This window comes from Lissotriton vulgaris, chromosome 8 (genome assembly GCF_964263255.1).
Source record: "Lissotriton vulgaris chromosome 8, aLisVul1.2, whole genome shotgun sequence".
Lineage (NCBI taxonomy): Eukaryota > Metazoa > Chordata > Amphibia > Caudata > Salamandridae > Lissotriton > Lissotriton vulgaris.
This window is the reverse complement of record NC_141696.1, coordinates 735,120,137-736,273,569: the sequence shown is the minus strand read 5'-3', so window position 1 is coordinate 736,273,569 and position 1,153,433 is coordinate 735,120,137. Positions and strand designations below refer to the sequence as shown.

At 45.2% G+C, this 1,153,433-nt stretch overlaps 1 protein-coding gene across 30 annotated transcripts; it reads left to right on the top strand.

Moving 5' to 3' along the window:
- Positions 1-247,056: 247,056 nt before the first annotated feature.
- On the top strand, positions 247,057-905,993 carry MBNL2 (muscleblind like splicing regulator 2). Of its 30 annotated transcripts, XM_086934615.1 has the most exons (12): positions 247,087-247,219; positions 368,839-368,971; positions 548,767-549,566; positions 711,282-711,446; positions 742,450-742,650; positions 743,511-743,765; positions 804,189-804,242; positions 804,906-805,059; positions 819,490-819,525; positions 820,711-820,805; positions 821,724-821,794; positions 904,060-905,993. In XM_086934615.1, exons 3-11 carry the CDS (start codon positions 549,393-549,395, stop codon positions 821,748-821,750), a joined length of 1,161 nt encoding a protein of 386 aa, XP_086790741.1. In that variant the 5' UTR covers positions 247,087-247,219; positions 368,839-368,971; positions 548,767-549,392; the 3' UTR covers positions 821,751-821,794; positions 904,060-905,993. The 30 variants fall into 30 exon arrangements, with proteins under 30 accessions (XP_086790761.1, XP_086790764.1, XP_086790762.1 ...); XM_086934619.1 differs by lacking the exon at positions 821,724-821,794 and having other exon boundaries at positions 247,068-247,219; XM_086934628.1 differs by lacking the exon at positions 804,189-804,242 and having other exon boundaries at positions 247,080-247,219.
- Positions 905,994-1,153,433: the final 247,440 nt, after the last annotated feature.

The following is a 1,153,433-nucleotide window of genomic DNA, read 5'->3' as shown; positions in this document are numbered from 1 at the left end:
AGATTAGATGGGAACCTGACTGCTTTAAGTACCTGGGAGTGTACGTCTACCATGAACCATCTGACCTCCTGGATGGGAACATTGCCCGCAGTACTCGAGCGCTGCGGGCAGTATGGACTTCTGGGCTACACTACCGCTCTCGGTGGCAGGGCGGATCGCTTTGCTCAAAATGGTGGCGCTTCCACGGTTGCTGTATTATTTTCGGGCGCTACCGATCTGGGTCCCACCGGCCACGTTTAGACTATTACGGTCAATGATAGTCGGATTCCTCTGGGGCTCTGGCCGCCGGAGGGTGGCCCTCAGGACCCTGATGAGGCCGAAAGCCGAGGGTGGGCTTGCGGTGCCGGACTTTGAAAAGTACTACTTAGCGGCGCAGCTCCAGACCCTCACCCAGGAGATCGCCAGGGAATTCCGGGGCCCAGAGGACAGGAGAGGTACGGGGATGGCCAGGCATGTTCTCTCCTTCATAGCGCTGCGACAACGTTTGGCCTTACAGGACTTGTCGCTGGAGGAGAAGACCATTCGCCTGTGTTGGAACCGAGCCCACGCCCGGGGCCAAATGCGCATACCGTATGCGCCCGAAATACCTTTGGGGATGTTGACGGCCTTGCCCCATGGCGGTGATTGGTCACGGTTGGCAATCTGGGAGGACGCGGGCTTACAATTGGTAGGTGACCTATACGAGGACGGGGCGCTCCTGCCCTTTCAGGGGCTCATTGATCGCTTTGAGGTTCCTCGCGACGACTTTCTATTGCACTCGGCCCTGGTCCGAGCGATCCAGGCGCACTGGAAATGCGGGCAAGAGGAACCCCCTATATCTCCGGTGTGCCAATACGTCATGATGTCTGCGGGTACGGTGAAGGCGGTCACTTGCCTCTACGGTAGACTGATCAATGAGGGGCTGGCCCCCCTCACTACTCTGAGAACCCGTTGGGAGGAGGACATAGGTAGGGAGATCCCGGAGACGACCTGGTCCCAACTCGTGCGGCGAGCCTGGAAGGGCACACGCCACGCCCGCTTCCAATTGGTCCACTACTACGTACTCCATAGGGCATATCTGACCCCGGCGAAAATCCGACAGTATTTTGCTACGGGCTCGGCGGACTGCCCCAGATGCCCGGCGCCGGAGGCAGACCTTCTCCACATGTTGTGGTCCTGCCCGGGATTGTCCTCCTACTGGGTGGAAGTGGGGAAGACCCTGGAGGAGGTGACAGGGAGATCCTTATCGGTTGATGCGGCAGTGGGACTCCTACACTGGTTTCCACATACCCCCAAAAACAAAATTACCAGTAAATTCATCGATTTGGGGCTTCTCCTTGCTAAACGAGAGGTGACCAGGAACTGGAAGGCACGGGCTGGTCCGACGGGGGGCCGGTGGCACAGCGAACTCTTGAAGTGGGCAGCGGGGGAAAGCACGCTGAGATACCAGCTAGCTAGGAGACAGCATAACGAGAAGGCACAGGAGGCAGTGCTAGAATGGGAGACATTAGTGCAGGCCCTCAGGGATTACTGCGCCCCCAGCGACTCCGAAAGTGAGGAAGCAGCTCGCCCCGAGTCCCGATAGGCAATTGCACTTTACTGCTCTGTTACTTTCCTCATGGGTCCTCTCACAGATCCTAATGCGGTTGTTGCCGTGCACTGATGGCGGGGTTGGGTAGGGATTAATTTGGTTCATAGTGTTTTGAGGGAGGGTTTTTCTTTTGGGTTTTGTAGGCTTGTTTAGAAAAGCAGATGACGGACAGTGGATCATCCGGACCAGCTTCGCCTTCCTGCTGGGCCCCCATTGGATTTCGCCGCCCGACCATTGGGTTGTGGGCTGAATGGCTGTGTAAGGGTACATACTGCTGGGGGACGGAGGGTTGCATTTCACTGATTTTGTTTGATCTATAATGCTGGTCGGATATGTAACGATTTACCAATTCCTGCAATAAAAATATATTTAAAAAAAAAAAAAAAAATCATGCTACAATGCCCCTTGATCCAGAGGTTCTGGAATTACATTTTTCACTATGTGGAAGCCAAATGTTTCATTACAATAGGTTTGAATCCTCAGCTGTTAGTGTTTGGCTGTGACCCAGACCTTCTTCTTTCAGACAAGATGATCAAAATACTATACATTGCCATGGCTGTCGCCAGTTCTCTTTTGCTTCAGAGATGGCGAACGGATCTTATTCCATCTAAAAATTAATGGGCCCAGAAAATGAAGCAGGTTAAAAAAAACGAACAAGTCCATACACAGTGAATTGGCAGACTTAAGAAGTTTGAGAGGGTCTGGGCAGCCTACTTTGATGAAGATCTCAACATCTAGTTTATATCTCAGGAGGTCTTCTCAGAATGTTCGACTCCCATGTATTGTATTCAGCATTTTAATTTATTATATGACATTTCATATGTTCTTGTAACATACTTATATTAATGAACACAGGATGAATTGTTATTGTGGCCATACTAGCTGACGTATCTGTATATGCTTAAGGTTTCTAAGGTCTAATCAATTGTTTAGTTTGTATAAAATATTTGGCAGTGGATGCTGTTCCAAGATATTATGTGTTTAATTTTTCAAATACTGACTTAAATGTTTATATTGTCTATCTTTTATTGTTTCAGTTTGTTTATTTATTTCGAAGGTTAAAAACCATCATGAAAATACATCACAGTAAAATACATGATCACAAACTTTCTCAACGACATATCATTATTTAAAAGAAAGGTGAGGGGCATCACATTTAAAAAAGAAGGGTTTTTGACAGTAATAGGACCAAAATGCAGATGACATACAAAGACTCCGAATCACATGATAGATAGCTCCATTGCCTAGCAATTTCAACAGCCCATAGTGTTTCTTAGTTTAAAAGCAACTTTGAGAAAGCTTATAATGGCACATAGGGTTCGCATTTCAGTGGCTCTTTGCAGAAACAATAAGGCAGATTTGGCATGGGTAATTTTTGAGTCTTTTAAAATCCCTACTAAAAATCTTTGACGGGGTGTTTTAAAAAAAGGACACAATAATACAAAATGAAGGGTGTCCTGCGGAGACCTATTGTCGCAGCCGCAGGCACCCTTCTGCTCAATTGTTGGAGTAAACCCTGATGGATGAGCTAAATTGTGGTGCAACAAATTGAGCCTAAAACGAGTCATTAAAAACCTCTCATGCTGACTATACAATAAAAAGAGGTAAGGTTCCATGCCAACTTGATTCGAGACTAGCGAGTGAGCAACTACCGAGGATTTAATAGAGTCAAGCTCCCTCCTCCTGCCACTAAATTTGTCCAGCAATAGCCCATGTACCGAGTGACTGGTGTATATGTCCACCAAGGATGGGTCCAAAAATAATCTTTGTTCATCTATTTCCCCAAGGGTATCTTTGATATATTTCAGCCAGAGGATTTGAAGGCATTTTTCTTTCGTCAAGCAATCCAGGATAATCTGTCTGGATAGTTCCGCGTTGGGATTTAGCCAGATTTTGATCCAGGCCAGTATGGGTCTCAATCTAATCGAGTCCGCTATATATGTTATTCCCAGCTCGTTGTGTATTACTGCAGCGGAGGTGCTCAACGGAAGTTTTAACAGTTTTTTTAGAAATTTCTCTTCCTCGCTTTGAATTAGTTGAGCATCTCTGAAACCCCAGACTTCAGATCCGTAAATAGTCTTTGAGATGCTGACTGATCTATACAGAGTCAGCACCTGCTCTGGGGACCACCTCCCCATTCGACAAGCAAAGTTTAGTATGGCTCCATTAGCTGAGACGAGTCTCCTCGCCCTCTCCTCTACCAGCGGGGTGAACTTTAGCTTCTCGTCGAATAAAAGACCCAAATATGGGAATGTTTTAACACTGTCCAGGACATGATCCCCCAGTTTGAATACGAATTTCTTCTGAGGTTTCTTCCCCACTGTCATGATGAAGGATTTTGTCATGTTTACAGAAAGGTCCAATTTTCTCATGAAATCTGCGAAACCCTTGATTAGCAGCTGCAGGCCAACCGCCGTCCGGGCTAGGAGGACGGCATCATCGGCGTACAAAAGTACTGGCAGGTGACGTGAGCCCACCTTTGGGCAATCAGTTCCCAATGCTAAAAGGTCGCTCTCCAGGCCATTTATGTAGAGGGAAAACAAAAAAGGTGCCAGGATACACCCCTGCCTGACCCCGCCCGAGCACAGGAAGGGATCGGTACTCCCCCCCCCGCACTGTAGCGGACCTTGGCAGTGGTGTTCCAGTGGAGTTCCCTCAAGATGTTGATAAGATCCGGATCAATTCCCAGGTTGGACATGATCGACCATAGTTTGGCTCTGTTAACATTGTCAAACGCCGCTGCTAAGTCCATGAACCCCATGTACATGGTGCCTTCAGACGCCTTAGTGTACTTAGCAGTGAGCAGGTACAGGTTGAGGCACTGGTCGGTGGTTGATCTCCCCGTTCTGAACCCATACTGGGTGTCCACCAAGATGTTATGTGTGTCAGTCCAATCCAGTAGGCGGTTGAGAAGTGCCCTCCCCAGTACCTTGGCAGAGACGTCGATGAGCGAGATTGGTCTATAACACTGTGGGCTGTCCCTACAGCCTTTCTTGTAGATCTTTTATTGATTTTAGGATTTAATGTTTTCTGGCTAATCGGTGCTATTTAACAATTCTGTAGTATTTGACATATTTAATGAATTTTATGGATGAATGCATGGGAAAAAAAACTTTTTGTTATATGGATTTCAATAAAAGAAAGAAGAAAAAAACACTAATTAGCGTTTACCATAAATGGTGCAAAAAAACGTCAAACTAGTCTCAAATCAACTAACCAAATTAAACTTGAAAACAGTTAACACATAAAAACTCTTTCATAATTAATAAATAGTATTAAAAGGCCACATAAATGCTTCCTAACACAGAATTACAGCAGGACAGCGTCACTCTGCCAGATGACAAAGTTGCTCAAGAAGACTGCAACACTTCAACAAATTAAAGGCTACATACAAGCAAAGTAAGCTATTAAAAAATGAAAGCTAACAAAATGAATAACTAAAAGCATTGTAAGATAATAAATAATGAAAACGATGTTACATGATTATTTCTCCATATTATGAGGTGCATCCTCTGCAAGAAGAAAGAAAACGCAAACGGGCAATTAAATATAGACAGAGACACTGAATTAATCAAAATATAAAAAAGACCACCTCAAAAGTAAATATTGCAACCAAAGCTCAAAAATAACATTAAAGTAAAAATATCACCTTATCAAAGCCACACCTACATTTTAGGTTAAATAAAAAACCAACACAACGAGGAAGTGATCCCTCTCCACAAACTGTAACAAAAGAAAATTCGGCCAAAAAAACACCAAACAGACCTGCAAAATTCTACAATTAAAAGAGTAAACACAAGATGTAGAGCTCAATTGAAAATGTGCACCTGCAGTAAAAAATTTCATTATAGTATTTCTTCGCCTATTATTTTTTCAAACATTAATGCATATTTTCTATACTCTAAAACTCAAAGATAAAATGCTGAAATTTGCAAAATACATCAAAACCTAAAGAGGGAAGCTGTTATATTACAGAGGACATGCTCATAGTAAACAAAGCCCCACCAGTGAAAAAGGGAAATAGCACATTTGGAATGCACCAAATATTATTCAAACGCATGTTATAGCAGAGCTGCTACTAAAAATCAAGCAGCCAAAAGCATTAGGGAACATAGCCTTGCCCCTATTACTCCTGAAACAGAAATAGTTTACAGGACCCAAAAGAGGCCCTTCAAGATCACAAATGCCAAAAGGAACAATAACTAAAAATATTATATCAAGCATTCCTGAATGAACAATAGGTCAACTCCTTGGCATACCAACCCTAAAATATGGATTGCTAGAGCATATAGAACAACCTCAGAAACACCAGTAGTGCCTAACAAATATGCAGCTATAGACATCCTGCAACACTAATCACACATAAAAAGACACCTTTTAATATGAGAACCAAAATAATGATAAAAAAATAACCATTTATGCTACCAGTAATAATTTACTACCCTTTCTCAATGTATCACATGGATGATGGAAAGCACCTTTAAGTCATACAATTTGAGTAAAGTATGATGCGGTTCAGGGGCTTAGTACCAATCGGAGGTCCTTCTGCTGTGACCTCAGTTGTTGTCAATTCAATTCTTCATCTGAGAGTAGTGATAGGTGTCATCTTGAAATTATGCTGCCTCACCGCTGTACTCACGGCCAGCTCTGATCCTTACTCCTTCAAGACAAATTCAAACCTGTAAGGTCAAATTTCACCCTGACTAATTGGTCTGCATTCTAAGGGGCCGGTGCGAGGGGTAACTGAGGCTCACCACTATTCAGAGGTCTCATGGCACAGTCAGGGGCTAACGCCACTTCAAATGTTCATTTTGTAGCATTGTGTAGCAGTGACAGGAACCATCTTGGATGCATGCCACCTTAGTCGGAGGAGTCTCGTCCCGATCTGGACTTTTGGCTGGCTGGTTTGCTGCTCCTAGCAGTTGTATTCCCTCGTCATGGCCAGTTCCTGCTTCCTTATCTGCTTTTCTGCATCTGTGTGATGCACCTTGAGTGGCACTAACCTTTTGAATCTCCAGAATGCCAGAAGGAGAGGGCGGGCAAGGCATCTCACTTAGTAGGCACCATGCCCTGTCCCTGATGAGCACTATTTGAAGCAGGCCTCAACCCTTTCTTGAGACTGCATGAAAGAGATGTTATTAAAACCAGGAACATGAAAAAATGTGAATCCCTGGTCGCTAATTCTCAGAAATAAGGCATCAACCCTTTTCTATGCATATTTCTTTCATCCATGTGCATTGATATATGAAATCTAGCTTTTTGTAAACACTGAAATTATCAGCCTAGATCCAAGCCACTACCATCTGCATCATGGGGCTCAAAGCCCATTCTGGACCAATGGATAATGCTTAAACCTTAACAACTGCATATGCTTATCCTTCGCACTTTACAAATTACAGGTGGTGAATATTAAACGAGTGTTCATTATGTAGATCAGTTCGTCATCATTAACTGCGTAGCCCCACTAAGCTTTTTTTTTTTACCAGGGCTGCTCTTTAAACAATCACCACCCCTCAAACAATTTCAAACAAGTGATGGAATTGTCTTCTATTTCTGAGGTACAACAATATGTCAAGAGCATAAACATGAACGATCCATCAACTTGACTTGAAAAAGTAGGCATCGCTTGAAGTATTTCTGAAAGAGCTTATTGGATGCTGTGAGCTCCTGTCTCGGGTGGCTCCGGATGTCGGGGACTGCCGGCGCTGCGGTGATTGAACTGCCTTGTTTCTTGCACACTTTCTGGGACTGGAATCAAGGAATCTCACAAGATATACAAGTGGAGCCTATCTGCAATGTATACATAGAGATAACTGATGCATTGGCGATTTATAACTGCTGTCGGGACAGTGAGCTGGACCTTCTGGGTGGACCTTACAATTTGTGCTTTTTTCTCTCTCCTGGTTGATCTGTTATTTGTGGTGGCCGGAGGAGGGAAGGGGAACTTGGCCTCTTCTCCAGCCGGGTGTAGGGGAGTGGGGACCAGGAACACCCAGACTTAACTTGAGAGAATTTTTTGGGAGGCCATTACGCCAATCTGGTGCATGTTGTAGAGTACAATTTTCAAGGGGAATATTGTGTTTTCTGCTATCGGAGAACTCTGAGCTGAGTCAGGACCCAAATCAAGTTGGAGATGCCTGCTGGAGGGGCCCTCCCTCTGTTTGTATGGCACCAAAACATAAGGGGGGCTCGGGTGCCACCTCAAGGACCCATAACACTATCGAAGAGAGCATACGCTACAAATGACAATGGTGCAGAAAGAGAAATTTTGCCACCTTCCAATCTAGATATTTAAAACCAGATCCTGGAGGGGAATAAAACTACCACTAAAAAAATAGATGGTGTGGCAGTTACAGTGATTTTACTTTGGCAGGATATGGACAAATCATGTGAGCGAGTTAAAGAGCTGGGATCAAGGACTGATACTATGGAGGAACCTTTGGCTGCATATACAAGTCAATTGAGAGACCAGGAATGGCACATACAACAACAGGAAATGAAGGTTGCGAATTTGGAAGATCGATCTAGACGCAACAATGTGCGCATTCTTGGATTACTGGAGGGAGAGGAGATGACACCAGGGGAACTGTTCTTGAAGAGTTGGCTTCCCAAGGTAATTCTGGGTCTTAATGTGGAAGGAGAGATATATGTGGACAAAAAACCAGAACCCCTGGCGGTAGACCAAAACCTGGTGCACCCCCACGTATATTGATTGCACAATGCTGAGGTATAGGGATAAAGTAAGTATATGAGCTGCAGCCCGTGCACAGGGGGACATTGAGTACAGTGGCAATATAATTTCTTTTATCCAGACTATGGCATAGCTAACCCCCCCAAAAAAGTAAATCCTTTATAGAAGTTAAACGGCAGCTCAGAGATAAAGGGTGGGATTATGCTTTGCTGCCTCCGGCGTGCCGAAGAGTTGAATGGCAGGGGAAAAGATATTTTTTTGAACAACCAGAGGAGGCTATGCAGTCCCTGGAGAATGTTTGCTATTTAACAGCTGATGAATGTTCTATTGGTTTTGCATTTTGATACTGATGGATAAAGGGAAGAAGGTTAACATTACCCTAGATTATTGAGGGGGAGAAGTGACGAACAACTGAGAACAGGATGGGTGCTGGCCAGAGCTGATATAGGTAAGCTAAATATATTGCTTTTAGTATGCCTGCCACTAATGGCGCATTCATAATCCCATTAAGTATCAAAGAATATGTGGCCCTGCTGTCGCAATGGAGATTCCCAACGCATGCATTACATGACCAGGCATACAGGGAGACGATTTGAGAAGTGGTGAGGGAGTTTGTCGACATTAACACAGGTTTGGTTACTTCAGCTGGAGTTCCATAGGAAGCTTTCAAATTCACTGTTAGGTTTGGGGGTCTCTAGTTGGCAGAGGTAGGTACCTTTGACCAAATAGGGACCCTTGCGTCTGGTCAGGGTAAGGGGGTAACACTCTTAAAATAACCCCTGCTCACCCCCTTGGTAGCTTGGCACAAGCAGGCAGGCTTATCTCATATGTAAAGAGGGTCCCCGTAAGGAATAGTGTTATGTGCACCATACACCCTGAACAAAAGTAAGTGTTATTTTACAGACAATAATCAAAACTTCTGAGGAAAGTATTGAAGTTTATTCGCCAATACCCATCGTAAAACACTTATCAGTACATACATAAAACATTGTTAGAGGCCCCAAAGGGGGGGAAAGGGGAGAGGTGAATTGTGGGGGGGAGGGGAAGAAAAGTGCTCAAGGCAAGATGAGGTCAAAAGAATTAAAGATAAATCACAATGAACGCAATCAAAATTGATGAATACATGAATCAAAACCAATTTGATACCATTGCCTAAGAAACTTATGGCTTTCAATCTAAATGAGATACAAAAGAGACCTTCAACGGTCACACAGTCTATTAGAAATATTGAAAGGACAAGTGCCGGAGGTCTATGTTGGAAGGAGAAGCCGTCGACGTTTCGACCCCTGGCCGTAGGCTAAGTTAGGTCCTTAAACGGGGTCTTCATCAGGACAAGGAAGGGTAGGGTTGAAGGGGCAGTCTTATTTCATTTGTCTGCCAATCAGCCGATTGGTGAATTTTACTATACTAAGCCCACACGGGGCATTTCGAAGAGCAGGCAGTGTTCTTGAGTTAAAAATAGAATGAAGTCAGCCTTGGTGTCACCGTAGGTCTGTACCTAGGGGGCTTGCTTCTTAGTCAAGTATGGAAAGCGCAAGTTGTAGCACTAAGGTAATCTGTCGCTCGCACGACATCAAAAGTTCATCCTGGGTCCGAATAGATCAATCTGCACAATTGGAACACGCGATGGTGCTCGTCTGTTTGAGATCGTCTCTAGTCGCTAAAATTACTGCCGTGATAGGCTTCCAATGTTTTTCAAATTACTTCGCGGGAAAATCAATCCTGGCCCGGCGATTATTGCCGCAGTCTACGCGCATCAAGGTGAACCTGCGAGTCCGCTACGCGAAGTTAGAGGCGGAGTCAACAGGTAGAAAGGCTCGGTAAACATAGAGAAGTTACTCAGGTGAGTAACTTCTCTATGTTTACCGAGCCTTTCTACCTGTTGACTCCGCCTCTAACTTCGCGTAGCGGACTCGCAGGTTCACCTTGATGCGCGTAGACTGCGGCAATAATCGCCGGGCCAGGATTGATTTTCCCGCGAAGTAATTTGAAAAACATTGGAAGCCTATCACGGCAGTAATTTTAGCGACTAGAGACGATCTCAAACAGACGAGCACCATCGCGTGTTCCAATTGTGCAGATTGATCTATTCGGACCCAGGATGAACTTTTGATGTCGTGCGAGCGACAGATTACCTTAGTGCTACAACTTGCGCTTTCCATACTTGACTAAGAAGCAAGCCCCCTAGGTACAGACCTACGGTGACACCAAGGCTGACTTCATTCTATTTTTAACTCAAGAACACTGCCTGCTCTTCGAAATGCCCCGTGTGGGCTTAGTATAGTAAAATTCACCAATCGGCTGATTGGCAGACAAATGAAATAAGACTGCCCCTTCAACCCTACCCTTCCTTGTCCTGATGAAGACCCCGTTTAAGGACCTAACTTAGCCTACGGCCAGGGGTCGAAACGTCGACGGCTTCTCCTTCCAACATAGACCTCCGGCACTTGTCCTTTCAATATTTCTAATAGACTGTGTGACCGTTGAAGGTCTCTTTTGTATCTCATTTAGATTGAAAGCCATAAGTTTCTTAGGCAATGGTATCAAATTGGTTTTGATTCATGTATTCATCAATTTTGATTGCGTTCATTGTGATTTATCTTTAATTCTTTTGACCTCATCTTGCCTTGAGCACTTTTCTTCCCCTCCCCCCCACAATTCACCTCTCCCCTTTCCCCCCCTTTGGGGCCTCTAACAATGTTTTATGTATGTACTGATAAGTGTTTTACGATGGGTATTGGCGAATAAACTTCAATACTTTCCTCAGAAGTTTTGATTATTGTCTGTAAAATAACACTTACTTTTGTTCAGGGTGTATGGTGCACATAACACTATTCCTTACGGGGACCCTCTTTACACATACCATATAACGCCCAGGTCCCCGTGACTGCTTGGGTTCAACCCCCCTTACATGTAATAGGCTTATCTCATAGGCAGTGTGTAAAGCATTTGCCAACACATACAGTACCACAGTGACAACACTAGAGATGAACACCACACAGGCTGTATTATAAAAATAAGTATTTTTATATAGACTTAACACAAGACCAAACGACAAAAATCCACAATACTGTACTCAACAATAGACTCTAAAATAGTAAAAAATAGCTCTGTTCTCTCAAGTTGTAAATACAACCCTTTACTCTCAATGTACCTTGGAGGCGTAACAAGCAAAAGGGTCACAGGGGAGGTGATGCGTCGGTTCCTTACACTCAGGGGAGTGGATGTGTCGGTTCCTTACTGCTGCACAGTGGAGTTGATGCTCGCTTCCTTACTGTGTGGGGAGGTGATGCGTTGGTCTCTTACTGCTCTCTGGTACAATGCGACAGGATGGTGCCTCGATGCAATTCTCTTCTCTGGTGCGATGCGACAAAATGGCGTCTTGGTTACGATGCAACAACGTAGATGCGATGTGTGCACGCTCCACGGCCGTGCGGTGACTCGATGATCTTTTGAGCCATGACAGGCCCTGCAACATGCTTCTCTGGTGATGCAACGACAACCTCTGCGGTGGCACGCTTCTCTGGTGATGTGACGCGCTTCGGTGATGTGATGGCAGCAGCCGCAGCGGTGGCACGCTTCCTTGGCGATGCGATGGCAACTCGTGGGCCAGAGTCATCAAACACACCACAGGAGGTAGAGCCAGCATTGTGGGTGGCAGGCACAGCCCTATTTAGGCCCAGGTGCAACTCCTCCTACCACTCAACATGCAGTTAGGTCGATTTAGCCCTGTACTGACTCACCCTGTCTCCTGGAGCCCCCAGCCCCTGTCACTCAAAAATCAGTCAAGGAATACACAACCTAGCAGAGGCAGGCTCAGATAGTTAGGCCAGAAAATACCTACTTTCTAAAAGTGGTATTTTCAAACACAGAATGTTAAAACCAACTTCACTAAAAGATGTATTTTTTTCATTCAGAATTCAGGCATACTACATTCGTTTTTCTACCATGGTCCCTGAGTCAGTTAAGATTATAAGAAGGTATATTCATACTGCCCATTGTGGTCTATGGGGAACAGGTAGCCTTACAATAGTGAAAGACGAAAATGGCTGTAATTCACTATCAGGACATGCCACCCACATCAGGGAATATCCTACCTTTTACCTAAAAGGCACCCTGCCCTTGGGCCTACCTTGCGGGTGACTAATATGTAGAAAAGGGAAGGTTTGGGGACTGGAAAGGTGGTACACTTGCCAAGTCAACATGGCTGTATCAGACTGCCCACAGGCTCTGAAATGGCAGGCCTGAGACACACTTTACAAGCTGCTCCGGTGAATGGCACAATCAATGCTGCTAGCCCATCAGCAGCATTTGATTTACAAGCCCTGGGCACACGCATTGCACTGTACTAGAGACTGACAAGAAAACCAAACAAGCCAATCATGGAGTCACTAATCCATACATCAATTTAACATAGAGAGCAGATGCACTTTAGCACTGATCAGCAGTGGTAAAGTGCCCAGAGTCATAAAACAGCCAGCAACAGGTCAGAAATAATACAGGAGGAAGGCAAAAAGTTCAGAGATGACCCTGCAAAAAAGGCCAAGTCCAACATTCACTATTATTGGCAAATGTATAACTAGCATCTATGGGGTGTGACGATCATTGATACATATACAGAGACCAATCTGGAGTGTCAAATTGGGAATATTGACGAATAGGCCCCACATACAGACGCGATCTGGGAAGACCGAAGTGGATTGCAAGAGGAACTTGAGAAGGCATGGGAAGCTTTGAGCCACTACGATTCTAAAACTTAAACAACATTCAATATGAACAGGATGACACACCGGGAGGGTTATTGGCATGGTTGGTTATTAGAGAGCTGGGACGGAATTCAGTGGTCACTATAAATGATGGGCAGGAGTCACCTTCACAGCACATGAAGAAATATTATGGAAATTTGCCCAATTTTAATTCTGCTTTATATACACAACAAGGTGAGCACTATGAAGTGAGTATGACAGCGATTTTGCATGAAGCCCGGTTACCAGTGGCAGATAATGAGATGAGTGAGGTATTAAATGCCTCTATGGATGAAACGGACATACAATAGGCTATCAAAAAAATGAGTACGGGAAAAACACCAGGGAATGATGGCTTGGTAGCTGAGATTTATAAGGAATATGTTGATCTACTGTGCAAACTGTTATTAAACTTGTAACTGGAAGCATTTAATCCTGCTACATTGAAAGAGGCGTGTATAGTGATTTTACCTAAATCATGACGTGATACACCTTTGACACACGCCATTGACTTGAGACCGCTTAATACAACACTGATGGAAGAGCACTTAAAACAAGAAATGTCTTCAAATAAAACCTCGTTAACGACAGGCGGAGGAGCCCGGGAGGATCTTTCTCCCAGCCTCGGATAGCAATGGGCAAATTTTTCCACACACGGCTTCATTATGTTTGTTCCTTGCTGGCGGTTGTTCACTTAACGGTCGATAGATAATGTGTGGTCTGGGGCTGCCCAAACAGAGCTCTGCAGCACTAGGCGGTGATTCAGCCGGAAATGGCGCCCGCCTCACCATGCCACGCGGGGACTGAGGTATGTGGCGGAAAGGCTCTACCACGGAAGGGCAGGGCATGATTTGTTTCAAAAGCAATGCAGGTTGGAGGAGTGTCCACTCACATGCCGTGATGCACAGGATTTTGAAACCTGATCCCAGGTCTGATCAGAACCCAATGGAGTGAGAGTGATAGAGGCTCATCTTTTTTAAGTTTGCAAGAGCGCCATGAGTAATTTGGATTTTATAGGTTTGTGTCCTCCTGTACATAGGTTGACTCTTGTATGGCATGGAATAGTCAAGAGTGGGACTGATCAGGGCGTTGACCACAGGAGTATGGGAGGTGAACAGAGACAGTGTCCTTGATGGAGCACATATGAAAGAGAGGAGAGGAGTTGGCCTAACAGCTAGGGCGGTCGACCTCGAACCCGGGGAACTGGGTTCAAGTCTCTGATACCCGATTCGGGTCAAATTTGCGCTATATAAAACTCTGTAAAAATAAAAAATTAAAAAATATCACTGGATATCTATGTGTAATGTATACGCAAAAATATTATGGAAGATTTTGACTCACCGCTTGACTGGAGTTACTAGAGATCTGGTGCATCCTGATCAAGCGGAAATCGTAGGAGTTCGAACCACCACCACTAATACATGGAAGGCCTATCTTGTAATGGAGCAAAAAGAGAAGACCCTTGCACAGTGCAAGCATGGGCGCACAAAAAGCCTTTGATAATGTTAACTGGCATCTTATGATGTGTGTATTAATACTGTATAATTTAAGAGACACTTATTTCATATGGATACAGCTACTCTATACGGATAGTAGAGCAAGGGTGATATTGGGAAATAGGCTCTCAGATAGTTGGTCTGTGCAACAAGGGACCAGACAGGGTTGCCCATTGTCACCGCTGATTTTTGTGTTGATCATTGAGCCTTTGGCAAGATTGAAACGATATCGGCATGAAGGAGAGGGAGTATTGATAGGCACTAAAAAGGAAATTATTTCTTTCTTTACTGATGAAATTCTGTTGACTTTGCGAGATTCTGAACAAACTTAGCAGATGGTGCATAATACTATTGCAGCAGTGAGAGAGAGATAGTAAACAATGTTTATTTAGACCATAGTCTTTAAAACCAATCACAAACCTTGGATCCTCATAGTAATAACGTAGTTAAAACACATTTCATTTTAACCCATTTACAAGAACATAAATCCATAAAATTCTGGCAGCAGTGGGGGTTTATTCAGGGTTTATGCTAAACACAGACAAAACTGTTATTTACCCGATACAGGCACCTAACCTGCGGGACAAATATTTTTCTAGTATGCTTCTACAGAAAACTCCCATTAAATATCTGGGAGTGTATTTGAGCTCCAACGTCACTGAATCTATGATGCCAATGTGGGGGCCTTGCTAATAGGTATGGAGCGTAGCATCCGGCGATGGTTGAAGTTTCCTCTGTCACTTATGGGGCAAAAAGCGATTAGCAAGATGATACCTTGTGTATTACATATTTTACAATACACGCCAATGTGGATTTCAGAAGCCTATTTTAGATGATTAGATTACTTGCTTCGCCTATTATATTGGGGTACAAGAAGAGTAAGTATTAGGCAAAAGGTGATGCAGTTACCTTGGGATAATGGAGGGCCACAGTTCCCACATTTTGGGTGCTATTATCAAGCCTCCCACTTACAACACGTAGCCAGGGGGTTTATGGACCAGTGCACTGATCCAGTAACTGATATTTCGGCACAGCTGATTAAACCACGTGAACTCTTGACTCTGATGTTGGTCCATAGAAGGAGGAGGAAGCTGTTTCCATTACAGATTTGCACATTATTAGATATACAGGAACAAGCTACTAAAGATAAATGTGACAACTATAGATATTTCCAACAGCTAATACCATGGCTGACAAATATCATTCCCATGCTACTGGTGTTTTTGCGGCGTGGGAGAAAGAGTAGATTTCCACGCACACAATGGGATTTTTCCTAGGATGGCGGTTTGATGAGCTACATCACCTTCTATGTTAAATGGGACCTAACCCGAGGGGGTTTCTTGGCCTATGCTGGACTGGCGGCAGCAAATCGTTAAGGCCTGGGAAGGATTTCCACAGAAACCTGATACGCATGTCCTCAATCAGGCCCTACCAGATAGGGGTGAGGGGGCAAACCAGGATATACTCACTACTCCTACCAAAGAATACACCCTGCATCAGTACATTACATTCACAATGGGAGGCAGATATCGGCGAGATGTTATGAGACAGGAAGTGGAAGGATATCATAGGAAACTGTAGTAAGGTCTCCCGCAGTGCAAGGTATAAATTGATACACTATAAATGCATGCATAGTGACTATGTCACACAAGTGGGCCCCACTAAATCAGATAGCTGTCATAAGTGTAGACTTGTTATTGGAACATATATACATATGCGGTGGGAATGTCCAGGGATACAGGCTTTTTGGGAGGAGATCATCACAATTCAGAACTATTTAACAGGGTTACTTTTGCAATGCTCTATCCAGGTATGTCTGCGAGGCTTAATATCTCATACTAGAGTGACTAAACATGCTGAAACTGAAAGAATTGCTGAATTAGGATTGTTGTTTGCAAAAAATGTATAGCAAAATGTTCGATTACGCCTAGATTGCCTACGAGTAATCACTGGCTATGCTAGTATATATGCTGGCTGCGGGCTGAATGTGAAGTAAGATGCAAATTGGTTTGCACTGGGCAAGGTCAAGATGGTAGGATGATATGGGAACTGGTGGAGATACAAATTCAACTAATTATAGCTTATTCAAAAATGACACCTAATGTTAACACAACTGAAACATAAGAATGTACTACCACTCACTTACTTGTGATTATGCTCATGTATATGTTATTGCTCTGTATTTGCACCTGATGTGTTGTTCTTGGATATTATTAGCAATTTGCAAATCGCTTATATGATTTGCTCCCATGTGGATGAGGAGAAAGGGAGGGGATAGGCGGGACTGTTTGAAATCCATCACTGTGTTGATGTAAAATACAATAATAATATATTTTAGAAAAAACACCTGAAAGCCTTTGTCTGGTAGCAAAACATTCAGTAAATAATATATAGAATTCTAGATGGATAACAGTGAATTACAGGGTTGTTTTTCACCAAGCGGTTCTGAGTAACATCAAATGGACAACAAGAGAGACGCTTGAGTTGCCCATCATGTCACTCAGAACCTCAAGGTGAGGAACATCCCTAAAATTCACTATTTACCCATCTATAATTTTATGTTATTTAAGGACCCAAAATCATCTGTTCCTACTTTCAACTATTTTGCAGGGGCAGAGGGATAATGAAGGAGTTATTCAAAACATGGCCTTGTTTTGTGTCCCAACATGTAAATAAAATAAAGAAAATCCCTGGCCCCCTGCCACCCACCCCTCAAAGCTCTCTGTGCCCTCTCCTTCAGAAACTGTGCTTCCTGGTTTCCAGCACAGTTTTGTCCGGCTGGAGTTCCTTTATGACGTAGCAACAGTGGGTAACAGCTTTTGTTTACAACTGTTGCTGCATCATAGAAGTGAGTTACTGGATTGGAATCCAGTTACTCATGCTAGTGGTTCTCTACTAGAGTCGTACATAACAAATAAATAAAAATACAAATATTACTCTTCATGACATTCCATATCATCTAAGAAGACTGTGAGTGTACCATCCTATAATTTGCTTTGGAGAAGTGATGGATACTTCCCCTAGGATAAGGGCCCTTACCAGTTTTCCCCAATAGAAAACTGCTTATTCAATTGTGTTGCATGTATACTGAAAGTAAATCAACATGTATGTGTCACTACAATGACATTCAGCAGCAAATACTGCACAATTCTTGTGCAAAAAGCCATTGGCAAAGAGAACTAAGTGGCTAAGATTAATGATGTTTGTCACTTAAATATAGTACATTTGAGAAATTTGGTAAACAAATATACATTTCAGCAATAAGCCGGGTATTTCATGCTATCATGAATAATGTACAAAAGTGCCTTGAAGACACAGGAGCGTAACGTAGACCCCTGCAGCCCCTGTGTCACAGAGGGGTCCCTGACCTTTCAGGGACCCCCCCCCAAACATTCAGCCCAAGGCCAATGAATATCTGTGACATATAGGAGACTCAGGAGCCCCCATTATATTTTGCAGGGGGGGGCATAATTTTACATTACGCCACAGTAAAGATATAGCATATACAAAAATACTTAGAGAAAGAGGGTGTCATGTGTACTTAGCTGCCTGGAGGAAAACTCAGCTTATCGGGTGAAACCTAAACTCTACCTCAGCTCAAGTAAGGAATGTGTGAAAAGCAGTGTAACTTGGAAAATACCACAATTAGTACCAACCAGCAAAGATAACAGAAACCTTGATTTAAAAAAAAAACCTTGATGGTTTGACTAGCAAGCTAAAGTTCAATAAGCAGACTATAGAGTTTGTCACAACAGGCTCCAGAGCATGATAAATGCAATCCTCAGCACACGCATGATTATAGAAGACATTTCATTATTAATAATCGGACACGAAAATGTATATTTTTTTTCTCGTCTTTGTTTTTAATTTCCTGCACCCAGCCAACACGTGTTTCGTTGATAGGGGAATACCCCGCAGCTTCTTCAGGGCTATAAGAACATGATAAGACCAATTTCAAATTCCAATCATATACAGTTTATTATGCATTGCATTTAACACATGGTGAAGAAACATCTCACCACTGTGAAGTATAGTTTCAGTTGATGTGAACATAAAAGGGAGACATCACAATCACTTTTGTGCTGTGGAAACCCAAGCATGAAATATTCTTTACATGTCAATGTTATAGCATTATATTAGCAGCCTGAAATTATGCGGTGACAACTACGTCTCCCCATCTCAGTAACTCCATTTGGTGGTGTTGTGTAGCATTTTAGAATATGAACGAAATTACTGATTCATGCCCTTATATAGGTACAATTCGCCTTGCCCTTATATAGGCATAGAAATCATGCCCATGTTTAGACATAACCCATCCATTCCAAATACAGGCATGGCTACTTCCACTAGTTCCAAAAAGCCACAACGATTTCTTGGAAAACTCGGCTTCAGCAGTCAGGGACATCCCCTTTCTTGAATATTGATTCGTCCTAGAAATCCTGGAGTTTTCAAAGAACGACCATTCCCTTGGGGTTCTCTGGTAACGTTATTATGTCCAACTTTATGTCAAACTAGGCACCTTCAAGGTATAAATATGCCTTCACTTGCCCTAGCAAACACACGGTGGTTCAGGAGCAGCTCTATTATCTACTTGCCCGATGCAGCTCGCTACAGCAAATGCCAAAGGAAGCTGACCCTCCAGCTGACGCAGTGACAGAGAGGCTGCGTTTCTCTCGCTGAGAATCCAGCTCCAGTGTATCCAAGCTCCCCTTGCGGGGTGTTGGGAAATCGAGTTCTGAGAGACAGAGAGATACCAGACTTCCTTCATTCTAAAACCAAGGTACAGAGCTGATTAGACCCTAAAAGTAATCGTGGTTAGATTCTTGGCAAAAAAAACTAAACCTATGCTACACCATACTTACTTCTTCCCTCGTACTAGACTTAGGTTAGGTACATTGGGGTAGGCGTATTTTAGAAGCACCAGTTGAGTACTTTTTAGTCTTTGTTATTTATGTAAGTATTTTATGGCTTAGAACCCATACAATGCTTTTACAGTATTATTTTATAATACTCTTTTTACTGTACGCATTATACTTTGCAACCAGTATTACGATTGTAGCAGTTCATTTCTTTTGCATGAAAAAGAAGACTGTTCAATAAATCCTTTTATTGAAAACGCCGGTCTCTCTATTTTCTCTGCAACTCTGATGAAACAAAGCATGCACGATTGACTAGGTAAAATATCTATCTATTGTTTCCGCGACTCTGAAGATACGTTTTATCTTGGGGAAACAACGTTGCCATGTTTATGCAGTTGTCAGAAACTAATCCCTTCTTGTTTATTCAAGAACGTTTCTAGTGACCTCTGAGCTAGCTGGCACTCACAATTAAGTCTAATATGTTCGATAGAGACCTAGTAGACCTAAGTCCTACGTCAAAACTATAGGATATGTTATTCCAATGCGCAGAGCCTATTGGGAATATAGGAACTACACTAAATGACGCCTAACGTTTTGTAAGGCACTAATTCAATGCTAGATACTAGAGTAACTCAGTCGTGCTTTTCACAGAGACCCCTTTTTCCCGTAAAATACTCAAATAGACTTCTGGAGTGGGTAAAAGGATAAAATATCTGCCATAACTGAGTAGGACGAAAATCCTATGTATTAGTTTTTGGTTTGTTCAACGTAGAAGGATACAGTGTTCCAAAATATTGTGCACCTTATCTTTGTTTCCTTAAAACTTGCTCTGAAAACTTTCTTTAAACAATGTTGCTTAACGGCGACAACAACGCAACCAGTGGAGCTGCAGCAACTGCAAACCAACCGGGTTTAGACGTTACAGGTTTCCAAGAAACCGACCCGGATGCTATAATCATCCCGGAAAACTTAAGGAAAAGCATCACTGTAAAGCTTATAACAAATGGGCTATCATCAAGAGGTGGTAGGGTAATTTTTGTCATAGAGGCACATGAATATCGCAGACAGAGGTATTCTATTCATGGACTGTCTTCCCTGAAGCAAATCCAGTAACACATGTGTTCCACTTCTACAAAATGGAGGAACCTCCAGGGGAATACACTCCTTTCAAGGATGTTGAAATTCCATTAACATACCAAGAGCACCAGCTCTGGTTTCAAGGTTCCCTACAACATCAAAATCACCAGGCTCGGTCCACTATGTAGACCAGGAGCAACATGGCTGGTACTACCAGCTATACACCACATCCTGATATTAAGGAAATGTCAGGTGCAGAACTATTACTTCAACTAAAACAACTAATCAAAATCCATAGACAATTGGTTCAATATGTAATGCAGACTTTAACAGTCCAACCTCCTATAAGGATTCCACAACAAACCCCTCACCAGAGAAACACAAATAAAACTACTCCACAGACTATACAATCAGTCATTGGTAAATTGCCCGCAAAAAGGGAACAAATTCCATTCTGGATAGCTCAAACAATTACTCAAATAGAGGCAGTATTTCCAGATAGTACACCTCATGAGAAACACAGGATTATAACAATCTGTTTACCGATGGGGATCGCACCGCACCTGGAGGACTGTGACACTTGGGGTACAGTCTTTGCTGCAATCTACACAAAAACACATGGTGTTCCATCCATGGCAGTAATACCAGACATCCTGAAACAGATTCAAAATGAATATGGGGCAGAGCCTGCTTTAAATCTGGGTATGAAATTACTGAAAGATTTGGAACAGGTCTCAGCTATAATATTAGCTAATATTAAAGGTGAGGCAGCATCCTTTGTGATCCGACAAAAATTAAGAGAATTTGATGTAACTGAGCAACCATATGAACTAGCCAGAATAATCGAAAAATCCTATGAAGAACTAGGTAGAGATAGTTTGGGTGGGAAACTAGTTAAACCCCAGCTAACAGAGAGCCTGAAAAGGTCCTCATTAAAAACACTCTCACTACTCCTAAAAAGAAGTGGAAGAATACTAAAGAAACTTCTAAAGAGAAGCGTTCTCAATCCCGAGGTAGGTCTCCTCAAAAGGAGCCCTCTGAAAAGAGGTATACCCTCAGGAATAGGGAACATTTGAGAAAACCTGATAGATATCAAGATACTGATACACGTTCCTCTCGTACCTTTCAGATTTCCTCACAGAAATCGGAAAGAAGAGGACGGTCAGAACAGAAAGAAGAACGTGTGAAGTCCAAAGACGATCAACACGTTCCAAAAAATAAGAAAACCCAATTCACCAAAAAGAAGGTAGCAGGTCTAAAAGTCAGACATGCCGAGGATCTTGAGGACACAACTCATGAACGGGGAGTGGGCCCAGACAATGCTGGACAGCGCAGCAGAAGTCACCATAGCTCGCAAGATCTTAATGGATCATCTGGAGACAGTGGACTTAAATGAGTACATTCAAGTTGAAACAGCTGATACCAGGGTTAGTGTACCCCATAGGTTATATGAAGTAACACTCCGAATGGAGGAGGACATAACTAGGAAAATAAGAGCACTCTTTTGGGAGAAGCTCTCTAAGGGTTATGACATTCTTCTAGCTGAAAAAGACTGGCCACCAAAATGTGTCAGGGAGTGCCCACTTGGCAAAGATATCATTATGCCAGCCTTCTCACTCATATTCCAATTCACTTAAAATACACCTATGCCAGAAAATGGGCTGTAGCCCAAGCTCCAACATTCTATAAAAATCATGTAGGATGAGATGAGAATTTTCCTCACCATAAAATCCAGTTAAAAAATCAACCAACGGCTCAGAGGCAGCAACCAGTTAAGCAAGAAGCTTAGACATGGAACTCCCTCCCCGCACACCTTCGACTGACCCAAGACCATCTCACCTTCAGGAAACACCTCAAGACATCGCTATTTGAGCAATAGTAGGCACCTCCCCCTCCATGCAGCGCCTTGAGACCCTCACAGGTTAGTAGCGTGCTTTACAAATGTACTGATTGATTGATTGAAGCTAAAAAACAGGTCAGGGAGATCTTAGATCAACTTGAATACCAAGGGGTGATTGAAACATGCACCTCATATCGTCTAGTTTTGGACTACAGACATTTAAACTCTTGTTGCAACTTGTTTAGTACGTCTTTGCCCAAAGACGTACTGAAACAGAATGAACCCGCATCGCGGTAAGTTGGACCCATGATCATTAAACTTCAGCGTTTCAACACAGAACATACAAAGACAGGCATTGTTATTCCCTGATGAAGGGCTTGAAGTGCAGCCCGAAATGCATTGGATTCTATGTATAATAATGATGCCTTATTGATGTAAACGTGGGATTATACAAAGGAATTGGAAATGTTCAAATGAATTTTTTCTTTTGAAAAAAAGTTTACAAATAAATCAAGTTAAATCACAAACAAAATTGTGTGGAATCCTCTGACTACTTAAGAGGAGAAAAAGTGTTCCCATAGGGATGGTCCCAGTGACTCACTGGGATCACATTCTTGATAGTTACTAAAAGGCGTTTTTAGGGGTAATAACGCCACCTGCGGTGAACCTAATCAAAGACAAACCCATAAACCCAAATAGCTATGCATCCACCCAAAGTACTTTGTTCACAGAACTGATTACGACATTTATGGCCCTGCAGAGCTGTTGAAGATTCCACATCAATTTAAGGTTTCCTTGAGTGACTTTGTTTTACCCAGCACATTTTCTGATGATTGGGACTTTGAGACTGTTACTAATATGATGTCAGATTTAGAGATGTCTGCAAAAATTTACAGAACATATGCCTTCACTTGCCTTAGCAAACACACAGTGGTTCAGGAGCAGCTCGGCTATCTACTTGCCCTTTGCAGCTCTCTACAGCAAGTGCCGAAGGAAGCCGACCTTCCAGCTGACGCACTGACAGAGAGGCTGCCTTTCTCTCGCTGAGAATCCAGCTCCAGTGTTTTCAAGCTCCGCTTGCGGGGTGTTGGGAAATCGAGTTCTGAGAGAAAGAGAGATACCAGACCTCCTTCATTCTAAAACCAAGGTATGGAGCTGATTAGACCCTAATAGAAATCTTGGTTAGATTCTTGGCAAAAACAAACTAAACCTCTGCTACACCATACTTACTTCTTCCCTCGTACTAGAATTAGGTTAGGTACATTGGGGTAGGCATATTTTAGAAGCACCAGTTGAGTACTTTTTAATTTATGTATGTATTTTATGGCTTAGAAACCATACCATGCTTTTACAGTATTATTTTATAATACTCTTCTTACTGCACACATTATACTTTGCAACCTGTATTATGATTGTAGCAGTTAATTTCTTTTGCATGAGAAAGAAGACTGTTCAATAAATCCTTTCATTGAAAACGCCTGTCTCTCTATTTTCTCTGCAACTCTGATGAAACAAAGCAAGCACAATTGACTAAGTAAAATATCTATCTATTGTTTCCACGACTCTGAAGATACGTTTTATCTTAGGGAAACAAACTTGTCATGTTTATGCGGTTGTCAGAAACTAATTCCTTCTTGTTTATTCGAGAAAGTTTCTAGTGATCTCTGAGCTAGCTGGCACTCACAATTAAGTCTAACATATTCGATAGAGACCTAGTAGACCTAAGTCCTACGTCAAAACGACAGGATATGTTATTCCAATGCGCAGAGCCTATTGGGAATATAGGAACTACACTACAATGGTGCCCAACATCTCAAACCCTCCAAAACTACCTGTAATATTTGTGTGAAATCTGGAGATCAACACGGAAATTGTCCACACGTCTCTCTAAATAATAAGATAGCCTACTTGTTAGGCTCACAATTTCTGTCTTCATCTCCCACCTCTAATGGAGAGTGCATCAAAACCATCCCTGGTGATTTGATCTGTAGATCACATTAGCTCATTAAATATATAATACCTCTCTCAAGCTTTCCCAATGTTGTCCAGCTTGATTTACCTCTCCTCATGTTCTACTTTGTCCCGGCTTTTCATAATATTGTCCTCTCCCATGTTTTGATTGTATTTCAATGTGGTGTTACCCTGTCAATCAAATGTCATATATTACTCAATACTAGAGTCCATATTGCACCATTTTAGTGTGTATCCAAATTGTGTGGATATTTATACCATCTTACTCATACTAAGTGTGGTGTTCCAAATAACTTCGATCCAGTCGAGTTTCAAGAAATCCGCACTTTTAAAACTTGTCAAAACATCTTCATATGAGTTTCCCTCTATATTTAATATGCAACCCTGAGCCCCATAGCGGCTCCAGAACTGGCTTGTTACATGTACCTGGCAGAGAATGCGTTTGTGTACATATCTCCCATGAAAGTGTTGTTCCGGTACAACTTCACCAGTTCTTCTATTGACAACTAGACTGCCCAACTCCTAATCTGAGCAGGAGGACCTATCCAATGGCGGTTTTTATGGAACTCTTCTCAGTCTAGCCTAAATGTGTGTAACGGGCACCAAGTAAAAACTCCTTTTCTGTAGAAACATATTTGAACCATTATCCCACGTGTTGTATGGATAATCCTTTTGCCACATGTCTTGCATTAAATAGCTCCCCGCATGATCAGACTCGGAATGCCTGCATGAATCCAAACAAGTCACGCATTTGTAGTACCATATTTCAGAAGTCATCAATACTAGTGTGCTTTCATTAGATACATCAGCTAAATTACAGTATTTCATTGGTAACAAATCCCCACCAGTGAGATCCACAATTCTTCTACATTTTCTTTATGTCATACTAGCAGTCCGCCCCAGCGTTGCCTGGGGCAGAAGGGGGCTAAGGGCAGCATTTCAGTCTTGCGTGCACTCCCGCCCCGGCCCCCGCCCGCCACGACATTGTCTGTGTCCCGGACAATGTTGTGGCAGGCGGGGGCCGGGGCGGGAGTGCATGCAAGCCTGAAATGCTGCCCCCAGACCCTGAGCCTTACTGCAGTTGTTCCGGCCCAACCTCCTGCACCGGTTCCCTCCCGTCCCGTGTCCCAGAGCCTTACCTGAGCCGCCGCTCCTCCCCGAGCTCCTCACTTCACCGCCGCTCCCCCTCGCAAGCCTGAAATGCTGCCCCAGACCCTGAGCCTTACCACAGTTGTTCCGGGCCAACCTCCCTTACCGGCTCATTCCCGTCCCGTGTCCCAGAGCCTTACCTGAGCCGCTGCTCCTCCCTGAGCTCCTCACTTCACCGCCGCTCCTCCTCGTCATCACGTACGTTGCGGCCAGCGCTACGTCGTGGCCGTCGCTACTTTCAGGGCACTACTTTTTCTTTTAAGTTATATTTTTAAATTTACGTTTTTCTTTTTCTATAGCCTATGTCCATCTGCACACCCTGAGGATTACAACAATGTATTGGGTGTGTGGATTGGCGCTGTGGTTCCGAGTTTACCTTGCCAAAAGGTTTGTGTTCTCTCTTAATAATAGTTGTATAGATTTCTAAATACCAACATGTAGTTATTTTTTTATTTTTTACAGAAAGCAACAATCCCTCGGTACCCAGGTTTATCACACTGGATTCTCAAGAGATACAGTGTTAGGTTAGGGTGATGAGTAAAACACCCCTCAGATACATGTGCAATCGATTTATTTAATGAAGTAGCCCAACTTTCACCTACTGTGGTAGACGATTTTTTTGCCAGCTTAGAAGATTTTATGTTTTCTCCTAACAACGAGACTGACTTTTGAAGTAAGCACTCAGGTTCTACGGGACTCTGTATTCAACCTTCATTTTCCAAAACAAAAACTTCCAACTTCAGAACTATGATTAGACCTTTCCCAAAATTAGACTTTTTCTTTTTTTTGGCACAAAGTAATCTACTTAAAGTAGACCTATTCTTAGAGAACAGAATTCTTTGACACACTTCCAAATGACAATATTTGATCTTGTCCACAACCTAAAACAGTTTACATATTCTCTCATGGAATGGTCTAAATTTTTTCTTCTGTATTTAAGAGTCATTTCATAAATGTTATTTCATGATTCATTCTAATAGCATTTCCGATGTCATATTATATGCTTTGCATGAAAACATTGCTTTTAAAAAGGTATACAGCACTAATGCTAATTTTCATGTACAACCATTTCAAATGAATTTTATGTATTTTTGGAGGGATCTTTACACATCATGCTTTATATATGTTTACATATGCTTAGAATTTAGTAATGTCGAACATAATAAAGTGGAGTGGGTGTTGTGTAGCATTTTAGAATATGAACGAAATTACTGATTCATGCCCTTATATAGGTACAATTCACCTTGCCCTTATACAGGCATAGAAATCATGCCCATGTTTAGACATAACCCATCCAGTCCAAATACAGGCATGGCTACTTCCACTAGTTCGAAAAAGCCACAACGATTTCTTGGAAAACTCGGCTTCAGCAGTCAGGGACATCCCCTTTCTTGAATATTGATTTGTCCTAGAAATCATGGAGTTTTCAAAGAACGACCATTCCCTTGGGGTTCTTTGGTGACGTTATTATGTCCAACTTTAGGTCAAACTAGGCACCTTTAAGGTATAAATATGCCTTCACTTGCCATAGCAAACACACAGTGGTTCAGGAGCAGCTCGGCTATCTACTTGCCCTTCGCAGCTCTCTACAGCAAGTGCCGAAGGAAGCCGACCCTCCAGCTGACGCACTAACAGAGAGGCTGCCTTTCTCTCGCTGAGAATCCAGCTCCAGTGTTTCCAAGCTCCCCTTGCGGGGTGTTGGGAAATCGAGTTCTGAGAGAAAGAGAGATACCAGACCTCCTTCATTCTAAAACCAAGGTATGGAGCTGATTAGACCCTAATAGAAATCTTGGTTAGATTCTTGGCAAAAACAAACTAAACCTCTGCTACACCATACTTACTTCTTCCTTTGTACTAGACTTAGGTTAGGTACATTGGGGTAGGCATATTTTAGAAGCACCAGTTGAGTACTTTTTAGTCTTTTTTATTTATGTATGTATTTTATGGCTTAGAACCCATACAATGCTTTTACAGTATTATTTTATAATACTCTTCTTACTGCACACATTATACTTTGCAACCTGTATTATGATTGTAGCAGTTAATTTCTTTTGCATGAGAAAAAAGACTGTTCAATAAATCCTTTTATTGAAAACGCCCGTCTCTCTATTTTCTCTGCAACTCTGATGAAACAAAGCATGCACAATTGACTAAGTAAAATATCTATCTATTGTTTCCACGACTCTGAAGATACGTTTTATCTTAGGGAAACAAACTTGTCATGTTTATGCGGTTGTCAGAAACTAATTCCTTCTTGTTTATTCGAGAAAGTTTCTAGTGATCTCTGAGCTAGCTGGCACTCACAATTAAGTCTAACATATTCGATAGAGACCTAGTAGACCTAAGTCCTACGTCAAAACGATAGGATATGTTATTCCAATGCGCAGAGCCTATTGGGAATATAGGAACTACACTACAGTGGTGCCCAACATCTCAAACCCTCCAAAACTACCTGTAATATTTGTGTGAAATCTGGAGATCAACACGGAAATTGTCCCCGCATCTCTCTAAATAATAAGATAGCCTACTTGTCAGGCTCACAATTTCTGTCTTCATCTCCCACCTGTAATGGAGAGTGCATCAAAACCATCCCTGGTTATTTGATCTGTAGATCACATTGGCTCATTAAATATATAATACCTCTCTCAAGCTTTCCCAATGTTGTCCAGCTTGATTTACCTCTCCGCATGTTCTACTTTGTCCCGGCTTTTCAAAATATTGTCCTCTCCCATGTTTTGATTGAATTTCAATGTGGTGTTACCCTGTCAATCAAATGTCATATATTACTCAATACTAGAGTCCATATTGCACCATTTTAGCGCGTATCCAAATGGTGTGGAAATTTATACCATCTTACTCATACTAAGTGTGGTGTTCCAAATAACTTCAATCCAGTCGAGTATCAAGCAATCCGCCCTCTTAAAACTTTTCAAAACATCTTCATATGAGTTTCCCTCTATATTTAATATGCAACCCTGAGCCCCATAGCGGCTCCAGAAACGGCTTGTTACATGTACCTGGCAGAGAATGCGTTTGTGTACATATCTCCCATGAAAGTGTTGTTCCGGTACAACTTCACCAATTCTTCTATTGACAACTAGACTGCCCAACTCCTAATCTGAGCATGAGGGCCTAACCAACAGCGGTTTCTATGGAACTCTTCTAAGTCTAGCCTAAATGTGTGTGTAACGGGCACCAAGTAAAAACTCCTTTTCTGTAGAAACATATTTGAACCATTATCCCCCGTGTTGTATGGATAATCCTTTTGCCACATGTCTTGCATTAAATAGCTCCCCGCATGATCAGAATCGGAATGCCTACATGAATCCCAACAAGTCAAGCATTTGTAGTACCATATTTCAGAAGTCAGCAATACTAGTGTGCTTTCATTAGATACATCAGCTAAATTACAGTATTTCATTGGTAACAAATCCCCAGAAGTGAGATCCACAATTCTTCTACATTTTCTTTATGTCATATTTCTAAATACCAACATGTAGTTATTTTTTTATTTTTTACAGAAAGCAACAATCCCTCGGTACCCAGGTTTATCACACTGGGTTCTCAAGAGATACAGTGTTAGTTTAGGGTGATGAGTAAAACACCCCTCAGATACATTTGTGATCAGATTCATTTACAGTTTTAAGAAGAAGTGTTAAGACCACGTTCCTCTGCCTTCAGACCATTATCCATAATTCCTCTATATGCCACAATTTTAGTTCTCTGTTACCACCCCTAAGGTTTTGTGTTAGGATGTCATTCCGTAGAAAGCAAATTGTTTATGCTGTCCCTGTGCCTCACAATCCATGGCATATTGCCATAGGATATCTAATGTCCTGTTGTTTCAGGGCTCTTATGTGTTCCCCAATTCTCCCCTTCAGGGCCCTGATCATGCTCCTCATATACATACACTTGCACTTGCATTCAATAATATAGATGTCATATAATTAGAATTACAGTTTATGTTATGTCTGATCATATAGGTCTTGCCATCATGTCCGCTGAATTCCTTCTTTTTTTATCCATTGCCCATCTCCACACCCCACAGGATCCGCATTTGTGGAATCCCAATGAGTATTGTGTGAGCCAGTATCCTGTGTAATCTTGGCACTGAGGGATTGTTTATTTCTTTAAAAAATAAAAAAATTACTGCAAGTCGGTTTTTTGAAGTATGACATAGCAAATGTAGAAGAACTGTGGATCTCACTGGTGGGGACGTGACACTCTGAAAGAGAAACCGAAAATAAAAAATCAAGAACAAGAAGTAAGACTAGTGACAAACTATAATGGTGTGTCCAAAGTACTAATGAAGAGTATGAACAGACACTGGGGTATCCTAAGGGCAGACAAATCTTTAGAGACTTGTACCAGAAGGAAACCAGGCCTTACATTCAGGAGAGGTAGGACCTTGAAATCTATTTTGGGTCCTTGAGTCCCTCAAGACACAAACACAGGACACTAACTCACTCTGATGACAACACTTTCGCGCGAGATATGTACACGAGCGTACTCGCTGACAGGTATGTGTAACAAGCTGGTTTTGAAGCTGTTATGGGGCTCAGGGGTGCACATTAAATATAGCGGGGAAACTCATACGAGGATGTTTTGACATGTTAACTTGCACGAGATTACACTGGAAGTTTTAAAAGTGCAGATTGCTTGATACTCGACTGGATCGAAGTTATTTGGAACACCACCCGTAGTATGGGTAAGATGGTATAAATTTCCACACCATTTGGATACGCACTATAATCATGCAATATGGACTCTAGTATTGAGTAATATATGAAATTTGATTGACAGGCTAACACCACATTGAAATATGTTAAAAACACGGGAAAGGACAATAATATTTGAACAGCTGAGACTGAAATAGAACTGATGTAGAGGTAAAAAAAAAGCTGGACAATATTGTGAAAGATTGAGAGAGGGATTATATATTTGATGAGCAAATGTGATCTACAGATCATATCACCGGGGACGGTTTTGATGCGCTCTCCATTACAGCTGGGAGACGAAGACAGAAATAGCAAGCCTGGCAGGTAGGCTCTCTTATTATTTAGAGAGTTGTGGGGACAATTTCCGTGTTGATTTCCAGATTTCACACAAATTTTACAGCTGGATTTGGAGGGTTGAGATGTTGGGCACCACCAAATGGAGTCACTGAGATGTGGTGACTAAGTTGACACTACATAATTAGGGGCTGCTAATATAATGCTATAACATTTACATATAAATAATATTTCATGCATGAGTTTCCACAGTACAAAATTGATTGTGATATCTCCTTTTTATGTTCACATCAACTGAAAGGATACTTCATAGTGGTGAGATATTTCTGCACCATGTGTTAAATGCAATCCATAATACACAGTATATAGTTGGAATTTGAAATTGGTCTTATCATGTTCTTATAGCCCTGAAGAAGTTGCGGGGTAGTCCCCTATTGATGAAACATGTGTTGTCTGGGCGCAGAAACTTAAAGACAAAGACCAGAAAAAACATAAAAATGTTTGTGTGCGATTATTATTATTGAAATGTCTTTTATAATCATGAGTGCGCTGAAGGGTCAGGATTTGGAGGGTTTAGGGTGATTCCCCTCCCCTAGAGTAACGCAGGTAATTGTGTCTGTGAAATATTAAGACTTAATTTTGTGAGTGCAAGAAATTTCCTAGTACAAAATCACCCCAGTAGAATGAAAAAGTAAGGGTCCAAAACATACTGGGCTTCATCAGTTAGACTGGCCCAGCATCCAGATGTGCTGTGCTGAGGTGCACAAGAGAGAAACTCAGTCCCAAGCCACATCTACTAAGATTGGGCTGTTACTGCCATTGCTTTAATTGTAAAAGAAAGTACGCCAGGATTTGAAGCTCTACTCAGAAGCCAGAGCAAAAAAATGTTGAAACATCAAAAGCCACTGCTGGTAGTCTTAAATCCACCCTTTGCCTCTTTAATTCACTACCAGGCGGTCCGTGTTCCTTTATATCACCCTTGCAGGTTCCTGCTTTCTCCCTTTCTGACGTGTTTGCAGTCTTAATCTTACTCCATCTCTCCGATCTGTGTGTTTTTTCCCTCTCTTGAGCTCAGTAAATATCTGATGTAAAAAAATAAGTGCATAACCCCCCAAAAATAAGTGGCAGTGGCCCTCACTGGCAACCATCAGCTCAAATTAAGCACTGTTGATGACATACCCTGCACTGGCGCTCAAACAAGCCTGCCTTGCAAAATGTAAATACTTGGTGCAGTAGTGAAAGAGCTCTGTCTAGTATGTGATTTGTACTGGAAGCATATCCTTACAGCACAGATCTCTATGCATAGACAAATTCTGAAGTTCACAGTGCATTGGAAATGTTCTTTGCACTACAGCACACATGCAATGCATTTGATCATTTGAGAAATTAACACATTTCCCCTTGTTCTCATTTGTTTCAAGTAAGCAGTAGATTTTTACTCAAAACTCGGTCTTTCTATTTTAGTAGATTGGGCTCTGCAAAAAAACCTATGCGTATTTACACTGTAATGCCCCTTTGACACATAGCAGCACAAATCCTTATTCATGCAGAGAAAAGGTCACCCTTCCTTTGCAAAACACATTTTGCTTTGGATAGTAAATAGCAAGGGCAGCATAGCACCATTTGACCTCACTTTCCACCAGCGCAAAAGCTTTAGTAAATCTGAACCAGAGTTTTCATAAAGTCACACAGGTAACAGTGATAGAGCGCGCAGATCACCCGACTATAAATTTTACAAATACTCACCTGGGCCCATAATCCAAAAACACATTTTATTCAGTCAGGTAACCCACACTCTACTACCAGTCTATTTTATTCCACTATTTTCTATACCATTGACTTACCAATCCTTGTCAACAGTTTTGCAATTATCAGTGGTTTGGAAAGAATACCATGTGCACTCTTAAAACTAGATTAATCATATAACTATAGGGAAGGTAAAGATTGGAACATACTATATATTCAGATAATCAAGCTTAGCTTCTTAAAGGGAAAAGGGAAAGAGAAGAAAAAACTTTGCAATCATATGAAACCATTATAACAATCGACTAAAGGTGGATAAGAAAAGTGGAACACGCTAATAGACCGTAAATATAAATTTCTCATTTACTTAAGGAAAAGGTAAGGAAAGGAACATATGCAATCATAGCTTTGCAAATCAGGGAAGGTAAAGATAAGGACGCAAATTATATTGACAATTACCCACACAGATATATATTTACCTAGAATTTGATGTGAAGACCAACCCTAGCCACTGGGCAGTTGGAAAGGACAGGAGAAAACCCCAATGATTTCAGTGCCAATAGGCGAGCAGGTGTAGACTGAAAAATCAGGACAGGAAACCCCAGAATTTGGATCATGACCGGGCCACCAAAGGTTAAGACCAGCACCCGCAGTTCAGTTGCAACGCCTGCGCTACTCCCTCTCTGCAAGGAATCAGTCAAAAAACCCTGATTGGGTTACTGCCTTCACCTGCAAAGTGCTTTGCCAGCACTTCAACTTCCCAGAACCCGGATTGGGTTCTAGAACCTCCCGACAGAGGGCTCCGCAACCCTCTGCTCTTAGTCACCTATTGAGTGCGTTGGGTCAGTGACAGGTCAGCTATTCAGACAAGTCGGACGAAATAACTAACTAAGCCTAGCCTAATTATACTGTTTTCCAGGTCTGTGTACCACCCCCCAATGTTACAAGTGTAAGGTTCTCCAATTTTGATTGGACAAAAGAATCGTCACACCACACTAAATTCTGCTACTTCAGCGTTGAATATTAATTTACTGTTCCCGCCCGTCAAGTTCAGGTTCTCATGATGCTTTATTCCACCAAACAATGGATGTTCTATTGACCAATACATTGTATACAATTTTGAGTTCATCAGGGCACTTTCTCAGGAGCATCTTCTAGTCAGTCAGCTCCTCGGCAATAGTCCAAAGGTCACTGTTCCAAAATCTTGCGATTCTTGCGCAGTCGCAGTTTCAACAAAGATGGAGTATAGCGTTACGAGACAGGCCAGTTTTGAAAGTGTAACATGAAATGGAAAAGAAACAGTTTTAGAACACAGAATAAATGAATACACTGTATACCATGAATTTCTACACTATACCCATTACTTTATAATAAACTATAGCATTAGGATTAGGCTGAACAAACAGCTTAGCAAAAGCAGCAGTGCAAGCCTCTCGCATGTGAGAACACAGAACAGCCATATTAGCTCTAGTGCGCAGATGCGACAGTTTCCCTCCAAATCTGCGAGTAAATCATGTCATGTGGGTATGACAGACGGATGCGCAGTAGAAATTCCTGCGTAGCAGTAGCCATTTTAAATGCAAGCATATTAGGGTTAGTAAAACACATAAGCAAGCTTCACTCGGATACACAATAATGATGAAAAAGGGGTAAATTAGTAAGACAAACATGTTGATTACCTAATTAGCATTATTCGAGGTTCATGATTATAAGCAAGTCGCTTTTTGTGCGAATCCTTGCTCCATCAACAGCATTAAGGTATATTTTGAAAATGTATATTCCATTGTTGATGAGTACATCAAAAGATAATGAATAATCAAATTTGGCTGTTACTATAGAGCTACCAAGTGTGCGCCCCTTGTATATCGAAACAACAATATCGATGGGACACAATCCCGAGCACAGATTATCAAAAATTAAATATGGACAGGTAAGTAAGTGTAGATTTTCTATACCTAATTCCATATGCAGTACATATGTCCTTATGCTACATCAATTTGAAATTAGGAATAGTGAATCTTTACCTCCCCTATATGCACTTACCATTCAATATTTTGCCCCTCTATATTCTGTCCTTGATATGCTTGTTCCACTGTATTGTTGGTGTCGACATTCAGTAGTTCAGAGACTACCGAGTACTATCAAAATGGAAGAGTTATTCTGATTGGGGTTAAAAAACTTTCAGAAAACTTAGGGGTCCATTAGGATGGCGGGCGGATTGCCCCAGCCAGGCTGGCGGTAGCCACCTTCCCTGTATTCCCCCCGCCATATTAGAATGGCGGGGGACACCACGGCGGAGCAAAACACCGCCCGCCACTTTTCCGCCCGGTAGCCTTGTGGCCGGGGCGGAAAAGGAATATTATGGTGGCGGCCATATTATTATGGGCATTTAACAATGCCTTTCCCTGGCGCGCGGACTTCACTCTGGGGGCCCCCCGCAGGCCCCCAGAGTAAAGCACAGTAGGGGGGTGCACACGGGGGGTACCTATGGTACCCCCCTGCATTTGCATAATGAAAGCGGCAGGCACCGCGCGGTGCCTGCCGCTTTCATTATGCAAATGCTGCAATGCATTTTTAGCATTGTGGCAGGCGGTGCAGAGAGCCCCGCCCGCCACAATGCTAAAAGTATAGGATGTGCCCGCCACTGTGGCGGGCACATCCTAATGCCACCCCCGGGGCCCCCGTCCTTAAGGCGGACGGTCCCGTTTACCGCCCGCCCGCCATCCTTATGAGGCCCTTAGTTTTCACCTAGCAAGTTTTTACAAGTGAGTTAAAATTTTATCCTATGGTTACTAAAAAATACCTTTATAAAAGAGTATCACCTTAGAATACCCTGTATTCCCCCCGCCATATTAGAATGGCGGGGGACACCACGGCGGAGCAAAACACCGCCCGCCACTTTTCCGCCCCGGTAGCCTTGTGGCCGGGGCGGAAAAGGAATATTATGGTGGCGGCCATATTATTATGGGCATTTAACAATGCCTTTCCCTGGCGCGCGGACTTCACTCTGGGGGCCCCCTGCGGGCCCCCAGAGTAAAGCACAGTAGGGGGGTGCACACGGGGGGTACCTATGGTACCCCCCTGCATTTGCATAATGAAAGCGGCAGGCACCGCGCGGTGCCTGCCGCTTTCATTATGCAAATGCTGCAATGCATTTTTAGCATTGTGGCAGGCGGTGCAGAGAGCCCCGCCCGCCACAATGCTAAAAGTATAGGATGTGCCCGCCACTGTGGCGGGCACATCCTAATGCCACCCCCGGGACCCCCGCCCTTAAGGCGGACGGTCCCGTTTACCGCCCGCCCGCCATCCTTATGAGGCCCTTAGTTTTCACCTAGCAAGTTTTTACAAGTGAGTTAAAATGTTATCCTATGGTTACTAAAAAATACCTTTATAAAAGAGTATCACCTTAGAATACATTCAATTTCTCTCGGTAGCAAAATGGACTGTTGTATGCAGCTTTCACTCTCATGATTTCAGAAGGGTCAAACTACTGAAAAAACATTCAAACGATTTAGAACACGCTTCCATACAAAACTCTGCACTTTTATTCAAGCTGGCAGAAAATGTATTGGGAGTTATCAGCCAAAATGCTGCAGATTAAATCTGCCAAGAGGAATACGAGAGACTTTCAGCGAGGCAGCCAATTCCCCCAGACAGAGCAAACTTGATTACAGTGGATGATTTGATGGGCGAAGCTTGTTACAGTTCCGAGAAAGGGAGAACTTCAGACAGTATGCACTTCACCAAAATCTATCCGTGGTTTAAATCTTACAGAACACATAAGAAAACACGTTCGTCTATGTTCCAGGTCTATTAAATAGTATTCTTGAAGAATATGAGGGCTCTAATTTTAATTTTATTGTCCTATTACAAGGTTACAAAGCAGTGCATCCAATTTATTTCTACAACAGGCACATATGCAAATTTCAATATTAGTAAATTAATTCGTCATTAACCAAAAAAATACAGAAGAAGGAAATTGAGAAAAAACATTCTAATGGTCCGTGGGTCATACTCATCCATTGGTAATGATTAAAGGCCCGATTTAGATTTTAGCGGTACTACTGACTTCACTCTACAGCGGTGTCAGGAGTTCTCCGCCTCCGGCATTTGTTAAGGCGGAGGAGGAGTGATGCGGGCATGAAGAGGGTTTCTGAATGCTGAAGAGTGCTTTGGTTATAGTGATCACATGCGGCTATTTCACATCCTGTTCACTTACCTTGTTGCTTCCGGGTCGGCGCGTCACCGTCACGCTGTGGTCGTCATTCCTCATCGGGCTGAAATTCAGCGGCTCTCTCTCTAGCTACTGGCTGCATCCTCCTCGTCGGTGCTTCGGTACCCATCTCTGGCTTCTCCTGTAAAGGAAAAAGATAGAGAAAGAATCCTTTAAAGTATCCAGAGCGGCTGTAATGCAGTAAACGTGCTCTGCCCGGGCAAAGTATATTCTTATGAGTTACTTATCTGATTGCTGTCCTCACAGTTTTGAAGATCCCGTTTTCTGTCTGTCTATTTGGAGGAAACTGTAATATAGAAACAATGCATTTGTGTCTCCTGAAGTTAAGGGGACGTATCAAATAGCCTGCATGTTTTTTTGCAATTTTTTTATTTAAATTAAAGAGAATCCTTCTTGTTGTTTATGCTTATTTATTATTCTCTTATGGATGCATAACATTTTGTGCTATACTTAACACACTGCTACATCCTAATTTTAAGTGGTTGTTATACTGTTCTATTCATTTCTTTTTCTCTGTTTGCTCTCCCATGCTGTGATTACAAGGTATGTCTCTATTATCTCTTATAGATTGCACACTGTTCCTGTATATACTGTGATTGAGCTAAGTGGAAGAGAAGATTTAAGCTGGCAGCAAGGCAGTTACAAAACAAATGCTTTTAGAGAGAATTGTAGTTACTACTATAAATTACCACATACACTAACAAACATTTTCTGCTCTTTACATACAAGGAATATATATGACTGCATTTACATACAGGGAATATATATGACTGCATTGAACCATACCTTTTTCCCTGGGCACGTCGTGGGACAGGTTTAGTTTCTCTTCCCTTGTTTCCCCTCTTCCTCCATTACACCAGTTTTGCTTTCACGCTGTTGGGCATACTTGGTGGGTAAGGGAAGTTGGGACCTTTTCTTCTGAACTTGCATATCATCCCTGCGTAAGCTACAGGTGAGATTTAACAAGCGGAGAATCCAAGTACTCTCTCATCTGACAGAAACCTGCCGCCCTCCCTATTAAGAAGTATGCAGACTGACTCTCAGCCCAAGTCAACAGAGTGTTTACCATCACGTACGGGGCTCACCGCTCCAGATGCTGCAGACTCCTCTACTAGCGAATAGTCCTAGGATTTCACAGTTGTCCTGGCAGTGTTCTAGACGTGGCTTGTCGACTGAGTAATTCCGTCATGGGACGACTTCAACATTGGACTAGTTCTGTGGCGGTAGGATGGATGTTAGCATCACACATGTGATGTGATTTGCTTGATTGTTTACACATGCATACTACACTATTAAACACACTCCATTTCAAACTATGATCCTTTGCCATCCATCACAGAAGAACTTTGTACCAAAGCAATTTACCCCTGAGTGCAGTTTTTTTTCAGTTTTTAGCTCTCTGATTCTTGTTCATTTACCTCTTTTTCTTTGTCGTATTGTGAGTTATGTAATGTATTTAAGTTCATAATCACAGAATGGCAGGGAGGAAAAATCCCTGTTTTACTTAGTTTAAATTGTCAGTCATGCTACACGAAATCATTAGAAAAGAGCCACAATTGTTTGGAGCCCAAGTACAAATTACAACTATAGCACAGAAATGACAAATGTGAGCCACAGTACTTGACAGAGTGAATCCTGCAGCAAACAAACCAAGCACACAGGAGGAAATTAGGAAGATGTGGAAAGACCTGTGGGAGTGAGTCTGTTCCCTGTCCTCCAACAGTCACTTTGAGGCCCAGATGACTGGTGGAGGTTCTCCCAGGCCCCCCTTCAGACTCTTTCTCTGGAAGGAGAAGCTCTTGAAGATCCTACATACTGAAGAATTGATAGGAATCCCTGGTGGAGTGGAGACTGGTAAGTTAGACTTTTCAAGGTGTCACTAAACCTAAATGTCCTGTTTGCTTTGAAGTAAACTGTGGCTGATGTGTTTTGCAAATTTTCTTTAACACGCAAATCTAATTTATTGGTAATATCTTGTTTGGCTTGTTTGTTTGAATGTATTGTGTTGTAAGTAAGATAGCAGGTTTCAATCTCTATTACATTTTACACGATGTTATGGTGCTTGTAAGTGTTTGTACACCAAATAACAAATTACATATATGTGTTTCATTCTTGCTCCGCTCCCCCTCCCCACCCTGACAGAAGAAAATGTTACGATATTAGGGGCGGACATTATGGAGCAGGAAGCAAGGAGGGCCATTAAAGACCTAGCCAGGGGCAAAGCCCCAGGAACAGTCGGGCTCCCTTCCAAATTCTATGCTGCCTATATGGAGGAGCTACTCCCCAAGATTGGTAAAGCTGTATGAGTTGGCGAGAGAGCAGGAAGTACTCCCAAGACTGCACGGCCTACAGGCCATTTTCTATACTTAATTTGGACTTAAAAAATTAAGCAAGATCCTAATGATGAGACTCCTCCCATGTATGACTACAATGACAATCGCTGAAACAGCAGTCCAAAATCATTATTCTAGTACTGATAACATGTCATCTCATGAGGTAGAAATCCCTAGACGTTTGTCTACACTAAACAATGGGGTATATAAGACTGTCTCCAATTTCATGGAACTTGGCAGGGATTTACTCAAAACTCCTAGATCCAGGCTGGCATGCTTTTATAGGGGTCAATGACATATGCATCTTCCAGGAGACATGGGCTATGGACAGAGTATACATAAATGTTTAAACAACTTAGAGTGTTGAAGCTATTGCGCCTAAGAAATTTGCCAGAGATAGCGGGGGTCAGGTAAATCTTGTAGGAAACACCTTAGCGAGTAAATATCAACAGCTAGCAATTAACTCACCTGACATATTGGGGATCCAGCTCACCTTTCCCACCGGCTTAAATCTGACTGTGTTTAATGTTTATGCCAGGTCGGAATCCCAATTCCACGAGTCTCTGGTTCTATCCTTGCGAGATGATTTAGTCGGGTATACCAAAGTACTTCTAAAGTTATAGCAGCTGGGGATTTTATTGCTTCCTTTGAGCCCACCCGCCTAATAAATACTTTACTAGAAGAGGATGAGGCTTGGGGTATCCTAAATTTGGCATTGACTACTGGTAACCACCGTTCAACATATGTATCTTTCCAGATCGTATCACTGGTTATGAAAAGGAGCCTGAGGGCATGCAATGGGAGGGCCGCATCTGATACAAAGAGGCAAATTACCTTTAAACGGGGCACCAGCTTTACTGTTATTGATTACATCTTAGTAGATGTCAGTATTTGGTCACTAGTTAAGGACATGATGATTGCCCAGAAGTTTGATAGTGATCATAATCCCTTGCTCTTAAATATGGAGGGTACTGCTATGGATTGTAAATCACCTAGCTGTACCCTAACGGTACAAGAGCCTCTTGTAGCTAATAATTGCAGAGAAGTCACCTGGCCCAAAGTTCTCGCTAATAGGGACCTCTACTCTAGGATTTATGAGCTATTTGTGCATTTCTTGTCTGGTCTGGATTGTGTACACTGCCCAGGGACAACATCATTACTATCAACCCACAGGAAATGTTATGAGGCCTTGCAAGTGGTCTTCTCTAAACATGTGACTAGCAGGAAGTCTATTGGTAGAGCAAATAACAAAAGGTTCAACTCTGAGTGGAAATCAGCAAAGGAGGCCTTAAGGTTAGCATTTATTGAGTGCAGTTAACCTGGGATACCCTAGGCACGTCGTAGATCTAACGCTGCGCTTGCCCATGCTAAGTGCGATTTTGCTGGCAAGATTTATTACTAGCAGCTAGGTGCAACAACAGTCGTCTATTTTGGCACATCATCGCACAAGGAAGCCTGGAAAAGCACTACAGTCCTCAGCTATCATATTCAGCCTGAGGTATGGGTTGGTCACTTCTCTACATTATATGCCAGGGACGAGAATGTTAGCTGCGCAGTGACCACAAGTGCTAACCTTAATGTTTCCTACACCGCAACTCTTATGAATATGATTAGCACTGCTTTGGTTTTCAGTCTGGATGACACTATATCAGCAATTAATAAACTTGAAGCAGGAAAAGGTCTTGGCCCCGACCGGATACCAGGTGATTTATACAAATCTGAACCTATGATATGGGCTCCATACTTCAATTGTTTGTCAGATTGTGTATCGGCAGGTGGAGATATCTCAGCTACTTAGAAGGGAGCTGAGATAATCACAATATACAAGAAGGGGGATGCTTCTATCCCTTCCAAATATAGACCAATCTGCCTGATTGATACTCCGCAAAAGATCTTTATGAGGCAATTCCTAGACAAACTTCAAGCCTGGATAGAAGATGATGTGATCTTGTATCCCTACCAAGCGGGCTTACAATCCAAGATAAGCACATGTGACCAGGCCTTCAGATTTACTTTACTCGCATGGAAATGCGTGCTGTTAAAGAAATAAAAACTATATGTAGCATTCGTTGACCTAAGGTCCGCGTTTAAGCATGTGCCCCGTGAAATGTTATGGAGAATTTTCTAGATATAGGTGCCCCAACTAATTTGGTAATCCTTATAGCAAGATTGCATGAAGATAATTATGCTCAAGTTTGATGGGGAAAAAACGGCAAACTAATAGACAGGATACCAATACAGCGTGGGTTGCGCCAGGGGTCCGTACTCGCCCCAAATTATTTTCCCTGTTATTAATGAAGTGGCCGGCAGGCTCATAGACTGCAGGAACAGCTCTCCCACTATGAATGGCAAGAAAGTCCTCATCCTGCTCTTTGCAGATGACTCCCTACTTATTTCTACAAATCTAGTAGATACATTTTTGGAATTCTGCAAGGATAGGGGTCTGAAACTCAATGTTACCAAAAGAAAATGTATTTTATGGGGAAAGGCAAAGGGAAAAACACGAGTGGTTTGGATTGCATCCGAACCACTCGAGAGGGTGAAAAGTTTTGACTATCTGGGGATAAGACTAAATGATTCACTTGGCTGGGAGCATCAATTATACAAAAGTTACCTTACCCTAGGACATTGGTCAAAGTCGATATTAAGGTTCCAAAGGCAGTCCCGAACTCGGTTACTAACCCTAGCACTAGAGGTTTATCAGGCAAAAGCCCAAAGTGGTGCTTTGTATGGAGCTGAGATGTGGGGTTACATTAATACCCATAAATTGAGGCTAGGCGAAAACATTTTTGTCAGATAACTTGTTTAAGGTATCTGTTATTACCCGTTGACTCCATTATTTTTTGAATAGGAGAATTGTAGATATGGCTTCGCTTAAACCTCTAATGTATTGGCTGCGTGTGTGAGCAACACCCCAGCTAACTGATTATTGCAACTCAGTACGGAAGATCTCGAAGATTAGTGGCACCAAAAAACTGATGTGGTTCAAACACATCGCAAACTGGTGTAGATCACTGGAAATGCTGAATTTGTGGGACCACTCAGAGGAGGCAAGCAAAGAGGACACACCCAGAGTATAAGCAAAATATTGGGAGTTTGTGACAGATCACTACGTAGTAAGAATGACCAATGGTAATTTAACAACACAGTTTTTAAGCGTCAAGCCCTGCCCAAGGTTCGAACCCTAAATTGGATCTGATTTCCCCTCCACGTGCTAAAAGTTTATATGTTAGGTTTCAGCTGGGTAGTTTACTTTTAAAGATTCCTAATAACAGGCTGGTGTTTCAACATCGGAAGTATGCACTGCATGAGGTAGAGAACACATCTTGTTCTTTTGCAGCAAATATCAACAGATCAACAGGAGGTAGATAGGACCAATCTGCTCCAACCTTGGAGTCAGACAATATTGGGTTGCTTACAGAATCTTGAAGAAAGATACAGCTGACCCAATAGTTTTTGCAGTCAGCCGTTTTTTATTTTATTTTTGGATTAGGCGCCAGAAGTTTGTAACTTAGGCCGCACTGGATTGTCGTAGCAATAAAAGCAAATGCGATTGTGGAAGTTATGGTCATAGAAATTGATGAACTGTGTCCCGTATATTAGATTGTACTTTTTATATTCTAACATGGTGCAAATTTTAACTGAAAGTTTGACTGTTTTTATCATTTGTCTATATGTCTATTTATGATGTTAAACTCATGAATTTTACTCTTCTGTAATATACTTTTAAGATTGAGACATTTATGGATTTTTTTTTGTATATTTTGATGGTTTAAAAAAACCAACCAAATAAAGTTTATTGATGAGGATGATGACTACACTAGTCCACCCGGATCAGGCAGGGTTTATGGCAGGTAGAAATACTGCCCTCAACATCAGACGATTACTATCTATACTGGAGGCGAGCGACCGGGGAAAAGGAGATAGAGCGGTCTTTGCCATTGGTATAGAGAAGCCCTTTAAAAGCCTCGAATTAAGATATCTACATGGAGTTTTGGAGAGAATGCGATTGGGGCAAGGCTTCCTACAATAGGTATAGTTGCTATATACAGAGCCCCTGAGGAAAGTATGAATGGACCGTATGATTTCTGAGCAATACCGAATGGAGAGGGGGGCACTTCAGGAATGCTCCTCTCCCCCTACTGTTTGCATTGGCTATGGAGCCATTGGCTTGCCTTGCTGGGGTAGAATGGAGATACCAAGGCCTGCAGATAGGAGGGCATGCCCATCACCTGTCACTATATGCAGACGACCTGCTCATTTCCTTGAGCGATCTGGGAGGGGAATTGCGAGGAGCCTGGGAAATAATGACCGAAATTTGCTGTGCTATCAGGGCTCAAAGTAAATTGGCAAAAGTCCTGACTTTTCCCACTAGTGGGGGGCGGGGAGTCACTGGAGGGACTGGGAGAACTTTTGTGGGAACACCACTGTCTATGATATCTGGATGTTAAGATATATCATTCCCAATCAGACTTCCAGGAGAGGAACATAGGCGGGACATTGCATTCTTTAAAAGATGGTATGGCATTCTAGGGGGCACGCCTTCTAGCTCTTGCCGGCAGACTGGCACTACTAAAAAAGACAGCCCTTCTGCGCCTATTATACTTGTTTGCCACATTTCCCATATGGATACAGAGAGCGTGATTCGGAACCGGAGGTTCATGGGGAGATCTCAACCCGCAAGCAAACGTACAGATGGTAACCCTGTCCAAAGAAATAAGTCCAGAAACAGCAAAAAACACAGATCGGATTGATGACAATAATCCCAACATAAACTAAGCTGTCTCAGGATCGGAACCATCCCTACGAATAGTAACACCAGTGGCTACAATGGGGGAAACCATACAGAATAACCCGGAAATCCAAGTGGATGCTCCTCCACCAGCAGATTGCATTATAAATCTCTCCAACCATCAGATGTCTCCTGCAGAAAGAAGTGTCCTCAACAAAGGTCTCTCATTTGTGCCTAGCCATCGACCAGATGCCTTCACGACTAAATTGGAACTGCAGAAATTCTTCCGCAAAGTGAGGCTGCAATATTACTTTGGAAGGAATGAATAGACCCCGAAAATGGCTGCCACGCCATTCAAACCACCATCTACTTTCACTCCGGGTTCATATTGTATGAGCCAACGGATCTTGGCATTTGATCAGATTGTAATGCAAGAAGTAATGAAGAGCATTGAAGAGAGGCATTACATACGATATAACCTCACCAAGGAAGAGGCACTTGCACTCAAAGAACTCAGCAATAACACCTCCATCATCGTCAAAGCAGCGGACAAGGGTGGTGCTGTTGTCCTACAGAACACGGAAGACTACGTGGCTGAAATCAAAAGCCAGCTGTCTATCACGGAAAGCTACCAGCCGATACCCAGGGTCCCTACTACCAGCATAAAAGCGCTGATTGAAACACTGGCAGAGGATGGGGTCAACAAAGGCTTCCTGAGCCAACCGGAAAGAGACTTCTTGATCAAGAAGGAGCCCCGGATCCCAACAATTTATACCTTACCAAAGGTACACAAGAGGTTGAATAACCCACCTGGAAGACCAATAATATCTGGCTGTGGTTCAGTGTTAGAACCAGTAAATCAATTTATTGATCACTTTCTACAACCACTTATACCTGAAACTAAATCCTATGTGCGGGACTCAATGCACATCATTCAACTTCTGGAAGGGCAACCATATGACGAAGCCACGCAGTTCATGGTTACACTTGATGTTTGTTCGCTGTATACATCGATACCGCAAGACCATGCAATCAAAGGCATCCATGACATATTGGAGAAACGTCCTGCTCCCCACTGGATACATACATCCTTCCTGATTGACCTCCTTGAAATTGCCATGAAGCGTAACTACTTCGTGTTCCAGCAACAATTCTATCTACAATGCAAAGGGGTAGCGATGGGAGCGACTTATGCCCCGAGCCTGGCAAACTTATACATGGATCAATACGAGGAACGTCACTTATATACAGAAGAAAATCCATTCATTGATTCCATTGCGATATGGAAACGTTACATCGATGATGTGATAATGATTTGGACTGGATCAGAAACTTACCTACAAGATTTTTACCTCTGGCTCAATGCGAGAAGTACAGACATACAATTCACTATGAACTATGACAAAAAAAGCATTGCATTTCTGGATCTTGTCTTCAAATCAGAAGAAGGTGTAATAATCTGTGATCTTTACAGGAAACCCCTGGAGAAAAACACTTTGCTGAAATATGACTCCCATCACCCACGCAATCTACGAGACAATTTGCCGTTTGGTCTGTACCTGCGGATTAGACGCAATTGCACTAAGAAAACAGACTTCTTCAATGAATGCGAGACCCTCACTGAACGCCTACGTGAACGTCGCTATCCGGTGGGACTCCTAAAACGGGCGAAGAAAAGAGCTTGGTACTGCCCGAGAGAAGAACTTTTGACCCCAAAAAACAAAAGTCCAGATTCTGTTGGCTTGGTTTGTGTCACGACTTTCCATTCAAAGAGCAATGTGGTAAAAAAGACAATAAAGAAATATTGGAACTTGGTGGCATCTGAACTAAACACTGAAACTACTCCACTTTTTGCATTCAAAAGAGGGAGAAATATAAAGGACAATGTAGTCAAAGCCTTCTTGGAACCACCGAGACCATTGACTCTCAGAGACCATTTAGGCTTACCACCCATAAAAGGACACGTCAGATGTGGAACCTGTAAGGCGTGTCCAATGTGTATGGATGGACCGTCGTTTGTCTACAATAACAAAACCTATAATTTGCCCATCCTGACAAACTGCAACACCTCTAACGTCGTGTATATCATCCTCTGTCCCTGCAACAAACCCTATGTAGGACAAACGACACAAAAAGTAAAAACACGCATATTGCAACATATGAGCAGGATTCATTGCAAAGTACAGGGCGCACCAATGGTAGATCACTTCCTCACCAGTAATCATGACCCCTCAAGCCTGCGCTGGCGCATCTTAGAAAAAATCATTGTGAATCCAAGGGGTGGTTCTCTGACCACCACACTGAGCAGAAAAGAATGTAAATGGATCCACATTTTGAATTCTGTAAGCCAGGGACTGAATGAACATGAGGAAATCTCGAAACAGATGGTGCTACTTTAACCTGTATATGTCTAAATTAGCCCCGTTTTGCTGTCACATACATGTTTCCATGCGATAACACACAAATGTTGATATTTTTACTCTAAATATGTAATCAATATGTAAAACCATGAACCGTGTGTTGTTTTGTATGTATTAGCTTAACTAATCAGCTTTCCCGCAATTTACCCTGACATAAAGACTACGCCCCCTCCACACCATGCGTAGGCCTTTTTTGTTGCATAGCAACCAGACGCACACTGCGTCCTCGAGGAGATAGACTTCACGTCGTCTCAGGCTACGCCTCCACTCTGATTGGCTACGCCGACTCTAGTCTAACTTCCGGTTTTGGGTTGCCTGGATACGAGTATACTTAATGTTCCAGTTCTAGCTTCTCAGTACGAGCCTTTCCCACGGACAGCTCGGTTGGCGTTCAGATCCAGATCGCCTTTGGCTACATCGCGGAGTTTGATCGCTGATGTTACTATATCAAGGGTAAGCCCACGTTACTGGATACCGAGCCACATCCCATGTTACAGGACTCCGTCTGCGATCCATTTGTTCGGAATCGCGGCGTTTTTTTAAGAATCACTTAGGCACGTCCATAGGTTAACACTTGTCACCTAGGCACTATAATGACCTGTTTGTATGGATCGGACAACACATGATCCTAAACAAGCCTTTTAAAATTCTTTTAGGTTGACCAACGGGCTACCCTCTGGAAGAAATCACCTCCTGACCGATCCCTTTGTAAGTAACCTTGAGCGACTCTCGTCATTTTTTGACGTTTTGTACAAGCATCTCTCTGATACCTATTCCTTTCCTTCCAGCCCCCCCCCCCTGTCTTGATAAAGACCCGCCGCGACTACCAACTGGGGCGCAACCTGGGTCGAAACGTCGACGCTCTCACTTTTGGCCAAGTTAACTCCAGGAATATGGACACTAACCACTTATCTTCCTTGGAACATTTACTTATATAAGACTGGCCGCATAAACGATAGAAATCACATCGTTTTAAACCTCCCCCGGTCCTCTTTTTAGGTCTCGGCGTCAACGCGCGGAAGCGCGTCTCCGCCGAGATCTTTTGTCAGCGACCATCATTCCCAGGAGACAGTCCCGGCCACGCGCATCCTTCCAGGCGATTTGTAACTGGAACGCGCGCTGTGGCCAGGTGCTGTCTCCTGGGAAGCGCAAGCACCACACACGCATGCGCATACACACACACACAAGCGCCCATGCACGCACGCACATACATACATACAGAGACACCACCCCTGACTCATACACACACGCGCGCACACACACAAGTGCACCGAGGCCCCCCCTCCCCTTCCCCCGCCGTCACCGTCGCACACATACATACACACACGCACACACGAGCATACACACACACAAGTGCACCAATCGCGCTCCAGCTACTTTACCTCAGCACGCGGCGCCCAACCTCCTGCTGGCGCGGCCCCGGGGCTTTACACCGCTCACAGGAGCCCCGGGCCGCGAGACGCTACGACTCCGCCTGCCTCCTCTTCCGGTGTGAACGTGGCCCCGCCCCCGTCACAGGCGACCGTGCCTGACTTCCGGGGCGGCCGCGAAATGAGTAGGCTTGTTTTTCGAAGCCGCCTTCCCGTTCCTCTTTTCAGCCGTCGTCTTCCCATTGCATTCTTCATTCCCTCTTTACTCAGTTCTTTCCCTCGTCTCCTCACCTGTGCCTCCCACCGCTACAGTGTGCCCCGGCCTGTAAAGCACAAGACTACAGACAGTGCAACGATAGAGCTGGAGCCCAGGTAGGGTCGGCAGTGCCAATGGGCCAACTTGTTTAACTTTCCAGCAGATCGGCAACAGGAAAAATATTCCATCGTTCAGTAACCACCATATAAAAAGCACACCATTCGCCATAACATATAAAGTGCTCTCAGACGCCCAAAACATTACAAGATCCCTTTTTTTTACCTTTGAAACAAGGTAGGACACAAACAGCAAATGCTACACTCTGTAGAAAAGAGGGCTGGGACGATCTAGAAAATTCCAGATAAACGTCTATATTTCTACAGTATCTATCCTCTTTATGCTATCTCTATCCTGTAACAAAAACCCCACCTCCTTCTGTACGCTGCCAGCCGCCCCTCTCCCCCATTCCCTGATCTCTATTCACTTTTGCATACCTATATACCCCACCCCCCTGTGAACTACTTACACCCATCCCCTTTCTGCCTACTTTTAAAAATACAACTGTCGAGAGCTAATTACATTACAATGCAAACTCCATACCATTCTAAGTTGAAATCTTTGAACAACTGCCCTTAATTAACTTATTAGAAAATTGGCAACAAATACGAAAAACAATGTCCGTTAACGCACAAGTACAACGCACCCGTTCCCACCAGACCATCTGAAGCTCTTTCGCACCACAAATCGTTTACAAGATGCTTTTATTACCTGGCAAACAGGATAGGAAACACACAGCAAACGCTACAGTCCTTCAGGGAAGCACGGCATCAACCATCTGGTAATTTCCTAATTAACCGCCAACAGTTGCTACGCAACGTAATACAACGCAGCACTCTCATTTGCTGCTGTACATGTCATTCAGAATATGAACATAAAAGGGGTGAAAACGTAAACTTCAACATTAAATAAATTCTCTATCCTTACAGGGCATTATAATTTTAAATTAGCAGTCGCATAATATGTTTCACATTCTGTTCACATACTTTTTACAGAAAATGTTAACGACATTGCTATTTAACTAATGCATGTTACATTGCCAGTATTTACAAGGCAGCTTGCCTAATTTATTTTTTAATACAGCTGTCTATTAATTGTAATGCACCAAATTGTAATAGTAATTGTTTTTTCTACCTTATTTTATTTTGTGACACACCTATTGACATTGTACAATGTACATTAAAGCCTTTTGATTGTGTTTTACTGAAATGCAAGTTTAATAACTGAAACACTTTGCTCTGATCCGTGGGTGTTAGCTGTGTGGGAATGCTTGCTTCAACCACAATGCTGCCTGTTTCAAGCACATAGGTGAGGTGGCTGCTTCTTTACCTCTTCAAATGCTCCCCTTTATTACCAGTATTTATGAACCGCTACACGCACGCCGGAGTCGATGCAGCAGCACTCCTGCTCTCCTGGCCACATACGCTCGCTAAAGCCCTGCAAGGAAGGGACTGAGGGCTTCATGGCTGCTAGCAGCACCCACTGCTATCTACCAGCAAATGTCGTGTGTGGAGTCACAAGTGACAACTTTCACATCCTATCTTCAAGACTTTTGGCCCTTAAAGGCTCGCTCAAGCCCTTCTATAGATAAAATCGAACCGCCTTTAGCCTCACGGCTACATGTTGTAATAGCGAACACTATAAAATAAATTAAATTTTTTTAGGAGCATAGTCAAGGACAATTGTGGCACTATTTGTCGGCTGTTTGACATTACCTCGTGTATGGAACCAGGCACGCTCTTACTTTTGTGAAAGAAAGTATCAGTGAGCAGACAGAGGGCCATAAACAAAAGGAAACAAAAAAATAAACAAGCATTGACAAAACGGGAACAGTTTTTCGTGCAAGCGAAAACTTTTGCTATTATTGGGGTCTTACAGTGTTGCACAGAAGCGCTGGCTGCTTCCAATGTATCTTAAAGTACAGAAAATATTACCAGTAGTAGGCCACCAGTGTGCAGAGTAGTGAGTGCAGAGTAGTGAGTGCAGATTAGTGACTGCAGAGTAGTGAGTGCAGATTAGTGAGTGCAGAGTAGTGAGTGCAGAGTAGTGAGTGCAGAGTAGTGGGTGCAGAGTAGTGGGTGCAGAGTATGAGTGCAGAGTAGTGAGTGCAGAGTGAGTGTGCAGAGTAGTGAGTGCAGAGTAGTGAGTGCAGAGTAGTGAGTGCAGAGTAGTGAGTGCAGAGTAGTGGGTGCAGAGTAGTGAGTGCAGAGTAGTGAGTGCAGAGTAGTGAGTGCAGATTAGTGAGTGCAGAGTAGTGAGTGCAGAGTAGTGAGTGCAGAGTAGTGGGTGCAGAGTAGTGGGTGCAGAGTAGTGAGTGCAGAGTAGTGAGTGCAGAGTAGTGAGTGCAGAGTAGTGAGTGCAGAGTAGTGAGTGCAGAGTAGTGAGTGCAGAGTGAGTGTGCAGAGTAGTGAGTGCAGAGTAGTGAGTGCAGAGTAGTGAGTGCAGAGTAGTGAGTGCAGAGTAGTGAGTGCAGAGTAGTGAGTGCAGAGTAGTGAGTGCAGAGTGAGTGTGCAGAGTGAGTGTGCAGAGTGAGTGTGCAGAGTGAGTGGGCAGAGTGAGTGTGCAGAGTGAGTGTGCAGAGTGAGTGTGCAGAGCATTGTGTGCTGTTGAGTGCAGAGTGCTGTGTATTGGCAATGTTAATGACAATGCCGATTATTTGTGATTTAAAGAAAAAAAAATGTCATGAGCAATGCCAATAGCTCTACCTTTAATGATGCCGAGACCATTGCATTGCAAATGCTTGTTCTTTGTGGTTTTATTGTAAATAAATGTTTTTGTAAATAAGTGTCACTAATAAATGTTGCACTTGTCACTTGAATCACCACAGTCACTACTCACGTAATTGCCAAGTAATTGTCAGTAATGTAGTGGAATGAAGTAATTCCAATTATATTGTTTCTTTTTTCTGTTTTTAAAAATATAAAAACTTTGACTATCAGAGAGTTTTGCTTGTTTGTGTGCTTTGGAGCTGCCCACAGCCCACCCCAAAGAGATTGTCTATACCCAACAGAACCACTTGTTTGTGAATTACGTATACCCAGGTTCTGAGGGACACAGGGTCACCCCATTTTGTTAAAACATTCTTTTGCAAGTGCAGACTTGCGAGGGTTCTTTTTCAATTAACTTTCCTTTTAAATTATTTTACACCAGAACATTTGTATTTAATGCACGTAAATCAAAATTGAGACATGTCAGATAAAGAAACCTTATCTTACACAGAGGAATACATTGCGAAGTTGATAGAAGACCAAAATTCCTCCAGTTTCCTCCTTGGTTCAGACAAAACAACTTCGGATGTAACACTTAACGAAAAATTGATCAAATTAGAGCGTTTGGAAAAGAAACTAATCCGCTCCCGACTTCATGGACACGTGCTTACTAAATATCTGGCATCCAACATAATCCCTAAGGGACTGCAAGTAAGAAACGAGCCCGGAATCTTCATTGATGTACCTAAATTCCGAGAAGGCTTCAGTTTTGTGGCCAATAACTGCTCTAGGCACTGGATGGTGCTAGGGGTGGAAACGGCCATAGATTACGTCAAGAAACTAACACAGGAAATTGCTGACCTAAAAAAGGAAATCTTGGAAGACGGTGCACTTGCCAATGCCAAAGAGGCATTAGAGAAAGCGGAAAAAACACTAGCAGAGTTTAATACAGTGACATTGAATAGGAAACTAAACAAACTCAGTAAGGACATCCGCACATACGATAAAAAAAGTCATGTATCCATACTTGGCAGACGAATATTACCAACAAGACGACCAAGGTTTTTATACCAACAGAGGCAGACAAGGTCCCAGAAGATTCGGAACATTCTCAGATTCGTCTGCAGGTAGTGGATCAGACTCAGAACAAGAAGGAGCATCAACTAGCAGGCAAGCACTGGAAGCCCCTCAGCAACATTTTTTAGAACAAGGCTACCGTCAATCCAACCGAGGCGGCACTGCCCAGCGAGGTTGGACACCAAGAAGAACATGGAACAAGTCGAAAGGAGCTCCGAGAGGGAACACGAGAGTGAGATTTTACCAACCGGAGGTTCATGGGGAGATCTCAACCCGCAAGCAAACGTACAGATGGTAACCCTGTCCAAAGAAATAAGTCCAGAAACAGCGAAAAACACAGATCGGATTGATGACAATAATCCCAACATAAACGAAGCTGTCTCAGGATCGGAACCATCCCTACGAATAGTAACAGCAGTGGCTACAATGGGGGAAACCATACAGAATAACCCGGAAATCCAAGTGGATGCTCCTCCACCAGCAGATTGCATTATAAATCTCTCCAACCATCAGATGTCTCCTGCAGAAAGAAGTGTCCTCAACAAAGGTCTCTCATTTGTGCCTAGCCATCGACCAGATGCCTTCACGACTAAATTGGAACTGCAGAAATTCTTCCGCAAAGTGAGGCTGCAATATTACTTTGGAAGGAATGAATACACCCCGAAAATGGCTGCCACGCCATTCAAACCACCATCTACTTTCACTCCGGGTTCATATTGTATGAGCCAACGGATCTTAGCATTTGAACAGATTGTAATGCAAGAAGTAATGAAGAGCATTGAAGAGAGGCATTACATACGATATAACCTCACCAAGGAAGAGGCACTTGCACTCAAAGAACTCAGCAATAACACCTCCATCATCGTCAAAGCAGCGGACAAGGGTGGTACTGTTGTCCTACAGAACACGGAAGACTATGTGGCTGAAATCAAAAGCCAGCTGTCTATCACGGAAAGCTACCAGCCGATACCCAGGGACCCTACTACCAGCATAAAAGCGCTGATTGAAACACTGGCAGAGGATGGGGTCAACAAAGGCTTCCTGAGCCAACCGGAAAGAGACTTCTTGATCAAGAAGGAGCCCCGGATCCCAACAATTTATACCTTACCAAAGGTACACCAGAGGTTGAATAACCCACCTGGAAGACCAATAATATCTGGCTGTGGTTCAGTGTTAGAACCAGTAAATCAATGTATTGATCACTTTCTACAACCACTTATACCTGAAACTAAATCCTATGTGCGGGACTCAATGCACATCATTCAACTTCTGGAAGGGCAACCATATGACGAAGCCACGCAGTTCATGGTTACACTTGATGTTTCTTCGCTGTATACATCGATACCGCAAGACCATGCAATCAAAGGCATCCATGACATATTGGAGAAACGTCCTGCTCCCCACTGGATACCTACATCCTTCCTGATTGACCTCCTTGAAATTGCCATGAAGCGTAACTACTTCGTGTTCCAGCAACAATTCTATCTACAATGCAAAGGGGTAGCGATGGGAGCGACTTATGCCCCGAGCCTGGCAAACTTATACATGGATCAATACGAGGAACGTCACTTATATACAGAAGAAAATCCATTCATTGATTCCATTGCGATATGGAAACGTTACATCGATGATGTGATAATGATTTGGACTGGATCAGAAACTTACCTACAAGATTTTTACCTCTGGCTCAATGCGAGAAGTACAGACATACAATTCACTATGAACTATGACAAAAAAAACATTGCATTTCTGGATCTTGTCTTCAAATCAGAAGAAGGTGTAATAATCTGTGATCTTTATAGGAAACCCCTGGAGAAAAACACTTTGCTGAAATATGACTCCCATCACCCACGCAATCTACGAGACAATTTGCCGTTTGGTCAGTACCTGCGGATTAGACGCAATTACACTAAGAAAACAGACTTCTTCAATGAATGCGAGACCCTCACTGAACGCCTACGTGAACGTAGCTATCCGGTGGGACTCCTAAAACGGGCGAAGAAAAGAGCTTGGTACTGCCCTAGAGAAGAACTTTTGACCCCAAAAAACAAAAGTCCAGATTCTGTTGGCTTGGTTTGTGTCACGACTTTCCATTCAAAGAGCAATGTGGTAAAAAAGACAATAAAGAAATATTGGAACTTGGTGGCATCTGAACTAGACACTGAAACTACTCCACTTTTTGCATTCAAAAGAGGGAGAAATATAAAGGACAATGTAGTCAAAGCCTTCTTGGAACCACCGAGACCATTGACTCTCAGAGACCATTTAGGCTTACCACCCATAAAAGGACACGTCAGATGTGGAACCTGTAAGGCGTGTCCAATGTGTATGGATGGACCGTCGTTTGTCTACAATAACAAAACCTATAATTTGCCCATCCTGACAAACTGCAACACCTCTAACGTCGTGTATATCATCCTCTGTCCCTGCAACAAACCCTATGTAGGACAAACGACACAAAAAGTAAAAACACGCATATTGCAACATATGAGCAGGATTTGTTGCAAAGTACAGGGCGCACCAATGGTAGATCACTTCCTCACCAGTAATCATGACCCCACAAGCCTGCGCTGGCGCATCTTAGAAAAAATCATTGTGAATCCAAGGGGTGGTTCTCTGACCACCACACTGAGCAGAAAAGAATGTAAATGGATCCACATTTTGAATTCTGTAAGCCAGGGACTGAATGAACATGAGGAAATCTCGAAACAGATGGCGCTACTTTAACCTGTATATGTCTAAATTAGCCCCGTTTTGCTGTCACATACATGTTTCCATGCGATAACACACAAATGTTGATATTTTTACTCTAAATATGTAATCAATATGTAAAACCATGAACCGTGTGTTGTTTTGTATGTATTAGCTTAACTAATCAGCTTTCCCGCAATTTACCCTGACATAAAGACTACGCCCCCTCCACACCATGCGTAGGCCTTTTTTGTTGCATAGCAACCAGACGCACACTGCGTCCTCGAGGAGATAGACTTCACGTCGTCTCAGGCTACACCTCCACTCTGATTGGCTACGCCGACTCTAGTCTAACTTCCGGTTTTGGGTTGCCTGGATACGAGTATACTTAATGTTCCAGTTCTAGCTTCTCAGTACGAACCTTTCACACGGACAGCTCGGTTGGCATTCAGATCCAGATCGCCTTTAGCTACATCGCGGAGTTTGATCGCTGATGTTACTATATCAAGGGTAAGCCCACGTTACTGGATACCGAGCCACATCCCATGTTACAGGACTCCGTCTGCGATCCATTTGTTCAGAATCGCTGTGTTTTTTTAAGAATCACTTAGGCACATCCATAGGTTAACGCTTGTCACCTAGGCACTATAATGACCTGTTTGTTTGGATCGGACAACACATGATCCTAAACAGGCCTTTTAAAATTCTTTTAGGTTGACCAACGGGCTACCCTCTGGAAGAAATCACCTCCTGACCGATCCCTTTGTAAGTAACCTTGAGCGACTCTCGTCATTTTTTGACGTTTTGTACAAGCATCTCTCTGATACCTATTCCTTTCCTTCCAGCCCCCCCCCCCCTGTCTTGATAAAGACCCGCCGCGACTACCAACTGGGGCGCAACCTGGGTCGAAACGTCGACGCTCTCACTTTTGGCCAAGTTAACTCCAGGAATATGGACACTAACCACTTATCTTCCTTGGAACATTTACTTATATAAGACTGGCCGCATAAACGATAGAAATCACATCGTTTTAAACCTCCCCCGGTCCTCTTTTTCTTTGTGGTTTTATTGTAAATAAATGTTTTTGTAAATAAGTGTCACTAATAAATGTTGCACTTGTCACTTGAATCACCACAGTCACTACTCACGTAATTGCCAAGTAATTGTCAGTAATGTAGTGGAATGAAGTAATTCCAATTATATTGTTTCTTTTTTCTGTTTTTCAAAATATAAAAACTTTGACTATCAGAGAGTTTTGCTTGTTTGTGTGCTTTGGAGCTGCCCACAGCCCACCCCAAAGAGATTGTCTATACCCAACAGAACCACTTGTTTGTGAATTCTAGCTCTTGCCGGCAGACTGGCACTACTAAAAAAGACAGCCCTTCTGCGCCTATTATACTTGTTTGCCACATTTCCCATATGGATACAAAGAGCGTGATTCACTGAGTTAGACACATACCTGGTGTTGTTCATCTGGGGGGCAGGCCGTCGGAGAGTGGCCATGGCGACATTAAGACGACCAATAGAGGAGGGGGAATGGCGGTCCATGAATTTGAATTGCGGGACAACTGCAATGGTTTACACAATGACTAGTGAGGAGGCAGACATAGGGGAGAGTGGTGGTGCCTTTCCTCCCTGTGCGAGAATTGCTCCTACGGATGCTCCTGCGGGTTGGGGGGCACCATGGCAGTGTATTAATGAATTGCAAGTGATTCGGTGCTGCTGGGGGAGATGCCTGCAGAAGACACAAACTAGGGTGCCCTACTCCCCGGACCTCCCAATGGCAGTGCTGCAGGCGCTGCCACATATGGGCCAATGGGGAGGTCTGGTGGACTGGGAGCAGGCAGGAGCCACTAAACTGGGGGATCTTTATGAAGAAGGCACGCTCTGGCCATGTGAGGCATTTTGGGCAGATTGGGACACTCCCCAGGGCCAGTTCCTGTAGCACTGAGTGGTAACAACAGCGATCAGGAGACACTTGGGGATGGGTACCCGAGAACCCAAAAGTCACACTACAATCGGTTATATAGGAACGGTGGGGAAAAGATCAAGGCAGTAACATGCCTCTATAGGGCGATTGGCATGGATTCTCTCCAACCTCTGACAGTACTGAGGTACAGGTGGGAGACATACTTGGCATTCCAATGGAAGATAAAGATTGGGTAAACACATTAGACTGAACTTATACGATTTCGGAAATGCTCGATTCAAACTGATTAATTTCGATGTTCTTCATCAGGCCTACCTCACCGCGGAACGTATTAACAGATACTTCCACAGTGAGGATACGAACTGCCCAAGATGTGGAGAAATTGGGGCAGACATGATGCACATGTTCTGGAGCTGCCCAATCATGCAAACATACTGGCCGGATGTCACGGCTGTGGGGGCTAAAATAATTGAACAAGTGGTTCCCTCTGGGCCGAGCGCTGCCTCCTAAGTCTATTTCCCCATACATCTATATCGAGGGTCACTGATAGATTTCAAGACCTTGCTTTCATACTGGCCAAGCGTGAAATCACAAGACGATAGAAAACACCAGGGGCGCCCCAAGGAGCTGGGGGCAAAAAAGAGCTAGAAACCTGGCATGATGTGAAAGTAGGGTACTCAGGAATGCTTGTAGGGGGATAGGGACAATGGAACAAGCAAGAGCATGGGAGGCACTGGTGGATGGAATGAGAAACTTGGAGCCAGACTCAGGCGGGTCTTCACCCTTGACACGATCTCATCAGGGGAGTCCAATACGCCAAGATCCTGAAGGGATTACAGAGTGAACACACTGAAATTAACAGATACGATCAGGCTGACGTCACGATAATATGGTCCAGGGTACAATGGGGGGAGTAAGAAATGTGACCTGATTAGAACTGTAGCAACTCAACTTGCTGATCATTGAATTGAACCTGCAGTAAGGGGACTGGAGGGGCGAGTTAGTAGAGGGATGTTCATGGAAGAAATAAGTAGTATTTGGGTAACATAATGGTTATCATTCACAAAAAGGAAAAGTATACCAAAGTAACTGAGTATAAGTAATGCTTATGAGAAAAATGTGTTTTAGATGAAAAAGCAGTAAAATCTGTTAAAAAAATATATGTGTTTCGAATAGTAAATGTATGTTTTCTTTGTACTACAGATTTTCTCTAGGTATGTTCAAGTTACAATTTTTCAAATGTGGTGTGACTGTATCATTGAAATAATTACAACAACCATGATGCCTTGTTTCTGTTTTGTGAAAATCATATTACAATCAAATTTTGCTCATTCTCCCTTTTCAAACTTTTTTTCAAATATGATAAAGTGTCATTTATAGCTCAATCTCAATTTAATGCACTCTTTTGTAAATTGTATGTCTTGAAGTTTTGTATGTTGTCCTTTTCTTGTAATGTAACAGAATTGATGTCATTAGTTGCAGAAATCAGGTTGTTGAGTGGAAAATATTAAGGTATTTAAATTTGTGTGCTGAATATAAGTGGTATATGTGAAAATTTACTCTGTACTGTTATTATGATGAATAATGCTAAACATATTTCTAATTTGTGTAAATGTCTGTTTTTATTCTGCTAGGCATTGGATTGCTTAATTTCATATTTCTCCTCTCTGCTGTGTTGAGTTGAACGGTTGGTACATTACATGTATAGTTACAAATTATTTATTTACATTTAACGACATTGTATTACCTGTTTATGTCAAGCTGTTCTGTATGAAATTTAAACTGTTTGTTTAACTCATTACAATACCACTGAAAGGTATACTCATGATATTGATTTCCTTTTGGATTGCTACTTTTTTTCTTAAAACTCATTGGATGTGTAATTCACAATTTTACAATGTATCCATTTTCTCGCACTCATGATCGGTCCTACAGCAAAAGCATGTGGCCAACCATCTGGCACTGAGGAAATCTCCACTCCAGCCAAGGATAAAGCCTCCAGGGATGACTCCACTCCTGATAGTCCAGATGAAGAGAAGCGGCCTGGTCCATCTGGGCTGCCTAGGCAGAGGGCTCCAGTGAATCTCACTTGGCCACCACCTGCAACTCCCACCCCAGCTGTTACAACACCTGAGCTTACGGATACCTCTGCTTCCTGTGTCCTAAACAACACCATGCCGATCTTGTGCACCCCAGTCCTGGTTGCTGTTGAGACTTCACCACCTCCAGTTCAGCCAGGAACATGTGGAATGGAGCACACTGGGTCAAAGACACAGGGTATTGGTGGTAGGGGTCATGGGAGGGAAATTGTAGGCAAGCATAGTGAGGCAGCTGGGTTGACTGTCACCCAGGCCACCCTTAACCAAGTCTTGCAATCCCCCCATCAAATCCAAGACATGATAGGCCAGGTCCTCACTGAGCTCAGGGACATGAGGCAGTGGTAGAGGGAGCAGAATGTACAGATAGAGGATCTGTACTCCAATTTGGGCTCCCTGCCTGGGGTGCTGCAGGAAATTTACACCCATATGTGCAGGTCTTTCCCAGTATCATCTACCCTTTTCTGTAGCCCAACTACAACTACCTCAGCCACAGAAAGGGAAGCTCTGCTACAAGGGACAATATCTGCAGCCACCTCAGTCCCTCCAACTGTGGATCCACCAGCCCCCGGCAGGAGCACACGTTCACCCGGACCACCAAGAGAGGATGGCAAGACCACCACTATCACCAAGAGGCGCCAAACCTAATTTCCTTCAGTATGTGACCACCATTCAGTCTTTCTTCTTACCTCTCTGATGCCTTTACACCTTTCTGATGTCAGTTGTATTTAGTACATTGGACTTCAAAGAGTTTTGCCTCTTAAATAATGGTTTCATTCGCCATGACTGACTTTTTTTTTCTTTTTGGTTTACATCATGTTTTAGTTTTTTTGGTTTTGTTTAATAAAAACAAAACTAACAAACTCAAAGAGTGCTGCTGTATTTCTTTTCTGTACATATTCTTTTTTTTCCTTCCATCATACATTTTTTTTTTCAAAACCATTTTTATTAGGAGTTCAATCAGGTTTAAGCACAGCCCTCCACAATCAGGAGGAGGCTGTCAACAGTAAATATGAAAAGACACATCATTGTCATAGCATCGAACCCAATGCATAAAGCGAATTTTATCAAACTACTCCCACCCACCTACCCCTAAACTCCCACCAACCCCGTCTACTACCCCCCCTTATCCCACCCTAACCCTGTGCACGTGATCATAAGTCAACCATAAGAGAAGGTGTACAAAGGTGGAGCCGGCCCACGGCCTAGGGTGCAGGGCCAACATCCTGTGGCAGTGCATCGTCCATGTCCATAGGAGGGTCGAGAGTCAGACCCCTATAGTCTGCCCACCGTTTCCATATTTTGAAATGTTTGCGGGGGCATCCCCGAGCCTCAAAAACCGGCTGTTCCAAACCCATGATGAAGTCCAGGCCCGCTCTCCAGGCACTGAGGGGGGGGGCTCGCTCGCTCTTCCAGGCCTGTGCCAAGTCCCTCTTCGCTACCACCAGCCCCAGCAACAACAAATGGCGCTTGTAGATGTTACCCCCAACATTTTCTAAGACATGAAGAAGGCCCAACCGGGGGGTACGGGGCAGATCCCACACCAGCACCTCGGACAGGCATTCCCAGACCCCAGCCCAGAACCGAGTCAACCGCACACAAGACCACACAGTGTGAAAGAGGGTGCCTCTCGCCGAACCACATCTCAGGCATTCCGGGGTTGCAATTAGGCCCGCCCGCCACAAATGGTCCCTTGTGAAATACGCACGATGTAGATATTTGAACTGAATAAAGCGGAGGCGGACTGCAATAGCAGCCCCACGGGGGATTCAAGGGCCTCGCGCCAGTCGTCTTCGTCCAAGGGACCGATATCGGCCTCCCACAGGGCCTTCAGTGTCGAGAGCGGGGGGGAGCAGTGCGTGACCAAGGAGCGGTAAATCTGGGAGACTTTTTTGTCACCCAAATCTCCCATAAACAGTTTCGCCTCTATGGGACTGAAGTCCGGGAGCTGTTCCAGCCCCACCAGGCTAGAAGTAAGTGCGTGGCGAAATTGAAGGTAACGAAAGAACTGAGACCTGGGCATGTTGAATTCAGCACTAAGATCCTGAAAGGATTTAAGAGTGGTGCCGGAGAGGACATGCCCTAGGGATGAGACCCCTATTGCGTCCCAGCCATCGAAGCCTTGCAGCGACGCCAGCGCCGGCAGCAGGCCATTACGCCACAACGGAGTCTCCGCCGTCAGTTTACCCCACCAGCCCATGCGGTGCAGGGCCCTGAGCCAGAAAGCGAAAACCACCGGGGTGACTCGCGGGAGCAGCCGCCTCCTCCTAGCCGAATACAACAACGTATGAAGGGAGGCGTCGCCCATTAGAGAGTGCTCCAGGGCATAGGCCGGGTCACAGCGGTCCCCATACCACCACTCGTTGAGCACTAGGAGATGGGAGGCCTGATAGTAGGACAACATATCTGCGGTAGCCAAGCCGCCGCAGTAAGTAGAGAGGAAGCACATACGGAGCGCCACCCTGGAGGCACCTCCAGCCCACAGGAACCTGCCCAACACGGAGTCAACACTGCGAAACCACTGCGGATCAATCGGGTAGGGATGATTCTGCAGTTGGTAAAGGAGACGGGGCAAGGCCACCATCTTGAAGATGGCCGATCGACCGTAAATGTTAAGAGGTATACGCGTCCACGTCTTGATGTCCAGTTGGACCCGGTCCCAAACCGGTTGAATGTTCCGGCTCCACGCCTCCGTGGGCGAGGCAGAGAGGAAAACTCCCAGGTATTTCACTCCCTCCACTGCGATCCGAAGGGGCGCAGCCCATGGCAATTCCACCGCGCCACCTCCCAGCACCCATAGGGTCGACTTGTGCGGGTTAAGGAAGAGCCCCGACGCTTGACCAAAGCCATGCATCAATTCCAGCACCCGCGGGCCCGTATGCTGCAGGTCGGTCATGAAGAACAGCACATCGTCCGCATACAAAGCAATGCGGTCCGCATGATCCGCGCTCCAGACAAAGCCACGATAAAGCGCATCATTGCGGACCCTGGCGGCCAGCGGCTCCATGGCCAGCGCAAAGAGGTAGGGGGAGAGCGGACACCCCTGTTGCGTGCCCCGAGTCACTGGGAATGGAGCCGAGGCCGCCCCGGAGACCCGCACCGAGGCCGTAACCTCAGTGTAAAGCAGGCGGACGTAGGAGATGAAGACCGGGCCGAGGTTCAGCAGCGGTAGAAGGGTGAAGAGGAAAGTCCAGCTGACTGAATCAAAGGCGCTATCGATGTCAGCCAGTAATAACGCCGCCTGATCCTCCGAAGCTCCGATCGCATCAATCGCCGCCTGTGCCCGTCGTACATTGTGCCGCGTCGCCCGGCGTGGCATAAAGCCAGCCTGATCAGGGTGAACAAGGGCAGAGATATGGGGAAGCAAGCAATTCGCGAGCGCTTTGGCCAGAAGCTTGGCCTCGAAGTTAATAAGGGAGATTGGGCGATATGAGTCATGGCGGTCCGGCAGCCTTCCCGGCTTCTGGAACACGACGATTTCGGCATGACGCCAGTCCGGTGGGAAGCGGCCCTGCTCTCGCGCCAGCTCCAGGGCACGCAAGTAGTGCGGCCCAAGCTGTATATGGAATTTCTTATAGAATTCACTGGGAAAGCCGCTCGGTCCCGGCGCCTTGCCCACATTCAGCTGACCCAGCGCTTCCCCGAGCTCCTCAGCCGTCAGGGGGAGATCCAGGGCGTCACGCACCTCATCAGACACAGCAGCTGGGGGAACCACTGTGAGATAATCTGCAATAGCAGCGGGGGAGAGAGTCTCTCGGGAGGCATATTGACGCCCATAATAGTGCGCGAAGCTCGTGGCAAGAGTTGCCGGGTCTGTAATTGCCACACCCGCGGCATCGACGAGACCCGGGAGCGTAAGGGGCTGCAATGTTTGTTGACAGAGCCGATGGAGCATTGTGCATGACTTGTCGCCCCACTGGTAAACCCGGCTATGGGTGGCCAGCCACGCCTGGCGAGCCTCATTCAATAAGACCGAGGAGTATGTTTGCTGCGCCTGCAGAAGCCGTCGCAGGGCGACTTCATCCGCCGCATCTCTGTGGCGAGCCTCCAGTTCTTCCACCCGCCCCGCCGCGGCAGCAATGCCCTCCAGCCGAGTCCGACGAGCAGATGCACACCATCCAAGATCAACACCCCGCATAGTGGGTTTCATGGCCTCCCAGACAGTCACCGCGTCCACACCCACGGCATGATTGTCCTGCCAGTATTGGGCGATTGCTCCCCGAAGATGCTGGGAATAGTCAGGTCGCTGCAGATGCCACGTGGACACCCGCCATCTGAAGGGCTGGCGCGTTCTGTGTAGGTCTATCTGGATTCCATCATACATTTTAAAGAGAAAACAATCAAATGATTATTAATTTATGAATGAATTGCAAGTAGGTAATGTTTCTCACAAATTTCTGCCATGACAAAAATATACAAAAAACAAAAAATCAACCACTAGTATTTTCTTATATTTGAAATAGGTTGATCCGTCAAATGTTTCCTTAACATAACAAACCATACATCACACAAATACTCAGTGCCATTTTTACATTTCCAGTTCCACACCTCGCCATCATGGAAGAAGGGAATATAATCAGATTCGATAGACAAAAAAAATTGAATTATGGCATCAGCTGGAGCAAGATATTTTGACTCACAATAGGAATTGCACAACAATAACACTAATTGTCAGAAATCCTGGCAGTACTCAATTTGGTTGCCACAGGATCATTCCAATACACTGTTGCAGTATCTGGGGGAACGTACTTTAAATGGTGTGCTACAAAACGTTAGTTCTACTATAATGAGATATATCAACAGCTTCATACACTCAACACAAAATGAGCATTTTGCCAATGGGAATGGAGATTTGTATGGTTTGGGTCACCTACCACATGTGGTTAGAGCATGTCAAGCAACACATATTGGCTTGGTGCCAACATTCAACAGAAAACAAGTCTAATACAATTTTACAAACTTCCATTCAATCACTGTGCAAGTTGTCTCAGTACAAGATATGTACACCTAAAGTTTATGTATGTCTTCCACAGTAGCAAGCCATGTTCCCTTTCTACTTTGCAACACAGCATATAATTGAAAATTTCACAACTTTGAGATGTCCAAATGAAGAGGATATAGTGAAGCGTCCTAAAGCAGAGAGAAACAAAAAGATTTCTTAAATTACAACACAAAACAAGACAACTTACAAATGAATTTAATTGAGGACACATTTTCTAAGATGAAGAATGCAAATGTATATAGTAGTCAATGTGTCAAGACTTTGATCAACAAACATATTTGCCCTGAATGTCACTTAGCTTGGCCTATCAAACAAATATCCAGCACATAGTTTTATCCTCATTACATAAAAGGATGATATAACACTTCATAAAATAAAATGCAATGATATACTTACACTCAAGTGAAGAAGTTGTTAATTACATCTTGACATAGGTCAATTCCTTCTTCTTCACCACTATCATCTTCATTTGATATCTCAACATCCTCTTCCAGTGGCTCTGCATAGTCCTCTTCATCTGCAATGTATGGGGTGTTCCATCACAGGGCAATGTTGTGTAACATGCAGGATGCCATGGTGATTTTACACACCTTATCGGATGAGTGGAGGAGGGCTTTACCATTCTTGTCCAGACATTGAAATTTGGCCTTTAGGAGCCCAAAAGCCCACTCCACTGTCCTCCGAGCTCTTTCATGGGCCTCATTGAAGCAGACTTTTGGGTTTTGTTTAATAAACACAAAACTAACAAAGTCAAAGACTGCTGCTGTATTCCTTTTCTGTACATATTCTTTTTTCCTTCCATCATACATTTTAAATAGTAAACAATCAAATGATTATTAATTTTTGAGTGAATTGCAAGTAGGTAATGTTTCTCATAAATTTCTACCATGACAAAATACAAAAACCAAAAAATCAACCACTAGTATTTTATTATATTTGAAATAGGTTGATCTGTCAAATGTTTTCTAAACATAACAAACCATACATCACACAAATACTCAGTGCCATTTTTAGGTCTCGACCTAAAGCATTGCTTTTAGCAATGCTTGTTGTTGAGATTTCTAGTAAGCAGTCCGAAAAGTCTGCGTGCACAAACCAGCTACGTCACACACGCCATTTGTCTGCCTCGCATCAGACTTCAAAGGAATGCGCTCCCGCTCCCCTGCACCCCCGCCACAGAAATGCCGAGAGCTTGTTTTCTCTCTGTGGGCAACACTCTGTGAAGACTGTTTTTATATGTCACTTTTCCCCACCAGATTTGTATGCTAGCCCTTACCCATTTCTTACTCGTGGATCTAGCCTTCCATCTTCCTCTTGATCACGTTTTGCACCCTGTGGTACGGGTTTCATTCCTGCTCCTTTAACCTTTGTTTTTCCTTTTTTTTAATTTTTTTTTATTGAGATCAGACAATACAGTTGTGGTACACAAAACTAATACAAATATACATACATCAAATAGGGTATATAGCTGGGGCTATCAGTACATTAATAAAATAAAATAGAAATGATATTCAAGGAGAAACAGCGGCACGACAATAACAGCCGTTTATAAATATAAAGAGCCCACAGTGACTATTTTAACCATTTCTTCACAGCGGCCCAAATCTCACAGGCCTGCTTCCGCTTCCTCCTACCCTTTCGAGAAAAACTCAGAAAACTACACATTATAAATAGCAAGCAGTCTAGCTCTCCAGTTATTAAATACAGGCAGGTCAGAAGATAACCATTGTGAAGTAATGCAAAAACGGATCGCTGACATAGCTATGAACAAAAAAGCAGTGTCATACCATGAGTTACTGGGCCGTGAAGCTCCTTCAGTACCCATTATAACCATCTCTGATGATAGAGTGCAGGGGATATTGAGCGTGTTATTGATAAATCGCACCACGTCAAGCATAAAATCATGGAGGACCGGGCAGAGAAAAAATATATGCATAGAGTCAGCTGCATAGAGCCGACACCTAGCACAGTGATCCCCCTTCCTACGTCCCCATTTTGCTATTTTTGCAGGCGTGTAATATAAATCAAAAGCGGCCATGTAGCTTTGGGTCCGTAAACTGCCTGAAACCAGAACTTCGCTAGCTAGCTCCAAAGTAGGCCTCAAATCAATCCCGGTATTACCTAGTCTGACCCCTCACTTCAAATTCTGCACCTCTAGGTCATCCTGAAGGTTAGCCAATAAGTGTTGGTACAGCATCCCTACTCTAGCTTTTCTTTGTATTAATTGAAATATATCAAACTTGTCTAGCATTAGGGGGGTTTCACTGAGACGCTTGTGGAGAAAGCTTCTCATCTGCAAGTATTTAAAAAAATCATGGGTATCCAGCTTGAACTTATCCTTTAGACGCAAAAAAGAAAGTATTTCCCCAGAGCACACTAAATTCCCAATAATCTGTATACCTAATGCCTGCCATCTAAAAATTATATAATCTTGAAAAATGGGAGGAAGGAGACGTGCAGCTTTAAATGGAGTGTAGATATTGACATTAGGAATTCCCAATTTACGCCGTATTTTCGGCCAGATATGAAACATGGCAATGATAACCTTAAACCTTGTCTTCTTGAAATAGCTGGGCTCCAAAATTTGAGTGAGTATACCCTTGGCGGCCGTGCCAAGACCAATCTCAAAGATAGTAGGTCTATTACATGGATAAACCTCAGCACTTGAGCCTAAAAATGGGACTCCCAAGGATTGAACACAGACAGGCCAGTAATATATTAACAAGTTAGGTACAGCCCATCCGCCCCGACCACGAGGAAGACACAGCCATTTAGCGGCTCTACGAGCACGGCGATACCCCCAGAGAAACCTGTAGCAGATCCTGCCGGTCTTCAACAAACGTTTCTGAGAGATTTCTAAAGGAATTGTCCTGAAGAGATATAAAAACTTTGAAGGACCAACATTTTAAGAACACTGCAGAGGCCATATAAAGAAAGATGTAGGTGATCCAGCTGTTCCAGTTTAGTGTTTACAGCGTCTACCACCGGGAGACTATTCAGATCTGAAATGGTTTCAACTACAGCCGAGATCTTAACTCCTAGATAGTTTGCTACTGCAACCACAGGGGCTTCCAAGGAGGGCATATTAGATGTTTGGACGACCTGAGTTTTTGCCACGTTTAATTTGTATCCTGAGACTAGGCCAAACTGTTTAGAAGATGCCTTGAGGGCCACAAATGCAGAAGAGACATCTGAGGTTAGTACGACGATGTCAACCACGTAGGCCAAAGCACGATAATCTGTACCTTCGAACCTTATAGGGGATATCTCTAAATGGCCTTCAATCTTGCAGGGGAATGGATCAATATATTAGGCAAAGAGCAGGGGTGAAAAAGGACACCCCTGCCTTGTACCCCTGCTGATGCTGAAATATCCTAACTCCTGGCTGGAGATGCGCAATACAACTTTAGGGGCGATGTATAAAGTCTGTATTGACTGCAAAAATTCACTCCCAAAGCCCTTCCACCAATGCACGACCCACAGAAACCCCCAGGAGACCCTGTCGAATGCCTTCTCGGCGTCCAACAGGATCAAACCAAGGGGGGAAGCCGTGACCTGGGCCCAGTCCAGTAAGGCAATAACACCCCGGACATGATCTGCGGTGTCCCTGCCTGGGATGAACCCATGTTGACGGAGGGAAACCTATGGGGTTATAACCAGCACCAATCTAGATACTAAACATTTTGAGTACATTTTGCTATCACTATTTATGAGAGAGATGGGTCGAAAAAAGATGAAGGATTCAACACAGGCTTTCCATTTTTTTTTAAACAGAACTATTATAGTCTGGCACCATGAATCAGGAACAATGCCACACTGTGCTAATCTAAAGATCATAAGCAAATCCTGTTGAATCTCTTTAATAAAAACCTTATAGAACTCCAGAGGCAGAGTGTCCAGACCAGAGGCTTTCCCAGTAGCTAGAGATTTTATTGCTACCTCAACCTCCCCAAATGAAATAGGGGCCGATAACAGTTCATTTTGTTCAGAGGAGATCTTTGAAGTATCCAAACCAGAGAGAAAGTCCTCAATCTCAGACTCCACCCGGATGCTGCCAATATCCTCTGTATAGAGCTCCTCATCAAATTTTTGAAAAACGTCAGCCACTCCCTCCTGAGTGTCCTGTATCACTCCATTTGAATCCTGAATTCTATTGATACGATTCTGAAGACCTTTCTGTTGCAAACTTGGCGAGTACCCTCCCAGAGTTCTCTCCGAACTCAAACATCATTGTGCGATACTAGAGGTATTTGGTAGCAAGATCCTGCCCAAAGGACTCCAAGAGTTTAACTTTCAGTATAACAACCTCCTGCTGACTTTCTTCTATAGGGAGACCATTCTTAATTTTAGATATCAACTCTAACTCCCCGAGCCTAAGCCCATCAATGCGCCTCTTAGCCAACTCTTGTCCCTCCCTCCACCGGAAAGAAGAAAAACTGTTGTTCTCACCGCGGATTGCGACCTTTAATGCATCCCAGACCACAGACTCAGATACCGTCCCCCTGTTAACATCAAGAAATTCAGCTAACCATTTTCTCATATGGGCTTGATAGGCCTCATCCATCAGAAGATTTCTTTCAAATATCCAGACCCGGGGGTTCTACGCAGCGAGACCAAGGACATTCCACAAGCAACGGATTGTGATCAGATAGAAATAGAGGCTGTTTCAGCCAGATGGTCAGACAGAAAAAAATAATCTAATCTGACCATTTTGTTATGGGGGGCAGAATAATATGTGTACCCATCATACATACTGTAGAGTCTATACCAAAGGTCAGTTACCACATGTTCTTGAACGAAGGCCTGTAAAGCCTTAAACACTCTAGGTTTCCTTCCAGAATACTTATCGTGACCTGTTACATTAAAATTGGCGGACAAATTAATATTTAAATCGCCACAAACAAATAAAGGGGAAGGCCAAGTGGCTAATTCCACATTTAAGTATTTAAACAATTCTGGGTCATCCAGATTTGGACCATAGATGGTACACAGAGTTAGGGGTCTGTTATCAACTAAAAGTTCAACAATAATCCATCTACCCATTCTGTCCTCGCGGACCCTAGTACAGACCCCAATCCCAAGCTTCAATAAGAGAGCAACCCCCCTAATCATGGATGTCTGCTTAGAGCATGCAATTAAGTCTAATCCCGGCTAGATCATAAATCTTCTCCCTTGCAAATTTTCTCACATCTCCTCCTTCTAGGCCTTCCGGTATCCCTAAAATTCTGAGGTTATTCCTCCTCGCTCTATTTTCTAAGTCAGTTAACTTCCATACTATGTCATCCTTTTGTGCACTAATAGTATCTGTTGCAGCCTTCTGTGTTGCCAAAGCGTCCTCCAAATTAGAAATCCGTTCCTCAGCCTCCCCAATTCTGGCTGCAATGTCCGAACAAGTTTTAGCGACTCTACGGATTGAGTTCTGAACACGACGACAAGCCCCCTGCGTAGGGCATTCTCCTGACGAGATTCCTCACAGTGCGCCATCATGGTTTGATAAATGACTGCAAGAGTGATCTCACCTGGTGGCAGCTCAACCTGATCAGTTACTGGGAAAGGACTTTTTCCTGAAGTAGGTCCCACTAGACCGGATTGCACCAAAAGAGAGCTGTCCTCAGAAGATAATCCAGATAGACCAGGAACCTCCCGCAGATCACCCCGAATGTTAACACCATTAATTTTGCGCACTGTGCCAAGTCCGCAGGTTGTAACCCCATCATTGAGCATTTTATGTAGCTGCCAATTCCCTTCATCACTGCCATCGTCAGTGCACTCACCATCCTCCTCATCAACTGAAGAGCCCGTATGTTCAGATAGTGAAAAACATTTTTCACCCCCTTCAGATTCTTTGAGGGATTCAGGGCCACCGGTACGACCAATAATACCATCAATAGCATCTATAGTCTTATGCAGGAAAATGAGATCGATAGGGGGTGAGGAAACCAAATTTAACCCATCATCTGCTCATTGCACTACAACTCCCACAATCCCATTCAGAGGCAGACTGGAGCTAGGTTAGAGAGTTTTATCATAGGGTCTTCCACCTGAGGAAACACCCCGGAGCATGCGGCAGTATCCCCCAGGGCCCCGACCGAAGGGAGTGCAGGACATACATCCGTATCTGCAGATAGTAATGAAGCCGGTAAAGCTGAGTTATCCTCCATTCTATTAAGTGCTTGCAAGGGGCTCTGAGAGTGCTGCCTGCCCCCCTCATTGCAAGCTAATACATTTGATTTAATCAAGGTGTTTTTAAACAATGCCGGTGAAGTCAGGTTTTTCTTACTTTCAATCCCTGCGGCACGGGACACACCTCCGGGGGCTTCTACAGCTCCTCCTCGCGCTGTGTGTACCATTGGAGGTTTCTTAACAGCATCTCCTGTGTTGTTCACCCGTGCTGCGGCTGCCGCCGACCGGGTTTTGCCACCACAGTTTTCCCCACTACCTTCGGAGGCATCGTACCACTGGAAGACCCGCAATGGAGTTGCTGGAGCGAAAGACCGATGCGAGGTGGATATGCCGGTAAGTAAAATGCCGGCACGAGCCAGACCCTGAACGCGTTATTGGGAGTAGCGTTTGGGGGGGCGCGATGAGACCCTTAGTATTGGGGAGGGGCTTTAGACTGTAGCAGTGGAGGGATTCAACAGGATTCAGCAGGGAACACCAACTCTGAGGGGAGAACTTGCCCTGGCGAGGCACACCAGCTCACTCGGCCGAGCTCTCGGCCGCCATCTTGCCACTAGCCTTTGTTTTTCCACGTGGTTTCATGCCCCCAGGGTTTTTTTTATAAAATATCTTTGAGTCACTATATTTTTCATTCTCATTTATCTTTTTCTTCATACCCTTACCTTGCATCACATTGTACATACACAGTATTGTTTTTTATAACCTTTGAGTTCCTATGAATAATGTTACCATTGCCACATATCTGATCACAGTTAAAGATGGCGGCCGTTTTCCGCTTCACCTTAGTCCGTCTTCGCTATTTGATTTCTCTTCACAAGCACGGAGGCTCACACTCTGTGGGTACGCTTTGCTGACCTCCCGTAGATGCGATGCAGTTAGACCTTGCTAAGTTTCACTCGGCGTTGTTTTCTGTGATAGAGCTATATTAATGTGGTAACTCACAGTCCTAATTTTGAACTTTGGCTGCTTATTATTTTTTAATGGTCACGCAGGCTCGTTTTTATAATTAGTGCACGAGGCTTGGCGACCGATTTCTCATATCCGGCCATCAGCGTTTCTTTCATTTTCATATATTTCCTTCAAACCTGCTAATGAGTAATAAAAAAGATAATTCATACATATAGTCTTCAAGTGCTATTTACATTAGCCTGAAAATGGTTCACAAGTTGTCACATGTACAGGCAGTTAGTGCAATTTTGGAATTTTTGCAGATCTTGAAGGTTAATATAAAGAGGATGAACTTATGCTGGAATGAAACACCCTCCCAGTCCCATACACCTTTTCGGTTAACTATTCACCTTGAGCAAAAATGACACTTATAAATTACTATCTCTCGGTGTTGCTCCCCCTACCCCTCCCACAAAGCAAGACAAGAACATCAAAGCCATTTGCCAGCAGCCACTTCAAGCGCTCCGCAGGTCATAAACAGGACCATCTGCGCGTGAATCGGAATGCTAGCATGGTTGCCCAGCCCCCCTCCCAGCGCTGCCTTTCCTCTGCTCAGCTTCAACTGGTGCCAAATGGAGAAACTATTGCATCCGTTCCCACCACCATAGACTTCTTGTTTTTCTTCTCCCATTTTTTTTTTGTTTCTGTTCTTTGCTGCCCGGCCGCGCGGCCAATTTTTGTTTGTTAAGCACTCCACAAGAGTGCATGTGTTCCCGCTGTCTCCCCCAGGCACTGCTCTTACACTCTCTGCTGCCCCCAATTTTCTCTCTTCATGTGCTTGGATTCTGTATTAAAAAAATATATATAAAACGAAACCGAAGAGCATTTTATAGACGATGCTTTCGAAGTAACGATTCCCTATTCGATTAATAGCTGGCACTGTGTATTCGTTAAATATTTCTTGCGCTGTTGTGAACTATAAACGTGCTTTGCTGATTTCGGAACATATTACTGGCACACACAGCCACATGAACAGACCCTTCTGTCACCCAGTACCTGAAATCCTGAGGGTCGTTTTCCAGGCCACCTTGTATCTGCAATATGATGCGGATACCCCATGGTCTTCGCTACCACATGGGGTATCCGCCAAATAGTAACACATCACTAGCTAGAGTAACCCCATCGCCCTCAGATGTCTGCAGCACAGTCATAACAGCAGATGGTGTGTTCGCACCTTAGTATGACGTCATCAGCGGGGATATTCTATATCAGTGTGACACACCACCAGCTGAGATATCCGCATCAGAGTATGACATCATCAGTTATGATAATGAGATCATGAGCAGGCGTATCCGCAGCACACTATCCCATCACTGCTGGGGTATTCATAGCAGAGTATGACATCACAAGCAGCTGCCCTCACTCAGCGTCATGGAATTGGACCTTCAATAATGTTGACTAGTGGTTCAATGCTCAGTTTATTTTTTTCTCGACCCAGGTTTGCAAGAAAGGTGTTTCTAACTGTAGCCAGGGGGTCTGTCATTTAAGTGGCCTTTTTTAATTTTTTACAAACTGTCTATTGTTAATAAAAGATATTGCGCATACTAGAGTAGAAATGTTATCCAGATCTGTTTAATGTACAAAATGGAGGGTGCATAGAAAAAAGAGCAGTTGCTACCCAAAATGTGCACTCATGTCAAATAGAACCTCTGGTACAAAGTACACCATCATGAAGTTACCTATTGGAGTTTGTGGTCGGGAGGAGGAACATGCCTTTATGCATTGGGGTGTAGAGGAATGACTTGGCAAACTGGATGACTAGCTTATTGCAAGAGACTGAGTGGTTCAAGGTTTACATCACTCTACTGCCCTCACTCTACCACTCTACCGCCCTCACTCTACCACTCTCAATCTACCGCCCTCACTCTACCAATCTACCGCCCTCACTCTACCACTCTACCGCCCTCACTCTACCACTCTACCACCCTCACTCTACCGCCCTCACTCTACCACTCTACCGCCCTCACTCTACCACTCTACCGCCCTTACTCTCCCACTCTACCGCCCTCACTTTACCGCTTTACCACCCTCACTCTACTGCCCTCACTCCACCACTCTACCGCCCTCACTCTACCACTCTACTGCCCTCACGCCCTCACTCTACCGCCCTAACTCTACCACTTTACCGCCCTCACGCCCTCACTCTACCACTCTACCGCCCTCACGCCCTCACTCTACCGCCCTCACTCTACAACTCTACCGCCCTCACGCCCTCACTCTACCACCCTCACTCTACCACGCAAATGCCTTCACTCTACCGCCTTCACTCTACCGCCCTCATGCCCGTACTCTACCGCCCTCACTCTACTGCCCTCACTCTACCACTCTACCGACCTCACTCTATCACTCTATCGCCCTCACTCACTCTATCGCCCTCACTAACTCTATCGCCCTCACTCACTCTATCTTCCTCACTCACTCTATCCATCTATCTATCTATCGCCCTCCCTCACTCTATCTATCTATCGCCCTCCCTCACTCTATCTATCTATTGCCCTCCCTCTATCAATCTATCGCCCTCCCTCTATCTATCTATCGCCCTCACTCCCTCTATCTATCACCCTCCCTCTATTTCACCCACCTCCTTCTCTAACTCCCTGTTCTCTTCTCTTCTCCCGAGCTGATCTGCTGCTCTCTTCCACCCTGCCTCCTTCTCTAACTCCGTTCTCTTCTCTTCTCCTGTGCTGATCTGCTACTCTCTTCCATCTGCACCCTTCTTTATCTCCTGTTCTGTTCTCCTGTGCTGATCTGCTGCTCTCTTCCACCCGCCACCTTCTCTAACTCCCTTTTCTCTTCTCCGGTGCTGATCTGCTGTTCTCTTTCACCCCGTCTCCTTCTTTAACTCCCTGTTCTCTTCTCCAGTACTGATCTGCTGTTCTTTTCCACTGCTTCCTTCTGTGACTCCCAGTTCTCTTCTCCTGTGCCGATCTGCTGTTCTCTTCCACCTTACCTCCTTCTCTAACTCCCTGTTCTCTTCTCCTGTGCTAATCTGCTGCTCTCTTCCACCCCACCTCCTTCTCTAACTCCCTTTTCTCTTCTCTTCTCTTCTCCCATGCTGATCTTCTGCTCTCTTCCACTCTGCCTCCTTCTCTAACTCCCTGTTCTCTTCTCTTCTCCTGTGCTGATCTGCTGTTCTCTTCCACCCGCCTCCTTCTTTAACTCCCTGTTATCTTCTCCTGTGCTGATCTGCTGCTCTCTTCCACCCGCCTCTTTCTCTAACTCCCTGTTCTCTTCCCCCGTGCTGATCTGCTGCTCTCTTCCACATTGTCACAAATGAGGCAGGATGACTAACCTTGATAGTTAGATGCAGCAGGAGCGATGACGTTGCCTACTTCCTTCCTCCCTAGGAACAGTTCCCCCGACGAGCCATAAGTATAAAACTCCTCTAGGGAAACCCCTCCCAGGGAAGGGGAAAAAATGGAGAAAATAAAGAAAACAGGCTGGCAGCCAGAAACCATCTACAGCTGGCGAAGACAGGTTAGAAGTTCTTTCTTCGTTTGCTAAAGTAGGTAGTTAGTCTAAACTGCCGCAATCATCCAAGAAAAACAGTGATAAGATAAAAGAAAAAGAAAAAATAGAATCCATAGGGTTTTCAGCTCAGGAGAGAAAGCAGAATCCTTAGTTTTAAATACACATCTCCAAAGCTAATGTGCTTTCTCTGCTGAAGTCTCGTAAATCTAATAGCCTGTCAATGATCTCTGGGTCAAGTGCTTATGCAGAAAGTACTTAATTATGCCAATTCGCAGGAACGAACGTCCTGACTCGACAACAGTCCCACGCTGTCAAGAAAAATAAATGGTGCTCAAGAAACACAGTCCACAGAACTCCAAAACGTAATGAAAAGTAGAAGCAGCCACTTCTACAAAGGTACGGATGAAAAGCTCTGAAAAGTTAACGTTCGATAACTATTTCTATTGTTAGAACGCCTTGCAGAGCTCACGTACCCAACAGTTCCACAAGCACCGACTCGGCTTTTCCACCACGGCTTCAGCTTTCCAGCGCGGCTCCTCCAAAGCCTTCAGCGCGGCTCCTCCAAAGCCTTCAGCACGGCTCCTCCAAAGCCTTCAGCGCGGCTCCTCCAAAGCCTTCAGCGCGGCTCCAGGTCAAAGGGCAGTAACACGCCGTGCAGCGGAACAAGCTGCAGCACGGCTTCGCTCGGTCTCCGCTCCTCCGAGCAACAATTAATCCGCAAGGAAAAGGCAAGGGGCCTCGTAAGGCTTCAGCAATCCTCGGATATCAGATAGGCAGGCAGCAAAAGTGACAAGCACCCGAAGGAGGGGGAAAAGGACAGATATAGAAAACAGAGTGAATCACACACAACACAAACAACAGACTAAGCCACAGGCACTCTGGGAGATGCAGTTCTCTCAGTAAGGCCTGAAACGTGACACATTTACATCCTTCTCTAACCGCACACACACATACATACAACCACGCACACAACCACAGATACAACCACACACACACACAACCACACACAACCACACACACACAACCACACACAACCACACACACATATGACCACACACAACCACACACACAGAACCACACACACAACCAAACACACACACACAACCACACACACAACCACACACGCACACAACCACATACACACAACCACACACGCACACAACCGCACACAACCACACACATACACAACCACACACATCTATCTATTGCCCTCACTCTATCTATCTATCGCCCTCACTCTATCTATCTGTCGCCCTCACACTATCTATCTGTCGCCCTCACACTATCTATATATCTGTCGCCCTCACTCTATCTATCTGTCGCCCTCACTCTATCTATCGCCCTCACTCTATCTATCTATCTATCCATCCATCCATCTATCTATCTATCTATCTATCTATCTATCTATCTATCTATCTATCTATCTATCTATCTATCTATCTATCTATCTATCTATCTATCTATCTATCTATATATTTCCCTCACTCTATCTATCTATCGCCCTCTCTATCTATTTATCAATCTATCTATCTATCTGTCTATCTATCTATCTGCCTCACTCTATCTATCTATCTATCTATCGCCCTCACTCTATCTATCTATCGCCCTCTATCTATCTATCTATCGCCCTCACTCTATCTATCGCCCTCACTATCTATCGCCCTCTATCTATTTATCTATAAAAGAATCCAGGTTACGTACTCTGTGCTGTTTGGGGAGGCCTCCCCAAACAGCACAGACGAATGTCCGGAGACACCGACGGTTAGAGTGGTGCTCCTTCATGCCTGAGCTGTAGCCAGGTGGGGTGAAGCGCCATCCCCACAACTAATGGTCTGTGGTGGAGTACGTAACCTGGATTCTGCAGGTGACATGATTTTATTTCACATTATATAGCAGTAGCACTCATCTGGTCCTGAAGAAGGCATTGGCATAATTGCCGTTAATGCTGAAACATGTTGACCGTCATTGCTATCAGATATATTGTTAAATCTGTTTTTGCACTTTATTTTTAGATTTGGAAGAACTGAGAGATAACATTAAAGTCAAGCATCTACTCAGTCCTATCCAATTTTAATTTTTTTCACTCACATTTTTGCACTGCTTTTTTAGTGGCCTCCTAGATTTTTACACTTCCTGCACCTCCCATTTATTTATACATCACGTAAAGGTCATTACACAGCCTTGAGAACACCTGTAGGTTGTGGACTTCGCCGCCTGAGTAAGGAGCACCCATAGGATGTTAAAAAGGGCGGTACAGAACGGCTACTGATGGGAGAATTTGACCCATGCCCCTGAGTCTTAGCTCACATATATTTAGTCACACTTAATTGCACTTTGTTTTTTTTACTTCCACTAGTAACAACTAGTCCGCCGTGTTGAGGTCTGTCTTTACAGTTGAGATGCACTTTTGTCTGACCCCTAGATATCATTTTTGTTATGAGATGTATCCCATCCTCCTCACCAGTTTTAGCATCCTCCTCACTCTGGGTATACGCCAATGACTATGCCACACATGGAGATTAGTATAACCATCTTTATTCTTCTGTTTGTAACCACAATTCAACATTCTAAACTTTCATTCACTTCACTACACTCTAATGCTTATGTCACAGTTCTACAGAGTCTATCAGGAGCCACAAGGGTTCAGTCATTACAAACTCACACAAGACTACAAATGGGGAAAATTAATTCCCCAAAATGGTTTTCAAAATGTTCCTCTTACTACCATACATGCTATTAGACCCAATGCAGGCATAAGACTCACAATTTTTAACCCAAAAATGTCTTTATTTTGGCTATCCCCTTTGAAGACAACAAGGGTTCCCTGAATGAAAGTAAACAATCAACCCCTAGGTCAGGGAATAAATCAATGGAGAAAACTACCTAGGCAGTAATTCTGAATTTGAGCATACAATACAAAAGGACCAACACTGAGAAAGAACAGCTTCCAATTAAAAACATAAGTTTATTACAGTCAAATACACAATTGCTAAAAAATACATTTCATAAAAAATAAAATTTCCTTAAATCAGAACATAAAAATTCTTGAACATAGAAGAGTGAGTTGTTTTGTCGACGCGTTTCGGCGGCCAGCGCCTTTCTCAAGACAATATTACAACTATCTGAAATTGAAATGATATATAATATTAATTAAATCATTCTCAATAATTACATTAATATATTATTCTTTGCATTTTATATAAAAAATATAACGGAAGCACTGTTCAAAATTTCTCAGGTCCTTAATATTTCCTAAACACAGTTGATAACTTAGAAAAATTGTTAAACATAAAAACATATATTATGACCTCTTTTATAGCCTGCTCCTGTTTTGTATAGTTAATAACCATAGTCTATTGATGTGATGACTTGTGGATTAATAGTCTCTTTGTTTCGTTCTTCAGGGTTTAGTTATCATTATTATATAATAAATCATGTCTGACAATAGGAAGAGTATTCATCACTAACATCAACAAACGATCCTATATAATTTGTAGAACAAAATGCATAGTCTGACAGATGCAATTAAATATCTAATAAAGAAATAGGAACAAGTCTAATAACGTTATGATATTGTATGATGCTAAATCCAGTCAGCATTGTGTAGCAGTAAATGAAAAGCGATGCTAACAGTTAACATTCATTCTCAATAGTGGTCCTAAATGGTAGAGTAACAATATAGTTCAGGGAAAGCAGATACAGAATTGAAAGGAGATAAGCAAAGAAAAAATAGAATCTCATAGTCTTTATTCTAATTAGAAAACTATGTATTGTCTGCTAATTATTATTGGAGTCTAAATCAGTACTTTCATTTGGAAATTAGTATTCTTACTGGAGTCTCTAACACGTGGAATGGTTTTCCTATTTATGATTATCTGTATAAATATCTAGATAATCTCTTATAGCTATGATGGGATTGTCGCTCACAGATGTTATTCAATACATGCATCTATTTTACACTTACCACAGGTAAGGAAGAACTTCAAAACTGAGAGATGATTTAGATATTGGGTAGGTCTCATCTACTATTCTGAACCGGAACACGTGTGTTTCCACACTAATTCTGTAATGTAGATTACTACAAATAGAAAACACAGTTGATGTTGCAAGTATATATAAATAAAACCAATGCAATATTTGCTGTAAATTGGTAATTCAATTAAGCAGGGCAACTGACCTATTTGTCGACTTGTCAGTTCTTGGGATCTGCTTCTAATAGATATTTCAGTCTGTTTTTCTTAGATCAAAAATCTGCCTAAATAATGAGAGATACATTTCTTAGGATCTGCTTTGATGAAGGTTAATTCTTACAGTTATGAGGACTATGCTAAGTATACTTAATTGCTCTTCTTACCCAATTGGGAGCTTTAAAATGTCTCGCCTCCACACTATGAATATATATTAATTAGGTGTCGAAGCCGTAGTTGCCAGTGATATTTGGTAACTGAAACAATTAAATAACGGAAATATCAGTACTGAGAATTTCTTAGCTTGGCTACAAACGATGGGTGTTATTTAGGTTGCCCTATTATATGCTTACCGGGCTTATGGACAATTGCTTATGTCACAGTTCTACAGAGTCTATCAGGAGCCACAAGGGTTCAGTCATTACAAACTCACACAAGACTACAAATGGGGAAATTTAATTCCCCAAAATGGTTTTCAAAATGTTCCTCTTACTACCATACATGCTATTAGACCCAATGCAGGCATAAGACTCACAATTTTTAACCCAAAAATGTCTTTATTTTGGCTATCTCCTACCAGAAACGACCTCTGCTCCAATAGAAGTAAGGCGCCAGTCACAGGCACACTCGGGTAGACAGCATTCGCCCACTATTTTTACACGGTGGACGCCATCTCCCCTACCAAGAAGCCAAACCCCAGTTAAATGTGCTGAACTTGGCCCAATGTAATTTCCACCACTGGGACACGTCTCCTTTCTCTTCCAAACAGAAATGTGTAGGGAGGGGGCTTTTACATTTAGATTCCGGCTTAGCAACTGCCAGGCCCAAACAAAGGCAAAAGCTAAGGGAACTTCAGCCCTCATTTTGTCAGAGTTTGATACTGCCTTGGACCCATTGGAGCCTCACACCTACATGCGAAAGCAAGGGAGGGAAACAACAGTACACATCTTGTTATAACTTCATTACTTAAGAAGCACTTAAGAGAAACTAGGATTTGCAGACAAGCTTTTCTCCGTGTTCAATCCCTGTATATAAGATATATGCATGCACTGTCAGATTATCAGATGTGTCAATTGTGGTATTTTCCACATAAAGAAGCAAACAGAGATTGAGGTGATGTGAAGGTGGGTTTATTAACCTCATCCACAGACCGACGTCCAGCAACTGCCAGATGACAACATAAGTTCTCAAACAGTATCAAGGTAAGAAGTTCCACAATCTTAAAGGGGAAAGGTTGATATTCTTGGAGAGAACAAAGAGACAAGCATATTACACATCTTCCTTCCTAACAAAACAGAGATAAATAAATAAACATTGTCCTACAAATAAAATAGAAGCTTAACATTTTCTAAGAGACTTCTTTTAGGATAAAAACAGTTCATACAGCTAAACATAGTCTTTCAAATAAATGGGAGCTCTACGTATCCTTTGACTCCTCTTGTGACATAACAACTCAGAACCATTATAAGAACTGTTGTTAACACGAAGAAACTTGCTAGAAGATGGATTGCTGTGGAGAGAAGCATCATGAACAAATAAACTAGGGTCAACCACAACAACACGACTCTTATTCCACATTCTCCCATCTTCTGTCTTAACAGCATTTCTAAAAACCTTAATAACAGCTCTTACGTCAGTGTATTTTGACCATGGTTAACATAGTCACCAACTTTAACATCCTGAAAAGCAACACTTTTACGGTTATCAAAATATTCTTTACTAGCACATTGTTTGTTCAGCTCCTTACTTCTCCACTCACCAATCCCATTATCCACCAAACCCTTATTGTTTTTCATCCATCTTGGACACCACAACGTATTTGGAACTCTCCCTTTGAATAACTCAAAAGGAGATCTCCCAGTTGACGAATGAGGAGCAACTCGATAAGCATAAATCCTGTCTTGAAGAGTTGCCTTCCAATTCAAACCAGAAGACCGAGCCAACTGAATAGACTCCTTAAGAGTTCTGTTGACTCTTTCAATGGCACCATTGGTTTCAGATGGTATAAGGAACATCTTTTATGCATAATCCCACATTTTGTTTAAAAATCAGAAAACAGAGAAGAACAAAATTGAGGACCATTATCGGACAAAAGACTATTTGGAAAACTTTCCTTATTGAACACACCTTCCAAAAACCTAATCACAGAATTAGAGGAAATCTCACTCACTGCAGAAACTTCTATCCACCTTGAATAAAGGTCCATGAGAACAATCAGATAGGGGGTATCTGAAACTCCAGATAATGGACCTAAAATATCAATGGAAACCTCATCCCAAGGGTGATTCCGTAGCACTCTTTTAACCATGGGCATTTGTCTCGTCTTAAGGATCTTGTCACTAGCACAGCACTCCACACAATCCCTGACTAATCTTTCTATTTCAAGATCCATACCAGGCCACCAGAATTGCAAACGAAGTATCTCCTTAGTTTTTACAATACCCAAGTGACCAGAATGAGCATGTGACAATTATTTTTTCCTGATTCCTAGAGGAGGAACAAGTTTGGTTCCACAAGTTAATAAACGCTCCGTAACAGAAAGTTCATCCGAAACCAATAACCAAGGTTTTTCCAACCGAGAATTACTCTTCAACAAAGACATAACACGACAAATCTCTTCATCCTTCTCCAACTCCTTCATCCACTCAGATTCTTCAATTGCCCCATCAGTAACCTCACATACATTAATGTTTTCATCAAGACCAACAGCATCATCCTCTTGAACATTGTCCTTATCAACCAATCTAGACAAACAATCTGCAGATTTATTAGCTAGACCAGGAATATACTCAACCTCAAAATCAAACTCCTGTAAAGAAACAACCCATCTTCTAATTCTTTAAGATATAGCATCCAAGCCTTTTTTTAAGAACACCTCTCTCAACGGCTTATGATCAGATAGAATGCAAATCTTTGAACCCCAAATCAAATTTTTAAACTTTTTTAATGCCCAAAAAATTGCAAGCGCTTCTTTCTCTATCACAGAGTAATTTAGTTCTGAGCCTTTAAGACACCTAGATGAGCAACAGATAAGAGAATCTCTACCATCTTTTCTTTGTACCAACACTGCACCAAGACCTTTGTCACTTGCATCTGTAAATAAAACAGTGGGAAGACCAGGAACAAAAGCATGAAGCGAAGGAGCTTTGCTTAACTCTTTCTTGATACAAACAAATTCACTCATGCACTCAGGTGACCATTCAAAAACAACATTCTTAGCTGTCAACTTTCTTAAATTATGAGTCTTGTCAGCAATTAATATATTTACCATAAAACTCTACCATGCCAAGAAAAGAGAGTAATTCCTCCTTATTAACTGGTTCCTTTACCTTTTCGATAGTTTCAACTAGATCCTTTTTTGGAAAAATACCTCTACCAGTAATGCGATGTCCTAAGTATTTTACTTCCTCTACTCTAAACTTACACTTAGCTTTTTTAAGAGACATTCCTGCTTCATCCAAACGTTTTAACACAGAACGCACACGTTTATCATGCTCTTGGACATCTTTTCCATAAATTAAAAGATCGTCTTGATAACACTTCACACCCATCAACGCCTTCAAAATTCTTGCCATAATCCTTTGAAAAACTGAGGCTGCTGAAACTAAACCAAAGGGCATCCTCTTAAATTTAAAAGTGCCCATAGGTGTAATAAAGGCAGTCAAATCTTGAGAGGACTGATCTAGTTCCACCTTGTGGTAAGCGGAAGCTAAATCAAGAGTGGTGAAATACTTCGCCCCTTCAAGTGTACCAACCATCTCATCAATGTTGGGAAGAGGAAATCTATCCACAACAACTTCTCTATTTAAAGATCTTAAATCTATGCATAAACGAATTTCTCCTGTCGGTTTCTTAACAATTACTACAGGAGCAAGCCATTCAGTTGCTTCAACAGGCACTATTATCTCATTCTTTACAAGTTTCTCTAATTCTTCTTGAACTTTAGTTTGTTCCATTAACGGAATCCTCCTTACCTTTGCTGTTACAGGAACAGCATCAATTTTCAACTTAATGTGATGTTTGTACCCTCGTAAACATCCCAAACCTTCTCTAAACACATTTGGGAATTGTACTGCTAAGGCATTGGCCAAATTATCACTACTCTTTACTGAATCAGAGTCAATAACTTCTTGAATTTGAACTTGTGGAGAAGCATTAGGATCAAGTTTTACTCCAAGTTGACGTTGATAAAGCCACCCTAACAGTGCATCACCCTTTTTCGCTACATAGACTTTACCAACAATGATGTGACTACCCAACTCTATCTCAGCCATAAAGTAGCCTAACATTCTGATCGGTTTGTCACTATAACCTAAAGGGGAAATATCACATTTCATTAATTTCACCTTTTTGCAAAAATTCTCATTAAACAACCTCTCATCAATTATTGTTATTTTTGAACATGAATCAAATTTGAAATTTATCATTGTACTTTCAACAGAAACAAAATGAGAAGGATGATCAGAGCTGTTAGAAGAAATTTAAAAACAAACAGATCTTACTACTGGTTGAGACCATTTCTTCTTAGAATTATCACTCTTATACATTTTTGTTCTACAAAATTTTGCATAATGTCCTCTTTTACCACATTGGTTGCAAACAACTTTTAGGGCAGGACATATAGGTGAGTTAGCTAGATGACTGACTTGTCCACACCTAAAACTCGAAAACGTATTACTCATATTAAGATTTGAAGTGCTAGGAAAAGTATTTTGTTTCTCCTGTATACCTATACTTTCTTGTTTCTTAATCTGACAAATAGTTTCCTCTACTTTTGTTTCTTCTTTTGTATCTGAAAAAGATGGCTTCTCTTTCTCCTTCTTCAATTCACCAACACACTTTGTCATATGTTCAACCTGTTTTGCAATAACCAAAACTTCTTCGAGTGGAGGTTCATCTTTAAGCCAAAGTTCTTTCCTTATGTCATCATGCGCACACCTCAGGACAAACTGATCTCGAATCCTTTCATCTAAGGTCTGTCAAAAATTGCAAGAAGATGCTAGTTTCCTTAAAGAAGACAAATATTCTTCTACTGTTTCGTCTTTCTTTTGTTCTCTTAAACCAAAGTGATATCTCTCCATTATAGTGCTGAGTCTAGGCAAATAATGTTGATCCAGCTGGAGAATGGCAATCTCATATTCATTTAAATTTCTTTGTTCTGCTGCAGATAAATCAGGTAAATGCTCTAGTACATCTTGCCCTTCTCCACCAAGACAATGTAAAAGTAGGGAGTGTTTCCTTTCAGCACTTAAATTTGTTCCGCAAACCCTAGCATAGTTTGCAAAAAAATGTTTCCATTATTTTCCATTTCACATTTGGTTCACCTGGGCTAGTTAGGAAAAATGCAGGTTGAGTAACATTCTGCATTCCTCTTTTTTTTATGTATGTATATCACAAAAATTAATTTTTCTCCCTTTTTTTACTGCATATCTTGAATTATAATTGTAACCTTTAATATTATAGTTTATAGTTTGTTTAAAAATTGTAACTTCTGTGACACTGAGCACTTTCACTTAGATTTTATTCATATGTTTATTTTTCCTTTTATTTCCCTTCTCGAGAATGTTCTGAAACCTTTCTTTCCCTTAATGTAAAAAAAATATTTTCTTACTATTGTGAGGTAATGTCAAATCAAGACGGACTTCTTCCCTTCGTTTTTGGAACGTTTAAAACTTGTAAGCGTCACAATCACTTTTCATTAAAGAGACTAGAACGCTGTGTGTGCATGTGCAAGAACAATGCTTGAAGCGCAGCGTTTAGTTGGACCGCAACGTCAGGCCTTCAATTACCGTGGAACACAATGTAGGACGCAGGGGAAGGCTTACATCAGCAGGACGCAGGGAAGGCTTACGTCAGCATCCAAGCTTCGCGTCGGCACTAACACGCGCTCAGCTTACGCGCAAAGTTCTTTTCTTATCCTTTTACAGTAAAATCCATATATTTATTTTTTAAAGATCCAGTCCTCCCTCCGCTCTCCTCAACTTAACTCAAATGTTATTTTAGGTGACTTTCATGTCCCAACTGCCGCTGCAAAGACAACGCTTCGTTTCTTTTTGATAAAACAGCCGCTGGAGGAAAGCAAGGATTGATCCTATGTCGTCGTGTTGAGGTTATCAGCCAATCGTCGCCAAATAAATGTGGTATTTTCCACATAAAGAAGTAAACAGAGATTGAGGTGATGTGAAGGTGGATTTATTAACCTCATCCACAGACCGACGTCCAGCAACTGCCAGATGACAACATTAAGTTCTCAAACAGAATCAAGGTAAGAAGTTCCACAATCTTAAAGGGGAAAGGTTGAAATTCTTGGAGAGAACAAAGAGACAAGCATATTACATCAATCTGTACGAGTATGTCCACAAATAACAATTTAAATACCACTTTTTTTGCTTCTTTTATGTAGGTTGCCAGAGCGCTTTACATCACAGGCACATGTTGTACATTGCCAATAATTCATACAGGTGTGTAAATCAGTGTACATGACATACACATATGGTAGGCAAGGTCGCATGCAAGGTCTAGGAGTGACACATTGTCTTTCATAACTCACTGTGCTGTATTAAATGGATTGCACTTTATAAACTGCAAGTAACATAAGGATCTCTTTGTTAAAGCAGTAACCTACATACCTATCTACATAAAATAAAAATCTACCATCTGCATGTTACACAGGATACACTTTTACCCTCTATGCTATTTTGAATCAAAACTGTGACGAGACAAAACACAGTTCTCTCTAGCAAATACATTAACCGACTCGGCTATTATTATTCCATTTGAATTACTGGGCACACAAAGTATCTACAGCAGGTGCAGTTGCCTGATAAGATAAATGCATCCTTAGCAACTAATTAAGACAGAACAGATTTACTGTCACATTTCTCATTGTTGTCAATGTCTTTGTGGCAGAGATTTTAAAAAATAAATATAAATGCTGCAAAGCAGATTTACTAAGATTTGTAAAAAGAAAGTATTACAAGGCAGCACGTAGCATTGTCTTGTGTTACCTTGCATTAGGTAGGCATTCCATGGGTGCATGGCTGTTTCCATACATCCACGCTTGTATCTTGAGACAAACCCACATTTACAAAGACCTATAGACATGGGTGTGCACCAAAATGGTGCATGTACCTGAGACTGAGAAATATATTTATTTTTCTCATTATTTCCGCTTTGCATGTGTGCTACATTGTGAAGCAAAAATGTAAAGGGGAAACAGGATTGTTTAGTGTAGAAAGGTATGCTTACTGCATAAATTCTATCCTGATCACAATGCAGGCACTCTTGCACCTTGATGCAAGGGTGTCTACATTGGTACTAGGCAGCCATATGTGCTCCAGCGCTCGTAGAACTGAACTGTACCATATCTTTGAAAATATGGTGCTGCTCTGCTCTTTTCCTTTCAATCAAAGCAGCACAGCAACTCCATTTGCTGAACTATGTTGTGTTGCATTAAATCTTTGTATATCTGAGCCTCGATGTCTGGTTGTTTTTCATGAATTTGTCCCTTATGACTCTTTCGTTGCCACATCTTGACATAATATGTATGGGTTCCCAGAGTGAAGTGTGTCCAATTCCAGCACAAATTATAGTTTATTAAATGAAACGCAAGAAAAAGATGGGCCTGGGATCACACAATTTGTTGAACCAAGGAAGCAGAGATGCCCGGATTGATCCCAGGTAGGCTTTCTGCTTTCAGATTGTGCATTTCAACCAGTAGATGGATAACTCTTTATTTTTCCTGTTTTACATCAAATATTAATGCTTTTTTAAAATTCTTGGCGAATGAGGGTGGAACGTAGGTGGAAGACAGAACTCACATGCAGGTCAATTGTTATTTCCACTTTATAAATGTCCTAGAATCAAGCCTTTTAACGTAGGGAAGACAGCAGGGATCGATGGCATCACGGCAGAATTCTACAGGGTAGTTGCGCCAGAATTGAGGGACTGCCTAACCTGTTTGTTTACTCATATCTTTAAAGGAAACAATCCTCCACCCTTGTGGTCTCAGGCAAGGATTGTGGTTTTCACTAAACAAAATTAATTGGCAACGGAACTTGGGTCCTATAGACCGATCGCCCTCATTAACGGGGACTCCAAAATATATTTGAAAATCCTTGCTTCCTGATTGTCCCCTATTATCAGCAATGCAGTGACTGGAAGGCAACATGGGTTTATTACCGGGAGAAGCACTATAGACCATATCAGACGAATAATCTCTCTGTTCGATGCAGCCCAGGTAGAGGGAGACCCTATGGCTCTGATTCTGCTGGACTCTGAGAAAGCCTTTGATATGGTCTCCTGGCACTATCTGTGGACTGTGTTGTAGAGGGTAAACATAGGACCCGAATTCTAGCTAGCCATCAAGGCTTTATATTTTAAACTAGAAGCCAGAGAGTTTGTGACTGGGGAACTCTCTGAATCATTTGGGATTTTGAGAGGGGCTAAGCAGGGGTGTCCATGCTCCCCGCTCCTGTTTGCCCTATACATAGCCCCATTTATACGCAGGCTCGAGCAAAATACTAGCATCCCCCTATGGTTTTTAGTGGCTGGGATACTAAAACTCCTGCTTATGCAGACGATATAGCCTTAGTCACGTCCAAACCATCTATGGCACTTGTGGAGCTGTAGAAGGAGGCGGGAGGGTTCAGGTGTATCTCGGGCTATTCGTTAAATAGAGAACAAACAGGGATTTTGGTTAATAATCAGATCTCCCAGGTGGACGCTTGTGTAGCCTCAATCGCTGCAAATTTAGGAATTACCATTTCCCCCGATCTGGATGTCATTATTAAGGACAATTTTGAGCCCTTTATCGAAAAGTCCATAAGAGATTTGTACAGATTAAATAACCTACATCTATCCTTGGCTGGCCAGTGCAACGTCAATTAAAATGATTGTTTTTCCCAAAATCATTTACTTTTTTCGTACTATCCCTTTAGAGATAGGAAATCTCTGGTTCAAGAAATTGGAGGAGTTGATCTCCTAATTTGTCTGGGCATATGCAAAACCGAGAAGAGCCGGTGAGGGTTACCAAATTTTAAATTATATCACTGGGTCTCCATATTGCAGAATTTATGGGCCTTGCTGCAAGATATACCAACCCACAAGCAGGAGTTGAGTATTTCCCTTCTCCTTATGAGTTACTGATAGGTAAAGGGGTTTGGGCAAATTTATGGAGGCAAATTGAGCGTAATTACTTTAAGAGAGTCCCTTTAAGACCTTACTGAATGCTTTCAAAGTTTGGTCAACGGTTCGCAAGCGCACAAGCTTAGGTAGACTTAATTTTTACACCGCATTAAGTGTTATTAGGTACGTACCTGTCAGAAATTTTTGCGGATCGGTATATCCTATGTTGTGTTAAATTTGGCTTAAACAAGGTCGGTCTCTTTTTTCTCCCATGGTGTAAACTAGTGTCAAGAGATTAGGAATGAATTTGATATTAGTCAGGAAGATTTTTTTAAGTATCTTCAGGTCAGTGATTTTTAAATCGCAAGGGAGGTGGCCCGGTCGGATCTGGTTGATTTATTGAAAGAGAGGTGTAAACCTCCCATTGGAGCTACTTATTCACTCCTTAATAAATGTATGAAAGATGCTGTAGATAAAACATTTTTTGATGTGGCAAGAGCAGCTGGCCATCTCTGAATTTAGTTTTCGGGAATCCTTCTCTCTGGCTGAAACAACTTTATTATCCTCGAAGCTGCAAGTGCAGTATTATAAAACATGCTTTAATCTTTACTACTCTAGTAGGATTATTAAATGGGGAGACGGTGAAGGTTCTCTATGCCCCGATGCTAACATAGGAGGGCTGATATTGGACATGTGTTTGCTACCTGTCAAGCGTTAACATATATTAAAACCCTGATTGCAGAGTTTTTCAATGGTAAATTAACGTAAAATTAAATATATGGTTATCCCTGACTCCTGCTGTGATACTTCTAGGAGTGTCAGATGAAGAGAGGTTGTCAAGGGGTAGGGCATTCGTATTTATCGCTATGACCATTTTATGATTATGTATAGCTTGGGCATGGCTCGATAATAACCCACCAGTTTTTCAACAATGGTTAGCCAGGGTGCTGGCAACATGTACTCTGGAGAAAGCAATCTATTCAAGGAAAGAGGTCTGAGGTAAAAAGAAGGATATTCGGAGGTGGGCACCACTAACTGATTGGATAGAATCAAGGAGCTGAGAAAGTTACCCATGATGCACCTTAGTCAAGTGATTGGTACTTATTTATGCATCTCGGATTTGGTGTTTCGCTTTCCCCTTGTTCGTAATCAATTAGGAAGTGATGTTTTGTACTGCGGTTATGTAATATGTTTCTGTTTAAATGTGTAGCAGGGGGTGGGTTGGGCTCGGATTTTATATTTGGGGTAAAATAACGGGCTTTCTGTATTATGAATTATTGAAATGAAATTGATGATAAAATATATATTTTTTGAAAATCCTAGATTCTTATTGTATATGGAACAACATTTTAGTTGATTAAACCACATAAAAGAGGTGTTTGCCTACCACTCATACTTAAGCCCCAGTTCACCTTACACGTATTGTTGTATGTTTGTAAAAATGCATAGACAGTTGTATGTTACACATCTCAACTTGAAATAATTGTTTCATGTTTGGTCAGCATCACACATTGATGCCCACTTATTTGTCAATTTGTAGAAATCATACCACAGCCAAAAAATATTTCCAAACATTTGAAATTATGTACATTTTTCTACAGTTCCATTCAGTAAATAGGGAAGTGAAATTTTTCTTGAACGATACAAGTTGCCTGTTTACAGCTCTGGAAATTTGAGAGCACTCGATATGGCCATGTTAAAGTTTTCCAAGTTGTTATCATGCTTCGTTTTAGCTTGTCTTTCAGGGTTATGCTATGCATTAGATGATAGATCACATCTGCTTACGTAGGGCTGCCTGTTTCAGAATGTGGGTTCAGTGAATGGGTGATCCTACATGCCAGTGTTACTGTAAACAAGTAGACTATTTGTTAGACTTGGCAGCCTAGACATGGTTTCCCCTTACCTTTTGCCTCTGCCTCCTGTATTTTTGATGCCGTGCTGCATTTCGTGTTTGCTGGCTGAGATGCTTTGGGCACTTTGCCACTGCTGATCGGTGTCAAAGTGCAAGTGCTCCCTGTGTAAATTGCTGCCATAATTGGTTCTCCTTGATTGGCATATTTGATTTACTGGTAAGTCACTAGTAAAGTGCACTGAAGTGTGCCAGGGCCTGTACATCAAAGGCTATTAGTGGGCCTGCAGCACTGATTGTGCCACCCACACAGGTAGCCCTGAAAAGGTTTCTCAGACCTGCCACTGTAGTGTCTGGGATCCATTGTTAATTGTCATATCAACTTAGCAAGTGCACCCACTTGCCAGGCCCTAACCTTCCCTTTCTTACATGTTACGTACCCCTATGGTAGGCCCAAGGTACCTCCCTGGGCAGGGTGCAGCGTATGTTAAACGTGGGACATGTAGTGGTGTGTGGGACATGTCCTGTCCTGAAAGTGAAATACTGCCAATTTCGTTTTTCACTATTGAAAGGCTACCTTGCCCCATAGGAAAGAATGAGAAATGCTTTGCATAATCTTACAAGTATAACTTCCCATTGGGACAAGATAGAGAATAACACATCTTTTAGTAAAGAAGGTTTTTAAATTGTGTGTTTTAAAATGACATTTTTAGAAAGTAGGCACTTTCTTGTTTTAGGCTGGGGGTGTGCATTCACTGTAGACAGTCGCCCCAGGGGGGTTAGAGGTGTGCCTGGCCCTTCCTGGAAGACTCAGAGCTCAGCTGAATAGACCTTGGCTGAATTTAGAGTAGTGGTAGGAGATTTCCTTGCACCTGAAGAGGGCCTGTCTCCCTTGCACAATGCTGTCTCCACCACCTGTGGTCATACTACACCAGTGAGAACATAACTTGTTTGGATTGGGCTCAGAGACCCCTGCACAAAGAGAACAAAGGGGGGTCACAGCAGCACTTACCAGGGGTGCAGCATTGCCGTGAGGGACCGCTTCCAGCCTGCCAGAAGCCGCGGCGCTCTCTGCCACCGAGCGCCGCCGAAGTGCAGAGACTACCAGGGGCACAGCAGAGACAACAACCCCCAGCATACCTAGCGGCCGGAAGCCGCGCACCACGATTTGGCGCCAGGCGGCGCATAAACACCAGCACCACCCCCCGCGACGCGGGAGCGCGCGGGAGCCGCCCGGGAGAGGCCCGGGACAAGGGCGGGACAGTCTACGGCAGTCCACGGCAGGACCAGGCAGGGCTGGGCCACCCACTGTACATTTCCTGCAAAAATGGGTAAGCGCAAAAATGGAGCTACTACAGATGATGGGGGGAAGAAGGCAAAAGTTGCCAAACAATCTGATTCCATCATGTCCTATCTTACCTCCGTGGTTGGGGCTTTAACTAAAGAAATTGCCACAGCACAGCAAGAACTGGGCTTATTAGCTAAGTCTCCCTCCACAACTGCACTAACCCCAGTGCAAGTTATCCCCCTAGAGCCTGATGTCATTATTATGAAACCCACTACTGCTACTGTTTCTACCTTACCCCAAGCCTGCGCATCTCAAACTTTGCTACCCATAGTGCCTTTGGACTCACCTGGTAATTCAAAACCATCATCGAAAAAGAGAAAGAAGGGTGAGGGATACCCACAAGACAGAAATGGGATGGAGGAGACTTTGAAGGACCATCTTGAGGCTCTCTTCGAGGAACGAATTGAACCCCTTTTAGTGGGTATTGCGAAGGACATAGTTGACACTATGAACACATGCCTCGAAGGATTGCTAAAAAAATGTGTCCTGATAGACGATTTAGTGAGAAAATTTGATAGTATGTCTAAGGGTAATAAAATGGGCTCAGAATGCCAAAGTGAACAGCAGACACCATTGCCATTATCAGTGCCTACTAATGAGCCCATGGCATTAGACAGTGTAGGGCCACAAGAACCCCAGCCACTTGTATCTACCACCCCACAGGAGGTCCCCCCATTACCACGGGAGCCTATCTATTTAGAAAGTAAGATTGATCTAAATTTGCCCCCTAGAGGTAGTACCTTTTGTAGCCGTATTTATAGGGGTGCCCCCGTTAAGGAAAGTCGAGGTGGAATCCACTGCCACACTCATAGGAAAAGCAAAAAAATGGTGCGATGAATCTAGTAGCGGTGATTCTAATACATCTTCCAGTATTATTGTGGCGAGAAGGGTGGGGTGGGTGGGAAAGCGACCCAAAAATGTGAAAGGCGATTGTGTGGTGATAAATTTCAATAATGCTCATTGCCCGACTAGTTTGTTTTGGGATGGATCGGATATACGGGAGAATGATAGTCTTAGGGCGGTTCCCTTAGGATTCTTCTATCCCCCCCAGACCCGTTTTAACTCATATATGAATGCACCCACCAACATAGAGCCAGCGGGAAAGGGGTGGCAAATAGTAACCAGGAAAGCGAGACTAAACACACCTACACATTATAACACAGGCCCAACTATGGACCTGGTAAACCGCTTCAATCCCTTAACTGACCTGAATACTAATGACTGACTATCAGCCCCTTTAGCGACACCAATAAAAGTAAACTCTGAGATGGTGGCTCCAGCCCCATGTACATTCCTGACCTGGAATGTTGCAGGAATGAGAGCTAAAAAAACAGACCCAACATGGGTAAAATATATCTCTAAACATAAGGTGATAGCTCTTCAAGAAACTTGGGACACCTCACCAACCTTCTTTTTAGATGGTTTCTTAAGCTTCATAACACCAGCAAGCTCTAGTAATGCTGGGAGAGCGAAAGGGGGGCTTATTATACTCTTTTCTCTAGACTTAATAGGGACTTTTAATCAGCTGAACTCAGGTTCCCCAAATATCTTGGTAATAGAATGGACAGTTTCACCAGGTTGCATTATACTTGTAATTAATTTCTATAATGCCTGGGGGGGACAAACTGAAACTGACCATGTGGATTATTTGGAGAATTTTATAAATAACTACAGTCAAAATACACATATTCCTTTTGAAATTTTTTTAATGGGCGACTTCAATAGCCATAAATGTAAATTACTGTGCCACTCAGGTGATGCAGAGGCCCCAAATGGAGCTGACATCCCTCATTTTGAACACACCAAAACAGGGGAGGCACTTGATTTATTGCTTGCTAGTTTTAATATGTATGAACCATATAAATCTGTAACAAATGAGATGGTACCGACTTTCAAAGGCTCAATTAATGGGTCGATAAATGACTATATATTCATTTCCCTAGGCCTTACCCTAAAGGTGAGAGACTATAAAGTAACTGTCTCACCCCGTAGCGATCATAACCCTCTGTCAATTGAGATACACTGGAGTGACTTATGGCGCAAACAAGTGGGCCAATCCCGGGTTTGCACCATGGCGGTGCCCAGTGATCAGGGCAGACGGCTCAAATGGGGCAGGGTTGTGGAGGAAAAGTTTATGGACACTTTACTCCCCAAAATTGAGGGACCACTAGAAATTTGTTTGGATCAAACTACTTCGAATCACCAAATTATTACAGCTTTTAACTTCATCTGTGCACAAACCTCCAGGGATCTCACAAAACCTTTACCACAGTACCCTACAAAGCCTCATAAATGGTTTGATAACAAATGTTCAAGGTCTCATAGAGATCTGAAACTGGCCCTTAAGGCTAAGGACAGAGATAAAGAACTAATTTCAAACTTGAGGCGGGCCTACAAGGCAAACGTAAAGGCAAGGAAAAACGAGATTGAAAATAATGCTTGGAATGATCTTCTTAATGTAGACGTCCTTAAAAACAGCAAACAATTTTGGGACATCATTAATCATTCTTTCTTTTCCGGGGATAACAATCTGGTTACAGATTGTGTAATTCCTGACGAGAAATGGGTACAGCATTTTAGCAATATATATGGAGGCAACCAATCTGAAACCACAGGTATTACTGAGGTGGACCACCCGTTAGCCACAGTAGAGTTTACGGAAGAGGAGGTTTATAAAGCCATAATGGAATCCACAAAAAACAAGGCACCTGGCCCTGATGGAGTGCCGGCGGACTTTTTTAAATATTGCCCGACACTCTGGAGCAAAGTACTGGCCAGAGTGTTCAGAGTAACAAATGAAGGAACTCTCCCTGAAACATGGGCAACATCTATTATTGTACCCATTTTCAAGAAGGGAAACCGGGAGGACCCAGGGTGCTACCGCCCGATTTCTCTTATTGACTCTACCTTTAAAATCTTAGGTAGAGTTTTATTGGTTAAACTAAGGGAAAATTTAGAACAGCATGGGGGGCTCTCAAATATTCAATATGGGTTTCGTGAAAACAGAGGGACGCTGGAACAATGTTCCAATCTTCACCTCCTGGTTTCCAGGTATACGGTGGCCGGGGAGGGGTCAGTATATTTGGCTTTTATGGACCTCTCCTCGGCCTTCGACCTGGTGAACAGGAGTAAGCTATGGACTCTCCTTCTTGAGATAGGTATAGAAGAATGCCTGGTGGCTTTTATTGCTAAGTTACATCAGGACCTTAACACCAAAATAAGAGCCACTAGGGATGGAAGGTGTACGGACAGCTTTAAATCTGAGAAGGGGGTGCGCCAGGGTTGTATCCTGGCCCCCCTTCTCTTTACCATCTATATAAATGGGCTGGGGAAATACCTAGAAGCAGGAATGGCTGACGTACCGCGTGTAGGAGGAGAACAGATACCAGCCCTCCTATACGCGGACGACGCCGTTCTAATTGCACGAATCGGTATCGGCCTACAGGCCCTTCTGGACCGTTTTGGCTCCTTCATGGAGAACTTAGATTTGAAAATTAATGTCTCTAAGTCCCATACTATGATCATAGGACGTAAAGTAAACAAGTTGCATAAAAAATCCTTTATCTGTAAGGGTGAGATTCTCTCTAGGGTACCAGTTTTTCCATATCTGGGGGTCCTTTTTGACCAAAGAGGGTCCTGGGGTTCCCAGATTAAAGCAAAGAGTCTTAGCCTAGCACGCTCATCCTCAGCTCTATTGGCCTTCACAAAAAGACTAGGAGCTAAACCAATGGAGGCAGTGATTAAAATATATAACAGCAAGTGCGTCCCAATCGCTATGTACGGGTCCGCTATATCGGGATATGCAGACTTGGTAAAAATACAGAGGGTGGAAAATGGTATCATCAGGAATATTCTATCTGTTCCAAACTCCACACCCACCTTCTCGATCCATGAAGAAATGGGCCTGCCCCACATCGTTGATAAATTAAAACTAGCCCCGCTTCTTTTTTGGACTAAAACATGGCTGAACCCCGAGCTAACGCTAAATCATGCCATTCTTAAAGATGTTATCTCAAGGGAAAATGCCATGAGAATCCCCTGGCTGAAATATATTAAATCTACTTTTTCTATGCTGGGGAGACCGGAACTCTTTAATGACCCAATTAACATCAGAAGGGAGGATATTGGATGGGTCAAGCAGGCATTCCTGGAGAGGGCATGCATGGCAAGAGAGGAGTCGGAACTGAGGAAACCTATGGTAAGGGCGCACATAGTTTTAACGACCACTCCCTCCTTGGAACCGTATTTAAAAATAGTGACTAATCCACTCCATAGACTCCTACTTACAAAATTCAGGATGAACTTAATTCATTATTCAATAGGAAATTTCCCTGTGTGGTCAAAACCCGAAGATGGACCACCCTGTGGCTGTGATCAATTCTCAGTACAAGACACCCTCCATTTCATATTTTTCTGTGGATTCTACAGTAGGGAGCGGGTAAAATATCTACTTCCTGTCTTAAAGGCCGTTGGTTTTACTCAAATAAGGCCAGCTTTAATTTTCCTTCAAATGATGGCTGATACCCACACTATGTTCAGTGTTGCATGTTATTTAACAGCTGCATTCAGATCAAGGAAGAAAAGATTACCTAAGAAAGCCTTATTTTAATTCAAACTTGGTTTAAAACGGAGAATTTTTAACAATTGTAATAATTTTTTAACTTTTGTAACTTTTTGGTGAAATGAAATTAACATGTTGAAATTTAGTAATCAGATCAATTGATGTTTTAAATTGTATTTGTATATTGTCCTTTTATGATTTTAACAAAAATCGAATAAAGAGTATTTTGACTGACTGACTGAGAACAAAGACATATTGGGGTATAAGTATGTGACCTAAAACCCCAGAGATTTAGATTACTTCTGGACTCAAGAGGAACCTTTGCCAAGGAGAACAGCTGAAGAGCTGTGAGGAGGAGTACTGCCCCTTTGCTGTGTGCTGTGTGTGGTCGGCCTGCAGTTGCTATTTCTGCCAACGAAAAGACAAAGACTGGAACTTCCCTTTAAACCTGCTTGAAGAAGATCTCCATGGGCTTGTGTGTGCTTGCCTCCTGTTCTGAAGTCTCAGGGACACAAAAAATTCACCTTGAGCTTGCCTGAACTCTGCTGCTGAGAGGTTTAAAAAAAAAATGTATTAAACATTTTATCGCAGTCAGTAACAGCCGCACGGCACATCATTATAATGCAGTCCTTCTAAATAACATACATCTAGCCCACTTACATGAGCATGGTACACAGCCATTTAGCCAACAACCCTGGTCGGGCAGGCGGCGTATATCAATCATGGCACAGTAAAAGATAGTCCTTTCGGACAATGACAACCAGCACCCCTGGGTGAGTATGAAAAAATATATACCCCCAGTGTGTATCCCTTGAACACTCTCCATGCGCACCTGTTCATTGATAATCTCGATCTCTTGCGTTCTGCCCTTGCTAGCTCCCCAGCGGTGCACTGACTGCGCAACCAACTTTCACACTAACCCTCTCTTATTTCGAAGTAGTATGTTCCGTCCCCCCAGGCCTCAACCAATACCAGCCGGCTCATTCACGCTCTGAGCTTCTCGATCACATTCCTCCTCTAGTGTCTTTTCAGCCACCCTTGCAGTAGTCTGCACATAGGTAATATATAAACCCCAAAAATTCTTTGATCTGCTCCTGGGAGGCAGCAACTCACTATAATGTTCTGCTTGCGTGGAACAGTACATCATATCTTGTGTCCACTGTCGCATCGTCGGGACCGGCCCTCTCATCCAACATATAGCTACACACCTTTTGGCTATAAGCAGCCCCATATCCACTAGTCTGCGCATTGCTCTAGGCAGGTCCTTTGAGTATCCCAACAAGGCTAGCAACGGATCTGGTGTAAGTTCGGCCTCTACCACCTTGCCTAACTCCACAAATACACTTTCCCAAAAGGAATGGACTCCCGGGCACAACCATGCCAAATGAAGGAAGTCCGCAACCGGCGGACTGCACATTTTGCATCTCGCCTCTTCACGCAGGCCATATCTACACAATCGATCAGGAGTATAACATATTCTATTAAGATATTTAAGGTGGACCAGAGTATGTCTACCGTGCAGTGACACTTTTTTTGTTGCTGTACAGCAAGAAGCCCACCTGTCATCGTCCAATTGAACATCTAGGTCACGTTGCCATGCAAGTCTGGCAGCTGTATACTTATGCGTCCTATGTGACATTGCTATTTTGTAAATAGCCGTCACCGTTTTCCTGGGTGGTGTGCTCTTGATAGCATGCGACAATTCCAGAATCTCTGACGGTTCTTCCAAAACTTCGCCTAGCTGTGCCCTTAGAGCACTCCTCACCCTATGGAATTGGAAACTGGTTAGAAGCGAGACACTACCCAACGTACTTGTCGCCTGCTCCAGAGTGCAAACCGTCCCGTCATGAAATAGATCCCCTGCTACCTTCATGTTCAATTCTTGCAATGCTGTTAGAACTCCACGCTCCGTACATGGCCTCAGCTATCTCATCCACTCTAGTGGCATAGTCGGAGAATACAAAAATGCGCCCGCTTGATTCTGTAACAGCCAGTTCCACGCATGTCTAGTAGTATTTGAGGAATCCACTATACCCATCCTGCGGTCAACAGGCTCCATTATTATTGCAGGTAAAGGAAGGGGTTCAGCAAAGAGCCGCTCCATCCGAAGGAAAGGGACGTCCGTCCCACCATGTATCCAAGCATGCAACTGTGCAGCTTGCGCCGCCCTATAGTAGAGTTCTAGATCCGGAGCGCCTAGACCCCCCAAGTGGTATGGCAGTGTAAGCACTCCCCACTGGACCCTAGCTTGCTTTCCTGCCCATGCCAATTTTATCATCAATTGCCTTAGCCTGAGAAAAAAGGTACGCGGAAGCACCAAGGGGATATTTGTGAAGAGGAACAAGAATCTAGGTAGGACTATCATTTTTATAATAGCGATACGCCCCATCAAGGACAATGGTAGTCGACACCATAGCTCAACCTCATCTTCCAGTCGTGAAATAGCCACGCCATAGTTTTCTCTGAAAACTATATCAGAATCTGTGTGCAGCCGAATACCCAGGTATCTTATGGAGTCAGTCCTCCACTGCAACGGGTATTCCATTTCAAACACACATGTAAATGGTGTAAGTGGGAACACTAGGGATTTATCCTAGTTAAGCCGGAGTCCAGACAGCGCACCAAATCTGACTACCTCCCTGATAACTGGGGCCAAATTAGTCTTCGGATCCCTTACATACAAAAGCGTGTTGTCCGCATAGGTGGACACTATTATTTTATACGTCAGGAAGCCAATGCCTTTGTTCCCATGGTACTTCCTCAAGGCACAAGCCAAAGGCTCCGCCACTAGAGCATACAGCAACGGGGACAATGGGCACCCTTGCCTGGTGCCCCTAGTAGTATTAAAAGAAGCTGTGACCAAGTCACCAATCCGCACTCGGGCCATGGGCTTAAAATAGAGAGTACCCAACAACTGCAAAAACACCGCCCCAAGCCCCATTCTCGACAATACTTGCTTTAAAAACGGCCATTCCACAGAGTCAAATGCTTTTTCCATATCGAGGAAAACAGCCACCGCTTTGTTTTCCGGGCGAACATGTTGCATCGTGCCAAATACTGTACAAATATTATAAGTAAGATTCCTAGCCGGAATGAAGCCAGCTTGCTCCGGAGCCACCAGAATCTAGGACATCAGAGCAAGCCTGGTGGCCAATATTTTCGCAAATATTTTAACGTCTACATTGAGCAAAGACAGGGGGTGGAACGACCTGCACTCATCAAGAGACTTTTAAGCATGGCCTCCCTCATGGAAGCGGGTGACGTGCCCGTAGTACACATATCATCGAACAGGGCTGCGAGGTGTGGCAACAATTGTTCCAAAAACATCTTATACAACGCAACAATCAAACCATCTGTTCCTGGAGCGCTAACTGCTCTCATGTCGCCTCAATTATCTCATCTCTCTCGATCGGGTGCATGAGAAGTTCCCTATGCGAGTCTGGGAGGAAGGGGAGCCGTTTATACTCCAAATATTCCGCTATCTGGTCATCCGACCCTGCCGACCTGGAACTGTAGAGTTCCGCATAATACTGCCGAAAGCATTCTGCTACCTCCGACTCCTCAGTCAATAACTCCCCACTGTCCGCCTTAATCTCAGTGATTTGAACCTTACCACGTCTCGCTTTCATTTACTGTGCCAGTACAGATCCCGGCCTCTCTCCCCCTCCATACACACTCGCCATGGCATTCCCCATGTGTTTCACTTCACTATCTGCAGCCGCATGGTAATCCTCCAGTGTCAACTTAATTTCTTCATCTATGGATGCATTCCCCTCAGCAATTTGCCTCTGTTCCAGGCGTTTTAACTTCCCTTCCAGATCCCCTAAAGTTCTACGAATAGTCCTAAGCACTCCTGAATGTTTGGCCATCACCACCCCTCCGATGTACGCCTTAAACGCCTCCCAGACAATTTGGAAGCTATCAACCGAACCAGCGTTTGCATCAAAGAAAGTATCTATGGCCTCCGCCAGTTCCTCTCTGAACACCGGGTCCAGTAGGGAATAAGGTGGAAATCTCCACGTGAAAGGCGGTATTTGCCTACCCGGGCGCTCCAATACCAACAATAGGGGAGAGTGGTCCGACAGTGTGTGCGGCAGCGTCAAGCAGTTTCGTACCTTATTAATCAAAGCTGTGGATGCCATCCAGTAATCTATTCGGGTGTGTATGTTGTGGTATGCCGAATAGTGCGTGTATCCCCCTTTCCCTCCATTCCTCACTCGCCACACATCGCACACATCCAGACGTATCATAACCTCCTCAAGCTTCCTTGCTCCCGCCGCCGGGCTCCGAACTGGACCCCCCGATCTATCCAATTCCGGGTCTCTCACAAAATTAAAGTCCCCTCCCCATAGTATCTTAACATCCCCGCCTTGCGCAATGATTCTGGCTATATCTCCAGAGAACTCTGGGCAGTCAAATTTGGGACCATATATGTTCACTACCAACAGGTCAAGCCCCTGACCTGTACATTTTGACATAACATATCTACCATCCGGGTCCTCTCTGAGCAGTGTAAGGCTCAGTGATGACATCGGGTTAATCCAATTGAGTACCCTTCTGGCATGCCTAGTAAATCCTGCTGAGTTAACATTACCATCCAACCCCCTGTGCCTCAACATGGGACTCATTTTCGGTAGATGCGTCTCCTGTAAGAGAGCCAAATCGATATTCTGCCTATGTAGATAACTCAACACCTTTCAGAGCTTACGGTGATCATTCAGACCTCTAACATTCCATGTCAACGTCCGTATCTCCCTCCCTCTCTCCCGTTCCTCCTGCTGGTCACGTGTCATTTTCCAAGCAAACAAGACTTATTGTGAAGTGAGCAAGTGTGTGTAGTGACGTGCTGTGTAGCTTACATTCAAAGAACACCCAACAGCTGTAACAACCCCCCCTCCCCACCTACCCCACCCCTTCGCTACCCCCGTCCCACAGCAGACCTCCCCCAACATGGCTGCATGTAAGTCATATCCCTGTTCCCACCCTCCAACACACCCCCTGTCCCAAAACCCTTCCAGAGTAGAAACAGCAACGGTGCAAGGCACATGTGAGCGGAAGTAGCCCAACATTCCCTACTACAGTAAGTACGACCAGTCAGAGTGACTGGCCCTGCCCCGGTGTGCCAGCTTAGACTATAATATTTACAACAAGGGGTGGTGAGGGACAGAGTCTCTGAATTAAGCAGAAAGCTCTCACCCAGTCAAGAGATCAGGGCTAGATCCAACACCGTTTTTTAGCTCACTGCACCATCCCAGTTTCAGAACCTGGCTGTATGCAAATTAGTCTGTTCCTGTCCCAGTGCATGATGGGAACAGGGCAAACCAAACTACAAAAGCCAATTCTTACACTGGGAAGGAAACAAGCTCCCGGGGACCGGTTTCTGGCATTACAGCCGTCTTCGGCCCGGTTTGCTTGAATCCTGATGGTGCAATGAGCAAGAGTCTCACATCTGAGAATACCCTTCCACGCTTAGGGTGGACAAAAATATTTACAACAAGGGGTGGTGAGGGACAGAGTCTCTGAATTAAGCAGAAAGCTCTCACCCAGTCAAGAGATCAGGGCTAGATCCAACACCGTTTTTTAGCTCACTGCACCATCCCAGTTTCAGAACCTGGCTGTATGCAAATTAGTCTGTTCCTGTCCCAGTGCATGATGGGAACAGGGCAAACCAAACTACAAAAGCCAATTCTTTTACTGGGAAGGAAACAAGCTCCCGGGGACCGGTTTCTGGCATTACAGCCGTCTTCGGCCCGGTTTGCTTGAATCCTGATGGTGCAATGAGCAAGGGTCTCACATCTGAGAATACCCTTCCACGCTTAGGGTGGACAAAAATATTTACAACAAGGGGTGGTGAGGGACAGAGTCTCTGAATTAAGCAGAAAGCTCTCACCCAGTCAAGAGATCAGGGCTAGATCCAACACCGTTTTTTAGCTCACTGCACCATCCCAGTTTCAGAACCTGGCTGTATGCAAATTAGTCTGTTCCTGTCCCAGAGCATGATGGGAACAGGGCAAACCAAACTACAAAAGCCAATTCTTACACTGGGAAGGAAACAAGCTCCCGGGGACCGGTTTCTGGCATTACAGCCGTCTTCGGCCCGGTTTGCTTGAATCCTGATGGTGCAATGAGCAAGGGTCTCACATCTGAGAATACCCTTCCACGCTTAGGGTGGACAAAAATATTTACAACAAGGGGTGGTGAGGGACAGAGTCTCTGAATTAAGCAGAAAGCTCTCACCCAGTCAAGAGATCAGGGCTAGATCCAACACCGTTTTTTAGCTCACTGCACCATCCCAGTTTCAGAACCTGGCTGTATGCAAATTAGTCTGTTCCTGTCCCAGTGCATGATGGGAACAGGGCAAACCAAACTACAAAAGCCAATTCTTACACTGGGAAGGAAACAAGCTCCCGGGGACCGGTTTCTGGCATTACAGCTGTCTTCGGCCCGGTTTGCTTGAATCCTGATGGTGCAATGAGCAAGGGTCTCACATCTGAGAATACCCTTCCACGCTTAGGGTGGACAAAAATATTTACAACAAGGGGTGGTGAGGGACAGAGTCTCTGAATTAAGCAGAAAGCTCTCACCCAGTCAAGAGATCAGGGCTAGATCCAACACCGTTTTTTAGCTCACTGCACCATCCCAGTTTCAGAACCTGGCTGTATGCAAATTAGTCTGTTCTTGTCCCAGTGCATGATGGGAACAGGGCAAACCAAACTACAAAAGCCAATTCTTACACTGGGAAGGAAACAAGCTCCCGGGGACCGGTTTCTGGCATTACAGCCGTCTTCGGCCCGGTTTGCTTGAATCCTGATGGTGCAATGAGCAAGGGTCTCACATCTGAGAAAACCCTTCCACGCTTAGGGTGGACAAAAATATTTACAACAAGGGGTGGTGAGGGACAGAGTCTCTGAATTAAGCAGAAAGCTCTCACCCAGTCAAGAGATCAGGGCTAGATCCAACACCGTTTTTTAGCTCACTGCACCATCCCAGTTTCAGAACCTGGCTGTATGCAAATTAGTCTGTTCCTGTCCCAGAGCATGATGGGAACAGGGCAAACCAAACTACAAAAGCCAATTCTTACACTGGGAAGGAAACAAGCTCCCGGGGACCGGTTTCTGGCATTACAGCCGTCTTCGGCCCGGTTTGCTTGAATCCTGATGGTGCAATGAGCAAGGGTCTCACATCTGAGAATACCCTTCCACGCTTAGGGTGGACAAAAATATTTACAACAAGGGGTGGTGAGGGACAGAGTCTCTGAATTAAGCAGAAAGCTCTCACCCAGTCAAGAGATCAGGGCTAGATCCAACACCGTTTTTTAGCTCACTGCACCATCCCAGTTTCAGAACCTGGCTGTATGCAAATTAGTCTGTTCCTGTCCCAGTGCATGATGGGAACAGGGCAAACCAAACTACAAAAGCCAATTCTTACACTGGGAAGGAAACAAGCTCCCGGGGACCGGTTTCTGGCATTACAGCCGTCTTCGGCCCGGTTTGCTTGAATCCTGATGGTGCAATGAGCAAGGGTCTCACATCTGACACTCTGTTCATCACCACCCCCTTTTCTAAATCGTTTTTGGCCACTATAGGTGTGGCAGGGTATACTCAGACATGAGTCCCTTTCTCACTGCTCCATCAGGATTCAAGCAAGCCGGGCCGAAGAAGGCTGAAATGCCAGAAACCGGTCCCCGGTAGCTTGTCTCCTTTCTGGTGAAGAATTGGCTTGGTAGTTTAGTCTGCCTGTTCCCATGATGCACTGGGCCAGGGACAGACTGATTTGCATATAGCCAGGTTCTGAGCTGGGATGGGGCAGTGAGATAAATAACGGTGATGGATCAAGCCCTGATCTTTGGACTGGGTAAGAGTGGTCTGTTTAACTCAGACACTCTGTTCATCACCACCCCCTTTTCTAAATCGTTTTTGGCCACTATAGGTGTGGCAGGGTATACTCAGACATGAGTCCCTTTCTCACTGCTCCATCAGGATTCAAGCAAGCAGGGCCGAAGAAGGCTGAAATGCCAGAAACCGGTCCCCGGTAGCTTGTCTCCTTTCTGGTGAAGAATTGGCTTGGTAGTTTAGTCTGCCCTGTTCCCATGATGCACTGGGCCAGGGACAGACTGATTTGCATATAGCCAGGTTCTGAGCTGGGATGGGGCAGTGAGATAAATAACGGTGATGGATCAAGCCCTGATCTTTGGACTGGGTAAGAGTGGTCTGTTTAACTCAGACACTCTGTTCATCACCACCCCCTTTTCTAAATCGTTTTTGGCCACTATAGGTGTGGCAGGGTATACTCAGACATGAGTCCCTTTCTCACTGCTCCATCAGGATTCAAGCAAGCCGGGCCGAAGAAGGCTGAAATGCCAGAAACCGGTCCCCGGTAGCTTGTCTCCTTTCTGGTTAAGAATTGGCTTGGTAGTTTAGTCTGCCCTGTTCCCATGATGCACTGGGCCAGGGACAGACTGATTTTCATATAGCCAGGTTCTGAGCTGGGATGGGGCAGTGAGATAAATAACGGTGATGGATCAAGCCCTGATCTTTGGACTGGGTAAGAGTGGTCTGTTTAACTCAGACACTCTGTTCATCACCACCCCCTTTTCTAAATAGCTTAGACTATAAATCGCCTAATCTCTACAGATCAACATACACGCCCCCACAGAATATTGTTAAATAACACCCCGGCTTGCTGTCTCCGTGGTCACCCCACAACCCCCCAGACCCTCTACTATTGAGTGCATAACATGAACGTGCGGTAGTCCCAACCAATACTCAGCGACCCCTGCGAATTCTCGAAGCCTCCTCCAGACCCCAAGTTTCTGTTTAGTAATTGCTCATCTCAAACAGTCTGCACGATGAGTACTACTTTCATCTCTCCTACCTGGCAACACAGTGTCCCCTTCATCGCATTCTATTATAGTCACACATTACCCAACAGCGTCTGTTACACCGATCAGTCCTGTTTCTCCAGGCCATCCTCCTCAGACACGTCCTGCTGTTCTCGTCGCGGAATGGTCTTCCATTCTTTCGCCCAGTTCTTGATAGCTTGCTGCGAGACTTTAGGGTCTGTAAAGATGTGAGATCTCCCCTGCCGATTTACTCTCAGCTTCGCCGGACACAACATGGTGTAGTCCACCTCCATCTCTCGATGTTGCCTCTTCAGCGGCCCAAAATGCTTGTGGGCCTCCTGCACCGAGCGGTAAAATCAGGGTATAAAGAGATGTCCGACCCCTCATACCACAAAGTCTTCTTGTCTCGGGCAACGCGGAGTGCTGTATCCCGATCGCGATAGTTAAGCAGTTTAGCTATGATCGGGCGCGGGGCAGCTCCCGGCGCCGGCCTAGGCCCCAGCGACCATTGCGCTCTCTCCACTACAAACATAGCTGAAAAAATGTTATCTCCTAGGAGCTGGACAAGCAGTTTTTCAATGAACTGTTCCATATTGCCTGTGGCTGTCAATTCGGGAAGGCCCACTATTCACAGGTTACAGCGCCAGGAACGTGCCTCTAAGTCCTCCGTCTTCTCCTGCAGGATACGCATGACTTTCCCCAGTTGCTTATGATCAGCATCCAGTGTAGTATGCGCCTCTTCTATCTCCGTCAGGTGCCTGTCGGACATATCCAGCCGCTCGGCGTGCTTATCTAGGTGCTCCGCCATTCTGTCCATCCTATAGGTTAAGGCATCCATTTTAGTTCCCAAACATGCGATGCCGCTCTGCAGCGTTTGTTCCATGGACTTGAGTATGGACCTTATGTTGTCATCTGCATTCTCTTGCGCTGGCGGTAGCGCCCCAGCACCTCGCCAGGTCCAGGGTCTTGCGATTTGCATCTTTGTTGCTCAAACACCAGCTTTGATTGCGTTTTGTCTCCTTTGCCCATTGCGACCGTGGGTGCCTGCCGCCTACAACCAGGGCGCGGTCTATCTCGGTCTCCTGTATGCCAGTGAGCAGATGCCACTCCAGAGCCGGCCTCACCGATCCCCAGTAAGACCCCTCGCGTCCTGCAGCCACCGATCGCCTACTGCGTGTCTCACTGCCCCCACAACGTCCTGCAGCTGACTGGTAACAACTCGCTCCTCTTGGCTTTCTCCTGCCCAGTCCGATCAAATAGCCCGTGCCGGTGAGCCTGGTATGCCCTGCATCTCCACTCACCAGTCCACTATGGGGGAATCAAGTCTCTCGTATGGATCTGCACTCTTCTCCAGCCTGGTCAGCCTGGCACTTGTAGGAGGCGGGAATGGCCGCGTAGAAACCCTGCTCGCTCCACTCCCTCACTTGTCTGTCACCAGGGGGTACAAGGCCATAGACGTCTAGCTGCCCCGAGTGTCCTCGTGCACCATGCAGCCTCCAGCCAATACTCCAATGGGGGGGGGGGCCACGCTCTGTTCCTCGTCGCGGAGGGCTCAACTCTCTCCTCCCCCTGTGCTCGCTCCATCGGGAGCCCACGAACGGCATCTCCACCACCGCAGCACTCTCCCGTTGTCTTGCGCCCCTCTCTGCTGCAATTTTCAGGACTCCCGCTGGGAGCGTTCCGTATTGGCCTCTCCCCCCTCGGGCCTAGGGCAACAGTGCGCCGCATGTTGCAGGACGCAGCCTGGCCTTAAAGGGCACCACACAACGGGGATCAGCGGCCCAGCGCCGGAGAACACCTCGCCTCACGCGCTCACGCCACCAGGCGCTTTAGAAGCGGGACGAGCATCCCTGTCGGCACCGGACCCCTTCAGATGCTGTGGGGGCACATCGGTGTCTCTCTCCACCGCCTTAGCTGCAGGATAGTTGAAGAATCGTTGGATGGCTGCACGGAGCTCCGGGCTCAGGCGGCCATTGCGCTCCCGAGCTAGCTTTGCCCCCCCCTGCTGCTGATAGTTCTAACCTGCCAGGAGGTGCCTGTTCCAGTTCTGGGCCTCTGTAGATTATGCTTGCTGGTCGAAGCTGTAAGAAACCTGAAGAACTAAGAAATTTGACACATCGCTCTTCTTGCGGCTGTTTTTCCGAACGCAGCACTGCTGTGCCATAAGAATCTCCCTGCATCACCACGCCGCTGCCGAAACAGCTGCAAGAACGATGCATCGAGGGATTGCGGCTGAAGAAACCAATGCAACGCCGCCCGGCACCGCCTCATCAATCACCAATGGATCCCGGATTTCCATGCATCGAACATGTGCGGCAAGATTACCCAACGCATCACCCAAGGACTGGTACCGTCTTGGAGTTAACCCATCCCTCCCCCCTACAGGCTGGATTCAACTTATCACTTCTACTGCGTGCAGCTGAACTATTGCATCGCCTCTCCATGGTCTCAGGAACTGACTCATCTTCTCTTTATTTCTCGACGCTTCCCATCTCTGCGGCTGTTTGGCCATGTGAATTTTGACGCATCTACAGTACTTAGTGAGAAATCACGCATCCTTAGTTTTCTATGGACCAAGTTGTTTGAAATCTTTTTAGGTTTGTATCATTTTACTGTTTTTTTAAAGGTACAACAACTGCCGCCTACATCCATTGGCCGGTGGAGAAAGACGTGAGGGAAGGAGGGGAGGGAGGGGAGGGACACAAGGGAAGAGGATTGTAAACAACAGAAAATAAACATCATTGCCAAGTCTGTTTCAATGAAGTCGATTAAGATTGTCAAATCCTCCTCTATGATGTTGTAATGTACCAGCCGCTGTAGTGGACGTAAGGCACAATAAACGTAGATATATTAGGCAAGTAAGTTTGTGGAAGGTGGAGGAAAGGTGTACTATGCATGAACCCCAGGTCTTTTCAAATTTGGGAAGGGTGTGGATGATCACTGCGATAATTTCTCCATGCCTATCAGGTCCCATAATTTGTGTAACCAATTTAAGTGTGATGGGATTGTGTCCGATCCCCACTTGGATAGCCGGACCTGCTTTACTGTACATAGTGCCACGGTAATGACCCTTTCCTTGGTGGAGACTAGTGGATCTGTTTGGGTGTTGGGCAACCCCAGGAGGATGTAGCTAGTGAAATGGGGTATTTCTGTGTCAACCATCAGATCTACATCTGCCAGCACTTCCTTCCAGTACCAATGAAGTTTAGGACAGTGCCATAGCAAGTGAGCGTGCCGGAATGATTGAACTGCCGCCAACATATGTCATCCCTCCCTTTTTGCCATTGTGATAGGCGGGCAGGTGTGTAGTACCAATAATGAATTGTCTTAAGTATTGTCTCCCTCCCTGAAGCACTGATGGCTGATGTGCGGGCACGCCGAATGATGGCCAACAATTCCTTGTCTGTAAACAGGAAGTCACACTTTCGCCACCCATCTTTTCCTGACTTGGGTGCTCAAGGGATTCACCATTGTATTTAGGAGTGAAAGGCCTACTTGCATGGGGGCGTATAGAGGGATGTGTTATCCAGTGTCTCACCGCTATATAGCGCCAATGTTCTGACTCCGAAAGTCCAAAGTCTTGCTGTACTCTCCCCGTAAAACCAACAGCCCTTGCTCATCAAACAGGTCCCCGATGCGCTTGCAATTGGCATCTTGCCCCTACAAGAACGACTGCTCCTGAGCTGCCTGCGGGAAGTTTGCATTACCCATGATTGAAGTGTGGGGGCAAATCAGGGTGTAAAGGTGCTTAAACACACTGACTTCATCCCAGATGTCCATGTTGGCTTTAACCACTGGGGAGATATACACTCCCGTGGGCGATTCCTGCACGGGAGCCATGGGACCTTCCATATATGAATTCCAGCCACTGCCTGATTTAAGAAACACCAGTGCTTCTCTGTAAACAGAGGCTACCATTCCACAAGAAAACGTAGCTTGGCAGCTTGATATTAGCGCAATAGGTGCGGTATGCCCAGCCCTCCCTCTGCTACAGGAAGACACGTACGGTTCTTGATCATTCTAGCCCGCTTACCCCCCATATAAAGGATTCTATTCTCACCTGTAACTTGCAAATCATAGAGACGGGCGCCTGTATAGGCATTACCTGCATGAGATAGAGAATTTTGGGGAGTAGTGACATCTTCACAACTTATTATTTGTCCCAGCAAGGAGATGGGGCCACCATGCCAGGACTGAATGAGTGCTCTCGCCATGGATGAGAGATCGGAATAGTTATGTGAGATTGGGGTTGCAATGGTAGGGAATATACGTATGCCTAAGTAGGAGATTCCATGCTTGGCCCATGCTAAGGGGAACTTTGCCGCAAGGAGCTTCTGCTCATCCTGCAGGGTGGGGATGTTTAGCACTTGGGATTTTGAGTTATTCACCCTAAAACCAGAGACTCCACCAAAAGCTGCAAGTTCCTCTAGCATAGGTGGCAGCAATTAGTTGGGTTTGGTGATTGTGAGTAGTACATCATCTTCATAGAGATTTATGTTGTGCGACTGACCGCCCATCCAGACTCCCTCTATTAAGGGATGCCTCCTAATATGCTCTGCCAGTGGCTCCATGCAGAGCTTGAACAGGAACGGAGAAAGTGGACAACCCTGTCAAGTTACCCATGAACCTGGAATGTTATTGGCTCTGACCCGTGCCTGTGGTTTTGCATATCTGTCCCATACCCATTTCTGGAAACGTGGACCCATCCCAAATGCGTTCAAGACCAAGCGGAGAAATAGCTAGTAGACACAATCGAACACCTTCTCTGCGTCTATTGAGAGGAACAGAGTCGGAACCTTAGACCGCTGAGTCTTGTCCAACAGGTGGAACCGGCGCTTGGTATTGTCCCTGCATGTACGTCTCGGTTTAAAACCGCATTGATCCTGGTCCACCAACCCGTCTATGTGTTAACCTAGTCTACGGTCCAAGATCCCTGAGAAAAGCTTTGCCGCCATATTGAGCAGGGATATTGGCCTGTAGGATGAGCAGAGCTTAGGATCCTTCCACGGTTTCCGGAGGACTGTTATTGTAGTATTGCGCATAGATTCCTTTAGCGTTCTCGAGTGCTAATGGAGTTATACAAACGTGTTTGTACTAGGGAGAACAGTTCCACATACCGCAGGCTGCTGTGTACCCATCCGGGCCTCAGGCTTTATCCAGCTTAAGTCTCCCTATCGCTTCCTTGATCTCTTGGACTGTTATGTCAGCATCAATTTGTGCCACTATTTAGTCCGGAAGCTGTGTGATATATGGGAGGAGCAGTCAGTGGCGAGGGACTTTTTGGCCCCATATAGTTGTGCATAAAAGTGACTGAGCTCCTCTACTATGTCCTCGTCTCTCGTTTTGATTCTCTGATCCAGGCCTACTACTCTGCATATGCATCTTGAATGTGTTTGTGCCCTCAGCCTATGCGCCAGTAGCTTCCCAGCCTTATTGCCCCCTGCGTAGTACTTCTGTCACGTTAGGAGCAGTGCGTGTTCCGCCAAATCCATATCAAGGGCTTTGAGCTGTTTCCAGATGATACAAAAGGGGTTGGTGATGGACGGAGCATCCGAATCAATCAAACACTCACACCCAGTCAAAAGATCTGGGTTTAATCCATCACCGTTCTTTAGCCCACTCCACCACCCCAGTTCAGACATGGCTATATGCAAATCAGCCTGACCCTGCGCCTCATGGGAACAGTCCAGCCCGAACTGCCAAGCCATGTCTTCCCTAGACTGGAAACAAGTTTCCGAGGACCGGTTTCCGGCATTCCAGCCGTCTTCAGCCCGGCTTGCTTGAATCCAGTGGGAAAGTGAGCAAGGGACTCACGTCTGAGCACACCCCGCCACACTTATGGCGGCCAAAAGCGGTACAAAAGGAGGTGGTGATGGACGGAGCATCCAAATCGATCAAACACTCACACCCAGTGTCATCAGTCCCTTGCAGTAGTTTGGGGTGCCACTGAGGAGTGTTGGAGCCTCCACCCCAGCCTGTGCTTTATTATCTTGTTGATGGTGATCCCAGGGGTGACCATACGGGCATCGTTTCCGGGGATCTGGCTGGGAGGCCCGCCGAGTAGCCTTGTGCAGACTGCAACTGGGTTAGAAGGATTGTGTCTTGGCTTTAGAAGTGCCTACTTTAATCAGATTCCCGCATTGGAGACTGGTTCTGCTTGGTGAGGTGTTGCAGTATCGCTAATCTCTCTCTGAGGCTTTTGGTGGCAGAGGGTTTGTTCAGTCTTGGATTTTCGTCGTCAGCGGCGATCCAGGGCAGAGTCCCTGGATCTCTGTTGCTGGGGAGGATCCCCTTGTTCCAGTTCCATCTTCAGAATTGTTGCAGCCTCTGGGGGTGTACGCACTACATGAGTCTCTCCTTCGCAGGCAAAGACCAATCTATAGGGGTTTCCCCATTTGTAGCGCACTCCCATGTCCCTTAAACATTCCTTGACTGGCTTCATGGTGCATCATTACTGCAATGCAATCATTGACAGGTCCTGGTAATGGCGGATCTTGTTCCCTTTGAAGAGTATGTACGGTTGATCTCTTATAGCCGCCATTATGTGCTGTTTGAGGCGGTAGATGTGGAGGCAGGTAAAACTGGCCTGTGGGGAGCAGGCGTCTGCGATGAACGGCCAGCTCTGTACGTTCAGTCCAATGGGAGATCCTTTCCTTCTAAGTCTGGGACAATGTGGCGGAACAGGCGTAAGACATACTCTTCCAGGCGGCCCGCATCTGCCTGCAATGGAACCCCTTGATACGAATTTTGATCTGCGGGATCTGTTTTCCAAATCTCCCAGGTGGTAGTTGAGGTCTGCATTGCTGTCTCTGAGTTCCAAGATCTCCCTACGACACTCCTCCAGTTCTTCCTCTCTTACATCCCCCGACATTCTCCACCGTATTCATACAGTGCTCCAATGTGCTCACGTCTTGGTGCAGCTCTTTGACCTCTTCAGTCCGCAGTGTCGCTAGGTCTTCCCGCAACATGCTGAAGAGGGATTCCATGAAGCTCTGTGGTTTGGGTTCCTCCTCACTCATAGTCTGCTTTCCCACAATGCCTGAGGTGGCAGGTTTAAAAGAAGCCAGTTCTGCTGTGTGCCCTGTTCGTTTAGAGGAGCTCTTGGTGAGGAGGTCTTTGATGGTGGCTTCCTTTCTTGCCCTGGCGGACAACCTGGGGACATCTTTGGTTATGCCCTAAGGGTTGCCCTTGTGTCACAATGACTTCTCCGCTCCCAGTGGTCGGGTAGGTGTTGTCACTGCCTGCCGCCCAGCCTGCATCCTCCGTCAATCCTACCGGTCTCACGGTTTGACCACTCACCCGGGTCTGCTGGCAGCCGCAGGGATGACCTTGTTACTAGCCTGAGTGTAAACTCAGACATTTCACTCATGCACTCGTTCTTATTATATCGATGACATCTATGGTCCCAGTAGCAGCTTTGGTGTAGTCCTCAAGTCCAACGCCCATTCACTCCGGTTCTTAGTCCCTCCCTCCTAGTCCAGTTAGTATGGCAGCTGATTCACAAGCCCATAGATGCCCACGGTTGGAGTGATCTTCTACACAGAGCCCGCTCTTATTGCTGCCTGCTCCCTTTAGCCTTTGTCCGAGCACCGCCTCTTTCCTGACCTGGTGGGTGAGTCGGATGGGGGTGGGAGGTGGGGATATGCACGAGGCCTGATCGGTGTCTACTCCAGGTGCTGTTGCACTCGTGACCTCTGTGCGACGTGGGCATTGCCCACTGCTACTCAGCTCTCCTGCTGACCTTAAACTGGAGTCTTCCCCCTCGAGGTACAGCCTCTTTGCCCTGCTGGGCTTGATTAATTCTGCCTGGCTGCAATCCTAGGGTCAGGCAGGCATGGCACTTCCTGCAGCTTTTTCTACTGTGATAGCCAGTTTCCAAGGGGTTTCAATCACACCCTGCCCTGCTACTCAACTCTCGGTGGGCCAGCCCATGGCGCCCAGTGTGGTCTGAGGGGCTTCTCTTTGTGCTGCAGTCTGGTAGAATGAGATGGGGAGAGGCCGGATACGGCAAGGCTGGGTGGGTGAATGTCCTCCGCCAGACTGATTCCCTCACCCTGGCCCCCTCCTGCAGCGGGTGCACTCACCGGCACTGTCGCTCACAGGTTGTGCCCCACTTCTCCGTGTGTTGACTGCCCATTTTGCCGCAATCCGTGCAGGTCAATGAGCCCGCGTCCCCTCTCCAGTCCCACTGGCCGCATGTCAGACTGTGTCTTATGCCTCAGATGCACAGGAGCAGAATTATGTAATTTCCCAATGCCCCACTACAGCTTCCTAGCAGCACGTTCAACAACACATGACCTGCCAAGGAATCCACAGGGGGGTGGGGATGGGGAGAGAGAAGAGATAGTCACACTTCAAATTATGGTTCCTTTTGTGTGTTTTCTTATCACCTGCTATCTTCTAGTTCTAGTTCTCTCTCTTTTTACAGACTCTTACCTAGAAGGTGTTCAAATGGCTCTTAATGTATCTTCACTACGATAGCAGGTAAGTACTTCTTGCTATCTCTTATTAGGATTCTGACTTGTGTAAATAAAAATAAAACAAAAAAAATGTCTACGCTAGATTGCTCCTAGCGGAACCCAGCGCTAGTATTTTATTAAATGAAAGAAAAATACTAAACAACCTCTCTCGACTTCCTGAGTGATTAGAGAGGTAGAAAAGTCTGAGCTGACTGCGTCATAGAAACTCTAGCGTGAGGCAACTAACCCCTTGCCACTAAGGTATCTCAAAACTGCTGTAAAGCAAAACTCTCCAACAATGTATCTTTGACTCAAGCCCTGAGTGAAAAAACAAAGTGTTTCCTGAAATGTACTCTGTACAAACTAGCAACTAAGGGCCAGATGTAGGTGGCCCAATACCGGTCGGTAAAGGCCGAAATTACCTAATTTCGTCCGTTACCGACCGTTATTGGGCATTTGGGATGTAGGGGACCAAAAAGCAGCCGAATCAGTAAATTTACCGAATCGGTAAAGTTTCCGAATCGGTAACTTTTTCCGATTCGGTAAATATACCAAATCGGTAATTAAGAAATGGAAAAAATGAAATTCGAGATGTAGGTACCCTTTTAAATACCGAATTTACATGAAAATCGGTATTTAAGAGTCGGTATTTACCATGGATTGAAATCAGGTGGTAACCAGGTGCAGGCTATAAAAAAGGCCCCAAAATGCACCACTTTCACCAGAATGGCGGCATTCTATGTCATTGCAAGGCGGCTACGGCTCCAGGCAGAAGGAGAGAGGGTCTGGAGGAGGGAGGAGCAGGTGTACAGGCAGAGGATCACTCTATTCCAGCTTGCTGAGCCTGAGATCCTACAGAGGTACAGGCTGGCCCCACAAACTATCCTGGGACTTATCAGGGATCTCCACCCCCTGTTGGACCATCCAACCCCAAGGGCGCACGCCATCCCACCTCATGTGCAGGTGCTGTGCAGCCTACACCTGCTTGCATCTGGGAGTTACCAGAGTGTGGTTGCTGCGGTAAGTGGGGTGTCCCAGAGCTGTCTGTCCCGGTTCTTTAAAAAATTCCTTGACGCCATGTTGCAGAGAATGCATCACTCCATCTGCTTCCCTGCAATGCATGCAGAATTGCTCAGGACAAAGACAGACTTTCATCAGATGGCGCATTTCCCAAACGTCATTGGCTGCTTTGATGGTACCCACATACCAATATGCCCACCTGCTGCCACTGAGTACATTTATCGGAATAGGAAGTCCACCCACACCATAAATGTACAGGTGATCTGTGATTCCAAGTACATGATCACTGACATAGTAGCCAAATTCTCAGGGAGCACCCACGACTCCTACATCTTCCAAAACAGTGGGATCTGCGCACTCCTGACAGCGGGGGAATTTGGAGAAGGATACTTGCTAGGTAACACACTGTGTGAAACTCCCTTGATACGTATTGCAGGTGGATGTGTGTGTGTGTGCATGTGAGTAATGTTTTTTCTTCTTACATTTAGGGGACAGTGCATATGCCCTCCGGTCCTTCATCCTCACTCCCTACCTCAACCCTACAACACTAGGTCAGAGGAGATTCAAGAGGGCACACAAAACAACCCGAAACATTGTGGAGCGCACCTTTGGTATGTGGAAGAGCAGGTTTCGCTGCCTCCATAAGAGTGGAGGGGCCCGCCAGTACACTCCAATCACCTGCTGCAAGATGATTGCAGCCTGTGCAATGCTGCACAACCTTGCGGTCAAGAAGGGCACAGAAGTGGATATCTCTGATTATGAGGATCATGATGACGAGGAAGCAGGGCCTGAACCACACACATCTGGAGTTGCAACACCAACTGATGGCAGACACAGACGGGAAGAGGTCCCACGCAACTTCTTTTAAGTAAGTAAAGAGACACAGACAGGTGGAGTATGCACCCAATGTAGTTTAATAGTGTAATGACGTAGGTTTCAAAAGCACAAATGTGCAACAAAAAGTATTTAACTTGAATGATGTCAGTCCTGGTTCACTTCACTATGAACTGTAATAGTCATTTATGTCCACGCTTCCCAGTGCCACTTGTATGTTGCTCACCGTGCTCACTGTCTTGCTGGCCTGTGGCCTCAGCGTGGCGCCTGCTCCTCCTCGTCTCTGGGACAAGGGAGCTTGCAATGCTGCTCCCGCTTGTACTCTCCTCACTTACAGGCACATACAGATCAGCTGTTTGTGCAGTCTGGGTATTTAAGAGCGCCTCAAGAGCACTGGTCATTCTGCCCATGCCCCTATTGACCTCATTGGTGTTTTGGGTCATAGCCTCCTGCATGTTACTGCATCTCCTGCATAGCAGGGATGTGGCAGTGGCCAGGCGGTTGATCGCTTTATTTTTGCTATGAGCACGCTGCCTTTCCTTGCGCCTTGCCGCAGATTCAGTGTCTAGTTTGGTGCATAGGTGCTGCACCGATTGGCTAATTTCGCGCATCCCTGCTGCCATCTCTTTGTTCACTTGTACAAGCTCATTGATGCCCTTCCCTATTTCTCCTATGTTATTGTTCTGGAACCTCATTTGGCGTTGGCATGCCTGGATGGCTCTTCACTGCATCCTCCGTATTCTCACCATGCTCCCCTCAAGACCACGGAACACACTTGGACCCTCCACTGGTGCATCTGCTGGCCTTTCATGGACTCTGCGGCGTCTTGCACCACTATGGCCCACCCCTGCACTTGAGTGCGTTGTACCAGAGCTGACATCTACAGGCAAGTTGTGTGTTTCCTCCCCCTCCATGTCAGCTGCTGATGACTCCATTTCTAGAAGTGTGGCCACAACATGCCTCCTGCTTGGTTGTGATGCAGGTGTTGTATCATGCTGTGATGCTGGCATTTCAGGGGATGACAGCAACAGTGGGGATTGAGATCTGCGAGGGGACGTATGCAACTCTGGAGCCATTTCAGATTCTTGTGCAGGAGGATGGGTACTTGGTGCACCTGTGTCCTGTGGTACGTTATGGCTAGTTGGACCTGGCTCCTGACTCTCCTCCCTCTCTGGTGGTGTTCCTTCAGTCTCCTGCGAACGCCTGCGAGACGTTTCACCTGTGGACATATGAGCATACATTAGCTAAGCGCTACTATCTCACAGTGACTACAATTAAATATTTCTCACATTAGCTTTATTCTCTATGCAATCATTTAGCTGACTTTGTGGTTGGTGTGCTGTATGACATGTTCCTAGATTTCCTGACTACATATACCATGATGCATTGCCCCTGTATAGTGCTAGCAGTACTGGACTGGGGTTCACTTGCCCACAAAGGGTACAGGTAAGGATGATGGTATGGGGGGAATGGTGTGCATTTGTCTTACCTTTTTGACTTGTAGCTCTGGCTGAGCTGTCTACTTCTCCCAGTCCTCAGACGCTGTCTGGTTCAATGGTTGAGGCCACCATCTCCTCCAGGTCAGTAAGGGGGGTGCTGGGTTCTTGCCTCCGCCAGTTTTTGATGCCTGTTTGTGGTGTTCAGCCAATTTCTTTTTGGTTTGGCTCCTGAGGTTGTAGAAGCGTTTTTTCAGGTCCTCTGTGTCTCTGGTTGCCACCCCAACAGCATTAACTTTGTCCAGTATATCCAGCCAGAGTTTCCTTTTGGCAAATTCTGCCACAGTGAGGGACTGCCTGCCAAAGAGTTTTTGGTGCACCCTCACCACCTCCTCAACAAAGACCTGCAGCTCCATGCTGCTGAATTTGAGTTTCCTCCTCCTCTTAGGCTGCTCTTTTTCTTTGCTGCTTGCCATTTTGCAGTTTTAAAAGTGCACAAAACCCTTTCTGCTGCTCAGGGACTCAGCTCAGCTCCAACTGCCTTTCCAGTACCTTCCAATTTTTTGCAGCTGCCTGTGTAACCACTTCCTGGTAGGGAGGGGGAGGGTGGTAGCACCTGATTGGCTGCCTACTTCAGTTTCAGTTTTGTTTGCTTTCCGATTCGGTATTTACCGATTCTGTATTTCCCGAATCGGTATTCCCTATTCATTCCTATGGGTCAAAAGGCCCTCTTCCACTTAATTCGAATATATCAGAATATCATCAATGTAAACAATTGCACTTTGATCAATATATTCTTTCAACACATCGTTGATTACGTATTGAAATGCAGCTGGGGCGTTACAAAGCCCATAGGGCAGTGGTTCCCAAACTGTGCGCCGCGGCACCCTGGTGCGCCAACAGAATTCGCCGTGGGCGCCGCGCACTTCTTGAGAATGTAGGAAAGGTAGCAGGTTCTATCAGTGAGTGCACCTCAGTTCTAAAACATAGTAGTTGCATGTCGGAAATGTGCCTTTGCGGTCCCCAGTAAAGGCATGTGCCGAGTGGGAATGTCTTCCGGAGGAGTTTTGAAAGTCGCACTTGTCAGCGCCTTGAATGGGTCTGGACCAGCGTGTGACGTGTTGCAGGGCCAGGCACAAACAATCAGGACAGGAATGTCGAGCGTTATTTTGGCCTGTTTTCTGCAGTGATTGTAGCAATGGCTTCTACCAGAAACATCGGAGAATCATTATAAATGTGAAATAGTTTCATCAAAAGTTCTTGTGCATTTCCAGAACAGCAGATGGCTTCCTGTCCCCTTCACTCCCACAACGGGTCCTTCATGTGTATCTTAAAACATGCAGTGAATGAAGGTGACTCAAGTGTATAAATAAATAATGTCTGATGCGAATGAGAGATAGGCCTTGGAAGAGGGGCGCAGCTGCTTATTTTAATTAAACCTTCCTCTGAATACATATCACAATACTATCCTAATCATGTATTGCGATAATTTGCAAATCTCTGAGTGAGCGCCGTGCAGTTCACTCAGGTTTATGGCATGTAGGGCCCGATGTAGGTAAAATTGTTTTGCCGATTTTTAATTACCGAATTTTACCGATTCGGTAATTGAAAATCGGTAAATCAATGTGGTGGACATGTAGGTATTTCCAGATGTGGAAATACCGATTCTGTAACATTCGGTATTTACCGATTCTGTAAATACAGAATCGGTATTTCCCATTGATTCCTATGGGCTTCAAAGCCCATAGGAATCAATGGGAAATACCGATTCTGTATTTACAGAATCGGTAAATACCGAATTTTGCAAGGGTGCATGGGGTGTCACTTTGACACCCTCTGGCACCCCACAAATAGGCATGTGTGCCATGTGGCACACAGACATGCCCTAAGGGCATGTCTGTCTGTCACATGGCTAGGTGTGCATGCACACATGTGCATGCACACCTGAAATCGGTATTTTACCACACAATGGGATTGTGTGGTAAAATACCGATTTTGTAGGGCCTTTGGGACTCAGAAGAGTCCCACCTACATCTGAGAATTACCGAATCGGTAAAAATACCGATTCGGTATTTTACAGAATCGGTACCTTTACCGATTCGGTAAAGTTACAGATTCTGTAAAATTGTGCCCCTACATGCCAAATCATGTATACCGGTCGGTAACGGCTGAAAATACCGATTTTCGGCCGTTACCGACCGACCTACATCTGACCCGTAGTTCTTCCCTTGAAACCGAGCACCGGACCTACTAATTCCAATCCCTGAAAAAAAAACACAAATATTAATTCACTCCCTGCTCTGATAACAGCAGGAGGATAACGCCCATTTTCTATCGCCTTGTTTTAATTATCAGCTCAACAATAATATAAACTAAAATGATGGTGGTGCTTTGCAAATGGGGAGGTACATCACGTATGTGCACTGTATATTCTTTTTTTATTTGCTCATGACAACCATTATAATTCTCATAATTTGAGATGTCTGGGTAACACTTCCAAGCCCTTGCAGATACTTCTCTGTTGCACTTGGAAACTAAGAGCGCTCCGAGAAGCCTTCAGCTGACATGACTGAGAAATGAGAAATGTTTTTCTAACAAACTATTGGGATCATATCATGTTCAGCTCTGAGTGTTCGTGGAGGTATGGAGGGTGTTTGAAATTACTGGAGAACTATGTTGCGTGAGTAGAAATCTTTTCTGCCAATACAAACAAAATACTACATTGTCAGTTGGCTTATCTTAAAAAATTAAGACTCCAACCTGCTTACGCTCTCCCATTCTTTCAAATATTCACTACTCTGTAAAAGTTTTGGAATGTCATGGCACAGGTGTGTGCATAAACCCGACTCATCTATAATAAAATTGGCTTACATGTGTGACTCATGAATCAGCATGAGTCCCTTCGAAGGTGAGCGCACATCGCTGATGGTTTGATTAGTCACCCTGGGAATGTTCGTGAACAAGGCCTGCTCCTGTGTCAGCCAAAGGGCTCAACAGGCAGCAGCACTGCATGATGGTGCTTACTTCAATTATTAGTCACAGATCATAAACACAGCTCTAGAATACATTTAAAAGTGATCTCAATTTATATATGGTGTTTGAAGTATATACAGATCATAACAGCTATACACAATGAATTTTTGGACCAGCTGGGACATCAAAAAACTGGTGGTGCTAGTAGAAAACCGGTCAGGTGGCAACTCTAACTGGCTCATTTATTTATTTACTGTTTGGGTTTTTGTGTACCTGCCACTTTAGCACAGCCCATCTGTGATGCGGAATGTCCCTGTGTTTTTTGAACATTCATTGGATTTCTTGGTAAGTCACCAGCCAAAAGAGAAGAAAAAAAATGGGAGTACTCCAGAGGTTGGGCTTAAATCCTCCTCACCCGGAAAAAGTTTGGGAACCACTGCCATAGGGCATTACTTGATAATCATATAGATCATGTTTTGTTCTGAAAGCGGTCTTCCATTCATCTCCCTGCTGTATTCGGACTAGGTGGTATGCCCCTCTCAAATCTAACTTGGTGTAGATTTGCACACTCTTCACTTGATCCAATAGCACTGAGATTAAGGGCAAAGGGAAGCGGTTCTTGATTGTTATGCGATTTATTGCCCTATAATCAATGCAAGACCTCAATTCGCCAACCTTCTTGGGAATGAAGAAAAGAGGTGAAGATACAGGAGATTGGGAGGGTCTGATGAATCCATTACTGAGGTACTTCTGCAAATACTCTTTTAAATGGCGATCTTCTTTTTCAGTTAATACGAATATTCTGCTGCAAGGAAGGTTGGAGCCAGGTTCTAACTCAATCTTACAGTCGAATTCTCTGTGTGGTGGGAGCTTTTCTGCCTCGACCTCACAAAAAACATCTTGGACCTCAACGAATTCTGGAGGCAATTCAGTAGTTTCGATCACACAAATTGTTGCTCCTCCTTCACACAGATGAAACGCTGGAGTTTCCATATTCCTCTGTCTGTTATGCTTATAGCACTTTTCTTTGCGAAATTCCCAATACAAAGTGATTGATCGAGCGCTTCAGTCAATAGTTGGGTTATGCTCCGTAAGCCACGGTAGCCCCAGAATTAGTTGAAATTGAGGAGCGTCTATTAAGTTAAATTGCAGGGTTTCACAATGTCCTTCCTCAGTTTTCAATTCAACTAACTCAGTGTGGCTAACTATTGGATCCGAAGAGAGGTTAGTACCATCCACAGCCCGTGGTGCTTCACTTTCTTACTTTTTTATTGCCTTTAATCCAATCTTTTCTGTAAACTTTAGGTCGCAAAAATTGCCTGTGGCACCTGAATCTACCATCATGGTAATTTGTTTTAAGATGATCTCATGAAACTTCAAGTACATCATCATGATGAGATGGGGTAAAGAGGACTGTAAAGTATTTGCTAGGTAATGATATCTTGGAGTTATTTCCAATTCTGCAGTTATCAGTCCAACCCCTTTTACTGATAGTGCTGAGCGTTTTCCGGCGGTGTCTGTTTTGGCTTCTTTGTACAATTTTGTACAAAATGACCACTAACTCCACAATACAAGCACTGTTTATTTGCACGCCTACTTTCCTTCTCTTCCTTTGAAAGTGGGCCATGTATTGCTCCAATCTGCATTGGTTCAGAACCATGCAGAGAATCGCTCACCTTAGAACTCTCCATTCTTGCTCAATCGAACCTTGATGTGCTCGAACCAAAATCTCTCTTTTTCTCTCCTCTCCGTTCACTTTGTCGAAAATCGATCTCCAGTACCAAGTCAATAAGCGCCGAAATTTCTGTGGGTCTATTTGGCACTTGGGCTAGAGCATCCTTCAACTCATCCTTTAACCCACGGTAAAACAACACTGCTCGTTTATTCTCCTGCCATTCAGTCTCCACGACTAATTTGCTAAACGGGGCCAAATATGCAATCAAATCCCAATTGCCCTGTTTGATTTCTAACAGTTCATTGTCTGTGGCCTGCGAAGCTGTACGCCGATCTAAAATCCTGAGGAACTTCTTTTTAAATTCAATAAGATCATACAAAATTGGGTCATTTCTGGTTACTAGGGGCATAGACCAGGATGCAGCGTCTCCACTAAGATATGAAAGTATGAAGGCCACTCGCGACTGTGCATCAGGAAATACTGCAGGACAGCACATAAAATGTAAAGTGCATTGGGTCAAAAATATTTGCACCTTCTGTGGGTCACCATTAAACCAATCACTGGGGACAAGGAAGGAATCACTTGGGTCATAACCTTAGGTGTAGAGGCTGTGGGATCCCTGGAATATTCTCCTAGTAAAGAGGGATTCTTAAAACTAGTTCCGGATACAAAACTATTTATCTTAAAGGTAAATCTGTAGTCTCTCTCAGTTATCAGGTGATAACTACTATCAACTCTTTTTGAATTCCTTCCAAACTTTCTCCTAACTTCTTTAAATCTATACCCTCTGCAATTCTGCTCAGGTGCAATTACAGCGTGGGCACTTAACTCTGTCAGAAGGTGTCTTATGCCTCAGATGTACAGGAGCAGAATGACGTAATTTCCCAATGCCCCACTAAAGCTTCCTAGCAGCACGTTCAACAACAACACATGTCCTGCCAAGGAATACACAGGGGGAAAGGGGATGGGGACAGAGAAGAGACAGCCACACTTTGAATTCTGGTTCCTTTCGTGGGTCTTCTTCTCGCCTGCTATCTAGATTGCTCCTAGTGGAACCCAGCGCTAGTATTTTATTAAATGAAAGAAAATATACTAAACAACCTCTCTCTACTTCCTGAGTGACTAGAGAGGTAGAAAAGTCTGAGCTGACTGTGTCATAGAAACTCCAGCGTGACGCAACTAACCCCTTACTACTAAGGGGCCGATTCGAATCTCGGTCGGTCAGCTCTCCGAAACGTGTCAGTAGCCTTACCTGACGGCTGAATCGTACCAGTAGCGGGACCGTCCGGGCGATGAAGTACGATGCGGAAAAGTGCATTTTCTGTCCCAGCCTGACCCGGAAACACACAATTTGCGTCGCACAGCTCCATAAACACAGCTACTTCCGGCCAATCAAGTACGATGCGTAGTTCCTACGTTCCGGACGCGTCGTCACGTACAGCACGTCACAGCTACCGGAAAGAGCTGCATATCAGCCATGAATCGTGCCAGGGACACAATCCACTGATTTGAAACGGAGCAACTAGCAACGGTTCGAGACGGAGCAACATGAATCCAGTCGTATAGGTCATAGCAGTCCTGTACATATATGCCCGGATCAGGAACAGATGCAGATGCGCAGACGGTAAGTCGGACACCCACCATACAAACAAACGACACGTACCCGCCAAATGTCACACACACCCAGGGGGTCCAGACCATGTCTACCAGCAGCAGGCCTCCTTAGGGAACCCATGGCCACCACCACTGCCACCCCACCCATATGTGTCATGTTGCCTATCACTAATGCCACCCAACCCATATGTGTCATGTTGCCCATCACTAATGCCACCCCACCCATATGTGTCATGTTGCCTATCACTAATGCCACCCCACCCATAGGGGCATGTTGCCCACCCATACTGCCACCCAATCCATAAGGGGCATGTTGCCTATCACTAATGCCACCCCACCCATAGGGGCATGTTGTCCACCCATACTGCCACCCCCCATATGTGTCATGTTGCCTATCACTAATGCCACACCACCCATATGTGTCATATTATCTATCACTAATGCCACCCCACCCATATGTGTCATGTTGCCTATCACTAATGCCACCCACCCATTTAGGTGTATGAAACATTTGTCTACCCGACCCACAAGTTGCACCCACAGAGAAAAACTATGTTGTTGGACTTGGCCCTAAGGGCGGGTTCCCCCCTAATCTTTTTACTTTTATTTGTGACCCTGTGTTAGTGATTTTTGGGTCTCTGCGCACTTTTCCCTGGGTCCCAGAGTGAAAGTGCGTGCATGTTGTATGGCTGGCCTGCCCTCCCATAGGAATGCATGGGGAATGTGTGTGTCCCTGGTAGTTCCTGATGTGTGAGGAGTGCAGGCTCGAATTTGATATGTGCGAACTCGTGAGAGTGAATGCTTCGCAATCATATATGTGGCATGAGTGTGTCTTGTGAACAAATGCCACTTCTAGGACTTGGCGTATTAATGTAAAATATGCCTGGAGCGTGATTGGCTGGAGCTGGCTGGCATGCCAGGCTCCAGGAAGTCTGGATGGGTCTGCCCGGTGGTGAGTGTGAGATTAGCATGAGTGATGTGTGGGAGGAGTGTACCTGTGTCCTGGATGGGCTGGGTTTTCCCCACACAATGCTGGCTCCACCCCCCTGTGGTGTGTCTAACGACCCTAGCCTCCCCAGTGAAAGAAAGGGGTGGTTGGGCCATCAAGGGAACTCCCAAACCAGCTGCGACTGGTTTCTCCCCCACCCTGCACCTCCAAACAAAGGATTTAGCTGTATAAAAATGGGGCTGTGTCCCCATGAAGGTGTTCTCTCCCAGGATCCTGAGGGGGCTGCTGCTGCTGTCGCTGGGCCAGAGGACCGCCACTTGGGGTGTCTCCCTGCCTGGAGACCCAGTGTGCTGGCTCTGGTCCCAGCCTTGCCCCCCTGCCTGCCTCCAAGGACTTGCTCTGGACTTGTGCTGTCCCTAGCGCTGAGGGAGCGCTTTATTTGTGATTATAGCGCTTGGGAGCGCTGTGATTGCCCCCTGGCACCTGGAAGCGTGTTATTTATCCCCGAGCGCCTTGGAGCGCTCTGGGTGCCTTTAGCGCTTGAGAGCGCTATATTTTCCTTTCGCGGCTGCCCACGCCGCGTTTGTGCCGGTTTTAAAGCCCCCGGGCAGGTGCCCACCCTGCCAGGGACCGTGCGCTCGGTTTGGATTAAACACGAGTGCCCACCTCGCTTTGATTGGTGAATTCCCCCGGATTGTCCCAGCAAGCTACTCTGTTCGTCCCCGCCGGGCCCTGCGCTGCCTGCGACGACCCGGAAGGACTGCGGTGGAGGAGCGGAAGTCCCGCCCTGCAGCCGGGCAGCGAGAAGAGCCGTGACGAAAGGTGCAGGCGGGGCTCCGTTGTGACCGAGGAGCCCGTGCCGCCCAAGAGAGGAGAAGCCGGCCGTGTTGCCTGCCGCCCGCAGCACCAATGAAGTCCCGGTGAGTGCGGGGGCGGGTTCTTTGTGTTCACCGAGCGGCCCCGTGGGGAGAGGGCCACTCCAACGTGCGCAGCAGTCCTTTGTGAAGAGCCGGTTGAGGCTCTTCTGGACATTTTGCATTTGCCCGTGTTCTGAGTCCCCTGTGAGGGACTCCACCGAAACCCACATACGTGTTTAGGAGCCCCGAGGCTCCTGGGGGCAATCTGCATATTTCGAGCCTGAGAGGCTCGAGGCCAGTTCTTTGTTCGTGAGCCTGCAAGGCTCTTGGGAGCATTTGCCCTTGCCCCGAGTCCCCCGAGAGGGACTCCAACGCGCCCACATGTGTTTGAGCCCAGAGAGGCTCTTCAAGTGTTCGAGGGTCCCCCGTGAGGGGCCCCACTGCCCAGTGAGGCGGCAGTCGTGTTTGAGAGCCTGTGAGAGGCTCTGAGGGTGCCATTTTCTTGTTTTGCGAGCCCTGAGAGGCTCGAGTGCCCAGTTCATGGTTCCAGAGCCCAGAGAGGCTCCGCAGTGCCACAGTGGTGGTTCTTGAGCCCACGAGGCTCCAACGTTGCCCTAACTTTATCTGCACCAGTTGCCCAGCACTTTGTGGGCAACTGCCACGTTTAGGCCCCCTGACTTTGGGACACAGGGCGTCCTAGCCCTAGAGAGGCCAGTTGGCCTAGGGACAGTCACAGGTGGTGACTTATGTGAGTTGGCGCAGTTGTTCATTTTCTGCACCTCTGAATGTATTGTTGATGCATCATGTGCTTTCCTTCCTTACACCTCTGAATTAATGTTATGCATTGCATCATGTGCTATGTTCTTACACCCCTACAGGTATTGTGATACTTAGGTGGTTGTTTTTCTCCTAGTGCAGGTGGTGCTAGTGAGGTCCTGGTTACCAGTAGTTACTGGTGGTGTGCTATTGTGTACTACAGTGATTTTACATTCTATTGTTTTTATTCTAAAAGTGTTACTTCTGAAAGTGCATACCCTTGACAGTGGTCCAGGTGGCCCTGTCCTGTACATTATCCCCTGTAAATTCCGCCCGTGCCTCTGGCACAATGTAAAGTGTGTGTTTTATCTAATGTATGTTTATTGTAATACAAAGGCTATTTTTTATATAACCTTGTGTGGAGTTTCCTTTATGGTGGGCCTTGGGTGTTGTTGCTGGGGTGCGTGCGCAAATACTTAACTCATATCGCCTCCAAGTTTAGCCTTGCTGCTCGCGCCACGTTACCTAGAGGGTGAGCAGGGGTTATCTTGGCGTGTAACTCTCTTGCCCTGACTTAGGAGTGGTGGTCTCTGACTGACATTGGCGCAAGCCCTGGCCAGCCAGGGATCCCATTTCTAACATATGTCAAATCAATCTCAATGGATATGATCACACACGTGAAATGCACATTCTTAAACTGGAAGAATTTTTGTGAAATGGAGAGCTGGGTTTGTCTTGTTGATGGACGAGAAAAATAGTTGTAGCAACAAACCAATATTGTTTAAATTATTTGAATATCTGAGTTTCAGAGCAATTGACAACATCATAAGGTAGGGTGGGGTAAAATATTTAAATGTTTCGGGGAACACGGGTGGGAGTTTATGGTTGAGACGTCGCCGAGTACCGGTAAAGCAAGAAAAGGTGCATGATATGTAATGGAGTCAGGAGCTATAATATGGTGACTGATGATGCATAACAGGTGGCGATAGGTTAAATTGCAAAAGAGGGGTGGCGTCACACAAATTTTAAAAGGGGCGAGGTTTTGGGCATCGCCGCATAACGTAGGAAGGGAGGAGAAATACTGATCCATTATTGCCCAGAGAGAATATAGAGAGGGTAGCATCACCACGGAAATAGTGTATCGTGTTGGTAGACCAACAAACGCCCTGCTTCTCGGGTAATCAAACAAATACGATAGAGGAGTAAAGTAGCAACGATTTTGGCAACAAAGATATTTTACCTTCTATATATCTTTGTTTATTTACAGCAAATATAAGTACAACCCAACTAAGCAGTCCTTCCGGCACTAAGAAATTACAAGGGAACACACCTTAAGACCATAGAAACAGAGGGGTGTACAACTGCGACGATTTAAAAAACAGAAACCCCAGAGTGAGGATAGATACACCAGCACGAAGGCATTGGATCAGGTGAGACATTATAACACACCAAAAGATTTGGATTTACGAAGTAATCTCAATGCTCTATAGTGAATGGAACTTCTTTGTTGTCTAGAGTTGTCTGATAGGTGAATCCTCGGCACGAAGGAACAGACTATTTTTTTTAAAACTCTGTCCTTTTTAAAGAAAGCTTTGACGATTAAAGAGAAAAATTGGCTACCCGACATTACCTTTAAGGTAAGGGAACAACAATAATGAACATGTGAAGAGGTTTTGGCATTAAGCACCAGAACAAATGTATAAAGTGGAAGAGTGAGTGAGTTGAATGAAGTAGATTGATGGAAGCAGAACAAGTGTGGGTCTAAAATTGACGCTATACATAGAATGAGAGACGACGGTGCCATATATGAGGAAACAACTAGTAGTTAGAACATCAGGATTGGGGGTAAGGAATACAAAATACCTATAGGAGGGAGAGCCCCCTTGTAACATGAGTAACACATGTCATTAATTTTAAAATGGTTGTGTTTAAATGAGATATTAGAATACACAGGTAGTTAAATATAACAGTGTGATAAGAGACAACAAAACAAGATATGTAATAAGACTAGGCTTTGAACAAAATGAATGCTATATATTATGGTCTTTAAATCTGTCATGCCCAGTCTTGTGTCCAAAGAGGCCTGTAATAACAGTATGAAAACTCACAATAAGATACTGTGTATGATACATTTAGGCCACTAAATGTAATTGGAATGTAATATAGTACTGTTCTTAAAATGTGCTATGATTAGTTTTAATAGTATTTGTATTTTCTAGGTGTTGGCCTGAAAAATTATTTGTATGTCAACTAGAGAGATATTTGAACTTGTCTTGAAAAAGATGGAATAATTTTAATGAACCATCGAAACGCGTCTACGCTTTATGAATTTACACAATCTAATAACTTAAGACTGGGGGAATATCAAGTATAATGAAATCTATCCCTCAGTGAGAGGAACACTGTTTTTCAGTAGGTGTGTTAGCTGCTAAAGACTGAGTATACTAGTCTGTTTGTGGAACTCTCTAGAGTTGGTATTTTTAAACTTGTTGATTTATTTGTATCGTATTATTGCTTTTTAATTTTGAACAATAGATTTGATGTGTTAGGTATATGTGACCGTATATGAAAAACTTTTTTACTATGTGTAACAAATAAAATTTGTTCAATTTTTATACTTTATGGGAATCCTTTAGATATATATGGCACGTTCGACTGGTATGTATGACTAGCAAATTGGCCGAGTGGAGTGAAAGTGGAAGTATATCAATGTACAGCACCTAGTGTTCCTAAGAAGTTTACCCTCTGGGATTGTTCGCATTTCACTGTCTAAGTGCCCTAGTCCCACGGGTTTTGCAAGGGGCCCCTCCTACCTTCTAACGCGTCACGCAATTTAAAACAGAGAGAGGTTACGATGCAGTGCGCGACACTGTTTTACGAAGGGAATCGTTTTGGAAAAGAGAGAGATGTGGCGTCTTGAAAGGTATGAAGCAATGTAGTTGAGATTTGGGTAATAAGAAGGAGGCACAATGATCAAGACATGTTTGTGATTTAACGAGGGGTCCCCACTAAGAATTCTAACCCATGGTACGATGGTAAACTCAACGAAGACAGACGGGCCATGAAATGGCAGAGCGCACCTGGAGATCAGCCCCTTCGGCACTGCACCTTAAAACTCTGAAGAAAAAGAGAAACGCCTACTTTAGGAAAATCAAGCGCTCAAAATCAGAATTCTTCAGCCTCCAGCTCGACCAAGCAAAAAATCGGCCAAGAAAACTATTTGAACTAATCAAAGCACAATCCAAGGAACAACCCCAACAATCACATAGCACAATGAGCGATTTACCATCCTGTGAAGACTTCTCTGCTTTCTTTAATCTAAAGACTAATAAGATAAGGAGCGATCTCCTCAATGACGTAAGCCTTTACTCCAGCCTCCACAGCATAACACCCACTGAACCAAAAAACAATGCTGCATGGTCGTCCTTTGACACCTACTCAGAAGAAACAATTGACAAACTGCTCGACACCTTGAAACCCTCTAATCACCTCACAGACCCCCTTCCTGCTAACGCTGTAAAATACTTCATCCCATTGCTCCTCCCACTCTGGACCAAAATTATTTACAGTTCACTTCAACAAGGACTCATCCCGACTCCCTCAAAAAGGGGCAAGTCACGCCTATACTCAAGAAACCAACAGCCGACCCTACTGACCTAAACAATTACCGTCCTATTACCAATATTCCCACCCTTGCCAAACTGTTGGAAAAATGCATACAACTCCAATTGACAAAACACATTGATCAGTTTGACCTCCTCAACCCTCATCAATCAGGCTTCTGAGCAGGGCACAGTACTGAAACTGCCATGACACACATATTAGACGACGCCCTCCAAATCCTAGATCAAAATGACACCTGCCTCCTCATCCTACTTGATCTCTCCTCAGAATTTGACACCGTCAAACACGAGAACTTACTTGAGCTGTTAAAAACCAGAATGGGTCTATCTGGGACTGTTCTCAAGAGGTTCACTTCCTTCCTGCATAACCGGTCTCAGAAATTCAAAAGCAACAACTTGATGTCCCCACCGGTGCCTGTAACATTAGGCGTCCCACAAGGATTTTCCCTATCCCAACATTGTTCAACCTAGTCATGGAACCTCTCACCACCTTGTTACAAGCATCTAATGTTCACTTTCACATGTACGCCGATGACACCCAACTATATCTCAAATTACAATCCCCAGAAGACATCAAACTGCTAAACTCAACACTCAGAAACACCCAATCATGGCTTGCCGATAACCACCTCAAGCTCAATGCTCTGAAAACTGAGTTCCTTCTGATCTCACCTCCCGCGAAAATCTCCACCACTCAAACCTGGCATAAGCACCTAACTGCACTCAATGTCCAACCTACCATCGTGGACTCAGCGAAATCTTTAGGCATAACACTGGACGCCAATCTCAACATGCAGCAGCATATCAGCAAGGCAACTAAGGGAGCTAACTTTCAAATCAATACCTTGAGGAAACTTAAACCCTTCCTCCCAGCCAAGGACTTCCAAACTGCAGTACAAGCCCTAGTCATTCCTCGCATAGACTACGGAAGCGTCGCCTTCTGCGGGCTCCCCCTATCTACAACTGCACCCCTAAGAGCCTCTCTGAACGCTGCAGCGAGACTCATCACTGGATCAAAAAAACACTTGCATATTTCCCCTGACTTAAAATCCCTGAACTGGCTGCCTTTTGAAGCCAGAATACATCTGAAAATTGCCTGCATGACACACAGGGCTGTACACCACAACTCACCCGGCTACCTCACTCAGAAGCTGACAATATCTGGTGGCTCAAGAATCACTAGATGCACAAAAAATCTTCTGAAAACTCGAATATTCCGGAAGGAAAAAACATATAAACGCTCCTTTTCAGGAATGGCACCCAGTATCTGGAATACACTCCCTCCAGAAACCAGACTTATCTCCTCCACTGCATTTTTTAAGAAAGAAGTAAAAGCTATCCTCATGGCTAAATTCACCTGAATTTTTACTTTGGATCTATTTGAGACTCTGCACCTATTTGTACTATTTGTTTATCTGATTGTCTATTTGTTCTATTGGTTTATCTGATTGACTATGCTCCTTCATGTACCTACCCTATTTTGCTACTTTTCTGTAAAGCGCTCTGATATCTGCAAAGATCTTGTTCGCGCTATATAAAACTTTCAACAAACAAAAAGGTGTCCTTCTAACAGAGGTGTGGGATAGCGTTTTAGTGGGAATGTGTTGATAACAAGTAATAATAAGATTTGTTTGTTGAAGAATATTTGTTGTCAATCAAAAGGTTTGAAATTACAATTTAATTGCAATATTCTTTTATCGTAGTGAACCGCTGAGGAAGGACTTTTTAACAGTCCGAAATGCATTGGGTACAACAAGATTTGCTACTAAGGATGTATATATGATTTTTGGCATGTCCAGAAAAAGGCTCGGATGAGCATATCTGGGGCATGAGAAGCAATGAAATTCATAAGCATATCACGTGTGATTGAAATGAAAAAATAAATGAAGCATAATAAACATGTTGGAGTACTTTGATTAATTTTGGCTAAAAACTGGAAGAACTTGGAGAGAAAAAATGATGGGACAATCCGAACCTGGAGCTGTGCACCTAGTTTAGGAGTGACGCTTCACTTCTGCTGTTTTGGACCCCACATATTGGGGCATGTTGCCTATCACTAATGCCACCCCTGTAGGGGCATGTTGCCTATCACTAATGCCACCCCACCCATAGGAAAAAAAAAAGAGATTAATAGGAAAAAAAAGACCCCACCCATATGTGTCATGTTGCCTATCACTAATGCCACCCCACCCATATGTCTCATGTTCACTATCACTAATGCCACCCCACCTATATGCGTCATGTTGCACAACCACAAAGCTCACTCTACTACACAGCAGAACTGGCGCTATTAAGAACGTGATGGATCAGGCGACTGTTTATGGCGGGATCAGCCAAGGCTGTTAAGTACTGCAGCGCATGAACCAACAAACTTCTCCCCAGGACAACGCAGCGCGGGCACCGCTCCTCTCTTGCACTGGGCGCTTTGATAACCTTTACTGTGGTGACATCTGCGTGATCAGGCCCGGCCTGGGAGCCACTCCTTTCATTTCTCTCAGCCTTGTCTCCCGCTTTGAACTGCTACGTTGTGAGTCTAGCACTCCCAGGGTCATGGGTGAGGGGGGGAGACCTTTCTCCCACCCGGTGGCGAAGTCAGCACAACGAGAAGCCTGGATTTGGTATCTGAGGGCTCTAAGAGCGACACATGAGCCCCACGCAATGTCTGACGATAGGATAGCAGCTAGCACATACACACAATAAGGTGGGGGTGGCTCTCCCCCACCTCTGCACCCTTGCTCAGCCTGAGCTACTGTCAGGTCCCGGTGTCCTCAGGATCGTGCGATGCTATAAAGGGGTCCACCTCTCGACAGCTCCTGGGTCTGAATGAAAACAGACTCACAGAAGTGGTCAAGCGAGGGATATCAGGAAGGGTAGGAAGGGAGCAGCAGGGAGAGGAAGCTGAAATGAGAACAAGGCACTATGAGCAAAGGTCACACCTCAACCGATAATATGTACAAGCAAATAACACAGTGTATAACTCAGATTTACATTTCACTGAAGGCTCATTTACCTGGAATGGGGAAAAGGTTGGCTTTGCCTGTCAATCGGTAAAGTAGGATAGGTAGTTCTGATCTATAACACAAGAACCTTAACGTTATCAGGTGACTCAGAATCACATTGTTTCTTAAACATATGCAAGTTATACACGTACCAAAGGTAAATACTGTCACGGCTTCAACAGAGGGCAAATGATAATTAGCCTGCCAGGCGAAGCACATAAAACCCCTGTTGTAAATGCAAAGAAAATAGAATAACAAGAATTAATCTTCAAATATCCACAAGAATGTCTCTGGATTAAAAGTCACCCGAGAATCCTTTCTGTATTTTGCACATTAGCCCACAGAACAGTGCCTGCTGAATGCTTCTTCAGCCTTTACTGAAATGGAACCATAGTCCAAGATGTGAGCAACTCTTACTGTCAGAATTACTCTGAAAACGAAAGAAATGAAAAATATCCCAAAACAGCATTCAACGTGACAAGGCTCACTCTGACTGTGGGATAACAGCGATAGGCTCACCAATGTGCATGTAGAAATTATGCGCTGTTATAAGTCTCAAAGACCCTCCAGGAAGTAATACGCACCCACAGTGGGAGTGCACGACAGCTGCCGGTAAACCGAAACAGTCACTTATACGCACCCACCAGGGGGAGTGCACGGCAGCTGCCAGAAAACAGGAACAGTCACGGAAATACAGCCTCCGAGGAGACTTGCAAACGGAGCCTCAGCCGAGGGCTCCTTGAGCTGACAACAAGCTCCGTGGCCAGGATCGGGATAGCAAAACCCCAACAATCTCGGGGAAAAACAAGATAGAAGAACACACCAAAGGATACGCTGGATACCACGGGGGGGAAGTGATCCTACCGTGTCTTCTTCTTACGAACACCAGAATCAACGGCAAAGCCTCTCCTCCTTCTCGCCGTCTTGAGGTTTCCGCGTGTGACGTCATCGACTAGAGGCGTCGCGCGCGAACCTGGAATCATGGGTAATGTAGTTTATGGTGATAGAAATGGCTCAAGGCAGTGTTCGAGACTGCCCTACACCGTGGGACACGACAGCTACACAACACCCCACCTCAGGGTTTACCTCCTGCTGGGTCCATATACCAATGCAAAAACACCCTGCAAAACGGGCAGACATCTTCAAATGGCACATTAATCATTAGCAACCCTTCAAATTCTGAAACAGACACCTGGAAACTTTGGGAACAAGCTCGTTAACAAGAAAAACTCCACATTCCCCACAACTCTAAATTAGCACTAATCAGAATTATTAGCAAATATTTTACTTGTCCCCAGACATTATGTGGATTTTTCTTGTCCGCGGACATCGAATGGTCGAGAGCGTCTGACGCTGTGGCCGCCGTTCCTACCGGTCATAGCAACACAAGACTTCTGGCGTAATTCTCACCCGGCGTTTTAACCTCAAGATGGCACCTGTGAAAAAACGGACCTGCTTTTTGAATGCCTCGCACCAGATCCATGGGAACTTTTACCGCACTACCTACCCCCTACCCCTCCCCGCTCTAATCCTCTCCTCTTTCCTGCTACTGACCTTTGCCCTAGTCCCCACCCTGTTTACCTGTGAATTTCCCGCGCCATTTGAGAGCAGGCTATTTTGTCTGATGCCCGATGGAGCTACCTGGTTTATCTATAGGGGAGACAGGTCGGGGATTCCCTCCTTGGACGTCACCTACCCAGTCGGTCTTTAGCCAGACTTCCTTTCATCTCTCTTGTCATCTCTTCCCGCTTCCTCCCTCTATTTTTATCTCTCCTTCTCTCCTCTCTCAATGTACTGAGAGTGAACTATTTTGTCTGATGCCCGATGGAGCTACCTGGTTTAGCTATAGGGGAGATGGGCCGTGGATTCCCTCCTTGGTCGTCACCTACCCAGTCGGCCTTTAGACAGATTTCATTTAATCTCTCCTTGTTGTCTCTTCCCCTATCCTCCCTTTCTCACCTTCCCTGTTCCCTCCCCTCCATGCTCCATTTATTTCGCCCTCCATGGTATTTAAATGTTTCCCATTGTGACCTAGCTATTTGGCCAAAGCCAGGTGGAGATACCTGATAGCAATAGAGGAGATGGGTTTTGGGACTTCCCCCCGACCGTCTCCTACCCAGCCGGTCTTTGGGCAGACTTTCCTTCGTCTTTCTGCCGTATCTCCCTCCCATCCTGTTTTTCTGCGAACCTCTACCCGCTATACTTGAGACCGAACTACTTTGTCTGATGCCTGATGGAGCTACCTGGTTTAGCTATAGGGGAGATGGACCGTGGATACCCTCCTTGGTCGTCACCTACCCAGTCGGTCTTTAGACAGACTGCATCTCGTCTCTACGGTTGTCTTTTCCCTTATCCTCAATTTCTCACCTCCCCTACCCCCACTTCTTTTCTCTCTCCTTTCTCTCCTCTCCTAATGTATTGCTGATTGTTTGATGTAATGTGTAATTGTTGATCTTTTTCTGTTATACTGTTAAACCACATTGGTGCACTTCTTTTCGTCCCTCCTGTTGTCTCCTCCCGCATCCTCCCTCTATGTATGTCTCTCCTTCCCCCCTCTCTCAATGTATTGAGACTGAACTTTTTTGTCTGATGCCCGATGGAGCTACCTGGTTTAGCTATAGGGGAGATGGGCCGTGGATTCCCACCTTGGTCATTACCTACCCTTTAGATAGACTTCTTTTCGTCTCTCCGTATTGTCTCTTCCCTTATCCTCCCTTTCTCACCTACCCTGCCCCCTCCACTACCTTTCTCTCTCTTTTCTCTCCTCTCCTAATTGTAATGCCTATTTATTTTTTGGGGATTTATTGTGTAATTGTTGAACTTTTTCTGTTACATTGTTGATTTTTTGTTATATTGTTGATTCCTATGTAAAGCGCTCTGATACCTCCAGGTCTAGCCAACGCTATATAAAACTCTTTAAATTAAATTAAATTAAATTAAATAGCACTAATGCCACCCCACCATAGGGGCATGTTGCCTATCACTAATGCCAACCCACCCATACGTGTCAGGTTGCCTATCACTAATGCCACCCCACCCATAGGGGAATGTTGCCCACCCATACTGCCACCCCACCCATATGTGCCATGTTGTGTATCACTACTGCCTAACCCACTCATAGGGGTCTGTGTGTCTGACAATATTAGGAAAATTTGGGAGTCCCTGACTGTCAAGACAGCAGATTGGAAATAACTGTTTTAATCCTTATGGAAGTGGTCTAGTTTGAAGGGGATGATTCTCTATACCATCATACAGGAAGCAAATATAACCACTAGGTAAAGTAAGTCGCTAAACTACAACTTAATGAACTTAAAAACGCACTTGAATATAACGGGCAGACAATTTTTTGTAAAGTTAAAAATGATCATAGAAATTTATTTACCTCCCAACTGGGTTACAATCTAAAACATTATCACAAATTAAATAAAAAACCACTTTACGTGGTTATACAATGAAATATAACAAGTCAAAGTTAAAAAACAGTCGACACAGCGTTTCGGTGCTTTTTCTTTTTTGACACCTTCTTCAGGACCTTAAAACATTTGACTCCATTATTTCTGTGTGTTAAAATTGATGCGTTTCAAAATAATTCCGCACGTGTTTGCGAGATGCTCAGGTATTTCAAATTCCTTGAGCTATACTCTTGATATCAGCACCTATATCTTATATGTACACGGAGGAGCCACCGTCAGTAAAGGGGGAACTTCTTATAGTCTTTGAACCTTTTATGCTTTTGGCCGAGTTTTTCATGAACGTCCTCAGGTTTATATGGTACTCGAACTTAATCCAAGCCTTTTTCTTCATGCACAAACCAAAAATCTTATATTTGGATTGCGGCCTCCCTACTCCTCCGTGTTATCGTCTTCCTGTCCCCAAGACGTTCATGAAAAACTCGGCCAAAAGCATAAAAGGTTCAAAGACTATAAGAAGTTCCCCCTTTACTGACGGTGGCTCCTCCGTGTACATATAAGATATAGGTGCTGATATCAAGAGATTAGCTCAAGGAATTTGAAATACCTGAGCATCTCGCAAACACGTGCGGAATTATTTTGAAACGCATCAATTTTAACACACAGAAATAATGGAGTCAAATGTTTTAAGGTCCTGAAGAAGGTGTCAAAAAAGAAAAAGCCGAAACGCTGCGTCGACTGTTTTTTAACTTTGACTTGTTATATTTCATTGTATAACCACGTAAAGTGTTTTTTTATTTAATTTGTGATAATGTTTTAGATTGTAACCCAGTTGGGAGGTAAATAAATTTCTATGATCATTTTTAACTTTACAAAAAATTGTCTGCCCGTTATATTCAAGTGCGTTTTTAAGTTCATTAAGTTGTAGTTTAGCGACTTACTTTACCTAGTGGTTATATTTGCTTCCTGTATGATGGTATAGAGAATCATCCCCTTCAAACCAGACCACTTCCATAAGGATTAAAACAGTTATTTCCAATCTGCTGTCTTGACAGTCAGGGACTCCCAAATGTTCCTACTGTTACAATCCCCCTCCCTGCTAAAAATATCAGGGGAACCTCCTATTTGTTTTGAACAGTGTCTGACAATATTGACACCCCCACCCATAGAATGGATGATGCGCCACGCATCCATCAAACATCAACCACAGGTATGTCAGCCAAATACATTTCCCCACAACATCATGCCAACAGTGTGTAGTGTCTGACAAATACCCCCAACAGTGAATTTGATTTACGACCCACAATGTAACTACCATCACATGTGTGGCCAACACCAGAGTGTGGGCTACACAAACCAAGCTTCGCAATAGCACTGTGGCAATGTGTTCAAAACCCCCATCAGTGTGTACATCCAATGTAAAATGTGTGGACACAAACTGCAGTTAAAGTTGAGCATTGTGGCAAAGGGTCTAAATCCCCCATCATTACAGTGACCTCAAGGTAAGTGTCATCATGGAAATAGCAGCACATGCCAAACAGTATGTATGATTCCTGGTCATGTCAGCACAACACTTGTTCAGTCAATCATCATTTACCACCCAATGTAGGCACTGGTCACATCCGCCTGGGTACGGTAGTGCCCCTTAAGTCACCTGCACATTCACAATACATATGTCTAGCAAGTTGCACAGAGGACACAGTTGACTTTACACCAATAATGTTCACACCTGCATGTACTGTGGAGATGGGCCAACAGTCAGGGAAAGTGACAAATTGTACAATGTGAAGCACATCATATGTGCATGGGTGCAAGCCACAGATGTGGCCATGCAACTGAAATGTTAACATCCCTGTGCTAAATTAGTTAATCATGACACACCCAGTCAGCTGCAAAAGATGACATGGACACCAACCTGAACAGGATACATATCTCATGGACCATATGGAGTACATCACATCAACACCACAGTATCAGACATTTTTAAATCCTGCATCATCACAGCAAGGTCAGGGTAAATAGCATCAACATAATGTACAGCTAAATCAAATGCACAAGGATAACAAACAATGAATTATTCAGCAAATTCAAAGCTGAAAGGGAAAATCCAAAACAAAATTAAGTCCAATGTCCTCTCAAAATACAAAGTCCAAATAGGGTGTTAGTGACACCTGTCACCCGTTGCTTGCCTGCACTGCTAAGGACTGGGGAAATCCACTCTGAGGGGCATACATGGGGTAGGCCAAGCACCACAGGGACAAGATCAGAGCTCATCAGAAGGAGGCTGTGAAGGGGTGGTGGGTGCAGGAGAGTCAGTGGCAACTGCAGTGGAGGTGTCTGATATGCTTTGTGCCGTCACAACTATGGGGCACAAGTCTGATGGGGTGGGTGCCGGAACAACTGTAGTGGGCAGGGCAGGTGTAGTGGACATGGTCCCCACTTCAGTGCCCATGTCAGACTGGGTGGCCGAGGACGCCACTGCAGTGCCTAACCCCATGGGAGTGGAAAGGGGTGCAGGTGAGGTTGGCAGCACAGCTGGGGGGTGGCCACGGTCCCCACACTAGTTGTACTTACAGACATATTTGTGGTGGTGTCAGTGGAAGAGCAAGTGGGAGTTGGGGAGGGCCTGAGCATTTTGGGGATGATGTATCTGTGGGTGGGGGAACCTGGGACAGGGAGTGGCGGGGGAACCTGTGGTGTGCTGACCTGGGGATGGAGGAAGGAGACTGTGCAGTAGAGCTGTGGGGTAGGGGTGGGGTCTTGCTCTTCTGGGTACGGGTTGACTTGCGGGTGGGGGCCTCAGTCTGCCTGCGCCTGGGGGAGGGTGTACGGGTGTGCGGAGCACTCTTTTTCTTGTCAAATCTGTTTATTGGCATTTATATATTTTGATATTACATTAGGTGCATCATTGTAATTATTATAGCTTTTCAACTTTGCCTGGTTGACTATGCGCTGGCAATGTGGCAGATCAATGAGGCGCTATAACAGTATACAGAAATAGCATTCAGGTGAATCTTGGACGCCCAGGCATGCCCTCAGTATAAAAGAGTCAATGCGTCCCATCTCTGTGTGGAGAGACAAGTCTTACATGTGCAGCACAACTGCAAATAAAAAGCATTTGCAACAAAAGAGGAACATCAAACTGCGGCCCTGTCACCGAGATACATTACAATTCGTACCCATTCCCATCCCTCAAGCCTGCCCCCCCTCTGTCCTACCCTCTCCCCCTCAGCGTGCATGCTTCTATTTCTACTGCTTCCTTTCCGCAGTTTCATTGTTGTGCACCAGTCAGCGTGTCAGGTGTGTCGTCCACTATGCACCCCTCCCGTCCACCCGCTGTACCTGCCTGGTCCCTCACCACCCCCTATCCCGTGGTGCTCTCTGCCACCTGCAGAGAGTTAAGCATGCGCTCCCATTGCTCCGCCATAGGTTCCCTGCGGAGTCCCACTGTTTTCTCCCTCCGGATGGCAGTCCATTCTGCCTGGGCCCACGAACAGTGGGACAGAATCCATGCCTGTACACTGGTTGAGTCACTCGCCTTCCATCTCCTAGTGAGGAGTTGTGTTGCTGTTACCATCCCCAAATCCAGAAAGCGGGTCGATGCCTTATCCTTGGGCGACCGCTTGAAATGGTGTAAGAGATACTCAGGCCAGTTACAAGGGACGGTGCGGCCGGTGCATTGCGTAAGCAGTACACTAATGTCCCTCCAGTAGGTGCCAAGTCCGGGGCAGTGCTACAGAAGATGAAGGAAGTCCGCGTTCAGCTCACCACACCTAGGGCAAGATGCGTCCGTCCTGTGAAAATATGTATTTATTAAGTCGGGGTAAGATAGGCCCTGTGAACTACATATACTTGGATTTGGCGAAAGCGCATATTTCTGGGGATGCGTACCGGGCTTTTAAGAATCTTCTCCCACTCTTTGTCCGACAGCGCTCGCCCCAAATCTTGCTCCCACGTTCCGCAGAGTGGGGTCAGGTCTAGTTCCGTGTGTATCCGTAGTGATGCAGCAAACCACTTAATTAGATGCCTGCCCCTGCCCATGACATGCAGATATTGCACCGTCAAGTGCTGCGTTGGCTCCTCTGCAACATCACCCCATCTAGCCACCAAGCGGGCCATGAGGGAGCGGTGCATTAGGAACCCCCCAGGGGGGAGCCCGGTGTCCGTGACTAGTGTCTCGTAGGGTATCAATGCTCCATCTTGATATAAGTCGCCTAACGTCTAGACATCCGCTTCCTGCCACCGTTCCAGCATGGAGTGCGTGAGGACCCCTTCGCCCCCTGGCGATCCTTGCAGCAGCACCACAGGTGCATATGGGAACACCTTTCTCATAAGGTGCAGTGCCCTGCGGAAGCATTTATATGCCACTGCCAGCAACAGTGGGGTGGGGCGTGCCGGTGCCGCTAACAGATGGAACAGCACAGTAATCCGCTCCAGAGTGTAGGGTGGCTCGTTCATGGCAGTGTCTTCTCTTCCCCTGTCCGCTAACCAGCGGGCAATCCATTGGAGCTGCGCTGACAGGTAATAGTGCTCCAAACAGGGAGCGGCCAATCCACTTTTGTACGTGGGCAAGAATAGTTTCCCGAGAGCCAGACGGTGTCGGGACGTGCCCCAAATAAAGTCATGCAGGATCTTGTTAAGTTTGGAGAAGAAGGACGTGGGTATGAACAAGGGCAGATTCGCGAAATAGTAGAAAAGGCGAGGGAGCATCACCATTTTGGCAAGGGCCACTCTGCCTGTCGGTGTCAGGGGGAGGGTGGACCAGAAGCCATTCTGGGTTCTAAGCGCCGTCACCGCTCGTCCCAGATTCCCGTCTAGCAGGTCTGCCGGCTGGCGGTAGGTCTGGATCTCCAGATACTTAAACGTGTCCACCCGCCACTGGACTCGTGTGCCATGTAGGCTATACTCTGGATCAGCCACCTCGCTGCTAAATGCGTAGAGGCACGACTTGTCTGTGTTTACTCGGAGCCCCAATAGAACTGCAAAGCGGCTTAACAAATGGGCCAGCAGCTCCGGTATATGGCCCACGTCTCGGACAAAGACCAATAGGTCATCGGCGTACAAAGACACCTGATGAACGCCGTTGCCCAGTGGGATACCATCTGCCAGGAGTTGTTTCATGGCCGCAGCTAAGGGCTCCATGGCCAGCGCAAAGAGCAGCGGTGACAGAAGACACCCCTGACGGGTGCCCCTGCCCACCGCCACTGCTTTCGAGATATACGGCCCCAGCCGGATGCGGATCACAGGGTTCTTATACAAGAGTCCCACCATCTGCAGGAAGTTCGCTTCCAGTTCGTACACCTCCAACACTGACGACAAATAACCCTACTCAAGGCAATCAAAGACCTTTTCTAGGTCCAGCACCAGGCACCCCGCTCTGGGCCAGGCCGTCGTCGCTTCCGCCGCTACCCTGAAATACCTCCTGAGGTTCAGGGACGTGGACCTCGCTGGTATGAAACCGTTTTTATCCGGATAGACTAAATGTGGAATCGTCGGCGCCAGACGCTCTGCAAGGATTTTGGCGAGTATCTTGTAGTCAGTGTTAAGCATCGCCAGTGGGCGATAGGAGCCCAAGGACATGGAGTCTCTGTCGGGCTTAGGTAGGGACGCTAAAAACGCTTCCCGCAGTGATGGTGGGAGTTGGCCCGTGTCGATTGATGCCCTGTACACCTGAAGGAGCTGAGGCGCTAGGATGTCCCTATTCGCTTTATAATATTCGGCCGGTAGGCCGTCGGGCCCCGGTGTTTTCCCGGTCGCCAGCTTGGATTGCATCTCCCACTTCCTCCAGCGCGAGCGGGCACCAAGCTCTGCTTTCTGACTCTCTGTGGCGGTAGGCAGCGCAGCCGACTCCAGGAATTCAGCCAACGGATGTGCATGGCTAGTGCCTCGAGCTCTGTAAAGATCCCGATAGTGCTCGGTCAGCACTCGGTGGATCTCGCGTTGCGTGTATACCACTGTCCCGTCCCCTGTGCAAATGGCACCAATCGGGGTATTGGGCTCTGCTTTCGGCACCATCCAGGCCAACAAGCGGCCAGTTCTATCTGCCTTGGCATGCGTCTTGGCGGTGTGCGCTGTATAGTTGTGACATCGCAGCCGTTAGATTAGTACCGCATGCTCTCCGCGAAGTTCCCCAAGTTGTTGCGCATGCCTGCCTGCCTGCCCCTTCCCCTTCCCTTTCATATCTTAGGAGCTCAGACTCTATGCGGGCCAGGGATGCGGACACTTGTTCGCGGATGTTCCATGTGGCACCTATGCAGTGCCCACGGATAGTCACCTTGTGGGCATCCCATTCCACCATGGGATCACTTGCTGAGTCCTCGTTCTCTTCAAAATAGGATAAAATGGCCGTGCCCAGCGAATATCTAAACTCGGCTTCTTCTAACGCGGCCGGCTGTAGCCGCCATGTGGGCACCGGAGGTCGGTCCGCCTCCTAGCTAATTTGGAACCATAGGGGGTTGTGATCTGAGTGCGTTCTACCTAGGTTTTCCGACTTAGTCAGCAGCGGGAGCAAGGACCGGGAGCCTACTATTCAATCCAGACGGACATGAAGATCGTGTACCGCCGAGTAGTGTGAGTATATTTTGTCCGTAGGGTGCTGCCCGCGCCAAAGATCATGTATGTCACAGTGCAATAACCAGTCCCTTAGAGCCTGCGCTGTCGATGTCGCTGAAACTGCGAGGAGGGGTGGGAAGGAGCGGTCTAAGTGTGTGTCTAATACCATGTTGAAGTCTCCACCTAGCATCCAGGGGAGGCCTGCGTACCGCTGAAGGATGAGGTTTAAGGATGCCAGGAAGGCAGGTTGATCCGTATTACGGGCATAAATGGAACCCAACAGTATATCCTGTGCGTTGAGCCTCCCCTTGCAAAGTAGTACCTCCCCTCTGGGTCTACCTGTGTGTCAGCGCATGTAAATGGGTCGCCTGCCCTTACCCATATCAAGGTGCCGCGCGCTTGCGCTGAATAAGTCGTGCCATGAATCTGCCCTCTCCAGCGTCTGCGGAGTCGCTCCAGTTCCACTCGGGACATATGGGTCTCCTGGAGAAGCGCAATCCCCACCTTGTGCCGCTGCATATAGGCGAAGACAGAGTACCGGCGCGACGGGGTGTGCATGCCGTGGATGTTCCAGGTCATAATGTTGGTGCACGCCATGTTTTGTACTGTAGTGCAGCCACCCGGGGGGCCAGGGGGGTTGTTATGCTGGGCCAAGGGACTGGCTCTCGAGTGGAAATCTCTAAGTGCCGCTTCTGAAACATGTAAATCAAAACTAACATTGTAACATTATGGGTGAGTTCCCAAAGGGGCATGCGTCCAAACTGGGTAATGTGACTACCTTTTAATGTGACGTGTCCGCAACTCAAGCGCATGCGGTGAAGCGCACCGCCAGTAGTGTCATTGGGGTGCTTCCTCACCTAAGGCCCTTAGAGTTTCTGAGGTGTGGTTGGTAAAACTAATCAGTGAAGCGCACCGGGCTCGCATGGGCCACCCATGGGGATCACCCTGCGCGTCAGACGCTAAACCTCTCTTAAATTAAGGCACAGCTGTATATCTGTGACGCGCTAGTGACTTATAATTCTAAGCCTGCGCGAGGCACCAGAGCCATCAGCTAAATATAACAGCATATAAAGGATACTGTGGACATTTTGCTGAACACAGGCAGTACAGCAGTCTATCTCAAGTCCGGCATCAGTTACATTATGAAGTCAGCTGTCTGAGGTGTCACCACCAGCAGCGTAGTGTCATCCGACATCACGGTGGACGGTGAGGATGATCCACTTGCGTCTATTTCGCTCTGTTGGCTGTGGTCCGGGCCTCCGTTCACATTCACCGCTCCCAATGTCGCAACGGCCTCAAGTGCCTCCTGCCGCTCCTGCCGCATCTTCTCTTGGCTGAGCGCAGCCTGTCCCAGGCCTGCGCCTCTCCGGGCCCCTCTCTTCCTCCTCCGTCTCCTGGAGCTCTGTTCTTGCCATCCTCCCTCTTCTGGGCCCGCCGGTCTCGTCCCCGACCACTGCCCTGTCTCCTCCAGCCAGTCCCAAACTTCCGATGGAGCCTCGAAGAAGCGAGTGCCCTCTTTGGTGACCACTCACAAACGGGAGGGGAACAACAATGAATAGGGCAGTTCCATGTCCCGCAGCTGTTTCTTCACTGCCATGTATGAGCCACGGCTCTTCTGCACTGTTGCTGTGTAGTCCGGAAAGAACATCACGTGGCTGTTGCCCACCTTGAGGTCACTCATCTTCCGAGTTTCTCAGAGCACCGTGTCCAGGTCCCGATAGTTGAGGAGATTGAGGAGGAACGGGCGAGGCCGAGCCCCTGGCCTCTGGGCTTGCGCCGGCACCCTGTGCGCCCTTTCCACCACGAAGTGCGGGGACAATGTTCCAGCTGGCAGGAGCGTCTGCAGCCAGGCCTCCGTGTATTGTTCGGGGTCCTTTCCTTCTTCTCCCTACGGCAGGCCTACCACTCGGACATTGTTGCGCCGAGGGCATCTTCCGCATCCTCAGTGCGGTCCTCTAGTGCTTGGACAATGTCGATCAGATCTTGTAGAGCTGAGGCAGGGCTGTGCACCACAGGTTGCAGTTCCTGGACCGTTTGGCGTTGCACAGCTACTGACTCCGACAGTTTACGGTGTTCCGCATGCAGCAGCGTGAAGTCAGATGTGACTTTATCTATCCGTACTTCCAGAGAGGACTTAGTTTGCTCTAGGGTAGTCCCAATGCGTTCCACCGCTGCTAGAATAGTGTCCATTTTGGCCGCTAGAGTGGCTGTGGGCTCCATGACCATTCGTCTCTGTTCCTGCGGGGGTCGGGCCGCTCGTTTCCTGCTGTTTCGCCTGGGTTTTGTCCCTAAGCCTGCCCATTGCAAGCTGCTGCGCTGTGGGCATCAACACATCTGGCTGTGTGTCCAGTAGTGGCGGCAAGGGGGGGTTCGCTTCCCACCGCTCAAGTAGCCAATGTTGTGCGTCGACTAGGGGAAAAATCAGCTGGATTAGGCCTCAACCACCAGAAGCCGCCACCAAAATGTTCAAGGACAGTCCGTCTCCCAGACCGGCTCCGAGTCTCCTGTGTGTGCCCCCTCTCGCTGGGGCATGTGTGTACAGACAGCGACCCCCCCAGATGCACTGCAGCTCCAGCAGTGTAGGGCGGTTGCCTCCTCCCCAGCTCCCTGCCTCGGACGTGGCCCCAATGTCTGGTGGTATCAGTGGGGGAGTGTCAGATGCAGCCCAGGGGCAGAGGCCTCACGGTGCAGGGATGGGCCAAATGGTGCCCGGTACAAGATGGCGCCCAAGTATCTGGCATGTGGTCTGTCTCACCCTCTTTGCCCTACAATCCACAGCCTCCGCTGCCCTCCTGCGCCTCACAATTCCGACTCCAATGACAGGAGCCTCCGCAGTCGCAGAGCGGCGTTCTAAATGGCAGGCAAGCAGTGTCCCCTGTCTCAGTTACCCAGCGGGCGATGGCACACAGCACCAGCAGCGTCGGGCGGCAGCCTCCCGCTCCAACCAACAGGCTCTCACCAGTGTCAAATCGTGTCCTTGCCCCTGCAGCACGTTATGGGCCCGCTGCAGTGCTCCGCAGGCCCCCAGACTTCACTGCCGGCCAGACGCGTGCGTTGCGGGCCACGTTTTAAGTCCCCTCCGCACTGCTGATTTAATTGTCGCTGGCGGGCGGCCGGATAACCCACCTCCGACGCCCTCTCTTCCAGCCGAGTGCTCCTGAAGACGCGCCAGGTGGGGGGCCCACCTCACCTTACCGCGGTGCTGGTCTGAGGCGGTTCACCTCCGCCTTCTCCAAGTGCCCGAGGGCCTGCCGCTTCAGCTGCAGTCGCTCCGGACCCTTTACTCGGGGCCCCCTCTCGGCCTCCCCAGACGTCACCCGTCAACTCCTCTTTCGCTCTGGGGCCACCGCCGCTTGCCACAACACGCCGCAGGAGCCTGAGGCTTAGGTCAGGGCTCGGTTCTCTCCGTCCCCTCTTCCGCTCTGGCGCCGGGAGACGTCCAGTGTGCAAGGCCCCGGGCGAGATTTGCGCCTTTCGACTTCCCCTGCTCCGCCGCAGTCTGATGGCCGCTCTTTCACCACCACCGCCTCGATTCTCGCCGAGTCTCACACCGCCGGATTCCCCAGCCGGTCCCACGTCTGTTCCGCCCCGTGTATGGAAACTGGAAACACTCTCTCAGGATAATATTAGGAGAATTCAGGGCCCCAGGGACGGAGCTCTAGAAAGTCGCGTCCACCATGTTGCCTGGCTGGCCACGCCCCCGTGAGGAGCACTCTTCTCTGTGTGTGGGGACTTCCTATTCCCCCTGTAGTCTGGATCTGCTGGATCTGAGGAGAAGAGGCCTAGGTCACACGGGAAGAGCTTCTTAGGAGATGGGGTTGCAGGTGAGGCATGGGAAGGGGTCTTGGAGGGAGAGGGATTGGAGGACTGCGGAGTAGTTGTGGATGCCAGAGTGTGTGTTTGCGACCCACCCCCTGTGTGTGTGTGGTATCAGTCCAATGACTTTCCTTGTGTGCACGTTTTGATTTTGGTTTGTGTGATTGTGTGCTATCTGTGTCTGTGTGTTTGGGTGACTGCGCTGGTGTGTGTGTGTTCGGGACAGGCAGGGTGCTAGTAATTGTTGATGGGGCAGAGGCTGAAGGGGTGAGGGAGTCTTGGAGGAGGGATACTGCTGTCATCAGGGAGGAGGCCATGGACTTATTGGTCCTCTGCAGGGCAGACATGCCCGATGAGATGCCCTCCATGAACGACACCAGTTGTGTCAACAGACTGGTGTGTGCATGGAGGACACTCAGCATGGATGTCTGCCCTACATGGATCTGTTTAAGCAAGTCCAGAGACTCCACACTCACGGCAGCAGGGGACGCAGGGTGTGGGGTGCCTGGCATGAAGGAGACATGCTCCCGAACACAGGAGCTGCCACGGACCTCAGGGATGGGAGCCGATGGGAGGGTGGTGGTGGTGGCAGTGGCGGGAACAGCCTCACTATCTGTGGTTTGCTGGGTGCTGATACCCGCCCCCACAAGGGAATCATCCTCCGAACTGCTGTGGTCCTCAGCTGAGGTAGATGGTGCTGAGGACTCCTCAGTGTGGCTCCCCTCACTCCCTCTCTGCCACTGGGTCCCTCCGACTCCTCAGTCGCAGGCCCAGGCAGGCTCTGCGGCTCCTCCAGTTCCGTGGCGCTGTCTCCTGTGCCCGTGGATGTATCTGCATATAAGGAGGAAAACAAGGCCCACATTAGCCGCCTGCACTGACTGCACACAACACTGTAAATACAGCACTTACAGGGCATGCACTGGCATCCTCAGCTGATAATTGTTGAAAATGCCCACACTGGGGTACTTAGGGCAATAGCCAGTCTGAACCATGGCACCAATATCCCTCCTGGACCTGTACCCATGTGTCTGTTGCATGCTGGCTAATAATACTAAAAAGTGCACACATGCACCACCTACACAGTTATTGTACATGCATATGACCATGTAGAAGTTCATTACTATACACATACATCACATCACATCACATGCCAATCACTCAGTACAGGTGTCAGGATGAATGGATGCCCAGAGTCACATTTCACAATCTTGTGATGCCTAGCAGCACCACACACAATGATGTCCTCGAGTCCTTAATGTCATTGACACAATGGGGTGCATGGAGTACCTTTGACTCCAATGCAGGATCTCTCTTATCAAATCAATGCCCTGGCACAGACATTCATGGTAAGTCAGTCTTCACTGTCACATGTCATGGGGCAATGCATCCGGACAACATCAGTCTGCACTGTGTCACAATCATAGGTCATGCCCATACCTAACTCTGAAGCTGACAAGTGCACTTGTCCGTCGCCTGCCAAACACTGTTCTTGGACTATGATGAACCCACATCACTAAAATCAGACATATGGGTGACTGCAAACACAACTACCTGAACATGAGCACCTCACAGTCTGCTGCTAATGGCACACAGCTTCGTGAAAGTCACTGTTGCATACAGAATTGTGCACAGTCAACTGACCACACCCCTATATGTTGCACAGGTATCATCCCCATTGTCACAACTCAGATGTCCTGCTGACACTAAAATTCTCGACACACCAGAATCTGGAGCATGTGGGGGGTCAGGGTCCGGTGTCCGCCCCTATGGCAATGAGGCGACAGCTTCAGCTGAACCCTTGCGATCCTCCGGGTCCAGCCACGTAGGTCCTACCACCTCTTCTGGCAGTTGCGGATCCGGCGCTTGTAGACCCCCACAGATCTTACTGACCAGGCAGTGGTCAGCCAGATCTCTTGCTTCTGGTAGGCATCAACCTGTGAAGATGACAAAGTGAAGAGGACATTAGCACACATGCCACATAATTGTGCTGCATACAGATGAAAATACATGTAGTCATCACAAAGCTAAGTGAGGTACACAGGTAGTGCACACATAGAAATGTGCATTTGTGCTGCAGGCCTGACATGGCAACGTTGCCTAGGAATTAAAGGCTAGCACTGCTGCACTACTGCAGCAGGACACCTGTTCGTCACATGTACCCACATAAATTGGTTGCTTAAAGTACTCAGTGCATATGCCTCCCACTGCTGTGCACACTTTGATTACTGCTAGTCAGACAACTTGCAGGAAATGGTAGGCAGTGGACTGCACACTCACCTGCTCCCCTGGTTTCCCATACATATTGCTGTACTGTAGGAGGACCCCGTCCAGCAGGGCCTGGTTCTCCTCCTCTATGAATGCTGGGGCCCTCTCCAGAGTACGTGCCATTGCAGGATACAGAAGAAGTATAGACAGCAGCAGTGGAATCAGATATGTGGTCATGTAGCATGTAGTGTAGGCAAGTAAGTTCCATGAGGGCCTGCCAGCCTTAAATCAGTGCTGCAGAGTCAGATTCTGTGACATTGCGCCTTACTGATAGGCCCGACACGTTTGCATTCTATGAATCTGTCCAGTCCATGGAAATGTAAGACTCCTACACGTCTTCCACATCGTTCAAAACTTTCCCCTTCAGGACACCCTAGGATTGCAACATTGTTGTAGGCATCCAACTGAATTTCCAGCGCATGACTCGAACGATTTTTGACTTTGCCAACGTCTCCATGACAGCCCATTACCAATGAGTGCGCACGGCTCGGTACACTAACTATACGACGCGTATTTTTTTAAACCACACGCATCCGTCTCAATACGATTTAATGGGCTATGCGTGCGCACGTCTCTGTCCATGCATGTACAGCGCGTCTGCAAACAAGTCACCCGCGTCGGTTCACATTGGTGTGACTTGCATACGGATTCCACACAGATTTCATTGCCATGGCCCCACCTTTAACACCACAGCATGTCCCCATAGCTACCAAGGTTGAAAATTGCTATGTGTGACATTTTCAGAAATTCAGTATAATTATGATTGACATGTGCTCGACTATGAGCGACACTTTCTCACAATCAAAAACAAGCAAGTAAGACTATGCAACATGTCAATAAATAAATATTACACCCATTTGAGCTACAAGAAACTCCAAGATGATCTATGAACTGCTGCAAAACACCAGAAATAGAAGAGCACTAACCTAGCCCCCGTGTAACCTGATTGTATTGCTAAACAAATGTGTTAATATGATATGAAACAACTGTTTGAGAGGCACTACTTTAGAAAATGTTAGTGCACATTAGCAGACATGCACAGTTAAACTACAAAAGATAAAACTGACTCAACACAGTCAGCTGATTCGCAGATACTGACAGGCACCGGGTATTCATTGGGAAGCTTCAGGCTGAGGCACACACAGTCACATAGGTCACTCACAGCCGGCAGCCAGAGCGCTCCGATGTAGGTCATTATACTCTAACACTACATTAATGCCCTGAAGCGCATAGACTGACTCCCACAACAATAGGCCGCGCCACCTGGAAATTAGACTCGGCTCTGCAAAGCAGCTCAGTGGTGTGCTGTGGGCTCCAGGCCACCTGCCGCGGTCCGTGGGTTTGGGTCTGGTCACGGCGGAGGTGAGGATCAGCATTGATTTGATAAATATACCGCAGACTACTAACACTTTATCATGATGTTGAACTGCTACCTGAGCCCCGCAGCGCATGCAGCGCTTATTTAAGTATGTGCTAGGAGTGGTGATATTGCGATAGCCACTGGCAAATGCCTATCCTGACGTCAGTCGCATGAGAACGTAATGCTGTGCGGTCATGTTGGGAATCATATTGTTTCATTGTAGCACTGCCGATCTGTTCAGCCAGCCCACCCAAGCCGCCATGGCGCAGCTGCCACTGCAGATTTCAGTTTCTGTCACAGCAAGGTGAGAAGGCGCCAGTTCCAGAGCTGTCACGAGAGTGCCTGTGGCCAGTCAGTGGGAAATGTGTGTCAATGCATTTCAGTGCGGTGATGCGGGAACACCACACTGAAATGCGTTTGCGTCACGCCTGGCCTGTGTCTCACACTAAATCCCATGGCATGTAAGGCTGCATCACCTGTGTGTGTATGGGGGGGCAGCATTTCTATTCTTCTGTGGCACTTAGGTGCAGCCACTCCCAGACTGGGCATGGGTTCATGGGAACAGAATACTTTGTGTGTTGTGCACCTCACAAATGTCATGTCCAAGTGTTCGCTTATGGGAATGAGTCTTGGACTTATTACTAGTTTGGAGATGTGTATGACCTGTCACATATACCATGAGTACAGGTTTGCATGTTATCTGCGTCACAGCGAGACCCTTGGACACAATCATGATGTACACCCACAGTCTGTGTGCATGTTGTATCTCTGATGTTTGTCGTTCCATGTGCCCAATGGAAGCCAGTGTCTACCATGTGCTTTGTGCATCAACATTTATGCTGTGTGTGTGTGGCTCAGGGACGTCCATGTATGGCTTGTAGGTACCACACGGGCCACTACCTGTGGGACTCATGATTGGTTGTGGGATGTCCATGATACGCCATGTCATTCCAGTGCACATGTGGCAATACAGGGACCATGGCTATCTCCCTGACATGGATTTGTGATGCCTGTGAAACATCAGTCCTCACTGTCACTGTGTTGGGTGTTTTGAACGTGACAGCACATAGTTACTGTGCCACAGCCCAATGATTTGCCATTGCACTCCATGGAATTCATGTACACATGTCTCATTGATATGTGAGATGATGGGCATGAAGGTGACATATATGTCCATGAACAACAGCACACACCTCAGTTCATTGTGTATTGCTATGATGTATCGTGCTCTATTTCAATTTGAGTGCCACATGGGTAGATGAATGTATAATCTTACTTTACCAATCTCTGTACTGCAGGGCACCAGCTGTCCATAGAACGTTCCCTGACCTTGAGACCATGGTGGAACACGACAGCATCCGACGGTACCGCTTCACCAGGAGACTGGTTGATGAGTTGGCTGAGGAGTTCGTGCCACATCTGCTACCTGGCCAGACATACCCGACAGCACTGACACCAAAGGTGAAGGTGATGGCAGCCCTGCACTTCTTTGCCACCAGAACCTTTCAACACACTGTGGCAAGTGCTGGTGGTATGTCACAAACTATGTTCAGCCGTGTGCTTCGTGATGTCTTGGAAGGGATGTTGCATTTCCTTGACTTATACATCAGGTTTGCTAGTTCTGTTGAACTCACTGACATAAAGAATGCTGTTTATAGAATGGGGAGGATGCCAAACGTCATTGGATCAATTGATGGTACACATGTGGCACTGATACCACCACAGGCACATGAGCAGGCCTACCGCAACAGGAAAAATTTCCACTCCATCAATGATCTGGTGGTATGTCTGGCGCACATGGGAATCACACATGTGTGTGTATGTTTTCCCGGTTCTGGGCACAATGCCTACGTCATGAGGAGGAGTCGCATTGCGTTGATGATGTCACAGATGCCAAACCAGCATTCCTGGCTTGTTGGTGTGTACTGTTTTCCATTGTGTATTTTTGGCAAAGTTGTATCCCACCCTCTTACAAGACTCGACTAAAGTGCTATTCTTTTTATGTAGATGACTCTCGATACCCCAACATGCTGTGGTTGCTGACACCCCTCAGGAACCCTGTGACAGCAGCTGAGATGCGCTACAAAGAGACACATGGTCGAACCAGGAGAGTGATTGAGTGGACCTTTCGTCTCCTGAAAAGCCGCTTCCGATGCCTGGACAAGACCGAAGGTGCCCTCCCATATGAGCCTGCAAAGGTGTGCAAGATCATCATAGTATGATGCATGCTACACAACATGGCAGTCCGGAAGGAGGTGCCTCTCATACAGGATGACAATGACCAACATCCACCGCCTGTGGGGGATCTTGTCCTGGGCCAAGAGGCCAGTGATGATGATGATGAGGGTGATGTCCGCACACAGCTCATCAACAACTTCTACAGCTGATTGTGAGTTCTCAGGGTTGTTATGTCAATGTCTTGAGTTTGCCTGAGATGTGTGGGTGCTGCTCAGTTGCTGTTTGAGTTTGTCCGTGTGGTACTTGACTAGATGCGTGCAGTGATGTGTCCTGTCTGATGGTCTGTAGTTCATAATGTTGTCGACATTTTGTTACTGAGTAGGTTTCTTGTGACATGTTTTGTGCATGTTCATTGCATTTCCATCCTGTTCTGGTGTGTTACTGACTGTGTCTTATGTCAGTCCTTCCAAAGGTACTTTGGCTGGTGCTTGGTCAACTCTGACCCCCAACAACCAGAATCCAATGCCAGGGTGGAACTTCTAGTATCCCATCACGTGATGTGACACACACCCCTGAGGCTCAAAACAACAAGACTTGGTGGCCGTGTGCCCAATGTCAGGAGGACTTACCTTGTACTGTTGTATAATAAACTTATTGCTGATGTGTGATGGACCTGTGCTTCACTTGTTATGTGTGTTGTCTATCTTCACACATCTGACTGACTACTTTGGTTACCTCACCTGTGAGCTTGTTAGCACTGACCGTGGATAGGTGTGGTGTCTGTGCATTCCACTGTATTTCTGATAGACATCTTTGTAGACAATGTGTCACATGTCCATGGTGAGTATGTGTAGTAGGGCCCTATTGATGTGTCTCACTCATATGTGTCACATCAACATGAATCAAATAACGGTAATGACATTGGTGTAGTAGTTGGCATGCACTGCGTTGTTCGGCATATCACCAGCTCCATGACACATACCAGGTTGCAATCACAACATAGGCAAGTATAGTGTAATAGTGAGTTTATTTACATACATGTGTGTAGATAGTGCTCAGGATTGTGGGTGCTGTACATGAGGTTATGAATCCAAAGTTCACAGATGAGTTAGGAGTCTTGGTAGATGAAATATCCAGAGTGAAGTCCACATTCTTCTCCTACATTAGAAAAACATGGACCCTCCATGTCATGTTGGGGAGTTGTGTCATGTGCAACAAGGTGAAAGCTTTGCACAAAAAGGCTAATATCCAAAACAGGTACTGGGTTCCTGGGGGATGTGCATAGATATCTGTGGCTCACGTGTCCTTCTTTGGACGACCCCTCTTCTTCTTCTGGGGGGGATCCTCAAGTGCAGGAGTCGGCGGTGCATCAGACTCTCCACCAGATTCATCCTCCCTCCCTGTGGCATTTGCAGATGTTGCAGCAACAGATGTTGTGGGCACACAGGGAAGTGTGGACATATTTGTGCTGATCTGGGGGAGACAAGTCAAGATGTAGCTATTCTCTGTAGTACATTTGTCCCACTTGGCCTTCATGCGTGCATGGTGGCCAGCCTGCTCCTGTTGCATGTCCTTGAAGAGCCCCACTAACTGGCCGAATCCTCCGGTGCTATCCTGGTACACATCTATGACGCATAGCAGTTGTGAGTCATCATGCAGGCCAGGCCCCTCTGCAGGCCGGGACTTCTGCCTAACACCCCTCCCACCCCCTCTAGCCACACGGGCAGGACCTGCGGTGGCACTCACAGGTGACCCTGGGACACCTTGGGTGTTGCTACTGGTGTTATTGTCCGTTGCTTCCTGGGTGGCCGGTGTCCCTGTATTGTTTGGATTTAGTGTCCTAGGTTTGACCGTGTTGGCAGGGGTGCTTGGTCTGTTGCCAGTTGTCGTTGGCATGGGTGCAGTGGATGCAGATGTCAGTGCTGCTGGGGCTGCATGATGACTCACACCGGGGGTGCCAGGTTGTTGGTCATCATCCGAAGAGGACAGAGCCAGATCCACACCAGAGAGCTCATCCTCCACCAAAGTCTGGGCTAGGGACTCCTCTTTACTTGCTGCTGTGTCCCCATGTGCACCTGTGTTTGGAAGAGTAAGGCATTGTCAGTTATGTTACTACAGGTATTGATGGTTCACATCTGTATTTAACAACAGGGAGGGAGGAAGAAGTACAGATCGATTCGGCTTGCAATGGGTACTAATGACAATGAAGGGGGGAAATGGATCACTCGTCCTGTGCAACCAGGGTATTTACGTATTTTCATTCATAACTAAATGCCATGATATACGTACACAGGAATGGGGCGGTACATTTTGGTTCACCGCCTCAGGTACTGTAGCTGCATTTTCATTGGGTCACCATTTGTGCAAATATGCTGTGCCTCCACCAGGAGGTAGACTGGCTGCTTCCACAAGCGTGTCTAGAGACGAAAAAGGCTCTAGGATCACATGGGTCTGCATCATGTTGTTCAACAGTGAACAACCCTGGTGCGGTGGATCAGTAGCTGGATCCACACATGGAACAGCTTTGTTTGTAACTCTGTACATCACAATGACACGCACTCTTAATTATCATCTCTGGACACTCTTGGGAAAGATGCCAGTTTACATCCAGGTGGGGGCACAGCATATTTGCTAAAATGGTGACCCAATGAAACTACTACTACAGTACACTGACGCGGGAAACCAAGATGTTCCGCATTACGCGTGTGTACGTATGTGAGGTTTTCAATGGAGGCAACACAATACGTTATGACCCGGGTTGCACAGGACAAGTGAACCCTTCCCCCCTCCTCCATTTTTGGATCAATGGTTCATCTACATGACATTTGCAACAGGACGTCAAGATGCATGCCTGTACACTGCATTGTCTTCAGTCGTCACAGACAGAGATTGATATTGTTGTTGCACATTGTCCATCCATCATGATGCCTGTCAATGTGCATGTTGGAGTGTGTACATGGCCAGTTCATGTATGTATTTAGATGTACATGGTCATTGGTACTCAATGGCCATCAGGTGGCTGACACAGGAGTGTCATCCCTGTTCACATTTGGCTCTGCTTCCCTGTGATGGAGTGTGTCAGCAATGGCAAGATGGTTCATAGTGTTGGCCTGTTGTCTGTTGGTGCACAGTTCCCAGCAGAGCCTTGTACTCCCCACTACAGAGCCGAGTCCCAAAGTTCTTGCCAATCCATTTCCACTCCCTGTGAAGTGAGCATGGTGCAGTATGAGCTTGCTGGGCCATGTAGGTGGCTGAGGATTGTGAGTCTGATTCCCTGTGAGGGGGTGTGCCTGTGCTCACAAGATGGCTGACAGTACAGTCCTGGTGTTTGTTGTTGGCCAATTCCTTGCAGGGCCTTGTGCTACCCACAACGGAGCCCAGTCCCAGAGTTCCTGCAAGTACATTGCCCACCCTTGTGAGGTGAGCATGGTTCAGGGAGGTGTTGATGGTCCAATTGGGAGGGGGAGCATTTTCTGTGGCAACAACCCCATCATGCTTTTGGATACACTCACTATACCAGCATACCCACTATTCCTTCCTGTCAGTCAGCTTCACTGTGAGGTAGTGGTTGTGGTGGCAGAAATGTCTGACACTGTTTATTTAGATTGGTTCCACTGGCTTGCTGTATTTGTTGTTAGGTTTGTACATGTCATGACACAGTTAGGTATCACAATGAGGTGGGCGGTATTGGGTTTGTCTGACTAGCATGCACTCCTTAGGCTGATTCGCTTTTGTTTACTATGCCTTTGCTATTAGTGCATGGTTTTATTGCCCACTTAACAGTGATGTGTTGTGTATTGTAACACAATTTTGAGTATATTGGTTATGTACTCACCAGGCTCTGGTATGTCTGCTAGGCCATGGACACTCTCTGGTGGTAGTATGTCCCGCACCTTCTCCTCCCAGGACCTGAAGTAGACTGGTTTGGCAGGAGGGCCACTGCCGGTGCAATGGGCAAAATCGTAGTCCTGGCAGAGGAGGTTCTTTACCCTCCTGTGCACATCATACAACCTGTTCTGGATGTCGGTCTTTGTGCGCAACATTGGTGCCTGTGTGTTCACATTGTCCACAACCCTCTCCCACATCTTGGTGTTCTGTGACATAGGGGTCCTTTGTAACAATGCACCAAACAAATGTGGCTCCACTCTGAGGATTTCATCTACCAATATTTCTAACTCACTGTCTGTGAACTGTGGATTCTACTTAGGGGGCATGGTGATGGGTGGTGGTGGTGAATGATGTGTGTGTGTTTGTGTGTGTGCAAGTGAGGGTGGGTGGGTGTGTAATTTGCTAGGTGTATGTGAGAGTGCTTTTGGAGGGGTCTTGATGGTGTTAAGGTTGTTTGATGGGTGAGTTGTATGTGTGTCTGTGTTTGCTGCCTGAAGTAGTTCTGTGCTGGCTGGTCTGTTGTATGTGCAAAGGATCATGGTAGTGAATTTTTGACTTTTTATAGGTGGAATTGTGGGTGTGTCTTTGTTGCTTCTTTTTTTTTACTATTTATTGACTTGGTCAATGCTTGATTGTTCCTTTTTTAGTGTTTTTTCCTTGTGGCTTTGTAAGCATGTAGGAGACGTTCTTCAGACCGAGTCAGACGCTCATGTTGGCTCGTGCGGGCTGCTCCGTGTCTTTCATGCTGGTTTTGTTCAGTGTTGCATGCGAGTCGCTCGCAGGGATCTCTCTCGCTTCAGGTACCTGATTTCTGTGCGTGTCAGTCATGTGGCTTGTGCTCCGTGCAGGTTGGTCTGATTTCAGACACATTGCATCGTAGTGGCTATGTCGGACATCGTGGGTACGTCTCGGTCGGGTTCATTCCGGGTTTGTGTCGGTCAGTGCGGCTCGTGTCCATTTTCTGTCCAGGTAACTTATTTCTGTACGGCTGTGTCGTACGCCTTGTTTTCTGGGCGGGTCGGTTGTAGTTCACAGGCTTATCATCGTACTGTGCGGGTCGTACGGTGCCTATGGGTGTCGGTCAGACTTCGTTTGGGGTCCGTGTCGGTAGGTCCGATTTCCAACCGGAATAGACCCCTAAGTAATCTGAAAACTGCTGCAAAGGAAAGCTCTGCAACAATGTATCTTTGACACAAGCCCTGAGTGAAAAAACAAAGTGTTTCCTTAAATGTACTCCTTACGAACTAGCAACTAAATTACTCTTCGCCAAATGAATATAACGCTCTAATTTAGCATAAACAGGAAAGCGCGAGCCGCGCCTGAATAAACAAACTAATTTCTCCCAAAACTGCTAGCTTACTGCTTGCGCTCCTTGTTAGAAATGGGGGTCTCTAGTTGGCAGTGGCTGGCCACAGTCAAAGTATGGACACTTCTTCCTAAGTCAGAGTAAGGGGGCTACACCCTTTGATAACCCCTGCTCCACCCTGTGGTAACGTAGCACGAGCAGCTAGGCTTATCTCAGAGGCAGTGTGTAAAGCATTTATGATCATACACAGTAACACAGTGAAGGACACTACAAAGGACACCACACAAGTAGTTATAAAAAATAAGTATCTTTATATATAGACTTAACACAAGACCAATAACGGTAAAAAGCCACAACGGAAAAAAGGGGGGGGTACTCTTAAAAAGCTGGATAAAGATCTCAAGGTGTTCAAATAGGGGTTCAGTTCAAAGCAGGGGTCTCTGCAACCCTTCTACTTACAAAGTACCTGGATTTCGTAGAAAAACAAGAAAAATGTCACAAACGAGCTGTAGCAGTGATTTTCCCCACGCTAGGCCGGCGATGCATTGAATCCTTGACGCTAGGGAGGATGATGCGCCGGGCTGCGGGTGCATGCAGGACAAAGCGACAGACTTCTTCACTCTAGGCCAGAGATGCTTTGAATCCTTGCCGCAGGTAGGATGATGCACTGATCCTGTTGCGTGTGCGACCTTGTTGAAATGCCTGCGATGTCGTGATGCGATGATCTCGATGCGATGATCCGGGGTTAGCGAGCCTTCGACAAGCCGGCAAACGTGCGATGCAATGATCTCGAGGGTTAGCGAGCACTTTGTGGCCCGCAAGCGTGCAATGTGATGATCGTTGGTTTGCGAGTGCTCTGCGGTAGCAGCGCGACGATTTTTCTTATGCTCTTCAGCTGCGGCAGCTCGCAAACGGGTGTTAGCGACGATTTCGGCACTCTCTTCTCTGTAGTAGAACTAGAGGCACTGGAACTCACAGGAGCCTAACCTGCAGATAGATGTCCTCGCTGGGAGGAATCAGGAATCTGGTGGGGCAGTCAGATGTGCCTGTGACTCCAGCAGGAGGCTAGCTCTCTTCTAGCCCTGGGTGATTGCTTGGTAAAAATAAAAGTCTCTCAAAAGTCCTTTTCCCTCTTCTTCCAAGTCCTAGGGGAATTACTGCAGGCCAATCCAAGAAACAGCACACAAGCACAAGGACAGTCCTCTCCTGCAGATTCCTTCAGTAACACGGACAGAGATTCCGCTTGACATCCAGGAGCAATACCAAAATCAGGGGTTTGGGCACAGATATTTATACCCCAAAAGTCTTTGTTCTCAACAGTCTCTAGTCACTGAACCCAGCCAGAACCAGTTCTGCTCAGGCCCGGGGCACTTTGTTTACCAGGCTGCATCCTTCCTTTCAGAAAGAGGGGGTCTGCCATCAGACGCACAGTAGGAGGTGGCGCCCGCATTCACCTTGCAGGGCACAGCCCTATTAAGGTCAAGGAGCTACCCATCCCCAGTACTCAATGCAGACCTCTCTATTCAACCCAGGTCAGACTCAGCCTGCCTTGCCCCTCTAAACCCAGACAGCCAATACACATAACAGCAGAGCACACTGGAGGCCTAGGCAAGAAAATACCTATGTTCTAAAAGTGGTATTTTCAAACACAGAATGTTAAAACCAACTTCACTAAAAGATGTATTTTATTATTCTGAGTTCAGGCATACTAAACTCGAAGTTCTACTGTGTTCCCTGAGTCAGATAGGACTAGAAGATGTAATAGCCAGTCTGCCTATTGTAGCCTATGGAGAACAGGTAGCCTTGCCTGCAGTGAAAAACAAAATGGAGGGTGATTCACTACCAGGACATGCTATACATACCTAGCCGTGTCCAACCTTACACACATAATGCACCTACCATAGGGGTGACTGACATGAGGCTAATTGAAGGTTCAGGGGCTGGGAAGTGTGGACACTTCACAACCAAGATGGCAGTTCTAGACTTCAAATACATACAGACTAGTGACAGTCGTCACTAGACCCTTCCCGCACTACCTCAGGCAGAACTCCATCTGCTTATATAAACTGAAAAATATTCCTTTTTGGTTGCTCTTGCAATTTAAATTTTATAACTTTTGTTTCAAAATGTCATTACTTCAAACATTTACTGTATACATTTTTTTATTTTTTTTATTTTTTTGTAAAAGTTGTTTTTATTGACAGTTTGATAAGAACCATAAAAGAAAAAGCGACAATCCCGCTCAACTTCCCTCACAGGGGGTACGGTATCAAGCACATAGATGGCAGTGAACACGGCGAATACGTGCATTTGGACGAAGAGCACCCTCAAGCTATACAACAATTTTGGGATTGTTGTCCAGGCTATAAACAGGAAAGCAAGGCATCCGGGGGACTACAGGCTGGAGCGAGCGTACCTCCCAAGATGTCGATAAGCCAGCAAGGACGTCTATATTTCGCCTCCTCCACCGCCCCGCTAAACTACGCTGCGGGAGTCGCCAAAACTCAACCCACAACACCCCTACCCACCCCGCTCCCACCCCTTACCCCAGTGATGGTAACTTACACGCACACATACAGTCAGTCAGGCAGGGCCAATCAGGTCTGGAATAGATGAAGGGCCCGTAATGAGGGCGTATAAACCGCAGAGGGCAAGCCGCTAGAGAGGAAGTGGACCAAAGGACCCCATCGGAAGGAAAAGTTCTTAAAATCACCCCGAAAGATATCCGCCATCCGTTCCATACTCAACAGCTTCCATAACCTCGCATGCCATAGAGAGAGCGCTGGGGCCTCCTTTTTCTTCGCTGCTGCTGACAATGTCAGCTTGGCCGCACCCGTACATAGCCAAAGAATCTTTTTGTCAGCCTGCGTCTGATGTTCACGGTCCGGGTCTCGAAGGCCTAGAAGAACACGGTCCAATGAGTCCTTGATTGGGTAGCCCAGAATCTCCCTGATGTGGGACAGAATTTCAGCCCAGTAGGGACGGATGATCGGGCAGTCCCATCAGATATGGCGGGAATCACCCAGCAGCCTGCAGCCTCTCCAGCGTCTATCAGAAGAATCCGGGAAAATTCTCCGTAATTTGGCCGGGAACAGGTACCAGTCCATCATGGTCTTAAGATGGGCCTCCCTAAGGTCTAAGGAATGGTTGTGTTTCGCTATATCATGCCACAGATGGGACCATTCCTCGTCCGATATGGTGCGTCCAAGGATTTCCTCCCAGCGGCCCATGTAACGTGGTCTAGGAGAGATAGAAGTTGAGAGAAGGAGGCCATACAGAAAGGAGATGGTTCCTCGCATGGTGGAAGTTTTAGCGAGGAAAGTCTCAAAAGGAGTGGGTGGCCTGGTGGCTGCCTCTCTAACCGCCGGCGAAAGCGCCCAGTGGAGTAGCTGGGTATGGTGGAATTGCTCCACTTGCGAGACCGAGTAGTCCTGCATACAATTGGCAAATGTGAGTGGGGTAAATCCATGGAACAAATGTGTACGGGCGAGGCAGCCCCCAGATCTCCAGGTGTCAAAGGGACCCTCTCGCTCAGCAGGGGGAAAAGCCGGGTTAAAGTGAATCGGCGTGAATGGGGACGGGAACGACGTCCAGCGTTCATCGTGGGAGACCGAGTCCCAAACGCTCAGGGTGGTGCTCGTGGGAGTACTGATGTACGCATTTTTGGGTCTATCCCCTTTGGGCTTCCACATCAAGTCCCAAATCGTCCTCCCCGCCACCGACTGATCCATATGCAACCAGTGCTTCTCGGAGAGGGGCTGGGACCACTCTACTAGGATCTGCAGCTGCGCCACCTTATAATATAGGTGCAAATCCGGGAGGCCCCCCCCCCTTTCTGTGGGCGCCGGAGGGTGACGAAGGAGAATCGAGCCCGACCTCCCTGCCAGATGAAGCGGAGCATCATGGACTTAAGACGACGGAAGAAATCGCCCTCAAGGGCGATGGGCAAGGCCTGGAAAAGATACAACAATTTAGGTAATGGGGACATTTTGATCGTGTGAACCCGTTCCAGCCAAGAGATAAACATAGGCTTCCAATGGGCCAGATCACTCTGAATCCTCGTCAGGAGTGGGGGAAAGTTGGCGGCAAACAATTTCCAAATAGTGGGGGTCAAGTGGACCCCTAAATACACTATGGAGGTGAGGGACCACGGCAGGGATGACAGCGGGCGTAGACGGTCCACCTCAGCCGAGGGGACCATGAGGTTAAGGATATAAGATTTATTGTAGTTAACCTTAAAGCCCGCCACTTTTTCGAAGCGCAATAGGGCGTCCTGGACATAGGGAAGGGAGTTAGCAGGATCCGCTAGGGACAGCAGAACATCGTCCGCAAAGAGAGAGATCTTATGTTGTTCCCCCGTGAAGGGCAGGCCCCAAATGTCTGGGTTCCCCTGCAATGCTAACGCGAGCAGTTCAATGCTCAGGGCGAAGAGCAGGGGCGAAAGAGGACAGCCCTGCCGAGTGCCGCGGGAATGTGGGAAGAAAGCAGAGCAGTGTCCGTTCACCGTGACTCTATAGTGGGGGCTACTGTAGTTCGCTTCTAACATCGTGAGGAACCTAGCCGAAAAGCCAAACACCGACAGGGTCCGGAACATGAAGTTCCAGTCTACTTGATCAAAGGCCTTCTCTGCATCGAGGCCCACCAGGACCGCCGGGATCTTAAAGTGGTTGGCTTTCTCAATGAGGTGGATCACCCTCCTGGTATTGTTGTGTGTTTGACGGCTCTTAATGAAGCTGGACTGGTCCAGGTGTATGAGGGCCGGTATAAGTCCTGGAGTCTGTGCGCTAGAATGGTGGAGTACAGTTTGGCGTCCAGATTAAGCAGCGCGATGGGTCTATATGAGGATATTTACAACAAGAGGTGGTGAGGGACAGAGTCTCTGAATTAAGCAGAAAGCTCTCACCCAGTCAAGAGATCAGGGCTAGATCCAACACCGTTTTTTAGCTCACTGCACCATCCCAGTTTCAGAACCTGGCTGTATGCAAATTAGTCTGTTCCTGTCCCAGTGCATGATGGGAACAGGGCAAACCAAACTACAAAAGCCAATTCTTACACTGGGAAGGAAACAAGCTCCCGGGGACCGGTTTCTGGCATTACAGCCGTCTTCGGCCCGGTTTGCTTGGATCCTGATGGTGCAATGAGCAAGGGTCTCACATCTGAGAATACCCTTCCACGCTTAGGGTGGACAAAAATATTTACAACAAGGGGTGGTGAGGGACAGAGTCTCTGAATTAAGCAGAAAGCTCTCACCCAGTCAAGAGATCAGGGCTAGATCCAACACCGTTTTTTAGCTCACTGCACCATCCCAGTTTCAGAACCTGGCTGTATGCAAATTAGTCTGTTCCTGTCCCAGTGCATGATGGGAACAGGGCAAACCAAACTACAAAAGCCAATTCTTACACTGGGAAGGAAACAAGCTCCCGGGGACCGGTTTCTGGCATTACAGCCGTCTTCGGCCCGGTTTGCTTGGATCCTGATGGTGCAATGAGCAAGGGTCTCACATCTGAGAATACCCTTCCACGCTTAGGGTGGACAAAAATATTTACAACAAGGGGTGGTGAGGGACAGAGTCTCTGAATTAAGCAGAAAGCTCTCACCCAGTCAAGATATCAGGGCTAGATCCAACACCGTTTTTTAGCTCACTGCACCATCCCAGTTTCAGAACCTGGCTGTATGCAAATTAGTCTGTTCCTGTCCCAGTGCATGATGGGAACAGGGCAAACCAAACTACAAAAGCCAATTCTTACACTGGGAAGGAAACAAGCTCCTGGGGACCGGTTTTCTGGCATTACAGCCGTCTTCGGCCCGGTTTGCTTGGATCCTGATGGTGCAATGAGCAAGGGTCTCACATCTGAGAATACCCTTCCACGCTTAGGGATAAATAACGGTGATGGATCAAGCCCTGATCTTTGGACTGGGTAAGAGTGGTCTGTTTAACTCAGACACTCTGTTCATCACCACCCCCTTTTCTAAATCGTTTTTGGCCACTATAGGTGTGGCAGGGTATACTCAGACATGAGTCCCTTTCTCACTGCTCCATCAGGATTCAAGCAAGCCGGGCCGAAGAAGGCTGAAATGCCAGAAACCGGTCCCTGGTAGCTTGTCTCCTTTCTGGTGAAGAATTGGCTTGGTAGTTTAGTCTGCCCTGTTCCCATGATGCACTGGGCCAGGGACAGACTGATTTGCATATAGCCAGGTTCTGAGCTGGGATGGGGCAGTGAGATAAATAACGGTGATGGATCAAGCCCTGATCTTTGGACTGGGTAAGAGTGGTCTGTTTAACTCAGACACTCTGTTCATCACCACCCCCTTTTCTAAATCGTTTTTGGCCACTATAGGTGTGGCAGGGTATACTCAGACATGAGTCCCTTTCTCACTGCTCCATCAGGATTCAAGCAAGCCGGGCCGAAGAAGGCTGAAATGCCAGAAACCGGTCCCCGGTAGCTTGTCTCCTTTCTGGTGAAGAATTGGCTTGGTAGTTTAGTCTGCCCTGTTCCCATGATGCACTGGGCCAGGGACAGACTGATTTGCATATAGCCAGGTTCTGAGCTGGGATGGGGCAGTGAGATAAATAACGGTGATGGATCAAGCCCTGATCTTTGGACTGGGTAAGAGTGGTCTGTTTAACTCAGACACTCTGTTCATCACCACCCCCTTTTCTAAATCGTTTTTGGCCACTATAGGTGTGGCAGGGTATACTCAGACATGAGTCCCTTTCTCACTGCTCCATCAGGATTCAAGCAAGCCGGGCCGAAGAAGGCTGAAATGCCAGAAACCGGTCCCCGGTAGCTTGTCTCCTTTCTGGTGAAGAATTGGCTTGGTAGTTTAGTCTGCCCTGTTCCCATGATGCACTGGGCCAGGGACAGACTGATTTGCATATAGCCAGGTTCTGAGCTGGGATGGGGCAGTGAGATAAATAACGGTGATGGATCAAGCCCTGATCTTTGGACTGGGTAAGAGTGGTCTGTTTAACTCAGACACTCTGTTCATCACCACCCCCTTTTCTAAATCGGGTCTATATGAGGAGCATACGGTAGGGTCCTTCCCAAATTTAGGGATAACCGATTTGACGGCTTCCGCCATGGAGCCTGAAGTCAATCCCGTCTCCCCCCTGGTATTGAACAACTGCACCAAAAATCCACAAATGTCCGAGGCGAAGGTTTGGTAGAACAGCGTGGTGAATCCATCCGGCCCTGGCGCTTTATGAGGCTTCAGCGCTTTAATAGCCGCCCGTACCTCTTCCTCTGTAAAGGGGGCCACGAGAAGGTCGTTCCACTCCACGGAGACCTAGGGTAGCGGGTGCGCCCGCAGGCACTCCTCCTGATCTTCGGAGGACAGGGCCTCCGCCGAGTAGAGAGCGGCATAGAAGTCCCCAAAAAGGTCCGCCTTAGCCCCGTCTTGGTGTGTCACAGTGCCCGACGGGTCCAGAATACCACCTATGTAATCCTTCTCCCTCTTGTCCCTGAGTTGGCGGGCCAGATGTTTTCCGACCTTGTTCCCCTTGGAGTAGGAAAGGCGCCTCAGATTCAATAAAGTAAACTCCGCTCGATTATTGTAGTGGGCTCTAAGTTTGCTCCTGACAGCCGTCAGGGGCCGCAGCGTTATACTAGAGGGGTTCTGTTTATGTGCCTGTTCAAGAGTGGAGAGTTTGCGTTCTAAATCATCCCTTTCTGCTCATCGTAACTTGTTAAGAGCGGAGTTGAGGGCGATGCATTTGCCACGTATGGTGGCCTTGAAGGCGTCCCATAAGGTGAAGATAGAGGTGTCTCCCTCGCGATTGAGGTCAAAAAATTTACGAATAGCCTTTTGCAGTTCCTTACAGGATGCGTCGTCCCGGGTTAATGATGGTGGGAAATATCATCTGCGGTGGACAGTCGGTCCCGGGGACCATGTCAGACAGAGCGCCAGCAGACTGTGGTCCGACACCGACAGGGGAAATATGCTGCCCTCCCGAAGATCACCACGCAGGGATTGACTTAAAAAGATATGGTCCAACCTAGAATAAGAGTGATGACATGGGAAAAGAAGGTGTAATCCCTGGCCTGAGGATGAAGGGCACGCCACCCATCCAGAAGGCCTAAGTCCATAAACATGTCCTGAGTATCCGCGGCAAAGAGGCCGGCGACGGATCTCTGGCGGTGGGAGCTGTCCAAATCTCTGTCCCAGATCAAGTTGAAGTCCCCTAGGACAACGAGTTCCCCCTCCACAAAGTCCCCCACCTCCCGCAGTAGGTCCCGCAAGAACCCGTTTTGATCAATATTGGGGGCGTAGAGGACCAAGAATGTGCAAGATCTGCCAAGGAGCACCCCCTTGACCATGAGCCAGCGTCTGTCCCTGTCACTCCGGACCCCCAGGGGCTGAAAGTGGAGAGTGGAGCGAAACAATAGGGCCACCCCTCTATGCTTCGAGGCAGCGAAGGATCGGTAAATAAGGGGAAATTGTTTATGCTTGAGACGAGTTTCATCTTTACGAGCGAGATGCGTCTCCTGGAGGCCCACCACGTCTAAGTGATGGTCAACTATGTACTTCCAGACTTTTTGACGTTTCTGTGGAGAGTTCAAGCCTTTCACGTTCCATGTGCCTATGACTAGAGGCATTACATATCAGGAAGCCCCCTTCGCTCTCTCAGATGGCCCACAGCAACCCGCTCAGGGCCCGTCAACTCATGGCAGGCACACAGCAAGTCCACACATACTGAACCATGACCGTCACCCCTCAACACCCTCCAAGTGACAGCACAGGGCAGCCAGCGCGGAAAGTCCCCCCCCACGCCCCCCATCCCCCATCACCCCGCAGCCAGCCTCGAGCAAACGCGGACGCCACTTGACACCCCTCATCCCCCCACTACCAGGCCACCAAGACACCCCCACCAGCAGGGCAAACCCCACACCGCTGAGGCCAACCGGCATATCTGAAAATCCACCCTGGAGGGCAGGCCACACACATACCATAGAAAGCAGTGAAACGTGATTCAATATACATCTGTAATTGCCAATCGCATATGACTGGTCAGCAGTCTTCTTTTAAAACTCATGACAGTGAGTTTAAACTTTTGAACTTCAATTGTACATATGTGTTTGTCTTTGCACCTCTTTTTTCTTTTTCTCTTTCTCTCTATTGATTTCAAAATCAGTTTAATTGTTTCTTCAACACAGCTCATGATGAACAGCACTTAACAAATGAATTCAAGAAAGTAAATACAGTTGCTTTATTAACGTGCTGAATGTCGGCTACATGTAAGCTTATAGAATGTTTATTATTCTTTGCAGTGCCCTTGACGAAGGGATAATTCCCGAAATGCTTTGGGATTGGATGAAATTACAAGGTTCTGTTTGAACCAACGATTTATGTTTAGACAGTAATTTATATGTCTAGATCAGGAGAATGACATATTGATTGTTCATTTAAAAATGTATACAGGGGCGTCTCCAAGATGGCGACGGAGTAGGACGTTGCTCCAGGTCCCTCCGGCGCCACGATTCTCAAAGCATTGCCTGGCACCCTCTCAGGGCTCTTACTCACCGGTGGGACGACTGGGGGGAGCTCTGCGCTGCTGCGTGGATTCGATTGGTGCCTTTCCGGTGTCTCCCGGTGCCCGGAGCGAGGGGATAGCATCTGCGGCCTGCTTGCTGGTCATCCGGTGTGGCTGCCTGAAGCGTGGAGTGCGGTGGAAGAGCCGCTATACTGCCCTTGCCGCCTGCAATCTCCAGCCCATGGCCCGGCAGTGAGGTCGCTGCCCCCGTGCATCGAGGACTGGAGTGCTGAGCGGGTGCCGTGACCTCCGGGACTGCGGTGCCCTGCTCACGGCACGAGCCTGCGGCTGGGAGCGAGCGGACCGGCGGAAGGAGCCACCTGAGACCGGGGATGTGAGGCCTGGTCGGCGTGGAGGTTGCCGAGTCCGGTGTTGCTGGGCCCCCCGCCGGGATCGGCCGCTCGTACTTTGCAGCAGCGGGTGAGTGGGGCGTGTGCCTGAGCCCTCCTGGAGCGCTGCCGCCTCGATTTGCCCCTTGAGAGCTGTGACCCGCCTGGGACGGGCCTCCGGGTGTGGCGTAGCCCATGTGCTGCCTTGGGTGTGGCGTGGCCTGGACAGGAGTGCCTGCGAGGAGGATTGGAGCTTTGAAGGGGCACCTGCCACATAAGACTGTGACCAGTTCTTGCTGGGGCGAACTTTAGCCCGGGGATTCCTGGCCTGCTGAGTCCAGTAGTGGCTTCAGCTAACAGGAACAATCAGCTGTTCCTGTTAGCTGAAGCCACTACTGCTGACCGTGAGAAGCATCCTCGTCATTCGAGCAACAAGACTTTTGCTGTGCCGCGACCCCAAAAACCTTAAAACGTGAGAACAACAGACTTGAATCTACAGACAAGCACATACTGTGTTTTACACAACAGAAGAACTGCACTTGTCTGAAAGTAATGTCGCCCAGAATGGTCGATTTTAACCGTCTGTGACATCGTTTTACTGGCTTAACAAGACAGCCCACTATAATTTGGCTACAAAGGGTCTTCGATCTAATGCTTTTTAAACTTCTGTCCTGAAGATGGTCTTGTGAATTCAAAAGAAAGACCGAAACGTCGACAACACTGTCTTAATTCTGCTATAGTTTTATTCAACATCATTGACTTTCATATTATTTTTGTCTGGAGTCAAAGTTATCATTTATTAGCAGTTTAGACTTTTTTTAGATATACCTTGTTATTGAACAACACTGCTTAAGTATATCTCACTCGCATTTCTATGTACCCTTGACCATGCACAAGAGATAAACTCTCTATTTGAAAATAAAATAAAATACAAAGAAATACTTTTGATTCTAACAACCTGGTTTTTGTATCATTACTGTTTCTATATAATGTTAGTGTGGTAACATTATTGATTTTTAGTGATAATTGATTTCTCCAGTTACAATCTAAGAGCAGTGTGAGCATACAATTTAATTGCGTTCCGCACTGACTGGTCCCCAACCTCAACAAAAAAATCCCTTGCTGGCCCAATTTATTACTTATCCTTCTGCCCAAGCCCGCAAGGGTAAAGTGGGTTGCTCACCTTCAGATACATCAACACTCCAGAAGCGGCGTGACTACCGACCAGTGACGGCCTTCCTTCGTGATCAAAATGTGGCCTACTCTTTGGGCCATCGATTCCGGCTTATTTTCAGGTGGCAAAATAGGCTGGTCCAAATCATGTCCTTACAAGCTGCCAAGGACCTCCTTGGCTTGGATGACACCACTTCCTCCCCGATGGATGGGAGCTCCCCGTCGCAGTGGTGGCGGCGCTCCCCGTCCTGGCAAAGAGTGGGGCGCTTGGTAGTGCCAGGGGAGCCGGACCCCTCGGTGGGCCACAAGGAGCGCGGAGCAGCGGTCGCCGCGGCGGCATCGGTGACGGTTCCACCTTCGCAACACAGTTACACAGCTCATCGGCAGCCTGATCCCGAGAGGGGCAACTGTTCAGGTACAGTGGGGTAATATGTACTCTGTGGGAGGACACCACGGTCCGGAGAACTGGAGGACCATTGACTGTGGACTTGACCCACGTGCTTTGAAGGTACCTATAGTGGCACGCCTCTTAGGTCTTTCGGTTCCTTCTCTCCTTTTGATTTGTGTGTTTTTGTTCTTTGGGGTGGGGGGGTAGAGGGGGTGCCCGTTGGGGGGCTGGGAGGGAGTGGTGGTAACCAAGGTATGTACTAAACTGCTGAAGATTAAAGAATGGAGCAGTTTAAACTCTCAACAGTAAATATAAACCTGTTGATAAAACATCTCATTGAAGAAGGCTGTACAACTAATATATGAACCAAAATGTTTTTTTTACCTGTAACAATAGGTTGGTGCACTAATGACGCTAGAGCACTAAAGCGAACAATTACGCAATGTTCAAAAACGGACTTGATCACACCTGTGGGTGAACATTAGAAACTTACCCAGAGGTATACTAGCTTTATATGATGACTAATTTAACAACCTTCATACCTTACATCCGGAATTCCAATGCAACGCCGCAATTACTGTGCCGATACGCTGGTATCAAAAAAGCTTCACCAAAAAAGACGGTTGTTCAGTCCTCGTTCTAATAAAGTAAAGACATGTTCTCAGAACGTCTCAGAAGGTCTAATGATGACTGTCACTAGTCTGTATGTATTTCTAGTCTAACCAGAGGGTGGCTCCCTCTATACCACCCAGCACACCCTCAACAAAATTGAGAAGACAATAGTTTAATATAGAATTGATGAGTAAATAGGAGTGCACTACATAACCCAGTTTTCATCTTTCATAATTTAGCTACCGGTGTAGTAGCACCCAGTGATAACACGATGTTGTTTGATTCAATATCAAATATTATGGACAACAAAGCAGATACCAAAACTTACACTTCGGCTCAAGCCTCAAACATCTACTCTCTAATCACAGACATCCGCACATTTGTTGTGTTTCTATCTAGGACCCTAATTCGATATTCCAGATTCATGCCCTTCGGTGTTTATAAACAATAATATCCTAATAAAGGCATAAGAATCATATCCATATTAAGTAATAGCCCATGCAGTCCAAAGCACAGCACAGCTACTCCCATCGACTCCTAGAAAGCACAATGCGTTCTTTAAACAAACCAAGCCTCCCGCAGCCCGGGAAATCCCCCCTGCTTTTGTTTTGATTTGAACAAGAACTCCTGGAGTCCAGAAAGAACTGTTAGTTCTTAGTGACGTCTTTTGTCCAACCTTACGTCAAACTCGGCACCTTTCAGGTATAAATATACCAACAGTTGCCTTAAGCAAACACACGGTGGTTTGGAGCAGAGCGGCTATCTACTTGCCCGAGAGCCCAGCTGATGCAAGAGCCCACGGAAGCCTCCCCTCCCGTTTGACGCACAGAGAGAGACGCTGTCTTTTTCTCCAGCCAAGAAAATCCAGCTCCGGTGTTTCCAGCCTACCCTTGCGGGTTGCTGGGAGATCGAGTCCTGAAGAAAGAGATACCAGACCTCCGACATTCTATTACCAAGGTACGGAGCTGACTAAACCCTTAAGAGAATTCTTGATGCAGATTCTTGGCAAAACAATCTTAACCAACTTAACTTAAACTGATACTTACTTACTCCTTCCCAAGTATTAGGCTTAGGTCAGGTACACTGGGGTAGGTGTAGTTAGAAGCACCAGTTGAGTACGTTAGTCAATGTTTTTATGTATGTATATATTTTATCCATTTTAAAGTACCATATGGCTAAGATCATGTGCCACCACGCTGCAGGGGCCTAGTCTGGTATTTAATAATCAACTTATTAGACCCGCAGACCTTAACAACTGTAAGAGCACTAATGTGATCTATTTAATCATTTGCCCTTGTCAAAAAGGCTATGTGGGACAGACAGGTCAGGCCCGTAATGTTAGACTGACAGAACATCGGTCTGCTATCAGGACACACAAGCTAACAGCTCCCATGGTCTCTCATTTTCTAGAGCAGAACTATGAACCTGATAACATGTCCTGGTATATCCTGGAAAGGATACGCCCCAAGATAGGTTTAGATCAAGACAAGATCAGGAAATTACGAGAGGTTTACTGGATTTTTATGTTGGGGACAGCAGTAACAGGATTAAATGCAGAAATACCATGGGAACAGGCCATAATATAAATCTTAATTATGGCAACTGATTAGACATTGATTAGATGAGACACAATTGGACAAATGTCTGATATATGGTTGTATTATGATATTGTGACTGATTTGTGCCTACAGATGAAACTTCCAATACATATTGATTATTTTTAGTTCTTCACTATATGATCTTTTGATCAGGGCGTCTCACATTATCACTCCTTTATAGTATATATATATAGGGCATCATTAGGATCCCTTCACATACCTTTTCCTTTTGCTTATCACACATTTATTTTATTCTGTTGTTTTTTTGTTTCTTTTGACCAGCCAGGGGTCAAACTGACCTTCCCTAGTGATTGCCACACATGATCTAACTAGTTTTGCCTCTTCATCCCATTATTGACAGACCCAATAGAGGGGCCCCTTTTTAGGATATTACGGGGTGAAGCTTACAATGTATTTCTCATTATCAACAGGGAGACATTGCTAATGTCGACATCTGTCGCAGAGGCTAGCAATTTGTCTGGTCTTTTCTGAAGTAAGTTATTTATATTGACCAATACCATCAGCAACATACATGCAGTGACATCTGGTTTACATTTCAAGAGTATAAGCATTGGGCTTCTCTGTTTAAATCTTTACTTTTGTGTAAAAACGCTCATTCTAACCGAATCATATATGATATTGCCTAATTCTAACGTATGCGATTATTTCATATTTCGTCTACCCCATCATTTTTAATAGATGGCCATTACAATTAGGAATTTCTGCCGACAGAAAGCATCTCGCAGGCAGTAATTTTATCAACCACATTTAGTCTATTTTTCTGTCCGTAACACTATTGCTTCAGAAGAGCTCGATGATACTATATGGTAGTTTTTGTCAGTCATGGTCCTTTCAAATATCGAGTAAGTGTACATCGACAGTCACAACTAAGCAAGATCTTTGGCTCTTCTAGTCATTTTGTGTACTGTTCGAGCCAGTTTTAACCTTCTTTAAGATGGCGCCCAAGTTTCTCGTATGTTGTAGCATACTGACGAACCATTTCTATTAGAGAGGTTATCACGTACCAACGCGAGATTTATTACATTTCGCGCCAAGTTCCGATTGTTTAAAATGGCCCAACATAGTAACTATGGCGTTTGGGAGAATTACATACAGACGCCCGCTCCACGCATCTGCATCTCTGCCCTAAAAGTAAGTACAGAAACTCTCAGGAGCGCCAACAATCTCTATGTGGCTCCGTTTGTTTCCCGTTATCAGGGCCAGATTAGCTGCATTTCATCTGACCTTCTTTACATAGCTTATTATTTTCCTGTCGCGTATTAGACCAGATTAGCTGCATCTCACTCGACCTTCCTTTAATGGTTTGCGCATTAAACTTCAACACCCGCATGGTCACAAATTTTATTCTTTACCCACAATGCCACCGGCGGTTCTATCTATCAAGGTTCACCATTTAAGTATACCGATGCAGTTTTCATACCAGCTAGGTCAGTCCCCGTTTCGAATTCTTCTAACTCTATTCGGGAGACACGTGTACTTAATTATCAAACAATGGGCTCAAGGGCTCAGGTTTCCCATTTCATTTTTTAGACAATTATTTTGTATTTGTACCAGTCGTTACGTTCATGTAGGGAACACCATTAGGAAAGCACTATTTATTTTGTTATACAAGGTGTCACTTTCATATTATGATTGGGCCTCAGCGTGCATCTTAGCATCTCATCTAGCGCGTTAGCTTCTCGATCTATTAGGCAGATTATTATGCTCATATATAAACTATCTTCTGCAGATGGAGCACTTTTGGGAGTATTGACGTTTCCAAGTCACCTTTAACCATACCCAAAACTTCGAGTTCGGTTGGAACACCATGTTTTATTAAGGTACGCAGAATATTGCCATTTAAGTGGATATAAATTAGCAACTATTAACATGCAATAGAATCTCACTCCCTGTCTGCATCTTTGCATTCTATTTTTATTTTTTAGCAAATTCGAGTGGGCGTCGCCACTTTTTTCTATCCCCAATTCTTATGTTTGTCATCTACTGGAATATAACAGGCCCTTTACCAGGTAATTGATCAGTGTTATGACAGATTATATTTGACACACATCTATGTGGGGTCCAAGACTAACAGTACCTTTGCATGTCATGTTTTTCCCAATTTGTTATAGGGAACCTATAGTTACATGCACCACAGCCCACACAATTGCAGTCTTCAACCCTGCCAAAAGAATTGAAGGTAATTTTAGAGTTTATTTCTCTATGGCCTCGTCCATCAGGTCACTTTCTGAGTAATCACTCAATTTAGTGGCTTGAAAACATTATGTTTGAAGGATAACCATATGTGTTAGTGCACGGTACTTCACCTAGGTCAACAGCACCTCGACAAGTAGTTTGTCAATTTTTTTTCTCTTACTAAAATCATTCACAATAGTAACCTTTGGACCACTAGAAGGTTTTTCCATCTACCTTTCACCTCTAGTGCTCTGGTAGTTAATTTGGTTTTTTAAGTCAAATATGAATTGGTCACCAGTTTCATTTATAGGCGTATAAATTGTTGTTCCTTGTGCGCCTTACTATTTGCTAGCCATGTTTATTAACAGGATATATATATGTATATAATGTACAGATTACTATAAATTGTGTGGTGTACTGTTGTAGAAATTATTATTATTATCTTTGTGGTTAGACTTTGATGAATTGTACATAGGTAAAAAATGTATTATAATGTGTTAATTTTAAATGTACATATATGAATTTTCTCTGGCTTGGTCAGGCTACTGTCACTGGGTGACACAGGAGATCGATTCGGATCAAACATATCATCATAAAAATTGTAATTTAAATCATGTGAAGAATGAAAGCTTTTTAGTATGCTAATGATATCTATCTTTTGTTTCTTAGTCAACATATTTGTGCATGAATACAGACTTCCTGAAGAAGGCTCACGCCGAAACGCGTTGAAATGGGAATGCACTTCTGTATTTTATAAATTAATTGAACTATTTGTTATTATTCTCACAATTTGTGTTACATATAATGGATTTTTGTATGTACTAAGCTATAAAAATAAGAAAAAAATAATTAATTTCAATACAAAAGTTGATACAAAAAACAATAAAATATTAGAATGTATCAATATATATTTTTAGTGTCAGTTTAGTCATTAGCGTTTAGTTTTCCTTCTCTTTAGTTCAACAGGCACAAAACCCGGTGCAACTTTGTCCTCTTTCCTCACATGTTGTTTTCTTGCCAGAGTTCATCCTATTAGGCAGGGGCCCCTTTCTTTCTAAAACCAGAAACCATATCAATGCTTTTACAGTACTATTTCATAATACTACTTTTACAGTACGCACTTTACTTTATGATAAGTATTGCAATTGTGGCAATTCATTTCTCTTGCATGAGAAAGAAGACTGCTCAATAAATAACACCTTTTATTGAAAACGCCCGTCTCTCTATTTCTCTGCACTCTGGTGAAACTAAGTATGCACGGTTGACTGAGTGAAATAGCTGCATATTGTTTTCACACGACTCTAGAGATACACTTTTATTCTGAGGGAGCAAAGTTGTCATGTTTATGCGTTTGTCAGAAACTGAATCCCTTCTTGTCTGAATCAGGTATGTTCATCCCTCCCTATTCATTCAAGAAAGTTTCTAGTGACCTCTGAGCTAGCTGGCGCAAACCTAAATTAAGTCTAACATAGTCAGTAGAGACCTAGATGACCTCAGTCCTACGTCTACACTGCTGTTTATGTTATTCCAATGCGCAGAGCCTATTGGGAAAATAGGAACTACACTACATGGCGCCCAACGTTTGGTAAGGCGACAATCTAACGCAAGACACTAGAGTAACTCAGTCGTGCTTTTTCACACAGAACCCCTTTTCCCGTAAAAACTCCAAAAGACGTCTGGAGTGGGTGAAAGGTTAATATCCGCCGGAACTTAGTAGGATGAGAATCCTATGTATTAGTTTTTGGTTTAGTCAACGTTGAAGGATACAGTGTTCCAAAATATTTTGCACCTAATCTTTGTTTTCTTGAAACTCGATCTGCAACAAAAAACTTTCAGTCAATAAAAATGTCCGAAAGCGACGACGAAAGAGCTAGAATGGCAGCTCAACTAATAGAGGAAGACACAACTCTCCAAGAAAATGACCCGAGTGCTATACTCATTCCGATCAACGTAAGGAGAACTATAACTCTTAAACTTATAGAAAATGGACTGACATCACAAGGTGCTACAGTCATATTCGTGGTAGAGGCACATGAATATCGTCAGACAGAGGTATTCTATTCATGGATACATTTTCCAGCAGCACACGCTGTGACAAAAGACTTCCACTATTACAAAATAGAGGAACCTCCGGATGAATACACTCCTTTCGAGGAGGTTGAAATCCCACTAAATTACCAAGAGCACCTGCTCTGGTTTAATGGCGCCCTAAAACATCAAAATCACATCACCAGGCATGGTCCACTAGGTAGACCAGGAGCCACGGGGCCGGTTCTAGCCAGCTACGCAACACACCCAGACATTGAAACAATGTCAAGCGAAGAACTCCTAGTTAAACTAAAAGAATTAACAAAGGCATATGGAGAATTAGTTCAATTGGCAAGGGATGATATAAAGTACCTCCAGAAATTGAAGGAAACAGATATAGCAGACCAACCATTTGAACTTGCCAGAATCATAGAAAAATCCTATGAAGAGCTAGGAAGAGATAGTTTGGGTGGGAAACCGGTAAAACCCCAACTAACTGAAAATCCTGCAAAAACATTTATTAAAAATAATTTAAATACTCCAAAAAGGAGTTGGGATGGTAAGAAACAGTCCAATCCCAGGGAAAAATGATTCCAGTCCAGAGGAAGGTCTCCTCAACGGAGAGAAAAATCTCCAGACCGAGGAAACAAGTCTCCCCAAAGGGAGCCCTCCGAGAAAAGATACAACCTTAGAAATAGGGATAATTTGAAAAAACCTGATAGATATCAAGATGTTGATACACGTCCCTCTCGATCTTTTCAGACTTCCTCACAGAAATCGGAAAGAAGAGGATGGTCAGAACACAGAGAAGAGCACGTCAAGTCCAAAGACAAGGAACCTGCTCATCAAAGAAAAAAATTACAATATCCCAGAAAGAAGGTAGCACGTATTAAGATTAAGCATGCCGAGAATTCTGAGGACACAACTGAAAAACGGAGAGTGGGCACAGACAATGCTAGACAGCGCAGCAGAAGTGACAATAGCTCGCAAGATCCTGATGAATCTTCTGGAGACAGTGGACACGAATGAAGACATTCAGGTGGAAACTGCAGACACAAGAATTAGTGTGCCCCATAAACTATATGAAATAACATTACGTATAGAGGGAGATAAAACTAGGAAAACAAAAGGTCTCTTTTGGGAAAAACTTTCTAAAGGCTATGACATCCTGTTAGCTGAAAAAGACTGGCCACCAGAGTTTGTCAGAGAGTGCCCTCATGGCGAAGAAATGATTATGCCTGCCTTCTCAAATCATTTTCCGATTCATAAAAAATACACATTGGCAAGAAAATGGGCAGTGGCCCAAGCTCCTGCTTTATATAAAAATCATGTAGGATGGGATGAGGATTCACCCCACCACAAAATCCAGTTAAAAAATCAGCCCACTGCACAAAGGCAGTACCCAGTTAAACAAGAAGCAAAAAAGCAAGTCAGAGAGATCTTAGATCTACTTGAACATCAAGGGGTAATTGAAACATGCACCTCACAAATGAACAATCCTTTGTTTCCTGTCTCCAAGCCAGACGATTCATATCGTCTAGTTTTGGATTACAGACACCTTAACTCCTGTTGTAAAACAATTGCAGTTCAAAACTCACATAGTGCAGCACTAATAAATAACATTGTGCGCAAAAAATATAAAACAACATTAGATGTCTCTAATGGATTCTTCTGTCAAAACATTGCAGCTGAAAGCAGGTATTTGACCGCTTTCTCAATGATGGGATCGCAAAAACAATTTTGCCGACTCCCACAGGGATTCAAGAATAGCCCAGGATTATTCTCAGCAAGAGTAACAGAGTTACTACAAATATATGACGATAAGGCATTATCCTATGTCGATGACATCTATCTCACAGATGATGACCTGGAGACTCACTTAAAAAGAGTGAACACCATAATACTTGGGTTTGCATCAGAGGGTTACAAATTCAACTTTAAAAAGTCACGAATTGCCCATATAACAGTCTTATTTTTAGGATATGAATTATCAAGTGAAGGCAAAAGCCTGGCAGACAATTTCTTAGAGAAATGTGCTGTCCTCCAAGCACCAAAAACGCTGAAGAATTTACAATCAATACTAGGTTTCCTGAATTTCGGAAGAACATACATTCTAAATTATGCAGAGAGGGTTAAACCTCTCTATGAATTGATAAGACCAGATTTCAAACAAATCAATTGGACTCAGAAACACACAGAAATTTTGAGATCATTGCAAACAGACATGTTAACTAAAACAAAATTACAATCTCGCAAAAACATACGCAATCTTGTAATCCGACTCATCCCAGGAAGATGCGGATTCACATGCCTGACCTCTAATGAGGGAGAAACGGTACCTATAGCTTACAAATCACATTTGTACACTCAAACTGAAATGAAATCAGCTCTACAAAATAAATTCTGACAGCGGTTCAAACTGCTGTAGCAAAAGAAAAAGCCCTAGCCTAAGGCAAAAGAATATCTGTTTATACAGCAGAATCAGCCCTTGAGGCACTAACAAGTCCACGTAATCTGAATACAGTGGCCCTAGATCCAAACTGGATAGAATGGGAAAATTATTTTGCTACAGAAGACGTGAAATACTATTTTGACCCGAAACTGAAAAAACTAGATGATCTAGAATATGAACGAGAATATCCTCTGCCAATCGAAATTCTGCCTCTGGAACAATATACCAGCGTAATCTATATGGACAGATTCGCACAACACTACGATGTAGATAAAAAATCCTACAATGCAGCGTGCGCGATTGTTAAAGGTCGCTGGCGCTCTGGTAAATTCAAACCAATGATTACCAAAACTGAATCACTCAGAAACTGTTCAGCTCAGCGAGCTGAAATAAGATCTTTAAAGATGGCGCTTGAAAATGCCGATCGTGCAATCTCCACACTAATAGTGTGTGATTCGTATTTCTGCGTCAAGTCTTACAACAGTGACATGCAGACATGGAGTAAAAACGGTTACAAAGATGACACAGGTGCCACAATAAAGCATAAAACGCTTTGGGAACAAGTAGTTCTTTTAAAGAAAGAACTACAAAACACTCACGTGATACACGCACGGAGTCATCGACGTGATGACGTTCACGTTGCAGGGAATTCATTGGCTAACACAGCCACAGCGGAAGCGGTTCAGCCGGCTTCCATAGCCACTGAAAAGCATTCAGAAAAACAAATAGATGGGGAAACCATGCTGGCAGTAAAAGCCTCACTAAAAGGCGATTATGCAGCATTACCTCTCAACTATCCACTCAGTAATAAATACATAATTGATGCAAACTCCGTTCCGTTTGCTCGAATCCCTGGAGTGGGGGATAGAGTAATTCCAAACACTAACCGGAGAATCTTCTTGATACAAGAATCACACATGGGATTGGGTCTGAGGCACCAAGAGATCCTGAAATCTCTGATGGAATTACAATCAAATTACTGGTGGCCGGGAATGAGCGTAGATATCTACTATTTTGCAAAAAATTGTGAGGACTGCAACAGAGATCGCAGTTGTGAACCGAACCAACCAACAGCCAAGAAACCATTATTAGAGAGCATCAGGCTATCTATAGCGCAGAAATCCAGCCAGAGAAATGCTTCCCCATAATTATTAAGACTGAATTCACTTAAAACTGTAGACCCCAGCACTCGGCTGACGCCAGAACTGTTATAAAAGATTTGCGAGTCTTTATCGGCACATACGCAATTGGCATGCTACATTCTGATCAGGGTCCTGCGTTTAGCTCTCGAGCTTATAAAGAGGCCATGAACAGCATGGGCATTGCATTGCGGTACTCTTCTCCCTTCCATTCTGAGGGAAATGCGGTAGTGGAAAGAAAAAACCGGGACATAAAGCAATTTATAACGGCGAGGGTATTAGGTTTGGGTTTTGGGTGGGTCAAACATTTAACAAGTGTCCAACGTAGTCTTAATAATCTGCCAAGAAATTCTCTAAAAGGTTCCACTCCATACGAACTATTGTTCGGCACTAGAATGCACATTCAGGATCTTGATTGTCACACTTCAGTGGTAGAAGAAAAATCCTTTGATATCAAAGACCGTTTGGCTATTTTACAGGATTTAAATGAAACAAGAAAAAACCTGAGTAACATAAAGTTGAAACAACAGCCGACAGCCACTAAAGAAAAACCACCTGTCCCAGCAAGACCTGTCTGGATTCCAAAGATTGGGGATCTGGTCAGAGAGAAGATCGCATTGAAGAAGGAATTTGGGCCTTCTTACAGAAAAGCAGTACCTGTCTTAGCAGTCAGAGGAACAAGACCAGTTGTACTACCGCCTCTTGCTGGTAAAAAGGAGAACAGAGTTGTATCCATCGACCTGGTAAAACCACAATCATGTGGCCAATAATAAGTAGTAGGCCCAGTGGACTCCCAAGAAATAGCAGAATACTGAAATTTGCTACAATCCAAGAGGCTCAAAATTTGATAAATCTGCAGTGAATAACAAAGGACTATGCAATAATGCCATGGAACCTATGCCTCTTGAAACCCAAATTGCAACAGTTCATCAAGAAACACCAGTCTGGGGAGGAGCTACGACACCAACCAAGATGGCCGCATAGTCTCCCGGCTCCGCTGACCTCCGTCCTTCCCTCTATTATCCTGTTGCCTATCCTGGTTACCTGCACCGGATCCGTGTGTGTGATCCGACCTGCTCTCCAGTGGTGCAATCCTAGAGTTTCTCTGCCGTTGTGGAGCGGAGTTACATCGATGATCGTTTGAGGCCTAACACAGCAGGGACGCCGGGGTCTCGAGTGCGGGCTCTGCCGGGTCCGAATTGAATAACAACGGACTGCTGAATGAGGTCGGGGCCGCTCTCTGGAACACTCAGACTTTTTGATTGGTCTGCTATCACCAGCAGCCTGGTGCCCTACAGTAGGTGAGGTGACAAGTGACACACGGTGCTGTGTCGCGGGGGTCCCTGACCGGGGGGTTCGGCATTTGCATCGTCGACCCCCCTGGGTCGGTGCCTCGCTGCGTATTACTGCTTGCTAACCGTCAGTCCCTCATGGCTTACTCCTGCTCCGCCTAATTTTGCCCCGGAGAAAGCGCCTCTCCGTGGGGACCATCATGTTGGAGGAAGAAAGGCATCTAGCGGAGCAGGCTCGAACTGGCCCGTCATTACGAACGGTGCTGGAGGCACTCATTGCACTTAAAGGGACCATTGAAGTCCAGACTTGCAATTTTTGTCCGCGACGGAAGGACTCGCAGGCCTGAGAGCGGATTCTGACTCAACACCCGTGCCCCGGCAGCTAGCCTGCATTTCGATAGATGTTTCGGAGACTTGTTTTGACCCGGCGCTGGAAGCAGAGTTTGCCCTTATTGTACTGGATCTATCTGACTGTACTGTGCCTGATCACCCAATGGAGCTGTTGGAACCCCCGACTGTGTACCCCTTGGAACATTTACATGTTGTCCCCATTCCGGAACTTTCTACTTTTCATCTTTTGCTGTTTCGGACCTTGTCGACTCCCCTCCCCTGTCGTTCTTACAAGATGGCGGATGTAGTAAAGCTTGGCTTCGGAGACAGGGAGGGGCAACATTGGCACCAACCATCTACATTGAGATCTGCCGTTCTTTTCTCCTCTGTTTACTCCTGTTCTGTAGACTTTTGCAGTAATTTGTGGAAGGGACTTTCTTTAATTGACGACTTTAGTGAATTTGATCGACGGACCCAGGGTCGAGATTGTTATCTGGGTCTCTCATTGTGGCACTGGGTTTAACGGGATTGCTTTCTTGACCTAACGGAGTCCAGGCGGGGCTGGCTATGACGGGTGGAAGGAGACCGGGAGTCCGTAGAAATATGCCCTCCTCCGATTTCCCTCACCGAGTGGGGCTCTTTACTTTTTCTTTCTTTCTCTTCTTCTATATTTCGGGTTCTGATTACTGGGCGACAAGCACGCTGCGAGGGGTGTGGCCGTAGTCATCAGCAGGGGTGCAGGGTGGGGGGTGTGGGGATGGGTGTTTGTTTTTATTTTTGTTCTATGGCCTCTTTTCTTCCTTCTCTTCCCTTGTCTTCTTCTCTGTTTCCTTTTCCGGGTTAGTGTAGGGGGTTCGGCTTTCTTACATCCTTGTTTCTATATCTTTACCTTGACTTTTCTGAGGTTTTGGTGCTCTGGGGCGGACAAACATGCTGGAGTTGACGAATAATAACGTGCTAGTTTATCCTTATGTCTTAGGTCTTAACTCCGTTGACTTATTTTATGGCGAGTTTATTTTGGACACGTTGTTTCTTTGCTCGCCCCCCCTTTTGTGATCCGAGACACTGTGCGACACCTGACTCTTCCTACTTATTATTTTAAAATGAAAACCTCCTATCCTGTGTTCAAACTGAGCTACCTTTGCAACCGATCCATTTTGTGAATTGAGATCCTATGCTCTCCATGGAGGCGGGTTTGAAGTTTGCGGGTAATAACGTACTAAAATGCTTAGCGGCCAGCCCTGAGGGTTGTAGGCCCTTGTCTGTATTTGATTGCAAATGTTAAATAAAGGTTTTCAAAAAAAAAAAAAAGAAACACCAGTCTACAATGATGTAGCCTCTGACTATGCTAATGAAGCAAAGAAAAATGCAAAAGCAAATGAAAATCCGGAAATAATTCCAACAATTGACAGAACTGCATCTGGCTACTTCATCAACTTCGACGACTTCTATGAAGATCCAAGCGAGCATGAAGAAACGCCTCCAACAAAAACTTTCAAAGACAAAGTAATTGAACTTTTTCACCAACTAAAAGAAACATATCTGATTTCACCATGGATTGAATTTTGGATTGTGTTAGGTGTACTTACTCTCCTGCTTTGGCTCATCATGATTCTATGTTTGGGAAAATTCATAGATGGAAAATATAGTACAATGGACACAGCAAGTCAGAACATCAACTTGGTCCTGAAGCCTCACACATCCTCCCACATCGAGAAAAGAGAACTGTCATCAGTAAACATCTCAGCCAATCCAATACCTGGTGGGGTAGCATGGGACAGAACTGATTATGACATTTTCGGCCCGGTTGAGCTCTTTAAATATCCACACCAGTTCAAGGTTTCATTAAGTGACTTTGTGACACCAAGTACTTTCTCTGATGATTGGGACTTTGAAAACATTAATAATATGATGTCAGATTTAGTCATGTCAGCCAAATTTACAGACCATGATTACTTACAGGGTTCATCAAATTATGAAGAGTTATACTGTTATAATCATTTTGGCGATCACTATTTGCATAAAACTGCTCAGCCTAGAAATGTTTTATCGTATAACCAATGGGAACACTGTCCAACTCCGCCAAAAGGCAGCTCGAGAACATTTTATGAGAAATTCCAGTACTTCTCAGGGTTTAACAACAGTGATCCAGAAACTTTTTATTATAAAATGTTAACTAGGACAGGAATGAAAACAATGTTGAAAAATACAAAATTGATTTATTCTGAAAATTTGTATGATAAAATGTCTACATTTGGTTTCGAATTTTGGAAAAACACAATTGAAACAAAAACGATCTGGAATTCCAAAGATTGGCAAGTACAAGGCCTAGAAGCATTATTTAGGGCCTGCATGATCCCAGAACAAATGATATTCTTGAATGACACAATTCAACAAACTACTTGTCTTGGCCTAGCTAAGATAAAATACTTAAATAAACCGTCTATTCCGAAACCCATAACTGATAGTGATAGCACTACAGATGTGGAGATAGACGTATCCCATATTTTACACCAAAACAGAACACATCCTGATTGGAAAAAGTGGTTGATCTGGCCAACAGACACAAATAACTGTCAAGATAGATTCCTGAACAGAACACAGGGGTTCACATTGACAAGGCCAGACCCAAGATACTCCCAGAGACAACATCCAGGGATAGTTACAACATGCAGTGTCGGGAAACTATGCCTTGAGTGGCTAGAAAAATCCACACTGGCTGAAATTAAGCAACACTTGACTTTACTTAAAGACAGTGCTGACTTGCGTGATTTCATAATGGGACCACGCAACCAGCATCAAAAACGTTTCATAGCGGCCGTAATATACGCTGCATACAACGAAGCTTGGAAAGTTATGTAAATTGAAACAGCAGAAAAAATACGAGAAATTGATCGTATAAATTTAGAAAAATCACTTTCTGTAGTGGACAATGGGTTAACGACTCTGTCCTCCAGAATATATTCACTGGACAGCATTGTATCATCTGCTTTTGATATAATAGAGCAAGACTTACTAATGTTACAACATGGTCAGTCTCAATTACGTTCTATTGTACAGCTTGGTTGGACGTTGCAAAATCTGCGTTCAGGCTACGTACCATGGCGTTTAATCAACACAACGTCATTATTCAGTATCTTTAACCTTACTGATAAACAAATCAGTTTGGCACAAAAAGGAGCAGACTATACGATTCTGAGCATTGAAAAACTTGAGAGATTACCACTGACAATGTCAGAGAGACCTGTCATTGAATGGATAATACACGGAACGATTACAATTCCTATAACAACTTTCCAGTTTAAATACTCCCAAGAGTATATACCTGTGGGCCAGTATGAAAGGTTGGGTAAAGAATACATCAAATCAACCTGGAGTTTACCTTATACACACAGATGTTATAGTGAAGGGAAAAAGGAAGTATTCCTTAGTGGTAACAATTGTAAAAATCACTAAGCGGTGTCAAGGTATTAATTTGCATGGAGCCTGCGAAGGGTCTTCGAATAACCTTTCATGTCACCTGCATGGCACACCTGCAAAACAGATAGAGCCATTTTTTAGACCACTTTCTAACGGCAGTTACGTTTTAATAAGTGACCACAGCTGTTGTGGCATGCTGCCAGGAAAAGCCTATCTGACAACTGTAACTTCCAGGTACGTTTGCTGTATGCAAGTATTGTATCCACACAGCAATCCAGATATGGGGGCTGCGTTATGGCCTTCGTTGAATATCTCTTCTATTCGAATTGATACTTTAAGCAGAATGAAGTCTATTCTTTTACAGACAAATGTGCCTTTAACGTCATCCAAAGAAACGTATGATCTGCAAGTGGCAAGGACATCGGCAGAGATACATTCCCTTTTATCGACAAATTGCCCTGTGCATTTCGTAGAAATATTAAGCCAAATCTTAAACATGTCTGATACCAGTGGCATCGCACATGTATTTAAGACAGTTTTTTCGGGACTGTTACCACCCTTTGAAACAGTTCTGGGCATCTTCCCGAATTTTGTCCATTCTGTCTTTGGCGGCCTACCATTAATCTTGGGACTCGTGGCAGGAATTTTATTTTTGTTCCTTCTGCTCCGATATGGCAAGCCAATCCACAGACAAGACTCCAGCAACGATGGAAGAAACGATCCTAGCAATACGATACCGAGACCTATCACTATGGTCCTCGGATTGGCCCGGCTAAGAGATCTGAGTACAACCTGGTTTCTTTCATTCAGACCAATCTGGCAGGATTGCATCTTACCTGTGCTTCGATGTCCGCTATGCGGAGAAGAATGCGTGTTGGACGTCTGTCTTACACTACCATCAGCAGTACCTATGGATATCGATACTTTGCTAGGTCCTGTAACGACTCATGCATCGTGTTGTCCCCAGCGGCTACCCATTCTGATGACGGCATTCGTTGAGACTTCACCACTATGAGTAGGTGGCGGTGAGGTACGAGAGGAAAGCAGCACCAAACAGGTACAACCTTCTGTGAGCATTGCTGATCCAAACATCGATAATAGCAATCACGCTCCAAACTGCACAGGTGCAGCATTTTCAAACTTGGTTGAACTTTCACCTGATGTTGTAGACCAATTTCTTGCGAGTCTGTCTGAAATGATGTTCTTCCCTGAGCATCGAGAATGAACATTTTTAACAAGCACACAGCGTTCCCTGAACTCTGAATTCGGCCTTCAGTTTTGATAAACAAAGCTATCGAAAATATTTGGAACTATTTTTTACCGTGAAAGCGAAATTATTTTTGTCCATTTTCCAAAATGTTTACCTTTTTTTTGGCACATGGTACTCTGCTTAAAGTAGAACTATTCTTAGAGAACAGAGCTTCTATTTATGGGATACTAGAGACAATATTTTACCTCAGCCTCTAGCACATATACAGCATTTTGTATAAATATGTGATGGAATGGTCTTGATCTTCTTTTCTGTATTCAGAGCCATTTCATGTGTAGTTTTCGCAATTCATTCAGCTGATATATATATATATGCATTTATCTGAATGATGACACTGCTTGAAAAGCGTACAGTACCAACACTCTTTTTGTGTATTTACCATATACCATTTCAAATGCAAAATATGTATTTTGGGGTGGGTTGGAAAACACACATGCATCGTTATATGTTTACTATTGCTTAGTTTTTTTGTAATGATGAACATTAATCCATGGAGTGGGTGTTGTGTTTCTATCTAGGACCCTAATTCGATATTCCAGATTCATGCCCTTAGGTGGTTATAATCAATAATATCCTAATAAAGGCATAAGAATCATATCCATATTCAGTAATAGCCCATGCAGTCCAAAGCACAGCACGGCTACTCCCATTGAGTCCTAGAAAGCACAACGCGTTCTTTAAACAACCCAAGACTCCAGCAGCCCGGGAAATCCCCCCTGCTTTTGTTTTGATTTGAACAAGAACTCCTGGAGTCCAGAAAGAACTGTTAGTTCTTAGTGACGTCTTATGTCCAACCTTACGTCAAACTCGGCACTCGCCAACCAACAGTTGCCTTAAGCAAACACACGGTGGTTTGGAGCAGAGCGGCTATCTACTTGCCCGAGAGCCCAGCTGATGCTGAAGCCGCCCCTCCCGCTTGACGCACTGAGAGAGATGCTGTCATTTTCTCCAGCCGAGAAAATCCAGCTCCGGTGTTTCCAGCCTACCCTTGCGGGTTGCTGGGAGATCGAGTCCTGAAGAAAGAGACACCAGACCTCCCACATTCTATTACCAAGGTACGGAGCTGACTAAACACTTAAGAGAATTCTTGATGCAGATTCTTGGCAAAACAATCTTAACCAACTTAGCTTAAACTGCTACTTACTTACTCCTTCCCAAGAATTAGGTTTAGGTCAGGTACACTGGGGTAGGCGTAGTTAGGAGCACCAGTTGAGTACGTTAGTCAATGTTTTTATGTATGTATATATTTTATCCATTTTAAAGTACCATATGGCTAAGAAACCATATCAATGCTTTTACAGTATTATTTCATAATGCTACTTTTACTGTACGCACTTTACTTTATGATAAGTATTGCAATTGTGGCAATTCATTTCTCTTGCATGAGAAAGAAGACTGCTCAATAAATAACACCTTTTATTGAAAACGCCCGTCTCTCTATTTCTCTGCACTCTGGTGAAACTAAGTATGCACGGTTGACTGAGTGAAATAGCTGCCTATTGTTTTCACACGATTCTAGAGATACACTCTTATTCTGAGGGAGCAAAGTTGTCATGTTTATGCGGTTGTCAGAAACTGAATTCCTTCTTGTCTGAATCAGGGAAGTTCATCCCTCCCTATTCATTCAAGAAAGTTTCTAGTGACCTCTGAGCTAGCTGGCACAAACCTAAATAAAGTCTAACATAGTCTGTAGAGACCTAGATGACCTCAGTCCTACGTCTACACTGCTGTTTATGTTATTCCAATGCGCAGGGCCTATTGGGAAAATAGGAACTACACTACACATTCAGCACAAGACGTGGTTCAGTCACTCAATCATTGCGACAACTTGAAATAATTTCCAGGCGAGTTCTAAACCAAAACTTCATGCATCAACTTTAATATAGTACCATAAAGTTCAACGCATTCCGCGAGGACTACGACTATCAATTAAACCCATGCTGTATAAATTTCAATATAACAAACATTTTATGGACAAATGGTATTCCATACTTAATAAATGCTCATTAGACTTGATACTTTTATTGGCTGAGGAACTCCACAAAAATGCACTCGATTCACCTATGAGAACCATAGTCAGTGGCTGTGGGTCCCTGTTTGAACCTTTAGGTAAATATAACAATGAGTTTTTACAAATTTTTGTACAAGGATGGGTATCGTATGTGAGAGATATGGCTCATTTTCTACAATCATTACAATCTGTGGATTTAGAAGAACAAAATGTAGTGTTATGCACCATTGACGTGACTTCATTATATACCTCAATTCCATTAGCAGAAGTTTTAGATGCCTGTGAATGGGCATTGTTACAAATACCTCAAATGGCTGCCAACAAAGTGTTTATACTGGAACTATTGCAATTCTGTCTACGTCACTCATATTTCAAATGGAAAAATGATCATTATTTACAAATCAGTGGTACATCCATGGGGTTTTCAGGGGCCCCGTCTTTTGCTAATACATTCATGGTTAAGTTTGAAAACGATTTCATTCTCACAGAAACAGCTTGGAAAACAAACACAGTTTTTTTATAAACGCTTAATTGATGACATTTTTCTGTTATGGAAAGGTCCACATTCTTTGTTGATTGACAAAATACAAGAACTCAACACAAGTAATCCACGTATCCAATTCACCTTCACCACAAATAGCCAGCAAATACCATATTTGGATGTCCTTGTTTTTCTAGAAGACAACAAGTTAGAAACTGCTGTGTATCACAAACCAACAGACAGGAATAACACTTTAGCTTACAGCAGCTTCCATCCAAAAGCGCTTTTGTGTAATCTACCATATTCGAAAAAAAATTTTTTTTTTAATCTTTTAAAAAATATATTATCCCACTCCCCTCCACCCCCCTCCCACGAAAGACCCCCCCCCCCACCTGGTCTTGCAGATTCCCATCCCACCCTCCCCCCCCCAATCCAAACCCCTCAACACAATAACTATGGCTTCAACAGTGCATTGCGCGCGGGGACCAAGGTCGCCTAGCAGCCTGTTACCCTCAATATTCACAAGTCTCTTTGTCAGGCCCCTGACCTCCCTCCGCCATGCACAGACTTAAGTCTGATCAGAGATACATCACGTTTCTATATTCTTGTCCGATAGGATCTTCCCTTTCCCCCCTCCGCTGTCTCTGGACGCCCCCTCATACCCTCTCAGGTCGTTGTGGGGCCTCGTGTTCTGCTTCAATTTATACACAGATGCTAGACAAATGTATGCTCTATCTCCACCTCCCTCTGCCCCTTCCCATACTCATCTGCCAATCAACTGCTGTCCTTTGGGAGGTCCGAGCAGTCAACCACCTTCTTTCAGCTGGGCATACTATACTAGTGGCCGGTGTTCTTACAGCTTCAGTCCAGTCTATTATACAGTTCAGGGTGTCTGGTCAGTCCTGGTCGTCCAGGCGACTGTTGTCTTCGCCCTCTTCCGGTGCTCCCTCATTGCCATTTCTCTGCTCCCTTGCCCATCGTTTCATCGCTTGCTGCAGTTCTTTTGGGTCTGTAAATATGTGCGAGTGCCCCTGCCTATTGACTCACAGTTTGGCAGGATACAGCATCGCATAATCGAGGCCCAACTCTCTGAGGCGCTTTTTGTGGGATGAAGTGTTTACGTGCCTCTTGTACTATTGCAGTAAAGACTGGGTATAGTGATATTGTTGACCCTTCATATTGGAGTGTTGTTTTGGCTCTAGCCAGCCTTAGGGTAGTGTCCCTGTCTCTGTAGTTTAGTAGTTTAGCGATAATGGGGCGGGGGGGAGCTCCCGGGCGCAGACGCGGGCCCAGGGTTCGGTGTGCCCGCTCCACCACAAACATCGCCGAGAACACTCCCTCCCCTAGGAGGGTGATGAGAAGGTTCTCCACAAATGTCTCCATTGTGCCAGTTTGCATGTTCTCCGGCAGGCCCGTTATACGGAGGTTACAGCGTTGCGATCGTGCTTCTAAATCCTGCATCAGCCTCTCCACCTTCTTGTGCGCCACATCTAACTCCGTCTGTGCCTCCTCCACTTCCGTCATCCTCCTCTCAGCCATGTCGTGTGTCTCCGCATGTTTGTCCAGGCGTTCAGCTATGCAGTCCATCCTGTACGTCCTGGCGTCCATCTTTGCGCCTAGCGCAGAGATACTGGTCTTAAGGCTTTGTTCCATGGAGAGCAGCATGTTCTTGATGTCTGAACCAGTCGCCTGGTCCTCTTCCGGCCACGTGATTTCCCTGTGCTCCGTAGGTGGGCTTTGCGGCTGCAATCTCGTCTGCGCGAAGGGAAGTTTACTTTGCGTTTTGTCCCCTTTGCTCATCACGAGGGTTTGCCCGCAACCCAGCGGCAGATGCACCCGTATTTTGTCTTACCAAGGGACGTTCGTCCAGTGTTTGGGCGACCCGCCTCAGTCTAGGCCACCACTCTGATCCCGAGCGGAAGCCTGCAATTATCACCGCCAGCCCGGCTTATGGCTAGCAGTGGCCACTCCCATGATCTAGGGCCTCCTCGCCTCTCCACCAATGCGGACAAGCAAACACAGTCGCCGCCAAAGACTCCAGGCCCTATCGCTGTGGCCACCTCGGAGGGGGGACGCCCTGAGTGTCTTTGTGGTTCTGTCTCTGTGGTCCTCTAGGCGTGTCGTATCTCCTCTTGAGGCTTCAGGCCTCCGACTGCTCCGCCACCAGCTCTGTTACTGAGATGGGCCTAACTTTCGCAAACAGCACGCGGGACCTCCAGGGCTCGGGCGGTGATAGTTTTCTCCCCTTCCAAGTCGCGGAGCCCTCTCCTCACCTTCCGACTTGTCCGGGTAAATCTCAATGTAGGCTGCAGTTGTCCGCTCGGTCCTCCGAGGCGGCCTCTCACTCTCTAGTCGCACGTCTACTCACGTTGCCCGGGTCAGTTTGCAACTGGGGACCGCGGCTTCTCGCCCTACCAGCGCGCCGAACTTCACCACTCCGTGTTTAGGCCACGGGCCGTTCTACCTCCTCAATTTTGGGGTCACTGGCGCCTCAGCTGTTTCTGCCGTCCGGCAAAGGAGAGGGGTACATGTATCCGTGCTCTGTTTCAGGATATTGTAGGATATTTAGCTGTGCGCGGCGGAGCTCTGACCTCAAGCGACCATCTTGGTTGCTGGCAAGCTCCGCCCCCCCTACCATATTCACAATTACTGCGAATTAAATGGATCTCCTCAAGTGAACAGTTACTTAATTCAGAAATAACACGACAAAGGCAAAGATTTGAAGCTCGTGGGTATCCTGGAGAGGTTGTACAAACAGCTGAAAACAGAATTTCAACCTTATCAAGACAAGAATACATACAAAATAAACCTAAATCACAGAAAGACAGACAAGTGTTTGTAACCAAATTCTCAGTACAATCCCGACAAATAAAAGAAATAATCAACACACGTTGGGAACTACTGCAACAGGAACAAGATTTTCATGGGATATTTAAAAAAAAACACTTTTTGCATACACAAGAAATACCAATCTCCACGAACTAGCAACTCAGAGAAAGAAAGAACGAGTGAAATCTCAGTTGAATCCAGGTGTGAAAAAGTGTTACAATTGTACACATTGTAACAATGTCATAGAAGGGCCATTTTTAGTACATCCTCACAAAGTGGTAAAAAGACAACGGACTGATTGCAATTCATCACATGTCATTTATTGTATTAAATGCCCCTGCGGTAAACTGTACATAGGGAAAACAGAACGTAAAGTCAAAGTAAGGATAACAGAACACAAAAGTCGAATCCGAAACAATACTTTGACATCAAGCTTAGTCACTCATTGGACAGAAATTAAACATACTATCCCTCAACTAAGGTTCCATGTACTAGAACAAATACAAATTTTGCCAGATCGAAACAATGAAAAATGGCTGTCCCAACGAGAGATATGGTGGATAAACTTCCTAGAAACCATGATACCAAAAGGTCTCAATGACAAAGTAGATATGATATGTTTTCTTTAACTCACTATCTTAAACTAAACGGAATGGTTCCTGTTTCAAGCTATTTACCTCATGCCAACTAGAGTATTTCAATTTAAATAATTCATAACATATTAACAGAAAATACTAGTCACTAATCTAAAACTATAGTTTATCAAGTTCATATGGGGTCAGATCAGGAGGCAAAATGATTGTTGGCTAAATGTTTTGTGCATAAACCAAATTGTGATGTATGTTCTTTTTTTAAGAAAATGGCTTTTTGGATTACAGTCACAACAACGTAATCTTTATACTTTGTCTTTATTTCTCTGTTTACTCTTTTTTTGTATTTTGATTATGTTCCCTTCGTTTTCTATCTTTCAGTAGATTTAATCAAGAGTTTTTCTCATGTTTTAGTGTCCGCATAGGTTGAATTTCATTCTTACATAGATTATTATCACGGTTCCACGATCTAAGTTCCCCGTTTATGGCGTCTGATTCTTCATGAGTTCCATTGTATAAAAAAATGTTTTCCTCTATCACATTAAGATGGCCCCTGCTGGTCGCCAGTGCTACCCTGAGGCAAGATGGCGGCCGTTCAGTAGCGGTCGAAGCAGCTGAGCAGTGAGGACGCTTGGACATGAGCTCCAGGACATGAGAGTTGGCCGGGATGCTGCCTGTGTAATCCTGCGAAGCATAAAAAAAAAGCACATCTAAATACTGCGGGTTTCTTTTGAATGAAAGTAAAAACATCATCGACAAATGTAAGCGGCAGTAAACGCTTAACAGCGGATATAAAGAAATGTTAGTAAATCAGCTGTTACGGAAGCTAGCGGGAGTTTGGACCTACCTTCAGCCCAGGTGGAGACGACGAGCCGCATTCAGAGGGCGGGTCAGTTTCCGACGTGCTAACCGCGGTCAGTGGAGCCCCAGCGGCATCTCACGTGTTAATGAAGTAAAGAACCAGAGTAACCCTCCGAAGCCCAGCCGTCCCGTGTGGCGGAAATCATCTCATAATATGGCCTCGAAAGTGAACGCCGCGAGCAACGCTGCACAGGGTCGGAGGAAGGTGCGAGAGGAGACGCCTATCGAGGATGTACCAGAACCTGAGATAACGCGCACACCACCAGCAGAAGAGCGTGTTAGGAGAAAGCAGCAGCAACAGGCCGGCACCCAGACCCGACCCCCGGCAAATCCAATCGCCGAAATGTTCGCAAAATCCGGTAAGGAGAACGGGGTCGGGGGTGACAACGGCGAACACTAATACTCCTGGGAAGGGGAGTGATACAAATGTATCGATTGCTGGAATTACAAAAGGTGATGACCCCATTACAGGGGATACTGGAACAACTTTGAACACAGACGAAATAGATAAATTAATTGAGAATGCAAAAACTCCCGTAAAAGAACCTTTATCTATGAATGATCTACAGGAGGCGGAAACAGAGTCAATGACCTCAGATAAGCAGGGGGCAAACGTAGTAGATGAAGATGAAGCACAAGTCAAGTGTAATCGCGCAGAAACCCAGCGTGACAAGAGTAATGAAGTCTTGCCTACTAGTGGTATAGGGACTGCAGACGATGCCGGAGAAGGCAAAGAAAGTAAAGAAAATGCTTCTAGTGAGGCGTTTTTTTCGGCATCGGACGGACAAGAGTGGTCCGAGGAGAAAGATGAGGCATGCTCCTCATATTTGGACTCAGAAAGCGATCTTGAGATAGATCAACCGGCTACAGCTATGAAAGCACCCGGAGTATTGAACAATGACTTGCAGACCGCACGTCGGGAGTTACACTGGGAACTGCCCTCTGATCACCCTCATAATGATAATTTGGATAACAAACATACACAAATATCATTACTAGAATCAATACATCAAGAAATCATAGCCCACCGGGAAGAAACCCGCAGAGATAATCAAAAAGCTCATTCGGCGATGAAAAAGATGCAAGGTGTTGTATGGAAATTGTCAAAAGCATGCTCTAACACTAATGACAGGGTAGCAAACTTGGAAGATCGAATAGTAGCGGCAGAATCCGAAGTGGCAGTGGCTATTTCTAACACCAAACTACAAAATGCGCAATTGGTGGATATTCAATGGAAACTTGAAGAGATGGAAAATCGAAAACGCAGGAACAACCTGCGAGTTCTGGGAATTCCGGAAGGGGCCGAAGGTTCCGCTATAAGAGCTTATGTGATTAAGATATTCGGACAGGCATTCCCAGAATTAAATGACTGGAACTGGCCTAATGAAATTCAAAGAGTCCATCGTACACCACAAAGACAAAGGAGAGATGCTAAGAAAGGAGAATTTCCAAGAGCTATCCTGATTTACTTTTGGAACTTTGTACTAAGACAAGCCATATTTGACAAAGCAAGACCTAATGCCAAACGAACTGTGGAAGGAATCTCGTTCTTTGTGAGACCAGACTTTTGCCACACTACAGTGGAGAAACGCTGGCGGCTGAGAGGCATGATTAAACAATTTCAGGATTTAAATATGCAGGCATACTTAGTTAATCCAGCTCAACTAAAAATCATTCATAACGGGAAGACTTTGTTTTTCTCTTCGGAGATTAAAGCAAAAGAATTCCTAGAGTTAACTGGGGCTACTAAATAGAAATGTTTTGATGTCTAGCATCACTTTGCCCTCACAGCTCACACTGCATTCCAAACTACACTCAGCTAGGACTGAGTGCCTCGCATAACAGGGAGCGGGGGGTCACTTGAAGGGAGGGGGGTGGGGGGGAGCACGGGGTAGGTGGAGGTGGGGATTGGGGGGGCGAGGGAAAAAGGGAGAAAATGGAAAATGGTGCAGGATAAGACAAAATGTTTGGTTGCTATTAAGTGGAAAAGTTTGGAGCATAACTCATGATATTATAGATCAAATGTATAAAGGAAAGCAAAAATGTTGGTTGTGGTTATTTAAAATAAGGATGGATCTACTTGTTGGAACTCTAATCCAAGTAAATGGCAAACGTTAAGATTTGCACTATAAATGTGGGGGGTATGAATGATTGGAAAAAGACTCATCTTCCTTGGGCTAAGCGTAACTTGCTCTTTCTCAATGGCTTTGAACTAGTTGCTTGCTCAACCCAGACCTCCACAATTCGGGGAGTAGCAATTATGATTCGAACTTCACTGGGGAAGGCAAAAAAAGTATTGGCGGATGCTAACGGTAGATGGGTAATAGCTGAACTGGAACTGGGTGTCACACTCTGTGTAATTTATGGATCAAATCAGGATGACCCTGAGATATTTGACTTTTTAGAGACAGAGTTAGTTGGATGGCCCACCCCGTTAATAGTTACTGGCGATTTTAATATCTCGGCAGATTGGGGTACCGCAAAAACATATACAGGACGGAAACCTAAGGTTTATCGATCAGTTGATGCTCTTATAAATTCCCATGGTTTACAGGATATATGGCTAGCTAAACATCCACAGCATCCGGGGTACACATATTTTTTTAATCCAGCCCAGAAACACACAAAACTGGATTATGCCCTTATCTCCTCCTCAAAGATGTCAAAAGTAAACATCATGAAACTCCCGAAGGTAATCTCGGATCATAACCCCCTAATAATAACATATGAGGTGAGCTGTTTGAAAAGAAAAAGAAATCCCTGGTCTTTTGAAAAAAAACTATTAATGGATAAAAGATTTACTGATCATCTCAAAAAATGGGTAACAGAGTTCTTTGACATAAATAGATATAGCGCCCCACGGAATACAGTGTGGGATACATTTAAGGCTGCGCTAAGGGGGGAAACAATAAGATACTCTGCAAGACTTAGGAAAATTGATCGAGAGCAAGTTGATAACTTAATGGTGAAATTAGGGAGAGCAGAGGAGCAACATATGAAAGATATTGCGAAGGGGAAAGATTGTGTAGAGAGCTTAAAAGTTTTAACGGTTGTGAAAGCTGACCTACAGAAAGAAATAACACAGAAGGCAATTAGGGAGTTCCAATCATCAAGAGTTAAAAGATATGAGACTGGGGAACAGGCAGGTAGGGCCTTAGCCCTCCGGCTAAGGCAAGCGAAGGCAAAATCCACTATCACTCACATTGAAGAAGCAGGCATAGAATATACGGAAGAAAAGGATATACGCAGAGTATTTGAAAACTTTTATCAAAGGTTGTATGAATATGAAAAACCTGGAAGTAATGAAGGAGAAAAAATTTGTGATAGAGACCCTAAACTAGACAGAATATGTAAAGAAGATTTAGCTAGGGATATCACAACGAATGAGGTCCTTGCTGCACTTCAAGGACTAGCCTCAGGGAAGGCCTCTGGACCAGATGGTATACCTTTGGAAGTCTTTAAAGCAATAGAGGATGAGGTTTCTCCTCTATTACTGTATTTGTTTAATGGGATTTTTTTACTCAGGTCTGGTTCCACAGTCTTGGAGAGAAACAACTAATCTAATTTTTCATAAAAAAGGGAAACCGGCGAGTAATCCGGGTTCCTATCGACCTATAACATTAATAAATTCAGATATCAAATTATACTCCAAAATATTAGCTAATCGGTTGAGTGGGATCATTGGTGATTTTGTGTCCCCGTGGCAGCACGGTTTTGACCCGGGTCGTGGAACGACAGACCATGTAGTTAGAGCCATTAGTTTATTTGATGCTTGTGCTGCGGCGGGGGGGGGGGGGGGAGATGGCAATGATCCTGCTCGACGCAGAGAAAGCTTTTGACCGTGTCACGTGGAGCTTTCTTTGGGATATATTGGAAGGCAGAGGTTTTGGCCCTAAAATTATTGAAGCCCTTCGGGCAATGTATGGGGAACCAAGAGCTAGAGTGATGGTCAATGGTGAGAAATCAGGGATAATAAACATCAAGAGAGGGACGCGTCAAGTTGCCCTTGCTCCCCGATTCTCTTTGCCCTGTATATTAACCCCCTTATTCAGGAGATTTTAGCTAATCTGGGAATTCAACCAGTTGTATATAATGGGTATTCTAATAAAATCTTGGCGTATGCCGATGACCTAGCCGTGATCACCACCAATCCACAGCAGGCACTACCTATCCTGGTCCAGTTGGCAAAAGTCTTCGGCTCAAAATCAGGATACCTGCTAAATGATACAAAAACCCAGATTATCTGTTCTAAAAATATAATTAGGACTGACTATAGATTTGTTGAATCAGCAACTTATCTTGGAGTTAAGATCAACGCCTCAGTTGATAAAATTGTTGAAGAGAATTATATCCCCTTAACAAATGCTATTGATAAAGAATTAAGGAGAATTGATGTATTTCACCTTTCCCTGATAGGGAGGGTTAATGCTCTCAAAATGATAATGTTTCCTCGTGTGTTGTACCTATTCAGAGCAATCCCACTACTAATTGATGAAAAAATTCTGAAAAGTCTGGAGTCCACATTTATAACATTTATATGACAGTATGGCAGGATAAGGGGATCCACCAATTTTATGTCTCTTCCGCACGAAAGGGGGGGTATGGCTTTACCCAATTTACGACTATATCACTGGTCATGCCTTTTGCTTCAAATGCATATTTTAGTCCAGTCAAAAGTAGAGACAAGAATTGGACCCTTACTAGAAGATAATCCAACCCCAATCTTTAGAATGCTTATGGGTGATAGAGCTCCAGGGTTGTTTTGGGGGGAATTAGAACGGAGATTCTACAAAAACACTCGATTAAAGATTTTGTTAAGCTTGTGGCAGACTTGGAATACAGTTTTAAAAAATGTTCATGTTTCAAGAATTAATCCCCACATATTACTTCGTAACTCTAGTATCTTTTTTCAGTTGAAAGGCGATAGGAATCTTATGATATGGGACAGAATGGGAATTACCACTCTGGCAGATATTATGGAAGAAGGCAAGATCTTGGGATTTGAGGTACTCCAGAGTAGATATGGCATTCCTAGAAGTCATTGGCTTCTATATGGCCAATTAGCCCGAACTATACAATCTTTAAGACCTAGAGCTTTTTCCTCTCAGGAATCCCCAATGATTAAGCTTTTAGAAGGGGACAGAAACAAGATCAAGACTGTTTACAGATGCTTATTGGAAGTTGTCCCTGATGATTTGGAAAAGATGGAAACCAACTGGTCCTCTAAATTAAATGACCCAGAGGTAGATCTAGACCTAGACTTGGTTATGAATAAACAAGTATTAAGAGCATCTAATTTACGTGCACAGCACTATAAAACAATCTTTAATTTGTATCATACGCCATCGAAATTATATGCCTGGGGTTTGATTGAAAATGATAAATGCCCCCGTTGCAATGAGAGTCAAGCAGATTTAATGCATATGTTTTTTTCTTGTAAATGTCTTGAGTTCATTAAAAAACGAGATGGGGAGATTCTGGGAAGGCCTGACCGGTCTTAACATTTTGTTAACCCCGACATTGATGATTACTAGTATTGATGCAAACCTGAAATTGGGGAAAGATAAAGCAGCCTTGTTGTTTATTTTTGTTGCAGTTTTTCGTATATTGATCTCAGCTGGGTGGAAAGATGCAAACCCCCCGTCTTTTCAGATGTAGCTTACTAGATTGTTGGGGATACATAATATTGAAGTATGCTTATATGAATCTAAAGGTATTAGTAAACGTGCTATGGGAAAATGGATATGGACCCCGGTAACAAATTGGAGGACAAATAGGATTTAGCTAATTTAATATTGAGTTAATGCTTTTGTTCATTTATAAATTGTCTAAAAGCTACTGAATGAAATATCTGAAGACATGTATTTATATGTATACCATGTAGTTTTTTTTTTCTTTTGTCTGTCCTGTTACACAAATTCCAATAAAAAAAAAAAAAAAATGATGGCCCATGTTGTCGTGATGCATCCCAGTCCATCGTCGATGTTTCCAACATTTATTATTCTTGATTAGGATGGGGTTTTTACCCCACTCAAACCACACCAAGATGGCCAATGTTTTCTTGGTGTATTTAAGTCCATTGTTGATGTTTTTAGAACTAATTATTGCTGATTAGAAGAGAGTATTATCCCTCCAGGCTTACATTTATGACTACCGTGTCCAGCTTGGTGGCAGCATAAATCTTAGTTTGAGCTTGTATCCGGAAGAATCTCGATTTATGACCCCTTTTGTGTTTTTACCACACTAAGATGTCTGATATTATCTTTACGTAATGTAGTCCATCGTCGATGGTCATGACCATCTCTTTGCGAACAATAAGAAAGGTACATTTCTCGAGTCCGTTATTCATGGCTACCACGCGTTGAGTTTCTTGGAAGCTTGCAGCAAAGTTCTAAACGGACGGATAGGAAGAGGCTCTACTCGGGATTATTTTGCTCGAAGGTATGTGAAAGCCACAAATCCAGAAACCTTAGCAGTTATCTTTGCAGGAACGCATTTCTTAGAGAGTCATTTTTTTTTCAGAATAAGAGGTGAATATCCGATTTTTTAGGGAAGTCCTTGATGTTACTGTTTCAACATAGTGAAGGATACACCTCCCACTCAACTTAAATCTCGAGGTATGTTGGTTTGCTTTAAGTATATATTACCACGGAATTTAAATTTCAGTTAGCGTAGCATGACAGACCTTCTGAGACGTTCTGAGAATATGTCTTTACTTTATTAGAACGAGGACTGAACAACCGTCTTTTTTGGTGAAGCTTTTTTGATACCAGAGTATCGGCACAGTAATTGCGGCGTTGCATTGGAATTCCGGATGTAAGGTATGAAGGTTGTTAAATTAGTCATCATATAGAGCTAGTATACCTCTGGGCCGCACAACATGCTAAGTTTCTAATGTTCACCCACAGGTGTGATCAAGTCCATTTTTGAACATTGCGTAATTGTTCGTTATAGTGCTCTAGCGTCATTAGTGCACCAACGTATTGTTACAGGTAAAAAAAAAGGTTTTGGTTCATATATTAGTTGGACAACCGTCTTCAATGAGATGTTTTATCAACAGGTTTATATTTACTGGTGAGAGTTTAAACTGCTACATTCTTTAATCTTCAGCAATTTAGTTGTTAGCACACAGTGAAACGTGATTCAATATACATCTGTAATTGCCAATCGCATATGACTGGTCAGCAGTCTTCTTTTAAAACTCATGACAGTGAGTTTAAACTTTTGAACTTCAACTGTACAAATGCTTTTGTCTTTGCACCTCTTTTTTCTTTTTCTCTTTCTCTCTATTGATTTCAAAATCAGTTTAATTGTTTTTTCAACACAGCTCATGATGAACAGCACTTAACAAATGAATTCAAGAAAGTAAATACAGTTGTTTTATTAACATGCTGAATGTCGGCTACATGTAAGCTTATAGAATGTTTATTATTCTTTGCAGTGCCCCTGACGAAGGGCTAATTCCCGAAATGCATTGGGATTGGATGAAATTACAAGGTTCTGTTTGAACCAACGATTTATGTTTAGACAGTAATTTATATGTCTAGATCAGGAGAATGACATATTGATTGTTCATTTAAAAATGTATACAGTAAATGTTTGAATTAATGAAATTTTGAAACAAAAGTTATCAAATTAAAATTGCAAGAGCAACCAAAAAGGAGTATTTTTCAGTTTATATAGGCAGATGGAGTTCTGCCTGAGGTAGTGCGGGAAGGGTCTAGTGACGACTGTCACTAGTCTGTATGTATTTCTAGTCTAACCAGAGGGTGGCTCCCTCTAACCCACCCAGCACACCCTTAACAAAATTGAGAAGAAAATAGTTTAATATAGAATTCATGAGTAAATAGGAGTGCGCTACACAACCCAGTTTTCATCTTTCTTAATTTAGCTACCGGTGTAGTAGCACCCAGTGATAACACAATGTCGTTTGATTCAATATCAAATATTACGGACAACAAAGCAGATACCAAAACTCACACTTCGGCTCAAGCCTCAGCCTACTCTTTAATCACAGACATCCGCACATTCAGTACAAGATGTGGTTCAGTCACTCAATCATTGCGACAACTTGAATTCATTTCCAGGCGACTTCTAAACCAAAAACCTCATGCATCAACTTTAATACAGTACCATAAAGTTCAACGCATTCCGCGAGGATTACGACTATCAATGAAACCCATGCTGTATAAATTTCAATATAACAAACATTTTATGGACAAATGGTATTCCATACTTAATAAATGCTCATTAGACTTGATACTTTTATGGGTTGAGGAACTGGCCAAAACAATCAAGATACTAGAAGAAGAAATTGATGCTTTGAAGGATAAAATCTCTAAACAAATGCAACAAGATGAATTACCAGTTGCTTTAAAATATTTAAATGACAAATTGGACAAGTATAGGAAAGACATCCAAGAAATGAAGCTGCGCAAATTCAAAACTGGCTACAAACTTAATGAAGTTTACACTTGGGCAGAAGTGTATGCCAGAAGAAAACCTCCACCTAAGTTTGTATCATCTTCACAAGAAAGTGTGGTTTCCGACAAGGACTTGTCAGCAACACGTCAACCAGTGACCTTACCAGCTTCCATGATATCTGCAGAGGGAGAACAAGCATCAACAAGTACAACATCTAAACCACAAAGTTTTTGAGAAAAGTGACCATCTACAGGAAAACCTCCAGAAACATCAGACAACGCAAGACCCATCGTGGACAAGGACACAATCAGACAAAATTTAAACAGCAAAAACAGAGTTTAGCAATAAATATTTTGTTAAAAAAACTAGACAAACAACAACTACAAACCTTGGAAAAAGGCACAGGATTCGTACCAACCTATCAAAGCAACAAATTGGAAACAGAAGTTTCTTTGTTTAAATTTATGCGTACATTAAGATTAAGACATTTTTTCAACAATGTAGTGCCCACGTTGCCCGAATTTTCTCAACACAAAGAAAAATCTGAATATAAGGAATTCAAAGCACCAAGTACATACATGCCACCAATATCTCACAAAATGTTGGACACTTTTGAAGTTCTAGTCAAACAGGACTTACAAAAAATCAATTGGCATCAACAACACAGAACCAATTTAAATAAGCATGAACTTAACATTCTCAAAAAACTGGTGAAAGATCCTACTATCACAATAAAGAAAGCTGACAAGGTAGGTGCTCTTGTAATTGGTACACAGTCAAAATATCGAGTTGACAATATCGAATAGACAAAATATAGAGTCAGAAAAATCGAAGGTATGTAATATCGACAACAAAAATATTGACGTTCAAAATATCGATTTATGTGTGTGGAAATATTATCAAGGACATTAATATCGAAATAGGAAATATCGAAGTTAAAAATATCGATTATAAAAAATATCGACATTTTAAATAGTGTATTTTTTAATGAATGTAAAGTATTGATATTGTAAAATGTTAGGTATATACAATTTTAGTATTAATTATTAGTGAAATAAATTGTGTAAAATGTTTAGGAGCAGGATGTAGGGTTTATAGGGGATAAGGGTGGGTAGTGTTTTAAAATGTATATAATAAAAAATATTAATATTAATAATAAATATAAATTAAAAAAAATTACAATATAGATAATAAGTTGTAAATATTATTTATATAATAATGTATAATAAAATTGTATTGTAATGTTTAGTAGCGGGTTATAGTGTTTATAGGGGTTAAGGGTGGGTAGTGTATTAAAAATAATATTGAAAAAAAATTGAAAATTTCGAATTTGATTTAAAATTGAAATAAAATTTCAAATTAGAATAAAAATTTCTAAATTTAGTGAAATAGTATTAAAATAATTTTAAATGATGTTTCATGTGTGCTAGTGTGTTATTGGGTATATAGTGGATAAGTGTTGATTAATAATGAATAAAAAAATTGTATTGTAATGTTTAGTAGCGGGTTATAGTGTTTATAGGGGTTAAGGGTGGGTAGTGTTTTAAAAATATTTTGGAAATATTTTAATAAAATTTCGATTTTGATTTAAATTTGAAAATTGAAAAAAATTCGAATTTGAATAAAATATTTCAAAAATTTGCGAAATTGCGAATTTCAATTTTGATTCAAAATTGAAATAAAAATTCTAATTTGAATAAAATTTTCAAAATTTTGCAAAATTGTATTTAAAAAATGAAAATGATGTTTAATGTTTGCTAGTGTGTTATTGGGTATATAGTGGATAAGTGTGGATTAATATTGAATAATAAAATTGTATTGTAATGTTTAGTAGCGGGTTATAGTGTTTATAGGGGTTAAGGGTGGGTAGTGTTTTAAAAATATAATTGAAAAATAAAAAAAATCAAATTTAATTTTAAATTGAAATAAAATGTCCATTTAATAAAAATTTCAAAATTCAGCAAAATAGTATTATAAAAATTTTAATGATGTTTAATGTTTGGTAGTGTGTTATTGGGTATATGATTAATGTTTGGTAGTGTGTTATTGGGTATATAGTGGATAAGTGTGGATGTTGTGTTCATTAGTATGATTGTAGATTAAAAATATTTTAAGTAAATTAAATAGGTTCAATGTCCAGCACTTACCCTAATTAAATGGTGATTGGAGTTGGAATATTAAATTAAATAGCTTCAGTGTCCAACACCTACCCTTATTAAATGTAGATTGGAGTATGAATAGTCAATTAGATAGGTTCAGTGTCCAGCACCTACCCTAATTAAATGTATATTGGAGTTGGAATAGTAAATTAAATAGGTTCAGTGTCCAGCACTTACCCTAATTAAATGTAGATTTGAGTTGGAATAGTAAATTAAATAGGTTCAGTGTCCAGCACCTACCCTAATTAAATGTAGATTGGAGTTGGAATAGTAAATTAAATCGGTTCAGTGTCCAGCACTTACCCTAATTAAATCGTGATTGGAGTTGGAATATTAAATTAAATTGCTTTAGTGTCCAACACCTACCCTAATTAAATGGTGATTGGAGTTTGAATAGTAAATTAGATAGGTTCAGTGTCCAGCACCTACCCTAATTAAATGGTGATTGGAGTTGGAATAGTAAATTACATAGTTTCAGTGTCCAGCTCTTACCCTAATTATATTTTGATTGGAGTTGGAATAGTAAATTAGATAGGTTCAGTGTCCAGCACCTACCCAAATTAAATGTTGATTGGAGTTGGAATAGTAAATTAAATAGGTTCTGTGTCCAGCACCTACCCTAATTAAATGTAGATTGGAGTTGGAATAGTAAATTACATAGGTTCAGTGTCCAGCACTTACCCTAATTAAATGGTGATTGGAGTTGGAATAGTAAATTAAATAGGTTCTGTGTCCAGCACCTACCCTAATTAAATGTAGATTGGAGTTGGAATAGTAAATTACATAGGGTTAGTGTCCAGCACTTACCCTAATTAAATGGTGATTGGAGTTGGAATAGTAAATTAAATAAGTTCAGTGTCCAGCACCTACCCTAATTAAATGTAGATTGGAGTTGGAATAGTAAATTAAATAGGTTCAGTGTCCAGCACTTACCCTAATTAAATGGTGATTGGAGTTGGAATAGTAAATTAAATAACTTCTGTGTCCAACACCTACCCTAATTAAATGGTGATTGGAGTTGGAATAGTAAATTAGATAGGTTCAGTGTCCAGCACCTACCCTAATTAAATGGTGATTGGAGTTGGAATATTAAATTAAATTGCTTTAGTGTCCAACACCTACCCTAATTAAATGGTGATTGGAGTTTGAATAGTAAATTAGATAGGTTCAGTGTCCAGCACCTACCCTAATTAAATGGTGATTGGAGTTGGAATAGTAAATTACATAGTTTCAGTGTCCAGCTCTTACCCTAATTATATGTTGATTGGAGTTGGAATAGTAAATTAGATAGGTTCAGTGTCCAGCACCTACCCAAATTAAATGTTGATTTGAGTTGGAATAGTAAATTAAATAGGTTCTGTGTCCAGCACCTACCCTAATTAAATGTAGATTGGAGTTGGAATAGTAAATTACATAGGTTCAGTGTCCAGCACTTACCCTAATTAAATGGTGATTGGAGTTGGAATAGTAAATTAAATAGGTTCAGTGTCCAGCACCTACCCTAATTAAATGTAGATTGGAGTTGGAATAGTAAATTACATAGGGTTAGTGTCCAGCACTTACCCTAATTAAATGGTGATTGGAGTTGGAATAGTAAATTAAATAAGTTCAGTGTCCAGCACCTACCCTAATTAAATGTAGATTGGAGTTGGAATAGTAAATTAAATAGGTTCACTGTCCAGCACTTACCCTAATTAAATGGTGATTGGAGTTGGAATAGTAAATTAAATAACTTCTGTGTCCAACACCTACCCTAATTAAATGATGATTGGAGTTGGAATAGTAAATTAGATAGGTTCAGTGTCCAGCACCTACCCTAATTAAATGGTGATTGGAGTTGGAATAGTAAATTATATAATTTCTGTGTCCAACACCTACCCTAATTAAATGTTGATTGGAGTAGGAATAGTAAATTAGATAGGTTCAGTGTCCAGCACCTACCCTAATTAAATGATGATTGGAGTTGGAATAGTAAATTAAATAGCTCCAGCGTCCAGCACTTACCCTAATTATATGTTGATTGGAGTTGGAATAGTAAATTGTATAGGTTCAGTGCCCAGCAATTACCCTAAGTATATGTTGATTGGAGTTGGAATAGTAAATTAGATAGGTTCAGTGTCCAGCACTTACCCTAATTAAATGGTGATTGGAGTTGTAATAGTAAATTAAATAGGTTCAGTGTCCAGCACCTACCCTAATTAAATGTAGAATGGAGTTGGAATAGCAAATTAAAAAGGTTCAGTGTCCAGCACTTACCCTAATTAAATGGTGATTGGAGTTGGAATAGTAAATTAAATAGGTTCTGTGTCCAGAACCTACCCTAATTAAATGTAGATTGGAGTTGGAATAGTAAATTAAATAGGTTCAGTGTCCAGCACTTACCCTAATTAAATGGTGATTGGAGTTGGAATAGTAAATTAAATAGGTTCAGTGTCCAGCACCTACTCTAAATAAATGTAGATTGGATTTGGAATAGTAAATTAAATAGGTTCAGTGTCCAGCACCGACCCAAATTTAATGTTGATTGGAGTTGGAATAGTAAATTAGATAGGTTCAGTGTCCAGCACTTACCCTAATTAAATGGTGATTGGAGTTGGAATAGTAAATTAAATAGGTTCAGTGTCCAGCACCTACCCTAATTAAATGTAGATTGGAGTTGGAATAGTAAATTACATAGGGTTAGTGTCCAGCACTTACCCTAATTAAATGGTGATTGGAGTTGGAATAGTAAATTAAATAAGTTCAGTGTCCAGCACCTACCCTAATTAAATGTAGATTGGAGTTGGAATAGTAAATTAAATAGGTTCACTGTCCAGCACTTACCCTAATTAAATGGTGATTGGAGTTGGAATAGTAAATTAAATAACTTCTGTGTCCAACACCTACCCTAATTAAATGGTGATTGGAGTTGGAATAGTAAATTAGATAGGTTCAGTGTCCAGCACCTACCCTAAAATGGTGATTGGAGTTGGAATAGTAAATTATATAATTTCTGTGTCCAACACCTACCCTAATTAAATGTTGATTGGAGTAGGAATAGTAAATTAGATAGGTTCAGTGTCCAGCACCTACCCTAATTAAATGATGATTGGAGTTGGAATAGTAAATTAAATAGCTCCAGTGTCCAGCACTTACCCTAATTATATGTTGATTGGAGTTGGAATAGTAAATTGTATAGGTTCAGTGCCCAGCAATTACCCTAATTATATGTTGATTGGAGTTGGAATAGTAAATTAGATAGGTTCAGTGTCCAGCACTTACCCTAATTAAATGGTGATTGGAGTTGTAATAGTAAATTAAATAGGTTCAGTGTCCAGCACCTACCCTAATTAAATGTAGATTGGAGTTGGAATAGTAAATTAAAAAGGTTCAGTGTCCAGCACTTACCCTAATTAAATGGTGATTGGAGTTGGAATAGTAAATTAAATAGGTTCTGTGTCCAGAACCTACCCTAATTAAATGTAGATTGGAGTTGGAATAGTAAATTAAATAGGTTCAGTGTCCAGCACTTACCCTAATTAAATGGTGATTGGAGTTGGAATAGTAAATTAAATAGGTTCAGTGTCCAGCACCTACTCTAAATAAATGTAGATTGGATTTGGAATAGTAAATTAAATAGGTTCAGTGTCCAGCACCGACCCAAATTTAATGTTGATTGGAGTTGGAATAGTAAATTAGATAGGTTCAGTGTCCAGCAATTACCCTAATTATTTGTTGATTGGAGTTGGAATAGTAAATTAGATAGATAAATTGAGCTTGTATCCGGAAGAATCTCGATTTATGACCCCTTTTGTGTTTTTACCACACTAAGATGTCTGATATTATCTTTACGTAATGTAGTCCATCGTCGATGGTCATGACCATCTCTTTGCGAACAATAAGAAAGGTACATTTCTCGAGTCCGTTATTCATGGCTACCACGCGTTGAGTTTCTTGGAAGCTTGCAGCAAAGTTCTAAACGGACGGATAGGAAGAGGCTCTACTCGGGATTATTTTGCTCGAAGGTATGTGAAAGCCACAAATCCAGAAACCTTAGCAGTTATCTTTGCAGGAACGCATTTCTTAGAGAGTCATTTTTTTTTCAGAATAAGAGGTGAATATCCGATTTTTTAGGGAAGTCCTTGATGTTACTGTTTCAACATAGTGAAGGATACACCTCCCACTCAACTTAAATCTCGAGGTATGTTGGTTTGCTTTAAGTATATATTACCACGGAATTTAAATTTCAGTTAGCGTAGCATGACAGACCTTCTGAGACGTTCTGAGAATATGTCTTTACTTTATTAGAACGAGGACTGAACAACCGTCTTTTTTGGTGAAGCTTTTTTGATACCAGAGTATCGGCACAGTAATTGCGGCGTTGCATTGGAATTCCGGATGTAAGGTATGAAGGTTGTTAAATTAGTCATCATATAGAGCTAGTATACCTCTGGGCCGCACAACATGCTAAGTTTCTAATGTTCACCCACAGGTGTGATCAAGTCCATTTTTGAACATTGCGTAATTGTTCGTTATAGTGCTCTAGCGTCATTAGTGCACCAACGTATTGTTACAGGTAAAAAAAAAGGTTTTGGTTCATATATTAGTTGGACAACCGTCTTCAATGAGATGTTTTATCAACAGGTTTATATTTACTGGTGAGAGTTTAAACTGCTACATTCTTTAATCTTCAGCAATTTAGTTGTTAGCACACAGTGAAACGTGATTCAATATACATCTGTAATTGCCAATCGCATATGACTGGTCAGCAGTCTTCTTTTAAAACTCATGACAGTGAGTTTAAACTTTTGAACTTCAACTGTACAAATGCTTTTGTCTTTGCACCTCTTTTTTCTTTTTCTCTTTCTCTCTATTGATTTCAAAATCAGTTTAATTGTTTTTTCAACACAGCTCATGATGAACAGCACTTAACAAATGAATTCAAGAAAGTAAATACAGTTGTTTTATTAACATGCTGAATGTCGGCTACATGTAAGCTTATAGAATGTTTATTATTCTTTGCAGTGCCCCTGACGAAGGGCTAATTCCCGAAATGCATTGGGATTGGATGAAATTACAAGGTTCTGTTTGAACCAACGATTTATGTTTAGACAGTAATTTATATGTCTAGATCAGGAGAATGACATATTGATTGTTCATTTAAAAATGTATACAGTAAATGTTTGAATTAATGAAATTTTGAAACAAAAGTTATCAAATTAAAATTGCAAGAGCAACCAAAAAGGAGTATTTTTCAGTTTATATAGGCAGATGGAGTTCTGCCTGAGGTAGTGCGGGAAGGGTCTAGTGACGACTGTCACTAGTCTGTATGTATTTCTAGTCTAACCAGAGGGTGGCTCCCTCTAACCCACCCAGCACACCCTTAACAAAATTGAGAAGAAAATAGTTTAATATAGAATTCATGAGTAAATAGGAGTGCGCTACACAACCCAGTTTTCATCTTTCTTAATTTAGCTACCGGTGTAGTAGCACCCAGTGATAACACAATGTCGTTTGATTCAATATCAAATATTACGGACAACAAAGCAGATACCAAAACTCACACTTCGGCTCAAGCCTCAGCCTACTCTTTAATCACAGACATCCGCACATTCAGTACAAGATGTGGTTCAGTCACTCAATCATTGCGACAACTTGAATTCATTTCCAGGCGACTTCTAAACCAAAAACCTCATGCATCAACTTTAATACAGTACCATAAAGTTCAACGCATTCCGCGAGGATTACGACTATCAATGAAACCCATGCTGTATAAATTTCAATATAACAAACATTTTATGGACAAATGGTATTCCATACTTAATAAATGCTCATTAGACTTGATACTTTTATGGGTTGAGGAACTGGCCAAAACAATCAAGATACTAGAAGAAGAAATTGATGCTTTGAAGGATAAAATCTCTAAACAAATGCAACAAGATGAATTACCAGTTGCTTTAAAATATTTAAATGACAAATTGGACAAGTATAGGAAAGACATCCAAGAAATGAAGCTGCGCAAATTCAAAACTGGCTACAAACTTAATGAAGTTTACACTTGGGCAGAAGTGTATGCCAGAAGAAAACCTCCACCTAAGTTTGTATCATCTTCACAAGAAAGTGTGGTTTCCGACAAGGACTTGTCAGCAACACGTCAACCAGTGACCTTACCAGCTTCCATGATATCTGCAGAGGGAGAACAAGCATCAACAAGTACAACATCTAAACCACAAAGTTTTTGAGAAAAGTGACCATCTACAGGAAAACCTCCAGAAACATCAGACAACGCAAGACCCATCGTGGACAAGGACACAATCAGACAAAATTTAAACAGCAAAAACAGAGTTTAGCAATAAATATTTTGTTAAAAAAACTAGACAAACAACAACTACAAACCTTGGAAAAAGGCACAGGATTCGTACCAACCTATCAAAGCAACAAATTGGAAACAGAAGTTTCTTTGTTTAAATTTATGCGTACATTAAGATTAAGACATTTTTTCAACAATGTAGTGCCCACGTTGCCCGAATTTTCTCAACACAAAGAAAAATCTGAATATAAGGAATTCAAAGCACCAAGTACATACATGCCACCAATATCTCACAAAATGTTGGACACTTTTGAAGTTCTAGTCAAACAGGACTTACAAAAAATCAATTGGCATCAACAACACAGAACCAATTTAAATAAGCATGAACTTAACATTCTCAAAAAACTGGTGAAAGATCCTACTATCACAATAAAGAAAGCTGACAAGGTAGGTGCTCTTGTAATTGGTACACAGTCAAAATATCGAGTTGACAATATCGAATAGACAAAATATAGAGTCAGAAAAATCGAAGGTATGTAATATCGACAACAAAAATATTGACGTTCAAAATATCGATTTATGTGTGTGGAAATATTATCAAGGACATTAATATCGAAATAGGAAATATCGAAGTTAAAAATATCGATTATAAAAAATATCGACATTTTAAATAGTGTATTTTTTAATGAATGTAAAGTATTGATATTGTAAAATGTTAGGTATATACAATTTTAGTATTAATTATTAGTGAAATAAATTGTGTAAAATGTTTAGGAGCAGGATGTAGGGTTTATAGGGGATAAGGGTGGGTAGTGTTTTAAAATGTATATAATAAAAAATATTAATATTAATAATAAATATAAATTAAAAAAAATTACAATATAGATAATAAGTTGTAAATATTATTTATATAATAATGTATAATAAAATTGTATTGTAATGTTTAGTAGCGGGTTATAGTGTTTATAGGGGTTAAGGGTGGGTAGTGTATTAAAAATAATATTGAAAAAAAATTGAAAATTTCGAATTTGATTTAAAATTGAAATAAAATTTCAAATTAGAATAAAAATTTCTAAATTTAGTGAAATAGTATTAAAATAATTTTAAATGATGTTTCATGTGTGCTAGTGTGTTATTGGGTATATAGTGGATAAGTGTTGATTAATAATGAATAAAAAAATTGTATTGTAATGTTTAGTAGCGGGTTATAGTGTTTATAGGGGTTAAGGGTGGGTAGTGTTTTAAAAATATTTTGGAAATATTTTAATAAAATTTCGATTTTGATTTAAATTTGAAAATTGAAAAAAATTCGAATTTGAATAAAATATTTCAAAAATTTGCGAAATTGCGAATTTCAATTTTGATTCAAAATTGAAATAAAAATTCTAATTTGAATAAAATTTTCAAAATTTTGCAAAATTGTATTTAAAAAATGAAAATGATGTTTAATGTTTGCTAGTGTGTTATTGGGTATATAGTGGATAAGTGTGGATTAATATTGAATAATAAAATTGTATTGTAATGTTTAGTAGCGGGTTATAGTGTTTATAGGGGTTAAGGGTGGGTAGTGTTTTAAAAATATAATTGAAAAATAAAAAAATCAAATTTAATTTTAAATTGAAATAAAATGTCCATTTATAATAAAAATTTCAAAATTCAGCAAAATAGTATTATAAAAATTTTAATGATGTTTAATGTTTGGTAGTGTGTTATTGGGTATATGATTAATGTTGGTAGTGTGTTATTGGGTATATAGTGGATAAGTGTGGATGTTGTGTTCATTAGTATGATTGTAGATTAAAAATATTTTAAGTAAATTAAATAGGTTCAATGTCCAGCACTTACCCTAATTAAATGGTGATTGGAGTTGGAATATTAAATTAAATAGCTTCAGTGTCCAACACCTACCCTTATTAAATGTAGATTGGAGTATGAATAGTCAATTAGATAGGTTCAGTGTCCAGCACCTACCCTAATTAAATGTATATTGGAGTTGGAATAGTAAATTAAATAGGTTCAGTGTCCAGCACTTACCCTAATTAAATGTAGATTTGAGTTGGAATAGTAAATTAAATAGGTTCAGTGTCCAGCACCTACCCTAATTAAATGTAGATTGGAGTTGGAATAGTAAATTAAATCGGTTCAGTGTCCAGCACTTACCCTAATTAAATCGTGATTGGAGTTGGAATATTAAATTAAATTGCTTTAGTGTCCAACACCTACCCTAATTAAATGGTGATTGGAGTTTGAATAGTAAATTAGATAGGTTCAGTGTCCAGCACCTACCCTAATTAAATGGTGATTGGAGTTGGAATAGTAAATTACATAGTTTCAGTGTCCAGCTCTTACCCTAATTATATTTTGATTGGAGTTGGAATAGTAAATTAGATAGGTTCAGTGTCCAGCACCTACCCAAATTAAATGTTGATTGGAGTTGGAATAGTAAATTAAATAGGTTCTGTGTCCAGCACCTACCCTAATTAAATGTAGATTGGAGTTGGAATAGTAAATTACATAGGTTCAGTGTCCAGCACTTACCCTAATTAAATGGTGATTGGAGTTGGAATAGTAAATTAAATAGGTTCTGTGTCCAGCACCTACCCTAATTAAATGTAGATTGGAGTTGGAATAGTAAATTACATAGGGTTAGTGTCCAGCACTTACCCTAATTAAATGGTGATTGGAGTTGGAATAGTAAATTAAATAAGTTCAGTGTCCAGCACCTACCCTAATTAAATGTAGATTGGAGTTGGAATAGTAAATTAAATAGGTTCAGTGTCCAGCACTTACCCTAATTAAATGGTGATTGGAGTTGGAATAGTAAATTAAATAACTTCTGTGTCCAACACCTACCCTAATTAAATGGTGATTGGAGTTGGAATAGTAAATTAGATAGGTTCAGTGTCCAGCACCTACCCTAATTAAATGGTGATTGGAGTTGGAATATTAAATTAAATTGCTTTAGTGTCCAACACCTACCCTAATTAAATGGTGATTGGAGTTTGAATAGTAAATTAGATAGGTTCAGTGTCCAGCACCTACCCTAATTAAATGGTGATTGGAGTTGGAATAGTAAATTACATAGTTTCAGTGTCCAGCTCTTACCCTAATTATATGTTGATTGGAGTTGGAATAGTAAATTAGATAGGTTCAGTGTCCAGCACCTACCCAAATTAAATGTTGATTTGAGTTGGAATAGTAAATTAAATAGGTTCTGTGTCCAGCACCTACCCTAATTAAATGTAGATTGGAGTTGGAATAGTAAATTACATAGGTTCAGTGTCCAGCACTTACCCTAATTAAATGGTGATTGGAGTTGGAATAGTAAATTAAATAGGTTCAGTGTCCAGCACCTACCCTAATTAAATGTAGATTGGAGTTGGAATAGTAAATTACATAGGGTTAGTGTCCAGCACTTACCCTAATTAAATGGTGATTGGAGTTGGAATAGTAAATTAAATAAGTTCAGTGTCCAGCACCTACCCTAATTAAATGTAGATTGGAGTTGGAATAGTAAATTAAATAGGTTCACTGTCCAGCACTTACCCTAATTAAATGGTGATTGGAGTTGGAATAGTAAATTAAATAACTTCTGTGTCCAACACCTACCCTAATTAAATGATGATTGGAGTTGGAATAGTAAATTAGATAGGTTCAGTGTCCAGCACCTACCCTAATTAAATGGTGATTGGAGTTGGAATAGTAAATTATATAATTTCTGTGTCCAACACCTACCCTAATTAAATGTTGATTGGAGTAGGAATAGTAAATTAGATAGGTTCAGTGTCCAGCACCTACCCTAATTAAATGATGATTGGAGTTGGAATAGTAAATTAAATAGCTCCAGCGTCCAGCACTTACCCTAATTATATGTTGATTGGAGTTGGAATAGTAAATTGTATAGGTTCAGTGCCCAGCAATTACCCTAAGTATATGTTGATTGGAGTTGGAATAGTAAATTAGATAGGTTCAGTGTCCAGCACTTACCCTAATTAAATGGTGATTGGAGTTGTAATAGTAAATTAAATAGGTTCAGTGTCCAGCACCTACCCTAATTAAATGTAGAATGGAGTTGGAATAGCAAATTAAAAAGGTTCAGTGTCCAGCACTTACCCTAATTAAATGGTGATTGGAGTTGGAATAGTAAATTAAATAGGTTCTGTGTCCAGAACCTACCCTAATTAAATGTAGATTGGAGTTGGAATAGTAAATTAAATAGGTTCAGTGTCCAGCACTTACCCTAATTAAATGGTGATTGGAGTTGGAATAGTAAATTAAATAGGTTCAGTGTCCAGCACCTACTCTAAATAAATGTAGATTGGATTTGGAATAGTAAATTAAATAGGTTCAGTGTCCAGCACCGACCCAAATTTAATGTTGATTGGAGTTGGAATAGTAAATTAGATAGGTTCAGTGTCCAGCACTTACCCTAATTAAATGGTGATTGGAGTTGGAATAGTAAATTAAATAGGTTCAGTGTCCAGCACCTACCCTAATTAAATGTAGATTGGAGTTGGAATAGTAAATTACATAGGGTTAGTGTCCAGCACTTACCCTAATTAAATGGTGATTGGAGTTGGAATAGTAAATTAAATAAGTTCAGTGTCCAGCACCTACCCTAATTAAATGTAGATTGGAGTTGGAATAGTAAATTAAATAGGTTCACTGTCCAGCACTTACCCTAATTAAATGGTGATTGGAGTTGGAATAGTAAATTAAATAACTTCTGTGTCCAACACCTACCCTAATTAAATGGTGATTGGAGTTGGAATAGTAAATTAGATAGGTTCAGTGTCCAGCACCTACCCTAAAATGGTGATTGGAGTTGGAATAGTAAATTATATAATTTCTGTGTCCAACACCTACCCTAATTAAATGTTGATTGGAGTAGGAATAGTAAATTAGATAGGTTCAGTGTCCAGCACCTACCCTAATTAAATGATGATTGGAGTTGGAATAGTAAATTAAATAGCTCCAGTGTCCAGCACTTACCCTAATTATATGTTGATTGGAGTTGGAATAGTAAATTGTATAGGTTCAGTGCCCAGCAATTACCCTAATTATATGTTGATTGGAGTTGGAATAGTAAATTAGATAGGTTCAGTGTCCAGCACTTACCCTAATTAAATGGTGATTGGAGTTGTAATAGTAAATTAAATAGGTTCAGTGTCCAGCACCTACCCTAATTAAATGTAGATTGGAGTTGGAATAGTAAATTAAAAAGGTTCAGTGTCCAGCACTTACCCTAATTAAATGGTGATTGGAGTTGGAATAGTAAATTAAATAGGTTCTGTGTCCAGAACCTACCCTAATTAAATGTAGATTGGAGTTGGAATAGTAAATTAAATAGGTTCAGTGTCCAGCACTTACCCTAATTAAATGGTGATTGGAGTTGGAATAGTAAATTAAATAGGTTCAGTGTCCAGCACCTACTCTAAATAAATGTAGATTGGATTTGGAATAGTAAATTAAATAGGTTCAGTGTCCAGCACCGACCCAAATTTAATGTTGATTGGAGTTGGAATAGTAAATTAGATAGGTTCAGTGTCCAGCAATTACCCTAATTATTTGTTGATTGGAGTTGGAATAGTAAATTAGATAGATAAATTGAGCTTGTATCCGGAAGAATCTCGATTTATGACCCCTTTTGTGTTTTTACCACACTAAGATGTCTGATATTATCTTTACGTAATGTAGTCCATCGTCGATGGTCATGACCATCTCTTTGCGAACAATAAGAAAGGTACATTTCTCGAGTCCGTTATTCATGGCTACCACGCGTTGAGTTTCTTGGAAGCTTGCAGCAAAGTTCTAAACGGACGGATAGGAAGAGGCTCTACTCGGGATTATTTTGCTCGAAGGTATGTGAAAGCCACAAATCCAGAAACCTTAGCAGTTATCTTTGCAGGAACGCATTTCTTAGAGAGTCATTTTTTTTTCAGAATAAGAGGTGAATATCCGATTTTTTAGGGAAGTCCTTGATGTTACTGTTTCAACATAGTGAAGGATACACCTCCCACTCAACTTAAATCTCGAGGTATGTTGGTTTGCTTTAAGTATATATTACCACGGAATTTAAATTTCAGTTAGCGTAGCATGACAGACCTTCTGAGACGTTCTGAGAATATGTCTTTACTTTATTAGAACGAGGACTGAACAACCGTCTTTTTTGGTGAAGCTTTTTTGATACCAGAGTATCGGCACAGTAATTGCGGCGTTGCATTGGAATTCCGGATGTAAGGTATGAAGGTTGTTAAATTAGTCATCATATAGAGCTAGTATACCTCTGGGCCGCACAACATGCTAAGTTTCTAATGTTCACCCACAGGTGTGATCAAGTCCATTTTTGAACATTGCGTAATTGTTCGTTATAGTGCTCTAGCGTCATTAGTGCACCAACGTATTGTTACAGGTAAAAAAAAAGGTTTTGGTTCATATATTAGTTGGACAACCGTCTTCAATGAGATGTTTTATCAACAGGTTTATATTTACTGGTGAGAGTTTAAACTGCTACATTCTTTAATCTTCAGCAATTTAGTTGTTAGCACACAGTGAAACGTGATTCAATATACATCTGTAATTGCCAATCGCATATGACTGGTCAGCAGTCTTCTTTTAAAACTCATGACAGTGAGTTTAAACTTTTGAACTTCAACTGTACAAATGCTTTTGTCTTTGCACCTCTTTTTTCTTTTTCTCTTTCTCTCTATTGATTTCAAAATCAGTTTAATTGTTTTTTCAACACAGCTCATGATGAACAGCACTTAACAAATGAATTCAAGAAAGTAAATACAGTTGTTTTATTAACATGCTGAATGTCGGCTACATGTAAGCTTATAGAATGTTTATTATTCTTTGCAGTGCCCCTGACGAAGGGCTAATTCCCGAAATGCATTGGGATTGGATGAAATTACAAGGTTCTGTTTGAACCAACGATTTATGTTTAGACAGTAATTTATATGTCTAGATCAGGAGAATGACATATTGATTGTTCATTTAAAAATGTATACAGTAAATGTTTGAATTAATGAAATTTTGAAACAAAAGTTATCAAATTAAAATTGCAAGAGCAACCAAAAAGGAGTATTTTTCAGTTTATATAGGCAGATGGAGTTCTGCCTGAGGTAGTGCGGGAAGGGTCTAGTGACGACTGTCACTAGTCTGTATGTATTTCTAGTCTAACCAGAGGGTGGCTCCCTCTAACCCACCCAGCACACCCTTAACAAAATTGAGAAGAAAATAGTTTAATATAGAATTCATGAGTAAATAGGAGTGCGCTACACAACCCAGTTTTCATCTTTCTTAATTTAGCTACCGGTGTAGTAGCACCCAGTGATAACACAATGTCGTTTGATTCAATATCAAATATTACGGACAACAAAGCAGATACCAAAACTCACACTTCGGCTCAAGCCTCAGCCTACTCTTTAATCACAGACATCCGCACATTCAGTACAAGATGTGGTTCAGTCACTCAATCATTGCGACAACTTGAATTCATTTCCAGGCGACTTCTAAACCAAAAACCTCATGCATCAACTTTAATACAGTACCATAAAGTTCAACGCATTCCGCGAGGATTACGACTATCAATGAAACCCATGCTGTATAAATTTCAATATAACAAACATTTTATGGACAAATGGTATTCCATACTTAATAAATGCTCATTAGACTTGATACTTTTATGGGTTGAGGAACTGGCCAAAACAATCAAGATACTAGAAGAAGAAATTGATGCTTTGAAGGATAAAATCTCTAAACAAATGCAACAAGATGAATTACCAGTTGCTTTAAAATATTTAAATGACAAATTGGACAAGTATAGGAAAGACATCCAAGAAATGAAGCTGCGCAAATTCAAAACTGGCTACAAACTTAATGAAGTTTACACTTGGGCAGAAGTGTATGCCAGAAGAAAACCTCCACCTAAGTTTGTATCATCTTCACAAGAAAGTGTGGTTTCCGACAAGGACTTGTCAGCAACACGTCAACCAGTGACCTTACCAGCTTCCATGATATCTGCAGAGGGAGAACAAGCATCAACAAGTACAACATCTAAACCACAAAGTTTTTGAGAAAAGTGACCATCTACAGGAAAACCTCCAGAAACATCAGACAACGCAAGACCCATCGTGGACAAGGACACAATCAGACAAAATTTAAACAGCAAAAACAGAGTTTAGCAATAAATATTTTGTTAAAAAAACTAGACAAACAACAACTACAAACCTTGGAAAAAGGCACAGGATTCGTACCAACCTATCAAAGCAACAAATTGGAAACAGAAGTTTCTTTGTTTAAATTTATGCGTACATTAAGATTAAGACATTTTTTCAACAATGTAGTGCCCACGTTGCCCGAATTTTCTCAACACAAAGAAAAATCTGAATATAAGGAATTCAAAGCACCAAGTACATACATGCCACCAATATCTCACAAAATGTTGGATACTTTTGAAGTTCTAGTCAAACAGGACTTACAAAAAATCAATTGGCATCAACAACACAGAACCAATTTAAATAAGCATGAACTTAACATTCTCAAAAAACTGGTGAAAGATCCTACTATCACAATAAAGAAAGCTGACAAGGTAGGTGCTCTTGTAATTGGTACACAGTCAAAATATCGAGTTGACAATATCGAATAGACAAAATATAGAGTCAGAAAAATCGAAGGTATGTAATATCGACAACAAAAATATTGACGTTCAAAATATCGATTTGTGTGTGTGGAAATATTATCAAGGACATTAATATCGAAATAGGAAATATCGAAGTTAAAAATATCGATTATAAAAAATATCGACATTTTAAATAGTGTATTTTTTAATGAATGTAAAGTATTGATATTGTAAAATGTTAGGTATATACAATTTTAGTATTAATTATTAGTGAAATAAATTGTGTAAAATGTTTAGGAGCAGGATGTAGGGTTTATAGGGGATAAGGGTGGGTAGTGTTTTAAAATGTATATAATAAAAAATATTAATATTAATAATAAATATAAATTAAAAAAAATTACAATATAGATAATAAGTTGTAAATATTATTTATATAATAATGTATAATAAAATTGTATTGTAATGTTTAGTAGCGGGTTATAGTGTTTATAGGGGTTAAGGGTGGGTAGTGTATTAAAAATAATATTGAAAAAAAATTGAAAATTTCGAATTTGATTTAAAATTGAAATAAAATTTCAAATTAGAATAAAAATTTCTAAATTTAGTGAAATAGTATTAAAATAATTTTAAATGATGTTTCATGTGTGCTAGTGTGTTATTGGGTATATAGTGGATAAGTGTTGATTAATAATGAATAAAAAAATTGTATTGTAATGTTTAGTAGCGGGTTATAGTGTTTATAGGGGTTAAGGGTGGGTAGTGTTTTAAAAATATTTTGGAAATATTTTAATAAAATTTCGATTTTGATTTAAATTTGAAAATTGAAAAAAATTCGAATTTGAATAAAATATTTCAAAAATTTGCGAAATTGCGAATTTCAATTTTGATTCAAAATTGAAATAAAAATTCTAATTTGAATAAAATTTTCAAAATTTTGCAAAATTGTATTTAAAAAATGAAAATGATGTTTAATGTTTGCTAGTGTGTTATTGGGTATATAGTGGATAAGTGTGGATTAATATTGAATAATAAAATTGTATTGTAATGTTTAGTAGCGGGTTATAGTGTTTATAGGGGTTAAGGGTGGGTAGTGTTTTAAAAATATAATTGAAAAATAAAAAAAATCAAATTTAATTTTAAATTGAAATAAAATGTCCATTTATAATAAAAATTTCAAAATTCAGCAAAATAGTATTATAAAAATTTTAATGATGTTTAATGTTTGGTAGTGTGTTATTGGGTATATGATTAATGTTTGGTAGTGTGTTATTGGGTATATAGTGGATAAGTGTGGATGTTGTGTTCATTAGTATGATTGTAGATTAAAAATATTTTAAGTAAATTAAATAGGTTCAATGTCCAGCACTTACCCTAATTAAATGGTGATTGGAGTTGGAATATTAAATTAAATAGCTTCAGTGTCCAACACCTACCCTTATTAAATGTAGATTGGAGTATGAATAGTCAATTAGATAGGTTCAGTGTCCAGCACCTACCCTAATTAAATGTATATTGGAGTTGGAATAGTAAATTAAATAGGTTCAGTGTCCAGCACTTACCCTAATTAAATGTAGATTTGAGTTGGAATAGTAAATTAAATAGGTTCAGTGTCCAGCACCTACCCTAATTAAATGTAGATTGGAGTTGGAATAGTAAATTAAATCGGTTCAGTGTCCAGCACTTACCCTAATTAAATCGTGATTGGAGTTGGAATATTAAATTAAATTGCTTTAGTGTCCAACACCTACCCTAATTAAATGGTGATTGGAGTTTGAATAGTAAATTAGATAGGTTCAGTGTCCAGCACCTACCCTAATTAAATGGTGATTGGAGTTGGAATAGTAAATTACATAGTTTCAGTGTCCAGCTCTTACCCTAATTATATGTTGATTGGAGTTGGAATAGTAAATTAGATAGGTTCAGTGTCCAGCACCTACCCAAATTAAATGTTGATTGGAGTTGGAATAGTAAATTAAATAGGTTCTGTGTCCAGCACCTACCCTAATTAAATGTAGATTGGAGTTGGAATAGTAAATTACATAGGTTCAGTGTCCAGCACTTACCCTAATTAAATGGTGATTGGAGTTGGAATAGTAAATTAAATAGGTTCTGTGTCCAGCACCTACCCTAATTAAATGTAGATTGGAGTTGGAATAGTAAATTACATAGGGTTAGTGTCCAGCACTTACCCTAATTAAATGGTGATTGGAGTTGGAATAGTAAATTAAATAAGTTCAGTGTCCAGCACCTACCCTAATTAAATGTAGATTGGAGTTGGAATAGTAAATTAAATAGGTTCAGTGTCCAGCACTTACCCTAATTAAATGGTGATTGGAGTTGGAATAGTAAATTAAATAACTTCTGTGTCCAACACCTACCCTAATTAAATGGTGATTGGAGTTGGAATAGTAAATTAGATAGGTTCAGTGTCCAGCACCTACCCTAATTAAATGGTGATTGGAGTTGGAATATTAAATTAAATTGCTTTAGTGTCCAACACCTACCCTAATTAAATGGTGATTGGAGTTTGAATAGTAAATTAGATAGGTTCAGTGTCCAGCACCTACCCTAATTAAATGGTGATTGGAGTTGGAATAGTAAATTACATAGTTTCAGTGTCCAGCTCTTACCCTAATTATATGTTGATTGGAGTTGGAATAGTAAATTAGATAGGTTCAGTGTCCAGCACCTACCCAAATTAAATGTTGATTTGAGTTGGAATAGTAAATTAAATAGGTTCTGTGTCCAGCACCTACCCTAATTAAATGTAGATTGGAGTTGGAATAGTAAATTACATAGGTTCAGTGTCCAGCACTTACCCTAATTAAATGGTGATTGGAGTTGGAATAGTAAATTAAATAGGTTCAGTGTCCAGCACCTACCCTAATTAAATGTAGATTGGAGTTGGAATAGTAAATTACATAGGGTTAGTGTCCAGCACTTACCCTAATTAAATGGTGATTGGAGTTGGAATAGTAAATTAAATAAGTTCAGTGTCCAGCACCTACCCTAATTAAATGTAGATTGGAGTTGGAATAGTAAATTAAATAGGTTCACTGTCCAGCACTTACCCTAATTAAATGGTGATTGGAGTTGGAATAGTAAATTAAATAACTTCTGTGTCCAACACCTACCCTAATTAAATGATGATTGGAGTTGGAATAGTAAATTAGATAGGTTCAGTGTCCAGCACCTACCCTAATTAAATGGTGATTGGAGTTGGAATAGTAAATTATATAATTTCTGTGTCCAACACCTACCCTAATTAAATGTTGATTGGAGTAGGAATAGTAAATTAGATAGGTTCAGTGTCCAGCACCTACCCTAATTAAATGATGATTGGAGTTGGAATAGTAAATTAAATAGCTCCAGTGTCCAGCACTTACCCTAATTATATGTTGATTGGAGTTGGAATAGTAAATTGTATAGGTTCAGTGCCCAGCAATTACCCTAATTATATGTTGATTGGAGTTGGAATAGTAAATTAGATAGGTTCAGTGTCCAGCACTTACCCTAATTAAATGGTGATTGGAGTTGTAATAGTAAATTAAATAGGTTCAGTGTCCAGCACCTACCCTAATTAAATGTAGAATGGAGTTGGAATAGTAAATTAAAAAGGTTCAGTGTCCAGCACTTACCCTAATTAAATGGTGATTGGAGTTGGAATAGTAAATTAAATAGGTTCTGTGTCCAGAACCTACCCTAATTAAATGTAGATTGGAGTTGGAATAGTAAATTAAATAGGTTCAGTGTCCAGCACTTACCCTAATTAAATGGTGATTGGAGTTGGAATAGTAAATTAAATAGGTTCAGTGTCCAGCACCTACTCTAAATAAATGTAGATTGGATTTGGAATAGTAAATTAAATAGGTTCAGTGTCCAGCACCGACCCAAATTTAATGTTGATTGGAGTTGGAATAGTAAATTAGATAGGTTCAGTGTCCAGCACTTACCCTAATTAAATGGTGATTGGAGTTGGAATAGTAAATTAAATAGGTTCAGTGTCCAGCACCTACCCTAATTAAATGTAGATTGGAGTTGGAATAGTAAATTACATAGGGTTAGTGTCCAGCACTTACCCTAATTAAATGGTGATTGGAGTTGGAATAGTAAATTAAATAAGTTCAGTGTCCAGCACCTACCCTAATTAAATGTAGATTGGAGTTGGAATAGTAAATTAAATAGGTTCACTGTCCAGCACTTACCCTAATTAAATGGTGATTGGAGTTGGAATAGTAAATTAAATAACTTCTGTGTCCAACACCTACCCTAATTAAATGGTGATTGGAGTTGGAATAGTAAATTAGATAGGTTCAGTGTCCAGCACCTACCCTAAAATGGTGATTGGAGTTGGAATAGTAAATTATATAATTTCTGTGTCCAACACCTACCCTAATTAAATGTTGATTGGAGTAGGAATAGTAAATTAGATAGGTTCAGTGTCCAGCACCTACCCTAATTAAATGATGATTGGAGTTGGAATAGTAAATTAAATAGCTCCAGTGTCCAGCACTTACCCTAATTATATGTTGATTGGAGTTGGAATAGTAAATTGTATAGGTTCAGTGCCCAGCAATTACCCTAATTATATGTTGATTGGAGTTGGAATAGTAAATTAGATAGGTTCAGTGTCCAGCACTTACCCTAATTAAATGGTGATTGGAGTTGTAATAGTAAATTAAATAGGTTCAGTGTCCAGCACCTACCCTAATTAAATGTAGATTGGAGTTGGAATAGTAAATTAAAAAGGTTCAGTGTCCAGCACTTACCCTAATTAAATGGTGATTGGAGTTGGAATAGTAAATTAAATAGGTTCTGTGTCCAGAACCTACCCTAATTAAATGTAGATTGGAGTTGGAATAGTAAATTAAATAGGTTCAGTGTCCAGCACTTACCCTAATTAAATGGTGATTGGAGTTGGAATAGTAAATTAAATAGGTTCAGTGTCCAGCACCTACTCTAAATAAATGTAGATTGGATTTGGAATAGTAAATTAAATAGGTTCAGTGTCCAGCACCGACCCAAATTTAATGTTGATTGGAGTTGGAATAGTAAATTAGATAGGTTCAGTGTCCAGCAATTACCCTAATTATTTGTTGATTGGAGTTGGAATAGTAAATTAGATAGGTTCAGTGTCCAGCACTTACCCTAATTAAATGGTGATTGGAGTTGGAATAGTAAATTAGATAGGTTCAGTGTCCAGCACCTACCCAAATTTAATGTTGATTGGAGTTGGAGTAGTAAATTTAATAGGTTTAGTGTCCAGCACCTACCTAAATTAAATGTAGATTCGAGTTGGAATAGTAAATTAAATAGGTTCAGTGTCCAGCACTTACCCTAATTAAATGGTGATTGGAGTTGGAATAGTAAATTAAATAGGTTCAGTGTCCAGCACCTAGCCTAATTAAATGTAGATTGGAGTTGGAATAGTAAATTAAGTAGGTTCAGTGTCCAGCACTTACCCTAATTAAATGGTGATTGGAGTTGGAATAGTAAATTAAATAGGTTCAGTGTCCAGCACCTACCCTAATTAAATGTAGATTGGAGTTGGAATAGTAAATTAAATAGGTTCAGTGTCCAGCACTTACCCTAATTAAATGGTGATTGGAGTTGGAATAGTAAATTAAATAGGTTCAGTGTCCAGCACCTACTCTAATTAAATGTAGATTGGATTTGGAATAGTAAATTAAATAGGTTCAGTGTCCAGCACCTACCCTAATTAAATTTTGATTGGAGTTGGAATAGTAAATTAAATAGGTTCAGTGTTCAGCATGTACTGTAATTACATGTGGTATATTTAAATAGATTGTACATTATATTAAAAAAACCCTTTGTAATAATAATATAAACGAATTTGCAATAGCTAGAAGATAAAAATCACAGTTGTTTTTCAAACATATGTTTATTTTTTTTACATCTCAAAATAGGGACAATATATATGTATTATAAAGCAATGTATAGTGTAATGAATACAAAATATAAGGACAATGTAGTTTGAAAAATCATAATTTTGAGTAGTTGTTTAGGAAAGTACATTTTATGTACAGAGAAAAAAATGTAGTTCAAGATTATGCAATGAATGCTACTATACCTACATATAAAAAATTTAGACATCTTTTTAATAAATTATACATTTTTAATTAAATAAATGTTTCTAATATTTACATATAATCCAGTGCAGTAGAAATGATGATATAAAAAAATGAACATTTTTAAAATATATTTGGATATTAATAATATTGAACATCATACCATTAACATCATTTTGTGGATATTTATAAAGTATACAATATTTTTATTTGAAATTATTATTATTAATAAATAAGTTTTAATAATAATAATTTTAACATGTTAGTCATATTGTTAAAAAAGTAATACAGCAAAAACAGATAGTATAATAGACATTTTTCACAAATTATTTTCAATAAATATTACATTAAATATTAAAATGTATTAATATTTAATGTAATAAATATTAAAAGTATGAAAAAAATACATTAGTAGTTTAAAAAAATACATATATATTTAAACATGTTGCAAAGTATTTTTAACAATTATACATAATTTTTAGCAGTAAAAAAAATTGTTTTGGGCATTTATAGCACTATTTTTAACAGTATAGTATAATTTGGGTCTTTTATTTTGTAACTGCTCATTGTCTTTTTGGGTCATTTTGGGAGAGTGAAGGTCGCGGTTGGAAGCAGGTTCACGTCTGAGCAGGTAATAGTCTATTTTGATATATTTTAACTATTTTAAGTAACTTTTGAAGGTAGTCTTTTGTTATTTATGGGTTGTGGATTACTGTATGAGTATTTAGATAGTATGGAGTTGACTCGATACGTATTTAGGTTATCGAGACTTTTTGTTCTTTGAAGTAGTTGGAGTTAGTGAGTTAGTGCTAGGATTTGGCTTTTTTATAAAAATGCAAGTATGTAATGTTTATATTATATGATATTTTGCTAAGTGTTATGTGGGTGTGATTGTTTAATGTTTTTTTCTAGGTATTTGGAAACAGCTATTTCCGTTTCCGAGCAGTGATTATTTTTTTATCAAAGGAAGTGTGTTTCAGTTGTTTGAACTGAGATGTATAGCATACTTCCTTTATTTTACGGGTTTCCTGGACCGTTTTTACATTTGTAGATTATTTTCGGGTATTTTATTGGATTTTGAACAATTGATTTATTTGGATGATGGATACATTTTGCACAGTTGTATTTTTACATTTTCAAGGGATTTTTTACTTCATTTTTTGAGAATTTATCACTACATGGATTGAAATGGATTATTGGTTATGATGTTGTTGTGCAAGGTAAGTGAATAATTTGTAATATTTATTTGGGGTGGGAAAAGCGTTTTTATGAAATGTATTTAATATACTGCCATAATTATTTTGTCTATTTATAATTAAGAAAAAAAATATATTAGACAAAATAATTAAATAATTGTTATATTATAATATGTGAGTTGCATATTTAAGGATATTTGCGGATGATGACATTTTTATTTAGTTAGTATTGTTAGTTTAATGTTTTGGCTATCATTTTTAAGTATTCTAGTCCTCTTGTTGTAGGGTAAAGTTGTACTTGCTATTGTAAATATTGATACATTTGAGCAGTTTGTCTTGAGAGTTTGGGTTTTAGTTGTAAGACAGATTGCTCCATTCGTAATTCTTGAAAACTTTGCTTTTTTTGGATTGCTGTGAGGAGTTTGTGTAATGTGGGAGTTGTACGTCCAGTAGAAGATAGGAAGGCATTATGCCAACCTTCAACAGCGTTGTTTGTTTTGGCTTCTTGGTTCAGGGTTGGTAGATATACATTCCACCAGGGAATTAAGAATTTAGGTTGGCGTCTGTGGCCTGACCTGTGTAGTCTCTCTACCCAGTTGTCCTCAAAGTAATCCAAAAGTGGGGCAAGTTTTTGTTCGTTTTGTGTGTAGAAAGGACTTTCAATTAATAGATTATAATGTTCAACCACATCAGTTATTGGTACATATGCCAGAGCTATTAGGTGTTTAATAAGGTATGCAAAGGTAATATTGGTTGCATACTCAACACTAAGTGCAGATTTTTGTAAATGTCTCCATAGACATTGGTTAAAATGAAAATAACATCCTTGAATGGATGTGTGTGGGTAAGTTTTAAGAATGGAATGAATCATAGCTTGTTCGAAGTCTATTATTATTTTTAGTGGAAAGTAGTCTGATGTTTATTCTTTTATTTTGTGCAATATTTCAGTAAAAGTTGCTGTTTGTTTGTTTGGTAACAAACAGTAGATGAATGGGATACAGGTATTATGATATTGCCCATGTATTGTATACAATTGGTAGAATGGTTTTGGGCATTTGGAAAAAGTGCCATCCATCATTCATGTTTGACTTTCTTTTAATTTTTTGATGTTGTTATTTGTGGCAAACATGATTATTCTTTTCTCTTTGCTATGATTATCATAAAAGATAAATGGTTGGTCATTATGTGTGATGGCAAGGTCAGGTGGAATAATGACTTCCTCAAAAGTTGTAGCTATTGGTATAGTGGGTCTACTAGATTTTGGTCCTAGCTATGGTTCTTTTGATTGCAGCAATTGATGGTAACTGACCTCTTGCTTCTCTGGGTACTCTAGGTAGTAATTCTTTCAGAATTACGCTGCTTGGTAGGTCAGATGTGCTACTTAATTCTTTTATATTTTCGAGAGTGGATCTAACCTCGATTTCAGAGATGTTTGGTGGATGGTTATGTTCAGTAGTATTAATAACACGTGTTTCTCTTGTTGTAGCACGCCCATAGCATTTATTAGAGTAATACTTAGTACATTTCCAGTTAACTTTAAGGTCTTTTTGTTTCTCTTTAGTATAAGTATAACCCATATAGCATAATAAAAATGTTCCTTTCTGAGATGTAATAAATCTTGCATCTTCTGTCATTCTTGTGTTCTTTTATCTACAAAAGTTATTTTAAAAATATTAGAAAAATATGTAATGTTATAATCATTTTTTAAAAAGCATGTACCATTTGTAGCTTCTTACTTACCAACAGTAAAGTAGTATCTTTAGAAACTAGGTGTATTTTCTGTCAGATGGTGTTCTAGTGTTTGTAGGTCTGTAGAAAAAAAGTAAAGTCTGTTATAGGATTTGTTTAATTGTGTATTTTGGTTAGACATTTGCTAGTGTGTAACCTTTCATAATGAGTAAGTTACTTTTTAGGGATTATAAAAGAGAACATTTTAAGAAAATACTAACAGACGTACTTACAAAGTGAAGTATTAACATTGTACATTCTATTGAGCGTACAATGAGTATATATGTTTGCATTTTGTACTTACCAAGTGTTTATGATTAGTAGCTGAATGTCTGTTCTTGGATTTGAATTTTCTGCTTTTTGTAGTTCTGTTGTCTGTTTAGAGAAAAATTTTATAGTAAATTAACAAAGGTTATTTATGTGGAAAAAGTAAGTGACATTTTTTACCAAAGCAGTGTTACTTATTTGGTGAAAATAACCTGCGATAACAAATTTCTTATGAGTTAAAACAGAAGAAACATATTAGAAAACATTTATTCTTTAAACTATTTGTCTAATGGTTTTAAGATAAAAGAAGATTTAGGTAGATACCTTTTTTATAGTTAATGTGTCGATTTTCTTGAAGACAATGTTCAACTTTATTTTTTAAATGTCTGTTGTAGGAAAAAGTAGATAGAGAGCCAACATTTTAGTGTTACAAAGTAGTATATACGTAATAGGTTACAAAACATTAAAAATATGTACCAGAGCTATATGAATACTTACTTGTAGTATTTAGTAGTATTTTCATGCACAGAAGAATATAGAGGGTGCTCCAAAAACTGGCAGTATGTTGTCACGCTGAATCTTGCCTGCAGGTTTTAGGGATAATTGTGAATGGTTTATATAGGGTATGTTTAATTAGTGTTTAAATCTGATTGGTCGCATATGTTCAGAAGAGTAACCATTGGTTAGTTTGAATTTTTTTAAGTAAAATAATTCACTTATATGTGACTTAATGGCTTATATAGAGGAATAGTGAAATAGTATGTATTTATTAAAAAACGCTTTTAACTACATATTGATGTTAAAATAGTTTAATAATAGGTAAAAAATTGTATGTCTAAAAAGAGTGTTTATATAAATATAGTAAGAACAAAATAAAAAAATATGTAAGTAAATGGATATATCAGTTAATAAACGTATGCGAAATTATTGTAATTTATTTATATGTGTGTATTAGTAAGAGTGTTGATGTGTATGGGTTATATAAGAAAAATAGACGTATTTAAAGCTATCGATATTTTTCGAGAGACGAAATTAGTGCAGTCGATATTATAGTTATCGATATTTTTGTAGAGTACTATATGTAATACTGAGTGTCGATATTATGGTAGTCGATAATTGTGGTATCGATATTTGTGTAGTCAATATTTTTGTGCATCGATATTGTGTGGTCGATATTTTAGTAAATTTAATGTAATGTATAGGGATTCGATATTATTGATATCGATGTTTGAGACTCGATGTTAGTGTAGGTCGATATTTGTGAAATCGAAATTCTGTCAGTGATTCCTTGTAATTATGGACACTCATTTCTATGAAACCAAAGTAGAAGCGCATATTAATGATGACAGTACATGTCTGGAACTACCTAACAATCCAGTTCAAGGGATTGCCAACGCATTAGAAGCAATTTTGAATAAAGCTTTGGAAATGGGTTGGATCAATGAAAATACAAAAATGTTTCTGACTACCAAATACCCAAGGTGCCCGGACCTTTACATGCTTCCGAAAATCCACAAAAACGCATTTGATCCACCTATGAGACCCATAGTCAGTGGCTGTGGGTCCCTGTTTGAACCTTTAGGTAAATATATCGATGAGTTCCTACAAATTTTCTGAACAAGGATGGGTATCGTATGTGATTGATACGGCTCATTTTCTACAATCATTACAATCTGTGGATTTAGAAGAACAAAATGTACTGTTATGCACCATTGACGTGACTTCATTATATCTCCAATTCCATTAGCAGAAGGTTTAGATGCCTGTGAATGGGCATTGGTACAAATGCCTCAAATGGCTGCCAACAAAGTGTTTAAAGTGGAACTATTGTAATTCTGTCTACATCACTCATATTTCAAAATGAAAAATTATCATTTTTTTACAAATCAGGGGTACATCCATGGGGTTTTCAGGGGCCCCGTCTTTTGCTAATGCATTCATGGCTAAGTTTGAAAACGATTTCATTCTCACCGAAACAGCTTGGAAAACAAACACAGTTTTTTATAAACGCTTCATTGATGACATATTTCTGTTATGGAAAGGTCCACATTCTTTGTTGATTGACAAAATACAAGAACTCAACACAAGAAATCCACATATCCAATTCACCTTCACCACAAATAGCCAGCAAATACCATATTTGGATGTCCTTGTTTTTCTAGAAGACAACAAGTTAGAAACGGCTGTGTATCACAAACCAACAGACAGGAATAACACTTTAGCATACAGCAGCTTCCATCCAAAAGCGCTTTTGCGTAATCTAACATATTCACAATTACTGCAAATTAAACGGATCTCCTCAAGTGAACAGTCACTTAATTCAGAAATAACACGACAAAGGCAAAGATTTGAAGCTTGTGGGTACCCTGGAGAGGTTGTACAAACAGCTGAAAACAGAATTTCAACCTTATCAAGATAAGAATTAATACAAAATAAACCTAAATCACAGAAAGACAGACAAGTGTTTGTAACCAAATTCTCAGTACAATCCAGACAAATAAAAGAAATAATCAACACACGTTGGGAACTACTGCAACAGGAAGAAGATTTTCATGGGATATTTTTAAATAAACCACTTTTTGCATACACAAGAAATAACAATCTCCACGAACTAGCAACTCGGAGAAAGAAAGAACGAGAGAAATCTCAGTTGAATCCAGGTATGAAAAAGTGTTACAATTGTACACATTGTAACAATGTCATAGAAGGGCCATTTTTAGTACATCCTCAAAGTGGTAAAAAAATCAAACTCAGACAACGGACTGATTGCAATTCATCACATGTCCTTTATTGTATTAAATGCCCTGTGGTAAACTGTACATGGGGAAAACAGAACGTAAAGTCAAAGTCAGGATAATAGAACACAAAAGTCGAATCCGAAACAATACTTTGACATCAAGCCTAGTCACTCATTGGACAGAAATTAAACATACTATCCCTCAACTAAGGTTCCATGTACTAGAAAAAATACAATTTTGCCAGATCGAAACAATGAAAAATGGCTGTCCCAACGAGAGATATGGTGGATAAACTTCCTAGAAACCATGATACCAAAAGGTCTCAATGACAAAGTAGATACGATATGTTTTCTTTAACTCACTATTTTTAACTGAATGGATAGTTCCTGTTTCAAGCTATTTACCTCATGCCAACTAGAGTATTTAAATAATTCATAACATATTAACATAAAATACTAGTCACTAATCTAAAACTATAGTTTATCAAGTTCATGTGGGGTCAGTTCAGGATGCAAAATGATTGTTTGCTAAATGTTTTGTGCATAAACCAAATTGTGATGTATGTTCTTTTTTTAAGAAAATGGCTTTTTGGATTACAGTCACAACAACTTAATCTTTATACTTTGTCTTTATTTCTCTGTTTACTTTTTTTGTATTTTGATTATGTTCCCATTCGTTTTCTATCTTTCAGTAGATTTAATCAAGAGCTTTTCTCATATTTTAGTGTCCGTATAGGTTGAATTTCATTCTTACATAGATTATTATCGCGGTTCCACGTTCCCTGTTTATGGCGTCTGATTCTTAATGAGTTCCATTGTATAACATTTTTTTTCCTCTATCACATTAAGATGGCCCATGCTGTTGTGATGCATCCCAGTCCATCGTCGATGTTTCCAACATTTAATATTCTTGATTAGGATGGGGTTTTTACCTCACTCCAACCACACCAAGATGGCCGATGTTTTCTTGATGTATTTAAGTCCAGCGTCGATGTTTTTAGAACTAAATATTGCTGATTAGTCAAGAGTATTATTCCTCCCGGCTTATATTTATGACTACCGTGTCCAGCTTGGTGGCAGCATAAATCTTAGTTTGAGCTTGTACCTGGGAAGAATATCGATCTATGACCCCTTTTGTCTTTTTACCACACTAAGATGTCTGACATTATCTTTACGTAATGTAGTCCATCGTCGATGGTCCTGACCATCTCTTTGCGAACAATAAGAAAGGTACATTTCTCTAGTCCGTTATTCATGGCTACCACGCGTTGAGTTTCTTGGAAGCTTGCAGCAAAGTTCTAAATGGACGGATAGGAAGAGGCTCTATTTGCGATTATTTTGCTTGAATGTGTGTGAAAGCCACAAATCCAGAAACCTTAGCAGTTTTCTTTGCGGGAACGCATTTCTTAGAGAGTCATTTTTCTTGTCAGAATAAGAGATGAATATCCGATTTTTTAGGGAAGTCCTTGATGTTACCGTTTTAACATAGTGAAGGATACACTTCCCACTCAACTTAAATCTCGAGGTATGTTGGTTTGCTTTAAGTATAAATTGCCACGGAATTGAAATTTCAGTTAGCGTAGCATGACAGACCTTCTGAAACCTTCTGAGAATATGTCTTTACTTTATTAGAACGAGGACTGAACAACCGTCTTTTTTGGTGAAGCTTTTTTGATACCAGCGTATCGGCACAGTAATTGCGGCGTTGCATTGGAATTCCGGATGTAAGGTATGAAGGTTGTTAAATTAGTCATCATATCGAGCTAGTATACCTCTGGGCCGCACAACATGCTAAGTTTCTAATGTTCACCCACAGGTGCGATCAAGTCAGTTTTTGAACATTGCATAATTGTTCGTTATAGTGCTCTAGCGTCAGTAGTGCACCAACATATTGTTACAGGTAAAAAAAAATGTTTGGTTCATATATTAGTTGTACAACCTTCTTCAATGAGATGTTTTATCAACAGGTTTATATTTACTGGTGAGAGTTTAAACTGCTACATTCTTTAATCTTCAGCAATTTAGTTGTTAGCATACAGTGAAACGTGATTCAATATACATCTGTAATTGCCAATCGCATATGACTGGTCAGCAGTCTTCTTTTAAAACTCATGACAGTGAGTTTAAACTTTTGAACTTCAGTTGTACATATGTGTTTGTCTTTGCACCTCTTTTTTCTTTTTCTCTTTCTCTCTATTGATTTCAAATTCAGTTTAATTGTTTCTTCAACACAGCTCATGATGAACAGCACTTAACAAATGAATTCAAGAAAGTAAATACAGTTGTTTTATTAAGTTGCTGAATGTCGGCTACATTTAAGCTTATAGAATGTTTATTATTCTTTGCAGTGCCCCTGACGAAGGGATAATTCCCGAAATGCATTGGGATTGGATGAAATTACAAGGTTCTGTTTGAACCAACGATTTATGTTTAGACAGTAATTTATATGTCTAGATCAGGAGAATGACATATTGATTGTTCATTTAAAAATGTATACAGTAAATGTTTGAAGTAATTAAATTTTGAAACAAAAGTTATCAAATTAAAATTGCAAGAGCAACCAAAAAGGAGTATTTTTCAGTTTATATAGGCAGATGGAGTTCTGCCTGAGGTAGTGCGGGAAGGGTCTAGTGACGACTGTCACTAGTCTGTATGTATTTCTAGTCTAACCAGAGGGTGGCTCCCTCTATCCCACCCAGCACACCCTTAACAAAATTGAGAAGAAAATAGTTTAATATAGAATTGATGATCAATCAATGCGACAACTTGAATTTATTTCCAGGCGAGTTCTAAACCAAAAACTTAACGCATCAACTTTAATACAGTACCATAAAGTTCAACGCATTCCGTGAGGATTACGACAATCAATTAAACCCATGCTGTATAAATTTCAATATAACAAACATTTTATGGACAAATGGTATTCCATACTTAATAAATGCTCATTAGACTTGATACTTTTATTGGTTGAGGAACTGGCCAAAACAATCAAGCAACTAGAAGAAGAAATTGATGTTTTGAAGGATAAAATCTCTAAACAAATGCAACAAGATGAATTATCAGTTGCTTTAAAAGATTTAAATGACAAATTGGACAAGTATGGGAAAGACATCCAAGAAATGAAGCTGCGCAAATTCAAAAGAGATGCCATTGACTACAAACTTAATGAAGTTTACACTTGGGCAGAAGTGTATGCCAGAAGAAACCTCCACCTAAGTTTGTATCATCTTCACAAGAAAGTGTGGTTTCCGACAAGGACTTGTCAGCAACAGGTCAACCAGTGACCTTACTAGCTTCCATGATATCTGCAGAGGGAGAACATGCATCAACAAGTACAACATCTAAACCATAGAGTTTTTTAGAAAAGCGACCATCTACAGGAAAACCTCCAGAAACATCAGACAACGCAAGACCCGTCGTGGACAAGGACACAATCAGTCAAAATTTATGCAGCAAAAACAGAGTTTAGCAATGAATATTTCATCAAAAAAACTAGACAAACAACAACTACAAACCTTAGAAAAAGGCACAGGATTCGTACCAACCTATCAATGCAACAAATTGGAAACAGAAGTTTCTTTGTTTAAATTTATGCGTACATTAAGATTAAGACATTTTTTCAACAATGTAGTGCCCGCGTTTCCCGAATTTTCTCAACACAAAGAAAAATCTGAATATAAGGAATTCAAAGCACCAAGTACATACATGCCACCAATATCTCACAAAAGTTTGGATACTTTTGAAGTTCTAGTCAAACAGGACTTACAAAAAATCAATTGGCATCAACACCACAGAACCAATTTAAATAAGCATGAACTTAACATTCTCAAAAAACTGGCGGAAGATCCTACTATCACAATAAAGAAAGCTGACAAGGGAGGTGCTCTTGTAATTATGGACACTCATTTCTATGAAATCAAAGTAGAAGCGCATATTAATGATGACAGTACATATCTGAAACTACCTAACAATCCAGTTCAAGAGATTGCCAACGCATTAGAAGCAATTTTGAATAAAGCTTTGGAAATGGGTTGGATCAATGAAAATACAAAAATGTTTCTGACTACCAAATACCCAAGGTGCCCGGAACTTTACATGCTTCCGAAAATCCACAAAAACGCACTCTATCCACCTATGAGACCCATAGTCAGTGGCTGTGGGTCCCTGTTTGAACCTTTATGTAAATATATCGATGAGTTCCTACAAATGTTTGTACAAGGATGGGTATTTTATGTGAGAGATACCGCTCATTTTCTACAATCATTACAATCTGTGGATTTAGAAGAACAAAATGTAGTGTTATGCACCATTGACGTGACTTCATTATATACCTCAATTCCATTAGCAGAAGTTTTAGATGCCTGTGAATGGGCATTGTTACAAATGCCTCAAATGGCTGCCAACAAATTGTTTATACTGAAACTATTGCAATTCTGTCTATGTCACTCATATTTCAAATGGAAAAATTATCATTTTTTACAAATCAGTGGTACATCCATGGGCTTTTCAGGGGCCCCGTCTTTTGCTAATACATACATGGCTAAGTTTGAAAACGATTTCATTCTCACCGAAACAGCTTGGAAAACAAACACAGTTTTTTATAAACGCTTCATTGATGACATATTTCTGTTATGGAAAGGTCCACATTCTTTGTTGATTGACAAAATACAAGAACTCAACACAAGAAATCCATGTATCCAATTCACCTTCACCACAAATAGCCAGCAAATACCATATTTGGATGTCCTTGTTTTTTCTAGAAGACAACAAGTTAGAAACTGCTGTGTATCACAAACCAACAGACAGGAATAACACTTTAGCATACAGCAGCTTCTATCCAAAAGCGCTTTTGCGTAATCTACCATATTCACAAAATTTTTTTTTTTAAATATATTCTCCCACTCCCCTCCACCCACCTCCCACAGCAGACCCCCCCCAACCTGGTCTTGCAGATTCCCATCCCACCCGCCCCACCCCAAATCCAAACCCCTCAACACAATCACTAGGGCTTCAACAGTGCATTGCGCGCGGGGACCAAGGTCCCCTAGCAGCCTGTTACCCTCAATATTCACAAGTCTCTTTGTCAGGCCCTGACCTCCTTCCGCCATGCACAGACTTAAGTCTGATCAGAGCTACATCACGTTTCTATATTCTTGTCCGATAGCATCTTCCCTTTCCCCCTTCGCTGTCTCTGGACGCCCCTCATACCCTCTCAGGTCGTTGTGGGGCCTCGTGTTCTGCTTCAATTTATACACAGATGCTAGACAAATGTATGCTCTATCTCCACCTCCCTCTGCCCCTTCCATACTCATCTGCCAATCAACTGCTGTCCTTAGGGAGGTCTGAGCAGACGACCATCTTCTTTCAGCTGGGCATACTATACTAGTGGCCGGTGTTCTTACAGCTTCAGTCCAGTCTATTATAAAGTTCAGGGTGTCCGGTCAGTCTTGGTCGTCCAGGCGACTGTTGTCTTCGCCCTCTTCCAGTGCTCCCTCGTTGCCATTTCTCTGCTCCCTTGCCCATTGTTTCATCGCTTGCTGCAGTTCTTTTGGGTCCGTAAATATGTGCGAGTGCCCCTGTCTATTGACTCGCAGTTTGGCAGGGTACAGCATCGCATAATCGAGGCCCAACTCTCTGAGGCGCTTTTTGTGTGGGATGAAGTGTTTACGCGCCTCTTGTACTTTTGCAGTAAAGTCTGGGTATAGTGATATTGTCGACCCTTCATATTGGAGTGTTGTTTTGGCTCTAGCCAGCCTTAGGGCAGTGTCCCTGTCTCTGTGGTTTAGTAGTGTAGCGATAATGGGGCAGGGGGGTGCTCCCGGGCGTGGACGCGGGCCCAGGGTTCGGTGTGCCCGCTCCACCACAAACATCGCCGAGAACACTCCCTCCCCTAGGAGGGTGATGAGAAGCTTCTCCACAAATGTCTCCATTGTGCCAGTTTGCGTGTTCTCCGGCAGGCCCGTTATATGAAGGTTACAGCGTCGCGATCGTGCTTCTAAATCCTCCGTCTTGTCTTGTAAGTTCTGCATCAGCCTCTCCACCTTCTTGTGCGCCACATCAAACTCCGTCTGCGCCTCCTCCACTTCCGTCATCCTCCTCTCAGCCATGTCGTGTTTCTCCGCATGTTTGTCCAGGCGTTCAGCCATGCGGTCCATCCTGTACGTCATGGCGTTTATCTTGGCGCCTAGCGCAGAGATACTGGTCTGAAGGCTTTGTTCCATGCAGAGCAGCATGTTCTTGATGTCTGAACCAGTCGCCTGGTCCTCTTCCGGCCGCGTGATTGCCCTGTGCTCCGTAGGTGGGCTTTGCAGCTGCAATCTCGTCTGCGCGAAGGGAAGTTTACTTTGCGTTTTGTCCCCTTTGCCCTTCACGAGGGTTTGCCCGCCACCCGGCGGCAGATGCACACGTATTTTGTCCTACCAAGGGACGTTCGTCCAGTGTTCGGGCGACCTGCCTCAATCTAGGCCACTACTCTGCTCCCGAGCGGAAGCCTGCAATTATCACCGCAGGGGTGGGGAATTTAATAAAATATCTACTTGTCCATGGGACAGGTAGCTTCATAAATCTACTTGTCCTGTTACTAAATCCACTTGTCCCTTTAGTGCCATGTAGTGCACCGTCAAATAATGGCAACACTAATTATAGAAGAGCTCGGATAATAGCCTCTCTGCTTATGTCAGGCTCATATTATAGAAGGTTTCGAATACTAGTGATTTCTTTATTTTGCCTCTTTTTTGCAGATCTACCCATTCAGCCTTTCATTCACCCACTGATATCTAGCATTTCACCTTTACATTGGCATCCATTCATTCTTTCATCAGACTTTCACCATTCTGTTTGTCCATCCTTCTATTTTCAAACCTACCCTTCCATCCCCAATGATATACATCCATCTCAGCCATCGATCCATCCTTTCGCTCACCCATCTTTCCGTTCATCCTTCATTATACCTTTCACTCATCCATCCTTCCACTCATCCGTCAGTTTACCCTTTCACTCATCCATCTTTTAGCTTACTAATCAATCCACCCTGCAACCCATCTATCTTTTCACCCTTTCCTTCAACACATCCATCATCCATCCCCGACCCTCATCCATCCTTTCACTCATTCATCCATCTAGCAAGCCACACTCACTCATCTATGCACCCTTTCATCCTCACATCCATTCATCCATCCTTTCACTCACTAACAATTACACGTTAATTATGGGCCTTTGACTGCTGAGCTACAGACAGATGAGGCCCATCAAGAGGTCCACCCCGCAGTAGCTTCTAAAGAGAGGGGTTCACAATGCCCCTGGCCAAATCTATCCTTCCAGCTCTAAATCTATCATTCAAACTCATCCATCCTTCTTTCCTTCCACTCATCCATCCATCCTTTCGCTCATCCATCCACTTTCACCCCCTCCATCCACCCTTTCACTCATGCCCATCCTTTCACTCATCCCTCCATCCTTTTGTTCTTCCATCTTTCACTCCTTCCATCCTCCTTTTCACTCATATCCACCCAGTGGCCCTTTCACTCATCCCTCCATCCTTTTGCTCTTCCATCTTTCACCCCAACCATCCTCCTTTTTACTCATATCCATTCACCCTTTCATTCATCCCTCCTCCATTCATCATTTCACTCAACTAGCCACCCTTCCACCCATCAATCTATCGATCCTTCCACCCAGCCATCCACCACTCCACCATCCATTCACTTTCTCATCCATCCTTTTATACAACCTTTCATTCGTTCACTCATCAATCCACTTTAACCCCATTCATTCATTCACCCTTGCACTCATCCATCCATTCTTTCACTCATCCATCCTTATATCCATCCTTTCACTCATTAATCCATGTATATAACCTTTCACGTCAATTATGAACCTTTGTCTGGACCTGCAGAAAAAAAAGGCCCATCAAGAACTCTACAGCTGCTGTAGTTGCTATAGCGGCGTGTTCAGATGCCCCTGGTGCCCGCATGAAGTGAAACAAGAGGCCCAGTGCAAGGACAGACATGAGGGCATTTCACATGGGTAACTAATGAGCTTTATTGTAAGCCCTGGGTGATGTAGGATATGAGAGGCCATGGGGGGGCGGGTCAGGGCAGTCAGAGGGGGCAGCAGAGGGGGGTGGGTTGGGATTAGCAGATTCACTGTAAGCTGCAGGCCACGGAGTCGAGGGTGAGGAGGGATCTTGGACCCTATTGAGGCCCAAGGGTGAAGCACAGAAGAAAAGGCAAAAGGTCACAAGGTTCAAGTCAGAGAAGGAACCAAGCGGCCGATAACATTACATTCCAGTGATCGGAGTGTTCTGGAGCTGCAAAAGCTCCATGTTCGTTTTGTGCTCGAAGAAAATGAAAGGACCAGGTGAGGGTCATGAGTCTAGGGGAGAAAGCAAAAAGACTCCAGTGCTGTGGATGTTTTATACGGAGCTGCAACTCTGAGCTCAGCTCCATCATGTTGTTCTTATGCTCTTGTATAATTAAAGTGCAGGTCTGGGCTTTTGCATTGACCCTTTCACTGCCAATAATCTTTGCAGAGCTACGTATTAACTGACTGTGACCAACAGGGTTGAACAGCTGTTTATCAGATTACCGCAATACTGTCTACTTGTCCTTTGGACAAAATAGAAATTAAAACCTCTTGCCCTTGTAAGAAATCTAGATGTCTCGGGCATCGGGAGATAGTAATGCCCCACCCCTGATCACCGCCAGCCCGGCTTATGGCTAGCAGTGGCCACTCCCGTGATCTAGGGCCTCCTCGCCTCTCCACCAATGCGGACAAGCAAACACAGTCGCCGCAGAAGACTCCAGGCCCTATCGCTGTGGCCACCTCGGAGGGGGGGACGCCCTGAGTGTCTTTGTGGTTCTGTCTCTGTGGTCCTCTAGGCGTGTCGTATCTCCTCTTGAGGCTTCAGTCCTCCGACTGCTCCGCCACCAGCTCCGTTACTGAGATGGGCCTAACTTTCGCAAACGGCACGCGGGACCTCCAGGGCTCGGGCGGTGATAGTTTTCTCCCCTTCCAAGTCGCGGAGCCCTCTCCTCACCTTCCGACTTCTCCGGGTAGGTCTCAATGTAGGCTGCAGTTGTCTGCTCGGTCCTCCGAGGCGGCCGCTCACTCTCTGGCCGCATGTCTACTCACGTCGCCCGGGTCAGTTTGCAACTGGGGACTGCAGCTTCTCGGCCTACCAGCGCGCCGAACTTCACCACTCCCCGTTCAGGCCAGGGGCCTTTCTGCCTCCTCAATTTTGGGGTCACTGGCACCTCGGCTGTTTCTGCCGTCCAGCAAAGGAGAGGGGTACATGTATCCGTGCTCTGTTTCAGGATATTGCAGGATATTTAGCTGTGCGCGGCGGAGCTCCGACCTCAAGCGACCATCGTGGTTGCTGGCAATCTCCGCCCCCCTACCGTATTCACAATTACTGTGAATTAAACTGATCTCCTCAAGTGAACAGTCACTTAATTAAGAAATAAAATGACAAAGGCAAAGATTTGAAGCTCGTGGGTACCCTGGAGAGGTTGTACAAACAGCTGAAAACAGAATTTCAACCTTATCAAGACAAGAATAATACAAAATAAACCTAAATCAATAAACATAGACAAGTGTTTGTAACCAAATTCTCAGTACAATCCCGACAAATAAAAGAAATATTCAACACACGTTGGGAACTACTGCAACAGGAAGAAGAATTTCATGGGATATTTTTAAATAAACCACTTTTTGCATACACAAGAAATAACAATCTCCACGAACTAGCAACTCGGAGAAAGAAAGAACGAGTGAAATCTCGGTTGAATCCAGGTATGAAAAAGTGTTACAATGTACACATTGTAACAATGCCATGGAAGGGCCATTTTTAGTACATCCTCAAAGTGGTAAAAAAATCAAACTCAGACAACGGACTGATTGCAATTCATCACATGTCATTTATTGTATTAAATGCCCCTGTGGTAAACTGTACATAGGGAAAACAGAACGTAAAGTCAACGTAAGGATAACAGAACACAAAAGTCGAATCCGAAACAATACTTTGACATCAAGCCTAGTCACTTATTGGACAGAAATGAAACATACTATCTCTCAACTAAGGTTCCATGTACTGGAACAAATACAAATTTTGCCAGATCGAAACAATGAAAAATGGCTGTCCCAACGAGAGATATGGTGGAAAAACTTCCTAGAAACCATGATCCCAAAAGGTCTCAATGACAAAGTAGATATGATATGTTTTCTTTAACTCACTATCTTAAACTGAACTGAATAGTTCCTGTTTCAAGCTATTTACCTCATGCCAACTAGAGTATTTCAATTTAAATAATTCATAACATATTAACAGAAAATACTAGTCACTAATCTAAAACTATAGTTTATCAAGTTCATATGGGGTCAGTTCAGGATGCAAAATGATTGTTGGCTAAATGTTTTGTGCATAAACCATATTGTGATGTATGTTCTTTTTTTAAGAAAATGGCTTTTTGGATTACAGTCACAACAACTTAATATTTATACTTTGTCTTTATTTCTCTGTTTACTCCTTTTTGGATTTTGATTATGTTCCCTTTGTTTTCTATCTTTCAGTAGATTTAATCAAGAGCTTTTCTCATTTTTTAGTGTCAGCATAGGTTGAATTTCATTCTTACATAGATTATTATCGCGGTTCCACGATCTAAGTTCCCTGTTTATGGCGTCTGATTCTTAATGAGTTCCATTGTATAAAAAAATGTTTTCCTCTATCACATTAAGATGGCCCATGCTGTCGTGATGCATCCCAGTCCATCGTCGATGTTTCCATCATTTATTATTCTTGATTAGGATGGGGTTTTTACCCCACTCCAACCACACCAAGATGGCCGATGTTTTCTTGATGTATTTAAGTCCATCGTCGATGTTTTTAGAACTAATTATTGCTGATTAGAAAAGAGTATTATCCCTCCAGGCTTACATTTATGACTACCGTGTCTAGCTTGGTGGCAGCATAAATCTTAGTTTGAGCTTGTACCCAGGAAGAATATCGATTTATGACCCCTTTTGTGTTTTTACCACACTAAGATGTCTGACATTATCTTTACGTAATGTAGTCCATCGTCGATGGTCATGACCATCTCTTTGCGAACAATAAGAAAGGTACATTTCTCGAGTCCATTATTCATGGCTACCACACGTTGAGTTTCTTGGAAGCTTGCAGCACAGTTCTAAACGGACGGATAGGATGAGGCTCTACTCGCGATTATTTTGCTTGAAGGTATGTGAAAGCCACAAATCCAGAAACCTTAGAAGTTATCTTTGCGGGAACGCATTTCTTAGAGAGTCATTTTTCTTTTCAAAATAAGAGATGAATATCCAAATTTTTAGGGAAGTCCTTGATGTTCCGGATGTAAGGTATGAAGGTTGTTAAATTAGTCAACATATAGAGCTAGTATATCTCTGGGCCGCACAACATGCTAAGTTTCTAATGTTCACCCACAGGTGTGATCAAGTCAGTTTTTGAACATTGCCTAATTGTTCGCTATAGTGCTCTAGCGTCATTAGTGCACCAACGTATTGTTACAGGTAAAAAAAATGTTTTGGTTCATATATTAGTTGTACAACCTTCTTCAATGAGTAAATAGGAGTGCGCTACACAACCCAGTTTTCACAGTTCTGGACTTCACGCAGACACTGCAGTGGCAGGTCTGAAGAACATTTTACAGGCTGCTTCTGTGGGTGGCGCAAACCAGCGCAGCATGCCCACCAGCAGCATTTGGGTTACCAGCACTGGGCACACACAGGCAACACTACTAGGGACTAATAGGTAAACCAAATAAGCCAATCAGGGATATACCAATTCACAGTCATATTTACACAGGGAGCATTTGCTCTGTGGCACTGAATGGCAGTGGCACAGCACCCAGAGCATCCAATACCTGCAAAGACAGAGGAGACAACAGCAAAAAATGGAAGGGAGACCCACGCCAATGGTGCCAGGTCTAACACTCCTCTAGCGCAACTACGAGTTTCTGGAAACAGCTTCCCAAACTGGAGACTAGTCGACGGAAAGTCCCTGACTAACTTTTGCGCTGCTCCAAACCGACGATCCTTCTTCGGCTAAGTCTTCAATTGAAGTGTGCACTTCAGCAGGCGCTTCACCTGGAAATTCCTGATTGCCCTTCAGCTCTGGTACACTAGACCGCTGACTAAATAGTCGCTCCCCGGCGGCCAACTTCGACCTCCTTTGTTTTAGCATTCTAGATAGATAATGACCACGCACTCTACTTAGTTTACTCTTCCCAAACATTGAGCAGATGGAAAGGGCTTGAATATGAGGATTCTGAATGGAACTGACAGCGCAGTTCGGGACTTACAGTGGGATGCCCCCGATTTCTCCTGCTCGGTGCAGTTTCGATGGGGCAGCTAGCCCCCGAGGACCGCTATTCTCATTTTGGAGCGGCGAAGATCTGTGGATCGGTGACTACTCTGTCGCCATCTTGGACACGCCCCCTGAAACCATTTTTAAAGTCATATTCTTATTACATGTATGTTGGATTTTTGTCGTTTTAGTCTAGTTGAGTTTAGATAAAGATACTTTATTTTTCCTAAACTGGTGTGGTGTACATTTGTGGTGTTATCACTGTATTACTGAGTGTTTTGAGTACAAATACTTTACATATTGTCTTTGGGATAAGTCTGTCTGCTCGTCCCAAGCTACCCAGGGGGTGAGCAAGATTTATCTAAAGTGTGTATTCCCTTACCCTGACTAGAAGCAAGGGTCCCTATTTGAATAAAGGTACCAACTAGAGATCCCCATTTCTAACACTACTTAAGTGTACTATGTTGGCAGTGTAACATCAGCAGGATGAGCAAAGTTCTTATTAGCGATTATAGTCTAAAGTAGATTCTGATTACTGGTCATAGTTTGTGGTGGCTCTTGCTGTTTCTATGCAATACTAGAAATATTTCTTTGAGAAGGCCAATATTTTCTTGAAAAAGGTAGTTCGGATGGGAATTGCAAGTGGCCCTTTCTTATGAATTAACGTTATCAAGATTTCCTTCCTATCCTTGGATACTGTGTGGATTACAATTATTTTGATGCAGGGATGATACCTATTACTGTGAAATTGAAGGTCCATTTTTTATGTCAGGATTTTGCTGGTACTGATTTGTGGGTGAGCTACTCAGTTGGTTGTGCTGTAGAATGTGAGGGTGGTTAAAATATTGTTATGCCAACAATAAGAACAAAAAAAGGCCTGTTGCTAAATGGGGAGGAACAACCTTTTGGAGGCAGTGTGTAATTTGTAAAAACATAAATGAAGAGCCCCAAACTTTTTCTTAGGGTCCATTGCTGAATGCCAGGGTTAGCATTACCTTTTCTGTTCACTACCCCATGCTTGCTTTACCTTTATCCAGTTCTTGTGTCCCATTTTCTACATTCATCGTTTTCCAATCTCTCTTTCTCCTTCTCTCTCCCCTTTCTTTCTCTCTTTATCTGGGTCAAGGTCATGTTGGTGAAAAATAAGCCTAAACTTAGTGCAGGTGCACACACATTAGGTGGTGGGTAGGGCTGGTTAAGCATACTTCACATAGGATAGCCGACTCACTTCTAGAGATCTCAGGCAATCACATCTACTCGGATTGCTGTACATGGAATAGTGTGCCTGGTGGAGTGGGTTGGCAGCCAAGTTAGTTTCTTCAAAAGGCAACATTGTTGTATGTGTAGCTTACAAAAGTGTGAAGCTTCTGTCTAAATCATGAGTGTTGATCTATATAGTTCTTGTCCCTTGGCTTCATAACCTGCACCACAATCTCTGCAAGCATGCTGGATGGTTTCCAGACATGGCAAGGATGGAGCTTACTTTTTGTCCCATGCCTTGGCCGCTGATCTGTCTGACTTGTTTCAGCTCAATGGCCAGTTAAAGGCCCAAGGTGGTGGCTGTAGTTAGCAGTCTAGTCATTGGTGACACCATGGGAGCAGCTTCTGCCGCTTCCTCCCAGGCTGTACAAGTGAATCGGCATGCTCGGCTGATGCATGTAGACCATTGCGTACCTAATAGAAGTAAGTTCACCTGCCCAACGTGAGTGGGTACCACCTTATTATTGTTGTCAAGCACTAAACAAGAGTTCTTTTTTTTTTTACCGAATTTTGAACAAGTTCGGACCAGGCTTCTTAACAATCACATGTTGTTTGAAACTATTAACAGACTTTGAAAATAATTGCAGTATTATGAATGTTGTTTCACGCTTACACCAGCACGTATAGCATGCACATGATGAAAAATACTTAGCTAAAATATTGATCGTTAAGGTATATAAAGAATGGTTTAGGAACAATAAGCATATATCTACGCCAACACAAGCCTGAATGACATTTGATTTGGGAATGTCACTTATCATACAGCACGTGGTCTTCCCTCCTGCAGCCCACATTACACCTATATGGCCAGGTTTGCAGCATGACTCCTGCAAGCACATTACATGAGGGCGCTATAATTGAGGCAATTTTTTACATAAAGTGGTACAATGTCCACTGTGCATGAGTAGAGGGGACACGTTTTTGTCTCCAGTGGCCCTCATTACAAATAAGACCTATATGGCCAGGTTTGTCACATGACTCCTGAGTAAGCACACTGCATGAGTGCATGACATTGAGACAATTTTGGGCATTATTTAATATATTCAACTAAAAGCAATGGAGAGTTCTGTGATCCTGGTGTGAGGCCATGCACCTTCATGTTCTGTATTGCCGTGGCTGCTAAAAACCTGCACTGTTGTTTGATTTCACACTTTGGCGCTCTTGGTAAACATCATTGGAAAACGAAAAGATCTGGGTCACATTTTTGATGTAGACGTATTACACAAAAATTTCGGGAGCACATAGAACAGCGCAGTACTCCTTCATGTGTTCCTTCCTTCACACTGGTGTGAGGCTATGCCCTATTGTTGGGACAGTTTAATAGTGGTGTGTATATATTTCAGATATCTGCAGTCCAGATTGGATTCAATGGACTTGAAAGGCATTCAGTTGAAGTGCATTTAAAGCAGGAGAATCCTTCTCCCACAGAGAATAAGGTCACTCTGTTGATGGACTTCCTAGTGGTTGTGCAGTGGACATACATTGATATTGTTGATTCACACATGCCCTACTTTGATAAATGTTGGTGAGTCTGTTGAACACACACATTACACTCAATATAGACATGTGTGTTTCTGATGCAGGCTGATGATTGGTCTGGTTTCTGTCTCCCGATATATACAACTATTGAGCCAGACAACTTTGTCCTGAGGAGACCGTTTCACTCACAAGGGGTCAAACCGTCGACATATATCTCCTTTGGTTCCTTGATTATTTGTAATCTGCATTATCGTATGTTGTGTGCACATGTATGTTTGAACAACTTGGCTTAGTAACCAAGAAGCATTTATGGTATCTTTTGCATAAATTTTAAATGTTTATGCACACACTTAAGCACTGCGTCGTCTGCACTTTTTATAAGTCACACTGTCATTTGCATTTGTATTGGAGGAGAATACATAACAGCAACAGAAACTTTTTCAGTCTCAATGTATCTTCTTTTATGCAACCCAAATGAGAATTCACATTAATCTCCTTAAATGATACATTCAGTGTGGGTTTCCCCTGGTTTCTACTAGAGGATTCCAGCTCGACACAAAGAAGCCCATGGATTGACTCTGTTCATATAACAGACCACAGAAAGTAAGCATAAACAAGAATAGATGTGCAGAAGTCAACATCTCCAAATAAGGAAAAGGTATGCTTCTGATGTGGTTTTTCATTTCGCCATGAAAGTAAATGTCCACCATGGGATAGACATGCAAGGGTTCTGGGAAAGAAAACCAATTTTAAACGGTCTGCAAAGTGAACCAGAACCCAATGAGTCACATTGAGAAGAGAAAATTGGCCCCAGTAGGTTCCAGAACCATTCTCGCCACACCCACAAGGCCAAAAGGCACATCAGTTATGACAAGTAGAAACAAAACAAAGTTGATTGTCGTAAAATTCATCATGCAAATTTTCTTCAACGTCACTATCCAGCGCCAGTGAAGAATACTGATATCCGTTGATTCTAGCTACCAAAGAGTGACATGTACATGTAGGATTAGTTCCTTGCAAAAAAGGTCAAAAGTCACATGAGAAGCGCCAAACGGAGTGAAAAGTTTCATTTGGATACTGTCCTAAAATTACATTAACGCTGAACGGTTACCCCATACCTTCATTATAGACAGTGGTGAATCTAAATAATATCATGTCAGTCGAGAAAATTAACAACATATCTCCTGTGCCATGCCTTACCTCGTCAAACACAAAGGTGTAAACATTAGCTGCGTCCAAATCGTTACAGAGTCAGTGGTCATTTACACCAACTATGAGACATAAAATGACTTCAGTGCAAGTGCCGATTCACTTTCTACAGGAAGCTACTTAGTTTCGCCACTGCTGCTGACATTTGCTGATATCTCATAGCTACAAAATCCATGCTCAGTATGAAAATGTGAGTCAGTTCCTGTCATTGTTTCGTGACCTAGGAAGGCTCATGACAATGAAAGCACAACTTCATAATATTGAGGATATTCGCCCTGTTGCCCAACGGCGCCATAGCGTGGCTTTCCACTTACAAGAAGCTGTTGAGAAAGAACTAGAAACATTGATGAAACATGACATCAATAAACGCTCCACCTTTCCTATGCTGTTGGTTTCGCCCATAGTTATGTGCCATAAAAGGACCGTGGAGGTGCAGTGCACATTTGCACTCACATGCACCAGACCAACAAAGCAATCGAGAGAGAAAGACATCAAAAGTCACAATGTACCTATTGAAGTGATAAATGACACTTCATCGGGTTGGCGGCAATGCAGGGAATGCCTCACTGGGACTCTTCTCCTACAGCGCAGCTTGTGCTGTCTCTGCCTCTCTCAACCAGGATATATCCTCCAACTAAAGAAACAGGTCAATAACCTACTCTTTTTTCACTTTATTCACTACCCCGCACTGGTCCTGAAGAAAGCCCACTGACCTACATAGGCGAATAGGGCTGAAACATGTCGACCGCATTTTAATTTCACTATAATAGTGCGCTTGAATTCCTAATCATTCTACAGCTGCACACTAAAAACCCATTCATTGAGCCTACTCGAACCCAGACTAATTAAAGTTTCAGTCTAGCTGTTCGTGTATTTTAAAGAACCCTTCCTGAGCACTTATCACTCACTATTCACGATCACTACTGTTTTTAACCAAGGGTAAATACCTCCTGGCGGAGGTTGCAAAAAATACTGACCCAAGAATTATGCACACACGTGTTAATGAAAGCGGGGAGACAACATATACCACTACGAGAACCTACATTACACGTGCATGAGGGTGTTTTATTTGGGAGACACCCCACACCAACCTGCATACCCTGGTTATGCAGGACAAGTGATCCTTCCCCTCTTGATTTACTAATTAATCCTAAGGAGACTGAATGGATCAGTACTCTTCCTCCCCTCATTGATTGATTTTGGAGCCAAACTATCCCCTCGTCTTGACTTGAACAAAGGATACCATCAATTCGAGCTGGAAGAGAACTGAAGGTATAGTACTACTTTTTCAACTTATGTTGGTTTGTTCAGATACAAAAGATTGAGTTTTGGAATATCTTTGACTCCTCGGATATTTCAGAATGTAATCTGCTGAGTAATTCAAACTGTCACGCATGCTTGCAATTATGGTGAGAACATACTGGTGTTTGGGACAACACAAGAGGAGCATATGACAAGGCGCTTACACAAGTTTGTCAATTACTTACTGATGCAGGTCTCACTTTGATTGTGCCAAACTGTGAGTTTTACAAAACCAAACTCAAATTCTTAGCCCAAGAATCGGCGAATTAGCGCTTTGATCCACGGTGGGGTTCCTAGCGGAGCTCCGATGAGTCTCTTTAGGCAGTTGACGCGATGGTCACAAATTCCAGGTTGTGTTCGATGGCAGGTCTGCCATTGAGCACAACCTGGAATTTTTGACCATCGCGTCAACTGCCTAAAGAGACTCATCGGAGCTCCGCTAGGAACTGCCATTAAGCACAACCTAGAATTTGTGACCATCGCGTCAACTGCCTAAAGAGACTCATCGGAGCTCCGCTAGGAACCCCACCGTGGGTCGAAGCGCTAATTCGCCGATTCTTAGGCTAATCCTTACCATGGACAAGCACACCCCCCAACTGAACCTGCTTTCATCCCTCTAGGCAGGCGTTATTATTATTCATACAACCAGGCAATTATCTTTGACCCTGATGATGATCCCGCTAGTATAGGGGCATGGGATCAAAACGTCGACTTTTCACATACAGTGTCGCAATTGTACCATGTGTTAATATATTGCTGTCACTGACGTCTTGAGCTTGCAGTACTATGTATTAAGATGCAAGCCACGTTCTGCACCAAAAAGTTATTGCCTGAAATTCTAATTTGTTTTCTACCTTTCCCTTCAATTTTTTCTTTCCCTCATACTGGGTACAGGACTGTGCCCTCTTTTTTTTGTGTGTGTTTTAATTTCAAACATTTCTTCTACATTTATCAAATAAATATTCCATGTCCGGCTGGACATTGGAATTGAACTTATATCCCTTATTGTGGTCTATAATTGAATCTGTTTAAATACCTTTTTTCTAAGCTTAGGACCACTGTTCCTTATAAAAAAAAATTTAAAAAGTCAATTAATCATTGGAATTGTTTCATGAAATTATGCGTGGAGCAGTAATCCACGATTGTATCATGTTTGCATATGGTTTGCTTTATAATTCCATGTATGAACAAAAATTTCTAATGCTGTGAGTTCAATACAGACATTAGCATATAACAATTTGTGTTGCAATTTTGTTTCAAGCTTGTTGTTTAAATTGTGTACACTGTATAAAATTGTTTGGGCAATAGTTGCCAAAGGAACAGTGCTACCCACATACAGGGATCATTTCCTGTTCTAACAGACTTCTCTTGATGCCACATGCAGTGACAGGCGCTGTGAAGTCATTTATATACTGTGTACTTAGTCTCCCCACTTTTACTTTTCAGGACTTGTACCCTGACGAGACGTCAATGCGTTGAAATACATTCTCCCAATTCTTTTTTTTTTAATCTCCCACTTTGTTCTTTTAAAATGTTGACATGTATGTACAGGTTCAAAATGTTGGCATTTATGCAAGATGACGTGTGTCCCATTTGATTCGGGCCATGGTGATTAGTGAATTGAACTATGACGTGTAGTGTATTGTCATAGGACGCGATTTTATGTTACACACTGTTTTGACTGACTTCTGTGAATTTGCAGTAAAGGAAATCAAAGCATAATCCTCGCTACCTTGTTAATAGAATTTAAAATTCTTCACTCCATATCTAGAATTAGTATTAATCTGGAGGTTTACCTTTAGAATATTCACATTTTAGCCTGTCTTCCTCCTTTTATTTTCTTGAATGTCCTAGGCCTTCTTTCTATGGGTGGTCGGGCCTCTTTTCTTGCAGCGTGCCCAGCCCAGCCTTCCTCCTGCAGCCTGCCACCTCCCTCTCCTTCTGCGCCTGGGTCACTGACACAGCGGCAGCTGCGCCTCCCTTCCCCCTCCTCCCGCTGCAGCAGGCATTGGCTAGGTGGCTCTCCTGCCTCGCTTCCCCGCTGAAAGGTAAGGCTTTCGCTAATAGTTTTATTGCACCCCTCTTTTCGTCCGTGCTCCCCGCTGTTGAGAGGCGGGGCGCTGTGGACTTGGCAGCAGCCAGCCTAGTGGCCTCTGAGCTGGCACAGCCCACGTTGCACGCCCGCAGATGGAAAATCAGACTGCTAAATATATTTAAAAAAAAATCAGCCGCAATCACTCTGTGCTGGTCGACGGCGGACTGTATCGCTGTGCATGTTTATGTTTGTTGCATCAGCTGCAACATTCGTTTGACATGAGGCGTGTGGTTCCCCCTCCTTTGCGGAGCTACAGCAGTCTGCAGACGGGGGGGGGGGGGGGGGGGGGGGCTCTGTCGGCTCAGTTTTTTTTCTGACCCCAGGTGTCTGCTAAAGCAAAGTAGGCGAAGATTCACCCTGTATATTTTTATATTTTTGCAAACACTTAGGACCTCGTCTAGGTTGTACTTGCACCTCATCGGAGAGATTATTTACTCCAGAAAACTTGGAAGCTGCAAGCTTCGCTTCCAGCGCACGCCATATTTTCGCTCAGGTCTGTCAGACAGTGTGTGAGTCATGCTTTTCCTTTTTTTAACTGCACATAATTTAGCTGCGGTCTCGCCGTCTTCTGCTGTGCACTTTGCACATAAAACTGAGCGGGCCATTCGGTTTGCTCCTCCCCCCTCGACCAAAAAAACCCCATGTTGCTTAAAAAGACGCATTTACATGTGCACTTTCAGCCCAGTCACATTGCAGAGGCGTGATTGCAATGCCATATTTCCTCCCCCTCCTTCCGGCTGTCCATTTTTGTTTCTGCTTCGCGACTGTAAACCGTTGTGCTTTTCTTGGCAGGGTGGGGGCTCTGGCACAATTGAGCCCCTGGTTTCATACGGCGATCACCTCTTTAATCCTTGCGTGAAGCCATTTTCCGTCGCTTGGTGTTGGATAGGTGTAGACATTCAACATGTGGCTTGTCTTTTGGAGGGAAGGTTTCAAATAGCAGGATGCCTTTCCAAACTCTAAAGATATATTCAGCAACAAATAAGTGGCTTAAAAGAATGTTGACGTCCCGGTGCTTATAAATGCTGCAGGGCCATCGAAACTGATAAAGATGAGAAAGGACAAAGTTGTAATTACCAGGGTACTTACTCATTTTCCACTTTTCATCTTGGTCATACCACTCCGGACAGATTCACCAATAAAAGAGGTTTCCACATAGACTGATGGTCACAGGTTCGAATCCCAGGAACGCGGACAAAGAATACATGTCCTATCAATTGACGGACAACCCATAGACTATTCAGTTTGTAGAGACCACTGTAAACAGTCATTATTATTTAAACTGTTTGGCTCCAGTAGTATCAGAGTGATGTGCCATTATTATACTACCTTTTTTGTGACTATATTGGTCTATTGGATTACTCTTTATTTTTTATTTTTAAGGTCTTGCCTAGGCAGCGTTTGCACTGTCTCTTCGAGACATACTGTATTCAGGATATGGGATTAAAGCTTTGCCCACTTTCCACCCATCTTTTTAATTGGTTCTGTCCTTTGCAAATGGTGGCTTTTCATTGGTCAGTAGGTTTAGTAGTCCCTCCTTAGTACCGCCTTGTCTCTTCCTGTAACCTCCCATGAGGACATCCTCTGTTACATGTGTTGTTACTCCCTAGGTTTTAATTACAGCCTCCAGGCAGGACACACACTTGGTACTAAGCTAGGCTTTAGTGATTACTTCACTCGCTAGAACATCTCGCATTTATATGAGACGTCTGTAAATTTCCCTTCAACTGCACACCGAGTACAACCTAATCCGAAATAAATATAATAATTATTTTGTTACATTTCAAAGCTACTAATTGTATACATGGACATAGCTATTTGAATGTACTCGTAGTACTGACTTGCATGCAATGCATTATGGTAGGGTGAATTTACCATATCTTCTGCAGGGTGCAGTACCATATATGACCAAAAGAGGTCCCCCTTTGGCCACATGGTGCTGCACCTTTTAACATGGCCAGGTAAAAAACATTACCATTTATATTGCCAGTACCGCCAACTTCGTAGACCTGCAGTGCTGGTGCCTTCCTAATTAGGGAACTCTAGGAACAGCTTGCGGTACTGCACCTAGACATGCAGTGCTAGTGCCTTGCTCACTAGGGAGCTCTAGGAGCAGCTTGCGGTACTGCTCCTAGACATGCAGTACTGGTGCCTTGCTCTGTAGGGACCTCTGAAAGCAGCTTGCGGTACTGCACCGAGACATGCAGTGCTGGTTCCTTGCTCACTGCAAGCATTTGTAATGCACTAGGTCTCGCATTACTTAAAGTGATCTATTGGCGTTGCATTATTATTTGCAACGCCAATACCTCAAATTATCAGTAATGTGAGACCAGTTGCATTGTAAATGCTTGTTATAGGTTGTTGAATACATGCCAACAAATTTGGGCTTGAGTCCCATTTTTGTAACTCTAAAATAGCTTAATTTTTGCCTTCACTGTCTTAAAACTTCCTTCTCTTAAATGAAGCTAGTGAAGAATTGTGATTTCCCCCTGTATGTTTTCTTTTTTAAATCTTGTTGCCTGTTATCAATTGTTTTCCTACTGTAACTCACTCCATTGGAGTGAGTCTCAATATTCACACACCACCTCGTTCCATGGCATTGCCTTCAAAGAAGCCTCACAATGTGAACTGACCCTTTTCTAATGAACTTTTAACTTTTGTGCAAAAGCGAAATCCTGCACAATGCATGACATTCTTGTTTATGGAAATCATGAGTATTCGTCCTTAAATGAAAAGGCAATGTAACGGCACATTATTTTGCAAGGCCAATAGTTAAAATTAATTTGGTACACCACTGCAGTTTGTTTTTTATCCCCCCCTCCCCAAATAAAATCTCACGGTACATCCTATCGTTGTAAATGATTGGCAACAAAGCTTTTGGGATCTAGAACTTAATCAGAGAAATGATGTAAAGGCATGTGCTTTAGCTGTTCTTCTTGTACGACACCCCTATCTGAACGTGTGCTTTTTTCAGCTACATATTTTTGAGTAACTGTTACGTTCATGTTAACCACAAGTGGCATTGTATTTAATAAACCCCCCCCCCAAATCTGTATCATAGCTGCAAATAGGTCCAAGTTGCAGTGGCGGTTCAGTAATGAAAATGCTTTTCCAAACTGGTTTTCTTTCTACATTGATCCAGGAAAATTCTATGGGCCTAGATCAATGTTTTTGAGGGCCAATCTGTGCGTAAACAAGATGAGCGTCTCTTGATACATAGCAGTACAGGTGGGTGTCTTCGGGGGCATAATAATAATAATAATAATAATAATATTATTATTAATATTATGTACTGCCTTTCAACAAAAAGCTAGTTGTAGTGCATAATTATGTTTGACGGTTGGCTTACTATCTGTAGTTTAGACATGGTTGCATTTGATGAGTCTAGTCGGCATTCGTACTGTCCACCACTCTTAACTCGCCTGTGGCTTAAGGTCATCTTTGGCATAGTAGGTTCCAGATGGCGATTTACGAAAACCTTGCAAAAACGTAGCCACCCTTTGTTTGTGTTGACCAGTGAAAGATGTATGTTTGCAATGCTGTTAGCTCTATCTAGTCTTGATTTTCCTTCATGGCCCAAAAATTAAAACTTCTTCTCAAATCAGCTTAAAATAAAACAAAAAACATTTTTTATTTGTATTTCCAGTCTGCCACATTTATGCCTAATGCTAACGATTCTGGCTAAATGTAATTTTTTTTTACCACTTAGTCTGACAGGTTATGTTATCAAGTTTTATTAAAGATATGCACACTGTGCCACCGACTTCTTTGTGCTAAAAATTCTGGAGATGCCTAACAGGAATAAGCATATTTCTTGTACTAAGTAACAAGAAATAATTTGGTAGATTAACAATCTATTTTTTTTCTTCCCACTTAAAAAGGTAAATATTATAAGATTTTTCTTATTAAAACATTGTAAAGTAAAGGTAGCAACTTCCCAAAATTCAAGTTTGAATAATACTGGCTAGTGTTTCTGAAACGTTACCAATCAAAAGACGTTGTTGCAAGCCAAAGTGCTCGTCTTATGTCTGAATGTTGTACAACTACTCTGAGTACTGCTGAAGTGCTAAATATGCCAGCAAGGTTTAGCCAATAAGCAACTAAGGGTTGGCTCTAATCAGTATGGCTGAGCCGTCATAGTAAATAACAAAAGAGGATTGCCAGTACTGATAACACAAAAGTAATATGAATTCAGACACAGTACTTGAGAAAACATTCAAGACTGGAGGCTAGTCAATAGCTTTTATTCTTATTTATGATTTTATCATCCAGGAGAGCTTTTTTTCATATTCAAAAAACAAACATATAAGGCATATTAGACAAGAAGTAAAAAAAGGGGAATCATTCATCGTATCAAACATATCACAACCATACGACATGCAACCATTCATGGGGAGAAGGGGATACACTAGATAAGAGAGCTACAAGAATTACCAAAGAATGCGTTATTTACAATATGATACCAAACAAAAAACGAGAAAAGCCAACGTCTGCATAACACTTAAACAATATTTTCATTTGGTTTTTAGTCAGATATAACGTACATTCCTATAGTCAAGTGTCAAAAATATTTTAAAAGTCATTAAGAAAAGGATAATGTACACAGGTTAGTGATAAGCAACAATAATCATGACATTAACGCTTATCACTATGGCAGACAGTAATATGGCTGGGGCCTACGCGTTTCGAATCCCATAAGCTTGTTGGGATTCTCTTCAGGGCCTTTGGTGTTCTCACCAGGCAAACAAATGCAAAAGGTGGGCCTCAGCTTTCTAGTGTGGGGTGTACCAGAATCTTCTCTATTAAGATGGTATAGTCTCCGTGTAAGGATCAGTTGACACAATTTTAACGGAGGTAGACCTGATTCTTGGAGTAGGAGCAGCCACTCTAGTTCGTTGATTCTATATGTCAATGGACTCGTTCTACCGTCGCTTTAAAGAGCTTTGTGCACACTTTTAACTGTGTGTAATTCTTGCACAAAGGCTGCAGAGCATGGACAGGAACTGTTTAAATGGGGACTCGTAAATTACACGTGAATTCATCCGATAATAGGCTCTGCAAAAGGCAGGCTTTTCTTCTGCGCTAAAGGGAGCAAGCTCACATTCACCGGAAATGTTTCTAGAAAGCAAGCTTGAACGCGTTAGGCTTGCCATCATATATTAAATTAATATTCATGGATTCGCATTCAAGCGTCCATGCTCTGCAGCCTTTGTGCAAGAATTACACACAGTTAAAAGTGTGCACAAAGCTCTTTAAAGCGACGGTAGAACGAGTCCATTGACATATAGAATCAACGAACTAGAGTGGCTGCTCCTACTCCAAGAATCAGGTCTACCTCCGTTAAAATTGTGTCAACTGATCCTTACACGGAGACTATACCATCTTAATAGAGAAGATTCTGTTACACCCCACACTAGAAAGCTGAGGCCCACCTTTTGCATTTTTTTGCCTGGTGAGAACACCAAAGGCCCTGAAGAGAATCCCAACAAGCTTATGGGATTCGAAACGCGTAGGCCCCAGCCATATTACTGTCTGCCATAGTGATAAGCGTTAATGTCATGATTATTGTTGCTTATCACTAACCTGTGTACATTATCCTTTTCTTAATGACTTTTAAAATATTTTTGACACTTGACTATAGGAATGTACGTTATATCTGACTAAAAACCAAATGAAAATATTGTTTAAGTGTTATGCAGACGTTGGCTTTTCTCGTTTTTTGTTTGGTATCATATTGTAAATAACGCATTCTTTGGTAATTCTTGTAGCTCTCTTATCTAGTGTATCCCCTTCTCCCCATGAATGGTTGCATGTCGTATGGTTGTGATATGTTTGATACGATGAATGATTCCCCTTTTTTTACTTCTTGTCTAATATGCCTTATATGTTTGTTTTTGAATATGAAAAAAAGCTCTCCTTGATGATAAAATCATAAATAAGAATAAAAGCTATTGACTAGCCTCCAGTCTTGAATGTTTTCTCAAGTACTGTGTCTGAATTCATATTACTTTTGTGTTATCAGTACTAGCAAGGTTTAGCAGTAAATTAAGAACTTGCTGGTGAGTGGAGTGTCTAATTGAACCTGGTTCGAGGATTGAAAGGGTTAGCTTGGCCGTTCATTCTTCAATTTTTGCTAAATGATGTCTATTACTGCCATTTATTTACAGTGGTTTAGAAAGGCGAAGTTGAAGCAAGTGCAGTAAAATGCTAGCGAGTGCTGTTTAATATTGCCATTATTACTCCTTTCCGTCGCTTTGTCATCAGAGCCCTAAAGACCACATCTGTTTTGGCTTCTCTTTATACTGAATTGTGAAATGTTTAATTGAAGATAAAAATAACTTGTGTTATGCACACAGGGTTGTGGTTCTCCTGTAATGCGAAGACAACACTTTTACAGACAATGAGCCAAATCCCAAATTCACACCCCTTAGCAGCATACTTCTGCAAAGTTATGTGACATTTAAATTTCCTAACCTGTTAAGCATTTTTTTATGACTTACTGGGAATGCTGAAGTTTACACTGCTCTTAAGCCATTTTACTCCTGTTTTTGTAATATCTTGCTATATCAAATATGTATATGGTGTCTTTCCATTCTATAAACTGCTGTTGTTGTAGACCTATGTTCCATCATGCATGTGTGCTGACACAGTACACCTTTTTAACCAAAGTCCACATTGGTTTAGTTTCTGAGCTGGAAGTCCTTGCTAGTCTTATCCTACATCATGACAAATTTGTTAAAGTATGTAAGACTTCATGCATCTAGGAACAACCTGACGTTTGACAAACTCTCAATGGGTGTTTTAATCAATTTTACCTGGTGCCTTGTGTTAGCCACGGCAGAGCGGGTGTGTTTGTGTAATATGCCATGCAATGGAAATACATGTGGGATAACACAATATATAGATCAACTGTACTAATAATGGATATGCATATGTTTCTTACTTCAGTGCAAAGATCAACTTTTACGTTTATTATCACGAGAAACTGTCAAAAGAATACCATGGTTTATTGCCTCGCAGATTACTAGTTACAATTACTTTACACAAGGAAACAACTCTCCTAATGGGCAAGAGGCTTCTTTTATGTGATTTTCATTGTACTACCCAAATTTCATGGCATTGCATCATAGCTTTGGTTAAATACAACTTTTTGAAAGAAATGCACACAACAAAAGCAATGGCATATACCATATGTTCAGAGTATAATATGCCATTATCATTTTTTGGTGAGGGGCATTGTAAACAAAAAAATTGTAAATTGATACTTGTATAGCGCACTACTCACCCGCAAGGGTCTCAAGGCGCTTGTACGAATACCGCTGTGGAACCCATCCTGGCTTTCACTGTGAGGCGTCCACTCCTGCGCACCCCCAAGGTGGAGGCCAGGCTTCCTTAGCCTTGTGGGGATTAAGCAAGCTATTGCCCAGAGTTGCAGAGTGGGACTCAATGATTGGAATAGGCATAGAGGCGAGAATTATCAGGTCTGTGGAATTTTGAGCCCAAGACCCGCCGAGGCGGGGAATTGAACCCTGGTCCCGGGCCAGACCTCTGCATCAGGGTCTGCCGCTCTAACCATTGAGCAACACTTCTCCACAAGTGACCCACTTTGATGTATTATGGATCCTTCCCGCACTCTAGTGGAAATAAATACCACATTACACTGGCACGTCTCTATTTCTATCGTTCTCTTTTTCTCTTAAAAAACTGAACATAGTTGCTTGCATTGGTTTGTGAAGGGCTTATTGAGCATAAAATTGACTTTTAAGTCGGACTTCTCAACTGTGTTTATGGATTGGCTGCACAATAATTCTGACCCTTCTTCTAAATGTGCTAGTTTGTTGCTACTTAAAAATGGCTCTCGCTGACAAGCAAAGTATGTTTCTCCATTTCCTTGATATATCTGTTGCTTCCCAAAATATTTTACACCCTTTTTTCTCTTCTGTCATTTTAGAGAGGGAGTGTGTGTGTGTGTGTGTGTGTGTGTGTGTGTGTGTGTGTGTGTGTTTTTTAAATGTTTTCCTAATACAGAAATTAATATTGTGGGTGACTACATTCCCAGGGTCTTAGTGTATTTTTATGTGAAGAAAACTGGGCATAGATACACAAACTAACTTGTCCTGGAAAACACTGATATGGAGGGGGAGGGGCACAATTAGCTCTCTCCTGTACTCCCACAATCTAATATTTGTGGACTTTTGCCGCAGGACTGACAGCGCCACACTCTGAACACTGGTGTTTGCCCACAGCAATGTTTGTCTCTCTCTTTCCCTTATTGCATCTTCCCCCCCTTCTACTGCATTTTTTTTATCTTCATTTTTCCCCCCTGCTCTCTCCATTTTGTTGTTGGCTTCTTTAGTTTGTTTCTTTGCTTATGACCACAGCTGTTGCCAACATTTTGCCACCTGCTACTCCTGTGGCACATTTGCTATTGGTGCAGCGTAGGTGGCAGAATATTTGGTGCAAGGGCTGATCGCCAACAAGGTGGCATATCATAATCTAGTATATATCAACTTAATAACTTCTCCTTGCGCATTAGTTTGCTTGAGTTTCTTAGAACCAAGGTGAATGTGCAAGTTAAAATTGTGCCTTCTGTTGGCTTGTGTTTCTAGCAGTTGTATCCAGGGTGCACTGGCCTATAGACATGTTAGGTATTTTCTGACATGGAGGGATGCTACCTGTAGGGTAATTTCCACCCCCCCCCCCCAATGATTTGATATTCCTGAAAGGCTTATATGGTAAACCCAGTCTGTTGTTTGGTACTCGCCCACCGTCCTTTCAAAGGCCCTCCTGGAAACAGACTCCACCCTCTGCAATCTTTTTTTGTAGGTCATTCATTCTCTTGAATTACTACATAATTCCTCATCTGTTTCTTCCATGCATGTTAAGATTTTTTTTATTTACATTAAAAGGTACATCCAATTGATCATATAGATTTTAGAGAACCTCTTCTAGAGGCTGATAGCTACGATTTGACCTTGGCACAGTCAAAAGTGTCTGTGTGTTCAGTATGAGCTTTAAGAGGTGGAGATCTGAGGCTGCTTTGCTTTCGTCTTATAGAGACCTTCAATGCTCAATTCGTGATCTGCTTACACATGATATATTTATGATATGGATTTCTTTTTTTATACTCTGTGTTCTATATATTTCTTTTGTGAAGGACCCGGAGTATGAGCCACAGAACATTTTTGCGTCGTTTCTTTCTTCTATGCATGAAACATTGCAAATCTTGACACTTCTTAAATCTTTGCATTTTCTTTCATCATTCAGCCCTTGTTTTCATATGCATCATTTTAAGGCGACTACAAAGAATTTTATTTTCAGAATTTAAATGAAGGTTGAATTATTTTCTCAATGTGCAAAGGACAGTGTCTGCGAAATTTGGTTTGCCCTTCTAAACGCTACATTTTACATTGATGCCAGTGGCAGAGTTGAACTCTTGTATACTTTTGATAGTCCTGATGGGAAGAAGGCTAGTAGTCCACACTAAAAGAATGATGTATAAACTATCCCGATCTTCAGGTAGTATTTCATGAGGATTCTCATTTGAACTACTCGTTTAACAGTTAACATTCTGTATATAAAAAGGTTGCCGATTAATTCTGCGGCTTCCTCCCGCCGCCGTACTCCTGCCTCCAGTTTTGTAGGCACACTGTCTTCAGCACCCCTGAAAACTGTCGGGCCTAGGCAACTACCTGCAATAGCAGCTACACATTGGACTGTGAATTGTGGGATGCGGTCTTTAAAGATAAGTTGTTGATTTTAGATTGCATAGCTCACAGGCAAATTGTAAAATTAGTTTCACACATTTCTTTAACTTTAATCACAAATAGATAAGGAAATCATTGCAGCTTAAAATTTTGCTTTTTTACCCCTCTGCCGTGAGGTCTGCCGTGAGGATATTCTTCCGCCAAGCCTTGTTTCATGTTGTGCGCTTTGCGAAAACATATATTCACACTTCTGCTCCGTAGCCACCAGATCACCCACAAGCTTGAGGCACAATTTCGATGTAAGAGGCAGTGCTGCTTTGAAATGCCTGTGCCCCATGATGAAATACAGGCGAGGCGTTTTCCGAATTCTCTTCTGGGAATATTGTTTTTGCTCGCTGCAGAGCTGAGAGTTCACCGTGAACCAGATGCAGTCATGGCAATAGTTGTATCCGCTCTGAGGATCGCATCGGGGTGACAGGGCTGTGGTGAAACGTCTGAGACCTATGCTTCATGCCCAGGCAGTACTTTTAGCACAGCTGAATTGTTTGCTAGGATATGGCAGCGCGTTTGCCGCTCATGGCCAACATGCTATCGTTTAGGTGAAGTTATGTCCCTTTAATAGCAAAGCCCACAGGTCCATGATGGAAGGGTGGGACATGTATTATGTATGCGTAATGTTAGGAATCAGTTATAATTACAGTATGTATCTTTACATCAAAGTCCATTTTGTTGTGAACTTACCTTAATTCAGATTCAAATTATGCAAGATGAGTTGTGAGAACATGCAAGCGCTGGTCCGGCATAGAGAACGGGATAGTCAGAGTAGACTTGGAACATATTAAGTATTGATATATAGACGTAGGTTGCCTTTGCCATTGTTTGGCACCCTGATAACAGAAGTTTACCGCCTGCCCACAGCCCTCTGAAATGTGGGGTTTCTATTAGTTATTAGCCATCCCTTTGCTACAGCAGTACCTCGTTCTGACCCCAGGAAAGCCCCTTCCCGTCCTGTTGTTTTATGCTTGACCCTTCGAGAGTATCAGAAGAGTGGCTTGGGACTTGTTACTGATAGTTCAGTCATTCCTCCAAGACTGCAGGGTTAATGCTTTCTCAAGAATCAAGTTTGTTCTAGGATCCAAACTGGCACGTGTTCTCTCACAACTGAACAAAGATTTACCCAATTCTTAACACTTATGTCCCCAGGCTATTCATATGATTAAAAATACCAAAGCACGTCTCCCTTATTAAATTAGCCCCGCCCCCACCTCTGCACTATGACCCCTCCTTTGCTGACAAACCCTTTAGCTTGATCATACCACAACTGTGCACTAACAGTCTTCTTTCTCCAATAATATAAGCTAAAGGACAAAACTTTGTAGTATTATTTTCACTTGTATTTTTTTATCTGTTCATAATGTTACGCTCCCTTCAGGTTTCCCTTCTCAGTGGGTATTCCTTACTTTCAAGAGAGCAATTTGATTTAACATTTTTTGTTTAAGCCATAAACCTTTTAGTGATGCCTTGCAAGGGAATTGTGCAAACAGTGCTCCCCTTCCTCACTCATTGGTAGTAAATGACGCTTTCTACAGTAACTTGACATTTGTGATCTCCATTACATCACTAAGCTTATGGACAACTTTAGTTGTAGCTCAGTTGCACCTACAGATTAAACGCAGTAACTTTCTGGTTTCCCTCCTGGCAAACTTTTCAGCCTAGTGAAGGATTTGAACCGGTGTCTGTATTTGCTAACTAGAGGATATACCGTGGCAACCTTGATCTTGTTGATGGATCTCTGGCATTCCATGCAGTTTGCCTTGGTTATCACCTCCAGCGCAGAGTAGACGGCAGGCTGTTGATCTATGAAGCCTTTTCTTTCTGACAATTTGTGGAGCCACAGACCCTCCGTAAAGCTAGCTCCCAGGTTTGTATTCTGCCTTGCAGGGTCTTATGCTATAATCATTCTATCCTATGGTATTTAATTTTCCAATATGAATTGTGCCCTGGCACGTCAGCCTTTTACAGTTTTCTTCAGATGTGCGTGTCTAGAAACGCAAGCCTTGCTGTGGTTAACAGAAGGCTTGAGTCCTTGGCGTTCCTATTGAATTCTTTAAATGGTCACAGCTTCTTACATTATCAAGTTGGTTCACAGAAATAGCAAAAGTTTGTGCTCGAACTTAGAAAATTTGCATAAAAGCTTTCTCGGTTCCTTTAGAAAAATGACACTGACAAAACTAGCTGCAGAAAAGTAGACTGTACATATCACAGACGTACATTCTTTGTTGTATGTAATGTGATGTAAATACGTTGTCTACCTGCAGCCGGGAACTCTGCTTTTTGTTTTGATTGAAACCTTTGATCAAATGTTGTTGTCTGGTTGCAAAACTTTGCCTACCCATGCCCCTTATCTCCTTTAACAGACTGACATCCAGTATCAAGCTCCAAGTAAGATCAGTGCAAATGGTTTTGCTGCTGAACTCCTGTAGAGCAAAGTTCTCCAGTGCTGTCCACCTAATCTGCTGTATACTTGTTAATAAGATAGCAAAATGGCAGAGGCTCTGATCTTCATTATTAGCCTTTTAGTTGATTTGTGCTCCTGACATCACTGAAAAATTGGTTCATTATTCTATATTTACTTAACATTAAGTATGGGTTTTGACGTACTTGTGCTACTGGTAGGTGAATGGTTCATTTCTCCACCTTTAAAAAAAAAAAAAAAAAAAAAATGAATGCACTCTCTCACTTCAAAATTTGTAGGTTTTATTTTTTTTCCAAGTAGTGGAATCTGAAAACGCCTGTATCCATGTACACTCCATTAAAAAATCCTATCCCTTTTATGTCTAAATTAGACACCTGGTTGGCCCTCTCGCCTGCTATGTGTTTTGCAAAGAATATCATAGAAAGTGGCAGATGGTATGGTTCACCAGGTGTCAGTAGAGGCTCTTAGCATCGGAAAATATATAGATATGACATTTAACGATTGGGCCCAGGAGACTTGTATTTTCTTTATTTCTATTTTCCCTATTTGATTATTTTGCGTAATCCTAGAGTAAATATCAACTTATTTTCCAGTGCCTCTGTTTTTTTACCTGTCAAAAGTGAGAGCTCTGATCAGCTACAGATCACTATTCAGTACTGTGTAAAACATTGAACAGTTAGGGGGTCATTCTGATGGCGGTCAGACCCCATCCAATTGCTCATCCGATGCTGTCCGACCTCCATCTGCTGCTGCGGTCCGAACGACTCATTACAATGCGTGCTGTCTGAGTCAGCAGGCGGAGGGACACTTCTACACTTTCCGCCGGGCTGAAGGAGCCTGTTGGACCATTGGTAATCCCTACAATAGGGGTGGTGCCTTCTCAGGCACCGCCATAGGGATTACAATGTCCCTTTCTGCCTGCTTTTTCATTGCGGTTCGCCTGCCATGAAAAGGAAGGCGGAAAGTGACTTTGGAGGTCCCCAGCGAGACCCTCTTCCCCCTTGGCCCTCCGCTGTGGGGACTGGGGGACACCTTTGATGCTCTCCTAAACATCCCTGCACCATGTGGCAGGCACCACATGGTTCTCCCACACAGTGCAGTGATGTTTTTAAAGTGTATATTTTCTATTGCGGCTTGTGCTGCAGCCTACAGCACAAGCCGCAATAGAAAATATACACTTAGCGACCGCCGACCAAGGCGTTGCATTGTAATTGGGGTAGGGGTACCTCCTACTCCTTGTTGGGTGGTCCCTCTTACACTACGGTGCTGGTTGGGCAATAGTCTGACCGGCATCGTAATGATGCTCTTACTTTTACATTGGGGCATGGAGCTCCACATGCATAAGCCAATCACCCACACTGCCTTTCCTTGCAGTTGCTAGTGAACAAGGTTATCAGACTTGCAGCTGCTTTTTGTTTGTTTTTAGGCTGGGTGCTTTCTGTTGTCTCTTCACTAAATAACATCTTGTGGTTATAAGAATAAGAAGGGGAGCATTTTTACAGTGTAGGTGATGTTGCAGTTGTTTTTACACGTGCATCTTCTGTATCGGAACTGCTGATTATCTTTTGCATCCTTACATGGGTGGAATGCAAGGTTGAAGACAGATGGCACCTTATCTTAACTTCACTGGTCTGCTGCAATTACTCTGCCCGTATTCCGTTATACCTTCTCTGCTGCCTTTCCTAACCGCTGATGCTATGTTATGCTCTCCTCCCCTTTCTTGCCAGCACCATCCCTCACCAATTTTTTGTCTCTTATGCTATTTAACTTCCTGATTTACTCTTATCACTCTAATTTTTTTCTTCTCTTGTTTTTTCATCTCCCTGCCATGTGTCCCTGACTTTGAACTAAGTTCCCATTCTGAAACCATCTTGCTGCGTCCCTAGTCAGTGTCTCACCTACTTTCTTGCAGTCCATGTTCGGCAAGTGCAAGAGAGTGACCCCTCTGAACGTAGGCCCTGTGTCAGAGTATGCATTACAGCTGGATGTCTACTGAGTAGTCATGAAGTACTGTGCTTATTGCGTATTACATTGAATTACCCTTTCTCCGTGATTTAAACCATTTTAAAAATAATTCTTTATATTGAATAAGGAAAAACATTACAAGGTACAGCACTGTAAGATGTTCTTCTGACATATTTCAATTATTATTAGGTACACACAGTCAGTTTTACTGGTTGATTACAATGATTATGGCAATGTTAGATCATCATATGGTACCCACAGCCTGTGAGGAACAGATATTACCTCTATTCGCATTCCAATCATTCCATTCCAACACTTTTTAGGGCAGCCCCTAGCTATATACACTGTCTTCTCTTGGAACATACACCAATCCATGTTCCTCTTCCAATCCACCTCTGTTGGTGCCCCCACATCTGGGCAATATTACACAACAACTTAATATTGTAATGTGTGAAAAATAAATAAAAATGTCTTTCTCGGCAAAAAGGTCCAAAAAAATGATTCACGGGTGGAGTTTTGTTAAAGAATATATCTGGGCATGATTTTTAGCTGGAATCTTAATTGTAGCACATGAACAGAGCAGTAGCACTGTGGCTGCTGTACTTGGGAGACTGGATAAGGAAGTATGCCACAAATCAGTTGATGTTAGAATAGATGCATCATTTGAAAATCACTAGTGTGTTGCTCTATGGTTCTGAAATCCTGGTTAAGAAATATATTAAACGTCTGGAAATAATACAAATGAATGTTTGCAAGTTGTGTTTGGGTCTGCCAAGTGTATCCGTTAACTAAGCAATACAAATTGAGCTGGGGCTTATAAGCATTTAATTTAAATACTTGCAGAGATTATTGAATTATTGGGAGAGAATTTTAGAAGCCCAAAGAATACTGTTAGGCATTTATTGAAATCTTAACTACAGTCTAGGAATTCAAAGCCATGGATGACAAATGTAAAGACATTCATAAGCAACGTTGACCCAAAGGTGTCCTTGGAACAGGGAATATGGCAACACATAGGAAGTAAGAAAATAATTAAAAGCCTAATTAAAAATTCAGCTACCCTATACGATTACTGGGATTGCGATTGACATCCCCACTGTGCTCATTTGGCTGAAGCTGCTGAGTCAGGAAGCAATACCTACTGGATAGAAAGGCAAAGGGGACTAAATGCTGCATGATGAAGCTAAATTTGGGCCGGATGCATCAATTTATAGATTGGAAGTCTCTGAAAAGTGATTTAATGTATACTTATGAACATTTTAGAAATTACCCCTTTTGCACAAATGGACCATGGTCATTGAACACTTTAGTTTTTTGTCCAGTGTTTTTAAAAGAAAAGAGGATGTTTGTCTTCCCTGTTTATGGAGCCCTCGGTTATTGGACCCTAGTTTCATTGTTCAGCACTATTACGAAATGTGAAAATATCACTCTGTGTTACAGATTTGGCCAATTCTTTGAGTAAATGATCGCAAGGTCGAACGCCATAGTTAGAGAGCAGAGGCCGAATCGACCCTAGTACGTAGTTTTATATAAGTTACGGGTTGGCTGCTTAATGCACTTTACTTTGGAGATATTACAGCATGTAAATAGAATATTATGCTCTTTATACTTGGGATACCTTATTTTTTGTGACATCATAAGTTGCTTCCTCAACAGCTGCTGGTTAATAAACGACAGCCACACGAGCTAGGGTTTGTAGCCAACATAATTTAAGGTGGTGACAAGGGCATTTAATGAATTTCGCCGCTCACAGCTAATATATTTTTTATTATTGTTTTTATTGAAAAGGAACAAAAGAAACAATGGCATCAGGTGAACAACAATTGTCATCATTGTAAGGTTCGATTTGTCATTCGTACAGAATCATATAGCACGATATGCATACAATTTGGGATCACCAGGATTCCTGTGCTTCTGCTTCCCTTTACCGCATCGGTGGTGTACATAATTCGCCGCGATAACTATTCCAAGCCCCCTAGATCTTCCCCCACTTCTCCGGACAACCGTGGCCACATACACCAATCTAGATCCTCGGCCCATTTAGTAATCCGGGGTGGCAGGCTGGCTCCCCACAACTGAGCAACATTCCGCTTCGCCACCACATATGCCAACGCCACCCACTGTTTCAGATACCCGTTCAAATCCGTGGGTTCCCATACATTTAGTATACATCTCCGGGCTTCCGTATCTCCTCACAGTGCCAAAGGATATGCATGAAAACGCCAAGTTCTCCACAACCTCTTCTACATTCACTGCACGCCCCATGTGTACAAGTCTAGGCCCTGTGATATAGGACCTATGTAAGATCTTAAGCTGCACCAATCTGAGCCTCCTCTGAACTGCAACCTCTTTAGGGGTGGAGACTGCCTCCACCCAGTCCTCATCGTCTAATTTCAATCCATCCGCCCCCCCAAGATGTTTTGATACGTCCCAACGGGTCATCCATATTATTTACAAGCTTCCTATATATTAAGGAGATAGTCTTTTCTGGGATGTGACCATCTAGCACGAGGTCCTCGAGAGGAGAAGCCTCCGGAAGCACCGTGTCTCCAGGTATGTGGGCAAGAAGGGCGTGTCTAATCTATCTGTTCTGAAAGTGTTCATTATCATTCACGCTGTATTGTTGTTTTAGAGATTCAAATGTCTGCACACATCTGGCTGCTTCCAATGAGGTCCCACTTATCAAGCCCTTTAGACTTCCACAAGCTCCCAAGCAGAACAGGGGGGTGGCCAGCGTCAATCTCCCCCCCCCCCCCCTGCCCCCACCCCCCATCCCAAACTTCTGGTAGCAGCGTGCCAAACATGTACAGCGTGTGCTGTCTGGCCAGCCAGCGTGAACCTCCCGGGTCTGGCATACAAGGCTCTGATATCTCCACCCGGTACCTGCCCACGATCCATAGCATAGCCTGGGTCCCCGGGGGCCCATAAACCATGTGATTCACCGCCGCAAGGTGTGAGGCACAGTAATGCTTCCTCAAATCTGGGAGACCAATGCCCCCATCATACCACTGGAGGGTTAGCTTGACAAAAGCTATACGGGTCTGCCGTCCCAGAGGAGCTGCCGCTGAAGTGTCTCAATCTCCTTAAAATAGGATATCGGCACCGGATCCATTGTGTTCTGGAGTACGTATAGGAACTGAGGCAAGGCCATCATCTTGAATAACACCGCCCTCCCAAGCAATGATGGCGGGAGAGCTTTCCAGCGTTCCACGTTCTTTTTAAACCGATTCAAGAGGGGCCCTAGATTATTAGCATATCTCATCTTCGGGTCCAAGGTTATATATATGCCTAGATATTTAAATCCCACCAGTTCAATCTTTATAGGGCATGACTGTGGAACGCTCCAGATAAAACGAACGATACCGACTTTGACCAGTTTATAGCAAACCCGGAGTATCTGCCAAATATGGCCAGGACATCCAAAAAATTCATCAAGGACGCCCTAGGGTTAGTGAGATATAGCAGGATCTCATCAGCGTAGAGAGAAATGTTATCCTCCCACTCTGGCCTCCACCGCAAGCCACGTATCGACCGGTCCCACCAGACCCACGCCACCAGAGGCTCCAGCGCCAGAGCGAAGAGAAGTGGGGACAGCGGGCATCCCTGTCTCGTGCCTCTCCAGAGGGAAAAATTAGCTGATTTACAATTATTTACGACCACTCTGGCCAAGGGAGTGGCATACAGCAGTCAAACCCACCCTATAAACTCCGGGCCGAAGCCCAACTTAGCCAACGCCGCAAATAAATAGGCCCATTCGACCCTATCAAATGCAATAGTGGCATCCAAGGACACCAAAACTGCTGGCTCCAGTATCTTTTGGGAACCACCCAGGATCCCTTGTAGCCTCCCAGGTTCAGGGCCGTGTTGCGACGCGGAATGAAGCCGGATTGATCGCGGTGTATCAAGGTTGTAATGACCTTGACCAATCTGGTGGCGAGCAATTTTCGCCAAAATCTTAGGCTCCGCATTAAGAAGCGAGATGGGCCTATACGAGGAAGGAGATGTCCTAGTCTTGCCTGTCTTGTGAATGACCATAATATATGCCACCCGCTGGTCGTATGGAAGTTGTCCTGACTCCTTACTTTCTAGGTACATGGCCCGAATATGCGGAGCAATTTTCTGGGCATTCAATTGATATAATTCTATTGGTATCCCATTTGGACCCGTTGCCTTCCCAGATTTATTGCCTCGAATCGCCTGCGCAACTTCATCATCCGTGAAAGATTATTTTCCAGCCTCCCTCTATTTTTCTGTACTCGTTGTTGCTTCCTTTAGGACTCTGCATACTTTACCACTGCTAACCAGTGCTTTCAGTGCTTGTGCTATCTCCCCTAAACATAGTAACATTGGCTCATACCCAATTGGCATATTTAATGCACCTGTACATCCCCAGTAAAGTGCACTACATGTGCCTAGGGCTTATAAATTAAATGCTACTAGTGGGCCTGCAGCACTGCTTGTGCCACCCACATAATTATTCCCTTACCCATGTCTCAGGCCGCCAATGCAAGGCATGTGTGTGCAGTTTACTGCCACTTCGACTTGGCTTTTAAAACTACTTGGCAAGCCTTAAACTCTCCTTTTATTACATACGTTATCCCTACGGAAGGCTATTGGTAACCCAAAAGGCAGGGTGCTATGTAAGTAACAAGCATTTGCAATGCAATAGGTCTCGCATTATTTAAGTTTGAGCTATTAGCATTGTAAATGGCAATTGTTTTTTGCTTTGTGCTATAGTTTTTTTTTTACATAAAAAGCTTCATATAAAATATGTTTTATTAAAGTTATTTATGCAGTATCTAAATTTTGTTTGCATAAAACAGTATAATAATATCTTAGTAAAAAAGTCAAATATTTTAATGGAAATTCACCAAATGTTCATTTATGTGTTGGTTTTGAAAATAGCTAAATTAATAGCTTTGTCATTTACAATGCCAATAGTTATAACTTTCGCAAATGTGACACCTATAGCATTTGTAATGCAACATTTGTATTTACGTGACTTAGATGTATTGATATTACAAATAACAATGGCTTTTAATGTTTTTTAATACTTAATAAAAGTGATTGTAATTTATAATGGCAATAGCTTAAACTTTTGTAAATAACTTTTGTGAAGATTATGTTCAGTGTATTTTATTGTAACAAAATCCAAGAACAGAAGTGAAATATTAACATCTTTTTGTGACATTTGTAATAAAGCTTGAAACATTGAGAGAACATATTTGTGCTGTGGTGGTGCTGAGTGATGCTGTGGTGGTGCTGAATGGGGCTGTGGTGATGCTGAGTGATGCAGTGGTGATGCTGAGTGATGCAGTGGTGATGCTGAGTGATGCAGTGGTGATGCTGAGTGATGCAGTGGTGGTGCTGAGTGGTGCTATGGTGGTGCTGTGGTGGTGCTGAGTGATGTTGTGGTGGTGCTGAGTGGTGCTGTGGTGGTTCTGAGTGATGCTGTGGTGGTTCTGACTGATAATGTGGTGGTGCTGAGTGACTGTACTCACTGTCACTCTGCACTCACTGTCACTCTGCACTCACTGTCACTCTGCACGCACTCTGCACTCACTGTCACTCTGCACTCACTGTCACTCTGCACTCACTGTCACTCTGCACTCACTGTCACTCTGCACTCACTGTCACTGCACTCACTCTGCACTCACTGTCACTCTGCACTCACTGTCACTCTGCACTCACTGTCACTCTGCACTCACTGTCACTCTGCACTCACTGTCACTCTGCACTCACTCTGCACTCACTGTCACTCTGCACTCACTGTCACTCTGCACTCACTGTCACTCTGCACTCACTGTCACTCTGCACTCACTGTCACTCTGCACTCACTGTCACTCTGCACTCACTGTCACTCTGCACTCACTGTCACTCTGCACTCACTGTCACTCTGCACTCACTGTCACTCTGCACTCACTGTCACTCTGCACTCACTCTGCACTCACTGTTTCTGCACGCACTCTGCACTCACTGTCACTCCGCACTCACTGTCACTCTGCACTCACTGTCACTCTGCACTCACTGTCACTCTGCACGCACTCTGCACTCACTGTCACTCTGCACTCACTGTCACTCTGCACTCACTGTCACTCTGCACTCACTGTCACTCTGCACTCACTGTCACTCTGCACTCACTGTCACTCTGCACTCACTGTCACTCTGCACTCACTGTCACTCTGCACTCACTGTCACTCTGCACTCACTGTCACTGCACTCACTCTGCACTCACTGTCACTCTGCACTCACTGTCACTCTGCACTCACTGTCACTCTGCACTCACTGTCACTCTGCACTCACTGTCACTCTGCACGCACTCTGCACTCACTGTCACTCTGCACTCACTGTCACTCTGCACTCACTGTCACTCTGCACTCACTGTCACTCTGCACTCACTGTCACTGCACTCACTCTGCACTCACTGTCACTCTGCACTCACTGTCACTCTGCACTCACTGTCACTCTGCACTCACTGTCACTCTGCACTCACTGTCACTGCACTCACTCTGCACTCACTGTCACTCTGCACTCACTGTCACTCTGCACTCACTGTCACTCTGCACTCACTGTCACTCTGCACTCACTGTCACTCTGCACTCACTGTCACTCTGCACTCACTGTCACTCTGCACTCACTGTCACTCTGCACTCACTGTCACTCTGCACTCACTGTCACTCTGCACTCACTGTCACTCTGCACTCACTGTCACTCTGCACTCACTGTCACTCTGCACTCACTGTCACTCTGCACTCACTGTCACTCTGCACTCACTGTCACTCTGCACTCACTGTCACTCTGCACTCACTGTCACTCTGCACTCACTCTGCACTCACTGTTTCTGCACGCACTCTGCACTCACTGTCACTCCGCACTCACTGTCACTCTGCACTCACTGTCACTCTGCACTCACTGTCACTCTGCACGCACTCTGCACTCACTGTCACTCTGCACTCACTGTCACTCTGCACTCACTGTCACTCTGCACTCACTGTCACTCTGCACTCACTGTCACTCTGCACTCACTGTCACTCTGCACTCACTGTCACTCTGCACTCACTCTGCACTCACTGTTTCTGCACGCACTCTGCACTCACTGTCACTCTGCACTCACTGTCACTCTGCACTCACTGTCACTCTGCACTCACTGTCACTCTGCACTCACTGTCACTCTGCACTCACTGTCACTCTGCACTCACTCTGCACTCACTGTTTCTGCACGCACTCTGCACTCACTGTCACTCTGCACTCACTGTCACTCTGCACTCACTGTCACTCTGCACTCACTGTCACTCTGCACTCACTGTCACTCTGCACTCACTCTGCACTCACTGTTTCTGCACGCACTCCGCACTCACTGTCACTCCGCACTCACTGTCACTCTGCACTCACTGTCACTCTGCACTCACTGTCACTCTGCACGCACTCTGCACTCACTGTCACTCTGCACTCACTGTCACTCTGCACTCACTGTCACTCTGCACTCACTGTCACTCTGCACTCACTGTCACTCTGCACTCACTGTCACTCTGCACTCACTCTGCACTCACTGTTTCTGCACGCACTCTGCACAACATCTAATTATTTTAGTTCCTAAAATTATCTTGCAGAGTAACCTAAATTGAGGACTGTCAGGAAACGCAAAAAGAGTCTGCAGAAAGAAAACCGTATCCATTACACCAAACATTACCAAAGGTTTGCAACTTTTTCGCTGAGGGGGAATACTAAGGAAATACCAATTTTAGGCCTGAATGTGCTGTTTGTCACGTAGTAATATGTTCCCAATATGTGCTGCTCAACCATGACAGCCAAAACTACTTCTACCATGTCATTTCCGAGGGGAGCCAAATGTGCATCTGTACGCTGTTTGGATCTGGGGGGAACATCATGCCCGCATTCCGAGTCTTTAACGAGCTCCGTGGAGCCCACCTTTTTACACTAAAAATAATGCAGGTGATACAGGTGCAAAACGGAGGTTGGGCAGAAGATCGGCATGTCATTTAATTAATAATTGATGATAATCAAATGCCATGCCGATCTTCTGCCCAACCTCCGTTTAACACCTGTATCACCTGCGTTAGTTTTAGTGTAAGAAGGTGGGTCCACGGAGCTCGTTAAAGAAATCAGACATAAAAAGACAAGGCAAAGCCTTCTCTCTGGCTGCTTTAACAAGCTCCGTGGAGCCCGCTTTTTTACAGTCTGGCTTCTTGGCTTGTGTATCACTGCCGTACTCCTGTTCTACTGAACAGGAATCCCTCCCATGCCAGTTCCTTACCTTACTTGCGAAGAGGATCCCACGGTGGGCAGCAATAACGTGCCTCAAACGGTCAGAGGCGAGCTGCATATGCCAGTAATGGCGACTACTACGCCTGTGAAAGCACGACTCGTACGTACGTGCGCTCTTGGGCCAAATAATTTTCCCGGATTATGCAGGCAGCAAGTTTTTTGCGCTGCAGCTGCAATAAGGTCAATTTTCCCAACGTGAGCGCGGCGCCCCTGGCTGCTCATGACGGCGCACCGGGGCGCCGCGGCGCACAGTTTGGGAACCACTGTTCTAAGCATTTTTTATGCAGCGTCGTTTTGCGCCGGCCTGCGACCAGGAAGTCAGGCTGAGTGATGCAGTGGTGATGCTGAGTGATGCAGTGGTGGTGCTGAGTGGTGCTATGGTGGTGCTGTGGTGGTGCTGAGTGATGTTGTGGTGGTGCTGAGTGGTGCTGTGGTGGTTCTGAGTGATGCTGTGGTGGTTCTGACTGATAATGTGGTGGTGCTGAGTGACTGTACTCACTGTCACTCTGCACTCACTGTCACTCTGCACTCACTGTCACTCTGCACTCACTGTCACTGCACTCACTCTGCACTCACTGTCACTCTGCACTCACTGTCACTCTGCACTCACTGTCACTCTGCACTCACTGTCACTCTGCACTCACTGTCACTCTGCACTCACTCTGCACTCACTGTCACTCTGCACTCACTGTCACTCTGCACTCACTGTCACTCTGCACTCACTGTCACTCTGCACTCACTGTCACTCTGCACTCACTGTCACTCTGCACTCACTCTGCACTCACTGTTTCTGCACGCACTCTGCACTCACTGTCACTCCGCACTCACTGTCACTCTGCACTCACTGTCACTCTGCACTCACTGTCACTCTGCACGCACTGCACTCACTGTCACTCTGCACTCACTGTCACTCTGCACTCACTGTCACTCTGCACTCACTGTCACTCTGCACTCACTGTCACTCTGCACTCACTGTCACTCTGCACTCACTGTCACTCTGCACTCACTGTCACTCTGCACTCACTGTCACTCTGCACTCACTGTCACTCTGCACTCACTCTGCACTCACTGTTTCTGCACGCACTCTGCACTCACTGTCACTCTGCACTCACTGTCACTCTGCACTCACTGTCACTCTGCACTCACTGTCACTCTGCACTCACTGTCACTCTGCACTCACTGTCACTCTGCACTCACTCTGCACTCACTGTTTCTGCACGCACTCTGCACTCACTGTCACTCTGCACTCACTGTCACTCTGCACTCACTGTCACTCTGCACTCACTGTCACTCTGCACTCACTGTCACTCTGCACTCACTCTGCACTCACTGTTTCTGCACGCACTCCGCACTCACTGTCACTCTGCACTCACTGTCACTCTGCACTCACTGTCACTCTGCACGCACTCTGCACTCACTGTCACTCTGCACTCACTGTCACTCTGCACTCACTGTCACTCTGCACTCACTGTCACTCTGCACTCACTGTCACTCTGCACTCACTGTCACTCTGCACTCACTCTGCACTCACTGTTTCTGCACGCACTCTGCACAACATCTAATTATTTTAGTTCCTAAAATTATCTTGCAGAGTAACCTAAATTGAGGACTGTCAGGAAACGCAAAAAGAGTCTGCAGAAAGAAAACCGTATCCATTACACCAAACATTACCAAAGGTTTGCAACTTTTTCGCTGAGGGGGAATACTAAGGAAATACCAATTTTAGGCCTGAATGTGCTGTTTGTCACGTAGTAATATGTTCCCAATATGTGCTGCTCAACCATGACAGCCAAAACTACTTCTACCATGTCATTTCCGAGGGGAGCCAAATGTGCATCTGTACGCTGTTTGGATCTGGGGGGAACATCATGCCCGCATTCCGAGTCTTTAACGAGCTCCGTGGAGCCCACCTTTTTACACTAAAAATAATGCAGGTGATACAGGTGCAAAACGGAGGTTGGGCAGAAGATCGGCATGTCATTTAATTAATAATTGATGATAATCAAATGCCATGCCGATCTTCTGCCCAACCTCCGTTTAACACCTGTATCACCTGCGTTAGTTTTAGTGTAAGAAGGTGGGTCCACGGAGCTCGTTAAAGAAATCAGACATAAAAAGACAAGGCAAAGCCTTCTCTCTGGCTGCTTTAACAAGCTCCGTGGAGCCCGCTTTTTTACAGTCTGGCTTCTTGGCTTGTGTATCACTGCCGTACTCCTGTTCTACTGAACAGGAATCCCTCCCATGCCAGTTCCTTACCTTACTTGCGAAGAGGATCCCACGGTGGGCAGCAATAACGTGCCTCAAACGGTCAGAGGCGAGCTGCATATGCCAGTAATGGCGACTACTACGCCTGTGAAAGCACGACTCGTACGTACGTGCGCTCTTGGGCCAAATAATTTTCCCGGATTATGCAGGCAGCAAGTTTTTTGCGCTGCAGCTGCAATAAGGTCAATTTTCCCAACGTGAGCGCGGCGCCCCTGGCTGCTCATGACGGCGCACCGGGGCGCCGCGGCGCACAGTTTGGGAACCACTGTTCTAAGCATTTTTTATGCAGCGTCGTTTTGCGCCGGCCTGCGACCAGGAAGTCAGGCAGGCCGGGCGGGACAACCGGAAGTAGGAGGGCGGGAGCCTACCCCGCCTCCCACGGAAGAGCCGCGATTGTTTGGCGCACCGGAGCAGGCAGGAGCCTAACCTGCACCCCGGTGCCGAAGAAGGGAAGAAGAGTCTTGCTGCCGGTGGGAGCCGCTGCACTGAGGATGCCGGTGAGTGGGGCGTCGCCTTGTTGGGGGGGGGGGGGCATCTGTGCGCGCGCGCGCGGCGGCGGACTGTGTATGTGTGTGAGCGTGCATGTGTGTGTGTATGTGTATGTGTCCTGGAGTCTGTGTGTATGCGTGTGTGTGACGGGGGGGTTGCCTGTCTGGGTGCCTGCGTGTCTGTGTAAGTGTAAATGCGTGTGCGTGTGTGTGGAGCCGAGAGGAGAGGGGCTGGTGTGTGTGGAGGGGTCTCTGTGTATGCGTGTAGGTGACGGGGGTGTGCCTGTGTATGCGTGTGTATGTGCGCATGCGTGTATGCGTGTGGCTGTGATGTGCGCATGTTGACGCGCGTGCACGCAGCTCAATCCAGCCAGGATAAGCTCGTCACAGTTTCTTGTCCCTCATTCCCCCGTGTCAGACAGCTTTAAGTCTCCAGCCTGGACGCATCCTTCGGATGCGATGTCCAGGCGAGACCTAAAAAGTAGGGCATGTACTTTTATGTTTTACCTGTCCTATAGTGACAAACAGCTACATTTAGTTTTTTTACTGCTGTGAGGCCCATCTGATAGGTTAGCGTTGGAGGGTTCCTAAAATGCCTTTAAACGGTAATTTCTGATCAGAAAGCAGTAACCTTTTCATTTTACATATCTTTGCAATGGTTATGATGAATCCTTTTATTTAGTAAGGTCGAATTTAACATTACTATTTTAGAAATGCAATTTTTCGAAAGTGTTCACACTACCCAGGGATGGGCCCTAATAGCTTCAGTAAGGCTAGGCCACCATAAATATATTCCAACACAATTTGCCAATACTGAGAAATTCTTTACCACACCTATTTTCAGTGATCACTAATTATCATTTTTTAATTTTTAAGATTTGTGAGAAAAAAAGTCACACACAGAGACATAATGAGGACAAACATAAATACACCATTTGTTTTACACCAAACTCTTCTTATGGTACCCACCCAACAGTCATACACACAAACTATACACAACAACATATAGCTTTGACACTTCTGCCTTTTCATGCCCAACAAGGAACAATGTAATGTATTCTTTCACCATTTGTAAAATGTCCTCTATTGTGGGCTACACAGCCTTGTAAAGCCAAGGATCCTAGTGGACAGTTAATCTATTCCATCATTTTTATTTTGAGTATCCTGCCCAACACGTACTATTTTCATGCTTGCATGGTTGTGTAATGATCGTCGACGTGTTCGAACCAGTTTTTTTTGTTGTTGTTTTGGGTTCTCCTGAGGACTCAGAACTGATATGTACTCTAAAAAAAAAAACAAAAGCCGAAAAAAATCACTTGAACCATTCCATAACAACTGCGCGACTTTCGAATCTTTTTACGATTGTATTCATCATATTACCTCTAATCCATTGGTTGTTTGCCTGAAAATGCGACCTTCACTTGCTGATTTGTTCCAATCTAAGAACACATGATCATGTCATCTTCTGTACACAGCACCCAAGCTCCACTCCTTATCCCAATCTTATCAAACACAGGCTTACCTCTAATCAATCGTTATGCATCCAGTTTCTCTATTTTGCACTGTCACTCTAAAAATGAACACAACGCATAGTTGTGCCTGAACCCTTCATTTGTACTGTAAACCACACTTTGTAGTTCTTAACCAACTATAATCCTAAGTTCCTCACTGCCATGTACCCGTATACGCAAACAACACTGCCCATTGTCACGCTGTTCCGAAAAGATACACACTCACCGGTAGTGCAAGTGTTTGTACTCTCTGCATTTCCAACCTCCATTCCTTTGATCTTCTCCTCACCCATTTGGATTCAGGCGCGATCTACTTCCGTGAGTCTCGCACGTTTTTTATGTTCATCTCGTTCTGTGTCTGGAACACTCTTGAAGCTGAGCATTCTGGGACATGTAGTTTATTTGAAAACCATGATCTTTCAAGGGTCCAACTTTACTGGAAATATATTGTCCTTCCGACATTTCGTTTAGCCCCTGGGATGTCGTTTAATTTTTTTAGGTCTCGCGACCTATCAATGCGCACAGCACATCAAAGGGCTTCTCCCAGCGTGCGCTGTGCGGCTTCTCCTCCCCTAATTATTCATGGCCGGCCGCAGGCCGGCCGTACTTTCAGTTTCCCGGCCGCTCTGCATTATCAGGTACATGTTGTTTCACTTTGTCTCCGTGCGTGCGTCTCCCTCGTGGTTTTCCCCCACCACTCCTCACAGTCCCCGATTCGTCTTTCCTTTGCCATTTACTGTCTCCTCTCCCCTCCCATTCGCCGCCATTCCATGTGTCTCCTTTTCACTTCACTGTCTGACACAGCCATCCTCGCGCCGTCCCGTGCCTTCACTTTCTGCCTCTTACTCTCCTTACTTTATTATGTCTCACCCCACCCCATCCCTCGCTCTTTCATTCACCATCTGTCCCCCCCTACTCTGCCCTCCTCCTTTCACTCAGTCATTCTATTCTTACCCCTCCTTCATTCACCACTACCTCACCCTTCTGTTATTTTCTTTCCTACTCTCGCCTCTATCAGTTCTCTTCTTTTCCAGACTTTTCCCTCTTTGCTATCTCACCCCTCGCTACTCTCCTGTCCTCTCCTCCATTCTCTTCAACCGTTCTTCCTCCAATGTCCCCTCTCAGTGCTAGTAGGTGCTATTGCATCTGTGTTGTTTGTGCCTTGCCTGGCCGCTCCTTCCCCGTCTTATGGAAAGACCCGCCTTTAAAGAATGTGAGCATGTGACTCTGAGGAGTTCTGTGTTCGCCTGCGACTCCCTGTCACTTGAATTGACGCTTAGCTGCACCTAAGTGGGGTGTGTGCGCGTGCCGCTGGTTGGAGGAGCCGAGGCTGAATCCTGCTGATAACTGGTGCTTCCGAGTTGAAGCGAGCATTCTGCAGTCATGTTCCGGAGGATACTGCAGTTGGGGAGTGAGCTCACCTTTCTGAGCCCCCTTCACCTCCAAACTCTCCACCAGCAAGGGGCACCCATCTGTAACTGATAAGAGAGTCCATGATATATGCAACACGTTCAGACTGATGGCTTTTTAGCAGCAATAGGTTGCATTATGGGACTTGTAGTGTTGATTTCAATATTATTATACTTGGTTTAAAATCGCAAGGGGCTAAATGATGATTGCTAATAACGAATATCCCTTGCTTATACAGAAGTTGTACGCTTCCTTTGACTAGATGGGCATGGTGAAAGTTATAGCTATTGGCATTGTAAATGACAAAGCGATTAATTTAGCTATTTTCAAAACCAACACATAAATAAAAAAAATTGTCATTTACAAGACCAGTAGCTCAAACTTTCCTACTGCGAGAACTATTGGCAACGCCAGTGCTTGTTTTAGAAAGGCTTTCTTCTGATTGAGCAACGCATCAATGTCTCCTCCCTGGGGAACGGATTTAATGGACATTAAAAGAGTCCAACTCAGATCTGTCTCCTACTGTCCTTTTTCAGTCCAATGTTGGACTACTGGTACAGTCCTCACCTCTTTCCTTATTCTTGATTTTATGTTGTGTTATTCGTTGACAAATTTCCTGATTAGTTTTTCCGATATATGCCAGCTTACATGGACATTTGACCACATAGACCACGTTTTCCATTTTAAGATTTGTAAATGTCTTGTGTGACCATTTTTTATCTTTGTATTTAAATACAGACCCTTCCGTTGTCTGGCTGCAACATGTATGCGTTCCACATTTGAAATGTCCTTCAACCCTTGCGTGGGAGCCCTTGCCAAATTCTGGGCCTCAGTAGTGGGTTCTGCAGTTGAGTTTCTACCAAATCCGGCGTGAAGCAACATGAAACCTCTCAGCACAGCTTACAGCTCTCTGAACTGGTGCCGGACGATATAAAGCCTCGCAGACTTTACCTCAGGATCCTAGGTGCTGTGTTCAGTGGGCCCAAGTGGGTCCCTCCAACCGGCCTGCGCTCCATCACGGTCAGCCTGAACTTAAGATTTGCACCTGTCCCTTGTGACCTGTAGTAAGCTTTTTAGCGTTACCTGCTTCTGTGCTATTTATTTCTTCAACATTCAATATCTCGTCTTCTACTTGATGGGTTTGGATTGCTTTTGTCTTGTTTACTCAGATAAATATTCTCTAATTTTCTAAAATGTTGTGGAGTCCTTTGGTGTATTTACTATGTCGTTGTATGGTGTTCATCAAGAAAAACTAAGACTCTACAAATGCCATAGTGTTTGTTTTTTATATTACATTTTATTGTAATAATCAAAGGAGTCATGAAGAAAGCAGCATGTACAGGCACATTTGTGGACCCTTGAGGGCCCTTGTCACAGCAAACTGTATTGGCATACACTGTGACGGACATCAGTATGTACTTAACAAAAAAGCATAAATGTCCCCTTGTTCACTCATAGATGTGCCGTCTTTTTAGATGCATTGCACAAAGCCATTTGCATTGCCTTCCGGGTGTATACTTTGGATCTATGAGTCATCAACACATGATCAGCTCAGTTAGTCTGCAAAACCCATCATGTTGCTCTGTAATGTCAGTGTTATGCTTACAAGCAGCATTCTAAATTTGTATTTTTAGGATGAACTGTTTTCCTTCAGATTTAACAAGTGTAATGCCTACAGTCTTCCATTCGGCAAGGAAATGCAAGAATAGAGACAAATACACATAAAAGGGATGATACATAATATTGTTTCAGATCCCCCACCCAGCTCCCTGTTAGTCACCCCTCCCTCTCACCCCCCCACCCCCCCCATCTCCATGATCACGGAGTTCCATTTCGTACATGTATACATAGCCTACTGTAACCCACCTTACAGGCCTTTGGCTGAGGTTGCTGTGGCGTCCTCACATTTGTAATAGTTAAGCCATTTCTGGTGGCACAATGTTTAGAACTTTGAGGTATCATAGGCAGGTTAGCTCTCTGACGTTAGTTGACCAGTGCTACAGGGAGTGGGGCCATCCACAGTGAAACAACCCAGTGCATTGTTCCACCTATGCTGTTTATCTTTTCCACTGCTAATCGTTCCTAAATCCTATTTCGCTACTCTTTCTCAGTGGGGCAAATGTCCCTTCACCAGTGGCACACTGTAGGCTGGTTCACTGCCACTAGTAATCTGGCCATCTGCCTGGCATTTAGGGATGTGCATGATCCGACTTTTACGTATGGAAATTACTGCAACACAGCACCAGGTTCCCAAAGTACATAAATATTAAACATTGAGTCATAAAAATTACCTCCCAGTGTTTACCTAACCGCGTGCCAGCATTTTGGAGAGGCTGCATACTGCATACAATATTTAAAGCGGGTGCTAGTTCGGACCCGCAAACTTCAGAATACTTGCTTTAATCGATGTAGAAGCAAAATTATATGCATCAAACCTTCTTATGGCTTTGGAAGAATGGGTCACTTCTAGCAAGATCATCCCAGTCACACAGATAGGCATTAGACCTGGTACAAACACAATGTGTAACCTTCTCGCATTGAATCTTTTGGTTGAAAAAGCCAAGCGAAAATCCACCAAACTGTACACCTGCTTTATTAACCTAAAAGCAGCATTTGACATGGTACCCAGACAACTGCTGTGGCAAACAAATGGCGAATTGGGGCGTCCCGCCACTATTACTATGGGCCATCGTCAATTTGTACACATCCACATGGGCCCAGATAAAACTGGGTAACAGCGAATGTTCTACAGCAAGGATTCCAACGTACATCGGCCCAAAGCAGGGATGCGTGCTGGCTCCCAGTCTCTTTGACATCTTCGCAGCAGACCTGGACAAGAGGCTCTCCGAAGTTCAAAGTGACCCCCCGAAAACTGCTCAATGTAAAATAAGAAGCCTGCAATACACAGACATCATTCTATGCAGCCAGATGCCAGCCGGTCTACAGCAGACCACGGCTTGTCCTTGAACCTGAACAAAACTAAGGTTATGTGTTTCTCAGCAAAGACCGCGCCAAACAGCAAAAAATACCAGTGGTATGCAGCAGGAAACAGAATAGAACAGTGTGACTACTACAAATATCTGGGAGTAGTGGTCGACGAAAGGTTCTCTCTTAACATCTAAACTTCAGACAAGCTCAAGCAAACAAACTCAGTTTTGCATTAAACATGTTAAAACTGAAACTACAGTGTCCTTCAAACTTGTACCTACTAAAAGTCATTACTGCCTAGTTTCTCCCGACCCTTACTTACGGCTCTGAATTATTCAAAGGTCAAGACGCCAACTTCCCGAATCTCCAACAATACGCTTTATTCAAGCGAATTTGCCGGATTCCGCAATTCACGTCACAAGCTCAAGTTCGCTTAGAATCCGGGTTATCTAATCAACATCCCGTCAGACAAGCTGCAATAATAAAAATGTGCTGGAAATTAAAAGCAGCACAAGAGGATTCCTTGTTTGGGTATTTATTTATTTTATAAAGTTTTTGGAAACTCCACATTAAAAACTATACACGTGCTATACATGCTAAATACCACCTTATTGTTGGACAGAAATGAAAAACCAACTCAAAGGAACAAAAGTCTGGCATACCATACTCGAACAGGCACGAACACCGCTAGACATGAGCGACGCCTGGGATACTGATCATAGTTTCACTGCATTAAAAAAAATAGTCAATAATGCTGCAAAACAAAAGGCTTGGATAATGGACAAAGCTGGCTGGATGGTCCTATCTACATATAGGACTCGATCGCCCCAGCCATATCTTGTCCAGCATATAACTCCATCAATCTAGCATCAGCTACTCTTGGTCAGATTGGGAGCATTTACATCAAAAGACCAGGCTCCATTATGGGCACTATCATGGCCAACCATGCTTTGCAGACTTTGTGGACAGGCGGAAGAATCCCTTATATTCCTAGTGTGTATTTGTCCAGCTGCGAACCATTTGAGAAGGCATTATTTAGTCTACGCATGCCATTCCTTCCAAGTTAGATCTTTTCGACCAGCCATAATGCTCCTACTAAATAGCTATTCACTACAGATCTCATGTAGGGCAGCCAGATTTCTGCATAAAGTTATCCAACTATTACCAAAATCAAACACATAGTGTTCACAGGTATATCGTAGTAGCAGCATAATGACAAGTACATATACCATTTGCAAACGGCTTTTAACCACACTTGCTATTTGCACAAAACGTTGAACCCTGTAATAGATGACTGACAGCCGGAGGTCTTGTAATATTAACTTTACTTTTGCACTTCGCACATGAAGTCAGTCAAGTATTTGATAACTTATGCACACTTAGCACCTCAAACACACACCCATTCCTAAACACCTGATTTTAGTAAAGTCATTCATGATCCGCGTGCATTCGCAGTTTTTGCACAATTATTATTATTATTATTATTTTTTTTTAAAAAACCTTTATTGAGAAACATGAAAATACAGTAGCAATCTTACAGCAATGTCGGGTCAGTTAGCAACCGCTCCAGAAACAGTTCAAGATGAATAAATACACAGCCCTTGAGCCGACAACCCTAGGGCCCGGCGGCAATCAAACAATCATGTTGTGTCGTACATTACATCACAGGAGGAATCAGATTTTTGTTTTTAAGAAAAACCCACCAAACAAAAAAAAGAAAATAACTGCAGAGGCTAAACTGAAGACAGAAACATGAGTGTTCCTTCTGGGGAGGGAGTACCACATCCACAGCTGTTTCATAATCTATAGGAAGAGCATACGGGAGGGGGGGGGAGGTAGGGAGGGGGGAGAGAGATAGCCTGCGATAAATAGACAAATCAAAACCAGAAGGAACATCACGCTAGGGGGAGTGCAGCACTTCCGGTGGAGGCTCAAATGGAGGGGTACAAATTTCGCCACGGTATTGGTTCCACTGATTCCACACCCTTCCCCATTTCTTGGGCCTGCCCCGAGCGATGTAAACTGTTTTTTCACGAAACATACACCAGTCCATGTTTCTAGACCAGGCCGACAGGCTGGGAGCCCTAGACGACCCCCACAGCTGCGCAATATCGCGCTTAGCAATCATGTTTCCCAAGGAGGCCCACTGCGTCTGTGCCGCATTATAATCATTAGGCTCCCACACATTCAATAAACACCTTCGGGCCTCGGGCAAAAGCGAAACACCCGTCACCTCAGTCATAACACCATGCACACGATTCCAAAAGGACGCTACCGCAGGACATTCCCATAAAATATGAAGGAATGTACCCACCATGCCGCACCCACGCTTACACAAGTCATCCGAGACATATCCCATAGGCAACAAGCGAGGACCCGTCATATACACTCGGTGTAGGATTTTTAACTGCACCAATCTCAGACGGGCCGAGATTGCTACCTCCTTCGGGGAGGATATCGCCGCCTGCCAGTCTTCATCATCAAGTTTCAGTCCATCGCCGGTCCAAGCCGCACGGAGCTGTAGAAGAAGGTCCGCTCGATCATTTATCAGCTTTTTGTATATGAGGGAGATTGTACTGTCCGGGACGTGGCCATCGAGTACTCTATCCTCCAGGGGCGAGGAAAGGGCGTGTCGGACCTGTAGGTACCGATAGTATTCTCGGTGACTGAGTTTGAATTCTATTTGCAACTCTTCAAAAGACTATCTTATCTTTCCGCCAAAGGTCCCCCACCTTACTAATTCCAATAAGATCCCATTTATCAAAACCCTTGGTAGTCCACAGATTGCCCAACCTTTCAGCCGCGTAAAGTGGAGTCGCTCGAGTAAGAATATCTGACCAGCCCATAGCGGCATTAGCGTTGTACCAAACTCGTACCGCAACTCTGGTAGGCCCGGTCAAAGCCACATCCGACCGTTTGGAATAAAGCGCCCTATTATAGTCTCCGCCCGGCAGCAGCCATTTGTCCATAGCAAAAGCCGGGTTAGGAGCCGGACCATACATCGCATGATTAACCGAGCTCAGTTGTGAGGCCCAGTAATATCGTCGTATATCCGGCAACGCAATACCGCCTTCATACCACGGCAGCGTAAGCTTGGCCAAGGCAATCCGGGGACATCCGGCCCACAGCAGTTTCCTTTGTTGGCACTCGATCTCATGGAAATAGCTGGAAGGCACTAGATCCAATGTATTCTGAAGCGCATACAGAAATCTGGGAAGGATTATCATTTTGAATAGGGCCGCCCTGCCCACCAGGGACAGCGGCAGCCTGCACCAGGCTTTCACGTCTGCTTTCAAGCGAATAAGCGGGGGAGTAGATTGCGCTGATATCTGACTGCCTAATCACGCGAAACGTAAATACCTAGATATTTAAACCCAAAGGAAGAAATTTGTATTGGACAGTTGCGTGGTACAAGTGGAGTATCATCCGTGATCAAATACACACAAGACTTGCCCCAATTGATAACCAGCCCAGAGTTCCTCCCGAAGGAATTAAGGACATCGAACAGTACCCCCAGTGACCTCCGAGGGGAGGTGAGGTAAAGGAGAATATCGTCCGCATAGAGTGAGATGCGATCTTCAAAACTGGTGGCCCACCTGATACCCTTGAGGGACGGCTCCCATCGCAACCAAGCGGCCAAGGGCTCCAGAGCCAAGGCAAAAAGCAACGGAGAAAGGGGGCATCCTTGCCGCGTACCCCTCCCCAGAACAAAGGGAACCGAAACTCGTCCATTAACGACAACCTGGGCCAGAGGCTCCTCATAAAGTAAGCGGACCCACCCGATGAACACCGGTCCGAAGCCGAACTTCGCCAGAGCCGCCCATAGATATGGCCACTCCACTGTATCAAACGCCATAGTGGCATCTAAAGAAACCAAAATGGCCGGTTCACGCAGCGTTTCTGCCCTCGCCAGCACGCCATGAAGCCGCCGTAAATTCAGCGCGGTATTACGAGCAGGAATAAAGCCAGACTGATCCGGATGTACCAAATCTCCAATCACTTTAATCAGACAGTTAGCTAATATTTTCGGCAAAACTTTAGGTTCCGCATTCAGGAGAGAAATGGGCCTATAGGAGGTACAGAATTCACGGGGTTTTCCCTCCTTTGGGATTACCACGATAGAAGCTAAGCGCTGGTCCCGGGGAAGCAAACCCTTCTCCCTGGACTCCAAGAACATCGAGCGGAGATATGGCGCCATTTTGTCTGGACACAACTTGTACAGCTCGATGGGAATGCCGTTTGGGCCCGTGGCTTTTCCAGAGCGGATGGAGCGAATAGCGAGTGCTACTTCATCAGTGGAAAGGTCCGCCTCCATAAGCTCTCTATCAGAGTCGGACAGGCAAGGCAAAGCGATATCCCTAAGCAGAAGATTGGAGTCCTCCTCCGGCCGATCCCTGACCGGTGCGTACACTTTATGAAAGTGGGAAGCAAACTCCTCCACTATCTCCAACGTATCAGTCACACGTACACCATCCACTCGCTCAACCACAGGAACAACATGATTCAGTCTCTCCCTCTTGTCCAACCAAGCAATCAACTTCCCGGCTTTATCGCCCACGTCATACAAACGACCCTGTTGTTCGCGACTCATAGCTTTCGCAGCATTCGTGACCAAGGCTTTATAATCAGACTGCTTCAACTGTAAAACATGCACTTTTTCACGCGTTACCCCACACTCAAGATCCTCCTCTAAAGCTGCTATATCGGACTCCAGTTGTTCAACCTCCTCATTGTGACGTTTCTTAGAGCTGGCAACCAGTGACAAAGTCTGACCCCGTATCACAGTTTTAAAGGCCTCCCATAGGGACACAGATGAGGACACCGAACCCACTTTCTCAGCGAAGTAGTGGTCTATGGCTTTAAGTACCCCAGCTCTCGTCTCTGAAGCACGGAAAAACCAAGGATTAATTGGGGCGACCCGGCCTCCTGCATCTAAGTGGAGATCTATATGGATCCATAGCGGGGAGTGGTCCGAGATGCCTCTAGGCAAATGTCGGGCCTCTCGCACCGTCGTGGCCTGAGCAGCGGGCACTAGAATATAGTCAAGCCTGGCTAAGCTCCCATGGGCCCCGGAGTGGAAAGTATATTGAGCCTGACCTGTGTGAAGCAACCGCCAACAATCCACCATGCCAAACGTTTCCAAGAAACCACATAGGTAGGACTGCGACGGTGTAAGAGTCCTGGGAGGATGGCGATCTTCCAGACCATCAACCACCGAATTGAAGTCCCCTCCAACCACCTGGAGTCCCTCCGGAAGCCTCAGTACCAAGTTCCCCAAATCGACAAAAGTAGTGGCCTGTAAACCCGGGGGACATATATCGAGAGGATGGCAACCATTCTCCCCACCCACCTACCAACAATCGCTGCATACCTTCCCCTGTCGTCTAAAAGCGTTTCATCAATCTTCAAAGGAAGGGAACTACGGATCATAACACCAGCCCCTCTAGAGCCCGAAGTGAATCCCGAGTGAGCCACCAGCCGGTAACCCCTCCGGTTCATTGCATGGAACAAATTCCCCACCAGATGTGTTTCTTGCAGTAAGACAATGTCGGGAGAGTGGCGCTTCACATATTGGAGTACAATTCCCCGTTTAATTTTGTCCCCCAAGCCGTTGACATTCCAACTCAAGACTCTCAACCCCCTACCCCCCATCCCGAAAATGAGTAATTGGGCCCCTCAAACCCCACGAAGGAAACACGAAATAAGCCATGCAACAATACGTAGCCTTATGAACAGTACAAACAAGAAAAAAGAAGCCCCTCCCCCAAGATACCAAAACAACCCCCCCCCCCCACCCTGCACCCCTGCAATGAAACCAAAAAACCACCCCATTCAGCAGTGTGCCTGTCGCCCTACCCCAGAAAACTAAACCTCCAGTAGAAAAGGAAACACCCCCGGAGGAGGAAAAGTCCCGAATTCCCCGCCGCCCCAGGGCACGTCTGTACAAGAGTCATCGACCCAAGAAAGGATAACAATCAACCGCAGTACGATACAATGGTAGCACACACCGGTGCCCTTACTCCTCCTGGTCCCGTTGGCCGCCCTCAGCACCTCTAGATTGTTCCGCGTTGTCCCGTGGCATAGGGAGTATGTCCAACCAGTCACTGACCACCTCTGGCATATCAAAGAAGAGCACCCGCTCATTATGTTCGATATGCAATCAGGCGGGGAAAAGCACAGCATACTTCATGCCCAGGTCTCTAAGTCTCCGCTTCACCCCAGAAAATCCCAATCTCTGCTTCTGCACCGAAGGGGTGAAATCCGGATAAAAATTAATGGACGCATTCTCGAACTTAATGGGGCCGCTAGTCCTCGAAGCCTGCAAGATGGCGTCCCTGTCCCTGAAGTTAAAGATCCGCGCAATGATGGGTCGCGGGGCAGTCCCCTGCTTGCGTCTTCCGCCCGGAATTCTGTGAGCACGCTCCACCGCAAATAGATTACTCAGGCCCTTAGGGGCGAGGTGGTTGACGATCAAATCCTCAACAAGTAAGTCTGTCGATTGATCGGCTAAGGACTCTGGAACACCGACTATGCGAACATTATTGCGCCTGGTGCGACTTTCAAAGTCTTCAAGTCGGCGAGCAAACTGGTCACTCGAGGTCCGAAGAGTCCGGATCTCAGTCTGGAGTTCAGAGACATCTGTGGTGAGACTGGCTGTCTTGACATCCAACGATTTGACTCTTTCATTGGTCTTGGCCAAGTCCGCCCTGATCAGGCCCACATCCACCGCCACTGTGTCGATCTTGGCTGCCAAGGTTTCATACTGTTGTCCCATCGACGATTGTATGCTAGAGATGGCGCCATCACGTCTCGAAGAGTTGGGTTCTCCGACTCAGGGGGTCCTCCACCAAGGTCCTCCGAGGTTTTACCAGTCCCGCTGGGCGAGCCTTTATTGCGCGCAAATCTGTCCATAATGGAGGTCTGAGTCCCACCACCGCGAGTCGCATTCTTGAGGGACCGCTTTTCACTCTCAGACTTGGCCGCCATGGTGGGTTGCGCGCCCCTCAGGGGCTTTTGGGACCTGGTATAAATGGCTCCCCTCAAGGAAGAACCACGAGAGACTGAAATGTAGGGCGTCGGCGACGATCTGTCAAGCGATGGCGCTCACAGGCCAGCTTGGTCACTAAACAGCCACCTCCAATCTTCGTGGCCAAAGAAAACTAAACAAAAAGTAGACCTCCAGTAGCCGTCCCCTACCACAGGCAGTTGTTGTTCAATTACTTTTGGGGTGCTCCAGATGCCCAAGTCCCGGGATGAGCCACGGTGTAGGCCTCCAGGCTTCAGGAAGGAGTAATTCGGGCATCCGGCATCCGATTCAAATTCTGAAAAAGGCCTTTCAGATCAGGAGAGTCGTAGCTATTGGAACCCGTCATCAGAAACAGGATTTACGCCAGGATAGACGGTGGAGGCGGCGAGGGTTTCGGGAGCTCACAGCTCACGCGACCATCTTTGATGCGCGCTAAGCTCCTCCTCTTTGCACACTATTATTACAAAGAAAGTTGATGACCGCCAACAATGAGCGACAGCACATGATTTTAGATATATGACAAAAGATGGACAAAAAGAGATCATTTTCAAATAGATTATTATTGATTTACTTTGAAGAATGCAGAATTTTGAAAAAAAGGACATTTCCCACTTTTATTAACCATTCATTGTTTCTGACAAATTGATGATTTTTAACACAAATTGAACGGTTTTAATTAACTATATGCCATAAAATTGCTTTACCTTTACCCAGTTTTGGACATTGCTGGAGGAGTGAGTCCATTTCACCACAGCGTCTTCAGCAGTGGGAGGACTTCGAGTTGTCCCACTTGTGCATTTTATTGGACTTGAGGTATCACTACATATGTAGCTTATAAATGGTATTTTTCCATTCACGCATCCTATGGCTGTTCTAGACTTATCGTTGGCCTTTTCCCACTGGCAGACAGTTTCTTGCTAGTTCAGCCTCCTATCTTCTCTGCCCCTTACTTTAGGGGACTTGTGCGGAACAGTTATAATTTTATTAGAATGTGGAAATTAAGTTTGTCATGGTAGCCATTACTCTACATTTATCGGATGCCTAGAGTTACTACTGTCTTTGTTGTCAAGTTGACGGTTCTACATAAATCAGAATCTTTCAGTCTTTAGTGAGCCAAATTCCTTTTTCAGGTTTATGAAAAATGTGATGGCTCACCCTCTCAACGACTGGGTGAGCCATCAGGCACTTGCCGTTTCGCTCTTGAGTTTAAAGTTACCCCTATCTATAGCACAATGTGACATCTGGATTTTTCGGTCAGGACACTTAGGCTAACATTATGCAAATCTCCTATGTTGCTCACCCTCTGTGCATTTGTCGTATGCTCTCCCCTTCTTTCTCATACATTCTTTCTGCTCCTCTGCCTTGAATTCATTCTCACTTTGTGCAAAAACGACCTGCCCCTCTTTGTCTTCCCGCCTATTATATGCTGCTCTCAACCCTAACTATCCACCATGCAACACCATTCCACAACTAACGATTCAACCCACATAATTCCATTTCACACCACATACTTAACTGGTAATGACTGTTCATCCCAAGGACAGCCTGCCCCAGGGCACTTCTCGTTTTAGCTATGATGGCTAATTTACTGACTTTAACTTATTGAATATATTTCATATTTTTCTAAATTGGCCAACATGCTGTAGTCTTTTTTGGAGAAAAAAAACAAATGGAATTTCCCATATATAATTTGCTTTGATTGCCTTCTCCGTGCCCCTGAGAAGTTTGCAAAATTCCTCCTAGCGTTCCCCTTGTTTGATTTCCACTGGGCGGATCTCTATGTACCCTTTTTGTTTTCGCTGATAAATCATAGTATTCTCTTTCTTCCAGAACTGATTGCTTGAGAACTTTTATCACTTATTTCAGTTTCCTGATGCCCACAATTCTTAAATTCAATTTTCTATCCCTATTATAAGCTTCTTAAAGTTTAGTTACAATTGGGCTTTTTATGACGTCTGATTCAACTACAGACTTTAAATGTTGTCATTGCTACATATATTTTTGAATTAGACTGCTGTTTACTTCCTCTAGCACCTTAAAATCTGCTTCCACCGATGAAGATTTTCTGGTTCAAATCTTGTATTAAATGTTGACCATGAAAACATTCAGTAGCAAACTTTGTTGCATAGCATCTCCGTGACACCAAAATATGCAACGAAAGAATCATTAAATCCATCCCAGTATATTCTGTTCCTACCGCTCCATGTTGTTTGTCACGGTCTGAACCTGCCCAGCATCATATCAGCCAGCAATATGAGAGACCATGATGAATTCAGGGAATCGAAATTTCAGGGAAACTCTGATAGCAAAAAATTATATCCCATTGAGCACTCTCAGCAGATTGTAAAATAGGAATCTCAATGCCCAGTAAAAGGGCGAGTATGTGGACCAAGTCAACAGCATTCCATGAGCTTCCCCAGTGGCAGTCCTCCTTGAGGGATCTCTACCCACAAGCTTCACTGTTGATGTGGGCAACTTGCTGACTTAATTGGATTTATTTTTTTAACAGAGTTTTATATAGTGGGAACTTGACCCGAATCTGGTATCTGAGCTCTTTACATAGCCCCAGTTGCATTACGTTTTTGTGAGGCACGGGGAGATTAAGTGATTTGCCCAGAATCACAGGATGTTCAGAGTCCTTGCCGAGACTCGAACCCAGTTCCCGACATTCGAGGTCGACCGCCCTAGCCATTAGGCCAACTCCTTTCTCCGATTGTAAGAAAAAGTACTGCCTGTAGATGAGTAAATACGAATGTCTTTACTTTTTTCTGTGATTCAAACCTTTACAGAAAACAGGACAGTATCATCCAACCTCTGAGCAATAGCTCCTTCATCTGCTGAGGCTCTAGTGCCCCATCAGGATCACATGCTAACATCTGCATAAAAATGGAGTCTCTAGCCGGCTGCAAACCTCTTCCTTCCCATCTTCAGGCCTTGTCGCGCTCTCTCACTGTCAAGAATTTCTTAATTTGCCCATGATATTTCCCAAACCTTGCATCTTACCCTCCAGGTTCCTTAGTAACAGCACTGCTTTCACTTTGCTCATTTCTGTGTGCTCCTCATCCTCTCGTATTTTGGAGGTAAAATATCTGTGTACCTCTGTCTGTTGAGTACCAGAGTCAGAAGGGTATGAACTTCAAAAGGCAGATAGTTGGAGAGTTTTTTTCAGCCTCCAGTAGCCTATTTTTAGTTTCCACTTTCCATTTGCTTGATCAATGGAAATCTTCAATCACTTTTTTTACACTCTTGGGTTCTTTAGTGCCTTTCTCCACCACTAGCAATACAATGCCCATTTGGGATCACTGCTTGTCTGTATTCGATCTTCCCCAATGCTGACTTGTGCAATGGAATATTACCTGCAATGCTGAAAGAGGAATCTTAAATGTGAAAAAAAATAAGTGGGTAACTGCCAAACCCTGCTCCTCCGTTTCACTTTTCTATTGTCTCAATTTACTATGTGATGAGGCACCTGGTAAAAAGTTAGGGTTGGCCTCTTTGTAGTTTTAACGGCACCAGTCATCAACATGTAAGCCGCTCCTAACTTCAGAACTGTGCAGTCTGGCTTTTCTTTAAAAAGCTTAGGGTCAGTTGCTGAGTTACAGACATTCAATCAATCAATCAGTAGATTTGTAGAGCGCACTACTTACCCGCGAGGGTCTCAAGGCGCTGGGGGGGGGGGGGGGGGGGGGGGGGAGAGGGCCTAGCAGCTGCTAGTGGTCGAACAGCCAGGTCTTGAGTTGTCTCCAGAAGGTCTGCGAGTCTTCAGTTTGTTGTAGGGAGAGTGTTCCAGGTCTTGGCAGCACGGTGGGAGAAGGACCTGCTCCCGGAAGTGGTTCTGTGGATGCGTGTGACTGCAGCCAGAGACAGGTCGGCGGAGCGGAGTTTCCTGTTGGGTACGTAAAATGAGAGTCGGCTGTTGAGGTAGGCTGGGCCGGTGTTGTGGAGTGCCTTGTGTGCGTGGGTCAGGAGTTTGAAGGAGACTCTTCTGTCGACAGGGAGCCAGTGCAGGCTTATCAGGTGGGGGGTGATGTGGTCTCGGCGCGGGACGTCGATTAGGCGTGCAGAGGTGTTCTGGATTCTTTGAAGTCTGTTGATGAGCTTGGACGGGGCTCCGGTGTAGAGGGCTTTTCCGCAGTCGAGTCTGCTGCTGACGAGGGCGTGGGTGACTGTTTTCCGTGTGTGTCGGGATCCATCTGTAGATCTTGCGGAGGGTGTAGAAGCGGGTGGAGGAGACTGCTTTGACTTGGTTGGTCATGCTGAGTTTTGAGTCGAGGATGAATCCTAGGTTGCGTGCGTGGTCGGTTGGTGCCGGGGGGAGCCCAGTGATGCAGGCCACCAGGAGTTGTCCCAGGCTGAGGGGTTGGGCCCGAGGATGAGGATCTCCGTCTTGCCCGTGTTCATTTTGAGCCGGCTTTCTTCCATCCAGTCTGCAACGGTCTTCATACCAGGTGGAGGTTGGATTTGGCGGTGAGGGGGTCCTTGGTGAGGGAGAGGATCAGCTGGGTGTCGTCGGCGTAGGAGATTATGTTGAGGTCGTGTTGTCTGGTGATGCGTGCGAGAGGTGCCATGTAAATGTTGAATAGCGCCGGGCTGAGGGCGGATCCTTGCGGGACGCTGCAGACGGTCTTTGTGATCCCGAAGTGGAATGGGGGAGGCGGACTCTTTGGGTTCTATCAGAGAGTTAGGAGGTGGTCTAGTCCAGGGCCTTGTCTCTGATTCCGGCATTGTAGAGGTGTGCGCGCAGTGTGTGGTGGCAGACGGTGACAAGGCGGCGGAGAGGTCCAGGAGGATGAGGGCTGCTGTCTCACCGTTGTCCTGATGTCGTCTGTGGCGGCGATGAGGGCGGTCTCGGTGCTGTGGTTCTTGCGGAAGCCTGACTGGGAGGGGTCGAGGATGCTGTTGTTTTCCAGGTAGCGGGTGAGTTGGGTGTTGACTATCTTCTCGATGACCTTAGATGGGAACGGAAGCGTTCCTACTTTCCATTGGCCCATCTTCCACCCTTTATCTGTGCCAGACTGCCAGTATTCACAGAGGTCTTACCTCCAGCATCTGGTTCTGCGGGAGAACGTGCCGTCTGTCTCTCTGCTCTCTGGCTACTGCTCTAGTGTCACAACCTTAATCAACCACAGCATAGAAGTAGGTGCTGCTCTTTGTGGTTACCCCCTATGTTGGATCACTGGTTGGGCCCATCCTTCTCTGTGATTGGAGGAAATTGAATCCAGATGCTAGACAACTCAAATCAAGCACTATGGCCTTCACCTGCTAGCGGACACAAGTCTCAAATTTGACTTGTGTCCTTACTGAAAGGGGGCAGTTGGACAGTAAGGGAGTGACGAAGATCCTCCGATTTCCAGCCATCTTCTAGAACCTCCCCAAATTCCACTTCCTGAATCAGATATAAATTCCATGCCCTAGCTTATAGTTTTCAGGAAATGCTTTATCGTTTGAGTTATCTACTTTTCCAGCGCTTCCAACTTGTCTGTTGCTTTAGTGTTTCGCTGTTGGTAATGCCCATTTCAGCTTCTAATACTGCTAACAAGTTTAAGGATTTCAGTGTCTTAGTTCGGTCTTGCCTTTAGTTTGTTCTTTTGCATTTTTTCCCATCATTTAACAGTTCACTAATGTTGCTTGTTGTTGTTTTTTCTTTACAAATTTGTGATCTGTATGCTACAAGATGTGCTTCGCGGCAAGCACATTAACCCTTAATTGCCCGTATGAGTTAAAACAGTGAATAGGCAAAATAAAGAACTTTCCCAGAATTGCATTAACCACCAAAGTTATCTTACCATTATTATATTCTCCTCAGCATTGTTGAGCACACAATGATCTCTGCAGAAGGTGTCTTAACCCTCTAAGTTATTTTAAAATGCAACCTCTTTGGGACCAATTGATGTGACATTTGTCATTGTTGCCAGTTTCTTGGAGCAGATGTTTTTAAAAATAAATGTATAAGTTGACTGAGACTCTGCTTTTCATGCTATGCCCCTAGTGACACCGCCCCCTTTCCTCTGCCACACATTGACCTCCAATTTATAGGTTCCTGGAGTAAATCTTTCTCAGTTCGGGAACTGGGACTTATTTTTCATCATAAGTCTTGGACTCGGATTAGAAAAAGAGAGAGAGGAAGCTAAATATAGAAAAACTGAAAAGCATAATTGAAAAGAGCCGCAAGAATGAGATCAAGAAGACTGGAAGTGTAGGGTGACAAAAGAAAGAGGTTTAGGGTGGCATCCAGACTAGATTGTCTTGCCATTTGGCAACCATGGCGATCGGCAGTCTCATATGAAAAACCTTGAGCCCATGCATTTATTTACTTAAGGTTTAAATCTATTTTTGCCTCTAAAGCTGCGTAATGAAATATTTTTTCTGTTTCAACCGTCTATATTCACATAGTTTTATGTTGCTCTGTGTATATTTGCCACGTATTGTTTTTAGGTTGAGCCTGGGCAGCTCATGTGCTGCCCTGCGAGGCATACTGTATTAAAGTATGGACTTGAAGCTCCGCCCATCATTCAATTGGCTCCTCTTACTATCCTTTCTAAATCTTTGCTTTTGATTCATGAATAGGCTTGGTAGTCCCTCCTTAGTACCGCCCTGTCTGCATTTGTAACCCCCATGTGGACTGGACTTTTTACATGTGTTGTTACATGGTCTGTTTAATCTACAGTCTGTGAGCACTATTTTCTTTAATGATTATCTCCTATTCCACCCACAACGTGCTTTCCTACAACCAGCAAATACAAAGCAAAGCATTTCTTCCTTAGTATTTAGTTACATTATTAGTAGCCGCAACGCCGGCTGCCTGCCTTTTTTAATTTTTTGATTTGCTTCATTAGCATTTGCGTCATGCGGCGCTTTAGCTTCAGAGGTTTAAAGCTAAAGCATGGCATACCGCAATTGCTACACAAGTAGATAAATAGGAAAAAAAGGGGGGGGTGCCACATTTCTTTTCCATTTATTTACTTTTGTAGCAGTCTCTGCAAGCTGCTCTTTAGCTTTAAGCATCAATGCCGGGCGTGCGCAATTTTTCTACAAAAGTAAATAAATAGATCACCTGCCTTTTGAATTAAAAAAAAAAAAAGAATTATTTACTTTGTAGCAATTGTTTTCAGACAAGGCGCCGGACACGCTTCATGTTTTAACAAGGCAACCGCGCTGGCCTTATGCATTCAACACAGCACCTGACATGCTTTTAACATGGCGGCCGGCTACGCTGCTGTTACTATGTGTTGTTTTTCAACACCATACCCAACGTGCTTCATGTTTTAACACGGCGGCCGACAGCCAATTGTAAGCAGCTGTGAGCTCCACTCTCATCATAAGTTTGTTATTCGACTGATAAGGGGTCTATCGAAAACAGCTCAAAGTTGGCTGTAGGTGAGACAGGGCTATGTTCAATCATGGTCTGTGAAGGAAGCTTGCACAGAAATATCAAACCAGCTAAAATTGTTTTCTTAACCCCTTCCATGCTCATGACGGAACTGTTCCGTCATGAGCGTCGATTGAGCTGTGCTCATGACGGAACCGTTCCGTCATGAGCCGATAGGCTCATTAGAACCTTCAGCACAGCGCGAAAATTCGCGCTGCGCTGAAGGGGTTAAACTGCATTCTATTCCTTACACCAGAGGAAAGCTATGAGTACCCATGCTAGTTACTGAGATTTAAGGCGTTGTGTTCATAAAAAAACTCAGTTTTACAAACTAATTTTCCTGCGTGCAACTAGAAACCAAGTTCCTTGCCTTTCCATTTAACGTGGGCTTGTTTATTAACTCTTTAGTGAGTTTGCGCGCTTGCTTGTTTGCCTGTGTGCATGCTTGTGTTTGTAACATTTGAATTGCAATAGGTCATGTATTTACGAGAGTTCCAGCTATTGGCATTGTAAATGACAATGCCTTTTATTTATGTGTTGGGTTTTAAAACCTAAATAAAAGGCATTGTCATTTACAATGCCAGTAGCTTAAACTCTCGCAAATGCGAGACCTATTGCATTGCAAATGCATGTTTTTCTTCAGTCTGGTGCCTAAGACCTGCTTTAGAGATTTAATGCTCCTTTCAAGACTTCCAGACTACTCTAAGTCTGTTTATTCAAGACAACAGTTTTAGCCGGCTTCCCTGCACTATCACGTGAGATCTATTGAGAAACACGCAGTATGGCATGGCGGGGGTTTTAAGAAAAAAGTCATGAAACTGCTGCTTATCTCTAATCTTCCCCCAGACACGATTATTGCATTAACTGCTTGCAACAGCGGCGGTGGTTTCTGCACCAACCCGCGAAAAGCTTGCCGCTCCCCTATTGCCTGTGGAGTAATCCGCACTGTTTTGTGTCGGAAGTCGGCACTCGTTTACCAGTATTTAAGACGAGACATGCAACAGCTTCTCCTCCGAGCGCTCTCTGGAAAGGTTATTTCAGGGTGCGTCTGTCAGACTTACCGAAGGCGTGGCGTCTTCGGCGACGTGCATTGTTTTCCGCCTCGTGCCACTTTGAAGGACATTTCTTTTATCCCCACTCACTGAAGGGCCTTGTGTGAATGAGAATGAAGGCCCGGCCTGTGCCCCGCAGTCAGACTAATGGAATCTTTACGCTCCTGTTTACATTACTGATGCATTTTCGGCATTCCTGGTCTCCATCCAAATACCAGCCCTTGTCTAGATGTGAACTCTAAAGCGTTCCTGGACAATACACACCCATTTGTGCTTTGGTAGGAGAATATAAACACGACTCTTTAGTAAAAGCTTGGTTTTATGTTTTTGTAAAAGCAGGGACTTGGTTTTACCTTAGTGTCAGGAGAACGCGCCCTTCTGAACCTGACCATATTTAATAGGAGAGCATTTGCATATAGTGGGATTTGTATGGGGCTAATAGTTAAAGGACAGCAGGGCTTTTGCTAAGATGATTTAATAAAGCTCATTAATTTATTGCCGCTTGCATGTGTGACCTAATTCCATTAGGTAACCTAAAAGGGTTGTCATAAAACAAGCACCCAAATATTACCACTAAAATGACCTCTTTGTAAGGACTTTGTTCTGTGCCTCTGACGCCTTTAGCAACCTTTGTAAAATGAGACAACGTCTGATATGAACGTTTTGTTTTCTTTTTTTAAGGGGGTCGCCTGCAGCGTGGTTTGTATTTGTGGTAGCTGAATGCCACCGAAGTAGATTTCTACCAGAACGGTGCCCAAAGCATATAATTTGCACATTTTGTCTTTTCACTTGACCAAATTTACAGTTCTGTGCTTACTGCAGTATTGCATGCTTTCTATTTTATATTTGATGCATGCATATATTGATCGGATTGAGGTTTTTAGGCGCATATAACCCACCATTCCAAGCTAATTAGTCCGGTTTTTTTTCCTCTCCCACATTGATACTAAAGCCCTTCTGAATTGATGCTAAGTTTGCTGGGCTCATTACTTTTGTTTGTAAGCTGGCACCTAATAATTTTTCAGTGTGTACTTTTTTCTTGTAAGAACCCGCCCCTGAGAAACGTGAGCTCTTTACAATTAAATTGAATATCCTGGAGCTACAGTTAAATAACATTTTTACAAAGTGAGTGCTTTACATGTAAATGATATAGCTCTGGGATACAATTACAGAACGTTTAATACATTGTTTTGACAAGTATAATTAATTTGAGCTCCCCCCGCCGAGCACGAGGGCAGCAGGTGATACTCTGGTCCACAGGTGTTATGAGTGAAGATGTTTATTTTGTGACCGATGGGGATGAAAATGAGTTTCGTTTCTCAGCTACCTTATCCAGGCTTCAATTTATTGAAAGGCTGATGTAGCCATTGAATGATGACGCTTCGTGTTTATTTTCATTTTTTGGAATGCACACTAGTGCCACCAAATGAGTGAATGATGAACATTTCATAAAGTGCACTTTCATTCTTCCCAGGATGTTCTGACTGTTGCAGTAAGGGGCTAGCAAACAGATTTTCTTAAGGGGGTGCAAGGAAAGGAACAAGCAGCAGCTTGACAACTTGAACTACTTCATGTGTATGCGTTTGATGCAGGCAATGGGTCTTCAAGTGCTCCGGGTCCGTTCCGAAGGTTCTCAGTGATCAGAGAGACACAAGTAGCAGCGTCCTAATGCACGAGCTTTGAGAGTGTAAAGGCCTTCACTAACCTGTTCAACTCTCAAGAAGAGCAGCAAATAATAGTGTCTGGAAGGGGGCAGAATTGATGGTATAGGAGAAGTAGTGTAGGTAGATACTCCAGAGTGCCTCTGTGCAACCACATATGAAATATCTGTTTTTTCTTCAGACAAGCCTGAGACATCAGACATGCTCTCTTTGAGCCTAGGTAATAGTGTTTTCTGGATGATCCCGGTCGACAGAATTGTACTATAGATGCTTTTTTAGTAAAAGAGGATCAAAGGAAGGCTAATAAGAAAGAACACTACATTCTAGGTCAGGTTGTTTACTTGCAGGACGATTAACAACTTTGAATCTAATTTAGTCCCAAGATTCTTTGCTTTGCTTGTGGGTGTCGAGTAGGGCACACATGGCATAATACAAATAATTCAATGGGTGTAACTAAGGTTTCCAGAAACTAGCATGATCTCAGTTTTAGTGTATTAAAGCAGATCCATTAACAACTCTTCTGGCACGTGCAGTAGGCAATCCGTTGACATGGACATTCTTCTGGTCTCTCAATGTATGTGGGTTTATGATCCGTACACACTTGATATTTGAAAATATATCTGTTGAGACTATCACAGATGTGTCCTGATGGAGTGGAAAGAACTTGCAGAAGGAAAAAATAATTGTGATGTGCCCAAAAACATTTTGATTTTGGCTTGAAGAGTCTCCTTTTACATGCTGGATTCGGTGTCAGAACAAGGATTTAAATCTGTAAGTGTTGTCAAACTCTGTTATCACACAAGGTTATCAGTCCAGTAAGCAGAATGTGTGAATTCCTTGCCCTCTTTCTTAGCCATGAAACGTTTTTTTTTCTTTGTTCTTTAATAGTAAGGAAAGTTGTTCCCAGATAACCAGGTACTTTTGAAAAGAATAATACTTTTGGGATGTTTGCCTAGAACAGCCAGTAGTATATCAGGATCTCTGGATCAGCGGTCTATTTCCGAAGGACCTGGATTACAATGGTATCTTTTAGTTTCTGGGTAGAATCCCTTGTACTGGAGCAGAATTAGCCATTGTTGTGGTGACATCACCTATGTAGGTACAGAATTCATATCCAGCTACTTCTTTTAACACCGGACCCTAATACCTCAACAAAAGTCTCCTTCCACGCACAGAAGAAAAAACCTCCGGTCCGCCGACCTCGCTGAAACACCGCAGAGCCAGAACGGGTGGAAAAGCGTACTCTTACATCGCGGCTGAGACCTGGAACAAACTCCCGCTCAACATCAGATGCCCCACCCCCCCCACCCACTCCGCACACCTTCAGGAAATCCTCAAGACCTGGCTGATTTGGAGCTGCACAACCCCCACCGCTCCCCCAGCGCCTTGAGACCCTCACGGGTGAGTAGCGTGCTTCACAAACCCCTGAGTGATTGAATCTTTGATTGTATATGTGCATTTGACCCTGAAGTGCACGCCACTGCCTTTTGCCTATATTAATGCTATACAAATACATGATGGATGACCACTGTTTTAACCGTTTTTCTGGGGTTGGAGTGTTTGGAAGGAGGTTTTAATTTCATTATATTTATTTGTGCAACCGCTTGATCTAGTGCACCTGTAGTATGTGGCTAGAAAAGCCTATAGATCCTGAGAGAGACATATGTGGTAACATGGAAAGGAATTGGAGTCCGGTTTCTGTTAATCTCATTTGTGTTATTTGGATAAATTGTCAGTTTTGGTGAATCTAGGATGAAAGGAGACCTTTGTTGCTTTGTACATAGTTGATTAGTAGCCACAATCACAGATGATAATCTGTTGAATGGAAAAGTGGAACTCCATTCTTCTAATGGCTGTTGAGGGCCTTGTCTCATTCTCCCAAGAATCTAAGCTATTTCAATTAAATATTTGTCGTGACCTGCTTTGACAGGAATATATTTCTTTTTGTTCAGTAAGTCATTTTAGGCAGTACCGAAGTTGTGGTTTGGTGTAGCTGACCCATTATGACTGATGCATTGGTAGAGGAAGGTAAAGCCATTATGTGGAAAGTGTGGAGGATATCTCCCATCTGTTCCTCATTCAGTACAGTGGGCAACTGAAAACTTTGAGGGCCTTCTTGTGCGAGTTACTGGTCAGACGCAGCAGCTGAAACGCTGTGATCATGTTTGGAGAAAATATTTTGTTATGTACGCGCCTGTCCTTGTAGGGAAAATGAAGCCTGAAATAAATGAAAACATCCTTTTGTATGATCCAGGATCAAAGACAACATCATTAAAATAGAAAGTCTCATCCTTGGTTTCACCTGGAAGAACACAGAAAACAATTACCTTCTCCAGCATACACTAGTATTTGTAAGAGTATTATTTATTGCTGTTTTACGTTTGAAAAGTTTTATCTTTGTTGAAGCACTTCATATGGATACAAAGAACCATTGCTCCCCGCTAAGTAATTTTTTAGTTTGCCATGCTCTCATCTGCTATTGAAACATTTTGCACAATATTCTAGGGGATAGTGAAGATAACATTCTAAGCGGCAGGCCTGTGCTAATAAAATTAGCTGTAATAAATTGAGTATTTCCTGAAACTAAATTGGCATAGGTCAGTCCTATTTATTATTCCCAGCATTTCTGAAAGTACACTGGTTTAGGAATGTGTTTAATCGCACTGGTTATCTGTATCTTCCAATCATTGAGAAGTTAGAAAATTACCTAATATGATAGTTTAGCAGATATTCATCTTGCAAACCTTCTGGTTAGCCGAAGTTCCTTTTTACTAGTGCAAAATGTAGCATAGAAAAAGTGTGTATGGACTATTCTCAGAAAATACAAAAATAGGAGGATACCTCTACTGTGCTTAACCTATCTCCCCATACCAGCCTAAGGAGATTTTCCTATGGTATTAAAGGGTCTCTCACCCACTGGGATTTCAGCATAGCACCTTTTTTGTATGGATAGTTCAAGGGCACCAAAGAAAAAGCAAGAAAAGAGACACCCAGGTCAATTGGGAAGACAAGATGCAAATTTGGAAAACAAACCTCCACCTGCACCGAGTACCAGCACAATCTAGTGGTGAGCTTAAGCAATAAGGAATTGAGCAGGGTTATGATGAGCGATTTGAATAAGGAGCTCTGCTTTGTACTAACCCCTGCGCTGGTTAAATTTAAGCTCCACTGAAAACTGGCAACATTTTTCAGGGGCTCGAAACTGAAAGCCTTTGTAGGACAAGGAGGAACATACCTTGATAGAGGTGACTCAGTTCTTTGTAAGAAATCAAACTTCTGCTAGTAGAAAGTCTCACCTTTGAACAGGCAGTTGCAAGTGCATTGGAAATTATTGATCCATTGAAAATCAAAACCTTCCACAGTGTCAAAAGAAGAGCACGCAGCACTAGCTGAATGGAGATCCGACCTGGAGAATACACACTTCCTCTTTGTTCATCACTGTGAAAAAATTGTTTGAGAAAAAGGATTTTCATATTGCATTTGCAATAAATATATTTTTTTGCCCTGATGAAGCGACATGTCGTGACACACGTGTTGGCCTATAAAGGAACCCTGAAATCAATAAACTTTCCATTTGATTCAATAATTCCTGACTATGAAGCTTCATATTTGACTACTATATTGACCTCAAATACAGTCTGTGTTTAATAGGGGACAGGTAGGGTCTTGCCTGCTCTGTCTTCCTCTGCAAGCAGTAGCCTCCTTGTGCAGGTAGCTGGTTTTGATTTCAGCAGTTACTTCATAGTCGGCTGGTTGGCGATCTATGCAAGGCTGTGCATGTCTGCTGTCCCAATATAGAGTAGATCAAAGTCTCAACGTTTGTGTTCCACCACCTTCAGCTACTTGTGCAAGTCCTGGAGCATGCCAGATTGTTTTAATATGCTCAGGCCCGGGAAATGGCCCTTCCCACCATATCCGTATTCTTTGATGAATTTGATAATGGGACTCCATATAGCGGCGTTATAGAGGGGATCTCTGAAAGATATTGAGGCAGCCTCCAAGTGAAAGCACGGTCAGGCGCACCCTATGAGAATAATGTTAAAGCCACCAGTGCACGATCATACAGTGTGTAGATGCTAAAGTTCTTGTTCTGCATGCATTAGTCTCTAGGTATTGGCTAACAATCTGTGGGACCATGTGCCGCAGTAGGTGGTTACCCGGGTGCCTGGTGCTCAAGATATTGATCTAGTCAGGAGAGACCGCAGACAGGCAGCAGCGTGTGGGGTTGCCTAACGGACTGGGATTTGTCTGTGTGAGGGTCGAGGACCACGTTGAAATCTCCCCCGATCACTGTGAATGGCCCAGGGCAACAATTGTGTCCCATACCATGGCAAAAAAATTGAGGGAAGTCCACATTGGAGCCATACACACATGCAATGGTGACCTCCATGCTTAGCGGTGTTCCGTGGACAAGTACATAGCATCTGTCTGAGTCGCAAATCGATTTGAGCATCTTCCACAGAAGGCCTCTTCAAAATAGGACTGCTAACTCTTGCGTGTATGTAGAGTAAGTGGACTATCCATCCTGCCAGTAAACAGCTCTGTGCTGTCGATGATGTGAAGTTCCTGTAGCACTACTATGTTTGCAGCATGTCTTTGGATGTATGCATATGTTGCCTCACTTTTCTGAGATTGTTCATTCCACTTACATACATTCCAGTATATGAAAGTGATCTCTCTCAGGGCAGTTTAAGTAATGTGCACCAAGCCTAAATCTCATGTGGATTATCAGTTCTAGGGAGTTGCTACAAGGGAAACAGCGTGCAGGAGTGGTTTTAATTATGTGCATTGTGCAGTATTGCGTAGGACCTATTTGAGAACAATTCTCTAGCATATCCTTTACCCTCCCTCCCACTTCAACATCCCCAACTTAAAGAACATTCCCACCCCCTACTACTACAAAAGCACAGTAGCACCAAATGGGAACCATCCCTCGGGCGACATAATAAGGTGAGTAATCCCTCCATCCCATACAAGGGGAAGGCGGCCGGGCGTGGAAACATTTAAGGGCTATAGTGAGTCATTATCAATCGATGATGCTGAGGTAGTTAGTTGAGTCATTGACCGCCTGGGAATTCGAAGCCATCGGTTCATGGATATGCTTGTGGCGAAACTTGGTTTCCAATTTTCGTTCTTTGAAGAAGTGGGTTTTGCCGTTGTGAAGGACTCTAAGCTAAGCTGGTTAGAAAAGAGCTTAGGGTAGATCCAGCTTCATTAATAATTGCTTGGCATGGACTAATTCCCTGCGGTGGTGTGTACCGCTAGGGAGAAATCTGAGTAGATGGAGAGCTTGTTCCCTTGATATTGGTTCGCCCCTTTTTCCCCCGCACAAGATTTGGGATAATATCCTGGTCCCTGTAGGCCAGCAGTCTGGCAGTGATGGGACGGAGCCCCGGCGGGAGGCATGGTCCCAATGATTTGTGTGCGTGATCAACAGAGAATAGAGGGGTTCGGTGGTCCCCAAAAAGGGCTCTGTAAAGCGTTTCCATATAGTCTTCGGCAGTGGTCATAGCAGTAGATTCAGGGAGGCCCAGCACACTGTTCTTCCTTGAGCGCACTTCCAGGACCTCATATTTGGTTTCAATAAGGGCCAAGATCATCTCCATCTGCAGAAGTTGTTCATTGATTGCGGTGGTGCTATCCTCAGTCAAACACTTATTGCTGCAGCCCGGATAGTCAATCGCCTTGTTTGCCTAGGCTATTGTTCATGTGGTCTAGTTGTTTGGTAAGCTTATCTATATTTCAATCTATAGTTTTACGAACCTCTGGCAATAGGTCTATGAGAGGTGTGTACTCGATTGGTGTTGTGTTCTTCGTAGGGGGCCTACTCTTCCCAGTTTGGCTTGGTGCTAAACTCTTTTCCCGATGATTGGGCTGGGTGTAAGGTGATCATGGCCCTACCTCTCCCCAGAGTCTCTGGGTGGAATGAGGAGGCCCAGGTTTAAGTGGGGAATAGAGCTTCAAGACGCTCGCAAGAGCACTGCAGGAGCTAGCCCACAGCAGCAGGTTGGATCAGTAGCGTTAAGGGGACCCCAAGGAACGCCACAAAGTTACAGCGCTAAGGATGGATCAATTGATTAGAAGGCAGGGGCCACAGGCCCCCCACTTGCATGCCGTGGGTGTGTCATGCTTATGCGTGCTTAGGTCTCAGCTCCAACATTTCGGTAGGCGTCCAAGCCAGCCAACCGAATGAAGAGCCAGCAAGCAGTGGGAGACACGTGCACTGCAATCCCCACTGCAGAATCACGTGGCAGTTTTACCGCCACAGGCAAGGAGTGTTTCTCTGCTGACTTGTGCTGCCCGGGTGCAGTGTCTCATCAGCTGCAATAGGCCCTATCCCTCACTCGGCAGAGGACTGGCTCTCCACCGCCATAGGACTTATGCATTCAGGTTGCCGTAGCTCTGTATGTGTGCACTGGCTAACAATTCCTGCAGTGTGGGGCCCGGTTGGGAGCCCGGTGCTGGAGAATTGCATTGATTAATGTGTTGGACAAGCAGAGCTTTATTTGGTGGTGATCTAGTTTCAGACATGCTATCTTTTGCCCCCATGGCATTGTTCACTTTGGTTACAATATTAAAATGTAGGTAAAATAAAAATAAAATACCCAATTGAAAAACAATTGAAAATCACAAGTTATGGTTAAGACTGAGGTTTGTTCCGCAAGAGACCAGTGTCTAATTAGCATAAACATTGTTTTATTCCTGGTATTTAATCCACGGTCTCTGGATTATGAAATGTTCACTAGGTGTCCATGTATTGAGTTCCCAGATCTCTTATTTGATTGTCCATTTAGCTTTTCTTTGGAACCCTTCTTGCCTAACTTACAGAAACGTTTAATATTTGAAATAAAACATGTTTGTTTTCTAGTTTCTCTGCCAACCATGCATCTAGGCTGGTTGGTTGTTTTATTTACCTTTGTACACATTCCCGTTAATTGATGTACTGCCTTTCTGATTAATTAAACTTTTATCAGTCTTGGTTATTTCCCAGTTTGTTTTCTTGCCAAAACATATTAGTTTGTTTATAGTCCTGGTCTGCTGCTCATATTTTATCGTGCTTTCAACCTCTTCGTCAAACGTGTTTTTCTTTAGGACAAATTGCTTATATTTAAATGCAAAAAACCCTTGTTGATAAATCATTTTAATTAACTTCCATGCTCTAGGGTCATTGTGTGCATAGTTTCAAAATTCTTGCTGAATATTACATTTTATAACTAAAACTGTATGCTCTCCCTTGAGTCTCACAAAGATCCAAATAGGTGTTTGTGAAAGATTTTGTAACAGGACAATGGGATTAAAATTATATCATTGACTTTCAGGAAAGATGGCCTGATGATGCAATTGGCTTCTGAGGATATTGGTCCTGAAATTTGCCTTTTTGAAGATCTCTTAGGAATGGACGGCTGTGCAGAGGGTAGATAACATACATTTTGACCAGATGGGACATCACTCTAAATTTATGAAAATAATTTTAGTTACTGCAGCTCAAGATCCTTAAGTATACATTTTAAGTGATTATTTCATTTAGAACATTGATCCATCCATTTTTACTACTGAAGAAAGGGTTATAATTGATGGTCATTCCTGAAATATTTACGCCTTTTAAGATTTGTGCTTAACTGCATGCCCTCTGAGGTGGCTCAATGGGGAGTTCAGCCAAGAAGATTTATAAGGAAATCTTGTTAAGAATTCTATTCAAGCTAATGAAGGGTGACTATCGGCAACTGATTGAGGTTGCAACTTATAATGTATTGATCAGACAAAAGGGTGGCAGCCGCAATACAGTTAGCTAGAATCTAAGGTGCCACAGAACCCAACGGATTGCCAAAAAAAATATACTTTAAAAGACTACAACTTCTGGGTCCTGAGTCTGACACTTCGGTTTTCAGCAAGTGCAGAACTTTATACTATCCATGGTTCTTAGAGGGGCTCTGTCCTACATCCTTAATTCAGAAAGGGTAATGCAAATAACCTATAGTATTAGCAACTCAAAGCACTTCTAGACTGCACAGAGAATATATAAATAAAACGTCTGTTGGAAGAACCTGAATATTGGGATGAAGAAGCAACTACCCCCCCCCCCCTTTCATCAAGCAGAGTTTATGAAGGGCTGCAAACCCCTTGATAATATTATGGATCTTAGCATTGCTAGTCTGAAGTTTGCTTAGAGTCTGGGAAGGAGACTGTATTGCTGCTTCCAGCTCTAGAACACTGCCTTCAACAGGGTCAATAAAAGCAATCTTTAGAAAAAAGAATTACTGGCTTGAGTATCCAGTATTCGTTACACAGAGCCATTCAGCTCTTTTGATGAAACACTCGGGAATGTGTAAAAGGAGGTTGCACGAGAACAACTAAAATATATATATATATATATATATATAATTTTTTTTTTTTTTTTTGATGGATCGAAGCAGGGCTGCACGATTGCCACCTACTCTTTTTTTTATCCTATTTAAGCTTTATTCAGCTAATATGGGTGCAATTCTAGAAGGATTGAGAAATGTTTCTGAAAAGATAGAGGGACAGTACATAGCACTTCTGTAATATGCAAGCTGATATGATTCTGCTGTCCTAGATCTTAAGCAAATATTTCAAACCGTACATGAATATAATCATTCAAAAATATAATAAGAAATGTTATAAAAGCTGATTCAGTTAAAAATGGGTATTGTGAAAATTGAAGTGGACACATATACGAGTGTGTGGCATGAGAAACACACCTGTCCACAAGTAATTTGAAAACTCTAAAGTTGAAATCAGTTTTTCAGCAATGCTTGGTAAGAAAACACATGTTCAGTCCTTGTACTCCATCTATTCGTATTCTCAGAGGTAAATATTTGCACTCATTGACATATGGTACCATCACCTTCCTGCACCAACTCAGTCCTGGACATGTGCCTACAATTTGTTTTCAATCTACAGAAAGCATGCCCAGTGGTACAGCGTGGATTGCAATTAGGTTTCATTAATATGGGCTTTGTGCGGAACTCGCTTAATATTGGCTATTATTTCCATCTAGGTAGGGCTGCTCAAGGCACTCTTTAATTCCTGATTTAGTTTGGAGCATCAGGGCTACAAAAATATCCTCTCACCCCATGTTAGGGACATTTCCTGGCAATGATCAATCAACTGAAGACAGATATAGTATTTATTAGAGAACCAAAACCAATCTGCTGATATCCTCGAATATCTTTGACAGTACCATGAAAGTGAAGATTTGGAAAATCTTATTTAGATGATATGCTTAAATTAAGCATCCTTTCGAGGGCCAATTATTTACAAGGTTCCTATGTGGCCTGTTTCTCAGAGCCTATTAAACTATTAGAATTAAATTCTAAAGATTTTGGTTGCTTTTGTTACGAACAGCAGAGTTGAGACATGGCTGGCAGAATGTATCTTAGTTTCAATGTTTCGTCGGCTAATAGTGTGGAACAAGACAAGAGCCTTCCTCAAACTTTTGTTCTGCTTTCTTTGATCCTCTAATTGCCATGTGGGACGACTTAAAACAGTTGATAAAACATCATAATGGCACTACCACTTCTGTTCCTACCAGTGGCTTTTGACACAGTTAAATAATCAAGCTGAACTCTCCAGCGTCAAAGAAATCTGTGTTGATGGAGTAATTCCTTTTTGGATGTCTCTTACCTTCATGACATGGCTAGCATCATATATGCCCCCTTCATGACCGGGCTTGCACCGTATATGCCCCCTTGTACTTCAGTACCTTGCAACATAAAAACTGGAGTTCCCCCAAGAACCTGTCCGCTCGCCTCCTCCTTTAATATGTACATAGTAGCATTACTTGTGATAATCAACAGTTAAGATGTTGATCTGCTACATTTTTGCAGATTTTGCCCTAATAATGCTCGAACTGGAAAAGTAAGTACTTGACAAAGTCACAACTCAACAGTGGTCTTAAAGTCAAACCCAAATGGATGATATGCAACCACCTTACACTCAATGCTTTGAAAAACGAGAATATTTGTGGAGATAACAAAAGTTGTTATCTGTTAACTTTCTATGAAGAGGTATGAAATCTAGAAGTCCTCTCCATGAGCGCCCAGAGTTATCTTTCTACGTCATTAGGATATGCATTTTTTTCACAGCTTAGATTTCTACAAAAACGTTCAAGTGACCATATTACTTATTGTCTTGAAACTCTATTATACTATGGGTATGTATTATGGGAATCACACTTTCAACCACTACTGCGCCAGAGGATACAGAATTCTGTGACAAAACCGCATATACATTTTCGTACAGACATTTCTCCTGTCTTGAAGACCCTCGTTGATTACCGGTTGAATGAAGATAGTCTCTTATACTACTAAGTATCACTCACAAGGCAGTAAATGGTAAAGGCCCTAAGAAAATCAGCAAGTACTCCCTACCTGGGAACTGAAGTTCCAAGCTAGCACTGTGACTAATAGCTTTGTCTTAAAATAAGAAAGCAATGGACTTTTTCTTTCCGTATACAGTCTGCCAGGTTATGGAACTCCATCCCTTGAAAATAACGGGCCACGAGAACGATCTCAAATTCATTGCAATGTGTATGAGCTATTTTTTAACAAATGATTAACAAATGTTCACCATAGACACCCTGATGCGGTACTTGCTCAAAAGTGGATGCACAACAAGAATTATGCCAGCTGTGGCCACAAACCGAAGTCATGGCCTACTTGACAAAGACCTAATGGAAGACATCAATCAATCTTGCAGGAAGATTAAAAAAAAAAATCTATCATATGTTTAATATAAAAATACTATTGCATTTCCCAAATACAGTTTTTTTCCTTTTGCTTCTTACTGGCATTGGATTGTATACAATTTCCAGAAGCTTCCCCTCACTATATAGCCAAAACTCCCAAACGAAGTAGAAATCTCCTCGATTTGTTGCTGCCATAGATTGGCTCTTTAACTTACTTAATTTTAATTTCCTGTTTATCGACTATTATTCCAAATTGCATGGCTAGCTTTCTGCTTGCAGTTTCTGCAACCTCTACTCTCCTCAACTCTTCTAAACTTTTCTTTAAGCTAAAATTCTGAAAAATGCAGTATTAAAGTCTACCAATCGTCTTATGTTCTCGATCAACCCGCGTGCTATATTGCATGAACTCGCACATCCTAGCGACAATGTCTAACTCCCTTTAATTCCACCACAAAGAAACGTATCTAAATAAATGACGGCTTCTTTTATACACTACAAAACTAAAACCATTATCCACCAATTTAACCTCCAATATTGGGTTGCCGGGTGGCGTGCTTCTCGCCACGAGGTGCTTCTGCGCCTTGTCCGGGTAGAAAGCACTATATAAATGCAAATCCAGTACTGTACAATGTTAAGTATACAGTCTGAGCTTCCAAGGGCGTGACAGAAATATGTATTCTTTTGAGTTCTTCTTTGTAATTCAGCATTTGACTTATTAAGAGGGATACTTTCTTACAGCGAGAACATTTTGATTTATTTTTGGCTCCTCTACCCTAAAAGTGAAGGACTTATGTGCAAGTGAGCTAGAGCAGAAAATCCTCGCCTGCTTTCCTCTCAAATTTCAACTGTTTTGACAAACCAAATGTTGGGACTTATGACGTTTATCTGGGTTCTTTATTATCCTAGCCAGTCCCTCCATAAGCGTGAAGAGTGTCTGGCCTGTAACAGTTGTGCAACTTCATAGAGCATGATTGAACAATGTGTGCTTCTGCTGGAGCTGGCACTTTGAATTCTTTGGCAGCAGTGATTTGTTACACCCATGCCTAAGTTCATGATGCTACTTAATGGCGTTCATGATGCTACTTCAAGTACCAACTTGCCCACTAGTAGCTGGTTCTGCTGCTGCAATTCAGTGTTCTCTGTGTGGGTGTCGATTTCTTTAACCCTACCTTTCGTCTAAACTGTGGCTGAATTTGTACTGTGATTTTAACTTTACAGTGCAAGGACTTGCCACAAAGTCATGTGTCTGTAATGTCCTTTTCTGATTTCATGTCTTAGACTCTGTATCATATTTTGTTCCCCAAAATCACCCGGGTTCCAATAAACTGCTCTTTCCTTGTTTGGAGCTAGTGGCACCCACCCCTTATCCATGAGGTGAGCCTTGCAACAAGAACTAGGGGAACGGGGGGGGCACTGATTTCAAAACCCACTATGTGCAAGATTTAGCTTTCTTTGGTTAGTGAGGAAGGTTACTTATGGCCACTCTAATACGATGTTCCATAGCACCTGAACCCTTCCAGTTATTTAAGAAACTTATTGACAACACTCCCACACATGGAAAGCATTTTTTGTTGTTGTGACAGTTCAGTGGTCTTTTTACTTCTGCGCTTCTGTGACCCACTTACTTTTTTTTTAATTCTTGCCGGATGCGGCCCTGCCTGTTAACCCCAAAAGGCAAATGCGGTTTTGGATCTTTCCGGGTGCCTTTCTCTGTAAAGTTTGTTGTTGTTTATTCGAGTTGGGAATGTGGATGTTCAGAAATGGACCAAATGCTCATATACACCGGAGCAGCTGCTAAATCTAGCCTTTGTGGTTTCCCTTTATCTAGGGTGGGTAGGAAATGTGCTGATTTTTTAGGTCGAGCCTAGTGGCAGCACGCTTGCGCTGCTTGCTCTGCTAGGCATGCTGTATTAGCAAATGCACTAGCATCCCCGCCCACTCTCCGCCCATATTTGTCATTGGCTTTGTGTCTTTGTCTTTCATAAAGGCTTTCTTCTGATTTATTATGAGGCTTGTTAGTGCCTCCTTCGTACCCCCTTGTCTCAGTTTGTTACTGCCCATAAGGACTGGACCTTTTACTTGGCTTGTTACACGGTCGGCTTCATCTAAGTGGGTGAGCACTATTTTGATTATGGACACTGATGGGGACAATGGCATCGTTTTTTTAAAACATTTTTTTTATATATGCATGTTGAGTGCGGCGCCCGCTTTAGGGATGCCATGCTCCAGCGCTCAGTTTAAATGTTTTTTTTAATAAAGCTTTGATGTTGAGCACGGTGTCGCTTCAGGGACACCGCACTCGATTTATTTATTTATTTTTACTTTAATACTGAGCAAGTTGGCAGATATGATACTCCCTGTGGCCCACCTGTAAATGTTGGAGTCGGCTCAATGGTATTTAACTGGGGCTCACTCAATATCACTAAATTATATTTTAAAATCAGAGAGTTCAGAGTCCCCCCTACCCTTTGGAATATTTAAAATGGACCCTGTCCATACATTCATCTTCGGGGAAAACAACATACTTGATTATAATTTGTGGAGCATTGGGTAACATTGAAATTTCCTAACCATAAAATAAGTACGTACTTGGTCAGGGGAAGAAAAGTGATCCAAGAAATCCTCTAAATCATTCATTCTTTTACATGCTTCTTGATTAAAGAGGTTATAAAAGTTTATCAACCGGATATCATGTGTCCCTGTTAGTAAAATCAAGTTACCAGGAACTGAGGTGAAGACCATTTAACCACAACTTTATTCTTTCAAAATGTTAGCAGAAACTAAGTTGCAAGGCCCCCTCGTGCATTACCTGCTGTGGATGCAAGTGCAGGTTGTAAAAACGGGGAGAAGCCTTACATATTGAAGGGAATGGTCATCTAGGTTTCTTGGGCACACAAATGTCAAATGACATAACTGGTTTTTGCCAATCTGGGTTTTATTGCTTTTGACTTGCACCAACAATGTTTCATGTGGGCACGATCAACCCTTCTCGATACATTTTTGATTTTCCTAAAACTTCGTATACTAGCCCTAAATTCCCCATATCATGGTCAGGTAATGCTACGACCTCCGTCACTTGTGTATCTGGCATTCGAGTGGGTCTAGACAAGCCCTGTGGAAAAAAGGGCTCTCCAGAGATTGTACAAGGCGTGGAAAGCTTGGTGGCTAGAAGATCAGGAGTGTTTGTGCTAAAACTGCAGCTGTTAATAGGCATTCGATGCACCTTTGCTGACCACAGCACCAGAAGTGTGAACACACCCCCTTTACTAGGTCAGTCAATATCTTCCAAGTCAACAAAAGGTAGGAAATCTATTTCCAGTCTTGACTTGGAATACTGGAATAAGTCCATTACCACCACGTATATATTTATTTATTCATTTATTTATTTATTTATTTTTGACATTTCTAGTGCGCGACAAATACCCGCAGGCGTCTCGGCGCTGGAAAAATACACTTACTTGTGAAACAAGGGGTTGAAGAGGAATGGTGGGGAATTATTGGTCAAACAGCCACGTCTTTAAAAGTTTGTGGAACTGAAAAAGGGCGGGACTCAACCTGATGTTTTGGGGAAGAGTATTCCACAATTTGGGTGCTGCCACTAAGAAGCGGCGATCGCCCCAAGACACTGTTTTGGAGCGTGGAATGACTAGTTGGTTGAGGGTGGCCGAACGAAGCAATCTACTGGGTTTGTACGGTTGAAGTTGATCTTTAAGAAAATGGGGTCCTTGATTGTTAAGTGCCTTATATACTATACATAAGGATTTGAAATGTATTCTGTTCCGAATCGTCAGCCAATGGTATTCCTTTATGATTTTTGATATGGGTTCATATTTGGTCTTACCAGAAAGCAGACGTGCTGCAGCATTCTGTATTGATTGTAATTTCCCTATGACTCTGGACTGGGCATTGAGAAATAAACCGTTACAATAGTCTAGGGTTGACAAAACTAAGGAGCTGACCAATGTTTTGATGGCTGTCTCCGGAAGAAAAGGACGGATTTTTCTAATCATTTTCAATTTATAATGGGCTGTGGTAACTGTTTTATTTGCATGGTCCATGAAATTGAGTCCTTCATCGAAGATGACTCCTTGATTCCTAACTTTGGCTGTCGGGCTCGGGGGAGCGCCAAAGGATTCTGGCCACCAACCTAATGGCCAGGCTGGGAGAAGGGGTCCAAAAATAACTACCTCAGTTTTTTCTGAGTTCAGTTTTGAACAATTAGTGGCCATCCATTCTCGTATGTCAAGCATTCCATTTTTAAATTTCTTTGCTACTTGATCTCCATCTCCTTTAATGGCCAGTACCAACTGAGTATCGTCGGCGTAGGAGGTTAGGCTCATCCCATGTGCTTTGATGACATAAGCAAGGTCCGACCCATATATGTTGAATAGTGTCGGACTTGGGGATGAGCCTTGAGGAACTCCACATGGCGACGAGAGTTGGGCAGATTGGAAAGGTCCTAGAGTGACTGCTTGCGTTCTTCTAGCCAGAAAAGACGCCAGCAGGTCTCTAGCGGAGTGACAGATGCCAAGCTTTCCGACACGGTCGACCAAGGTGGTGTGGTCGACCGTGTCGAAGGCTGCAGATAGGTCCAGCAGTACCAAGATTGCTGTCCCACCTTGGTCCCTAATTGCCCTAACATCATCCGCGGCCTTGATCAAGGCTGTTTCGGTCCCGTGATACTTCCGAAAGCCGAATTGAGTATCATCCAGGAGGTGGTGTTTTTCAATAAATTCCGATAATTGCATATTCATAGCCTTTTCAACCACTTTAGCTACGAAAGGAAGGCTCGCAATGGGCCTATAGTTTTTCAGTTCATTTTTGTCAAGGGAAGGTTTTTTTTAATAAGGGTTTTAATAAGGTGTTTTTTAACGAGTCCGGATATATGCCTGACATCAAGATGGAGTTGCAAACTTGTGTGATTACTGGGATAATGGACTCCATGACAGGTGGGAGAATTGAGAAAGGACAGGGGTCCAGTGCCGATCCTGTTTTAATTGTTGACACGATTGTCCCTGTGAGGTCACTTGTAAGTTTTTGAAAACTAGGGAAGATATTTGCCGGAGGTGCCATGGGGGAGACGGCTGTCACCAGTGGTGATTTGGTAGAAAAGGCTTGATAAATATTGTCAACCTTTGTAAAGAAGTATGTAGCCAAGGCATCACACAGTGCTTGTGACGGAGGAGGAGTAAGGTCTGGGGCATTGCCTGACAATGTTTTGGTAATGTGGTATAATTGTTTGCTAGAATTTTTGGCATTATAAATTTGATCTGAATAAAAAGATTTTTTCGCTTTTATATATATATATATATATAGGGGAAGAGTCGTTATTCCATGGTGTTGGTTGGATGTGGTGGTTGTAAAAGAAGCTTAAAGGCAGGATTTTTATTTTGCTTGGTTTTCCAGGGCCTGTCCTGGCTATTGACAAAAATTCACTCACTGCCTGTGGGTTTCTAAAAACGTATATGACTGTGTCCCCGATAAAAGATTTTCTTTTGGTCCAATGCCACCCACTCGTCCGGCGAAGATAATTTCATTTAAAGGATCCCATTGCATGTTAATATTGTTTTTTAACCAATGAGCCACCTTATTTCTCAGAGATGATGTAGATTCCACTGTTCCGGTTTGTAGATGGAGTGCATTGCCAAGGATCACTGCGTAGGGATTGTCTGCTGGCAGAAGATTTATCACCGGAAGAGATGCTGGACTAGCTGTGCTTTTGCTGGGTATCGTTTCTGGTGGGGGGCAAGACAGGCCGATGACCGCCACTCGAAGTCTGAAGTGATACAGCTGGCCCTGCAGCTGACCTTCGTGACTTTGTGCTAGTGCCACTATTTGCTGCCACAGTTGTTCGGTTAGTAGAGTTAGAGTGCGAGGGCACAGTTTGTGTTCGGGCCAGGGCTTCCCCAGTCCTTAAAGATTGCATTTTCGCAAGAACTTGTGATTGTGTATTTCTATTATTTATCATGTTTTTTTATGTTCTCCTTGATGACTGCAAGTCGTTAAAGTATGGGGCCCAATTGTTAGGTTAAATAATTTGTCCAAGCGTCGACATATACTAGATCCGAAGTCTGATGTATTGGCCAATGCACTTGATATTCCTGGGCCCTACTCTGGATGCTCAGTTTAGATTTGCGGGTCCTTTTCCTTCTCTTTTAGTAGGCAGCGGGCTGAATGAGCAAAAATGTTCACTCTTGGCCTGGAGTCTGGCCTCTTGCCCCCTCATCTCCCCTAGCCACGTTCTTGGGTGTTGCGGCAGAGAGCCGTTGTTGCAAAGCCACCCAGCAAAAGCTAGACACCCGGTGGATCTTTTCTCCTGTCCCCTACAGCTGATTTTCACAAAGCACTTGTTGGAAGTGTATAAACATGTGACTGTTTCGGGAGGAGGGGGAGCTGGGAAAGTTGTGTGTGTGGGTGCAGACACCCCGTCATCAAGATACAAAGTCTGATGCGAGGTGTGCCCAGGGCTTTAAGTGGGACGAGTCCTGCCGGTGCTCAGCACTGGCAGTTCGGAAAAGGAGTTGCTGGGACGGGTCTCTATCGGGCTCTCTATTTTTGCCCTCTGAGTGAAACAAAATCTTAACTCTGCAGCAGTACCACCCTTTACTGCTTTTGAGGTAACTTCAAAGAGACTGGTTATAGTTCTTTGACAGTCTCATCATTTCAAAACGGAAGCATTTTCAGTGTTCTGTACAATTAAATCCATAGTTGCTGCTTATTTATCTCACATATCGAACAACGATTGGAAAAACCAATAGCCCTGACATGTTGTAGGTGAAATATTACTTGTAGTATCCACTTTACTCATCCCAAAACCCCTCCTACTGCTATGAACTCCAAAAAAGAAAAAAACAACTTTCCAGATCCTTCTCTTTTCTATCCCCCCCCCTATTTCATTTCAATCCAAATAACAGACTAACTTGTCCACCACTAAAATGTATTTCATATTTCCCTGTACTAATTTATTTATTTATAGAGTTTTATATAGCGCAAATTTGACCCTCGAAGTTTTCCCCAATAGTCCTGTTTGTGTTCCGGAGTAACGTGGTATCTGCAAAAAAGTGCTTAAGCACCTCATCCAAGCGCTATATAAATGCTAACCTTTTCCCTCTTCTATCCCTCCACTATCCTTCTCAATTCAAATATCAGACTAACCTATCCACTGCTCAAATTAATGTCATATTTCACTATACCAATTCACCAATAATCCTATGTGGGTTCCGGAGTAGCGGGCTACTCACCGAAAAAAAACGCTTCAGCATCTCAATAGGGGTTGTAAATGCTAAATAAATGCAATTACAATACAATACATCTGTATGCAATGACATAAGCAGCAAAATACCAGTTGGGCGGCAAACTATGACGAGGACAGATTTTTACCTTGTGTATTTTCAAGCCATGCCCTTAATTACATCAGCCATGCTCCTGTGAGAGACCTCCTCGTTTTTTAAATTCTATTTAAAGCCCTGGATGTGCCTAATGGGGTTATGGGGGCAGACTTGGGGGGGGGGGGGGGGGGGGGGGGGGGGAAGAACAGAGCCCTTTTCATCAGAACGGCATACCTGCCAACTCACATGGTGCCACCGTCTGACACACACAATATCTGCTCCCATCACACGTCTTCCGTTGAGGAACCAATATAACATGGTGTCGGGGAAAACAAGGTAAAAACCACTGTAAAAATTGGTTTTCCAGCTCCTTTTCTGAGGCTTTGAACTGCAGAGGTCAATAAGGCGTGTCAAAACACCCAGGACGTTGGCACCTGCCGCAGCAACTGTTTTTTGTTGTTTTTTGGGGGGGGGGGGGGGGGGGGTTCAAAACTCCAAAGTGCCTCGTAGGTAGTTATCAGCACAAGGCCCGCCCCTCCTCACACAGTATGATTGTTCTTCAAGTTAGCAGGTATGGAAAGTTAACTAAAGGGAGATCTGCACAAGTGTGGGCGCAGTGACCCTTCGTACTTGTGAATTTCCAGGAACGTCGAAAATGTAGTGAGTGTACTTTTTTTTTTATTATTGGCATTGACCTAAGAAACCAGTTGTTTTTTTAGTCTGTCTCAGATTTCTTCTGCAGATTGTATCCCTTTTTAGGTCTCGGACCATAGGCTGCGCTTGCGCAGTCTCGCTCCGAGATTTAATGTCTCCTAGAGTGGGGCTTGAACCCGCCCCTCTTCTCCATTGGCTGGCTTCCTAAACGGAGGCCAGCCATTGGAGGAGAGGGGCGTCTTTTTCAGATTCGGGGCGTGTTTTTTCGCTTCTTTCTTGTTTACTTTCCCTCGTCTTCCCATTGGCTGGAATTTTACCTTCCAGCCAATGGGAAGAGGAGAGAAAGAAAACCACGCCCCCGAATCTGAAATTGACGCTAGTTTCTCCGAGGCATTCTTTCTTCGCCTTGGAGAAAGATGGTGGTGTTGGATCCTGTGTCCCAGAACGAAAGCATGTTTCTGGTGTGTTCCTGTGCTGCATGTAACTATCAGCAGGTAACTTATGCTATTTGTCCTCGTGTTGTTGACCCCAGTCTCTTCCCCCCCCTCCCCCCCCCCACCCCCACCGTACCTCAACTCTTTCTGGAGCTGCTCGGCTCCACTCGCCTCCCCCTTCCCTCTGCCAGCAGCCCTCCTCCGTCCCGCTTTCTGGCACACGCGTAATCGGGGCATAGTAACACCCTTCTTCCAAACCAGCCGGAGACGCTCCGTCTCATGCGACTGTGCTCCTGGGCTTCCGCGGCGCGACCTACAGGACCGCGAGGATGAGTACTGCGCAGAGCTGTTAGAGCCCCAGGGAAAAATAAACTAACACTGTTTATGTTGATCAATGAACATTGGTGTAGCTCTTGGGTGCGTGGTCTGGCTGCGCTGCAAGATGGCCGCTTGAAGAGCGAGCTCTGCTGGCTGGGAAATTAATCCTCTATAATTCTGCAACATGGAGGGGCATCAGTGCTCCTAAAAATACCCCTGAGACTCACCAATATCGTGAGGTGTTCTGTGGATGCGCCACGACAATTGTAGATGGAGGCGACACCGTCTACGATATCCAAACCCGTTGAGGCCTATAAGAGGTGTGCGGCGTCCCTGGACTGTGGGGTGCGTGCCGCACTGGAGTGCATGCAGGCATCTTGATTTCCTGGGCACAGCCGGCGTGGATGACCCCTGTTGTGGTACCTGCCGGAGACACTCAGTCTCATGCGACAGCGCTCCTGGGCTTCCGCGACGCGACCTACAGGACCGTGAAGATGAGTGCTGCGCGGAGCTGTTGGAGCCCTATGGAAAAATAAATAAACACTTCAGGCGGTCATGGATGTGAGCACACAGCTGAGCTGAGCAAGAAGCAGCTGGCGCGGGGATCCCTGACAGTGCATAGCTGCGGCTGGGATCCAGACTGCGAGGTCCCGTCTTCCATCTTCCATTGCGGCCCCGGCGGGCTTACCGGACCAGTTGTATGTATCACAGCTCGCCCTGAATACAGAAATACATCGCAGCTGAACGCCGCCCTATCCGCTGAGAAGCGTATCACTTCGTTTTGGGAGCTAACCGAGGGACAGGCACACACGATTCTGGAATCCACGCGTGGCTCCAGATGCAGCCGCCTCGTGTCCTTTTGATACACCATATGGTGGGCGGCTGCCATCTTGAAACCGGGTGGACCGGGCCCTCTGGCAAACGGGGCTGTGTCATTGGTTCTGGTTGATGCAGCGAAGCAGGACCAAAAAAAGGTTCAACACAACTGCAGCTCTGCTGGATTAGAGGAATATGCCTCGCAAGAAGTCGAGAAACTGCCGAGTCCTCTGGTGAGTGCTTGCTGTCCTCCCCCATCGTTGCTTGTGCTTGCTTTTTTTCCATTCTTCTGCCCTGTTAGCTACTCTGGCGTTCTCCAGTTACTGGTGAATATTTAGCACTGCCACCCCACCTATTTGAACTTGCTGTCCTCATTCACCTAGCTTGAATGGGCCATTACCCTCCTTACACACTTAAACCCCTCTCGGGTCCTTCCACTTTCCCTAGCCAACTTGAACTCTCTCTCTCCATCGTGGTCTGGCAACCACCCTCCTCACCTGAACCCACTCCTGCACATGGTGGCTGGTGTGGATAGTCTCTTTTCCTTTTTTTTCGAGTCACAACCTGCTGTGAGACTGGTGGCCTTCCTTCCAGCCAATGGAAATGGAGTGCTTTCATTGCCCAATGGCATTGCGTAGTGCTGTGATTAGCTAAAGACATGCCTGAAACAGGTGGCAAAGGGGTAAGACCAGTTTAGATAACTGCAGATCTTTTTGTTTTGAAAACATCACGCAATGGCATTTTTAAATGTGCACAGCCAAATCTACCAGCACTTGCAGTAAAATATTTCGAAACGTTTTAGTAACACAATGGATTTGCTGTGCTCCTTGAGTGAGTGCACTTATTAAATGTGGTGTAATTCAGTAACTCTGTGAATTGTGTACCGTGCACTGATGATGTTGCATTACATTTTCAAATTATTTCTGGAAGTGCTTCGAATTTAAATCTACCACTTGTGCTAATGCGATAGCGCTGATACAGGTAATGGATTGGTAGGATTTCTTGGCACCGCCAACGGATACCTGTTGATTTACATGTTAATTTTTCTGACTGCAGTAATTATGTGCCTTGGGCGTAATACTATCCTATTGTACTGATAAAGATCCTGCTCGCAAATAACAACTGGGTTCGAAACGTTGGCGTAATTGGATGGCGGGATATTTAACGTACAATCTGTGGCTCTGTCTGTGTGTGTGTGGCTCTGTGTGTGTGTGGCTCTGTCTGTGTGTGTGGCTCTGTGCGTGTGTGGCTCTGTGCGTGTGTGGCGCTCTGTGCGTGTGTGGCTCTGTGCGTGTGTGTGGCTCTGTGCGTGTGTGTGGCTCTGTCTGTGCGTGTGGCTCTGTGCGTGTGTGTGGCTCTGTGCGTGCGTGTGTGTGGCTCTGTGCATGTGTGTGGCTCTGTGCATGTGTGTGCATGTGTGTGGCTCTGTCTGTGCATGTGTGTGGCTCTGTCTGTGCATGTGTGTGGCTCTGTCTGTGCATGTGTGTGGCTCTGTCTGTGCATGTGTGTGGCTCTGTCTGTGCATGTGTGTGGCTCTGTCTGTGCATGTGTGTGGCTCTGTCTGTGCATGTGTGTGGCTCTGTCTGTGCATGTGTGTGGCTCTGTCTGTGGATGTGTGTGGCTCTGTCTGTGCATGTGTGTGGCTCTGTCTGTGCATGTGTGTGGCTCTGTCTGTGCATGTGTGTGGCTCTGTCTGTGTGTGTGTGTGTGGCGCTGTGTGGCTGTTTGGCTCTGTGTCCGCTAATACTCTCTACTACTCTATAATGCTCACCTATTGCCATTGTAAATGACAATACCATTTAATTATGTTTTAAAACAACAAAATGAAAAAAATGCGATTTGCAATGCCAATAGCTCTAACTTTAATAAAGCAGAGGCCATTGCATTGTAAATGCTTGTTCTGGCTTTTTTTTAGAAAAACATTTCTACAGATATGCAGTTTTTTCCACCCACAGGTTTTGACTGCCTTTGGCTTTTACTCTGGTAGGATCAACGGTTTGTTGAATGCCTTAAAAGTGCACCCTTTCTGTCAAAATAATGAGCAGCAGCATTATCTACCTGTGCAAATATAATCTGTTAGTCCTTGAGGATGGTTGGAACGCTCATGTGACTGACACGAGTTAAGATTTACCTCTTTTGACTTGCTGCAATTCTCATGTTAATAAAAGAAATACCGGATAGAAGCCTGAAATCTGAATATACCCCACTACTCTCCTAATTACAGTCGTGGAGCGAGTCAGCCGTGGGTCGTTTCTGCCGCATACTCATTGCTTCTGCCAAGCGTCATAAAGTCTGTTTTCGTTAGGTTGGCAGAGTTTGGTATCGTGTTGTATTGCCAGTTCGTTGTGCTGTTTTAGTTTCCTTCAAGCCCAGGCTCCATCACAGTCCTGGTCTGTTTTCTGTTTCAGGAGGGTTATTCGTAGTGTGGGTGCCCTAATCTTTTTTGCATTTAATTTGGTCTAGTGGCTGGTAGAGCTGCCTGTTAACAAAGGAATTAATCCTTCAATTAACACATTCATCCTTCAGTCATTCTGTCGCTACTCGTTCTTTGTGGCTCGCTAAAGTTTTGCAGTGGGGGTTTGAAGCGAGGTTTGTCACCTCCATCGCCGAATGCAGAGCTGTGCATAACACAAAGTTTTTGGGAGGGAGGGGTGAGCAGACCACCAGACAAGATTTTGTGTGTGAAAAAGGCCGCTTTATTGAAACAGGTGCACATTAACAAATTTAAACCTCGGCCAACGCCTTACAAAACTAGACCTCACTAAATAATAACTTCCTTAAATTCCACACCCCACCCCCACCCCTAAAACGTCAGTGACCCCGCCCCCACCCGAACATTACATCATTACAAAATCCAACAATGCAAAACCCCAGCATAAACATTTCAACTTATCAACCCTCCAAACCATAAAACAAACTCCACCGTTTGCTCTCAAACCTCTCTTGGTCCCCCAACCTATGTATCCATCCCCACAAGTCATCATGCCCAATTCCCCCTGCCGAATGCCCAACCAAGTAAAAACCAACCACAAACTTGCCAAGCCTGACAAAACACAACTAAATCCCGCACAGCACCTATTCCAAGCGACAATTATAACAGAAAAAAGGACCCCATGTCCACCTGTTTCACCAAAAACGCCTAAGGGAAAATAAAAAGAGTAAAACAGAAGAGTTTAAAATAAAAAGGAAGACCAAAATTATAAACTAAAATACATGCGTCCGAACGCATGATAAAATTGGGGAGGGAGGGCGGGAAAAAATTCTGAACACTACCTCCCGGCCATCAGGTCACAAACCTAAAATGGTGGCCGGGGGGAGGAGCCGCAAGCATTTGTGCTTGGGCTCCATTTGGTAGGGAAAACAAGCCCAATTCCAGAAAAATCTGAGGAAGCTGCTAATACACCCCCCTCCCACCTGACCCTTCCCAACTGCCAGGGGGGGGGGACCTCCCTACGATCGGCTGCCCCCCCCCCCCGCCCCGCCCCCAATCTCCCCTTGGGAGGGAGGGGTGAGGGGGGTGAGCAGACCACCAGACAAGATTTTGTGTGTAAAAAAGGCTGCTTTATTGAAACGGGTGCACATTAACAAATTTAAACCTCGGCCAACGCCTTACAAAACTAGACCTCACTAAGAAATAACTTCCTTAAATTCCACACCCCACCCCAACCCCTAAAACGTCATTGACCCCGCCCCCACCCGAACATTACAAAATCCAACAATGCAAAACCCCTGCATAAACATTTCAACTTATCAACCCTCCAAACCATAAAACAAACTCCACTGTTTGCTCTCAAACCCCTCTTGGTCCCCCAACCTATGTATCCATCTCCACACGTCATCATGCCCAATTCCCCCTGCCGAATGCCCAACCAAGTAAAAACCAACCACAAACTTGCCAAGCCTGACAAAACACAACTAAACCCCGCCACCCAGAAAGCGGGGGGGGACTACACCCCCCCTTTCTGCCCCCCCAAAAACAGAGAAAATACACCAAGAACAAAACAGGGAGGAATTAGCCAGAAAACTCCTGAATCTTCAAACAGTGAGACAAAACCTCTCGCAACTCCAAAAGATAAAGGTCCATACCCAGCCGAGAAAGGTGAAGACCATCATCACGAAAGAACTCAACTGCATCATAACGAATGTCACTATGAGTCAAGCGACCAAAACCCAAATCTCTTTAAAACCTGGAAACCTCTAAATTGATCTTTCTCTGCGCCTTATCAATTGCCTTGGGCTTGTTAGCCCCTCCCCAAGATCTCCTCGGGACCAATTCCGTCCAGAAAACATGACAACCCGCCCATTGCTGCTTCAAGAGAGAAAGATCTCTCTTCATTGCTCGTAAAAGAACCACTCCTTTCACCCTGCACAAATCATTTTCCCCCGTATTGATAACTAAAACATCAGGACAGTGGCCCCCACCCAACCAGGAAGTAAGAGCAGGAATCAAATCTTTCCAACACATAACCCCTCTGCCCTTCCATATAACCTTGAAAAAAACGCTCATTAAAACCAAGCATTGAACCAAAATAGCTATTCCGTGCCTGAATCTGTGCCCACTTCACGAATGAATGACCCACATTCCAAATAGTCATAGACGTTGACCGAGGACCAGCCACCGAACCTGAAATGAGAAAAGCAGCATCAGATTTTAAGACAACGAGGATGACTCAAGCGCCTCGCCCGTTTCATTTCTTACATAGCGCTGAAAACACCTGGATGACCAAAGCCCTAAGCGCATGATATCTTGCCCAGACCAACCCCGATTATGTGCCTTGGTCGCTGCTCCAATTCTGAAAGAATGAGTGCCATACTTCTTGACATCCAAACCAATACTCCTCAAAGCTTTGCGTAATATCATGCGCAATTGATATTCTGTCACTCTAGCGCCATCTGCATGCTGAAAAATTCTAGCTTCAAGAGCCCCCCCAGAAACAGCACACCATCTCCTAGCCCATTGTAAAGGGCATGTCCCTGGAGGGGAGGATGCTTCTAACCAGACCACCTTACCTTTGCCTCTTTGATCAGTTTTTGAACGATGCAGCCATAAATGAACACCTTTCTCAGACAAATGAACATCCCCCCACCCAATACCCTTATTAACTCTAGAACCCAAAAACTCTGAAACCCTAAATGCACCAAAAAACATCACACCATGAGGGTGGAGAACAGGCAAACCTCAATCATCTCTACAAATAAAAGGGAGTGACTCCACCACCCGGGCCAGATTCTGCCAGGACAAAGGGTTCCTAACTGACTGACGCATTCCTTGCTCTCGAGCCAACCCTTCCAACAATCTCTTCCCCACTTCACCAGCCGAAGGAGAGTAACCCCAAAGGAGTTTACCCATAAAGGAAATGCCCGCTAACTTCCCAGCAATGGTGACCCTGGATAACCCTCTGTCCATCAAATACAGAATAAATTGAACTACATCCTCCAAACGCCTCCAACCCGGAGCACGTCTGCGAGCCCCTGATGCCAAGAACTCCCTCCAAGCCAGCTCATATGCGGATCGAGTAGATGAAGACAACGAACCTACCACCAACTGTACGACCCTGTGTTGCCGACCTCCCATAAGTGCTCCGGCATGGGTGTCTGGGTCCTGTCCGCCTCCAAGGCAAGCCCATGGAATCTCTCCCACTGCGAACGAGACAAAGCATCTCAAATGTCATTGTCCACACCAGGAATGTGTAAGGCACTGAAGCTGAAGTCATACTTAAGGCATCCCAACACAAAGACTCGCAGCAGTTTCAGAATCGGAGTATCCCTAGCAAACTGCTTGATGATAATGTCTACCACAGCCCGATTGTCCATTCTAAGCAGAACCTGTCTACCACAGCCCAATTGTCCATTCTAAACCGAACCTTTCTGTGAGCCAACTCCTGCTCCTACAACGTCAAAGCCACCACCACCGGAAACCATTTCAAGAAGGCGATACTTATGGCCTCCATCTTTCCACCGGTCAGGCCACTTCTCCGTGCACCACCTGCCTTGCCAATACAAGCCAAAACCATCACTGCCTGCCACATCTGAGAATATCTGAACCTCCCACAACCAGTCTTTCTCCCGAGCCAAAGGAATTTCATTGAAAGAATGCAAAAAGGTGGACCACATCCGTAAATCCTCCTTCACCCCAGCAGACAATCTCACACGGTAATGAGGCAAATGATGACCCGACAGAACCCTGCCCAGTCGCCTGCAAAAGGTTCTACCTGCTCTCACAACCCTGCAGGCAAAATTCAAATGACCCAACAGGACTTGCACCTCCTTCACTGTAACCTTTGGTTTTGACAACATGGACTGTAAAAGGTCCAGCATCTTCACTTTCTTATCCTGTGGCAAACGCGCCTGCATTGCTCTTGAGTCAAGCTCAATGCCCAAAAAAGACATGGTCGCGCAAGAACCCATGGTCTTTTCCGGCGCCAGTGGTACTCCCAAATATTCCATAAGTTCTTGAAATTTGTCCAATGCTGCCTGACACTTAGAGGGTCCCTGGGGCCCCACAAAAAAGAAATCGTCTAGATAGTGTCACTAGCTCATGACCAGATTGGTGTATGAAAAACCACTGCAAAAAAAGTGCTAAAGGTTTCAAAAAGAGCACAGGACATTGAACAACCCATTGGCAGTGCCTTGTCCACGTACCATTATCCATGAAAATGGATGCCCAGAAGACTCCAATCTTCAGGATGGACTGGAAGCAGTCTAAATGCAGATTTTATATCTCATTTCGCCATTTCCGCTGAAGGACTTGCTGTCACCACTAAAGACATTGCCACATCAACCGATGAATAGGACACTGAAGCTGACTCTTCATCAATGAAATCATTAACCGATGCCGCTTCTGGCCACGATAAATGTTGGATTAACCGATACTGCCCTGGCTCTTTTTTGGGAACGACTCCTATGGGTGAAATGATCAAGTCCTCCAAAGGCCAATCATCAAAAGGACCTGCCATCCTACCTTCTTGCACTTCTTTATCTAGTTTGTCCTGCACCACTGATTTGAGCTCATCAGCCGATTTTCAAATTCTTGGACCATCGCCGCAAACGAGGCCCTGAATAACCCAATCTGAAGCCTTCTCGAAAACCTGTCAGCAAAAGTTGTTGAGCTCTCACATCCCCATACCATTTCACTGTCTGCCAAATGATCCAGCTTAACCGGAGTACGAGCCTTTGGGCCCAACCCCCGGAGCATTCTTCCCCCCTCTGTTTGCCTGGGATTGCTGAGAGGGACCGGACGTGCTAGCACTCTGTTGGGACCACTGTTGCCGCCTGCTAGTCGAGGCCCCCAGCACTTGACCGATGGGTGTCTCCTAGTACTCCCTTGAACACAGACCTTTGTTAAAGTCCCAACATGCTCCCCCTCCTTACTGTGTAACCACTGAACTTCCCACCCCTCCCCTGGTGGGCTTTCCTTGAAAGGGCCGATGAACTAAAGGTAAGCCACTATCAGTAAAAATAGTCTTACCACCGACCGAAACACCCATGGTGTGTTGCCAAAGGTCTGTGTCCAATTCGCCCCACTTGGCGTCAGGGTCCCAAGCCATGCGCGCCCTAAACTCCTCGTCCTATTGTGCCCATGCAAAGCCACTAACATTGATCTGCGCTTTTCTGATAACATCCATGTATTTAAATAGAGCAACGCAGCGCTCAAGAAACTTTTCGCAATAAACGCTAGCGTATACCAAAAATGCTGACGTCCAATTCTCAATAGTCAGCGGTACTTTAGGGCGCTTAGCCAGCTCATACTCCTCCTCCTATGAGCCCTCCTTAGCGCGCACTTCCCTATGCAGCAGCTTCAAAAGCTCTACATACTCTCCTTTCCAAATTCTCTCCTTAGTAGACACCATCAAATGTGCCCCCAAAGGCTTAGTCACACCCATATAGGGTAGTTTTTTATTTTTTAATTCCTTACTATGCAAAGGATCTGTCCCCCGTAAAGACTCGGTGTTTGTGGCACACTCGGCCTTTGCGGCCGCACCCTTACCATCACCTGTGCCTACTCCTTGATTCTTAACGTAACGACCCTTGTACAATTTTCCTTCCGTCTCTCCCTCCAAAGACCCACCCCCGATCCCCACAGACACCATTTGTGGTTTGGCCCGTGGTTCACCAAGCTCACCTGGGTTTAACACAGGGGCTTGCCCTGTCCCCGACCTCCATGCCAGTCGTTCCGCATTGTCCACCATCCGAGGAACCATTCCTGCGGGGCCGCGCTCTCGAGCTGGTCCGGACACCACCACTTTCTTTAAGTGCACCGCCACCGGTGCCTGTAAAACACTACGAGAAGCATGAAAATGCCCCCCCCAGATACAGTATCACGCAGCTCCCCTTCCTCGAGGCTTTCTTCATCATAGTCCAAAATCAAAGGCTCCTCCATCTGGGGAGGGCTTGACACCAACAAACTCCTATGAGCCTTCCCAGGCTCCTCCACAACAGAAAGGGCCTTACCAACCCTTTTTTGAACACTTAAAGGGGGAGCCGACTGTACCCGCCGGTACTCCCCCAACCTTTGACTGTTCCTGTGAAGATTTCAGCAGTCCAATCCATCCTCCTTGTATGAAGATATGTAGGGGCCAGCGAGGTCGCGCCGGACCTGCATCTGCTGAACACGCCGGGACCCCCGTACGGTACGGAATGTGCCGCGCTAGGCTCCACCCTCCCTTCTCCTCAGTGAGCATGGGCCGCCCTTCGCCCTAACAAGTCTGCAATCCCACGCCGATCCCTAACCTGTAAAGAAAACTTCTGGACTGATGTGCCGAGCCCCTGACTACCAATTACACCGAAACCAGCCGACCCCCTAGAACAAATTCCTTGCAAGCTCCCCTTATCCTGCAACACCACATAAGCTGATGAAAAACCTACCCTGCGAGGAGGAGGGGAAGGCTCCACTACCTCCTCCCCACGACTCCAATCTAGCATAGCCTGTATCACAGCTGACGCAGAACCTAAAGCACGGCCAGCTGACCCCACCTGTTCCTGAACCCCTACATCACGAGGCTCCCTCACCTGACTCAACAACTTAGGATTGTGAATCTTAACAACCCCCCCAAAACCTCTTGACAACCAAAACTCGCACCACTCCTGTCCCTACCAGCTTCAATGACACCCTTAGACCAAGAAGGAAAGACATCAAGGCCCTCCCAAGACCTATCTCCCACTCCATACCTCTTACCCACACCTTCCTTTGAAGAAAAGGCACCTACCTGTAACAAATTCCTAGAAACCTCTTTGCTGGACCCCAGTGAAAGAACAGGTGAGAGTAACATGCCAGCATCCTGCCCCCTTGCCCCAAAAGACAAATCCTCCCAACCCCCCATCTGTGCCCACTCACCCGCCCCTACCGACCCACTCTGGACAGATAACACCTCACCCCTAATGGATGCCGGGGGGGAAAACAAGAGGGGGCTAAAATGTCCCAGAGCGACTTGATTAAACACCTCCTCCGTGGGCTGAACCTGCATCCCTTGGTGCCTCACAGCACCTTCCAGCTCTCTCAAAGACGAACGGGCCGGTGTCCATCTCGTCCCCCTCCCTAACACACTCAAATGCGGCATCAGCTCACCCGTAGAAACGGCAGAAAAGCCCCGACCCTCACTGCCAACCGGTAAAAGATTAAATAAAGGGCGAGACGGGGAGCAAACCACACGCGGCACCTCCTCCCCACCCCCCCGCATAACCAATGAGGAGTCTGCCGCGGAGGCCGAAGGAGAACACTTCTGCCCGTCGCGCTGTGCGCCCTTCTTCCCCCGTTGCCCAGGAGCCGATCCCGCCCGCACAGAAACCGCCGGAGCTTTCAGACCGCTCCCGAGGCCCACCACAGACAAAGCCACTAATTGAGCACGTCTTACCGTCCCAGAAGACCGTTCAGCATCGGCGCTCGCCGCTTCATCCGGCCTCCGTGTTTTAACACTCTGGACCACCTTCCAGACGCGGGAACGGCCGCGTTCACTCAAAGCCCCCGAGCGGGGACGCTTGGGGGTGACACAGGCCGCCGCCACCACAGCCGCGGCTGAGGCCTGACGGTGAGGCCGCGTCGGGCCCTCCACATTGCCAATGATTAAATCAAGCCTCCCTGCCTCACTAAGAAGCTGAATGGCTTCTAAAACTCTATAGTCTTCAGCCGCCATTATCCAAAAGAATTAGACGTCTAAAAAGACTAAATTAAGCAACTCTAAGATTACCAAAAAACTGTGAACACTACCTCCAAAAAATTCTGAACACTACCTCCCGGCCACCAGGTCACCAAACCTAAAATGGTGGCCGGGGGGAGGAGCCGGAAGCATTTATGCTTGGGCTCCATTTGGTAGGGAAAACAAGCCCAATTCCAGAAAAATCTGAGGAAGCTGCTAATAACCCCCCCCACCTGACCCTCCCAAACTGCCCGGGGTGGGGGCGGGGGGGGGGATACCTCCCTACGGCCGGCTGCCCCTCCAAGCCCCCTTTCTTACAGGGATCGGAGGGAACACAGCAGTCAGTCGTCACAATAAGCATTCAGTTCCATCTGCCAATTTGCATATTTTCAGAGCGAGACATTCTTAACACTTGGAAAGAAAGTTGCATGAAATGTTTGTTCTGTGCCACGTGGCTGTCTGGTGATCTGTTGTCGGCATATTTTGTTCATAATTGTAAATTCTCCAACTCCACATTCAAGCGTTTGAGAAAACCAAGACTCACTCACTTAGTCTGATACCTGCTGTCAGAAAAAGCAATTGGTCTCGAGAGAATAATGCGAACCTTTTAAAGTATGAGTATCTTGTTGAGAAACCATAAGGAACTCCAATTCAAAACCTAAAACGGCAATTTGCCCATTAAGTTTCCTTGTGCAAAAGGCCAAGTTTCAAACTTGAGAAGTGGTTCCCAGCCCTGGGTGGAAATTTCTCCTTCTAACTCAAATGTTCTCCCTATGTTTCAAGTATGTTTATGTTAAACGCGTCTGAAGCATTCAGTTAATTGTGACACTCCTTTCTTAGTACTCAAAATTGCACATTTCATAGACTTGAGCAGCCCAGCTGTATACAAGGTGGTCCCCGGCTTTTTCAGTGCTTGTCTGGTCTTTATAAAAATACTGTTTGGAAATATTACTAAATACCACAGGCATGCTCTCAAGATGAAACTGTTCTGCAAAAGACCCCCACCAATCAACAGGCAACCACCACTATTTAAAGTGAACAGTATTCTATAATAGTGGAGAGCCAGCAACTTATAAAACGTAGTTTTACTCTATGCCACAGCCACATAAAATATTGAAATACCGTAAATAAAGTCTGAACACAATGAGGCACATTGAGACAAATATGTGTAAATGTATGCAAGGTAGAAGGTGCCTATGATTGTGTATATTTACAAAAATTTGTATTAATAAGATTTCCAGAGGAGTTACAAGTTGTTTGTGCCAAAGTGTATGGATTCTTAGGAAGGCAGAAACAACACAGGATTATGTCTGCCAGAAATGTGCAGCTGCACAATAATTCTGTTTTTTTTTCTCCATGTGAAAAACATTTCCCGTAGGCTAAGCCCTGAGAGTTTGCGTGTTTTTTGGAATGGGACTTGGAATATGTTTGTGGAAACCAATAAACTTTATAATTTGTGGGTGTTCACGAGCAGGTTGCTGGGACACCCTGTCCCCATATCCCTCTCCTGGTAAGATTTACTCCTTTTGGAATATTCAACAAAATGAACGTAATCACTGATTTTCAATACAGGTATTAGTAAATGTTCACATGCACATCAGATTTTTGTTCATGCAAGATTTACTTATGTACGCAACTTTGAGAATCTGGTATAGTGTTGCTGCATGAACCTTTGCAAAAAAAATACTAATTAGTTTTTAAGCAAAGGGCAATCAATGGTAAGAAATGTATTTTGTTCAGATTGCTACAACTCATAGGCTAATGTTCTAATGTGTGCAAGGAGTATTCACATAAGGACTCAAATTGGCCAGTCAGTACCATGATCGAACAGACCAGGGAGTTTTGTAGGCCATAGTAGACTACTTCATTTGGATGCAGCATTCAGCTTACATTCAGGACAGATAGCTGACCAGGGAAAATGTTTATTAATTTAATAGCGGTCTAGTTTCCAATCCAGATAAACATTTTCTCTATCGGTATTTGCATCATTGCTATTAAAAGTGGAATTCTATGTAGAGATGCTGTATACAATAAGTAGAGATAAAGGTTTAGGCCAATGCAAAGACCCCAACTTGACTGCAATAGGCACAGTTCCTTAAGTGCAAAAGGTGCTGTTAACTCTTGTTGACCGCATCCATATGATATAACTGCATGTACATGCACTTGTAAGAATGCCTGCCCTTTATTTTTCAGCAGCTTGTACACTGGTAGAATCCAAATCCATAAAGTAAAAGAGTTAAAGATCAAACTGGCCCTACCTCAGTCAGGAGAGTTATATATCAATGGGGAAACCTGATAGACCACTGGACCCGGGTAAAAAGTGGTACAAAAAATGATGGTCACAGTGGGAATTATTTATAATGTATCAACTACCACATGTATGGTTAATAAAAATAGAGATATGACAACACCAAAAAACTCATGCCATAAATGACTGAATTAATCAATCAGAAAAGGGTTGTCAATGGATCAAAGATTCACATGAAAAACTGAATATCACATTCTGCATTTTTGATAAAACCGGTGCATATAACGTGAAGTGACCAGTGCAAAAATTGGGATCGGTGCAAGGGGAAGGTGGTGCAAGTATATACATCAACATTCAATTTTGGAGACCTATCCTGCCAGATTTCTGGCAAATACGATTAATGTGAAACCATAATCAGTAGATGCTGTTATAAATTCACTGTCATCCAAGTTTGATGTAGAAGGAAAGAACTAGTAGACGTGTCGACCCCTATGGGGACCAGCAAACTGAGTGTCTTGGAGATGGGGTCTTCTTCATGACCAAGAGATGTAGGAGGGCCACCAGCGTCCGCAGGAATACTTTGTGCTGGGAAATGAGGATGTGGGCCTGCAGGGCTCAATTAGAAGGTGTATAGGATACCATAGAAATTGAAGTTGTCTATGGTGGACTGATAAATCAGTAATGGAGGCACAAGGTTCAGCGTGACCTATGGCTCAGGGAAGCGTCGAGGCATCTGTGTCTCGATGCTTCCCTGAGCTATAGGTTATGCTTGAACCTTGTGCCTCCATTACTGATTTATCAGTCCACCATAGACCACTTCAATTCCTATGGTATCCTATACACCACCTAATTGAGCCCTGCAGGCCCACATCCTCATTTCCCAGCACAAAGTATTCCTGCTGACGCTGGTGGCCCTCCTCCATCTCTTGGTCATGAAGAAGACCCTGGGGGGGACCTGGCATATTTCCTGACCTGGGAGGTCACCTGGGGGATTGCTGTGTGTTGCAGCCCGAGCGCTGCTCCCTACTTGCCACCGGACCTTGCTGCCTGCTGTTTCCCGATCACTGCGGCGAGGCGGTAGATCGGGAACTACAATTCCCTGCACCCCTTGCGCCCAGGAAGGCACGCATCCTGTTTCCTGACCCGCCCCCGGAGGTGCGCTTAAGGCCAGCGCGAGCCCCGGGGGAGCGGGGGACCTGGCATATTTCCTGACCTGGGAGGTCACGTGGGGGATTGCTGTGTGTTGCAGCCCGAGCTCTGCTCCCTACTTGCCACCGGACCTTGCTGCCTGCTGTTTCCCGATCACCGCGGCGAGGCGGTAGATCGGGAACTACAATTCCCTGCACCCCTTGCGCCCAGGAAGGCGCGCATCCTGTTTCCTGACCCGCCCCCGGAGGTGCGCTTAAGGCCAGCGCGAGCCCCCGCGTCGCGGAACCGCGCGCGGGCTAAGCCCGGGCAAAGGGCGGGCCCTCTGTGGCCCTCAGAGGCACAAGGATGACGGGACGGGCCACCACGCTTGGCTTCATCACATGAGAAGGTACAGTCAGGTTCTATCCTTTCCATCCCTACCGCTTTGAACTGTCTACTCTTGTCACCAGGATTCTGTCACCCAACTACAATGTCCATCTGGGAAGTGCTGAATGCCTTGTGTGGCACAAACTACATCCCGGATGCACCAACCCCCCCCCCCCCCCATAGTGGCCAGAGTCAATGACCAAGCAATTTGCACTCCCCAGGCATCCCCCGATACAACCCTCCTTCCATCTAATAACTGCAGCCCCCCTGTACCTGGCCCCAATCCAGCTTCATTACCACTGGATAAGACTGAAACTCGATCCCCCCTACCATCGACCCTTCTGGCCCAAATCGAGCGTCTGCTATACACTGCTCTATCTCCACTGGTAGTAAAAATTAATGATTTGGGGGACAGACTGTGCAGGATCGAAAAAACTGTAGTACGGTCATACCCAATAACTGGAAACACTGTTACTCCCACCTGCTCTACCCCCACTAACACCCAGGAAAGGTCTACAAACAATGCTCCCAGGATACTGAAAACTTGCGACCCCCCCTGTTATACCACCCATTCAAAGTGGTCGCAATGATACCCTTAATCCCGACCATGCCCCACATAGAGCTCGTGTGTTCGCACCAGAAAGAAGGCATCGCATTGATTTACCCCCCCAAGCAGCCCCATATGTCACCGTTCTCTCTGGGGTCCCCGCACTAAGACCGGGAAAACGTGAGCTGCATCAGGACCTACTGAACAAAGCCATCTTTTGGCTCAAAAACAATAGACCATTACCTTCTGCGCTAGACGGTGGGATACTGAGCGTCAGAAGGGTGGGGTGGCTTGGTCATCTGCCCAAAAATGTTCCGGGGGACTTGATTTTGGTTAAGTTTAAACACAGGAACATTGCCCCCTACTTGCGATCTACCCAGCCCAAACTTGAAGATTGCTCCATCTGTATTTGGGACCTGCATGACTTTTACCCAGGTTCCCGAGCACCGAATCACCATAACAGCGGGTGAAAAAGGGGGACTCTGTGTATCTTGGGTTACTATTTTTGAACCGTTGTTATGCTAAACTATTTTAGTTGGGTTTAAATCTATTTTCTTTTAATTAGGCAATGTTATGTTGAGTTATTTTTGCATGTACGCTTTTTTTTGTGTTGCTTTTATGGTCAAAAGCCGAATAAAGCTTATTTGATGACGAGAAGAAGACCTCATCTCCAAGACACTCAGTTTGCTGGTCCCCATAGGGGTCAAAACGTCGACTTTTTCTTTACTTCTACATTAAACTGGGATGACAGTGAATTTATAACTGCATCTACTGATTATGGTTTCACATTAATCTTATTCGCCAGAAATCTGTCAGGATAGGTCTCCAAAATTGAATGTTGATGTGTATATATGCACTACCTTCCCCTTGCACACCACTTGCACCGATGCTAATTTTCGCACTTGTCATTTCAAGTTATATGCACCTGTTTTATCAAAAATGCAGAATGTGATATTCAGTTTTTCATGTGAATCGTTGATCCATTGACAACCCGTGTCTAATTGATTAAATTCGAGTCATTTATGGCATGCGTTTGTTTGGTGTTGTCATATCTCTGTTTTTATTAACCATACATGTGGTAGTTGATACATTGTAAATAATTCCCACTGTGACCATCCTTTTTTGTACTCCCTCAGTCAGGGCCAGTTTGATCAGTGTTTTGTTTTGGTGTGGTGGTGATAAGCTTTAACCAACTCTGCTACATCTACGAAGCAATCTTGTTAAAGGTGGGGACCTTGATGATAGTTTTGAGCCTAGAGTATGTCGGAGACGGACTTGTTTATTATGTGTGCCACTTGTACGTTGATATTCTTCTGAGTAGGGCCGCGTGGCAGGTGTCCTCTGAACATCTCCTTCAAAATCTTCCAAAAGAGAAAAAGTGGAGCAGCAGTGGTTTAAAAATGTGCCCATCCCATCTACAGCATCCATTACCTTTTCGTGAAAGGCAGAAGTCACTTTTTCAAACGTTTAGGGATTTCGATCCTTGAGGCTAAATAAAGGCACATTGGTTTCATCAGCCTCTCGGAGTGGTTCCAGTTGGCATGTGCGGATTTGGAGTTCAACCGGAGGGCACCCCTTCCTTTTTTTGGGGACTAAAGGATGCACGAGTCATCTGTCCTGACCAATTTGTTTTCGAATCCTGCTAATCCCCGTTTTCGCTCGTGCGCAGTGCAGGGCATGCACCGATCTTTTTGCAGCTGCTCGTTTGCTGCTATTTTTAATCCACTTCGTCTCCATTGCCTGTGTTCGCCTCTAGCGTGAATGAACCGAGGGTGAAGGCCTTGGCGCTGAAGGGTACGGCTGACTGTGGAGCATGGAAGGCGGGTGGAAAATCCGCAAAGAAACCACTTTGTTTTTACAAATAGACAAAAAGGGCAGTTTCCCTTATAAAGATGCAGTCTAGAATAAATTACATGGCAGTCATGCGAAAAGTAAGATTTCAGCCAAACAATATCTTGTGAAATGGAGCGTTTGAGACTCAATGCCAAAGACCTAGACGTTCTTCGCCAACGTCTCGGAGCCTCGGCTCCCTTTCATGGCGCATGTGTGGCTGCTCTGTTGAATCGCCACTTATGACCTGTGTGGTCATCTGTACGCAGATTGACGTAAAAAATACTGTTTGTTCACTTGTGAAATCTAGACACTGCTTGCGTCTTTGAACTCTTAACAGTGATAGCAAAGGACCCAGTGTGCCCTCCTGGATGAAATGGGATATTTCGTAGTTTCCTTTTGATGGCACTAGTGCACAAATCCGGGTGGCACTGTACAGAGATGAGAACCCTGCTGCACCGTTCACATTAAGAGACCCTTTTAGCGCTCCTTTTGCTTAATACAGTACTCGGTCCTTTCCTGGAACACTTCCTAATGGTAATGGACGCATGACATCTGCACTGGTTCATACTTTCATTAATGGTACCTGTGCTTCTGTTGATGGTCGTTTATGGTTATTTTTAGTACATGCCTGTGTCTACATGGAGGTGATGTCTGCTGCTGGAAAGATTTCACTTCAAACTTGGAGCAGAGGAGTAGGGAGGGGATGCCCCAGAGTGATGTGAAGATGTGCTGAAGGACTAGCAGGAGATTGATATGTGATACTGGGTGATTGGAAGGGGGAACTGGGACCCCCAAAATATCTTTAAAGTAGGAGGAAGGGTTCACTGTCCACTCTGTTCAGAATTGAGCATTATTAACCATGGCATGGAAACCTTGGTGTAGGTTGCAGCATTTGCTCGTTAAGCTGCTTGCCCTATCGATGGCTGTTGCAATGTGAAATGTAAGCAGATTCTGATAACTAAAGCTGCTGCAACCCTTTCTTCACTCGCTGTTGAAAGAGCTGGCAGGCTTCTTGTGCAAAGCAGAAGTGTTCTGATCCGGGCTCATTTGCATGGCTGTGGTCCCCATTAGCTCTTTGTATGAGGTGTGTCTTTAACTCCAGCTTCAAGATTAAAGCCTGCTTTTTGAGTCTACTTTCATAGGATGAATGGTTACTCCCAATCCTGCAAAGTGTAAGCTAGTGTGCTTTCAAAAGCTCTGCTTTTTTTGCTTTTAATTTCCCTATTAGGCTTCGCCCTTTTACATTGGTATTTGCTAATTAGGGGGTCTTTAGTGAGATCGAGCAGGGAGCGCTAAGTGTAGGCTCAATTTTCTTATCCTTGCCAGATTTTTCTTGTATGACCATTTGATACATTTGCATACAGTGATTTTTAAATCCGGTAGTCAGCCTTGAAAATCTGCTATTTTTTGACCTTACTTGTATATATGTTGGACTCCCCTGAAATACGGTCCAGTCGTTGAGCATTATCCTCATGCAGCCATTTTGCAACAATGCATTTTACCCACTATGTTGAATGGAATATCGCAAACCGTAACTTTTGCTGTGACCTAGGATTACGATAGAATGCAAGTCTTGTTACTGCTTATATGTTCGAAACCAAATGTTAACTTTTTTTAGTTAATTAAGTATTGAAATATTGTAACATATTCGGAGTTGGCGGACACTACGGTACCGTCCTTGTGCTGTTGCCAGAGTACAGATTCTGCGTGTGCAGAACACAATTTTCTCTTTTGTGGCTCCGAATACAGTACTTGTCCCAAGGGAGTTTTTGCCCTTATAGAACACATGCCATCCCTAGAGTACAAATAAAAAACACAGGACATTAAAACGGAACTCTGCCAGTGTGTGCTTGTGCTGCAGGAGTTGTTTGAAGAAAGCTTTGCTTGAGAACTTGTTTTTCCAGCAAAGGAGTATGACATTTCTGCTTGAATTGACCAAACCTGTTGGTCCAGAGTAAAAGGAGTGGAGTTGGGCATAACTTAATATATTGTTTTTAATTCTGTTTATTGATGCCTTTGATTTTGCAGAAGAGCAAGGTGTACAAGTGATGAGAAAGTATAACAATTGATTGGCAGTACAGGACTCTACAAACATTGATTTAGAAAAAGGGGGTGGTGATGAACAGAGTGTCTGAGTTAAACAGACCACTCTTACCCAGTCCAAAGATCAGGGCTTGATCCATCACCGTTATTTATCTCACTGCCCCATCCCAGCTCAGAACCTGGCTATATGCAAATCAGTCTGTCCCTGGCCCAGTGCCTCATGGGAACAGGGCAGACTAAACTACCAAGCCAATTCTTCACCAGAAAGGAGACAAGCTACCGGGGACCGGTTTCTGGCATTTCAGCCTTCTTCGGCCCGGCTTGCTTGAATCCTGATGGAGCAGTGAGAAAGGGACTCATGTCTGAGTATACCCTGCCACACCTATAGTGGCCAAAAACGATTTAGAAAAAGGGGGTGGTGATGAACAGAGTGTCTGAGTTAAACAGACCACTCTTACCCAGTCCAAAGATCAGGGCTTGATCCATCACCGTTATTTATCTCACTGCCCCATCCCAGCTCAGAACCTGGCTATATGCAAATCAGTCTGTCCCTGGCCCAGCGCCTCATGGGAACAGGGCAGACTAAACTACCAAGCCAATTCTTCACCAGAAAGGAGACAAGCTACCGGGGACCGGTTTCTGGCATTTCAGCCTTATTCGGCCCGGCTTGCTTGAATCCTGATGGAGCAGTGAGAAAGGGACTCATGTCTGAGTATACCCTGCCACACCTATAGTGGCCAAAAACGATTTAGAAAAAGGGGGTGGTGATGAACAGAGTGTCTGAGTTAAACAGACCACTCTTACCCAGTCCAAAGATCAGGGCTTGATCCATCACCGTTATTTATCTCACTGCCCCATCCCAGCTCAGAACCTGGCTATATGCAAATCTTTCTGTCCCTGGCCCAGTGCCTCATGGGAACAGGGCAGACTAAACTACCAAGCCAATTCTTCACCAGAAAGGAGACAAGCTACCGGGGACCGGTTTCTGGCATTTCAGCCTTCTTCGGCCCGGCTTGCTTGAATCCTGATGGAGCAGTGAGAAAGGGACTCATGTCTGAGTATACCCTGCCACACCTATAGTGGCCAAAAACGATTTAGAAAAAGGGGGTGGTGATGAACAGAGTGTCTGAGTTAAACAGACCACTCTTACCCAGTCCAAAGATCAGGGCTTGAGTCCCTTGCTCATTGCACCATCAGGATTCAAGCAAGCCGGGCCGAAGGCGGCTGAAATGCCAGAAACTGGTCCCCGGTAGCTTGTTTCCTTCCCAGAGTAAGAATTGGCTTTTGTAGTTTGGTTTGCCCTGTTCCCATCATGCACTGGGACAGGAACAGACTAATTTGCATACAGCCAGGTTCTGAAACTGGGATGGTGCAGTGAGCTAAAAAACGGTGTTGGATCTATCCCTGATCTCTTGACTGGGTGAGAGTATTCTGTTTAATTCAGAGACTCTGTCCCTCACCACCCCTTGTTGTAAATATTTTTGTCCACCCTAAGCGTGGAAGGGTATACTCAGATGTGAGTCCCTTGCTCATTGCACCATCAGGATTCAAGCAAGCCGGGCCGAAGACGGCTGAAATGCCAGAAACCGGTCCCCGGTAGCTTGTTTCCTTCCCAGTGTAAGAATTGGCTTTTGTAGTTTGGTTTGCCCTGTTCCCATCATGCACTGGGACAGGAACAGACTAATTTGCATACAGCCAGGTTCTGAAACTGGGATGGTGCAGTGAGCTAAAAAACGGTGTTGGATCTAGCCCTGATCTCTTGACTGGGTGAGAGTATTCTGTTTAATTCAGAGACTCTGTCCCTCACCACCCCTTGTTGTAAATATTTTTGTCCACCCTAAGCGTGGAAGGGTATACTCAGATGTGAGTCCCTTGCTCATTGCACCATCAGGATTCAAGCAAGCCGGGCCGAAGACGGCTGAAATGCCAGAAACCGGTCCCCGGTAGCTTGTTTCCTTCCCAGTGTAAGAATTGGCTTTTGTAGTTTGGTTTGCCCTGTTCCCATCATGCACTGGGACAGGAACAGACTAATTTGCATACAGCCAGGTTCTGAAACTGGGATGGTGCAGTGAGCTAAAAAACGGTGTTGGATCTAGCCCTGATCTCTTGACTGGGTGAGAGTATTCTGTTTAATTCAGAGACTCTGTCCCTCACCACCCCTTGTTGTAAATATTTTTGTCCACCCTAAGCGTGGAAGGGTATACTCAGATGTGAGTCCCTTGCTCATTGCACCATCAGGATTCAAGCAAGCCGGGCCGAAGACGGCTGAAATGCCAGAAACCGGTCCCCGGTAGCTTGTTTCCTTCCCAGTGTAAGAATTGGCTTTTGTAGTTTGGTTTGCCCTGTTCCCATCATGCACTGGGACAGGAACAGACTAATTTTCATACAGCCAGGTTCTGAAACTGGAATGGTGCAGTGAGCTAAAAAACGGTGTTGGATCTAGCCCTGATCTCTTGACTGGGTGAGAGTATTCTGTTTAATTCAGAGACTCTGTCCCTCACCACCCCTTGTTGTAAATATTTTTGTCCACCCCAAGCGTGGAAGGGTATACTCAGATGTGAGTCCCTTGCTCATTGCACCATCAGGATTCTAGCAAGCCGGGCCGAAGACGGCTGAAATGCCAGAAACCGGTCCCCGGTAGCTTGTTTCCTTCCCAGTGTAAGAATTGGCTTTTGTAGTTTGGTTTGCCCTGTTCCCATCATGCACTGGGACAGGAACAGACTAATTTGCATACAGCCAGGTTCTGAAACTGGGATGGTGCAGTGAGCTAAAAAACGGTGTTGGATCTAGCCCTTATCTCTTGACTGGGTGAGAGTATTCTGTTTAATTCAGAGACTCTGTCCCTCACCACCCCTTGTTGTAAATATTTTTGTCCACCCTAAGCGTGGAAGGGTATACTCAGATGTGAGTCCCTTGCTCATTGCACCATCAGGATTCAAGCAAGCCGGGCCGAAGACGGCTGAAATGCCAGAAACCGGTCCCCGGTAGCTTGTTTCCTTCCCAGTGTAAGAATTGGCTTTTGTAGTTTGGTTTGCCCTGTTCCCATCATGCACTGGGACAGGAACAGACTAATTTGCATACAGCCAGGTTCTGAAACTGGGATGGTGCAGTGAGCTAAAAAACGGTGTTGGATCTAGCCCTGATCTCTTGACTGGGTGAGAGTATTCTGTTTAATTCAGAGACTCTGTCCCTCACCACCCCTTGTTGTAAATATCTACAAACATTGAGGCACAGAAAACAGAGTTGTTTATCATGGGTACACATAAGGGTGAGGGGAAGGACCAAACATCAGTTCAGAGAAGGTGAATGGGACACAGTGCCTTGCTCAACAGATGGATGCGGCACAGGCACAGCAGTTCTTAGAGGGGGGTGGGGGGGGCACATGTGCATCCGGGAATAAAGTAATTCAAAGGTATACTATAACAATTCAACAAAAACAACCCCCCCCCCGCTCCCCCTCCCGGAGTAGTCACCTACATGATTTTGAGATAGGGGAAGACTCCGCGTGCTTAAGTGTTGGGTGTGAATTTTTATATTTTACAAGTGATACTTGCGGGGCTTTTTCCGGTAGAAGTAAAATGAGTTGTAACGGGTTTAAAGAAGGTGGAGATCCAAGCTATGTGATGGTGTTTATTAGGATATGCAAATCAGTTTCCTAATGCATTCTTCATATAGCACTGGATGCCAGTATTGGCACTTGGCACGGCTGTAAATAACTAGTGTTACTAATGAAAAAAAGAAAGTAACTGTGTTAAATTATTTGGATAATAGTTGTCTATCGGTTTCACATCTGTGACCTGCAGGTTGCTCACATTTCTGTAGGATATGCTTTAAGCCTTCGAGTTACATTTCGGGAACAATCAAGCCTATGGAATTAATCGAGTTAATTTGTTTCATATAGTCCTTCATGCAACACTTCTGTCATTTTTTAAATGCTGCACTTAATGGATGTTGCGATTACCCACTTTATAGTACTCCTTTAACTGGCCTTCTAGGAGATAAAAAAGGCTATTTTGGAATCTATGGGATTGAAATTAGTGACTTCCTTCCCACCACTTTGTTCGAGCATCTAACGTTCAACTCTGTACGCTGTCCCTTAGCCTCAAGAATAGAAGAGATTGTCGAGAGGAGTGGTTTTGAGCAATGTAATCACATTTTACAAGCAATTATTCCAAAGGCTAATGAACTATTTATTGCTCAGGTAAAATTAGGAGGAACACGTATTGTTTGCCTTTCTCTTTTGAAAGAATAATGGCAGTTTTTTTTTTAACAAATCGTATGGGTGATTGCAAGACTTTCAACAAAATTTCAAACGAAAGAAAGGTGAACTTTCAGCTATACTAAATAACAGCTTTTCTTTTGTTTTTTTGCGAGATTGACAACTATTTTTCACGGCATGGTGGTTAGAAATTGTGTGATTTCTGTTTTTTAGGAAAGTTGCCATATCAAATTGGTTGATGAATTCCATATCCTACATTTGCTTAGCTGAAAACCCTCAAGTAGCTTTTTCAGATTTTTTTTTTCTGGTTCGCAGCTACCCAATACTGAGATTCCTGGAACTTGGCTAGTAAACAGTGGCTACTGAAGAAACCTGGCCTGAGAAAAGCAGAGTTTGGTGGGTGGACATTATGAATTAATAATTGTCACAACACACATTTGACTGGCAAATCGTACATCCGCCTTTCTTTCTAATTGTACCTTAACCCCTTCCATGCTGATGACAGAACGGTTCCGTCATCAGCATCGGTTGAGCTGTGCTGATGACTGAACCGTTCAGTCATGACTCTGCCCGCGCTAGGCGGAGTCGGCACAGGCGGAAAATACGCCCCGCACGGAAGGGGTTAAAATGGATTACCACTGTCAACACACATTCTGTGGTCACTTACCAAATAAATTGCAGAATCTGACGTGCTAAATGATGAACCTCATTTTTGTAAACTCCAACAGCTGACTCTAAGTTTCAGTGCCACCTAGTAGGAATAAAAAAAAAAAAACTGAAGTGTTGACGATACAACTTCAATCTTGATGTATTACTATAAACCAGCATTGACAATGCCATTTGGTCTTTCTTTTTTTAAAGGTATGCAACCCAGATTGGCATTGCCAGTGCTTGTTCCTTTTATTGTGTGTATTTGGGTTCCAATAGACTGACAAAGCCCGCTATTATGGTTATACAATAGAAAACAAAAGTAATGCTGGAAGGATAGACTCGGTGACTGAAAGCTTGCTGCTAACTAATATGGTGTTGTGACGGTCAACGTTAGTTTGAAACTCTGTAATGAGGATTAAGACTGGTCATTCTGAGGCGGTAAAATGGAGAACCACTACTTGGATAACCGTAATAGTTGCCATTTACAGCACTTAAAAATGACAGGGGTGTGGCATGTGTTAAAAAAAGTGTAGTTTCTGTCCATAGGTAACTGCCTGTTTATAACAAGACTCTATTTTAGACCTGGAGAGACAGTGCCAGGAATAATGTACTTTTCACAAGTTAAGGTTTATCAAAACGAGAGACTGGTTTTATGGTAGGGTTGACTATTAGTAGCATGTGGGTAACCCGTACATTTTGGTCAGAGGGTTTTCTTGACGGTAAGCATGTGAGCAACTGAAACAATTGCCCTATACATAGCTTACGCAGCCGAAGGTATCATAGTTATTTCTTCAGGAAGATCTTTTCCAAACCGGAATGAAGTCTTGTCTTTTAGACAACATCTATTTATTTTATGCAGTTCACTTAAACGTTTGCTCATGGTTTGTTGGCATGTTTTGAACCCAGGTTTCTAAAACCGGTGTGCAGCATTGATTTAGTTTTAGCACATGGGAATAGTGCAAATGTGGAAGTGTTTAAATAAAATAGTAGCACGTTTTGAACCCAGGTTTCTAAAACCGGTGTATGGCATGGTTTTAGTTTTACGAATGAATTGTTTGGTTCCGCACTCGAGTGTAAATATAGTAATGCGTCTTTTCTTTGTGTTGATATATTTCGTTGGTGCATAAGGTGGTAATCTTGCTGGGCTATCAAGATTAGAAAGTAAATGCTCAAAGATATGAATCCTGTGACACAAGATACCTTCCATCCATGCACTCCTTTATAACTTTTTTCATTAAATGTTCAAAGAATCTTTTTTCATTGTTCTGTAATTTATTTGTTAGTAGCGAAGATTTTCATTTGTACATATTTTTCATGAATATTTTATGTCGTATTCCAAAGTGTTTGTTTTGCCCAATGCATTTCAAGCATAAAGCCCTTCTTCAGGGGACTTCAGTTATATCTAGAAACAGTATAATATGTCATAATTGGTATCATGATTTAAGAAAGCAAAACATATTACATCATACATTTATAGCTTACATATAACATTACAAACATTGTGTGGTAAATTGTTTGTAGATTGCAAAGTTTTGTTAGGTGGTTACCCTTTATATCCCCATGTGGATTCGTGGTGCGAAGAACGAGGTTCGCAAGAGTAGAAATCACGAAACTATATACTATCCTTGTTTGGTTTTTATACAGCGTTTTTGATGTGCTGTAAAAATAAATACGTGTAAATATCATGTAAATCGTCATTCGAAAAGTCTGAAATGGACGGTAATTAACGGGTAAATAGACTAGTTCTTACCGAGTAAGTATATCGGTGAATCTCTCCTCGCTACCCTTGGCGTGCAACGCTCTGTATTGCGATGCTCTATCGTCCTTGACTCTATAGTCAAAATACGCGATCACGTGGTGCGGGTGCGTACTCACGTGGTGCGGGTGCATACTCACGTGGTGCGGAAACGTCATAGACATAGAAGACGTCTAATGGGTATGAAGCAAGTGTGTATACTGGCGTAACAATATGGACGGTGAAACTTCATATATCGGGATAGCTGTGGTGGAGTGTTACGGATAACCTCAGTCTATGGTGAAAAGATGTTGTAAATCACAATACACAATTAATATCGACACACAAAATATAAAATAAAGTGTGCAGTGTAAACAAAAATGTATATAATTATACATATCAAAATTGAATCGTAAATTTTCACACATCTAAACGTGTGTGTGTTAGTGTCTAAATAGTTCAGTAGAGACGGACGTTATGTCTGTATGCATGGCGATTTCGAAGAAGACTCAAAAGTATATGATGATCATAGATAACAATGTAAATCCATCTTCTCATTGAGCCCTTTCGGTTGTAGGGTACATAGGTAATTTATCCAAAAAACTTCTCTGCGTAATAGATGGCTATTGTTGTCTCTGCCAGGGAGTATTGCCTCTTTTTCCAGGATACAGAATTTCAATTGGCTTACATTATGTCTTGCTTCATTAAAGTGTACAGCTATTGTAGATTTTTCATTCTTCGAACGGATGTTGCTTTTATGCTCCATATTTCTAGTTTTAATCTTCCTCTGGGTTTTACCCACATATGAGAGGCCGCACGGACATCTTAACATGTAAATAACATTGCTTGTATCACATGTTCCTGTGACTCTCAGTTTTACCATTGTGCCTTTGGTGGTATGGTTTATTACGTTGTTTTTGATGATTGCTGAACAGTTTCCGCAGTTGTGACATGGTAAAGTGCCTTTGTGTACACTGTGTTCTTGGTTTTTTGTTTCTTTAACCAATTCTTTTAAATTCTTTGTTCTATCAAATGCAAAAATAGGTTGATTTTCGAATATGCCTTTAAAATCTGCCTCCAGAGCTAACATTGGCCAATGTGTTTTAATTGACTTTTTGATTTTCATACTGCTTGTTGAAAATTTAGATACGAAAACAGTTCTTTGGTCTTCCCTCTTTTCTTTTGTTTTTAACAGGTGTTCTCTTTGTAGTTTGTCCGCTCTTTCTGATGCAGAATCCAAGATAGATTCGGGATATCCTCTTTTAAATCTACATATAGCTGTACACTTTAATGAAGCAAGACATAATGTAAGCCAATTGAAATTCTGTATCCTGGAAAAAGTGGCAATACTCCCTGGCAGAGACAACAATAGCCATCTATTACGCAGAGAAGTTTTTTGGATAAATTACCTATGTACCCTACAACCGAAAGGGCTCAATGAGAGGATTGGTTTACATTGTTATCTATGATCATCATATACTTTTGAGTCTTCTTCGAAATCGCCATGCATACAGACATTACGTCCGTCTCTACTGAACTATTTAGACACTAACACACACACGTTTAGATGTGTGAAAATTTACGATTCAATTTTGATATGTATAATTATATACATTTTTGTTTACACTGCACACTTTATTTTATATTTTGTGTGTCGATATTAATTGTGTATTGTGATTTACAACATCTTTTCACCATAGACTGAGGTTATCCGTAACACTCCACAACAGCTATCCCCGATATATGAAGTTTCACCTTCCATATTGTTACGCCAGTATACACACTTGCTTCATACCCATTAGACGTCTTCTACGTCTATGACGTTTCCGCACCACGTGAGTACGCACCCGCACCACGTGATCACGTATTTTGACTATAGAGTCAAGGACGATAGAGCATCGCAATACAGAGCGTTGCACGCCAGGGTAGCGAGGAGAGATTCACCGATATACTTACTCGGTAAGAACTAGTCTATTTACCCATTAATTACCATCCGTTTCAGACTTTCCGAATGCCGATTTACATGATATTTACACGTATTTATTTTTACAGCACATCAATAACGCTGTATAAAAACCAAACAAGGTTAGTATATAGTTTTGTGATTTCTACTCTTGCGAACCTCGTTCTTCGCACCACAAATCCACATGGTGATATAAAGGGGAACCACCTAACAAAACTTTGCAATCCACAAACAATTTACCACACAATGTTTGTAATGTTATATGTAAGCTATAAATGTATGATGTAATATGTTTTGCTTTCTTAAATCATGATACCAATTATGACATATTATACTGTTTCTAGATATAACTGAAGTCCCCTGAAGAAGGGCTATATGCTTGAAATGCATTGGGCAAAACAAACACTTTGGAATATGACATAAAATATTCATGAAAAATATGTACAAATGAAAATCTTCGCTACTAACAAATAAATTACAGAACAATGAAAAAAGATTCTTTGAACATTTAATGAAAAGTTATAAAGGAGTGCATGGATGGAATGTATCTTGTGTCACAGGATTCATATCTTTGAGCATGGTTTTAGTTTTAGCACATGGGAATAGTGCAAATGTGGAAGTGTTTAAACAAAATAGTAGCAAGTTGCCTGTAGTAGGCTTTCCAAATAATTTGTGGATACTGGCATTTACTGTGAGGCAACTGCATTCTACTGGTAAATATGCACAGGCCTCTAGTGTCGGAGGGAGACACCAGTCTTCCTCCGACACCAGTTGTTCATCAAGAGAGGATGAGAAGGATCCAGCAAAATGTGGTAGATGTTTTAGCAGCACGTTAAACTCTTGGGTCATGGAGCTTCGTTAGTCAATGCAATGTTGCCTGGTGTATTCTGTGAACTGTATGTCCCCGGAATATAGTACAGTTTGTGAATGTCATGAGAAGGTGATTGGGCACTTCTTGATTTAAGAGTTAGGTGGCTCATTATGCTTCACACCCAAATCATACTCCGTTCACTCTGCATAAACCTGCTTCACCCAACGAACAGTTGTATGTTTGGACTACCCCTCATTCTTTGCCACAGACTCTGTGTGTACACCACAGACCTATACTCTCCCTTACTCTGACCATGTGCCCCCTCTAGCATGTTGCCGGAACACCCATTCAATTATCTCACCGCTCCATGCACCGAAGGATCTGTCCGCGTTGAGTAATTCAACGACTGTCCTCGCCTATGGATTCTGTCACAGATATCTTCAAAACACATGCCCGCAAGAGGAATTACGCTGATGGTGGTGGCAGGTGGGTCCTCTACTGCACCTAGATGCAGAAAATGTCTCAATTTATTGGTGACATATAAAATCCTGGCCTAATACAGCTGATGTGGTTGTATTTCCAACCACTCTTTGTGATTGCCTACCTTGATCCTAGCTCAGCCTATAACTATTCTAGCTGGCTTGATTTGCTACACGTACTGTATTTACAGCGGATGACAAAAAAGTAACAAAAATAAATGGTTAGTATTGGTCCATTAGCTGTGTGCATATGTCACACTAAAGCAGCCTAGTATAAGATAGTGCAGTAACGAAAAGCTGAAGTTCAACATTGCACAATCACTGTTTACTCAATGTAGTGCATTACACGTCTTCACATACTGTTTCACCACCTGTATTATTTACCAACCCTCTATTTATTAGCTATTCTGTATCCACCAATCAAAACCTTTTCCTTAAGTTTTTTGGAAAAAAATTCCTAATCCTGCATGCATTGCCTCACTGAGTGAACTGCAAACCTACTCTGAAGATGGGGAGAAGAGAAATTTGTGAGATAATAGATAAGAGTGCTGCTCAGAACCTAGAGGTCGGAGAAGTCCCCTTGTTGGTGCCTATTCACCAATAAGTTTATTTTGTCTCTTGTTTCCGTGAGTCAGTAGATTATCATTTTGTTGTAATAGCCCTTTTTACTGATTTTGATTTTGTTTTTGTTTGTGTGTTGTAATAAGGGATGCTTATTTGTGATGTGGTGGTTTCATCTGCCCCTTTCTTTTGAGGGAAGAGGGTTTGTTTCAGATTGATTCTCTGGATTTTGTAGTGGAGCAATTAGACAGTTTGTGCTCCTGCTGATTTCTATCTGAGGAAAGAAGCAGTGTTGGACTTTCCTAGCCTATATTGCCTATTCAACATCCATTGAGGAATGCCATAGCATTTTATACTCAAACTTCAAAAGCTCCAGAATGCAGCAGCCAAGGTTTTGGACCATTTGAGGCAGTACTGTCATGCGTCACCATTTCCATGCGTCACCATTGCCAATGCTTAGTCTGGTACATGGTTGGTGGGTGAATGATTGTGTGCTATTTCAATCAGTTTGTATGGTCTATCAGGCTTATAATAAAGCAGGACCTGCATCAGTGCAAATACCTTCTGTCCTTTCATCTTTTCTAGAGTTCTGCACTCGGCTTATCATCCGCAGATGCAAGCCAATAGATTTAAAGAATAGACTGTATAGCTGGGCCTTTTAGGTACCACTGGTCCGGTTGTGGAAACACTCCCTAGCAATATTTGAAAGTGCATCTACTAGATCGTGTATGCAAGTGCCATTAAAGCCCGCATATTATCAGATTCAGCAGGTTAACTGCATCAGTGGTGTCTTGTAGTCTACCTGTTGAGTCCTTAGCTTGCATTTTGATGGCAATAAGTGTGCTAAATTGATTCACATTAACAATAGACACGTGACTACTTGCTGTGCCATGCATCCATATATTTTGGCTTCTCTGTGTATTCATGCCTCTTCTCCCTGCTGGGTGGAGGGGTTACAGATAACAAGCACAGTCTCCTCCCCCATCATCTAATTGGATCACCATTGATGAGCGGAAGGCCATGTTTGTAACTTTGCAAAGCGTGCCTTGTTGGTATTCTGTCATCTTGTAATTTGGTGCTACTACTGTTGTATGTTGAATTAAGTGGGCGGTATAAAAAGGCGTAGTGAATGTCCTGCAGCATTCCATTAAGGAACTCGGAAGGAGGCCGACGAGGACGAACATTCACCGAACGCCAGGGGTATTCTTACCTATGCACATTGAAAATTGCAAGGTGGTACGATCAGAAAAAAGGACGTACTGGACAAAATAGTAAAGGAGGATTGAACTCTCCCCAGGAGCATTATTATTCAAGATGATGCCCCTATATTTTTGAAAAACCATGTGTGAGATAAACATGAGGATGTCCCGTTGAACCTCTGGAAGGACCAACAGTCTACTACCGGTCCACTTCAAAGGATAACTAAAAGAACCAGAGATATATGCTTTTTTAAATTTGAAGTTTTTTATATATAAAAAAATTAACCTGTCCTGAGGAAGGTGTTCACAAAATAAGATCAAGACACCGAAACGCGTCGACAAAAGGACTGCTTTTTAATTGCATTTGATTTTTGTGATATGTACACTATGTATTTTGTGTGAATTTGTTAATTTTTAAATATACTGTGAATTTTGTACCATATGTATGAAAAAATTATGACACTTTGGCATTAAATGCCGGTTTAAAAAAAAATAAAATCGAGACAAATATTTTACAATTTGTGTGTTGAGGTGTGTATACTTCAGGTTCTACTCCAAACTGCATAATAAGGTCTTGAGTCTAGAAATAGCGATTTACACAGAAAGGAAAACTTTTTTTGTTACATTGTATGTTGAACCACACCACAGGCTGGTTGAATTGCTTGTTAATACACAAAGTATATTCTTGCGTTTTTAGTGCCTGCAACTGTATATTGTACCAGGATACCAGTGAGTAAGAGGAATGTAGATACTTGGAGGTGTCGAAATTCTGCAGGCCTTTTATGGGTATAAACACTGTGCAGTAATGCATTACAGCGCAGGGCACATCGTTTTTGCTGCATGCGCTACTTATCTGTCAATGATGCAGTACCATGGACAAAATGTGTCTGTGCTGCAGTTGAAGCTCTGGTAGAAGCGCATTATTAGCAACTGCCCTATCAATTAATGTGTGTAATCTGATTTTTTGTTTAGGTTATTCCTGGCTAAAACAATTCATCTTTATCTTTTTATGATCTAGTGTATTAGTTTTGATTCTGTACTGTATAAAAAATAAAGTACCAGCGTGATTCTCTTCACATCACGCACTTATTTCGCAGTAGACTGAAACTAGCAGAGAATAAACTCCCTTTTGAATCAGCCATCCGGAATGAAAGCTGACGGTTCGCTTGGAGCCCGCCCGGGACCATCTCTACTCTCTTGCTTGTTTTGGTGAAAAGCGTTCTGCGTGCAGAGATTCACACTTAAAATTGCTGTGATTTTGAGTTGCTTAGAAGCAGCACTCTGTAAATGATCACTCCACGACTGAAATGTATTTGTAGTGCTGTATATAACTTGCCCGGTCTCTTGCTATCCCACCATTGTTAGCTTTGTTGTGTATTTACTATTTTAATATTCTAAGTGGGACGAAAAACAAACAAGCCTTTGTGAAAAGGAAATGCCTGCCTCGAGAATTCATGGGTCAATTTAAATATTCATAGTCGCCACTTGTAAACAATTGAGCTTTGGTTTCTACTTTTCGATGAAAAGGACTTTTGTTCGTGCCATGTGTATTTACGCCCATACTTTTTTCCCTCCTTCCTTCGACAATAGCTTTCTCTAATTGTGGGATTGGTCTGTGTCAAAACGAGCATTAATGTGCATGTAGAGTACTGACACACCAGTCTCGCATTGTTGGGCGCTGCCCATGGAAGAAAGGATATTGCACAAAGTTGAGTTCTTCCTAAACCTATACAACATGTAAATGTTCATTTTTGTGTCCGTGTTTGAGGCATATTAACACCATAGCACCCTACCTTTCTCTGCTATTGATTGTAAAGCAGTGAAGTTCGGGTTTCTGTCCTCAGTAAAAAAACAAGCATTTGCAATGCAATAGGTCTCGCCTTTGCGAGAGTTTAAGCTATTGGCACTGTAATTAACAATGCCTTTTATTTCTCGGTTTTGCTAATTAACACATAAATAAAAGGCATTGTCATTTACAAAGCCAATAGCTCAAACTGTTTTAAATGCAAGACCTATTCAAAGAAGCAGCAGCTATTGTCCCTGACTGCTTGGAATGTGAAAGCATGCATGGTGCACTGAATGTTGCAGGAAAGTATGTAGTGCCTGCAGTAGGAGAAACTCACTAGAGAAAATAGTGCTTACAGGCTAAAACAAGTCATACCGTGCAACAACTGAAGTAAAAGGGCCAGTCCTAATGGGAGGTTACAAATAAAGGCAAGGCGATACTAAGGAGGGACTAACAAGTCTATTAATGAATCAGAAGCCAGCATTTACGAAGGACAAGGACACAAGCCAATGACCAATATGAGCGGGGAGTGGGCAAGGCTTCTATGCCATACTGCACTACAGCATGCTGAAGATCAGCGCATGTGCTGCACAGGCTCCACCTAAAAATGTGTAGGCCAAATATCATTTGTAGAATTCCTATTGACTGGGCTGGATTGAGAGCCTTTAACAATGGAAACTGCTGTATAATTCTCGAACACTGGATAGCAACATTAAAAGGGAAAGGGAGGTTACATTTACACACAGGATGTAGAGCAGTGGCAGCAGTTGTTGAACTTGAGAGGTTATTGAAGCTGGAAAATTCTGGATGGTCAGAAACTTGCAAAGAGCATTTTTGTTAGCTGGTAAAGCCCCCCTGGTGTCAGATGCTCTTTTGCTATTCTTTATGAGCCCTACTGATATATTAGGTGGTTCTGACCCTAGTTGTGGCTAGTAGTAAAATGGAGCTCTTTTGGTCTCTTGAAAATAGTTTTTTTCTTGCCCATAAAAGGGTTTCCAGAATTATTATGTATCCAGCTAGTTTGGCTCTCACGTTTTTTTGTTTTCTCTTGCTAAACTTCAGTCTCATACTATTTTCTATTTCAATATTTCACCAAGAAATTTTTGTTCCATGAATCATTGCCCCTTTGTACTATTTATTCAACATATATAGGGGTTATTGCCCCCAAGCTGGATATTTATTTGTTCACATCCTTGATCGTGGGAGTGAATAAAATTCCACAGTCAGGGTGTGTTAGGATAATGTTCTGCACGGCTATTAGAATGTTACCAGCTCCTTTTATGTTTTAGATGCCCGCGCCAGAGCTACAGACCTGTGACGTTGCGATGTGTTTTTGGCCTTCAACATGGCTTTTAGGAGATTGACACCATAACGTCCAAGGAACTGATTTTTGAGCAAGTGGTAGTGCCAAATTCCTCATGACTCCAACTCCAGTGTCCAAACTAATTTAGGAGTGCACTTGGGCCCATCCAGTAAGCCTTTATAATGAACTTCGTTAGCTGGAGCCCCAAGAAGTAGGTACCGTCTTGCATGTGTCAGCAGAACACCGGTTCTTGTCATGGGTGTTTTTAGTAATAGCCTGTTCTGAGCTCTGCAGAAGTGCGGGGGTGGGAATAGACGGAGGTCCAACAAAGATTTTGTTTGGCTTTTGAGAGCATAAAAATGTCCAGCTTCTACATACCACTTTTTCCTTGGAGTTTCGTTTTGCTTCCGTAGAACTCTGTGTTTATACAAATCTGGGAAAGGAGACATCCTAAACCCTGTGGTGGATCTGTCCTTTACCAACCCTTTTATAGTGAGGTGATAGACTCCATTAATTGAAGACCATTATGCTCCTTACCAGCACCCTCATCTGTTCATTTCGTCTTACCAAGCAGGCATTCGGGAGGTGTTAGTTATCAAAGGCTAAAAATAATTTATGCATGATCTTTTCTTGGCCACCCCGGATTCCCAGTGATGTAGTCAGTTCCCTTCTCTTTTTACCTAGCCGGTGGATTGGCACAGGAACTTAGTCATCCTTTTCAGAGATTGGTTTCTAAGCCGAAGGTATTGTTTTCAAACAATTGTGACTCTGCTTCCAACCCTTTTACGGTCGATATGGTTAATTAATTTGACTTAATTGAAGCTTGCATCCCCTCTACCAAAGCAAAAGGTGATTAACAGATGACGTGGAAACAGTGTTTGAAAAGACAAAAGTAAACTTCACTGCATCTGAACATCATCTGCTCCATCGGTTGGCTAGTGGTCATCTTGCATTTTTCAACCCATCCCTCTATTTTTGACTGTTAAGTTAGAAATCCGTCCTCCCTTTCTGATCTGCTGGGTCTGGATGGTTGGTTAAAGCATTATTTAACCAACCATTGATTCGCAAGCTGGCCTCCGTATTGTGGTGGTTAAAATGTTGTGAATGAATAAGGCTGTTTGTACATCTTTCTTACAATCACCTCATTGGTATGAACGACTTTTGATTGCTATTATGTTATAGATTTTCGCTTTAGCTGCTCTTGCTATGTACCACCTCCTTCAGAACAACGCCAGCAAGTGTTTGTTTCTTACATGGTTTCTTTTCACAATCCTCACACTATTGTGCGTTCACAGTACCAACAATGTATATTTTGTTCTTTGTGACATCTGGAGACTACAGACTGGCTTTTAGTGGTGAGTGTCTGATTTCTTCACATTTATATGGGGTAAGGCAGCTGGATGTGCCGGGCTCTCTGCGTAACCTTCAGGTCATCGGATTGAATCCTGAGGGCAGAGTCAACCTTCCTTTATTCTGTGTTAGTAATTACTAACCCTTAAAATTGTCTGTTTGTGCTTTCTAAGACTGGCTAGACAGCATAGCTGTCGCTTGACCTTATGTGTTCAACCTAAAAAAGAGCTTTGAGGATTATTACATAGAAGGACATTGACTCTGCACACATGTTGGTGGACAGGAAGGAGCACACAATTTATTAAGCAGAAGTTGTGTGCTTGCACAGGAAAAAAGTGCTTCCCCGCCACACAGCTGTGACTATTACATTTTTTGAATCTTTCTACCTGAGCCAGCAGCAGTATGGCTTGAACGATTGGGCCGCTCACCTAGCATTGTAATGCTGTTAAAGTGTCTCAAATATGTAGATCATTTACAGTGTTTTTTTCTGGCACCTACACAGGTGGGAGGAGAGATGGCATGAGGAATTTTTGCTGTTTTCCAGTCCCAGAACACTCCCCTTCCATCATTAACTTTTGACTTTATATTGCCTTTGTGTGTTTGAAGGCCGTATGGCATGCCTAGAGCTACACTAATCTGCATGGATATTTAGGTATGGCTTAACAGGGCAGCTGTCTTCTGACTTTGTGATGAATATAAACAGAGATTTCGGAGTACTACTGAGGGAGGGTCATAGGCTCCACCCACATCACATGTTGGTTCCCCCGAGAGCAGGATTTGATTGGGCCAAATTTGTGTTCTTCCACTAAAGACTGCTTGTATTGCTCTTGATACAGCAGGATTGAGTTGGCTGTGGTGGCAAGCAAAAGATTATTTCTTTAGGCCTTATTTATTATGATATGTTAAAATAAAGGCTCTAAACCTGACTTGTATGTTAGTCAATAGGATTTAAGGGTTGATTATTACTTCATATAAAATCCTGCAGAGTGGCATTTTAATATATGAATCTCACAGATTTTCATAGCAGGCAAGGTATTACGTTCAGGTTACCACCCCAATGGTAACCTTGGACATTGAGGATTTGCTCTGTAAAAATCTTTGTTAGGCTCTCTTAACCACATGCGTGCGTGCGGAATTCCGCTCGCACGCTCAGATTTAGTAAATCCCATTATTCATGACGAGCTGGGCTCGGCATCAGCGTGCGAGGAGGCTACGCCATGACGAGCCCAGCTCGTCATCAGCCCCGAAGGGGTTAAGGAAGAGAGTATTTTGCTTAACCAAGTGTACATTTCTATAACTTTTTATTCCAAGTCTGTTTTATTTTAAGACCTAACACCCATAGCAGGGCCATACAAACACAGCGTTAAGCCTACAACCCCAGATCGGGGTCGGCCGCAAGAGAGAACGACATTCAAGTCATAGGTTTTGTGCAGTCAAAGTTACACAGCGCCTTGCCTACAACCCCCACGGGGCCGGCCGCGTGGCATGACATGAGTTATGGTATCGGTGTGGCACATAAGTAACTCAAATCACAGAACCATTGGGAATGGACTAACAGGCAACTAGCCCAACACTGAAGGGCGGCCCAACGGGGCTCAGCGAACATGTAGAGAGTTCGAAGACAAGGAGGAGGAGGAGAGAAGAAAGTGAAAGAGAAATAGGAGAGAGAGAGGAGAAAGAGAAAGGCCAGCGAGGACGGGGCGTGGATGTGTCATGGAGGGGGGCCAGCAGGGAGGAGAAGTCCCATACAGCTCCAGCGCCATATAAAATGCCTAGGGGAGGAGCCTGTTGGGGTCTGGAGGGACGACAGCGTCTTAAGAGGCGCAAGGTTCTGAGCTTGGTAGGCATGTGGCGCGCATGTTCAATTGAGCAGAGGTAGCGCACTAGGGGCCGCCAGACCGCCCCAAAACGTGTGTCGCGCGTATGCAGTCGCGCTGTGAAGTTCCATCGCTAGAACATGCCAAAGCCGCACAAACCAGGCTGCTATGGGTGGAGCTTCGGGTCTTTTACCACTGGCCCTGGTATGGGTGAGAGGGCACAGTCCGTGGGTGTTGCAGGATGTGGTAGATCTGAGAGATCAGCCTCCTTAATCCCCCAAGGGAGCGTGCCAACTTCTCGAAAGGGGTGAAAGCTCGTGTGGCTGCCTGGCACATTGCCACTTCAGAGACCCAATGTTGCATCTGTGCATATTGCATTCTTGCAGCCGACGGCACGCGGAACTCTTCCTGACAGTGGGCAAAGGTTTTGAGTGTGGCTCCATCATAGAGATCGCAGATCACCCTGCAGTCTCCTTACGTCCATTTATCAAATGCTCGAGAATGATGGGCTGGTGGGAAGTGCGGGTTCCCCACTATGGGGGTATGTGGAGACTGAAACGTGGTGAGCCCCTTGGACACGGCTACGCTGTCTCAAATGTCTAAGACCGTCCTCGTAGGTACTGCTATATAGGCGCTTTTGGAGCGGGCCTTCCGGTGTAGCCACGCTAGGTCCCAGATAGTGTGCCCCGTTACTGCTCGGTCCATGTGCAACCACCCTTTCTCGCTCTCTCGCGCTGTCCACTCCACCACAAAGCGGAGGTGGGAGGCCCAGTAATAATGCACTAGATCAGGGCAGGCTAGACCCCCCTATCCCGTGGGGCCATGAGGATCTTCTGTGAGAAGCGGGGCCGTTCTCCCCCCCCCCCCCCCCATATGAAGGACGTGAGGTCACGTTGTAAACTCTGTATGCAGTGAAGCGGGATCGGGGTGGGAAGACATTGAAACACATACAGGATTTTGGGGAGGATCGACATCTTAACAGTGTGAAGTCTACCCAACCATGACAACATCAGGGGCCTCCACCTCCGCAGGTCCTCTAGGACCACTTTTCGGCATTCCCGCCAATTCACGGGTGACCGTGCGTCCAGAGAGGGGGTCAGAAGAAGGCCCAGATATCTGATATGGTGGTCGGCCCACTGGTAGGGCGCCGCATCTCTCAAAGAGGGTATATCCTCCTTCTGTATGGTAAGATTAAGGGTCCAGGACTTGTCATGGTTGATCTTGAGGCCAGAGGCCCTCTCATAAAGACAGAGCACCCTATGCAGGGCTGGAAGAGACTCCTGCGGACGCGTAAGAGTAAGTATCGGGTCGTCCGCAAACAGCGCCACCTTATTGTTTCGCCCGCTATGTACGACTCCATGGATGTCTGGCTCTCGGCGGATCATCTCCGCAAGGGGCTCTACTGCGAGAGCAAACAGCAGTGGTGAGAGGGGACACCCCTGTCTGGTGCCCCTGTGGATAAGCAGCGATGGTGTTAGTTGTCCATTGACCCGGATCCTGGCCTGTGGCCCTACATACGGGGCCATGATCCTTGTAATCATCCTCTGGCCCAGACCAAATTTGTGGAGTACCGCCCTGAGGAAGGTCCAGTTCACCGGTCAAATGCCTTCTCTGCTTCCAGCGATAGGAGGCAGGCCTGGATTTTCCAGTGATGCACCTTCCCCACGAGGTGTGCAAGCTTGCGCATGTTATCCGCTCCCTAACGGTCACGGATGAACCCGGCCTGGCCAGGGTCTACTAACCCCGGCATATAAGGATCCAGGCGCTTGGCGAGGAGTTTGGTGTATATTTTCAGGTCCGAGTTCAATAGAGCTATAGGGCGATAAGATGCACATAGCGCGGGATCCTTCCCAGGTTTCGGTACCAACGCAATCTCCGCCATACCCATGTCAGGGGACGGTCCCTCATTATCTGTAAAAGAGTTTAACAGTCTCAGAAGGTAAGGCCTAAGCTGGGACGGAACGTGCAATAGAAAGACAAGGGTAGGCTGTCTGGTCCCGGCGTTTTTCCCAAGGGGAGATCTCCAATTGCAGCCGCGACTTCCTCTTCGATTATAGAGTCCTCCAGTTCTGTCGCACACACCGGAGACAACGGCGTCCCTTCGTAGTTGTCAAGGACAGCCGCAATTGCGTCTGCCGAGACAGTCTCCTTTCGGTACAGGGCGGTGTAGTAGCCCTTAAAGGCTTCTTGTTTACCCCTCTCCGCGACAGCCCTGGACCCGTCCGAAAGCTGGACATTTGCTATGTGGGCCTTAGCCGCACATGCTCTCAATCTCCCCGCCAGGAGGCGTCCCACCTTGTCTCCTCCTTCAAAATATCTCTGCTTCAGTGCCAGCAGAGAGTGTTTAGCCTTGTTGGTGCTTAGAAGCCTAAGCTGTCCCCTGATGTTAGCCAGCCACCTTCTGGACACTAGTGTCGGACGTTCCCGATCCTGTATCTCAGCACTTTTAATTTCCTTCGCCAGGTCAGCTTCCAACTTGCAGGCGTCGCGCCTCTGCGCTTTCATTAGGGAGGTGATATGGCCCCGGATCGTGGCCTTGAAGGCATCCCATACCACAGGGAAGGGCGTCTCCGGGATGTCATTGCAAATAAAGTAAGCATCTATGGCCTCCCTAATGCTTTCAACATCCGCGGCGTCTCGAAGGATGCTCGGCGGCATATACCAACGTGTCTCCCGGGCGGGGCATGCGATCGGGTCCTGTAAGAGCAGCTCGACATGAGCTTGATCGGACAGCGATATATCCGATATGGAAGCCCCCAATGTATCCCGTACCAGATCAAGTGAGGTAAACAAGAAATCTATGCGGGAATACGACCGATGGGCATGGGAGTAAAATGAATAGTCCCTCAGCCCCGGGCAGTGGTAGCGCCACACATCGATAAGCCCTAATTCCTCAATCTGCGTGCTTAACGCAGAGGACATAGCTCCAGCGCCGTTGAAGGAGGCATCGCTACGGTCCATGTCCGGGTCCCAGACTAGATTGACGTCCCGTCCCAGTATCAAGGACGGGTCACCACACGGAACCTGTTCCCGCAGAAGCGTCTGGAGGTACCTGTCCTGCATCTGATTGGGCGTGTATATGTTACAGAGGGCAAACTGACGCCTCCCCATGTGCACCGTGACTTTAAGAAAACGCCCATCTCCACCCCGAAAGGGTTTTGTGTCCCCTCTCCTGAAGCCAGCCCTACACAATATGGCCACCCCCGCTGTTTTTTATGTCAGCAGCAACCCAGAACTGAAGAGGATACTTGGGGTGTTCCATGCGCTTCGTGTCTGCCTGCAGCAATTGGGTTTCCTGAAGGAATATGATATCTGGGCGTTGCTGGAGAAGGTAGCGCCATACCTGTCTACGCTTGTTGGGGGATTTTAAGCCTTTAACATTAAGTGTTAGGACTTTTAAAGGACTGGGGATGTTCACAGCCATATCACGCAGCAATCAGGGTTCACCCACGCCTCCCACTCCCACCACTGTGAGAGAAAGTATACAGGGGCAGCACCCCCCTCCTCCCGGGCCCTGGAGACTGCAGCCACTCTGTCCCCACCCAGTCGCACACAAAAAACCCCAACCCAGGGCACACAGAGGGAAAGAGAGGAAGCAGGAAAGAGTAGAAAGAAGAGACACAAAAGAGGAAGACCAGAATCAAACAACGGCCAACTGGGCCAAGTCAATCTGCTCCCGTCACCGGGCATCCTACACCCAAGGGTTCGGACCAGCCCTGGGATGTCACTCCCTCAGGAATCAGTGGGGGCGTGGGAGTGAACAACCACCAGTTCGTCAGTGAGGGGAGCCCCAGCGACCCCACCCTACAGGAGAGGAGCCAGGAAGTGGATCCGGTCAGAACGAGGATCTGCAATCCAGTAAAGACCACTACATGCCAAAGAGGGTATACGTCTCAGGCCCACCAAGCCAGCACTCAGTCCGTCATGGGGTCGAGGGGCGTGAGCATGGATCCTCCTTGTCCCCCTCGAGGGACCTAATGTGGGCGTTAATGTTTTGTTTGGTTTGGGAGGCGGACTGCTCATCTACTCGTGGCGAGCGACGGGGGCGGGGCACTGTAGACCAAGCTGCTTTGGCAGGCACTTGCTCCTGTCGTTGGAGGTGGGGGGGCTGCTCGGTGGAGTAGTCGGGATGCGCAGTAATTGGGCCGCCTCGATATATGTTCGCACCACCCGCTTCTTGGATTCCCATTGGAAAATGAGGGCAAACTGGTGTCCCCACTGGTACGAGATGCCCAGGTCGCGCAGCTTCTCCGTCACGGGCTTGAAGGCTCGCCGTCGCATAAGGGTGTTAGGAGCCAGCTTTTCAGTAAAAAAGTGCACTCTAGTGAGAATGTCCGGGGGGAGACCCGGCCTCCCCGCGGGCCCGGAGACCCTATGGGCTTGATCCAAAGTCGGCGGCGAGGCATCCTCATCCCCCCATACTTCATGCAATAGCTTCGCCGTGTAAGTCATTATGTCACTTCCTCTGCACCAAGAGGTACCCCCCGGACGTGGAGGGTGTTTCGGCGGCTCCGATTTTCCATATGTTCCTGCTTTACTTGAAGCTCAATATTCTGCTCCTCCAGTGTTGCAAGACTTTGCCACAACTGTTCTTGGTCTTCTGTGCGAGCATCCACGATTTTCTCCAGCCCGTCCACTCGATCTCCCAAATCCGTCACCTCTCTCCGAAGCTCCCGCACACATGAGTGCACCACCATGCGCAAGGCGCCAATTTCTGACTTGAGATCAGCCAGAAAGGATGTCATGAACGCCCGGGTCACAGGTGCAGATCGTCCCTCGGACTGCGCCGCCGCCACATTGGGAGCCGACGCTCCCGCCCTGTCCCACATGGCAATTACGGTGTTGTCTCTGGAGGCCGCCGCAGGGTCCGTCTTGCCCCCTTTAAACGCGTCATCGCCAGGGTGTCGAGGATCTACTGGCCACCAGGCCGCGCAGGCTATGTACCCCTGCTCCGGTATGAACTCCTCAAAGCGGGCAGGAAAGCTTACTTCTCTGTGTCGCTCTCTCACAGCCCCCAACCACGTTGCCTCCAGTGCAGGCTCCAACAACCCCGCAGTACAGTAGTGGTAGGTCAAGCAGCATATGAGGGGACGCAGGTCTCCACAGCCCCCAGGGAAGCCTCACAGCACCTCCGTGCCCACTCGCTCTCCAAGCACAGTCCCCTTGCCCCTGCACCAGCAGCGCCACCAGGCGCAGAGGCCTCAGGAGAAATGCCAAGCCTCCGTCTACAGTAGCACACAAGGGCCAACGCCTCACAGCCCCCCAGAGAGGCAGGTTTAGGACGCCGGAGAAACGCTTCTGGGAATGTGTCGCGCTCGCACTGATCCCAGGTCCCAGCTGAGCTGTCCCCGAGATGGGCCACCACAAACCCCGCAAAAGGAGGATAGCAATGACCCCACCAGGCCATACTCCGGCTGGGCTTCACCAGGCCACTGATCCACTAGGCCGCACCAGCCTCGCCCTCCACCACCTCACCGCAGCCACTAACCATGCACAGTGCAGCTAAGGAGTCCGCCGCAGACACCTCTTAAGGCCACAGGCCTCTCGCCCCCTCCGCTTAAAGGGCCACCAAGCCCAGATTCCCAGGAAGGGCACAGGAGGCCCAGCCCCAGCACTATATAGAACGCTTCCGTGCCGTCCAACTGCTAGGGAGGCGCTCCCGCCAGCGACCCTGCCGGCTCAGTCTACAGGGGCGTCTGACCACCCTTTGCCAATTCCTGGCGGTCAATGCTCATTCCCAGAGTCCAGGACCACAGCGCACCAAGGAGGGGACCCCCAGCTGTCACTACAGGGAGCCTCCCTCACCAGCGCCAAGAGTCACTTCAGTCGTAGGTTGAGGGGGGCAGCCCACAACCCGCTGCCACTCACAGCCGTAGTCCCCGGCCTCAGAGATGCAGTCTAACACGCCTCGCGGGTGCGGCCCCCTACCCAGCTGCGCCGTACCTGGTCTCAAAGTCTCTGTCAATGCCACCGGGGTACCTGCCGCTGTTTAAGGCCATTCAGCTCCACATCGCAGGGCCCACCAGGTCAACCGGGGTCCCCACAGCCAGCACAACGCCATGGGTCCCCACTGTTGCCACTACTACGGTGCCACAAAAAATCAATTGTGGAGAGAGAAGGAAGACGTGATCCATTCAGTTTCCTTTTATAATCAATATCTCAAAATCAAATGGGGAAGGATCACTTGTCCTGCATAACCTGGGTATGCAGGTTGCGTACCGATTTTGTCCCAAATTAAAAACCCTCATACACGTGTTAGATCTTACGGTGGAGCGGTATATCTTGATTCTCTGCTACTTAATCACATGTTTGCATAATCACAAGGTTAGTAGTTATGCATCCTCCAGCCTGAGTTGTTACCCCTGGTTAAAACAGTAGTGATCAGTGATGTGTGGGGATGTACTTTTAAAAGTACTGATACAGCCAGATGAATATCTTTAATGGGTCTGGATTCGAGTTTAGTATTAAAAATGTACGTTGGTGTGTAAAGGAGAGTGATTAGGGCTCTCTCACACTATGTTTAGTGGTTAAAAAGGTCGACATGTTTCAGCCCTAGTTCGCCTGGGTAGGTCAAGTGAAGGGTGTATAGAGACCAAGGGCATCTCAGTGAGTGAACTCCTATAAACAGTATTGGCTGTTTATTTGGAATAGTGGGGAGACTGGATATATTAATCCTTCTCCTGATTAGATCTCTAAGTACCTGAAAAAATAAAGTGACCGACATACACAGGGAGGGGCAGTGTGGAATTATTTAGGACTTATGTACAGAATTTCTGTTTGTGTTTTTAACTAATATACAGCAACTAGAAAATGGCAATATTTCTATAGAACACACACAACCCCGGTCAAGAATCATTCCCTCATTCCATGATTCTATATTGGGATATTTAGAAATGCATCGTAAACTTTTGGCAAAATTTCTCTACTCATTCTGTCGGTAATATTTGAACATTCACAATTTTCTGTTTGTTATATATATCTCATTCAAACGCGGTGTAATGCGTCAGTGATCACACCATATCCCCAAGATAATGCAAAGTGGTCACAACCTCTTATGAGATGGAAATGGGGGCATGTGTGGTACCTTTCATTGCTCATTCATGCATTGTGAGCTTGTATTGGGTAAAAAGTATACGGTGGTACACAATTGCGGTGTTACGTGTCAACTCACAGCCATTCAGTACATGTGACCTTTGATTGCTCTTTCAAGCATAGCAAGCTTACATTGGGTAAATAGTATAGGGAGGCACACAATTGCGGAGTTATGTGTCTACTCGCAGCCATTCAGTACATGTGACCAGTGATTAAATCCTCATGCACCGTCTCAATTCAATCATGCGCGGTGCCCCCATCATCTGATTAATTTAGGCAGGGCGGCGGGTCTTATATCAATGACCGCACTTAGTTCGTAATAGACGCCCAAGATATTTAAACGACGATACTTGGCATGTACCTCTGTTGATTTAAGTTTGTGCCTCAATGGGTCCCTCAATGGATCGAGGAAGCCTACTGGGATAATTAAGGAGATTTAAAAATAGATGCGATAATACATTACGGTTTTTCAGCATTCTCAGACTCATCCTCCTGCTACCTGTGGTCCTCCTTAGTGCACGACTTGTGCTAGCTTTCCGTGTCCCATTAAATCGTACTTTTATGAAGAAAGACTATGGGTGCACTGTCTTTTTTTCTTATCTGCTCAAAACTATCACTAGTTTTGAAATAAATTGTGACTCAGATTACACTTAAATAATCAGATTAATTGAATCAATCTCACATTGTAAGTGATCCTTCTCCAATTGCCTAAAATCTTCACTCATTTGTGCTCCCATCCCGCATCTTTCTTACTCCAGCTTCAGTGTTGCCGTGCGGTCAGCTGCGCATGGTATCAGCAACGTGTATAGCTGTGTGATGTGAGCCTTTCTCAACTGATGTCTTGCAGCTCTTGATTCAATATATGTGCGTTGTGTTTCTGATGGAAACACAGCCAAGATGTTTGGATAGCTGCTCCTGGCCCAACGTATACCAAGAAGCAGCTGTTGGCCACATCTGTCACAACAGTCTGCATACCCAACCAGCCTGCCCTCCTTGTATAGCTGTCCTGTACTCTGTGGAATATCGCCCATGCCTCTACGCTGTAGGAAGATGGTTATTTTAGAGCTAACCCCTGTGATCCAGGAAATAAACTTATTCACACCCTCCCCCTCCCCACACGCTTGTGCCCATATATCCGGTATTGTTCTAACTTGCAGTGGTAAAGTTATCTTTTTCTTCTGGGTGACCAAGGGCAAGCCGGAAAATTTCTTGGACTTATTAAGCGACCCAGAATCCGAACTACCAGTTAAATGCTCCCTTCAAACCCCAGTACTACATGCTGTGGTGGGCTGCCCAATTATAGACTCTGACATTTGGTGCCTGTATTCCTCCCTCGTCCCATGGGACCCTCAACACTAATCCAGGCACTTTCAAGCCCCCAATATAACAGTCTAAGTATTTCATCCAGCCTGCGAAAGCATGCATCTGGTATGCAAATCGGCATGTGTTGTAGCACATACAAAACCCCGACCAACACAATCATTTTGCTGATCGCTATATACCCTATCAGGGACATTGAGAGTCTTGACTATCTGCACATGCTATGCTGCAAGCCTACCTATCGGTGTGCCTACATTGGAATCCTAGATTTTGGTCATATTAGAACTCCAGTATATACTTGGGCATTCAACTCAGGTTAGCTGGATCTTTATGTTGGGTATGTCCACGCTGATTACCTGATCTGCTGTTACTGGGTAAATTATTAATTTGTCAATATTCCCCCACCTCACCTATCGTATTATTCACTGCGCGCCAAGTGACATCTGTGTTCCTTAAGGTCAATAAGATATAGTTTTCCTACAATGAGATGATCTCGTGTCTGCCTCCCACTAGGATACGGTCATCCCCATGTCTAGCGCGAGCAACCTGGACTAGCGGCTCTATTACAAGCTGAAAAAGCAGCAGGGATATTGGGCACCCGGTGCGCGTTTCTCTCTTCACCGCCAAGCTATTTGACACTCTGTGGCCAACCTTCATTCATGCTCTGGTACCAATGTGAAGGAGCTCAAACTATTTCAGATATTCCACCCCTAGATCACAGCGCTGTAACACGCTTCTCATGAACGTCCAATCTACCGTGTCGAATGCCTTATAGGGAGCATGAGGTTCATCCCCCTTCGAGGCCTGGTCTAACATGAGGAACACCATCTAAATGTTAGTTGAATTTGTGCTCCCACCTACAAACCCCACCTTATCGGCATGCATAATTTACCCTGTTGCTTTTAGGAACTGTCTGGCCAATATTTTCCCCAATATTTCTGCATCTACATTATTCCTTTGACAATGGTTTATACGATTCACATTCTTTGGGAACCCTTCCCGGTTTGGGAAGGGCCACCATAAAAGCATCTCTCAGCGAAGCCAGGAGAACCCTGTTCTCGAAGGCCTCCCTGTACCAAGCCTGAGTGCGGTTCGCGAGTTCTGCTGTGTGAAACTCTGTGGAGTGACCACAAAACTCCTCCACGCGAAGCGGAGTTCCCCAAGTGGGGGAGTGCACTTGGTCACGCCCGTTTGCATTGATTTTCCAGTGCAGAACAAGCACTCAACACTGAAAATCACACAAACGGCACCATGTGCAGCACAAGAGGGTGCTGCTTCTTTACTGCTGCTCTAGTAGATTTTCTACTCCAACTACAACTTTCTCAACGTGAAGGGAACGCATCTCAACCTGAGCAGTCGTGATCACCCGCGACCGCCTGCATTGAGAAGTCCGACTGCCCGCATTGAGAAATCTCACCAGGAGTTGATTTTCCTTGCTCTTGCTTGCCAACTTGACATTAGGGAGCAGGGCGAGGGAAAAAACTGCGCTCCACTAAGTAGAGCTGAGTTTTGTGTAATGCAGAAACTCTGTGAGTGGAGTTCACCGTCTTAGCTTACCCTATACATCTTAGCTGAGGAGCGCTCATTTGGTCCACTTACAGATGACAAAATTCAACTGCCAATCAATCATTACCAGGTGCCTTACCAATATTAGTTGACACCAACAAAGCCCAGATCTGTCAGCACTGGCTATATATTGGGAAACCAACATACACTATGTTCGACTTCGATTGGTTTGTGTGACATAGGTGACATTCATTCAACTTAAAAATAAAAGAGAACCGATCCCGCTTGTTGCTTCTGTAGCTCCGAATCTGAAAGTGTTGCACATGTGATTTGCTGTTGTCCTATTTTTGTTGCTGTAAATTATCATAAAAAATTATAATTGTTGCTATCAATACATAGACTTGGCCTTCGATCTTACAAACACGTAATTGAGCTGTATGTTAACTGTAATGATTGCCATATGCTAAGTAGTTTTGTAAAGTGCAGAAACAATATCATCTAAATTGAATCAGAAGACTGATTAGAAAAGGGTACATGCTAAATTGAAATAATTATTATTTTAAAAAGTAGACTATATACCCATAGTAGTTGTTTTACCATAATTAATGATATATTTTTAATAATGATTTGACATTGGCTCATGTTGATCAGGAATTCATTTTAATTGTATTATGTTAGATTTATTGTAGTTAAATTTGATATTTGATTCGGTTTTAATTAACCATCGAAGATTATTTAGTTCAATTTAAATAAAAAAGAATCACTCAGTTGTCCCCCATTATTATCGATAACTGCTTCAATCAGAGGAAGATCTAAAGGAGTATGCACAAATTGAAAATCGCATTGTTCAGGGACTGAGTGGTGGGCAGGACTCTGCTCAACAAGCATATGGCGAATGCAAATTATTTGTAAATTTTATGTATTTAGTGTGTGTGTGTATGTATATATATATATATCTGACACACCTTGGTTGAACGGCCCGACTCGCTTGGAGAGGCGCTTCACTGTCAGGGTTTTGTGACGTTGGAGAGAACCCAGTTAAGAAGCGCCATCCGGCTGTGGAAAAGTGGGAGACTACTAAAGGAGAATGGAAGTGGCCTCTTCAGGGCCCACCTCGACTGAAGAAGACAAACACGCACAAGCAGCCAGAGTCGGCGATCAAAACTTTCTCTGCACCTGTCTTGCTGAGGATTGTTTTAGCGGAGGACTGAAAGACCCGATAAGAACCTGGATGGTAGCGGAGTTAATCTTGGACGAAGCGGCTGCCGGGAGACACACGCCACACATGGAATCTTTCCTATAAAGGCTCATTTGGAAACTGGCTGCCGGTAAATCCGAAGGAATAACTTTGCCATGATCTGCATTGAAAGACTTAGCCGGCTAAAGAGGAACAGTGAGGGTGCATTCTGGGACCAGTGGTCCGATGAACATATTGGGAACAAACATTAACTTTAACACAGTGCCAGCACACAGGTATGATGAGAATACCTATTCTCACGGAACTTGTCCGGAATTAATTGAACAGTACTGACTGACACTGTGTGTGAAAATGAATTAAGAACACCTCACTGCCACTTTAAATTCCACCTGTTGGGCACTAGTCCCTCTTCAATGTCTAAAGTTACGTTGTGTTTAAAAAGTTAACGAGCCCATCCTGCATTTGATTTAGCTGCATATGATTAAGCCTTAGTAGAGGCGAAACGCGTAATGCTAAGCTGTCACCATTAAAGAAATTTCAACAGCAAGATTGGAGTGGCCGTTCGTGTAGTTACTTACTGTAGCTGACGGTTGGTGATATATATATATATATATGTCCCGGACAATGTTGTGGCGGGTGGGGGCCGGGGCGGGAGTGCACGCAAGCCTGAAATGCTGCCGCCTGAGCCTTACATCAGCCGCATTTGTTCAGGGCCAACCTCCCGCACCGGCCCCCTCCCGCCCCGACATTTCCTGTGTCCCAGGGCCGCCGCTCCTCACTTCATCGCCGCTCCTCCTCGTCATGACGCACCTGAGCTGCCGCTCCTCCCCGCGCTCCTCACTTCACCGCCGCTCCTTCTCGTCATCACGTACGTCGCGGCCAGCGCAGCGTCGCGGCCGGCGCTACTTTCAGGGCACTACTTTTTTTTTGTTATATTTTAAATTTTACTTTTTTTTAAATTTTCTATAGCCTATGTACATCTGCACACCCTGAGGATTACAACAATGTATTGGGTGTGTGGATTGGCGCTGTGGTTCCCGAGTTTACCTTGCCAAAAGGTTTGTGTTCTCTCTTTATAATAGTATAGTAATAGTAATAGTAATAGTATAGTAGTATAGTAGTATAGAATAGGTGTGTGTGTGTGTGTGTGTATATGTATATATTTACACAATGTATTGATGTCTCAATATAAAATAGCTGCACTTAAATGGACGTAATCCATCTATTGGAAACACTCTAGAAATTTCTGACGTAGATGCTAGAGTGAATATGCTACATCTCAAATAGGTGCTTATGTGACATAGCTTAAGTTTTTTTATCTTTTCACTTTTCTTTAAAGTTAATGAGTTAAAAGTAATGTCTAATCACGTTCTAGTTATGTTGTGGACCATGTTCATAGAAAGTGAAATTTTTAACAAGTGTACACCTTACATCCTAGTTACCTGGTGGTCAATTACTTAAAGAGAGAACACTGGTGGTATGGGTATTTGCATTATGTGCTGACAAAGTTTTGATTGGCTGGTGAGTGTGTGCTGAAAGACTTTGAGTAATACGAAGCAATCTGTTGGAAGGAGTGCTCACTTGTTGGGAGGAAAGAGAGGGTAGTTGCAGTTGAGCTACTCTTGGGTTACTAAAGATGAGATCTTTGTCTCGGAGTTAAACTCATTAATAACAACCTAACCTGGAGTTCCACCATTTCCCTGAGGAAGAATTTCCAGGCACCAGCTAAACAGACGGGTACACTCCTCTATGCCTTCTGAAGTGGTTGAGTGGCAATCTCTCTACTATAAAGCAGCAGGTGGACATGAGGAAAGGGTATTTCAATGTGGTGATGAGTGTGGAATGGTAAAATGGGTATCATTGATGAAGAAAGGAGTCTGCCATTGGATTCCTGACATGTGAGTGAAGGGGACCTTCCCTCCTAACAAGCGGGTACATTGTTCTACATGTTAATCCTGAAACGTTATGCTGATCCTAAGTCTTGATTCAGGATGGGAAGTGTTTTGTGGAATTGTATTGGCCCGCGCTACGATGGTACGTGAAAGGCCAGTCCTGTTCAGTTAAAGAAGAAGGCAAACGTGTTCTTTAGTGTTACTATCAATTGTTGGATGTTTAATTCAATTTGGGTGTTACGTTCTTCTGTCAAAGTACTGGTAAAGTAGCTTTAAATTCATATGCTAAGGGCTAAACACGAGGTGCAGGCCATAAAGACTGTTCAAATTAGATCAAAGATTTACATCTTTCAATATCCTAACTTGATTTTTTTTTTTTTTAAGCATTTTGTTTAGGAATAAATCACATTCTTGAAATCAGGTCTTCCTCACCACATATCACAGTTACTTAAATGAAATGCAATGATGGATTTTACTTTTGATTAACTTGAACAAGAGTTGCTAGAAGTTTTCCCATATTGGGACGGGTGTCATCTGGTTTAAGTCACAGATAGCACAGCAGCTAGTAGCTTTTGTTTGTTTGATCTGGCTCGCAGTAGCATGTGAAATACAAACACGCACACATTAAAACGTATGCTCTTTTTCATACACAATATTAAGAAGTAGAGATGGCTTCCTTCGGAGCAAAGTTCGAACCAATAATGTTGCTTCCTTAACAAAGAATTTAAAGGTTTATTGCCAAGATTATTCATTTAGAAATATCACAATTAGCTATAAAAATGGACTTTAGGAATGTGCCATGTCCTATGAATGCTTAAAATCACTAATTAGAATAGACATGACTGCAGTGCGCACTTTAAAACATTTTACCTGCCTGATAATTGCTGCAATGACATTTCCTTAGAATCCTGATGTTGAATTGTAAATGAAGAATTCTTTAAAAGTTCCTCCTGTTCACCTGGTGCTGGGACCAGAATCTAATTTTGGTACTTCCCAGATGTGTGGGTGAATCCAACTTGTCCAAACTCTTTGGCAATTGGTGGTCCACAAAATTGAAATTAATTGTATGTTCATAAACTACTGCCCATATCTTTACCTTGAGGCCTTCCCTAGTTGCTATCATTACCCTGGCTGGCCTATAACCACTTTGTGAATCCTATTTTCGTATTACTTCATAACGTACTGTCTGCTTATGTGTTCTCTTCACACCTTTTTAAAATATATCTTTTTATTGATAACCGCGTAATACCAATAATAACATCACACATTTCGTGCCATAAATCTACAACAATCCTGGTTTGGGACATATAGCTTTCACTCGGTGATGGGTACATCAATTGGTCGGACTGACCATATGTTCTAAAACCTCTGACCCATGAAGGGAAGGTGGTGGGGGAAAGGAGGGCGGAACACATATGTTCCCTCTGTATTCATTCCATTTACCCTATATTTGTTTACATTTTCATGGGTGCCCTCTGGATACATACACTGTTTTTTCCCCTAAACATGCACCAATCCATGTCCTTCCATTCAGCTACTGTTGGTGTCCCTTGTGCCATCCACATCCTTGCGATGTTTCGCTTAGCGACTATCTGACCCACCGTTACCCAAGTTTACTCTTTACTGCCTTGTGTCTCCACACTTGATGGTTGCCTTTCTCAAGAAGTTGGATTATGATTATGGGTTTGCATCCTGTTCCTTCATTGAGCATCCGAAAACTCCCAAAATGCACATAAGCTCCTTTTCAGGTGAACCCTCGCGTTTAATTTCTCTTAAACACCACTTTATATATCCTATTTCCCAGAATTGGCCACTGGCTGCATATCTCTACCATATGAGGAATCAGTATATTAACTTGGTGTAGAATATGAGTCTGATACTCGACATTGGGTTACTATTCAAGATGTATATTTATTTTCTGATGACTCTGCCTCAGAACAATACATATTAAGAAGAACACTTACAAGCACTTTTAAATAATAAGCAAGGAAAGCAAACTGATTGTCTTTAATGTGAACAACCTTAGGCGGCTTCATAGTTTGTCTAAAAATGTTGATGGATTAGTGTTATTAATGAAGAAATGGGTTGTATCAATTGTGCACAAATCATAAAGTATATTTTCAATCGGCCTGTTGGACTGAATATTCCATTTTCCTTTGGAGTCTTTAAGGATCTAGCTTAATCAGAAGATTCGTGGGTTTAGTTTGAAATAGAATTAATGACTATATGGTGTCCTCACAAATAGCCGTCTAATGATGGGTGAATATACTTGATTAGGCAACTCAATGATGTTTGTTTATTTTTGTTTTTTGGAGTGAAAAATGCTGATTGCAGGTTGCCAGTCATTTAACCAGTGGCAGATTGCACCTTGCTGGATTGGTGCTTCAGTAGAGTACACTTGAGTAATCTGCCTGAACCTATTTAGCAGGTAACCACATCTAATGGAGTATTGTGGGGACATAAAAACGTTTTCACAAAGTCTTTCTACACACTCTTTTCTAATGTTATGTGTAAAGCTACAAAGGTAAAATCTCAAATGTTTTGGCACCAAGCATGTCCACAATGTAACAGTGCACTGCAAGATACAGTCTAACATGTGCCTAGGTGTACAGCTTCCTCAGTAAGATAATGCAGTAACAGCTGCTGATGTTGCATATACTGATAGTTCTTTGTACAAATGCTGTCAGTGGTGGTAGTAACCAGGCAGCCTAGAGAGTCTAGCACTCTGTGATGCCTTTCTTGTGCATGTAGCTCCTGCCTTCCTACGGAAACTGTCATCAAGGTCTGAGTGCAAGGAGATGAGCATCAGAAGTGTTCTATCATCCCGTTTCTGCTTAGTGGTGCCTGAAACATGTTGAGGCTCAGCTCTCTACATAGCTGACAGTCTAGAGCCCGTTAATACATTTCTGGGCAGTAGAACATGCTTATGGAAATTGAATGAGGAACCCTCTGTAGGCTTGCACTGTCATCTTTGAACTTTTACTGACCATGGTTGTGCAGAGCTGATGGCCCATCACTTCATACTTTTGCACAACTCCTCAGTCCTACGATATTGTACACTATACTGATTTAGGCTTTTTTAATCTGTGCGATTAACCAAAGGTGAACATACCTCAATCCTCTCCACTAGTCTAATATTTGGCATTTTATTTGACTGCATCAGTCTGTGATATGTCTGCAGCTTGGTAGAAGAACACACGATTCCTCTCTTTTTTGTTTTGTTTATGAAAGTCCACCTCTCATAAAATGTTATATTATGTGCCTGTGTATAGATTTTTAATGTTATTGGTCATAGAAACAGTTTTGAATTTACAGTAAACATATGTAAGCACTTTTAACTTTTGCTGCTGTTTAAGGGTTTTAAATCTTGGGCTTAACATGATCATTTTTGGATCACAGATTTAGATCAATATTGAGAATCACTGGTCTATAGCACTAGTACTCGGCAATGGCATACAAAATGCAAGCAATTGCTCTGACATTAAGATCATTTGTAAAGCTTCAGCATTTATTGTTGAGCACTGGCTCAAAAGAGCAACCATAGCCAAAGGCAGAACATCATTATTAAATTGTGACCACTTAGCTGGATTTGTAGGAACACCTGCATGAATATATTGCTCTTCTGACATTAACCAGGTGCCTTGCTGGTACATTAGAGGAGCTCACGTGCTCAGCATCTCAATCGGTGCACACGAGTTTTCTGATTACAGTGATGTGATGGTGGAAGGAGTTGGTGCAGATTTTGTTTCCTAAGCAAATCTGAGCAAATGAGTCTTACTTGAAGGATTTAAGTTAAACCAATCCCGCCCGAGTGGTGACCAGTACATATGTAATGCATTAACAGTGACTAGTGTTCAATCGATATTAGCGTAATCTGCTCCTCTAAAACGTTCTCTGTATTCTGACCCCGATTCCTTAAGATACTGCAATGGAGGTTGGTTCTCAAAAATTTATTTTTTATTTTTCAGAGATGGCGATCAATCAGTGAATAATACACCAGGATGGCTCAATGAGGTGAATGCTCATTGGTGACCGCGTGGTGATCTGCAGGCCATGACGATACATTCCGGCAAAGCTGAGTGAGCCTTCGGTCCTTCTGAGGTTGGTGCACTGAATACTATTAAATATGATAATAGTTACAACTAATTTTTACTTTGCTAAGAAATGGCAGAGAAGCGTTGTATAAAGACCAGTTAATAGCATGAGATACTGAACATTGTAAAGGCAGGAAATGTCTATACTAGGTTGTAACACCATTGGAATCATAATACGCCAATGCACAACATTTCCTTTCATTCTTAGAAAATGCCTTAGAAAATGCACATGCTGTTTTTCAGAGGGCACACAACACACGTTTTTATTTAGTTAAGCTTCAAAATATGATTATTCATGTGTGTAATGAATCTTTTTTTCTTCCTTTTTTTTTTAATTACGTGTATTTGCCGAACTTTTAACTCCTTATTAGGATAAGAGACAATATGGTTGCACCGATGTAGGGAGAGTTATGATGGTCTAATCTATTAAACAAGTTTCTTCATGGCAATGCTGGGCCCAGTAAGAGTGTACTTGCATGTGCTAATAAGCACAAGGACACCAGGAGTTTTATTACATACAGTTCCCGGGAGACATAACTGGCTTGTTTCCCCGTATTCTGTGCCCATTTCAAAAAATGGGTTTACCCAATACTGGTCGTGGACCCGGGTGCATCTAGGTACAAAAAACAGTGGTCCTAAACCTAATTTGGCTAGGTCTAAATCAAATATTCCTTATAGGCATGTCAATACATTTGTGAGATTAAGTAGCTGATTATTAAAATCACAGTAATCAATACAATTATTCATTTTCTGTGCAGCGTGACACTGTTTTATTACAGAAAGGTTGCAGACGCATGGGAGGCGCTTTCTGTAATACTGACAGCGCTGGCACACATATAGCAATGGGTGCAGGTGCAGCCCCACGCAAAGTAGGGAATCACTTTGCCTATGTACGTGTGCCGTACTAGGGAATGGAGGTGCAGAAGCAAAGAGACTGCCAGGAGGATCATTGACTGCGCAACAAAAAGATGGTGCCCAGTTTGTTGTCTGAATTCCCTTAGGTCCACCGTCTAGTGGAGGTTCATCACCCCCCCGCCCCCTTCCCACAGAAGGGTGCAGTTACTGACCTCAACCGCCTGCGGGGGATCTCTGTTCCCCCTTTGGAGTTTGGACGTGTGACCACCCTGCACAGTGCAATAATTAGCGGCTGCTTCAAATAGGCACTCTGTATTTAACTAGTACGCTATCCCCTGGGCACGTGTGAGTTCACAACTACCATGAAGGTAACACATTGATGGTTATAGGGTACTCTGTCCCTGTCTGAGCCAAGAGCACCTTGTTAAAGGTGCACCATAAGCCAGACTGTACGGGCGCCCTTCTCATAATACGCCCCCAGATGAATGTGAAATTTCCTTTTTTTTGAAATTTTTAAAAAAAAAGTTTTTTCCCCCTTTTATCCCGTGGTGGTGGGAAAAGGTAGACCATCAAAGCATACATCAACAAGGTACATACATAGAAAAAGAAATTATATAAGCATAACAAATATAGTGAAAAAATAATCACAATTAATTAACTAATTTACAACCCATTTTTCAAATGGTGCCCAGTTCTTAGATGCGATTAGGCATCTTCTCTTTCCTCTGAAAGGCTGAACTGAAGTCTCAAGTTTATACAAGGCCAACATCCTGGCTTTCCAGTGACAAAAAGTAGGAGGTTCAGGATTTATCCAGAGTGACGTAACACAAAGTCTAACCATGGCCATAGCGATAAAAAGAAAGGCTTGCGAATGTCTTGTTTTTTCCAAGGCCGTAGAGTATTCATAGCCAGTAATAACCATTTCAGCAGATATTTTAACAGAAATTTGAGTAATCTGCATGAGAAAAGTTTCAATTTGGTTAATAAAGAGAGATAACTCTGGACAGCTGTAAAACATATGAACAGAATCTGCAGAAGGAAATTTACATCTTGCACAAAACGACCCTTTACCCCCACAGACCACCCCCCATCTAACAAGTTTTGCAGGTGTATAATAAAGATTGAACATAGCCATATAGCTTTGAGATCGAAGGGTGCATGATACCAGAACCGACCTAGCTAATACAAGTGGATATTTTAAATCAATAATAGGTACTCCAAATTTTGTCGCCCACTTATTGTTCTGATCATCTAGGTCATCAGGAAGTTGAGATAGAAAAGATTGATATAATTAGCGGCTGCTTCAAATAGGCACTCTGTATTTAACTAGTACGCTATCCCCTGGGCACGTGTGAGTTCACAACTACCATGAAGGTAACACATTGATGGTTATAGGGTACTCTGTCCCTGCCTGAGCCAAGAGCACCTTGTTAAAGGTGCACCATAAGCCAGACTGTACGGGCGCCCTTCTCATAATATGCCCCCAGATGAATGTGAAATTTCCTAGCTTGCATGATGAAGAATTTCATTTTTATTAAGGTCTTGGAAATGAGGATTATACATCGCTTTTGTTAGTTTTTATAGCTCAGCTTCTCTAACAAAGCTTCAAACCCACCACAAACTCCATTTCCCAGGACAACAAAGGAAGTGACGTAACCGAGAAAACAAATCTGAGTCCTCAACAACTAGGACATAATCTGAACTTCATTCACTTTCCTCGTGTGACACTGAATTCTGTCATTAAAACTCCCAGTCTTAACTCCGTTTTCTGGTCCGAAGCTATTAAGGGCAAATAAAACCACATATCGGATAATGTTTTCTCAAAGATACATTGTAGTGGGGCAAAGGAATAGCTAAATACCTGCACCAGTGTAGCAGCAATATTTGAAATGCATACACTAAAATGCCAAAACTCCTCCATCACCATATAGTAACTAAGTTGCATATGTTGTTGAGTGGGATAATCCTTTGCCTCAGAACCCTTACTAGCTCTGCAATTTTCCATCATGCTCCCCAGGAAGTTTTACATTGTGTGTGAGGGCTGGAGGCAAGGATTATGCAGGTTTATAGTTTGACGACCACCCGCAAAGCCACACCATGCACTGGCTTAAAATATATACTGTTTCAAACTGGAATGGTGACCAGTCTGATGTGTTTGTCTTCTAAGCGGTTTCCCTACCGAATTGACTTTTATGCCATAGACCTGTTGCAGAGTGGGCTTTTTAACTAAAGCATCAATGCCAACCGCCTCCATCACCCAGTGCATGATAGAAGGGTGAGGAAATCACCTCAAACGGCTTCCTGGTGGCGATCAATAGTTGTCCCACTGAAGTGTGACACATGAAATTAGTCATACGTCCATATGTCTTAATGCTTTGTACAACACACAAATTAGGGCACCCCTGCAAGTCTGGTTAGGAGATTGTACAAGTATAGTCTTCTCGAAATCACAAGTGACCCCATCTAGGGTAAACACTCCACCCACATTATCCAGCGCCCTTACATTCAACAGAGGCAAAGCAACATGTCCTGCTTGGCCAATAATGTCTAAACAATTGTTTCTTGGCTTGGAGATTGAGTCAAAATGTGACTACTTTGGGAGTATCTTGCTTTTGACAAGTTAGAAAGTCACAAACATCTCCAAAATGTACACAACATGGGGTACATAGTCCTCTAGGGCACATAGTCCTCTAGGGCACTTCCCCCGGAGCCTGCCGATCTAAATGCATTCATGGAACTGTAAGCCTAAATCGAACTGACAATGACAACATTATTGTGTGATTACTTAAAATCGTTAGAAAGCATAAACAGTCTCAAACTTTCAGTACATGCGCATTTAGCTAAACCATTTAAAATAAGATTGAATCATAATAAAACAGTGCTTATTTAGTATTTTACTGACTATTAAAGGGATTTTTCCGGCTTGGAAGTGCACAGGAGGCGGCATGTGTGTATGATGGCGCTTCGTAGGGAATAAGGGGATCTGAGAAGAGAGGCATTTAAAAGTGGGGGAACGTTCTAGAGATACACGCTGGATGTGAGGGGTGTATAGAGTGCTCTAGCATTCTAAGTAAGGGAGTGACTTGATGCGGGAGAGACGGGCACGACGTTGCCTTGTGATGGGGCATGACATTAAAGTGGAAAGTGCAAGTCCAGATAAAGTGCAAGAATGCTAGGATAGGCACAACACTACCCTGTGAATAGGGACATAAAGTCAAAGTGCAGGTTTGGGGGTGCAGGGATGTTGGATTTTTGGCGCCAACATGGTTGTACTGGGACATCAATTTAAAGTACAAGAGAATAATTCCGGGAAGAGTGCACAGCAGCTGGAATTGAGGCGTCCGGCTCGTTGCACGATATTATCGGCCTGGTGTAAGGGTATATAGACTACTCTAGTGTATTTCAGGTGGCGCTGACCAATTCAAGAAGTGGTGACTCAGTGCTTGACCGCACGGTGGCATAACGTCAAAATACAAGCTGCAGTACCAAACAATGTGTGGCGCTTAGAGTGCTAATACTATATCATGATTTGGTGTATAGATCAGCCTCTGAGAGATGCCATATGTTTATCCAGGACAACAGATTATTGTAATATTGAATATGATTAAATGTGCCACGCAATGAGACACTGCTCATGCAGGGAAATAAATAGTTTGACTGCTATGGCAGTTGGATGATTTTGTTTGTTAGATGATTGCGAATTGGAAACATTTATTGCCCAAATGTGGCCATTTCAGTCAGTGTTCATGAGGAATATAGAAGTGAAACGGCCTCCTTGGCTGAGCGAGTCCCATGTTGTATAAATATAGGCCTCAATAAGGTTTGCCAGGCATGTAAGAGCAGGGCAGCACAGCACTAGATGTGCTAAAGATTCTCTTCCATAATTGCACAGCCTGTAGGTGGTTATTGTCTCAAATGCTTTCCAAAATGGATTAATTTCCCTGATTGGGACTAATCTTGCTGACAGAAAAAGTCTTGGGGCGTATTTGCCCAAAGCTTGGTGGAGATGGAGTTTGGCTGGAGCGCTCAGTTGTGGTGCGTTTCAAATCTCGTGGGGATGTAGCTAGGAGCTATTCCATATCCAGTTCGCGTGACCACTGGTGCAGTTGTTTCCTTTTTGCGGTTTTGATACACTAGTAGTTAATCGTGTTACTATCCCACTTTTCTACTTCCAGTTGCACGCACTCCATGGCTAGTGCTAGATTGATTGACCAGGGGTTATTAACACTTGCAAAATTGAAGTGGGCATTTCCAATGAAAACACTTAAGATCTAGACTGTCCCGGTCCCCTTAAGAGCCAAATCCATTCCATACGCCATGTGCAGAGATGATAGACGGAGATTTAAAAAATAATCTTTTGACTATATTGTTGAACCTGATTTATAGTAAGAATTATGCAGCCTGGAAATCTAATCCTGGGACCTCACAGCATCTCCTGTAACACTCCACGCCATCAGCTGCAGCACCCTTGCTGTGCCAGATCAGCTGATGGTGTTGAACCAGAAGCTCTGTCATAAGGCTCAGACATTGTGCGGCAAGGATTGGAGAATCCCAAGAAAGTTCCCATCCAGTCCTCAAAGTAGATTTTAGATTTCAGTGTTGATGTCAGACGTCTCACATTCACCAACTGTCTTGGCACCTGATCTGTCACTCTCGTAATTATGGCAAAATACATGATTATGTTCCTACTCTCATTTTTAGGTCGAGTCTATGGGAGGCTTCTTGTGAGCACTCCAAACTTAAGCACACAAATGGCCAAAGATCGGTGCAGGTCCCGCCTTTTGTCTAAATGTTCACTCCCATGGGTTTTGGGTCTCTGGAGCGAGCAGTGGCGCGCAGGCTGCCAGCTGCATTCCTGGATCATGTTACCAATTAACACAGCGCGGGCGCCTTCACTTTCGCGGCCGCGCTTTTTTTTTTTCATGGTGTCCACTGGTTTATTTTTCCTGAGATTTAGTACTCATTGCTTTCTTCTTGTCAAGCAAGCCAGTAAAGACACTTGTAGCGTGAGCACTTTAAAACTGATGTGGCCGATTCAAGCGGCGTCTCTCTATATAACACGTTTAAAGTAAAGGTCGGTGCCTGCGGCATATTTTTAAAAGCAAAAAGAGGGCTCATGGCTCTGTGCCAATTGAGGTGGACAACAGATTACCAGGTTCTCTTAAAACTATAAGCTTTCAGTCGGGCTCTGTTGGAGCATTGATCACGGATTTCGACATTTAATTTTGGGCTGCTGGGGTGTTTATTTAGCTTCACAAACATGGTGGGACCGCTTGAGGCTTAAAACCAATGCGACAGTCGTCATGCTAGCTGTGTGCACATAAAAGCATACAGATTCTAGCTTCCCTAAACATAGCAATGCACATGTTCTTGTCTGCTGTTTGTCTTTAGAACTTGCCTAGCTACTCCCCTCCCCCAACCGTTCTCAACCAGAGCAAAGGAGAGAAGCGGATTTCACAGGAGGAGAACTGCGGGACCGAATTTCGATGGGAGAGAGCACCAAGTATCAAGATCTTGTTTGTCATACTAAATAAGATTATAGGACACCATACAACACATTGTACCAGCGCATGCAGTCTTTCGTGAAGTCTTCTGAAGCATTCCTACATTATTTTAATGAAACTGATCCAATATCTTTTTATTTTTTTTAAGCGGCCAGCTGAATAATATGCCATTAAGCGGAGCAGCTCTACGATTACAATTACTTTGTGCACCAAGGCACACCACCCTATAACACCTATTAAGAAAGCTGTTTATGGGCATTTTAAAGAAAATGGCTTGTGAAGAGCAGAGATCTGTGACGAGCACCCCGCCCTTGGCGCCCAAACCCCCCCCCCCCCCCCCCTCCCCCCTCTCCCCAGCAGCCTCCTCCGTCCCAGAGATCAACCTGCATTTAGGTGTAAATGGGGCTAGCTCGACACAGGGGTGTAGCGTTGGCCCCTGCCGGGGGCTTAATTTGAGCTGGGGTCTACCGGTGCACACATGGCATTGAGCATTAGAAAACTTTATCAGTCACAGACGTGTGATTCTTAACTAAAGTAAGAGGATGCTTGCACCAGTATGAGCTAGTTCCGCTTAAACAGCAGCAGTGTAAGGCAGGTTCGAGTCTCTGCGTCTGCTCAACATCCTGTGATTCTGGGCAAATCACTCAATCCCTCCTGTGTCTACCAAAAATGAATGTGTTCTTGGGTAATTTAACTGGTGCTTATATAAAGTGCTCCAATACATTCGGGTCGAGCTCGCTCTATATAAAACTGCTAAAAGGGTCCAAAAACACAGCCGTCGTCCAAAGGTACGTGGAGAGGTAATGCTGGGGTGTTGTCTGGTTCCATTAAAGCAGCTGAGTGTTTTCACCAGAGCCCCAGGGACAAATTAACCAAACTTTTAAAAGTGAGGTCATGTGAGTCAGAGAACTTTAAAAAAGAAACAAACTTTCAGTATCTTAAGTTAATAATATTAGTAGCATCTGAAGTGATCAGCCCTGTCATGACTGTCATTCTTCTCAAGGCGCACTCCTCATTTTGGAACCTGTATGCATGTTTGGGTCGATCATTTCACTACTAAAATTGTTAAGTAGCGCTTCATACCACGTATCGCCATTTGTTTGCATGGTAAATAACAAGCGTTACAATTATCCCATCAAATTACACCTAAGTTGCCGACCTCGGAGAGATGAACGGCTGGATGAGCCGCCGATTTTCCCCACCAGATGGAGGTCATTGAGCGATAAGTCCTCGGGCCATTATCTCCACGGCAATTTCACGTTTCTCGTTTCTGACTCCAGGTATCCTTGCCGTCGTGCTCTCCCCCGAGCCACAAATTCCACATGCCACCCGCTGCCTCTTCCACCTCTCCCCACTGCAGCAGGAGATTGTTTTTGAGCGAGGCAGTGATCCCCTTTCTTTTTCAGGTCTCTGGCAAGCCCCACAAGAACTTCGTGCAAACAGTGCCACAGATAGGTGTATAAAGCAAGGAACGTCCCTCTACAGTGTTGGACTGCTGCCCATGGACCACTGATGTACCAGTACTTACCTGCTACATCATATACATCACACCTGTGCAAGACTACAAATAAAGAGGCTATACATGTAGAAGCACATTTAAAAAAAATACCTGTTTTAAGCTAGCATGTTCCCCATATATGGCGCATTTCTACTGTGTTTTGTAAATTAAATCTCTTTACAAACCTTCTTGCATAAATCACGCCGAGGACGCAGCCATTTTACTTTCCAAACAACATTGCGCCATTTCCATTTAAAAATGTCATTAGAAGGCTAAAATGTTTATATGTGTAGTACTCAAGGCTCTTGGGGCTTGCTATGCCCAGGGGCGTAACGCAGGCCCCTGCTGGGAGCTTAATTGCAGCCGGGGTCTACCAATGGGCACATTGGCACTTAATTATTAGCGCTTGCACTTTGGGGTTGTTCTCATGCATATTCCTTAGGGAATATACTGTTTCTGTTTTTTAACACCGAAAACTGCAAGTTATCGGTTATACTTACTTTTTATGTTACGTATTTCAGCCAGGATATTGGGGCCACGGCAACATTTGTGCCCTTGTGCTACCCAGACAGGAAGCACAGCAGCCCCACCATTCTTCTCCTTACCACTATTCTTCCAGTTCCTTGTTCACTGTCCACTTTTTCTGTTAATTTCCGTGTATAAACTCTGATTTTCAAGGACAAAGTGTTCCTCGTTTTGCCAATAGCCCTGGCTAAACACCTCTAAGGTGCCATAGGCGAGAACTATTGGCTATGCCAATGCTTGTTGTAGAATGTATCCACTGCCACAGTGCTGAGATTCAGGCTCCATCTGAAGTACTTTGGAAGTTAATGATCCAGTCAGGTTGCGAACAGGTGTATCGGATGCATACTACATCTGTCCATGAGTGACTGAAAAACTCTTTGGTTGATCCACCATGTGCAGGCATCCTTTGATGTACATGCTAATCTCTCATGCATTCTGCTGGACCAGCAGATACTCTTGCTACCAATTTAGTTCTGCAGGCAGGAGTCCTTGGTCAACTCTATGACGCTGGATTGTGTTACTCTGAAATGATTTTTGTATCTGATCACTGAAAAGTTTCCCATCTCCATCTTTAGCAGTACTCAGAATTTTACCTTATCTTTGTTCATGCTTTGGACAGCAATGGATCCTGCCAGTTGTTCCACACAGTTAATGAGAAGATTTAATTCCTTTCCAGGCCATTTTACCCCAGCAGAGCAGTTTCCACAATGGCCCCATCTCCAGAGGCTAACAACTGATTAGGTGACCAGATCTGGGATTGATCTGAAGACTTCATTGCCATTCCAGGTCTCCATTTGGTCCAACCACCATAGGATCTTCAAAACACCTAAACAATGTACCTGCTATTCTGTGTCCCTGAAGAGCTCCATAGTACAGCAGCATTAGAAATTGGGTCGCTAGTTGGCCGAGGTATGCACTCTAGCAAGTGACCACAATCCTAGTCTGGCCAAGTCAGATACACACCCTAAACTAACCTGTGCTCCCCCTCTGGTAACTTTGCACATAGCAGCCAGGCTTCACTTATGAGGCAGTATGTAAACTATTTGTGCAACACTTAAAACAGTAAAAGCACCACAGAAAAACAATTCATACCAGGTTAGTAAGATGGAGCTTAATTTAATTAACAACGTAGAGCAAAATGACATCAATCCAAGAAGTAAAACAAAAGTTATGAATTTTTAAAGATTATGCTTTCAAGTACTATATTTATAGATAAAGTGCCAACATGGGACATCTGGATGCGCATGACCGAGGTAATTCAAAAATTTCAGGCTGACCGCGATGGAGTGTTGCTTTCATTCAGGGACCAACATAATTCCACAATAAAAGTACAGTTGAATGCGTTGTAGTTGACGAAGACCCAATGTGAGGAGTTAAGGAAGCGATGCGTCCATGTCGATGCAGCTGGATGTAGATGATGCGTCTGTTCCAATCTGCACAGTGAGGGTTACATTGTTGGTGAACCCTTTACGATGAAGGCGGTGTTGCCTGTGATGCAATGGCTTTGTCCTCTGCTGCAGTGGTGATGCGTTGGCTTCAAGGGGAGATGCATCAGTTCTGACTGGTGCAACAAAGGTGATGCGTGGTTTGGTGAGCCCCAGGAAAGCCACTTCCAGGGGCCCAGGACTGGATTGGCAATGCTTAGCAGGGCAGGAATCCCAGTTGGCAGAGTCCAGAGGCTGTAGCGGGTTGCTGGAAGTCTTTGATGTCCCTGAGATTTCAGGACAGGAGGCAAGCCAGAAAGCCCTTGGGGTCACTTTGGTTCTGGGGATGTAGAGATGCAAGTCCAATCATTCTCACTCCTAGGCAAGCAGGGCAGACACAGCAAAGTAGGAGTTCAGCAAAGTCCAGCAGAGTTACAGTCCTTTCAGCACCACAGGAGGAGTCCTACCTGGCAGAATTTCCTCAGGTCCAGAAATGTACTCAGTTGGTGGTGTCTGGGGTCCAGAACTTATACCCAATTCTGCCTTTGAAGTGGGGGAGACTTCAAAGGGAGGCCTTGGAAGTGCACATGGTCCATGCCCTTCCTGCCTGGGCTTCAGACTCACTACAGAGGGTATGCAACTCTTTGTATGGGGACAGGCCTATTCAGGTGTTTGTCAGCTGCTCCTACCCATCCTGCCCAGGATGGCCCACCAGGATGGTGATGGCCCATCAGGATGTGAATGGCCCATCAGGCACACCTAAGCTCTCTTCGTGTGTGGCTACTGACTAGAGGGAATGCACAAAGCCCAGCTGTCACCCCCCCCCCCCCCCAGTCTTGTATTCAGAGGCCAGTAGAGGCACAGAATGATGTAAGTAAGAAAATACCAACTTTCAAAAAGTGGCATTTTACACCTTGTGATTTAAAATTGTGAGTCCAGAGACAACAAAATTGAAATATCTATATTGTCCCAATTAGAAATTACACTTGGAAAAGTTTGAGGTAATACCAATGTTAGCCCATGGGACAGATGGGCCTTGCAGTAGTGAGAACATAATTTGAGTTTTTCATTACCTGGACATCTAAACATTAAAACTACATGCCCAACTTTTTAAATAGACTGCACCCTGCCCAAAGGGCTGTCTTGGGCCAACCTTAGTGGTGACTTAGATGTATTAAAATGGAAGGGGGTTGAAGGAGGGTTAACTTGCCAGGTCGAAATGGAAGTCTAAAACTGCACACACAGGCTCGGCAATGGCAGGCCTGAGACATTTTTAAAGAGCCACTTAATTAGTTGGCACAATCAGTGCTGCAGGCTCACTATGTTTTAGGAATAGAGCACATGCACCTTATCACCTTATCACTGGTTAGCATTGGTAAAGTGCCCAGAATACAAAAGCTATCATGAATGAAGTGGGCAAAACAGGAGATCAGAAGGAAAAAAAGTCAGGGTAAACCACAGCAAGGATGCCAGATCTAACCAGCAGCCTGGGAAAAATAGCCTGAATGACAAAAGCAATCTCAAAGGCCTGCTCTGACTGAGTCCACAATGAAACACAAGAATGTCCCAGTTTGCTGAGGGCAAAGTTCTGGTTTGTCCCCATGTATGAGCAACCCCACGCTCAAAAGCAACAGCACCACCATCTCCAAATGGAGAAATAGTGATTTGGGGACTGTTCCGTCAAGCAAATGTCCTCTAGGTAGATAATCATTCAGTCACCCTTACCTCTGAGGAATTCCATCACTAATCTGGGAATATTAGTATAGCACCAAGGAGATGATGATAGGCTGAAAGGTTGGGCTATGAACTAGAAAACATACTCCTCCAGATGAACTGCTTGAATCTCCTCTAAAGTGGAAATATGGGGACCATCTTATAGGTGCCTTTGAGGTACAGACACACCATCTATTCACTAAGTCGAAAAATATATATGAGGAGATAAATGCCTTCGATTCTGAAGTAGCGGTAAACCAACCAATAATTGAATTCCTAGACATTGACTACTGGACCGTCACCCTTGCCACTCTACTCCACCAGGAACAGATTGCTCAAAAACACAAACTGATGTAGGGACGAACGCACCGTTACCGATATAAGCTGCATGGCTGCCACCTCCTATTCTGAGAGGTTGCTCCCTGAATCTAAAAAGAAGAGGACTACCATAAAACTTATGTGGAATCTTGCCACCATATGGAGAACCCAGGTGTCCCTCAACTCTCACCACTTGTTTACCAACTCTGCTAACCTCACCCCAATTTGTACATGACAATATGGGGGTACTCCTTACTCGAGTGTTCTTCTGTGGCTTTGACTGCCACTTTAAAAGCTCCTTGATATCTTAGCCACATCCTATTCCTCTTAATGGCACGATACTCCGAAGAACCTTCTATCCTACCATAGTTCATTGTGCTTGGCATTGAGTTTCTTTTAATACCGTTGGGTTGGAAAGCACCAGGATAAGAACTTCTGGCCTCATCAGACCATGCTAGAGTCTTTGGGCTGAATATCCTGATGATGGAAGTCTTTGCTTTATCCAGCAGGACAAAGGCTGATATCAATTTACTCATTTAATGCAACAAAGGATTCCCTGAAAGGCCCCACTTGGCCACTGACCCCACTTCTAATGTGCAGAGATTTCCAAGTTGTGGTTCCACCTTGTGAGGAGAGCTCTTTCTCTCTCCATTGAGACCTCACAGACTGCATTACTTATGAAAATGTTGCTACACTCAGCCCAACTTCATAAAATATCGAAAGGAGTGAGGCTAGTTGATGCTTTAAACGCCTCTGTCATATCTCAGTTAATGGCCCTGGCAGGTCTAACAGTCTGTACTGGTGTGACTGTGAGGGCTTAATGATATGCTTCTGAGCATCTTTTACAAATTGTGGCTAATGAAGAAGCCATGTGCCCAGCAATCTCAGATGTAAAACCTGCCTTGCCCTCCATGAGGTTCAGTAGGTGATCAGCATTGACGCAACCTCTGATCTCCTTATCCAATGGGTTCCTTTGCATACTGTCCCATACTGAACCACTTTTTCTTTTGTGGTCTATTTTGGGGTTAATGGTATAAAAATTGTTCTTCGGACTCCTCGTACATAAGGGCAGAGCCTCACCCTTGGAATTTCCCGCTAAAGATATGCGAGTTAAGGAGAATGATATCTGGGTTGACTAGTTTTATGTATTAAATAATTAAATACTCGCAGGACTGTTTATGGCACAGGAACAAGCTAGCTCGAGTGGGCGTGTTGCTTCATTTCTTCCTAGGCAGCCACTCTTTGGAACCTTATTCCCTTATTTGATGGAGATTTCCAAGCTCCTTCCATTCCACAAGAGGCTGAAAACGTTTCTGTATGACAAGTAATCCATAATTTTCCTCGATATAAAGCTTCCCTACTAACCACTGCATTTTGTAGTTCATCCCTAGCACCGGGAAATACCTTAGTCGAGGAGCTGTGCGTTATATGAATGAAATAAAATAAATATATATATATATATAACTTTACTTTATCACGTGTAAGAAATTGGATTTTTATTTGGGACGGGTGACTACACAACTGAAGGAATATTCACATTCCTTGTCAGGCTTTACCCTCAAAGTCTCTAAACTAACCAGAGTTCAGCCCATCACTTTACTAACCTGAGCGCAACCCCCTGGTGGCTATTTCACAGAGCATGCAGCTGAATTTAGGGCTAGGAGTAAAATGTGTATGCAATCCAAAACAGTAATAAAGTCAAATTGCAAAAAAATAAAAATCCCAAACCAAATGCTAAAAATAGAGTACATTTTAATCCGCAAAATTACAAAAATTCAATAAGGAGAACCTGAGATACAAATTATTAAGTAGGAATAGTTCAAAAAGAATCAAGTGCCAATAATAGTCACTGGTCGCAGTAGAGTGGGTCCTAGGCCCAATTTGAGGCTGGCCAGATTGGAGCACGGTTTGAATTCACCAACCAGGTCCATCTTAGTCAGAGATGTTACCTTGTGGCTTTGACTTTTAAGTCTGAACCCACCACTTCTAAAGCCCCCATGGGTCTCATGGGAGGCACCCTTAGATTAAGAGTGTTGGGCAGAGCAGAGGCCAACTAATGCCACTGGTCAGCTGGTGCATAAAAGGCCTCTTGTAGCTTGTCGTATCTCCGTAGCTTGAACAGGAAGTCAGTCTTACGATGGTTGGAGCCCACATATTTGTCCTGGGTACAAGAGGAGAGCAGGTCCAGTCCTCTTCTGTTTTTTCTTAAGTCCTACAATGTTCCAGAAATGGATGCCTAGAGGTGCCACATTTATTCTTGGCACTAAGTAGTGGGTGGGAATGACACCTGGGCATGCCCTAACCAATGGAGTAAAAGTTCCAGAGGCCAACCCTATACACCTATGGCAAAGCAAAGTGGCAAAGTCTTTGACCCCACTAAACCTGGGCTCTTAAGGCTTGGGGTGTACCATGGTAATCCCTGTGTCCAACACTATAATCCAGTGTGAAGCTGCCACTGTATCCCCTTTAAATACATTGGCAGATATCTGGTAGGTCAAAAATAGGAGTTCCCATCAACAACATAGTAGCTACACAATAATTTTCTTGGCATCCTGTTTCCTTCCTTTCAAGTGCACCTCAAGTATTATATGAAAACCCAGCAGACTTGTCAAGCAGGATTTGGCATTGTAATTTCAAAAAGGATGCTCACAACTTTCACCCTTCTGCTGAGCCCAAATGAGCCATTCCTGCCAATTCAGGTTGATCTGTCAATCATAGTGACGTTTTGTGTACCTCCTAGAAGGAATTTCACACCTTTTTTCTATATCTGTTGTTGCTAATCACTAGCTAAAAGAAGTTGGCGAGCAAATGCAAATCAGCCTCCAGAAACATTACGCAGAAAGTATCTTTCTAAAAGTAAATTTTCATTGATATTTATTAAAATCAGACTTCACCATTAAATTGGATTTTAAGGGCAATTAAATATATGTTCAAATATATGTCTAGCTAGTCCCATTCCCAGGATACAGCATTGGGATTTTCATTTGTGCTCTTGTTTTCTACAGCTAGGCTTGCAACAATGAAAAATAGATTTTGGGTGCTAGTCGCTGTGAAGCAGAGGTCTTCAATCTGTGAGGCACAACCCTCAGGGGGGCTGTGGAGTCCTGGAAAGGCGGTCGCGCATTCCCCGGCCTCACTTGTGCCTGGAATCTGAAGCGTTTACTTTCGTTTTGGAAAAAGACAACAGTACCGGGACGGCTAATTTTGGTCCTTGCTTCAGCTGAACTTTTATCAAATGAGTCTCCTGTGCTGTGAAAAGCTTTTGTGCCAGGGTTACTGCTTGCCTGAATTAAATGCAATGTGTGCTATTAGTTCGTCTACAAGTGTAAAGGGTGCTTGGGAGCTGGTTCTGGCTTTAATTGATCCAATCACTTCAAGCTTAGTGATGACAAAGATTTGTTTTTAGTGGTAGTGCAAAGAGTTAACAAATGGTCTGTGAAGTGCGTTCTTTTAATCATAATTTTATCTACACAGCCCATTCAGCAGCTCACATAGAAAAAAGGAAAACCTCTCTTGGGATTGTTTTTGTGAAGCAAAGTGTCCCTTCCTGCACAAAAACAATCCAGCCTATGTTGGTGCTAGGCAGCAATTTGTGTGCCAACGCAAGGGGAAAGGACAGGAATGCACCGTAATTCATAAATACAGAGCATTCCTGCCCTTTCTTATTGCCTTAGGGTAGCCCATCAAGAAGACTTGAAGAGCTGCCCTACAACAAATCCATTTTAAATTAAACTCTCCATGTGTTATCTGCCAATTTGAGCAACAAGAACACTTTAAATTGCCACAGGAGACTAGAAAATGTGCATTCGAAGGGGTATCTATCAAGTCCATTGTTGACTTCCTGTCTTTGTATTAATGTCCTCACGGACCAGATAAAATAAAAACATTGTTTTAGATTAGATTAGTCCGCTTTCTCTTCCAAAAAGCGGCTACTCAATTATTAATATTCTCCTTGAGATCAAGATTTCCTCTTTCCAGATAAATAACTTACCTCGGAATCCCACTATCTTAAGGGGTATTGTACAGATTGAGCGGAATAGTGGCAATATCGTTAGTAAAGAGCAATCATCAACCTCTTCTATCTCTTTACTTAGTTGGAATGTTGCTGTTATCGAAACCAAGTTAACAGATAACAGATTTGGGGGATGTTCACCGATAATTTCTAATTCTGTGTTTTTCAGTAAATACAAGCCCCCACTCCAGTCTATAGACCGGGCTGTATTATTTTTCAAATAGAGGTGCCATATTGTAAAGCATCTGAGCATCAGGAGGCCTAACACTGTGGGTAGTGTCCTCACTTAATTGCTGAACAAAACATATGCTCATTAGACATTGTATGCCTATCAATTACATTTTCGGGTGGGAAAAAGTTGATGCTTATTAATATGTATAACATACGAAATCCAAAGAGCCTGAAATTATCAATATTACATCTACTAGCTAACCACCCAGATTCCTACTGTGAGTGTTATTACGTAATTGTTGCAGGAGATTTCAATGCAACTCTTGAACCTCTAGGATCTTGCAATATTTTCGTGAGGACGAATTTTGGGATATTCCCCAGCCTAACATCTAATTTTCTTAAGAATTGATCAGCTTCGGCCATTCAGTTGAAAGGGTGGTGTGGTCCATGTTTAAAAGATAAAAAAAAAAAGGCGTAATCATGTCCATGCTCTCACGCCTCCTCACACAAGCGCATGTACTCAATGGCTGCATTGTGATAACGTATGCGTATACATTCGTCATGATGCGATGGCCAATTTGATTGTTTTTTATTTGTTGTTCATATTTACAGTTCCAAGAAGGTAGCCCGCCTATTCATACCTTTCGTAAATGCAGTCTAAAGTACTTGATCCCTATACAAGAGAAATACATTTGTGTAAGTGGACGAGAGTTGTATGCGAAGAGGAGGCATGTAGTCCTGGACTTTGTTCACTCTGTGTTCAAAACAAATGAGCAAATGCTACCTCTTTAGCTGATTGCTTGTAGTCACTTTACCACAAATAGTCACAGGCTTTTTTAGTAACACCCCTTTCTTATGCAAATAAGCTAGCTACCAGTTTTGCTTTGGTCACTAAGAATAGTATCTTCCATAAATGTTTTAGGTGAAGGATCATTGAAATAAATTAGAACATGCTAATAAAATGAATAGCTCATTAAGTTTTAGACCTAATCCACCTGTTTGTTTTAGTCCATTATTAGGCCAGGAGGTTGGTAGAGCTAAACAGCACTTATGTAAGCTATCTCTAGAGTCCCAAGCACTGTTACGCCTTTAACATAAATTGCATAGCGAACAGTGTTACAGGAAGCAATAAGCATGCTTTTCTTCTCTAGGGGCCCAATTCACAGAACTATAGACAAAATCCTAAACTTACTATCATTTTGGTATTCACAGAAGGCACTTACTCATTTTGGTATTCACAGAAGTTCGGACTCCTAACTTTAGGACTCCTAAATGCCTTCTGTGAATACCCAAAGTTTTAGGATTAGGATTTTTCTCAGTTTAGTAGTAGAAAAGTTAGGACTCCTAACTTTAAGACTCCTAAACTGAGAAAAATCCTAATTTTAAGACTTTCGGTATTCACAGAAGGTCATTTAGGAGTCCTAAAGTTAGGAGTCCGAACTTCTGTGAATACCAAAATGAGTAAGTGCCTTCTGTGAATACCAAAATGGTAGTAAGTTTAGGATTTTGTCTCAAGTTAGTTCTGTGAATCGGGCCCCAGGATAGGATCTTTCATGGGTGGACATGTTTTGAATTGGAATAATTGTTGCTTAGAATGAGTGGGAAGATCACCATAATGAAATACCCTGTCAAATAATTTGCTACACTCTTATCCCCCTTAGGTTGCATATATAAGTATTGCTTGAAAAAGGTAAGCAATTTGTTATCATTGCCACTTTATTAATATCCCAAAGAGATAGGCTTGAGTGTAAGACTGTAGCTAATGCCACTCCTCTCGCGGATGGTGTTACTAATCTGCCTTTATCTTGTCTGTTTGTCTTGTATTGGTCCAAAAAACTGTACTTGAAAATATACACCTGAGTATACATTTTAGACAAATCTTGATTAGCTTTTCCCTTCCGTATGCACAAAGAATCTACCCATGTTGTTGTATTCTAATGTACTTTTTACCTTCAAAATGTAAGTGGGGCTTTCTTCTTGAGTTGGTTGGTTCTGAAAGAATGCCGAAAGACCAACATATTATTGGGTAAACTCTTCTGCAATCTTTGGCATGAATGGTTGTTTTGATTTTAACATCAACCTGTTTGTAAAAATAATCCACGTATGGCTTCCTAATGTATGTTTTCATTATCTTCTTGGCCTCGGCTTGATGCATTGCAGATATAAGTACTTTTTTCAGTAAACTCCTGCATCAGCTCAAAAGGTGGCCTTGAGTTTCGTCAGAACTGAAGTTTGCAGTGATGTGCTGGCTTAATGATCAGAGGGAGTTCTCCAGCCACACTTTTCATAGCATGTTTTTAGACTGTTTCAGAGAATAGATTTCTTGTTTGCTTGCCTCCTAAACCTACATAAGGGCTAAAACTTGGTGCAGACTTTCATCAGTACACAAAAAGAAGAGTATTTCTTTTGGTAAGATTTACAGCCGTACCCTACCTGAACTTTGAACAGGATCACTTTGCAACTCTTTTGGATGTCTAGTTACGCAAATTCCATATACTGATTAACCAGACAACTATTTTTAGACTGTGACCTCTCGCATCCAGTGACCCTTGATAGTCGATTCCTAAAGATGTGCCACTCCCCCCCCCATCCAGAGGGCAGCACCTCTGTGTAGATTGATGCCTGTGGTGGTGGCTTCTCGAATGGCTATCTGACAACAGTCAAGAGTTGTAAAAGGACAATTTTAAGGCTGGAAAACAGCGGTACTTGATCCTGTTGATTCTCACACACTTGCATCTCCTTGTAATTTCAGTTGTTGGTCTTCGATAGGGCTGTATCCTTAAACTGCAGTAATGAATTTGTGTGATGCATGAAGACATTGCATGCAGTGACTGTCCATGTAGAAATTCTTTGTTATGTTTTCCTTGCATCCCTTCGCTAATGTCTGATCTGATGGATGGACTATCTTTCATAGAAACTCATACTAGGAAGATCAATTTTTAAAAAAAAAATGTCTTTGTTTATTTTTCCAGATCATGAGCAGCACCATATTTACATGACATCCTAAGAGTAAGACCATATAGAATTCTCTTACCCACCCATTTAATTATTTAACAGTTTTCTATAGTGCTAATGTGCGAAAATATGCATTGGTTCACTTTACGCTAAACAAGTACATGTGACAAGGTGTAAAAAATAAAACTCGTGTTTCTAACAGTATATGCAAAACGTCATGACAATACTTAGTTATATTTACCCGTATAGCTGGTGGACTCGCTTGCATACCAAGCTGCAACAGAGAAACAAAATATTGAGGAAATAAAATACACAGTCGGTGCAGGTATTTCAAGTTAGCTGTGGAGGTCAGTATACTGAAAAGACGTCTTGAAAGGGGCAGAGGAATTGGAAAAATGGGTTGGGGAACAGGAAAATAGGGCACAGTTTGCAGCAAAGAGTATCAAGGAACATGTTAGTGCCCAGGTCGGAAATGGTAAAATATTCAGTTGGTCGCAGATTTTGGCAGTCGGCTGTTGGCCTTCAATTTCAGATATTTTCTGCAAAGTCTCCATACTTCTCTTAGGATGTGCCCCATTGATTGTATTGTTAATAATGTTTCATAGCCTAAAAGGTAGGTCGTTGCGGGTTTGGTTAGTCTGGACTCTGGCTCCTTTACAGTGGACCAGATTATTCTCTTCTGAATACGATAGTGGGCTTTGCAAAAAAGTAGGAAGTGGATTAGCTATTCTTAGCAGTATTTGCAGCATGGAGACTGGCGAATGAGATTGCAATTTTGTTATTAAGCGACCAGTGTATTGCACTGAACCATAAAGAATATTCTCTGTTAGCATGGAATTTGAGATGAGGTACTTGGTTGATTCTTGATTGGCATGAAAATTATTGGCCATGGTACACATTACTTAGATTCAATGATGACCCTTTCTGCGTTTTGCTCCTTGAGTCGGCGTCTTAGCAGATGTTTTACCCTTTGCCTGCAAATGTTAGGGCTGGAATCAAAATTTCAAGTTTGTGATGGTTTATGTAATTGTACAATGAGTGCATTTTTGGATAGAAGTGCCTCTCTCCATGATTTGTCGACAATATAGCTGTTGCTACTGACCTTTCTGAAGATGGAGAAGAGCTGAGGTGCCTTATTAGTTATGGCTTTGATTGACTTGTAGCAAAGATCTACTTAAAGTGTGTGTGTGACTGTTATTTGATGAAGCCCCATAATTTGTTTCTATAACAGTCTCTCCAAATAGGCCATTTGTTGTGCTCTGTGGCAAAGGATTTCTTAAAAAAATATTTTTTTGCTTGCACCACTGCCAATAGATTGGGATAGAAAATTGTCATGTTTGTTTTGCAAACTGAATGATGCTCTTAGCTGCCTTTTTTGCCTTTGCTAATCAATCTTCAAGGTGGCTTTTCCAGGTTCGGGTTCGGCCACTGTTAGTCATAGATATTTGCAGCTTGTGTTGCAGATCATTCGTTTTTCAAGCATGGAAGGATTGTATGCTACCCTTCTGAACAGGTGCATCACAATATGATCTCTGATTTAATTAGATTGAGCTTGAGATTGTTCGTGATGAAATATCTTTCCATTTTGTTGAGTGTGCCTGCAAGGCTTTTTGAGACCTGGCCAAGAGAATTGAATCCTCATTTTAAAGAAGGCCATTTTGAGAGGCAATTAGTAGCTCGGCATACGTGTAGTAAGTGCATAAGTTAAATAGTAGCGGATTGCCAGGATGTAGCCCTGTTTTTCTTCTCTGTTAGAGGCGATTAATATGCTTCTTGTGCCATTCATTCCTACTCTTTCTTGAGTATTAGGAGTTGGAATGCAAGCTCCTTGTGGTTCTCAAATGTAATAGGGACCTACATAAGCTGTTTGTTAACATGATCAAAGTCTTGGGCAACAATCCAGGAAGGCAGCACGAAGGGTAGTCTGCTGTTTGATGGCAAATTAATAAACATTGTGTAGTAGGTTAATGAACTGACGTATGGTAGACAGGACTCCACTAAGTCCGCGTCCTGGATTCAGTTTAGTGTTTGCTGATCCAGTACGTTTTCTTCCTTTCATGTATTTAAGGCTGATTGGTCTATAGAAACTTGTTAGTGAAGCAGTTTTTTTCATTCTTAAAAATATATTTTTGTAGGCTTTGCTGAGTGTTTAATGTTTTTGATATCCCTATTTTAATTGCAGTCTTTAGGTTGGGTTTCACACTTTTGCTTTCCTCGATGAACCATTTCTTGGGCTGTGTCCTTTGCTTGGAATTTGGTTTAGTCAGTGAGACCTCCCAAATTATTCATGTATCTGTCTTGATCACATGCTAATTATTTTCTATGAAGTGGTTGATGTTAAAGGAATCATTGCAGTCTTCGCTTATATGGTCCAGGGATTGGTGTGTGTGTGTTTAAGGATTTCCATGAGGAAGGAGCCTCAGTCTTCTGGGTGGATGGAATAAAACTGAAGTTTGGTTTTCCCTTGGCGCTGTTCGTCCGCTGTCAAGACTTGGGTCTACCACTTACGTTCCATCAAGGCAGAAATTTAGTGCTGGGGTTGTCTGTTCCAGTTTATGGCTGTTCTCAAGGGGAGGCCAGTGGGTGGGGGTGCATGTATGTGTAATCTTTTTTTTGATTCAGCTATGGAGGAATTAAAAGACCAGACTGGCAGATCTGGGTGTATTTGATGTAACTATGTTTAATGGGGGGAATTGGACTACTTATAAAATAAAAAGCTTTCTAAAATTGCTCCTTTCTTTTCACATTGAGTATAAGCATAAGTGAGGATTTGAGCGCCTAAGTTCTTCTGCCTCCATGGTACCCTTCATGCTAACTCATCCCAGCTGATTCAACCCCGGCCCCGCTAACCCCACGATTGGTCTTCAGGGTTTTGCAGATGATGATAAAATAAAGTCCATTTTCCTATGGATGGGTCCAAGCTGATTCCAAACTGAAGTGGCATGGAGTACAAAATAACGATGGATTGAGATGCAGCCCAAGGTATTACCAGTGGCTGAGATTAATTCAAACATTACATCCATCACTTTTAGTATATTTATGTGTGTTGTCCTAAGTGGGACTGGCATGCTGAGATGTGGACCCAGTGTCCTCTCTGCCACTTGAACCAAGCTATACGTGGATGATGAACACCAATATGAGTGAAACCAGTCCTGGGTAACATATGTTTCAGTTCAGGCTGGACTGCTCCCAGTGAAGCAGGGTCAAGACTGATTTGCATATGGCTGGATCCAAACTGAGGTGGCATTGTGTTCAAAATTCCGATGGATTTGGATATGACCCAAGTAATTACTAGTGGCTTATTCAAGCATTCCGTCCATCACTTTTTGTATACTTTTTTTGTCCTCTTCAGGCATTTCTATTCCCAGTATATCATTTCTCTCTTCCATAAAAGATCATTTGACACATTTTTAAAGGTTTTCTTTGTATCTAATGAAAGTAAGGAGAGCTATCTGCTTAACACAGTACACAGACTGCATTTCTTTAATACATCCTGATTAATCAGGACCAGTAGGGTCGGTTAACATTTTCGTCTGGGGCTAGATTTGAAGTGAACCTGTTTGCATCAATATTTATCAAACTTAAATAGGTCTTACTCCTATGGGTCCCTGCCTGGTTTATGGATAAATATGAAGCAGGAATTTTATGAAGCATGTCTGAGTCCCTGAATGACAGAGTATACTTTGTGAGTGTACAAAATAATTTGAAAGAAAATCTTTTATTAACATTAGTTAGAAAGCAGTCTGCATCTGATGCAGTCCTCCTTCATCCTATGATGTCTTGGTCTAAATGTTCCACTTTTCTAGTTTTGGGAATTTGTGTGTTTGGTAGATATTCCATCTTTCTCTCTCTCGGGTCAAGTTGTAGGGAGCATAATGTTGGATATATGGTCTAGAACATTTGTACTTTTGAATGTTCACTTAGATAATTCATTAAAGCATTTAAATAAGCATCAGTTTGTATTATTAATCTAAATATAGAGGCATATCCGCTTTGCTAGTTTTCTTAGAATAGGTCAGTTAACCAAGTCATATCTAGTGGCTCAAGTACAATGTTACAATCTGGAGGGTGTAAGATGTAGCACCTTAAGTCACCAGAACAATAATTTTTATCTCTTTGGTATGTTTCAAGTAACTCTACTGTCCACCCAACTCTTTTCTGTTGACTAATCTCCTTGTAAAGTAGTTGTTAAATTGTCATTTATTCCAAAAAAATGGAATGAAGTCATCCATTCTCCTGCTAAACTACAGCATAATGCAAATGGTCTTTGTGTTTTAGGGAAAACCCACCTCCACTCAGTGCTTGGTCCTTAAAGACAACTTCTCTGGTGCAAGATATTTTTTCATGGGATTGTTTTTGTGCAAGCAATATAGCACAATGGATGCCATGGTTTAAGCAGATAAGTTGAATATCTACTGAAATGTTCCATGTGTGATTGATCTTTTCAAAAGATGTCTGTTGGTTTTTGGAGTAATCAGATCTGGTGCTCTACTTGTGATAAATGTGCTTGTTTTAGGTTCTTTGACAGGTGAGTTCAGTCTTATTAGTTTACCCGTGATAGATGTATATCTATATTTGTTACTGTGAATGTGTATGATATTCTCTCTTTAATCCCTTAACTGCTGGACACCTCTCCCGATCATGCTGGCTCTTTTTTTGGGGCTGCTTGGAGTAGTTTGATCTTAGGGCTCCATAGCTTTTTTCCACATCCTGTTGATTGTAAGGGTACTCAGGGTTAGTGGATACCCCTGGAGGGTACCAAGAAAAAAGGTTTTTGAGAAAAATAGAAAACAATTCTCTGGATGAAAGTCTTTTTCCCCTAAATATGGCATCAATAAACCAATTTGCTGTGCTAAAGCCACGATCTTACTAACTTTCAGAAACATGCAGCGCTGAATAAAAACATAATTTTCAAAGAGGTAGACAATTTTTCCAATTTTTTGTGCTCTCAACCTACTTTCAGGTTGTGGTGGAAACAAGTGTGAAACCAATGGATGATCCAAGTATGCCATATATTTACGAAAAGTAACCAAAATTCTGAATTCAGCAAGCTGTCATACGTATAGATCCCTCAAAGTTTTCCCACTGAAATTGTCTGTTGAACTAAAGAAATATTGAAAACGAGTAGGGAAAAACGGCCAATTGGGACAACGTTTCCATCTGTAACTTTTTTGTCATGATGCCTGATTTACAAAAGCAATATACCATGATGTTGCTAGACTCTTCTGTTTACGGGTTATTAGGGTTTGTAGGTTCTCTAAGAACCTACGGTACCCTGAGCCAACAACTGAGATGCACTGTACAATGGTTTTTCATTGTGTAGAGAGTATAGACCAAAATCTATATTACGAAATATGCAGAGTGAAAAATGGGTATCAAGGAATCCCAAATATTTCTGAAATGGGCTCAAGATAGGGAGTTTAGGAGCAGTGGTTAGTTGTGTATCTCTTAATCTGTTCAAGTTCAAGAATTTATATAGCGCACTACTCACCCAGAGGGTCTCAAGGTGCTTGGGGATGGGGTTCATTATTTATCGGATAGCCAGGTTTTAAGTTCTTTTCTGAAGGAGATGTGGTTCTGTGTAAGGCGGAGGTGGGTGGGGAGTGAGTTCCAGGTCTTGGCCGCCAAGTAGGAGAAGGATCTACCTCCCATGGTGGATCTTTGGATGCGCGGAATTGCGGTGAGGCCTTGATTGGAGGATCTTAATTGGCGGGTGGGTGTGTAGAAGGATAGTCGAGTGTTGAGGCATTCGGGCCCTAGCTTGTAGAGGGCCTTGTGTGCGTGGGTGAGGAGACGGAATGTTATTCTCTTGTTGACGGGGAGCCAGTGGAGGTCTTTCAGGTGGCCGGTAATGTGATTTTTTTTTTTCAAAACCATTTTTATTAGGAGTTCAATCAGGTGCAAGCACAGCCCTCCACAGTCAGGAGGAGACTGTCAACAGTAAATATGAAAAGACACATCGTTGTCATAGCATCGAACCCCATGTATGAAGCGAAATTTCAAAAAACACTCCCACCCACCTTCCCCAAAACTCCCACCAACCCCGTCCACTGCCCACCCCTTATCCCACCCTAACCCCGTGCACGTGATCATGAGTCAACCATAAGAGAAGATGTACAAGGGTGGAGCCGGCCAAGGCCTAGGGTGTAGGGTCCACATTCTGTGGTAATGCATCGTCTATGTCCATAGGAGGGTCGAGAGGTAGGCCCCTATAGTCTGCCCACCGTTTCCATATTTTGAAATGTTTGCGGGGACATCCCCGAGCCTCAAACTGGCTGTTCCAAGCCCATGATGAAGCCCAGGCCCGCCCTCCAAGCACCTAGGGGGGGGGCTCGCTCGCTCTTCCAGGCCTGTGCCAGGTCCCTCTTCGCCACCACCAGCCCCAGCAGCAACAGATGGCGCTTGTAGATGTTGCCCCCAACATTTTCTAGGATGTGAAGAAGGCCCAACCTAGGGGTACGGGGCAGATCCCACCCCAGCACCTCAGACAGGCAATCCCAGACCCCGGCCCAGAACCGAGTCAACCGCACACAAGACCACACAGTGTGAAAGAGGGTGCCTCTCTCCGAACCACACCTCAGGCATTCCGGGGTTGCAATCAGGCCCGCCCGCCACAAACGGTCCCTTGTGAAATAAGCTCGATGTAGATACTTGAACTGAATAAAGCGGAGGCGGACTGCAATGGCAGCCCCCCGGGGGGATTCAAGGGCCTCGCGCCAGTCGTCTTCGTCCAAGGGGCCAACATCGGCCTCCCATAGGGCCTTCAGTGTCGAGAGCGAGGGGGAGCAGTGTGTGACCAAGGAGCGGTAAATCTGGGAGACTTTTTTGTCGCCCAAATCTCCCATAAACAGCTTCGCTTCTATGGGACTGAAGTCCGGTAGCTGCTCCAGCCCCACCAGGCTAGGAGTAAGAGCATGGCGAAATTGGAGGTAACGAAAGAACTGGGACCTGGGCATGTTGAACTCAGCACTAAGTTCCTTTTTTTTTTTTTTTTTTTTTTAAATATATTTTTATTTACACCATTGCACAATTCGCACACTTCAATGCATATTCACCAACTGTACATTAAATCCTTTTGATATATTGCATCATACACCAATAGTACAAATTCATCGAAGCATCATATAAACATCAATTTAAATTGATACAACCAATGTAACATATCCTAACCTAACCTCACAATCCCAACCCCTCCTTCCATCTTATAATGGGATCCCATATCTTTAACCCCAGTCTCCTCCCTTTCCTACCTTTCCGGGCATAGATATTTTTTTCCAAATTATAGGTTAAGAGATTAGCCAACCAGACTTGCATTGCTGGGGGGTTTTTGTCCAACCAAGCCCTGGCTATACAAAGCCTGAAAACTGCCATTGCAACAAAAATAAATTCTTTTTGTATAACATTAGTATCTGTGACTATCCCAAGCAGTATTTCTGGGGCTTTTAAAGTGATCTGGATATTCAAAGTGGCGTCCAAAAACCTCTCTATATCTCTTATCACTGTTTGTATCTGCGGGCATACTGCAAATAAATGTATTAAATCCGCATCAAGTGAACTACATCTTGGGCATGTGATACCTGTGCTACCCCCCCATTTTGCTATTTTTGCAGGGGTGAAGTATAGTGAATAAAGGGTTTTATACTGCTGCGATTGCAGTGGTGCAGAGCACAGAAGAGACTGTCCTAAGTCCAGTGACTCTTTAAACCACCAGGTCTCCCCTTCCAACTTATCTGCCCACTTTTCGCTGTGCTTGTCTATGTCGTCTAGTTTCCCTGCCAACAAACTTGCGTAGAAACAGCGTATAGAGCAATCTCCCCCCAATCTTATTTTCTCCAATATTTCTACCTTCTCAAACCCTACACTTCCACCCTGTTTGTTCCCCAGAAAACTTCTTAGCTGAAAATATTTGAAAAGATCCCTCCTATCTAGTCCAAATTTAGTCATTAAATCTGTGAACTGGAACACCCCCTCCGTATTCCTCACATCCCCCAGCTGTACTACTCCCTTCTCCAACCAGCCCGCCATTATACTGTCACCAAAAATCTGGATTGGAAGGGACATATTTCTATACAACCTTGTATACCGGTTATATCGACCCATACCAATTGGGATTGGTAACCCATACCCAGCATGGTTTTATTCCTGGAAAAGGCACCACACAACACATCAGGGAGGTAATTACAACATTCGACGCGGCAAATGTCTTGGGGGACTCTATCGCGGCATTATTTTTGGATGCCGAAAAAGCATTCGATAGAGTCTCCTGGGAATACCTATGGCAAACATTAAAATGGAATGGTTTAGGGAACAATTTTATAACAGCAATGCAGGCTCTCTATAAAAACCCGTCAGGAAGGATAAGAGTAAATAGAGGTAAATCGGCAGCAGTTAGGATCGAGAGAGGGACCAGGCAGGGCTGTCCATCTTCCCCATTGCTTTTCGCTCTCTATCTGGACCCATTAATAAGGAAACTTGAAACCAATGGAAGGATTCCGCCAGTAAGGCTGAATGGATGTGAGATAAAGACACTCGCCTACGCTGACGATATTGCTATTTTAACATCTAATCCCAGCATGGCTATAGTGGAAATTGAAGCCGCAGCACAAAGTTTTGGGCAAATATCTGGGTATAGCCTAAACAGTTCCAAAACCCAAATAGTATGCAACCAACATATGGTGTTCAATGATCACAGAGTCGTGGGCTCAGCTGTTTACTTGGGGGTTGCAATCACAGCTGACCTAGACGCGCTGGTACAGAATAATCTAGCACCACTGATGTCAAAGGTTAAGTGCGACCTGGACCGTATGAATAATCTGCATTTGTCACTAGTAGGTTGCACCAATGTCATTAAAATGATAATACTGCCAAAAGTTTTGTACTTCTATAGGACAATACCGTTGTTGATTGAAACAAAATGGTTTAATGACTTGGAAAAAATTCTGAATAGATTTATTTGGGCCCATGGTAAGACCCGTAGGGCATATCGCTTTATGTCATTGCCTAGAGAGAAGGGTGGCTGGGGGGTGCCTGACTTTAGATTATACTATTGGGCATCGGCACTCCAATATATGCGGGGCCTGATAGGTGGTGGTATAGACGCTGGTACAACGAATGATTCATCTAGAATATATTCCATCGTTTTAGGACCAGAGGTAGAGAATTCCTTCCTCAAATGTATTGACTTTGCATACTTTAAAAGAACTAGATTCAAGACGGTCCAGGCTGCAATTAAGATTTGGAATGCGGTGATGAAGAGAATTGGTATGGGTCGATATAACCGGTATACAAGGTTGTATAGAAATATGTCCCTTCCAATCCAGATTTTTGGTGTCAGCACTAAGTTCCTGAAAGGATTTAAGAGTGGTGTCGGAGAGGACATGTCCCAGGGACGAGATTCCTATTGCGTCCCAGCCGTCGAAGCCCTGCAGCGACGCCAGCGCCGGCAGCAGGCCATTACGCCACAACGGAGTCTCCGCCGTCAGTTTACCCCACCAGCCCATGCGGTGCAGGGCCCTCCGCCAGACAGCAAAACCCACCTGGGTGACTCGTGGGAGCAGTCGTCTCCTCCTGGCCGAATACAACAATGTGTGAAGGGAGGCGTCGCCCATAAGAAAGTGCTCCAGGGCATTGGCCGGGTCACAGCGGTCCCCATACCACCACTCGTTGAGCACCAGGAGATGGGAGGCCTGGTAGTAGGACAGCATATCCGCGGTAGCCAAGCCGCCGCAGTAGGTAGAGAGGAAGCACGTACGGAGCGCCACTCTGGAGGCACCTCCAGCCCACAAGAACCTGCCCAGTACCGAATCAACACTGCGAAACCACTGCGGATCAATCGGGTAGGGATGATTCTGCAGCTGGTAAAGGAGACTGGGTAAGGCCACCATCTTAAAGATGGCCGACCGACCGTAAATGTTAAGAGGCATACGTGTCCACGTCTTGATGTCCAGCCGAACCCGGTCCCAGACCGGTTGAATGTTCCGGCTCCACGCCTCCGCGGGCGAGGCAGAGAGGAAAACTCCCAGATATTTCACTCCCTCTACTGCAATCCGAAGGGACGCAGCCCATGGGAGGTCCACCGCACCACCACCCAGCACCCATAGGGTCGACTTATGTGGGTTAAGGAAGAGCCCCGACGCTTGACCAAAGCCCTGCATCAATTCCAGGACCCGCGGGCCCGTATTCTGCAGGTCGGTCATGAAGAACAGCACATCGTCTGCATACAAGGCGATGCGGTCCGCATGATCCACGCCCCAGACAAAGCCACGATAATACAGCGCATCACTGCGAACCCTGGCTGCCAGCGGCTCCATGGCCAGCGCAAAGAGGTAGGGGGAAAGCGGACACCCCTGACGTGTGCCCCGGGTCACTGGGAATCGAGCCGAGGCCGCCCCCGAGATCCGCACCGAGGCAGTAACCTCAGTGTAGAGCAGGCGAACGTAGGAGGTGAAGACCGGGCCGAGGTTCAGCAGCGGTAGAAGGGTGAAGAGGAAAGTCCAGCTGACTGAATCAAAGGCGCTATCAATGTCGGCCAGCAACAACGCCGCCTGATCCTCCGAAGCTCCGATAGCATCAATCGCCGCCTGCGCCCGCCGTATATTGTGCCGTGTTGCCCGGCGTGGCATAAAGCCAGCCTGATCAGGATGAACAAGAGCAGCGATGTGGGGAAGCAAGCGATTTGCGAGCGCTTTGGCCAGAAGCTTGGCCTCGAAGTTGATAAGGGAAATAGGCCGATAAGAGTCATGGCGGTCCAGTGGCCTTCCCGGCTTCTGGAAGACGACGATTTCGGCATGACGCCAGTCTGGCGGGAGGCGGCCCCGCTCCCGCGCCAGCTCCAATGCACGCAGGTAGTGCGGCCCGAGCAGTAGATGGAATTTCTTATAAAATTCACTGGGAAAGCCGCTCGGTCCTGGCGCCTTGCCCACATTCAGCTGACCCAGTGCATCCCCGAGCTCCTCACCCGTCAGGGGGAGATCTAGAGTGTCACGCACCTCATCAGACACAGCAGCTGGGGGGACCAACGTGAGATAATCTGCAATAGCGGCGGGGGAGAGAGTTTCCCGGGAGGCATATTGACGCCCATAATAGTGCGCAAAGCTCGTGGCAAGAGTGGCCGGGTCTGTAATTGCCACACCCGCGGCATCAACGAGGCCCGGGAGCGTAAGGGGCTGCAAAGTTTGTTGACAGAGCCGATGGAGCATTGTGCATGACTTGTCGCCCCACTGGTAGACCCGGCTACGGGTGGCCAGCCACACCTGACGAGCTTTGTTCAATAAGACCGAGGAGTGTGTTTGCTGCGCCTGCAGGAGCCGCCGCAGGGTGATTTCATCCGCCTCATCTCTGTGGCGAGCCTCTAGTTCTTCCACCCGCCCCGCCGCAGCGGCTATGTCCTCCAGCCGAGCCCGACGAGCCGACGCGCACCATGCCAGATCAATACCTCGCACAGTGGGCTTCATGGCCTCCCAGACAGTCACCGCGTCCACACCACGGCAAGATTGTCCTGCCAGTATTGGGCGATAGCGCCACGAAGATGCTGGGAATAGTCAGGTCGCTGCAGATGCCACGTGGACATCCGCCATCTGAAGGGCTGGCGTGGTCTATGTAGGTCTATCTGGACCGCTACCGGGGAATGGTCGGAGAGCCCGCGAGGCCGAATCGCTGCCCCCCCGCACCCTGGCAAGGAAAGCCCTCGGGACGAAGACATAGTCTAGGCGCGAAAGGGAGCCATGAACCGCCGAAACGTATGTGTACTCGCGGCGCTCCGCATGTAGATGCCTCCACACATCCGCCCAACCCAGTACATCCATCATAGCCCCCAACCGCTTAGGAGAGGGGACAGGTGCCGCCCCAAGCCTCCGCTGTCGGTCCACAGCCACATCTACAAAATCGTTCCAGTCGCCACCAATCACCGCTAAGGAGTCAGGGAGTTCAGCCCATAAGGCAAATAACCGCTCAGCCAAGGCCCATTGCAGGGGGGGGGGGAGCATATACACATCCAAACACCACAGGCTCCGCACCAACCTTCCCTTGAATAAACACAAAGCGCCCCTGGGGGTCGAGCCACTGACGCTCGTGAGTGTATGCCAGCCGCCTATGGATAAGAATGGCCACCCCCCTGGAACCCCTGGCAAACCCGGCATGGAACACCTGGTGGAAGCCAAAGCGCTGGAGACTGAGGGCCTTCGTACCCAGCATGTGTGTTTCCTGGAGCATGAGTACATCTGCAAGATCACTTTTGGCCCAGCGAAGTACCGCCCCCCGTTTAATCTTATCCAAGAGACCTCGGACATTCCAGCTAAGAACATGCATAGAGGCGCCAGAAGGCGCCAAACGAGGGACATCAACCATCATCACGACTCATCCAACCCCACAATCCCCTGCCCCCGGCCCAGGCCCCAACCCCCACAGTAGCATAGGTCAGAAAGATCACGTGCACCCCCACTAACAGTACCCCAATACCCATCTCCCCCACAATGCCAACCCCCCCAACACGCCACCAAACAACCCCAAACCCCCCACCCCCACCCCAATACCTCAAGAAACAATGAAGTATCTGTCGCGGCATACGGTAATTCAGGCACAAAACAGAGCGCCAAAAGTTAGGCATGCCAATGGATCCCACACAACCCCCAAGCACCAACCAAGCACACACCCAAAAACCTCCCCCAACCCCAACAGGAGGAAGCAGCCCACAAAACATGCCCCATCCTTCCCCCCATCAATAAGCACCATCGATAATATCGCAAGATATAGTGCATTTGTCCACAGGAGTCCCAGTGAGGCCCGTAAGGGTCAAGTAATACTGCACCAGATAAGGTCCGGACCGTCGTGCAGCAGGTCGCCGCCGTAGCAGGTGGCCACAATAGAGACGTGAGAGTAAAGGGTTAGTGGACAGAAGTCACGACCCCCCGCCAGAGTGATCCGTCTCCGGCTGCGTGTCCCCCAAAAGGGGGTCTCGAGACAGGGACCTCCGCCTCGAGCGGGACTTTCGGTGCCGCTTCCCTTTGGCCGGTTGATCGCCCCGCTCCTGAGATGAACTGCGAGAGGAGCCGGAGTGCAGCCCCGGCTGGACGTGTGGACGAAGCCGGACCGCCTCGTCCGGTAATGTGATTTTGGCGAGGGATGGCCAGAATGAGTCTTGCTGATGCGTTTTGGATACGTTGGAGTTTTTTCAGTAATTTGGCTGTAATTCCGGCGTAGAGGGTGTTTCCGTAGTCCAGTTGACTCGTGACTAATGCGTGGGTGACAGTTTTTCTTGTCTCGGAGGGGATCCAACGGAAGATTTTTTTGAGCATACGAAGTACGTTGAAGCAGGAGGATGAGACGGCGTTGACTTGTCTGGTCATCGAGAGTGAGGAATCTAGGATGAAGCCCAAATTGCGTGCGTGATCTGTGGGTGTGGGTGCTGTGCCCAGAGCAAAAGGCCACCATGAGTCGTTCCAGGCAGAGGGGGTTGATCCTAGGATGAGCACCTCCGTTTTGTCTGAGTTAAGTTTTAGGCGGCTGTTTTTCATCCAAACGGCTACTTCTTTCATGCCTTCGTGAAGATTGGTTTTGGTGGTGTTGGGATCTTTGGTGAGTGAAAGGATCAGCTGGGTGTCGTCCGCGTAGGAGATGTTAAGGTTGTGTTGACACGCGATGGATGCGAGTGGACTCATGTAAACGTTGAAGAGGGTGGGACTGATTGATGATCCTTGTGGTACACCGCAAATGACTTCGGTAGCCTCTGATTTGAATGGGGGAAATCGTACTCTCTGGGTTCTTCCGGCTAGGAACGAGACGATCCAGTCCAACGCTTTTCCTTGTATTCCGATGTTGTTGAGGCGTTGTATGAGGGTGCTATGACAGACTGTGTCGAAGGCGGCGGAGAGGTCGAGTAGAATGAGGGCCACTGTTTCTCGGTTGTCCAGTAGTGTTCCGATGTAATCTGTTGCTGCGATAAGGGCGGTTTCGGTGCTGTGTTTGGCTCGAAAGCCGCTCTGTGAGGGATCGAGGGAGTTGTTGGCTTCGAGGAAGGCGGCGAGTTGGCTATTGACGGCTTTCTCAATGACTTTTGCCGGGAAAGGGAGGAGGGATATTGGGCTGTAGTTTTTCAGTTCGGAGGGGTCTGCTGTGGGTTTCTTCAGGAGGGCGCTGACTTTGGCATGTTTCCAGCTTTCTGGGAAGGTAGCAGAGTTGAAGGAACAGTTGATAACATCACGGAGGTGGGGTGCGATGATGGAGTCTGCTTTGTTGAAGATGTGGTGGGGACATGGGTCGGTTGGCGAGCCAGAGTGGATGGAATTCATAAGGCGGATGGTGTCTTCGGTGGTGATTGGGTTCCAGGCGTTGAGATTGTTAGAGGGCGGTATGGGTTCTGAGGGGGGTGGGGAGGATTGTTCGTTGGTATTGTTTTCAAAGCTGTTATGTATGTCGGCAATTTTGTTGTAGAAGAAGGAGGATAACGAATCGCAGAGGTCTTGGGAGGGAGTGATGTCGTTTGAGGCTGAGGTGGGGTTGGTAAATTCTTTGACAATATTGAATAGTTCTTTGCTGTTATGGGCATTGTTGTCGAGTCGAATCTTGAAAGCGGATTTCTTGGTGGATCGAATCAGCTGGTGGTGTTTGCGGGTGGCTGCCTTGAAGGTGGCCATGTTGTCGGTGGTTGGGTTTTTTCTCGAGAGTACGGCAAAGTTTCTTGGATTTTTTAAGGTCATCGTTGAACCAGGGGGCCTTTTTGCTGTCTTGTTTGGTGTGATGGTTTTTCAGGGGTGCTAATTCGTCAGCGCTGTGAGTGATCCATTGTTTGAATTTGATGGCAGCTTGGTTAGGGTCCGATGAGAGGGCGGGTGGGTTTTGGTTGAGCAATGTGAGGAGTTGGTCGGTGGTGATTTTGTTCCATTTTCTTCGGGGAATAGGTTGTGGGGGGTTGCGGGTCGAGGTGGTTTTGTAGCTGAAGTGGACACAACTGTGGTCCGTCCAATGGAGAGCTTTGGTGTGATCGAAGGAGATGTGTTTTCTGGAAGTGAAGATTGGGTCTAGCGTATGTCCGGCTATGTGGGTGGGGGTGTCAACAAGTTGTTTGAGTCCGAGGTTGGCTAGGTTATCCAGTAGGGTGGTGGTGTTGCTGTCGTTATTCTTTACCAGGTGGAAATTGAGGTCTCCTAGTAGGATGTAGTTCTCGGAGGTGAGGGCATGTGGACTGATGAAGTCAGTGATGTCCTCGCTGAATTGTTTACGTGTTCCTGGAGGCCTGTAGATGAGGGTGCCTCGGAGTGTGGATCTGGGGTCAGTGTGGACCTGGAAGTGGAGGTGTTCGGCGGTGGAAAGGTTAACGTCGGAGCTGGTCGTGATTTTGACGGTGTTTTTATGGACGATGGCGATGCCTCCTCCTATTTGGACGGGGCGGTCTTTACGGATGATCTTGTAATTGTCCGGGATGGCTATGCTGATGTCGGGTGTTGATGATGCATTCATCCATGTTTCAGTGAGGAAGCCGACGTCTGGTGATATAACGTCAAGTAGATCCCAGAGTTCGGTGGCGTGTCTGTGGACCGAGCAGGTGTTCAGCAGGATGCACTTCAGGTGGTTAGGGTCGGACCTGTGTTTGGGGTTAGTGGTTGTGGTAAGGGTCTTAACGCTGGTGAATTTGCAGGAGTGGCATGCGAAGGGCCCATGGGTACGTCCTGGGGCAGCTTCGTAGCATTGGGGAGTACGTCCGGGGTTGAGGGCTAGGAGGGTGGCTGCATCATACTTGATGCGGCCAGAGTGCGGTTTGCGGGTGCCAGGGGGTCTGGCACTGGGCGCGGTCCAGGCGGGGACGGGCGTAGACGGGCTTACCTTTGGCGCGCCTTCGGCGCGCATGGGGCGCGATCGCTGCACGTGAACGCTGCGCGCAAATGTATCCGTCATATATGGATAGTGAAAGGGGAGGGGCGAGGGAGGAGCAGCTGGGAGGCGGGTGCGTGGTGGAGAGGGCGGGCTCCGGAGCACAACAACAACAGCAATGGCAGCAGAAGCTAAACCGGAAACCGGTTGGGGAATTTAATTAAATTAAATAGCGCTGTAGGCAGGGAGGCGCTAGCGAAATGGAGCACAACTTAATTTATTAAATATGGCAATGCGAGCGCTAGTCAGGGCAAATGCTAGAGGTAGGGTAATGCAAGCAGGCACAGTGAGCTGTGATTAATTCAGGGCAGCAGAGCAGCGCTATGAAACCCAATCAGCAGAGCAGTTAGCAGAGCAGCACAGCGTTGGTCAGAGCAGCGCTACGATACCCAGTCAGCAGAGCAGTTAGCAGGACAGCACAGCGTTGGTCAGGCAGCACTATGGCACAGCGTAGATCAGGTAGATCACAAGATACCAGGGGCCTTGGGGAGCGACCGCTTCTGACGAAGTCAGGACGAATCTGACGAACCTGTACCAGTATTTTATTTAGAGGATGTCTTTCAAAAAATAGTTTTTTATTTTTTATAGTCAGGCTTACATTTGAAAGGCACAAATGCAGCATAGAAATCCAATTAGTAATAAATGTTGTACTATTCTATATTCCCACAAGTCTTCGGACACCTCACTTGTGTGGGTAGGCCTAGTGCCACGACAGGAAACGGGCCAAAACATGACCTACATGCATCAAATTTATCAACTGAAAACTGATCCTTTTTTCCCCCAATATGGGTAGCTAAAAATATTGGACCCTAGCTCAGCTTGCACCTAGGGAAACTTGGCAAACCTGTGCATTTTTTCAACTCGACACCTAGGGATATGAAGGGTGGGGTAACTTGTGTGGCTCTCACCAGATTTTATTTTTAACCAGAATCTCTTCCAAACCTCCAACTTTGACTAAACAACACATTTACCTCACATTTCTCTGATAAAAAGTTCCGTAATCTGTGGTGAGGCACATCTTCCATCCACCTGGCATTCCCCCAAATGGCCAAATTAAAATGGTACCTCACTTGTGTGGGTAGGCCAGACCTAGTCCCTGTGACAAGGAATGGCCCAAAACGCAACATGAACGCATCACAGTTTTCCACTGAAAACTGACCCTTTTTCCCAATGAGTTTTTTTAGACTGGCTCAGACGGAACCTAGGGAAACCTAGCAAACCTGCACATTTTGTAAAACTAGACCAGCGGGGAGTCCAGTGGTGCTTGACTTGCTCTCACTAGGTAATTGTACCTGAGAAGCCTTTCCAAATGTCAAATCTGGTAAGAAAAACACATTTTGCTCACATTTCTATGACTGAAAGTTCTGGAATTTTCGGGGAGTCACCAATTTCCTACCACAGGGAGTTCCCAAATTCCTCCCGCTAAGAATGGTACAATACTTGGGTGGGTGGGCCAAGAGACTACAACACAAAAGGCCCTAAAGTGCTACGTTGTGAGATAAAGATAGGGGTAGCTTTTGTATTTGCAAACTTATGAACCACAGACCCATTTGAAAACTAGACAAGCAGGGGAGTCCAGGGTAATGTGCCTTGCATTGATCCTGCATGGTTATCTTACCCACGGTGCTCTGCAAACTCAAACTTTGCCTAAAACAACAAATTTTCCTTCCATTTCTGTGATGTAAACTTGCAGAATCATTACCCCATTTGTGCCAATAAAAGCACTGCTTCTCTTGTGTGGCTAGGCCTAGTGCCCACAACATTAATGGGTCCAACCGAAGTCAATGGGAGTCCCCTGGCGAGGGCTCTTATTGGCCTTTGTTTGAGCCATTCCTGTAGCGTGCACTAGGCCTAGTCACACAAGTGGGGCAACCTTTTTATCGCCACAAGTGAGGTCATGAGGAGTAGCAGTAATTTTGTCTATTCCTGTGGGTACCGGAGGTTTCCATCGCAAAAATGGATGGAAAATGCGTGCTTTCAGAGTTTGAGGTTTTCAGAGCATTGTGGGTAAGAAAACCTTGTGGATCCATGGAAGGCACACCACCCTGCACTTCCCTGGTTGTCTAGTTTTCAAATAGGTCTGTGGTTTGTAGGTTTGCATGGGTGGCACAGCCCCAAATACAGCAGCTACCCCTATTGCTGATCTCTCAACGTAGCGATTTAGGACCTTTTGTGTCGCTTCTTGGCCCACCCACACAAATGGGGTACAGTTCTTAATGGGAGAACAGTGGGAACCGAGGGTGGTAGGAAACTTTTGCCTCTCCGCAGATTTGAAGTCTTTACATTACAGAAATATGAGGAAAATGTTTCCTACCAAAGTTTGACATTTTCAAGGGCTTCTAGGTAAAATTACCTGGTCAGGGCCCAGCAAGTGAGTCACCCCTGGACTCCCCTGGTTGTCTAGATATGCAGGTTTGCCTAGGTGCCGGCAGAACTAGGGCCTAAAATCCACAGCTACCGACATTGCAAAAAAAGATTCATTTTCACTGCATAAATGTGATGTGTGTCTATGTTGTGTTTTTAGCATTTTCCAATCAAGGGTGCTGGGACCACTCACAAAATTTGAGTTTGCTTTTTATGTGGAGACGTAGAAATGCTGGTTGGTTGTCACTTTGGATGGCCCTTACTCAATCGGGACATGGGAGGGGTGCAACCATGCCAGAGATGGAGTAATCTTCCCCATGGTTACACCAGTGTTCCGTCCGCAGTTATATTGGCTGCCAGACCATTATCTTCATGGCAAGGATACTTTGTAGCTATTGTGACTATGTCCTTACTGCCACAGATATAAATCTGGTATGTTGTTTTAAAGTTAATCCACCACTTACACTGGTTGGTTTTAGAAAATCCAGAAATGCTATCTTCAAAGCATAACTACTTATCAAAGTATCTGAATATTGAATCCATGACTAGTAAAGGTGAGCCATAAAGCCATGTTAAGGCACCAACCGCTTTATGGTCCAGTCACATGCCATTCATGCTCCAAACAAGACTTCCCTACCGCCGGACACTGGCCCAATCCAACAGATCAGCGCACTCACATCAACATGCTGCTGCCCTTCAAGTGTCCATCACACTCAAATGCCACAGGATGGAATCCCAATTCAAGAAAACCTATTAACCAGTCATCAGCCACATTGCACACACACACACCACAAACTAACCTCTGTAAACCCGTATGTCCAGACGTGTTGATATTTAGTGCATCCACAACTTTCCCAAATGAATAAACAGTTGGACTACATTTGTAGCACCTGTCAAGTGAATGCCTCCATTTGTAAATTACTGAATGAATGCCTAGTCAACCTTTACTAATGGCTCACATTAACGCCACATGAGGCTTAGGTAGACCTGTTTTACACCCGTCTATAGCACACTTACTGTGGTAAATCCAACTCCTTTCAGTTTGAGGGTACAAGTTGGGAGCATCCGAAAATGCCTTCAGAGGCCTATATTACTCGAATTGAGTGAGCTTATCTACCTTTGAAAATAAGGCAAATATGCTGGGGAATACGGTATATGTTCCCACAAGAACACGTACTAAACTACAAAGAACGGAGGTTTTTGAAACACAGGGTAGTCATTGAGAATGTAGCATATATCTGATACAGAGACTTCTAGCCGCAGATGCCTTACCTTAGGCTTAACCCCAGGCGTCAGACTGGATCTAGACATTTTTTCGTGAACCACCAGTAGGTGGAATTGTTTGGCACCGCATGGCATTGTTGGCTTTTTCCACGCTGGAAGTGACATTTGTTGTGCTTATATAGGTACCACCTAGGTGCGCTGACATCTGTTCTTTTCTTTCCACGCCAGTCAGCGCACATCTGGGAAAAGCTACCCCTTAGTCACGTTTTAATAAAGCTTGTTTCAAAGTTTTGTCGAAGGCTTACCACCTGGTGTGGCAGAAATATCATCAAAAAAGGCTGGCTCCAAACAGGACGGCGCCTGTCAGTGACTGATTTGCACTTTATATGCCTCTGGTGCTCAAACGAGACAATGACCTGAAGGCCTGGACCAAATGTTGCTCCATGCACTCGAAGGACTTGAGGGAGCGGTCTCTCAAGCTCCTGGAGGTTCGATGTGCAACGCCAGATGCTAAAGGTCCCGGTTGAGAGGAAGGTCCTGGGGGGCGGTTGCCAAGTCTGAGGTTGTTTTTGCATTCCAAGTCTACGAGCCGCTCGGGTAAATCGCAGTCCCATAAAAAGAAGTCAAGGCATGCTTCAGTGACTCTTTGGCTGGGGTGAAAAGGTTGCGGGAGCTCACATTCAAGCATTTTAAGAATATGCCCCTTATATCGGAGCACCTTGTTCCCTCTGGCACACCTTCAAGCCTTGGGGGTTTAAGAGGGGCCCCTCCTGGATCCACACCGGCAGCTCCGGTGCCGGTCTGGCCCCAAAGATCCACGGATGGATCCGGATTGCTGCTGGTCGTGCCATGCTGCCCTTTCCCAGTGCTGGTCCCGAGGCCGATGCTCCCGGCACGGTCAGTGGCGCCATCCTCATTTGCATCCACAACTCCTACACTGATCCGGAGTAGTCGTCCCACCCTGGCGCTGACTGGAGCCATGCCTTCCAGACTGGAGCCTGAGCCCTATTCCTATGGGCTAGGACTCTGGGAAGAATGAAAGGGGTGTCTGGACCACTGTTCCCGGGAGCGTGTACTTCTCTACCCCGAGCGCGCAGTCCCATGTGTGGAGCGCGCACAGAGGGCACATCCGACCAGAGTATTCGCGCCGCCACTTTTAAAAGGCGCGCAGCACGAAAAACTGGCATTTCCAGATTGCAGCGAAAGGAGTGAGTGCTTTTTATATTGCCCTGAAGCGCATTTGTTTGCTGCAATGTTTTATTAGTAACGTGAGGCTGCGTGGGAGATTGAGTTCTTTTCTTTAAGTATCCATGTTAATTGCAGCCTCTTCACGAGCGGCGATTAACATGGATACTTAAATGAAAGCACTCAATCTGTAATTTAGGGACCGCTAGTTCCAATACATAGCTGCCAAGTTTTCAGATTGCCATGTGTGACATTTCCATAATTTCGAGGTAATTATGAGTGAAATTTCAACAAATATGAGTGGCATTTTTATATGAACAATATCAAAGAATGAAGATGAAGGAAACATTTAAAAAACAGAAACTTGTTTGAGGAATGAGAAACTCTAATATCTTTAAACTGTTGTACAGCAACAGAAATGTAAGGGCACTAAACTATTAAAGGCAGTTGCAGCTAATCCTCATGAAATAAATGCAGTTTTTCGAACATGCGTGGGTCATGTCAGTTGACAGATACTGTGAAAGGCTATAGTTTGTACGTTTCTCTTTGTCAAAGAAATATGTCCAGGGTGTTAGAAAACCCATGTTTTGCCTAAAATACAACGCTTTTCCAGCTGAGAGCCCTTGAATGAGGCCTGTAGACCTTTTCCCCAGACTCCTTATCAGGCAGTGCGAAGAGAGAGGCCCATTAGGCAGAAGCTGGCACCCTGCCTCCTGTGTTTGTTTACAGTCCAGGCTGCCTCAAAGCTGCTAGGAGAGGCCAACAGCCTGCCCTCTAGAAACTAGGCAATGCAGGTTAAGTGTGTTCCAGTTGGGCTGGCGAGCTGCTGCGAGCCCCTGCTTGGTCCGAACTATCCTCGGCACCGCCCATTCTTTTTGGAGCCAGGCTGCAGATGCGGAGTGAGCTCGGCTCCGAACAAGGGCGGCACGCTTCCGGCCTACATAGTACAGTCGGCTAGCTTCAACGTAGTGTGGTACCTGGCCCTTTCTGTGAGTCACGGCAGCACTGCCTGCCTGTGTCTTCTCCAAAGCGTCACATTAACAAAACACACAACAGCAAAACACAGAAGTGCAAAATGGACACAAGAAACTGCAATTTGCTGCACTCATAATCAACTGCATTCTTTGCAAACCAGCAGGTGCGCCATGTGTGCCTATATAATGGTCAGGTGTGAAACGTGGCCATAATTTTTTTTTTTGTAACTCTTTTTATTAATAATTAAAAAAAACGAACATAAACAAACAAGGCAATAGTAGGCAATACAGCTGGATACACGTTCAAGCGGGGGAGGAAGTGCATTACAATTTAATATAAATGATCAGTGCAAAATAGGGGGGAGCAGGGGGGAAACAGCGTCACAACACTTTAGGACTAAACAATACTAGGAATGTCGGATCAGGGGGAAAGAGTTACATCTGGAATATCGGTGAGGGGTGGTGTGCAAACATCACCCCGGTACGAGTTCCACTGGCCCCAAATTTTACCCCACTTCCTCGGTCTGCCGCGCGCCACAAACACCGTTTTCTCCAGAAACATACACCAGTCCATATTCTCCTTCCATGCCGAGATAGTGGGTGGCCTCTGGGACCCCCACAACTGTGCTAGATCTCTTGGGCGACCATATTCCCAAGGGTCGCCCACCGAGTCTGCACCACATCATAATCAGTCGGTTCCCAAACGTTCAGCAAACAACGCCTAGCTTCGGGCAGCAGTGGAACACCCGTGACTCATCACTGCATGCACTGGATTTCAAAACAATACCACTTCCGGGCACTCCCAAATTATGTGGAGGAAAGTACCAGTTGAGCAGCATCCACGCTTACACAACCCATCCATACGAATCTGGCGAGGGCCAGTCACGTAAATCCGATGCAGGATCTTAAGTTGCACAAGTCGGAGACAGGCTGGAATCGCTACCTCCTTGGGAGAGGATATCGCAGATTGCTAGTCCTCATCATCCAGCTCTAAACCGTCTCTGGTCCAAACCTCTCTGAGGTGTACCAACAGGTCAGTACGATCGTTAATCAATTTCTTATATATCAGAGAGATAGTGCTGTCTTTAACGTATCCGTCAAGCACCCGATCTTCGAGTGGGGATGATTCTGGGATAGCTACACCGGCGGGAAAAACCGAACTCAACGCGTGGCGGATCTGTACATAGCGGAAGAACTCCTTGTTACGAAGTTCATGTTCTACCTTTAACTCCTCAAAGGTCTTAATCCTATCTTTGGTCCAGAGATCTCTAACCTTACAAATACCGATCATATCACACTTCTCAAACCCTTTCGTCCTCCACAAGCTGCCCAGTCTTTCAGACACATAGAGAAAAGTCGCGTGGGTCAATCGGTCCGTCCACCCCATTGCCGCATTCGCACACTGCCACACTCGCACTGCTATCTTAGTGGGTCCCGAGAGTTTTCCTCCCACAGATTTGGAGTAAAGCACCCTATTATAATCTCCACCCGGTAGTTGCCACTTATCCATCTCAAACGCAGGGTTTAACGCGGGGTCGTACATTGCATGATTAATCGCTCCCAGCTGGGAGGCCCAATAGTATCGCTTGATATCCGGAAGTGCGATACCGCCGTCATACCGGGGAAGCGTCAATTTGGCGAGGGCGATACGCGGACGTCCACCCCATATCAACCGCCTCTGCAGACTCTCCACCTCCCGGAAGTAACTCACCGGAATGACATCAAACGTGTTCTGAAGTGCGTACAAAAACCGTGGTAAAGATATCATTTTAAAAACAGCCGCACGCCCGAAGGGGGACAATGGCAGGCCACGCCGTCAGATTTTAACCACTGGAGCGGAGGAAGCAAATTTCGCTCATAGCGGACAACGGGGTCTAACGAAATAAAGACCCCCAAATATTTAAATCCCATCTGCGTCACCTGTATGGGGCAGACGTGTGGCAAAGGGGGATTGTCCCCCGAGAGTACATAAACACAGGACTTTGTCCAATTAATCACAAGGCCGAAGTTCCTCCCGAACGAGTTCAGCACATCAAACAATACTATCAACGACTTCAGAGGCGACGTGAGATATAGCAGGATATCATCTGCATAGTGATATTCGATCCTCAAAATCAGGGGTCTACTGAATACCCTTAAGTGATGGTTCCCATCGCAGCCAAGCCACCAGGGGTTCCAAAGCGAGGGCAAAAAGAAGTGGGGACAAAGGGCATCCCTCTCGCGTGCCCCTCCCCAGAACAAAGGACTTAGAAACCCGACCATTCACCACAATCTGAGCCAGTGGTTCCTCATACAGGAGTTTTACCCAGCCGATGAAACCAAGACCGAATCCGAACTTTGCAAGAACAGCCCAGAGATATGGCCATTCCACTGTATCAAAGGCCATTATAGCATCCAAGGAAACCAAAATGGCCGGTTCGTGCAGCGACGCCACTTTCGCCAGGACGCCATGTAGGCGCCGCAAGTTCAATGCTGTATTACGATGTGGAATGAAACCAGATTGATCCGGATGGATCAGATCACCGATCACCTTTATCAATCGGTTTGCCAACAATTTTGCAGGGATCTTGGGCTCTGCATTCAGGAGCGATATAGGCCTATAGGATGCGCAGCAATCCCGCGGTTTCCCCTCCTTGTGAATCACCACGATGGTCGCAAGTCGCTGATCACGGGGAAGGGAGCCGATGTCTCGCGATTCCAAGAACATATCTCGAAGATACGGCTCCATTTTGTCAGGACGCAACTTGTAAAGCTCGATGGGGAGACCATTCGGGCTCATAGCTTTTCCGGAGCGGACGGAATGAATAGCAATTGCCACCTCATGGTCAGAAAATGCTGCGTCCATCAGATCCCTATCTGGGCCCGATAGGCGAGGCAACGCAATGTCCCTTAACAGCAGATGTGAGTCTTCCTCTGGTCTGTCAGAGACTGGGGAATATACATTTCGAAAATGTTCAGCGAAACACTCCACAATCTCAACCGGGTCAGTCACACGCACTCAGTCAGCTCTCTCAACCACAGGAACCACACGACTCGCCCTTTCCTTTCTGTCCAACCAAGCGATCAGCTTTCCAGCCTCATCTCCCACGTCATACAGCCGTCCCTGCTGCTCTCTACTCATAGCTCTAGTAGCGTCCATTACCAGGGCCCTATAATCTGGTTGTTTGAGACTGAGGACATGCACTTTATCATGAGTGACACCCAACTCCAATTCCCCTTCCAACTCCGCTATTTCGGTCTCAAGGCGGACCACTGCCTCATTATTACTTTTCTTGGCGCCAGCGATTAACGATAGCGCCTGACCACAGAAAACGGTCTTGAAAGCCTCCCACAGCGAAACAGAAGAGGACACAGACCCCACATTTTCAGCAAAATAGTTATCCAAAGACTTGACCAACTCTGTCCGGGTTTTGGGGTTACGGAGATGCCAAGGATTGATCGGAGCCACTCAACCCTCAGGACCGTCTTCGTGTCTATCGAATGCCACAGTGGGGAGTGGTCCGAAATACCCCTGGCCAGATTTCTGACTTCCCTGATCGAAGAGGCCTGTGCTGCTGGCATCAAGACATAGTCAAGCCTAGAGAGACTACTGTGAGCACCAGAGTGAAAGGTGTATTGCGCCTGTCCCGGGTGCAGCAGCCTCCAACAATCTACCAGTCCCAACGTCTCCAGAAAGCCACTCAACCAAGACTGTGATCTCCTAAGGTCCCTGGGGGGGCTGCGGTCATCCTTACCGGAAACGACAGAATTGAAATCTCCACCCATCACCAGAATGCCCTCAGGGAGCCCCAACACTACTCTCCCCAGATCAGCAAAGGTTAGTAGTCTGCAGGCCAGGTGGAACATACACAGAAAGCAGTGAAATAGTTTTCCCCTCCCACCTGCCAGTGAGCGCAGCATAGCGTCCCGTATCGTCAAGAATTATGTCGTCCAACTCCAGGGGGAGGGAACTCCCAACTAGGATACCCACCCCTCTAGATCCAGTAGTAAATCCAGAGTGTGCAATTAGACGATAACCTCGCTGATTCATAGCATGGCATGCGTTTCCGATCAAATGTGTCTCTTGCAATAACACTACGTCAGGGGAGAGGCGTCTCAACAGCTGCAACACTACTCCACGTTTTATCCTATCCCCCAACCCGTTAACATTCCAACACAATAACTTCAACCCCCTACCCCCCATCCCGGAAGTAAGAGCAGAATCCATCCCACAGCAAACACAGCACCCAGACCAGAATGCAAGATAATGCGTTGCCTTGAAACAAAATGAAACTCACTCAAACCCCCCCTATCCTCCAACAAATACCCGAAACACCCCTCCACCCTGCCCCCTGCGTTAGACTCAAAAGCCACCCCAACTTGCAGTGTGCCTGTCGCCCTAACATTAAACTAGTCTACAAAAAGAAACCCGGAGGAGGGAGAGTCCCACCCCGCCACCTCTGAGTATAACACCATAAGTATCGCAAATACAAAAGTCATCAAACCACAGCTGCCAGTTCTGTACACTGTCTGGAAACCAGAAACTACTTCTCATTCTTATTCCAACGGGCCACCTTCAGCACCTCCAGAATGTTCCGAGCGATCACGCTGTGTAGACCACGTATCCAGCCAGTCACTCACGGTCTCGGGGTGGTCAAAGAAGAACGTCCGATCATTGTGTTCAACACGTAGCCGGGCTGGAAAAAGCATTGCATATTTCATACCCATGTCTCTCAGTCGCCGCTTCACCCCCTGGAACCCCATCCTTTGTTTCTGAACGAACTGGGTGAAATCAGGGTAGAAGCTCACCGTTGTGTTTTCAAACTCCGTGGGACCACCCACCCGAGATGCCTGCAGGATAGCGTCTGTCTCTGAAGTTGAAAATTCTGGCGATTTATAGGCCGTGGGGGGGCACCCGGCTTCGGCTTCCCACCCGGTACTCTGTGTTGACGTTCCACAGCGAAAAAGTTGCTCAGGCCTTTGGGGGAAAGATGGTTTAAGATGAGGTCTTCCACAAGGAGATCCGCGGTTGACTCTTCTGATTTTTCAGGGACCCCAATGATACGTACATTATTGCGTCTTGCCAGACTTTCAAAATCCTCCAGCCGGCGAGCAAAGAGATCATTGGAGGATCGCAATTTGCGAACCTCCGTCTGTAAATCGGACACATCAGTCATAAGGCTGGAGGTCTTCAAAGCTAGGGATTTGACCTTTTCATTAGTCTTTCATAAGTCTGCCCTGATCAAGTTGACATCGATTGCCACAGTGTCAAGCTTTAGAGCCAGTGCCTCATATTGTTGGCCTATGGAGGTCTTCATGCTAGCAATGGCGCCCATGACATCACGCAGGGTCAAATCATCTACTGCGGCTGAGTCGTCACCCGCATCTTCCGGAGACCTACTCGCACCACCGGGGGACCCTTTGGGATGGGTATAGCGATCCATAATGTTCGATTAAGTAGCACCCCCTCAGTGAATGGTCTTGGTCTTCCGTTTCTCGCTATCGGGTTTGCCCGCCATATTAGATGTTGCGCCCCGAAGGGGCCTTTGAGACCTGGTAAAAATTACTCCTCACAATTCACCCACGGGGATCTCCAAGTGTGAGTCTCATCAGAATGTCACGACCAGGAACACTCGGCAGCTGGCATACGGTGAAGTTGAGGGGTCCGGCTCCCGGTCTGCCAGCGCGGTGTTGAGATAGGAAGAGGCAGAATAACCAAAAAAAGAACCGAAAGTTAACTCCAAGGACCCCTCAGGCCGTTGTTGTTCAACTACCATCTGGGCACCACAGTGACTCGAGCCCCGCGCAGTTCCATGGAGCGGGCCGCAAAAGTTCAAAGTATCGTAGTTTCGGTTTCCGGGGGCCAAATCGATTTCTGAAAGCAGCTATTATGTCAGCTGGGTTGCGATTTCAATAACCCGTCGTCATAGTTAGGATAAAATTCAGGATAGATGTGGGAGGCGGCGAGGGTCTCGGGAGCCCTGTGCTCACGCGACCATCTTGGTTGCGCGCGAAGCTCCTCCTCCACGTGGCCATAATTAAAGAGGAATGTATAACCGCACGGGTTGTGTGTGGAAGCGCATCAAGTCATTAGGATATTAAAATAAAGGTACCTCAGGGGCTACATTGGGCACTTCCTGTGTCGAGAGCAAAACTGGTGCTGACCGGTCTCCACAAACCAACTCAGACCCCGCCCTCTGCAAGGCTGACGCCTGGCATGATTGAGTGTTGCGGGTCCCCAAGAAAATTAGATTAGGCAGGCCTCTTGCATATGACAAGCAGGAGCTGCCTCTGATGTGTACTAGCATTTCTTACCGGTGTGTCTGGCCCACTGAAAATAAAGCTTGGTAGTCTGAGGGAACCTTTTCACAGACATAGGGGTATCTAAAGTCCAGTCTACCTGCTGACAAGGGCTTCATTTGTTAGCCTGCTGTGGCAGCTCAAATCAGGGTGTGGGTGTAGCAAGGGGGTGTGAAAGGATTGGGAGGCAAGGGGTGGCACTTCATGCAAATTGCAAGGAATAGGCCCCATAGGCTGCCAACCTCAATTGAATAAAACGGATCAATGCACCATGTTTACATCTGTGAGCACTGCACAATGTATGCCTAAAAAGGGAAGCACTATGTGGCAGAGCAATAATTTGTGAAACTTTCTCTAACCTCAACCCCCTATGTCCTATTTTCTTTTATACACCCATGTGTTATCCATGTTAATTGCCGCTCATGAAGGGGCTGCAATTAATATGGATACTTAAAAGCCCACAATCTCCCCCGCAGCCTTGCTTTACTACCAAAACAATACAGCAAATCTGCAAACAAGGCAGATTAATCTACAAATACATGGTGTTTTTAAACATGCTGTATTGTTTTGTTAGTAAAGCGAGGCTGCGGGGGAGATTGTGCTTTTATTTAAGTATTCATGTTAATTGCAGCCCCTTCACTAGCTGCGATTAACATGTATACTTAAATAAAAGTGCACAATCTCCCCCGCAGCCTCGCTTTACTAATAAAACAATACAGCAAGACCAGGGCCGGCTTTAGCGCTGATCGCTCCCAGTGCGACAATGTTAGTTGATGCCACCCTCCCATGACCACCTCCACCATGGTTTCTCTCAGGAGCACCCTTTAACAGTGACCAAGTCCCTTTAACCACTCTCTCTCAGATACATTGAATTAGTTTTATAGCGCCACTCATACAATTAAAGGATGTCAGGCACTTTGCATCACACACACATTACACATAGGCAATCAAACATTTGTGTGTAAATCAGGGTATAGGAAATGCTACATAAGCCAACGGACTCAAAGTGTAGGAGTCAGATATGTCATCCATACTGGTGGGCCATATAGTTTAGGAGTGCTTGGTGTGGAGAAGTGCAAACTCAGAGTCGATAAAAAAAGAACCAGCATAGTTGGGAGTTTTGTTTAATAATAGTCAGCGCCCGGTGCGATCGCACTGCCCTAGAGCCACCTTGCTCAAGGGTCCTGTGACCTCAGTGACTGTTGCGCTAGGGTGTGCTGCTTCATAGGCCTGCCTGCAAGACTGGAGGTGAACTTCGGTATGGATTGTGGTTGACAGGCCTTTACAGTTAACCCAAAGTTGCCACTGTTAGGGAACGCATTATGGTGCAAAGACACCAGGACGTCTAAAGTATAGCAAGGGAATGTGCTCCCTCAGGAGAGTGGTCTGGTGGACTGGTCATGAAGGCTGAACCTGGTTCCCCAGTTCCAAACTCGCCAGCCCTGACCATAGTGCCACATCCTCTCCTCCACTGAACACCATACTGCCGCCATGATATAAACTTGCACTGCCTTCAGCTGCAACCCAATTGTGGCCTGCTATAAACTCCTGGATGCGACACAATTCAAATTACGCATTAGACGAGAGTAATATGCTGCCTAAAAAAAGTTACAAAATCATGGAGCAACCAAACACTCATAGGGAATGCAAGTTTAAGTAAAGCATGTGAAATGTAAGCCGGAACAACATGGTTACCTTTTCGCTTTTACATTAATTATTTAGAGATCAAGGAGTGCTTTTGCCAGCGGCAGAGCAGAAGTGGACACTGTCCTTGTCTTCTCTGGGCAAGAAGGAAGAGACAGAGTCCCTTCCCTTCTCTACCCGCACTGCCCCAAATTGCCACGAACGCAGAGCCTTATCTGTGGGCCTTGGCTATTTCTGCCATCCTGGGACACCTGTTTAAAATAAAAAAAGCAGGGGAATGGAAGCTATCAAATTAAAGAAGTAGACTCACAGGAAGGCGGGTTGGAGCACGGCTAGTTAAATTCTGGCCTGCCTGCTCAGCACTGTTCATGAATATTATATCTCTGACACATAGCATTTTAAATCTGAAGTCACAGTTGCATGCTCTCATATGTTAGACAATTTTAGCATGCTGGTGCTGCCTCATTGGCAGTGTGCCTCAATTGCAGTATTGTTAGAGGGGCGCTAGAATACGTGACTAATGCATTTTAATGCGGACACTAGCATTAAAAATGTGTTGGTCAAAAGCCTGATGCGACCCTACCGTAATCCAGCCCTGAAACTGCGAAAAGTAAAATTTTAATAACATTATTAAAATTTTATTTTTCCTGCTCAAAGAGAGCATTTGTTAAAGTTTTTATGTTAATTGCAGCGCCCACCATGAGCTGAAATCAACATGAAAACTTGAAAAAATGCACACATTCACCCGCAGCCCAGCTCTATTAAGAAAAGAAATGCAGCAACATAGCTGCTAAGGTTTCAAATTGCTATGTGGGACGGTTTCAAACCTGCCTTAACACCGTTCACGGGGATCTGTATGTGAGGAAATGCACTGTCTTATCACTCCAAGTTTGGAGTGATATTTAACGCTGCACCCATTCGCGCACCTGGTTACTGGCGCACACAGCCTTGGAAGCAGCACACATAGACCTTACACTGCCGCACACAGAGGAAAAAAATTAGAGGGAACATTGGTCTGGACCCTGAGGAATACCAGCCTAATGAATCCTTGAACTGGTGTGAGGATCTGGGTGAAACCAATTGACTTGACACTTCTCCAGATACTGGCATCCTTTCCCCCCCCTACCATGGCTACAGAGGAGGAAGCTTCATTTGCTACATTGGTTTTGGTGGGCAGCTGAGGTCCTGGACCTTATTTTGCCCTTGTGACATTCAAGATTACTCTCTTGACGGAAGTGCTTCAACTGGGACTGTCCCTTCCGAACTTCTTCTCCCAGTCAACAAAGCACTTACTGATGTCTGCTTGGGACCTGGTCCAATCCCAACACAGGGGCTCATGTGAACAGGACAATTGCTCGCCACCACCACTTTGCTCTAGGGGAATCCTAATTCCTCACTGAACATCCTACCACGGAGAGCTTGATGGTCCAAGCCTACACGTCGCATGTTAATGCTGGTGCCTTCCCAACTGGCCTGCCGTACTGGGAATCAAACCGGCTTGACAGTTTAGGCAAGAAGATGATTTCTTTCACCAGCCTGGCATTGCAGTAGGTGAACACCGCATGCCTTTTGGGCCGCTACTTCCATCCTCTGTGGGATCTGTTACACTGGTGTTGTCAACGGTTCTAGAGGAGACTCTGGCTATGCTGTCTCAGGTTGTTGCTGGCAGGAGAGTTGCAGCTAAGTTAACCTTTTGATGTGGACTAGATCCAACCATTCACTAGACAGAGCGTTTTTTTCGACAGTTGCACAGCGAAGCCAAGCCTTGTTGATGACTATAGGCTTTTCTGGGGCTGTCGAGACTTCACTCCTAGACATGTCTTTTGATGCATCATATGTCTTCGGAGATGAGGCGGATTCGGCCCTGAAGCGCTTTAAGGACAGCAGGTCTACGGCCAGGGCTTTGGTCCTTTCCAAGGCCTCTTGTAACTCTTAATCCGCCTTTCACACCTTTCGTGGCCACGGAAGGGGCTTTCAGCCGCTTCCTTACCCACCCAGTCACCGCAGCGAGCAAGCTTTACAGCCTCTGTGTGGGTGTGCACGGTGTACACGGTACCTACCAGTCCCGTGGGTCAGATGGACAGCTGGTGAGTCCGCTCCCCCCACTCACTTCCCCCAGCAGAAACAGCCTCCAAACTCTCCTAGTTTGCTCGTTTACTATCATGGGCACCAGGATTCGCCATCACCTGCCCCTCTGGCAGTCCATAACTTCATACAACGCAGAACCCTGTAGACAGCGGATCGATACTACATCCACCCGGTACTCTTCGCAACAGGCCATTAAAGAAATATTACTGACAGTGGACCTACACACTATCAATCAGGATCAGTTCCTTTTGTTTCCATAAAGAAAAACTTAAGGAAAAGGCACTGGATATTAACCAACGTACTGACTTTACCATTGCCAGAAACAGTGATTACAAGGAAAACGCTGATGGCTGGTATGGCCTAGAGACCGACTAACAAAACAAGTTTTTTCCCAATTTAATTGGACCATTTACCACAAGGGGCATAAATAATAAGCTACACAAAGTTGAACAGGCCAGACAACAGGCAATAATAGAAATACAAAACCTTAACTAGAAACCAACGTGGGAACCAAAACTTATTCTCTATCTAGAGAAATAATTCCCATCATCTTTTTCTTAGGGGCAATGGCATTTAACCCCTGCTTGTGACAGCAAATCTTTGGTCTTGATAAAGGTGGTAATGACCAAGTGAACCCACCGAAACGCGTCGACGTATAAATTTGTATAATTCAAGCCTCCAACACCAAAATTGATATGCTGACGCAATAGCAATACAATACCGGTGTTTCTATACTAGAGCCAGAATATACAATTGTATTCAACAAATTAATGTACTTGTTCTGTCTTTTCAATTGTGCAGGTTGCAATTGTGTGTATTATTTTAAATGTGTTTTAAGATTAGGGATCTAGATCAGTTGAACTCTCAATTGTGTTTTTAAGTTTTTCAAAAATAAATGCATTTTTTAATAATTACTTGTTTCTGTTGTATGTACGTGTGACACTGTAAGGTTGGTATGACAATCTCTGCTTAGCTCTTTTCCAAGGGAATCTTCCTTTTTTCAGTCCATAACATCAAACAGGTCGGTTTTGCAGATTGTCAGAAGGGCTTACTCCCTTTGAGAGCACATGTCCATCCATGCCACCTACTTATGGTAAGCTGATGGAGGACCACCTGTCTCTTCTCCACCAGGAAGTAATGCCTCTTTTGGCCAAAGGACCTATAGAGAGAGTGCCAACGCCAGACCTGGGTTGTGGTTGTTGTTCCTGCTACTTTCTGATGCCCGAGAAGGACTGGGACCTTTGTTCTATGCTAGACCTGCGCTCTCAACTTCTCCCGCGGAAAGGAGAAGTTCAGAAATTCTTACTCTGCTCAGGTCCTATCTGCACTGGACCTGGAAGACTGGATGGATGCGCTGAACTTGCAGAATGCATATTTCCATATTCTGTTCCTGCCCCTCCACAGGTGTTCTCTGCGGTTCACAGTAGGCCATGAGCAGTTTCAGTTTGCTGTGCTCCAATTTGGCCTCAACTGCGCTCCTTGGGTGTTCACGAAGGTGATGGCATTGTTTGCAGCTCATCTATAGAGATCAAGGGTGCCAGTCTTCCCCCTATCGCAATGAATAGCTGTTGAAGGCGGGCTCATCCCTAGGCTATTGTTTCCCACCTCCAGACTATGGCGAATCTCCTGCATTCGCTGGGGGTTAACAGTCAACGTGCAGAAGTCACACCTGACTCCCTCTCAGACACTCCCTATCATCTAAGCTGTTCTGGACACAGTGCAGTTCCATGCATATCCTCACAAACATTGAGTCCAGGATATTCAGGCCATGATTCTGATACCTCTATCGTGGATTTTGGTGAGACAGACTCTGAGGCTGCTGGGCCTCCTTCATCCTGCTGGTGACAAATGCCCTTTGGCATATGCTGGCTCTGCAGTGGGAACTGAAGTTCCAGTGGGCGCAGCATTGGGAAACTGTAAAAGATCTGCAGTGGTGATTAACGAACCACGATTGTGTCCGTGGCAAACCGCTCTCCCTTCCCCAGCCAGATCTTACGGTATTGACAGATGCGCCACTCCTGGGATGGGGCGGCCATCTGGGAGAGGTGAAGATCAGAGTCCTCTCGTCTCTGGCAGAATACAGACCCCAGATCTACCTGTTGGAACTCAGGGCAATCTTATTGGCATTGAAAGCCTTTCTACCCTCCATCCAGGGATGGCTGGTGTAGGTGTTCACAGACAACATCACCACCATGTGGTACTGCAACATACAGGGTGGTGTGGAGTCATGGATCCATTATCAAGTGACCCTGTGTTTCTCGACATGGCTGGAACAGTAGGGCATAACCCTGGTGGTTCAACATCTGTCGAGTTTTCTGAACACCAGAGTGGACAAATTCAACTCAAGGTGCCTCACAAATCACCAATGGCATCGCCATTCGGAGGTGTTGCAAGGTTTTTCAGCAGTGGGGGAAATCCTTATTTATATCTGTTTACCACCGATGAGAAGACACAATGTCAGCAGCTATGCATGCTGGAGTTTCCAAATGCAGCTCTCGCTTGGAGACTCTTTTCATCTGGAGAGGCGCTCAGGCCTCCTGTATGCCTTTCCCCCCCCATACCACTCCTGCCCAGAGTTTTCAAGAAGATCAGGAACGGCCAGGCCTGACATCCTTGTGGCTCTGCATTGGGCACAGTGTTTAATATCCCGATCTTTTGAGCATGGCCATCAGTTGTCTGATCAGGCTGTGCCTTAGGGAGGATCTTCTGTTGCAGCAGCAGGGGATGGTTCGAACCTGTCAACGCTCTGACTTCTTGCATAAATCCAGCAGCGACAGTTGACAGCTTTCAATGTTCCTCCTGTCGTCTGTGGCACTACCTTGGCAGCCAGTCGTCACCCCACCAAGACTGTTTATTCCTGCTGTTGGGCAAAATTTGTGGCATTGTGTACAGAAAGACAAATTGGTCCCCTTTGTGCCCCCTTTTCTCAGGTTCTCCTGTTCTTCCTTTACCTTACCCACGTAGGGGTACTTCTCATGAAAGAATTTCCTGCTCCAGTCTGACTCCTGGGGATAATTCCAAGGTAAGGAATCTGCGGCTAGATACGAGTCTCTAAGAGATAAGGCGTTAACAAATGTAAGTACCTTGTTTGTCATATTCATTGTTATGTACAGTGCTATGACTGTAATGCACTTGTCATACAGTAAACTGAACATATGCTAAGTTTTGATAGAGTATGAGCATGGCAAATAGGACAAATGTTTTACTCCTATGTTTAGTGTTGGCTGTAATGTTATGATTTTTTTGTAAAGCGCACTATCGCCCAAGAGCATATCCTGTCGCCGATGCAAGAGCAGTCAGGGCTGACCCATGGATTAATCTAGTTGAAAAGCCAAGTGTTCAGCTTTGTGCAGAATGTACTAATTTTAGAGACTGCGCGTATGTGTAGAGGCAGGTAATTCCACCCTTTTGGAGTCAATTAGCAGAAGCCACTTCTCCTTCTTCTGGTGCTGCGTATTCTTTGAATGTGTGTGAATGCAAAACCAGCTGAGCAAAGGTGTCTGGAAGAAATCTAAAATCTGAGGCGGCATTGAGGTATGCTAGACTACTGCTGTGTAAGGCTTTGAATGTGTGCTTCAGGAGTTTGAAAAGAGCTGTGGATGAGGAGTCAGTAACGTTGCTACCTTCTGTGAGTGCCATCACCTTGCAGGAGGGATGTCTGTACCATAACCAGGTAATGAAATTTAAAAAGATACACCTGTGCCGGTTTCGGAAGCTTAAACCTTGGATCCATATCACCCGCCTGGAAACTTAGTCTAAACGTGCTACCCAAACCACCCCACTTTTTCCTTTGCAAGTGATTTTTGACCAAGGGTGGGAGTGCCACACAGAGTACTTGCTGTGCCATTAGGGCTGGTGTCTATATGGTGTCTATCTGATAGCCAGCCTCTCCGAGGTGAGAGCGCATTACATGCTTGAGAAGATGTGGGCCTACCTAGCGCCTAGAAAACTGCTTGCCTACTCAGAAAGCGATGTTGATTGGCTGACCCTGCTGGAGGAGAGACTTTCCAGGCAGAGAGGCTCAGCTGTGTTCTAGTGTGTTTATTTTTCATATATATAAAGCAATAAATTGGAAAACCGAAAGAGTTGGAAAGGATTAAGGAATGTGCAAAAAAGGGGGTGCTCAAGTGTAGGGAAATGAAAGGAAATTCAGAGGGGAAAAATAATCCCCAAAGAAAATCAAGGGACATGTATTTACAAAATTATATGTAGGACTGATAACAAATAAAGTCTTCTGAACCTGGCCAAACACAATGTAATATATGTATACTTTGTTCATATAGTTCACAAAGGGTCGAGAGATGTATCTCCTGCATTTAGGAAGGCGACCGACTTGGCGCCTCGATGCGATGCAACGATCCGGGACGATGCATAGATTCTTGACGTTGCACAGCAGGGCTTGCGTCGGAAACGATGCAGTGATCTCGTACTTCGGAGACCGCTGCACTCGATGCGCGGTGCGGTGATTTCTCAAGCCACGCCAGGCGCTGTGATTGTTTCTTTGGCGATGCGTCTGAAACCGGTACGGATGCGTCACGCTTCTCGGTGTTGCATTGATTTTCCAGCACACAGCTGAAAACTGTCTCTAAAGGTCCAAAACAACAGCAGGCAACTCTTTGCAGGTCAGAACTCCCAACAAGGAAGTTCAGGGGAGCTTGTAGTAAAGTCTTTGTGTCCCCAAGACTTCAAAACAGGAGGCAAGCTCAGTTTCAAGCCCTTGGAGATCTTCCTCAAGCTGGGGACACAACAGACAGCAAAGTCATTTCTCCTTTCCTTGGCAGCTAGTAGCCACTACAGGCCAACCCCAGACAGCAAACAGCGCAGGGGCAGTATTCCTCCTCAGCTTTTCCGACTCTTCTCCTTGGCAAAGGTTCCTCTTGATTTCTCAGAAGTGTTCTAAAATTCTGGGGTCTCTGCTCCAATATTTATACTACAGAATCCTTTGTTCTCTGGTGGCAGAGAAACCCTGTGCTTGGTCAAAACCAGTTCTGCCCTCTCTGGTGCAGCTTCCTGGCAGGAGGTGGAGACAGCATTGTGGAAGGCAGACCAGGCCCATTCAGGTGAAAGGAAATCTCCTCCCCCTAACTCTAAATGCAGCCCAGGTCTATTCAGCCCAGCCATGACTCATCAGACTCTCTGGAGCCACTGCTCCTCCCCAGCCCGTCATCCAAAGCTAGAAATGCAAAACACACATTTAGCAGAGGCACACTGTAGGCAAGAAAATACCTACTTTGTAAAAGTGGTATTTTCAAACACTGAATGTAAAATTCACCCTCACTAAAATATGCATTTTAACATTCTGAACAAACTCCCCATTCTATCCTATGGGAACAGGGAGCCTTGCAATAGTGAAAAACGAAATTGCTGTATTTCACTATCAGGACATGCCACACACTCAAGGGCATGCCCTACCTTTCACTTACACTGCACCCTGCCCACAGGGGTACCTTGGGCCTACCGTAGAGGTGACTAATATGTAAGAAAGGGAAGGGTAGGGTCTGGCAAGTGGGTGCACTTGCTAAGTCGACATGGCAGTACCAGACTGCACATAGGCTGTGCGATGGCAGGCCTGATTTTCATTTACAGGCTGCTTATGTGGATGGCACAATCAGTGCTGCAGCTCACTAGCAGCATTTGATTTACAGGCCCTGGGCCACACAGTACTAGGGACTGACTAGTAAATCAAATCAGCCAATCATGGAAACACCAATCCATAACAACAATTTACAAAGGGAGCACTTGCTCTTTGGCACTGAACAGCAGTGGCAAAGGGCCCAAAGCATTTAGACCAGCAAAACGGAGTCCAACATACAGCAAAAACACAGGAGGCAAAGGCAAAAAATGCAGGCGAGACCCACGCCAATTATGCCATGTCTAACAATGACCAACACACCTAACCCAGAAAATGTATGTTTCAATTGGTCACCGGCAGCTTACTGCCTTTTGCTTGAAATTCTGTTGTTCACAAAGACAAAAACAGTAACTCAATAATTCTCTGGAAGTGTCCCTAGAATCTGGAACTTGATCCCTCCAATCATCAGGAAAATTTCCTTCCATGAGAAGTTTAAGATTGAATGAAAGAACCTGCTTCTGCATTGTCATCTTAGAAAGCAGGTCAATACTGGATTTCTGCAAATGATGCAAAGAGCACTAACAGATGCTCACAAAATTATACTTCATTTGGCATTGTGCAGTCTGTTAATATCCTCGTTAGCATCCATCCACAGCATTTTATATTATTTAGAACAATGCATTGCAATAGTACTAACACTCTCAATTTAGTTGTTTTGGGGAAAAATATATATATTAGTTTACATCACATTTCTTTTTACTGTTGTTTGGCTTTTGGCAGGGCATGTGCCTGATATCTTGTTCTTAATTTACTTGTGGAACCTTGTATACAATAATATCTTTTGTGAAGTGATCGGTCTAGGTCTGGTATACGCTAGACTAAACTGGTAATAAAAGATAGTTTATTCTAGTGATGAGTTGGTGGAGTATTTGCTTCTGCAGCATAAGAAAAAGATGAGTGCTCTGTAGGTACTCCTAGTCAAATACGTGTGTCAAGAATCTGAATATGGCTTGTGAGGGCAAAGTTTGTGTATACTGATTGGCTAAATAATGGTCTAGAACAAGGAAGTGAACAAACACGTATGGTCTCCTGGTGGAGTGTTATCAGACCTGCATCGATCCTCATCCCCAACTTAGTTCAAATATGCATGGCATTGCTAGAGCGAGGTCATTTACCTGTGATGCTGATCCCTAAACTTGGCAAATATAACCTGGAAATGTCTTACTATAGACCATAATCCATTTCAAACTTGTACTGTAAAAGAACATTCTTAGCAGAGTTTTAGCTAACCAGTTACACCCTGTTTGTGTAATTCAGTACTTAAAGTCTAAAGTGCATTCATACCAGGTCGCAGTACATCACTGAATATTCAGCAATTATTTCAAATCTTAGATTAAATGCTCCTGTTCTGCTACCCTGAAGTAGCCACCCTTTCCATTGACCTATGCAAGGCATTTGACCCTCTACAATCTAATTATGTGCAGGCTGTAATGAAACGGATGAAACAGGCCTTGGACAAGTGAGTCACTTTATTATATGCTGAAGCCCAGACTCTGGTGTGGACTAGTCGCAACATTTCTGAAGCGTATCAAATCAGCTGCGGTGCCAGCAGGGATTCCCACTCTCTCCAGTGCTATTCTCTCTAGTGATGGATCCATTTTGCAAATATTTTGAGAGTGGAAGGAAGTGGGGGAAGGAATACCCTGGCATGACAACTAGCATTTTATCTCACTTTACACAGATTATATTCTTCTGCACCTCCGCAGAACTAGAAGAGGCCTTCCAGTGTGTTGAATTATTAAGGGACTTGGTACGAGTCTCGGTTAGGGGTAAGACTTGCACGTACATACCCCTTGTCCCCCGGTATGGCGTCAAACCCTGATGGAGGCCCTCTGTTTTGATATTCAGTGGTAGGTATCGTTTCACCGAAGTGATCAGGATGTTCTCAGGATACATACTGGGATTATCGGTACAAAAGGGGGTGGTGATGGACGGAGCATCTGAATCAATCAAACACTCACACCCAGTCAAAAGATCTGGGTTTAATCCATCACCGTTCTTTAGCCCACTCTGCCACCCCAGTTCAGACATGGCTACATGCAAATCAGTCTGACCCTGTGCCTCATGGGAACAGTCCAGCCCGAACTGAAGTTTGGGCTGGACTGTTCCCATGAGGCACAGGGTCAGACTGATTTGCATATGGCCATGTCTGAACTGGGGTGGCAGAGTGGGCTAAAGAACGGTGATTGATTAAACCCAGATCTTTTGATTGGGTGTGAGTGTTTGATTGATTTAGATGCTCCGTCCATCACCACCCCCTTTTGTACCGCTTTTGGCCGCCATAAGTGTGGCAGGGTATGCTAAGACGTGAGTCCCTTGCTCACTTTGCCACTGGATTCAAGCAAGCCGGGCTGAAGACGCTGGAATGCCAAAAACCGGTCCTCGGAAGCTTGTTTCCGGCCCAGGGAAGACATGGCTTGGCAGTTCGGGCTGGACTGTTCCCATGAGGAACAGGGTCAGACTGATTTGCATATAGCTATGTCTGAACTGGGGTGGCAGAGTGGGCTAAAGAACGGTGATGGATTAAACCCAGATCTTTTGACTGGATGTGAGTGTTTGATTGATTCAGATGCTCCGTACATCACCCCCCCCCCCTTTTTGTACCACATACTGGGATTATGGCACTTACCAGAAAACTATTATAAATATATGTGTATTATATGTGTATATATAAATATGTATGTATGTGTGTGTGTGTATATATATATATATATATATATATATATATATATACACTTTTTTTGATTTTGAATTGAGTAAATGTTCTAGCTAAATGGACAAACTGTTGACCCCTTTGGTGCTCATGACGGTCCCCGGCAGTCATGAGTCACGGTGGGCGTGTGCGCACGGGGGTTGTCCAAACCACGCCCAAGAATGGAATGTCCAGCACTGTGGCAGAATTCATGCCGCAGCCAAGGTGTTAAAATAAATTGGGTATGTTTACAGTACAGAGCTGGCAGAATAACATACATACACACACACTGGTGTTTTTGTGGTAATAATACATATATTGACTGACATGAATTATGAAATATTTGTGGGAAGTTATCCTACTATATTATGTTTATATCTCATAAAACATGACAAGTCTGTCTTCTAAACTAAAATGAAATGCATAGTATGGAATGCTTATTAGTCCTTCTACCATGTCTACACTTTATCATGTTTGGCTTTCTGTAGAAAATAGGGCACTGTTGAACTTTGTTGTTGTGGCTTTGACAAAGACCCCGGAGGTCGAAATCCTTCAGCCTGAATAAACTTTACTACTGAAGAATGAGGAGTGCCCATGTCTTCTTGCGTGGTAGCCCAAGTATTCTAGCTATTTATATATGCCCGGCACCGACCCCGTGAGGGGGACATAGTCCGGAGGAAGGCAGGAAGCTATTTGGGATATATATATACATATATCTCAAAACAGTACCCTTGCAGGCATAGAGTGACGCATAAATTATGCAAAAAAGGAGAGAACTCTGGGTAGTTCCCAAGTTTAGGTGGAAGGCAGCTCCTGTATAAAGCTTTTGTCATTTTACAGCTCGGCGAGGATAGCACTGTGCTAATCCTAAGCTTAAAGACTTTGCTGTACAAATGGCAAAAGACTTTGTCCATTTCTATTTTGTCGTGGATAGTACTGTGCTAATCCTATGATTAAAAACTTTGATAGAAAAGCAGACATTTGAGGCGAGCAAATTTAGAGTGTCGCTGGTGTTGAGGGTGTTCTATAGAGGAGCTGCCTTCCACTTAAACTTTGGAACTACCCAGAGTTCTCTCCTTCTTTTTTGTGTGTATATATATATATATATATATATATATATATATATATATATATATATATACAGAATTTAAAAGTTGATTGGGGTTGTTGTTGTTTTGATAGTTTTCCCTGCCCCAGTAACCTATTTTAAGCATGGTAGGGGGAGGCGCCTTGTTTCTGCAATATGTGCATTTGTAGCCACGGACTAATAATTCTGGGAAATATTCTTGGTTGTTGGGGGGACAAAAGGCTGACGCTCTCTTTTGCTTAAAACCAGATTAACTACTGAGCGAGGATACACAAAATGATATTCATGCTAGGACAGCCATAGATAGCATAGGGAAACACTAGCCACTCTTTAATATTGGAATAAGTTGTTAACTGAAAGGGGTTTCAACAAGCTGTAGTAGTTCTCATTTGATTGTATTGCCGAAAGTACAGATACAGAGAAAATTAACATGTCATGTACAGTTACCTGCAAAATGTTATATTGTGCATGTACTCCACTAACCCTCTGTCACAGCAATGACTAACTGTGTTCAAATCAAAATCAATAAAAATGTTTAAATAAAACAAGGAAGTGAATAGGCTGTAATACAGAATGAGCTACTAATGCGACTGCTGTGTTAACACTTGTTTCACATTGGATCATGTTCATCTCATGTACGTCTGCGACATTCATAGCAAGCGAACATGTGAACGATCACGGGTTGGGTGAACTGACTTTAACAACACTAGTGATCTTAGAAGATCGATTCGGACTTCTTAGAAAACTAGAAATTAGAAACCTCGTTGTGAGCAGATTAAAGAAGGATGGTGCCCTCCGCAGATCTTGCAGAGCTACGAAATCCGCCGGGAGCAGCAGGATTTAAGTTTCTTCCTGACATCAGGGATGCTACCGCACATCTTAAGTTTAGAGGATTAATTTTGCACGAGAATCATGCGTTAAATCTAGCGCGTTGTCCGATATAGTGCACACCCTACCAGACAGGCATAATGAAGTAAGCCGCTATACAGGCGTTCCCTACAGAGCTCTGTGCCTCCCCTCTTCCAAAGGATGCGAAAGCGGTATACAAATACAACAGTACAATAATCATTCCATCTACGTCTATTGCCATATAAATATTCGTGTGGCACAAAACCGACTGTGCATGCTGTAGGAAGTTAATATTCTCTGCATGGTAACTGCGTTCGTCTAAGGGAGGGTCTTTTCCCTGGCATGGACGCTGGGTTGTTTTTACGCCTACATCTTCTAGGTTACTCTGCCTGTCATCCAATTAAAGCCGGTTTAACGCTGGGTTAGACGCGGCCGCTCCATTGGCTGCTCGGCGCTGGGAGGGGTTTGCCAGCAGGAAGGGCTGCAGTCCTACGGCAGGAGAGTTGAGGCAGCTCCTGTGCTCCGCCGTTTGAAAGACACCCCACGGATGAGGCGAAAGGCAGAGAATGCACGAAAATATCAGGCGATGCTAATCTTGTTCTTGAACTAATATCCGCGTGGCAGAGGACACGATGCGGATACGTGACCCGGCAGCGGCGCGCGCGTTCTGCAGGAGGCGCGGAGACTAGCAGTTTTACGAGGTAGGCGAGCGTGTACGTTTTGCTGAATGTTGAGTTTGCTGCAGTGTGCTGCATACCATGTGCATGGCAAGTCAGGAAATGAAGCCTCTCGTCACTGGTGCAGGAGTCCCCAAGCTCTGGGTTTCCTGCTCCGTCCAAAAAGGCATGCAAATGAGCACGAACCCCCTAATTTCAAGCCATTCAAAAACATGATGATAAACTTTCGCGTCATATTTTATGATGGTGGAGCTCTGTTCTTACTGTATATTTTTTTTATGTATTTCTAATAGTAACTATTCGTAGTCGTCCGTACAGGCGTCGTTTGTTCTTTTGAAACACGCTTGGAGAATTGTGAAAATGTTTTAGAGCATGTGATGTTTGCTTAGAGAATGTTTGCAGCGCCATACTTTGAGTGTTTGTTCTGAATATGATTAAGAAGATGCGAGCAGGGCATTACTGGCTGGGGTTGTGAGGGCGTCACATGGACTGTCTGGTTGCAGACATTATTTTTTTTAATTTTGTTTTGAAGTTTATAAGCAGGAACAGTATCAAACCTGGGCTTGGCCATGTTATTGCTGACTGCAATTATCTGTTCTTTATGCATTTTTAATGAGAGCGCACAGCCAGCAGAATGATTTAATGAGCCTAGGCTGGCTTTCAGAACGCTGCTTTCGCCGTGCAGACCACCGTCAACAGGAAGCAGACGCAGGAGGTTTATGTGGAACGCGCCCGCCGAGTAGCAAGAGGGAAGGGGGTGCTTCTGGGTGATGGCCGTCGCTGCCCTTCCTGTTCAGAAGGCCTTGCTGCTGGCCCTGAGCGCCAAATATCACATTAAATACACGTGAAAGCAATTACATGCTTGAGCGACGGGTCTGGGCTACTAAAATGCACAATGAAGGTTAAATTCGCGACACAGAGCTGCGACTTGCATAAGGAAGCTATTTGTTTCAGTGAAAATTTTAAAAGAATATGCAGCTGCAGTCATTTGACAGCCGTCACTCCCCGTGGCTTTGAAGGATACTATTGTGTGAACAGTGTAGGGGTAACAATTAGTAAAGCGGCGCTGCATGGCTTGGACTGGTCTCTAAACTATTATTTGCGGTCGAGAGCTGTCTGACCTAACTAAGCTCCTGGCTTTGAGGTAATGCGACATCTCGCCTTGTAGATATGACGCTACTTAGGGTAGGTAGGCCAGAGTGCACGTATTGAAGTGTTTGTGTTCCTCCGAATTCAGGCGATTACATATTTTAAAATGTACGGAAGGTTAGAGTGATATTCGTAAAGGTTTTGCAATGCTGCTCAGAAAATAGAATACGATTTTATCCTGACTAAAAAAGGGTTTGTTTAGAGTAATTCTGAATAGTACACTTTCTGAGGACCCCTCATGGAAGTGTAACAGGAAGCCAACCTTTAACCTTCTTGAACTTTCATTAATTTACCACAAATTATGTTTAAAATCCTCAGTGTGATTGCTTATTAAAATGCCTCTGCGATTAAAATAACACATTAGTTCTAAAAAGAAATGCTCGCCAACAAGTCATGATAGCCTGACCTTGGCTTACTGCGTGTCTACAACTAATACCGGTTTATCTTCACATATATCAGCCTTACATGAGTATTTTATCATGAGTATCTATTCTATCCGTTAAGTAGGTGTGTCTTTCATTCAGGTAAAGTGTTTGGCCAATAAAAATAAAATAACTGCCCATTGTAAAATAAAAAAAAGTTTTGATAACTGATATACTATTTATATACAGTAATTGGTTTTACAGTTTTTAATGACTCATTTGATAGCCAGTGTGCAAAAAGTGGATGCATGACATACGATAGCTTTCCATGCCAGGGTGAGATTATCCGACGGGAAGGTATTGATTGACCATTGATTTATTATAGGCTATGTTGCTAATTGAGAAGCTTTCTTAAATATACAAATGCAGTAGCCCAATGACTACAGTTGGACATTTTGTGGCAAACAACCTGGTAGTCCAATAGTGCAATTTCTGCCTTTTACTCTCCCTTCCTCAATAAATGCTTGTCGGGTTAGCGTACTTACCAGCAGATTTTGGTTACACTTACTGTGGGATCCCTCTAGTTGGTCGACATCTCTTGGCCTTTCCCAAGAACTCTTGTGTATGTGGAAGGTGCGACATGTGAGCTTAAGTTCTGTGCTTTGCTATCACAGAGCCCTTAGGGAATTGAGTCCTAACACCCTTCCGCATCGCCCATCTATGATTGATTGATTCAGATTCTCTGTAGCTCACTAATGGTCTAAAGTTTTTGTCATTGTTTCAAATTTCTACTTAAGTGCCGCCCCTCTCCTGTAGATTCCAACTCGTTACTTGCATGGCTTGTGATTCTTTGGCCGTTACAGCACTTGTTTGGATAGTCCACATTTCTTGCAGACCCTAAGCTTTACCACAAGGACAGCGTTTGGGTGAGAGGTGTGGGACTCCTGTTTTCAACGCTTAATAGTTTGTTTTAATAAATGTCAAATCTAAATTGCCTTCCATATCCTACACCTAGCCCGACATGATCTCTCTGAGAGGCACAGACAACCTCTTTTCTTGCAACGAGGAGAGCAAATGAGGACGCCTCTGTGGGGACTATTGAAAGCTTCTTTTCCTGTTCTGCCATAGAAGCGGAACAAAGCCCCAGAGAAGCTAATCTGACTTCCACGTGCACATGCATGTAGCTCACAGGAAGCTGTGGTTTATATTGCAACGCTACAAAAAGACATGCTTCAAAAGGACATTTGCAGTCTTTCTTGCAGTTGTCTTTTAGTAACATTCCATCCAACCATCCTGTATAACAGAATTTTTGACACAACTCCTCAGGAACTTGCTGGTATATTTTTCCACATACGGCAGCTCAGCTGCAGTGTAAGAATCCTGCTTGAGCCACCAAATGCTGTGGGGTATCGGAAATGCTCTAAAAATAAAACATGTGGGTTTGGGGAACAAATAAGCATGCCATTTGCTCAGGGCTGTTGAATTACATTTCTTATTTATTTTCAGAAGTGTGTTTCACTTATCAAAAACTGAAACAAGGGCATAATCTGGTGTGCATGGAGAGAAATAGGGATTCATAGCATAGTCTTCCCTTATCTTGTGTCCACATGTGTAGTTCAGATATATGCATTGTTTATAATAATTACAGCTTTCAACATGATCTGTGTTGTAACTGGAGCATGCACAGTCTTTTGTATGTAGAGTAAAATCACGTTTGGCAGAGGTGACTGGCAGTGCTGGGTCGAACTTTTTGTAGTTCGGTCTGTTAATCCGGTCTTTCCACTATATCATTGCAGTGGAATTGTTGTACTGCAGTTTTTATTTGGGGTTATATAAACCTTTTTACTGGTGCGCCAACTTTCTATTCGTGAATGGAGCAAAGGCTGACGACCTCTCTTTAGGAAGCTTATCTTTGGACCAACTTCTTTCACAGCCTAGAATCTCCCTAACCCACGACTGAAAAAAGGGAGTCACTTGGGGTTACACAGTCACTGAGCTTTCTTTCACTCTCAAATTTAATGCTGTGGCCAGAAGTATTAATTTGTTCAAATCTGTTTTTATTGTGAACACAGCGATAAGCCTACAACCCCGTGCAGGGGCCGGCCGCGCAGAAAAGAACTTGTAGGTGAGTGCCACCCAGGGGGGGGATGGATCATTAACACAGCGCCTTGCCTACAACCCCTCAGAGGGGGCCGGCCGCGTGGCTTAGGGGTAGTGATGGCAAGAGTCAGCCACATGCGAGTGTTGTACCGTTGTGCGGGGGAGGCGCGCATGGAATTGATAACTGCAGTGTCACATGTTCTAAAGGCCCAACGGGGCTCAAACTGCCCCCTAGGGGGGCGGAAGCCAGAGTGGCAAGTAGGAAGGAAGGAAAAGTCAGAGGAAAGTTAAGCAGGGGCAAGAAGAAGGGGGGCCAGGGGGAGGGATATCAGCTGCCGGTGGGGGGGCAAAACACAAGTGGGTGTGCGGTGTGGCGGGGCGCATCAGTGCCTGCACTAGGGGGAGTAGTTAAGGGCATAGTCTGCTCGGGTCGGCAGGGATAAGGGCGTCCTCAAATAGATGCAGTGCACGAAGCCTAGGGGGCATGTGGCGCGCGTAGCTGATGGAGCACAGGTGGCGCACGAGGGGTTCCCACACTGCCTTGAAGCGCACGCCCCTCATTTGTATCCGCGCCGTGAGCAGCTCCATAGCTAGGACCTGCCAGAGGCGCACAAACCAGGAGGCTATTGGCGGCGCTTCAGCCCGTTTCCAGTATAAAGCGATGAGTTGCTTGGCAGCGCCTAGCATGTGAAGCGTGAGGATCCAGTCGCTGCGCGTGAGGGCCCTAAGCGCAGGGGGTCGAACGCCCAGCAAGAGCGTGCAGACCTCTTCAGGCAGGGGGAAGCCTAACACCCTCTTGATGTGGCTGAGGACCTCCTTCCAGAAGACAGCTAGGATAGGGCACGACCACCAGATATGCACGAAGTCTCCAGTCGCAGTGCCACACCTCCAGCACAACGGTGAGGCAGTCGGAAACATTTTGCGGAGTCTCAGGGGGGTATAGTACCATTGCGTAAGCATCTTGTAGGCGTTTTCCCTCTGCGGGATGCTGCGAAAGGTTTTGGGGATGTCGTTCCACAGCCTGGTCCACTGAGAAGGCGTTATGTCGGCACCCGCCGCCGACTGCCATTGCCTCTGGTAGGGGTGCGCGGGAGGAGAGGTGGGGTGCTGCAGTATGTTATAAATCTGGGAAATAAGCCTCTTCAGCCCCCCCCCAGGGAGCGTGCCAGTTTCTCGAAGGGCATATAGGCCCTGGTGGCAGCCCGGTACACGTCATCTCCCATAGTCCAATGACGCAGTTGGGCGTACTGTAGGCCGGCGGTCGAGGGTAGACCGAATTCCTCCCTGCAGTCGGGCCATGATTTAGGTGATCCCCCAAGGAAGAGGTCCCCTATAACTCTGCAGTCCCCTTGTGTCCAGCTCACAAAAGCGCGGGTCCGGGCTGCGGGGGGGGGAGTGCGGGTTACCAGCGATGGGGGTGTGCGGAGAGGGGAACGTGGTAAGGCCTTTGGGCACCGCTACCCTGTCCCAGATGTCCAGGACCGTTTTCGTCGGGACCGCCATATACGCACTCCTGGAGCGCGCCACTCGCGGCAGCCAAGGCAGGTCCCAGATGGTGCGCCCCGTGACCACCCGGTCCATGTGGAACCAGTGCTTGTCGCTCTCACGCGCACCCCATTCTATGACAAACCGAAGGTGCGCCGCCCAGTAGTAGTGGAGAAGGTTCGGGCAGGCAAGGCCACCCCTATCCCTCGGTTCCATAAGGACTTTCTGTGAAAAGCGGGGGCGTTTACCTCCCCAAATGAACGACGTGAGGTCACGTTGGAGGCTCTTAATGCAGTGTAGCGGGATTGGGGTGGGCAAACATTGAAAAACATAGAGAATACGGGGGAGGACCGACATCTTGACCGCGTTGAGCCGCCCTAGCCAGGAAACCATCAAGGGCTTCCATTTTCGCAGATCCGCCAGGACCTCTTTGGGGCAGGACGCCCAGTTCCGCGCGGACCAGGAGTCCAGGTGGGGCGTCAGGTCCAGACCCAAGTACTTGATGTGGCTCTCCGCCCAACGGTAGGGCGTTACCCCTTTCAGGAAATTGACCTCCTCCTCAGGGATGGTGAGATTGAGCGCCCAGGATTTGGTGTGGTTAATTTTAAGGCCGGACGCTCGTTCAAATAGGGAGAGGACATCGTGCACCGCCGGGAGGGAGTCCCGAGGGCGTGTAAGAGTAAGGATCAGATCGTCAGCGAACAGCGCCACCTTGTTGTCACGTCCCCCGTGGGGGATTCCGTGAATGTCAGGAGTGCGCCTAATCAGCGCCGCTAACGGCTCCACCGCGAGGGCGAACAAGAGCGGCGAGAGCGGGCACCCCTGCCTCGTGCCCCTGTGAATCGAGAGCGGCGGTGTCAGCTGGCCATTGACCCGGATTCTGGCCTGTGGTCCGAGATAGGGGGCCATGCACCTGGCGATCATTTTAGGACCAAAACCAAGTTTCTGGAGGACTGCTCTCAAGAAGGTCCAGTCGACCCGGTCGAAGGCCTTCTCTGCGTCAAGCGAGAGAAGGCAGGCCGGGATGTCCCAATGTCGCACCTTCCCCACTAGATGTGCCAACCTGCGCACGTTATCGGCCCCCTGTCGATCCCGAATGAATCCCACCTGGTCCGGGTTTATCAATCCCGGCATGTACGGGTCCAGCCGTTTGGCCAGGATCTTGGTGTAGATCTTAAGATCGGTATTCATGAGGGCGATAGGGCGATAGGAGGCGCACAGGTCGGGGTCCTTCCCAGGTTTAGGGATCAGAGCGATCTCCGCCAGGCCCATATCGGGGGACGGGCCAGTGGTGTCAGAGAAGGAACCGTACAGCCGTAGCAGGTGCGGGCGGAGCTGTGTCAGAAATAAGCGGTAGAAGGTCAACTGCAGGCCGTCCGGTCCCGGGGTTTTCCCTGGGGGGAGGTCCTGACGGCCGCTGATATTTCCTCCTCCTGCAGGGGATCTTCCAGGGCAGCCGCACATGCCGGTGACAGCGGAGATCCCTCGAAATCCGTAAGAACGGCCTCCCGCGCCTCCGCAGCGGTAGGCTCCTCTTCATACAGGGAGGAGTAATAGGTGACAAAGGCCTCCTGCTTGACTTTTTCAGTGGTGGCGCAGGTGCCATACTGCCGCCTGATGTTGGCGATGTGGGCCCTGGCTGCACGTGCCCGAAGTCTGCCTGCCAGCAGGCGTCCTATTTTGTCCCCGCCCTCGTAGTAGCGTTGTTTGAGCGCCAGCAGGGAGCGCTCTGCCTTGTTGGTGCGTAGCACGCGGAGTTGCCCCCTGAGGTTGGCGAGCGTTCTCTTAGACGCCTGCGAGGGACAGTCCCTGTCCCGAGTTTCCGCTTGTTTGATCTCGCTGGCCAGGTCGGTTTCTAGCTTAAACGCCTCCCGCCTCCTCGCCACCGCCAGGGAGGTAATGTGGCCCCTAATGGTGGCCTTAAAGGCGTCCCAGATCGTATGGAAGGGCAAATCCGGGGTATCGTTAATGGCGAAGTACGAGTCTATGGCGTCACGGATGCTAGCAACATCCTCCGGGTCCCGAAGGATACTCGGCGGAAGTACCCACCTCCGCTCCCGAGCGGCATGGGCCAGCGGATCCTGTAGCAGAAGTTCCACATGCGCGTGGTCCGATAAGGAAATGTCGGAGATAGCGGCAGCCAAGGAATCACGGGTCAATTCAAGGGAAGTGAAAAGATAATCTATACGGGAGTACGTCCTGTGGGAGTGGGAATAAAAGGAGTAGTCCCGGGTTCCCGGGTTGTGGTAGCGCCACACATCCACCAGCCCCAGGTCTGTAATCTGCGTTCTAAGGGCAGAAGACATTGCCCCCGCGCTGTTAAAGGAGGCCCCCGCTCGGTCCAACTCCGGGTCCCACACTAGATTGAAGTCCCCGCCCAAGATCGTGCAAGGGTCGCCTGGTGGGAACTGGTCCCGCAGAAGCGCTTGGAGGTATTTATCCTGCGACTGGTTGGGCGCATATACACAGCCCAAGGTGAACTGTGCACTACCCATCTGCACCGTGGCTCGGAGGAAACGCCCGTCAGCACTCTTGAAGGGTTTCGTGGGTCCCCGTCTAAAGCCAGCCCTACAGAGAATTGCCACCCCGCCGTTTTAGTGTCAGAAGAGGCCCAGAACTGCATAGGGTATCTAGGGTGCGCCATGCGCCTGGTATCCCCCTTCAGAAGGTGCGTCTCCTGGAGGAGGATAATGTCAGGGGAGTGGTGCAGGAGATAGCGCCATAGCTGAGTCCGCTTGTTGGGGGAGTTGAGCCCTTTAACAATGAGTGACAGGACCTTCAGGGGTGCGGGGATGTTCGCCGTCATCGCACTAAGGGGGGCGGGGCTGCGCAGTCACCCATGAAGCATCCCCCCCCTCAGACAGGGCAGCGGTCGCCTCCCCCCGCCCCCGTTGCGCCAACACCCGCAGGTCCCACCATGCCACCACTCTGCAAGCGCGGGGAGAGAACCAGAAGAAAGAGCAGCGCGAGAAACAAGCAGGAAGAAAAGAGAGAGAAGGAAAATAAAGGGTGCATAGAAAAAACACAACCAAAACAGGCCAACAGGGCCATCGTACAGTGTCCCAAGTACCGGACATCCTCTACCCGAGGGTTCGGATGAACACAGGAATGTCACTTCCTACGGGACAAAGTGAGGGAGCGGAGATCTGGGTGGGTGAAGTCTGGTCATCTCGCTGCCCATCCACCCCGCTGTCACAGGAAAGTCCGGGGGTAGTACGAGCCGGGAGGCCCGTAAGTCCAGGCCAGACGTCAAGAGGGCACCGAAGCTCGGCGGTGAGGAACAGGGCCCGAAAGGGACGGAGGTCACCAGCTGCTCCCTCTGACCCCCCATGGGGGGGGGTGGGGGGAACCGCAGAGGCGGCCCGCAAGGGAGGAGGGGGACCCCACCGCCACGAACAGCAGGACACGGTCACCGAAGCGTGATAGGACAGGTCCAGATGCCCAGGGGACGAGTGCAGGCTCAAGGCAGCATGGGTCTCATCGTGTGCAGTCAATGGTCTCCTGGAGTTGAGGGACGATCCTCTCCCTCTGTGCCGGAGGCGAGAAGCTGGGAGGCCTGCTCCTCGCGGTCGCCCTCAAGGGAGCGTATGTGTGCGATAATGTCTTGCTTGGCCTGCGATGTGGAGAGGTTATCCACCGGGGGGGACCGGTGATGTCTGCGCACCGTGGACCAGTCTGGGCGTGGAGGGGCTCTCTCCGGGTGATGAGAGCGGGGCGGGCTGTGGTCCGGGGACTCCGGCATGCCACGCAGTTGCGCCGCTTCTCGGTAGGACCGGAGGGCCCTACGCTTGTCCTCCCACCGAAAGATGAGGGCAAAGGGGTGCCCCCACTGATAGGAAACATTGAGGGCCCGGAGTCTCTCCGTGATCGGGCGGAAGACCTTCCTCCTGTGAAGCGTGGTGGGAGCCAGGTCGTGGAAGATCTGGATCTTGTGTCCTCCATAGCGCAGGTCCGGGTTGTCCCTTGCCGCCTTCAGTATGGCCTCCTTCTCCGTGAAGTAGTGGAGCCTGGTGACTATGTCGGGCAGGAGGCCCGTCTTGCCCCCCGCTCCAAAGACTCGATGTGCGCGGTCAAGGCGCGGTGGGGGAGCGTCGTCCTCGCCCCACACCGCGTGCAGGAGTTGGGCCACGTAGGCCATGGTATCGGTCCCCTCTTCTCCGAGTGGCACACCCCGTATGCGGAGGTTATTTCGGCGCCCCCTATTTTCCAGGTCCTCCTGCTTGATCTGGAGCTGGATATGCTGCTCCTCCAGGGTCGCCACCCTCTGCCAGATCCGCTCCAGGTCTTCAGTGCGGGAGTCGACCGTTTTTCCAGACCGTCAACCCGGTCGCCCAGATCGGTGACCTCCTTGCGCAGCTCCTTGACACATGAGTGGACCTCCGACCTGAGGGACCCAATTTCGGATTTTAAGTCAGTCATGAAGGAGGACATGAAGGCCTGGGTCACCGGGGGGGGGAGTCGGCAGGCGGCAGAGGCGTCCCCCCTGACGATGAGGGACCCCCGGAAGAAGGTGACGAGCCCGCTTTGCCCCACATGGCGGCCACCGACGTGCCCTTGGTCGTCGCTGCTGGGGGGTCCGGCTTGTTTCCCTTGCCACGGGTCATGGTCCACTCGGGGTGCCCGGGAACTACGGGGGGTAGGGTGAGCTGGCACGAGCAGCCCCCGGTCTGCGCTGGTAGAGTGTCCAAGGGAGGCCCCACGAATGTCCCCACAGTCCAGCAACACAGGGCCTAAGATCAGGGGCGCCAGGCCACAAGGCAGAAGATGGCGGAGAGTGGCAGGGGCCCCCGTAAGCCAGTGGCAGGGCTATTCTGTTATCAGTCCGCAAGGCACGCCAGGGCAACAGGGGACTGGCGCGCAGGGGGGCTGCGTGCGCGGATGAAATGGCTCTTCACCTCCGGTTCCGGCGCCGCAGACAGCCAACCAAGGGGACAAGACGGCGTGCAGACAGGGGGGGTGAAGGAAGACTGCTCCCTGGAGTCGTCCCGCGGTGGTCAGGAGCCGGATCTCGCAGGGTGGGGACCTCCGGTGACTGCAGCAAGGCTCGGCCTCCCGTTCCCGCCAGAGCCAAGGCCTCCCCCAAGTGCAGGGCCTGAGCAGCCCCACGGCCCTCCGCCGATTCACTCTAGGGCAGCAGGGAGCTCGAGGGCAGGGGGTCGCGCGGGTAAATGAGCTGGCCTCCCGCCTCCAGGTGCACCGCCACAAGCAGCCGATCAGGGGGACAAGATGGCGGTCGGCTCTGCAGCAGGGCCCCCCTATTGCCGGACCCCTCCAGGGACAAACAGGGGGAGGGGGCGGCGCGAAAGCTGCAGCTCACCAGGAGTGTCCCGCGGCGGTTGAGAGATCTGGAGTCGGGTCTCGCGGGGGGAGGGCCTCCGGCGACTTCTCCGGGCCCGGCCTTCCGTTCCCGCCAAAGCCGGGGCCTCTCCTAGACGAAGCGCCCGGGCAGTCAAAGCGCCCTCCGCCTGGGGCAGCCCGGCGCCAGCAGCCTCGGTGGAGCCGCCCAAGCAGCAATCCGGCTCCACGGGAGGGGGTCCGCCGCAGGTGGGGAACAGGGAGTCTCCAGCACCTCGCCAACGTCGGCGATCGGCTCCGCTCTGGGAGAGCTGGGCCAGGCGTCACGGCGGCAGACCCTTCAGGAAGATGGCGGCCAGGGGCCGATCGCGGAGGTCCCGGGGCTCCGGGCGTCTGCAGCGGGATCCCCCAACGGCCAGGACTCGCCTCCGGGACACAATGCTGGCAGGGCTCACAGCACACAGGGGGCCCCCAGGAGAAAAAGCCCCCCGGACTTCGCAAAAGCAGGCTAATTACACAGCGGGGCGACAGAGCTCACACGAGACGCGTCCGCTCACATCGCTGTCTCGGCCACGCCCCCAGAAGTATTAATTTGCAGCTCCATGTGGTATGAACATGATCCACAAACTTGAGGCCATTGGTGATAGCACATCTATATTATTACAATATAAGTTACACTGGACTCGCAAACAATCCAGCAGGTTGCAGAGGCACCACAACAAGGCTGACCGCATATGCTAGGGCCTATGGATGACAGAACACATTAGACCTACCACGAAAGCACGTCTCTAGCCCCCACTGAACGAGAGAATCAACTTCTGTACTATCCACAATGCATTTTGAAGAAAAGGGTGACATACCTATGGAATCAGAGCCGCATTGGGCCACACATTTAACAAATCGCCATCTGATCACCCGCAGAGTCTTTGAATGGCTGAAGCATGTAAGGATGACACCTGGAGCCTAAGACTGTGGAATGCCCCGAACCAAAGCTTGAGCTTTGAGTCAAACTACTTGTGCTGCAGGAATAAAAGCTGTACAGGGACCTCACTCCATTGATTGTATTCTAAACGCATTTTCCTTGATATGTCCTTCATCTGATTTTACCTCCGAGTTGTGCAGTGACTGCAAGGCTGCAGCAGTACTTTAAAAATGTAAATTGATACTTGTATAGCGCACTACTCACCCTCAAGGGTCTCAAGGCGCTTGTACGAATACCGCTGGAACCCATCCTGGCTTTCCCTGTGAGGCGTCCGCTCCTGGGCACCCCAAGGTGGAGGCCAGGCATCCTTAGCGTTGTGGGGGCCGTTGTGGAGATTAAGCACGCTATTGCCCAGAGTTGCAGAGTGGGACTCCATGATTGGAATAGGCACCGAGGCGAGAATTATCAGGTCCGTGGAATTTTTAGCCCAAGACCCGCCGAGGCGGGGAATGGAACCCTGGTCCCGGGCCAGACCTCAGCATCAGGGCCTGCCGCTCTAACCATTGAGCCACACTTCTCCACTTTACAAAACTTTTAACTGTACACGGTGAGTTATCAGTTTTTAGGTCTCGGCTAGCGTAGGCTGTGCTTCCGCAGTCTCGCTCGAGACTTTGTTTCTAGTAGTGGGGCTTAAACCTGCCCATCTTCTCCATTGGCTGGCTTCCTAAACGGCAGCCAGCCATTGGAGAAGAAGTTTGTCAATTTAAGCCCCGTCTTTTTTGGATTGGGGGGTGTGTTTTTTCGTTTTTCTCTCCGTGACGTCCTCAGTCCAAAACACCCCCCCATCACGCTGCCTGCACGCCCAAGTCTGCTCTCTGATTCGTTGACAACTACCAAATAAACACTACCAATAATGTTCCTTATTAACCAATCAGAGGGCTGACTGGCGCGTGCAGGCAGCGTGAGCAGACACACTGTAGACTTTCTGTGTAGATTCTTTATTAGGGGGAAGGTCTCGAGGCTCCTTTAGCCCCCACTGTATTGTTCATATTGGGATTGCGGTTTAACAGAAGCTGCGTCATGTTTAAAAGTAGAACATGAATTCAATATAAATTGGAGCAATATTATGAATATTTGGAGGAAAAAAATGCATGAGTAATCAACCTAGTTTTTTACAGTAAGCTTTTTTTCTTTGGTTATGCATTCATATTTTAAAATATAAGATACAGATATCACGATTTTAAATTCTTTTTAGTATTTCTGCTGCTGTTCTGATATTTCCGTCCAGCGCTTGCGGGGCTCTCACCATTCGAAGATGGTGCCGGGGTTAGCTTCCGCGCGGCCCTCCCATGACGACCGCAACGCCGTGTGACACAGTGGACGTGGCAGTGCACCTTGTCACTGCCACTTCCTGCGCAGGCCTCACTCTGCAGTCAGTGCTGCCTGAGCCCTCCTCCCGTCTTTGCCTCCGCCGCCTCTGCCTGTTGGCTGCTTGCGCCGCTTCCTTTCAACAGTGCCGGGAGGTTCGGTGCCGCTTGTTGCCCCTCGCCCTCCCCTTAGGGCCGCTGCGCCAGGCCGGTCCCAGCAGGCCTTTTAAAGAGGCTCTGATCCCGGCAGGGAGCAGGCTGGGCACACTCACCACCCTCCTTCCGCAAGCCCGAGGACAGGCCCCAGCCGCAAGCATGAGCCTTGAGGCTTACAGACCCAGCTCTCAGACCCTCACCTTCCTGGACACGGAGGAGGCCGAGCTGCTGGGCGCCGACACCCAGGGCTCAGAGTTCGAGTTCACCGACTTCACCCTACCCAGCCAGATGCCAACCCCGGGGCAGAGCCAGAACCAGCTGGACGGACAGGTTCGTGTGTCCTACCCGTCATCTGAGTGCCCTCTCGCACTCCTCTCCGCATTGCCCTGCTGCCTGCTTATAGAGTCTTCTCTTTAATGTTTCATCAGTTTTCTGCATGAATTTTGGAGCTTTGAGGTCACCTGTCTTTTTAGAGAATCACGCAATATGAACCAGATTAATAATTTATATCGGTATTTAAATATTCTTTACATTTGCTTCCCACCATTGGTATAGCAGCACAAACTTTTCTGGCCTGATTTTTTTTTCTTTTCTTTTTTTTGTAAAAGTGAGTTGAATGTGTATCAGTAACTGCCTGCCAGCTTGTTTTATTTATCTCTCACTTCTGCTCTTTTATGTGTTTTAAATAACACATTCTTTTTTTTTATTTCAAATCTTTTTTATTGAAGAATAAGGATAAAAATAAAGACAATACAATAAATCTTTAAAGGTACAAAATGAACAAATTCTTGGTATCATGACACTTACAGTAATCAAAAAGCAAATCAAGGGAAGAAGATAAGAAAAGGAAGAGAGAGACAGAGAGCTAGAGAAGGGAAAAGATAGAGAAGAAGAGAAGAGAGAGGTGAGAAGAGAGAGGACAGGTGTATCCATAGGGCAATAGTAGTTGATTTACCCAGATTCGGTACATTGCGTGCGTAGTAGAGAATATGCAGTAAGTATACAAAATCACAAGCAAACACCTCAAATTCCACTTGGATACTGTTTGGAAAAGTCAATTGTTGAGATGCATATCATGGTGGTTCAAAGTGGGAGGATGACGCATCCAGGGATGTCCAGAGTTTTTTGTTCGAGGGCTTCCAAGTGGCTGACTGCAGTGCAGGATTATCTGCCCCTCTTAAAAAAGAGAGCCATTCCAGCCACATTTTGAAGTTGATTTCGTCAAAATTTTTCCATTTGTAAAGAATGACCTTGCACGCCAATGTCAGCATAATATCAAGCAGTTGCCTGTCATGAATGTCCGGCAATTGTGTTTCCAGGGGACCTAGAATGACATATATGAAATCTTGGACAGGCGTGATTCCAAGCACTTGTTGAATGTATGTAAATATTTTATTCCAAAATGTTCGTAATAGGGAACAATGAAAAAACATGTGTGCCAAGTCACCAGGAGCTTCATGGCAGTTCCAACAGGTAGGAGTATCCCTCAATTTACATTTAAACAGTCTCTGGGGGGTCCAGAACACTCTATTTAACAGCATATATTTCGTCTGACATAGGATCGGGGATATCTTGTTTGTCAGTGCGGTGTTGTGTATCACCTCCCAGTCTAATGTAATGCCTGTGGAATTAGGTTCCGCTTCCCACTTAATTTCGGTCAGCCTATGTGGCGTCTTGGGTAGGGGGAGGAGCAATTTATATATTCTTGATACAAAATGGTCAGCATGGTATAGTATTCGTAGCCGGGACACGAGCCAAGGTAAGTCTGTGTTGAGGGGGCATTTGGAGATAGCGGCCTTCAGTTTTAGGAACTGGTAAAATTCTATGGGTGGTAAGCTAAACTTTTCTTGCAATGTCGAGAAGGGCAGGGGTCTGCCATTATCATAGAGGTCATTCACTATGTGTATACCTTTTCCGGCCCACACTTCCCAGTAAAGGGTTTTCCCTTCTATCCTGATCTTAGGGTTATGCCATAATGAGAGTAGGGTGGATCTCTTAATCACCAGAGCAGTCTTATGATATTGGTCAAGTCGGAGAAGTGCTCTTCTGGTATTTAGAAGGATGTATTTGGAGTGAGGTATATGGGCCAGATCCATGGTGAGGAGAGACGAGAGGGGTGCATCTGCTATTAGCGACCGTTCAATAGTTAGCCATACTGGAGTGTAGGATGTATCCTCAACCAACCAAAGGGCCCCTTGCTTACAGAGGAAAGCCGTTTGGTAGTTCCTAAACGAGGGCAGGCCCAGGCCGCCCTTATCTTTTGCTAGCTGCAGCTTTTTAAGTGATATCCTGGCTTTTTTCCCTCGCCACAGGAACTCTCCGAACAGCTTGTCCACCTTCTTAATAAATTCGTCTGAGAAAGTCATGGGGAGCATGCTAGCCAGGTAGTTAACTAGAGGCGTGCACATCATTTTTAGAGTCTCAGCCCTGCCCCACCAGGACAAGAATTTAGGTGACCAACTGTCTAGTAAAGTGGATATCTTTTTTAATGTTGAGTCTTCATTTAATTTCAGAGTCGTAATCAAGTCCTTCTCAAAGTCTAGGCCCAAATATTTAAAAGCTTTCGGTTGCCAGGTAAGGCCAGATGTTCCCAGTAATCCTTTATCCCCGATGTTGTTTAGTAACTTAACCTCTGTTTTATCCTTGTTTAATTTGTATCCTGAGACTCTAGAGAACCCCTCAATTGTGTCCATCAAGGCCGGGATAGCCTCGTCAGCTTTTTCCGACAAGATCAGGACATCGTCGGCGTATGCAGTCAATTTTACGGTGCAATTACCAAATGGAACCCCAGCAATGGCTTCATTGTGTCTGATATGCCACAGAAAGGGTTCTATTGCCAATAGGAACAGAGAAGGTGATAGTGGGCAGCCTTGTCTCGTCCCTTGTTTTAGGCAGAAAGAGGAAGAGTAGGAGCCGCCCGCTCTGACCTTAGCAGTGGGGCCGGCATACAAAGCCATTACGAGTTTAGTAAACGTCTCTCCTAGGTTGAAGTTTCGTAAAACCGCCTCAAGGTAGGACCAATCTACCTTGTCGAAGGCTTTTTCTGCATCCAGTGTGACTGCCACCGTGGGGGTCGTCAAAAGCTTCGCTTTTTCTAGAGCATGGGCCAGTACTCTGGTGTTATCACTGGATAGTCGATGTTTTAAGAAACCCGCTTGAGACGGATGTACTAGGGTGGGGAGGACTTTTTGCAGACGGGCTGATAGGATCATGGCTAGTAATTTACAATCAAGGTTAATCAGGGAAATCGGCCTGTAGTTCTTTGGGAGTGATGGGTCTTTGCCGTCCTTTGGCAGGACTGCAATAGTTGCCTCTGCCAACGTACCTTTGACCTCCCCTGACTCTGTAAATTCGTGAAAGAGGTGTAGCAGGGGATCAACTAAGTCCGATGCAAAACTTTTATAAAATTTGGCCGTGAAGCCGTCCGGACCTGGTGCTTTCCCACATTTTAACCCCTTGATCGCTTTTTCTACCTCATTAGCCAGGATCGGCCCATTCAAACTGAGTTGTTCCTCAGGCTTTAACTTTGGTAGAGCACATTCTTGTAGATATTCTTGAATTTTGTCCCCCATCACCAACTCGTTTTGAGCGTACAGGTCCTCATAAAAGTCTTTAAAGACCTCGGATATCTTTTGAGGGTCCGAATGAGCGACTCCCGCCGAGTCCCTGATAACATTAATAGCATTCCTTTGTACTTTAAATTTTAAGTATGCTGCCAGGCTCTTACCGGCTTTGTTAGATTCACATAGCTTAAACCTTCGCTTCCTATCCAGCCACACTCCCGCCCTTTCGCTCACTAGCTTGTTATATTCGTATTTTCTATGGGTCATGATGTTGAACGTTTCCTGGTCCCTTGTCCTTTGGTGTTTGTTCTCTAAAGTAGCTATCTCAGCTTCCAACCCTTCTAACTTCGCATTACAATCCCTGTTCATTGCTGAACGGATTTTGATGCACACTCCCCTTATTGTGCTTTTTAGGGCTTCCCATCGCACTAGTTCTGAGGTGTCCCCCCTCACATTAGTCTCCAGATAAGATCTAATAGCCTCCAAGATTTTAGTTCTATTCTGTTCTTTGTGTAGGATTTCTTCGTTAAGTCTCCAGGCCGTTTGTTTAGGGGATGGTTTAATGTTACTGATGGATAGAGATATACATGAGTGGTCCGACAGTACCCTTGGCTCAATTGAAGTATCCTCTATCCTTGCTACGCCATTTTGTGTAATGAAAATGTAGTCAATACGGGAGAACGAGTCGTGAGGGGAAGAGTAGAATGTGTAGTCTCTATCAGTGGGGTTTTGTATCCTCCACGCATCAATTAAGTGGAATTGTTGGCATAGTTTGATGAAGGCATTATGTGATTTGTTTGGCTTGAATGTACACTTAGAGTCCCTATCTAAGGCCGGGTCAAACGGAAGATTAAAGTCCCCCCCAATTATGTGTATCGCCGTGTCAGGAACCATCGCAATCTGTTTGACTAAATCCTGCCAGAATTCTAAATCATTAGTGTTAGGTGCGTAGACATTAGTGACAAAGAATTCCGTGTTATCCTTAGTGAGTTTCACCGTAACCCAGCGACCTTTGTCATCTGATGAGGAGGATAGGAGCTCTACCTTGGACTTCTTTGACAATAATACCAGAACCCCATTCTTTTTACCGAGTGCACCTGACCCTACAACCTCTGTATAAAACTTGTTGCGCAGAGTATAGAATTGTTTAGCATCCAATTTGGTTTCTTGTAGCAAAACAATGTCCCCCTTTTGTCTCCGCAAATAATCTAATATCTTTTGTTTTTTGACGGGCTGATTCAGACCCTTAACATTCATGGATAAAACTTTCAATCGATCAAGAGAGGTTGTACCAAGTGGAGTGGACAGCGTTCTATGTGACATTTACAGTGGTATATGTGTCATGGTTGTAACAAGAGACCCAAGGGAAAACATGGTATATGGCGCATCATGTAAAGAACACATTGTCCTACCACTCCAGATGAGATACAGTCTGAAACCACCACCATATAACTGGATACCTGATGATATAGCACGTTTAGTCTGAGTATAGATATGTAAGCACATCATATGCATGATACAACTTGTCCAATCAAGAGCAAAGAGACAGGTAAGAGAGGAAAGAGATGATACGGGAAGGAGAGGAAAAAGAGAGAAGGAGAATGGAGGAGAAATAAGGAAAAATAATACAAAACACAGAACACAGCACCCACCCCTCCCAACCCCACGCAACCCCCCACCCCACCCACCCCAATTGTAATACAGAAGCATGGCGACGTGAGGAAAACTGCAGTAGCCCCCCCGCCTAAACTTAGTCATTTAAAGACATTGGAACAACAATACATAACGGAAAATGCATATAAAAGGCTATGCAAGCAGTGGAACATTGAAGTAATGCAACAAAACCGACATGTGTACAACAGCACACCCACTCCTTATATCTTTTTGGTAAGGCAGAATAATTTCTGAGTGCACACTAAACTATGATTATCGAGCAGAAATTTGAGAAGACATCACCATGACCTATTAGAAGATATTATGGCATCATATCTCACATCAAGGCACGAAGTGGTTAGTAGAGTCTAAGTCATCGCATCAGTGGCGAAGAACCTGAACAGAGAACAGTAGGACATCAGTAATCAATAGTCAAAGAGACACAGTATTGCCAGAACGAATCCGGTCTACTCCGGGTAGCCTGACAGTGTTCCAAAGTCTGGAGTTAGACAACACTTTACAATGTATACATTACCGGCCATCGTCTCATTGGAGCCATCCAGGCGAGCCAACTTTAAACAAGAGGATCCGATCAATAGCAGCTGGGCCATGCCAGCCTGAACCAGAGATGTAAATTAAAGAAACTTCCAGTACATCCGTAGACTTGAGGTCTATCCGGTAGGAACCCAGCAACATATGAGCCCATCAGGCTTTCACTAACAACAGAGCGCAGAAACTGCATGATAAGACCTAACTTGGTCACTTGTACCCTGAAGCAGAAGCCGAGGTCGATAGACCATCCGGGTTATTAGTCTCCATGTCGCGCTCCATGTCTCGTTCATCCACATCCTCAAGCATGCGTTTCAGCTTCATTGGGTCCGTAAAGTAGTGAGCTGATCCTCGTATCGTCACCCGGTATTTCGCTGGGCCCGCAAAGCCAAATTGGTACCCCTTCACTGACAGATGCGGACGAAGGGCGAGGAACGCCTTCCTTGTTTCGACGGTCTCCTTACTGTAGTCTTGAGAGATGTAGACTTTGGTGTCCTTCCATAGAATATGATTGTGTTTTCTCACGAAGGCTAGGATTTGTTCCACATGTTGGTAGCGTAAGGGCTTACATACGATGGGTCTTGGTCCTCTTTGTGTTTTAGTGATTCTTCCTGGGACTCTATGCGCCCTATCAAATTCCAGAGGATTTGCGAAAGTCATGTTTGTGGCTTTAGTGAACCAGGATTCCAAGAACTTGATGCATGAACCATCCGAATCTTCTGATCCTTCCGGAATTCCAAAGATGCGTAGGTTCCCTCTCCTGTTCCTGTCCTCCAACTCGGCTAGTCGTCTGGTTGTCTGGTCAGAGGAGATGTGGAGGTGTTTTAAGGCCGTTGAGGTTTTAACCTCTATGTCTTCCAGGCGACTGATCCGGGATTCTGTCTCTGTTAAACGCGCGTTAGTGTCTCGGATATCTTGACGGATTGCCACCACTTCCTCCTTAGTAACCTTGGCTAAGTCTTTCACCTCGTCTAACCTATTTAGTATCATGTCCAGTGCGTCCGGAGTGACTTTCTTTGGCTTGTTTGGCGACCCCGGGTTCGAGTGGTCCGATTTAAGTCTCTTAAGGGTTCCTTGGTCTTTGGTATCCATCGTGAATGCTTAGTTCCTTGAACGGTGCTCTGGAACCCCCTCTTCGATAAGCACGTGGGGTAGATTAGACAACACAGATCTATAGAAGAGAATGGTCACCCAGATCTCTGTTCACCGTCGCACATATAGCAATCCGTCAAGTGGAACCTGAGGTATAGAGCTTCACATACATTCATTCAGGTGTACACATGGTTCATGTAATGTCATTGGAGAGATCACTGTGTAGAGATCACTATAACATTGAGAGATCACTGAGGTGTGATGCCAGGCAATCCAGGCAGTCACTGTTGCCGTGGAAATCACTGAAGAGAGAGTGCTTTGAGAAGGCACTGTCTCATTGAAATTACCCCTGTGGTCTGGTAACAGGTAGTCCAGGCACTCAGCATAATCCCATCATGCCCTCATGATCAAACTGGAAATGACGTGCTTACTTTCCTTCCAAGGCGTTGTATGCTGGATTAAGCGAAATATAGAGCGAGATATAAAGTGTAAAGTGGAAAGCCACTTCGTCTCGTTACGATTTTAGGGCATTTTAAGGCATTTCAGAACATTATCGAGCATTCTCGAGTGGCGGCCGCCATCTTGGTTAGGTGTAATGAAGCCCGGACATGGCCGATCATACTGTACTCACGCTTCCTTTGCTTTTGCTTTGTCTTTGCCCTGCATCACAAAGCATTGCTGGGCATCGCCGTTGCCACAATCCTCTTTGCGCTGGCAGATTCACTGCGCCCTCGGAGTTACTCCTTGCCTCGTTTCCTTTCTTCCACCGGCGCTCCCGCCATGAGCGTCCGGAGCCTCGCTCGGCGCCTCGCTCGGTGTAACTCTCTCCCCGCTTCAGCTACGGCCACACAGGACGGCTCACCGCATACTGGGGATGATCCGGTGCCCAAACCCTCGCTCACATCCGCGTTGCAGGCTTAACAAAGCGTCCCAATTCCCGATGGCAGAGTTCGTGTCGGGAGGAGAGACGCTCTACACCGCCATCTTCCTCGGCGTCCAAGCCACGCCCCCCGTAATAACCCTAAATAACACATTCAATTACCCAAAGCATGGTATTCAGTTAATGACCTCGAGTGGATGGAAACCTGATTATGCATTGCCATGATTGGATTTAAAGACTTTCAGAACACCATTTATTTTCTTAGTGGTGGATGTAAACTTCACCAAACCATCCATTTTTGGGTAATACCAATCTGTGTTTCGGGTATTATGTGAACTGTTGGAACAAAGTCTTATATGTTATGTGAATTTGTAATGATACTGAACTGTAATTATATCCCGGCCCTGAGTAGAGTTAGACCTGAGTGTGGAGGAGATCATGCCTGTTTCGTCTGCAAGAGTCATGTCTTGAGGTTGCTTCAGAAGTTCATGAGGAAGGGGCGGGTTTCCGAGGTGTTTTGGGAGAAAAAGGCACGTCCGCTTGAGGACGAGCCTGTCATCAGGGGTTACCGGAGGCGCTGGGCTGGCTCGCCACCTCGAAAGGAGAGCTCCTAATAAGGGCAGGGTCCCACTCACCTCCAGCCTTGCAGCAGAGCAGGGGGCATGATTTATGGCCTAGGTAGTAAACCTACTGTCCAATTAACGCTTGCTTCTGGGACCTTCCACCACCGCATCCACATCCACCACCACATCCACCACCACCACATCCACCACCACCACATCCACATCCACATCCACATCCACCACATCCACCACATCCACCACATCCACCACATCCACCACATCCACCACATCCACCACATCCACCACCACCACCACATCCACCACCACCACCACATCCACCACCACCACCACATCCACCACCACCACATCCACCACCACCACATCCACCACCACCACATCCACCACCACCACATCCACCACCACCACATCCACCACCACCACATCCACCACATCCACCACCACCACCACATCCACCATAACCACCACATCCACCACCATCACATCAACCTCCACCACCACATTCACCTCCACCACCATATCCACCACCACCACCATATCCACCACCACCACCATATCCACCACCACCACATCCACCACTGCATCCACCACATCCACCACCACCACCATCTCCACCACCACCACCACCACCATCACCACCACATCCACCACCACCACCACCACCACCACACCACATCCACCACCACCACATCCACCACTGCATCCACCACTTCCACCACCACCACCACATCCACCACCACCACATCCACCACCACCACATCCACCACCACCACATCCACCACCACCACATCCACCACCACCACATCCACCACCACATCCACCACCACCACATCCACCACATCCACCACCACCACATCCACCACATCCACATCCACCACATCCACCACCACCACATCCACCACCACCACATCCACCACCACCACATCCACCACCACCACATCCACCACCACCACATCCACCACCACCACATCCACCACCACCACATCCACCACCACCACATCCACCACCACCACATCCACCACCACCACATCCTCCACCACCACATCCTCCACCACCACATCCACCACCACATCCTCCACCACCACATCCTCCACCACCACATCCTCCACCACCACATCCACCACCACCACCACATCCACCACCACCACCACATCCACCACCACATCCATCACCACCACCACCACCACATCCATCACCACCACCACCACCACATCCATCACCACCACCACCACATCCATCACCACCACCACATCCATCACCACCACCACCTCCATCACCACCACCACCACATCCATCACCACCACCACCACATCCATCACCACCACCACCACCACCACATCCATCACCACCACCACCACATCCATCACCACCACCACATCCATCACCACCACCACATCCATCACCACCACCACATCCATCACCACCACCACATCCATCACCACCACCACATCCATCACCACCACCACATCCATCACCACCACCACATCCATCACCACCACCACATCCATCACCACCACCACATCCAACACCACCACCACATCCAACACCACCACCACGTCCACTACCACCACATTCACCTCCACCACCATATCCACCACCAAACTCACCGCCACCACCATATGCACCACCACACTCACCTCCACCACCATATCCACCACCACATCCACCAGATCCACCACCACCACCACCACATGTGTGTGTGTCTCTCTGTGTGTGTGTGTGTGTGTGTGTGTGTGTGTGGGTGCAAATGCAATAGGTCTCACATTTGTGAGAGATTAAGCTATTGCCATTGTAAATGACAATATCCTATATTTATTGGTTTAAAAAAAATGAAAACAACATTTGCAATGCCAATAGCTCTAACTTTAACAAAGACGAGACCATTGCATTGTAAATGCTTGTTTAATAGGGTGTAGATTCATGAGCGAGGTGCATCGGACATTGGACAGCCACTTGTGCAATTTCTGTTCACCACCATGCACAAGACCTCTGCATTTCGCTTATAACCACGTGCCAGTGAAGAGCGTTAAAGATTAAAAGTAAGCATGTATTGTGGAGTTGTGTTTCTGTAGTAGGGGATCTCTGTGTATAGTCCTAATCTAGTGAATAGTCCCGCCCATGTGCGTGGACCCCGGCAATCAAAAATAATCTCTTAAGTTGTCAAAAAATGCAGAACTGCAAAGACACTTAAGAGAGAATTTAAAGACAAATAATGCAGCCTATATCCACAGGCTACACTGTCCAGTACTTCAACTAGAAATTCCACCCAAAAAAACACACACACAGCACAGCCTGCCCAGTTTCTTCCATAGAGAAACTTGTTTCTACCAGTAAAAGCCTCTGGAATGATAGAGAGCAAGGCATGGACAGACAAGCCCCATAGGCTGCCATTATGTGGCTTAAATAGGATACTGTGCCTTTAAGAGAACTTTCCAGAACTTCTCCCAGAAGGCACAGCAGGTCCCTTTTACTTTCAGTTCTTTTTTCCGGCTTTTGCTAACAGGACCCTGGCATTGAGCTCTCCCTTTTTCAAGGGTTTATTGGATCTTTTGTGCACCTTTTGGATAAAAGTGTTTTCAGTTGTTATATCTTGGTGTTTCCCTTCACTCCTGTGTATTTGTTCAGGCTTTTTAGGGCTCTAAAATGACTGCTCTTTTCGACAAGTGCCCAGCATGTGGAAGGAAGAAGTCCAAGACTGATCCACACGACGTCTGCATTATCTGTCTCCCTGAAGCACATGTCCCTGAAGACTGTGAATTCTGCCAGAACCTTTCAGCAAGGACCCTGAGGGAAAGGCTGAAGATTAGGCTTCAAGGCCTGGAGGAGAGACTACTGCAGGCTGCAGGTGGGTCTGGGCAGGTTGGGAAGGCTCCCTCTGCCGAGGCCTCTGGGGGGGCTCCCCAGAGGCAGGAAGACCAGCAAACGGTCCCGGTCTCCGTCTGCGTCGATTTGCATCAACGACGACGTCGAGAGGGATGACGATGGTGTATTCCCCATCTCCCCAGGGCTCCGGGTCTAGACGGCGTGAAGGATCGACGTCGAAGGGCCCGGGTAGGCCGCTGTCGAGACCACAGTCGACAGCGTCTTCGTCGTCGAGCTATCGGCGTCGAAGGAGCGACAGGCGTCGGCGCTCGCCGTCGAGGCGACACCGCCGGTCGCCGTCGAGAAGACGGTCGGCGTAGAGGGGATCCTCGACTTCTAGGACCTCAAGAAAGCGTTCGGCGTCAAGGAGTCGCCGCCACTCATCGTCGAAGACTGAACGTTCGACATCGCGGACGCGGTGTTAGACACCGGAGTCGCGGAGGCGGCGTCCGACGCCGGAAAAGCGACGCTCAGCGTCGAGAAGGAAGAGGTTGGCGTCTCGGAGTTGTTCCAACTCTCCTAAGCGGCGCAGAAGGAGTTCTGGTGCCAGAAGTCACGCTGGGTCTGGTGGAGGGCGCCGGAGACGCGATCACCTACTAGAGGGGCTGGTTCGCAGTCCCCTCCCCCGAAGAAGTCACCGGGCTCGGTGTACTCGGTGGTATATACACCACCTCGGCCGAAGTCGCCCCCTCCTCCTGCACCTAAGGAGGATCCTCCCATCAACCCTCCGCTTCCACCACTTCCGCCCTCAGGACAACCACCACCGCTTCCGCCGCATGGGCCCGCCCCTCGGTCGGAGATACCTCCTGTTCCTCCGCCAAGGTCGGTGTCACTGCCCCCACTTCCTACACCGCCTAAGGGGACACCTAGACCGAAACCCCAGGATAGTCAACGGAAGACGCCTCCACGGAAACCTGCGCAACGCCCACAAACTGGGAGGTCGCGCTCTTGTTCCAGGAGGAGGGAACGATCGTGCAACAGGTCATCCACGCGGTCGAGGCGACGCCACAGGAGGCGCAGGTCTGGTTCCCATGCGAGGTCCTCAGGGACCAGGGACTACTCTCCGACTTTGTCGGGGTCACCGGAGACGAGGGTGTCCCTGGTTGACGATCTGGTGGCTTTTCACGATGTCCTGTTAGGAGGTGCAGAAAAATTGGGCATCTCGTTGACGGTGCCCACGCCCAAGACATCGGTAATCTTCGAGACACTGCACCAGAAACATCTGTCTCGTCCTTTATTGCCACTGGTACCGGGCCTGGAGGATCCGGCCATGGACATTTTTCTCACCCCGGCGGTGACTAAGGCGCCCCCCTCGAGACTACAGAAAAAATACCGGGCTCCCGATTCTGATCCGGCTTTTCTAAGAGTGGAACCCCCTCCAGACTCTGTGATAGTGACGGCGGCTCGTAAACAGCATGCCACCACTCCGTAATCCCAGTCCCTCCAGATAAAGGGAGTCTAGATGGCTGGATTCGAGGGAGGAAGGTGTGTGGGACTTTGGCGACCTCCATGAAGGCTACGAGTGCCACGGCCTTGTTGGGACGCTATGTCCGTGCCCTCTGGGAATCCCTCCAGCAGTTTGCGGAACACCTGCCTCGTGAGAAGAGAAGATTTCCAGGAGGTGTTAAATGAGGGGATGTTGGTGGCGAATCAGGTCATCAGCGCTGCAGCCGATTCTTCCCTCTTGGCGGCGCATGGCTTCTGCCATGGGATTAACCAGCGACGACACGCCTGGCTCCGCCTCACGTCACTAAAACCTGACACACAACAAAGGGTTGCCAATCTACCATTCTCTGGCGAAACCCTATTTGGGAAACATGCGGATGACGAAATGGCCCACATGAAGGCGGAGGCCGAAACACAGCTGTGGGTCTGGAAAAGCCCAAGGAGACAAATCGTACCGCCCGTTCCAGAGACGGTTCGGTGGACAGGGCAGAGGGCGTGGCCAAGCTTCGGGACAGCAGCAGCAACAACAACAGCAGCAGTTCCGAAGGCCGTTCCAGAAGCGCCAGAAAGGCAGAGGCGGCCAACTGTCAACACCAGCGACCAAAGGCCCGGCCTAGTCTAGGCCCTGAGCGCTTACTTCCCCTGCATCCGTTACCCACTCCGGTGGGGGAAAGCGTTCAATTTTTTCTGGCAGAGTGGCGAAAAATTACTCAGGACAAGTGGGTGCTGAATATTGTTTGCAATGGATACAGTCTTCAGTTCACCAGCCCGCCTCCAGCAATTCCACCGGTCAGCTCACAGTTTCAGCTGCGCGAGCTCCAGGCGGAGGCCGATATCCTGTTAAGGAAAAGGGCGATAGAAGACATACCTCTGTCTCAGAGAGGAAGAGGTCTGTACTCCCGGTTCTTCCTGGTTCGCAAGAAGGACAAGAACGAGTTCAGGCTCATTCTGGACTTGCGACAGGCAAACAAGTGGATTCGCAGAGAGAAGTTTTGCATGCTGTTGTTGCATTAGATTTATCCTCAGTTGCAACAGGGAGACTGGCTATGTGCTATAGACCTACAGGATGTGTACTTCCATGTGCCCATTGCACACAAACACAGGAAGTTCCTGCGATTCCAAGTCGGCGCCAATAATTATCAATACACAGTACTCCCATTCGGACTAAAGTCTGCGCCGAGAACATTCTCGAAGTGCATGGCGGTGGTAGCGGCACACCTGAGAAAGAACAAGGTGTTCGTCTACCCGTACCTGGACGATTGGTTGATCAAGGCCTCCTCCTTCTCTGAAGCTCGAGCACACTTCCAGAAGACGTGCGTTCTCTTGAACAAGCTAGGGTTGTACATCAACATGTCCAAGTCTGTCCCGACTCAGGTCCAATGCATACAGTACTTGGAAGCCTCCATCAATACGCTGTCAGCAAGCGTGTCTCCTTCGGAGGAGTGACGATTATCACTCTTTCGGAAGGCTCAGGCTCTTATGACCACTCCATCTACAACAGTGAGTACGGTGTCTTCTCCACTGGGATCGATGGCCTCTTGTATCTTCCCAACGCCACACGCACGACTGCACATGAGACCATTGCAAGAGTGCTTGGAGGACCAGTGGGATCAGAGGAAAGGATCTTGGGACGACAAGATACGACTGTCTCTACATGCTCTTCAGTCTCTGAAGTGGTGGTGTTCAGCGGAGAATCTCCTCAGAGGGGTTCTATTCCACAAGGACATTCCCACGCAGACTGTCGTGACGGATGCTTCTCTCCAAGGTTGGGGGGCGCACTCCGGAGACTTACAGATTCAAGGAACGTGGTCCCCGATGGAGGCCACAAATCGCATCAATTTCCTGGAACTCAGAGCTGTTCACTTGGCACTGAAGGCTTTTTATCCGTCCTTTCAGACCAACTCTCTGCTTGTACAGACGGACAATACGACCACAATGTATTACCTCTACAAGCAGGGGGGCTCGAGATCACGCACTCTGTCGCAGGAAGCGCAGGCGATCTGGCACTGGTTTCGGGCCAGAGGACTGACGATAACGGCTACCCATCTGCCAGGTGTGCATAATGTTCAGGCGGACGCACTGAGCAGACTGATTCAGGAAAACCATGAATGGGTCATAAACGACGAAGTACTAGGAGACGTCTTCGCAAGGTGGGGGACTCCAGACGTAGATCTGTTCGACACCGCCGAAAACAGTAAATGCCGAGTCTTCGCCTCCAGGTACTACCAGCAGGGGACGCTGGGGAATGCGCTATGGATCAGCTGGTCGAACAGCTTTCTGTACGCTTTTCCACCCATTCCCCTGATTCCAGCGGTACTCAACAAGCTGGCCCGGTCCAGGGTGCGGATGATACTCATTGCTCCGGAATGGCCCAGGCAGTGGTGGTTCACGGACCTGCTTCACCGGTCTCTCCTTCCTCACATACGGCTGCCGTGCAGGCCGGAACTTCTCACGAAGTTCGGGGGGCAGATGTTGCACCCCAACGTCTCGTCTTTGAGTTTGGCAGCATGGCTCCTGAGATAGTGCAATATGGCCATTTAAATCTGCCCGAAGATTGCATGAACATACTGAAGGAGTCTAAGACCTTCCACTCGGACTTCCTATGCTTACAAGTGGAAAAGGTTCTGTATCTGGTGTAAGTCCAAGAACTATGACCCGACGACGTGCAAGGAAGATGTCATCCTTCCTTACCTTCTACATTTGGCGCAGTCAGGACTTAATGTTCATTCCATTAAGGTTCATCTCGCTGCATTGACTGCCTACAGGAAATGCCCTTCACAGACTTCCTTCTTCCAGATCCATGTGATCAAAGATTTTCTGGAAGGCTTGAAGAAAGTATTCCCTCCTGTCAGACTCCCTTCGCCTTCATGGGAATTTAATGTGGTGCTGTCCAGGTTGATGAAGGAGCCTTTTGAATCTATTCATAAGGCTTCGTTGCAGCACCTGTGCTGGAAGGCGGCGTTCCTCGTGGCCATTACATCGGCCCGGTGAGTGAAATTTAAGCATTGTGTTGCCAAGAACCTTATACTGTATTTCATGCTGCTAAGGTTGTTATTGCGTACTCACCCTAAATTTCTTCCCAAGTTTATTTCTGATTTTCATGTCAACCAGACCATAACTTTGCCTACGTTTTTTCAGAATCCTTCATCTCCAGCGGAAAGGTCTCTACATTCCCTGGATGTTAGGAGGTTGTTGAAATTTTATCTGGATAAAACCAAAGATATTCGTAGGTCAGACCAATTGTTTATAAATTATGGATCGGTCAGGACGGGTCTTGCTACCTCTAAGCAGTCCATCTCTAGGTAGATTGTGTCCTGCATACAGTTGTGTTACCAAAAAGCTAATAAGACCTTAGGGGGTAAACCTAAGGCTCATTCCACCAGGGGCAAAGCGGCCACGACTGCTTTGCTCCGTAACTTTCCAATTGCAGAAATCTGCAAGGTGGCCACTTGGAAGTCGGTCCATAGCTTTGCTAAGCATTACTGCCTGGACACTGACGCCTGGGCAGATGCTCAGGTTGGGCAGGCTTCGCAGCGAAATTTGTTCGCACAGTAGTGGTGTTAATTTTCTTCTCTCCACCGCTGCTTTGGTGTGGGGATGGGCTTGCCATTCTATTCACTAGATTATGACTATACACAGAGATCCCCTACTACAGAAGGAGTAGTTTCTGTCCTGTAACTCCAGTTCTGTAGTAGGGGTATCTCATGTAAGGAATGCTACAGGTCTGGCGTGTTACGCCTTCAAAAAGAACTGAAAGTAAAAGGGACCTGCTGCGCTTTCTGGGATACTGGGAGAAGTTCTGGAAAGTTCTCTTAAAGGCACAGTAGCCTATTTAAGCCACATAATGGCAGCCTATGGGGCTTGTCTGTCCATGCCTTCCTCTCTATCATTCCAGAGGCTTTTACTGGTAGAGGCAAGTTTATCTATCGAGGAAACTGGGCAGGCTGTGCTGTGTGTGTGGGGTGTTTGGTGGAATTTCTAGTTGAAGTACTGGACAGTGTAGCCTGTGGATATAGGCTGCATTATTTGTCTTTAAATTCTCTCTTTAAGTGTCTTTGCAGTTCTGCATTTTTTGACAATTTAAGAGATTAATTTTGATTGCCGGGTCCACGCACATGGGCGGGACTATTCACTAGATTATGACTATAACAGAGATACCCCTACTACAGAACTGGAGTTACAGGACAGAAACTACTCCATCTGCTGCAACTCTAGACCCAAGTTAACCGCTTCAGCATTGTTGGGGTACAGCTTCTTTTAATATTAGATTCCTGTTCTTGTCCACTCCAGCTAGTTCAATTGATGGGGGAGATGCAGATTTCTCCTCTGTATGCGTTCCATTACCCCCACTTCTTGTCTCATTTTTTGGGGCAACCTCTACTTTTGTAAACCTCTTTCTCTGCAATCATGCATTTGTCCATGCCTTTCGCCTAACCCCTCGTTGTTTGTTAGTTCTCGGCCCCCCACCGCATAGCATTACTACGTTCGACCTATGTGAATCCCAGTGTGACTCATTGTTCTATGATGTTGAGATCTGTTGCATCCCATACATTGAGGAGACCCAGTTTGGGTGTTAGCATGATATCTTTCCCTATTGCATTTTGCATGTCATGTGACCTTTCCCTAGAGTGGTGATTTGTTCGGGCAACTCCGTAGCACGTGATGGAATGTTGCTTCCGCCATGCAGTGTCGGAGACAACGTGCATTTTCCCTACGCACTAATATAATTAGAGTGGCGGCAGTTAGGTAAGCTCTGTGTAAAATTTTAACCTGATTAAGACGAAGTCTGAGTGGTATGGCTGCCTCATTAACACATTAATGAGGACATTAACACCGTTTGCCACTCGTCTTCGAGCAGTACGATGACTTCCTGACAGTGTTCACGGAGTCTTATGAGTGGGTCGGGTAGGTTATTGCAAAGTTTTTGGTAGGTCATATTGCGTTTAATGTCATGGGTTCGGACAAAAGGCTATCTTAAAGCGGGGACACTTCGGTACCTCCCCCTGTGCAGGGATGATTGCCATGCGTGCATGTTGAATTTGCATATAACGAAAACCTTCCTGTTGGGCTAGAGCATATTCCTTTTGCAATTCTGTAAAGTGGAGAATTTTCCCTCTTTCCCAGAGGTCACCTACAGTGGCAATTCCGCCCACTTTTCGTGCTCAGCGTACCCAATCATTGAGCTGACCATAGTGGGGTAACTTGAGTTATTAGTTCTTGACAGCTCAGTGTTTTATTTGAATATAGGCCTTTTTTTCGCATGACTTTACAACGCAGTCGTTACAATGACCGTGTAGTTTTTTCGCATGCCGTTACAACGACTTGCTTTTAGGGGGCGCTGGATATTGGAATAGTATAACTTACTATTCCAACTCCGGTCAGTGCGGACACTAGGGAATGTGTTGGATTTTAAATCCAAACCTAATTCTCCCTAACGCAAGTCTTTCTTCTGACTTGTGTTGTAACGGTTTGCAAAATAATGTGGTCGCTTTAATGACCGCGTTATGTCATGCGCTGTTTAGCATGTGAACAAAACGCTGTTTACCGTTTTATTTGCTGGTGCCAAATGTCAACAGTTAGGGCCGATGTATTGATCTATTTTAGGTTTTGATATAGGGCCCTGTTGTATCCTTCCTTCCCCATTTGCAGTCTATCCAAGTGATTTGCAGGTTCTGTCTGGGAACAGTACACCCAGTGATTGATAACCACTAGCTTGGGTGCCCAATAATAGTGTCTTAAGTTGGATAGTGCTATCCCCCGTCGTACCAACTTCTTGTTAGTTTGTGTGGCAATACGTGGTGGTTTACCGTTCCAGAGTAGAGTTCTAATTTCACTGTCTTTGTGTTTAAAGTATGTATCGGGAACCTTGAATGAACTGTTTTGTGGGATATATATGTAGAAAACGCTGCAGTGCCAACATTTTAAACTGTGGCGCACGTCCTAGCAGGGACAGTGACATACATCATTTTACAATCTTGTTATGGGGTTTGCTAGATTTTTGGTGTAGAAAAGCTCCGGGTCTGGGGTTATATATATTCCCAGGTATTGGAAACCCTCTACTGTGGTTGTGATTACACATTCTTGTGGTAACTTTGGATTTGGTCCATGGAGTGTGTAGATCACTGATATGGACCAGTTAATGTTGTAGCCTGAATATTGCCAACATTCGTAAAGATGTGGAGGGGAGGGCTCCATTGATTTCGCATGTGATGTAAGGTACAGCAGGATGTCCTCAGCATATAAGGATATTCTATCTTCGTGTCCCTCTGCCCAATTTAAGCCTCTAAGCAGTCTGTCACCCCTAACCCCAATTTGCATGGGGTTCTAGCATCAGGGAAAAGATCAGTGGTGATGAGGGCACCCTTGTCTCGTGCCTCTCCTCGGTGGGAATGCCAGTGAGGTGTAGTTGTTCACTAGGACTTGTCCGTTAGGGTCCGTGTAGAGAAGTTAAACCCATTTAAGAAATTTGGGACCAAATCCCATTCGGTGCAGGACCTCAAATAGGTAGGGCCATTTAATTGTCGAATGCCATTTTGGCATCCAACTATAATATTACCGCATCTTTTGCTATCGTATTTTTTCTACCCAGGACGCTATATAGTCGGTGGATATGCAAGGACGTGTTGCGGCTGGGCATGGATCCCGATTGGTCCGCATGCACTATGTCAGTGATGATGGGGCTGAGCCAGGATGCTAATATCTTAGCGATGATTTTGACCTCAACATTTAATAAAGGAATCGGTCGGTAGGAGTTAGTTTTCGCTGGTTTCCCCTTTTTATCCATGACTACTATAGAGGCCAGCCTTTGGTCTTAGGGTAGGGCTCCTTTCTCGTTACTTTCGAGGTACATGTCGCATAGGTGTGGTGTCAACTGGGATGCGGCAGCTATGAGGAATTCGATTGGGAGTCTGTTGGGCCCATCGCCTTTCCGGATTGTATATTGCTAATTTCTAAGCAGATTTCATAAACTGTATGATCTCCCTCTCACGTGTCCCTATTGTTGGTGGACAGGGTCAACAGTGGGAGGTCCGCAAGCAATTGCTGCGAGTCTTTTGCAGTAGTTTTAACAACCTGTGTATATAGCCTTTCGAAGTGATCGGCAAAAGCCTCTGCCATCTCTTGCGGATCTCTAGTGATGCAGGTGTCATTCATTTGTAGCAGGGGGACCTGAGCTTTTTCTTGAACCAGGTTGTATTGTCAAAGCTGATCTTACTTGGGTTAAACAGCCCTTTTGTAACAAGGTGGTAGTAGAACATGAGGCTCTTGCCCTGACCAATCATTCATTACAACACTCTATATTGGTCAAAACTGTGAGTGGCATAGAACCATATCCAAATTTAGATATGCCTAGTTATCATTGAAGAATGTTGATCCTTTTCAGACTCCATCTATATCCACTGCATATGTCTCCCAGCCTTATCTGCTGTAAAGATTCTGATTTACCTGTATGTGTGATAATGTCTCCATTACCGATACCCTGCATATAGTCATGATCTGCCCTAGGTATAATAACTTGTGACACAAATGTATACGCCATCTTTTGCTAAATATGAATTTTAATTGATACCAGTTTTTATCAACCTCCAAAGGGTTACTCTTTGTCATGGTATCGCTTAGATGTTCTGAAGTTGGATAAACTGTGATCACCTCAATTCTGTATTGCTGCTATTGTGTATCTAAAGTCTTGCTTTGTACTTGACTTTTATGATTTCATTACTAAAATCGAATAAAGTTTGATTGTATTACTTAAATGTGAAAAGCAGAAACAAAGGTTGCTTGCCTGCTTAAAACAAATTCAAATCCTATTAATTATTATCTTTGCATGATATCTTTCAGTCTGATGAAATAAAGGAGGTCATGGGGAGCAGTTAGATTTTTGACATGATAGTGATAGAGCGCGGGCTCACCTGCCCGAGATTTTACCATACTCACCTGGGCCCATAAATCAACATACACACTTTGAACAGGTAAACCTACGCTTAATCAATTTCGCTTAACCATTCAGGACCTATACCATTTGACTTACCAATCCTAGTCACCGGTACCTAAAGTCCTAAGGGATCAAGGGTGTTAGCATAATAGGCAGTAAATAAACATTTGCACTCGTATAATAACCACAAACTCGGAAAAAGTTCAAAATCTTTATCTAATGTAAATTATTAAATGTCAGTGTCCATGCTACATTAACTGAAACTGATAAGATAGAATGAGAAACTTTCATTAAGCATTTTAACTTAGGGAGGGTGGAAAAGGGAAGAACAGTACAATGACGAACCCACATTAATTATAATTACCTAGAATGGTGTGAAGACCAACCCTGGCCATGGGCTGGGTCAAAGGACAGAATCCCAAAGTGCAGGTGCCAGCAGGAAAGAATAGATGCAAAACAGAATCAGGACAGGTACAGATCAAATTGCATCAGGGCAGGACCACCTCAGGCTAAGACTGGCACCCACAGCTAATGTGCTACGCCTGTATTGCACCTTCTCTGCAGCCAACAGCCAAACCCCAATTGGGTCTTCGAATCTCCCTTCCCAGTAACCCAGAATGGGTTATCGATTCTTCTGACCGAGTGCTCCGCCAGCACCCCATCTCTCGATCACCTATTGAGTGCGTTGGGTCAGTGACAGGTCAGATATTCAGACAAATCGGATACACTAGCTAGCTAAGGCTACTCTAGTTACACTATTTTCCAGGGCAGTTTACCACCCCCCAATGTTGCAAGTGTAAGGATCCCAATTTTGATTGGACAAAAGGATGTGGAGAGGTCATCACACCATACTAATTTGAAACTATTTTCTGAATATTTAATTTAACGTTCCCTCCCATAAATTTATTTTCCCATGCGTTTTATTCCACCCAACAATTGAATGTTCTTATAGAAATACAATGTTAACAGCTTGTCTTCTGTTTGGGGTCATCAAGTCAGGTTCCCAGGCGCATCTTCTAGTGTGATGAAGACTTGGCTTTGATTCAATGACAAATGACTTGAGCTCCTTCTGGAGTTTGACATGTGCAGTCTAGGTTTTCAAGATGGAGTAATAGCACCTCCCAGGCCCAAAATTGCGATACATAAAAAAATAGAATAGAAACCGTTTTAGAATACAGAATAAATGAATGCACTGTATACCACTTATCTCTACTCTATTCCCATTGATTTATTTTAACTATTGCGTTTAGTGTTTAGGCAAAACAAACAGCGTAGCAAAAGCAACAATGCAAGCTTCATGCATGCTGTAACACAAAGCAGCCATCTTAATTCTAGTGTGCAGAAGCAAAAGTTTCCCTCCAAGCAAAAATAGTACGTCATGTCACGTGAGTATGACAGACGCATGCGCAGTAGGAAATCCCGCGTAGCAGCAGCCATTTTAATGCACATGGATTATAGTTAGTAAAAGCACATTGAAAAGCTTCCCCTAGATGCTAGATATGTCGTGTAATGCAATAATAATTAGACAAAACATGTTAATTAGTACAGATCTGATCCGAAGCGGCCGCTCCCCCCACGCTCCCTCACTGGCCATTGACTCGACCACGCTGGTGTCTGGTATCGTGTGCTTTTCAGCTTGTTTAGCGCTCCTCACCAGATTATAGCGCCGAGCATCGCGCTGCAGTCACCCTTAATAGCGCGACTTTGCTGTCTGCAATTGTAGCCTGTTGCTGTCTGTAATTGTTGCATTTGGCTTTCTTACATTGTGCGCTGGGTTCGCTGAATGCTTAATTTGTAAGCTATCTGAACTACTTTGGTAATATTTCCCTGCTGTTTGCTCGGACCCTCAATCCTCCTGCCCCCCCGTTTTTTGACTTTCTATCCCGCCCTCCATTTCCCTGTTCATTCCCCTGGCCCACCTACCCTCCTCGCTACCGCCTCCCAGCTGCCCCTCCCACGCTCCGCCCCCCCCTCTCCATTTATGACCAATGACCCAACGCGCAGCGTCCACGCGCTGCGGCCGCGCCGAAGGTGCGCCAAAGGTAAGCCCGTCTACGCCCGTCCGCGCCTGGACCGCGCCCAGCACCAGACCCCCCTGGCCACCGTCCCAACCACCCCACCCGCATTACATACGCCGCCTCCACCCTCCTAGCCCTTAACCCCGGCCGACTCTCCGACTGCGCTCAAGCCGCCCCCGAACACACCCATGGACCCTTCACGTGCAACTCCTGCAAGTTTGACGGCACCAAGACCAACTCCACATCCACTAACACCAAACTGAGACCTGACACCAACCACCTAAAATGCATCCTGCTCAACACCCGCTCGGTCCACAAACACGCCATCAACCTCTGGAATCTACTAGACACCATCTCCCCGGACGTCGCCTTCCTAACTGAAACATGGATGAACGCCTCCTCAGCCCCAGACATCACCATTGCCATCCCGGAAGGCTACAAGATCATCTGAAAAGACCGCAACAAGCAAACAGGAGGAGGCATCGCTATTGTCCACAGGAATTCTATCCGCATCTCAACCAGCTCTGACGTCAACCTCGCTAGCGCCGAGCACCTTCACTTCCAGATCCACACCGACCCCAAGACCACACTCAGAGGCACCCTCCTCTACAGGCCACCAGGACCCCGAGCACAATTCAGTGAAGACATCACTGACTTTATCACCCCACACGCCCTCCCCTCCAAGGACTACATTCTACTGGGAGACCTCTATTTTCATCTGGAAAAAAGTAACGACAGCAACACCACCGCCCTTCTGGACAATCTTGCCAACCTCGGACTCAAACAACTTGTTAATACCCCCACTCACCGCGCAGGTCACACACTCGACCCTATCTTCACCTCCAGCAAACATATCTCCTTCAGTCACACCACAGCTCTCCATTGGACGGACCACAGCTGCGTTCACTTTATCTACAAAAAGACCACTACCCACAACCATCCTCAACCTACTCTGCGAAGAAACTGGAACAAAATCACCATGGACCAGATCTCCTCATCGCTTCTTCAAAACCCCCCTGCCCACTCATCGAACGCCAACCAAGCAGCCATTAACCTCACTCAATGGCTAACCAACAGCGCCGACAACCTAGCACCCGTGAAAAAACGTCAAATCAAACTAGGCAGCAAAAACGCCCCCTGGTTCAACGATGATCTTAAGAAATCCAAGAAACTATCGCTCCCTTGAGAAGGCCTGGAAAAAAGACCCAAACACCAGCACCAGAGACGCCTCCAAAAACGCCACCCGCATACACCACCAACTGATCCGAACTGCCAAGAAAGCCGCTTTCAAAGACCGACTTGACAACAACGCCCACAACAGCAAGGAATTATTCAACATCGTCAAAGAATTCACCAACCCCACTTCCAACTCCAACGACATCACTCCCTCTCAAGACCTCTGCGACTCCCTAGCTTCTTTCTTCCACGACAAAATCGCAGCCATCCACAACAGCTTCGACAACCAACCCGGAGACCAACCCACCCAACCTTCTGCCACACCTTCACCCCCCCTTGAACATCCTTAATGACTGGAACCCAATCTCCACGGATGATACCATCCGCCTGATGAACTCCATCCACTCAGGATCCCCCACAGACCCATGCCCTCACCACATCTTCAACAAAGCAGATTCCATCATTGCACCCCACCTCCGAGATGTCATCAACTTCTCCCTCACCTCCGCCACCTTCCCAGATAGCTAGAAACACGCCGAACTCAGCGCCCTTCTGAAAAAACCCACAGCTGACCCCACCAAACTCAAAAACTACTGCCCCATATCACTCCTTCCATTCCCGGCCAAAGTCATCGAGAAAGCTGTCAACAACCAGCTCGCCGCCTTCCTCGAAACCAACAAATCCCTCGACTCCTCACAGTCCGGCTTCCGAGCCAAACACAGCACTGAGACCGCACTCATCGCAGCAACAGACGACATTCGAACTCTACTGGACAATGGTGACACCGTCGCCCTCATCCTCCTCGACCTCTCCGCAGCCTTCGACACAGTCTGTCATAGCACCCTGTTACAACGCCTCAGAAACATCGGAATTCAAGGAAAAGCACTGGATTGGATCACCTCGTTCCTTGCCGGAAGAACTCAGAGAGTCCGCCTCCCACCATTCAAATCAGAAGCCACTGAAGTCATTTGCGGTGTGCCACAAGGATCTTCACTCAGCCCCACCCTCTTCAACGTATGCATGAGCCCCATCGCGGCCATCGCACGTCAACACAACCTCAACATCATCTCCTACGCTGATGAAACTCAACTGATCCTCTCACTCACCAAAGACCCTAACACCGCCAAAACCAACCTACATAAAGGAATGAGAGAAGTAGCCGAGTGGATGAAGCACAGCCGCCTGAAACTGAATTCCGACAAAACAGAAGTCCTTATCTTAGGTACCTCCCCCTCCGCCTGGGACGACTCGTGGTGGCCAGAATCCCTTGGAAAAGCACCCATCCCAACAGACCACGCACGAAACCTGGGCGTCATTCTGGATTCCTCACTCTCGATGACCAGACAAGTCAACGCAGTTTCATCATCTTGCTTCAATATTCTTCGCATGCTCAAAAAAACATTTCGCTGGATCCCCACTGAAACTAGAAAAACGGTCACCCACGCACTGGTTACAAGCCGCCTGGACTACGGAAACACCCTATACGCCGGTACCACCGCAAAACTTCAGAAAAAACTCCAACGCATCCAGAACGCATCAGCCAGACTCATTCTAGACATTCCGCGTAAAGATCACATTTCTGGTCACCTGAAAAACCTCCACTGGCTCCCCATCAATAAGAGGATAACATTCCGCCTTCTAACCCACGCACACAAAGCACTTTACGAACTTGGACCCGAATGCCTCAACACACGACTTTCCTTCTACACCCCCTCCCGCCAGCTACGCTCCTCCCACCAAGCCCTTGCTGCTGTACCTCGCATCAACAAAACCACCATGGGAGGAAGATCCTTCTCCTACCTGGCGGCTAAAACCTGGAACTCACTTCCCACTCACCTTCGCCTCACTCAGAACCACCTAGCATTCAGAAAACAACTTAAAACCTGGATATTTGACAAGTAACTCCCCACCCTTCTCCAAGCGCCTTGAGACCCTCTGGGTATATAGCGCGCTATATAAATCACTGAATTGAATTGAATTTGAGAGGGTTGAGTACAACCAAGTCGCTTTACGTGCAAAATGGCCCAAAGGAAATTCCCATCACCTGCTGCACCTGCTAAAGTGGGTGGTTCAGGATGTGCTTGTAGCCAGATAACTAATTTCATCGCCACACAAAATCCACTGCTCCTCTATCCTTCACTAGGAAGCATTTTGCTCCTTTTGACACAGTATATCACCACATACTACTCTCCACTTGATCCTTAAACTTTGATAGACACCCTCATCATGACCCTAACATGGTTTCGCTCATAATTAAATTACTCCTCTGTATTCTGGTGCTTCACCCAGCTCTACACCCACCAATAGTGATCCTTCCAGGGAGCAACTTCCCACCATCTCTTACTATGTCGAGCAGCACTTGGAACCTCGTTGTTTGAGATCTCCCACTGTCTGTTTGCTGATGACACCAAATCTATCATCTCATTCCCCCAAGAGCTCCAGTCCAGTCTTTCAGCCGGCCTCCTAGCCATTACCCCTTGATGGCCCTATGATTCCCTGTGCAGAAGTAAAGAACAATAACATCGTATTTTTCACAGTATCATAAGTATCTTTACCATTTCTTTTTCCATCTCTTGCCAACCCAACGCACCTGCCTCTTTGACCTCAGCTGGGTACCTTGGAATTTACTTTGTAAAGCATCGGCCACCACAAAAGCTGCCAATTTCTATATTCTTAACATTTTAAAACCTTACCAAATCTCCTGTTTGTAGTCTGCCAACCCCCTGCCCACTAATAAGATTGACTGATGTAACAGCATCCATATTGGTCTTTTCATCTTTAATTCACCACCTGAACTCTGTCATCAACTTAGCCACTTCCACACTTTTCTGTACCTGCCCACAAACCAAACCCACCTCAAAAGTAGTCTAGCTACATTCAAAGAGAAAGGCCCATTACGTTTTTTAATCTTCGTTGTTAGGAGTCCCACAAAGTCACGCCCTTATAATTAGCATCTGCACTTCAAACAGATATTGTGTTCAGCAACTCAGTACCGCCTCGCCACTTACACGTTTGGAGGCACCTTGAAGCTTGTATGTCTGCGCTCTTTTGCCCCCTCCCTCCCTCTGTACTGTTTATATATTACACTAGATCTGTTGGCATCAGTCTACCCCTGTTAATTTGAGATGGCCTTCAAAGGTCTTCTCTTATCCAAAATAAGCCTCTTCCCAAGGAATTGCTGAACTATCTTGCCCTATAGATGAGCAGCATCTCAGGCTTCCACCTAATCACAGGGCCATTCTGATTTAGGACCTTATACATGTCACTCCCCTCTGCACTGGTTCCCCCGTCCCTAAGCCTGTCCGCTTCATTTTGTTTTGTAGCACTAACCGAGTGGCCTTCTGTACCGGTTGTAGCCTCTGTTACTATTGCCTCTACCTTGTGGATGTTTGATCACTAGAAATATATAGAAATATAAAAGTATTTTGCCCTTGCCCTCAACCTCGCCACATAATGTAGCTCACACCTATATACACCTTTCTGTTTTCATGTACAGTTTCGACCTTAGGACCTTTTTATTTTATAGAACCTTCTGGCTTTTAACTGTCAGTTTCTCATCTTCTTTTACATTGTAATTATTTCAAAGTGTCTTCACTGCCTGGAAAGCGGTGTTGGCAAATCACAACCACAATATAGGAAGTGCATCACGTTTCTCAAAGGACGCTAACGGTAAAAAGCTCGTCATTGCAACACTGATGCTTGGTAAAGCAAGACAGTAAAACTACTGCTTTAATGTGTATACTACATTGTTGGATTGTGTTGAATCTTCAGTAATTCTTTGTGTGCTATGACTCGATCCCATGTGCTCAAAGGGCGGGAGATATTCTTTAAAAGTCTTGCTCCTTATTAGATTTTTCAGATCGCTTTTATTCAGAAAATTAATATTTGGCCAGGTTAAAGGGTAAATCGTGCTTTTAGGGAATCTGGCATCTTGCCAACAGTTGTATTCCAGCCTGTGTTATTTGATAGCTGAGGGATCATGTGGGTGTGTGTGTGTGTGTGTTAGTTTCTAAAATGTAGTAGTCCTTTTTATGGCCTGGCTTGGCCGCGTAGCTGTTGCCAGACCAATTATGTGAGCATCACTAGAGTGAGGTTTTGGCTCCGCCCACATGTGAGCCATGAGTACATGTTTTGATTGGGCAGAAGTTGTGTGCTACCACAAAAAAGTGTTCGCCTTCCATGCAGCTGTGATCCTTTTGTTTATTTATCCAGCTGCCTAAGCTTCAATTTTACAGGGATAAGTGTCTTATATGGTGATAATAGGAATGTGAGACAAGATAAAAGTGCAAACCTACCTCAGAGAAAAGGAGTAACACATCTATCTCCTGGACACCTTTTTACATTCATATCATTTTATTTTATTTCGAAAAGGTGTATGTGTAGCAGAGAGCTGTCTCCTTTGCTCGTTAGATAGTACACAGTAGTGATTATAGTTGTAATACTTGACAGTAAACAACATGCTGTATGATGACTGATACTCTGTGGATTATATGGAAGAGTCTTGTGAAGAACCAAGTTAGGAACTCCCAGCTGTAGTGTGACTGAGTTTTGATTCTGACTTTAGATACCTTATCAAATTCACCAACAGTTGTTTTGGAATTGGTAACACCTTTAACCTTTTGGCGTTGGAAAATGGCAAAAATAGTTCTAGTGATGTCAGTGATGTCATCCGTTATTTCACTGACCAATCGGTTGGGATACATTTCACTGACCATGTCATGAGTGATGCAATATGTGAGGTCATAAGCAGTGCATTGTGGGTTTGTCAGTTAGTTCAGGTAACTAGAACTGGTGAATTTCACTTATTTTTTGTAGGAGTGTAATTTGAACCCAACTATAACGAGCTTGTAACCTTTGGTTCTTTCAGTGAATTTCTAATGTTTAATGCTCTTTCCTAACTACAACGTCGCTGTAACCTTAATGTTTTTTTAGTGAATTTCAGGTTTTGTAAATGGTAACCTCAAACCTTTCAGAGTGGGTTTGTGAGTGGCTGTTTGGGTCGGTGACTGTATGTGTGAACTGTATGGGTCTGTGAGTTGGTGTGAGTGTGTTTGTATGGATGTATGAGTGGGTGTGTGAGTAGTTTTGAGAGTGAGTTGAATTGTGAGTTGATGAGTGGGTGTGTTAATGGCTGTATGAGTCTGTCAGTGGGTATGTGAGTGGGTCTGTGAGTCGTGAGTTGGTGTGCGAGTACTTGTATGGGTGTACGAGTTGCATACTACTAAGGTGGACGGGGCAGAGCCAAACGGGTGATGCCTTCAGGTGATTTTGCACTTTTGCATAAACTTAGTAATTTAAATGGAGAACAGTGGACTTTGCTCTTCCCTGGAGAGGTCAAGAAAGAACCCACTCTTCACAGTCTCTATATATTGTGCTCTGCCAGATCAGCAATGCATTCTTCTTCACTAAGGAATTCAAATTGTTTTTCATTCTGTAATTGCTGAGAAAATGCACTTGCTTTGCCTTCGCCACACCCAGGAAGTTAGTCATTTGTCCTTTACAGAACTGGAGCTTCAACTATGGCACACGCAATGTTTGTAAGTGCTTCCAGTTGAGGTTTAACTTCTGAGAAATGAGCATCCGACCGAAAAAGGAACTTAACCTGCCTGTTTATCCAATAAGAGTACGCAATTTTGCACAAAATATCTACCCAATTGGAGTACTTTCTACTGGTGTATTTGTAAAAGCTACTTTGTTGGGTGAATGTCTAGTGTGTATTCTACACGTGTATTTGTAAAAGCTACTTTGTTGGGTGAATGTCTAGTGTGTATTCTACACTACAACCTCACAATGGACCTCAAAGAAATGTCTCCAGTAGCCTTGTGTGCATTTTGGAATTGTGCTGGTGTTCCTCTTGGTAAGCTGTCTATAATCCTAACATGGGGTTGGGCCAAACAGGTGGAGATTCAGGTGATTTTGCTCACTTGAATACCCATAGTCATTTCAAGGTGACAGCCCCCGCCCACCCCCCACCGGGGGGGATTTCGGCCTCGGAAGCCACATCATTTGAGGCCAAGCAAATACTTTGAGGGGGGGGGGGTGGTTGCTAATGCTACACTGCCCACTTTTCTTAGTTTTTTCCTTTTTATTTTTGGGACTCTGATGAAGTCCCAAAATAGCTGCTGCACTTCCTGTTTGAAGTGTTGACAGTGAATCCGATCTCTGCACGAGATCATCATTATTAGCAAAGGCTTCACGCACCTAGATATACAAATTTCAATTTTCTTTAATATCTCAAACTACTGAAATGATTTACACCAAATAAGGGTGATTTCTGGACCTAGAGCTACCTTTCTGTGTAATTCCTTTCAGTGGTTAGGGCTGTAGTTGTCTAAAATCTCTATGGGAATTAACATGGAAAACACGTTTTTTAAAATACATTTTTTACCCCTCCTTTTTAGGGCTCGCCTATAACATTCCGAAGGAATGGATAGGGGAGAATTTTAGGAGGCAAAATAATTGTCAAACCATCGGCGGATTTTCAGAAGTTCATGTGAACAAGCACGTGCAACATCCCCCCACTCCATCCCTCCATCCCCACCCACCATCCATCCCCCCACTCCATCCATCCCCCACTCCATCCACTCCACTCTATCCACTCCTCCACTCTATCCACATCCTCCACTCCAGCCAGCCCTCCACTCATCCATCCACCCATCCATCCCACTCCATCTCACTCTCCACCTCCACCCACCATCCAGCCATGCACGCCACCAGGACCATCCATCCCCACTTCCATCCATCCACCCTCCATCCATCCATCCACCCCAGGCTCCCCATCCACTCCATCCATCCCCCTCCCACTGCCATTCCATCCATCCACCCCACTCCATCCATCCATCCATCCACATCCATCCATCCACCCCACTCCATCATCCATCCATCCATCCATCCCCCCACTCCATCCATCCCACCTCATCCATCCATCCCACTCCATCCATCCATCCCACTCCCTCCATCCATCCATCCCACTCCCATCCATCCATCCATCCATCCCCCACTCCATTCCATCCATCCATCCACTCATCATCCATCCATCCACCTCCACTCCTCATTCCATCCATCCATCCACTCATCATTCCATCCATCCATCCACTCCTCATTCCATCCATCCCCACACATCATTCCATCCATCCCCACACTCATCCATCCATCCCCACACTCATCCATCCATCCCCCCACTCATCCATCCACCCCCCCCTCATCCATCCTTCCATCCCCCCCTCATCCATCCTTCCATCCCCCCCTCATCCATCCTTCCATCCCCCACTCATCCATCCTTCCATCCCCCACTCATCCATCCTTCCATCCCCCACTCATCCATCCTTCCATCCCCCACTCATCCATCCTTCCATCCCCCACTCCATCCATCCTTCCATCCATCCCCCCACTCCATTCGTCCACTCCATCCATCCCACTCCATCCATCCCAATCCATCCATCCCACTCAATCCATCCATCCCCCTCAATCCATCCATCCCCCACTCATCCATCCAATCCCCCCACTCATCCATCCAATCCCCCCACTCATCCATCCAATCCCCCCACTCCATCCATCCATCCCCGACTCCATCCATCCATCCCCCACTCCATCCATCCATCCCCCACTCCATCCATCCATCCCCCACTCCATCCATCCATCCCCCCACTCCATCCATCCCCCCACTCCATCCATCCCCCCACTCCATCCATCCTTCCATCCATCCCCCCACTCCATCCATCCCCCACTCCATCCATCCCCCCACTCCATCCATCCCCCCACTCCATCCATCCCCCCACTCCATCCATCCCCCCACTCCATCCATCCCCCCACTCCATCCATCCCAATCATCCATCCATCCCACTCCATCCATCCATCCCACTCCATCCATCCATCCCACTCCATCCATCCATCCCACTCCATCCATCCATCCCACTCCATCCATCCATCCCACTCCATCCATCCATCCCACTCCATCCATCCATCCCACTCCATCCATCCATCCATCCCACTCCATCCATCCATCCCCCACTCTATCCATCCCCCCACTCTATCCATCCCCCACTCTATCCATCCCCCCACTCTATCCATCCCCCCACTCTATCCATCCCCCCCACTCTATCCATCCCCCCACTCTATCCATCCCCCCACTCTAGCCATCCCCCCACTCTAGCCATCCCCCCACTCTAGCCATCCCCCCACTCTAGCCATCCCCCCACTCTAGCCATCCCCCCACTCTAGCCATCCCCCCACTCTAGCCACCCCCCCACTCTAGCCACCCCCCCACTCTAGCCATCCCCCCACTCTAGCCATCCCCCCACTCTAGCCATCCCCCCACTCTAGCCATCCCCCCACTCTAGCCATCCCCCCACTCTAGCCATCCCCCCACTCTAGCCATCCCCCCACTCTAGCCATCCCCCCACTCTAGCCATCCCCCCACTCTAGCCATCCCCCCACTCTAGCCATCCCCCCACTCTAGCCATCCCCCCACTCTAGCCATCCCCCCACTCTAGCCATCCCCCCACTCTAGCCATCCCCCCACTCTAGCCATCCCCCCACTCCATCCAGCCATCCCTCCCCAGCCCCACACTCCATCCCTCCCCCGCCCCACACTCCATCTCTCGCCCTCTTGCCCTGCCTCTATCTCTCGCCCTTCCTCTATCTATCTTTCGCCCTCCCTATCCATCACATCACCACAGCATCACTCAGGGGCACCACAACATCACTATGCGCTACGAGAGCATCACTGAGCGCCACAGCATTACTCGTCGACGCCACATCATTCAGAGCCACCACAGCATCAATCTGTGGAACCATTCAACAACAACTGATTCAAATATGTTCTCTCAATGTTTCAAACTTTATTACAAATGTCACAATTTTTTTTTAATATTTCACTTCTGTTCTTGTATTTTCACGGAAAAAATAGACAAAATCTATGAAAAAATTATAGACTCCAACTCATCTAGGGCACCTATCTGTCAGCCTGAAATACCAACTTCTGATACAGAAGGGGACAGATCCGATATACTCAAAAAATTAACAAACATCTCTCTGAAAGAGGTGGAGGATATGGTTAGTCAAGTAAAAAGTGGAAGCCCTTTAGATCAGATTCCAGCCAGAATCATGCCTATGGTTGCTAGAGTGCTTGGTCCCGAGATTCAGGGCCTTCTCAACCCTTCATTTGGTGAAGGCTGTGTTCCCCAGGAGTGGAAAAAAGCAATGGTGAGACCAATTCGGAAAAACACCTCCATTCCATGGACGGACTTATGCAATCTGAGGCCTATATCTCTGCTCCCTTTTCCGAGTAAGATCATGGAGAAATATGTGAATAAACATCTTTCAAAATGTATCGAACAGACTGGAAGCCTGGATTTTTCGCAATCCGGCTTTAGGCCAAAGTACAGCACTGAATCGGCCCTCCTGTCGGTAATGGACAATCTCCGCATGTACCAGGACGAGGGCTTTTCAGTGGTCCTGGTACTGCTGGATTTATCGGCAGCGTTCCCTACGATATCACATAACATCTTGATGAGACGTCTTGCAGAGATTGGGTTAGAGGATAGGGCACTGGCTTGGCTGAAGAGTTTTCTGTCTGAGCGCACTCAATGTATTAACATTGGTGACTTTCGATCGTCTGAGGTTAACATCACCAAGGGGGTGCCACAGGGCTCGTGTTTGAGTCCAACTTTTTTAAATATCTATGTGGCCTCCCTGGCAAGGATTATGAGAACCTTTGGCTTTATACCAGTGTCCTATGCAGATGATACCCAGCTCCTCTTCCCATTTAAATATCTTACATCAGAGGTGAAACAGTCTTTCTCTGATGGCATGAAGGCAGTCTCCCAATGGATGCCATCTAACTTTCTCCGGTGTAATGGGGGAAAAACGGAGGTCATGTTGTTTGTAGAGGCTAAACTGCAGTGGACTCCAGACTGGTGGCCTTCAGACCTTGGCCCGGTCCCTGAACCAAAACAGGTGGTGAAGAACCTGGGGGTCCGTCTGGATCAAGATCTGACCCTGAAACAGCATGGGAATAGCCTAGTGGGATCATGTTTTCACGTGATAGGACTCCTCCGCAAGGTATTTCCACTACTTCCCAATTACACCCGAAAAACTTTGGTGCAGGCCCTAGCCCTAAGCCGTCTCGATTATTGTAACGGTAAGAAGTATTGGACAAACTTCAAGTAGTCCAAAATACTGCTGCACGACTAGTCCTGAATGTCCCCCCCAACCCCCCTACCAGGACTCCTTCTAAACCGCTCTTGGAAAAGCTGCACTGGTTGTCAGTCCGCCAAAGAGTGAAATTTAAGACTGGTTGTATAGTCCATAAGAGTTTACATGGACTTGGGCCTTCTTATTTGGCAGAGAAATTTGTCCCGTATGTTCCTGTCCGCACTCTAAGGTCGAGTGATCAGCTACTCTTACGAGTTCCTAGGGTAAGAAAGGTAAGACAGGGCAGTAAGGCATTATCAGTAGTGGGGCCAGTACTATGGAACACTCTCCCTCTTATGTTAAGACAATGTCCTGACCATTTGATGTTTAGGAAAAAGTTGAAAACTTTCTTGTTTAAGGGGTAACATGATTTTTCATTTTGCGCTCCAATATTTTCCTTCCTTATGACTTGCTATGCTCATATGTGTTTCTTTGTGTGTCCATGGCGCAGAGGTACTCCTTCGGGAGTGGATTCAAGCGCGATACAAACCCACAAATAAATCTGGGGGTTCCTCTGGGTCTTAGACCCGGTAACAATTAAAAACGGTCCTTTAAATGTCTTTCTGTCCCTGTATTCGCGTTCTTAGCTATACAGGCAAAAACACTGATCAATTTTTGCAATGCATATAAAAAGTTAAGATAATCCTCTGTTTGTTTGTTGCACACGCTTTGCTAAATTTCGCATTTCCTAAGAGTATTTGTTTTTTCCTGTATGTTGTTATGGTATGTTTTTGAGCAGTGTATTCCACTTGTATAGTGCATACTTTGAATGGGATTGCCACCAGAGGCTGCATTATAGATGTGGCGCAATTGGGTGCACCTAAAAGATGCGCCCAGTACAATGAAGGGAAATTAACTGCATTATGGTGAATGCGCTGCGCTGAGGGCAGCAGCAAACTCAGGCTGGCCCCAAGGCAGCCACAAACTCGCGCTTTCCTGAGGGCAGGGCATTCATGTGAAAACCGGAGCAGCTGCTCCTTGTTTTTGCAGTGCAGACGGCAACCCGCCAGCACTTTCAGAGGGTATTGAGATCCTCTTGCCGGCAGGTGACTGCATCTGCCTGCTCTGAGATGTCTGGGGGGGGGGGTATATGGGACCCCTTTTTACCCCCGCCAGAGGTCAGCCAGCAGGAGGCGCACTGTCAGTGTGCCTCCTTTGAGGTGGCGCACTGTCGGTGTGCCTCCTAAGGGCTTCTTTGCCACTGCGCCCGCATCGGTAATACGGCGCCGGTGTAGAGGTATTTGCATAGGGCACACCCCTTTGCAAATTCGGAAATGCCCCTGATGGTAGTGCTGGCGCTTTATGTGCACCAGCGCTATCGATATTACAGAAGGGGACACACAAGCGTCTGCTGCCCCTTCAGTAATACCACAGTTTCCAGGGGGTGCGCAAAGTGGGCGCATACCCCATTGTACCCTCAGGGCACTCTTCATAATGCTGCCCCTGGTGTTTATAACAGACTAGAATTAAGAGCGGAGACTGAAGACAGCGTGAAGAGTGCCTATCAGCGGATCATAACTGGATTCATTATACACAGTTATCCAATCCTTGACCTCTCTGCTAAGCTCTCAGAGGAATAGTCACGTAAGCCAGTTGTAGTTATGATTCTCTGAAAATGTGTATGAAGGGGGTATACAATTCAAATATTGACAAGGCAAAACAAAAAGCCAGTACACTGCTTACAGACGAGTATTTTGTTTGAGGGGAGATGTCAAGTGAAGGAGAGGCGAGTGGAAAGTGTGCTAAAGAGGAAAGAGATGAGGTGTGAGATATGCTGACGTAGGAGTTCAGAAATATGTGGAGAGAAAAAGGGTTTACGTGTCAAACATAGACTGCAGAGGAACGTTGTGTGAAGGGAAGAACAGTAGTGATTGAGACATTCTGAAGACCACTACACTCCTCCACAGACCTTAGTAATGTTTAATTCACAGTCTCTTAATTTCAGAATTAAAACCTTAATATTAATTATTCAACAAAATCGTTGTTACTCATTTATCTTAAACAGATAGCAGCCACTAGTCACAACAGTAGTACTGGCTTGTTTTTGGTGTATATCAAATTTTTATATCTGAATACAATAACAGAAAGCTCAGAAAGGCACCAAACTACCAGTTGGTGACACAGTGAGATGCACAGAATTTTAGTTTACATATTTAAGTCACTCCCTTAATTACACCGCCATGCCCCTTTTAGGGATCCCCCCTTCTTTCATCTCGTTTAAAGCCCTCCTGAAATCTGCTTCCAATTATCCAGGGCAACAATCCACGTCTGTTTTAGGGGGGGGGGGTAACCGCATTTCTGAGTGCGGGCTGCCACACCCATTGGTTACAGTATGTAGTTGGTTCCTAATGCAACTGCAATCCAGGCAGTTAAGAAAAACGAAACCAGGTCCTGAGACCGTACCTGGTGACTTAGATTTTTTGCGTTAGAGATTAGACATTCTCTTGTCTATTGAATTTGAAGTTCTATCTGGTGCACACTACCTTGAAAGGATAAACTCTCGGTTGTCTCTTTTAAATGTTATTTGCATGTAAATGGAGCCGCGATGCATTGAACGGTTGAGTACATTTGCTCGCTTAATGTCTGATGCAATTTATAAATAGTCTACTGCATTCATTTTCACCTTTCTGGAAGCCGCATGGCAATGAGATTTCATTTTTGGTTTCACCTTGATGGTTGGACTATCGTTTGGAGAAATGATATCCAGTAACACTATAACGTCACTGTACAGCGCTTCGCTGCCATTGTCTAGGTTTGGACTGTACAAATACCACATACTACATATAATCCTTGCCGGTTACCATTTCTAGCCTCAACAGGCAATATTTGTGTATTCACTATCTGATATATCCTGTATTGGATTTATTGGCCCAACATAGGCGCATGGCAGGGTCGGATTGGTAAGGCGAGCACTTGGGCAATGGCCCGTTATGGAAGTCCAGCTGTGGGCTGCTTTTTTGGCAGCCTGGGCGGCAGATATGGGCTGCGTCGGGTGTGTTTAGATGTCGCCAGCGGCCCAGTGGGGCCATGAGTGGCCTTTCTGGAGGCAGATGGGCATCCATTACCTCCCTTTTATCAACGGGCAGAGTTGTAGTTTCCTTTCTCTCGCTGGGCGTCCAATTAATGTGTGCATACTGAGCAGGGGCGCCTGAGCTGAAGTGGCCTCACTTGTTTTCGGGTGTTTATAAAACTTCGCCGAGGCAGTGTTTTGAGGAAAGACAATATGCAAATGTGGGCCACTTTTTTTTTACATGCCTGGCCCGTTTTCTATTCCCAATCCAACCCTGGCGCATGGGACTTGTTCATAAGAATTTATGCCACCAAGACATCCTGAGCCATCTCTCTACGATGGAACCAGAATTTTAAAATGTTCTTATCGGAGGAGCTGTTAAGATTTGTTTTTGCTTGAACCAAGGAAACCCAAAACGTTCTCTTTTGAGACACCATGTGGGAGTAGATCAAGCAATATGGGAAGGGACCTAGGGAATCGAGATATGCAGGGTGGCTAGGCCACGGCCCATGAGAGGGCTACAGATCGGTCTTTTGGCTGCACTTTATCGTGGCCACATGTTCTCTTTCTCTCACATGGTGCTGCTCCTCGCATCACCAGCCAAGAATAGGCGTCTTGGGATAAGAGTACGCAAGTTACTAAAGCAGATGGGGGACTGTTTTGCAGTTAATGCCTTTAGTTTCTGTATTACTTATGACTGCTCAGCTAGGCTTCATGATGATAGTTGTTTAACATTAGTGGTTATTGTTGCCGTAAATGTAAAGTAGTGCCGTTTAATCTTATAAGTGGTCCTCTAACATATGCATATCCGAGCACGTGTGTGCTCCTGTAAGACTTTAGAACTTGCATTTAGAGGTTGTGTTTTTTCAAAGAAAAGCGTCTTATTGATTGACCAGTATTTTAAGTTAGTATGACAGGAGTGAATGTGCTGCAAAGGATTTAGTCAGGACGCCTTAACCCCTTCGATGCTCATGACGAGCTCAGCTTGTCATGAGTTATGCCTGTCGTACGCTCATGACGAGCTGAGCTCGTCATGTAACGCGGGTTTTTTTTTAACTCAGCGCACAGCGGGAAAACGGCCCGCTCGCTTGAGGTTAACAATTGAAAGAGATTAACGTTGTAGCAATTATAGTATGTTATTATTTTTTTAATTCTTTTTATTGACAAAAGATAAAAAACCATAATACCAAATAACTTAAGCATCAGGTGAGTCACATTTTCTTATCTTGTTCGTCCACATGCCACAAGTACAGAATTACTTAAAATTATTTACATAATATGGGATCATGGGGATTCTTGCGCCTCCAATACCACTCGAGGCGCTGGTGGTTCACAAATATCACCACAGTGGCTGTTCCACGCCCCCAGACCCTCCCCCTTTTCTCCGGGATCCCCCTGGCCACATACACAGCCTTTTCCCTGAACATACACCAGTCCAAGTCTTCGGCCCATCTGGAAATCCGAGGCAGTTGACTCGCACCCCACAGCTGAGCTATATTTAGTTTCGCCACCGTATATGCGAGTGTGGCCCATTGCCTCTGATTCACATTCAGATCCGTAGGTTCCCACACGATTAGCAGACCCCTCCGAGCTTCCGGTCGCATGGCCTCCCCCAATACCTCTTTCATCTCGTCATGGACTTTCATCCAGTATGCCTGAATCACCCCACAATGCCAAAGAATATGCATGAAAGTGCCAGGAACTCCGCATTCCCTCCTACAATCTTCACACTCTGCTCGCCCCATACGCACCAACCAGGATCTTGTAATATATGATTTGTGTAAGATCTTTAGCTGCACCAAGCGGAGCCTCATCTGAATCGCCACTACCTTCGGGGAGGAGACTGCCGCCACCCAATCCTCATCATCCAGTTCCAGCCCATAAGCAATCCACTGCTCTCTCAATACGTCCCAATGGGTCCTCCATATTGACTAATTTCTTATATATTAAGGAGATAGTCTTCTCGGGGAGGTGTCTGTCAAGTACACGATCTTCAAGAGGGGAAGCCTCCGGAAGCGTGGCACCCCTAGGCACATGGGCAAAGAGAGCATGCCTCACCTGTCGGTATCGATAATGTTCATTGTCATTCATACTGTACTGTTGCTTAAAGTCAAACACATGTATCTCCCTCCTCCCCACATATCCTTTATCTGGGCTATTCCTATAAGTTCCCACTTGTCAAACCCCTTGGTTTTCCACAAGCTCCCGAGTTTCTCCGAACTAAACAGAGGGGTTGCCAAGGACAGTTTACCCTCCCAGCCTAGAATGGTGATGGATTAAACCGAGATCAGTTGACTGGGGGGCGAGTGTTTGATTTGCTCAAACGCTCCGTCCATCATCCCCTTTTGTATCGCTTTGTTCGCCCTAAATTGGCAGGGTATTCTTAGACGCGAGTCCCTTGCTTACTTGGCCACTGTATTCAAGATAGCCTGGCTGATGAGGATTATGAATCCGAAACAGGTCCCAGGATGCTTGTTTCCGGTCCAGGGAAGACATGGCTTGGCAGTTCATGCTGGACTGTTCCCATGAGGCACAGGATCAGACTGATTTGCATATGGCCATGTCTGAACTGGGGTGGCTGAGTGAGCTAAAGAATGGTGATGGATTAAACCGAGATCAGTTGACTGGGGGTGAATGTTTGATTTGCTCAAACGCTCCGTCCATCATCCCCTTTTGTATCGCTAAATATCTATTAGCGGCATGCCACACCTGTACCACATGTGCCGTTGGGCCTGTCAAATCGAATCGCTCTGGCTTGGCGTACAAACCTCAGTTAATTTCTCCACCCGGCGCCAGCCCACGATCCATAGCGTAACCCGGGTCTCCAGGGGGACCACAGACCACATGGTTCACCGCTGCTAGTTGTGACGCCCAATAATACTTTTGTAAATCCGGGAGTCCAATACCCCCATCATACCATGGGAGAGTTAGTTTCACAAACGCTATTCTAGGTCTGCCGTCCAAGAGAAGTTGTCTCTGGATCGTTTCAATCTCCTTAAAATAGAAGACCGACACCGGGTCCATTGAGTTCTGTAATGCGTATAAAAATGTAGGCAAGGCCATCCTCTTGAACAACGTCTCCCTTCCAAGCAATGAAAGCGGGAGGGCTCTCCAGCGCTCCACATCTTTCCTAAACCTACTCAAGGGGAAGACCAAATTGTTAGTGTATCTAAGCTTCGTGTCCAGCGCTATATAGATTCCCAGTATTTAAACCCTGTCGACTCTATCTGAATGGGGCATGACTGCGGAATCACCGGGGGCCCAGCCAGCAAGGACAAAAAGCACCGACTTCGACCAGTTGATAGCAAACCCTGAGTATCTACCAAAAATGGCAAGTATATCTAGGAAACAAATCAAAGATGCTCTGGGGTTGGTAAGGTATAGCAATATATCATCGGCATACAATGAGATTTTATCTTCCCATCCTGGAGTCCACCTCAAGGCCCGTATCGATCGATCCCACCTGACTCATGCCGCCAGTGGCTCCAGCGGCAGCGCAAAAAGTAGCGGGGGCAGTGGGCATCCCTGTCTCGTGCCCCTTTCCAGAAAAAAATCAAATGATCTACAGTTAACTACCACTCTGGCTAGGGGATTAGAGTATAGCAGCCACACCCACTCAATGAACTCTCCTCCAAAGACCAACTTCGCCAGAACCGCAAAAAGATAGTTCCATTCTACCCGGTCAAACGCCATAGTGGCGTCTAAAGACACCAGGACCGCCGGTTCCAGTATTTTCGAAGCACCCCCCAGAATCCCATGCAACCTCCGCAGGTTTAGTGCTGTGTATCGGCGCGGCATAAAGCCGGATTGATCTGGGTGTACGAAGGTTTTGACCACTTTGACCAACCTAGTAGCCAGCAGTTTAGCCAAAATTTTGGGCTCTGCATTGAGGAGCGAGATGGGCCTATAAGAAGAGCACTGCGTCCTGGGCTTACCTGTTTTATGAATAACCACTATATTTGCTACCCGCTTGTCGTAGGGGAGCTGACTCTTCTCTTTACTCTCCAAGAACATTGCACGGTCATATGGGGCGAGTTTCTGAGCATTCAATTTATACAACTCTATCGGTATCCCGTTGGGGCCAGTCGCTTTATCAGATTTTATCCCCCTGATGGCCCGTGCCAGTTCGTCTGTGAGGGGGAGTCTAAATAGTCCTAATCCTCTGCTGATAACCCTGGCATGACAATTTCTCTGATCATTTCATTGTTCTCAGCCTCTGTAAATCCTCTGCCGGTGGTATATACACCCTTGTAATTATCTGAAAAGGTGTCAGCAACCGCTTGCCGGTCCGTCACTATGTCTGAATCGGTTCCCTCTATCTCAGGTATTAACCTTGATGCCCTCTCCTCGTGTTCAAGCCACGCAATCAATGTACTGGCTTTATCTCCTTGTTCATATATTCTGCTCTGTATAGCTTCATTTTGAGCTATCGCTCGATCTCTGGCTAGGCTTCTGTATTAGTCCTGACATAGCTTAACATGATGGATATCTTCCGGTGCTGACGTTCTAGCCACCCTCTCCTCTAATCTCAACACTTCAGCTTCCATCCTAGCCACCTCAGCCTGATGTTTCCTTTTCTTCCCCGCTACCAAGGATAAGACCTCTTCCCTTGCAACTACTTTGTATGCTTCCCAAAGGATCTGTGCCGATTCAACCGTACCCTAATTTTCCCGAAAATAGCGGTCCGAAATCTGGATAATCTCCTTTTTTATAGTCTGATCTTTTAGTTGCCACTAATTAATAGGGGCCACACTGCCCACCGCAGTCTGCCCAAACGCAAGACGTAACCATAGTGGAGGGTGGTCGGATGCACCTCTACCCAGGTACGGTACCTCCTGGATAGTGGCCCCAATAGCCGCCGGCAGCAATATGTAGTCTAGTCTAGACAAACTTTTGTGTGCCGCTGATATGTGGGTAAAATGTGCCTGTGTCGGGTTACATACACGCCAACTATCCACCAGACCCAGAGTCTCCAGGAAGTTCCAAAGCCATCTTTGCGTTGGTGGAAGTGGCCGCGGCGGATTCCTATCTGTCTCCCTATCTAGCACTGCATTAAAATCACCCCCCAATATCAAAAGGCCCACGGGCAAGGTGAGAAACACAGTACTCAGGGCACGAAAGGTGTCGGACTGTAGACCAGGAGGCACGTATATTGACAAAAGGGTAACTGTCTTTCCCGATACTTGTCCCGACACACCGACCCCTCTGATCCAGCCATGTTGACTGTACTGCCATAGGAAAGGAATTCTTAATCAAAACTCCATTACTCTGGAGCCAGTTGTAAATCCAGCATGCGCCACTAACCTATAGCCCCCTTTATGGAGGGCCATGCAGCGATTACCCACAAGGTGTGTCTCTTGTAATAGTGCGACATCTAGGGCATGTCTTCTAATGAGCTGATTAACCATCCCTCGCTTAATCCTATCTCCCAGACCTTTCCCGTTCCAGCTTAGCACCTTTATCCCCCATCCCTGATTAACCGGTGTCATCGAACCCAAACAACAAACCTCTGATCTCCTCATTTTCACCTGATGCAAAAGGAAAAAAGACAAAACAACAACCATGCAACTACTTTCCCATCCCCCCTCCCCCCCACCCTGCACCCCTGCTCGCGGCATTCGCCAACCCCCTATTTGCAGTGTGCCTGTCACCCCATATTCTAACTATCCAACTATCTAAAAGTAGATCTGAGGAGGAAGTCTGTACCCCGCATCCCCGCACCCGCCCTTAGGATGTTCTCTTGCGCCTGTTATGACTCTCAATCTCGAGGAGCCTACCCATAGAAATGACCCGTACGTGGCCCCCCCTCCCCACAAGACCACTCATCACAAGCAACAGCAGTACTCCTCATTCCTGTTCCTCTGAGCCGTCTCTGTCCTCGCTGCACCGCCTCTGGTGCTCCCCCCGAGAGGAAAGGCTCTCCAACCAGTCTGAGGCAATATCCGGATTGTCAAAGAACCAAACCTTACCTTCAACCTCAACTCGCAGCTTAGCAGGAAACATCATGGCGTATTTAAATCTTCCCTAAGTCGCTTCTTGACACAGAGGAAACTTTGCTGCTGCCTCTGAACTGTCTGAGTAAAGTCTGGAAAAAAGTTAAGGGTGGAATTCTCGTATTTAAGAGAGCCTCCGGATCTGGAGGCCTGCAGGATAACGTCTGTAGGAAGGTGGACACCTGACTATGGTTACCCCAGATTTTTTGCCTTGTGTTAAGCTGGTTTTCGACTTGGTTAGCCTGGGGCCCTGATTATCAGGGAACCAGGCCATCTGCTCTCTCCTTAAAATGGACTCCATGCACCCTAGGTGCATAACCAAATTGGTACTAGACACCTTGTCAGCCCCTATATAGTGCACTATAGGTGCCAAGGGCATAGGTGCATCCAAGGCCTACCAGAGGCTGCAGCATAGCTTTTGCCACCCCTGGCTGGTTCTTAAATTGACACAACTGGCTGATCACTCAGCTGGGGCAAGTTGGTGTAATCACCCCTTGCTTAGATATAGTATACCTATATCTAAACCTATATCTGGACACATATAAACCTATAAGTCACTCCTATGGCAGGCCTTATCAATCCTGGAGGCAGAGTTCGTGGTTTAACGTGAGATGGTGCTCGAGCATGAGCTGAGCCTGTCTGCAGCTGTCGGGAACAACTCCCTAAGCTGTTCCGGGATAATGCCATACCATATACTCTTAAGCGCATTATAATCCATCGCGGTTATGTGCTAACTTTGGTTTGGCTTTATCAAAACATGTTGTGTAAGGTGTCATACGATTTGGAATACTATCCCTTCGTCAGTCCTGTCGACGGGGATAGCATCCCACCCTTCTAGAGGGAGAAGACATGTTACTTTACTGAAACGCGGTTGATATCTAAAAGAGCCTCAGCATCACAAAATGGACGCTTCTGCCACAGACACGAGTCTGACCTGCTGCTGACCGAAACTCAGCCGAGGAGGCCTGGACAAAGGGTTTCCTGTCACGGGGAGGTGTCCCACCACCCCAGACAGGAGATAGTGGATTGTAGCAGGGAGGTTTGAAAGAAACCAGACAGTGCCTGGGGCGCACAAGGCTTCCCCTCACCAGCCCCAGTCCCAGCGCGACCCTGGACAAAGGGAAAGGGGTGTAACCACCCCCTTCCTGGGTCCCACCCATAGGAGGGACCTAGCAGGTAATCCAGCCCACCAGATTGATGTAAGAGTGGGAGCAATGCCCAAGCATTCAGATTATCCTGACTGAAACTTATGAAAAGAAACTCTGGACCGTTCGACATCCTACTCGACGTAGAAGACTGAAGAATCTCCCTTGTGGTCAAGGAGTGACCACCCTGGTCAAACAGGCACCACCCAGCACCTCGACGTTTGCTTTGTTGCAGTTCCCGCCGGAACTCGAGCAACAGAGTTCGACAAGACCCAGCGTGCCTGCCTTCTAACAGCCCGATCCACAGCCCCTGCAGAGCTGAGACCCGTGGAGGCGACCTGAAGCGTGGGGCCCGCCATCTTGGAAAGACCACGAGACGCTGACCGTGCAGCCCACGAGTGACCCTAGAAGCTGTGCATTGGGGTTTGAGAAGCCCCAGCCCTGAGCCTCTCTTGCACCGAAGCTCACCCCTCTACACTCACCGAGTGCTGCGTGGGGCCCTTCTGCATCTTTTGGCTCAACGCGTTGGCCCGGTCACTTGCCCGTTGCCTTGTGGCCCCTGTGCCGACGAACCTTGAAACCTAACTCGTGAGCCTGGTTGCTCCAGACTTGCACTCGCTCCCCTGAAAAGGAGCACCCGCTCTGACCCTCCTGGTCCGAGTGTTAAGCCATCTTCAAATCCTGCGTGGGTTGCGCTTGCCAAGGGTTGTTTGCTCCAATCCGGAAGCCGACACCGCCGACAGCGAGAGCCTGCGTGGGACAGCTCGTGATCCACTCCTGGACATCCTTGGTGCCCCAGAGTCCACGTGGCAGCGGAGAGAAGCTTCATGACAGCGACCTGAAAGCGCCCGACAATGCCTGGTTCCTTCCTGGTTCCACCCTGGTCACTGCTGAGTGACCCAGACTCTGTCCCCTCTGCTTTCAGATCATCTATATCTTCGATCCACCATTGGATCACACCGGAGACTTCTCTTCTCGACGCCTGCAGCATCTTCAGCTCCAAGCACCATCAACCTGCGTGACGAAACCCGACACTACTTCGCACCTGTGCACCCGCTTCCTGTGGGTGAGGTAACTCAGCAATGCCGGTGTTCCTAGACTGGTACACACCTCTAGTGTATGTGTCTAAAGTTTCGTCCTTCTAGGTTAAGCGGAAGTCTCCTTTTACAGTAACTTTATAACTTTTACGCACCATTGACTTTGCATTGGTGCATGTGTGTGCTTTAAGCGCTGCACCCGAATCCCGCGGGCTTTTCCCGACTTCAGCATTGCTAGTCCCGACTGCTCCCAGCGATTCCCTAGGCCCTAGGCCTAACCACTGTTCGATTGGTATCTCTTATACCACTTTTTTAATATATGGGTTGCGTGGCCCCTGGGCCTCATCCATAATTGTGCAACTTTCATATGTTTAACTGTGCTTTTGTTTAAACGCTTGTGCCTCTGCACTCATAAAGAGTACAGAGGATTATTCTAGTAATAAATACATATATTTTTATAATATATAACTTGTGTGGTGTCCTTTCATTTAATATTACAGGATTGTGATTGGTAAAACAGCTCGCTTAACACGACCTCTTAAGTTAAGCCTTTAAGGCTGCTTAGTCTATGCTACCATTAGGATAGCTTGTCTAATAAGTTGACTTACAACCAGACACCATAAGGGTTGCTTGGACTGATACAAGGTGCCCCCAGTATTGGAGACATCATATATCAGGCCAACTTCTCACAGCGTCTCTATCTCTAAAATAGAGCACCCTCGCAATCATTGGGCGAGGTGGGGCCCCAGGATACGGCCTTCCTCCCGGGACTCTGTGTGCCCGCTCTATCGTGAAGAAGTTCCCCAACCCTTTCGGTTTCAGATTATTAAGGAGAAGGTCTTCCACGAAAAGGTCAGGATCCAAACCCCCCCCCCCCCCCCCCCCCCCCCCCTTTCTCCGGAACACCAATGATGCGCACGTTGTTCCTCCGGGCCCTTCTCTCGTATTCATCCAGCTTGCGGCTTGCCAAGTCACTAGAGGCTTTAAGGTTCCGAACCTCCTGCTGCAGCTGCGACACGTCATCTGTCAGGCTCGGTGTTTTGATATATTACAACTTCACCTTCTCACTTGTTTTGGTGAGATCAGCTCGGATTAGGTTGACCTCTATAGTCAGTGTCCAGCTTGTGGTCTAGTGACTCCATCTTCTGCCCAAGGGAGGTCTTAACCCCATCTATGGCGGCTATCACATCTTGGAGTGTGGGCGCCGATGTAGGACCCGAGGTCTCTCCACCCCGTCTTGTGTTCTTCCAGACCCAGAAGGCGAGCCCCTGGGCTGCGTATACCGGTCCAACTTATTGGTTTGGACGAAGCTAGACCCCTTGGTTGATCTGGAATGCTGTTTATCACCTTCAGGTTTGGTCGCCATCTTGGTTCTCCCCTCGAACAATTCAGGCCTATTGCTGACAATAGACCACCAGACCGCTATTGTAACCCGATCTCCGCAAGTCCAATCTGTCTGGTCTAGCCCCTAACACTCCAGGCCATCGGCGCCCTTCTCAGGCATTCACATGCAGCTTCACCGCTGAGGGTCTCCCCAGCACAGCAGACTCAGACCCACCAGCTCGCCCTGTCCTAGGCCTGCATTTGCTCAACGTGCCACTCTGCTTCCCGATCACCGGTGCAGTCCGGTAATCACTTAAACCAATCCTCCGTGTCTCCAATGGCCCCCTCTCTGTGCACCCACTTCAGCATTTGTGCACTTCTACGATGACCGCGCATCCGGGGTCGCTCTCCATACGCTCTCCTTGTTGTGTCTGCCGCCACCTGCCCCGGCCGTCCGCAGCTCACACTACGTGGACGATGGACCCAGCAACATTCAACGTGGCCCCAAACCGCGGGGCCCGGCCACGAACCTCCAGCCCCGACTCCGGGACCCTTAGCAATTATTTCACCACCAGTGGCAGCGGGTCCTCGAGGCGGCTCACCAAGGCGTAGTTTCTCGAAGCTAGGAGCAATGCAGCGCGCCAGCCATCAACTCCATGTCCTCGCAGCGCTACGTCTCTTCTGGCTCCTGCATCTAACAATGCCACTGGCTGTGGATATAGTTTGCTGCCATGCAGGTGTGAGTCACAAACACCCCTTTGTCCACTTATGGGCAGCCTTCTCAGCAGTCCTCTGCCCTTTACCATTACGGCCGGGTGCCGCCTGGTCTCCATCGATTGCCGCAGTACATTTAAATGCCCAGAAGGGGGGGGGGGGAATGCTCTCTGTGCCGCCTCTAACGCGCCCCCCCACCTGCACCAGCTGCGTTTTCGGACCCGGGCGTGACCGGCAATCTCGGGTCGCCGCTCCGAGTGTTATTCAACTTGCGACCAGCCGCCGCCACCACTCGAGCCCCCGGCTTCTGCCGCCACGGAGGTCCAAACGTCCGGGACGCGCCATAACGGTTCCCGATGTCGTTGCGGGCCCGGAGCGGCTTCAATGTGCACCGCTTCACTTACGATTGCAGGTCCCCTCCACGGCACCTCAGGTGATAATCAGGATTGTTCGGGACGGCGCGGGTTTCCAGGAGGCACTGGACTACGCTGCCATCTTTGGTGCGCTCGTAGCTCCTCCTCCAATTATAGTATATTTAACTCTTGACAAATGTTGCATTGCAGTTCCAAATTTACGGAAGAAAGCAAGAAATCTTGGCTGCTTTAGTTTTGTTTGGAAAAAAAATTGTAATTTGCTACTCTTGATAACATTTGTTTTATTGTTTTCTTGTTCAAAAAGAGCCACAAATAAGAGCCAGTTGGTAAAACCTGCGGATTAATTTACCAAGGCTTTAAATGTGTGGCTAGAGCATGTTTCTTTGGGTCCAAGGTTAGTACCCAGATGCTTACCATGTGTACCACACTACTCCATTCTATTGTATCACTTACCTGAAACGCAAGTGCCTCGTCTTTTTGGAGTGCTTTATTCGGTATTTGCTACTTTTCCGGGTTATTTTTCCTCCATGGAAGGTATTTAACCATAGCATTGCAAAGGGAGGGTGTTTTATGAGCCCAAACTCTCTTCCACTGTGTCCACCACCTGCATCTGCTCTACTCTAAAGATTCCACTCGGAGACCACCAGGTATTCTGTTCTGATCCAAGCTCACCACAGGGAAGCAAATGAATTCCCTGAAATCTCTGGAATTACATGTTTCCAAGATTGCCCAGATGTCTGGTTTAGAGTTCAGAAGGAAGGATGCACACCCTCATTTTTGGGCCCTTAACCCAGTTGAGGAAGGGGTTCTCATCTTCTGGCCGAGGCATCTGTCTTACAGCAGACCAGGTTGTGATGTTTCTGTGAGGTTCTAAAATTTCTTATACAAAGCACGTTGTAAGCAATGAAACTTGAGAGCCACCGGTCGCTTTCTCTGGTAACTGTTGTTTAACACGTGCCGTTTCCCAGGTTTAAGTATGTGCGAGTTAATTCACGCATTTAGTCCAAGGTAATTTTTCCTCAGTGAAAAAACAAGTCTGATTGTAATTTTCTTCTCAAGAAAAAACAGGAGGTGCAGTGATGAACAGCAGTGGCACACCTTGGTCCACGCCCTCCTACAGTGCCAGAAACCTGTTGGTACTCGTTAATCTCATTAAATGTCTCCTCCAGAAGACTTTTGTCTCCTTGTAATCAATACGATAATGTTGCAAAGCTACCACTTCTTGAATACTCGAGTATTAAGTTCTCTGTAAGGTTAGAATTCAGAGTATGAGAAATTAGTGCCTCACTGAAACCACAACCTGCTAACTTTTTTTTGGTGAGTGACTAGATGGACAGACAGCTATTAGAGGGAACCCTGCCCCTTTGCCCAACTTCAAGGATGTTTTCATGGAGTTTGACTCCCACAACTGCTTCCTGTGGAAGGGCACTCATCTCTTGGTCATAGTCTTTGACGAGGAAAGAGGTGCATGGCTGAAGACTAGGTTAGTTTTACTTGGAGAACAAGAACTGATGCATCAGCAGAAGGGATTGTTCTGCAGAATGGATTGATTAAGCTCTGCATTTATCAAACTCAATTGGGAAGAGGGTCCGAGGGCAAGTTTAGTGACCAATATCTAGATACATGCCCCAAAAACAATAATCACAACGAAAATTATATCTAGAGGTAAGGCAAAAAAGTGAAGCTCAACTGTAAAGACAGACCTCGACAGAATGTTAAATACTATGGGTAGTGAAAAACCAAATGTGCACTTAAGTGTGACAAAATATATGTGAACTTAGACTCAAGAGCATGGGAGAAATTTTCCCATCAGTAGCTATTCTGTGCCGCCCTTTTTAACATCATATGGGTTCTCCTTACCCAGGAGACAAAGTCCACAGCTTACAGGTGTTCTCAAGGCTGTGACAAACCTTTACGTGATATGTTAACAAATGGGAGGTGCAGAAGATATATAAATATTAGTGGCAACTGAATAAGCAGTGCAAAAAGTGTACGTGAAAGTGAATTAAAATTGGATAGGACTGAGTAGATGCTTGACTTTAATATTTCTTCTCAGCTCTTCCAAATCTAAAAATGTGCAAGAACAGATTTAACAAAATATCAGTGAGCAATGACGGTCGACATGTTTCAGCATTAATGGCAGTTATGCAAATGCTTTCTTCAGGACCAGATGGTTGCTACTGCTATATAGTGAGATAAAATAGTATAATATCACCTGCAAATTCCAGGTTACATACTCCACCACAGACCATTAGTTGTGGGGATGGTGCTTCACCCCACTCAGGTATAGAGGAGCACCGCTCTAACCGTCGGTGTCTCCAGACTTCCTTCTGTGCTATCTGGAGAGGCCTCCCCAGATAGCACAGAAGGAAGTCTGGAGACACGGACGGTTAGAGCGGTGCTCCTCGATACCTGAGCTGCAGCCAGGTGGGGTGAAGCGCCATCCCCACAACTAATGGTCTGTGGTGGAGTATGTAACCTGGAATTTGCAGGTGATATTATACTATTTTATCTCACACTATATAGCAGTAGCAACCATCTGGTCCTGAAGAAAGCATTGGCATAACTGCCATTAATGCTGAAACATGTCGACCATCATTGCTCACAGATATTGTTAAATCTGTTCTTGCACATTTTTAGATTTGGAAGAGCTGAGAAGAAATATTAAAGTCCAGCATCTACTCAGTCCTATCCAATTTTAATTCACTTTCACGTACACTTTTTGCACTGCTTATTCAGTTGCCACTAATATTTATACATCTTCTGCGCCTCCCATTTGTTAACATATCACGTAAAGGTTTGTCACAGCCTTGAGAACACCTGTAGGTGGACTTTGTCTCCTGGTTAAGGAGAACCCATATGATGTTAATAAGGGCGGCACAGAATGGCTACTGATGGGAAAATTTCTCCCATGCTCTTGAGTCTAAGTTAACATATATTTTGTCACACTTAAGTGCACGTTTGATTTTTCACTTTTACACAGTAATTAACATTATGTCGTGTCGAGTTCTGTCTTTACAGTTGAGCTTCACTTTTTTGCCTGACCCCTAGATATAGTTTTCGTTGTGATTAAGCTCTGCATGCCCATTACTTGACCACTCTTCAGCGGTCCTCCGGGTAAAAGGGTCCTTTCTTCTTTCTTGCCCGGCAGAAAGCACCAGATGCTATCCTCTTCCAGAAAGCTACCGCTTTTGCATACAGTCGGCAGTACAGAAAAATGCAAGATTCCCTTCAGTGGTAGCTAAACACATTGATAATCAGTTCAGGCTCCATTTGTTAATGCCTCAATTGTTTCTTACAAACCTGCAAAGCTTTGTGCAGTTTCAGCTGCTCTAAAGAGAAAGAAGGGCTAGCCTGTGCAGGTGTACATTCCAACCCCCTGGAATAATCATTTATTGTGGTGAACTAAAAATGAGAGCACACAAAGTTGCCTGGTGGCAGGAAAGAGGGCATGCATATATAACTTGGTAGGCTTTTACAATCGGAATGTGGGTTGAACAGGATTTTGTCCCTGCGTTCTTGCTTGCTTGCCCCATCTTCGCCTGACAGGGAAAACAAACACTAGCACAGCCAATAGGGTAATCCAGAACTATGGTATTTTTCAAAAGTGAATACTTCTCACCTATTCGAACTCTATTGCCATTGTTTTTTTTATTAGCAGTGCTGTGCAGCAGCAAAGCCGGCATTAGGCATGGTTGACAGTGTTTGCATCTTTTTTTTAAACCTGATAGTCAACGCTATAGTGTTTCTTTTAAACTTCCAACTATGTTTCACAGCGTGCATGCTGCTGTACAACATGACAAAAAAAGTTGACCAAGCCAAAGAGCTCTATTATTAGACGTTGTCATTGTTTTTAAGCCATGTTGTACATGAGTTCCGGAGTAGCGCGCTACTCGCCGAAAAAACGCTTCAATACCTCATCGGGGGTAGCAAGCGCTATATAAATGCAATCTTTTTCCCCCTCTTCTATCCCTCCGATATCCCTCTCAATCCAAATAACTAACATATTCACCTCTCAAATTACTTACATAGTTCACTATACTAATTTACCACTAATTGGTTATGGGTTCTGGAGTAGAGTGCTACTCGCTGAAAAAGCGTTTCAAAACCCCATCAGTGTTAGCAAGCGCTATATAAATGCAAACCTTTGCCCCTCCTCTATCCTTCTCAATCCAAATAACTAATATCCACCACTCAAATTACTTTCATATTTCTCTATACTAATTCGCCACTAATCCTTTATGGGTTCTGGAGTAGCGTGCTACTTACGAGAAAAAGCGCTTCGACGTCTCATATGGGGTAGTAAGTGCTATATAAATGCAATTACAATACAACAACGTGCAGCTATGCTGCATAGTTGAAAGTGAAGGGAAAAAAAGCTCTATGGCACAGATGTTCTTGTGTCCTCGAATCACCTTCAGTAAACACCCTTTTGATCTAAACTACCCCTTGTGCTTATGTCCGGATCGACTTCGGTGAAATTCACGTGCCAAAATGTTACCTGCACCTCTCCTGCCAACACTGATCAAGAGGGATCATCATTGGACATGCTAGGCTTCATCAAATTTCAAACAAATTAAAAAATGCCACATTGTCTATATCGTTCTTACTCTTAATGTTTCATTCCCTGAAATACCCCACTGACATCCACCCGTCACACCAAGTTGGAGGTGAGGGTAGACACCACTTTTTAGGTCTCGCCTGAGCCAATGCGCTTGCACATTGCTCCGGTGAGATTATAGCAAGCGGAAAGGAAAAGTCTACCAAAACGGCTGCGGATCGCATACAGTTCATGTGATCTATGCGCGTGCACACCATCGCCAGCCACATAACACACCACCATTTGTCTGTGCCTCAGCATCAGACTTCAAAGGCTGCCGCTCTTTCTCGTTCTCGCACCCACGCTCTTTGTTACTCCTTGCTCTCCATATCTCCATTCCTCCCCAGTAGGTCTCTCTCATTCTCGTGCTCTCCCTCACTCTCCCCGTAACATCCTTCTAGCTACCCTACTTTCCCTTTTAATGCTGAATATTGAACTATATAAGCAGTCGCTAGGCGCCTTCCCTTGAAACCGATCTTTCATGTTTTGTACGATGTTGAAAACGCACAGCACATCTACCATTCTGCGCTTCCTTGCAATGGGTCATTGTGCTACTTATCCAGTACTTGTGTTTTCGTTCAGTCTTTTGAAACCAACAATCGTAGTAATTTTGTACTACTCTTGAAACGCACAACAGTGCACAACAAGTCTAGGAACAAATTGTGCCCCAATAATCTTTCCACTCCTAATAGGGCTGGGGCTTAAATGCGCACTAAGCTTACAAGTGAAAGAAACAAGCAAAGGAATACAGGGGTATTTTTTATTTACTTGAAACAGGATTTAAAGTATATTTTGAACAATATCCAGGTTTTCACGTCCGGATTAACTCCAAATAATGTTTACCATATCAACGGAGGAAATAGGCAAAAAGGCATCAGATATTATTAGGACTCTCAGAAATACAAGCCTTTGTTGATCACAACCAGTCAGTATCTTGGCTCAACACTTCTAACTCGGCAGGCACCAGATGCAGCTTACGTCTGCAAAATGTTTCTAAGCAAACGGACGGAGGGGTCATAAAACACCCGCCCCCCGCTCCACTTCAAAAGCCAACCCTAAGAATTCTTCTGGTTTTATTTTTTGTTTTCCCATTCAACTTGGATCCAAAAATAGGAAAAAAAAGGCACTCGTGTAAATTTTTAGGCGCATGTTTTCTTGGTGTGCGCACCTACAAACTGACATGCAGGTCGCTCAAGTTTTTTTTTTTTTTAGCCATGCTGCACAGTATTGGTGACTGCACACAAACACATTGCTCACTCACAGTAATGTAGTCCACACACATTGCCCACTCACACTACTTTAGGCTTCACACACTGCACCCGCACACCCCGCACCCTCGCATTGCACTGCCCCCTCACACACTGCGCACACACACTGCCCCCTCACACACTGCGCACACACACTGCCCCCTCACACATTGCGCACACACACTGCCCCCTCACACATTGCGCACTCACACTACTTTAGGCTACACACACTGCACCCGCACACCCCGCACCCTCGCATTGCACTGCCCCCCCACCCAATGCCCCCTCACACACTGCGCGCACACACTGCCCCCTCACACACTGCCCCCCTCACACACTGCCCCCCTCACACACTGCCCCCCTCACACACTGCCCCCCTCACACACTGCTCCCCTCACACACTGCTCCCCTCACACACTGCTCCCCTCACACACTGCTCCCCTCACACACTGCCCCCCTCACACACTGCCCCCCTCACGCACACTGCCCCCCTCACGCACACTGCCCCCCTCACGCACACTGCCCCCCTCACGCACACTGCCCCCCCCTCAGGCACACTGCCCCCCCCTCAGGCAAACTGCCCCCCCCTCAGGCACACTGCCCCCCCCCTCAGGCACACTGCCCCCCCCCCCTCAGGCACACTGCCCCCCCTCAGGCACACTGCCCCCCCCTCAGGCACACTGCCCCCCCCTCAGGCACACTGCCCCCCCCTCAGGCACACTGCCCCCCCTCGGGCACACTGCCCCCCTCGGGCACACTGCCCCCCCACGCACTACCCCCCACACGCACAACCCCCCACACACATCCGCAAACACAACACCCACCCACAACCCAACCCCCCCACCCCCACTCCCACACCGCCCCACCCCCACACCGCCCCACCCCCCCACCCCCACCCCCCACCCCCACCCCCCCACACCCACACAACCCCACACCCACACAACCCCACACCCACACACCCACACACCCACACACCCACACAACCCCACACCCACACAACCCCACACCCCCACACCACCCCACAACCCCACACCCACACAACCCCACACCCACACAACCCCACACCCACACAACCCCACACCCACACAACCCCACACCCATACAACCCCACACCCATACAACCCCACACCCACACAACCCCGCATCCCAAACCCCACGCACCCCCAACCCAGCCTATGCACGCCCAACCCACCCCACGCACCCCCAACCCACCCCACGCACCCCCAACCCACCCCACGCACCCCCAACCCACCCCACGCACACACAGATCGCACTCACTATCTATCGCCCTCACTCTATCTTATCACCACAGCATCACTCAGGGGCACCACATCACTATGCGCTACCACAGCATCACTGAATGCCACAGCATCACTCAGCGCCACCACAGCGTCAATCTGTGCCACCATTCAACAACTGGTTCAAATATGCTCTCTCAATGTTTCAAGCTTTATTACAAATGTCTCAAAGTTAATATTTCACTTCTGTTCTTGGATTTTCGTCTCAATAAAATACACTAAACATAATCTTCACAAAAGTTATTTACAAAAGTTTAAACTATTGCCATTATAAATTACAATAACTTTTATTTAAGTATTAATTATTTAAAAAAAAACAAAAGCCTTTGTTATTTGTAATATCAGTACATCTAAGTCACGTAAATACAACACATATTGCATTACAAATGCTATAGGTGTCATATTTGCGAATGCTATAACTATTGGCATTGTAAATGACAAAGCTATTAATTTCGCTATTTTCAAAACCAACACATAAATAAAAAAATTGTCATTTACAATACCAATAGCTCAAATGTTCCTAATGCGAGACCTATTGCATTGCAAATGCTTGTTGCATACCTCCGTCCTCGCCAGGAGAATAAAGTAAAAGAGCAGCCTATTTTGTGAGGCACACTACTCTAGTCTGTCACTGGACCATAGCAGACATAATAAAGGTGGGTCTTACCTCCACGTTCATTCGTTAGCGTTGGGAAATTCTCTTACCTGCACTTGACCAAAATCCTTCCAAGATAGGACATCATCCGTCTCCCTGACTCCACACTGCCTACATCTTGAATCCTTATCTCCTCTCATCTTGGCCCTTTCAGTGGGTCCAGTAGGCTCTGTGTAGGGAAAAGAAGGGGTTTCTCCTTAATGTAGCTGATTCATTCAGAGTAAAGATTACTCACTGATATTTGCCATATTTCTTCCAACTCTCTGCTTGGCACGTATACATTCCAGGCCAGGTGAGTGGGTTGCATGCTTAACTCTGCAGCTTCCAAGAGATACTGATACCAGCATAACTCCTCCTTCCTTCCCTTGGGTTACTGGAGTGCGCTATGACACTGCTAATGGTGATAACATCATATCGCTTTTTATTTTTGTTAACTTAAAGCCATGCTGCTGTACAACACTGCTTTTTAAAAATTACCAGCCAGTGGATCTTGCATAGCGAGATCTGTAGCCTTTTCCAGTGCAGGTTTTTTTTCTCTTGCTTTTCCTGTCTTGTTGTTGCTTAGCGCCTTTACACTCTTTGAGCAGCAGCGCACTGTACAACTCCTCAAGTAATCATATCAATTACTTTAGTGAAACCCACAAGCGCGGCCGGTGCTGGTAAGAGGGGTGGGGTTGAGTCGACATACGACAGAATAGGGAAAAGAAAAAATATATAACCACTCACCTTGCGCTCGCCGCGTAGACGATGCGTTGAGCACAAGGTACGTGGTTTTCTTTTTTTTCCCCCCTGTTCGGTCTGTCGACTTCCACCCACCACCCCACCGATATTGGCTGCACCGGCTGTGCCTGGAAACCTCATAGGTATGTGGGGCTTTATTTTTTTTTGCAGGTGCACTTTTCGCTATTGGAATGCCCCTGCTAATGGTTCCTGTTCAAAACTTTAAAAAATAGATAATTTGGAATTGAAATCAAAGCAATTTTTCCCGTTCCTCCTTGACTATTACATTTGTGTAACAATCAAGTTCTGTGGTTGTCAAAACGTGTAATTTCGCATTAAAATATCCCTGCAGCTTCAAAAGATAATACATATTCCAAATAAAGCATCTAGAATTGCATTATTTTGCACACGTTTGCAGGAGAGTCGCCTTTTGAATCGACCATTAAGACCAGATAAAGTTCCTGCTTCTCGACCGCACATAGTGTAACCCTGAAACACAATGCGATCTGTAATCTACCATGTAATTCGTAATGAAGGGCTGTCTGTTTAGTGAACAACGGAGCATGATTCATGACGTGACACCTCCTCCCTGCCTGCTACAATCCAGGGCAGTCACACTGCCGGACGAGCGATTAGTGGCGCAAAGCATCAGTGCATCATACATTGTGTTAAACAATATCCGACAATGTTCCATTTAACACATGACATGCGCTTGTCACAATGGACATCCTCAAAGGAGACACAGTTCTTGGATAATTTATGTGGTAGAAGATTCTCCTCTGTCCTATTGTCCATTTATTTTATTCAGAATGCAGGGCTGCTCAGTGTGCCTCTCCTCGCCAGAGGACAGGGATGCAGTAAACGTGGGGGCTGCCCAGGTCGGAGCCTTAACTCCGGCTAGACCCCTGGGTACCTTGACGTAACCACCCACAAAGCACCCTGTGGCAGTATCCTGGTAGGGTAAAGGCTCCGATTCAACGCCTGGCTTCAAGTTTAGCTTCAGGACCTTCTGGAGATCCAGAAATGTAGATTTGTTACTTTGGAAGGGCACTTGTTTTCTACATTCATCTGAAATGATCTCTATTGCAGGTTGCAAGACAATTTATTTGGTCTCTCAAATACAACCTTTGTTTGTGTCATTAATATCTTTCTCTACTCGGGTGTCATTCTGTCCAGCAGGGGGTCGGGGCTCTTCAGCCTCCAGTAGTTATATGGCCTTTCACCTTGTCAACAAATGAAAATTGTAAAATTTGGGTTTTCTTAGTTTAATGTATTCTGCCCCATAGCTTAACGTGCTAAGATGCATCAAAGTGGGCTTGGAGGACACACGGACACCGTGAATGAAGTCTCCAGATTACCGAGTGCTGCCAGTGCAAATAGTCTTGATAACTGCTCGGCCCTATAGTGCTCATCTTCTGAAAGTCTCAGAGAGCACTTAGCCCATTCACAGTGAAGTTTTATTTTTACGGTCCCTTCTGATTTCACAAGAAGCTGGAAGATGATAGACTTTGACCTAAACGGTCAGTGTTTTTTGTTCGGTTGGACTGCAGATTGGGAATTTTAAGAGCACTCAACAGTCCACAGTCCTGGTGCACAGAAATTACCGAATCCTGCACAGCTTCTTGGCATTTCCCAACTTGTAAAAGCATTCTGGCAGACATGTGTAGATTACTCATTTAGGGTGGAGTCTGTGTTTCAGCGGATAGAAGGCTTCAGAGATACTTACAGAAGTTTGGTTAGTCACGGATGGAGTCCACACCGGAAGAGAGAACTTGCTAAGAAACATAATTTGCAGTTTTCTAATGCAAACACTTGGTAGCTGAATACAATGTGGCATGTTAATCCTACAACTGAAAGCGAGCTGCAAATCGATGGTTACAATCATCGTTAACTAACCTTTTCCTTTTTGCATATGTATGCTTTCAGCTTTTCAACCATTATGTTGGAACCTTAGCACTTTTTCAGCACAACCTATTCCATTTTTTTCCATATCGTTTGAGACTTTTGGCAATATGAATTTCATTTTAGTGATATGCTAAAGCTTGTTAGTAACAGATGTACTTGTTTGTAGTTCTGGAATTTAACACCAAATGTCGACTTATGCTTCTTGTGTAGAGAACATTTGGAATGCCATTGATTGCAGTAAAATACTAATGCATTTCACTCAATCCTTTTAACTTTTGTTGTTTTTGTTAGGAATTTGTAAAGCGCATGGCTGCCCGAAGGCTTCCCAGCGCTAAAGAGTACTGTTTACAAAGCTCTATATGGCGTCTACAGGGGAAACAGCAGAGTTTTGAGATGTTTCCTAAAAACAGTTAGGTGTGTAGGATTCTTATTTTATATGGGAGGGCATTCCACATCTTTGGTACCAGTTGGGCAAATGTTCTTCTCCCCACCTAGATCTTTTGGCTCTCTATCCCCTAGATTCATCAAAGTCCCGTTTTGCGAGTCCTTAATAGCGATTATTAAGTAATCGCTATTAAGGACTTGCGAAACGGGATTCATGTAGGAATCGCTAAATAAATTGTGATTCCTACACATTCCTTATTTGCGATTAGCAATTTGCTAATCGCAAATAAGGATGCGATTTCAAGGGTGCTAGAGGTGTCCAAAGGACACCCTGTAGCACCCCTGAAATGTAATCTACATTGGTGTTGCGCACACACATGTCCAAAGGACATGTGTGTGTGCAACATGCAACGTAGAAAAATGCATTTAAAAGCATTTTTCTAAGTTTTCGCTATTTACCACGAGGTTTGACCTCGCGGTAAATAGCGGCCCGAAATTGCGATTTCGCAATTTAAAAATGGTTAATGAATTGCATTTAAGGAATCTCAAATAGAGATTCCTTAAATGTAATTCCTCGCAATTTAGCGAATTCGCAATTACCGATTTTTGCATTTGGGATGATGAATCCCAAATGCAAAAATTGCGCTCACAAAGGGCCAGATTCTCAGAATCTGGCCCTTTGCGAGCCGATTTTTCAATGATGAATCTACCTGCATGTACTTTACTCATATACGTTGTAAAGCAATTATGAAAGGAATTTCATGTTCCTTTTTAAGAGCTGGCCATGTAGCATAGCACTTTTCCTTCTAACTAAAAAAAAAAAAGATTAACCATTAGGACTTACCACGTTCTTGTTTGCACAACTTAACCCTCTTGCCTCGTCCGGTGTTACTTACCTCGCCTCCGGGGAAAAAAAACATTGACAAAGCCAAATGGCTATAGCTCATGCAATAGCTGTTTGGCTTGGTCAGTGTTTTATAGCCATGTTGTACAAAGTATAGCTGCTGTGTAGGATGGAAAAGTTAAAAAAGATTTTTTTATAAAGCGCTATGATGCCGCCAGCGTGGACTAAGTGAGCTTATTTTTTCTTCTTTTTAGGTCTCGCCTATGCAGCACGCACGTGTTGCATAGGAGGACCTTTAGCAGTCATTCTGCTCTTTTTGGAAGCACACACTTGTGCTTGTGGTGGCATCCAACTTACGGGAGTGAGCAGGGGTGCGCCACAAGCACAAGTATGTACTTCCAAAAAGATCAAACAGCTGCTGCTTCACGTGCGCCCACGTTCGGAAGCATTCCCCACCCCCCCACCCCTCCCACTTGTTCATTTGTTTCGGGTCAAACACTTGCGCTTGTTCTAATTGGGCGGCTATTGTAAAGCGTGTTCTAATTGGCTGTCTATTGTAAAGCAGACCCTCTTCCCAATAGCACTGGTCCTTTAAAGGCATGCCGCCCTCTCCCAGTTCGTAATTAGTCTTCCCTAGATTGTCCCGCCCTGTGTCTTTTTCCTCTTTTATCCGCACTCCTCCTTGCTTTCTCTAGATTGTATACCTTTGCTTTCTCTAGATTGTATACCTTTGCTTCCGTGTGTTTATTTTACTTTTATCTCCTCCTCTTTCAATATTTGGTCTGCTCCAGTCTCTTCTCTTTGCTCAATCAGTAGCTCTGTTTTGCTGTGCTTACAAATATGCTTGTGCAACACGTTTTTTATTTCAATACAGTGGGATTTGTCGGTCCCGCACAGATGTATCCCCTTGATGCTGCATGTTAGAATAAATTGTCCCCCTACGGTGACCATCAGCCCTAGACGTTCTTTATGGTTGCTTCCCACCATTGCTTAGTCTCTGAGGCACCGCTTCTCCAATAATATCCCTGTGTTTAACAGTCAACGCTGCCCGCTCCCTCCACTCGCAGCCTGTCAGGGCTCCTGCTCTGTCACCTCATGGTGTTCGACGTCATCGTGAAGGAACAGCACAACTCTGGCAGCGGAAATCAGAAGATATTTTTCATTCCCTCCTCTGTGTCCCTTTCTTCTCTTTACTTCCCGAAGTCTGTCTTTATTTATCCTGTCTCTCTTTCTGTCCCTATCTTGCTTGCATTTTTTCCTTCGATTTTCCATCCGCACTGTTCTTTACAACTACCCTCTAGTCTTTGCTTTTTAAATCTGTTACGTTTATTTCACCTCTTTTTCTCAACCATTTTCGGTTTTAAATCCCCTCCCCCCACAATCAGTTTCCGTCTTCTACTCTTAGTCTTGTATCCTGCTCTTCTCCGCCCCTGTTTTTCTTCAGCCCTCAAATATAGCCCCTGACTCTCCTCCCTGTCCCCTTTCCCCACTCCCCTCCTCGCTGTACACAACGGGTGCCCAAAAGACATTCAGGCACTCTGAAGCAGCCTTTGAACGGCCATCAATACTTGCATAAATTCCCAAAGTGCATGCATAAGGGCTGCCGCTACATACTATGCTTCTTGTGATGTCTTTATATTAGAACGCTTAAATGTAATGGTTGTTTGTGATGTCATGAGGTTAGACTGCGTCACTCCAGCGGCTGTTTGTGATGAGCTTAGAATGGTGCATATCACCGGCTGTTTGTGATGTCATTAGCTTTGACCGCTTCATTGTTGTAATGCTTGTTTGTGATGTCACGATCTTAACATGCTTCATTCCAACTGGTGCTTGTGATGTCACAAGCTTAGACTGCTTAATTTCCACGCCTGTTTGTGATGTCATAAGGTTAGAACGATGCCCTCCATTGCTGTTGGAGATGTCAGAGGAGGCGCATGGTGTATTGTACCAGAAGTTGGGTATTACCCAAACAAAACGTTGCATTACATTGTTTCTGACATGATAGCGGCGCTTACGCAACTTTCACAGCTTGTAAGGTCAAAGAGACCAATACACTGTACTGGCTATATTTTAAGTCAGTTGGGGCATGTACATCCCACAAACAGCTGAGGATGGCAAGGGAAAGGGCAATCACCATTGCGCCTCACTAGGGACACATGCTTAAATCTGGTGCTCTCCGTTACCACAGGTTCCCTGTAATGCACCAGGACTACAAGACCCAAGAGTAAGCCCATACTCAGCGCGGCATGGCTAAACACTTATAAGGTCTCAAAGGCGGGACTTATTGGCTATGCCAAGGCTTGTTTTAACTTTGTTATGCTGCATAGCAGCTGTGTGTGATGCTTTACATGTCTAAAAAAATGTATATTGATTTGAGCTGATTCAGTCCTAGTTCCCAGCTACTGAAATACAAAAAACTTCTATCTTTTGTGTGTAAATTCTAATGATGAGATTACATGAAGATAATTCTCTTTATTTCACCAACTTTTGATGAACTCTCCCACCCCCACTCTTATGTTGGTCTCAGTCCGCCCCCACCCTTTTGACGATCTGCCTCCACCCCACCATTATGATGATCTGCCTCTACCCTTAGGCGCATGCTCTCTCATCTCCTAAGTGTTATTCCCTCGACTCTGCATTTTATGTGCACTGTCCCCCCTAAAAGGGTTGTGAGCCGCCATTCCAAATTTTTGATGTCCACGATTTCCTTGTTTATCACTTTTGTCCCCCTCTTGTATTTTGCCCACTCTACTTGTTGCTTATATGCTTTGAACTGTGTTATGTTACCAGTGTTTGAAATGGAAATATAGAAGTGCAGGTATCTTCTGTTTTGATATCGAGGTGCTACCATGCACTTCCTCTAAAAATATTTCACTCCTGCGATAAGTGCCCATACTCTCCCTTTCAAATTAAAGAAGTGCAAGTACTCTGAATCTGACAGTACAAACCCATTTAATGCACTGTTGCTGACTTCCTCCCCATCATTCCCCCCCTCATCCAATGCCTCTCCTCAGTGTTGGTTTCCCTCTTAACCCAACTCCCTGGCTGAGGTAGCAAACAGAGATGCTGACCGTAGACTATATTATCTCGAACTTTTGCTTGAAACCATTGAAGCATGAAAGTTGCCATTCATGATAACATTTGGCAGTGCCTTGGCGTTTTAATTTGCCTTGCCTGACTAGTTAATTTATTTGATCTAATGCTGCAGTCAGGTGTGCCCTCACAGATTCTGGAGAATGCTTTTCTGGCCTCATGTCTTTGAAGACTAGTAGTCTGTGGCAAGCAGTTGTTCATCTTTCTCTAATCGAAATGAAGTTGCATGTTTCCGAGAACTATGCAAACTACAAACATGTATACAATCTTTTTTTCCTGCTCGTATTTTGTCAATTGATTGACACTTGCACACACAAAGTAAGGGTGCATTAAGTCTGTACTGTTAAAACAGTTATTCATGTTTTAATCTCAAAAGGGGAAAAGATGCAACTTGAAAATACTTTTGCTGTGGTGAAGGTCAAAGGATGGTGCCTATTAACCTAGTCGGATGAAGCAGAAAAATATTGCTTCCATTTATAATTCTGTAAGCGCTTTTCACTGAAGCGAGCATTACTTGACATGCACCGTCTCAGCCTAGCTGCTCACAATAAGGCAAGTGACTTAAATACAAAACAAGCATTTGCATTGCAATAGGTCTCGCATTTGAGAGAGTGAGCTGTTTGCATTGCAAATGGCACTGCCTTTTATTTGTTGTTTTTAAAACTGATAAATGAAAGGCATTGTACTTTACATTGCCAATAGCTTAAATTCTCGCAAATGCGAGACCTATTGCTTTTTGGAAGAGGTGTGGCGCAGCAGCCAGGGTGACTGACGCCGGACGCTGGGGATCACGGTTCGATCCCTGGCACCGGTGGCAGGAGTCTGCCCAGCACCATGGGACCCTGGGCAATAGCTTGCTTAATCTTCCCAACGGCCCCCAGCGCCTTGAAACCTACGGGTAGCTGTGCGCTTTACAAATACAGGATTATTATTATTATTATTGCTTTGCAATTTCCAGCGCCCGTGCTATAAAAATGAAAAAAGTGTTTAGGCGAGAGCGTGTCCGACATATCTATTTGAGCAAATAGTGCCTGGAGGCTGTAATTAAAGCTTACTGAGTGACAACACGTAACAGGGGGTGTCGCCATGGGAGGTTACAAACTAAGACAAGGCGGTACTAAGGAAGGACAACTAAACACATTGTGCAATGTTTATTTAGTTTTCAATCTTGAAAGATATATCATAGATCAGCTCAGACACATAAGTATTCCGTGCAGCACACTATCCAGTATGCATTCAATGGAATTTATGCCCCATCCCATCGCATCCATAGTGTTATTAATAGCCCAAGCTCAGTTCAAGAAAGACATGGTAGCTGAAGCAATTAATTGTATCTAATTCTAAGATCCTGCACTGTGTCTAGCTTACTGGGACAGCCCCTGACTCTTTAGTACCACCTTTTGTGCCATCGTCGCTGCCTGTTTGCTCACCATTCACCTGCTTTAGGATGAAAATGAGTGTCCCATATGAAATGTCGCATCTCGCCAAGGTTGAAAAAAATGTTGGTGGATTTTCGAAGAATGGATTCAGTCCATTTTCCCAGCAATAGCATCATTTCAAAGACTTTAACTGAGGTGCTTAAAGTTTCACTGAAACAAGCCCTCCAATCAAGTCAGTTTTTTCTAATAACTGGGCATGTGAAGGGATGCACTTAGATAACCAAACATTGGGTAAATACCACTCTTACCAATGTCACATGAAATAACAGCCTGGGACCAGAAACTTGTTTTTTTGATATCGCAGTATTAGGGTACATTCATTTGTAAGCATGAATTAAACTTTTGAACTAAAAACAGCACAGCATTCCTATTTACATGATTATAACGTAATTTGTGTCTGTAATACATAGTACTACAGATATAGAGTCGCCTAAAACTCAGTACCTCAATGTGCATCAAAAACATTCTGTGACCTCATGGTTTGACCTTGAACACGGTCAGCCTCCCACCTCGGTCTTTTTGAGGGCCCTATAAGCGCCCCACCCTGGAGCTTACACAGGACAGGCACTCTTTCAGTGGAATCCATGCTCTGTAAAATTAAAACATCTCTCCTGCAGGAAGTCTGCTCACCCCAATACAACCCTGCCTACCTAAGTCATCTCCAGCACCTGCCAGAGAGCCAGTCTTGGCAGACCGGCCATGTCTTAGTCCTCTGGCGCAGACGGCATTCTCCTACCCCCTAAAGAGCCAATGCCCCAAAGCAGCAATTTCTATGTGTATAAAGTGGGTTATTGGCCTTGGATTGATTACAACACACACACTCTCTCTCATACTCTCTCACGATATGCCTAAGGAACTGAAGTTCTCCTGCCAACTATGAACTCACCCCGCCACAGGCCAGAATGGTTCACCTAATAATCTGGATCCTGAATGGACTGCTAGAATTTTAGACAAGAAAAGAGAATGAAATATTCACAAAAATACTACAGGACAGCAGTGAGAACCAGTAGCCCCGTTCATAATAATAATATGCGCCCTTGCACCCCTGATCTGTCTTTGAGAATGGCAGAGTAACTATCAATGGGCCGCCAGGCCAGCTTAGTCCCTCTAAACAGAGCCCCTTTGTATGTCTTTTTTAAATCGCACAGCCAGTTCTCCCACTCTAAAAGCCCTATGAAAGGCCAAACGGAAGGCTGCCCTTAAAATGCCGGGTTTTCTACTCTGAACTGCACACCCCTGGAAACCTGACCACTATATACTGCTTGCACATTGATTGATCTTCTAGTACCCTGCGTCTTTCCCTCAAGTCTTTGCTAACCCCTCAATTCATTCGTGATGAGAAAAGGCCTAGCCCAGTCCCTATGCCCATCCAACTTTGTGAAGGATAGCACCTCCAAGATACTGCTCCAAAATGACCATATTCCTCCCCAGACCCGACTCAAGCTATGCAGAGGGCTATCGCTGAACACACCATTCTGTGCCCAAAATTGTGCCACAACACAGACTTACTTCTGCATATGTGAATAAAACTAGTTTCTCAATGGGTGGGGGACAGATGTGCTACCAATTCATTTAAACTGCTGTAAGAAGGACTCCCAGATTCTCATGTCCTGCCTCACCTTCACCGAAAGCTTACTTCGGTGATGCTTCTACTTGAGGTCATGCATAGCCTGCACACTGAATCTGGATTTCTGGAAAATGGGCATCCTGTGGGAATGGTGGGAATGATGTGAAGTAAAAAAATCATCTGTCCCACCAGGATTTGCAATTGGTGGAGCGTCACTTTCCAAGCAGCCTGACATCCGCTTGTGGGCTTTTTGATCAGCACCGCCTTCTCCTGAGGCAGCTTGCACACTCCTGCCACTGAATACAATTAAATGCCCAGGAAGGTAATATTTATGACATTACCACATGTCCTGCCATGGGCTACTGGGACCCCAAACTTGCCAAGCGGACTCGAACTCCTGAAGAACTGTGCTGCAGTTAAAGGATGCTGGAGGTCCAAGTAATAGGAAATCATCTAGGTAGCACAATACCCACGGGGAGGCCCCTACTTTCTTAAGCACCCATTCCTGGAGCTGAGCTTCTCAAATAAGTGCAAGAAACGGAGCACCTCATCGTCCTACATTTATTGAAATGGAATGAGACCTCAAACTGGAAACCTAGTAGTTAAAAATCTGGGTGTACAGGCAACATCGCAAATGCTGACGGATGTCATTTGCGAAAATGTGTACCTGGGTCCAACTCCTGCAGCATGAAAATAGCTTGGTCATGGGAAGCATACTTCAGCAAGCATAATGTGTGATCAATAGCTTCATTTACAGATTTTTCCCCAGGAGCAAATAAATTGTGAATTAGGTGCATTTTCCCAGGCTTTTTTTAAGGTACCACCCCCTATTGACGAGCAAACCAAATCCTCTAATTGCACAGTGTTGAAAGACCCCTCTATACTGCGTAACTGGCTTTCTTTGGCAATTGTTTTGCCTGGCCACTTCCAGGGTAGCTTAGAGGGACTGCTGATTCGTGCAGAATGGGACCCCCGCCACAACTTACACTGGGATCCTAAAACCACATTTAAAACTATCAAGAGTATTTGAGCTGCATGCATGTTGCCATAATTGTTCAGCCAAAAAGGCAAAGCTTGGAAATTCACTGGAAAATGAGCCTTCTCGAAGGTTTTGGGGACAGGAGGGGGGGGGGGGGCATACAGGTGGTATCCCAACCCCGTGGGGTTGTGTTCTGCAAAAATTATGCTAACAAAAGATGCACATTACAACGCGAAGCATGGGTTCTGGAGAAAATGGTCATAATCCACCGAGCTTTGTAAGGATCAGGTATGCAGCTTCACCGTGCAGTGTGTGTTGGTGAGGGTTTTGAGATAACGAAGGTTTTTGGCATATCATCGGATTATGCTGTGGCTTTCTTGTGTGGGCGGTAGTGAGGAGGCATGAGTATGAAAATTGCCTGCATCCTGTGAGAGGGAAGAATGCAATTCTATGTGGGAGCCTCTTAAGAACTGGTGCATTTCCCTTTTGCAGAGTTGCCTGGCAACTTACTGACATATTTAGATACTATTGGCATAAGGCACATTTCCCGCTCAGCCGAGTCATACTCAATTAAGGAGCCGGTATGTTTTTTCTTTGTCCTTTGTCCTGAAACAGGCCAGAATTTGGCAGTGAAAAGCTTCAGGACTACTGTTCATTTCAAACCATGTGCCAGCCCTGTTAAGAGAAACACTTGGAAGCAGCAGTTTTCCATTCACTAGCAATAATCTAAACGTAGTTGAACCAGTACATTTAAGTATTTTCCATATATTTCATTCTACATGGGGTTTGGCCTTCCAGATCTGATGTTTTTTTAATACTATTTTTATTGAGATTTTTTTCCAAAATGGTGAGTGACACAAGCTGAACAGCTGCCTACATAAGTAAAACTCGTATACATAATGCAAATTTGTGTACAAGTACAAAACCGTACATGTTCTCCCAGATATATGATGGTTTGCACTTTGCGAACTACCTTGTTTGAAAAATGAATGAAGCCAGCACTTCCAAGAGTCGATATGAAAACCTACCCTCTGTGCCAAATTTAATATTTGTATACGCATAGCTTTTAGACATGTCTGATATCAGAAGGAGTCTTTTTTACGTGACTAGTAATCGTTTTGGCTCGAACTGTATTTGGGCAATTGCAGTAAGAAAACCCCATACTTGGTGGACTGCCAACTCGGGAGTGTGGTCCAGTCTGCTGACTTAAGCTTATACTAACTTTGTTGTAAAATCTACGTTCTTGAGTTGTCAGAGGAGTAAACAGGTTGTGTTATCCTAATCCCGTGGTCAAACAGGAAGTGGTAAAGGGAATTTTGTAGTAGCTATTCATTCCTGAATGTAAGTGTACATTGCTATGGCATGCGGTTCTCGCATCTGCTCTCATCTATTCATTAAGTGGTGTTTTTTAAGGGCTGTCTGCCAGTACTTCTGAAAGATAACACCTGGAGTAAAAAACGATGGTGGCATAGTGGCAGCACCAAAACCTCAACCCTTTCAGAAATTTGTTTTCAGACTGGTGGAGACTTTTATTTATATTTTCCTCTCCTTGAAGTAACTTGGTGGAGCCAATTCTTTCACTGTTAGTTACCACATAGGAGCTTATTTTTAGGTTTATTCGGGACAGTTGTCGTCGGGAAGGTAAATAAAACGTTTTTTATATACAGAGGAACAATTGCAGTAAGGCACGTGGCTGTAAATAGACTGACTGAAAGAGAATGCAGAAAAAGTGCTCTGGGAGGGACATTGCCATCGAAACTCGTTACAGTGCAACTCAGTGCTACGAATGAATGGCATAAATGAAGGATGCTATTTTAAGACCTGATTGCAGAGTCCTTTCCTCATGACTCTCCCTGGCGCACAGTGAGCATCTGTTTAAGCAGTTTGAGCCTGCTGCCTCTAGATTTGTGCACTAAGTGGGCTGCTCACACAGCTGACTATTCCTCTTTCTGCCCAGTTAAATCGAGACTGAAAACCATTTCTGTCGAGTTGCCTTTTTCAGTGATAAAAGCTGTGTGCTGTTTGTGAAGAGTTTTAACCTTATAATAAAGATGTAAGTTGCAATGCATGTATTGCGTAAATTGTGACACCCATGATACTAGGATGCCTGTTCTGTAGAAAGACAGCGCTTCGCTTGAACACTGATTGCTGAGACTTGCTCCAGCTTGCTTTAGATGCAGGCTTCAGAGGTGGAGATGCTAAAGCGAGAGAGGTTTTGTTATTACACCCAAGGGTGTTAAGTCACACCCATGGCACAAACCTTGAACGTGAATTTATTTTAAGAGTGTGAACTTATTCCTTTCCATCTTGTATGGAGTAGTGTTCCTCACGCTGCTGTGTATAGTGTTTACATTGCTGCTGTTTGCTACAACTTTACTTTCCCTATGGATATTATTTTTTTTTCTGCCTGCTCTGTAGTAATTTTGGGCCAGATGTAGGTAAAAGCAGTTTTGCGAGTCCTTAATAGCGATTTTAAGGGAATCGCTATTTCGGACTTGCAAAATGCCATGTAGTAGGAATCGCAATATTTTTTGCGATTCTGTAATATTCCTTAACCCCTTCCGTACATCTTAGCGAGTGCTGCACATTGGAACGCATATACATTATATGTAGCTCCTTTTTAAATCACATTTCACACATCGGTCCTGAAGAAAGACAAATTTAACACGAGGCCTGGCTGAAACTAGTTGACCTCACGGGATGTGGGAGACCATAAGTCTCTCCAACCACATCCACTAGCCTTACTTTTAAAACTGCCAAGTTACCCACCAATAAATTACCCTCGGGACACGGGGTCCCTTAGGACAGTTTTTAAACCTCACTCTGAACACCACCACTGCACACTCACTAAACACCAAACGCTCCGCTGTAATCAGTCGTACCTGAGGCACACTCTGTGCCACGGATGCAGCCCGATGATGAAGCAGGCCACCAATTAAGTTGATGGGTGAGGGCCTTCATAAAAACTAATGTTTTTCTGACACACGCTACATGAGCAGCACCAGTATAGCTAGTTCTCTATGATTATTAACTATACAGAAAGCACTTATTTAAAGGTTAATTGCAGTTAAACAAAAATAAGTAACCAGGCCCTTAGCTATATGAACACCTTCATTTTTAAAGACAGCAAACGTAAAAATAGAAGTCTTTTTTTTTTTTTTTTACAGTGATGGGCTTTCAAACATGAATTTAGAAACGTTCATGTGCGCCCCCCCCCCCCCCCCCCCCCCCCCCCGCACCCTGACAACAATGCCATTAGTGATTACATCCAAGCATAGGAGATGGTTTTGTGCAGCACGCATCCTGAAGTGATGAATTTCGAGGTCCTCTTATATGTGATAATGAAGAAACAGGAGGGAAATTGAAATAAAGCAATTGCCCAGGGTGTCAAAATGTGGTCAAGTGGCGAAGCCGGGATTCATCCAAGGTTTGCTAGTTTTATATTGCGCATTTGAGTTCAGCCGGTAGATATACATGCTTCGCTTCCCCTACACCGACTTTTCACCCCCATCCAGCGTCGGATTAGTAACGGGGGCATTCGGGCAATGCCCGAGGGGCCGGGGTCCGAGTTCCACCCGAGGGCTGCTTTTGAGCAGCCTGGGGGCCGATTTGTGCGGTGTCTCTGTTGTTCGACTATGCCGCCAGCGGCCCAGTGGGTGTCTGAGTGGCCTTTCTGGAGGAAGATGGGCACTCATTACCTCCCGTATAGCAGCAAAGGTAGAGGTCACCCCTTTCCTCTCGCTGGGCCTCCCATTAATGTAGGCATACTGAGCGGGGCAGGGGGCCTGAGCAGAAGTGGCCTAACTTGTTTTCAGGTGTGTTTCACTAGTGTAAACGAATGCGTGCATATTCTTGCCCCCCCCCCCCCCCCCCCCCCCTTTATGTAAAATTACACTGAGGCAGTGATTTGAGGGAAGGCATTATGCAAATGTGGGCCGATTTTTTTTTTTTGCGTTCCCGGGCCTATTTTTAATCCCAATCCAACCCTGCCCCCATAGGCACTAGTGCGGCCCTCAGTGCACCAAAGCCTAAACTTTGAGGGCCCCAGGAAATGTTTGCGAGTACCCGTGGCTTAGAGTCTCCAGGAATGGTGCTGGATTCTATGGGGCTGCACAACCTCCCACGTCTAGCTCCAAGATGGTCAGACCCAGGTCCGATCAGTTTGCAGAAGCCACTTAACAACTTTGTTAGAGATCTATACAGACACTGTCGGTCAGAGGTACCTCAAAGTTCACCCCGCTAGCTGGTTTCTAATCAGGAAGCCTAGATAAAAACTATGGTAGCATTGGCAGTTGTATTATTAATTTGAATGTTTCTTCACAGTCCACATCTCAGTGGAAAACGCATCACATCCTAAATGGGTTTATTTTGAGAGCAAGTCTTGAGTGTTTATAAATAATATCATAGCAGGCACAGACGATTCGCTTTAAGTCTGAACATTAGCCAAGCGAGTTTGTATCTGAAATGTAAACAAATGATATGCATGAAACTGCCATAAACAGAATTGGGACTTCTGCTGTTCTTTTGGTACTCAAAAATGCATTACATAGTTGTCCAAAGAAATGACAAAAGCAGTACATAAGTATACGATTTTATTATAACTATGCAATTGTTGAATTGGAGTTTAGCAGTACAAGACATTCTTTGTAGAAGACCACAGATTGAAACGGGGACATAGTATGCATCTGCAGTCACTGCAAACTGTAGTGCTTCCATATACGTGCAATCAAATAGGTCTAACAAACTAGGAAATGTGACATGTTATTCACGAAGAAGAGGGGCGACTCCATTGTTTTGGACTTGGTAGAGAATGATACTTCTTCCAAAGACAAGAATAGGTCGCAAAAGGCTTAAAATCACAACCTCAAAAAGGATATGTAGATCAAGGCTTATGCCAAGAAGTAAATAGCTAAAACAAGCACTGTCTAAAAAGGTTATTAAAAAAAAGTTTTTTGTAGCTCCTTTGTGCTGCCTTTTAGCCATTCATAGCATTCTGGTACCATCTGAGTTGCATGTTCAACCTTTTAAACGTCCAATCAGACTTACCATGATGTCCTATCTGGCTAGCTAAAAAACGATTTGAAAAAATACCATATCAAAATGGAATGGTCATAGGATTTAAAATATAATAATTCAACCTTCTAATGTACCATGGAGAACTGAGGAAGATGTGACATCTGGAAAGCATCTTCCGTGCAGTTCTCATTATCCATGGATACTTTCGTTTTACGTTGCACATATTTTTAAGGACTTGTATTTGTAGGGCTTAAACCATGAAATTAAGAAGCATTGGTAAAACCAAAAGGGCTGGCTTTGGTTGTCTGTTTTTTGTTGTTATAGTAAACAATATTAACTAATTAGCTGCCAGCCCATCATCATTAATAATGAAAAAATAAAAAAAGCTAGAAAAAAAACCTTCACAATGTTCACATTGTCACTGAAGGGAACTAATCTGAGCGTGAGGACATGCTCCTTGCTAAAGAGCTGAAATCAGTCATCCATAGTAAAGGTAGCCAGTAGCTGAAGGGGCTCACCTACTGCCCCAAGCTGGAAGCTGTAGTAGGCAGATGAAAAATGTGAATGACCACACCAGAGAGATTCATGTAGAGGTAGGCTGAAATCTCGATGAATAAATATATTATACATATAATTTTAGTAAAATCATTAGCTCTTAGCTAATGCCCAGCCTAAAACATCCAGTGTAGTGGGTCGAGTAAAGGAAAGGTTGATTTTTGGGGTGGGAGGAGAGCACAGTACTGAGTGGCAAAAAAACCACCTATCTATTTAACATTTTGGAAGGTTGTTAATCAAGCTGTGTATAAGTCACATTGCTAGGAATAACAAAGGGAAATGCCGATCATAAGGAATGTGACTTTTAGAGTAGTGTACGGGTGTCGGAGCTAAAACAGCTTGAGTGCTGCGTTTGAAGACTGTGGTCCAGTTTCTGCCTACTTCGGCCTTGTGTGTGAGGTACAGCGAGAATCCTGTGGCAGACAGTGAGCGCAGACCGACATCTGGGCACACCCATCGCACTTAAGGCATGAAGTATAGCGTAAGCCAAACAACATAAGGTGTACCCCACTGTTTGTCTAAGTAGGTCAAATCAGTCTGTGGTGGCTTGTGGCTCGTCTGGAGGGTTCCAGGTTTGGCAACTGAGCTGTTCCTACTGGAGCAGGACTAAGACTGATTTTTTTTTCATATGATGGTTGTCTGCATAGAGTGGCCTAGTGGGTGAAACAAAATGGAATTGAATGTGGCTCAGAGCGATCACAATTGCCTGAACTGTATTACTTTCATCAACTTGTTGTTTGTTGCAGTCAACCTAATACAATCATTCAAGCTTCATATTAACTGGACTGTGGAGGAACCTCATCAATAAAAGGAACAGCTCTGCCGAATGCTCAAAATATGGCAGGGCACACGATTCTAAACGAACCAGCTTATTGGATGAGTTCACAACACAAGCGTTTGGAATCTATAACAAAATCTACGGGTTGAAGAATGCAAGTCATTTGCTGAGCTACAAGGAGAATCTTCATATTGCAAACATGCCCCTGGGCAGCTGCTCTACTCGAGGGACCATTATCAAAGTCAATAGCATTGGTAAAATTAGAAGTTTTTCTTCAGGTTCACTAATGTACACAACACCGTGCAGCACTGGCAACAGCACTACAAGCTTCCATCACACATGAAACGGACATGGAATGGTTAAAAGCACACACACACCACACACCAAACACACACACCAAACACACACACACACCCCCACCAAACACACCCCCACCAAACCACACCCCCACCAAACCACACACTCCCCGCAGGTGTAGAAGTCTACATACACACAAAGGGCCAGATGTAGGAAGCCAATTTGCGATCACAAATTAGCAGTGTGCAATGTAGCCCCCAAAAACCCTCTCGCAAAATTAGGAATCGCAAAATTTGCGATTCCCTAATTTGTGATTGCATTTAAGGAATCTCAATTTGCCATTTCTTAAATGCAATGTAAGAAGCACTGAGAAAGTGTGATTTGGCCTTAGGGAATCACAAATTACCACCAACTTGAAGCTGGTGGTAATTTGCAAATTCCTTTAAAAAGGCACTTTTTTGCTTTTTTTAAAAGGACCATGTGGCACATATTCATGCCCTTAGGGCATGTATGTGCGCCACATGTGCACACATGCACATTTCAGGGGTGCAACAGGGTGTCCCTCTGGAACCCTTGACATTGCGCACGCAATTTGCGAGTATCTATAGGGTACTCGCAAATTGCGTGCGCAATTCCTATTCATTCTTATGGGCCTCTAGGCCCATAGGAATGAATGGGAAGGTATTCCTTGATTGCGAATCACAATTTGCAATTCGCAATTAACCCGTTAACCGCGATGGAATGTCCGGGCGTTCTATTGCGCGGGCGGGGCTGTGTCGGCCAGCGGTCGTGCGTAGCTCCTGCGATGGTCTGAGCCCTGTATGGCCGCAACAGGTAAAGAAGCGGGTCAAGAGCAAGCACCAACGTGCAACCGTTACTCGACCCCCTCCAGGGACTCATGGAGTTTACTTTCAAGAACCTGAAAGTACCAATCTAGAGGAAATCCTCCTCTTACAGTTAAAGCAACTTAGCGAGTGCTGCACATTGCTACGCATATACATTATTTGTAGCTCCTTTTTTAATCACATTTCACACATAGGTCCTGAAGAAAGCCAGATTTAACATGAGGCCTGGCTGAAACTAGTTGACCACACGGGATGTGGGAGACCATAAGTCTCTCAAACCACATCCACTAGCCTTACTTTTAATACTGCCAAGGGCCCACAAATTACCCTCGGGACACAGAGACCCTTAGGACACATTTTAAACCTCCTTCTGAACGCCATCACTGCACACTCACTAAACACCAACTGCGCCGCTGTAAACAGTCGTCGCAGCACACCTGAGGCACACTTGGTGCCTCAGGTAGGGTCCGATGATGAAGCATGCCACCAACTAAGGTTGGTGGGTGAGGGCCTTCTGACACACACTACATGAGCAGCACCAGTATAGCTAGTTCTTTATGATTATTAACTATAGCCTACGGGGAAGTGAACTAATTACCTTAGTTCCTCGCTCTCCCTCTTGATATTTATTATCACTTGTTGTATATTTAACATTTTTTAAATCTTAGTGCGGAGTAGATTATAAAGCAGCCCAATGCTGCTGCTGCTCAGGGTGGCCGCGTGTAAAGGTCAGGAGGGTCGCACTTGGAGTATCACTGCTCTAAGCCCTAGAGAAATGGCAATGTGTGCCCTGAGCTTCCTTCTGTTGTCTTCTCCATATCACTGCTCTAAACAATGTGACTTCATGTTTGACATACAACTGTATCGTTTAGAAATAGAGTGGGGGGGGGACTGCAGGAGCTGTCTCTGGAGTGGTACTTGGTGTAGTTGCCTTGCTTCCATCCCAGAAATGTCAGGCCCTGCATCCTCTGACAATCATCCACTGATTTGCCCCTCACCCTTTTATCCTGCATGGCTCCATTCATGAGAAGCAGCTAGGTATGCTTAAGCTAATAGGGTTTGTAAATCGCAACCATGATATGGTTGGTCTGCATCATAGCCGTTGGTTGTAAATGCTGTCATTTTAGCAAAATGTGATGAACATTTTGCTTCCAATTTCTTATTGACTGGATTCTTAAAATTGGGTGCATTGGAAACTCATCACTCCAGATTCTAACACAAACCAACTACAGGATCAAGTCAAACAAAATGTACCTTCTCGCTTTTGGTGATGGCAAATAAGTCTTTTGACTTATGTTTGAGTTAAATATTTTCCGAATATACTGATTAGTGGAATGAGTTTTTAAATTCTTAAAGATGGCACGCTTTTCTCCTGATTGAGTTTTGTGGCAGAGCAACTTGAGGTATGGGTGAGAAAACGTCATCGGAATCAGAGTCCAAATGAAACTGCGGTGACTGCAGTTCCTCTGACGGTTTAGAGATCACCGCTGGGGTAGTGATAATCTTTAAATGTGGCTGTCCTCTGTTTGTCAGGGTGGCAGACCTAGTCCTCCACCACACAGGCTGACAGAGTAAATAACGTTAATCCCCAAGTCGGGCCATGGTTTTATTTCTAGAAGACAAAGCAATATGTTAGTCTGGCATACCACTTTGTCTTTTTTGCTTCTAAAGCATGCTCTGAATTGAGGCCATGAATTGTCCATGCAATAGTCTGTCTGCTGTACCTGCCCTGCTCCCACAAATCAAGATAAGGATTCCAGCGTAATGTTTAGCATTTAGTGTAGAAATTCCTCCACGCTTACAGTGTGTTAAAAATTGGGCTTCTGGTTGGCCACGGTATGCATCCTGTCCAAGCAGAAGCTATAATCCTAGTCAGGGTAAGTTAGATGCACTCTAAAAGATAACCTGTGTTCACCCTCTTTTAGCTTGGCACAGAGCAAAAGTACATGTCCTACCTTTTATTTACATAGCAACCTGCCCTTAGGGCAACTTAGTGCTTCCCTTGGGGGTGGCTTATTTGTAAGAAAAGGGGAGTTTAGTGCTTGGCAAGTAGTTTTAAATGCCAAGTGGAAGTAAACTGCACACACAGGAACTGCAGTGGCAGACCTGGGACAGGTATGCTAGGCTACTTATTTGGGTGACCCAATCAGTGCTGCAGGCCCACTAAGTAACATGTAATTTACAGGCCCTGGGTACACGGTCATGCTTATCTAAAGACTCATTGTGTAAAGTATTTGTGCAACACACACACACACAGTAGTGCAATGAATACACCACAAAAAGACCCCAACACCGGTTTATAAAAAATAGGTTATACTATAAACAGGACAAAGATTACAAAAATCCAATGTAAAGAAGCTGAGATATTCCGTGCTGGACACCGGACGAACAGCGGCACTCCTGTTGTTAGATCTGAGTGCCGCCTTCGACACGGTGTCCCACGAGATCCTTTTGCGGAGATTAGCTGATGCTGGGGTTAGGGGTTCGGCTCTAGGATGGTTCCGCTCTTTCCTTACCAACAGATCCTTTCAGGTTGCAATACCACCTGGCAAATCCACCTCTCACCCGCTCACCCTCGGAGTCCCACAGGGTTCATCTTTGAGCCCCACGCTTTTTAACCTTTATGTGAGCCCGCTGGCTGTGGTAGTCAAACGCTGGGGCCTAACAATGGTGTCCTACGCGGACGACACGCAGCTGGCGGTCACACTAAGTGGGGACTCAGCTGTGGACGCTCACAACTTCTGTGAGGGGCTACGCGCCGTGGCCAATTGGATGAACCTAAACTGCCTCCAATTGAACACAAAGAAGACCGAGGTGATGGTGGTGGGTAAGCAACCTGGTTGGTGGAATGACAACTGGTGGCCCCCCGAGCTAGGAACGATTCCTTCTCCTGCCATCGAGATAAAAAATCTCGGGGTATGGCTGGACCCTACATTGAGCTTCATCTGCCAAACTAAGAGGGTGGCTGCCTCCTGTTTCGGCATAATTAGGGGTATCAGGCCGGTGCTTAAATTTTTCGACGCCCCCACTAGACAGCTTGTAGTCCAGGCCGCGATCCTATCTAGGATAGACTATGCCAGTGTCTTACTAGCAGGTACGAACAAGGCAGAACTCATGCGGCTTCAACGAGTGCAGAATGCCGCCGCAAGAGCGGTACTAGGATTGCCTCGTCGCTGCTCGGCGTCTAGAGCATTGCAATCGCTTCACTGGTTGCCTGTCGCTCGCCGGATCGAGTTCAAGGTGCTCTGCCTAGCTTTTAAAATTCTGAAAGGTATGGCTCCACCTATCTTGAGTAATTTACTGACCCCATATGTTCCTTCTCGATCATTGAGATCGATGGGTCAGAATCTGGCTGTTGTTCCACGCTTTCTGCTTAGCAGGATGGGTGGCCGCTCCTTCCGGGTAGTGGCGGCCAAATTGTGGAACTCTCTTCCCAGCGAAATTCGAGCCTTGGAAGATCTACTGCTATTCAGACGCGCCATCAAAACTTTTCTTTTTAACTAATTTTTCCTGACTTTGCTGCGTTCTGTGATGTTGTGTTTTCTCTCCTGGCGCCAGGACGCCCCTTTGCTGGGGCAGCTGTGCGCGGTACAAGAACCAATAACATAACATAACATAACATAACATTAGATTTTAAAAGAATAAATGCAGAAAAGCGCTTAGAAGCAAGTAAAGCACAAAGGTTACTGCAGGTAGCGCTGGACCATGGCAAAGTCAAAGTTAGGACTGACCTCGTGGAAGTGCAGTCCAGCTACAAGACCCACGCAGGTCCCGGTGAGCAAAGTACCTTTCCTGGTCACAAACAATGAGATGTCGATTTTTTCCATGCAGTGAAGGCAATGCGTTGGTTCCGAAGACGGGTGCCGGAGTGCAGGCGCATTGTGCGATGTGCCGGTTTCTGCCACACAGTTGAAGGGATTCATCTATCTTATCAAGCTGCAGCGTAGCGCTGTCCGGTGCATCTATCTCGGGAGGCAAAGCACTGGTTCCTTTGTGATGCACGGACTTTATTGTCACAACCAGATTGATGTACCGGTTCTGTTACACACAGACAGGAAATGTATTGAAATCCAAGGTGTAAGCATCTGGGCCACTTCCAGTGAGCCAGACAGAGGAGCAGGGGGGGGGGGTTTAGAGGCTTTGATTTCCCTTAATCTCGAGCAACAGGAGGCAAGCCAACAAGTCCTTCGAGATCACTTGGATTGAAGGCAGAGTCCAGCTGTCCTTCAGCAGAGTGTAAGAGCAACTGGCAGCTGATCAACGAAAGGCAAAAAGCAGTCCTTCCAAGAAATTTCTCCACACTTACAGTGTGTTAAAAATTGGGCTTGTGGTTGGCCACGGTATGCATCCTGTCCAAGCAGAAGCCATAATCCTAGTCAGGGTAAGTTAGATGCACACTAAAAGATAACCCGAATACCACCTTACAATGGACTTGCAAGTAAATTGAAAATGTCCTTCAGTTATACATGAGTTGCACATGTTTTTATGGAAGAAGCACATGCACTTTAGCACGGATTAGCAGTGGTGAAGTGCTCCTGTCCTTAGGCCAACAAAACGATTCAGCAAACTATGGAGGCAAAAAGTTCGAGGGAAAACTAACCTAAGGCTGACCAGTCTAACAGAGCTTTTTTTAAATTTGAATTTTGCTTTATGTATGTGTACTTTATCAGTTTGCTAACGTTATTTAATTCTTTTTTTTTTTAAACATCACATCAGGGTAGTTTACATTAGTTCATAACATAAATTAAACGATATGCATAAATTTATCAATCTACCTAATCTGAGACATTTCTATTCTTAAATGATTTTAATTACCTTCTTTATCAGCAATAAACTATATCAAAAGATCCATAGGGCCCCATATTTTCACATTCTTGACCATCGAGGCTGTACCGCTAGCTTTAGCCAGGTCAAATTCTGTGTCATAAGTCAATTTAATAATGGACCACCAGTCATAAATTGTTGGAGGTAGCGGAGAAACATCCGGGCGATAGCCAACCTAGCTGCTACCATCATGATGGTAAATGGCCGTGCTAGAGAAGGTTTATCTACCTTATACCCTAACATGATTTCTAAAGCAGTAAATGTAGGTCCCATTCCAAGTTTGCTATGAAACACTAGGCCAATCTTCTGCCAATAGAGTTGTAATTTCGGGCAGTCTATAAACATATGTATTAGATTTGCAGCTTGAGTCTCACATTTAGGACAGTTAGTCTTTTCCCCTCCACTATTACCTCCTGCCCATCTACTAATCATTTCAGGTGTATAGTACAACATGCCAATTGTACAAAATTGTTGTAGTTGCAGACTCAGAGTGGACGGAGTCACCAATATTGCCCAAAGTCTGTGCGATCATGCCAGATGTTATTACCAAGTTCAACGTTTGACTCCATTGTAATGCTAGCTTCTCACACCCATCAGCTTTGGAACTGGTCAGCAATTTATACATATTACCTATAAGAGGTTTAGTTTTCTCCTCAAATAAAAGATCCCAAATCAAAGATTTAGTAATAAAATTTGAGTCCACATTTTTCTGAAGATAATCCCTATCTGTACATAATTAAACAAGAGGTTAGTAGGGAGCTTATATTGAAATTGTAAAGCTTCAAATGATTTAATTAATCCATCATCATACATATCACCCAGATATAGAATCCAATGCTTCCCACGATCTACCTCTGTAATCATGAACAATTTCAGGTAGCATTGGATTCCCCCAAAGTGGGAGCTTGGTGTGAATTACCGACAGAGTACATTTGGTGGCCATAGCCCGCCATATAGAAACACACTATCTAATGGTCAACCTTATTTAATTTTCTAAGCAGTCCTGGATCATCTCAGTAGGGTATCATGGACACCAAGGGGTCTGTGGACCTCAGTTTAAGAGTCATTGATTTATTTTAGAGCATAGGTATGTTAAACATAGCATCATTGTGCTGCATCGGAACATTCATAAATGAATGGTTGCAAACAAATTGTTAAAGAACATTGTTGAGGAATGGAGCAGTAAGCAGAATTTTTTTACATGACTTACTGAGACGTTCGGTTATTGGCCTTTTCAGCTAGTTGTACTTCTAGTGATGTTATAATTTGGTCCTGTATGGAGGCTGCCAAAGAAGGAAGAGTTTTTCCTCAGCCCTTCACAGGAGGGACTGGCAAAGTCTGCGGGTAAGAGAAGATGTTGACACTGAGATGGAGTGCCTGGGAAGAGGACCCTTAAAAGATAAGTTATTAGGGTGAGCCCAGAGACAAAATTTGCCTCTCGTAGCCCAGTCTGTCCCCAAACAGCAGACATTGGGAACATACAGGTAGACCCTAGGGAATTAGGAAGTAGGTGACGCTTTACTTGGGACTGTGGGATCTACTAGTCGTGCAGGATTGTGGACACCCTGCTATTTCTTGACTTTGTTATGGGAAACAGACTGCTCCACGTGACATTACATGATGTTTTCCCCCATCACATATGGTGAGGGGGTTCTTTGGAGGGGGAGGGTGACAATTTACTATGTAAATCTGGTTGTCATCAAAGATCTTGCTACACACGTTCACTCACATAGACTACACTTTCCATCTGGACAGCTAGTTTACTTCTGTGTCCGAAGAACAGAGTAAGCCTGATGCAGGTATTAGTGGGGTAACAGGTCTGCTGTATGAAGGATGAAGCCTACTGGTCATGGTTTGTAGGAATTAAAACAGGTTCATAACTACGTCATGTTGTGGAATTAATGACACCATGTATCTTTTTAGGTGTTGCCTATGCATCGCGAGTGCGCTGCATAGGAGACCTTTAGCTGTCGTGCATCTCTTTTCAAAGCACATACTAGTGTTTGTGGCTGCCTACAGCTTGTGGGAGTGCGCAGCGGCGCTCCACAAGCACGAGTATGTGCTTTGAAAAAGAGCAGACAGCTCTCCCTAGTGCGTGCGCACCACTCGCGGGTGCACCCCTCTGCAGCCTTTTTTTGTAGCTAAACCAGTCACCGTCAAATGGAAGACTAAGGGCACCTTACTCCTTCTCCAATTGGCGGATTCCATACACTGCCATTAGCCAACAAGCTGCACCTTCAATTTAAGCCTGGTGTGTGCATACTAGCTCCCAAAACAGAAACATCAGGTTCTTGTGATTTTGTTTCGATAGCCACCATGTATTCTAACAGTTACCCGGATAACCTCACCTCTGCAGTGACCGCGTTTTTCGTTTTTCACTAGGTTTGCCCCACTCGTGCCAGATCCACTTAGGGTGACCAACCGTCCATAAATTTCACGGACCGTCCGTAATTTCATTGCCATGTCCGTTGTCCGTCATAATTCTTTTCACGGACGCCTTTTGTCCGTAATTCTGGCGTTTCTAGAAATCTGGGATGACCCCTGTGCGAAGCTTCAAGCATTTTAGAGCACTCACTGCTGGGGCCATCTCGCATTTCTATGAGGTGATGAAGAGGCTTCAACTGCCCTCACGTCTGTCAGTTAGCCCCATTGTCATTCTGTCTGTGGCGATTTTTGCATACAGAATGACAATGGACCATGGGCCATGCTGCAGGTACAGCACGTTGTGTGTCTGTGCCTGCATTCTGTTTTTTAAAACATCAGCTTACAACTATGGTGTAATCCAAAAGCTTTCAGCAACACTTATTAGAAGAGTTCTTGCTAACATACTTGACAGTAAAATTCTGTCCGGTGCTCAGAAGGATGAATAAATAACAAACTAAGTTCAACTTAAGTGCAGCTGATCAAGAGCCAAGCATTGGGGTTCCCGGTGCGCTGCATTTTGAAATAGACGACAGAGCTAATGGCAAAGACTTCTGTGTTCTTTGCCAGTCTGCAATTATTTTGCCACCATACAAAATATGTCAGTTTAACTCTGGTGATTAATGTATCTCTTTGAGAGATATCGGAGCTTTGACTGGTCCCAGTATCAAAGCAGAGCAGAGGGATAATGTCCCTCTTGAAAGCACAAAGTGTAACATGCAGTTCAACATTTATTTTATGTAGATAGTTCAGTGCGTTCATTTGGATAATAATAAATATGTATCAATAAGAACAACCCACTACCACTATGTTATGTTTTAAACCCTGAGTTTGTATGTCTCCAGACCAAATCTTCTTAACATGTAATTGGGGCAACTGGAGTTATGCACTTCTGCAGCCGCTGTTCTTTTTCTTATAATTAGAACTATAATTCTATATTATAATATTATAATTAGAATATAACTAGAACCATCTGAAGTCCTTTTCAGGAAAAAACTTAAAACACATCTTTTCAGCAAGTAGCCTTCTTTGAGAGGGGGGGGGGGCAGCTACTTCACTTATCACAGCGCGGGGACACGCCAGTGGCGTAACCAGGCGCTTTACAAATGCCTAAATAATAATAATAATAATAATTATTGATTTGCCGTATTTACCATATAGCCCATTATCTGTTGCATAATTTGCAAATTTTAACAAAAAATTGCTTCCAGCCCTCACTGTCTTAAGTAACATTTCCTCTACATTGACTTGCACACTTATGAGTCATTGTATCTGAATAAAGTGTGTGATGTGAAGCACTCTTGACACTACATTGGGATGAGTACCACTATAAAAGAAATGATTAAATACACATTGGAGAGAGTGCATGAAGGAAAGAGGGACACTGTTGAATAGTGGTACTGAGAGAATCCCTGAAGAATGAGGTCTTTGGGGGGATGGGACCAACGAACATTGTCACACTAGGTGGAGCCAGAAGTAAAGCCGGCGCTGCCAGGGGCGTAGTTATCATTCCTGTAGCCTATGCAGTGCTCCAAGCCCTAAGACAAAACCACTTCAGAAGCTGATTGTGGGATGGACTGGTAGCAAGGCATAGTCTATGAACAATGAGATTTCATTTTATTTCAATATTTCTAGTTAATGGAGAACAAAGAGCGCAATTAGAAACGTCTAACATACATGACTGGTGTGCACTAATCCCAAAATCTTCTAGTGCCATACTAACCTGCCAGGCAAGTGCCTCGTGCTGCAGCCTTGGATGGATTTCTCCCTCATTACCTGCGGCGGCCACACCAGTGGTCCTGCCGCCCTATTTTGAGTTACGTGGTCGGACTGCCGCAGGCCCTCTGCAACCGCCGGGGAACCCCCGGTACCTTGTGGTGTTGCAGCGGTGTGAGGCAGTAATATGCTGGTAGTGCAGCATTGACTGAGTGCGTTGACGGCTGTCGGGAATCGGACCACAGTTCACTTCAAGAAACTATACGGGTTGGCTGACTGTCCTCGGCGGCTTTCCTTTGCGAAGTAATCTACCATATATTGGAGACTTGATCTCTGCTATCCTCAATACAATTCCAGGTTGGCTGACCAAACACAGCGGCTTTTGTTGTGAAGTATTTTACCACGCACTGGAGATTTGACTTCTTCCATCATCAATAATCCTTTGCCGCCTCCATTCTCTTTCTAAACTGCTGAGCCCACAGTCACCGCAGTTCCATGTAATTTACACCGTGGTAATCTACATCACAGCCTTTGCCCCCTCACCTCACACGCTTCCCCCCCGTCCTTAGGAAGACCCCCTGTAAGGCCTCCATTGATCCTTCTCCACATTGGAGTCGAAACGTCAACAACTATTATTCCGCCAGCACATGCCTCCGTTATAAATCGCTCACGAGGGCCACCTAAAACATGGCAATATGAATATTGTTTAACATTGATGTGTTTGTCTTCTGGCTCCACATGGAAGCAATTTATCTGTATTTGTATTTAGACCAATAATTGATTGACCATCACTTTTGATCTTGCAAAAATCCTCCATCCTTGCATGCCATCACACCAACTCGCACTCCCTACCTCTCCCTCACCCCTTGGGGCACGAACATTTGTACCTTTAAATAAGCAATATATTGTTCATGCCAGGTCCATTGTGATTAAATAACAGTGTACCTGCATTACTACTTGACTTGGCTTACGTTTATGTTTTTTCAATCTTTACTTTATCTTTCTCTTATAAGTAAAAGTGTACTGGGACCCCTTATCAATGTACCTTGGTGGTGCAGCTGCGGCACCACCAAGCATATTACGAGTTTCTTCACTGCCAGCCTTTTCATGGAGGTAAGCTGGCCATGAAAAGGCTGGCGATGAGGGAACTAAGGGAGCTAAGACCTGCAGAGTTGCCCATACCAAAATAAACCAAGAAGTGCACGATTGTCTCAACCTAATATAAGACTTGTACTTTTTTTGGTTGTCTATTTACTTACTTATATACTATTGCGCAACCTCCTCTGATGTTTCTGTAAAACGTCACTTTTGTCCTGAATTTTGACCTTTTGTCCTGAATTTTTGTCCTGAATTTTGACCATTTGTCCTGAATTTCTACACTCACCGTCCTGAATTTCCACCCATGCCAGTTGGTCACCCTAGATCCACTGCGCTCATTTTTCTGTTCTCTGTCTGTCTGGTTAGATATTTTTCTTTAAAACGTACTGTTCACATCATCGCCGTGGATGTGGGAGAGAATAGTGCAAGCTCCACCTTCCTCATAACGATGTATGTTTCATTGACCAATTGGGCTGCAGTACTGGTATACTCAGGCCTTTTGTCCGGAATGGTTCTGTAATGGGCTTTTACCTGTTGTGTAATTGAAATACGCTGCTGTTGCATAAATATCCAGGAAGTAGCAGAGGGCCTTGAAGGTTGTGCAGCAGAACGCCCTCTTCAATCGTTAATACAAAGCAGGCCCAAAAGAGATTGCAGATGTTGCTGACATGCACGTGATGTGTCTGATTACCCTTGTGACTCCTGAATCGCAACAATTTGCATGAAATCTGTGAGTAAGCGGCACTCTTTGCAAGGCCATGCATTTGGCATCATCCGTAAAGCAGCTCCATGTCGCTTTGAGGGCCTCTCTTCCAGCCTAGAACAGAACTAGAACGTGTTTTTGGTAAGACACAGATAAGAGACGACCAGAGATTTTTTTTTTTTAGTGAAACCTAGTGAAACCTCAATCTGTGCTGTTGGATTATGTTTTCGAGTAGCTGAGGCAATTCCTCTCTTAATGCCTGTAAACAGCACCCTCCTTTCGTACCCCCCATGAACATAATGCAAATGAATTTTGTTTCACTTTTCCAAAATTAATTTCAAGTGAGACAGCCTGCACAAAAACTGTACCTTTAGGTTTCATCTGCCGAGAATGTATGCAATGTTGCTGCTAGAGGGAGTGTTCCCTGTAAGGGGCTTGGAGCCCACCCATTTCTTACCATTCATTGGCTTCATTGACACTCCTATTTCCAGCCTCCTAATTGGCCAGTGCTTGCCAATGTCACTTCCTGTTCTTTTGTTTGGCGCATTACTAAATGATTTATTTACTTTGATTAGGCTCCTTCCATCCACTGCTCATCAATGTTAATTCTTCCCTCCCACCTCCATAAGAAAAAAAAGTTTCTTTGATGCAGTCAGCACTGGTAGCGTCATAGCTCTTTTTATACCGTCTTGTTGCCGCTCACCTTCTGTTGTCCCTTTTGCTTACACTCACCCGCCATAATAAAAAAAAAAGTGCTATAATGCAGCCAGTGCTGGAATGGTCATAGTGCTTTTTACAAACTTTACTTTTAGCCATGCTGCACAGCCACACTGCTGTACATCATGGCTGAAAGACATTGTCAAAGCCAACAACTTTCACATAGGGGAGATCTATTGACTTTGTCAATGTTTGGTTCAACTATAAATAGAAGTGTAAAGGAAGACAGAAGATTATCATTTTATACTAATGGCACCACTGGTGGCTCACAGGACGTAATAAATAGAACGCTTTTATGCAGCCCATCGGTGTTTACTACTTTGATTTTAGTATCACAAGGAACGTACACCATGGCTTCAAACATGTTCTGTCACTGTGTTTAGGTTCTATGGAAACATTCCAAAAAAGAGCACCTTTAAAAATTCGGACTATGCAAATATGCCCGGACGTCACTGGCTCTGCTGCTGCAGTTTTTGTTTTCCAAGAGGTTGGAAGGTCTGGGCCCGCCACGGATTTCAGATCGAGATAACGCGGTAGTGAGGTTATCAACCTCCTGCTGGGCGATGTGCACTGTCAATCCTGGACTCTGGGGCTGAGGCGGTTGTGGGACCCGAAGAGGCGATTTGTTAAAGAAATTACAAGCGGGAAAAAACGTGGTTTTATTTGCACGCGCTTTACCTGCACCCCCTGCACAACCACTTGGCAAGAATGTCACCCCTGCGCACCACCGACAAGGATCCACAATTAAGGATTCTGGGTCTTGTAGTTCACCTTAACAAATGTGAGCCAACACAGGGGGCGGAGCGGGTATGGACCAACTACTAAAAGGAGGCGGGACTTACCAATAGCTTGCTGATAAACCTCCTGGACACTTGGGCGCTAAGGAAGGCTATTGATCATGGAGAATGCATTTCGTCTTTTCATCAAAGTGCTTCCTAAAGGTTTCCTCCTGTGTGGCCTCTACTCTCTCGCAAGAAGGAGTTTTGGTGGATTCTTTGTTGCGTCAGCCAGAGACGCGCATACAGAGGCCCCCGCCTCGTAAGCCGGCCCGGATGTCACTGGCTTTGCTGCTGCAGTTTCTTTGTTTTCCAAGAGGTTGAAAGTTCTGGGCCTGCTGCGGATTTCACGATGAGGTAACGCGGTAGTGAGGTTATCAACCTCATGGTGGGCGGTGTGCACTGCCACTGCTGCCCCTGCTACAAGGAATCATGGACTCTGGGGCTGAGATGGTTGAGGGACCCAAAGAGGTGCTTTGTTCAAGAAATTACAAGCAGTAAAAACTTGGTTTTATTTGCATGGACTTTACCTGCACCCCCTGCACAACCACTTGGCATGAATGTCACCCCTGCGCACCACCGACAAGGATCCACAATTAAGAATTCTGGTTCTTGTAGTTCACCTTAACAAATGTGAGCCAACTAACAGGGGGCGGAGCCGGTATGGACCAACTACTGAAAGGAGGTCGGACTTACCAATAGGTTGCTGATAAACCTCCTGGACACTTGGGCGCTGAGGAAGGCTGATGAAGTCGAAATGCATTTGCCATGATCAATAAAGTGCTTCCTAAAGGTTTCCTTCTGCGTGGCCTCTGCTCTCTCACAAGGAGTATTGGTGGATATATATATATATATATATATATATATATATATATATATATATATATATATATATATATATATATATATATATTACCTACTGGCGGTCGCCAGTAGGTATATATAGTTAGGATTTTTTCTCTATGGGATTTTTGAAAATTCTATGTCTAATAACTTTGGCGTTTGTGGACGGAATTGGCTGAAATTTTCAGGAAAATGGAACATTTTGTTTCTGAGCAGCCCCTGACAATTTGGGGGGGTTTCATCAAGGGGGGGCCGAGAAAAAAGGGGGGTCCCAAAACGCATTTTTCCCATGTTAATTTCCATAGGGCGGTTGGCCTCACTTTTAGCTCGAACGGCTGAATGGATTTGCACGAAACTTGGCAAAATTGTAGGGACTGTTAGCCTGATGTGCCTTTGCTAGGTCTCAATATATGTGCTCCAGTGGAGTTTGAGTAATTTAGGTTCAAAAAAATATATATATCTGGGCGGAGCCTAACCACACATCTGATCTGATTGGCTGTCAGCACTTCATCCAAGAAGTGTTGGCAGCCATCTTGGGACCAATATACATGATAGCACCTCATTAAAAAGCATTGTAGTTAATAGAGGGTTTTAGGACTTTAGTTACATTATAAATCATTTGTTGATGGTACCATACTCGTTTTAGGAATTGTGGTGGGTTCTAAGGTGATTTTACCATGTGAAAAAACCTTCTGCTGTGATATCATAAATATTGTTTGAAAGAAAACTAATATCTCATGATTTTCCCACAGTGGTTTGGAAGGGGATCTATAAGCTAAACTGAAAGCATATTTTCCGTAAATTCACATTATCTTTCTCAGTCATGTGAAAATGAAGTCTGACATTCTCAGTAAAACATGTACATCCAACAAGGACAGAGACTGTCAGTTGATTCCTTTGTGTTCTACTGCAGCCTCCTAGAGTGTTCTAAAGAACAACTAGAGCGCTAACAGTCCTACTTATTACAAAGGTATGGCACACCTGAAGCCATCTTGATTGGAATAAAGTGGTAACTCTTAAAACATTTAATTTAAAAAGAAACAACATGAGGGGGTATATTTTGCCATAGAAAGTATGATTAGTGCTGCAGAATGAAAAATTAGGGCACATTTTGAGTGACTTCTCAAATCCTTTTCTATTTCATTAAAACATTCTGACATGCAGTCTCCCAAAATGGCCACCAGGGGCAAAAGAGCCCAAATGTAGCCCAAATATCACCCAGATGTAGCCCAAGTATAGCCCAATGACAGAATGTCCCAGAGTGTTCTAAAGAACAACTAGAGCGCTAACAGTCCTACTTATTACAAAGGTATGGCACACCTGAAGCCATCTTGATTGGAATAAAGTGGTAACTCTTAAAACATTTAATTTAAAAAGAAACAACATGAGGGGGTATATTTTGCCATAGAAAGTATGATTAGTGCTGCAGAATGAAAAATTAGGGCACATTTTGAGTGACTTCTCAAATCCTTTTCTATTTCATTAAAACATTCTGACATGCAGTCTCCCAAAATGGCCACCAGAGACAAAAGAGCCCAAATGTAGCCCAAATATCACCCAGATGTAGCCCAAGTATAGCCCAATGACAGAATGTCCCAGAGTGTTCTAAAGAACAACTAGAGCGCTCACAGTCCTACTTATTACAAAGGTATAGCACACCTGGAGCCATCGTGATGGGAATAAAGTGGTAACTCTTAAGACATTTAATTTAAAAAGGAACAAAATGAGGGGGTATATTATGCAATAGAAGGTATTATTAGTGCTGCAGAAAGAAAAATTAGGGCACATTTTGAGTGACTTTTCAAATCCTCTTCTATTTCATTAAAAAATTCTGACATGCAGTCTCCCAAAATGGCCACCAGAGACAAAAGAGCCCAAATGTAGCCCAAATATCACCCAGATGTAGCCCAAGTATAGCCCAATGACAGAATGTCCCAGAGTGTTCTAAAGAACAACTAGAGCGCTAACAGTCCTACTTATTACAAAGGTATGGCACACCTGAAGCCATCTTGATTGGAATAAAGTGGTAACTCTTAAAACATTTAATTTAAAAAGGAACAAAATGAGGGGGTATATTTTGCCAGATGAATTATGATTAGTGCTGCAGAAAGAAAAATTAGGGCACATTTTGAGTGACTTCTCAAACCCTCTTCAATTTCATTAAAAAATTCTGACATAGTCTCGCAAGATGGCCACCAGAGACAAAAGAGCCTAAATGTAGCCCAAATATCACCCAGATGTACCCCAAGTATAGCCCAATGACAGAATGTCCCAGAGTGTTCTAAAGAACAACTAGAGCGCTAACAGTCTTACTTATGACAAAAGTATGGCACACCAGAAGCCATCTTGATTGGAATGAAGTGGTAAGTCTGAAAACACTCAATTTAAAAAGGAACAACATGAGGGGGTTAATTTTGCCATAGAAAGTATGATTAGTGCTTCAGAAAGAAAAATTAGGGATCATTTTGAGTGACTTCTCAAATCCTCTTCTATTTCATTAAAAAAATTCTGACATGCAGACTGAAACATGCACTTTGAATACCAGCAGCAGACGTCCCTGGTGAGCAGTAGCTTTACTACAGTGATCTAATGTGCAACTAGAGTGCTAACATTCAGAATTTATGGCAAATGTGTGACACATCTGAATGCCTTCTTGATGGAACCAAAGTAAACAAGCATTGAAAATGCAATAGATCTCGCCCTCGTTTAAGTTAAAGCCATTCTGTTTGTAATGAGGTGGCTTTTTAGCTTTGCTTTTATTAGTGTTTTTTCAACTTTCATGTAAATAACGCACCGTTTTCACCAAATCGACTTTGCCCAAGCACACCCTTCCCTTCGGCCAACAAATCCCAAAAATTCGGCACACCTGCCGATCCACTCTCCCTACAGCTCACCCAAGCCCCGTCCCTCTAGCGCAACTGGAACACCCCAAATTCACCTTCTCCATGCGCACCAAAAACTCCCATTGAATAACATGACAATTCGCTACTCCGCACAAAAATTGCTCTTTAAAGCACTTCCCCTGCTCCGATCCGCTTCAAACTTGGCTGGACACTAGTTCCAGCGATTCCCTAACATCCCACCAAAAAGCAGCCCAATCCATCCACTGGAACGGGGACGAATTTCAACCCGAATACGCGCCCCCCGCAAACACAAAAAAAGCCATAAAACGGCCAAATCTCGACCAAAAACCGCCAAAATCCCTCAAAACCTTGCCAACACCAATACGCACGAAACTGAACCGGCCCCTCAGCCCTAGGCTCCGGGAACCCTACTTAATTGACCCAAAAGCCCTAAAAAAGCAACATAATACACACGAAAACGCCCTAACAACCCTAAAATGCATATAAGTATATGTATGCATGCATTTATGTTTGTATTTATATAGATATACAGATGATACATGTTTATATATGTATGTATATATATATATTCACTGAAAAAAACATAGGCTATAGACCATATATAGTTAGGAATTAGCATTTACAAAACCTTGAAAATTCACTGAAAAAACCATAGGTTATAGACCATATATAGTTAGGAATTAGCATTTACAAAACCTTGAAAATTCACTGAAAAAACCATAGGTTATAGACCATATATAGTTAGGAATTCGCATTTACAAAACCTTATTTTACTCACACAAAACCATTGAAATTCCATATATAGTTAGTTGCACTAACTATATATCGCGCACCCGCAATCCACTGCTGATGATGTCACATATTACATCATTCATGACATGGTCAGTGACATCATTGATGACATCACTGATGACATCACTGATGACATCACTGATGACAACATCCAGTGACTGTATGTTTCTGTAAAGTTAAAATATGTCTTACATATTGAAGAATGAGTGGATGTATAAGTGTCTGCATGAAGGATTTAGTAGGTGCATGACTGACTGTATGAGTGAGTGATTAAATGTGTCTCACTGAGTGCATGGGTTAGTGACTAAACTGTCTTAATTTGTGCATCATTATGTCTGTTGTTCTGTAAACTGTTGCATGTGTTGATAAGTAGCTATATGAGTAACTATATGGGTTATTGATTGGTTGCCCAAGTATTTGTATGGGAGACTGAGTGTGTGTGTGGGTGGCTGGGAGGTGTATGACTCTGTGCATAGATGTGTGAGCAGTTGATTCACTAGATGTATGGTTTCAAAAGTGCATGTGGAAACAGCTGTATGGGCGGTTGACTGTGTGAATGAGTGTATTGGTGAGTGAATGGATATCTCAGTGCTACATGTCAAAGTAAGTACATATGTAAAACACAGTACATGTGAGAGTTGACATATATAAATAACTGTGCATAAGAGCCAGTGAATGTGTGAGTGGCTGTATGGATCATTGTGAACTTGTATCAGGGATTGTATAAGAGAGTAAATATGTGTTAGTATATGTTTGAATAAGTAAAGTTTGTATAACTGTATAGTTGAGGAAATGGAGGTGTGATTGATTCTTTGCATGACTGACTAGGTGTGTGAGTAACTCCATGGATGAGTGACAGTCTGTGAGTGTCTGTTTACACTGATTGTATCTAAGGTTATATTAGAGTCTGAAGAGGTTCATCGTATTATCACATGAATGATATCATCAGTGATGTGATCAGTAATGTCAAATGAGATGTCATCAGTGATGTCATCAGTGATGTCATTTGAGATGTCATCAGTGATGTCATTTGAGATGTCATCAGTGATGTCATCAGTGATGTCACTGACCATGTCATGAATGATGTAATATGTGACATCATCAGCAGTGGATTGCGGGTGCGCGATATATAGTTAGTGCAACTAACTATATATGGAATTTCAATGGTTTTGTGTGAGTAAAATAAGGTTTTGTAAATGCGAATTCCTAACTATATATGGTCTATAACCTATGGTTTTTTCAGTGAATATATATATATATATATATATATATATATATATATATATATATATATATATATATATATATATATTTATTTTTTCGTGGTCTGGTGGGAGAAGCCCGAAGCGTGGGCAGAACAAAATGGGACATGGACTGACAATATTTTAATGTGGACCAGGTATATAGATGACCTTTTTATTATTTGGCGAGGCGATAGGACCTTGGCTGAGGATTATATCGCCAAGCTGAATAATAATACTAAAAACTTAAAGTTTACTAGCACAATTAGTGCCACTAATATTTGCTACTTGGATTTGGAGATCTATATGAAAGACAACACGCTCCAAACGAAACTCTATAGAAAACCAACAGCGGGAAATGCAGTTTTGCATGCAGATAGCTACCACCCGAAGAGTCTCATGAGAAATGTACCCTATGGTGAGCTGTTACGTTTGAAAAGAAACTGCTCAATGGAAACCGATTTTAAAGCAGCAAAATCAGAGGCTAAACAAAGGTTCCAGAATAGGGGTTATTCCAAGAGCTTATTAGAACAAGCTTCACTGAAGGCATCCAAAGTCAGCAGGAGGGATCTCCTGATACCAAAAGATGATTCCAAGATGGGAGAGGATGTTAGAATGATCAAATTTAATACCAGATCGGGTGATCTTGTTCACATCTTGAAAAAGAATTGGCCCATCCTTATGACTGACAATGTGCTGAAAAAGCATCTAACACAGCAACCCCTAGTAACTTACCAACGCTGTCAGTCATTGTCGGATCATCTGGTCCACAGTCACTATTCAACAAAACCAAAGTCAGTTACTGTGTCCAGCTTAAAAGGGTTTTTCCCCTGCCTTCGCTGTAAAGCCTGAGAGGGGAGTAGAAAACCCTAGAGTACCCTAATAGAACAGTAGGAGGTGGACCCAACAGAAAAATCATGAAATTGTTAAATTGTAACTCTGAATTCACCATCTACTGTCTTGAGTGCCCCTGTAAGAAAAGATATATAGGGAGTACCATCAACCCCACGAAGCCTAGGATCCTGGAACATATGTGGGCTATCACGAATAAAGATAGATCTTACCCGGCAGCCCGCCATTTTGCCGAATGCCATCAGAGCAATAGAGATCTGTTAAGCTTCTATTCTGTAGACCAGGTAAACAAACAAGAACGAGGGGGGGACAGAGAGAAGGCATTGAGAATCCTGGAGTCAAGGTATAAAATAGATCTAAAAACAATGACTCCATGGGGCCTGAATAATGACTAGGAACTATGGGTCCATCTCTAACATAAATGCATGGGATCATGCATTTTATACTGCAAATGGGGATACTCTAGGTTTAATGAGAAATAACATACATCACTCCCTTTGAACCCTGAAAAGTCTTCTGCCCGCCATCCGTTGAAAATTGTTGATTAAGAGAAAGAATGCCCATACAGGGCTGCAAAACAGGAAAAATCAGAGGCAATTATAGCAGGGTTCCTGAGATCTTGAGGATATAAATAATTGGGAATACATCCCCCAAACGCTAAAGAATTATAAGCCACATACATTTTTGCATATACCCTGACCGTACATATTGCCTGATTTATCCACACTGTTATTATCTCAACTGGTATGTAAATAATATGATGAAATGTTTGTTGTAATATATGTTTTTAATGAGCACTTTATATTTAACTGCGTCATGTTTTATAAACCATGCGTTAAAAAGAAAATATACGTTATAAGATGGCCGCCACATTACAATTTTAAAGGACATCATCTATGTCAATGATGTGGGTAGTGGCCAATTGGTTTAAACCTGCGCATTTTTTCACAAACAAACTGACACTGACGAAGCTAGAGTAGCGAAACACGTCTGTCGGGGTGAAGGGGGGGTTTGCAAATTAAATTTCTTAATCGGATTCCAGCGTGCTCGCCTTTTTTCCACTTAGATAAGCGGAAAGTGTTGTGGATATATATATATATATATATATATATATATATATATATGTATATATATGTATATGTATATATATATGTATATATATGTATATATATATATATTTTACTAGTTTTACTTTAAATGTGATATATGTATGGAGTGAACGCCATATGCACATTCTAATTCATGAAGTAATTGAACACAAAGCATTGGCCTCCTTTGGTGCTACATAAAGAGAGAAGGCTATAGTCCTACAATAGTTGAGCATCACAATTTACAAACCGGAAACCTGGTTTCAAATCCTGGCTTCCCCATTCGACCAAATTGTGTGAGCTACTGCGCATCACATTAGTTTACTTAATTTCTTGTAACCCGTTTAAGAGCACTTTGAGTAAATTCCGTTCAAGATCTGTGCAGTACAAAAACCTCATATGCATATGGTTTATATAAAGTCATCTTACTTCATGTTTAACAAAAATATAGGCCATTTAAACAGAGAACATGACTGTCATGTAGAGGTGGGCAAGCCAACACATTGACACAGAGAGATGAGCAACAGTAAAGCCAAGGGTCTGGCTTGGCTCTAAGAGTTCATGCACGAGCCGAGCCTTGAAAATATTTGGCATGTAAATTATGCAAGCATTGGCATAGCCAATAGCTCTCGCCTTTGGGACCTTATAAGTGTTTAACCATGCAACAGTAATGTTGGTGCACTAAGGATATTGTGCTGCATAACTTAATACTTATAAGTTCCCAAAAGCGAGACCTATTGACTATGCCAATGCTTGTTATATGTGTGAAATGGAGTGGCAAGCTGAGTCAACTCTACAAACGTGGATCCTGGAGAAGGGGGAGGCATTGTTAGCTCAGGTTACAAGTCATTTGTGAATAATAAGAGGGAAATGGTATGCCAATCGTTTTCAGCCGGAGTTTCAGCTGTTCATTTAACCTGCTTTCTAGCAGTAAAATATTGAGGTGAAAAACAAATAATGGTCAAAAGTCTTGTAAATTAGCTAGACCTGGAAATTCCCTTTATTGGCCCTGTCTTGATTTATGGGGCACTCCGAACATGAGCCTTTATGTTGGAAAAACACAAAGCTTCACTCAAGTTCACTGAGTGGACAGTTCATATAATTGGATTGGTGTCCCTGCTTACACCCATTTAAGAGTGCATGGCCGAGGCAGCAGGGGACTGTTGTATTCATTCACCTCGCTGCCTGTTGGGTGGGAGTAGCATCATTCCAGACTTTGAATGAATGAAAGCATTTATGTAGCGCTTCCTTCATTTCGAGGAGCATCTTTGGAAGGTGAGCCACATCCCAGTGCCTTAGTCTTCCGGAAAGAAACTTTGTCATCTAAATCGTGCCTGTGACGTAGTTAAATATGCTTTTCGTGATTCTTGCATTTAATTCAAGCACGGGGGGGGGGTAGACATTTAACAAGGAGACTCCTTTATTACTTTTCCACTCTTTAAAATCGCTCACAACGTCAGATGAACTTACCACTGATGGCAAATCTTAGAAGAGTGGCCACTCCACACATGTGCTAATAAGTAATGTTTAGTCACTTACTGTGTCCCTCCCAGGCTGGCTTCCTTCCACAAGTCAAGGGGAACCGAGATGAGCTCTTCTGTTACTTCTGGGACACTGGGCCTCTTTGGTCGACGCAAGTGTCTGCGTGGTGATTCTTTGCTTAGTTTGAACTTTGCTGACTGTTCTTTTAATTTTGGTCGTATGTTTTTGTTTTAATTGAAGGGTATCGATGCTGTTGAAACGCTGTGGTGGGCAAGTTCAGGCATTGTTAATAAATCTCTTAAAGTGCCAAGGGAGTTAAATGTTCCTTCTCTGGCTGTAACCCGCCCTCAGGAAGTGGGTACTTCATGTTTGAGACATTAGGATGCAACAGCAAATCGTCATCTGCCCCTTTCCAGTCCACTTTATCTGGAAAAGCCCTACCTCTACCCTCACATTCCGGCACACCTTACAAACTTATCTTGAGGAAACTCTTTCACAGAGCGTCTCGGCGCATAGCCCTGGTTCTTTACCGATAATTCATTACTCCCTCCCACAAAGTGAGCCCGGGCTATTATTTATTGCACGTCTGTGCTTTTAAAGCTGATCTGGGCCGTGCTCAGCAATTCTTCTTTACTTTGGCTTCCATGGTGAAGCGAAGGAGCCGCGGCGAAATACGTGGCAGTAAAGGTAAAAAAAACTTTTGGCAAAGCCAACAAACTAGCCTTGGCAAACTGGAGCTTTAGTTAAATACTTTTTTTTATTGAAAGCATGAGCCACAAGCGGCCTAGTTTTTGTTTAAAAAAAAAAAAAAAAAGAACACGGGGCACACAATTTTAATCGAACAGCCAGTGTTTCCTAGCAGGCAGCACGCGTAGAGTCAGTATAGAAAACCATGTTTAGGTCTCGCTTGCAGAACAACCGTTGCCATACTTTGTGATCAGCAGAAAAATAATGTAAGAACACTACCGAGAGGTGCCTTGGCTCTGTCCACATGTTAGTTAACTGGAATACAGCATTTCAGGGGGCAGAAGTTATGAGTTTCCACTGAAGAGTGCTTTATTGCACTTTTTGCCTTGTGGGGAAGAGTATGCCCAATGCAGTAGGACTCCGTAATAGTGACCAATCATTGATCAAGGCTACAGGCCTGATCCGTTTATTAAGTAAATGTATGTTAAAGGCAGTAGGCCGGAAGTGTTCACTGTGAAAATCGTATGTTAAAGACAAATAAGCATTTAAGAAGGGATTGTGATTGACTAGGTTAAAGCATGAAAACAGATATTTTGTTTCTTGAGAGCACACCAATTACCGTAGTAGCCAAGGGTTTTGATGAACCCCTCTGACAGATCCTGGGTGTAGAAATATTTCCAAGAGATTATCTTTTTAATACACTCTTTGGTGCTGTTTCATACTGTAGTTCCAACTGTAATTTTGTACATGTTTGTAATTTTATGACTATGCTTAATGGTTAGTACAGTAGACCTGAACTGGTGACGGGTACATGCCAACGATAAAGGCAGTAAGCTTGATTTCTACATTGTGAAATGTTATGTCCGGTGCTATAGCTCTGAACTGTTTATCATGAAAAGTTAACAGTCAGTTGACGTAACGTATTTATTGTGAAAAGCATCATGTCAGTAGGCCTTTAATGGTGCATTGCTATTACTGTTTTAAAGCCCGTTATTTTGTTACATGGATCTCTCACATTACCATACTAGGTAGTAGTCTGATTGGTGCTGTTCAGCTTCTGCTAAATAGACAGGCCTGAGTTGGGTATAGTGTAAAGTCAGTTTTAAAGATTATGGGCATGATTGATCAGTGGGTAAAGTTATGTCAAATGCCTTAGGTGTGATCTGTTTATTATGAAAAGATACAACAAAGGTTGTAGGCCAAACGTATTTATTATTAATTATTAAAATCATATGTTAAAACCGGTAGGGTTTATGGTTAGAGTGTCACACAACACAGCCTCACAACATCTGCTATTTTACATCCCCTCTCTAGGACAGGAACCATTGCATGTTACAGTCAACAGAAGCGGGTACTTCCTATCAACTGGTCAACCACTTTTTAGCTCTTGCCTAGGCTGCGCATGCACTGTTTGTTCGAGGCATGTTTTATCTCCTCTGTGGGCTTTAGCATGCCCAATGCTTTTCATTTGTTCATCTGTGTGCCTTTCATTTCTGAAGTCAGTCGTTTACATTTGTTCCTCCTTTGGGTGTGGTGTTGCTGCCCATGACGACTGGCCCGGTTACAAGTATTAGTGCGCTGAAAGAGAAATGCACACCAGAGAACTATTTTTTTGTTGGTTTCCGTCTGTAATGAGTGCTTGTGTTTTTATTTTTTTTTAACGTATTCGCCCGACTTGCTCCTAGAGTGCTGTTGATAACTGCGCTGTTCTTATCTGGACTGTTACTGTAGATTGCTGCTTCGTCACTCCGTCCTTAGTGGTAATTAAAGACTGAGCACTTGTGTTTTCATTTTTTATTTTAAGCTTGTTCACCCAACTTGTTTGTTTACTGACAAAGTATATCATCGGTACAGCAATTCAATATAAAAACTTCAAAATAGCCACCGAAGTGCGCAGTCAACTAAGTTCTGGAGTGGTGTATTTAAACATACAGTGACGAGCCACAAGTGCACGCAGGGGGGCGAGTTCATCAGTGACTTTTCTTTTGGAGAATGTGAGGGGTGGATTCATAAATTCCAACGCCTGGGGTGCGCAAAGTCTGTGAGATCTGGGTAGTATTGTCAACGCAGCCGCGCCGTCCTTGTTTGCACATACACCCGCCCTCGCTCCGTCTGTAATTGTTGCTTACCCTGTAATTAGCCTTCCTCCCATCGTCGTTGCTTGTTGCTTCTTTCAACGCAATACTGGCCTATGACATTGAGGAGGAGGTCCTCTTTTATGAGAAAAATTGTTACGTTTTTAAAGGCGTCCTCATGCATGCATTAGCATCGCACATTTGCTCCCGCTCTGTGTAGGTCTTATCTGTTACTTATCACTTCATAGCACGGCATTAGAGTACTTCTAGTTGGCCCCTCCATTTGTTTTCCAAAAATCTGTTGCAGCCTGTGGCAGCATCCGTGACCACTCACAGATCTGTGTTTGCTCGCCAAAGGCACAGTCATTTGCATGGTCGAGATAAAATACAATGCATCGGAGCAGTTTATCTTTTGCTCTGCTTTTAGTTTGTTGTTTGCAGCTGGTGGCAAAACACGCAGTATCGCAGAAATATATACCTTTTCATCTATACTTTTTCTGTGTTTTTATATGATGGACTTAGTAAATTCCTCTTTGCAAGCGACAATGTATTCGAGCAGTTATTATTGGCTCCACTTACAATTAACTCACTGTAGCTTGTGGCAACCATCTGGCATCAATTGGCTACAGAGCACCCGAGCTTTCAGGCAGCTCCTTTTTTCTGGTTGAACACTTTTTGTAGCGGTTATGATCATGTTTATACTATTGGCCATGCAGTGAAGTTTAATTAATAGATCTCACATGGGTGAATGTCTCATTGGTATCCGCACTGCACTATTGCTTATACTCTGCATAATCCTCGTCTGTTATTGACTTATTGACAACATTAGAGCACACAGATTTGGTTCTGCTCGCTGTTTTTAAAATATTTGTTATAGTCTTATTAATACACAAGATATTGCACAGACCTCTTGGTTTGGGTGCAGGACGCCTAGAATTACTGTTCTATCAAAGATGGGTCACAATGTATCGGGGCAGACTGCTTTGACTTAGTCTTTCATCTTTTTCTGCAGTCCATGGTGTTAGACACATTATTCATGAAATATCCATGTGTTTGTATTAGTGCTCAATGTGCTTTCAGTCTCCTGTATATATGGGGCGTTATACTGGGTCCGTTTATGGTCAACAGAGGAACTAGTAGATTACAGGGAAGGCCTGAAAGAGGTTATGGAAATAAAAAAAACACAAAACTAGCTTGGCTAGGACACATTGAGGAGTGGTTATCCAAGCTGGGGTTGAATCATTACTGGGTTGATCCTGCGAGCCTTCTTTACTTGTAAGAAATTGCTGAAGAAACGTTACTGGGCGTTTCTCTTACACTCTAAACTGCATAGCCCTGATCTGGGGGTTTTGACCCTCAAATATTTGGCATTTAAAACAGAGAGCAGGTTTGAACCCTTTATGGATGAGATCCTACCGGGCCTATCTAAAACATTGTACTTAAAGTTTCGATATGGCACACTGCAAATTAAAACAAATACTGTGAGCTGGGTATGCCGTGAGAACAACGCGGAGAAGGACGATCTGGCAATATGTGATTTATGCAATAGCAATGCTAGAGAGGACGAAGCACACTTACTTTTCTTCTGTCCTACATATAGTTATCAGAGGAGAAAGTGGATAAAACCAATCTGCCGCCTCTTAGGGTTTAGGCGCTATCATGAGGCGGAGAGAATTTGAAGAACAGAAACAACCCAGCAAATGGTTTTTAGTGTGAGTAGATATCTTTTGTCAGTGGCGATAGTTAGGAAAAGAAGGGGTCTCAAATTGTAATGCCAGTAATCATTTTTTATATAATGGGTATTAATCGTAAAAAAAAAAACAATGTGTACTCACGTGAAATTGTAATGATACACTAGTTATACCTAGGGCTGTAGATATTCTGTTACGAACAATGAATTGCCAATGATTTTAAATGTAACTTTTTAAATGTATTTGTTTTTAAAAACCGCTGCTACTTTCTATAATTGGTCTATAACGAACTGAAGGTTTATGACAGGAATGGATAAACAGGAATTGTTTTTGAATTGCATGTATGTCTTTTATGGTTGTTTTTAACCGAAATAAAGATTTAAAGAATATATGGGGCGTTATTGCTTATAAAGACACAGGGTTTTGTTTCTTTTTCCCTCCTCCCCTGCATTTTGAAATATGTGGATTGTAGGTTACAACCATTCAGAGCGGGCAACATTGCCAACAGTTGCCTAAGTGCCTATATATTAGTATAGCACCACACTTACAAGGCCCAAAAGGAGAGACCTCTTGACAATGCCAATGGTTGTTCTCTCAAGCCAGTGCTCTTTTAAGCAGTGGCAACATGGCTGCAAAGAGTAACTCGTGTCCTGTTAGGGCTGGGTTTTGGCGAAATCTGCCAGACCCCTCATCGCTATATCTTCGCCTCAAGCAGGGGCTTACTGCCCACCCCGGACCACTCTTCAGACTCCCTAGCTCTGGCATTCTTTTTGTGCTCCATACTACCTCTTCCTTGCTGGCTAGTTGGAAATTCAAAAGGAAACTTTGGGAAGCGGCTCTGCCCACCCAACCAGCTCCTCTGCTGCCAGCATGGCAAAGTCTACCTTCGAAATGTTGATTCTTTTACAGAAACACTCTCTTGTAAAAGTTTCAGTAAAGAGCTTATTTGAAAAAGCATGTTGTAGCAAGTTATGGTTCTGTCAACCAGGGTTGTTTTGGACATAGTGTACGTTTGTAATGTGCACCCACAAATGTAATACTCTGATAACAGGTGTTGCTACTTTATGCCAAGTCTATCATGGACATTTTATCCACCTCAGCTGGAGGAAAGACTGAGTCACCACTTGTAGGATTTGACACTCTGACACATTTCCAGTGCATCCATATTTATACATAAACTGTGGGCTATCATAATAGTTATCACGGCATAAAGAAACTTAGAGCTGTGTACTCTTGTCCCTCTTAAATTACATCCCACTCTGTGTAGAGAGTCTGTTGCCTGTCGTTTGCCACTGCCATTAAGGTAGAGTGAGCCTAAAACTACAGATATTAAACATAAACATTGTAGCAATCTGCTTGAGGGTCATTTGTTTACAGCAAGGGTGTCCAGGATTAACCCACTAGATTCGGAGTTGTGCACATTTTTAGGATATCCAGATAGGATAAAATGGCATTCAGTAACCTGAATGTGAATCCTTTATATGGATCCGTGAAATGCTGGCACTAATTGGACCTCGGTAAAACCACGATGGACACTTGTTTTTTGTTTCTTTTTAATCTGGTGGAGCTACCCATAACACACTGACAAGTGCAAAGCTAATTTTGCTTTGTGATGCTTTTTAAATGTTTGTGTGTGTGCATATGCAGCTAGCTAATACACCATCACTTCAAGTTAAGCCCTTATGAAAGAATGTGTGTTGATCTCTCCTTTCAAATATGCCACTTCGGTGTAGAGCTGCTTAGTGCATGAAATACACAGAAAAACAGCTCCCCTGTTATTGTATCCTTGGACTTTTCGTTGGACAACAATATGAACTTCCAGGTTTACATTCTTTATGTAAGGATGCACAGTTTAAAGGCAACCTTCTTCCTGGAATAAAACTCTCCTTTCCAGATGAAGCATTTAACCATTTTGACCAATGAGTCTTTTTTTTTTTTTTTTTTTTAGATTAGCGTATGTAAATCAGTTACTCATTGGAATCCCTCAAAGCAGCTCTGCAGGCAGAGGCTAGATTGACATAGCCTGAAAGAGTTGGACCACATTACCCCCATCGTGATCTCTCCTGTAAAGTGGCTCTTAAAAGAGTCCAGAAGCTTTCTAGAGCTGGTATGTATTCTACACAAAGCCCTCCACTCAGGAATGCCTGATTACCTGACGCAGAATCTGATTCCAGAAAAATAAGGATAATTCAATCTTGTGTGGGACTACACCCGGGGTATGGAACTCCATTCTTCCTCGTATCCGAATTAACCACACTTACAAAGTCTTCCAAGAAAATTGATGAACTGTCATTTTGCCATTTCATTGGTTTCACAGTAATCCTGCATATAGGCGATACATCTGTCATCACGATGGGCCCTATGGGTATACCCTGTGGCCAACGAGGGAAACTATTTTCTTTGTATGCAAGTACAGTAAATACCGTTATACAGTTTGCTGTTTTCAATACGCCCAACCTTTTTATTTGTACGTATTTATATGTATTATTTTTGTTATTTTTGCATTTTGTTCTAATGCACACCACCATTTCTAGGTTATAATTCTTTGCTCTGCTTATGTGCTTTTTTGTTAGTTTTTTGGTTACTTTTAAGTGTATTCAAATGGTATTTAAGTGAGCCAACTATTTATAGTGTTGCTTCTTCCTTCCCGTTTTCTTTCTTACCTACCCTCTTTCCCTCCTGTCTTAAGAAATGATGCAAACAATACTGGCTATATCATGGCACTTTTTAAAAAAATGTTAGACCTGCTGTACGGCCACACTGCTGTACAATGCAACTAAAATAGGCAAAGCCTATACCTCGCATATACGTGGTACCTAATGGCTTTGTTAATGCTTGTTTCCTCTGTAAGGCGCTCTCTTACCCTTATGTGACAATTCTGTGCTATAAACAACCTGAAAATAAATGCCTTTTCTAACTAGACTTTTAATTCCACCTTTAGTCATTGTATTGTGGCATATACCGCACAATTGCTTATGGTGTATGCCCCCTTACCATATTGCCACCTTATGTAAGTTACTAAGCATCTCATTACGAATTTGGTGGTGTGGGAGCGGGACCGCCCTGCTCCTGCACTGCCAAACCTGTGGTTGAATTGCCCGACAGGTTAGGAGTTTTCTCCAGTCTGGCGGACGGTTCTTTGGCGGTTCCTATGAAATAGGCACCGCATATGGGACTTCAACAGTACCTGCACTGCGTGAACTGCTGCACTAACACTGCTCCTGATGCTCTTGGTTCTCCATTCAGGGGGTCCTTGTTGTTCTCACCTTGGTTCTCCATAATACAGACACCGGCACAAAAGGAAAGAGTTTCCCTCCTTAGCATGAAGCTACATCCCCATGGTAATGAGGGAAGACATCCATAGAATCATCCTCTCTGTCTGTCAGCCTAAACTTTATTGCAGAAGGCACTGTGCAAGCGTCTGATGCCCTTTCTCTAATACCAAAGTACGCTGGTGGTGCAGGAATTGGGTGCACACGCACATTGTGCCACTGTGGTGCTTTATATAATATGGCCCATGGTATGCTGTTCTGGAACAGTGACACTCCAATAATAGTTAGCCAACATAGTTTGTTCATTTCCAGTGCAGGGCCTCCATCCAGTCCAACCGACTCCTCACTTTGTTTTTCCATGTAGCTGTGCCATACCTTCATGGCAACCAGTTCAAACAAACTGATTCAAGTTAAGTGGATTGGAGAGTATAAACGCTCACTTTCAATTCAGGTTCTGTTGTTGAACACTTAACCACTCCAACAAGTAGCACATTGGAAGAGAGGGGCAGGTGCTCATGGGGCACTTAATGTGATAAGTCCGTAGTAAGCCAGCTTGGAACAGAGAGACACTGAAGACGACCCCTCATGCATCTGATGGACACATGGTCTATTTGTGGTTTATGGATATGCCCTTATAGAGCGCACTTTAACTGAAGCGCCAAGGCGCTAATTATGCAACTATCATGACAATGACCAGAGTGAACCGGTTTTGAGGAGTTCTAGCTGTATATCCGTAATAGGTGATGTTAAGTAAGTGTATATACTGATTTACAGTACACAGGAGCCCCTGGGTAGCACAACCCATTACGCTGTGACCTTCTGGTTGGATGATCACACGAAATGCATGTGGTAGTGTCCTTTGTTCATGGATGTTCCCCTGAATAGTAAGGCCACCAGTGTGATAGTATATTTTGGGGACTGCCAAACCTCCTGTAACTGAAGGTGGAAGGCGGGAGCTTTTAGGTGGGGATTTGTCTATTTGTTAGAGTTTATGAATGGAACTTTTGATGGAGCTACTGCAGAATGTCTGAATGCATCAGTGTATTTGTACTTACAGGCTCCAGTACATGTAAAACGCTATAAAAAAATGTTTAAAAAACACTTGTTGAATTTCAAGAGCTTCATTAGAAATAAATTCTCACTGTTTGAAATCGGCACAGGTCAGCAAGAAAGAGCCATATATTCAGTAGACCTGGGCAGTGAACTCTGCTCCGTACGCTGAGTTTTCTGCACGCCGCGGAAGGCAAAAAACTCCGCTCCACCTAATGCAGCAGAGTTTTTTCCCAGTCGTGCTCGAGAACGGTAAGTTGGCGAGTGCCAGCTGTCACTCGGGTACAATTTCTACTAGAGCGACCGGAAGATCAGCGCGAACAGCAGTGTGCACTGCACTCAGCCACTTGTGGCACTCTGTAGAGGTTTTTTGTCACTTCGCAGAGTTCCGCTTAGCGAAACTCTGTGATGTATGCCCAGGACTGATAATCAGGCCCACTAGAAAAAGGCAATACCTCTCCTCTTTCTGTAACAATATCAATTTGTTCCTCGATTGAGTGGAAATGAAACCGCCTACTCCATATAATGTGAACAGAGGGTACTCCCGAAACTGGAGACAATTTTAATACAGAACTGGTAGGCATTTCTTTGAATAAACATAAGGTATACGTTGTATACAATCTATTTTACCCTGGGAGGTAGGCAATTCCAAAAGCAAAGACAAATTATTGTTTGACCAGCATTTTGAATAGAATAAGTTGTAGGCGGTGTTTGTTTAGTTTTGGTTCTTAAGAAAAATAGATCTATTTTAGTACTGGAACCTGTTTTATACCAAAATGCGAGTTTACCTGTCAAAATACTTATAGTGAACAGTACTACAACATTTAGTAAATAATTTGCCTTTTACAACAAACTTTCTGCACACCTCCCTATCCCTGCTTCATAACGCCACCCCGTCGCACAATTTGGCCCTCCCTTGCCTCATAAATCCCGGTGGCCCTACGTCTCATGTGCCGTTGCTTGGTAGGCTGCCTTGAATGAACCCCAGTGAGTCGCTGTTGGCGAAAATTACCGCCCTTTCGTCAGTTTCAGAACAGATGCGAAAGGACTCTGGGTGTGTGAACTACTGAGTGTACTTGAACGGGCCTTTGGAGGCTGGTGGGAGGGAGCACGCCCTGCTTTAAAGATTCGAGTCTCCAATAACGTTAACCGCCCACTCCCTTAAATTCAAAGCGGGCACTGCTCCAAACTTCCACACATAAAAATACTAGCAGCTCTTTCTGCTGTGTACGCCGTAATTATCTTTGTATACGCCACGATTTTCTTTTCTTTGTTAGCCGTTCCACTTTTGGATAAGTGCCTGGAATATTGCTGCAATACGAGTTTGCATGTGAGCGCCAAAAGGGAGGCGGTCTTCGCTTCCCAGCCTTATTCTGGTCTCTGCATTATGCTGCACATTCGCAGTTTTCGATTTCGACGTGAGCTGTTTTTTTATGCGGATTCCCAATGTAGTAACATTGTTGTTCTTTTTGTTTCAGATTCGCAGTAAGAGTGCCTTTTAAGGTTACTATTTCTCCTGGACTGGTCGGTGTTTTTCCACACGTGATCGCTGCCAATCAGACTGTGCCCTAGCCACATGCGTGGCAGAACATACCTCTCTTTTTCTTTGCCAAGTCTCTGCTGCGCTCAACAGGAAACAGAAACGGGAAACAATTTCTGGGCGAGGACAATTTCTCACTGTACTTGAGCCGACTTTGATTTTTAATTTTCAGCAGCTACGAGAAGCCTCTGAGCAAATACTCTTAACTGTGCTCCAGTCCTGAAGTAACTATTAAAAGTTTGTTGCCGAAACAATCAAGATTCTACATGAACCACATGGGCTACCTTTGAGCATGTTTTGTTTGTTGCATCGAATCCTCACGTGGGGATTATTGATCGATGAGTGACATTTTTTTCCACTCGTCGGGTATCACGTTTTCATATGCTGCTTTTCGACTGTGGAACTACATAAAGCATTTTATTCCCTCACAGCATCGCCGTTAAAGGCGGTGCATGTGTTTTTTTTATTTATCTTCAACTTGAATTGAGACTCGCTGGGTCTTGTGTTGCCTTTTATTTTGTTTTTATATTTGCAACAGAGGAAATCTGTTTTTTTTTTTCCAACATGGCTTTGAATGTGGCTCCTGTACGTGATACAAAATGGCTGACACTTGAAGTGTGCAGACAGTTTCAGAGGGGAACTTGCTCGCGGTCCGATGAGGAATGCAAGTTTGCACATCCGCCTAAGAGTTGCCAGGTTGAAAATGGACGGGTTATTGCCTGTTTTGATTCCCTAAAGGTAAGAGTGTAATATTATTTGACTTTCACATTCCATTTTGTTTGAACCATCATGCGTGTTATGTGACTTTTTTTGATAGTTACGATTGCCTAATTGTATGAGGTTTCAAAGTAATTAATTGATCATTAAAAGAGATTAATTTCCTATTATCTTCGTTGTCATGCAGGCTTAGAGGATAGGCTGGGTGTTAATCAAAGTGAGAGGTGAAACAGCTAATTAGGTCTTATTGACCAGTACTCATTTTCCCATATCAAACCTCTTTATTAACAAAAGCAGCTCCAGTGAGTATGTGACAGAGTGCCTGTTTGCATAGCTTGTTCCCACGCTTGCTTTTTTAAGGTTGGCTGCTTTAGTTCTGTAGGTGACCTCTCGTGATAACTTCTTAAATAAAATACAATAAGACGTACAGAGAGAATATGATTTTTATCAACCATATTTAACTGTTTGCTTTCATAGTTTGTCATTGCTTGGATATGTTGTCCATCAAGTGTGTAATATTTTGTGGTTGATTAAATCCCCCCGTTTTTTCCCATTAGGTTTTGGTGATCGGACATCAAGTTCTGCTTTCCTCAGGCTAGAGCCAATGTGCGGTCTTTGATGTATTTAATTTGTTCACATGGTGACTTTTGAATATAGAGACGTGCATGCTGTTTGGATGCACTATCCTATCAAAAAGTCACAGTGTTGCTCCCTAATTGCACCTGTTTGTTCGTTTTACATGCTGTCGTGCTGGTTTTACACGTTTGTTTTTTTCACTAAACGTCATGCTCACATAGGCTTTCTTAAAGATGGAACAGAGGTATTCCCTCTTTGTCAGAAGTATCTACTGTGCAATATTTTACTTTGTATGCCTTTTAAGCAAACTTCATCTTCTCACTCCTTTTCACTGTAGTCTTCTTTCACAGCTTCCATATTGTTGTAAGTCAAGGTGTTCATCATTCCTGGATTTTCTTTCCAGAATAAATGGCAGGGGCAACCCACAGTAATTCATCCTTTACCAAGCTCTTCCACTAGCAAAAAGCCAGACCTATATAGACTTTGCAGGTGCTTGTTATTAACATTGCATTTAGGCTCCCTTGTATGCCCATTTTCCTAGGTATAATGTGTTAGATTCTGGAACGGTTAAATATCTTCTCCGTTGGGGTGAAAGGGTGATAGTGCCACCTTTTGTCTCTCTCCTGTGTAAGCATATATGTATCCCATCCGAGGCGAGACACCAGTTTTAAACTAATAGCTACTTTTACTTGATGTACGGAGTCCATTGTCATTTATAGGGAAACTTTCAAGCCAGCAGTTTAATCAATGTAGGCTCAATTCACAGAAGAGTGTGTGTGTGTGTGTGTTTGTGTTTATATATATATATATCTCCAAACAGTCTGAAATCGGTGCGCTCCTTTCCTAGCGGGTGGCGATTTCGAGGCCAGACCAAGCCTCGTGATTAATTAACCAGCAACTTCCAAAGAAAATCGCACTCCCGAACACAGGAACTTTTTCTTGAAGCTTATTTATTTAAGCATAGTGAAATCTGCCACCTTCACCACCCACCAACGTTTCGAACAAGAAATGTTCTTTTTCACGGTATTGTGAGTCCGTTTTTTGTTTCACAATTATATAGTGTAAATTACAAACAACCAGAGAGATGCATTCTGGTAATTATAGTTTCAAAGTATTTCAGCTATTTACATATTCAAATCAAGCTTTATCAAAACGTGGTACTTGTGACATATTTCATTTATGGCTCAGTTAATAACATATTATTGACTATATATGTTTCTCTTATTGAAGATACATATTTATATCACTGTATGGCTGTCACTGCACATAGGAAACTAGGTATAGTCATTCATAGGGAAACTTTCAAGCCAGCAGTTTCACCAATGTAGGCTCAATTCACAGAAGAGTGTGTGTGTGTGTGTGTGTGTGTGTGTGTGTATGTATGTATGTGTGTGTGTGTATATATATATATGTATATATATATTAAAACATGTACAGTTACTCATTGCTTTGTGAACATTTCACTGTTTATCAGTTACCAAATTTACATAAATACATGTGCATAAATTATGATGGCGGTTTCTGGAAGTTTGATATCCACATTATTACGGGTGAGGCCTGCACATTACAAAGATTCCAAATGTGTAGGGCATGAAATTTCACATTTTAGGTCTCGTCTACAGACCTCTTCTTAGTCTATAGATTAAGACTTATTCTGTATAATACAATATACGTACTGTTGACAACGGCTTTCTTGCCAAATCTCATTTGCTTGTTTCTTATCCAGTCGCTTTCATTTCTCTTGTGTTTGCCCTTCCTCTTGAGCATAGCCTCTTTACCATCCTTTTGACTGGATGACCTACATCCTTCCATGAATCACATCAGGTAACTACTTTTTAGATTTCGTCTGAGACAGGGTATGCGTTGTTGCTTGTGAGACATTTTGTTTAATTACAGGGGGCTTAGGGCCCAGCCTTGCAAATCCTTGGTTGGCTTACTCACTCTTATTTCCTTGCTTCTCTTTGATTGGCGATTACTGGCTTCACTTCCTCTTCAGGTGTTTTTTTCTTCTCTGTACTCCTCCACCCCCCACCCCGCTATGCTTCTCCCATTACTCCTACGCCCTTTCCATGTTGCTTATCGGGTCTCTTCCCCCATTGCTTTGTTGGTTGACCTGGATCTCTTGCCCCCTCCTGCTTTGTTGCATACCCCCTCCCGTTCTGCCGCAAAAAAGCTGTTATGAAGCCAGCCCTCACTGCGTCATAGCTTCTTTTAACTTTTAACCATAATGAACAGTAGCCGTACTACTGTAAAATATGGTAAACTGACATGGACTAACCAATAGCTCTCACGCAAGATCGATTGGCTTTGCCAAGGCTGGTTTACTTTGAATGCCACATTTCATGGCAGGGCATGTTTAATTGCTCTCTACTTTTTTGCTTACATTACACCATCCTGTCCAATTTAAAAAAATATATAATTCAAGTTGTCTTGTGTCCCCCCCCCCCCCCCCCCCCTTTATTTAAAAGAGTAAAACTTTTTAGGTAGTCCTGACACTCGCAATTTTCTACAAGACTTATTCTTTCTGGAAAACTGGCATTTATCCTATTTTTAATTCAGTAACCCAAGAAGGGTCGTCCATCTCTGACCGGTACATGGCCGCTGTGTAATGTGCATGTACATGCACCATTACATTTGTGCTAAATATCTGATTAGTAATTACCTTTGTGCACCGATAGGTCATCAAGCTGGGGCTGCTGCAGTGCCATAATGATTATCCAGTATTATGGGTATCTTTCATAGATTCACATGCCTGAATCATTCCCCGTCGTCGGGGTGGGAGTCCCCGGTATATAAAAATAGTAATGTCATAAAGACATATATATACACTAATAGGCCAGAGGCCTCACATTAGTAACCTATCTGAGTCTTTTTGTAAAAAGGACCAAACTTTGTCCAGGAGCCAATCAGCTACTACCACCCTCTAGAACCTTCCTGGAAGGAGCCCTAGTCCCTCAGATTTTCTACCGCACGTCGTGCTAAGGGAGTCTCCACTGAGCTCTGCTCCAGGTTTCTGGTATTTCTGGATTTATTCCATATTTTTCTCTTCATATTTACTCTTGTGAAGGAGGGCTAGAGCCTACTATGTTTACCACTCCTGGAAAAGGGGCTCTTTAGACCTTGTGCCTCGTGTAGTAAGCTGAGACTACATGTAGATGACAAACATGAAGACTGCCTTTACTGTCTCTACCCTGACCATTCTGCCAAGGACTGTAAGGTCTGCCGCACTTTCTCTGTCTAAACTCTTAAAGACCGAGAGGGACGCCTGCTTCTGTGGTTTCAGAGATGAAGGACAAGGATCAAGCAGTCTCCTCAGGTGAGAGTGAGTGTTCCTTTAGGAGCTCACACTCCTCTTCTAAAAGGCCGAGACAGACATCTCCAGGTCCGTCTAACATGCCTCCTCAAAAGAAGACTCCAAAGTCTTCAGAGGATCGTTCAAAAACCATGGCAGTTAAGACTTCTCTTCAGGAAACCACCTTTAAGAAGCCTGTGCTGGTGTCTTCTGCCATGCCTGTGACAGCGTCGACAGTCACCATCTCTACGTCGACAGCATCGGCCTTCACCACCTTGACGACATCTACTTCAACTTCCTCGTCGTCGGGTAGGTCTAAAACATCTATTCCTGTCAAAAGAACGTCGACGACGCCTTCGTCGACAACAGCCCCTTCGTCGACTAAAGTCCGTCGACGACCACCTCGTCGACAATGTCTTAGACGACGAAGCCATTGACGTCGACACCAGCGTCGATGAAGCCATCGACACCAGCGTCGATGAAGCCATCGACACCAGCGTCGACTAAGCAGTCGACAAAGAAATCACCGTCGGCGACGATACCGTCGACGACATCGTCGTTGGTGAAGATGACAGAGGTTCGCTGTGGCTGTCAGCATCCCACTGTCGTCGATCACCCCGTTGACGGGCCCGTCGACAGAAGGCTCTCCCAAGCTGAAGTATAACTATACACACTTCAGGATGTCTACGCGTACGATGAGGCCAGAAGCAACGTCTCCTAGCGGAGTCCAGTCACTGCCACCACTGGAGACTGAGGACTCTGATGATGGCGCCATGTTCCCCACTGCAACAAGTCCGTCAGAGTTAAATGTCAAGGTCCATGAGAGTTCGGATTATGAAGATATGGGTCAGGCAGAAGTCCTGTACCAGGAGGAATATCATTCGCCTCCTCCTTCACAATCTATGATGTGCCTCCCAGCCTCAATTGTCACGGACCTCCAATTCCTTATAGTGGACTACAAGAAGCGGTTTCCTCCTACTCCGCCACCTCCAGTAGTGTCACCACAAACCGTGACACCAGCTCCTACTCCTCGCACTAGACCACCTCTGCTGGTAATTACTCCAGATCCTGTATCTTTGCCTCCACAACAATCTTCGGATGAAGAGGAAGCAGTGGAAGAAGACGAGGAGGGTCAACAGGAAGAGGGAGAAATACAGGATGACGAGTGGAATGACTACATCATTTCACATCCAGCATCCCCAGACCAGGCACAGGCGGATTCCCCTCCAGAAGACATCGGGGGGTTTCATAATGTTATAGAACGAGCAGCAGCAAGGTTCAAAATAGAGATCACCACGCAACCTCAGGACTGCTTCTTATACGACTTTAAGGAGCCATTCAAGAAGGCAGTCCGGTCAATCCCTATTATTGACCACATCTGGGACCAGAGGATAAAGATAATGCAAAACCCCTCATCTCTACTTCCATTGCCGACCAGACTTGATAAGAAATATAAGGCCCCGGACACTGCTCCGGCATGCCTTACAGGCCATACTAAACCGGAGTCCGTGATTACACAGGCCGCGCAGCGGAAATCCAACAACCCGGCTGCCGCACTGACTGTGCCTCCGGACAAGGAAGGCCGTAAACTTGATAACATCGGGAAGAGGTTCTCGTCGATGTCGGCCATCAACGTCAGGGCGGCAAACTCGCTTGCGCTCTTGGGACGCTACAATCGCCAGATGTGGGCAGATGTTGCCCCATACCTAGGCACACTGCCAGAGGAGCAGAAAGAGGTCAAGAAGATCCTCCTTGAAGGAGAGCGGTCCGCCTCAGAGATTATTGATGTGGCGATGGATATTGCCTCTGCAGGATTTCGTCAGCTGGCGGGGGCGGCTGTCCTTAGGCGCCAAGGCTGGCTGAAAGCTACGTCTTTCCGGCCGGAAGTCCAAGCCAAGGTACTGGACATGCCGTTCGACGGCGAGCTTCTCTTAGGGAAGCAGATTGATGAGATGCTCCAGGGTATCAAGAAAGATACCGAGACCGCAAAATCCCTGGGTACCCTCCAGTACAAGAATACTTACTTTCGGGGCTCCAGAGGAAGAGGCCAGCAAACAAGAGGTGGATACCAGGGGTACAAATCCTCCTATGGCTTGTCCCAGCAATACAAGCCTCAATACCAACAGAGGCAGCAACAAGGCCAGTCTTCTTACAATAAGTCCTCCTTTCGAGGGAGAGGAGGAAAGAAAGATCCCCCCAGAAGACAGTGACTTCTTTCTCCAACAGGCCTCCACTTCTTCTCCATGTTACGTAGTTGGAGGCAACATTTCCAACTTCCTCCACAATTAGCAAAAAATAACTACGGATCGTTGGGTTCTCCAACTGGTTCGGTTCGGGCATACTCTGGAGTTTGTGGACACTCCTCCTTCGAACCCACCATGTCCCACGCAACACAAGAATCTTCATCTTCTTCAAGCGGAACTCTCACTAATCCTTCAGAAAGGAGCCGTAGAAAGAGTTCCCAGAGGTCAGAGGGGGAAAGGATTCTATTCACGGTTCTTCATGATACGAAAAAAGGAGAAGAAATGGAGACTTATACTGGATCTAAGGAACCTCAACACATACCTCAGAAAACAATCGTTCCGGATGGTATCCATTCAAGAGGTGTTACAACTACTCAATTCCAGGGATTTCATGGTGTCCTTAGACATCCAGGACGCCTATTTTCGCACACTCATCCACAAAAGTCTCCGCCAATTCCTAAGGTTCACTGTGTCGGGCAGACATTACCAGTTCAGAGTGTTGCCATTCGGCCTGAAGTCGGCGCCACGCATTTTTACAAAATGCCTATCTCCAGTGGCAGCTTACCTTCGCCAGCAACATCATCAGGTATTCCCCTACCTGGACGACTGGCTCATCAAGTCTCCCACTCTAGAAGGCGTGAACAGGTCTTCCAACGCCTGTCTTCAGCTCTTCGAGAGTCTAGGACTTATACTCAACCAGGAAAAGTCAGTACTGCAGCCTTCTCAACGCCTCACTTTCCTGGGAGCAATTCTAGACATGCATCAGAAGAAGGCCTTTCCATCACAGGAGCGTCAGGCCAAGCTGAGGTCGCTGGCAGCACACATTCAGCTAAAAAAGACCATCAAGGTGCGACTTCAAGTCATTGCTAGGAATGATGTCCTCCAACATCCTCCTAATACCACACTGCCGCCTCCGTATGCGTCCCTTACAGGAGGCGTTATCATCTCAGTGGCTCCAGTGTACGGGATCATTCGACGATCTACTCAGGATCACTCCATTCATGGTGAAGGCCCTGCACTGGTGGCTTCAAACAAAAAACCTGAACCAGGGCCTACCATTCCTGCTTCCAATCTCCCCACACGTGATAACAGGTGCATCACTGGAAGGATGAAGTGCGTTCCTGCAGGAACTTCAGATACATGGTCAGTGGTCACCAGCCGAAAAACTGCTCCACATCAACTTGTTAGAGTTGAGGGCAGTATACCTGGCTCTTCGAGCGTTGCTGCCCAGAATCAGGAATTCCCCAGTGCTTGTGAGGACGGACAACACCACCACAATGCACTACTTAAAAAAGCAAGGGGCAACTCGATCCATGACGTTGTCTCAAGAATCGCAGCGAATTTGGGAGTGGCTACTCTAGCACAACATTTCACTGAGAGCGGAATACGTCCCAGGAGCAGACAGCACCCTGGCGGACTCACTAAGCAGTCAACGCTCCATTTGCCACGAGTGGGAGCTCGACCAACATGCTCTCGAGGCAGTATTCTCCCGATGGGGCAGACCTCACCTGGATCTATTTGCGACTGAGAAAAACGCAAAATGCCAACATTATGCAAGCTGGCTTCCCCAGAAAGGATCTCTAGGGGATGCATTTTCGATTGCATGGTGGAACGTATTTGCTTACGCCTTTCCTCCATTTCCCCTGATCTCCAGGGTCCTTCGGAAACTGAAAGCGGAGCATTGCACACTGATCCTAATCTCCCCAGCGTGGCCACGCCAACACTGGTTTACAGAACTCCACCTTCTATCGCTGGAGCCTCCGATTCCTTTCAGGCCTTACCCGCATCTCCTCACTATCCCCCACGGGCAAGTCCAGCATCCAGATCTTAACTCTCTCAGATTATCGGCTTGGCTCCTGAGTTCAGAGAATTCCGGGAATTAGATATCCCTCAGGACTGCAGGGTCATCTTAGCCTGGGCCCGGGCTGACCGTACCAATAAGACTTATTCTCTTAAGTGGAAGAGATTCTGTTTATGGTGTAAAGCTAACAAACTGCACCCGTTCTCGTCATCTCCGGCACAACTGCTGCCCTACCTGCTTCACCTGGCCAGCCCCGGATTGGCTCATGCCTCAATCAAGGTCCACTTGGCAGCCAAATCTCGGTTCAGACGCTCTTCGTCTGGTGTTTCCCTATGGTCCAATAGACTGGTCAAGCAGTTTCTGAAAGGCTTATTCAGGACTTATCCTCCAGTGAGACCTTTACCACCTACATGGCAGCTCAATATTGTCCTGGCGCAGTTGATGAAACACCCCTTTGAGCCGATGCATAAAGCGGATCTCAAATACTTGTCATGGAAAACAGCTCTCTTGCTGGCTCTCACGTCAGTAAGGAGGGGTGAGTGAGCTGCAGGCTTTCTGTATTCAGGACCCGTTCCTTCAGTTTTAACAGGACAGTCATTCTACGGACCAACCCCAAATTCATACCAAAGGTTCCGTCCGCTTTCTATCTAAACAAACCTATTGTCCTGAGATCTTTCTTCCCTAATCCATCTTAATCAGCGGAGAGATCTCTACATTCCTTAGATCTGAAGAGATGTCTGAAATTCTACCTTCATAGAAAAGAACAATTTCGCAAGTCCAACCAATTATTTATTGCCTTCAGCAGGCCCAGGAAGGGCCTACCATTGACAAAGCAGAGCATTTCAAGGTGGATCTCTGCAGCCATTGCCTTCTGCCACCAACAGGCGGGACATCCTCTGCCCGCCAGAGTTCGGGCTCATTCCACTAGAGCGGTTTCCACCTCCATGGCGCTCTTTTCTGGGGTGCCCATTGTCGACATTTGCCGAACGACGAGATGGAAGATATCACATACGTTCACAAAGCACTACTGCTTGGATTCGGAACTCATGAAGGATGCAGCAGTGGGACAGGCGTGCTCCGTCATCTATTTCATTAGAGGTGAGCCTTCTTCCCTTCATCCCACCTTTCCTATTTCCTGATTGCACATTTCTTATCTGGCTACTGTTTGCAGTTTATTATGTTACACTATTGATAAGGTATTATCAAGTGTCTTACATGCTATATTATGCGAAATGTGCTGCCTACTACTTGCTACTCTGATTCAGGCATGTGAATCTATGAAAGATACCCATAATACTGGATAAGAAATGCGTTACTTACCTGTAACTGCAGTTATCCAGTATTGGTATCTTTCATAGATTCACATGCAACCCACCCGCCTCCCCAGGAAGGGCTCACCTTGGTTCTCTCAGTAGGTACTACTTAGCACTGTGCTTACGAAAATCTGAGGGACTAGAGCTCCTTCCAGGAAGGTTCTAGAGGGTGGTAGTAGTTGATTGGCTCCTGGCCAAAGTTTGGTCCTTTTTGCAAAAGGACTCAGATAGGTTACTAATGTGAGGCCTCTGGCCTATTAGTGTATATATGTCTTTATGACATTACTATTTTTATATACCGGGGACTCCCACCCCGACAACGGGGAATGATTTAGGCATGTGAATCTATGAAAGTTACAGGTAAGTAACGCATTTCTTACTCTGACATCTGTGTCTGATCACTCTGGTGCTTTTTTTGTTGCTTTTGGCTGAGCAGCATTGTCAAAAAGCTTTAGTAAAGCTAAAGACTAGATGTGTATGCACCTAGCCCTGCCTTTGGTAGTTTGGTTATAATGAAAGCCAGGTCGTCAGCTGCTTTTAGAATTCAGGAAGAAAGTAGGAGGCTCTGATGTGGATTTCGAGGCTGTTTTATTGCTTAAGGAGTGATATAAGAGAATGCCCGTATTGCAGATCTAGTTCTTTGTATGCGTAGGATGTGTGTGAGTAGGAGTCTTGCTGAGCGGAGGTGGTTGGTGGTAAGAGATAACTACTTCCCGTGGGGTGCGGGCCTATGTTGGGTAGTGTTGTGAACATTTGTGTGAGGAGTTTCAAATTGGCACATTTGTATTTTGGGAGCCAGTGGAGCTCTCTGAGGTGTGTTGTGATGTCATTTCTGTATGGGAGGTTGAGGATGAATCTGGCTGTCAAGTTCTGGATGGTTTGTAGTCTTCCAGTGAGTTGCTTGGTGAGTCTGGTGTAGAAGGTGTTCCCTTAGTCCAGCTTGCTCTTGTCTAGAGCATGAGTGACCATTTTTCTAGTGTTATTTGGGAGCCATTTTAAGATCTTCCTCCGCATCTTCAGGGTGTGGAAGCAGGATGTAGTGACTTTGCTTGTGTGGTTATGTTCAGTTTGCTTTTGATGGTTAATCTGAGGTTCCAATTGTGGGTCCGAGTTTGGCCAGTCACCAGTTGGAGTTCAGTCCCATTGTGAGGTGTTCCCGACAAAGATTTCTAATTCTGTCTTGTAGGTGTTGAAGTTGAGACAGTTGGTTTTCAACCAGTTGGCAACTACGAGCATGCAGGCGGTGTACTTCCTTTTGTTTGGTTTCTTGTCTGAAGAGGGAGAGCAATAGTTGTACCCAAACCTGTCATCTTTGTTGATTTTGCTCATAGATAGCCAATTGTCTTAATTCCGCCACTAACTAGCGTTAGTGTTGTCTGTTGCCCAACATCCTGTTAAGTCTTATGCCAGCCTTGCAAGGGATAAAGGCTCTTTCATTAAGTCCTTGGGTTCTGCTTGACCTGCCAGCTATTAAGATCTCCACAGCCAGCGCTTCAAGCCACTGAGCTATTTTTTCGATACACTACATAATTGCTAGATCCCAGTCTGGATTATTTGGCATTTGTGTGTTTTGGCGCTGCTCATTAATTTCAGGTTCTGTGCTGAATGTCCTGATTGCCTACAAACGTTCAGCCCTTCTGCACAAGAGTGGCAACGTTTGCTTGAAGAGTTGCACAAATGGTAAACCTGCTTTCTAGCACAGGTTTTTCTGTGTTCCCATGACGGGCTCCCGAGATCCGCCTGGACATGCCAGTGTTGTAATGCCGCGTCGGTCTTGGTTGCATCGACGTGCGGTGTGTGCACGCAGCTGACGTCACGGGTCATGGGCCTCCTGCACTGGCAGCGTAATGTCGTCACCCGCAAGGGAGGCACCGTGCAGCTGTTGGCATGGTGCTGCGAACCTCACTGAAAGCGTTAAATACTTAGCATGTCTAATGGTGCTCATTCAAAAGGATACGTTGCAAGCATGCTAGAGTTAAGCGCTTCTTTCGGTTTTTTCGTTTTCCTCAGCACGAAGAGGAAACGTACGTGCTTTTAGGGAGCATTAACCTTTTATGAAACCTAGATGCTTTATTATGTATGTGACTTTGCGACTTTCTTGGCCGCTAGCTGATCAGACTTTATTTTCAGTGGCATTGGCCTAGTGTACGTCACCCAGCCCCCTTTTTAACATCTACACCGCCGGCGGTGCGTGTAAGTAAAGAGGCGTTAACATTCAGGGCATGTCATCTCACTCTGAGCGGTGCATTGGAGTTCTGTGAGTTAAACCCCGTGACGTGTGGGGTTACAAATAGAACCAATTTTCCCTGCAACAGCACGAATCCTTTCAGTAGGGTTTCCCTTTATCGGATATTTAAAAACGCCTGCTGTGACGGCGTTCAGAATGCATTTAATGAGCTGAGAGGTTTATTAATAGATCTTCGGAGTGAGACCATTATTTCTAATTAGTTATTAACCTTTAAATCCCTTATAAGGCAGGTGACCTAATATATTTCACGTCGCATTCGCTGTTCAAGTAATGTGTTTTTAGAGTTGCCGATCTGTGCTACCCCGATGAGGATGTTTGCAGAACCTCATGCGCTAATTTTCACTTTGTTAAACGCTTTCCATCTACGCTATTTCCTGTTCAAATTTCCTGTAATTACTAGCAAGCTAAAGAGCTCTGCTGACAAAGGCGTCTTAAAAGCTTGGTTCTGCATATCCCTGCTGCATGGGGTGAGGCGCAGTCCGCGCACCTCTCCCGGTATGTGCTTTGGAACCTGTTGAACTGTATGGTTAATAGTTTTGCGTGCGCGTACTTTTGCAAACCGCTAGTGGGCCACGACACTTGCGACACCTTTTTTGCTTGTGCTGGCTTTAAATCTGCATTGAAGTCCATAGTGTTTGTTAAAAGTTTTACTACAGGTCCCAGAACGCAGCTGCAAAAAGTCCTTCAAAGTACGACAGGAACCCCTCCATTTTTAGGTTTTGCCTAGCGGAAGCTGCGCTCTGCGCAGCTTTTCCGCGCAGGCGAAATCCTGTTGAGAACTGTAGGGTGCTTTGGGTCGGCCCTCGTCGTTGATTGGCTGGCTCCGTAAACGGAGCCTTGCCATTGGACGAGGGGCCTGTCCGTCAATGCCGGACCAGACACGGGGGCGTTCCCGACATTCTTTGGCTTTTGCCGACGTCACGGGACGCCGGGAACGCCCCCGTGTCTGGTCCGGCATTGCCGGCACTTCTGCGTCTCTCCTAACCTCGTGACTGGCCGGCCGGCCAATCCTAGCGCGGCCGGCCGGAAGTGCCCGCCCCCCGCAGCCCGGGGGAAGAAGGAAGACGGCAAGCAGTATGGCGGCGCCCGCGGGGCTCCCGTGGCCTGGAGGGAACCGCCGCCGTCGATGTTGCCGGTCTCCCATGCCGAAGAGGGAGACCGGAGAAGTGCCGCCGTCGCAAGGTGCAGGTGAGTCAAATTTGTGCTCCCGTCCCCGTTCCCGCCCCCCTCCCGCTGGTGACCGCTCCCCGCAGACTCCCCTCCCCCTGGTCTCCGTTGTTCCCACCCCCTCTCCTGCTCGCAGCGTCTCCCGTCCCCGTTCCCGCCCCCCTCAGCCGGGCAGATGTTGAATGGCTGTGTCCGACAGGAAGGGGCTCAGGGGGATGGAGCTGTGTGCACGGAGGGGAGGGTAGGATAGGGGAGAGGGGTCAGATGGATAGAGGTCCCTGGAGGCCCGAGGGAGCAAGTCAGGATAGCATGGGGGGGGGGGAGACAAGGCACTGCTGTGAGCAGTGGAGTTAGGGGCGCTAGCGCTGGCTAACAATGAAGGGGTGGGAGGAGGTAGACTAGGGTGCTGACTGTGATGACTTGACTCGGTCACAACGGGCCATGAGGGCTAATTATTAGTGAGAAATAAGGTATCTGGGAGGGGGGCATTTCTAGCCGCTATACGGTCAGAGAATGGCGGTGGAGAGGAAGGATCTGGACTCTGGTGCCATTGACCATGTGCCTGCTACAATCGCTTGGTAACTGTACTCCTGTAAAGCGCTCTTACGCCACTTGACCATGTACCTGCTGTAATTGTTTGGCACCTGCACTCTTTTAAAACGTTCTGGTACTTCCAGGCCACGTGCCTCCAATAATTGTTTGGCAATTGTACTTCTGTGAAGTACTATGGTGCCAAGTGACGTGACCATCTGCCTGCTATAATAGTTTGGTACCTGTGCTCTACTCCTGTAAAGCGCTCTGATGCATCCGGCCATGTGCCTGCTATGATAGTACTCCTCTAAAGCGCCCTTAAGCCTCCGGCCATGTGCCTGCTATAATAGTTTGGTGCATGTACTCCTGTAAAGCGCTCGAATGCCTCCGTGCCATGTGCCTGCTATCATAGTTTGGTGCCTGTACTCCTGTAAAGCGCTCGAATGCCTCCGTGCCATGTGCCTGCTATCATAGTTTGGTGCCTGTACTCCTGTAAAGCGCTCTGATGCATCCGGCCATGTGCCTGCTATGATAGTTTGGTGCATGTAAAGCGCTCGAATGCCTCCGTGCCATGTGCCTGCTATCATAGTTTCGTACCTGTACTACTGTAAAGCGCTCGGATGCCTCTGTGCCATGTGCCTGCTATCATAGTTTGGTGCCTGTACTCCTGTAAAGCGCCCTTAAGCCTCCGGCCATGTGCCTGCTATAATAGTTTGGCACCTGTACTCCTGCCAGGCGCCCTGAGGCCCCCGCTATATATAAGCACATCAATAAATAAGCGAGGTCGGGGCGCTGCCTGCTCTGCGCCTGCTCGCGGCACTAAGACCCGGGAAGCTGCCTGTGCCTGCCTGCCGCAGCCCTGCCTGCTGTGGCACACGCGCTGCGCTCTGCCTGCTCGCCTGCTGCCTGCCCCGGCTCCGGCGGAGCAGGTGTGGTGGAGGATGGCGAGGCGGCGCAGGCAGCAGCAGCAGCCCGGGGAGGGGGGCGGGGGGGCTGTGGAGGAGTGCAAGGGAGGGGCCGGGGAGTGCCTGCTCCGGAGCCCTCGTGGGGCAGAGATTAATGTGTGTTTATACATGTAGACAAACCTGCGAGCGGAGCGCCGTGTGCCTGTGTGCGTGTGTGTGCGTGCCTGTGTGAGTGAGTGCCTGCTGCTGCCTGCCTGTCACGGCGCAGGGAGTGCGGGGAGCAGACGGGAGGGCACCAGGCAGCAGCGGCAGCGATGGTACTCATTCTCAACCACATCCTCATCGCAGTCCTTCAATTTTTCAGACGGGGCCAGCAGGTCTTCCTGAAGGCGGAGGAGAAGCCGGCATGCTCGCTTGGGTATCCATGGAAATACAACTTGTATAGGCAACTTCAAGATAAACCTGATAACCACAATCTTGCTCTGTATAGTTATTTTAAGGCTAGTTAAATGGTTTACATAGCACCTCTCTTTTTGGATCAGCAAATTGGTTTAGAAGTTAAGGGATGCAAACTACTTTCTCGGACCCTGTTGCTTGCTTGTGACCCTGTTGCTTGCTTGTGACCCTGTTGCTTGCTTGTGACCCTGTTTTCGTGCCTCTGTTGCCTGCTTGTGACCCTGTTTTCGTGCCTCTGTTGCCTGCTTGTGACGCTGTTTTTGTGCCTCTGTTGCCTGCTTGTGACCCTGTTTTCGTGCCTCTGTTGCCTGCTTGTGACCCTGTTTACGTGCCTCTGTTGCCTGCTTGTGGCCCTGTTTACGTGCCTCTGTTGCCTGCTTGTGGCCCTCTTTACGTGCCCCTGTTGCTTGCTTGTGACCCTGTTGCTTGCTTGTGACCCTGTTGCTTGCTTGTGACCCTGTTTTCGTGCCTCTGTTGCCTGCTTGGGACCCTCTTTTCGTGCCACTGTTGCCTGCTTGGGACCCTGTTTTCGTGCCTCTGTTGCCTGCTTGGGACCCTGTTTTCGTGCCTCTGTTGACTGCTTGGGACCCTGTTGCTTGCTTGTGACCCTGTTGCTTGCTTGTGACCCTGTTTTCGTGCCTCTGTTGCCTGCGGGGGGGCTCGCAGCGAGCCCACAGTGTGTGGGGTGGGGCTCGCAGTGTGTGGGGGGCTCTGTGTGGGTGTGTGTGTGGGGGGGCTCTGTGTGGGTGTGTGTGGGGGGCTTTGTGTGGCTGTGTGTGGGGGGGCTCTGTGTGGGTGTGTGTGTGGGGGGGGGGTTTGTGTGTGTTGGGGGGGCTCTCTGTGGGTGTTGGTGTGTGTCATTTGCAAGAGATAAAGCTAGTGGCATTGTAAATGACAATGCCATTTATTTATGTTAAAAAAAAAAACATAAATAAAAATAATGTCAAGAGCAATGCCAATCGCTCTAACTTTAACAAAGGCAAAACCATTGCATTGTAAATGCTTGTTTTTAATGAGTATGCCTTAAAAAAGGATGCCACTGATCCAGCTCTACTCACCCCGACAGCCACTTCTCTCTCATGTCTCCTGGTTCTTGGATGCTCTTGCCTACTCCCCCGATGATTGCACAGTAAAGCTCGCCCTTGGAGACCACCTTTCCCTCTCCAGACTCGGGGCTGACGCTCCTGTATAACAATGATAACATTACCTTACTGCCCACTTCCAACAGAATGTGCACGTTTATATTGATAAAAATGAGTACGGAGCACTAGACTGTCATCTCTTTGCTCCTCGTCTCTTCTACATAAATGCAGCTACACGTTTGAATTTTAAGAGTGGTTACATTTATTTCTTCCCTTTAAATATGGGAATCTGAATGATGCTCCTCTTGTAACCTCTGTAAAGCACACATTTGTGAAGTGCTCATTTCTTGTGTAGCCATTGCTGCATAAAACAAAATAAATGTTACCTAGTCATCCAAAGCTGCCAGGGTGTATCGCAGGTAACTGAACCAAAACCACGATGTACAACTGCTAAGCCAACCAGACTGGAAGATTTCGCAAAATTGATTACGATCCATTGTTTTTGTTTTTTTCTGCTCTGTTCCAGTAAATATTCAGTAGACGTGAAAAATCAGATATTAGACTGGACACGAGCTTTTATCGGATTTATTTAGTTTCTGATGCAGCCCACCTAGTGTAACATTGTTCGTATACTTTTGGGAGAGAAGCAGATGACCTATTTGGAAGAGTTTTGTTGCTTCACGAACAGCTTATATAGCAGAACGAAGGTATGAGAGAGGCAGTGTTGGGTTCCACACTATGTACTTTTGATGCAGGTATTTTGTATACATTCATTACAATCTAGTTTGCAGTTGCTGTAAAGTTACCCGGCGAACACTTGTTTGTGAAACTCACTTTTTTTTTTGATTGACTTGCTACCTGTGCAGTTTTTGTTAAATGCTGGTTGCATTTGGTTTCCTGTTCTTAGGTTTGTTCGAGGCTTTTACCCCTATTAAAGTGGGTCCTTGGTAGATCATATTTTGTTTGATTGACCTGAATGTTTGCTTCTGCCCTTTATTGAAACTCAAGTTATTCCTTCTTTGCCGAAAGCCTTCTGGGACACGCAATAAAACCAGTGTTGATGGACATAGGTCTGCGGTTCCTTAGGTGTTGGTTATTCTTACCAGTTCTAGGTTTACAGCATACATGTACTTTCCAGTGGACAAGGTTGTCAGACTGGGCCTGACTTTGCTCTTGGGTTCCTGGCCTCTCATGTTTCGCTTCATGCCCTGTGCTTTCTACAACAATCCGCTGCACTGTGACTATCAATCTGCACACTCGTCCGTTTACCAAGGTACAAAGAGGGATGAAGGAACGGGGAGAAACCTAAAGTAATAAAGCAAAGAAGTGAAAACTAGTAATGTCAAAATAAGAGTAGTGTAGTCCAGTTATAGGGGACCCGTGAGACTGCAGTTTAATTCAGCAATTTGTTTAATTCGTTTGACAAGTATTCTTATTGGAAAGCGATATCGAGTACCAGTGTGAACGTACTGATTTGGCATGCCTTTGATATTTAGGGTAGAGCTAGTTGAAATAGTGAAGGCTTGGTCTTGAAGGAAAGAATGGGGTAGAGTACGTAGGCCAGTCAGACTATGCATCTCACAATAAATATGTCCAATCTGTTTTCTTCTTTAAGATGATATAAGATTTAATTTGCAGCTCTAAGTTTTGTAAAGTTCTACATTGTGACATGGAACATCTTTGTAGCGCTAGTCTAAAAAAGCTGGCCGTATTATTAGTTGCTATGATGCCTTCACACTAGAAGTAGCCTTTTTTTACCAGGCCGTGCTTCCACCACCTCCAATGGTGGGCACCTCAAACTGCATTATTTGGCGCTCTATCCTTTTCTAGAGAAAGGAGTGAGTTGTGGTGGTTGGAGGTTAGAAAAAGTAGTTCCGTGAATCTAATGATGCAATGAAAAGTGCTGTTTCTTTTTCATTTTTTTAAAAAACACAGTGAGATATAGTTTAATATAGTTTGTGTGCAGGTGACTCCAAAGCCGGGGCACTACTCTCGAATTAACCTTTGTGACTTGTGGTTAAATGTGACTAGAGATCAGGTTTGTTTTGCTGACAGTGATTGCAATACTCTGAGAGAGAACACCATTGTGTATGTGGGTTGTGCTTCTCTGGGCGCAGGAGGGCCACTGTGGGTGCAGGGGGCACTTTGACTTCCATGCTCCTTACCCTGAGCAGTTCAGAGAGCGCAGCTGCAGTGACTAGCTCAAGGCATACTGGATTTTGCACTATTGAGCACTGCTCTGTGCCACATTCTGTAGTTGAAACAGCTTCTCATCTGGTCTCAGTAGGTAAGAGCTTGCTAAAAGTCTCAGCCTTTCTTGATACAGGAGAGCTGAGCTTCTTCAAGCAAAAGGTGAACTCTAGGTTAGCTGAAGTAGTTAATTAATTCTCCGTACATTGGAAGTTGGCCTCTATCTGACTTCTCACAATCAAAGATAACCCTACATTTCACGGGGATCCAATCATGTCAAATTGTTTTTTCCATTCAGGTTTGCCATAGATCATTGGCAACCAGGTTCAAACAAACTGTGACTTTACTTATGTGGATAGTGAAGGACAAACTATCACTCCCCAGTCAAGTAGGGTCAGGTGCCCCTCGTCACTTTATGTACTACGGCCCCTGGAAAGCTGTCTTGGAACAGATCTCTCAGATGGACACATGGTCTATGGAGAGGAACTGATAGAGCACACGTTCGCCAAAGCATTATTTTGCGAATTAAACAACCTGACCAAAGTGAATTAGAAAAATTTGGTTTCTAGGCTTTACATCCATAATAGGGGCCAGTAGATAAGAAATGTATAAACTGATTTACAGCACAGAAGAGCCCCTGGGTGGCACAGCAGCACGCTTTACTCTAACCTTCTGGATGGATGATCACATGGAATGCATAGGGTGTGGCCCTTTGTGCATGGAAGTTCCCCTGGGTAGTGAGGCGAAGGGTTTGATAGTACGTTTTTGAGTCTTCCAACTCTGATGCAACTGGAGAAAGCAGGCAGGAACTGTTGGTTAGAGAAGTGCCTATTAAAGTTGTAAGTACCTCTGCTGCTGAGATCATAGTGTACATTGTCAGGATGAGCATTGTATCGGGATCCAACGGTAAAGAAAGAGGAGACTTAAGAAAAAGGTGAAGCACTTATTCCTAGAAAGTACCAGTGTCTCACCCAAAACCATCCACAGCATGGGTCCTAGTTTGCTCTTGCATTTGCCACTGGTTTAAAGCGCATATTCGACGACCAGCTTGAATCACCTTTATTTTAACCTTTCTTTTATCCTTTCTTTTTTTGGTAACCGCTTTCAGTACTCATTTGTATTCTCATTAAAACAGATGGAAATTGGAACAGGATTGTCTTCTATCTCAGCACGGTGTAAAATTGTCCCACTCCTAATTCAGTGACAGCTAGCTGCATTATTTATAGGGCCATGCAGTGTAAGTTATAATACCTTACTAAGAGAAAGCCCCACCAGCCAATTTGTCCCTCTGTTTGTCACACCTCATTTGTACGCTTTAATATTTAATACATTTTCTCTATGCGCTCGAATGACTGAGGGTGTTGTTCTATCTAGCTTAACACCTGTACAGCTCCAGTCACCTTCCTACATTTCCTTTGTATGGTGCAGCACGAAGGCCTTGCTTTATTAAGCAAAGTATAAGCAATCTAAAGCCTTTCCTTCCCAAAACCTCCAGCCCTCCTAAAGTTGTGGTGGTCTTGAAATAAATGTTTTTAGACGTTTGGTACAGTGCGGGTCTAGCTCAGTTTAGCAGGGGAGTGCTTAATTTTTTATGTTTTTATTGTAGAAGCAGGATCTTAAACATTAGGCACTGTGCTGGATTCCATAATTTGGGTTCCAGCATGAGACCCGTGGTGCTGGTAATTTGCCCAGAATCATTACATGTTATTTGGTCTGGTTCCAAAGCCAGAGGTAAAACTTGGGTCTCCAGTTTCAAATGTTGGCAAATTTGCCACTACTCCATACCTTCTCAGCTCACTTACATCGAGTAAAGTTTTAAGATATCATTTGCAGGGGAGAGCATTTTATACATTGGAGCATAGCTTGGTTTATTAAAACAGTTGCTTTTTAAAATGTCGGACTTGTAAGGAGAGAGTGCGGTTGAAATAATATTGAGCACGTTGATCTATTTATAGGGTGTGTTTATAGGTCAACCTAAATTTTTCTTTGCAGAGTCAACTACCCTGCATGGTTCGAGTATCCAGAGCACTCCAATTCTTGATCTCTTCATCAACTACCACCCTCCTTATAGTTACCACCGTGACCCCCCACCCCCCCACCCTACCCTTCATTGGTTGCGGGCGCCGGTTCAACACTACCTTGATTTCTCAAGTCAAGTGTACCTAGTAAAACCTTGAACAGAAAAATGGGGTTTGATGTGTTTCGAGTGCCCTGTCTATTGTATGTACATTCTGTTGGCATTGGCATGGGGGAGTTCTTTTCCAATGGAACATTTTTGGAACTACACAGAATACGGTTGAAGACCAAATCCCCTGTTGTTTCACTAAAATAGGGAATGCGGAAAGAAGTGAATGTGAAAACTAGTCGTTAAGAGACTTTCCTATCAGTCTATATACACCCTGAACTATCCCTCCCTCTGAACATTTCGGAGGAACCCGGCCCAAGGAGTGCAAAATAATCAGCGTTAAAGTCTGCTGTTGAATAGCCATGAAGTGATCTCTGACCCCTTGCAGCCATGGATCTTTAGGGATGGTGAAGGGGCCAGTGCTATCGATTATCTAGCATTCATTCCTCAGTAGTTTTACAAAGTTTTCCCCCGCCAGCAATAAGCACTATACAAAATATTTAATTATATGAGCTGAGAATAAAGTCCTGCAAACAATTAGATTTGTTCCAGGTGTTTATATAAGAACATAGAGTGGGGTCGCAGTTCTCTATCTGATGAACTGCTAGGGGCACAAAGATTCATACTGAAAATGTAGACATTTTTTCCAAAAAAGGATGCACGTGCAGAAAACGGTAAAACTCCTGTACAAGGACAGTTTCGTCAAAAAAAATCCAAAATGTGAAAATAGTAAACCTGTAGGCACAGAAGAAGTCCAAGGCTGGAGCTACATATGTAAATCGAGTTATTCTTGGAACCATAAAAACATTCAGACTATGGAACCAAAGGTTTGGCCATAATAAGGGCAGCCTGCTGCTTCACATTTACCCATAATAAGTGAATATTAATGTAATTCTGTTTTAAGGTTATGGATTGATAGAGCCTTTCTAATTCCAAGAGGGTGACAGGTCTCTGCACGAGTAGACGAAAAACGGTTAAGAACATTCCATGTACCCCCCCCCCCCCCCCCCCCCCCCCCCCCCCCACCCAGGCTGCTCACCACCGAACATGTTTTAATCCACGAGTGGCTGGGATGGTGCCTTTGGTGGACTCTGTGTGGACCCACCCCACACGCACGCAAGCAGGCACACGTGTCAAAGTGGAAACTAGGTGCCACTTCACCATGCTTTTCCTCTTTTCCTTGTGGTGTTCCCAGGTCTGTTGGAGGACACGCCTGAGATGAGGTCCCCTCTTGTTCTCAGAGGTTTAGACGTCACTGCAGACCTGCATATTTTCAAAGGCTTTTATGATTTTGCTGTGCCTTGTTGAAGATTAATTGGAACTCGGTACATCCGAGACTGTAAAGCCCTTTAAAACAATGCCTTGCGCATTGTTGGCTGGGCTTTCAGGCGCATCTCGCGCTGCCGCAGTGCAGCCTAGCAACGCAGCAACGCAGCATCCTCACCTCCGAGGCCGCCAAGCCACGTTTCAATGGCTTTATCCGAAGCACCTCACGGATGAAAATCTGTGTTGACACTACGCGCTCTTTTCACACACAGCTTCGAGAGGGTGCCATGTTAGACCTCGAGCAAGAGCCGCGCGTTCCAGCAGTCTTTGCTCCGCAGCAAGCACCCCAAAAGCTGTGTTTGAGCGTAAGGTCCCTCGGCAGTGAGACTGCTTCCAATCCTCATTTCAGCAGAGCGTCATTTGCATACTTCTCCCTATTGTCAACATGACATAATGTGCAGTCTGAGAAGGATAATTAAACCACGAAAGTCCGGGCTGCGTTCAACCCTCTGCAGAATAAAGTGCTCCGCACACGTCTCCTTTGAAGTAACCTGGGAAATAATGGCCTCCCTTAATGAGCCGTCACCGAGCAGAAGTGGGTGGCGCTGCTGTGTTTGTTGAAGGCTGGAATCCATCTACCCAAGACCGAACGTTGTGATTGGGATTTCATTTAATGTTCTCACGGTAGGGACAACAGCAGTGCCTAGAACGGCAGCGGAAGCTCTAGTGCGCTACTCAACTTGGAGTAACGTCTGGGATTTATGGACATATAGCACTTGTGAGTCACAGATTTTCGTGACCTTGTCTAGTCTCCGTCTTAGGTTATGAACACTTGTTTTCGCCTGCCTTCAGCAGCGGACCGTGTTGCCTAGAATCTAAAAGATGGATGCAGTCTGCTACGTAACTTCTAGGGTGACCGTTCCATGAGTACAGTCAAACAGAAGCTCGACCGAATTTTGCAGTTGCGATGTACAGTTTTTTTTTAACAATTACTATTCTTGGGTGATTTGTATTTTTTTTAACCCTGTGTGTGCTTGTGATGAAGTAGTACACTTATTAAACCGATCCGCTCTCTCCTGGTCTTATTTGCACTATACTATGCATTGCAGCTAAATATTTGCTCTGATTCTCTGTAGTTACATCTGCAAGCATTTTCTGTTTCCATGCAAGTGGAACCCTTTTTTCCCGTTAGCTTTTAATTTAATTGCACTAAACGTGAGAAGCCTAATCCACATTTACTTTGTTATTGGTGGTGTAATTCATGTTAAAAAATAAAAAGCTAATTCACATGGACACGAAAAGCAAAGATTCTTTCCCCTTTGATGTAGTGATTGTTTATTTAATTTTGATCATAGCTTGATGTGTTGTACTTTAAAGATATGACGCAAATGTCACTCCAGATACTCTGTAGCCGCTTTAAATACCGTCTTAAACATCTTCTGTTGAAACCAATTGTTAACGGCAGTACATCAGTCTTGGAGAAATATACTTGGCTACCTTTTTAGGACTTATCTTAAGTGCACTGCAGTCAAAATGCAAGTTAGTTGTCCGGTTTAGAACAATGTAAAATCTGTAATCTGTAACGAGATAGCTACATCTTTAAGTAATTTTAGAAAAAGCAGCTGAGTTACAGGAAGTGTGTGACTGGTAATTTTGCCTACATTTTCTGTCACATGCACTGCCTCGTGTAGAGTTAATTTGCATGGACGTGAAACACTGGCGTGAATTCCACAGGTGGGGACCCCGCCTAGTCTCGGGGCAAGGAAGGCTCAGAGGGTAAGCCTACCAGACGAAGTAACCAAACAATTCGTCCCTCTAACTAAAACAAAACGACCTGAGACCAGCTATGTATTGCATTAGTGAACAAACCATGCTGAAGCCTTATTTATTACACCTTGAAATAAACAAAACGCATAATAAACCTTCACTTTCTAGTTTCATGTCATGATGAAAGCTACTGTGGCATACTCAAATTGTTGACCGTAAGTTACACTTGAATCGTCTAGCCAACATTTCTTTGAAGCCACGGTTGGAGCCACATGTAAGCAGAGTCTTTCTAACCCTCCCTGAGCATGTGGCATTAACCAATGTTCAAAATTAACAACTCCCTCCTCCCTCCCCTTGATACCTGACATTCATCTCGTGTATGCATATCTTGTTGCGACTCATTGGGTAGCAAACAGGTCAGTGAGTAAACATACCATTTTGTTCAGCAGTTTGCAGGAACAGTCTCGGGCAATGTGGCTCTGGAGTCAGACCGCTATCTTGTTCACAAGGGGGTGACGAGCAGCCGTTGCAGTCTGCCAGGGATTTGTAAGGTGCCACAGCTGTGGAACTTCAGGGGGTGCTACTGCAGTTCTCCCGTTAGTTAGGATCCGTGTTTGTCGGGCAACTCTAGTGTTTTAAAAGATTCCAACCGTGCATCCCACTCAATTCCTATCGGCTGCTTCTGCAACCTGTTGTAAAGATGATGCAAACAGATGGCAGGATACTTTGTGGTGGTTACAAATAGTCAAAGTCAAAAGGTATGTTTATTATGACCTTAGTCATTTAAACAGGTGCAAGAGAGTATCAAAAAGTTAACTTCTGCTACTAATTAAGACATTTTTCTCAATTAACAATTAAATATCTCCAGTCATTTTCCTTTGTTCTCACTACGCTTCAAAAATTCATAGTTACTGGGCAGCTATTTTCTTTACCCTTACTTCTAACTTAAGACGGGTGATAATGAGTCTTTTTTTATTGTTGCGCAGTGCTGCCAGGGATGAAAAATGAACTCACGGTTCTTTGCTTGCTTAAATTTCCTTAGACTTTTCCCTAATTCATCCAGTTTCAATCTTCCTGTGGTGATGTTACTGGCAGCAGATTAATGGACCGTTGTGGGTTCTTTTGCGAGGTGTAGCTCAGGCTGTGTTAGATGGTTTCTTCTCTGGTCTGGTCAGCAGAAAACGTCGCCAAAATGTTGTAAAGATGATGCAAACAGATGACAGGATACTTTGTGGTGGTTACAAATAGATTTAATGCAGGACACAGCCGAGTACAAACCTCGCCAGCTGACCAGACCACCAACTGACACTAGTGGAATTCTCCAGGTAGATGTCAGAACATACATAGGCATTGTGGTAGACAGAGAACAAGAAAACACAAAGAAAGGACTAAGACAAAAGACAACCATATTACATGAAGAATCAATATACAACACATCTCCCTCCTTTATAGAAAAGAAAAGAAATAAAGAAAAACAAAGATTACAATACAAGAGACTGCAACGACAACCACAAAGACAAAAGAGACATAAGATGAAGGGTGAAGAGTGAGGTGAAACAAAACACTCAAACAACTAAACAACACCTACCCCGTGTTGTACAATAACAAGATACACAACACCAATTAAGTACCACACCAGGTATCCGAAATATCATTACACTCCATCCTCCTCCCTTAGAGGAACCGGGTAGAAACCCTATTAACCAAAGGTAGGTATAAACATAGACCCTTGGGAGAAACACAACATACCCCAAGAAAGTTAAAGAAACCAAAAGTTTTTTTTTACGGACACACTGACACTGTAAACATGACTTCTCAATATAAGGAACAACACAAAGTACTAAGCCTGGTAAATAACACAACTTTCCTAAAACAGGGTACACCTCAGGATAGACAACCTGGGAACTGACATGGGCAATGACTAATAAGAACAGCACTAACACTACCACCCATTTCAGAAAAACTAAACCAGTCAACCTGAGAACTAATATAGGTATAGATTACTCACCAACTCCACACCCTCCAAAGTAGGCTACACCACACAACAGCACAGGATGGTTAACTTGGAGATTGACTAACTTCCAACACTATTTCTCCAAAGAAGGGTACAACACATAGTTCAAACCCTGAAACCAAACCTACAACATGCCCTACAAAGGGTATACCATGGGTACCAACAGGCTCCACCCCCTCCTCAAAGAAGGGTACACCAATGGGTAAAAAACATCGCCATATGAAAGTACAACAACAACTCTCAATACTCTTTCCTCACTAACCCCAATAACACACAACAGGTTGCACAGGGTTCACACCCTGGAACTTATACACCAACATGCCCTACATTGGGTATACCATGGGTACCAACTGGCCCCACACCCTCCCCAAAGAAGGGTACACCATTGGGTAAAAGACACCGCCATAGGAAAGTAGAGCCACAACAGCTCTCAAAACACTTTCCACACTGACCCCAAAACGCTCAAAAGGTTAAACACACCAGGAAAAACACATAAGCCCTCCTAGATAGAGTACATCGGGGGAAATGGCCCTGCAGACTAGAATGAGGCACCAGATGTCAGTGCAACCTCATAATAAAGAATACAAAAGGAGAACGGACCCATGAAACCGTCATCACAAACCTGGTGTTGATCAAGTTCAAGCATTCTCATATCACAATCATGCAACATTTACTAACAAACTCGGTGACCTAACTACCAACAACACAACAAAACAGGGTGACAACAAACGTAGCACAAGGTTCACACCTTGGGATTTATACTCCAACACGCCCTACATAGAGTATACCATGGGTACTGACTGGCCCCACCCCCTCCCCAAAGAAGGGTACACCATTGGGTAAAAGACACCGCCATGGGAAAGAACAGCCACACACTTTCCACATTGACCCCCAAAATACAAGCTAATGAGCTGCCTAACAACAAGACACATCATTTATTCTCCAACACAACCTACATAGAGTATACCATGGGAACGACCGGCCCCACCCCTCCCCAAAGAAGGGTACACCATTGGGTAAAAGACACCGCCATGAGAAAGAACAGCCACACTTTTTCCACATTGACCCCCAAAATACAAGCCAATGAGTTGCCTAACAACAAGACACAACAGCTCGTAGTCCTGGTTCCTCTCAGAACCTCTCTGTAATAACTCGCTGTTGCAAATTCTTAGACCTGGAAGATCTTGAAACCCTTCAGTCTTAAATTTACCTCTTGGACTCGTTCCGACACAGAATCCTCACCTTGCTTCAGTGACATGCTTCAGGACTCACAGTCCCAATTCAGATTTTACTAAGTTTTGAAGTCACCATCAGTACAATTTCAGTCCCGGCCACTTGATGGTAAACTTTGTCCTCACCCAGCTAGACACTGAAATCCATGTCTCTTTCCAGTCCCGAGTGGGTCCCCGTGAAGAGAACGTTTTAAACACACAAAAACACTTACAAGTTTAAATAAAAATGGGAAGGTTGATTGTAGAAAAAAGGGTTGTAGTTTATTCAACAACACTGCATTTTGATTTCATGAAACATTTTTACGATCACTTTGAGAGGAGTGAGAAATTCGAAAATTGAAAAAAGCCCCAAGTTGGAGGGGGAAGGGAGGAGGGTGAAGGTGCTCAATGCTAGACGACTCTTAATCATTGGACGTCCGGCACATCCCCTGGATTACACTAAACTGTAAATGTGACCGTAGAATGTCCTCAGATGAACTTTGTTTTCAATAATTGCCTCAATTTATATAGGCTATTTGGTTTTTTGGAACAATTTCCAATTCCTGATTTGATTCCCGTATTTATTTACTTCCTGTTTAAATCTGTGTACTTTCTTTTACCTTTTCACAGCCTTGAGCACCTTCACCCTTTGTCCCCCGTTATGAACTTACCAACCAGAGACTCACTTGGGACTTACCATCCCGAGTCTCCCCAGGAACTTTTCCCCGTTGCGGACTTACTGTCCAGAGACTCACCTTGGACTTTTGACCACCATTGAGGACTTACTGTCCAGAGGCTCACCTGGGACCTACAATCCTGAGCCTCTCCAGAGACCTTAGCCCCCCGTTGTGGACTTGCTGTCCAAAGACTCACCAGGAACTTTCTGTCCAGAGACTGACCTGGGACCATTATCCCCTGTTGAAGTTCTACCATCCAGAGACTCTCCTTTGACTTACAGACCAGAGTCTCATCAGAGACCTTCGTCTCCACTGTGGACCTACCGTCCAGAGTCCCGCCTGGGACCTTCGTCCCTCTTTTAGATTTTACATCCATACTCTCACCAAGGTACAGGGACAATCCGCACCAACTTCGTGGACAACTTTGCCTCCTTGCGACATCATTGCCCATATTTAGCTTAGGTACGGCCTTTGTCCAGTCCAGCATTACTTCTGTCCTCTCGCACATTTATCCCCTGCCCTTCGGCTATCAGAAGACTCTAAGCTCCAAAAGTTTAAGAATCAAATTCGACTTTCTGAGGACTCTGTGCACCGTTAGTAATTGATGTAGACCTTCCGTCGAGACTCTCACCTGGGACCTTTGTCCCGGTTGTGAACACTTTGTTCATCTTGCGAACTTGGCTCTACTTGCAGACCACTGTCCATGCTCTGTTTTTTTTTTTTTAGGCTCTTTGACCAGCTTCTAATTGTGTGGGACTTTATTTCCGTTCTAGATCCTCTGAACAGCCTCTGCTCCTTAACTAATTTGTGCTTCTTTTTGTTGTTCCTGGACGCACTGTACTTTTTTTTTTTTAATTTACTTCTGTCACACTTGTTTTCTTTGCCCCAGTTATGTACCCTGGTAATGATCTGCACCTTGAAGTTTAAATAATTACAATTTCCAGTTGGTAGTAAACAGCATAGGCAAAATTATCGGAATAATAGTGGCTTCACGAAACACAGTACATTTTCTTATGCTAGCTCAAAGACACGTTTCATATATTCTGCCAAAATATGAATGAATTCCGAAAATAACCACTAGATGGCACTGTTGTGAAGAAAACAAGTTAAACAGTCTTAAAACACTGTTCTAAAATGCTGATAAGATTGAACAGTACTGCAGTGTTGAATGTTGTTGGATGACTCGAATAATGACTGAAGCATAAAAACTTGATGAAGAATGGTGACGTTTTAGAAGCAAGAATGGATATGCTCGCTTACCTAAACTTCTGGCATGAAACTGGTAGCACATCATAAAGTTGCCGAAAATCCTCATTTCAAGCGCTCCTATTCCATGCCACACCCGCAAGGAAACGCTAATCATCCCTTCAATGATACGCAAGTATCCTCCATTGCGTTGTGCTCCCGTAGCCTCGTTGCTATAGAAACAAAAGAACAAAATGAAAATAAAATGGATGCTCACACCGCGTCGTGACGTCTCCCCTTGCGCGATGACAAACTGAAGGCACACAGGCTTCTTCAAAACACTGGAATGAGGCTTGACACGCAATGATGCCTTGGAGCAGGCTGCTTCTCCGCTGAATCACACGGAGATTCCACAACGTCATCAATTATGAAAGTGGCATGAAGGAGAGCAGGTCGGCGCAAAGGCAGAAAAACGGTTGCAGGCAAACGATAATCAAAGGCAAGCATAGATTTCATAGTTCAAAACAAAACTCACGGTAGAACTTGAATTCATTTCTCCATTTCCTTACTGCGTTGGTGTCACTTATACACTCGAACACTAGCGTCATTTCTAAACAGACAGAGCTTTAATCTGATATTTGTGGAGGAGTTGCCCATCAAAGTTCAGTTTAACTTCTGCTACTAATTAAGACATTTTTCTCAATTAACAATTAAATATCTCCAGTCATTTTCCTTTGTTCTCACTGCGCTTCAAAAATTCATAGTTACTGGGCAGCTATTTTCTTTACCCTTACTTCTAACTTAAGACGGGTGATAATGAGTCTTTTTTTATTGTTGCGCAGTGCTGCCAGGGATGAAAAATGAACTCACGGTTCTTTGCTTGCTTAAATTTCCTTAGACTTTTCCATCATTCATCCAGTTTCAATCTTCCTGTGGTGATGTTACTGGCAGCAGATTAATGGACCGTTGTGGGTTCTTTTGCGAGGTGTAGCTCAGGCTGTGTTAGATGGTTTCTTCTCTGGTCTGGTCAGCAGAAAACGTCGCCAAAATGTTGTAAAGATGATGCAAACAGATGACAGGATACTTTGTGGTGGTTACAAATAGATTTAATGCAGGACACAGCCGAGTACAAACCTCGCCAGCTGACCAGACCACCAACTGACACTAGTGGAATTCTCCAGGTAGAAGTCAGAACATACATAGGCATTGTGGTAGACAGAGAACAAGAAAACACAAAGAAAGGACTAAGACAAAAGACAACCATATTACATGAAGAATCAATATACAACACAACCCATTATATTCCTCTCTTCGGTCAGGATCACTCTCTACGCCCCACCTCCCTTCCTCTACTGGGATTTCATCTGAGCTGTTGCAGATTGCTACCTCCTGGTCAGGAGACGTTTAGCTAGAAGGAGTGATTGTATGTAAACCGTGCTCTCCTCCTATTGTTTTTGGGGCATGGCTAGAGACCCAGATTACAACTCTCAGCTGAATGCTATTGGTCCCACCAGTTACCTCCCCCAGTGTAGCGCCAATCTGTACCCAGTATGAGGATATTGTAGGGCAAAGCCCACAGCGTATGCATCGGGTCAGCATCCTGTTCATGGCATTTGGGGCACATTGATGGAACAGTAGTGAACATGAGATGGTCTACTTTGTGTAAGATGTGCGTGATGCAGAATGGAGAGTTGTATGAATTTGAATCTGGAATTGCAGGACATTTTCTTGGGTTTTACCAGAAGGAAGGCTCATTCCTTATCCCGGAGTTCTTGGCCCCTATCCGCCTCCCAATGGGATTTCAAGGGGTTTGAGAGGTGCTCTCGTAGTCTCCAATATAGCCATTATATTAGATGCGTGCCTTGACCCATAATATGTAATGACTGAATGAATTTGTGCGTTGGTGGGTCCGCCCCATCTGGAGCCTAGTGTTGTCTGACATATAGTGTTATACTCGATGTGTGAGAAACAAAGAATCCGGTAGACCCTGTGCATTGGCCAAATAATGCCTCATCTGTTGTCACTCCTTTCTATGTCCATGCATGCAGTCTGCGCCGTGTTAGAATGCTAGCAGGCATTGGAAGGCCTAGCAACGGGATATTATGGGCGCAGGGGATAACCGGGCCAGTGTATTTTATGGCTGTTTTCCAGTATGTAAGAGGAACTCGAAGCAATTATGGGGCATGGGGGATGAGGTGGGGGGTTGATTCAGGGAAGAGGAGTATGTGTAATATACCCTGTGTTAGCATGCACTGCGTGTAGGCAATCTTCTGAAGGTTGCATCCCGCCAGCCAATAGGAGAGCCACTGCAATTGCCCCGCAAGGCAATACAAGTTGAATGCCGGGGCTCCCATTCCAACTCCGTCTGCTGCTTAGCAAGATTAATTCGCCTACTGCCATTACCCCATATCAGGTCTATCAGGAGAGTATTCAAGAACTTAAATATGGAGCCGGTATCACTAGTGTTAAATTTATGAAAAAGTAAAGGAGGCTTGGAAGCATTACCATTTTGGCAGGGGCTAGGTGGCCATCTGCTAAGAGTAGTAGTGAAGTCCAAAAGGCAACCTGAGAGCAAAGGGAGGCGATCATCTTGTAGAGATTACCCTCCAGCAGACTGTATGTGTTTTGTATATTTGTATTCCCAAGTATCTGAATGTGGCGGTTGCTATCTGGATCACTTTGTCTCCGAAGGCAATAGCCAGATCACTGGGTGTGTCTGTAAAGAGTAAAAGCGTAGGATTTATCAACGTTTATGGCTAACCCTGCGATTGACTCTGAGGGTAAACGTTGTGCTACTGTATGCAAGTTTTCACGTAGGTCTCTGGAATACAATATTATGTCGTCCACGTAAAAGGACAATGCATGCACTGCAGGTCCAATAGCGATTTCCCAATCTTGTCGGAGGCGCTGCGGCAGGGGTTCCAGCGCACTCACAAACCACATCGGGGAGACTGGGCAGCCCGCTCTAGTGCCTCGGAGAACAGGGTATGCATGCACCTCATCCTTGCCATCGCCATGGAAGAGGTGTACTGTAGTTTTACTCAACGTATATAATAAGTAGTGATACCATAGCGTCTGAGGTCAGCCAACATGTAATCCCAGCCCAGGGTGTCAAAGGCATGGCGAAGTTCTAGGGAAAAGCAGTCCGTCCATGGGGTATGTCTGGAGGGCGCATCCATGACATGTTAGAGTCCGCATATATAATTAGAGAGGGTCTGTGGTCCGGCACAAAGCTGCATTGGTTGACGTATAATTTTAGGGAGTAGCGTGAGAAGCCTGTGGGCTAATACCTTGCTCAGGATTTTGTACTTAGTATGTAGTAACGGTGAGGGCCCATATGATGACATTTCAGTTGGCACCCTCCTGGGCTTCAGCATGGAGGTCACCAACGCCAATCCCGTTGTGGGGGACAACATTCCTCTTTCTAAGGAGGAGGTATATAGGCGCTTCCAACTGTGGCACCAAGCGATTTAGAAAAAGAAAAAAGTGTTATAGAATTCCACCAGGAGTCCATGTGTTCTCAGGGTTTTATTTTGGGGTAGTTCCTTAATGGCATATCGAATTTCGTTGCTAGACAGCAGGGCAGCAAGGGTCTCTTTGTCTGCAGCAGGGACCTGTGGCATCTTCAAGCCACTTAAAAAGGTGCAGATTGCTTGGGAGCCAGCAGGAGGAAGAGCTGTGTAAAGCTCCTCATGATCATCACAGAAGGCCTTGTTAATTCCTATTTGGGTGGTAGCATTGGCCATCCGGGGTATTGGGCTACTAAGGATGGGAACCGGGTAGGGTGCAAGTGACTTATGCACGTATGCTGCCCGGTAATCAATACCACGCAGTCTCTCAAGGAGTTCAGTATATTCAATCCACACTACTTGTAGCTCCCCTGCACGTTTCACATCTGCACCTCAGCCCACTCTAGCAGTCTCAGCTCCCCCTTCACGTGTCCGCTCACGATATACCGTTTGGTGAGCACCCACAGTCGACCGGATCGATGTCTCCTTCAGTACCACATTGAATGCCTCCACTCCGTCAACCGTGAGGAGGCCTTATAGGTATTGTTTGCAAAGTAGGAGTCTGTAGTTTTGGCCAAAGTGTCACGGAATACCCCGTCTTCAGTTCAGTCTCCATGTGGGCACAGGATTGGGTACTCTGGTCCCAGGTCACCATCCGTTATAGAGGGTTATGATCTGACAGGGTTTTACCAAAATAGGTAGCATGTGTGACACGAGCTAGGAGTGAGGTGGTGCAGAGTACACGGTCCAGCTGCTTATGTAAAACGTATGGTGGAGAGAATGAATATTCGCTCATACCCCTGTTTTAGCTTTGCCCGGTGTCTTAGTCCAGCCTTGCACCCACACTTGGAGAGCTTTAGCCTACTTGATCGGGGCCATGCCTGGTAGGGGAGGGTGTGAGCAGTCAAAATCTGCATCTATTACTGCATTAAAGCCCCCTCCCAGGATTTAGGGGACATCATACGGTCCGCAAGACCAAGCCGAGATGTGCAAGAAATACGCCCTGTTCCGTGTTGGAAGCATATATACTCCCAAGTACCACTGGCATGCCACTTAGCGTGCCCCGGAGTAAGGTGTACCTGCCATGGGTGCCTATTCTTGTGTCAAGGTCCTCAAATGGGACCCTGGCTCGGAACTTAACAGCCACCCTGTGTACAAGTTGAATACGAGGTGTGGAATACTTGCTCCCTCCATTTTTTGTGCAGTTTGACGGCTTCGGAGGTAGTGAGGTGTGTTTCCTGTAAACATACTATGTACGCGTCCGTCGACACAGCTGGGCATATATTCAATGGAGTTTGTGTATGGAGTCCATCCACCGGACATTCCATGTGAATATATTATATTGGCAAGTGACAAACATGGGTATTTATTTGGTATTTTCTGTATGTGTACATGCACATACAAGAGTCATCATGTTGATGATAATTTAGGTGGATAAATGTCGGTTTAACAAGAACAAAAACATTAATATTCCCTAATAAATGGTCCCACGACAGAACCCCATTCGACCAAACACATGAATCAAAACATGCTAACATTAATAACATTTGTGCAATTGCTTGTGGGGTAGTTAGTCCTTGGTATAGTAGGAGGTGTGGAATTCTTATACCAGACGCCCAGGACATCGTGTTTGGGTTCAAGGACAACAAGTTTTCATATTTATTTTATCCTTAGGACAAGTAGGCCCAACCCCCTGCAGCACAAACCCATTGGCTGTTAGTTTACAGTACCACATTATGGATCATGGAATGGCGTTGTCTGCAGTTGCGGTAATATTTGTGTCCATAGGTTAATGCTGTTCAAACTTGTATTTATAGTCCATTAATGCAAAGCCTTTATTACCAGGGTGAGCTCTCTAGGGAAATGTTGTAAGCTCGGACTGCTCTACTGATAGTAGTTCCAGTATAAAATTGTGAACACACATTTGCATATTCAAACAATAAGAAGCTATGTTTAATACTCCCAGAATGCTCTCTGATTTGATGCAGATATTTGCAGAAGCTGGAAAGCAAGACTGAGGATCCTTTGCTTTAAAAATGAAACAATCTCAAAAAAATGCAACTAGGCAAAAATGTTTTGCCAAACTAATATGAAATTTTAGGTACCATTTCTTTAAAGCATCATTTGTTAAATGTGTTGATGCATGTCAGTATTTCCCAAAATATTCATATTGGAAAATCAGTGTAACCAGTTTTAACAAGATTATGGGAAACATAAAAACAAACCAACAATGGCAAATAGGTAAAATATTGTTGGGTCTCAAAAAACACGCATTGCCACAGTAGTTCCTGGCACAGAACCAAACTACTTTGTGTGCTGATATGCTCCTTCTGATAAAGCACAATGCTGTCCCTCCTAGTGTAGAAAGCTGATAGAGAGACATTTTTTTATTTTTTTTTATTTTTCAAGTTAAGCACACTTTATCCTGTACACATTAATCTTTAACAATTGCAAATTTCCTTAATCCTTATTTCACAAATCAAATCTCAGATACATGTGCAATACATCATTCAACAGATTGTCATTCCTATACGTATTTGAATAAAAAATAATCAGGGTTTTTTTTTTCCTTCCCCTTTTTTAGGTCTCGCCTGTCGATGCGCATGCGCATCGAGCAAGCGAGACTATGGGGGCTCATCGACTCTTTATCCAACTTGCAAGGAATCGTGGCGATTCCTTGCAGTGCCCGTGACTTTTAAGCTCAATGCGCATGCGCATTGAGCTTAAAAGCGCGTGCACATGGCCCCAGTCGCCTGCCTTGCCTACTCTCCCGCCCCCTCACTTCTTGATTGCACGGCCGCTAGGCCGTGCCTCCCCTACTCCTCCTCCTACTCTCCCCTCTCGTCTGTTCCCGCACTCCTCCCACACCCCCGCTCCGCCCCCTCACTCTCTTTGCCCGCCCGCTCTCCACTCTAGATGGCCTTGAATCCAGAAATGGACCTCTTCATCCGTCGAATAGTGCCTGCACGCGTCCCCGTTCGGCGCCCTCCCCCAACCCCTTCGTGCACTCCAAGTGCCCTCTCCCCGCCCCCCTCCTCCCGTGCGTACAGGAAGAACTTTTAGCACCTCCTTGAACCCAGAAATGCATCTTTCTTAATCCCCCGAATCCTGGTTGCACAGGTCCCCCCTACAGAGCCATTACGCTGCCCCCCCTCCTGTGCAGCCTACGTGCCCCCCCCCCACCTGCACCCGTGCTACAGGCGCAACTTTCAGCACCTCCTTGAACCCAGACATGGGTCTTCTTCATCCCTCCACTCCTGGCTGCACGCGTTCCCGCAGAGCGCCCGAGCCCCGCCCTCCCCGTGCGTGCAGGCCTAACTTTCAGCATATTCTTGAACTCTAAGGAAGACCTCTTCCCACGAATCATCTCCCCCTCCAGCCCCCATCAATGGGACCTGAGCCCTCTGTCCAGCGCCGCCTTCCCTGCTCTCCACGTGCACGTGTGCCGCGTGAGTGCACGCCGGACTACTCTGGGCACGCTCTTGAACCAAGTGATCGGCCTTTCTCCATCCCTCGGTGCATGGCCACCCTTCCTGGGACACGAAGCTCGGTCTCCCTGCCCTCCACGTGCACCCGTGCCCGGTGAGATCAGGCGAAGTCTGAGTAACTTAACAGGTGAAGGGGTTTTGCCTCGAGCCCTGGGTGCACAAGCCCCGCCCCTTCCTGTCAGGAGAAGATCTCCTCCGCCCCTCCCGCCTCCGCAGCAGACACTTCCGCTGTGGTGCAGGTGCACTTGGGCCCAGTAAGTGCTGGTGAAGCTTCGAGCACTTTCTTGAGCTCCGCCGATGACTATTGCTTCTCTGCCCCTCCTAGCCAAGTGGTCCTAAAGTTTTAATGGTGCGGCGGCGGCCACTCGATTATTAGCCACCAGGGTAGCCAACATTTTTTCACATATACACTCTAAAATTGATATCTCTAAAGGTATTTAACAATTCAGTTATCCCTTTTAAAACTACAGTCCCATTCATGACTGTCTGAATGCTATGCGCAGCCTGGCCGTGTGAAATTATCCACAGTGTGGTCTTTTCGCAGTAATAGGGGGGTCTTTAAGGGTTATTTAGAGCCCCAACCCCTACGGGCGACAGAAGATCTCACCAATGGTTCATAATTACAGAGTAACTCAATGCCACCTTATTTTTTTCCTAAAACGACTGCAGTTTTTTTCTTTGCATGATCCACTTGGCCAGTGCCTGGTCCACCCTTCCTCCTGAAATCAACGTAGCCTCCTCCCTGCCGACAAAGTTGATGAACTCTACCCTACCTCTAGGTTTGAATACGTTTTACGTTCTATATTTTTGTGTTTCCCACCCCAGTGCATGGTTTTTATTGTCTAAGCTTCCAGATAACTTTGTCTCCGTGGACACAATGTTCCTATTGCAAACAGTACCTTAATAAGACAATGCATGCTGGGACTTGAAGTCCTGGTTCACTAAGCTTTACCTTAAAGCACTGCATGCTGGGACTTGTAGTCCAGTTTCACGAACTGGCCTAAAGTTGAGTTTACTGTGGTTTCTAGAAGTACAGAGTGTGCTAGCATGAGGGTTCACTACTTCTGAAAAGGGCACCTGGTACGCTTCCTGCTGTGGGATGCCCGGGCTTCCGGTGTCACGGTTTCTGGATCTTCTTGGCTTTGGAGTCTTTGCATCAGCTTGTTTTTTAATGCCATCTTTTCTCCCCACGCTCTTTGGAGAGAATGCATTTGTGTTTTCTAATTGCTTCCCCTGACTGACGCCTTCCCGGATCATTGCAACCACAGTCACTTGGGGTTTGTTTGGTTAACAGCGGTGGGCTGTGGACACAGGCCTGTCACCGCAGCAGCTTGTGCTGCCCCTGCTGTCACCCAGTGCACTGGCCGTGCTGTGTCCCTGCTGCTTGTGGATGCTGGCTGCTGAATCCTATCATTGTCACCAAAGCGCTTCAACGCCTGCTGACGTAACTGAACCACCTGAAATACATGACTCCAAGTAGGGCCATCTTAACAGCATTATACGCCCCGGGCCGAGCACTGCACCGGGCTCTGCCTACACACTCACAGGAATAAAAATGTTTAACGGAAAATTGGTGTTACATTTTGGTCTGCGTGGGGCCCCTATGCTCGTGGGGCTCCCGGGCACTGCCCAGGGTGCACACGCGTTAAGACAGCACAGGCTTCAAGTGCATTTAGGTGGAGGTGTGAATTATGTTGCAGGTTTGCAAAACAGGCTGGGTAAACAAACAGATGACGTGGGCAGTTCAGTGCGATTGTCCAGCGAGTTGATATCGTCCGCAAGTTATTGTCCGCCCTCTGGTGCTTTGGACCACATCCTGACCCTATAGCCCTGAAAAATGATGGTACCACACAAGCCTATTGACCGCATACTGTCTGTGGTGTCTGCCCGCCCGCTCTCCACTCTATCAGGCAGCCAGCCGCACTCCTCCCACACCCCCGCTCCGCCCCCTCACTCTCTCTGCCCGCCCGCTCTCCACTCCATCAGGCAGCCAGCTTCAGGAGAGCAATCTGGAGAGCAATCTGCGGGGTGCCGCCATTTTAGCAGCACGGGCTTTCCCGATCACTGGACACTTACAAATTGGGCAGCAGCATTGAAGGCTTTGCTGCCTTACAAAACCGGCTCAGCGTGCCTGTCGCAACGCAAGTTTCCGTGTCTCCTGGAAGGCATCAAGTGCAATACTCTATTCCTCGTGGAACAGATCCAGCAGGACAGACGAGTACAAGAATAGTAGTTTGTATCAAAAGCATGACCTTCATTACCGCATGATAGCTGGGTGTTAATCAGCATGGCTAAGTCTAATTCCTTACGCACGGTGACATTTCTAATGTAGCTTCAGCGCCATCGGAAGTATAAAGCACTATATCCGTATCATACCATTATCGGCACTACAGGTCTTGTGTTGCGGATTGAGTTTCCTTTTAGAGGAAAGTTTGGTTCTGATTTGCATGTGTGCCAACTGGGGCCTCTGGTCAAGAATTGTAACTTCTGTCATTGCACAGAGCCCTAGAACTTTGGGTGGCTGATTATCTCACAAGAACATAAGAAACTTTACACGAAAAAAACACGTCCTTTTGGCAGGGCCACTGGAGCTTACTTGACTAACTATTTACAGCTGTTGGCTGGAGACTGTCATGTCTGGGTTCATTATGATATTCCGAGCGTTAAAACATACACTGCCAAACGCGCCTTCACATCCTCACCCCCTCATCCTCACACACCCTCACTCACCCTCACCCTCACTCACCCTCAACCCCTCACCCTCACTCACCCTCACCCACACTCACCCTCACTCACCCTCACTCACCCTCAACCCCTCACCCTCACTCACCCTCAACCCCTCACCCTCACTCCCTCACCCTCACTCACACTCACCCTCACTCACCCTCAACGCCTCACCCTCACTCACCCTCAACCCCTCACCCTCACTCACCCTCAACCCCTCACCCTCACTCACCCTCACCCTCACTTACCCTCAACCCTTCACCCTCAAACCCTCACTCACCCTCACCCTCACTCACCCTCACTCACCCTCAACCCCTCAGCATCACCCTCACTCACCCTCACCCTCACTCACCCTCAACCCCTCACCTACCCTCACCCTCAACCCCTCACCCTCACTCACCCTCAACACCTCACTCGCCCTCACCCTCACTCACCCTCAACACCTCAACCCCTCACCCTCACTCACCCTCACCCACCCTCACCCACCCTCACTCACCCTCACTCTCACTCACCCTCAACCCCTCACCCTCACTCACCCTCACTCACCCTCAACCCCTCACCCTCACCCACCCTCAACCCCTCACCCTAACTCACCCTCACCCTCACTCACCCTCACCCTCACTCACCCTCACTCACCCTCACTCACCCTCACTCTCACTCACCCTCAACCCCTCACTCACCCTCAACCCCTCACTCACCCTCACTCACCCTCACCCACCCTCACCCTCACTCACCCTCACTCACCCTCACTCTCACTCACCCTCACTCACTCTCACTCACCCTCAACCCCTCACCCTCACACAGTGCAATAGGTCTCGGAGCATTTGAGTTAGAGCTTTTAGATTTGTTTATGGCTTTTTTTATTTGTAATTCTTTAGCATTGGCTACAGGAAACAAAAATGCTAAAGATTTACAAAAAAAACCCATAAACAATTCTAAAAGCACTAACTCTAATGCTGCGAGACCTATTGCATTTCCAATGCTTGTTATTAACATTTCAATCAATCAAAAAAAAAAAAAACAAGCAGCAAGAGAGAAAAGAAAATAATAAGAAAACAGCACAAGGGGGAAATTTTTCTATTGGTCACTGCTTTGCATCTCCTTCCATTTACTTAAGGGCTCCCAAATCCTTATACCTAAACACCTTCCTCTCCTCCCCTTCCGTGCATAGATATTTTTCTCAATATTATATGAATATAACAGATTTGCCAACCAAGTTTGAAATACTGGTGGATTTTTATCAAGCCAAGCCCTAGCTATTATCAGTCTATAAACAGCCATAGCAACAAATAGGAATTCAGCATGCTGTTCCTGCTCACCCTTACCCACTCCATGCATAATCCAAGATGGTGTAAGAGTAATTTGTATATCCAAGGATCTCGTTAGAAACCCCTCTATCCCTTTAATCAATGAGTGTAGTTGAGGGCAAGTTGCAAAAATATGTATGCTATCCGCCTCCAAAGAATCACATCGGGGACAGGTAGTTCCTGTATTACCACCCGATTTTGCTATCTTCGCCGGAGTATAATAAAGAAAGTATAATGTCTTGTAGTGCTGTGACTGCAAAGGGGCTGCACTCAAAATTGTGCATCCTAAATTCAGGGACTCGAGGAATAGGGTATTTTCATCTCCCAGTTTCTGCGCCCATTTTGTGCTAAATTTCTCCAGATCATCCACCCTTCCCTTTATCAAGGTTGCATAAAATGACCTAATTGTGCGACCCCCCTTCAGTTTAATTTTCTCCATTATTTAATTTTTATCAAAGCCTGCGGGACCTCCCATCTTGTTTTTGAAGAAACTCCTGATCTGTAAGTACTTAAAAAACCCTCTATTATCCAGCCCATATGCATCTCGTAGGTTTGAGAACTGTACAAATCCGTCATGACAAAACAGATCACCTATTTGCGGGATCCCCCTTGCTGCCCAATCTGCCATTGTCTGATCAGCAAATATTTCAGTGGGGAATGATCTATTGTTAATCAGAGACACATATCTATTATACCTCCCCATCTTGGCTTTCTTTAGAAACGCATTCCACACACTTACTGCAGCCAAGACTGTCTTGAACCGAGTTCTCTTAAAATAACCAAAATCAATACAATTTAAGAAACAATTTTCAACATTTGCCCCAAGCACAACAGCATAAACCCCAAAGGAAAAATTATTCACCCTATCATCATCATTATTCCCTCCAATTAATTCCTGCATATATTGCAAAACAGATGGCATATAATATAAACGAAAATCTGGTGCACCCCAGCCCCCCTTATCCCTAGGAAGTGTCATAAACCTATAGGCCCTCCGGGTCTTACCGTGTGCCCAGATAAACCTATTACATATGGCCTCTAGACCATTAAACCAGCTGGCTTCAAACAAGAGAGGAATGGCCCTGAAGAAATACAAGAATTTAGGAGAACCATCGTCTTAATAATGTTGGTACACCCTACCAGCGACAGATGTAGGTTATTCATCCTCTCTAGGTCCGCTTTTACTTGAGCGGGGTGACATATTATCTTTTACTATCTTATCAACTTCTGATGTAATCTGCACACCTAGATAGATTGCCACTCCCACAACTCTATCATCATTACATACTACAAAGCTGTTTTTAACTATCTGGGTTTTAGTATTATTCAGGCTGTACCCTGAGAATTGCCCAAACCGATTAGCCGCTCCTTCGATTGCCCTAATTGCGTCTGCAGGGTTCGGAGTCAAGATGGCCACATCGTCCGCATATGCCAACGTGAGAGACAACATTTTTAATGAAAACAAAAAGTGTTGGTTAACACCAGACCTAATTAGGGGCTCATTTCTTAAAGAAATTTACAAAAGTGTACCTGTTGTATATGTCCTTTCATAAGTGCAGATTAACGTCTTTCATGAATTACTAAGAATTTACAGAAGTAGGCCAGAACATGGTACTCCTAATAAAAATTTGTGAACTGCATTTTAGCATGAGAAAATAGGTATGTGTTGTTTTTCTCATTCTAAAATCTGTTGACCGTTTACAAGTTAACTTTCCCTTGAACCAGTTTTTCCCCAAACCTGGAAGAAATTGGATTTCGGCTTTGTCAGGAATACATTTCCAAGCTTTCTCAGTATGGGAAAAGATTAGCTGGTGAAAATCCCTAAAATATGTAAGTAAGTAGGCTTGCACAGACTCTAAATGCCATTCCAATCCTGGAACTATTGCTTACTGGTACCTCCAGCCCCAGTATGTACATGTGCGGACAGGTGGCAAAATAAATGAATTGCTGGTATTCAAACCCTAGTATGAGCTCTGGTATAATCAGAGAGGCTATTATCAGAGCTCTTATATAATGAGATTGCTGCCATAATTTGTCGCCACACTACATGGCACCAAAAGGACAAGTGGATTTAGGAATCAAACTGTCTGGTGTACAAGTAGATATTTTATTAAATTCCACACTTCTGTATACTCTGGCTGTCTTGAACAATTTAAAGGTGTCCCTACAGGCCCAGGACCTAAAAACAGTCTATTAAGATTTGAAGGGTAATGGGGAGAAAAATAAAGCTCATAGGAATAAAATTGTGTTTTATATGGAAGGAGTATAGAATTGTAGTCCCTGTGGTCAGGTGTGGATCCGATCTGTACTACTAGCACACGTGTCAGAACCAGTCTTGTCAGTTTGTCCACCCCCGGGGACCACTCAGCTCTGTAAATACTGGAAACTGTGCCCTCCCTCGCTCCCTTCCATGCAATGCGGCCCAACTGTAATGTACACACATGACCATTATCTCAGAAGGTAGTTTGCTGGGTTATAGAGTGGAGTGGAGTGGTGTGGCTCACTGGTTAGAGGCGGCAGACCCGAGAGCAGAGGACGGCCCGGGACCAGGGACTGCGCAGAGATACTCCTTCGGGAGTCGATTCAAGCGCGTTAGAAACCCACAATTAATTAATTTAATTAATTAATTAATAGAGTGGAACGGCGCTACATTGTCCTCTGAGTCTGAGTGCATCACGCTATCTGTAGAGGACCTAGCTGTGGAAGGTGGGCGATTATTTCTGAAGGAGGTAGCCAAGATGATTGCTGCTTGTTGACTCCCCAGAACATGCATCTGTGTTGGGCCCCTGATCTCTGCCCCTTCTGGTTTGATGCAAGTCCCTACCGTCCTCTGGGTCAGCATCTTGTCTGCAATAAAGAGGTGTGCTGTTCGTCAGGTGGGGGAGACCTATGAAAAGGTTCGTTCTAGCCATTCCCGGGCAGTCTCGGGGAGTCGCAAAAGTTACTCTTGTGGTCATGAATGATTTTGAGCCAGGTTGGGAATAGTAGGCTTTGGAGTGCCCACGGCTGTTTTTTCACTGCCCGATAGGAAGCCCTCTGGCGTTGGACAGATAGTGTATAGTCCAGATAAAGTGAGATTTGGGCATTGTTGAACAGTAGAGGTGTGTTTTCTCTGGTGCTGTGGAGGTGGCCATTCTGATCCATGTAATTGAGAATTCGGCCCATCAGTGGCTGTGGAGATGCTCCAATGGGGGGACAGACTCTTGGTCGGGACTCTGAGTTTCTGTTCCACTGTGAATACATGAGAGAGGCCAGTTGGCACCAAAACTTTGCATAGCCATTTCTCGACATATTGAGTAGCGTTGGGGCCTTTGCTGTCCTCCGGTAGCCCTATGATCCGTATGTTGTTGCAGCGGGCCCATTCTTCTGCATCAATATTCAATAGTATTTCCTGAGGAAAAGTGCGGGCTCCACCAATGCATCTTAATGAAAAAGCTAGAAATCCTGGAACTTGAAACTAGACCAGGCATCAGCAGTGTTATTCAGAAGATCCGGCGCATGTTTAGCTCAACAGAATATTATTCTTTAATCAAACCAGAATTTACACCTTAACCAAGCTCCGTACCATTTTTCTGCACTTAGTATGTTGGAAGTTAATGGATTCCATCACTGATGTGCTGTCCAAACAAATGGTTACTGATTGATTTAGAAAATGGCAAGCCAAATATGCAGAGCCTTTACAGTCTGAAACAGCTTTAGGAAAGTAAAATTTGAAGTGTGGTCTCTGATGCTTCTCCTTAAGCATAGACGAGACCCGTGCTATGGATCTCAAAAAGGGATGGACGATTGCAATGATTAGCAATGCAAAGTTAATTTGCCCTTCTAAAAACCTGTAGCTGGTGTAATGTAACCATATGCGCCTCAAGACCGGTTTTCTTAGCGGACTTAAGCCCTGACCTGTTCTTGGTACAACCCTGACTTTCCCTTTTTGGAGTCAATCTCACTGACCAGAAATACATGGGATGTAGCTGGGCTTGCCGTTTTGTCCTTGGCTAGTAGTACTCCGAAGTTACCAATAAGCTTTATGAAAAATGACAATGAATTGGCATATGCCCCCAAATCTTTGAGACCCAGAAATAAGAACTTGTCCACGTAATGAATGACCAGGTCGGTCCCACCTGCCTGCGGGAAAATCCATTTGTGAAAAGTGATTACCCATTTAAAGTGATGAAAGACACCAAACACCCCTTGGGTATACATTGGTTATAAAAAAAAAATTGCCCTCAATTTGAAAACCTAGTTGGTGAAAGTCCGGGTGAACCGGCACTAGGCAAAAGATTGTTTCAACGTCTACCTTAGCCATGCTGGCGCCACTCCCAACTCGCTTAACTTGGCTAGGGCCTCCTTGTGTAGAGCGCTGGGTCAATTGTGTAATTAACAGACCCACCCTGTGGGGTGGATAGTCTGTGTATGAATCTAAACTTACTGAAATCTTTTTTGGGAACAATCCCCAATGGTGAGCAGACAGTTTTCAAAACGTGGGATGGTAAAAAGACCAGTTACCCTCCCCCAACTTCACTTATTTTACAGTCTTTTTCTTTGCTAGATCTTTACCAAAGCTCAGGGATTGCTGGTTCTATCGAAATCTATGACCCTGCACCCCATTGGCTGATATTCTAAAGCCGTAGTGGAGGCCACAGTAGAGCTGGTGTGATGTAATATGTGAGGTCATAAGCAGTGGTTTGCAGGGGTGTAGTTAGTTAGGTCAGGTAACTATAACTGCTAATTTCTGTGGTTTTGCACAAGTGAAATCTGAGCCTGACTAGAACATCCTTGTAACCTTTAATTTTTTTCAGCAAATTTATATAGTCAGTTTATTGGCAATATTGACCATATTTCATTAAAGAGTGCGAGAAAAATTGTGAGTTCTTTGAAGAAGTAGTAGAAGTGTTAACACACTACTACTGTTCAACAAGCTTTACATAGCAGATTAATCTGGAAGTCCTTTAAAACGTTACCTCAACTTTTAAAACAACTTGACTTGATAGTCCTATATTTAACTAGCTCATGTGACCCAGGAGATACCACGGTCACAGCTTTCATTTAATGGCCTACTTTGCTATGTATGTGCATTGTCTCCTTGGAGATTTAATTTACACATAAGGACTGTACAGGGTTGTAACAGCAACAGACGTCTGTATTATGCTTTCAGTTTTCTCCAAGGTGAATGTCCTCTATCCAGAAGATAATTGCTCTGATAACATTTCTCCAGGAGTCCCTGAAGGTTTCTGGTGAATTAAATGGGAACTCGAGGTTGGATTTGCCAGTGTGGGGGCTTTAGACTTTCTTAATTAGTTCTTTGCAGTTTGATTGTCTTGAAAGGTGACAGCCTGCAATATTAAAATGCCCACTATAGTAGCTCCTAAGCTCTTGTAAAGTTAATTCTGCAGCCCACATTTTAGACAAACTTTTTTAATAAAACGTATACGTACATTTCAACTATATGATATCTAGATGTAAACACAAGATATTGTTTAGCACAGGGAAGCAGTATAACTAGGTAAATCAACATGAAGAAAAACATCGTTTCAAGAATGTAAATGAGCAAAAAAAGCATGATTTACAGTTGGGAATGATGATTTCAGGAAAATGAATCAAGGAAAAATCGAAGGTAATAAGTATTTAAAAATAAAAATTCAGCAACAAATTATCACACAGTAATGTCTGCAAGACAATGATTGAACCCAATTAATGTAGCCAGGCGTTTGTAAATGCATGTCATTTCCCATGAGCAAAACTCGTAGTCAGCCTGGTTTGCATTCTGGAGTGACCCCGAAAGTTATAGGGTAATTCTCACTCGGGGATTGTTTTAGGTTTGCATTAAAAATATTGCTTGCGTGTGCAGTTTGTGTAATGCTGTCTTTGTAATCGGTTGAGTGAGGTGTTTTAAAAGCAACTGGTCGAGAACTCTACCTCTGTAACATGTTCTGCATAAACAGTCTGCTGTTGTCATTTTCCTGGTTCTGGTAGAATCCAAGTTCTATCTTCGTTCATTAATGTACCCGACTATGGTAGCAAGTCTTATCTTTAAAACATCTCTTCCACCACTTCAAACCCACAATGCACTTTTGCGTGCTCTCCAGTCTTTTTGTCAGTGTAAACAAGCAACTTTTTTTCACATGGGTTATAGTGTAGCACCGTAAAATAGTTAATTTAAGTTGTATCTTTTTTGTTGCAGAATAGTACAACACCTTTTTTGCTTTAATGTAGCATAAAGGGTCACCAAGTGAAATTCGCCACAAAATGTATGTTTTATTTAGAGAAAATATAAAGTGGTCAAGTTAATGCATTCACATTTTTATTTGCAACGATATGTCTGCATGTGCTGAACACTGTTTCTAGTCCTGAGGTTTCATTTGGCCTAATAGTGCAGTCTGGCAGTTCTGCATCTTGTTGACTTTACTTACTCCACTTGTACGAGCGTATTTGATAGGCGAGTTATATAGGAAAAAAACAGGACTGGATGAATGTTTAACCTGTAATTATTCAGCAACGATAAAAGTTACTTGTATTAGTGCTAGAGAGATGCAGTTACTGAATTGCAGTTCTATATATTTTTTAATGTACCAAAGAGGCCATGCGTGAAATGGGCTTTCAGAGTGCACAAACAGGCAAGGACTTAATGGACAATGAGGCTGACGTCGCCTATCGCTCAGTTATAGTGTGGAAATAAAAAAGATTGAATTGTTGGTTACTTTTCGCCAATTTCTCCACCTCAAATGTGGTTTCTGCAGTAGTGTCTGTGCTATTGTATCCGTGTGTGTTGTTTTGTGCTCTTAATAACCTGCCTGTATGACTGTCGGTCTGAATGCATGGGTGTCAGTCCATGTGTTCGTGGTTGTTGTATGCCTCCAAACCTATTGTTGTATGCCTCCAAACCTATTGAGTTTGATATTTCTTGTTTTATGTTGGTGGTTTTAAAGAGTTATTAAATTCTAACATTGCAACGTAGACGGTATGTAGGTGTCCATATGAACAGCTCATGTGTTTTGGAGGAGCTTTCCCTGTGTGTTGAGAAATGTCTGGATGTGGTGGCTCAGTGAACTAATGTGTCTACCCAAGGAATCTGTTTGACCTCAGACACAGATTCGAAATCTTATTTGGTCCACTCAGGCTGTCACGCTTCAGAGGCCAATAAAATGGGTACCATTAAGTTGGATAACAATCTGTTATTCAGTGCCAATTTGCCTCGAGTGAATGACTGCTTCACAAATGCAAGTCAAGTTATGCTTCCATTTCTAACGATAATGGCATTACTCCTAGTCCTACTCCCTCGCCTTCCTTCAGTACAATTGAGGCCCCGCCTCCCACCCAGACCCACCCCCAGCATAAAAACTCTGCCCGCCCCCACCTCCACCTGTACATAAACAAGCCGAGCTAGCACTCAGTTGAACCGCACCGGGAGGGAGGGAGGGTCCTTGAAGGAAGGCGAGGGAGTAGGACTAGGAGTAATGCCATTATCGTTAGAAATGGAAGCATTACCTCCCGTCCCTCCCTCGCCTTCCTTCAGTACAATTGAGGACATAGCAAGCAGAAGAAAACAGGGACGGACAACTGAGTGACAAAGAACACAAAACAGTGCCCAAAACACAGCAGAACAACATCCCTGGCCTCGCAAAGAGGACAAGACCCTGAGGCCCGAACCCCCAAAGGAGGAACCACCCCCACAAGAGGAAGAGCCACCAAGAACGCGGACCGAAACCCACAACCAGTCTCGGACCACAGCGAATAGACAAAGAGACCCCCACCCGGAAGGACTCCACAACCAGCAGGCCCCACAGCAAAAGATGCCGGACAGCCAAACCGAGCAAACGAGACTCCACAGCCAAGAAAGGAGCAGGACAGAACACAGGCAAAAGCAACCTGTGACAGAGCCAAAACGCAGAGCCACCGGAAGGGACAAAGAATGGAACCGGACCCAAAAGCAACAGAGTCGAACAGCCCAGACAGAAAGGAAACATCCAAAAACAGGGCCCAGAACATCCCCAAGCGCCCCGCAGGGGCGATGGCAACCAAAAAAAAACAAGGCCCAAAGGCAAAAGCCGCAACCCAAGACCCCCAAGGGGCCCAAAGGGAGGACCGGACAGGACATCCAACACCAGCAGCAAAGACCCCGAAGGGAAGGACCCGACAGGCCAGGGAACAAACACCCAGACCCGGAAAAAAAGAACCAGGCAACACGCAAGGAAGCCAGGAGCACCAAGAAGCTGGAAAGCAACACACTGCACTCGCAGAGGGGCCACCGACAACCCCAGCAGGACCCCAGCCGGAGGGAACCTCCACACCAAAAGGAGGCCAGCACCACAGGAACAACACCCAGAGCAGAACAGCAGGACCAAAAAAGGCCAGCAAACACCAAGCAGAGGACAGCCAAGAGGAGGATCGAGGGAAAGCCTGCAAGCCACCGCCAACGAAACAGGAACCCCCAACACAGCCAAGACCAGCTGCACAACAGCCAGGCAGCAGGGCAAACCCCGCACAGAACCCAGGGGAAGGACACGAAACTCCAAAGGGCACGAAGCCACCAGAAGGAACCTCCACCGAGCGACACACAACCCGGACAGGAGAGGAAAACAAGGAGCCCAAGGCCAACGGGGGGCAACCAACAACCCCCGAGCACAGACCCACAGCGCCCGCACCAGAAAGGCCAGAGTAACGTAAAAGGCAGGGCAGGGAAAGGCACACCGAAGAGCCAGAGGCCCAGGAGAGGGCCAGACGCCCCCCCAAGACCCGGGACCCCAGCCCAGAGACCCTAACCGGGCCACCCAGGCCGACCCCGGCGCCACAAACAGGACCACCACAGGGAGGCCCCAAAGACCCACCAACAGTCCAGACACAGGGAAGGAAGGACCCAGCATAACAGAACTGCCAGCACATAGGACACCCACAGAGGCAGAGAGCCGACAGCCCCAGCACCCAGACCAGAGTCCCCAGAAACAGGACGCAGGCAACCAAGGAACAAGGACCAGAACCTGGACCCACCCAGGACGCGGCAAAGGACAACGCCACCGGAGCGTCAGACGGAGCCAACACGCACAGACCCGCAGAGAGCCCCGAAAGGGCACCAGGGCAAGGCCAAAAGGCCGCAACAGCAACCAGCAAGCGGACCCCCGGGAGAGCAGCAGGAACCAGAACAGGAACCCGAACCCAGCCAAGCCCGAACAGGCCGGCAACCGAAGCCACCACAAGTGGAGCCAGAGGAGCCAGCGAACACCGAGCCAGAAGGCAACAGCGGCCGAGCCACCAGGAGAGCCCCCCCCGTGGACCGACCGACAAGGGAAGCAGGGACAACAGACCCCGAAGACCAACCCAACAGGAGCCAGAGGGACAGGCCGAGAAGAAGAAAACAAGCCCAGGGAACACCGCAGAAGCCAGGCACCCCGGCACAAGCAGCCGCAGGACAAGCCGGAGGAGCCCTCGGGGCCACAAGGCCCGAACCCAAGAAGGAAGAGAGGCCAGGCAACCGCCGGACAAGGGAACGGGGCCGAGCACAGACTGAACGAGAGCCACCCAATAGCGCCCGGACATGCGGGAAGACCCAGGGCGAAGGCCCGAGGCTGAAGAGGAAGGAAGCAGAAACGGGCATACTTCGCAGGAAATGCAGAAAAGAAGCAGTGACCGGGAAGTGGAGAGAAGCGACCCCAAAATACAGGGCATGCCAAAAACCACCAGGTAGGGCCCGCGGAAAGGCAGCCCGAAGGGCCAACACACGGAAGGGCACCAGCCAAATCCAGGAGCAGACCCCCAGGAGAACCAGGACAGGCACAAAGCCGCCGGACACCCCAGCCCCAGCACCAGAAAGGAGCGGGCCCAAGACCCAAACCCCACCGACAGGAACCCAGCAGACGGAACACATGGCAAGCAAACAGGACACCCAGTCCAGCAGAGCCACCCAGCAGGAACCGTAGACAGGCACCGGAGACAGCCAAACCCTCTCCAAACCGGAGGAACCCGCACCAAGCCGACCCAGCACCCAAGAACATACAGCAGTGACAGGAACCCAACAGGGCAAGGCACTCTGACCAAGAGGCAGTCAGCCAGGGCAAAAGAAACGGACAAAACCGCGCCCACCCGAAAGACAGAGGAGAAACCCACAGCAGGGACCACGGAGAGGCCCCAGTGCAAGGCACGTGAGAAAGGCAGGACGCCCCAACTAAGGCAAGCCAAGCAGAGGGCCCAAGGTGGCGACATGCAGCCACCACGAACCGCCACCGCAAACTCCACGAAACCCAGCACCAAGGAGGGCACAGAAGAAGCAGAGAACAGGCCAGCCAGTGCCACGGCAGCAGCCAAGCAGAACAACAGGCCCACCAAGCAGCGCGGCCAGGACAGCGGTCAACTGCACAACTGGAGGAAAGGGGCGACCCCCACCAAGAAGCACAGCCACAGGAGGAAGACAGGGACGCGCAGCCCAGAAGCAAACGCCCCAGCGCAAACCGAGCGCGCAGAGAAACCTGAAACCAATCAGGACCAACACAGTGCAGAAGGAAGAAGGAGGGCTGGGAAGAGACCGCCAACGGCAGGCCGCACAGGAAACCGCCAATCAACTGGTAGCAGGGCAGCACCACAGCGGACAAAGCCACACGCACCACGCACATACAACAAGTATGAGCAACGCACGCTACACACAGCACCAACCCCCACCCCGGCACAAAGGGGCAAGCCCAACCAGGAGGGCCGGGGACACCATGGAAAGAAACCCACAGGCCCCGCCCAGCAGGAAACAGGAAAACCCTGCCGACCAGCACAGGAGTCCAGCGACCCACGGCCCGAACGCGCACCACCCTGGAGCCACACACAGAGCAGAGGCGGGAGAAGGATCCACACCCAAGGATCCAGACGGGAACCAGTCGCACATAGGACCAGCCGGATGAGGAAGGGACGCGGAAGGCATCAACCAAACCCCAGAACACAGGACAGTGCAGCCACAATCAAGCCCAGCACCATCATGAGACAAGAAAGGCAGAACACCCCCCACGGAGCTTCAGCGCGACAAGGGCACCCCAGGGGGACCGGAGACCCAGCAGCAGAGGAAGAGGACACCAGTACGCCCCCAACCAAACCCCAGGCGACCCCGACAGGAGCAGACCCAGCAGCAGACAACCACCAAGGCCACCACCAAAGGGAACATGGAGCAGCAGGACAAGAACCGAAGCCAACCAGCGAAAACCAGTGCCACCAAAGGTCTTAACTGAGGCACAGCACCAATGGCCTGTATACATCATCCACAGGGCAAGAAAAACGCACAAGCAGGCCGTAGAATCCACAGGTCGCAAAATGTACATATACTCCTCAGTACTGCGAAGAACCCGTCAGCGGCACACAAGTCCAGTCGGCACGAAAAGGACACGTGAAGCCGAGGAGCCGTGGATGGAAAAAGGCACAGGATAATACACAGTGCACTTCACTACAGAGGAGCAGAGGGACCATAGCAAGGAGGCAGGGCCATGCACGGCCCCCACCGGGCAGCCGGCAGAGTGGCAGTCTCCGGGGGCAAGAAGCAACGCGCCCTGCCGAGAAACAAAAAAGAAAACGGGCACAAACCCGTCCTACCTGGACTCCTGTAAGACAGCACACCGGGAGGAGGCAGCCACGCAGCCCGACCCGGAAACACAGCCCCAGCCACAGGAGGACCGCCAAAACACCGCAGCGGATTCCCTAGCCACCTCTCCGCCCCCATACCACGAGGGAGACGAGGAGAGGAGGCACAGCCAGGAGAACGCTGCAGAGGACACCGTCGCCGCAGAGAACCAGCACGAAGACTCCCCGGCACCGCCACAGGGAGGAACTGAAAGGGTGAGTCTCACTAGTGAGACAGAAAAAAACAGGTGGAGGTGGGGGCGGGCAGAGTTTTTATGCTGGGGGTGGGTCTGGGTGGGAGGCGGGGCCTCAATTGTACTGAAGGAAGGCGAGGGAGGGACGGGAGGTAATGATTGTGCTGAAGAAGTCCTTGTCTTATGTAAGGGAGTGTTATTCCATGCCCATTTACACCTGTGTCTTACTCCCATCACGGTAGCAACTCCAATCAAGTGGCCCTTGGTCAAGATGGAGGAGCTCTTGTGTGGTGCTGACTGTCACAGAAAGGGCATGCTTGTCGCTACCCTCGAAGTGACCGCCTTCTCTTGTTTTATGCTTTAGAAGCCTTCTCAGTGCCTAATGTCGTCGTAATCTAGGAGAACAAAACAATTTGGAGTTGGATGTTGTCATATTCATTCACGACCAATGTCTTGCGTCAAGCTGCCACTTAGGTGCATGGCAAATTATGAAAACTTTTTCAATTTAAATGCACCCACCTTCAAGCTGCATTATAGCGAATTAAAATGGAATAGGTCTGTGGCAAAGAGGACCATAAAAAGGAACCATAAATATTCAAAAACGTAATAGAAAGCAAAACTAAAGAAATGGGAACTGGACTGTTGAATCTCAAATGCTTGAAAAGGGGAGAACAAGCGCATAACAATCTTAATGATCTCTATAAATGGACTTTTATTTAAACAGATCAGCCCGCGCATAAACAAAACCTATCTAGTCTGGCAGCCTGCTGGCAAGCAGTGTATAGAGAAGTGGCAAACTTGTGATAAGCATAAAACAAGAACGCGCCTGAACTAGATGACACCCTATCAAATGAAAACGACCACTTGAGAAATGTGCAGGGCCATGCATAATAAAGGAATACTATACATACTTATGACATTTGCTTCTCTCGTTAGGTAATGATGACTACCCTAGGACTTATTTCAGAGAATATCTCGCCCTCATATTTTTCAGCGCATTGTGACGTGCTTCTAACGCCGTTCTAACACTGAGAGGATCTCTTTATGAGACTGGGATCTGTTTTAATGGTTGGTGTCACTGACCTCGATTGTGCTTCAGTACTCCTTTAATTTCCTGGAAGAACATTATTAGCACGTTCAATGCTACACGGACAAAGAAGTAAAACATAATCAAATGATTTTGCTTATCCAATTAATCAAGCGAAGAGACCGCTTCTTGCTGTTCAACAGGTTGCCAACACTCCAGTTAATCTAGGCTGTTTGTGGAGGTTCTTTGCCTTATGGAGTGCCTCTTGTGGTCAGATGATGACCTGCTTCCGCAGTACAGTTCCGTGTAGGTTTAGGAGGACTGGAGCGACTGCTCCGTTTGAGGGGGATTGCCACCAAAGCAACTCCCTGGAAAGTGTGTGGCTTGTGCTCGTGCACACTTCTGGTTTGATAGGTGCACTCTGACGCTACGTAGAATATGTGGACGTGAGCAGGTGGACAGAGCATGGTGACTTTCCCAGGGACTTAACGGCTGGTCTGTCTGGGCAGCCTTATGATGAGGAAGTGATATGCTGCAGGGGGAGAAGAGCAGCTATGATCGAGGTAAGGCTATAGAAGCTATAAGATGTGCACTGGCTTGCAATAGACCTGCTGTACCCCAAACCTCTAGAACAAGAGCTGTAAATATTCTCTTCTTCCACCATTTGTGTGCATATCAAACTGTTTTTCCTTATGGTTGCGGCTTTGGAAACACTTGCGTATTCCTAGAGCTAACATCTTTTGTTATTGCATACTCCATAACAAACCATGCCTACCAGCTTTTGTGATCCGACCATGATGCAACCCACTCCTCCTGTTGTTTTTTCTACATTCTTCTTATCTATCTCCCAGTGTCTGTTTCTAGGCTTGATTTCTGTTTGCATTGGATTCCCAAACAATGACTTCTCAGTTACATGCAATTTTCACGCATGCAGTATCCACTCGGAAATGAAGGGAAAAATAGTTCAGGTCCCTAGAAAGTCCTTCAAAAGGTCTTTTTAGCATCTTTCATTGGACCTTCTAACATTCCCCCTTATGATTTTTGTTCCTGTGGCAAATGTTAAAATCATTAAGTCTTCCCCATTCTAACTGCTGCCCCTAAGTTGCTTCGAATGTAATTAAAAAATGTTTCCTCCAAACCCTTTGCATTTGTCCTTTAGTAGTAACCCCATATCTGAATATTTTCGGTTTTATTTACAATTCTTTCTATTTGCATGTTTTTTCTAGTGTACTCAGTAATTGCAATAGTCCAATTTGTTTAAAGTAGCACACTCACATGTCTTTATTTCCTTCTATAGAACAGTAGTTACGAGTGTCCCTGCCGTTCACCCATGGGCCTGCGGTCTTGACATGTGACTAGTCCGTGCCATTTTCCGTGTGGGGGGCTGTATTCTCTCGCCTGTGAGTAGAAGTAGGACATGCTTTTCATTTTGGATGTGCAGCAGACCTTTGACACTGAATCTTAATGACATTCTGCAGATATTTTCTTGAAGAACGTGTAAAGGAGGGGATCCTCTAGTGGTGTCATTGTACAATATTATGATGCTGTGTTATTTTGGTATTTGTCAGTATTCCGAATCAGAGTCCCAGGGAAGTCCTAGATCACTGGGCCCCATTTGTAACAACTGCAATATTTTGCTACTGTTGTCCTGGGGCCCCTGTACCTAGGATCCCTTAATTTGGAGCCAGTAACCCCATCTTAGCATTTGTGTGTTGTGTCGGTGTAGTAAGGCAGAGGAGTCAAAGGCTTTCTTAAGAAAGGTGGTTTCACCCAGAGACTCAGCACTTACAAGTGCAACAAACAACACTTAATAAATCGCTGCACAGCCAGTGCCTTCTCTTATACAAGGAAATGTTCTTTACTACTAGGCACAAATCTACAAATATCAATCAGTCTTTTGTAAAGTGCAGCACTGACACCCGAAAGGATATCTGGGTGCTGAGTCTACGTCTAAATGACAAGTCTTGTTCCTCCCTGTAGTCTGTCGGGGAGCGTGCTGTCCGGAGGTAGGGGGATAGGTCGTGGCTGCAATGTAGGAAATGGTTCGGCCACCGCTGTGTCGGATGCAGAGGTGTGGGGTGGCAGGGAGAGTGAGGAGGAGCACAGGTTCCTTGAGGTGCTGATGAAAGTTCCATCGGTGGTTGATGTAAGATGGTCCTTGAGTGTTAAGAGCTTTGTAGGCGTGTGAGAATCTTAAACCAGCATCTCCTCTGGATGGGAGCCAGTGGAGGTTTCTGAGGTGTGAAGTGATGTGGGTCCCTTTGGGGAGGTCCAGGGTGAGTCTGGCTGCAACATTCTGTATGGTCTGAGTTGGATGGGAATTCCCTCCATAGAGAGAATTGCTGTTGTGGAGGCGGCTGGTGACAGGGCCTGCCTTCGTGACGGTTTTTAAGGTGTTGCATAAGATTCCTCTGAAGATTCTGCGGAGCATGCACAGGGTGTTGAAGTAGGAGGCGGCGACTGCATTGACTCGTCTTTTTATGGTCAGTTGGCTGTCTAGGAAAATGCTGAGGTTGCATGCATGGTTGGTCGGTGTGGTTTTGAGTTCTAGTGGCCAACAGCTCTGGTCCCAAACTGAGGTGTTCTTCCCAAAGATGAGTACCTATGCTTTGTCTGAGCAGAGTTTGATGCAGTTGCCTCTCATCCTTTTGGCTATGTTGGTCATGGCATTACAAAAGTTGGTTCTGGCGGTGGAGGATCCTCGATGTGAGAGGATTAGCGGAGTGTCGTCTGCGTAGGAGATTGTAGAGTCTGTTGGCTCAGACGACTGAGAGGTGGCTCATGTAGATGTTGAATGAGGTGGGGTTGAGGGATGATCCTTGTACGCCGCAGATGATGTCCTTTGGTGCGGAGGGAAGGGAGGCAGTCGAATGCTCTGTCTACGGCTTGTAAACAAGGAGGCGAACCACTGAGGGTGTTTTGCTGATGGCGATGTAGTAGAGTCTGTCGATGAGGGTGTGGTGGGAGATGGTATTGAATGCAGCATAAAGTTTGAGGAGGATCAGGGCCATAGTTTCTCCACGGTCGAGGAGAGTTCTGATGTCATCTGTGACCGCAATCAGCGTGGTCTCAGTGCTGTGGTTGGTCCAGAATCCTGATTGTGAGGCGTTGGAAGTGGTTGTATTCCAGGTATATTGTGAGCTGTTGATTGATGGCTTTATCAAATACTTTGGCTGGGTAGGAGAGCAGGGAGATCGGTCAGTAGTTTTTGAGGTCCCTGTGGTCGGCAGAGGATCCCTTCAGGAGGAGTCTGACATCTGTATGTTTCCATCTTTCCAGGAAGGTCGCTGTGAAGATGGAAGTGGTGTTAATGCTGGTGAGCTCTGTGCTGATCGGGTCGGTTCCGAGATTGAAGAGATGCTGGTGGGAGCAGGGGATGGTGGGGCCCCGGAGTGAATGGATGGCATGATGGCTGTAGAGACCACGTGGTGATCATTCAGCTGGTATCTGCTGGGAGGTAGAAGTTGCCGAGACTGAGGAGGTTGGTTGGGGGTCGAAGTTGGGGTAGATGGTGGCAATTTTGCTGTGTAAGTAGTCAGAGAGGGAGTCTCAGAGTTCTTGGGAGGGGTGAATGGTGTTCTCTGTGGCTGTAGGGTTGGAGAATTCCTGGACTATTTGGAAGAGTTCCTTCGTGTGGATAGCTGCGGTGTCAATATGGGCGGTGATGGCTGCTCTCTTGGCTTCTTTAAGGTGTAGGTGGTAGTTGCTGAGTGCTGCTTTGTGAGCGGCACTGTCGGGGGGATTTTTAGTGGATCGCAATATCTTATCAAATAAGTAGCAGTTACTTTTGGTGGTTTTGAGTTCTGGGGTGTACCAACTCTCGTCATGAGGTTTTGTTGTTTTTTGCTGGTTTCTACGGGGCGACTGTCGGCACATTTAGTGATCCAGACAGAGAAATTCTGGACAGCCTGGTTGAGATCTGCTGCCATTTCTGGTTGTGTGGAGCTGAGGGCCTGAGTCCACTGAGTTTGTTACCTTGCTCCAGCTTTAATGGGCTGGGCAGTGGTGTTTGGCGGTATGTGCTGGGGGGTCCGAGATGGTGAAGTGGACAATGTTGTGATCAGTCCAGGTAAGATCATTGACATGGGTGAATTTGACTTTGCATTGGTATAGTGTTTTAAAAGTGCTGTATAGTTTGAGTTGCTAAGGTATACATAATCATGCAATACTATTTGCACATTTTATCTAGGATATAAATCTAACCAGCCAAGTACAAAGAGTCGGGCTCTGGGCTGTTTACAGGGTCCTGTTCTGCATATGCGCTGCTTTCTTATGATTGTTTTTTACTGTGTCACTGCGAAGTACGGAGTTGCATTGGTATAGGGGAAATACTGTTGCACCCCTTAAATGAAATAAGTGTGGTTGCTTTCATCCTGGTTAGATCATATGTAGAGATTGCTGTCACTTTCTAAGTAGTTACTGTTTTTCTTAAACTGGAACCTATATATGTATGCCTCTTGTTTTTCCTTACTGACCATAACGGCTTGCACTCCCCTCTAGTATAGGAAGAGGAGTGACTGGCGCAGGGCACTCAAAAAGAGCTGAAGCTCCGCAGAAGTGGTTTATCCCTTAACCAACAGTGCTTTTAACGCTAACTTGCATACTCTTTTTGTATTTTTACGAAAAGTAATATTCAGCCCAATTATGTTATAAATACGGGACCTCCACCCTTCCCTGTGGCCTCCCAGGGACTATTGTTTTCACTTGTGTGTTCGGGTTCATTTGAGCTGACCCATACCAGAAAAAAGAGTGGGAACACCCTGCTCCTACTTATGTAGAAGCCACGACCTCAGTACGTGAAACCAATGAGTCCTTTCGGGGTGCACCCCACCTACTTTTCATCTTGTGCAAGGGTCAAGAGTTGCTGCCAGTGCTTGCCATTTGGTAGAAAAAACGGTTCTTAAACGAGCCAGTCCTTAAAACGAAAGATGAGCACACTCAGTCCCAGGAGAGATGTGGGGTCCATGTGAATGTGTGTGTTCCTCCATTTACACAGTTGTGTGAATCTTTTGTCGGTAGATGTACTGTCCGCCTCTGTACAAAAGTGTCCTCCTTCGTTTGCTGTACAGAGCTCAAGAAAAGGCGCGGAGATGAGAAATTCCTATGCTGGTTTCTATTTGAGACTTTGCTCCTCAAGAGCAGCCTCTTCCTGTAGCAGTTGCCTCTGACATACAGCAACTTGGAAGCTATTGATGTGCCCTTGGATTAGGGGAATTTAGAAGGACTCGCTCACAAAGGCACTTAACGATAATTAGTACCTGCAATAGAACATTACTGTTGCAGCATCAGTCCAGCTCTGAAAGGCTGGTGAATTCACTGTTTGCATTTCTTTTCTTTAAAATTGGCACACAATTTCTGCAGCCGCCCCTTCTCTGTGGATCGTTTTTTAGGTCTCGGCCTGCGATGACTGCGCAGACATGGGCAGTAGAGCTGGCGAGATTTAATGACATAAAGTAACTTTCACAGGCGAGGTTAAGCCCCGCCCCTCTTTTCCATTTGCTGGCTTCACCGTTCATGCTAAACTCTGGCCAGCCATTGGAAAAGAGGTCCCAGTGACGTATATCTTTCTCTTTAAGCCCCGTCCTTTTCAGACTGGCTTACTTGACTTACTGCTGTGGTAATAGCTTTCTTATCTTCCTTATGGGGCGAAACATGTGGACCTATGAAGAAGATAAGGAACCTTTTACCACAGCAGTAAGTCAGGCCGAGCCCCTCCGAATGGGACGGCTCTGAAAGAGAAAAGAGAAGTAATGCTCGCTGCTTCTGTGTATTGTGGTTTCAGCTGTTTCAGATATAGCCCATAATTTCCCTCTTTAATATGTAACTTGGCGTATTATTAGACCTCCACAGTTAACTCCATTTTGACTAAGTTCAACTCCTGTTTTGTACACAGTAAATAGGTAAACCTATTTGAATGCCCTTGATATGGCGCGCTGTACGTTCTCGGAACATAACATGTCAATAAATACCAGGTGGCACGTTCAGTTATGTTAACTGAGGCGTGGAATGTCCCTTCTGTAAATTGCAGACCCTGCATTCTTTTTCGTCGCCCCGGAAGCTTGTTAAGGATATTGACGCGCCGTTTTCTCAGGATGGAGAAATGGCGGCGCCTGTCGCTACACTGCAATCCAGGGAGGCCTGTCACTTCATCACGAGCGGTGCTTCCATCTTTGGTGGCAGGGCTGCAGTGATGGGATTGCAAGGGGATGGGTGCTAGGTGAATGAATGGCTATGCTCCCATTGCTTAATTCATCAGATTTTAATTTCAAGTGAGCCGTCATGTGCCGCAATTAAACAATAATATAGAATGTGGCTTAGGTAACGGATGCATGTACCGGAGCTGGTTAATTTGTAGATTTATATAGCGCAGCTTTCTTAGAACATAACATGTCAATAAATACCAGGTGGCACACGTTCAGTTATGTTTCGGGGTTTTCGGTCATGGATAACACTAAAAACTGGTGTGTGAAATGTCCCTTCTGTAGATTGCAGACCCTGCATTCTTTTTCGTCGCCCCGGAAGCTTGTTAAGGATATTGACGCACCGTTTTATCAGGATGGAGAAATGGCTGTGCCTGTCGCTACACTGCAATCCGGGGAGGCCAATCACTTCAACACGAGCGATGCTTCCATCTTTGGTTGCAGGGCTGCCGTGATGAGATTGCAAGGGGGTGGGTGCTAGGTGAGGGAACGGCTATGCTCCCAATGTTTGTTTGATTCATCAGATTTTAATTTCAAGTGAGCTGTCCGGTGCCGCAATTAAACAAAAATATAGAATGTGGCTTAGGTAACTGATGCATGTACCGTAGCTGGTTTAATTTGTAGATTTATATAGCGCCGCTTAGCCCCGATGAGGGCATCTAGGCGCTGTACATGGGCACGAGGAGGTTTAGTGAATTGCCCAGACTTGCAGGACGTTGCAAGATTGGAACCGGGATCCCCTGCTCCAGAGTCAACAGCTCTGGCCGCCTCTCCACACCCTCTCCTTTCAGCTGTACCACCCAAAATATTCCCTTTTAAGTAGAGAAAAGTGCCTGATCGTAAATGGTGCAAGTGTCGTTCCTGGGATTGGAAATGCCACTGTTCATAAAATGCAGAATTTGCGGGTACATTTTTATATTTGATTATTTTTGAGAGGGCGGTCTGCGCAAACTCTATCCTTTAAATCGACTAATATTTTTAATATGCACATTGTCTTTCCGTTTCTTTTTCTTCAGATATCGCGATATTAATGCTCTGAACTGGCTGGAATGAGTGCTCAGTGGAAAGGTTTTTTCTTTTTGAAAAAACAACTTCCTCTTAATCTGAAGTTTTTGCTTTTAGCAAAAATGCCAGTATGACACTAAGTTATAGATAGTTTCTATCGGCTGTGGTACTCCTTTCTTCAATCCTTAGAAGGATGAATTGCGGCGTCTGCCCTGCTAGACCACGATTCTGTGCTGAGGATTGCAAACTGACCTTCGTAGCACGAGCTCAACCCACTGAGCCCCGGTAGGGGGGCCACTCTTGGTAGAAATTCGGGTCACATAGTCTTTATGCTGCTTCAACCCGTTTTCCAGGGGTTATGCATGAGTTTGTGAAGTGCAATGAAAAGTAATCGATAATCCGTTAACTTGATACATTCAAAGAACTAATGTTTTATTCAAAGGCAGGGTGGAAAAATAAGATTAAATCGCATTCAGTGCAATTTACCAAATTTGAACCTCTGACAGCGAGCTGGTGAAATTACGCAGACCTTATGCTGATCGACGATGCAGAGAGAATATTACGTCTAGGGCAACCATAATTTTAAAGCCATGCTGCTGGGCTGCGGTTTCCTGCTTCTCTTGTACCAATTGGTGGGGGGAACTTCGGAAGAGGCGACTGAAAATATTACCCCGGAGCCCTTAGTTTTAGGAGCCGCCCCCTCCCCTGGAGCCGCCATCGGGGCCGGGAGAGCCCCTTCGGACCCCGACAGGCGGCGGGGAGACCACCCTCTGACCTCAGTTGCCAAGTAAGTGAGAAACTTGTCTAAACATACAAATGTTTTTCCATTTTTCCAAGTCAGATCGTCTCTCTTGTGACCGCTGACAGCCGAGTCACTCTCCTTGTGTAACAGCAGCCGTCATTGTTCAATTCTCCTGCATCTTCACTATCATGTCTGGGTGCATTTGACGTCGCAGTGAACCGCTCCAGTAAGAATGTTGTACGATGTCATAATAGCCAAGAAAATCTAAAAGCCTTTCTGTATTATTATAATGTTTCACTATGTGACGTCACAAAATATCTTCATTTCTGTCGTTCTGGCGGTCCAAGAAGGCCTCTATCTACATCAGTGCTTTCAAAACCATGACCCAGTATTTAGAGCGACATGTTCATGACCCACCTAGATTTAATGGATATGAGATGGGTGTTTTTCTATTTTGAGGTACATATAACATCATGCGGTAGGTATCCCATAGTCCTTTATAGACAGCACATTTTCTATTGAAATGGGCACTACATTTGCACAGGCGTACAGTTGTCTGATAAAATTATATTGCGCACAAATGACAATGTTTGGAAATCGGGTTTCAGTGAATATTTGTCATTTATGCATTAAGTTACTTGCTTTGTATCCTATTAAGATATTGTTTCCATCACACTTCAGAATAAAAAAAAAATAGCTTCATTTTTGTTACATTCCTAGCTGCAGAACGTGTACAGATATTTACATTTTGTTGTGTATTTCAAAAAGTAACATCCTACAGCCTTGCCTTTCAGCTCCCTGTAGGCCAGCAACAGTCATGTAATTCACTTTTTCTTTGCACTAATTGCAAAGTTAGAGGAGTTTGGGGGAAGAAAAAACATTCCCTTTACAATAAGCAGCAGTTCGTCCTGATTTTTGACTTGTGTATCTAAAGCGCAGCAAATTTGAGGAAAAATATAAAATTTGAAGGCATCTTTACGTACCTTCGCGAGCCACCAAAAATTGGCTCCAAATAGTTTGGGGAAAATCTGCACTACAGACAGAATATGAAAATCTGAATTACATCATATCCGTTTAGCAGTCAGCAATTCACAGTGGCATTACATCCAGCTCCCTGTGGATAGCAATGGTTATATTCGCCAACCTTGGTGTTTAATCCTTAAATAAAAGAAACCTACTCACATCAGCAGTTCTGGTGTTGCAAAGTAAAAGACTGATCAAAACGTTTACTGCGACTTCTTTAAGATGCTCCCCTCCGCCTTATGTAAGCAAAACAAACCTTATCCCAAAGCTCTCAGAAGCTACTGTTAGCATTTTTCAGAAACCTACATAATGTATAAAAAAAAATACAACCTCAAATTAAGACATAGCCGAGCAGCGGACGGTAGACGTAGGTGACAGGCCTATTGCCACACAAGGAAACTAATACTTTGTACCACGTGATGCATCTACCCCCTGCACGTTGAAGCCTAATAGGAAAACGCCTCAAGTTTTTACTGATGCTCCACATTTTTGTGAGCATCCCACCAATGGTACATTTTACCACTGGTTCATTAAGGATTTAGGACAGGGTGAGTCTTTTAGGGGACTCATACCTTCCATCTCCTTTGGTCCTGATGAATACCGGGGATTTTCCCCAGATGGTTGAAACATGTTGACCAATGCACTATGAACACATATTGAGATACGTAGGTCGTAACTCCCCTTCCAGTATTTCACTCTTTATTATTTTAATATTGTCCAGTTGCTTTTTCATTAAAAGTAGGGCTCCCGGTTTTCCGTTTTTACGGATTTTTACATATAAATACAGACGGAAAACAAGTTTTCCTTTATCTGTATTTATATGTAAAAAACGGGAAAATACTAGTACATTTTGTTGTGCTGCAATCTGGTGTCTCCCCCTCCTTAGAGGGTTAAGAGGTGTCAGCCCGGGCTGAGACACCTTCCCGGGCAGACACTGAGCTGCCAGCCGCACCCGAGCAATTAACAGGTCTTTGAAAGACCATTTACTTGTTAATGAGGCTTCACCCCTTTTAGAGCCCCTGCCACAGTCGGATTCGGAGCCTCTATTCACACCATTGTTGTGTGAGTTGTGGCTCTTGTACCATGTGCTGAAATGACGCACTGGCTTAATCATTTGTAATATTTAATGCACACGCACTCTGTGTTGTTTAATGAAACATTTAATTTCGCTTCATGCAGCCTGCCTGTTGGAATGCAACAAACATTTTAAGATATTATGAAAGCGTTTTAAACATGGACCATGTTTTAAACACTTTCATAATATTTTAAAATGTTTGTTGCATTCCAACAGGCAGGCTGCATGAAGCGAAATTAAATGTTTCATTAAACAACACAGAGTGCGTGTGCATTAAATATTACAAATGATTAAGCCAGTGCGACATTTCAGCACAATGCGCGCTGTCACCAACCAATCGGATGTCCTTGGCTGGGGGATTTTAAAAGTGGTGGGCAGTAAATTTTAGATACGAAATGGCAATACACACACAGAAAGCGCAGGTCTCAGTCTTCAACACAAGTTCAGTGCTGATGTGTGAAGCGGTTTCAGTGCCTAATTATTTTTTTTTAATGGGTGCCCGGTCCAAAACTTTTGTCCAGCAGCCACAGCCGCATCTGTAGAATGTCAGGTGTGCAGAATACGAAAGCTGTGTAGTTCTGACTTAATTTCATGCCTCTTTCATACCCCACCAGACACTCTCTGCCCCTTTATGGTACAAAGAGACCTGGTGGGTTACAGCCACGTCCAATTGAACAGATACTACTACATCATCCACACAAACCATCTGCATGTTTTTTTTCAAACAAAGGAAGGGCTTATGTGATTGAAGGCACTAGAAGAGATATGGTTCGGGATTTTGTCCACCCAAAAAGTAGGATTCCTACTAGTACATGAATTTTAGCGAACACCTCAAAGTACGCTGAGATTACAGGCCCACCTGGTAAAATTGCAGGCCCACCAGTTCACATGGCTGGAAAAGTAAAATTTCAAGTCCCAGAATCCAAACTGGTGTTGGTGAAAGCACCTGGGCTCGATGACAGTAAATATCATGACAATGGCCTCGACAGTCATGATGATGATGTCCGCTTTGCAGTTTTGATAGATTATAACTGTGTGTGCAGTCATGCCCGTTGTGCAAAGACATGCTTTTTACGTCTGGGCTCTTCCACTACACAGCAGCCCACCAATGAAACAAAACAGGTTACAAAAAAACAACCATATTCCAATACTGAAAATTATTCCTCTGTCAATTATGTGTTTTCTTTCTTTAGATGAGCACAGCCCTACTGTGCTTCCGGTGGCAAAAATGCACCCCTGTTCTGTCATCACTACATTGAAAAACTACAGCTACCTGTTAATTTCTGACTAAGAATTAATGAGGCTGGTGCTAAATATACTACAGGTTTTTCAGCGTATAGTGTTGACCAATAACAACTGAGCGCATGTGTGCATTGTCAATTTAAATAAATGTGGAAAAATACTAGCTGTAGCGCCGTCTTTTGCTTGTGGCAAAAATAAATGTGGATAAATACAGAAAAAATGCCCGAAAAATAAATATGGATAAATACAGACGGAAATGGCAAAAAAATAAATACCATAAAACCGGGAGCTCTAATTAAAAGTTATTCACAAAGCTAAAACCAGGACAATTTTTAACACTGTATTTTTTTGCACTTACACCTCACAACCTGCTCCACTGCATTTCAGGTGTCGAAGCACACCCTGGTGACGCTAGGCCACCAGGGTGGACCCCGATGATGAAGCATGTCACCACTAGGTGGTGAGTGAGGGTTTTTTTTACAAGGAATATCTATTCCACGTTTGGAAAACCTTCAACCTACTCATCGGGGGATACTCCTTCATTTGTTTTTCAATATTCGTGATCAGGGGATCAGGAGTATTTCTCGTTCATCATTTATGGACACAATCCCTTACTCTCCCGTTTGTTTTTTTGGAAATGTTTTTTCTTGACAGCATCTTTGTCCAAATAGTTTCAAATTAAGTCGGGGTCTAATCCCTTATAGCCATTCATATCCCATATCAAGAAGCTTTCTTCTAAACTTAACGTGACAGTTTTTGACTACATTGTTGGTGTGGTTTCGATTAAGGGAGGCTGTTAATAGGGTGCATTTAGATTGCTCAGATATAGAGGGGTAACTACCTGCATTTACAGCATACCTTTAGATCTCTTATTCCAGAGGTGTGTACAACTATTCATTATAGGGTAGAGAAATTGTGGTATTTCCTTCTTGTAACATATCAGAAGACCTGCCTCGACTGGTATGGGTACACCACCTCTGAGTTTTGTTAACCCAAAAAAAGTAAAATTTTTTTGCCTTTTTGTGGTCACTTTTATTGTGTTTTGTTTATTTTTCATTAGGTTTCCATTTGAGGTCTTTTGCATTTTTCTAAAGAGCCGGAGTGTCTTTTTGTTGCTTGATTTGATTGATTAATTAAAATATGAGCTGACTTTTTACTAAGTTTGATCCGCCTGTGTTTTTATTAATACTGAGCATTACAGTAACGTTTTGAACCTAATTGTTAACATGGTCTCAAATTATTCCATCTTTTTCCTCCTCGAGCTACCCTCGCCGTCGCCGTTGTTACTCTTTATAACGTAGACTGCGAGAGTAATTCGGAGGTTAACTCAGGCTATGTGCAGGATTTGCTTTCTGCAGCTGCTCAAGTAGCTGGTGCTGAGTAACTGAAGAGACCAAGATGGCCAGCTTGGAATGGTACCCCTCCAGAAATAGGCAAGCAGCAATCCCACTGATTAAAAAAAAAAAAAAAAAGAGGCATACCCTCTGGCGTTGGCTCTTGCTCTAGGTGGAGAATAGAATGATGTAAGAACTTGTGAATTTGGATGAGGTTTATGGGAATGACTACCTCCAACCCTGTGTGAAATTGTTTTGAGTGGTCACGGGTTACAGTTAATTAAGTATTAATGCTTTCACTGACTGAACAATAGGCTTCATTGGAGACTTCGAAAAAACAAGTCTTTAAAGCAATAGTTCTTTTGAGCCAGATCACTGCACATAAGTGGCTGGAAATGATTGAACTCGATAGCTTTGAGGTTTCGACTTGGACATTATCAGGTGCTATCAAAGCTCCGGTGTGATTGATTACATTTGTTACATCTCATTGGATTTTTTCCTTCCAGAGTGCCTAGATGCACGTGCTCTTAAAGGTCTTAACTGTGATCCTGTCAGAGGTCCGTTGGCAAATTCTTCCGGTTCACACAACTAAAGGGCGATGGGAAACACAACATTCACAACTGCACCGAAGGCCTTCCTAGCTTCCAGTAGATAAGACGGCCCCTCGATTCAGCAGTGAGGTTTAGGCATCCCACTGGTTGTGGGAGCTAGATTGCTGGTCAGGCGGGCCTGTCTTGAAAACATTCTTTAGTCCTCTGGAAACTAAGCAAGCAAAAACATTTTCAAACTGATAAGCAAGCACGCAGGAGTTCGACGAGGGACTGCAAATGTGTTTTGAAAAAAAGACTTAATTTCAATTGAAGGGATTCCAGCCCCCGTTGTAACTAAAGATAATTTTTGTTCCCACTTTCATATTGTGAGATAGGAACTCCAGAAGTAACTTAATTTCTTAAATCAAAATCTTGGGTCCCTTTGCTTGCTTGAAAAAGATAGTCACCTGAAGTGCATGCTGGGAAAACGTGTCCACAGTTTTTCTCCTCCTGTCTGCATAACCAATATTTCTGACACCATCTTCCGGTCTTTCTCACTAGCTTTGCTCAGAGATTGAAGCTGCATGGTGTAAGGAGCAACTTTCACAAAGTCCACACCCATTTCCACTCTTTAGGAGTCAAATTGATGCATACTTTTATAATACTTGTTTGTCATTTTGAAAGTGTAGTTCATTAACACAGAGTACGTTACTGTAAGATATAGATTAAGGTGTTTCCATAGTCCATTAGGCTTCACCAGTAACAACAGCGCTTTGAAGTAAGTAATCAACACATCTGTAGTGTCGTGAGTTATGTCAAATGCCATTTAAGTCAATAAAACATAGCATCTTAACAATCAAGCAATATTAGTTTTGTACCATAAAAAACACAGCCCCCTTCCCTCCCACCCATGCTCAGTTCAATGTCCCTCAATACGACCGCATTGTCCTAGTCTTGGGGCCTATTGTTTTTTTTCCACAGATTGACCTATCACCCCCTAAGAGTCGGTTTCCCCAATGAGCACAAATATGTGACCTCAATTTCGTGAGTCTGTGTGTGTCCGATGTAATTTCTGGCCCAGAGTGGGTAGCCGTATTGTTAGCTGTCAGGTCCCTAATCATAAATTGACCGGGAGCCAATGCAGATCTCTCAGGTGTCCGGAGATGTGGCTGTGACGGGGGATGTCCAGGATGAGTCGTGCTGAGGCGTTCTGGATCCGCTGGAGTCTCGTCTGGAGTTTGGCGGTGGTTCCGGCGTAGAGGGTGTTGCCGTAGTCCAGACGGCTGGTGACAAGGGCCTGGGTGACCGTCTTCCTGGTCTCGGTGGGGATCCACCGGAAGATCTTACGTAGCATGCGCAGGATGTTGAAGCACGACGAGGAGACTGCGTTGACTTGTCTGGTCAGGGAGAGGGAGGAGTCCAGGATGAAGCCCAGGTTGCGTGCATGGTCTGTTGGTTTGGGTGCGCTGCCTAGGGCGGGGGGCCACCAGGAGTCGTCCCAAGCGGTGGGTGAAGATCCCAGGATGAGGACTTCCATCTTATCTGAGTTCAGTTTCAGGCGGCTGTTCTTCATCCATTTGGCTACCTCTTTCATCCCTTCGTGAAGGTTGGCTCTGGCGGTGGCGGGGTCGTTGGTAAGGGAGAAGATCAGCTGGGTGTCGTCAGCGTAGGAGATGATGTTGAGGTTGTGCTGGCGTGCGATGTCTGCGAGGGGGCTCATGTAGATGTTGAAGAGGGTTGGACTGAGCGAGGAGCCTTGAGGGACGCCGCAGATGACTTCGGTGACTTCAGATCTGAACGGAGGGAGTCGGACTCTGTGTCCTTCCGGCGAGGAAGGAGATGATCCACTCCAGTGCCTTCTCCTGGACTCCGACGTTGCTGAGGCGTTGTACTAGGGTACGATGGCAGACAGTGTCGAAGGCTGCGGAGAGGTCGAGGAGGATGAGGGCCGCTGTTTCTCCGTTGTCGAGCAGCGCTCGGATGTCATCGGTGACTGCGATCAGGGCGGTCTCGGTGCTGTGGTTGGCCCGGAAGCCAGACTGCGAGGGCGCGAGGGATCCGTTCGTCTCGAGGAAGGCGGCCAGCTGCTTGTTGACGGTCTTCTCGATGACTTTAGCAGGAAACGGGAGCAGCGAGATGGGGCGGTAGTTTTTGAGGTCGGTGGGGTCAGCCGATGGCTTCTTGAGTAGAGCGCTGAGTTCGGCGTGCTTCCAGCTCTCCGGGAAGGTAGCGGTGTCGAAGGAGGTGTTGATGATATCCCGCAGGTGGGGTGCGATGATAGCGTCTGCCTTGTTGAAGACGTGGTGAGGGCAGGGGTCGGTCGGAGATCCGGAGTGGATGGAGTTCATTGTGCGGACGGTGTCTTCGGTGCTGATCGGAGTCCAGGCGCGGAGGGTGGTGGTGGGGGGGGGGTGGTTCGGTCGTGGTGTTCGTCGGTTGTGAGCATAAAGTTTGGTACCTTCTAGAAATGCATGAGGGAAAAGTCTGCCTTCTCCTATATTCTAAAGATGTCTCTGTTCGCAGCACATCACTTGAGCTGAAAAATGCTGCAAACTCAAAACAGCATCTTAAGCACTTAGAGGAAAAGCTCAAAACCAGATCATTTATGTCTATATTGATACAAATGCTTCGTTCCCCCTAGGGAATCTACAAATACGGTGTTGGTATGAATGACGTGTTTTTTATTAGCCACACAGAAATTCAGTAAAAGCTGGAGAAGGAGTGCATGACAAATGTTTACTGTCCTGTACTTATCGTACCCATGTTTCAGCAATTTCTCTCTGAAAGTGGAGCAAGTTCTTGTTGATGTTCAAGGTTCGTGGTTCTGCACCTCTTCTCTATATGTTGAATCATTCAACAATTGTAGTGAAGAGTTCATGCAGAGGGGATCTTTACACCCAAACAATTTCACATGCTTTCCATGTGCTACGTTATGTAGTAGAGACAGTAATCTTTATTAAATATTTATTTCATACTAGATGCTGCTGTATAATTTTTCCTTATTAAAAACCATGCCCTTTGCATTTACTTACTAGGTGGGTACCATTAAGGTTGTAGGGGAGGAGGGAACAGAAAGCCATGCTTTATATTCCTCTGCAATTAGGCTATCTATCAACACAACCCGAATAAACAATTTATTGGCAATTAAGGCATTCAGTCATAATTGCACATTCTGGGACTTGCCACACATCAGTTGCCGGGCAGTGAGCACCCATACCAACCGAGGAAATAAGCAAACAATATGGTCTTGCCATCTGGCAACACTCAACAAAAAGTTCACATCTCATGAACACTGACATATGCACCCTTTCACCACACACTTAATCAAAACTTAATTGCTAACCTGTAATGGAATTGTCCACACTACGAACTACCTAAAGGTGCTGCAATGCCATACAAATGGGCGATTGGACACTTTACAATTGCTCACTAACAGTAACAATCATCAGGACATCAACTGTCATTAAACATATTAGTGTCACTGTGGGAAATGAACCATACATTTTAGTGGGAGAGGTACAGTCCTAAGATGAGCATAGATTTAAAAAGAGTAGTCCATTTTAATTTAGATCCAAACGTCAAAAGTTTTGTATTTGTTTTCTGTGGGTCATTTTAAAGGCATATAGGTGTATTGCTAGTCTAGTGCTGGTTTGCAAGGTTCATGCATTGATGTTATCAGTTTGTGAGGGTCCTACTTCCTACAGCTGTTTTCCTTCATCCCCCCAATTAGACTTCAAAGGCTGCCACTCCCCCGCATCAGACTTCAAAGGAATGCATCCCCGCCTCCGCCACAGCAATGCCGAGAGCTTGTCTCCGCCTGCTCTCCTGTGTGCTTGCATCTTCCTTCCTTGGCCCGGAGTGTTTTCCGTGTTCTCCCATTCAGTGCCTTCTCAACCCCGTACTTGATTGCTGTCCAAGCCCCATCCGCCTGCTCTCCCGTGTGCTTGCATCTTCCTTCCTTGGCCCTGGGTGTTTTCCGTGTTCTCCCATTCAGTGCCTTCTCGACCCCGTACTTGATTGCTGTCCAAGCCCCAACCCTCGCTGCCTTTATCATTATACACTCTCCCTTTGTGTTCCTGTTTCTCCTTGCTTTTTCCCGGCTCCATCATTCTGTGCTTTGATAAACTGAACGCGATTTGTAGCACTTAACCCTGCGTGCTCTTAGCTTCAGTCTCTGTGCTGCTGCACCACATCACTCAGGGAAACCACCACATCACTCAGGAGCACCACCACATCACTCAGGAGCACCCCCACATCACTCAGGAGCACCCCCACATCACTCAGGAGCACCCCCCACATCACTCAGGAGCACCCCCCACATCACTCAGGAGCACCCCCCACATCACTCAGGAGCACTACTCACGGGCACCACCACATCACTCGGGGACACCACCACATCACTCGGGGACACCACCACATCACTCGGGGACACCACCACATCATCACTCAGCACCACAACAGCACTGTACTTGCTTGCTACCAATAATCCTTGCCATAGCCAATAGGACTCACATTAGGAATAGTGTAAGCTATTGGCTTTGTGAATAACAATGCTATTAATTTATATATTTTCAAAGCCAACACATTTTTAAAACAATTGTCATTTACAATACCAATAGCTCACACTTTACTAATGCGAGACCTATTGCATTGCAAATGCTTGTGCTATTTGCAGAAAGATCTTTGTGTTTATCCAACTTCCTTTCATTATTCGTATTTGCATCTTTTGGTATGAATGTAGACCTACGTTAAACTCTTAATGCGAGTAAAATTTAACGACATGATGAATTACATTTAAAAATATACATTTCTCTGTAAAACATGGCGCTCTGTGTTCCCAGGACTGGACAGTTCCTTTATCCGACCAGGCGTTTCTTGCTCCTGTTGAGTTGTGGCCCTTGGAGGCCACTTTTGAAAGTCCAGGGCTGCCCCCTGCTCCTCTGCTGCTTTCCCCATCTCCTAGGCTTCAAGAGGAGGAGAGGAAGGAAGGTAGAGACGGGCCGGACTGGGAACCAAAACCGGCCCTGGTAAACTGCTCGGTTGGCCCCCCCTGGGAGGGAGGTGCAGCCGAGATGTTTCCTATGGTGGGTTTCGGCCGATTTTCATACAGGTGGCGGATATTGCCGACCCAGGGGTCCAAAACCGGCCCCCACCCTGGCGGCCCACCAGGGGAACGCCTGGTGCCCGCTACGGCCAGTCCAGCCCTGGATAGAGAGAAAGCAATCAAAGGAGAACGGAAGAATGAGAAAGCACAAGTAGATGAAGGGGCAGGGCTGGTTTAAGCATGTTTGCCAGGGCTGCTTTTGGTTCCCCAGTCTGGTTAATTAACTAACACATATTGTAAATCAGTCAGCTGTGCACTATAAAAAATGCTCCTTTTATTAGTTAATCAATATCTACCTGGAGATTTATATTTAGTATCGGAGACCAGCACCATAACTGGATCAACCCAATATCACTACACCTTCTCATAACAGCTGCCTTTGAACACCACAGAGTTCTTCTTCTAAATACCTAAAATGTAGACCTAGCTCACAGATTGTGCCGGCACTTGCACTGAAATATTCTGCTGCAGAAGGCAACGTTAGAATCATGCACTTTTTCTGTGCAGAAGACTGAATATTTCTGCTACTACAAGTTCTTACAGTAAATAAGCGCGCAAAAACATGGCCATGTGCCTGAATTATATCTTTAAGTGTTGCTAGTCGGTAAAAACTGTGTAGTCAAGTCTGTTTTCATTTTTTTTAAATACTCAATTTTTCTGCATGAAAATGTTACCTTTTAAAACTGAGCAATATTATCTAATGTGCAGAATCAATCCAGGTAGTTGTGGATTTGTATGGAAAGAGTGGGTCTTGAGGTGAAGCTTTCTTAAATGCACTTCATATGGGTTATACGAGAAGAGTTTTGCTGCATTGGATGTGGCCATTGTTTTCCACGTTAGGTGGATTGGCATAGGATTTTAAAATGTTTGTGGTCTCATGTGCTATTTGCTATTAAAGACCACTGAGTGCTGCACTATAGCATTATGGTTGTGACATTCTCCTAAGAGAACGTGAGTTGGCACTATTTATTAAATGTGTGGCTATCATGAAGATGCTACGAACTAATCTCGTTCTTATCCCCATTAAGCAGTAGGCCTTATTATATTGGTACTGCCTTTAGGGTGGAAATTCACTTTTGCTTCAGGATGATGTGAACCACCCTACTTTGCCAAATACGTTGCTAGTCTGGTTTCTTTGTGCTGTTGATTGGCATTCAGGGTACACTTGGTGTATTTGTCCCTCTTCCTAGTGGTGGGCATTTGAGAAACTTAGAACCTTTTTATATATAGGGTGTAGTTTCCAAAATTGTAACATTTATTTTGTATCTTTGATATGGACTTCATAAGCAGTGAGTTGTTGCCTAGTGTGACATTATTTTGCTTCGTCAGACCTACTCACACCGAGCATCATTTTAAAGGTACTATGTCTTATATGTTGCTCCATTGTGTTACTTTGGTGTTTGACGAAGAGAGCTGAAAAAGCTTGAAAAGACGAGCTAGAACACCGCATTTGTTGCTTTCTCTTCAGACCCTCCTGAAAGAGTGCTTCTCTTTTGTTATTGTGAATATTTGTTGCAGTGCATGTTGCTGGAAAGATATAGTTTGCATGAAAGAAGAATTGCCTAGTCCTGCTATCCTGCATATGTTTTTTTGGCATGCAAGTTGAATTGAAAGTTTGACTAATTCAGGGAGCTATCATTGTGTTGGTGACCAGTGCCTCAGCTATACACATCACCAAAATAGGCCAGTTTTGTGATATTTTATGCCCATGTTGTGTTTTGTGGCCTATTGTGTCACTGCTTGAGAGTATGCTGGGTAGTGCTAAATTTGTGACTGCAGATTTTGGAACGTTTACTCACAGAAATGGGAGGAGAACATGATTTTAGCCAATGTTTGAGGTTTGCTGGTCATTCTGGGTATGAACATTTAGAGTGGATGATGCAAGACAAACGACCCTGGACTCCTCTGGGTGCCTAGTTTTCTACATTTTCTGCGTTTAGTAGGTTTCTTATGGCAGCTGAGCCCAGGCCCAAATACTGCAGCTGCCCAGATCACCAAAATGCTCCAATTTGCAACACAAAAAATGTAATGTTGCGCATTGCGTTTTGGAGGTCTTTCCTGTTGATTGCGATAGGCCCAACAGCACAAGTGAAGTACCATTTTTATCAAAAGACTGGTAGGAATACAGAATCGTGGAGCATTTGGTTTCAATTGCATTGTCTCTTCATTTTTGACTTCTAAATATAAGACTGTGCAGTATGCCCCTTGAATCATATGATGGTACTGGTAACCCCAAATTAAGAGTTGTAAAAAAGAACCCCAATTCCTAAACTCCTTAACTGGGGTCTTATGCGTAGGCTTTCCAATCCATTATATTTTACCATATGAATTGCAGCACGATCGACACAAATAAAATGTAAGCTGCAGCTCAGCGGTTGGATTTGAGTATTGTCTGTGAACTCCTGGCTAGCCTCATGCTTTGCTGCTGCCCCTTCTAGGCATCTGTAGACAGGCAGCCATTGAGGAATTACTTCCATGGAGGGAATATGCATACCACAGCAGTCAGTGAGATAGGCCAATTGCAGGAGGAGCAAGACTGGACAAGGATGGTATCTTGGGGATTCATATCTCAACTTGCCGTCTGGCGGCTGTATCAGTCTCTGCGGATGTGATGTGCAGCAAGACCCTAACCAACTCTGTTTTTGCCATCTCTCAGCCTCCATGCCTGGATGAGTGGGAGCCCCTAGGAGTGTTCTCAGCTGGTGGGTACAGCCACCCTCAATGATTCTCAAACAGCTGTCTATTAATTTGCAAATCATGCAACCTAGTCGAGGGATTAGTGTAATAGTCTGATTGACAGTTTTATGTGTGTGGCCTTGCACTTGGATATAGGGCCGTTGACATTCCTTATTGAATATGGCCATTAACAGTCCTTATTGTCTGTGGCCATTGAAAACCATTGTTATTGGGTGGAGCCATTAAAGATCATTATGTGGCCATGGGTCCGTTACATTGGACCAAAGAACTGAAGAAAAATAGCAGTCCTGACGTGGTATCCGTGTATTTGACCATCCAAATTAAATCGCTGTAAAGTGTTAACGTTGAAGAAAATGAACAAGAAAAGAGAGGAAAAGGCACACGAGGGGTGCTGCCAGAGCATAAAGATCAGAGGATGTAGATTGAGAAATAAATTAAATGAGAAGCTATAGAGGATGCTATGTGGAGAATATGATCAGAAAAGTGTTGATTTGTATGTGGGATTGGAAAAGATTTGCTTTATTAGCTTATGTCGCACTCATCACGTCAGTGGCAGTATTTTATTTCTTGATTTTGAAGCTATCTTGATTGTATGGGTTGTTTAAGGTGTGACAGAGGGTCTGGGTCCTGTGATAGTTTGGTGCCACGTCTAATTTTCAAATGACTGCTTATTTGGTGAATGTGTGTGCATCATTTTTTTCAAGAGATGTGTCCACGGTATTGGGCTCATTTTGAAAGCGGTCTCATTTAAAGTGATCCACTTAATAGAGGCTTTGTGTTCTTTTATTAATTTACCAATGTCAGCACTGTGCTTTCTCAATTTCTTCTATTGCCTGGACCTTTTTTACAGGCTCTGATTTTGGAAGATCTGTTTCACGTTCACACTGTTGTGGGTTTCTTGCATGGCTCATTGTTGTTTTTCCTATGTTGGCCTAATTGTGCATGTTGTTAGGGTGCCTTTATTTTGCACGCATTACAACATAGTGCGCATGTTTTTGTGCCTCCTATTTTTCCACAGAAGCTGCACATGTTTTCGTGCTTCATACTTTTTCCTGAGAATTAGTTTGAACACAATAGACAAGGTCAAACAATGCCCCTTGTTATGGTCTCTTATCAGACACTAGCACCTAGACCTAATAAGAGAATGCAGCTGCTGTTTGTTAACACAGATCTCGTCATATATCGGAGGACATGGTTTCTGAAAACACACACATTGAGCGAAGGTCCTGAGGCAAGAGTGCTGCATCAGCTGCAATGTAGAATTTCCACCTATGTATCCTAAGGTATGGGGTCTGCCACTAATCCCAGAGGAAATATAGAAATATATATATATATATCTCCTATTGGCTGTCGCTAGTAGGTAGTTATAGTTAGGACCTATTATCCATAGGAAATCTGCAAAATTCTATTTAGAATAACTTTGGTGCCTGTTCTTCACGAAATTTTCAGAACTTTTGGGCAGCTCCGGTCCGCTCCTATCCTGAAAGTTACATGATGTTTCGTCAAGCGGGGGCGAGAAAAAAGGGGGGTCCCAAAACACGTTTTTCCCATGCAATTTCCCATAGCAGCTTTAGCCGCAGCTACAGCCCGACTGCTGAACGGAATTACACCAAATTTGGCAAAGAGGTAGTCCTTAGTTCAGACTCGTGCCTTTTGCTTAAATGGTGTAAATCCGTTCAGTAGTTCCTGAGAAAATGACAGTTAAAATCATTTATATATCTATATCTATGGCCTCGGAGGATCCGCGTACCCTAAGCGCAGACTAAGCGCACCCTGCCGTGCACAAGCTGTATTTTAATTGGCTGTCAACACTCCAAATCAGGAAGTGTTGGCAGCCATCTTGTGCCTCGGTAGAACCGAGGCACAAGAAACCAAAGAAAAAACGCAGCAAAACATGAAAAAGGGGCAGGGTAGAAACACCCTTGACCCACAAGGACCCCCAGGGCCATAAAAAGCTTTTTTTTTGTTTTAAAAAAAGGCGAGATTTGGCCAAATTCTTTTTTTTAAAAAAAAAACCACGGCTCCTGCACATCTTTGGTTTTTAGCCCCGGGGGGCCAAATACCAAGGGCAATGGACTATATGTGCCCCCCCCTCCCAGGCCTGGGGACCGCCACCCCCTGGGACTTTTCAAAATTAAGTACGGGGATCTGTCTGGGCCCCCCCCCCCCCCCCCCCCCCAGCCTCCTGGACTGCCACCCCCGGGGCTTATTAAAATTGGGTGGGGGGGCTCTTAGGTCCGCCATCCCGCAGGGCTACTTCAAAGTAGGTTTAGGGGGGCTCTGAGGCACCCCACAGCCCCGGGGACCGCCAACCCCCCCACCCCCCCCCCCCCCCCCGGGGCTTTTGAAAATTTTGTACGAGGGTGCGCTCAGGCCCCCCCCAGCCCCGGGGACCGCAACCCCCGGGGTTACTTACAAATTTGGGAGGGGGGCCCCTCCTGGAGCCTTGCACAGGCCCTGGGGACTGGCACCCCCCCCAGGGCCGGCTCCTGCAGTGTCCCGGGGTGCCCACCCCTGGGACACTGCCGTTTGCAGTGGCAGGGCGGGAGCCTCGCGACTCCCACCATGTCATTGCAAAATGCTTTGCTATTTGGAAGAGAGAGCAGGAAACCTGCTCTCTCTCCCAAATAGCAAAGCAGATTATTTTTCTACATAGGGAGCATCATGTAAGCTGCTCCCCATGTGGAAAAGCAATGCCGGCTCCCGCAGGATGCGGGGAGCCGGCTGGGACCATGGGGGGATTGGGGACCCCCCCCACGGTCCCCAATGGAGTGTGCCAGCCCCGGAGGATGGGGTCCCCGGAGCTATTAGTGCCCCCCCCCTCCCCAAAAAGGAAATTAAAAAAATTACATTAAAAAAAAAAGGCCGGCCCTGGGGGGGTGGGGTCTTGCGGGCCAAAAGTGGCCACAGGAGGTGGGCAAGGCAGCCCCCCTTCAAATAAAAAAATACAAAAGTCCTGCCTGCTGCTCCTCGCATGATTGCTGCCCTGTCCGTGAGGGACTACAACGTTGGAACATCACGCCGGGACTCCATTTCCCAGAGTCCCGGGGGGCGCCAGTCAGCCTCGTCGCTGCATAGCACCAGGAGGCTCTTTAAAATTGTCGTAGCCCTTGCGCATGCGCGGGACGCGCGCGGGCCCGTCCGCGCCCATCAAAGCCCAGAAAAGCCCGGGCTGGGCCACATCTCTTGGTTTTGCTGTCCCAAATCCCTGCATTGACTTCATCCATAGTCTGCGGTAAGACTGAATGAATATAAGTGCCCGCTGAGGGCAGGACACACTTGAACTTTTTAAATATTGATGATGAGTACTCAAATTGGGGTATCTTATGTTTTTTAAGCATCTGCGATTCAATTTGTTATGTATCCTTAATTATACGTCCTGTAAAGATTATTTTTAATTTGGTAGCATTTTCTCTTTTATAACTGGGTCTATTGTGGGGTAGTACTTGTTGCTATTAATATTGTATCAGGATAAGTGTTATAATCTTGACTGGGTAGCTATGTATTGTGTGTCCAATTTTAATTGTATCTCTACCCATACTTTCCATATTAGCCAAATAGTTGAGCTAGTCTCCCCTAACCTACTTGAGAAGGCAAAAATGGGGAAAAGCAAAGCAGCCGAATTGATTACAAGGAGGAAAAAGATAGCAAAAATATAGAAGACAGCAAAATCAGCAGCTGAGAACTGTACCCTTGCTGCTATCGATGAGCTAATTGAGGAGGTAGAAAGCATGTTATCATCGGGGAAAGCGACCAATGAGAAAGGAAAGGGTAAAATCTCCTCTTATTACGCTAGGAAAGAAAATGCTGGTATGTTAAAGCCAATTACTCCACCCGTTATTGTGCATCAACCCCACAGCAAAGAGTTAAACCAGCCTCCAAATGGGATTAGACAGGATACAGGTACAACCCCCTCTCCCGCTATAAGTAACTGTGGAAGTATGGGAAGGGACCGACATAGCCTACCCAGTAATGAGATAGTAAACCTAGTGTTCCAATAGATACTTGCCACTAGAGGTTAATGAGGAGGAATCCCATGAAGATTGCCCAGTAAGCGAAGTCTTAACTCATTCTATAGGTCTGTGTTTACCAGAGGAAAACTTGCAGAATGCTATAAACCCTACTCACAATCTGGTGAAGGTTCGTTATGAAAAACTCAATACTGTCCAAGAAGAGGTCACCGCAATTAAAAGAATGATTGAGGCACTTACAAGCCGTCTTCCACCAGACCCAGGAACAGCAGTTGCTGATCCTTGGGTTAATATTCTCATAGGGAAGAAATCTGGCCCCCCTAACACAGGAAAGTGGGTATCAAAACCATCAGATAGAATTACTGAATATCAATACACAAACAAGGTTGTTAAAGGAAGCTCTTACTTATCACAAAGATTGAATAGGAAACCCCCGGAAACTGGTGGGGTTTCTTGAGAGACTGAAACCTCCTGTATTTCCACAGTTTTTAAATAGAGCGAGTTTAAAGAGGCCCGCTGTTATTGGGGATCATAATAGGTACATAAGTAGGTACCTGGATAACCAATACCCATTTAGTCCTGGGATGAGGGCACCTGGTGTGGGAAGGCCGCTTGCTACCAAGGAGGGAAACCATAGAGTGAACCAGAGCCGCCATACTCTACATAGTGATGAGGAAGATTTTTATAGTTTATACTTAACTAATGTACCGAGGCTAGCCCCTAATCATAGAGAAGACAGGGAGACTCTTGTGAACAAAGTAACACATTGGTTCAGGAAGGAAAGGCAATGTCGTTCTATCGTTAGATCGGATATAAAAAATGTAGAAAGGATTACCCAGGATGCAGGGAATCTAGATGACACAATGGTATCCTTCTGGTCCAAAGACATTCCTGAGAATTTATTTATTATGAATTTAAGATCCCATCTTCTTTTTAAATAAAAAATTAGTATTAGACCGTGCAGAACAGGGGCAAACATTGATTCCAACCAATTTCATAATTGACAGTGTTACAGCAACCTAGAAGCAATAGATTGACTATCTCATGCTTCAAGCATGCAATTTGAAGCAAATGAAATAGCTCAACCCTCCCCACAAACAAATTGGCACCTACAAACTACTGATTATTTTAAAGTATCTCTTTTGTGAAGACAACTGGCCTGAGGGTAACCTATTGGTTGTTAGTGAGTCTATGGATGGGCCAACCTTTGCTTCCAGTATTTGCCCCCAAACTGACCCATGCATGAATTATCGAACTAATCAAAATAGCCCCAACCGCCCAGCTCAGCACTTACTTCAATGTAGACTAAAGATGGTATTTTGGAATATAGACGGGCTTGCCAGGAAATTACAAGAACCGGATTGGCAGACATATACGGACTCCTTTGATATTTGTCTTTTTCAAAAATCATGGGCCAGGGAACCTTTATTTAAACTCGGTACAGGACATACAGCTTAGAGGCGCGCCAATCAATTGTAGCAGCCTTCTTGGAATCCATGTTTTCAGCTTTGTCTTTGGATATAAAAAGGGGGATCGAAGTCTCCACAGCTAACCAAACAGAAATTAGAAACTTCTGAGAGTCATTGGAGAGCAAAATTGATGTACTTTATGCTAGAACGGTGGCCCAGGAAGATACTGTGGCGGGTCTCTCTGTCCATCTTGGGAAGGCCAAATCAGATATTATAAATCTCAAAAAAGATCTTGTCCTCTCTGAGAAAATGGAAGTCTTGGAGAACAACGCACGACGTAGTAACCTCTGAATTCTCAATATTCCCGAGAGGAGCGAGGGAGCTGACATTAAGCAGTATGTGATCGCGCTCTTAAAGGAAACTTTGGGACTTGAACAGTCAGCAGAAGATCTTGGAACAGATATTCAAAGAATATACAGGGACCCTTTTAGGAGGAACCCACAGAGATCGAAACCTAGAAAGATCCTGGTTAACTTCCATACTTACTCTCTCAAAGAACTGATTCTTAATCAAGCCTTAAAACAGAAACCCCTGAGCGCTTAAAGCTTCCTATTCCAAATAAGATCGGACCTGTCCAGGGCAACCTTGGACAGGCAGTGGGAGTTGGGAAGGAGGTTGGAGGCTTTCAGGAAACTTGAGGCGGTTGCACAACTTAAGTTTCCAGCTGCCTTAAAAATAATGCATAACAACAAAATGTATAATTTTAGATCTGTAAAGGCAGCCGATGAACTATTGCTGGACTTGGACAGGGAGGAAGGTTCGTCGGGATAGATTTAGGATTTGGGTCCAGCTCTTAGAAGCGTTATCACTTCTTCCCTCGGGCACACTGCACCTGGATCCATTCAGTTTCCATGTTCAGTCTACACTTAGCACAGGGATATAATCTTAAGTCTTTAAATGATTTTCCCCTGGTTCTTATTTATTAATAATTCTCTATATAGTTTGGGGCTTAAGTGAAGAGACGAATTTGGCATTTAGCAAATCTCAATCTTACATGACTTTATAGTAAAAGTCTGCATCTTTGTTTTTAGGTCTCGCCTGTCAATGCGCATGCGCATTGAGCGGAGCGAGACTATAGGTGCTTAAACAGAAGTTTAACTAGACTGGCAATTTGATGCAGTGCATGTGCGCTTTTAGCTCAATGCGCAAGCGCAATGAGTTAAAATGGGCGTGCACAGCATCAAATCGTCAGTCTTCGCCGTCTGTTCCCCAGCTTGGTGCCGCCAGCACCCCCCTCTCTCTCCCCGCACACAGCCAGGCTCGCATTTCTCCTCCCCCTCCGCCAGCACCTCCCCTCTCTCTCCCTGCAGTTTCACGGCCGCCAGGCTCGCATTTCTCCTCCCCCTCTCCAGCGCCAGCACCTCCCCTCTCTCTCTCCCTGCAGTTTCAAGGCCGCCAGGCCGTGTCTCCCTTTATTTTACTTTTCTTGTTTTAATCCCGCCCTAAAAACACGCAGATATCAGCGTAGGCCTGACAGGGAAATAAATCATAAGCATTTTTTGCCAGTGTATTATGCGCCTTTCTGCAGGCCCTTCCAAACCTAACAATGCCACTTATGAAAAGACTTGCGGTGACGCAGCACAGATGTTTCCTTCCGCGAAATTTTAAGTAGCAGCACGTGAGTTCCTAAAACTGGCATACAGGGCATGCTCATTTAGTAAAATGTTCGTTAGCAGGTTGCATCGTTTGCTTTAACCATCAAAAGGTTCGTGTGAGGTTGCAGCCCGGTGTCCGTCATCCTCCCATCAGCGTCCCTGGGTGCATTCACGCCAGTTTTTGGTATTCTTTTACACGCTTTAACAAGCAGAGTGTTTTTCACCTTTTAAGCCCTCAGTGCTATGTGTGTGACTCTGCTCGGGTTCACAGTTTGTGGAGCGGACATCCCATGACACCTCGGGCCTGGAGTGATTTGCAGTGACGCCATTACTCAGCAGTTAACAGTTGGTTCTGGTCTGCTTTATCTGTCAGGGGAGGGGAGACATCAAAGGTGTGCGGTGGCTCCCAGCCCCCGAGAGACTGGGCGGGGCAGCTACCTCTTATCTCTCCATCAGCCCGTCTTTTCACAGGGCACACTGTCTCTGATAACATCCCGACCTCTGACCCTTTAAAGACGGTCATGGGGGGGCGTGGCCAACTGCCGAGCATGGCGGCAGCTTGAAGCGGGAGCTCCTCCAGGCATAACGGCCCGCACTACAAATCCGTACACTAATCCGACTTTTCGCCCGCTCGAAGGAGCGACATCGGCTCGGGGACCCGAGCGGCGCTGATTGATCCGACCCCGGTGGTGATCGGACGCCGGGAACTGCTCCATTCTGCAGCGGCGTGCTGGGGCCTGTACCTGCCTGGCCGCACCGACCTGGAGTAGCTGGCGGACCCGGGCGGAAGTCCATCCTCCTCGGCCCGGGCACGGTGACGCCGGCCGGCCACTGCTGAACTCTGCCACGAGGGGTGCTCGTACGCACCACCTATCCAGCGTCTACCCCTGTGTGGGCCGGGGAGCTGTCGAGTCCAGGACTGGCTGCAAGTACCGACGAGGGCGAGGGTCTCCCTGGGTCCCAGGTGGCGCCATATTGGACGGAGCGGGCGACCAGACGCGCCGTTCATGCTACAGGGTAAGACAATCTGCGTCAAGGGCCCTGCCGTCTTCCCGCGCTGCTGCCGATCCGAGTCTCACCCCAATTTAACGAAGGGACGGGTCTGAGCCCCAGTATCCTGGCGAAGGGACGGCATCGTGTGGGGGCGTCCATAGTGGTGCCCGACTCATCGTGTGGCGTCCTGTTTGATCAGACAGTCCCACCTTAGCGCTGCTGTGCTGATACACGGCGGAGATCTGGCGCAATACGCGGGGTGCCCCCTGACAGGGGCTCACTGAAGACACACCGAAGCACCGCGGCGAGTAGCGCTACAGTGAGCGCGGAGGACGGGAGTGGCCGCGCAGTAGGCCGCACAAGAACGACTCGGAGGCTGGGGTGCTGGTCGTCACGACCGCCGGCTGCAACGCGCCTGGGCCCTGTGGGGGGGGTATACGGAACCCCTTGGAACCAGTGAGACACCCAGTTGACTGCCTGGCGCCCGGGGGGACCACGCAGCTCGTAGACGCCAAGTGCTGGAATAGCCGCCGAGTGCAAATACTTCCTTCACCAGCGCAACGCCATGGCAGGCAAGGGTACAAGGAGTGCGTCGACACAGGCGAAGCTCGACAAATTTGCGTACAGCCAGCATGGACAATCCCAGAATGGCGGCCGCCACTCTGCAGACGCAGCTCCAGAAACGGGCGGAACTCAAAAGGTGACCTTAGAAGACGTCATGAAAACCCTCACCGAGGTCCGGACGACAGTGGGCTCCATCTCTTCCGAAGTAACTCTGCTTCGGGCGGACTTCAAGAAAATGTCGGAAAGAGTGTCTCAAGTGGAGGTAGTTACGAAATCGCTCATTGAGGACACCTCGGACCTGCAAGTAGCAATGGAATGCATGGAAAGAGTCACAAAGCAGTTACAGGAGAAGCTTGACGATCAGGAAGGACGCTCTCGGAGAAATAACGTCCGCATCCTAGGCCTGCCGGAATCGGAAGGTAAAGCTGCAATGGACTTATACGTCGAGGACCACATCAAAACCCAGCTGAAACCTAAAGGCCTATCTCACTTCTTCTCTGTTGAAAGGGCGCACCGAGTTCCTGGTGGGGCGGCCAAGCCAGGCGCCGCTCCACGGCCTGTACTGGCTAGACTATTCCATTTTAGAGACAGGGACGCCATCCTACAAGCGGCGAGGGTCTCCCCACCTGTAAAAATTCAGAACTCAACTTTGGCCTTCTTTCCAGACTACACAGCAGAGGTGGCTAGGCGCAGGAAATCATTCACGGACGTGAAGAAGACGCTGCGAGACAAAGGCCTGCCGTACTCAATGCTTTTCCCCGCCAAATTAAGAATTGTGGCCGAAGGAAAAACGTGGTTCTTTGACATGCCGGAGGTGGCAAGAGAATGGCTTGACGGGTGGAGACAGGTGGGCCAACCCCAGCGCCCGCACGGGGACCGACAAAACCAGCGCAGCGGAAGGCCGGCGGATCGCCCGTCCAGCAGCCCCGCGAACGAGGAGGGCGCCACTGGACTGGAATCGGATCTTGAAAGGGACCCACTTGACTCTGGACAACCGGTCAGGGGCTGATTTGAGTGGGCTGCATGAGGGACAACACGTTTGCAGCCCTTGGGAACTTGACGCTGATGAAGCTGAGTAGGGCGGGCATTGGCCGGTGCCTGTAGGGGTCTCACCAACCCCACGAGCAAGTAAGATGGACGGGGATGGGATTAAGCACTCTGCCAAGTTGGGGATGCAGGCGGGAATTCGTCCGTGGTGCAGGGGAGCAGGGAGGGGGTGGGGGTGGAAGTTGTAATGTTATGGGTATTGTTCTCAGTCATCACCACTTCCGTGTGGAATACGGTCCTACTACAGGCCGTACACTCCAGGTACCCTAGCACAAGTCATTGCATATGTGTTACACTCCACTTCCACACATCAGTAACACTGGTCATAAACCCAGATGGCCCAACAGGATCGAAATACACCCGCTGAGGGCGGCCCTCCGATGACAGTGGTGCCCCCCTTAAAACTGCTCACATGGAACGTTAGAGGCCTAGGGGACAAAATAAAAAGGGGATTGGTCCTCCAAACCATCAAACGCCACGGGCCTGACTTGGTGATGCTGCAAGAAACGCACCTGGCTGGGTCTACATGCAAAGCACTCGACAGACGTGGGTATGCCATGGCGGTGCACGCGGAATTCACTACAGGGTCCAGGGGCACTGGGATACTCCTTAAAAAGAACTCATCTTTTATGGTTGAGAGCCGCAGGACGGACGATCAGGGTCGCTTTGCGGCGCTGTATGGCCAGTGGGAGGGAAGACCCCTCAGCGTGGTGTCCGTGTACATCCCCCCGGCGCTGCACTCTACAGCACTGCCGGCGCTGGGACAATTTCTCATTGACCTCCCAGAGGGTGACATGATCATTGGGACTTTAATGCTATAACAGACCCCTTGCTAGACACCTTTCCCGTACGGGAACGCCAGAGAGGGACTGCCACGCTTCCTGGTTTTCTGACCGCGCTAGGCCTCACAGATGTTTGGCGTCAATTGAACCCCACAGCGACTCAATACATGCACTACTCCTCTACACACAACAGTCTCTCACGTATTGATTACCTTTTCTTTTTGGGGGTGGGACTGGGATCAGTAGACAAACTAGAGATCCTACCCAGAGGCATATCTGATCACTCCCCAGTGTCCCTCCACATTACTGCTAAAGAGAGGAAGCGCGCCAGACTCTATCTGATATACCCCAACTATTTAACAATCCCTGGTATCAGGATGAAACTCAAATTGGCCACATCGCACTATTTTACAGAAAATATAGGAACAGTTTCCTCGCCCTCGATACTCTGGGAGGCGTACAAAACAGTCCTGCGCGGCGCAGCCATAGCGGCTATCACGGGACACAAACGAGACTCCAGAAGTGAACTCGCTCAATTGGAGTTGGCACTCCACACCGCGAACACCGCCCACATGTCGGACCCCACCCCTGACACCACACATACGCTGCACCTCAGACAACAACAACACCTGGCTCATCTCACAACGATTACTAAGGGACACTTGGCAAGCACCGCACACAGGATATATGACGTGGGCGATAAGGCCGGGAGGATGCTGGCCTGGTTGGACAAGCGGAGTGGTAGCAACAGAGGTATACAGAGACTCTACACACAGGATGGCCAGCTGCAGACACACCCTGAACAAATAGTACGCACCCTAGCGCGCCACTATCAGGAGATATACACACCGGTTCGGGCCGTCACGGAACGGGAGGCGATAGCATCGCTCGACCACATTACTGTCCCCGCGCTTTCACCAGAAGCGCAACAGGAACTAGACACTGACTTGACAGAAAACAAAATCCAATTGGCAATACAGTCGTTGCAATCTGGCAAGGCGCTAGGGGATAACGGGATACCCGTAGAATGGTACAAAGCGTCAGCTCCCCTGTTGAGCAAACCCCTGCTGAATATGTATGTTGAGAGTATGGACAGGGCAGAACTCCCTCTGGACCAGCGCACGGCCACAATAGTGGCCATTCCTAAGCCAGCCAAGCCGCCGACCGTATGCGCCTCGTACCGACCCATCTCCTTGCTCAACGTGGAAGCAAAGATCCTGGCGAAACTCCTGGCTAGTCGCCTGACCACGCACCTACACACCCTAATACACCCCGACCAATCAGGTTTCATGCCACACAGAAGCACAGCACTGAATCTGCGGAGGGTCCATGGGGTGCTGGCACGAGCGCATCTCCTTTCGGAACAGGCTGTCATCTTATCCCTAGACGCCAAAATGGCTTTCGATCTGGTGGAGTGGGAGTATCTAATTGCGGTCCTTGCTCGAATGGGCTTCGGCCCGAAATATATTGCATGGGTACGGTTACTGTACAAGTCACCGATGGCACAGGTGGTAGCGAATGGTCACATTTCACCGACGTTCCCACTAGGACGCGGGACTAGACAAGGGTGCCCGCTATCGCCCCTACTCTTCGCGCTGGTGCTGGAACCACTGGCTATCCTGCTCAGAGCAACACCACTGTTTCGGGGCATCACCTGGGAGGAAGGGTGGGAGGATAAAGTCTCCCTGTATGCGGATGATATGCTGATCTACATGACTAATCCCAAAGAGGGTATTCCTGCCCTATTGACTGTGCGACGAGCACGGGAAAGCGTCAGGTTACACCCTGAATTAGTCCAAATCTAAAATATTCGTACTTAAAGGCCCGGAGCCGTTGTTGCGGGATGACTGCCCCCTGCAGTTAGCGACCGGCTCATTTAAATACCTGGGTATTTTCATCACCACTAATGCGGCAGACTTTTACACCGCAAACTTGGTGCCACCTCTGGCACGTCTACGTGCAGACGTTAAGTACTGGGCTACCCTGCCACTAACCCTCCTTGGGCGAGCAGCGTTGTATAAAATGATGGCTCTCCCCAGATTTCTCTACGTGTTAGAAAATACCCCTTATATGGTGGCTCCACGCTACTTCCAACAAGTCGCTGCACTGGTATCTGCTCTGCTGTGGAGCAACGGCCCAGCCCGTATAGCACTTGACAAATTAGTAAAAAGCTGGTATGAAGGAGGGATTGCGCTACCCAATCTTCAATTGTATTATTGGGCGTCCCAACTTAAGATAATTAATCACTGGATCCACGTCCCGCGGGAAGACCCCGCATACAAGGCGGATTGGTCGCAGTTGGGGACGGACGGCATGCTCTCAGTGTTATACAATTTCTCACAGGTTCGGAAACTGCTTGGACCGAAGTTACATACGGCGACCTTATGGCATACAGCACAATCTCGACTGGGTTGGAAGGGGAAAATCACCAGGATGACTCCGTTATGGGACACGAAAACACTAGGAAACTTAAGGTCCAGTAAGGGTTTCGCACAATGGGACCACATAGGGATCTCCGTGGTAGGAGACCTCTGGGACAAGGGCTCGGTGGTTGCATTCTCACAGCTCTAGCAGCAGTATGGTCTGGGCCCCACTGAAACATTCAGGTATGTGCAAATCCGACACGCACTACTACACGCAATTCCACCTGACACCACACTCCCAGAATCGTCACCACTAGAGGACAGGTTACTGACTGACTTTATGGAACAAAAGGCAACCTCTCTCACATACAAAAAACTGGTTAACAACCTGTCAGACCCCACGCAGAAACTTAGAGAGAGATGGGTTGGGGAACTAGGCGACATGGACGACACAGAATGGAACGAGGTGCTTGCGTCACCAAGAGAAGTGGGCATTTCAGCTAGGTTCAGGTTAGTGCAGCTCAAGATTCTACACCGCACTTATTACACCAGAACACTTCTACGCAAGATACAGAGGGCGCCACACCCCTTTTGTCTAAGAGGATGCGGGGAGGAGGGAACTCTACTCCACACACTATGGGATTGCCCATTGATCCAAGACGTCTGGAGACAAATTATGCGCACAGTCTCCCAAGCCCTTGAGGTGTCAATCCTGCCTGAACCTCGTAAGTGCCTATTGAACATTTGGGACCCTAATGACCTGAACAGATATGGACAATTGTGGGTCACGTTGGCTGTGACAGTGGCCAAGAGGGACATTGCACAAAAATGGGGTGCTCCAGAATTGCCTACGGTGACTGGATGGATCAGGAATATGGACCTCCTAATGGTGAAGGAAAGGGCGGTATACGTGCTGCGGGCCTGTCCCCGTAAATGGAATAAGGTATGGATGCCGTGGAACAAATACAGGGGAGAACCGTGTGAACCCTTACCAGAGGACGAGGACTTAGAGTCAGAGGAGGAAGAAGATTAGGGAGGGCGGACTTATATAAAGAACTCTGGTTTGTGATGAGGTGGAGCGAGAAAATGACATTACCTTTGACAACGTACTGATCATGTGCAATGGATGACAACTGCCTATGAACGGGTACAACATTCTATTGAAGTGATGACATTAGTTGGGTTTTATAGATGTAATTTTTTTCTGTTAGTTGAAATTGCTGGGAACTGATCGCTGTATCATAAATGGGCGGATTACGAAGTTAAACAGGGTATGGTATGTTAGTAAGTGAGAGTCTGTGCGAAATGGTTGCTATTACTTCTTCCATATCCATAGTGTGAGGATAACTACAGATTGCCAGATTGTAGTATGTTTTATCTGTCTCTTTGACAATAGCATGTGATAATGTGAAACTGGTGATCGAAAGTGTCAATGTGAATAACTTTTCTGCCTTCTTGACAATAAAGTTTTCAAAAAAAAAAAAGACGGTCATGTGGTTCGGCTGGACAAAGGGGCCTGAATGTAAACGAGTACACGGGAGAAGGAAAATTAGCAAATCTAAACAAAACTACATCTGACCTGGTAAGATTTTAGTAAAAAAAGAGAAAACAAGACTGTTAGGATGGCGTTGTGAGGCCTATTTGGGATGGGAGTTTTCCAACGCAATCCCGAAGTCATTGATTAAATGCACAGTGATGTTAGGTATCACTTTTATGGATACTTTGACTGGTGTGTACTATAGAACTAACTGTCGTAATGGTGCCCTGCTTTTGTTACGTTGATGTCAGGTGGGAACCTGCTGTCTGTCCTTAGGGACCCTCCTCAAAACCGGGCCAAAAACAATCAGTATACATGATGTATCCTTGTTGAGTGATCTGTAGGAGGGCAATGACATCGAACAAAAAGTTACCATCTAAGTTGTACCCTAGTGGGACCAAAAAGGAATATTAGAGATGCAGTTTATACTATATTATTAATTTGGGCTTGACGTAAATAGTGACTGCTCTGTACATCATGTTTTACCGCATTTTATCGAATACAGTCTCTTTCTGTTTCTATGAAAATTATTTTCTTTGTGTTCTAGTGGTGAAATCGGGCACAATTCACTCGACTTTCAAATGTGTGCCTTTTTTTCGACGATGTAGCAATGAAGTGTGTGGCCCATATTCTTGAATTTTTGCAGCCAGGGGTGCAGATTCAGTGGTGCAGCAGGTGCAGTGGCACCATCCATCACCCCACTCCATCCATCCACTCCATCCATCCATCCACTCCATCCATCCATCCACTCCATCCATCCCCCCACTCCATCCATCCATCTCACTCCATCCATCCCCCCCACTCCATCCATCCCCCCCACTCCATCCATCCCCCCACTCCATCCACCCCCCCACTCCATCCATCCATCCCCCCACTCCATCCATCCCCCACTCCATCCATCCCCCCACTCCATCCATCCATCCCCCCACTCCATCCATCCATCCCCCCACTCCACTCCATCCCCCACTCCATCCATCCATCCCCCCACGCCATCCATCCCCCCACTCCATCCATCCCCCCACTCCATCCATCCCTCCCCCGCCCCACACTCCATCCTTCCCCCACACTCCATCCATCCCTCCCCCGCTCCACACTCCACCCTTCCCCCACACTCCATCCTTCCCCCGCCCCACACTCCATCCTTCCCCCGCCCCACACTCCATCCTTTCCCCGCCCCACACTCCATCCTTTCCCCGCCCCACACTCCATCCCTCCTCCGCCCCACACTCCATCCCTCCTCCGCCTCACACTCCATCCCTCCTCCGCCTCACACTCCATCCCTCCTCCGCCTCACACTCCATCCCTCCTCCGCCCCACCCTCCATCCCTCCTCCGCCCCACCCTCCATCCCTCCTCCGCCCCACCCTCCATCCCTCCTCCGCCCCACCCTCCATCCCTCCTCCGCCCCACCCTCCATCCCTCCTCCGCCCCACCCTCCATCCCTCCTCCGCCCCACCCTCCATCCCTCCTCCGCCCCACCCTCCATCCCTCCTCCGCCCCACACTCCATCCCTCCTCCGCCCCACACTCCATCCCTCCTCCGCCCCACACTCCATCCCTCCTCCGCCCCACACTCCATCCCTCCTCTGCCCCACACCACAGCATCACTGAACGCCACAGCATCATTCAGAGCCACCACAGCATCAATCTGTGCAACCATTCAACAACAACTGATTCAAATATGTTCTCTCAATGTTTCAAACTTTATTACAAATGTCACAATTTTTTTTTAATATTTCACTTCTGTTCTTGTATTTTCATCACAATAAAATACACTAAACATAATCTTCCAAAAAGTTATTTGCAAAAGTTTAAGCTATTGCCATTATAAATTACAATAACTTTTATTTAAGTATTAAATATTGGAAAAAATACAACCCATTGTTGTTTTTAATATTAATACATCTAAGTCATGTAAATACAACACATATTGCATTACAAATGCTATAGGTGTCACGTTTTCAAAAGTTAACACTATTGGCATTGTAAATGACAAAGTTATTAATTTCGTTATTTTCAAAACAAAAAACATAAATAAAAAATGTGTCATTTACAATACTAATACCTCTAACTTTACTAATGAGAGCCCTATTGCATTGCAAACGTATGATTTATAACATTTTGAAAAGATAGTGAGTTGTCAGATTAATACATGGAAGACCGGGGAAAACTAAGCATGTACCTTTACTAATGCTATAGATGTAACATTTGCTAAATTTATAGCTATTGGCTTTTCAAATAACAAAATTAATACTTTCATAATTTGCAAAACATAAACAAAAATTAAAAAATATTTACATTTACCACACCAAAAGCTCAAACTTTTCTATTGCGAGACCTATTGCATTTCCAATGCTTGTTTCTTCTTTTCTTCTTTTCAGGGAGCAGGGTGTCAGTGGGGGCCATGCGGGGTGCAACTCTCTGGACTTGTCCAGATAGTTAGGGCAAGGGTTTTCCAGGGGTGGGGGGTGGGTAGGTATGGGCACAGGGTACAGGGGTGGGTTTTGCAAGGTAAAAAAATCTTCATTCTCTCTCTCTCCTTTGCAATTTTCTTTGTGGAGCAATCTACGGTGTAAATATGGCTGGATTAAACAAGCCTAGGGGGTTCTTGAGTCAAAAATGGGCACGGCGCAAGGGAGGCTATTTTAATTATGAATAGTCTACAAATTTTCTCCTGGAACGTCAATGGCCTGCGCACCAGACCTAGAAAGGACAAGATCCTGCAATATCTCCGGGACTCTGGTCGCAGGTTCTTGTGCTCCAGGAGACACATTTAATAGAATCAGAGATGCTTCTACTTGCTCAGAAAAACAAATGGATAGCTTTTCATGTCTCCACAACTCAGACTATGAATATCAGGGGGGTTTCGATACTTTTAAAGAAATCAGTAAAGGCTCGCCTTCTATCAGTTAGTAGACCCAGGTGGCAGATGGGTCATTGCAACTGTTAATATTTCAGGGGCGCAAATATCTATTGTTGGATTTTATGGCCTGAACCATGATGACCCTTCAGTTCTTAAATCTATTTTTTCTCATCTATTATTGTTTCCAGAACCAACTGTCCTGGCAGGCGATTTTAATATAGTTTTAGACCCTCATATTGATAAGTCACCAAAAAGTCGTGCCTCAATCCCTTCTAAAACTAGGATTTTCTTACTTGACGCCATGAAACAATATGGTTACCTGATATCTGGAGGCTAAGGTCAGGGCAATATTCAGGCTTTCATTCCGTAATTATAAATACCGGCATCAATCGAGGATTGATTTTATCTTGGTTAGTCAGGCTTTGAAGGGTTTAGTTAAGAACATCTTATATCTTCCTTCACATTTGTCTGATCACTCCGCCGTGTGGCTGGAATTGGAAGGCATAGTCCCTGTTTTCTCTAGATCGTGGTAATTTGATCGCTCATTACTTCTGGAAGATGAGGAGATTTCTTCCCTGACTACAGAGACAGAGTTGTTCATGAAAATGAATAAAAGTTCGGCCTCAATAGGGTGTTCATGGGACGCCTATAAAGCCTTTTTAAGGGGCCAAATAACCAGCAGGGCTACCTATAGGAGAAAAATATATAGAGAGGAGGTCTCCACTATTGAGGCCGGAATTGAAAAGTTACAAGTAGAAATAGACCAACATACTAGTACCTCTGTCGAAACTTCACAGAAGCTACAAAATAACCTGACAAGGCTAAACGGACAGCTGGAAACAGTGTTGAATACACGTCTACTTCGCAGGTGAGAAACGAGCAAAATTTCTCACTTTGAGTATAGGGAGGGTGCAGGCAGGCTTTGCCTGGAAAGCTAAAACTGACAAAGTACGAAACAACATTGGGTCAATCAGAGGCGCCGGCATTGGGGGGCTCGCCCTGGCGCGGATCACTTCCTTTCTAGGAAACCGCACCCAGGCGGTTCAGGTTTTAGACTTTTCGACCCCTACACGTACTGTTCCCTGTGGAGTCCCACAGGGCTCTTCCCTCTCTCCCCTTCTTTTCAACCTTTACATCTGCCCCCTTATATCCGCTCTTCAACAGATGGAGGTCTCGGTATTCAACTATGCCGGTGACCTCCAGCTGATCTTTACCCTTTCCTCACTGCCTGCCTAAATACGTAACTTCCAAACTGTCATGACTTTAATCAATGACTGGATGAACTGCAACCATCTCAAGTTAAACCCCGACAAGACCGAGTTGGTTCTTACGGGTGGCAGCTCCAGTCCCGGGACCCCTATTTTCTGGCCTCCCTCTCTTGGGTCTCCTCCTTCCCTCTCCTCTTCAGTAAAAACCCTGGGTATCAAAGTCAACTCTGAGCTCACTATGCGCTCGCAGATCAGCTCTGCGGGCTCTGCATGCTTCCTGACACTTCGCACCATTCGTAAGATTTCTCGCTTTTTTTCTTTCACTGCCCTCAAACTTATTCTCATGGCCATGGTCACCTCACGGCTTGACTACGGCAATGTGCTGTATTCAGGCACCCCTGCTTATGATCTTCGGCATCTTCAGCTTATTCAAAATCAGGCTGCCCGATTAATTTACAAACTTTCCAAATCTCACCATGTTACCCCTCCGCTAAAAGCACTGCACTGGCTTCCCATTGTTGAACGCTCTCACTTCAAGATGGGCTGTTTAACTTTCCAAGCTCTGGCCGGCACAGCACCAGCTTTCATCAACGCAAAAATCAAATCATACGTCCCCTGTAGAGACGCTCTTCCTCCCAAACTTTACTGTGAGTGCCCCGCTTCAGGAAGAAGAAAACTGGTGGACTAAAGTTCTCCTTCCTGGCGCCGTCCTTCTGGAATGCCCTTCCTATCACAGTCAGGTCCACTCCAGTTTACGCTGACTTCCGCAAAGCCCTCAAGACTTTTCTGTTTACCCGAGCTTTCCCAGCTTAACCTACCCTTTCTGCTTTAGCGGTCCTCAGCGCCAAGAAACCGCACGGTGATCGAGCGCTTCACAAGTTCCTTAACTACAACTTCAATCACTCAAGGCAACGTAATACTTTCATCGGATGATATTTGGATGGTTTTCGATTGTATCAACCCTTCTTGTATTTAGGCTTGTATGAGATTAATGCCTCCAAAACCGAGATTATGGCCTGGAATATGGGGGAGACCCAGACGGGTGCAGCTTTGCTAAAAAATTAGGTACCTTGGAATTAGCATCCTACAAGGTGTCAGTAAAATAGCTGAAACCAACCTTTCTGTTGTGGCGAAGGAGTGTCGGAAACTTATCCTGGCATGGTCTTTATTACCCATGTCTATTTTGGGAAGGGTAATTTTAACAAAAATGTCAATTTTACCTAGAATTCCCCTTTACTTTGAGGCTGCCTCCTTACTTAAGTTGCTGAGTGATAATAATTCATTTATTTGGGCTTACCACATACCTAGGATTGCCTGGAAAAAACTTAGGCAGCGAAGAGAAAAGGGAGGTTTAGACGCTCCGGATCTTCAGTGTATGCATGGGCATTCCAACTTTCCCATTCTTGCATGCCACTGAAAATGCCTAGCAACACTGGGACGGGTTGTATGTTCCGGGCTATGCTTAGTGGGGCCATGTTACCACATGAGGGTTTTCTGTTTAAATTTGGTGATTCTAAATGTTTTAAAAAGAAAAGGTTTTACAGGGCCTAGTTAGAACATGGGCTAAGTTGAGAAGCTCGGTAGCGCTAGGGTATTTTTCTAGTATGGCTCCTTTGTGGGATACACCGGGGGGGGGGGGGGGGGGGGGGGGGGATGGCTTAAAGATAGACTGGTCTTACCCTTGAGAGAAGCTGGTGTGGAGGTTTGGTGAGATCTCTTTGTGGAAGGGGTCCTTATTTTGTGGGAATCTCTCAGGGATAGGGTTGGTTCTGGCCTCTCTCTGTTTAAATATTTACAGATGGCTAGTTGGGCCCAGTCACAGATAGCCACCAAGAGCAAATACCCAGTTGGAGGAGGTAACCATTTAGAGTTCCAGCTTGTCAATAAAGTCCCGGTAAAAAAGGAAGTCTCTTTCTGGTACCACTCAATATTAGACTAGGTAGATGGTGAATTTCAACTGGCCAATAAGATTTGGGGCAGCTCCCTTCAGGACATTGAACATCTGTGGTTAAACTCCTGTAAGACACTGTGGGAGGTAGTCAAACCAGCATGGCTCCGAAGGAATCACCTCTTCACCTTGCATAGGGCTTATTATTCACCACAGAGACTTTCATAATTCTCAAAGGGTCTTCCAGTACCATGCATGAGGTGTGGGACAATAGCTGCTTCCGATATTCATATGTTTTTCGACTGTCCATCCCGGTCCTCCTTTTGGGACTTCATAAGAAAATTACTGACATCTCTTGGCTGCCCCATTATAATTAATCTTTCGCTGGTCATATTTGGTCTGTTTGAGGGTGTTACAGGCCCCACTAAACAACTTCTCTTTTATGCTATCCTGTGTACCAGAAGAGAAATCTACAAAAAATGGAAGGAATCTTCATCACCTTCTTGTCTGGACTGGCAGGCATCAGTATTGCAGGTTTCCCGAATCGACCTCATGAGATCAGGCAATCAAAATAAACGAGCTTTTTGGAATCTTTTGAAATGGGGGCAATATTGAGACGACTGATAGCCCCCCCCCCCGTCCCATGATTAGGCTGCCCTACTACTTCGCAGATACATCCTGAGACATTAGGTTGCGCCCTGATGTGGATGGGTTGGTTAAGCCCCATAAGGTGGTTCCCCCATAGGTCTCAATAAAAACCTTTGAGTATCCAATAACACTGGTAGGCGAAGGCAAAACCTCCAGACGCCTACATATACAGTATGCTGAGGCAGTGTGTCCAGGGTAGAATGGAGCTAGTTGGGTGGAGAATGAGGAAAAAAAAAGACAGAGAGAACCCTCGCAGTAGTCATTAATTATCACCCTGCTAGAGGATGTCCTCGATACCGTCCATCCTAAAGATCTTGTTATATTCTGAGGCGACTTCAATTGTTGCATTGCAGAGAGTAAGCATGATTATTGAAGAATAAGACCTAGCAATGGGTATCCCCTTGCTGGATACAGCTGAAATGATGAGACCCTCTGTCTCTCAATTACAACTGTTTAATTTTACTATTGAGAAGGGATTAAGATCATTCAATGGCAGAAGCCAATTGGATCTCAAATGTTCACACACCTTTTCAAGAGGGCTATCTTCCTCCCGAATTGAATACATTATGATAAGTATTTGCTATTGGGACCTCATCCAGGGATTCAAGGTAGATAGCTGTAGAAAGGAAAGTGGTCATTTCCCTTTGTGTTTAGATCTCCTCTGGAGTCCCTTCATGCTACACTCTCTCCCTCAATTAGCTAGGGTTCCAGATGTGATCCAACCACAGGTTTCTAATAGGAGGGCACTAAAATGGCCATCTATCCTGGGTGACACTGAGTTTCTAACACATGTCTATAACATCTTTGCTGATTTAGTATCACATTTTATAGAAAGGTGCTCTAGTGGCCTAATGATTTATTTATTTTTAACATTAGTAGAGCTTACTGTTACCGAACGGTGTCCTGGAGCTGTAATGATAGCTCCCCTTGCTAAGCCTGAAGTTTAATTTGTAAACAGCCACGTTTTCAAACTTCTGTGAAAAGTCATCAGGTCCGTGGACAATCGGAGGGCCACCGGGAGGGCATTCCAGGCCAGAGTGGCCCCTCGAAAAAAAGCTTCTGCCCCCCAACACACTTTCCTAATGCGCGAGGTCTTAATCAGCCCAAGGGCGGCTTACCTGAGGAGTCTACCTGGTCTGTACCAGTAGAAATGTTGACCAAAGAATGGTGGGCCAATTCCATGGACTGCCTTGAAAACAATGCACATGGTTTTGAATAGAATCCGCTTCCGTACTGGGAGCCAGTGGAGCTTCACCAGTTCCTGCGAAATGGAGGCGAACTTAGGTAGGCCTGTGAGAAGGCTGGCTGCTGCATTTTGTAATATCTGCAGCTTGTTGAGCACTCCTTGCTGGGCTTCAAGGAGTAGGCTGTTACAGTAATCAAGTCGTGACAGCACAAGGGCCGTTGCCACCGTTTTTTGCAGTCATCTGGTAGGAACGGGAGGACTTTCCGAATGGATGGATGAGGATAGGGCGTTTACTTGAGGTCTGAAAGAGAGTCTGTCATCTATCACGACCCCCAAGTTCTTTACCTTGTTTACTGGGATGGGGGGGGTCCCCCCCCCCATCTCTTCCGGCCACCACCTCGGGCTCCAAAAGTTGACTATGGAGCCAAACACTATCACTTCGGTTTTGGCCGAGTTAAGCTTTAGGCAGTTCCTGGCCATCCAGGTGCTCACTGCTGTCATGCATTCCTGGAACTTACCAGCCACGTCATCTCTCTCCCTTGAAGCAGCGACACCACAATCTGTGTGTCGTCTGCATAAGATGTTAGTTCGAACCCATGGGAGCGGTTAACCGGGGCCAGGGAAGATACGTAGATATTAAATAGGGTGGGGCTAAGCGAGGATCCCTGAGGAACCCCGCAAGGTGGTTGGAATGGTTTTGACTCAAATTCCCCCAGTGCCACCACCTGAACCCTGTTGGTCAGGAAGGCTCTCAAGATGTCTAAGGCCTTCCCCTGCACCCCGCATTCTTCCAAACGGTCCACCAAGATGGTATGGTGGACCGTATCAAAGGCGCTGATAAGTCCAGCATCACCAAGGCCGCGCGGCCCCCTGAATCCATCACTTTCCTGATTTCTTCTGTTGATTTGATCAGGGCGGATTCCGTACTATGGCCAAGTCTAAACCCATGCTGTGAGATGTCCAGGCCTTGAGTAGTTCCTAAGAATGCACTGAGCTGGGCGTTCATAGCTCTTTCTATGATTTTTGCCGGCAATGGTAATCTCTCAATCGGGCGATAGTTGTTGGGGTCGGCGATATCCAAGTTAGGTTTTTTTAATAGCGGTCTAATCGAGGCCAGTTTCCAGCTAGATGGAAAATCCCCTATCTCAAATAGCTGGTTAAATAACTTGGCTAGGAAATCGGCTATCGGAGCCGCTGCCTGCTTTGCGACAGTTGCCGGACAAGGATCATGAGGCGAGCCCGACTTTATGCTCAGCAGCTGCCTCTTGATCTCTTCTCCACTGACTGGAGCAAACAAAAGCAGTTTGGTCTTCTGTGTGTTTGCTGTCCGGCGCTTGGACCTGGATTCTTGCAGGCTCTGCCTAACTTGAATTTCCAGGGATACAAAGATGTTCTCCATCTTGCTCATGAAAAACTAGGTAAGGTTCTCGCAGAGTTCCAGGCTGGGGGCGTGGCCACTGGCTTGGGCATTGCCAAGCTTGCAACTGTATAAAAGTTCCTTGGATGAGCTCTTGGCCCCAAGAATACGATCCGTAAAGTAGGATTGTTTAAGTTGCCTACTCCTCTCTTTATAGGTTCCCTGGCTGGATCTATATTTCTTTTTGTCAGCCTCACTATAGTTTTTACGCAAAGCCCGTTCCAGCTTTTTACACTAAAGTTTTAGTTCCCTGAGTTCCTCTGAGAACCATGGGGCTGACGGGACAGTTTGAGAAGGGCGCCAGCTTTTTGGTGAAACTAAAATAGTGCATGCCTGATCTATCCAATTAGCATATGTGGCTGCCGCCTTGTCTGCCCCTAACGGCATGGTAATCATGGAGGCCACCAGCCACTCCTCCAGGGCGGTCCCCTCTATTTTATTTCAGGCTCTGCTGGTCCTGGCTTCCTTCTTGTCCTGTCTCGCCCTCTGCGGTGTTGTGGCTAAGAAGCTGAACCGAACCGCAGCATGGTCTGACCAGACGACTGGCTGTTTGTGAGAATTTTAAATCTGGATGATTTGTATAGATACCATCCAGGGTATGGCCAGCCATATGAGTGGGGCCTGTAACCACCTGTGCTAGACCTACCCCCTCCATTAACTCTTTTAAGGCCGTTGTGTCGCCATCCAGACGGTTTTCTAAGTGAAAATTAAAGTCCCCCAGGACGGTGTAGGCCTTTGCACACAGAGCTTCTTCTAAGAAATTACCTGCTGCGCCCAGGAACTGTGTCTTAGTCCCGGGAGGTCTATATAGAAGGCAGCACTTAAAGGATTGGTAGTCGGATAGAATTAGATTAAATGCCAGAGCTTCACATGAATCGGAAAGTATTGGGAAAAAGCTACCTTTTAATAGAGGATTGGTAAATGACCAAGCTCCTCTCCTTCAGTTTAGCATGGTATATACAATGACTAAGATAGTTGTCCCTGAGGCGGAAAGCCGGGGACTTTAGGCCAGGAATTCTTGCTAGATGTCAATATTTTGGACTGCAAAATTCACTTTGGGAGAATTAATAACTTTTAGCGATTGCCGACTTTTTATGCCATATTTTAAAAACGAAATCATTTTCAAGCCCTACTCATCGCTCTATTCTCCAAGAGTGGCAAAGCACCTCCAGGCTGCCGATTTGGGGCTTACCTGGATGCGTGATTTCCCTCGCGGGCGCCATCTTGGCTGAGTGAGGTCGGCGTGCTAGTCTTGCGCCTCCCACTCGACTCACCCTATATAATGCAACACTATTTTAGTACGCACAGCGGACGAGCGCAGCGGGCGCGCCGTTGGCGCGCCAGAGGCAAGCCCGTCTGTGCCCGTCCGTGCCAGACCGGACCCAGGGCCCAGGACTCTCCCCATTAGTGCTGAACATCCAGTTGTGTACTCACGAGAGGCACTTATCCAACTTAGACACTCCACCCAGTTGGGCTGCTTTCAATACATCTCTATGATGGACTCCTCTAGACACTGCACGAAGTGCCCCTTTCAATTCGTGGGACCTGATCTTCATCCTTCTACATGGGCCCCAGTTAATATGGCCCTGCTCAACTGCCGCTCACTGCCCAAACATACCCTGGAAATAAACATGCTGCTACAAGATCATCACCTGGAAGTCCTGTTTCTTACGGAAACATGGCTATCATTTGGCTCTAATCTAGATGTTGTGCAAGCTCTGCCTCCTGGTTTCCTGATTCAGCGACTTGATAGACCATCAGGAAAGGGAGGTGGAATCGCCATAATTTACCAGGATCATCTTTCCTGTCGCCTTACCGGTAGCTCAATCCTGGACTGTGAAAATGTCCTGTTCCTCATCCAAATTTCTCCTTTAAAATCCCTCTCAGGCCTTCTTGTATGTCGTCCCCCGGCCCCTCAGGTCACTTTCCCAGTTCTCTCTTGGAAGCCGCCTTTGCACTTGCTAGTACCTCCTCTAATTTTATGATTTTAGGTGATTTTAAACCTGCATTTCGACAATCCCAATGATAAAATAGCCTCAGAATTGTTACTTGATTTAGCAGCGTATCAACTTCATCTTTTAAGCGATCAATCTACCCACACTAAAGGCCACCTTCTCAATCCCCTATTCTCCAACATTTCCAACCTTAAAACGCAAAAACCGATCCCCCTCCCAAGGACCGATCATTTTTTAATCTGCTTCCGCTGGCATCTGCCAGCTCCTCAACGGCCTAAATTACCTTCCACCACCCTTGAACACCGTTGGTCAAAACTGGACACAGAAGAATGGAGGCAACTCCTGGAAGGTTCCATTCCACCTCACGACCCCCTATTCCACGTAGCAGACACCAAGTTCCATGCGTGGATTGAAGATTCTCTTGACATAGCCCTTCCGAAGACTCCTGCCCATACCTCCAGAGGGAAGCCTAAAATCCCCTTGGTTGAACCATGAGCTACGCTTATTAAAAAAACTTTGCAAAAAACATGAAAGGGTCTGGAGGAAAGAATTTGCCCCACAAAAAAAGAAGAGTATAGCCGATCAATCCTCATTTATAAGAAGACCCTCAATTTCACCCAAGCATCTTTCTTCGAGGAAAAAATCAGAACCTCCCCCAATCCATCTAAAGAAACCTTTTGGATAATAAACAAACTTTAAAAAACTGTGATCCTCCTGGATCTAAGTGCAGCCTTCAACACCGTCAACCATTCTATCTTAATTCACAGGCTTGGGGAACTAGGAATCTCGGGGTCTGCACTATCTTCTTTGGAATCTTTCCTTCACAATCGCTCCTTCCAAATTTGGGAAGGAACGTCTAAATCTCACTCCACCCCTGTATTTTGTGGTGTTCCCCAGGGCTCTTCCCTGAGCCCTACCCTTTTCAATGCTTATATGTCCCCCCCCCTTGAGAAAATAGTGTCCCCTCATTGAGTCAAGCCAGTGACGTACGCAGACGACCCGCAGCTTGTAGTGTCTCTCAGCCACCATAATCGCCCTCCTGACAATCTTCATTCTTGCCTCCGTGACATCTCACTCTGGATGGATCGTTCCCATCTCAGGCTTAATGGTGAGAAAACGGAGATTATGGTGCTAGGTAACCCGTCCCACTTTGAGTCAAACATCCTGTGGCCTCCCTGTATGGGCCCAGCCCCGACCCCCAAATCCTCCATCAAAAGTCTGGGCATATGGCTAGACCATGGCCTTACTTTTACCACTCAAGCTAGGAAATCAGCAGGTGCATGCTACGGCATTCTCAGGACCACTCGCAAAATCCTCCCCCTCCTTCCTCAAGACACTAGGAAGCTCATCATTCAGAGCCTATTATTATCTAGACTCGACTACGGCAATGCTCTTTATCTTGGCGCCCCCAAAAAAGTAATTGCCAAATTACAGGGCGTACAAAATTCTGCAGCTAGGCTCTTAACAGGCACCAACCGTAGGAGCTCTGCAAAAACCTTCCCTGAGATCATTACATTGGCTCCCTGTGCAGGAACGGGTCTACTTTAAAACGCTCTGTACGACTCATAAAATCCTCCATGATAAGGGCCCCCCCATTCTAAAACATCTGATTAGACATCATGAAACCCCAAGAAACCTGCGCTCTTCCCATCTTCACATGGCACACGTACTTAGGATTAAAAGGGCTCGATCAGAGGGTCGCCGCTTCTATCACCCCCAAGTTATGGAACTCCCTTCCCCCCACTCTGCGCGCAGAACCCAACCTTTTCACGTTCCGAAAGCTTCTGAAGACCTGGCTCTTCCCTAACTCTCCTCCTTCCTTCTACCTTGTCTCTAGCGCTGGGACGCTCAAGGGCAGCCATGCACTCTATAAATCCTGCTTTCATTTCATTGAGGGCAATCGCTGCTATAAAACCATCCAAAGCACCCGGTCCTGATAAGATCCCGGAAGATCTATTTAAACATGAGACAGATGTTTGGGCCCCTTACATAAATCTTCTCTGTAATGGTGTTGCCAATGGTCAGCCCATTCCTGACTCATGGAAAGGAGCGGAGATCGTTCCAATGTACAAGAAAGGTTCCAGGGTTGATCCCGCACATTATAGACCTATCAGCCTTTTAGATATACTACAAAATGTTTACGCAAAACATATTCTAGATAGGCTAAATGATTGGATCACTGATAACAATGTTCCCTCTTCTTGCCAAGCTGGTTTTAGGAAGAAAACAAGTACCATAGACCAGGTCTTGAAGTTAATAATTATCTCATGGAAATACACAAGGTTGCGTCATGGGCACCTGTACGTGGCCTTAATATATTTGAAGGCCGCGCGTTACTCTATTCCTAGAGACCGTCTTTGGGCCAGCCTTTTCCAGCAAGGGGTTCCGAGTAACATTGTACTACAGCTAGTTAGGTTACACGAGAACACATATGCAAAAGTGCGATGAGGGAAAGCGGGAGAACTGACAGAAGAGATGCCTGTTAAAAGGGGTGTGTGCCTGGGCTGTGTCCTGGCGCCAACCCTGTTTCTCCTGTACGTCAATGACATGATTGAGGCCCTAAAAAAGCTAATCATGATTCCCCAAAATTTGGAGGCGAACATATTTGTGCGGTAACTTTTGCCGACGATACCATCTTGCTATGTCCAAGGGGCCTCCAAAACCTCTTAAATGCGTTGGGTGGGTATTGTAGACAAAAGGGGCTTGAAATTCATCAGATAAAAACTAAGTATATGACCATCAGACCTCCATAAATGTTTTAAAAACAAAGTACAGTCTAATGGAGTTAGTTTGGAGCGTGTTTCAAATTTAGTATACCTGGGGGTGACTATTGATTCCAAACTTTCATGGAACCCCCAGATTGCGAAATCTAAATCTATTCTTAACCAAAACGCAGCTCCAATTGTTAAAAAAAACTTTTTTCAACATTGAAGGTAATCACCCCTGCATTATTAGTTTATAAATCAAGGGCTCAATCGGCCGCCCTATATGGTTCGGAGCTATGGTGGGGGGGGGGGGGGGCCTTTCGTCTCTAACTTAAGGGGAGAACAATATTATGAGGAGGTTCATTGCCCTCCCACAAAATACCCTGGTGATTCATTCCCCTTATGCTGGATTTAGGTATCAACCGGATTGAGCATAGGGCTATATGGATGTCTCTCTCGTACTGGATTAGAATATGGACAATGGAAGAACTACAAATAGGCAGGCACTAATTGAACTGATAGCCCTTGACATTTTTGTCACATTTCCATGGTTGATCCATATCCGCAAGTGGTTCTTGGTTCTGGGTCTGAGCAGGTATTGGGAACACCCGGACCAGCTCACCCCTGACTCAAAACAGGAATGCAAAACCATCTTCTGGAACTTCATTGAGCAGAGTGTTGTATTAAACCCTAGTCATGGTTCACTTATTAATCCGTTCTTAAGTTTTAATATAAGCCTGTCCTTTGAACCTTTCCTGGATGAGATTGAGCCCCTACTAGCCAAAATACTGTACCTAAAATTTAGATACTGTACGTTGCAAATCAAGAAATTCACATCTAGGTGGGGAAAAAAGGTTTGTGAGGAAAACGATTCTATATGCACTGAGTGTTCCCTTGGAAGAGAAGAAGATACTGCTCATGTTTTATTCTTTTGCACACTTTATGAAATTCCATGGAAAAAATGGATATGACCCTTGGGTAGGAACCTCGGCATTAGGCAGTATATTGAAATGTTGGGTATCCTCAAAACAGATACCACTAGATTGTTTGCATTTGGAACAAGCAGATTTTTATTGGCAGCCAACTTCATTAGATTAAAGCGAGGTTTAAAGTTTTAATAAGGGAGGGAATATGCCCTAGTATGATCTTAGGGTCTCGCTCAAGAATCGTTATTTTGTAGCTAAAAGGCAAAACATACAATAATGATGAAATACTGTGAGGCATATGCACTTTATGCATTTAGGATCCTGTTAAATGACCTGCTGCTTATATTCTTCCTTGATGTTGAACAGTAATGTACGGAGGAATCATGAATTTAAAGTGTTGTAAATAAGAGATTGCAGGTTTATATAAACATTTATTCATACGCTCCTAAAAATTAGCAAAATTGCACTTTATGTTCGTGGATGTTAGGCAATTGCACTTTATCAATCATGGTAAACCTTGTTTAAATACTGTATTTTATATATATTGTTTTAATTGGTATAACGTTGTATGCTACTTATATATTTTTAATGAAACGGAGATGTTTTTAACTGCTTTGATGATTCTGTGAATTGAATAAATATGCTTTATATGAAAAAAGGTCCATGCCCCAGGGGATAGGGTCTTCGTGGCAGATTATCGCCTTAGGAGGGGGGCACGTGGCCCCCTTCCCAATTTTTAAATAGTAAAAAAAAAAAATGGGGGGCAAGCCCTGGGGAATGGGGTCCCCAGGGCCAAAAAATTTGAAAAAGGGGGGCTACACAGCCCCCCTTGAAAAAATTAAAATAAATTTTAAAAAACTGGATCGGGGCCGGAGGCCACACCCCCTTATTGCACCACTCTGCAAACGCGCCCCCTGGCGCGTCTGCAGAGGGGGAACAAATTCCATTTGAATACTGGGGGTCCCTGGGTGCCAAGTAGCCCACCAGGTACCTCCAGTATGCGCCAGGGAGCTGCGTTGCAGAGAGGTGTTCTGAGGCCACGCTGCTTTTTACACCTCTCTGCAACGCAGCTCTGTGGCGCTTACTGGAGGTAGCTGGTGGGCTACTTGCACCCCAGGGACCCTCAGTATTCAAGGGGAGGTAATCCCCCAACTTAAAACGCGCCACGGGCCATGTTTGCACAGTGGTGAAGAGAGGGGGCGGGGCCTGAGTTCACATGTGTCCAAACACGCCCTGTGGCGCGGTTTAAGTTGGGGAATTAATTCCTTGTCAATACTGAGGGCCCCTGGGGGCCAACTAGCCCACCAGGTACCCCCAGTAAGCGCTGCTGAGCTTTGTCTTAACATCATATATCTACTAAAACAACTATTTACACATCTTTGGACAGTCGCACACCTTCCACCCAACCACACACACATTCATTCTCTCATACAAATACTCACTTAACTAATTAAAAACTAATCTACAGTTTCACATAGGTAGTAACCAACTTATGCAGTAGTTTACAGAACAAGAGAGAAATTGATACATATATTCAGACAGTTTAATCACTATGCCATATGTTCAGTGACACACTTTACATTGGGTACTTACAAAGTCAATCATAGTGGTACTAAACTCTCCATCTACACATCTATACATCCACTGAGTCTTCAATGCAGATTGCTATATTTATTATATTTAAATATGGAAGCAAACCACATTCACTGGATGATGTCATCTGTGATGTCACTGGCCATGTCATGAATGATGTAATATGTGACATCATCAGCAGTAGATTGGGGGCGCACGAGTCATAGTTAGTACAAATAACTATAATGGAGGAATTTCAATGGTTTTGTACGAGTGAAATGTCCAGCTCTCTATAACTCCCCATAAACCTATGTTTTTTTCAATGAATTTCTACAGTTTTTTAAATGCTAATTCCGATCTATAGCATGTCTGCAACCTATGTTTTTTTCTGTGTGTGTGTGTGTGTGTATGTGTATATATATTTATATTTATTTAGCTTCAGTCAAAAGTGGGGTTTAGGCTAATCTCTCTTATAACATGACCAGGCTTTTTATGATATATGGTGTGATAACCAGGCTAATTCTATTTTTGGTATGCATTTGTTTTCAAAGTTGAAATAAATGCTATAAACTTCCTCTGTCTCTCTTGTTTATCATATTTGGGACAAGAATGAGTGAGAGAGCGTGTTTTTTCTGTTACCGCGATCCCTTAGAGAGGGTTTTGTTCTGGGGTGCCAACTCACTTGTTTCTCTTGAAAGGTTAGGAGGGCAAATGAGGCACTATACAGCTAGCCGGACTCACAGATACTGAGCGGGTATGGAGACAAAGTCCCTACATGCTGTTGTTCTATGGTCCCAAGCATAGTTCTGTTCCTGCGCAGAATCCCTGCAACAATATATTAACCCATGTCTAATTTTAGGAGTAACTTGGGATGTTCCTATGTCTATTACGGTGTGTACAACCTTGGAAAAGGGTAGAATAGGAGCCTTTAGGCTATTGATCTTGTGCTGTAGGTGCTATTCACAGTCTGCTTAAATTTAATGGCTACAATTTTCCCCAAATAAACATCCTTACTCCAGTATTGGATCTTTCATAGATTCACATGCCTGAATCATTCCCCGTCGTCGAGACGGGAGTCTCCGGTATATAAAAAAGCAGTGCTTAGTAGTATAGCAAACTGAAAAGAGGCCTAGGCCCATTTCCCTTTTGCAACCCATAGCCTTTGTTATGTAAAAAAGGCCCAAACTTTTCCCTGAACCAATCAGAGCTCCTCACCCTCTAGAACACTCCTGAGAGAACCTTCTGCCCCTCAGATTTTTCTACCGCACGTTGTGCTAGGGAGTCTCCTTTGAGCTCTGCTCAAACTCTGTGTTTTTTAACTTCTTTAAAGAACTTTGTTCTTAGGAATTCTTCTGGATTCTGTTCTACTATGGATTATCTTCAAATACATTCTTTAAGGAATGTCTGGAATGGAGAAGAAAGGATCATTTAGAGCCTGTACAACTTGTTCCAAGAGGTTGCACTACACCGATGAACCTCACACTGACTAAATTTACTGTCTATACCCGCAGGCCACAGACCGCAAGATATATCGCATTTTTTCAAGTAAGTTCTGAGAGGTCGTGGAGGGCGCCTTTTAATAGGGTGTCAAACGCTAAGGCCAGAAAGGAGGTTTTCCCCAGTGACAGTGATGAGGCGGCGTCCTCAACATGTAGGAGATCTCATAAGAGATAAAAATCTCCTCAAACTCATTCCTCAGGGGAACGTCCTGAGAAGGCCCTCAAAAAGACCACTCATGGGTCTTATGGGCGCAGTCCTTCAAAATCTCCTCACTCTGTGGAAAAGGAGAAGAAAGGACATGCTTTTGGGGTAAGATCATGTTAAAAAGACGACTTCTGAGCCGTCAAAATCACTTCCTCTGGTCAAAGAACCCTTCATGAAGCAGTCTTTTATACCTCTGAGGTAAAGACTAAGGCAGCCTCTCCGTCAACGGCGGCATCGTCTACGACGGTGGTCGTCTACGACGGTGGTCGTCTACGACAGTGGTCGTCTACGATCGTCGTCGACGACAGTGGTTGTCTACGATGGCTGTCTACGATGGCCGTCGACGACGGTGGTCGTCTACGAGGGTCGTCGACGACAGTGGTCGTCTACGACGGTGTCATCTACAATGGCCGTCGACGACGGTGTCGTCTACAATGGCCGTCGACGACGGTGGTCGTCTACGATGGTCGTCGACGACGGTGGCCGTCTACGATGGTCGTCGACGACGGTGGTTGTCTACGATGGTCGTCGACGATGGTGGTCGTCGACGATGGCGGTCGTCTACGATGGCCGTCGACGACGGTGGTCGTCCACGATGGCCGTCGACGACGATGGCTGTCTACGATGGCCGTCGACGACGGTGGTCGTCTACGAGGGTCGTCGACGACGGTGGTCGTCTACGAGGGTCGTCGACGACGGTGGTCGTCTACGAGGGTCGTCGACGACGGTGGTCGTCTACGAGGGTCGTCGACGACGGTGGTCGTCTACGAGGGTCGTCGACGACGGTGGTCGTCTACGATGGCTGTCTACGATGGCCGTCGACGACGGTGGTCGTCTACGACGGTGGTCGTCTACGAGGGTCGTCGACGACGGTGGTCGTCTACGATGGCTGTCTACGATGGCCGTCGACGACGGTGGTCGTCTACGAGACAGCAGCGACGACGACTATGTCGAGGACGAGGTCACCAGCAACGGTGACTATGTCGTCGACGACGGATAGCTCTTTATACCTGGTGTCGATGATGACAATCTCCTCAACGGGCTCGCCGAGGAAAATTCCAAGATTAGAAATCATCAGCAACTGCTTCAAGAGCAGGATTCATAGGAAAAGAACCTTTTGGAATACGCTATTAGTCCCTCACAATTACATGTGAAGTATGAGAAGAAGGACTGTGAGGAGTGATATGGGGAGTACCACAGCAACAGCACTATCTCCATGAGTGCCAGGAAGGAATGGTTGGAATGCCATGCTTCATGATGATAGATCTGCAGTTTATGCTGGCAGACTATGGAAAGAGGTTTCCGCCGGCACCAGCTGCTCAGGAAATCCCATCCCTACAATTCCAGTTAGAAACAGGGCGTCACAACAAGAAGGTAGGCTGGCAACTCCTCGAATAATACACCACCAGAATCCGGTCACCACAGATGAGGATGACCAGGAAGAGGGAGAAATAACAGATCCCAACAAAAAATGGGATGATTGCTTGAATCCATCTCCCGCATCTCCCTCACCAGGACGGGTGGATTCTCCGCAGATTCCATAATATAATGGAAACAGCTGCGAGAGATTCTAGCTTCCTATGTCGACAATACGAACGGATTGCTTCTTATACGATTTCATGTAGCCATTCAAAACCATCCAAAATCTTATTTCGTGTATTAGCAAGTGGCGCAACAGGAATCTAAGAATCCCTCTGCACCTATATCAACACCTCCGAACAGGGAGGGGAGATGCTTGGACAACGCAAGACAGAGATTCTCATCCATGTCTGTTCTCTTAGGCAAAGCAGATAATGCCCTTGCTATTCTGGGCAGTTAATACAAGCATATATGGTGCAATATGGCGCCTAACCTGGATCTCTTCCTAGAGAACATTAGACATGAGGCGAGCGACGGTGCTAACGAGTCAGACGTGGTTAAGGTCGACTGCCTTAAGACCAGAAGTCCAAAATTAGGATCCTGAATCTCCTTTTCGATGGAGAAGGTTTATTGGGAAACAGGTGGATGAGGCATTTCAAGGTATCAAAGGGAATACCAATACCCTGGGTACACTATGATACCGTTAGGTGCCTTTCCGAGGCGACTGGAAAGGAGGCCAATCATCCTACAAAGAGAGTTATCAACAAGGGAAGATAACCCCTGTTATTCCTCATCATCACAACCATATTGTCAACAATAGGAGTTACAACAAACAAGGAACTATACAAAGTCTGCTCCTAGAGGACTAGGAGTTCATCAGAAAAAAAAAAAGAAAAAAAAATTGGTTAAAGACAATGACAACCTCCAGGATCTGGCTGCATGTTGCTTTTCCTCTCCATGAGTTTCATGGGTGGGAGAGTTGCTTCCCATCTATATTGTGGACAGAAGATAGCAGACAGATGGGCTTCAATATACTAAAATTCACACACTCTTCAGTTTTCTTCAATTCCCTCCTTCCAACACTGCAGACAAGTCAAGAGACTAAAAACATCTAACTCAGATGCGTTTGGAGATTCGGACAATGCTCCGAAAGGGAGCAATAGAACCGGTGCCGATCTTCCAAAAACAAAAAGGTTTTTTACTCCTGTGTTTCTTCCCAGTTCGGAAGAATGCCCTGCAATAGCGCCCTATTCTAGGCCCGAGAGTTCTGAATACTTACCATAAGAAGCAATTTTTTCTAAAGTCTGTCCCTAGACATTCGGCTACTCTTAAACCCAAGGGATCATATTACCACTCTAGGCTTACAGGATGCTTATTTTTCACATCCCCTTCATCCTTCCTTTAAACTGTATCTTCGATTGGCAGTAGCCGGAGGACCATTAATCTTTATATAGTGTCTGACTCCAGCGACATTTCTGGGGGCAATATTGGACACGGAATGCAACAAAGCGTTTCCCTCCGAGGAAAGACAACTGAGGATTGTGCCCCTCTTCCAAGAGTTGGTAAAAAGAAAGTCTCTTTCAGTCCGCAGGTACAAATCCTTGCTGGGCACGATGTCCTCTTGTATTCCCCTGGTACCTTGCTACAAGCTAAGGATGAGACTATGGCAGAAATAGATCGATCTTCAATGGCATCAGGAGGAGGGATCCTTCGACGATGCAATACGGGTGGCACTAGTGATGATACAGGCAGCAAAGTGGTGGACACAAAAAGCTAATGTGTCTCAAGGACTGACGTTTCTGGCAAGAGCGGCTCCGCTAGTGGTAACGACGGATGCGTCGTTAGAAAGATGGGGAGTTTTCCTTCAGGACCTTCAAGTCAGCGGTCGTTGGAAGGCACAGGAGCTGCAGTTACACATAAATCTGCTGGAGCTCAGAATGATCCGCTTGGCATTACTGGCTTTTCTGCCAAGGATAAGAGGTTCGCCGGTGTTGGTAAGAACAGACAACACTACGGCAATACATTATGTGAACATGCAAGGGGGAACGAGATCTCTCTCCCGGTCTCAGGAAGCCCAGGAGATATGGGAATGGGCTCTTCAGCAAGGAATATCATTGGCAGCAGACCACCTCCCGGGGGATCAAAACGTCAAGGTGGATACTCTCAGCAGGCTAACATTGTCCTGCCACTAATGGGAGCTAGACCAGGGGATCCTGGACAGCGTCTTTCGAAGATGGGGAACACCGATAGTAGACCTCTTCGCTACAAGGGAAAACAGAAAATGCCAGTACTTCGCAAGCTGGCTTCCCCAGAAGGGATCTTGAGGGAATGCGTTTTCCATGGCATGGTCCGGCATCTTGGCCTATGGTTTTCCTCCAATTCCTCTTCCCACCCGCGTACTGGTGAAGATCAAGAAAGAGCCGTGCAGGCTGATCCTAGTAGCACCGTGGTGGCCCGGACAACACTGGTTCACGGAACTGCTGCTGTCAGAGGACCGTCAAATTCGGTTGCGCCTTATTCCATCGCTTCTAACAAGGTCCAAGGGACAAGTGCTCCATCCGGACCCAACATCTTTGCGATTAGCAGCCTTTCTCCTAAACACTATGAGTTTAGCCATCTGAACATATCACACAAATGTAGGGAGATCCTGTCCAAGGCCAGAGCGGAGAGTACGAACAAAACCTACAGGATGATATGGAAGAGGTTTTGTCAGTGGTGTAAAAGACATGATGTTCATAATCTTACTGCTGCACCTCATCAAATTATACCTTACATTCTGCTGTTAGCAAAGTCACGATTAGCACACGCCTCCATCAAGGGGCATTTGGCTGTGTTATCCCGCTACAGGAGGTCATCATCAGGCCCATCTTTATGGTCCTCAAGGACTATCAAACAATTTATGAAGGGGATATTTAGAGTCTTTCCTTCAGTAAAGCCTCCCCACCACCATTATGGAATCTGAGTGTTATACTTTCTCAATTGATGAAACCACCGTTTGAGCCGATACACTGGGCAGACCTGAAGTTCTTGTCCTGGAAAGTTGCTCTTATCAGTGCATTGACTTCAGCGAGAAGAGTAGGTGAACTACAAGCGCTCACGATTCAGGAGCCTTTCTTACAGTTTCAGGAGGATAGAATGATTCTCAGGACAAACCCGAAGTTCATTCCGAAGGTGCCAACTGATTTTCATTTGAACGAACCATTGGTGTTGAAACGTTTCTTTCCTCATCCATCGACAGTGGCAGAACGAGTATTGCACTCGCTGGACGTTTAGAGATGTATGAAATTTAACTTGAAAGAAACTAAGGCGTTCCGCAAGTCTTCCCAGTTATTCGTCGCCTTCAGCGCACCCAGGAAAGGTTTCCCTCTGTCAAAGAGGGGAATTGCCAGATGGATTTCCAGTGAGATTGTCTACTGTCATCACGATGCTGGAAAGCCTTTAAATGCACGAGTCCGTGCCCATTCCACGAGGGCGGTGGCCACATCCACTGCACTGTTTGGAGGAGTGCCAATCCAGGATATCTGCCGAGCAGCAACCTGGGCATCTACGCACACCGTCACCAGGCGCTACTGCTTGGAGGCAGCCGCAGAATCGGATGCGGCAGTGGGAGAGGCGGTACTGCGGAATACCATCCAGTAACGGTGAGCCTTTCTTACATCCCTCCATCCATAATCTCTTGTTTACAAAGTCACATTTTATATAAGTATGTATATGTGTATATGAGATTATGCCTCATTTTCTAATGGTATTGCATGATTATGTAATGTATCAGGAAAATGTGCTTTGTTTTTTCACTGCTCGCTATTCTGATTCAGGCATGTGAATCTATGAAAGATCCAATACTGGAGTAAGAAAACAAGTTACTTACCTGTAACTTTAGTTCTCCAGTATTGGTATCTTTCATAGATTCACATGCACCCACCCTCCTCCCCTGAGAGGCTCACCTCGGATTTAGCACAAGAAGTGTGTTATATGCACAAGTGCGCGAAAAATCTGAGGGGCAGAAGGTTCTCTCAGGAGTGTTCTAGAGGGTGAGGAGCTCTGATTGGTTCAGGGAAAAGTTTGGGCCTTTTTTACATAACAAAGGCTATGGGTTGCAAAAGGGAAATGGGCCTAGGCCTCTTTTCAGTTTGCTATACTACTAAGCACTGCTTTTTTATATACCGGAGACTCCCGTCTCGACGACGGGGAATGATTCAGGCATGTGAATCTATGAAAGATACCAATACTGGAGAACTAAAGTTACAGGTAAGTAACTTGTTTTCATCTTGAAGCATAGCAAAGACCCAGTGCTGTGAATCTGATATGGTGAAAATACTAATGGGTTCTGCCCCTAATCAGCAAGGCTAGGCCAAGTATAATACTTGAAGAACAAAACAGTTGCCAATGCTGATAATTATTTGTTAGTATATTCACAATCATACGTGACACTCCTAGTGACTGTAAAAAAATAAAGAGGGCTAGTGTGAGTTTTGTCCCAAGTTGCGTGGACGGGAATAGTCTTCACAGTTACCCCATGCTTTTTTTATTTTTTCGTCTTTACTGCAAAGCCTTTCGTCTCAAATTCAACGGTTACTTTTGCCCCGTTGAAGTCGAGGCAAAAGGCTTTTCAGTAAAGACAAAAGAAGAAAAAAAGATAACGTGCACCGAAATACAGAAAGTTTAAGCATTATGTAACTGTGAAGGCTATCCCTTGTCAGGCAACTTGGGACAAAACGGCGCGCACACATGATTTTTCAAGATTAAAATCCAACACAAGATACTTACTAGGAAACGAACGAACACGCACTAGCCTTCTTTGCTTTTCAAGTCGGAAAGCTTCCATTTTACCATTGATTTGCTACGACTAAAAAAAATAAAAAAAGCCAATTTTTGATAAACAGTTTTTGGAAACTGTCCGCCACAAACAAAAGTAGGAGACTCCTTGTGGTGTGAAAGCTCATTCCTGGTCCTGAGGAGAACCCCTTTTAAAAAGACTATTTGGGGCTCGAAACGCGTAGACAATTTTTTTGTCCAATCAAATGTTGTTTAAAACCAATTACCAGGTTAACCCTTTCCTTGCAGGACGGTTATTGAGTCACTCTTGGTTACCTGAGCTATACGTTTGTCCCTTAGTGGGGAATGCTGTTTCTAAAAAAATCTTTAATAAGAGAAAAGGTAGTTTGAACCTGTTTTCTCCCCAGCCTGGACTTTTCTTCTTCCATTTTTCTCTTTTCCTATTTTTTCATTAACACAATTGATGTTGTGGAACTAGAGCTATTACACTTCTTAAACCTCTCGTTTATGGTATATAAGTAATGTGATTTTTTTGTGATGCCATTTATATGATTTATGCATATAAATGTGTAATGTTGTTGTGTGGTTCTCATGCATTTGTTGAATTGCTTTTCAAAAAAATGAACTAAAGAAAAAAAAGTGAAGTCTAAAGAAAGATTGTGAAAATAAAAAAAAAATATATATATTTTTACAGTCACTGAGTGTCACGTGTGATTGTGAATATATTAACAAATAATTATCAGCATTGGCAACTGTTTTGTTCTACAAGTGAATCTGATATGGCCAGAATTCATATTGCAAACTCCTGCTTCTGTGATTTGCAATAGTGCCAGAAGTGAAATCTTGAACTGGACACTACAAATCAGAAGAGACTTTTCGATGTAGACCACAATACAGGCCAGTGTACCAGAACTTGACAGTGTTCGGTGAGACCTTACCAGTCAGTATGTGATCCACACCAGGCGTTCACTGACAAAGAAAACGAACTACAGGTAGTAATTTGGAGCAGTCGACGTGATTTGTATGCAGTTTGTGTATGGGCTGTGCTGATTGACTACCAGCAGGCAATCGGAATGGTCCTAACACATGGCCCTAATATGAATGGGACTCTACGCTGTTTTCGTAGATTTAAAATCAGCTTTTGATTTAGTTCCTCGTTCTAAACTTTGGCGGGTACTTGCCGAAGCTGGGGTGACCCGGGAATTGCTGACGCTTCTTGTCCGCCTACATGAGAACAATTATGCTAGAATCAGGTGGGGGGCTCAGGGTGAGGTGACGGACACATTCCCTGTCGAACGTGAGGTCCGGCAGGGGTGTGTCCTGGCACCCACACTGTTTTCTATTTACATCAATGGCATTGTAGAGCATCTAAGCCGTTCTCCCACCGATGCTCCTGTTCTAGCAGGGGCACGCGTGTCAGTCCTCATGTTTGCGGACGACACGCTGATAGTTTCTCGAACTCCGAGAGGGTTCCAGAAGGCAGTTAACGCTTTCGGTGAGTTCTGTCAAACACGTGGACTTGAGATAAACACCTCCAAAACCAAGTTCATGTGCTTGAATCAGCGGAACACATTCAAGGGTTCAATTAATTTGAATGGCACTCCCTTAGAACAGGTTGAGGCCTTCACGTATCTAGGAATATGAATTGGAAAAGCTTGCGGGTGTAGTGGCACTTAAACACAAAGCTTCATTGACTAAGCCAATCACCTCTGCCTTAGAAATGTACAATATGAAGGTGATCAGTGCCTCTTTGTACGGCTCGGAACTTTGGGGATTCTCCAATTTGAAACAACTAAAATTGGCGTAGAACAGGTTTTTACGCCGTCTTGTCGGGGTTCCCCAAAGTACCCCTACCGTCCCACTGGTATATGATCTTGGTAGAAAGAATATTGCGGATTTGGCACGGTTGCGACCCTTATTATACTGGAGACGCATTATGTCTACCCCCGAACTAGCTCACTATGCCACTGCCCTGAAGGACATCATCAGGGCAGATCGTTTTCATTCGATCCCGTGGTTAAAGGAAATTAGGGGTATGCTTATTAAGTTGGATGTAGACCACTTATGGAATACTCCCAATGCCTTAAGCTTCCCATCAAAGGCAACACTGAAAAAAATGTATTGGGAAATGGTATGGTCGACTGCTTACAGTACTGGATCCAACACTAATTTAACAGGTCGTTTTCTGGATATCAAACTCTTACCATCTTGTGAGCCATACTGGGACATTATTGAAAGGCCGTTTGATAGAAAATTGTATTTTCAATTCAGAATCGGGACCCTTCCTTTAAAGGCATTTACCCACAAATGGTCAGCTAATCAGGCTGACAAATGCCACCATTGCAAAGACTGGATCGAGAACATTGCTCATCTACTGTTTGTCTGTCACCTTTATGTAAGCCCCCGACGGAAGTGGATAAAACCTGTGTGTTTAAACCTATGTACACGTAGATACATAGAGGCGTTAAGAGTGCTGGAATCCGACTGTACACCCTGCGTGGCGATTGCCGTTGCAAAATTTTTAGGGTGGGCATGGACAATACGCACCCGCACTTTACAACAGTTAGATACTGCCCAATGAATTAACTGAGACCGCTTAATGTAGATCATTTTCTTAAAATTCATGTTTTATTGAACTATTTTAATTATCATGTATCAATTGTCTTTTTATCTGGAACATGACAGCATCATGGTTTAATGAGTTTTTTAAAATAATGAATTTATTATTGTAGTATTTATTGTGTAGTGTTAGGATGTATAACCGCTTTTATGACATGCTGTCGAATAAAGCTTTGAAATTTGATTTGAATGGTTTAGAGGGTTTCAGTTCTGATTGATGTCTGACATACAGTTAGAATCCCTGTGGAGTAGCCCACTCCTCTCTAAATTGTATTTCTTGGTCCAGCGAGGTGAAGTTCGTCTGAATGCAGGTTTTTTTCCGTTTTAGGGCATGAAGACACCTGTTTTTCTGGCTCTCCTGCAAAACTGATTTTGGGTGTTTTTTGTGTTATAATTTGTCTCCGCTGTCAGAGGCTCACGATTTGAGAGCCACTCAGAACAAAACGTCACATTCTAAACGACAAGGGAATCTTGCACTACTGCTGCTTGTGCTGTAATTGAAAATCGGGGGAAGAGTGTGTCTCTTTCATATCTACTGCCCTTATTTGCTAAATCTAAGAATCAAGGGGATGTTTATTTGTGTGCATCTTGTACTGTTGCTATCTAGGGTTTTGCTAAGTCAAGGTTACTTGGAGCACCAGTTTGGGCCTTGCGAACTCCTGCTTTGTGTGTGACATTGCCAAGTTACGAATCATTGCAACATGTACACCGGACATGGAAGAAAATAGAACCCTTTTGGGCCCTTTAGCGCTTGATAAGCACTTTGTCTGATTTAAATGAACAAGATAACCATTCTTGGTGCACTCATAAGGATCAATTCTCTTTTTTCAAATTGGAATAGAACAGTTAAACATGAAGAAACTTCCAATGAATATCATGTATACAGGTGTACACTTATGTTCAGTTTTAAACCTATAAATAAACTACATTTTTAGAATATACTTTCTTTGGCAGTGCCAATGTTTTTACATTGTTTAATACTGTTGTTGTTTAAACTAGTTTGAAATATGTACATTTTTAAACTGGCAGTGTTTCACTTTCAAATGTGCATTTACTCATTGATTTGAAAACTAAGGTGCAAAATATTCCTCAAATATTTTTTTCTAGAGCATTGGATACACCCCTTAACACTTGAAATATATTTCTACAGCATGTTTGTTTCTACCAGTGCTGTAACCTATAAAGCAAACATTGGGAACACCAGTAAGTCTGGCGTGGACTGCTGTTCGGCTTTGTCAATACTAGTTTGTTTTGTCACGGTTTTTGTAAAACTTTTTGTGGAGCTACTGGGCCCTCGCGAATATGTAAAAAAAAAAATGTGGGCCTCACAATGCACAATTTGCCATGGTAATCCCTGCTAAAGAAAGGAGGGAACTATTTTTCGGGGGTGTGTTCTTTGTGAAAGAGCAGAACGCAGTCACTGACTGCAAAGTTAGACAATGGCTAAAGAGAGCCAACCCTTTCCCCATGCTGTATTGGGCGGAAGTAAAATGTGAATGTTTCAACAGACAAATGGAAAAAGAGGACTGTCCGAAAACTCATAAAAGTAGGCATAGTGGGTGTGTGTGTGTATGTATACATATAATACACACACACACATGCAAATACACACAAATATACATATATATTTGTGTGTGTAGAAAGCCACAGTTGACAGGGACGTTCTAGTTAGAAAATAGAATTTAAAAAAACATAGAAATTCGCTGAAAAAAACAAAGGTTACAGGGGTGTTAAAGTTGGTCTCAGATTTCACTTGTACAAAACCATTGAAATTCAGCAGATATAGTTACCGGAGCTAACTAACTGGCGCCCCCTCAATGCACTGCTTTTCACCTCGCATATTAAATCACTCCTGACATGGTCAGTGACATCACTGCTGACATCTCAAATGACATCAAGTCGATGGTGTGTTTTAAGAGTTTATATGGGTGTTAAACGTATATATTAACCTACTACAAAGGTTAGATGAGTATACTAGTGGAACTACAAATGATTGACACTATCTCTGTGTGACGTGAGTGGATGTGTGACTGTATCAGTGTGTGAGTGCATGCATGGGTGCGTGTGAGTGCATGAGTAACTATGGGTGAGTGAGTGGATTTCTGACTAGGTCTATAGGTGTGTGTTTGTGTCCGTGGTTGTATGAGTGGGTAGCTGATCTGAGTTGTATCGATGTGAGTGGTTTTGTGGGCGTGTGGGTGGCTATATGGGTGTGTAAGTAGGTATGTGAGTAGCTGTCTGGATGAGTGAGTGGCTGCTTGGGTGAGTGGCTGTGTGAGTGATTGTATGGATGAGTGAGTGGGTGTCTGAATTGCTGTATGAGTGAGTGACTAAGTGACTGTATGGGTGGGTGTGGCAAATGGTGGATACGTCTGTGTGTGACTGGCTGAATGGGGTAGTGTATGGCTGTGTGGATGGCTGTATGAGTGGCTGTATGATTGGTGGGTGTGTAAGTGGCTCTATGGAGGAGGAAGTGTGTGTGTGAGCACTGGTATGGGTCTGAATGGGTATGCGAGTGGCTGCATGAGTGGACATTCAAGATGTTGTACGGGGGAGTGAGTGGGTGTGCGAGTGGTTCTGTGGATGATGTCATAATGAGGTAATTTGAGATGTCATCAGTGATGTTATAGATGAAGTCATAGAAAATGCCATGAGTGAGGATCTATGTCCGATCATTAACAGTGCATGGCAGGGGCATAAGTTATAGTTAATAGCGCTAACTAAAACTACTGCAATTCTGTGTTTAATTTTTTAGTTTAGAGCGTTAAAGCCACTGAAAAATTCACCTAACTATACCGTTTCTTTAGCCTTTGGTTTTTTCTGTTAAATTTTTGTTTGTTTGCTTTTGTTTTGTATATAGTGATGTTTTTAATTGTATGTATGGTAGAAAACTGGATATTATATCCTGTATTCTGGCATTATTCTGACATTTTGCAAAATGTTTCTAAAAAATAATGTTTTAAGTATAAAACAGAGTAATACAACAATGTTTGTGTTTAAAGGGTGTATCTCCCCAGGTCTTTTGACTCTCATATTGCCTTTTTCCCAGCAAGTTCAATAATATTGTAATAGCATACTTTTTATTGCCTTTGTATGTGTGTTTTACAGTAGTCGTAATTATAATACAGAAAGCGAGCAATCGGTTTTATGAATATTGTATTGACTTTGATTTTAGAAATCTATTTTTTAAGTGTGTGATTACTCACAAGAGTTCTGTATTTTGTTTTAGTCTACTCTTAAGAGTTTTTACATATGTTCAATTATTATTTAATGTTATTATGTAAAAAGTTATTAAAATATGGTCGTAATATGTATTTCCTTTTTTAATTTTTTTAAAAAAAGGTGGTGACTGTTGCTAGATTTTCTTTGTAGTCTAACTATTCCTTGAATGGACTCCAAGGAGGATGTACTTCGTGGTCTGCTCTCGTGAGCGTGGTCTCCTCTCGTGATCCTCTCGCGAGATCTTACATTTGGAATTACGTTTTTTCCTGTTATTGGGAGAAAAGTAATAGATTACAGAAGTTGATTATGTTAATAAAATATGATTGATTTGTTCCATTGAGTATTTCAAGCAATAATGCTTTTATGATCTCGCAAGACACTAGCAGGAGTCGAACACCCAATCCCCTGTGGTCACTCATAGTTGGCTGTACTTCCTGCTCGGCTGTCCCGTTCGACCCACAAGATTGTGCATTTGCAGATAAGTTAGTAATAGTGGTCTCTTGTAATTATGAACAAATTAGATGTTGATTAGTTTGGAAAAAGTATCAATTGCTCCATCAAATATATAAAGCAATAATATTTTAACTATCTCTCAAGATGCTTACATTTGTCTCACATCCGGGAGAGAAACCACTCCCTAAGGAAGGATTGTGGTTGGTTCATATGTATGCCTGTGTTTAGACAAGAAGATTCCATCCTTTTTGCTTTATTTCACTATTGGATTTTGGTGAGAGTAGACCTATTTGGCTTGCCCTCCTTTCCTGTTTGCCTTTCTTCACAAAGATGTCTTCAGACTCAGATGAACAGTTGAGGGGCTTCTGCACTAACTCAGCCTTGTCAGCCGCATAAGGAATCCTTGGTGTGGCAGTTATTTGAAATGAGGCCAGGTGCCAAAAAAGTTTCTGCAAAGTATGTGATCTGTAAACTTTGCAGTAACTATTTCAGCTGTGGGAGCAGAAATCAGTCACAGGGATGTGGAGACAACTCAGTGCATCCTAAAAGGCTTGCACCAGGAGGTACTGTGCCTGCGCAGGTTCTAAGTGGACAATAAAGTGCTATTTTTAATAAAGCACTATTTTGCTGCTTGTGCAAGCAGATCATTTTTCTCTGACATCCAGGTCTGCCCAGGGAAAGCTTGTCCAAGCGCACAAGTGTCCTCCTATGCATTGTTTATTTTAATGAAATGCAATCAAATATATAATTGTGGAGGAAAATAAATCACTGAGATTTAGGGAAAACTGTCATGTTTTATCTGCATGAGACGTACATTGGTACATAGCACACATTGATATTCATTTATTTACTTTAAGTCCTTTTATTATTATTAGAAAAAATTAAATCACTGTTTTTCGTGATCCCGCAAGAGTCTTGCAAGATGTAAACGTTTTTTAGAGGAATCATTTACACTTTTATTTCTTACAGTGCTTATGCCTCATAGTCCCCGTTAGGAGGCTGTGGGAAGGAATTAGACTCTTAAGTGAAATATTTTCACAATATAATAATTGTACACTGTAGGGTGTAAGGAGACACTAGGATATCACTGACACCAGTCCAAAACATAACATCTGTGTATAGTAGACTATGGGGAGAGACATGGCATCTCCAGTGAGACCTTGCATGAATGTAACCAGTGTGTAGAATATGGAGTAAAGAGACACTGCTTCTCCACTCAACACCTTTCCCCATGCTCAGCAGTATGCATGGCAGGGTGGGGAAGGTATACAACTCACAGGAAAGACTTTGTTAATCCATAGAAAGTATAACAAGTACAGACTTCTCCACTGAGACCTCTCTCTGAAGAAATAGCCATGTATATTAGGGTATGGGAATAGATTTGACTGTCCAGTCACAGCTCTCCCCAGGATGACAGACCTATTCAATATTGTTTAGGAAAAGATTTTCCTCTTTACTAACACCTATCTCCAGGACAACATACATGAGCAGTACTGTGTGGGGCAAACAGTGGCCTCTCTACTGACACCTCCCCCTAGAGATACAGGGATATGCAGTGTTGTCTGAGAAGGGAGTGACCTGTCTGCTAAGACATTTCATCATGTTGAGAGGTGTCTGTAACAGGACTTCAGAAAAAGTTCTCTGCTCATACCTCTTCCCATGCTGACGGGTAGGCTGTAGGGAGGAACTGCCCTGTTTGCTGTCACATATCTTGCATGATAATGCTGCATAGTAGAGTGGGGAGAGACTTGCGTTTCTCCTGTGACCTGTGTCTTGGATGATGGTTGTGCAAATCGGGGTGCTGAAATGAGTCCCATCTCTCTGGTCAAAGCTGTCCCAAAGATGGCAAATGTACAGTTAAGGTGTGTGTATGAAATTACATCTGGGCTGAGAAGTCGGTCTTGCATACAACTGTAGAGTATGTGATATGTAAACACACACCCCTATCAGCTAAGACATCTCCCCAGAATAGCCAATGTGCAAAGTAGATTGTGGGTAGGGACTGCTCTCTGTACATACCCTTCATAGTGCTGAGTGTCCACAGTAGAGTATAAAATGGAGTATCCTCTCTGTTGAGAACTGCCTGTTTTAGTCAATATTGCAATACTATAATAACATTGAAATGTATAATAAGTGTTAAATCAAAATTAACTTTAAACCTTTTCATTACAAAACACTTTAACTGCAAGACAAAACTACAAAACCTATATTAACAAACGACACCAACTGTGAAACAAACAACTTTAGTAATGTAAAACATTTTTCTCTGACGCTCCTCAGCTGGCGCTGATGTGCATCCCCCCCCCCCCCCCCCCCCCCCACACACAAATTTGCCTCCTGGATTTGGATGTAGGTAACACTTCATTTCATGCCTTTTTAGCTACCTGTGCCTGCCAAAGGGTCTTCAGTTTCATACTGTTTCATAGCAGCCCAGGTGGCAAAATAGTCTCAGTGAAGTAGCATATCTATAAATTACTGGACAACTGTTCAGGCCCTTCCACCCTGAATACACTGTGCCTGAAGAGATATTTATTGCTGAAGAGCACAATAATTCTATTTGTCTTAAAAAACTCTTTTTGATGCTAATGTAGGCTGATACATTTTTATTCAGCGTCCAGTTTCCATTTTCCTCAACAAAAAAAGATAGTGACGGAAAGATAAGTTACATACTTATCAATAATTGATAAGTGATACCTCATGACACTGTTTAAGCTTTACTACATTTTTCACTCACAATCACATATTATATCTAGTATTTAAATAACTTGTTAATCCTTTTTCCTTAAAGTCCATACTTTCAACTATATTTTCATATTTTTGCAGTTAAAATAACATGCCATGAACTCCATCCACTTCCATAACAGTTTATAAAGCAACATTCATCTTTGTACACCTTTGCTAACACCCACTATAGTAGTAACAATATCACCACTGAAACAACTCATAAGCTTATAGTACATGCACAGTGAGGTTCATAAAACACTAGGCTTGAAGTAACGCGTTCAACATCCTTTTTTAAATTTTATTTTAGAGTTTGAGAAACATTGCGTCCTTTACTTACAGGTGCATACAGTTTGAACACTTCATTTTTTAACAAAATCTGCAATACTTGTTGGTATCTCTCTAAATTCTGTTTACCTCTCAAAAACTATGTTGGGTAATCTACATACCTACAAACAGATTTGCACCCAGAAACATTGTGTAGAGTAACTATTCCAACATTACAACACTTACTAACAACAATGTTCATGAATTATATTATTAAATACCTGAAGTATTTTCTTCAATACAGATGAAGACACCAGTTTTTTCAGCTCCACATGAATGTTCTTTTGCTGAGCAGAACTCATATAGACGTCCTTCCCTCCATAGCACCAAGGCAAACTTCACTATCTCTGGGTCTCCACCCAATTACATCAGTCTTTCTTCAACCATGAAATAAGATTGGTAACTATTGGTTAAGCCTTGGCCCCATTTTTTTCTTTTTCTTCTCCCCATATGATTAAGTGAGACACTCAAAGGATCGAAGAAACAACTTGTGGCAGGCCCAGTAATTTTCCATCTGAGTCTCAGGAGAGGCTTGCAGGATTACGACACGGTCAGTAATTTTACATCTGAGTCTCACAAATGGTTCGCAAGATCGCATGAGCCTCATGCGGCAAGCCTCTGTCCCTGAACTTACACTTTACTGTCACAAGACTCTCACATAATCACATCACAATTGTAGGAAAATAGTATGTGGGAAGCACTAGCCTCTCCACTAAAAACCCTCTGGATAATGGGTGTGCATACTGGAGTATGAGGAGGTGCTACCCTTCACTTTCAAACCTCTATAACTATGCATAATAGGTTGTGTCGAGGGACTGGCCTCTCTGCTGAAACCCTCTCTTGCATAACATTTGTACATAGTAGAGAGTGACGTGTGACCGACTTTTCCTTTCAGACCTCTCTCAGATAACAAGTGTGCATAGTAGTCAGTAGGGAGGGACTGGCCTCTACTGTCGGACCTCTTTCAGATGATGGGTGTGCATAGTAGTGTGTGTAGAATAACAGGTCTGTCCTTTCACACCTCTCTCAGATGACTGGTGTGCTTTGAAGTGCGTTGGGAGGGGCCTTGCCTCTCCTGTCAGACTTCTCCTTCAGACGACAGCGGTGTAGGGGACTAACCTCTCCACTGAGACCCCTCTTTTGAATGATGGGTGTGCATAGTAGGTTGTGTGGATGGACTGCCATTTTTCTTTAGACCTGTCTCAGACGACGGGTGTGCGTAGTAGCATCTGTTAATAAAGACTGGCCTTTCTACTGACACCTCTCTCTGAGAACAGGGGTGTATAGTAGTGAGTGGAACAAGACTGTCCATCCTGCTAACACTCCTCTCTGTTAATAGGTGTGCATAGTAGGGTGTTTGAATACATTTTAGTCTACTCATAACTCTTACCAAGCCAATTGGTGTAAATAGTACACTGATAAACACCATCTCTGGCAATGCTCCTTCCTACAGTAGCAAGTGTGCATACAGCAGTGTATTTAAAGATTACCTACTCCTTTCTACTTTTCACATTCCAGCGAGAGGCTTGCGATATCGTCAAATAAAAATAAAAGAAATACCCTTCTAATCATCACAGTAATGATCTTTTACACACTTCATGTCACAAACAAGGACCTTAATATGCATTCCTACAAATAGTGTATTTAGAACTCATTTACTCCTTTTTTCTATTTCTGATCCAGCAAGATTGTCAAAATGTGTTCCAACGTTATACATTTATTATCTTCACAGAAGTTATTCCTTCGATACCTCCTCTCTAAATCTATGGGTACAGCATTCCTTTTGCGGCCCCCTTATATAGCTTTATAACTTAATTTCCACAACACCTCTAATTTTTCACAGTAAAAGTAGCCACTTAATTTCTAGCATTTCAACAGCCAGCTAATCGGAGCGCTCGCTCTTGTGAGACTCGCGAGAGCCATTTGTTCCAGTGGGAGCAAGAAGGCTCACTGGAAAAAGAGGCGTCTTGACCAATCACAGGGCTCCATTTTTAGGTCGAGCTGACCTAGCATTCAATCCGAAAGCATTGAATGCTGTCAGCAAGACAACTAATGTTACCCGTATTTAGGAATGTGGACACGAGAGGGTGCACGAGCGCAGAGCGCAGATTTCACCTCGTGGGCGCGCACAGCACCGCCGTGCCCCTCTCGTGCCTCATTCCCATGCGCAAACACACTCCACACTCACGCATGCGCACATACACAGCCACACACACGCTGCATACACACACGCAGACCCACGCGCACACACACAGACATATTCGAACACACACAGACACGCGCGTACACCACCTCTCCCCCCCCCCCCCTCCCCTCCCACTCACCGGGCTCTTTCGGCGTGTTCCGTGTCTCCTCAGCAGCGCTGGTCGGGCACTCACTGGGCTGTTGCTGGGGATTGGGCTCCTCTCTGCGGCAGTCTCGTCTCGTCGCGGCACCAGGGGGCAGGACTTCACTTCCGGGGCTCCCTCCAGCACCTGGGAGCCCTGCAACACTCTGGCTGTTTTGCTGTTGGCAGCCCCGGGACTCTCCTCAACTCATGGGAGCCCCGGGCTGCGTAGAGGCCGGCTTCACTTCTTCCTCAGCGGCGGCGGGCGGGACTTCCTGCCGGATTGCAGGCCCCGCCCCCGTCTCGGCCAAAAGTGCCTGATTTCCGGTTTTCGCAGGGCTGCGGCGGTGATTTCTTTCGGGGGCAAGAGCGGTAGGCACCCTCGAATTAAAATATAATTATATATGCGAGGTGGGCACTCACAAAGGACCTAAAAACGGGTCCCGTAAATAATTAGATAAAGTGCACTCGGGGCAAATGCCGGGTGGGCACCGGCCTGGTAACAAAGCGCTCTCAAGCGTACAAGCATTTGCAATGCAATAGGTCTCGCATTTATGCGAGTTTTAGCCATTTGCATTGTAAATGACAATGCCTTTTATTTATGTTTTAAAAACAAAAATAAAAGGCGTTGTTATTTGCAATGTCAATAGCTCAAACTTGTTTATTCAAAGGCTTGAATTCTGCATCCCTTCCCAGTTATGGCTTCTTTCTTTCTTTCTTTGCTTTATAGTCACTGTGCTGTCTGCATCACAGGCTGAGTTTGTTGCTCTGTCGTTTTGTAGCTGTGATAGCACTATCAATGTAATACCAAGCATTGGCATAGCCAATAAGTCTTGTTTAATGGACGAGCAATGCACATTATATAAAGTATTTGTACGTCTATTGTAAAATGTGGGATAGTTTTAAACGACTCAAAATGCAATGTATGGCAGACCTGGCTTACGATGTTACACATGCATTGGGTCCTTAATAAGAACAAATGTAACTGAAGTGGGTCTAAAGCACCACAAGTACTTCCTCTTTTGTAATCGGATGTAAGATTCCACAGCTGTCATTAAGTGTCCTGAGGTCCTGCTGTCATGGTAATCGGATACAGGGGTTCCTTCTTCTGGAGTAGCTGAATGCTAGCCTGTACTGCAAGTCTGTGATGCGTCACATGTCTCTTGGATGGTAGTTGGCATAGAAATTGTCGATGTTTGCGGTGGTGACGAGGCTTCCTTTTCAATAATTGGCATGCTGGTGAGATCACTGCACAAGAGATGGGGTCAGGCACTGTTGATAGCTAAACGTGCCAACATTTTAAAGAGGCTCCAATTAAACTCGCTATAGGAAAGTATTGGGCTGAAATATTATTTGGACAGTCCTAACATAATGTTAAGTATTTGATAATATAAATAACTAATAATTACTACTATAAATAAACTGTAGTACATCTAAACAATAGTTACTTCAGACCTCAGTATTAAAGGCATGCCCCCTTACGCACTGCCCACTCCAAACTGCCCCCTCACACTCTTCCCACTCACACACTGCCCCCTCATACTCTTCCCACTCACATACTGCCCCTCACACACTGCGCACTCACACATTGCTCACTCACAGTGAAGTAGTCCACACATACTGCACCTTCACACACACTGCCCCCTCACACTGCGCACTCACACTACTTTTGGCCACACACACTGCACCTCGCACACTGACCCCTCACACACTGACCCCTCACACACTGACCCCTCACACACTGACCCCTCACACACTGACCCCTCACACACTGACCCCTCACACACTGACCCCTCACACACTGACCCCTCACACATTAGCCCCTCACACATTAGCCCCCACTCGTCACCACAACAACATCACTCAGCGCCACCACAGCATCAATCTGTGCAACCATTCAACAACAACTGGTTCAAATATGTTCTCTCAATGTTTCAAACTTTATTACAAATGTCACCAACAAATTTTAATATTTCACTTCTGTTCTTGGATTTTTGTCACAATAAAATACACTGAACATAATCTCCACAAAAGTTATTTACAAAAGTTTAAGCTATTGCCATTATAAATTACAATAAGTTTAATTTAAGTATTAATTATTTAAACAAAATAAAAACCATTGTTATTTGTAATATCAATACATGTAACTCACGTAAATACAACACATATTGCATTACAAATGCTATAGGGGTCACATTTGCGAAAGGTATAACTATTGGCATTGTAAATGATAAAGCTATTAATTTCGCTATTTTGAAAACCAACACAAATAAAAAATCTGTCAGTTACAATACCAATAGCTCAAACTTTCCTAATGCGAGACCTATTGCATTGCAAATGCTTGTTGATTTTGCATTCTTGCTGGATTCTTCCGAGCCCAACTGCCAAAATATGCTATTGTTTTTTTGCCTTCATATAAACTTCTAAACGAATTCACACCAAATCATAAAAAGCACAATTTGCGGAGTAAGATCTGGCTTCCTGCCGAATTTTGGTGTAATTTTGTTCAACAGTTTTTCCTGTACCCCTGCCTAAAGAAACCTACGAAAAATGCATGAAGATTTTGCATTTGGGGACCCCCTTTTTTCTCGGCCCCCGCTTGACAGATCACCGTAAAACTTTACATGCACAATTAAAGTTAAAAGCAACTCAAAAAACGCCTTTCCTATGGAAAAGCAATCTGAACTGTAATTATGTAGTGATGACTGCCACTAGGAAATACTATATATGTATGTATATATGTATATGAATATATATATATATATATATATATATATATATATATATATATATAAGAAACAGGTTGTTCCACAACTTACGAAGTCACAGCTCGGCGTGGTAATCCATGTAACCAGGTAGGTAGTAGCCCAGCAATGTGCACACTATTTGCCATACGCGTTTCGAGCTTGTCTCAGCTCTTGATCACTGGCGGCAAGGAGACAGGATACGGAGGTTTTGAGAACATGTGTTTTATTTAATATGGAGTCCCGCCCCAATGGGCGCAATGGCATGCTGGTCTTCGTAGTTTATATCACGCCATCACCAACTCGTAGTTCATTAACCAAGTGGCTCCGTACCTGGCTCCTAGAAAAATAAAGTCCCGGTTGGGCATGTGCTCACTGTCAGGTTAACATCGTTGCACCTTGCCTGTGCTGGCCACGCCGTCCCTCCTAGCCTCTCAGTATTCTGCTTGGAGGTCCCGTTCAAGTCGCGGTGGGACTTCGTCGCGGCTGGAACTGCCGCTAAACATCAGAAACAGGTTGTTCCACAACTTACGAAGTCACAGCTCGGCTGGGAGCCATACTGTATCCACATTTATTCAGCCAAACCAGAGCATGTGATGCCTAGACATACAGGAATGCTGCCAGTGCAGCTGACCTCTGCTTAAAAAGCCAAAATGCAAAAGAAAATATCCGCACATCAACATTCATATTTGATAACTGTTATGTTGTATCTAACATCTTCCTGCTGCTCAGCTTGTATGTATGACTTGTGGAATGTTAGATGATTGGAATGTTGGTGTGTTGTGAATGTCAGTTGGGTGAGGGCTGAGCAGCAGGACAGCTGCTCCTGATGGGGTTGCCGTTATAACTTATGACTTAACATCTTAACTAATAAAGTAACTTAAAGAATCTACAGTTCCAGCTTCCTTCTGATTACTTCATGTTACATCATGTAAGTGCAGTTAATCTAGTGACTGCACATTGATATTTTGAACAGCAGAGACCTCAGGTTAAATACCATGTGTGTATATATAATTTTTGAAAAATCTTTGTTTTTGCTAATGCCAAACCTAAGAATGTTTAAGTCACTTGTCTCATGTTTGCACTGTTGAAGCTTTTACAATTTTTTTATTTAGTTTTTTTCTCTGTAGCTTCGTTGTAGCAGGTGAGATCTGGATGATGTCAGATGTGGATCTTTATTAACACGCATAAAAGGCCCGCACAATATACTGCAGAATTACCTAGCTTCTTTGCCTCAACAGGCAATCCTTTCGCTGCTGAGTCAGAACTTGAGGTCTAGCCAATAGGGATAAGCGACCCAGACAGTTTGTGAGCTGCTTAAATGTACGATACGGCTCTGATCAACTCCTACTTGAAAGGAGGCCTAAGCTACCAGCTGCCACAGAGTTTCCAAGCTGGGAAAGAAAAGTCTGTATTATAAACATTTTGGTTATCACACAAAAAAGGGATCATGTCACTATAAGCCAAGCACAGGTAGTCTCATTTACAGGTCAGAAAATGTGTTGGAGTCTTAAATAAGTGACCTGTGGTTAAAAAAAAAACCACGTGATTTAAGGCAATGGTTTTATGAAAAGGCCTCAAAAAGTGAGGGCCTTTTTCAGTTTGAGTGCTTTACAACAGAATCAGTTACAGTTACACTTTTTTTAGGCACATGGAGATTAAGTGATGTGCCTAGAGTCACAGGAAGTTGAGCCCAGGTCGGAATTAAAATTTGGTTTCCTAGTTTCAAAGTCGGCAGCTGTAGCGAATAGGCCACCGAGAGAGAAAGAACCCACAACATTTGCAATGTAATGGATAAGAGTAGTAGTTTGGCAGGAAACTTTTTTGTTTTGTTGAGGAGGCTTAACCTGCTTTAATTCCGAATGGAACATTGAATATTATGTGGGATCTACACTTAGTGAGTTGAGTGAACGGGCATCATTCTATTCTGTTCCTTTGTTTTATTGATTATTTCATCTTTGTGGTATACCAAAGAGCTGATGCATTAGGTTTTCTCTCCGATCATTCCATGTTTCCTCTATGCTGCTATTGGCCAAGTCAGACACAAAAAATGACAAGTCCAAAAAAGGCCAAAAGGTATATGTATATGTTTTAGTTCTGCCTTAACAAACCACATTACTATATGAATACAACCGTATTCATTTTAAATCTGTTGTGCAGGAAGTTAAAGTTGGCTTCACGCTTCTGTAACTTAGCACTTCTATTATTGTTTATCACGCTGCTGTGGATTTTTGGGGTAGACATTACATAGAGATTCTATTTAAAAATTAGAATCAACATTCCCACCATCTGATTTGTTTTATTTGTTCAGTCCCTCTGTCAGTTTGTTTCCCTGTGGGAGATAGGGAAATGGTGCATAGAGTTCAGTTGAGCTAACGATCAAAGTATTATAATGTTGAATTTGAAGGAATTAAAAAAAGTATTTTTTCAAACTGTTACAGTAAAAAAGAAATTACCACAACTGGGACTAAGTAGGGTTAGCGTTCTAATCCTAAATTAAGTTAAGGTTGTATAATTAATGTCTAACCTATAGCCATTAAAATATATGGTGACTGTTAAATCGTCTGAAAAATTGTTAAAATGACTGGCCATTACAATTACGCTCCCTTGTTATAGGCCCACGTCTTGGGCCTGTAATGCTGGAGCGGCCCTTAAATGCCCAGAATAGCCTGCTGTAGGGGTCTGTAAAGCTGAAACATCGTCAAAACAGGATTTTTTAACTGAAGGGGACATAGCTGCAAAATAGGACTCTGGAACAGATACAGCAAAGCAGGAACTGGGAATCTTAAATCTGCAAAGCACAGTTGAAAGGAAGTATCAGCCTCTTATGATACCAAAACGAAAGGCTATGTTTGAGTGAAGTCCCATTCATATTTCAGATTAATAACCTCACTGCTTGAGAAACATTGCATTGTAGAAGGTCTTATTCCACCACAGAATTTAGAAACTGGAGATGTTTCTGTAGGAGGTTTGGTGTGCACATTACATTGTACATACTTAAAAGAATTAAAAAAACAACCTCTATGAATACTTGTAAATATCAGTTTAAAGCAGCTTCAACTTAACGTCGGCATCTGTTTGCGTATTGGTCATTACGCCTAAAAATAAGGCAGGATGGATTTAGGCCCAGATCCTTGTACTGGGGTGAATGTAAGACATTGATCTACATTCTGTCCATCAAATTGTTTTTTGTAATTTTCTCCCTGAGTGTACTGGGGTAGCTCAGACGTGGGTCCCAGAGCCTCCACACCACTGGAGTCAAGCTAGCCGGGCTGATGAGAGGTGTTACCTCGAAACCGGTCCGGTCCTCGGATGCTTGATTCCGGTCTGGGAAAGATATGGCTGTTGTAGTTCGGACTGGACTGTTCCCATGGGGCACAGGGTCAGAGCTGATTTGCATAAAGCCATTATCTGACCCAGGGTGGTGTGGAGTGCAAAAAACGATGGATTTAGGCCCAGATCCTTGTACTGGGGTGAATGTAAGACATTGATCTACATTCTGTCCATCAAATTGTTTTTTGTAATTTTCTCCCTGGGTGTCTATCCACGGCACATTATTACGCCCGGTGCCCTATTGTACGTTGAGAGGCTTGTGGAGGTTATATTTACCTTTGGCTCTTTAAAGGCCACTCGTATGCTTGGGGCTGGTTTACAAGCATTTTACAGTAAGTGCTAGACCTACACCATACAGTGCCTGGTAAAGGCTTGCCGTAGCTTAGTTTTCGGCATACACATCCCTGATAAGACCGCACCGCTCGTTTGTAAAGCAGGCAGAGCACCATTTATTTTGTTAATTATGATTCCTTAAACGCTTGCGTGCCAGGTTACATTTTCTTGGCTCTTGCGATGTGGAGTATTGAATGCTAGAAAATGTTTAGGAAGAAAGTAAATATATTTCAAAAGCCCCCCCTAAACAAAAAAATAGAATTTTGCTAAATTGACCTGTAACTATCTTTCTGCGTCACTGACACAAGCATGCTGCCTAATTTGACACAGCAAAATGCTTTGTTTGTTACTAATTTAAAATTAAAAAACTCAGGGGCATGTTCGTGTGTCGTTTGTCCATCGTGAAAAAATAAGTCTTTGCATGGGGTGATATACCTGCTGAGGAAATCTTGAAAAACCTGTACCTCACATGTTTAAATCTCGGGGAGGCTTTTGTGTCCTCTAGTCCACAGAGACTAATATAGTAGCCGGCTTTCAGACGCGGTAGTCTGCATGGCAAATAGCATTCCAATTGTGTGGGGCTTGCACCTCCTCTCCTTTGCATTTGGCTGGAGGTGCAGCATGCTGACTGATCCCTTCCGATTTAAGTATTGTGTTCACCTTTTTGTCTGCACCTTTAGTGCTTTGTATTCGGATGCAGTGGCCATCGCCAGCAAAAAGTTACGATATTATGGAATTGGTATAAAATGCTGAGCCCATTTTAAGAATGTTTGCAGGATAAGCCAGATGTAGCACTTGTTTGTAAGCGTAGTGTTATTTCATGAACCATAATGACCACGTAAACCTTTTGGGCATATGAATTAGTTTGAGAGAATCCGCTTTTTATTTTTGACCTCTACGAAATCGTTTTAGGTCGTGTTACATATAACTTTTGTTTTTAAACACATTTTATTGTGCAGGTTTTAGATGTCAGCTCTTTGGAATATTTAAGAAGAGGATGTCTATACGACACTTACTTATTAATAAGTTCGTCCGAATAACTAAAACAAAAAAAAAACTACTATTAAATTGAAAGGATTATTCTGGAGTGTTATGGTGCACAGCGGTGGGCCAACGTCATGGTTAAATCTGGCAGTGCTTTCCGTAAATGTGGGAGTGAGGGACGAGTCACGGTGTCGCCCAGAATATACTTTTTAACCGTTGATGACTACAGTGGCGGTCCACTTTTGCCCCCGATTACAGTTTGTAGTGTATCTTGTCCATTGCTGTTTGTTCGCTTTTTACCATCCCATATAAGTGTGCTGCCTCACAAACACTGGTCATAGTTTCTTTTCTCTGACATTAATCCTTGTGAGCTCTCGTCCCATTTGTTAGCATTAGGCCCTCCGTTCAGCCCACGTTTCTCCTCTTTGTACAGTGTCATGCTCTCTAAATTAGCTTATTTTATTATTTACTTATACCATTGTGTCAGGTATGGGGGTCTTGGCGACTTCCACGCCCTAGCAATCACTGTCTTTGATAGTAATGGTGATAATCCTACAAAACAAGTGTCTCCTTTCTTTATCTTGGGGTGGAGGAACAATGGATGTACAGGTCATTCCTCAGTCATTTTATAATGCACTATGTGACCTCTTCCCAATATCCTCTTAACATTGGATAGTCTCCTACAATTTGAAATACATTTTCGTATGTGCACCTAAGAGGCTTAGGATGTGACCTCTTCCCAATATCCTCTTAACATTGGATAGTCTCCTACCATTTGAAATAAATTTTTCGTATGTGCACCTAAGAAGCTTAGGAATTGCAGTGGCATACATTTTGTTAATTTTCCGTAAGTGTACACGTCCGTTGTGTAAAGAAACCAAAAAAAAGCACCATTTGGGTTTGAGAAACTTTGTGCACATAACGTAGCCTTCTTCCAGTACCCCCCCTCATATAGCCACATGTTTTCCATGCTCACGTGGGTCATAAATTGCAGGGCCTCAAATAAATGCTAGCCATTCTTATGGAGATTACCTTTTATAGACAATTGAACAGCAGTCCATGTTTTACTAACATCATATGAGATGAAGCATTTGTGTAGACTGGTGAACTATTCAAGAATAGCTTTAAGGATAAGATCAGCACTTAGTAGTTTGTGTTAGACAAGGATGTGTTGCAGTGCAAGTGTGTATTATTTGCTTACTCTCCTTACTACACTAACCGTACTGGGCCCTTTACGATTAGACAGTCTGCTGCATTCCTATTTACCACAGAGGAAATGATCCTCCAATTATTCTTTCTCCGCTGATAGGAGGGGTGGAAATTAGGGTGGCCAAAACACCACATTAACTGTCCAATGGGGACCATTAATTGACAGCCAACTTACAAATTTGATATCAGATGTAGGTACACCACTCTTAAAAACATGCTATAGAAATAAAGAATAGCAACTGGAAGACCCAACATCCTAAAGAATTTAAGTCCGGCAAGAATTATGCAGATCAAATGCTTTGCAATAACACAGAACAAAAGAAGTAATACTTGATGTTCTGACAGAGCTTGCTGATTCTCCCCACACCGCATTTAAAATAGTACAGTTTTATGGAAGAACCAACAAGATTCAATAATAGACTGAGACAGGTATTAGAATAATTTGGTTATTATATTAAAGTTCTAAAATGTATAGTCATTAGCAGTCTTTTGAGAATTGCAGATAAGAATATCACAGCTTGCATTAAAGCACCAAGCATTTAGGCAAGGCTTTATCCAATGATTATTATAAAGATCAGTTTACAGAGTTAGAGTCCCACTACCATTAAGGCGGAAGGATAGATTGTCTAATAGCTCAGATCCTACACGGAAGGGAAAAGGGTTCAGATTTAAAGTCCATTAAGGTCAAGTCAGTTAGCATAAAACAAGGAAAAAAAGGAAATGAAAAAATGAAAATGGTTTGGCAAAGGTTTCTGTCCATCAGCTACCGAGTGTAGCATCAGCATGTCAGTCCAAAGTAAGGAGAAATTTATTAGTAAGCACAGCATCCTCTTGCAAGGAAAAAAAGTAAAAGTGTGGCATTTGTCAAGAAGCAAAAATCAATGGTGCTGCCCCTACTTTTGATTTTCTTCTTTTATAAAGCTCTTAGCAAATTCCAGTGATGTAGCATCACACCACCATCGGAAGATTGTCATATGCTCAAATTCATGTTCTGTAACCTGGGACACTTACAACAGTGAGATGCTTTCCCATGCTGGTCATGGGAAACAAAAGATTTGAGAGTCCACATAGGCCTATTATAGGTGAAAAAGAAATAGAAAGTTTTCATCTATAGCAACCGCTGTAATCCTGTTCCCACAGGAATATTTCACTGTGAACATTGAAGAAACATTGAAGAAACGTTTAGGAATGTTAAGGTCTATACATATACAGAACAAATAAAGTAACATTTCACTAATTGTAAATAATCCATTGTATTAAGTCAGGGGAAGGGTCAGCATTAGAGAAAAACCTTTTGCCATAAAACCCTTTAGGCTCTTTACACACATTTTAAATGAAATAAACTCTAAATCAATACCAAATATAATGCAGTAAATCCTTTCAAATAGGCAATATGTAGAAATTTAACCAGTGATTATTACATGGAAATAGCTATATTGACCGCGACAGTGTAGCTGGTCCTATCCAACTGGAAGTACACAGCTAGGATATCATACAAAGGCTCGGTCAACTGGGTGACATACCTCAGATAGCATTGCCCTGCAAAACTCACCCTGGAGACCAGCTACTAGGGGGATGTGGAAGTCACTCGACTCGTACCTGGTCTCCTACGAACCCCCCTGAGGCCACTCGGGCTCTCCAGGGGGGTGCTGGTCTTCACACAAGGCTACAGACTAGGCTCACTGCTATAGAACAGTTCTTGTATCCTATCTTCACCCTTTCTTTCCTATCCTCTCCCTTTCTATCACCCTGTCCCAAATTTCCCAGCAAGTCAATGTAGAGGAGTTCAGCTAAGTACCTGTAATTACTGCAACACCAACCATGTTTAGCTGGAACCTCGTAATGGAAATGCTAATGTACTTGTTTATAAAAATATATAAAATACTTTGAAATTAAAAAAGAAATACCCTACCACATTTTTTTCTCCACATTCATATAAGTGTATCATTTTCTAAATTCTTGCTACAAAATTAGTTTTGGACTTTTCATAAACTATAAAAGCCCTAGTATTACTAAGCGAAATTTCAAGGTTGTACCTAGTTTCAACACATTTTTTCACTGACTTTTCTTAATGGTGCATTCCGGCATAAAGCATTAGAAACCCTAGGTAACTTTATTACCAGCAGTTTCGTCCAAAAATGTTAATAAACATCTTCATAAGAAACTCTCATTAGTGCAATTTGTTTTTATGTATTAGTATGCTTTGTATGTATTTTCATCTTACATTTTACAGCTCGCTTTTACAGTGCTTTTTCTACACTTGAGTGTTTCATGTTTCACTGTCTAATGTGCGCAAAGTGCACTTTCAGCTTTAAGTGTGTGTGTAATCAGTAAATGTCCTGTATTATGATTTTTAAAATAGGCCAACTGATGCTTTCACAGGATATTTGAGGTTTGTATTCCTATTTAATTATATAAAGATAAAAACTGCAAACTAAAGTTTGATGAGTTATCACTTATGTCTTGCTTTAATAAACATAATTAATAGAAAGTACAGCTAGTGTACTGTGCACACATAGGCACTCTAAAGGGCATGATGATTTTATCAATGCTTCTAAAACTGCAAACTATCAAACACCAAAGCCTTTTAGAAAATAATAAATGGCATAGGCAGGGAATCAAAAGTAACACACTCATCAAATATCACCTAAAAAGATTGGGCATCTTCCCTGATAAAAATCTTTTCTGATGGAGAGCAGCTACAACTCAACAAAACCAACAGTCATTGAGTCACATATAATAAATAGCACTGAAACATTGTCTCGTTTTGAGTACTTAACTCTTTCAGACCATGTACCTTGTACTCCATCAAGAGTGGAAAAAGTGATTAAAGCTTGCGGAAGTGACCACGGCTCAGGCCCAATCGGTATTCCGCAAGCAATATAAAAATGTGATCCAAAATATTGGACTAACCCGATAATGGCACTGTTTAAAGAGGTGGAAAATACGGACGTGGTCCCAGACAGTTGGAGGGGTATCAATTATAGACCCAATCTTTAAGGGGGGCGACAGAATAAAACCTGCAAACTACAGATTAATAGCGCATATCAACTCAGAAGCTAAATACTATGCTTCATTAATACTGGAATATTTAATCGAATGGTCAAATACCAAGAATCTGATTCCAGCCCAATAAACAGGCTTCCGGAAAGGGTAAGGAACCACAATTAACATGTTAACAGGTACAACAATTGCAGAGAACTCCAAAGGCTAAATAAATAGCTGCAACTCTGCTGTATCGATCTGAAAGCAGCTTTTTATCTGGCGGACCGACCCCTCTTATGGGTAAACCTAAGATGAAAAAGCTTTGAGAGCGATTGACATGTTCTATCCTGACACATGGATACAAATCAAGGTGGCAGTTGGTACAAGAATATCCAGGAAATACCAACTGCAAAGGGTCTTAAGCAAGGGTTTGTGCTTGCACCTCACCTGTTTAATCTCTTTATGGACGATTTACGCACCCACCTGGATCTAGTAAACTCACACGCTCCGAGACTAGGTCCACTAGCTATATCTCATCTGTCATATGCTGATGATATTGTGTTGCTGAGTCACACTGAGGTGGGACTTCAAAGATTAATTAAGGAAACTGCTGCATTCACAATACACAACAAATTGGAAATTAATATCATAAAGACAAAAACCATGTCAATAGGAAATAATCCCAATGTTCCACTGAAAATCAAACTACGTAACACAGCCATAGAAGAAGTCAGCACTTACAAATATTTTGGATCTGCTGTGACAAAAACGTAAGTTTCAGACACACCTGCAGTATATGGTTAGAAAAAAACACCACCTTAATACATGCCTTCTGCGCATTTGTAAAAAAACTGGATAGACCCTCCTTTCAACCATTGCTCGATGTTATCAGTGCAAAATTGCTTCCCACGTTAACTTACGCAAGTATGGTGATGCATGATAAAGGTTACAAAATGTTGGACAGATTGCAAATCAAAACTTACAAACATGTTTTTGGTCTTGCTTGTAATGCTTCACATGCTCAAATCCGCTTGGAATTTGGATTGACCCAACAAAATATAGCAAGAAGATACCACTCAATTAAATCCTGGCATAAAATACGAAACAACCAGTCTATCCCTCTAGTCAACGTTTTATGGGAGTCACTTTTAAGTGTGGCTCAATGATTAGAGCGGCAGACCCTGATGCAGAGGTCTAGCCCGGGACCAGGGATCAATTCCCCGCCTCGGCGGGTCTTGGGCTCAAAATTCCACGGATTTGATAATTCTCGCCTCGGTGCCTATTCCAATCATGGAGTCCCACTCTGCAACTCTGGGCAATAGCTTGCTTAATCTCCACAACGCTAAGGATGCCTGGCCTCCACCTTGGGGGTGCCCAGGAGTGGACGCCTCACAGGGAAAGCCAGGATGGATTCCACAGCGGTATTCGTACAAGCGCCTTGAGAAACTTGCGGGTGAGTAGTGCGCTATACAAGTATCAATTTACATTTACTTTAACGATACAAACTCGAGCTACAACAAATACTTGCTTTCTTCATTAGAAATAACTAATTTAGTTTACTTATGGGATCTAAATTTGACGCATTCCAGTTTGTCACGCGATCAACAAAGCAGGATAAACTTATTCACTAGTGGAGTATAAAAACATATTTTTGCTGCGATCACAGGCGTGGATGACAATCAAAACATACGTCACCTTGAAACCAGCAGCATACCTTCTAACTAATCCGGCACATCTCAACAAAAAAAGTTCTTGGCTATACACTGAGGAGAACTGCCATCCTTAGCAGACAAACCCTCATGGAGATGCAAAGGCCCCAAAATGTGCAGGTTATGTTGCGCCCCTAAAGAGGATTTTTTGCATTTGGTTTGCATATGTCCCATACTAAGTAATGCACGCCTCATACTCCTAAGACGCCTATTCAATGAGAGGGGAATTCGTACCTGCAGAATAGCAATCATGAGGAGCCTTGACTCTACGGACCCTCAGCTAAATTGTAAACATATTAAGTTTTTACAGAGTTCCAAGGGTACAGCTCCAGTACAAGAAACTCTTTTTAAACAAACAGTTGATTGCGAGTAAAAGACAACAATACAACATTTATTGAAGTATGGGACTCTGATACCTTGTATAAATTAAAATTAGCACTTAATTTCTTATCCTGATGCACATGCCACTTTACAACATTTTAGCTGAAAGCGAATGACTACAATTTAAAGGAAATAAAATAACATGTTTAGATGCAAAATGTTTTATTATCTCGTATTCTTGTAATATCAACATGCACATTTTCGAAACGTATTAATTTGAAAAGCAAAGTATTTAATTACAAACATGTTTTTATTTTCCTATAACAATTGTAAAACATGACGGTTTTTTGTTAAAATCATCATGCCCATTGGGCATGTTTAGAAGTTATCAATGCTTGCAACAATTGAGTTTGACGGTTTATTTCCATTACCAGTGTTAGGGTTGTGTTGTAGTTTTCCTTGATCATTTTTACCCTATATTAAGAATTAAAATTTGTGCCATATTTTATTTTTTGGCCTTTTTTTATGGAGCTAAACAATGAATAACAAAAGAAAATATCCTATTTTGGCCGTTTCTGGCTTCATAAAGAACAAATTCAACTTGGCTTGAAAGTCTGCAAGTCTAGTTTGAAATTTAAAATTTGAGGGTCAGTCGCATGCTTGCTTAATTATTAGTAGTTGAACAGAAGATTCGAAACTAGGATTTAGTTTAAGTCTCTTCTCAGATCCCCCAAGAACCCTAGCTTGCAGACAATACATTCCATTGACAAATTACTTATGTTTAATTTCTCATTAACATTGTTTGTTGAAGTAAATATGCAGATTGTTCAGCATAAAAAATAGTCTATGATTAATGTAAATGCAAGTAGATGTCATTTTTACCGTTTGCGCTTTAATTTTGCCATTCCATTCACCTTCTAAATGCTGCGAGATAGTATAATGTCTTAAAGGTCTTTCTGGATACTGCCTGTTAAAGCGATCTGTGCCTCAGCACCCTCTTATTTCCTATAATAATTTTGAAACATTAAACATAATTCAATAAAGCTGTTGTCGCCACTCTTTTTCATATTTTCATGAATTACGTACTTTTTCCTTCTCCAAGACCGTTTCATCAAAAATAGTCTCCCAGCCTCTGTAGCCAACGCAGCTTTTTGGTGAGTTCTACCTAGTTTTGTTTGGACCTGTGTTTGAAGTGTGTGCCTTCGTTTTATGACATAAGTGGTCTGTGCCAGGACATTGCTAAACAGCAGCAATCAATATTATATTTTAGTACAGCTTTGCTTGATATGCTTTGTGGAGCTTCTTATTAGTGGAGAAGTGTGGCTCAATGGTTAGAGCTGCAGACCCTGATGCAGAGGTCTGGCCCGGGACCAGGGTTCAATTCCCGCCTCGGCGGGTCTTGGGCGCCATTTCCTCGGACCTGATAATTCTCGCCTCAGTGCCTATTCGAATCATGGATCCCACTCTGAAACTCTGGGCAATAGCTTGCTTAATCTCCACAACGGCCCCAACAGCGCTGGGATGCCTGGCTTCACCTTGGGGGTGCCCAGGAGTGGGCATTTCACAGGGAAAAGCCAGGAAGGGTTCCACAGCGGTATACGTACAGCGCCAAGACGCCTCAGGTTAGAAGTGCGCTATAGAAGTACAAATTCATTTCATTCATTGAAAATCTATGATTTACTCTGCGCAAACAACTTTGTTGTACACCTAAAACTGCCAAATGGTGTATCAAGGTTGGGTCGTGTCATCACTGTGCATTTTCATTTAGCAGTTGTGTCTGTGACTTGGTCAGAAATGTTGAGACTTGGTGTTCACACTGCCCCAGCTCATGAAGGGCTTTAGAAAATGAGTACTGCTGTTGCAGCAGTGCGGTTCAGGCTGTGTTGGCTTCTTAAATCTCAGCTCTGTAGAACTTTGTTTTTAATTATTTGGCAGTTTTGGAAATTTCAGAGCCTTTAGAATAGTGTGGGATCTGCTATGGACAGCTGCATGCATTGTCTAGAGAGAATACTTTTTAAAAAAATGTTGATTAATGTATACAATATACATCATAAGAATGAAGTAAATGTGTATAGCCAAATCTCATAAACAAATAACCGATGAGACATTGACCATTACACTGTCTGGCCACAAAAGTAAACATTGGTAACAAGTAGGCTTTGAGAATGTATTGTTCTACTTTGAGACAAGTTAATTTTGAGTGTGTAGGAGGTAAAAACTACAATTAGCAGAAAATTGAGTATTCCTGTTAAAGGTCATTCTTCCTATGAATGTAGAGCCCATTTGCTATTTAAGGGGCCAGCAGCACAATCATATCAGCCACTAAGGTTCTCTGTTGATTTTTCCATTTGGCAAGTATATATTGGCATTTCAAACTGGTCATTGAGTGCAATTTTGTAAAATCCTACTTAGATAAATGAACATGTAAGCCATGAATATAATTGTAGTGAGGTATGTGTCTAGAACTAGGAATATGTGACCTCCTAAACTTCTAAATATTCGGAGCTTTCTTATTATAGGGCATATAAATATAATGTTGAAGGGTACTTGTTGCAGAGCCTAAGGTGCACCATTTTGAAGTTACCCATGGGCTTGGCCAAACACCTCAGTCTGCAGAAGATGCAGACGTATTTTAGTATGATTGTGTGATGCATAACACAGTTGAGGGTTGTGGGATGACATCCAAACGTGATTCCAACTTCATGAAACCCCATGAAGGAACATATGGCTTGCCTGTTGGGTAGGAGATACTTGTGTTCCTGTTTCACAACACTCATAATTACCCACATCCTAACAGTAGTGTACAATTTAGATTGATTTCTCCTATCTGAATGGAGCAAGACTTTAATCTTGTGTCTCCTATCTGAATAGACCAAGACTTTAATCTTGTGGAAGTTCTTCTTTTCTGTTAGGAGTTGCAGGTGCCTCTGTAAATGATCAGAGTTTACAGTGAATTAAAAGCTCTGTGGAAGTAGAATTTGAGCTGCAGGCGAACAATTTTCAAGTTATTTGTGAGAGAGCAGTCACAAATAATGAATCTTATAGAAATTGATGACTGCTCTATCGTCCACAGGGGCTGAAAAGTTTTATATTGTTTCTAAGAGCTGGGGTTCCAGAAATTGATAAGACTACAGTTGTACATTTGTATTCACTGCCTGTTGCTGTGCAGGTATCTGCAAAGGGCTAAAAAATGTGTCCACATACTTAGTATCTCCATCTTTACTGTTTATTGTTTTTAGTGCACCTTACTCTTTAATATCTTGCATGAATTCAAACTTTAATTTGTGCATCGCCTTAAGCTCCTTCGTTGTTGGTTGGAAAGTGTTTGGGATATACCTGTTGCCAGTTACTCACATGTCATCATTTTTTTTTTAACCAGACTTTATTCAAATTTCACATTTCGTACAAGTGCATCACTCATAGGATCTCACAAAATACATCATAATTGCGCCACTCAACATACAGTGGCAACCCCTTCATGGCAACTCCCGCGTCCCATCGGTTCGTCCAGGCCAGCCTTTCCTTCCTCACAGGGGGAGAAGTCCATCAGATGTAGGAGTCGAATTCCACCCAGCTGACCGTATAGCCCGGAGATGCTGAATCATGGTACTTCAAGTTTATACAAGCACTTTCAACACTTATGCACCATACCAGGTAACCAGGAAAGTTACACCCTCCCCATCTCAAGCCCCCCACCCCAGCCCCTTCCCAGTAACCCCGTATCCCTCCTCCACTCAGACCTGTCGCTCTCCCTAACAGCACTCTCGCTACACAATGAGCATATCACATGGTCCGTTAGATTCCCTATGGCAGTGATCCGTGTCACACTTATGTGGGTGCACCTTCATTAGTCATTTTCACATCCGCCCTCGCCCCCTGCAGTCCAAGGTTGTGCTCTTAAGTATCGTAAGGGTGATACTGATTTTCAACAAGGTCGTCATCATTATCAACCGGGTTCTTAAGAAGATCTACCATGACCACCCAGGGCCTCGCTGCGTCCCAGAGTTTGTCATTATCAGTTCTCTGAGCTAGCTGGAGCCGAAGGGTCCCCTCACAGTCCGCCCATTTTATAAATTGCCGCAGCCAGCGTGCCACACTGGGGCCCCTGACCGCCTTCCAATGGCTGGTAATTTCTCGTTTGGCTAGTACTAACCCCAGGTCCACGAATTTACTAGTGGTTTTGTAGCGGGCAGTGTGGGGGAACCAGTGTAACAGGCACACTCCTGGGGTAGATTGCAGTTCCCTGTCCGTCACCTCTGTCAGCTTGGCCATGACCTCCCCCCAGTACCCCAGGAGCAATGGAAAATCCCAGAACATATGCATGAACACTGTGTCTTCCAGTCTGCACCGCGGGCAGGCAGTGCAGGAGCCAAAAAATTCATTGATTTTGCAAGGCGTGAGATACGCCTGGTGGAACACATAGAATTATATTAGTTGGAATCTCGCATTCCGAGAGCATTTCCACGCTCGTTCCTGTAGCATTTCCCAGGGTTTTGCCTCTATAGGTATACCCAGATCAGCCTCCCATTTAACACGCAGCCCTTCCAGAGGAGTCTTTGAGCCCTGCGTCAGTCTCCGGTACAAGCACGTTACCCCCTTGATTTTACCCGCAGAGGTGACCCAGAGGTATACCCAGATCAGCCTCCCATTTAACACGCAGCCCTTCCAGAGGAGTCCTTGAGCCCTGCGTCAGTCTTCGGTACAAGCACGTTACCCCCTTGATTTTACCCGCAGAGGTGACCCAGAGGTATACCCAGATCAGCCTCCCATTTAACGCACAGCCCTTCCAGAGGAGTCCTTGAGCCCTGCGTCAGTCTTCGGTACAAGCACGTGACTGCCTTGATTTTACCCGCAGAGGTGACCACGTATTGGCAAGGGAGGAAAACTTGTTGTTCCTCCATCCCCTTTTTCCAATGCTTGCGCACAGCAGCCGTCACTGCCGCATGCAGAAGGAAGTCCTGAGCAGGCAGCCTGTGCCTATCCATGAGGTCCTGAAACGGTAAGAGGGCACCATCCTCGAAGAGATCCCCAATAGAGGAGATCCCCAGCTCCTCCCATTCCTGCAGCCGCTACCAATACCCTCCGTGGGGCAGTGCCTCGCAGAATCACACCGGAATCTCAGGGGCATGCGCAGGACCCACTCTATTGCGTCTTAGAGCCCTGGTCCAGCATTGTCGCACTACCCATAAATATTTGGGCACTTCCCTTTCACGTACCGGAAGCTGTAACATAATCCGAGTCAGGTGGCGAAGGCCTAGGTCCCTACCTCTCTGATCTGCCTCAACTCCCAGCTTCTCAACCATCCGCTGTGTGAACCACTGGAACTGGGCCGCATGGTAGTAGGCCTCGAAATCAGGCACTGCGAACCTGCCTTCTCGTCTGGGACACATCATAGAAGTCAGCGCCACTCTATGCCTCCCTGAGCCCCATAGAAAGCTTGAAACCATCGAGTTGAGTTGGGCAAAGTCCCTCCCCGGCACCCAGAGCGGTAGCGTAACGAAATAATAAAGCAAACGGAGCAGGGTGATCATTTCTAGCAATGCCACTCGCCCGGTGACCGACAGTGGCAGCGACCCCCAGAATTCAAGATTACTCTTTGTAGTTTGCAGGGCCCTCCCTACATTACCCTCGAATAAGTCAGCCGTCTCATGATAAATGCGGACTCCCAAATAAGGCAAACAATTGCCTTCCCCCTCTGACATCAAGTCCCTCCGGAGGGTTGCCCCTCCCTTCGCATACCGGAAACACACAGGTCTTGGCCCAGTTAACTTTGAGTCCCGCCACTCGCCCCAACCTCTCCAGCAATTCCCGAGCTCCCCGCAGCTCATCCGCGGCGTTGGCGAGCAACATTAACAAATCATCAGCATAAAGGGCAATATAGTAGCTTCGACCCATCCCTCTAGGCCCCTGTAATGTCCCCCTGTCCGTTTGCGAGCCGCCAGCGGCTGCATTGCCAGGGCAAACAGAAGGGGAGACAGTGGGAAACCCTGTCTCGCCCCTCTGCCCACGTCACAAGCCGCTGAAATTGCCCCTCCCGCCCGTACCCTGGCCGTTGAACGGGCATAGAGTATCTTCGTCCAAGCCACAAATCCCTCACCTAAGCCAAAGGCCCTCAAAACCCGAAAAAGGTATGGCCACTCTAAGCTATTTAAGGCCTTTTCAATGTCTATCGATAGCACACACGCCTCATCGCCCCCTGCCCTCGCCTCCTGCAGCAATTGGCACAATCACCGAATATTCATGGACGTGTTCCGGGTAGGAATGAACCCAGCCTGGTCCCTGTGCACCAGTGTGGTCATGTGCCCCATCAGGCGATTGGCCAAAATGCCACTCAGGATCCTATAGTCAGTATTTAACATCGCCAGAGGGCGAAACGCTCTACAGTCCCACTCTAGCTTACCCGGCTTAAGGAGTGGTACTATCACTGCCTCTCTCGTCGAGCTAGGTAAGTAGCCAGTCTGTTTTGACCGGTTATATAGGGTCGTCGGCTGCTGGGCCAGCACGTCAATATAAGTGACATAAAACTCTGACGGAAGCCCGTCAGTGCCTGGCGTTTTGTTCCTGGCCATACGCTTGATAGCTACCCAGACCTCGCCCAGTTCCACTGGACGGCCCAGGTTCTCTGCCTCTTCTGCGTTAACCTGGGGTAATTTTATGTCCAGGAAATCCCCTTCCTCTAGCTCTCTAGGGTCCAACTTGCTGCAATAAAGGGTGGAATAGTATTCCAAGAGTCGCGTGTTAATAACCTGCTGCCCATAATAGACTGCCCCCCCCTCCCCCTCCCTTAGCTCAAGGGTCACCTCATTCAGCGAGTGGCGCAGGGCTGCCACTGTATCGGGATGTCCTTCAGAGTGGTTTCGTGAGTCGCGACTTTCTCCTTAAGCTTCCGATGGCCATCCTTCAGGAGGGTGAGGTCTGATCCAATGGCGTCCATTCTCTTCTCGAGTGCCTCCTGTGAGGCCACAATGGCCTGCATTATTTCTCCCAATGTTGGGTCTCCATTTCTTCCCGGCCTCCGTCTCCCAACGTCGCCATCCTCGTACTCTGGTGCTGCTCCACTTCGTCAACCCCTCGAATACCTTTTTCTTTGATACCCTGCCCATCGTGAGCACCCACACCACCGACACCAGTAGCGCCGAGGAGGTCCTGCGCTCTCACCCCGCTCCAGTAAGGGCTGCTGTCCTTTGATGCCTGTTCCGGGACTCACAGTCACCGACTCCGCTGTGAGCCTGTGCAGCTAGGCGTTATACTCCCCGTGCCTTCGCCGGTCAACCGAGCTAGTCCTGCTCCGAGCCGCAGGCCTTCCACACCCGCAGCAGCCCCCAGGATGGTGGTCCTCGTGTCAATACCACTCCCTTCCTCCGTTCTGCTCAATGTCCAGCTGGACCCCGGAGCCACCTGTTCAGCCCCTATGGGCAGCCCTCGACGGAAGTCCACTCAGTTCGCAGTGGTGCCTCCAGCCTTTGAGTGCCTGCACCACGGTCTCCCAAACTGACGCCGAGCAGGGTCACTTCAGCCAGGCCCACTTCTTCTGCCCTACTTCTTCTGCCCTACTTCTTCTGCCCTTCAGCCTTTTGCACACTTTGTGCTTCTACGTCATCCCAGGCACTCACAGTGAACCTTAGTACTGCTCGCTAGGCCAGTCCGTCCCCTTCACTCCAGTGATAGCAAAGGCTGCCTCCCACTCAGCCTCTCAGGACAAGCAGCACTCCCAAATACTGCGTAGGTGACAGCAGGGCTCAAGTGCAGGAGGCCTCACTGTAGTTCAATCTGTGTCCCGGGCGCCGCCATCTTGAAGTCCGGCAACTATTGCCGGTCAGCCAGGAGGTAGCTGCTCGCTCCCACTGCCCCTCGGTGCCTCCTCACCGCAGAAGCCCAGGTAAGGCACGTCCTCCTCTCGGGCGATGTCTCCTACAGGCAGGAGCGCTCCCAGGATGACCGCAGTCCACTGCTGTCACGCTCTCGGTCAGGCGACTGTCCCTCCGAGTTGGGCTGCCATTTTAGGGCTTGATTCGGCGGGCTGCTGCACTGGGGAAAAATCCCCTCGTTCCTCTCTTCAGCCGCAACAGTATTGGCGCAATCAGCTCAGAAGCGGGCACCAGGCATTCCGACGCGGATTTCAGCGCCGGGTGCCCGGATTGGTGCTCAGGATCAGCTGCTACGAAGGTCGACCGCGTCGGAGCTCCGAGGTCCGCTTCGGATCACATTAGCGCTTAACCTCTTGGCTGCTAATGACAAGGGTAACTCGTCATGGACTTTCCATTGATTTCAATGGAAATTATATGGCATCACTAATAATGCCTTAGCAGTGAAGGTGTTAAGCCACGCCCACACTCACATTTCATCAACATTATTAAAAGCAATGCAACTGTTTCAATGTGACTTGGAGGTGATCAGAACTCAGAGTGCTGTAACAGACAGTTACAAATCTGGGTGTGTGTAGTTCCTACTCATAGGATTAGTCTGTAAACCCAGTTCACAACCGTGCAGCACCCTTGCTCCCACTGTGGAGACCACATTGTGTGAGGCTGGATAGATAGGTGCATGTTCTGGCCTAGCAGCGGAAACTGCTTACCATTTAGATCTGTTGAATTGTTATCACTTCCTAATGGAATCAAGGCTCGCCTTACTCTTGACACCATTTCATGGCTGCTCCTCAGTTGTGATTTCTTTAAACTTTTCCATGGGTAAGATTCTTAGAAAGACAACTAATGTGAGGATTAGGAACGGCGACCAACGGGGGAGGGTGTATGGTTAACCCTTAGAATTGTTTTAAGGCAGGGATCCTACTCTGTCCATCATGGTTTGTTGTTGAGGATTGGTCCAAAGGATATTAGGTGTGGTGTGTATCGTTACCAGACTAGATCTGGGTGGAGATGATACAGTAGAGTGGGTTTAAACTAGAGCTACATAGTCGGCTCCGACATGAAGGAAGTAAGAGTTATACTGACAACCCACTAGGTTCCCAGAAGAAATGAATGATGGTGCTGAAAATGTGGTTGGGAAGCTGATATATCCTAATTATTAGAGACTATACAAATCTGCGGAAAAATATGTGAAGATCATACGCAGTAAATTCATATTTCTGTAGAAAAAGATTGTAAAATCTGAGGAAACAATGTTGAAAAAAAAACTGAATAGTGTTCTACACCAATATAAAGAGTAATGGGAAAATGCATGAAAAAAATCTCACCTTATTTTTTTGTGCTAAAAATATAAACAAGAAAAATAAAATATGAATTACCTCTTCCGCCCTTGCGCACCTCACTTCAGATTTGATGTAAGTTCTGTTTGGGATTTCTCCTCCCGATTGTCAAGTTTAAAGGTATTGCTCTGGAGTATTTCCTTTACCTCTACTAACACCTTTCAAATGATGCAAGTGTATAGGTGACAGATTAGCTGCTAGTGTTTTTGTAATTATTTACCGGGAAGAAGGCTTTTTTGCCTGTCCTTTACTTTTTATGACTTGTTACACCCACAACAGTTATTGAAATGGTTATTGAAGTTGATTTATCAAGTAGTTATTTTGTCTACCAATGTAGTGAGCTTTTTTTAGCGAGTTTTATATAGCGCAAACATAACCCCAAGGTATCGGGTATCGGAGCGCTTTACATGAGCACCAGTTGCATTACACAAGGACACATTCATTTTTTTAGGCACAGGGAGATTAAGTGATTTGCCCAGAATCACAGGATGTTGAGCGTCCTTGCCGAGACTCTAACCCGGTTCCCCAGATTTGAGCTTGGCCGCCCTACCCGTTAGGCCAGAGCCTCACCCCAATATAAATGTTTCATTATTCATTGCAGCAGATTTGTGATCTCTGATCCCTATGACTTAAACCTAGGCACATTAGACTTGAAGCCCGCCCATCTTTTTCATTCGCTGGATGCTAAACACTGGCTCACGATTGAAAAGGAGGCTTCTTAGTCCCTCCTTGTTACCGCCCTGTCCACTTGTGACCCCGCCCACCGGGATTGGATCTCTCACCTGCGGCATTACAGTCTCCTTCATTAGCTTGGACGCACTATTTGTTTTGCACAAAGCCAACAACTTGTTTAATATGTGCGTCGGCTAAGCCTTAATCCAGGATGAAGAGTCTGGCGTTAACAGTTCTTAGACACTGAGAACTTCGGAATCTCACCCTTCTCTGGCGCTCCGGGACTTTAAGATAATCGGAGCAGCTACTGGGATCTCTGTCTCACATAAGCGCTTTGCTTGATATTTTCATGGGGGTGGTCCCTGCTCTTGTTGCGAGGAGCAGCTACGGCTTTGCGAGCTCTGGTGGCTGCTGGAAGAGGTGCTTGCGCTGGCCCTATATGCTGCTGCCTGGGAGACCATATCTTTGCAAATGTTTATTTCAGGTTTGATGCCACGGGGGAGGGGAGTGCTGGTGTGCACAAGCTGAGCAGTGTTAACAGCTTGCAGTGATTTACTGGCTTCACAAGTGATTTCTGGATTGCGGGCACGTTTATAACTGATTACACACAGTCTAGGTAAAACTTAAGAGGGTGAACAGTAGTGTCGCTGCGTGCCCACGATGCTGCTGTGAGTTCACCCCAAGGTCACCAGTTAAGGACGCATTCATTTAAAAGGCACAGGGAGATTTTCCCAGTACAATCACTTATTTCATGGTGCTTGGTCCGGCCGTAGCTATGCAGTGCAGTGCTGTTTGCACCCGTGGCACGTTGTTTCTGTGTGCCTGAATGCGCTTATTTGGCAAAACACATTCATGCAATGTATTAATCTTGTTTTATTTTTGCTTTTTAATAAACATAACTCCGGCTTCCCTGGCCGCCACTTAATTCTGTCACCGCGGCGTCCAGCCCAACGCCCAGTTTCATGTTTTTTGTTATTTTTTAAATGAACATGGCGCCTGCCTCCCTGGCCGCCATGCACAGATTGGAAATGTAGTTTTTTTTTTTAATACTTTCTGCTCGCGAGCCCAGTGTGTGTGAACCCTAGCACTTTGCCTCCCAGTGTTGGTGCTAATACCAGGGGCCGGGTTGTTGGTTCAGTCACACGGATCTTGGTTCGGGCCCCAGGTGTTAAACCTGTGGACTCTCCTAGCGGGGCGTATCTCCACACTGTTGGATGTTTCCGCACCCTCGGCCCCTCCCGGTCACTGCTAGCGGTAGGGATCGTGGGAAACGGTTTTACTAATCAAGTAGTCTGACCGGACTTGTTTATGCGTGGGTGGACGTTAAAGTTACCACCAATTGCCCCAGTATTGGAACTTTCATAGATTCCCATGCTTTGTATGCTTTGTATCATTCCCCGTCGTCGGAATGGGAGTCTCGGTAATAAAAAATACCATAGTAGTAGGTACAAAAGAGAAAGGAAAGGCCTAGGCCTCATTCCCTTTTGTAGCATATCAGCCTCTTTTTGTAAAAGAGACCAAACTAGGCATCAGCTAATCAGAAGAGCCTCACCCTGGAACCTTCCTGAAGGAACCCCAGAGCCTTAGATTTTCTACCGCACGTTGTGCTAGGGAGTCTCCTTTGAGCTCTGCTCTATTTTCAACTCTTCAAGTAGATCTCTACAGTTTTTTCTTCAGGATTACTTCAGGATTTCTTCAGTTTGCTTCAGAAATCTCTCCTTTTCATCAGGATGGCTGAAGTTGAGAAAAAGAAAGCCATTTTCAAGCCCAGTTCCACCCGTGGGAAGAAAAGGCTGCTTGTGGAAGACAAACACAAGGATTTATCCGGATCACAAGGCAGAGGACTGCAAAATTTGCAGCACTCTCTCCACCAAGACCTTGCGAGATCGTGCTGGAAGACTGCTTACATGGATACAGAGGCAGAAGGAGAGGAAACATGGAGTTTCCAGTGATGAGGAGGAATCGTCTTCATTTGCTTCCTCAAAAAGGTCAGTGAAAAGAGGTAGAGGTTCCCCATCTTCCTCTGTTGGGCGCCCCTCAAAGGCTTCTAAAAAGACCCCCAGAGAGTCTGATAGCCGGGGTTCAGGAAGTTCCCCCCACCGCAGTGGGGAGGATAAGGCAGAACTGGTTTCGCCTCCTAAGGGTGAGAAGACAGACCCAGCCTTCAAGAAACCCTCTTCACATTCTTCAGAGAGGAGTTCTAAGTCCTCTACGACGAAGACATCGTCGACGGTGGTTCCGTTGACGAAGAAAATGAAGCCCAAAATCCAATTGGTCCCGTCGACGGGCTCGTCGGCGGGAGGATCGTCGACAAAAGCTTCATCGTCGAAAAAGGTATCGTCGACGGCAGCGTCGACGGGGAGTGTGCTGACGACATAGTCGACGAAGACGTCGTCTACGGCTTCATCAACATAGTCGACGAGGAAACCCTCATCGTCGACGGCAGTGACGGCGTCGACGGCGGTATCGACGACGGTGGTGTCATCGACGAGTGCATCGACGACGACGACAATTTCTACTATGTCGGCAGGCTCGTCGACGGTGGTGTCGAGGACGACCTCTGTCATTCCAATATCGTCGACGAGGATATCTCCGGCGTCGACGGAACCATCGACGATACTGGCTACGGAGAGACGAGTGACGATTTCTTTAACTAGAATCACTCCTGAGATGACATCCCCGAGAAGGGTGACCTCTTTACCGCCAACTTTGTTGCTGGACCAGGGAGAATCTGAGGAAGACTGACATGATACTTATGACTATGCCAATAGCCCGTCTCAGCTGCTAATCAAAAGTCAAGAGACCGATTCAGAAGGGGCATATGACCAGGGGGAAGGAGAATATCACCATATGACCCACTCTAAAAGCTATGAGCCACAGGACATGGTTTCGGTTCCTGCAACATTCCTGCATGACCTCCACAAGATGCTGCAGGACTATAAGTCAAAAGCAGAAAGACCATCACCACGTAAGTCTGCTCCTTCGACACCAGTGAGGAACCCCTCATCTGTAGTCCCTCCTGAACTTCCGATACAAACGCCGCATCATCCTCAGCGGCCGGTGCCTCAGGCTCCGTCAGAGCCAGCGGATGACCCGGATAGGGATGATGACGATGAATCATCCAATGGTGACCAAGAGTCGGATCATGATGAGGATGAATATGATGAATACATCATCCCAGAACAAGCTTCGCCTCATCCAGACTTGGTGGATTCACCTCCTGTTGACATCGGCAGTTTTCACCAGCTGATGGAACGTGCAGCTGGGAGATTTAAACTGGTAATGCCCGCTCAAACCACGGACTGATTTCAAAGAAACGCACCGCAAAACAACAAGGTCGATTCGAATTGTGGATCATTTATGGGAGGAAGGTTTGAAAGCTATGAAAAACCCAGCGACGGTGGTCCCTGTACTACCGCGTCTGGATAAAAAGTATAAAGCACCAGATGATGGACCAGCAGCGCTAACGGGCCATCCAAAGCCTGACTCTGTCATCTCGCAGGCAGCACAGAGGAAGTCGAGGAACCCCTCTGCTCCCTTAACGGCCCCTCCTGACAAGGATGGACGACTTCTTGATAACACAGGCAAGCGGTTTTCATCAATAGCTAGCCTGCTAATACGTGCCGCTAATGCTTTGGCGATATTAGGACGATATGATCGCCAATTATGGTGTGACATAGCTTTATATCTCGAACAGCTTCCACCGGAGTTAGGGGCGGAAGCGAAAAAGACTTTACAAGAGGGTGAGGCGGTCTCTATGGAAATTATAGACTGTGCCATGGACATTGCCACAACGTCCTTTCGGGCGTTGGCAGGAGCGGCAGTGTTGAGACGCCAAGGATGGCTGAAGGCAACTTGGTTTAGACCGGAAATTCAAAACAAGGTCCTTGATCTACCCTTCGATGGCGACGCCCTATTCGGGAAATTAATAGATGATACTCTTCAAGAGATCAAGAAGGACACAGAAACAGCCAGGTCGCTAGGAACCCTCCAGTATCACAAATCTCCCTTCAGAGGTTCAAGAGGCAGAGGAGGTTGTTGTAGAGGTTCATACCAACACCAGCAACAACGCTATTCCTCTAACAGCTCAGGATGACACCAAAACCGCCAGTCTTACCAGCAAAGACAAGGCCAATCTTCAGGTTACTCGAGGCCTTACAGCAAGGGCAAGCAGGCTGCCCGTGGACGGGACACGTCCAAACGCCAATAGCGGCCTCCTGGCTCTGCCTACTGTTCCCTCCTCCAGGAAATCATCGGTTGGAGGCAGGGTGTCAAAATACCTTCAAAATTGGTCCACAATAACATCGGACCGTTGGGTGATCAACATCATAAAACGAGGACATACTTTGGAATTTATGGAAGTCCCTCCACCCAGGCCCCGGCAGCCATTCCATCGAAACATCTGCGTCTCCTAAGGCTCGAAGTACAACAAATGCTCCACAAAGGGGCGATAGAGCCGGTCCCCTCCAAACAGGGCCAGGGGTTCTATTCCAGGTTCTTCCTGGTGAGAAAAACGCTGGAAAAATGGCGCCCCATCTTGGACCTCAGGGAGCTACATACCTATCTCGTCTCCCTATCCTTCCGGATGGTATCCCTACAGGACATTTTGAAGATGATCAGCCCGGGGAATATCATGGCCACAGTCGATCTGGAGGATGCGTACTTCCATGTCCCAATTCACCCAGCACACAGAAGGTTCCTACGCTTCACAGTAGCCAAGAGCCATTTTCAGTTCAGAGTTCTGCCGTTCGGTCTTCGCTCTGCCCCAAGGATTTTCACGAAGGTGCTGGCACCGGTGGCAGCATTTCTGCGAAGAAACCATTTCCAGGTTTTCCCTTATCTGGACGATTGGTTACTGAAGGCCCTGTCCAGAAAGTTAGCGCAGGACGCAGTGCAGGCTTGCACCAATCTGTTCCAAAATCTGGGGCTCACTTTGAACAGACAAAAATCCACGCTGATGCCCTCAAGAAGAGCACGGTTCCTAGGTGCAGTGTTAGATTCAAAGCTCTCGAGGGCGTTTCCTACTCAAGAGAGGATAGAGAAACTACAACGGTTGGCACGAAACCTTCGAGAAAAGAGGTGTCTTTCTGTACGCAGCTACAAGTCGCTGCTAGGGGTGATGTCATCATGTATTCCCCTAATTCCGCACTGCAGACTGCGGATGCGTCCCCTGCAGGAACAACTGGACCTCCAATGGAAACAAGTGCACGGATCGTTCGAGGACAAGGTGGTTGTCACTCGAGAGATGAAAGAGGCAGTGATTTGGTGGTCACATCAAGACAATTTGTGCCAAGGTCTATCCTTCGCAAGCGTACCATCGCCTCAAATACTAACGACGGATGCGTCATTGGAGGGATGGGGAGCAGTGATGCAGGATCTGCAGATCAGCGGCCATTGGTCTCCTCGCAAGCAAAAACTACATATCAATCTGTTGGAGCTGAGAGCGATCAGGCTAGCTCTTCAAGCCTTTCTTCTGCGACTCCAGGGTTCACAAGTGCTAGTCAGGACGGACAACACCACAGCTATGCATTATGTGAACAAGGAAGGAGGAACGAGATCACTCCTCTTGTCGCTGGAAGCTCAACAGATATTGGAATGGGCCATTCTTCAAAGAATTGCACTAAAGGCGGAGCACTTACCAGGAGTGCTGAACGAAGGCGCCGATAGACTGAGCAGGTTAGCCTCAGTCAGTCACGAGTGGGAACTAAAACAGCAGGTTCTGGATCTACTATTTCAGACATGGGGCACACCGGAGGTGGACCTATTTGCGACGCCAGCCAACAAGAAATGCCGGACATACGCCAGCAGGTTCCACCATCAGGGCTCATTGGGCAATGCCCTATCGATAGCCTGGATGGGGAGGTTTCTTTACGCGTTTCCACCAATTCCCCTGATTCCACGCCTCATCAGGAAAATGAAGACGGAACCATGCAAAATTATCCTTATAGCCCCGGCATGGCCGAGACAATTTTGGTACACTGAGCTGCATCTGCTGTCACTAGTTCCTCCGTTGCTGCTGGAGGAAGTTCCGGATCTTCTGACAATGTCCGGATGACAGGTTTGGCATCCAGACCCAAGATCGTTCCACCTGACTCCATGGCTCCTGACCAGCGAGAATTCACGAATGTCCCTCTTTCCAAGGAGATCAAGGACATCCTTTCCCAGGCAAGAGCACCTTCAACAAACAAGACATACAGATTAAAATGGAAAAGGTTCTGTATTTGGTGTAAAAAGGAAAAGGTTGATCCTTTTACTTCGAAACCTCATCAACTCCTGCCTTATCTACTCTCGCTAGCAAAGTCTAATCTGACCCATTCTACGATCAGGGTCCATTTGGCAGCAATTTCAAGATTCAGGAGATCTGACTCTGGTCCTTCATTATGGTCTTCAAGAATTGTCAAGCAATTCCTCAAAGGCCTGTTCAGGGTCTATCCACCAGTGAGACCTCCTCCTCCAACTTGGCATTTAAACTTGGTCCTGGCTCAACTGATGAAGGAACCATTTGAGCCGATTCACCGCTCAGACCTGAAATACTTGTCATGGAAATTGGCTCTACTCTTAGCCCTCACCTCGGCAAGGCGAGTGGGGGAGTTGCAGGCCCTTACTATCCAAGAGCCGTTTTTACAGTTCAAAAGAAACATGGTCATCTTGCGGACGAACCCAAGATTCATTCCTAAAGTTCCTACAGACTTTCACTTAAATGAACCAGTGATTCTAAAGACATTTTTTCCAAACCCAGTCACTCCAGCGGAGAAGACATTGCACACTCTGGATTTACAACGATGTCTAAAATTCTACATAGACCGTACCAAGGAATTTAGAAAGACTTCGCAATTGTTCATTGCCTTTGGTGGTCCAAGCAAAGGTCTCCCTCTGTCCAAACAGGGGATCTCAAGATGGATTTCCAGTGCTATTCTGCATTGCCACAACATGTCAGGAAAACCTCTGGTGGGCAGGATCCGTGCTCACTCAACGAGATCAGTGGCATCCTCAACAGCCCTCTTTGCGTGGGTACATATAAAGGACATTTGCAGAGCTGCTACCTGGAGCAGCGTACACACCTTCACTAAGCATTACTGCTTAGAGTCATTGCAGCAGGATGAGGCGGCGGTGGGCCAGGCTGTCCTGAGGAACCTCTTCAAGTGATTGGTGAGCTTTCCTTTCTATCCCACCTTCCATTGGTAACACATTTTGTACTTTCATTTATAATGTTATAAGGTACTTATTTGCAAAATGTGTTTATGGTGTTTACTGCTTGCTATTCTGATACAAAGCATGGGAATCTATGAAAGTTCCAATACTGGGGCAAGAAAACAAGTTACTTACCTGTAACTTTGGTTCCCCAGTATTGGTAACTTTCATAGATTCCCATGCGCCCACCCACCTCCCCGGGGAAAGCTCAGCCTTCAGCAAGTATGGTGTCTAGCACACAACGGCTATGAAAATCTGAGGCTCTGAGGTTCCTTCAGGAAGGTTCCAGGGGTGAGGCTCTTCTGATTGGCTGATGCCTAGAGTTTGGTCTCTTTTACAAAAAGAGGCTGATATGCTACAAAAGGTAATGAGGCCTTTCCTTTCTCTTTTGTACCTACTACTATGGTATTTTTTATTACCGAGACTCCCGTTCCGACGACGGGGAATGATGCAAAGCATGGGAATCTATGAAAGTTACCAATACTGGGGAACCAAAGTTACAGGTAAGTAACTTGTTTTCATCCTTTACATGCGAAATTAAAAGCGCCATTACCATTTGGTCTGCAGTCTCCATTAGATCTATTTGTCCATACTTGTTTTTCATTTTTCTTTTAACCATTAATTGTTTCATAAACTACCTCCGGCATGGTAGCGATTTGCCTCCTGGTTTGGTGCTGATACCGGGGCCCGGCGAGCTGGTTCAGTTACAAGGATCTTGGTTTGGGCCCCCCGGTGTTTAACCTGTGGACTCTTCCATCATAACCGATCCCCACACCATTGGATGTTTCCGCACCCTCGGAGCTTTCAGACAAAGCCTTTCCATGCAAAATAGATAACTGCATTACCGGTTAGTCTGCAGCCTGCACCTGATCTATTGGCTTTGACCATACCGGTTTTATTGTTCTTTTAACCTTTCTTTCTTAAAATACATACCCATAACACATAAGTAAAAAACATTGCCATTTACAATACGAATAACTACAACGAATACACCTACTGTGCAAGTAAAAAGCATTGCTAATAACAATGCCAGAAGATCCAACTCGAATAAATGCGAGACCTATTGCATTTCTAATGCTTGTTTTGGTTGGTGCGTGCCATCCGTGACAATTGACTGTACACGTTGAAATTTTCTTGACCCTATCTCTGAGGCATATAGGGTGAAATGAGATGCAGTCGCCTTCAGCAGAACTGTATATTGTATTTGAATAGAGGAGTTAGACTCCATACTATATCATCCTCATTACCAAAGTGCTGTTAAACTTTATATCTCTCAGAAATACAATTTTTCTACTTTTGTTCCCCATGCCTTCGGCAGACGAAAAAGTTAAATTTGAGACATAAGTGCTCAGAAGTTTAATATGTAAGTACCAAGAACACCAAAATCACACTGTTTCTGTGTCCGCTTCACCAGGAACTTCCCTAGAAGGTAGGCATCCAAGACATACCATGTCTGCTGTAGGGCTCCAAATAAGTAGTATACCAGCCTGTATCAGTCACTAAAACCCATGCATCATTCTGCAAAATGAGAAACAGTGATACACCAAGAAAAGGAAATGGGGTCTCGCAGATAGCCACAGTCTACCACTATGTCTACCTGCCCGGCTCCTCTGATGTATTTAAATTGATGCATTTTAAAGCCGTATAAATAATATAGAAAGGCCTTTAACCCTTTCTATGCTGATGACGGCTCCCGTCCATCATGCACTGCGGTGGGCGTGTGCTGATGACGGCTGGGGGCCGTCATGAACCCGCCCACTTATTAAAAGCACCACAAAGGCGTAGAATTGCGGTCGCGCCCAAGGGGTTAAAACACAAATACCTGTTTTTATGTATTAAAAATAGCCACAAGTATGGATTTCAGCCATGTTTCAAAATTAAGATGTATTTGCATTTTCCCAATATTACCTTCCTATGAAATAAGAATTACCCTTTTACTCCCATAGAAAATGATTTGACTCTTACCTTCCTAAAGTAAGGAGTTGAAGTATTTGTTCTTAAACAAATTATCTGAATTGAAGGTTTGGTGTACAATCTTACATTGTTTGCTGCTACTCTTTCCTATGTTTATCAATCATTCCTTAAAGCTAAGGCAGCATCATTTATTTGCCACAGGATTGTACAAATAGATGCAATTGCCAAGAATCCACCTGGGTTATTATACAAGCTTTCTGGCGATAACTGCTGCCTACTGATCATGATCAGGACTGATAGACATTTTAACAGACACTACCATAGAACATGTTCATTTAATCTGCATTGGCTGTTACACTTTTATCATGTCTTTTTCTTCACATGTTGAGTTACACCGATGGGATTTATCATGGCTACATCTTGTAACTTCTGTATTTCAGGTCCTGAAGCCCAGCGCTTAAACATAAAAAAAACAAAAATAATTTAAACCCAGAACTTCTTCTGCCCAGTAAAGACACCATTAACTGGATGGTCATCTTTAAGCATGAGAGGGTGTTTTTAGGAAATTGAGTTCATGTTCATTTTGGTTTCTTTAAACCTTTACTAGTCCTGAGTATTTATTTCTATAAAAAAAATTGTAAATGTGTGCTGTAATGCCACTATGGACTTAAGATTTAGCCAGCTGCAGAAAGGATATTTTGACAGTTGAATATCTTTTTTAGATATTCCTATCCCAAAAACTGTATACTCTTTACTTGTTTCTTACTGCAAGAACGATCTGTTTGTCTTGACGTTGTTTGTTATCAGGAACTTCTAAGGGCTTTTCTCCATATTGATTAGCTTGGAAATAACGGAATATCTTATTTTTGTGCACGTTAACATAAAGTGCGTCCTTTTTTGTAATAATTGTGGAATTAATTACATTGATCTACCGCAGTTTTCTTTTTTTACCACTCTCCAAATACTACAGTTTCTTTCCTTCAAGAAATCTGTTGCACAATGTCTCGCTTCAGTGACACTTTCTACAACCATGCGTACTCTTTGAGCTTCAAGCTCATTCTCTTTTTTTTTTATTCTTTTCATTGAACTTTGCTCATCATACAGTGAATGCAGTAGTCGAATCGATCTTTCAGTGTATACAGTTAGCAGACCACATCATGTGCTTGTCCGTGGCAGTCTGTATAGCTCAACTCCCCACTTGCAGCAGATATAACGGTTAGGATCTCTCCCTTAAAGCTCCTTCTCTTGCCCTGTAAACCTACTGTTGAGCTTTTAAATCAAGACCATCCTTCTTTTTAGATAGCTGCTTATTGACTATCCCCCTAATTAATTTTTTTCCCAGATTGTGACACTCCCTTCCTTGCTTTGTTCCACTTGAGAATACCACTTTTGAGCATTATTAATACATTATTTTCATCACTTTGTTTCTTTTCTGCTAAGTTTGTTAGCTGAGCTTACATCTTCTGTGGTTAATTGAACCACCTACCTGGTTATCTTCAAGGCAGTTTTTTGTGTCTTTGCCTTAGACTAATTGGTGGTATGAGCATTGCAGAAGTCTCAAGTTAAGGTGTGTGTGTGTTTTTGTGTGTGTGTGTTTGTGTGTGTGTGTGTGTGTTTTTGTGTGCGTGTGTGTGTGTGTGTGTGTTTTTGTGTGTGTGTGTGTTTGTGTGTGTGTTTTTTCATTCCAACCCCTGCTGCACATAGCCTGGCCTGTGGCCTGAGCTCGCACTCAACCTGCCTTGGACACCCAACTCTCTATGCTGGCCCTAGTGGCTAGACCATGTTCCAAACCTGCCACTCTTGCTCAGCCCCACGAGCGCCAGGTGCTTTTGCCCTGTGAAGCAAGGGTTTTGTTGAGGGCTAGGGGCAAACTCTGGCCTGTGGCCAGGCCCTGGTCTCAACCTGCTGCGAATACCCAACTGGCCTTCAGTGTGCCCGGTGGGGGTTGGGAATACCCCTTTTTCGTCACACCTTCTCTGGGAAGCTGTATCCAGTGTGCACATCCCACTTTCTCTATCTAACAAGCTGTTTGAGTTAAAACTATAGAGATACAAATGTATTAACCCTTTAAAGCCTCCTTGCCAAGGTTTTAATGCTAATACCTCACCATCTACTGAACATATTTACACCAAACTAACAAAAGCATGCCTTTGAAGTAAAGTTCTACTTCCATGCCAATTTTGGTGGCGACTGCAAAACTTCCTGTGGGATCTAAAATCGAAAAACGTTTTTTTTTTTTTTTTTTTACTTTTCCGCCTGCAATGAAATTGGCAAGATGGACCTTAGATGGCAATGCCAATTTTTGAGCAGTTCAGTCTATAGACAAATAAAGGGAAAGCAGTTTTTCAGTGGAAAGTGCTGCTGAACCCAACTAGAGAGTGACAACTTCCACCGTGTAAAATATACGTATGCATTTGTGTAACATTTTGTACACTGTCTAATGATTAAGATTATCAAGAGGATTGCGGGTGACCTCCCTCAATATATTTTAGCTGATACTGTACAACTAAGTAAAAGTTAACCATAACCAAGTCTGGTTTAATTTACTATGATGTTGAAGTATTTTTTTCTAGTCATTTGCAGACTACTATACATGTCGCCACATAATGGACTTGGTTTTGTGGGGAAAATAACTTCGTTCATGTAAACTGAAGTGATTGAATGGCGTCACAGAAAAGGTTTAAAGAACATCTGGCACAGGGTTGTACAAAGACTTGGTTGAGTAAATGGATAATGCTTTATCCATACTGATACTACGAAGTTGGCTCTCTACCATCTGCAGGAGAGAAATTAGTGTGAGGGAAGCACGTATGTCAGGTTTGTCCCTGGTTCTGGGTTGCGAGGTTGTGTTGTGCTCGGGTGGCGTGAGGGAGTGCCATGCATGCAGCTACTGCGACTAACCCCAGTTCTAGAGTTCGCTGTATGTTGCCTGGTACCTAAGGGTTTGATATTTATTGTAGTGTATAGGGGGAGACAATTTTCCTTGGAAGGGCAGTGCAGCGCCTAGGTTTCATTCATATAAATGTTAAGTTAAAATATATTCAATCCTGTACACTAGCCATTGATGAAAGAAAGGTAGTGCTGTGCCAACACCACAAAACGAAAATGATACCAAGCATCAAAAGTCTGAAAATGTTTGTAAACTGAGTCTAATGGTAGCTGGCATTAACTCTGTTTGTCACGTATGATTGAGGAAGAATGATAAAGATACAGTTCATACCTCTACACTGATGCCAAGCAGTCTTCATAAACGTCTGTTTTGCGTGGGATATTTTGCAGTCTCAGTGACTAGATTCTTTCTTGTGGGCAAAGCTAATTTGCTAAATTCTGCGATGTTTTGCATTGCAAGGCCACGGAGTACTGTACAAGTGCAGCCTGAGGCTTGACTATGTCATTTGTTGCGCTTATTTAATTGTTAGCTAAGAAAACTAGCCTATATTGTCTGCCATAGAAAGAACAAATCCGATTCTCTCTCCCTGATGAAAATCTAGGCTGCATAATCTTTGTTGCATGAAAGACATAAGTAAAGGTTCTGGTCTAATGTGCCCACTGCAACAATCTGTGCACTTACTTACCTCCAAGCCACAAATTGAATCCCAGAGTCAACTAAGGCTTTCACCTGTTCGAGGTCAATAACATTATTACAGATGAATTTGAGAAGAGTAACTGGTTTGTTGAAAGATCGTGGGTGCAAGTGCTTGTAAAAAATGTATTGATATTATTCATACGCCATATACACCACCTCACAGCGCTAAGGGTACAACATGGTGTATAGTGTTATACACTGTTGGAAATACACCTTTTTGGATGCTGTTCTACCTTTGGTCTCATGAGAAGAGCAAGGGCTCTCTCACCTCTCTACGATGTATGGACTGAGCCCATGCTATGTGCTTTCCTACTGGTTGTTGATGTTGTCCTTTGAGGTATGTCTTGCTTTGCTGTCCAAATGGTTCTTGCTGCCTGCATAGTTCTACTCTTCCTGTTGGTGTATGGCTGCGACAAACGAAAGACCTATCAACAGTGCATCATTTGGTATGCAACAAGCCTGTGCTGTGTAAGCATTGGTTATTCAGCTTGGCGGGGCACCAATGAAAATAAAATCCAGTGCCCGTGAGGGAGTGCTACTTTCCTTTAAAGAAAGTGCTCCCCAGTGTTCCAGGCCATGTATTTGGCTTTATCTTTTGTGAAGTGGGTTCTGGTTCCTTGCGCATTTCTGGATTTTTCATCTGTCTCTACTGAAAGTTGCATAGATGTCTCGTTTCTCTCTTGGTTAGTCTGTCTGTTATTTCTTACCCATTACTGTAACATTTCTTTGAAGGATTTGTTGCCAGTCAGGGCAGTTATGCCTGGGACTCAACTATCGTATTGTACATACATAAGATGGGTTTTTGTGAGCTTTGTATAACAGAGGGACACATGGCTAAACCACACATGCCTATATCGCTGGCCCAACAACGAATGCATCTGAACACATTCCTTTACCATGCAATTGCCTGGTAAGGGCATGACTGGTAAGGAATGTGTAATAAATATCACACCTTAGTCCCCCCTACACTGAGCCCTAAAAACTACCCCAAACCCTAAATACTACCACAACTCCCCCCCCCGCCCCCCCCCCCTCTTCCTGAGCCCTAAACACTAACCCGGGCCCTAAACACTAACCCGGGCCCTAAACACTAACCCGACCCCAAAGCCCTAACACTATTGTGACCCCCAAACCCTAAACAATACTCTAAACCCCCGCCTCTCAAGCCATAAACACTACCCAGACCCCCTGAACCCTAAAAACTACCCCACCCCTTAAAATCTACCCTGCACCCTGCCGAAACCCGTCCCCAGCCCTTCTTACGAGACCGCATCCTCTCCTGATCCTTCCTCTTCCTGTACCCCCCCATCCCAGCATCTAGACCGCGCCCTGCCTTATGCGTGGTTACGGTAAGTGTGGTTTCTCTTGCAGGGAAGCGGCACGCATGGCTCAAACTGCATTATAAACGTCATTTCCCTTTTGTGAGGGTTGTATGGAGATCACTATGGGGCTAATGTGAAAATAGAGTAATAGGACTCCGAAGGCAATTATAGAGGAATAAACTGGAGGTAATGGGAAAGGGATAGAAACTTTCAGCGGCAGAGAGTAAGATTGAGTGCAGATTGAGACAGACAAAATACAGAAGGAAGCGAGACATAGGACATAACTGTGGAGCTAATGAGAAACATTGACTGGCACTTGGGAAAAGAAAAATAGACACGAAACAACTTGAAAGAGATTCAGACACCAAACTACAAAGAGAAATGGAGTAATTATAAATTGCCCAAAGCAATCGACCTTAAGAATACACAGCTAGTAACTTAAGGCCAAGTAAGCGTGTGGTTTAAATAACATTTATGCCACTGATTCTGTGCAAATGTTATTTTGGAAGTAAACCCATCCACGTTTGCCTTTTTAAATCATTTTGATAAAGTTAGTTATTTCAGGTTTTTATGAGGGACCTAATGCACTGGTGGGAATCGAGGTAGACAGCAGCATTATTTGATGATCTTTACATCTCAAACACTCAAAATATTAGGACTGTCTCCGGCTTTGCAGCTGTGAAAAGTTGAGCGATGAATATATTTGCACAATACATTTTTCTTTCTGCTTAGAAAAAAAGTTGATCCTCATCCTGATTCATGAGTTTATTGTGTGTTGAGTTTTGCAAATACTGTTCAATACGATTCCATAATGATGGATAAAACTATTTGCCTTTTTCATTTTCGGGCGAGGAAAACACTTATGCCGTCTGTCTGGCGGCTGTAGTTGTAGTACACCGCTGTTTGAGAATTTTTATATTTTAGAAAGCAGAACATCAAAGAATAGTTCGCATGATTTGGTATTATCTTAGTTCGCTGGGCCAGCCGACTGCTGTAATTGCAACATGTCAGTGATTCTCTGCTGGACGTAGAGCGTGTTCCAGGAGCATGCTGAACTTTCTCAGCTCGAGGGCAGACTACTGTTTGATGAAAATCATACCATGTGTGTAAAAGATCTTGTAATTAAATAAAGGGGAGAAGTTGGGCTTGTGGAAAGAGATGCATTAGAATTGCCAACCTAAAAGAAATATTATTTATTTTTCAGGGTCGCTGTTCGAGAGAGAACTGCAAGTACCTTCATCCGCCAACACACCTAAAAACGCAGCTCGAAATAAATGGCCGGAACAATTTAATCCAGCAAAAAACAGCAGCAGCTATGATTGCCCAACAGATGCAGTTCATGTTTCCAGGCTCACCTCTTCAACCAATGGTAATTATATTGTGTAGTTTACAGTATATACTTTTGGGGCTTTCTGTAGGGATTTTGAGTCTGTTTTGATGTTTAATAACTAGCATAGCCTTTTTGTATTAGAGGTGCAAGAATTATAATTGTTTGCATAAAACATAATTTTGTGTCCTGGCTCTGAGCTGATTTATGTAGATATGCACACGCATATATATATATATATTTCAATGTATGTATCCTGTTTTTACTATGAAAAAGCTGCAAAAGACCGTGAAGGCAAAAAATTGATTGCTCACATGTCATGTGTACACATTAATATGACTTGTTTTGATAGTTATTATAAAGGTTTTTATCTCTTATTTTGAGATACATTTTTGAGTCCAAAACTTAATGTTTAGTATGTATGCTCGCCCTATTCTGTGTGATCCACGTGCATGTTTTCTCTTTCCTGTGCATTTCCCAAAGTTCCAGTACGGGTGTCTTTAAACCTGACCATAGTTTTAGTGTGAGGCACATGGGTGTCGTAACGTCGTTGCCTGACCCCTGTTTGCGACAGGACAGGCAAGGCAGGATGGGGCGTGGGGAGAAGACGAGGGCAGGAAACAGGTTAGTGAATGAGCAGACACGGAGAAATAAAGACGTGTTGTAACCTGCTCCTGGCTCCTGTAATTATTGGGGAAGGCGACACTGGTGACGAGGGTGGGGATCCCTGCTTGAGTCCCACACGCCTTAAGACCCCTGCCGTCCGTGAACAGCCGGAAACAGCGAGCCTGCACCCTGTGTCGGCGCGGTATGCAGAGATCGCGAAAACAGAAACGCTCCACACTCTGCGTCTGAATGCTGCCCCAGAGCGAGACAATCAGCGCCAACTCAAAGTTTTGCACGCGCTGCCGGATCGTCGCTCTAAACATCCCTGACTCTGCAAGCTACACAGAAACTGTGGGAGTGAAAAAAAAAAAGAAATGAAATCGGCGCAAATCTGCACAGATGCCAGAGAGCGCACCCAGAGACGGCCAGCCACGATCAGGAGCGAGAGGGTGAGTCCCAAACGCCTGAATAAGAGACTCAGAGTGATATTGACAATTGTAAAGCCTGAATAAGAGACTTGGAGAGTGACAATTATAAAATAACAAGGAGACCACGTGTCCTGAGCGGCGGCCATCTTAGAGTCAGGCGCCACCCATAGGCACCCATTGGAGTTTTGGTGTCGGCCATTTTGGAGTCAGGCAACACCGAAATTAATACACCCAAGCTACTAAGTGGACACTGGGGAAATCAAATTACATCAAATTAAACGGCATCAGCCAGCTGAGTGATCTCATAAGCAAAGATGTCGGTCACTAGCTCGACAGGTGCTTCAGGGGGAGGACCGGCAGCTCCAGGCAATCCACCAGGACCGGCAGCTCCAGGCAACCCACCACTGCTGGATCCAGCCCCTCAGGCACTCGTGGGATTACCATACCTGCGGCCACCAGATCCTCTGGAACTGACGTCCGGCAACAGCATGGGACCTAAGTGGAAGAGCTGGGCCGAGGATTTTGAAGACTACATGACTGGGTCTCAGGTACAAGACCCCAAGCAGAAGTTATTAGCCCTGCGGAACTTGGTGGGGAAAGACATTGAGCAGATCATTAAAGAACTGCCTAATGCGGCTACCGCCCCCTACGATGACGTAAAGGGAGCCCTCGACCGGAGATTTCTACATAAACGCAATCTGGACTACGAACGCTACACGTTCAATCTAGCCACCCAAGAGAGAGACGAGCGCATGTGTGACTTCATCGTGCGCATCAGACGGCTAGCTCGCCACTGTGAGTTCGATAACTGCAACACTGAAGACGCGTTGCGGCTCCGCATAATTGAAGGCTGCCAATCCGAATCACTACGCCGGCGTCTGCTGAAGAAGCATTACACCCTCGAAGAAATTGAAGAAATGACACGAATTAACGACAAGCGAAAGATCACGCAAAGAAGATGGAGACTAACAAGACTGAGAGAAAGGAGCAAGCATTCAGAATGCAAGTGCACAAGGAGAAGAAGCAACGGACAGATCATCATAGGCCAAGTAAGCCAACACACTTCACGACTTCCCGGAGGACGTCATCACGGCATGAGTCGCGACACACCAAGTCCAGCAAAACAGCACCAGCGTGCTACAGATGTGGCCAGGACTACCCCCATTCAGGACAATGCCCAGCTATCGGTCAGCGATGTTATCGCTGCGGCAGGGAGAATCACTTCGAAATTGTCTGTCCGACTCAACGCTCGGGCGAAGATCATCCAAACCTCGAGTTACCTCACAGCATCACACTCGTGCAGTGAAGGGAAGAGAAGAACGCTCCTCTAGTTCTTCCCGGTCGAGTGTCCGGTCTGCAAGCTCATATCGATCACGAAAATCAACTTCCAGCGAGTCATCGTCACACACGCCTGTGTCACAAGACAGTGACGAATACATCTGTATGATGTCAGACCCGGACGGGCTAAAGAGATACCCGAAGCTAGACATCCGGATAGGAGACCACCCTGCCAAGTTTGTCCTAGACTCGGGAGCCTCCCTAAATTACATCTTTGCGCTTGAATATCAAAGCATGAAACCACGACCTAAACTAGAACCTGCACCTGTCCGAATATTCACTTGGATGTCCAGAAAGCCACTGCCATGCCTCGGTCGTTTTAGCACGACCCTATCATACAAGGACCGACAAATCCCAGCTTATATTCACGTTGTCGAAGGCCCAGACGTGGCTGACTGCCTGCTCAGCCTGCCAACAGCTGAAAGACTGAAGCTCGTGGAATTTCTCTACATGACTGAAGACGCCCCAGACATTGTCGCTAAGTTTCCAAACCTCTTCAAGGGGCTAGGGAAGTTAAATCAATTCAAGGTAAAACTACACATCGATGAGCGTGTGACTACAGTGGCGCAACACCACAGGAAGGTGCCGTTCCACCTACAGCAAGCTGTCGATGACTAACTCCAAGATCTGCTAAAGACAGATATCATTGAGCGCACATCAGGGCCAACTCCATGGGTATCGCCCGTAGTAGTAGTACCTAAAAAGGGGCAAAATAACAAAGTGCGTCTGTGTGTGGACATGCGTGCACCCAACATGGCTATCGAGAGAGAACGCCACCCAGGACCACACATTAGCGATATGATCGCTCGCCTCAACTGAGCCACGGTATTCTCGAAACTCGATCTTAATAAGGGGTACCACCAGCTGGAGCTACTCAGACTCAGAACAACGCCACATCATTGCGTACGCCAGTCGCAGTCTTACCAGCACTGAGAAAAGGTACTCCCAACCGGAAAAGGGGAGTCTTGCGGTGGTCTGGGCCTGCGATCACTTTCATCTCTTCGTATACGGCAAACACTTTACCATCATCACAAACCACCAAGCACTTGTCACCATCTTTGGTAATCCCAAAGCCAAGATGCCTCCACGCATTGAACGATGGGGACTACGACTCCAGGACTATATATACACTATTGTCCACAAGCCGGGGAAGTCTGAAAATCCGGCAGACTACATGTCCCGACACCCTCAGACAACCACCAGTGAAGAGTGCTCGCTGGCAGAAGAGTATATTCACTTTGTCATCGACACTGCCTGTCTGCCTACAGTTCCCCTAGCGGCGATCCGAGAAGCATCCGCCCAGGATCCAGTCATACAAGACGTCACGGATCGCATACACAGCAACTCATGGCGACACGTGAAAGACATGTCCCAGGACTCTGGCCAGAGTCCCCAGGAACTGACTGCGTTCAAGCACATCAATGAAGAGCTGTCCATCAGCGAAGATGGTCTGATCCGGAGAGGGGGGAGGATTGTGATCCTCCAAAGACTACGGCAAGGAGTGATCAACCTCGCTCATGAAGGCCACAGAGGGATAAGTGCTACCACAAAGGCTCTACGAGAACGTGTCTGGTTCCCGACACTTGATCAGATGGTGGAGGCCACACGCAAGGACTGTGTCTCATGCCAATTGGTAAGCCGTGACGAACCACCAGCCCCCCTACAAATGTCAGAGCTACCAGAAGGAGTATGGCAGCAGGCCGCCATTGATTTCTTCGGCCCTCTAAAATCAAGCCAATACATTGTCGTCATCATGGACGAATACTCCCGGTTTCCGTTCGTACACATAGTATCATCCACCAAGGCGACCACAGTGATCCCAGTCCTCGACGAAACCTTTGCAGCATGGGGCATTCCATTGCGAGTCAAGTCGGACAACGGACCACCGTTCAATGGCCACGAATTCGCAGAATTCGCAAAACACCTTAATTTTAAGCATCAAAAGATCACACCCCTATGGCCTCAAGCTAACGGCATGGTGGAACGCTTTATGGGGACTTTGAAGAAAGCGGTGCAACAAGCGGAACTGGCTCGCCGAGACATCCAACAAGCTCTGAATGAAGTGCTGCGGGCATATCGCACCAGGCCCCACAACACTACCAATCAATGCCCAGCCACTCTGATGCTAGGAAGAGTTCCTCGCACTCGACTGCCCACTCTGGACAGTGCCCTCCAACCTCAAACTGCGAATGTTGATCACGACACGTTGGTCAAAATAGACTATGACAAAAAACTACAAATGAAGACTTATGCTGATCGGCGCAGACGCGCGAAACACACTGACATCCAAGAAGGAGACTGGGTGATGGTCCGGCGTGACTGAAGAACAAAAACGGACAGCCGTTATCTCGCTCATCCTCTGAAAGTTAGCAGTCGGAAAGGAACTATGCTCACGGCAGAGGCTGACCACAAACGGATAACTCGCAATGTCTCACACTTCAAAAAATGTAACTCCCACAGACGCAATGAAAGCAAACCCCGTGAGCTCTTCACTGACTCGGAGAGCCGAAAAGAAAGCAGCGACCGAAATCATTCTAGCCCAGTAAGACAAGATGACGTCATGAGCCACGAGCCAGGACACCGGAACAGCTCGACCACCCCAGACGACAGACCAGACGGCCAGCGCGCCTCATTGAAGAAATCTAAGAGACAGTAAGTACGACTTTGTACAAAAGGGGGAGGTGTCGTATCGTCGTTGCCTGACCCCTGTCTGCGACAGGACAGGCAAGGCAGGAAGGGGCGTGGGGAGAAGACGAGGGCAGTAAACAGGTTAGTGAATGAGCAGACACGGAGAAATAAAGACGTGTTGTAACCTGCTCCTGGCTCCTGTAATTATTGGGGAAGGCGACAATGGCCTGTCCATCTAATGCTCTTGAAGGCAGCCCTACTAGCCTCCAAACTTAATTGAAGTGATTGTATCTGAGTGAGTTAAAAGGGGCCTTGTCTTGAGATAACTGGTTTCTTTGCTTAAGAACCAGGTTGTTTTCTCGGCACCTTATTGATCTGAAAATTCTCTTTAAATACGGGAACGTTTTGGTTGGACATTGTGATGGTTAGCTCTGCTTTTCAGGGAGTGGAAATACACTGTTGGCAAACTCTATCTTTTTGTTGATCATGTTCATAACCGTTGCAGTGCAGGGTTGACCTCCACACTGCTGAATACCTATTGTAATTGTTTCCTTTCTTGGTGTGCCCAGCTGCCATTTCCTATGATCCTGATGGCTGGCCCTGCGGGGTGCTTTTTATGCCACAAAAATCAGCAACACTCTCAGTGCAGAAAAGGGTTCAAAATATTCCCTGGAAATTTCACATTGTGAGTACCAACATCTGAGGTCGCGGACTTCTGCCCTTAAAGTGAGACAGCGAAGCCCTAGATCAGCAGGAGCTTGGTCGCTCTGGAGATGTTCTTCAAACTCCATTAGAAAGCCACGTCACAAGTTTTAATTACCGCATGTGTCTCCCACCACTTTGTCACTGTGGCATGCCTTAATTAAAACGTATGACCATGCAATTATGCTGTGTTATACTTGTGCAGCTAGGGTTCACAGGTGGATTTGTAAGTTGTTCTTTGTTGACCTGGAGTGTTGTGGCTGTGACACCAAACGATCAATATACCTCATTTCACTCTGGTACTTTGCCCCCTTTGTATGCTGTTCTGAACATATTAACTCAACATCCTCTTCTGAAGGTACTGTGATCCCCTGTTGTGGGTTGCTTAATGGACCACACACAGTGACTTAAATAGTATCAGGTTCGCAACTGGTGTATGTTTGAATGCAGTTACATGTATCCTTCCCCAAGTTCAATTATCAAATGAATCTCTACATTCTGTAACACCTGAAATTTGAAAGTCTCGCTTTGGAAATGCCCAAATAAAAGGGGTTACAATAATACGATCTTGCAAGGATTATTACTTGTTCTGCCATGTTTCACTCTTCTAAAGTCAAAAATGTAATTTTTTTTTTTTACCATTGTAAGTTTGGAAAAATTTGCCCGAGATGGTTTTATTTACTTGGGTATTTAGAGATAATGGTCAGTTTGATTCTCTAGCCTACGTTTTTCAGCACTGATTTGGGTAACGATGTTGAACTCACAGTTCCATGGCCCACAAACTATATAACCACCAAATATTCTTGTTTTGACCAAATACCAAAACCTCTATCTTATCTGAGCTAGAATAGGATCCTATGAGAGATGGTGTTAGTCAGCCACAAGTTCTAACAGTGTGAATGTTCCATCGCCTCCTTTTTCTAAATTTCACCTTACCTCGTCTACCAATATCAAAGCTGACCCAGAACTGTGCATATCCCTGACACCAAACTGAACGGTCTCCAAGATCTGTTTTGGTTGTAGGAATATGAAGAGACTGCTATTCACATGTTTCTCTAACATCTTAATTGGTGCCAGCAGTAAGGGTGCTAGTAAAAAATAGACAAGACCAATTGTATCAACTATTTGTTTTTTCAGGATACAGGTGATGATTTGGTGCTTCAACCTCCATGGAACTGAAGCTAATCTTAGAGAAGTATTGCACAGGTTGTCAGACTCTTACCAACAAACCCGCTCCTAAGTGTTAAAGTGTAACTGGACATGGATTATCGGGGTGATCCACATTTCACTGATAAGTCGAGGGTTCCCTGTGGGCTGAGAGACTTCAAATGTAACCTCATCCGTGCTCATGACGAGCTCAGCTCGTCATGACCCACGCGGCGCTCACACGCCGGGATAATTCCCCTGCTGTGCTGAGCATTCAATTAAAACGGATGTGGTCATGACGAGCTGAGCTAGTCATGAGCACAGCGCCACCGTCACGAGCATTGGGGCGCTGTGTGCGCCCCCCAGCACAGCGGGGGAATTAGCCCCGCAGGGAAGAGGTTAAAATTTCAATCTCCGAAGTCGTGAGCTCCCCCAGTCTCGGCACTATTCTCTCACTGAATGTTTCACACATTTTAAGTATTTTTCACCACATTATTGCAAGTCCCTTGCATAGTCTGAATGCTTATATTTAGGCATTCCGGATTAGTGAAAGACTTTACAATATTGAAGATCTTCTTAGTCGATTCTAAGATTTGCTCGGTAAAGTGCTCTTTTTGTGTTGCCGGTCTGTTTTTTGTATCTACAAAGTTCATTCAGATAGAACTTACATCTCCGCAGCATACTGTTTGCAACAGATTTTTCCTAGTTGCTGACAATGTTGATTCGCTTGGCGTATTATGTCTGAAAATCAAGGTATTGACCGTCTGTTTTGTGCAAGTATATCTTCCATAAGTGGAGCAACTACATCTAATGCTATTCTAATTCACTGACTCACTGATATGTTTAGAACTTCATCAGTTGTCACCATAAAGTCAAACTGTCCATATATTTCCTCAAGGGCAGCCAACCACAATCCTGAAGTAATTTTGTTACCATCTTGCTGACTGTCCTATAAGTTCGATGTTGTACACTCACATTCAAAAGAAAGGTAAGAAGCCTGTGCCATAGTAAAATTATAGTTTCAGGCAACCTTATGTTCTACTTTGACGAGAATCGATGAACTCATTCACAAAATGTCGGTCTACTCCCAACGCTATGTAACCAATCACTGTCACCTGTGTTCAGGAAGGAGATAAGATACTCTAACGTTCAAAAACTCGACTGAAGTGAATTTGTCTGATGGAACCTATTGAACTAAAAAAATAATCTCTGAAAACAACTGCAAACCCTCCTCCTCCCTCTTCTGTGTAATCTAATGATTTTAAAAACCTGGTGGGATCGCTAATGTTGGATTGGACCTTTACTGCAGGCAAGTCTGTTAAAAAAGAAGAAAGAAAAATGCTTTTTGTGATTAAGAATGAGATCTGACATCTTCATATGATTATATAAGGATCTTACATTTAGCACACCAAAAATTTGTAGGAGATGATTAATCAGCCAAGATACTCGTATAGTCATTGGTTAATTTCTCTTCCAGTTCGGTGAGCCGCCGCATTATTTTAGCACACTTCAGGGGATTAAGGGATAATAACTCACCTTTAGAATAGGCAGTGCGTCCCTGTTCTGTGAAGAAACAGGCAGCATGGGTAGCAGTGAGTCGTCGTTGGCAGACATGCCTATGGCGTGCCAGCGGCTTGGACACCACACAGCCTGACTAAATACTGTGGAATTTAAAATGCCAAAAACCAATGATGACTACTTGTGCAAAAAATGCAAAATGCCAAAATAGAATTGCAAGGTAAAAGTGCAGCCTTTGCGAGTTCATTTGCCAGGGGTCTCCTGATAGTCTTTGAGACACTCTAGGGGCGCAGATCATGCTCTGACACCTAGCGACTGGTATCAAAATGTTGAGCCTGTAACTCTGTGTGCAGTCACAGTAGCGGGCAGTAGTGGTGGGCGGGGAGGGTGGATGTTGGACAATAAGGGGGGTGGGGGATAAAGTAAAAATGCACTTTCCTTCTCGGCGGTGGACTCGCCTCAGTCGTCTTCGTCCAGGACACAGAAACAGGAATCACCCAGACAGCAGCCAATCATAGCGGTGCCTGACAGCAGGGTTGTGATTGGTCTGAGCACTGTGTTTAGGATCTCAGAAGACTGGAAGCCTAGGCATGTTCCCCACCATGCTGTGTATTACCAGCCAACAGTCATGTGCACTTTAAAGAGTGCCCTCCACTCACCCCTGCTCTGCAGCCAGCACAGCCCTGCTCCACCCGCACCTTTACAGCGTCAGCCAATTATTAAAAATAAAAATGATAACAACATTGTTATTATCATTTTATTTTTCCTGTGGGGCGACGATCCTCTGCCTTAGCGAGGTAGTCAATGGTCAGTTTGACCTAAAAAAATCAATGGCCAGATGAGTTTTGTAAGGCCAACACTGGATTTACCCAGACCAACTGTGTTCTGGTGGCTTTCCGCACATAGTAACACGACAACTAGCCTAATTTTAGTCTCCTTGGTGAGAAATCCACATTACAGGAGAATTAGCATCAATCTAACCCAGACATACATCCGCTTCTGTGGGATACTTCCATCTCTTAAGAGGCATCTGCTGTATGTGTAAGCTCTTACCCCAAGGCTTTTGTTAATCTTCTCAGTATTGTTCAGAGTGATGCATTGATCACTCTTTTCGATGTTTGTTAGTTTAATGGTAAACCATTAACCCCAGAATAAAGCCTCAGAATGTTTGTGTCAGTCATACCCACTGAAAATGTTTGCCTCTTGCTCCATCTTTGGCCCAAGTACAAATGTCCCTTTCCGGAGAGAGGATCTATTGCCTGAGCAGTTATGTTTAGCATCGGGAACTCCTTTCAGTAGCTGTTTATTGGGCCGATCCGACGTATACTGTGTATAGCCCCCTATCCCCTTCTTTTAGAAACATGCCTTGCCTGGTTAACACCCCATCTCGAACTGGCAACCAGTGGATCATGAAAACAGTGAAATCGGTACAAGAAATAACACTTTAACCTCTTTGTAACCGATTGCACGCACTTCTCATACCATCAATTCAAAACAAACATCTGTACTCCAAACAAGTATGACCTCCTTAACTTTTAAAGTTGACTCCTGCTACATGTAGGTCTGTTATGCCCTTGACCCCCTACTCTTCACATCGTATGTCATTCTGTGCTTCCGGCAGCCCTCCCAAGTACCACGCATCAGGTGTTAGACTAATGCATTCCTGTATGGTGGTCCGCATCACTGCACTGAAATGCGAGGTCACGCATATTAGCCTATGCCAAAACGCTGTTGCCCAAGCGCTGGCTGCAAATTTATATTTGCACTAAAGTTAAGTGGTACAGGCAGGCAGCACACGGTGCACACTTTTGTGCAGACTTCATAGGGGCTAAATGAGATGCTTAATGTATGTAAGCATGTATTTTATATGTAATTATGTAGCACTGGATTCCATCACCGCATGGCATACCTTTCACGAACGTCAAGTGGTGCCTGCCGATGGCTACTACAGAGACATTGAGGAGACAGTGTGAGTTCTGTCAGACTCACAGTTAAAGGACGAGTGGCTCGTTATATAGCCTAGGCTGCTTCCCGGCACGTGAGCGGGCTACAGTTAAATTCAGAAAAGTGGTTGCTGCCTGATGACTCATGAGCTTGCGGTGCTGCGGTACAGAATACCACGACACGACTGACCCGATCCAGCTGGGCCCACCGTGGCTGCCAACAAAATCCAGACGCGCACTGCGGTGGCCGATGTGGGTCCGGTAAGCCACACCTTTGTAGAGCGCTTCGTCCACCCGGCCCGCCCTACTGGCGTTCTTTCAACCTGCAACAGAAGCCTCAAGTAGAAGTACTGAAGTCACCCGAGGTGCAGCTCTGCCTCAGAGTCCGTACTAGTGAACTGCCTGTCACAGATCATCCCCACCAGCACCCTTATTAGAATTCACATGGTGCTGCCTTGCCTGTTGTTCATGTTGCTTTTTAGCAACAGGCACTGCTCCAGAGGTGTAGTGTCAGTGATGCTGACAGTTTCTGTGGCGGTTGCGGACAGATTTTTTGACCTTAAAACTCACCACAAGCCTCCTGCTTGAGTCACTCATTTTGGCATAGTTGAAAGCAAATTACTATTATTATTATTTATTTCACTTGTATCGCGCAACAGCTACCCAACAAAAGGTTTCCCGGCGCTTCTGATTCAGTGGTTTGTCTCTGGAAGTGTAAGTTTCAGATGTTGAACAGCCAGGTTTTTAAGGCTTTCCTGAACTTAAAATAGCTAGACTCATTTCGCACAGAGTGGCATTGCATTCCACAATGTGGGTCCGAGAAAAAAAAAAATTTCCACCCATTCTTGACAATTTAATCTTGGGAATTACAAAATGCTTAGCAGAAGCAGATCGAAGGACACGGGAAGGGTAGTAAGGGTGGACCAGGGTCTGCAAATATTTTGGGGCAGTTTTAGTAGTGATCTTATGCATGAAGCAGAGAGATTTAAATTTGATCCGGTTCTCCACTCTTAGCCAGTGAAGATCACGGATGTACTTAGAGGTTGAAGTTGTAGATGGAATTTTAAATAGCAGTCTGGCCGCTGCATTTTGGACTGTCTGCAGTCTGTGAATCGTTTCTTTCTTTGCCCCTAGATATAATACATTGCCGTAATCAAGCCTAGCTGTAATTAAGGCATTGATTACCGTTTTCTTTGTGGATTCTGGCAACATCCAGCAGATCTTCTTAAGCCATTTTAGAATCGCAAAGCAGGTGGCCAACGTCCTCACTGCTTGTTGGTGCATATTAAGGGAGGCGTCAACAATGATGCCAAGGTTTTTGGCCTGCATCACAGGGACTGGAAGAAGGCCCATTTCTTGTGGCCAGTGTTGTGGGCCCCATAGTTCCTTATCTTTCCCTTATCTTTCCGTATGGGGGGGGGGGGGGTTAGGTCTTGGGCTGTAATGAATTCGGTTAGAGCACGATGTACATGCTTTTCAAGGATTTTTGCAAATATAGGCAGCAGAGAGAATCGTCAAAAGTTTTCAGGCAAGTTTGGGTCAGCTCCAGCTTTCTTCAATAAAGGATGAATCATGGCATGTTTCCATTCACTCGGCACATGTTCTTCCTGAAGAGATGCATTTAGAAGGTCTGTGATTACAGCCATAGATTTTTTATTAAGTTGTTTGAGCACTGAACATGGCAAAGGGTAAATTGTAAATTGATACTTGTATAGCGCACTACTCAACCGCAAGGGTCTCAAGGCGCTTGTACGAATACCGCTGTGGAACCCATCCTGGCTTTTCCTGTGAGGCGTCCACTCCTGGGCACCCCCAAGGTGGAGGCCAGGCATCCTTAGCGTTGTGGGGGCCGTTGTGGAGATTAAGCAAGCTATTGCCCAGAGTTGCAGAGTGGGACCCCATGATTGGAATAGGCACCGAGGCGAGAATTATCAGGTCCGTGGAATTTTTTGAGCCCAAGACCCGCCGAGGCGGGGAATTGAACCCTGGCCCCGGGCTAGACCTCTGCATCAGGGTCTGCCGCTCTAACCATTGAGCCACACTTCTCCGTCATTGGGTGATCCTGATTTGATGGAGTTAAGTAGTTCAATGACGGTATCAGTGCTAAGCACAGGCCAGCTCTCAAGTATACTAGTAGGGGACATAGGGATGCCGTTTATCAATATGATTAGTTAGTGCATCGGTGTATTTGCGAGGGGGGTTTACCCAAACATAGTCACTGGGACCTGGGTTCTAGAAGTACTGAGAGGAAGGGGTCCCAGCAATAGTAAAACAATGAATATACAAATTAGAAAAAAATCAAAATACACACTAAATGAATCCACCTTGTTTTATTCACAATGGGAAGTAGGTATAATGAATATACTACCAATTCAGTTGTACAATATAGTAGGTTATACAGTGCCCCTGGGGGAGGGAGGGAGTGATAAGGTGAGGATAGTGTGATCAACGGGAATTGTGACAGTAAAATCAGCAAATTATCAAGAATGTATTGGTAAATAAATTGTCATACACAATATATAAGGACCAACGGTTCAATGTGGAAATACACAATTGTCATACTTCACAATTACATTTAATGTGATAGTATTGGCGTGAAGTTGACAGACGAGGTACTGTTGTCGATGTTTCGACCCTCAATGTATCGCAGGGATTAGTGGTACCCTTGCTGGGGGTCTTCATCAGGACGGGGTACGGGGCAGGCAACCCAGAATGTAAGTGGAATAGTCTCACGGTGTAGCTGATTCTAAGAGGGGATCACTCCGTGGTATCTAAGGAATGGCTCCGTAGCGTCATACGATGTGCGCACACACTCGCCCGTGTAGGCAGCCGTGAATGAGGCTCTCAAGTAGGATCGTTTCTCCAACGACCAGGCGCCGAGTGAATCGGCGTCTAATGCCGCTCGTTGCTAGAATGGTTCTAGCAACGAGCGACATTAGACGCCCGATTCACTCGGCGCCTGGTCGTTGGAGAAAACCCTCGGCAATCGACACTTGTGACCGCTGTGCCAGTGTACATATTACGAGGACACTGCAAATTTCCAACTGGGAGTCACGCGATGATCTCACCATATTAACGATTCGACTTTGAAAGCCTCATTCACGGCTGCCTATACGATCGAGTGTGTGCGCACATCGTATGACACTGCTAATTTCCTACTGGGAGTCACGCGATGATCTCACCATATTAACGATCCTACTTGAGAGCCTTATTCACGGCTGCCTACACGAGCGAGTGTGTGCGCACATCGTATGACGCTACGGAGCCATTCCTTAGATACCACGGAGTGATCCCCTCTTAGAATCAGCTACACCGTGAGACTATTCCACTTACATTCTGGGTTGCCTGCCCCGTACCCCGTCCTGATGAAGACCCCCCAGCAAGGGTACCACTAATCCCTGCGATACATTGAGGGTCGAAACGTCGACAACAGTACCTCGTCTGTCAACTTCACGCCAATACTGTCACATTAAATGTAATTGCGAAGTATGATAATTGTGTATTTCCACATTGAACCATTGGTCCTTACATATTGTGTATGACAATTTATTTACCAATGCATTCTTGATAATTTGCTGATTTTACTGTCACAATTCCCGTTGATCACACTATCCTCACCTTATCACTCCCTCCCTCCCCCAGGGGCACTGTATAACCTACTATATTGTACAACTGAATTGGTAGTATATTCATTATACCTACTTCCCATTGTGAATAAAATAATGTGGATTCATTTAGTGTGTATTTTGATTTTTTTCTAATTTGTATATTCATTGTTTTACTATTGCTGGGACCCCTTCCTCTCAGTACTTCTAGTTAGTGCATCAGCAGATTAATTTGGGGAAGTCTTTTTAGCCTTATTCTGAGCTTGTTCTATACCTTGGTAAATTTTATTTACTTTATTGACAAAGAATGCCGCTAAAGTGTCACATTGGTGTTTATTTAGATCTGGCGGAGTTTGTACTGTTATTGAACCAGCTAGCTCTTTCACCATTTTAAAGAGTGTTTTTGATTGATTTAGGGCCTTCGTAATGGTAGTGCATGTAAAGTCTGCTCTGGCTTTACTACAAAGCATTTGGTATTTGGCCAATTTAATTTTATATTCTTTTTTGGCTTCTGGAGAATAAGTCTTTCTCCACTTGCTTTCTAAATTTTTACAACTAGTTTTTTCTTGTTTCAATATATCATTAAGCAAAGGTATTTCTCCGTCCTGAGATTCATTTTGCAGTTTACTGCAGCTAAGTGAATCCCCACTGTCCACATATTTAGTGTCACAAGTAACTAGATCCCTAAATCTTATTTAGATTCATGAATGCCAGCAGATCCTCCTTCGGTTCAATTTCTGTAACTTTTCTCCTATGACCATCCTAAATTTATCAAACGCTGATTCACCCAATGAATGGACGAGTCACATATTAAAGAAGCATAGAATACACCCAATGAATGAGTACCTGCCTGCCCTCTGTTACTGAGAACCGCAGTCAACCAGTCTGTCTACGGTTAGTGCCCACCCACTACTGGACCTTTGTAGCAGTTTTACGATCTTCGAGTTTCTCTTTGCTCAAATGTGTATAATTTCTGATATTTAAGGTTCCCTCGTATACATTGTTTGATTTTCCTCACGAGAAAGTGTCAGTCATAATCGTTGAAATGTCCTAATTACACTGAAATCATGAAAATGTCACAATTGGCAATCTGAAACCTTGGCAGCTATGTTCCGGCAAGCCTTATATTACCCATGTTCAAATTTCCCTGTTCTCCATTTTCTTACTAGTCAGTATGCACACAATTCAACTGTGGCAACAGAAACTTCAGTTGTTTATAGAGCCCAATAAGTAGTTTGTTTCCAAATTCAGTAGCAGTTTGTATGTAGGCTTTGTTCTTATTGCTTATTAACAAAAATTGTGTTTTCTCAGAACACAATCTTGTTCTGGAATAAAAAAAACATTACGTCATAATCCATGGCAGTAATGTGCCACAAAATGGCCAAAGACAAAATTGAGGTCCGTGTTTATTCAGTAAGAGAAAATAGTTAACAGCAGTTACCACACCTGTAAAATGCAAAGGGGTAAACGGCAATGATTGTTCGGTTAAAATGCAGAAGTTGAGATTCGGAACCTTTACATCTTAGTTGGGAGCACCAGATTTCAAAATTGCACGTGGCCAGCAAGGTTGTTCATTTTATCAAAACCAAGGATTGAGTCACCGCTGTACACACTACAACAAGGCAAAACCAAAGGGGTGTGTGGAACTGGAATGTCATGGTGAGCAAAAAAAGCGATAGATTTAGGCCCAGATCTCTGTACTGGGATGAATGTATGACATTGTTCTGCATTCTGTCCATCAACTGTTGTTTTTGCATTTGTCACCCCGAGTGGGACGGGTATGCCCAGACGTGGTTCCCGTGCTCTCCATGCCAATGGAATCAAGCTATCTTGGCTGAAGAGGGGTGAAACCCCGAAACCGGTCCTAGGATGCTTGTTTCCAGTCCAGGGAGGACCTGGCTTGGCAGTTCGGGCTGGATTGTTCCCATGGGGCACAGGGTCAAGACTGATTTGCATGCAGCTGGGTTCAAACTGGAATGTCATGGTGGACAAAAAAAACTATGGATTTAGGCCCAGATCTCTGTACTGGGGTGAATGCATGACATTGTTCTGCATTCTGTCCATCAACTGTTGTTTTTGCACACTACAACAAGGCCTTCTTCATAATTAAGTTAACCTCATAACGGCTATGGAACGTCCAGCTCCAGTGCTGGACGTTCCATTGCAGCTATGAGGTTCGAACGTTCAATGGCCGACAGCAGCACTCCTGAGGTAGTGGTGCCGCCGAACGTTCGAAGCACTTAAGAGGGTAGGAACCAATAATTCACATTTGTTCAGTCGGAGTATATAAATACTAAATACTCGCTCCATCCTCCAGCTTTAATGCTGTCCTGCATGGCCTCACCCACTTTAATGTATAGTAAAATGCGTTCATTTCCTGCTTCTGGGCGTGACCATGAATATTTTAACATTTGTTACTTCCACCACCTACTTTTGCTGCTTCAGTCCGTGGCCTGTTTCTGATTGATGGCAAGAGATACATTTTTATCTATATTAATGACTGCCGTTCAAGAAGCAACTAACAGTGCAAAGCCGTAGTTTTTTGTTAACTTGTTCCGGGAGATATCCTAAGAGTGGGTAAAATTGCACAGCTGTACTTGGCCTTGTTTCGTGTTGCTTTCATTGTTTTTGGAGGTGGTCGGGGGTTATTTAGCGCGAACTGGACCCGAAGGTTTCGGAGCGCTTTTCATTTGCCTTACAGACGCACACATTCATTTTGTTGGTCACGGGTCGATTGTGATTTGCCCACAATCACAGGATGTTTTGCGTCCCTGCCGAAGCTCGAACCCGGTTCACTACCTTCGAAGACGAACGTTCTAGCCTTCAGGCCAGCAAGTTTTCAGATTTACATCTTGACTTCAAGCAGTCATCTTTAGGACCCGTACCCTCCAGATATGCCCCCGCCTCCCCCTAATCTGACAGACATGCAAGATCCCCACAACGGCCATGTTTAATCACACTGTATAAACATGACCAGCAAATAACATGCATATCTGATATTTACAATTACACTTTAAAACATATCTTGCTCCTCTCACGTTCCCAGCCCTAAGGGAGGAGCCCCATCTGGCTCGCATCTCGCAACTGGGTATCCTACGCCAGGTGCCGCGCACCTGCCCCTTAGAGTGGTGGGCCCGCACCTCTGGTCCTTGTCCGCCATTACCAGGGCCCACCCCTCGACCACCAGGCTGCCCAGGGACGCCCAGGAGGCTCGAAATCTGCCGCCCTAGCCTCCCCAGCCGGTGGTCCCTTCCTCCCAGCGGAGAGCTTACCATATCCCCCCTCAGTGCTGGCCTATGGAGTTCTCCAGGCGGCCTCCCATCCATTGTGTTAGTCACTGTTTACTGATCGCAGGTCTCTTTTCCGCAAAACGCCCCTCAAACCATTATAACTAAGGGACGGGTGGGTGGGAGTTTCAGAAGGCCGGCCTGGATCACAGTGAATGGCTTCGGTGCCGGCGTGTGCAGTCAGGTATCCTGGAGTGGTAGCGGGAACAGAGACCCCGGTCACAGGGAGTTGACCCTAAATAGGCCAAAGGTCTCCGCCCCCTACCACTCAGGATACGCGTCACTCCCTGACCCGGAAGTGGAGGCGGCCGGATGCCGATTGGGCCACCCGGCCGCCGAACCACCAGTGACCATGGGCGAGGTCCGGAGGAGCCGATTCCTAAGTGCGAGCATCCTGATTCTCTGCGCTTGTCATAGGACCCGTACCCTCCAGATATGCCCCGCCGCCCCCTAATCTGACATAGACATGCAAGATCTCCACATTGAAATCACCAAGAGATTCGGGTGGGGTAAAAACGGCCATGTTTAATCACAACACTGTATAAACATGACAAGCAAATAACATGCATATCTGATATTTACAATTACACTTTAAAACATATCTTGCTCCTCTCACGTTCCCAGCCCTAAGAGAGGAGCCCCATCTGGCTCGCATTTCGCAACTGGGTATCCTACGCCAGGTGCCGCGCACCTGCCCCTTAGAGTGGTGGGCCCGCACCTCTGGTCCTTGTCCGCCATTACCAGGGCCCACACCTCGACCACCAGGCTGCCCAGGGACGCCCAGGAGGCTCGAAATCTGTCGCCCTAGCCTCCCCAGCCGGTGGTCACTTCCTCCCAGCGGAGAGCTTACCATATCCCCCCTCAGTGCTGGCCTATGGAGTCCGCCAGGCGGCCTCCCATCCATTGTATTAGTCACTGTTTACTGATCGCAGGTCTCTTTTCCGCCAGAAGGGTGGCCAAGGCCCTCAGGTCTGACACCCTCCCCACCTGCGTTCCGAATAAACGACCAAAGTTCTTCTATAAAAGTATCTGTCCCTAAGTCCGACAAATGTACCCCATCTTGGTGGTACATCGCTTCTCCAGGAATCATCCGGTGTTGTATGTAGCGCAAGCGGCCCTTCACTGAGCACAACCTTGCCAGTTCACCATTTAATCTCCTCACAGAAACGTGTAATGATCTCGCACGCACTCCTGGGCCCCATGTCCTGCGTGACAGCATGCCTGACCAAACAATCCTAGTTGATGGAAAAATATGCCCCATCCAGGCAAATTCTGCAAGTAGGGCCTCCTTGACCGCCAAGCGTCCTCTGTCGACCATGTCGTTGCCTCCCAAGTGCAAGATAATCCAATCAGGAGACTTGTGCCCTTCCTGCGCCCTGAGTTCCTCGACGAGCCGCCTCAAGTGCTGGATTCGCATCCCTCCGACGCCACAGGAATTCGGTCTCGCTCAAGTCTGCCGGTTTCACCACCTGCCGTTGCTGCAAGCGCACTGTCGCGCGACGCACAAACGAGTGCCCACACCACCGACGCGTGCATACTAATCAGAAGGAGAGAAATGAAAGCGTTGGACACAATCCGACATGCTACCGCCACATTTTGTCATAACAATTCTGGCCTCACATATCTCTTGTAACACTCCGACGTCCAGCCCCCAATGCCCTTTACGACGTTGGGGGCGAGGCCTGCCCTTGCCACCAGAGTGGCGGCGCCAATTCTAAAGGAATGCGAGGAGTATCCTGCTGCACCTAACCCCAGTTTTCCCAGAGCCTACCCAAACACTGCTTTAAACTGGTAGGCAATCCCCATTCTCATGAATGAACAGAGCCAGCCCCCCCAGCCGGGCGCAGGGCCAGGTACGTCTGCATACGGGATACAGGGCAGGCCGTTATTCCAGGTGCAGGCTGCAAACGAATGGTGGCCCTCTTTCCCACCTGATTTGTCTTGGAACGTCTCAAAAGCACCACCAGACCCCCTGGGGAAAGGATCGTGTCCCGGAACTGCAGGGCCCCCCCGCATGATCTGACCTGGAGGCCCCCACTATCTCACCCAGGCAGAACGCCCCATAAAAAAGGCTAGGCAGAAAGCCGCCCCCAGCATGACTCCTTCAAACAGTGAGTCACAGATTGAAGGTAACACCCCAAGAACATCAATCAAGGTCGGGAGATCCAGAGGCCTACGACAGTCCCGCCTTGGTCCATCGAGTTTGGCCCATCCTGCCAAGGCCTTCCACATTAGGAAGGAGGCCCCCGGGACCCGCTCCCCCGCCAATTTAGCAAAGAAGCCTATCGCAGAAAGATTGGCCCTAGCATAATCCACCGCTCTGCCCTGGTCCCTTAATGCCTGTAAAAACCCATAGATCGTCTCTGGAGAAAAGATCTTCGCTGTCCCTGCCTGTTCTACGAATGACCTGTAAGCATTAAAATGCTGCTGATAAGCAGGTTTGGTGCGATCACTCAGGGCGGCACCTACCAGCCCCGCTAAAGCGGGGCTCCAATTGTCCACAGTGATGTAGGGAACATAGTAATGCGCTCGTCCGCCTGCGGGTGGAACTTCTGGAAATCCTGCAACTTGGAACGAGACAAAGCATCAGCAGCGTGGTTGCCAGCACCTGGTATATGCGCAGCCTTGAAATTTAAATCCAATCTCAAGCACGCCAGCACTAATAGCTTCAATAACCTTAGCACGTGCTGGCAAGTGGCCCCCTGCCTATTGATAACTTGTACCACTGCCATGTTGTCTGACCAGAAAGTCACTGCCCTGTCCCTGAAGCGCCCTGCCAAGATCGTGACCGCCACCCAAATGGGGAAGAGTTCCAAAAAGGCTATGTTCTTTGTCAAGCCTGCCTCGTGCCACGCCGCTGGCCATTCCGCCCCACACCAGGCAGAACCCAGGATTGCGCCAAAGCCAATGCTGCCAGCTGAGTCAGTAAACAGGCCAATCTCAACACTGGACACAGGTGGGGCTGGCCATACTACCGGCCCGTTGAAGTCCTTAAGGAAGCTGCGCCACACCTTGAGGTCGTCCTGTACTCCTGCCCTTAGGCGCACCCAGTGGTGCTTCTGGGTAAGACCCACCATCGCTCTAGCTATGGACCTCGAGAAGGGGCGCCCCATGGAAATGATTTGCAGAGCAAAATTCAGCTGTCCTACCAACACCTGTAACTGGTGCAAAGTCACCTTAGGACCTGCCAGGGTCGCTTCAATGGCCTGGGAAAAAGCTAGCACTTTGTCCATCGGCAACCTACACTCCCCTGCTACCGTATCAATTTCAATGCCTAGAAAGGACATACATGTGTCCGGTGCCAGCGGCACTCCAAATTCTTGAAACATAGCTACCAGCTCCCCAAGCGCCTGGGCGCACACATCTGATGCCGCCGGGCCCATCACCATGAAGTCATCCAAGTAATGTATCACATCTGTACACCCAGACCTGTGTGAAAACACCCACTGCAACATGGAACTAAAAGTCTCAAAGTACTTGCAAGAAACCGCACACCCCATAGGCATACATTTGTCATAGTAAAATTGATGGTGCACCTGGAAGCCCAGTAAATGGTAATCGTCAGGGTGTACGGGCAACAGGCGAAATGCTGACTCGGTCTGTCTTAGCTAACAATGCACCACTCTGTCTATCTTAGCTAACAATGCACCCCGACCCAGGTCCCTCACTTTCTGAACAGCGGCATCAAAGGACGAGTACGTCACAGAACATAGCGCTGGATCAATGGAATCATTCACTGACGAACCTTTTGGTGCAGAGAGGTTCTGAATCATTCTGAACTGTCCTGGCTCCTTTTTAGGTACCACCCCAGTAGGGAACATATATAATTCTCCCATGGAGGAGCCGTGTAGCGGGCCCTTTCCTGGCCTAAGACCCGCTCCTTCTCCACTTTGTGGCCACTACTGAGGAATGTGTTCTCGCTGATAACTTTTGTTGCACTGGCTAATGGGACGGACATGCAAAGCTGGGATGAGAAAACCTTCAGAAAAACCGTCAAACAAAACCTTGGCTGCTGCCCTGTCTGGGTACAAGTCCAGCCAATAAATCAGTCTTCCAATATCTACCGGTGTAGGCAGATTATGCCTGCGGGGGCTTGTTATCCCTGGGAGCTGCCCCACCACGCTCTTTAGCTTTCTTGTTGCACTTGAATTCCGGATGGGAGGAGTGACCACAATAGGCGCATGCGTGTTCAAACTTGCATTGCCCGGGGGGCCAGGTGCACCCTTTGCTATTGAATGCCCAGCAGGCCCCCCTCTTCTCCCCTGGCCCTCCCTGGGAAGTCCGAAAAGGCTGCCTAGCGGGATGCTCCCTACTGCTCACACTCTCCAACCAAGCATTCACCTCCACCTGATCCCAACCAATGGCCGGGTTCTCTTCCTTCGCCCAACGAAACTCCCTATCATAATTCAACCAAACTGTGCCCCCCCATGTGTGGAGTGTGCCTTCACGATCTTGTTAGTGTAAAACACCAACGGAATAGCCAACTCAGGCCTTTTCTCTAACAGTACTGTGACATAAACATGAAAACCAAACAGCCAGTTCGTTATTGTTTCCTCAAGCCATGGTCTCCTATCCCTGAAGGATACCTCCTTCCCATCCCTTTCTTTGTAATCCACGTCCCTTCTCTTGGGCCTGATAAGGGAGAATATATCAACATATGCGCCGTTCCAGATTTTCTCTCGCACCTCCATATTCACGTGTGTCGCTAGCATCCCTGACTGGGACAACACATTCCCCTGCAATCCCCCCTGCACCACCCCTATCTCGCTGCTCCTGGCTGCTGTTTCACCTGGCTTACCTCCAGTAGGTACTGCAGCTAACGCTGCTGCGGGGGACTGCGCTCCAATTGCCACGCTGGGAGTTGCCTTGCGCGATTCTACTATAAGCGCCAGCTGTCTCTGAATATCCTGTAATGCGCCTTGCTCTGCCGCCTGCGGTGGGACCCAAGGCGCTGCCGCCCCTGCGCTCATCCTTTCTACCACCTTACTTGGAGCAGATAATTGCCCCACTAATGTGGACACTGATGCCAGTAAGCCTTCTATTGGGTCCTGCGCGACCGCCGCTGCGGCCGCCGCTGCGGCCACCGGCTGCGGTGGGAGCGGGGCCGGTGAATCTACAATCTTCGTCACCCCGCTCCCCGGGGCTAATGCCTTCAGCGCCTCCCTAATCCCCGACAGTAATGACCCCACTGGGTCTGATGGCGCGGGGGCCCCAGCCCCTGAAGAGGGATCTACACCCTGTGGCACTGCCTTTACCGGCGCCAGAATGGGTGTGGGGGCCACAATAAACTCTACCTCGATTGGCGGAGTGGGGACGGGACCTACTGATCCCTCGTCCTCCTCTCCAACGTCAGGGCTAGGCCTACGCTTCTTCTGTTTGCCCCCCCATCTTCATCGGCTGCGCTTTGGTTTTCTTCTTTAGTGGAGGAAAAGCAGCCCTCGGTGGCACCCCCTCCCTGCGAGGCCACTCCACTATCTCAGGCTGCTCTCCCTGTGAGGAATCACTATCCTCGCCGCTCTCTGGAGCGTCTTTGCTCAGTTTTGCCAGCAGTAACTTCATAATCTGTGCTAACTCCGGGTCAGAATCCTTCCTTTTTTGTCCTCCCTTCTTGGGTGCCATGCTACCTGTGCTTTGCCCTCACGCGCTAACTCGGGATTGCTGTTACACTGATGACCGCGCGCGTCTGTCTTTCTCTCGCTAATCTCCCTGTGAGGCCTGTTCTGCGTCTCGCGTCTTCGTTGCCTAGCAACGTTCCTAACCGCTCAGTGCAGCCTCAGACCTGCCTCGCCGATAACCCGGCCAAGATTTCCCCGCTCCCGGTCCCTCCCCCAGCACCGCCCACGTTGCCCGGCAGGAGCCCGCACCAACAAAGGAGCCCCGCACACAGCCGCAAAATCCCCCGTAAGGCAGTGACAATCCTAACCGTCCCAGCACCCACGCGATTCACGGCTGCCCAAGAGGCCCCCCCCAGGCACCCAACTCCTTACCTGGCCACGTGGACGACGCCCGATTCTTCTGCCTCGCTTCCCGGAAACCGATGCCGACGCCACCAGGTTCGCCCGCTCTCCCTCGACATTCCAACGGGAGATGCGGCGCTTAAATTCCAAAGCCCGCCGCGTCGAGGACCCCTTGGATCACAGCCCCCGCTCTCCCTCAACAATCCAACGGGAGATGCGGAGGAGTTTCAGAAGGCCGGCCTGGATCACGGTGAATGGCTTCGGTGCCAGCGTGTGCAGTCAGGTATCCTGGAGTGGTAGCGGGAACAGAGACCCCGGTCACAGGGAGTTGACCCTAAATAGGCCAAAGGTCTCCGCCCCCTACCACTCAGGATACGCGTCACTCCCTGACCCGGAAGTGGAGGCGGCCGGCTGCCGATTGGGCCACCCGGCCGCCCAACCACCAGTGACCAGGGGCGAGGTCCTGAGGAGCCGGGTCCTAAGTGCGCGCGTCCTGATGCCGTGATTTTCACTTTCTGCCCAAACCTTTTGTTTTATGCAGTATTGAACTGACTGTCAATTTTTTTGCTATCTGGCTTGGCATTGAGCCACAGTTACTCTCAAGGTACTGCATCTTCGTCATCTGGCCAGGCTTTTTTGTTTGTTTTGGCGCCTTAGATTGCAGACCTAACAAGCCACAGAATGCATTTCAAACTACTGCCCTTTTCTTATCCTACATCAATGACCCTGCGATAGTTATAGAAGAGTAAATTAAAAACGACTTTTTGTCTGAGGAAAACGGTGACTATATAGATAATCTTGACTAATTAAACCAGTCCCTGGTTAATTTTCTTGATGCTTCCACTGATCAGCCGGTAGAGATTTTCCAATGATGGGGGCATTGGCAGTTTTTTAAACCTTGAAGAGTTAGGTGGTCTGTTTGCATGAACTACCCACTTCCAAAGCATTAGAGAAACAATTGAATCCCTTTCATCAGAGTATTACTGTTTGGGACAGATAAGCCATTACTTTCTCTTTTGAGTGCTGTGCTTGTTAGGCGATAATGGATAGATAGCGGAGTTGATCAGGAGAAGGTCTGAAAGTTACAGAAAGAAAATGTTTGCATTCTGCATTTCTTGCTTTGGAGCTCTGAGGTGACCTTGCTTGATTGCTGCCACTTTTTGGCATGTATATGTACGTAACCAGCTTTTGGGAGTAGTGTCTAGGCATCCTAGAATGTTTCTAGAACGGGCCTGATGTCCTGGCAGAAGCTGCTGCATGTGCTGGAAAGCAGTTGAGTGTAAGCCTCTTGGGCCCCTCGTATCTGAGCCACCAAATGTAGGCTCCAATCTCTGTAAGATGGAGGACACTTTTAATGGGAGGAGTGTGTGGACTGTTGAGCCCCTAATGTGTAAAAGTAGTTTATTTATTTCCCACTGCTCAAAATCCACTGTGATAGTCAGGATTACCTTTAACACCTTTGGAGTGTTTCTGTGGCATGAGGTCCTTGCAGTATAACATTTATAACTGCATTACTCAAAACTGCTACCAGGCTGCTCTCTTGAAACAGAAGCACGAAAAACTTAAGACGCAAACTGTTCTGCCTCAGAGCTCGGGAGGCAAAGTCTGGTGCACTCTCGTGCTTGCAGTCTTCCTGGTACGCTAATGGGTAAATCAAGTCACAGCTCCAAGGGGAAGACAGGCCTCTGCCCATGCATCTTGCTACAGTCACGAGTCCTAAAAGTTTATTCTCGCTGGGAAGTCTTTTATTGGGTCTCTCCTACTGCCCTCTTGAGTACTTAAGGCAGACTTCATGGCACAAGGTCTGTCTTCAGCCAGGGCTGTCCCCTGATGTTCTGACACAGGTGGTCAGGTGGACCTCCTTCAGATCGGGGAGCAGTTCTGCCTTTTGTGTCTGTGTAGCAGCAACAGGAAGCCATCCTTTTGACCCTTGAGCAGCTCCAGCCCCCGCTGCCAGTAGAAGTCTAATATTCCCTGAAGTCCAGCAGAATCTTCATTTCTTTAAGAGGTTTTTTTTCCAGGTCTAGGAATGCTTTGCCTGAGTGGTTGTATGGTGCTAGTCTTGTGCTGTGCACTAACCCAGTTAAGCTAGAGACAGTGGTCCTTGACAGAAGAGATCAGCATATCAATAATTATAGGCCACAATAAGCACTATAATGAAAAAAAGTCCAACCGGACTTTGAAATTCATTCAATGTTAGAATATATTAAATTAGACGAACCAACATTGTCTCTTTGCTCCCAATTCTTATATGCCCGAAAAACCCCAAGTATTGTATTGTTTGATTGTATGTGTAGCATTGTGGATGCAGGATTGTGTCCCACTGTTTAAACGTTGGTTCGTCTAATTTAATATATTCTAACATTGATGGTTGTACTTTTTTTCATTATAGTGCTTATTGTGGCCTATAATTATTGATACGCTGATCTCTTCTGTCAAGGACCACTGTCTCTAGCTTAACTGATACCCCAGGTCCTTGCTTACCTAGTGGGTTCCCTTGTCCTTTAGGAAAAGTATGGTGCACTAACCCAGGGTACAAACCTACTGGACAGCCCTTAGGGAAATGAGAGCGGTAACTGGATGCTGTATACCGGGCACAGCTAAATGCTGGTTATTGAAAATCTGGGGAGAAGATCCCCCACCCAGATATAGCACACTATGGTTGTCCCTGGGGTTGGGAGTAGCAAAACGCAACATTGCACAAAAGTCAGGAGTGGCGCCGGAAGCCCCGGTGTTGCAGGGCTTGAAGAATGATATGGACTGGTTCATGCTGGACGAAAAGACAATCTATCAAAGCAGGGGATACACCTAGAAATGTGAGACTGTATGGTCTCCTTGGCAGGACTACAGATGGGTTGTGGGTGGGAAAGGAAGCCGGAAGTTTCTACCGGGACGGAGGGGCCACTCAGTGGAGCTACACAGACTGCTCTAAACTGATCGAACTAATAAAACAATCGATTGGCTACTGTGATGTGTATATATATATATATATATATATATATATATATATATATATATATATATATATATATATATATATATATATATATATATCCGAGATTTGGTTTCCCTCTTGCTGGATATGGAGTGAAAAAATGTATGGCGGCCCAGTGAATGAATTGTGTAATTTCCTCTTGGCACATTTTTTGCATCTCCGAGTCAAATGCAATGTGAACGCTGCCCATTGTTCTGCCATCTACTCAAGTCCCGCTCCCAGATGGCTAATCCCTTCTAGGTCTGTTCTGTAAAAAAGAAACTTTACCTACAAAGTGAAAGCCGCTTTGGATAATTGTTCTCTCTAAGGGTATTCACTTGCCATTGTGTAGTATACCACATTTTTATATTTGAAGCACTAAGCCTGCAGGCATACTAGTCACGCTTTAGGGGTATTAAATAGCATTTATATTAAATACACGTTTTCTGCATGACAAAGCCATGCCTCCCCGCCTTGTGCCGCTGCAGTGATTTTACACCGCAGCCCAGCAATAGCACCTTAGTTCTCCCTAAAGCCATGTTTTATTTATGTAGGTGCTGTAAAAAGTCTCTTGTCCACATGGGAAATTTAACTTCCATGCCTCTGGTGGGATCTTATTCGGTTTACGCATGCCGGTTCGTCTACTCTCCAGTTCCAAGCTTATCAGGGCTTGGGGACAGGTCGGTCTCTGTGGTACTCCACGGTTTCACCAACAGCACGTTTCTCAATTACATTTTAACATCCACCGTGGTCTACATGTTGTTTACAACAGGTCAGACAGATATTCCCACCAGTTGGTCACAGGTGCTCGCTGATTTTTGACCCTGTGGTAGACGTAGCTGTTTTGTGAATTCCTTCAGGTACGGGCATTTCTCATTAAAGCCACTTTTCACAGACTAACTGGACTCGTAATTTCCTCGTTCATTACTTTTGCCTGTAGGTACAGATACTCATGGTGACAAAGGCGGGCCACAGACCTCTTTATTAACATTGAAGGCCTTGATTGTTTACAAATTGTTTAGGATCCGTCAAATACTGTGAAAGTTCGCATGACTAATGTTCTAAATTTGACATCTGGTTCACTGACTTTCAGAATCTTCGCGTGTACACTTACCTCCGGTATGCTGTTATACGGGGTGCCGGGTTTCTTTGCCTATACTATCTAGCCTTGAAAAAGTTTGTTGGACGAAACATGTGTCTGCTGCTGGTGTGTTTTGTGCTTGGATCTTTGAGAATAAAATAAAGAGAAAGGGAATATTTTATGGACTCCCTGTGATTACTACCTACATTACAATTTGGACTGATTTGGTGTGCCTCTGCATATGTACATGTTATTTGTGAACTCAACGGAGACGTTTTTCCTTATTTTGTTTTGGTCTCTGAGGGTGGAGGGAGACATTTTGCTTTGAGAGCACCACATTGTACTGTACACAAGTATTACTTTCGGCAGATTTATTACAAAGATGTGCATTCGCAACTAGGCATTGCGACCTCTGGGTTTTTGTGGAATGACTTGAAAAGGCCTGTCATTTCCCATTCGCCCTTACCGCTTCTTACAGTTTACTTCTGCACACCAAACATCACGTATGTGTTCACTCAAGCGCCTTCCTCTAAATGCTTAGTCTAGAATTGTGGTTTTAATGCAGCAGCCAGCCTCTACCATTTGGCCAGTTGCTAATCAAAAGAAGCAGGGGGATTTCGTAAACCAAACGATCAGTTCATTGATACCACAGCTGCAAAGCGGTTGTGGCACAGAACCACTGAGAGCATTCGCCCTGCATCTCCTGTGGCAATGCCTCTCTCCCCTCCGCCCCCCCTCCCTCATCCCTCATCCCCCCTCCCTCCCCACCCCTCTCCCTCCACCCCATCTCAAATGCTCTTTCAAGGTAGTATCTATTCACACTAGTATTTGAGCTTAGCTCCGAATTTATGGGATTTAAATGATGCTGTATTGGCACTTTAATAACACAAGCTAGTTTAGGACTTTTAACGGTCCTAATCACTTTAGTTGCTATTAAGGACGTAGGGCTTAAATTGAGAAATTTCCATGCACCATCACAAAAACCTGCTACAAAAAGTGATGGAGCTTCTGCAAAATAGAGATGGTAGAACATATTCCTTGGTCTTAAGTAAGAGGTGATGTGATTTAGAGGACCTTGACACTAAAGGCAATCCTTACCCTCACTTGGCAGTTTTTTCCCTGGCAAGGAATCCTTATTTCCACAGTACATTATTCGAGAATGCTTCACTTCAACGATGGGCAGGTTGCACAGTCTACCTACATGTTCTAGACTTTTAAACCTACAGTGTTGACACTTCATGACTGCATTTTAGAACTCTGGCATAACGTAATTGACCGAAAAAAAATTGTCTTCGTCTGCGTTGTCTCCGGAAACATCTAAGAGAACATTTGCAAAATCTCTTTGAACAGAGTCACTATTTGTTTAAAAAGTTGCCAGGTTATCTTTAGCACAACATACCATGTGTTGCAGTGGTTGAAGTTATGCCAACAAGTTCAGTGAGCCATCATGTTTCTCTCTGCATCATGTTGGAAGTACTCATCTTGGTAGTAAAAGAAAACGTAAAATTCTCTGACTTTCCTAAAAGCGCCATGTTTAGGGGCTGTAAGGAGAATGGGGAAAAATTATTTTGTCTTATCGTCTTTTATTCACAAGGTGTTTTGGCAGCTCGTGTTCTCAAGGCCATAGATAATTCTGAACTCCAACATGTCGGCAGCGCATTTGAGTGCAGGATTTCCTTCACCTGACCTTAGTATCCGACAGCAAATTAACCCTCGCACTAGATATATTAGTTAGGATTGTGAAAATGCATGCCTTGCCTGTCTGTTATTACTTTGCACTTTTTAATAAGATTTAATGTTATTAGGACTTATCAAAGTTTACTCATCTATTAGATTCATGTTTTATCATTGTTCAATCTTTCTTTTGCATATTACTTTTAATTGTGTTCACACAATGCAACATACGTTAATGCTCACTAGTCACGTATGTTTTAAGATTACCGAATAAAATGAGGCAAACTAGTCCGTGATTTGTGCCTTAACGGCTAAGAAAAGTTACTTTCTGTGCAAGCCTTGCTCTATACATTGTTGCTAGATTCCAATTCTGCTTTGAAACATTATCGAATCTCTTCCAGGTCCTATTACAATTTCCTCCATGAGAGTCCAAAACGGCCACAGCAGGACATTTCTGTAAATATTTCTCCAGCTGAGACGTGTTGATGGTGAGCTGCCATCAGTTAATGCGTTGCTTTTAATTAGTGTGTCCCTTATCAAGCATTGTTGCCTTTCCTTACATTCCAGTCCAGACATGCAGGTCAGCCAAGACTATGATCATTGACAACTTGAATGTCTTTGAAAAGCTAATGTGTGTCATCTCCACTTGAAATTGAATCCAACCAATACTAATATTGTTCTCTACTCCAATAACACTTTTTTTGCCAGAACACTAAGGGCTTGACCGCTAGGCCATCTAGGGTTCTTTACCACTCTAGTGCCTCATACCAAATCTCTGGGTGTTCTCATGGTGAACATCTCATCCTTTCAAATCACATTACCAAAATGACAAGATCCTCCCTTCAACTTCACAAAACCGTGCATTCTTCATTCTGACTTCAACTCAACTGTACAAGCCCTGGTTCTGAGCCAATTTAAAGAAATGCAGTCTTGGCCTGCCCTCCTAAATCTTCTCCGGTGCCTCTAAAATCTGTATTGCATGCAGCTGCTTACCTAGTAATGGGAGCCAGAAAATCAGACATCATGGTTCCCATTCAAAAACATCTTTGTTGGCACCCACTTGGATGCGAGCATTGAATTCAAGATTGATTATTTGAGTCATTAAGTATTATATACTGACCAGTCATCCTACCAGAAGGACAAACCTAAACTCGCCACCAGGAACAGAAGAAGAGTGATCCTGGAAATCCCAGCATTCAGAAGAGCAAAAACGTTCACACAGGCTTGATCCTGCCTAGATCCCAGGCTGTGGAGCTCTATCCCTGGTCGTATTAGATTTAATCTGAATCTCCTATTCAGCAAGGATTTAGAAACCCTTCTCTTCTAAATGTATCTTCTTCTTTAACATTATCCCTTATATCCTACGTTCCCTCCTTCTCATCATTGCAACTTTCATACATCCCTTGAAAGCCTGCGCCTCTGTAGTATCCTTCTTTGGTTCATTGATCTTTGTAATCATTATTAGTGTCTCTAACATATTCACTTGTGGCCTTTACAACCTTACCGTCTTATCACGAATAGTTGACCATCTTCTGTAAGTATCATGAAAAAGGAGTATAAGATGGTCGGGGACAGCATGTGTTTTTGGATAGCCTCTGATGGCTAGGGTAAATATTGGTTAGGGTCCTCCTAGCATTGAGATAATAATTAATCCTCCTTTTGAATTAAGCGTTCCTTGATTTTCACTGATGTCAAATAGATTAAGACATAGGGGTCTATGTAATGTACTGATTCTTGAGAGTTAAAGTTACAAATCCGTACCCTATTTTGGAGCTGAAGCTTCACCCCTAGAGCTGAAGAAACGCCACTTGCATACTACCGATTTTCACTATGCTTCGAATAAATGAGCTACGGCATGTAACCCAATTTATGCCTTCATGCAATGGAGCTATGTTGCATTGTTTTTTAAATGTGTAGATTGTGCAGTAGGAACTTCCACCAAGTAAACTTTGAGGGCTGAAGTGGTGTATGTACTGGTGACATGGGTGAAAAAGAAAAGTTGCATGCAGCTGGTAGGACTGATTAAGGCTCTGAAACAGTTTCCCTGTTAGCATTCATTTTGCATGAGATGATGTTTGCCTTATAACAATTGTTTTTGTGTTTCAGCAGTATCATTTGTTGTATTTTTCACCTGCATGTTTTTTTCTTCATTTTGCAGCCTTCTTTTCCTGTAGGCCACCACGGCTTAGGAACAAACCACGCTATTAGTTTTGCTCCCTATCTGACACCTGTAACGCACAGTGTTGGGTTAGTCCCGACTGAAATGCTGCCCAACACACCCGTCATGGTCCCTGGAAGTCCGCCTATGTCAGTTTCCAGTTCTTCTGGTCAGAAACTCCTCAGAACAGATAAACTAGAGGTACTAGAAATTTTTATTCTCTGAAAGTCCATGTATAGGCCAAATTCATTCAGGATTTGTGATGCGCTGCATTTTCTGGTTGAATGTGTTTTTGATCGTGGAGCCTATTTTCTTGAGAGCATTGCCGTAAATTTGGTGGGAAGATTGCGTGAAACAAACTTTTTCCATAGCAAATTATGTAAACCTATTTTGAAGTAAAATTTTGAATGGGCAGCAGCACCTGATTTTTTATTTTTTTTAACAATGTTTTTGCAAACTCATCGTAACTTCTCTGCGATAACCTTTTAGATTTCTGTTCTGCCAAAGACGAGTAGTTTACTTTGAAGGATCTGGCGAGCACATCAATGCAGCATGCGGGCATTTTTTTACAATATGCAGCCACCATTATTGTATCAAACTACCTCCACATACTTAAAAATATGAGGGAAATGGGGTTGCAATCCCCTCCTTCCGCACCCAACTGCCCTGACCGCCTATTTTCCCAATAATTTTAAAAAAGGAAGGTGTTCAAGCCTGAGAGTTTTCTTGTGATGGGTAAAAACCACAGCAAATGTTACAAATCTGGTTGCCAGCAGCTTCAAAGATAATACCTTGTCTTTGTCAGGATGGAAAATTAAACAAATGTTCAGCTGAAGGTCGAACTTGGTTTTAAAGGCCTTGTTTTTTAAAAGAAAAAAGTGCCCCCATTAATGTGAAAGAAAAAAAAAACTGCCCCATAAATGTAAACGCTAATATTTTTTTTAAAAATGCTTTAAATATAAGTACCACACCATCAATAGGCTGTTTTTACCATGTGCAATACCAAAAAGCAACAGGCAGGCCATGAGTCTCATATAATCCCTCCTGTGTTTCTTGCATAGGTTTGCAGGGAGTTCCAGAGAGGAAACTGTGCACGGGGAGAGACCGATTGCCGCTTTGCACACCCTGCAGACAGCACGATGATTGACACAAATGATAACACTGTAACCGTTTGTATGGATTACATTAAGGGTCGTTGCATGAGGGAGAAATGCAAATATTTTCACCCTCCTGCACATTTGCAGGCCAAAATCAAAGCTGCTCAACACCAAGCCAACCAGGCTGCAGTAGCAGCTCAGGCAGCTGCTACCGTGATGGTAAGTGCCAGCGGACATGTTTTCGGGCTCTGCCATTGGGTTATTTGTCTGGCTGTGAGTAGGCAAGAGTTATAATCTTACTTATTAGTGTAAAATCACAAAATGCAGTAATTGATTGGGGAATATTATTAGTATTGCCGTAATTTTATTTTAATAAAAAACCTCTCCCCTTTTCCCCCAGTCTTGGGTCTCTCAGCACAATAGGTAACTCCTTTGAGCACAGATAAGAAATTAGACTCTATGATCTGCCTTCTCTTTGCTTTGTTCTCATAAATTATCACCTATATCCCCAATTCTAGAATTACCTAAAAGGTGAAAGGTGCTACAAGGATGCATTCGTTTTAAACCGGTAGATTCCAAATGGTGGTAAGAATGATTTTCTAGCCTATTAGATGGACAGCCTATGAATTCTTTTTTAAATGGCGTGAAGGTGGTGAGAAAGAATACATTTTGTATTTTTGTGAATTTGATGACTTAGTTGAGACCTTTAATGCATTCACTTCACAATTATTTTATTTTGATGTTTTTTACTTTTAATTGCAGCTTTCCCGGTCTAACCTTGCCTCTCCACTTGATCGAAACTGTCCCATCCCTTAACATATTGCTAGCAACCTTTCCAAATGGTGAACCCAAGGCCTTATTACCGCAACTCAATTGATTTTGAATTGTGACATTAGGGTGCATTTAAACTCTAAAAGGTGTCCACGTTCACCAGCTCAACGCTTGTGGCTGCAGCAGTAAAAACAGTATTTTGTGTTATCCCAAAAATCTGTTCTAAATGCATGCTCATTTAATGTGATCTGTGTTTAGGGTAGGATTTTCATTTTCCACCAAAGCATAGATGCTATTTTCGTGCAGGATTTGGTTTTGTAGTAAGTATCGTGGTCTCAGCCTTTGTAGTTCCCTCTGTGTCAATTATTGTTGTCTCTGTTTTGTAGTTCCCTCCATGTCAATTATTGTAGTCTCTGTCAATTCACATTCTATGAACGGAATAGTCTTCAGCTTCAGTGGAAGGACCTTAAATAATTTTTATAGGGTGAAACCAAAATGGACATTAATGTACATTGCCCACTTTGTGCTCAGCAATATCATCATGCTGAATAGCTGCAGCACACCATATATTCATGTTTGTCACAACAGAGCATTAATGATCCCTTTCTATGCATCGTTTTTATTTCCTGGTCAGTCGGGATTTCAAACCCCCATATCAGATCATCTATGCGTGTGATGATGTGCGTAAATTGAGCAGGAATGATCGAGTTCCTTGAAGTGTGTTAAGGTTGTTCTTCCTAAGTGATGGAAAGTGATGCCTGGCGTCAAGTAATCCACAGGCATCTGATTTAGCCTAATTCCAGGGCATTTAATTGCCCACTATTCATTTGGTTATGTTTTGCACTCTCCATAAGATGGAGACAATGGGCCTTTTATGGTAATGACAGTCCTTTAAGTAACTGATGTTGCATTATCTCTGATTTGGCCAAACACCAAATTTAGAATGAGGCTCTCGATCAAGCAGAAAACGCTTCATTCAGGGCAGTCTAAACTGTGTTACTTCTGAGCACTTACTAATGGTCCTTATGCTAACTGTTCTCACCTGTTTCAAGTCCTCTAAAGCACAGTTAAAAAAGAAATTCATTAGCACTACCCTAGAGTTAAGCATGGGTTCTGGTGAAACAGTTTAATTCAGCGCTATGTTTGAGTTTAGAGCCCAGAAATGATCACATAATGACCAATTGCTTTGGTCAGGACCAATGCTGGCAAAGAGGATGGGCCTCCAGTGAAACCATTTAGATGCCTTGGAGCTACGCACACAGGGCACACCCTGGACCAATCGGAGTCTACAAATCAGTCTACCTGGCTACATAAACAGCTGGTAGATTGCTGCACTCAACAAGGTGAAGTAGACCGTGAAAATACTAAAATGGCAAAAGTTGGTGCAGGCTGGAGTGTGCTTTTGTGGCGGCTTTTCCAGGCACTGAAATGTGCATGTAGCCGTCGATCTTTCAGGCAACTGGTCTTGGTATTTCGTGAGGAGCTGAAGGGGCAAGTCGAGAACAGTCAGTGGTTTTCAAATCTTATTTGTCATCAACATTCAGCAGGTCCTTCATGCTTACACCTAGTCAGGAGGAAGTGGTCAGTCTGCTGCCAGGAACTCTGAATACAAAGGTAGCCCAGGCTCCACTGAGGTTCAAGTCCCAAAGATGTGCCTCGACATGCAGGACCACCTCTGCCTAGCTCCACAAAGCCAGGCAGTTGGGAAGATGCCCATTGCCAGTTAGTGTTCAGTGCATGTTTGCAGTTCACAAATATATATTTCTAAGCTGGGTCAGTTTTTGCTTAGTAGAGAGAAGACTGAGAAGGTCATCAACCCCAGGGCACTGTATGAATGTCAGCCAGTTGTCAGGCACACCAGTACAGCTTCCAGGTGATTTTTTTGAGTTCCCTCCAGATTCAAGGAAAATCTAGTATGAGCAGGAGAAATGGGGTGGGGATATGCTCGGTGGGCAGCATGCGTCTTCCATCTTGGAAATACTATACTAACAAGACTCTTTGAACATGGGTCTGGGTCACTTAAACACCACAATTATACTTAATCAAGAGAAAACGTTTATTTCCTTCGCTGCCTATGTTTGTAAGCAAATAGTTGGGCATGTGTTAAAGCAGTTACATGCATTTTTAGCAAGAAGAAGGTGATATTTATTTAGTAATTCTCTGGTTATTTGATGATTTCTTTGATCTAAGAGCATTCACCTGATAGAGACTTCTAGCTACAGATGCTTTACATAAGAATATGCCGCAGGTGTCGCTGTATCTGGAAATAGTTTTTTCAAAATGTCAAATACAAGAAAAACTAAGTGGTTTCAAAACATAAATTGTTTGTTTCTACGGAGAATTGAAAAGGAATGAGTTTTCTGTTTTTCCTCTAGTATGAGCCAGTTCCTGGGTAGCAGTCTGCTCTATTAAATTGTGGTTGATACCTAATATATATCTATATATCGAAGCTGCCAATTGCATTGGCAATCCCAAGGCACTCATCAGCGGGTGCAGATTCCGCGCCGATACTCGCGGTCAAATAGTCAGGCTCAAACCATTTCCATAAAGAAACGTATAACGCACTCCAGGGGTTAGCGGCAAGATTTTATTTCAACCCACAAACTTGTGTAACAGACGCGTTTCGGACACGGAGTCCTTCATCAATGTTTACATAAACATTGACGAAGGACTCAGTGTCCGAAACGCGTCTGTTTGGTTTGAGCCTGAATACATTATATATATATAGGATAGCCTGAGGAAGCCGGGGCCTTTACCCTGTATGGCACGAAAAGCGAGGCTGAGGGCCTTGAATTCGATCCTCCTGGCTACCGGAAGCCAGTGGAGCTGTTTAAGGTAGGGGAAATGGTCAGGTGCATAGGGACCTTGCGAATGAGCCTTGCCGCCTCATTCTGCACTGTCTGAAGCCTTTTGATCAGGTACCCTGGCATACCCAGATAAAGACAGTTGCCATAGTCAAGATTGGATGTCACAAGGGCATGGTCGTGATCCTGCGGCTCTCTTCCGGCAGGAAGCCTAACATTTTTCTGATCTCATTTTTTGCGAAGCAAGCTGCTGAAAATTCCTAGACTAGTGCAGCGATGGACCGGTCCTTTTCACTTCTGACCCAGAGGTTTTTGTATGATGTCATTACAATGCATACAATTACCATACATGCCTTTACCACGCATTATTTACAACTAATGCCTTTACCATGCATGTAAGTATAAATAAGGCAAGTAAAAAAAGTGTGTGTGTGTATATGTGTATATATATATATATATATATATCTTTAGACCCCACACTTTTTAATACATAAAAAATAATTAGAGCTGAACCCACTCAAACCGTCCTTTATTAAATACCCCTATATTCGTACCGCCCTAGAACCCTAAAAAAAATTCCTACCCAATACTCTTACCTACCCTTAAAATACCCTTATCACCCTTTACCCGTACCTACCCCTTAACCCTAAAAAACAACCCTTATCACCCTATACTTTTACCCACCCCTAAACGTTTATACATACCTATGTATTGTTGTTATGTGTGTATACATATACACACACAAATATATATACATTGGGCCACAGAATCATAGAGCATTCATTTTATGGTTTTCAAGATGCTACTATTGAAATTTCTTTAGCTAGGAAAATATGGTTTATTTGTTAAAATCAATTTTCATCAAAACAAGTACCCTAGCTACAGGCCAAAGGTGCAGAGGACGACTTATAGCCAGGGATAGGGCCTTTAACAACCATTATAGCTAGAGGCAGAAGAGAGATCTATAACAATATTAAAACATTCCACCCACTGATATTAAAATGCCTTAAAATAAACAGGGAGTAGAAGGTCTGTACCATCATTTGTAAATAAAAGAGCTGTACACAGCTAAAAATGCTGCTCTTTCATGGGCTGCAATGTCTACCCAGGGGATTCATAGCTAGTACAAACAAGGCACACTGCACTTTCGACCCACAAATCACTGCACCGCCTTCCAATAGCAGCTACCTTGATGATCAGCGTTCTAATAAAGAACTAGGTTATTCATGCAGCTCCCAGAATGTGCCTGCACTAGGAATTATGTGCTGGAAAAAAACGGTTTAGAATTGTTCACTATAGCCTTATAGCCCGCCGTAGAGGGCTATACCGGCTATTAAAGGCCCTCTCCAGCTTTAAAGGCCCGAGCCGAAGGCAAGGGCCTTTAACAAGGGAGAGGGACTTTAATAGCGGTATAGCCCATCTACGAAGGGCTATAAGGCTATTAGAACATTCTGCCACTAGAGGACAGAATGTTCTAACAAAAAAACAAAGCCTTTTGGAAGCGTGAGGGGATTGGAATCCCCTCAGGCTCCCTGAAGCCTTTGTTCACAGCCAGAGCTGTGAACAAAGAAACATTGGAATGTTGGAGCTCCAGGCTTATACCTGCCATTAGGAGCCCAGAGCACTCCATTGTTTACAATGGAGCTCCCCACATTCCCATGTTCTAATATAGCCTTATAGCCCGCCGTAGAGTGCTATACCTGCTATTAAAGGTCCTCTCCAGTGTTAAAGGCCCCGAGCCGAAGGCGAGGGCCTTTAACAAGGGAGAGGGACTTTAATAGCGGTATAGCCCGTCTACGAAGGGCTATAAGGCTATGAGAACATTCTGCCACTAGAGGACAAAATGTTCTAACAAAAAAACAAAGCCTTTTGGAAGCGTGAGGGGATTGGAATCCCCTCTGCCTCCCTGAAGCCTTTGTTCACAGCCAGAGCTGTGAACAAAGAAACATTGGAATGTTGGAGCTCCAGGCTTATACCAGCCATTAGGAGCCCAGAGCACTCCATTGTTTACAATGGAGCTCCTCACATTCCAATGGTCTAATTTCAATTACAGAAGGCTCAACATGTCCAGGTGAAAGTATATCATCTCTGCTATGAATACATTTATAAATGGTTCCAATTTTCCGAAAATCACGCCTCCCGCAACAGTTTTAAATACTGTGATTTTAAAATATAAGCCTCATTTTTCTGTATGATTTACAATATTACTGTTTAAAAAAGTTTAAGTATCCTCTCCGTCATTCATAAGATATATATGGTATATCTCATAAGACAAAAAATATAAATAGATGTAAATGTTTTATCTTTTCCTTCTACTTAACTCGCAATATCAAAGTATTTTGACACCAGTGTAAATCCATGCAATTACATGCGGCTAATGACGAGGAAGTGAGGAAACATAAAAAGGAAAAAATGTATTGTCAAGACAGCAACTCATTCGGAGGTTTTCAACTCACTGGAGTACTAATCTATTTGTTTCGACTGTGATCTGGCTCTAAATAACGTTATGCACCTCTTAACAAAAAAAAACTCATACATTTAAATAGAATACTGAAAAAGCCTTTTGATGGCTACCAAAATGTTACTACTTAAAATTGAGGCAATTGGCAGCACAGAGGATGAGTCGCCTGAGTAAAAAGATGTGGAAACAGAATGCTGGATTTGGGTAGTGTCTTCTCTCACTAAGTATTTTTAGCCGCTTTAAAAATATATTGCTCCATAAGTTACTAAAATGGGTTCATAGCTGCATTAACACCTCAGTTCTCATTTTCTGCTCCGTAGCAAAGGCTTTAAATTCAACAGCTCCTTCAGGAATGCCTCGCGTTTGTCTTGAATTCAGAATGTTAGTGCTCTAGTTGTTTATTAGAACTCTTTGAAGCTATAGTAGATCACTGGGGAGTCGAGTGACAGACTGCTGTTGGTGCAAGCAGTACATGTTTCACTCAACGTGCCTGCCTTTTTCTGACATGGATTTATTTTATTTAAAGTTTTATATAGCGCGAACAAGATCTTTGCAGATATCAGAGCGCTTTACATAGAAGGGCACATGAGGGAACATAGTCAGACAAGTAAATCGATATATCACACAGTACAAATAGTACAAATAAATGAGTGCAAAGCCAATCATATGAATAATAAGACAATATGAATAATAAGACAATAATATGAATAATAAGAGAGTATGAATAATAAGACAATAATAAGACAACTCAAACAAATAAGTAAAGGGGTCAAACATGTAGTTCAGATCGGTGCAGGGTGTTAATAGGATTCGAGAAAGTAGTTCAAGTGTATTTAGCCATGAGGATAGCTTTTACTTCTTTTTTAAAGAGTGTAGTGGAGGATATAAGCCTGGTTTCGGGAGGGAGTGAGTTCCAAATTCTAGGCGCCATTCCCGAGAAGGAGCGCTTGTATGTTTTTTCCTTCCGGAATCTTCGAGGTTTCAGCAGAAGATTCTTTGTGCCTCTCGTGTTTCTAATTCCCCCAGAGATTGTCAGTTTCTGAGCAAGGTAGCCGGGTGAGTTTAGGTGTACCGCCTTGTGTGTCATGCAGGCGATTTTCAGATGTATTCTGGCTTCAAAAGGCAGCCAATTCAGGGATTTCAAGTCAGGGGTAATGTGGGAGTGCTTTTTTGACCCAGTGGTGAGTCTCGCTGCAGCATTTAGAGACGCTTTTAGTGGTGCGGTTGTAGTTAGGGGGAGTCCGCAGAGGGCGGTGCTGCCGTATTCAATTCGTGGGATGACTAGTGCTTGTACTGCAGTTTGGAAGTCTTTGGCTGGGAGGTAGGGTTTAAGTTTCCTCAGAGTATTGATCTGGAAGTTCGCTCCCTTTGTTGCCTTGCTGATATGTTGCTGCATGCTGAGATTGGTGTCAAGTGTTATGCCTAAAGATTTTGCTGAGTCCACGATGGTGGGTTGGACATTGAGTGCGGTTAGGTTTTTAAGCCAATGTTGAGTGGTGGATATCTTCGCTGGGGGTGAGATCAGAAGGAACTCTGTTTTCAGGGCATTGAGTTTGAGGTGATTGTCGGCAAGCCAGGATTGGGTGTATCTGATTGTTGAGTTCAGGAGCAGGATGTCATTGGGTGATTGTAATTTGAGGTAAAGTTGAGTGTCATCGGCGTACATGTGAAAGTGCACATTGGATGCTTGTAGCAAGGTGGTGAGAGGTTCCATGACTAGGTTGAACAAAGTTGGGGATAGAGAGGATCCTTGGGGGACGCCTAGCGTTACAGGTATTGGCGAGGACATCCGGTTGTTGCTCTTGAATTTCTGCGACCTGTTGTGAAGAAAGGAAGTGAACCACTTGAGGACAGTTCCAGATAGGCCCATTCTTGTGTTTAGTAGTTCTAGTAGGTTCTCATGTTTAACGGTGTCGAATGCTGAGGAGAGGTCAAGAAGGATGAGGAGGCAGGTGTCGTTTTGGTCTAGCATTTGAAGTGCGTCATCAATTATGTGAGTCATAGCAGTTTCTGTGCTGTGTCCGGCTCGGAAGCCTGACTGGTGAGGGTTGAGGAGATCGAATTGCTCAATGTGTTTAGTCAATTGTAGTTGTGCGCATTTTTCCAGCAGTTTGGCGAGAGTGGGGATATTGGTGATGGGACGGTAATTATTGAGATCAGAGGGGTCGGCTGTTGGTTTCTTTAGTAGAGGTGTGACCTGACCAATTTTGAGGGAGTCAGGTATGCTTCCTTGTTGGAGAGAGCTGTTGATGATTTTAGTCCAGAGAGGGAGAAGCAGAGGGGTAAAGTCTTTTACTGCGCAGGCAGGGAGGGGGTCCGTGAGGTGATTGGATGGTTTCAGGGTGCTGAGTAATTTGCCAATTTCTTCTTCCGAGTATGTGCCAAAGGTTGACCATGTAGCATTGTTTTTTGGTTCAGTGGGTGCTAGGCATTGGGGTTTGGAGTAGAGGCTTGCGTCAGTGAGGAGATCGCTTTTTATTTTGTCAGTTTTTTGGGTAAAGAAAGCAGCGAAGTCTTCACAGGAGGGTGCCTCTCGCCCAGTGTTGAGTGGTTGTGGTTGCTCCTTGGATTGTGACTTGATTAGCTCAAACAGTTTTCTCGGGCGGTTTTTTGCTTGGTCGAGTTGGAGGCTGAAGAAGTCCAATTTTGAGCGTTTTATTTTCCTGAAGTAGGCGTTTCTCTTTTTCTTCAGATCTTTTAGGTGCATTGCGGAGGGAGCTGATCTCCAGGTCCGTTCTGCCATTCGCATGTCTCTTCTATCCTCGTTGAGACTCCCGTCGTACCATGGTTTGGAGGTTTTAGTAGAGACTCTTTTTAGCTGCATAGGTGCAGCCTCATTAATTATAGAGGTCATAGCGTTGAGATAGTGGTCAGTCAGAGTTTGGACGTCCGTGGCGCCTGTAGGTGGGAATAGGAGATTGCAACTGTTAGGGGGCAAAGAGCCTGGGTTGAGCTTTTTCGCGTCTCTTTTCCAGACTTTGGGCTTGGGGAGTTGAGCCGGGTTGACTTTGACTTTTTCATTGATAAAGAATGTGATAATATGATGATCTGACCAGTCACAGGGTTGGATGGATTCGAGTTGGATAGAGTCCTCTTTGGAGATAATCAGGTCTAGGGTAGAACCTTTCTCGTGTGTCGGGCTGGTGCAAATTTGGGTGAGGTTAAGGGCATCGAGGAAATTTTTAAGACTATTTACCACTGCGTCGTTGCGGTCATTCCAGTGGAGGTTGAAGTCGCCAAGGTATATTTGGGTGAGCTGCCGTCCGGAATTGGTTGAGATCATATCCATGATTTGTTGGGAAAAGGTGAGGTTGTCCCTGGGTGGGTGGTAGATGCTGTGAAGAGAGCATATCGGTTTGCCCTCACTAATAATGTCAAGGCAGATGTATTCCCAGGATGTTGGGGATGGTAGGGATGTGGAATTGACTTTCTGAACAGAGAGGTTGTCCCTGTATATGCATGCGATTCCACCACCTATTTGGCCTGTTCTGTCGAGCCTGATGATGTGATAGTTGGGAGGAACCAGAATGTCCATTATGGGTGTCGAAGATTCAGTTAGCCACGTTTCAGTCAGGATGATTAGGTCAAGGTCCCGCGATAGGAGGAGTTCAGCAATGGCTGCGGAATGTTTCGTGGCCGATCTGCAGTTGAGAAGAATGCATTTGAGACGGGGTGTGTAGAGGGTGTTAGCTGGTTCTATCGAGAGAGGGACTTTTCTAAGATTATTGGGGATGGAGAATCTGCTGTTTAGTGTGGGTGGTCTAAGGGGATTTGGGTGTATCGTGGGAATGTTGCAGTGTGGGGTGCTTGTGTCAATTTGGGGGGCTGGGTCATAGGAGCGGAGAAGGGTGAGTGTGTCGAGGTCAGAAGAAGAGTTGTGGGTGCGGTGAGGGCGGTTGTTGCGATTAGGAGCTGGGATTGAGGTCAGATTGGGATAGTTGAGAATTTACAATAAATGTCTTTATTTTAGCTTTTTAGCGCACTAACCACATTTTCCTTGATAATATGAAACCCTTCTTTTTGTTCATTTGCTGCAGTCTCCTTATTGCAGTTGTGCAGCTTCTATTTCATTTTTCTCACATGGCAGGGGAAGATATTTGTGAATTTATAGAAAATGTGCCTTTTTTGTTCTGGGTCACCTTCCATAATTTCCATGAGGAAAATCATCAGTGAAAACTATTTTCTCCCAAACATAGTTCATCAAATGCCAGCACAGGCTCCACATTTTTCACACTGTAAAATCACCTTAGAACTTACAATTACAAAAACTATGATATCACCAGCAAACGATTTATATTGTAACTAAAATCAATTATCATGTTTTCTATATGTCCAATTTTGTAACCTTCCACCTAAATCACATTCAGAACACTCCATCTAATAAATTATTTGGTGAATTTCACCTCAAATTTTAAGGGACTGATCTACAATAGCCGTATTAACAAAAGGGGAGGCATTCTCCGGTGATTAATAATGGGGTGGGTTAAGAGGGCCTGATCAAAGCCCTTCAGTGGAGCTCCTAGCGTTCCACTGTTATTTTTATTTTTAAGGCACCAACGAATGAGAACAGGTTATTCTTCATTTACACCTCCCTTCTATGACTGGGCTTTACTTTAGACTAAACAGTACTAATATTATGAGCTCAACGCCTCTCTCTGATCTCTGCCTTGTCATCGTACATCGTACTTGCATAAGTAGGTTATTTCTTCTTTTGTTTCTGACCCTTCTTCCTTTTCTACTCAATCTTCAATTGATTGTAGTACCTTTTTTTGCGACCATGTTTGAAGTATCTCATTCTCTACAAAGTTCTCAGTTCTCTTACTCGCCTTTATATAGCTTACATTCTCTTCTCTTGTCGTGATTTCTGAAGCTAAATTACGCCTTTCTTTCCCTTGTAGCCGATCCACCACCAGCTATGCTCATTTAGCATTCTTTCATGTCCTAGTATTTGATACCTTTATAATGCACGAGATCCTGCCATCCCTGTATAAGAACCTGTCTCCAATTCCTTTATTACTGGCGACTTGTGATAAATCTAGTCTCCTGTAATAAAGAAAACCCGTAGCTGCTCAACTGGAATATCTAACACACACATGTCTGCAGTGATCACATAAACAAACCAATTTATAACATTATTAACTTTAATGCAAGTTAGTCATAGATAGGAAATGCGCTCTTATTTTTCATTTATGATGTGTGGTATATTTAAATGGTGTTGCCTGAAGGTGAAGGGGAAACAGATTTGCAGAATATTTTGTTCTTTTAGATGGGTCTTTGATACTGCCCGTCCACCCACTCGCTTTACTTACATTGTGCTCAAGATCAGTTTCCATACTTTTTTATGCACTCCATCTGGTGCATGTAAAATTTGTTCTTTCCGTGTTTTGTAATCTTTGTAGCTCCCAATTCTCCCTCTCCAGGCTACAGGTAGAACTGCTACACATAGTTCTGGTCTTACAATTTGCAACGAAGTGCAGCAAAAAGTAGAATCTTTGCTAGAAGGGAATGGACTTCTGTTGAACTGGTCCTGCTGTTTCATTACTTATTTTATTTTTAGTATTCACACCACTACAGAGTCCCAGCCCACTTACTGCATTTCTTATTCTGCCCACCATCATCTCACCAAACCATTTGGCAACCTATTGCATTGCTTGATCTAAATCCAAATAGTTCTGGCCCCTGTGGATGCTCTCTGCCTAAAGCTGGCTTGGATGATGTGATCACTGGCAATGGTGTGTTTGGGGCAGAAATTCCAGAGCGTGGACAGGCGTGTGGGAGAAGCCTCGTGGGTGTGTCTCCTCCGACTCATCTCGCTGCACCTCAACTCTGCTTACTGGGGCTGCAGTGTTAAGTTGTATGGCTATTTCTATTGCCCGTGCCCAAATTTAAGAAAATGCGGGTTTGTTACCCTATTTAATGGCACTTGCATTATCAGTCCCAGGCGGATGAAATGCTTAGTTAGATTTGCTTGTAAATTTGCATGTAAATGTCAGGGGATACATTACTCTCTATAACATGCGCATAACCTGCTACCCCTGCAGGGAGCTATTTTAGTAGGTTTTTGTGGAACGGTTTGTTTCTATCTCAAGTGTCCACCTTAAGGCCCCTGCCTTTCTATAAAGTGATGATTCGAACAGCAGTGTGCACTGGGGCTGGCTCCAAGCAAGAGTACCACAATGTCAGCACAGTGGAGTGTGGGATCTCTGCTCCAGACTGTCATTAATCTTTCTGAAGCAGCAATAAGGGACAGTCAAAAGAAAGACCCAACTTAGAGACTTCATCACCTTGAGCAACAGAAACTGGTGTTGCGCCCCTCTTATCTACTAAATAGCAGTACTCAATGAAAAAACTATTCAGCACCCTCTTGCTGACAGTGTTAATGGAGTTGATACAAGTAGCCCTACAATCATCCCTGCTGCCAAACACAGGCATGCAAGCAATACACTTCCACTGTCTGGGGAAACTTTTTGTTGCCCCCATTTTGTTCCATGCCACAACCAGATGCATTCATAATGGACCCTACTTCACTTTTGTAATTAATACCCCGAGCCACATTTTAGGGGTGATCAATAGAAAACACCCACTCCAGTATTTGCAGAATCTCATTTTCAATGTTAGCATTATTTACCCACTATACTCATGTTGCTATTATGTTGAGGTTACTGCTGCCTTTGAGCATAGCCTAAAGATCTCCATATGTAACTACATATGGATCCAGACATACTCCTTCAGCTCTTGAGTTGATCAGTTCTTGCTGAAGTGGTCGTCTAGTGTTAACCATTCAGGGGGGTAGAAAATCTACCCGATTCTAGTGCTTATAAAAAGTACATCATAGAGCACTGTCTCCAGCGCAAATATTCACACACAAGAGCAGCTGGAATAGGTAAAGATAGAAAAAAGAGAAGTATGGGTCCTATTCTAGGAAGAATCCCCTTCCTAGTACCTCTTGGGTATCCAAAGATATTAGAGTAGATACCTCACTCACTTTATCATGACATGCTTCAACATCGGCGCATTTCCACACCCTGGTAGGATGATACCACCAGGGCGTACTCCACCAAAAAGGAATGGGAGTTCAGATTAAATCTGCCTAGATAAGCAGGGATCCATAAAAAAATTATAAAGTTTAAAATGCCTACAGGCATACCCAAAGGGTTCCTTTATTTATAGATTACCTGGGGTATGAATAAAAAGGCTTATTAGGGTTTATATTGCATGTAATTGTTTATTTAACCCTACTATGTCTATGTGAATGCCAACATGTTTCGGCCTGTGCCAAGGGCTGTGGCTTAGTCAGGGGTGTTTGATGTATCCCAGATTTGCTACACATGCATACCATGCACATACATGAGGTCTAAGGTACTCACCTGTCTGTTTTCTATTCTTGAAGAGTACCTAGAGAGAAAAAGGTTTATCAGCAAGGTTAAAGGTGGATCCAAAAGACGAATTGTCATAATCCTAGCGTTATCTATGGTCCCAGTTTGAATATAGTAGGGATGTGTAGTGATTGCCTTTTCTGTACTCGTGTCTGGACCAGGGCTTACTACTACTGAGTCAGGACACCTCAAGGTAAAAACGAGAAAAAATTAATATAAAGTTCTGGGTGATAGTGTTGTCCCATAACAGTATCATTGGTCTATTAGCCTTGTTTTTTTTTTTTCTAAAGGCTCAATATATGCTGTTTCTTTCTACAGTTTTACATCTTCAGATTGCATGTTGTTGCAAAAATCTTTCTCTGTATTCTCTTGAAAAAAATTAATTGAAAACTTACAATGGTTGATTCTTTTTTTCTTTTAGTTGACCCTTTATGTACTTTCCATCCTCTCCGTTCTGCCTTTGCATGAGCACAGCTTACTCTTAAGTCGCATGCTTGCTTGTTTTTCCCTATTGTATTTTTGCAAATCGCTCGCTCTTTGTTCCAAAGATCACAAACTATCCTGTGAAAGTCGCACCTTTTTAAGATTTTCTTAGCACACAAAATACACAACCTCCTACCCACTTTTCATCATTCTACACCATATGAATAAACCCTTTAGTGATTCGCTTAACTTGTAGGTTGCAGCACAACTCGTTCCGTACAGAATGTGATGGACCCCATGGTGAAGCATACCACCAACGGGCAACCCTGGTGGGTGAGGGTGAGATAACAATACAAGTGTGTTTTCTTCATCTAGTTGAGGGTTCTTTTGCAGCAAACTGAGTGGCACCCTGAGTTTTGGTAACCCAATGAAGTAACCACTTATGTGGGTTGATTGTGAAAAATACCATTAAGAGGCCTGCTGAGCTGCTCAAAGGAACCTACTTACTAAAAAATAGTACCCTGCATGCCTCTCACACTTCTTCATCCATCACACTGCTAAGGACTGCATCTCATAACACGATAACTGCCCCATGGTGTCCATTACGCACGACATGGGAACCTTTCCCACGCAGGATGAAACCAAAGAATACTACACACATCCAACACCGGATGGTACCCAGGTAGGCAAGTACTTCTGCGTCCTACGTAGTAGTAATCGCATTTCAAATGTTGCAGCACCATACAGTTGAGTGTGGTATACTATCCAGATTTCATGCAACAGAAACCTTAATTGACTGCAGCATAGATGCCAAAACAAAGCCAATGACCGCAATTAGTTTATTCTGCCTAGGTTTTTCCATCCATCCGTTTATTCTTTGTACACCCTGTTTAGCAGGAATCCATATTTGAATCTATTCTTGTTTTCACCTCATAGGTCTCCAAAAATAAATGCACTGAGGATAGTTTTGAAATGCACTGTGCCTACAGTGAATATCTCAGTGTATTCCCTTCCCGCCATCCATCTACATTCTGCTGGGCATCTGACAGAACAATTGTAATATTCATGGCGTCTGCGTTGTCCGCCTACACAGTGAGCTGACTCCGATAGCAGCAAACACTTGTTCCGTTAGGGCAATTATGCAGCCCGGGGAGCGAGTGTGCCGCGTTCCACTCTGGTGCCAGCAGTGGGCGTCACTCCGAACAATGCACTAGTGTTCCGGGTATTGGCACAGAGAAGAACAATCGTACATCAACTTGACGGAACGTGTCGCATGGTGATGCAGTACTGCGGGTGAAGGTGCCCTCTGTTGGCCTTAGCACGACCCAACGCTGAGAGAAAGATGTTGAAACCAGGGTCCGCAAAAAAAACAGATGAAAATTTGCTTCCTCCAGGTCATAGAGTGCTCCTCTAGAACAGACAACGCGACAGTGGCAATCCAGCTGGACGCAGAAAAAGCCTTCGACAGGGTATCATGGCAATTCCTAGGAAAGAGCATGCAAGCATACAACCTGGGGCAAAGCTTCACGAAGAAAGTCATGGCACTGTACAAAAGCCCTAAGGCACAGATAGCCATCAGTGGAGCGACATCAAGCCAACTCTGCCTCCAGAGAGGAACGAGGCAAGGCTGCCCACTATCTCCTATGCTGTTCCTATTAGCGATCGAACCCCTGATCAAAGACATCCTTACAAATCGAAACATAGCAGGGGTAACCATCAACAAAACCACAGCAAAACTCGCAGCCTAAGTGGACGACCTTCTTATAATCACAGAGGACCCCGAGGACTCCATACAAGCACTCATCGGCACCATTGAGACCCATGCCACACATTCAGGATACAAACTTAACAGGGACAAATCAGAATGCATGCCCTTCAACATACACACAACCAGAGAGGTCATAGGAGACTCAGGGCTTGCTTGGCAACCAAAGTACGTCAAATATTTAGGGATCCAGTTTGGCAAAAATCTACGATCCACCCTAGAACAGAATGAGAGAATCACTCTTGAAAAGATCAAAGGGCTGCTGGATACCTGGTCGCCCAAATACATTACCTGGTGGGAGGAGAATAGACACCGTAAAAATGATGATCATTCCCATAGTGAACTACCTAGCAGGAATGCTACCACTGACATTCACAAACTAATTCCACGGAAAGATAGATCCGATGCTAAACAAATTCATATGGCGTGAAAAAAAAAACAGAATAGGCCTAAAAAACCTAGACTAGAGAAATAACTAAGAGGAGTAAACGTAGCATACCCGAGAACATTCCAAACAGCCTTCATAGCCAGACAAGGCATTCACTGGATCCTACCGAACCAGAAGTACACCCCTACATGGCTTACAGTAGAGAAGACCATTCTGAACAACACAGACCCCCTATGTCTCCTCACCTCCAACAAGCAAACACAGAAAAACAACCCAATCTTTAAGATCACTAAGCAGGCCTTGCTCAAGGTGGACAAGAAGCTCGAGCACAGCATCAAAAACACGTACTGGGAATCACTCTGGACAAACCCTAAGATCAAATACAAGGTAAAACCCCTAGACACAGACTCTTGGAGGAAGAGAGGGATCTCTTATCCAGCCCAGCTGGAGAACGAAGGGTTGCCGCTCACCTTCAACAGTCTGAAAACACAACACAACCTACCAGACATAGAACTATACAACTTTCTAGCAATTAAAACAGCCTTGACGAAATCGAAAATAACCAGACATAAACCCTCAATCTTTCAGTATATGGAAAACATAAACAAGACAGGACATCAGGTCTCGCACCTATACAAGTTATTCCACCCCGTCACCTTCAAACTCAATGCCAAAAATACCAATTTTTGGGAATCTCAGCTCTGCTCGAGACTCGCCGACCAGGACCTTCAAACGTTCTGGGCGGCCCCATTAAAAAATATGATATCCCCAATACTGGCACAGACGAAATTCTGGCTACTACACCAAGCATACTGGACACCAGCGCGGCTAGCATCTTTAGGCCTAGCAGACAACGATTGCTGCTGGAACTGCAGCTCAGAGAAGGGAGACCTAGCGCACCTCATCTACCACTGTAGCAAGGTCAGCAAATTCTGGAAGAAAGTGTTAGAGTGCATCCCAGGGCTTTGTTAATGAACTCTAACACAGGAGTTTGCCACCATCACCACAGCGCACATCACAATGGACGTAGCCACACAACACGGCAGATACCTCCTAGACTTTCTCCTGGTGACAGCTGTTAAAACAGTTCTAGCAAATGGAAAGACACCACCAAAGTCACATTCAGGGGATGGCTGAACTGGGTGACGTACCTCAGAGGAGCAGATAACACAACACTAAGGCACACCCCCTGGAGAAACCCCAACAGAGAGATGTGGTCAACACTAGACACATTCCTAATCCCACACAAACCCCCATAGACAACAGGTAAACAAAACAGTAGACCACAAACCTCAGCTGGCCGCAGGTCTGTCACTGTAAACAACCGCCAGGCATATATCTGTTTTATGTTATATGTTATATTCCAACCAGACGCGCGACCTTTGTTGCAATTACCCTTGTTGTTCAATGTTGTGTTATATGAGCGCAAGCTAAAGGGCAAGCATACGCAGACCTAAAACCCTACAGTCCGCCAACACCTGAGCAGTAGATAACTGCCATAGCCACCATATTATTGCCCGAACGCGAATGCCCGCGAAACCAGATACTTGTTAAATGTCATATTGTATTTTGTAATCTGTAAATACCAATAAAAATTAATAAATACATTAAAAAAAAATCGCTTCCTCAAAGAATTTTTTTCACCTCGTAGCACCTGATATTTATATTAAAAAAGTCATTGCATAGTGTGTCCCGATTTTGTAAGACTAAACACCAGGACGGGCTAAGAACCCTAGAAGTGTGGCTACAAAATGGCAGTAATATCTGGCTTCACCACTAATGACACTAACAAGACTGTGGTAACTCGCAGTTTCAGAGACACCACTAAATAGATGTCCCGTTTAAACCCAGCAGTATCTATCCCCAGTTACATAACCAATGTCTGTGTTTTCGTGGCACTCACCCGTTAAAAAATAATTGTATATTTTGTGATCCACTTGAAATGTGCATATTTTTGCGAAGATATTTGGCAGCGATTTGCTGAGTGAAGAATGCCGTAGCGTCATGACACAAGGCAATGAAAACATGCTGAGCACACCATTTGTTCTTACCAAAAATGACATTCTGCTGCATGCAAGCTTGAACTAGTCTATGTAAAGATGTCACGATAGTTCGGTCAGAGAATGAGAAAATGCATGAATAGTGCAGACAGAGGGACGCAGATGCCTTCCTTTCTATCACCCCACACGCAAGGGGGTTCTCGTGAGATAAAAGCATGTGCTGCATCTTATCTGTGGCGCCAATTGTCGTCTGAACAATTAACACCAGGAGATGTATTTCATTTTGTGAAAAGTATCAAGATGTCGGAACAGAAGTAAAAAAAAAATTTTTTTATCCTGGCACTGTCCGGGGAAATCTCGGGCCGAGTGGTCACTTCTTTTGCAATGTTTTTTTCTAATGTCTAATCGGCCATTCAGAATGCTTGCCAACTTGTTACTTTTACTGCCCTGACTATTTTGTTGGGTTTTGTTAAAATTCAAGAAAATATTTGATACACATACTGCTCTGCATTTTAGCAGCCACTGTTTTTATGCTTTCAAAGTCTTCGCCTACGCTACCTTTAAACAATATTATTGCGTCGTAGTTTCTTTACATCATGTTTTATATTTCTGACTAGGCGTGGGGTAGAAAGGGTAGTGTGTTATGCAGCTTATATAAATTGCGTTCCGGTGTCATGCACGAGAGTCAGAGTAGTACTCTTATCGTTTTGTTTTGCTGCACCCATGAATGAATTCGAAGCAATAGGAAGGGTAAGCATTAGATGTTAGTGTATGGAAAATGTGTGAGAGTGCGGCGTGGCCTTTGTGCAGGTTGTGGGTGGGTTTTTATAACGGGCCGAGCAGTGCACGTTCTCTCACTCTTTCAGTGGGTCACAAAGGGGTTCAGAATACATGCTCACCCAATCCTCAAGTGGGCAAGTTGTAATTGTAATTCTATCTATAAATGTGTGAAGGAGGTACACAGCTGTGAAAATATTGACAGAGTGAAAGTAAACGAAAATGCAGCGCTTACAGGTGAGTTGGGTGTATTTGTGTGTGGGGGGGGGGGTCGAAGTGAAAGAGATGCAGTGACATACAAACAGGAGAGAGTGAACGGCGAGTGCTGAGGAGGAAAGAAATTAAGTGTGAAATATGCAGATGGAATGCTTCAGAAAGATTTAAAAAAAATAAGGCGCACGTTTCTATTTGAGTGACTGAGAAGAAAGTGGTGTGATGCCAAGATACCCCTTCCTCAGTCAGGTTTAAGTCCATCTCAATTTCAAGAGTTACATTTCCCATTCTAGTTATTTAAAACAAAAATATTGTTGCTCATTTGTCTGATACCTCTAACGAGTGTTGGGAAAGCCAGTAGGTCTGGATAGTTTTAGGCGTATTGACATATCGGCGGTAATAACAAAGCTTACAGATATTCATACAAATACTTGTCCGGTGGCTTGCTACAGGAAGCACACGATTTTAGTTTATATTTTTGTTTAAGCTTCACCTTTAATTACACAGGGCACACCTCTTCGAAAGTATTCCTAGTTATGTCTCTTCAGCCAAGCCCCTTTTTTGAGACCACTCACATTTTTTTCATCAAACTTAAAGCCCTGCCAATAGGTATCCGTCTTTGATTGGTTGTATCTTTCGATTGGAACCCCCATTACTTGAGCATAAGAGGTGCCCATAAGGGAAGGGTGCTGTCCTTTGGAGTAGGTGCAATCTTGCATCAACCGTAGTATATGCTCTGGAGTCTATCGTAAGCTACGTGGAGGAACCAGTCAGAATGGGTCATATGCAACCATCCATGGGGCTCTAATGGGACAATTGTGCAGGTTAGAAAATCATCTATTTTATGATCAGCCATATTACTTGTCTGAGGAGTCCATGCAAGTGTGGCTCGTGTGAATGGGCATTATACAGCTAGCCATAGCATATACTTTGATGGTTTCAGTGTGAAGTGATAGAGGAGCAACCATTATGCATTCTGCCAGGTGTGGCAGAAAGCAGCCCATCACAATTCGCTTTACCCAGTCTTCCATGGTACTTGCTCTTGATATAGGAGTTTCAGGTCAGTCGAGCCTCAGTTACGCACTCTAGTGGATCTACTGTGGAGTAACAAAAGAGATGACAATTCTAGCCCCAGCCTTATTATGTGCCTAAGAAATATACTTTAGTAGGATAAGGAAAACCCATACAAATGCCATTCAGCTATGCTCTTAGGAGTTTATGCACGAGCAACTAAGGAATATTTACTGTGAAACCAGCCCTAGTAACTGCACTGAAGAGTTCATATAGAAGTAACAGATGAGTAACTCATTGAAAGTTCATTCTATACCCAGCTATGCTGTACCGTTTAAGGCGTCCACTCATAGTCCACATTGAAGCATCTCATTGGAATAGGCATTACACCATCAACTATGCATTAGTCTTGAGGCGTCCTCACAGGAGCTGCAGCGGAACAACCCATAGTTGTGGCCATTACAGAAAAAGGCATGTTACATGGCCTAACTACTCAGGAGTGGTCAAGAAGAAACCTCTGGGAATTGGCAGTATGCAGTGACACAAGAAGGGTACAAAGTTCCCCAGAGTGGGATAGGGAGGAAGTGTGAGACTAGTGTGGAAGCAGTAAGAAAAAAAGGGGGGAATCCCCTTTTCGACAATAAAACCCTCACACACCCAGCAAGATAGGTGTCATGCTTCATCATATGGGTTCTGCTCCTCGTCAGACTGGCGCTGCAATGTCTGACGGGCACCCTGAAGGGGCTCTTTATCGGAGATATTTTGTTCCTGCCATATTTTGCATGCGGGTAAGAGGGTAAAAGTCGTCGCAAGTGGATGTGTAGTCGTGCGCTGTTGTGAGTTAAAACCAGTCGCTTCCAGTCCGTACCCGACGCTGTGGGGGTAGGTGTTGACGGCTTGGACCGCGCACTAAACAGGTACCATTATTTAAGGTGCCGGTTCCACAGGAGCAGACTGCTGTGGCATCCTAGGGATTATCTTGGGGTCGCAACATTAAGGGCAGGACCATTGGGCCTGCACATATACAGACCACAAGACTCAAGGTTGTATATTATTCACTGTGTGTAGTACAGTTTCACTGAGGTCCTGACGAATTGCTTTGAATGCAAGAAACATGTTGACCTGATCAGAGGGTAGCAGATACTTTGCTGTAGCGTAGCACTAGTACGTATCTCCCCTCCCACTTTTTAACCAAGGTAGCCAACCACGTTAATAAAGTCCAGGGTGGATTGCCTAACCTTTTTTAACTCGCAATACCGCACGACTACACATCCACTTGCGACGACTTTTACCCTCTTACCCGCATGCAAAATATGGCAGGAACAAAAGATCTCCGATAAAGAGCCCCTTCGCGGGTGCCCGCCAGACATTGCAGCGCCAGTCTGACGAGGAGCAGAACCCATATGATGAAGCATGAAACCTAGCTTGCTGGGTGTGTGAGGGTTTTTTCTATCTTTGCTTCCACGCTAGTCTCACATTTCCTCCCTATCCCACTCTGGGGAACTTTGTACCCTTCTTGTGTCACAGTTCATCCGGGCTTGTACACTAGACCCCGTTAAACATGCCCCCTCACGGTACCCTCCTTTGTTGATTAATTGGCAATATGCAACCAGCCTTAGGTGGTACTCTTGACGCATCAGCGGAGAAGCAGCAGTGGATTAACCCATAGGATTGAGCATCATACAGCTAGTCATGCTGTATGGGCTGTTCTGTCCACCCGGAGCTCAGTGATCAACGAATGGCAATGGTTGTTATAAATACAGCCATACAATATGGGCTGCTAAATCTCCCCCTCCTCATGCAGCTGGAAGCGACCATTGGAATTGTCATTCTAAACCCAGCATTGCGATCAGGGTTGCAGAGAACCCCCCACAACAGTAGGGAGCAGCCCAGAGAAATGGGAATTATACAACCAAGCCCATAATATTCTTTAAAGAGTCTAGCTAGCAATGGCAGAGGAGCAACCCAGGAAACCCACTGGCACCATAAATGGCCCCAGAGGCCACCCAAAAGTGATAGTAGCACAACCCTTGCGTTTGGGTGACGTTAAGGTACCAAGAGTGTGTGTAAATTGGTAACTCTGTGAAAGTAATCCATTTAGAATCAAGAATAGGAGAGGACAGGACATGACATACCTCACGGAAAGATTAAGATGTGGTGAGAATACGGTAAGGTTTTTGGCCCTAGGCCTTTATCTTAAAAGATCCAAATAGGGTAGACCTCTTTTGACCCTTCCTCTCTTTATCTGGATTCCCTGGGAGGAGAGATGAATTAGGTAGGCATGAAATGGGCAGGTTAGAGGAGGCTTATAAAGTCACACAAGAACAGGTAATGTGTAGGCAGAACTGCGTTTAACTAATAAATCATTATACACTTTCAGAATTGTTGTTTTCCGGTTTTGTAGAGCACTGATTGTTCAATAATAATTGCTATAAATAATTTGTGAACCGTAGTTGTATATATTTTACAATTCTGTGCATATTTTCTAGTGATGCCACTTTGATTAATTGGGATGAAGTCATATTGGATGGTATTCTAATTTTGGAGAAGTGCAATCAGCTTGTATCTTCCGCTCACCAGGTTTTACTGACTGACTTGTCTTGTTGGTGTTTGTTAACGGTTCTGTTAACTTTTGAATTGGTGGACCATGATATAAAAATGTTTAATCTTCTAGAGACTTTTAGCCGCAGATTCCTTACCTTTTGAATTTTCCCAGGTGTCGGACTGGATCCGGAAGATACAGTGGGCAGTACCCCTGCGCACCGGTAGGTGGCGTCTATCGGCTCCGTGTTAGCTGTCCAAACCGGAAATTATGTTGTGGTACCTATATATGTGCCACTCAGGCACGCTGACATCTGTTCTTTTCGCGCCAGCCAGCGCTTATCCAGAGGAGCTACCCCTCTGTTGTTTTTTTTACAGGCTTTTTCTGACGTTTTGTCAACCATTTTTTAAGGTTAACCTCCTGGTATGTAGTAGATGTTTTCACGCAATTTGGGTTTTAAGCCCTGCAGCACCTGTCTCCGACCGATGTCAGTGACAGACCTGCACCTAGTGTGTCTTTGGCGTCAGGAGCATGACCACGACACCAAGTCATTTTCCGATTGCCCGGGCATGGCCCTGAGGCTTTGAGGGAGTGGTCCTTGAAGCTGCTAGCGGCCCTGCATGCGACTGTGGAAGTAGGGATCCCAGTCCAAGAGAAGGTTCTGGAATTGTTTGCGGAGCCCGACGTTCTCCTCATCCCATTCAAAGTCCTTGGGATACCCTGGTAAAAGGCAAAAAAAGAAGAGCAAGAATTCGAAGTGCTCTCCAACTTCTCCTCGTCCATTGGCTGATGAGACGAGGGAGCCTCAGCGTTCTGGGCCTCCATCCTCAGAACCTGCGCCTGGCCGACTCTGCACCTCCACAAACTGAAAGCATTCTATGAGGCAGTGCCTCTCATCTTTAAGTGGCCTGACCCCGTCCACGCGCCTTCGGGCACCCCAGGGATGGAAGGGGCCCCATCTGGTTCTGCACTGGCAGCTCTTGCGGAGCCCCAATGGTCCAATCCTTGATCTGAACCGATAACATTTGTGCCATCTCAACCGTCCCCAGCGCCGTTCTCCATGTCGATACTCCCGGTGGGACCATCCCCATTATCATCACCGAGTCCCACATGGAGCCGGATGGACGATGCAGATGCCTGCAGGAGCCTTGCCTCCTAGATCGGAACCTGAGCCTTATTTTCAGAGACGTAGCAAAATTCATAATTCGGTGCGAACTTGCCACAACCGACTCGCTAGGCAGAATGGTTTCCATGACAGTGGCCCTTAGGTGCCACGCCTGGCTGATGCCAACTTGCTTTTCAGGGGGATTTCCAAGCTTTTTAACAAAAGGGGAACAGAAGCGGACGATATTTAATGGGGTCCAGTGTACATGTCCTAAAGTAAAGCTAGCAGCAGAGTACAAAGTTCCCCGGGGGGGTGTTTAAGACAATGTGGAGCAGGGAGTTGGTATAATCAATACCGTGGCTGCGAAGAAAGGGTTCCCTAGTCGGAACTTAGAGAGCCTCACACACCCAAAGTAATAAGCGTGAAACACACCCTTACTGGAGGGTGTCCGGTGTCATCATCGGCTCACTGCCCCTCGTCAGACCGGCGCTGCAATGTCCGACGGAGTGCCCAAAGGTACTCTTTTGACGGGGTTCTTTTAGTTCCTAGCCGATGGTGGATGTGGGTGAGGATGGGAGAAGGTGTAGTCAGTGCAATGGTGAGTGAAGGCGATAAAAAAGGTAGTCAGTCCACTTGCAACTTTAATAACGTGTCTGATTCCTTAGTTAAAAGGGGTGGGAGGGGAGTTTAGAGACCGTAAAGGTGTACAGAGCAATAACTCTACCCCCTAGTGTGGTCAACATGTTTCTCGCCAGAAGGCGATTCGTCAGGACCTAAAGTAAAGTACTACACAAAGAAACAAAAGTGGACTCAATGCTCTATCTATATAAAGAAAGCACATACAACCTCGCTGGGTCGGAGGACAAGAGGGCCAAGGGGTCCTGCTCTATTTAGGCGACCTAGAGGTAGGAAAACAAAATATAAAGAAAGAAAGAACAGCTGCTAGCTTGGATTTCCAAGCTTACCATAGAGACTTGCTCTTCACTGGCACCAGTCTCTACGGAGATCAGTCCGATTCAGCCCTAGAACGCTTTGATTCCGGAGTAGGGGATCTGTGTATAGTCCTAATCAGTGAATAGTCCCGCCCATGTGCGTGGGCCCCGGAGCAATCAAAAATAATCTCTTAAGCTGTCTTCTGTGCAATCCTGCATAGACACTTAAGAGAAAATTAAAGACAATAATGCAGCCTATACCTGCAAGGCCACACTGTCCGGTACTTCAACTAGAAATGCAAAGGATATTCCACCAATATCACATCTAACACAGTCTGCTAAGTTTTACCCATAGAGAAACTTCCCCTTCACAAAATCCTTGGAATGATGGAGAGGAAGGGATGGACAGACACGCCCCCATGGGCTGCCATTATATGTCTGGAAAAGGGATACTGTGCCTTTAAGGAATTCTCCATAGACCCTCTGTATCCCGGTAGTTCAACTCCTGGCAGGTTCTTTGAACCCCAAAGAGGATGAACTCAGCTGAAGATGACTAGCGGATCCCAAATGGCGTCTCCACCAGGTGGTGGCGTAGGGTCTTTTTCAGCAGTGGAGAGAGCCTTGGTTACATCATACTTCGAAGACTCTTCCAGGACAACAATGTGCAATCATCCGGACCCAACACTAGGCGGCGATCTATGCACAGATATGAATGTCAGCAGCCCTACATGCCAAGAACAGATGCATACTGGTAAGTAGCAGATTCGTTTCGTGTCCGGAAGTTTACAAGACTATACTCGCTCTGAGACTCTTTTCGTCTCGATTGGAGCTCAAGCCTCCTGTACACCTTTCCACCCATACCACTCCTACCTAGCGTTCTCAAGAAGATCAAGAACTACCTGACCCAAGATATACTTGTGTCTCCGGGTTGGGCACGTAGGGTCTGAAATCCGGATTTGCTGAGCATGACCATTGATCCTCTGATAAGGCTGCCCCTTTGGGAAGATTTCCTGTCTCAGTAGCAGGGTTGACTTTAATCTGTCCATTCTCCACCTTCTTGTTTGACGGTCGAGCGGCGAGAATTGACAGCTTTTGACCTTTCTCCCAAAGTCTGTTATGTCATCTTGTCATCTAGGCGTCCCTCCATGGTGACAGTGCAAACCTGCCGTTTGAAAGAAATTGCGGCATGGTGTGCAAAATAAAACAGTTGATCCCCTTTCTGATCCTCTTTCTGAAGTTTTGCTTTTGTTCTTTCTCTTGCCCAGCGGGTTCTGCTTTGGGCACTATTAAAGCTGCCATTTATGCATTATTGTGGTTTTCTGGTCAATACTCTTTGTTCAAGTCCCCTATTATACGTAGGTTTCTCAAGGGTCTTACTCATCTCTTCCCACCTTCACCATTCATTATGCCTCAGAGGAATCTTAGTTTGGTTTTTACTTTTCTGATGTGTGCCCCCTTCAAGACTACGCAATTGTCTCCTAAGGCTTCACACCTTGAAAACTGACTTTTTTGTGGCACTTACATCTGCTCGCAGAGTAAGTGAGCAGCATTCCTTATCATCTAAGCAGCCTTACCTCTCAATGTATCCTGATAAGCTGGTGCTTCGAAAAAGGGCCTCTATTCTACCAAAAGTGGTCACCCCTTCTATCACCTTGCCTACCTTTTATGCTAATCTACATCCCTCTAAAGAAGAGGATTGACTCCACTGTCTGGACTCAAAAAGAGCATTGTTGTTCTACCTTGACTGCACACGAGAGTTCAGAGTGGACGACCAACTCTTCGTGGGGTATGTTTGTGCATAGAAATCTCAGATCATGAAGCGGACCTTCTCCAGATGGGTTGTGCTCTGCATGTAAATCTGCTACACACTGGTCAAGAAGCAGCCTTCTGAAGGTTTGCACGCTTATTCCACCAGACCTAAAGCAGCCACCACTGTGTTAGCACATGGAGTTCTGATCCTGATTATCTAAATGGCAGCAATTTAGGCTTCCCTGCACACATTCACTAAATATTACTGTCTGAACAGTCAGGTCGCAGAGATGGGCAATTTACCCGTCCGGGCCTGCAGGATTTTCTCCTTTGTGATTAGTTTGCAGACCCTCCTCCAGGGATGGTATTGCTTGGGTATCCTTTCAAAATGGAAGAAATCTGCGCTAGAAGTCTGTATCAGATTAACAAGTTACTTATCTTCGGTAATACCTTATCTAGTAGAGACTAGATCTAGCCGCAGATTCCTTACCAAACCACCCGTCCTCCCAGCTCTGTGAGCAGATTTCTAGGGACCTGGATGACCCCTTTCTGGGCCCTAGTTTTGACACTCCAGTGATAAATGTTCTTCATGGCTCAGCACTTCTGATGTGGAAAGTCATGAAAAGTAATTGAAGGTCAGTATGCCTGGGTTGCACCTATATAGGTACTGCAACGTCGTTTCCAGCATGGCTGACGACGAACCAGGAGCCAATCAACGCCACCTACCAGGGTGCATGGGCTCAGTTAACGAATAATCGTCCGTATCCAGTCCGACCTTTGAGGAAATGCAAAAGGTAAGGAATCTGTGGCTCGATCTAGTCTCCACCAAAAAGGCGCTACTGAAGCTATGTAACTTATTCTTTGATAGAACTCGGTTCTCCCCCTTTTGTAGTTGTGGATGCCTAAAATAGTATGTTTTCTGGTGGGATGTTACATATTTTATGAGCTGCCCTGAGAGTGTGCCTATGTGTTCTTTGAAATTACAGACTTTTATGCGACTTTTTTTTGCTTTTAGAGTCTTTGTATTCTGAAGGACAGTAGTCCCGAATAGACAATCAATCCATAAAGTTATATCAAAATGGCATTTCAATCAAAGTACAAAACAAGCATTGTCAATGCCGCTAAGTCTGGCATTGAGGGAATAGCACGGGAATGGATATATATATATATATCTATATATATATATATATATATATATATTTATATTTATGTGGAAACAAGGAACTGTAGAATAATATTGGTGTAGGTTAAAAGATCAGGAGACAGTTGCACTGTTAGGCCAGACTTAAATATCCATGTAGGGTAATTACTGCCTTCATCCCATCTGTGCTGCTGCCAGAGAAGAACATAAATTATCCTATTTGAAGGCATTTCAATTGCATTACAGTGTTGTTTGTGCCCCTGAAAGTTTAAGTTTAGGCTGCTAGATGAAGAAACAAAATGATCAAAAGCAACTTTTGCCAAATCAAAACATACACTCCTGTCTCCCAACATATGGGAGAGGCCACAGCTCCTCTCTATTGATGCTCCCATAATTGTCTGGCGACAGCTGCACTGTCAAGCCAGACCATAAACATGAAAGAAGTATTAAAAGCACCAACACAGTGGGTCCTTAGTGCAGAAACATGCAGGGTGCTCTCTTATAAGTGATGCACTTAAGTTTGAAATCGTGATCAATACGTGTCAATAGAACAATAATCACATGGCCCATTGCTGCACTATAGAATCTATAGGGTCAGTGTTTAAAAGAGACAACATTCCAATACATGTGAGAATCTCTGGATCATCATCAGGACTCAACAGGATAGAGAAGCCAGAGGAAGAAATGAAACTATAAATAACATAGACATGAAAGTAAAGGGCCAGAGGAAATGGTGCCAGGAAGTGTAACTAACGGAGCAGCCTGTAATCAATGAAATTATATTACATGGAATGCCAAACGGTTAAAAGAAGGTGGGAGCTAGGGTAAAAGTTGCATAGCTATGAAGTAACTGCTGAGCTTGCAGTTACGATACGAAGCCCCGAATTGGGGTGGGCAATTGGGGAATAGATGGTCCACTCGACCTGACACGTGTGTTCTTGAATCTGAATCAAGCGCGTCTGGTGAGAAGGGGCTCATATAAATAGGAGTGACCTGAACTGATGCATAGACAGGATCTTCAGGGATTAAAAATTGAAATATTGCTGCAGTTAGTGCGACGGATCAAATATTTGAAGTCCAAGTATGAATCTAATGCGGTAGCCATATTGGAAGGGTAATTAGATTGAAGACAGCCAAAAGGGTGCGAGCAACCAAATAAAAAAGAGGTAAACACATCCATATTGGTGTATGTACTCATAGGATAAATAGTCAGGTGGGAAAATTAGACCGCATTAAGGAAACCTTTTTGTAGAAAGAGAGAAAGGGGAGTAATGGACCAGTTGAAATCCAGTCAGACAAACTCTAGTTCAAGTTCAGAAATTTGTATAGCGCACTACTTACCCAGAGGGTCTCAAGGCGCTTGAAAGAGGGGGGGGGGTGCTTTACTTATCGAATATCCAAGTTTTTATTTGCTTTCTGAAGGAGAGGTGGTTCTGTGTAAGGCGAAGGTGGGTGGGGAGAGAATTCCAGGTCTTGGCCGCTAAGTAGGAGAAGGATCTCCCCCCCTCCCCCCATCGTGGATCTATGGATGCGCGGAATTGCGGCGAGGGCTTGATTGGACGATCGTAGTTGGCGGGAGGGGGTGTAGAAGGACAGTCGTGTGTTGAGGCAATCGGGTCCTAGGTCGCAGAGGGCTTTGTGTGCGTGGGTGAGGAGACGGAACGTTATTCTCTTGTTGACGGGGAGCCAATGATCTTTCAGGTGGCTGGAAATGTGAGCTTGCCGAGGGATGTCCAATATGAGTCTGGCTGAGGCGTTTTGGATGCGTTGGAGTTTTTTCTGTAGTTTGGCTGTGGTTCCGGCGTAGAGGGTCTTTCCGTAATCCAGTCGGCTGGTGACCAGTGCGTGGGTGACCGTCTTTCTTGTTTCGGTGGGGATCCAACGGAAGATTTCTTTGAGCATGCGTAGGATGTTGAAGCATGATGATGAGACGGCGTTGGCTTGTCTGGTCATCGAGAGGGAGGAGTCCAGGATGAAGCCCAGGTTACGTGCGTGATCCGTAGGTATGGGTGCGGTTCCCAGGGCCGGTGGCCACCAAGAGTCGTCCCAGGCAGAGGGGATGACCCTAAGATGAGGACTTCCGTTTTGTCCGAGTTTAGTTTTAAACGGCTGTTCTTCATCCACTCAGCTACTTCTTTCATTCCTTCTTGTAGGTTGGTTTTGGCGGTGTTTGGGTCTTTGGTGAGGGAGAGGATCAGCTGGGTGTCGTCTGCGTAATAGATAATGTTGAGGTTGTGTTGGCGCGCGATGGATGCGAGGGGACTCATGTATATGTTGAAGAGGGTTGGACTGCGAGATGATCCTTGTGGTACGCCGCAGATGACTTCGGTGGCCTCTGATCTAAAAGGGGGAGGCGGACTCTTTGGGTTCTCCCGGCGAGGAACGAGATGATCCAATCCAATGCTTTTCCTTGTATTCCGACGTTGCTGAGGCGTTGTATGAGGGTGCTATGACAGACTGTGTCGAAGGCTGCGGAAAGGTCAAGTAGGATGAGGGCAACTGTTTCTCCGTTGTCCAGTAGTGTTCGAATGTCGTCTGTTGCTGTGATGAGGGCGGTTTCAGTGCTGTGTTTGGCTCGGAAGCCGGACTGTGAGGGGTCGAGGGATTTGTTGGATTCAAGGAAGGCGGCGAGCTGATTATTGACGGCTATCTCAATGACTTTGGCAGGGAATGGGAGGAGCGAGATGGGGCGGTAGTTCTTAAGTTCAGTGGGGTCTGCTGTGGGTTTCTTCAGAAGGGCGCTGAGTTCGGCATGTTTCCAGCTTTCCGGGAAGGTAGCGGAGTTGAAGGAACAGTTGATGACATCGCAGAGATGGGGTGCGATGATGGAGTCTGCTTTGTTGAAAATGTGGTGGGGACATGGGTCGGTTGGCGATCCTGAGTGGATGGAGTTCATCAGGCGGATGGTGTCTTCGGTGGTGATTGGGTTCCAGGCACAAAGGTTGTTAGAGTGCGGTTTTGGTTCGGAGGTGGGTGGAGTGGACTGGTCTTCGGACTGGTTTTCAAAGCTGTTATGTATTTCGGCGATTTTGTTGTGGAAGAATGAGGATAGAGAGTCGCAGAGGTCTTGGGAGGGAGTGATGTCGTTGGTGCCGGCGGTGGGGTTGGTAAATTCTTTGACGATGTTGAATAGTTACTTGCTGTTTTGGGCGTTGTTGTCCAGTCGATCCTTGAATGCTGATTTCTTGGTGGATCAGATCAGTTGGTGGTGTTACCGGGTGGCGTTCTTGAAGGTGGTCAGGTTGTCAGTGGTTGGGTTTTTTCTCCAGGCTTTCTCTAGAGTGCGACAGTACTTCTTGGATTTCTTAAGGTCATCGTTGAACCAGGGGGCTTTTTTGCTACCTTGCTTGATTAGATGGTTTTTCAAGGGTGCTAGTTCGTCGGCGCTGTGGGTGATCCATTGTGTGAGGTTGGTGGCTGCTTGGTTTGGGTCCAATGATTTGGCGGGAGGGTTTTGGTGAAGCGATGTGAAGAGCTGGTCGGTGGTGATTTTGTTCCAGTTTCTTCGAGGAATAGGTTGTGGGGGGTTGTGGGTCGTGGTCTTTTTGTAGTTGAAGTGAACGCAGCTGTGGTCCGTCCAATGGAGAGCTGTGGTGTGATCGAAGGAGATGTGTTTGCTGGAGGTGAAGATAGGGTCGCGCGTGTGTCCGGCAAAGTGGGTGGGGGTGTCTATAAGTTGTTTGAGTACGAGATTGGCGAGGTTGTCCAGAAGGGTGGTGGTGTTGCTGTCGTTGTTCTTTTCCAGGTGAAAGTTCAGGTCTCCCAGTAGAATGTAGTTCTCGGAGGGGAGGGCATGTGGGCTGATGAAGTCAGTGATGTCTTCGCAGAATTGTGTACGGGGTCCTGGTGGTCTGTAGATGAGGGTGCCTCTGAGTGTGGTTTTGGGGTCGGTGTGGATCTGGAAGTGAAGGTGTTCGGCGGTAGTGAGGTTATCGTCGGAACTGGTCGTGATGCGGATGGTGTTTTTATGGACGATGGCGATGCCTCCTCCTGTTTGGTTGGTGCGATCTTTTCGGATGATCTTGTAGGCGTCCGGGATGGCTATGGCGATGTTGGGCGCTGATGAGGCGTTCATCCAGGTTTCTGTAAGGAAGGCGACGTCTGGTGATGTAGTGTCGAGTAGGCTCCAGAGTTCAATGGAGAGTCTGTGGACCGAGCGGGTGTTGAGCAGGATGCACTTTAGGTGGTTAGTGTCGGAGCTCTGTTTTGAGTTTCTGGGTTTGGAGTGGGTCCTGATGCAGACGAACTTGCAGGAGTGGCAGGTGAAGGGTCCATGGGTGTGTCCTGGGGCAGCTTGGTAGCATTGTGGTGTGCGGCCGGGGTTAAGTGCAGAGAGGGTTGCGGCGTCGTATGTTATGCGGGTGGAATCGGTTTTGCGGGGGTCTGGCGCTGGGCGCGACGGGCGTAGACGGGCTTACCTTTGGCGCACCTTCGGCACGCATAGGGCGCGACCGCTGCGCGTGAACGCTGCACGCAAAGGCATCTGTCATATGTAGATAGTGGAGGGGCGAGGGAGGAGCAGCTTGGAGGCGGGAGCGGGGTGGAGAGCCGGGCAGGGAAGCACAACAACAAAATGGCTGCAAGCCAAAAGCGAAACAGGATTGGGGCACAATGTAAATAAACGCAATGAAAATGGCAGTGGCACCGGCACAGTCAGGCACAAATGATTTATTCAGGCAAAGGCAGCACAACATAATGGAAATATCGTGAAAGCGCACTTACGCAATATAGCGCTGCAATACAAATATACTAAGCAATCAGGCACTAATAATTGTGGGAGCAATGCGAGCAAGCAGATAGCAATTTGGCAGTATAGCGTTACGATAGCACAAGCGCCAAACAGAGCAGGGAGCAGCGTGAGGAGCGTTACCTGAGGGCAGTAGTGGCTCATAGGAACCTGTTGGTCACTGGCCGGAATACAAAGTAGGATTTTAGTTGGTGGCCTTGAGCTTGCAAAGTCCAGAAATATTTACACTGAGGCACACATGTTGTATCGCCACAGGGAATAACCGTATATATGTCCTTATATAAGTGACTTCAAGTCCTCTTGGCAGTTCAGTCCTGAGTTCTTCTTTGTCAGTAGCTGTTCCATATTGCTGCCTCGTTCTGGAATCGTAATGGTACAGATAGCTTTCCATCTAACAACCTCCTCAGTGTCCATGCGCCAAGAAGTGTGCAACTAATGTGGCAGTGTGTACCTTGCATCCGAGTCTGCTCCTGTGCTTGGAAATACTTATTTTGACTTAAAATTGTTTGAGCAATGTACAATAAGTTACAGCGCCACAATTCTGTGCTTCTCATTGTTCTTGGCCACACACTCAACAGTCACTTTACTGGTAGGCAACCTTTCCCCCTCATCTGCCTTCATTTTACTGACTGGCATTCCATGTAATATAATGTATTTGTTTTCTGGGTCCATTTTGTTACTGTCTGTTCCCTTTGTAATACTTCCTGGCACCATTCCGTCTAGGCCTTCGGGTACCCACTCCAAGGTGAGCCAATGTTCCCGACAATCTCCTCTCTTGACCCCACTTTGTAAACATCCTTATTTGTCTATTTTTTCCTTTGTTAGTTCAAGTTCAAGTTCAAAATTTGTATAGCGCACTACTCACCCAGAGGGTCTCAAGGCGCTTGAGGGAGGGGGGTACTTTACTTATCGATTATCCAAGTTTTTAGTTGGTTTCTGAAGGAGAGGTGGTTCTGTGTAAGGCCGAGGTGGGTGGGCAGAGAATTCCAGGTTTTGGCCGCTAAGTAGGAGAAGGATCCCCCCCATGGTGGATCTATGGATGCGTGGAATTGCGGCGAGGGCTTGATTGGACGATCGTAGTTGGCGGGTGGGGGTGTAAAAGGACAGGCGCGTGTTGAGGCATTCGGGTCCTAGGTCGTACAGGGCTTTGTGTGCGTGGGTGAAGAGACGTAACGTTATTCTCTTGTTGACGGGGAGCCAGTGGAGGTCTTTCAGGTGACCGGAAATGTGAGCTTGGCGGGGGATGTCTAGTATGAGTCTGGCTGAGGCGTTTTGGATGCGTTGGAGTTTTTTCTGTAGTTTGGCTGTGGTTCCGGCGTAAAGGGAGTTTCCGTAATCCAGTCGGCTTCTGACCAGTGAGTGGCTGACCGTTTTTCTTGTTTCGGTGGGGATCCAACGGAATATTTTTTTTGAGCATGCGCAGGATGTTGAAGCATGATGATGAGACGGCGTTGACTTGTCTGGTCATCGAGAGGGAGGAGTCCAGGATGAAGCCCAGGTTACGTGCGTGGTCTGTTGGTATGGGTGCGGTTCCCAGGGCCGGTGGCCACCATGAGTCGTCCCAAGCAGAGGGGGATGAACCTAAGATGAGGACTTCCGTTTTGTCCGAGTTTAGTTTTAAACGGCTGTTCTTCATCCACTCGGCTACTTCTTTCATTCCTTCGTGTAAGTTGGTTTTAGCGGTGTTTGGGTCTTTGGTGAGGGAGAGGATCAGCTGGGTGTCGTCTGCGTATGAGATGAGGTTGTGTTGGCGCGCGATGGATGCGAGGGGACTCATGTATACGTTGAAGAGGGTGGGACTGAGAGATGATCCTTGTGGTACGCCGCAGATGACTTCGGAGGCCTCTGATCTAAAAGGGGGGAGGCGGACTCTCTGGGTTCTTCCGGCGAGGAACGAGATGATCCAGTCCAATGCTTTTCCTTGTATTCCGATGTTGCTGAGGCGTTGTATGAGGGTGCTATGACAGACTGTGTCGAAGGCTGCGGAGAGGTCAAGTAGGATGAGGGCAACTGTTTCTCCGTTGTCCAGTAGTGTTCGAATGTCGTCAGTTGCTGCGATGAGGGCGGTTTAGGTGCTGTGTTTGGCTCGGAAGCCGGACTGTGAGGGGTCGAGGGATTTGTTGGATTCGAGGAAGGTGGCGAGCTGACTGTTGACGGCTTTCTCAATGACTTTTGCAGGGAATGGGAGGAGCGAGATGGGGCGGTAGTTCTTAAGTTCAGTGGGGTCTGCTGTGGGTTTCTTCAGAAGGGCGCTGAGTTCGGCATGTTTCCAGCTTTCCGGGAAGGTAGCGGAGTTGAGGGAGCAGTTGATGACGTCTCGGAGATGGGGTGAGATAATGGAGTCTGCTTTGTTGAAAATGTGGTGGGGACATGGGTCGGTTGGCGATCCTGAGTGGATGGAGTTCATCAGGCGGATGGTGTCTTCAGTGGTGATTGGGTTCCAGGCGCAAAGGTTGTTAGAGGGGGGGTTTGGTTCGGAGGTGGATAGAGTGGACTGGTCTCCGGACTGGTTTTCAAAGCTGTTATGTATTTCGGCGATTTTGTTGTGGAAGAATGAGGATAGAGAGTCGCAGAGGTCTTGGGAGGGAGTGATGTCGTTGGTGCCGGCGGTGGGGTTGGTAAATTCTTTGACGATGTTGAATAGTTCCTTGCTGTTTTGGGCGTTGTCAAGTCGATCCTTGAATGCTGATTTCTTGGTGGATCGAAATAGTTGGTGGTGTTTGCGGGTGGCGTTCTTGAAGGTGGCTAGGTTGTCGTGTGATTTGTCCTCGCAGCCTAGGGGGTAAGCATCTTCCAACCATTATGTCCTGGCACACACTGCTCTGGGCCAACAGGTCCCTCTCCAAGGTGAGCTTAATTATCGGGTATACTCCTTCATACATAGCCGTATAATTCTTGTTCTATTGATACCCATACCGATCACGATTTATCACTTGTGTGTATCACTTATAAGAGAGCACCTAGCACGTTTCTGCACCGAGCACCCACTGCTTCACAGCTTTTATCTTTTGTTTGATTGAAATACTATTTGAATATAATTGTATGCATTGAATGTTTATTAGGTACCACTGTCCTCCAGAATAAAAATGTCTGCTCAAAGTTCCTTGAATTTTGGGTTTCCTTTGTACACCGAATACTTTAGGATCCCTGTGTTTTCCCAGACTCTTAAGTGTTTTTGCCACTTACTTTCAGCTCTGATGGGGCTGATTCATGATCAGTCATTCACTTTTAACTTTCCTCGGACCACCATGCTTTTAAGTCAGTCCCGAAGATGAAAGGCACAGCAAATTGCATGCGCAAAGGTAACGAAAAAAGAACTGCCAGTGAAAAAAGGCGTGCTCAACAACATTGCCCCGTAACCGCTATTTTACAAGTGTACAGGCAGGCTTGACTATACCACGATTTGCTCTATAAGCACAAAGCTTTGACATTCTATTGACCATTTCCTAGGATACGTCAACTGAATAATTTTGAGTGGTTGTCAGCCAAGCCTTCATATTGATGTCTTTCAGTTTCATAGATCTCCAGGTTTGCCTCAGATTAAAAAACTGACATGTAGATGTTTGTCCTGGGCTTCTAGGCAATACTAAAATCTCTGGAGATATTGTCCTTTCTCTGGGTCTCTCCTGACTTCCTAATTCTGTGTGAGGTATTTACTGTCATAATATTTATTTATGTGCCGGTTTTAGAACATAGTCAAATAATGAGCAGTGTTTACTGTGTTTTCTTGCAAATAGTGTGTACTTAGTGGACCTCAGCATGTTATGTTTACTCTAAGAGCACCTCAGTGCTTGCTTCTTTCGTATCCTCATGAGGTCCACCCCAGATTGACATAGAAAACCCATCTGACCACAGGCGACATATGGCTGGTGCTTTATGTGAGCAGTTGGTTGCAGGTGGTGGGCACCAGTGGGACATTCATGTCCTAAGGTCGCCTAATTGAATATCTTTTGCCAAGCAATATGTCGCCAGTGTGCCTGCAACCTTGAATCTCCAGACCTCAGCCTCTACAATGGATGCTTCAATTTTAAATTATCCGTAGCTGTGTGCAGATTTTCCTTGTGCACCTACATCTAGAAACGTCATACAGGATTGTTCCTTTTCTTAAAACGAATATTTGTGGTGGGGAGGAGTTTGGGAGGAGGGGAGGGGGGGTTGTTGGTTTTTCTTTTATTTCTTATCTTCTGATAAATTTATTGTTGGCACAGCTTCCTTTGATGCAGATCAGACCGCATTGGCACAGTTAACCCGCTTGACTCCATTTGCCACCCTTTTCTTGTCATATTAGAGGCAATGTGATGACTGCGATTGATGGTACTGTTTTTCTATGTGCTGCAATTTTTCAATAAAATGATTTATACTAAAACGAACATTTGGAAATTCTCTCTGCTCGCTTGCATGTGTGTAAGTAAGCCAGTAATTGCTGAAGAGTAAAATAAAGTTCTGGCCAGCACTGATGAGCCAGAGTGGAAGCATGTGAACAATGAAAAGACCCTTATTCTGTATGTATGTTGTATGTTAGGCTTTATTTCGATATAAAAACATATCATAAAAGCAACACATCACAGCAATTAAAAGACATTTTTAACACAGTCAAAACAATGACCAACAAAGTCAACATTGAATATTAAAAAGCGATCAGTTAAAAATTTTAAGAGAGGCCAAAAGGGAAAAGAGATGTTACTGGATCAACAGTTTTTTTGCAGATCTTATACGCCAAGCCCAGCCTAGGAATTTTGCCATACAGCAGGCGAAGAAAGGTCTTGCATCTGTGCGTAGTATGCGCAGTGCTTCCAAATGAGATCTCGTTCCCAGGCTCCTACATAAGGGCTTCAACCACAACCTTCTTGGTAAAGCGTAGGTGTTGCACTCGAACAACAGGTGCGCAACGGACTCAACCCTCGTATCACAAAAGGGACAAAATGGTACAGTTTGTAAGGGTGGTTTCCAGGTCGAGGTAAACTGACCCAGAGGGAGTACCCCCACCCTGAATTTGATGTACAAAGATCTGTCGCCTGAATTGTGGATTAAATCCAAATAGGGTTCCCTGAAAGGGAGCTCTTTGATTAACAAAAACTGGGCAACAGATTTGCAGTGATTTGGATTGCACATTCCTTCGTTGTCCACCCAGGACCAGTACACCTTTTTTAACAGTTGTTTTGAGGGAGCTGATTTGTTGACCCAAGCATCTCCTAGACCCAGTTTATAAAGGAGGCACTTGACTTCCCTAAGCCAGGTAATCTTATAGCAGCCCGGAAGGGACAGGAGATCTTCTAGAGCATCTGCGTAACTGCGGAGTTCAGGGACATTCCATATTCTGGACCATAATAAAAGGGGACGTAATTTTGCTTGGTCACATATTGGGCGGGAGCCCGCGTCTAGCAAAAGGGGGATTGTGGGAGTACTGTGGGGTAGCCTCATAAGGTCTTTATGAAAATTGTTATCGAGGGAGGCCAAGGTGTCAACTCTCTGAGTGCCCCACAGTTCTGCACCGTATAGTGCTGCGCTTACAACCCTTGCCCTATAAATATCTAGAAGTGCCCCAATAGGTTTTAATGATGAGGCACGCTGTTCTTTGAGCAGGGCTCCTGCCACCCTCTTATGAGCAAGAAACACCTTCTGGTGGTGTGCCTTCCAGCTCATAGAGTCGGAAAGTCGTATGCCCAAGTAATCGAATTCCTTGACTCTCTCCAAAGGGACGGAGTCTAGAACGGGGGGAGCAACGGATTTCTTGGGGGGGTTGAGGACAAGAAACTTGGTCTTACCTATATTTATAGCCAGACCTTTGTCGTCACAAAAGGTCTTGAAGCTAGAGAGCAATTTTTGGATGCCCGCTGGTGACTTTGAAATTAGAAGGGTATCGTCCGCAAATAGGAGCGTCGGGATTTTCTTCCCCGCCAGGGAGGGTGCATCAGATGGATGTTGAAGGAGATGCTCCACCACTCCGTTGACATAAAGAGAAAACAGAGTGGGGGCAAGCACACAACCCTGGCGGACGCCCCTATTTACCGGGATACGAGGTGTTTTTTCCCCCTGGGAACCCCATCTAATTTGGGCAAAATTGCTATCGTGAAATTTTATGAGTAAGGCCAGCAAATAAGGCGGTAAGCCTAACCCGTTGAGGACATTCCACAGCAATGCTCGTGGGACCAGGTCGAAGGCTGTACGTAGGTCTATAAAGACCAAGTACAAACTGCCCCCTCCTAGCACCACTACTTTCCAATAAATCATTAGAAGGCGAAATGTCTGCTCAATGGTGCCAGTCCCCGTTCTAAAGCCTGCTTGAAAATCAGACAAAATCTGTTTTTCTTCTGCCCACTGCAAAATCCTAGTCAGTACTACTTTGCCCGCGACCTTTTGGTTTGAATCCCGCAAACTAATGGGACGATAGTTTGCCGGATCGTCCCTGGAACCTTTCTTAAAGATAGGGACCACTTCCGCACCCCTCCAAGAATCAGGGAAAGAGCCTCCCAACAGGACCTCATTAAGGAGAGAAGCAATTAGTCTGCTCCACCATGCTGGATAGGACTTTAACAAATCGCCCGGAATCCCATCAGGGCCTGCAGCCTTGTTTGGTACGATACCCTTAATTGCCCTTTCTACCTCCTGGCTGGAGAATAAACCATCGCTATTTGTAAGATCAGCTGTGGGGCAAGGTAAAGAAGCCAGAGTATGGTGAGATGCCCCCAGTGGAGCAGAATACAGCTTTGCGAAGTGATCCAACCATACATCACCGGGGATATTACAAGTTAGCTGCTGGTCCATAGGCTTGTCCCTTGCTCTTAGTAGATCCCAAAACTCCTTGGCATTTTTCCTTGTGCTTGCTTCTGCTAAGTCCCGCCAGAAGTTTAGATCATGAGCCTCTTTTGCATCTACCACAGCTTTTTTGTAGAGTTTCCTCGCAGCTCTTATTCTGATTGGTTCTTTGTTTTTTACTGCAGAGATTAGTGCCCCCTTCGCTGCTCGACATTTAGAGGAGTACCACTTGTCTCTGGCCCTGGAGACACCTTTCAGACCCACCCTGGTACTGGATTGGGAAATAATAAACAAATCACTCAAAGCCGCTGTAGTCTCTGTAAATAATGGTAAGGTTTTTTTACTCGTGGGGCTTAAGGTATCAAGCCTCGAATCCATCTCGAACAGGATGGACCCGGCTTGTGCCATCTTTGCTTCATCCGCCGAGACTCTTGCCCACTTCAGGCGCCTGCCGCAGTTTGAGGGAATGATTTCATGCGATGATTTCCACTTATGGTCTGAAGTGTCTTGGGTCCCACCCTGCCAAGGAAATGTAATACATAGGGAGAGTGGGTTATGATCACTGTCACAAGACACGATGACCTCCATATCTTGGTGGAAGGACCAAAGATTGTAATTGAGCATAATGAAATCGATTCTGGAAGATCGCCCCGTCCTGTTGAATGTATGGGCTCCCATAAGGTCCGATTTAGAGCGGCCATTGGCTGGTCTCAGATTGTGTTCAAGGCAAAGGGCGTTAATGTCTATCGCGCTTTGTGACCATTTGGGGATCGGGTCAAGGGTTAGGATAGGGTGTCCTCTTCAAAGGTATCCAGAATATCTTCCCTGGCCAATGGCTCAAAGCAGCAGTTAAAATCGCCAGCAAGAAGGACATAAGAGTCAATGTTAACGGAAGCTAAATCGCTGCTTAGGCCTGTTGAGGTTAAACGTGATGAGCCGCCACTAGAACCCCTCAGATAAATGTTAAAGACTTCCAGCTTCCTCCCTCCTTTACGTTGTATAGTTATCCATTGAAGGTCAGGAGATTTAGTGGACCTTTGAGTAACACTTAACCTTAAAGTGATGCTGACCCAAATCAAAAGACCGCCGGACGGGCGACCTTTAGAGCCGGGTTGTTGAACGGCTGGAACAAAGTAGGTTGAGAAACCTACTCTGTGTCTGGGAGCTTGGCACCAGGTTTCCTGTAGGAGGCAGATGCTGTAGGGTTCTAGGAAGGCAATCCATTCAGGGCTATCAAAGTTGCGTGCAAGCCCAGCCACATTCCAGCTTAAGATCTTTATCAGCGGCGGACCCGGGGTAAGGTGAGAAGGTGGAAAAGTAGGTAAGGGAGAATTAGACACAGCCCCTCTGGAGATCCTTACACGGGGTTCAGACTGCCCATGATTGGGAGCCGTGGTTGTGATAGTCAACTTCCTCTCTGCTGGGACCATTTGGGTTAACGGCCGAGGAGTCATGCTGGGTGGATCCAGCCGGCCTCCCAAACCTTGGGGGTCTGGAGTGTTTGGAACCATCATCTCTTCATCAATAGCTAAACTGTTTGCACACCCTACTGAACCTGCTAATGGGTCAGAGGGTAAGTGTTCGGATAGCCCTGGCGTAAGTGGTGATATAGGTTTTCCCAGTTGGTATTGGGCATGCTGGCTAGCGAGTCAATCAACCTCTTCCAGGCCACCATATCTATTTGAGGTTAGGAGGCCATTCCAGTGTGGAAGAGTATGATTGTGGGTATTAGAGTGGCTCTTCCATGGTTGATGCTGCACCAAAGTCCAATCGTCCGCCAGAGTGTGTCGGGGGCGCGGTGGATAGAAAAAGGACAGAGGCCTGTGTATAATCGGGGACCCTTCACTACCAGGCCAGGAGCAGATGAACTGTGCCGTATGAGGATCCTCAAAGGTCACCACTATACAGTCCCCGGGACTGGTTTTCTTTGATGGGCCCACCCAGGGAGTTCTTCGAACCATCAGGACTCTGCTTCTCCGGCCATTAGGGATGGGTCTATTTACATTAAGCCAATACATTATCTTATTTTTAAGCGACCAATGGTTCTCGTATTGGCCTGCGCCAATCTGGGGGACACCCGTTAAAACTACCACATAGTCTTTGGCTTCTGGGGGAAGGTCAATATACCCTCCTCTAAAGTTGTCCTTTATGGAGGGGTCCTGTACTTCACTCGGGATGGGTTTAGGGTTCGCGCCAGGTTTAGGCTTTCCTGTTTGGAGCTTGAGAGCCCGTTGGGGAGGCTTAGGTTTGGTGGTAGTGGCAATTTGGTCCACGGCCACAGTCCTCGGCTTAGGGATCGGCCGTATAGTGGCTGGGACTGAGGACGGAACCATCTGGGCTTGGGTGGGAGGAGTTAGTGGAATTGGGTCTGCTGCAGGATAACCCTGATTTTCAAGACTTCTCAATCCGAGAGTGGCCAGGGCAATAATGCTCTTTTCCATCTCGAGTAAATTGTTTTCTATTCTTGAGTCTGAGATCAAGAGGGGAAAGAAGTTTTTTTTAAGGTTTCCCAGACCAGATCTATAAATTCCCTTTCATTCTTACCCAACCCTTCACCCTGGGAGCCTTCATCCTTTTGAGTGGTGGTAGAGGACGTGGCATCTAACTCCACAGTCCCTCCCTCACTAGGGGGCTGCAACTTTGGGTTTTGCTCTAATTTAGAGATAGGTGGCGATACTCTTGTGTAGGGTAGATGTTGTGGAACCGCAATTTTCGCCTTTTTGCGGGAATAGGCAGAACATGAGCGGCGCTTTCTTTTGGGTAGTTTGCCACTAATGATGGTCGGGGGTGCCTTGGTGTTAGGAATTGGATTCTGAGCGCAGGAAGCAACCGATAGATTAACTTCGTCTACCTTAGAGTGGAGCTCTACCGGTGAAGCGGGGATAGAGCAAATCGAAGTCCGATGGACATCAGCCTGTGCAACTACACATTGGGGGATGGTAGGGTGCTCCGGGGTAACCGAAGCAGCTATGTGGCCTAGTGAGGATTTTTTTGAAAGCGCTATAACTTGGGACAGTCTTCTAGCGGCTACCAATTCTAAGGAGACCCGAGTTTGAAGTTTGGATATTTCGTGATCGATAGCTATATTAGTACGGGTAATAAACTCATCCATGGGGCCGCTGATTTGCGGGCCAGCCTTGGAGGCCTTACTCCGTGTTACCCTAGTACTCATGTCTTATGGGACAGGGTGTAATCGCCTATCAAACAGCCTGAGTGGGATAATATTAAGAACTGTTTAACAGATGCGTACTTAATAGAGGGAGCATGTAAAATGGCGAAAGAGGGTGGGCCAGTCCAGTCCGCTCAGTCCTCGAACGGCCTCAAACGGCCCGCTCTTAGCCCGGTCTTTGCCCCGTGCTGCGTCCCGCGCTGCGGGAGTTAAGTGATGTTATATAGGGGACGTGATAGGCGGGGGGCGGGCCAGCGGGGAGAGCGGACCGGATGCTATGTCCGTGGTCTCGCAGGGACTCCTGGTCACTGGAGTCCCCGCACGCTCGCAGCCCCGCCGAGCCACTCACCCTTGCCTCTGCCTTTCTCCTCCTATTGCCGGTAAAAGATGCTCCTTGCACTCCCGTGCGACGCGGCACCCGCGAAGCGGGTGCGGCTAGGTGGACAGATGGAACTTGCCTCTTCGGACTGGAAAGTGTTCACAACGCCTCTGGTAAGTGAAGAAATCGCCCCTTATTCTTAAATGAGTTTTACCCCTGCAAGAAATATCTATGGCATTTTGGTTTAAGCCAGTTGACTTTTTCATGCAATCGATATCTTAAAGGTAGAATTGTAAAATGAGCTTTGGTTATCCAGATCCATCAAGTATTTTGAGGCCTGAAGCCGGTCTGTTGCTAATTGCCATTCGTGTGAAGAACCCTCTTTACTTGCTGGCACTCTGAAGCTGGCTCCTTGCAGCATTTATTGCCTCTTAAAAGTACCTATAAAGAGAGATGAAGTTTCCTTTTTTCTCTCGTGAGAAGACGTCACAAAATACAAGGCCATCAAGAATTTCAGTGTCTGATGATATTCTTGTTCTCTAACAAGTTAGCAAGAAGCTCCGCCTGATAATAGGATTCGCTTCCTTAGAAATTGGGTGTTCTCTTTTTATGACAATAAGTTGATCCATCTTAGAAACCAATAGTCACTGACCTTAGCAGCATGGTTCCTGATGCTTCTACTTTCAAACGTTTAAAACTATCCTCTGTGAATAATTTAAAGTAATTAGTGTGAGTAGCATTTAGTTAAAGTGTAAATGTTGTATACTTGTAGAGCGCACAGCTGCCCACACCGCGGGCGTCCTGGCGCTGTATACCGCTGGGGAACCCGTCCTGGCTTTCCCTGTGAGATGGTCCCTTTTGGGCACCCCCAAGGTGAGACCAAGCATCCCCGGCGTTGAAGGGGCCGTTTTGAAGATTAAGCAAGCTATTGCCCAGAGTTGCAGAGTGGAGCCCAAGGTTAGAGTAGGCGCTGAGGCGAGAATTATCAGGCCCGCTGACATTTTGACCCAAGACCCTGCCGCGTTGGGAATCGAACCCTGGTCCCGGGCCGATCTCAGCTTCCGGGTCTGCCGCCTCTAACCATTGAGCCACACTTCTCCACGATCAATGTTTAAAACCAAATGGATAGTTTCATAAATGTTGTTTTCAGTTAATTTGATATTGGTTTGAATAAGCATTTTGTTCGAGCTATGTTCAACTTATCCATTACCCAAACTCTGCTACTCACCCCAGGCCTTTAACTTATAGAACATTTCCTCTAACGTTTAAACCACTAACTCATCTGTAACCTTACCCATAGCACTTACCTCTTACGGCTTACCACATGTCCCTTCAGACTGCCATCATCTCGGGCGTCTTTATTCGGTTTTTAAATAAAACCATAAAAGTACAGATAACATTCTCTCATAGAAAATAAAATATTTTTATAGCAGCATTGTTTCGAATGTAAAAAACCATATGTAATCCATACAGTACATTGTGAGCTCCTTATAAATGTTATGCCATACAATACACAGTCATGGTATTACATAAAAGTAATATCAATACTTCTTGCAGATCTTTAAAGTGCTCAAACTATAGTTCCCAACAGCATATATGACTTCTGCACTACCATAATAATAAAGGTAGTCCAGAGCCTGTTCACGAGAACTTGTCCCTAGTGTTAAAACCAAAGGGCAGAGGAACTGCCTTCTCTGCGTGGTGTAAAGATGTCAAAATAAAATATTGCTTGGTCTATTGATGTGCAAAACCGTCAAAAGGACAAGGAGGAAGAGATGGAAACAATGCACCCTGTTCTGGTAGTGTAGAGTTTGGAGATGAAACCTTGTCAACAAAAAACATTGCCTTTCATTGTGAATTATCCGTAAATAGGGTGCGGCCCAACAAGAAAAAAGATGGAGTTCTCTAGCTCCAGTACTTCTTTTCACCACCCGAGCCAAATCCGTATGTTTATAAAAAAATGTCTATGATTCTGCTTGATGAAACACCTTCAAGACATTTTGGGTTGGAAAAGTATTCTTGGACATCTATCTTAATAAAACTAAGTTTATTAAACTTCAGCAATTTCTAGAGAATTTTCCAGGGCCAAACAAGGAGTCAGAATTTGGCTAAAAATGGACCTCCGGATTTTTACAGATTTTAAACCAAAGTAACAACAGCTGGACGAAGGACAGCCAGGAGCCACCTTAAGAATTTATGCTCCATTATTTGAAGGGGTTAACTATTGGTTTGTCCCCAAACAACTACACCAAATGAAGCAATAGAAAGACATTTGCTGTCAAATACACACAGAAGTTCTTCTATTGGCCTACGTCCGATTCTTTTAGAAACCTAACGACTGCACTGACCTTTGAAATTGAAGAGCTCTAATGTTCAACAGCATTTTCCAATTAAAATCAACATCCACAGGAAGTCCTAAGTATGTAAAATGTTTTTTTTTTTATTTCAGTGCCCCATAATAAAAATGTCTTTGTTTTGGCTAACTTTGGGCTGCATTTCATTCTGAATGATTTAGTGCGGGTTGTCCTAAGTCCCAGGTTTTCCGTAAAATAATTAAAAGCATCAAGCAAAATGTGAAGTCCATTAGCAGTTCTGGCTATGACATGCACCACATCATGTGTAGAGCAAGAGAGGAACATATCTAGAAGCTTATGTGGGTTTTCCCTACCTAGGAGGACGGTTCTTCACATGGGAGAGCACTGGGGCTTTGCGGATTCTCTTTTAGTGGCCTTAGGGCTCTTGGTATTTTCCCACTGTAAATGCAGTGTGAAGGTGCACATGCCCTTCCTACATATGTTACGAAATGTGCTTACCTAATGTTTTTTAACATGGCTTAAGCCTGCCACTGCACCTATGAAGTTTTTGAATGTGTCAAGCCTGCCATTGCAGGCTTGTGTGTGCGCAATTGCACTTATGCTGGCCTTTCTAAACCACTGGCCAATCCTGAAGTAACATTTCACTACCACTAGGGCACCCATAGGGTAAATCTTAAAGAGTGAAGCAAGTGGTAGGTGAAAGACAGGGCAGGTACACACATGTTCCCTGCCCAGGTAGTGAAGAATAGCCATGTTTGTTTTCACTACATATGAGGTTTGATCTTCAAATAGGTTTGCATGGAGGAATGGTTTAAATTACTTTGGTTTACAGTGGAGCAGCCTCATAATGTTTTGTATCATTTGGATTCACAATGACAAACACTCTCCTATGATAAACATGGATTTGTCATTAATGTCTTAGAAATGTCACTACTAGAAAGTGGGCGTGTTCTGCTCTGAAACTGGGGTGGCCTTTTAGTTTGACTGCAGTCCACACTGGAGCCTAAGGGAGCACATTTGTGCATTTATTTCCCAGACCGCTATAAACATTGAACGTGCAACTGGAACAATAAACCTGCCATTTGACGGCCTAGCTGGATAGATTGGAGGAATAGATTTTGACACTTGGCCTCTGGGAGCCAGATCATGGCCTCACTAAAGATTAGGATCAGCCAGTGAAGGGTGTTAAGGGCTGCTGAGGCCGAGGACCTTCTTGGGAGTTTGAGAACGAGCCTGGCCGCCGCGTGTTGAACGCTTTGCAGTTTCTTGAGAGTGGACTTCTTTACTCCTGCCAAAAGGCCATTACAGTAATCTAGCCGGGATAGGGGTTAAGGCCACCGCGACTGATTTCCTGGCTGAGATGGGAAGAAAGTCAAAGAATTTCTTCAACTGTCTAATGAGACTGAAACAGCACCCCGCAGTGATGCGCACATGGTCGTCAAAACTGAGGGACGAATCGAATTGGACACCCAGGTTGCGGGCCGAGGAAACCGCACTCGGCGGGGCTTCAGAGTTTTGAGGCCACCAATCTTTTGGGGAGAAGAGGATGTCTTTACCTAAGGGTATAATTTCCGTTTCGGCACTATTGCACTTAAGATGGTTATTGTTGAGCCAAGAAAAGACTTGAGAGAGACAATTCTGAAATCTGAGGGCGGCATCAGTGCATTTTTTATCTATGGTGACGACGAGCTGAGTGTCATCAGCATAAGATGTAACGAGGATTCCGTGGGATTCAATCACTGTGAGAAGGGGGGCCATGTAGATATTAAAAAAGAGTGGACTGAGTATGGACCCCTGGGGCACTCCTGATGTGGTGGGTCTTTCACCGGAGAGGAAGGGGCCTAATGAAACTGTTTGAGATCTGTTAGATAGGAATGATGTTATCCATGTTAATGCTGTACCCGTTACACCAATCTCGCGCATTCTGTTAATGAGAATGGCATGTGAGATGGTGTCGAATGCTGTGGTTAGGTCGAGCAGGATGAGTACAGCTTGTCTCCCCCTCATCCTGCAGGAACTTGATGGAGTCCGATAGCTCGATCAATGCAGTTTCAGTGGAATGGCCAGGGCGGAAACCTGATCGCTGTGGGTGCAAGATGTGATTGTTTTCCACAAAGGCTTTTAACTCCTCGTGTACTAGCTGCTCTGTAATTTTGCCTAGTGCCGGAAGTAAGGAGATTGGGCGCATATTGGATAGGTCTGTCGGGGATTTGTTTTGTTTTTTCATTAGGGGCTTAACAATGGCCTTTTTCCATTCATCGGGGACAATGCCTGAGCTAAGGGATTCGTTGACAATGGCATTGATTGTGGGGTTAACAGCCTCGATGAGATGGTGGAGGATAATCGGGGGCAAGAGTCCGTGGGGGCTCCCGATCTACAGGTCATAATAGCCTTCTGTGTTTGCAAAAGGGAGACTGTTGAGAAGCTACCCAAGGTGGGTGAATTGGTGACGGCTTCCTGTGTGGGGATTAGGGGGGGGGGGGGAAGTCCTTGTGAATATTGTTAATTTTCTCGATGAAAAAATCGGCTATTTGATCGCAAAGGGTTTGGGATGGAGGAATTTCGAGTGCGAGGGCTTTGGGGTGGGTGAAAGACTTGACTATATTAAAAATTGTTTGCTGTTTCTGTTTAGCTTCCTCTATGGCTGTGGTAAAGAACTCCTTTTTAGCTTTTTTTATGTTAGAGAGGTATCGTTTCCTCTGCAGGATGTATAGGGTTCTGGAAGTGTGGTCGTAAGTTTTCCTCCACTCTCTTTCTAGGACCCTGCACATGAGGTGACTTTCGGTGAGGGCCTGGGTATACCAGGGGGCATTGGGCTTTCTTTTGCGATGGACTGATTTTTGACTATTTGGGTTGGAATTAACCGAGACCACTTTATCGATCCACGTGTGAAAGTTGTTGGAGTCTAGCGATACGTCTCCAACAATAGTGGGAGGGGGGGTCGGAGGCTGGGGGTTCAACTTAATGCGCTCGGCCACTTTCTTCCAGTTGGTCGAGAAGGGGGTGGGGGAACACTTAGTGTTCAGTTGCGCTGAGGGTTTTGCCTTGATAGAGAAAGGGATGAAACAGTGATCGGTCCATATTTGTGGGATCGGGGGAGATACGAATAGAGTGACTAAATTTGTACAGATGCCGTCTAACGTGTGGCCGGCCCGGTGCGTTGGGGGAGTGACCAGTTGAGAGAGGCCAAAAATATCGAGTGATTGTTGGAAACTTGAAGTGTGAGGGTCTGCGCAGGATTCTAGATGAAGGTTAAAATCTCCGAGAAGGGTGAAGGTAGGGTAATGGGTCATGAGTGACCCGAGGGTCTCGTCAAGAGAATCCAGGAATGGCGTGGCGTTTCCAGGGGGGCGATAGACAAGTCCTCCTGAAAAGGAGGTGGAGGAGTTGATTTGGATCACAAAGCCTATGCCCTCCCTGTCCTTGAGGTGGCCCAGATCGAATGTGTGGCACATAAAGGATTTCTTGGTGATGAAAGCTATCCCCCCTCCCCTGCCGCTTGGTCTGTCCCGCCTATGGATGGTAAAGTCGGGAGGGAGGGCGATTGCCAAGTCAGGGTTGGACGCGTCATTTAACCAGGTTTCGGTGATAAAGAGGGCGTCTAGGTCGTGAGAGAGTATAAGGTCATGAATATCTTGTCCATGACATGCTAGAGACCTGGCATTAATGAGCCCGCCTTTAAAGGTGATGAGCTTGTGTGTTGGTAAGGGGGGTGGGTTGGAAGTTACGCAGGCGGGTCCCAGAGACGACCATCTGCAAAGGCGGCATGAAAATGGGCCCCAGAGACGATCAGTAGGGGGATGTCCCTTACAGCTATGGCTGGCCGTTATGTGGCGCAATGAGAGAAGCTCGTTAGTCGTACCTGATGGCTAGATGGTTTTGGGCAGCATGGCCCGCGCCCGGCACAGTCCTGGCGCGGACGGGCGCAGACGGGCTTGGCTTAGGCGCGGCTTCTGCGAGCGACCAGTGCGCCCGCTGCGCCAGCCCGCTGCGCCGTCTGGCCGCCTTGCACATTTATAGGAAGGAAGGAGGGTGGGAGGACGGCGCGACTAGAGCGCTGACCTCACCTGCCTCGCTCAAGATGGCGCCCACCGCCGCCGAATGTTGGCAGAAAACGGCTGGGCTGAAAGGAGAAGAATAGTAGGTGTAAGAAGTGTCAGAGTACCTAAAACTCAATTCCCCTTATGCTGACAGCCCCCAAAGGTGAAAGTACGGCGATTTTAAAAGCGGTTAAAAAAAACGCTCAAAATGTGATGCTTATAATGCTAAAATAAAGTTTCCATAAATCGCGATTCTTAAAAATCTCCAGCAGCTCGCAGCCCCAGTTCCCCTCACCAGGGAGAGCTTCTGAAGCTTCTTGGAGAGCGGTGCCCTCGTAAGTGCCCACATTGTGTGCTGGAACCCAACTGGTATCGCAATGCAAGTGCAGAATTAAGTATTGTGCATGGAGGCTAGAGTGCCTGGTGCCCAGCCCCAAAAGTACTACCCACATCTCAGGAGTGTCGTCCCTGCATCGTGGGGCCTCGACATGCATACGCGTCTTGTTGGTGGCGAGAGGATTCACCGGTTGCGGGACCCCACGTAGCCCGCTTCATCAATTATGCCACATATCTGAAAGAAACACGTTAGTGTTAGATTCCTTACCTTAGAATATCCCCAGGCGTCAGTCTGGATCCGGAAACTTTTGCGTAGCAGTACCCCTGCGCGTCGGTAGGCGTCGTCTGCAGGCGTCCCCTGCGGCTCCGCGTCCGTCGTCGGCGTCGTGCGCCGTGATGACGTCGCTGGAGTACATAGACGCCGCCTCCGCGCGCTGACGTCAGTTCTTCTTTTTTCCGCGCCAGTGGACGCAGATCTGGAAGAGCAGTACTCCGGTCTTTGACCAAGTTTTTTTCGACTTTTTTCTCTATTGTGCCTGATAGGATGCCTGGATTTAAGAATTGCGATGACTGTGAGCGCACGATGTCGGTCACAGACCATCACCGCCTCTGCCTCCGGTGTCTGGGCCCCGACCACGACGTGGAATCGTGCCTCGACTGCCGGGCCCTTACCAACAAGGCTAGGCGGGAGCGGTCCCGCAAGCTGCTGGAGCTCCGGGTGTCGGCCCCACGTCGGGACCGGGAGCGGTCCCGGTCCGGCCGGAGGTCGGGGGAGCGTTCGAGGGAGCGGTCGCGGAGCCGCGCTGGGCGCTCCGGAAGTCGACACCACTCGTCAGGCTCGTCAGGTAGGAAGCACAAGAAGTCGGGGCGTCGTCATCGTACCCCCGACTCCCCCCCGACGCTCGCGCGATGCGGCCGGGGGCTCGGGTGACCCCAACCCCGCGGCTCCGCGAGAGTCGCCGGCGCGGCCTGCCTCATACCCTCCGGTCCCTGGGCATGGCGCGACGCCTGAGGAGATCGAGGCGTTCCTCATGGCCATGAGGGCGCTCGCTTCTCCGACGGGGCCTACGGCGCCTTCGGGCCCAGTGCTACCGTCTGGGGGCCCTGGCGGTTCGGGTGTCCCTGCCTCGGCGCCGTCGGGTGCTCCGGGCCCGGCGTCGCCGACGGCTCCGACCCCGGCGCCGCAGGGGCCTTCGGGATCGGCGCCGGCTGGTCTTCCGGCCTCCCCGGCGCCGTTGCCATCGGGGTTACCCCCGGCGCCGCCCCCGCGCGGCGCCGGTTCTCCACTGCCGGTTCCGGCCGGCGGTGGGGTTCCGGCGCCGGCCCCGGGCGGCGCCGTCCCCTTACCTTCTCCGACGCCGGACGCGGCGCCGGATGGGCGTCGCACGACGCCGGTCCCGGCGCCGATGGGGCCCATGAACCCCGAGGAGCCGGTCTTCATCATTGACTCCGAATACGGAGAGGATGAGGAGTACGGTGAAGGTTGGGAGGGGTCCGAGGACCCTCTGGCTCGCGAGTGCCAGTATGACCCGGACTGGACGGGTGACTTGGGGGATGCCAGTGGTTTGGACGACTCCCCTAACCCTGGTTTGATCTCTCCTCCAACCGTGGCATCGGTGGAGGGAGCTGCCTATTCTGTGGTGCTGATGAGGGCTGCCAAGGCCTTAAACCTTGAGCTCCCCGTCGCGGCCGTGAGGCCTAACATCCTCACCGAGGTCTTCAAGCCGCAGTCATGCCCTTTGGAGCCTCTGCTGCCGTTTAATGAAGCCTTGTCTGACGTTCTGTTGGGCACGTGGTCCAGGCCCGCTTCAGGTGCGCCTGTTGATCGGAACGTGGCCAGGCGCCACCGTCCTTGTCCGGACGACCCCAAGTACCTGTCTACCCACCCCACTCCTGAGAGTCTGGTGATCCAGGCCTCGACCTCCCAGTCCGCATTCCCGTCGGCCCCGCCCGACCGGGAATCCAAGAGGTATGACCAGTTTGGTAAAAAGGTCTTCTCGTCCATTAGTTTGGGCCTGCGGTCTTGCAACACCGCCTGCCTCTTGGGCCGCTACACCCACTCTGTGTGGGATACGGTCGCGGAGCTGCTGCCAGAATGCCCCATGGAGGTGCGGGCAAAGCTCGGTCAAGCTGTAGCTGAGGGCCGGGATGCAGCGAAATATTCCATTCGGTGTGGTCTTGATACGACCGACTCGCTGGGCAGGGCTATGTCTACGACGGTGGCGATTCGCCGTCACGCCTGGCTGAGATCCGCCAATTTTTCGGCTGATGTCCAAAATACCCTGATGGACATGCCGTTTGATGGCTGTCACCTGTTCGGTGACAAAGCGGACCACGCGCTGGAACGCTTTAAGGACTCCAGGGTCACGGCCAAGTCCTTGGGTCTCTCGACCCAGCGTCAGCAACCGGGTTCGTTTCGCCCCTTTCGTGGCCAAGGAGGGGGCGCCCCCACACGTGCTGCCAGCCACGCGCCGCAACAATCCTTCCAACGCGGTGGCGGCCGTGGAAACCGCCGTGGTGGCGGTCGGGGACAACGGCGGGGTCAGACCACACCTTCCCCCGCAGCATCTACCCCAAAATCCTCCTAGTCCGTGCTTTCGGCCCCATGTGACGCCAGTGGGTGGCAGGGTTCGCCATCACCACGCTCACTGGCGCACGATCACTTCGGACAGGTGGGTGCTGCAAATTGTCCGAAGGGGCTACTCCCTCCCCTTCGAGACCTCTCCTCCAGCCATGCCACCGCAGAACCACCGTGTGTCGGGGGACCACTTGACACTTCTGCAGGAGGAAGTTACGGCCCTCTTGGCCAAGGGGGCCATCGAGCGCGTTCCTGGGCCAGAAGTAGGGCGTGGTTGTTATTCCCACTACTTTCTGGTGCCCAAGAAGGACAAGGGGGGCCTACGTCCTATCTTGGATCTAAGGAACGTCAACGGCTTCCTCCGGAAGGAGAAGTTCAAGATGTTGACGTTAGCTCAGGTCTTGGCTGCTCTAGACCCGCAAGACTGGATGGTAGCGTTGGACTTGCAGGACGCCTATTTTCACATCCCCGTCCTGCCGGCCCACCGGCGTTACCTGCGGTTCACGGTAGGCCAGGAGCACTTTCAGTTTGTCGTGCTCCCCTTCGGCCTTACCAGCGCCCCACGGGTGTTCACAAAGGTGATGGCGGTGGTCGCAGCCCATCTGCGCAGGTTAGGGGTTTCAGTCTTCCCCTACCTAGACGACTGGTTGTTGAAGGCGGGCTCGCCCCAGACAGTCGTCCACCACCTTCAGATGACGGCAGACCTCTTGCACGACCTGGGGTTCTCCATCAACGTGCCGAAATCACACCTGTGTCCCTCTCAAAAGCTCCTTTTCATCGGAGCGGTTCTGGACTCGGCGCAGTTTCGGGTTTATCCTCCGGAACGGCGGGTTCGGGATATTCAGGCTTTGATTCCCATCTTTCAGCCGCTATCCCGAGTCTCGGTCAGGTTGACGCTGCGGCTGCTGGGACTGATGGCTTCCTGCATCCTTCTGGTGCATCACGCCAGGTGGCGGATGCGGGCTCTGCAGTGGGACCTGAAGTTTCAGTGGGCCCAGCATCAGGGCAACTTGTCCGACCACGTCTTGATCTCGGAGGGCACTGCGAGACAACTGCAGTGGTGGCTTACGGACCGCGATTGGGTCAGGGGCAAGTCCCTCTCCCTTCCCCAACCGGAGCACGTTGTCGTGACGGACGCGTCCCTCCAGGGCTGGGGTGGCCACTTGGGAGAGGCAGAGATCAGAGGCATCTGGTCTCCGGCGGAGTCCCGGCTCCATATCAATCTGTTGGAGCTGCGGGCGATTCGTCTGGCACTGAAGGCATTCCTCCCCTTTGTCAACGGGAGTGTAGTGCAGGTGTTCACCGACAACACCACCGCCATGTGGTACTGCAACAAACAGGGCGGAGTGGGGTCGTGGACCCTTTGCCAGGAGGCTCTGCGCCTCTGGCAATGGCTGGAACGTCAGGGCGTGACTCTGACGGTTCAACACCTGGCAGGTTCTCTGAACGCCAGGGCGGACGAACTCAGCCGTCGGTGCTCGATGGATCACGAATGGCGTCTGAACTCGGACGTGGCGCAAGGCATCTTTCTGCAATGGGGAGAGCCTTGGTTAGATCTATTCGCCACAGAAGAGAACGCGCAATGTCATCAGTTCTGCGCGTTGGAGTTTCCAAGACGGCACTCGCACGGCGACGCCTTTCGGCGCGAGTGGAGTTGCGGTCTGTTATACGCCTTTCCGCCTATACCACTTCTGCCCAGAGTGCTGAAGAAGATCAGGCGCGACCGGGCCCAAGTTATCCTTGTGGCTCCGGACTGGGCTCGAAGGTACTGGTATCCCGAGCTACTCAGCATGTCGGTCGGTCCCCCGATCCGCCTGCCCCTTCAGGAGGACCTTCTGTCGCAGCAGCAGGGGACGGTCCTCCACCCGAACCTGTCCAGTCTCCACCTCCATGCTTGGAGATTGAGCGGCGGCAGTTGAGGCCATTTGACTTGCCTCCTGAAGTCTGTGATGTTATTCTGGCAGCCAGGCGTCCCTCCACTAAGTCGGTATACGCCTGTCGGTGGAACAGATTTGTGGCATGGTGCACAGCAAAGGCTGTGGATCCTCTTTCTGCCCCTCTTTCGGAGGTTCTTCTGTTTCTTCTTTCTCTTGCCCAGCAGGGCTCTGCTCTGGGCACTATCAAGGGCTACCTTTCTGCCCTTTCAGCCTTCTTGAGGCTTCCTGATCAGCCTTCTTTGTTCAAATCCCCGATTGTAACTCGATTCTTGAAGGGCATCACTCACATGTTTCCACCTGTTCCGTTTGTGATGCCTCAGTGGGATTTGAACCTGGTTCTAACTTTCCTGATGTGTGCTCCCTTTGAGCCCCTTCATTCTTGCCCTCTCCGTCTCCTGACTTTAAAGACGGCTTTCCTGGTTGCCATCACCTCTGCCAGGAGGGTGAGTGAGCTCCAGGCTCTTTCTGTCCAACCTCCTTTCCTGTCCATTCATCCTGACAAGGTGGTTCTGAGGACTAGACCTTCTTTCCTGCCCAAGGTTGTTTCGGCCTTTCACATCGGGCAGTCCATCACCCTCCCTTCCTTCTTCCCGCCTCCGCATCCTTCAAAGGATGAAGAGCGGCTCCATCGTCTGGACCCAAAACGTGCGCTTTCATTTTACATGGATCGCACACGCCAGTTCCGGGTGGATGACCAACTGTTTGTTGGCTACGTGGGTGCGAAGAAGGGACGGGCGGTTTGTAAACGAACCATCTCTCGATGGGTCGTCCTCTGCATCAAAGCGTGCTACTCTTTGGCTCGGAAGGAGCCTCCTGTTGGGCTGAGGGCCCATTCCACTCGGGCCACGGCGGCTACTACTGCCCTGGGCCGGGGAGTCCCCTTGCAGGACATTTGCCAGGCGGCTACGTGGGCCTCGCTGCACACCTTTGCGAGGCATTACTGCCTGGACAGTCAAGTCCGGAGGGATGGCTTCTTTGGCCGTTCTGTCCTCCAGGACTTTCTGGTGTAGTTTTGTATTGGTTCGCAGACCCACCACCGGGGTTGGTATTGCTGGGGTATGTATTCTAAGGTAAGGAATCTAACACTAACGTGTTTCTTTCAGATGAACAAGTTACTTACCTTCGGTAACGATATATCTGTAAGAAACATTAGTTAGTGTTAGATTCCTTACCGAACCCACCCATCCTCCCCGTTCTGCGAACTGATACCTAGGGTTAAGGTCATCCCTTTCAGGGCCCTAGTTTGTACATGGCACCAGTGTTGGTTCTCTCATGGCTCTGCGTCTCCTGGCGCGGAAATGCTGTGTGCAAAGAACTGACGTCAGCGCGCGGAGGCGGCGTCTATGTACTCCAGCGACGTCATCACGGCGCACGACGCCGACGACGGACGCGGAGCCGCAGGGGACGCCTGCAGACGACGCCTACCGACGCGCAGGGGTACTGCTACGCAAAAGTTTCCGGATCCAGACTGACGCCTGGGGATATTCTAAGGTAAGGAATCTAACACTAACTAATGTTTCTTACAGATATATCGTTACCGAAGGTAAGTAACTTGTTCGTCTCGTGTGCGACAAGCTGGCTGCATGCTCATTGTGTGCAGTGTCTAATTCAAAAGTTCCGACCTTCTGAGGTACCCAGAGTAGTGCCTCATTCTACCTCGCGCAGCACTGCTGAACAGGTGCCTGTGTGTGTGTGTGTGTGTGTGTGTGACCGGAATTGTCTGGTGCAACCCGGATCCGAGTTCACCAGATGTTGTACCTCATTTCCAGGGAGTTATGGAATTTGAAACTCTAAGTTGTGTGCGACCAGAATTGTCTGGTGCGACTCAGATCAACACTCACCTGATTTTGTGCCTGATTCCAGGGAGGTACTAGGTTTGCGACTCTGACTCGGCAGTGTGTATGACCGGAACAGTCTGGTGCGAATCATACCAACGTGCACCAGATTTTGTGCCCCTGCCCTTCCAGGCAGGAGCGGATTCGTGCACTCGGGTGCCTGGATTGCCTAGACACTACTTTGACATGTCTGATGGAGTGCCGCCTTCTTCCGAGAGGCTACCCTGCTTAATCCTCCATTCATCAATTGTTCCCTTTTGTGCCCTCGGTGTTGCAGACCAATTGCCTTCTCCTCACCTAGCCCCCGACGACTTTGTGTTGCCAGATAGTATTGCTCGGATCTGGCCTGAATGGTGAGAGTAATTGAATGGGCTAAAGTATGCTTCAGAGAGCAATCAGAAGCGGGTCAAGAGACTGCATGGAACCCCCCGCCCCGTGTTTCACACAACAAGGGTGGTGCCAGAAGGCACAGTGTTGAATCCTTTGATTGAACAACTATTGGCCTCAGCCTGCTTGTGCTCTGCATACCGTGAGTGAACATCCAGAGTAGTGGCCAAACCCTCATTTGTCAACAGCCGCCTAATTAGTCCTTCCTTCTACCCCCACTTTCTTCCTTGAGATATTAAGTGTGGCTTTTGCCGCGATGGCCTAGTATCAGGGTACGGTTTCTATATCTCCAGCCCATGGGTGTAGGTAGTCTGGGTTAGCTGAAGGGTGGAGTAGGGCTTGGGATCATGGTGGGTGGGTGGGTGGGTGGGTGGGTGGGTGGGTGGGTGTGTGGGGGGTGTGTGTGTGTGTGTGTGTGTGTGTGTGTGTGTGTGTGTGTGTGTGTGTGTGTGTGTGTGTGTGTGTGTGTGTGTGTGTGTGTGTGTGTGTGTGTGTGTGTGTGTGTGTGTGTGTGTGTGTGTGTGTGTGTGTGTGTGTGTGTGTGTGTGTGTGTGTGTGTGTGTGTGTGTGTGTGTGTGTGTGCCCGTGCGTGTGTGTGTGTGTGCCCGTGCGTGTGTGTGTGTGTGCCCGTGCTCTCCATACGCACGTATCGGTGCTGAGTGAATGTGTGGAAATGACTGCCTGTGATTAATTACACCGCAGAGCGGTGTTGCTTTACAATTTGATAATCTTGCCAGAAGAATACTATGTTTAACATTGGATTTTACCAGTGTGGCCTTGGCTCACAGTGCTGTTTAACTTTGTTGTAATTATCTGTGTGTGCACATTTCTGATATCGTTGTGATCTTCTGTGCACCCTATAACTGTGTTATTGAATTATAATAATTGCCGAGGTGGGTCTCATTCTGACAACGTTTTGCACCATATAAGGGTGCCTAGGGTTGGAGGGAGGGATAAAATAGTTTCCCAAGTGTGCATATTACTGATTTTATTTTAACACGGTTGGGCTAGTGATATTTCCAAATGTGATTTATTCTCAGAAATACATGATGTTCATGTTGTTAGTTAATGTGTGAGTTTAATGCAAACTTTATTTACATACACCACATGTAAAAAAAAAAATTGTAGTGTATTTTGTAAAGCGCACAGCTGCCCCAACGGGGCGTCCCGGCGCTGTATAACGCTGTGGAACCCTTCCTGGCTCTCCCTGTGAGATGCCCCTCCTGGGCACCCCCAAGGTGAAGCCAGGCATCCCAGTGTTGTAGGGGGCCATTGTGGAGATTAAGCGAGCTATTGCCCAGAGTTGCAGCGTTGGACCCATGATTAGAGTAGGCGCCGAGGCGAGAATTATCGAGTCCGCGGACATTGAGCCCAAGACCCTGCCTCGTCGGGACTTGAACCCTGGTCCCAGGCCTGATCTCTGCTTCAGAGTCTGCCGCTCTAACCAGTGAGCCACACTTCTCCATATGTGAAGTCTATTTTGTGTTGCTCAGGTTATTCATTGTGTGAGAGTGCTGTGCCAGTGCTTTACAATTTGCCTCTGTGATAATCATGACTGCCAGTGCCAATGCTACCCAAGGGTGAGCGCAGGATATACAGTTAGTGTAATAACCCACCCCTAATGGGAGTGGGACGTTTTCCAGGCTAGGGCACCAGCAAACCAAAACATGCCAGTTCCAATGGTAACTGTTAGGGACTTTGCCCCATTCTCTCGTCGTACTCTATGCTGGCCCTTCTATAGTCCATCTCCACGGACCAAAATCTGCACCTCCCCTCCTTTGCATCTCCTCCTTCCATTCAAGTGCCTTTTACCATCTTGCCTGCCCATTTCCTACCATTGTTGCTTGCATTCCATACTCTTTCTATCCCTATTCTGGCTCCTACATACTCCTAAATACGTAATTTCCCTCTCTGCTGACCTTCTGTTTCTGTACCCCATCTCTCCATTTTCTTGGCACAGACATCCTGCTCCCTGCCCTCCCTCTTCTCACCTTCCCCTACCCCTCTTATATGACTTCCTCATTCTTGCTCCTTACATACTACATTTCAGCCCCTCCCCGTTCATCACGTTGTTGCCCTCCTTCTTATTCCACAGATTCTTACTACGTTACCTCCATCCCTCTCCCAACTACAGCTTGTTGGTTCAAGTTTACTGTAAGACTATTGTAGTTATTTTCTTACTATATAAAGCACAACTGTACCCCTTGGTGTCCATGCACTGTATGAAACTGTGAAACAAATACATATGCTACTTACTGCCCAGCTTATAGACTTAGCCGATCCTCAATAGATTCTGACCAATGCAGTTAAAAACTTGTGAACGCAGTACATCATAGAGTGAAGGTCTTATTCTTGTTAGAGTATTTTTTAGGCGTGTCAAACTTAACTGTGTGTGTGTGTTGGGTTTTGTTATTCACTGGGGCATTTGTAGTCTAATGGAATCTTTCCTGGGCTTATTGCACTCCTTGCTCATTAGAGCTGCTAGTGTGGAAGATGGATGGGGCATTGAAACATGATTATCCTTCTCAAATCTAGAGGCTGTTCTTGCCTTCGTATCTAAATCAGAAGACGTCTCCGTTTTGATACAGACCCTAGCATACTCTACGGTTGCATAGCTAGCCACTTAGCTGTGCGTGGCAGTCCCTGCCTTTGCTGCCCCGCGGCGGCCGCATAGCATAGCAGAGTGGTGGTGGGGGGGGGGGGGGGGTTGCTAGTGATTCCTGCTGCGCTTGCCGCTTTGCGGCGAGTGTGGGGGGAATGAACTCCCACTTTACTGCTGCACCACTGATGATCTAATCTGTAATTTGAAACATGAGTGACATTTGTAGCCACAGTAGTCCTCCAGTCAAGTATTTGGTGAAATGTTGTAACATAGTCGTCTCAGTATTGTAGACTTAAGACCAGTTTTTAAACTCCTGGGTGTTCATGTTGAACCACATTGCTAGGTTTCAGAAACTGCTTGCGAATTACATTAGGTAAAGTTCTTGAGTTTCTGAATCTAGCGAGTAGCAGCATATTGGAAAGACCTGAGCAATTCGAAAGGGTTTGTCCTATTTTTCAAACATCCACAAATCAGTAGTTCCTAGTCCAACATAGACATCACCAGGTTTTGGCTCAATACATCAGTTCTTAACGACGGAGGACTTACACATGAATGGCTGGTATAAGCAGTATGCCAAATACCTTATTCACATGTCCTGTTTTCAGATTGTGTACCCTGTGTCCTCCTGCTTTCCCTGCTCACTCTCATGCCGTACCCACACATTTGTCAGAGCTGAGTTTATTTCATTTCTTTTATGTGCTTACCTACCTGTTGTGCTGAGGGGTTAAATAGACGGGTTGGCAATTGCCCATATATGGCTGCGCGCACAAAAATTATTGTTTTTTAATTTCAAGTTCTAAATTTAAAAAGTAATTCAGCATAATTGTCATCGCATTTGCCTTCTTTCTTACAATAAAATTAATAGGGTAGTTAATGTTATTGATATATTCAGTACTTTACAAATGTTTTCTAACTGTTTTCCTAGTTAGGCCATTGTTTACACTTGCAATTTCATTATAACAAGCCACCCCTAAATTGTAAGCAGGACCTTCAACCACACATTTTCTTGGTCTGACGTAACCCCCTCAGGTCTTTAGCGCGGGAGGTAGTCCTCTAACCTCTGCTTTTGAATCGAAGAGGTACAGGGTAGTAGGTTCTTGGAGATAAAATAAAAGCTGGGCGGATGTGCTATCTGCAGTCTCCTTGGAGGTGGACTCTTTCTATGAAGGTTCTGAGCCCTATTTTCAGCTGTAAACCATCTCCACAGTCTGAGCTTTAACCCAAGAAAGCCTAATGTACATTAGGTTTAGTAAGTCTCTTACGCAGTCTCCTTGCCTTTGTGCTCAGAAAGGTCATGCAGGAATTAATATCTTCAGGAAGTTATTTGAATAGTAGCCCCGTTTACCCTGTAGGAATGTCCGTCCAAAGACAAAAATGAAAAATAACCCCAAGACCTAAGTAGGGCAAATCAGACCTAAAATGTGTGAGACTTGGAGTTTCTTTTTAAAGTACACCAGAACCTATTTATTAGCTAAATCATTTGGAAAAAAAATTGATAGAGAGAAATTGTCCAATCTTAAAACTTATTGTAAAAATCTAAATCTGTTATATTGCAGACACATTTGTAATGCATAATCAAAACGGTGTAAATATTGATATTGTTATACTTAAGCTATTGTATAAATGCTGAGAAATATGAATGTTAAATCATTTCAAGTCACTTTTAATTTCTTTCTACGTCATTAGTTGAATTTTGTAGAATTCATTTATGCATTTTTTTCTGAATGTATAGCCACCTAAGTTATCACCTAAATTATCATCAACAATGTTTGCTAGTTGCGCTTTGAATTCTTTGCAATTCTTTCACGTTAGGAAAATGCTTTATGGTGTCTGCTAGCTGCTATTTAATTAATTTTTCCTAAATTTCAAACATCTGTATTTTACTCTCTTATATGCTTTTAACTAAGGTATAGTAGATGCTTTTTTGCTTCAGTACTAATTAAAGGTGTAATATTCATTTCTTTAGAAAAGCATTTTTGTTGTTGTGCATGCCTAGTGTTTTGTATGTTGTATATTGCATTCAGAATATTTTTTTCCTTCTCACCTATCCACAATGCAATGCCGTTCCCATGATGCACCTCTGCTTGCTGTTTACCTGTATGTTAATTCGCTTGAATCCCATTGGCCCACTGCCATCATGTGCTCGCTGCCTGTTATTAAAAGACTCAGTCGACTGCCAAAGCAATGAAGCGACCTCTCGAAGCAACTGTAGACCTGGTACTTTGACCTTTCACCTTTTGCTTTGCATGTAGCTTTTCAAAGAAGCAACTAATGAAATCTCTAATTGCTTTTTTAACATCAGTTAAACATTATTTTATGTATTAATAATGTATGGAAAACTCCTGTGCCATATTTAGCCATCTCATTTTCCATATGTAATATATGCAAAATTTAATTTTATTTTCTAACATGGCCTCATTATAAAATAGCCTATCTTGAAATTAGTTACAAAATTTACCTATGTAATAGAAAACATGTTTGAAAAAATCCGGCTTAAGATGCATTTTTAATGAAGGAATTTTAATTTGAACGGTTTTAAAGATGACCGACGTAGGTGTTGAAATGCAAATGTTTCATTCACCTCCCTTAAGTATTTTAAGCTGTATTTAAAGCTGATGCCTTTTTTGTTGCTTGTATGCTTTCCTTTTCTGTAGCTAAGGCTTTACAACTTTAGGTTTTAAAACCATGCTTTTGCTATCAATAACAAAACCTCACTCATTCTACATCGCTACAGTTTGGGTTAAGGTGCATGGCAAGGCATCTTTTTTTTAATTGTTATCAATGACGTATAGCATTGACACGTGTACACAAATGTGGAATGATTTTGTCGCGTTTGTTCACTTTACGTTCTACAAGCTTTGTTGAATTTCTTGCTTGCAGGCCTTCCCTCCGGGTGTTCTCCATTCTTTACCAAAGAGACAAGCCCTTGAGAAAAGTAACGGTGCCAGTGCGATTTTTAACCCCAGTGTCTTGCACTATCAACAGGCGCTAGCCAATGCACAGTTGCAACAAAGCGCAGCCTTTTTTCCGACAGGTATGTCGCACTGCACTTTCCTAGATACTGGTGTAAGCTGACATGTTTAATGTTTTACTCTCCAAAGGGTCATTTCTGCGTTACTTTATTAATGTCTTTAGTCCACTTTTAAAGATGCAGTCTTTTTTTACCCACCTTGCATTCGGATTCAAGATTTGCATTTTGAGTGCATATGTGGAAATGTAAGCTGAAATGTGTTTTTAGACGGCAACAAAAACGTGATTTCTCTACCTATCAGGAAAAAGCAATTTGGTAACCGCTTCAGTTTGCCTCCATTTTTTGACATGCAAAAACCTATACAACCCAAATGTGGTTTGCAGAAGTTTGCGATTTGTTGTTGTCGTATGTGCATGTAGGACAATTTTGCAGTACATAATCGACGTGGTCTTTAAAGTTCTTAATTTTGGTATTCTCGATTCACCATGGGAGCGCATGGGTTTAAAATACAAAAAGCAATATGTAAGTGCTCAAACTGTGTTCCTTTATCTAAATCAACACCCAGATATTTCCAAAAATGGTGTGTAGGGCCAGTTGCCTGGCCCGTAAATGAACAGATGATTAAATCATCAAGACTCAAGATTTTTCACCCTTAAATTAATTTTATTTGAACTCACCTGTAACTGGTGGCATAAAGAGTAAGACGAATGAAAGCTGAAACTGTACACAGTTCATCCAAAATCATGAGACCATGTTATACAGCTAGCCTAATCCTCCTGACAGTCACTTTTACGGAAGCTGAAAAAATATAATCCCAGCAAAAGTAAAGTGGTTCATAATAGAACTTCAGATATACCAATCAGTCAATCAATGTTCTACTTTATTTCACATTATTTCAATCCATAAAAAGTACAAATGCAAGTTAAAATAAATCCTATCCAATAAAATCGCATAAAACCATGCATCATATAAAATGTTATTTCAATAACTCACAATTTCTTAATGACCGCTCATTAATGTCCATTAAAACATCTGCAAGAACAAGCGTCTGCCCCTAGCCACCACCCATAGGGAAACGTTAAAGGAATGTAGTTCAATCTAAACCTAATCAAGATGTACAGATACTGGAGGTTCTGTACAAATGATGGGTATGACTGTGATACCTCTTTAAGAGGGTGAAGCAGGCTGTATGCAATTATTGTAGTTTTTGCGTTAGCCTTTCCCATCTAACATTTTCAGCTTTTGCTAGGAAAGCCTTTTTTAGTATGACCTTTGAGAAATTAACACATAGCACTGGCGACTCAAATAGAGCTCGCAATCCCAGCGCAGACAAGGATTTCTCTACATATTTTAGCCAGGGGATCCTGTGGGACTAATCCAGTCTTAAGCAATCCCTCCGGGTCGCCTGGTTTAATTGTACACACTGTCTTTTCCATATGGAAAGCCATAATAACAAAGGAGCCAGTCTAGTTATATCCTCAAGGTATGATAGATCGAATTTCAAATGGGGGTAAAATTTGCACAAGAGCGGGGGAGCATCCGCATTTTCTTGCAGAAATCGTCCTCCACACATTGCTAAGGTGCCAAATCTACAGTACTCCAAATTGCTGCCCCATATGTGTTGCTAGTCATAGTTTTCAGTCAATATACGTTTAACATTTCTAGTAAGGGTTTTGACCCCAATTTTGTGGAAAGCTTTGCAAGTGCCATAATACCATTTTCCAAGAGGGCCTTTCTACTTGGGGCCATCTTTTTCGAAGATCGCTTCTTGTCAAATAATACCCCCAGATAGGAAATTGTATCAACCACTTCCAACTTTCTCTTCTCTATATGGAAGTTGAAGGATTTCTTAGGGCAGGCTCCCGCAATGAAGACAAACGGTTTAGGCACACTTACACACAGGTCAAACCTAGCCAAAAAGCTCAGATATTCCTCTATAAGCTTCTGCATCGCACTTGGAGTCCTTGCCAGGAGCACTTCATCATCCACATAGAGGAGTATAGGTAAGGGGTTGATTCTACATAGGAAACATTTTGTGGTGTTCACCCCAATATTGCCTCTAGCCCATTAGTGTACAAGGAGAACAAAAATGATGCAAGTACAAATCCCTGTCTTACCCCTCTCTCAATATTAAATGCCCTTGTGCATTCTCTTTTCCTTCCGTACTGAACACTTGCTGTTGCTCCTGTATATAGCTGCCCAATAAAGGCAATCATTTGGGGATCCACTCCTATTTCTTCCATTATTACCCATAGGGTACTGTGAGCCACACACTCAAAGGCAGCTGTTAATTCCATAAATGCCATGCATAGTTGGCCCTCTTTAGCTAATGTTTATTTAGACATAATCCTATTCGGGTTTAGGCACTGATCAATTGTACCCTTTCATTTCCGAAAACCATCCTCTGCTGGAATGCTTTTTTTCTTGTGTCCAATCCTCTAACCTGTTTAAAAGCACTCTGCTCATTATTTTTGCCATGCTATCAACTGGGATGGGTCTATAGATTTTCGGTTCTGGCCTAGTTCCCTTTTTGTAAATTGGTACAATTATTGAATGTTTCCAAGTACTCTAGGCCTTGTTTGGTTGAACATTAAAAACATAAGTCAACACAGTGCCCCATAGCACCTTAGATTTTTAAAAATAAATTTGCCGGAACCCCATCCGGACCAGGAGCCTTCTGTAAGCTGGTCTGAGCCATTGCACAATCAGTTTCTTCCATCTCAAAGGTTAGATGGGAAGATAGGTAGTCCTCTGTTCTATCATTATTATTTATGATTATAATGGGATTTTTAAATATATTTTGGAAGTATGATACACACCTATCTTCCTCTATATGTGTCTCTAAGGATGAAGCCTCCTCATCCTATAGGAGTGGTGCCTTTAACACCCTCCAAAATTCCCGGGTATCCTTTTTATGCAGTGCCATTCTCAAATCTTCCAAACACTTTGAGCTTTAGCTCCCTTAATCTCGCACCTCTTGCATCTTTGTAACTTGCTCATAATGCTCATATACGGCCCTGATCCCTTGAAACTGCACGTTAGGCAGTATGCAACTTAGTGGCAGCCTTGGTACAGTTATGATCAAACCTTGAATCTTGGATCATGTCTGTGTTCTTGAAAGGGCGTGTCAGTTGGTATTTAATCCCTCTCATAACTTCTGCAAAGGCTAATATAACTTGATCCAGTGTCAAGGCAGATCATAATCTCTGAGTACTTAATGAATATCAGGGTATGAAGGAAGTCTTACCCCTCTAACCTGGCCCATTTTAGTATATACCCATTATTTTAAGCCAGGCAGGTTTTGGTACTCTCTGATTGTGTGTAGGACTTAAACTGCCACCGCATATTACATGGAAGAAAGGCATGGTCACTAAAAACCGTAAACACCACCCTTTTGTTATAAAGTGTGGTACTTAAGAGTTCAGAGGGAATTATAAAATCAATTGCAGAGCCTGAGTCGGGGAAACCATAGGTCTTATACATATCTCCTGAGGTCGCATTGACACTATTTTCAATCCCCAGATCCCATATGCCTAAAATCATATTCCGTGCCTCCCCATAAATGGTGTGGTTAAACTGTACAATCGAATCTCCTCAGCAATCTGTGACCCCGCACACTATATTATCAATTAAATGACAAACTATTCTATTAAAACCACCCGTCCAGAAGATTCTTAATATTTTGGGATAATCTGCACTAACTTCCTCAATTGCCTTTTCCAGTTCTCTTACTACAGTGTCCATCATCCCCTCAAATTTATTGTTAAAAAAATAAATTAAAAACAGATCCCAATCTTCCTGTCCTTCGAATATTAAATAACAGAAATATACTGATTAATTGAAGAACTTTACTATTCTAATGCTGACCGTATTCACCACAAAAGTCACTAATCCCGCCTTTTGCCCTGCCTGCTCTAGCTGGAATCGCTGGGGTTTGATAAGTTCCAAGACCATCCATAGATATTGGTCCTGTCTCTCAAGTTTCTTGGAGGCAAACAACATCATATTTATTTATTTTGTTTTGCCACCCTTACAGCTCTTATGACTGACTCCTGATATCTCCATGAGGTTAACTTTATTTTCTTCGGTCCAACGTTTTCCTTCTCATGCTCACTATGTTTACTCGCATTGCCTCTAGCATTGACCGACTCATGGAGTCAATTGCATTCCTCTAAGCTGGGGGGGAAAGTATTTCTGGTATTTATCCCATTAGGCCGCCTCTCTTGCTGTATTGTCTACCTATGGGCACGTGGGGTTGTCTCTTGCACTAGCCTCAATCCTACAAACCTCATTCGGTTTGTAAAAGAATCCGAACGGTAAGACTTATTTCCGTGTTCCAATTGAAGGTGCAATAGTTAAGCATCCTGACAAGTCCCTCACCAATTCTTGTATGTTAAAATTATCACAACACAGTCCCTTTGTATAGATTACAGCGATGGACCAACCCAGGGTTTTCCCCTGGCCATAATATTGTGCCTATGTATAATGGGGCCACCCTCCCAAATTTGATCAACCAATGTAATGCTTTCCCCATGAGTTGCTCTGTAGTTTCGTATTGGGACATCCTTAATTCCTGAACATTTACCAAAATGGGCACAAATGGGCTAGCTTCCGGTGGAAAGAAAGGTTCTGCAAACTGTTTATCTCCCCTTCCCCTCTGCATTATTAGCCCTCATCACCCAGTCCCTTGAATAAACCCTTATTTTTCTGCTCCCAAGTGTGCCTTAGTTCCTTGCATTACTCGGAGTGTTGGAGGGAGTGGGAATTGAGTGGGTATTTATATGAACCTATCCCCCCTCAATCTATGGCTTTCACCCGATAACCGATCCCTATTCTGGCCCACTGGTTGTGCACATGTTTGTTGTGGGTAGATCTTCAATTTATGTATGTCCTCCTGCATGCACCTTTTGACCTTTTCATCCAGATTTTGGCCAGGTGAATTTAAGGTAGGGTTTAAAACCCCTGGTGCCTCAGTGCAAGAATTGGCGGGCCCAGACTTCTGTAGGGACTCTCTGTTCTCGATTAGTGTCACTAATCGCTGTTCATAGGCTTCCAGACGTATTATTAGAGGCTGGATCGCATTTATTATAATCTGTTCTAACTTTGTGTGTACTTCCTGGGCCTTTCCATTTGAAGGGCCCTGAGTGTAAACCTGGTCAGTTACATTAGACTCTGCTTTCCAATTCCTAGGTTTTAGGGTGTGCTGTTGTCTAGTCCCTCCTCTCTTTCTTATGACTGGTGTTTACTTTGGTAAGACAGCACTATTATTTAAACCCCCCTAAGTAATTGGAGGAGGATCTGGCAAAAATTGCCCTGTGGGGGTCAGTGATTAGGTTGCTCGGAAGACAGTTGTTAATGACCCCATTATTAAGTTCTCCAAGGGACAGTCTATGTTCTCTCAGTTCAATCTGTTTGCACAGTACATTTCAGCCCTTACCAGAAAGGAATCAATCGTGGATACTTTCCCCTCCTGCTTCAATTTGTTTGGTCTACCTTTTTCCCATAGTGGTATGTTCTTAAGTCCCAGAACCTCATCGTTTGGGGGGGGTAGGTCGGACCAGCCCAGCCTCTGATGGGCATGCATGGGCCCGCCCTTGGCGCGGGCTTTGCCAGGGCACGTCCCACGCCACGCTTAGGCGTGGGAGAGGAACTTGGCATTCAGTAGGGACTGCAGGGTGTTGCGGTCCTCTCCTGGACGTCACCCCCAATCTGGCAGAGTCCTGTAGTTGGCGGTTACAAAGACAGCGAGACCGCGCTGTGCTTAAGAGCGAGAAAGGGGCATGGCCTTCACTGGGGGCTGCTGGGTGTTGTGGTCCTCTTCTGGACATCACCCCCTAGCTGGCAAAAGCTGTCAGAGTCCTGTTGTAGGCAGATATACATTATATTAAAAAAAGGTGTGATAACATTCAACACGTGTGTCTGGAAGCTTCTCCGAAGGTTGTTTATTTTAGTTTTATTGCATAAGAACTATTTGGCCACACGGTCTTGTGTGGCATGACTTAAACGTTTCTAAAAAATAAAAAAAAATGAACACAAATGGCATTGCTCCTGTGTACTTTGATTATTTGTCATGCCTTCTCAGCATTATCCGGATTCCTATCTTCATGCCTGTTTCTTCCTTCCTCCTGGCAATACTATGTCTATTTGATGCACTTTCAGGTAACCTTTTGAGGTCTGAGCCTTTCCCATGCTTCTGCTCATTCTTGTATTGAGTGGGTAAACATTTGTCCCAAAGTTGTCAGGCCATGGGTATTTAACTCTGCACACATTTTCTGAAACACTGCAATTGTTTTTTCTAGCTGTTAACCAGAAACGTGTCCTGTCTAGTTACCAAGCAATTGAAGATTTAATTTGCTGGTTTTCAGCAGAAAATGAATGAGGCAAGCAGTGGCTTAACTGTATGAATCAAGCCTCTTCATAAATCCCTCTGAAAACAAAGCTGTATTTTTAATTGGTGAATGTTGCTGGGTTCAGGCGCTCCCATCTAGGTCTCATATTTGAGTTTTGACTGTGTTGTGTACTTCTACACATGACAGGGCGTCCTGTCCACAAAGAACTTGCTTGATCAGAGTTGAATAAGGTTGAAAGTTTGCCTTGTGATGGGTGTTCAAGTTGTAGAGGGCTGTGCCAATAGAAAGCAGCATGTCTGCATCAGTTTATTATTGAACTTGCGAGTGTTACCCTTTACTTGTAGGTAACCTGTATAAGAATGATCTCCATTTTACCTGCGGTAATCACCCTGGGGATAAGAATGCACCAGGACATTCTTCAGTGCAAATGACTGTTTCACAGCTCTCCAGGTAACCATGCGAGGGCGTCAGTGGGTCGAGTGGTCACATGAAATTACTTCAGAAATCTTCTCTGTTAGGCGGGTACCTGAATCTCCCATGCACCAGTGGGATGCCTAGGTTCTGCTTGTTGAGTCTCCTTGAGCTTGTGAGAGCTTTCCACATAAATAACGCTCCTTTCTCTTGCTGGTCTAAATTGTCACCTTTTCGGCCATATTGTTTAGACCATGCTCCTACTGTGCATTGTCTTACTATCACATGGGAAAGAAACAAGTGCAATCTGTGCCAATTCCACCGAAGTAAGTTCATCATTGTGCAGTAGTGCACAGGTCAGTCTTTTCACTTCCCAACGTAATGTTTCCAACTAATGTGCCTGTGGTTACAAATGGTCCTTCATTAACTCTACACGCATAATATGCCCTCCTCACCAGATAGTATGGCATTCCTATTCACAGACCCTGCACATAAGCAGGTTAGAGTGGTGATTTTCTGGTAGCGGTTGTTACATGACTTTGAGCATTTAAAAAAGGTCCTCTATCGACAGTATAGGAGATAAGACTAATACAGTGAGGCAAAGTGAGTAACCCACAATACTACTTAACTTATGCACCTGGTGCCCAAAGACTTGTCTTACCTCTTTGACTGAAGACTCAGTTTAAGAAGAAAGAAATCTTTGTTTCCCTTGAGACAAATGAAATTCAAAATGAACTGTTGCTGATTGCTAGTCACTGAGGGATGATCTGCCAGTATGGTTTTCTGATGAACAAAGAAATTGGACATCCGTCTGGGGATATTCTAATTCATGCATACTTATTGATGAGAGCATTCTTGTGTCCTTCTTGACATTCAGCAGCTTAGGGGTTTGGGGTAAGATTCATGTTAATATTGCTCATTCCCAAAATGTGGTCCTGATTTTCTCATATCCTCCAGCTGATTAATCCTCAAAAATTAATTATTTTATTTTTTTGGACAAAACACTTAAGTCTGTATAGGGTGAGTTTTGAATCTCAACGTATGCTAGTGTAATAACATTGGCACACTGCTCTGATGTCCTCCAGCCTCACTTTTAAATGGAAGGCCTCCTTTTCAGTTTCTGATGATAAATTTGACTTTCAACCTCCGTCTCAGTATTTCCAATCCCTTGCTTATTGACGAGACCTTTTCCACTAGGTTTGCGAGTAGTGCCTGATATCGAAGTTGCTCTTCATGCCCTTATTATTTTCCTGGAAACTTTGCTTACCCCATAAGATGACAGATACATTGACACACTTTTGGAACGGCCATATTGCTATTCATTCTTTGGTTGGCTATTTGTTCTTCGCTTAAAAGAAAAAACAAAAGATTTTGCTTTAATGTTTTCGGGCAAAGTAAACTGCATCTACTTGTATTTGCACTTTTGTGTTTCACCTTCTTGAAGCAAAGTATTTTGTACATACCTTCTTTTGAGGTCTTCAATAGTTAACCCCTTCGATGCTAGTGACAAGGTAAACTCGTCATGGGCTTTACCTGCCCTGTGCTTATGACGAGTTGACCTTGTCACAAACAATGGTAAATGTGGGAATCCAGCACCGGGGCGGAAAACCCTTAGCACCCAAGGTGTTAAAATCATATCACATTGGTTTGCGTTGATTCCTTTTAGGCTTGCTTAATGTTTCTTGATCACAGTAGACAACACATCAGACTTTTATGTAAGTAAAAGTATATGTTAACTTCCCCTTACTGTAGCGGCACTGGGCCAATTTTCTTTTGATCTTAACCCCTTCCATGCGGCCGCGATTCCCCTGGTGTGCTGTAAACAACACGAACAGGGGCGGGCCGTGACGAACCCCAGCCGTCATCAGCACACGAGCAACGTAGTGCATGACGGCTGGGGTTTGTCATCAGCATGGAAGGGTTAAATTTACTCTGCACTACACCTCAGAGTCATTTACTTGGCCCTCCGATGGATCTTGAACTGTGCGGTGAGGGGTCTGATATAGAGGATCCAATCCAGTTATCCACTGAGGTCCAATAATTGGATAACTGACTTACAAACTAGTAATTAGATTCATGTATATGACTCTCAATGCTGCTCTATACAAGGACAGCATTATTACTGCCTCCCTAGCCAAATCTTCTGAAGAAATTAAGACGAGCTCGGATCATACATACAAGTAATTTAGTTAAAGCTGAGCAAAATAGTAACATTAGGACCTGTTAACTAGGAAACTCTGTTCGAATTCCCATCCCTCATTAAGCTATGCAAATGCAGAGTCAATCACTGAAGATCAGTCATAGATGGACAGAAACAGGATCTTTAAATGGTTTGAATTTATCATTAAATTTAGGAAGTAAATCCAGCAGTCTCAGGCACTTGAATGGAAGGATACAGTTTAATCATATTTATCGTTTTTGGGCCATCAATTACCAAAGCTCTAGAAGGAGAGTTAAGGAAAGGGTATTAATCATTTCAGCTCAAAGATCCTCTACACAGGGGAAAGAAGCCCGGGAATAGCACACACCGAATGCGCCTGACAGAAGAGTCAGCAAGTACGAAAACTGTCTCTCAGTCCAATAGGAAGGAATCCTCATGAGAAAAGTGGCAAAAGGAATGTGTGTACAATAATCAATCCAAATGGATAATATAATGTCTCAGTTCCGGGGTGGCACCTTCTGGGTCACATCATCAGATCAGACCACTCAGTCCATTGGTCAGTTCATATAGGATGCTTGTCATGAGACATGAAGACACATTTTACGGAAATAAAGGTGTTTCAAGTTACCTAAATGATCAGATCATTCGGTACATGTGGACCTTTAAACAAAGATCCTTTAACAAGGCCCATGAACAAGTTCAAAAAGGCAGCTTCCCAGGCAGATGTTCCTGGTGGAACAATGATTTTATCCAATGGTCCATGTAAGAGCATGTGAACTCCTGAAACAGGATAGAGTCGCAATACATTTGAAATACTGAGCTAATCTCCCATAGGGACAGAGTAGAACAAGGGGATAAGGAAAAATAAACATGAATAAGCAGACAGACCTATTTGAGTTTAGCTTAATATAAGCAAGAATATAAGCATTCAAATATGCACTTTCTTTATGCATTATGACATTTGATTGCAGTATATATATGCTTGAGGCAGGTTAGTTCCATTGTAAATGACGTGTAACTTTAACGTACTACTGTATTTCAAAGGTACGAACATGTAAAATCAATTCAAATGATAAGATAACTAAATAGTTTCTAATTATTCTTGTTAGTACATATGTGAAGATCATTATCTGAAAGTTTCAGTGGAATTGGCATGTACGTGCAACACCATTTCTTTCTCTCGGTTGATGCACACTTTAACATATGCAAAAATAGTATTAAAGCAACTCTTTAAAATCATTTACACGTTATTTAATTTACATTTAGTTCAGTTAATTTTTCACGTATCTCTTATTAGCAAAAGACGACTGGTTAATGAACTTCCACCACACATGAGTTATCACTTTCACATTTCTATTTCACGTTAAAAGAATACCTTGAAATCTTAGTAAGTACGACCCTATGTTATTCAAAGGAGCAATTTACATCTAGTCTACTCTTTTCTGCATACTTTTACGATGCAGTAACGAAGTTTCTATATGATGGACATCTCAAGAAGCCACATAAATGAGCACCAATTGTGCACGTTTGTCGTTTTCTTTTAAAAGATGTCAAAATGTGGTTTTAAGTGTCAAGTAAGGATTCAGCAGTTGATCAGCTTCAAGACACATCAGTGAGGGGGTAAAGCTAAGAAAGTCTGCAGAAATGTATGCTTTGTGTCAGATCCATCACCATCAAAAAAGGAAACTAAATAGTTGGGTGATAAAAACTGTGTCGGATATGGACTACTCCATTTTTAGGACATCCTCGTTTGAAGTGGTTGAATCAAATAGTGCATGTGTACTTTGAATTCTTCCTCAATTATACTGTGGCATAGAAAACCCTGGAGATTGACATCTGTACTCGATCGCGTTTACTTGATGTGGGCTAGTCCATATCTGTTGTGTTTATTTGTAGAGCATAAGGTTCACCCAGGAGGGTATCTTGTTGCTGATAGCAGGGGTTGCTTGGGACGAGATGAGTCGCATATATCTGTTTTTGGAACAGTTAAACTGGCTCAGTAGTTGAGGTCTTGCTTTCTCTCCCAGGGTCCTCAGATATAGATGAAATGCCTAGTATTTTTCATCCTTCATTTGCAATTTTAATGCCTTGACAACTATTACATGAACATCTCAATATTTAGAAGTAATTTGTAGGTGACTTAAAGTTGCGATAAAACATCTACTCCCAGAGCTGGGCAGGATCTTTGTAGTAGAGGAATGCTAATGTGGTGCAGTGGGTGACAACTGGACCCTATTTCGTCTCCCTTGGAAGTCACAGTAGATGCATTAAAAACCACTAGGCTATGTAAAAGAGGAGTTTTCGCTGGATTGCTCTTTCAGTAGGACTATATGCTTTATTGCACGATAAAATTCGGTTGTATTCTCCTCAGCAGAATAACCGTGTTATTTAATTTAGGAGCTCATTCAGCTACGTGATCTTAGATTTCCTCTTACATCTGTCTCAGTAAGCCTCACAAGCTTCTTCCCCATCCCATGTAAAATGATGTGGACTTTAACAAAGTGGCAAAAATAACAAAAGGATAATACACGTAAATGTGCGTCTATTTAAATGGTTAAAATTAACCGTCAAAAGTAACTCGTGTAAAGAATACCTTTTTTTGCTTTATAACGTGTGCTCTGTTGTATATTATGTTCTTTTAAAACTAAATTAAGTACCGTCTTACCTGGACGGGGTGCGGCCACCCTTGCTTGGACCACCACTCTGCCCCCTTGCCCACCTTTTCTCCCATTCAACACCTCTTTTGTTCCAGCATCTACTCACTGAGAGCCTTCCTCTCCGTACACCTTTAGGAAACCTGCCTGGCGCAGTGTCCTCGTCTCAACAGCCTGACCCTGCTGCTAGCGGGACCCTTTCTTGCCCAGTTTGAAAACCAATTCCCACCACAGGTGTAGTTCATCACTGATAATATTTTTTAATATTACTTCCCATTGTGTTTTTTTAGATCTGTACAGCTCCTTGTGGCGACGTTTTCGTGCATTAGTATTTTCCTAGGCTCCACGAGTGTAGCTTCTAATCTGAAAAAAATAGTTATAAAATATATTTAAACTGCAGTCGTTATTTGTAAGTTTTCTTTTTCCGCGACTATTAAGGTACACATTATTTTTTAGCTATTTCTAATTGTGTATTCTCACTGTAAAGAGTGGAAGGACGGGTTATCTAGTGACCACTGGAAAGCTCTCTGACACCACAGACATAACTGACCTTAGCTCGCCACTGAAAAACAAAGGCCGCTGTTGCGCGAATAATGGGGAGCTGCATCTTTAAAACTGGAAACAATATTGCAGTACACACACATGTATTTTAAGATAGCTGTTTGAAATCAAGGTGATTTGTTGTAATTCAATTATTTATGTGTTGGTTTACAATGTTTTATGTATTTAGACTGCTTGGCACAGATGAAATCCCATTCAGTACCCCCTTTGCTTTATAATATTTTGCTTACTTAATGTTAAATGCTGTTGTTTCTGAAATCGATTACTTTAAACGCCTGGATATGGGAAACATTTAAATACTGTATTTCTAACAAGTTTGTTTTGAGCATTTAAAAATTATGGGCTCTGTGTCTGTTGGGTACAAATGTGTTGAAACGATGGTCCTTACTTCACATTTGTATAAAGAAGCTGGTTTGGAAAGGCCAACAATTACTTTCGTCCCCTGTGTCATCTTTATTAGGTCACCTGAATCTTTCAGACTACATATAAGTTATAGCTGGATTTGTGGACTGGTTCTTAAAAGGAATGCTTAACATAGAAGTCCACGATATATATTTTTAGGGATTGCAACAACTTGTATTAAAAAAAAACCCACAACCCATCCAGAAATATTTAGGCTTGTCCGTTGAGAGGTGGATGGTGTGCTCCATCCATTAATTCCTTGCCCTGTTTGTTGTCAAATCAAACAAAGCTTTAGAAGCAGATTATTACTCCAAGCTATGATTTCTGACGTAGAAGCAGAATAATCTAGGCTATGATTTTAATTAATCTGTTAACCTTTTCCAACCAGTTACTTTGCCAGAATTTGCCAGATTTATTAACATTTATTACTCTGTGCAAATACACTTGCATGATTTTCACTTCCCAGATCTGGTGTTAATGAATTCGTTTTGGCATTATGTTGGGATGAGCTGCCCACGCTTGGCATTTATGCCACTGTGGACATCTGTCCTAATTAAGTGAACATTTTGATACCTTATTGACTATGTACATTTTTGTGGTGGTCACCTTTCATAATAAGGTCATTTGTAGTTTGATTTACTTTAACTTAACAAATCTCAAGATCCAATTAAGTACCAAAAAGGCACCCAAATCTAGAGTTTGATCTTTCAGTTATTTGTTTTTTTTTCCATTTACTTTATGTACTATGGAATGCCTTCATTCACAGATAATGGTCATACATTTTGTTTTTATATTCTTTGACAAGAAAAGGGATTTTTAACATCAAATGTAGTCTGACATTTGAGTGATAGATTTTGTCAAGAGGAGGTATGTGCATTGAGTTATTAAAAAAGAAAACCATAGAAATTGTGCAGAGCAGTCCTTTTGACTCATTTAGAACTCCATCCGTACATTTTCTTTGTCTAGTGTCATAAGGATTATAATGAGTTGACAGGTTAAAGGTCGGTTGCAGTATCAGAGTTCAAGGGAACATCATAGCACTTTCAACTGATTGCAGTGAAATTCACCAAGAACTTTGCAGTGGTCGGTTTTCAGAAATGTTTGTTTAGGTCCCTCTTCAAGTGACAGCACTTGAATGCTGATTGCAGATAGGATATCTAGGGTAGTGGAGTCTGACCAGGTGAATTTCAAGTTGTAACTTGTTTGCAACATGCTACTACTTACGTTTTGTTAGGACAATAGGAACATATAGAACCTTAATTGTAGCCAATTTAACAAGGCAATCTCCTGTAGCAGCTAATCCTAATTTATCCTTGTACATATTTCCCCTTTTGTATCACATCCATCACATATAATTATCATAGTCTAGTAGCTAGACTAACTAAACTGTTTTGTATTAAATTACAATAGACTCATTGATAAGCAATTGGGAAGAAGAACGTGTATTGCCAGACCTTAGAAAACAAAATGCAAATAGTGATCTATGAGGCCTGGAGACCTTAGACTTACTCCTCATTTAAGTCCTAGGAGTTAAAGTAACTCATGTCCTTTGTGTGGCCATAATCCCCATTCCTGATGGATCTTTAAATCAGAGAGAAGAGTAGAAAATAAAAAAGCTAGTAGATTGAATAATAATCCAGAGTTCTTCACCCCCCTCCCCCCCAAGTTATAGATCTATGTAAATGAATCCACCCTATATTTTTATTTTTATACTTTCAAGGTGCAGTTGCCAATTTGTTAATTGCGGCAAAATCTTTGATGTACCTTAAATTGACCAGGTGGCACTCCTTAAGTACATAAACTACAAATGACCTTTCAGAGTGGTGTTTTAACTAACGTCTACTTACACAGAGCTATGCTTGAATCACACCTTGAATGTTGTCTCTAAACGGCTAACCTATTTCTTTCCCTTTATTCATCTCTTCCACCTACTGTATCATTGCATGACATGCAGGGTCAGTTTTCTGCATGACTCCCGCTAACAGTATTGGTAGGTTCCAACCTTTATCAATCTCTTTTGTATTGTTTGAAATGCCGCCTATATGTATCTGTATGTTTCTAAAGCATTCACTGTATGTTTTGGAGAAGTAATTAAGTTACTTGTTTTATTGCCTTTCTAGATATTTGAAAGTAATTTTTAAGTTTAATATGACATTACCTGCAACTCGCCCACTGATGAATTTTAAGAAATACAGAAATTGTTTAGTACTTTACGTGTTTCTATAAAAAGAAAAATATTTTTCATCTACAGTTTTTTTAAGTTGCCATGTTCTGTGCCTTTTACTCCTTTTTGTTGTGTAAGAAAATTGTATCAGCCTTTCCCAGAAGTGTGCCCTCTGGTCAGTCCTTATCACTTATTTGTCTAGAACACAAGGTCTTCATTACAACCTCCGTATGTTTCACTTTTGCTATGATTACTTGTCATCTGCTGCGTCACTGTACCAAACACAAGGCTGAATGGATTGCTTCCACCCTAGCGTAGATAGAAGCACCCATAAAGAAGCAGTTTTACAAATGACATTACTAGCTGGATTTATTTTTTTGGTAGGCTTGATTTGAGGCTCGCAATAAACCCCAAACGGGTGCTAGTATTGATATTGTATTCTAAAATCCATCAACAAGTGTGTGATGGTTGCTAATCTCAAACTACACACGGTTTTGTTTCTTTAAACATTGAACACATAGAGAAAAAAGATTTAGTGAAGCAGCTTGAGCACAATTTCTAAGAAAAATCTGATTTAGTTTGTGGAAAAAGAGTGGAAACCCCCTAATTTTCACTTTATTATTTAAAAGTTGGAAATATTACTGCAGTATTAGGTGGTTGTATTAATGGATGAGCAGTTGAAAGCCTCAGTGTGTGTCCGCGTTTACATCATACGGTCAAATTAATCAGAACTTTGTTTCTTCCTGCTTTGTATTTTCTGGGAATCACTGATTTTTATTTATTATCTTTTTTTTTTTACCAACCTTCTTTAATTGTACTTGTAATAAGCTATTTTCCCTTTTTATTTCTCTCCCATGCTTTCTTGCTTTGCATTGTGATTGCATGCCATCTGCTGGTTTAACCCGTGATGGCTTGCTGCTGCTGTGTGATATTCACCATGCCAAATACCACTTCTATTTCCATAATGCTACACCCTCCTGTTCATTGCTTCCATGGTTCCCCTCCTGAAAGTACCCATGATGCACAGCGCTACGTCTGCCACTGTCTCTGCAGCAACAACTCCTGCAACAAGTGTCCCCTTCGCCGCAGCAGCCACAGCCAATCAGGTTTGCTTCTTTTAAAGCTTTTTCACAAATCCCAAACTCTAAATGAGTGCTGATATTTAGAAAAAAAATTCTCCAAGAGAATTTTTTTTTTTTCATGTTTACCCATCAAATTTTTTTTCAAACTAGTCTGTGGGCCATTGTTAATGGACGGGCTGCACTTATTTAAAGTTACCTTTTACTGCTTTATGGATGTGGTTACCTTTTGTGTCGCATTGTTTGTTTTTGTTCCTAAAACCTTGTGATTAACAACATGGCTGATATTGGGCTAGTCATCTTTGTTAATTCAATATACCTTCAGTTTTCCATTTGAACTATAGCAATTTAATACAAATTAGTGTTTGTGTGTATGTGGGTGTGTGTGTGCGCACGTGTGCAAGGTGGTTAGCATACGCCTGAGAGCCTGTTTTTTTTATTTATTTTGCAGATGACATTTCCATTCTGACAATAACACTCTTGCCACATTTCCCACAAATCGATTCGTCCATTCTCGGACTAGGACTGAGTTTTGGAATATGTTTTATGATCAAGCATGTATGGCTGGATTGAATTTAAATGGGGGAAACCGACCAGGGTAATATTGTGAGGCAGGGATGTCGTGTCTGAGCTCACTAGGATCAGGATAACTAAACCATTCAAACTTTTTAAATTGAAACACGTGCAAGAAAGTGGCTGAAATTTGTATCTTACACTTGTACGTTTTTTAAAATGGATAGCAGCAAGTCCCGTTGCAATGCTAAGTCATCCGGGATGCATTACCTATTCAGTGTGTAGGATGTGAAGTTTTGTAGGTTTGACACAGCTCAAGGCAATGCATATTGTTTGTGCTTATGATTGGATATATTTGTGCACTCTTAAGGTGCTCCTGTTCTAAAAACCAGAGTTCAGTGCAATGAATTTGTACTTGTTTCTTTCTTTAAGCATTTTTTGATGGAGACAGAATGGTGAAGAATGACATTTGGGATAGGACAGAAGTACAGGAGGCAGCTGATGTAGGTAGTATTCAATACATTTTCTGTGCTGATGTACAACAGTTGTGCGCTAGATTTCAGATGGCACAACATTTATACTATGCTTTTCGTGCAAAATACATATGCCAAATGACTTTCTAATTGGATAAGTAGTGAACCGGGAGGTTCTTCAGTAGAAGATGTTAAGACTTAGTTGAAAGACATATGGTTATTTTAGGAGTAGAACTAGAGGAGAATGTGAAAATAAAGTAAAAATTGATCGAGCTTTTTGAAAAATGTATTTACTAGTAAAGCATGACCGCTTTTCTATGGCAGTGTAATCAAGTCGTACTTTTTGCAATGCTTAATTCCTAATTCTGTCTGTTGATTATTTGGATGAAACCTCTCAGAACCCCTTTTGAATATAAAAAGCATAAATTGTATATATATATAACTTGTGGACACATTCATATGCACACTACATTCTGAGGCTAGCCCTGCGGCAGACACGCATTGTAGGTATGAGGCACCTAAACGTTTTTTAAGGCTGTTTAAAGCTGGCTACAGCTGGTGATCTAGCATCCTCCTTAACAGATCTGATCAGGGTGTCTTCTGCTTTTGTGTTTACATCACTGAGTTCACGTTGATGCACTAGAGTAAACGTGAGAGGTTGCATATGTTAGAACAATCTAACTGGGATTGGTTGAGAAGTTACTCACACAACAAATTGTTTTGCTGTTCGTTCAATTTTTGAAAAGAAGTAGTCATTCCTTACGCATAATCTTTAGCGTATGTTTCATGAATGTAAATTGTCCCTTGCCATGTATATTTGTGCACTATGGATACACCTAGTTTTCCTGGCTGTAATATAGCCAATTTTACTGGGGCAGTATTGGGTAGGTGCTGCTGCTTGGGACACTCTTCCCGAGGTGGCAAGAATATTACTCATATCTGTAGTTCATCATGTAGGGAGGTCAAAGCAGGTCCAGAAGGACCAAATCTATACCAGATTTCAGACATGTCCCCAAAAGATACATTTACAGGCAATTTATACAACACTCACTTACAAAGTAATTGGTTCTCCAGACAATCAGGCAACAATTTAGGCCCTAAGGGAAAACTTCTGGTTTATGGGGTCTCTCCAATTGAAAGGAAGATAACAGTATTGGAAATCGGTGAAGAAAGTATGTACCTAAAGAGAACTGGACTTGCAGGTAAATAACCAGTTTGGTATTTAAATAGCGTAATGTTGTACAGTAATATCAATTTTGTCCAGACTCACAGGAAATAAGTTGGTAGTGATGTTTGCCTTCCCACTTTGACATATTCTACCTCCATTTGTGTTACGTAGATATAGACTGTACTTCAACACTTGAATCTGCACTCAAAATATGGGGCATGGAAAAAAAACAGATTTGTGTGGTCTGCCATCCAGCCAATCTAAAACTTCTCTTGTACAGTGACACACTCTCTCCACTTGTAGAGCAATATATGGAACTAATGCTTTTAGACATGGCCGAAAGAAAGCTTTAGCTGCTTTCCTAATCTTTTTGTGATGCTGGTAAATAATACATAATGCAAAGAAGACATGGAGAGGGGCTTCGAGGGCATTCTTCTAGCCATTGCTTGCTTGTTTCAACATGCATGCATTTCTTTTTACCACTACAAGTTATGTTGCACAAAAGCGCCCTTTGGAAAGTGGTACACATTTCACAGTGTGTTTTTGTGGGTTGACCGTATAATTGAAAACATAAGTAAAATGAATATGTGTAAAATGTGTACCATTTTTGCTGAGTTTTTAAGGTATATTATACAGCATGGACGTAACTCCATAAAGTATTAGTAGGAATTATGAAGATATTTTTTCATTGTAGCAAATGAGCCTACTTTTGTTTCCATCTCATTGTGCCCATATAGACCACACAACAAATAAGGTCTGACTCTCCAGGCCTCTTTTAATAGACTGCCTACTGAAGTTCCTTTTATCTATCTCCACCCTGGCACAGTCAGATGAGCCACGCATTCTGATCGTTGTACTGAAGAAAACACCTTTTCATCCGAAAAAATGCAACTTTTTCCAGTCCTCCTGGAGTGGTTTTGTACCACACACACAGGCTGTTCTGCCTACAGTTGTTACCCTGCAGACTTGCAATACACTAAGCTATATTTCTTGCAGTTTCACTGCACTTAGCCCTTATTACCCATGACAATATGCTACATTAATAACATGCACTTAACATTTTTTGTGAGGAATTCAGACTGTCACCCTATCTTATATGGGTTGCCCTTCAATCAACTCGTTTAGTGCCATGCTCTTTTTTTAGATACCTAGACTATTTTTGTTATCGTTCGATTTGGATCCAGAGCCAAAGAGAACGGCAGAAAAAGGAGGAGCCGTAAAATAGGAAAAGGATGGCAATAGGAGACAAAATGGCTGGAAAAGCATCTACTCCTGAGATAAGAAGCCTAGGGTAGTAGAAGGCAAAGGCATGAGGTAGAATCGAGGCTAGTCAGCCTTGACATTTGAAAGCTCCGTCATTTCACATAGGTGGACTCCTAAGAAAAGAAACTTGGCCCCCTCCTCTTATTGGGTATACCAATTGAGAATTGATTTTATAACCTGTGCACGAAGAGGTTGTATGTGTTTCTGAAGAAATGCATACCTAAAGTGTCTGTGACAAATTAGTTTTCTCCTCAAACCTCTTTTGATTAATTTTTCTGTATGAATATTTTTTTCCTGCATGACAAAACCAAGCTGGAGAAAACTGTTTTCAAGAAATATTTCCTTCATTTTTTAATGTGATTAGAGAGGGGTTCATCCCCCTTAACACTCCCATGTTTATAAAGCTTTCCCCCATGACCTCCTCACCTCTCAATCAGGAGTTTGTAAAGCGCAGCTACTCATGCGTGAGCGTCTCAAGGCGCTGAGGGGGTTGCTGATCGGTCTGGGCACAGAGGTTCAGTCGAAGAGCCAGGTCTTGAGTTCCTTCCTGAATTGAGTCCGCTACGGGGAATGCTTGAGGGGCAGGGTGTTCCAGGTCTTGGCAGCGAGATAGGAGAAGGAACATCCTCCGGTTCTGGTCGTGTAAATACATGAGATGGTGGCCAAGGCAAGTTGGGCGGAGCGAAGTTATCTGGCGGGTACATGGATTGATAAGCAGTGGTTCAGATACGCTGCTCCAACTTCGTGGAGCACTCTGTAGGCATGTGTGAGGAGCTTGAAGTTGATTCTGTTGACTGGGAGCCAGTGAAGTTGTCGGAAGTGTTGAGTGATGTGGCTGCAGCGTGGGATGTCGAGGACCAATCTTGCTGCAGCGTTTTGGGCATCCTGTAGTTTCCTGAGCGGTTTCTGATTGATGCCGGTGTTGAGTGTGTTGCCATAATCAAGTCTGCTGGTGATGAGTGTGTGGGTGACAGTCTTTCTGGATTCAGTGGGTATTCATCTGAATGGCATTCAGAGTAGGCTATATAGTGTGTGGAAGCAGGATGAGGATACAGCATTGATCTGGCAGTTCATTGTGAGCAAGGAGTCCAGTATGTGGCCGAGGTAGCATGCATGGTCCGTGTGTGTGGGAGGGGTTCCCAGAGTGGCGGTCCACCTGGAGTCGTCCCAGGCTGAAGGGGTGGGGTCCCAGGATGATTACTTCGATCTTGTCCGAGTTATGCTTGAGGCATCTATCTTTCATCCACGTGGCCATGGCTTTGATCCCGCTATGAAAGTTTGTTCTGACCGGTGGATTTGTTGGTGAGGGAGAGGATCAGCTGGGTGTCGTCTGCGCAAGAGATGAGTCCTTGGTTTCTGATGATGGCCGTGAGGGGGACCATGCAGATGTGTTGAAGAGGGTGGGGCTCATGGCTGATCCTGGGGGCCCTCTTCAGCTGATCTCTGTAGGTTCTGAGAGGAATGGATGTAGTCTGACTCGATGTGTTTGGCTTGTTAGGAAGGAGTGTCAAGTCAAAATATCTTTATTCGGCTTATTTAAAAACCATACAAAGAGAGAAAAAGGATAAAATACATTTCATACAAAATTTTCCATATTTACACATAACATTGAATGTTAACAACAAATTTTAAAAATGTGACGAACAATTAAAAAAGTTGTTTGACATAGATAGTTAATCTTGACAGACAGCTTTCGCCCTTGAGGCGGCTACCAGAAAATTAGCAATGCAAAAAGTAATGTGGGGATTAGGCAGTAATTGTAAGAAGAGCAGAGCCGGTCTCACCCGAGTGAAGCCGGCTTCTTTAAGAATAGGCAACAGAAATTTTTTCCTTGGCTCTAGATACAACCCACAAAACATAACAAAATGCATTGTATCTTGCACTGAAAACTGGTCGCAGCTGCAGGGCGGGGCTAGTTCTGGCTTCTGCCAATTATTAAAGGAACCTAAATAAAAATGCAACAAATTAAATCTAAATTTGGTTAAAAGAAACCTATGGAGGGGATTGTAACAAAACCAAGATAGGGTGCAAGTGATGGCGAGTTAACCAATAAGCAATGATCCCTCACTGCCGGTTTTACCAGTTCGCGTTCTTCACGGCATGCTTCCTTCCTTCCCATAAAAGACTTTTTCACAAAGTCAAGATCTTGAATCCTAATATTCTCAGGGGAGGTAAAAAGCTCCGGGCGGCCTAGGTCTGAAAATGCCCTGGCCAGATAGGCCAGCCAAGGAATCTTGTTAGATTTATCCAGGGACAGGACATCAGACATAATCTTATGATTTAATGGGAGTTCTTCATTCAGCCACATTTTCAACCAAAGAATCAAAGGGGCCATACTCAACTTATCAGAAAGAAACTGTAAACCAACTTCTTTATGATTGGAGTACGTTGGGGTCAACTGGGGTACAGAGAGTAGGGTTCTGATAAATCCATTCTCCGCTCTCTGAATTGGTTCCACATTTACATATCCCCACAATGCGGAACCATATAGTGCAATGGCCACAGATTTACTATTATAGATTTTTAGTATAGCTTCCATAGGCCTGGCCCCTAGCCTACCAGCAAAGCTCAGGAGTGCTGATGATGATCTGATAACAGCCAGCCTCTTAGCTCTAACCTGCGGACCCCAGGACCCTTTCTGGTCGAACAATATGCCTAAATATGGGAATGTAGATACCCTAGAGACCGTGTCCCCCCTGCATGTGAATGTTTTGTTTCTCTTCTTGCGACACTCTTGACCCACCACCATTGTGTGTGACTTGGCTACGTTTATTTTAAGATCTAGTTGCTCCATAAACGAACCAAAGGCATTCAATAGGCGCTGGAGGCCAACTCCTGTGCGGGCGATCAACACGGCGTCATCCACATATAGGAGCTCCGGGATCTTTATCGCTCCTACACGTGGGACGTCGGCTTCCTGCCCACCTAGGTGTGCGCCCAGGCCATTGATGTAGATGGTAAAGAGCAAGGGGGCTAAAATGCAGCCCTGCCGCACCCCCCTTAATGATCTAAAGAGAGGGGTACGCCTACCCTCGTTCGTCACACGTACACTTGAAAAGAGTTCTTGGTGCAGGGTGGCCATAAAGGTGACCAATGCCTCATCGATACCCATCTCCAGCAAAATAGACCACAACTTTGTCCTATTGACCAGGTCAAATGCAGAGGAGAGGTCCATAAATGCAAGATACACGGACCCCTCCTTGGCTACAGTGTATTTGGAGATGAGCAAATGTAAATTGGCGCACTGTTCAATAGTCCCCTTTCTTTCCCTAAACCCGTATTGGATTTCGGACAATCCACCACAGCCCTCAACGTTCTCCCTCAACCTGGATAAAAGAACTCTACCTAAAATTTTTACGGATGAATCCAGGAGGGATATAGGCCTATAACAGCCTGGATCGTCCCGCTGGCCTTTTTTAAAAATGGGGACTATGGTAGAGGTGTTCCATGAGGCAGGTGCAGGGTTACCATTGACTGCATTGAACACGTTTGCCAGGACTTCAGCCCACAGTTTTGGAGAGTACATAAAAAAGTCGGCGGGCACACCGTCAGGGCCAGGTGCCTTATGCTTTGTAGTGGACACAATGGCTTTTTCCACCTCATCTCGATTAAAAAGGATGGGGCGGGTGACTGAGATTGTCAGCAGGACATCTTTAGTTGCATCAACAGTATCCCCATAGACATTTTTAAAGTGAGATAGCCACTTTTCGTCAGGAATAACGCAGTCCATGGAATCGTTATTATCATCTGAGAAAAAGGGCTGTTTGATAATCTCCCCAATTTTTTTACTATCCTTCAGGACTGCCGCCGAAAGGAGACCATCCCATGCTTCTTGTTTAATGGTGTCCTTTCGTTTTTTTATGGCTAATTTATAAATTTTCCTGAGTCTAGTAATCTCATCTTTTACCCTGGGAGTGTTTTTTAAGGCTGCCAGTAATGCTCTATGTGCTTTTGAGCATGCTGAGTCAAACCAGCGCTTATTTCCTGGGGTTCCTTTTTTTGTCTTTGCTAAAAGGTCCTGTGACACCTGCCCACATATTACCTCAAATGCCTCTACAATTTCTTGACCCTGGGCACAAGGATTTTTACAAATCTCAACCTGCCCCTTAATCTTTAGGAAGTTTTCAGCATAAAATTAGGAAGGAGTGGATTCAGTCTAGGGTCTTATCGCGGATGCTGGCATGGTGTAGTCTCATGATTAGGGTGAAGTGGGAGACTATATCGACAGCGGGCGAGAGGTCCAATAGGATGAAGTATGCAGTTTCGCTGTGGTCGAGGAGGGAGCAGATATTGGCGGTGGGGCGTGCGGTCCCTGTGCTGTGCTGGATTGGGAGATGTCCAGGACGTAGACCTCTGCTTTCTTTAATACCCATGCGTCTTAAACCCTTCCACTTTAGTCCTTTTTTTATTTACTTTCTCTATTGTACCCCAGCTTTTCCCCAACCTGTACATCCCCTTTTACTCCTTTCTGCTCTTTTATCTCTTATCATACCATTCTGCTTTACTCCCATTTTTTATTGTATTTTTATTTCTTCTCACCCCTTACAAGTTTCTCTATCCCATATTCACCCACTAATTCCACGTTTTACTTACCCTTCCCTTTCTTTAATGCCCAAACTTCTTGTACCATCCTGCATTACTCTTTATTTTTTTTTACTTTTTATAATACTATCCCAAAAAAATGCACACAGTGCCCTTGCATGCAGTGTCTTTGCTCTTCCTCTCTCATCATTGGGAAGCAAATTTGTACATGCTCTAACTAGAGCAGACTTGAATCTGCCTTGAAATTTCTTCTGAGGTATTGCAGTTGGTAAGTCGCAGGATTGTTGCTGCTAACACACAGACCGAAGCTTAGCTCGAAGTCAAACAGTAACAAGAATCTTTAAAAAAAAAAAAGGATGTTTAATTCATAGGGGGTTGCTTGCACAACCTAGACCACAGAAGGTTGTATAAGGGGGGGGGGCGGAGCTTGCCGGTGTCCATGAAAGACGTGTGAGCGCTGAGCTCCTCGCCTGAGCCCCGTTAAACTCCGTCAAACTTATCCTTCTGGCGCCTAACCAGCTCTAAAAGTTGCGGCGGACTCCCTACCTACGCTCCGGCCCGGTGGGGGTTCTTTACCCGGTCGAAATCCGGTGTGGTGGAGCTTTGCTGCTCGGAGGACGGTGCTGAGACGGACCAGGCCGTAATCCACGGACTATCCTGAAGGGCAGCCCGTGCTGCGTCACGCTACGTGCGGCACGCTGTACTGAAGCGGGCCGGTCTACCTCACCTGTTGCCGAGCGACTGGTCCTGAGCGGCGCTACTACGCCCTGTTCCCGGGCGGCGTTGTGGTGAACTGGCATTCGATTGTGAAGTTTCGGAGGGAGCAGACGTGCTGGTGTCTGCGGTGATCCTAGCCGCTGGAGGAAGTTTCTGGCTGACCGCCGATCTGCTGGGAGGACGCCCTATTTGCTTGTGCCTGGACCCCACGCTACCTACAGAAAGCTGCAGGATCATAGGTGTGCTGTGATCCGGAGTGGTGGTGACCCGTCTGCCTGGTCTTGGTTCGGTGTGGTTACGGAAGAGTGCTTGACGGTGTACCTTATTGGCGGCTGGGCCTACTCGCACTGTCGTGCGGACGGCCGCCATTTTGGGCGCATTTCTTGCTGCGCAACACCTCGCCCTTTGGCGCCCACTGCCCAAGTGTCTCCTGTTTGCCCTCCTAACATCCGCTGGTGGTGTACTGCTGGCGGATGACCACCAGGAACGCCATGGGGAAGGGCGACAGAACCCAGCCCAAACTGTCGTTTGATCAACGGACAGCGAAGGGCGCTGAAGGACCGGCCCCGGACGCCTCGCCGCGGCCCACTGCCCCCGACAGCTCCTTATGTGCGGACATACGAGGAATGCTAGTGTCGATGGAAAAAGGCTTGCAAGACAGCATGGCGGCAATTGGTACTAAAATTGATGCATTGACATATCGGTTGGACTGCATGGCCGAGAGAGTCGATAAGCATGCTGAACGGCTGGATATGGCGGAGAGACGGCTGACGGAGGCAGAGGAGGCCCAGACGGAATGGGATAAAGATCGCAAGCAGTTCGGAAGGCTACTCCAGGTCATTCAGGACAAGACTGAGGACTTGGAGGCGCGCTCACGGCGCTCCAACGTTCGCATTACTGGGGTGGCGGAGTCTACCAACACTGGTAAAATGGAGCTGTTCGTAGAGAAGCTGCTGCGGACCCTGTTAGGGGAGGAGGTCTTCTCCCCTATGTTTATCATCGAGAGGGCTCATCGCACGCTGGGGCCGAAGCCGCAACCAAAACTCCCACTGCGGCCGATTATTGCGAAGCTGTTGAACTATCGAGACAGGGACATAGCGCTTCGGCTGGCCAGGGAGAAAGGAGATCTGCAATTCGAGGGCATGAACATCTCCCTCTACCCGGACTTCACGGCGAGAGTGCAGGAGGAAAGGAAGCGCTTCCCCCATATAAGAAACAATTGAGGGATCTTGGGCTTGACTGTGCCATGTTGTACCCTACGCGGCTCCGGGTTAACAGGCAGGGGCATTCACATTTTTTCACCGACCCTACGGAACTGAAAAAATCTCTGAAGGAGTGGGCCAAGGAACAGCGCAACAGTCCGAGGAGTCGACGAGAGGACGCTGATGCTGCCTCTAACATGGACGACCAGGAGTAAACAGGAGTACGGCCTCCTTTATGGGTCGACTGTGCCCTGTCGTACTCTGGCTCTTGTAGGACGATGCGAGCACACTGTGACACGCTCTTGAGGTGAGGTCTTCCTGGTTACTTCCTGAACTAATTTGATTGTACTGGGGAGTTTGTTGGCAGCATGCTCTACTGGCCGTGTGTTACTGTGGGGTAGGCCCTCCCGCGTGCGGGAGTTTCATCATTAGACTATGTGGATTTGAGCTGGCGAAGGTGCCTAATGTTGGTCGGGGGCGGGGTGGAAGAGTAACTGAAGTTTAAGGTCCCGGACCCAATTGTGCTGTTGTCTGGCTGGGAACCTCTGCCCCTGCGCTTTCGGCTTTTGGCTCCTTTGAGAGCCCCTCAGGGTCTGTAGAGTCAGTTGGTAGTTCGGGGGGGGGATGGTAAGTGGTGGCGGGACCTGTCTGACCTGTCTGACCGGGTTGGGGATGGTCGGCTGTGGGTGGGTGGGTGGATGCTCTTCTATTCTTTTGTTGAACGTGTTGAATATGACAAATTGGGACAGTTGGGGGGAGGGTTTTGTTAGGCCTACTACGGGACTGTGTCTGCGATTCCAAATGCGCGATTTCACTACACTCATTACTCTGCAATGGCGGACGCTGAGGTTTTAGGGTCGGAGAGTGGCCCCAACTCTATCAGAATGCTGACTTGGAATGTGAGGGGGTTGAATGACTTCTGTAAACTCCGGAAGGTACTGGCATATTTACAGCGACACCGGGTTGACCTTGCACTGCTCCAGGAGACACACCTGCCTCTATCCAGCCCTATGCTGTTGACTAAAGGACTTGGAGGCCATTGCGTTGCAGCGGGGTTTACTACGCATGCAAGGGGTGTGCTTACATGGGCTAATCCCAAATCGCAATTGAAATTACAGCAGATGGTTGTGGACCCGGAGGGTCGATATACAATTGCACGTTGTGTAGGGAAAGGTCAGGATCTGATGGTTGTGAATGTATATGGCCCCAATTAGGATACGCCTGCCTTCTATTCCTCTCTAGCGGATCTCAGCAGACAGTTTGAGGGTTCCAGGTTGCTGTGTGGGGGCGATTTCAATTTTGTGCTGAACCCAGAACTGGACAGGTCGGCTGGCGCTTCCAGATGCCCGGTGGCCTCGGCGTTGATTATGCAGGCGGAAATGGTGAAGCTTGACCTGGCGGATGTGTGGCGCCATAGACACCCGGGGAAGGGAGGTTACACTCACTACTCAGCCTATCATAACATACACACGCGAATTGATTATTGGTTTGCCTCCCACTCCCTCCTTAATTCAGTGAAGGGTTGTGTAATATTGCCCCGCACGTTGTCGGACCATTCACCACTGCTTATGCTGCTGGAGGCGCCGGCTAGGAGAATCCCCCCGTTTACTTGGAGGTTCCCCCCATACTCACTTATGGATGAAGCTTTCAGAGGGGAATTAGCTGAAGACATTGACACTTACTTTGCCACTAATGTGGGGTCAGTGGATAGTGTGCAGGTTCTTTGGGATGCGTTCAAGGTGTACATACGAGGTATGACGATGGCCAAAAACTCAGGGGTGCTCAAAGCTATCAGGCAGCGGTTGAAGTACTTAGAATCGCAGCTGTCTGATATGGAACGGCGGACGGGGCGTGCAGGAGACACTGACACTGTTGAGAGGCTTAAATCCTTACTAGCGGAATTCCATGATGAGGCGGACAGGGAAATACAGCACATGGGGAAATATGCCACGGCACGCGCCTATGGGGAGAGAGACCGCCCTGGTTCCCTACTGGCTAAACTTATGCGAAATAGTAGGCCGCCATTGGTGATTGCGGAATTACTAACATCTAGCGGTGGGGTGGTCACGGAGGAAGGAGATATACTGGCGGAATTTCACGCTTACTATACTGAACTGTACAGAACACGGTCAGGTCACCTAGAGGAGGAAATAGATGACTACCTGAGCTATATTGATATGCCCTTTCTAGCCAATTGGCAGAGAGAATTTCTTATGGCTCCGATTCAGAAAGAGGAGATTTCGGAGGCACTTGAGGGAATGAGGTCAGGCAGTGCTCCGGGGGCTGATGGGCTTACGGTAGCTTTCTATAAGGCTTTCCAAGATAAACTTATACCACACCTGATGTTGCTTTTCGATGACATTTGCCAACAGGGTAGTATGCCGAAATCTATGAGGGAAGCACTTCTCATTACAATCCCGAAGCCGGGGAAACCTCCCAACGAATGTGGCTCTTATAGGCCGCTCTCCCTGATTAATGTGGACGCCAAACTATACGCGAAAGTCCTGGCTGCGCGTCTGGCTCTCCTGGTCCCGGACTTGGTTGCCCCGGAACAGGCTAGGTTTGTCCCCGCTAGGAATTTGACATATAACATCCGTACAGTGTTAGGCACCATACAGCATGTCCGGCAAGAGAATAAGGCTGTCGCTATTTTCCTGGACATGGAAAAAGCCTTTGATTCGGTGGAGTGGCCATTTATGCTCCGGGTCCTGCGTAAGTATGGGCTGGGCGAGCCTTTTTTGCAGATGCTAGGGGCCTTGTACTACAAGCCGACAGCCCGGTTGAAGATAGGGAACTCGGTCACTGCTCCGATTGAGATCGGCAGAGGCACCAGACAGGGTTGCCCCCTCTCCCCTCTTCTGTACGCCTTAGTGGCGGAACCACTGGCGTGCGCCATCAGGGAATACCATGGGTTTGAAGGGATCAACTTTCCTACCTATCAGATCGGCATATCGACGTACGCCGACGATACCCTGCTATATGTTCGGGAACCGGCAGAGAACTTGGTGTCTGTCCTGCGGGAAGTGGTGAGGTTTGGAGCTCTATCTGGTTTGCGGGTCAACTGGGACAAGTCCGTGGCGTTACCCCTGACCCCGGTGACCCAACCATTTGACTTGGAGTACCCGTTGCAGTGGACCACGGACTCTATTCGCTATTTGGGGATACGTGTCCACACTGATCCCGAGACCTTGGTTCGCGAGAATTATGGTGTAGCGTACTCTAGACTGGTGGATGATGTGGAAGTGTGGTGCAGGCTGCCGTTGTCCTTGATGGGCAGAATAGCGATTATGAAGATGGTGGTCCTCCCCAGGTTTCTTTTTCTTTTTACTAATATCCCCGTGGTGCTTTCAAAGGCTTTTTTCCGGCAGCTTACGCAGACGCTTATCAGGCTTGCGTGGGGGGGCAAACAGCCTAGGGTCCAATGGCAGACTTTAATGCTCCCCTATGAACAAGGGGGACTGGGGGCTCCGGATCTGGAGCGGTACTATAGAATAGCGCAGGGGGCTCATCTCCACACTTGGGTCCATGGGGACCCCGGTATCCCACACGTGAAACTTGAACGCCTCTTTGCGGATCCCACCCCGCTCCCAGCCACAATATGCTGCCCTGTTGACCGTAGGGTTGGGAACTTAGACTCTATTGCGGCTACGAACCACGCCTGGCATGAGCTGGTCCGCTCGAGGGAGAGCGAGCTACTGTACTCGCCCCTCATGCGCGTGGAATGGGCGGTGTGGTTAACTCCACTGACAGAGAAGGGGGTCCTTAAGGCGTTACGGGACTTGGGCATAGAAAAGATGGGCGATCTCTTCCTGAACGGTACTGTTAAAACGCTGCAACAGGTCCTACAATCCCACCCTGGGAAGACGCTATTGCACAGTTTTCAATATCATAGGGTCCGTGGTGCGCTACAGGTGTTACTGGGCCCGGAAATGTCGGAACCCCTGGAGGTGCCAGAGCTCACCTACGTTTTCAAAAACCCCTCGTCCAGTAAGTTGGTCACGAACCTTAAGAAACTGGGGGACCGACACAAGCTGTACCCGCTCTCCAAGGCCAGATTAGCTTGGCAGACCGATCTCCAGATGACGGTCACGGATGAGATGTGGCAATACTGCTGCACGAACACTAGAAAGATTTCGCTTAATAGCAGACATAGATTGATACATTTTAAGTATCTGCAGCGTGTCTATTACACCCCGGAAAGACTGCACAGATACGGACTGAGGGATTCGGCGGAGTGCGAGCGGTGCCACTTTCCCTCGGCTGATTTTTTACACATGGCCTGGACTTGCCCTAGCATTTATACATTCTGGCAGGGGGTATTCTCGGAACTCAGTGTGATATTGGGAATGGAGGTCCTGCCGTGCCCGGCACTGGCACTGCTGTGCTTCTCCAAACCGCTGCCGGTGGCGGTGCGGCGCTTGACGGATATTGCGCTGCTGACTGCCAAACGCCTGGTTGCACTGTGCTGAATGAGGGGACCGATACCAACCAAGAGGCGTTGGGAGGTGGATTTGCTGTACTGCTGCACGCAGTCGGAGGTCTATAATGAACTGCTGCCCCCGAAGAGTTGCCCCAAGAATTTCTGGGGTCTATATAGGGAATATCTGTGTGCCAAGGAAGGTGGGGAGTCGGATCCTGAGGGGGGGGGAGCTGGATGTGATACAGGAGGGAGGGGTGGAGGCGTCAGAGAGAGACTTACTACACGTTTGACTGCTTCATTCTGAGAGGTGGTCGCTGGTCCCTTGGTGCTGTTGGCTGTGCTATGGGGGGTGGGTGCCCCAGAGGAGGTTACACAGGGAAGTAGTCCTTGGTGATTGTTTCAGTGGGAACACTCGCACACATGGGGCCTATGGGTCTACGGCTGTAGGCACACTGTTAGCATTCAGACACTGCAGATTGGCAGGTGGGTGGGTGGACACAGGTACGGGTAGGTCGGTGGCTGGGGGGGTTGGGGGTTTGTTTGAGTATGGGTTTTATTGTATTGTTACTTAGCGGAAATTGCTTATTGGCTCCAGGACTTCTTCTGCACAGTCACTCTTACTGCACTTGCACATTACTCTACGGTTCTGGGTTCCGATATACAGATTGTCCATTCCAATCTTGCTACATGGCAGTACTATTCATGCATGAGAATTTCTCTCTCTGCGCCGCCAGGCCTCCGGGATTCTGGCATTACGGCTGTGTATGATGCTATTGAACACTGTACCGGATACTATTTACTGTTGCCGCCTGCCTCCGGGTTGTGGGCGAAGAGTGCTGTGTGCTTTTGTTGAATATGCAATAAAGTACAAATTTAATAAAAAAAGAAGGTTGTATAAGGTCGTCGTGCACTAAAGTTGAACAGGTGCACCAACAGTACTCTGTTCCACAAAAACAGCTTTCCAATGATGTGATTACTTCCTGTTGTTGATGAATGTAAGTATATGAGCAGTGGACCGTTTCATTGATCCTCAATGTATGCATTTAACCCTCTGTGCATGGGTTACCTGGGCAAATGACTTCCAAAGCAAAGCATGTTGCATCACTGAGCAGCAGTGTTTTACTAATTACTCCCACGGTGCTTCAGATGGATTTCATGTAGACTGAACCAAAAGCTTTAATGTGCAACTGCATCCAGGTATACATCCTGCCATGTGAGGGGAAACCAATTCTTCTTTGAGACAGAAAAGAACTAGAGGTCTTGAAAATAAGTATTTCAAACTGTGTTGAAGTCGAGACTAAAAGAAAAGCTGGTGACCAGTAATGTGATGGTGAGCTAACTTAATTGCTGTTGGTGTATACTCTGGGTTATACCACACACGTGTGTCTATACTTATGTCTCTGCATTCCATATGTGCAATCCTCTATCCCTTAAGCTCATGTGGTGATAATTTTTTGCGAATTGCTGGATCATATTTGGCTAAACCTTGCTCAGTAAAGCTACAGGCCTGTTTTATATATCTGAAAGAAACAAGTTAGTGATAGATTACTAACCTTAGAATCTACCACTAACTAATGTTTCTTACAGATATATTGTTACCGAAGGTAAGTAACTTGTTCTGCAGATTCCCTGTGCGCCATCTCCGCATCTGTTTACATTAGTGTGAATATTTGTGAATGAGAACATTTTGGACCTGTCCGTTGGTAAACCTTGGGACCCAATATACACATCTTAATGATTCTCAGGAGGATGAGCATAGAGAGGTAATAAAAAGAACCTGAATCTGAGAAATAGGAGGTAGCCCTTACATCACATATCCCTGCCACCGAACCAATGCTTCACTTACACAATCCCTTACCCTGCGCTCTACGCCATGTATGCATTTAAGTTTGGTTCTAGAACTTGGGGAATCCTTCGAGCTCTGTTAGGATCCCATTAAATGTAATACCACGGTTTTTCAAATATTACAAATTATAGAACAGTATCATTGTCCTGGTCACAGCAGTTCCATTCTGTTTCCTATTGAGACTGCTATTTCAGTGAAGTCATTTATATTTCTTTCATATATTTTCTTCTTGTTACCCGTTTACTGAGATGTAAGAAAATAAACTGATTATTAACCTTCTAAAATAGTAGTTGTGATTTGAACTTCTTTCGCCAACCATTCGGACTCTGACGACACAAAATGTCGACATGATTCACACCCAGAGAGGGTTAAAACCCGCTGCTTCACAAGTTAAGCTAGCCGCGAGGTCTGGGGGCTCCCCTTTTTATGGTCTGATTTGACAGCACACCTCTCTCTAGACAATTATGTGAATATCACCAGGATAAGGGCTTTGGCTCCACCCTCAATTTGTGAGTCAGGTGTACATGTTTTGATTGAGCTGAATTTGCATGCTTCCACAGAATTCTGCTAACCCTCCACAAAGTTCTGATCATTTTGTTTATTTATCAAGCTGCCTGAACTTGATGTTTTTGCGGCACACACATGCCATTGCAATACTATTAAAGTGACTTCGATAACTAGATAATTTATGGCGTTTCAGTCCGTCAGTAACCCAATTGGGAGGAGGACAGTCGTTTGCGTACATGGATTTTTAGGACTGGCTTGACAGTGCATTCTTAAGCCAGGCATATTGGCATTGCCAATGCTTGTTTAATGTCGTCTCTGGTTATGCTGGCATCCTGCTAAGTGCATGGATGTTATTGTTGCAATACAAAATACACAGCAATCATTTTCATGACTCTGGGCATAGATCGGTATCAATTGTAAGGCCAACTCTTTCAAAATGAAACTGTTTTGTGAAAGCATGTTTTGCAATGATATTTGGGAAATTACCAGGGTGATTATCGGTTCCATCTCTTCATTCTCATGGGCTAAAAGATCGAGGGAAGCCAGTAAGAGTTGTCCAGTTTGGTTTGTTTGGTAAATGCCAGTGGTCTGAGACAGTGAACAACCACACTACCTGGTGTGAAATTAGTGTTTCGGGTGCCAAGAATAAATGGATTATGAGAGCATCTCGAAGGTGTCAATCACTGCCACACAGCTTCAAAAATAAGTTACCAGGACAAATATTGCTTTTGGTCTTTAAGCTGTTGCACGAAAGCAACTTTTAACAGTGAAGCAGTGTAACGGACATTCTCTTATCTTTTAGTGCTTAATAAGCTGGCCTTGTCAATGTTTATTAATTGGAAAATTGTAGATCCTGAATGTTTGCATTTTTTGAGACCCACTTCATGAAAACAATGTAGATCTAAACCACATTTGGAAGCAAATGCAACACCCTGTTACCAGATGTTTTTTAAAGATCGATCTATTGTCGCATGAAGGTTAACTCTAAGCTAATGCATCTAAAAATGTGAATATTGATCGTGTCTCCTTTTAAATGCTTACCTTGCCTTACTTTAGGGTTTTGATCTTGTCCATTAAAGAAGGAACCCGTCTTCACAGTTTCACTTTGGCTGCTACATAAACAAAACTCCTTCAACAGAGACTACACTAAAGCTAACCTATCCTCAGAAAAACTGGTCTCTATTAACCACCTTCCTGGTTACTTCCTTTGGCAACCCTAAGGAGTTACAAATATATTCTGGTATTTGAGAATCCTGCCTTCGTGTGTACAAAAAAGGGTGGCTTATGTTTCTATTAACAAGTGTCAAATTTTCCGTTTTGTCTCCTTTCAAGAATCCTTAGTGCAGATGAGACCATGTGCACCTTTGATTGCGAACCTTGAAAATAACTGATGGGATTACACACAAAATGGCCAGGGTTAACAGACAAAAAGGCATGAGGCGCCTCATAAGGAATTGGATATCCCATGTCCTATATTGTTTGCTAGTGGTCGGTTATACCGGTCTGCTTGCCTTCATCTGCATGAACATAGAGGTGGTTGCTGTTTATAGACTCACTTATTGATCTAGTTCTTAGTGCCTCCCACCAAGCATTTCTCCATCAGAATCACGAGCGTCCTCAGAGCTGTGTGCTCCCTCTCATTCGTGTTTTTTATCCACAAATACCAAAACTATATTTTATCCAATGAGCAGTGTCTACCTTACCCCTTAAGCTAAACCATCTATGGCAGCGGTTCTTAACCTTTAGCCTTCTGTAGACCCTTTCTGAATCATTACTGAAATTCGGGGACCGCCACTGAGTCATTATTGGAAGTTGGGGACTTCCGACCTAAGCATTTCTACGTTTTGATCTTCACAACAATACACAAGAATACAAAAACAAGTATACATCAACCGAATGCTAAAATATTGACATATGTTTAATTCACATTCAAATATAGAAAAAGTATTCACATTTGCAATTTTGCTTCTATATTTGTGTGTACTTTATTAATTTTAATGTATTCTTTTTAATATTATTCAGTTTTGTAACAGTCACAAACCCCCTGAGTAGGCCTCGTGTACCCCCAAGAGTCCTTAGACCATATGTTAAGAACCACTGGTCTATGACATCCTATTGCTACATGAAAAGCTACACTGCTTCAGATAATCAGAAGATCCCTTTCTGATGGAAATTTCTAGTGGTCGATTCCATACCTCTTGAATATTCCTCGGGTGTCAGACTGGATCCCAAATTCTTTCCATAGTACCTCTGTATTCCGGAAGGGGGCGCCAAGTGGCTCCTCACTGATGCCGCTCCGCTGTGGAAAGAAAGTGTGTGTTATATATAGGCATCACTCCTGCGCATTTATGTCTGTTCCTTCCTTTCCACGCCACTAGTTGCAGATCCAAAGCATCTCTTGTTTCTGAGACCCTTTCTTTAAAAATGTTCTTTAAAAATTCGTCCAGTGTGCAAGAGATGTTACCACCTAAAGCAACAAGTTTGAACCCTGTAAGGGTTATCACAAGCTGGTGTCTGTGGCAGATCCCCATTAGGTTTGCCTCTGGTGTCGGGCCTCGAATCCAAGACCTGCGGAGACTGCATGTTGAACTCAAAGGCCATCAGAAACGCAAGGTGAAACTGTCGACAAGCACAAGACGTAGGGTTGGGACTTCTCCAAGTCCCGAATCTTAATCCTGGTCCCCCTCGCGGTTCCTAGAATTAGACAGACCTGCTCTAGGAGCTGGTCTTTATTGCACTCAAAGTCCAATGGTAAGCACGGAAAAGTTGAAGCTGAGTTTTACCCATGCATGCCATTCCCAATCCGATGACTAAGCGCATGGTGCCAGCTGTCTCGCTCTCGAAGTCCACTGACTTCGGAGTAATTTCTGCAACTGGTTCTGCACAAACTGAGTTTCCAGGGCCTTGAGCCATGCAAAGTCTGAAAGAAGAGTTCTGCACAGCTATGCTTAGATCTCGGACTCCCTCTGGTGCGCCTGCTGGCTTCACGGACCATGGAGGCCTTTCGCCTAGACTACCGCCAGTGAGTTTGCTCTCTGCACCAGCTGGTGGACATCCGAGCCACTTCTGCCCTCTGCTCCTGTTCAGATGTTGTCCCTGGAGCCCAAAACCACACCAGTCCCGGGCTCGTTTGTCACCCGAAGAGGTTGCCCCAATTATCCTCTCCAACATGGAGTCAACGCGGGTCCGACTGATGCCCCAGAATCTGACAGAGGCACCCATTTCTGCCCCCACATTACTAAAAGGAAGGCAGCATTCTTTGCACTCTTTTTGGGGCCGATTTTGATAACGACTATGACTAGGTTGAAGATTACACTCCGCCCTATGCAAAGGACAGTTGGTATGAGGACTTGCAGGAGGGTAGTGAGCTGGTGCCCCCAAAGAGATAATCCTTGTCCCCCTACTGGCCGACCAAAGAAGAATCGGTTTCCTATGTCGTGGTCATGCATAGAGCAGCTGAAGACCTTGACCACCAGGTCCCAACTTTGGAGGTAAAAACAAAAGTATTGACTGAGGTCCTCCTCTTGGACGAGAGTGCTTCTAAGCCCCGCCTCCCTTTCAGTGAGGCCCTGACAGATACACTCCTAGGGACTTGGGCAATCCTTTGTACTGGCCTTCCACACTTAACACACAATTCAGCAGGCACCATCGCCCTGCTCCGGGTGACCCGGCCTTTTTGTCGCAGCACCCTTCTCCATCGATCCAATGGTGCAGGCCTCCACCAGTTGGACAAACCCCAACAGTTTTCCTACAGCTCTGCCCAACAGGGCATCAAAGCAAGTGGTGACATTTGGGAAGCCCCTCTTCTCTTCAGTCTTTAGGCCCCTTGATCAATCAACAGCTCCTGTTTGGTTGACCCGTTACAATCATGCCCTCTGGGGACTCAGTGGCACAAGTCCTACCTAGTGTACCGGAAGACCTTCGCCCTGTCCTTCTGCAGGCGATTCAAGATGGTCATTTTTGACTAAGTTCACAATTCGTTGTGGCTGAGACACAGCCGACCCAGTTGGGCAAGCTATAAGCACCAGCCTTGCTATTTGTCGCCATCCAGTGGGTTCATAGACTATGTGCAGTCCACTCTGAAGGACATGCACTTTGATGGGACTCACCTGCTTTGGGACAAGGCTAACTCTTGCCTTGAACGTTTCAAGGAGAGTATGGTTACCGTTTGCTCTCTGGCCAGCCTTCCTAGTCTCAACAATAACATTGTGCTTTGGCCAAGGCATCCATTTCCGCCAGTCTTCCCCGCCCTAGCAGGGAACCCAGCAGTTTTGCAGGAAAGGCAGAGGTGCCCACCACCCGTGCAACCAAGGTCAACGTGCCACTCAGTCTCCCACCCACAAAGTCCCACCTGCCAAACTGTTTTAGTGTACCCTCACTCGTTCACAGCCAACTGGTGGGAGGCAGAATCTACCAGTTCTATCCAGGTTGACAAACTATCAAGTTGCACGTGCGAGTCCTGCAGATTTTCTGCAAAGGTTATTCCTTACACTACCTTCTACACAGCAACTGATGGAGGACATTTTCTCCATTTTGGAACAAGAAGTGAAAGACCTTTTGGCCAAAGAAGTTGTTGAGAGGTTGCAAATGCCAGAAGTAGGACATGATTGTTATTTTAGCAACTTCCTGGTGCCTAAGAAAAACTGAGGTCTTCTGTCTTTTCTTGATCTGCATCCTCTCAACACCTTCCTCTGGAAGGAGAAATTCGGAATGCTCAGCCAGGCCCTGCCTGTCTGCTTTCGACGATTGAGACTAGATGGTGGGGTTGGACCTGCAAGATGCCTATTTCAATATTCTCTGCTTACCAACCAATCGGCGCTACTATGGGTTCATGGCGGGAGAAGAGCATTTTCAGTGCACTATGCTCCCTTTTGGTCTCACCAACGGCCCTGGGGTCCCTTCATATGAGCCATTCTGGACACGGTCTAGTTTCTGCCATTCCCCTGGGAAAGAGCGTCCAAGAAATTCAGGCTTTAATCCCGATCTTTCAGCCTTGGTCCTGCATTTGAGTAAGAGTAAACTCTGAGGCTGCATAGACTGATGACCTGCTGCTTCCTGCTGGTGAGAATGCCAGGTGGCGTATGTGGGCTCTGTAGTGGGATCTGAAATCCTAGTGGGCCCAACACCAAGGGGACTTCACCTACTAGGTTCAGATTTCACCCAAGACTGAAAGATCTGCAGTGGTGACTAATGGACTGCAGTTGGGTAACCACCTCTCCCTTCATCACCAAGAGAAAATAGTGTTGAGTGATTTGTCACTTCAGGGCTGGGACGTTCACCTTGGATAGGTATAGATCAGAGGCTTTTCATCTCTGGTGTTGTTCCAGCTCCATATAAACCTTCTGGAGTGGAGGGGCATTTGTTTAGCGTTGAAAGCTTTCCTGACATCTTTCAAGTGGAGGTTGGTACAAGTGCCCACAGACAACACAACTGCCATGTGGTACTGCAACAAACAGGGCAGTGGCATATGCCAGGAGGCCTTGCGCCTCTGGAAATAGCTGGACCATCAAGGAACTTTATATCAGCTCTTCTGATCGTTGACATTTACGAGACTTATCTCACTTGGAAACGGGTTCTGCGTCGAGTGGAACTCTGAACTCCTATGTGCCTTTCTACCGATACCACTATTGCTAAAGTTCTCAGGAAGATCAGGACCGAATGGGTCCGAGTCATCCTAGTGGCTTCGGATTCAGCATGGAGAGTATGAAATCCAGAACTCCTAGGCTTTGGCATATGCCCTTTGATCAGGCTGCCCCTCCAGGAAGACCTGTCACATTGTAAGGTTTGTCCGAGTGATCAACACAACAAATCTAGGGATGTCTTGGGCTTTTGTATAAAGCGTCTTTATTATATTATTAACCTGTTTTAGGCACACTTTTTTAGTCAAAAGTAGGGGATGTCAGAAAACAGGACAGAGCAGAGGATGATGTTTGGATGTTCTCCCGGGTGAGGTGATCTGCGTCGTGGGGTACCGTCTTGCCTTCGCGTAGGTCTTCTTCCCGTTGGTACTCCTCGGAAGGGCAAAAGAAAAACAAAAATGGCCGGGATTAGTCACATCCGTCCTGTCAACTAAATGGTTGTGCTACCGTCACCATACGCTGTGAAGGAGGGGAGGGAGGGATTGTGAAGGAAGGATGACTACGTGGTTTGGAGGGTGCTACCTCTCGTCACCCCACCACAAGGCACCCCTTAAAGGTACTAGCCTTGGGCCACGGCCCGTCCACAGGGCCGTGGCATCCGGACCCTGGGTGTGTGCTCCCTTCCTAGGGCCACCGGGTGTGTGCGCCTTGTAGGTATGTGTAGGGTTCTCCCTTGGATTTCGGTCCTCACTGAGCCTGCTTCCTCCTGGCTCCTCTGAGGGTCACTCCTCTCCAATTCCGGGACTGCTGGGCTCCTCCGGCACTGGCTCCGCTCTTCCTCCGGGACAGCTGGGCTACACCGGGATCTGCTCCACTCCACTTCTGAGACAGCTGGGCTCCGCCTCCGGAATCAGCTCCTCTCCTCCTCCGGGACTGCTGGGCTCCACCGTGATCTGCTCTGCTCCACTTCCGAGACAGCTGGGCTCCACCGGGATCTGCTCCGCTCCACCTCCGAGCTCTCCGTCTTCCTCCGGGTTCCAGGGTACTGCTTCCTGATTGCGCCGCCCACCCTCTGTTGGTGGCGTTCTTTTATCGTCCCACCTCTGTTTGCATGCCTGCTTGTCTCGGAAAACAGCTAGACTGTCAACTGCTTCCGGCCAGTCGCTGGTGTCTCCTCCCGATACGACCCACTTCCGGCCATCATTCCCAGCCGACTCCCCGTTCTTGTCACACACATGTTGCTTGTATTTTGGTTCAGGGAGTACCTGGCTTTGCATTTTGGTCTGGACTACTTTCATTGGAGAAGGATCATGACTGATCTTCATATGGCTGGGTCAAAACTGTGGTGGCATGGTGGGCGAAAAACGGTGGATTGGAATGCGGCCAGAGCGATTGTCAGTGGCTGAGATTAATTAAAGCATTCCACTCATCACTTTGTTGCAGTCACAGCTACAGGGTAGGGTTCTGCACTTAGTCCTTCGTTCTCTTCAATTTCATGCTTGGATATTGAGCGATGGCAGCTGAACACCTTCCTCCAGAGGTGGTTGATGTCATCTTGGGGAGTCAGGAGTCCCTCGAGGAAACCTGTATACACATGTTGTTGGTTTAAATTTGTGACTTGTTGTGGCATGCTCCAGATTGACCCCCTCCAACTAAGTTATCTGACTGTCTAGTACTTGTTCTTTCTTTTGCCTGGCAAGACCTTGCTTAGAGCACAGTTAAGTTATCTTTCGGCCTTCTTATGGTTGCAAGATCTGCCGTTATTCTTCATGTCACTAGTTATGATGCGATTTCTGAAAGCGCATCAACAAATACTTCCTCGTTCTCCCTTTGACATGCCCCAATAGGATCTTTATCTGGTTCTTACGAATCTTGTGCCCTCCATTTGAGCTGCTCCACAGCTGTCGCTTAAGGCTCCTTACTATTAAGACTGTGTTCCTGGTCACCATCACTTTGGTACAATTAGTGAGTGACATTCAGGCTCTGTGTCAAACCACCATACACTACCTTTTTCCCCAAACAAACTGTTTTTTGGGGTCTTGAGCATCCTTCCTGCTGAAATTTGTTATGCTGTTCCATGTCTGTCAATCCATCACCCTACCAGCGTTCTGTGCTTCGCCTCCCCTCGTAGAAGGAAGAGCAGAAACTCCATTGCTTGTATCCCAAGAGCACCCTGAGTAATCATACCTAAGAACACCGGGTGGGCGATCAGCTCTTTGTGGGGTTCTCCTAAGTGGAAATAAAGGAAGACAGTGCAGACGAGAACCTTCTCCTCCTGGATCGTGCTCTGCATAAAGATCTGCCACAAATGGGCTAAAATGCAGCCTTCAGAAGGACTGAATGCTCTTCTACCATGGCAAAAGCTGCTACCACTGTGTTAGCACACAGAGTCCCTGTCCTAGACATCTGCCAGGCAGCTACGTGGGCATCCCCCATACGTTAACGTTGCACTACTGTCTGGACAGCCAAGTCCACCAAGAAGAGCACTTTGCCCGCTCAGTCCTGCAGCACTTTCTGGTCTGAGTCCATTCACAGCCCACCTCCCTTATGTACTGCTTTAGTATGTATTCAAAAGGTGAGTAATCTGCTGATAGAAGTTTCTTTCAGGACTGTTTACTTACCTTTTGGCTACACACTTTGTGGTAGACACTCCTATCTACCTACAGATTCATCACTGACCCTAATTTTCTCCCGTTCTATCTGGACTCTACCCATTAATAAGATCCCATGTCTAGTAATCTGCACACTGGTCCAACAATTTGCTTATTTGGCTCTACGTCTGGAGGCGCGGATTGTCTAGAAAGCAACAAACTTTAGCGCAGAAGAGTGGCACCTATATATGCCCTGCATGTCATTTCTGGAGCAGAACGACGTTTGTCCAGAGCCACCTTCTGGCATGCAGAGGACTCATGGTTTCCGAATCCAGGCAGAGACGTGGGGAGTATTCAAAAGCTGAAGAATCGGCAGCTAAATAGTCTGCACCAGAAAGAGCGCTACCAAAGGTAACTAACATGTTAATCTCATGAATCTGCGTGCGGTCTACTTTTCTCTGACTAACATGCATACTTGAGATTGCAGGATCCCAACCACCACTTCCATTAGTCAGTGATCAGGCTTCCTATTGAGTAGAAGGGCTTTTATGACCCCTTAGTCCCAGTAAACACCTCTGGTGGCACAACCAGTGGGTTATCCAAACTTTACCTGTTACACCAGAAAATGTGTTGTGTTTATCTCAGCACAAATTGTAATATCCCAACTGCACATTTATCTTGGCATCAATAAGCCCAACTAAAGGACTTTGCAGAAAATAAGTAGGGATTTCGAGCTAGGCGAGAGTGATAGTGCAGCCACAGAGAAGATAATGAAGCTACAGATCTGATAGAGACTTCTAGCCGCATATTCCTTAACTTAGAATATTTCCAGGCGTCAGACTGGATCCGGAAAACTTTCAGCCGCAGCAGCACCTCTGTGCGCCGTGAGCGGCGCGGCTCCGCCCTGACGACGTCCACAGACGTGACGTCAGCGGAGCCATATATGCCCTTCCCGGTGCGCTGACATGAGTTTTCTTCTTTTCCGCGTCCCAAGGCGGGTCCTGGAAAACCAGCATTCCTTGACCTGTTTTTCAGGTCTTTTCAACTTCTTCGGCATCCCGGAAAAGTGTGCAATGCCTGTGGGCTTTAAGGCGTGAGACCTGTGCACGTCAGATGTCCATGACGGACCCGCACACCTTCTGTATGTGGTGCCTCTGAGTGCACCACGACTCCAAAGAGTGCAACGATTGTCAGCGGATGAAACCAAAGTCCTTTTGGGAGCGTCTGATGAAATGGCTGGCCGAGCGGATGTCCGGTCCTGCACCTTCGCGTCGCCGCTCTCCCTCTCGGGATCAAGCCCACTCTCGAGGTCGTTCTCGCAGACGTCGTTTGGAGGGTAAACACAAACGTAAGTCCAAAAGATCTACCTCCCCTACTTGTGATGCTGGCGCCTGCTCTTCTCACTCCCTGCCGGGTACAGGCGTTCGGCGGTCATCTCCTCCATGCCCCCCCTTTCCTGGAGCTGGAGCGACACAAGCTCAAATGGAGGCCTCTTCTGAAACCCTCCTCTCCCTGGTGCCCCTTAGGGTCCCATAGAGGTGGAAGGCACTCATGTCGTGTCTTCGACGGCCGATTCGTTCTCTGCTCTGGCTGTCTGCATCAACTCCGATTTCAGAGCTGATAGACGCTAATGGGACATGGCCCAGTGGGTCTTCCCAGTCCGTCTAGCTCACCCCGTCAGTCTCTGCATAGCCCTCATCGGCAGCTCCGGGCTCGATGCCCTGTTCCACACATATTGATGTGGCTCCCAGCCTGATTCCCCCTTGGAGGCCGCCGACATCCAGACGAACGTCCCAACGCCGCCGATGCCCCTACCGACGCAACGATGCCCGTACCAACGCCCTTGATGCTCGTACCAACGGCATCGCACCAGTTCCAACGCCCACGTCGCCTCTATTTCGGGAGGTTGATATTCCCAACTCGTACGTCCATGCGACTGCCACGTGGCATCGGTCGGTGCCGGCGCCTACGCTTCCCCTTATGCCACACGCTGACGCTATCCTGCACTCCCCTGTTCTACGGCTGTTTCGGCCCATAGTGCAGGTACCTTGTGTGGCGTGGACTCCGGATCAGCCTCCAGCTCCTCCACTGTTGCTGTGTAGTGGGCATGTTAGTCTCCAGCCCTCCCCTACTGATGGCTTATTGTTGCCTCCCCGGATGACAACTGAAGCTAGTGCTTCCTACGCACAGTCTATTCCCATGGCGACTGCTATTATTTGTTTCCAGCCCCCTGTGGTTCCTCTTCCTTCTGATCCTTTGTTGGATCTTCTCCATATGGAGCCGGTTGAAGTGGAGCCTTTGCTGCCCCATGGGGCATCCTTGTTTAACATCATGCTGGGCACGGCCTTCCTCGGGTGACCCTGTTGATGGGGCCATAGCTCGTCAACATTGTTCTGCCCCTAATGATCCACTCTGTCCCTTCATCCTAGGGCTCAGGGCCTAGTTGTTCAGGCAGCCTTCGACTAAGTCTTCCTCTGCCCTGCCTCTGTTGCCTCCCACCCGTGAGTCTAGGTAGTTGAATACAGTTTGCGTGTTCTTACGCGCATCCTCTTCCGTTTGGGACTTGGTCAAGGCTCTTCTACCTTCAATTCCAGAAGGCCCGCGGGTTCAGTTAATCCGCCTTCTGCATGATGGCAGGGAAATGGCACAATTCTCCCTCCGCTAGTCTCTTGACGCCACTGACTCGGTGGGACGAGCTCTTGCTCGGTTGGTGGCTTTGCACCGCCATGCTTGGCTGAGCGACAGTCGTTTCCCGGACAATGTGCAGGATGCATATCAATGATGTGGACCTTTTGATAGCCACGCAGATTCAGCTGTCTCCCGCCTCATGTCTGGGCTACCGTGACTCTTGCGGCACGCCCTTTTTGCCTTATCGGTGTTCTTTATTCTGCGTAGGCGATGTTGCTTTGTTTGTCTGCTTTTGTACATGTCTTGGTACTCCGCGTAGCACCCAGATAAGTATAGGCGGTGGTTCCGCAATCTCAGTATTCTTTACGTGCAGCCGGACGGCTGGTTATGTCTTTCCTTTCTGTCCTCTGAATGTGCGCTTAGTCCAAGAGGACTTCCCCTCGCAGGGGTTGACATGTACCCTATGTGGGGTATTTAAAGGCTATTCAGTGACTGCCTTATCCTTGGTACGCTCCTATGTAGTTTTTCGCCACAATCTTGCTGTGGACTTCTTTTTTTATACCATTCTGCGATCCTGACGTTTGTATCGCTCCTTTGCACCTTTATCAGTGCAGTTGGCTCTGGTAATCCTTCACTGCCTTGGTATGGGTTCTTAACCGTATGGCTTCTGCCTCGCCTATATTCACGAGGGCATTTTTTAGCGTCCTTGATGACTACTCTTTTTTTGCCAGTCACTATCTTAGGGCCTTGTTCTGTTCAGTTTAGGTGCAGTTCTCACCACTGACGCCCTATCCTCTTTTTGCTCTAAGATGCAACCATTATGTGGTACGTTTCTTAGTGCTGATGCGACCTGGGAATGCACCCTGGTATGATTGCTATCATAGGGTGTTTGCATTGATTTTTCCACTTCTGTGGTGCTGGTTCTCCCCTCTCCTTTCGAGGGCTGGGGTAAACAATGTTTTCGTACTTCAGCCCTTACTGGGCTTGTCTTTCCATGTGGCGGTTTCACCCTGTCCCTTTCTACTGTACCTTGTTTTGTGCCCTCGTTTTCGGGGCACTTCTCCAACCGGAATTTTTACACATTTCCCTACTGCTTCCCGCACCGGTGTTTTACACACTTCTGCTTGGATTCCTTCTGTACCACTCTCAAGGGGAGAGTTCTCTTTAGGATTCTCACTTCTTGAGTCCTTGGACCATTCAATTGGTCCTGACTGTTTCTGACTGTCTGTTACCTAGCAAACTCGTGATGTCAACGTTCCTTCATTCGGTGTCCGTGGTCATTGACCATGTCTGCTCGCCTAAGTGCTCTTATATGGATTTCCAGCTTGCTTGGTTCCTCTTTTTTCTGGTTGCCTTCTTGCGATTGCGTTTCTCACCGCTGGGCTATTCACGCGACCCTACAGGAGGGTTCTTGTTCTACTTTATGTGGTTTTACCATCCGCACAGTATGCTTCTGTTTCGTCCAGTCTTCCACTTGACTATCATTCATACTCTACTCCTGTTTTGGGTGCTTCTGATGGTTTCCGTCGGCCCTTTCCCATGCCTCATGACAGAGTGACTCTCCAACGGCGTGTCTTCTGTTTCTACTACTACGAGCTCTTTATGTTCATGGGTCGGCATCCTGCCACTACTGTCCTACTTATTTGGCTGGTACAGGATTCAACTGTGTTTTTTCCACGGTTGTGCATACTGGACCAGTATGTGTTGACTCTGTCTTACCAGTTGTCTTCCCTCTGGGTTTTATTTATGGTCCGGAGTCAGATGCTGCAGATCCATCTGTCCCTGGGTTCAGTTCCACTTCTTGGAAAGTCATGAACTTTCCTTTTCACACAGACATATCTAGTGTATGTTTCTTTCCCATACCCGGTATGCATAAGGGGGTTTTATGCTATTCTTTGACAGCTTGTTGTACTTTTGCCTCCCAATGTTTTTCGCTCTTCTGAGCTTCATGGTCTGATGTGGCTGCGCTGGTTGGTGTCCCCACTGTGAGTCGTCACCTTCTTGACGGCTATGTTGCCGCAGCAACTTATTGGGGTACAGTTGCAGACCTGCCTCCTCTAAGGGTATGGCTTTGGTATCTATTCTAAGTTGAGGAATCTGTGGCTAGACGTCTCTATCAGATAAACTAGTTACTTACCTTCAGTAAAGATGTTGCTGGTAGAGACATAGTCTAGCCGCAGATTCCTTAACGCCTGCCCGTCCTCCCCGTTCTGCGAGGACCTTTTCAGTTTGTTCTTTCTGTGCCCGCTTCCCTCTGGGTGGCTTGATCCTTATGCAAGGTGACACTTTCACTTCACTCTGACACAAGATGCTGATACTTCATTCTGTTTTCATAGCTCTACTCTGCCCAAACTTGGGGATACAATGTCTCTTTCTGGTGATGTCTTCTGGTCAATTATCCTGGCTCCTGTGTTCTGGACTTGTTGTCCTTCGCAGTTATACCATAAGGTTGCAGACTTTTTGTCTGCCATGGTGTTGTTTACATCTTCATGAACTCCAAGGGTGGTTGGCCTTCATTTTTGCGGGGTAGCTTCCCAGAGTGGTGCTCTTCTCTTTTCCTTTACTAGTTTGCAATATACAGTGCCTGGCACCCTCCTTTATGGTGCTGTTTTTCACCATTCCATGGCCTTTCATCATTTTTGCACACTGTTCCCATGTTCCAACAGTTTTTAGGTCGAGGTACTATCCGGTTCGTCAGAACCGGAAGTAGCGAGATCTTATCTTTCTTAGAGGGGCTCTTCATCCCGCCTCTAATTTTGGCTCTCTCCCATTGGCTGGCTTCCTAAACGGAAGCCAGCCATTGGAAGAGAGAGCCGTCGCTCCAAATAGGCTCCGTCCTTTTCGGATTTGGAGGTGTGTTCGGTGTTCTTCTTTCCACTTTTTGGCCACGCCTACTTTTGAACACCGAACATGCCCCCAAATCCGGAAAAAAAACGGAAGCTTGTGTCCCCATTGTTTGTCTCGTCTGGCCGTGAGAGGACATGAGGCAGCCCGCTGCCACTTTAGGTAAGCCGCCTCCAAGAGGAAGCAGAGGGCACTGGGGGATAAGCTGCGAGGAGGGGACTGCAGCAAGAGCACGGGGCGGAGGATAGCGCGCCAGGCTCGAGGGAACAGAACCAGGGGGTGCCGGGGCTTAAGGACCGCCTCGCAAAGACCAAGGCAGGGAGATAGAATTGACGAGCAGGAGTTGGGACTGTGCAGAGTTAACACCAGTGACTTTAGAGCCCAAACAATGTCGCCATCGATGAGCGATCACAGCCCGGACCCTGGAGAGACCCCGGCAGCAAAGACACACATCATCTCTACGTGTAATCCCCTCCGCAGGACGGCCCCGGTCACCGAAACAAAAACAATCGGATCGGGCAGCCATTTTACCTCCTCCCACTCACATACACCCGCGCCCCGTCTGGCACCGCAACCCTTGCTACCTGCACCCAGAGACAGGCAGGTAGGAGCGGCCACCCTCGGAATCACCCGCCCCCGTGCACCATTGGGAACCTGCGCCCGGATACCGGTCCGTCACTCGGACTAAGGTTGGGCAATATTTGGGGTCAAGAGCAGCTGTCCAGGAGGTTCAGCTCGCAGGGCTCGCTTAAATCTGTGACAGGTGAAACCGCCTCCATTGCAATCGCCCCGAACGGAGCCCAGTATTTTTGCAGCACTGGCTGTCAGCCTTACCATGCCAGTTCACCTATGAAAAGATTGCACCGCCCGCTACCATCACACCTTATGCCTATGACAGGAAGGGTACACCAGCCTGCACCCTTCGATCACTGCCACATGCAAATGCTATATTCCCTTGCCATGGCACCCCACCTACGTAGCAAATGCTCCTCTAACAAACCGTTTCTGGAGGGCTCCCCACGAAGCCTGCAGCGCCACCTCCCCCAGAAGTCACAGGACGCGGCAACAGGCCACGAAACATCTGCTGCCACCGACCCCCTCCCCATTTCCGCTCCCTAGGGCAGACAGCTGTGCCAGGAGTGTGGGCAGCCCCACCCCTGCAGTCAGACCCAAGAAGACGTGGCCCATTCAACAGTACACCCAGAACGATCATTATTAACTATCCATTCACATACACACAGAGGGCCTGCGCCCCAACAAAAATCCAGTCTAGCAAGTACACAATAAGTTCCGACCCATGACACATTCTGAACAAATCTTCTTTCCTGTGGATCCTCCGGACCCCAGCAATGGATATATCTATCTACTCCAGTGTAACGCGCAAACACACAACCCCTTTTGTCAACAGCAGGGAGCACTCACCCCTCTGTGCACTCAACTGGTGGTGGTGCGGAGGCTGCTGTCCACCATGGTGGGCCGGTGTTAGAGCACCTGTTATCTCCAGGCTGCGGGGGGCGCGGTGCCCTGTCAGTAAAAGTAGGTGTGTGCCTCGCTTCGGGGCCCCTCTTTCGCGCGTGAAGCTCCAGCTCTCAGTCCTTCTGCGGCTTCCTCCCAGACTCTCCTCCTGGCAGCCGCAGTCAACTTCAAGAAACCGAGCTTGGCGGCGTCTGGTCAGCCCACCCCCAATTGCCTGGGCCCGCTGCTACATCGGAGCGCGCCGGCCCCCGAACCCACGCCCCATTTGTTGTGATATGCGTGCGCCGCAGCGGAAAAGGAACTGAGGGAGCCCGGGTGAGCTGACAGCACTGGGGGAATGCAGCGGCTTCTGTTGAGAGCGCAGTGCGGGGCTGTAAGGGGAATCTGATGGCCATGGATGTGCAGATATTAAAGGGGAGCCGTGCAGCCTCTCGAGCACAGGGACTCTGGAGGTGTTGCAGCTTCTGCATGTCCCTCTTCTTCGGAATGGCAGCTTATGTGCAGGTACTGTAATTATAGAGTCGTTTTCTGCTGGGTCATTTGTAATACCACGTTATCGTGTCTTGTCAAAGTAAACTTAGTGTACCTGTTAACATCGCTGTTCTTTTTCAGTGATTGACAGTTCATCTTTGTGATTGTATGAATGGGAAAGTGGCTGGGTGGTTATAATAAAGGGCAGCTAGTAGCACGTTTTTTTGCTTGGGAAACCTTCAATTGAGCATGCATCATAGCACATGCTCAGTTTCACCTGCCCCGCCTCATGAGAAGTTACCCTCTTTATAATAGCAAAAGCAGCGTAGCATTAGCCTATTCATGTTGCCCACCGGTATTAATCCTCACCTCCTGTCAGCCATTTGGTTATAAATAAATGCAGATTCGCAGTTTTTTTTTTTTAAGGTCTGAACACTATTTTATGCTTCTCCACTTTTCTCCAAAGAGCGCGGACTCCCTTACTAGCAAAATGACTTTAAACTGCCCTGTTCACATATTTTAAAATTAGTACACTTTCAGTTTCTTGAAAATGTTTTCGACCTCAAATTCCTTCTAGTTCTCACTGTTCTGGAATAACTGTCCCATTGTGTATATAGATATATATCTTCTGGGGTATGGGAAAACACATTTAGTAAGTTTACGAAAGTAGGATCTGCTTTCATTGTTACCCCCACTTTTTTAGGTCGAGGTAATAGCTATTGACAATAGAAATGACAATAACATTTACTTAGGGATAAAAAAATAATAATAATAAGCAATGCCAATAGCTCTACCTATAATATTGCCGAGACCATTGCATTGTAAATGCTTGTTTGGTGTTGGCTCCGCGTTGTGGCGCGGAAAAGTTTCTCCGGCGAAAACAGACGTCAGCGCTCCCGGAGGGGCATATATGGCTCTGCTGACGTCACGCCTGTGCACGACGTCAGGGCGGCGCCGTGGGGTGCTGCCCCGGCGCGCAGAGGTGCTGCTGTGGAAAGCTTTCCAGATGCAGTCTGACGCCTGGGATATTCTAATATAAGGAATCTGCGGCTAGACTCTGTCTCTACCAGATAACATCGTTACCGATGAGAGAGATCCCGGGCACACAGAGCCGCACCCGAACGTTTCACAGGTCTTTAAAAGACCATTTGAATGTTAATTAGGCCTTCCAGTTGTTTCACCCCTTCTAAGAGCCCCTGCAGCACCACTCTGCATACTGATTAAAGGCTCAGGCCCCCCCCCAGAAATTTGGCTCTAGTTGCGCCTCTGGTGTTCCCACAAATAGTTGCGCACATTGGTGTTTGACAGCTCGTGTTTTCTGATGGAGAAATCTTTTTTTATGTAGGTTTTTAGGGTGTTGAGTAGATGAGATCCACATCTCGTAAGAGAGTTTCCAATCATTGTTCTCACATACAGACATTATCGTCTCAAGTTTAAATCGTCCGCACAATTACCCGGTCATGTTTTTGCGCCCGAGATCTCCACTTGAAGTTAAATGACCTCTGAGTCTTTAAATGTTTCCTCTGTTATTCATGCCAATTGAACAATGTTTGTGTTGAAATTTAATTTTCTAATCATTAGATAATAGCACATGCTTTAAAATGAAGCTGCGCAAGCTTGTCACTTTGTGTTGTATCAAGTTATCAGTTGCCTTGTGTTAAAATGACATTTACTCCACTTGCAGGAGGCGAATAATATTTTGATTTCTACTATTTCCTGTGCATAAGCACTCATTTTGCAGGATAGGGCTATAAATTAGGTCTATGCTTACGTTCTGCTGCCACCTTGTGGTTAAAAAAAGAGTAGTGTTTAAAAATGGTAAAAATAGACAGCATGTCACCAGTGGTATGACTTTGGCAACATCTACTTTTGCTACACCAGAATCCTTTTAGTTTTGCTAGATTGTTCTCGCAATTTCCAGTAGGACAACTTTTGAAGTATTGTTAAGCAAAACATTTTTTGACATCAAATGCTGTTTTGTTTCACAACGTTACAGATGAGCGAGACCGATTAGTCACTTATACATATTTTTTTTTATATTCTGGTTCAGTTGAAGTGATTTAGACATGAAACAACGCTTCGATTTTGCGGAGTCGGCACAAGGAAGAGGACAGGCTAGAAAGATTGTATAATCCGGCTGCTGTTGACCTAATTAGCTAGTAGATGTGAAGCTTACCAGGTATTCAACTCACGGGCCTTCAAGTTAGTAAAGCTCCCTGCTTGCCATCACATTTTTATTTGGGTGGGGCTACCTGACACATTATCCATTGTTTCGCTGCAAGGATCCTTGTCTCTTTTCTGTACCTTCTTCCATTTTATACAGACATTGCAGTGAAGTGCTGCGAGACTTTATTTTCATTCTCCTTTTCCCACATCTTTGTTATGCTTTCTAACCAGCGCTACTGTGTTCCCAAGCACAGTTCTTTCATGCTCCTCTAGTCCTCCGACTATACTTCACCTTCTAGTAGATCCCCCCCCTCCTTGTTCTCATCGATATCCTCAGTGAAGACAGAGAAAAGCCTGTGCTCTTTGACTTTTCCTTTTTGCTTGCTCCTAATACATGTATGCCCTCCTAGGATACTCTGGAGATGAGGGGTTGTACCTGAGAAGTTGACAACCTTCCACAGCAGTGGTCTGTAAACCAGGCCAGAATGACTCCATACCTTTTCTCCCATTTTGATTCATAGAAGAGCTAAAAGTGATGTATGGATCTTGTTGGTTAGCCGGAAAGATTGGGATGTGCCAGAAGAATGTTACATGGGGCAGTGTGAACCCACCACAGATTAGGAGATGACCAAAATTATAGGGCCTCTGGCATCCACTCCACACACCTAGTAAAGTAATTGTCTAGCTTCTACAAGCAGTAACTTTTTACACAACGATGAGGAAACACGATTTCACTTAGAACATCCATTTCTAACTAGAAGAGGACTGGATGCCCAAAGCCTGCATCCCTTTATCCGAGTCCTGTGCTTAATGTTCAAGACATCTAGAATTGAAAATGTCAGCATTAGGTGGCTGCCAAGCCATGTAGCAGGGCTTAAGGCATCATCATCTTTGAAAAGAATTTGAAATAAATTGTTACTTTTGGTAAAAGGAAACTAATATATATAAGCAGTAGGCTTCTAAATTTAAGGCCTTAACAATAGTGTTGTTAACTTTTCCCTTTCATGTCACAAAACAGATGTCTCTGTTGTGCTTCTTTCTGAAGGAAATTTCCTTTGAAAACTGCTTGCTTTGGGTTTTCAGCTCTGTTTAGATTTTGGAAGTGTCTTTGAATGAGTATTGTCATTTGCACCACTGCCGAGTTGCTAAACCGCAGCAGACTCCTCGCTGATGTACATCAAATCTAGGGGGAAGCTTACAACACAAGAGGAGTCTCTAGACGCCTCTCTACTCCCTATTCTGGAATGGTTTCTTAAGCGAAATTCTTCAACATGGGGGAGGGGAACGGAAAGCCTTCAAAGACCACCAGCCCCCTCATCAAAGCCCTGCGCTTTAGTTAAGAGATGCATCCTGTTGGCAATGCTTCATAAGATGTCACCACTGGCAATGCTCCTAGAGTGTAGCCCACTTTCTGGGGCAGTGGTCCCATGTGGCATCAGATTGCAGTTTTTTAGTGGTGTTGGCAGAAGGATACTTACCATCTTCAATGTCCCCCTCTTATTGGCGGTGAAGTCAATGGCAAGAGGCTCTGTTTACTCATTTCAGGAACAGTTAAAAAAAAAAAACGATTTTAGCTTTGAACAAAAAGGCTTAATTTCCAATACTTTTAAGGTGTAAGGGGAGACTGCCATTGTCCGGGCACACACTTAAAGCTTACAACTATGGCTCAGGTCCTCTGTGCCAAAATTTAGCAGGTGGCTGGGTGTTCCCTTTAGACCCGATTATTATTTTGTGTTTTTTCAGAAGGGCGGATTTTCACTGGCTGTTTGAAATAAACACAATCAACTTCAGGCCCTCCCATTACGTCCTAAGTCAGCCTCAAGAAAGCATTCACAGTCTTTCTTACTGCTATCCAGATCTTTTGCCCCCCTCCCTCTGTTTAGAGGGGTGAATTTAAGAAGCAATGGATCTCGTAGCTAGTGTGAGACGGGTAATTACTAAGGCTTTCCCAAAATTATGGAAGTCCATGTGGAAGCGATGTTTGGAGGTGGAATAGGACAAGTGGCACCACCCGCTGTGCACTGGCCTCTTTGGCATTTCCCATTACCATAAGTGGTAAAACGAAATGGAAGATAACAACGTGATTCATATAAAAATGTTAGGCGGCAAAGAACTAAAACTTTGATAATCCCAAGTCTCTCGGCTGAGAACAACCTTTCGACTGGTAAGCATTCATGCTTGTGGAAAAGGCCGTAGTATTTTGCTTTATGCCTACAGACATCCACATTGTGGACTCTTAGACATGCAAGAAGAGTGTTTTGTTTATAAATAGTTTTTTTATTGAAGCTTTTGAGTTCGGCTGCTGCAGGGCAGTATACTTACAATAAGACACATCCATGAAGGCGTGTGATCAAAGAAACAGTTGTATTGCCCGCTTGTCATGTATATGTCCCATGTATTAAATGAATACACCAAACAGTTTTCCTTTTTGACTTTGGAGTAGTGCCACTTTGTCGTCACTGTGGACAAATGGCTGCATTGGGAGTACAGGAGTGGACCCAAAAGTATGAAGTTACAATGCACTTCACATTTTCATGCAAGCATCGTACTAGGCCCCATGAGTTTGGCTCAAGTCTTGGTTGGAACTTTAAGGCAGGGATGCTAGTGTCACCACCTTACATGTGCACCAAGTACACCCAACACCACCACCTACATCCTCTCCTACACCGCAGCCCTACATCAACAAGTGCACCATCTCTGCAGGTGCCTATTCAACCCCCCGCAAACACAAGATGGTGGACGAAGCCCTGAAACTTTTCAGACACTCACCCCCAGTCACTATTAGATCTGGGTTAAATCCATCATTCTTCTGCTCACTACGCCTTTCCAGTTCAGACCCAGGCATGTGCAAATCAGTCTTGACCCAGTGCTTCATGGGAACAGTCCAGCCCGAACTGCCAGGCCAGGTCCTCCCTGGACCGGAATCAAGCATCCTGGGACATGTTTCGGGGTAGCACCCCTCATCAGCCAGGCCTGCTTGAATCCAGTGGCAAAGTGAGCGAGGGACCCATGTCTGGGCATACCCTGGCAACTTAAAGCGAACAAAGCAGGCACAATAAAATGATAGACAGAGTGCTGAAACTTTTCAGGACTGATTTGCATATGGCTGTGTCTGAACTGGGGTGGCGAAGTGAGCAACAATGATGAATTTAACCCAAATCTAATAGTGACTGGGGATGAGTGTCTGAAAGGTTTCAGCGCTCCGTCCATCATCTTATTGTGTTTTCCCTATTCTACCAACTACACTGTACAAATCCCACCTAAGCCCTACACCAGCGATTCTTAACCCGCCTATTTACGGGGTCAACGACTGCTTTCAAAATTGAAAATGTAATAAGTTTAAGAGATTAATAAAGTAATTAACAAAGTATATATGCGTTAAAATTGAATTTTTTTAAATGCACTGTAAATGTAAAGGAATTTTAAACTGGGGGTTAAAAATTAAGTTGGTATCTTAATCTTGATACTGTGTACTTGTAAAGCACTGAAATTTGCACTGTTTCCCTCGAGATCAGTGTCCCTCCGGGGCATTCAAGAATGAGTTCATAGATTTATTCAAAAAAGTGTAGTCAAAGTTCTCTTATGCAGTTGATTTCGTTCTTTTTATTTGATGTGGTTAATTCTTCAAATTATTATTTTCATAATGTTCGAGCGAATGGCCCAGTGGCCCAATGCATTTCGGGCTTTGCCCTTCTTCAGCGGCCGTGTGATTATTCTGAAAGTAACCAAGTACAATATCAGATGGATTGCTCATTTACATTACATAAGGTGCATCAATTCATTAGGTGTAAAACATGTATCATGAATGCAAAAGGGAGAGAGGTGGGAGAAATTCCAGAGTCGATAGTGTGGTGTGACCTGTTTATCATCATGCATATAAGAAGGTGAAGATGCCAGGTGTGACATAGAAAAAAAACGTTTAGAGAGGATTGATTTCCAGGGGTGCCATCCAGTAACGTGACGAAATAGTGTTTGAAAAAGTGTGGCGCAATTCAGAAGCGTGCTCCCTTTCTGACGGTGAAATCCCGTGCAGCGAAAATGCAAAAAAAAAAAAAGAAAGAAAATGCGAAATGATGATAAACAAGTCACACCACACTATCGACTCTGGAATTTCTCCCACCTCTCTCCCTTTTGCATTCATGATACATGTTTTACACCTAATGAATTGATGCACCTTATATAATGTAAATGAGCACTCCATCTGATATTGTACTTGGTTACTTTCAGAATAATCACACGGCCCCTGAAGAAGGGCAAAGCCCGAAATGCATTGGGCCACTGGGCCATTCGCTCGAACATTATGAAAATAATAATGTGAAGAATTAACCACATCAAATGAAAAGAACGAAATCAACTGCATAAGAGAACTTTGACTACACTTTTTTTGAATAAATCTATGAACTCATTCTTGAGTGCCCCGGAGGGATACTGATCTCGAGGGAAACAGTGCAAATTTCAGTTTTACTTCACCCCGAGTACAGGGGGGGTTACTCCGTGGGCACCACCCATCCATATATGCTTTGTCTACACTCGCAAATAGGTGTTTTGGCACACATCATTAACTTTACTTGTAAAGCACAGCATCACCTGCAAGGGTATCCTGGCGCTGAGCAGCTGTGTGTGCGCCTAGCCCTTCCTAGGGTAGGTTTGTTAATTGAATATTCAGGTCTTCAGCTTCTTGCAGAATTCAAGGAGAAAGGAGGAGGCTCTAATATGGAGTGGGAGGCCAGTCCCCGTTTTAGGAGTGATGAAAGAGAACGCAACACAAATATAGCCAGTGAAGTTTAGAATGGACGATCGATGGCCCAGTATGTGCTGCCAAAAAGAGTGTGCATTAGACGCAAAAGAAAACAAAAAAAACACACACAGCATCTCACTTAATCTTTTAGAAATTACAATTACATTTTGAAAAGCTTCTATTGTGCATTGTTTTGAGGTTTGTAGAAATTGCTTAGGCAAGTGTCCTGGGCTCCCTTTAGTGATTCAGTGGTGGTCCACGGAAGTCAAAAGGATAAGAACCGCAGCCCTACATCACCATCCCGTAACCCAAAGCACCTCTGACACAATTACAAAGCACCGTAAATATTTCAAAGTTTTGACAATATTCTGTGGTAAGCGATTTTTTGGTAAATTATTCTTCATCTACTTGCCACTGATTTTTGAAAATAGAAGTTACCAAATGGATAGTCCCCAAAAGAATCTAGATACAAGTGGATTCTTCGCTTTAGTATCTGAACTCGGGGCATTAATAAGCATGGCAAAATTCCATTTTAGAATAGCTGCCTTGGCTTCGCAGCAGGGCTACGAAATGTATGAGATTGAGCGGTCAAAGTATTGTTGCATCCATATGGATATTTCCACAGAAACCAAAATCCGAGCCAACATTTTCCCGATTGTTTATACCTCAAATGGTTCAAAGGTGACACCAAAAACCCAGTATTTTGTTCTGTGCAGATTAAGGTGCCTCATGAAGGTTTAACTAGTCACCATCCCTTTTGTGCTGATTGCTGTATTCGGGTGCTAAACTGGTATAGATGAGGTGCGACTTTGCCCACAAAATACAAATAGTGGTTAAAATTCCAAAATAATGATGTAATACTGCCAACAATTATGCTGCATAATGTCAAATAATTCCTACTTTTTGCCACATAATTTTGGCAATCCTGGTTCCTAATTTGGGGCTCCATTGCTGCATAATTCCAGTCACCTACCTATGGCATGGGGTGATAGTCTTCTTGCACTCTTGACTACAGTACTACATTTTCAGTACTGGCTCTAATGTTACTTGAAACTACCTTGCTGACCATCTAAAGGAAAAACATATGTTTTGTCCTTCCCGGTAGTCTTAACCAGTTTCAGCTTCTAATGGGCATGATTCAGAGTTGCATTTAATAGTGGCCACAGCAAATAAATAGCATAGAAAGAAGCACTCAAACGTAAAGAATATGTTTGTGCATATTTAGGAGAGTATGGTGTTCCGCTTACATATTGTTGGGGATATAAATGTTACACTTCAGCCAGTCTTCTAACATACAAAATAATAAAAACGCCTTCTACAATGACATGCTATAAACTGCATGGAACCCCCTTCCCCAAATATTTTTCTATCTACTCTCCTGAATGTGTTTATATTTCTTTTTTAATTCACTATCCTTGAGCAGAGCCTACAGTGTTTTCCCAGTTTTGGCACCTCATTATCTTGTATCAAGATTCATGAACCTAGTCTTCTTTTTTTTAGTTTAAATTACAAACAACACAATCTACAAATATATAATAGAGATAAAGATAGAAAAATTAAAAACCATGTCATTGAAATGTACACAAATACTCCTTGGAGTTTTACCTCGCTATTATAAGATGTATTTTATAACTTCTAGGTAGATCTACTATAAGAAATCGGTGCCTACTTCATGTTGTAATTTCCGAGTTCACATTCCCTTGGCCATAGTTAGTTGAACCGGATTTTCATCTCACAATTCTTTTCTCTCTATAAAAAAATGCAAACAGTTTATTTTTTAACCCTGTTAGTAATGTAGCCTTGAAAAATAGACCTAACAAACCTGGACATAAATTTAGCGCACCTTTGCAAAAACATATCCTATCTCGATAGTACCACTGAAATGCTCAGAGGCATGTTCAAGTCAATCAAAATTATTTCTGAGACCTTAGATTGGCATTGTCCAGATGAGCATTTTAATACAATCTCATTAAGATCGTACATTCACAATAATAATCATTCCAGCCCAAAACCACAGGTTTCACCTACTTCGCAATCATAATCCGTCATTTCAATTCTTAGTCTCCCATATGCATTCTTTTATGACATTTAAAGTATTCCACTTATGTTAAGTCTAGAAAAATACTATACACAGTGCTCCGTCCATCTCCTTGTGTTTGCTTTGTTCACCCTAAGTTGGCTGGGCATGCCCAGACTTTAGTGCCTTGTTCACTTTGCCACTGGTTTGAAGCTAGCCTGGCTGATGAGGGGTGTTACCCCGAAACCGATGTTAGGATGCTTGTTTCTGGTTCAGGGAAGACCTGGCTTGACAGTTCGGGCTCGACTGCTCCCATGAGGCACAGGGTCAAGACTGATTTGCATATAGGTGGGGTTGAACTGAGGTGGCGAAGTGAGCTAAAGAAAGAGGATGGATTCAACCCAGATCTGTGATTGTTACTGGGAGTGAGTGTCTGAAAGGTTTCAGTGCTCCGTTCATCATCTTGTGTTTGCTTACAAAATTAGTATACCTGTTTAAGTCGCAGCCCTGAGCATTCAGTTGAATAAACTGCTATAACGAACCACATAACCGAGCATGAACATTTACTATGCCTGAAATCTAAAATAGTAAAATTTAGATTGGTAACATGCAAATTTGTAAAATGTGACAAGCCACGTTGTCCCTTGCTCACATTTACAACATAGTCCCACTTCCATATGGTAACAAACCACAGTTATGGGAAACTAATAAAGCCATAGCCCCACCCATTAGTTTGGCAACAGCTACAACTTTGCATAGTCCTTCGTATTTCTATTACAGAGTTTTGTCATATGTTGCATAAGCAATAAATTCAGTGCCCGTTTGCGTTCATGCCTTAGTAAGGGTATGTACACATGCGATCAAGCAAGTAGCTTATATAAGTTCTAAGGTTCCCAACCGGTTAACATTATATTAACTTTGGCGGTTTACACGATTTTCCATTAGTAGCATCCACCATAGCCTCAAACTGCCCCTTCACAAACCATATGACAAGACAAATCTATATTGTGACCATTGACACTACCATAAATGTAAAAATGTTCACAGTCCAAACAATGTGTCATAAATAGCTCAATTCGGGTCGAAAAAACGTCCAAGCTTTGCATCTCGCTGCGGCCAGGCTGCAAGAAATCCTCCAATGAGTTGTTACATTTCTTTCTACTCCGCCCTCCCTGCAGTTCTCCAACATATCAAGTTTTCTGTGATGAATTGGCCAACTTCTTCAGAGACCAGATTCTAAACATTTATTCAGTTTGATTCCTCCAGCGTTTCGGTGTTCTTGTTGAAGCGCTCGCAGTTGGTATCTTCCTTTGCACCTGTCACAATCGGAGATCAGGTTTATCAGGGCAGAGCGGCAGTTCTGGTCATGGTGAACTTGTCTGTAGTTTTCTAATCATTCTTTCCAAAGCGGGTGATCTTTCGTCAATGCCACCTGGGTGTGGAAGATAAGGCGCTCAGTCTTTTGCACTACTTCCTTGCGGATAGGGTGCAAGTTGTTAGCTGCGCACAGTTTCGGGCTTAGGAGTTTAGCCTTCTGTATAGGGTCCAGCAGGACTTTTCACTTAGCCCCACCCCTTTTATCCTCGGTTTAACCGCTGGTTGCCGTGGTCCGTTCCTTTGTTTGTTTTGTCCTATGCTGACGACACCCAAATCATTGTGTCAATAACAGTGTGCCATTGGCGGCATTAAGTTTGAGAACTGTATGGCGGGAATCAGTTATTGGATGAACAATTTTCTGAAATTGTATGCTGATAACACAGAGGTGTTTTAGAGCACAGCAGTGTATCTGGGTGGAAATTGGGTGACCGGAATCATATTGTCCTTTACTGACCTCAGTCGAGTCAGCCAAAAATGTAAGGGTCCTTTTTAACAACTCTCTGACCTTCGAGCTGCAGGTTAATCGTACCACATGCACTTGCTTTTACATCATTCAATCTATGAAAAAGGTCTTTCCGTTTATTCCGCCAGTGCTCCGCAAATCGGTGGCTGTAGCTCTGGTCTCCTCCTGTCTGGATTATTGTAATGCTCGCTATCTGAATATCAATAATTTCTCTCTTAACAAGCTCCAGGTCTTTCAAAACACGACTGTGTGTCTAGTACTAGGCATTCCTAAGCTTCTTTCTGTGGCCAAGGGTCTTCTGGCCCTTCTGGCTTCTAGACAGGAAGCAAGTGATAATCAAAGTGCTGTGCATGGCCTGCTTGCCACTGCACCAATTGGGTTCGCAGCTTGTTTGTCAAACTCTTCAGTGGCATGTGCCGAATAGTCCCTGCTGCTCTGCCTATGGAAGAAGGGTAATGCCCAAGATTTGCAGTACCAGATGGGGCAGGCGCTCTTTCACTAATGCTGTGGCCAAACTGTGTAACTCCTTACCTCTTCATTTTGCAGGAACCGATCAGATCTCTGTTTTTCTTAACCATCTGACAACCTGCCATTTTTTCATACAACCCCCTGGTGTAGTGTAGGTTGTTTTTCTTTTTTTCTCCTCGTTTTGGTGCCTAAGTGTTAGGTGACTTTAGCACCTTTGCACTTTCTGGTATAGTCACGCTTTAGAAATGTTCTTTTTATTTCATAACAACCTTGCCACCTGCCTCGAATGTGTATCCCAAAGACACAAAAATGTAATATCACCACTTCAAGGGTAAATGAGAACTATAAATTGGCTTAGGACAACCCAGTGTGTTACAAATTTCTCCACAGATGTCATCTATTCCCATGAGAAAACTCACCCAGACAATAAATCAGCCCAATCCAATTTCTGTGGAAAGCTGCAATGGTTATGTCGGGAAAGAGCAATTGCTTCCCAAATAACAGATAAATCATAAAGTAAAACCTCTATTTAATGCAGTTGGAACACAAAAATACAGGTAAGTATGCGTTTGCAAACAAAGGTTTTACTTTTTGTTAAATAAAGCAATCTTAATATGCATTTATAAGGCTGTCAATATTCAATGCAAAATTGTAATGACATATAATATGGTGAAAATGAGTACTCAGTGACCGTGATGCAGTGAGTATCATATACACAAGGGTGAAAATAGATTATTTACAAGTTATCAAGAGAAAATGAGCTAAAAGTGGACAGAACAACAGAAAAGACAATGTCTCTGGTAAATAGCACAATTGCTTATTGGTTTGGGACCAAGAGACTTAATGAAGCTGAATGTACACTATTGTCGACGTCGACGTTAAGACCCTGACAAAAGCATTACTAAACAAGTTTCATAGCGGGTCTTCTTCAGGACAAAGGAAAAGGATGACAGCCCATCATGGGGGTGAATTCCCTTAGGAGTGCCTTGCTGAGTGAAGGCTGCCAATTATCTGGTGGTTTCAGGAAGACTCCAAGATAATAAATCAAGGCAATTCAGGAGGTCATTGGAATCTAGGCCTGTAGTCACACGAGCGGGCCGTTAAGGTAAAATCAGCCGGTGGGCGAACCAGAACAAATAAAGTCCCCCAATTCAGTGCTGGTCATGAGTCCTGGCAATGCATGCTAACTCAACGGCAGTCTGAAACCACGAGTCATTCCATTGTCTCAGAAGTTATGGAACAGGTTTAGTGGCTCAAATTGGGTTTAACAAATCTTCATCCCTCGTTTAGCTACATCTATAATACTTGTGAAGCAAGAGCCAATTTAATTTTCTGTTGAGGCATGCCTCCTGCAGTCTGCTTTTTGATTGGGTATGCAGACTGCTATTCCTATTGTGCTATTAATTCTGTGTCTCTTCGAAACCTGTCTGCCCAACTTGTCTCCAAAATTCTCGTCTGGTTCTTCGTATTCGTGTTTGTCACTTCACTTGGGCAACTCTTCCACTTAACTACAAATCTGGCTCCAGAAGAAGCTTCTTGAGCCCTTTTACGATTCTGTTTCATGTGTGCAGTTTGTCACATTGTGCCAGGCTTTCCTCCTACTGCTGTGTGCTTCCATTAAGGTTGGAACCTCACGTCTGTGTGCACTTCAGTGGCATTCTATAGAACATCCTCTACCTTAATGTTCATGCTGCTTTATTCTTCTTTCCATTCAGGCATGAACTAATAGTGAGTTTCTTCTGATCCACATTCATACAAGTACTTCTCTTGTGCTTGAAGACTACTCCACTTTTTATTCATATTTAGAAGTGGAAACCTATCACATTGCAGAAACATGTTTCGCCATCATACCATGAAACACACATTTTTAGTTCCATGTTGGATATGCTACCCATCTTGATTGGTAGGACATTTCTCCTGCATTGTCAAATGCACTACAGTAGGTTAAAATCTTACCCTCCAGCTACCTACCACAACCTTTTCCATTCTTGGAGAAGATGCTGAGATTGTGGTTTGAAGGCACATAACATAATTGTATACCAGTGTAATTAATGCAAATGAACATATAATATTTAAAAAAACAATGAACATCAACCTATGCCACAAAGCTGAAAAGTTTAGTTGATCTATATTTTTTCACATGCCTTTAGAACCCCTTTCTAAACAACACTTGCTTAGACAATAGTCTAGTTGATGCTATCTTATAATTTGAAATACATTTTCTAGCTGCAGTCTTCAAATTACATTGATTTTGAGGACTTTACCATTCATTTAGGTGATTAAGCATTTTAAAATATGAAGTGTGGAATCCCAGCCAGCAGGTTCGTTAGCTATAACTGTGGATTTCCAATTTGTATGTTAAGCAGTTTACCGCCTTCCTTTCCAACTTTGCAGTAACTTGGGTTTTTAATGTCTGTCATGAATCAAATCCTAGTCGAAAGCTATTGGGACCTTTTTGAGGGAAGTAAAGCAGTTGGTAGTGGAATATTGAGCTCAGTCCAGTAGCACATTGCTGATCTGTAACAGTCAACCAGTGTACACTGCATAAATTGGCATCTTGTCTGCATAACTAAGGCCGATCAATGCATGTTCCTGAGCAACTCAGTGTGATTTAATAGAGGGAGTTTGTTTCTCCTTTTGTTAAATGCAAGGGTGCATAAGGATAGTAGTGGCAGGATACCTCTTGTGAAGAAGAAAAGCATATAAAGAAGTGGAGAGGCAGAAGCAGACAAGGATGCAAGAGATGCTGGTGCTCACAGAGAGACTCACGAACGTGGGTCATCAAAGCGAAACAAGTGTGGAATGAAGGCAAAATGCCCTTAAATGTCCAAGGACGGACAGAATATAGTTTGCAATGGAAAGATTGATACCTCCATGGAAAGCAAGAGAGAGAAATTCTTGATTGGAGAAGAAGATAAAATGCCAGAGAGGAGAAGGACACTGAAGAGGTAAAAAATAGGTAGGTGCAGTTGATCAAAACGAAGGATATCCTCCACGGTCAATAGTCGGTCTGGCATGTTTTTCCCTTGCGTCATTTTATGCTAAAGTGGTCCGCCGAGAACAGCAAAAGACTTTGAATATTAGAATGACACCAAAAAGGCTCAATGTTACCCAATAGTGAGAAGTGAGGCAAGAAGCTGAGAAAGCCTACAGATGTACTTCAAGACAATCGAGTCAGCATTTGAAAAGGCAAAGACAAGACAGGATGGTGATTAAAACAGCTGATGAGAGAGCCATGCAAAAAGCAACAGCTATTGAGTCATTTTCAGCACAATTCAAACCCAAATTTGAACTTACTTTTACCAAGATATATATGCCTGATGAAAAAATTAAAGTAGCACATTTTGGCCCCATCTCCATTACCTGAAGTTTCACTGTGAGGCTCAATAACCGTTCACTATCGAGTTGTGAATTAGTGGTTCTATTTTCCTAACCAACAGATGATCACTGAGCTCAGTGCTGCGATATGCACATCCTGAAAATGCACATTCTGCCTTACTTGAGCAAAGGTGAAGAAGACGTTGGACAAGGTATTAATGAATAGTGTCTTTTCTTCTCCAAGAATCTGTTATTAGGGGGGGGGGGGCAACAGCATGGCTGAGTAAGACATGCTTTCGCCGAGCTCCGGCTGAAAGCTTCATCCGCCATTGATTCCGGAGCCCTGCAGACCTGGGGAACACTGCAACCGACTGATGATATGCCCCGCTGTTACCTGCAGTTGAAATCTGGAGGAATGCTCCAATATCTGAGCCTGAGGAGCTGAACATCGGGTGCGCCTAGGTGAGCTGGCAGTCCCCAAGATGGCGCCGCACCGCAGCTGGAGACTGGAGGCACTGCACCAGGACCAGCGTCCCGACGCAAAGGCAGCTGGGAATTGGGGCTGATTCGAGGTGCGTTGCCTGATGACTGGAGCGCCTAAGAAGGCTCTATAGTCCTGGAGGTGTGGCCGTAGCTAGAGGATCGTGGCTTGCCCACAGGAGGAGGCCCTCCCCACAGGGACTGAGAGCTGCGACGGTGGCTGGGCGTGGACCCATGGAGACGGACTTGTCAGTGAGGAGATGTGGGGACCTGCAGCCGGGACCCGTGTGTAGCAAATACGGGTCCGCTCCCTAGCAGGGCTGGGAGGCCGGAGGTAAAGCCGCAACAGGGAGGCTGCAAACAGGCGAGTGGACCCCCAGGAGTGCGAGATCGCACAGGGGGCTCTGATCTGCGGCAGTGAGTCAATCCTGGGCCTTTGTACTCACCCGGTGCAGCTAAGCGGTGAAGGAGCTGTAGGATGGCGCCGGGACAGAGGTGTGGTGCGGGTGAGGAGGTGAGTGCCTGGACTGCGGCTTAGTGGGCTCTTGTACTCACACAGTGCAGCTGAGCGGTGGAGTGCTGCGGCGTATGGCCCTCTACCCCCCACCCCACCCCCTCGGCGTCAATGAACTGGTCCCGAGAGTGGTGAAGGAGCTGTAGGACTGAGGTGAGGTGCGGGGAGGAGGCGAGTGCCAGGACTTCAGCTGGGAGGATGCTTCCCCCCCAGGCATCACAAGCAATGCCTGTGCAAAGAAGGCGGACGATGCAGGGGGTGGCCGCGACGGAGGGGACGTCACTGGGGGTGCAAGCAGAGCTGGGGCCCCTGGCGAGTGGATTGACCTGTGGGTACTAAGGATGGCCTCGCTGCCTGTGTGAGCGGGTGACGAGGATCTTGCCATTTGGAGGAGACACTACTGAGCGAGACACCTGAGGTGGTCGGAGGGGCTGCGGCAGGGCCACTTTGGAAGAGGCGTGGGAGGCCGCCGGAGGATTGGGCCTGCGAGCTGTTAAGGTGAGGCTTTGTGGTTTATTGCTGCTCCAGGCTAGCAGTCTTCCCCCCTCCCTCCTGCCCCACGTACCTGAATATCTGCTTGGACTTGGCTGTCCTCCCCTCCCTCCGCGACAGTACATCCTTGTAAAGGTGCCCGTGTGCGGACGCGACGGGCGGGCACCCCACGCGCTGCAGGCCGCGGTTGACCTGGACCACAGCACACGCGGTGGTGGTGTCTGCCTAACACCTGAGCCTGCCCAAGCTCACCTTGGGTAGGGACAGGGATCCGAAGCTGCCACAACAGGGCAGGGTGGACCAGTATGAGAAGGTCTTTGCGCCCGCTCCCCCCAGGAGGAGAGCCCGGGTGCCCGCTCGGATACAGATACCCTCCTCCAGGCAATCCAGGCACCCCAGACAGCGCTAGAAGGCCACATCGGCGAAGTGGGATCAGAAGTGGCATGATTGCGCCAGGACCTTAGGAACCTGGCTGGAAGGGTCAAGGAGGCAGAGACGCGGCTGGGCGAGACGGAATACTCGTTACACGGCCTCCGCAAGGATATGCGGGAACTCCAATTCTCTCATAAGGACCTGCTGTGGAGGGTGGACCATGCGGAAGATGGAGCCCGACGGAACTATCCCCACTTTGTGGGCTTTGGAGAAGGAATTGAAGGGACTAATATGCCGGAATTTCTCTACGCCTGGCTGCGAAACACCTTCCTGTCATACAAGTTCTCTTCCTGTTTAGTCATAGAAAGAGCCCACCGGGCGCTGCTAGCCCGACCACCTGCAGGGGCGCATCCTAGGCCCGTAATAGCACACTTCCTAAACTTCCTGGATACGGACATGATGCTTAGAGAAGCCCGAAAGCTAGGGGAAATACGACCTGAGAACACCCGCACAATGATCTTCCCGGACTACAGTAGGGAGGTGCACTTTTGACTCTGTAAAAGCTAAACTGAGAGAACGTAAGATACAGTACATATTGCTCTTCCTGCGAAATTGAAGGTCCTGATCCTGGGCAAATCCCACTTCTGCCAGACGCCGAAGGAGGCTTGGCAATGGTTGGAGGAGTGCCCCCACCCCCTGAGGTGCCCGGAAACAGCCACCCCGTATGCCTCGAAGGGTACTGGCAGACGAAGAAGGTGCACGGGTGGAACTCTCGACTTCCGGTGAGCGCTCCGTTCCTCTGGACAGCTTCAGATGTGCAATGACACTGAGAAGGACGTTGGAACTGAAAGCGGACACTCTCCTCTGAGGGGTAAGAGGTGAAGGGCCCCTCGATGCACCCCTTGGCAGCTGAAATATTGGCGATGGAGCAGACAACGTTGACTGCGGCGAGAGCATCCCAGAATGAGCCCCCGGATTCCAAATCCTGAACAGGGATCTGCAGGGATGACCGCGGTTGGGACTAATATGCTGGAGCAGGCAAGCTGGATACGCACACCCCTTCTTTCTAACATTTCTCTGCTAATCTCAACTCTCTTTCTGTCTTTCTTTTTTAAGTTCCTTTCTTGCACTGCCTTCTTTGACCTACTATTTTCTGGACTTTGTCTTGATGGTTCTGGAAAAGCTGCAGGAGTCTGTGGCGTAAGTTGGGCACGGGAGGGCGACAGAACTCCGCCTGCCCTAAAGTCCACTCCCTGACATATTGCCAGGGATGAGTCATGGGGGAGGGGAAGGTAGGGAGGAGGGAGAGGGGGGGATGCGTTTGTTTTCTGGTTGGGCATGTTATGGGTTATGTTATGTGTCACATTTGTTTGGCACACTGACAGCAGGATCGCACTGGTAGGCGCACATACCGTCCACCCCCCGCCAGGGATGAACTGGACACACACCTCTACGTGAGGGTGCCTAGAACCTCCGAGAGTGGATTAGAGACCAGCCCCTACAAGGTTCTCACGTGGAATGTGAATGGTCTGGAATATTAAACGATTACACCCCGATATAGTCCTCCTCCAGGAGACCCAACTTAAAGGAACGAAGTGCGGGTTTCTGGAGAGGGGAGCTTATAAGGTACTGGCACATGCGGGTTACACTGCGGGCTCCGGGGGGGAGGAGGGAGGTGTAGCTATTCTGATCAAAAAGTCCACGCCTTTTACTGTGATACGGACCTGGACAGATCCCCTGGGGACTTATGTAGGGGTGTCAGGAACATGGGGGCGGCAGAAGGTTACGATGGCATCTGTCTACGCTCCCCCGAAACTCCAAGCCAGGACTCTCTCCGGACTGGCCGAAGTCTTGTCCATTCTCCTGCGTCAGGTGATTTAAAGCCTGGTCCATCAGGACCAGACTGGATTCCTGCCAGACAGGGCGACTAGGCAAAATTTAAGACAAACACATAATTGGCTTATGGAGGTGCAGGGGCGGGAGGAACACCATATGTTCTTCTCTTGACGCTGAAAAAGCGTTTGACGCGGTACACTGGCCCTTCTTGGAGGCGGTGATTGTAAAATTCGGCATCGGCCCCAACCTTAGGATATGGGTGGGATTACTTTATTCCGACCCTAGAGCCCGGGTGAAGGTAAACGGATCCTATCTGAAGATTTCCCTGCAGGGATGCCCCCTGCCTCCACTACTATTCGCCCTCACCATTGAAGTAGTGGCCTGTGAGGTCCGGCAGACAGATGAGATACGGGGATTTAATATATCACAGGCCGACGTGCAGGAGGAAAAAATTAAGCTGTATGCGGACGATATTCTTTTGTATGTAGCCCATCCTGCCCCTACGATCCTTGCACTGTTCAGACTCCTGGGTAGGTATGGCTCCTTCTCGGGGTACACGATAAACTGGCATAAATCGGTCCTGTACAGCCCACGCGGAGAGGAGGAGTGGCCCCCTCTGCCTGCCGCCCTCCAGGTTACCCAGATAGGGTTCACATACTTGGGGCTCTATCGGACTACGGACCGACACGTTTCCTATCAAACCAACAACCACCGGGTAATTAGGAATTTTGCAGAGGATGCCCTTAGATGGAAGGCCCTCCGTCTCACGATTTTAGGCCGGGCTGCAATGTTTAAGATGATCACATTTCCCCGCTTCCTGTATGCCCTACAGAATGAGTATTTCCCCCTCCCCAGACAGACGTTCAAGGTAATAAATGCGGAATTGCGCTCTCTGCTGTTAAGGAAACAACCAAGAATAGCCCTAGATACACTACAGAGAAATCAGTACAATGGGGGGATTTCCTTGCCAGATGTGGAAGCTTATTACTGGGATGAACACTTGGCACTTATAAATGAATCGCTCCACGCACCTGCGGATCACCCAACGTATTGGCTAGAAAGAGACACTATGGCAAGACACACTAGTCTCCACTATTTGTATGGGGGGGGGGGCTGGGACAAGGTGATTGCTCCCGGCTAAGCAGCTAACAATAGAGGTCTGGGACAGGGCAACAAAGATGATAGGGTGGTCACACAAACCTACCAAACAGACACAGATATCGACCGGCACATTGCTAAAGGAGCTCCACAAACTCACAGGTTTTAGGGGATGGGACGATATCGGGATCTCCACGTTCGGGGGCCTGGGAGCAAAGGGGAAATTTAAAATCTATGGGTCCCTGGCGGCTAAACTTGGCCTGCGCCCTACTCAGTTCCTCAAATACGCGCAACTGTATCACGCATGGAAGGCTGAGACGATGCTCATCTCTGCATTGCCAGAATATGCCCCGCTGGAGGGTCGTCTGTTTTAAGAACGGGTACCCAGTAAACTAGTGTCACTGACGTATAAGACCCTGAATAATAACATGCCGGACAGATTAGGGAAACAGAGTAGCATGGGAGCAGGACTTGGGTGAGATGGACACAATAGACTGGGAAGCAGCTTTGATGCCTCTCCGAGAAGTCTCAATTAAATCCTGACTACGACTCCTACAATATGATACTACATAGGGTATATTATGATAGAGCCAGACTGTATCGCATGGGTCGAGCTAGTGACTCCTGCTGTCTCAGATGTGGACACCCGCAGGGGGCCTTCTACCACATTATCTGGTACTGCCCTATTATCCACACATATTGGGGGAATTGAGTGAGGTGCTACAGGCAGCGCTCCCAAAGGACCCAAAATGTGTTTTACTTGGGATAACTACCGATATAGGTTTGAGCCGCCCACATTTGATCTTTGCGATGTTGGCCCTGGTGGTGGCGAAACGTGATGTGGCGCGAGCATGGGGAGCAACAGCGCCTCCCCAGGTTGGGGAATAGAGGAAGGGGATGGATATGTACATGGTGGCCAAAAGGGTCACATATAAAGCTAGAAGATGTCCCAGAAAGTTCAGTAGAGTGTGGGGTAAATGGAGAAGGTACCATGGTCTCGATGGGGGTCTGGGGCCAGATTGACGCACTAAGAGCTAAAAGCTGAGGCTGTGTTTCGAGTGGTCGGAAGGCGGGAAGTGGGGCCAAAACTTATGGAGAATTGTCGGGGGATAACAGAATATTGCAGAACTATGTCCTGTAAGATGTGGCTAGATCTTGTGGAATTGATGCTCATGATGTCGTTCTTGTGGATGGTGGGTGAGGGGATGAAGGAGTGCCTGGGTGAGGGGTTAACTATTTGTGACTTGCCAGCTGTGCTAATGTTGGTTGAAAATGCAAATAAAAATAATAAAAATAAAAATTTAAAAAAAGAATCTGTTCTTTTGTTGTATGCTGGATGCTGGTTACTTGTGGGCAAAAATATAGTAACAGAAATAGCCAAGATGCAAGTTGTACAATTCTATATTGGTTATAATAGGGGCGAAAATGTCTAGTATGGGAAGATTGTGTAACTGTTTAAAAAAAAAAAAATCTCCTCTAAGCAGTTGCTTTTTTTTATTAGAAAGTGTATCTGGTAGAGTTTGAAAGGAATGCATTCATTCTGGAAGACCGAGTAAGCTATGTGGCTCGCTCTTTACTCCTCAGGCAGTATCCCGCAACACTTTAACGCGCCCTGGGTCTCCTCATTAAGCCCAACCCATTTAACATTTACATGGCCCCATTAGCAGCCCAGATCCAGTGCTTTAGTTTTGGGTTGCTTCCTATACAGATAATACACAGCTGATCCTTACTATAGAACCACCTTTAGCCAGCACGTGGGCCGGTTTCTAAATCGGTCTGTCCAGAGTCTGATTGGATGAGAGTGAGTGCAATTCGGATAAAGCAGAAATGCAATCCTTTGGTAATGCCAAGAGGAATCGGATTAAGTTGCTGGCCTGAAACTCTTCCACCTCACCGCAGTCTGCCATGGTGGTGAGAAATATGAGTGTAAAGTTGGATAATAAAATACTCCATTTCTCTGTTTTATTAAAATAATTGTTAATTTCCTCAAGTTGTTAACATGCAAAGCTATGGTCCAAGCCTTGATTACGTATAGGCCAGACTATGCCAACATTTTCTTTGCTGCCTACCAGATAAGCTGATAATCCATTTACAGACAATAAAAATACTGCTGGCTCCTTATTATGAAGATCCCTAGACAGGCCTCTCTTTCCCACTATCTTGAAATACACCGCTGGCTTCTAGTAAAAAATCAAGGTGTATTCGGTTTGAAAGCCCAAGTTCTTTTGGCCCATCAGGCGTTCTACTGTTTCGGGCCTAAATACATCTTGGAATGTGTCCTCTACTGTAGGCTAGCTAGAACTCCACGATCATCCGTGCCTGTTGGCACACATTGTCAGGTTCTGTCGCTCCAGGCCGGGAGGCCACTCGTTTACTGTATTAGCACTTAATGTATTAAATCCTCACACGGAACCTCTGCTGCACTAGAAACAAGACTCTGTTCAGGAAACTTCCAAAACAAAATAACAAACTATTTGTTATGAACTACCTTTGAGGTTGGCTGGTTTGCTTGATCTTTTTTTAGCGCTCTAGCAATCTTTGGAGTAGTAGTAGCGCTCTTCAAATCCAATCATTCATTCATCTGTGACTCTGCCTTCATGCAGCTGTTCTCTTGTTTGGTACAAACAATAATTTGCCCTGACACTAAACAATTGGGTATGATCCGTGGGCAGACTTATAGCTGCTGGAATGGCATGGTGAGAAAAAAAAAAAATTAGGCCCAGATCTCTGTACTGGGGTGATTGTATGACATTGTTCTGCATTCTGTCCATCAACTGTTGTTTTTGCATTTGTCACCCCGAGTGGGATGGGTATGCGCAGACGTGAGTCCCTTGCTCTCCATGCCACTGGAATCAAGCTATCCTGGCTGAAAAGGGGTGAAACCCCAAAATCGGCAGTTTGGGCTGGACTGTTCCCATGAGGCACAGGGTCAAGACTGATTTGCATATGGCTGGGTCCAAACTGGAATGGCATGGTGAGCACAAACACTATGGATTTAGACCCAGTTCTTTGTACTGGGGTGAATGTATGACATTGTTCTGAATTCTGTCCATCACCTGTTGTATTTGCACCTTTCCCATAGAGCATTATTTAAAAGGAAGAATGCCTTCACGTGGAATCCAGTAATGTTAGCACAGCCAGCCTATAACAAGTAGTAAATAGTATGGATACTGTGGAGTGGCAGAACAAAAAGAAATTGTGCAGGCAGTATGATGCAGTATAGCCATAACATGGACATCCTTGCTAATATTTTACCACTTTGTAAAGGTTTCTAGAGACCTCTGAGAAAACCAACTCACAAGATGTAATCCTAGGGACAAAATGACTCAATTACTTTACTGTTTGTACCATGTTCCTCTGTTCTCTCTCATATCCAGTTAATTGATGTGGTGCTTTGCTCCACCATGTGTAATTAATATTGGTTCAGAAACACCACCATGCAGACATACTTTGCACCAAAGACCACACCCTCTCCCATCAAATATACCTTTCCTCAGCACACGTCGTCCTCAGCAAAGTTTGAGTTAAAAAAAAAAAATCCATAAGTATTGAAATATATATTTTTTAAACTGTTTCCAAGCTACAGCGTTTCTGACTTTAACTTGATATTCATGTTCCAGTTTGTGAACATCAGATTACTTAGTTTCCAGTGTGAGGGGCAGAGGGTCAGCACAGCGACTACCAGAATTTTCTAATATTCTGCATTAATGAAGATAATTGCTTGCAGATCCCACTTATGTTCTTAAATTTGGCAGCAGTAGTTGTCCCCTTTGTGGTATAAAACACATCATGTGCCGATGTTATTCAGAAAACAAGAATCCCTGTTTACACAATGGTAGGCTAAAGTGGCCAAACAGAATAATACTAAATGGGGTAGGAGATAAATTGGTAATTATCCTTATGATAATTCACTCATAGTAACCTATCCAAGCAGGCAAGGACTAAACATTCACACAGCAGTATTCAAAAGTATACTCCACAGATCAATTTTTGTTGGTTGCACAAAGGTTAAAACAATTTATTACCTCCCAGTATGGGTTACAATCTACACATGATAAAAAACAATGAAATTAAAAACCACCAAAGGTGGTAAGGCAATGAATATATAGTAGAACAAAACAGTCTGACTGAATAGGTTACTATGAGTGAATTATCATAAGGATAATTACCAATTTATCTCCTACCCCATTTAGTATTATTCTGTTTGGCCACTTTAGCCTACCATTGTGTAAACAGGGATTCTTGTTTTCTGATACAAAGACCCCCTTCCCTGTTATAGACATCAGGGGTACCTCCTTCTGTTGAATTCTACCGATGTTATTCAGAACACACTGTGGGTCATGTTGTCGCTTAAAGGCAACCTATTTCGCCCGCCATTCATTTATAGCAAATGTCTTCACAGCACTAAGTGTAGAGTAGTGAAAGGCTATACATATTGTTAAAAATGTGTACGGCGGGGGTTACACCATGCTGACTAGCAGAGAGACCTCTCTTGGTCTGACCCCCAGTGCAGGTGGTGAAAGGTGGCTGCCCACGATCGTGCAGTGCAGCCGCTGCCACCAACGCATGCCTTTCATGTTGAAACGGGCCACTCTTGAGGGGATTGTAGCCTTTCCTGCACACCTTTTTTTCTTTCTTTCATAAGAACAAGAGCAACCCATTTGTCCATGTGAACTAGGTATTAAGTATGAACTTATAACATTTAAATAAATAATTTTTTTTATAGTAAAACGGAACACATGTTGTAAATGAATTAATGAATAGCTTGTAGAGCCCAATTATTGCTGTCATAGAACTCAATTCATCCGAACTGAGTTATTTATTTTTGTTATAATCCAAAAAATACCAGAGATACCTTTATATCTCGGCACGAGTTGTTTCAGTTAGTAGTGTTGAGAAGTAAGTGGCAAAGACCCCAAGTAAAGTAACCATAACGAGACATATAGAAAAAAGGTTATATTAACAGGACTATATATTTTTTTCAACATGACACCAGCTAAAGGACAGTCTCTTTACGGAAGCACCAGAGAACAATCTGATTGCGCCTTTTCTATTACTAAGAGTATTCAGACGTCTTTGTGTATACCAATAACAGTTTTTTTTTAAAAAGTCACATTGTTATCTTTTTGACAATATGAAACTAAGGAGCGCTCTTCACGCGCTGTCCTCTGGGGCAGGAGAGCAGGCATAAAGTAAAAGCCAGGAGCATGCTACAGTGCTCACCACACACTGAGCTTCTGGGAGAGCACTTGAGGCACAAAGGACCAGGAAAGCAAGTCGGCACAATCAGGATAGATGCAAGCAAGCAGTCCCTTCTACAGCCCAGCAATCAGACTGCAGACCAGCACATTAAAGCTAGTAATCCATGTGGCGGCACAGCAGTCCCTTGGCAATGTGCCGTTTCTAGAGCAACAGTGTCTGGTTGCAAGTCCCATGCAGCCTCTAAAAACATGGGGTCAGAGCCCCAGTACTTATACTCAAAATGTCGGATGTGGAGGTAACTTCAAATGAAACCTTAAGTTGTACAACAGCCCCTTTCAACCGAGATCTGGCTCCAGACGTACAGCAGGGGGTAAACGAGCCCTTTGTGTGAGGTCAGGACACAGCCTATACAAATGTAAGTGCATCATTGACAATTCCTTAAGGCCATCCTCAGGACCTTCCATCTTTTGTGAAATGTGACCCCCTGAATTTCCACTTGATCGTCACCGACCGCGTGGTTTGTGTGGGACCTTTGTTTTCAAATGTTCCTTTTGAATCCAGGCTTGTGCTCGAAAAAATGGTGATATGGCGTACCTAGTCGGCATCAACAGTAAATGCTTCGTTATTTAGCAAAACTTCGTCCAGCGTGACGTAGTCTCACGGGATAGTTAGTCGACTAAGCCTTAAGGATTTGTCAATGATAAGGCCGAAACGTCGACTTATTAGTCTACATCTCTGTTCACAGATCAATTCGATACAGCGATTTCTTTGTGTACAGTGAGCAAGATTCGTTGTCACTTACTGAAAAAGAGTGGATTGCAACGCAAGTGGATTTTAAGAACAACTAGTCTACGTCTTGTCCACTAGTACATTGTCGATTAATTTTCACTGTTTTTTTAAAAATTGTACCCTTTAAGATGAAAACTTGATATAAAGAGATATTTCTATAAAATCTACTCCCGTGTAGCTTTTTCTTATGTGAGTCTTTATCACTATGTTGAAATTGAAAGTGATAAATTAGATGAATAACCGGTTTTAATTGAATTAAGTTGGTCCCAAGTTTTCTCAGCACAGATTGATCAACCTCCTGTTACTGAATAATTCACAAAAGAATTCCCTCGTCTTTCCAAGCCAACAGTTTAGTTTTTTAAGAGACTTTCTCATCCCCTCTGTTCTGTGTACTGTTCAAAAAGTCATCTTCCTCTGCCAACTATTTTTGGGATGAATGTGTGACATTGATCCACATTCGGTCCATCACCTGTTTTGTTAACTATTTTTATAGCTGCAGCTGCGATTGTATTCAGTAACTCTACGTAACTCAAACAGCGACAGGCCAAGTACATTTATGAGGTTTCAAATGGTTTAGCAATGGAGGGTATGTTATCCAGTGCCTTAGTAAATGTAGTTTAAGTAATCCAATTTTAAGCCCCGCGCTTTAATGCGTTCACGTAAAAGCATACACCTCTCAAAGGTAATGCTGGTTCATTAATAGACTTTAAAGAAAACAAAGGGGACATCCTCTGGAATATTTAAATGAACCCCTTCGTACTCACTTAATCTTGAATTTTAATGTTTTTTTAATTTAAATTATAATTGTTCTTAAATAGTTTGATTCCCTTAAATTCCATTTTCTAAATTCAGTTTTTTTTGTCAGTCTTGTTGTGCCCTTGTCAATACGTGTTTCACAACCTTTGTCACTTTCTCAAGGCCTAATGAGCGACTCACAATCTGATGAGATTTCTTTTCATGATGATGTTATAGTTTCCAATAAAATTTTATCCAATATAGTAGCTCCACCGGGTTCTTGCATCGGATGGCAAGATCATCCCTTAACCCCTTCAGCGCGGCGCGAATTTTCGCGCTGTGCTGAAGGTTCTAATGAGCCTATCGGCTCATGACGGAACGGTTCCGTCATGAGCACAGCTCAACCGACGCTCATGACGGAACCGTTCCGTCATGAGCATGGAAGGGGTTAAAAAAAAATCCAAGCCCATTAATGGTTGAGTACTGAGAATATACCAGAATAAATGTTATCCAGAGCAGTTCATGGTATCTGCAAGTGATGCAGCATAGAGAAACAACTCAAGTCTAAAAAGTTTTATTGTATTGTTAATTAAAACCTGACGATATAGGTATGTAACAGACCTACTATAAGACTAACAGTATAAAAGAACAAAACAGTATATCATCGTCTCACGCAAGCAGATGTATGATATCAGGAAAGAAAACTATATCAGTATAAAACAATTGTTAAATTAAAAAAGGCTATTAACTTAAAAGCTGTATTACTATTTGAAGTCAATTGCAAGTAAAATCAAGGTGCAAGATGCAGATTTTCCAAAGTGCAAAAATGTCTGCTAAAAAGTTAAGCGCTGGTGGAAGAGTCTGGAATTCGATGATTTTCTCTAGGTTTTTTTTAAAGAAAGTCCTTCACCTCTTTAAAATATTTGCCTATTCTTGCCTAATCACAAGGGATCGTAGTGCTGACGATCCAGATGTAGCTTTGTTGCAAGTCCTTATGCCATGGATTAAAAAAGTGGCTTTAGCAGTGACCGCCTACAGTGGAGCATCAGCAGGCAACAACAAGTTAGATGAGTAAAAGTTTAAGATTTGTAGCCACATAGCCTGCACGTAACAATATTCGGAAGGAGCGGGCAGTTTGGATTACTGTCTTTAATTTGTAGTGGCGTCAACCTTGCAGGCAATATTTCGGTAAGGTAGAATTCCCCAATTGGGAATTAAGATCTGGTTGTGGCTGCAAGCTAGCTTGACACTCGTTATCACATTACCAGAGTGTTTAATGACGGAGTAAACTTTGTTTTTCATATCTTCAGACTTCAGTTTTTTCAGAATGTCTTTCACTACAATATGCTGATCCCTGTTCTAGATTTGAGGCAAATGAAATGAATAGCCTTGTTATCACTGCCCTTCTGTGTCTGTTCGAGGAGGCAACAGTGTAGTGAATATTCAGTAGGGTAAAAGTAAAGTTTTTCCCAAATATTGTCCTTGGACACTTGAGTAAACCACCACTGGAATGCAAACACACTTGCCCTAAAGTGGATTTAAGGACGGTGAGAGTGCCAGAGGCTTCATGTCTACGGTCCCTTTTGCTAAAGTGCAATACCCTTATGGACCAGGGATATAATTCGTTTGGCTGGTAGAGCATTCTACTTTAGTTAAGATTCAAAGCAGATGCCATCTAACACCTTCAAAAGTGAATTAAATGCTAGAAATCCATATCCTCTAGAGTGACATTGCCGCAAGAAAGGATTCTAATTTTGATGATGCCTGGTATTTACTGGGGTTATTAATATTTTTAGATAATTGAAATGTTAACTACAGAGAAAGCAAACCTCACAATACCCATGGCTTAAAACAAAAAATATAGTTACGAATTTTAGTACCTTTGGTGATGTGGCTACACTGTGTGCATAAAATTTGCTGAGTTTTTTTGATCTTTTCTTAAGATTTTTTTATTGTTGAGTATATTAATCTATGTACAAAATCAAAGGTTACATGAAAGACTGTGCAGAACGTATAAGTAAAAATACCCCCACTTGAACAACAATCAGAACATATAGTCCTGGCTCTCATACAAAATGACACAAACATGGAGGGTGTGGAGAGTTTGGAATAAGATCACTGGATATCAATGTGTCTTTCTAGTGCAGAAGTCTAGTCACTCCAACATCTCCAGCTGTGTGTTGGCCCAAAAACACTCAACCACCTCAAGTATTAAATTCCCAAGTAGAGTACACCCTGCTACTTTACCTCCTTGCTCCAACCTCGTCCCCTCCAGAAAGTGTTGGGCAGTATATTGAATTGAGAGAATTCAAGTTTTGTCTTCTACAGGCACCAAGCACTGCCTGGAACCAAAGCGAGGCCATTACAAAAATGGGTTAACCTAATAGTGGTCTCGGACCTGGATACAATGTGATAAAAAAAACAATGGTCCTAGACCTTCATTTGAAAAGCACAAATCAAATTCCCTGTTTGGTATATTCAGCAAATAATTTCATGAGCATTATTAAAACAAAGATGTATCAGCTCACAGTACTTAATACATTATTATAAATTAAACAAAGAAGTGCAACAAACCATAATCTAATTGATTTGATTGATTTGATTTTGGGTTTTGTAGAGCGCACAGCTACCCTTAGGCATCCCGGCGCTAGTGAACACAGTCCTGTAGGGTGGGAAGTCATGTGGGGGAGTGCTCAGGGGAAGAGTAGGGTCTTCAGTCTTTTCCTAAATCTGAGGTGGTTTTGTTCCTGCCTCAGGGAGAGTGGGAGGGCGTTCCATAGTCTGGGGGCATTGTACGAAAACAGGCGACCGCCTGATCTGGCCTTCCTAATTCTGGGGACTTTTGCCAGGGAGAGGGAGTTAGATCTAAGTTGTCTGCTTGATTGTTGATGGGACACAAGAGGCCTGAGGATGGGAGGGCCTTCATTGTGCAGTATTCTATGGGCAATGCACAGGGTCTTGAAGTTGACCCGTTCCTTGACCGGCAGCCAGTGCAGACTTCTGAGGGCTGGCTTGGCCGATTTCACCATGCATTTTATTATCATGTCAATTGGTGAAAAAATCTAAAAGTTTTGACTGTAAGGTATCATTAAGCAGGGGAGGTTGCTCCAGAGCGAACATACGAGAAGGAAGGGTGCTCAAGTGTAAGGCGGTGAAGGAGAGTACTCAAGGTATTGACATAAGGGAAGAAACGTAATACATTCAACAGTTGGACTTTAGGGTCTGTAAACAATCTCAAACTTTTTACAATTTCAATTTGCATAGAAATATATTCTTGTGTGGCACGATGGGTGTGGGTTTTGGGTCCAGGCTAATTACAGGGGCATTGACGTTTCCACCCGTCTTAAGGCCATGAGGGTAGTTTGAACCTCGGCCTTGCGGGTCTTATTCAGGACAGGGTGGGCAACCTGGGTCGGTATGCGGCCTTGTCACATACCCGCCGTGACTCGCAGGATGTGGATTCTTTGTCACGGTAAGGATGTGGCGGCCCACATTAATTCTGTGGCCGTGTGGGCAATTCCGCTGGTAATTGCGCATTAAAGCAGTGGGCCGAAGCCTGAATCAGCTACGCCAGTATAAATCCAATTGTTTAAAGGAAGATGGTCCACGTAGTTAAACGACCGTTTAGTATTTCCATCGGTAAATACGGCAATCAATTTAAGACCTTGAGCGCCTCCAAGTTCGCATCCGAGTTCCACCTCGTACGGCTGGATACTAATGGGTCTACGGGAAGTTTTGGGCCTCCTCTAGACGGACGCTGGTGCACACCCTTGTCACCTCACGACTGGACTATGGCAACCTCCTGTATCTGGGTGCAACGGTTAGGAGCCTAGACCGTCTGCAGGTGCTGCAAAATGCCGCAGCCCGGTTGGTCCTGAGGCTCCCAAGGAGAGCTGCCTCAAAGGCCGTGCTGCAGGCTCTGCACTGGCTCCCAGTCAGGAGAAGAATTGTGTTTAAGGCCCCTGTGCATGTGTCACCGTATTATTGAGGGCAGAGCACCAGGTCCTCTACAGAGTCTTATTACACAGTACAGACAGGCTCGGTCTCTTATATGCCCAGGTACTGGCCTGTTAGTGATTCCTAAAATCAAAAAGGCCCTTATGGGGGACAGGTCTTTCCGGCTCCTTGCTGCAAGGAGCTGGAATAAACTCCCGCTGGAGCTTCGCCAGGAACCATCAGAGGCAAGGTTCAGGGGAAAACTCAAGCCTCATCTGTTTGTGCGGTATCTGAGGCTCAGTGAGCACAGTTGAGGGCACGCTGCTTCCACTTACCACAGCGCGGGGACATGCCGGTGTGCGAACCAGGCGCTTTATAAGTTTCCCTATTATTATTATTATTATTATTATTATTAACTACGTGGACTGTCTTCCTTTAAACAATTGGATTTATACTGGCGTAGCTGATTCCAGCTTCGGCCCACTGCTTTTATGCGCAATTACCAGTGAAATTGCCCACAGGGCCACAGAATTAATGTGGACCACCACATCCTTACCTTGACAAAGTATCCACATCCCGTGAGTCACGGCGGGTATGTGACAAGGCCCCATATCGACCCAGGTTGCCCCACCCTGTCCTGTAGAAGATCGGCACGGCCGAGGTTCAAACCACCCTCATGGCCATAAGACGGGTCGAAACGTCAACGCCCCTGTAATTAGCCTGGACACCGAACCCACCCCCAACGTGCCACCCAAGAATATATTTCTGTGCAAATTGAAATTGTAAAAAGTTTGCGATTGTTTTCCTTTTTTGATCACTAGGAGTTCTTCTCTTCCTCTAAGCTGCTTTACTTAAATCTGGGAAGATGTGAATCCGGCTGCTAATAAGCCTTTCATGTAGATGCTGCCCTTGTTAATGCACCCTCTGTAGTTAATTTTAAGCTCAGTTACAAATATCTCTGTGGCCAGGTTTTGAGTTTCTTTGCCCTTTTCAGATAGCCATACCACTCCAAGTACAGCCAACCTCACACTTGGGTCACCTCCGAAGAGAACATCCCTAGAGGTGGGCAAGCCAGACAATTCATGGAAAGAGCTGAGCCAGGGGTCTTGCTTGGCTAAAAGTGTCATAGTACAAGCCAAGCCCTTAAAAAAAATAAAAGCAGTAGCAGGACGCACAAATGACATAAAGATGGTTGAGGGCAGCGTTTACTTGCCTTGCTGGTGTGTGATGTTGCATTGCTGTCCCTCTGAATAAGGATGAATGGGCAGTACTGCAGAGGTCAGTGCACCTTTATTCCTGTTCTTGTCCCTCCCAACCTCAATCTTTTCCCTCCCTTTTTAGGTGCACCATTGGAAGGGTTGTCAAATGCATACTTCCAGCAGTTGTGAATGTGCTGGTGATGTGGTGATGTGGAGGTAACCAAGGGAGGGGCTACCACGTTACTCCCTATATAAGCCTCTGAGCAAGTACTCTACAAAAGCCAGCATTTTTTTTGTCTGTGAATTCCTTTAAGGAAAATGTAATTGTCCTGTTAAAGCCCATCACTTAGTTTTCCCACTCTTCAGATCTGAGAGGCTGGGGATTGAGAGAGTAATTGAAAATTCAAAGGGCCCTTTCATTGTCACTAGGTTCCACAAGTTGCCACTTTTTCAAAAGAAAAATACTGCCCATTTGTCCATGTTTTGAAAGTCTGCGCTGGCCAGCATGGTATATATGTACATAAAGAGAAAATCCTATAAGGTAGTCTATATTCATTTGTAACATGACCTTTCTGTTTTGTTTACTTCACATATCAATTAAGGATCTGAAAGAGACACGTTAGTGATAGATTCCTTACCTAAGAATATCCCCAGGCGTCAGACTGGATCCGGAAAGTTTTGCGTAGCAGTACCCTTGCGCGTCGGTAGGCGTCGTCTGCGGCTCCGCGTCCGTCGTCGGCGTCGTGGGCGCCGTGATGACGTCGTCGGAGTACTTAAACGCCGCCTCCGCGTGCTGACGTCAGTTCTTCTTTTTTCCGCGCCAGCCAGCGCAGATCTGGAAAGAGCAGTTCCCTAGTCACTTTTTGACTAAACTTTTGTGATCTTTTTTGATCCACTTTGAAGTCTTTACGACTCCGACGGTGCCGTTAGGGATGCCCGGATTCAAGCATTGCGACGAGTGCGACCGTACCATGTCGGTCACGGATCCCCACCGCCTGTGCCTGATGTGTTTGGGCGTCGACCATGACGACGAGGCCTGCTCCGACTGTCGGGCCCTTTCGAGGAAGGCCAGGCGGGAGCGGTCCCGCAGGCGACTCGAAATCCGCCAGTCGGCCCCACGCCGCGTGAGGTCCCGGTCCCACGGGAGGTCGAGGGACAGGTCGCGGGGACGGAGCCGTCACAGCTCCGGGAGTCGGCGCCACTCCTCCGGGTCCAAGTCGTCAGGTAAGAAGCACAAGAAGTCGAAGAGACATCATCGCTCTTCCGACTCCCCCAGACGCTCGCGCGATGCGGCCGGGGGTTCGGGTGACACCGCCCACGCGGCTCCTCGGGAGTCGAGGGCGCCGCGTCCGGCCCCATACCCCCCGGTCCCTGGGCTGAACGCGACGCCGGAGGAGATAGAGCGTTTCCTCATGGCCATGAGGTCCCTTTCTCCTCCGACGGGTTCCGCGGCGCCTTCGGGCCCAGTGAACCCGTCTGGGGGCCCTAGTGGGTCGGGGGCTACGACCCCGACGCCGTCGGGTGCTTCGGCCTCGACGCCGCCGGCGCCGCAGGGTACAGCGGCCCCGGCGTCGTCAGTGCCTTCGGGCCCGGCGCCGCGGGGTGCCGCTGGACCCTCCTCGGGCGATGGACCGTCCCCGGTGGACCTTACGACCCCCCCCCCGGGGTCGGTCCGCGTGTTGTTTCCCCTCCGGCGTCGTCCTCGGGCGGCGCCGGCCCCGATTCCTCCTCTCAAGCGGTTCCGACGTCGGGACGACGCCTATCGGCGCCGCTCTCGACGCCGTTCGGAGATTTTCATTTCTATGAACCGTCCTCATTCACTTATTACCCTGAATCTCAGGAGATGGGGGAAGAGGAGGATTGGGAGGGGTCTGAGGACCCTCTGACAAGGGAATGTCAGTCTAGCATGGACTGGACAGGAGACCTTGGGGAGGCCAGTGGCCTGGACACCTCTCCAGACACTGGATTCGTCTCTCCTCCTACCGTGGCTTCGGAGGAGGGCGCTACATATAGTGTGGTGTTGATGAGGGCAGCTAAGGCCTTGAGCTCCCCGTCGCGGCCGTGAGGACTAACCTCCTCACTGAGGTCCTTAAGCCGCAGTCATGCTCCGTGGAGCCTCTGCTGCCGTTTAATGAGGCCTTGACAGATGTTCTTTTGGGCACTTGGTCCAGGCCCGCTACAGGTTCGCCTGTAGATAGGAACGTGGCCAGACGCCACCGCCCGGCCCTGGGCGTCCCATGTTTCCTGTCCACCCACCCCACCCCCGAGAGTCTGGTTATCCAGGCCTCTAACTCCCAGACCGCCTTCCCGACGGCTCCCCCCGATCGGGAATCCAAGAGGTACGAGGCCTATGGCAAAAAGGTGTTCTCGTCCCTTAGCTTGGGACTGCGGTCTTCCAACACCACATGCCTCTTGGGCCGTTACACCCACTCTCTGTGGGAAACGGTGGCGGAAGTGCTGCCAGAGTGTCCGTTGGAGGTACGGGCCAAACTCGGCCAAGCCCTACTGGAGGGCCGGGACGCAGCGAAGTATAATATCAGGTGCGGACTGGATACTACTGACTCGCTGGGCAGAGCGATGGCTACGACGGTGGCGATACGACGCCACGCCTGGCTGAGATCCGCCAACTTCTCGGCAGACGTCCAAAATACACTCATGGACATGCCGTTCGATGGCCGTCGCCTCTTTGGCGACAAGGCAGACCACGCGCTTGAGCGCTTTAAGGACTCCAGGGCTACGGCCAAGTCCTTGGGCCTCTCGGCCCCGCGCCAGCAAATGGGTGCCTTTCGCCCCTTTCGTGGCCAGGGAAGGGGCGCCCCCACACGTGCCGCCAGCCAATCGCCGCAAACTGTCGTCCAGCGCGGCGGCGGCCGTGGAAACCGCCGTGGAGGTGGTCGGGGAAACAAGCGGAGCCAGTCCACACCTGCCCCCGCAGCATCCGCCTCTAAACCCTCCTAGTCCGTGCTTTTCGGCCCATGTGACGCCAGTGGGAGGCAGGGTTCGCCATCACCAGTCTCACTGGCGCACAGTCACTTCAGACAGGTGGGTGCTGCAGATTGTCCGAAGGGGCTACTCCCTCCCCTTCGAGACGACCCCTCAAGCCATGCCACCGCAACACCACTGCGTATCGGGGGATCACTTGCGGCTCCTACAGGAGGAAGTGTCGGCCCTCTTGGCCAAGGGGGCCATCGAGCGCGTTCCTGGGCCAGAAGTAGGACGTGGTTGCTACTCCCACTACTTCCTGGTACCCAAGAAGGGCAAAGGGGGCCTACGCCCTATCTTGGATCTGAGGAACGTCAACGGCTTCCTCCGGAAGGAGAAGTTCAAAATGCTGACACTAGCTCAGGTCTTGGCTGCCCTAGACCCAGGAGACTGGACGGTAGCGTTGGACTTGCAGGACGCATACTTCCACATCCCTGTCCTGCCGGCCCACCGGCGTTACCTGCGGTTCACGGTAGGCCTCGAGCACTTTCAGTTTACCGTGCTCCCCTTCGGCCTTACCAGCGCCCCACGGGTGTTCACGAAGGTGATGGCGGTGGTCGCAGCTCACCTGCGCAGGTTAGGGGTTTCAGTCTTCCCCCTACCTAGACGACTGGTTGTTGAAGGCGGGCTCGCCCCAGGCAGTCGTCAACCACCTCCAGACTACAGCGGATCTCCTGCACCGGCTGGGATTTTCCATCAATGTGCCGAAGTCACACCTGTGCCCCTCTCAGAAGCTCCTTTTCATCGGAGCGGTTCTCGACTCGGCGCAGTTTCGGGTTTACCCGCCCGAACAGCGGGTTCGGGATATACAAGCCCTGATTCCGATCTTCGGGCAGTTATCCCGGGTTTTGGTCAGGTTGACGCTGCGGCTTCTGGGGCTGATGGCCTCCTGCATCCTTCTGGTGCATCACGCACGGTGGCGGATGCGGGCTCTGCAGTGGGACCTGAAGTTTCAGTGGGCCCAGCACCGGGGCAACCTGTCCGACCATGTCCTGATCTCGGAGGGCACTGCGAGACAGCTGCAGTGGTGGCTCACGGACCACGATTGGGTACACGGCAGATCCCTCTCCCTTCCCCAACCGGAGTACGTGGTTGTGACGGACGCGTCCCTCCAGGGCTGGGGAGTCCACTTGGGAGAGGCGGAGATCAGAGGCCTCTGGTCTCCGGCGGAGTCCCGGCTCCATATCAATCTGTTGGAGCTCCGGGCGATTCGTCTGGCACTGAAAGCATTCCTCCCGTCTGTCCGAGGGAGTGCAGTGCAGGTGTTCATGGACAACACCACCGCCATGTTGGTACTGCAACAAACAGGGCGGGGTGGGGTCGTGGACCCTATGCCAGGAGGCTCTGCGCCTCTGGCAATGGCTGGAACATCAGGGCGTGACTCTGGTGGTTCAACACCTGGCAGGTTCTCTGAACGCCAGGGCGGACGAACTCAGCCGTCGGTGCTCGATGGATCACGAATGGCGTCTGAATTCGGACGTGGCGCAAGGCCTCTTTCTGCGATGGGGAGAGCCTTGGTTAGATCTATTCGCCACCGAAGAGAACGCACAATGTCATCAGTTCTGCGCGTTGGAATTTCCAAGGCGGCACTCGCTCGGAGACGCTTTTCGTTGCGAGTGGAGCTGCGGTCTGTTGTACGCCTTTCCGCCTATACCTCTTCTGCCCAGAGTGCTGAAGAAGATCAAGCGCGACCGGGCACAAGTCATCCTTGTGGCTCCGGACTGGGCATGAAGGTACTGGTATCCCGAGCTACTCAGTATGTCAGTCGATCCCCCGGTTCGTCTGCCTCTTCAGGAGGACCTTCTGTCGCAGCAGCAGGGGACGGTCCTCCACCCGAACCTGTCCAGTCTCCACCTCCATGCATGGAGATTGAGCGGCGGCAGTTGAGGCCATTTGACTTGCCTCCTGAAGTTTGAAACATCATTCTGGCAGCCAGGCGTCCCTCCACAAAGACGGTATACGCCTGCAGGTGGAACAGATTTGTGGCATGGTGCACAGCAAAGGCTGTGGATCCCCTCAATGCCCCTCTCTCGGAGGTTCTTCTCTTCCTTCTTTCTCTTGCCCAGCAGGGCTCTGCTCTGGGCACTATCAAGGGCTATCTTTCAGCTCTTTCAGCCTTTCTGAGGCTGCCTGACTGACCTTCTTTGTTCAAGTCCCTATCGTAAATCGATTCCTGAAGGGCATCACTCATACTTTTCCTCCTGTTCCCTTCGTGATGCCTCAATGGGACTTGAACCTGGTTCTCACATTTCTGATGTGCGCTCCCTTTGAGCCACTTCACAACTGTCCTCTTCGCCTTCTTTCTTTGAAGACTGCCTTCCTGGTAGCCATCACCTCTGCCAGGAGAGTGAGTGAGCTCCAGGCTCTTTCTTGTAAGCCTCCTTTCCTTTCAGTCCATCCGGACAAGGTTGTTTTGAGGACTAGGCCCTCCTTCTTGCCTAAGGTGGTCACGGCCTTCCACATTGGGCAGTCCATCACATTGCCCACCTTCTTTCCGCCTCCCTCGAGAGAGAGGAGGAGAGACTCCACCGTCTGGACCCAAAACGTGCGCTCTCGTTCTATCTGGATCGCACACGCCAGTTCCGGGTGGATGATCAACTCTTTGTTGGGTACGCGGGCGCTAAGAAAGGGAAAGCGGTGCACAAGAGGACCATTTCTCGATGGATCATCATGTGCATCCAGGCGTGTTACTCCTTGGCTAAGAAGGAACCCCCTGTTGGGCTGAGGGCTCATTCTACTCGAGCCACGGCCACTACAACTGCCTTGGGCCGCGGTGTGCCCTTGCAGGACATCTGCCAGGCAGCTACGTGGGCCTCGTTGCACACGTTTGCAAGGCACTACTGCCTGGACAGTCAAGTCAGGAGGGATGGCTACTTCGGCCGTTCCGTTCTCCAGGACTTTCTGGTGTGAATATTGGTTCGCAGACCCACCACCACGGGGATGGTATTGCTGGGGTATCTATTCTAAGGTAAGGAATCTATCACTAACGTGTCTCTTTCAGATGCACAAGTTACTACTTGTGTAACGATATATCTGTAAGAGACATTAGTTAGTGATAGATTCCTTACCGACCCACCCATCCTCCCCGTTCTGCGAACCGATATCTAGGGTTAAGGTCATTCCCCTTCAGGGCCCTAGTTTCTTGGCACCAGTGTCGGTTTTTGTCATGGCTCTGCGCTTCTGGCGCGGTAAAGCTGTGGCTAAGAACTGACGTCAGCACGCGGAGGGGGCGTCTAAGTACTCCGACGACGTCATCACGGCGCCGACGACGGACGCGGAGCCCCAGACAACGCCTACCGACGCGCAAGGGTACTGCTACGCAAAACTTTCCGGATCCAGTCTGACGCCTGGGGATATTCTAAGGTAAGGAATCTATCACTAACTAATGTCTCTTACAGATATATCGTTACACAAGTAATAACTTGTGCATCACTACCTCTGCTCTACCTTACTTTTTAAAGTGCTTTCTTTTTACATTTTCCCTTTAATTTATGTACTGAAAAAGGGATACATTATTAGCATTACTTTTTTTTGCAACTCTATCCCTTCCCTTAAGCTCCCTCTTTTATGTTTTTATTTTTTGAAGTTTTATATAGTGCAAACTAGACCCAAGTTATTGGGGCACTTTTGATGAGCACCAATTACATTACACAAGGTCACTGGTCTAGGCACGGGATATTAAGTGATTTGCCCAGAATCACTGGATGTTCAACCGACGCTCTCTCTCCAACCTGGTTCCTCAGTTGCAAAGTCAGTAGCTCTGCTGTAACACCACATTCCCTCCCCTTCCGTATTGGTGTTTTAGAGTTTTAACACAATAATGGTTGTAGCCTGTAACAACCAACATTGTAGTAAAACTCTAAGAAACATGGGCGTATTGTCTGTTTGTCAGAGATGTCAATAGACAAGTCTGTGTTTGTATTTCGCAATATTGATTTCCACAGCCTCAGTTCCTTAATTTGCAGCCATTGCTATATTGTTGAGCTTTGTGGTGTCTTTTTCCAGGTATACAACATACTTAATCCAACAGTTGTGAATGAATAAAAATGGTGTATGCAATTACTCCCTTGAATCCTTTCCTCTCAGACCCTCATTCCCATTAATCGAGAATGGACCTGCAGAAAAACATAGTCCTTGTCCCCATCTCTGTTTGCTCCACCTTGGATTTTAATTTCTACAGTGTACCATTCATCTGTGAGACCTTTCAGTCTATGCAATTGGTAATTTCGCTGAAGTCTTAGGTAGTATATGATGGACTGCCCCTGTGTTAAGGTAGCAAGACATGGGTAACATACAGCTCCTACTTCCTCAGGAGCCGCGCAAACTATGCGGGTATGGAGTGAAGAAGGATGTGAGGATGGGCACACATCCGAGGGTTGCTCAGATTTATCAGTGTTGACCGAAGTTGGAAACCCAGCTAGGGCTTCACTGGTTCCTGCTACCCCGTCTTACACTCTAACCTCCTCTTGTGCCCCAAACGGCACCAGACCCCAGACTAGCCAGGCTAGGACCCAGATAAAGAGCACCTCTTCTGGAGCCCAACTGGTGCCTTCCCCCCGCTCAGTTGTTTTCCAGCAGATATTTTGGTCTTTACTTTCCGCTTTCCAAAAAGGATGAAGGTATGAAAAAGAACAATATCTAGCAAAACTATTTAGTGTTAATTTGATTCTAGCAGTGGGATAACAACATGAAACCAAAGCATTGATGTTGTTTTTAAATCATATACCTAATGTCTGTTGTGCAGTACTTAAAATAACTGTTAGCAGACTTGCCAGTTAATTGGAATGCAGTTTCATATACTGAAAGTCTTTTGTACTGTACTTTAAATACCTCTGCGTTAGCAGACTTGCCAGTTAATTGGAATGCAATTTATTTACAATAGTCTATTTTATGTAAAGTGACACTTTTTATTTTAACTTGCAAATGCTTTACTTGTCCATAGTCTTTTGTTATAGTTTGCACTTACAGAGCTTCACATTCTTTAAAATTCTTGTACTGACGTCACACCTTTGTTTGACCACAAAAAAAGAAAGACTAGGAACCTGCCACATTTAAATTAATAAAATAATTTGTGTTGGAATGTTAAGCCTAGCTCTTCAAACCTGAAAAATTGATATTTTCTTAGTAAACCTTATTTTTGATATTTGTCTAATTAACACAATATCTGTTTTATAATGACTTTATGGTACCACTGAGTCGTGCTAAGGTCTGACCATACATCATTCCTTCAACACTTACTATCAGATCCCGGGAAGTATCACTGCCTGCATATAGACTCCTAATTTGTTGCACTCTGTAGAATGGCAGGTTGCTTGGTGGAGCAAATTCTTCCTCCACTGTGCAAAAGTAGCGCCTAGTCAGGCAAACACAGTTTATCTTAGGACAGTCTCATCTACTCAGTAGTGTTGAGCTGATGTAAAGCAGTAACATCCCAAAACTTGGATCAAAAAAGATCTGAGTAAAGATCCCCAGGTCAGTTTAAGTCAGAAAGTATTTGATGATTAAAATTAAGACACCACAACAAAAATTAAGGCCGTATCTGTATTAAAATTTTTCAAGTAACAGTTCCATTCCACATGGCTTCTCATTCTGCATAACAATTAAGCAAAAGGGGGTTCCCATGATGCACTGGGCCAGGGACTGACTAATTTGCATATAGCCAGGTTCTGAGCTGGGATGGTGCAGTGAGCTAAAAAACGGTGTTGGATCAAGCCCTGATCTCTTGACTGGGTGAGAGTATTCTGTTTAATTCAGAAACTCTGTCCATCACCACCCCCTGTTGTTTAATTATTTTGTCCACCATAAGCGTGGAAGGGTATACTCAGACGTGAGTCCCTTGCTCACTGCACCATCAGGATTCAAGCAAGCCGGGCCGAAGACGGCTGTAATGCCAGAAACCGGTCCCCGGAAGCTTGTTTCCTTCCCAGTGAAAGAATTGGCTTGGTAGTTTGGTCTGCCCTGTTCCCATGATGCACTGGGCCAGGGACAGACTAATTTGCATATAGCCAGGTTCTGAGCTGGGATGGTGCAGTGAGCTAAAAAACGGTGTTGGATCAAGCCCTGATCTCTTGACTGGGTGAGAGTATTCTGCTTAATTCCGAAACTCTGTCCATCACCACCCCCTGTTGTTTGTTTATTCTCATTCTGCATGGGCGGTCATTGAAAGTACTTATAATTGGCCACTGGAAGCTTCTCTGTACACACTCCAGGCACCTTCTTGTCTTCAGTCAGGCTAAAAAGGCTGGATGGGAGTCATGCACATTGTTCAGGCAGGCACAGTTAACTTCTATACTTCAAAGTTCCTGTTGGAGTGTCTTTGGCTTGCATTTTCACCACAGACAGTCTTTATCTGAGCTTTCAGAGTCTGCCTAAGCCAGTAAATGCTACCCCCTCGTTTCTCAGTTGTCCATTCAGTTCTTGATGTTGACAACAGAGTCTTTACCTTCCTCTTTAGGTATACTAATGTTAAAGGCATATGAGCTGCAGAATGTACACTGTGCATAGATCGCCATCTGGTGTTGGGCTCGGATGTTTTCATGTTGTTTTTGTCTTCGAAGAAGTCTTGCAGTCACGAGGTTGGTGACTCCTACGGTCAACAGTGCGCATGGGCTTCGGCTCCATCGGTAGATTGTTTTTTTCCGCCATCGGGTTCAGATGTGACTTACAGTGCTCCGGATCAGTATTCACCCCCCTTCGACGCTCAATCACACTTAGCCGACGGTATTGTCTCAATCGGTGCCTTTGACGCGCACCCTCTACAACTTTCTGTTAAACTTCGACACCTGCAAACCTCAACGCGGGCCGTTGGTGAATGAACTCCATTTAAGAAATGTCCACCGTGTGGTGCTAAGTTTCCACACTCTGAACTCCATCCTGTTTTCAATCTGTGCCTCTCTCCAGAACATCGAGAGGACGATTGTGAAGCTTGTCTCTCATTCAAGACGAAAAAGACCATCCGGATCGCCAAGATCGATGCTGCGCCATGCAGACAGGCACAGGTTCCATTCTGGACATCTTCCATCCAGGTCCCGATAACCTTCCAGAGCCAGAACAGGAAGAGATTCCGGACACCGAAGTAGACGTCTCGGACGCCGAAGATGACATCACCCCAGCTCAAAGGGACGTGAATACTGATACCCCAGCCCTGACCAAGCCCATACCAATGGCTCCTGTAACACCTTTGCCTTCGGGCTCAGGTTCACACCGTACAAAAGCTTCGAACGCCCTGGCCCTGCACCGAAGGACAAAGAAAAGCCATCCAGCTCGAGCCAACCATCCGGTCCCAAGAAACCACCTTTGGCACCGAAAGCTCAGTGGTTCGAGTTGCCACGCCCTCTTGCACCGGGAAAACATTCGGCACCGAAATCTACAAAAGACCCCTCGGCAGCGAAGCAGTCCTATAAAACATCAGCACCTAAGCGGCCGTATAAAGCATTGGCACCAAAGCAGCCAGATAAGCCACAGGCACCGAAACAGCTGGATAAAACTTCGGCCCAAAGCACACAAACAAAATTTCTACACCGAAACACGCAGAAAAGACTTTGGCGCCCAAAACTTCAGAGCCAAGCCCATCAAAGGACAAGGCACCAAAAGCTTCGGAACCAGAGAAGGATGCTGTTCTGGACAATGTCCCAAAACATCCAGTTTCTAAAGAGAAATCTTTGACGCCAATTAAAACTATCGATCCGGAAGAGCTTTTCTTTCCCGATCCAAAGCAGACTACCATCTTTATTCACCCAAATACTGGTCACATAGTCACAAAGCTACCTACAAAGAGGAAACCAGAACATTTGCCACAGGCTCCAGTTCCTCTAAAGAAGATTCTTATAGCTACTAACACTTCACCACCACCAGTTAACCCTAATTTAATCATTTTGCAGCCACACTCTCCACAATCAGAGGATAGTGCCAATTCACATGGGAATGGGCAACTGGATGAAAACGTAATGCCATTAGATCCTGATGATTCACCACAGGAACCAGACCCATGGCATGATTATAATACGGACCCTGATCTAACCAATGATCCGGACTTCTACCCCTCAAAACCATCCCTACCAGATGACAATGTGAGTTTTGCCCAGATAATCAATAGGGCTGCTACATACCATAAAGTCAAACTTCATTCAGACCCTGTAGAAGAGGATTTTCTATTGGAGACTTTTGCCCAACCACAAAAATCTACTCATGTCTTACCCATGTTACAAGGCCTTTTTAGGCACGCTCTTGAAGTGTTCAAGGACCCCGTCAGAGCTAGAATTCCTAACCCCAGACTAGGCATAAAATACAAAGCAGCTCCCACTGACCGTGTATACAGCAAGGGCCAACTTCCCTTAGATTTGCGTGCATTGGCAACCACTAGTGAAAGGGCAAACTCCCAAGGGTCAGGTAACACACCAATTCCTTGAAAGAATCTAAAATATTAGACGCCTATGGCGTCTCAAGCTGCAAATTAATGGAGAATAGCAAACACACAAGCCCTTCTAGCAAGATACGATAGGGCCCACTATGATGAGCTAGAAAAGCTCATTCAACATTTACCTCAATAATATAAGGACAAAGCCAATGACCTTATACAAGAAGGGAAACTCATAACCAATACTTCCAGCAAATGTGCGCTTGACGCAGCAGACACCGCTTCACGTGCAATAAATACCAGTTTTTTGCTATGCAGACACGCCTGGCTCAGGGTATCTGGGTTTAAAGAAGAGGTACAAAATACCATTCTAAATCAACCATTTGATCAAGAGCACCTCTTTGACCCTGCAGTCGAGGCATCTTTAGAAAAGATGAAAAAAAGACACGGAGACCGCAAAGTCTATGGAAGCCTTGCCGTCACCATCTACCAGAGGCGCCTTTTATGGAGCAGGTTCCAAAACAAATACATCAGAACACCCGTCCTCATCCTATGAAAGTCCCAACCAGGGCTCCTTTTCTAGAGGATACAAATGAGGCGGCTACAGAGGTAACAACACCAAGGGTAGAGGCAGAGGTAATAACACCTTCAACTCCTCTAATAACAGTGACTTCCCTACGCTTCCCCCGATCATCCCACTCCTGTCAGGGGATGCCTCTCTCAGTTTCTACCTGTCTGGAAATCCATTACAACGGACAAGTGGGTAAAACAGATTATCCAGTATGGTTATTGTCTGTAACTCACTTCTACACCTCCCAACATTCCTCTGACAGCTTCCAATGTCATTAAAACACCTGACGCTCCTCAAACAGGAGGTCTTAGCAATGTTACAAAAGGATGCAATCGAGCCATTTCCTCTGCTTCATCAGGGCACAGGAATCTATTCCCTTTATTTTCTAATCCCAAAAAAGGACGGCTCTCTCAGGCCAATACTAGACCTCAGACCGCTCAACTTTTACTTTCAATCAGACCACTTCCACATGATCACTTTACAAGTGCTTTCACTTCTACAACAAGGCGACTTGCTCTCCACTCTAGATTTAAAGGAAGCCTACTTCCACATTCCCATAAATTCTGCTCACAGGGAATATCTCACGTTTGTGGTAGATGGTCAACACTACCAGTTCAAAGTGCTCCCATTCGGAGTCACTACAGCACCCAGGGTTTTCACCAAATGCCTCATGGTGGTTGCAGCCCATCTCAGAAGACAACAAATTCATGTCTTCCCTTACCTAGACGATTGGCTCATAAAAGCAAACTCCCACAAAAGCTGTGTTTAACACACACTCCAAATGATACAGTTGCTTCACAGTCTGGGATTCACAATACATCTAAGCAAAACCCATCTCCAACCTTCCACAATGCAACAATATCTAGGGGCTAAGGTGAATACTTCCATAGCCCTAGCATATCCCAATCCCGTCAGGAGAAATGCTATACAAATCCTAGTTCAAAGATTTCAACCACAACACTCACTACCAGCAAGTGTTCATGCAGCTAATAGGAATGCTGGCCTCTTGCATTTTTCACGTTCCTCATGCAAGATAGCAAAAGCGCACATTACAAGAGTGTCTAGCACATCAGTGGAACCAGGCTCAAGGTCAACTAAAAGATTAGGTGCTGGTGGACGACCGCACCCATCGCTCTTTGCAGTGGTGGACCACAAAAAACCTTTCCAAAGGTCGTTCCTCAAGCCAGTCCCACAGATTAAGCTAACAGATGCATCCGTCACCGGCTGGGAAGCACATCTCCAAAACCATACTGTTCAAGGTTTATGGACCTCTCAATAAAAGCAATTGCACATCAACGACATGGAATTGTTTGCAATCTCTCTAGCGTTGGAGTCTTTTCAACCGCAACTACTAGACAAAGCTGTCCTAATCCATACAGACAACATGACCGCAATATATTGCATACAAAAAAAAGGGGGGGGGGCGCACACTCTCCAGTTATCCCATCTAGCACAGAGCATCTGGAGATGGGCCATTCCACAGAAGATCTACCTCCTCGCAGAACATCTACCAGGAGTATACAATCAAATAGCGTATCTGCTCAGCCGTCAAACACAGCAGATCCATGAATGACATTCCATCCTCAAGTTATTCCATTCTTTCACATGTGGGGACATCCAGACCTAGATCTGTTCGCCACACACCAAAATGCAAAATGCCTAAACTTCGCATCCAGGTATCCACACCCATTGTCCAAAGGCAATGCGCTATGGATGAATTGATCAGGCAAATTTTCTCAGGCTTTTCCTCCTCTCCCACTCATTCCATTACTAGTAAGGAAACTCCAACAGCATTCCCCCACAATGATCCTTGTTGCTCCAACATGGGCAAATCAACCATGGTTCACAACTCTGTTGGAACTATCAGTAGTGCCACATCAAAAGCTGCACCTCTCACTTAAGCTTCTCACTCAGAACTATGGAGAGATAAGACACCCAGATCTCAACCTTGCGATATGGCTCCTGAAATCCTAGAGTTCGACTATCTTAATCTTCCGCCAGACTGTGTGAACGTTATCAAAGAAGCTTGGAACGTAGCATTTTTAGTCATCATCACATCTCTCAGAAGAGTGAGCAAACTCCAGGCATTAACCATACAAGAACCATTTTTACAAATCCATCATAACAAAGTGGTTCTTAGAACAAACCCAAAATTTTAACCCAAAGTGGTATCTGCCTTCCATCTAAACCAGTCTGTTGAACTACCAGTATTCTTCACTCAACCAGACTCAGTGGCAGAAAGAGATCTTCACACCCTCGATGTTACAAAAGCATTACTTTACTACATTGAAAGAACGAAATCCTTTAGGAAAACCAAACAACTTTTCGTAGCTTTCTCCCCAGCTCATAAGGGCAATCCTATATCTAAAACAAGAATTGCAAGATGGATTGTAAAGTGCATACAAATATGCTACCTTAGCCAAACACAGGTTAACCATTCCCCCCTAAAGCTCATTCTAAAAGTAAACTAGAGGCATCTATGGCATTCTTAGGGAACATCCCCCTAGAGGACATATGTAAAGCAGCAACTTGGGCCACACCACACAACTTCACAAAATACTATTGTGTAGATGTGCAAGCAAAACAACAAGCTAGTGTGGGCCAGGCTGTATTAAAAAGACTTTTTCAAACCACTGCAACAGATACAGGTAGCCACCGCTAAAGAGGATACTGCTATATAGTCTATGCATAGTGTACAATCTGCAGCTCATATGCCTCGAAACGGAAAATGCTACTTACCAGTATGCCTGTGTTCTTGGCATGTAGAGCTGCAGAGTTGTACACGCCCACTCATTCCCCAGATACCTCTATCTGATCCAGTATTATCTTAGATACATCACGCATGGACATCTTTCTATTTCTCACTGCTACATCTAACCCTATTGGCAAAAAACAATCTAACGATGAAGCCGATGCGACGAAGGAGGAGACATCAACTTCGTGACTACAAGACTTCTTCAAAGACAAAAACAACATGCAAACATCCGAGCCCAACAGCAGATGGCGATCTATGCATAGTGTACAACTCTGCAGCTCTACATGCCAAGAACAGATGTGTACTGGTAAGTAGCATTTTCCTTTCTGTGAATGTAAGTTTACTTTGTCACTCACTTCCTAGTTTCAGCAAAGAAATCTTGCCAAGTCCAGTGCCAAATGAGATACAAATGATTGTAACCCAGAGAGTTATCTGGAGATCAGCTGGCACTGATCCTTTCATAGAACAAAATACTTGGTATGATCATTCTAGGTCACACTCTTGTAGTCTTTAGTCAGCTGTCCTGTACCACACAATGGTGGGTGGGTGTCTGTCTTCCCCAGACATTAAGCTGTGTTTGGCATTTGGGGGCATCGTATCTGTAGTCTTGGTAGCGAACGGCCGCACACAACCACCCACTTCTTGCTTCTGGGTAGAGGTCAGTGTCTCTTCGCGCAAGCAACATGCAGATATATGCCTGTGTTAAATCCAGCACTTCAGTCTGAAACACAGTCAGTTATAGCACATAGCAGACATGAGAGGGTACAGTCCTTACTCTGTTCCCCCATCTATAGTTTACTATAGTCTCTGACTTACGGGGAAAACTCTGTTAAGTTTGTGCTCAGTTCAAAGGTTTTACTAGTAACATTCAAAAACTGGACCGCCCTTGCATAGCCACTCTACACGGATTCACTCCCATGGAAAGCCAAGTCTGGTCTGACTTGAACTAATTTGATGACCCTCTGATCTTAGGATTCTGTGAAAGAATGGTCTCGAACTGTTTTTCTTTCGCTGACCATTGAAGCTTTACTGTACGAGTAGCCGTAATCCCGTCCATAAATGTTTCACTCTTAACCATCCTTAGGAAAGTACTTTCACTGCCTCCACCACATTAATACTGTGGTCCTGCAAGGGCAATCAACCTTTCTGCAGCTCTTTTATGCAAAGAACAGACAAGTTGTGCGACTAGAAACTAAATGCAATTAACTTGTATATCGTAAAGGAAATGCATGTTTTGAGAAACCAGTTGAGTTGAGTTGAGGGAGAATTTGTATAGCGCTACTTTACCCGTAGGCGTCAAGGCGCTAAAGATGAAAAAGGAAAGCTGTGTGAGGAGAAAGCGGGGTGGTAGGCCTCCCTGAAGAGCCAGGTCTTTAAAGCCTTTCGGAAGAGAGAGTGAGAGGTGAGTTCCTTAATCTCAGCCGGAAGAGTATTCCAAATTTTAGGAGCACGGGAGCTGAAGGCTCGGTCGCCCCATCGGACTTTGTTGGTTTTAGGAACAGACAAAAGATATTTATTGGCTGAGCGAAGTGCCCTGCCGGGGACGTAAGGGGTCACCAAAGGTTTAATGTCTTCAAAGCCAAGCCCGTGCAGTGCACGATGGGTGAGACACAGAACCTTGAACTCTTTTCTGGCCTGGATAGGAAGCCAATGAAGGTCCTTCCTAATAGAGGTGGCTGAGGCAAGCCTCGGGGCATCAGCAACAAACCGGGCTGCTGCGTTTTGTATTGTTTGTAGACGCTGTATCTGGGATTTATTGATTCCAAGGTACAACGAGTTACAGTAATCTAGCCTTGAGTAAATTAGGGCCACCGTAACCAGTTTACGGGCATCGGTGGAAAGATAATGTACTAATTTCCTCAAGGTTCTAAGAACACCACAGCAGGTAGAGGTCGTCCTGCTGACTTGTTTTTGGAAGGAGAGCTTGGTATCAAAAATAACATCTAAGTTCCGAGCAGATTGGGAGGGCGATGGACAGGCTCCAAGGGAGGGAGGCCACCAGTCCATTGACCAGATCTCCTCCTTGCCTCCGAAGATCAGCACCTCAGTTTTTCCCCATTCAATTTAAGGGAATTCCTCACCATCCAATTTGCAACCGCTTCCATGCAGTTCTTAAAGTTTCAGGCTGTAATATCAGCAGTTTGAGAAAGAGAGACCATAATCGGAGTGCCATCAGCATAGGAGAGAACTTCCAGCCCAAAAGATCTTACAAGCCTGGCAAGAGGTGTAACATAAATGTTAAAGAGGTTGGGGCTCAGGGACGAGCCCTGAGGCACCCCGCACTGCACAGGTTTAGCTGGGGAAAGAAAGTCACCCAGCTTGACCCTCTGTGCACGGCCATCCAGGAAAGATTTCAAAAGACTTAAGTGCCGGTCCGTCCACTCCTATCTCCTTGAGCTGTTCGACTAAGATGGAGGGGGATAGGGTGTCGAATGCGGCAGTAAGGTCGAGCAGGACCAGAAGAGTAGTCTGGCCACTGTCGACCTTAGCACGGATGTTATTGGTGATGACTGTCAGGGCGGACTCGGTACTATGAGACCTGCGAAAGCTGTGCTGGGAGGGATCAAGATGGCTGGAGTTCTCCAAGAAGGCACTCAGATAGTGATTTAAGTGGGCCTCTAGCATTTTTGCGGGTGCTGGGAGTAATGAGATAGGCCGAAAAAAATTTAGGATCCTAGGATCCAACGAGGCCTTTTTAAGAAGGGGCTTAACTATGGCCATTTTCCAGGGGGTCGGAAAAGCACCTTGATGGTTGGCCAGATTAATAACTTCCAGGAACGCAGGGAGTAAAACATCTCTGCATTCTTTGAAGACCTTCAGAGGACAAGGATCGAGGGGAGAACCTGATTTAAATGCACATTAAGTTGCTCTAGAGTGATCAGGGGGAAAATAAGAGCTACCCTGTGGTGACTCTGTAGGGTCTTCTGTGACAAGATATGGCAGTGGGGCTGGGGGGGGTCCTAATTCTTGGTTAAGCGCTTCTAAGCTAGAGTGAATGTCAGCTATCTTGGTGTGGAAAAAGGTAGATATCTGGTTACAAAGCTCCTGGGTTTCTGTTACCGGATTAGGGGATTGCAGAGCTGACAGGGAGTCAACAATTTTGAACAGTTCCCTAGAGGAGCTGAGGGAAGCAGTCAGTTTAGAAAAATGTAGTTTCGTTTCTGCGAGAACCCCAGTTTTGTAGTCTTTGAGTAGGAGTTTGTGTTTCTTCTTGTGTTGGGGATTCTCATTGCACAAATAAACATAGAATCTAGCAGAGAAAAAGGATGGGAAGCATGTGAAAATTTGGATTTTCTACAGAGTACATCTGAAAATAAAACCATTTTCCCTTAAAAAAAAAAACCAGTAATCAAACCATATTGTGAACTCTTAGGACCTTTTCACAAATGCTTTAATTCCCAAAGTTATCAAGTACATAAAATATAGGATTCTGCATACAAATCTAAATCACTCATTCATGGAGTAAACATTTTTATACATCGATCTACTTGCTCAGGTAGAGAATTCCACCCATCTAGAAAGATGTCCTTACAAAATTAAATAAGGGGTAGGAATAAGAATACAAAGGCAGGAATTAGTGTAAACGTTTTTCAACACCCATGAAGCCCTGGTATGAACATCACTAAATAGAAACGGGTGTCATTTTTTAAAAACACAATCTGATTTAGAGTAATGAGTGGCAAGTGTACTTGTGGAGATTTGTGGATTTCTAGGAATTGTCCATTTTTAAGTCCTGGCCAGCTGTCATAAATTCTATGAGGAATAAATCTTCATCTACAGTTGCAGTTTCCAACAACTTTGTGAATTGTCCCTCAGTTCAGACACGGTCTAGTTTTGTGGGTTAGCAGAGGAGTTTATATATCCACCCTCTGATCTTGTTATATTGTTGAGACATTTCAAGAAGGGCTGACAATGTTTCTCAGCAACAGTGTCCTGGTGTCACTAGTCTTACACCTGCAAGTCTCAGTCACATTTGTAAAACAAGTGTGACCACTGCAGAATGGTAACACTTTTAGTAATCCTTCTTTCTAAGCTGTATCCGGTGTAGGGCCACAATCCTCATGGCCTTATGTTGATGCATAGATTATGGGTACCTTGCTTTTGACTCTTCAAAGGAATACTTTCTCCTTTAAACATGAACAGTCTTGTCTGCATAATTTAGGAAGGTAATGGTATGTCCCAAAAATCAGATGACACAATAGAAGCAAGTTCCCCTATTGACAGCTTATTGGTGGATAGGATCCTAAAATTAGAGCAGGTCTTCTATAAAAGCCAGATTAATTGTAGTTTAAAGTACTCCCCATTGTTGTCCCCTGATTTGCTTTCTGTTTTTGTCATGTAATTTTTCATTTGTAGTCCCCTGTAAAAAGTTGATTTCCTCTTGAGGATGGTAACATAATCTCCCTGAATGTCTTTTGAAATCTGTGATTGTAGATCTCAGATGTTGATAGAGAAAATTATTTTACGCATGTGACTTTTGGGGATTTGTTGTGCCAATAGCAATTGCACAGTGTCTATCTGATATTGACAGCACAAGCAAGCCCTTGCATTGAAGGCTTTCAGAGGAAGATGATTAGTACATTTTGTGTGTGGCATAATTTGTAGATCTAGGTCAACAGTGCATACCTGAATTAAGTTTGTTGAATAGGAAATACTGCAGCGAGTTGTGCTTTAAAGGACCCCGGTATTAATAACAGAATGCATGGAGCTCAGATGTCCATTCTGTAAATAATTTTATTGAAGGCTTCTGTGGCTGTCCGTCAATGTGCTTTATTGATTTCGTCCTATGTAGGAATGGAACTGCTTATCATTCATTGATTAAAAGATAAAAAAACACAATCAGATTTTTGAGATTTGCCCATTGGCAGAATTAGTGAAAGTATTGCTACTTGTTCGGGAGATGTAACATTTGCTTTAAATGTACTGTATGCCATTTTGGCCGTTTAACAGAAAAGTAATAGAGTAAATAATTTTTAATACAAATTGATAAAATGCATTTTCTGAAGAATAGAATATGACTTTCTAAAACTGCATAGAGGTCTTGTTTCATTTTCTTTAATGATTTTGAGTTGATCACTAGTAGAGTACAATGTAACGTACCAGTTTACTGGCTTTCTTTTTACAGTATCTGTGGATCTTTTGCCAGTCTAATCATTTGTCTTTATTTTTCTTGACAGATCATACTGAAATAATCAGAAATGGAATGGATTGTCAAGACACCTCATTGAGAATAGCAAAGCATTCTTACTGTACATACTATCCAGTTTCCTCTATAGAGTTGCCACAAACTGCATGCTAATAAAATAATGTTCTTAATATGGACAAACCACAAAAAACTAAGCAGCTAGTACTGCAACATTATATATATTACATAATATATATGGTATGTTTAGTATATTCCCACTTAAAATAGTTAACTACCTGATACCAGCTGTGATGTTAAAGGGTAAAGTGTACTTTAAAAGAATTTGTAAACATGGTTTCCTTCCTAGGACTGTTGTCTTATCTCCATAACTATAGCTGATGCAGATGATTTGTTCCATTATTGTTGTAAGACATTGAATGTTATAAATCTTTCAGGTTTAGCAATAATTTCTTTACATTTGCAAACAACTATTCAAATTTAGACTCTATTTTAATGTTTGGTTGCCCCCATTGACTAATTAAAGTCTATACTCATGTTCACTCCTTAAAAAGATAAGACTGAGAAGAAAAGCAAGATAAAGTACCCTAATCATCCGTAAATCTGATTTTTACAAATCAGGGTTAAGCACAAATTCCGAGAATGCAAATGAGCTTAACATCAGCAAGCCTGGAGAAAGTTGCATTCATACATGGGAATTCTAGAATAACACAAACCAAGAAAATTAAAACCTTTGCACAGTATGGTCTTCATACACAAAAAAGTGAAAAGAGTCTTGAATGAGTTAACCAGTATATTTATAATGTTTTCTAAATAAGACTTTGCAGAAGTGCCTAAATTTTGACACAGTACATCAAACTTGAAGTAAATGAGGCGGATGCCAATAATCTAGTGTAAGCGATTAACCTGTCATGTTTGTGATCTGAAGGTTACCAAAAAATAAGCTGAGTTGTTTGCTGAGACGTAACTCTTGTAAACTCTGGAAGAAATGAGGCTGTAGGTTGAGGAGATGCTTAAGATATTCAAAATCTACTCTAGAACACCTTAGTCACACAAAACTTGATTGTGACTCTAAATCTATGTTACTTAACATTAAAAATGTAGTTAGTTCGAGCTAACAAACCATAAATGTTATGCATTTTTTAATTGGAGTGAAAAGGGTTGTAACCGGATTACAGCACGGAATATGTTTTTCATCTTTTTCTTTTAAATCATATGTCATGCCTTGAACATATGACAAGATGTTAAATACAAGTATACATGTTATATATACATATACATATTGAGAGATTTTAATGTTTGTTTCTTTTTAAAAACATTGATGATTTCACAGGATGCACCTGTGAGATTATTTTAATTTAGACTTGGTTTAAGGTTTATTTCAAGCACTATTGTACCAAATATTTCCTATTTCAATTTTTTTTATATGTTGCACATTTGTCACATTAAGTACATAGTTTTTAAATTATAAATTTAAGAAAGAAAACAGCTGTTATTAAAGGTTATGTATTATTGAATGGAACATCATTTTACTTTTGTGACACATTACTAATGATTGAAGTATTTTATCTTAACAGTTTCAAAATTGAATGTAAAATATTTAAACCGCTGGCAGCATAACTGGTTGTGAAAAACAAAATATCCTAATAACCATAAATTGGTGCATCTAGAAATGTATCTGCCATTCTAACTCTTGTATGTCAGTGTCTGATTACTATCTATTTATATTATAGTTGTAGATTTGATCATCCTAAAGCACACACAATCTGAGTGTAAATTAACATATTGCATCTGATGTTGCAGTTTTCATTTTACTTAAAAACAATTCTATAGCTCCACTTCAGTTTATTATTATAGAATCCCATTATGTACTTTTATGAACACAAAGGTATTTATGGATGTTTGCCATCATTATACTGATGGTTGAAAATGCAGCGTACCGGAGTCTGGTAAAGTTGTTTCTAACCATATTTTTTATGATTATTTTTGATTTCGTAGTTTTTAGTAAGATATTACAAGGTAAATTGTAAACTTTGTTTAACTATTTTTTGTTTAAAATTCTTAAGATCTTTTTTGTTTTATGTTAACTTTTTATGTTGAATAGTAAGAATTGTGATTCTACATTGTTTTACAATCTTCTGTATATGACAAATTTGAGCCCTTTAACAATCAAGCATGACCTATATGTAGCCCCGTTGGGAGAAAAAAACCTAGCAATGAAAATGGTGGACAGTCTATACAGTTTCCAGAATTTTGATGTTGGCAGAAAAAAATGGAGTGAAAAAAGTACATTAAAAAAAACTAAGGAACAGCTGTGCATATTGGTGTCAGCAAACAAGTTTGCATTTTATTCATATGTAGTTTTATAGACATTCTGGAATGTTTGAAGATTTGAAACTATTTTTCTGTATAGATGCCATTATTTGCCAAAAACTTTATTTGTATTGAAGAGGAAACATACAATATGTACTATGGGTAAATTAATAATGCTTTGTTTAAAGGAAAACAATCACCAGACACCTAAACAGGACAGTGTATGCAGTACTGTTACAACTAAATGTCAGTTTCTCTGAGAATGTGGTCTCACATTTTATTTTGGTAACAAAATAATTCGTCACACAAAACAGCAGACTATTCATATGGTATATAAATGATAGCAGTATACTATAGATTCTGACTGCATCTTAGTTTATTACCTATGACTGTAACTATTAGCAATCTGTTGTATTGTTGATTACGTTTTTGTTGTGAGGTTAAGTTCATTAAACCAATGTGCAACCACTGAGATAAAGAAAAAAAATGTAAAAAAAAAATTTTGGGCGTATCTTTATTTGTACTGCTGTTAATTCTGTGGTGCATAGAGCTTGCACAATAGTGTATGACCAAACCCAGCCGAAGAGTGATCTGGGCAGCATAGTAGGTGCATATACTGTTAAAAGTATGCGTGCAGAAGTCACTTTTGCTGTAAAAGAATTGAGATGACCATTTAGTTAGATATATTTGAGAATAAGGAGAAGAAAATCCAGGCCCAATGCCTGCAACAACAATCAATGGCTGAGAAAGAAGTTGTTCAAGGGATAGAGAAAGACAAGATGGCAGTGAATGCCGTGGAAAGTGCAATTACTTGTGTAGAACAAGAGCATATCCTTGAGGATAAACAAGTTGCTTGTTGTAAGAATATATAAGAAAAAGTGGAGAAAGGAAGCAAAGAGGCTGTGAGAAAGCACAGATATTAAAACCAAAGTGGAAGAGTGATCGATGCTAAGGAGGAAAGGACAGGTCAATTGAATGGAACCAATGGAAATAAATATTTGTTGTATTGAGATGACAATAGTTGCTAATGAGAAAGAGGTGCAGATCGGTAGGGCTTACAAGCAGTAGGTTTTTAAAGAAAGAGTATGTTTTGCGGTGGTAAGAATCTAAGAGATCCTTGCTAAGCAGAGTAAAGGTGCACGTAAGTAGAACAGTTTAATAATATGTGCTTCGATGCAGGGTGCTGTGAAAGGCAGTTCAAAGAAAAAGAACATAACAAAAGTGATGGGCATACGTTTAGAGAACACTAAAGACCTAGACTTATCTCAAATATGTGTGAAATTCAAGCTTCTCGCAATGCTGCTAAATATAGAAAATGACTCAACATAAAACCACTTTCTGATGCCAGGCTGTCAGTGCTGAAGTGCAATACCCACTGAACTTTTCTATCAAATAATGTCGACAAGTCATTCAAACACTGCTTTCCTGAAGGAGAACATTGAAATGGTTCAAATAGGCCACTTCTTATCTAATCAATGGCATCACCTGTAAGCTGCAGATCTGTAGGTATTGTTGGGGTGATTCATAAGAGTCATAGTTGAACAATACAGAATTAAGTTGTTAAAAGTCACACAGGTATAACACAAGGATTCATTGAGGAATGGCACTGAATAGCAGACTATAAGTAAATATTGATTTTACTTTGTCATTTTGTTCTTTCTCATTCATTTTTTGTTGGCACGTGCTGCCTTTTGCGGTTGGAGAAGTAATATAAATAGAATTGAACTTTATTGTATTTGTTTAAAAAAATCACAATAATAAAAGGTGAGTAAAAATGTAAGAAATATTCATAACCAATGTATCGTTAAGAACAATTTCACTTAAAATGCATTCTAATTGGGTTCTAAAACCATTGATGTCATAAAGAGATCAATTTCCGAAATATAATTGACTGGGTTTGATTGCCTGCAATGCTGATGGGTATGATGGGATCAATATGCCATTTTGGGATATTTTCTTGCAATTTCAACATTTGTTACATTCCTTCAGTTATGCCATTTAGTATTTTGCCATTATTGGCATTTTGGGGGATGCTTGTTGATGTATTTAATCTGTCTGTTTTTTGTGGACAGGGCGCGTTTGGACATTTCCTTGTGTTAGTTGAGTTATTGTCATTTTATACTTGAGTCAATGTTAAAGTGCTACTTTTGGCTCCAGGAGGTTAAGCTTTCAAGCCCTCACTATTTTTTCTCTAAAAAATTGGAACTTTTGTTCACTATTGTTTTTCATTATGTGCATTTTCTTATTTGGTTTGGCCTTTCCAGTTGAGCTTTCTTAATTTCTTCATTATGTGCTTATATGTGGTTCGAAAGCATCTGCTGCCTCAGGTTGGTCCTTCCCTGTTGTGTTACCCAAAGTTTCTATTAGGGAGTTATGCATGTTGAATTTTGATAGATCCGTGTCTCCGGTATCGATCTTTGAGAGAACCGGTATCCCCTGAGGGTTGTACTCGCTGTATTTAGCAACTTGATTAATTTCAGTGAATTATTTGATTCGTTCACTATTGGTTTGGCTGTCTCGTTCGGGAGTATAACTTCGAGATGGCTTGTCTGGATAATATCCTTACTGTTGTGCTTTACACAATCTGACATTTTGCTACTACTGTCACTGCCGGTGATATCATTTGTTCTTGATTTATGTTTTTGTCAGAATGGGTCTTGTAAGTTTACTCAAAATGAACAACAATCTTTTGTGGTAGCAGTTGTGAAATGTCAGTCAATACATAAAGGGTATGGGATTTTTTTTGTAAAGTTATCTATAACGGTTTATATTCTATGTTTTGGTTATAGACCTCCCTAATTGACATTATGTTGGTAGAGATATCCCTTAGTACTGAGACTTGATGGCTTAAAAGTGCTGATTGTTCTTTCAAAGATTCTAAAATCCTGGTTAAGGTGTTCCTTATCTCGTTCATGGCTGCTAGAACTGGGTATGTTTGGGAAAGCTTCCTCGCCAACTTTGTCACCATGCTGTTCACTAATGGGGCTGCTTTTGCTGTTGCCTTTGATTCCATTATGATGTCTATTTGTTTAATAATCTGAAATTAATGTATCATGTAGTTCCTGGGTGAGATGTTTCTTTTTGCGGGTGATTCTCGTCCATGCCACTCATAATCAAAATTGGAATCCTGGTTAAAATTGATGTCTGCAGTTAGATATTTTGCTGCTGTGGAAACATTGATTTGTTCAGCAACTGTTATTCCATTTGGCAGAATTTTGATGAAAGCATAGGTCTAGTTATGTTTTTCTATTTTGTTGATCGTGTCACTCGCCACATTGAGGTGCCCTTTCCTGTCATGATACATTGAGCACTGAGAACTGCCTTCTCGCTGTCGGAGATCTGGTCCTTTGCCTAACGCAATTGCTGCAGGTCTCCCCTGGGACCGTCATTCTAGCACCTACCCCTGTAGTACAGCTAACAGTCACTAGCTCCTCCAAGCTGCAGGCACGCTCAGGGGGCTGTGCATGGCATGGCAGCCAGTGTCCCCACTGGAAACTGGTGTTAGGCACTAGCCAGGTTATGGACGTGAATGACAAGCACCACAGGACTTAACACAAGGGCACAATCTCTCCCGGCTGCCTTCTCTGGCTGGCTGGATGTTGACAGGAGTGTCAGAAATTACAGGGATAGCCTGGATGTCTCGCTGGTCGTGGGTCTCCACTCCTGTGCACTAGTTTCCTGCTTCTGTTACAGCTTCTTGTTGTGGCACACTGCTGCAACATCCAGCAGAGTAGAGCATGTTTGGCTCTTGCATATACAGACTGTTCTCAGCTATAATTGCAAATATTGTTTCAAAAGGGTACATAGAAACATAAAGGGAAGTTACATAGAAACAGTTTTCATAAATATGAAAAGAATAAATTAAAAGATGGGTAAGAATGTGGAAAGAGCTAAAATAATATTCTCCTGGTCTCTCACTCTTCAAAGTAATCAGCTTTTAAAGGAGTTTTCGTGCACATAATAGTTTAATGTCTCGCTTACCATTTAGAATTACATTAATAGAGCAATTTCAGAGGATGTCTCTTCAGACCAATATTCCTATTCTCTGACAGTCTTTCTTCTGGTCTACCGACCAATGCTATCTGCCCGGGTGTGCTTTTACTGCCCATAAACATGCTGGATGTCACCTCCATCATGGCGACCTCTCTGGGCACCTCTTACTTTATATATTGCTATTTTTTTTTAATTGATTTTGCAATAAAAAAACATATACAATACAAAACAAATTAAGTAAAAAAAAGAAAATAGTCATAGGGCATATACATTTCAGTCAAATGGCATTTCCAAGATCAAGTTATATGTCCAAGATGTTATGCAATGAAGGATACAAACGGACATTAAAAACGACCCATGAAACCGGAAACACTAGACCAGCATCTCCCCTGACTGTAAAGTTATCTCATGGAGATATCCTGTGGACCGTATTCTCTATACGGCATATAGACTTCTTTAATCTAACAGGCGCCTAGTGTAAAAAACTAACATATGGTATCCCTCAGAGATCACTGGACGCTCGCTCCCTACTACCAGGTACGATCCAAACTATAAGATATTCATTCTGGACCAGCTAAGTGACTGATACAGGCTCCAGAAATTTTTAGGGCGGCTCTGAGGGAGGAGTAACTCACTATATAGTTCATATTGGGTGTTGCAGTACAACATATCCCTGGACTACTGAACTACATTAGGAGGAGAACCTCGGGCTCAATGCCTAGCAACCTCACGCTTAGCCAGCAGTAAATCCATATCCACCAGTCTTCATATTTCTTTCTGAATATTTTTAGAATAGCCAATAAGAGCTAGCAGAGGATCGAGCGTCAACGGCTCTCCAATAATAGCACTCAATTTTTGGAAAATGAATACCCAAAATGAAGCTATATCAGGATTATAGCCAAGCTAGATGCATAAATCCTCCTTGGTCTGCTCTGCATCTCGCCGAGTCCCGAAGGCCATAGTTGTACAATCTGGTAGGGGTATAATATACCCTGTTGAGAAATTTAAAATTGGTAAGACGGTGTCTTCCATTTAGGGAGATGCGCTGCATGGCCTTGCAGCAATAGCGCCACTTATCCAGTATAACCTCCATGTCCATCTGCCATCCAGTCTGCCCTTAATGTAAACGTTTTTCCGGTAGTCTTATGTCGTGCTATATAACCTAGAAACTAATTTGCAGGTAGACTCTGCCTCCAGTATCAACAAAAAGGGGTTGACTTCTGGGGGTTCCATCATCTCTTCTCCGAGCAAATCACGTAGCTTATGGCTAACCCTATAAAAGTGAACATGGTGAGAAGGGTGATATGTTGGTTTCTCCGAGACTATCTCTTCTCAACGCTGTCCCATTCCTTCCTCAAAAAAATCACCTATTTTGGAGATGTGTAAGAAAGCAAGAGCACATAAACCCCCTGTTCATTAACCTGTGGCAGCCATTGGCACTACTCCACTGGAGTAAGTGGAGAGTACCGGACTGCAGCAGCTTGTCTTTTAATTAAATTCTGCCATGGGTGGTTGATGGCATTGATGGAGTCCAAAAGACCCGTTCGCTGGGGTGCCACTCTGTGCAAAGCAGCTGCAAGTTGAGAGGGCGCAACCCCAACCTTTTCTATGTGTAGGTGCGGGGTGAGTGTTGTTGGTTCAACCAGTAAAACGCATGTGTACACTGCGCCACACGGTAGTAAATTTCCAGATCCAGTGCCCCAAACCCGCCCATCTAGTAAGGCTGTGTCGAGATATCCCATTTGACTCAAGGTTGCTTACCAGCCCAAGCCAATCTAACCGGCAAGGACCTGATATATTTGAATAATTTATTTATTTATTTATTTATTGATAGCATTTGTAAAGCGCTCTGTAACCCTACGGGCATCCTGGCGCTGAGTACATATAGCTAAACCCTGTGGACACAGAAGAGGACGGGGAACAATGTGCTAATCGGATTAGATTTTTTTTTTTTCTTTGGTGGATTTTCGGGAGATTTTGTGGGAGATTTTTATTTAGGGAAAAGCCATGTTTTCACCTTTTTGCGAAAGGTCATCAACTCATTTGTTTTTCTTATATCAGCAGGGAGGTTGTTCCATAGGTGGGCCGCAGCTATACTGAAGGCACTTCCCCCACAGGTGGCTTTCTTGATCCTGGGAATGCTAATGAAGTTTAGAGATGATGAACGGAGAGACCGGGTGGGCTCATACCAATTGAATTTGTTCTTGAGTGGTCGGGGGCCTAGCCCGTGAACTGCCCTGAAGACAATACAAAGGGATATGAAGCAGATCCTCTGATGTATAGGCAGCCAGTGTAGGTCGGCCAAGGCAAGAGTGGTAGAGGATCTTCGCTCACGAGAGAGTGCCAGTTTAGCTGCTGCCGCCTGGATACTTTGGAGTCTGGAAATGAGATAGGCAGGGGATTCCAGCAAAAGGGCATTGCAGTAAACCAGACGGCTGAGGATGGTGCTCCTAACTATGTCAGCTCTAATCTGTGGGGGCAGGAGAGGTAGCAGCCTTCGGAGTCCTCGCAGTAGGGCAAAACAGCTGCCAACCTGTTTGTTGACGTTAGTTTCTAGGCTCAGTTTATTGTTGATGGTGACTCCGAGATTCTTTACTGAGTTCATTGGGGTGGTCGAGTCCCCTAATAGCTGGGGCCAGAAGTCTAAAGGTAGGCTTTTGGGGATTTTTCCTACGGTGCAGTGCAATATTTCCGTTTTCTCACTGTTAAATTGTAGTGAGTTCTGGTTAAGCCAGCGTGACATTTCCAGCATGCAGGTGTGGAAAGTCTCCAGTGAGTTTGCATGGGCTCCATCAAGAGAGATCATCAGCTGAGTGTCATCTGCGTAATTTGTCACGCTGATGCCATGGTTTTTGATGATCCACATCAGGGGTTGCATGTAAATGTTAAAAAGTATGGGGCTGATAGCAGACCCCTGTGGGACCCCATACGGGACTTAGACAAACTCAGATTGGTATGGAGGAATAGCTACTGCCTGCCATCTGTCCGTCAAGTAGGAGCGGAACCAGTCGAGCGCGACACCTCTGACTCCGATGTTCTTTAGTCTTTCTAACAGGATGCCGTGGTTCACCGCATCGAATGCGGCGGACAGGTCAAGAAGAATCAGAATTGCTGATTCTCCCCTGTCCTCCCTCATTCGCAGCTCATCCATGACTGTCGGCAAAGCTGACTCCGTTCCATGAACTGGTCTGAAACCAAATTGCTCCGCTTCCAGAATGTTGTTGGTTTCTAGGAAGAGGGCTAGGGATCTACTGACCCATCTCTCTATGATCTTTATTGGATATGGTAAAAGAGTTATAGGTCGGTAGCTCTTTTGGCAGTTTGGGTCCAGATTTGGGTTTTTTAATAGCGGGGTGACAACCGCCAGCTTCCAGTTTTTTGGTACGGAGCCAGTGCAGAGAGACTGATTACAAAGCTGGTGCAGGGCTGGGAGAATGTCTTCCTCGAAATTCGTGGCTATTCTATGGGGAAGAGGGTCTAGAGGAGAGCCAGATGACGTATTGAGAGCTGTTCTTAGAAATTCCTGTGCTGAAGGGACCACAAAGTTTTCCAGAGTAGCGTTTGCAGAGGAGTTACTAACATATTCCACATTCTCATCTCTGTTCACTTGGTTGCTGTTATCCTGCATTATGGGGATAGACTTACTATTCATACCCTCTACAATTTTACTGATTTTTTCCTGAAAGAACACTGCTAGGCCGTCACAGAGCTCTTGTGAGGGCTTGATTTGGCTATCAGCACAAGCAGGATGAGATAGCTCTCTGAGGAGCCTGAAGGTGTCGCGAGACTTATTGGAACTTTAGAGGATTAGATCTGCGAAATGGCTTGTCTTGGCAATAATTATCTCCTTCTTATATTGTGCAATAGTGAGCCTCCATCGCACTTTCTCCTGATCTAAGTAATTTATCCTCCAGAGCTTCTCCGTCTTTTTGCAAGTTTATTTCAGTGCTCTCAATTTGTCCGAGTACCAAGGGGCAGAGGGTTTTCCCCTTTTCTTGATTGTTTTCATCGGAATGATGGCGTCGAGTTTCTTGGTTATCTCGTCACAAAATAGGAGATAATTTGTAGCGACGTCGTTCTCAGTTTTGAACGAAGTCCCAACCTGGCGGAGGTCGGATTTTCCTTCATCTTTCCTCTTCATCAGGTTCCTCCATTCACGACCTAAGAAGGTTTTGGTCTGTGATCTTGTGGATCCTTTGTGGGTCGGAATATGGATATTGAATCTAAGGAGGTGATCTGACCAGCCTACTGGAAGAATAGTGTCTAAGGTCAATAGGTCTTCTGCCGCGAATATTAAGTCTAGTGTATTTCCTAGTATATGTGTGGGAGTATTTATCCACTGTTTCAGTCCTAGATTGTGGCAGGATTGAGTGATATTGTGCAGGGCAGTGCGTAGTTGGTCATTGTCCCATATATTAAAATAGCCCAGAATCAGCAGCCTGCTGTGAGAGATTGAAATATTATTTATGACAGTGATCAGTTCCTGTTGTTGTGAGGCATTGAAGTGCCCCGGAGTCCTATAGCATATTAGGACCGTAAGGCAGTGTTCAGAGTCGTGTTTTATGGAGATCCCGAGGATTTCGACACAAGAAATGCTATCAACGTCCAGCTTGGTGATGTTTAGCTCCTCCTTAAAGATTATCCCCAGGCCTCCTCCTCGTCCTATATGTCTGGGTTTATGAATGATCTTATATCCTGCAGGACATGCTAGGCCTAGCTCTGATTCTAATCCTGCAGCCATCCATGTCTCGGTTAGAAAGAGGATGTCTAAATTATTGGCCTCAATTAGAAGCTGTATTTCGGTAGTATGTTTCGGAAGGGATCGGACATTTAGAAGTCAGTTAATTAGATTTCCCTTAGTGCTGGGTTTGGGTCCCGCTTGGGCTGGTATGTAATAGGTCTTGGTCTTGTCTGAGGTAGGAATAGGTTTCGGTATAGGTTTGGGTAGGAGGGGGTTGATGTGTGGTAGCCGTTCTTGACAGTTGGGGCATACGTTCTCATCCTTATGTATTATCAAGAGGGCTAATCGTGGGCACTCGGTTTTATCTGCCCTTGGGTTTAGTAGTATAAGTGTATCCTTACTGTAATTAGGCGCATTGAGGGAGGATGTTGGACGGCTAGGGGGGGATGCCCTGTTCCCGGCCTCGGCGCGGACGAGCGCAGACGAGCTTGCCTTAAGCGCGCCTTCGGCGCGCAATCGTCGCGCCCGCTGTGCTTCCGGTAGGGACACACTCTGGTCTGAAGATCAACTGGACTAAATCCACCATTTTTCCCCAATAAGTGAGTTGGGAGAACCATAGGGATGTTTAAAAACAAAAACAAACTGAGGCAGCACTACCATCTTCATTAAAGAAATACGGCCCAGGAGGGACAATGGTAATCTTATCCATCTAGGAAAATCATCTTCCAGTTTAGCTATTGTTATGCCATAATTCTCGCTGAATACTATCTCCGAATTGGTGTGTACTTGAATGCCTAAATAGAGCACAGTCGGTGGACCAGCTCAAGAGGAAATCTAGTTCTAAGTGTGCCATTGCTGCATTAAGGGGAAAAATGGTGGATTTAGTCCAGTTGATCTTCAGACCAGAGTATTCCCCACTTCCCTTAATACCGGGGATACATTAACCTCCAGATTTCTGTTGTACAAGAGTGTGTCGTTGGCATTAGTGGAGATGATTAAATTATATCCAGGGAAACCTATTCCTCTGTGGCTATGGTATTCTCTAAGGACGCAAGCCAAGGGCTCTGCCACAATACCATAGAGTAGAGGTGAGAGCCTGCATCCCTGACGGGTGTCCCTCGAAATTTTAATAGAGGTCACCAAATTCCCCACTTTGACTCTGGCTGTAGGGGAGGTGTATAAACGTTTACTAACTATAAAAAGAGGTCTCCTACTCCCATGCTTCTCAAAACTGCTAACATGAAATTCCATTCAACTGAAACAAAAGCCTTCTCCGCATCTAAGAAAATAGCAGCTGCCTTGATCTTCAGCCTTGTATGCTGTATTGTGGCAAAAACTGTGTGCAAGTTGTGTGTAACAGAATGGCCCGGGACAAAACCTGACTGGTCTAGGCCACTATTAATGGCACCAGTGGGGCTATACGATTTGCCAACACCTTGGTAAAGCTTTGTGTCCACGTTCATGAGCGATAGCGGTCTATATGATGAGCACTCGTCTGGTGACTTGCCTGGCTCTAAGAGAGTTACTTGCAGGGCCTCACGCATGGGCTGGGGCATCATTCCGTTCACCCCTATCTCCTCAAACAGTGTAATCGGGTGTGGGACCAGCAGGTCCTTGAGCTCTTCATAAAAGGCAACGGTTAGGCCATCCTGGCCTGGGAAACTCCCTGAGCGCATTGACCTCCCAGACTTCCAGAGGTGTCTTGAGGTATTCCCTATGCTCATCTGCAAGCCATGGGAGCTTAATATGCCCCAAGTAATATAAGATTGCTATTTTCTCCTTCGACAACCTAGTTCGATAGAGCTCAGAGTAGTAACCTTGAAATCTATCCGCTAATGAGACAGGATCTCGCAACATCTCCCCCGCTGCAGCACAAAGTTCTGTGACACTACCTGTCTCAAGTCTGCCTCTCAATATGGCTGCTAATGTTGCTCCTGGTCGCTCTCCTTCACCATATGTTTTGGCTACAGCGTATTTCCCTAAGGACTTCTCTATCCGCAGCATTATGATTCTTCTCTAAGTCCTTTTTCAGCTCCTCAGTGGCCCAATCACCCCCACTCTCCTCGACCTCTTGCTCCAGAACCACTATTTTCTTTTCCAGTGATTCTATTTCCCCTCTGATTGAATGCAGCACCTCAAGTGTGTGGCCATAGCTATCCCTCTGATGTAGACCTTGAAAGTCTCCCATACCACAGCGAACAGAGCAACAGAACCAATCTTTGTAGCAAAAAATGTTTCAATAGCTTCCGACATTTCCGATTTAAACACATTATCGAGTAGTGCATAGGGGGGTCTTTTTAATGGTGTCTTAAACTCTAGCTGTATAGGAGAATGATCTGAGAACGAACAGGGTGTATTTCACAGCTGTTAATCTCCGCGCTCAAATATCGGAAATGAACCAATAATTAATCCTGGTATGCAGGTCATGTGGGGCTGAGTAGTGTGTGAATCCCCTGGCTCCGCAAGATCTCGAGCGCCAAACATCAATCATGTCCAGTTCAGCGACAGCGACCTCTATAGCTTTAGCAGCTAATGACTGACGTCGAACCGGGCCTCCAGAACTATCTAGAGTCGGGTCGGGGAAACAATATCACTACCCCAAACCTGTGGAGTCCGTGCTAGTCAACGCAGGTGCCCAAGAAGTTTGTGATAAAATTGCGTATGGTCAAAATTTGGGCCATAAACATTAGCTATAATGAACTCCAGTCCCTTCCCTTTGCATCTGGAAATGGTGTACCTCCCCTCTGTTTCAATAGCTTTCAATGAGATGCCAGTGCTAGGGTTTACCTTACCCAGGTTATTACCCCTCGCACGTGGGTAGAGGCCTGCAGCATGGAATGAGCCATGCAATCGTCTACGAGTTAACATCTGACTAGCCATCGGCAAATGGGACTCGCAGCAGGGCTATGTCTTTTGTATCTCGTTAGGTAAGCAATTACTTTCCTGGTTTTTCTAAAGTCGTTCAAACCCCTAATATTCCAGGTAAGCAGCTGCAATTTATCCCCCAGGGTTTGAAGAGGGGTTTATATCCTTAGCAATGTCTGTCCTATGACCGTGTAGGTAACTACTCTGTCCTACGTGATTCCCCAACAAGTATTGATAAGCATACTATGCATATTATGACCATGACAAAAAAAAGCAGAAAAACCACCCTCTTAGCAAATCCCCACCGCCACCCATGCCATGCAGTCCCCAGTGTAGCACAGTCCACTTTGAACTAGACCCAAGAGGGTATCAGAGCGCTTTACATTTAGGGTTGTTGCGTTAAGAGTTACATCAGATACAAGAGCATAGTAAGATAACAGTACACATAAACAATGATTCACAAATTGGTAGGAGGGAGAGGAGGAAGGAATAATAGAGGGGAGACTACGAGGAACTGTGCCCAATGTCCGGGTGGGTAGGTGATGGTCAAGGGGAAACCAGGGCCCATCTCCTCATTAGCTGTCTAGCAGCTCCACTGGGCATCAGCTAAGTTGCTCAGGTCTCAACATTCAGGAAAATCAGATTTTAGTTTATTTGATTTGAGAAGGTTATATAGTGCTGGTTAGACCCGGAGGTATCAGAATGCAAAACCAGAGGATTGTTGCATTGCAAGGTATATCAAAAAATGATTATATAGCGCTGGCTAGACCCAGAGGTATCTGAGCACTATAGAAAAGGAACATTGCGTTACAGATTACATCAGTTACAGTAGCGTAGTAAGGTATAGTTAACAAACAACAAGGATGAGAGAATGTGTAGGAAAGGAGGGGAGGAAGGAGCCATAACAGGGAGACGAGGAAGAACTGTGTCCGATGTCCGGCTGGGTAGCTGACGGTCAAGGGGGATACCAGGGCCAATCTCCTTATTAGCTGTCTAGCAACTCCACCGGGCAATAGCCATGTTGCTCAGGTTTCGACTTTCGGGAAAGCCACATTTGAATAGATGCATAGGCTACGAGGATAGAGGTAACAGAAGGAAGCTGGGGTGAGGGAGTAAAAACAAGCCAGAGAAGGAGTGGGGGCTACCAGATAGGCCGATGGGGGATGTGATCAAGGTCTGTTCGTAGTCTGGTGGTACGGAAAAACTGTGGCAGCCATCTTGGGGGAAGGCCAGGGATTCTGACCTCGGAGATAGAAACAGTCAGTACCCATATTAGACTTTCGCTAGAGGATTTCCTTAGGAGATTGACATCCCTCATGGTGGTCCACCGCCACAGTGTTCCACATTTCAGTCCTAGTACACACAGTCTGCCTTGCCACTGTTTATACAGCTATTACACCAAGCCCGATAACATCAGAAAAATAAAACGATTACTACATCTTACACCGCCGCCATTTTAGGGTCAGGCACCGTACATCTTGCAAGATATCTGGAATGCTCGGTTGGAACCGTTGTCAATAGCTCCTCAAACAGAAAGCACTGGCTCCTCACGCTTATCACATCGAGGGCAGAAAGGCTTAATGCAGACTTGCTAGACTTGGGGATGCAGGCAGTAGGTCCCAACGCTGCCCCGGTCAGTAATATCAGGGCAGGGGAGGCTTCCACACAACCAGTGTTCAACAGTGATCCCGGTGAGCGGTCCACTGCCTAACCCCAATTCCAACATTTGCCACAATGTGTGCTCATCCAGGACCCTCAGCGGTAAACCGGGCCTCGGGCGGATGCGGCAGCTCACTGCCAAAGCTCAGCCCCAGCGCCCGGGCCACGTACAGGCGATCCTGCGGTGGCGAGGGGGGGCATCCCACACGCCACAGCAACGGGGCCACCCCTCACTCACCTTTCCACGTCTCCAGGGGTCCACCACACACAACCGGGGTGCGATCCGCCCAATCATCTGATCACTCTGGCCGCCGCCTCAGCAGGTCCGCAGCGACCCGACAGCCCGGCTCCCAAATCCGTACCGGGCTGGTATGGCAGCGTGCTTCAGGGTAGTAGGGCCCTAGCTCTGGTGCCCACAGGATATGAGCGGCGGCGCCACCATCACCTGGATATCGCCGCTGTGTGCAGCCCGGAGTCCACACAAAACGCTCCAGGGGCCACTGCGCATGTCTGCTCCCCCGGCCTCACTGTCGTGTTTCTCTATGTTCACAGGGCCCAGCTCATAGAGGATAGCCGGATACAGGAGTGGGAGGCTTCCCACAAACGTACAGACGAATTGAGCTCTGCCCCTCTTGGATAAAAACAGGATAATCCAGGCTGTTGTCCCCAACACAGCCCAGCGCCCAAATCTGTACCGGGCTGGTTGGCTTCGAAAGCCCACCATCCCACCCTTCCCCACATAGAACAGAAACCTAAAAGTCATATAGTGAGTAAAACACGTGGATGTTACTTTGGCTCTGCTAAGTGCACCACTAAGACAATACATAGTAGTGCCATCCAAGCATATCTGGGACATCTGCGAAAAACATTTTGAGAACTCTAACCAGCTTACTACCATATGGTAAGTCACTCCCTTCTCACATGCAAATAGTTTATCAAAATTTCGGGTGAATAAACAAAGTAGCCCAGCCCCAAATCTTATTAACATATGCATAATACGCGGTATGGAGGTTCAACTAAATCGTAGTCTGCAAACTCAGATAATCTGGGGGCATTAATTAGCTCAATTAGGCCCAGTATTTTAAGACTATTCTTAGATTCTAGTCTAACATTTCAGCTACAGTACTAGTATGAGGAGTCGCCAAGTAAGCACATTTCAATCCTGCTCGTCCATGCCACCACCAGGCGCTTTGTCGAGCCATTCCGCCTCTTTATTCTGCTCTTCCGCCCTAGAGTAATTTTTGAGGGCCTTTTGTGGAGATTTTGGGTCCAGGAAGATCGTTGACTTGCCATTCATAACAAGACTGAGCTTGGCCGGATACAGAATGGCGTCCATGTTTTGTTCCTGCAGACGCCGTTTTAGAGGGGCAAACTGCCGCCTGGCCTCCTGCACCTTCATGATGAAGTCCGAGTACAGTGATATTGAGGAGCCCTCATACTGTAAATATCTCTTTTCTCTGGCCTGCTTTAGGGCAGTATCCATGTCTCTGTAATTTAACAGATTTGCTGTCACCGGACTCGGCGGTGCCCCCGGAGGGGGTTCTGGGCCAAAACAGCAGTGAGCACATTCCACAAAAAATATTTCACAAGTTACCCGGCCCAGAAGAGTTTTTCAATGAACATTTCCATATTACCAATTGCAGTGGATTCCGGCAGTCCTGTAATATGAATGTTACTTCTCCTAGATCTAGCCTCAAAATCTTCCATGTCTTGCAATGTAGTAATCTTTCGCCAACTGCTTTTGGACAGTGTCCGCTTCAGATTGCGCCTATTCTACCTCAGACAAACGTCTTTAAGTCATGTCAATGCGTTCTGCATTTTTAGCCAGGCGCTCCGACATTCTGTTCATGCAATATGCCAGAGAGTATTTCCTCATCGGTAGTTGAGTGGCTCATCTGCATCTTCGGCAGAATCTGTTTTATGTCACCAGCTGTCTCCTCCGCAAGGTCAGTCTGATCATCTAGGGACCGGGCTAACTCCATTTCTTGATTTTCTTTGATAAAACTGCAGCTTGGGCTGCGTCTTGTCTACTTTGCGCATCCTAATGCTCGAGGAGGACACGTCCTCCTCCTGCCCTTCCCTCTCCGCGACCCAAGCGCTACTCTCAGGGCTTCAAAGAACTTCCGACTCTGTGTGGGGTCAAACCCCAAATCCAGTGATAGCGCTGGAGACTCAGCAATAATGGATTACCACAAGCTGCCACACAACACATGGGGGGTGGGAGGGGGGGGGGGTATTAAGTGTCTCTTAGTAAGCCAACACTCCTAAAGGCCTTCTTTTCCGCAGCAGCAGGACCAAGCTGCGAGTGCATAAATTGTTTATGGCGCTTTGCTGCCACAGGCTCCTCTACTTTGGAGGCTTAGCGCCTAAAGTCACAACCGCTACCCTGCCCAGCACAAGGAGGCGGCTTAGGGGAGGTCATCAATGCCCCTTCGATGCTGGCGATATTATCACCACCGCAGCCAAGTGAGGAGTGGGCTCAATGTTTATTGGGATTGTAGGCCCAGCCCTCGTACAGCAGGCTTAGGGCAGCAGCAGTCATGGCCCGGTTCTGGACGTACTACTCCCAGCAGCTGTGCCAACCGACTGCCGCCATCAGCCAGCCAGGCCCTCAGAAGCCAGACACCATTCACTGCTCGATCTGTCTCGTCAGGGCAGGTTCTCTACGTCCGGCGATGTCAGGCCACGCTTATTGATTTTTCGCCTCTCAGCCAGACAGAGCTGCGCCGGCAATCCAGTTTCAATCAGCCGGGCGCCGGAAGGGTTCACTAGGTCCACTTTAGATCCTGGGATATTAAAGAACTTTCGTCCCTTCTCCCTGCCCCTGCTAAACTCCTGGAGGCATATCTTAACTCTCATCTGAGTGCTTTCCTTGACAGTACCAACGCCCTGGATCCCTCACAACATGGCTTCCGTAGGATTCACAGCACTGAGTCGGCGCTCACAGTGGTTGTCGATAGCATCCGGTCCAAGGTCGACACCGGCCAGACCACCTTACTGGTGTTATTAGACCTCACGGCGGCCTTCGACACCCTGTCCCCCACTATTCTGGCCAACCGACTCCGTGAGCTGGGAGTCAAGGGTCCCGCACTTAGCCTCTTATCATCCTTCCTTGACCAACGGAAACAGAGGGTTAAGCTGAGCGAGTTTGTCACCCATCAAGCCTGTGAAGTGTGGGGTGCCTCGGGGCTCCTCTTTGAGCCAGACGCTTTTTAACGTCTATGTCGCCCCACTCGTAAGATCCTTTGGGTTGGAAGCTCTTTCCTACGCCGATGACACAAAGATTATGGTCTCTATCTCTCAATCTGTGACCATAACTGCCCATAACTTTAAAAACTGTTTGGAGGCGGTCGCCGGATGGATAATCAAGAACTTCCTTAAGTTGAATGGGGAGACGACGGAGGTCCTAATTTTTTAGGGCAAGAGTGAGATTTGGTCAATGGACTGGTGGCCTTCTGTTCTTGGTACCTGCCCCCTGCCGTCCCTCTTTGCCCGCAATCTTGGGGTCATCCTGGACACTACTCTCTCGCTTGACAAGCAGGTCATCAGGACTGTGTCCACCTGTTGCATTGCTCTGAGGATTATTAGGAAAATTATTCATTACCTCTCCCCCGATGCACGCAAACAGGTTGTAATTGCGCTTATTGCATCTAGGCTGGACTATTGCAATGCGCTGTACTTGGGCATTAGCAATGGTCTGGTCCAGCGCCTTCAGACTGTGCAGAATGCGGCTGCCCGGTTTGTTGTGGGGGCTCCTAAACGCTCCTCGGGCACGGCTATTAGAAAGAACTTGCACTGGCTTCCCATGCAGGCGAGGATTAATTTTAAGGCTCTTTGCCTTACACATCGTGCCCTTGATGAGTCTGGGCCTGAAGCCATTCGTGCTCTTGTGGCCTACTATACCCCCGGTAGAGCACTTTGCTCTTCCAGTAAAAATCTGCTGGCTGTTCCCAGAATATCTAAAGCTGGATGGGGGGGAAGGGCCTTTCGCTTCCTTGCGCCCAGACTCTGGAATACACTCCCCAGTGAGCTTAAGGGGATGTCTTCCCATACCCTGTTCCGTAAAGCTCTTAAGACCTGGCTATTTCAAGAAGCATATCTGTAACTTTTCCCTTGGTGACTCTTGAGCTTTCCGTTTACCATCCTCCAGCGCCTTGATGCCTACGGGTTAAGTTGCGCTTTATAAATCCCTAATAATAATAGGTCTGCGACCAATTTGCAGCTGCAAAGGCTCCAACTTGGCCAGTGGGCATGCAAACACTGTGCGCAGGCCGTGTCCGCCAGCAGTCCACAATCTTGCCCTTTAGCAGCTATATAAGCACCTGGCGGAAGAGCAGCACCAGCACATCTTGATCCTCTGTTTTAGGCATACGGTTGATGCGCCAATGTCAAGATAATGTCGGATGAAAAATGATGGCTCTTGGAGCTCGCTCAAAGAGCAACCATCTTGAGCCTCGGCAAGCTCCGCCCCCGAATCTACAGATATACTTTGAAATTATTTTCGCCGGTACTACTGCGATGCAAGTGATTCAAGATTTGTTAATTTGTGATCTCTTCCCCTTTCCTGATACTGCACCTCCCAATATACACTTGCTTATATCTTTTCGCGTCATCCGCAATTTCTAATATGGTGGGCATTTTTTGCCCCGTTGACTCCTAATTTTCCCTCGCAGTCCGCTCACCCAGCTTAAACTAGCAAGGCTTCCTGACATGGCATACAGGCTAGCTTCAGGACTGCTCTGCCGTATCACCGCTCCTGACCTCATGACACAGCGAAGACCTTTCACAGGTAACTCGGGTCACGTCACTCAATATTTTTACTTTAAGCCGGTTTTCAGTTTCTAATGTTTATTCGCTTTTGATTGCTTCCTAGATCTCTTTGTGAAACTATTATGGTTTTAGTTTTTGAGTTGTAGACCTTCCTGTAAGCACCCCAAGACACACTGCGCCCAGGCATTTCTTACTTATAGTCCCTACCACTCTACCTCTACTGGTTTTTACTGCCTTAGTGTAGTTTTTCATTCCTCTGACTAGCAACTATACCATGCCCATTCTTTTGGTCCCCACCTAAGCATGCTTTCCTCCTGCATTTACTCACTTCACAATGGATAATAGCACTATTAAATCTATTGCTATTCATGAATGGGCACACCTTCACTACAGCCACAGGAGGCTTTCGAGGACGCGTATTTGATACCAGCCTATTCCCTCCACCATACCATTAGTTTCTCTGATGTAATCGTTTTCAGATTTCTGGCCTTAACTGCCACCTCACATTCTTATACAGATTTCACCTTGGCAATCCCGAGATTATATCTGTCATACAATATCTTCTTATGGTATTTTAGTCTGAAAAACCTTTTCATTCAATTGCTTTTGGCAACTCTGTGTTGACTTCAAACTCTCTTGACTCCTGCTGCCCGCTGGATCTTGTATGCATCTTCCTCTTACATTTATGCTATGATGCTTGTGTGATTTACACATCTTTGTTATTATTGTATGTACATTCAACAACGTTTGTTCAGCTTACCTGATGCATTTAATCCCTGAACCTATTTGTACTACAAAATAACACAATATGCATTTACTCTGCCTTGTCCTTTAACCCTCTATAACACTTTTTAAATGTGTAGTTTATTGTATGTTTTTTTTTATAGTGCATTTCTTCAGTTAAACAGCTTCTTGATGTTGCAGTACTCCCTCAAAGTTATGCAGCTAATATACATTCCCACTAGGCTTCCAGGATCCTGACCCACGTGGATGAGATGATTGCTCTAGCAATGCTTCATTGTCTTCGCTTTATAAGCAGGCACGTCTGCCAGTTTGCTTACTCTAGAGCAGTGTCAGACTTTTGAAGGGGGTTACCAGGGCGGTGGGAGTTGGCAATCTTATTTTGAATACCTAAGATGCTTAATGTCATACCCATTGCCTTTAATAACCCCGGAATGCAAAGGTTATGGGTAGTTCTCCCAAGCACGTTTATTTTTTCTCTCCTAAATCTGTAGAACTCAGTCAACAGGACAAGAGTTGTCAAATTGATACCTTTTTGTGCTTTAGCCCCCCTGAGTAGAAGATCATACATGAAATGACATGGCTTCAACATGATCATTGGGGGAAATTCAAATGCTAAAATAGGAACTAGTGTTATTTAGCCTGACCCTTTCCAGATTTTTGAGAACCCCCAATGCCCAAGGTGTGGACAGCAGTGGGTTAATTTTGTATCGCAGTTTATTAAAGTTTGACCTGTGCAAACTCAGTAAAAATTGGGGCCGGCGTGCGTGTAGTTCTCTGATCAGTTGCCATTTTATTGGTTTTGGCCAAGGTACAATGATTGATTATATTTTTGTCTCTAAGAACATGAACACTTGTTTTGGGAGGTAGGACCAAAATGGTTTTTGTGATCATAACCAGAGCGAGCTTATACTCTGACTGCCAACTAGCACCAGACCTTTCTTAGAAAAAGGAATATCTGACCTGGTCATTAAAGACAGCGGCTTGAGGCTGCAGGGTGCACATATCCCAACACTACTTACACCAGCATCGGGCCCAATCTCAACCTTATTCTTGAACACTTGGTCAACCGATACTTTTAACTGTTGAGTCTCTCCAGAAGGTAACCCTTTACATTAAGACCTCATTATTAGAACCCTCAAAAATTGCTGTTAACCCACAGCCTGATTGGTTTGAAAAGAATTGCAAGGTGACTAATCAAACGGGGTTAACTGCTCTCAATATTACCCCTAGATATCAGGCCCTCCTAGCCAAAACCTGGATAAAATACAAAGTGGTCATCAAAAAGAGTTAGTTGGCCATTAATGGGAAACCTAGGATAACCTTGAAAGAGCATGTAAAGACAGACACTTGAGGCTTCTGGAAAATAGCAAATGCAAGTAAATCCAACACTCCAATCCAATGGGCTAGGCACTAATATATATATATCCAGTCAGATGGGTTGAGCACTTTAAAAAATATATTCCTTTTTGTGTAGAGAGAGATGTACCACTGAAGGTTTCCCCACCATTTCGCCTTGAGAATTTGAGTTGTAAGGGATAATTGCGGCCATCTCCTCTAGCCCCTCCCGTCTAGGCCCCTGGGTCTGATGGGATTGCGTTTCCATGGGGCTGTATGAGGAAAATGTTGCTGTATGGGCCCCAGTAATTTCAAATGATGTGCATTCTGTAACCACCTCCAAGATACCAAGTCTCATGGCAGACTGCAACGGTTGTCCCAACATTTAGGAAGATGAATAAAAAAGATCGATGCTGCTCTAAGCCAATTTCCCTCAGTCTTCAAAGTAGTGGGTCAAATTATTTTGTACAGGATAGAATGGACAGAGCATGTTAGTGCAGTCAGATATTGCTTCAGAGGGGCAGGAACACAACAATGCTTGAATTTGCACTTAATCATAGAAAAATGCACTTGCCAAAGTGGCACCAATTTACCTCTCCTTTGTGGATCTTAGCAGCCCCTTCACTCGAGTCAACCAATCTAACATTTGCAGTGTCCTTCGACTGATAGACATACCAAAGACACTGGTCTATTTCTTGAGCACATTAGATTGTGGGGTCTCCGCATCACTCAGTTATGGAACAGAGGGAGATTGTTTTGGAGCATTCAGCTTAGATCAAGGTGTACGCCAACGCTGTGTCCTGGCTGTGATTTTTTTTTCTACTTCGTATAAAAGGCTTGAGCGCATTCTTGATCTTAAATGGCAAGTATCTTCCCAAGGTAATATCTACTCCCTTCCTGGTTCAGTTTTATACAGACATTGCTGTTCTGCTCTCCCGCACCTCAAACGACCACCAATGGCCCATAGAGAACTTTATTTTGTGTATAATTAGGACCTTGAGACTAACATTGCCAAATCACACCATGTAGTCTGTGCCCTGCAAAGGTGTCAAATTAAACCTAATTCAATCAAGGGAAAGCAGATCACAAAGATCAATGAGTACCCATATTTAGGAGTGGCATTTGACTCACGCAGCACTTTGCTACCTTGCATCTCCAACAGATGCCTCTGCTATAACCACTCTGACGCAGCAAGGAACATCAGTACAACACCCATTTTACCTTTACTCGAAATCTATTAGCGAAAATGTCTGCCAGTCATGCCCTACTAGTCTTCTATATAGGCTTGCCTTAACTGCTCCAAATTAGAGAAGGAGGAGAATTGCTTTTTGCAGACTGCAATGAAGAGCACTATCTAGTTTCTTTCTCCATGAGTAGCTGGTCCTTTATTACTTTGAAGGTTGCATATATTGTGATTTCCTCTACTCTGAATTTCATATGTGAGGAATATTGCTGATTGTCTAACATACGATTTAGGCTATACGAAACCTTTCCTGAAGTACATTAAGAACAGTGCTGAAGCGCTCTGCAGATTAGATCTGTGCGTTTCTCCACATACGATTGTCAAGGGGGAAGGTGCACAGGTGAACGATCAATGTATGCCATTTGCCACTCCTACCAGAGAAAGAAAGGAAATGGAGAAAATCTATTTGACAGATTATCCTATTAAAACGTGTTAACACGTTACCTGACCCAGGTCAAAATGTTTGGGAAAGGACGCTACTAACAACATTTCTATTATTTACAATTGGAAACCACCTTTGGTTTCCCTTGAGTTAGTTTGACTCTGACCAGTCTATATTTGCCCATGCGATGAAACCTCCCCTCAGACTCTAATCCATATCATCTTTTGTGAGTACTATCTATCTTTTAAACATAGATATGAATTACCTATTCTTAAATGTCATGCTTTGTATCCGCATCAACTCGATTTTTTGCGTATGCTACCCAATTTAGTTACTTGGAGGGGCACTTCCTAAACTTTTTATACGTTCAAAAATCTGTGCATTTTCAACGTTCATTTTTTTTTTTAACCAATTATAGACAATTTGCTTGTCCATTTTATCCTGTGCATTGCATTTTTGCCAATTTCTGATATGTATGCTTTTATGATTATTGGAAAATAATCAAATGAAGTTTCTAAAGTTCTAAAGAAATGTATTTAAAATGTAGGCTTAGGAATTCCTGAATATCTTTTAACAGCGGACGTTCATTCCAGAAATGTTCTTAAGGGTCTCGGAGTCTTTAAAAAAAGTTCGAAGAGTTATATAACAGAATTGCTTGTTCCTTCACTAGTACAAACAAGCTGTAAACTCCCTTGTTTCTACACCAACTCTGATTGTCAACATTGGATGCCAATCTAATCTATTTATGCACAATAGTTTGTATAACAGTAGATTTCTCTTAGGTTTAGAGTCTTAACAAATGTCCAGTTGTTGATGGGAGTCCACACTACGCTTGGCGAGACATTTGAATGTGATGAATATGCAAAAAGACAAAAATACAGCCTATTCAAATGAGGAAACCCTCAGTATCCAATCGCCACAGCCAGTGGTTCAATATCTCCTCTACTTCTACTCTTTGAATGACAGGTGTGGCTCCTGTTTATCCAAAACAGTTAAGAATGGCTGACAAAGCTTGTAGAACATTTGCAAAACCCTGGTAGTTTAAAAAAAAAATCCCGTCATCAAACCCTTACTCGTACACTTCTGGTTCCGCAGTGAGATACCTAACAAGGTCTTCTCCATTTCACAGAGCAGTGTGCTTGCATATATAACTTGTTGGCACAGCACAATCTACAGCTTAAACAGACCCATATCCCAGACCCACCTGTAGTACTGTGATTGCCAGGTGGGCTGCAATCGCAAAGTGAGCTGCAAGAGGGGCACCATGACTTCTGATGTGCAAGACCGCTTCTACTTATAGCCAGGCCTTTATGCTACTAGTGTGCGACCTGATTTGCTGTCCAAGATAGGATAACAATAAAAAAGGGTGAGTTTTTCCTGCTGCATTTCACACATGTTGGTAATTTGCTGCCAACTAAAGTTTTTCTTGTCAGGCAAGGGTACTATTAGTAGGATTTTTCACTATCCTTGCTGAAGACAAAAAACCTTTAGTGCATGACTTGTTGCAAGCACCAGTTTTGAGGACCAGTGGAGCAGATGGGGAATGGATAGGGTGCCCACCAACACACATATTCTGTCCTCTAGCGGCAGCTCACAGAAATCCAATATAGGTTTCGTAATGTTTCACCAATCTCAATATTGAGGTTGACCAGTTGCAGACAAGTGCACTTGATGCCATAAAGCACAGCAAGGTCTAGAAGTGAGTAACATTTTGGGGGACTAATGTTGGATGTCACTTCATCATCTAGCAGCTCTCTACAACATAGAGACACATGAAATTGATCCTAATGCCAGGAAAAACATAAGTTATGCTATCAATTTATGGTGACTAATGATGCCTGCACATGCCTTTTTAGGCCAACATTTGTAGATTAACGAAGCCCATCACTATAAAGTGCACCAGGAAATAATATGATGAAAAAGCACATTTCCCATTCAGATGGCTATATCCCAGTAGTATTGGACCTGCAATAAAGCTCAGTTGCCGCATGACCATGCCTCCTACAGGCCTATGCTGCCTGCTGGCTTATTACCTCCAGCAATGCTACTCCAATAGGTGAACAATTTAGAGAATAACCCCGTTTATAAAGTCAAAGGGGATAAGGTTAAGCCAAACCAATACACACGTTTAACCCTTGGACTTATTGTTAAAATCCAAACTTTCGCTATGTTGATGCTTAATTATCAACACAAGAACAAAAGATATAACTTTGATGTCAAGAAGTATTTTGGAGGGGAGGAACAAGGTGGTCAGCTGAGAATGTGGATCAGGAGCTCTCCCCCTCCGGTGCCCTTCACTGCTGAGATAGCAATGCACGGTGCGGAATAGAAGCCTCCTGGCTGCCTTTATTCCTTTTAATGCCCCCCCCCCCCCCTTATATAATCTTAACTCCAAAAATGAGAGCTGGGGATGCAGAGGATCTGCTTTCCCAGTGGGAGAAGGTGTGGTGACGGCACAGATATGTGGTGTGAGGCGGTGCTGGTGTTTCGTAAAGATACTGTGCCTCAGCACAGATTTCCTTTCGGGGAGCCCCTGGCAGCGCCAGGCTGCATACAGGCTCACCAGAGTCTGTTAGGTCGAAGGGATTTGGTGTGGGAAGAAGCCATATGATCTGAACCTGAGGGGTCGTGACAGACAGTAAAGGAGACCACGTCCTTTCCACAGCAAGAAAGAACAAAGGAAAGAGGTCTGGGGGAATGAGGGGCCACAGGAACTGAGCTAGGGAGGAGGGAAAACATTTACAGAGGAACAACAATATAAATCTAGAGGTACTTGCTGGAGGGGGGGGGGGGGTGTCAAACAGACAATGAAGATAGCCAATCTTGAGCTCCCCCTTGACTCAGATTAACCTGCTGAAGGGGGTGGGGGGCAAGCTGCCGACTGTAATGGCTGCGTGGAGTTGAAACTGTCTTAATTACTCATCATCCTCGATGTAACTGGGCCACAAACTACCATCATCCAACACTTGCAGACACTGGCAGCACTGTGTGGAATACCCTGCTGTGAGAGGGGACGGCAGTGCCACTAAGAGCAGTGGTATAAGCAGACTGAACGCCTGACCAGGCCCTTGTCCACTGCTTGCTTCGAAATTGCAGCAGTAGTGGTGCCCATGATCTGTGCTGCTACAGACTGGTATGCTGTGCTCACCGTACACCCTGATGTAGACACCAGCCTGCAGGATTATCCATCCTGACCTCATCACACCCTGCCATCATGCAGACTGAGTTTACCGCTGCGGCTACCATTGGAGAGGCGCTCTCCGCGATCCTGTTCTGCAAGGGTGCAACCACGACCTAGCAGGAAGACACCTGGCTGGGATAGGAGCGTGCGTGGATACCATTGCAGTGGACTAGTAGAGAATTATGGCAGTGGAGTGATTCCAGATACTAGGTAAGTTTGGCCTGAGGTCTCAGGAGGCCCAGTGGCAACCGGGGGTGTGGGTGAGCCTGGGGATAAGGCTGCCAGGCAGCGTCAGCCTAGCCCGCTGCCTCGTACACTCCTTGCTCCCCCTGCTTACCTCCCCATCCTACCTGTATGAACCCCATCTGCCCTCTGCGATAATGGTGACATGGGGCCTCCCGTGCACAGGTTCCTTAACCTACAGTCACAGTGACTGGTTGCCATTTTACGCAGCAGCATGTCTTTAGACTCCTTGGGCATCCCTTGGACCAGACAACCATAGCCCCAGGAGCCAGAAAACCCCTTGGAGCTGCTGTGTTGGATTCTCTTGTTGATTGGTATTCATCCATCCTATGGAAGACTGGTGATCCCATCACACCCCACTGGTGCGTCTAAATGAGCCCCTGTGAGTAGTGTGGCACAGTAAATCGATTGACACCACATGCTTCTCACCCCAACCTTGATACAGTGGCCTCCACCTACCCTTGACATTAGGCTGCTCCTTATTGAAGATGCGGGAGGTTCTTAATCCCACCCTATTAAGTAACTTGTGGCTACTAGTGCTCCTAACAGGATCCAATCTCCTCCTGTTCCTACTTGCAGCTCTACTCCCGGATTAGCTGGTGTGATGCCCAATGCTCCGCCTTTCCTCGCCATAATCATTGCTTTAATTATTGTTGCAAGAATTTCCTTCGACTTTTGCCTACACCATTAACAGATCTGGTGTGCCTGCACCACACACTGACTGCGGGAAGGTGTATATAGATTACGTCTCAGAACTGTTCTCCTCCTCCAACCTTGCACCTATGGGCTATGATTTGAGGAGATCCCAAACAACGTTGTTTAAACTCTGACAAGTTAAAGCCTCCTGCTACTACACACCACCCAACAATGACTGAGAGAGTAGTGTGAAGTAGTGTGGCTCACTGGTTAGAGGCGGCAGACCCGAGAGCAGAGGACGGCCTGGGACCAGGGTTCGATTCCCGGCGCGGCAGGTTTCTGGACCAGGGTCAGCGGACTCGATAATTCTCTCGCCTCGGTGCCCACTCAGATCAGCGATCACACTCGGCAACTCTGGGCATTAGCTTGCCTCATCTTCACTAACGGCCCCACCAGACCGCCGGGGATGCCTGGTCTCACCCTGGAGATACCCATTAAGGGACCATCTCTCAGGGAAGCCAGGAAGGGTTTCGCAGCGGTCGAAGCGCCTTGGGACCCTCCGGGTAAGTAGTGCGCTATATAAAAAAAAAAAATGCCTATAGAGAGGTAGTACAAACGACACAGGACCTACCTTTCTAAATGGCACTCATGCAATAATGGCAGTGCTCCGATCCAGCTTCCGAATGATAGATGACCGCTTTGACACCCTAGGCAAGAGGCTAGATGCGATGGGAGAGTGCCTCAATCGCATGAGCACCGGCTTGAAACTGCCAAAGGAAGAATGTTGGATCTAGAGGATGGCGCTGGCCAAACAGCTAAAAAATTGGACCATCTGAATAAACTCATGAAGTCCGTGACAAAAAAGAATGAAAACTTTGAAGCCTAAAGCAGGCGGAGCAACATTTGTATATTGGGAGTACCAGAGTCCACAAATCCTGGCCGCCTGGATATGTTTGTTGAGCAGCTACCGACTGATGTGTCCAGTAAAGATCCATTCACCCCCACATTTGTGGTGGATCAGGCTCCTTGTTCACTAGGTCCAAGCCCAACCCGGGCTGCCCGCCTTGATAACTCTTCACTCGACTGCTAAAGTTCAGGGATCGGGACACTACACTACGCCTGGCCAGGAAACGGGGTCCATTGCACTGGCAGGGTCCACCATTTCCATATTCATGGGCTTCACTGCCCTAGCCCAGAAGCACGCCGCAAATGTACCGGTGTAAAGGCTACGCTCTGTAACCTGGGACTTTATGGCATGATATACTTGGCATGCTTGAGGGTAGAAATGAACACTAAATCACATGTTTGACACTCCAGTGGCCTTACAAGCTTTTAGTCTACAGTCCTCCGACGACCATTCCTCATCTCGACATAATAACCAGGCAGGTCACAACCGGACATTCATTCCAGCACAAGTGTCGATCTCTTCCCAACCAGCTGACAACCCAGCTCTCCTCTTTTCTGCTACTCACCTGTTGGCAGGACTGACTTATCATTCTGCGTAGCCTTTTCTGATTTCTATCTTGGTCATTGATCGGACATGGTTTTATTGATTAAATTTCCCAGTTTTTACTACTACACCTTATCCTGCTGAATATAGGGGTCCGAAATATCTTTGCCACCCCCCAAATATTATACACACACAGGTTAATTTGATACGACTGGTTAGAGCAATAATGTATTTGGGATTCCGGATATACTTGGGAGGCACGTGGCAGTTTTCTGCCTGTGTTTTTTTTTTGGGGGGGGGGGGTATTTTCTGAGTATCCTAGTTTGCTTGATACTATTAATTCACTGTTCTACATGTGTACTTCACCAATTACTTTGCAGAACCTCTTTTGCCCATTTGCAGACCTCCCCTTCATGACATGAACAATTCACCTAAAGGTAAACAAGTGGTACAGTACCTACAATGACACACTGTAGACATTGCTTTTTGACTTATCTGTCACCGAGCCGTTCACCTACATTCGCGGCCACATCGTTTCTTGTGAAACTATAGTACATATGCGAGATGGGTATCCATATTGATTCCTCAACAACTGCCTTTTCAGTCTTACGCTGTTCCTACTGATGTACATTGACCGCCTGGAATTTTACCAGACCATATTTGCATGTGGGATGCTTTTAATATACTTTTAGGCCCATCGTTGGACAGAACTGCGCAGGCCCCATTGGGAGAACCCCGATCCCGACGCATTCTGCAAGACCCATGCAACACCTACATATTAGTAGATACCTAGCACCGACAACACCCTATTAGGTCAGTATACATGTTTGATTTGTCACAACAAAATACCTGGACACCAATAGATTGACTTCTCTCAGCCACTTTTATACCCTGGCTTTGGACATCAAACACCTCCCACATGAATTATCAGACCATTCCCCTGTAGTCCTGACATTGCACATCCCTAGAATGGGAGGTATTGAACGACCATGGCGGCTCCCAAACATGGCACTCCAAGATGAACTCTTTCGCACCAAGCTCCGTGCTACTACTATTGAATATTTTGACTTCAATAAGTGAACCGCCACCTCTCAGGCTATCCTCTGGGAAGCCTTTAAGGCATATGCAAGAGGAGTTTGTATCTCCAAGCATGTAGGGATTCTGCGGGACCTACGTGGTACGCTGTCCCAGATAGAGGCAGAATTGGCGACATTGGATCCGGCTAATACCATACAACATTCTGCGAGTTATCTATAGCGTCGCACCGCCCTGCTTGACGACTTTAGGGAGACCGCAGAAAGGGAGCAACATTGCCTCGCAAAATATGCTAGAGCCTGAAGATATGGGGAAGGGAAGAGACCGCAAGGTACATTAGCTAGGTTGTTGCAACCTTCCAGAGGTCAATCTTGTATATCGGGCCTCCAGTGCCCTGATGGTACTCGTATCTTGGACACAACGGATGTCCTGACGGAGGTACTTAGTTATTACGCTGATCTTTATACTTCGCGATTGGATGGGAATATACTAAAATAACTATCTAGAAGAACTAGCCATGGTCTGTCTCACTACCGCGCACCAACAGTTTCTTAGTAACCTTTTACTGTTGAAGAAATCATTCAAGCAATAAACTCGATGGACTGCTCCATAGCTCTGGGTCTAGCCTGCTTTTCTGGTGCTTTCTATAATGCGTACAAACCTATATTAGCGCCATATCTCCTTGCAGTGTATTCCTGAGCAATGGAGAGCGGTGTGCTTCCACCCACCCTCCAGGAAGCAGTAATCTCACCGCTCCTGAAACCGGGTGAAGATCCCCTGCAGTGTGGTTCCTATTGGCCATTTTCATTGTTGAATTTGGACAAAATCTTAGCCTTGCTATTAATAGAACAAATAATATCCCCTGCACAGTCAGGATTTGTCCCGCACAGATCGCGAGTGCTAAATTTGCGCACTTTTTTTTGCAGTTCTGCATAAGATCTCCCCCCACGGTATCGGCAGTGGCTGCCTTACTAGATGTTGAAAAGGCCTTTGATTCGCTGGAATGGCCGTTGATTCACTGGAATGGCCTTTTCTTCAGGTCATGCTCCGCAAGATGGGATTCACCTTCAGTGTTACATCCCTCAGAACACTTCTCTATTCACAACCAATGGCACACTTAGACTCTACGGTCGCCCTGTTTGCTCTTTCGCAGGGGACATGACAAGGATGTCCACTCTCGCCACTGTTTATAATGGCAATGGATCCCTTGGTGCGCCATCTCCAGACGGAGTATCTTTACAGGGGCTTACAGTTTAAACCTGGCCCACTCCTGTTTACACTTTATGCTGACATCATCTAAGTAAGGCATACTTCTGATAAACTGGTGCCCATACTTCACGAAATAACTCTGTACGGATCCTTATCTGGCCTACAAAACGAGATATTCCCCCTGACTGCAGCAACCACGCAAATGTGCTGTGAATTTCCAGTAATGTGGTGTGACACCTCTGTCCAATATCTTGGGATCCATATCCATAGAGAAAAAGAACCAGTTATACGCCTTAACTATGGCGTGGCAGTGGATATATTGACCACCCGGGTTCAGCGATGGATCCTCCTCCCTCTATCAATGGCGTGCTGCATTGCTATCATCAAAATAGTAATATTGCTCATTTTCTATACCCTTTTCCCCATTAATTAATGTGTTTTTGCGATGGTCGTTACCTTAATAAAGTGGGTCATTTGGGGGGCAAATAACCCCTGATTAGGTGACACTTTGGTACTCCCTTATGAATGTGGAATCCTCGGGTCCCCCATATGCACTTATACTATCTAGTGGCACAGTTAAGTTTTGCCCAGCATTAGTATCATGCAGACATGTGAATACTGTATGCCAGACCCAAGACTGATCTCGCTGCCCGACACCTTTAAAAGTGTTAATACCGATGGGACTTCCATGAGACCCATGCAGTATACAAACATTGTCTATGACTAGCTGGACCTAGAAGAGACTGATTCGGATGATGGGCGGACAGTTCCTGTACTCTCCCGCGATCCCGCTGGCAACTTATCTCTGGCTGCCTATTATGCAATAAACACTGGTCAAACGCACCCTCCTGAAATACTCATTACACACCTTTGAGGGATCTCTAAACTGATGGCCATGTATGTTCCTGCACAGACGATGTATGTTTTCGGGAAGCTCCCTATATGGACCACTTATACTGCAGCGACTCCAGGGGGCACTTAGAGGTCAGGTTCCATTCTGTCCATTAGCACCAGATGAGTTCTCGACGTTAGTTCTCACAGACCTAGATGGAGACTGATTAATTACAAATTGTGCCACGTAACCTTAGACCTTTTGCCTACCTGCAACTCCTAACTTCGAGCTGCATGGGAAACGGATCTAGAGTACCCTTGAACTGACTGAATATGTCATGCTTGCTGTGCACAGACATGCTTAGTATCCTTTAAGCATCATCATGAGATGATGCACTTCAAATTCCTATGGCGAACATACGTCATACCAGCTAAACTCTCTCGCATAGACCCAACTCAAGCATGTAACTGCCCAAAATACCGGGAATTGTCCGTGCATTATGCCCATATAACGTGGACCTGTGGTAAGATCGCACCATACTGGTGGGAAATCTTTGCCAAGCTTGCCCTCATGACACAAATCTCTTTGCAACCCTCCCTTTGCTAGGCCTAATGGGCTACTTACACAACATACCTAAAGCACTGCATTGCTTTGTGGCCATCGCCTTACTCCTCCCCTTTAAAAAAAAATCCAAGTAGGAAAAACCAGAGGAGGATCTGGATTAATTTCAAACCCTACACTTTAAAAGAACAAATTCTACCAGAGGCCCTGAAGGCAGGTAGTTTCAGGAAAGGTGACTAGCCCTTGCGGGTTAGATCGGATGTCTCTGAGATCACTCTGGATAGGCAAAGGAAGATGGCGAAGAATATCCAAGAGCTTAAAGCGCTAGGAGCTACTGCCCAGTTGAAGTTCCCCGCAACTCTAAAAATTATGGAGAATAATAAAATGCATAATATTAGAGACCCAAAGGAGGTGAATAGTCTAGTGAAACAGAATAAAGCGCACCAGAAATAAAGCTACACACTGGGGGGAGGAGGGTTTGGTATTACAGGAATACCCAAATGAATTTAGTGAGGCTTCCCCAGGGATGGTTTGTTGTTTGCAGGCACTTTGGGGGATGGTTGAGGTAGGAAGCGCCAGATGTGGAGCATGTGTGAGGAAAAGGGGGAAAAAGTCCTCATTTGCACAAAGATGGTGAAGTGGAAGGGCTACACTTTTTAGTTAAATATAAGCTCTAGAAGCAAGGTGATAAATACAAATGCGATTTTCCCTCTAAGGGTCCTAACATGGAATGTGAATAGCCTTAGAGTGAGTAGTAGGGAGAAGGTACATTTTGGAATGTTTTAGATAGTCAGACAGTGATATAATAATAATAATGAGGAGACATCTATTGAAAGAAGAGTGTGGGAGTATTTTGAAGAAACAAATATGTGTTAGCCACTTTGCGTGTACTAGTTAATCATGATGTGTTAATGGAGTAGCCATTTTCGTTGAGTTCTGAGCAGGCAATATTGGGAGATTTTCTCACGGACCCAGGTGGACGGTGGCTAATTGTAAAGGTTCAGCTATATAGACTGTAGTAGGTGTTTGTAGGATACTATGGCTAAAACATTGATGATTCAGGGCCCTTCCAGGATTTATGCTGCCTGATACTGGAGGTTAAAGTCCCCCTTATGATAGGAAGAGATTTTAAAGTACGCCTGGACCCCATACTTAACATGCAAGTCCACTATATGAGGCCTGGCTCGTACTCCTCGGATGAGAGTTTATGTACGGCAGCTGATGAAAAATCAAGGACTTACTGATAGCTGGAAACAAAGGTCCTGTAAAGATCGAGGTTTTACTTTTCGTAACAAAAAAATGTGTCCGTGCCCCCTGAATTTACTTTTTTCTTGTAAACCGGTTAAGCAAAAAAGTCTAAGATAATTCACCTCCCTGAACATATCTCAGATTACTCTGCAGTGAGATTAGAATTGCTCCTAGATATGGTATCAACTTCCCCAAGATGGTCTTTTGATAGGACATTGCTGCTGGACCAAGATTGAATTGGCATGCTCAAAAAATGACAATAGATTTCTTTGAAACAAATAAGGATTTGGTTCAACCTCATATCATTTGGGATACTTATAAATCCTTCGTTAGGGGGACGATAACAAGTCAGGCTGTATATAAACACAAAGAAGCTAAGTGTAGACTTAGATAACTGGAATTCTGAGAGATTTTGATATACAGTGTAATATCCAAAATCAGATTGTGTTAAATAATTAAATTAAGGAGGCAAGAGGGGAACTTGCAGACTACCTAGAAAGAATCTTGTGAAGAAAATGAGAGGGCAGTGCATTTAGCTCACTACAAATATGGGGAAAGTTGGAGAAACTATTAGCCTGGAAATTGAAAGTGAGAACCTCTAAAAACACCACTAAGGAAATAGAAGCCCAAGAATCTAGAAAATGGTGCACAAAAGATTCAGATATAGAGCAGGCTGTTATAAGGTTTTACCAGAGACTGTACACAGATGATTCAGAAGTCTAGATAAAGAGCTGGCTTAAGGACGATAATCTGCCTATACTTGAGTTGAAACTGAAGCAGAGCCTAAACCAGAAGATAAGTGGGGAATAGGTGAGCGAGGCGATTAAGGTGTTAAAAAAAGGGAAAGCATCAGGCGCAGACGGGCTACCGACTGAGCTTTATATAGTCCTAAAAGAGGAATTAACTTCGATAATCAGTTTATTAGTAGGCATTTTTTCAGAAGATCATGCCTTGCCACAATCTTGGAAGGAAGCATTAATTAGTGACATTGTAAAACCTAGTAAGGATCTGTAACTTTGTGATTCATACAGGCCAATTTCACCCCTCAATATGGATTACAAGACTCACATACATTTAGTAGCAAACAGACTGGAGAGTGTCATCGGGGCCCTAGTGCACGAAGATCAAAAGGGCTTTATTAAGGGGAGACAATAACATGAGTTGACAAAATATCTAGTAGGTGCAATAGATATGGCTATTATAAAGAGAATTCCATTAACGATAGTTACATTTGATGCCGCTAAGGTCTTTGATAGGGTGAGTTGGCCAATTCTAAATGAGGTAATTAAGCAATATGACCTTGGAGAAGCATTTTCAAGGGCAATTCGATCAATTTATAAGGACCCAACAACAAGAACTATGGTAAATGGCAAACTAACGGAACAGATTCATATAAGCGGGGGGACGCGGTCAGGGTGCCCACTGTTACCCTTGCTCTTCAATCTGTATATTGCACCTTTAGCAGATAGAATTAGGGAAAACCAGAACATCATCCCATTTATGCATAACGGATGGGTGAAAAAAGTTGTTCTATATGCAGATGTCTTCATGGTATATACCCAAGACCTCGCCGGCTTGTTTCCTGCTTTTGCGCAAACTCTGAAGAAGTTTGGGATAGTCTCCAGATATCTGGTGAACCATCAAAAAAATGAGCTAATGCCTTGGAATACTCACTTTAAAAAATTGTAAATCCCTTATCTGGTTGGTCCAGGTAGTTCTGGAACTGAACAAGAAGACTCAAGTAAATTTTGATATGCTTATCATGGAGACGAAAAACCGACTAAGATTGTGGGTATGTCTTCCTCTTACAATATTAGGAAAAACCAATATATTAAAAATGGCAATACTCCCGAAATGCACTTTTATTTTTAATACTATCCTGGTAACTTTTATGTTTAAATTGTTTTATTGGTGCAGTGGAGATCAAGCAAATTTATAGTGTCTGACTCTCTTTCAACATTCGTTCTTGTCGGCTTTGAGGTAACATTTTATCATAAAGTAAAAGAAAAAAAACACAAAAAGATTCCTGAACTCCTGCCTCCCTCTCCCTCCCCCCCTTGGTTGCCTGCATGTCCTAGTTCCTGATTCATCTATGAACCTTTCTTGTCTCCTGGGTCGTAAGAAGTGTCCGTCGGGTGGGGGGCTTCTGTTAATCGTAATAGTCTGAGATATTGTGGGCAAGTGAGTTCAGTGAATTCTTGCAAGGAGAGTGTAACAAATGAATGCCACATTTCCCGGAAAGTGTCTACCTCCACCCTCATCGCTGAAGAAAGGCGCTCCATACTCAGTAGGGTCCAAATCCAATGTAGCCAATTAAGCTTAGTCTGGGTTTTGTTAGTGCCCCAGAGCGCTAGTATGGCTTGGTGTGCTGCTCGAAGTTCTAGGGTTATCTGTCTACCTCTTCATGAAGTGAGTGGGTTGGGGAGGCCCAGGATAATGTAAGCAGAGAATCTGGGAAGCTGGGTAGAAAAGCGTGCATCTATTTCGGTTAAAATTCCCTCCCAGAAGTGTGCCAATTTTGGGCAGTCCCAAAGTATATACGTAAGTGTGCCTACCTCCATGGGACCGCTCCAGCAGTTGCTATCTTGTGTGGGGTCTATTTTATGTAATCGAGTTGGGGTTAGGTACCAATAAGAAACTATTTACATTGCTGTTTTGGTGCTTGAAGGGTTGGGGCCTGATCCTCAAGCTTTGTGATAAATGCCTTTCCACTCCTCCTGGGCCAGTTCTCCCTCCCAGCTCCCGCTCCCAGCCTTGTTGAGCTGCCGATTTTGTCTCAACCTCCGGGCCCATTAAGATTTTATATAAGTCTGTGATTAATCGCTTATCTGAGGTTCTGCTAAGAAGCCATTTCTCAAAAGTGGTTAAATGCCTTGGTGCAGCTTCTCTAGTTTCTTGGTTCATAACCCAATGCCTAATTTGTGTGTAGGCCAACCTTTCTTCCTCAGGAAGTATGCCATCTGCTCTCCGGGAACTGAAAGAGATGGCACCATCTATATCAAACAGATGGCCTATCGATCTACACTCTGGTTTTTGCCAGGCCTCTAATTCCCTGTGATTCAATTCAGGTATGAAACCCGGGTTCCCAACTATAGGGGTCAGGGGAGGACAGATAGGATTTAAGGCCCTTTTTCGTCCCTACCGAATCCCAAACCTTAAGTGTAGGGGCAGTGATAGCTGGGAGATAGAGACTGGTGCACGGCTGGTCTTGTCTAAGACAGGGATCTTCCACATTAAGGAATCCGCTTATGCCCTATCTATAAACAGCCACGTTCTCTGCGACTGGATGGTACCATTGAACTAAGAATCTAAGCTGGGCTGCCTGGAAGTAGGTGATTATGGATTACGAACCTCTTATGCTGATCTCCCTTCGCATAGCTACCTCTTGTTTGCCCATGCGAAAGAGTGGAAAGCTCACTGCAAGTCTTGGAGCGCTCCCGGCGGAGGCCAAAGATGCAGGGTCAAAAATATATACCATATTCTCGGCAAAGCTGTCCTTTTCAGGGCTGCATTCCGCCCGAGCCATGACATGGATGCCATCTGGCTAGTTCAGCTTTTGTTTTACGCACTAGGTCTTTATAGTTGATCTTTGCAAATTCATGTACAGTTGGTGCTAAGTGAATCCCCTGGTACGTGACGGTTGGTTGCCAAGTGATCAAGTGTGTCTGAGTCAGGTGTTTTTGCGTCTCTGAGGCGACTGACACACTCAATGCCTGTGATTTAGCTATGTTGATGCGGAAACCGGATACTCGACCAAAATGCTCAATTTCTACTAAAAAAGGTCAGAGGGAAGCAATGTCTGCGTATAGTGTGATACAGTGGTCCTCTCCCCCAAAGCGAATGCCTCACAAATTAGGATTATCTCAAACTCATTGAGCGAATGGTTCCATGTATAAGGCAAAAAGCAATGGGAAAAGAGGACACCCTTGACTCTTGCCTCGCTGGATCAGAAAGTTTCCCAAAGTCTTACTATTTACCTATACCGATGCTCGTGGTTGCTCATAGCCACTCAGTACCCAAGCACAGAACCGTTTTCCAAACCCAAAGTGGCTTAACACCGCTCTCAGGAACGGCCAGTGCACTGAGTTAAAAGCCTTCTAGGTGTCAATTGCAAGAAGCATCAGTTCTTGTTTTGTGCGGGGAGCTTTGTCTATTAAGTGGAGAAGGCGCTTAGCATTTTCTGAGCATTGCCTGTTGGGGACAAAGCCTGATGATCGGGAGCGATTAATCCCGGCATTAGGGAGGCCGGCCGGGCTGCTAATATCCAGGTGAGTAACTGCATAGTAACTTTGCATCTACGTTGAGGAGTGAAATGGGTCTTTAAGACCAACAAGCTGCCTTGTCCTTGCCTGGTTTTGGCAGGCCTGAAGCATCGATGGAGGGAGTGTGTTCACCCTGATGTTTGCATTGAAACTTGAATAGTATGTTTTGTAGAATAAAGTAGAGAACCCGTCTAGACCTGGGGATTTGTTGAGTTTCAATTTTGATATCGCAGCTATAACCTCTTCAATTCGAATTGGGCAATCTAGTGTAGAAGCTTGCTCATTTGTTAATTTAGACACTGTAGCTGTTTCTAGGTAATATGTGATCAGCTTGGGGGAAATACCCTGGGCGGAGTATAAATCCTTATAGAAGCTGCCAAATCTAGCTGCTATCTCATCTTTATTTTTTCCCTCCCGTCTCGGTTCTCAATTCTTCCTCTGTGTTAGTGTGGCATTGTCCCCTAAGTTTAGAAGCCAACAATCTCCTGCATTTATTTCCCCCAAGTTAGTAGGCATGTTTGAGGTGTAAGAGCGAGTATTCTGTATGGTCTAAATCTAGTCCTTCTAATTTCTTCCCATCTATCTATTAATTGCCTCCAGACCCAGGGGGGGGGGGGGCAATGCTGTGGTGGATGCGTTTGAGCCGAAATAGCTATTAAGACCCCTCTAATTATTGCTTTCAAGGCATCCCATACCATTGCAGGGAGCATCTCTGGCTGTCGTTGAGCTCGAAGTATTCTGTGATTGTCTTATTTACTTGTTGAATCGTCTGTGGTCGCTGGAGCATAGACTCTCTCAATCGCCAGACTCGAGGGCTTCTCTGTTGGGGTGGAATAGCTAATTCTATTTGGACTGCCGATTTCAAGTTGTCTGACCAGGATCTAGGTTCTATATCTATTGTCCACACTACCTGCAACATCTCCTTAGTCACTAAAAAATGGTCCAATTGTGCATATGATTTATGTGCAAGTGGATAAAATGTGTAGTCTCTTGCCTCAGGATGTAGCTCCCGCCAAAGGTCTCTCATGCCTACTTCCTGTAACCACTGGGCGCCCCCTTCACGAATCGCCCCATCACTCCCTGTCTCTGCGTCGAGCGATCTAGGTCATTATTGAACACCAGGTTCAGGTCCCCTCCTAGCAATATCCAGTTGTCCTGTGCCTCCAACCTCTCTCATAGCATACATAGATCCCTCAAGTAGCGTATTTCTGCCGATATGAATTTTGTACTCCAAGACGTGGCCCCTGACCTCCGCTACCTTAGTTCTTACTTTCCCTTGGAAAAAAATAGAAGAACAGTATTGCAACCCCCTCAGCTTTTTGAGTTAGTACGGAAAAAAACTGTTTGGAAAAGCTCTACTCTGAAGGCTATGCCAGTTCCCTCGCAGTAAGTGTGTTTCCTGTAAGAGGCATATGTCACATGCAGCAAGAAGACCCGGTAGAGAACAACACAAGCAGCAGGACCACGGAACAGACAGCGGGACTGAGCAACCAGAGAGTCTGGTGACCAATCTATCCAAAGTGAGCCTCACCCCTACTGAAAAAAGATACTTGAGAAGTGTCTCGGTTTCGTTCCTACGGCTAGACTAGATAACCTCTGCCTCTATTATGAGCTGTCGGACTTCTTCAGGAAACTGAGGGCGTATTTTGATAAAATACAACCCATGGATACACCCTACACCACCGGCAAAACTGGCCTTAGACTGAAATCTACCTTCAACCCCCCCCCCAGCACATGGTTCCAGTAGAAATACTGACATTTGAGCAGGCAGTCTTTAATGATCTGGAGAAATTTGAAGAAACTGGCACCTTCAAGAATATGAGTGCCAATGAATATCAGTGTCTCCAGAATCTGCAGAACGACAAAGCCATTGTGATCAAGCTTGCAGATAAAGGGAGTGGTTTGGTCATCCTTGACAAAACTGACTATGATACAGAATGTCGACGCCTCCTACTTGATAGGGGAAATTACACACCTTTAACATCAGACCCTACAGCGTCTCTCAAGTCTGAAATCAGTAGTCGTGTTGACCTCGCTGAAGTAAACAATCACATTTCTAAACATGAAGCTGATTTTCGACCTGCAGGGGATAGTGTTATCCCCTACTTCTACACCCTGCCAAAGACACATAAGAACACCTTCCCACCACCAGGACGCCCGATTGTTTTAGGATACCTGAAACCATTGATACAAAGAAACCCTACTTACCTGAAAGACACCATAACTCACCTTTCATTCTTGCAGAACATCACCAATAATAATAATAAAGGATTTTGTAGAGCGCTCAGTAACGCCATCACGGCGTGTCCCCGCGCTAGTGGAGAAGAAGCAAACAGACCTCAGAGGAGACCCCCTCCCCAGAGCCTTACAGTATGTACAAGTAGGTTTTCAGCAGAGAACGAAATGATCCCTCTCTGCTCTCTAGTCTAAGAGCTAGCAGGAGTTTGTTCCAATTTTGGGCGGCCAGTAATGTGTAGGAACACCCTCCCATTCTGGATCTCTTTATCCGCGGAACCGTCAGCAGCCCCGTACCACCCGAGTGAAGGGCCCTGGACAACTCGTATCTGCAGACTAGGTCCCGAAGATAGGCAGGGGCCCTTAGCCAGACAATCCGGTGGCACATAACCAAGCATTTGAACAAAACACGCTTCTTTATGGGGAGCCAGTGGAGGGCGTCCAGCGCCTTCTGTGAGTTGGCTCTCCTCGGCCTCCTCAGCACCAGGCGAGCAGCCGCATTCTGGATGACCTGCAGACGGCCCATACTCCTCTCGGTGGTAGCAAGGAACAAAACGTTCCCATAGTCCAACCGAGAGGTGACCAAAGCCTGCGTCATCGTCCTTCTGGCAGTCAAGGGGAGAAGATCCAGTGTCTTATTCAGAACGTTCAGAACCCCGAAGCATTTCCCCACAAGGCGTCTAATGTGACCCTCCTAGGACAGCGTGGGGTTTACCCACACTCCTAGGTTTTTTGCTTCCTCACACGGTACAGGGGTAGCGCCCAGGCAAGATGGCCACCAATCGGCTGACCAGCTACTGCTCTTTCCGCCCACCACTAAAACCTCAGTTTTAGACCCATTAATTTTTAAACAATGGGCATCCATCCAGTCAGCCAAGGCCTGCATGCAGGCCTTAAAATTGGAGGATGCTCCTGTGGGGTTCTGGGACAGCGAGATAAGCAGTTGGGTGTCGTCGGCGTAGGACACCAACTCCACCCCAAACGCTTGGACAACCTTGGCCATGGAGGCCATATAAAGATTGAAGAGTGTAGGGCTCAAAGCTGAGCCCTGTGGCACTCCCTGGTCCAGCGGCACCTCGGAGGAGCGGCAGGACCCCTGTTGAACTTGAAAGCAGCGCCCCGTCAGGAACGACTGCAGCCAGTTCAGGGCGGCCCCTGTGACCCCAGCCTCGTTTAGACACTGTAGCAAGATGGAGTGAGCTACAGTGTCAAACGCTGCGCTGAGGTCGAGCATTATTAAGGCCATGTTGTGCCCGGCATCCGCTCCAGCTCTGAGGGTCTCCGTCGCCCGCAAAAGAGCTGTCTCTGTCGAGAAGCCCGCCCGAAAGCCCGATTGGGAGGGGTGAAGAATATTAACTCTCTCAAGATGTTCAACTAATTGAGAATTCACCACCTTTTGTGCGACTTTGGCCAAATATGGAAGCAACGATATGGGCCTTAAGTTCTCCAACACTTCTAGGCTAACGTTGGGCTTTTTCCTAATAGGCAGCACAACCGCCCTCTTCCAGTCCCCCGGGAGCTGTTGAGTGGAGAAAGACGTCTGCAGTACATGCCTGATGTAAGGTTCAAGCACTGACAGACCGCCACTCACCACTCTGGGAGGAGCAGGATCAAGGGGAGAGCCTGATCTGACGCTGCAGCAGATCCTGGTTAAGCTCTCAGTATGAGGAACTGTGAACAGTTGTAATGTGGCGCACGTATCGATGGGTATCATCGCAGCCCTAAATTCTGTGCCACTTACCGGTTGTTTGGAAAAAGAGGCATAGATGTTCTTTACCTTCCCAGAAAAGAAGTCGGCTACCCTGTTGCATTCTGCAACAGAATCTACTATTGGGGCATTGGAGCTAGATACCAAGGATATCTCCTTAAAGATTTTAAATGGCTCTCTAGACGAGCTCTCTGCTTCCTCTATCCGGGACTGATAGTGTTTTGCTTTCGCCCTGCGTACTGCGCATTGATATCTTTTCTGCGCTGAACTGTAGCAACTCTTGCCCTGCGAGCACGGATTCCTCCGCCAGCTCCGTTCAAGTTTTTTGCATTCTGATTTAACTAGCTGTAACTCCTGGGTAAACCAAGGGGCAGTTCGCTGTCTGCCACCTTTCATCTTGTAACTGCTACGGGGAGCCAGCGAGTCCAAGGCAGTTAGAATGAGTTAATTGAATTCAGTATTTGCCCTGTCACTGTCCCTGCCCACGGGTGGACCCACCCTCTGTATGAGCAGGTTAAAAGCCTCTTGGGAGAACTGCTTCCATTTCCGTTGGGGAAAATTACTATTGTCATTACTAACTGTCTTCTGGGGTAGATAACAGAATTGAAGTGGCACTAGATAGTGGTCCGACCAGGGAAGTGGTTGAGGTGTCAGCACTTTTACCCCATCCCAGCTGGCAAACACAGGGTCCAGACAATGGCCTAGCTCATGAGTAGCAGCTTCACTTCGCAGATCAAGTTGCAGCTCTTGAAGAACTTGTCGCATGTCAACCGCATCTTTCAGAAGGGGGTCTTCTAAATGTATATTTAAATCACCCAGCACCATCAATTTGCTGTGTCTGATGGCAAGATGGGCGACCCCTTCCAGCAGGCTAAGTCTAAAATTCCCCATAGCTCCCGGGGGCCTGCAAATTAGAATGCCAGATATGGATTCACGAGGGCCGATCTTAATGTTAAACTCTCCCACCTCACAGTTATCCACCTTAATCGGGAGCAGGGAGCATTCAACGGGGTTTTTTACAATAATGGCAATGCCCCCCCCCCTCCTATCGATTCTAGTGAGGATATATCCCGGCGGGACAGTACTAAGGATGTCAGGATCTGAATGCTCACCCAGCCATGTCTCCTTTAGGAAAAGTATATCAAGCTCCTCATCTAATAGGAGGTCCCATATTTGGACACAATGCTTACTTAGCGACCTACAATTTAGCAGGCCGCCTTTGAGTGTCACACCGTCCGTGAAAGCAGGCACAACATTCCTGCCTTTAAATGAGCAGTAAGGGCAGGTTCGCAACTCAAGTGCCTCCATGGAGTGTCTACATAAGATGGAAGGGAAAGGGCGAAAGCCCAGCAGCATACTCCTGCTATAATAATGTGGCATAACCATGGATGAAGACTCTACCATCTTGCTCTCTATGGACATAGAAAGCTTGTACACAAGCATTCCCCAAGATGCAACCATTAATGTTCTAGCCAAGGCTTTTACGGAGGCGCAATGGGATTACAATGTCCCACAACAGTTCATTATAGAATGTGCCACACTAACACTGAAAATAAATTTCTTAAAGTATGACGGAGAACTTTTATTACAAACAACAGGAACTTCGATGGGCAGCAATTTTGCCCCAAGTGTGGCCGGTCTGAATGTGTATGATTTTGAGCAAAAGTACACCCTGACCACAGACAATCCTTTCGCACCCTATATATTATGCTGGAAAAGATATATAGACAATGTCTTTGTCATCTTACAAGGACCAGAAGGCGTCCTGATGGATTTTTTCAATTGGATCAATACCTGTGAAGCACCCACACCCATGACAAGAAGGAGGTAGTGTTCCTGGACGTAACCATCACAACAAAAGAGGAAGGAAGGCTTGCCACAAAATTATACTACAAGCAGACATCAAAAAACAACCTCCTAGCCTTCACCAGCTTCCACCCAAGAGCACTCCGGGAAAATCTCCCATATGGACAATACCTTAGGATCAGGAGAAACTGCAGCAGTACCAATGACTATCACTCCCAAGCTACGAAATTATCAGGGAAACTACGGAACCATGGCTACCCCGAACGCATCCTCAAAAAAAGTTACAAACCAGCACCGCGATACACTGTTGGAAGACAACCCCACGAACAAAGAGAAAATCCAGCTGACATGTGTGACGACGTACAGCACAGCCTCAAATGCAGTCACGAAAGCTATCAATAAACATTGGAAGATCTTTGAAACTGGGAACAGGAAATGGAAAAAAAAAACCTTCTCTTTTAAAAGGGTGAGGAGCCTTATGGATTGCTTGGTCCATACTCAACCTATAAAATCTGTGCCTATTAGTAATCCATCAGTCCTCAATGCTTGGGGCCTACCCAATACAGTTGGGCACTTCCGCTGTGGGAATTGCAGTATCTGCCATTTGAGCTCTGCTCCCAAAACACTTTACCTTGAACCCAACAGAACCTGGATCCAAAAAGCCAATACAAACTGCAATTCAAGTAACATGATATATCTCATCACATGCCCTTGTGGCTTACGTTACATGGGTATGACGACCAGAAAGATCAAGCAGCGCATCTGCGAACCCCGGAGTAATATCCGGTGTAAAAAGAATACAACTAAACTGACCGAACACTTCATGCAGGCTAATCATACCACCAACAACATACACTGGACAGTAATTGAACAACTAAGACCAGGCAAAAATACACAAAGCTCCCTCTTCGAGAAGGAGCAACGCTCAATATACCGTCTGGCTACCCACAAGCAGGGAATGAATGATAATATCCTGTGGGGTTCAGTATTATAATAATGATTACCCAGTGCGTAACGATACTGTCCCACATACAAATCTATAGCCGCTGCTATCAGTCACCCACCCATGTCTGCCATCTAATACAGCCCGCTATTAGTAAATAATATTGGGCTTTCTGTGAGACCGATCCTTTAAGTGATGTAGCTGTGACTTCATTGTGTTTTAGTACCAGGTCGCCCTGAATTCTCCACAAATTATGGTTTAAACGGGCATTAGAAACTTTCCCTATCCCCCAGTGTAAACTACTTACGTAGTTAATTTGTCCAGTGGTTCTATTATCTACATCCACAGCACTTTTCCTGCTGTTTCCCGTAGTCATAAGTACTTGACATTCTCTGACCCTTCGGTCTAATTCATATCCATATGGTACAGGTTCTGTAGTAGGGGATCTCTGTGTATAGTCATAATCTAGTGAATAGTCCTGCCCATGTGCGTGGACCCCAGCAATCAAAAATAATCTCTTAAGTTGTCGAAAATAATGCAGAAACTGCAAAGACACTTAAGAGAGAATTTAAAGACAAATAATGCAGCCTATATCCACAGGCTACACTGTCCAGTACTTCAACTAGAAATTCCACCAAACAACACCACATATAACCCAGCCTGCAGTTTCTACCATAGAGAAACTTGCCTCCACCAGAAAAAGACTCTGGAATGATAGAGAGGAAGGCATGGACAGACAAGCCCCATAGGCTGCCACTATGTGCCTTAAATAGGATACTGTGCCTTTAAAAGAACTTTCCAGAACTTTCTCCTAGTATCCCAGAATGCATAGCAGGTCCCTCTTACTTTCAGTTCTTTTTTCCGGCTCCTGCTAACAGGACCCTGGCATTGAGCTCTCCCTTGTTTCAAGGGTTTATTGGATTTTTGTCACTTTTGTGTTTAAAAATGTTTGAGTTTAGCTTTCTTGGTGCTTTTCTTCTCTCCTGTGTGTTGGTTCAGGCGTTTTAGGGCTCTAAAATGCCTGGTCTTTTTGACAAGTGCCCAGCATGTGGAAGGAAGAAGGCCAAGAGTGATCCACACGACGCCTGCATCGTCTGTCTCCCTGAAGAACATGTCCCTGAAGACTGTGACATCTGCCAGCAGTTTTCAGCAAGGACCCTGAGGGACAGGCTGAAGATTAGGCTTTCAGGCCTTGAAGAGAGACGTCTGCAGGCTGCAGGTGGGTCTGGGCAGGCTAGGAAGGTTCCCTCTGCCTCTGCTGAGGCCTCTGGGGGGCTCCCCAGAGGCAGGAAGACCAGCAAACGGTCCGTCTCCGTCGGCGTCGATTGCATCGACGATGACGTCGAGAGGGATGACGACGGTGTGTTCCCCATCTCCCCGGGGCTCCGGGTCGAGACGGCGTGACAACTCTACGTCGAAGGGCCTGGTGTGGCCGCCGTCGAAGCCACCGTCGACGTCATCGTCGACGTTGGAGTTGACCTATCGACGTCCGAGACGAAGCGACAAGCATCGGCGCTCGCCGTCGAGGCGACACCGCTGATCGCCGTCGAGACACCAGTCGACGTCGAGGGGCTCCTCGACGTCTAGGACCTCAAGAAGGAGGAATTGACGCTCGTCGTCGAGAATGGAACGTTCGACGTCACGGAGGCGGCGTACGGCATCACGAAGGAAGAGGTCGACGCCGCGGAGGCGGCGTTAGACATCGCGGGAGAAGGAATCGACGTCGCGGAGGCGGCGTTTGACGCCGGAGTCGCGGAGGCGACGTTCGATGCCGGAGAAGCGACGCTCAGCGTCGAGAAAGAAGAGATCGGCGTCTAGGAGTCGCTCCACCTCTCCTAAACGGCGCAAGAGGGATTTTGGGCCCAGAAGTCAGATTGGATCTAGTGGAGGACGCAAGAGGAAGCGATCACCTGCTGAAGGGGCTGGATCTCAGCCCCCTTCGCCTAAGGGGTCACCGGGCTCGGTGTACTCGGTGGTATACACCCCATCTCGGCCTAGGTAGCCACCTCCGCCTGTACCTAAGGAGGACCCTCCCACCAACCCTCCTCTTCCGCCAGGCAGATCACTGCCACAGCTTCCACCGCATGTGCCTGCCCCTCGGTCGGTGATACCTCCGGTCCCTCCGCCGAGGTCCAGGTCATTACCTCCTCTGCCTACACCTCCTAAGGGGACACCGAAACCTAGACCCCAGGAGGAACCGAGGAAGACTCCCCCACGGAAACCTGTGGAGCGGCCACGGGCTGGCAGATCTCGCTCTCGCTCTAGGAGGAAGGAGCGATCACGCCACAGATCGTCCACGCGGTCGAGACACCGCCATAGGAGGAACAGATCTCACTCTCACACAAGGTCCTTGGGGACCAGGGACTACTCTCCTACCTTGTCGGGGTCACCGGACACGAGGGTGTCTCCGATTGAAGACCTGGTGGCGTTCCATGATATCCTTTTAAGGGGCGCTGCAAAGTTGGGCATATCCTTGACGGTGCCTACACCTAAGACTTCAGTCATTTTCGAGACGTTGCATCAGAAACACCTGTCTCGTCCACTGCTACCTCTGGTGCCGGGCCTGGAGGAACCGGCCATGGCCCTTTTCCTCACCCCTGCGGTGACAAAGGCGGCTCCATCGAGATTGCTGAAAAAGTACCGGGCTCCCGATCTGGACCCGGCGTTTCTAAGGGCGGAACCTCCTCCCAATTCTGTGATTGTGACGGCGGCCCGCAAACAACATGCCACCACCCCGTCATCCACGGTTCCCCCGGATAAGGAGTCTAGATGGATGGATTCAGCAGGGAGGAAAGTATGTGGAACATCGGCGACCTCTATGAAGGCTGCGAGTGCCACGGCGTTGTTGGGACGCTACGACCGCGCCCTTTGGGACTCCCTCCAACAGTTTGCGGAACACTTACCTCGCGAGAAGCGGGAGAATTTCCAGGAAGTGCTGAATGAAGGGATGCTGGTGGCGAACCAGATTATCAGCGCTGCAGCAGACTCATCGCTGTTAGCGGCACATGGGTTTTGCCATGGTGTTAACCAGCGACGTCACGCCTGGCTCCGTCTTACGTCCCTGAAACCGGATGCACAGCAGAGGGTTGCCAACCTGCCATTCTCTGGCGAGACCCTCTTCGGGAAACATGCGGATGACGAGATGGCCCGCATGAAGGCGGAGGCCGACACGCTCACAGCTGTGGGCCTGGAGAAGCCTAAAGACACAAAGAAATCGTACCGCCCATTCCAACGGCAGTTTGGTGGGCAAGGCAGAGGACGTGGCCAAGCTTCGGGACAGTCGCAACAACAACAACAGTTCCGTAAGCCGTTCCAGAAACGCCAGAAGAGCAGAGGAGGCCAGCAGTCTGCTCCGGCGACCAAGGGCCAGGCTGGGTCTAGGCCCTAGGAACCTACTTCCCCCGATCTGTTACCCACTCCGGTAGGGGGAAGCATTCAATTTTTTCTGGCAGAGTGGAGAAAAATTACTCCAGACAAGTGGGTGCTGAATATTGTTTGCAATGGATACAGTCTTCGGTTCACAAGCCCGCCTCCAGCGATTCCTCCGGTCAGCTCGCAGTTTTAGCTGCGCGAGCTTCAGGCGGAAGCGGATATCCTGTTAAGGAAAAGGGCGATAGAAGACGTACCTCTGTCCCAGAGAGGAAGAGGTCTGTACTCCCGGTTCTTCCTGGTTCGCAAGAAGGACAAGAACGAGTTCAGGCCCATTCTGGACTTGCGACAGGCAAACAAATGGATTCGCAGGGAAAAGTTTCGCATGCTGTTGTTGCATCAGATTTATCCTCAGTTGCAACAGGGAGACTGGCTATGTGCTATAGACCTACAGGATGCTTACTTCCATGTGGCCATTGCACACAAACACAGGAAGTTCCTGCGGTTCCAAGTCGGCGCCAATCATTATCAATGCACAGTACTCCCATTTGGACTAAAGTCTGCGCCGAGAACATTCTCGAAGTGCATGGCGGTGGTAGCAGCACACCTGCGAAAGAACAAGGTGTTTGTCTACCTGGACGATTGGTTGATCAAGGCATCCTCCTTCTCGGAAGCGCGAGCACACTTCCAGAAGATGTGCTTTCTCTTGAACAAGCTGGGGTTGCACATCAACATGGCCAAGTCTGTCCCGACTCCGGTCCAATGCATACAGTACTTGGGAGCCTCCATCAATACGCTGTCAGCAAGCGTGTCTCCTTCGGAAGAGCGACGATTATCTCTCCTTCAGAAGGCTCAGGCTCTTATGACCACTCCATCCACAACAGTGAGTACGGTGTCTTCTCTACTGGGATCGATGGCCTCTTGTATCTTCCTGACGCCACACGCACGGCTGCACATGAGACCGCTGCAGGAGTGCTTAGAAGATCAGTGGGATCAGAGGAAAGGATCTTGGGAGGACAAGATACGACTGTCGCTGCATGCTCTTCAGTCTCTGAAGTGGTGGTGTTCAGCAGAGAATCTCCTCAGAGGGGTTCCCTTTCACAAGGACATTCCCACGCAGACTGTCGTGACGGATGCTTCTCTCCTGGGATGGGGAGCGCACTCCAGGAACCTACAGATTCAAGGAACGTGGTCACCGATGGAGGCCACGTATCACACCAATTTCCTGGAACTCAGAGCTGTTCACTTGGCACTGAAGGCCTTTCTTCCGTCCTTCCAGACCAACTCTCTGCTTGTACAGACGGACAATACCACCACGATGTATTACCTCAACAAGCAGGGGGGCTCGAGATCTCGCACTCTGTCGCAGGAGGCGCAAGCGATCTGGCACTGGCTCCTAGCCAGAGGACTGACGATAACGGCTACCCATCTGCCAGGTGTGCAGAATGTTCAGGCAGACGCGCTGAGCAGACTAGTTCAGGAAAACCACGAATGGGTCATAAACGACGACGTACTAGGAGAAGTCTTCGCAAGGTGGGGAACTCCAGACGTAGATTTGTTCGCCACCGCCGAAAACAGCAAATGCAGAGACTTCGCCTCCAGGTACTACCAGCGGGGGACGCTGGGGAATGCGTTATGGATCAACTGGTCGAACAGCTTTCTGTACGCTTTTCCTCCCATTCCCCTGATTCCGGCAGTGCTCATCAAGCTGGCCTGGTCCAGGGATCGGATGATACTCATTGCCCCGGAGTGGCCCAGGCAGTGGTGGTTCACGGACCTGCTTCACCGGTCTCTCCTTCCTCACATTTGGCTGCCGTGCAGGCCGGACCTTCTCACGAAGTTTGGGGGACGGATGTTACATCCCAACCTCTCGTCTTTGAGTTTGGCGGCATGGCTCCTGAGATAGTGCAATATGGCCATCTGCATCTGCCTGCGGATTGCATGGACATACTGAAGGAGACTAAGAGACCTTCCACTCGGACTTCCTATGCTTACAAGTGGAAGAGGTTTTGTATCTGGTGCCAGTCTAAGAAAAATGACCCGACGACGTGTAAGGAAGATGTCATCCTTCCTTACCTTCTACATTTGGCGCAGTCTGGACTTAATGTTCATTCCATTAAGATTCATCTCGCCGCATTGACTGCCTACAGGAAATGCCCTTCACAGACTTCCTTTTTCCAGATCCCTGTGATCAAAGATTTTCTGGAAGGATTGAAGAAAGTATTCCCTCCTGTCAGGCTTCCTTCGCCTTCATGGGAACTGAATGTGGTGCTGTCCAGGTTGATGAAGGAGCCTTTTGAACCTATTCATAAGGCTTCGTTGCAGCACCTGTCCTGGAAGGCGGCGTTCCTCGTGGCCATTACATCGGCCCTCAGGGTGAGTGAAATTCAGGCGTTGTGTTGTCAAGAACCTTATACTGTATTTCATGCTGCTAAGGTTGTTATGCGTACTCACCCTAAATTTCTTCCCAAGGTTATTTCTGATTTTCATGTCAACCAGACTATAACTTTGCCTACGTTTTTTCAGAATCCTTCATCTCCAGCGGAAAGGTCTCTCCATTCCCTGGATGTTAGGAGGGTGTTGAAATTTTATCTGGATAAAACCAAAGATATTCGTAGGTCTGACCAGTTGTTTATTAATTATGGATCGGTCAGGACGGGTCTTGCTACCTCTAAGCAGTCCATTTCTAGGTGGATTGTGTCCTGCATACAATTGTGTTACCTAAAAGCTAATAAGACCTGAGGAGGTAAGCCTAAGGCTCATTCCACCAGGGGCAAAGCTGCCACGACAGCCTTGCTCCGTAATGTGCCGATAGCTGAAATCTGCAAAGCAGCCACTTGGAAGTCGGTTTATACCTTTGCCAAACATTACTGTCTGGACACTGATGCCAGGGCAGATGCTCAGGTTGGGCAGGCTTCGCTGCGGAATTTGTTCGCACAATAGTGGCGTTAATTTCTTTCTCCACCGCCGCTTTGGTGTGGGGATGGGCTTGCCATTCTATTCACTAGATTATGACTATACACAGAGATCCCCTACTACAGAAAGAGTAGTTTGTGTCCTGTAACTCCAGTTCTGTAGTAGGGGTATCTCTGTTATAGTAATAAGCGCCCGCCCTCCTCCCCGGTGGAGATAATTCTTCATGTAAGGAATGCTACAGGTCTGGTGTGCTACGCCTTCAAAAAGAACTGAAAGTAAGAGGGACCTGCTATGCATTCTGGGAGAAAGTTCTGGAAAGTTCTCTTAAAGGCACAGTATCCTATTTAAGCCACATAAAGGCAGCCTATGGGGCTTGTCTGTCCATGCCTTCCTCTCTATCATTCCAGAGTCTTTTTCTGGTGGAGGCAAGTTTCTCTATGGTAGAAACTGCAGGCTGGGTTATGTGTGGTGTTGTTTGGTGGAATTTCTAGTTGAAGTACTGGACAGTGTAGCCTGTGGATATAGGCTGCATTATTTGTCTTTAAATTCTCTCTTAAGTGTCTTGCAGGGTCTGCATGATTTGACAACTTAAGAGATTATTTTTGATTGCCGGGGTCCACGCACATGGGCGGGACTATTCACTAGATTATGACTATAACAGAGATACCCCTACTACAGAACTGGAGTTACAGGACAGAAACTACTATCTAATCATGGTGCCACGTTACCTATTCTCTCTGTCCTCTATTTTTATGGAATGACTGATAAGGCTTTATTCATTCAGCCACGACACTTCCCCATTACACATGCGCATATCACCGCCGGGGGCCGGCACGCCTGTCATTAGGTTAGCGATACACTCCTCTGACGTGATTGACGCGTGTGCATGCGCGTTGACGACATTCCGTCAGCTGTGCCCCGCCCTAGAGACTGCGGCGGTACTTCTGTCTATATCTTCGAGATTGAGGATCATTTGCAGTCTTTGGGTCCTGTAATGGGGCACGACCTAGGCAACACGGGCGGCTGACTTTGAAGCAGTAAGTGACACAGGACAATCCGGTCAACACAAGGTATTTTCCCTAGAGCAAAATCGTAAATGACCCTCATTTTTCTGTTCCTCCCCGCCAGTGTGTGACTTTGTCACCACCCCCTGCCAGGACCCATGCTGTAATACCACTTCATTTTGAAACGTAAGCTTTCTATCCCCTTAACTTTATTCTCAGCTGTCTTAAACAGAGAATATTTTATCACACAGGCTTTTCCTACATTACGAGACAGTTCCGCCATGTTTTCTTAGGCAACTATCTAAGGTAATTCTAAATTGGCAATTAGTCACAGTGAGCACCGGCCACAGGATAGTGTACCCTGTGACGGTAAAGCATCATTGCGCCTAGAATCTGAATAAGTGAACTGGCACCCCACATTTTTTTATTTTTTGCAGGTAATGCCTAATTGCACCTAGAAACCCGCATAGGTAGTCTGACAATTTAATTAATTATTCACCCACAGGGCCTCCAACTGTATGTGACGTTTTAAGGGCATTTGCGGTTGTACAGATTCGCTCGTATTTTTGGACTACCCACCAGGCAAAATACGTGTATTTGTCATGTCTTGTGTATGTGTTTTTCAATGTCCCTTTCTCCTTACAGATCTACTTATGCATTCAGAAGCGTTGAAGGCGTGATTTTTCCGAACCGTGAGTAATCCGTTTTTTCACGTGGCCATAGGTTAGGGTGCACCTTAGCGAGTGCATACCACCATGGTCCCTGGTCCAGAGGAAAGCCTCGCAACTGGCACACAGAGGCTGAAACATGTCGACCTAATGTTTTAATTCTGGACGTGGCTGATCAATTTACTTAGTCACAACGCCCACCACACACTTTTTAATCTAGTCTTACTACCCTACCTTTAAAAAATGTTTTAGTAGTAATAAAGACTATTTTAACACCACTTACTGCACCATCACTTGCACTCAACACACACAAATCCTGCTCCCTGTAATCAGGCGTTGAAGCACACCGGAGAGGCATTCCGTCTCTCTGGTGGGGGTCCGATGATGAAGCATGTCACCAACTAGGTTGGTGAGTGAGTACCCTTTATAAAAACATAAGTGATCCCTGTTTATAGCCCTTGACATTCTGGCTTCACTCTTTTGTTGTTTATTGCATATTCCTTGGGAATAAGAGCGGAGACAAAGAAGTTCCCCCTCTCTCTCTTTGTTTAGATATATAGAGGCATATGTCGGCCATCGCCTTTTCGAGTTGGGAAAGGATTGGCCTCCTCTTTGTCAGGTTATTCAGCCCTTTAACATTGAGTGTAACGAACCATAGAGTTTGTGAGTCCATCATCGTATATGTGTGTACATGGGGAGATTCCTATACCTCATATAGCAAGCCCCCCCCTCCTGTGTCTTCTGCCCAAGAAAGTATATTTTGACTAAAATGTGTGTGTGTGTGTGTGTAAACACCAAAAAAAAATGCTGAAAATAAACCCATTGTGAACCAAAGTCTCTGGGTTGGGAACAGCAGTTGGTTTGCTACCCCCTTACCAGCAAAGAAGTCTATAACGTGGGGGTGATGTGGTACTTCATATTGTCCTCTGCTCCGACCCAGGCCTCGACGCCCACCTGTTCTGTTCGCTGTGTCGCCTCCGGCTGGTTCATTGTTACTCGTATCTTCTGCCAGTTTGGCTAGGAGCGCCTTCCTTTTGGTCGCCATCGTTGTGGAGTGTGGACCTGATCCTCTGCTTTTCCCGGGTACTGTTCTCCATCGCTCTCTATTGTCTTGCCTTCGAAAGCTGAGGGGGACATTCGGCCATGAGTTGTCTTGAAGCTCAATTTGTAGGTCTGTTGCTTCTGTGAAGGAACAAAGCTGTTGTAGTTGGCCCTGCCACTTGAAAATCAAACATAAGTGATGACCCCAAGAATAAGGCACTTTCTGGTCACAAAGAAAGCTAGTGATTGGCGGGAACTCCCATCACTTCAAGAGTGTTCAGACTGCAAGGTCTAGATATAAGTGTATAGTGTGCTCTTTGAATTGAATCAAGGTCTTGATGTAAGTGTATAGTGTGCTCTTTGAATTGAATATCTGGATGCTCATGGGCCTTTTTCACAATTGCTTCCTTGCGTTGAAAGTTATGTACACATATGAGTATGTCCAAAGTACGTGCTCTCCCAGAGCTCCAGCTCCATGGGTTCTCTCTAAGCGGATATGCGTTGCCATATCGCCTATTAGAATTTGTAAATAGATTAATAATATACTCCTAGATATCCGGTGTCCCGTTGCTGCTCCATTGATTAGTCTGGTCTCTCCCCCACACAGGAACACATATTTGAGAACTGTAGACCAATAATACATCCTCAAGCTTGGAACAGCCCACTCTCCTCTTTCCCTGTGAAGTGTCTTCAATTGTAGTGCACCCCGTGTCTTTATATATGCCTAGATAAATCTGCAAGTCATATTGTCCATTACTTTGGACCAGCGCTTCTCTATTTCCAGTGGTATCGCTCTAAACAAAATACAGGACTTTAGGGAAAAAAAAGAAATTCACAATGTTACCGCGACCTACTATAGACCAGTGTAAATTGTCCATCCTACCAAAGTCCTTCTTCCCCTTCCGACTAACTGGGGCAAGGTTCAGCTCAATTTTATCCAACTCTGCTGTTATATGTATCCCCAAATATATTGTTGAAATTGTTAACATTGAATCATCTAGTTTTACCAGCGTCTTTACTACTAATTGTGTTTTATACAGATTTAACGCATTACAAGATATTTTCCAAAATGCCAAAGCTGCTTTTTCAATTTCCCCCAGTGCAAAACTAGAGTCAGGGATTACTACAGCTAGATCATCAGCATATCCCAGTATTTTTAATTACACCCCTGGAAACACATAGGTTTGATACTAGTATAAGCCTCAATCTTCTGGATCAGGAGATTGCTATAACATGCAAATAAAAGCGGGCTACATAAACATCCTTGTCTTGTCTCCGTTTTGATCTATAACTGGTCTGACTGCCTCCGCATCAATTGGAGCCAGGATGTAGACGTGTAATACATTGCCTGATTAGCATCTATGAAACCCTTTCCCACACCGAACCTTTCCTCTTTTTAATTTTTTTTTTAAATATAGAGAATAAAAAGCAGGCATATACAATTATCATGGATAAGACAATATGGTTACATATCCTATATTAAATAGTGATAAGAACATCATAGATAATACATTTCATCCTTATTTACAATAAGTCGTATACTAATCGCTACCTAGGAAGAGCTGAATTGAACCACCCTTAAATATGGGAAGCTAAAACTGTTATGGGTGTCCAGCAAGCAGATCACTTACACAATAGGTGTTGTTCTTCCAGCCCATAATGGGAGACATTTTTCCCCAGCTTCCGGCCTGTCTGGCCCTACATTCATACCATACAGTGCCATCTCTTGATTATAGATACCCAACAACCGGGTAAGCCAGGTCTGAAACAAGGGGGGGCTCCGGATCCTTACATCTGGCAGCAATTAATATCCTAGCCACAGCTACCGATACAAATACATCTGTGTGGTACCCATGCCGCTGTTGCTATCATGTCCTAGAATCATCAATGTTGGACTAGGATTGATCCTACACCCCAGTAATCCTTCACAGAAGTGCTCCAGCCCATTCTTAAGTGGGAGTAACCTGCAGCAGTCATAAAACATATGTACCAGCGTGGCCGGGCTTTCCTCACATCTAGGGCACTTATCGTCCGTTCTCTTGCCTCACTCAAACAATTTGGCGGGGTGAAATACAGATTAAATAGCGTTTTATAAGGCTGCACCTTCAGACTAGTGGACAAGAAAATCTTTTGGGCGAGTATTGTCTTATCTAAATCAACATCAGGGTCACCTAACTTCCTAGCCCAATTTGCCTCGGTCTTCTCAATATTGTCTGGCAAACTGTCCAGCAGCACGGTATAGATATTTCTTATTTTACATTCAGACTAGGCGATTACCTCCACAGTGATATTTTATTTAGGGATATGGCCGCCCTGAAATTGCGGAGTTATTCCCTAATTTGCCGTATTTAAAATATTGATTATTAGGGATATCAAACCCATGCTGCAAATGGGTAACAGGACATATCTGGTCAAGGAGATAGAGATCCCCTATTACTGCCAGGCCAAGCTGCTCCCATGGTCTTCCCATTACATCATAAAATAGAGGCTGGAAAAGGGAGGAGTGACACAGCGATGTATATTTACAATATTTCAGGATCTTAATAGCTTTGCAAGCCTTACTCCATATTTTCCAAGCATTAAGTACTACCTTGAACCAGACTTTCTTATAATAGCTAGGCTCCAGCTTTCGCAGCAGACGTCCCTCAGCCTTTCTCCCTAGGGCTAGCTCATAAATTGTGGTAAGGGCACTATGGCTTTCCTGATCTGTCCTTACACCATTATCTGTAGTAAATAAAATTAGCATTTGTTGTAGAACCGCCAAGTCATAAAATGTAATATTAGGGACTGACAGCCCACCCCGTTCTTGTGGGAGAGACAGATACTTTAGTGATCGTCTCACCCTCCCATGTTGCCAAATACAATTTATAAAAATGGACTTCAGAGTTTTCAGTATTGCTTCATCTACAGCCACTGGTAGTGACCGAAAGAGATGGAGTATCTTAGGAAACATGGTAATTTTCAGGACATTGCCCCTACCAGTAGTTGTTAAATGAAGCCCATTTATACGTTTCAGGTCTGTAGATATATTTTTTTACCAGGGGATTAAAGTTGATCCGGTCTATGTCTACCATGGTACTAATGCGGACACCAAGATACACAGCTGTATCCACCCACCTTGGATCTCAATAAAAAATATTGTTGGTACAGATGACTTGTGTTTTCCCTTTAATCAGAGTATAGCCTGAGGTTAGGCCAAGCTCTCCGGCCACAGCTTCGATTTTCATGACTGCTCCTTCACAGTCAGTGGTGATAATGGCAATGTCATCGGCATATGCAAGCACCTTAGTTCTTATCCTCCACAGATAATCAGTTTTATCCCCTGGTTATTCAAGATCTACTCGATTAATGGATTTATATAAAGGGCAAACAAGATGGGCGAACAGGGGCACCCCTGCCTGGTCCACCTCAACACTTTTATGATTTCTGAGTCTTCACCCAGAAGCTGGAGCTGTGCATGTGGATTGGAATACATAGCTTTAATAGTGGTGATCATTTGGGGGCCAAAACCCTTTCATTCAAATACCCCCCACAGGAACCTTCAGGCCACCCGATCAAAAGCCTTCTCGGCATTGAGGAGGACCATAGCCATCTGTCCCCCTGTCTCGGCTGTGATATCAAATAAAGTTCTAGCCCCCCTTATATGGTTCGTTGTTTCTCTGTCTGGTATGAAACCATGCTTCCAGGGAGACACCAAATGGGCTATGACCCTCCCCAGGCTACCCGCCAAAATGTTAGCGTAGATCTTCTTGTTGGAATTTATCAATGATATCGGCCTATGTGAAGCCGGGTTTTCCAGTGGTTTGTCCTTCATAGGAAATATGATTACTGTACCTTCCCAAGACTCGGATGGAGACCAATTGTATTGTACCCCAGGAACAAGTCTAATAAAATAGGGGCCAATTGAGGTTGAAATGTCTTATAGAATTTAAGAGGTATTTTATCAGGACCAGCAGCTTTCTCTGTAGGAAGATAGTTTGAAATTAAATGAAAAGAGCATTTATAGAGCGCAATAGCTACCCTCAGGCGTCCTAGCGCTAGTACCTCTTCAAGTGTTTTATCCTCTTCTAACTCATTCCGGGCAGTTTGATCGATCTAAAATAACCCCAAGCTCTGCCTCTGACACTGCTTGGGAAATATCCAGGGGTACTCCGACATCTCCTTTATATAATGCCTGATCGACTTCTACCTGATTTCTGTTGTGCGTAGCTCAAGCCTTCTACCAACTGATTCTCCGTACTCCTATGTTTAGTTCCTATGAGTTTGAAATTCTTTGGCCGATCTTAGAGTTAGCCAAAGGCTTTTAAGGCAACAATTTTTAGCTAGATTTGTGCCACCCCTTGTCCCCATTCAATACGAATCACATGTTCTTGCTCAGCCTCATCCAATTTCTTCAGCAGCCTCTCGTTCCCAGACTGGCGCTGTACCTTCTCATGGGTCTTAAAGGCATCCCAAACTGTACCTCATGAGGCACTGTACCTATTGATGTAAACAAAATAACATGCGTCCAATTTCTAATATGCTTGACAAAGGTTATATTCGCCAAACGTTTCCTATCGAATGTCCACTTAAATCGACGCTTAGTGGCCGCTTGAATCTCTACCTCAAAGATCAGAGGGCTATGGTCCAAAATTACCTTCGGAAGCTAATTTCAGTTTTGCTTCTCAAGCCTGCTGTTGTTATTAAAAAATAGTCAAGTCGAACATATTTCTTATGCGGGCAGGAGTAATAGGTATAGCCTGGATCATTTGGATGTTTGATGTTCCATATGTCCACTAGACCATGACTATCCATAAGGGAAGACAGAGCCCTATTTACACAAGGGTTTTCCCCCTATATTGCTGGGGTCATTTGTTTTCAGCTGCTTGGTGTATGTTGAGAACTCCACCGATGACCAGCGGGTACGGCCAGGATGCTAACTCGATCTCAAGATCCTTGAATATCATTGGATCATCCTGGTTCGACCCATACATTACACAGACTCTAAGTCCTACCTCGAGCTCAGCCAGTGCCCACCTCCCCAATGAGTCAGAGTGCTTATGCCGAATCGCCACAATTTGTGATTTGGCTAATATTACTACTCCCCGAATATTGGAACTCTGTGAGGAACAGGACAACAGATTATACCTCCTTATTGCCATCAACTCCCTTTTATCCCATGGGATATGTGTCTCCTACATACATACAATATATGGGGCAATCAACCTCCTACTGCCACCTTTGACCGTTTCGGCCTGTCATTCATCCCTCCAAAATTTACCGAGCATATAGTAATTTTACCCATCTAGTCCATTCTGAAATAACCTGTTTGTTCTTAATCGCAACTTTGCCAAATTCTGGTTACCTTGTATTTACCTTAATTTCATCTCTGGGTAATTTTTTTGATTTGTGCCCCCTACACTGGCCCTGTGCTTCCCCTTCTCCCTCTAACCCCAGGTACACCTCCCAGAAACCCTCGACATTGCATACCTTCGATAGTTTTCTGACCACTCTTTGCACTTTCTTTAATGCAGACTGAGCCTTGGGGCTATCTTGGTGCGTGTCTTAGCGATGCATTAAGATTGCCTGATAGATAGCGTTCAGTGTAGGCGAGTCGGACCTGCCAGTGCCTTGTGGAGTCCCAGAAGAGGAGCCAGTTAAGTGGTCTGTGGGTGTATAATCCAGGGCTAATTCCTTGCCCTCAGACTCGCTGACCTGCCTTATTGCCCATCTAACGGGCTGTCATGGCTCGCCCTCTATGACACTCTTCTTGTTCACGGTCGTTCTCGCTGAAAATCGGAAGAGGAGTCGGACCTATCCACCGACCACTCAGCCCCTTCAGACAACGAAAAAAAGCAGTCTCTAGGCTCCTTTTCCGGGTCGCTTTTGCTAGGCTCTGTCCCCCCCGCTGCTGCCATACCTGTGTGGAGCTTGATGCCCCAACATTCGTCGCATAAATCGACTGATCCAGGGAGCTAAAATTTTTACAGCTTGACGGTGACCTCAGGGGTGCATGGTTCGTAGCAGCCCTGGAATGCAGTTCAGCTACATCTTTGACCCCCACTTGATAATCCAGGCCCTCTCCAGTTGCAAGGAGCCCACTTCGCGTATTTAGTGCATTGCAGTCATCATTTCATTTGTTGCCTCCTTGACCACTACAGTAACTGGTACATCTGAAAGAAACACACAGTGATAGATTCCTTACCTTAGAATTACCCCAGGCGCCAGACTGGATCCGGAAAGTTTTCGTCAGCGGTACCCCAGCGCTTTGGAAGGTGGCGTTGGGCGCCTTTGTGTCTGTCGTAGGTGTCGTGATCGCCGTGATGACGTTGCGGCAGCTACTTAGATGCGGCCCTCGCGCACTGACATCAGTTCTTTCTTTTTCGTGCTAGCAAGCGCAGATCTGGAAAGAGCGTACCCCGTTACTCTTTGACCAAGTTTTTTCGAGGCCTTTTACTTCATTTCTTCTGAGTCGATCGACTCCTGGTTTTGTAGGGATGTCTGGTTTTAAGAACTGCAGGGACCAGGGCCGTTTCTACCATTAGGCAAGACTCGGTGGCGACCTAGGGCGGCAAAAGGGGGAAAACATTTTTTAATTTGAAGGCAGCAGCACCTGATTGTGAGTGCAAGCGCACCTGCTTGTACATGCTGCACAACGCTGAGCACACCCTAGCATAGTGTTGTGTGTAGTGGGAGGGCGGTACCAGTGTGTCGGTCCCCGGGCCATCAATCTTGCAGCACAGGAAAGCGCTACCAATGATGGCGCTGCATCATTTAGCCAGTGACGGTGACTCGCACCTCGCACTACTCGCTCTCTGTGTATAGGGAGACCGAATGTGTATGTTGGCTCAGGTATGGTGATCTTGCAGTTTCTTTCTCTTGCTGATTTTTGCTAACTGGGAGAAGTTGAGCGTGGCCCTCTGGGAAAGGGCTGGCAGGCCGCACGCCAGAAACAGTGTTTTCACAAATGCCACCATTCCCTCACCTTCCCATGCTCCATTGCATGCAGGTACTACAAACGTGTGCTGCAGAACCCAATCCCCACCATGTGGAACCTGTTCAGACCACTACTGGGTGAATCCCCTCTCAGGAAAGTGGCCGAGGGGCTGCAGAAGTGATTCAGTGAGATCTATTCATGCAAGTGCATCAAGCCTGCCCTTTGAAGGAAAGCACGCTGCTGTAGACGGGCAGTGTAGACTGCTGTGGTTGAGTGTCTGAGTTGGAAGCATGCCTGCCTGCAGTAAGCTCTGAAGATGGCACTTTGGGAAAGCGGTAACTCTGCTCTAGCCACACAAAGATCAGTCCTTCAAAAAACAGCAAAACAGGCACTCAGGCGCTTGCGTCTGATCTTCCGACTACACCACCGCTGTGAGACGACGCACTGCCCTTCCATGGGCACCTGGCATCGGACCCGGTTGGTCCTCGGAGACGCAGGGTGATGGTCCAAGGACAGTGTGCAGAGACTGTTTCCTGTAGTGCTGCGGTGAAGCAGGTCTCCCATTTGTACGTCTTCTCCCTGCAAAAAAAAAAAATCTATCGTTCTGCAAAGGCAATTAACTTGTTGGCCTTTTGCATGTGTGCCGCCAAGATGAGTGTTTGTCTGCATGTGTGTGTTTACTTAAGATGGCGGTTCTGGGCGTGCACACAGTGGCATGGTTTGAGAGGGTTTCTTGCATCGAGCATAGACTGGCATTTGACTAGGTGTGTCTGCATTTTAGCAATTCTCACCTAGGGCGGCAAAACATCTAGAAACAGCCCTGGCAGGGATTATCGCCACTTGAGGTCGGTGACTGACCTGCACCGTGTGTGTCTCTATTGCCTGGGGCGCGACCACAACTCCAAGTCGTGCCCGGCTGCCAAGCCATGGCGCCGAAGACCTTGCGGGACCAGTCCCGAAAGTTGCTGGAAGTCCGACAGTCGGTTCCGCACCGCTCAGGGTCCTGATTCTGTCGGAAGTCGAGGGACCGGTTGCGGAGCTGTCACCATTGTTCGTCTGGATCTAAGTCTTCGCACTCAGTTAGGTAAATCGTAGCATTCCAAAAAGAAGTCGCAGAAGCGTCGTCACTCTTCGACTTCTCCTCGCCCGTTGCGGCTGAGCTTGTGGGTGGTACCATCCCCTTGGCACCGGCGGAGCCTCCACTGCCGCTGGCCTACCCACCTTTTCCGGGTCCGCCGATGCGATGCCTGCTCAGGTGCAAGAGTTTCTTGCTGCCATGGCCAACTCTTTGGGCCGTCTGGACCCACCGGTGCACCTTTGGGCCCTGCGGGCCCGACTTGGGGTCCTACCCTTCCGTCGCCGGTGGCTTTGACCCCAGTGCCAGAGGACCACCCTGGATCTGGGCTCGGATCCCGGGTGACACCAGTTGACCTCATAACACCTCCATCGGTATCGACCCCACCTCTGACGTCGTCCGGTGCTACCTCCAACATCGCCACCGGTTTTAGCCCCGACCCAGACGCGGTGTCGGATCGGCGTGGCTCGACACATATTCTGACACCAATGGGGCCTTTCTACCCCTACGTTCGACCTCCTTATTTTTAGCCTGTTTCACAGACTTCGGAGGAAGGGGTGGACTGGGAGGGGTCTGAGGACCCTCTCGCACAACAGTGTGACTATGAACCGGACTGATGCAAAAAGAACAATTGATGGACAGAATGCAGAACAATGTCATACATCCGGACTGGGCAGAGGATTTTGGGGATGCCAGCGATCTCGACACCTCACCTGACCTCGGCATGCTGTCTCCTCCTTCCGTGGCTACGGATGAGGGAGCAAGTTATGCAGTGGTATTGCGTAGGGCAGCCGAGGCCATCAACCTCAAACTCCTTAAAGTGGCCGTCCGGACTAACCTCCTGACAGAAGTGTTTCAGCTGGCGGCAAACTCTTCCGAGCCCTTGATACCTTTTAATGAAGCGCTTTCAGACGTTCTTTTGGGCACTTGGTCCAGGCCCAACACAGGGGCTTCTATGGACAGGAACGTGGCACCACACCATCTTCCTCTCCCAATACCCCACTCCTGAGAGCTTGGTTGTCCAAGCCTCTGCTTCCCAGCGCGCGATTCCTTCCGCCACCTCCGGATAGGGAATCCAAGAGGCTGGAACAGCTGGGCAAGAAGCTGTTTTCATCTGCCAGTTAAGGGCTGCGGTCGGTAAACACTGCATGCCTCTTGAGCCATTATTCCCACTCTGTGTGGGACACGGTTGCGCAGGTGCTGCCCAACTGTCCGGAAGAGGCCCGGACAGTACTCTCCCAAGCTGTAGCAGCTGGGAGAGATACAGCTAAGTTCACCATTCGTTGTGGGCTTGACACTGCCAACTCGCTGGGCAGGGCGATTACCACGGCGGTGGCGCTTCGGCTCCACGCCTGGCTGAGGACAACTGGCTTCTCTGGTATGTCCAGAACACTCTGATAGACATGCCCTTTGATGGCATTCGACTTTTTGGCCATAAGTCAGATAGTGCATTGGAGCGCTTTAAGGACTCATGGGCGATGGCCAAGTCCTTGGGTCTCTCGGACACTCTGCCTCCTCCGCCTTCTGCTTTTTGCTCCTTCCGCGGCCACGGAAGGGGTGCTCCAACACTTTCATTTCAGAGCCACAGACACGCGCAACAACAAACTCAGCACGGCCGAGGACGTGGGAACCGCCGGGGTGGTTCTGGGGGCCATTCGGCGGGTCAGTCCACCTCCATCCCCGCAGCATCCACTTACAAGCCTTCCTAGTCCATCCTTTCAGGTCCATCAGATGCCAGTGGGTGGCAGGATTCGCCATCATCTCCCCCACTGGTGCAACATCACCTCAGACAGGTGGGTGCTGCAAATAATCCAAAGGGGCTACTCCCTCCACTTCGAAAATACCCCAGCCAAGCCACCTCAATATCACCGCATGTCGGGGGCCATCTTGCACTTCTTCAGCAGGAAGTCGTGGCCCTCTTGGCCAAGGCGGCCTTCGAGTGCATTCCTGGGCTAGAAGTAGGTTGTGATTGTTATTCCCACTACTTTCTGGTCCCCAAGAAGGACAAGGGCCTGCATCCTATCTTGGACCTCAGGGATGTCAACCGCTTCCTCCGGAAGGAGAAGTTCAAGATGTTGACGCTAGCTCAGGTCTTGTCTGCCCCGATCCTGGAGACTGGATGGTAGCGTTGGACTTGCAGGACGCATATTTTCACATTCCCATCCTGCCGGCCCACCTGCGTTACCTGCGGTTCATGGTAGGCCACGAGCACTTTCAGTTTACCGTGCTCCCCTTTGGCCTTACCAGCGCCCCTCGAGTGTTCACGAAAGTGATGGCGGTGGTTGCAGCTTATCTGCGCAGATCAGGGGTTCCAGTTTTCCCCTATTTCGAAGACTGGTTGTTGAAGGCGGGCTCGCCCCAGGCAGTCTCTCACCTACAGACTACGGTTGGCCGACCTGCATTTGCTGGGGTTCTCCATCAATTTGCCGAAGTCGCACCTGATTCCCTCTCAGAAGCTCCTCTTCATCGGAGCGGTTCTGGACTCGGTGCGGTTTCTGTTTTATCCTCCCGGGCACCGAGTCTGGGATATTCAGGCTATGATTCTGATCTTTCAGCCTCTATCCCAGGTTTCAGTCAGGATGACCCTCCGGCTCCTGGGCCTGATGGCCCCTGCATCCTGCTATCAATCAATCAATCAATCATAGCATTTATATAGCGCACTACTCACCCGGAGGGCCTCAAGGCGCTTGGGGAGGGGGTGGTCCGCTACTGCTCAAACAGCCAGGTCAAGTGGATCATGCCAGATGGCATATGCGGGCTCTGCAGTGGGACCTGAAGTTCCAGTGGGCACAGCATCAGGGCTACCTGTCCGATCACGTCCAGATCTCGGAGGGCGACACGACAATTGCAGTGGTGGCTCACGAATCGCGATTCGGTCAATGGCAGATCTCACTTCCCCATCCGGAGCACAGTTGTGATGGACGCGTGCCTCTTTGTATGGGGCGGCCACATGGGAGAGGCGGAGATCAGAGGCCCCTGGTCTCCGGCGGAGTCTGGGCTCCAGATCAACCTTCTGGAGCTTCGGGCGATCCAGCTTGCACTGAAGGCATTCCTTTCCTCTGTCCGGGGAAGAGTCGTGCAGGTGTTCACGGACAACACCACCGCCATGTGGTACTGCAACAAGTGGGGTGGGGTCGTGGACCCTATGTCAGGAGGCTCTGTACCTCTGGACTTGGCTGGAACACCAGGGTGTTTCCCTGGTGGTTCAATACCTGGCAGGTTCTCTGAACGCCAGGGCGGATGAACTCGGCCACCGGTGCATGATGGATCACTAATGTGGCGCAAGGTCTCTTTCTTCAGTGGGGAGAGCCTTGGTTAGATCTATTCACCACTGAAGAGAATGCACAATGTCATCAGTTCTGCGCGTTGGAAATTCCAAGGCGGCACTCGCTAGGTGACGCTTTTCCTCATGAGTGGAGTTGTGGTCTACTACACGCCTTTCTACCTATACCACTTCTACCCAGAGTGCTGAAGAAGATCAAGCGCGACCGGGCCAAAGTCATTTTTGTGGCTCCGGACTGGGCTCAAAGAGTATAGCCGAGCTACTCAGCATGGCCATCGATCCCTTGATCCGACTGCCTCTTCCGGAGGATCTTCTGTCGCAGCACAAGGGGACGGTCCTCCACCAGAACCTGTCCAGCCTCCACCTCCTTGCATGGAGATTGAGCGGAGGTAGTTAATGTCTTCTGACCTGCCTCCCGAAGGTTGTAATTGTAATCTTGGCGGCCAGGCTGCCCTCCATTAAGACTGTGTACGCTGCAGGTGGAATAACTTTGTGGCATGATGCACAGCAAAGGCTGTGGATCCCCTTTCTGCCCCTCTTTCAGAGGTTCTTCTATTCTTGCTTTCTTTGGCTTAGCAGGGCTCTGCTTTGGGCACTATCAAGGGCTATCTCTCTGCCATTTCAGCCTTTTTACGGCTTCTAGATCAGCCTTCCCTGTTCAAGTCCTCTGTTGTAAGTAGATTCTTGAAAGGCATTACTCATCTATTTCCTCCTATTCCTTTCATAAAGCCTCAGTGGGACTTGAACCTAGTTCTGACATATCTGATGTGTGCTCCCTTTGAGCCACTTCACAACTGTCTTCTTTGTCTTCTCACTTTAAAGACTGCTTTCCTGGTTGCCCTCACCTCTGCCAGAAGAGTGAGTGAGCTCCAGGTTCTTTCTTCTAAACCTCCCTTTCTCTCTGTCCATCCGTACACAGTTGTTCTAAGGACTTGTCCATCTTTTCTGCCAAAGGTTCTCACTGCCTTTCACATCAGGCAGACCATAACTTTGCCCACTTTCTTTCTGCCTCCGCATCCCTCGAAAGAGGAAGAGAGGCTCCACCGTCTGGACACAAAATGTGCGCTCTCATTCTACTTGAACCGCACTCAACACTTCCGGATGGATGACCAGCTCTTTGTTTGCTACGTGGGCACCAAGAAAGGTCGGCCCATGCACAAGCAGACCATCTCTCAGTTGGTCGTTATGTGCATCAAGGCTTGTTACTCTGTGGCTAAAAAGGAGCCTCCAGTGAGGCTATGCACCCATTCTACCAGGGCGACGGCAGTCACTACTGCTTGGGGACGGGGAGTTCCCTTGCATGACATTGGTCAGACAGCTACATGGGCCTCGTTGCAAACATTTACCAAGCATTACTTCCTGGACAGCCAAGTCCAGAGAGACGGCTTCTTTGGCCGTTCTGTTCTCCAGGACTTTCTGGTGTGATCTTGGTTAGCAGATCCACCACCGGGGTTGGTATTGCTGGGGTATCTATTATAAGGTAAGGAATCTATCACTCGTGTTTCTTTCAGATGCACAAGTTACTTACCTTCGTTAACGATATATCTGTAAGAAACATAAGTAGTGATACATTCCTTACCTCCCCACCCACCCTCCTCGTTCTGCGAACTGATTTCTAGGTTTAAGGACATCCTTTTCAGGGCCCTAGCTTCAGGCACCAGTGGTCAGTATCTTGCATGGCTCTGCGTTCCTGGTGCGGAAAGTCTTGTATAGAACTGATGTCGGCGCACGAGGCCGGCATCTAAGTAGCTGCCGTGACGTCATCCCGGTGATGTACAAGGATGAGATGGACCATTTATTTTTGTAAGTAATGGCCAACCCTTCTTGCCGCCTTATCGGTTGGCGCAAATAATGCCAAAACCTTCTGGAACAGCCAAGGAGATGGCGGGGTTGGTGTCTTCGTTGAGCCATGTCTCGGTCAGAAACAGCAAGTCCCAGTCGTTGTCCGATAGGGATTGCTGGATGTCGAGAGAGAGTTTAACCAACGACCGGCAGTTAATCAGGGCCTTTAATGGAAATAGACATTTTAGGTGCTCGGGAGAGCATCCGAGAGGGAGATTTAATGGGGGCAGCCAAAGTGTAAAGTGAAAAGCTACAATGCAACCATAATGTGTTCCCTCTGTGCAGGTCAAAGGGATTAAGTTGATGCTGGACACAGCCCGTTGGACGTAAGGAGAGTAATGTACTGCGATTGTAGGCAATCCTTACCGGGCTGGTATATCCGGCAGCGTGGCATGCCCCGGCAGCGATCGGGTCGCGGATGGGCGCAGACGGGCTTGCCTTAGGCACTCCTTCGACGCGCTGTCGGCGCGTCCGCTGCGTGGCCGTGTGGGAGGGGACATTTTATGCAATGGGGGGCGTGGGAGGGAAAAACAACTAGAACTCCACCCCCAGCCTCGCTCCAATATGGCGGCTCAGATTACGTTATGTTGCTTCCCACCTCAGCGCCTTAATCGTCTGGGGGGAAGAGTGTCATCCAGTAACACAGAGGGTCAGAGTGATGGGCAAATATGCGGGCAAGTAAAATCAGGAAATACAAAGTAAAACAAATGATTTTTAAAAATGCGAGCGCCTATGTCCAAGTTATGATGCTTCCCACCTCAACGCCTTAATCGGCTGAGGGAAAGAGTGTCACCCAGTGGGTCAAGGTAATGTGCAAATATGCGGGCAAGTAAAATCAGGAATTACAAAGTAAAGCAAATAATTTTAAAGATGCGAGCGCCTATGTCCCCGGCTTCCGCCTCAGAGACCTGTAGCAATCAATTTCGACCCATTGTGCATTGCAGTGGAGATGTCGGGATGGTGGTAGGGTTGACCCAGGTCTCTGTAATGAAGCCAATGTTAGTGGTGAGGGTGGTTATGGTGTCCCAGATTTCGGTGGTGTGTTTGCAGAGTGATCAGATGTTGAGAAGGAAGCAGTGAAGTGGTTCCTTGGTGGTTGCTGTTGGTGAGGGTTTCTATGAGGTGCTAAGTTGCAGGTGAAGAGACAGTGGCAGCAGGCAGAAGGTGCTACCGCTGATCACAGAGAAGCGAGACAACACTTGTTGCTGCAGCATCTGGAGTCAGGAGTCAGAGCTCTTCGGCAGAGTATCTGTGGGTGCCAGGAGGATCAGGGTTCCTGGTGCTGGGCATGGTGCAGGCTTGGATGGATGCAGACAGGCTTGCCTTTGACGTGCTGGCGGAATGCCAGCTGCATCCGGCTGTGCTGCGGCTCCATTAAGTAGGTCCTGGAAGAGGTCTGTTTGCTGCGTGCCAGGAGTGGTGAATTGTGCGGAAAAGGAGCAGACGGCACGGCGAGCCCCCTAAACCCCCCCCCCCCCCCTCCTCCCGAAGAAACAGAACAGAACAGTACAGGAAAGGAAAAAGTTAGGCAAATAAGGCTACAAATAAGATGACTAACTCACTAAGGACACAAATACAGTATATTGGCAGTGGTGTGGTGCAGGAAAGGAAACGTTAAGCACAACTGTGCAAAGGGGGCTAAAATCTAGACTTGACTGGATAACTAACTGAGGACACAGATAGCAGATAAGGTGGCACAAAGCACAGAGCAGATCGTTGGAAGCAGAAACGCGTGGCAGAGTTTTAGGAGACCTGCAGCGCTGGGGGAGCTGATCGGAGAACAGCTTAATGGCGTCACACTTCAGCCTCCATTAAGTAGGTCCTGAGCAGGGTGTCAGGAGTGTCGAATTGGGTGGGAAAGGAGCGGGTGGCGCGCCTTCCTAAAAGACACAATGCAGTACAGGAAGGGAAAAAGTTGGACAAAAAAACTGCACAAATAAGGCTACAAATAAGCTGACTTACTCACTGAGGGCATAAACATAACAAATGTGTAGGGGTGTGGTAGAGGAAAGGAAAAGATGAGCACAACTGCGCAAATGCGGCTAAAATCCAAGCTTGACTGGCTTAACTCTCTGAGGACACAGATAAAAGATCAGGCGGCGCAAAGAACAGAGCAGGTAGCTGGCCGCAGAAACGCGTGGCAGAGTCCAAGGAGACCTGAAGCACTGGGGCAGCTGATCATTTCTGACACTGATCTCACACATTTGGAAAAACAGCATGAAAAGTAAAGCAGTACTGCAAAAAAAAAACTAACGTAATCTCCAGCAGATCCTGCATTTACATTGGCAAGAAGGTGGGAAGAACATAATCTCAATCAATGAAATAAATGTAAAGGAAAATAAACCATCATATTATTTGATAAATACAAAGAGCCACACATTTTGTCGATATTTTACAAAGTGTTTCTTTTCTTGAATAACTTGGATTTAGACATGTTTTCGGAAGTTAACCTGATGAAAGTAGAACACCAGATTGAAGGTTGGGTTAGTGTTGCCAGCACCATCGGTAACGACTTATTGAATGTTGTTCTTATTACTAAATATATATGCAAAAGGTACAGAGGAACCTGCATCATACGTTGGTGTATTTTGTTGGTATTAAATAGATTTGGCTAAATTACTTCATTCAAAATGTGACTCTTATTTATTTTTTAAATCTCTTTATTTGCTTTTTATCTTTTCATACATTGATAGCTCACATAACAATACTGAAAATTAGCAGTCATCTGTTCTGACACAGCTGTATATATATTTCCTTCATGAAAAAAAAAAAATTACTGATGACCCTTATTGTGTATAGATAATCAATTTAGGGGGGGAGAAAGAGATACGATCCTTTCAGTCTCCTGTTTAGTTACATCTCATCAAATGGGGAAAGGATCACTTGTCCTGCAAAAACTTAGGTCTGCAGGTTGGTAACTGGGTGTCTCCCAATAAAATGACCCTCATACACGTGTGTTTTAGTTCTTTCTTGCTTTCGTTAGCGGTATATGATGTGTCCCCGCTTATATCACACGTGCGTGCGTAATCACTGGGTCAGTTCATTTGTGTGCACCCTCCACCAGGAGGTTATACCTTAAGTTTAAGGCCGTAGTGATCGTGGAAAAAAGTGATCGGGAAAGTGGTGAGTGATTTAAAAAATAGTCCGGACAGCCAGTACTTGAAATTTGATTAAATCTGGATTCGGGCTATTCTTAAAAAAGGAGTTTGTGGTGCTGTGGAATCTGTTATGGATTCTAGCACACTTTAATGGTCTAATAAATTGGTCGACATGTTTCAGCTCTAGTTGACAATTTGTCAGACAGCTTTCTTCAGGACCAGGGGGTGAGAGTAGTGAAAAAAGTGAAAGAATAGGTAAGTTTATAACCTGATTCTCCAAGTGTTGAGAGGTCTCATTGTACCTCCTTTTTCCGGGTGGACGGAGGTAGAGACAGCACATGCTGCAGACGAGGACGCGAAGGCGAAAGCGCTACCTTCCTCTTCAAAACCCCCCCTCCCCCGATGAAGCTACTAGCTACAAAAAAGGAGGTACAATGAGACCTCAACACTTGGAGAATCAGGTTATAAACTTACCTATTCTTTCACTTTTTTCACTACTCTCACCCCCTGGTCCTGAAGAAAGCTGTCTGACAAATTGTCAACTAGAGCTGAAACATGTCGACCATTTTATTAGACCATTAAAGTGTGCTAGAATCCATAACAGATTCCACAGCAGCACGAACTCCTTTTTTAAGAATAGCCCGAATCCAGATTTAATAAAATTTCAAGTACTGGCTGTCCGGACTATTTTTTTAAATCACTCACCACTTTCCCGATCACTTTTTTCCACGATCACTACTGCCTTAAACTTAAGGTATAACCTCCTGGTGGAGGGTGCACACAAATGAACTGACCCAGTGATTACGCACGCACGTGTGATATAAGCGGGGACACATCATATACCGCTAACGAAAGCAAGAAAGAACTAAAACACACGTGTATGAGGGTCATTTTATTGGGAGACACCCAGTTACCAACCTGCAGACCTAAGTTTTTGCAGGACAAGTGATCCTTTCCCCTTATTGTGTATAGCCAGTACTCAAAATGTGACTCTTTTGATGCAAATATAATACGACGTGTTTGCAAACGATAATCGAGACTCAGTCAGCTGCTAACATACTCCAGGACATAGGCACCTACCCAGTCCCCCACTCAGTCAACCTATTGTATCTTGCAGCTGTCAGAAACAGATTTTGAAAATCCAGTCTACATATCAATAACTCAGTCATTCAGGTCAAGTCAAGTCAAAACCAGCTTTATTCGATTTTGATAATAAAAATCATAAAAGCACAAATAGAACAATAAATACTCATTTAAAACTCAGTTCATTTAAGTATATAAAAGCGTATTTGTATATAAAAAACATTTTAAAAGGGAGGATTTACAGTAATTTCAAATGATATTAAATTAATTCATTGAGGTCCTAGCTCTAATTAAAGATTTTAAAAAGGATGATACAAGGTACATGATCAATTTGTCTTCCAATATTTTCAGTCTCCTTAACGCTGTCCTACCTTTCCTTGGCAGGATATAAAATTTGCAGAAAAGAGTACAATGTAGAGTGGACTGTTCAGAAACATCATCACAGGGGCATATTGTCAGGTTTTTGGACCAACAGTTTGTGTCCGGAAACGTGATCAATCTAACGAAAGTCCCCCCCCCCCCGAATCGTGTCAGTAATATATGAGAGTAGCAGCTTTGCACCGTGATCAAATATGGCTGGGTTCCGTGCCCTTGGAGGATCAGATGATTCTCCATTACTGATGTCTTACATTTCTCATCCAACCAACGTTTGTTTTCTAAAAAGTGCAGACAGGTTTGTTTCAGTTTCCTCCTAGATACGGTTACTAAGCAGCTCGGGGTGTCAAAATATTCTATATGCCCTATATCAGCCAAAAACCTCTTTACATAAGTAAACCAGGGAATTCTTGAGACCCCCTTGAGTCTAAGGTAATCCTGTATTATATCCCTATTCAGTCCTATCTTATCAGTTGACCACACTTTATGCCACAATAAGATAGGATCAACTTTAATGAGATCTGATATATAATGTATGCCTAATTCTTGGTGGCACACGAAAGTAGAAGTGGACTGCGGGACAGCTAGTAGGTAACGGAGGAATGCATTCTTACAGAGCTGTAAGGTGTGAGCTTCTTTATCCCCCATATCCCTGCACCATAGATCGCCGTGGACACACATTTAGATTTATATATGTCCATTAATACTGGGACTGGACTGCTGCCGAGTTTGTTAGCAAAATTTCGGACGGCCCCTTTTGCTTTTGAAAAGGCAATTTTTCTAGCCTGAGCTGCCGAAGACCAAGTCCCCTTTTTGTCAAAATTAATGCCCAGATAAGAGAAGGTGTAGGTCATAGCTATTTTTGAGTCGGAATTTTTTTTTTTACATTTCAAGGTCTTCTTCGTAGTACAGCACACAGTGAAAGTCTTGCCTATGTTTATCTTTAGACCTCTATCACTCATGTACCGTGAGAATTTAGTAAGTGATCTTTGGAGGCCAACTTGTGTACGTGCCATAATTACTGCATCATCTGCATATAGTAAGATGGGGACTGGGGTGTTCTTAATTCTAGGGTAATCATACTGATCTTCCATGAGGTGGGAGGCTACACTATTTACATATAAATTAATCAGGAATGGTGCAAGTATGCATCCCTGTCTCACTCCCTTTTGTATATCAAATTTTGAAGAGCATTCACCCTTGTTCCCATATCGTACACTTGCCCCGGCCCCCCGATATAGTTCCTTTATAAAATCTAGCAATTTTGGTTCAATACCCAGTTGCAGTAATATGGACCATAATTTGTCGTTGTTCAGACAATCAAAGGCCGAACTTAGGTCTACGAAGGTCAGGAATACATTTTCTTTTTTAGCCGATACGTACTTGGCTATTATCAATGCCAAATTCAGGCCCTGTTCCGTTGTGCCCAATCCTGCTCTAAACCCATATTGAAAAGGTGAAAGTATACCTTGATCTTCTACCCAGGACTGTAATCTATTAAGTATAACCCTCCCTGCGACCTTCATAAGTGAATCCAATAAAGAAATTGGTCTATTACATTTTGGATCACTACGGTCACCTTTTTTAAAAATGGGAATTACAAGGCCTCTTTCCATGTACGAAAAAAACCTACGTTTATTACAGCTGTTTAAGACATTTGTTAAAAGTGGGGCCCATAATTCTGTATTGGATTTGTATACATCTACCGGTACCCCATCCGGTCCTGGCGCTTTCCCAGCTGCACTAATATTAATAGCCGTTTGGACTTCTATTAATGAGAATTCAACATTTATAGAGAATGTTTTTGGGGCCACATAGAGAACTCTATCTAATTGTTCTGGGCTCTCTGCCACATTTAGGGTATCTGCCTCATAGAACTTGCTGAAATAGGTTACCCATGTATCTTCAGTGATTGCCACTTCTTTTGTTTATTTTCTTTCTCTGTAAAAAAAAGGGGGCATTTATGGCCTTCCAAAACCCAGTATTATCTTTGATCAGACAGGCGCGATGTAAAGCTTGCCATGCTTCCTGCTTCAGCTCTCTTTTATGATTTTTTTACTCCATGTTGGTAAGCAGTTCTAGCGGATCTTATTTAAATCTGGTTTCTAGGTACACTTTTTAATGTTGACATTAAGTGTGCATGTGACTTGCTGCACTCCGAGTTGAACCATCTCCGCCCCTTTGTTATATCATGCATCTGTGGTCTTTTAAGAAGCTGTCAAATTTCACCTGTGGTTATGAAAAAAGCCTCGCTAATTTTAGCATCACCCATTTCCACTGTGAGACATGTTTCGAATTCCATGTTTATTTTTGGTGAGGTTTGCAAGAAAAGCTGTTGGCTCTACTTTATTCCATTTTCTGGTATATCCATTCTTCTTCGCAAGGCTTAGTTTATAATTATATAGGTTCTCAGTTAAATTATTTGCTTTTCCTTGTGTCCTTGCAAAGGAGAGGCATGGGCCATTTGGGTAATGATCGCTCATTGCTATCTCACATGTGGTAAAAGTAAGAGCGCGACTAGAATGCTGTTTAGATATTAAGGCAAAATCTATAACGGATTTGCATCCCCTCCCAATAAATGTTGGTTTAAATGGGACCGGAGGTGAACCTAATTCGTTTATAAAGCCCAGTTCTAAATAGGAAATTAGATAATTAAAAAGATTCCCCAGGGTCGTATGGTAAAAGTGTGCTCTAGTGTCTTCTCTGCCTGAGCCCTAGCCACAGATGTTCGAGTGGCTATATGGGCATAGAAGGCAGTTGAAGTCTCCCACCCACAGAACACATTTATCATCTGTCTGATTTTCTACTAAACACTATAGGGTTTGGGACATGTCCTCTAAGATGTTACAAATCTCTGCCTTAGGAATATTATTATAAAAATGTATCAGGAGTATTTTTTGGGTTCTCCCATCCGTCATCTGCAGTATCTGATAGTACTCAGGGGCGGATTCAAATTTTACTCCTACACCAGTTAAAAGATTTGAAATGTAGGTACAGACACCTCCCTTATTTCTTCCCTTGGCCATATGTGTAGCAGGTGTGTGAAAAGTGTGATAACCACTTATATGAATAGGCTCCATAACCCAACATTCCTGCAGGCATATGATCGAGTATTCTTGCATAAATGGTAGACAGCCAGGATCCCAAAGCCTGGCAGATAGCCCCGCGATATTCCAAGACAATCGTCTAATATTATCTGACGTCTCAACTGCAGTTGTAATTGGCCTACCAGATCTCTGTAGAGATGTAATAGCAGGGGTGCCTCAAGTTCTACTTTGGCATGTAAGTTTGTACTTATTTAAATCCATAACCTGTTCTTGTGGTACCAAGGGTGCTTCCCTTACTATGTAATTTGTAATCAAATCTGGCTTAAGTGGAGTTTCAGCTTTATTTTGTGGATATTGATTCTTTTCTAAGATGGTATCGCATTGATGCCCTTTATCTATCTCATGCCTTTTGCTTAGTACAGGGATTATTTGGAGTTCATCTGAAATCCTACTAACTGGGAGACTCCTACTGAAAAAAGATTTTCCTTGATCATTGCCATTAACTCTTATTTCTTTCTTCTTTCGCCCAAGGTTATTTCGTATGGCAGTATTTGGCAACAGTCAATCCACCATATCGAGTATGCTAAATCTGTTGTTGGTCGGAAAACCCATCTCCTGCCCATAGCCCTCAGGACCTCTTCTGTTTCTGGGGAAGTTTACTCCTATATTCCCCTCCATGAAGTTTCCCTGTGAAGTATAATTTGGTCTTCCTGTCTCTGAGCTATAGAAGTAGGCAAGATCAAACAGCTGTATACTTGTGTTTGTCATGTAAAGCCACCCATTACAGATATACAGAGAAGCTTGCGTATCTCTGAAATTTATGATTATGCAATCTCTTTGAATATTTTTCCTACTTCTCCCCACCCAGCTAACCCTCCGTACAAACAGAATCTTACTATGGATATGCGCGGGTAGGGGTCTGTTAGCGTTGAGCCAGTGTATTGTCTTGTTTTTCAATTCCACATAAGATTCTGAGATACATTTCCCTAATTCAGGAACTCCTGTCAAAACAATAACATAAGGAGTAGATGATGGGGGCAGATTTATGGTTGGTAACAGACAACCTTGACCATTAATTGTATCAGTTGGTTTCCCTCCCTTCGGTGTGGTTTTAGTTGTTCCCCTGACCACCATATGATTTGAGTCCTTTTTTTCTGGAGTAATATCAACGTCCTTTGTACACACAAAGCCTTTCGCTCTTTTCTGAGATGTTCCTGTGATTGGATCACAGCCAGATGTCTGAGGTGTAGATTATGGCAACAGGGCCTTCCTTACCTCTTTTGGTGGGGCAGGTTTCTCCTGGGTCGCTGTTAGCATTATCGAGTTTGACTTCTTATTAAGCTCGGGATTAGATAGTCAGTTGCTCGAGTTTTTTCAATCTCTCTTCCATATATTTTAATCTGTCCGTGATGGGCCTAATGGAGGATGTTAGGATCTCCCCCAATTTTACCCAGAAGCCTTCCCCCATTAGAGTCAGAGCGCAGTCCGATGTATTGGCCGTAGTTGTACTTGTTCCCGTTTTATGTACATCAGCGGTGGTTTGTACAACAAGTGGGGGGCAGTCTTTATTTGCTGTGTGGCTTTAGTTTGTTTTCCTTTTTTAGTGGTCGTCACCTTCTTCTGTTTAGGTATTGCTCCTGAATTATAACCCACCGAACGAATAATACCTCCCTTCTCAGCCAAAGTTTGGGCACGAGTGGATACTCCGTCGGACAAATTTATCAGTGGGTCTTTTATGTTTCCCGGCTGTGTTTTAGTTGTTCCATCAGCCCTGTTAGTTAGAGAATCTGCAGTTGTATCACTGCATAAACTTATAGCAGCCGAGTCAACGGTGGTATTGGTGTTGGTATTAACACTGCTATCTGGGCTTTTAGACAGCACAATATTACCCAAAGAAGACCTCTTATTAAATGCCGGGTCTAAGGAGAGGCGACGTTCCGTTAGATCAATTTCACGTGCTAATACTGAAGCAGCTCTTATAATGAAATTATCTAGGGTTCCAGCCACGGAGCATCCACATGTAGCAATTTTCCCTCTTCCTCGATGGTCAGCCATTTCGAGTTGTAATAAATGCTAATTACTGGTAGGAGGTATTAATAGGAATTAGTGCACTTACTGTTTTATGTATCAGTCGCAGATGTTAGGGGGGTGACCCAGCCCAGCCTCTCAGGCCTCGAACGAGCTCAAACGGGCCCGCCTTTGGCCCGGGCTTTGCCCGGCGCGACCCGCACGTGATCTCGCGACGCGGAAGCTCTCCTCGTTTTTAGGCACCTCCGGGCGCAGTGTAGGCGGTGGCGGCTTCCGCCGCAAAGGCTCACGGGGATTGTAGTCCCCCCTTCTCCTCTCCGAGCACGCTGCGTTGATGGAAATGTGCAGCAGCGGGAGGGAGACCGCCAGCGGGACGCACGAAAGCACCAGCAGTCCAGGTAATGCCCCAAATACTCTTTTGCCTGAGAGCCCCGCTCCACCGGGGCTCTCCTCGATTTTAAGCGCCTCCGGGCGCAGTGTAGGTGGTGGTGGCGGCTTCTGCAGCAGAGGCTCACGGGGATTGTAGTCCCCCCTTCTCCTCTCCGAGCACGCTGCGTTGCTTGAAATGTGCAGCAGCGAGAGCGAGACCATCAGCGGGACGCACGAAAGCACCAGCAGTCCAGGTAATGCCCCAAATACTCTTTTGCCTGAGAGCCAGTCATTCAAGGAATTAGTGTTTCAATGCATGTTGAGGCTCTTACAGTTTCCTAATTAGTTATATGGTCTTGCACGTTATTTAAGGTCTACGGTAGGTTTTGACGAAGAAGCATTAATCAATCAATCAAGCATTTGTATAGCGCACTACTCACCCGGGGGGTCTCAAGGCGCTAGGGGGGAGGGGGTCCGCTACTGCTCGAACAGCCAGGTCTTGAGCTGCTTCCTGAAGGCGAGGTGGTCCTGGGTCAGGCGGATGTGGGTCGGGAGGGAGTTCCAGGTCTTGGTGGCGAGGTAGGAGAAGGACCTTCCCCCTGTGGTGGCTCTTCGGATGCGGGTGACGGCGGCGAGGGCGTGGCTGGTCGATCGAAGCAGGCGTTTGGGAGCGTAGAAGTTGAGGCGGCTATTGAGGTATCCTGGGCCTTGGTTGTGCAGGGCTTTGTGTGCGTGGGTGAGGAGACGGAAGGTGATTCGCTTGTTGACCGGGAGCCAGTGCAGGTCTCTCAGGTGTCCGGAGATGTTACTGCGCCGGGGGATGTCCAGGATGAGTCGTGCTGAGGCGTTCTGGATCCGCTGGAGTCTCTTCTGGAGTTTGGCGGTGGTTCCGGCGTAGAGGGAGTTGCCGTAGTCCAGTCGGCTGGTGACGAGTGCCTGAGTGACCGTCTTCCTGGTCTCGGTGGGGATCCACCGGAAGATCTTGCGTAGCATGCGTAGGGTATTGAAGCACGATGAGGAGACGGCGTTGACTTGTCTGGTCATGGAGAGGGAGGTGTCCAGGATGAAGCCCAGGTTGCGTGCGTGGTCCGTTGGTTTGGGTGCGCTGCCTAGGGCGGGGGGCCACCAGGAGTCGTCCCAGGCGGAGGGTGAGGATCCCAAGATGAGGACTTCCGTCTTATCAGAGTTCAGTTTCAGGCGGCTGTTCTTCATCCATTCGGCTACCTCTTTCATTCCTTCGTGTAGGTTGGCTCTGGCGGTGGCGGGGTCGTTGGTTAGAGAGAGGATCAGCTGGGTGTCGTCGGCGTAGGAGATGATGTTGAGGTTGTGCTGGCGTGCGATGGCTGCGAGGGGACTCATGTAGATGTTGAAGAGGGTTGGGCTGAGCGAGGAGCCTTGAGGAACGCCGCAGATGACTTCGGTGGCTTCTGATCTGAACGGGGGGAGGCGGACTCTCTGTGTCCTTCCGGCGAGGAAGGAGATGATCCACTCCAGTGCCTTCTCCTGGATTCCGAAGTGAAGGTTTGGCCCTATTGGTATTTTGGCCAGTCGCACACTGATTGCTTTTTACTTCTAAATCAGTCTCTTCTGTAGTTTTTTTTTTTATTTATAAAGTTTTATATAGCATGAACATGACCCTTGTGGGTTACGGAGCGTTTTACAATAATACAGGCGACATGTTTAAAAATAACATCCTCAAGGAGGAATAGGGTATGGCAGAATCCCTCCGTGAGAGAACAACTGGTAGAACAGCATGAGAACATAGTCTGTGAGAAATAAATATACGTACAGGCTACAGTAAAATCATGACCTGGAAAAAAGTTCATACATTCAGCAGCATAAAGTTGTACATCAATATTCTTCTAACTTCTTTTTTGAATGAAGCAGTTGAGGAATTCATTCTGATTTCAGGGGGAAGGGAGTTCAGCAATTTTGTTTTGGGTTCCATAAATAAGTTAGAGCGTGGGTGAGAGCGAAGACCCCTAATGTGAAGTGTGTGAGGTTGGATGGTGAAATATTAATCTTGATTCTTTGAGATCTGTTCTTGAGAAAGGAAGCAAACCAGCCCCCGATAACTCCATCCTACATTTAAGTAGATTTAGGAGGCTCTCATGTTTGACAGTATTGAAGGCTGACTAGAGGTCAAGAAGTATGAGATGGCAAAATTCACTCTGGTCCAAAATTTTTAGCACATCATCACCAATGTGTGTGAGTGCTGATTTAGTACGGTGGCCATGGCAGTACCCAGATTGGAATTGATCTAAAGGATTGAATTGGTGAATGTGGTTACACAGTTGAACATGAACACATTTCTCAAGGAGAAATTGGGGGGGGAAGTTGTTTAGGTCTGAAAGGTCAGCTGTTGGTTTTTAGGTCTCGGCATGCCAATGCGCTTGTGCATTGCTGGTGAGACATATAGAGGGCCACCAGCAAATCCTACCAAGAGGTTTTGGAGTGCGGATTACGCCCAGTGCATGTGAGGCATTCAAGCGCGAAGCTTCGCCAGCGCGCGCTCGTATGCTCGTTCCCTCCCACCCTTCCGACTTCAAAGGAACGCCGCTCCCCCACCACGCATCACTTCCTGCTCCCCCTCTTACTTTCGTGCCATATTTGCGATCATATATCTAGCAAAACCACGTTTTAGATTTTTATTTTCATTCACTACCTCTTTGTTTCCTTTAGGATGAACCTGGAATGTTTGCACATTGTATTTGCACACTCGTCCTTCCACTGTGTTTTTTCACATGAACTCGGCATTTTTCATCACCATGAGACGCGTTCCTTAACAATTCTGAGCACATCGGTGCACATCCGCAGGATTGGAAAATGGAGAGAATTCTAGTGCTCAAAATACTCGTCAAACTAAGGCTTTTTTCTGTGCGGTTTTCTTCGAGTTTACGTGAATCACGTGACCAAACAAGCACGCGCATCAGCCTCCCTCCCTCCTAATTGCATTTTTTCACGGCCGCCACCACATCAAAGGGCTTCTCCCAGCGTGTGCTCTGCGGCTTCTCCTCCCCTAATTATTCATGGCTGGCCGGCCGTACTTTCAGTTTCCCGGCTGCTCTTGTTTCCCTAATTCTCTCTCACGCTATCATGTGCCCTCTCTTGTACTGTTTTCTCTCTCAGCTCCCTCTTTCTCTATATCTTTGTGTCAACTGTGTCTCTCTCCAGATTATTTGCCTACCCGTTTGTTTCATTTCAGTTTGTCTGTCTTATTCGTCCCTTTGTTTTCTTTCATCATATGTGCCAGGCTTTCACCCCTGATCGCTCTCTTTTCTGTTTTCTGCATTTGCTTGACTCTTTCACTTCCGAGCTTATTAAAGCATAACCCAAGACAGAATACAAACCACTTTATCCATTAGCATTATCCTTTTTATGAAATGTATTAATCTACTTGAAGTTGTGCGGGGCTTCTCCGAGAGGTAATGAGGTGTCAGCATCTGCTGGGGACCGAAGAGGCTTCCTCCTCTCAAGACACAGACGATCCTCAATGAACTGAGCGCCAGCAAAAGTGGGCTGGGACCAACTCCATTAAACCCTTCAGATTCTTGAGAAGAATCGATGTAATCATTTCATACAGCTAATACCCAGTGAGGGATGCGCGCGCATGTGGCTATGCAGACGACATGCAAGAGAGGCGTGGAAACAGGAACGCGTGAAGATCCTTACAATGAGACACAGCGTTAATAGGTGCGCGTGATGTGCAAGGATATTATGATATGCAGTGAACCTTCCATAGTTACTATTAAACATGCATCTTTCCCTATGCAGACATGCACACACAGTGGAAACAAGTACGGTGTTGTTGGCCAATACACTGACTGAATACGACCATAAGCATCAAACAAACAGAAAGCCACAACCTCAGCAACCACCAAAGAAAATGATGGTTGCAAGCATATCCAGGTCCTTTGAAGTTCGTGTCAGTGCTCATCACACAGCAGGAGCAGAGGCTGGGATCAGTCCTTGGGACTGCCTGCTGCTGGGCAACGAGAAGGCACTCAAATATCAATAAAGACTATTAGATGGCAATCAGCAGATGAACTAAGCCAGAACACAATTTGCAGTTTTTTAGAGGTTTCTCACTTCAGAAGGTTTGCTGGTTTGTGGCCAACTAATTATGTCATTTGTATAGCTTATTTCTGGGCCATTTATTAAAGTCGTTTTTCCATCACTAAAACTTTCACATAGTCATTTTGGCTAGCCTCCACACAACCACACACCCAACCACACACACAACCACACCACACACACAATCTCACACACAACCACACACCAAACCACACACAACTGCACACACGCAACCCCACACACACAACCCAACACACACCCCCAAACACCCACACACACCCCCAAACACACAACCCCACCACCATACACGCATACAACCACTCACACATACAACCACTCACACATACAGCCACTCACACATACAGCCACTCACACATACAGCCACTCACACATACAACCACTCACACATACAACCACTCACACATACAACCACTCACACATACAACCACTCACACATACAACCACCCACACATACAACCACCCACACATACAACCACCCACACATACAACCACCCACCCACACATACAACCACTCAAAAAACTACACACACAACCACACACATCTGTCGCCCTCACTCTATCTATTCCCCTCACTCTATCTCTCTATCGCCCTCACTCTATCTATCGCCCTCACTCTATCTATCGCCCTCACTGTCTATCTATCGCCCTCACTGTCTATCTATCGCCCTCACTGTCTATCTATCGCCCTCACTCTGTCTATCTATCTATCGCCGTCACTCTGTCTATCTATCACCCTCTATCTATCTATCGCTCCACCACAGCATCACTCAGGGGCACAACAGCATCACTCAGCGCCACCACAGCATCACTCAGCGCCACCACAGCATCACTCAGCGCCACCACAGCATCACTCAGCACTACCACAGCATCACTGGTTCAAATATGTTCTCTCAATGTTTGAAGCTTTATTGCAAATGTCACAAAAAAATGTTAATATTTCACTTCTGTTCTTGGATTTTAGTCACTGAACATAATCTTCACAACAGTTATTTACAAAAGTTTAAGCTCTAGCGCCAGGAACCCATGGTGTCCGCGCGCTCTACAAATTTCATTTAATAATAATAATAATAATAATAATAATAATAATTGCCATTAAAAATTACAATCACTTTTATTTAAGTATTAATTATTTTAAAAAATTAAAAGCCAATGTTAATTGTAATATCAATACATCTAAGTAAAGGCAATACAAAACATGTGACATTACAAATACTAAAAGTGTCACATATGCTAAAGTTAAAAGTATTGGCATTGTAAATCACAAAACATAAATATAAAATGTCATTTACAAAACCAATAGCTCCAACTTTCCTACTGCGAGACCTATTGGCAACGCCAGTGCTTGTTTTTTTTACCTCTTTTCTTTCAAACGTGCGATAACCATTTCCACAGCGCAATTCTACCTGCGCAGTTGTAGTCTTGTTTTTGTTGCAAAGGTGCAATTAATGCGGCCTACTGAGATGTCTTTGTGAGTCTCCCGCTGTCCTATCTGTCCTATCAGCTTGGGTCAGACCCACAGGTCTGTCAGTCTCAGCCATGCTCCTCTTGAAATCGCCTCTCTCGCTGCTTAGACAACCCCTTTCACAGCCATGCACATCAAAGCTCAATTTGTCCACCACACATCAAGAACTGCTTACAGGCCTTCCCCTGAACCCCTACACATCACCAGACTCGTCTTCGAGCTGACAAAATGGTTCATTAAAAGGCTCGCTGGGCAACAGTAACTAACATGAGATATTAAGAGTGACAAATAGTAAGGCTTCAAGTAGTCATTGTTCCACTTGCAGCCTTTATCACTGACCCGTAAATCAGCACCTCCCCTCATCAACGCATTCGCCTTCACCACCATCAGAGCCATCCATTCTTACAGCATGCATCCAAAAGGCACTTTCAAACATACTCTACCAACCTTCCTCGATCATGTAATTCTTTGTGTGGGCCCATCTTGCAGCCCCTCAGCCATGCACCCACTGCCGACCCAGCCATCAACTCCATCATAAATGCATCATTCTTGCAGCCCCTCAGCCATGTCTGCAGCCATATCACAAACTCTGCAATGGCCAGGCCTCCCACTTATAGCAATTGTCAATCTCAAGTTCCCTCAGTTGTGTCCAACCCTTACAACCTTCCTCAATTATGCATTCTTTACAGTATGGGCCCCTCTTGCAGCCCCTCAGCCATGCACCCACTGCCGCCCCCAGCCATCACCCCATCATAGACACATCCTTCTTGCAGCACCTCAGCCATATCACAAACTCTGTACCAGTCAGGCCTCCCACTTACAGCACCAGTCAGTCGAAAAGTCCCTCAGTTGTGTGCAACCCTTTAAAATCTTTCTCAATCATGCATTACTTGCAGTCCCTCAGTCATCTCACGACTTCTGTCATGGACCTTTATAAGCTGGAACCACCTTTATCTAACATGCATGTCAGTCTTACAGCCATTCTGTTATCAACGCACTCGCAAAATATGTAGCCCTTTCTCGGGTCCCCGCTCGCACACCACCATTTGTCTGTGCCTCAAATCACACTTCAAAGGCTGCCGCTCCTCCGCGTGCACATCGCACACCAGCACACTCCTACTTCACCTCCCACGGCCGCTCTTCCCATTCACGCGCTCTGCAGGTCACCATTTGCCAGCATGCGGACTCTAGCGCCTTCATCCTGATCCCTCCCCCCCTCTCCTACTTCCCCTCCCACCTCCCAAATTAACCAAACTCTTTTCCTGCTAGTCACGAGTGCGTTCGGAAATCCCCTTTAGAGAAACAATAATAATAGATGATACACTATGGGGGAGTCTTGTTTTGGACAGCTTAATGCTCGTGCAGCATTTGTTCTACATGATTCTAATCTGCGCATGGTGAGATCGAACGGCCGCGTGCTCTAGTTACGTCATAACAAAATGCGTGTGTATTCATCAATTCAGTTATTTAAATGGAAATATTGTACTACTGAGCAGTGCCAGTATTCTCCCATTGAAAGTATTGCCGGCCTCCTGAGATGTGCAGAAATGTTTGTGTGTAAGCACTCCTGGGAAGCTGCGTAAGCTGCTTTCCAGGCATGCGCCTAGACTTATTTGAAAATGCCTATGTTGCTCTAAAATAAAATACAATCAAATGTATAAGTTTTGCAAATCTAGATTGAAAGAGGCAGTACTCATTCTTCCGTGTAATCTCTTGGTAACGTTGGTACTTTATCCCCAAGAGGAAACATTCAATCATGTACAAATTTCAAGCCATAACTGCATGTCATGTCGTACAATAAAAAATAGCGACGAGTCACAAGCTTAAAAAAGCCCAATTTCGGCTTGCAATAAGGCTTTAACACTTACAGTGCCAAGGGCAGTGGTAATGTGTGAATAGTGTTACTGCTGCTGTGGCCGGTGTCATTTCTCCTGTTTCTCGTTGGAATATGTGCAGTTATGGAGCAAATAAAATCCGTGATGTGCTGTACAATCCTAGAGAACTTAAAATGAGTTTGAGCAATCTTTAAAGCGTGTTTACCAGGGAACTGGCCCACAACTCCGAACAAATAAAATGTAAAACTAGTTGTAAAACGACGGGTTCTAGTTTCAGTTCTGTCAGTTAGTTCACAGTAATTATGCCATTTCTCAACATCCTGTTCTGCCAGTCGCTAGATGGCATGGCTGGATGTAACTGCGGCGGACAGCCTCAGCCTTGTTAGCAAACACCTGGAGTTTAACGAATCCTGCATTGAGTGCCATGTCTGTTGGTTTAATGCACGTTGTGATAGCGTCTACAGGTGTGGACCCCGAGGGCTATTAAATGCTTCCTAAGGAGGCGTCTTCGTTCGGTCTGGAGTTTTGGACATATGTATATATTTGTACTGGAACAATTTTCAAAGTGTGGGGGGTGTCAAAAAATCTACATCACAGAAATGACCTAAGCAAGAGTAGCCAACCCCACCCTCGAAATCCACCCTCCAACTTCCCCCTCCAAATCCACCCTCCAAATCCAGCTTACACCCTCCAACTCCACCCTCCAACTCCACCCTCATACTCCACCCTCATACTCCACCCTCCAAATCCACCCTCAACCTCCACCCTCCAAATCCACCCTCATACTCCAACTCAACCCTCCAACTCGACCCTCCAAATGCACCCTCCAACTCCTCCACCCTCCAACAACTCCACCCTCCAACTCCACCCTCCAACTCTACCCTCCACCTCCATCTTCCACCTCCATCTTCCACCTCCACCCTCCAATCCACCTCCACCCTCCAAATCCACCCTCCACCCTCCCACTCCACCCTACAACTCCATTGTCACCCTCCACCTCATCCTCCACCTCCACCCTCCAAATCCACCCTCAAAATCCAATTCCACCCCCCCAACTCCACTCTCCACCACCACCCTCCAACTCCACCCTCTAACTTCACCCTCACCCCTCCAAATCCACCCTCCAAATCCACCCTCCAAATTCACCCTCCGAATCCACCCTCATACTCCACCCTCCAAATTCACCTCCACCCTCCAAATCCACCCTCCAACTCCAAATCCACCCTCCAACTCCACCCTCCAAATCCACCCTCCAAATCCACCCTCCACCCTCCAACACAACCCTCCAAATCCACCCTCCAACTCCACCCTCCAACTCCAAATCCACCCTTCAACTCCTACTCCACCCTCCAACTCCTACTCCTACTCCACACTCCTACTCCACCTTCCAAATCCACCCTCCAACTCCAAATCCCCCCTCCAACAAATCCACCCTCTGACTCCACCCTCATACTCGAACTCAACCCTCCAACTCCTCCACCCTCCTCCACCCTTCAACTCCTCCACCCTCCAACTCCACCCTCCAACTCCACCCTCCACCTCCACCCTCCAAATCCAACTCAACCCTCCAACAACTCCACCCTCCACCTCCACCCTCCCACTCCACCCTACAACTCCACTGTCACCCTCCACCTCCATCCTCCACCTCCATCTTCCACCTCCACCCTCCAATCCACCTCCACCCTCCAAATCCTCCCTCCACCTCCACCTCCACCCTCCCACTCCACCCTACAACTCCACTGTCACCCTCCAACTCCATCCTCCACCTCCACCCTCCAACTCCACCCTCCAAATCCACCTTCAACACTCCAACTCCACCCTCAAACTCCACCCTTCAAATCCACCCTCCAACTTCACCCTCCAAATCCACCTTCCACACTCCAACTCCACCGTCAAACTCCACCCTCCAAATCCACCCTCCAACTCCACCCTCCAAATCCACCCTCCAACTCCACCCTCATACTCCACCCTCCAAATCCACCCTCAACCTCCACCCTCCAAATCCACCCTCATACTCCAACTCAACCCTCCAACACAACCCTCCAAATCCACCCTCCAACTCCACCCTCCAACTCCAAATCCACCCTCCAACTCCAAATCCACCCTCCAACTCCTACTCCACCCTCCTACTCCTACTCCACACTCCTACTCCACCCTCCAAATCCACCCTCCAGCAAATCCACCCTCTGACTCTACCCTCTGACTCCACCCTCTGACTCCACCCTCTGACTCCACCCTCTGACTCCACCCTCTGACTCCACCCTCTGACTCCACCCTCTGACTCCACCCTCTGACTCCACCCTCTGACTCCACCCTCTGACTCCACCCTCTGACTCCACCCTCTGACTCCACCCTCCAACTCCAACCTTTAACTCCAACTACAACTACACCCTCCAACTCCTCCACCCTCCAACTCCTCCACCCTTCAACTCCTCCACCCTTCAACTCCTCCACCCTTCAACTCCTCCACCCTTCAACTCCTCCACCCTCCAACTCCCCCCTCCAACTCCACCCTCCAACTCCACCCTCCAACTCCACCCTCCAAATCCAACTCAACCCTCCAACAACTCCACCCTCCACCTCCACCTCCACCCTCCTACTCCACCCTACAACTCCACTGTCACCCTCCACCCTCCATCTTCCACCTCCACCCTCCAATCCACCTCAACCCTCCAAATCCTCCCTCCACCTCCACCCTGCCACTCCACCCTACAACTCCACTGTCATCCTCCATCTCCACCCTCCAACTCCACCCTCCAACTCCACCCTCCAACTCCACCTTCCACCCCCCAACTCCACACTCCACCCTCACCCCTCCAAATTCACCCTCCGAATCCATTCTCATACTCCACCCTCCAAATTCACCTCCACCCTCCAACTCCAAATCCACCCTCAAACTCCACCCTCCAAATCCACCCTCCAACACAACCCTCCAAATCCACCCTCCAACTTCACCCTCCAACTCCACTCTCCAACTCCAAATCCACCCTTCTACTCTTACTCCACCCTCCTACTCCACCCCCCAAATCCACCCTCCAAATCTCCCCTCCAACTCCAAATCCCCCCTCCACAAATCCACCCTCTGACTCCACCCTCTGACTCCACCCTCTGACTCCACCCTCCAACTCCACCCTCCAACTCCAACCTTTAACTCCAACTACAACTCCACCCTCATACTGCAACTCAACCCTCCAACTCCACCCTCCAACTCCTCCCCCTCCAAATCCACCCTCCACCCTCCAAATCCACCCTCCACCCTCCAAATCCACCCTTCAACTCCACCCTCCAACTCGACCCTCCACATCCACCCTACAACTCCAAATCCACCATCCAACTCCAACTCCACCCTCCAACTCCACCCTCCATCTCCTCTCCTACTCCACCCTCCGACTCCTACTCCACCCTCCAACTCCTACTACACCCTCCACCTACTACTCCACCTTCCAACTCCACCTTCCAACTCCACCCTCTGACTCCACCCTCTGACTCCACCCTCTGACTCCAACCTTTAACTCCAACTACAACTCCACCCTCATACTCCAACTCAACCCTCCAACTCCTCCACCCTTCAACTCCTCCACCCTCCAACTCCACCCTCCAACTCCACCCTCCACCTCCACCCTCCAAATCCAACTCAACCCTCCAACAACTCCACCCTCCACCTCCACCCTCCCACTCCACCCTACTCCACTGTCACCCTCCACCTCCATCCTCCACCTCCATCTTCCACCTCCACCCTCCAATCCACCTCCACCCTCCAAATCCTCCCTCCACCTCCACCCTCCCACTCCACCCTACAACTCCACTGTCACCCTCCAACTCAATCCACCACCTCCACCCTCCAACTCCACCCTCAAACTCCACCCTTCAAATCCACCCTCCAACTTCACCCTCTAAATCCACCCTCCAAATCCACCTTCCACACTCCAACTCCACCGTCAAACTCCACCCTCCAAATCCACCCTCCAACTCCACCCTCAAACTCCACCCTCCAAATCCACCCTCCAACTCCACCCTCATGCTCCACCCTCCAAATCCACCCTCAACCTCCACCCTCCAAATCCACCCTCATACTCCAACTCTACCCTCCAACACAACCCTCCAAATCCACCCTCCATCTCCACCCTCCAACTCCAAATCCACCCTCCAACTCCAAATCCACCCTCCAACTCCTACTCCACCCTCCAACTCCTACTCCACCCTCCAACTCCTACTCCACCCTCCTACTCCTACTCCACACTCCTACTCCACCCTCCAAATCCACCCTCCAACAAATCCACCCTCTGACTCCACCCTCTGACTCCACCCTCTGACTCCACCCTCTGACTCCACCCTCTGACTCCACCCTCTGACTCCACCCTCCAACTCCACCCTCCGACTCCACCCTCCGACTCCACCCTCTGACTCCACCCTCTGACTCCACCCTCTGACTCCACCCTCTGACTCCACCCTCTGACTCCACCCTCTGACTCCACCCTCTGACTCCACCCTCTGACTCCACCCTCTGACTCCACCCTCTGACTCCACCCTCTGACTCCACCCTCTGACTCCACCCTCTGACTCCACCCTCCGACTCCAACCTTTAACTCCAACTACAACTCCACCCTCCAACTACAACTCCACCCTCCAACTCCTCCACCCTCCAACTCCTCCACCCTTCAACTCCTCCACCCTTCAACTCCTCCACCCTTCAACTCCTCCACCCTCCAACTCCCCCCTCCAACTCCACCCTCCAACTCCACCCTCCAACTCCACCCTCCACCCTCCAAATCCAACTCAACCCTCCAACAACTCCACCCTCCACCTCCACCCTCCCACTCCACCCTACAACTCCACTGTCACCCTCCACCTCCATCCTCCATCTTCCACCTCCACCCTCCAATCCACCTCCACCCTCCAAATCCTCCCTCCACCTCCACCCTCCCACTCCACCCTACAACTCCACTGTCATCCTCCACCTCCACCCTCCAACTCCACCCTCCAACTCCACCCTCCAACTCCACCCTCCAACTCCACCTTCCACCCCCAACTCCACACTCCACCCTCACCCCTCCAAATTCACCCTCCGAATCCACTCTCATACTCCACCCTCCAAATTCACCTCCACCCTCCAACTCCGAATCCACCCTTCTACTCTTACTCCACCCTCCTACTCCACCCCCCAAATCCACCCTCCAAATCTCCCCTCCAACTCCAAATCCCCCCTCCACAAATCCACCCTTCAAATCCACCCTCTGACTCCACCCTCTGACTCCACCCTCTGACTCCACCCTCCAACTCCACCCTCCAACTCCACCCTCCAACTCCAACCTTTAACTCCAACTACAACTCCACCCTCATACTGCAACTCAACCCTCCAACTCAACCCTCCAACTCCACCCTCCAACTCCTCCCCCTCCAAATCCACCCTCCAACTCCACCCTCCAAATCCACCCTCCACCCTCCAAATCCACCCTTCAACTCCACCCTCCAACTCGACCCTCCACATCCACCCTACAACTCCAAATCCACCATCCAACTCCACCCTCCATCTCCTCTCTGACTCCTACTCCACCCTCCAACTCCAACTCCACCCTCTAACTTCACCCTCACCCCTCCAAATCCACCCTCCAAATTCACCCTCCGAATCCACCCTCATACTCCACCCTCCAAATTCACCTCCACCCTCCAACTCCAAATCCACCCTCTAACTCCAAATCCACCCTCCAACTCCACCGTCCAAATCCACCCTCCAAATCCACCCTCCACCCTCCAACACAACCCTCCAAATCCACCCTCCAACTCCACCCTCCAACTCCAAATCCACCCTCCAACTCCTACTCCTACTCCACACTCCTACTCCACCCTCCAAATCCACCCTCCAACTTCAAATCCACCCTCCAACTCCAAATCCCCCCTCTGACTCCACCCTCTGACTCCACCCTCTGACTCCACCCTCTGACTCCACCCTCTGACTCCAACCTTTAACTCCAACTACAACTCCACCCTCATACTCCAACTCAACCCTCCAACTCCTCCACCCTCCTCCACCCTTCAACTCCTCCACCCTCCAACTCCACCCTCCAACTCCACCCTCCAACTCCACCCTCCACCTCCACCCTCCAAATCCAACTCAACCCTCCAACAACTCCACCCTCCACCTCCACCCTCCCACTCCACCCTACAACTCCACTGTCACCCTCCACCTCCATCCTCCACCTCCATCTTCCACCTCCACCCTCCAATCCACCTCCACCCTCCAAATCCTCCCTCCACCTCCATCCTCCCACTCCACCCTACAACTCCACTGTCACCCTCCAACTCCATCCTCCACCTCCACCCTCCAACTCCACCCTCCAAATCCACCTTCAACACTCCAACTCCACCCTCAAACTCCACCCTTCAAATCCACCCTCCAACTTCACCCTCCAAATCCACCTTCCACACTCCAACTCCACCGTCAAACTCCACCCTCCAAATCCACCCTCCAACTCCACCCTCCAAATCCACCCTCCAACTCCACCCTCATACTCCACCCTCCAAATCCACCCTCAACCTCCACCCTCCAAATCCACCCTCATACTCCAACTCAACCCTCCAACACAACCCTCCAAATCCACCCTCCAACTCCACCCTCCAACTCCAAATCCACCCTCCAACTCCAAATCCACCCTCCAACTCCTACTCCACCCTCCAACTCCTACTCCACCCTCCTACTCCTACTCCACACTCCTACTCCACCCTCCAAATCCACCCTCCAACAAATCCACCCTCTGACTCCACCCTCTGACTCCACCCTCTGACTCCACCCTCTGACTCCACCCTCTGACTCCACCCTCTGACTCCACCCTCTGACTCCACCCTCTGACTCCACCCTCTGACTCCACCCTCTGACTCCACCCTCTGACTCCACCCTCTGACTCCACCCTCTGACTCCACCCTCTGACTCCACCCTCCGACTCCAACCTTTAACTCCAACTACAACTCCACCCTCATACTGCAACTCAACCCTCCAACTCCACCCTCCAACTCCTCCCCCTCCAAATCCACCCTCCAACTCCACCCTCCACCCTCCAAATCCACCCTCCACCCTCCAAATCCACCCTTCAAATCCACCCTCCAACTCGACCCTCCACATCCACCCTACAACTCCAAATCCACCATCCAACTCCAACTCCACCCTCCAACTCCACCCTCCATCTCCTCTCCTACTCCACCCTCCGACTCCTACTCCACCCTCCAACTCCTACTACACCCTCCACCTACTACTCCACCTTCCAACTCCACCTTCCAACTCCACCCTCTGACTCCACCCTCTCACTCCAACCTTTAACTCCAACTACAACTCCACCCTCATACTCCAACTCAACCCTCCAACTCCTCCACCCTCCACCACCCTTCAACTCCTCCACCCTCCAACTCCACCCTCCAACTCCACCCTCCAACTCCATCCTCCACCTCCACCCTCCAAATCCAACTCAACCCTCCAACAACTCCACCCTCCACCTCCACCCTCCCACTCCACCCTACTCCACTGTCACCCTCCACCTCCATCCTCCACCTCCATCTTCCACCTCCACCCTCCAATCCACCTCCACCCTCCAAATCCTCCCTCCACCTCCACCCTCCCACTCCACCCTACAACTCCACTGTCACCCTCCAACTCAATCCACCACCTCCACCCTCCAAATCCACCTTCCACACTCCAACTCCACCCTCAAACTCCACCCTTCAAATCCACCCTCCAACTTCACCCTCCAAATCCACCCTACAAATCCACCTTCCACACTCCAACTCCACCCTCCAAATCCACCCTCCAAATCCACCTTCCAACTCCACCCTCAAACTCCACCCTCCAAATCCACCCTCAACCTCCACCCTCCAAATCCACCCTCATACTCCAACTCAACCCTCCAACACAACCCTCCAAATCCACCCTCCATCTCCACCCTCCAACTCCAAATCCACCCTCCAACTCCTACTCCACCCTCCAACTCCTACTCCACCCTCCAACTCCTACTCCACCCTCCTACTCCTACTCCACACTCCTACTCCACCCTCCAAATCCACCCTCCAAAAAATCCACCCTCTGACTCCACCCTCTGACTCCACCCTCTGACTCCACCCTCTGACTCCACCCTCTGACTCCACCCTCTGACTCCAACTACAACTCCACCCTCCAACTACAACTCCACCCTCCAACTACAACTCCACCCTCCAACTCCTCAACCCTTCAACTCCTCCACCCTTCAACTCCTCCACCCTCCAACTCCACCCTCCAACTCCACCCTCCAACTCCACCCTCCAAATCCAACTCAACCCTCCAACAACTCCACCCTCCACCCTCCCACTCCACCCTACAACTCCACTGTCACCCTCCACCTCCATCCTCCATCTTCCACCTCCACCCTCCAATCCACCTCCACCCTCCAAATCCTCCCTCCACCTCCACCCTCCCACTCCACCCTACAACTCCACTGTCATCCTCCACCTCCACCCTCCAACTCCAACCTCCAACTCCACCCTCCAACTCCACCCTCCAACTCCACCCTCCAACTCCACCTTCCACCCCCAACTCCACACTCCACCCTCACCCCTCCAAATTCACCCTCCGAATCCACTCTCATACTCCACCCTCCAAATTCACCTCCACCCTCCAACTCCGAATCCACCCTCAAACTCCAACTCCACCCTCCAAATCCACCCTCCAACACAACCCTCCAAATCCACCCTCCAACTTCACCCTCCAACTCCACCCTCCAACTCCAAATCCACCCTTCTACTCTTACTCCACCCTCCTACTCCACCCCCCAAATCCACCCTCCAAATCTCCCCTCCAACTCCAAATCCCCCCTCCACAAATCCACCCTTCAAATCCACCCTCTGACTCCACCCTCTGACTCCACCCTCCAACTCCAACCTTTAACTCCAACTCCAACTCCACCCTCATACTGCAACTCAACCCTCCAACTCCACCCTCCAACTCCTCCCCCTCCAAATCCACACTTCAAATCCACCCTCCAACTCGACCCTCCACATCCACCCTACAACTCCAACTCCACCCTCCATCTCCTCTCCTACTCCACCCTCCATCTCCTCTCCTACTCCACCCTCCGACTCCTACTCCACCCTCCAACTCCTACTCCACCCTCCACCTACTACTCCACCTTCCAACTCCACCTTCCAACTCCACCCTCTAACTCCACCCTCTAACTCCACCCTCCAACCTCCACCTCCACCCTCCAACTCCGGCCTCCAACTCCACCCTCCAAATACAACTCCACCCTCCAACTCTGGCCTCCACCTCTGGCCTCCACCCTCCAACTCCACCCTCCAACTCCACCCTCCAACTCCACCCTCCAACTCCACCCTCCAACTCCACCCTCCACCTCCACACTCCACCTCCACCCTCCACCTCCACCCTCCACCTCCACCCTCCAACTCGCCCTCCACCCTCCAACTCCACCCTCCACCCTCCAACTCCACCCTCCAAATCCACCCTCCAAATCCACCTTCCAACTCCACCCTCCAACTCCACCATCCAACATCCAACTCCACCATCCAACTCCACCCTCCAAATCCACCCTCATACTCCACCCTCCGAATTCACCTCCACCCTCCAAATCCAAATCCAATCTCCAACTCCATATCCACCCTCCAACTCCAAATCCACCCTCCAACTCCACCCTCCAAATCCACCCTCCACCCTCCAAATCCACCCTTCAACTCCACCCTCCAACTCCACCCTCCAAATCCACCCTACAACTCCAAATCCACCATCCAACTCCAAATCCACCCTCCAACTCCAACTCCATCTCCACTCTCCTACTCCACCCTCCTTCTCCACCCTCCTTCTCCACCCTCCTTCTCCACCCTCTAACTCCACCCTCTAACTCCACCCTCCAACCTCCAACCTCCACCTCCACCCTCCAACTCCTACTCCAAACTCCAACTCCTACTCCACCCTCCAAATCCACCCTTATACTCCACCCTCACCCCTCCAAATCCACCCTCCACCTCCACCCTCCAAATCCACTCTTCACCCTTCAACTCCACCCTCCTACTCCACCTTCCTACTCCACCCTCCTCCTCCACCCTCCAACTCCACCCTCTAACTCCACCCTCCACCTCCACCCTCCGCCTTCCAACTCCACCCTCCTACTCCTCCACCCTCCAACTCCACCCTCCAACTCCACCCTCCAACTCCAAATCCACCCTCCTACTCCACCCTCCTTCTCCGCCCTTCAACTCCACCCTCCAACTCCACCCTCCAACTCCAACTCTACCCTCCAAATCCAAATCCCTGCTCCACCCTCCAACTCCTGCTCCACCCTCCAACTCCTGCTCCACCCTCCAACTCCTCCACCTCCTACACCCTCCAACTCCTCCACCCTCCAACTCCTCCACCCTCCAACTCCACCCTGTAACTCCACCCTCCACCTTCCACCCTCCAACTCCACTTCCACCCTCCACCCCCACCTCCACCTCCACCTTCCACCTTCACCCTCCACCCTGCAACTCCACCTCCACCCTCCACCCTCCACCCTCCACCTCCACCCTCCACCCTCCACCTCCACCCTCCACCCTCCAACTCCACTTCCACCCTCCAACTCCACTTCCACCCTTTACCTCCACCCTTCACCTCCACCCTCATACTCCACCCTCCAACTCCACCCTCCACCTTCACCCTCCAACTCCACCTCCACCCTCCAACTCCACCTCCACCCTCCAACTCCACCCTCCAACTCCACCCTCATACTCCACCCTCATACTCCACCCTCATACTCCACCCTCATATTCCAACTTCACTCTCCAACTCCACCCTTCAACTCCACCCTCAAACTCCACCCTCCACACTCCACCTCCACCCTCATACTCCAACTCCACCCTCATACTCCAACTCCACCCTCATACTCCAACTCCACCCTCATACTCCAACTCCACCCTCCAACTCCTCCCCCTCCAACAACTCCCCCTCCAACAACTCCCCCCTCCAACAACTCCCCCCCCAAAGAACTCCACCCTCCAACAACTCCACCCTTCACCTCCACCCTCCAACTCCACTTCCACTCTCCACCCTACAACTCCAAATCCACCCTCCAAATACACCCTCCAACTCCACCCACCAACTCCTACTCCACCCTCCAACTCCTACTCCACCCTCCGAATCCTACTCCACTCTCCAACTCCTACTCCACCCTCCAACTCCACCCTCCAACTCCACCCTCCACCCTCCACCCTCCACCTCCACCCTCCACCCTCCACCCTCCACCTCCACCCTCCCCCTCCAACCTCCACCCTCCCCCTCCAACCTCCACCCTCCAACTCCACCCTCCACCCTCCAACTCCACCCTCCAACTCCACCCTCCAACTCCACCCTCCAACTCCACCCACCAACCTCCTACTCCACCCCCCAATTCCTACTCCACCCTCCGACTCCACCATCCGACTCTACCCTCTGACTCTACCCTCCGACTCCACCCTCCAACTCCACCCTCCAACTCCACCCTCCATCACTCAGGGACACCACCACATCACTCAGGGACACCACCACATCACTCAGCGGCACCACCACATCACTCCGGGGCACCACTCAGGGGCACCACCACATTACTCAGAGGCACCACTCAGGGGCACCACCCCATTACTCAGGGGCACCACCCCATTACTCAGGGGCACCACCCCATTACTCAGGGGCACCACCCCATTACTCAGGGGCACCACCCCATTACTCAGGGGCACCACCACATCACTCAGGGGCACCACCACATCACTCAGGGGCACTACCACATCACTCAGGGGCACCACCACATCACTCAGGGGCACCACCACAATACTCAGGGGCACCACCACATTACTCAGGGGCACCACCACATCACTCAGGGGCACCACCACATCACTCAGGGGCACCACCACATCACTCAGAGGCACCACCACATCACTCAGGGGCACCACCACATTACTCAGGGGCACCACCACATTACTCAGGGGCACCACCACATCACTCGGGGGCACCACCACATCACTCGGGGGCACTACCACATCACTCAGGGGCACTACCACATCACTCGGGGGCACTACCACATCACTCGGGGGTACTACCACATCACTCGGGGGCACCACCACATCACTCGGGAACACCACCACATCACTCGGGAACACCACCACATCACTCAGGAACACCACCACATCACTCAGGAACACCACCACATCACTCGGGAACACCACCACATCACTCGGGAACACCACCACAGTGACACCACCACATCACTCTGGGACACCACCACATCACTTTGGGACACCACCACATCACTTTGGGACACCACCACATCACTCTGGGACACCACCACATCACTCTGGGACACCACCACATCACTCTGGGACACCACCACATCACTCTGGGACACCACCACATCACTCTGGGACACCACCACATCACTCAGGGACATCACTCTGGGACACCACCACATCACTCAGGGGCATCACTCTGGGACACCACCACATCACTCTGGGACACCACCACATCACTCACGAACATCACTTTGGGAACCACCACATCACTCTGGGACACCACCACATCACTCTGGGACACCTCCACATCACTCTGGGACACCCCCACATCACTCTGGGATACCCCCACATCACTCTGGGACACCACCACATCACTCTGGGACACCACCACATCACTCTGGGACACCACCACATCACTCTGGGACACCACCACATCACTCTGGGACACCACCACATCACTCTGGGACACCACCACATCACTCTGGGACACCACCACATCACTCTGGGACACCACCACATCACTCTGGGACACCACCACATCACTCTGGGACAACATCACATCACTCTGGGACACCACCACATCACTGTGGGACACCACCACATCACTCTGGGACACCACCACATCACTCTGGGACACCACCACATCACTCTGGGACACCACCACATCACTCTGGGACACCACCACATCACTCTGGGACACCACCACATCACTCTGGGACACCACCACATCACTCGGGAACACCACCACATCACTCTGGGACACCACCTCATAACTCTGGGACACCACCACATCACTCAGGGACATCACTTGGGCACACCACCACATTACCTGGGAACACCACCACATTACTTGGGAACACCACCACATTACTTGGGAACACCACCACATCACTATGGGACACCACCACATCACTATGGGACACCACCACATCACTCTGGGACACCACCACATCACTCTGGGACACCACCACATCACTCTGGGACACCACCACATCACTCAGGGACATCACTTGGGCACACCACCACATTACTTGGGAACACCACCACATCACTCGGGGACACCACCACATCACTCGGGGACTCCACCACATCACTCGGGGACTCCACCACATCACTCGGGGACTCCACCACATCACTCGGGGACTCCACCACATCACTCGGGGACTCCACCACATCACTCGGGGACACCACCACATCACTCGGGGACACCACCACATCACTCAGCCCAACCACATCATCACTCAGCACCACAACAGCACTGTCCTTGCTTGCTACGAACAAGCATTGCCATAGCCAATAGGACTCGCATTAGGAAAGTGAAAGCTATTAGCTTTGTGAATAATGCTATTAATTTATATATTTTCAAAGCCAACGCATATTAAAAAAATGTGTCATTTACAATACCAATAGCTCACACTTTCCTAATGCGAGACCTATTGCATTGCAAATGCTTGTTTAAAATGGAGGTAACCTGCCACACTTTAAGGCACTCTGGTATCATTCCTTGAAGCAATGAGGCATCGACTATCCTAGTGCAGAGAGGGAGTAAGGACATTTTGATCTCCCTAAAGTTGTTCATTGGTAGAGGGTTGTGAAGTGGTTTGTGGGTATTCGTGTAGTAAGGATTTTGAGGATGGCACTTTCATAAAAAGTTTTTAATATGCTCCATGTAGCATTGTTTTTGGAGGTGTGAACTGGGTACCCGGTCTCTCGGCAATCCAAGGGTGTGCGGGTGTAACAACGAGGTGTGAGAGGATGGTGCTCTAAGGCTGACTGCAGGTCGTTTTTGATCTTTCTTGTCTTTTCCATGAAGAAGGAGGTGAATTCCTTGCAACTTGGTTGTGGCTTGTAACCCTATAAGGGGGAGAATTAGGTTGCCTATTGGATTGTAACTCGACCAGGCCGAATTGTTTTTTGGACAATTTCTAGCTTTGTCTAATTGACTTCAAAAGAAGTTTGCTTTGGAGCTTCTAATTTGCTTGTTTTAAATCCTCCTCATGGCTCTCAGGAGTTTAAGGTTATTGATGGACGGTGAGATCTGCAGGCATGTTCAGCTAGTCTAAGCTTGCCCCTTTCTGTGTTAATGCTGCCATTGAACCAAGGTTAGGCGTTTTTGGTAGGCATTCTTTTTACCTGCAGTGATGCTATTGAGTCTAGAATGTTCAACATAAAGTTGCTGTAATGGTTTGTGACATCATGGACATCTGCTATATCCAACAGTGTTGTCATATTGTTGTTACTGAGAGATCTTTCCAGTTGATACTCTGCATGCTCCTTTTCCATTGTTTTTGTTCCTTCAGTTGACCTTTTCTTGTCTTCACGGATTCAGTGATGAGGAAGTTGATGGGGTGATGATCAGTCCAGTCACAAGGGATTATAGATTCTTTTTTTTATTAAAAAGGTTTATTTTTAAAGCATCTTACATTCAAAAGTCATGGCATTACAAATTAAAACTAACATAACACAAAATAGAGAAGAGAAAAATGAAACGGAGAAAAAGAAAAAAGCAGGCATAGCAAAGAAAGAAGGAGGATTCAACCAATCAAATCAGTTATTGAGGCCTAAGTTTTCAGACCCATCTCACGTCTTCTACGTCCTTTTAATTTATACACGGCTGGTTCCATACTGTATATAGCCAACAACCGAGCCCTCCAATTTATAAATGTGGGGGAATAAGGAGTCACTAGCCCACTTTCTTTTTGCATGTAAAGCGTATAGGGCGGCGAGAAGAACATGGCTTAAACCCATCTGCAAAGAGCTGGGCTTCAGTAACCACAGGATGGCACAACGTATCTTAACATCTGATACTACTTTCCTCGTCATTGTTTGTGGGGTAGTGAAGTATTTGGGCAGGGCTTGGCTGACCCGTACAAAGTTGTTAAAGAAAGCTAAGAGTTAGGGGTTTCATGGGCCCATCTTGAATATTGTTTTTTTAGGCTTTATCATAGTAGCTTTCTATGTTTTTATTGTATATATCTTTTTATTGTAATTTTAATGTTTTGCATAATAGGTGTATGTGTAAATGGATTGCTTTTTACAATTTGAGGATGTAAATACTTTTATGATAAGAAATGTTATCGAATAAAGTACATACAACAACAACATTGAGAAGTGATAACCGCTCTAAGAATAGACATAGCAATAAACAAGAAACCAACTTCAGCTTTATTCTGGGTTCCCAAATTTTGCGACTAATCAACCCCCAGGATCACTAAGGTAGGTGTTAACATCACTGTTTTACAAGCAATCTGAACACGAAATGATTCAATGTCTTGTAATTAATTGACCAATTTTGAGCAGGAGAAGAACATATGAATTGTGTCAGCAGCCAAGGAACCACATCTGCTGTACGAGCTCCCACGGCTGCTAGACCATCTCGAGATTTTCCCGGGGGTATAATATAAATCAAAAGCTGGCATATAATGTTGGGCCCTCAAGCTGCAAGTTATTAAAGTCTGATTGCCCAGCTCTAATGAGGCTGCCAGATCAGTACCGACTTGTCCCAATGTCCTGTCCCATCTATCATTTTGGATGGTTAAGTCTTCAGGCAGGCCAGGGATTATAGATTCTAGTTGAATGGTGTTATTCATGGCAAATATAACACTCAAGTAATGTGAAGGAATGTCCTAGAATTGGGTCAGGTTGAGGTCAACTAGGAAGGTTTCAAGCTGTTGAATGCTTGGCCATTAGGGTCATTCCAGTGGAGGTTGCTCTCCAAGGAAGATGTGAGTGCCTTTTTATCCTGCACTGGTTGAGATGATTTCCATCATTTGTTCTATAGGAGTGATGCTGTCACCTGGATTGTGATAAATCATGTGCAGTTTGCACAGTAGACTGTTGTTGCTCAAAATGTTGATGCATAGGTATTTGCATGAAGGTATGTCCATTTTATGTGATTGTTTCACTGCAATATTGCTTCTATGTATGCAGGCAACACTTCCGCCAGGTCTGCTGGATCTATCTAGTCTAATGAAGTTGTGATTAGTTGGCACTAGTATGTCAAGGGAAGTTGAGGAGGCATCATTTAGCAATGTTTTAGTCAGGATTAGAATGTCTAGCTTGTGTGTAAGGATGAAGTCTGCGATGTCCGCCTCATGTTTCACTGCCGATCTGCAATTGAGTAGCATGTATTTCAGGTGTGGTTTGGTGTCAGAAGAGGATGGCTGCAAGATGAGCACTTGCTTAACGTTTGATTTGTTTAAGGCTCTGGGATTGTGCCAAATATCTTTGTGTTGGTTTGTGGGGACTGTTTGAATTTCGTCCCTCTGATTCTGTTTTCGGAGTAGGTAGAATTGTATGAGAGCAGGAGGGAGTGAATGTCCATATCAGGAAGGGGATCCTTCAATCTGAAGGCCTGTGAATGGGTGTAGGGATAGGGTATCATTTGCCATTTTAGGTGGGTTAATGTCGAGACAGATGAGATCCCGTTTTCTGAGGGGTGTGATTTAGGTCTAGTGCAGTAATTAATATCTAGGGTGAGGTTGAGTCAATTCCTCTCAGGCATCCTGTTAATTCTCCGGTTCTTCTCAAAATCTTAGGTGATACTTATAAGACTTTTTATATCTACCTTAGCTAGTTTTAGGTCCTGAGCCATCACGCAAAGTCTGGCCTCTAGAGATGTGTGAGTACAAGTTGGCGCTGCGTTAGACTCTAAGCCCGCCTGGGAAGGGGGGGGGGTGCTCATGCCTGCAGTGTTAGTGTGCATCTGCCTGGGAAAAACCAACAAAATCGTGGTTTGCTTGCAAATGGATCGGGGAATGAGGTGTTGGGACAGGGAGCAGGTGAGCTGGTTGGGTGGGAGCTCCTGGGTCTTCTGGTGTTGTAAGATATTGATCATAGTAGGGATTACAGGCATCGCAGGGGCAATTGTATGGGTCACGCTTACTGCATTGGGAGCATTCACAGTTTGCACTGGTGAGTGTTCATCCATCAGGGGGAAACTTGAGGTGAGAAGTTTGTTATGGTTTGTGCGTATTTCTGCAATCGGTCCTATAGAGGTGTAGTGAGGAATAATTCTAGTTTGATGATTCAGGGGTTGGAATTCGGGGTCCCTGTGTGCAGGTTGAGTGATGATATATGAGTTGCAAACCATGGGGGAGCCATGTGGGGCAAGGGCAGGAGTGTTAGAAATGGCTGGAGCATAAGGGGACAGTATTAGATTTGGGGGGGGGGACTTCAGAAGATACCAGGGAGTCTTGGGAGGTGGCCTGATCACTACTAGTTAAGGTATTCTTAATGATGGAGAAGGTTTAATCAAATATGTCTAGGTTGTGGTCTGAGGATTGGATGAGTATAGTACCATTATAGTATGAGGAATCTGTGTTTAAGGGTTTTGGAGCTTGAAGGGTCGCTACGGTGGAGTTCCACGCCTCCACGTAGCACCTGTGAGCCGTGTTGTGACTCCTTCCCTCCACGAGGTTGTTCCTGATGGCGGCGGACACGGAGAGCGGGCAGTTACTTCCACCGACGTTCGGATTCCCTGTCTTCGTTTAGTAGCCGACGGCCAGATTGACAGCAGGAATGGCGGAGCTCTGCTATTCTGCCGGCGTTTGCTATTCTGCGGGCAGTTGCTTCCACCGGCGTTTGGATTCCCTGTCTTCGCTTTGTAGCCGACGGCAAGATTGACGGCAGGAACGGCGGAGCGCTGCTATTCCGCGTATCAAGCGTTCTGAAGCACTTTTGAAATTCCGAGTTCCATCAAGTCTCAAACACAAACATCTCCCTGCGTGCATTGCCGCAGGTGTTTGCAGAGGCTGCGAAGACTGTTTAGGGGGTGACCTGATAGCTGAAGGAGGCGGTTGTAAAAGGCCAGCTGGGACGTGTTATTTTGATTTGGTGCGCTCTTTCTTCCCTTTTTTTTCTGTAAGAAGAAGAAGCAAAGAAATGACCAGTGTATTTACCGTTCGGTGAAAAACGAATCGGGATTCTTACCAGATATACACTGCATATTCTGGGATGATAATAACTGGCTCTGACATATAAAACAGTAAGCCCCTTTTTCGTTTTCCTTTTTTTCTTTGTAATTGGTCGTGTGCTGCAGCCTGTAGTGCTGGGTTGAACCAAGCAAGGAAGCAAAGGGGTGTTTTGTTCGATTTTCAGCTCCCATCTGTTCATAATAAATCAAAGACTAACTAAAGACTTAGTTTACTATCACCATTGAAAGCCACTAGCGTGAGCACAATGGGGAAACTACTTAATGCTCGTCTTAAAGCCAAACAACGGCGACAGCAGGCAAAGGAGGCAGCAGCTAAATCAACAGAAGAAAGTGCCTTGAAGGATGACGACTCAGCACACTCATCTGACAACTCTGAGGTTGAGGACTTGCTTACAGGCAGTCTGGTTCAGTCGCAAATGGGAGATAACTTGACCGAACCTCGCCTCGATGATTTATCCCATACTCATGAGTCCTCTCATCCACCTTTGCCGCCTCCGCCTCTTCCTTCTTCGGCTAAGCAGTTCCCCCTGTTTGCAAAAAAAGTCTCATCTCTTTCACCTAATCTGGTCCCCTCAAAGAATTCGCTGAATTTGGGCGCAGTACAAAATCAATTGAATGGTACAATTACTACAAATGATCCGAGTACAGCTGCTACTTCTTCAAATTTGGCACCACTCACTAATGCCACACGTGATTCAAAGCAAACAATCAATATTTCTGATGACAAAACGAAAGATACATTAAGTGCAGCAGTGGTGCCACCTCAAGTCACCGACATGGGGGCAGGAGGGGGGACAGGTGGGGGAGTGGCAGACCCCCTTGGGCCTCTGCTCGAGATGAATACGGAAACAGAGGGAGAGATGCGGATGTCCGTGAAAGATATGCTTAACCTGATTCTGGATGAAGTCAGAAAGATAAAAAGGTCGCAAAATGCAGAACTTTCGGCAATCCACCAGAGACTGGATAAAATGGACAAAATTGAGGAATTAGTGTCTACTTTTCCAGCCCGCTTAGTGGAAGCAGAAGAGCGGATTTCAACTTTGGAGGATCAAATGGTCGAAGTTAAAAAAGACTTTAAAGGGACTACAAAAACTACAAAGGCTCTTGAACTAAAACTAGATGAGTTGCAAAACTATAATAGGAGGTCCAACCTACTTATCGTAGGAGTTCCTTAGGGAATTGAGGGATCAGACACATTGGTATGGGTGACCTCTTTTCTCCAACAGGGGGTGATACCGGAATATAAAGGAGACCTCACTATCACAAGAGCCCATCGGGTTCCTGCTCGACCATTTCCGAACTCTACCCTTCCGCGCACTATTGTACAAAATTTTGCAGATGTTAGGGTAAAGGAACAAATATTGTCTAGGGCAATCAAACAAAGACAATTCCCTGTGAATGCTACGGTGAAATGCCAAATATTCTCAGATATGTCAGCTATCGTGGCCAGACGTAGGAAAGAATTTGTAAAGATGCTCCAGCTATTTAAGGCTCAAGGTGCTCAGGCGATGATAGCACAACAATCTAAACTTAGAGTTTTGATTAAAGGTAAATTCTATCTGCTATCCGATATCGAGGAAGCACAGGATCTTCTTCACGAGATACAAAATGTATAATGGTGATAGAACGGATTAATTCTTTTCTTTTTTTTTCTCTTTCTTCTCTATTCAGTGTAGTAATTTGAAGAATCTACATATCAGCGTATCTTAACGCCATCATGGCTACAGACTTTAGTTTTGGGAGGGGAGGGAGGAGCACGGGTCTGAGGGTCAGGGGGTGTTTCAACACTACACCCCAAGGTTAAGGGAAGGGGTGCTGTGGCAAGCGTGGGGGAAGAGGATAGAGAGTTAGTAGGGTGCCACAGGCAGGAGGGGGAGGGTGTAAAATTAAAAATGTGTTCTTGGTGGAGATTTGCTTTGTCATTTTGTCTATGTTTGATGATTAATATGTTTTTCAATCAAGGAGCAGATGGTTCTAAGAAGTCTGGGGAAATGAGGGATGAAAATTATGTTATGTGTTCTAATCATATGTCTGTATTATGTCTAAGCTTGGTCGCAAAATTGTTTCTTTCAATGTTAACGGCCTCAATAATAAGAAGAAAATGAGGGCAATAGAGGCATGGCTTTTGACAGAGAACCCTGCAGTCATTATGATACAGGAAACTCATATCGCAATCTCTAAAGCAGATACATTTTCTATGTTTAAAGGCTGGGCTGACTATCGAGGGTTCTCCTTTTTTTCAGAGTCACAGCGGGGGGTTGCACTCTTTTTTAATAAGAAACTAGAGGCAGAAATAATTCATACTGAAGCAGATAAACAGGGTCGTTGGTGCTGGGCTAAATGTAAAATTAAGAATAGCCTTTCACCCATTACTTTTGTGAGTTTCTATGCTCCCATTAACGATAGCCCTTTAATATATGAAGAAATGTTTCAGTCTTTCCTTATGGTCGATGGAGATCTGGTTATTGGAGGGGATTTTAATATATTGATGAACCCACAACTTGATTCAACCTTGGGCGGAAAAATGCAGTCTAAACCCAAATCTCATCAGACTATATTGAATAATATTAGGACTTTTGATCTAGCTGAGTGTTGGCAGTTAATAAACCCTCATAAAAGAGAATATACATGCTGGTCGGGGAGGCACAAGTCATTTTCTCGTATAGATTTCTTCCTAATTTCTTCATTACTGATTAGTCGGGACCATACGTTTTTACATAATGGCTTTTCCGATCATGCAATGCTTGTCTTTGAAATTGAGCTAGATGAAAGGATTAATGTTGTGAAACGTTGGGTCTTTAACAAATCCTATTTAAATGATGAACCTTCGGTTATGTCTGTCCAGACGGAGATCAAGGAATTTTTAGAACGAAATATTGGGACAACGCCCGTTCATATTATATGGGACACTAAGAAAGCGTTCATTCGGGGCATCGTTATAAGTAGGGATGCAAGGGAAGCAGCTATATTTCGAGATACAAAAAAACAGCTACAGCAAAAAATACAGGCTTTAGTTCCTCAAAAGTATTATAATCCCTCGGCTGAGTTAAAAAATGTATTAAGCGCTGCAAAACGTGAACTGAGTGCTCACTATTTTTCAAGAAGTGAGGAAATCTTTTATAGGCAAGCTCCAAAAAATTATGAGCATAGTAATTTCACCGGAAATGTTTTGGCATGGCAAGTAAAAGAACAAGCCGCAGCTAACCTGATTTGATCTTTAAAATCCCCACTTACCGGAGTAGATACCTCAGATCAGGAGGAAAAAGGGGCAATTATGTTATCCCATTACGAGAACATCTATTCTGCTTCCCATATTTTGGATCAATTTAGTTTAAATGAGTTCCTAGATAAATACTCCCTTCCATCTCTTTCCAATACGGATCAAGAAGTAATGGCGTCTTTTTTTTTTTTCTATTAACGAATTGGAGTTGGTAGTTAAAAATCTGCCACACGGTAAGGCTTGTGGCCCAGATGGATTTCCGGCCGAATTTTTTATCACATTTTTTGGTTGTCTTTCTGAAGTACTTCTTTTATTAGTAAATTCAATGCTTCAGGGGGGACTGATCCCGACATCCTTCTATGATGGTACAGTGGTCAGTTTTTTGAAAAGAAGCAAAAGACCCAAATTCTTATAGGCCTATAACTTTATTAAACTCTGATTACAAAATTATTACAAAATTGCTTTCTATCCGTTTTAATAAGGTTGTGTCACAGTTAATTCATACAGATCAGAATGGATTCATCAACTGCTCACTAACACACATTATTTAGTAGAGGTACTAGATTTTTTTGAAACACGTAAGGTATCGGCTTTAGTTCTTCTTTTAGACGCTGAAAAAGCTTTTGATTTAGTAGTTTGGGACACTCTTTTTCATTTTATATCGATTTGGTATTCCTTCTCAAGTCATTGCTTTAATTAAAAATCTGTACCAGAGAGCAAAGCCCATATTCTAATTAATAAATCTATGGGTGGGCCAATCCCAGTTCAAAGAGGAACGAGGCAAGGTTGCCCTCTTTCCCCCACTCTTTTTGCTTTTTTTATTGAGCCTTTAGCCTCTGCAATAAGAAAAAGTAAAGATATCTCTCCGCCGATAGATGGTATGGATAAGATTCAACTGTACGCAGATGATATTATGCTTTTGTTGAAATCTGAAATGCAGTCGCAAGAACAAGCTTTTTCTATTTTTTCACAATTTGAAGCATTGGGGGGTATCGTATTAATAAACGGAAAACTGAGATCATAATTTGCGGTAATAACAATCCGGATTTGCATCCAGATATTCAGAGATGCATAAACAATAAACCCAAAAGATATCTAGGGGTTTATTTCACATCTTCAGTACGTGATCTATATATGCTCAATTTTGAACCCTTAATTAGGAAAGTGTGTGATATGCTTCTAAGATGGGAAGCACTGCCTTTATCCATCTTAGGTCGAGTGGCATTAATTAAAATGTCAATACTCCCCCTTTTTAACTTTTTGTTTTCTACCATCTCCTGTTCCCTTCCTGGCTATTTTTTTTCAAAGATTGAATCCCTTTTTTCAGCCTTCGTTTGGGCCAAAAAGACCCCACGAATAGCTATAGAAACCCTATATGCAGATAAGGAACACGGTGGATTGGGCTTACCAAATTTGAAACATTATTACTATGCATAGTAGTGTGGCTCACTGGTTAGAGGCGGCAGACCCGAGAGCAGAGGACGGCCCGGGACCAGAGTTCGATTCCCGGCGCGGCAGGTTTCTGGACCAGGGTCAGCGGACTCGATAATTCTCTCGCCTCGGTGCCCACTCTGATCAGCGATCACACTCGGCAACTCTGGGCATTAGCTTGCCTCATCTTCACTAACGGCCCCACCAGACCGCCGGGGATGCCTGGTCTCACCCTGGAGATACCCATTAAGGGACCATCTCTCAGGGAAGCCAGGAAGGGTTTCGCAGCGGTCGAAGCGCCTTGGGACCCTCCGGGTAAGTAGTGCGCTATATAAATGCCTATACATTTACATTTACATTTACATATTTTGTACAGTATCTCTCGAGATTTAAATATCCAGCACTTAGAGATGTATTATTTATTAATTTCTTTTTTGATTTAATTTGTAAAGAATCAAAAATACCTTCTCCACTCGTGATTTTCAAATCACCCAAATTAGTCAGATATAAGACTTTGCGTTGGTTTCTCAAAAAGCGAGATGTTTTGCTGAAAAGGTACTCACTTTCTCTCCTGACCTTAGTAACTCCATTAAGAGAGGATGTCTTTGGATTGGGGACCAGATTAGAATCTGATATTACACACACTTGGGCGAGATATGGGTTCATCAACTTATCTAATTTTATTAAAATTGGAGCTTGGTTGACTCTCGATGAGATGTCATTGTTAATAAGTGGTAATTTTCTTCTCATGGGCTCATACGTAGTACTGTATAGGTTAATGAGTTATATTGATATAACACAAATAAGTCAGATCTCTAATTTAACAAATGATATCTTTTGGTCCCCAGTATTCAAGAGGGCGGGAGCATGGAGGAAAAGTTTGGCAGAAAATAGGGAGGAGGATTTGGGGGCGCTAGAGGGCGCACTGCGGAATGGCTGGCTAGCGTGTCAGCTCCGCCGGACGGTCGCGCGCCTAGCGGCCTTTAACCCCTTGGATCCCCACCAAAAGCGGCAGCGAATGGAGATTTGAGCATCGGAATTCAAGGCCGACATCACCGCACAAAGAGAAGCAGCCTAATGTGCGGGGAATAAAAGATCCAGCCCGGCTCATGGAGACCTCGCCGCGGCGTCACAAAATGGCCGCTCCCGATGTTCGGCGCAACAGCGATTTGCGAGGCAGCCAGCTGAGTTGGGCCTGTGAGCATACCCGGCGCTGCTTGGAAAGTGGATGCTAACCACCATCCGGGGCTGTGCAGGGTCCGTGAACGACTCCGGGGCGAGAAACCGCGAACACTCGCCATGCGTTCCACCAGAGGCAAGATGGCGGCGCCCGTGGAACGCACAAGGCTGGCGGCGGCGGCGAACAATCACACTGGGCAGACCCCCGTCACTGACTGTCGGAAACAGGTAACGCTGTAGGCCAGTAGCGGTGTGAGGTTCCCGGCGCTTACTGTTGGCCGCGCCACACATCGGCACATTGAAAGCGCACTGGTGGCTGGGTTCCCGCAGGGGGAACAAAGGGATCTGCAACTCGGACTGAACCGAAGGTGCGCAAGCCAAGTAAAACGCACACGGCGGCGCCAGGTGTCTGCACACTCTGCCCTTGGCATAGCGCCAGCTTCGCTGACCGATCAGGAACCACCCCTCCCACAGTGGGATGTGAGGGTGTGGGGTGCTGCTCCCAATACGCCCCAGACGACCCGCGAACTGCAGCACCCGCTGCACCTGATGGGCAATACTCCATAACGGACCAGCTTGCACCTGCGCTCCCAGTAGCCGGCTAATGACTACACGAACAGCACGAGGGGGGGGCTACAACAACAACGCATCGCGCCATCTCCACGGCCAGCGCGACACCGGGCAGCAGCCCTAAAACGGCCGAACATCACGCATCAAAGCAGCACCCCGAAATGGGGAAGCCAGACCGGAATCAAACCAAGCTCCAGTTCGAAAAGCGGAATCAGGGTAAAAATAATACGACTGACCCTGAAGCGGACGGGGGCCAAGAGACACCGGAAGGCACAGGCATGGAGTCGGTACTGAGGGCAATACAGCAGAGTCTGCAAGAGATGAACGGAAAACTCGACAACGTGGTGCAGAGGGTCGACAACATGGCGGCGAAAATTGAACAACACGACGAGCGCCTCGCGGAAGCAGAACAGCGAATCTCGAGGGTAGAAGATGAACAGAAGACCACAGCCAAGACCTGCGGAGGCCTAGAAAAAATGGTGGAAAGCCTGCGAGCCAGGGTGGAGGACCAGGAAGCCAGGTCCAGGCGGAACAACGTTCGGATTTCTGCCCTGCCGGAATCCACAAACACAGGGAAAATGGAGACCTATATAGAAGCACTATTGAGAGAGATCTTTGGATCCGAAAAACTGTCCCAAGTATTCCTAGTGGAACGTGCACATCGGTCACTGGCACCCGTACCAAAACCTGGAGCTGCCCCGCGCATGATCATTGCCCGCATGCTTAATTACAGGGACAGAGACACGATCCTGAGACTGGCCAGAGAGCTGGGGAAAATTACACATCAGGGGAACACACTAGAGTTCTACCCAGATCACACCATGGCGGTGCAGCAGGCTAGGAAAGAATTCGCTCCGGTTAAAAAGAAGCTAAGAGAACTTGGTCTGGAATACGCCATGTTATATCCAGCAAAACTCAGTCATCAACGGCGGGAAACCTATCATACTACAGACGGTGCAGGCGGCACAGGAATATGTCAAGCAGCAAGGGAAACGAAGAAAACAACAAGACCGGAATGAACCAACAAGTGATGTGGAGTGAGTGCAATTGAACACTGACGGGCCGGAATGAACTACGAACCTCACCAACAAGATGCAGCTAACTGTAGACGCCTTTGTTTGCGGACAATCACACGGACCATGGTGGCTGCGTGGGTGGCAGCAACTGGACTGGAAAGGCACTTACGAACTTACTGTGAGTACGGACCTTGTGTCTGCGATGCCGCGGAAGTGCTGTTCGAGTAGTAAGTATACGAAATGCTGATGTACACGGGGAGGGTCATGTGGGCCGGCTAATGGAGATGGGGGGCAGCGGGCAAGTGGCTGCCACTCCGGTCGGACCTGTTGTTAAGCTGATTACCTAGCGTGAGAGGCTAAGTGCATAACATGGCGCCACCCTACCTATACGCTAGAACTTGAGACGAAGGGGAGTTCGGTGTACTAGAGTTATGACATTGCAGCGATGCTAACTATGTTGAGTGGGTGGAAGGGGTTGGAGGAAGTCACACACAAGTTATTCACTAACACATACGCTTGCGACCGTCCACATCCACTATGTGGATGGTTACGTGTGAACCTGGTGACACCCCCAGGAGGGTGTACCCCGAACTATGTTGGACGATGAAGTTACTGTTAAAGTTAATTCAGGGATGGCTTTGGCAAAGTTTGGGCGCTAAAGTGGGAGGGGGGAGGGCGGGTAACTCAGAATCTAACCGACTGCAGCCTCTGTGTCTGAGAAGCATGGCGAACTCCTTAGTCATGTACTATCATGTATATAATGTTTACAATCAACGAATGCCATTGTCACGTTCGAATACTGTTAGATATAACACTGTGCACACACGGTATGGAAAGCAGACTAAACGTCTGAAGTGGATAATTCATCACCCAATACATACGCATGTCACGTAGTAATACGCTGAAATTACTCACTTGGAATGTGAGAGGACTAGGCAACCCGAAGAAGATTAGGCGATTGTTTGCTTATTTTGATAGATTGCAAATTAACATCGTTTTCTTGCAGGAAACGCACTTGGACCGAGACGGCACTTCCAAACTGGGGGCTAAATGGTCTGAATCTGTAACTCACTCAAGCTACTCATCTTACTCCAGGGGAGTGAGCATATTGATTAGGAAGGGTACGGGCTTTGAAATTACCGACATACACAGAGATACAGCTGGGCGGAGCGTGGTAATAGCTGGCAAGATTAGAAGGCAACAGATTCTATTAGTGAACACATATGGCCCTAATGTGGATGACCCGGGGTTTTTTAGCAAAGTGTGGCACACCATCACGGACATGCAGGCGCCTCACGTAATATGGGGAGGGGATTTCAATGTCACGATGCAAGACGCTCTTTATAGAGCAGCACACACTTCGGAACAACATGGGAATGCTAGGACACTGTTGCGGGACGCCATGGAAGACCTACATATGGTAGATTTGTGGAGGGCACGTAACCCAGGGGTGACGACAGCGACACACACAAACGCGGCGAACAACAGTTGGTCCAGGATAGATTACTGGCTGGGCACACAAGATGTACTCTCATGGGTGTTAGATGTTGTACACTTACCGCGAACACTATCGGACCACAGTCCGGTACTATTGGAGGTAGATATCCCGCACTATGACCCACCACCCTTCACCTGGCGATTCAACGCAGCGGCATTGAGAGACCCAGTATACGTTACCACAATACATAAGGCAATAGGGGATTATTTCGCTCTTAACGGCCCAACAACGGAGGACCCAGGTTTGTTATGGGAGGCCTTTAAGGCTACAATCCGGGTAGTCTGTCTCAGTACAACCTCAGGCATCCTCAGAGATATCAGACGGCAACTACACACACGTGAAGAGGCCATTCAAACACTGGAACAGTCATACACCCAGACGGGAGACACCAAAATATTGGGGGACCTCCAGGTACTATTGACGGAGCATGCTAAATTTGCAACTGACGAGCTACAATATGTAACTAAACGAGCTACTGCGAGGCGGTATGGGGAAGGAGGTAGACCCGGCAGGGAACTGGCCGCAAAGATATGCTCGGGCAAATCACCACAAAATATCACGTCCATAACTACCAGCACCGGGGAGGTGGTCACGGACACCAAGGGTATACTGCGAGAATTTATGAACACATATGGCACACTATACAAGGCGCACCCCTCACCATCGCAGGCTGAATTATTGAAGTACATGGAGGATATCGAGTTGGCGTGGCTAGCTGATGGCCATAGGAAATACTTAGAACGCCCCATAACTATAGAAGAAGTCACAGACACCATTAGGCGCTTACCTAATAACAAAGCGCCGGGGCCGGATGGCTTTGTAGCGGAATTTTATAAGGCATACGCTGACTTACTCGCCCCGCACTTAGTACAATTGTACGGGGCGGCACATGAGGCCCCAGACACTGCCGGCGTCTCTGAGGGAAGCCTTGCTCATTGCATTGCTGAAACCGGGCAAAGAAGCAGATAAATGTGATTCATACCGTCCCCTATCGTTGTTAAATGTAGACACCAAAATCATAGCTAGTCTGCTGGCAGACAGGCTAAAGCCGCTTATGCCGATGTTGATCAGGCCTGATCAGTCGGGATTTATCCCAGACAGGGCCACCACACACAACACCCGCACACTGTTCGCATTAGCGCACTATCTGGCTCCGGAAACGAAAGCTGTGGCAGTGCTACTAGACGCTGCTAGAGCGTTCGACACTATTGGCTGGCCCTTTATCCACGCAGTACTGGTGCGCATGGGATTCCCATGGATATTTCAGGGATGGATAGCAATGCTCTACACAAACTTGACGGCACGCATCAGAGTGAACAGATACATATCAGAACCCATACAAATATGCAGAGGCACTCGGCAAGGGTGCCCACTCTCACCGATGCTTTTCGCTTTAGTGCTGGAGCCACTAGCCTGCAAAATCCGGCAACATCATCATCACTCAGCGATTCAAATGCCCTCCCGACCTATACATATCTCACTATACGCGGATGACATGGTGTTATATGTTAAACACCCTGAACAACACCTAAATCCGCTTCTGAGAGAGTATATAAAATTCGGTCACCAAGCCGGATTACAGATAAACTGGGATAAATCCCTTGTACTGGCGCTAACAGACAGCACACAACCGACCAAATTGGACTATCCGTTGGAGTGGCAAGAGGAACCCACAAAATATCTGGGAATATGGTTCCACAGAGACCCTGAATTGGTCATTAGGACGAACTACGGGCGGACGATAGCAGCCCTGGAAGACAAAGTAAAAAAATGGAACAGACTTCCACTTTCATTGGCAGACAGGGCTGCGATAGTAAAAATGGTACTTCCACCGAAATTCCTATATTTATTTAACAATATCCAGATAAAACCTCCTGCTGCTGTCTTCCGCAATATCAAGACGCTAGTCCTTAGTTTGCTGTGGGCGGGTAAACAGGCGAGGATGGAACTGCGCACCATGACATTGCCGTATGCTAGGGGGGGGTTCAAAGTACCAGACTTCTACTTATATTACTTATGCGCTCAAGCGCAGTACGCACACTTCTGGTACCACGAAGTGCCCTTCCTGACACATGTGGCGGTGGAGGCAGGCGACACTGACCCGATCCCTTTAGCCAATATACTCACACATAAACGCACCAGGCTACATGAACGTGATATCAACACAGTTAACGCGACCACAGAGGCATGGAGACTATTGGGCAAGGAAGCAGACTGCCTACCGCTATACGCACCCACACTCCCACTAGCGCATCACCCAGCCCTCTCGGTAACACAAGAGAAGGTTGGCATGGATCTGTTCCGGCGGGCCGGAATAGACACATTGGGGGACCTGTACAAAGATGGTGAATTCCAGACACTTGATAAGCTACAATACATCAGCAACCCATCTCCACTGTTCAATTTCAACTACTATAGGCTGCAGAGAGCAATACAGGAACACTACCCAGCTCATCCGGAAGAGCCGCCTACCCTTGAACCCCTACAACTACTCTTAACTACGCCCAAAGCATCTCACCTGGTGTCCAAGCTGTATGCGAGTATACAGGGGGCAGTGGGGAACAACACACACAAGGCCAGGGACAGGTGGAGCGCTGGACTAGCAGAACCCCTGACGGATGTAGAATGGGATTCCTCTTGCATGCTTACGGGTATGCTGACACCTAACGGGAACTTGAAAATCATACATTACAAGTATTTGCATCAGGTTTACCACACACCTCAGAGGCTATACAAACATGGCTTAAGGGAAGATTCAAAATGTTGCAGGTGTAATCAAGAGGAAGCGGACTTCATGCATCTAGCGTGGCACTGTCGTAAAGTGGTGGGATGTTGGGAACAAGTCATACAGGTTTTGAACGAAATGCTAGGGGTTGCCATGCTGTGTGAAGCAAAGATCTGTCTGTTGGGTATAACTCCACACCTGAGAGCCTTGAAGCGTAAATTCTGTGCTGTTGCGCTACTGCTAGCTAAAAGAAGGGTGTCGATCCACTGGAATAGCAAAAGAGCACCAGAGGTAAAACGCTGGATTGAAGATATGGTGTATTGTCGAGACACGCTCAACACATACGAGGAGGAACTGCCAGTCGGCTCTAGGCCCAAAGACTATTGGGGGTACTTACGTGCCTATTTACTTGAACATGGCACGTCAGATTCAGAAACGGAAGTTGAGTAAAATGAACGTCTGAAAGTGACAAACACAGGGCGAACAATTGTACAGTACTGACACTTAGGAGGGAGGATGCTGTGATGCAGAGGGAAGGATGCAGGGAGAGAACTACAAGTTGGGGAATGCACTGTTAAGTTAAGTTTCAGTTAAAAGGAAAAAAAACTGTAAAAACGTAAGATTATTGATGTATCAGGCAGTGAGCATAGCACTGACACACAACTGGATACTATCTGATAACACGCCGCCGGTCCGATGGATGTCGGCTGATGGGCTGTGTACAACTGGCACTGATGCAGAAAACTGTGATTGCATGACGCCGGCCCATTGCGGTTGTAGGCAACCGCACTATAGGTGATTCTCGGTTTGTCTTGTATGTGATAAAAAAGTGCAATAAAATTCTTACACCAAAAAAAAAAAAATAAAGAAAATAGGGAGGAGGATTTAAGTGCCAAAGCGATTAAAAAATGGCAGAAGCATGAAAGCTTCAACTTAAAGGAAATAAACTGGAAAACCCTAAATAAATTAAATTTCACGGCTCTTAGAGGTGCCAACTGGAGACGTATGCTTTTCTTTAGCAAATGGCTATTGTATTATACGCCTGCAGCTATGTCAAAAATGTATAGTAATGCGTCGTCTAATTGCTTTAGATGCACTCAACCGGATTTGGCTAATTGGTCACATATCATTGCCTTTTGTCCCAAAATTAAGGTTGTTTGGGAAAATATGTTTTTTATATTGTCTCAATATTTACATTTTACGATTGTTAGTTATAATAATTTAATTATACTTGGGGTTGATCCAGAGCTTAATTTGGAAGATTCCTTAGTGAAGCTTTTGGTATATCATTGTTGCAATTGCCAGATCTCTTATTCTTAAATATTGGAAAACAGAAATAATTCCAACAGCAGATGAGTGTTTTCAAAAAATTAAGAGAGTCAGAAACAGTGCATTTTTGTATCCAAAAAGGATCGGAGCTTTACGTAAATTCACTAAAATCTGGAAAGATTATTTTGATTGAGAAAAATGTTCAGTGCTGGATATCTGGAATACCATGTTTTTGCTTAAATACAAATTCTTTGTTTGTTCTGCACTTATTTTAGGCGATTTCAATGTATCTTAGTTTACTATGTTCAGATTTAGTTGTCGGATATTTGGTAATCATTATGTTATTGAATCTTTGCCAAGAACTCAATAAAAATATTTTTTTTTAAAAAAGTTTAAGGGTTTTGGGTGAATTTTGTGATAAATTAGGAGGATAAATAAGGGTAAAAATATTGTATCCTACCTGTTCAATAATATTGTAGGGAGCTCTAGTGTGGTTAGACTTCAGGACAGGTGATCAGGTTAGGCACCCCAGAATGGTTGGGGTCCATTAAAACCGATGTATAACTGTTGATATCTTGTTCTATTGTTTTCCTTGTGGTTAAGCAGAGTGGACCTGAATTTCAGAGTGAAGTTGGTTCCTGTGCATAATACTCTCCATATCCTAAGCATCCAGAGTAGAGGGATAGCAGTAGACCTACTGGGTAAATCTACACACCGTGCTTAGGCAGTGGAAAATGCATATATTTTCTCTCACCTATTGATCTGGAGTGTATAGTAGGAGGTGAGGGTTAAGATGGACTGTCACTTTTCCAACTAGGCATAAAGGTCATCCGCCTCCACAGCCAGCTATGGAATGTGTAAAGGGGGTGAAGAAATTTTTTGAATATATCTAATAATATATATGTGTAAAAGGCACTTGCTGTAAAGAGTCTTGTAAAGGTTTCTTAATTAGAATATGGCATCATTATTTCAGCCAGTGCCAAATGGCCACTTCCATAGCTCATAGAGGTAAAACTTCGTATGAAACTTAGTATTTACCTTCAATTATCATACCTTAATGTCTGATAAATTAAGGTAAACAAACACAGCTATGAGTCTTCCAGCTTTACACCAAACCCACAATTATTTAAATGTGCAAAGCAACACACACTCACTCATCCACACACACTGAAACAGAAAAACACAAAAGCAGCCAGAGAATTGGGAACGTTTTGCTTTACTTGATCATACGGACATCTCTGCCCCAGCTGCAGAGTCTCCCTATGATAGAGAATAGGAAACAGTAAAAAAAAACCTTACTAAACTTGTTTGTAAAATGTTTTTATTCGAAATAATAATGTAAATTGTATACATTTTTTTAAATGTAAAACGAAAGAAAAAAATTGCTACCCACCCAAATTTGAAAATGAATGTTTTTGCATCAATAAATATATAAAGTTGGGTAATGGCCACGGCCGTCGCCAAGATGGCTGCAATCTTGTGAGACTTCAGTGGCTGTGACATATATCCACGCCGAATTGCAAACTCTCATCGCCCCTATACTGCAGATGGTGCCAGACCTTTGTTCCTGAGTGTTCGGGCTGCCCACTGCACAATTTCTGGGCATGATTTCCACCACCCAAACACCTATTTCGGCTTAAGCAGCCTGCAAAGCCTGACACTGACTCGGAGGCCCCACGGTGACCGGAACCATGGGTGAGTCTGAGGCCGAGACTACCCGGTCTCGTTGGTGCTGTGGGCTGCTTCTGGCATCTAGCCACTACCCAGTGAGCGCACCGCGGATTGTGTGAACCCCTCGCGGCTGCCACTCCCTGAACATCTCCAGCCAGAGCTGATGACCCTGGGATGGAGGGCCTACTTCAGATCACTTACTCCCAGTGGAGCAGCCCAGCACTGCAGCGGAGGCTCTGCTGTGACAGGGGCCACGGGTGAGCATGAGAACTGGTCCACCAGGCCCACTGGTGCTGCGGACCGCTCACACAGCTCAGCTCCTCCCTGGTGGCAGTACTGCGGGGGTACCACGCTCCCTTTCCCTGCTGATGCCTGCTGAACCTGCCGGGCATGAGACTAACTGCCTACATCTAGCTCTCACAGTGGCCCTGGCTGCTCTGTGATACCACAAGGAGATTGATGAGTGCTCTCCTCTAGGGAAGAGCTGCATATTTCCTCACTTTGATACTGCAGCCCTAACAAGCCTTATGCGAGAGCCAGGCGAGGTCTGGATTCTCCTTGGCCCACCATATCTTTGGGGCCTCCTACTTGTAGTGCTCCAGTTTCTCCTGACCCCTGGGGCTATGTCTCTTGGCACTTCCCGATAGTTGTGCAATGCTGTGGCTGCCAATCCGTTGCTGTCCTTTATGAAGCTTGAAGGCCTTGCTGTCTTGGTTGGTACACTCTGGGCCTTCTCTTGATCATACCTAGCTGCTGGGTTACGTGGTGGCCCTAGTTGCTGGTCCACGCAGATACTTCTCTTCTTTTACTTCACATTCCCCCGTAGTGACTCAATTGCTGGAGCTCTGTGACCCTACTTCTCCTGTCATATTTTTAGCGTGTCCTACTCTGCGGCCCACCTGTACTTGTGCTCCACAGCCGCTGATCCGACTCTACGCACCAGCCATCCTATAGTGCCCTCCACGCATTATTCCCTTGACTGGCAGTGTTCTGACTGGGTGAAAACACTTTGAGGCCTTCTTGCTTTTATTGTGGCGCATATCTACTCCACATTGCCCTGCGCTGCCCACACCCCTGCATCCATAGGCCATACAGTCCCAAGCAGTGTAAGCAGCTCTACGATCAGGCAAAACCTGAAAAAAGACATGACCCTCACTCTGATAGAGGTGGCGGAACTCCAAGCGGGGATCTGTGCCATGGGCGCCTATTTCGATATCTTGGCCAGCCATATAGATAAGCTGGGGGAATGCCTTGATCAACATCAGCTCACTTGAGGCCGGAATCCGCCTGCTGCACTGTCTGCACTGTTTGGGTGGGCTTGCTTAATCCGTTGCAAGGTCGGAGGAGGCAGTTGTACCCCCCGGCCATTTCAGGCCAGTCGCAGGACAGACGAGCCACACCAAAGGTAAGCCCGTCTGCGCCCATCCATGCCTGAACATCGCCAGGCGCCAGGCACTCTGCTCATTTGAATGTGTATGTAGCAAGGACCCCCTGAATTAGCGAATGTTCAAATTCCTAGGCCAAAATACTCTGCTCATTTGGACACTTACAGACAGGTATACCCCCAAAGAACTTCACTTACTGAGAACTGCTTTGAATCCCTCTCTTAACCAGGTCTGGGACCCAGTTGATCATATGTTATGCTGTAAACATTGCGATTACAAAATCAGAATTGATGGCCATGTTGCCGAGCTCTCCTCCTGTGCTTTGTTTTAAATTCCTTAGTCTGAACTGTCGCTCCTTAGTAAAACACCACACCGATGTGTTTAATATGATCCAGGTGCAAGGACCTGACGTCCTATTTCTCACAGAGACTTGGCTTACCTCTGTTACTGTGGCTGAGCCACAGATGGCGTTACCTCAGGGATATTCAATAAAGACACTAAATAGAGAGGATGGAAGAGGAAGAGGTATAGCGAGCATCTGTAAAACCAACTGTGCCTGTAGTCTCACTAATGAGTCTATCACAAATTGTGAAGGTGGACTCTTTAAAATCTCTCTAAACCACAATTTTACTGTGACAGGACTGCTTATCTATCGCCCTCCCGGACCTTCCAAAAAGTTTAGGGAATCTCTTACCAATTCCATTACCATCCTGGCAACTAAATCCACTAATTTTAATATTGTGGAGGGATCTTACCCTCCAACTTGAGTACCGCCAAGATAGTGAGAACACCAATTTTCTGGCGGACCTAACAGCCTGTCAACTACTACTATATGCCCCCAGCTCTACACACTGCCAGCCACCTTTTAGATCCAGTGTTTTCTAACATACCTTCCCTTAAAGTCCATTCCCCCCTTCCTATGGCTTGGACAGACCACTTTCTCATTTCCATGGCATTCCTCTGTGAAAATGCGCCACTACGCACTCACCCTGAGCTCATCTTAAAACACCCTTGGCATAAGTTAAATGCCAATCTCCTCCCAGATACACTACTTTCCCAAACTTCCCAACAGTCTGGTGATGTTGAAGCAGCTGACAACTGCGTCCATGAATGGCTCACACATTCCCTTGATAAACATATCCCCGCTAAACTTACGCCTTGCCACAGAACTTACACGAGTCCTTGGTTTAATGAGACCCTAACCCAGATGAGAAAAAACTGCAGAGTTCTAGAATGTGCTTGGCGATGCAAATATGATCTTGCTCTCAAGACACAATATCCCTCAGCCATTAAGGCCTACTGTAAATCTTTATGATAATCACGGGCTGAATATTTTGCACAAAAAATCCAAAACAGTAACAACCCGGCCAAGAGTACCTTCTCCTTGCTGAATGATATTAGAAATCCCCCTTCAGCAAGGCCACCCACCATTATCACTAAATCTCAATGCGAGGCCTTCGCCACTTTTAATTGTTAAAAAGTTGAGGACATTTATAAATCTTTCCTGTCCGCTATTAACGTTGAAGGGCATATTGATCACCCTAGCTGCTCTGGCACTCTTCTATCCTCCTTCCCGGCACTTTCCTGTGAAACTTTAAGGACTCTCTGCTATGAAATTAAATCGGGATCCCCAGCTAATCCGTTCGAACCCCATCAGCTTTTCCACTCCTACCCCAACTCTTATCCACACTCTGAAAAACGTATCCCTAGCATCTGCAGCCGTACCAGCCTCATGGAAGCATGCCTAGGTAATTCATTTGCTAAAAAAGCCTACCTTGGATGCCTCCAAACCAGAAAGCTTCCACCCGGTATCATTACTTCCATTTGTGACTAAAGTCACTGAGTCTCTCATCATCTCCATCCTGACCAAGTTTATAGAATCCAGCAATATTCTGGACCCCGCCCAGAATGGTTTTTGACCCAGCAACAGCACTGTATCAGCTCTGCTGGCAGTGACTGAACTATGTGGTGTTCATTAGATAAGGGCCATACCTCTGCCTTGATTCTTCTTGACCTTCGCGCCGCTTTCAACACTGTATCTCAAAAAATCCAGGTGCAACGTCTACAAGAGTTTGGCTTAGGTGGCACAGCTCTCAACTGGTATATATCCTATCTATCAGGCAGATCCTTCCAAGTGATCTCACCTTCTTATGGCTCCCAAATGCAACTCTCGCATCATGGGGTTCCACAGGGCTCGGTCCTGAGCTCAACATTATTTAATATCTACGTCAACCACTGGCGGGAGTTGCAAAAAGCAGGGCTCTCTCCATGGTCTCATACTCTGATGACACTCAGCTTTTGAGCTATTTATCCAACACCTCTGACCAACACGTTGCTAAGTTCCCAAATGACATGATGGCCATCACGGAAGGGATGCTAGCCAACAGTCTTTAGCTGAATGCAAGCAAATCCGAGATTCTACTTATAGGAAGGGACATGCATCTTTGGAGTGATCAATGGTGGCCTGTAGAGTTGGAAGCTTCCCCTACCCCCAAGAAAATCGTTAAAAAAACTTGGGCATTTGGTTAGACTGTGCACTTGCTTTTCAGGCACAGACAAAATCAGTGGCTGGCAGCTGTTTCGGTCTCTTACGCGGACTGAAGCCCCTGTTTGGGTTCTTCGTTGCTTAAAAACGCCAGACAATTATCCTATCTACTATCCAATCTAGACTGGATTATTGAAATTCTCTGTACCTGGGTGCTAATAAAGCGGGCATAAATTGTCTTTAAAGGGTGCAGAATGCTGCAGCACGTACCCTCTTCACCCTCCTGTAATCTTGCCCACCTCCAAATTCATATGTAAGTTGCACTGACTTCAGGTAGAAAGGAGAATTCAATTCAAGTCCTTGTGTATCTTTTATAGAATTTTCAATGCCCAAGGCCCTCTCGTTTTAGCCAATCTTCTCATCCCCTACGTACCAGAACGCGCCCTACGCTCCATCTGTTACGTGTCCCCGTGTTAGAAGAGCACGGGTGGGAGGTCAGTTGTTCCGGACTTTAGCTTCCTCACTCTGGAATGCTCTTCCATGCACTATCAGTAGCAGGTAGGATCATGGGGTTTTCAGGAGGGCAGTTAAGACCTGGCTCTTCCCTGAATAATCCTCTGCTTTGCTTCCTTTCTTCGGTTGGTACCTGTGGATCTAGTGCTGGGAGGCCACGTTGATGGGACAGCTATGCTCTCTACAAATCCAATGACATAACAGGTTGTGAAGGAACGGATTTCGGGCCTGGAGGATGGCGATGCTATTGCATTGAAGTGCATGGATGAGATGGAATGTATTCCTAAGCAAGTTGCTATTAAGAACAAAGACTTGGAGGCCTGGTCCCGTAGAAATATTATGCGCATCTCGGGTATCGCAGAAAATACAAACATGGGGCAACCGGATGTGTTCGTCGAAAAGCTTCTTGTCGAACTGTTTAATTGCACCAGCTTTTCATCTCCCTGTACCTTTACAATCGAACATGCTCATCACTCCTCTGGCCATTGGCCACCTGAGGGTGCCCAACCCTGCTTTCTCATTGTGTATCTTCTTAATTACAAGGACTGAGTCACTTCCCTCAATCTGGCACGGGAGTGTTGCCCCCTCCGCTACTAAGGCATAACCATCTCACATTACCAAGATTTCACTGTTACTGTGCAGGAGACTCGCCGGAAATACATTGATGTCAAGAACTCCTTTCATAAACTAGGCAAATATGTCATGCTCTACCCTGCACGCCTGCGAGTTGAACTCCATGGAAATTCCTGAATCTTTGACACCACAGCGGAGGTGGTCGCTTTCTGTAAACGGCGTCATCCTAACATGCTGAATCTTCCACTCCTCCGCAGGTAACTGCTCTGGGTTGAGCTGGCCTGACACATTGGACTCATCCCTCACCTCCCCCCCCTCCCTATGGTGTTAATGCTATGCGCTAGATGCTGTGCACTGTTTATAATCTTTTCATTATTTCTCTGTACATATAAGGAATATATACACACGGTTGATTCTTTTTTGCCTTCCAGTGACCTCTTTATCAGTAGGCCACACCATGGCATCTCCTTGCCTATCCCATATGGTGAATATTGTGAATGCCCGGTACAGCCATTCCAGCACTGGGGCACACATATCACCAATACCATTAAAGACCTCTTTTTTCTAAAGACATACCCGAGGCCTCTAGGTAAATTTTCATTAGACTGCTTACCATTTTGAAGTGCTGGGAGACCCAAGATGGTGCTAGAGTAGAGGTTAAAGACCATTCCAACGTACATGGACAACTTACCTTACATCAATTTTAATGATCCCGTAAGGATTCAAGCCAACTATAGCACCCTCAATGCACCTTAACTAATGTTTTGAACCTTAAAACATCTGTAGGAATTCATGTAGAGAGTCCTGGCCATTCAGTGACACCACACCAATAGGTCTAATTGCCTCAGCACTGTTACACACATGCTTCAACATGGGCCCAAAGGCTTTGAAGCACCCAATGTGACAACAAGAGTCCTACAGCTCCTCCACTAGTATATGTCTCGGACTAGCAGATGTCCTTAATCAACATAACACTCCCCTTAAGCCTCTTCACACAATATCAACCCAGCACTTCTCTTCAAGGGGACGCCCCAGTTCCCATAAGCATGCTTCCAATACATCCTGAAACCACAAACATTGTCGAACCTACATTGAAGGTTGGACCACACTTAAAGCTGGACCTGATCAACAGTAATTCAACCCCAAAGCATACAATCAATAAGCGCGGTCTGTTTATCAATAAAACAATGCCATTTGAACAGACTGACATAAAATTCAATTTGGTGACAGTTCCCTGAAAATATTCAGTGACCACCTTCACAAGGATACATACTCCTCTACAGGAACAAAGAATACAAGATGAGGGTGCAGTGCCATTTGTGTTTTCATCACAGACGATTTGCACAGAAATGGCAGACAGTCATTACTCAACCTTTGAGCGTGTCTCCGTTCACTGCTTCCATATCACAAAAATTTAATTCAGTATGGTCATAATTTAATAGTCGAACCGCCATGTTGTCACATACTGAGATGGAATTCTCAAACTGGCCTTTTGCTCACAATTGTTTTCCCAGAAAATCTTCATAACAGGATGCGCCCACCCACAGACTAAACTCTCCAAACATGAAACTAGCCCTGGGAGTACTTGAAAACTTGCATGCAGCCAATTTCAACTAATTATTGAACCGCCTAAGCAAATCAGCTAGCCACACAGTGACCATGTGCCTTGCGACTCTTCAAACTTCTCAGTGAAAAGCAAGTCTGACTCCACCCTAATGATCATCCTATTGTCTTACCTGCTATAACGTCCTCCCAACAAATTACTTTAAAAGCCCTTTGTAATTAGGCATCTGGATAATAAAAGTAGAGGAGAAGTAGATGAAACCTTGAACTTCATTGCACCAAACACCGTTGAACCGAGTGCCTGCCTAAGAGGGAGAAAAAAAAGATATGCTAAGGGCAAACATGATTAGGAGAACAATATTGGCAGAACCAAATGGAGTTTACGCCAACTTGGAACTCCAGTGACGCGGAACACAGACTGAAAAAGACAAGGCGTGATGCAAAATGCATGAAAAAGATATCAAAAGAACAAAAAAAACCTTCTTAGCCACGACTATCAACAAGGCATCAAATCAAACAAATGAAAATTTAATTTTGTTATAGAGCTTGCCAAACGCACTTTGACTGAAAACAATCCAATCACATCCCTCCAACTTTGAGTGGACATTCATCTAGTATTCTGAGCATAAACATCTGCAATTTCATTTTAAGCTAGTGAAAACCCTCCTAATTTCTCCTCACTTGACTCACTGTCATAAGAAACATGAGTCTCCTGAAGTAGAATGACATTTGCTTGTGAATCCAATAACACTTGTAAGACTGCCTGCCTTTCAGTAATTCAGGAACCTATTCCCAGGGTCCCATAATAAGATAAATATTAGCAATATTAATACTTTACTAAATTTATGTATGATTCTGACCTAAAAAAAAACAGAAAACAAGAACCAACATGATACATAAAAAACACAAATACTGATCACTATTTTCTGCTCCACACTGCTTGCTTTACATTCTCCCCTATCCCTTCAGACACAAGAAAGCACCCCTTGCTGTCTAGGGCTAACCCTGCACAGGAATCGCTTGAGGGCCTCCGCGCTGAGTATCTGAAAGAGAGCAAGAAGGAGGAGAGACAATGACATATCCCTCTACGAGGAAGTGAAAAAAGAGGTGGAAGAGAAGATAGTGAAAACATCTGGCATACACTAAAATGATTGTTTGCCTCCTCATCTACTCAACCGACCTGTTTTAGGTTAATTTCACTGATGTAACTGTTATATGGGTGATGGCTAATATAATTTCAGCCTTTCTAAGTATACAGATGTACTAGTGTTAGCAAGTAGCACTTTTAATTTACCCTGATGCTGGAGGTAAGAAGTGACACTGAGAGCCTAAATGTCATCCATGTTCATGTAGGAAAGAACAAATCTGAGCCAGGTGTGTTACATTAACTATTCTTTATTAATGAAAACCTCTGTAAAAATGGCGCCGCCTTTTATCATAGTCCAATTGATGTACATTATTTATTGTTGATCATTGTAAAGTTACTCCTTAGTGTAAGGGTAGGATTGGACCAGATGGCTGCGGACTATATTTGGCTATGAAAGGCACCGGAGGTTAATCTTTTTTTTAAATCTCATTTTAAAACTGACTAATTTGGTATATTAATCTGTGATTTTAATTAGTACTGTGCTTTCATGAATAATGCTGTATTGGAATCAGATAGCCGAAGTGCAGCTGGGTTGAAACATATGCACTGTCACTTTATGAGTTTATGGGCCAAGATGAATTGTACTTTTATGCTCTTAGTTTTAAGATCGAATATAGCTATTTGATTTTATTTGAAAACCTTTCCTACATTCTTCTTCTACTACGGGCAGCAAGGAAAATGCTTGTGTGAAAAGAAAAGCGACGCAACAGCGATAGCATGTTTCAGGCCTACCAACTTCTGGAAGGTTTCCACAATGTGATCCTTTAGCAGCTTGAGGGTGGGACTTTTGAGCACGCAGAGCACACTTGGCTGAGTTGAGAGAGATGAAACATGTATATGCTTATTTTATGAGTGACCAGGTAGTGCATTACTTGATGCATGATACACTAACTGTGTTTTAACTCATAACAACAATCTAAACATTTAAGAGCTTCGCATACATTAGCAGCTTTTGAGTGTTTAAATTTACTGGCTTAAACTGGTTGTGGTAAATTAACTGACTGTTCGGATCCTCTGCCCAGGCCCCAATCCAGGACTTCAAATCTGAGCTGCCCATTCTCCAATATGAGAATGAACAACATTAGACCTTTGTTTTTTTTATGTAGTTTAAAGGACTCATTGCCAGGCCTTAATACACATATATCCATCAGACCTGTGCTACAGAAAAAGAATAGATTGACAGCAATAATGTATGAAATGATACAAAATATTCAAGTCAAGAACATATTTTGAACAATGTTCCCTATTATATACCAATGTTGCTGCATGCCTTTACAAAGTAATTATTTGGATGGTTCCTGCTGTTACATGGAACAGTACTTTCTGGACATAATGTTTTTTATTTTACTCAAACATTTTTTATTTTCAAAATGTATATAAAGGAAAAACAATGAGCTGATACATTGTGAATATTTTCACACTACACAGTAGGTTATAGAGTGGCATACAGTTCTGTTGGAAAACAAGATTATAGTACACAAAATGCAGACTCTGGGCGGTTTTAGCCATAGTAGGAGGGGTGACTTCAGGGTTACTGTAGGTAGCGATGAAATAGCAACAAGTATGAATGGCCCGTGCACAAGAACTGAGTGGATAAAGAGAGTAAGCTGGAGGCGCTTGGTGGGCGAATGAAATGTCAGAGTGTGCAAGAGAGCGAGAAAGAGAAAGAAAGACAGGACGGGCATTAGGGGAGGAGGGGGGGAACTGAACATTAATTCTTAACAGATTGAAATAATGAAGAGCAGTGGCGTCTGATACGGGGCATGGTAGTGCGGTGGGTTTAAAAAAAAAAAAGAAGAAAATTCCACTTACCTGCCCGCCGCCTCTCCTCGGTTCTTCTGTTGACAACGCGGGAACAGCAAGCACACAGGCTCCGAGACTCCCCTAGCCAATCATAATGCTGCTAATAGGATTGTTGTGATTGGTCTAAACGCCATTGTTCGGTGCTCAGACAGGGAGTGGAAACCTGTGCATGTTCTTCACCCAGGCTGTGTATTACAGCCGGTGGAGAATGTGATAAGTGCACATGACTGCTTGGCCTGGCCAAGACAGCTGGCCAAACCGTGATGCACACTTAAGTGTACATACCACTCCTCCCCCTCTTGCCTGTCAGCTCAGCCCGTCCCTTAAAAAAAACACAACTGGGTCAGTACTGGAAAAAGAAATTGATAATAGCATTGTATTATTAGCATTCTATTTTTCCTTTGGGACGACGCTCCTCAGCTTTAGTGGAGGAACTGCCGCTGATGGGGAGTGCCACATCAAGTTTCAAAAATGAACTTAGTTCACTTTTATTTTTCCTAACAATGCTAAAATCTGCAATTGAATGTAGTATTAAACAAATCAACTTTGCAACCTTAAAGGCAATTTGAATCTCTTTTTATTATGTGTGCTGGTTACAGCACTAAGCCACAAGTGATACCACAAAATATCCACTTGCCCTCTCCACCATTTATCACACCCTCTGTGAGTGTAGATTCTCGCGTTTGCTTATCAGAAATGTTTTAAGATGAGAAATCATGTTCATCTGAAAATCAGAGGAGGCTGAGAAGTGTTCATGCAAAGCAGTCAACTTTTGACCAAGTAGCATCAACACACAGTTCGTTACATTAAAAAATTAATCAATTTTCTATTAATAATTCGAGCATCCTTTTAATATACTGAAGGCTACACCTAAAGTATTATTGTGCTGCTTTGAAAACCTGGTTTTTCTTTGCTTCCTATATGTCTACATCATTTACTGGTCATTGAGAACAGTTTCAGTAGGAAACCCAAGGAAAACATTTTCTTGTGGCTTATAGATGTTTTTATCATTATAATCAATGTGCCACAGTACTGCAAGGGTTCCTGCGTTGGGACAATGATTGTTTTCCCTGGTCTTAATTTAGGTTCTGCCTCCTATTTACGCCACCTTTGTAAATAGGGGTAGCGTCAAAATAAATGGGTGTTGCAGCAGAATTCCCACACCAACACACATTGCCCACCCCTTTCTTGCTAAGTGTTGGTGAAAAAGGGCCTCATTTTCAAGGCATCGATAAGCCATATTACGTAGTTTAATGCCGCCTTGTAAATAAGGCGTAGCCCCTATTGCCACAGGAACGTTGAAAAAAGTGACATTCCTGTGGCGATAGGGGCTTGCAAATATGCCCCTAGGTTTTACATTTTTTGGTGCTATTTCAATAAATTGCTCCAGTGACAACCATCTACTTGTTATATGCCTCAAGACTCACATACTCTAAATAATAACATGTCATACATTCTATTAATACACCTTTTCTTTTGAAGGTTTCCTCAAACCAATAAAACAGGTGTATCTTCATCTCCCCAACATTGTAACTGATCACAGGTGTACAGCCATCATTGTCTTCAGAAGTTTTAAATGTGCGAGAAGGCAAGGTCATCCGGGCATGAAGATGCTACCCAATTCATTGTTCAGCCTGGGAGCTACTTAATTTCTGCAGGCAACAGTATTTACTGTGATAGCAACTCCTAGAGAGGCACAATTATAGAATGGTAGCTGTCCATTCTGAAACTTGGCTTTCGAAGCATAAACAAGGATTCCGGAAATAGTGACGTACCTGTGCCGCAAGGGACTTGTAAATAAGCCACGCAATGCCCATATAATGATAATGGGTTGCGATGAAGGGCCCTTTCCACATCCACACCAATTAACAGCATTTATTTTGACTACACAGAGGACATAGGAGCCATCAATCTCCATAGGAAAGGGGTTATTAATGACGCAAAGCTACTGAAGAATGTTGAATTCTCGAATCGTAGCACCATCAAAATGCAGTTTTTTTGTCCACGATGATGTATTCTTTTCTTTATGCCTACACTGTGAAGATTTCTGAGCATTAAGGGCCAACATGGTGTGCGGTTGAAAAGGCTAAATTCTACTTCAAGAACTGAGAAACTTTTATTTCCGCACTCACTTCATGTCACTGGCAGAAGCGCTCATACAATATAATATATGGGTTTAAACAGTCTCTATAGAAGTTAAATTGTGTTTTTCTCATTTGGCCATGCCCATAATTGCAACAGTTGTTGTTAATCCCAGAGCAAACCATTGTTTGTCCGGCCCTCTCACTGAAAACAAATTCCTAAAGGAAAGCATAAAGATTCCTTCAAGGACAAGCGGAACTCACCCAACAAGTAAAGAGACAGTCACTGCAAACAATTAGAAAATAAAATATAGTATAACAATGACAAAAAATGAAGCACCAAACGTGCACCCCAGTGCTCCCAGATGGATGACAGACAAGTAGGGAGTATGTGGCCTTAAAGCTACAGCAGTCGACCTCGAAGCTGTGGACCCGGGTTTGAGTCAACATCCTGTGATTCTGGGTAAATCACTGAATCTCCCCATGCCCAACAAACATGAATGTGTCCATCTGTAACGAAACTGGTGCTCACGTAAAGCGCTCTGATTGATACCTGAACCTTCGAGTCAAGTTGGTGCTACATAAAACTCTGGTTAAAAAAAAAAAGTAAGTGCTGCAAAGAAAGAGCTAGCCTTAAGGTACTGGATGGACTCACACCAGAGGATGGTGACAAAAAACTGAACCATCTGCTCAAAAATAGTACGTGCTATATATGTGCACCTGTTGTAAAAAAAATATACCAAAATGATTGCTCAAATGCAAAGAATTAAGCAGATGACTGTGGGCAGTAGATGCAGTGGTTAACGTCTTTAAACCTCAGACACCTTGCACATCATTTCCACACACAGGCAAAACGACAAACAACACAGTCAGATATTTAACTCCAAAAGAGTGCCCAGGGACCAGCAGCAAATTCGATGCTTCCCATCTGCATCAAATAGTTTGTGAAATTCTATAGTAATTGCCACTGCATTCAAGCTAGCCTGGCTAATGAGGGGTCTTACCCCGAAACCGATCCTGTGATGCTTGTTTCCAATTCAGGGATGACCTGGCTTAGACTGCTCCCATGAGACACAGAGTCAAGACTCATTTGCATATGGCTGGGATTGAACTAGGGTGGCGAAGTGAGCTAAAGAATAATGATGGATTCAACCCAGATCTGTGACTGGGGCTCCGTTCATCATCTCCTTGTGTTTGCTGGGTTCAGTGTCAGCCACCCACACAGATGCAATGAAACACCCGCACTTGAAAGCAGTTACTAGCTGTGTGTCACACTCTACAAAGTCTCAAATAAATAATAACATCTGCCTTTGAGGATAACATCAAAGAACAGCTGTAACTGGCCAAACTTCTACTGCAAGAGCCAGCTCTGCCGCCCTTTCCACAACATCACAAGGGTTGCAACAGCCCGTTTACTCCCAATGACATTCCAAAGAATTAAACTGCCTTTGTGCTCCAACATCTGACCTGAGGGGGGAACAGTCTCAATGAAAACCAAAGGCTGAAGCACGATAGTAACTTGTGCTTGATACTGGCCTCATGTCCTGAAGTTCTGCTTGGACCAGGGGCTGCTGGTATTTGAATAAGATGTGTTATTAAACATGCACTGCATTGTTTCAATTCAATTTATAAACTTTATTCGACGATTTAGGTCATAAAAGTGTACATAAAATCACAGTTTTGATTAAAAAATCCATTAAAACATATACAATAAATATTAAAAATATATTAAACTACAATAGACTAATGCCGAATATCATTTTACATTAATTAATGAATCCTAAAAACAATCTGTTAAGGTACATTTGGGGCCAGAGGCGTATTAAACAAAAATCTCATATCAATAGCCCCCAATATTTATGGGTATAGACAGCTTAGAAGTCACATGCCTACCGCTATATGTTTTCTGCGAATTACCCAAGCCCATTTCAAAAATTTGGCCACAGCCAGAGCAATTAGGGGTGTCGAGTCGGTACATAAAATTCTTAAAGCCTCCCTGTGTCTTTGTATGCCTAATAGTTTGCATACAGGCCTGATCCACAACGATCTAGGGGCAGTATACAAAGGACAGAAGAATAGGAAATGGCTTAGTGACTCTTGCTCCTCCCCACAATTAGGGCATCTATGATTACCAGTTTGCCCTGCCCATTTAGCTGTAAAAGACTTTACTGGGAGGGAACCTACTCTAAGTTGGAAATAGAGCTTACGGTCCAACTGTTTCCCAATAATGTCCCAGTTTAATTCCAGTTTTGGTCGATCCTTAATTTCCAAGAACCGTTCTGTTAATTGCGAGGAGAATCCCTTTACCCTCATGTCTGTAATCACCATCTCCCAATACTTTTCTTTAAAAAAATTTTTTAGAGGGAAATAAGGCATTTTCCGGGTCATCCCATAGCTCCCTCATACCCAATTTAAGGAGTAGAGACCGGATGGTCCTCAGCCAATGAATTTTATGGCTCGAATCCTTAACCATTATCTCCCTCAGACCCAAAGCATAATGCTGTAATTCTTCCGTAGTCCACAGGCGGCGCCAATACAATAATGGCCTTAAGAATGCTTGATCTTTTACCGCCTTTTTTCCGAGATCCCACATTAGTGGAATTAGCGGGGTACTTATGAGAACACTGGTTACTTTGCGCAAAAATTCGTTTTCTGCCAGCATCAACTTTCTTAAATCCTCAAATCCCCAAAGTTCGGCTCCGTAAAGGGCCGAACTTAGCACCTTCAACCCGTAAACTTCCATTAAGGGGCTAATGGGCTTCGTTAGTGATGAGGAGAATTTTTTCAGAAGAGTGTGATCCAGCGGGTCTAAAGAAATTCAGTGTCATAAATAATCTCTACACCAGGATACTCACCATTATTTATAAATCTATCACTAGGCCCATTCTTTGCAGGATTTGTATTTTTGACCTACTGAATCATATGACCTATTTATTTAAATCTAACACAATACATTAATTAAGTCATATATAAAGGCAATGGATAACTAATGGTAACGCAAAGAAACAATCAAGACCAGCTTGTCATTTCAAATCCATTTTATTAATTTTATTTCATAAAGAAAGCTTAAACTTTTATTTAGTAATTTAATTTTCAATCATAAAATATTAGTGGCACAAAAGGTCATGGCAATTCAATGAACCAACATCAGCATGAGAAAAGCTCAAACAGTTATTTATTTATTTCTCCATAGCCTATTTCCCTAACTTAGCTAAAAGTAGAGACCTGTAAGTAAGCAAAATAATAAAGTCTTACGTGAAAAGGAAAACTGGCAGCGTCTCTGGAGCACAGGATCGATCGAACAGTGCTCTTAGCAAGGGGGCAATTCTTATAGTATTTTCCTATCTAAAACTAACTAAAAGAATACAAATATTCGAGCAGAACTGAATCTCATTGGCTGTTAGATGTCATACGATGCGGTCATCATCCGTCTCTCACATAGCCAAAGTCACTTTCAAAAGTACTATTGTTCATGAGTATGACACCGGCAGCTTCCGAAGAAAGTAACATTTAACAAGAGCAAAAGCTTCCTTCGTCCGCTCATGCTTTTCCGTCTTTCCGCTGCCGAACGACAAGTACGGCCTTGACCAAGGAACAAATTGAACCAAATGTCCTAAACTTCCACACAGCCTTTGTTTGCAAGCCTCTCTCCAAGAATTAATGTAGAAAGATATAATTTTTCATTCCTGCATAGCTGTGCAAGGCTCACTCTGGTCAAGCTTTTCTGTCATCCATTTTAGAAGTAGGCCTCAAGCCTTTTGCATGCAATGCAATGAGGGTGTCTAGTATGCAAAGAAACACAAGACAATAATTATTTCAAGAAATAATAATTATTCTGTTACCCACCCTTACCCACTAAGTTTAACCCATTATCTATGTTACCTAGTTTTGCATTACAAACACATACACATGAGACGACAATACATAAACAAAAGCACATTTAAAGAATGCACATGCTATTATTTCCAAAACAGCTGCAGTTAGTAAATAACAAAAAAAAGACAACGTGAATGTATTATTTAAAGCAAAACGACAAACATAACAAGAGCACAAATGATTAAACCCACATGTTCATGATGGTGCATATTAATCTAAGTTGAGTCAGTAAACACATAAATCATGCAACACACATTAGTAAAAATAAAAATCACGAGAGTTTCATTTGTCACGAACTTTTTAGAAATAAATCTGAAAGTCCGCTCCATCAACTCCCTCCTCTGGTGATTTTAAAATCACCAAACAAAACCCACAAAAATTTATACTAAAATGTTTACTTTTATAAATGTCATATAATGAGTTCTCTCAGTATTAGTAAGTCTAAACTCCTGTCTCATCAGTCTGTCTCTGTCTGGGTCTATCATTTTGAGTCCTACGGAACTCATCCATTTCAATCTCCTTCTCTTGAGCCTTTTTGAGCTTATAAATTCTCTTCTTTTCCCTCATGTGCTTCTTTCTTTTGTGAATCATGCAACTGATTTTCAACAGAAGTGTCACTATAACAATAACTATAACAGGATAGAGTACTTTGCCAATAATTGAACTGCCAATGTCAGCGAACCATTCCTTAATTGCCCCAAATCTTTTTGCCAAACGTTCAGAAAAACTGTCATCTTCCATAGGTTCTATTTCAGAGTGGAATTCTGTAATATTCTTAATTAAAGATTCAATATTCTGGCTTTTATCTGGGATATATGTGCAGCAGTGCTGAACATGCAAAATCCCACAGACTCCTCCCTCTTTTGCTAAAAGGATATCAAGGGCAAGCCGGTTTTGCATAACCATGCTTCTGGTAGCAATAAGCTCTGTGTTGACCAACTGGAAACCACTTGCAGTATCAGTGGACAATCTATCAACAATTGTGGAAACTTTTCTGATCTTTATTGCATTTAGGGTGATTCCCACCATAGGAATTATTGCACCAAATATATCTCCCATGATTTCTGAAAAACTTTCCTTTTTCATTCTATTCAGGTGTTTGCCAATTTCGAATGATCCTTCATTATTTCTGTCAACATGAAAATTTTTAGGAAAAACAAGACCAAGGTAACCAATGGTCAGGAAGACTAAAATATGCCTTATTTCTACAGATAAAATAAATTCCTGGAAAAATTGGGTCTTTGCCACCTTTAAATCCCCAACCCCCAATAATTCGATAGGTATCTTCACATTGACTTGCACCAACAAAATAATTATCATATAGTGTATTATCTCTTCTGATACAAAGTTTTCCACTCACTGGTTCGTCAATATGGATGGCAGCAAATCTGTTTTCCCCATTAAGTTTTTCGTCTTCTATCTGCCAAAATTTTGACTTAGTCTGTTTCAACATTTCATTCCTTTTATAAATTGCCCTCCTCTTCTCAACCTGATCAAGAAATCATTTCTCTTCATCTCTCATTTTGCAAGTTAAATTATTCTTAAATGCGTACTCATAGGTTAATTCATTAGTAACCAGAAAGAATTCCCTCATTTGTTTGGCAGGCTTAACTTTGTTCAGACTGCTCACAACCTTCAAATTTGCAAAAGTCTCATCATAGTCTGAATAATAATATTCCAGACGACCAGTTTGATATAACAAGCTTGATATAACACTACAGGTAATTCCATAAGTTAAGGGAAGCATATTGTACTTAACCCCTTCAGAAACAGAAGTAGGAAGCTTAACACACACGTAACAATCTTTAACATCCATGACTCTAACATATTCTGAAAGAAGTCTGGAAAATGAATTAGTAGAAAAATCCCCAACTGATCTGTCCTGATGGACATCTGGTTTATGCTCAATGATTCTATTAGTTTTGCTTACTACATCATTATTAACTTGTTTTGATTCAGCTTTATTTGTTATATTTGCTCTAAAATGCTCTTTATCAATTCCAAAAGGGAAAATGACTGCTAAAATTAGCCAAACTAAAATAATCATAATAACACAAATAGAATACATTTTACAGCATCTCTTAAAAATAGCATGCCTAGAGTTATCAGCATTAGGCATTTTACTCAATTAAACAAAAATTTTAAAACTATGTAAAAATATAAAAATATACTACCCTTCTCTTAATTTTTTTTTTAAAGAGAACCTTCTAACAGCTTTTCTTCGACCTTGCGTCTGTAAAAAGTATTCAGCTAACAAAATTTCTTCGACCTTGTGTCACCTAACACAATTTCTTCATGCTTATGCCAGAAATGAAATCAACCTAATCTTAACTAAAATTTAAACTTCAATCATTGTCACTGTTTTCTTCCAAATCTTCCTGACTGCTGCTGCTTACTTCAACTATCGGTGGGATAATTATATAGGCCCACTCCGGAGATTTATACTTCTGATTAGGCTTCAATGGTCTTTTACTTTTTCTATTTATTACTTCGATTTTCTTACCAACTTGATCTTGTTTGTCTGTTTCACCTTTTTGACTTGAAATCTTGTTTACTTGATCCTTCGACTTGTTGATCAATTTGAATTTTAAATTTTCTTTAGGCCAAACATCACCTTTTCTCAAGACCTTCTTTTTCGGCTCTACTTCATTACTTTCAGCTTTCCAAGCCCTTTTTCTGAATTTTCTTATTTCTGATTCTTCATCACTATCTTCTGAGTCAGTTTCAGAGATTTCAATACTGTATCTAGGAACTTCTTTACTCAGCAGTTTCACTCCGTTAGGAACAATATCTCCGTAGCTGGTACTTGGTAATTCGTCTTCTTCTTCTTCCGGAATTACTTCTAGCTTCCCAGTATCAGAATTTCCGTTCCTGTCTTCAGAGTTTTCAATCTGCTTTTCAATACTCTCCTGATCTTGAATCTCTTCTGACACAGTTTCTTGTTCAGTTCTTTTCTCTAGAACATCTTCATCATTATCCGAATCAACGACAACGATGTCTAGATCTTTCTCATTAGATGCTTGTCTAGCTTCTGATTCTTCCAGATGTCGACTTCTGTGTCGATCTTGAGAATCTGGATTTTCAGGATTTTCTTCTTCTTCAGAATCTGAATCTGATGTAGTCTCGTCACTGTCTTCAGGATTATCTGGTGCAGGTACACGAATGGTATGACTAGGATGCAGCCATCTTTTCAAGCCCTTGCATTTGACAGCATTAGTTGTTACCAGAATTACTTGCCTTGCTTTCTGCCACCTGGGTACCAAACAGTTCCTTCTTTGATGAACTTTTGTTCTCACCCAGTCTCCCGGCAAAAGATCATGAGCTTGTTCCTTTTCTTTTGAAATCACATCTGTTCCTACCTGATGGGATACAGAGGTTACCAGGTCAGAAAGCTGCCTACAATAGTCTAAAATTGCACTATCATTTATTGCTAGCAACTTTCCAACTGGAACATGAGCCTGTCTCATTACTCTTCCCATAAGTATATCATGAGGGCTAAGACCTGTTTTCTTATCTGGAGTGCTTCTCAATGACATCAAAACAAGTGGAAGAGCATCTGTCCACTTAATTCCTGTAGCTAGACACATTTTTGAAATTCTGTTTTTGATTGTTCCATTAATCTGCTCAACAACACCTGATGCTTCTGGTCTGTATGCACAATGCAGTTTTTGTTTGATGCCAAATGCTTCACAAATTAATTCAATTAGTCTGTTCTCAAAATGTCTTCCGCGATCACTTTCAATAGTTACTGGAAAACCATATCTAGGTATGATCTCCCTCAAAAGCAATTTTGTCACAGTGATTGAATCATTGTGACGAGTTGGGAAAGCTTCAACCCATCTTGAAAACAAACAGACAATTACCAACACATATCTGAGCTTATTATGTTGAGGCATGTCAATGAAATCCATCTGTAATCTGGTGAAAGGACCACCCTCCAAGTACCGCCTTGACCAAGGAACAAATTGAACCAAATGTCCTAAACTTCCAAACAGCCTTTGTTTGCAAGCCTCTCTCCAAGAATTAATGTAGAAAGATATAATTTTTCATTCCTGCGTAGCTGTGCAAGGCTCACTCTGGTCAAGCTTTTCTGTCATCCATTTTAGAAGTAGGCCTCAAGCCTTTTGCATGCAATGCAATGAGGATGCCTAGCATGCAAAGAAACACAAGACACTAATTAATTCAAGAAATAATAATTATTCTGTTACCCACCCTTACCCACTAAGTTTAACCCATTAGCTATGTTACCTAGTTTTGCATTACAAACAAATAAACAAACACATACACATGAGACGACAATACATAAACAAAAGCACATTTAAAGCACATTTAAAGAATGCACATGCTATTATTTCCAAAACAGCTGCAGTTAGTAAATAACAAACAAAAGACAAAGTGAATGTATTATTTTAAGCAAAACGACAAACATAACAAGAGCACAAATGATTAAACCCACATGTTCATGATGGTGCATATTAATCTAAGTTGGATCAGTAAACACATAAGTCATGCAACACACATTAGTAAAAATAAAAATCACGAGAGTTTCATTTGTCACAAACCTTTTAGAAATAAATCTGAAAGTCCGCTCCATCAAGTGCCTGCCTGCTGACGATGTTTAAGCACTGCAATGTCCAATTGGCTTGACCATCCCAGATTACTCTGGAGGGTAACCCCCAGGTAGGTGAATGCATCCACCCGCTCCAGCGGGGACCCATTCATATAAATCTTCCCTCTGAATGGTCTGGCAGACCCCTGTGTCTTGCGGTCAGTAAGAACCATACATTTAGTTTTTTTAGTCTTAATTTCTAGGCCCCTATCGAGGCAGAAATCTTCAAAACGCTTCAGCGCATTCTGCAGCCCACTAGGTGTTTTGGAAATGATGAGGGTGTCGTCCGCAAACATGAGGAACGGGACCCGCTCACCAGACATTGCAGGGGCATCGGTCGGGACCAAGGAGAGGTAAACCGCCACCCCATTCACAAAGAGCGAGAACAAGGTCGGCGCCATAACGCAGCCTTGCCTCACTCCCCGCTCCACTGGGAATGGCTCTGTAACCTCTCCCTAGCAAACGTGCCCTCATGCAGACGGACGACCAAACTCAGCAGTTCTGGGGCCATCCCCTGCTCCGCTAGGACTTCCCACAATGTGTGGTGTGGGACCAAGTCAAAAGCCGCCCTTAAATCTACAAAGACTGCCTACAGGGAGCCATTTCCCAAGACCACGGTGCTCCAATATAAAATAATGAAACTAAAACCTGGTCTATGGTACTTGTTTTTGGGCGAAAACCAGCCTGGAAGTGACTTAATATGTTATCATTATCCATCTAGTTCTGGATTCGGCCCAAAACCAGCCGCCCCATGATTTTTTGCATACAGTCAATCAGACTAATTGGTCTGTAGTTACTTGCAAGGGACTTATCCCCTTTTTTATAGACCGGCACCATTTCAGCCCCTTTCCATGATTTAGGGACTTCCATCCCTTGGGCTATGGCGTTCGCCACATATAAAATGTAGGTACGCCATCATCCTCTATTATTTAAAAATAAATCTGCGGGGACACAATCCATGCCGGTAGCCCGTCCCACTGTGACAAGGTTGAATGCCCTATCCACATCACCCACAGTGAAGACAGCCTCCTTATAGAATGTATAATCAAATGCTCCCACATTGTTCCCCGTCGCCCGACTAGCGTATTGGGGCTTAAAAAAAGCAATCCAGACGTTTTGGTCAACATTGTTTTGGGGGCTCTCACGATTCCCTCCTCTGTCCCATTTAAAAATTTCCCAAAAGAGTTTGGGGTTCTTTGCACTACATGCCACTTTGAGATCCTGCCACTTGGCCTCTTCCCAGTCCCTTTTGGCTATGTGTTGTTTGAGCCTATAATTCGCACGGGCCAACCTTATTGTGCCCATGTCTTTAGTTTTTAGGGCTTGTCCCAACCCTCCCCTAGCTTGGCGGCACGAACCATCGTACCAGCTCTCCACTTCCTTTGTCAAACTTCTTCTTTTACCTGAGCTCGGTTTACAAAAATAGGTTTTAAGTTTGGTAAAAAACCCGATATGAGCTTCTAAGAGTAGATTGAAGGGGAACCCCCTTCCGGGTAGCTTCCTCCAGAGCCCCTAGTGCCCCTTCCAAATCTCCCTCAATTTTGCAGATAATTTCCTGATGTTCACCAATTTGACACCACTTAAGGTGGCGTCAACATTTGCCAAAACTAGAGCTCGAGGAGAGAGACCCCTATGAGCCTCAACCCCTTCCTGTAAACCCAGGTTAAACAATGCAGTCAAGGGATTGTGGTCACTTTCAATACGGGTCACCACCTCCATATCCTGAAGGGTAGACCACAAGCCAAAGTGGACCAATAAATAGTCAATGTTGCTTGCCCTAACACCGTTATCAAAAGTTTCCTTTCCCATTTTGTCTGACAATGTGCGCCCCTTGGCCACCCTCAGCTGGTTTCCCAACCAGAGGCACTTTAACTGAATTGCGGCCTCGGTCCACTTCCTTATGGGTTTAGTACCAAGTTGAGGAACTCCCCACCTAGCGTCCTCATCCTCTGTTAAGTGCGCAGCATCCAACCCAAAGGGTTCAAAAGTGGTATTAAAATGCCCACCGATCATTGTCCGGGTGTTAGGAGGGGTAGCCTGAACTAATATATCCAGTTCAGATACAACATCAGATTTCTTGCCACCTTGAAGGCCCCTAGCATAGACATTGTAGATATCAATTTCTAAATTAGCATGGAATCTAAACCTAACTCCAAGAATATCATTATTTACAACTGGGAGCAACTGTGTATAACATTTCAGGGACTGCCTAACCCATATCATTAGTCCCCCCATAGGACGCCCCGGACCTTTTTTAACAGCTGGAACAAAGTAATTCATATAACCCACTCTAAACATTGGTTCAACCGCCCAAACCTCTTGGAACAAACAAATGTCAAAGCGGTCAATGAATTCTACCCATGGCTGCGATTTTAGTCTTGACCCAAGCCCGCCACATTCCATGAGACCAGGGATGTCTGACATGATGATCCGTCAGATGGTACAGCCAGTTCACTCCTTTGAGGGAGACCCCCTAAACCTTGATATACGTGATTCTGTCTTTTCAAAAACCCATCTACCTTGGGCACCTCGGTGTTACCATCACTCGTGTTACACTGACCCACCTCATCCTTCCCTACTTTCCCTCAACTCTGGGTGATATTTTGGCCAATCCGAATCACTGCCTCCTCCATTGAGCCTCTCTCTCTACTACACGGAATTGTACTTTGGGGTTCGCACTGTCATTCGCAATCCCCCAGCCCTGCCAGGGCCTGGAATCTGTTGAATAACCTTATGTTCCCCAATGGGCAGTAGTTTGGTACAATCCCCTGTGAAAACATGTCCCTCTCAAAGGAGACCGAAATTGGGGGACCTTAAAAGTAGGCTAAAGGTAGCACTTGTATCCCATCTGACTGATCGTTTTGAGGCCAATTACAAATGAAATTAACGCATCTCTGGTCTCTAAAATTAATGATGATACAGTCTCCTGACACCGTCTTACATCCCCTGCCTATCCAGTTTACTCTCCTAATCCCCATGATTTCAGCTCGCATATATATTGGTAATGGGCGATACTTGTTGAGCCAGAAAATACACTTATGCTTGAGGTCTAATGATGATTCTCTTTTCCCCTGGACAAGTGATGGGACCCCTACCAAGACTACCACAAATGGGGCTGATTGGGGAGGAAGATCGATGTAAGGCAAGGGAACCTCGCTATGATCACTGGCTAAAGCAGTTAAGTTTTGCTGCCTGGCATCCCTCTTAGTGCCACCTCCCTGATTTCTCTCTTTGCTCAAGGATGTCCCTCCAGCTCCTGGTTGATTGTGAACCAAGGGTGCAGTTACCGGGGCCAGAGTAGATTGGGGAACACCATTAGCCTGCGCTAAATTTCCCACCCCTATCGGAACAGAAGATTGTGAGTTAGCAGTAGGCGCCTTATCAGTTGTCAAGATAGGTCTACTGCCCTGCCCTGTCCCGGCACCACTACTGGGACCAATTGGACCTAGGGCTACAGGTGATTTTGCCCTATTCACACTGTGCCTAGATGCTGCCTGCTTCTGTGCTGCTGCCAATAAAAGTTCAAGACATACCAATCTATTTTCAATTGATTCCAAACGCTCATGTAATGGGTGACATATCTTCTTGATAGTGCCCTCCAATTTTTCCCAAAAAGAAGGGCCCCAGTCCCGATGCAGTTCCTCCCCTATAATGTCCTGGTGATTTCCATGTCTGTTTTTATCCACCAATCGAGGTTGTATAGGGCTAATTGGTGGCCTTACTACTGGGTCATTGGTAGGGACAGAGATAACATCCGACTTAGCTTTCTTGCCCCTACAGATGTTTGGGGCCCAGGGTGCTTCCTTTTTGCTTGTTCCCTTCCTTTCTGCTGGGCCGGTCCTGCTTTTACTTGGCCAGCTGATCGAGTTTTAATTATTAGGTGAAGGGGCTCTACCTGTTTCGATTGCAGGTGCCACCTCTCTTGAAGAAGAATTGTCACTTATATTCAAGATGGTTACTGCCCGAGGCGACAGGGTAAGAGCCTCCACTCCAGACGGAGGAAGCGTACCCTGTGAATCAGTTTGTAAATGTACCGGTGATCTGGCTCCTACCAGAAGTTCCAGGGAAGATCTTTTATTAAAGTCTATGTCCAAGGATAACCTTTTCTCAGTAAGTTCTATATCCTTATGAAGGGCAGATGAAACCCTGATGAGGAAATTGTCTAGGGTACCCATTAATGACCCTCCCATTGGTTTACTGGTACTATGGCCTGGATCGGGGAGGTAGGCATCTTCGCTATGGACTGGATGATACTCGATCAAACAATATATATATTGAATCACAGACGATTTTTCCAGCGACACTGACCTTGCTGTCCTAGAGCAGGCGTTAGAGGGGTGGCCCGTCCCGTCCTTTTCCGTTCTTTAACGGGCCTAAACGGGCCCACCCTTGGCCCAGGCTTCGCCCAGCGTCCCGCTCGCGTCCCGCGGAGCAGACCTCAGTGCCGATTTATAGCGCCTCCGGGCGCTGGCGCAAGGTCAGAGGTGCGCGACGCCGCAGAGGCTTCCGGGAGTTGTGGTCCCGGGGCGGCGGCACGATGCAAAGCAGGGAATGACTCTTGGGCGGTGGCGGCGTTCGTGGCCCCTCGTATGGCCTTGGTGCAGGTAAATGCTTCTATCTCCCCCAAGCTCCGCCGACCTCAGCGCCGATTTAAAGCGCCTCCGGGCGCTGGCGCGAGGTCAGAGGTGCGCGCCGCCGCTGAGGCTTCTGGGAGTTGTGGTCCCGGGGAGGCGGCACGATGCAAAGCAGGGAATGACTCTTGGGCGGTGGCGGCGTTCGTGGCCCCTCGTATGGCCTTGGTGCAGGTAAATGCTTCTATCTCCCCCCACTGCATTGTTTACTAACATGGTCCTGTTTTAAATAAATATTTATTTATTTAATACATATTTATCAATATTCTGCACCACTTCCAAAAAACATTAGTTATTTCCTGTTGCGTTTGTTGATTTTTTTTCCTATGTCCATACCTTATATTTATGGATTTTACCACAAATATATGCAACAAATGTATGCAGGGTTTTTGCTTTACATTCTTGGTTTGTTGTTTTGATTTTAGAGTAGGTGACCTAGGACTGAATGTGACAGAATTCAAAGCAAAAACCTGGCAAAGGCCTCGATGAGCTACTGACACACAGATGTGGGTAACATAAGACCTCTGCTGCCAACAATTTGACTTGGTACACCCTGGCTAAGGAGACTGAACAATTCCTGATTGTGAGTTATCATTGGCTGTACGTGCATGTTCTCAACACAAAAACACACCCAGCCAGAGCAGTGTGGCCAGAGAAGCAAAGCGGGTTTTACCTCCACTATCAAGGGTCCCCCTTTTGACTCCCACCAAATTTCACAAATACAAATCAATTCTCAGCTGTTGAATGTAGCTTAGACTCAGGGGTGTAGCTTCAGGGGGGCTGTTTGGGGTGTTACACCCCCCTAATGAATATATTTTCTGAGGAATAGTTGGGTACAGGAACTTTCATTCATGTATGGTGAGGTGTCTTTTGGGATTTCACCTGGGATTTTTGCATATACACACTGATAAAACACACACTCACACTCATCTCTGTTTTAAAAGCCTAAAAATGGTGACTATTTGACAAAATATTGTGTTTCTCTCAGTTGGTACTCCTACCAATGCGCATTCCTCTCCATTTCCACTGCCTCTTATGACCCTCTTATGCACCCTGTTTGTCCTATAATGTATTTTAACATTATATGCCTGTGTGATTGTTGGAAAATCTGAAGCTCACTCTCCCCATCTTGATGACCAAGCTCCCCCCCTGTTTAAATGTACTCATTTACTCAGCCCTCCTTTATTTTTACTCCGTCTCAGGATTGTTGTGGCATTGCTTTAAAGTCTTACAGTGTACTCTGATACAACATTTCAATCAACAAAAGTGCTCAAAACTCAAAGTAAGTCCTTCGTAAAACCAGTGAATATTTCCTGCACCATACGCTAAAAGAAGGGTAGTTGGTTTAAATCACATAGCTTAGGAGTTACAACTTGAAACTGATAATTTGGATTAGAGCGAATATGAAGAGAAGTTTTAAGGCATAGGCAAAGTGGGCTCTGGCCCATGACCTCTGTCTTTCAAGGGGGGGATGGAGGTTGATGCTACCAGCTCTTTTCTGCAGAGAGTCTTGCTTTGATAACCTTGAATAATTCTTAATCTGACAGTTTTCCTTCAATTTACTTTTAATGTGGGTGATTTGTGAGAATTTCTTACAGACATTTTGCAGAAAAAATTGGTTGTTTCATGCAAAAACCATAAAAAAGCTTTTTAGATCAAAACAGGACCTCATATATGAGAAATGGAAGGTGTCAGGGCGATTATTTGCAGTAATATTACTGAGCTGCTGCTGTGTTACAATATGGAAAAAACACGTCATTACTCTAAATATTAGATGTAAACTTATTTAGAATTTGGACCCATGTGCCTATGCACTGTCAGTGACCCAGCCAAAGAGAGTATGAAGGAACTGAAATTGGATCATACATTCAAGGCTGTTTGAAACACTAGTCCCCAGAATACGTGTGTCCCAGGGCCAAAATCCTTACGATGTTCCTGGGATTATGACAAGAAGAAAAGGAAAACCTCTCCCAATATAATTCTTACCAGGACCTTGGGTGTCCTGAACTTAAATAGAATGCCATACAGTGTTCCTTAAGCAGAAATTCAGATAAAGGCGAGACTTGCCTCAGCAGTGACCCCCATGTCATCTTTTAAATCTGCATCAGGAGAGAGCCTAGTAAATCAGAAACAAATAGTTATCCAGTAAAGGTAGCAGAAGACAGGGCCTTATAAATCAGCAGCGCCAGCAAAGCGCACTAGAACTCAGCAGGGACAGCACACTAAAGTCTATGGAGCCTGGATGGGATTGTTACTGCTTTAAAACTCATTTAAGGTGCATTGCCTCTATCCCCACCCCCACCCTCATCACCATCTACAAGTCCCCTCGCTTGTGTGGTATGGGATCAAATCTGGTTTACTCTAGCCACCACAAGATCAGGCAAATCTACAATAGCTTCAACACCCGAGACCCTGCCACAAAGTCTGTCACCACTGCACACACCCTCCCCGCACCCCACAAGACCCTGCTCAACTTACTTACTCACTTACCACAGCCGACACACTCAACACCTTGAAGAGCATCTACTCCGGAGTCCCGTCGGACCCATGCATCTTCCATAGAGCAGCCGCCTCCATTGCCCCAGAGCTTCGCCACACCATCAACTGCTTCATCAAGACCACCACCTTCCTCAACGACTGGAAACACACTGAGATCAACCCTCTGCTGAAGAAGCCATCAGCCGACCTGACAGACCTCAAGAACTTCAAACCCATCTACCTCCTACCCTTCGCGGCCAAGGTCATCAAGAAGGCCACCAAAGCCCCACTCTCCTAGTTCATCGAAGAGAACCACGTCCTGGTCATATTAAAATCCATCTTCCGAGGTAACTACAGCACCGAGACCACACTCTTCGCCGCAACCGATGACATCTGTACCCTCCTCGAAACCACAGCACTCATCCTACTGGACCATTTCGGCCGCCTTCAATACCATCTCCCAAAGCACCTTAATCATGAGACTCCACGATGCCAGCATCCACGACAAGACCCTGGAATGGATCCACTCCTTCCTTACCGTCCGAATACAGCGAGTCAGACTACCACAGTTCATCTCTGAACCTACACAGATCAAATGTGCTTCCCGAGCTCCACCCTCTTCAATGTCTACATGGCCCACCTTGCAGACATCATCAGAAACCACGGATTCTGCATCGTCTCCTACGCCGACAACACCCAGTTGATACTCTCCCTCACCAACAAACCTACAGCTGCCAAATTAACTTTCATAGCGGGATGAAGGCTGTTGCCACCTGGATGGAAGATAGCTGCCTCAAGCTCAACTCGCAATCACAAACAATGAGGTAACCCAAAATTAGGACCGGGGTAACGTATGATACAGAAAAACAATAGTCCGATCGGAAAAAGCAACAAGAGGCATAGGAGAACTAAATATATCAAACTATCTCCTACCACTATATGGACCTTACATGCACTCAAAAGAGCCTTTAACCTGACCTTTTTGAAATATTTGGGTTCTCCAAATTTAAAGAGAAAACAGCCATTAAGGTCTGAGGGGCCGGCTGTTAGGGTTTGGAAAAGTGGTGACATCTCTAAAGTGTCTCTCAACAGCTGCCTAAAACTCTTGAGATGGAAAGCCCGATAAAACTGAAGGAGATTCAGACTGGCTATTTCGCCCTCAGCCTTTTCATTCTGAGTTTTCTCCAAGCTATTCTCGGCCTCTTTTATCTCCCAAAAAAAGCTTGTAAAGTCCCCTTGTACCTTCTTAAGCTATTCTTTCTTAAATCCCAGTGGAAAAGCATTGAACAAAGAGGTAAATTTGGGAAGTACTGCCATCTTTATCAAGTTGGCTCTACCTAAAAATGATAGAGGGAGGGTGCTCCAGACCTGTCTTTGTTTCCGTACAGTAGACACTAAATTATCAGACTTCACTTTTGCTATGTTTTCTAAATTGTGCACAATTTGAACGCCTAGATACCTCACGCTGTGTCTGAATAAATCAGATGGGAAATATTTATACCATTGCATTATTTCTGCTTTCTGTTGATTTATAGCGTAACCTGATACCTTCTCGAAACCCTCAAGTGTTTCCCAAATTTCGGAAGTGACAGACTAAGTGACCTGTAAAAATCATCAAATCGTCTACATGCAGCCGGACCTTTTTTGTCCACCCTTTACATACAAAGGGGGAAATACTCCTGCAAGATCTTAATTTAACTGCCAAAGGCTCAATATATTGATTAAAGAGAAGCGGCAATAAGGGGCAACCCTGTCTTAACCTCCTCCCAATGTGTACATTTTTAGATAAATTCCCATTAACGAACATTCTGGCAGACTGATTCTTGTACAAGGCTTTAACAGCTACCAGAAAGGTCTCTCCTAGGTTAAAACATTGGATCCCCTCATATAAAAAGGGCCAGCTAACCCTGTCAAAACCCTTTGCGGCATGTAAGGTCATAACCGTCAATGGGCTACCAGATTCTTTCACCAGATCAATTGTGCTGATTAACCCATGAGTCAATTATTGCAACTGTCTCCGTTTTAGAAGGCCTTTTTTGTCAGTATGGACCAGGGTTCCCACTACCTTATCCAGGCGCTTAGATAGTATCTGAGAATAGATCTTATAATTGCTATTAAGCAATAAAATAGGTCTCTATGACTCACATGCCCTCAGATTTTTTTTTGGTTTAAGTAGAATGGTTATGGTGGCAAAAGAGAAAACACTACTCAGAGAGCTCCAGTGGAGAAAAAGATCCTTCTGCCCCTCTAGCCCTCCTGAAAGTATTAAGGGGCAAAACATCTTGTGACCTCTCTCAGCTTACTCAGGTTTCTTGTGCCATGTGACAAAAAAAACCCCGGGTGAAGAACACCGAAGAAAGTAAGCGCTAGGCACACGAAAAAGAAGACGGAGAACATAAAAGTAACACCTTCACTTCACTTGTATTTCAAAGTCCAAGTCCAAGGTACTCTAGCGGTCTCTCCCTCACGGGCATCGCTCCATCTTGCTGAGAAAAGAGCTCCACCAAAAGCTATGGAGGGCACTGTCTCTGCAGTATTGGGGGGGGGGGGGGAGTTTTATGTCTAAAGAATTGTTTAGTCCTTTGGCAGAAGGAGACTTGTCCCCCGAGCAATTTAGCCCTAGTCTCCAGGCCTGGACTGGCCGTTGCGGGCACCGGGCAATCCCCTGTTGCGCCGCATGGGTGGGGGACGGTTTGGGGCCCTTGAGGGCCATTTTTGTTACACATCCGTAATTGCAGCATAGCTGCAAAATCGACCCTGTAACAAAATCTGCCGAAAACCGGCCCTGCAACGAGCTCAGCCGCACCCCGGACCCCCCCTTCGGGAGGGGGGCCAGCCGAGCACTTTGCCAGGGCCGGTTTTTGTTCCCAGTCCGACCCTGCTAGTCTCACTACCTCGGAAAGCCATCTGCAGGTTCAGGATGGATTACCTACTGCAGCTTCCAGGCAGATTGATATTCCTGAACCCCTGGAACTGGAGAAAATCCTGTCTACCCTGTTAACAGATGTCAGGGAGAAAGTTGCGATTTCTGAAAATAAATCATCAAAAAATGCTAGGAACTGTTGAGGGTCTGGAGGTAAAGATCAATAAATCGGGGTCATGGAGGTGTCATTAGAGGTCCTCTCAAAAAAAGTAAATGCCATTAAGGGAGAAATTCAGAGCCTGAACAATAGTGAGAAAGATAAACTGGAATTTTTAGAGAACAATATCAGAAGAAACAATATTCGGATTTTGAACATGCCGAGGGCCTCGAAAGAGGAGGCATATAATGTTTTGAAAGAAACCTCCTGAGAGAATTCAGTGTGGAAATTGATCAGAGCTGCCTAGAGGAGGATATCCAAAGAGTACAGAGGGATCCTTTCACGAGGCGCCCGGGAAAGAATAACCCAAGAAGGATTCTGGTGAACTACAAATCTTACTCCCTAAAAGAAAAAATTCTGACAGGAGCCCTCAAAGCAGGCTTTTTAAAAAAAATAAGATGGTCTGTCCTTCCGTATAAGATCAGATAGCTCACGTGCCACGCAGCACAGGCAATGGGAATTGGGCAAATTCATTCAGGAATTGAGGTAGATGGGAGCTACCGCAAACATACGATTCCCTGCCATGCTTAGGGTAATGCAAAATAATAAAATGCAGAACTTCAGGGACCCAAGCAAAGTTACTGCATTTATTGCACAGATCAAGGAACAGCAAATATAATCCTCAATATTTCCGCCCCTGCACAGCAAGAGAGTTCACATGAGGTAATCCAACATCAGTTTACCTTTAGTGTACAGGGATGGTTCCCCGGAGTGGGGGCAAGGGATTCCAGGATGGGGGTGGTGGGACACTCACAAGAAAGAACTAGGCTTTTAGGCATTCATTTTCTTTTAATTTACTTTTCATCTCATGGCAAATTCGGATAAGCCTAGGCTTTTAAAGATTCTATCTTGGAACGTCAGTGGTTTCAGGGTTCCTGCAAGAAGGAGGAACATCTTGGAGTATCTGAGAATTAAGGATATAGACTTCTTCTTTATTCAGGAATCACATCTGGCCAAAGAAGAATGGCCTGAGATTTTAAGGGGTCAGCAGTGGATTGAGCATTGCATATACACTTCACAGTCATGTGCGATGAAAGGGGTGAAAGGGGTTTCCCTTCTTTTAAAAAAATCTGTCCAAGCCATACTGGCGGAGTGTGTAGTAGACCCATGCAGTAGGTGGGTAATAGTTAAAACAAAATTCATAATGTATGGTTGGCTTTTGTGAGATATTATGGCCCTAATCTAGACAACCCCATACCCCTATGCACCCTATTTTCCATTTAGTTGATATTAGCGATCCCATTATATTGGGAGGTTGACTTTAATGTTTGTCTGGATCCAGCACAAGATACAACCTCTAGAAGGATAGATTTGTCATCCCCCAATGTGAGAGGGGCTTTGAAGCAACTGATAGCTGACACAGGTCTTGTAGATATCGGTAGGACTATGAGTCACAAGGGTGGAACAGAAGGGGTAAATTTCACTTTGCATATTAAAAACCATGGTCATCGTTCCAGGATAGATTTTTTGGTAGATTCAAGTATTAGTAAGAATATTCAGAACGCCATGCATGTTTCTAAACATTTATCGGACCACTCTGAGGTTTCTCTCTAGATTATGTTCTGTGACAAAGCACCTTTGTGACGCTGGATATTAAATCGCATGTTGCTTTTAGATTGCATGGTGGTGGAAAATCTTAGGGCGGTCACAAAGGAGTTTTCCTTTTCAACCTTGATTCAGCTGCTTTAAATGTTGTTTGGAACTTGTAGACCTGGCACCATTGGCATGGGTCTCCCTTTCATTTTTGCTGTTGCCTCAAGTGTTTTTCTGGTGTTAGATGCTTTGGGCACTGTGCCACTGCTGTCCAGTGCCACTGTGCGAGTGCTCCCTACTGAAAATTGATGTATTGATTAGTGGTTCCATGATTGAATTTGAATTTAAAACCATTTATTCAGCGCACTTTTACCCAGCGGTTTCATGGCGCTATGTGTAATGCAGTGGGCGACAGCAGATGGGAGAGGTCTAAGCAGTGTAGGCCTGCGCAAATAGGAAGGTTTTAAGGTCCTTCCGGAACTGCAGGTAAGAGGGAGATGTTCGAAGGGCAACAGGAAGGGAGTTCCAGAAAACTGGAGCAAGGACAGCGAACTTCGCTCCACCCGCCCTCTGTTTTTTAAACCGGGGGGTGGTTAGGAGGGCCATGTGAGAGGAGCGAAGCTCTCTGCTTGGAAGATACGGCTTGATAGCAGAGCATATGAACTCAGGGGTGGTGCCCGACCTTGCCTGGAAAGTGAGGCAGCCAAGTTTGAAGAGGGCGCGCTCTTTCACCGGCAGCCAGTGCAGTGCTTTAAGCAATGGAGTGGCCCGATGGTATTTAGGTAGGCCATGAATCAGGCGAGCGGCCTGGTTCTGCACCAGCTGCAGGCGGTGGATCGCATAGGCAGGGGCCCCATTGTAGATTATGTTGCCATAATCAATACGGGATAGTACCATGGCCAGCACAATGATTGTATATTTGGTTTACTTGTCAGACCCTATTACAGTGCACTGCGTGTGCCCAGAGCGTGTAAATCCAAATGCTGCTAGTGGGCTTGCAGCACTGGTTGTGCCACCCACAGAAGCAGCCTTGTAAAATGTGTTTACGGTCTGCCATTGCAGAGCCTGCGTGCAGTCTGGTACTGTCATGCTGACTGGACAAGTGCACTCACTTGCCAGTCCCTAAACCTTCCCTTGTCTTCATATTAGTTACCCCTATGGTAGGCCCAAGGGCAGGGTGCATTGTAAGTATAAGGTAGGACAAGCCCTGATGTGTGTGGCATGTCCTGATAGTGAATTACAGCCATTTTTGTTTTTCACTATTGCAAGGCTACCTGTTCCCATAGGCTAGAATGGGCTACTGGATTGTTACATGTTTATAATCCTAGCAGACTCAGAGAACATGGTAGAAATTCGAGCTTAGTATGCCTGGACTCAGAATAATAAACCACATCTTTTAGTAAAGTTTATTTTAATATTCTGTGTTTGCAAATCCCACTTTTAGAAAGTAGGTATTTGCTTGCCTAACCATTTGAGCCCGCCTCTGCGAGTTTGTGTATTCCTTGTCTGGGTTTGTGTGTGACAGGACTGAGGAATTCCAGGAGACAGGCTGGGGCTGCCAGGTGGTGAATAGGGAGATCTGCATCTAAGATGGGAGGGAGGAGTTGCACCTGGGACCTGAACAGGGCTGGGCCTCCACCCCCTGTGGTGTGTCTGATGTCTCTGCCCTGCTCACTGAAAGAAGAGAAGGAAGACTGTCAACAAAGTGCTCCTGGACTGTACTTGCCTTCCACAATGCTGGCTCCACCTCCTGAGGGGGGTCTGATGTGCCTGCCCTGTGCTGTGAAAGGGAAGGAGAAGTCTGGTAAACAGAGTTCTTCAGAACTGGCTTGAACTGGGCACAGGCCCCTCTCCCCTCAGAGGACAACGGATTTTGGGGTGTAAGTATTGGGACCCTGAGCCAATGAAATTAAATCACTCCTGGAACTGACAAGAAGAAACCTCTGCTGAGGAGAAGGGACCTGAAGAAACTGAGGAGGGACTATTCCCAAGCTGAAGTGCTGCTTGGGGGATTGGCCTGCAGTGGTTGCCTGGCTGCCTAAAGAGGAGAAAGGACTTTGTGGATTTTACCCTTGCTTTTCAACTTGTGTTATAAAGATCTCCGAGGGCTTGGAAGAGAGCTTGCCCCCGGACCGAAGTCCCAGGACCAGTGGACTTCACCAGCCTTTGTGAATTGCTACTATTCCAGTGGCTACAGAACAAGGGAGTTGTGACCGACTCTCCCGACCGGCCCGGTGTTCTGTTGGCACCGCAGTCAAGCAGAGTACTTGTAAAGCGCTCTACTTACCCGTGAGGGTCTCAAGGCGCTAAGGGGAGGAGGGGGGGGGGGGTGCTGCTACTGCTCGAAGAGCCAGGTCTTGAGGAGTCTTCTGAAAGCGAGTAGGTCTTGGGTCTGCCGTATGTGGGTAGGGAGGGTGTTCCAGGTCTTGGCGGCGAGGTAGGAGAAGGATCTGCCGCTGGAGGTCATTCGTTGGATGCAGGGGACAGCGGCGAGGGCAAAGCTGGCAGAGCGGAGCTGGCGGGTGGGGGTGTAGAAGCTGAGTCTGCTGTTCAGGTAGGCTGGTCCGGCATTGTGGAGTGCTTTGTGTGCATGGGTGAGGAGCTTGAAGGTGATCCTCTTGTCGACGGGGAGCCAGTGTAGGTCTCTCAGGTGGGGGGTGATGTGGCTGCGGAGGGGGACGTTGACGATCAGTCGGGCGGAGGCGTTTTGGATGCATTATAGTCGTCGTAGGTGTTTGGCTGGGATTCCTGCGTAGAATGCGTTGCCGTGGTCCAGTCTTGTGCTGACGAGGGCCTGTGTCACCGTTCTTCTTGTTTCGGTCGGGATCCACTTGTAGATCCTGCGGAGCATGCGGAGGGGGTTGTAGAAGGAGGAGGAGTCGACGTTGACCTGCTTAGACATGGAAAGGGAGGAGTCGAGGATGAATCCTAGGTTGCGTGCATGGTCAGTGGGTGTTGGTGCTGTTCCCAGTGTGGTCGGCCACCAGGAGTCATCCCAGGCTGAGGGGGTAGGTCCGAGGATGAGGACCTCCATTTTGTTTGAGTTCAGCTTCAGACGGCTGCTCCTCATCCAGTCGGCGACAGCCTTCATTCCCTCGTGGAGGTTGGTTTTGGCGGTGTGTGGGTCCTTGGTGAGAGAGAGAATGAGCTGGGTGTCGTCGGCGTAGGAGATGATGTTGAGGTTGTGATGGCGGGCCACTTGTGCGAGGGGGGCCATGTAGATGTTGAACAGCGTCGGGCTGAGAGATGAGCCCTGGGGGACGCCGCAGATGATGTCGGTGGCTTCGGATCGGAAGGGTGGGAGGCGGACGCTCTAGGTTCTGCCGGAGAGGAAGGACGTAGTCCAGTCAAGGACCTTCTCTTGGATTCCGGCTTATAGGAGGCGTGTCTTTAGAGTGCGATGGCAGACCGTGTCGAAGGCGGCTGACAGGTCCAGGAGGGTGAGGGCTGATGTTTCGCCGTTGTCTAGTTGGCGCCTGATGTCGTCTGTGGTGGCGATGAGGGCTGTCTCGGTGCTGTGGTTTCGTCTCAATCCGGACTGGGACGGGTCCAACTGAGCAACGTCGGCCTCAAAGAACGCAAGCTCTGCGCTAACCGACTCCGTCTCGACAAGCCGTAGCCTGCACCGCGACTGGAAGGACACCGCAAGATGCAACGCCTCGCTACACTGAAACGAACTGGTCTGACCGACGCGGTACCAGCTGCTGACTTCGAGTCCTGTGACCGCACTGGAGTTGGACACCGCCTCCCACACTTCACGACACACCGCCCGACTCGCACCGCTGGCCGCACTGACCGATGCCAGCTGCCGAACTCTGGCTCAAACGCTGCACTGTAAAGCTGGAAGCACCGCAACGAGCAACGTCTGCCCCGAACAACGCAAGCTCTGGGCTCACCAACGCCGTCAACGAGCTGTGGCCTGTACCGCGACGGAAGGGACACCGTGACGTGCAACGCATTCTTTTTCTAAACCACGACAAATACCGGAACCGGCTCGCACATCAGTGCCGGCCTCCTCAAGGAAAAGGTACTGTGTTTGAGTCTGTCGACATGTGAGTGGGCCCGGACCGCCGCCGGTTCGCTGAATTTGTTAGACTCTGTTCTTTCAGCACGCCATAGTTCTGTAACTCTATTTTTATTTCCAACCGTAAATAAGACTGTTGTTTGAGACTGACATATGTAACTAAAGTTTCAGAAATGCAATTACGTGTATGTGTCTTAATCTTCTGGTTTTGAAATCTTGTCTGCAGAATTAACCTCGTAACTGTGGTTAGAATCCACAAGACTGTTTTCTTCTTTTCCATATAGTGGTGGGAGATCTTTTTATATATCCAGTTCTATGCCTCTTGTTGCTTTATCCTGCACTCTACACCACTCTAATGTGCACCACTGCACTCTGCGCCACTACAGTCTACTCCAGCACTCCACACCACTTTACTACACACCACAGCATTCTACAATAGTATACTCTGCAACACTACACTCTGCAACTCTATGTTATGCCACTGAACTCTACGCCACTGAACTCCAAGCCACTGAACTCTACACCATTGAACTCTACACCTCTGAACTCTACATCACTGAACTCTGTATGGCTCCACTCTATGCCACTGCACTCTACTCTACTTTAATCTACTCTGCACCACTAAACTCTATGCCACTTCACTCTACTCTGAAATATTCCGCTCTATTCTTCTGCAGTCTATGCCTCTCTGTGCCTCTGCATTCTATGCCACTGCACGTTACTCCACTTTACTCAAAACCAATACACTCTACCTCACTGCACTCTATGCCAATCTACTCCGCACCACAGTATTGTATGCCACTATACTCTACCTATGCCACTGCCCTCTACATTACACCATTGCACTCTATGGGCCTCATTTATGAGGCTCCTTGCGGCACCGGAAAGTCACTTTTTTGACGTTCCAGTGGCGCAATGTGCCCGGCATATTTACAAGGCCACGTAAAGCCACTTTACGTGGCTTTTCATGGCCTCGTAAATATGTGCCCCTTTCACGCAGAACACTGCATGAAAGGGGCGTTCAAGGGTGTTGCTGTGGGTTTTCTCATGCAGTACCCATGGAATCTGAAGCATTCCCAGATTTACAAGAAATGGTAAACCTGGGAATGCACCAGAAACTAACGCCACCCCAGGGGTGGCATTAGGGAGGCGCAACAAAGAGAAATGTTTTAATTTCTCCACATTTTCTCTTTTTCTATGTGTGCTTTTTTGCAGAGGAAATCGCCTGAACTGATTGATTTTGTGCAGGAAGGTGTTCCTTCCTGCACAAAATCAATCATTCCTGCAACGCATCCTACCCTTGCATCATGGTGCAAGGGAGCCTGCGTTGGCACATGGCAGCCCATTGTGCGCCGGCTCTGGGGAAAAGGCCAGGAATGCACTGTATCACATAGATACAGTGCATTCCTGCCCTTTTGTTTTGACGTAAGGCAGCGCAGCAAGATCCCTTGCTGGGTTGCCCTACGCCAAAACCTCATAAATGAGGCTCTATGTCACTTTACTCTGCACCACTGTACACCAATGCACTCTACACCAATGCACTCCATGCCACACTACACTAATGCACTCTGTGCCACTCTACACCTCTGCACTCTACAACACTCTACTCTGTAGCACTGCACTCTCTGCCCTTGATCTCTATAACATTGAACTCTATGCCTCACAACTCTGTGCCATTCTACTCTGTTACTGCACTCTACTCTGCACCACTCTGCGCCACTCTGCTGCACTCTTTATCTATGCACTCTACACCACTTTAATCTACTGTGCACTACTCTACTCTGTTACTACACTCTACGCCACTTCACTCTATGCTTCTCTGCTCTACTCTACACCACTCTACTCTATGCTAGTGCACTCTGCCCTACTCTACTGTGCATCACTGCACTGATCGCCACTGCAGTCTACGCCACACCAGTCTAGGTCGCTCCACCCTGCACCCCTCCACTCTATTCCACTCTGCAACACTGCACTCTATGCCAATGCATTCTACACCACTACTCTATACCATTCCAATCTACCCTGCACCACTCCAGTCTACGTCAATTCACTCTGAACCCCTATATTCTACCCTGCACCATTTCACTTCACTCTACATTGATCCAATCTACTCTGCTCCACTGTGCTCTATGCCACTTCATTCAACGCCACTCTACTCTACACTATTGCACTCTACGTCACTGTACACTACTGCACTCTACACCAATGCACTTCACACCACTCTTCTCTAACCCACTGCACTCTGACACTCTACTCTGCAGCACTGCAATCTGCGCCACTCTACTCTGTGCCACTCTACTCTGTGCCACTCTACTCTGCGCCACTCTACTCTGTCCCACTTTACTTTGTGCTACTCTGCGCCACTGCACTTTACTCTGCACCACTCTAAGATACTCTACTGCACTCTACGCCACTCTAATCTACTGTGCACACTGCGCTTTATGCCACTTCACTCTGTGTCTCTCTACTCTGCACCACTCTACTGTATGCCAGTGCACTCTACTCTGTTCTACTATGCACCACTGCAGTCTACACCACTCCAGTCTAGGCCACTCCACTCTGCACCTCTGCACTCTATGTCAATCTAATTTACACCACTACTCTATACCATTCCATACTACCCTGCACCACTCTACACAACTTCACTTCACTCTACTCTGAAACATTCTACTCTATGCTAATGCACTTTTTGCCACTCTTTGCCACTGCAATTAATGCTGTGTCATTCTACTCTATGCAACTCTACTCTACACCACTGTGCTCTATGCCACTACTGTATACCACTGTACTCTACCTTGCATGACCATACTCCACCCTGCACCACTCCACTTCACTCTACTCTGAACCAATCTACTCTCTGCCACTGCACTCTATGCTGTGCCACTCTAAGCTCCACCACTCGACTCTGAACCCCTGCACTCTACCCCAATTCATTCTAAACCAGTTTACCCAAAACCAATCCACCCTATACCATGGTACCTATGCCAACTACTTTGCTTCAATGCATTTTAAATGTTAAATGTTAAATGTTGTATACTTGTAAAGCGCACAGCTGCCCCAGCAAAGGGGCGTCCCGGCGCTGTATACCGCTGGGGAACCCGTCCTGGCTTTCCCTGTGGGATGGTCCCTACTGGGAATCCCCAAGGTGGAGCCAGGCATCCCCGGCGTTGATGGGGCCGTTGTGGAGATTAGGCAAGCTAATGCCCAGAGTTGCCGAGTGGGACCCCAGGGTAGAGTAGGCACCGAGGCGAGAATTGTCGAGTCCGCTGACCCTGGTTCAAGACCCTGGCCCGTCGAGAATTGAACCCTGGTCCCGCGCCGACTTCTGGTCCCGGGTCTGCCACCTCTAACCAGTGAGCCACACCACTCCACTATACTCTACAACATTACGCCACTATACTCTACAACATTCTACTGTATGCCATTGCACTCTACTCCACTGCACATTACATCACTCTACACTATTGCGCTCTACAGCACTCCACTCTAAGCCACTCTATTCTCCTCTGCACCACTGTAGTCTGTCATTGCTTTCTGCACCACTCTACTCTGCACCACTCTATGCTACTACACTCTACACCACTGCACTCTGACACACTATTCTGCATGACTGCAGTTTAAGCCACTACATTCTACATTGCACTCTACACCACTGCACTTTACTCCACCGCGCCACTCCACTCTATGCCTATGTACTCTACAGCACTCTACATTGCATCACTCCAATCTGTGCCACTGCAATCTACCCTGCACCAATCCACTCTACTCTGCACCACTGCACTTTATGCCTCTTCACTCTATGTCACTCTACTCTGCAACACTGCTTTCTCCGCCACTGAATTCTATGCCAGTCTACTCTGCATCAGTCCCCTCTACACCACTGTACGCTACGCCAATCCACTCTAACCCACTTAGAACCACTGCACTCTACTCTTTACCTCTACACTCTACACCACTTCACTCTGAAACAATCTGCTCTATGCCACTGCAGTCTACGCCCCTCTACTTCACTCTTCGCCACTCCACTCTATACCACTCGATTTTACACCGCTGCACTCTATCCCACTGCACTCTACATAAATGCTCTCTAAACCACTTTACTCAAAACCAATGCACTCTATGCCACTGCACTCTATGCCAATCTACTCTGCGCCACTGCCCTGTATGCCACTATACTCTACCGCCTCCCATATGCCACTCTACACCATTGCACTCTGTCACTTTACTCTGTATCACTCTATGCCACTCACTTTACACCAATGCACTCTACGCTACTCTACACCACTGCACTCTATACCACTCTACTCTGCAGCACTGAACTCTGTGCCACTGAATTCTATGCTACCTACTCTATGCCACTCTACTCTGCACCACTTTATTCTGTGCCACTACACTCTACTCTACACAGTGTTTAATTTGTAAAAACAAAATAAGTGCCAGGGCTTTTGACAGGAGGCCACTGCAGCTTTCACCACACATTGCCTCTGCCAAGCTGCTAGTGATAGTAACAACGCAACTACTAACCACCACACTCTTTCATGTGTGACAATTTGGCCTATTCCAGGCCCCCAATGCTATCAGAATGTCTTGGGCAGTAGGTAATAGTCATTTTTAATGTATACTGAAATTGTATAATTGACTGTTATCGTGTTCATCTCTAAATTAGGCAGACAGCTCCACCTTGTGGGAGATTGTAGCAAGCGCTGCTCTGCACCACTCTACACCACACTACTGCACTTGACGCCAATGTGCTCTATCCAATGCACTCCACGCCACTACTCTATACCACTCCACTCTGCACCACTCCACTCTACCCTGCACCACTTCACTCTACTTTGTCCTGCACCACTACACCCTACACCACTTCACTCCAGTCTGAAACAATCTACTCTGAGCCATTGCACTCTATGCCACTCTACTCTATGCCACTCCATTCTACTCCACTCTATTCCATTACAATCAACACTGCACCACTCTACACACTCTACTTTTTGTTTTGCCACTGTGCTCTACCCTGCACCATTCCACACTGTACTCTATACCACAACACTCTATACCACTTCACTCTACGCCTATCTACTATACTCACTACTGCACTCTATGCCTCTTCAGTCTATGCTATGCCACTGTACTCTAAACCACTGCACTCTACACCACTTTACTCAAAACCAAAACACCCTACACTACTGCACCTATGCCAACTACTTTGCACAACTGCACTTTAAACCACTGTACTCTACAACATTCTACTCTGTGCCACTGCACTCTATGAACTGCATGCTACATTCCTCTACACCATTGCACTCCATGTCACTGCAGTCTATTTCACTACACTCAACAGCACTGCTCTCTATGCCACTCTATTCTACTCTGCACCGGTGTACTGTATGTCACTGCTCTCTAAAACACTCTACACTACAGCCCTACTCTTCCCCACTCTACTCTGCACCACTTGATGACCTTGCACTCTATGACGCTGCACTCTGACACTCTACTCTGCATGACTGCAATCTATGCCACTGCACTCTACTCTGCACCACTCAACTCTACACCAATGCACCCAATGCCACTACAATCTACACCACTGCACTCTATGCTAGTGCACTCTACGCCACTCTACTCTACACCTCTGCACTCTACTCTGCACTACTCCCACTCTATCCTGCACTACTCTACTCTACCATTTCACTCTATGCCTGACTACTTCACGCTGCACCAATCCACTCTATGCCATTGCACTCTACGCCACTCCAAACTATCCTGCACCACTATTCTCGATGCCACTGCAATCTACGCCACTCAACGTCACTGTAATCTATGCCACTTTACTCAAAACAAATGCACTATATGCACTGCACTCTATGACAATCTACTCTGCACCACTACACTTCATGCCAATTGACTCTAGACCACTATACTCCACTCTGCGACACTCCACAATACTCCACTCAATGAAGGTCTTCTCCATTACACTCTGTTCTACTGACAATCTACTGCACTCTATGCCACTCCACTGTACAGCACTCTACTCCACTCTATACCATTCTATGACACTACTCCATGACGCTCTATACAACTCCTTCTATTCCAATCCATTCTACTTTACTCCACTCTATCCTATGACACACTACTCCACTCTATGCCACTCCACACTATGACAATCTTCTCCTTTCAATTCCACTTGACTCTACAACACTCTTTTCCACTCAACACCTTCTATGCCACTCCACTGTGCTCTACACCACTCCACAACACTCTATGCCACTCAACTCTCCTCAACTCTGACACTGTACTCCACTCTATGCCACTCAACTCTACGCCCTTCCACTCTGACACTCTATTCCTTCCTGAACACTCCAAAACACTGTACGCTACTCCTTGACACTCCACTTCACTCCTCTCCATGCCACTCAACTCTACTGTACGCCACGCTATGACACTCCATAACACTCCACTCTACCCAATTTATGACCCTTGACTCCAACCGACTCTCCTTTAACCCACTAACTTTTAGCCATGCTGAATAGCAGCCACTCTGGTGCACAACACTGCTAACACATATTGCTAAAACGTACTGGCCAAGCCAATAGCTCTTACATATGCAATACATATTGGCTTTGTCAATGCTTGTATTTTTTGCATCTGGGTGCTGGGAATTGTTGCTTGTCCCCAGGTCTTGGCTCAATTGCCTTTAGATTCTTTGGTTAATCAAACTGCTCCTTCCAACCTCTACAGTGACCACATTCGTTGCAGCTCTAAGGTCAGCCAAGTGATGTATTTTTAGCAGGGTGAGGGGCTTTTTTTAATATGCTTGTCCAGGGGAGTAGCAGAGTTCAGTGATCCACAAATGGAAGGCCTGTTCATTGTTAAACTTGGTAAATTTGAAATTGGCCACTAATTGTTGCATTCTGGTGAAAAACACGTCCATGTCCTTATTTGAACCTTGGCATGCCGTGTTAAAAGTGTACCTTTCAAAGTTTGTTGCTTTGCAAGTTGAACCGAATGCCTCATTTAGAATTTTCAGTAGGCCTTTCAATGTCTCAATTGGTTTACCAGAAAATGTTGTGAGCAAATACTCGACCATTGAACATCAGGGTCCAGGGGGCTTGCTGGATGGTACTCTGCGGCATTTTGTGGTATTCGCTGAGAAATTTCTGTGGTCTGAGTTCAGGGTTTGCTCCTTCTGCCACTGTAATCCTGAGTGCCTTGTTCAGTATGCGCATAAACGCATAAACCTTTCATCCTCACAGATTGTTTGCAGTTATTGAAGGGTGAAACGGGGTGATGTATTCCCAGGTGGCTGAGCAGGTCCTTAAATTCTGAACCTTGGAAAGGTGGCCCTTTGTCAGTCTTGATCGGCATGCCAAATGTTGCACAACCCCTCCCAGGCACTGGCGCAACATGCATAAATGCTGTCGAGTAGATCGCCTCAACAGTACTCTATTGGAGTAGTTGTCTACCATGGCCATCGTAGTTCTCACATCCGGGAAACTTAAAAAATCGAGACTTATTTTGAACCAAGGGACTGTGCAAGGGTCTTCTGTGATGATGGGACCCGGGGTTTCCTGAGAACTTGTACGTTGGCACTCAGGACATTGTCACACTATCTCATCTGTGGCCTCAAGGTCAGGGAACCACACTTTTTCCCGCATGCAGGATTTCATTTACACAGTTCCTTGGTGCCTACCATGGGCCAACAGTGTCACTTGCCATTGTAGGCTTGCTGTAGATGGCCTCACAGAAGGATGCCGTCTTGAGTGGTGTTGAACTCGTTGCGTGCCCTCCACATTTTGGCCAACTTCAATTTGTTCTGGCCTGTCCAGACATTCGCATCTCATAGAAAGCTTTGCCAGGATCCACTCTGCACAACATCTCTGACTTTCTGGCTTCCTCATCGCTATTGATGCTGAGTGCTTCCACACAGACACTTTGTGAGAGGAAATCAGCAAGGTTTTTGGAGCTGGGCCGGTACACCACCTTCATGTGGTAGTGCTACAGGTGAATGGCCCATCGTTCAATTTGCGGTGGAGGATGGAGGGCTGAGCCCGGTAATAGTGGAACAAGTGGCTGGTGGTCCATGACTACATTGAATGGCCTCCCACAGAGATACAGGTGAAAGTGCTTGCACACCCAGTTAATCGCCAGGGCTGCCCTCTTGATTTGTGTGTTTCACATCTCCGTCTGGGTTAGCGCCTTGCTGGCGAATGCCAGTGGGGCCCACCTTCCTGCCTCCAACTCCTGGGTGAGAATGGCTCCCAGACCCACGGGCTTGCATTGATGAGCAGCTCAGTTTGCTTCTTAGTGTCAAAGTAGGCCATTGTGGTCTTATTCAGGAGGGCCTCCTTGACCTTCTGGAAAGCTTTGTCTTCTCGCTGGACCCACGTGCAGCCAACTTCGTGCTTGGTAAGGGCTCCCAGTCATTCAACAATGGTCACTAAGTTTGGAATGAATCTGCCACAGTATGTGGCCATGCCTAAGAAACTGCACCCTTCGGAGACGGTTGTCAGTGCAGGGGCTTGCTTGATGGCTTGTGACTTTCGAAAGTCGCCTTGCACTCCGTCCTGGTTGAATATGTAGCTGAAGAACTAAACAGAGGTCAGAAAAAAATAGCATTTCTCCCTCCTTATGTACTTTGATTCCATGCTCCCAGAGGCGTTTGAGGGTGGCTTGTAGGTGCTGATGGTGTTCTTCAGTAGTCACTGAGTGGATGAGGATGTTGTCACTCACGTTCATGATGGCTTGGAACCCGAAAAGAGTTTCTCTTATTACATCTTGAAGACTTATCCCCTAAATGTTTAAATCAATATCTTTCCATTGACCCAAGTGACAATTTCTAATTACCATAGGTTGCACCCTGGCTTTCATAGATTTCTCACTTACTGTGCAGTGTATGCATTCCCTTACTAACACAATAGAGAGAGCGGATTTCACTTAATGGCCACACAAATCTAATGTAAATATATCTCTAATTAGAGATGAGATATTGGTGACAAAGGCACAATAATCTATTTCATTCTTTCAAATGTATGAATGTATTCATTTTTTTCTTTTTATCATTGCTTTTTATACACACGAATCTCTTTACTAATTTATCACAGGTAGAAAAATACAATTTTTTTAAATAGAAAGAGACTTTTTTTATAAATACATAGGCTTTTTTTAGAAATAGAATACAAAACAGTGAGAAAAGAGAAAATATAATAGAAAACATACAATACATTGTTATTTACAAAACCAATTTCTTTTACATTTATACACAAATCATTAGTGTCCCTGGTAATAAACAATCCATCATACCATTCTCACACATTCACAACATACACAACATTCTCACCCTATCTACATGCATCACCACACCATTTGAAACAAGGAAGATATTGTGAATGCAGGTCTCAGGAATGAATATGAGACCCTGCACTAGGTCGACGCGCGTTTCGGCGGCTCAGGGCCACCTTCTTCAGGACCTCTTCCAATAAAAACAACCCAGGAATCCAGGGGACATGGGAAGACTAAATTCTAAAGGCTCACCGGATCCGGCGAAGTGGGAGAAGGACACGCTGTTACGCATATACCATTTGAGGCCAGGATACTGGAAGGTATTTGCAGACGTCTACCCGTTACAATTAGAAAAGGAGCTATATATAAATGAGACTATGGGAACACGAGCCAGCTTACAGAGCTGAGGAGGATGCAATGATCTAACTAGATGAAAAAGTTTAACGTGACTCTTTTTGAACATTCTGCATAGGGAATACCATACTGGAAGACTCACAAAATAGAAAATTTTAAAAAGATTCAGGAAATTATTACAGAAATCTCCCCATAGCCTTTAGAATTTAGTCTTCTAATGTCCCCTGGATTCCTGGGTTGTTTTTTTATTGGAAGAGGTCCTGAAGAAGGTTGCCCTGAGCCGCCGAAACGCGCGTCGAAAAACGCGTTTTGGGACCACTCTTTTTTCTTGGCCCCCCCTTGACGAAACCCCCCCAAATTTTCAGGGGCGGATCGAAAACAAAATGTGCCATTTTCCTGAAAATTTCATCCACAAATGCCAAAGTTATTAGACATAGAATTTTCAAAAGTTCCATAGAGAAAAAAATCCTAACTATATATACCTACTGGCGACCGCCAGTAGGTAATATATATATATATATATATATATGTACGCTCGCTTGTCGAAACACAACCAAACTCTCGGGGAGATTTCTTCAACACACCTTTATTGCCACAGCGTGCTTGGATAGCTGAGAGGCTCGGAAAAATGTTAATCAGGTCCCAGTTCGCCGTGTTGTTCCTGACGCGTTTCGAAGGCTCCCGCCTTCTTCTTCAGAGGAAAGGCAAACTCATCACGGGAATACAGGTACCAACCCTCTTTAAACAATGGCACGCCCCTAGATGGGCAGTCCAAGTGTCTCAGTGCCTGTTGGGACTGGAAGTCCTGTGTTTTCATGGCGCCCCATCTGTGGACAAGGGCGGTCGGATAGTCTCCCCTCACCAGCCAGGCGACATCACGGAGGTGGAGTAGGGGACGGATGAATATCCGTATTTCTAACAAGCTGGATGCTTGCCCTTGTCGGCTCCTTCCGTGAGGCTGCGTGGTGGTGCTCAGCTTTTTATCCAGGGTTACTACTACTCTCGATACCATCAAGGCACTGCTGCACTCTTCCTGGCGGGTGTGGTCAGAATGGTGATGGTTCCATTCAGAATATGTACGCTCGCGTGTCGAAACACAACCAAACTCTCGGGGAGATTTCTTCAACACACCTTTATTGCCACAGCGTGCTTGGATAGCTGAGAGGCTCAGAAAAATGTTAATCAGGTCCCAGTTTGCCGTGTTGTTCCTGACGCGTTTTGAAGGCTCCCGCCTTCTTCTTCAGAGGAAAGGCGAACTCATCGCGGGAATACAGCTACCAGCCCTCTTTAAACAATGGCACGCCCCTAGATGGGCAGTCCAAGTGTCTCAGTGCCTGTTGGGACTGGAAGTCCTGTGTTTTCATGGCGCCCCATCTGTGGACAAGGGCGTTTGGATAGTCTCCCCTCGCCAGCCAGGCGACATCACGGAGGTGGAGTAGGGGACGGATGAATATCTGTATTTCTAACAGGCTGGATGCTTGCCCTTGCCGGCTACTTCCGTGAGGCTGCGTGGCGGTGCTCAGCGTTTTATGCAGGGTTACTACTACGCTCGATACCATCAAGGCGCTGCTGCACTCTTCCTGGCGGATGTGGTCAGAATGGTGATGGTTCCATTCAGAAAATGTACGCTCGCGTGTCGAGACACAACCAAACTCTCGGGGAGATTTCTTCAACGCACCTTTATTGCCACAGCGTGTTTGGATAGCTGAGAGGCTCGGAAAAATGTTAATCAGGTCCCAGTTCGCCGCGTTGTTCCTGACGCGTTTCGAAGGCTCCCGCCTTCTTCTTCAGAGGAAAGGCGAACTCATCACGGGAATACAGGTACCAGCCCTCTTTAAACAATGGCACGCCCCTAGATGGGCAGTCCGAGTGTCTCAGTGCCTGTTGGGACTGGAAGTCCTGTGTTTTCATGGCGCCCCATCTGTGGACAAGGGCGGTTGAATAGTCTCCCCTCGCCAGCCAGGCGACATCACGGAGGTGGAGTAGGGGACGGATGAATATCCGTATTTCTAACAGGCTGGATGCTTGCCCTTGCCGGCTCCTTCCGTGAGGCTGCGTGGCGGTGCTCAGCGTTTTATGCAGGGTTACTACTACGCTTGATACCATCAAGGCGCTGCTGCACTCTTCCTGGCAGGTGTGGTCAGAATGGTGATGGTTCCATTCAGAATATGTACGCTCGTGTGTCGAAACACAACCAAACTCTCGGGGAGATTTCTTCAACACACCTTTATTGCCACAGCGTGCTTGGATAGCTGAGAGGCTCAGAAAAATGTTAATCAGGTCCCAGTTCGCCGGGTTGTTCCTGACGCGTTTCGAAGGCTCCCGCCTTCTTCTTCAGATCAAAGGCGAACTCATCACGGGAATACAGGTACCAGCCCTCTTTAAACAATGGCACGCCCCTAGATGGGCAGTCCTAGTGTCTCAGTGCCTGTTGGGACTGGAAGTCCTGTGTTTTCATGGCGCCCCATCTGTGGACAAGGGCGGTTGGATAGTCTCCCCTCGCCAGCCAGGAGACATCACGGAGGTGGAGTAGGGGACGGATGAATATCCGTATTTCTAACAGGCTGGAGGCTTGCCCTTGCCGGCTCCTTCCGTGAGGCTGCGTGGCGGCGGTGCTCAGCATTTTATGCAGGGTTACTACTACGCTCGATACCATCAAGGCGCTGCTGCACTCTTCCTGGCGGGTGTGGTCAGAATGGTGATGGTTCTATTCAGAATATGTACGCTCGCGTGTCGAAACACAACCAAACTCTCGGGGAGATTTCTTCAACACACCTTTATTGCCACAGCGTGCTTGGATAGCTGAGAGGCTCAGAAAAATGTTAATCCGGTCCCAGTTCGCCGTGTTGTTCCTGACGCGTTTCGAAGGCTCCCGCCTTCTTCTTCAGAGGAAAGGCGAACTCATCACGGGAATACAGGTACCAGCCCTCTTTAAACAATGGCACGCCCCTAGATGGGCAGTCCAAGTGTCTCAGTGCCTGTTGGGACTGGAAGTCCTGTGTTTTCATGGCGCCCCATCTGTGGACAAGGGCGGTTGGATAGTCTCCCCTCGCCAGCCAGGCGACATCACGGAGGTGGAGTAGGGGACGGATGAATATCCGTATTTCTAACAGGCTGGATGCTTGCCCTTGCCGGCTCCTTCCGTGAGGCTGCGTTTTATGCAGGGTTACTACTACGCTCGATACCATCAAGGCGCTGCTGCACTCTTCCTGGCGGGTGTGGTCAGAATGGTGATGGTTCCATTCAGAATATGTACGCTCGCGTGTCGAAACACAACCAAACTCTCGGGGAGATTTCTTCAACACACCTTTATTGCCACAGTGAATATATATATATATATATATATATATATATATATATATATATATATATATATATATATATATATATATATATATATATATATATATATATATATATATATATATATATATATTCACAGAAAAAACCATAGGTTATAGTCCATATATAGTTAGGAATTTGCATTTACAAAACCTTGAAAATTCAATGAAAAAACCATTGGTTTTAGGCCATATATAGTTAGGGATTTGCATTTAGAAAACCTTATTTTACTCGCATAAAACCATTGAAATTCCATATATAGTTATAAGCGCTAACTATATATCGCGCACCCGCAATCCACTGCTGATGATGTCACATATTACATCATTCATGACATGGTTAGCGACATCACTGATGACATCACTGATGACATCTCAAATGACATCACTGATGACATCACTGATTACAACATCCAGTGACTGTATGTTTCTGTAAAGTTAAAATATGTTTTACATATTGAAGAATGAGTGGATATATAAGTGTCTGGATGAAGGATTTACTAGGTGCATGACTGACTGATTGAGTGAGTGATTAAATGTGTCTCACTGAGTGCATGGGTTAGTGACTAAACTGTTTTAATTTGTGCATCATTATATCTGTTGTTCTACAAACTGCTGCATATGTTGATCAGTAGCTATATGAGTAACTGTATGGGTTATTGATTGGTTGTCCAAGTATTTGTATGGCAAACTGAGTGTGTGTGTATGGGTGGCTGGGAGGTGTGTGACTCTGTACATAGATGTGTGAGTAGTTGATTCACTATATGTATAGATTCAAAAGTGCATGTGGAAACAGCTGTATGGGCGGTTGACTGTGCATGAGTGTATTAGTGAGTGAATGGATATCTCAGTGCTACATGTCAAATTAAGTACATATGTAAAACACAGTACATGTGAGAGTTGACATCTATAAATAACTGTGCATAAGAGCCAGTGAATGTGTGAGTGGCTGTATGGATCATTGTGAACATGTATCAGAGATTGTATAAGAGAGTAAAGTAAATATGTGTTAGTATATGTTTGAATAAGTAAGGTGTGTATAACTGTATAGTTGAGAAAATGGAGGTGTGATTGATTTTTGGCATAACTGACTAGGTGTGTGAGTAACTCCATGGATGAGTGACAGTCTGTGACTGTCTGTTTACACTGATTGTATCTAAGGTTATATTAGAGTCTGAAGAGGTTCATGGTATTATCACATGAATGATATCATCAGTGATGTGATCAGTCATGTCAAATGAGATGTTATCAGTGATGTCATCAGTGATGTCATTTGAGATGTCATCAGTGATGTCATCAGTGATGTCACTAACCATGTCATGAATGATGTAATATGTGACATCATCAGCAGTGGATTGCGGGTGCGCGATATATAGTTAGCGCTTATAACTATATATGGAATTTCAATGGTTTTATGCGAGTAAAATAAGGTTTTCTAAATGCAAATCCCTAACTATATATGGCCTAAAACCAATGGTTTTTTCATTGAATTTTCAAGGTTTTGTAAATGCAAATTCCTAACTATATATGGACTATAACCTATGGTTTTTTCTGTGAATTTCAATGGTTTTTTAATAGCAAATATCAAAAGCTGTCAAATGTCAAGTACGTGATAGGTAAAAACGTGTTCGTGTTTATGCACGCTGATGTGCTTTGAACGCTGCCCCCCCCCCCCCACTCCGCTCTTTTCTCTTAGTAGTACTCTCTCTTTGCAGATAGTGAACGGTAGTTAACGCAGACCTTTACCCCTGTTGTAATCCGTCGTACCTGCTTGTCTCTCCATTTGATTGATTATTATCCAAGCATTTACTGTTTTACAATTGGTTCTCTTTGGATCATTCTCTATTTACAAACAAGCACAAAGTCGCAATACTCTGTTTAGTCTTTGCAGATAGTGAAAAATCGTGAAAAAAAATAAAAGTAATCGAGCAAAATCAGTAGACCACTAATTCGATCTCTTTTTGACCTCGGTAAAATACAAACATTAGGAATAACCCTTCATGAGAAATACGAAAATAGTGAAATGAACTGAGCTCCACACCATGAGGGCTGCAAAACAGCTCGACTCCGCCACCCACACCGCCCAAAATAACGACAAACCCTATGCAAATATTATAAATATACACAACACACCAGCAAAGAAACAGAGTAAAACATTTTATTAAATAACTATTTACATAACTATTTTATACTTTTTATTGCCCGATCCGGCTAGCTCAATCGATCGAGCATGAAACTCATGCACTGATAACAAGCGTTGAGAGTTTGTAGAATGATGGCTTCAGATTTTCCACATACGGTGTAGTGGCGCGAACTGGCAGGGGGCGTTTGGATTCTACCCCTTCTCCAAATAAGATTTTTATACGTGAATGTTCGTTCAGGCTTTTTGTCCCTGAGTTGCTTCCATGTCACTGCCTTACATAAATGGCATAAGTCCTGGTTGTTGAGTGCCATACTTCAGAGTTCTAAGCAGCTCTTGTAACACTGTTTAAACCTTATTTGCACCTGCTGCAGCTTCACTATTCAAAGTAAGTGGAGTCCATTTGTGGACCTGACTGCATTAGAAAACAATGTGATACGGTGCCTCCCTAAACCGCTTGACGGAGGCCCCCGAGGGGCGGTGAGATGGCGTGGACTGAGAGGGGGCGCTTGGCTCCTGCCCCCTCCCCAAGTCGTGTTGCCCTGGTGAGGCCTGAGATCGCCCCCGGCATAGGCGGCCGGCTCCCGGGGTCCGGCGGAATTTTTTCCCTTTTGAAGAATCTTCCATTCTGGACCTTGTCCCACAATCCGTTTGACCTGAAGACACGCTGTCGTGGGACGCCCCTTTACCGTTTTAGTTGCCATTCCGCCCGCTTTTGGTACTCTGTGCCTCTTCCGCCATTCAGCTGCTTACCGCCCGCTCTTGCGACTACAACGTCTCGCTCACCATGTAGTTGAGTTGCTCCCACTCTTAAGATTTAACCGAACTTTTTGGACTGCTGAAAGCGGTTGTATTCCGACTGCTGGTTGGTGGAGACATTTTGACTATATTCTGGACCTGCATTGTCGCGTAATGCGTCATATGACGCGACGCGTTAGCGCACCCGGAAGTGCTCCGCTGCGCAAGGCGCAGCTTCCCGGAAACGATCCAGAGCGCGCCGCGCAGCGCGTAACGTAAGCATAACAGGTCTTGTGACTTGTTAATAAAACTTTTCATTGGTTCATTTTACTTTTCTTTTCCTAATTATGTAAGACTAGGTCATGTGACCTAAAAATAACACTTTTCATTGGATTAAAACATTTTTTTTCCCAAACGATGAAAGCCCCACCTTGTTTCTGGATGTTTCAGACTGAAGCTGGCGTCACCATGAGAGCACCACCATCTCGTAGCTCCGTCGTGGCCATTCCGCAAGCAATCATGGCAGCCGCTCCCCACCGGAAGCCTGCGGGAGTCGACGGCCCCCAAAACTTTTGTACAATCTTCAAGGCTGAGGGGACGCTTTCGAGAATGGAACCCAAGCCCTGGCAGACAAGCGTCCGAGTTCCAAGGTGTCCCAGGGTCATTTTACTGGACCAGGCCCAAATCCGAAGAGCCGACCGCCATTTTAAGAGTCCTGTGGAAGCCGCCTATCGCTGCACCGCAAGAGTGGGAGCAACTCAACTACATGGTGAGCGAGACGCTGTAGCCGTAAGAGCGGGCGCTAAACAGCTGAATGGCGGAAAAGGCACAGTGTAGCAAAAGCGGGCGGAATGGCGACTGAAACGATAAAGGGGCGCCCCACTACAGCAGACAAGCCTCCGCCATGTGCTTCAAAACTGCATATGTATCTCGTGATATCAAGGTTGGGCAACCAGTACACAACAAGCAGTTACGAGTCCCATTTACACCGGCGCCATTTTGGGCGCGGCCGGGCAGGTCCAGGATCTACTGAAGCATAACAAATGAGGCTGACGTCTCTGAAGCAGTTGACGAACAGCAGGACATAGCAAATAAACATGAACTCTCTAAAGCTGTTAACTCACTGCAGAACAAAACAAGTGAACCTGAAACCTCTGGAATAATTGTCGCTGAAAAGAACAACACACAAAACTCTGTAGAGCCTGAAGAAAAAAAAACAGAAGGGCACTGTAGTTTCAGACACACTTAACACTAATGACTAAACAAAGATATCGTCTGTTTATGAAGCAGTTATCATCTTGACAGAATTGACAAAGAAGTGTACAGACACCAATGCTATTAAGAAACACAAGGAAATCCTAACGCATCAGCATTCTCGGAAGAGGTTGACACAGATAACATCTTAAGGAACAAAGAAAGACCTGTTCACTCTTGACACCCCAGGTGCTGTGTATGTTGCACTATAGTGCTGCATCGAGAAAACGGACAACCCTATTGATGTGGATTTTTCATTATTGCTTATTGTAAAGAAATGGCGACTCCTCCCTTTAGCAGATTAGCTAAATGTTTGCGTAATTTAGGCATAAAAGTTATATTATTGTTGTTGTTGTTGTTATCGTTATAGTTCTGGTTAATTTCAAAAAATGGTTAAATATATTTACAGTTTTTGTTGCGTTCGTTATATTTAAATGTTAATAAAGTTTTAAAATCTAACTTTGTTGGAGTGCTATATATGTTTAAAAAATCGGGTGAATGGGGCCTTGAATCGGGTTATTGTCATGTGTGGGCTTTGCAAGTGTACTGCTACAAGATCGGACATTTCAAACTCAAATGCACGTTCTTTTTCTTACCTTTCCGAAGCATGGAGCGCAATAGCAGGCAGAGAAAGGGTGATGCACGTGTTGAACACTGCCTGGCCTGCAAATTGCTGGCAGTGCCCCCCCGCCCACTCCTGAAAGAGGGCACGCACACACACCGCCGCCCCGAGTACTTCACAAATCTTTAAAAGACCATGCGCTTGTTCATGAGGCTTAAATGGTTTATCACCCCTTCTAGAACCCCTGCATCGACCCTCTGACGTTTCCTGGAAGAATTAGCACGTAACACAATACCAAGCCCTGTCAGCTGAAACCCCCGAGAAATCATGGGGCATATTATCAAGGGGGTTTATTTCCGCTTTTTTGGCTTTAAAAGCCAAAAAAAAAAGAGATAAAATTATCTCCCTATTACCAAGCTGTCGCTAACACCAGTTAGTGACAGCTAAAAGGAGATAGCGACCATCTTGGGCCCCGCTTTGCATATCAGTGATATTTATCACTAATGACATGCAAAGTGGGCGTGCCAAGATTTTAGCGACTGGAAACAGTCCCTAACCATCGCTATCTCCTATTACCAACTTTTGGAGATATTCGCGCTAAGCGCGAATATCTCCAAAACCTAACACCTGCCCTGAGAAGTTTTAGCCATGTTATCCAATGGGAAGTGGATAACATGGCTAAAAGCATTTGCTGGATAATGCATGAATATCGCTGACTTTTCAACGATATTCATGCATTGCGGCCGTTTTTTATCGCATTTGCGATAAACCTTGCTAATAGCAAGGTTTATGTGCGATAAAATTCGCCGAAGTGCGGCGATAATTTTTGTCTCTAAACAAGTTAGAGACAAAAATTACCGCTAGTTGTTGGTAATATGCCCCCGGGTTTTTCCTTGCAGGAATCGGGAAGCGAAAGACTAGCACTGAAATCAGTAGTCTCACGCCTGAATCGGGAGGGTTGGCATGTCTGCATACTCTACAGCTGGAGCCATAAACTACATCCGCAGGGCTAGGTGATAGCCTAGGTCCGGCCTGGACAATCGGACACAGAGGAAGAGGAGTGTCAGAGGGTGCGGTAGTGAATAGGGTGAAAGGGAGGTGTCGGGCGGGAGCAGCGCAGATGGGGGGAAGTATATGTCCCATGCATGAGAGAGAGAGCGGGGGTGACCAGTGCGTGGGGGAGATGCTTGCGAGGGTGGGGAGCCATGCTGAGGATCGGCGGCGTGCAGAGAGTGGCCCTGGTCAAGGCATCTAAAATGGCTGCCGTGCACGACAAAATTGTGGCATTGGACAAAAACGCAAGATGGCGCAGACAATGTTTATCAATAAGGATTCATTTATAACAAAATATTTACTCGCAGTGACAAAATGGTGGTCAACACTTCCTGATTTCCATCGAATCGAACGTTAACAAACGTCACGCAGCAAAAAAAAAAAAAAAAAGCTCACGCACAGAGCAGTTTTTAGCCATGTTATCCAATGGAAGGTGGATAACATGGCTAAGAGCATTTGCTGGATAATGCATGAATATCGCTGACTTTTCAGCGATATTCATGCATTGTGGCCGATGTGCGGCGATAATTTTTGTCTCTAAACAATTAAAACGAAGCACAAAATGGCGAATTCCCGTTTCGCTACCAGTTTGCGGCCCAGTTCGCGGCCCGTGAAGCGCTTCTACCGTGAAAAATCATTTTTTTTTATTTTCCCCACGGGACCCTTTAATAACCCCAACAACATTCCTAGGGGGTCAAGAGGGGTATACCTTGCCCCCTTTCAATAAATTCCCCCTTCGTTTTTCACCTCTTCTTCTCTCTCGATCCTACCGAGAGATAAGATGGCGGCCGCTCCGGACTGTTTAGAATGTTGACAGACACCGGAGAGCCAATCAGCTTTCTGCGCGCAAAGTTCCGTTTCGCGAAAAGTAAGCGGACCGGATCGCTGCCCGGAGCGCTGTTACAGATATATATCTTGTTTTGAACGTTAATTTCTCAAAAACTACTGGAGCACATATATTGAGACCTAGCAAAGGCACATCGGGCTAACAGTCCCTACAATTTTGCCAAGTTTCGTGCAAATCCATTCAGCCGTTCGAGCTAAAAGTGAGTCCAACCGCCCTATGGAAAAATGAATGGGAAAAACGCGTTTTGGGACCCCCCTTTTTTCTCAGCCCCCCCTTGACGAAACCCCACCAAATTTTCAAGGGCTGCTCAGAAACAAAATGTACCATTTTCCTGAAAATTTCAGCCGATTCCGTCCTCAAACGCCAAAGTTATTAGACATAGAATTTTCAAAAGTCCCATAGAGAAAAAATCCTAACTATATATACCTACTGGCGACCGCCAGTAGGTAATATATATATATATATATATATATATGTATATATATATATATATATATATATGTATATATATATGTATTCACTGAAAAAACCATAGGTTTGACACATGTTATAGTTAGCTGGACATTTCACTCATATAAAACCAATGAAATTCCCCCGTTATAGTTACTTCAGCTAACTATAACTCGCGCGCCCGCAATGCACTGCTGATGATGTCACACATCACATCACTCATGATATCATCTATTAAATGGGTTAGTTTTGAAAATTACATATATTTTATATATGTAGATCTGAAACTTGGTTCAATACAAATTTAGTATTTAAGTCTATAAACGGTTGCTTTGTTGGTGAAAAATAGATTCTATAACTGACTGATTAAATATATCTTAACCCCTTCCATGCTCATGACGAGCTCAGCCCGTCATGAGGCACAGTGGAGCTGTGCTGATGACGAGCTGAGCTCGTCATGAACAATGGAAATCTGTTGAGTTCAGCACCTTGCTGAATTGCTGTAGCAGTCAATTAATGAGTACATGGGTTACTGAGTAATATTTAAATATATACATATCTGTGTTAGTCTATCAGTTTCTATTTTAGTGGCTGAATGTGTTGATGAGTAGCTATATCACTGATACATTATATCTATATAGGTTAATATTTTTTTATTATTACCAAGAGTGTCTCAGTGTCTAAGTGTTAATATGCTACATTAAGAGTTTTTACATATTGCATACATGCCTGAATCAGTGACATACTATTCCTATATGTTGGAGGCAGCATATGTGAGATATTAGATGTTATCAGTGATGTCAAGAGTGATGTCACTGACCATGTGATGAGTGATGTAATATGTAACATCATCAGCAGTGCATTGCGGGCACGCGAGTTATAGTTAGCTGAAGTAACTATAACGGGGGAATTTCATTGGTTTTATATGAGTGAAATGTCCAGCTAACTATAACATGTGTCAAACCTATGGTTTTTTCAGTGAATTTCATAGGTTTTGTAAATGCTACTTCCTAACTATAGCGTGTGTAAAACCTATGGTTTTTTCAGTGAATTTCATAGGTTTTTTAAATGCTATTTCCTAACTATAACGTGTGTAAAACCTATGGTTTTTTCAGTGAATTTCATAGGTTTTTAAAATGCTAATTCAGAACTATATCGTGAATGCAACCTATAGTTTTGTAAATGAATTTCTGAAAATATTTTTATCGGAAAGAAACCGTTTTCTTGACTGTCAGAGTTGTATAGAGACTCCTTGTAAAGCGGTACTGGATTAGAAAGTCTCTATCTTGCCTTATTTTGAACATATTGAAATTTGTCAGTAAATGGAGATCGCCTTTGTAAACTTTTGTGCACGACCCGGTGCGCGCACCCTCTGCACCTTGCCTTATTTTGAACGTATCGAAATTTGTCAGTAAATAGACATCTCATTTCTACACTTTCGTGCGCGACCGGGTGCGCGCACCCTCCTATATATTTCGAGAAAACATTGCAATTCCAACTCATTGAGTTTCTTCATAGACCCCTCAAAGAACTTATAGTACGTCAATGAGACTGTACCTAGCCTTCTTTTTTATTGTTATGAAACTTTTCAGTAAATGGAACCGAATGTCTTTTTAAAGTTTCGTGTGTGACCGGATGCACACACCCCGGTATTTTTTCAAAAACATAAAAGGTTTTATACTTTAACAAATGTATGCTTGAATCCCCCTCAGAAGATGTACAAAATCAGGATGTGTTTAGGTTTACTCCTTTTCAAGTTTTGAAACTTCACTGAATTAGACCGTTACTTCCAAATGACGTACGTGACCAGATACTGTCACAGCGTACACGTCCTGAGACGGATTGGTGTCAGTACAACGCGGATTTTTACGTCGCATTCCGTTACAACGGAATTTTTACAACACAGGATCCATTACATCGGATGCCATTACAACGCATGGCATTACATAACAGATGGTATTACAACACATGGCATTACATCGTAAGTATAGGTAAGTATACCTTTTTTAAAAAATGTTATTAAGTTAATTTAATTTAATTAATTTAAATAAAATACATTTTAAAATAGCCATTAATTTAATTTAATAAAATAATATCTATTTAATAAATGTAATTTTAGTAAAAAATGGGAATAATTTAATTTAATTAAAATAATAAAATTAACTTAATGTACATATTTTTAAAATTGATATTAAATTAAATTAATTGAAATAATGTATTTAATTTAATTAATCTAATTTAAAAATGTAATTAATGAAATAAAATTAATTTAATTTATTAAATATATTTTAGTTAATTTAAAAATGGTAAATATAATTTAATTAACCCAAAACACAAACCCCTGTACCCCAAAACCCAAACCTTGCCCTAAAACCTAAAAACACCCCTGTACCCCAAAACCCAAACCCTGCCCTAAAACCTAAAACCACCCCTGTACCCCAAAACCCAAACCCTGCCCTAAAACCTAAAAACACCCCTGTACCCCAAAACCCAAACCCTGTCCTAAAACCTAAAAACACCCCTGTACCCCAAAACCCAAACCTTGCCCTAAAACCTAAAAACACCCCGGTACCCCAAAACCCAAACCTTGCCCTAAAACCTAAAAACACCCCTGTACCCCAAAACCCAAACCCTGCCCTAAAACCTAAAAACACCCCTGTACCCCAAACCCCAAACCCTGCCCTAAAACCTAAAAACACCCCTGTACCCCAAAACCCAAACCCTGCCCTAAAACCTAAAAACACCCCTGTACCCCAAAACCCAAACCCTGCCCTAAAACCTAAAAACACCCCTGTACCCCAAAACACAAACCTTGCCCTAAAACCTAAAAACACCCCTGTACCCCAAAACCCAAACCCTGCCCTGAAACCTAAAAACACCCCTGTACCCCAAAACCCAAACCCTGCCCTAAAACCTAAAAACACCCCTGTACCCCAAAACCCAAACCGTGCCCTAAAACCTAAAAACACCCCTGTACCCCAAAACCCAAACCCTGCCCTAAAACCTAAAAACACCCCTGTACCCCAAAACCCAAACCCTGCCCTAAAACCTAAAAACACCCCTGTACCCCAAAACCCAAACCCTGCCCTAAAACCTAAAAATACCCAAACACCCCAAAACATATACCTCAGTACCCCAAAACATATACTCCTATACTCATACTTATTTAAAAAATTACTTAAATTAATACATTTAATTTATAATATTTAAAAACATAAATAAATATTTTTATTTATTTTTAATTATAATTAATAATAATTAAATCAATTATATAATATTAAATAAAATAAAAAAAAATTATATACTTACCAATACTTACGATGTAATGGTATGCGTTGTAATACCATCTGCTATGTAATACCATGCGTTGTAATGGCATCCGATGTAATAGATCCTGCGTTGTAATAGCTGCGTTGTAACAGCATTACGACGTAAAAGTTGCGTTGTAAGTGATACACACCCCTGAGACGCGCATGTGAAGTAATGTGACTTGAAAACAAAACTTCCAATTGGTTCTTAGTAGTTTCTATTCTGGAATTTTCACGGAGCACTCCACCCACTTCCCTCACTATCTTTTGTACTCTCAAGGGAGAACAACGTCTTACATCTTTCGGAAGACTTTGCTGAAATGGCTGCCGCTTCGAATTCATCTTCCGAATCTGAACAAAATGATCGACTACCTTTAAGAAGAAAGAAAGAATCTTTCATTTGGCAATTTTTCACTTATCCTCAGGATAAAAAGAAAGTGAATGCGCCAAAAGTAACTTGCACGATATGTGACTCAGTTCTCTCAAGAGGAAATCCGTCCAAAAAGTATTCCTTTTCCATACATACCATGATGAGGCATGTGAAATCAGTGCACCCTGTGCAATTTGCAAAGGCATCGACAAGAGCCCTGGCCACGCAACTACCATCAGAGGTGGCCAGCACATCTTCTGGTCGACGACCTGTATCTCCATCGAGTGCAGAGATGGACTTGAGACTATATTTAGCAAAGGTGCATATGAAATGCAACGAGTGTGGAGAAATTCTTCTGTACGGAGAGCAGAGCCTCAATCTTATTAAAATGAAAATTGAGAGTCATCAATGCTCCGACAAAAGATACATTTTTTCATTTCATTTTGATCCTGTGTCACAGTTGAAAATGTCGGTGCAAGTTTAAAAAATCAAAAACAACATAACACCTGTTTTTTAAAAACAAAAACAAAAAAAAAAGTTCTTTTCAGAACTAATTCATTGTACCAAAAAGAGCTCTATTCACAAGCTGAAGTATTGATTATTTTTTTCAGGACAATTATGCAAAAAAGCGACGATACTTCGGAATATTATGAAGGAGACGTAATACATTATCGTCGATTTCATCCATAGGACACTGCCGATAAAACGACGATAATAGCCTTCATAATATGATCTATGAATTGCAACCGAAACCTACGTTACTTGTCTTTACATCTAACATTAGATTCTATTGCAATTCATAGAGCATATTATCAACGCCGTTATCGCCGCTATATCTGCAGTTTTCTGCCGATAAAAGCGGCGTTAATGTTTTACCTATCCTTGAAAATATTCTGCTGCACCTTCTCGAAAACGGCATTACATCGCCTGCCGTAAGACCACTTTGCATATATTGCGTACAGTAAGTTACTGACATGCAAACTGGGCGTACGTCAAAGCACATGCAAAATGTGGTTGCACGGTAAAACGAATGTCTGACATAATATCGACAGACAGAATATCGAAATACAAAAATATCGGCACAAAAATATCGACATCAAAAATATCGGAATCATATCTTCATAAAGGTAAGTACAAAAATATCGAAAAAATAATATCGTAGTACAAAAATATCGGAATTAAAAATATCGTTTTTTTAAATGTATTAATAATAATGTAAAAATAATGTTAAAATACATACAATTTTACAAATATTAAATAAAAATATTAAAACAAAATTAAAACTAATACATATACATTTAAAATAAATAAAACACTTAATAATTTAATGTAATTTTATTTTTTTAATGTAATTTAATTGATTTAATGTAATTTTTTTTGTTTTTACCCTGTACGCCTGTACCCCAAAAACCCCAAACTGACCCTGAACCCTAAAAATATCCCTGTACCCCAAAAACCCAAAACTGACCCTGAACCCTAAAAATACCCCTTTACCCAAAAACTGAAAACTGACCCTGAACCCTAAAAATACCCCTTTACCCAAAAACTGAAAACTGACCCTGAACCCTAAAAATACCCCTTTACCCAAGAACTGAAAACTGACCCTTATCCCTAAAAATACCCCTTTACCCAAAAACTGAAAACTGACCCTGAACCCTAAAAATACCCCTTTACCCAAAAACTGAAAACTGAACCTGAACCCTAAAAATAACCCTTTACCCAAAAACTGAAAACTGACCCAGAACCCTAAAAATACCCCTTTACCCAAGAACTGAAAACTGACCCTGAACCCTAAAAATACCCCTTTACCCCAAAACTGAAAACTGACCCTGAACCCTAAAAATACTCCTTTACCCAAAATTAATTAATATTATTTAATTACCAATTAATTATTAATTAACAATAACAATAAAGTAAATATATTAGCACATTAGCTGGAATTAATTTAATTTAATAATTAATATTATTTTTCCCAATTAATTAATTAAGAATAACAAAAAATTATATATAAAAATTACTATAATTAATGTAATTAACTAATTAATATTAATTAATTACCAACTAATGAATAATTAAAAATATGAACAAAATTATATTAATTAATTAACTAATTTATATAAATTAATTACCAATTAATTATTAATTAAAATATGTACAAACATATATTAATTAATTAATTATTATTAAATTACTTCCCACCCTATTCCCCTATAAACCCACAACCCGCTACAGTAGTAAAAGACAATATTTAATTAAATTACATTAAAAATAAATAAAAAAACATAATAAATACAATATAATATACACTAAATTTATTTAAAAATTGATATTAGTAACATCGAAGTTATTTATTTCGATATTATTGACATCGATATTTAAAACTTCGATATTACTGATATCATACTAATATCGATATTAAGACTGTCGATATTGGGGGGAGGAGCTACGCGGGCATCCAAGATGGTCGCGTGAGCAGAGAGCTCCCGAGACCCGCGCCGTCCTTCTTTATCTATCCTGCAGATATCCTGGTCACTTTGACGGGCTTTTGGAGTGCTACTCTCACTGATGCTGTCGATCCTTTTTTGGTCGAAATCGGACCTCGGGGACCATTTTTCTATCGTCTCCAACTTTCTGGCCTAACCCCAGACGCAACCGGGGTCTCAACTGCCTATTATGGCCGAGCTGTAATGCAACAACAACGGCTGCCTGGCATCTGGCCCACCGGTGGTGTGCCACTTTCACTTTCGGTTTCCGGCCCTCTCGTCTCTGACTCCTTGGGACCTCCTACTTTGTCTTGGCCTGCCACTCTCACAGTGAACGCTTTCCTTCTTCTCGGCTGGCAAGGAGACCCGCGGCATCCTCTCATAAAACTACTCTTTTGAGTTTTGGGACTTGTCACCGTCCCGCTGCACTTGGGTGTCTCCGGCCGACGCTGAATGCAACATGGCGACAAAACCTGAGGCGGAGAAACGCAGGAAGACTGTTACTCAGGGGGGTCGATCCAGTCCAATATGATCGAGCGCTACACCCAGCCGAGAGGCTCCCCAGGTGTCACCAGTGTTGGCTTGGAAGACCCGAGGACCGACATGTCGTCTTCCTCTGAGGTGTCTCTTCAAGACCTTTTGGCCGCCATTTCTGGACTCAAGGCCGATATGAGTCAGCAATACGAAGCCATCGTGTCCAAGATAGACACGGTGGTGGTGGATGCTACTCTTATTCGAGCCGACCTGGCCAAGACGAACGAGAGGGTGAAGGCATTGGACTTAAAGGCATCGAGTTTGGTGACGGACATGGCGGAGGCGCAATCCGAGATAGGAAATCTGCGTTCCTCACACGACCTCTTGCTTAAACGCATGGAAGACTATGATAATAGGGCCAGGCGGAACAACATACGCTTGGTCGGAGTGCCGGAAAACAATGATGCTGCCTCGATCGATCTACTGGTCGAGGAACTTATTGCCGCTAAACTCGCTCCTGCAGGACTCCGCAAGTTCTTTGCCGTAGAGCACGCCTATCGCTTCCCAGGGGGTCGGGTGAAGCCAGGAGGCCCGCCGAGGCCTATCATCGCTAGACTGTTTCACTATCGGGACAGAGGCGCTATCCTGCAGGCCGCTCGTAAACACGGCCCGTTGAAGTACGATAATAACTCTGTCTCTATTTATCCTGATTTCACTCCCCAAGTGCAACGACAACGATCTGGGTTCCTCGGAGTGAAGCGTCGCCTGAGAGATCTGGGACTGAAATACGCCATGCTGTTTCCAGCTCGCTTGCGGATTGAGTTCAGAGAACGAGCTTATTTTTTCGATCAGCCGGACCGTGCTAGTGACTGGTTGGACTCGTTGCCGAAAGATGACACTGAGAGCGGAGGCCCTGGTGGTGCGGAAGGTGGTGCAACGGCCCAGGATTAACGTGGGCCCCCAGAGGTCCGACTTGAGACTATGAACTCTACAGAGTAACTTTATTGTATGCTTTATGATTATGCCCGTGGTGGTGCGGGTGCGGGTGATTTCTCCCTTCCTCCTCGGGGGGTTCTTTGTGTAGATCAGATGGGGCGACAGGCACACTGCAGTTTGGGGTGGCTTTTTAGTCAGCAGGGGTGCAGGGTGGGGGGCGTTGTAACGGGTTCTTGGTTGGGGGGTGGTTTTCGGGGACTTGGTTGTGTTTCATGTTTTTTGTTATTTTCCCTTTTTCATGGTATGTCACTGATTGCAAATATTCTGGGTTCTTGGTTGTGGGGGGGGTTGGATCGGGTCGCTTTTTCTGGGATGGGGGGGGGTGAGATGCAGGTTCTTTCTTGGAACGTCAACGGTTTGGGTGACAGAATTAAACGTGGCATTGTGTTACAGTTTCTGAGGCGCCATGCCCCTGATGTTGTGTTCCTTCAAGAGACGCACTTGATCGGTAATGCCTGTAAGGCTCTTGATCGTCGGGGCTATCGACTGGTCGCCCATGCTGGTTTCACCTCTGGGTCCCGGGGAGTGGGTATAATGGTGAAATCCTCCCTTGCCCTTGAGATTGATGATGTTATCCTGGATGATCGGGGGAAGTATGCTGCTGTCTCCGGGAGATGGGAGGGTAAGCCACTTGTATTAGTGGTTGTGTATATTCCCCCGGGGCTGCAGGCTACCACTTACGCCGATCTTGGCAAGACTCTTCTTGGTCTCCCTGATGGTCTGCTGGTCATGGGTGGAGACTTTAACTCTGTTATGTCCGGCGAATGTGATCGGCTGCCCCCTAGAGTTTTGCCGCAATCCCAGATGTGGCTTTATGAGATGGCTGAGACTTTTGGTCTGGTGGATGTTTGGCGTTTGCTACACCCTGCCCTGATGCAGTATACCTTCCACTCTGGTGCACATGGCAGCCTCTCTTGTATAGATTACTTCTTTATGCTGGCTTCTACTCTATCCTTGGTCCGGGAGGTTCGTCATCTCCCCCGGGGCATCTCGGACCATTCCCCCTTGATGATTAGGATTTCTGTGGGTGGTCTGCTTGGTAACAGAGTTCCCCCTGTTCCCCCCTGGCACTTCCGGAACCCCCGGCTCCGCTCAGATATGGTGAAGGCTATTGACTGTTACTTTGATGAAAATGTGGGTTCGGTCACCTCCCCTACGGTTCTCTCGGAGGCCTTTAAAACTGTTATTCGGGGATCTGCACTATCTCTCATTGCTGCTGAGCGGAGGGCTAAGAGGGAGGCCGTTCTGGCCCTTGAGACTGAAATCACGGCGCTTGAAAATGGGCTGGGTGGGGACGACACGCCTGCGCTGTTACACACTCTGGAACTGAAACAGGCAGATTACAAGGCTTGTGTTACCAATGCTGCTAAGTTGATGCGAGCGAATCAATTGGGCCGGCTGTATGATGTGGGTGACAAGGCCAGCAAACTCCTGGCATGGCTGGATAAGTCTGAAAGAGCGAGTCGTGTTGTGCCTGTTATTGTTCGCGAATCTGGTGAGAGTGTGTCTGATCCCGGCGAGATTGTTGATTGCTTTGTTGACCACTTCCGGAAGGTTTATACCCCGGTGAGTGATCGTGATGAGGCTGATTCCAGGCTGTTGTTGCGTGATATAGCTCTTCCTTCTGTCTCTGAAGAAGAGGGCCTTGCTCTGGAGGCTCCCTTTACGGTGGATGAGATTGCCCTTGCTATCCGATCTTTACGTTCAGGTAAGGCGATGGGCCCGGATGGTTTGCCCATCGAACTTTACAAACTTTGCCCGGACAAGATGGCCGCCCATCTGCGCAACATGTTTCTTGATGCGTCCGAGGCTGGGATCCTTCCACTCGAACAGCGCCTAGCTACTATAGTGGTCATTTATAAGGATGGCAAGCCTCGTGATCACTGCACCTCCTACCGCCCCATTTCCCTGCTAAACACGGAACCTAAAATCCTGGCCAAGGTTCTGGCCAATCGGTTGTTGAAGGTGATTTGTGACTTGATCCATCCGGATCAATCTGGCTTCATACCGCACAGGAACACGGCCCTTAACCTGCATAGGCTTCATGGTGTTCTCGCGAGAGCTGCTACTCTCATGGAGCCTGCGGTGGTGGTCTCCCTAGACGCTACTATGGCTTTCGACACCATCGAATGGCCCTATCTATGGGCGGCCCTCTCCAAGTTTGGCTTTGGTCCTAACTTTATTGCCTGGGTCAAGCTCCTCTATGAACAACCACTGGCTCAGGTTGTGGTAAATGGTAGATGCTCTGGCCCCTTCCCGTTAGGCCGCGGCACCCGTCAGGGCTGTCCGCTTTCCCCGCTCTTATTCGCGCTGGCGCTTGAACCCCTTGCGGCGTGGCTCCGGTGGGAACCCTCGATTAAAGGGATCCGGTGGGCGCCAGATCTAGAGGATCGCGTCTCATTGTATGCCGATGATATCCTTCTTTATTTCACTTCCCCTCAAAAGTCCTTGAACGTCCTCTTCGACGTTCTTACATCCTTCGGTAAGAACTCTGGATTGGTCATCAACTGGACCAAGTCCTGTGTCTATGTCATAGCTGGGGTTCTACCGCCTTTGCCTCGCAGGTTCCCAATTTTTTGGTGGCTGCAGACGGCTTCAAGTATTTGGGGATCTATGTCTCTATGGTCTCTTCAGTCCGCTATGAGCGTAACTTGTACGCTCCGCCGACTCAAACAAGATGTGAGACGGTGGCGTGAACTGCCCTTATGCCCATTGGGCCGAGCGGCGCTTTTTAAAATGATGTCGCTCCCCCGATTTCTCTACGCCTTGCAGAATTTCTTCGACCCAGTTCCTGCTCGCTACTTTCGCGAGGTCGAGAGTCTACAGCGACAACTAATCTGGGATGGTCGTGCCCGTATTGCGTTGTCCAAGCTCACCCTTTCCTGGTACGATGGTGGCATTGCTTTGCCAGATGTCAGACGCTATTATTGGGCCTCGCACCTGAGTGCTATTAATCATGCAACGTACTCATCGGAACCCGCTCCCGCCTTTGCCTTGGATACATTTTTATTGCCCGGTGGCAACTTTAATAGGGCTTTGTACTCGAAGTCACCAATCCGTTTCCTTATGGGACCTACGAAGTGTGCAGTGCGGGCCTGGAGGGATGCAACTGTGGCAACGGGCTGGGGTGGCAAGCTGACGCGTATGACGCCACTGTATGATTCGGATCGATTGGGCAACCTTTGGAAGACGAAAGGGTTTGATAAGTGGGACATGATTGGGATAAGTAAGGTGGAGGATCTTTGGGCACGGGGCGCTGTGAAGTCCTTTGCAGTCCTGAAACTGGAATACCGGCTAGATGACAAGGAGCACTTTCGATATATGCAGGTTCGACATGCCTTGTCCTCCGTCTTTCCCCCCGGTACTGATATTCCGCAATCCTCCCCTCTGGAGGACCGTGTCCTAGACGGCCCTGTCCCCGATAGCACGATTTCCTTAATATATAAGAAGCTCATTAACAACAGGGCTGACCAGCTGGAGAAACTTCGTGCTTCTTGGACAGCTGACGGGCTTGAACTAGACGATGAGGACTGGCAATCCGCTGTATCCTCCCCGAAGGAGGTGGCTATTCCGGCTCGACTTCGTTTTGTCCAGCTGAAGATCCTCCACCGTGTGTATGTGACTGGTATGCGTCTGGTGCGAATGGGATTAGTAACGGATGGACGATGTAGGCGTGGGTGCGGTATGGATGGTACTTTTCTCCATGTTTTGTGGGAATGTCCGATGGTCTCAGCCTTCTGGTCTAGAGTGCACGATGTGATGGGACGTGTTACTGGAGTCCCTCTCCTTCCTGAAGCACGACGTTGCCTGCTTAATGTGTGGGAGTGTTAGACCTGGCACCTTGGCGTGAGTTTCCCTTCCACTTTTTGCTGGTGTGCCTCCGATGTTTTGCTGGTTTTCCGATACTCAGGGCACTGCGCCACGGCCGACCCGTGCCGCAGTACAAGTGCTCCCTACTGTAAATTGTACATGTGATTGATGTCCATGATTGGTGCATTGGATTTACTGTTAGTCCCTAGTAAAGCGCACCAGGAGTGCCAGGGCTTGTAGATGCCAATACTGCTAGTGGGCCTGCAGCGCTGGTTGCGCCACCCACAGAAGCAGCCTTAAGATGTGTCGAGGGTCCGCCATTGCAGACCCTGCGTGCAGTCTCGTACTGTCACGCTGGCTGGGCAAGTGTACCCACTTGCCAGCCCCTAAACCTTCCCTTAACTTCATATTAGTCACCCCTATGGTAGGCCTGCGGGCAGGGTGCATTGTAGGTGTAAGGTAGGACAAGCCCTGATGTGTGTGGCATGTCCTAGTAGTGACTTACAGCTAAAGTCGTATTTCACTATTGTAAGGCTACCTGCTTCCGTTAGGCCAGAATGGGCTGCTGGAATTATTACACTCTATAATCCCAGCAGGCTCAGGGAGCATGGTAGAGAGTCATGTTTAGTATGCCTGAACTCAGGATAATAAAATATTTCTTTTAGTAAAGTTTATTTTAATGTCCTGTGTTTGCAAATGCTACTTTTAGAAAGTTAGCATTTGCTTGCCAAACCATTTCAGCCCGCCTCTGCTGGTATGTGTATCTGACTGTCTGGGATGTGTGAGTGACAGGGCTGGGGGATGACAGGTGGTGAATGCGCAGATTACACCTTAGTGGGAGGTAGGAGTGGCTCTTGACTCTGAATCTTGCTGTGCTCTGCCACCACAATGCTGGCTCCACCCTCCTGGGGAGCGACTGATGACGCAGCCGACACCTGGCCCAGGAAGGGCGAAGCCCCATCAACAAGGTACTTCTGGCTGCCCCTGTCCGCACAAAGCTGGCTCCACCTCCTGTGGGGCGTCTGATGTGCCTGCCCCTCACACTGAAAGCAGAAACCGGATTGCACCCAACAAGGTACTCAAGGACTGAAAGTGGCTATGCAAAGGCCCCCCTGGCCTGTAAGAACAAAAGAAATGCAGTATAAAAGAAGGAGCCTTGCTCCTTGTAAATTAGATCCTGTTTGTGCTACAGAAGGAACTCTGCCCGACGAGAAGGACCTGGAAGGACAAGGAAGGGTGCTGACTCTTGCCTGTGTCTGGTGCCTGGCTGCAGAAGGAGAGGAAAAGGAAAGACTACGAGAAGACTTTTGCTTTGTGAAACTTTGTGCCAAACTCTGCTGAAAGATCTCCAAGGGCTTGCTGCTGAACTTGCCCCCTGACCAGCGCCCCAGGACCAGTGGGCGCTACATCCTGAAGAAAGCGACGGTGTGTGCTGCTTTTCGCTGCAGTACTGACGAGGGGTCTGGGAGCGCTGGGCAAGCCTGCCACGCTCCCCGTAATCCAAGGCATCGACATCCCCCCAAGCATCGTGACCGGGGCCCAAAGCACCAGCGAGAGCAACGTGAGGTCCAGCCGCCGCTGGCCCGAACACCGTGACCGCATCTGCACCGGGAGCCCGAGAGCAAAGTGAAGGAGGACCCGTCCGGTCCAAGCTCCCGAATTGACTGCGCTTCGAGCCGTCAATCCACCTGCGAAGACGGACAGCCGCCCTGTGATAACCCCCCTCTGGTCGGTAGCCTGCCGACAGCTCAGCTGTGAACGCACAGCTGCAGCCAGCACTTTGGCTGGGTACGTCCTGCACTTGGGGACCGTACTGCCACTTGCCGCCACCACACAGCCGCCGCCTCCAGGGTCGGAGTGAACGACGAAGGGAGGACCCTGCCGCCACTGAACACCGCCGCCCCGGATGACCCGTGACCTGCCCGGCTGAGAGCCGCAGCGAACAGCGACCCCGGAAAAGCAACGCGACGTGGGACAGCTCCCCTGGAAGCCGCCCGCTCCACAAGAATTTGAAAGGTACTGTGTTGTATCCTCACGGTGCGAGCGTCCTACAACTCGAGCTCGCATCGCGCTATCTGCTCCCAACGCGAGCCGCCTCTGAAACCGAGGCTCGCACAGCTCCTGGTCCTCGAGGCCCGATCTCCTCTCCGAAGCGAGCAGAGACAGCGGAAAGCGCATTGAGGCGCTACAAGACACTGAACCTTACTGAACTAGGGCAGAAGGCCCAAAAGATTGCTTATTGCTAAGAAAGAACTGTGGCAACCTGAACTTAAGTAAACTGGAACCGCTATTGAAAGTTTGACAAACTGTATTTACAAACCCGCTTGAAATCTATATAAAGATATATATTTTTACAAATACAGTTTGGTGTCACTGTGTGGTGGGTTGGTTGTGATGGTGTGATATTGCAAATGTTTAACCCTATGTGCCCCAAAGATTAGCCTAAGACTGCTTAAGCCACACTACCTAGAGGGTAAGCAGAGGTTGTCTTGAAGGTAACCCTCAGCCCTGACGAGGAAGAGAGAGTCCCTGCTTGTCGCTAGTGCTACACTGCGCCAACTAGAGACTCCCCCTTCCTACATTGGACGCAGCGGTGAGGATTTTCGAATTTACATTTGCAGTGTTTATACCTTAACTTCTGACCATTGCACAGTGATTTCAGTCCAGTTACTAGGCCACAGGTTTTGTTGTAATTTTGCCGAGAGAAGATCCCTAGCGAAGAAACCATGCCGGGCACGAAGAGCCTGGATGGAGCGGAGTCCACGACCTCTGAGATGTTGGAGGTGGAATGGGATGCAGCGAAGCTGGACAAATACTCAAAGAGTGAGCTGAAGTTTTTTTGCAAAAAACTCAAGGTTCCGCACGCCGGTTGCAAGAACAAGCCAGAGCTCTACAAGGCCCTGAAAGCCTGGATAGAGTCCAGAAAGCCCCCGGAGGATCAAGATGCCCTTGAGGATCAGGATGCCACTGAGGAGCAGAGGGCACCTGTGGATCTGGTGGATCTCGAAAGGCAAGACAGCGTGCACAGCTTTGGTAAAGGCCTGTCGCCAGAGGAGCTGGCAGACAGGAAGGAAACGAGGGATCATGAAAGGAAGCTGGCAGAATTAAAAATCCAACTGGAGCTTGAAACCAAAAGGATGGCGCTGGAAGAGCGAAAGCACCAAATGGATTACGAATTGAAAATGAGGGAGATGAGTCTAAAGGAGAGAAACTTGGATCATCCTCCCTCTGGTGGCAGCACAACGCCGGTGCAGGTAGAGTCAAGAGTGCACATCCCCAAAGATGTAGTTAAAGAGTTCTTTAAGGGGGATGACATAGGACAGTGGTTTAGGGCATACGAGGTAGCCATGTCCTCCCACCGGGTCCCTGACAAGGATTGGGGAGCGGGGTTGTGGGGAAGGTTCCTTAGCGAAGGGCGAGACACCCTGCTAGATTTGCCCGTTGAAAACCAGAGATCCTATTCCCACATGAAAGAAGCTTTAATGAACAGGTACGGGCTTACCCCTGAAATGTATAGACAGAAGTTTAGGGGATGTACTAAGCGGCCTGGGAATACGTATGTGGAGTATGTGACTTATTTTTGCAGAGCACTGGATGGTTGGGTGAAGGGTAGCAAAGTGAATGATTTTCAAGGTCTCTTTGATTTAATTGCATGGGAGCACTTGTCTGATCACTGTTTTCCTGAGTTACGCCAACACCTGATCGATAGCAAGCTGTCCAACCCGAGGAAGCTTGCTGAGGAGGCGGACCGCTGGCTCAGCACCAGGGTCCACAAGGGTCCAGTGGGAGACTCCGCCAAGGGTGGGCAGGGTCCCCAGCAGAAGAGTGGGGGGGACAAGGGAAAACAGAAAGGGTTCCAAAAAGGCCCCCAAAGTAATCCCCAAGGGGACCAGCAGAAAGGTTCTCAGCCTCCCCCACCCCCAAAGCAGAATGGGGCCCGACAGGTAGACCTGTTCCAAAGGGGCCCTTCAATTGTTTCAAATGTGGTGAGCCGGGGCACATATCCAGTGACCCCAAGTGTCGCCTGTTTGGAAAACCAGCACCCACTGGTGCTCCGCCCCGTCAAGTGACTAGTGTTCACTTAGGAGAAGAAGTGATGGTCCCGGGGGGTGGAGATCCCGTTCAGATGACCCTAGTCTCACTAGGAGACAGTGAGATGGTCCCGACAAACTACCTGCCCTCTAACACTAAGAAATATGGGCAGGTGGTGATCATCAATGGTAGGGAAGCTGAGGCTCTTAGAGACACAGGAGCCAGTGTGACTGCAGTGAGGCAGCACCTGGTGTCTCAAGAGCAGGTTGTACCCCATGCCTACTGTAGGGTTATCAATGCTGATAATTCAGAGAGTCAGTGTCCGATGGCTCAAGTTCCCTTCGAGTGGGGGGGGGTCTCTGGTACTCTGCAGGTCTGTGTGAGGAAAACCATGCCTGTTGACTGTTTGCTAGGGAATGACTTGGAGCACTCCCCTTGGGAAAAGGTGGAGAAGACGACTCACCTGAGGATGGTGGGTCTGCCTGACTGGGCGTGCGTGACCACCCGGTCAATGGCAGCCAGTAGGGGTGATCAAGAGGTCCTGGGGCCTGAAGGAGAGGCCCAGGAACCGGCCTTAGGGAGAAGGCGCAGGGGGCGCGGGAAACCGGCCCCTGAAGTTCCCACGGTCCAGGAGGAAGCAGACCTTGAGGGGGATGCCCTGGAGCCTACAGGGGAACAGATTGCTGAACTGGGGGACCTGCCTGAGCTGACCCATTGGCAGCAAGAAGGAGGACCCTCCAGGGAGGAATTCTGCAGGGAGCAGAAAGAATGCCCTTCTCTCGTGGGTATGCGGCAGCAGGCTGCAGACCAGGCCAATGGTGTTCAGGCCAAAACGCATTATGTGTACTGGGAGAACGACCTCCTGTATTTAGAGCCTAAGGCTGCTGAACCTGGGTCAGCCCGTGTGCTGGTGGTACCCCAGAAGTTCAGAGCCTTCCTACTGGGTCTGGCTCACGATGTGCCTTTAGCAGGACATTTGGGGATGGACAAGACCTATGACAGGCTTGTCACCCACTTTTACTGGCCCCAAATGCACAAGAGCTCAGACGCTCATTGTAGGACCTGTCCGACTTGCCAGGCAAGTGGGAAGAGCGGAGGGAAGAACAAGGCTCCCCTCCAACCCTTCCCTGTGGTCGGTACGCCATTCCAACGAGTGGGTATTGACATTGTTGGGCCTCTGGACCCCAAGACAGCCATGGGCAACAGGTTCATCCTGGTCTTGGTGGACCATGCCACCCGGTACCCTGAAGCCATCCCTCTGAGGACAGTGACGGCCCCCGTGGTGGGACGTGCACTGATGGGAATTTTCTCACGAGTAGGATTCCCTCTAGAGGTGGTGAGCGACAGGGGGACCAACTTCATATCCAAGTATATGAAGTCCCTTTGGCAAGAGTGTGGTGTAACCTACAAGTTCACCACACCTTACCATCCCCAAGGAAACGGGTTGGTTGAAAGGTTCAACCGAACCCTGAAAGGCATGATCATGGGCCTGGAAGGTCCAATGAGGCGTAAGTGGGACGTCCTCTTACCATGCCTGCTCTTCGCATATCGCGAGGTACCCCAGAAGTCCCTAGGGTTCAGCCCCTTTGAACTGCTGTACGGTCACCCCGTGAGAGGACCATTGAGTTTGGTAAAGGAAGGCTGGGAGCAATCTCCCAGGAAACCTCCCCAGAATGTATATAGCTACATGCTGGCCTTCAGAAACCAAACCAGGCGCTTCAGACAACTTGCCGAGGCAAATCTGGAAGCAAGCCAGGAGGAGATGAAGCGGTGGTACGACCAGAATGCCACTCTGGTCGAGCTTCAGCCTGGACAAGAGGTGTATGTCCTGGCCCCAGTGGAACCCTGTGCCCTTCAGGATAAGTGGACAGGTCCATTTGAGGTTGTGGAGCGCAAGAGCCCAGTGACATACTTGGTGGACATGAAGACGCCCAGGAACCCTTTGAGGGTCCTACATGTCAACCGCCTCAAGCCCCACTTAAGAAGGTCCGAAGTGGGCATGTTGTTGGCAACTGATGATGGAATGGAGGAGGAGTCGGAGCCTCTTCCTGACCTCTTAGTGGCCTGTGAGAAAGACGGGTCAGTGGATGGAGTTAACCTCTCACCCACCCTGACCCCCGAACAACAGGAAGACTGCCGCCAGTTGCTGGGGCAGTTTCCAGATCTGTTCTCCCTGGTTCCTAGTGTCACGGATTGGTGCGTCCATGATGTGGACACAGGAGACAGCTTACCTGTGAAGCATAAGGCTTACAGAGTAACTGACAGGGTCCGGGCCTGCATCAAGGAGGAGGTCTCCAAGATGCTTGCCCTTGGGGTGGTTGAGTCTTCCAGCAGTCCTTGGTCCAGCCCCGTGGTCTTGGTCCCAAAGGCTGCTGCGCCGGGAGCCACACCCGAACTCCGGTTCTGTGTGGACTACAGAGGACTCAATTCAGTCACGAAGACTGACGCGCACCCCATCCCCAGAGCTAATGACATCATTGATCGGCTAGGGGCTGCCCGGTTCCTCAGCACGTTTGATTTAACGTCTGGGTACTGGCAGATCGCCTTGACAAATGGGGCAAAGGAGAGGTCAGCATTCTCTACACCAGATGGGCATTTCCAGTTCCGGGTTATGCCATTTGGAATGAAGAATGCCCCTGCCACCTTTCAGAGATTGGTCAACCAGGTGTTGGCTGGGCTGGATGAGTTCAGTGCCGCCTACCTGGATGACATCGCGGTGTTCAGTGGCACCTGGCCAGAACACCTGCGACACCTCTGGGAAGTGTTGATGGCCCTGCGCAGAGCAGACCTCACAATCAAGGCAAGCAAGTGCCAGATTGGGCAGGGTTCAGTGGTGTACTTGGGACACCAAGTGGGGAGTGGCAAGGTGGCACCCTTGCAACCCAAAATTGAGACCATCCTGGCTTGGGAACCCCCCAAGACCCAGACTGCAGTGAGAGCCTTCCTGGGGCTCACTGGGTATTACAGGAGGTTTGTCAAGGGCTATGGCACGATTGTGACCCCCTTGACAGAGCTGACTTCGAAGAAGCAGCCCAGGAATGTGATTTGGACTGACACCTGTCAGAAGGCTTTTGACACCCTGAAGACTGCCATGTGCACGGCGCCCGTGCTCCTGGCTCCTGATTTCTCCAAGGAATTCATAGTGCAAACAGACGCTTCAGAGCATGGTGTAGGGGCTGTTCTTTCACAGATGACTGAGGAGGGCTTTGACCAACCCGTAGCCTTCATCAGTAGGAGGTTACTTCCACGGGAAAGTAGGTGGAGTGCAATAGAGCGAGAAGCATTTGCTGTGGTCTGGGCGCTGAAGAAGCTAAGACCCTACTTGTTTGGGTCTCACTTCCGAGTTCCGACGGACCACAGGCCCCTCAGATGGTTGATGCAAATGAGGGGTGAGAACCCGAAACTGTTGAGGTGGTCCATTTCTCTACAGAGTATGGACTTTACGGTAGAACACCGCCCTGGCACAGATCACGCCAATGCTGACGGTCTGTCCAGATTTTTCCGCCTTAGTGATGTGGAACTCCCTGGGGAAGGGTAGTTCCCCCCCACATTTCAGCTGGAGGGGACACATGTTAGACCTGGCACCTTGGCGTGAGTTTCCCTTCCACTTTTTGCTGGTGTGCCTCCGATGTTTTGCTGGTTTTCCGATACTCAGGGCACTGCGCCACGGCCGACCCGTGCCGCAGTGCAAGTGCTCCCTACTGTAAATTGTACATGTGATTGATGTCCATGATTGGTGCATTGGATTTACTGTTAGTCCCTAGTAAAGCGCACCAGGAGTGCCAGGGCTTGTAGATGCCAATACTGCTAGTCGGCCTGCAGCGCTGGTTGCGCCACCCACAGAAGCAGCCTTAAGATGTGTCGAGGGTCCGCCATTGCAGACCCTGCGTGCAGTCTCGTACTGTCACGCTGGCTGGGCAAGTGCACCCACTTGCCAGCCCCTAAACCTTCCCTTAACTTCATATTAGTCACCCCTATGGTAGGCCTGCGGGCAGGGTGCATTGTAGGTGTAAGGTAGGACAAGCCCTGATGTGTGTGGCATGTCCTAGTAGTGACTTACAGCTAAAGTCGTATTTCACTATTGTAAGGCTACCTGCTTCCGTTAGGCCAGAATGGGCTGGTGGAATTATTACACTCTATAATCCCAGCAGCCTCAGGGAGCAATGTTAGAGAGTCATGTTTAGTATGCCTGAACTCAGGATAATAAAATATTTGTTTTAGTAAAGTTTATTTTAATGTCCTGTGTTTGCAAATGCTACTTTTAGAAAGTTAGCATTTGCTTGCCTAACCATTTCAGCCCGCCTCTGCTGGTATGTGTATCTGACTGTCTGGGATGTGTGAGTGACAGGGCTGGGGGATGACAGGTGGTGAATGCGCAGATTACACCTTAGTGGGAGGTAGGAGTGGCTCTTGACTCTGAATCTTGCTGTGCTCTGCCACCACAATGCTGACTCCACCCTCCTGGGGAGCGACTGATGACGCAGCCGACACCTGGCCCAGGAAGGGCGAAGCCCCATCAACAAGGTACTTCTGGCTGCCCCTGTCCGCACAAAGCTGGCTCCACCTCCTGTGGGGCGTCTGATGTGCCTGCCCCTCACACTGAAAGCAGAAGCCGGATTGCACCCAACAAGGTACTCAAGGACTGAAAGTGGCTATGCAAAGGCCCCCCTGGCCTGTAAGAACAAAAGAAATGCAGTATAAAAGAAGGAGCCTTGCTCCTTGTAAATTAGATCCTGTTTGTGCTACAGAAGGAACTCTGCCCGACGAGAAGGACCTGGAAGGACAAGGAAGGGTGCTGACTCTTGCCTGTGTCTGGTGCCTGGCTGCAGAAGGAGAGGAAAAGGAAAGACTACGAGAAGACTTTTGCTTTGTGAAACTTTGTGCCAAACTCTGCTGAAAGATCTCCAAGGGCTTGCTGCTGAACTTGCCCCCTGACCAGCGCCCCAGGACCAGTGGGCGCTACATCCTGAAGAAAGCGACGGTGTGTGCTGCTTTTCGCTGCAGTACTGACCGAGGGGTCTGGGAGCGCTGGGCAAGCCTGCCACGCTCCCCGTAATCCAAGGCATCGACATCCCCCCAAGCATCGTGACCGGGGCCCAAAGCACCAGCGAGAGCAACGTGAGGTCCAGCCGCCGCTGGCCCGAACACCGTGACCGCATCTGCACCGGGAGCCCGAGAGCAAAGGGAAGGAGGACCCGTCCGGTCCAAGCTCCCGAATTGACTGCGCTTCGAGCCGTCAATCCACCTGCGAAGACGGACAGCCGCCCTGTGATAACCCCCCTCTGGTCGGTAGCCTGCCGACAGCTCAGCTGTGAACGCACAGCTGCAGCCGGCACTTTGGCTGGGTACGTCCTGCACTTGGGGACCGTACTGCCACTTGCCACCACCACACAGCCGCCGCCTCCAGGGTCGGAGTGAACGACGAAGGGAGGACCCTGCCGCCACTGAACACCGCCGCCCCGGATGACCCGTGACCTGCCCGGCTGAGAGCCGCAGCGAACAGCGACCCCGGAAAAGCAACGCGACGTGGGACAGCTCCCCTGGAAGCCGCCCGCTCCACAAGAATTTGAAAGGTACTGTGTTGTATCCTCATGGTGCGAGCGTCCTGCAACTCTAGCTCGCACCGCGCTATCTGCTCCCAACGCGAGCCGCCTCTGAAACCGAGGCTCGCACAGCTCCTGGTCCTCGAGGCCCGATCTCCTCTCCGAAGCGAGCAGAGACAGCGGAAAGCGCATTGAGGCGCTACAAGACACTGAACCTTACTGAACCCGGGCAGAAGGCCCAAAAGATTGCTTATTGCTAAGAAAGAACTGTGGCAACCTGAACTTAAGTAAACTGGAACCGCTATTGAAAGTTTGACAAACTGTATTTACAAACCCGCTTGAAATCTATATAAAGATATATATTTTTACAAATACAGTTTGGTGTCATTGTGTGGTGGGTTGGTTGTGATGGTGTGATATTGCAAATGTTTAACCCTATGTGCCCCAAAGATTAGCCTAAGACTGCTTAAGCCACACTACCTAGAGGGTAAGCAGAGGTTGTCTTGAAGGTAACCCTCAGCCCTGACGAGGAAGAGAGAGTCCCTGCTTGTCGCTAGTGCTACACTGCGCCAACTAGAGACTCCCCCTTCCTACAGGGAGCCTTCGGACTGTACTGCTGCTCAGACTCTTTGGGTCACTCTGGGCAATATGGTTGCAAAAAGGGATATAGCTCAGCTCTGGGGCTCCGCCAGACCACCGCTGCTCAGTGCCTTGAAGGAGAACATGGACTGGTGCATGTTTCGAGAAAAAACGGTGTATGAGGCACGGGGGCGTCCCAAGAAATGGTCCAGGGTCTGGGCTCAGTGGAATTCGTACCGCGGAGATATTTGCTCCCCTCCACTTGACTACGAGGCTCCTCTCCCCTCCTCCCCATGATTGACGTTCCGTTTCCTGTTTTCCATATTGTTTGTGTTCTTTCTTCCCTCATGCTCGCCCCCCCTTGCCAGATGCGTTCCTTTATACACTTATTTCTTTTCCCCTTTCCCCCCCCTCCTATGACCCTTGCCAGTATGATACCATGTGTTTGTGTGTTGTTGTTTTTCTTCGACAAAATCATAAAATTAAACCTTTTCTATCCTTTTAATATGGTTCTATGTTCCACACGGTTAAGTACGCTCAGAGACTGCTTTAACAGCGTACTGTCCCCTTTTTTCCCTTTTTTATCCTTTCGTTATATGTCATAGCGGCCGGCCCCGAGGGGTTGTAGGCAGGCGCTGTGTAATGTGCATTTCACAAATAAAGGTTTAAAAAAAAAAAAAAAAAAAAAGACTGTCGATATTACTTACCTTCGATATTTTGTCCCATCGATATTTAAACTTCGATATTATTGTATATCGATATTTAAAACTCTATATTTTGTCTGTGTACCTGGTAAAACACCCTATCACAAAAAGAGGCATTGCGAGAAAAAGAGGTGCAATAAACTAGTTCATCGCACAACTGTTAAAGTCTGCTCTAATGAAATATTCGACATTGTTAACAAAAGAGTGTAGAAAATAAAACGAAATCCACCCCAACCCCTAATTACAAGGCACACATTACTGTGTGAAAACAACGTTTGTTTTCACGCGATAATGTTAAGTACCGCGGCTGTTACAGCATTTACTATCACATATGTGTTCTCATTGATATTAAAGCACTAACACCGTAGAAAATTCCGCAAATACCGTCGATATTTACAACGCTAAGCAGCGGCGATTTTTATCGCTTAGGGGCCTTGCTACTATGAAGGTTTATCTCCTAAGTCTCTGATTCTCAAACTGTGCAACGCAGCTCCCCTGTGCGCCATAATAAGGTACCAGGGGCGCCGCGCACATTCTAGACTGACTAACCGTCCGTAAATTCCACGGACATCCCTACCCTGTTATCTGTAATTGTGGCCATCAAAAGGAACTGCGCTGCTCCCCTCTGAGAGGCCTCACTCCCACTGCTGCAGCGGCCTCGCAGTCTTCCAGAAGCACAGGAACAGCCCCTCCCACCCATTGAAGTTCTGTGTGGGTCTCATTACCACTTAGTAAATGAAAATAAGCGCTGAAGAATATTCAAGTGTGTAGCACTCCTCCTGCTACAGCATACAGAATGCATTGTGTTAGGTATAAAAAAGTGAAACACCCACGCTACAATCATATAGAACACTTCCTTTAAAGAAGCCTGTAAATAAGTTTAAAAGATCAGGTTAACCTTCTTTTACTCTCTCATCATTCTTAAACATAAGTATTTACAATACTATATTGAAGAATGCCATGGTTGCTGCTTTTTAATTTTAAGAATCTTGCAATCATTCGCAAAGCCAATAGTCATGGCTTCTTTTTCCTGACAAAAAACTTGCAATGTTACATATTATATAGAATAACAGAAAAAACATAACAGTACAAAGGCCCAACACTCTACTAAATGCAGATTTTAAACCTATGGGGCAGATTTATGTTAACTGGTTCATCCCCAGAGATGCACCAGTTAATGTGCGGCACAGTATGCCACTGCTCCGTCACCATGGTGCGCCACATTTATAATGTGTCGCACCATGGTGCAAAAATAGCACAGATGCTTAACGCATCTGTGCCGGAAAGGTAATACATTGCTAGAGTTGCGTCGCAAGTCTGATGCAGCTCCAGCAAGGCTCAGCAGTGCCCTATATTCACAATGCTGCGTCAAGACTTACGCCTTCTTCAAGCACATGCAGAGTTTTGAAACAGCATGGGCCTGAAAGTGACTGAGTGAAATCTCATGGATTTCACTCAGCCACTTTCAAGACGCGATCCGGCACAGGATTGCCCCCCCTTCAGAGGAACACTTCCTTATAGTGCAGGGCTTTAGAATGTGACATATCTCCTAGATGCATAACGTTGTAAATATGGCACAATATTTGCACCGTCATTGTATCAAATAAAGTGACGAAATTGTGGCACAAAGACACGCAAGGTCATCATAAATCTGCCCCTATGTGTTTTAAAGTGCCCTCTAAATTACAACCAACACTCTCTTTGAAGAGATCCCCCAGTTTTTTTAACACCTCTTAACTCCTCTCATGCTCATGACAGAGCCGCTCCGTCACGACGCCTGAGCTGTCCTCATGACGGAGCAGTTTTGTCATGGCCTTGCCGCTGCGCTTGCGCAGCATTGATTTGGCGCCTCCGCGGCGTGTTCTATTGACTGAGCAGGGCCATGACGGAACCGCTCTGTCATGAGCACAGCTCAACCATGGCTCGTGAAGGAGTGGCTCCATCATGAGCATGCAAGCGCCACTCAGCCCCCCGCCTCCCTAACGTTGAGGCAAAATTGCCACTGCAGCAATGGATTTAAAGTCCTGGAAAGAACACCATTTAACATTTAATATCATTTACCACCAATGTTTTCATATATCAGTGTTGCTGAACTCACTCAGTGAAATGTCGCTGATTTCATTAAATCACTTTTAAAGCACTCCTTATGACAATGCACCCAATCCTATGTGGAAGTGCTTATATTAAACATGACACTGGTATAACCAGGATAGACAAAGAAATGACACAGTGATGAAAAAGTTTCTTTATTTTTTATACTTACCTAAGAAATAGTAAAAAAGTAAAAGTACATTTCTTTTAAAAACATAGTATCTGTGGAAGAAAAGTAAAAATAAGATTATAATGTACATTTCATAAAACGAAAAAAAAGTAGGAGTCAATGAAACAGAAAGTAAAAGAAAAAAAGACCAAGGGAGAGAGAAAGAGACAGAGATAGAATATCTAGTATATAAATCAATAAATAACTTAATTAATTGAAAGAGATAATAGCACTGTAAGAATGAGTGTCTAAACAAAAGTAAAGTAAGAGAGAAAATAAAAGTATGCTCAGTGATAGTACACGAACTAAACAGTCTCTTACAGAAACACAGTAAGAGTACAGGAATATCTTAAGGAGATAAATAAAATAAAGGAAAAACAGTAAGAGAAACAGAGTGAGTAACAGAAAGTAAACGGGATACAAATAGACAAGCACTGCAAGACACATATAAATTGAAATAAAGTAGGGTAAGAGAAGTAAATTATGGGCCTTATTTATGAAGGCCTTGCGCCGCCCATGCGTCATTTTTAACATGGGAAAATTGGTGCATCGGTGGCGCAAGGCTTTCATTAGTGAGGCCCTTTACATTTAAGTCAATAAAGGTGAGTCACCATGAGACAACAGTAGAAAAAAACTGAAGAGATAGATAGACTGAATAAGATAGTGACAGAAAAGATGTTACAGAAATAGAGAAAAAATTAAACAACACAAAATGTGAATGAGTTAAACAGAATAAGTGTGACTAAACAGTACTGAGAAAGGAAGGAGATCAAAACAATAAGAATAAGAGAGAGGCAGACAAAACTCTTGGATGTTATTAGTTGTACTTACCTTTTAAATGTAATATCTGCGGAAGACAGTAAAAAAATCTGTTATAATACATATTTCTAAATTCAATGTAACAAAATAACTTAAACAATATATTACTTGGTTTATTTTTGCTGTCCTCAGAATACATTGATTTTCACTATAAACAGTGATTTCAATTTAATCATCATATAACAGCGGGGAAAAAAACGCAATCAAAATGATTGTGTTTAAAAAACCCATACAAAATCTCCATACATAATATAAATACCTGAAAAAAACATGTCTTAAATGTTTTTCTCAAATTCGCAATTTCTTGAGTAAGCACACTACATCTTCCACAGTTACAAACTAATTAAACTGTACGACCTATTTTTAAATATATCTCAACAAAGCCCCGTGCAAGTATCTTCTATAAAAATCTATCTTAAGTACACATTTTCTTCTCTCATACCTTTCCGTGTGGCCAAATTGTATAAGTTAACTTGTTATCTTTTAAATACCTCTCCAAAAACTTGCGTCCATATATGTTCTAAAATAATTATCTGAAGTACTCATTTTGTTGTCTCATATTTTTCCGCGTGGCCAAATACTATGAGTTAAGTAGTTTTTTTCCGAAATTTCTTAATCCTAGTCTTATCTATTCTTTTCTGAATCTTTCCAGTTAAAATTTGTAACATGTTCTATACCATCAAACATTAAATAAACTCGTACCTGATGCTATCACTATGCCAAATACAAATTTCATTTCTAGATTTGCACACCCTCAGTCACATAATATTTTTAAACAACAGAGTTTCATATCTTTACAGTATTAATCTTCCTACACCAAGTCATTTTACTGAAATTTGGGTTGCAAAAACAGCAGATAGGAGTTAGTTAAGGCAAAAGGCAAACGTTTCTTAAAAGTCAATTGACTATCATTGCAAAGCGTCCAGCCTGTTGGACACTTCAAATAAGCTGTGTAATGTCCTGATGATGTTGAAGGCCCTTCATGAAAAATAATGGCTACAGTTACAAATGTTCTTCTAGAAATAGATACTTGAGAAGCCACAACATTTTTAATTAAAGTTGACAATTTACTCCCATCAGCTCTGCATGGTTGAAACATTAAAATTACATATTGTCCATATCGGTGGATAAATAAAGTTGATAACATTTCAGACTTACATTGAGAACAGACCATGTTCTGATGCGCATCTTTAACTAGTTTATTAAAAGACACTTCTTTACAGTCTGGTAATGTTAAATATATAAATCTTTCACTGTGTATATCAGTAATACTTGAAAATGAGCAATTATCACACTTATGTTCCCATTTATAAGAAAGGCCAAAAAGACTATCAATATCTACACCTTCATCTTCCAAAACTGTAAACATATACATAATATATTCCTGACAATCTTGCTGAATATTCGGAGAAAATTGATTTAGTCCTGCACATATCTCTAAAACATTCCTTAGTTCTGAAACACTTGCTACTTCACTATCACCACTGCTACATTTTTCAAATACAGAATTTAATGAACAACAAAATGTTTGCTCCCGATTTTGTACAATCTGTTGCTTAACATTTTTTAGAAAAAAAGCAACATTAACTACTACATTTGCATAGCAGTTGACACCAGACCTGTTTTCAAACTTAAATCCAACAATCTCTTCAATACTAAGCTTTGTCTGACGCCTACCAACGACAGCTACATCTTTTTTTCTTCGTTTCTCAACTACTTCAGCACATTTTTCCTCATTTCTCCTTTTCTGACCAACCATACGCCTTTCAATTAAAGGATATTGAGGTAAACTTGGAGCATATTCTCTTCTTAACCTATTATACTCCTTCACACAATTTAAATCTGCACTAATCTTTGTCTCATCATAATCAATTAGATAAAGTCCACATAAAGTTCTAACTTGCGATAAAGTAACATACGCCATACCCTCTTTGAATACAGTGCTTCCAACATTTACCAAAGCCCAATCTACACTTAAACCTTGAGATTTGTGAATAGTCACTGCATATGCCAAACAAATTGGAAATTGCTTTCGACGGACATATAAGTCTTTCACAAGCAAAAAACGAGTTGAACAGCGACTAATTTGTTGAACTTCCTCAATTCCATCAAATTTTATTCTTAAAAATTCAATCTCATCTCTATTTGTGTAATTGACAAAACCAACAACATTACCCATTGCTCCATTTACCAATCCTCTTTCTACATGTAAATTTCTCCGTAAAATGATCTGACGATTTAAACATACATACAGATTTTTCTCTAAGCCAGCAGTTTTAGATATAGTTTTCTGCAGAGAATCCAATTTTAACTTCAACTTTTCAGACAAAACAATAGTACTACCTTCATGCTCTATTCTATCTTTAGCTTCCAGTTTCTTAATTTCTTGATTTTCTAAATTCAACATTGTTTCATTAAAAACTGAACATTCTTTGAGAGTTGGCATCAAGCATATCACTGACTTATCTGCTACCTCTTTACTATATATTTTCTCAGGTACATTATCTTCATTAGGAAACAGCTTGGAAAGTAATCGTGTTCATAGAGTGTCTTTCGCATCTTCAGTTAGTTTTCCAATCCTTATATCTTGAAGAATTTTTCCATATTTAGTATCCTTTGCCTGTCGCATATTTTGAATCAGTTCAGTATATTTGAAATGTGACCATATATTAACATTTCCAATACTGCCCAGGCACTTTCTGGTCTCCTCATGCGTAACAGTTTCAAATACAGGTTGTCCTTTCACAGGAGTTAGCTGCAGTAGATCTCCAAAAACTATGACATGTTTACCTCCAAATAACACATCATACTCTGTCTTAAGTATCTGTTGCATTCTTAAATGCACAAAAGCAAGCATTAAATTGGATACCATGCTTACCTCATCAATAATAAGAAGTTGCATTTTTTTAAGGACTCTAGAAACTTCAAAACAAGTTTCTCCAGATAGCTTATGATATTGTAATTTATTTTCATGTTCAACTGGCAGCATCAGTAAACGATGTAAAGTAATACCTTTAATATTATGTGCTGCCAATCCAGTTGGAGCAGTAACAACACACAACAGTGTTGACTGAGTTCTTTGCTGTAGATATGTAGTAATTCCTTTAATTAGGAAACTTTTACCAGTTCCAGCTTCTCCACGTACATATAGTCGAATAGGTTCAAATGACATACATGAGCAATCTTTTTTGTCATGACGAAAGCCATGCTCAATGTGCTCTGTCACTTCATCATATATCTGTCTTTGCTCATGATTAAATTGCTTCTTTAATTCTTCTAAGTTTATTACTTCCTCTTGACCTTGCTGCATTGCTCTTTCCACCTCATCCATGGCAGTGGCTGCTTCATTTTGGATAATTGGTTATCCCAGTGGATCTTGACTTAATGAAGCTGAACTTTGACCACCTTGTGAACTATCTCTAGGAATCTCCGCTGCAATTGTTGCTTCTTGCTCTATTTCATCATTCAACATTTGGAGATAATTACTAAAAACAGGACATTCAATACTACTTTTAGATGCGTTGAATGAATCTTCATAACTATCAAAGTCACCAAGTAGTTCCTCTTCTGTACGCCATGGTTTAAAGAGTTGCAAAAGAGCAAAATAGTAAAATTCTCTTTTGTCAGGTGTATCGCAACTCAGTTTTCGATGATTAATCAAGTGTCCTTTTCTTTGTTTTACCAGACATCCTTCATGTCCAATTACAGCGTGTACACCTTTATCAATATTATCTGTAATATTCCTTTTAAAAGTGTAGTTTTGAAGTATTTCATTCAGACAAATGTTTTCAAGCAGAGTACTTCTATTTGGATAGTATGTATCCAACATATTTGTTTTCAGAATGTCTGTACTGTTTGGTTCTTTCTGGGCTAAATCAGAACACGGTTTCGTGTTTCTGCAAGACCCAAACTCACCCAGAGAATAGTCCTTGATTTTGCATAAAGACTTGCTGATGATAACCGATCACAACATTCATATGCTCCAATTTCTCGATGAGACAACATCTTCAAACTGTACGTATACAATTTCTTGCTTAGGCTCTTTTCATGAGAAATGTCTTCCCACATCTCCTTCAGTTCCGTCTTTTCAGATTTCGTGATGTAAGACGTTACATATCGAGCCACAGCAATAGAGTTGTCTGCAACATATTGTATGTGTATGTTAGCATTCCACATGGACAAAATGACTGGGTTATAGTCATTTATATATTTGGATTCTTCACCTCTTCTTAAATTGTACGTATTTTTAGGTGACCTTCTTCTGATGTTATGTCGCAAAGATGACATCAAATTGTTGACTCTTCCTTTTGAAAGTACCGGTCGTGCAAATCCAAAACTACATTTGGTGTAGAATTTACTCTTTGATTTGAATTTTCACCGACAATATTTTCCACAACGATGACTTTGAAAATGTAACACTTTTCCTCTTAAGTCCTTATCAGTTGTACTATTAGGTATGTCACAAGTGGCATACTGTTCAATAAAAGACAGTACAGTCTCATCCGAGTCTGTTCCAAATTTAGGAGCATCCTTGATCCATAACAGCATATGAATATGAGGAGCACCTCTTGCTTGATATTCTTTTCTCCAAAAGAAATCCAGTACTTCACCAAGAGGCGGATTTTTCTTGTTTTTAATAAAAGACATCATAGCTTCAAATCTATGATTAAAATATCTGCAAACATTAACCGGATCTAACGAACACAGTTCTCCAGGTGTCTTGTAGTTTTTATTTTATATGTTTGCATTCGCCTCCCGAAGAAATTCAAGTAAATCTTCCCAAGCATACTCTGCACAGCTTAGAGTTAAAAACCATGTAGGTGCTCCTAAGTTTCTAAGCATGCACTTCAAATCTCCATGACGACGGTACCAATGCTCATTAGTACCACGCTGACAAGCCATTAAATTTATTAGGTGTGAATCCAAAACACTATCTTTCTGTTGCACTTTATCCATAAATTCCTTTGCTGAAATATTTTGCAGATGAACTCCACTTTTTAAGATATGGTTTACTGCATAAGACAGACCAGATAAGTCACTCTCAAACAGAAGATGAAACAAATATGGAATGCATTGGCGAAACCTCGGATCTTCTGCATATAATCTTGTTGTCCGGTACTCAGATGCAGGAATCTGCATAGGTCGATCATCATATCGTGTACCTTCACCTGTAGGGAATAACTGTGGAAAACAACGACCTTCCAAACTTTCTTCCCATACACTAATAGGATTTCCTTTTGCTTTTTTCATCTGAAATAATGCAATAGCATTCCCTATTGCTTCTTTGGAATGCAATGGATGAACACTGTAATGCTCATAAATTTCTTCACTTCTGGATAAGTCAACTTTTTCAATTTGTCCAATAGACAAATCATTGTCCTCTTCTTCACTTACTTCTTCTTCTTCTACGTATACATCTTTATAGTACTTATTGTTTTGGACTAAATACAACGTTGCCTTTTTGACTTTTCTAACATCCACTAAATCTTGCCAGATTTTTTTACTCTTTGTAGGTACACCATTAACTAGAATAACTAGAGGTTCCTCTTCTACATTTTCAACACCAAGTGTTTCCATATTTTTTTTTAAATCAAGTGGCAAATATACAACTCTACCCTTTAATCCTCTTTGTAAATCTGAAGGATTTAATTTGCCAGTCTTAGGGTCCATACGAACAATAGCCTGAAAAGGATGTACACATTGAATCAGAATAGTCTCATAAGTATTTAAATCCATCAGTTCCGATGGAATATTTATCAACTCTAGATTATTACGGACAGCTCTAGCAGGCATTCTATTTTCATTTAATTTATTATAACAATATTTACAAATACGTTGCTCAAAACCCAAATCAAAATAGTTTTCCACCAACAAATAAGTTGCAAAATCTTTCCATTGACTATTACTTTCATCTTCACTTTTTAAATATAAATCAACTAACCTAGTTTTACTTTTGTAATGAATGCGTCAACAACACACACAAGAAAAATTTGGTTTCTCACCTGCAATAACCTTAAACTTTGTTATTTCCTGTTCAAAATTTTCAATATTAACATTTACAACATTTTCTAACACATTTCCTTCTATAATTATATCAGTTTCTGCATTATCTTACTCTGGACCAAAATAACTTACCTCAATTTCTGCACAAATCTTCTTAACATCTAATTCACATCCATGCAAAAGAGCACTATTTAACTGTTTAAGTTTAAGTGTTGTACTTTTCGCATAATACAACTTTCTCACTAATTTTCTCATTTTGGTATGATGCACTGCTAACATCCTGAAGTGATGAAACACACTCTGGCATATTTTTTTAGAAAGACAAGCCAGAGAATGACCTTGCAGACCTATTTTTTCTCGCACTCTGCAATGATCTAATTCTTGCAACATTACAATTTTTTTTAAGACTTTCTTTAGTGTACTTACGTAAGAAATTGCAAAAGAAATCAATCGAATTCTGTCGTACACTACAAATGCTACTACAATTCCAACTGTAATCAGGAACATTAGGACGTCCCTCTAAAGCTTCTCCAGCCATCATCTCTTCTGCATTTCTAACCACAATTTTCTCTTTCTCAATTACACAACCATCCTTCACCTCATATGCTCGACCACTGGTGTCAACTGCATGCAACAAATCGTTACTTTGAAAGTAACTCTCTTCATTAAAAAATGTTTCAGAAGTTGAAGTATGCATCCACTTCCCAGAAAACACTTTACAAAAATTACTCCTATTTATGTGTCTCTTCCATTTACTTTTAGCTTTTAAAACTCGGATTGCCTTATTTAGTGTATTTATTCTATTAAGTACTAAAATAAATAATTTTCTTTTTGTCTCAAACACGCGCTGAACAATACCTTCTATATGTTGTTTCTTCTTAAAAAAAGCAGATCTTCTTTTACAAACGTTCTCCTTTTTTAATAAATTCGAAACTACTCTGTTATAAAACATACGCTTCCTGATTTGGGTAAACTGATTCGTCCGCGTTTTACTGTAAAGATTTTCCTCTCTGCTGATTCCAGAAACATTTTTTGTTTGGTTCCATTTCTCCTTTTTGATACTGATAACTCTTTTTCCTTTTGAACGTTAGCGCTAACAGTTTTCCTTTGACATAATCTTTTCAAAAAACTTTTGGTTTTCTTACCAGGAGCACTCTTCTTTTTATCCGTCCTTTGTTCTTTTGATAATTCTTGAATTTCTTTCTTCTTCAAATTGTAAGTCCGTTTATAGAGCTTTCTTTTTTCACTTCTGGTCGGCATATTAATTTACGATTTTGATGAAAATGAGAATCTGTAAAACACAAACATAACAAATAATATAGTTGGCTACTAGCATATAACGTACAAATTAAAACCACAGATTCATTTTCTAAGTAGAATAAAGACAAAGAAAAAGTCTCTGAACAGAGTAGGAAATCCTGTAGTGAATGTTGGTTCTAAATTTATGACAGTCCATGGCTGTGTTAACATTATAGACGTATTTTCTAATTCTAACTTTTTTAAAGCATACAAACAGTACACTTTTTTCAAGAACTATCGGTCATCCTAGTGCTTTAATCTTTTTTACTACAATCTCTTTTACACTTCATGAGAACATGTCTTATCACTCTCATAAAGCAGATGAACGACGAATAGGACAAGAAAACTGTCTTCAAGAATGCTTTACTAGTAAAAATAATGTTATTCATTTAAAAGTTCATAATTTAATAGAACTTCCAGCATAACATCATCAGGGACTTCTTCTAATTCATAGTCCTCATCCCCTTCCACCATCTCTAAATAGGCAGTGTCCAAGGAAATGTCCATGAAATCATCATTCTCATTTTGTATTTCCTCCTGAAACACAGCTTTTAATATTTCGTCCATAACTTCATTTATAATTTCGAAATGAATTTCTTTCTCTTGAGAACAATTCTCCATCTCTATATTCTGTTTGATCTTCTGTATCCTTTTAAAAAAATATAGAGACTAAATGATATCTTTTTTCATAAATATCATAAATATATAACTTAAAAGTACCTTTACTAATTTTTAAACTACATATATTTTTATAATTTCTAACTTATTAACTACATATATTAAGATAGCACCTTCCTCTTGTTTTGAAAGCAAATTGGCAGTATAACCCTAAACATTAACACTGATCCTTTTTTTTGCATTAAATAATTACTGCTGTAAAAAGACATTTTACTGTAAAATTTGTTTTTAGATTTTCTAGATATCAGAAATATTGATAAACTTTAGAATTAATTTTTAGAGATCCATTTTCTGAGTTCACCACTACAAAGTGCTATTCAAACTATATACACTCTAAAGAGAAGGCTCACATTATACAAACCATAACATTCACTTAACAGATTACTACTTCCCACAGAGACAGTTGCTTTTATGTTTCAACAGCATACTCAGCATGTGAATTTCATAGCATATACAAAATGTCATGCTAACCATGAAGAACCACATCATAATAAAGCTCTGCAAATATATGTAAAACAGTGCCTATAGATAGTACAATCACAGATATGCAGGAAATATGCCCATCACACCAAGAACCATATAATAATACCCCTCTGTAAATGAAGAAAAAAGACTGCCAAACATAATACAGCATGATTTCAAAAATAATGAACACTTCGCAAGAATTATTTAATGGAAACCAGAAAGAATTATACTCAAATGATACGTAAATCTGAACTCCATCAAAAAGAACACATGCACCAGGCCCATAAAAAGATAATTTCAACTGTCAGTGGAAAAATATCTCAGAATACATATCTAGTATAAGCAGATACAGACATGGGAAAAATAGAAGATAAAATCATGGTCCAAACCGAAATTTTACAAATATTTAAAAAAATCTTCTTTATTATTTTAATGTGCACCCAAAAAAATTGCCTTTGCAAAAATACCAACTCACCTGAAAAAAAGAATATAATTCCTGGAATTCTGTGATATGGAAGGCAGGTTGTTGCTTTTCAGCACCAAACACTATAAAAAGAAAATAATAAAATGTAATTAACATATTACGGACTTATTTATTACACAACATAGAGCCATTGTAGCAAAGAACAAGCATAACAGATAAATTCCCCAAGATTCTCTACCATTAGATATCCTAATGCCTAACTAAGTTCAATAATTGTTTATTTAACACATAACATAACTAAATATAAAATAAAATATCAAATATAGAGTACAAAATAGATACAGGACAGGAGAGATACAAACTACAGGAAAGAGAGAGACAGTAGCAGGAAGAGGAACATAAAGAGAAAAACTAGCATTCAAAGCACAAACAGATAGGCAGATAAAATAACACCACTCAAGAAACAAATGGAAGGTATAATAAAGAAAAAGATGACCATACAGACGGAGTCACAAAGTAGAAATAACAGACAAAGAACAAAGAAGACAAAAGACAGGAGGTACAGACACAGAGAGGACAGCAAGCAAACACTACAATAGGATGAGAGAGAGCAGAAGGAACACAGAGATGGACAAACAAAGCAGAAGAGAGAGAAAGATGGAGAGAAGAAGAGTGAATAAGAGGAAAAGAGATATACACCACCATACAGACAATCTAGGAGGAAGACTGAGAACAGGAGACAGAGAAGCATACAAAAAGAGCACGAGAAGAACAGAGATATCAGAAGGGACAGTAAAGTTAAGAGTGCTTTCAGGCCAAATATAAAACAATCTCAGAAATGAATAAATATAGTGAAAACCACAACCAACATAAAGAGGCCAAGAGAAACAAAAAGAATAAGATACAAAACGTCTCATTTATGAAAGCCTTGCGCCACAGATACGTCACTTTTTCCCATGTTAAAAGTGATGCACCGGCGGCACAAGGCCTTCATAATTAAAGGCCCATGTGAGGGAGAACAACAACTACATAGAGAGAAAATGTATAAGACACAGCAACTGTAAAAATCAAAGAATAGGCAACATGCAGAAAAACTGCACAGTAGACAAAGAAACATATTTTTTGGATAACCCCATTGAAAAACATGTAGTAATTTTTAAAATCTGCCATGCATCTGGCCCTCCTGGACCGCTTTGGAAACCCCTGCTTTAAACCTTTACATTTCATTTCCAAACTATACACACGTTTTTTTTCAAGGCTCCATATTGAACGTCTAAACACTTTTCCCTTTTTAGAATCCGAAGCCACAACTACAACATGGCTAATGCACAAATTAATTAGTGTACCTTTCCCGTTTTTTCACTCTTTAAATTCTATAAATTTCTTCACATAAATAGATACCAGTGGCTCAGTACCTCCTACATTCATAAAACTAAGTCGCTCCCTTTCACTTACAAATGCCTTTGAGACGGCAAAAAAATGTTGGGCAGATTTACAATCCCCTTACGCCACTTTAGCATCACTTTTAACATGTGACAAGTGAAGCAAAACTGCCGCACGGAGCATGTTAATCTGCCCCTAAATCTTTATAGAAATGACTGTACTCAAACATGTAATTAGTCGTCCACATGCAGGCACTTTCAATCACATAACCTATTTAACTAGAATCCCTGTAATGTTGCATGTCTTTTCAAAGATACACCAGTGCCTGCTATTATGCCGACTTTTTCTTTAGTCTTCATCAGTGGTAATTTTTTTTTTATGTAATGAAAATTACTATGACTTTTTAAACGGCAAAGCTTACGCGGTAATAATCACTCTGCATATGCTTCCCTTTAAGAATTTAGTTTATCTACCTCCGCATGTGAACCTTGATGTTTCCATCTGGCAGCGAATTCCGGCCTTGAATCACAAGACATGAACAACAGTCTTATTGTCACAAAAACAAGTTACCCTACCATCTGTTCGCACACATATCTTTCACTTAGCTAATATTCACAGAGAAGAGCATTCCTTATAAAATAGTGACCTTCCTTTACAATTTGCTGAGGTGACTCCCTTAATTTTTAACGCATCCTCCACATCAGGACAGGCTATGTTTTTTTATAACTGCTAAGCAATGGTTTAGTGATTGGTCTGCCAGAAATTATATCAAGTCATTCTGCTACTCTTCACTCCATAGTCGGCGACCTATTTTTCTGGACTTCCCGTTGAACTACCAGTGCTGCGACTTTTGTGTTCCTATCTTGTTTATTTCAAAATGGATGTCCCTCCTGTCTTCGCAATCGAGCCAGAACACTTAGAACTATTTCACCAGAGGATGCTTGACTACTACGGCATCTTACCACTCTCGACTTTGAATGCATCATATCGATTATCATTTCGATATTCCTATTTCACCTGTGTGCAGCCTGTATTTCATTGCCTGAGCTGTGATTTCATGTGGACCCTGGACTTATGTCTCTGCAACTTGGTACCTCCTGAAGTGAATTACAATCATTTCATGAATCCGTTAATTGATCATGAACAGCTTTGTTCCAACGGAGGGATTATGGCCTTTGCAGCGATACAAGGAGTTCTGGGTCATTGGAATATATTCGCAGTGGCGCAAGATTTCCTGGCACACAGCTACATTGAAAACCCACCGAGCTGCCCTCTGATGGTACTAGGGGCTCCGGTAATAGAAGACCATGAATGCTGTTTTCCTCTTTTCAATTGGATGGCTGACATGTTTTCGGATCATAACAGTGACTTCCTTTTAGAAGCGGTAGCTGCCTACTTCGCCTACACAATTGTAGGATGACTCTTATGCAAGCCATTGACGTCCACATTTCGTTTTGCCTCCCTATCTTTTTCACGTTTTCTTGGATATTTTTTTACATCAACAGACCTATTGGCTTTACTAACAGTGGACATTATAATTTCCTGCTGGTCAGATTTTTGTCTTTTATGTGGACTACATTTTTTTCCTCAGCCACTCGATTTCGAACTTAAGTTTTTATTAAACTCTAATCTCAACAATTCTGTGGCATATCTTATCTTATTGATTTACAAAAGGGGGTGGTGATGAACAGAGTGTCTGAATTGAGCAGACCACTCTTACCCAGTCCAAAGATCAGGGCCTGATCCATCACCGTTATTTATCTCACTGCCCCATCCCAGCTCAGAACCTGGCTATATGCAAATCAGTCTGTCCCTGGCCCAGTGCATCATGGGAACAGGGCAGACTAAACTACCAAGCCAATTCTTTACCAGAAAGGAGACAAGCTACCGGGGACCGGTTTCTGGCATTTCAGCCTCTTCGGCCCGGCTTGCTTGAATCCTGATGGAGCAGTGAGAAAGGGACTCATGTCTGAGTATACCCTGCCACACCTATAGTGGCCAAAATCGATTTACAAAAGGGGGTGGTGATGAACAGAGTGTCTGAATTGAGCAGACCACTCTTACCCAGTCCAAAGATCAGGGCCTGATCCATCACCGTTATTTATCTCACTGCCCCATCCCAGCTCAGAACCTGGCTATATGCAAATCAGTCTGTCCCTGGCCCAGTGCATCATGGGAACAGGGCAGACTAAACTACCAAGCCAATTCTTTACCAGAAAGGAGACAAGCTACCGGGGACCGGTTTCTGGCATTTCAGCCTCTTCGGCCCGGCTTGCTTGAATCCTGATGGAGCAGTGAGAAAGGGACTCATGTCTGAGTATACCCTGCTACACCTATAGTGGCCAAAATCGATTTACAAAAGGGGGTGGTGATGAACAGAGTGTCTGAATTGAGCAGACCACTCTTACCCAGTCCAAAGATCAGGGCCTGATCCATCACCGTTATTTATCTCACTGCCCCATCCCAGCTCAGAACCTGGCTATATGCAAATCAGTCTGTCCCTGGCCCAGTGCATCATGGGAACAGGGCAGACTAAACTACCAAGCCAATTCTTTACCAGAAAGGAGACAAGCTACCGGGGACCGGTGTCTGGCATTTCAGCCTCTTCGGCCCGGCTTGCTTGAATCCTGATGAATTGGCTGAATCCCAGTGTAAGAATTGGCTTTTGTAGTTTGGTTTGCCCTGTTCCCATCATGCACTGGGACAGGAACAGACTAATTTGCATACAGCCAGGTTCTGAAACTGGGATGGTGCAGTGAGCTTAAAAACGGTGTTGGATCTAGCCCTGATCTCTTGACTGGGTGAGAGTATTCTGTTTAATTCAGAGACTCTGTCCCTCACCACCCCTTGTTGTAAATATTTTTGTCCACCCTAAGCGTGGAAGGGTATACTCAGATGTGAGTCCCTTGCTCATTGCACCATCAGGATTCAAGCAAGCCGGGCCGAAGAGGCTGAAATGCCAGAAACCGGTCCCCGGTAGCTTGTTTCCTTCCCAGTGTAAGAATTGGCTTTTGTAGTTTGGTTTGCCCTGTTCCCATCATGCACTGGGACAGGAACAGACTAATTTGCATACAGCCAGGTTCTGAAACTGGGATGGTGCAGTGAGCTAAAAAACGGTGTTGGATCTAGCCCTGATCTCTTGACTGGGTGAGAGTATTCTGTTTAATTCAGAGACTCTGTCCCTCACCACCCCTTGTTGTAAATATTTTTGTCCACCCTAAGCGTGGAAGGGTATACTCAGATGTGAGTCCCTTGCTCATTGCACCATCAGGATTCAAGCAAGCCGGGCCGAAGAGGCTGAAATGCCAGAAACCGGTCCCCGGTAGCTTGTTTCCTTCCCAGTGTAAGAATTGGCTTTTGTAGTTTGGTTTGCCCTGTTCCCATCATGCACTGGGACAGGAACAGACTAATTTGCATACAGCCAGGTTCTGAAACTGGGATGGTGCAGTGAGCTTAAAAACGGTGTTGGATCTAGCCCTGATCTCTTGACTGGGTGAGAGTATTCTGTTTAATTCAGAGACTCTGTCCCTCACCACCCCTTGTTGTAAACATTTTTGTCCACCCTAAGCGTGGAAGGGTATACTCAGATGTGAGTCCCTTGCTCATTGCACCATCAGGATTCAAGCAAGCCGGGCCGAAGAGGCTGAAATGCCAGAAACCGGTCCCCGGTAGCTTGTTTCCTTCCCAGTGTAAGAATTGGCTTTTGTAGTTTGGTTTGCCCTGTTCCCATCATGCACTGGGACAGGAACAGACTAATTTGCATACAGCCAGGTTCTGAAACTGGGATGGTGCAGTGAGCTAAAAAACGGTGTTGGATCTAGCCCTGATCTCTTGACTGGGTGAGAGTATTCTGTTTAATTCAGAGACTCTGTCCCTCACCACCCCTTGTTGTAAATATTTTTGTCCACCCTAAGCGTGGAAGGGTATACTCAGATGTGAGTCCCTTGCTCATTGCACCATCAGGATTCAAGCAAGCCGGGCCGAAGAGGCTGAAATGCCAGAAACCGGTCCCCGGTAGCTTGTTTCCTTCCCAGTGTAAGAATTGGCTTTTGTAGTTTGGTTTGCCCTGTTCCCATCATGCACTGGGACAGGAACAGACTAATTTGCATACAGCCAGGTTCTGAAACTGGGATGGTGCAGTGAGCTAAAAAACGGTGTTGGATCTAGCCCTGATCTCTTGACTGGGTGAGAGTATTCTGTTTAATTCAGAGACTCTGTCCCTCACCACCCCTTGTTGTAAATATTTTTGTCCACCCTAAGCGTGGAAGGGTATACTCAGATGTGAGTCCCTTGCTCATTGCACCATCAGGATTCAAGCAAGCCGGGCCGAAGAGGCTGAAATGCCAGAAACCGGTCCCCGGTAGCTTGTTTCCTTCCCAGTGTAAGAATTGGCTTTTGTAGTTTGGTTTGCCCTGTTCCCATCATGCACTGGGACAGGAACAGACTAATTTGCATACAGCCAGGTTCTGAAACTGGGATGGTGCAGTGAGCTAAAAAACGGTGTTGGATCTAGCCCTGATCTCTTGACTGGGTGAGAGTATTCTGTTTAATTCAGAGACTCTGTCCCTCACCACCCCTTGTTGTAAATATATCTTATCTTATGTTATTTCAAACGTACTCGGAGCAAAACTGGCTAATATATGCTACATGTGCCCTGATTAATGTGTAAAGATAGCATGAGTTTTTTTATAACTGTAAACGCCATTTCTCCTTTGAACTGCTTATTTCCGCCTCACACACCTCTGCTCCTTTAGTTTTCCATGAACTAAAATATTTTTAATGCATAAGAGAAAAATATGTTCTTTCACTAATATTTCCATTGCTTTTCGTGCTGTATTTCAAATGCAATACTGAAACCTTCAAAAGATATGTCAATACAGTAGTTCTTCTCAACACTGATTTGCAAACGTTCCAACAGATTACATACATACACCTCCAGCCAACTTGTCGCTTTTGGCGCCTTTTTTTTTCCTTACACAATAGCATAACACAAACTTGATAGTGCTTCGCATACAGAGAGACGATTGTTAATGAGCTGATGTCTAACCACTAGCATTTTCAAATATCGTTCCTAAACTGAAAGGCCAGAGACCTTCTTAGATTTAATAAAATATAATGTACTTCCTCATAACAGTGTACAATTAATTTTGCTAAACCATATTCATTTTACATCAACTATACCTTTTGTATTCTATTTACTAGTGACTATACCGATTACTTTGTTTCTTGCAATGTCTGTACTCGTATTAGATAAGAGACTTGCCTTGAAAACAGTGCATTTCTGAATAAACATTTCAAATATACACGTTCTCTCTTTTAATCCATAATCTCAACTGAAATAATTGTATACTAAAAGAATATTCATGTGTTCCACGTAACCTCCGCTGTACTAACTTCATGTTTTCTTTTGTCGACCTGACTTACTCGTACTAGAACCCGCAGGCCTATGACGGCCCGTCAACCCTTTCTTAGTGGGTCGCGCACCATGCAAACAGTTGTACCTCTGTAAAAAAATTATGTATTACTGTTACCAAGCACCGCCGCAGTTCCGCTTGACTCAGTGTTAATCACTACTCCCCCGCTTCTACAGACCAGACGCTATGTCGTATTTCACTACTTATCACGCTTTCATCTCCACAATAACAAACACTTCTACGCCAGCCACCAGAGAACAGAGTGCAGATGCAGAGGCACAAAGTAGTAAATACGACATACCCTCTGCTCTATGGAAGCAACCGAGCGGTAATTGTGAAAGTAGACATTCACTAGCGCTTCAAAAAAGCATCTCAATTATATAAATATTTTTTTGAAAACGTTCCAACTACTTTGATGCGACTATCTGTGTGTGCCTCCACAGCAAACTTCCTCACCCCGGACTGAAGGCAGACACAGACAGACACACACACAGTAAGATAACACAGGGCAACGGAGACGGAAAGCAGAAGGGAGATTAAGATGGAGTCAAACGGCAGGAGGGAGAGAGATATTTGTATACTCGGTCTGCTACCTCAATGTATGAAGACATGTACTGCACAAACCTGTGTACAACCTCATGGTCAGAACTTTTCATTTTATTTTACTCGACCACCTCCCCTCTCACCCCACCCCCACCAGTGCAGGCCGCGGCCACCAACCACAGTGTAATTTTGTCGTCTGACAGAAAGTTTATGAATACCTTAATCATTACCACTTTTTGTCGACGATTTCACATTTCTAGTACACGAACCTGTGTACAACCTCATGGTCACAACTTTTCATTTTATTTTACTCGACCACCTCCCCTCTCACCCCACCCCCACCAGTGCAGGCCACGGCCACAAACCACATTGTAATTTTGTCATCTGACAGAAAGTTTAGGAATTCATTAAGCGTTACCACTTTTTGACGATGGTATCACATGTAATGTACCAACTTTTCATTTTATTTTACTTGACCACCTCCCCCTCTCACCCTACCCCCACCAATACAGGCCGCGGCCACAAACCGCACTGTAATTTTGTCGTCTGACAGAAAGTTTATGAATACCTTAATCATTACCACTTTTTGTTGACGGTTTCACATTTGTACTACACGAACCTGTGTACAACCTCATGGTCACAACTTTTCATTTTATTTTACTTGGCCCCCTCCCCCTCTCACCCCACCCCCACCAGTGCAGCCCTCGGCCACAAACCACACTGTAATTTTGTCATCTGACAGAAAGTTTAGGAATTCATTAACCCTTAGCACTTTTTGACGACGGTATCACATGTAATGTACCATTTCTCTCTCTATCTGCATTATCTGTATCTCAGCTAATACCATTTTTTCACTTCAAAATCAACTTCTCTCATTATATGTAAACGCTTCAAAATCACACAAATAATTACTCTCTATATTAAACATATTTTATACTCCATTTTTTACTGTTCACCAAAATTATATACAAAACTATAATTTACACTTGAAAGAATGTGAAGAAAAGTCGCGCAACCCCCATTAAATTCACAGGACTTCAGGCCCCCACCCCCCTCCCGTCTGGTGTAGCAGCCTAAGGTAACATATATATTCTAGGTACACACACCGCCGCACCTGAACATTTCACATCTCTATAAACATCCATTTGAATGTTAAATAGGCCTTGCATTATTTTACCCCTCCTAAAAGCCCTGCACCTTTACTCTGCCAACTAATTAAACCTTCAAGTTCGCCTAACAAATTTTTTTTAATTTGCCCCCCCAAAAAATGTCGTTCCAGTTTCGTCTCTGACTCACAGTGATTTTAAAAAACTAACAGTAAAAGATTACATAAGAACATGACTGAACACCATTTAGCTTATTGAAATTTATTATCCAAAATGTAAAACTAATAATTTTTAAACAAATAATGCCGATAAAGAGTGATGAAATGAAATGGAAAAATTGTTTTAAAAATACAAGACATTATGACAGCCAAAAATGAGTTTACTTTCAGACTGTGAGGAAAATCAATCAATGTTTGTGACTAAACCACATTTTACGGTACATGACAAAACAAACAGTTACAGACTTACCTTTACCAATGCTTTGTACGATGTAGAACAGTGACAGTCACAAAACAGATATTCGTTTGACGGAACTCTCAATAATGCTTCTATCACTGCAACCAAAATTCAATGGCACAGATATCCTGTCAATACAGACTCATATATGTCTTTTCAACCAATCATATTTCTTCCCGCAAAATTTTGAAATCAAATTTACATTTCAGTTGGTTGTCCCTCACAATATTTTTAATGTCACATAAAAGTCACCCATCACCCACTGCCATCTCTGGCTGTTTCCATGGTAACACCTCATTCTGCACCTGGCTGAAGGCACAGGTCAAAAGTTCATATCTCAACGTTCTACAGCAAACTAAGAAGACTGTTTTCCCTCCAGAAACACCTGCCTATCCACAGCTCTGTTACATGTCATTTTTTTCACACCCAATAGTACTTTTTGTTTTACATAAACATTAACATGCAACGTAGTCTTCAATCTTGAGGTATTACAATCAACCAATCATTTTTATTTTTTCAACCACACCAAGCCTCATCCATTTTTTTATCCTGACTTTCAGCTTCTAACTACCATTCCACTTCCAGAACCCATCGGAGTGCGAGTGCATCTGCCTTGAAAATGAAGGTTTGGCTTTTAGGACACAGTTATATTCACTGGAGTGGAAAATATGCAGCAAACAGACGAATTTCCAACCTTGATTTACCAAATGTGCAGATAACGTGGATTGGCCAAAGAGGATTGAGATGTCACCAATTGATACCATTGGTGAAAACTTTTATGCATCTCCCAGAACCAGACCTTATAATTGTGCACTGTGGTGGGAACGATCTAGGCACATTGACTGGGGTAGGTCTGGAAATGCTTCTAAAAAACACCTTTCGACAATTGATGACACTTTTTCCTCGAACTGCCTTGGTATATTCCAATATATGCCAAAGACAGAAATGGAATTGGTCCAATCAACATTGTGCACAAATTGAGAAAGCAAGGAAACATGTAAATAAATCTGTTTCTGCTTTCCTCAGAGATTATAGCATGGGTTCTATTTACCACAACAACTTGCGTTACAACATGCAAGGCATCTATAGGAGAGATGGTGTTCATTTCACGGATGAGGGAAACAGAATCTTCCTCTGTAACATGAGACTCTGCATCGGTACTTACTTATAAATGCAGAAAAAACTCAATTAACACAAGGGCTCTTTTCAGAGCCACCTTATATCTAAGCACTCAAACTTCTGATTTATCTCCATTTTCAAACTCTTGTAAATAGGTGTGCGCGACCAGGTGCGTGCACCCCACAACTTAAAAAAATATATATATATATATTTTCGCGTTTAAGGGCCTTACTGCACACCCTGAGAAAACCTACGCGGCCAGACAATCTCTACCTTCTCCCCTTTCCATGTTCCAACGCTTTGAAATGAACAATATGTTCACTCGCAGTGACAAAATGGTGGTCAACACTTCCTGATTTCCTTCGAATCGAACATTAACAGACGTCACACAGCAACAAAAAAAATTCGGCTCACGCGCAGCCGCTTGAGTGCGCGCACCTGTGCGCGCGTATAGATATATAATTGAATTCAACTTTCATTTTCTCAGCAACTACTGAACGGATTTACACCATTCCAAAAAAAGCGTAATCTGCGAGCCGGACTCTACCGTTTTGCCAAATTTCTTATAAATCCATTCACCCGTTCGAGCTGTAGCCGTGTCTAAACGTCCTATGGAAAATAACATGGAGAAAACATGTTTTGGGACCCCCCTTTTGTCTCAGCCCCCACTTGACGAATCACCCCCAAACTTTCAGGGAAGGAGCGCAGCGGACCGAGCCATCTTCTTTGAGAAATTCGCAAAGATTCATCCACCAGGGCCAAAGTTAATCCGAATAGAATGTTGAGGATTTCCTATGTAAACTAGGTCCTAACTATAACTACCTACTGTGGAGGAAGATATACGATTTACGGTGTAAGACGCTGTGTTTTGAAGTCTTCACAGCCCACTTGGGTGCAACACTTTTGAATTTACTAATTTTTTTCTCGCTGCTGGGAGCAACTCGAATGAGACAATTAACTACACAAACCACAGAGATCAGAATGCTTGGGGTGTGCCCACGCCTCCCTTTTTGGTCATATGGTGAAAGATTTGAATATAACCTTTGCAAGCCAGCAGCAGCGAAGTATCACCGCCTCTGAAGAAATGCGCTTTGCGCATGAAACGCGTCAGGCATTCACACATGGTGAACACCTCTTCCCAGCGCCTTGCAGCTTCCGCCAAGAAACACAGATTTGAACTATCCTGCGAGGGGCTTCTCTGAAGTTTGGGCAAACTAGTTTTGGATTTTTTAACCGGCCAGCCCTGGTCGGAGAGAAGCCCGGCCAAGATCCATTGGACCCGTGCAGCGTCCTGGGATGCAGCACATTAAGGGGCAGGAAAGTCGTGTGGAGGAAGATATACGATTTACGGTGTAAGACGCTGTGTTTTGAAGTCTTCACAGCCCACTTGGGTGCAACACTTTTGAATTTACTAATTTTTTTCTCGCTGCTGGGAGCAACTCGAATGAGACAATTAACTACACAAACCACAGAGACCAGAATGCTTGGGGTGTGCCCACGCCTCCCTTTTTGGTCACATGGTGAAATATTTGAATATAACCTTTGCAAGCCAGCAGCAGCGAAGTATCACCGCCTCTGAAGAAATGCGCTTTGCGCATGAAACGCGTCAGGAATTCACACATGGTGAACACCTCTTCCCAGCGCCTTGCAGCTTCCGCCAAGAAACACAGATTTGAACTATCCTGCGAGGGGCTTCTCTGAAGTTTGGGCAAACTAGTTTTGGATATATATATATATATATATATATATATATATATATATATATATATATATATATATATATATATATATATGCTTATCTTTGCACATGAATTTTTAAGATCTTTTTAAAGCTTTTAAGCATTTTAAGAGTTGAATTGATTAGTAAGTATATAAATTGCCTGTGGAATAATTTGCCGATTTTAACTTATGTAATATACTGTTTCATCTGTACTTTTATGGTTTTCTTTAAAAAAATGGAAACCGAATAAAGGAATTTTTGACTTGACACTTAAGCACTATGCTCCATCTCATCCTTCCGATACACAAGAACAGCATCCTGATATATGCACACACCTTCCACCAGATGTGACACCTTCTCTATGGCTCACTGGAAAACTGATGCCACAGAGGCCAGCCCAAAAGGTAATCCTGTATAACTAAAGGTCCCATAGGGCATTATGAATGCCATGAGATCTTTTGATGGCTCCTACAGTTGGATCTGGTAATAGGTTGAGGTAATTGTAACTGTATTTATTTAGCACTTACTACCCCTGACGAGGCGTCAAAGTGCTTTTCTGTGATTAGCATGCTACTGCGGAACCCAAATAGGATAAGTGGTAAATTAGTATATTAAAATTGGATTTTCAATTTGAGTGGTGAACATGTGAGTCTGTTAGTTGGATTGAAAAGGATAATGGAGAGATAGAAGAGGTAAGAGTCTAGAAAGTGTTTATTGGGAGATCATAGAAGTAAGAGGAGATTTTGGATGGATAAAGGGGAGACGGAAGAGGGAGAGTCTCTAGAAATGGATTAGAGAGATCATAGTAGTAGTAGTATAGTAGTAATAGTAACATGAGTTCTTGGGATGAGTCTCAGGAGGAATACATGAGGAAATAATTTAAAAAGGGTATCTTAGTAGTAGATTGTGGTTTGGGATGAGTCAGAGTGGAGGTAGATAATATATTGAGAGAGGTATAGGGTGAAGCATAGGGTAGTGCATTGGAGAGACTCAGAGTTTTTTTTTACAGTAAGAGTAAAGTAATAAATATATAGATACATAAGTACATCGTGGGTATGCATGCATAAATGAGGTAATATCAAGATATAAGTGGTGTTTAATAAACTTAGACTTTCAAGTGTTGCTGTATGTTAAGCTAATTTATTTGTATATTAAAACATTTTTTTTCAATATTTCAATAGTGAACCAATTGTAGATAAAATAGTTATGATAATATTTACATATTATTATAGATAGATAAATAAATGGAGAACCATAAGTATCTAATCAAGTAACTTATTGTGGAAGCTATAGAAAAATCTATATATATTTAACCATAAGTAATATCTACATTGGTTAAGCAGACCTAAAACAGGCCTAAAAAATCCTAACAATGTTACTAGATCTGCAGGTCTTGTGACTTAAATAAACTACTCAACCTAACTGTAATGCTCTTGACCCATAAACTGGTTTCAAATGATGTGATCGTGGGCAACTATTTAAAATTCACTGAACCACAATTTTCTTCATTATCACATATCAAGACACCCTCAAATATGAGAGTTTAGCATGTCTGCTGTACAAAAAACTGTTTTGTTTTATTTAATAGACTAAACTTGAGTGGAAATCCCAGGTAGGGAAAGTTTCATTGCAGAGTTTTCATAGTAATGAAGCTTGATCTTGCTAACTTGTCCACTTGAGCATTCATTGATAGCTTGGAGCTCATAATAATTCAAAGGTTTCTTACACTTTAGGAGGTGGTCCTAGATCATCAGGCCAGGCACTGGGTGGATCATAATTTTTCCAAACGCCACGTTACTATTTCTGTTTTGGAAGCATTCAATTTGAGATGGATCTATGTCATTCTCTGATAAATGGCTTTGAGGCAACTGACGATTTTGGCGTTTTCAATGTCTTTCGGGCTTTCCAGTTTAAGTATTATTTGTGTATCATTTGTATAATTATAGCATGTGAGCTGAAATTAATTGATCATTGCCGGTAATTACTTCATGTAGATGTTGAAAAGCATTGGGTGAGATGATGGAGCCTTGAAGGACCCCTACTTTTGTGAAGTACTGTTTGGATGAGGAGGGTAGAGTATAGATTACGTTAGTCCTGCCTTGAAGGTAGGATGCGATCCAGTCGAGAGCAATCCCCTCTATTTCGGCTTCGTAGAGTCTTTGTATTAGAGTGTCATTGTCAACTGTGTTGAAGGCCGCTGAGAGGTCCAAGAGAAGTAATGCAGCTATCCCATTGCGGTCTACGGTGCTTTTTAAGGTAATCCCAGATGGCAATGAAGGCATATTCTGTGTCTCTTTCTGGTCAGAATTCTGTTTGGTAGTTTGAAAGTATGGAGTTATCTTAATTAAATTGTGACATCTGGTTGAATGCTGCTCTGTTTGCTCAGGAAAGGCCTACGTGTAATCGGTCTGTAGTTGTCTGGGTCATGTGGGTCCAGGTTTGTTTTCTTTAATAATGGGCATATGTATGCCTTTTTTAGGTTTTCAGGAACGATTCCCATTGTTAACTATAGGAATCTTTCCTGAAAATCTAATCCTTTGTAGCATATTTCTTCATTAATTCTAAACACTTTATCGAATGTTTAATTTTTTTAGCCACTAACAATACCTCATCAAGTGTGGGCTCCTCCTTTGCCAGAGTTCTTCTCGCATCTTTTTAATGTAGCATCTCAACATGAATTGGTCTCTAATTCTTTAATCTAATAAGGGGCCAAAGTTACATGTAGACGCTAAATGTCTATGTTCAGTACCATTGCGTTCTACAGGCTTAGCCTCAATTTTGACTATCCTTCCAAAATAATAACGTTCAAGAATTGTGCTTACTTTCGGCAAATAGTGTTTGTCCAATTTCCGTATGCATGTCTCATACTCGTGAAGGTCTACAGCCTCACAGTCTGGAACATCTTGAAGATGGTCAAAAATATCCTGTCCTTCAGGACCCAGACAGTGCAGAAGAAGAGCTGTTCTTCTCTCTGCAGTAAGGGATGTGCTATAAAACCCTAGCATATTGTTCAAATACCTTTTTGCAATTATTCCACATTATGGGTGGTACGCGAGGAGCAGCAACATTTTGCATTGTTCCAGATATATAAAAATGTAAGTTCACTCAAATACAGTACTGTATGGTGTTGCTACAAAGACAGAATTGAATAAAGATATGTACACAAAGATGTGGTCGAACTCCTTCCTGCAAGAAAAAAAATTAAGCAAATGCAAAGTACAATATACTGCTTGACATAGGCCCTGGTACCACATGGTACAATGAGAACTGCACTCTCTGGAGTCTTTCCTCTGAAGTCTCATTATCTGTGAAAAGGAAAGGTCTTTCTCTAATAAGAAAAAACAGACAGCCAATGGGGTTAATACTTTACACGTGTACACACTGCATGCCAGAAGGGGGCAAAGAGGAAATATCATGAGGAGGTTAACATCACGCCCTTAAGTGCCACAGTGACTCGCAGCTGCAATTACTAAGTTACTTCACACGTTAAGAATGAGTGAGCACTACATGAGCTATGGCAGCAGAGACACGCACTCTTTCCTTAGTGTGCGGCGTTCCTTTCTAGCCGACAGTGACAATGAGTGAGTATTCCAATGAGCTCCGTTCCTCGCGAAGCCAGCAGCAGATACACGCGCCCTTTTCTTAGCGCACACCGTTCCTTTAAAGTGTGGTGCTATGTAAAAGTTCCAATCAGCTCCGATCAGCTGATTTTCAAATTTTTTAATGTGGCGTTCCTTCGCGTGGCACTTCCTGCATGCACAGCATATTACTAAAGGCACACAAGTACTGCAGGTTTTCCAGTCTTTTCACATCTGCGCAGACTGTCATAAGCGCTCTCGCAACAAAGCGTGAAAAGTTTAAAATCACATACCATAGCAAGTATGTCAAAGTTCAGCTGTCATACCGGACAAATATGCCGTCAGATCTAAGTCACGGTCAGGGCTTTCTTTTTTTTAAATTTCAAGTGAATTTTATTGAGAAAGGGTTTTATATACAAGGTACAGTATACAGGAGTACAATATAGGTCTCCCGAGGGGGGGAAAAGCTTGACAACATTATTTGCCGGTTGGGTTACATACGGCCTTTTGTGAGAGCATGCGTGCTACATTCGCATACTACTGGGATCTGGGCCGGCGCTAGGCATGGGCAGCATGGGCAGCTGCCTAGGGCCTTGTGCTTAGGTGAAAGGCAGGGGCCGCCCTGATTCACTGTGAAATGAAACACTTTCACAGATTGCCCACCTGCTCTAACAGGGTCCCTCCCCACACAATTACAATACACATGTGAGATGTCTGGAGTCGACTGTGTGATGGCATTCCTGGGGTGCAAGGGGTGGGGGGGCAACAGACAGAGTGGGGAAGGCACAGCAGCCAGGCCAGCAATTATGGCTCACAGTGACAGGGGCGGGCAGCACCTCTGTTAAGTACCGGCTATTCCAGCATTTTGTTGCTAGGTGACAGAAGGCCCCTTTGTTTACAGGACCAGCCAGACACAGGTAAGGAGAGGTGGGTGAGGGGAGGAGGGAGCAGCCAGATCAACTTGTGCTAGGGAAGTGTTTTAAGAAATGCCTTGTTACTGCTTCAAAGGCCCAGGGGAAGGGCCCCCTTTTCCTGGGCCTCGAAGCACTAGAGCAAGCTGCAAGGAAAGGGTGTGGGGGCCCCCTTCCCTGGGCCTTGTAGCCATTACTCCCTCTTTCTTATCCTTTTCTTTATTTGTTCCCCTGTGAAATGAATCCAAAAAAGAAAAACTTTTTTGCTGGAAAGGTCATCTTTTTTGTGAAATTTTTCAATTCCAAAGTGCAGCCTTGGGATTGAGAGAAATAAAAGGTTCAAAATGTAAAACAATAACTAAAGCAAGATAGAGTGGGTCTAAAAGGGGCCAGATTGATTTTATTCACAGCCAAAACACATTCGTGCCACTCGATCCACAGAGTTTGCCAGTGAAGCGCTACTTTTGTTTTCTTGTCTTTCTCTGAACAGCATTGTTTTCCCCGGGTGGGGAAGTGCACCATTTCTGGATGTACTGCAATACCTGCGTAAAATGCATACCGCTGCTCTATATTCATGAATGTGGTATTTTTAAACCATATTGCTTTCTGTTTGTAAGGATATAAGCAATGGGCATTAAAGCAGGTTCGTTCCGGCTCTGGAGTCATGGCCTTAACTTTTCATGCAAAAGCACTCATTGATTTCTGAATAATAATTGCAAAAGCGTTAAGGTAACCATGTTGTTTCTGCTTACATTTCACATGCTTTAATTAATCTTACATTCCTTATGAGTGTTTGCTTTTTCCAGAATGTTGTAACTTTTTTTAGGCAGCATATTGCTCTTGTCTAGTGCGTCATTTCAATTGAGTCACCTCAAAGTGTTTGTAGCGGGGCGCAATTGGGTTGTAGTTGAAGGCAGTGCGAGTTTATGGTGTTCAGTGGGGGAGAAGATGTGGCACTATGGTCAGAGTTGTCGAATTTGGACCTGGGGAACCAGGTTCAGCCTTTATGACTAGTCCACCAGACCACTCTACTGAGAGAGCACATTTCTATGCTAGACCTTGGAAGGACCCGCAAGACCTTAATAGGCCTGATGTCTTAGCACCAGCAGATGAACCCTACCAGTGGCAAGTGTGGGTTAACCTTGAAGGCCTGTCTACCACTATCCCTATTGAAGCTCACCACAAGTCTTTTGGGCAGGCCTACGAAGCAGCACACCCTAGAGCAACAGTGACTCTGTCATTGAGGTCACAGGACCCTTGAGCAGGGAGGCTCTAGGGTGGTGCAAACGGTGAGATAGCACTGACTTTGGGGCATGTTTGCGAGTATATTATGTTTCTAAAAGCACTTACTGCCTCCTTTCTAGCCTCCAGCAAATTTCGGCAACAATAAACATGTCATTAAACTCCGGTGATTAATGTTCTATCTAGAGAGAGATGGAGGTTTGTCGAGTGGAAGTTTTGACTTTTAGAAAGGTAGCGCAGAGGGTTAATGTGCTTGCTGCAAAGAACATGTACCATGCGGATCACTAAGTCCACATAATGTAAATAGGCCAGTGGGTTACTGCTTTTGTCAGAGAGATCCTATTGTTACTTGCAGTTTATAAGTCAAAATCCTAACATAGAACAATGAGCTATTAACTGTCAACTAAGAGCTGCATGCCAACTGCAAGGTATAAATTACATCGTTATGGTTTTTTCCCCAGTCTTTGATTAACATAACGTTGCAAAAAGGGTTCATTTGAACAGAAATCAATTCTGGTTATTAAAGAGAACCCCCAACCATGGTATTACGTTCTAAATTCAGACTTTGTGTTTCTCCAGATCAATCACTATTAAACTATACTGCCTACTAGTGTGATTGTCATGTGACTCCTAGTCCTTTGTCTTATGTAACATTAATTATTGTGATTTACACAGGTATGATTGATTGTCTCTGTGTAATGTGTGATATAAAGTTCTCTGACACTCTAAACTGGTATCAGTGGTGTTGGTAATCAAATTAAATGCATCTGAGAGAGAGTGTAGTTATGGAGACTTGAGGGGCACTGTTAAAGGGTGGTAGTGAGGGAATCCGTGGTAGAGCAAGTAATTGGGGGCACCAACATTGTCGCACAGGGCTCCACCAGCGCTAAAGCTGGCCACTTCTACTTCCTACAGTTCTAACACCAAATCAAAAACGTTGATTTGACAACCCCTTGCATCTGTAGCATACCTTCAAGTCAATGTATGATTTAGCAGTGGTCTTAGTTGTTCTAAGTCTTTTTTTGTTTATGTACAATCTTTATTTGTTTGCAATGGTGTCTTGTAATTTTGTACTATATGTGTTGTGTTTTTGCACTTAACATAATTCTGGCGAGTAAAGAGCACACACACAAAAAAGATTGTCTTACGTCTCTTAGCATGGGAGTGCGGGATTCTGGTGAGAGGACTTACATTAAAAAAATTATGAAGTATTAATGTCATCCTAAGGTAGCACAATAATAGCACAGAAAGATAAGGGAGCCTTTTGAAATGTGCAATTATATCCATGGTGTGAGAGGTTTTCTCTTGTGTAATTTTATATTTTGAATGATCCCGCCCCTCATTACCTCAACAGGATATCCCCCCTTTATGAGGCAGAACTGGAAAGTGTATCATGCACTCATCTGGAAACAATCAGTTAACGAGGAGTAAATAATATACATCTTTCTGAGACCTGCACCTAGCTTTTCCATCTAATGAGACAAATGTAATCCATTTAACAGTTTTAAAATATATGGACTTATTTCATTTGTATATTTAGCTTTTTGTCCATGTTACAGATATCCACGTTAGGTCTCTTCAGTGATGCCAAATAAGATCAATAGTCCTGCGATGTCACTTTCTGTGATGTCACTTCTTGTGATGTTACCAAGGGCAGGACCTCCACTAGGGAGGAGGAGCGTCGTCCCACTACTGTCTCACAAAAGCAGAAACACAAAATGCTAAAACAACCGTTTTATGTTTCTATTTCTAGCACTGCGAGAAAGCAGAAGTGTTTGGTTGGGGGCGAGCAGGTCTGCTTTAGGGCAGGGGAGGAATGCCTTGCCAACTGCTAAGGGCGCTGACTGTTCGACCAAACCAGTCATGCGCACTCTAGCCTTTCTCCATGTAGGCTGCAATGCAGCCTACATGGAGAAAATGGCCTCCCCATAGGCGCCTGGCTGGTCGGCGTCCTGATCAATCACAACGCTGCCATTGCAGCATTGTGATTGGCTTAGGGGAGGGGAGGGGAGGAACGCTGCCTGCTTCCTGTTCCCCTCCTCCCAAACTCCTGCGATACCCTCCACCCGCGAGTTATGCTGGCTGCGACTGGAAGTTACATGCAAATTAGAAGGGCCTCACATCTTCCCTTTCGCCCGGGCCCCAGGAGTTCTAGGACCAGCCCTGAGTGGGACGAATAAACTCAGGGTTTTCTCAAAGGGGCGTGACCAATGTAGTTTAGGTCGTGGCTCAAAAACACCTATGATAAAAAGCTATGCTTAGTTTAGTGTGGTATTTTGCTGCTTCTGTCATTGCATCCAGATATATAAAACAAGCAACATTACACCTACAACAAGCCAGGGCTATTGGTTTTGTCAATGGTTGTTAGTTGCATATAACAAATAAGCAACAACTCTGGCTTTCTTGTATATAATATTGAAAATGCTTCTGTTCTGAAATGATGAGACTGTGAAAGAACTAAAACAAATCTCTGTTACATCAAAGTCTTTGAGCAGTGGTGCTGCTGCAGAGTTAAGATTTTCTTCTCCAACTTGAGGGTGAGGGCAGAAATGGAGAGCCCGATAGGGACCCTTCTTGGCACCTGCTTTTAAGAACTGCCTGTGCTCAGCACCAGCGAGACCCAGCCCACTTAAAGACCTGGTCATGGTGTTGGGATCTCCTTCTTGCCCAACCATCCTCGTTGCCAGTGTAAAGAGAGGTATTCCTCAACAATGAAGTAACCCAGGTAGTTAGGAACAACAGGAGGTTTATTGTAGGTAAAAGGAGGTCCCATCCATCCATATCAACCGCCTCCAGCCTTCTGTTACCACATTCTCTGCACCATTCCAAATGAGCTCATAATATCCCACAAGAGTAAAAATGAAGAAAGGATGCACATAGTGATGCAGAAATATAGCATGTGCATATATACAAAATTACCACAGGTAACCAGGTGGGTATTTGTTTTTCTGGTGTCCATTCCAAAGGGGTATTGATGGTTGCAATCATAGATACCTTGTTCATGGGGGCTGCTGGATTATATGGCGCACTACAGAAATTGGTATTAAAGGCATGGTATTGTTCTTGATATAATGCCCCACATGCTTTGACTTTTACTCTTTTTTTAGACATGGATGAGGGGTTTTGCATAATCCTCCTGATACAGTTTAATCCTGTTCTCTCAAAATTGTTGGCTTCACAGCATGTAGATTTCTGATAGAAAAGTATGGCATCTTTGGAGAAAAGGAAAACTGCCAGATGTCTTGTAACCCTCTCGCTGAGATATATGTGTGTGAGTAGGGGTGTTAAGAGTCAGACAAACCTATCAAATAATGTGATAACACAGATCTCCACCCTGTCCCCCGAAAATAAAATTAAAAAAACACACACATACACGTAATATGCATTATGTTCAGCAAACTAGATACATAAAAGAGTGTGTTAGAAATGGGGTAGCTAATTCTATGGCGGTAGCATGGTGCAGAGTGGGCAGGCCAAACTCCGGAGGACATGTGTGAAGCATCCACGCAGTACACCCAGATGACACACAAGGCACCCCACAAAAAGAGACACAACACCTTTTTTGATGGAAAAGAATAACTTTTGTATTGACTCAAATCTGCAACAACAAACACAGTAATCACAATGCTGCGCCAACTGGCGCCAGGGCAATACATACACGGGGGATTATTTACAGGGTAACTGAAAAAGGTAAGTCCATCAGTTTCCAGGCTGTAGGGAAAAAACATTAGGGAACATCACATGGCATAGAACATCAGTAGACATAAATCCTGAGTCCTTAGACAGACATGATATTGAGGCCCAGGAGCATCAGGCCTAACCTAGAGCATCCTACTTGGCCTTGCAAAAGCATATGTAGCCTTAACCATGGGCATCACCCTTAGGACAACCACATTAGGTACATCAGTGTAGGCACAAACAGGCCCAGGTGGGGGGCAAAAATCATGAATCTCAACCACCCTGGGCATGAATCACATTTAACATGGGGCCTCAACACAAGCACCTGGGGCATATACCTCCCTATACCTCATGGGTGTACGGCAGATGAACATGGAGGCATGCAGACATTAGACAACTCGTCCTGACCCGGGGCCTAATCACAGTAGCAGGGCATACCAGTTGAACCTAGGGTAACTTCCTGAGACCAAAAGCATGGTCAACACTTTTAAACACAACGGGACTCATGAGTGGCATTAGGATAAACAATGGGCCACTGGCACACCCCGGCGCTCCCTCCTCTGGGGCGCAGGAATCCAGAATGCCCCCAAATTGTTGTAGGTGCCCACTGTCCTGCGGGGCAGCTGAGGAGAGTAAATCAGGCCAGTGCAGGGAACATGGCAGCCCCTCCTCTGGCACTCTGGGGTTGAAGTAATGCCCCCAATCATTGCCGCTGCCCACTATCCGGCGGGGCAGTTGTGTCCAGCAAAATGAGTTCGGGCCTAGGACAGTCCCCACAACAAAACATTGGTCCCGGGGGCGGGCACCGACCCTGTGCCCCCACACACCCCCCCAACCACCACACAGCTGAGCCCCACTCACCGGGCTCCTTGGGATGGTTCGGCTCCTCTCTGGTGCTGCGGGATCTCCACCTAAAGCCTACGAGGCTCCGGTCATCCGGGTGACACGCAGGGCTCCTCTAGCCTACGGAGCCCTGCATACGTTGCACTGCTCCTTTCCTCCCCCACCTTGGTCTCCCATCCGCTGCGGCGGGCGGCAGGCGCCGGGAATACGCGGGCCTCTCCTCCACTCTACGAGAGCCCCGCCGAAGACAGCGCGTCTCCCAGCTTCACCCGGGCCCCCCCTCTCTCACGGGGACCTGGGACTTCGAGGCAGCCTCCGCGGGCTGCTGGGCATCCTTGGGGCTGTGGGGCCAGCGCGGGGTAGGCTCCCGCCTGGCTTCTCCGTCAACACGGGGCTCCCTCCTCACCACGGGAGCCCCGCAACGCTCACCACCTGCTACCGGCTTCCCTTTTCTTGGTCGACGGCCACGCCCCCAACCCGGCGCACCTCAGCCTGGCTTCCGGCCCGGGGATTCCTCGGCAACCATGGGTCACGGCGGTGATCTTCTTAGGTCAAGTGCGGGGTCTGCACCCGCTGGGGGTGCAGACCTATAGCGCTTAGGGGCACAGCACTTTACTTTAGGCTCCCCAGCAGCACTCGCAGGTCCCCCCGCACTGCAAAGGCCAGACACTCCTCTCTTCCCGCAATCCAGCTGAAGTGGCCCTGGACAAAATATAGCACTCCAGGGATCGTTAAATAGCACCTCTACCCTCCTGGGGGGGGGTGGGGGTCCAGTCCAGTATAGCGCTTTCCCAGCCCAGCACTGCAGAAGACAGACACTCCTCTTCTCCTGGCACTTTTAGTAGCGCCTCTTCCGTCTTCGGGGACCAGGTGTCCCAAAGGCTGCAAGGTCCCAGCAGCCTCCGGGACATAGGATGGCGCTCCTTCTTCAGGGGAAAAGTGGCAGAGCAGCAGGCACTACTGGGCAAGGCCAGCAGTCAGTGGGTACACATCAGGACAGGGCGGTAGGCTTTCACCATCCTCCACTGTAGCGTGGCACTCCTCCTGTACTCCTGCAGTGGGGCTTCCACTAGCCCTGGGAACAGCAGAGGGGTTTTAGTTGGGTGCAGGGTCCAGCACACAGGCCCAAGTGGTGGTATCCCCTGGCAGCAGGTCCCCTCACATTCCTGTCCCTGCTCTGACTAAGCACCTGGTGGCACAGCCCCCTTATTTATATGCCCCTCACCCACTCCTACCAGACAGTGCCAGAAGCTTCTAAAATCCTCTAGGGGACTGGTTCAAACTGGCTCAGGGGGAGGAGTAGAGCACCCTGGTGGCCAGGCTGCTTTCCCTCCAAAAGCTGGGATGGCTGGGTACCAAACAACTAGACCACTAACCCACTGCAATCAGGTGGTACAACACATAGCCATGGCACCCATTTTAAATGCAGCATTTCACCAGGGTGCATTTCCACAATGGGGGGTTAATAAGTGCACACCCCATTGCATTACATTTTCACATTAAACAGGGCATCTCACATCACACATGGCCTATATATGTCTTTACCATGGGGGAGACATCCTAACACAGGGGGGGAAAAGAGAATTGTTTTGGGGGAAAATGGGCCAAGTCCAACAGAGTGAATGTTATATACACCCCAAACATATTTCATCACACATCCCTAGCCAAATAGAATAAACCCTGCATATGTTATGGTTACCTAAATCCCATCTTGGAAATAGCTGAATATTTTATAGTGACTCTTGTAAGGCCCCACATACCTTTTTGCTATCTATACTACTATAATAAAGCAGAAACGTTCAGGCTCTGAGGTGGGTAAACTCGGGAACCACTGCGCCAATCTACACACCCAATACACCGTTGAAATCGGCAGGGTGTGTAGATGGTTATAGGCTACATAAATGTAAAAAATAAACGTTATTTAAAATTTTAGATTGAGAAAAAGTAGTCCTTCAAAAGTAGCGCCGGCCGCGACGTGCGTGGTCACGTTAGGAGCACAGGGAGGAGCGGCGTCCGAGGAGCGGCGGACATGGCGCGGGGGAGGAGCAGTGACGTCAGGAGCAGAGGACCGGCGGCGGTGGAGGAGCGGCGGACATGGCGCATGGGAGGAGCGGTGGTGTGAGCGGACAGGCGGGAGCAGCGCCGGCGGAGGTAAGGGCACTCATGTAGGGGCAGGCGGGGGTCGGGCAGGCGGACCGGGCGGGGGACGGGACGGGCGGGCGGCAAAAAGACAAACGGTGCATTACAGGAGGAAAAGGAGTAAAAAGTGACGTGTAGCCACAGGGGTTTTAGATGGAGGAGCGCCGGCGGAGGTAAGGGGAACCCAAGTCCATTGAGAAGTGGTTCAGGTCGGGGAAGGTGGGGGACGGGCCGGGCGGGGGCCCGGTATAATGGACAATCTAGGGCGGGCGGGGAAGCTGCCTGTTGCTCCCGGACAAGGTCAGGACGGGCTGCTAGTTAGATGTAAATTCAGGCACCTGTCTCTTAGTCACTAAAACCATTGTATCTGCCTTGACCCGTTCCAATTACTGGTATCTTTTATACATTTCACATACACCGTTTTCATATATGGTGGCCTGCAAAGCAAGAATGCATGTGCTCATAGTCAGTCCCTGTATTTGTTACACAGGAAGGTAAACAATGCATTCAATTTTAGGAAGAACACAGAAGCTGTGGTGGTTATGTCTCCCGTTCCTCTAATATGATACCATGCATGGTCACCTGTACTTGTAAAACAATTCCCAAGCGACAATAAATCAAATAGGGCCAGATGGAGAATCGGGCAATTTGCGACCGCTAAAACAGCTTTTGCAATGTACTAACCATATTTTGCACGTTGGTAACCTATTACCGACTCGCAAAATAGGGTTTGTGAATCACTATTAGGAAGGGGGTATCAAGGGTGTCCCTTCCTGAGAGCGAGTCGCAGTAGCATGTATGAATGTTTTGCAACCGCAATGCGGTCGCAAAACAATAATATTTTACCAACTCCATGAAGGGGGTGGTAACCCATTTGCAAACCGGAAGGGGTCCACAAGGGACCCTTTCCCCTTTGTGAATGTGGGCGCCAACATTTTTAAAGAGCAGGCAGTGGTCCCATGGACCACTGCCTACTGTTAAAAAATTAAAAGCAAACTTTTCTTTTTTCTTTTTTAAAATGCATCCCGTTTTCGTTTAAGGAAAATGGGCTGCATTTCAGAAAAAAAATGCTTTATTTAAAAAGCATTTACAACAAGGGGTGGTGAGGGACAGAGTCTCTGAATTAAACAGAATACTCTCACCCAGTCAAGAGATCAGGGCTAGATACAACACCGTTTTTTAGCTCACTGCACCATCCCAGTTTCAGAACCTGGCTGTATGCAAATTAGTCTGTTCCTGTCCCAGTGCATGATGGGAACAGGGCAAACCAAACTACAAAAGCCAATTCTTACACTGGGAAGGAAACAAGCTACCGGGGACCGGTTTCTGGCATTTCAGCCTCTTCGGCCCGGCTTGCTTGAATCCTGATGGTGCAATGAGCAAGGGACTCACATCTGAGTATACCCTTCCACGCTTAGGGTGGACAAAAATATTTACAACAAGGGGTGGTGAGGGACAGAGTCTCTGAATTAAACAGAATACTCTCACCCAGTCAAGAGATCAGGGCTAGATACAACACCGTTTTTTAGCTCACTGCACCATCCCAGTTTCAGAACCTGGCTGTATGCAAATTAGTCTGTTCCTGTCCCAGTGCATGATGGGAACAGGGCAAACCAAACTACAAAAGCCAATTCTTACACTGGGAAGGAAACAAGCTACTGGGGACCGGTTTCTGGCATTTCAGCCTCTTCGGCCCGGCTTGCTTGAATCCTGATGGTGCAATGAGCAAGGGACTCACATCTGAGTATACCCTTCCACACTTAGGGTGGACAAAAATATTTACAACAAGGGGTGGTGAGGGACAGAGTCTCTGAATTAAACAGAATACTCTCACCCAGTCAAGAGATCAGGGCTAGATACAACACCGTTTTTTAGCTCACTGCACCATCCCAGTTTCAGAACCTGGCTGTATGCAAATTAGTCTGTTCCTGTCCCAGTGCATGATGGGAACAGGGCAAACCAAACTACAAAAGCCAATTCTTACACTGGGAAGGAAACAAGCTACCGGGGACCGGTTTCTGGCATTTCAGCCTCTTCGGCCCGGCTTGCTTGAATCCTGATGGTGCAATGAGCAAGGGACTCACATCTGAGTATACCCTTCCACGCTTAGGGTGGACAAAAATATTTACAACAAGGGGTGGTGAGGGACAGAGTCTCTGAATTAAACAGAATACTCTCACCCAGTCAAGAGATCAGGGCTAGATACAACACCGTTTTTTAGCTCACTGCACCATCCCAGTTTCAGAACCTGGCTGTATGCAAATTAGTCTGTTCCTGTCCCAGTGCATGATGGGAACAGGGCAAACCAAACTACAAAAGCCAATTCTTACACTGGGAAGGAAACAAGCTACCGGGGACCGGTTTCTGGCATTTCAGCCTCTTCGGCCCGGCTTGCTTGAATCCTGATGGTGCAATGAGCAAGGGACTCACATCTGAGTATACCCTTCCACGCTTAGGGTGGACAAAAATATTTACAACAAGGGGTGGTGAGGGACAGAGTCTCTGAATTAAACAGAATACTCTCACCCAGTCAAGAGATCAGGGCTAGATACAACACCGTTTTTTAGCTCACTGCACCATCCCAGTTTCAGAACCTGGCTGTATGCAAATTAGTCTGTTCCTGTCCCAGTGCATGATGGGAACAGGGCAAACCAAACTACAAAAGCCAATTCTTACACTGGGAAGGAAACAAGCTACCGGGGACCGGTTTCTGGCATTTCAGCCTCTTCGGCCCGGCTTGCTTGAATCCTGATGGTGCAATGAGCAAGGGACTCACATCTGAGTATACCCTTCCACGCTTAGGGTGGACAAAAATATTTACAACAAGGGGTGGTGAGGGACAGAGTCTCTGAATTAAACAGAATACTCTCACCCAGTCAAGAGATCAGGGCTAGATACAACACCGTTTTTTAGCTCACTGCACCATCCCAGTTTCAGAACCTGGCTGTATGCAAATTAGTCTGTTCCTGTCCCAGTGCATGATGGGAACAGGGCAAACCAAACTACAAAATTCAATTCTTACACTGGGAAGGAAACAAGCTACCGGGGACCGGTTTCTGGCATTTCAGCCTCTTCGGCCCGGCTTGCTTGAATCCTGATGGTGCAATGAGCAAGGGACTCACATCTGAGTATACCCTTCCACGCTTAGGGTGGACAAAAATATTTACAACAAGGAGTGGTGAGGAACAGAGTCTCTGAATTAAACAGAATACTCTCACCCAGTCAAGAGATCAGGGCTAGATACAACACCGTTTTTTAGCTCACTGCACCATCCCAGTTTCAGAACCTGGCTGTATGCAAATTAGTCTGTTCCTGTCCCAGTGCATGATGGGAACAGGGCAAACCAAACTACAAAAGCCAATTCTTACACTGGGAAGGAAACAAGCTACCGGGGACCGGTTTCTGGCATTTCAGCCTCTTCGGCCCGGCTTGCTTGAATCCTGATGGTGCAATGAGCAAGGGACTCACATCTGAGTATACCCTTCCACGCTTAGGGTGGACAAAAATATTTACAACAAGGGGTGGTGAGGGACAGAGTCTCTGAATTAAACAGAATACTCTCACCCAGTCAAGAGATCAGGGCTAGATACAACACCGTTTTTTAGCTCACTGCACCATCCCAGTTTCAGAACCTGGCTGTATGCAAATTAGTCTGTTCCTGTCCCAGTGCATGATGGGAACAGGGCAAACCAAACTACAAAAGCCAATTCTTACACTGGGAAGGAAACAAGCTACCGGGGACCGGTTTCTGGCATTTCAGCCTCTTCGGCCCGGCTTGCTTGAATCCTGATGGTGCAATGAGCAAGGGACTCACATCTGAGTATACCCTTCCACGCTTAGGGTGGACAAAAATATTTACAACAAGGGGTGGTGAGGGACAGAGTCTCTGAATTAAACAGAATACTCTCACCCAGTCAAGAGATCAGGGCTAGATACAACACCGTTTTTTAGCTCACTGCACCATCCCAGTTTCAGAACCTGGCTGTATGCAAATTAGTCTGTTCCTGTCCCAGTGCATGATGGGAACAGGGCAAACCAAACTACAAAAGCCAATTCTTACACTGGGAAGGAAACAAGCTACCGGGGACCGGTTTCTGGCATTTCAGCCTCTTCGGCCCGGCTTGCTTGAATCCTGATGGTGCAATGAGCAAGGGACTCACATCTGAGTATACCCTTCCACGCTTAGGGTGGACAAAAATATTTACAACAAGGGGTGGTGAGGGACAGAGTCTCTGAATTAAACAGAATACTCTCACCCAGTTAAGAGATCAGGGCTAGATACAACACCGTTTTTTAGCTCACTGCACCATCCCAGTTTCAGAACCTGGCTGTATGCAAATTAGTCTGTTCCTGTCCCAGTGCATGATGGGAACAGGGCAAACCAAACTACAAAAGCCAATTCTTACACTGGGAAGGAAACAAGCTACCGGGGACCGGTTTCTGGCATTTCAGCCTCTTCGGCCCGGCTTGCTTGAATCCTGATGGTGCAATGAGCAAGGGACTCACATCTGAGTATACCCTTCCACGCTTAGGGTGGACAAAAATATTTACAACAAGGGGTGGTGAGGGACAGAGTCTCTGAATTAAACAGAATACTCTCACCCAGTCAAGAGATCAGGGCTAGATACAACACCGTTTTTTAGCTCACTGCACCATCCCAGTTTCAGAACCTGGCTGTATGCAAATTAGTCTGTTCCTGTCCCAGTGCATGATGGGAACAGGGCAAACCAAACTACAAAAGCCAATTCTTACACTGGGAAGGAAACAAGCTACCGGGGACCGGTTTCTGGCATTTCAGCCTCTTCGGCCCGGCTTGCTTGAATCCTGATGGTGCAATGAGCAAGGGACCCACACTTGGACTGGGTAAGAGTGGTCTGCTCAATTCAGACACTCTGTTCATCACCACCCCCTTTTGTAAATCGATTTTGGACTGGGTAAGAGTGGTCTGCTCAATTCAGACACTCTGTTCATCACCACCCCCTTTTGTAAATCGATTTATTTAAAAAGCAATCACAGATCTAACCCCAGCAGACCACCATGCCTGTTATTACAGGTTATTCCCAATGGATCACAAGTTGCAGCCTTCTTCATGTATATTAATGAGGTAGGTCATTTGCGACCCCATTAGGAATCACTAATTGTTTCTGAGACATACAGCCTGATTCATGAAGCTAAATTGAGCTCGCAATAGCTGCGAAAATGCTATTGCGGGCGCAATTCCCATAATCGGAATTCACCATGAAAAATGCGAATTCGCAAACACAGAATTGCGAAATCGCTAAAATATTCGCAGAATCCCGGCAGTAGACCATTTGTGACTCGGAAATAGCGAGAAATCACGGATTCTGCGAAAATAATAACGAATTCACAAATTCCTCGCAATCGGGATTCATGAAATATCGCAATTAGTGAAAAAACCCAAAATCGCATTTTGCAAGGTGCAATTTAAGGACAACCCAAAGCAGGTGGTAACCATCAAACCCATAGTAAAAAATGTTTTGAAAAACCGTTGGCCTATCAGCAACTGGTGCTGGCCTGCCCAAACACACTTAAGGAGAAGCAGCATCAGCATAAGGAGCGTCACAATGCCAGGAATGTACATGGTGGTCAGGCGGCGAAGGCTACAGCGAGCAGCACGGAGGAGACGCAGAATCCAGGCCAGGATCTTCCGCCAGCGGGTCACCCTGCTGGGCCAAACCAGAGAGTAAATTTACGCAAAGTCCCGCCTGATGGGGCAATGATCATCAAGCTAATTCAGGACCTTGACCACCTGATGCAGCACCCAACAAGGCGGACCAATGCCGTGCCAACACATGTCCAGGTATTGTGTAGCCTGCACCTCCTGGCCTCCAGGAGCTTCCAGGGGATAGTTGCGGCTGCTGGGGGGATACCCCAGCCCACCATGTCCCGCTGCCTAGGGAGTTTCCTTGACGCAATGCTGACCCAGCTACACCACCACATCAAATTTCCAACAAGCCAACAGGAATTGGATGAGACCAAGCTTCAATTCTACAATGTTGCGCATTTCCCACACGTGATAGGATGCATTGACTGTACCCACATCCACATCTGCCCACCAGCTGCAACGGAGTACATGTACCGCAATCGCAAGTCCTATCACTCCCTCAACATCCAGATGGTCCGCAATGCAAAGACATACATCACGGACATAGTGGCACAGTACCCGGGGAGTACACATGACTCATTCATATTCCGGCACAGCGGCCTCCACACACGACTGGCCAGGGGAGACTTCGGGGAAGGACACCTACTTGGTAAGTACACTTTGCCCACAATGTCACACTGCGATGAAGTCGCTGCGCTGCACAGGCACTCACCCTCTGCTCCTCTCATTCAGGTGACAGTGGCTACGCCCTGCGTGAATACCTCCTCACCCCATACCTCAACCCTGCTACACCACAGCAACGGCGTTACAACGTAGCACACATACGCACAAGGAAGTGCATTGAGAGAACTTTTGGGCAACTGAAGAGCAGATTCCGCATACTTCACAAGACAGGTGGGACCATGTACTACAGTCCTGAAGTGTGCTGCCGCATTGTGGCTGTGTGTGCTATACTACACAACATTGCTACCAAGCGCCGGATACCTGTCGACATCTCTGGCAGTGAATCGGAAGGGGACGATCGGCCACCTGCACATGCGCGCCATGCACGCGGGGAGAACCCAGCTGAAGGCCACAGATGTCGCAACCACATCACAATGAACAGTTTCTAGTGCACCCTCTCCCCTCACCCAACAAATCACAATTGCATGCAAAATTTAATAATGACACAACGCCAATGTGTGATGCTAAATTAAATATTATTGTTTGAATCACAAAAAAGGTTCCAGTTGCCATCCTTCAAATGCAAACAGTATTTCAGCATACTGCTGCGTCCAATGCACAGGGCAGGCTTATGTTCAGCCTGTGCCTGTACAAGTACTATTCAGTCAGGTGCGCCTCCCGCGCGAAGCACCCGCGTGCCTCTCTGGCTCCTCCTCAGCCTCCGCACGTGTCCCTGCAGTGGGCCTGGTGCTGCGTCTCAGCGCCCCTACGTGTGAGGCATAGTGGCTGCTCACATTTGATGTCTCCTCACTGGCATCATCGCCCCGACAGTGGCCGGTAGAGCAGGGTGAAGTGCGATCACAGCAGTGGTCAGGTGCTCAAGTACCCTGGCCACATCCTCGCAGCACTGAATGAGCTGCTGCTGCTGCGCCAGGGACCGGCGTGATAGCTGCGAGGTGGCATTGCCAACAACATAGTTTGACCGGGTGTAAGCCATCAGCCGGGTCAGTAGCTGACGGTGGCGGCGGCGGGCTGTGTTGCGCTGCGAAATCTTTGCAGCTGTGTTGGCCTCCATGGCTGCAGTCATGCGGGCAATCCCCTCCCCCACACCTGCCATGGCTGCCGTCATGCGGTCCATCCGGTCCCCCACACCTGCCACATTGCGGCCAATGTTATAAAGCTGAAGCTGTATGGCCCCTTGCCGGCTTGCCTGCAGCTGGTGAATCCTGAGCATGCGACGTTCAACACTCATGCTCGGCAGCCGCTGTCCATTCCCCCTCCTGGGGCTGGGAGCATTGGTCTGCAGGCGAGCCCTGCCACGCCTGCTCTGCTGGCCTGACACAGTGGGTGGCCGCTGTGTCGCCGCTGTCGCGGGACCTGATGTTGATGTGCCAGCTGATGGTGGAGTCAAGCTAGGCATTGCTGGTGCGGCAGGGGCTGGAGGCACACTGGTAGTGGACCTGGCTGCAGGGGTTGTTGCTGCGGCAGGGGTGGAGGCACACTGGTAGTGGACCTGGCTGCAGGGGTTGTTGCTGCGGCAGGGGCTGGAGGCACACTGGTAGTGGACCTGGCTGCAGGGGTTGTTGCTGCGGCAGAGGCTGGAGGCACACTGGTAGTGGACCTGGCTGCAGGGTTTGTTGCTGCGGCAGACGCAGGAGGCTGTGTATGTAGCGGCACCTCCTCGTCATCCTGTGCTTCCTCATCTATCTGCAGCCTCTCGCTGTCGCTGCTGTCTGCGCCACCTGTGAGGGGAAGTGGACATTCATTAGTTGCATGTATCTGTCACACATGCAGTTGCTACATGCATGCTGGGTGACATTCCCTGACTGCCTAGGGCTTTGCGTACTTTTGAACCTGTCTGGCTGCATTGGGGTACTTCTACATTGTGGCCACACTACATGTCCCACAATGCTTTAGGGCATTACCTGATGTGCACCGATGGCATGACTATGGAACATTATGGGAGGCTATATGGTCATGGCCATTCATAGGGGACAGGGTCGCAGTCGCATGCCACTTACCTTGGATTTCTTGGGTGGGGCGGGATGAGTCCAAATGGGTGACTCCGATAAACGCCTCAGCCTCCAGCGTGTCTTCTACTCGATCCTCCATGGGGGTGTTTGGAGGGACTGTAGGTCCTCCCCCTCCAGTGCCCAGGTACTCTCCAAGCCTCTCGGCTACCGTCTCTTTGGCACGACCTCGGAGGTCGTACCACCGTTTCTTAAGTTCATCGAGTGACCTGTCGGCCACACCCACAGAGTTCACAGCGGCCGCTATCCCCACCCAGATCCTGCAATTCTACTGCTCGGGCACCCTCCTTGAGTCCTTCCCGAACAGTTTGGAGTGGTTCTCCACCACCCCTTCAATTAAGTGCTCCAACTCCTGCTCGGAGAACTTTAGCTTTCTCTTGCGCCCGGTGGTGTTGCTGGGCCCAGGTACTGCCTCCTCAGACATAGCTGGAAAGTGGTAATCCAAGGTGAATTGCAGGAGCAGTCTCTGTGGCTGCCTCGAGGTCTGCCTCTCTGTGGTGAATGGGGGTGGGATCTGGCTGCTTCCTGGTTGTGATGTCATCACTGTGCTCGAAATGCGACTTCCCGTTTTCGCGATTTTGCGATCTCGCTTTTTGCGATCTTGCAATTAGCGATATCGCTATTTGCGATATCGCAAATCCGACACAGATGTAGCCGGAAATAGCGATTTTTCTGCGATTTTCGATAATCGCAAACGGTTTTTGCGGCCGCGTGCGAATCGCTTTTTTTTATCGCAAAACATCATGAATACCGTTCTGCGATTTCTCAATTGCGATTCGCAGTTAATCGCTAATTGAGAATCGCAGAATCCGGTTTTCATGAATCAGGCTGATTGTTTATTTCATTTAGCGACTCGCTACTTGTGAGTCGCTAAAAATCCCAATTAGCAAATCGCAAAATGCTGCAGAGTGGACAAAAAATATTCGCTGGGGTGTTAATGTGAGCATTAGAAAAACACCTGACAGTTTAGCACACATAATTTGTGAGTCTGCATAAGTTTGCAAGGCCACAATAACAAGGTATGCTTTAAGCCCCTGTCCTGCATCCCACAGTCCTGCAACATAATGCATTCAATGCACAAACAATGACTATGTTAAAATATCGCAAAGCCTGTGTTGTATGTAGTATTATCTGGAAACATAGTAAACACATGTGTCCCAGGCTTGTGTAAAATTCTCACATTAGACAACCATGCCTCTGTCTGGTGCACCGATTAATCAATAAGAAATTTATATTAGAAATGACTAAGCAGCTTATTATGAGTATGGTGTCCTGGAAACGCCGTACTTGCGGTGGTGGCCGAACTGCCAGCAGCCCCCTACAACACCTAGATCCCGCAGTGCTGGCAGTGTGTGAAATGAGGAAGAATGAAGGCTGTGCCAATCCTGGCACTGCTGTCCATATTACGACTTGCTATGCCTCAAGCCTTTTCATGGTGACGCTCCTGCCATGAAAAAGCTGGCAGATGGGCAAGGAGGGCGCCCCCAACAGGGCCCCCGGCAAATCTCTCCATGGAGGTTGGTGCAGGGGCACATGATGTCCACCCTTACAAGTGTATGGTTGTGCGTGCACTCTATGTCATGCATGGCATGGTGCATGCCGCACCATGCACAGAAGAGCATTTGGCGGTGTTGCAGCAGCTGTGTGCAGTTAGGGTGACCAACTGGCATAGGTGCAAATTCAGGACGGTGAGTGTAAAAATTTAGGACAAAGGGTCAAAATTCAGAACAAAAATTCAGGACAAAAGGTCAAAATTCAGGACAAAACTTCGGGACAAAAGGTCCGTTTTACAGATACGCCAGAGATGTTCGCGTAATAGTATATATGTAAGTAAATAGACAACCATCTAAGTACAAGTCAAAATAGGTTTATATTAGGTTGAGACAATCGTGCACTTCACGGTTTTTCAGTATGGCTGCAGCTTGCTGCCTTAGACAATTCAAAATTTGCATCTCGCTCCAGCAGGTACATTAATCACCAGACAATGGTGAACCACACCTGAATATAAGTGAAGCAGCTTTTATTGTTGATTGAAAACTACTGGATATATAAGGAACTTTGCAGTGTCAGCCCCCAGCAACAAAACCGCTCCCCCCCCTTTCCAGCCTCCCAGGGAAACACCCGATGCCCGGTCCGGCCAGTCCTGCCTTGCTTCCACCCTTTAATGGTGCCCCTCATCTTCACTTAGACGGTCCCTCATGTGTATTTAATTTGTCTTATAGTGTTACTCATCCCAATTATGTAGGGCAGGGTGTCAGAGTGCATTACATCACACACATTATATAGAGACAATGACTCATATTAAGGTGAAAGTCATTGTATAGGAAATGCTACTTAAGATAATGGGTGCTACAAGGTGTAATCATTCTTTTATCTATTATTCAGTCTTTCACCATTCATTCTGTCCTTTCATCAATGTGCCCATTTATATCCAAACATATTCAACTATTTGCAAACCTATCCACCATATATCCTTACATCCATCATTACACTCCTCCATCCCTCCATCCACCCTTTCAGTCATCCATCCATTATTCATCTATCCACCCTTTCACCCCATCCATCCGTTCAATCATCCATCCACTCTTTCACCCATCCATTTATTCACTCATCCATCCAGCCATTTACCCTTTCACCCATCCAGCCATTCATTCATTCATTCATTCATTCATTCATTCATTCATTCATTCATTCATTCATTCATTCATTCACTTACTCATCCATCCACCCAGTCACTTATCCTTCCACCCATTCACCCTTTTAGTCATTCATCCTCCCTTTCTTTCTCCATCCCCCTTTCACTTATCCATCAATCCATCCATCCATCATCCACCCATCCATCTACTCATCCATTCATTTATTCCATCCATTGATCCTATTACTCATTCATCTTTTCACTCATCCATCCATCCGCTCTCTTATCCATCCACCCTTTCCCTTCTTCACTCATCTATTCATCCTTTTGTCCATCTACCCCTTTCACTCATCCATCCATACATTCACCATTTCACTTATCAATTCAATCCATCCATCCTTTCACTCATCTATCCACCCATTCCATTGCCAATCATATAAGCTTTCACTCATCCATCCATCCTTTCATACACCCATCCACCCTTTTACATATCCATATACCCTTCCACCCATACATCCACCTATTTAACTTTTCCCTCATCCATACTTCCACTCATCCACCCATTCTTTCTTTACCACTACAATTATTTTTATATTTGCCAGTCCCTAAATTGTAATACTTTGATCAACTTTTCATGGTATAAGAGGAGACAGTTCAATTTTCTGTACAGAGATCAAACTATATATTGAGTCTTGTTTATTTCTGGCTCAATGCTTAAAATTAAAATTATAAGGTTAAAAATAATAGTGCCTTGGCACTCGCTGGGATTTTCAATACCTCTCAGAAGATAGCAGAGAAAATACAGCGTTTTGCTGTCTTTTTTTGTAATTTCCGAATGTTTATTTTACAAATGTAAATGGGAACAATATTATAAACTGAATATGTCCTCTTACCATTCTAAGGCCACCATCTACTATTCTGCATGTGCTTAAATCTTTTTCAATACGAATCTCTGATAAACCTGGCTGCTTCTTTTGTAGAATATGCATACTTACAAACACTAGGCAACAAATGCACTTTGTAAGTATATCTTTTTCTAATTTTTTGTTTTTATGAAATTGTTCTTCATTCCAGTCTTTCCCTGTTGATATTGGATTAATCGACTAGTATATTGGTTTTGCTCCCTGTGTATAGTACAGAAGATACATTCATCCAAAATTGAAAAATAACATAAATGCCTGCATCTGTTTTACAGTATTTGAAGGTTCAAGTGTTCCACGCTTGAGCAGACCTCAGGATGAGTCATTTCCCCTCAATTAATACTTTGTATCCCAGAAAGATTACAATCAGGACATCTATTTAGGATTTTTTGAATTTTTTTTCTATCTATGTATTGTAGGTGATCTTCCAAAGCATCATCTGTGATGCTTATGTCTACCATATTAGTCATTATATTCCTATCTTCCTGTAAAAGGCCAATCAAAGAATCAGAGAAGACCTGGAGCAATTTTTATTCCCTGAGAAATGGAAAATGTTTCCCTTAAAACGTGACTGTTAGCAGATAATATGATTCTAGAGCTATACTTTGAGTGAAAAGTCAGTGTTTCACTTCTATTGTGCTGTGGTGTAATTGTGAGTATGTAGTGTAATTATTACCAAATTATGGATATTTTGAATTACATACATTTTCAGTGCTAGCTCAGCTTCCAATAGGCAATACCAAAGTTCTGTCTGGTTTTAAAACTGGAAATATTGAGGTTTTCATAGTACATGGGCATGGAGTATTTATTCTCTTATATTGACTTCATTCAAAATCAGTTTCATGTCCTTTGTGCCTCTGGTTTCAGGGGATATTGCTGTTCAATTTGTGGTTTATCAGGCAGTAGAATTACATTTGGATTTTTTTTTCCAGCCTGTCTGCTTGTTCTATAGAGTTATTTATGATGTCCATGCATTGGTGTGTTGATCCTAGCGCCAGATTCATGAAGGTACCATTCTGCGATTAGCAAATTGCGAAAAATTGCGAATCGCAGTTTGAGAATCGCAGAATGGCATTCATGTAGAAATGCTATGAAAAAAAGCGATTCGCAATCGGTCGCAATTGCCGATTGCGATCTTGCCGCAATCGCATATAAATCGCAGAATCAGCAATTTTCAATGTAGAAATTGCGAACTCGCAAATAGCGAAATCGCTATTTGCGATCTTGCTAACTGCGAGATTGCAAAAACGGGAAGTCGCATTTCGAGCCCACTGATGACATCACAACCAGGAATTTGGCTCACCACACCCACAAACAGAACACAGAGCCAGGGAGTGGCAGCAGGATACTGAGGAGCAGCAAAGCTTACACTGTGCAGCACCCCAGCTTGCAAAAACATTTCCAAGATGTCCCAGGATGCAGCAGGGAGCAGTGGGCAGGAGAGAAAGCGGAAAATTAAGTTTTCTGAACTGGAACTGGAGCATCTAATTGAGGGGGTCTGAAAGCATCATGCCCGGCTCTTCGGAAAAGACTACCGGAGGGTGCCAGAGGAGATAAGCGCAGGATCTGGCAGCGCATCCACGCTAAGGTCAATTCGGTTGGTGTGACCCAGCGGTCAATTGATGACCTAAAAAAGCGCTGGTACGACCTGAGAGGTCGTTCCAAGGAGCGTATTGCGGAGAGGCTTGGGGAGCGACTGGCCACCGGTGGAGGGGAACCTGTAGCCACACCGAACACCCCATTGGAGGACCTGATTGAGGACACCATTGCGCCAGAAGCCTGCGTGGGGGTCATTCAGCTGGACTCGTCTCGACCCAGCCATCAATCTGAAGGTAAGTGCCATGCGACTGCGACCCTGTCCCCCAACAATGCCCTTAACTCCTGAGCTAGCAATATGACATCCCCAACAATGCAGCCCATGCACACCAAAAAGCCCCATTGCATTGTGGTAGTTGTAGTGTAATCATGTACCCCCAGTTAGCCCAACACTGCCAGAGCAGGTAATGCAAAGTAAATCCAAAAGCCAGTCAGGGAAAGCAAGACTGCATGCATGTATCAACATTGCTTGTGCAAGATACATAATATTAATCATGCACCCTTTCACATTACAGGTGCAGGTGAGCAAGCCAGCACAGACAGCGAGGCCCTGCACATCGCCGAGAGCCAGGAAGACACTGAGGGTGAGGGCTAGTCCTCCCAACGACCCGGCCCATCACAGCCACTAGCAGTGCTCCCACCACCACCACCCGTGCGGACAGGGCCACCCCTGCAGCCACAGCTGTGCAGCCAACACCCCAGCAAACAGCCACACCAGTGGTACAGGCTCCACCACCAGCGCCTAGGAGGCAGGCGAGGTGCACAGCTGGTGCCAGATCACACACCAGCGCACCGAGGCGCCAGCAGCGTCAGGGCCCAGCAGGCACCAGCAGGGCACTTCAAATACCGGATCCAGGCCTGGCCATCGAACGCCGCATGCTGGCGGTGCATCGCCCAGCAGGCGCGTCACATGGCAGCAATGCTCACCCAGATGCAGGTGAAAGGCCAAAACATAGCCCAGATGACCGCTTCAGTCCGGGAAAACAACCAGCTGCTGGTAGCCCAGCAGGACATGACCTGCTGATGCCACCGCCAACTACTGGCCCGCCTATCGGCCTACACACGATCCAATCATGTAGTTGGGAATGCTACATCACAGCTGGCACGCAGGTCACTCGCCATGCAGGGCCAGATGGTGCCGTGTTGCCAGGATGTGGCCAGGTCACTCGATCTACTTACCGCAGCAGTGCTCGGCAGCCAGGCCACTGGCCATGGAGAAGCAGAGGTGGCTGACAACGCAAGTGAGGCTGCGTCAACCAACAGCAGTGCATCCTTGCCACCGATGCCTGCACGTCCCCGCAGCAGCAGGCCAACAACAGCAACTAGGGCCAACACCGTCCCTCAGGATACAGAGAGACGACTTGGGGCGTCACGTCGTAACCGACAGTGAGGACTCAGACACTCTGAGGGAGGCCATGCAGTAAACCCCTGCAAACCCACTACCCCAGCATGGGGAGGTATGGAGCAATACACTCTTCATGAGACAGTAGAACAAGTTAACGCCAATTTATTGTGCATAAACAATAAAGATTAATGGTCAAACTTGAATGACACTCATGTCATTATTAGATTTGTCATGCATGGGTGCAGTGTTTTGAGAGGGGAATGGGTGCAGTAGAAACAGTTAATAGTGATGTGGTTGCGGCACCTGTGTCCTTCAGCAGGACTTTCTCCGCGTGCATGACGTACATGTGGAGGCGGCCGGTTGTCACCTTCAGACTCACTGCCAGATATCTCCACTGGTATCCTGCGCTTGGTAGCAATATTGTGGAGTATTGCACACACGGCCACGATGCAGCAGCAGACATCAGGTGTGTATTTGATGGCCCCACCAGTCTTGTGCAGTATGCGGAAACAGCTCTTCAATAGCCCAAATTCTTGTTCGTATGTGTGCAGCATTGTAACGGCGTTGCTGTGGTGTGGCAGGGTTGAGGTATGGGGTGAGGAGGTATTCACGTAGGCCGTAGGTGCTGTCACCTGAGGGTAATAAGCACAGGGTGAGTGCCTATTCTGCGCAGATACATGCTCAAAGTGTATTATTTGGGGACATGTGTACTTACCTAGTAGGTGTCCTTCGCCAAAGTCTCCCCTTGCCAGTCGTGTGTGAATGCCGCTGTGCCGGAAGATGAAGGAGTCATGTGCGCTGCCCGGATATTGTGCCACTATGTCCGTGATGTAATTCTTTGCGTTGCACACCATCTGGATATTGAGGGAGTGGTAGGACTTGCGGTTGCGGTACATGTATTCTGTTTGTGCTGGTGGGCAGATGTGGATATGGGTACAGTCAAAGCATCCAATTACATGCGGAAAATGTGCAATGTTGTAGAATTTCAGCTTGGTGTCATTTATGTCCTGTTGGGTGGTGGGGAATGAAATGTAGTGGTGTAGCCGGGTGAGCATTGCATCCAGGAAACTCCTTAGGCAGCGGGACATGGTGGGCTGGGATATCCCCCCTGCGATGGCAACTATCCCCTGGAAGCTTCCGGAGGCCAGTAGGTGCAGGCTGCACAATACCTGCGCATGGGTGGGAACGGCATTGGTTCTCCTTGTTGGATGCTGCAGCAGGCGGTCTAGGTCCTGGATCAGCTTAATGATCATTGGGCCATTTAGGCGGTACTTAGCATAGATTTGCTCCCTGGTTTGGCCCAGAAGGGTGACCCGCTGACGGAATATCCGCTCCTGGATCCTACGCCTGTTCTGTGCTGCTCGCTGTAGCCTACGCCGCCTGACCACCATGTAGAGTCCTGGCATTGTGAGAGTCCTCAGTCTCCAGCTGCATGTCCTTTAGTGTGTTTGATCAGGCCTTCACCTGTTTGCAGTTAACTTTAATCAACTTTTTTTTTTCTTTGCTGGTTACCACCTGGTTTGGGTTCTCCTTAAATAGCGCCTCGCAAACTACGATTTTCGTGTTTTTAGCAATCTGCGATTTTTCATGAATGGCTATTGCGATTATTTAGCGATTTCGCAATTGATTTTGCAGAATCCATGGTTTCTCGCTATTTCTAATTCGCACATGGGCTGGTTTCAGGATTCTGCGATTTTATTAGCGAATTCGCTATTTTTATTTTGCGAATTTGCAATTTTGCTACTTTCACTGTCATGAATTGCTTTTACTACATTTGCGATCGCAATTGCTATTTCGCAGCAATTGCGATTGCAATTTGGCTTCATGAATCTGTTTGCAAGTGACTAGCGCACTAAAGAACAGAAAGTTCCTATTGTAGCTTTTTCTCTAATTGGAGCATCATTTACAATTTTGGGGGGCAGTACTCCTTTGCTAGCAATATATCATAGTGATCTTTTGAGTAGTAAAAAAAATCATAGAAATAGTTCACCCAATAACCTCTTAACTCCAGATTAGAGGTTTATAAATTAAATCAGGTTTAGTCAAATAACTATCTGTTATTTCAACTTGGATTTAGTTATTAGAATTCTCGGTTTTCAGGGGGGCTTGAATTTCAGGTGGCTAGTAGAATTTCTGTCTCATTGTCTGGTCTCCTATCTCCATGATTCTGTGGAGAATAAGCCTAATGCTTGTAGCAAATGAGTTCTGCCCTTTTAATCCACCTAGATATTTGGAATTTGACTATAAGGTATTTGGACTTTTAATGTGAGTGAGTCTCCCTGACTGAGTATCACTCATGAAAAATGCATGGTAAATGGACTTAGAGTGCTAAGCACCAGAGTCTACCTTTTATGATAAGGTCACTGTTGCACAGCTAGTGTAAGAGGTTCTGGGCGGATTACATATGACTACTGTTTTAGGCTACCTGTGCCCACATACTGGGTTACATGTCACAGAAGGGACTCTTCAAAGATTGGTACTGACCTGAGATAGGCATGTTATATGTGAGTGGGTATTCATCGTGTAGATCTGTAGTGCTTACTGAAGGTCTGTGATGCTTAACATATATAACTCATTAAAGGCGAAATCTGCACTAAAGTACAGTTTTGCCTTTTGCTTACAGAGTTAGCGAGGTATCCAGCTAGGATTTGACGTGCACCTGAGTGAAGAATAACAGTCCACAGCATGATATTTGCCGTCTTTCTATCATATTTCCCTGGCTCAGCTCTTAATCAGATTCCAGACCTTGGTCCCCCCTACTGGGCTATGTTAATAACTCTGCTCTCCAGCAGGA

Bases quoted from the DNA above. Each gene is read 5' to 3' on its own strand.
- MBNL2 (XM_086934617.1), top strand. From the start codon at position 549,393: ATGGCTTTGAATGTGGCTCCTGTACGTGATACAAAATGGCTGACACTT. The intron at 804,243-804,905 runs GTACTTTGACCT...TCTTGCTTGCAG, and splicing joins TCGAAGCAACTGTAGACCTG to GCCTTCCCTCCGGGTGTTCT. The intron at 819,526-904,059 runs GTAGGTTCCAAC...TTTTCTTGACAG, and splicing joins GACTCCCGCTAACAGTATTG to ATCATACTGAAATAATCAGA.